The sequence below is a fragment of the Pectinophora gossypiella genome, chromosome 21, assembly GCF_024362695.1.
Source record: "Pectinophora gossypiella chromosome 21, ilPecGoss1.1, whole genome shotgun sequence".
NCBI lineage: Eukaryota > Metazoa > Arthropoda > Insecta > Lepidoptera > Gelechiidae > Pectinophora > Pectinophora gossypiella.
Genome location: NC_065424.1, coordinates 3,343,243 through 4,239,675, shown reverse-complemented (window position 1 = coordinate 4,239,675; position 896,433 = coordinate 3,343,243). Strand labels below are relative to the sequence as shown.

General features: G+C 38.4%; 34 protein-coding genes and 3 long non-coding RNA genes across 69 annotated transcripts; 19 read left to right on the top strand and 18 right to left on the bottom strand.

The window, feature by feature from the left end:
* Positions 1–28,564: 28,564 nt before the first annotated feature.
* Positions 28,565–29,623, bottom strand: LOC126376745 (uncharacterized). Its single transcript, XM_050024312.1, has 2 exons — positions 29,384–29,623; positions 28,565–29,050 (listed from the first exon to the last, which is right to left on the bottom strand). Exons 1-2 carry the CDS (start codon positions 29,519–29,521, stop codon positions 28,871–28,873), a joined length of 318 nt encoding a protein of 105 aa, XP_049880269.1. The 5' UTR covers positions 29,522–29,623; the 3' UTR covers positions 28,565–28,870.
* Positions 29,624–30,523: 900 nt separating this feature from the next.
* LOC126376479 (ubiquitin carboxyl-terminal hydrolase 20) lies at positions 30,524–59,120 on the top strand. Its single transcript, XM_050023880.1, has 20 exons — positions 30,524–30,871; positions 32,064–32,183; positions 37,664–37,768; positions 38,636–38,768; positions 39,497–39,647; positions 41,441–41,528; positions 42,981–43,073; positions 43,782–43,975; positions 45,267–45,367; positions 45,832–45,958; positions 47,664–47,787; positions 48,520–48,636; positions 50,062–50,177; positions 51,098–51,276; positions 52,333–52,519; positions 53,032–53,145; positions 54,411–54,554; positions 55,276–55,402; positions 56,504–56,632; positions 58,026–59,120. Exons 1-20 carry the CDS (start codon positions 30,794–30,796, stop codon positions 58,623–58,625), a joined length of 3,027 nt encoding a protein of 1,008 aa, XP_049879837.1. The 5' UTR covers positions 30,524–30,793; the 3' UTR covers positions 58,626–59,120.
* A 2,891-nt stretch (positions 59,121–62,011) lies between these two features.
* Positions 62,012–75,946, top strand: LOC126376725 (elongin-C). 2 transcript variants are annotated; one of them, XM_050024283.1, is made up of 4 exons: positions 62,012–62,033; positions 71,234–71,347; positions 72,040–72,241; positions 73,525–75,946. In XM_050024283.1, exons 2-4 carry the CDS (start codon positions 71,239–71,241, stop codon positions 73,664–73,666), a joined length of 453 nt encoding a protein of 150 aa, XP_049880240.1. In that variant the 5' UTR covers positions 62,012–62,033; positions 71,234–71,238; the 3' UTR covers positions 73,667–75,946. The 2 variants fall into 2 exon arrangements, with proteins under 2 accessions (XP_049880240.1, XP_049880239.1); XM_050024282.1 differs by lacking the exon at positions 62,012–62,033 and adding an exon at positions 70,868–71,025.
* LOC126376560 (zinc finger protein PLAG1-like) lies at positions 62,785–69,729 on the bottom strand. Its single transcript, XM_050024031.1, has one exon. The coding sequence runs from the start codon at positions 69,410–69,412 to the stop codon at positions 67,850–67,852; it is 1,563 nt and encodes a 520-aa protein (XP_049879988.1). The 5' UTR covers positions 69,413–69,729; the 3' UTR covers positions 62,785–67,849.
* Positions 75,947–79,183: 3,237 nt separating the features above from the next.
* Positions 79,184–246,620, bottom strand: LOC126376465 (focal adhesion kinase 1). 12 transcript variants are annotated; one of them, XM_050023844.1, is made up of 28 exons: positions 246,511–246,620; positions 233,962–233,995; positions 176,633–176,700; positions 107,336–107,433; positions 104,310–104,497; positions 103,770–103,925; positions 103,377–103,456; positions 102,944–103,100; positions 101,347–101,491; positions 100,460–100,581; positions 99,933–100,016; positions 99,281–99,362; positions 98,677–98,712; positions 97,773–97,895; positions 97,214–97,294; positions 96,799–96,966; positions 95,884–96,016; positions 94,115–94,247; positions 93,278–93,419; positions 92,738–92,942; positions 92,171–92,298; positions 91,838–91,980; positions 88,567–88,683; positions 87,467–87,575; positions 84,672–84,742; positions 84,011–84,213; positions 83,244–83,354; positions 79,184–82,671 (listed from the first exon to the last, which is right to left on the bottom strand). In XM_050023844.1, the coding sequence occupies exons 3-28, from the start codon at positions 176,671–176,673 to the stop codon at positions 82,032–82,034; spliced, it is 3,696 nt and encodes a 1,231-aa protein (XP_049879801.1). In that variant the 5' UTR covers positions 176,674–176,700; positions 233,962–233,995; positions 246,511–246,620; the 3' UTR covers positions 79,184–82,031. The 12 variants fall into 12 exon arrangements, with proteins under 12 accessions (XP_049879801.1, XP_049879803.1, XP_049879804.1 ...); XM_050023846.1 differs by lacking the exons at positions 176,633–176,700; positions 233,962–233,995; positions 246,511–246,620 and adding exons at positions 126,343–126,941; positions 152,005–152,020 and having other exon boundaries at positions 79,184–81,168; positions 82,497–82,671; XM_050023847.1 differs by lacking the exon at positions 176,633–176,700.
* Positions 246,621–247,343: 723 nt separating this feature from the next.
* Positions 247,344–573,007, top strand: LOC126376630 (probable peroxisomal membrane protein PEX13). Of its 2 annotated transcripts, XR_007567727.1 has the most exons (6): positions 247,344–247,941; positions 248,304–248,440; positions 249,482–249,618; positions 252,111–252,276; positions 253,269–255,495; positions 572,907–573,007. XR_007567727.1 is itself a non-coding variant. In XM_050024154.1 (5 exons), exons 1-5 carry the CDS (start codon positions 247,559–247,561, stop codon positions 253,604–253,606), a joined length of 1,161 nt encoding a protein of 386 aa, XP_049880111.1. In that variant the 5' UTR covers positions 247,344–247,558; the 3' UTR covers positions 253,607–256,274. The 2 variants fall into 2 exon arrangements, 1 of the variants encoding a protein (XP_049880111.1); XM_050024154.1 differs by lacking the exon at positions 572,907–573,007 and having other exon boundaries at positions 253,269–256,274.
* LOC126376707 (40S ribosomal protein S7) lies at positions 257,740–264,184 on the bottom strand. Of its 2 annotated transcripts, none has more exons than XM_050024260.1 (5): positions 264,143–264,184; positions 263,607–263,768; positions 259,876–260,060; positions 258,508–258,655; positions 257,740–257,853 (listed from the first exon to the last, which is right to left on the bottom strand). In XM_050024260.1, the coding sequence occupies exons 2-5, from the start codon at positions 263,766–263,768 to the stop codon at positions 257,776–257,778; spliced, it is 573 nt and encodes a 190-aa protein (XP_049880217.1). In that variant the 5' UTR covers positions 264,143–264,184; the 3' UTR covers positions 257,740–257,775. The 2 variants fall into 2 exon arrangements, with proteins under 2 accessions (XP_049880217.1, XP_049880218.1); XM_050024261.1 differs by having other exon boundaries at positions 264,017–264,144.
* LOC126376638 (UDP-glucose 4-epimerase-like) lies at positions 264,924–281,721 on the top strand. 3 transcript variants are annotated; one of them, XM_050024168.1, is made up of 9 exons: positions 264,924–264,980; positions 265,137–265,243; positions 273,315–273,446; positions 275,245–275,365; positions 276,173–276,286; positions 276,616–276,795; positions 277,330–277,443; positions 278,025–278,196; positions 278,585–281,721. In XM_050024168.1, the coding sequence occupies exons 2-9, from the start codon at positions 265,224–265,226 to the stop codon at positions 278,815–278,817; spliced, it is 1,086 nt and encodes a 361-aa protein (XP_049880125.1). In that variant the 5' UTR covers positions 264,924–264,980; positions 265,137–265,223; the 3' UTR covers positions 278,818–281,721. The 3 variants fall into 3 exon arrangements, with proteins under 3 accessions (XP_049880125.1, XP_049880126.1, XP_049880128.1); XM_050024169.1 differs by lacking the exons at positions 264,924–264,980; positions 265,137–265,243 and adding an exon at positions 265,872–265,967; XM_050024171.1 differs by lacking the exons at positions 264,924–264,980; positions 265,137–265,243 and adding an exon at positions 267,870–267,948.
* Positions 283,578–290,509, bottom strand: LOC126376709 (longitudinals lacking protein-like). 2 transcript variants are annotated; one of them, XM_050024265.1, is made up of 5 exons: positions 290,363–290,509; positions 289,953–290,069; positions 288,738–288,824; positions 287,628–287,774; positions 283,578–286,454 (listed from the first exon to the last, which is right to left on the bottom strand). In XM_050024265.1, the coding sequence occupies exons 2-5, from the start codon at positions 290,046–290,048 to the stop codon at positions 286,398–286,400; spliced, it is 387 nt and encodes a 128-aa protein (XP_049880222.1). In that variant the 5' UTR covers positions 290,049–290,069; positions 290,363–290,509; the 3' UTR covers positions 283,578–286,397. The 2 variants fall into 2 exon arrangements, with proteins under 2 accessions (XP_049880222.1, XP_049880221.1); XM_050024264.1 differs by having other exon boundaries at positions 290,262–290,492.
* Positions 292,308–329,319, bottom strand: LOC126376466 (ras-responsive element-binding protein 1). 3 transcript variants are annotated; one of them, XM_050023849.1, is made up of 6 exons: positions 328,973–329,319; positions 319,227–319,309; positions 296,363–299,099; positions 295,642–296,278; positions 295,098–295,324; positions 292,308–294,836 (listed from the first exon to the last, which is right to left on the bottom strand). In XM_050023849.1, exons 2-6 carry the CDS (start codon positions 319,282–319,284, stop codon positions 294,578–294,580), a joined length of 3,918 nt encoding a protein of 1,305 aa, XP_049879806.1. In that variant the 5' UTR covers positions 319,285–319,309; positions 328,973–329,319; the 3' UTR covers positions 292,308–294,577. The 3 variants fall into 3 exon arrangements, with proteins under 3 accessions (XP_049879806.1, XP_049879807.1, XP_049879805.1); XM_050023850.1 differs by lacking the exon at positions 328,973–329,319 and adding an exon at positions 328,818–328,844; XM_050023848.1 differs by lacking the exon at positions 328,973–329,319 and adding an exon at positions 321,332–321,452.
* Positions 422,970–424,988, bottom strand: LOC126376824 (alpha-crystallin B chain-like). Its single transcript, XM_050024372.1, has 3 exons — positions 424,837–424,988; positions 424,033–424,216; positions 422,970–423,413 (listed from the first exon to the last, which is right to left on the bottom strand). Exons 1-3 carry the CDS (start codon positions 424,986–424,988, stop codon positions 422,970–422,972), a joined length of 780 nt encoding a protein of 259 aa, XP_049880329.1.
* On the top strand, positions 488,912–495,337 carry LOC126376597 (uncharacterized). Its single transcript, XM_050024089.1, has 7 exons — positions 488,912–489,070; positions 489,361–489,569; positions 490,034–490,420; positions 491,530–491,692; positions 492,375–492,519; positions 494,167–494,300; positions 495,079–495,337. The coding sequence occupies exons 1-7, from the start codon at positions 488,956–488,958 to the stop codon at positions 495,222–495,224; spliced, it is 1,299 nt and encodes a 432-aa protein (XP_049880046.1). The 5' UTR covers positions 488,912–488,955; the 3' UTR covers positions 495,225–495,337.
* Positions 507,286–513,656, bottom strand: LOC126376823 (transmembrane protein 165). Its single transcript, XM_050024371.1, has 5 exons — positions 513,564–513,656; positions 512,832–513,185; positions 510,950–511,159; positions 507,900–508,173; positions 507,286–507,356 (listed from the first exon to the last, which is right to left on the bottom strand). The coding sequence occupies exons 1-5, from the start codon at positions 513,654–513,656 to the stop codon at positions 507,286–507,288; spliced, it is 1,002 nt and encodes a 333-aa protein (XP_049880328.1).
* Positions 514,888–520,536, top strand: LOC126376822 (uncharacterized). The gene has a single exon (XM_050024370.1). The coding sequence runs from the start codon at positions 514,888–514,890 to the stop codon at positions 520,534–520,536; it is 5,649 nt and encodes a 1,882-aa protein (XP_049880327.1).
* LOC126376668 (exosome complex component MTR3-like) lies at positions 554,186–555,559 on the top strand. Of its 2 annotated transcripts, none has more exons than XM_050024216.1 (4): positions 554,186–554,399; positions 554,484–554,601; positions 554,691–554,850; positions 555,068–555,559. In XM_050024216.1, exons 1-4 carry the CDS (start codon positions 554,237–554,239, stop codon positions 555,551–555,553), a joined length of 927 nt encoding a protein of 308 aa, XP_049880173.1. In that variant the 5' UTR covers positions 554,186–554,236; the 3' UTR covers positions 555,554–555,559. The 2 variants fall into 2 exon arrangements, with proteins under 2 accessions (XP_049880173.1, XP_049880172.1); XM_050024215.1 differs by having other exon boundaries at positions 554,186–554,408.
* Positions 555,841–556,409, bottom strand: LOC126376750 (splicing factor 3B subunit 5). The gene is made up of 2 exons (XM_050024318.1): positions 556,289–556,409; positions 555,841–556,179 (listed from the first exon to the last, which is right to left on the bottom strand). The coding sequence occupies exon 2, from the start codon at positions 556,173–556,175 to the stop codon at positions 555,918–555,920; it is 258 nt and encodes an 85-aa protein (XP_049880275.1). The 5' UTR covers positions 556,176–556,179; positions 556,289–556,409; the 3' UTR covers positions 555,841–555,917.
* LOC126376821 (uncharacterized) lies at positions 556,656–566,866 on the top strand. Its single transcript, XM_050024368.1, has 11 exons — positions 556,656–556,886; positions 560,155–560,460; positions 560,646–560,880; positions 561,042–561,263; positions 561,651–561,847; positions 562,051–562,141; positions 562,245–562,401; positions 562,923–563,078; positions 563,636–563,802; positions 565,202–565,408; positions 565,750–566,866. Exons 1-11 carry the CDS (start codon positions 556,746–556,748, stop codon positions 565,968–565,970), a joined length of 2,100 nt encoding a protein of 699 aa, XP_049880325.1. The 5' UTR covers positions 556,656–556,745; the 3' UTR covers positions 565,971–566,866.
* LOC126376521 (disintegrin and metalloproteinase domain-containing protein 10-like) lies at positions 567,199–577,293 on the bottom strand. Of its 2 annotated transcripts, none has more exons than XM_050023968.1 (13): positions 576,810–577,293; positions 575,534–575,725; positions 573,991–574,106; positions 572,317–572,557; positions 571,573–571,768; positions 571,160–571,323; positions 570,763–570,960; positions 570,322–570,430; positions 569,688–569,799; positions 568,947–569,099; positions 568,386–568,548; positions 567,993–568,165; positions 567,199–567,303 (listed from the first exon to the last, which is right to left on the bottom strand). In XM_050023968.1, exons 1-13 carry the CDS (start codon positions 576,982–576,984, stop codon positions 567,211–567,213), a joined length of 2,085 nt encoding a protein of 694 aa, XP_049879925.1. In that variant the 5' UTR covers positions 576,985–577,293; the 3' UTR covers positions 567,199–567,210. The 2 variants fall into 2 exon arrangements, with proteins under 2 accessions (XP_049879925.1, XP_049879926.1); XM_050023969.1 differs by having other exon boundaries at positions 572,317–572,554.
* Positions 575,183–637,590, top strand: LOC126376786 (uncharacterized). The gene is made up of 2 exons (XR_007567767.1): positions 575,183–575,214; positions 633,130–637,590. It is a non-coding gene; the product is annotated as an uncharacterized LOC126376786 (long non-coding RNA).
* On the top strand, positions 579,072–598,825 carry LOC126376574 (facilitated trehalose transporter Tret1-like). Of its 4 annotated transcripts, none has more exons than XM_050024056.1 (9): positions 579,072–579,378; positions 580,019–580,139; positions 580,979–582,216; positions 589,504–589,736; positions 591,506–591,829; positions 592,650–592,785; positions 596,699–596,922; positions 597,311–597,505; positions 597,928–598,825. In XM_050024056.1, exons 3-9 carry the CDS (start codon positions 582,144–582,146, stop codon positions 598,186–598,188), a joined length of 1,446 nt encoding a protein of 481 aa, XP_049880013.1. In that variant the 5' UTR covers positions 579,072–579,378; positions 580,019–580,139; positions 580,979–582,143; the 3' UTR covers positions 598,189–598,825. The 4 variants fall into 4 exon arrangements, with proteins under 4 accessions (XP_049880013.1, XP_049880012.1, XP_049880015.1 ...); XM_050024055.1 differs by having other exon boundaries at positions 579,072–579,741; XM_050024057.1 differs by having other exon boundaries at positions 579,083–579,100.
* On the bottom strand, positions 604,781–645,035 carry LOC126376519 (dystrobrevin beta). 2 transcript variants are annotated; one of them, XM_050023965.1, is made up of 21 exons: positions 644,751–645,035; positions 642,781–642,978; positions 642,399–642,615; positions 642,013–642,098; positions 641,553–641,704; positions 639,697–639,805; positions 638,688–638,854; positions 637,187–637,314; positions 636,045–636,145; positions 635,416–635,507; positions 634,499–634,537; positions 633,518–633,630; positions 632,792–632,966; positions 616,174–616,274; positions 614,852–614,943; positions 613,953–614,012; positions 612,771–612,866; positions 611,352–611,402; positions 610,618–610,700; positions 609,316–609,368; positions 604,781–608,980 (listed from the first exon to the last, which is right to left on the bottom strand). In XM_050023965.1, exons 2-20 carry the CDS (start codon positions 642,971–642,973, stop codon positions 609,336–609,338), a joined length of 2,088 nt encoding a protein of 695 aa, XP_049879922.1. In that variant the 5' UTR covers positions 642,974–642,978; positions 644,751–645,035; the 3' UTR covers positions 604,781–608,980; positions 609,316–609,335. The 2 variants fall into 2 exon arrangements, with proteins under 2 accessions (XP_049879922.1, XP_049879923.1); XM_050023966.1 differs by lacking the exon at positions 609,316–609,368.
* On the top strand, positions 622,476–624,256 carry LOC126376763 (uncharacterized). The gene is made up of 3 exons (XR_007567743.1): positions 622,476–622,658; positions 623,094–623,180; positions 623,956–624,256. It is a non-coding gene; the product is annotated as an uncharacterized LOC126376763 (long non-coding RNA).
* LOC126376730 (uncharacterized) lies at positions 625,419–628,817 on the bottom strand. The gene is made up of 5 exons (XM_050024291.1): positions 628,657–628,817; positions 627,613–627,684; positions 627,322–627,393; positions 626,451–626,537; positions 625,419–625,661 (listed from the first exon to the last, which is right to left on the bottom strand). Exons 1-5 carry the CDS (start codon positions 628,739–628,741, stop codon positions 625,603–625,605), a joined length of 375 nt encoding a protein of 124 aa, XP_049880248.1. The 5' UTR covers positions 628,742–628,817; the 3' UTR covers positions 625,419–625,602.
* On the top strand, positions 629,073–632,057 carry LOC126376764 (uncharacterized). The gene is made up of 2 exons (XR_007567744.1): positions 629,073–630,079; positions 631,933–632,057. It is a non-coding gene; the product is annotated as an uncharacterized LOC126376764 (long non-coding RNA).
* Positions 645,036–649,492: 4,457 nt separating the features above from the next.
* LOC126376820 (sodium-dependent noradrenaline transporter-like) lies at positions 649,493–682,617 on the bottom strand. Its single transcript, XM_050024367.1, has 21 exons — positions 682,588–682,617; positions 682,311–682,413; positions 674,715–674,776; positions 671,890–671,991; positions 671,496–671,661; positions 665,444–665,491; positions 664,466–664,549; positions 662,962–663,084; positions 661,680–661,811; positions 660,772–660,834; positions 658,778–658,955; positions 658,415–658,548; positions 657,442–657,581; positions 656,803–656,906; positions 655,398–655,522; positions 654,247–654,359; positions 654,025–654,162; positions 653,238–653,337; positions 651,974–652,074; positions 650,800–650,967; positions 649,493–649,603 (listed from the first exon to the last, which is right to left on the bottom strand). Exons 1-21 carry the CDS (start codon positions 682,615–682,617, stop codon positions 649,505–649,507), a joined length of 2,313 nt encoding a protein of 770 aa, XP_049880324.1. The 3' UTR covers positions 649,493–649,504.
* A 51,270-nt stretch (positions 682,618–733,887) lies between these two features.
* LOC126376819 (protein FAM183A-like) lies at positions 733,888–736,064 on the top strand. Its single transcript, XM_050024366.1, has 3 exons — positions 733,888–734,011; positions 735,132–735,291; positions 735,926–736,064. The coding sequence occupies exons 1-3, from the start codon at positions 733,888–733,890 to the stop codon at positions 736,062–736,064; spliced, it is 423 nt and encodes a 140-aa protein (XP_049880323.1).
* A 2,438-nt stretch (positions 736,065–738,502) lies between these two features.
* Positions 738,503–740,368, bottom strand: LOC126376752 (coiled-coil domain-containing protein 103). The gene is made up of 2 exons (XM_050024320.1): positions 740,038–740,368; positions 738,503–738,740 (listed from the first exon to the last, which is right to left on the bottom strand). Exons 1-2 carry the CDS (start codon positions 740,175–740,177, stop codon positions 738,635–738,637), a joined length of 246 nt encoding a protein of 81 aa, XP_049880277.1. The 5' UTR covers positions 740,178–740,368; the 3' UTR covers positions 738,503–738,634.
* Positions 740,369–745,562: 5,194 nt separating this feature from the next.
* On the top strand, positions 745,563–752,566 carry LOC126376818 (uncharacterized). The gene is made up of 7 exons (XM_050024365.1): positions 745,563–745,572; positions 746,783–747,021; positions 747,159–747,341; positions 748,435–748,593; positions 748,883–749,025; positions 749,104–749,240; positions 752,535–752,566. Exons 1-7 carry the CDS (start codon positions 745,563–745,565, stop codon positions 752,564–752,566), a joined length of 903 nt encoding a protein of 300 aa, XP_049880322.1.
* Positions 752,281–769,965, top strand: LOC126376817 (uncharacterized). Its single transcript, XM_050024364.1, has 14 exons — positions 752,281–752,495; positions 756,879–757,109; positions 757,408–757,591; positions 758,425–758,559; positions 759,146–759,291; positions 760,872–760,962; positions 762,011–762,174; positions 762,758–762,834; positions 763,699–763,827; positions 764,970–765,078; positions 766,151–767,067; positions 767,720–767,819; positions 768,330–768,429; positions 769,273–769,965. Exons 2-14 carry the CDS (start codon positions 756,936–756,938, stop codon positions 769,419–769,421), a joined length of 2,475 nt encoding a protein of 824 aa, XP_049880321.1. The 5' UTR covers positions 752,281–752,495; positions 756,879–756,935; the 3' UTR covers positions 769,422–769,965.
* LOC126376726 (protein SREK1IP1-like) lies at positions 753,322–756,584 on the bottom strand. Its single transcript, XM_050024284.1, has 3 exons — positions 756,375–756,584; positions 755,909–756,081; positions 753,322–755,511 (listed from the first exon to the last, which is right to left on the bottom strand). Exons 1-3 carry the CDS (start codon positions 756,486–756,488, stop codon positions 755,352–755,354), a joined length of 447 nt encoding a protein of 148 aa, XP_049880241.1. The 5' UTR covers positions 756,489–756,584; the 3' UTR covers positions 753,322–755,351.
* A 4,569-nt stretch (positions 769,966–774,534) lies between the features above and the next one.
* Positions 774,535–800,179, bottom strand: LOC126376531 (protein DEK). 2 transcript variants are annotated; one of them, XM_050023985.1, is made up of 17 exons: positions 800,050–800,179; positions 798,315–798,507; positions 792,004–792,098; positions 791,048–791,143; positions 790,452–790,549; positions 789,627–789,756; positions 788,804–788,932; positions 787,859–788,021; positions 786,691–786,852; positions 786,242–786,327; positions 785,603–785,770; positions 784,994–785,113; positions 783,598–783,712; positions 783,078–783,259; positions 778,306–778,458; positions 776,944–777,108; positions 774,535–776,792 (listed from the first exon to the last, which is right to left on the bottom strand). In XM_050023985.1, exons 1-16 carry the CDS (start codon positions 800,089–800,091, stop codon positions 777,100–777,102), a joined length of 1,941 nt encoding a protein of 646 aa, XP_049879942.1. In that variant the 5' UTR covers positions 800,092–800,179; the 3' UTR covers positions 774,535–776,792; positions 776,944–777,099. The 2 variants fall into 2 exon arrangements, with proteins under 2 accessions (XP_049879942.1, XP_049879943.1); XM_050023986.1 differs by having other exon boundaries at positions 785,000–785,113.
* A 2,017-nt stretch (positions 800,180–802,196) lies between these two features.
* On the top strand, positions 802,197–824,360 carry LOC126376503 (far upstream element-binding protein 3). 7 transcript variants are annotated; one of them, XM_050023940.1, is made up of 17 exons: positions 802,197–802,399; positions 802,635–802,747; positions 804,102–804,259; positions 806,089–806,227; positions 808,519–808,672; positions 811,088–811,216; positions 811,986–812,174; positions 812,560–812,690; positions 813,457–813,547; positions 814,251–814,422; positions 814,787–814,947; positions 815,567–815,719; positions 819,563–819,619; positions 820,675–820,804; positions 821,058–821,269; positions 821,535–821,723; positions 823,244–824,360. In XM_050023940.1, the coding sequence occupies exons 1-16, from the start codon at positions 802,316–802,318 to the stop codon at positions 821,721–821,723; spliced, it is 2,262 nt and encodes a 753-aa protein (XP_049879897.1). In that variant the 5' UTR covers positions 802,197–802,315; the 3' UTR covers positions 823,244–824,360. The 7 variants fall into 7 exon arrangements, with proteins under 7 accessions (XP_049879897.1, XP_049879895.1, XP_049879896.1 ...); XM_050023938.1 differs by having other exon boundaries at positions 806,089–806,254; positions 808,519–808,663; XM_050023939.1 differs by having other exon boundaries at positions 806,089–806,254; positions 813,457–813,532.
* Positions 824,361–825,905: 1,545 nt separating this feature from the next.
* LOC126376816 (uncharacterized) lies at positions 825,906–843,859 on the bottom strand. The gene is made up of 23 exons (XM_050024363.1): positions 843,727–843,859; positions 843,092–843,246; positions 842,504–842,644; positions 841,569–841,746; positions 840,798–841,015; positions 840,176–840,401; positions 837,265–837,380; positions 836,381–836,629; positions 835,369–835,520; positions 834,567–834,697; positions 833,917–834,002; positions 832,482–832,643; positions 831,601–831,789; positions 831,081–831,196; positions 830,454–830,545; positions 829,506–830,255; positions 828,266–828,411; positions 827,595–827,730; positions 827,256–827,352; positions 827,095–827,178; positions 826,905–827,017; positions 826,723–826,828; positions 825,906–826,305 (listed from the first exon to the last, which is right to left on the bottom strand). Exons 1-23 carry the CDS (start codon positions 843,857–843,859, stop codon positions 826,146–826,148), a joined length of 3,936 nt encoding a protein of 1,311 aa, XP_049880320.1. The 3' UTR covers positions 825,906–826,145.
* A 3,574-nt stretch (positions 843,860–847,433) lies between these two features.
* LOC126376475 (uncharacterized) lies at positions 847,434–856,915 on the top strand. Its single transcript, XM_050023869.1, has 2 exons — positions 847,434–847,462; positions 852,541–856,915. The coding sequence occupies exon 2, from the start codon at positions 852,561–852,563 to the stop codon at positions 855,990–855,992; it is 3,432 nt and encodes a 1,143-aa protein (XP_049879826.1). The 5' UTR covers positions 847,434–847,462; positions 852,541–852,560; the 3' UTR covers positions 855,993–856,915.
* Positions 856,916–859,146: 2,231 nt separating this feature from the next.
* On the top strand, positions 859,147–886,419 carry LOC126376458 (uncharacterized). Its single transcript, XM_050023825.1, has 9 exons — positions 859,147–859,288; positions 865,184–865,327; positions 865,600–865,756; positions 869,737–869,876; positions 871,213–871,380; positions 874,214–874,295; positions 874,664–874,706; positions 875,818–876,633; positions 877,436–886,419. The coding sequence occupies exons 2-9, from the start codon at positions 865,194–865,196 to the stop codon at positions 881,776–881,778; spliced, it is 5,883 nt and encodes a 1,960-aa protein (XP_049879782.1). The 5' UTR covers positions 859,147–859,288; positions 865,184–865,193; the 3' UTR covers positions 881,779–886,419.
* A 139-nt stretch (positions 886,420–886,558) lies between these two features.
* LOC126376594 (probable phenylalanine--tRNA ligase, mitochondrial) lies at positions 886,559–888,993 on the bottom strand. Its single transcript, XM_050024084.1, has 3 exons — positions 888,314–888,993; positions 887,521–888,165; positions 886,559–886,971 (listed from the first exon to the last, which is right to left on the bottom strand). The coding sequence occupies exons 1-3, from the start codon at positions 888,824–888,826 to the stop codon at positions 886,804–886,806; spliced, it is 1,326 nt and encodes a 441-aa protein (XP_049880041.1). The 5' UTR covers positions 888,827–888,993; the 3' UTR covers positions 886,559–886,803.
* A 459-nt stretch (positions 888,994–889,452) lies between these two features.
* LOC126376670 (endonuclease G, mitochondrial) lies at positions 889,453–895,465 on the top strand. The gene is made up of 6 exons (XM_050024219.1): positions 889,453–889,828; positions 889,972–890,174; positions 890,659–890,782; positions 891,793–891,905; positions 893,048–893,228; positions 894,139–895,465. Exons 1-6 carry the CDS (start codon positions 889,616–889,618, stop codon positions 894,232–894,234), a joined length of 930 nt encoding a protein of 309 aa, XP_049880176.1. The 5' UTR covers positions 889,453–889,615; the 3' UTR covers positions 894,235–895,465.
* The last annotated feature ends 968 nt before the right edge of the window (positions 895,466–896,433 follow it).

The following is an 896,433-nucleotide window of genomic DNA, read 5'->3' as shown; positions in this document are numbered from 1 at the left end:
CAATAATTACCTACGTGGCCTTGTAAAATTAATAGAGGGTAGGATAATAATTATTGTCCACTATTCATTCACTTTCTAAAGAACAGTTATTTCATTCATCAATTTGAATCGACGTGTATTCATATATTTTTTATTATAATTTATATATTTTTGAAAATATATTTTTATTAAAGTTTTGAAACGATATTTTCACGGGTAATAATGTTAATAAAATGCAATTAAAAGTTAAAAGGGGTGATGGGTTAATTCATTCATACAAAAGACATCAACGAGCTAAGGCTGAGTAAAAACTCTTCACTTTTCTATTATACTTTTTTTATCAGTGAAAAAAAAATAGGGGGAAATAGGTGTGATATTACGTATGTAAGTAATGTATTTTTTTTTAATTAACAAGGAACCGTTTTTCGATGTGACTTATTAATAGATGTGCCACAATTGGCATTCAACTTGGCCGAACAAATGGGGACCGATGAGGGTACTCACAAGAAAAAAATCATTTTTTTTTCTTTTACTAAAAGAAAAAAAAAGAGTCTGTCTGGTGCCGAGGGTGGGCCGATAGCGAACGCTGCAGGAAACTTCAACCCGGCGGAGTCAGTTGATCAATCTGACTATAGAATAATATTACGTAAAGGAGGGACACTCTCCGCCCCTTACTTGAAGCGAACTTGATTTACCTCACCCCCTAAGAGCTGCTTTCATCTGTGATAATGACGGCCTCCTTGGTTTTATTAAGTTTTATATATATATATATATGTCATTTTTATTACGTTCTATTGTTATTTTTTGTCCAACCTTGTTTGTTATTCAATAAAAATCAGTACGGAATGTTTTTTTGCTTGCGATAATCGATCATTCAATGTACACACTCTCAACAGTCTGTTTAAGTCATAACTTGTTAAGGAGTGAGGGAGCGCGCACAGGTTGTCTGTCTCGCTCTCACGTATGGTGTAAGGCGCCTTTATACGGAGTGGCCGTTCTGTGGTAACACTGAAAAACAAACCGACGACATCACAAATAAAGAAACAATGTTAACATACATAAACTCAGGCTAGTACACGCGTGTAGAACATCGGAAACAACAATTAACGAATGATTGTTGCTTCGTGTCAAGGGTGTGCGCTTGCGCATAGCAGTGTGTATTGCAATCGTTGTTGCACATCTTTATCCTGGCTTGATTAGCGTGATCAATAACACACACGTGATTATTTCTTTTTAAACATGGATAAATTCACGCCTACTTCCCACAGAGAATATGGAATTCCATTTGCTTCGATCATGACATTTTTCTTTCTTTCATTTCTCTTTATAATATTTCTTTATTGGAACACAGCAATATATGTCCCATTGCTGGGCACAGACCTGCCTTCAATCAACCGGAAGGGGGAAGGCTGAAATCATCTGAATGTCTGAAATATGATGGGAGAACGCATGACCTACATGTAGTGTCATGGGTTCGATTCCATTGAATCATTGAATTATTAATTATAAGATATTATGAATTTGAATCCACATTTTAATCATAGATAATCGTATCACTTACATCCTACGACTAAAGACTTATTATTTATTCGTAGATAACATCCCAGAATTAGACTAGCCTTTTTTTTGACGTGACTTATTGTAGATTTGCCGCAGATGGCATTAACTACTTGGCCGGACAAATGGAGAGCGCTGAAGGCTCTCACCCGGTACAACGTTTAAGACAACAGGCCTGAGGGTGCCCAGTTGGGCGCGAACCTCGGCTCAGGGCGTCGTCTGAGAGGAAAAATATTTGAAAGAATTAATCGACCCTAGTGGGTCGATAGCGATAAGAGCTGAATGAGGTAAATCGTCGACCACGCCGGCGGGGTCGGTATCGGGGTCCTGAAGTGTTTGGTGTCGCGAGCTGATTGGCTGCCTCTATGGCTAGAGTAATCGGGTCGTCGGGATCGTAGATTACGTCCTTCGGACGCCGATACTTTTCAGTACCCTAAGCGGTTAGACTCGCCCCCTATTACTTGAGACTAAATTATAGCTGGCAAGGAGTGGGTGTATATACTGTACGGTCACGAGCATTAATATGTATACACTTTGGTACCATGTCACATTAACTTTTTTGACAAATTGAACTGTAAGTCTCACTAAATGTCAAATATGTTAGTGCGACAGAGTCCTAAAGTGGGTACATTATATTGCCCATGACTGTACACCTCTGCCCACCCCTTCGAGGATACACGCGTGAAGCTAGGTTCACTCACTCACTAGTTTAAAAGCCACGCTCATATGCCGGTGTAGCACAGGGTGTCAAATAGGGCAGTGAGTTCCCTCTTGCTTTTCAGTACTCTGTATGACGCGAGTGGGATGGCGCCCAGAGTAGTATATTTCAAAGCCGTACTAAGACTCCTGTCCTCCGCCTCTGAATAGTACTGACAGTTGCCGCTGCCCTCTGTCAGGTTCCAGGTTACAGTCCCTGTGACTTGTCCCTTCCGTCCTGCATTACCGTACCAATGGCTCCCATCTCCGCCTCTGCAACCGTTGAAGTCTTCACCCGTATCCCTGTGCAAGGGTTTTAGGTTATACCCGAAGCTAGGTTATGTTATTAAATATGTTACGTAAGTACTATTAATTAACGAAAACCTGATGTTATTCTTTAGGAAAACTTAAGAATGATAACATCGAAATAGCGTGGAAGAATGCAGCTTATAGTCGCTATAGCGATGTACTCTGTTACATGAGTGGTAACACAGTGGACCGTCCATACGCCACTTAACCAACTGGGTCGACACGATCGGTCACTCCAAATAATTATATCACGAATGTACATCGGTACAGGTTATGTTATGAGTACTAATTTTTTGGTAGATACTTAAAAACGGTGGAATCATGTTATTCGAGCTAGAATAAAGTAGATACTCATTGTTTGTTTTGGTGTTATTTTTACTTCAGAACCCGGATACCGACCCCGCCGGCGTGGTCGACGACTTCCCTCATTCAGCGCTTATCGCTATCGACCCACTAGGGATCATTCTTCCTCTCAGACGACGCCCTGAGCCCAAGTTCATGCCCAACTGGGCACCCTCAGGCCTGTTGTCTTAAATTTTGTACCTCTCATATTCCTGCTTTAAACGCGGTAAGAACCCGTTATTGTGTGTTTTAATTACGATAATAACTGCGTAAACTTAAAACAATGTATAAGTTGTAAACTTATCTTAAAACATAATATGCAATCCTTCATGCAGTCAGTTACAGAGCTAAGAACTCAAAGTGAACAGCAAATGTTTGTGTAATGACATCGAGGCTACTAAATTAAACTAACCCAACTCAATACAACTAAACTAAAACAGTTTTCATTGATCAGTTCAATAAAAACAGTTTTAGTTTAGTTTTAAAAATTGGCTTACTACAACATTCCTTAATGATAACCCTAGAAAGTATAAAAAACTAAATTGACAATCGATTGTTTAATAAAACTAATAATAGAATACAATGGAGAACAAAAACAAGTATTTAATTATAAGCAATTACTTCAGTAAAGCTACAGATTTTAGAGGTAAAATAATGAATGTCTCGTCTTCGGACACAATCGCAGGAAGGAAGAAAATGAAAGGCCATAAATTGCCAATTTATCACCGAATCTACAGATCGCGAGGTTTCCTCTTCCGAAAGGAAATACCATGAACTTGTTGTTACCATGTGAGATCCAGCGGTCTTTTATTTCGACGAAAAAAAACAATTTCTCATTCTATAGGCGTTATTTATTGTATATTTGTCGCATATGGCATTCACTACTTGGCCGGACAAATGGGGAACACTGAGGGCTCTCACGCGGTACAAAAGTTTAAGACAACAGGCCTGAGCGTACCCAGTCGGGCGCGGCGGCTCAGGGCGTCGTCTGAAGACTATACTTATTTGAAAAAAATAATCGACCCTAATGGGCAAATAACGATAAGCTCTAAATGAGGGAAATCATAGACCACGGCGGCGGGGTTGATATCTGGGTCCTGAAGTGTTTCTTGTCACGAGCTGATTGGCTGCCTCTACAGTAAACGGGACGCCAGGATCGTATACAACGTCCTTCGGGCGCCGGTACCAAACAAGCTAGGCGACCCGATTACTCTAGACATAGAGGCAGCCAATCAGCTCGCGACACCAAACACTTCAGGACCCCGATACCGACCCCGCCGGCGTGGTCGACGATTTCCCTCAATCAGCGCTTATCGCTATCGACCCGCTAGGGTTGATTAATTCTTTCAAATATTTTTCCTCTCAGACGACGCCCTGAGCCGAGGTTCGCGCCCAACTGGGCACCCTCAGGCCTGTTGTCTTAAACGTTGTACCGGGTGAGAGCCTTCAGCGCTCCCCATTTGTCCGGCCAAGTAGTTAATGCCATCTGCGGCAAATCTACAATAAGTCACGTCAAAAAAAAACAAGCTAGGAAACATACTACTTTGCATATTATGTGTTATCGACAATTATTTCATCATTATCTAACAATCTAGAATTAATATAATTATTTTAATAACTAGATATAACTGGGTGATGACTTCCTCATATTAATGCGGATTGATGATGTGCAATATAACAATATTTAATAATAATAAAACTAGTAACTAATAATTAATAAGAGTACAGACTAACCGCCAGGTCTATGGACGTTCTTACTTACAATATGATACATAAACTTTTATTGCGCATAATATTAATATAATATAATAATAATAATATAATTAATATTAATATTAATTTAGCCTAATAATAAAATAGCCTAATATAATTATATAGTCACTGGAAAAGCGAAATTATGTAAGTGTCAAAGGCAATTTCGAGAAAAATCTGTTTAAAGATTTTTCGTTTTTTTATCATAAATAGTTTATTCAATAAAGGACTTTCACCAAAAACAGTATATTAGATGGTGTTGTACAGCTATAACGTGATAATTACCTATTTTCTCATTATTCGGGTACATAGTTATTCCAAAATACAATATACTTAATAGAAGAAGCATATATAAAAATAGTCCCAATTCGCGGTAAGAATAAGTTAGTTTCCAACTAGTCAAATCAGTTACTTTTTACTAAACGTCAAAACACGAAATGACTATGGAATTTGTGTGAAAAAGCACACTGTGACGTCATAGAAAAACGTGATAAATTGTCGCATTTATTATTACGTTTTTTGTTGTTTAAAATTGATAAATAAGTTAAATAGAAAAAAGAAAATGTTTGAGCCTAGTTTTTGTTTTTGTTTTAGTTTTCCCCGAAGGGTAAGGCAAAGGGAACTATGCCCATACAGCCATGTCGTTTGAGCCTAGTACACGACCTAATTTCATCTGTCAAAGTACGTCAGGTAGTTTTGTGATGTTCATTAGCATAGTGATGTATCAGTCGATATTAGGTCGGTCGATTCTTTTCCATCTAACAGTATTATACCATACTGTCATATGCATCTTAGATTTCGCGTCAAAAATGGCTTGCAGTTGCCTTCTGATTACTTGTGCCTCTACCCACTCTGTTAAGGATCACGGGCGTGTTTATCTACCTTTTGTTATAATAAATAGTAGACTATAAATAATAATTACTATGTTTATCTGTAGATCATCAATTGATGTCATAACGTGTATTATGTACTTCCTGGATTATACTGTCGTGCTTGTAATTTAGAAACTTAACATAACATCACGCCTGTAACCCCAAAGGGGTAGGCACAGGTGTGATAATATGGCTCTTTAAGACACATCATTAGATTAGTGGTTTGTGCCTCCAAGTATGGAGGCACAAGAGATTCTATAATACTCTCTATTGTTCGAACTAGGAAATGAATTGGTGTTATTTTTCAAAGCTTCTTTTTTTATTTAAACTGAAGAACTAATTTCGATTCATTCCAAAACGTTTTCAACCCGTTTTCGACCACAAAAGACGACCTTTTTAGTTTAGGATTACAAATGATTGTATTTGGGTTAAACTAATGACTAGCGGAGTAGGAATCTGTAACAATTAATTGCGGAACTGGAATGTCAAGGCGGGCGAAGACTCATTAATTACTTAGCAATACACAATAAATTTAAAACTAACTAGACCATCAACCAATGGGCTTTAATTTCGGTTTCATACAAGACCATTAACCCGGCCCCAGGGGGGACAGAGCCATCTTCTCTGCCCTCCACTGAGGCAATTCCTGTGCAGCGCGTCCTTGCCGCAGGGGTGGGCGCCTCTTACAGAATAGAATGAGATGGTGGCTGAGTTCGAATAGGGACCCAGACCTATAACGTAGAACCCTTGCTGGATACTGGTGAAGACAACGGTTGCAGAGGCGGAGATGGGAGCCATCAGTACGACAATGCAGGACGGCAGGGGCAAGTCACAGGGACTGTAACCTGTCACAGGGCAGCAGTAACTGTCAGTAATATTCAGAGGTGGAAGATAGGAGTCCTAGTAGAGCTTTGAAATAGACTACTCTGGGCGCCATCCCAATCGCGTTAGACAGAGTACTGCGGGGTGGAAGGGGAGAGGGGAAACCACTGCCCTATTTTTCCCTAAAAAGTATTATGGAGAATGCGCTCTTAAATTAGTGGTGGTGGAGATACCTACTTAGCAACAATTAAGCAACCATATTCGGATGGTGCGATTTACGCGAACTTTTCATACTTCATATCCATTTTTTTCGATCATAATATTCTTGTTCTTGGTCCCGGCTATTAGCCGTAAAAACACCTCCACCAACCCGCAGTGGAGCAGCGTGGCGGAGTATGCTCCATACCCCCTTTGGTTGATTGAGGGGAGGCCTGTGCCCAGCAGTGGGACGTATATAGGCTGTTTATGTATGTTATGTATATTCTTATTGATCGCAGTGATACAGTGCATGAAATAAAGCTCGGAGCATGTTCCGAAATATTTCGTAGCTTCATAGTGGTAGAGCAATATGTAATGAAGGACTTTCCTGGATACGTTCACCAAAAACAATACAGATGGCGTTGCACAGTTTTAACGTGATAAATGAGCCATGTCAGGGGCCTTTGGCGGCTCAATAGTAACCCTGACACCAGGGTTGATGAGGTTAGTAATTCGCCTCACAACCCACACGATAGAAGCAGAAGAACGTGATAATTACCTATTTTCTAATTACTCGGGGACTTAATTATACCAAAATACAATGTAATGCCAGAAGCATTATATAAAAATAATTGTTTCTTGATATTTGGATCACATTATGTATCGAATTATGTTGCTAAATGTTGCTTCTCTTTATTTTGATCAGAATAATAATGGGTTGAAGACGTGTTCTGCCTTCTTGTAATGCCTAGGTTCATCATTTATACCCAAAAACAATGATAAAAGTTGCATATGTGCTCAATAAAGTATTTTATCTATCTATGTCTGTTATCCTTAGAAGGTTAAACGAAGGGAAAATAGGCGTGAGTTTATGTATGTATGTAAACGAAGGGAAAACTGTACTTACAGCGCAATCTGTATTTTATTTGGGGAACGCCGCCTGTATAGTGCCTCATTGTCATCCATATCTTATGGGTTTTTTTATCAAAAGTGGCTGCATTGCCCATACAATTGTATAGATGACTGGGATGACTGGGTCATAATATAAATTATAAAATGCTAATCTAGAAATAAAAGCTAGTCTAAAATGATTAAAAATCAACTTCATTTTTTCGCTACGTCTCATTTATGAAATTTAATTTTTAATTATGTAACAAAGAGTACGAATTTTGACCACGTTTTTTGATGACGTCACCGTTTTCTATTTTATACAAACGACATAACATGGTATGAACCGTTTCGACGTTTCGAAAAGAGTATCTCACTTGTCTAGGTTGTCATCTAGCCTATTAGGGGTGTATAAGAAAACCAGGTATGCTCAAAAGTGACAGCTAACATTTTAAGGTTATCCCAGCCGACGAAATCCCACCCTTTTTTTACGTTGGGAAATGCGTTACGCATACCACGCCGCCCGGGAGGACGACGTGGTTATGTGGGACTCCCCGGGTGTCACCACCCGATATACCCACTAAAACCCAACGGTGTTCCTCTTTGCCGCCGTGTGGCGGGGGATACGGGAACGCAATTGCACACAACCGCGTCCCCGCCGGCTGATGCCCTTTAGGGCCCAGCGCCCAACGACATCCCACCCTGCGTTGCCATTTCGTAAAAAATACAATTACCCACGACCAATGTTTTCGTTTTTAATTTACTTTTTCAAGGAAATTTTGAACTTTTATTACTTAAAAGATTTACTTATAGTATTAGCCTGGCTTAAATGGCGGGAAGTAACTGGTGTAACCTGTGACAAACGTATGCCCGTTAAGCTCAAAGGCTTAGTCTACAAGAGCATGATCAGGCCAGTCTTGACGTTTGGTAGTGAAACGTGGGCAGTAACGCAGCGCCAAGTCCAGACCATTCAAGTCGCTGAGATGAAAATGCTTAGGTGGATGTGCGGAGTGACGATGCTCGACAAAATCCGTAACGAATACGTGCGCGGCAGTCTCGGCGTACGCGACATCTCCGAAAAGCTACAAGAGAGCAGGCTCCGTTGGTTTGGGCACGTAAAAAGAAGACCTCCAGATTATGTGGGTAACGTTACAGCCAATCTAAACATACCAGGGCTTAGACCAAGAGGACGGCCAAAAACAAGATGGGCGGATGTGGTCAAAAAGGACCTGTGTATGTGCAATGTCTCCGAGAACGACACGTCCGATAGAGCGAAGTGGAAGAGAAGTACGAAGAAGGCAGACCCCACCATCAGATGGGAATAATAAATGCCAAGGAGAGAGAGATTTACTTATAGTATTAATTGTTTTATATATGTGACAAGTAATAGTAATTTAATACATTAGTCAGTAACTCAATTAATTTTCAATAATAAAATTTACGTCCTTGGAATGTTGGAGATACCAATTTACTGGTAACACAGTGGTAACACTTACGTCATCATAGATTGAGCATACCTGGTTTTGTCGTACCATCCCTACCAGAATTATGAACACGCATAATAGTAATTTATTATTGTAATCCAAAGTATACAATAATAATTATTAATGACCATAAACAACTTCCGACTGCTCTTCCGTCGCCTTGAGTCAGTCGTTAATAACCGAGTGAGTCGTTAAATAGTGTGTTCATTGGTCATCTCTCATTGTACATTTGTACAAGGTACATTTGTAAGAATACAGGAATAAGGAAGTTGCTGGTAACATCATTCATACATACATATAAGATGCTTCACTCATTGAGAGAAGGTAAGAGTTTGCAACTTAAAGGGAACACTCATTATAGCCACTGGGATACACCGGCTTGCTTCTCAACGGGGAGCACCGGATTTTTTTTTTTTTTGGCGTGTGTTATTGTAGGTTTGCCGCAAATGACATATTATCGCTGAGGGCTCTCACCCGGTACAAAATTTAAGACAACAGGCCTGAGAGTGCCCAATTGGGCGCGAACCTCGGCTGAGGGCGTCGTCTGAGAGGAAAATATTTGAAAGAATTAATCGACCCTAGTGGGTCGATAGCGATAAGCGCTGAATGAGGGAAATCGTCGACGGGAGCATCAGTTTTTTTGAAGTGTTTGTTGTCGCGAGCTGATTGGCTGCGCCGGATGGAACCCCAATACCGGACTTGCCAATGAGTTATTAATTTATCCGTTACAAATAATAATATGTCACATCACATTTAGATTAATTTGTATTAAAGGGGGAGAGGGAACGACATAATAATAATAAAGCTTTATTTCAGAAAATTCACCATACTTATATACAAAATACAATAAAACATATAAAAAATAAAATTCATAAAAATAACAAAAGAAAATGCCGTCAATGCCTTCGGGAAAGTCTGGAACCAAGAGCAAAGCCCATCAAAGGTAAAAAAAAACGTATTTTTAGTATGAATGGCCCCCGTGGTAGTAATTGATATGTCATCCATCATTATCACATATAAATATCATCATCATCAGCCCATTAACGTCCCCACTGCTGGGGCACGGGCCTTCCCTATGCATGGATAGGGAGATCGGGCCTTAAACCATCACGCGGGCCCAGTGCGGATTGATGGTTATTAACGACTGCTAATGCAGCCGGGACCAACGGCTTAACGTGCCTTCCGAAGCACGGAGGAGCTCGAGATGAAAACTTTTTTTTTGTGGTCACCCATCCTATGACCGGCCTTTGCGAAAGTTGCTTTACTTCAACAATCGCAGACCGAGCGCGTTAACCGCTGCGCCACCGAGCTCCTCATATAAATATGTCTAATGGAAATTAAATACATTTTTGCAAAAACTCAATAAGGAAGCATGGAAGATACTAGAATGTTATGTAGATGTGTTCATAATGTTTGTCATACAGAACAGCCTTCACCTTGCCTTGCAGAAGCCTAGGTTAAGGCTATCATAACTGGAATTGTAAATTATAATTACCTAGTTAGAGAAATAATAAGATTCATGACTTCGATCTTAAGTTATGTTAAGAATAAGGAGCCGTCCATCAATCATGTGATGTTTTTTTTGGCATTTTTAAGCGTTAGGCTCATGATCTGGAGATCCGGGTTCGATTCTCGTTGGGGACATTATCGAAATCACTTTGTAAGACTGTCCTTTGTTTGTTAAGAACTTTTCAGGCTTGAATCACCTAATTGTCTAAAAAAGTAAGATGGTTCCGTGCTTCAGAGGGCACGATAAGCCGTTGGTAGCTTTCCTTCTATGATGTTTTTAATAAATTCGTCGTGTCTTATTAAGTGTCCAACCATCTTGCCTCTTCTGTCCTCAATAACTCTCAATATTTGCCTCTTTTCCCCTACTCTTACTAGCACTTCCTCATTAGTAACTCTTTCATACACAAAACATAAACAGCCTAACACCAGCAGTGGCCTGTGCCCAGGCACAGGCCTCCCCTTAATCAACCGGAGGGGGTATGGAGCATACTCCACCACGCTGCTCCACTGCGGGTTGGTGGAGGTGTTTTTACGGCTAATAGCCGGGACCAACTGCTTAACGTGCCCTCCGAACCACGGAATCATCTTACTTTTTCAGACAATCAGGTGATTCAAGCCTAAAAAGTCCTTACCAAACAAAGGACAGTCTCACAAAGTGATTTCGACATGTCCCCATCGGGAATCGAACCCGGACCTCCAGATCGTGAGTCTAACGCTCCACTAGACCACGGAGGCTGTTGTGTGAGTAACGCTTTCAGTTCAACTTATTGTTATTCTATGTAAAAACAACAATCTAAATAAACCAACTAATACCCCGACATGAAGACACAAAACAGGTATTCTCCGCGCCTGAGCGATCGCATACCTTCGTTAACCAACGCGCCAAATGGTGCATGTACTGAGGTAACCGCCCAGCCTGCTGTTATGTGTTAATTACCCGCTGGTTGCGTCAGCAGGAAGCCAATGTGGCCCAGATTGAAGCTGGAGCCGTAGGTTGGAGGTAGGGGTTGGTTACGTCAAGGGTGTGCTGTGAAGGGTATGGTTGACGTAGGTTCTAAGTTCAAGAACTGGACTGCTGTTGGAGGTAGGCTGTAGATGCGGCCAATCAGCTACGTAGTAACTAAACTTCTTCTTTGCGAGTCGATGGCGATCGATATTAATTTTTTGCTGACCAGTAATTGGCCACGCTTACGGCATTGTCAGTGGCTTCGTGAAGTTCTTTAATAGTGCAGGTGTTAGGGCATTTAGGACAGCATAAAAGGTGAGCCATAGTTTGTGGTGATACTCCACACTTGCACTCATCGCAACCATCAAACATCGCGACTATAATTTAGGACAATGCTACCGATCCGACGGCGTGGTCGACAATTTCCCCCCATTCAGCGCTTATCGCCATCGGCACTATAGTCGATTTGTTTCAAATAGAAACCTCTCGGACGACGCCCTGAGCCGAGATTCGCGCCTAACAAGGCATCCTCAGGCCTGATGCTTTAATTTTTGTTCCGGGTTAGAGCCCTCAACACTCATTTGTCAGTTCAAGTACCTTCATGTGTCTTGACAATCTTCTTCTTCTATCGTGTGGGTTGCGAGGTGGATTACCAACCTCATCAACCCTGTGTCAGGGTTACTATTGAGCCGCCAAAGGCCCCTCACATGACTCATGAAATGACTACGTACTTACATCAGTAAGTAAATAGTAACCGGACAACTAATGAAAAAAAAACAATTCCAATCCAATAAAAAATAACAATCCAATTCAATAAATCCGATCCAATCAAATCCAATTTCATCAGTCGTCCCGTGATCATGGCACTCGCAAAAGTGTTGAAATATCGGGAGTCTCATATCCCTGATTAACGCGGTAAGAACCCAGTATTATGTGGTTTAATATGTAATAATAATGTAATACAAACTGAACTTAAAAAAAGAAAGGAAAACATGAAACAGTAGGAGTAGGGCCCTGTGCTGGGAGGTTTTTTGGCCACGTCTTTTCCTCAGCGATACAGTTTCTGATGTGGTAGTAGTTTTGCAGCTAGTTACATAATATGTAATTTAATTTTTGACGTTCAAAAAGCGCTAACTATGTAAGCCAATTTTGAAGTGTAAATATTTTTGAATTTTCATTACGTGGATAAACATCATAAGGATATTATTGCGGTCGAGACCCTCGATATAATTCGGACCTGGCATGGCGCGGTTGCTGCGCCGCGGGAGCTGGTTCTGAAAACGTTTAGTAACATTGTTTTGATAGCGTACATTTACATACAACCAAAAAGCTACGCACCATTACGTCTCCCAATAAAGTCTTTAAGAAAACGTCCACGAAAAAGGTATTAGTCAAACTACTAGAGGGCTAACTGTCTATTGTCTTCTGTCCTTAACCCACTGAGTCACTCCGGTGGCATGTCTGGGCCGTGCGTGCGATTTTGCGGTTATGCGCCTGCCACTGTCAGCGATAAGGCGATATAACTTCATGCTGTTTGAGAAACGTGCCTTTCATTCATTGTGTGATACTTGTGCACTAACGAAAGACCGATTATAATGATACCTCATCATCACCATTAATGTCCCCACTGCTGGGGCACGGGCCTTCCCTATGGATGGATAGGGAGATCGGGCCTTAAACCACCACGCGGGCCCAGTGCGGATTGGTGGTTATTAACGACTGCTAATGCAGCCGAGACCAACGGCTTAACGTGCCTTCCGAAGCACGGAGGAGGGTGATACCTACATATATAATATTGATAAGATTCTAGAGACTACTTCCCGTTGGGGTAGGCAAAGACCATGGAATTCCCCTTTCTACGATCCTGACACATCATTACCACCACCACGGGAAAAGGCGTGATCGTGTATTTATGAAATTGCTAAGCAGATATCTTTTACAAAGTCGAATGTGAATTTGGATATACGGTAGGACCCCGATACCGATCCCGCCGGCGTGGTCGACGAGTTTCCTCAATCAGCGCTTGTCGCTGTCGACCCACTAGGGTCAATTAATTCTTTCGAATATTTTCCTCACGACGCCCTGAGCCGAGGTTCGCGCCCAACTGGGCACCCTCAGGCCTGTTGTCTTAAACGTTGTACCGGGTGAGAGCCTTCAGCGCTCCCCATTTGACCGGCCAAATAATTAATTCCATCTGCGGCAAATCTACAATAAGTCACGTCAAAAAAAAACCAGTTGGAAGAACGCTTGACTCTCACTGCGAGATCGCAGGTTCGAAATCCAGCACGGGCTTAAATCGTAAATGATTATCACGTGCTCAGCGGTGAAGGAAAACATCAAATCAAATCAAATCAAATATACTTTATTGCACAGAACTAAAATTTCTTACTACTAAACTAAAACTAAAATTTAAATCAGACATAACACATGAATACAGTACAATTTGGGCGGCCTCGACGACATCGTGAGGAAACCCACACCCTGTGAAATGCGTTCCTTATTTCTGTATCTTGTGTCCATTGTGCTCAATAAAGTATTTATATCTATTTATCTACCTGTATTGGGCTGGTATTCCCTTCGCGGGTTGGAAGTTCAGAAGAGCAGTCGCTTCTGTAAAAAACCGGACCTGTCAAATCTTCAGGTAGTAGTAGTAGGTAAGCAGTCACTTTCAACATATTACAGGCATTAAAGGCTGATGATTGTCCGAAAGTAAGATGATCCGTGCCTCGGAAGGCACGGTAAGCTGTTGGTCCCGGTTACTACTTACTGATGTAAGTAAGTAGTCGTTACATGAGCCATGTCAGAGGCCTTTGGCGGCTCAATAGTAACCTGTCAGGGTGGATGGGGTTGGTAATCCACCTCACAACCCACACGATAGTAGAAAAAGCGGTACCTGAGAATAATGATGAAGTGTATCAATGTTGTCTTCCAGGGTAGGTAGTGTAGGGTCTATTGAATTCCCACACCACAAGCAAGATCTTAGAGTAGCTTCTGTTCGCCTCTACCCAGTCCACAAAGCCAAGCATTGACCGATTATTATCTATATTCACCAAATGCGGTAACTGTTATGCGTTTTATCGCTTATTACGTCGCGAACGTGCTGTGGTTTAAATTAACTGTAATTGTAACAACTTGAACCGAACTAGTTAGCCTAAATATGCGATGGATGGGAAAATATTGCATGGCATATGTTTTAATTTCGTGACTTACAAGTAGCGTATCGTATCGAGTAAAAAACATCCACGTAAGTTTATCGTGTCATCATCATCAACCCATTAACGTCCCCACTGCTGGGGCACGGGCCTTCCCTATGGATGGATAGGGGATCGGGCCTTAAACCATCACGCGGCCCAGTGCGGATTGATAGTTATTAACGACTGCTAATGCAGCCGGGACCAACGGCTTAACCTGCCTTCCGAAGCATGGAGGAGCTCGAGATGAAAACTTTTTTTTGTGCTCACCCATCCTATGACCAGCCTTTGCGAAAGTTGCTTAACTTCAACAATCGTAGACCGAGCGCGTTTACCGCTGCGCCACCGAGCTCCTCAAAGTTTATCATGTAAACGCTCTTAATACGTCAAGGGACACAAAATATACAAAACTACGTATTACACTTGTAAAATTAGGAGCCACCGGTACGGCAATGCAGGACGGAAGAGGCAAGTCGCAGGGACTGTAACCTGGAACCTGACAGAGGACAGCAGTAACTGTCAGTACTGTTCAGAGGCGGAGAGAGAATATACTACTCTGGCGCCATCCCACTCGCGTCAGACAGAGTACTGCGGGGCGGAAGGCAAGAGTGAAACACTGCCCTATTTTTCCCTAAAAAAGTAGCATGGAGAATGCTACACCGTTCCCGACAAGACCGTGGCTCTTAAATTAGTAAAGTGATGAATGTATGACATTATATTATAGGTTATTTCACCGCTTTTGGTGATTAAATTTATCTTAAGTGCAGTGTTGACTAACACAATTGCCTCATCACCTATCACGTTGGTCTAACAGATAGTTCGGTGAGGTGTGGGTACTTAGTTCATCTTGCGATGGATATTCCCATTCCTTTGACGACGCCAGTTAGGATATAGTCGCCTATTTGTGTTAAGATAATTGTTTAACTTTGTTGATCGTTACGTCACTGTAGTAAACACTTCGAATTTATATTAGTTGTATCAATCAAGGAAAGGGAAGCAGTAATACGACCATAACCCCGCAATATAGTTGCATCAATGTATATCCACGGCGTGCGGTGTCCCAACAAAATTCACACAATCTGGTCACCGGGTCCATTTTCCCAGGGTCTGTCGTGTACAGGAAACGAACTGGTGATTTGGTGACGAAATATAATCGCATGTGTTTACATAAAACGGGTTTATGGTTTTGTTAAACGACCTCCGTGGTCCAGTGGTTGAGCGTTGGGCACACGATCCGGATGTCCCGGGTTCGAATCTCGGTGGGACATATCACAAAAATCACTTTGTGATCCCTAGTTTGGTTAGGATTCAGCCTGCAATGTCATTGCCAAACAAAGGACAGTCTCACAAAGTGATTTCGACTATATCTCCAGCGGGAATCGAACTCGGACCTCCAGATCGTGAGCCCTCTAAACACTAGACTACGGAAGCTGTTATAATATGCGATTGTAGCATATTATACAAACAAATAGAAAATAGATGATCTCACAGTTTCCTTGTCCATACATCATTGATGTCTGAATTATGTTCAAGTTATCTGCATGTTAGTTATTATTGCAGTCAATCATAAATACATTTACAATACGTAGGAAGACGGGAATGACATAAATATATTGAATTTAAATGTAATATTAGATAAATCTAAATGAGGAGCTCGGTGGCGCAGCAGTAAACGCGCTCGGTCTGCGATTGTTGAAATTAAGCAACTTTCGCAAAGGCCGGTCATAGCATGGGTGACCACAAAAAAAATTAGTTTTCATCTCGAGCTCCTCCGTGCTTCGGAGGGCACGTTAAGCCGTTGGTCCCGGCTGCATTAGCAGTCGTAAATAACCATCAATCCGCACTGGGCCCGCGTGATGGTTTAAGGCCCGATCTCCCTGTCCATCCATAGGGAAGGCCCGTGCCCCAGCAGTGGGGACGTTAATGGGCTGGTGATGATTAGATAAATAATAACTGGCTGCAACAAAATCAAAGAGGGACTTTCCAATCGGCGCTCCCCAAAAACGCGATAGATGGCGTTGTTAAGTTTATTCTTCGTTTAAACTTCTAATTTCATGGATAAAATACATAATGAGTCATAATGCATCTTTTATCTTAGTTTTCGGGTATAAATGTTGACCCTTTTTATTACACCAAGGTACAATTACAACTTCCACCCATTATTATTCTCATCAAAACAAAGAGAAGCAATATAGGTAGCAACATCATTCTATACATACATAAACTGCCTATATACGTCCCACTGCTGGGCACAGGCCTCCCCTCTATCAACCGGAGCGGGTGTGGAGCATACTCCACCACGCTGCTCCACTGCGGGTTGGTGGAGATGTTTTTACGGCTACTCATACTCATACTCATACTCATTTATTCATAAAATTTTTAAATTTTACATGTCAAATGTCTACTTATAAATATCAAGTACCCATAGTTAATAATACATAATTATATCAGCCGATAATCAATTAATTAATTAAGTTGTAATAGCTAATAGCCGGGACCAACGGCTTAACGTGCCTTCCGAAGCACGGAATCATCTTACTTTTTCGGACAATCAGGTGATTCAAGCCTGAAAAGCCCTTACCAAACAAAGGACAGTCTCACAAAGTGATTTCGACAATGTCCCCATCAGGAATCGAACCCGGACCTCCAGATCTTGAGCTTACGCTCTAACCAATTCTATACATAATGTGATCCAAATATCAGGCTACAATTAGTTTTATACATGCTTCTGATATTACATTACATTTTTGAATAATTATGTACCCCAGCAATGAGAAAATAGGTAATTATCACGTTAAAATTGAACAACGCCATCTGTAGTGTTTTTAGGGAATTTCGATTGGAAAATCCCTCATTGATTTGAAGAACAATCAATAATTATTATTGATTCCAACTAGTCAAATCAGTTACTTTTTACTAAACGTCAAAACACGAAATTACTATGGAATTTGTTTGACGCACACTGCGACGTCATAGAAGTACGTGATAAAATGTCGGACTTATTATTACGTTTTTCTTGTTAAAATTCATAAATAAGTTACGTAAATAGAAAAAAGAAATTTTTTTTCGTTAGTATTAGATGTGTCTTTATTTAGTAATCAGAATTTCATAATTTATCTTGAACCTATTACACGACCCAATTGTACTCAAAATAATTTGTACCGGGCGAGAGCATATATTTGTCCGGCCAAGCAGTTACGCCATCCTCAGATGATTGAGATTTCCCTCAGCAAATAATAATAATAAGTATTTTTATTTCCAAAAAGAACACAAACAAAAAGTTACAATAGCAGTTGATCGTACAGAGTTTTGATACAGATAGTGATTCTCTGTCCCCCAAACTAGGAAAACCTGTATTTTGGGGGGTCAGCGAGTCCGGAAAGTTCTAGTGCTAAGGTACAGACCAAGGCTTATTATAATAATTATAAAATATAGCAGCATACGGAGTAAGAAACGGTAATATGTTTAGTCTGTGTTATTACTGCATAGTGTGTGTGTGTGTGCAATCTGCAATAAGTCACTTATATAGGTAAATAATCATCTTTTTTACGTGACTTATTGTAGATTTGCCACAGATGGCATTAACTACTTGGCCGGAGAATAAGTGTAAGTAATAAGAATAAGAATAAAATAAATTTAAAAATTATGATTATAAAACAAATTTATCGCCAGTAACAATTTACATTTGCTATAAGAACTAGGTAATTATGAATATTACGAATACGGGCAAAAGGAAATGGCTCGGCTTGTGCTGTGACGGAGCCATGCTATGGCGCCATCCAGCGCTGGTTTTCAGTCATTTCCTCTTCCTGGGATATTGTGCGGAAGTAATTGTCAACGAGGGCTTAAGGACATAAAATAGAAATATAAAATTCAAATTCATTTATTCGTTAACATAGGTAAAAGAGTTGTTACAATATAAACAGCAGCTTTAGGTAAAAAAACTTACTTAGTAAGTATTTCATTTCACTCTAAACTATGAAACGATCATTATCTTGTAGATACATACGTATATGACATAACCTCACGACTATATCCCAATAGGGTAGTTAGAGGCACATGAAGGAATATGAATGAACTAATCCATCGCCAGATGAACTAAGTACCCACACCTCAACGAGCTTTGTGTTAGACCAACGTGATAGGTGGTGGTGAGCCGTATCGCCGCGCGCCGTCTACAATGGTCGAGCCAACTGTGTTTCTGAAAACTTCACTTAATTATACCTACTTAAAACACATAATAACGGGTTCTTACATACATACATACATACATAAACTCACGCCCGTAATCCCAAATGGGGTGGGCAGAGCCACAAGTAATCAAAGACAACTTGCAGCCACTGTTGATACGAAGTCCTAAGATGGATATGATGAACCTCATGGTGATAAGGGATCAGCCTATCGCCCATAACATTAGTCCATCATGTTAGAGGACGCAATCCCTCTGTCGGTTTTTACGACATGCCCGGGAAGACAAGCAGCTGAACGTGTTCTATGTTTTTTATTTGCTGCCAGAACAGCATAGAAGCGGGTAACGGGTTCTTACCGCGTTGAAATCAGGGATATGAGACTCCCCCACCCAAACCGCGATGATAACCTCGTAAACTTAAAACAATATACTTACCTACTTGATTATAAGTAATTATTACAACAACTTCAATGCAAAATGCCTTTTAGCCAAATAACTAGTATGACCAATATTAATATTGGACCTTTATGAAGCCACTGACAATGCCGTAAGCGTGGTCAATTATGGGTCTACAAAAATTTAGTATCGATCGCCATCGACTCGCAAAGAAGAAGAATATTGGACCAAAATGTAAATAGCCGAACCATTTAATGGTCGGATGCGCCGTCCATATCTATTGCAATTCACCCCGCCACCATCATTTGCACACTGGCTGCTAATTTTGTACTTTCGTCGTGGATAATTATAAGATAGTTGCGTAACGCCGCGGGATTCTGTAGTCACGATCAAACCACTCCGACAACCTTAATCTGCTGGCCAACAATCCATTGTTAAGCTACACACCACTCTAAGTGAAAGGAAGTCGGTACCTTTTAAAATCGTTTGAAAAAAAATAGCTGCAAATTTTTAATGGCAAAGACACAAAGCAGTAAAAATTATATCAAAACGTCAAAGGCGAATGTTGCGTAACCTCGTGCCCAATACAATAATAATGGATGTCGCAGAAAAAAAAAACGAAAGTGCTAAGAATTGGAGCGGGCAATTGGACACAATGGCAAGCACGATTCGGACTTGGGGAAAAAATTTAAGGACTGTGGTTTGTTGGTTAGTTCGAGTAGATCTTCTCACAACGATGGTCAATCATAACTGTTAACGCAAAAATATCCTGGAATCTTTTGTCTTTTTGCAAATATCCATTTAGAACTTATGTAAATTGGCAACATACATACGTTATAATTGGATATTAACGGCCTCTGTGGTCCACTGGTTGAGCTGGACTCACGATCCGGAGGCGTTCGAATCCCGGTGGGGACATATCACAAAAATCACTTTGTAATCCCTAGTTTGGTTAGTACATAACAGGCTGATCACCTGATTGTCCGAAAGTAAGATGATCCGTGCTTCGGAAGGCACGTTAAGCCGTTGGTCCCGGTTACTATTTACTGATGTAAGTGAGTAATCGTTACATGAGCCATGTCAGGGGCCTTTGGCGGCTCAATCATAACTCTGACACCAGGGTTGATGAGGTTGGTATTCCACTTCACTACCCACACGATAAGAAGAAGACTGGATATTTGCAAAAAGACGCAGTTATAATTGATTATTACTCATCATCATCATCTCAGCATATCCTGTTTCTCACGGGGTCCGCTTACTTAACCTGAAGATTTGACAAGTCCGGTTTTTCACAGAAGCCACTGCCTGTCTGACCTTCCAACCCGCGAAGGGAAAATCAGCCCAATACAGGTTAGGTCACATCCCGCAACGCATTTCTCGGGTATGCGGGTTTCCTCACGATGTTTTCCTTCACCGCTAATGCTCTAGCTATAGTTACTCGTATAAAACATACTTATTTCATGATTATTTCACAGCTCCATAACGGATGTAAACAGTTTATACGAAAGACGTATTTAGTTTTAATTACTTTTGTAATTTACAAAATGTATAATTATAGTTGAGTTACGACTGGCTGCCGGCTTCAGTTATTGCAAAAAGTAAAGGATTTCGTTTGATAGTTGTACCTCATTGTAAGTTTTAAGAAGTGTTACAAGAATAAATCTGGCATTAGAAAAGTGTTTAAATTGTTCATCATCATCAATTTAAGCGCCACGCTTTTGTCGGTGCAGCATTTTCCATGCTACTTGTTTAGGAAAAAATAGGGCAGTGGTTTCCCTCTTGCCTAAATTGTTAAGTGTTGTAATTTCCTAAATTGTTAAGTGTTGGAAATAGGCGTGAGTTCATGTATGTAATATGTATGTTAAGTGTTGGACTAATGTTATGGGCGATAGGCTGATCCCTTATCACCATAAGGTTCATCATATCCAGCTTACGACACCGTATCAACAGTGGCTGCAAGTTGTCTTTGATTGCTTGTGGCTCTGCCCACCCCATTAGGGATTACGGGCGTGAATTTATGTATGTATGTAATTTCCTTATAAGGCACTTTCCAGGATACGTTCCCCGAAAAAACTATAGACGGCGTTGTACAGATTTAAAGTGACAATTACCTATTTTCTCGTTACCCGGGTATATAATTATTCAAAAATATAATATAATGGCAGAGGGCTTATAATAATTGTTGCTTGATATTTGGATCAGATATGTATAGAATTATATAGCTATCTATATTGGTAGACTATATTGCTTACTTGACACAACAGAAATAAGGACAACAGATACAGAAAGATACATCAGGCGGGCTTAACACGTTGCCAGTCCAGTGCCCCCAACGTAGAGGCACCACAAAATATGATGGCAAGTCCGTGCCCCCACGTGTGGGTCACGGGGTTCATACAACTTCGAACTAAGTTTTCGGGCTTGGACTTAGGAAACTGGAAATGAAACTTGTGTGTTCTGAAAGCCAAGGCGGGACGGGATTTTAGATCGCTTGTTTATAGTAAAGTTAATCGAGGCGGTTGGAATTCGCCTTACAGTTCACCTACTGATAACTTGTTTTTATTTTTTTATTTACTTAAAAAAAGACACCTTACTGATAACTTGCCGCTCTAATTAGCAGAGTGTCACTTTTATGACTTTACAAAATCATCAACCATATTTATCTAGAGTAACGCTCGGTAACATAACTTTTACCGCCTTTAAACATGGTTTACGGTGTAAGTGAAGACATTACGAGTATTTTGTCGTATGTGAGTTGACACGAATGGCCACTGGGTCAGAAAAGAGAGCCTCTGTTGTCGAATAATCACCTGATAGTAATGATGAAAGTTTACCAGATGCCCCCAGCCATAGAATAAGGAATACGTATAGAACGGCAACTCTCCGCTCCCCACCAGCGGCTGAGCTAGGTTTACCTCACCCCAACGGCATTACTTTAGTCTTCAATCGTATAGCGTCAGACATCACATACCTACTCAGATGCGCGTGTACAATAACGTCAATGTGTATAGTGTCTGTCTAAAACAAGGTTTTTTTTTATGACTCCAGAGGCAAATCCGCAAAAAGTCAGGTCTTAAAATGCTACCTCTTTTCTATACAGACGTAAGACCGAATATGTACTTTTAAAATTCAAACCCCACTTTAACTATTGTGGCTGGAAACCTCAGCCTTAGGAGGATGTAAGCGTTTTTGAGAAAGCCCTCAATGTTCTCTATAAATCTGGGCAAGTTGCGAATGTCACCCGAAATCAATCTTACAACACCTCTAATCTGTGTCACGTGGCAAAACACTTTGTCATTATCACCTCTTCTGTAGATAGCTATATATCCTTCAGCGGCCTAGTGGATTTTAAAAGGACTTTGGGCTTAAGACCACATAGTTTAAAGTTGTAACTTGTTGAATACGTATATGCACCTATAGATTATAAAACAACCTAATTTCATAAACGTAAACTTTAGCCCATTCTAACCATCCCGCGCGTTTTATTACTTCTTGAATTCTTCTTCACCAGTTGAATCTAATTCGCGTAATGACTTACCTACATATTACACATACATTAAATCATGTATTACACGCAAATCTGCACAATTATGTCCATTTCAAGGTTAAACGGGCACTTCAACATTTTAAAAGAAATCTAGATTTTTAAGACCTTCAAGCTAATTGAATGTTTTCAAATAGTCTGTGTAAAAAAACAAAGCAATACCAAACACTAAAATGATAACTTTATCTTAAACACCGCTGACTTTATTCTTCTCAAACATGTTGGTACAACGCGTAACTAACGAGGTCTTACAACGACTCGGTTAGGAAAGGCAAATGTTACAATAAAAAAGTGGGGTATCTACGGCACATGCCAAAATGGCAAGTATCGCCTGCTTCAAGTAATATTTAATTCCTGCAGACGCCATCTAATTTTAAGTTATTATATTTATATACCTGTCATTTTCTTATCCGCTGAAAAAGAAAGGGACGGGTAATCGACAGGCATAGAATTTATGGAACACACGTCAATTTTAAGCAGAAATCTAAAACAATCGTCTAAAAATTTTACGTCGGCCAATAACCCGACAGAGTTAAGAGATAGCACGTCAAACGGATTGCATACCAGCGAGATGCCTATTTTATTCGCACGGGTTATTCATTCGTTTTAAAATCAACTTGTTGACAATCATCCGTCCCTTTCCTTTTCGGCGGATTAGAAAATGACGGGTATAACTTAAAATAAAATTAGGAGGTGTCTGCAGGAATCGGGGCCAATGTAGGACAAAATCTTGGGTGGTAAACGCGGGGGAAGGCCGAGGATGATATGGTTGGAAAACATCAAGTTGACGAAGGTGACGCAGGACCGGATCCAGCTTTTATGTCAGGGGGCGGGGGTCCATAGAGAATTAGATAAATGGAATGCGTATTAGAGATAGAAGAACCATTAGATTTCAGAACTCTCCAATGACATCAACCCCCTAGCATTATACCGTTTTTCACAGGGTCCGCTTATCAAACCTGAAGATTTAACAGGTCCGGTTTTTTACAGAAGCGACTGCCTGTCTGACCTTCCAACCCACAAAGGTATACCTCCGAAAATGCATTTCCTGGGAATGTGGGTTTCCTCACGATGTCTTCCTTCACCGCTCCAATGACATTTCCAACAAAAATATGTACGTCTGTGTGATCTTATCTCCTTCACACACTCAACAGATGTCAGTAGGTACCTACACAAATCGCTTGATGAAACATTAAAATCCTTTTGTTATTATGTAGTTCAAGGCCCACATTGTCCTAAATGTTTTGAATTAAATCCAAATGGTTGTAGTAATTTGCAATCCCTTCATTGCGTCTCCACTACAAGGCTGCTTAATTTTATCACCATTTTATTGCTACAATATTGTGCCTACTTACCAAAGAATTTATTTACTAATAGTTTACTATGAAGACAATTATTTCAATGAGAGACTTTCCAATCGACGTTCCCCAAACATACCTACCATAGATAGTGTTGTTCACTTTTAACGTGATAATTACCTATTTTCTCATTGCTGGGGTACATAATTACCTACTCAAAAATATAATGTAATGGCAGAAGCATAATATAAAACTTTATAAAACTAATTGATGCTTGATATTTGGATCACAGTAAGTATATATAGAGTTATGTTGCGATCTATATTGCTTCTCTTTATATTGATCAGAATAATAATGGGTGGAAGGTGTAATTGTACTTTGGTGTAATAAAAAGGGTCATCATTTATACTCAAAAACAAAGATAAAAGATGCATATGTCTGTTATTCATGAAATTAGAAGTTTAAATGAAGAAAAAACTTAACAACGCTATCTATGACTGAAAACCAGCGCTGGATGGCGCCATAGCATAATGGCTCCATCGCAGCACAATCTGAACCATTTCCTTTTGCCCGTATTCGTAATTACCTCGTTCATATAGCAAATGTAAATTGTTACTGGCAATAAAGTTATTTTATTCTTATTCTTCTATCGTCTTTTTGGGGAACGCCGATTGGAAAGTCTCTCATTAATAAGGGGATGAGAATTGTTCTTAGATAATAGCGGATACGGCTTTCGCTTCTGGCAGAATAGAATGCTGATGCTTGTCCAGCTTGTCATCTCATCATTCGGGACGAATTTTGATGTATAAGCATCATTGATTTACCACTACCGTAGATACATCGCTTGATACAAAAATGCGGCGAAAACTTGGCGCTTGTTTAGCTGTACATTGGTAAAAGTAAAGCGGACCTTGGAAAACGGGAAAACACTAGGACAATGATGTTTTTTTTTTTGCCGCATCGACGTCTATAATGGTCGAGCCAACTGTGTTAGTGAAAACTGCACTTAAGATAAATTAGTAACTCATTAGTGCTAGCCCGGTACATAAACTGCCTATATACGTCCCACTGCTGGGCACAGGCCTCCCCTCAATCAACCGGAGGGGGTGTGGAGCATACTCCACCACGCTGCTCCAATGCGGGTTGGTGGAGGTGTTTTTACGGCTAATAGCCGGGACCAACGGCTTAACGTGCCCTCCGAAGCACGGAATCATCTTACTTTTTCGGACAATCAGGTGATTCAAACCTGAAAAGTCCTTACCAAACAAAGGACAGTCTCACAAAGTGATTTCGACAATGTCCCCATCGGGAATCGAACCCGGACCTCCAGATCGTGAGCCTAACGCTCTAACCACTAGACCGGGGTTCAAATCGGCGCTCCCCGTTTGAGAAACAAGCAGGAGAACCGCAGAATCACAGAGTAGGTGTGTGTGTGAATGATGAGGTATGGAAGTATACTTCCTATGCTATCAGAAACTATTCTACACACCCTAAAGCTCTCCTATGATATATTTACCTAAGTTGCAGGCAATAGTACTTAAATAATAGTCCAATTCCTAGCCTTAGGAAGTTGGGCACTCAGGGGCGGTGCTAGGGCGGTGCGAACGGTGCGATCGCAAGACGGGACTACCCTGGCTGGCAGCCCCGAATCTACAGGGGAGTAACTGGATTGGGCACATCTGCCCAATGAATTAGACCTCTTAGCGGCCACATAAAACTAATACATTTAATGCGTTTCTATAGACGCGGAGTTAAGCGGAGATGTGTGGATTTGACCAATCACAGCGTTCGAGAGAGCGAAAAACGAAGACGCTGTCCCTCTCACCCTCACGGTGATTGGTCGATTCCTGCACATCTCCGCACAGCTCCGCGTCAAAGGAAACGCAGCCTTAATGGGTGGCCGTAAACGACATTTTTTTTTGTATTATTATTATAACCTTTTTTTTCACGTAACTTATTATAGATTTGCCGCAGATGGCATTAACTACTTGGCCGGACAAATGGGGAGCGCTGAAGGCTCTCATCCGGTACAACGTTTGAGACAACAGGCCTGAGGGTGCCCAGTTGGGCGCGAACCTCGGCTCAGGGCGTCGTCTGAGAATAAAAAATATTTGAAAGAATTAATCGACCCTAGTGGGTCGATAGTGATAAGAGCTGATGGAGGGAAATCGTCGACCACGCCGGCGCCGGGGTCGGTATCAGGGTCCTGAAGTGTTTGGTGTCGCGAGCTGATTGGCTGCCTATGTGGCTAGAGTGATCGGGTCGTCGGGATGGTTATTATAACCAATTGCAAAGTACATTATCATGTTTAGTACAGTACATCACAAACTTAAAAAATATGATATAAATGATTTAATTAGGTTTATTTAGCCACTGTGAGGTCTCACGCCACCGTAATATTTTACTATGGCCGCCACTGTGGGCACTTATCTAACATAAGCACTAACCGTCTAGGACTTTCACCAATCGCCTAGGTCTCATGATCCGAGCAGATCGTTTCCTGGTGCGAGTCACGCTCGCACTTAGCTCTGACGGATTGTTCAAACGGTCTGCTAAAGTGTAGTGGTTATAGATCGGATTGTTGGTATAGTAAACAACATCGCGTCTGTATCCCCAAAGGGATGGGCAGAAGTATATGGTTTGCCTTTATACATCTACTCCTCGCCAGTGAATTGGCGACAGTTTAGGGGTGTACACATAAACAGCCTACACACGTCCCACTGCTGGGCACAGGCCTCCCCTCAATCAACCGGAGGGGATATGGAGCATACTCCACCACGCTGCTCCACTGCGCATAAACGCACAGCTACTGCGCTGTGCAGCTGCTGTGCTAGGGGTGTGCAAAAAAAACCTAAAAAACAATGTAAAGAACAATGCTCAAAAGAAGCCAGAAACGTAATTACCTCTATAATCGATCAACCTGAACGTAATGCTAATTGGATAAATTATGATATTCTGATTACTAAATAAAGATTAAAGACAGATCTAAAAAAATCTAAATCTAAAAGATCTAGATCTAAATGTTTTTCGTTAGCGAAAAACATTTTCTTTTTCCTATTTTACTTATATATGAATTTTAATCAAGAAAAACGTAAGTCCTACATTTTATCACGTTTTTCTACGTCACAGCGTGCTTTTTCGCTTTTACATACAAATTTCATAGTCATTTCGTGTTTTGAGGTTTAGTAAAAAGTAACTAATTTGACTAGTTGGAAACTAACGGAAAGGGACGGACGACAGGGCAAATGCGATATCACGGTAGACCACATAAAAAGTCTCGAGGTTCACTGTACTTTCAGAGATGGCAAGGAAACTAGTCCACAGCCGAGAAAATCGCAGTAAAGAGCAGTTCAGCCTTTTCCAATATAAAAATATACCACAAGCGCCTGTTCGTTTCATAAAGCAATGTTATTAAATACTAAAATTAAACTATTGCTATGTTCAGTACAAAAGGATACTACAGATGCTTAGTCGTTCTTTTTACTAATAAGAATAAAAACATTTCACATACATACATTATTGCTTTAATTAATATACTTGATAGTAACAACAATACTTTTGATTACATCTTTCATTACATAATTTAATTAGATTAATTTGCTAATACTTCCTATAAATACAATATTTTTGAATATAGGTTATAATGATGAAAAATTACTATTTTTGCGTTACAATATACTTTACAAACAGGCCTCTACAGCAAAAACTACATTTTACAATACAATAATAATTATAGATTATAATTTATTAACTTATTTCCATGTGTAAGCACTAACATACTATACTACAGAATTCTCAATAACATGCCACTGAAGTTGGCAACATAATAATACGAAAATATACACGAGTTAATAACATTGTACCAAAAACTTTGAGAGATGATTCACACCGTGATTCTGAGTTGATATCAAGCAGAATTTTCCATCGCAATATTCAATTGCTTTCTATTAATATTACATAAAATTAGGCCCAAAATTCTATAAAAAGAAATAAAAAGAAGAAGAAGAAGAATTATATTCTATTCTATTCTATGTCAAAGGGAAAATATTCTTCTGGAAATAAAGAAAATATCTGCAAATTGTCTTTGGTTACTTGTGGCTCTGCCCACTCCATTGAAGATTACAGGCGTGAGTTTATGTATGTATGTATGTATGTAAAGAAAATATACTTACCATCTTAGGTCTTCAGTACAAAAGATGCAAGTAATTTTATGTGACTTAACATAACATAACAAATACTTTATTGCACAAACAGGAAAAAACAAAATACAAAACAAAAGAGAAATAGAAGTTGATTTGTCACACCTTTTTTTAAACTGGGGACTATGTCAGCCTTATTACATGCACTGTATCACTACAAGCTGTAAGATCTGCGCGTTAATAATGTATTTGTTGATGGCCGGTATTTTGATAGTTGGTGACTTGTGACTAGTTGACACCTGTCAATGATTTTTGTGAAAAAAACAAATGAAGAGAGCTTTGAATCTATGTGCTCTTAGTAGTAGTGTGTGTAGGGTACATTCGGGTGGGGCTCACTTTCTGGACGGCTTTTTGGTGCCTGATATGGTTTACTATATCAGGCACCAAATTTGTGTTTTGACGTATTTTAGTGTAGGTATTGTATTTGACTATGTTATATATTTTATTATGATTGTAGCTATTATATTAAATAAAACAGAAATTTAACATGTGATAAAAAAATCCATAAAAAGGATAACAAAAATTCGTTAAAACTATTGCGTTTGCCGCCGTATGCTACAGGTCACCACTAGCATAACATAGTGTAAGAATTTTTGTAGGTGTGAGAAGTTCGAGTGCCCCAACTCAAACCTTACTCTTAAATCTTCATAGCATGATTTAAAACCTATAATTTAAGACCTAAATATCACCACATATATATCATCTCTGCATAGAGCAGACTTGCTCATTTATGTTGGTGAGCATTTGTGCAGATTTGTGAATGTTCTCAAACTGGTAGCCCATGTGCACGGCTATAAGCTGCATCTTCTTCAAATGCTCTTCACTGTTCTCCATCTGATTCTCCATTGAGGCAAATTCCCTCGCTGCTTTTGAGAGAAGCTGGAAAGGCAATAAAATGCAAGATAAACTTTATCATGCTAACAAACATAAAATAAATATTTATTTTAGGAGTAAACTTGTCTCGAAATTTTATTCTAATTAGGAGCCAAGGTTAAGTAATTTAAGTTAAAATAAATAAAAAATATCTCTATATAATATTCTATAATTATATAAGAGATATTCTTCACATATTTTAAATTTAAATTGTAAAAAATAGCAATTAAATGACTGAATTATGTTTGAGGGACTTTGCCGAATTTCGCGCTTTAACTGCCCATTAAAGCCATGTACTTACAACAAACAGGACACCATGAGTATAAAACAGTGCATTACCTCATTAGATTTAGAGCCCCGCTGTATTTGTCGAGTTAGCGAAGATATATTATTCATGTTTACTTGAACTCTCTCAGCCAACCGCTGTTTTGATTCAGCGAATAAGGAACGCGCACTGCTAGACGACGCGGACGTCATTGTAGGACAACTAATTAAATATCCTGTTAATATCGAAAATTCAAGTTATCAAATTCTATTAATTATTCAACAACAAAAACATTTATTTTGAGACCTTGACGATTTCCACGGAACTGACATTTATGAAGTAACGTTTATTTTATTGTGAGACTTTTGAGAGTAGGAAATATAACAGACAGGAACAAAAAATATTCTGTATGCAACGTTTCCTTTTGATTCTTTTATCAGAACGTTTTTTGGCGTAATTGAATCGTTCAAACGAAGTGTCAAAATAAAGTGCGGCCTACCTACAACTAACATTTGCATATGTCCCAAAAAGCGCGAATAGTCTGTAGTCTATGGTTGAATTTATTTTATTTTACCATTTAATAATTTTGACTTAAATAATAAAGCTACAATACGGCTGATAATGACAATCATTTGGTACTTTCGTTCTGAAGAACTTTTCAAAATAAAAAAGTAGGAATTAAATAATTTCCAAAATCCAAAATAGGTTTTTTCTACTCCTCTACTTTAATCTGGCATTTAAATAACCAAAAAGTCTAATATAAGTACATACATAATTAAACTCTTTGAAAAAGTGTACGCTCTATGGCCTATAAAAGCATTGTTTACAAAGTGTAACTGTACTATAATGTCGCCAAAAAAGCATTGTTGTTGTTTTTTTTTTTTTGACCTGGAAACTGGCACCTTTACTTTGTTTGGTGCCATAGATATACTATAAAAAAAAGTATACATTTGCCGCCATTTTCCCGCGCGTTGGAAAATAAATTGGAAAATTTTTGTGTTTCGTTTAAAATTACGTCGTCGTAGAAAAAGTATTGTATGCAACGTTGTATAACTAGGTCAAAAAATGCTCGTGGCGTCTCTTATTGCGATGTTCGCCAAGGCTCACATCGCAACTCACGCCACTCGCATTTTTTGACCCTTCTTATACAACTGTTGCATAAAATACTATTTTACAGTCACCTGATTTAGTAGTATTTTTTTGTTTCAGTTTCAGGCAACACTGTCGACCTGACTTTTCGCTCGTCACGGAAGGTTTTGTGTTGAAGGAAATTTCTGTAATCTAATTCAATTATTAGCCATTTCTCCGAAATGTATTCGTCAAAAGTTTATAATTTCACTATAGTTTGCCCTGTAAATATAACTAACTTGTCCCGGCCTAGTGTAGTATAAAAATGTTCTTTATTTACATGACTTTGGTAGCGCAGTAAAAGTGGAGTTATTTTCGTGTGTAAATTATCAAAACAGAGGTGTTTATCCTTAGAAATGGATAAAGGAGTGACGTGTGAACACTTGAACAAGCTGACGGACCACCTCGGGAAGGATTTGTGGTCGGCGAAGGATGTGAGTTGAGCGATCAAATATGATGATACCTAACCTATAAGTTGTCGATGTAGTGTAATAGGCAATTAGCATTCCGTAGTGGAGTTATCATTGTGCAACTAGGCAGGCGAGTAGTGGCGAGTGGCGTGCATGCTCATAACCACTACTTGGCTATGAAGCCCTGGTAGTGAGCTCCAGCTGTCCTACTTTATAGCTTGTTTACATTACTTTCTCGTGAGCAACATGCAACAAATTCGTAATGCCACTGTTTATATTGTATCTGCATGTCAGTAACTATAGATCAGTGTGTATCATAGAATAATATAGCATTTGAAACTGAGCTGAGTGTATATAGCTGAATGTACATTTCTCTACTACGAATTTTATCAAAAAGTGTATAAACTTTTAATAAAATGTTTTTAAATTGTGTGTTATCGATAGTTATTACAATGTAGTTTAGGTTTTAAAAGGACATTGGGCCTTACAACTATACTAACTTTGTTTTACTTTAATATTTAATATAAATAAAGTAGAAATCATTTTATCATTCCAAAAATGACCCTTATAAGATTTACAAGCTCTGTAATGATGGCGAAAGAAGAGATTGTGAGGAGTAAAGATGTAGGGTTTAAAAGGGCCATATTGAAGCAAGTCATCTAAAAAGCAATATTGCTATTTGACATCATTGTGCCCTTACTTTTTTATATGCGCAAATGTCAAATTGCAATATTGCTTTTTTAGATGAATTGCTTTGATGTGGCCTTTTTAACCCAACAGGGGATAATAGGATTAGAATAAAAAGAGAGATGATGACAAACGCATTACTTAACCCTTTCATGGGCAGAGACCATGGGTCATTGATGGTTCATAATAGATAGTATGACACCTTGGAATCGGAACGTCTTTAGACATTCTGTCCTTGAAAGTGTTAAATATGTGAGATCACTCTTAGCGCTAAGACCACTCTTGCCCACCTTAGAATCAGTTCTTCCTGTAAATGTCCTTGGAATGTGTGTGCAATCCAGTTTCTTATTTTTATGAGTAGTTGTTCTCACTGGATAACACACTCTACCTGAAGTTTTGCTCATAATAAATCTGCTCATAGTTAAAAAACAGATTCTGATTGCAAATATAGCATCAAACATCAAAAAAATATATATTATGTAAAAATTTACTCAAATAAATAGTAACAGTTACAATGTTGATGGTTCAGGTGCTAACATGCTTCGACTGCGGCTGTCCCGGACCCAACCTCTGGATCTGTCTGCAGCCCGACTGCCACCACATCGGGTGCTCCGAAGTCAAAAATGATCACAGCACTTTACACCAAAAGGTAACTATTGTAATGTTATATTACTGTATTCCGATAAAATTATTTTACTTGACTGTAAAAATCTGTATCCATCTTTGGAATTCGTATCAACAGTGGCTGCAAGTTGTCTTTGATTACTTGTGGCTCTGCCCACCCCGTTAGGGATTACGGGCGTGAGTTTATGTATGTATGTAAAAATAATAACAGCCCAATGACACAGCCACATATTTATAATATTAAGACTTAAGACACTATAATAAAATACATTATTTTATAAATGTTCGAAGGATATAAAGACATGCAATTATTTTATCCAGCTGTCACTGAAAATAATTTATTAAAATTGTTTGTATTTTTTTATTGTTGTTGCATTTTTATTGATGTCTTTCGGAATGCTATTGGAGGAAAAATGAGAAGAATATACAATTAATTTAGAATTTCACATTTTTTACGTTGCATGTAACTTTTGTAGGTACAACACACACAGTCACACACACATTTCAGTCATGTATTATGGCTCTGTGCCAATTTGTCACATTTCACAATACTCTTTGTTCTAAATAACAAACTTGACTCATTTAACTTAAGAGTTGATAACCTCATGAAATTCATTCACAAATGGCTTTGTTTTATCAGTAGATAAATATGTAGTAACATACACACTAATTTAAGACCCACACCGTCAGTGTAGTGTAGTATGGGATAACGCTAGGGAGGTGACCCACCAAAAACTGCAAACACAAAAATAAATAATACTTTATTTTATTTGTTTCACAAAAGATTTTTACCACAGGACTGAATATAAATTTGAGTCTTTTATAAAATAAAAGAATAAAATATCATGGTGTCTGATATTATGGTAGACCCCGGATAAGATGGCGTGATGATCTTGATTGTTATTGGAGGGACTGGACGACGCTCGCTCGGGACGGTGGGTGACTCGTGGAAAGACCTGGTGAGGCCTTTGCCCAGTAATGGGACCAAGTGGGCTTATAAGCTACTCAAACCATCCCAACAGCCTAATACACAATCAGCTATACAACCCACACATTCCATACTTGTCGCACAAAACTAATGCAAGTTTTTATAATTAGGTAATATTATTAAGGTCATAAATAGGTAATATATTTTTTTTCTAAATAAAGAATTAAAGAATTATTATAATTTCAAAACATTTAGTAATCTGTGGTTTTCGGTGCTGGTTGCATAATTAACATTGTTTTGTTTTCTCCATAACCTAGTTTAAGAATTTTCTATTGTGCAATTATTCGATGACCCAAATAAAGCAAAAAAAGTTTGTCCCTGACGTGTACTTGGCTTGGGCCCGTTAGCAAACCGGCATAAACCGAGGAAACCTAAGGTATAAAAATAAAATAAAAATAGCCTTTATTCATCGACATGATTGCATAGTTTTACTTTATTACTTAATTATCTATATGTTTATTTATATGTCGGGCCGTCCTAGGACATAGGCCTCCTCATTGCGCCACACCGCACCTGTCTGTCGCCTGTTGACCTTCCAACCTTGTGGTAGATTGTCTTCCCACCTTTTTTTTGGTCTCCCTTTTCGCCTTTTTCCCATTTCTGAGGTACCATTCTGTGGTACCCTGTCGAAAATAAGAGACGTAACAAAAATCAGAAAACAGTAAGGATGACTCAAATGGCGTTGGACAGGACACATGATGTGATCTAGAATAAAAAAAAGGCATCACAGAACCTAAGGTTTAGAAAAATAATAATTATAAAAGGGGCATTTTTTATATCAGGGGCTATAGCAGGTAGTAATCGTAATTATTGGCTCTGTCCATTTGCCTACGACAGAAAACAACAGAATTTTATTTGTAAGCGAGTTCCTGAGGTCAACCTGGACAGATAGGTACAAAAGTCGATCGAATTGCGTCGTGTAGGTACTAGGTTCAAGATAAATTATGAAATTCTGATTACTAAATAAATACAGATCTTAAACTAATGAAAAACATTTTCTTTTTTCTATTTAACTTAGTTATGAATTTTAATCAAGAAAAACGTAATAAGTCCGACATTTTATGACGATTTTCTATGACGTCACAGTGTGCTTTGTCATACTTTTTTTTTCACGTGACTTGTTGTAGATTAGCCGCAGATGGCGTTAACTACTTGGCCGTACAAATGGGGAGCGCTGAAGGCTCTCACCCGGTGGTTTGTCATACAAATTCTATAGTAATTTCGTGTAAAAACTAGCCTATCGGGGCAGTAGAGGTCCATCCATCGCAAGGTGAACTAAGTACCCACACCTCTCCGAGCTTTCTGTTAGACCAACGTGATAGGTGGTGAGCCGTATCGCCTTCTATAATGATCGAGCCAAATGTGTTAGTGAAAACTGCACTTGAGATAAATTAATAACTCATTGGTGCAAGTCCGGTATCAGGGTTCAAACCCGCGATCTGAGAACTTAAATGGCAAGTGTGGCTACAATTGTCTTCTGGTTTCGTAGCTCTGCCCACCCGGATAAGGCGTCAGTTGTACAAATACTTGTTCTTCACCATTTATGACATGTACTTTGTTCACGACATTCAATTTGTAATCTGTGCCTACTGCATACTCTATGTACATTAATTCCATTCGTCCCTATCAAAATAAAGTCGCGAACGGAGCTGCAAGAAATTGAAATGAAATGAATAATTTCCTTTTTTTATTTAATTTTTCACTATAAAACTGAAAGTTTCCCTGTTCATGATCCGGCTCGAAGGACCACGAACAGGGAAACTTAGTTTTATAGTGAAAAATTAAATTAAAAAAAGGCAAATGCTTTTTCGTGTTTTGACATGTGTACTTATTTATTTTATTTTTGTACGGCTCCGTTTCATTCCAATAGACTACTCTGGGCACCATCCCACTCGCGTCAGACAGAGTAGAGAGGGCGGAAGGCAAGACGGAAACCACTGCCCTATTTTTCCCTAAAAAGTAGCATGGAGAATACTACACCGACAAGAGCGTGGCCCTTAAATTGGTAATGTGACTTATTTGAAAACCGCTGCAAATCGCTACGACTTTTATCGCCGTCTGTACCGTGTGAGGCATAAAATGGACATAAAGTAGCTTTACATATCCAACAGTAACACACACATATGCAACTGTTACGTGTGTTACGTTATAACTTATGTATGTGTGCCGTCACACTGTTTTCACGCTTAGTAAATAATTCAAAATACAAACAATTGCAGTATTTTAATGTATCCGGTATCGATGTTGACTACATTTATTTTGTGTGAACTAAGTACCTACTAGCGCCCTATTGTCCGACCTTTATTAGGAAAAACTGTCCTATCTTTTTTCCCTGGGTGTCTAACTATTATACCAAAATTAAAACACATAATAACGGGTTCTTACCGCGTTTAAAGCAGGGATATGGGGGTGTGTGTGGGAGTCTCATATCCCTGCTTTAAACGCGGTAAGAACCCGTTATTATGTGTTTTAATTATGATAATAACCGCATAAACTTAAAACAATGTATTTCTATACCAAGTTTCATCTAAAACGGTTCAGCGGTCTTCTATCGTGTGGGTTGTGAGGTGGATTACCAACCTCATCAACCCTGGCGTCCTCCTAACTAGTATTTAAGTTATTTATTTTATTTTAATCAAGAAAAACGTAATAATAAGTCGGACTTACCACGTTTTTCGTCACTTACATGACGTCACAGAGTGCTTTTTCATGCAAATTCCATAGTAATTTCGTGTTTTGACGTTTAGTAAAAAGTAACTGATTTGACTAGTTGGAAACTAGCCTATTGAGCATGGGGGGGGGGGTTCGTTTTAGGACGTAGGGGCTCACTAAGACGGGATTTTGAGATATTTAATCCCTGAGGGGGATAAAAGGGGTGGAAAAGTTTGTATGTAACTCCTATTTTTTATTAATTTTAGTTAACTTTCATTATAAGCTGTGTCGCTATCGTTTTAATAGTTGGGTTTCTAAAATTTTCACACGAACAAAATCGCGGATAACAGCTGGTTCCTTATAAATGAAATAATGTACTTTGTATAAAACAGTAGGTATTTTTTTTACTTACACCACAAACAAGTTACTTACAGTAAAGAAATAGTCTAAAGAAACGAAATAAAGAGAAAATTAAATCGAAAAAAATTCTGACTCGGACTTGAACCCGCAGCTCTTGTCAAGCCGGGACGAGCGTGTTGACCATTACACCACCAGGGGCCTGTTTAATAAAACTTACAATTGTAAATTACAACGACAATTTGGTGTTCATTACGTAGCTAATTTGAAACTGCAAAATATTCGTGATCACACACTCCGCAATGTACATCAAACTGTCATTGTAATTTACAATTGTAAGTTTTATTAAACACGCCCGAGGTCCTCCAACTGTCCGTGCGAAATTCTTTCGATGTGTATCATCATTAAGCCGACGCCCCGGCCGACGTTAACACGCTTCAAACACAAATAATTGAAACAAAATAATGAATAAAAACATACAAACATTTAGCTACAGCACTAATTGGGCGGACTTATTGCTCTGAAGCAATTTCTTCCAGGCAACCACTACTAGGAATCACCCGTAAGAATACTGGGATGCAGATGGGATGCTTGAATTAATTGTTTATTTACAGTAATGATTCAACTTGTGTGTAGGTAGCAATGAACGGAGGTCTTCAAGCTTATCAGACAGTTCAATAGAACGGTGTCAAAGTGTTACCATTGTATATAATGAAAATGAAACTTTAGCCTTGAATTTGTATTCTCTACGTTTATGTTCCCAAATACACTCACATGCGAGGTTGGAAGAATCCTCTTGTAGATACAAACCCACATTATGCTACTCCTTTTCTTGCTTGAACTCTTTGAGGTCGCAGGTTCGAATCCAGCACAGGCCTAAACCAATGATTGTCGAATTTATTTTCGAATTCATGTTTGGATCATAAATGATTATTACGTATGCAGCGGTGAAGGAAAACATCGTGAGGAAACCCACATTTTCGGAGGTATGTAACCTAACCTGTATTGAGCTGGTTTTCCCTTCGCGGGTTGGAAGGTCAGACAGGCAGTCGCTTCTGTAAAAAACCTGACCTGTCAAATCTTCAGATTAGGTAAAAGAACCCTGTGAAAAACGGGACAATGCTAGGGGGACGATCAGCTCAGAATCGTGGTCTGAATCAGCCCCCTCAGTATTTGTTACGGTGTCACTAACACCCATACCTACTTGTATGGCTATCTGTACGTACTTGTAAGTTAATACCAAATGGAATTATCTAAAAATTTTAATAAAAATAATTTTAAAAAACTTTATAACAATCATGAATTTTGCCACGGAAAATTCCACTTGATATTACAGAATCATGGCCTGAATCATCCCCTTAGTATTCGTTACGATGTCACTAACAGCCTGTATAATACAAGTAGTCGCGTATACTCGCTGCGTAAAGAAATAAGGACAAGCGAAATTTTGTATAAAACCGCACTCCTATGGAGGCTGTTAAATTAACGTTTAAACTAATATTTTTCAGAACTACCCAACCCACTGCGTGCACATGAATGTGTCCACGGAGAGGATATGGTGCTACCTGTGCGAGAAGGAGGTGCACACACGGGCTGCGCTGGCGCACGCCGCGGTAAGAACACATTCGTATCATCATTACAAGTATTACCCCCTGTTGTAAGGTCAATGACCGACTTTGCCAGTCAGGGTCAGATGTCAGGGTTTTATTGAACCGCTCCACCATTAAAGTCTATGTCCATTGCCTTGGCTTCGTATTTGAAAAAGATAACTAGATTTTTAAAGTGCTGTAGTAAGAAATGCTCAGTTCATAGACTTCCAATAACCCAATCTAGCCTATAACCATACAACAATACTCCATATAACGATACTCCATACAAAAATCCTGCCGCCTAACGCGTAAGTGCGAGCGAAGCACAATCCGCGCGCTATCCACCTTACTCCTCAGCGGCTTACGGCCATTTAAAATTAAAAGACACAGAGGGGGTGAAGTCGTCCGATATGAATGGGTGCGAGGCGGAGTGTTACTGTTCTATACATACATAAACAGCCTATACACGTCCCACTGCTGGCCACATTCCTCCCCTCAATCAACCGGAGGGGGTATGGAGCATACTCCACCACGCTGCTCCAATGCGGGTTGGCGGAGGTGTTTTTACGGCTAATAGCCGGGACCAACGGCTTAACGTGCCCTCCGAAGCACGGAATCATCTTACTTTTACTGTTCTATACGTAGTATTATTCTTTGTTCTATGCTATAGCTTCGGCATATCTTTTTTTTTTTTCTTACCTACTACCTACTTGATATCTGCTGAAACCAATGATCCAAACGTCATAGTCACTGATCAATGGTACTTGTATTGGTGATTATGCGCAGAAACACTAACCGCTTGCTCTTAGGCTTACGAAACTTACGAAACGCTTTATTATTATATTATATTAAATTATTATTATATTTAAAAAAACATAATAAATATTCCAGATAAATCCGGACTCAACGTCATTACTAGACGGCGCGACGGTGAGTCGGCGGCTGGGCACTGTGGGGTTGAATGTCAGCGCCGACGACAGCGACAACGATGAAATGGACTACGACGGCGAGGCGCGTCCTAGAGGTATTTAAAATAGCACCCACAGTACTCCGTTGACCAATACGTTGCTATACGTCTACACAAATTTAATACACACTGTGAGCTGGACGTCGGCGCCGACAACAACGACAACAGTTGGGATTTTAATATTCAATTTTAAAGGTCAATTAATGTTCTGTTATTCTGTAGGGCTAACATGTACAACGTGAAAATATGAGTCTATATACGGCCCACTACTGGGCACAGGTCTACCTACAATCAACCGGAGGTGATATGAGCATCATCATCAGCCCATTAACGTCCCCACTACTGGGGCGCGGGCCTTCCCTATGGATGGATAGGGAGATCGCGCCTTAAACCTTCACACGGGTCCAGTGCGGATTGATGGTTATTAACAACTGCTAATGCAGCCGGGACCAACGGCTTAACGTGCCTTCCGAAGCACGGATGAGCTCGAGATGAAAACTTTTTTTTGTGGTCATCCATCCTATGACCGGCCTTTGCGAAAGTTGTTTAACTTCAACAATCGCAGACCGAGCGCATTAACCGCTGCGCCACCGAGCTCCTCGATATGAGCATACTTCTTTTGATTTGGTTCATAAAATAGGCGGCGTTATTGCTAAACAGCATTTTTTATATTTATTTTTTCTTTTTTTCTGGCTTTATTTGCGACGATATTGACTTAAATTTTCCTGATGTTCCTATTTTGAAAATGAGTGATGGTTTTTGTTTTTTTTTTTTTGACGTGGCAGGTCTGGTGGGCCTCCAGAACATGGGCAACACGTGCTACATGAACGCGGCGCTCCAGGCGTTGAGCAACACGGCGCCGCTAACGTCATACTTCCTCGAGTGCGGCGCCGCCGTCGCCGTGCTCGCCGCTGACAAGAAACCTGGACTTAGTCGGTGAGTGTTTTTTTTTTCTCTTCTGGCTTCCGCGGCTAGCGATGCGCCAATGACAAATCTTGAAAGTGATCTTGGTATTCAATGATAATTATCGTGGAATCATTGTGGCATTTCATATCATTATTGTGCAGTCGTTAAAACGACCGGCTTCCGAGTACATTCCGCTTAGGGACAGTACTGAAAAGTATCGGCGTCCGAAGGATGTAATATACGATCCCGACGACCCGGTTACTCTAGCCATAGAGGCAGCCAATCAGCTCGCGACACCAACCACTTCAGGACCCCGATACCGACCCCGCCGGCGTGGTCGACGATTTCCCTCATTCAGCGCTTATCGCTATCGACCCACTAGGGTCGATTAATTCTTTCAAATATTTTTCCTCTCAGACGACGCCCTGAGCCGAGTTTCGCGCCCAACTGGGCACCCTCAGGCCTGTTGTCTTGAAACGTTGTACCGGGTGAAAGCCTTCAGCGCTCCCCATTTGTCCGGCCAAGTAGTTAATGCCATCTGCGGCAAATCTACAATAAGTCACGTCAAAAAAAAAGTTAAAACTTTTCAATAATAAAGTATACCGGATAGGGAACGGAATTTGGAAAAGGTGAGGATCAGGAGAGGAATAATAATAAAATAATATTAAAAAGAGGAAGTTAAATTTTAATATCATTAGTATTAATAAACATACTTAATAAACGATAGACTGAAGGATTATTTGAAGATAAAAGGATCTGGATAGAAGTAGGAAAAGAAATGTGTAAGTCCCTGAAAAAGTTGAGCATTATCATATTTAGGACAATTCAGCAAGATGTGATCCACATCCTCCACCTCACCACATTCACATAATGGTGAGTGTTATCTATAACTATAGTCGTCTTCTACCGTGTGGGTTGTGAGGTAAATTACCATCCTCATCAATCCTGGTGTCAGGGTTATTATTGAGCCGCCAAAGGCCCCTGACATGGCTCATGTAACGACTACTTACTTACATCAGTAAGTAGTAACCGGGACCAACGATCGTGCCTCTACTATAGTAAATGTATACATATTAGTACTCATGACCGTACCCGGCATAAGAAACGCCAGTCATACCAACATCATCAACACAACAGAGAATATACTGCATCACGCTGCTCCATAGTGCAGTCACAACAAGGTTGACGAGGTCGGTTATCGACCTCACAACCCGCGCGAAGAACAGAACGAACAACACAAAACCATTGTTATAACAACAGTTATGAAGCCACATTAAATAAGTATTCAGGCCAAAAGTAATAATAATGTTATGCTGCATGTTAAAAACTGAAATGAATAAATTCTACAACCGAACTCGACATTTGACATTCAAATATGAATTTATATTCACATTGGTACTGTACTGATTCCAGTATACACCATCTAATTTTATTTTAAATTATACCTTTCATTTTCTTATCCGCCTAAGAGGAAAGGGACGGGTAATCGACAGGCATAGAATTTATGCAACACACGTCAATCTATAACAACCTCCTCAAAATTTTGCATTGGTCGATAATCCGACGGAATCAAGTTTACATCACGCGTCGAACGGGTTGCACACCAGCGAGATGCCAATTTGATTAGCTTAGATTATTCATTTTAAAATTAACACTTGTCAATCATCCGTCCCTTTCCGTTTCTGAGGGTAAGAAAATGACAGGTATAACTTAAAATAAAATTAGGTGTCTGCAGGAATCAGGGTCATTTTGAACTTTAAAAATGCCACCATAGCGTTGAAATTGTAAGTTTTTTGTACAATTTATGCGTTTCTGTTCCGCAGAGCATACCAAAAATTAATCAAAGATATGTGGAGTACAAAAACTAGAGGCTACGTTGTACCTAATGGGATACTGTATGGAATACGAAATGTAAGTATTTATTTGTTATATATTTTATTCCGAAGAATGTCGAGCTTTGCCATAGATATAACGAAATATCTGCGGGCCTAGCACCGTAAGCACGCGACTGTTTCTCGCCGCGACAGAGATCGTCTGTCTCTTTCGGTGCAGTACTGTGTGAGAGTGACGGGTGACGTATGTCGAGGCGAGAAAGAGTCGCGCGCTTACGGTGCTAAGCCCGCTGGAATAGACATACCGTAAGGTTCCTCAACGATGCATGTGCAAATGCCAATATGCGTATGTGATCCCACTAATGAAATAGGATTGATTTTTAGTAAGTTAAAAGATAATTCTTTCTAATTTAGTTTTTTTTTTAATTTGTCTTATATACATAAAATAAATTGCCTATATAAGGTGAATGTGGGGAAGGCCACATCGAAACAATTCATCTAAAAACTAATATTGCTATTTGACACTTGTTTGCATTGCGCACTTACTTTGATATGCGCAAATGTCAAATTGCAACATTGTTTTTTTTTTCATGAATTGCATCGATGTGGCCTTTTTAACCCCCCTATTCTAAAATTTGAATTTGACTTGATTTATTGAAAACGAAATTATAATATAGAGCACTACCAACTAGGGAACGTAACCGAACTAGGGATCACAAAGTAATTTTTGTGATTTGTCCCCACCGGGATTCGAACCTGGGAGCTCCGGAGTGATATTATATATTTATATTTAAATAGAGGCTCCAAGATCGGTAGGCATGGAAGAAAGGGAGTCAGGCCTTTGTCCTGCGGTGGGATGGTATTAATACTTTTCCCTCAATCAGCGCTTATCGCTATCGACCCACTAGGGTCGATTAATTCTTTCAAATATTTTTCCTCTCAGACGACGCCCTGAGCCGAGGTTCGCGCCCAACTGGGCACCCTCAGGCCTGTTGTCTTAAACGTTGTACCGGGTGAGAGCCTTCAACGCTCCCCATTTGTCCGGCCAGTAGTTAATGCCATCTGCGGCAAATCTACAATAAGACACGTCAAAAAGAAAGTAGTAATATTTATGTTATACTAGCGACCCGCCCCGACTGCGCTCGGGTGCAATGCTGAGGAAAAAATTATATTTACGACATCACATTAAAAACTAACTGACTAAAAACATTATTTAATGGATGTTATTATACATATAAACCTTCCTCTTGAATCACTCTATCTATTAAAAAAACGGCGTCAAAATCCGTTGCGTAGTTTTAAAGATTTAAGCGTACAGTCATGAGCAATATCATGTACCCACTTTAGAACCCTATCGCACTATCATATTTGACATTTAGTGAGACTTACAGTTCAATTTGTCATAAAAGTTAATGTGACATGGTACCAAAGTGTATACATATTAATGCTCGTGACCGTACATAGGGATATAGGGATAGAAAAAGCGACTTTGTTTTATACTATGTAGTGATGTGTTGTTTATTGTCATCAGGTGCACCCTATGTTCCGCGGCTACCACCAGCACGACACGCAGGAGTTCCTCAGGTGTTTCATGGACCAGTTGCACGAGGAACTCAAAGAACCGGTCAGTTCATATCTTTGGTTACGATGGGTTTTCACCACGGAACAAAAGAAAGTAGTTGGAAACTCATTAACATGAGGTACTGTCCAATCGTCGTGCCCAAAAACCCACGTTGTACCGGGTGAGAGCCTTCAGCGCTCCCCATTTGTCCGGCCAAGTAGTTAATGCCATCTGCGGCAAATCTACAATAAGTCACGTCAAAAAAAAATCCCCAAAAACACGATAGATGGCGTTGGCAAGTTTTTTCTTCGTTTAAACTTCTAATTTCATGGATAACAGACATATTACTATGCATCTTTTATCTTTGTTTTTGGGTACAAATGATCACCTTTTTTATTACACCAAGGTACAATTACAACTTCCACCCGTTATTATACTGATCAAAACTAAGAGAAGCAATATAGGTCGCAGCAATATTCTATACATAATGTGATCCAAATATCAAGCAGCAGGTAGTTTTACATAATATGCTTCAGCCATTTTTGAATAATTATGTACCCCAGCAATGAGAAAGTAGTCACGTTAAAATTGAACAACGCCATCTATCGTGTGTTTGGGGAACGTTTATTGGAAAGTCTCTTGTATGTCCTAACCAAACTAAGGATCACAAGATGATTTTTGTGATTTGTCTTTTTTCGTTTGTTAGCTTAACGCTCAAACTACTGGACCACGGAGGCCGTTACTGGTCTTATCATAACACCGTTTCCCCAGGTATGGGACAGTTCGTCAGAGGACAAACTGGGCTCGGAGGCGGACGGCGACCACACGGCGGGCCCGCGGCGGTCCCCAGCGGGGCGGCGCCGCGCCGCCTCCTCGGGCCCCCACGACGCCCCCTTCTACCGCCCACGACGCAAGTCCCCAGCCCCCAGCTGCTACAGTGACACCAGGGCTGACGGCTACAAGAGGTATACCATCATCAATCAATCAATAATACTTTATTGCACAACGACATACAGTCATGAGCAATATAATGTACCCACTTTCGGACTCTGTCGCACTAATATATTTGACATTTAGTGAGACTTACAGTTCAATTTGTCAAAAAAGTCAATGTGACATGGTACCAAAGTGTATACATATTAATGCTCGTGACCGTACACAGGACATAGACAAATAGACAAACCATCATCCCTCTAGCATTATCCCGTTTATCACAGGGTCCGCTTACCTAACCTGAAGATTTGACAGGTCCTTCAAACATTTATGATCGAAACATGAATTCGAAAAACAAAATCCACAACTGTTCTGGATTCGAACCTGTAACCTCAATGTGAGAGGCAAGCGTTCTACCAACTGGGCTACCACGGCTCAAGAGGTATATCATCATCATCATCAATTTAAGAGCCACGCTCTTGTCGATGTAGCATTCTCCACTCTTGTCTATCAAAAGCCAATTCTTTGACTTCCTCATAAGACACGACGTTCGCCTTCTCTTTAACCTGTTCCATGCAAGCTCTTCTTGGTCTTCCCCTTCCCCTCTTTCCTTGTAGCTTCCCTTCTATGATGTTTTTAATAAATTCGTCGTGTCTTAATAATTGTCCAAACATCTTGCCTCTTCTGTCCTCAATATCTATCTCCTGTATTGAAATTATTTTTTGCTCAATAGGTATTGGGCGGAAGGCAAGAGGGAAACCACTGCCCTATTTTTCCCTAAAAAGTAGCATGGAAAATGCTGCACCGACAAGAGCGTGGCTCTTAAATTGATGATCATGATGATGAGATATATACGTCGTACCAAATACTGAGGGGGCATGATTCAGCTCATAATTCTGAGTTAACATCAAGTGGAATTTTAGCCGTACATGTACGGGTTTTAGTGCCGAAAACGTCCTAACTAAATTAGGGATCACAAAGTGATTTTTGTGATACCTCTATCGGGAATCGAACCCCCGAAGAGGCCGTTGAAAACTAGCTAAAATAGTTTTTTGCCACCGTAATAACTACCGTAGTTTTTTTTTACTTCACAGACGTCAAACCAACTTAAGATTCTGAGACCCGCCTTTTTCAGGCAAGGTCCGATCGTTAGTCTTCTTTATTCTCAATCGATCAATCAATAATTCTTTATTGAACAAAACATATACACAGGACATATACATACGAATAAAAATAAGCTCAATAGGCGGCCTTACGCAATTTCTTTTTTGTCGTTTCTGCATTTTTTTGTTTTTCTCTTATAAGTTCATTGTATTTGTCCAGGGTACAGAGTTCAGAACCGGGCGGCCGACACAGGCGGTCGGCGAGTTTCGCGGGCACACACCACCTCTCATACAACGTTCACACCACGCTCCAGATCAACGGTAAGTTGCAACAAACCTACGGCATAGAATTAAAAATAATACTACGTATAGAACGGTAACTTTCCGCCCTGTACCAATTCGTATCCGACCTCACCCCTTCTGGGTCTTATTTTAGTCTTAAATGGCGGTAAACTGCTAAGGAGTACCTAGACACGCGGTAAGGCGACTGATTTCCAATTTTGTTTTGAGTGTTGCTGAATACTGACAATAGTACAGAAGAAGACAGCTGATTGTTTGTTTTTTTTTTTCTTATGGAATAAACAATATTTTCCATTTAACTTATTTATGAATTTTAATCAAAAGAAACTTAATAATAAGTCCGACATTTTATCACGTTTTTCTATGACGTCAAGTGTGCTTTTTCATACAAATTCCATAGTAATTTCGTGTTTTGACGTTTAGTAAAAAGTAACTGATTTGACTAGTTGGAAACTAGCCTATTCCACATGTTTATTTTACCCCAGGCCCCGACAGTCAGCGCGACATAGGCTCAGAGTCGGAGCTATCGTGCTCGAGCGAGGCGGAGGAGCGGTACGAAACATGTTCCAGCGGCGCTAGTGATGCGCCAGACCCGCGTACGGAGCGACACACGTTAGTATACCTCTCCCTCTATCGTGTGGGTTGTGGGGCGGATTACCAACCAACCAACCTCATCAACCCTGGCATCAGGTTTAATATCAAGCCGCCAATGGCTCCAGACACAACTCATGTAACGACTACGCACTTACGTCAGTAATTAGTAATTAGTGCCTTCCGCAGCACAGATCATCTTACTTTCAGATAATTAGGTGAAGAGGAAGTATACCTTAAAAGTCAACATAAACAGCCTGTACATCGTTGCCTTGAAATAAAACCACATAAGCGCTTTTTTTTTTGAAAAATCGCATTCGGAAATTAAAAAATCCTCGCCTTATACAAGCTATTTTCACCCATGTAAAAAATGTGGTCTAAATTTTTACTCGGAATGAAATCGAGCAAAACACATCAAAATATGATCACAGGAATTTCGGGAGAGGCAAAAAAACGACGTTGTCTAGCACGGTGTCGGTTTTGATAGAGAAAAAAATCATATATCCACATAGATACACCAGGCGGTGCTCTGGCGCCTTCGGAATATAACCTAGCGACATATAGAGTAGGTTCTACTTATACTGGTACCCCTTCGAAACCCCATACTAACTAGCGCCATCTATCATAGAGTAGCAGGTTATCATTAGCAAGGTTCCCTCCATTCAATGACAGGTGGCGCTGCTCGTAGTCCCGCTACTCGCAGCTAGGTGGCGCCACATGTCACACAGCACGGGAAAAATGTAGAAATTAAATAATTATAAATCTATAATTATGCTGTCTTGTGACAATGTGATTTGCCAAAAAAGGGCTTACGTGGTTTTCACTACAAGATGACGAAATCTCTCAATGCTGGGAGACCTCCCGTCAAACAATGGTAGAACTGACATGTAAAATTACAAAAGTTCAAAAATTGAAAATAATTTAAAAAAAATGCTTCTGTTACGGAATGGTGGCTATGGGATGGTATGCGGTACCGAAGCCAGCCCGATGATCGGATGACTGTGAGGCCCAGGACCGGTAAGGATGGCGTGAAAGAGAGGAGGCCTTTACCCAGCAGTGGGTGGATAGAGGCAGCGCCGTCTTAACCTAGGCTGGGACCCTTGGGCACACAAGAATTTGAGGCCCTTTTTGAAAGTAAAGAAAGCGAATTGGAAAATAAAAAAAAAAACACTTAATTTTTTTACTAAGTACCTATGAACCCATTTATAGGTAATCAAATACAGCATAGGTTTTTTGGTTTTTGGAAAAGTCGCAGTCATCGATAATATAATGGTGTAGTATATGATATGCCTTGTAAATCTAACCTTCTGATAAGATTCCTGATTTGTGAAAAAAGTGTAATGTGCCCGACAAAAATGTTTTGAGAATAAATGTGTGAGAGAAATTGTGGATCCCTCGGGGGCACCCGAGAATGGGGGCCCTGGGCACGGGCCCCGTGTGCCCTTATGGTGAAGACGGTAATGGATAGAGGCTGAGTAAATCTATAGAAAAAATATATTAATGGTATGTTTGTTGGTCTGAAAAAGTAAGATGATTCCGTGCTTCGGAGGGCACGTTAAGCCGTTGGTCCCGGCTATTAGCCGTAAAAACACCTCCACCAACCGGCATTGGAGCAGCGTGGTGGAGTATGCTCCATACCCCCTCCGGTTGATTGAGGGGAGGCCTGTGCCCAGCAGTGGGACGTATATAGGCTGGTTATGTTATGTTATGTAATGGTATGTTTCAGTAAGCAGCCAGTGTCGTGCGGGGACGGCGACGGTGGCGGCGGCGGGGTCCGCTACCGCAGTGTTATATCCGATGTGTTCGACGGCAAGCTGCTCTCCGCTGTCCAGTGCCTCATCTGTGATAGGGTAACTAGACCACAATCTATACAGGGTGTCAATGACGTCGTAACGAATACTCAGGGAGATGGTTCAGCTCATGATTCCGAGTTGATATAATTATTTTTTTTTTATATCAAGTGGAATTTTCGTCGCAAAAGTATGGAAAAATAATTTAAAAAAAAACTTAATTTTGATCAATTTTCCGACAGAAAATTCCACTACATATCAATTCATACTTGTGGTCTGAATCATCCCCCTCAGTATTCGTTACAGTGTCAGTAACACTTGTAGGGGGTGTAAGTGACATCGTAACGAATATTCAGAGGGATGATTTAGCTCATGATTCCAAGTTGATATTAAGTGGAAGTTTCCGTCGCAAAAGTGTATAATTACATAAGAAAATAATTTAAAAAAAAATCATGAATTTTGCGACGGAAAATTCCATTTGATATTAATTCAGAATCATCGTCACCTCTATCGGAGAGCACCAGTTCGAACCCCGGTACCGGACTTGCACCAATGAGTTATTCATTTAAAGTGCAGTTTCGCTAACACAGTTGGCTCGACCATTATAGACTGCGATACGGCTCACCACCTATCACGTTGGTCTAACACAAAGCTCGGTGAGGTGTGGGTACTTAGTTCGTCTTGCGATGGATGTACCTCTCACTACCCCAATTGGGATGTAGCCGTGAGCTCATGTTATGTCATAATTATTATAAGGCTTAGGATACTAGCTAATTATTAATGTGTGTGCAGGTATCGACCCGCATGGAGACATTCCAGGACCTGTCGCTGCCCATTCCATCCCGAGACCACCTCGCCGTGCTGCGCCACCAGGCACACCACCATCACCACGCCAACAACGACTCCTGGGTAAGTGTAAGGTCCATGACCACAACCACAAGCCCATGTCAAAGTTGCTATTGAGCCGCCAAAATGTTTGACATGGTTCATAATTCTCATTTTCGGTGACGATCGATTTTATTTATATTGTAGTTGGGTACCTATATATGTATATCCTATTATATCCTTACACTTAGAAGTTTGAATAAGCGAACGTATTCCATGATACATAGAGATGTGATAAGTAGTGCTTGCTAGTGAAGAGACGACCTGCGGTGTACGGTCACGAGCATTAATATGTATACACTTTGGTACCATGTCACATTAACTTTTTTGACAAATTGAACTGTAAGTCTCACTAAATGTCTAATATGTTAGTGCGACAGAGTCCTAAAGTGGGTACATTATATTGCTCATTACTGTACAGAAAAACCTCCTCCGGTTTATGAGACACCGTATTAGATAATTTTGTTTGAAACTCTGTTATTACAATTTAATAAAAAAATATTATATTTCTTATCAAAAAATCGAAACATTTCGGAATTTTCTTTCAACAAAACACGACTTTAAATTTGAATTTGGAACGTCAATAATTAAAATTAAAAACCTTACTACAGAAAAATTACATTTAGTTTTTTTATTTCTAATATATGTACTAGTATTTTATATTTTTCTAAACATAAACATGCGAAGTGTATCGATTTTTTGATGTGAAGTGTATAACATAATACTTCTAGTTTTTGTCTATCTGTGACTTATACAATCTATATAAATGTATCTCTTTCCCGTTCTTCTAGAAGAGATTTTCAGACTAACAAATAACCGAATTTTTAACAAGTGGAATTTCCTGGCGGAATCTTCATGAAAATTTTAATTGTTTTTTAAATTATTTTCAGTTCCATACTTTTGCGACGGAAATTCCACTTGATATCAACTCACAATGGTCTGAATTTTCCCTCAAAAATTTCCTTACGATGTCACTAACACCCTGACACTTTGTGAGACTATCCTTTTTTTTGGTAAGGACTTATCAGGCTTGAATCACCTGATTGTCCGAAAAAGTAAGATGATTCCGTGCTTCGGAAGGCACGTTAAGCCGTTGGTCCCGGCTATTAGCCGTAAAAACACCTCCACCAACCCGCAGTGGAGCAGCGTGGCGGAGTATGCTCCATACCCCCTCCGGTTGATTGAGGGGAGGCCTGTGCCCCCAGCAGTGGGACGTATATAGGCAGTTTATATGTTATGTTAATAACACTTGACAAACAAATCCAGAATTAGAGGGCATGGCCAGATCTAAACAGTATAATATATTTATGTTGTTCTTACGAAGGTCGGGGATGCAGTGAGTCAGTGTAAAATGAAAGGAAATGCGGAATGGAATGAGAATTTCGTAATTTAAAATGATGACGGTCAGAACGAAAGGCCTCTGCTACATGCTTCTTTACATTTGTCCAGGTATGGTGGCTGGTGTCGTGGCTTCGCTCGTGGTTCTACGGGCCGGTGGTCTCCCTGCAAGACTGCCTCGCCGCCTTCTTCAGTGCAGACGAACTCAAGGGCGATAATATGTACAGGTAAATAACTTGTTTTAAGTTTACGCGGTTATTATCATAATTAAAACACATAATAACGGGTTCTTACCGCGTTTGAAGCAGGGATATGAGACTCCCGATCGAAATATCAAAATATATATATCTGGAGTCTCATATCCCTGCTTTAAACGCGGTAAGAACCCGTTATTATGTACTTTAATTATAAAAAATATTATAAGATTAATGATTGATTGCCTAAATGATAAAAATGCCTGGTATTAAATGTGTTCCTCTAGTTATTTAATAACATGTAATATACTTATACCTGCATTGTGTTGTTGTTACAGTTTCTTGTCAGCCATAACACGTTGCGGAAAAGACGTACATTCAAAAATGTTAGTTACTTAGTTAGTGGGCTCTGTTTTCCGCATTTAGATGGCCCATTATGCGTGCTATTGTTGACTATGTAAGCCAACCTAACTCCTTCCAGAAGCTCAGAAGCCTCCTGGGGTTTTCACAGGCTTCGCGGAGCGACCCCGTTCCTTTGAGGATTTTTACCTCCCGTGCATTCCAGGATTACATGGGGGGGGGGACAAAAATGTTATATTGAGCTTCAACAAGTTATTGTGAGTTCTGGCTACTTACTTATTATTTGTGGCTTATTAGGTGGCGCAGCGGTAAACGCGCTCGGTCTGCGATTGTTGAAGTTAAGCAACTTTCGCAAAGGCCGGTCATAGGATGGGTGACCACAAAAAAAAGTTTTCATCTCGAGCTCCTCCGTGCTTCGGAAGGCACGTTAAGCCGTTGGTCCCGGCTGCATTAGCAGTCGTTAATAACCACCAATCCGCACTGGGCCCGCGTGGTGGTTTAAGGCCCGATCTCCCTATCCATCCATAGGGAAGGCCCGTGCCCCAGCAGTGGGGACGTTAATGGGCTGGTGATGACTTATTATTTATCGTCAGTTGTTCGCGCTGCAACAAGCTCCGCAACGGCGTGAAGATGTCGGGCGTGGTGCGTCTGCCCGAGGTGCTGTGCGTGCACCTGAAGCGGTTCCGCCACGAGCTGATGTTCAGCGCCAAGGTGGCCGCGCGCGTCTCCTTCCCGATACACGACCTCAATATGGCGCCCTACATGCATAAAGGTGGGTAGATTTTGTTTTTTTTAATAGCTTGTTCTATAAGATTTTTAGAGGAGCTCGGTGGCGCAGCGGTTAACGCGCTCGGTCTGCGATCCGCACTGGACCCGCGTGATGGTTTAAGGCCCGATCTCCCTATCCATCCATAGGGAAGGCCCGTGCCCCAGTAGTGGGGGCGATAATGGGCTGATGATGATGATGGTTTTAAAAAACACAGACACTTATTTTATACCTCTTAAAATATTTTATTTCCTCGAAAAAGCTTTATATAATAGGTAAAAACATATCTTCCTTCATTAATTTCAAAATGGTCACGTGACATTTCGCCCAGTGACGTCACACGAAGTCTCATTCTTTCTCGCCTTCCGAAGCACGGAGGAGCTCGAGATGAAAACTATTTTTGTGGTCACCCATCCTATGACCGGCCTTTGCGAAAGTTTTTTTAAAGTAATTATGCGAAAACTGTCAAGTAGTCAATTCCTTATCAGAAATCAGAATCATTTATTCAACGTAATTATCATGGATAAACTTGTTGAAGGTCAATGTAACATTTTTGAATTTACGTCATTTCGCAAGGTGTTATGGCTGAGGAGAAGAAATGACAAGAAACTGCAACAGCAACACATCTTTTAAAAACCAATGAGGATATACATTACAAGTTATTTAATAACTAGAGGAACACATTCAATACCAGACATTTTTATCATTTAGGTAGTCATTAATCTTATAATAAGCTTTTTTACATAAAGTAAGCTTCACGTGAGCTTTAAATTTATTTTCTGACAAAAATATTATCTGGTATTTTATTGTAAAAACGTATACATAACCCCAAAAAAGATGAATTTAATTTACTTAATCTAGAATTTTGAATAGCAATTTTATGTTTATTTCTTGTATTGTAAGTATGCCTTTCACAGTTTCTCGGAAGGAGAGATAAGTTTTTACGTACATACATAATGTTTTCATATATATATTGACTTGCAACCGTCAGTATATTTATTTCTTTAAACAGCTCCCTCAAAGAGTCCCGACAACGCAGCTTATATTATTGTGTGCCCTTAGACTGCACGTCCAAGATCTCCCGCTACGAGCTGTGCGCCGTGATCTGCCACGCGGGCACGGCGGGCGGCGGGCACTACACGTGCGTGGCGCGCAACCCTCGCGGCTGGTACGCCTTCGACGACCAGGCCGTCACGCCCGTGCCCGTGCACCACCTGGCCGCCTGCGAGGCCTACGTGCTCTTCTACAGGTCGGTCATACTACACCCGCATCTATAACCGAGTCGACACTCAGCTATAACCGGGAACACACCCGCCCACAACCGAGTAAACACCCGGATATAACCGTGTACATTTTCGATTATAGCCGGGTAAACCTCTTTGATGCTTATGTAACTAGTTTTGAAAGTTTAGTGTTTAATTAAGGAAATTTAAGGTAAACCAAATGTTATAGATAACTTAAACATAATTATTCCAATGTGATAATGTTTAGTTGACGTGTCAGAATCAGCCAGTATTGTAAATGTGGCAAGCATTTCAGTTTTCCGTTGTGGTGGCTAATATATCGGGCATGCGTCCATTCCGATCAGGTCTTTAACTCTGATGAATCAATTTGAAATAACCCCTAGCTACATCCGGAAGCCGGGTAAATCCCAGTCATAACCGGGTCAGCAACCGGCTATAACCGGGTTCACACCCAGCTGCAACCAGGTAAACACCCGCCCACAACTCGACTCGCACTTGACCGGCTTTTGTTTTCCAGGAAAGTGAATCCCCAAATGGCAGTGCTGCGGGCGAAAGCGGCTGAGATCCTGGAGTCGACGACGGTTGAACCCAACGACATCAAGTTCTATATTTCCAAGCAGTGGATCAATAAGTGAGTATAGAGTGAGTAGTGAGTAAGTGTGTGTAGTGTGAGTGTAGTGAGTGTCGCTCGCTCACACATTCACACACACACACACACACACACGCACACACACCCACAACATTGCACGTTACCTACAACATGACTACCATAACCGAACACTGCTTCCTAAGATACAGGTAAACCTAGTTTAGGAGGCTGAGTGTATCTTTTTTAATGTCAAAATGTCTATTATGTATGTATTATTATTATTAACAAAGTAAGAAAGTCTTTCGTGGTACATAAAATTGTAACAAAAATAAAATTAAACAATTATTGGTGCTAATTCCTGTAAATACCATCTAATTTTATTTTAAGTTATATCTGTCCTTTTCTTATCCGCCGAAAAGGAAAGGGACGGGTAATCAACAAGCATAAAATTTATGGAACACACGTCAATTTTAAGCACAAATCTAAACCAACCGTCTAAAAATTTTACGTCAGTCAATAACCCGACACATTAATTTACTCATTCTTCCTAAAATTAAGAGCTGTGAATCATCCGTCCCTTTCCTTTTCGACGGATACGAAAATGACGGATATAACCTAAAATAAAATTAGGCGGTGTCTGCAGGAATCGGGGCCATTGTTCCATTAACAAAATCAACACGAATCCTAAAAGCAATCATTAACAATCATATTTGGTTTGCCTGTAAATCTTCTGTAGCACCTATAAATGCAACATATTAAATTTATCACTACTAGGGTTAAATTATTAATAAAAACCGACAAATGTGATTAATTTATCACTTTAACCTCGACTTTCGGTAATTATTAATAATAATAGATAATTATTAATAATCTTCAATTATTCACTCTTACCGTGACATATATATACACGGCATGGTTAATAAATTGTGGCTTGTGATATTCCACCTGATAGTTGGGAGGAGCGAGCTCGTCGTAGACCGGAATGGCGTTACACTGTTCACAAAAACGTGGACCTGTACGAAAAGAAGCGTTTAGAAGATCTTGACGTAAAACGCCAAATACGGAAGACTCGACAGAAGCCCTCCTACAACTATACGTTTAATTCTGCTGGCCAGTTATTCTGTGCGCCATGTGGCCGAACCTTCAAATCGAAGTTCGGTTTTGCTAGCCACATTAGAGCCTATCATAAAAACGACCTGGGATAGACATTTAGGAGTCGCTGTCCCCGGACACGGCTTGGACGCGATGATGATGAATAACTTGTGTAACGTGAGGTTAGTACGTGATACAAATGTTTGTCGCGGTAGGTTCAACACGTGGGCGGAGCCGGGCGCCATCGACAACAGCGACTTCGTGTGCGGCCACGGCGGCGTGCGGCCCGACCGCGCGGCGCACCTGCACCAGCTGGCCGCCGTCGTGCCGCAGCCGCTCTGGGAGTTCCTGCACGCACAGTCAGTACACACATTGATTCCTGATTGATTGATATATATGTAATCCGTGTCTGTGGTGTCCTAAATAATAAATGTTTCTTTCTTTCTTTCTTTCTTGTCGTTCCCTCACTGAAGATCGTGATTGTATGTGATCTTCCTCCACTGGATTTAGTTCTTTACCATATGTACAGTCATGAGCAAGATCATGAACCCACTTTAGAACCCTGTTGCACTATCATATTTGACATTGAATGAGACTTACGGTTTAATTTGCCAAAGAAGTTAATATGACATGGTTTCAAGATGAATACATATTAGTACTCGTGATCGTACAGCTCTATACTTCATATATTGTATAACAATATTTTGTTTTTTTTTTTTAAAAAGCGTCTAGGGCCCTGTGCCGAGGTTTTCTTTGCACCTTCTTTTCCCCGGCTATACAAACAAACAGATTTAAAGCATTTAGCAACAGTACAAATGGGCTGCCTTATTGCTCTGAAGCAATTTCTCCCACCCAACCACTACCAGGAATCCGCCATAAAAATGACTTGGATGCGGAACGGACATTCGGTCTTCCGATTTTAATACACTAAACTGACTGGTTTTTTTTTTTTGTGAGACGTATTACACCGGCAGGATCAACTTAATAACCTATATATCTGTCACTTTCGTATCCGTCCGAGAGGAAAGAGACGGACGATTTGGAGCTACTGATTATAAACCGCTAGCTTGCATGGCGCAGGTTCGGCGGCGGGCCGGCCGTGTCGCACGCGCACGAGTGCTGCAGCTGCGCGCGCGCCGCCGTGCGCCTGCGCACGCGCCGCCTGGCCGAGCGCGCCGCCTTCGCCGAGCTACACGCCAGCTTCCAGGTAACGGCTCCACACACCCGCGGTTACTTCCAACACCACCAAGGAGAACTCTAGTGTGTGATTTTTATCTTTTATTAATGTACATGAAATGTATCAATAATATTACTTTGACGCTAAAGATTTTAAAAATTTACATTTGCATGTTTGCTTGTAAGCCGAAAACTGTACTGGACCATGTTCCTAATATCTAAATTATATCATGTATTCTTGCAAATAAACGGTTATCTAATCCTGTGAGTTCGTACGTATTACGTGTCGAGTTCGTACTAAAACGAATCCGAAGTGGCCTAATGAGTTCGTAAAAGCTTTTTATTTAAAATTTTGCGATGGAAAATTCCACTTGATGTTAACTCCTAACATAACATAACAAATACTTTATTGCACAAACAGGAAAAAACAAAATACAAAACAACCTACGAATAAATAATAAGTCAGGAAGAGTAACAACGCTCACAATTTGAATAATTGTTTTTACTAAATACCAATTAATTCAAAACACAAAACATGCAATACAATAATACTACTTGAATACATAATTCAGCAACACGCCTCATCCGAAATACAAAACACTGAAAATTATTAAATCCACCGTTAGCTTCGTCCATTTTTTACTTATACTCACCCATGCATTGCATAACAACATCCTTGATTTGAGAACCCCGGAAACACGCACCAACCTCTATTACGATGGCTGTTGATAACCAATCACAGCGCTTGTCGCAATGAAGCGCGTCACGGAATCGCTACTGATTGGTTTTATAGATTTACGACCTTTTAAAATGTCGTGGGGCCAATATTTCACCGGCGTTTGTTCATAATTACTTTTCCTGACTTATTATTTATTCGTAGGTAGTATTATTAACTCAGAATCATGGTATGAATCATCCCCCTCAGTATTCGTTACGATGTTACTAACACCCTGTGTAGGCTGTTTATGTAAAACCACGTTATAGGCATGATAAGCTTTTTTTTTTTTTTGACGTGACTTATTGTAGATTTGCCGCAGATGGCATTAACTAGTTGGCCGGACAAATGGGGAGCGCTGAAGGCTCTCACCCGGGGCATGATAAGCGTGATGCTAAGATAGCTATGTAATTACAGGAACAAGAGCGCCCGCGCGCCATATATGCAATCAGCATGCACTGGTTCCGGCAGTGGCAGGCCTTCGTAAGGAACAAGACGCAACAGCCGCCGCCACCCGTCGACAACACCGGGATACTCACCAAACAGGTACAGTCATAAGCAATATCATGTACCAACCTTAGAACCCTGTCGCACTATCATATTTGACATTTAATGATAATAATAATAATAAATAATAATAAAAATTCTTTATTACTCAAACAAGGTACAATTTAAACATTTTAACAGCGAGCCCTGCACTAGGGATCACCCTGTATCGCAGTAATGAGGCTTGCGGTTTAATTTGTCCGAAAAGTTAATGTGACGTGGTTGCAAAGTGTATATATATGTCGTGGACAGATCATAGAATTGATCATTTCATGATGTGCTCGATCATTTCATGAAATAGAATATTATTCGTTGGCCACATCATGATGTAGTTTGGCCAGATTAATGAACACAAAACGTTTAACGATATGAACAACTAAATGCATGATTACTTCATGATATGGCCAAACGTTGGCAATCATATCGTAAAATTAGTAACATTATCCTCCGATAGTGGCGCTGGTGTCGATTATATTTAAAACTTGATTGATATTATAATCGATGAATCAATATAATTGTACAACTTTCCATATATAATAGGTACATAATTTTGAACCTAAGGAATTAATTGACTATTCGCATTTATATTACACCACATAGCATGGACACCGCCTACATTAACGATATGGCCAAACGTTGATTGATATATCATTAAACGTTGACGTTTCAACGATATGGTCAACTTAAGTTGGCCATTTCATGAAAAATGTCCATTTCATGAAAAATTACCATTTCATGAAATAGTCGAACACTTCATGAAATGATCAATTTTACGATCTGGCCACGACATATTAGTACTCGTGACTGTACACCAGTTCATACACACTACTGTCACACCATTCACTGCTAAGATCGGTTACGTCAGCCATATAAGAGCGTATCTTGGGCGTTCCTAGATTGGAGACTTGTCGCCATGGCCGAATACGGCTGGAAAGGATATTATACTGTCACACCATGAACACTTCAAAGTGTTACGGAAGTGGGTTACGACATTGGAAGGAAACTCAATGACTCCAAGGAGAAACAAATTCATAGAGATTTAGCTCTCAAATCAGTCGAATGTTGTTTTTTTAGCAATAATCGTGTATTTATTTGACCTTCATGTGACCTGTAAAGGTATTCGGCATTCAGCCTACTTTAGGAGATATATTTTTAAAAATTGTAAAAATTACCAACTGCATGAAAAGCAAAAATATACCTTCAAAAATACCTTAAATGCCCAATTGGTGTGGGACGGAGAGTTACCGTTCTATACGTAGTATTATTCGTTATTCTATGCTTGTTGGCGAGTAGACCAATCACGCGACGCTATGTAAGCTACTCGCAAAGACAGCGTAATTGCCCCGTGCGATATTTCAATTCCTCGCCTTATATTCCAACTTTGAATTTGCAGGAAATCGACGGCGTGACGTCATACGTGCTGAAGCCGGGCTCGGACCACGCGCAGCTCAGCGAGGAGCTGTGGAGGTTCTTTACGGAGATCTACGGCGGCGGGCCCGAGGTCAAACTGAAGTCGCCCACCGCCACCTCGCAGCAGACCATATTCGTAGACAACCCGCCACTCTTCGACAACCGCCGCCTCTCGAGGAAATATTCGGAGTCGGACAAAGAGGAATACTGCACCAAATCCACCTCCGAGATGAACATCAGGGAGACCGTACACGGAGAGCTGCAGAAAAACCAGTCCCTCCAAAACATAAACCGACGATACAAGACGTCGAGGTCGGCGGCGGAGTCCGACGAGGAGGTGCCATACAGACACACATTCCAGTACAAGCACGAGCCCAACGGCAACTACGACTCGGACGAGGACATGGACGCGAGCCCGCCGCGCCACAACGGCGTGGGCGGCCGCGGCCACGACGACAACCACAACCCGCTGCACGACGCGCTCGCCGACGCCGACCTCCCCAACCTCGACAGCATATCCCTCAAAAACAAACCCACCAAGGCCGGCAAAGTGAGAAAAATGAAAAGACGGACAGTGAAATGATTCTTTCTAGCTTTCCAGTTCGTTCACAGGCTGAGGAAGACCGCGACGAGCGCCGCCGCCCCCGTCTAGAGCGCTCCTGTTTTCGGTGACTGGTGTAACAGTGCATTTATTAGGCTCGGCCTAACTAAACTTTGGGACTGTGGTCTCTTAATATTTTTCTAAAATATTTAACGGCGGCCGGGGAGGGTAGTATTTTTAGTACAATTTTATCCGTTTAGTTCAAATTCAGGTCTAGAAAATTAGGTCTTTGAACGACGTTATTCTAATCAACTGTATATTTTACAATAATGTGTATCTATGTAAAATTCTATTGATAATATTAACGGTAACACTGTAAAGAAAATTAATGTTTATAGTAATGTGACTGCATGCATTGCGTTATGTCTGTTCTACCATGGATTAGGTATTTATTTTGTTATTTCTGGTTCTAAGTCTATGTGTTATTTGTTATCGAATTGATCAGCAATAAAATATATTTCATCTATATTGGCTGCATCCATTCGTTTCATTTACCTGCCTTTTTTTTTAATCATTTTTTGTATTTTTTTTATGATTGGCATTCTGTTGGAAAATGTTTTTTATGCCACAGTGGAGCAGCGTGGTGGAGTATGCTTAAAGACTAAAGGGGCATGGGCTCTGAGGGTTATTATATAAATATGTGCTTTTAATAATTGAGTTTAGTTTTAGAACATTCTCATTTTTCTAAAGATTAGAAGATACAAATGCCATTTGAATTAAATCAGAGTTTCGTTTTCTTATACATTATAGTAGTTTGAGTGATAAAATGTTACCAAATTTTGTTAAATGTAGATTTAACAAAATTTGGTAACATTTTATGAGGTTAGTAACTATTCATTATTTATCTGTAAAAAAAGCATTTTTACATTAAAAGTTTTAGACTATTTACCTTTTGACGGGTCTTTGTGTGTTAGTGTAATGATCACGCATGTTTTAAAAGAAATTTCATTATTTGCAAATAGATATCTCAATATCTAACATGAATATTAATAGTTGCGAAACGGTGGAATTTATATGGACTATTAATTTACCGTGCATAACATTTTAAAGTATTTTATTTAACCCTTTATAGGCTCTTGTGACATTCCTGTAACAAACCTCATCCGTCCCTCTAATATGTACGCTAAATAATATAAGTTCATTTAAATCAGTGTTACTGTATTGTAACAGACTACACCGAACATTTAGTATCAAACAAAAATCATAGATGGCGTAATTTATTCACTTTATCGAGTTTGAATTTCGTACGTCGGTAAAAGTGACAAGTGTAACCGCGCTGAAAGTTTGAAATTCATAAAAAAATATTAAACGTGTGTAAAATTGTTTTGTTTTCGCTGAATTCTACGGGTAAGTGTATAATTTGTTTCATATACTGTTATCAGAGCATATTTTTGTTTTTTGTGTGAAAAACGGAACTTTGTACGTTTGTGACATTTCTGTTACATTGAGTGGCGACGGAGGTTTTGGGGAACTGGAGTGTGTGGGTGTTCGTAAAGGATTGTCTCGTGTTGTTTCGGAATGGAGTCGCATTCACTGCGGGATGATGACATGTTTGACATATTGCACCAGTATGGTAGCGGGGACGGATTGGAGGACAATGATGGTGGCGTGATTGATCCAAATTTTCAGCCGTTGTTGGGGGATTTGGATGTTTTTTCTGATTGTGGAGGGGGTATTGGAGTTGATGTGGATGCGATTGTTGAGGAATCGGAGCACGGCGGGCTGATTGCTGGCCCCTCGTCGGCTGATCCTGGGCGGCAGGGAGGCCAGTCAAGGGGAGCCTCGACTGATTAAGGGCGACAGGGGCGGCACTGCCGATGGAAGGGAGGGAGCCTGGTTCTGGGCGACCGGCGGGTGGGATTTGCGGGAAATACTACTTTACCAGCTACACCAATTAATTGGTGTATCAAGCTCGAGTAAATTAGCTGGTAAAGTGGTATTTCCCGTGAGGGGGACGGATTGGAGGACGATGATGGTGGCGTGATTGATCCAAATTTTCAGCCGTTGTTGGGGGATTTTGATGTTTTTTTCTGATTGTGGAGGGGGTATTGGAGTTGATGTGGATGCGATTGTTGAGGAATCGGAGCACGGCGGGCTGATTGCTGGCCCCTCGTCGGCTGATCCTGGGCGGCAGGGAGGCCAGTCAAGGGGAGCCTCGACTGATCAAGGGCGACAGGGGCGGCACTGCCGATGGAATGGAGGGAGCCTGGTTCTGGGCGACCGGCGGGTGGGATTTGCGGGAAATACTACTTTACCAGCTACACCAATTAATTGGTGTATCAAGCTCGAGTAAATTAGCTGGTAAAGTGGTATTTCCCGTGAGTCTCACCTGCTGGTCGTTCGGAACTGGGTTCTTTTTTGTCCATTGGCGGTGCCGCTTTTGTCGCTTTTGATTGGTCGAGGCTTTTTTTGATTGGCTTCTTTGCCATTCGGGATCGGCGGACGGGGGCCGGCGGTCGGCTCGTTGTGTTCCGATTCTTCAGTGGTTGCGTCTGTATCGGCTCCAATATTTTCTTCACGGTCGGAGAAAGCATCTGAACCTTCTGGTAACGGCTGAGGGTCTGGATCGGTCACGCTGTCATCATCGTCCTCCAATCCGTCTTCGCTGTCGTGTTGGTGTGATATGTCAAGTGTGTCATTATCCCGCGGTGAATGTGACTCCATTTTGAAGTAGCATGAGATGGTCTTTTATGAATGCTCACATGCTTTGGTTCCTCAAGGCTTCACTCAATGTAACAGAAATGTCACATACCTTAAAATGTCAAATAAATACGTAAAAATAAATATTTTCAAATTTCTGAAAAATACGTGTTTTTTTATTTGTTGAAACCTATCATATTCCTAAGAATCTTTAAATTATATGATCATGGGCTATAAAGGGTTAATTATTAAAAATATTATTAAATAGAATTAATGTAAATTATTTTTAATTGAAAATTTTATACAGTTAATTAATTAAAAAAGTAAGTAAACAGAAAAGGCGGGAACGGAAGTGAGAATTACGCGGCGAACGAAACAAAAGAAAACGTGATTTGACTTGTACCCCGACTTTTCTAGGAGATATTCGTTGTGGAAAAAAATACATTGAAAATTCATGAATAGTCGATAAAGTCACTCAATTACAGTGTAATCTTGAAAAATTTAGTTAATCTTGGTAAAAAGTGATAGGTTTCAGTTTTTCATTTTTGAGGTTAGGAACCCTAAAAAAATATTAATAATTACTCTCAACGTTTTCGACCGTGTGGTATTAGTTGTCGGTGTGTGATAATGAATAGTGAAGTGAGGGTAGTTACAACAATATGCTAAACAATCGCTCGCGTCGTCAGTCATCCCGTGACTGTAGCTGCAACCCGACCACAAATAATAGTAGCAAGATAAGGAAGTAATAAGGTAATTTCTATTTTTCACCTTATTGTAATCATACCTGTGTTTGAAAGTGGGTAACGATATTGTAAACATTTGAATATACATCAAGTTTCGCTGGTTGAAAGCGCCCTAAGTTGCCAAGATACGGAATATAACATCAAGCATACATTGATGTCAATTGTCATTATACCCTGATTCCTGCCAATTTTATTTTCTTATCCATCAAAAAGGACAGATGATTGACAACTGTCAAATTTAAAATGGATAACTAACCCGGGCGAATTAAATAGGCATCTCGCCAATGTAAAATTTTTGAGGGTTGTAACTGTATGCCTTAAGTTGACGTGTGTTCCATAAATTTTAAGTCCCTTTCCTATTCGGCGGATAAGAAAATACGATTTACTTTTTCTATTTAACCTATTTATGAATTTTAATAAAGAAAAATTAAATAATTATTAAAATTTTAATAGAAAAATGTGTCAAAATGTCGCACTAATTATTTCATTTTTCTTTAAAATTCATAAATAGGTTAAATTAAATGCCAGGATGTTTTTTCCTTTTTATACAAATTCAATAGTAATTTTGCGTTTTGACATTTAATAAAAAGTAACCGATTTAACGATCCTTGATTTCATTTCGAACCAACGATACCACCAGGAGTATCGTGGGTCTTTTATTTAAAGTCAAACTATACCCCCAACTTTGACTAGTTAGAAACTACCCTATTAGGTGTGTACTGGAATTAACACCAATATATAAAACAAAATAACAAACATGATGTTCAAAAATATTTATTACAATGAAGACCAATTACATGTTATTATAAAACAGGTACATTGTTTATAATTATTATTATAGGCTATCCTGCGAGGGAACGACGGCGTGTTAGTAAATGACAACTACCTTCATTTGCTGCTGATATTTTATATATTTTTACGCTGGCAACTTTTGCTTGGAAGAACCTTTCTGTTTAAAATAACGTGGGAAACGAACACTAAAATAATATTTCGTAGTACAAAATGACAAAATGTATACTATACCCTTCAAACAAGGCAAATATGAAAGTTTAAAAGTTGTAATACTTTTTTTGTAGTTTTATATTTGAAATTAACTGAATACTTCCCAAATCAACGGAAATTAGACAAAATTTATTACTATAATTTATTGCCTGTGATAGTAAAACAGGTAAAATCAATTACAAAAGTTACCCGCGCAAACGCCTATGGTCCAAATTATCATAAATAACAATTTAATTTTTAATCAACAGGATTGCAAATATTGCTGTAATCAAATTCCTAATTCCGTATTAATTGAAAAAGCGTAACAAAAATAGATCATTCTATTAAACGTAGACTTCTAAAAATATTTTCTTCTCTATACATTTCAAACACTATGTTCAATAAGGCCCCTAGATTATGTACCAAAATTACGTATATACTTTGATCAGAGTAAATTTTTTTCGCTATGAGTAAAAAAACGGTTATTGTTTGGAATATTCTATACATTGTTTCAAACATTGCCCAAACATCAAACCACAAATGGCAGTGAACAGGAGAAAATGTCAAATAGTTTCCACTTGCATGCATATCCAAAATCAAACTATAAAAACACATTCACGATCTTAGAGCAACACGTAACAACCATTCCTTACTCATAGCATTTTCGTTGCTGTTACACTTATAAAATACATAATATAAATAAAAAAAATATTCGAATTCTTACAGAACGTAAACAAGAAATAAAAGTAGGTAATTATTTGGTATTACACAACATTTTTTGCAATTAAAAAATATAAATTGGAACGAGTCATACTCATTGCCCGATCAAAAATAAAAACTATAAAAACTGGATGATAAAAATTAACAAAATTATGCAAAACATGCCCCCTGAGGGGTAACTTGAACACTTTTAGTGCTTAAAACATGATTGTTTATCGTCGAACGATACAGTTAAATAAATACAATCTGCGCGGGAAATAATACATATCGAAGAATAACAATAAACGTCCGTAAGGGTAGTCTTTGATATGTTAACAATTACAAGTATAGAGCTGTGGACGAACTCGTCGGATGCTTTCAAATTATTTGTTTTGCTGTTATTATTATTTTTTTCATATTTTATAAAATAGGCGAAAATTAGAGTCTGCACCACTACTCCAATAGTAGCCTTGAAAGTTAAGTTTTATAGGAAGTATAATTTAATGAAAGTTAATATTAATGCGACGCAAATCAAAATGTTGCAAAACATAACGTCGCCTTATAATGAAAACCTGGTAAGCGTGTTTCTGTAAACTTACATTCCGATGTCATTTTTCATTAACAAACCCTCACAATGGATACGCTAATTTCAATTTGTCTCAATTTTAACCCGGATAGAAGATAACGTGTGCTTTTCGAGGTTTTATTGAAGAAATTCACATTAGAAAAGAATTTTGCAAAGGCGAAGTTTTCATATAAGGCGACGGTAACGGAAAATAAAGATATATGACCGAGTTTTGATTCTGGGTGTGACGTCAGATAGTCACATTTTACGTCTTACAATTAATATTTTTATACAATTTACATTGCACAAGTTCCTCCACAGCGTTTAAATATAAGTAATCTTAAATATTACAAAAATATATTGCATACATCGTTGTATATTTCTGTACCTATAAATACTAACAAAATAATGTGGGAATCTAATTATATATGTCAGTTATGCTACGTTTGTACTTATCATGCACCTTCTGTGTGTTAATTAAATAAAGCCTATTTCCAATATTCATCGTATTGGTAAACATCACTCCGGTTATATTATCTGCCTATTTGAAAATGTGCTGCTATTGTTTTATGACTAGCGGTATAGGATATAGACTGGACATATTTTGAAATGGGCCAATATTTTGTGTACGCGCTGGGGAGTTAAAAATTGGCGCATATAAAAGTAAGTGCGCAATGCAAACAAATGCCAAATGGCAATATTGGTTTTCTAGACGAATTGTTTTGATGTCGCCTTTTTAACCCCTGCTCTTTCAAAGGCGTTTCAAATTGCGATAAAGTTATATCAATTGTATTTTCGGGTGTTTCAAAAGTGAACATGCTATATTAGCAGCCCTGTCTGATCCGAAGAAGTACATTCTCGAAATTTAGTTTTTGTAATTTCTTGTTCCAGTCTACAATCCTTCTGGGGGAGCAAATATGTTTCCAGCAAACTACATCTAGCTAGATGCATATTTCCTAAAAACATTTTGCGGAAATCTTTTCTGATATTTGCATTACAGAAATATGTATAATCATCCAAAAATATTTAGAATCCCTTGGAGAACACGATAATGTGCGCGAAAAAGCCTTAAGTTATTTTTTATATATTTCTAAAACTTTTTTTTTGTATCCCACGTATTTTTATTTAAATTTTTTGTTTTTATTTTAGTCTGTAACTCTGATAGAACTTAAAGACGTCTCTTAAAGAGCATAGTTATAAAAAGCGAATGCATATAATCATACATATTTAAATTGTATATCAATAAAGATTTCAGATAATCAGCACACTTTAACATTAAAAAAAATATTAATACAACATGGATTTCTATGAAAACACGCCATAAAGTTGTATTTCTCGAAATAGAAAAAATCCTAACATTTTTCACTAACCTAACGTAGTAATTAAATTTCTAGCCGTAAGAATAAGTTGAAATTGAGGTAGATTAAATTTTTTACAGTCCTATTAACCTAAAAAAGATTAGAACTATTTACATATTCTATGTATGCAGCGTGTACAACATTGGATCTCGCCTCCGATACGTTCCTTGCCTTATTAGAAGCCAAACATTGAATATCATTATTAATTAAACAGGGCATTGTTTTTGCTGTCGTATGTTAGAGTAAATTTTAATGTGGATTCTCAGTTGATTCACAAAAATCATGTTACATTTTAAAAACGCTGTCTAAAAGGTGCGTCTAACTTAAGTTGCAAAATCGGTAATCAAATATAAGAAACCACAACAGAATCGTGTCAGGCTATACAAAACATCGCGCAAACTTTTCAAGATTTCCATCGTATGATAACAAAGATAAAAACTCTATACGCAAGAGTTGGTTCCCTACTATTTTTTTACCTACGCAACGATATCTTATGAGCTTACGGAGCGTCGAATAATGGAAAAAATGTAAAACGTTTGTCCCAAATCTTCAGTTTTGCAGTCGCCTAAAAGTTAAAAGTAAGTAAACAGTATACAGAACGATTGTGGTTTAAATTTTCGGTCTTTAGGACATCAATTACGATGATGCTTTCAATATTTTTTCAATCTAATTTATCAACAGCTTCAACATTGCTCTGTATTTTCAAAGAAAACCTTCGTATTAACGATTTATACTTAAATTTAAAGTAACGTGATTCAGTGTCAGGAATTCTAGTCTTTGACCAGTACTCCGTTACATAACATTATTTTCAAACAATTTGTTGTTTCCTATCGCATTGATTAAACTTTTTGAAATATGAATAAACCGGATTTTCGAGTTCGAAAACCATATTTGAATCCTTCCCATTTCCAGCCAACCAAGTTGTTTGAATTTTCACTATATTTTCATCGACCTTCTGACACTTACACTCTTTTAACCACATAAACAATTTATACAATTTGGCTCATAATTCTAAAATGTATGCCAAGATAATACCTTTACTCAGTAGATAACTGATTGAAATGTTCGGAAAAAAGGTCCTGGTATTCCATAAAGCGAACTTTTTCACGTTACACGACACAAAATATGCTCTATAAAATGTGAATCTAATGAGCAAAGTTAAAAAAATATACGAAATGAAATATATGAAATGGAAATTAGCAAATCTATGTTTTTTGGCACATCTTCTGAATTAAATGCTGCAATTTACTCTTGAGGGTTGAACTATAACTGGCCGGACTGCATCGCACTAGCTTATCCATTTGCTAGAGCGAAAAAAGAGCGGGAGTGCGACCGGCTTGTGGAGCAATCGACAAGGCGCTCGACAACACGGAAACAATGCGATAGCACATGCGCGGTCAGATGTGGTTCAACCCTAAGTTTGCTCGTCAGACGTAGACCCAATTGGTTGTCTTAAATTCTAAGGAAGCACATGCTTCTGAGGTATATGTTATTGTTTTATTATGTTTTGTTGCTAGCCCAAGTCTGCGACATGACTTTTAGGGAGTTCAATATCATTCTGTATAATAGAATGAAATTGAATCCACAATAATCCCTTTGTCTTAACACTTATACTTAAGATATTTAGACAGATCTGATGTTAATGTTTTCCAGCAGATATTCAGTACTTTCTCATTTGTAAAGTATATGCTCTCTGTTGTATTATAATTTCGCGTGTAAAAGCAGCACGCCTCTCTAAAACATATTGTAATAGCATGCTGCTTTCAAGAGCTATATACCTACACAAATTCTGCTCACTACTTCATTGCCCACAGAACAAGACTCATAGAGTGACCGCATCTACGCACTATGTTTCTAACAGCTCACAGAGTTGGTCCCATTTATACTCCTTAAACGTCATACATGTACGCTATAAATTATAAAAATTACAATTCCGAAAGTACATACACGACTAGATCACATATTCATGTAGAATTCGGAAACATTTTGGTATACCTGAGACGTACAAATATACAATTTGGCAATATAAGCCGGAGAGCGCGCTCCCGGCCCCCATACCTATCATACGGTCAATATATTCAAGTCCATTATATTACAAATTGATTACTACTGCACTCTTCCAGACTATTAATATTACTGCTTAGACCAACCTTACCTAATGAGGTAGTTCGGTATTGATTGACGTAAGCTAAATGCAGGAATATCCCCTCGCGGGCGAGGCTAGTGGGGCGGCGGCGGCGGCGGCGGCGGAGGCTTGGGGCTCTGCGCGCGCGGCGCCGTGTGGAACGCCTGCGTGAACGCCGGCAGCCGCTGCTGGGGCCGCGATACTTCCTCGGAGAAGGCCGGCGTCTCCGCGCGCTCCTCTAGCAACCCGAGCATCTGGCTCGACAGCCCCGACGGCCCCTCCCCGGGGTCCATCAGCAAGGACTGCACGTTGCTCGGGTCCAGCAAATGCGTGTCTATAGGATCGGTCAGCGGCTGCGACGTCATGTAAGGCAAGTCGGACGGCGTCTGTGCGTACGGAGGGACCATATACACCACAGGGTACTCCAGCAGCTCGCAGCTCGGCGACGTCGGTTCCTCCAGCTTTATATCTATATCTAGTGGCTCCACCTTTATATCGAGGTCGGGAAGGTCAGGCGGCATTTCTACAATAATATCGGAAGAAGGTACTCTCGTCGGACCCTCGGATGTGCTCTCCTTTGGAGAGGAGGTCTTCCAAATTGTAAAGTCTGTTCCCTCAATCGGAAAATTTACGAACTTTTCCTCGAAGGTGGTTGTCTCCGGCGGCGGATCCTTAGATGTCCCCACAGCCGCCGACTTCCATGACTCATCTGGATGAGCATTTTTTACATGCCGCACTAAATGATCTTTACGTCCAAACTTCTGCGGACAGTATGGGCATAAAAAATCGCGTCTACCTGTATGCACAACAAGATGCCGTCTAACATCCTTTGCTGTAAAAAACCTCCTCTCACAGTAATCACAAGTGAACTTTTTATCGGTTTCATTTTTAACTGTTCGACTCCCTGTATGAACTTTCAGATGATAAACTATATCTTGACGAGAACTAAAGGTTTCATCGCAAATTTTGCATTGTAGATTGCCCTCTTCCGCAGAATGCAGAGCTGCATGTTTGCGATAACTTAGCAATGATGTGTAGGATTTCCTACAATCTGGCCGCTCACAAGTATATAATTTTTTAACAGGATTGTGTACTCGAATATGGTTAGTGAGATGGTCTTTGCGATTGAAAGTTTTTCCACAGACTGTGCAAGCAAATGCACGTTCCTCACTGTGGATAAGACTATGGCGGACGAGCTTGAATTTTGAATTAAAACGCTTATCGCAAAGGTCACAGGAGAAAGGAAGCTCACCGGTGTGGGAGAGGACATGCTGGCTGAGCTTGCCAGGGCTGGAGAAACGCTTGTCACAGGTGGTGCAGATGTGCCGCTTGCTACGGTCACGGCGCGCGCGGCGCTCGGGCTCGGGCGCGGGCGGCGCGGCGCTGGGGCCGGCGGCCGCGCCGCCGCCCTCATCAGGGCGCGTCTTACGCGGCAACGTGGGAACGCGGCGTGCCGCCTTCACTGTTCGAAAACACTGCTTGATGCTGCCGCTGGGTCCGGGCGCGCCTAACGCGACATACTGCAGCTTAGTGGGCAGCTGCGAAACAGGCGGTGCTACGTACGTCTTCTGCGGGGCGGCCGCGCGTTCCCCGCTCGGCTCCTCTTTGAACTCGGAGCCCTCCTCGCCTTCGTTAGGGTTCGGTGGCGGACTGGCCATCTCGCGCTCATTTTTGACGCGATTCCGCTATATCGCCGGTCGGTGATCTCGCGTCGTGCTCCCAGTGGCTCCGCGGCTGCGTTGGCTCGTCGTGATGGCAGAAAACATTTCTGTCACATTGACGGTCTGGAAGCCCTTTTTCGTATTCGTGTCACATGGTTCTCGCGGAATTTCTGGTACTCATCGCCGATATTCACTGCTGAGCGTTTTGCACTTGTTGCACCACGCTTCTATTCAAGTGAAGAAAGTCGAGAAAGAATGAAAAACGATGAAAAATTGACTTTTTTCAAAGAAATACGTAGCGCTTGACATCGAAATGTCAAAATAATGAAAAGAAGCCAAAAACCATGTCAAAAAAAGTCCGCCGAATAATCGTGGACAGTCATTTGGTCGAAACAGTTTTCGGTTCATTTAGATGAATCCATTTTATAAATTAATCACATTAAGATTAGTAAATGGTAAACAGAGAATAACAAAATCAATTTAAATTCTACAAAAAACCATATCAATCCAAATTCCTTTTGAGGTTTTATCCTAACTTTATGAAAATTGTATTCTAAAATCGATTTTTTATTTCAGAACGCAACTCGTAAAACTCTAATCTCTACTTGTAGCTTGTAGGGACATCCGTTTCGTATTTCGTACTCGTAAAAGCACACGTGATAAGAGTTTTTGAGAAGAAATTAATTTCATAATTATGAAACTCTTATTCTACTTCTTGAATTTATATTTTTAGAAAAAACAGGATTACAAGAGTAATTCTTATTTTCCATTTGTAGAATTTTGCACAATTTCCGTATCCGTACAAGTATCCATCCGTACCAAATCCGTACTTATAAAGGCATAACTTCCATTGCTACCATTGCTACACACTGAAAAAAAATCCAAACACCTAAAGGGGCCCATATACAGTACGATTCGTCTGTACGATCGTTCTGATGAAAATCGATGACGATTGTTCGCATCGCAAATGACGCTCATACACGAAACGATTGGTCGTAACGATTGATCATTTATTTATTTGAAACTGAACTATAAACACGTGTTCTAATAATTCATTACGTAATAAAATGGAAAATGGACTTCTTTTCCTTACCTATGTGGCGGTAACTATGATTCGACTACAAAACAAAAAAGAAAGTCTAGAAAAATGTGGATTAAGAAATGACTATTAAAGCGAAACCAGTATTCGTGAGACAAAATCGAATCGTTGATCGTAAAGAGCCACACACTGTCGATTCATCGCATAGACATATAAGAGTCTATGATTCATCGTTACGATATTCATGATTGCATGGGTTTTTGTTGCGATTTCCGATATCGTCTTCGATGAAGTAAATCGTTAACGATCTTGATATACACTATCGATTCGTCGTTTCGATCGGTCTGAAGCGACGTATCGCACAGACAAATCGTACCGTATATGGGGCCATTAAAGAAGGACGCGCGGGACGACCCTAGTCAACTAGTGGAGTGGACGACCCATATACTGTCATATCTGTCAAAAGTCGAAAATAACCTGAATCACTCTGGGATTATCCTATAATTTTTATGATAAATAATCCTCTGAAATAGTTTTAATTTTGGTTAAGCTGTTGCACTAAAAATCCCAGGTATGTAGTTGGTATATTTCGTTACTTCGTGGCTGTTACACGTGATAAATATTGCCGATTGATAGGAAGTGTTTAACGTTTGTATTTTTAGCGATTACTTATTTTGGTGTTGTTGTACGTTAGATCTACTGTCGATTTTGTAGAAAGTGTCGTGGTGAGGTTTTTATGGGCTAATTTTTTTACATGTGTTGTGTATTGTTGTCGACAGAAAGGATGTCTGACGCACACGTAGCTGCTCCTCCGGGCTCTGCTCAGGGCTCTCAGGCGGGGTCCGCTCAGGGATCTGGAAGCGCTGTTGGTGAAGAAATGAGCACCGTAACCTGTGAGTTACCGTTAACATCTATATGATTAATTTTTAATTCTCGTCTTTGCCTTTGGGCTTATTTATTTTTAGATATTTTAGTGTGATGTTTCATTAATATCTTTTCTTATAGTTATATTTTTTCATAGTGCTCTGTATTCTATGCATGTGTCTTATGTAAATCATATGAAATCATAATCTGGCCCCTGTAATACAAGCCAAGCTCAGTGCAGGGACATCCGCATATCTAGAGCAATCGGTCATATTATAGTTGTATGTATTTTAATTTTAATTGTAAGTCTATGTTCAATAAACGATAAATAATCTATTTTGAACTCGCACAATGCATGTCAATTGTATGTATCAGTTTTTTAAAGCAATTTCATTTTTTTAGATCCAATAGATAACACAAGGATATGAGTTAATAATGTTATTATAATAGATAACACTTTTATTTGTATGGACTTTGATACATTGCTAATGAACTCTATATTTTGAAGACTTTAGGTTAATTTAAGCACTTTTTATAAAAATAAAAAATTTTAATATAAAAAAAGTTACTATAGGTTACTTCTCCACCATGATGGATTGAAGTAGAAATAAAAAAATATTTTTCAGAAATAAATTTTATTTTTAGTTACATACATGTTGGACTTATATTACTTTAAAGTTTAATAATATTCTTTTTATAAGTTGGTGGTTATTTACTTCAGCTAGCTCCGCACCATCAGAAGAGAAGTACGGAGGTTGCGAAGGCCCCGATGCCATGTATGTGAAGCTGGTTTCATCGGATGGCCACGAGTTTATTGTGAAACGGGAGCATGCCCTGACATCTGGTACTATCAAGGCTATGTTGAGTGGTCCCGGACAGTTTGCGGAAAATGAGGCTAATGAAGTTAACTTTAGGGAGATACCGTAAGTAACTACAATTCTTTATCTTCCTCTCTTTCTACATTAATCGTCGCTGACGTCTTTTTGGCCAATCTAATTTGCTTTTGTCAATGTACAACTCAAAGACTTAATAGTCAATAAGACACAAATTATTTAATCTTTCGAACGCCGGAATGCAGATTTCGACCAGACACAATGTAAAGTCTGGTATCTCGGCAGATGAGAGGTTAAGCAAAAAATTCCAGATATGTCAGTTTGCAAAGTCAGTTGTGATTTTTTGATTCCATTTAAAAAAATATATTTTTATTGAGCTGGCTTTTCTGCTGATTTTATGACATACACATACATATATTTATATATATATATGTAGCAGTCACACCTATAATCCCTAATGGGGTGGGCAGAGCCACAAATAATCAAACATCAGGCTCTAAGACTGATCCCCTGTCACCATAAGATTCATCATATCCATCTTAGGACTTTATGTGTGAAAATTAAATATGTTTTTATATTGTTTACACTTAAGTTTGATATAATAATGGTGCTAATTCCTGTAAATACCATCTAATTTTATTTTAAGTTATATCTGTCCTTTTCTTATCCGCCGAAAAGGAAAGGGACGGGTAATCGACAAGCATAAAATTTATGGAACACACGTCAATTTTAAGCACAAATCTAAACCAACCGTCTAAAAATTTTACGTCAGTCAATAACCCGACACATTAATTTACTCATTCTTCCTAAAATTAAGAGCTGTGAATCATCCGTCCCTTTCCTTTTCGACGGATACGAAAATGACGGATATAACCTAAAATAAAATTAGGCGGTGTCTGCAGGAATCGGGGCCATTAATACTTCATATCAAGGGCGACTGTAAGTGGCCTTTGATGCTAGCTTAAAAACTAATTAACCCTACAACATTTAATAATACTGAAAAATGTACTTACTAAAAATGTAGCTTATACTATACAGGGTGTTAGTGACATAGGATGACGAAAATTTTGAAGGATGATTCAGACCATGATTCTGAGTTGATATGAAGTGGAATTTTCCGTCGCAAAAGTATACTTTTGTCGCATAGTCCCATAGGACTGAAAATAATTTAAAAAAACCCAAAAAATTCATGAATTTTCCGACAGGAAATTCCACTTGATATCAACTCAGAATCACGGTCTGAACCATCCCCCTCAGTATTTGTTACGGTGTCACTTACACCCTGTATATAGAAAACAGATCCTTATTTGATATATCTCTAATATCTTCATAATTAATTTTGTAACCTCATCCCTTTGGTATTTTGATTATAGGTCCCACGTCTTGCAGAAGGTATGCATGTACTTCACGTACAAGGTCCGCTACACTAACTCATCAACAGAGATACCGGAGTTTCCTATCGCACCGGAGATCGCATTGGAGCTGCTTATGGCTGCCAACTTCTTGGACTGTTAAGGAGAAGTGGAGAAGACAGTAGACCACAGTACAGTCTTTAACTTCAGTGTATTATAGGTTCTGACAGCAACGGGCTGATTACACTAAAAAAATAAACACACACCAAAAAATACTTATTTAGCATTTGATTGGTGATGTTGGTAGTATGTTCATTGGTTACAAGTCCAACTCTTAAGATGCATTACAATACTTGTAATACTTGTAACACGTGATATTATGGCAAAATTATTACGACACAAAAGCCATTATTACACTATATCGTACAGGAGAACACTTGCTGTTTGAAATCGACTTCTATTGCTATGAGAACCTAAAACAGGGCTGTGTTTTTTGTAAGATATTATCAGTCTTCATTTGTGTCATGTTTGTTATGAAAATGACACATACAGAGACCGAAAAATCTTTAATAGACATCACAAGTCTTTTTTTCAGCATGTGATGATAGCGTGTTTCAAAATACAACCAGCGCGTTTCAATAACTTTAAAGAACTATATTAACCCTACAACTATGTTGACAGTACCATTATATTGAGGGTTTAGAAAAATAGTGCTTTTGCCAGTCTACTTAAAAATAAATCATAGCAGAATACTGTTGGGCTATACATAATGCTCTTATTAGCTCTGATTCTCTTTTTTATTTTAATGCTAAATATCTTTGGCCAAATATTTAATAATGTCCTCATGTGTGAAGATATGTATGTATGTAATTCATTCAATGAGGGACTCCAGGCTACGCTCGCCAAAAATTATACAGATGGCGCCTTCCAGATTTAACGTGATAATTACCTATTTATTAACTTGGGTACATAATTATTCAAAAATATAATGTATGGCTGAAGCATATATAGAAATAATTGATGCTTGATATTTGGACCTGATTATGTATAGAATTTGTTTCTCTTTTTTTTAGAATAATAGGTACTGAGTGGCAGATGTATTGTGCCTGTGTGTAATAAAAAGGGTCATCATTTATACCCAATAAAAGATGCATACGTCTGTTATCCATGAAATTAGAAGGTTAAATAAAGGAAATTTTTACAGCGCTGTCTATGTATTTTTTGGTAATGTAGCCTAGGAAGTGCCTCATTGATTGAATGCTTCCTAAAAGTGTATTAAAGGATAAAATTGGGGTTCATACCAATAAGCCCTGGTACTCTTTGATACTGGTAAGTCATATGTCATAAGATAGAGACCTCACGCTACAGAGTCGACATCTAACTATAGAAAAGCATAACTTTTCGTAAAGACTGTAGTAGTTTTTTAGTTGATAATAAACGCAAGGTTTACAAGCATAAGAGAACCAAAGTTGATAATTAAAAACTACTGAATTTGTATGCAACTAACTTTGGTGCTAAAATTTATTATGATATAGGCGCCATTTAGTCTTCTTTAGCAAACAATAAAATACATAAATAAAAAACAAATCCTTTCATTTTGCTTCTAAATTCTCATTTTAATCCCATTTCTTTGTTGTAGAACAAAACTCTAAAAAACAAATGTAAGTATATAAATAATCTCATATTCATGACAATTTGTTTAATAGTTCGGTTTTTGTTGTGTAAGTTATTTTAGAATACGCATGTTTTGATTCCTTTGATTTGTTTTAAAAAAAAATAAAGATTCCTAAATTAAATAAATACAGTTGGTACTTCTGATACAAAGCATTGTACCTGCCAGTATAAAAATCTTTAATAAATACTCTAGAGATTAGGCATTAAAAATAAACACTTTCAGAGCGTGTGCATAGGCGCTCGAATTTAGTTATCAAAATTCATCATTGGCAGATTGCAGAAATATAAATATTATTTTGTTTTTTTTTTTATATTATGTTCCTCTGGTGCATACAGACTGGATCAACTTACAACATTTGCTAGAATCCTTACAAGTAGGTGTTCATAAATGCACCATTACTTACCACTTTTATTTAAATGGAAAATATATAATTTGGCTCTGTTGACAGGTATAATGGTTTGTAAACAAGTACATATTTACAATACAAATAAACCACTACAAAGATAATTTCGGTAAATTCTTGTGACATCGTGTAGAAACTTATTTCTAAAATTTGAATGTTTCAATGAGATGTCAATTTATTTGCTCTAATTTTGTGCTAATTTAAACGTGTGAAAAGGCCTACTAGGTACTGTTATATCTGCGTAGACGCAGACGCAGATAACTTAAGTCAGCGCTAAGATTAACTCGCTATTCATTTTGCACGAGTCACTTCACGACAGAATTGTATGTTCCGCTTTATTTTTGTCAATAAAAGTGTAAATCTTCTTTGGTATTTTCATTACATACTACCCGCTCACTAATGAGGAAGATTTTCCTGTTGCTGCTAAAACGCCATGATGTTTACAACGCCAATAAATACTTGAGGGTGGAAATTTAACACGTTCACAGTCCCCATACAAAGTTTTTTTTCGACCCGGTAAGTCCAACTTAGATAATGTCGAATTCGTATGTTATTATATGTAACTACAATGTATAAGAAGTTTCATTTCCGAAAAATCATTTTTCCTTTCAGTTTTCAGCAGTTTTTCCCGTGACCCACATGTGGGGGCACGGACTTATGAGGAGGAAATAATGTGACCCCACGGACTTGGGAGTAAATTTTTTATTTTACTTTGCGAGTAGTTCAACAATTATTATAATTCCCACATTTATCTGAGACTCGAAACTGTTGTTGTTTTGATTCCGATATAGTACGTTCACTTTTGCGCATAAAATGTCTATTTTACCGGATAGGGATATCCAGAGGATTCTGGAAGATAGTGACGCTGAAAGCATCATATCAGATATTGAAACTGTTGTATGAAAATGAAGATATTGAAGACAAATTATAAAGTCGCGGAATTTTGATATAAATAAATATATTTTTTTAATAAAATAACGTTTTTGTTTTACTCTGTAGAAAATAATTCATATTTCCCGCACGAAAAACAAAATGTGGATTGTTTTTTTTTCATCCTATGACTTCATCCTTTGCTGATAAGTCCAGTAAATTACATAAACGTACTCCTAAGTCCAAGCCCGAAAACGTAGTTCGAAGTTATATGAACCCCGTGACCCACACGTGGGGGCACGGACTTGCCATCATATTTTGTGGTGCCCCCACGTTGGGGGCACTGGACTGGCAACGTGTTAAAAGGTTTAAAGACGCTTATGACAGCTATCATATAAAAACAGCGCAGAAATATAGTACACAGTAAGTGCGACAAAGACATGTATTGTTTTGTCTGCTGGCTAAACAATATGAACGGAACGCTTAAAAAGCTTGAGGGTAGAATATAAAAAGTTTGAAATTGTCTAAGATGACAGCTATCACATGAAAAGGAAAGAAATATAGTATACATCCTAGTGCAAAAGAGACGTGTATTGTTTTGACATTATGAACTGAACGATAATTAAAAATACTTGAGGGTAGAATGTAAAAAGTTTTAAATTGTATGTGACAGCTGCTTGACTAAGATGAGAGCGGGACAGAAAGATAGGATACAGTCTAGTGCGAAAGAGATAGATATAGTTCTGACAGCTCCCAATAATAGTGCGGCAATTTTTATTGACGAACTCCTACAAGACATGCTATCCTGGTACCAAATCTGCGAAACGACCAGATTTTAGCCATCGTTTGAAGAACTTTTTCGGTTTTATTTCTAGCTTTTACTCTACTTCCTACTCTGCTTCATATTTTGCGCGGTCCTTGTTTTATGAGATTTCCTTTTGTTTGGAGTTCGGTTACGTACATTCACGCCTGTATTCCCAAAGGGATAGATAGATAGGGCTATACGATATACGCGTATAGTTTATACGATTGATACACCCACTCCTCGCCAGATATGTTTAAGTCCCATGTAGATCAGTTATCGTGACACATATACAATTTTTCGTTTATATGCCCCTGAAATGTCCGGTGCCCCTAGCCCATAGGCCCCTAGTATCCTTTTCATAATTATCGGTTGAGTAAAGCCGTGAAAGCGTAACCAACAAACCCACATTATTGCTTATATGGTTTCAAAATATTTATTTTCGAATACTAGGAGCGCATAAGTAGCAGGTTCAATAGGAGATGACTGTGGGTGAAGCGGGATGTGTCCGTCGTGTGCATCTAGAGAGAGTGTTATCAACATCAGAAACTATCTTCACATCAGAAAACTTGGTTACTTCGCAGATTTTAGTACCAGGATATCATAGGTTCGTAGGAGTTCATTTACAAACAGCGGAGCATTATTGTAGAGAGCTGTCAGAACAATACATATCTCTTTCGCACTATGCTGTATCGTATCTTCCTATCCCGCTCTCACATTACAGCTGTCAGATTATTCATTTCGAATTCTACCCTCAAGTTTTTTAAATGGTCTGTTCATATTGTTTTCTCAGCTGACCAAACAAGCCTCTTTCGCACTAGACTGTATTAATATCGTTCTGTCCTTGTCAAAACAAAGTCACCCACACTAACAAATATTACGCACATGATGCACGCCGGTTACTTTGTTCGCTCCATAAGTCCCTTCTATTGAATTGATACATATACGTATGCGCTAGTATTCGATAAAATTATTTTTCAAGCGAATTTGTTACGCTTTGACGTATTAACCTACTTGGCCGATAATCATGAAATGCATAAAGAATACTAGGGTACAGGACATTTCAGGGGCGGATATAAAAAAAATATGTGCATTGATGATAAAACTATAAGTTACCACCACCCCACCTATCTCCAATCATAGTGAAGCGGAAGCAGAGATAAACATTCTATTTGATGTCCTTACTAAAATTAAACAGCAGAAAATTCTTCACGTTATTTGGCCAAAATTTCGCTACTTCGCAGATTTTAGTACCAGGATAGCATAAGTTCGTAGGAGTTCGTTAACAAATAGCAGGGCATTGTTGTTGGGAGCTGTCAGAACAATACACATCTCTTTCGCACAAGGCTGTATCCTATTTTTTGTCTCTTTGTCATAATACAGCTGTCGTACACAATTATTTTTATTTTCTACCCTCAAGTTTTTAAGAGTACTTCTGTTCAGATAAAACAATACATGTCTCTTTCGCACTAGGCTGCATTATGCTATCATCCTGTCCTTGTCAAAATGAAGTCATTCTCACTTACAAATATCACGCACACGATACATTATATTCTACCGTCCAATTTTTTAGTTGACAAAACAATTTTATGACAGCTGTCTTTATGAAAATAGGACGGAAGAATAGTATACGTTCTGGTGCGAAAGGGACATACTACATGTTGTTATGACAGCACCAACATTAATAACCACCAGCGCAGCGGGTCGCTGCCAAGTAACCAAATTTCGAATTACCCGCTCATTTGAAGCATTTTGATTTTTCTTCTTGTATGACCAGCATTTCTTTTGAAAGATAGATATTTTAGGTTACTTTTTCATCTGATCATTTACATCTCTACACAACAGAACAGAAATATAGTTTACAGTGTATTATAATGTAATGTATTGTTCTAATAATATAATAATGTAGGATGAAATAAAACAACACTAATATTTTGCTTTGTCCTTTATTCATTGCATAAACAAAATCCAGTTTGTTCAGATATTTTTAAAATAATCTCGGCAGCTCTACATACTATGGACTACGTGTACTGCTTAATATCATTATAACTTTGGAATGAAATCCTGCTTAACTACTAGTCATTATTCGGCGCCCATTTTTATAAGGAAACATTTGACTTTTTTTTGTAAGACAAGGTTTTACTTCATACAGCCTATTAAACTGGGTAAACAAGTAAGAAGAATGAAGTACGTGTACGTGTGGTACGTAGGTATTATACGAGCCTATTGTTGCTTTTTTTTTTCAGTCAAATGTTGCCATTATAATCGGACGCACTTTAGGAAAATCAACTTTACAAATAAACCAAAGATTCGTCAATAAATAAATTCTGATTTAATTAATTACAAAACTAATCAATTTAACGCTAGAAATTCCATCTGAGATCTAAGCTTATAATAAAACTTTGGATAAAAATTAAAATAATTATGGACAATCGTATTGTTTTGTACATTTTTACAAAGAAAACTTTTCAATCCAGTTTTAAATAAGTTTAAATGTCGTGTAGAAATTAAATGCAGTTACTTAAGTTTGTGACAAGTACGCACCTAAACTAACAAAAAATATACACATAAGTATACTCGTAATAATACATTTTAAATTAAAATTAATACTTTGATTATTAATTTCAAACGATTTTCATTGACGCTTATTGTGTTATGGAAGATTTGTTTTTACTTATAAAATATGTCTGTTCAGTATAAAAACTTGCAATTACAAAACGTTGTATGAAAATAATTATATAATTTTAGGTGCAAAGTATAAGGAATGTGCTCACCGTACAGAGAGATAAGTTTGTCTAATCTAAAACCACCAAGTGATTTGTTATTTTATTTAGTTCTTTTTTTATTCTGACGATATATATTTTTTTTCGATTTGCCCACACGGGCAGGCAAAGCGGTCATTCAGCCTTGGTGACGATATTACCTCGTTACTTTTGCGTCTAGCTACTTCATTATGTAAGTCCAAACAAAAAGCCCAGACTATTCATTTGTAGTTTATATTTAATTTTTTTTGGGGCAAATAACGAAACCACTAAATGGATTTAGTTTTAAATTATACCTGGTTCAAAATATAACGTTACTATTTAACAACACTTCAAAGTATATGTGATGCCAATAGTAAAATTTCGATTATACAGAACCAAGTATCAATTAGACATTCTCGCTTATATTACAATCGAATTAGGTAATTTATTGGCAATAATATCACAAATTAATATTATCATTGATTTTAATTCATTTCTTGCTGTTTTCAATTCACTTCTAAATCAAAGCGTAGAATGAACATGCACCTTTAATGAGCGATTTTGAAATAGGTAAATGTTTTGTTTATACTAGCGCTTGGAAAGTCGATGGTGATTTAAAGAATTATTTTATGATGATGAAAAAGCTTTTAAACTTGCAAACCGCTATAAATCAAAGAGGTCCTTTTTTGTTTAAAATCTGTTTGACATATTATTTCCATTTTCAACACGCCTACAATACCAGCAACTTCTATATAGCGAATAAATTCTGTTCCATAGTAAAAATGTATGAGAACATAATATTATATTTGATGACGATGATAAATAGTATAATTTTGTTTTAATTAATTGGCAACACTACATATTCATTTGAAGCACAACAATGCCGATGATATGTCAATAGATATTCACTAAAAATGACTATCGTTTGGTTATGTATAATTTTGAATATCTTTAAAATAAACGTGCAGAATGCTTTCGACTTTATCAAGAATTTCTCACACTTTTAGCGCCATCGCAATTATTAGGCCGTACGAATGAATGAATGAATTAATTAATAAAAGTTCATAGTGTGTACCTACTCAGCCAATTTACGCTACAACTTAATTTTGCAGCGTTACTAAGGATGTCCATTTCCTGTTGGAACCGTCTTTGGTCAGGTTACACTCCGAAACTAAAAAAAAAATAAAAAAAAGAATAAAAATGTTGTATAAATAAAAATATGCAGTTCCGAGAATTTGTACCAGTCGAAGAGTATTCTGCAGTCGTTTGCCATAAATAAAAAGTAAGTCTAATGCAGCTACATGGATGGATGTTTTAATATGAGTAATGTTTTGGCTCAAGGATAATTCTACCTTCTACTAATATTGAGCACAAACGCCGAAGTTTTCAAGCAGCCAACATTTCTCTTTCCCAAAGCTTTTCGCACTACAAATTTAATTATCTACAGCGGCATTGCAAACTTCTAAATAAAGTATTGAAACGTCTTTTGCTCATAAGTACTGTCATTCTAATAGGCTTTTTTTCCTAGGTTAACCCAGGCGGAAACTTTAGTCTATGATCTGCCGTAAACCATAGATAATAAAACGCACAGCATGTACAGTAGCGCCACAATAACGTATAACATACGCCTAGCGGACATAACTAGTAACTTTTGACAGTTACATGACATTTGTTTTATTATCAACGGGATATGCCATGATGTTGCCAGTTTATAAAATGGATAGTATTGCCATGTCGACATAGAAATTGAAGTTTAGCTATGCGTATGTCGGCAAAACTTTAACGGGAATTTGCAAATATTTTCTATGTTAGTCATTACATCAATTTAAATTTAGAAAAAGTTAATAATGAATTCATTTCTACGACTTACTTTAGGCCGATTGATTTGCGTTAGAAGTTTCTATTAGTCATTAAACACTTGTCAAGAGATCTGATGAGAAAATAAAAGAATCTTGCATAAAAATTGCCCGAAAGTTTTGCTACATAGCGCGCGTCGCGAATCTACAAGCAAATTAAAACGCAAGCGAGTGGCATTCAACCCTGATCGCTATTGCCTATATTCTGTTCGAGAGGAACCATCTTCTTGCTCACAGAGTATATCGGAGGCGAGTCTAGCTTCCCTGAGAGAGCTTGCACCCTACTCTTGACAGACTCCATAGGCGCCACGTCTACTTTCGTGTCATCAGTGATGCTTGATGACGAATGCTGAAACGATGACACCTCAGCATTGCCGTATATATGTTGTGGCTCCCGGACGTTGCCATACAAGTTATAATTATGTATTAAAGCCGATACTCTATTGGAAGTCGATGTCGCAGCTGTTGGTAAGCTCGAAGGTTCCTTTGGAAGGTGTTCCGTGACGTTTAGCTGGCTCGTAGTCACCGGTTGGTTGATTTTGAAGTCCGGTTTTGGTGAAGGTGGCTCTTCGTCTTGCAAGGACGATTGGTTGCTTAGTGCCGGGTTTTGGGGCGTGAATATTTGATTCTGGCTGGCGTATACCTGGTTCTGGGAGGTGAGGGTTTGGTTCTGCGGCTCGATGGGCCCTGGCGGTTCTAGTTCTGGCTCAAGTGCGGCCCGCCAGTCCACGGTGGGGTAGCGCTGGCGGATGCAGTCGACCACATCGAGGAGGTTCTTCGCGTCCATCGCTAGCACGTGCGCGGCTGCTAGCATGCTCCTGGGTAAGAAGGATTATTTAAAAGATATGAATGCATCATGCATAACTGTCTGGAAACCGATATTAGGCAGCCAAATTACTGAATTATAATAATTTAAGTTCCTTTTTCTAAGACCTTCTAGAGCCCTATGCAGAGGTTTTAATTGCAGCTACATTTCTTCGGCTTTACAGGTTGTGAGACGCTGCAGCAGTTCTAGGCTAATAAGACGTTCGTTTTGTAACTATGTTACCTACTGGATAAACATATTTCTGAATTTGAATAAGCATATTACTGTGTTTGAATAAAACTGAAACTAACAACTCAGTAATTTTCGCAGAGTAGGTACTTGAGTCTTCGAAATTCTAGAATCATAAGTCAAAGGTATTCTAATCATCATGCTCAAATTAAAAAAATGGCTTTTAGTACACCATACCTGAAAAGGAAACCGGAATATCTATAGAACTAACTCCGCCTGTCCATCCAGACCCTTTTTGTCAGCGATCGCTAAAGGTTACAACTAGGCGAAACCTAAACGGATTTAAATCCTCAAGCCAGCAAATCGAGCCAGAAAAATCTTTACAAGTCCACTCACTTGGTATACTCATGCTGCAGCGTGGTGTTGGAGTACTGGATGGCGAGTCGCATCGCCTCCACGAGGGCGGCCATGTCCTTGCTCAGTACCTGGTGCGCCATCTCTATCTCCCTGCAAATGTAGTTTTCAGGTTGAAGGAAATGTATATATGTGATGGAGTTGAGTTAAAGAGACAGTATTCGTATCGAGCGCTGATTTCACCCCTTCTGGGACTTACTTTGGCCTTAAATGTTCGTAAGCTGCAAAGGATAAAGGGGGAGAGCGCAAGGACTGTGTCTTGCTTGCACTAATGCGTTAAGCATGAGATTTTTGTATGAAGTGTCCGAGGTGTGGTTGACTGGTAACTTTCAAGGTTTCGTAGCTAGGTACGTTGAAAGTACTGTGTTACTTTGTCTATTTTAAATGTAATTTAAAATTTGTCTGATTATTTGTCATCAGTACAAACAAAATTTGTCGGTTGATCTTCTTCTACTATCGTGTGGGTTGTGAGGTGGATTACTAACCTCATCAACCCTGGTGTCTGGTGTCGGCTGATGACTTCAAACCTTCTAATTTTCGACGGTAAATTCCAGTCGATATTAACTACAATACAGATATACTTTATTGCACACAACATACAAAAACAAGTTTTACACAATCATGGATGAAAGATACAGTGCAATCTGGCAACTCTAACTCAGAATAATAGCCTCAATTATCCCTTAAAGTGTTCGTTACGGTGTCGCCAACATCGCGTAGAGGCTGTTCATGATGCGATGGTGGGTTACCTCTGCGCGTTGGCGGGGAAGGGCACCCGCAGCACGTCGACGGTGGCGCACAGCGCGCGCAGCTGCTCGGCCAGCGCGCGCACGGCGGCCAGCACGTCGGCCGGCGCGCCGCCCGCCACCGACACGCCCGCCAGCCGCATCACGCCGCGGACCACGCGCGTCGTGGCCGCGTACACCGGCTCCGCCGGGGGCGCCTGCGCCGGCTGCCCGGGGGGGGGGGGGGGGGACATGGTTAAAAAGGCCACATCGAAGCAAATCATCAAAAAAACATCTAAAACGCAATATTCTGCTAATACTGTTGACTCGTCCATCCCTAGTCACACTAAATTGACTAGCAGGAAAACATTCTATGACGGCAGCACACCCTCGCCGCTAAACCCCCCGACAAGAACACAGCTACTCTGCACCTTCTCGGCTAAATTGATAGTTGCCCGAATCGGCATCATTGAGTATTTTCATCTAAAAAAGCTTTTCTGCTATTTGACATCAATTGGAATAATATGCTAGGCTAGGTAACAATCCAGTGAAATGTTTGTTACGAAAACGTCAAAGAAAAGAAGTGTGACGTCATCAATACAAAAATAAATGTCAAGCTGTTTGTAAGATTGTTTATTGATACTCAAACTTAAATAAAGTCGACATGAATACGAAGTTTTATTACCTTCTCTTCACTGGGTGTTTTCTCCTTATTCTTCACTGTGTTAGCGGGACTGGTTTCAGAGGAATTGGCCGCTGAAAATGACAATTATAATATTACTTTTATTGCCTAACTTTATTGTGATTAATTACATTTTAATATAATATAAGACTAAAATAATATTGCGAACAAAAACATGAAAAAGGTTGAAATCTTGTGTGCGTCAAGCTAGCGGCCTCAAAAAAAAAAAATGGGCACGAAAAAATAATTTGACCATACCAAAAAATAGTACTCTTATTGAAAAAAATAGTACCTGTTGTAAAAAAATTAGTACCATCACGGTTCTGGATTTATAGCCATGTTTTATTGCACTTGCTAGCTTGACGGTGAGCGAAATTTGGCGAGAGTTAACGACAAGGTCTTTCGCTTTGATTTAAACGCCAAAAAATAGTACCGAAATAGTACTCACCCCCTGCAAAATACCGAAAGTAGTACTTCAACGGTTCTAAAGTTATAAAGGCAGTTCTTTGATCCCGCTAGCTTGACGTTTTGAAAATACCTATTATCTGGGGAACGCTTGCATACTTCAGTATGTAACTAATGTCAATAAACTCGTATGAAATAGTACTCCCTACCATCATAATTTTGATCCGATTCTCTTTGTAGAAATGTTAAAAAATCATCATAACCTATGCCATACATTTGTTGTTGATACAGTCACGTAGACAATTACATAACCTCACAATTTATTCGTAAGTATTGCCATTTTGGAGGTCTACCCTACCATTTCTTTGCACTTCAGAGTGCTGCTATTACAAAAAATTCCTATTGCATACACCCATATGCACTAATTTTAATAGAAAATGGCTGCATGGGTCTAGTTCTTATCGAAAACAATCTGTGATTTTAATACATCATAATACATTTTTAATCTGCTGTTTTATTTTATAATTTATACCTTCATGTTGAATTTGTTACGGATCGAAGTGTTTGTTAACCTCTCATATGCCGAGATACCAGACACAATAGATTTTACATTGTGTCTGGTCGAGATCCGCGTTCCGGCGTTTAAGGGGTTAATAAACAATTTGCAGTATTTGTAGAATAACTCAAAGAGTTTCAACAATGATATTACTTTCATCTGACAACCCTGGCACTTCACCAATTTTTACCCAAAAATGGGGAAAAATAATAAAATCTGACAACATTCTTGACCATGTGTAATAATTTTGTTCGCGACTGTACTTGTCTTGATAAATGTATGACATAGGTTATAATGACTTTTTGACATATTTCTACAAAGAGAATCAGGTCCAAATTATGATGGTAGGGAGTACTATTTCATACGAGTTTATTGACATTAGTTACAAACTGAAGTATGCAAGCATTCCCCAGATAATAGGTATTTTCAAAACGTCAAGCTAGCGGGATCAAAGAACTACCTTTATAACTTTAGAACCGTTGAAGTACTACTTTCGGTATTTTGCATACTATTTCGATACTATTTTTTGGCGTTTAAATCAAAGCGAAAGACCTTGTCGTTAACTCTCGCCAAATTTCGCTCACCGTCAAGCTAGCAAGTGCAATAAAACATGGCTATAAATCCAGAACCGTGATGGTACTAATTTTTTTACAACAGGTACTATTTTTTTCAATAAGAGTACTATTTTTTGGTATGGTCAAATTATTTTTTCGTGCCCATTTTTTTTTTGAGGCCGCTAGCTTGACGCACACGAAATCTTCTGCTTTTATTTATATTAATAAAAAAAAATATTGCCTAATTAAGTATTTTTTCGACAATCTCTGACCACCAAAAGATATGTTTGCACTGCGCACTTACTTACAAAAGATATGTTATCTAGATTTTGTTGAGTTGCAAAAACGCTCTTTTTATGGCGTCGTTAAAAATACTAAATAAGCAACTGTTGCACAAAACAACACTATCGACAATAGGTTTCCAACTACTCAATTCAGTTCCTTTTTACTAAACGTCAAAACAAAAAAATACTGCGGAATTTGAATAAAAAGCAACCTGTGACGTCATAGAAAAACGTGAAAAAATATCGAACTTATTATTACTTTTCTTTTCTTCTATTTAACTTATTTATGAATTTTAATAAAGAAAAATGTAAGTAAGACATTTTGCACGTTTTTCCATTACGTCACTGTGTGCTTTTTTATACAAACTCCATAGTGATTTCGTGTTTTGACGTTTAGTAAAAGTAACTGATTTGACTAGTTGGAAACCAACCTATTTTAAAGTTTATTATTCATAAAAACCTTAAAAAAAACCTTAAGTTCCTTATAATTAAAAACCCCGACCTCCAGGTTACGTACCTACCTACTTACTGAGGCTATCTCTTTAAAATTGTATGATTCGACTTTTTCTTTTTTCCTTATTTTAATTGTGTGTGTATTTTGTCACCACGATGATTATTCCGTGTATTGATTTTACCAACCTAATAATGAAACAACACTGCCACTGTCCTTAATAAAGAATGCACTTTCTTTCCGCGTGTATTGGTATTATTATTGGTTTTTGGTTGCTTTTTATTATTTAGTCGTTTATTGTATTGTATCAGTATCCAATAGATTATCGGCCTTCACCAACACAGGTGCAGGCTGAAAACCAGCGTCGAGATATTTCATCTCGGCATATGCTGAGCTTGTTACCTTTTGTGATGGAAACTCTATTTTATAATTGTGTTATGTAAACCTGTGGATCACAATAAACTACACTACACTACACACACACACTACACTACACTACACTACACTATTTTATTAGTCATTTATTCTACGCCGGAGTGTGACAGTACCTGAGGACGGCTGACTAGTTCTGGGGTCTGTTGAGGCGCTGGGGGCTGGCTCCGCTGGCTTGTCTCCTGACTCGGATTCTGTCGACACTTGCACGTTCGACAGCCGCTTCTGCTAGGAACAACACAGCGTTATTTACCTATTGTTTGAAGTATTATGAAACTTATATAAGAGATTTATTTATTAATTTTTATTTCTTTTTACCTTCAGCTATTACAGTAATAATCAATACAACTAAACGATAGAAATTACACAAAACTAGAAAAAAAGGAAACCATCTCATAACCCACACAAAAGAAGATAGTAGTCGTTACATGAGCCATGTCAGGGGCCTTTGGCGGTTAATAATAAACCTGGTCGGTCATCCACCTTACAACCCACACGATAGAAGAAAATAATTATAGTTCAGAGAATTATAATACACCTTTTTCTGTGTGACTGATACTAACTTTAATACTACGAATTACGTTGTTTTAAGTTTACGCGGTTATTATCATAATTAAAGCACATAGTAACGGGTTCTTACCGCGTTTAAATGGAGATCCCGATATTTCGACACTGTTGCAAATGCCATGATCACGGGATGACTGATGCGATTGGAGTGGAGTAGGTAGATCTATAATTTTCTACGGGCAGACGTATCTGTCTACCCTCTTTCTTTGCCGCTTGTTTATGTTTTTGATATCGGAATGAATAAAAATTTCAACAGGGAAGACGGGTTCAAATTATCGACCATGTGGAATCCAGTAGTAGGTGTTGTAAAAAGCTTGAAACGGCCTAATGTGGTGAAAAAACGTGAGGACACAGTGAGTGCGGTTTGTCGTAGTGAGTTTGGTGCGAGTTCAGATGGTTCCGAACATTCCGATATCAAAAACATAAACAAGCGGCAAAGAAAGAGGGTAGACAGATATGTCTGCCCGTAGAAAATTATAGATCTACCTACTCCACTCCAATCTCATCAGTCATCCCGTGATCATGGCATTTGCAACAGTGTCGAAATATCGGGAGTCTCATATCTCCATTTAAACGCGGTAAGAACCCGCTACTATATGCTTTAACTACGAATTACGAACGTATCGTGTATCTATAACAAGTAAGTTACCAAGTTATCTTCCTGCATCTGCAGCCATCTCCTGTCCTCCTCACTCTGATGTTGCTGTCTCGCTAATTCGGCTAACAGTCGCCGCTCCACTGCCTGCTCCGTGTCGAACTCTGGACTCTGTTATCATATGCATACGCTCGTTATTTGCTTGTAAAGGTGTTGGGTAAATAAATACAATTCCCGGCAGTGAGTAATTCACATCCAGCTTAAGAAAGTGTTAATTAATACTCGATTTAGATAATTATGAATATTATTCAATTACAAAAAAAAAAAAAACATTTTGAATACGGAATAGTCACGTGCGACAGAGAAAAATATACTACTAAACTGGTTGAGTGTCTCTCTCTGAAGCTAGATGTGTACTTTTTTTGGCGGGAACTGTATACATATAATAGTGCCAATTCTGGCGGATATATCTTTTCCTCAGATCATTTTGACAGATCTAAAAGTAGTGCCTTCCTTAAAGAGATGAGCTCGTTTTGGAAGTGCACTAATTATGACGACTTGTGTCTGAAGAAAGGTACGGTTGTCTCTCTTTAACTACATTAATGAGCGTGTCTCTGTCTCTTTTTAGCTACATTAATGCCAGCAAAAAGTGTTGATTTATCACGTGAAGTGAAGTGACTTTGCGAAAGCAAAGCGGTGAATTCTACATACATTACATATTTTGACAAATATGGCAACATTTTAAATGTCAATTGGTCCCAATTTCGAGGTCCATTTGCCTATTTTATAAATATTTTCTTTACTTAATACAAGTATCATTAAAACTATCATTGTAGTTAGTAACGTCATTTTGTACATTTTGTTTATACCAGTCCCAATTTCTGTACAAAATTAAATTATTTCCTTTTAAAATATATTTTTAGTACTTAACCATAGAAATCAGGATTTTAATTAAGTTTACGCAAAATATCGCCACCAACGACAATGTTAGTCCAATTAGTAATTCATAAACATTTTTACTAAATATCCAAGGGAAATCATACGTGTTTTTATATTTTTTTCTATTAAATAAGAAGACATCCCACTAAGTATGACTCCCCAAAAATATAAAATAAAAATAAAATAAAACCAAAAATCTACCGGAGAAACCCAACGAACACACAAATACTCTGCAAAAAAAAGAAAAAAATCTCATTTACAAAAATTAAATTAAAAATATACAAAGTAAAACTAAAAATTCGATGTATCTTATGTACAACCTTCCCTTTCCCTTTGTAACATTATATTTAACTATGATGATGTATATGTATACGTATGTACAAAAAAATAATTTCATTCATTACAACCCTTTTAAAACTTGTTTTCATAAAGGACCAAACACGTGCATGCAAATTTAGACTGTCTACACACAAAACAAAATCTAAACATCCAAACATAAACTTCTACACCCTCCTGTACATGCCTTCTAAGGGCGAGGCCCCATTAGTGCGTTGCGCTGCGTTGCGTCGTCGCAGCTTCGTCGCTGCGTCGTTTTCCATACATTTTTTATGACATGCCCCATTAGACCGTTGCGTCGTCGCGCGCGACGTTTCAACGGATCGACGGACAAGAGACGAAGCGGGAGGGAGGGTGATGCGCTGCGTTGTCGGAGCTCCGCTGCGGCGACGGACAGTGATGCACTGCTAGAGGAGGAAGCTAGACGAGCGTAACGACATATTTTATTTTACCATGAGTGAGCAGGATATTGATATAGATTTTCTCATATCCTTGGTCCAAGAAAGACCCATTATATGGGATAAATCACACGAACATTACAGTGATAAATTTCGAACTGAGACGCAGCTGCGTCGGCGTGCATACCCTCTTGCGTTGCGTTGGCGCAGCGTCAACGCAACACAGGTGTGGCATACAATGCGTTGTTCCGTTGCGATGACGCGACGCAACGCAGCGCAACGCACTAATGGGGCCTCGCTCTTAAAGTTACTACCGCTATTTACTTCAAAATCACCTGTACTGGTTGAGCAACACTCGTGGTCGGTTGTACGACTGGCGCGCACTCCTGGCGCGACGCGTACAAACTTTGAGCATCCATTGACGACGCAGAAACAAATTGAGGCCGCGGGGGCGGTTGGAAACCGGCAGTGGAACTCGCCGCTTGCGATAGAGCCTGGGGTCTGTATAACATGGGCTGGGCGCCCTGTATGTTGTGAGTAAAGATCTGTTGCGGCATGTATGACATTGGAGGGATGACGCCCATTGGCTGAGAAGCCGGCACGAAGCCCTGAGACGTGGACATCTGCGCTTGAGGAGTACCGACGTAACCTTGCGCCGTTTGAGGAGAAGGCGAACCTGCGTAACCTTGTGCTGTAGCCATCTGAGGCGGAGGCGAAGCGACGTAACCTTGCGGAGTCGACATTTGGGGCTGAGGCGACCCAGCGTAACCTTGCGCCGTCGACATCTGAGGGTAACCGTGCGATAGTGGACTAGCAGACCTATATTGACTAGGAACCTTTGGCATTATGTGACTAGGCTTTCCAGGGCTTTGGGAGTACGGTATTCCTTGGACAATACCCACGGGAACCCCGTATGAAGTCGGGTGGGAAGCGGACATGGCCGAGACAGCGGGGCGGTATTGCTGTTTGTTCAGACCAGCTTTCTGAGCTGCTATTGCGACACAGCTCTTCACGTTATCTCCACCGAAATCGTAAATCTCCTCCACTAAGGGAGGGTCAGGTTGTTGTCGCATTTTGTTCACAACGCTTGCGGCGAGCTGAGCATTGATCGTGCCTTGAACGGAGAACTGACCGACGTCTGGTTCGCGGCGGCTGCGAGGTGGGGGGGACGCGGGGACCGAGTGCTGCCGCGTGAAGGGGGCTATAGGGACCGGGGACCCTCTATGGGACAGACTGCCTCTTGCGTTACGTTCAAGTGACCCCATCCTAACCGGCGCCCGTTCAGCCGTGGACAAGGTGCCTCTAGTATTCCTCTCTAGCGACCTGACACGATTCGCGTACGGTTCAGAAGGAAGCTCCTCGGGTTGACTTTGAGGGGACGACACGTCTGTCCTGGGAGACGCACTGGGCACATTCTGACAGAGATTATCGCAACTCTCTCTAGCTCCTACAACGACAGTCAAGGTCTCATCTGCGACTTCAGATGGCGGAACAATGGGGTCGAGTTTGTGAAGACTGGCAACAGGAATTGGGACGGTTTGCAAGGGGATGTCGACTTTCTCGTCAGGTTTAGGATTGATGATCTTTTCGACGATGTTGGGGTCGTTCTCCGGTAGGTTTTGGGCGAAGTTGACGGCGACGGTGTTGAATACCGAGGCGGGCGTGGTGTAGGCCTGCGGGTCCAGGGCGCGGGACTGGTTCTCTCGCAGGAGATGAGCGAGCACGAGGGGGTTTTGAGCCACGATGTAGGTTTGGGGCGCCGCTCCTGCCGCTTGCACTGAAGTGGAGTCTGCGGCTGTGAGGCGGAAATATTGTTGATTATTGCTTTTGAAGTATTTGTAAGAATGTAGTAAGTACTTGAAAGTTGCGATAGATGTATTTCTAAATAATTAAGTAGTAAAAACTTTAACTCTTTGATTGCCATGGAACCTTTAAAGCACTATTTGCGATCTTGTCTTGATCTCGATAGTGGCCTCGTTACATACCAGTGAGGTTAGTAGCCGGCCGGGAAGGTTTTGGCGGCGGCTCGTCGCCCCAGGATGCAGCGGCCACGCGCCGGTTTTCGCGCCGCATAGTGTCCCAGGCCGTGTTGCGTTCCTCTTGGAGGATCTCACTGGAAAATTATAGAAACAGTCAAATACGAGGCTAGGTTTTAGGCTTTCATCGATGACCGCTGGTGTGATGGGCCTTAACTGCCAAGAAGAGAGAGGTTTCGGGCTAGAATCATGGTAACCTTAACTTGACTGCCTCTTATTGTTAGGTGGTTTCTGGGTATCTGTGATCTATCAGAAATCAGAATCATTTATTCAACGTAATTATCATGGATAAACTTGTTGAAGGTCAATGTAACATTTTTGAATTTACGTCATTTCGCAAGGTGTTATGGCTGAGGAGAAGAAATGACAAGAAACTGCAACAGCAACACATCTTTTAAAAACCAATGAGGATATACATTACAAGTTATTTAATAACTAGAGGAACACACTCAATATATCTTATATCTTTTTTGTTATATTTTTGCAGTTTCATGAGCTAATTCCTTGTTCACTTACAAGAGCGTCTCCTTCAAGTGGTGCGCGGTGGGTCGCTGTGAGGGCTCGTAGGCCCAGCAGCGCGACATGACGGAGTAGAGGCGCGGCGGGCAGCGCGGCGGCAGCGCCAGCCGCTCGCCGTTCTCCAGCTTGCCGATCACGTCGTTGTTCTTCACCCCGCTGAAGGGCTTCACGCCCAGCATCAGGATTTCCCACATGCAGACGCCTGCAAGAACAATTGTATTGCGTAAAACAAAACGTGTAAAATGAAGGATTCCTGTCGTATTGGTTTCGGGTCGATAACCTATCACACCAGACCAGATTGCAGGGTTATTAATAAATTAGCGATTACGTATTTACTTAAGTACATCAAATGCCAACGACTTGACGAGCCTTCCAAGTGCAGATTCTTCTTGTTTTAATAGCAATTTAAGACAGCTTTTATCAGGGTTGATGAGGTGGATGTTTGGTCTCACAACCCACACGAGAGAAGACTCTTCTTTAGGCCTAACCAATCTAGGAACACTCATTTACTTGAAAGGAACCTCGCTGCCAACGTACCGAACATCCAGACATCAGAAGCGGAGGTGAACCGTCTGAAGTTGATGGACTCGGGCGCCATCCATTTGATGGGGAGCTTGCCGCGCGAAGCCTTGTAGTACGACTTGTCCTCCACCATCTTCGACAGACCGAAGTCTGCCAACTGGAATACAACAAGATGAACGAATTAGCACTTTATTGCACATACATTTAAATGAAGGTCTGAGTTTTGTGTAAGGATGGCTGATCTGTCCTGCATGATAGATTAAATTATAAAGACAAGACCATATTATAGACACGTATGGTTGACTTATGAAGGTTTTATTTAGAACTGGGGGGTTAAAATGGCCACATCGAAGCAATTCATCTAAGAAAGCAGTATTGCAATTTGACATTTGCGCATACAAAGTTAAGTGCGCAATGCAAACAAATGTCAAACAGCAATATTGTTTTCTTAGATGAATTCCTTCGATGTGGCCATTTTAACTCCCCTGTTCTTTGGACTCGGACATTTAACTGAGTCCAAAGGGGAATGGGGAAACCCAAAGGGGGGTTGCCAGCATTTTGGCAGCAGCTCTGCATCAATGCGGCGCGCTGGAAAGTCATCCAGCTACTTTTCTTAGCAACATAACATGGCATCACGACTGTGTCCCCGAAGGGGTAAGCAGAGGTGTACAGTATATACACCCATTCCTCTCCATCAATCGTTAAGTCCCATGCAACAGGGGGCAGACATCCTGGAAATCATAGCTGATGCCTCTCGTACGATACAGACTAGATTAGATTTTGATTCTTTGTTATGTTGATGTAAACATTTACGGTGTCCACTTAAAAGTAACTTGTTAAAACTACACTCACCTTAACACAAGTAGGGGTGGAAACCAGCACGTTTCTGGCAGCTATATCTCTGTGTACGAACTTCTTGCTCTCCAGGTAGCTGAGTGCTGTTGACAGCTGGTAGATGTACAGGACTAGGGTACATGTCTCCAACCTGTAAAGAAAATAACCAATTTGATGAAAGATATTGCAAGTTTTGGGGTTGCCAGGAATGCAACCCGTATGTTAAATGTGGTTTTTTATCATGGTATAAGAAGACCAGGTATGCTCAAAAGTGACAAATAACATTTTAAGGTTAGCCCAGCTGACGTCATCCCACCCTGCGTTGCCATTTTGTAAAAAATAAATTACCCACGACCAATATTTTTATATTTACTTTGCAAGGAAATTTTGAACGTTTAGTAAAAGATTTACTTACGGTTTTAATGATTTTTATATGTGACAAGTAATAATAATTTAAATACATTAGTCATCATCATCAGCCCATTAACGTCCCCACTGCTGGGACACGGGCCTTCCCTATGGATGGATAGGGAGATCGGGCCTTAAACCACCACGCGAGCCCAGTGCGGATTGGTGGTTATTAACGACTGCTAATGCAGCCGGGAAATACATTAGTAATTCACTCAATTTTCAATAATAAAATTTACGTCCTTGGAATGTTGGAGATACTCGTACCAATTTATTGGTAAGACAGTGGTAACACTTACATCATCAAAGGGCTACCAGTGGTGGCTTGTCATATAGGTGGTCATAGGATTGAGCATACCTGGTCTTCTTATACCATGGTTTTTATATTGTGGTGTTATTATTTGAAAAAATATGTTTATTATATATGTTGGCTCGCAGATTTGCACGATGTTCCAAACAAGTAAAGATTACGCTCTTCAAAGCATTTTGTACGTCTTTGTACACATGCGGTTTGTGGATCAGCTTTACGAAGCGTATATACAGTGACCTGAAAGATACAACAATGCGTTCAGGGCGCTGCTGGGGCTGTCGCGACGCTGTAGCGCCTCCGGTATGTTCTACGAGGCGCGTGTAGACGACTTCCACGCGATCATGCGTAAGCGCTGTGCGTCTCTGTTACGCCCTGCGCGTGCCAGCCCCAACACCATCATGAGCGCATTGGTGGACCGGTACGACTCGCCGCTGCTGAACCGCTGGGTGCGATTGCACGCTGTTACATAGCTGCCCGCGGCTTCGGTGATTCGGGCCGGTCTCATGTGTTTTATTTTTATGTTGTTCGTCTTTCGAATCTGTTACTAATACTAGGTTAAGCTTTTTGTTACTTACTAAATATGGACTAGTACACACAAAAAAATATGACAATAATTTAAACTGTGTGTATCGTGTGTGTTGTGAGGTGGAGTACCAACCTCATCAATCCTGTTGTCAGGGTTACTATTGACCCGCCAAAGGCCCCTGACATGGCTCATACATATTTTTTATGTTCACATTTAAATGTATATTGTGGCGTCCAACATATTACTAAATATTTAGTCAATCACTGTGGTCATGTGATTCATTGGCTTGCTTCTCAAACGAGGAGTACCAGTTCGAACCTCGGTACCGAGCTTACACTTATGACTTATTACTTTATCCTAAGTGCAGTTTTCACTAACACAGTTAGCTCGACCATTATAGACAGCGATACGGTTCACCTATCACGTTGGTCTGACAGAAAGCTCGGTGATGTGTGGGTACTTAGTTCATCTTGCGGATGGATGTACCTCTTGATTACCTGGGATATTGTAGTTAAGTATCTTATGTTGTTATGTAATTCTTACCTATGAGCGTTCTGCTGCAAATATGCCCTCATCTCTCCCAGTGTGGCCAGCTCCATCACGATCCAGATTGGTGGAGTACTACATACGCCCACCAGCCCGATTATATGCGGGTGCGAGAACTGCTGCATTATGTCTGGAGAACATTATGAGGACTTTATTTTCTCATCATCATCAATTACCTTAAGAGCAACGCTCCTGTCGGTGTAGAATTCGCCATTCTTGTCTATCCAAAGCCTTTTTCTTCATTATTTTTTCATTTAATTATTATTTTATTTATTTGGCACATCAACAATTAATACAATAGAAAATATATAAGTTTACAAACTAAAACCCGACTATGTAGAAATCGCGCTTTAAAAAGTATGAAACAAGAGAATATTACTCCGAAATTCTTCCCAATAGTATGCGAATAGTGATGTTTAGGAGTTACCCGTGGTCGTATCCGTGATAAGCAGATTCTAAGGATAGATTGGCTATTAGCTATTGGGTTTATCTTTATTCAGTTTAAAAATAACAGATTATAAAAAAATAAAAATGGTGTCAAATACAAAAACATTAACGAGCCCTGGTAGCCCAATTGGCAGAATGCCTTGCCTCTCACTTTGAGGTACCAGGTTCGAATCCAGCACAGGCCTAAACCAATGATTGGATCATGAATGATTATCACGTGCTCAGCTGTGAAGGAAAACGTCGTGAGGAAACCCACATTCCAGAGAAATGCATTTTCGGAGGTATGTGACCTAACCTGTATTGGGCTGGTTTCCCTTTGCGGGTTGGAAGGTCAGAAAGGCAGTCGCTTCTGTAAATAACCGGACCTGTCAAATCTTCAGTTTAGGTGAGCGGACCCTGGGAAAAAACGGGATAATACTAGGGAGATGATGAGATTTAAATACATATTTCGAGTAAATAACTTACAGGCTTCCTCAAGGAACTTCTCAGCGGTGTCAAGGTCAGCGTCCAGCTTGCAGGTCTTGACGGCGACCGGCAGGATGTACTCGCCGCCTGCGCACTTGCCCTGCTGCTTCTGTATGGCCAGTTGGCGGCGGAGAGACGGGTGATTGGCTGACGTCACGCGACAAGTTCCTGGGAAATAGAAATTATGAGTTAGGGACGTGAATTTATGTATGTATTATTAGACAGAACTACTAGTTCAGTACAATTAGTGTATATATTTCAATATAGATAACATTTTACAACAGGTTAAATGCGCGGTTGAATTAAATCGCTCAAAGTATACGTACAGTGTTGTGAAGTTCATTAGCATAGTGATGTATTAGTCGAGATTAGGTCGATTATTTTCCATCTAACAGTATGCATGTATGAAAATTACCTTTATGTACATCGCCGAACTGTCCTTCTCCGATGATACCGGTAAGCTCAATCTGATTACGAACCAACTCGTAATCGCGAACTGGAAACAAAAGGAAAAGTTTATTTTGTGAGATATTAGTGCTAAACCCTGTACACAGTTAGTAGTAGTTCCTGTACAAGTTATACCCGTCTTTTTCTTATCCGTTGAAAAAGAAAGGCATAAAATCTATGGAACACACGTTAATTTTAAGCAGAAATTTAAAAAGCCCTTCCATAATTTTAAATTGGCCTATAACCCGACAAAATTAAGTTGACAGCACACGTCAATCTGGTTGCATATTATGATCGAAATGCCTATTTTACTCGCTCGAGTTATTCATTCGTTTTAAAATTATCAGTTGTCAATCATCCGTCCTTTTTTCCTTTTCGGCGGATAAGAAAATGACAGATATAACATAAAATAGAATTAGGATGTGTCTGTAGGAATTGGGGCCATTACCTGCGCGAAATCAAAGGTTCGAGTTAAAATGTTAGAATCCGGCTGTATGTGGGTATGTTAGACTGTCAAGAGTACCAACCTGCCGGCGTGGAGTAGTCGGCGTCGTCATCCACGATCTCGGCGTAGTCCTCAGACAACATGGTCGCCGTGTTAGCCTCCCACGAGCTGGTTTTGCCTTCTGAAGAACTGCTGCTCATCTCCGCTGGAAATATGTATAAAACTGTCAATAGGCTAGTTTCTGACCAATTAAATCAGTTCCAGAATCTTTCACTTTTTTCGAAACTTCCAAATACGAAATGACTGCGGAATTTGTATAAAAAAGCACACTTACTTAATAGCAACGTGATAAAATATTGGACTTAATAAGTTATTCTTGATTAAAATTCATAAATAAGTTAAATAGCAAAAATAAAATGATTTTCGTCAGTTTTTGATCAGTCATTAGTAATCACAATTTTATAATTTATCTTCTGAATCGCATCGCCATGCGGGGAAGTACGTTTGCGGGGGAAGTCCGTACACTAACGGTTTATGAAATACCGTTTCGATTAAGCTCTAAAATAATGTCGACGTTTTCGGTGATATTTTAGTGCTTACCGACATAAAGTTTAAAGCAAAGGCATTCCAAAATTGACACATTTGATAACGAATTTTGGCATTGTAACATCGTGTCGTGTCATGTCGTGTGTGTGTGTAGGAATTGGTCTTTGATAGACAAGAATGGAGAATGCTACACCGACAAGAGCGTGGCTCTTAAATTAGTGATGAACATCGTGTCGCATCGCGCAGATTCAAGCATGAAGTGAATTCTGTGTATATTAGTCTTAGTTGTAAAACACGTCCAGAAGCAGTAGCAAATTAGAAAAAAAGTTATAAAGATATTTTCTTTTTTTTATAAATTCTATCTTGAATTTTGCTGCGGTTTAGGGAGCAGCTCTTCTATTCATTATTTAGATAATTAGTTGTGACCACAATATACTTACTTTTGCACTGACAGTTCAGTTGTTTCCAAACGGTAGCTTGTAAGAAATAAATTAACAATTATTGCACCCGTTGAGTAAAGAAAATATTACAAAATGAATGTAATTTGCTGTCGTTTGAAGTTTACGCGGTTATTATCATAATTTAAACACACAATACCGGGTCCTTACCGCGTTATTATCAGGGATATGAGATTCCTGACATTTCAACGCTGTTGCAAGTGCCATGATCATGGGAGGATAGATGAAATTGGAGTGGAACACTGTTGAAATATCGGGAGTGTCATATCCCTTATAACGCGGTAAGAACCCATTATGGATTATGTGTTTAATTATAATTTGCTGTCTCTTTTCAAACGGGTAAGTTATGTTATTCTATAAGACCAACTTGTCACTAACACCCATACCTACTTGTACAGCTACCTGTACGAGGTGTAAGAGACATCGTAACCAATACTGAGAGAGCTAATATCAAGTGGAATTTTCCATCATAAAAGTAAAGAATTGAAAATAATAAAAAAAAAACTAAAAATGACTAAACTTAATATTCATTACGATGTCATTAACACCCTGTATAGTGTATATTATTTAGTCGTATATTACTTACTTTGTCTATTCCACAAGGAGGTCTGTGAATCTGTGACTAGTCTGCAGTAGCCGTCCACTAAATCTGCTAAACTTTCTGCTGCCTGTCACATGAAACAAACAATAAAAATACAATGTTTAAAACGCGAAAAGCATAAAAACTCTGTAAACTGCAACATTATTAGAATGTTAGCAGGACAGAGATACATCGCCTATTGTGAAAGGGACGAGAGATGTTTCTTTCGCACGAACGGTAGTACGAAAGAGACGAAAGTACGTCTATTTCACACTAACGATATACAACTTAGTACGAAAGACACAAGACCAGACAGACGGAATTCTAATGTGTAAGTTTTACAGGTGATGAATTATCAGTTAAGATTATAGTCAAATGCCTATTTAAACTAAAATAATCGCCACGGTTATTCACGTTAAAATTAACAGCTGTCAATCATCCGTCCCTTTCCTTTTCGGCCGATAAGAAAATGGCGGATATAACTTAAAATTAAGAGGTGTATGCAGGAATCAGGGCCAATATGTTACTACTAACTTACACGAATAAGAAGAATAATATTATGTGACGGATATAACTTAAAATTAGGAGGTGTCTGCAGGAATTGGGGCAATATGTTATAACTTACACGAATAAGAAGAATAATATTATGCTGTCTTACCTCCACGCTGCTACAAGTTATAGTTAACGTCTCCGTGGCTCCTTTCACCCTCAGCTGCAATGCCGCCTTGCCACAAGATCCACTCTGGAAATATAACAGTGATCAGGTGGTTAAAAACGGCTACATCAAAGCAATTCTAAAAAACAATATTGCTATTTGACGTTTGTTTGCATTGCGCACTTGCTTTATTATGCGCAAATGTCAAATTGTAATATTTCTTCTTTAGAATTGCTTCGATGTGGCCATGTAACCCCCTGAATGTACCATATTTCATGTTAATAAATGATTTGGCCTTTTAATATTCAAATCTAATCTAGCCTACAAAATCCCACTGCTGGGCAAAGGCCTCCCCTTCCTCTTCTCCCCCCCCCTCCCTACCTCTACCCTTCCCCTTCGTACCTCCTCCTTCCTTCTGCTGCTTCTTTTTCCCTTTCTTTTCTCTCTTCTTCTTTTGATATTGATAAGCAAAAAACATTCCCAATTTAAAAAAATTGTACCATAAGTCGCATGACGGATTGTTTTGTTACCTGCGTTTGCGACGACTGTGTGCAGTTGGATTTGAGAGTCTGCACGGCGACGATGTCGCTGAAGGAAGCTATCTTGGTGTAGGTGGGCGGCTCGCCCGCCTTGTGGGACACGTACGATATGTCTGCAAACAAGACATAACGTTTCATGGTATGATAAGGGTTACTATTAAAGATTCAACCACTTTATACACAGTAATAATAAGTAGTTAATAAGGTAATTGTTTTTTTTACTTTATTTAATACTAGCAACAAGCTTCGCTCGCGTTGAATTCGGGGTAATGTGGTTCCCCTTTCTTAATGTACCAATTTTAAACTTGAATCACATTATGTGTAGGATTAAGTTGCTTCTCTTTATTTCGATCAGAATAACAATGGGTGGAAGATGTAATTGTGCCCTAATAAAAAGGGTCATAATTTATACCCTAAAACAAAGATAAAAGATGCATAATGTCTGTTATCCATGAAATTAGAAGGTTAAACGAAGAAATTAAAAGAAATCTGTACAGCGCCATCTATCTTGTTTTTGAAAAACGTAGGCTGGAAAGTCCATCATTGGTGTGGGCGGAGCGTTACCGTTCTACTTATACGTAGTCATCATCATCATCAGCCCATTAACGTCCCCACTGCTGGGGAACGGGCCTTCCCTATGGATGGACAGGGAGATCGGGCCTTAAACCATCACGCGGGCCCAGTGCGGATGATGGTTATTAACGACTGCTAATGCAGCCGGAAGATGAAAACTTTTTTTGTGGTCACCCATCCTATGACCGGCCTTCGCGAAAGTTGCTTAACTTCAACAATCGCAGACCGAGCGCGTGTACCGCTGCGCCACCGAGCTCCTCCTTATACGTAGTATTATGCCTTATTCTTTTGCAAGATTATCTTACCAATGTCTGGTCCGATGGCGAGCTCCACCGGGATGGCCCATCCGGAGCCGAGCGCGCCCGTGAACGTCTCCCGATCGTACCCGTAGTGCGTGTGCATCGTCTCTAAGTACTTTAACATGCATTCTGTGTCACTCAAGTTCGCCACCTGTGGAATATTTATTATTATTATTCAAATTCAAAAATATCTTTATTCAATAGGTAACATAGTTAAGTACACTTTGAATCGTCAATTTTACATAACGAACGTCTCATCCGCCTAAAACTACTATTATTACGGTCACGAGCATTAATATGTATACACTTTGGTACCATGTCACATTAACTTTTTTGACAAATTGAACTGTAAGTCTCACTAAATGTCAAATATGTTAGTGCGACAGAGTCCGAAAGTAGGTACATTATATTGCTCATGACTGTACATAGTCACTACATTCAACCCGCGTTGGAGCAGCGTGGTGGAGTATGCTCCATACCCCCTCCGGTTGATTGAGGGGAGGCCTGTGCCCAGCAGTGGGACGTATATAGGCTGTTTATGTATGTATGTGTGTAGTCACTAATAGCATAAAACAAAGTCGCTTCTTCTATCCCTTTAACCCTATGTACGCTTAAATCTTTAAAACTACGCAACGGATTTTGATGCGTTTTTTTTAATAGATAGAGTGATTCAAGAGGAAGGTTTATATTATTATGTATAATAACATCCATTAAATAGTGGAGAAATACCTACTGTTATTTTTGAGGCTTTTAATGTGATGTCGTAAATAATCTCATTTTTTCCACAGCATTACACCCGAGCGAAGAAGGGTCGCTGGTTTATTTATAAAACAGGAAATATCATTTAAAATAGCTAAGGAGTAATGCTTACGATAAGTTGAAATCTACATGTAAAGAATCGGTTAAAGAATTATAATGTTTAATGTTTAGGTCACCGGCGCGGCGTAGACATAATGACGGTAGACAAAAAAAAATCACGTGGCACAGTATCAAGTTTTTTGTTCTTTTGTCCGTAGGACAGGCAAAGTGAACACATCTCATACAGCCAAATCATATATTATAATCTATTTTTGAAATTATAATATTTTTTACTAGGCCAAAACTAAGCGTGGCGTATTTCTACGAAATGAAGGTTGAAGCAAAGTCTTAATTTTTTTTCTAAGTTAAGGCCGAAACTTTCAAAGTATTCAAAAAGTATTCTTTCAGTATCCAGCAATGGTATTGTTACTTAATTTAAAAGTTTATTCTTATAGGAAGCTACAACGAAACAAATGCTCACAACTCACTAAGTATTCAACTGTTTAAAAAAGCTTGGAATTGTTTATTACTTCAGTGTTTGCTACATTGCCGGCGCGACATCAGATGTATTGCCGATCCGCAAAATTCCGTGTTGTTCTATGAACGTATTGAAATCGAGAGACGCCACACTGCCGGCGTATCGCTCAGTGCGACGACAAACGCCCGCAGTGTGACGTTTCTCTCGCCGGCAATGTGACGAGAGCTATTGACATGTATCAATAGGCATAAGCAATAATTTTACTTATAGTGAATGTCTGCTAATCCGTCATACACATAAGAAAACATTAAAAATAAAGTAGTGTACCTTCTTAAACTGCTGTTGTATGGCTTTCTTGAGCACTTTGGGTTTGATCCCCTCGAGCACGGCTTTCGGCAGGAACTTGTGCAGGCCGTACTCTTTCTCCAGGTACTCGATGTTCGATTTCTTGTCCACAGATATCTGTAAGTCCTTGCAGAAATATCTGGAAACACGAGACAAGAAAATATTTTACACGATTTTTGGAGCGATTAAGATCGATATATTGTTGTTCCATTATTCTTGTAATTTTTCTTTTTTAATTATTCTTGTCGACAGGATATCGAAGGCGCAGGTCGTCGGAAGTCGCAGCACGAACGACTTAGCTGAACAAATGGGGAGCGTCGAGGGTTGTCACCCGGTAGTTTAAATCTCTATTAATTTACTTGTAATATTTTGTAATTTGAATGTAGGATTTCAAATCAGTTATGTATAAACTTACTTTATTTCTAAACAACATATTTGTATCGCCAGGTCCTGGTCCACTAGCGGATGGTTGGCGTTGAGGTAGTCGTGGCGAACCTGAAATTTTACACATATTTATGCAATTAATGAAACACACAACAGCACAGAATGTAATCAACATTAGTTCTATCTACTTATAACTAATTTCAGAGCAATGTATATGGTATACAGACGGAGCGATGGCGCACTTTAGACTTTAGAACATCATTTTGAAGTGATTACTCTGCGTGGAACCTTTACTTAAACTGCACTAGTTTCAGAAACAAGCAATATCTCTACCTAATGAGGCAAAGGTCGAATTTCGTTATGCCTTAGCTTTATTTAAAGCGAATGTTGTCAAATCAAATGTTTTCATAAACACGAATCATACCTGGTCATAGTAATAGTGGAAGGTGACGCGGTCGGCATCGCAGAGCGCGCGCAGATTGGCGGGCAGGTAGCGCACGCGCAGCTCCAGCCGCCACTCGCTGGCCGGCCAGTTGGCTAGCACCGTCGACACCGGCGTGTCTTGGTGGATCCAGCGGACCTGCAACATTTATGATTTTTTTGATCAATATTAGCAGTCATTATCAGAAACCACAACTTAACGTGAATGACGTTGCAATGTGCTGAAATGTACGAGAGACGTTACACTGCGAGTGTAGATGAGAAACTCAACGTTCGTAGTTTCATAGCAACAGCGTTGCTTGATGTGACATGTGATGCGCATTGCTTGATTTGCAAGTATTGATTATATGATTACATTTCATTATTATGTTTTAGGTTCAATCACTTCTAATTTGGAGATTGAACAATAAACATGTCTTGGTAAACGTCCCATCTAGTGCTCTGTCGCCTACATTCCTTCTATCCCGCCACGTCGACATGTGGCAAAAACTTTAAGGAATATGGGCGTGTGATGTATGTGTACCTTGACAGGAGTGCAGCGGCGAGCCCGTAGCGCGAAACATGACGCGTACACACGGTCTCCAGTTGCCAGGCGCGTGGCCAAGCAGCGCAGTACGGAGCGCACGTCTTCATCGCCCGACGCTCGTACCACATTGAACCCACCGTTGGGCAGGTGCACTTTCAATGTGGACTGGTCGCCGGCTGCTGCTCCTGGAAAAATAGTAAAGGTAGGTTTTAGTATTGACGTTTTACTTCACTTGCTCTCGTCACGGGGAGAAGGGGAGCTAACACGACTCCAGCGCGGCGGTAGTCGTCGTAATATATTCTCCCTCTATCATGTGGGTTGTGAGGTGGATGGCCAACCGCATCAACCGTGGTATCAGGGTTATAATTGAGCCGCCAAAGGCCCGAAGGCTCATTTGACTACATTGTAATGAATTGATATGTAGAGACGTCACATTGTGGGCGCTTGTCGCGACTCGCGCCGCGGCTTATACTGAGTACCGAGTACCTTTTTAAGACGCACACTGTTACTTCATGACTACTTGCCGTCATTTCGTCCCAGCTCTTTTCTTTGTGACTTTGTATGTTGTAAACGATGTTATAATTTTTGTATTTTGTACACTTTATTTTCTATTTTGCAATGATACAGGACATTTCATATAAAATTCTCATTCTCACCGGGTGCCGTCTAACGCATTAGTGCGAGGGAGGCAGACAGTCTGCGTGCTCTCCCTCATTCCTTAGCAACTTACGGCCATTTAAGACTAAAAAGAACTCAGAGGGGGTGAGGTAGGCGCTCGATGCGAATTGCGTGGCGGAGAGTTTCCGTTCTATACGTACCTAGTATTATTCTTTATGCTATGCCAATGGTTTACACAACCGAGCACAACACTATTATTATAAGAAAAAAATACACAAGTTGGAATCCAAACAAGTGACAATAAAAGCGACCAGAGACACCTCATTAGTCTGGCAAAGGTTGCAGCTTGTTACAGCCATTGATTGGACTAGATGACGTCAATGGGACGAATGAACGCTCCCAATGTAGCGGTATATTTGTCCCTACTGATTGGACGTTGTATTTACTGTTTTTATTACACTGTACAGAAATAAAACCTTGTCAATAAAGGCCTTTCATTATTAGGGGTAGATTACAGAGAAAAAAGCAATGCTAGTATTTGATATTTGTTCACGCACTTACTTTTACATGCGTAAATGTCAATTTTTTTTAGATGAATTGCTTCAATGTGGCCTAACCCCAGATTTTGAAGATCTTGTAGGAAAAGTTTGTTTCCTGTTCATATTCATTTAATTTTAACTGACTTCAAAAAAGAAGGAAGTTATTTTCTTTATGAATTGATGCTGAGCGGAGTGTCACCGTTCTATACACAGTATCATTATTTATTCTATGTCCTATTCAGACGCGACCCTCAATGAAAGTCAAGATTTTATTTTGCAATCGACTCCAAACTCACTTCCTCAATAAATTACACTGGCCTTCAAAACTAAGGACCACGCTTTCCTAAACTATCGAAGTTATAGATTTAAAATATTATTATCAATTTTGAAGCAAAACAATAATATTATCAGCTTTCATTGTAACTATTAAACTATACATTAGTAAGTAACATTTCGAGTCCTTCTTATTTTGAAATTATATCTTGTATAGTTGTGTATGGACTTAAAAGTTATTGTAATTTTAGAGTTGTAGTACTTAGTTTTTCAGGCCAGTGTATTATTAAAGGGTTTTTGTTTTTATAGCACTCCGCCGTGCGTAGGAAAAAAGTAAATCGATTTTTTTTACTCGGACGGGACTTGAACCCGCAGCTCTTGTCAAGCCGGTAAGAGCGTGTTAACCATTACACCACCGGGTCCTCCTTCTGTCCATCCAAAATTCTTCGATCTATGTATCGTCATTAGCCGACGCCGCCGCGCCGGTTTGACAAGAGCTGTGGGATCAAGTCCCGTCCGAATCAGAATTTTTACCGATATATTTTTTTTCGCTGTTCTTTTTTTTAATTTTTGGCCTGGTTACAAAGACCTTTAGGCCACGTCTTCATTTCGGTGCTGATTCCTTTTTTCTCATTTTCAGTGTATTATTAACGACAACACGTTACACATAAGTTTACGACACGTTACATTTGAATGTGACTCAATGAATGAACGTGTGTATAAATAGCAATGCATACAAATTGCCAAGCCATATTCGGGGGTCGTGGGTGGAAGGCCAAGGAATACTGTCAACGAAAACTCTCGAAGCATTTATGTTCTTGTTTTATGAATGAAATGGTATTGGTCCTGAGACCAAGAATGGACTAAGAAAAATAGGTACAATCAAAGAGTAAAAGTGCAGTCACTGAGCCGAGCGAATTATTTGTAAATATTGGTGAAATTACGAACCATTCATCATCAGTAATTTAAGACTTACGCTCTTGTTGGTGTAGCATTCACCATGTTACACAGGGTAAAAAAGGGCAGTGGTTGAGCCATTAGTTGTCATAATTATAAAATTTATGTTTTTGTACAAAAGTGAAACGACGTGTAACCAGCGGGCTTAGCACCGTAAGCGCGCGACTCTTTCTCGCCTCGACATACGTCACCCGTCACTCTCTCACAGTACTGCACAGAGAGAGACAGATGATCTCTGTCGTGGCGAGAAAGAGTCGCGTACTGACGGTGCTAAGCCCGCTGGTTTGATGTTTGAACTGGCGTCTCTGTTGCGAAATTTAGTAATTTGACCGGCCAAGTAGTTAATGCCGTTTGCGGCAAATCAATAAGTCACGTAAACAAAAAGACTTTGTATGTGGTGATTTTTTGAAAAGGCGCTTACAAGGTTTTCACTCCAAGCCGATTTTTGAGTTTTTTTTTTATTCAAATATGTTCTTTGTTCATTGATCATTTCATTTCACATTATCATTGTCATGTATATACTAGTGTTGACGAATTGTCGATAGTATGAAAAGTTTGACCGCAGGAGATCTTAAATGCAACCAGTTAATTTATTACTTTGCAAGAAACTGATTGGACTTTTGCTGCTTATCATACCTTGGTGGTGGTGCCCTGGAGTCCGCTTGGGCGAGGCGGGCTGCATGGCGCGCGCTAGGGCTCCCTCGGCGCACCGCCCTCCGCCCTCGGGCTCATGGCTGCAACAAACAAACATGACACGTTAATATCACTGTTATTAATACTATTACACTTAAAATCTCATCTACTATAGCCAAAGTTATAAATTCTAATACCAATAATTTAAAAAAACGAATAAAAGCAATCTTCTAACGTGTGGGTTGCGAGGTGGATACCAACCTCATCAACCCTGGTACATAATACACAAATAGCCTATATACGTCCCACTGCTGGGCACAGGCCTCCCCTTAATCAATCGGAGGGGGTACATGGCTCAAGTAACGACTATTTACGTACTTACATCAGTAAGTAGTAACCGGGACCAACGGCTTAACGTACAACAATCTGGTGATCAGCTTGTAATGTCCTAACCAAACTAGGTATCACAAAGTGATTTTCGTGATATGTCCCCACCAGGATTTGAACCCGGGACCTCCGGATCGTGAGCACAACGCTCAACAACTGGACCACGTAAGCCGATACCTACCATCTACCATCAAAGGCAATAAAAACAATGGGACGTATAGAGGTTAAATTCATGTTAAAAAAATATGAATTTTGCGACGGAAAATTCTACTTCATATCAACTCAAAATCATGGCCTGAACCATCCCTCAAAGTTTTCGTTACGATGTCACTAAAATCCTGTATATAATGCTATTTAGATTATGTTATTAGATTATGTTAGAACCAAAAACATAACCGGCTAAAACCCATTTTTCTGAACGCACAAAACAATGACAAGGCCTTCAGTTTAAAGAGTCCACAACGCACATTGTTGGAAACATCATCACCGTGAACAACATTGACCTGCATCTTGATTGTCATCAGGTTTAATAACAATAGGGCCGGATCCGATGATGTTTCAGGCCTGTCAACTACTTTCACAGCTAATTACTATTTTGGGTACGAGTAAAAACCTTCAAATATGACATTGAAAAGTAGGTGACACCGTACTGAATACCGAATTCAGCTCATGATTCTGAGTTAATATCAAGTCTCTCTCTCATGTGGGTTGAGAGGTTGATTACCAAACATCATCAACCCTGGTGTCACGGTTACTATTGAGCCGCCAAATGCCCCTGATATGATTCATGTAACGACTACTTACTTACATCAGTAAGTAGTAACCGGGACCAACGGCTTAACGTGCCTTCTGAAGCGCCGATCATCTTACTTCGGGCAATCAGGTGATCAGCCTGTAATATCCTAACCAAATTAGGGATCACAAAGTAATTTTTGTGATATTTCCCCACCGGGATTTGAACCCAGGACTCGGGCTTGTGAGCCTAACGCTCAACCATTGGACCACGGAGGCCCCCCGGTGCGGTCACGAGTACTAATATGTATACACTTTGAAACCATGTCACATTAACTTTTTTTGACAAATTAAACCGAAAATATTATTAAATGTCAAATATTTTATAGTAGTGCGACAGGGTTCTAAAGTGGGTACATGATATTGCTCATGACTGTACGGTATCATTAACACCCTCTATAGATTGGTGCTTGTTCTAGTTAACAAAACATATTATTAATTTATTTTAGGTTTTAAAATAGTGTCGTCCTTTCCTTTCGATAAGTACAAAAAAGAGATAGAGCTTGTTTTGGAACTGGAAAACTAAAGTTAAGTTTGTTTTATTTATTCTATGCTACAATAGGATAGTTTCCAACTAGTCAAATCAGTTACTTTTTTACAAACGTCAAAACACGAAATTACTATGGAATTTGTATGAAAAAGCACACTGTGTCGTCATAGAAAAACGTGACAAAAAATAATTGCATTTTTGATTATTAAAATTCATAAATAAGATAAATAGAAAAAAGAAAGTTTTTTTGTTAGTTTTTAATCTATGTTTATTTAGTAATCAGAATTTCATAATTTATCTTTGACCTGGAAAACTACCCAATTTCAGAAGGTAGAAAATAACATCTAAAATATAAAAGTAAGTGCGCAATGCAAACAAATGTCAAATAGCAATATTGCTTTCTTAGATGAATTGCTTCGATGTGGCCATTTTAACCCCCCAGTACAGTTTAGAAGAAAACACTTTATCCCTCGAAGAAGATCATGTACCTACCATCACAGGGAATGGTAGAAATCGATCAATGTTAATGAGCAAACAGAGCTGGGCAGGACCACAAGACCAGTACACTACACAGTGCTCATACAGCGGTATGCCTGCATATATGCATGCGGGGTGCAATCGATGCGTGCAGGGGGAAGCGTAGAGAGGGGTCTTCTGTTGTTTGGCTGTAGGGATGTCGAGTTCAAAATTCAAAAATATTTATTCTTCACAATTGGCTTACATAGCGATTTTTGAACGTCAAAAAACGTTAGGGTTTTGTTTAATAGGATTCTTTGCATGTTTTAATTTTGAATAAGTTTAAGTAAGTAAGGTGTTCAATTTGTGACAGTGATAAATATAGGGTGTTAAGTGTTATCGTAACGAAAATTTTGAGGGATGATTCGGACCATGATTCTGAGTTGATATCAAGTGGAATTTTAAAAGTAAGGAACTGAAAATAGAAAAAAAAACACAAAAAATTTCATGAATTTTCCGACAGGAAATTCCACTTGATATCAACTCAGAATCATGGTCTGAATCATCCCCCTCAGTATTCGTTACGATGTCACTAACACCCTGTAAGTATATAAAAATCATTAAAATTGTAAGTAAATCTTTTACTAAACGTTTAAAATTTCCTTGCAAAGTAAATATAAAAAGTAAAAACATTGGTCGTAATTTATTTTTCACAAAATGGCAACTCAGGGTGGTATGACGTCAGCTGGGCTAACCTTGAAATGTTAGCTGTCACTTTTGAGCAAGCTGGTTTTCTTATACCATGAAAGATACCAAAATTGACTACTTCGGGCGCTCATGTTATATGCCAACCCTACCTACCCCCGAGTGGGTGGGGCCGAGCAGTGGTCACGCGGGGAGGTAATTAAACATGCCGACTGTACCGATACTGTCGCGTCTAGATTGATCTCATTAGCGATAGCTTCGCTGCCATTACCAAATGTTCACTTGACACAGTACATAATATTATTATTGATATTATGGGATTTGTCTCCTTCATAATTCGCTCTCAATGATTTGGAATAAGGGACTTCCCAGGCTACGTTCCCCAAAAATAATATAGATGGCGCTGTCGAGATTTAACGTGATACTTACCATTTTCTTGACCCGGAGGTCCCGGGTTCAAATCCCGGTAGGAACAGCGCTCATCGCTATCGGCCCACTGGAGACCGAATTATTTCAAATATATCCCCTCAGCCCACCTGTGCACCCTCAGGCCTGTTGTTTTAAATTAATATACCGGGCTCAGCGCTCCCCATTTGTCCGGCCATGTAGTTAATGCCGGCAAATCACAACAAACAGGTAATAAGTGACATCAAAAAAAGATAACAGTTGTGGTGACTTATAAATTAAAACACATACATACATACATAAACTCACGCCCGTAATCCCTAATGGGGTGGGCAGAGCCACAAGTAATCAAAGACAACTTGCAGCCACTGTTGATACGAATTCCAAAGATGGATATGATGAACCTTATGGTGATAAGGGATCAGCCTATCGCCCATAACATTAGTCCATCATGTTAGAGGACACAATCCCTCTGTCTGTATAAATTAAAAACCTTATAGATACGCTTTTCAAGCAATCTAATAACTAAATACTGCATGATAATAACTTTCAGCGCGTTATTATTGAAAGTTCGCAGTCGGGAATAGATCCCGTGGCAGATTTCCCCCGGGAGTCCTAGTTCAATTTTACTGCGCTCCCCGATTGCGTGAAGTGAAAATTGTACTGAATCAAACTGCAAAGAGGTATTGTACCGCTGGTTAGGGCCATTTCTAACTAGGATACCACAGTTGTGCCACCAACAAAATGTATCAAAAGTTATGACAAAGAGAGCTTTATTGTTTTTTTCCTTTTGCCCATTTGTGGGTCAGGCTAAGATCATAAGACCATGCTGCCTAGTCTTCAGTACATTTCCTTTGCTGTTCAATTTCAACATGAAAAGTTTTCCGTAGTAATTTATTTTGTCAAATCCGAAATATAACGTCTTCAGTTTTATATCTTGTTGTAAAATCCAATAAATAATGTCTTATGTAATTAAGTTCTTTTTTGTCAAATTTCGGTAATAAAGTCTTCAGAAGAGAGCTTTATTAGCCTTAAGTTTTGTTTTGGTTTTCCCCGAAGGGCAAGGCAAAGGGAACTATGCCCATACAGCCATGTCTTATGTATTTTTTTTCTTGATGATGATCAATGAAATGATGAAAGGTGATGACGATGAATGATGAAACCTAAGCCCCACCCTCGGAGCAGACTCCTACTACAAACCCCAAACGAATTAACTCAAAAGTCCGCATAAACTTTGGAGTTATGAAGCGGCTTCTTGGCACGAAGCGAAAATAGATAGGCACACTTTGTTTATTGAATATTCCGATATAATAACACTATCGCGAATGTTTTCCGACTAACATAGCGATCATTTATCACAAAACACCACTTCGTATTAATTATTTAGATTATTCAATGAAGGAAGCAACCGTCCCGTTTCCGTTCCCGCCAAAAAGTCCTATTAGCCTTTAGGCAGATAGTATAAGAGTGACAAATGGAACAATTTAAAAAAAAAAACAAGTAGATAAATGTCATATCAAAAAACAGCCAGTGTCCTTATTAATAAAGAGTTTTTACAACAGTTAACACCTGGCGCGGGTGTCCCTTCCTATCCCTTCGGATACTGCTATGGTATGTTATGTTTTAGTTCCGAAATATTAAAATTTAGAGAAAAAGATATAAAAGTTGTCCCGCCTATTTAAAAATACTTTTGCCTCAGTATAGGGCGCGGCGTGAGTCGTTGAAGGGTATTTTCATAGTATTTTCCAAAATTAATAATAAATAATAGTAATCTTTTGTCTCTGCTTACCTCGCTGGGAAATACGCGTGAGTTTATGTATGTGTCCAAAATACACAGAACGGAATTCAGCTCTTAGTTAAAGAAACAACAAAATATATAAAACTTAGTGCGTCAAGCTTTCCATTTCAGGCATTACAGCTTACAGCTGCAATAATTATAATATATAAAAAGTTTTCTCCAAGTCACCTTTGTGGTAAAGCTTCTGAAGTGGTTAGACAATAGACACTAGTGATGTAACGAATGACAATTTTTAAACATTCGCGAATACGAATATCTGCAAAAAATATTCACGAATACGAGTTGTCGTTTTTATTTTTTATGCCGTTTATATATTGACAATTAACCTCTCATATGCCGAGATACCAGACACAATAGATTTTACATTGTGTCTGGTCGAGATCCGCGTTCCGGCGTTCGAAAGATTAATATGCCGCGCATGTCGCACGAACACCCCGGACAAAACAAAAGTATATTTATTTGTTTCATTTACCTCATTTCGATTTATTTTCTTATATTAATTTTATTACATATTACACACACAAATTAAAAAAAAAAAAACAAAAAAAAATTACAAAGGTAAAATATAACATGGTTTACAAATTATACACTCATGTAACGATTAGGTACATAATATTTACATCAATAAGTAGTAACCGGGACCAACGGCTTAACGTGAAAAATCTTACTTTCGGACAATCAGGTCAAGTCATGTCAGAGGCCTTCGGCGGCTCAATAATAACCCTGAAACCATGGTTGAAGTGGCTGGTATTCCACCTCACAATCCACACGATAAGAAGAAGAATTATACATTTATTTTTTTCGAATTACATATTCGTAATTTGGCGAATATGAAGAAATATGCGAATATTCGTTACATCACTAATAGACACGTCACTATATTATGTAGGACATTGAACGAACAAGTCTAAACACGCTAGACATGATTCATAATACATTCACCTGTGATATTGCTAAATTATGAACAATATCTATAGTACTAGGTGGGTACTTTAATGTGGTGTAATATGTGTATCGTATATTGAACTTGTATGTTACAAAATGACTAAGGGATTACGATTTTCAACAACACCTAAGTTAAAACGTAGTAGTAGTGTTCGAATCTCGACTAAGGTTCGAAACCACTTCTTCTTATCGTGTGGGTTGTGAGGTAGAATACCAACCTCATCAACCCTGGTGTCAGGGTTATAATTGAGCCGCCAAAGGCCCCTGATTACTCACTTACATCAGTAAATAGTAGCCGGGACCAAGTGCTTAACGTGCCTTCCGAAGATCATCTTACTTTCGGACAATCAGGTGATCATCCTGTAATGTCCTAACCAAACTAGAAACCACTGAATTCAACTTTTAGCTTGATTTCATGGATAATTGACATTACGTGGATTTCAAGACTTGGGCCCAGCAATTATGCTCGCCCCCTATTATGACGTACCTGACGAAGAGTGGGTGTATTAACATACACCCCTACCTACCCCTTCGGAGAAAGATGCGTTATGGTGTGTTATATTGTTGTTATGGAGAGAAAAAAATGTTCTTATAAAATAAGTCCGCGACCGCGGACCGCGTAAAAGATGGTGTGACGACCTCAATGCTTATCGCAAGGATTGGCCGGAGATCGCGCAAAGTCGAGAGGAGTGGAAAAATCAAGGGGAGGCCTTTGCCCAGCAGTGGGATCGTATAGGCTAAATAAGATAAGATAAGAAGATAAAATAAGTCTGCGAGTGTTCAAACTTGTTGATACAAATTCGTTAATACAAAAAATGGCTAATCTACTTTAGATTACAGGATTTATATTGTTAATGCAAACTTAGTTAAAGGTAATGTTTTATGGTAGGTATGGTCTTCACGGAATATGCAAAAGACAACTTTTTAAAAACACGGAAACTAGGCAAAAGCAATTTGGCATTCAGCCTCGATATGAAACCAACTTTCGGCGATAGCACATAAAATACATTCCGAAATAGACGCGCCACCACCACCACGCATGCGCGGGAGATTATGCCATAACTCCACGATTTATAGCAAACTAAAATTGCTGCGAAGTTTCGCACAAAAAAAGATGTAAAAGATCTAAGTTATTGCTTTTTTAAGTTATATTTTTACTGTAAATGGATGGATTATAAATTTTAAAACTTTCTGCTACCTATTTTGTCTTCTATTATCTATCATATTTTACTTGGATTTCATAAGCCATTAGTGAGTATAATAAAAGTTTATATATCATGCTTTTAAATAAAAAATACTTAAAAACATTTAATCCGAAGGAATAAGTAGTACTTAGCGTAATATCTCATCACGCGGTAAATAAATCGAAAACTAATAATTAAATAGAATTTTAGAAAATAAAATTCTAACAAGTAATTAGTAGTTTTTCTAAAATATCAAAAAATTCAATTAGGTATTTATAATTTTTTTTATTTTATTGAATTTTAGTATTTGAAAATGTTGTATAATTTTGGTATAACCTGATACCAAAATATACCAAAATTATAAATTATTCTAAATTACATAGACAGGTACAAAAGACAGGCACATGCACATTTACGTTGACATCCAACATTCATACACACTTACATTTGTTACGCTTAACGAGTATTTTGCAATTACCAGTATTTATTAATTAACAGATATAATATAATAAAATACTTATGTAACCGTACTGCAACCATGACCAATATCTTTCACCTCTGATCTTCAACTGTCTTTTTTCTGTTTTATTCTTAAAAATGTCCGCCATTTTGTTTTTAAAGGATTGGACAATAGTTTCAAAGGAGTGTTTACTTCGTTCGGCCAATAACATATATAGCAACCGTTTCCTCATTCCAAACAGATGCTACCAACCCTATAAGGATCGTGATCCGCTAGAGTGAGGCGCTAAATAAAGATAACATCACAATTCATCTGCCGATCAAATGTTTCAACACGAGTGAATTCACGTGAGGACTATATTTGGTGCATACTGTATTGCTAGTGTTGCAGAATTGTCGATAATATCGACTACTTATCGATAGTGTGGATGTGCTTAAAATGAGTCATCGTATTTGTACAAAACCTCACATTCTTTTATCTTTGGAAGTAGGTAATAATAAGAAGGGATGTAAAAAAGGGTGAAGTCGCCATCGGCAAGTAAAATTTCCAATAATATACCAAAATTATAATTATACTGAGCACGTCATCTTACAATATCTTCTAGCTCTACCTACACCGATTGGAACTGCAGCCGATTGTTAATATATACAATTATGTAACCAAGACCATTATGGTTGTGATATCGATAGTCGATTTTTCAGCAACTCTACAACATGAGTCAGAGATCGTTCAAGTTCAATGCACACCCTGTATACGGATAGGTCGTTAACTAGCTTTATGAGCTGATTTGTAAACACCATGTGTACAAAGGTTCTTGATCGAGACCGAAACGGGACCTATTTACGGGATATGAGACAGTTATGGCCTTCTGTTTGTCCCGTAAAGTTTTTATAGGACGCTATACCCTTAGATAAGAAAAATAATCTTGTTGAACCCACTTGGTTATAAAAAGACGTCTTAGAAAAATACGATAGACTATAATACAATTTTAAGACAACCTGATTGGACCCCACAAGATGGTGGACGTCGTGGCAGACCGCGATGACGATGGAGGGAGGGATTCTCTTAAAATGCATAAATGGTTTTGTCATAATTTTAATTATCATAATCCTTTTCGCATAACGTTTTTAAGCATAATAGTACTTTCACATAATAACATCTAAGAATACTGGTTTGTTAGGTATAACTTATTTTTGGACTAATATTTGTTGGTATAAATTTGATTCGCATATAAATAGGTATCCATAATTCTTTTTTAGAATAAGTAATAGTGTTTTGTCATAATTTTTACAAGGCATAACAGTAGGATAGGGTGCGGCGAGGGTGGCCCTTGGGCCACCCCTACGCCGCCAGTATGTCTATCTTACACATGAAAAGTATACTGAATGATCACCAACAGCATGAAATAGAGTCAAAAAAATTTAAAAGTCACAATCATGAACCAAATGCAACCAAGGAAAAAGTAAGTTTTGGAAATGTTCAAAGTTGTGCCAAAACTTTTCTTATTCGGAGTATAGTTTTTATGCTTATAATACTTATGCTTATATGTCATTATTGTCATTAATTATTATGCTTATGGTAGTTATGAGTTTCAAAATTATGCTTAAAAAGTTATGACAAATTAATATTATGCGTAACTAATAATAGGACAAGTAACATTATGCCATGGTAAATTATTACATAAAAAATTATGCTTAAAAATAGAGAACCATGGAGGGACGAGCTAGACACCTTCCAGAACACCTGGCAGAAGTACTACCTAAGACAGGGGCGGTTGGAAAGAGGAGGAGGAGGCCTTTGCCCAGCAGTGGGACATTAGGCTATAGAAAAAAAAGCCTAAAACCAAAGTTAGCAAAAAACTTGCTAAATATAGGTAATGTATATCGTTGGAACGACAAAGCAACCAACTAATCTTAAGATGCACTATTAAAAACCCATTAGCATTATGAAAGAAGTAATACAAAACATATAAAGCGATATAAACATTATTCTTTGTTATCTTATCTCACTAATTGCAGTTGTGGGAGTTTGCAACACAAACAGTTGCAAAAATGCAGAGATAATATCGACAATGCAAAAGCATTGCCTATATTTATATAGGTAATGTATATCGTTGGAACGACAAAGCAACCAACTAATCTTAAGATGCACTATTAAAAACCCATTAGCATTATGAAAGAAGTAATACAAAACATATAAAGCGATATAAACATTATTCTTTGTTATCTTATCTCACTAATTGCAGTTGTGGGAGTTTGCAACACAAACAGTTGCAAAAATGCAGAGATAATATCGACAATGCAAAAGCATTGCGTTTAAACAATGCATTCAAAACACAATTAAACAAAGCATGACAGAATAAGTAAAACTTTGAAATAAAAACATCAGCACTTTTAGATAAATTAAAGGATTAATATGTGCGATTACAATGAATACATGTAATACTTGTGTATATAAACTTACTCCTATAGCGACTATTGACGTGGACCGAGGCAAACATAGGCATACAATTTTGTGTCCTTGGTACATAGTGATGCTCACTATAAGGTCGGTGAGATCCAATCTCCATTAGATCTTCCGGGGGCGGAAGGCAAGACGGAAACCACTGCCCCATTTTTCCCTAAAAAAGTACCATGGAGAACTCTATACCGACAAGAACGTGGCTCTTAAATTAGTGATGATGATTAGATCTCCATTGGTCAACTATTGTGACTAGAAAAACGATTCTTAGCAGTATATGTGATAAACAGAAAACGACACAGAATATTACCTTGAAGTACAACTACATTATTATTACAGGCAGGTTATATCATTCGAAGGAAATCTACCCTATAGGGATTCACTGTAGACCTCATTGAAGGTTATAAGATGGACCAAGTTATTGTAGCGATTTAAAAACCAAAAGATCTTAATATAACATACAAACATTTAACGTGTAGGCAGTCAAATGCATTACTGAAGTCGAACATTTTTGAAAAACCAAATGACAAAATAGAGAGTTTAAAGTTGTTAAATACAACTAAACATAATACAAAACATTTGTATTTCATTTTCTTCTCTAAACAAGCGCTTATGTCCCTATGCATACGAGATCAGACAATAAATAAAGAAAACAAAATAGCTCGCTGCGACTGTTTTCGGAAGCGCTTCTGTTTGAGAATCTGTTCACAGACAAGCGTGTTTTCCATTAAATAGAGCGACTTTGTTTCGTACGTCACTAAAAGTTTAATTTAAATTCAAATAAATAAAAAAAATACTTTAATTTTTTTTTCTCTCTTGTACGTTCCCTAACAATCCTTATAAGTAAGTACATATTTATTATAAGCTATTTATTTTTATAATTAAACCATTTGAGTACCTACCTAACTGTTATCCAGAATTGTATTTACTTATTTCTGTCGCACCTAGCTGCTCAGTGATCGTCTGTATCCTTGCTTCAGATTAAATAAATAATGTACTTACGTATAAATAAATAAATGCTTAGCTGATTGTATTTTATAATTCACGACTATATTTATGTATTAATTAGACTATTTCATATTATAGATACAGATTATACGTGTATATATCCTGTCCATAGATATCTATAGATAGCTATCCAGAATATATCTTAATATATACCGCTCGCGACCATGTTGTTCGTCTATTTTACTCCTACAACGATAAACACATTACCGTTCTGTACGGTCATCTGCGAAACGTTGAATCGATCGAGTCGTGATGAATATTCAGAACGTTGTTCGTTGATAAATTAAATGTTTTAATATTAATATTGCAGTCTGCAGTGCAGTGGCCTGTCCATCTTCATTGAACTGCGCCGCGTTCATGAAAGCCTGGTACTTTTGCTATTATTTTGCTTTGAGAAAGTAATGAAAGTAAGTATAACAACATGTCGTAAAAAGTAAGATATAAAGTATTGAAGGATTATAGCAACTTCATAATATAGTATAGGTTATGTCTTTGTTTCTGTCTGATTTTTGACCATTTTGTATCCTATTGTATTATTTATTCTACGGTACGTCCCATTAGAGAAGTAGCATGTTTGACTTATAATATATTTATGTTAATTATTATTTTATTTATTTATTTAATACTGGTGCTGATTCCTGTACACACCATCTAATTTTATTTTAAGTTATACCTGTCATTTCCTTATCCGCCGAAAAGGAAAGGGACGGGTACACGCGTCAATTTTATGCAGATCTATACAACAGAATTCAGTGATAGCACACGGTTAACGAGATGCCTATTTGATTCGCCCGGGTTATTCATTGATTCGCTCATTCATTTTAAAATTAACATCTGTCAATTATCTGTCCTTTCTGTTTCAGCGGATAAGAAAATGACAGGTATAACTTAAAATAAATTTATGAAATTGAAATCTACTGGATTCAGCAACAATATGTCTCCAGGAATCGTGGTATCTTTATCAGTATCTTTCCGCACGCAACTACGTCCGCAGGGATGATGTATTTTTTATTTTTCATTGTCGTCAAGGACTACACCGTCTTTATTAAGTTCTGGATCGCCTTTCTCAGACTATTTAACATAGGTACCTAATAGGAGCCGATAAAAGTGTAGAGAAATCCTATACTAAATGTTAAATATTGTTTCTATTTATAAAATGAGTTAGCATCTCAAATTTCTCTGTAGAGCAAAGCTTCGGAATGCGCTCACACATAGCTAGTTTACGTCCCGCGTTTGTGTGCGACCAATTTCGAGCGTGTATTTGCTTCAACACTTGTCGGTTTAACTCTGAATCACAAATATCCGATGTCACATACGTTTTTACTGTACTTGTGTGCAAATTCATCACACAGCAACCACAACGTTTGAACCTTTGTATTGAACGGCTTTCCGGGTTTAGAAAAAAATCTCCACTCACACAAATAGACTACCGGGTCCTCCTCTCGTTCATGCTTGTCCTGGCTTGACAAGAGCTCCGGGTTCAAGTCCCGTCCGAGTCAAATTTTCTCTTTGTGAGTTTCTCCAAGCACGGGTTAGTGCTATAAAACAAAAATCTCTTGCAAAAAGTTCCCTAGGTACTTCTAATCGTTTCTAAGAAAGGGACATTTTACGAAAGAGACAAAAAGAAAAAGTAAAAGATAATTATGATGCTTATCACATTGGACGTGGTGTAGAGTCAAAGAAGTAAGTCGAAGATGAGTAAGTTCGTATTATAACTATTATAAGCGATGGACTGGCAACATCTCATTAGTTAAGTGAAAAAATAACGACCTTCGTGGCCCAGTGGTTGAGCGTTAGTCTCACAATCCAGGTTCTGGGTTCGATTCCCGGTGGGGACATATCACAAAAATTACTTTGCGGTCCCTAGTTTGGTTAAGACATTACAGGCTGATCACCTGCTTGTCCGAAAGTACGATGATCCGTGCTTCGGAAGGCACGTTAAGCCGTTGGTCCCGGTTACTACTTACTGATGTAAGTACGTAGTCGTTATCTGAGTCATGTCAGGGGCCTTTGGCGACTCAATAGTAACCCTGACACCAGGGCTGATGAGGTTGGTACTCCGCCTCACAACCCACACGATAGAAGAAGAAGAGTGAAAAAATATTCATCACAAAATACAAAAAACATACTTTCCTGATGGAATAAAGAAAAAAAACGTGTACGAGACTTGCGGCATCCCCCGGATACTTCATACAAAACACCTGCGTTTTACACAGACACTACACATTGACGTTATCGTATGTACGCGCATCTGTGTGTGACGTCTGACGTCTGTACGATTTAACACCAAAGTAAGACCGAGGGGGGTGAGGTAAACCTACCTCAGCCGCTGGTGGGAGTTACCGTTCTATGCAAAGTATTCCTTATGCATGCGGTGAGCCATAATGAGATTTGTAGAATGTAGTTGTCTTGGTAACCTACCCTTGTCGCCTATGACAAATCGCCCTCCACATTCTAGCATCTAGACTAGACACAAGACACATTAGTACGCGCAATACCTACAGCTATATTTAGCCGATTGTTGTATTTAGGCGCCAACGGAATACCAAACGACGTGATTCATAGCACGTTCGTAATATAATAACGGACAAGCATCGTTAACTTCTATATGGAATTCTGTTATTAAAAGTTAGATATTTAAAGGACAATAGTGCGTTGTTTTCAGAATAGACATTCCTTCAAAATTACATTTTTGAAGCCGATTTGCCTGGGATGGAAATATTTGGTAGAATTTTAATTAATTATCGGGAGTCTCATATCCCCATTTAAACGCGGTAAGAACCCGTTATTATGTGCTTTAATTATGATAATAACCGCGTAAACTTAAAACAATGTATTTGGTAGAATTGCTGGATTTGTTCTTTAGTCATATAGCCGTCACCTTTTGCCTTTCACACAAATAAAACGTGAGTCGAGGGGAGGAACATTGGTGTGAAGGCGAAGATTTTTCAGCTTGTCCAGCCAGGGTTTGACATGTCTTGATACTCCGGCAGACAAATCGTGGCGCCACTCTGGTCTCATATCAGCACGAGTCTCCCAACTGCTAGTGTCTATGCCAAAATTCTCCATATCTCGCTGCAAAAAGTGCCGTGCTGCTATCGGCTTCATAAGCGCGTTTATCAACGCGTAACTCTTTATATATTTGTGGGGATTTCTCATTAGCTTTGTTTACATCTATTGTCTAGATTATAGTTGAGAATGTTAATCTTCCTAAGAAAATAAAATAAATAATAATATTATTATGTCATAACTAGTCACAAGAGATCCTGCAGCAAAACGTGACAGCTACACCGCCACTGTTACCATCATCTGTCAAGATGTTGTGGCCAATGATGATGATGAATATAGCCGGCATTTGTATCTTTTACTTCGTTGTAACATTTGTGCACATGTTTTTCTGTCAATTTTTTGGATTGTAATGTGACTATTACGGCACCGATAAAAAGCTAATAAAATTATTTTACGCGTATCCCATGGTCAATGAAGGACTGTTCAGGCTATGTTCCGCCTCTGCCATTATATTATATTTTTAAATAATTATATACTCGAGCAATGAGAAAATAGGTGAGTATCACGTTAAATCTGTACTGCGCCATCTATATGTTTTGTTGGGAACATAACCCGGAAAGTTCCTCATTGCATGCGTAATGCGGGCAACGTTCTACGCCAACTTTTACGAGACAATTGGGTCGTATAATAGGTTCAAGATAAATTATGAAATTCTGATTTTTACTAAATAAAGACAGTTCTGAAACTAACGAAAAGCATTTTCTTTTTTCTATTTAACTTAATTATGAGTTTTAATCAAGAAAAACGTAATAATAAGTCCGACATTTAATTACGTTTTTCTATGACGTCACAGTGTGCGTTTTCATACTAGTAATTTCGTGTTTTGACGTTTAGTAAAAAGTAACTGAATTGACTATTAATAAATATAAAGAGACATGGTTAAAACCACAAGTGTTAGCAGTAACGAAATGAAACCATCAACTTATCAGTTTACTGCGACCTAAAACAGGCTGTCACGCCGTATCTACGTCGTTTCCATCAACTCCCACGCAAGGTGACAAACAGAAAGAAAAAAAAACGATCAAAAAGAAAAATACACTCAAAGGCCGTTCGCGCCCAATTTATACAACGAAAGCGTATCTTTAATTCTCTTTAATAAGGTACTAATTAGTAATTCAATGCGGCATATTAATCAACAAGCCACAATTTATTCGTAGGACAAATGTAATATTTAATTAAAACTGATTTGTTAAAGCAAGGTCGTAGTTTGTTTTTAATGTATGTTTGTGATTGTTGAGTCAACATTTAAAATGATGTTCTATGACAATGTAATGAAACGATGTAATGACTTCCGACAAACTACAAAATCCGACAGAGGGATTGCGTCCTCTCTTCTTCTGCTATCATGTGGGCTGTGAAGGGAATTACCAACCGCATCAACCCTGGTGTCAGGGTTATTATTGAGCCGCCAAAGGCCTGACATGACTCATGTAACGACTACATACTTACATCAGTAAGTAGTAACTGGGACCAACGGCTTAACGTGCCTTCTGGTACACTGATCATCTTACTTTCGGACAATCAGGTGATCAGCCTGTAATGTCTTAACTAAACTTTGGGATCACAAAGTGATTTTTGTGATACGTCCCCACCGGGATACGAATCCAGGACCTTCGGAATGTGAGTCCGACGCTCAGGGGACCGGGTTGATGAGGTTGGTAATTCACCTCACAACCCACACGATCGAAGAAGCTTGCGCCCATTGTACGGGGCCACGTTCCTGGCGATAAGTGGGTGTGAACGCGCTGGTTGGCGGTTCATGTATAAATTTCAATGAAATGTTTATTTACTTGAATAAAAATCGTTTAATTCTTCAATATGTTAGAATTATAAAGTCGTTGTTATATTTAAATTAAGTGGTAGTTCGAGAGCGTCGTTACGGTCGGGCGTGGCGCGGTGGAGAGAGCATTGCAAGCGCGGGGCGCGAACATCCGCTGGTGGGGGGAGGTGCGGAAGCAGTGTTGCTAGCGTTCGGCGCTAACAGGGTGTCTATACTATATGTACACGTCTGCCTACCCCTTTGGGGATACAGGCGTGATGTTGTTTCTTTTGCCGGTCTTGTCTTGCGTACAATAACACAGATCATGTCAAGGCTTTCAGGCGCGAACACGTGTGTAATTGTGAATCGCCTCAGTTACGTAATAAGGGCCGACCACTCAACCAGCGCCCACGCCGCCGCCCACGCCGTGGTCACACCTAATGGACTGGGCTAATTAACTTATCTTATTCGAAAGTTATGTTACTTCACTAACCAACTTAAAAATAGACCCTACTCACTGACTAATAAGGGTAGGTAGTTATGTGTATACTATGCTGGTAATCTTGTCTGGTAGATGAAGATTAAATCTTCTTCTCTCGTGTGGGTTATAAGGTCAATGACCATTTTCATCAATCCTGGTGTCAAGGTGACCATAGCGCTGCCATAAACCGCTTACATGGCTCATGTAACGACTACATACTTGCTTCAGTAAATAGTTAGCTGGAACCGAATGCTTAACGTGGGTTATACTTTCGGACAATCGAGTGATCAGCCTGCAATGTTTAGGACAAAGTCAAAAAATATTTTACCGGGATTCGAATCCGGGACCTTCAGATCGTGAGCCCATCGTTCAACCACTGGACCACAGATGCCGTCGTGAAGATTCATGGTAAAATGGTATCATGAAGATACGATAAACCAAAGCAAAAACAGATTTGTTTGTTATTTAACATACACATACATAAAGTCACACCCGTATTCCTCGAAGGGGTGGGCAGAACTACAAATAATCAAGAAACTATTTGCAACCACTTTTGATACATAGTCCTAAGGTGGATAATGATAAACCGTATGATGATAGGAGATCAGCCTATCGCTCTTACAGATGATCCATCATGTTCGACAGGACGCTGTCCCTTTGTCGCCTTTTACGACATCCACGGGAAGATTGGCAGCTGAACGCATTCTATGTTTTTTCTTTACTCCCAGTCCAGCAGAGGAGTTTCAAAATAAATGAATAGTTTGACATTTAAAAACAAAGATAAATTCAGCGACTTTTTAGCAATAGCAATAAGATAAAAGAAAAACAAATGTGTTCATCTGTCTGTGTTTAAATTATGAAACTGTTACAAAATGCTAGAGATTACAAATATCTTTGTCTTAAACAAAAGAAACAAATAAGTAATAAAAGAAATCCATCCTTCACCCCAGATTAGCAACAAATTATAAGCAATATTTAGTCACTTACACCAAATATTTCTTCTAACAAATGGCTGCTATTAACACGTATTAAAACTACGGAAGTGGTCTATATAACTTTCGTCCAGTCATTTCATTGGGCGAGGATTAGGGAGTCATCGAAAATGGGTTAACTGGAACCATATGGGTGACGCAACGACTCGCGCGATGTTGTAGCGGAGAAAACATAAACTTCCGCTTCTACAAACACAAGTATAAACTTAGTTTAACAGAAGATTTGATCATTCTATGAAGGATTTCAATCAATAAATAATATAACATAAGCTCACGACAATATTCAAATGGGGTAATCAGACGTAAATCCATTGCTATATGAACTGCTTAAGTACCCACATTTTACAAGCTTTAGACACACGTGATAGATAGTGAGCCGTATCGCCGTCTATTATGGTCGAGCCAAATAAAATAAAGAGTATTTTGGTTGCCAATTTGTAGGTCATTATGAACCTACAGTGGCCATAATCTTCCTCTATCGTGTGGGTTGTGAGGCGGAATACCAACCTCATCAACCCATCATCATCAGCCCATTGACGTCCCCACTGCAGGGGCACGGGCCTTCCCTATGGATGGATACGAGTAGGGAGAACGGGCCTTAAACCATCACGCGGGCCCAGTGCGGATTGATGGTTATTAACGACTGCTAATGCAGCCGGGACCAACGGCTGAACGTGCCTTCTGAAGCACGGAGGAGCTCGAGCTGAAAACTTTTTTTTTGTAGTCACCCATCCTATGACCGGCCTTTGCGAAAGTTGCTTAACTTCAACAATCGCAGACCGAGCGCGTTTACCGCTGCGCCACCGAGCTCCTCAATAATATTTATATTTATTCCCTCACTATGCTTTCAATTTCAGGAGCTAAATGCGTTCCAGACCAATACTCCGGCAACGCAACGCTTGTAACAACAATGGTACGGAAATAGAAAGACAAAAGGATTGAAATAGACGAACTCGAAAATGGATACAAGAGTGAAAATAAAAACACGGAACTGAGTTCCTTTGCTGACTTCAAGTAAAATCAAGCTCGCTCCAAGCTTGTTGCTGGCGCGGTGCGAAGTGTGTGTGTATACGTAGTAGGAATTATTGTTTCTTTCATTTACAGTTTGTATACAATATACAAACTAAGCTTGGTTATTCAAATCTAAATTCTACACATTAGTTACGTTTATTTCTTTCCAAAATTATGAGAGTCTTCGAGTGGATTAGGTAAGCAGTGTAGAATTTAGCAAGTAAATTAACCCACAAAAATATTTTCATGTAAAATGAAAAATGATGCCGAGATAATATCGATCTCAATGTCAAAAAGTTATATCTCATGTAGAGCCAAGCTTCTAACTCTACACGCCCTATCTATACAAATACTAAGTTCACAAACTCTACACATTAGGCAAAATATGGGACTTTCCGTTTCGTTGCTATAAGAACTACTCGTATGTAACAGAATGGCAATGAACAGCCAATAAATTTATTGCCTTATGCTCATGTGATGGTAGCGAAACGGCCAAGCCACTATGTTGTCTAAAGTGTAGAGTTTAGAGGTAAGGAAAGTTAGTGAGAATACCCTTACAAACTACAAGTTATTGACAATCACCGTGTTAGCCACCAAAATAAACGAACCTCCGCGACCTGACTCTGGTGTATCTCCACGTGTTGCTGCTGTAGTGTCCCGAGCTGGAGGGGCATAGCAGCAGCTGCAGGCTGTTCGGCCGCGGCTGCCGCTGCTTTTTCACCCGCAACTTCACCACCTCCTCCCCTTTATCACTCTTCTTCACCTCTTTATCACTCTTCTTCGTCTCTTTCTTCGGTGGCTTCGAGTCCACGCTCCATCTCTTTTGATCCTTATCATCAAGATCCAAATGGTCTAGCCTCTCTTTAATCACGCTTCTTCTAAGTAAATCTGGCGTGGTGTCAATTTTGTCTTTGCGTCGGATTTCTACTGGGGACAAAGGTGGTCTTCTAGGTTCGAAGACCACTTTGGAGTATTCATTACTGCGCCTCCAAAGTCGAGGGGAGAGAGGCCAGAACTTCCCCGTTTGTTGAGCTGGTTCCATCACCATTTTTGTTTGATACTTCTTCAATCACTTTGAACACTTTGATTTTGTTTAACACTTCGATTTCGTTGTTAACTTTTAGTCACATCGAAATTGTTTCTTGAACACTTTCGGCGGTAATATTTTCGACACTGTCGCTCGATTGTTTAGTTGACTTTATCGATGCTAATAAAGGGAAACGATTGAAATAAATTAAAGTTGATTTAGAAACAAAAACAGCAGAATACTGTCAACGTAAATCTATATAAGAAAATCACACAATAAGATATAGATGTCAAGGGTTCGACGAATCAAATCGTGTAAAAAATATCAATTTTAATGCCATCAAAAATCAAAACTTCGAAGACCCTCAAGCTTCAACAGGTTTAATCACAAACTATCTCAACAGGCACACGTCCGTAGCTTCCGAAAGCAATTCCAATACTAAACCTGAGTGCAATGACAACGAATCGACGATACAATACGCAACACTACTCGTAACGACAGTTCCGATAAGCGTTGACTCAATCGACAGCGGAAGAATTACAGTAGCAATACTGATGACCAGAGTAACAATCGCATACCATTTCCAGGAAGCCACTGACGGAAGGAAAGACGGAAAAGAAAGAAAACATTAGAGGTAAAGGTAAAGGTAAATAATAACAGATGAGCGTTCACCATTTTTCCGAACAAAGTTATTGCCATTAAAATAGAACAGTGAGAATTGTATATGAACTTTAAATCTTGTAATTAAGTCTTGGGGGTTACAAAGGCCACACTAATATACAATATTGCTATTTGACATTTGTTTGCATTGGGCACTTAATTTTATATGCGCAAATGTCAAATTGCAATATTGCTTTTTTAGATGAATTGCTTCGATGTGGCCTTTTTATCCCCCCTAGTTTATAAGTATCTTTACCTATATTTCCATTCTCGGAAGTGTCAGTCAAATCATTATGCATGAGTTTCTGCATAATCAACGTCACAAATATTCCAGTACTTCGTATCTGCTTTATCGTATGAATCATTTACGTCATTTTTATCAAAATGTGTAAGTTTCCAATAATAGGTATCTACTCGTTTAGGTGACATGCCTGTTTTGTAAGTTGAGATGGTCAGTACACTCAATAAACACAATTATTTTGAATCAAGTTTTAATGCTACTAACATTATTATACTCGTACCTAAATAATTAAGTTTCATCTTAAACCCGTCTTTTCACCAAAAAACTTGACTTTTTTGAAGTGACTTATTGGAGATTTGGCATTAAGTACTTGGCCGGACAAATGTAGAGCGCTGAGGGGTTTAATCCATCGGAAGTAGCACAATATGTTCAGCATACTAACTCAACCCAGGATGCTATGTCCTGTGCGTGTAGCCATATGATAATTTATGATGTAATATGCTAATGTGAAGGTGTGTTTGAATATCGTAAGGTAATCTATTTTAAGAATAGTACACATGTTATATATTGTATAGTATCGAGCCATGTCTGGGGCCTTTGGTGTAATATACGATCCCGACACCAAACACTTTAGGACCCCGATACCGACACCGCCGGCGTAGTCGACGATTTCCCTCAATCAGCGCTTATCGCTATCGACCCACTAGGGTCGATTAATTCTTTCAAATATTTTTCCTCTCAGACGGCGCCCTGAGCCGAGGCGCCTAACTGGGCACCCTCAGGCCTGTTGTCTTAAACGTTGTACCGGGTGAGAGCCTGCAGCGTTCCTTATTTGTCCGGCCAAATTTAATACCATCTGCGGCAAATCTACAATAAGTCGCGTCAAAAAAAAGTGGTCGTATATAAGACCACTTTTTTTATATGTCTTCTGACAAACAAAACGAAGAAAACAATTCTTTTTTAGTCTTACTAGACGTATCTCAAATGTTTGCGAAATGATTTGCATCTTTTCTAATTGTTAATAAGATACAAATTACTTTAGTAAAAACAAACAGATGCGTCGTTTAGTTAAAATCAGCGACGAATTGTGGGAAATTCGTTTCATCCTTTGCAATTTTGTTCCATTGCCATACTCAACACGTGAAGGCATGAATACTAGATATTATAATTATGTAAATTATTTATTCTATCGTTCGTACGTAAGTTATTTAATTAATTTTATTTATAAAAACGTGTAGTATCCGACGAACAGATAAACTTCCCATTAATCATCTCCTTATAAGGGAACTAGATAATATGTAGGTACAAAGCTTTTTCTACGAATTTCGGCTTAGTAATTTGCATTAAATGAACTTTTTATATACTGTGATTATACGCGTAGTAACATACGTCATTATATTATTAATGTTAGTGAGGTGACTCCTACAAAGTTTTCCATAGTGATTGATAATTACTATCCTACAGAAAGACTATTTATTTAATATGTAGGTATGTATGTATGTGAGATTCCAACAGGCCGCTTTAAGTCATTAGCTAGGCCTACGAGTCATGGCACACAATAGCCGGAAGACACGTGAGTTTTCTGAAGACAATGCCTGCTTAACATCGCCTCTACTACTGTTGCTTGGATATTGTTAAAAAAAAAACGAAACAATAAAAAGGGGTCAAAAAAGATTTTATGCCTGTTATATGTATTTGTCTTTATTTGGGGAGTGAATGTTCAAAATTTTAGAATTTGCTTGTTGTTTATGTACTAATACTAGCTTACATCCCAAATTTCAGCCTTCTAAGACATCTGGAAGTACCTTATATTTATGATGATAATTACAGTTTTTTTGCATATCAATAAAATATGAGATATAAAAGCTATGCATTTGAAACTTTATATAATTTTAATAAGTCCACTGCTGGCAACATATCCTGAGAATTTGATTTATCTGATATAATCCAAACCAGAGTTATGAGGATTAAAAAACCCGTGCCCCCAGATACTTTCATACATTCTACATTCATACGAGATCCTCTGTTCTGGGTGTCACATCCCAGTTATGACAAATGGCCCAAAGCCGATGGATGGCGCTCATCCATCACTAGATTCACTAAGTTTAAAGGATCAAGCCGGACACACACGCCGTTTGGAATCCATCACAGTGTTATTACATATTTTATATTTATGGATTTTCCAGGACAACGCTCAAAATGTATGGGCGAAAAACCCAAAATAGATTTTTGTGGATCACGGCGCCATCTACTCGAATTGATGAGTTATGATTGAAAATGTAAAAAAAATATGGATGAATGCTATGCTCAAAGTCATAAAATAAAGAATAATACTGCCTATAGAGCGGTAGACGTGTTTCCGACTCACACCAATTCTAATTATGTGCAATTAAACCAAAAATAAATACATTATAACCTTCAAAACCTAACACCAAAGCGCAGAAAATTAAGCTGTAACAGTTACCACACATGCCACGTTAATTTACCCGGCGCTGGCGCAATATCAAATGTAAAGATCACGACATACACGATTGCCAACATAAGCATCCTCTAGTAAACACAGCTGTGAGGTTAAACACCTCTATTGTAGCAGAACAATTTGGCTGGCAATGCGCAGGCATTCTGATGGATTTATCGATGTGAACATAAACATTGATATCTCGAACGGATTTAACGATTCTGATGAAATCACGGATTTTATTCTCCAGGGATACATCTTCGGGAAAAAAAAACAATTTTTTTATAATTTCGACGAGGATTACGATTTTATTAATACAAGCTTATTATATAGCTCTTAGAAGTGAACTAATTAACATTACCATAACATGTTGGCGCAGTAGAGCAGCTTGGTAGATGCTCTATACCCACTACGGTCGATTGAGGGGAGGCCAAGGGTCCAGCAATGGGACGTATATTGGCCTATTTCTATCATGAATCTTACTGAAGATTGACAATATATTACGGCAATCCGTGACACTTGAGGAGTTTTCTAAACGATTTTCTTCATCATAGTAAAATATTTATTTATTACGTATTTCTCGATAAATGTTTTGAATCGGCACAGACGCGCTCTACATGTTTACAGTTCTGTTTTAGTTTTAAGTTTTATTAAGTTATGTTTTGAGACATCTTAAACAACTCTCTTAAAATTATACATTGGCCAATAACCCGACAGAATTAAGCTGACAGCACACGTCAAACAGGTTGCATAACATCGAAATACCTATGTGATTCGCCCGGGTTATTCATTCATTTACTCGTTCGTTTTAAAATTGACAGTTGTCAGTTATCCCTTTCCTTTTCGGCGGATAACAAAATGACAGGTACCACTTAAAATAAATTTAGGAGGTGTCCGTTGAATCCAGCACCAATATGTACATAGTTCACTCATTGCATTTAGCTCGTGAAAGGCGCCGCATACAAATACGTCTGCATCTTGGCAATTACTCTGTGTACGTGAGGTATCTGACCCCGGCCCACTCACTACTCTGTACTACTGTGGATAACTACACTGAAGGAATTCGCCAGCTATTACTAGTAATAGACAAGGATTTAAATCCGTGAGAGCTTTAGCTAGTTTAGTATAGTATTCGTGCTGTTAAAAAAAAAAAAAAAATTATCTTTATCTTTTATCTTTGTTCAGTGGCCAATACTTTTTACTAAACGTCAAAACACCAAATTACCATTGCCATAATATGCAAACAATGTACCTTCATTGATTTAAAAGATGTGTTGTTGTTGCAGTTTCTTGACATTTCTTCTCCTCAGCCATAACACCTTGCGAAATGACGTAAATTCAAAAATTTTACATTGACCTTCAACAAGTTTTACCATACGTTGAATAAATGATTCTGATTTCTGACAACACCTCACAGTTACACTTGAAAAACTAGAAAAGATAAGTTAATTACAATATCAATAGATATCTACCGTGTAACAGGATAGTCTAGAAGACTTTGTATTCAGTTCAACAACACTGGATGCTTCGCTGTACTATTGTACTCCCGACTAGTCTACTACGGACCTTAAACTCATACAAATGTCACTTAATAGTAGAACTACGTGACAATGGATGCCTTATGAAGCAAGTGATTTTATAGACGGTACGTATGACACAGGGGTTAGTTAGGTACATGCTTTTTTATGTGACTTATTGTAGACTTGCCGCAGATGGCATTAACTACTTGGCCGGACAAATGGGGAGCGCTGAAGGCTCTCAACAGGCCTGAGGGTGCCCACTTGGGCGCAAACCTCAGCTCAGAGCGTCGTCTGAGAAGAAAAATATTTGAAAGAATTAATCGACCCTAGTCAGTAGTAATGTAATTTAAACCATAATCAGTTATATCAATACGACTGTTTTTCCAAATCAAGTTTCAATAAGGATAGGAAGGTGGTATTCTAGACAAGCGTATCTCATTCTGGAACTGACTCATTGACATTTTCAATCGCTGCTTTGTATGTTCTTAAAATCAAATTATTACACAACCCAATACTTCTTTTTTACATTAATTGCTTCTAGAAAGATCGAGTTCAAATGGTTGTTCGTGCCTTCTTATACCCTAACATCATCACAGTTTTCAAAGCTCTTATCCAAAGCTAAAAATAACATTCGTTTCCCGCTTCCTTAACGTACCTGTCAATATGTTTAAAGCATGTATCTTTATATTATTGATACCTTTTGCATAGGATGTGTTGCCCTAACTAATAGCTCAACCAGTTCAATCTCTGCCTGGCCGAACGCTGATCCCCAAGACACAGGCCTATAAGCTTAGTTTGGAGATCAGAGTTCAACAAATAATTTGTACACCTTCTATATAGGCACATAACTTAATTACACATCTGTACAAATTTCTAATAAATAAATTATTATTATTATGTTTCATGGACAACTCCATCACCTGTAGAGACTTTAGGACGGGATAATAAAATTGAAGGGAGGGAGTTCCGTCTCGAACAAGCTTTGTATAATAGGCTAGTTTCCAACTAGTCAAATCAGTTACTTTTTACTAAACGACAAAACACGAAATTACTATGGGATTTGTATGAAAAAGCACACTGTGACGTCATAGAAAAACGTGATAACATGTCGGATTTATTATTACCTTTTTCTTGACTGAAATTCGTAAATGAGTTAAATGCAAAAAAGAAAATGTTTTTCATTAGTTTTAGACCTGTGTTTATTTAAAATCAGAATTTCATAATTTATCTTGAACCTAATACACAACCCAATTGAGATAAAACTTAACTTACAGGTAAGTTCGTTTAATCTCAACTCAATAGCAAGCAAATTGCTTTTTTTGGTGAACTGCTTCAAGACAGATCGAGTTCAAATAGTTGTTCGTTCCTGAAGTGGAGAGCAGTGTAAAGACGAAAATAGCGATACTTTCACAATGGCTGGTGGAAATTGGACGTCGTATTGTGTGAGGCCGAAGGACGTCTCAATCATGTATTTGTTGTAACTGTATCATGTCTATAGGTATAGATACATTGATGTATAATAGTGCTGATTCCGGTGAGGAACTCCGTGGCGCAGCGGTACACGCGCTCGGTCTGCGATTGTTGAAGTTAAGCAACTTTCGCAAAGGCCGGTCATAGGATGGGTGACCACAAAAAAAGTTTTCATCTCGAGCTCCTCCGTGCTTCGGAAGACACGTTAAGCCGTTGGTTCCGGCTGCATTAGCAGTCGTTAATAACCATCAATCCGCACTGGGCCCGCGTGATGGTTTAAGGCCCGATCTCCCTATCCATCCGTAGGGAAGGCCCGTGCCCCAGCAGTGGGGACGTTAATGAGCTGATGATGATGGTGCAGATCCCAGCACACACCATCTATTTTTATTTCAAGTTATACCTATCATATTCTTCGCCGTGCTGCTTATCGACAGGCATAAAATTTATGGAACACACGTAGATTTTAGGCGGGTTTTTTTTTCCTTTTTTTATCCGCCGAAAAGGGACGATTGGTTGACAACTCTTAGTTTTAAAATGGATGAGTCAATGAATGAATAACTCAGGCGAATTACGTATATTATCTCGCTAGTATGCAGCCCGTTTGATGTATGCTGTCAACTTAATTCTGTCTGGTTATTGACCAAAGTAACATTTTTAGAGGGTTGTTTTAGATTACTAGAACTTGACGTGTGTTCCATAAATTTTATGCCTGTCCTTTTCGGCGAATAAGAAAGGTATAACTTAAAATAAAATTATATCTGCGGGAATTAGCACCACTAACTAATTAAAACTGCGTTTTATTGTAGATTTTGTTAACATAATATATGTAGCTATATGTTTGTGTTATTATATTACTTGGTATACTATGAAAAATTCCACTTAATATTCTGATTCCTTTTAATGGTCTGAATCATCCACTTCAGTATTCGTTACGATGTCACTAACTCCCTGTATTTGTGATATTCCTGGGTAAATACAGAATCTGTCTATATACCTATCTATGCTCAAGAGTGGAAATAGCGATGGCAGCACAATGGCCGGTGGAAATTCAACGTCGTGCGGAATATTGTGTGACGGTGAATGGCGGGTCACGCTGAAGCACTTCTCAATCAACTACAGTGTTTGTTGTTGCCATGTTACCTACCTGGTCCCGGGTTCGAATCCCGGTGGAGACATATCACAAAGATCACTTTTTGATCCCTAGTTTGGTTAGGACGGTACAGCTTGATCACCCGAATGTCCGAAAGTAAGATCCGTGCTTCGGAAGACACGTTAAAGCGTTGGTCCCGGTTACTACTTACTGATGTAAGTACGTAGTCGTTACATGAGTCATGTCAGGGGTCTTTGGCGGCTCAATAATAACCCTGACACCAGGGTTGATGGAAGATAGAAGGATAATACGAGGTATTTCTTGCTTTTACCCATATAAGGGGCAGGCTAAGATCATAAAATCATGCTGCTTAGTCGCGCTTTCTTTGCTTTATGAGTTCATTATAATTATCTTCAGTAATATATTCGCCATGGCCGAAATCGGTCGGAGATCATCATCATCATCATCAATATATTCTAATGGATATGTGGAATCGACAAGGAGTTTTCATGTGAAACTATATTAGTTTAGGCTCGAGCCTCTACAGATATAATATCCTCGTTGCAAATTATAAAATTGTTGTATTTGTAGAAGTAATAACGCCTTACAGTGTTATTACAAAACCAAATCTAAATATAAAGTTTAAAATAATAATCCGCGCCACGAAAGAAGTCGAAAGTCGAGAAGTTATAATAAGTTTCTGAATTAAAGCATGAAAATCTTTTGAAAATGCACAATGTACATTCCAAACAACGTAGAGTCTAATACATCAATTGTCGTCTTCATTATTACAAACTGCAACTACCATCTGCTTATTTGAAAGTGAGTTGGGTAATGCATTATTTGATACAATGTATACTGAACAGTGTTCACTCTAATGTGCATATTCTCTTCAATGTACGCGGTTTCGAGAAAAGCTTCCTCGCAAGCATTAAAGTAATAACAATGTTGGAGATACGAGCTTTGAGTAAAAGCTTACTACCTAGATACGAAATATAGCAGATGTTATATTTTCATAGTTTAAACTACAAACACGACTTACACAAAAACGGAAGGTATTAGATAAATATTTACTACATACATACATAAACGGCCTATTCAATCAACCGGAGGGGGTTTGGAGCATACACCACCACGCTGCTCCAATGCGGGTCGGTGGAGGTGTTTTTACGACTAATAGCCGGGACCAACGGCTTAACGTGCCCTCCGGAGCACGGAATCATCTTACTTTGTCGGACAATCAGGTGATTCAAGTCTGAAAAGTCCTTACCAAACAAAGGACAGTCTCACAAAGTGATTTCGACAATGTCCCCATCGGGAATCAATTCGGACCTCCAGATCGTGAGCCTAACGCTCTAACCACTAGACCACGGAGGCTGTCAAATATTTTACTACACTTAGTATTATTTTCCTAAGATGAATATTGTTGCCCTATAGTGAAATCGTAAGATTTATTCAAAATCACTTTCGAATGTATTTTGTTTTTAACAAAACCTCGCAATGGACACGCTAGTTTGAATCCATGAAAAAAAAATAAGTTTTTTTCTCCCGAAATAAAATTCGTGTACGCGTTTTTAGATTTTGTTGAAGAAAACCACTTCAGAAAGTGATTTTGTAAAATGCACTTACGACGTTTTCACTATATATTGACAGATTACCAGCCTACCAGCGATCGAAAATCGGCTACCATGCTAATTCATTATTTTTGAGAGTATCTCAAGAAATCTCTTATAAGAGTATGAAATTCCATGTTTTTTCGTTACTGCAACCCAGCAGAAAATGTCCGAGAATACGAGTAGTTGCAAAATATAGGCTAAATTGAACAGGTACATCACGGTCTTAGAAGACATAAACAAGATTTTGTGCTGTTTTCCCTCCAATCCTCCACTTCAAAACCCCAAATAAAGAGAAAAGGATCCCACCATTTTTCTAACCTAATTCCTCTCGGCCCATTCCCAAAAGCTCGTAACTACATGTCCAGTCCACTAAAATGGCCCCCTATCTTGTCTACTAGGGCTGCGTACACCGATTTCCTGGAATAAGTTATTTTTTATTCAAATCAATAATTACGAGATCTCTATCATATGCTTAACTTTTATGAATAACTTTGGCTATTGGTATAACTAGACTACAGAAACTAGATTATTTTAATTTGCATTTTGTTTCCATATCTCGAGTCTACGAAGTCTCGGATTTTCGGAAGGCGAGCATGGGGCCGAATGCCGAAGCCAACACGTACAGGTCCAACAAGACAATTTAATCTAAATGTGGTGTGACCAACCGGCGATTATCCTTGTATGTACTATGGATGACCCAGGACAATTGCAGGGGTTATTGGACCAGGATATTGTGGTTATTATTATAGTCTTCTTCTTATCGTGTGGGTTGTGAGGAATACCAGCCTCATAAACCCTGGCGTCAGGGTTATGATTGAGCAAACTAGGGATCACAACGTAATCTTTGTGAGATATCCCACCGGGATTCGAACCAGGGTCCTCCGGATCGTGAGTCCAACGCTCAACCACTGGACCACAGAGGCCGTTCTAATATTATAGTAAATATGCATTTTTGAAAAGTAATGTACTGGAAGCGAATGGCGAAAGATCAACATATCCAATTTTGAGCTTCGTATCAAGCGTGATTGCAAGTTGCCTTCTAATTGTGGGTTACTCTGTCCCAATAAGGGAGCTTTAGGAAACAGGGGTTATGGTGTGTTGAGGTAAGTAGGTTCGATACGAGAGAAATGATACGTGTATTTGGCAAGACGATCAGTTTATTAATGCGACTGAAGATCGTTCAGTCTTAGATATAGAAAGATACATGATTATGAGTAAAATATATAGTATATATGCGAGTGTACACTACTTCAGTGTGCGTGTGTATGAAAATCAAGTGAGCAGAAAAAGGAACTTTAATATTCTGCTATATCAAACCAAGTTAATCCATCGACCTTTGCGACCGAACATTATCAGTGTTCAGAGAAGCATAGCGGTTCAGTGAGTCGAGCATTGATGCGATGACACCCCTACTGTATTACAGCAAGATTAAATTGTCGTCGAGCGTCCATTACACAAATGGCGATAACCGAGCTTCGGCCAATGACTGTGGGTACACTTTTGTTTAGATTTGGTGTTTACTAACCTAACGTCCAATACATTTGTATCAATTGGGCAAGTCTAGTTTGCTTTAATGGAAAATTGAAGAAGCATTTAGGGTTGTAAAAAAGGATATGTGTAATCAATTTGAATTGATTGGAACCGAAAATTACGACATTCCATTTTTGACTGACGATTTAGTTCCTTTTACAAGTTACTACGTTTTTTCAACCATGCATTTTCTAACGACATGTTTATTTTCTGACAATATTGTCAGTACCTCTTACCTTTTTGGCAACGTTTATCCACTTGCATTTAAGCACGTATCTTGCATGAATATATTAAATCTTGCATTCAATATTCCGCAGTGGAGTCAAATTGCGGAAATACTAAAATACCCGTGGGTCAGGAATTCCTGGTACTCCTGAGTCATCAGATCCTTTGGCAAGCACCCAAGCGACTAATGAAGCCGCAGAATAAAAAATAAAAAACAATAAATCTTCGAAATTCGCAGCCAGTTGTTAGGAGCTGTCATTTTTGTATTCAACCGAGCTCGCAACATGGAGTTAAAATGAGAACAAAAAATTTAATTCTGTAATTATATGTCATATTGTTTTGTCCTTCAGAAATACGGTTTATTGAGCGAACACGATTTTTGTTAGCTAATTTTATGCTGATCAAAGTTTTTGTGTATTTTGATTGTATTTTACTTCTGAAGTACATTTTCGGGATGTGTTAATGTGTTTGTGTACATATTTTAGAAATTTTCAGAGGTATGTGACCTAATCGGTATTAGGCTGGTTTTCCCTTCGCGGGTTGTAAGGTCAGACAGGCAGTCGCTTCTGTAATAAATTGGACCTGCCAAATCTTCAGGTTAAGTAAGCAGACCCTGTGAAAAACGGGATAATGCTAGGGAGATAATGATACACATTTTAGAAATCTGGTAAGTTGGTTGGCCCGAGAAAATGTATTGGTCTATAAAGAATCGAACCTGGACCTAAAAGTGGTGTCATGGGATAAAAATAATGACCTTGAGAACACTCAAGGGTCTACGGCCCGCAGCAAGACACATAAACGCTTTAAAATTACTATATTTATCTTCACTACCTTAATCTTAATACTGTCATCAACAACAATTACTTTAACAAAACAATTTCCTTGTTTTATCAAGTTTTATAGCGAAAGTAAATAACGCAAGACTATTATTATGTTTATCAATTTTATTATCAACAAAAACCACAGTGGTGAAAGGTAACAACGTAAATGTCTTGCAAAAGGACAACTACTTAAAGTATAATGTAACTTTTCGGGAAATATAAAATACTTTTTTCTTTAAATGAAGTTGTAAATTGTAAAATCTGTCGGAAGACAAATCTTGATTTGATATCTTTATAACGGAGTGACAATCAGACATATTAGGTATGGAAGTGGTAATTAAAAATACAATTAAATTGTTTATAATACACTTTTGTTTCGGAAAGGGCGTGTTTTGCCTTATTTAGTTCAGATCCTTCAAGTGTCAATATATTTTGTCACGAATGTCTGTTGTGTTAATCAACCGTTTAGTTTCTTGTATAAATATTTTTTTTTTTTTTTATTCTTTTATTTTATAGAGGGTTTTTTCTATACAGAATATGCCACCCTCATAGTTCTTACAATATTATAGGTTTAACCTACGTTTCTCTGCCACCTTAAATAACTTATAAAGTGCCTTAGCGTCGTCCGAAGAAGGGGAGGCCAAGACACTATTACATATACCAACCTCGCAGTTGTAATTGATTAAGCTAAAAAAATTGCATCTCTCAGCCTCATTCCGAACGCACTCCATTATTACATGATAAGCATCTTCTATGGTATTACACTCGCTACAGTTAGGAGATGGTACCTTCTTCATAAGGAAAGCGAAAGAGTTAAATGGGATATGTGCAGAGCGAAGTCTGAGAGCAGTTACAATATCTTGCCTGCTCATATTGGCTCCGTCAAACCACGGTGTTCTGCTTAATGCTGGTTGAATGGTCTTATACCAAATTCCCTTTGAAAGAGACCTTTCGTCAAAGTATTCGGTCCAAAATTGTATACATTGTGTTTTAGCTATATGCAGCAGTTCTGTGAAATATGGTAAGCAACGTATAGGTACTCCATCAGTCACCGCTTGCTTTGCCAGAATATCAACTTGATCATTGCCCATCAAGCCAATATGAGCGGGCACCCACTGCAGTATTACATACTTGTTGTTGGAAGTTAATTTCATTAACGATTCCAGTATTGTATAAGCAATCGATGTTCCTCGAAAATTCGAGGTACATCGAGCCAAATGCTGAAGGGCACTCCTGGAATCGGACAATATCACAAATCTGTCACCATCAATGGAACTGATGTATGATGTAGCTTCCAAAATTGCTACTAATTCAGCTCGCATAATGGAAACATTCCTGTCGTCTATGCTAAACTGGCAATAAGCACCACATTGCGGGTCGTAAAATGCCGCACCGACTGTATCTTCATCCTTAGAACCGTCTGTATACACTTTATAATATTCTGAATAATTTTCGCAAAGAGCTATATTACATAAATGTTTCAGGTTTCTCTTTGAATACATCTTTTTACTGTTGTCAACGTAATCTAAAGTAACCTTAATACATTTGGAAAGATCTATTTGACTAACCCAGGTATTCAAAGTAAACATGTCCAACTTCTCAACTTGGTGCATAGCAAAATCACTGAACTCTTGATGAATTTTAACGAGCAGAGGGATTCTTTTATTTCGCCAATAAGAACCTTGGCAAAGATTTTGCAAATTATTTAATAGTCGGATCGCTCTACTATCGCGCATTGATTTGCACTTAAGCCAGAATTTAGCAGCTAAGAAATGCCTCCTAATATACAAGGGTGGAATACATAATTCATTTTCCATAACATGGATAGGGGTAGATTTTATGAAATCTCCTACCAGTCTTAAGCATTGATTTTGAAATATATCAAGTTTATTTAAGTGTGTCCGGCAAGCACTATCATATAAAAAGCTACCAAAATCAATTCTACTACGAATCAAAGCTATATAAAGACGTCGCAGATGAGAGGTGTGCACGCCCCAGCCAGGCCCTCTTAATATTTTTAAGATGTTTAAATATCTGGACAATTTGTCACTGAGTTCGTTGATATGCTTGGACCATCGTAAAGAGCGATCCAGCCATAATCCCAGGTACTTAACTGTTTCTACTATTTCTAAATTATTCTGTTTAATTTTTAATTGTACTAAATCTCTCCGGAATCCTCTGCTAAATACACAAATCTTTGTTTTAGTTGTAGACAACTCTAGCCCCATGTCTAACAACATGTTTACTAAATCATCTAATGCCAATTGTAGGTTCCGTGTACTGTCTACTAAGCTATAATTATTGGTATAAAGCACTAAGTCGTCTGCGTATTGGGATACAGACACGTTACGAATATTTTTGCAGATTTTATTAGTACATATGTTAAAAAGTAGCGGCGAAATAGGATCACCTTGCGCTAAGCCTACATTAGTGCTTCTTACCACTGTAAAATTGGCTATACTGATTTTTAGGTTTCTAAGACTAAGGAAATTCCATATATATAGACACAATCTAGAACCACATCCTATGCTGTCTAAAGATTGCACCAAGTACGTAATGTCGACGTTATTATAAGCGTTATCAATGTCCACGAAAGCAGCAATAGTTGTCTTTTTCATAGAAAAACCGGCTAAAATTTCCGTAACCAAATAAGTTAAATTATCGTAACATGATTTAGCCTTTCTAAATCCTGTCGTTCTATCGACGGCATTCGTGCGATACGGACGTGGTCGTTAGAGTATTACCTATTCTCATTAAGCGCATACGCGTAAGTGATAGTAGGTATCGGTGGACCGGTTTCTATCGGGCGGCCGGACGGCCGGGCGGCCTATTGTTCTGTACTTAACAGTTAGTTGCGAGTTTTTTCTACATCATATTATGAGTGAAACATTTGATAAGAAATATGGATAATATTAATAACAATATCGTCGACGTTGCGGAGGAAGAAATGAATGGCGAAGTGGAACTCAGGACACCGAGTCCTAGTGCTTTTCTTAGCGGGCAGTGGAAGGAAGAAACGGAGAATTATGAAGAGGAAATAGACCTAACGAAAATGGAGGATGATGGGGAAATAAAATCAACGGGACCTATAAAAAGAGATAGAGATTCAGGAGATGAAAATTGGACGACAGTCGATAAAAAGCCAAAGTTCCAAGAAAAGTCTGAAGTTTATATTTCATGCAAAGAGAGATTACCGAAGCAATTTGCACTAGCCAGGCTACTCAAAGAATTAGATATCTTAGATATCTCTAAAATAAAGTACTTAAATCCGTATAAAATAAGAGTCGAATTTGAAAACGACCGGTGTATGGAGAAAATGATGACTTGTGTGAAGTTAATCGAGAAAGGGTGGAATTTCCAGAAAGCATTTCAAGTAAGTCACACATACGGCACCATACGTAATGTTGATTTGGAGCTCACTAATGAAGAGATATTAAGGAGCATCAGCTGTAATAAACCAGCGGTACTAGTAACAGTACTCCGTCTGAAGAGGCGTAGTTCGGCTGGTGACTGGGTACCGAGTGAAACAGTCAGATTAGGCTTTAAAGGAACATTTTTACCCACACATGTCTATGTGGACCATTTGCGCATAAAGGTGGACCCGTTCGTGTTTCCAGTCACACAATGTTCTAAGTGTTGGAAATTAGGACATACACAGGTAAGGTGCCCATCGGATAAAATAGTATGCCCAAAATGCGGAGGAAACCATGAGAACTGTCCTACAACATCCTTCGTATGTGTAAACTGCAAAGGGGATCACATGGCATTAAGCAAGACGTGCCCGGTTTTTTTAAAGGAAAAGAGAATACGGGAAATTATGTCCGAGTTTAATTGCACATACAGAAGAGCCTGTACTATGTACGTGTCCAAATCACCAGTGCCTGAAGTCAATTATTTTCGCCCAGATTTAAAATCAACTTCCGAAAAGGCGCTGTTTATCGAACCTCAACCTCAGATCGTGGAGTGTAACAATTTTTTTACTCCCCTGGGTCACTTTATGGAGGACTCTCCTTCATACGCCTCAGTTGTGAAAATCCAGGCAGATGTACACTGCGATAAAAAGGGGAACAAGGTCAGTAGGAATAAGATAACGAAGGGACACGGAAGTGATAAGGTCGGAGCGGCGCAGGCATCACCGGACATGTATTCAGAAGTGAACGAGCCCCGTACTGAGATGAAGAGACAGGAGCAGGAGAAAGAAAAGTCGACAAGAGATGTTACGTTTAAAGAGTTGATTTTAAGATTGAAGGAGATTGTATTTTTAAGAGAAATTAGTATGGCAGAGAAATTGAAGCGTGGATTGAAGTGTGGTATAGAGTGGCTTATATTAATTGTAGTAGAGAACATTTCCGACTGGCCATTGTTAAAAATTTTATTGGATTATTTAAATGGATAAAGGAAAATTTAGAATCTTGCAATGGAATTCACAAAGTTTACGGCCAAAATTAACTACCTTAGATAATATATTAATTCAAGAAAAAATCCACTTTGCCTCGATATGCGAAACCTGGCTGGAGCCAGATAGCTCTCTAAAAATTAATGATTATAGCGTATATCGTTGTGACCGCCACGATGCCTATGGAGGCATAGCTGTATTTATACATAAATCGCTCAAGTCACAATTTTGTAAGACGAGGGCAAAAAACACTGGTATTCAGATTATTCATGTCAAGCTTTTCAATTGTGCAGATATCGAAAATATTATTTCGGTATACTGTCCTCCCTCTGTCAGTACTAGGGTGGATGATTGGAATGAGTTGTTTTCGATTGCTACAAAAAAATGTTTGATTATTGGTGATCTTAACGGGCATCACACTAGCTGGTCTAACAAAACTGAAACGAGAGGTCGTCAAATTGTTAAAGCACTGTCAGAAGCTGATTTTGTAACATTAAATGACTGTACTCCAACTAGGATAAAATTAGTAGATGGGGTGCTTCAACAATACTCCCCTGATATTTCAATGGCTTCAGCAGATATTGCCCTAAAATTTAATTATAAAGTTCTTAATGAGACTCTGGGAAGCGACCATAGACTTATTAAAATTACGACGGACATCAGTCTTTCGATGCCGCCACTATCTCGGAGGAATTTTAAAAACGCTGATTGGACATCGTACAACGTTTTACTGAAAAAAATGTTCGAAGTTTTCCTTTACACCGGTGACATGCAAAAAGATTATGATACTTTTATAGAGTATGTAAATACTGCAGCAGAATTACATATACCCTACATTCGGGTCAATCAAAATCCTTCCCAGGCCTTTACCGCGAGACAGTATTGGAATCCTGCTTTATCAAAAGTAGTAGCAGAACGACGCCTTGCATTATCACAGTTTCGTCGCAACCCCATACCGCGTCTTTCGAATGTATTAAAAAATAAAATATCTGCAGCACAGAATTCAATACGAAAAGCCAAATCAATTAGCTTCCAAAATTTTTGTTCTTCGCTGGATCATATGTTAAGTCCAAGCGAATTATGGTCTAAAATGAAATGGTCGAAAGGCTATAAATTACCGAGAAGTTATGCGGATGAAGAATTGGCTACTGCTTTACTGCATTCGTTAACTCCAGATTATGTTACTCCGATTTCTCCTGAATTTCATTCTTCCAATGACAAACTAGAATCAGCAATATCGTTGTCAGAATTGGAACGCAGTATACCAACGAAATGTACGACTCCGGGTAATGACAACGTTACCTACTTGATGATTAAAAATATTCCCAATAATGGCAAAAATGTATTGATACAACTATTTAATAGATTTTATGAAAAAGGCTTTGTTCCCAGTCAATGGAGAGATATTGTTTTGGTACCTATCCCAAAACCAGGTCGTGACCAAGGCACTGTATCGTCGTTGCGTCCTATTTCTATGATGTCGTGTGTCTGCAAGATATTCCACAATATACTAAATAAAAGGCTGGAATGGTATTGCGAGAATTTAAATTCTTGTATAAATATGTAGTTGAGTATTAATTAAAATCTAAAATTGTAATATATTTCCCATTTAAAAAGGTAATTCACACGCAAGGAGACCATATACCGCTGCCTTAGTGAAAACATCGTAACTAATAAGCGCCTTTTTGAAAAATCACATGAGATTTTCAACAACAAAATCTCAATTAATTTAAATCCGGGTAAAAATTGACACACATATTTTACCTGGATTGAAATTTGTCTATTGCGATGTTTTGTTAACAAAAATCACATCCCAGTGATTATTCAAAAAAGCACTTACGAGGTTTTCACTATAAGACGAAGATACGGTCTTTCCTAGAAACCTGGAAAAAATATCAAGTTGTTCTAACTATACGTCTGGGAGACAGCCGCTAACAGTTATGTCAACCACCAAATATAGATAAGTAGAGCATATTATGTATTTAGATAATCGATTATATTGATGCCGTCCCTAAACTGAAGAGCTTTGAGCGCTCGGAGTGGCATTAAAAATCTCCTGTTTTCTATTTTTATTGGTGACTTACTTTTTTGCCGTGACTTATTGTAGATTTGCCGCAAATGGCATTAACCTACTACTACTACTTGGGCGAACCAATGGAGACCGCTGTACGAAATGTAAGACAACAGGCCTGAGGGAGCCCGGTTGGGCGCGAATCTCGGCTCAGGGCGTCGTCTGAGAGGAAAATATTTGAAAGAATTAATCGACCCTAGTGCGTCGATAGCGACAACCGCTGGATGAGAAGCGACGACGAAATCGAGCCGCTGGCGTTGTCGACGGGGAAATCGTCGACAACGCCAGCGGGTCGGTGTCGTGGTTCTGAAATGTTTATAGTCGCGAGCTGATTGGCCACCTCTATGGCTAGAGTAATCGGGTCGTCGGGATCGTATATTACGTGTTGGTGGCGTGCGAACTGCCGTTCTTTATCTGAAAAGTGACATAATTAGACATCATTTAATAAGGTTTTTGCTTTGGTTGTCACATTAGATATTTTATGAAGGAAAACCACGGCATGATTTGACAAAAAAAAAATCTCATCTAAATTATACGACCAGCGACGTAAGCCGTTGTAACATGAGCCAAATAGCTCGGTCTAGTCGGAGTGACGCGCTAAGTATAACCAGAGTGCGCGTGAGTCAGTCAGTGATCTCGCACTGTTTGACAACACGGTGCGTGCTCGCACGAGACTTGTAAAAGTAGTAAATAAACACTCACAACCCGGTTTCTTTGGTAGCCATAGCATAACATAATCAGCCTATATACGTCTAGTGCTGGGTAAAGGCCTCCCCATGCAACTGGAGGGGGTATGGAGCATACTCCACCACGCTGCTCCATTGCGGGTTTGTGGACGTGTTTTTTTAAACATCCTCCGTGGTCCAGTGGTTAGAGCGTTGGGCTCACGATCTGGAGGTCCGGGTTCGGGTTTTTTGGTAGTAATTTCGATAATTCGCTTTGTGTAGAGCGTTTGGAGTATTTTTTGTTTTTGATGACGTAATGGCAGAACGCGGGCCTTGACTCTAACTCTGAATAACAATTATTTGCTTAAGTATATTATATATATTTTTTTATATTTTACGTTATTTTTTAAACTAGAAAGCCGCCCAACGAGGTTTCTGGGTTTAGTTCATCGTATGAACGTACGTCTGACTACTCCAATATAGTCGTGAACTCATGTCTTATGTATTTTTTTTTTTTTATTTGTGCGAATGAGATATGACATCTACCCACCTTTTATATATTTCTGATTCATATTACAAAGAAAACAACAGTAGGTAGGTATGAAACCCTTTACTGAAATAGCTGTAGCGAATCTTTTTTTTTCTCTTAGCGAACGTTAAAATACTGTAATAGTTTATACTCTGGGCTCAAATCCAAGATGTAGATATCTAAGAATTAAATATTTCGCAGTTATTTTCGCCTTGAATTTTTTTTTCTTAGAAGTAATTTAGTTTGAGATTCGTTATGGGATATTAAAAGAACACACGAAGATGATAATATAGGGAGGTATGTGAGAGTTTTCAGGACCCGTCAATTTAAGAATAAAAGAAAAAAATCATTTATTTCCATAACTAATATTATATAATATTTTCATATATTTATTTATTTAAAGGCTGTAGTGTATTAATATTGCTATCCTTGTCTCGGGCGCATATGTCTTCTGAATACACATCAAGACAAAGAGTGAGCTAATGCAGGAAGGTCTGCCTGTATAGAGTGGTGGTGTTTTGGCGAGCCGAATCATGACAGACGGCAGTATACTAAAGGTATACACTACAATGGCCATTCAGTGAATTCCGTTCGTGGCATATCCACAAAATAACACCAAAAATAAAAAAAATCTTCTGTGACAACCCTAGTAAAATATTTTTTTTATTTTTGATGAGTTTGCTCTTGGCCTCAGAATTATTTTTTTCTTGGTTGTTGACACTTCTGACATCCTAACCTAACATATTAATCCAGTAGATAAGTACCTATATCTAGAAGTGAACACAAGGAAGCAAGAATGAATGAAACATTATTACGAATTTTCATAAGGAAGCCTTTATAGGTATTTCCAATTCACTGCTATAGGGTTTTCACTATCGTATGATAAGGAAAACGTAATAGAGCTTTTTTATTATTTTGACGTGACTTACTGACGGTGCGGCCAGATATAGTTCCACCCTTAGAATAACATAACATAAGCTCACGACAATATCCCAATTGGGGTAGCCAGAGGTACATCCATCGCAAAATGAACTGAGTACCCACACCTCACCGAGTTTTCTGTTAGACCAACGTGATGCGTCGTATCGCCGTCTATAATGGCCGAGCCAACTGTATTATTAGTGAAAACTGCACTTCGAAACGGCGCTCCCCGTTTGAGAAGCAAGTCGGTGTACTACAGGACCACAGTGACTATCTTTACCCTTAAAGTAGGCTCTTACCGCACTAATCGAAGTCCACGCGAACAATGTCGCGGCAATTGCAATCTTCTTCTTATCGTGTGGGTTGTGAGGTGGAATACCAGCCTCATCAACCCCCGCCAAAGGCCTCTGACATGGCTCATGTAACGACTACTTACTTACATCAGCAAGTAGTAACCGGGACCAACGGCTTAACGTGTCATCGGACGGACCATCTTACTCAATAACAATAACTAGTTGCAATTAAATAGTTTTTATTATATCTATTTATTAATCTTGGTGCATCAATACCAGCAATATTTCAATTTGACATTTGCGCATAATATTCCTTTTTTAGATAAATTGTTTTGATGTGGCCTCTTTAACCCCCCAATTCTAAAATTAAACTTAGAAAAAGTAGGTTTTGTAAGGTAGATTCGTGTACTAGATTCAAAATAAAAAAAAAATCTTAATTTGAATAAAGACAGTTCTGAAACTAACGAAACACATTTTCTTTTTAACTTATTTATGAATTTTAATCAAGAAAAACGTAGTAATAAGTCTGATATTTTATCACGTTTTTTATGATGTCACAGTGTGCTTATACAAATTCCATAGTCATTTCGTGTTTTGACGTTTAGTAAAAAGTAACTGATTTGACTAGTTGGAAACTAGCCTATTGTTAGGTATGTGGGATAAGTTTCAGCATTTTACCTTTGAACTCATTAACTGAATGAATTTGGCGCATCGCTAGCCGCGGAAGCCAGAAGAAAAAAAAAATTGAATGAATGTTGAATTTAATTCTACGTCCATTATAAATGGAACGAAATATTAATCATAAAATTTTAAATATAGAATGTGAACTAATATATAATTTTGTTTACGAAATTGTCTCGTTAATCAATTTGATGACTCTATAGAGCTACAGTAGGCGACAATTTATTACCGACCAACAGTTTTTGGTTAGCTATGAAGGTGTTTTATAGATTTTTAAGCCTACGTGGTGTTGAAATTAGGCTCTATACTACTTTTATTTCTCGAAAATTATAACAATTTCAAAATAGTTGTGTTTTATTGTTCATAATTTTGAAGATACATTTGTTATACACAGTATTAGTGATTCAGGCCATGATTCTACGTTGAATTGGGAACCCACTGCCCTATTTTTCCCTAAAAAGTAGCATGGAGAATGCTATACCGACAAGAGCGTGCCTCTTAAATTAGTGATGATGAAGCCTTTCTATTAGCTTTCACTTACACTAAACACAGGCCTCTTCCAAGAGCCACGAAACTCGATATTTGGCTCTCTGGAACCCCTATTAAGACAAAATATAGCTTTCAATTTCAAAACCAGAATAGAAGACATAAAAAAAAACATCCCTTGAAGCGGCGTGGTTAATTAAAACTAGCCGTAATAAAGTGGAGCAGAAATAGTAGGTACTTACTGGGAAGACTGTCACTTCATCCTGTCAAGTCGCTCCGTTCTTTATAGGGTTGACACGTTAGACATTGTAATTAATTTTAGCTTTCAATGTTAGTCTTTGATGAGAGTGAGATTCTCTGCCGTCTTCTGTATTTCCGAATGCATATAACCTTGCTTTCAAGGCCAGAGTGAACAGGCACCTTCTAGGCGAGCACCATCTTAAGCCTCGTCAATGCCTTCGGACAAGTCTGGGGCCAAGAGCAAACCCATCAAAAGTAAAAAAATAAATAAAGTGGTGTGTCAGGATCGTAGTATGTGGAATTCCGTGGTTTCTGTGTACCCCAATGGGAAATAAGTTAATTAGTTGTTCAACATGTTGATGAAGTGTTGTTCACCAATTACTTCAAGGGCCTTAGCCGAGTTACAACTGATTATGCCAATCGACATTGACCAGCACTTTCTCTTTTGTTTCATAAATGGACTCGTATACCTACCCCTTCCTCTCTTTCCTTCAATTTTTCCTTCTATGATGTTTTTTTATAAACGAATCGTGTCGTATTAGGTGGCCAATCATATTTTTTTATCAAAATTCACTTTTCTTTAGCATATTTCAGCTTTCGTTACAGCTGATAACCCTATGCCACAGCTGTAAATGTCACAGCTATTTCCGACACTGGATAAACAGACGGACCGGCGATGTAAAGCGTTGATTTTACTAGTCTCTAATAGAGAATCGAGGAATCTGTGAGAGATATGTAGAGAAATACGCTCAAAGGTATTAGCTGTTGCAACGAATATTTGACCGTCAAGTTCCTCAGGTTTCGGGGGGGTTAAAATGGCCACATCGAAGCAATTCATCTAAGAAAGCAATATTGCAATTTGACATTTGTTTGCATTGCGCACTTAATTTTATATGCGCAAAAGTCAAATTGCAATATTGTTTTTTTTGATGAATTGCTTCGATATGGCCTTTTTAGCCCTCATGTACACAGTTTTGTCTTTGACACATAACAAAACAAAAATATATAATATAGTTACCATTAAAATAGCCTTTACGTCTGTAACCCAGAAAGGGATATTTTCCATGACGCGACTTATAATCGCATTTTTTATTAGGAATTAGGTCAAAAACGATAAATCACAAAAAAAAAATACAATACGATAAATCATATATTATGTGAATTTCCTTTGTATTTTAAAGCAATAGTATACAAACAAACAATTAGGATGGCTTTCAATGGCGCTAATTTTTTTTTTTTTGTTTTGGTTTTCCCCGAAGGGTAAGGCAAAGGGAACTATGCCCATACAGCCATGTCTTACGTATTTTTTTTCTTGATGATTAATGAAATGATGAAAGGTGATGATGATGATGAAACCTAAGCCCCCACCCTCGGAGTAGACTCCTACTCCGAACCCCAAACGAATTAACTCGAAAGTCCGCATAAACTTTCGAGTTATGAAGCGGCTTCCTGGCACGAAGCGAAAATAGGCAGATACACTTTGTTTATTGAATACTCCGATATAATAACACTCGCGAATGTCTTCCGACTAACTTAATGCGATCATTAACCACAAAACACCACTTCGTATTAATTATTTAGATTATTCAATGAAGAAAGCAACTGTCCCGTTCCCGTTTCCCGCCAAAAAGCCTCAATGGCGCTAAGAATTGGGTAGTTTCCTAGGTCAAAGATAAATTATGAAATTGTGATTACTAAACGAAAACAGATCTAAAGGTGACAAAAAACGTTTTATTTTTCAATTTAATTTACTTATGAATTTTATTAAAGAAAAAATTAATAATTAGTGCGACATTTTGACCCGCTATTCCATGACGTCAGAGGTTGCTTTTTCATACAAATTGCGTAGTAATTTATGATTTTGACATTTAGTAAAAAGTAACTGATTTGACTAGTTGGAGACTACCCTATTGTCACCTGGTAATAAATGTACCTAAGCAGTCGCGTATTGGAATGATAACACGTCTGTGAGTGGCCAGGGGCCTTAGCCAAGTTGTAAACAATCAATAAATTATGTCAATCGACAGTGATATCCCCATTTAAATGCGGTAAGAACCCGTTATTATGTGCTTTAATTATGACAGTGACAGAGATCAAAATGTACCGGATTGACATAAAGTGACATGCAAACTGTCGATTGTCATAATCGTTTAGTTAAATCCCCTGGTTTGTTTCAAATCAGTAGGTATTCTGAAATCGGATCAATTAAGTGTATTATTAGGGATCCGTTGCCATATTATTATGGCAAAAACGGAACCTTTATGGATTCATCATGTCTGTCTGTCCGTGCGTATGTCACAACCACTTTTTTCCGAAACTATAAGAGCTATACTGTTTAAACTTGGTAAGTAGATGTATTCTTTGAACCGCATTAATATTTTCACACAAAAATAGGAAAAACACAATAAATTTTGGGGGTTGCATACTTAGAACTGAAACTCAAAAAAATTTTTGTAAACAGTCTTCAGAGTTTTTCGACCAATGTTTGAATGATAAGTCAATGAGTTTCGCTCATTCAGACCAGAGACGTTTATGAGTTATTTACTCGCGTGTAAGTAGGTAGACGTCTCTTGACCGGCTGCGCAGTGACATTTCATATGTAATGAAAGCGGTGATTAAACAAGCAATTCTCAATATTTCGGAACTCTAAATTGACCTCAAATTGATCGTCAGTAATATTCTTGTAACTCAATTCTCTCAAAACAATATTTTTTTATTCTGCGATAAAGTGATAGCTTTTTTTAGTATTTCGAACCTTAAAAGGAAATACGAAACCCTTATATTTTTTATATAGTTCAATACTTAGTAGTTTTTGTTTTTAGTTTACTTATTGTTGTAGGTCTCAGATTGCATGAACTTGTACAAAAAGAAAAAGAAAAACATGAATCAGAATCTGCCATCAACACCACTAGTCAAAGCCAGATGTCCCAACGAAAATTCGGAATACCAGAACATAAGGAAATGTCTGTGACAGGAAATACCACAATAACGGAAATAAAACACCTAGTGAATTCTAAACTATACGGATTTTGGCAATGAAACTTGTACACACACGAGATTTAAATGCAACTCATTACCTTGAGCGCGTTCTAACTTACGAAAATGATTACTAGAATGCAAAAACAACTATACCGACTTACTGACAAAGTTCCCATTAAGGCAAGATATTATATCCACAACTTCAACTTGAAATGATGGAATAGGATATAAATAAACCGATTCTTATAGAATATAAACAAGCCGCAACAATTAGCAGGAAGGATAACTATTAACAATTAATACAAAAAAAACAGCCTGTGACTAATATAGGCAGTTGTTTGAGGATCTAACCGTTGCTTTAAAAGTACAAAAATAAACATGTATTTGAAATAAGAACGAATGATAAAACACGAACTTCACATTTCACAAAAATGCACACACATCGATAAACTTCGGTTATTTTTTTGAATTTCGATTCGCGATTCGTTATTTTGAATATCGAACGCGTCCGCGCCGCACGCGCCGCGGCTTTAGACTGGCTGGAGACAACTCTACACATCATTCGTCTCTTGTCTCTTTCACACCTAAAGAGCTTTCTGTTGACAGACAAGGATACATAGAAAGTTAAAGATTAAAGCTTAATTCTGCGTATCCACTTAATCATCTTGATAGAGTGACTTGGTGTGCGATTTGCATTGCTTGTTTACAATGACAGCTTATTTCACAACTGTCTTTTAAGGGACCAATGAATATCAAAGTTTTATGTTTTTTACTGTTTAAAAAAAGTAATACCTCAGAATGTTCGCAAGCTGTGGGCGCGTGAGTTTCACAAGCCGAGTCAAGGGCGATTTACAAAACTATTAACCGAATAAATATAAATAAAAGAGAGACTTTTATGAAATGTCAGCTGGTAGCGACTGTATAAGGAATTTTATGGGTTACAGCTGTTTATTTATAGGATGCTATTAACGTGTGTTATGGGGGCATGGGTTGATGGTAGCTTCAATGGTAGAGCTTCAATTTATGAGGTAAGTTAAAATAAAGTAAGTGAGGAGCTCGGTGGCGCAGCGGTAAACGCGCTCGGTCTGCGATTGTTGAAGTTAAGCACCTTTCGCAAAGGCCGGTCATAGGATGGGTCACCACAAAAAAAAGTTTTCATCTCGAGCTCCTCCGTGCTTCGGAAGGCACGTTAAGCCGTTGGTCCCGGCTCCATTAGCAGTCGTTAATAACCATCAATCCGCACTGGGCCCGCGTTTAAGGCCGTCCGTTCTTCCTATCCATCCATAGGGAAGGTCCGTGCCCCAGCAGTGGGGACTTTTATGGGCTGATGATAATGAAGTGAGATACATCATCACAGATCTCCTTGCATTTTAATCCGCTTACTATATTTTAACTTACCTACGTCATAAACTGTAGCTCTACTATTGAAGCTACCATCAGATTTTAAATACAGATTGAAAAAACGGTCTTCAGATTTCGATTGAGAATCTATCAATTCTCAATTATTTACTGCATTCCATGTAGTACAATGGGGTGTTACATAGGCATAGGAACTAAAACATGGACCCTGTAGGGCACAGCGTTGAAGGGAAGAGAGGAAGTGTGTATTAAAATTAAAACTTATCATTTAAAAATTCGTCTACAGTATAATAGCTCTTTTTAAGTAGCATTGTTTTTAGATTTTTTATTAATAAATTAGTTTTAGTTTCATCTCTTAAGTACTTAGGGATCTATTTCCTAACATTGTGTCGCTGCATTGTGTAAGTATTAGTGGATTCATAAGAATTATAATCACAGCCTGTAACTGCATTCTGTGTGTAAATGTGAACTAATACTTATTGACATATATTTAAGGTTTTTTCATTAAATAAAGATATTCTATTATTATTGTATGTTCCGTATCCGTGCATATCGGACGAAAATGAAAAATTCGTATCTGTGTCCGAATTTGATATTTTACACACGGATATTTTACTTTAATAATTTTCAATTGTTAGGATGAAATGCGGACATAGGTGACTAGGTAGAATTTAAAAATGCAATGCCAAATATTTGATTTGAAAAATAAAAAATACTGTCTTTGAATTCTGCCTAATCTTACATAGATATATCAGGGGGGTTAAAATGGCCACATCGAAGCAATTCATTTAAAAAAGCAATATTGCAATTTGACATTTGTTTGCATTGCGCACTTAATTTTATATACGCAAATGTCAAATTACAATATTGGTTTTTTAGATGAATTGCTTCGATGTCGTAATTTTAATGAGACTATGCAAATTCAGACAGAACAAAAATAGTATTTTTTTTAAATCAAATATCCAAATTTATTTTTATCATTATCATCATTTTTATACATATGAGAAGATGAATACGAACACCTCTGCCTATCCCTTTGAGTGTTATATGTTAAAGAACTGCAAATCATTTACATTCAAGCATCGAACTACATTGCGCCAGTTGTAACCTTTTAAAAGAAAAAAAAAAGAAAAAATGTGAGTTGTGACCATAAAGAACGGCTTTTACTATACTAGAACTTACGAGAACGCAATGTTGACCTTAATTACTATACTTTACTACGGTACTATGGCTTGTAGTGGAGTAAGAATCTAGATCATAAATCTATTACTAATAGCTGCGCTTGGGCAGGTATGCGGAGATTAAGGTTATTTTATAATACTAAAGGAAATGAACTTGACCTTGAAATGATCTGGTTTTTTATCCAATTTTACTTTAGTTTCCTTCACCAACCAATGGAGCAATGTGGTGGAGTATGCTCCATACTCCCTCCGGTTTTGATTGAATAGAGGTCTGGGTCTGTGGCTAGCAGAGGGACGTATTTAGGCTGATTATGTGATGTTATAAAAAATAAAATAAAATGAGTGTTAAAAATGTTGAATGATGTAAACTCACTTGGAGGTCGCAGGTTCGAATCCAGCACAGGTTTAAACCAAATCGAATCGTTTTCGAATTCATGTTTGCATCATAAAGGTTTATCACGTGCTCAGCGGTAAAGAAAAACATCCTGAGGAAACCCACATTCCCGAGAAATGAATTTTCGGAGGTATGTGACATGTAGGTATTGGGCTGGTTTTCCCTTCGAGGGTTGGAAAGTCAGACAGACAATCGCTTCAGTAAAAAACCGGACCTGTGAAATCTTCAGGTTAGGTAAGCGGACCCCGTGAAAACGGGTTAACGCTAGGGAGATGATGATGATTAGTGTTAAAAACGTTATGTATGTTTATAAAATGCAACCTAAGCCTATCATGGCCCTTAGGCCATGATTAACTGTACCTTAGTACAATTCTTTAAATACACTTCTCATCAAAAAAATCGAAACACTTCCGTTTTCATTGTTTCTGTCCGAATTTAACACAAAAAAGAATTCATACGATGAAAAAAAATACATAAATGTATAGCTGGCAGTTTGGCCATTACAGTAATAAGCGAAAATTCTAAATTCAAAATTAGAATTTCATTTGTTTATCTTATAAACGAAATGAATCACTGTTTTGAGACAAATGTGTGTTTAGGGTTGGAGTACATTTAGCGTTTAAAAACTAAAAATTGGCGCCTATGCTTAAACTTTTTGTTTTTTATTTCAATACTGTGACTTTGGGACGTCTGAAAAAAGGTTTTTTTTCTAAAACGTATGGATACTTCGCCCACAGAAGCCGCCCAAGTTGTGGCATTGCTGGATTCTGGCCTTAGTCAGCGTGTTGTGGCTGCAAGACTGCATCTAAGCCTGTCATCTGTTCATATAGAGTCTATAAACGTTATCGGGAGACTGGTTTGTTCACGCGCCGTTCAGGATCTGGCAGGAATCGGGTCACTTCTGAGCGAGATTATCGATTTATTGTAACAACTTCTTTAAGAAATCGACGCCTTAACGCTTTTCAACTGCAGCAGCGGCTTCGTGTTGTACGAAGGGTGGCTGTAAGTGACTCTACAATTAGAAGAAGGTTGAAGGATCGTGGACTGGTACCGCATAAGCCAGCAAATGGGCCGAAATTAACTGCAGACCATCGAAGAGCGCGCCTTAACTTTGCACGTGAGCACCTAAATTGGTCATACCTACAGAACCGCCACCATAGCTGACCTTTTCTTCAATGCAGCATTGTGCATAGCGTTCTCCGTCTCTTCTGTAGACCTTGTTCCTTCCGTCGTTACCATACAGCATAATTTTACACTCATCAGAAAAGAGAACTTTGCTCCACTGTAGGTATGACCAATTTAGGTGCTCACGTGCAAAGTTAAGGCGCGCTCTTCGATGGTCTGCAGTTAATTTCGGCCCATTTGCTGGCTTATGCGGTACCAGTCCACGATCCTTCAACCTTCTTCTAATTGTAGAGTCACTAACAGCCACCCTTCGTACAACACGAAGCCGCTGCTGCAGTTGAAAAGCGTTAAGGCGTTGATTTCTTAAAGAAGTTGTTACAATAAATCGATCATCTCGCTCAGAAGTGACCCGATTCCTGCCAGATCCTGAACGGCGCGTGAACAAACCAGTCTCCCGATAACGTTTATAGACTCTATGAACAGATGACAGGCTTAGATGCAGTCTTCCAGCCACAACACGCTGACTAAGGCCAGAATCCAGCAATGCCACAACTTGGGCGGCTTCTGTGGGCGAAGTATCCATACGTTTTAGAAAAAAAACCTTTTTTCAGACGTCCCAAAGTCACAGTATTGAAATAAAAAACAAAAAGTTTAAGCATAGGCGCCAATTTTTAGTTTTTAAACGCTAAATGTACTCCAACCCTAAACACACATTTGTCTCAAAACAGTGATTCATTTCGTTTATAAGATAAACAAATGAAATTCTAATTTTGAATTTAGAATTTTCGCTTATTACTGTAATGGCCAAACTGCCAGCTATACATTTATGTATTTTTTTTCATCGTATGAATTCTTTTTTGTGTTAAATTCGGACAGAAACAATGAAAACGGAAGTGTTTCGATTTTTTTGATGAGAAGTGTATTTATTTATATATAAACTCTTTGTGAAAAAACAGGTTTGTAGAACACACACTACGGTATAATTAGGTTGCCTAACCTTTTTTACTCACACATTTTTCACTCAAAACATACGAATATAACATAAACTCACGCCTATTTCCCACCGGGGTAAGCAGAGACTATGGAATTCCATTTGCTTCGATCCTGACACACTTCTCTTGCGTCCTCCACCATCACACAACCGTTTTATACCAGCACGTCCCGGTTCAGAGTAGATCGTACTGAACCTTTTCTACGGACATTTGTAAATAAAAAAATAAAATTATTAATTATAAACACAAAAAAAAACTTAATACATTATTTAAAAACATTATTTTCGCATAATTAATTTGACAAATGAAATAAAAACCGCACGTGCGTAAGTAACTACAAAGTAATAAAGGAAAAATATATGAAAAATTCTGCGAAACGGATCAAGTCATACACACATAATTAATGCATTTTTGTATATAGATATGAACTAAGTAAACAAGGAAGTTCAGAGCACGGTCAATGGACAATATGACATATTACCGTGAGTCAATGTAGGTAATCAATAATAAACACATTCATACATAAACACGAGCCTATAATCCCTATTTGGGGTAAGCAGTCAAGAGACCTTAGAGGACAGATTGGTGCTAATTCCTGCAGACGCCGTCTAATTTTACATACCTGTCATTTCCTTATCCACTAAAAAACAAAGGGACGTGTAATCAACAGACATAAAATTTCTGGAGCACACGTCGTTACATTATGATAGTCTTCTTCGTGAATTAAATATAAGTAAACAGTTTGTTTGTTCATCCTTAGGGAAGGCCCGTGCCCCAGCAGTGGGGACGTTAATGGGCTGTTGATGATGATGATGAAACTGTTTGAGATATCATAAGTACAGTCCTACTAATATTACAAATGTGAATGTTTGTTGATCCAGGTAAACAGTTAAGACAAAAGTATATAAATAAATAAAATAAAAGAGTGATAGAACATTATAAACAAAAAAAAAACAAAACAAATACGTTAGAGACAAATTAATGAAATAATTCACAAAAAAATTTCGAGATTCAAGATTTGGGTGGCATATCCATATGTTGTGTCATTGATGATGATGATGATCCATGTTAGGACAAATCTCGCAAATGGCTACAACCTGTCCCGGTCACTGATTATTAATCAGCAGTCGTTAATAACCACCAATCCGCACTGGGCCCGCGTGGTCCCAGGAGGTGGTGGTGGTGGATCTCCCTATCCATCCATAGGGAAGGCCTGTGCCCCAGCAGTGGGGACGTTAATGGGCTGATGATGATGATGAGTGATTAATATACTTCGCATTTTCAAAACTGAAACCGTGCGTGTGGTCTTAAACGCTATAATTCACATAGTAATAAGTATGCTTAATGAGACTTCCGCCTAGATCTTTTATTATCGGCGTCATAAGAAGAATTATTTAACCACTTTCGCAGCACACGAATATCTTAACGAGTTTACCTTCAAAGAAACCACCCACAGTGTGTCGCTTCATTAAACATGTTTACAGAATCTATGATCGGATTCAGAAAAAAAAATAATGTACTTGGTCTTATAAACCTTGTTTTACATAAGCTCATCATTTTGAGGTCGCAGGTTCGAATCCAGCACAGGCCTAAACCAATGATTGTCGAATTTGTTTTCGAATTCGTGCTTGGATCATAAATGATTATCACGTGCTCAGCGGTGAAGAAAAACGTCGTAATGAAACCCACATTCTCGAGTAATGCATTTTCGGAGGTATGTGACCTAACCTGTATTGGGCTGGTTTTCCCATCGTGGTTTGGAAGGTCAGACAGGCAGTCGCTTCTGTAAAAAATCGGACCTGTCAAATCTTCAGGTTATGTAAGCGGACCCCGTGAAAAACGGGATAACGCTAGGGAGATGACGACATAAGCTCATCACTATATTAGAAAAATATTCAAGTACTTTAATTTTTTTCATCCATTCCCCATTACACGTAATTTGTAGTGAAGCGCACCCATAACTGTCTAATTCACACCACGCCTCAACACTCCTGCTTATCCAATCTTCCTGCCACACACATTGTATCAGGACAAACATACCTACGGATTGTAGGCCATATTGTGCCATATTGGAGCATACTCATTTGAAAACAACGGCCCGCCAAGGCCGATCGTTGTGTCTGATGACTTAATCTACCTACCGCTAAGGTTCATTGACATCATATAGTTTACCTCATACAATGTGGAATTCTTTTAAATCTTCTGTTCGTACAGAAATGGGGAAAAGACTTATATACCTACAAGTTCTCCTGCTTTATCATTTTTTTTTATTTTTTTTATTTATTCCAAAAAAACTACAATTTTTCTTAAAAAAATAATTAATTAATTAATTATTATTATTTATTTATTAATTATGATAAATTATCATCCTCCAGGGCTCAAGTGCGCAACGTGATAACGTGTCACGGACATTTTATCGATTCTGAAGATATAATTATGTCGTTTTGTCGACTGGTGCTAATATGTGAACCCAAATAAGTCATGTCCTTCTGTCAAAATACGAAGAAAAATCACGTGGCGTTAGCCCTGCAGGGCTAACATGCGCAAAGTTATAAAATTATCCATGGATTCAATAACAACAAGAGACAAGGGATCAGTCTATCGCATATATGACATTACATGACACGCGGAAACCTTGTGCGTCGCTTCTCACGCGGACTCGAGCCAGCCCCAACAGTATCCTGAAGACGTTATGTGATAGGTGGGACTCCCCCTTCTAAAAAGGTGGATGGAACTTCACACCCTATAAGTTTGTATTTATGATCGCCGGAATAATGTCTTACTAACACTAGTTTATAAATCTTTTTGTATACTAACATTCTATGGACTTTGTCCGAAATAAACGATATTAATTTATTTTTCTCTTTATTTTTCTGAGGAGCTCGGTGGCGCAGTGGTTAACGCGCTCGGTCTGCGGTTGTTGAAGTTAAGCGACTTTCGCAAAGGCCGGTCATAGGATGGGTGACCACAGAAAAAAAAAAGTTTTCATCTCGAGCTCCTCCGTGCTTCGGAAGGCACGTTTAGTCGTTGGTCCCACGTGCATTAGCAGTCGTTAATAACCACCAATCCACACTGGGCCCGCGTGGTGGTTTAAGGCCCGATCTCCCTATCCATTCATAGGGAAGGCCCGTGCCCCAGCAGTGGGGACGTTAATGGGCTGATGATGATGATGATGAATTTATTTTTTAAGTCCATCATGCGTGGTTACAGTACGTAGGTATTTCCTTCATTGAGTATTTTGTTTTATTATGCGTAACTATATCATTCTCCCTAGCATTATCCCGTTTTTCACAGGGTCCGCTTACCTAACCTGAAGATTTGACAGGTTCGGTTTTTTACCGAAGCGACTGCCTGTCTGACCTTACAACCCGCGAAGATTTTTTTGTGGTTACTACGTAAAGAACAGTCACTCTCCACCCCTCACCTAATCATACCGGGCGCCATGTTATATTTACCTCCCCCACCCCCCCCTTGGGTCTTGCTTTAAATGGTCGTAGGGAGTAAGGGAGAGCGCGCGCGATATGTCTGTCTCGCTCGCGTGCGTAGTTTGTCTCGCTCGCACTTTTTCAGTAACGAGTCCTAGTATAATGTCAAATTGCAATATTGCTTTCTTAGATGAATTGCTTCTATGTGGCCATTTTAACCCCCCTGTTATGTTGAAAATATGGGCATTGAAAACTGTCCACGATGTAATAATAATATTAAAAAAGTTTATTTAGGTAAAACCTACGACACACATATACATTTACAACATTAAAATATACACACATTAATATTTAGTTGGAAAACATAAAGGTATATGGGTGCCGCAGCTCACCAAAAAAAGGCCAGGATTCAGTGAAAATTTACACAGAGGGCAACACATACGATGCGATGTATACATTTTATCCTTATACAGAGTTTCAGTGCTGTAACTGTCAGTGCTATTCAGAGGCGGAGGACAGGAGCCCCGTACGGCTTTGAAATAGACTGCTCTGGGCGCCATCCCACTCGCGTCAGACAGAGTACTGCGGAAGGCAAGAGGGAAACCACTGCCCTATTTTTCCCTAAAAAAAGTAGCATGGAGAATGCTACACCGACAACAGCGTGGCACTTAAATTATAGAGCAAGTGTATGACTACTAATCTCTAGACACCGCACAGTTCATTTTCTACCGCTTACTAACCAATCAGTTTAATTTCCCCATCTCGCCGATGGACGTCAGATACTCGACGACTGAGTAATTTCAATATAAATGGCGACCCTCTGTTATTTGCAGACCGATCGGCCACTCTTTGCTATGCTAATATTCCGCTTAATATTCTACGCAGAGCCGGGGTACACGCTTGTATAGTGTAGTATAAGACTGTAGTTTTTACGACTATAAATTAATTAATACTTTCAATATTAGTAGCAGACAGAGACACACGCCTTCCGTCCAATTGATTGAGTGCTGGGCTCACGATCTGGAGGTCCGGGTTCAATTCCCGACGAAGACAATGTCGAAAATCAATTTGTGAGACTGTCCTTTGTTTGACTAGGATATCACAGGCTGATTCATCTGATTGTCTGAAAAAGTAAAATGATTGCGTGCTTCGGTAAGCACGTGAGGCCGTTGGTCCCGGGTTTCTAGCCCAAACGCCTCCACCAACCCGCAGCGGAGCAGCGTGGTGGAGTATGCTCCATCCCCTCCAGTTAATTGATATTATAGGATATTAATAACATAACATAGCATCATGCTTGTATCCTGGAAGGGGTAGGCAGAGGTGTTTGGTACACCCACTCCTGACCAACTATGTTTAAGTCCCTCGTTAGGCTACTTGCGTTATGTTATTATTTTTAGCCTTCGTTTCATGATAAAGCGGATTCCATTTCTTTACTCAACTACTCTTTGCACTTTTTCTCTTCCCAAAGGGAGATTTCCTTTTTTTACTCGTAGAGTTAAAAAATAAAAACAGTTCTCAAGAACTCGTTAGATGGCGCTTAACTACATTACTTGGCCCCTTCCTTTTTAGTTGTTATTTGTTCATTTTTGGAACATAATTAAGTTATGTTATTAAATTCAGTGCTATAAACTATATTTGAATTGATTTGATTTCAAAATGACATCTAATAAAATCAGAAATATTATATTATAAATAACGTTCGGGGGCAAAAAATAAAAAAAATGGGAATAAAATGAAAATGGAAATGAATGAATGGGAATGGGGGGGAAAAATGGCCACATCGAAGCAATTCAAGAAAGCAGTACCTATTGCTATTTGACATTCGTTTGCATTGCGCACTCAATTTTTGTGTGCGCAAATGTCAAATTGCAATATTGCTTTCTTAGATGAATTGCTTCGAGGTGGCCATTTTAGCCCCCCTGTTCCTTGAAGTAACCTATCAAGTTCAGCGCCATCTATCAGTGCAACTAGGAAACAATTTAAAATTTTTAAAAAGAACATTCCTCATTCCATCTGATAAGTCATGTAAAGAGGTTTTAATTTCGCGTCACACGAATATAGGAAATGTCTCAATAACGCATTGACTGTATAATTAAATGCGCATTACTAGGCAACGTACAGTGAGAAGGAAAAGGCAAATTATTTATGATCCCGTCGTCTCTTAATCTGTTACCTTATACGTACTCTTATCAGTGGTAAGTCGTGATTAATTGTAGGAATATTATTAATAGCCAATGTCTTTATGTTATGCGTGATAAGTACTATAAAAGGTACCTTCCTACTTAGTTCATCATCATCAGCCCATTAACGTCCCCACTGCTGGGGCACGGGCCTTCCCTATGGATGGATAGGGAGATCGGGCCTTAAACCACCACGCGGGCCCAGTGCGGATTGGTGGTTATTAACGACTGCTAATGCAGCCGGGACCAACGGCTTAACGTGCCTTCCGAAACTTTTTTTTTTTTGTGGTCACCCATCCTATGACCGGCCTCTGCGACAGTTGCTTTACTTCAACAATCGCAGACCGAGCGCGTTTACCGCTGCGCCACCGAGCTCCTCCAAGTTTTACCTTCCTACTTAGTTACAAGGAGAATATTTTAAAATGAACGAGCTTCTTTTGCAGCATGTAAAAGTTAGGTAACTAAGGAACCAAGTTTTACCTAAACTACAAGGTGTTCGTTACATCGTAACGAATACTCAAGAGGGATGATTCAGACTACGATTTTGAGTTAATATCAAGTGGAATTTTCCGTCGCAAAATTCATGATTTTTTGTGTTTAATTATTTTTAATTTTATACTTTTGCGATAGAAAAGTCTACTTGATATTAACTCAGAATAATGAGCTTAATCATCCCCCTCGGTATTCGTTACGATGTCACTTGCGCCCCGTATAAGTACGTACAGATAGCCAATAGTTATACGAGTGCGTATATGTCAGTGACACCGTAACGAATACTGAGGGGAATGGTTCAGACCCTGATTCTGAGTTGATATCAAGTAGATGGAAAATTCATGAAAATTCCAGTTTTTTCCATCGATTTCTCAACACACTAAACCAAAAATGGCCATGGTTTGTAGCCATAAAAAAAGCAACTATAAATATAAATAAAAACAATAAAAATAAAATGTCACTATTTCGACACTGCATTCTGAACGAAACGCAGCTACATCGCACCTCATTCCTTATAAGGGCAGACATTATCAGAAACAAATTTTTGTTTGAATAACATCAAGGTAAGATTATTGGTATAAGTTTTGCATTAGATAGATATATAAATTGTTTCTTAAACTTCCGATATTACCAAAAATTAGAGCTTTTTTTTTGACGTGACTTATTGTAGGTTTGCCGCAGATGGCATTAACTACTTAGCCGGACAAATGGGGAGCGCTGAAGGCTCTCACCCGGTACAACGTTTAAGACAACAGGCCTGAGGGTGACCAGTTGGGCGCGAACCTCGCCTCAGGGCGTAGTCTGAGAGGACAATATTTGAAAGAATTAATCGACCATAGTGGGTCGATAGCGATAAGCGCTGATTGAGGGAATAAAAGTGAGAGCATGAAAAATATTCTGTTTGTATGTGTATATTTTATTATATTTTCCGTCCGTTTGCCGTCTGTAACGGTCGAACCAACTGCGTTAGTGGAAATTCAATTCATTTCAACTTTCAGTAAATACTATGAAGATGCCAACAATCGTCCCACGTATACTTGAATCTAGAATATATCTAAATGGGTTCAACGCCCGTTGCTTAGCGCCAAACAATTGTCACAGAACAATCATCGAAACAGACGCGTCAGGCTTTTGATGTGTATTTAAGGATGTTAATTATACCTACGACTCTGTGACGTGTCTAATTAGATAATTTATATACGTTAAATTATCTTAAGTACAGTTTTTACTAATTAACGGCCTTTGTAGTCCAGTGGTTGAGCGTTGGGCTCACGATTCGGAGGCCCCAGGCTCGAATCTCGGTAGGGACATATCACAAAAATCTCTTTGTTAACTAAGGATCTAGTTTGGTTAGGACAGGAAGATTGCCCGAATGTAAGATGGCGGCTCAATTTAACCCTGACATCAGGGTTGATGAGATTGGTAATCCACCTCACAACCCACACGATAGAAGAAGACTAATTAACACTACTAAACTAATTCAAAGGCTTGACCATCATAGACGGCTCACCAGCTATTACGTTGCTCTAACTGAAAGCTCGGTGAGGTGGGGGTACTTTAGTTCACCTTGCGATGGATGTACCTCTGACTACCTCAATTGGGATATAGTCGTCAACTTACGTTATACCTTCATAACCAATCTAGAGGGTTAGATTCCCTTTTGTCCGGCCAAGTAGTTAATGCCATCTGCGACAAATCTACAATTAGTCACGTCAAAAAAATGGCTAGATTCCCAGTAGTCGTGTACCAGTATTGGATTTTTTGTTAGGTTGGACCATAAACAAGCAATGGAACATTGTGGAGTATGACCCGTATCTACTGAGCACTATACACATACATAGGATCACGCTTATTTCCCGTTGGGGTAGGCAGAAACCACGGAATTCCACTTACTACAGAAATCAAAATCATTTATTCAACGTAATTATCATGGATAAACTTGTTGAAGGTAAATGTAACATTTTTGAATTTACGTCATTTCGCAAGGTGTTATCGCTGAGGAAAAGTAATGACAAGAAACTGCAACAGCAACACATCTTTTAAATCAATGAGGGTATACATTACAAGTTATTTAATAGATGGATTTGGGACGATCCTTGCGTGTTTGGCGTTGCGGGTTTCAACTCGGATGGACAGCTATTCTGCCTCCAATGTGACCGGGTTTTCAGAACAAAGTTTTGCTTTGCCAGTCACATTCGAGCGCACGAGAGAAGAGAGTGAGGTCGCCGTTGTCGGATACGACAAGGAGGACTATATATATTTAATAACTAGAGGAACACATTCAATACCAGACATACGATCATGACATAGAACAATCATGACATACGACTTCGCTTCTTCTACTCTCTTCGAAGACATTTATTGTGCATTATATTTCTGTATTGCTTTGATTTTCTGTTGTTGTGTCTATCTTATATGCTAATTGTATTTGGTACTTCTTTATGTTGGCAATAGATTAGATCACTGTTTTTAATTTTAAACAATAGGTTATTCGACTGCGTCAAAGATAAATTATAAAATGCTAATCTAGTAATAGAAGCCGGTATAAGATGATCAAAAATCAATCTCATTTTGCTTTTCAACTTATTTACGAATTTTATTTATGAATTAAGTAACAATGAGTACGTCGTTTGACCGCTTCTATTGATGACGTCACAGGGCTGTATTTGGAAATACTGTCAATACCATGTCTAAAGAAAACTTTCGTTTTGACGTTTCGTAAAAAGTATCTCATTTGACTAGGTTGCCAAGTAGCCTATTATGAGACATTCAGAGACGTTCAATACACATCGTATCGCCAAACAATATATAACGGCGACGGTGCCAGACGCGACAGTCGTTTGAAATGTTTGTACCTACCTCTTATTATAGCTACAATGTTCACAATACATATTATCTGTCTACGATCGGTCTACAGTGGAAACCTCATGTGAATGGAACTCTATCTGATGTAGACTTATACAGGGTGTTAGTGATATCGTTAAGAATAATGAGGGGATAATTCATATATTTTTATTCCAGTTGATATTAACTCAGAATAATTAATGAGCTGAATCATTCCCCTCAGTATTCGTTACAATGTCACTCACACGTACTCGCACCCATACGTACTCGTATGGCTACCTGTACGTACTTGTACGGAGTCTAAGTGGTATCGTAACGAGTATTGAAGGGGATGACTCGGGCATGATTCTAAGTTGATATAAAGTGGAATTTATTGTCGGAAACCTTATGAAAATGTATTTCCAATTCCATACCTTTGCGTTGGAAAATTCCACTTGATATCAACTTATTATTATGATTCAGCTTATTATTCTGAGTTATCATGGTTAATCTCATTGAGTACATGCTTTAACACAACGCACACTTAGGCTAAAAGAGCTAAGTTTACGAATGAAAAAGTACGTGGTTCACATAAGCGAATCATGTGACCTCATGTGACATTTCCTTTGTCAATTTATTACCTTATGTCAGTCAATTCGATTTATTGCAGCATTTTAAGAACGCTTCCACTTTTCTCTTACATATTTATTCTCTACAGCCAAGAATTGACGCTTGCCAAATTCACAAAAACATATTCAGTGGCTTTTCAATGGCTTCTTTTGTCTCGTTTGCAGTGTATAGTCTATGGCAGGCAATTGGCTGTCTGGCGTCATGCCAAGTGCCTGCATTTATTAAAAACATAAGCATTGTTAACATCTGTATACAAACATTTGCTGTGTGTACGTAAACTAGAACAGCGGGTACTAATAGTAGGTATTTTTAGTGCAAAAGTGTAAATTGTTTACTTATGATTTTGTTTCAACGGGAAGAATATGGATTATATTTCTGCGAAGAATCAGGTAAGATTGCAGTCTGTATCCGAATGAGTATGCATGTTATCCACACTAATATTGTAACAAAAATAAATAAATAAACTCACGCCTATTTCCCACCGGGGTAAGTAGAGAGTAGGTAATTCCATTTGCTTCGATCCTGACACACTTCTTTGTTTCCTCCACATTTGTCAACCGTTTCATACACGCACGACGGTTCAGAGTAGATCGTACCTACTAAACCTTTTCTAAGGACATCTCCAACTTGGTCAATGTATGTCTTTGTAGGCCGATTTCATTCGCCCGGGTTATTCATTCATTTTAAAAAACAGTTGTCAATCATCCGTCCCTTTCCTTTTCGAATTAGCACCATTCTCAAAACAAACATATAATAACACTCGCACACCCGTTCAAAGAATTAAGACATCACAACACAATACATGTCATATTAAAACAATAGAGTTTTCGCAACAATCGCCACTTAAAGACACTCAACAAGAGAAGAGGCCCTGTGTATAAACACGCGGTTGTCATGACAGTAGTACTGTAGTAGAGGTATATTATTTTTCTCTATGGTAAGATTTCTGATTTAAGACTCTAAGACTCGAAAATAAACAAAAGAATTGGCTCCGGCCACCGAAAACAATATACTGAAGACGAATTAAAGAAACAGAAGAAATAGCTTCGGCCTTGAAGACAAAGACAAGAAGATAAAAGTAGCTTAGGCCTACAAGAAATTACATGAAGAAAAAAATCATATGACCAGGATGTATGGCTATGTTCCTTTGCCTGCTCCTTCTTGGGGCATTTAACAAAAAAAAATCTCTATGCAGGCTTTTTAGCGGGAACTTGAACGACATGGTTGCTATCGTCATTGAAAAATCTAAATAATTAATACGAAGTGGTGTTTTGTGGTTAATAATCGTAGTAAGTTAGTCGGAAAACATTCGCTATAGTGTTATTATATCGGAATATTCAATAAACAAAGTGTAATGTATTTTCGCTTCGTGCCAACAAACCGCTTCATAACTCGACATTTTATGCAGATTTTTGAGTTAGTTCGTTTGGGGTTCGGAGTAGGAGTCTGCTCCAAGGGTGGGGGCTTAGGTTTCATCATTCATCGTCATCACCTTTCATCATTGCATTAATCATCACAAAGAAAAAATATATATGCCTTGGCTGTATGAGCATAGTTCCCTTTGCCTTGGCTTTTGGGAAAATCAAAACCAAAAGTCTCTATGGTAGTAGGTACTGACGATCCTTACGTATACACCAGGGCCGCAGCTAAGTATTATATCGGGTCTAACTGCCTCTGTGGTCCAGTGGTTAAGCGTTGAGCTCACGATCCGCAGGTCCCTGGTTCGAATCCAGGTGGAGACATACCACAAAAATCACTTCTTCTTCTTCTATCGTGTGGGTTGTGTCATCAACCCTGGTGTCAGGGTTACTATTTAGCCGCCAATGGCGATTTACATCAGTCAGTAGTAACCAATGGCTTAACGTCCCTTCCGAAGCACGGATCGTCTTACTTTCGGACAATCAGGCGATCAGCCTGTAATGTCCTAACCAAACTACGGATCACAAAGTGATTTTTATTGTGAGATGTCCCCACCGGGATTCAAACCCGGAAGCTCCGAATCGTGAGCCCAACGCTCAACCACTGAACCACGGAGGCGGTAAGAACCCGATATTATGTTTTTCACTCTTTCTTCTATTCCATACCTTAAACCGAATATGTCATTTCCACGAATACTATCCTTAAATATTTGCCATAAGAAAGCCCCACGCACGCTACGCCGCAATTGTCAGTCGTATTATAGACAGGTATATTGTAGGTATAATATTACCGAGCTCAGGTATTTCATATTGATAACCGAAATGTGTTTCTGATAGGTATATTGAACATTTATTCTTATCTTTTGTTCTTTTTCTATCTTTATATCTTACTACCGACCCGCCCCGGTTTCGCTCGGGTGCAATGCTGAGGAAAAAATGAAATTATTTACTGGATGTTATTATTATTAGATATATAATGGATGTTATTATACATATAAACCTTCCTCTTGAATAACTCTATCTATAATATAAAATATAAAAAAACCTCATCAAAATCCGTTGCACATACAGGATAAAGCCGACCCCAATCTACCCTCATTCACAACCCGCTGTGCACCGGAAATGCAATAACGTATCTGTTACCGGGCACTGATTGCGATGAATCGATACCACCCGTACGTTACACCTAGCATATATGATATCTAGGATATGAAATGTATATGGTACCTGGGCTACAGGGTGTTACGAATCGAATATACAAAAGGTCCTCGAAAAATATCACTATTACGGAATGCCGCGAGATTGCAAATCAATTTCGCGAGATCCCGAAATTTTAATAAATTTAAACCAATAAATTCAAAAAGAAATAGAATGGATGAAGGATAATAGGATAACGAAAGCAGTATATAAAACGAAGGTAGGTAGGGCTGGCAGAGGAAGACCTAGAAGGACGTACATTGACCAAATTGGAGATGTCCTTAGAAAAGGTTCAGTACGATCTACTGTGAAACGGCGTGCGTGTATGAAACGCTGAATGTGGTTGATGAATGTGTAGGAAGCAAGAGATGATGATATGTAAATGAAAAATAAAAATAAATATATATATTTTTTAAATAGTTAAATTGATACCTTTAAAAAGGGACATCAGCGCAGGCTTTTCGGTGGGAAACGGGAACGGGACAGTTGCTTTCTTCATTGAGTAATCTAAATAATTAATACGAAGTGGTGTTTTGTGGTTATTGATCGCATTAAGTTAGTCGAAAGGCATTCGCGAGTGTTGTTATATTGGAGTATTCAATGAACAAAGTGTATCTGCCTATTTTCGCTTCGTGCCGGGAAGCCGCTTCATAACTCAAAAGTTTATGCGGACTTTTGAGTTAATTCGTTTGGGGTTCGGAGTAGGAGTCTACTCCGAGGGTGGGGGCTTAGGTTTCATCATCATCACCTTTCATCATTTCATTAATCATCAAAAAAAAAAATACGTAAGACATGGATGTATGGGCATAGTTCCCTTTGCCTTACCCTTCGGGGAAAACCAAAACAAAAAAAAAGGACATCAGCGCATAGACATATGCAACTGAGTTTTCTCTTAAAATGTTAATTTGTAACATCCTGTAGGTCCATGATGCTGATGTATATCCGCTATAGGTGACGTAGGGGTTAGTTAGAGAGTCGGTTTCGGCGGTTGATTAGCAAAGGCTTTCGGGTTCGGATTCCGGAACAAAGGAAGGGGTTGCAAGGATTCAATGAGGTGGATATTTTGAAGTTGGAAGTTGTTTGTAGCTCACTGTATTTGTGGATGTAATAGATATTGGCGCCGATTCCTGCAGACACCGCCTAATTTTATTTTAAGTTATATCCGTCATTTTCTTATCCGTCGAAAAGGAAAGGGACGGATGATTGTCAACAAGTAAAATTTAAAACGAATGAATAACCCGGGCGAATAAAATAGGCATCGCCCTGGTATGTAATCCGTTTGACGTGCTGTCTACTTAACTCTGTCGGGTTTTATGTAAAATTTTTAGACGGTTGTTTTAGATTTCTGCTTAAAATTGACGTGTATTCCGAGTAAAACAAGGTGTTTTGTATGAAGTGTCCTGGATGTGGTTAAGGGACGGAATATCGACTCGATTAGCGAGTCAGTTTAGTACGTAGAGTACTAAGCGATGTCTAACGATGTCTTTCTACGTAATGACCACTCCGGGCTCCGTCGTCTGCAACTAGTAAATGCCTGTCTCTCCCGACCGATTAGGTTGGCCGATCAAAATGACGATAGTTTAGGAGTGAGGATTTTGCGCTGTAAGTACTTGTGACTTATTTCGAGATTTAGCTTTGCTGTTGCATAGTACCGGGATATTATATCATCATCTCCCTAGCATTATCCCGTTTTCACAAGGTCCGCTTACCTAACCTGAAGATTTGTCAGGTGCGGTTTTTTACAGAAACGACTGCCTGTCTGATCTTCCAACCCGCGAAGGGAAAACCAGCCGAATACAGGTTAGGTCACATACCTCCGAAAATGCATTTCTCAGGAATGTGGGTTTCCTCAAAATTATACTTTGTATCGTAAATTTTCACATAAATATATTTTTGTCGAACGTCTCATCCGCCTAAGACTACCTACTGCAGGTTCTCACATCCTGTATAGCTAAGAAAAAGTGGCTGCAAGAAAAACCTCGCCACAGGGCCCTAGACAAAAAATATTGAACACTCCCTCGGGCATAACGTGAAAATATGGGAGTTTTCTTGTCACTACACTTTGCTACCATGTCACATTAACTTTTTGGACAAATGGAACTGTAAGTCTCACTAAATGTCAAATATGATAGTGCGACAGAGTCCTAAGGTGGTATTGTCATGACTGTTCATCATATCACCATATTATGAAATTAAATATAGGTGTTTTATTGCACATAAACAGGACATACTAAATAAATATTCAATATATATTCTATATTTAGCTATAGTACATCTGTTTATCTCTTGGGATTTGTGATATGATAATGAGTTATTGGCCCGATCATTACAGAGGTTTCTTACAGGAACCTTGTTTATTCCATCACCGCGTTAGATATTAGTCACTACATAGTATAAAACAAAGTCGCTTTTTCTGTCCCTATATCCCTATGTACACTTAAATGTTTAAGACTACGCAACGGATTTTGATGAGATTTTTTTATATTTTATATTAAAGATAGAGTTATTCAAGAGAAAGGTTTATATGTATAATAACATCCATTAAATACGGGAGAAATACTGTTATTTTTGAGGTTTTTAATGTGGCGTCGTAAACAATTTCATTTTTTCCTCAGCATTGCACCCGAGCGAAGGCGGGTCGCTAGTTAATTATAAATAAGTGTAAGTACTGACGTTCGCAAGTCAATATACATTTATAAAAATAATGGCCCTGATTCCTGCAGACGCCTCCTAATTTTATTTTAAGTTATTACCGTCATTCTTAGCTGCCGAAAAGGAAAGGAAAAGGTATGTGGGTTTCCTCACGTATAATCTATTATGAGCCAAATAAATTCGACAATCATTGGTTTAGGCCTTTGCTGGGTTCGAACCTGCGGCCTCAAAGTGAGAAGCAAGCGTTCTACCAACTGGGCTACCGCGGCTTCATTTTGTAATTTATCTTTGACCCAGTCAAATGCCATATTCAAATTTCAAATTTTAAATATCGAGCATGTCGAAATGGCCAGAGAAAACGAAAAAGTTAGAAAAGCAAAGAAATTGCGCTGTAGCGAAATTACGTTGCAGTCAATAAGTAATAAGTTACTCATTGGTGTAACTTGGCTAAGACACCAATAAAGAGACAATACATGAGGAGCTCGGTGGCGCAGCGGTTAATGCGCTCGGTCTGCGATTGTTGAAGTTAAGCAACTTCGGCAAAGGCCGGTCATAGGATGGGTGACCACAAAAAAAAAGTTTTCATCTCGAGCTCCTCCGTGCTTCGGAAGGCACGTTAAGCCGTTTGTCCCGGCTGCATTAGCAGTCGTTAATAACCATCAATCCGCACTGGGCCCGCGTGATGGTTTAAGGCCCGATCTCCCTATCCATCCATAGGGAAGGCCCGTGCCCCAGCAGTGGGGACGTTAATGGGCTGATGATGATGACATACGGCAGTTTGTGCCAAACCACGTAAGTTTTAAATTCAATAAGTTTTTCATCCTTTTGAATAATTCAGATGCAACAAATTATAATGATAAAACGCCAAACTATCAGCAGTAAACAAAGTTGTCAATTAGCATACGTCCTTAGTGTTGGCACGCATCGATATCTGAACTGATTGAGATACACGGCCCGAGGCTATAGGATACTATAGCGATAGGGATGGGACACTGTCGATAGAATTAACAAATAGGTATCGATGAACTTTACACAGTTAGCTCAACCATTATAGACGGCGATACGGCTCATCACCTATCACATTGGTCTAACAGAAAGCTCGGTGAGGTGAGGGGACTTATTCATCCTGCCATGGATGTACCTCTGACTAGCCTAATTGGGATTATATTAAGTTATGTAATATATTGTGGTAGTTAAGCAACAGTATTTTAAGAAAATCTTTCTGTAGGTACTAAAACTTTTGAACCCTAGAATTGCATAGTCAAACGCTTCCAATACGAACCTACCTCATATCCTTATTTTACTTTCAAACTTTAATTCCCTTTTTTTATTACGGTCTATCCATTAGAGCCGTGGTAGAGTTGGTAGAAAGCTTGCCTCTCACTTTAAGGTCGCAGGTTCGAATCCAGCACATGCCTAAACCAATAAAAGTCGAATTTGTTTTCGAATTCATGTTTGGTTCATAAATGATTATCACGTGCTCAGTGGTGAAGGAAAACATTGTGAGAACCCTACATTCCCGAGAAGTGCATTTTCATATGTGACCTCATCTGTATTGGGCTGGCTTTCCCTTCGCGGGTTGGAAGGTCAGACAGTCGCTTCAGTAAAAATCGGACCTGTCAAATCTTCAGGTTAGGTAAGCGGACCCTGTGAGAAACGGGTTAATGCTAGGGAGATGATGATGTAGATTACGGTATATCCATAAGGTATATCTATGTCGTCTATCGATCTATCGATACCGACATTATCGACATACCGCCCGCCCTACTCGGTCGGAGATTTCGCAACGAACGATATGTTACCAACATCCGCCCGCCCACGCGCAGCCGTCATATTAAGCCGCGGCTTGAAATTTCAAGTTCATTTCATAATGTAGTAACTTGAGCTTTAAAGCCGGTTATTTTACACAAAACTCGGTGAGGTGTGGGTACTTAGTTCATCTTGCGATGGATGTTCCACTACCCCAATTGGAGTGAACGGCCTCCGTGGTCCAGTGGTTGAGCGTTGGGCTCACGATCCGGAGGCCCCGGGTTCGAATCCCGGTGGGGTCATATCACAAAAATCACTTTCCGGTCCCTAGATTGGTTAGGACATAACAGGCTGATCACCTAATTGTCCGAAAGTAAGATGATCCGTGCTTCGGAAGGCACGTTAAGCCGTTGTTCCCGGTTACTGCTTACTGATGTAAGTATGTAGTCGTTACATGAGCCATGTCAGGGGTCTTTGACGGCTCAGTAATAACCCTGATACCAGGGTTGATGAGGTTGGTATTCCACCTCACAACCCACACGATAAGAAGAATTGGATGTTGTCGTGAGCTTATGTTATATAATAATATGCTATATACTAAAGAGAATAAGGTCATCTTGTCTGCAGCTGTTATTGTTAACACATTACACACATATTACATAGTACTTAGATTAAACTCAAAAGTGAAGTAAGAAACACCTTTCTTTTAAAATCTTTCGCAAAATTCATCATGTTTTTGTGTGTTTTTTTAAATTATTTTCCGTTTCATATTTTGATTTCTTTTTTGCAACGGAAAATTCCAGCTGATATCAACTTAGAATCATGGCCATCATCCCTCTAAGTTTTCGTTACGATGTTACTAACACCCTGTAGAACCAGTTGATCAATCTTCTTCTATCGTGTGGGTTGTGAGGTGAATTACCAACCTCATCAACCCTGGTGTCAGGGTTACTATTGATCCGCCAAAGGCCCCTGACATGACTCAGATAACAACTACGTACTTACATCAGTAAGTAGTAATAGGGACCAACGGCTTAACGTGCCTTCCGAAGCATGGATCGTCTTACTTTCGGACAATCAGGTGATCAGTCTGTAATGTCCTAACCAAACTAGGGACCACAAAGTAATTTTTGTGATATGTCCTCACCGGGAATCGAACCCAGGACCTCTGGATCGTGAGCCCAACGCTTAACCACTGGACCATGGAGGCCGTTATTAGTTAGTTGATAAATTAACTTCATATACACAAATAGCGTGCAGACTAAATTCATTACATTTAGACGTCATAAATACGACGACCAACTTAACCGTCTAAATCATGGGACACATCAAAATTCAAACAGCTTTATACCAACTTTACTTCTGCGGTACATTCCCACCTAAACACTTTACATTAAGACCTATTTTACCTTTAACCATCACCTTGTAAACCATGGTAGATATGACTTCATAGCAAACGCACCTTTGCGGTGCTTTTGGGCGTTACGAGTGAGATGTTAAAGGTGAGTTCTGAGTGGTTTTAAAGGTAGATAAGTTGGTAGATAGAAGAGAAATGTCCGAGACTTGCACTGGGCTTGCGCAATGTATGCAGACGGTGGTGAATTTATAACATTTCAAGCCAATATTGCCTGTATTCGTTTCAAATGCAGAATGGGTATTTTAGAATTGCAACTGTGTTAGAAAACCGTTTTATAATTAATTTACTTTGTCATGTTTTATTACTTAATTTTAAAATTTTTGATCTTATATGTCTTATATATTATTTATAAAACACATTAGAGTCAAATGAAGCGATACCGACTGAACTGGAACACCACTAATTTGACATTCATTCATTGATTTGTCTATGATACAGGACTTTTTGGCGGGAACGGAAATCAGAAATCAGAATCATTTATTCAACGTAATTATCATGGATAAACTTGTTGAAGGTCAATGTAACATTTTTGAATTTACGTCATTTCGCAAGGTGTTATGGCTGAGGAGAAGAAATGACAAGAAACTGCAACAGCAACACATCTTTTAAAAACCAATGAGGATATACATTACAGGTTATTTAATAACTAGAGGAACACATTCAATAGCAGACATTTTTATCATTTAGGTAGTCATTAATCTTATAATAAGCTTTTTTACATATAGTAAGCATCACATGAGCTTTAAATTTATTTTCTGACAAATTTAAAATATTATCTGGTATTTTAAAAAAGATGAATTTAATTTACTTAACCTAGAATTTTGAATAGCAATTTTATGTTTATTTCTTGTATTATAATCCCGGAAACGGGACGGTTACTTTCTTCATTGAATAACCTAAATAATTAATTATACGAAGTGGTGTTTTGTGGTTAATGATCGCATTACTAAAATAATTTGCAAAAACATGAAACGATGACTTGGCCCAAAAGACTTGATTCCAGGCCATAACTTTTTTAAAAGAAAAGGGGATGGATTGAGCATACCTTGTTTTCTTATACCATGAAGTTGGCAATTGGCAGAATCGGCACTATTTTATAAATAACAAAAGTCGTAACAATATTTCACTACAATGAATCAGCATAAAGCACTTAAGGTTCACCAGTCGTGGCCTGTACCACGGAAGTATCTGCCTACCCTTCTACGGCGGACGTGTAGTCACGATATTGCAATAATTTAATTAGCTGTCTGCTTGTTGTCTTATTGTACGAAGTATTCATCTTGCGATGGATGTATCTCTGACTAGCGCAATTTGGAATATAGTCGTGATTATGAGCTATCGGGGCTAAAATGGCGCATAATACTATAAATGCGCATATAAAAGTAAGTGCGCAATGCAAACAAATGTCAAATTGCAATATTGCTTTCTTTGACGAATTGCTTCTATGTGGCCATTTTGGCCATTCAGACCATGATTCTGTGTTAATATCAAGAGATTTTTCTTTTGTTTTATTATTTTCAGTTTTATAATTTTGCGACGGAAAAGTCCATTTGATATCAACTCGGAATCGTGGACTGAATCAAGCCTCAAAGTCTTCGTTACGATGTCACTAACACGCTGAATAATCACGCCTATTTCCCGTAGGGGTAGGTAGAGACTGCGGAATTCCGCTTACCCTGACACTATACTGTCGCTTCTTTCAACCTGATTGGCTTATACGCTCGCTTCTTTCATTCTCATTATTCGTACATAATTATATAGTTCCAGTTCGCTTTCGTGATAATTTAATTACTCTAAAGAAGTGTATAAAATGCATTTTATGTTACTATAGTAATACTTATTATCTACAAAACCATGTATTAAAAAAACTTTTTTCTTACTCTTATAAAAGTTAATTTACCCCGCCAAACACCACCACCTTTATAAGTTAAATTGGTTATCTTACCGGCGCAGTGGCAATGAGAATGTCACTCGCTTACTTAACATGCATGCAAGAGCCAGTGGCAGCCTTACCTGTAACAGAAAAAAGTTTAAATTAGGTTAAAAAAATATTTTGTAACCAAATAGAAATCATCATAAACTGCCTATATTCGTCCCACTGCTGGGCACAGGCCTCCCCACAATCAACCGGAGGGGGTATGGAGCATACTCCACCACGCTGCTCCACTGCGGGTTGGTGGAGGTGTTTTTTACGGCTAATAGCCGGGACCAACGGCTTAACGTGCCATCCGAAGCACGGAATCATCTTACTTTTTCGGACAATCAGGTGATTCAAGCCTGAAAAGTCCTTACCAAACAAAGGACAGTCTTACAAAGTGATTTTGACAATGTCCCCCTCGGGAATCGAACCCGGACCTCCAGATCGTGAGCCTAACGCTCTAACCACTAGACCACGGAGGCTGTTACTAAATAGAGATACACCACGTATTTATAACATAACTTTTTTCATATTAGAACACCCTTTTCCATAGTGCCAAAACACCACCCTTCCAGCCTATGAACACAAAAGGCTCTATTTAGTCAAAAGGACATCGTTAACCATGTGTTTGAGCCTGCGCAAATTATGGGGAAGTTGAAAGTATCCCGTGTCAAAGGGCAACCGGGGTAACCAAGGGAAACCATATGAAATGACGAGAAAAAGGGAAAATATTATTTGGTAATAGCAATAAATGCCGAGAAAGAATTTCACAAATATGTCCCATTCGATTATTTGTTAGCTATAGCATATTTGAAACCAGATTGGCATCTGCACTGCCATTTTGTAAGGAAAGCTTTATCGCTCACAGAGTTACGTAATTACTCACACAACAAAACTTTCCTAAATAAAGACCTAGAAAACTCTACAAACAATATAAAATTGCAAAACTTTTCAACCAATCACGTGGCTCGACCATCACGCGACACAACGCTACGTCAGCGCCTATGATTGGTCCGATTGGATTCCTTCACACGTCGCACAGGAATCGAGCTGCCAGCATGAAATATATGGGGAACAGTGTTGCAATATTCATACCACTAGTGCTATGCTGTGCCAAGTAAGCACTTTTAGTGCCAAGTCGGGTGCTTTGGCGTAAATTGCAGTTTTCGGACGATTAAATTTAAATGCCTGTGAAGATTAAGTTTTAAAAGTTTTCATTGAATTTGTTCTTTGATTTATTGAGCATTCTGTTTTTGTATTTTGAAGATTTGTAGTACAAAATTACAAGATTTTTGGCGCGTACCTTTGGAATAATTAGTGCTCTCGGGGTAGTGTTCTAAAGAAAATTAAGTCTTTCATGAGAAAAGTGACTTTTATTTCAGTGTAATAAAATATAATTTGAATTTAAAAAGCACAGACAAATATTTTTGTAAAAAACTATATTTCACAGAATGACGGAGCTCCATACTTGTCTATTCTTTACCAAAGTTTGAAAAACATTCTGAAGAGCTCGCAAACAGTGCAAGTGTAGGCAAGTGTGGCCAGCTTAAAAAAAAAACAAAGTGTAGAGTTGGTAAACGGCCTCGGGTTGCCATTGTCACTGGCTGGTTTACGTACCATTGTGAATGGTGGATGTGGCTTCGTGTGGACACAATGCCCGTTGTATTGTTATATGGCAGTCAACTGTCCTTAGTTTCGAGGTTCCGGCCAGTAAATCTTGAGTTATAGGTGTCCCTGACTTTTGTCACCGTAAGCACAGAGTATATAACAGTACTAAGACGTAACGGATGCGGAACTTGTGAATGCTTAAGCTTTGACCTAGTCAGGACGTTAGTTCTACTTTAACTGAGCATATGCTGTGAATTATTATGTACTAAAAATAAAGTCGGTTGAAAGGGTTTAGTTTCTTCGTTTTGAATCAAGAACTGTATACCCGAAATTTTCATAATACCTACTTAATTAATACTCTGTTGAATCGGATTCGCATTAAACATCATACAAACGCCTATTTTCCATACATTGCAGCATTGACAGCGACTCTCCGAACGGCGATTCCCGCTACGGCGAGTCTGCGAGAATCGCCGTTCGGAGAGTCGTTGTCAACGCTGCAATTCTTTCGGGGAAAAGTAAGCAGAAACCATGGAATTCCATTTACTACGATTCTGACTCACTTCTGCCATCCTCATCAAAGTCTTCAAGCACGCCGGTTTAGTGTAAGTACTCTTGACCTGGTGTTATGGTATGTACACCTTTTTTTTTCTCGAGGGGAAATGCCTAACGTATACCATCCCACCGCGGGGGCAGCGAGAAGGTTATGTAGGGGTCACACCGACTAAAACCCTCCGGTGTCCGTATCACCGCCATTATGCCAAACCAGGACGCTTTCGCATATACACCCAGGCTTTCCTCTTCCAACTGTACCACTTATACCAGCATCATAAATCTATTAAATAATTTCTGTTTTTATTCGCATTCAATCTGCTAAACGCTTCATTTACGGCTCACAAACATCCATTGAGCAGCAGAATGAAGCCACAGTCGCCGGTGGTCCCCAACTAGCGGCATTCTGCAACTAGCACTCCGCAACTAGCGGCTATTTGCGGATTAACACAGATCCCAGCGCTTGTTTACCGCGTTTGCGTTATTCTGTTTGTCGGAAAGGGTACCTTGCACTTGGACCTTTTTCATAATAAATGTTACCGAAACGAAAAGCTTTATGAGATAAACTGAGCAAGGGAATCGTTTATTTTCGCCCATAAGTATTATGAAAAAATCATTACATTTCATATATTATACTGGTAAAGGTTTAGCACGATCTACTCTGAACCGGCGTGCGTGTATGAAGAGATTGGTTAATGTGGAGGAAGAGAAGTGTGTCAGGATCGGAGCAAATGGAATTCCATAGTCTCTGCTTACCCTGGTGGGAAATAGACGTGAGTTTGTGTAGTCCCTACAGGAAGCAGTAACTCAGCGTAGTCCTAAAGTGTGAAACATGACCCTTATTACTCAAGTTTACTAAAGGACTGGGGTTCAGGATTCAGCCTTTCAGAGGTAAACGAAGCATGCGCTGGTTTACTGTAGAAGCATTCGCGATTTCTGTAAAGGCGATTTTGTATAAAATGTATACTTACATTAGTACTAAAAAAAGAATGCAAATAATGTAGAGTTCACTAATTAAACCAAACACGGGCTGATAAGTGTCTCCATTTTTACCATTGAGTTTTAATTTTTTAATTGTAATGTTTTTATTGATATTTTTACATAATTGTAATTACTACTAACATAGTTTTTTTTTTGACGTGACTTATTGTAGATATGCCGCAGATGGCATTAACTACTTGATCGGACAAATGGGGAGCGCTGAAGGCTCTCACCCGGTACAACGTTTAAGACAACAGGCATGAGGGTGCCCAGTTGGGCGCGAACCTCGGCTCAGGGCGTCGTCTGCGAGGCAAAATATTTGAAACAATTAATCGACCCTAGTGGGTCGATAGCGATAAGCGCTGATTGAGGGATTTCTAACATAGACTAAGGTTTAATTGTTATTAACAAAATGAACTTCTAATTATTTGACTTAATAAAAAAATATTATTATAAATCAAACTCTAACAAAGAAAAATATAACACATACAGGGTCATCACCTTCTCCCTAGCATTATTCCGTTTTTCACAGGGTCCGCTTACCTAACCTGAAGATTTCACAGGTATAACACGTACTTACCTACAGAGTGAGCGACTTTATTGTAACACGTAGATTGACTCCTTAACTATCAAACCAGAGATACCGAATTCGATATGCCGGCTGGTCGGGTTAAATGGCCTATTAAGTCAGTCGATTACATAAGAGCACTGAATCTTTTAAGGGCAATGTACATACGTTTTTACAATAAGATTCCTATTGATATTCAGAATTTGCCTTTCAACTGTTTTAAGACAGTAGTTAAACAGAAACTTCGCAAAAGGTTAGTGATTATTTAGAAGATATGAATGCATGGGATTAACTGTCTGAGAACTGATATCAGGCAGCTAAATTAATCAATTGTATAACAATATGTTGTTTTTTTTTTTAAGAACGTCTTGAGCCCTGTGCCGAGGTTTTTCTTGCAGCTTCTTTTCCCCGGCTATACAGGTTGTGAGAAGCTGTAGTAGTTTTAGGCGGATGAGAAGTTCGTTTCAAAGTGTAACTATGTTACCTACTGAATAAAGATATTTTTGAATTTCGAATTTTATTCCTATTACATTACGTTATTCATCGGGCACGATCCGTCGCCTCTATTAAATGTATGTCGAAGTTGTGTTAATTAACGCATTTAAACGCCTCTTCTTATAATTTGTACCTCTGCTTTCTTGTTGACTAGTTTGTTTTGCAGTTACATTCACTTTATTTATCCAAGCTCTTCTAGGTGGGGTCTGTTTCCCAAGCCGGCGTTGAGGGTTTATTAAGTTATAAAGTCCTTTTTTACCTCCATTTCTGTAACTTTCAAACTTCTTTTTTTTACTTGACTTATTGTAGATTTGCCGCAGATGGCATTAACTATTTGGCCGGACAAATGGGGAGCGCTGAAGGCTCTCACCCGGTACAACGTTTAAGACAACAGGCCTGAGGGTGCCCAGTTGGGCGCGAACCTCGGCTCAGGGCGTAGTCTGATAGGAAAAATATTTGAAAGAATTAATCGACCCTAGTGGGTCGATAGCGATAAGCGCTGAATGAGGGAAATCGTCGACCACGCCGGCGGGGTCGGTATCGGGGTCCTGAAGTGTTTGGTGTCGCGAGCTGATTGGCTGCCTCTATGGCTAGAGTAATCGGGTCGTCGGGATCGTATATTACGTCCTTCGTGTAACTTTCAAACGATTTGTTCTTTTAAGTTCAATTTTGAGATTTGTATCGTAATAAATAATGTAGTAAATTATACTGAGGAGGAGCATAATATAGTATACTATTGTGTCCAGGTTCATTTCCATAAGCGCCCTTTTTCAAACAACCAGCGCGAAATGTGTTAATACTTTCATTATTTTAAGTTATCAAATCAAATCAAAATCACTTATTCAACGTAATTATCATAGGTAAACTTCTTAAAGGACGATTTAACATTTTTGAATCTACGTCATTTCGCAAGGTGTCATGAGAAGATATGACAAGAAACTGCAACAGCAACATCTTTTAAATCAATGTACTTAGGCTGTGTATACTTAGTTATTTTTTTCTTTTTTTTAATACAGTCGGCTCGACTATTTATTTATTTATCAGTCAATGGTTACAATACATACCAATCATGCAAACTATTTCAACTTAATTAAGATGTAATTAAAATATACTACTAATTTTATATACAGTTTTTCAATAAAGTTATAATAATAGAATAAAATCTAGTAATTTCTCATCAATTTAATAATTAGAGGAACACACTTAATACAAGGCTTTTTTATGAAAGCTACCATTAACATAACTTCACGCTATGAACACCGATGGGACCGTATTACTCGTTAAAATGAAATCCGACCGCTAACGTGCTCAAGAATGGAGGGAACTTATTAAGTAGGTATATCTTCATGGTGGATTTCATATATCATACATTTTATAGAGGGATTGGGCAGGTGACGTCCGTCGGATGCCTAACGCCCCGTGGGCTAAGATCACCAGAGAATGGTCTCCGAATAGAGACAGACAGGCGTGGCAGACCGCGGCGGAGATGGCGCGACGACTTGGATGCTTTCCTGGAAGGCTGGCCGGTGGAAGCACTGGAGAAAGAGTCCTAGAAGAAATGGAGGGAGGCGTTTGTCCAGCAGTGGGACACTTTAGGCTAGATAAGAGAAGATATTTTCATCGTAAGTGTGCATAAGATGGTTTTAAATGACTTCGTAACGGCCTCCGTGGTCCAGTGGTGCGAGCGATGTGCTCACAATCCCGGGTTCGAATCCCGGTGGGGACAAATCACACAAATCATTTTGTGATCCCTAGTTTGGTAAGGACATTACAGGCTGATCACCTGATTGTCTAAAAAGTAAAAAGATCGGAAGGCACGTTAAGCCGTTGGTCCCGGGTATAACTTACTGAATTTAAATCAACTAAAACGTAATAGTATGAGATTTTATAACGTTTTTCTATGACGTCACAGTGTGCTTTTTCATACAAACTCCCTAGTAATTTCGTGTTTTGACGTTGAGTAAAAAGTAGCTGATTTGACTAGTTGGAAACTACCCTATTAAACTTATTCAAGAAAAATATATAAAAAAAACACTAAAATTCGATCCAAAAATCTATAGTTTATTATATAAAAAGCTAGTAACAGTTTAAAGACAAAGTTATACCGCTAAGCTTTTCGTTACGTCCTCCGTTGGGCTTAGCAAAGTTGCTCATTGAACTCAGCTTTTTGCAATCACCAGCCTTTATCAGAAACTTCGTAACATTTAAAAGGTATGATTACATACCGGTTCGAATCGCTTGTGACTCAAAAGCTTTGCTCCATTTAGCTTTTGAGCTGCTTGAAAGGTTAAGAGTAAGTTTTGAGAGAGGAGGAAACTTCTCTACTGAAGGCTAAGGAAGAAACTTCTGCTTCGGTTGACAGTGGACAGTGACAGTGTTAAAAATACAGGGTGTTAGTGACACTGTACTGAATACTGAGAGGGATGGTTCAGCTCATGATTCTGAGTTAATATCAAGTGGAATTCCATCGCATAATTCATGTTTCTCTGTGCTTTTTCAAATCTTCCGATTTCGTTTTCGTCTTTCGAGGCTTTTGCCATCTGGATGCGCCTTTAACCTATTATTACTTATATAGGGAAGTTCATATAAATTGGAGACGTCCTTAGAAAAGGTTTAGTACGATATACTCTGAACCGGCGTGCGTGTATGAAACGATTGATGAATGTGGAGGAAGCAAGAGGAGTGTTTCAGGATTGAATCAAATGGAATTCCATAGTCTCTGCTTACCTCGGTGGGAAATTGGCGTGATTTTATGTATGGATGTGTATGTGGTTCATATAAATTTTATTGGGTCTATAGGTACCTAATGAATGTTTGCATACCTACTCAGTAGTACCCATTGTGTCTGAATCATTCAGTTGACCCACTTGCAAATGAGGTTTCCTTACAATTGTCTCAACTAAAGACAATTGACATGTTCTAAGAATTATTATTGACGAATAAATGAATGATAAGATCTGTTTGTAGGAATGATATTCGTTATATTAACACTTTCAATGACAGAACGTGTAATGACGTTCCGATTCTAATGTGTCATACTATCTATAATGAACCACCAATGACCCATAGTCTCCGCCCGTGAAAGGGTTAAGGGTGTAGCTTTATATTAGAGGTTCATAGTCTAGTTCCTATCCGTTATCTAGATGGCGTACGTATAACGGATTCAGTGTAAAAATATATATTTCGATCACCGAATGGTGCGGCTACATTTACGCCTGTTATTGTCACCGAAAATTATATAGCGCGGGTCCCAACACCCTTAAGGTCCTAACTCACTAGGACACAATGGTGGCCCAACCTTTATGCAGTTGTATAAACTCTGCCTCGTAACCAACAATACAGTATCATCGCATTGAAACCCAAACCTCCTAAGCGGATTTTTTAAAAATCACATTCTGATATGACAAAACGTACAAAACAAAAGATAAATAGAAAGAGCACAATATGCGACCTAATTTATACCAATCTTCTTTATTCTATGACAGAAGGCTACATTATCAAGTGGTACCGGCTTTTCGGCGGGAAACGGGAACGGGACAGTTACTTTCTTCATTAGGTAATCTAAATAATTAATACGAAGTGGTGTTTTGTGGTTAATGATCGCATTAAGTTAGTCGGAAGACATTCGCGAGTGTTATTATATTGGAGTATTCAATGAACAAAGTGTATCTGCCTATTTTCGCTTCGTGCCGGGAAGCCGCTTCATAACTCAAAAGTTTATGCGGACTTTTGAGTTAATTCGTTTGGGGTTCGGAGTAGGAGTCTACTCCGAGGGTGGGGGCTTAGGTTTCATCATCATCATCTTTCATCATTTCATCAATCATCAAGAAAAAAAATACGTAAGACATGGCTGTATGGGCATAGTTCCCTTTGCCTTACCCTTCGGGGAAAACCAAAACAAAACTCAAGTGGTACCGACTAGTACGTACCTACACATCCTTAGCACAGTAGGAAGTCTATTACCGCTGCACGGGGTGAACTGAATACTTAATTGGTAGTTTGTCTGGCAGCACTAGTTTGTGTTTGGGTTCTATCCCCGGCTGGGGAGTTTGTTTAAATTTAGATTTACACTCTATTTACCTAGGATGTTTATGTTTGTCTAGTGGCAGGTAATACTAAGGCGCTCAGGTTCTTCCTAAGGTTGCCTGGAATATACTGTCTATTGCACGAAGTAATCACCATCGGGTGATGATAACCTGCTGCTGGGCATAGGTCTCCCCTTTAATCAGAGGGGATATTGATGGAGCATGCCCTGCCACGCTTCTCCACTGTGGTCACACCCCGGACACTTCAAACCATCTCGTTTTACACAGACACCACACATTGACAGTATCGTACAGTTATGAGCAATATCATGTACCCACTTTAGAACCTTGTCGCACTATCATACTTGACATTTAATAAGACTTACGGTTTAATTTGTCAAAAAAGTTAATGTGACATGGTTGCAAAGTGTATACATATTAATACTCGTGACCGTACACGCGCGTCTGTGTGTGTGACGTCTGACGTCATGCGATTGAAGACGAAACTATGTCCGACGGGGGTGAGGTAAACCTAGCTCAGACGCTGGTGGGGAGAGGAGAGTTGCCGTTCTATACGTAGTATTATACTTTATTCTATGGCCAGGGTCCGCTAACCTAACCGTAGATTATTGACTGAACCTTTTTTTAAAATCGCTCGCGTGCGGAAATATACAGAATCATGGTCTGAATCATCCCTCAAAGTTTTCGTTACGATGTCACTAACACCCTGTATAGCTGTCTCATCTCGCAAATGACAAGTTATGATGTGCTACGTGAAATGGGTATATATTTTCCAACGTGACTTGAAGGCGAGCGATTCGAAAATAACGCTCCCGGTCTTTTACAGAAGCTACCGATTTGACCTCAGAATTTGACGAAGTCAAAACTCTCGGAAGACCAGACCAATTTATTGCAATAAATACACCCACATTTTGTGCCTTGTATATTGGAAGTTACAATACAATACAAATATAATTACTACAAGAAGAAGAAGAAGTTACTGTTATTTCTGCGTTGTAAGAAATGAAGAAAATCATTCACAGTCGTACTTTTTAGAGCCTTTCTACACATAACATAACATAAACAGCCTATATACGTCCCGCTGCTAGGCACAGACATCCTCTTAGTAAGGGAAAACATACGATGTAAAAGTTTAAAGTTAATACACGTGAAAGAGGCTGTAAACACAGCTTTAAAGCACCTTTACATACTCGTTTTTAAAGCATGCTTCTTTTTAAATGGCGGCTATTACACATAAAACTGCAGTTGGTAGAGGCGATAAACAAAACCACAATGATCTTCAGTGCGAATTTTCATCACTGCTATGCACGTTACAGCGTAGAAATAAATCATCGATACACTATGCTGACTACTTGTGGCTCTGCCCATCCTATTAGTGATTATAGCCGTGCGTTTATGTATGTATGTAAACTGCTAATAGTTTGCAAAAAAAAAACAAGTCACCCACACCACGGTAGCACGTAGGTATCGTCCGCCTGAGCCCACGTTCCGAGCAATATTTTCCGACACATTTATCTTTCTCGCAGTTTGCAAGCTCGTACAGCTCGCATCTGATAACATCCTTTATATAACGCCACGCAGTATTACGTAGCGAGGGAGGTTACATCGATAATTGCAATTTCTAGAAGCTTTTCAGAGGGAAATAGTGGGGGCTAAGAGTGTTGGATAGACTACAGAGACTACCTATAGTTTACATATTATGCATCAATGATAGAGATTAGACTAGACTTGGAAGAGCCGTGATAGCCCAGTTGGAAGAACGCTTGACTGCACTGTGAGCTCGCAGGTTCGAATCGAAGCGCGGCCAAAAGTGTAAAGGAATAGTGGATGTGAAAAACCGGTGTTTATTGCGGTGTTTGGTGCAGTGTTTACACTAACACGGTGTTAGTGCAGAGTTTCGTGAAGTGTTCAAGCGTCGCGTGAAGTACGAAATAAAGTGTAGTGAAGTTGACGGAGTTGAACCACGAAACTCTGTGCAAGTTATGTACCGTGTGTATAGAGAATAAATAAATTCGTTTTTTCTTGCAGCGGTGAAGGAAACCATCGTGAAAACCCACATTCCCGGGAAATGCGTATCGGAGGGATGTAATTTATCCTGTATTGGGCTGGTTTTCCCTTTGCGCTTTGGAAGGTTAGACAGGCAGTCGCTTCTGTAAAACCAGATCAGAACAAATCTTCAGGTTACGTAAACAGACCTTGTAAATACGGAATAGTTTGCTAGAGGACCAACAAATCAAATGAGATTTTTTTTTTTTTTTCAGAATTCAAAACGACATGGTATTTACTGATGATAGTAGACGTTCACATTTGAGAGCGTAAGAATAAACGAGAGCTAGCATGGAAAATGTATAACTATGAGGTTGTTTGAAAGTTTCTTATGTGATCTCGTATATAACGTATAGAACTCGGTCTATAGTAGACTTGCTATAGTATACTACAGTAACATGTCATACAACAATGTTTGTATAACTCAATGTATAACTCATAACTGTCAACAAAATAATAGTTTTTTTTTGTGGTAAATGGTAGACGTCATGTGACAATCGATTTTATTCCTGATGGTAAGGTAGGTAAATATTTTGTCAAAAGCGATATCACGCGCTTTCATGCAAAACCGTGTTGCTTATCGTGCAAAATACCTGAGGATTTTTTTCCTACATTGTTCGATGTAGTAACCACGTTTGCTGTTGGGAAGAAATATGTTCCCACGTCCACAAGTGGGCAGAAAATGGGAGGCTGTATTGTAGGGTAAACAAATCAAGAAATAGGAAACCTATTACAATGGTAGCGATTTGTTTGTACCCAGTACCCGTGACCGAGCGGGCAAGTTATAAACTGCTGGAGGAATGAGATTTAGAATAGCCTGGTTTCCATTCCAATTTTACTAAATGTCAAAACACGAAATTACTATGGAATTGTATGAAAAAGCACACTGTGACGTCATAAAACAGACATAGAAAAACCTGGTAAAATGTCGCACTTATTATTATTTTTTTTTCTTTATCACAATGCATAAATAAGTTAAATAGAAAAAAGAAAATGTTTTTCGTCAGTTTTAGATCTGTCGTTAAAGATAAATTATGAAATTCTGATGACTAAATAAAGACAGATCTAAAAGGTGACAAAAAACTTTTCTTTTTTCTATTTAACTTATTTATAAATTTAATAAAGAAAAATGTAATAATAAATGCGACATTTTGTCACGTTTTCCTATGACGTCCCGGGTTGCTTTTTCGTACAAATTCCATAGTAATTTCGTGTTTTGGCGTTTAGTAAAGTGACTGATTTGACTAGTTGGAAACTTACCGTATTAGCCTTATTTTCCAACCTTTGTACCACACAATACTAGTGCTACCGAGGAAACGGTGTAAAGAAACAGCGATATTGGATTTGTGTTATTTTCTCCATCGGAAATTGGCTCAGGCTTCCACTGGAGCTTGTTAAACGATCACTACTGACGAGGAAAGCCAGGGGCTTTGCTAAGTCTATGGAGATAAGCTTTAGTGGTATTGTGTAGTCGGTTTTGATTTTCTTCGAATCTTTGGATTTAGTGACTTTTACTATCATCATCATCGTCTTCCTAGCGTTATCCCGTTTCTCACGGGGTTCGCTTACCTAACCTGACTAACCTTCAAACCCGCGAAGGGAAAACCAGCCCAATACAGGTTAGATCACTTCTGAAACGCATTTCTCGGGAATGTGTGTGTGTGCGTGCGTGCGTGCGTGCGTGCGTGCGTGCGTGCGTGCGTGCGTGCGTGCGTGTGTGTGTGTGTGTGTGTGTGCATGCGTGCGTGTGAATGTGTAAAATATATTATAATCTAATCTATTTTTTGCGCGCTACACTTCAGCTGTACATGTGTACTAAGTATATCCTCTACCGAAGGTTGTCTGGGCGAGATCGCTATTAGCGATATGGCCGCCTTTGCCCACCTTAGAACAAGTTTATCGTGTAAATGTCTTGTTTTGTGTGCAATAAATTGTTTTATTATTATTATTATAAGGAGAACATAATATAAACGACAAGCGTCCTATCAACAGTAAACCCCGAGGCCCCAAGGCCTAAGCCCCAGACGGCGATGGCTGCCGGCCGCTGTTTTTCATTAATTCCACAATAAACAAGAAAAAAAACCTCTGGAATAGAAGCAACTGGAGAGGACACCCCTCAAGGGAGGACATCGATTTCCACGAAGGGGGGAATATTTAAAATACCACCCACTTCGCACTTCCAAACGGTATGTTGCTGAAGTTTCCGTTTGAAGGGTTATATAAATCATGTTTAGGTTGTATGTGTGTTTTTATAATCACTGTTGTGTTAGTTAGTATGTGATAGAATGCTTGCCTCTCACTTTGAGGTCGCAGGTTCGAATCCCGCACAGGCCTAAACGAATGTTTATCGAATTTGTTTTCGTATTCATGTTTGGACCATAAATGATTATCACGTGCTCAGCGGTGAAGGAAAACGTCGTGAGGAAACCCACATTCCCGAGAAATGCATTTTCGGAGGTATGTGACCTAATCTGTATTGGGCTGGTTTTCCCTTCGCGGGCTAGAAGGTCAGACAGTCGCTTCTGTAAAAAACCGGACCTGTCAAATCTTCAGATTAGGTAAGCGGACCCCGTCAAAAACAATATACATAACATAAACTGCCTATATACGTCCCACTACTGGGCACAGGCCTCCCCTCAATCAACCGGAGGGGGTATGGAGCATACTCCACCACGCTGCTCCACTGCGGGTTGGTGGAGGTGTTTTTACGGCTAATAGTCGGGACCAACGGCTTACCGTGCCTTCCGAAGCACGGAATCATCTTACTTTTTCGGACAATCAGGTGATTCAAGCCTGAAAAGTCCTTACCAAACAAAGGACAGTCTCACAAAGTGATTTCGACAATGTCCCCATCGGGAATCGAACCCGGACCTCCAGATCTTGAGCCTAACGCTCTAACCACTAGACCACGGAGGCTGTTAAAAACAATATAATAATATGTATTCTTTTGTGTACCTAAGTTGTTTTTATTACGTGTTTTGTTTTATATTTGCTACTGTGGTGTCCCTTAATAAAAAAAACTTCTTTCTCTGAATAGGTACTTGAGACAATGATGTAAGTACTTAAATCCCGCCCAGAAAATTCGTAAAATATTGGAAAACTCTTGTTATAACGATGGTTTGCTAAAGAGCTCACTGTGTATGCAGCGCGTGGTCAGTCTATCAGAACTCAATGAACCGCAAATCGAGTGCTCTCCGCTCTGTTCCCGACTTCCAACTAACCGGGCTTGTTCAGATTTCCACATCGATTATTACTCCTAAACGAAAATAACTTAATTACTTCGTGTTTTCGTTATTTTTTCGCATAACATAGAAGGCAATTTGGCGTTTTAGAATGAGGACTTCTATCCTAAAAGTCCTCCTCATCTCTTTCACGACATCTTTTCCGATCCTGTGCAATCTATGACTTAACATAACATAAACAGCCTATATACGTCCCACTGCTGGGCACAGGCCTCCCCTCAATCAACCGGAGGGGGTATGGAGCATACTCCACCACGCTGCTCCAATGCAGGTTGGTGGAGGTGTTTTTACGGCTAATAGCCGGGACCAACGGCTTAACGTGCCCTCCGAAGCACGGAATCATTTTTTTTTTGGACAATCAGGTGATTCAAGCCTGAAAAGTCCTTACCAAACAAAGGACAGTCTCACAAAGTGATTTCGACAATGTCCCCATCGGGAATCGAACCCGGACCTCCAGGTCGTGAGCCTAACGCTCTAACCACTAGACCACGGAGGCTGTTAATCTATGACTTATTATATAATAAATAGCTTAAACACTTAAGTTTAATAGCCAAACATACCGTAAGCATAGAATCGAGCGTCTCCCCCCCCCCCCCCCCCTCGGTCTTACTTTAGTCTTCAATCGTCTAGTGTCAGACGTCACACACATACATACATAAACTCGCGCCTATTTCCCACCGGGGTAAGCAGAGACTATTGAATTCTGTTTGCTTCGATCCTGACACACTTGTCACACACACATAATTATGTTTATTATATTTTTGAATAATTACACTTTTTCTCTCTTTATTTGGGTTTTGTAACTCATACTCATATACATTGATATTAAGTTTTGTTTTGACTAAACACAACACAAACGCACATTTCCGAATTGAATAGGAAAATTAATAACAACATAAGCTAACAAAAGAACGTGATATATTGCTGTGATCCACGCCACACTGCACCCCGGCGACTGCGCCGGTTATGTGCCATGCACTTTATCAATAATAATATTACAACGCACGCCCCACCCTCAGTGTTCATGATCAAACAAGAGCATTTTGTATAGAGCACGGGGGTGGGGAAAATAGAGAATTAAAAAGTACTTTTGAGTGATGAATTTGCTCTTTGTTTTTGGAATTATTTTCCAAGATTGGGAGAGATGAGATGATCCAACAGTGGGATAATTTATTGTGCCTTGTACGGTCACGAGCATTAGTATACACTTTGGTACCATGTCACATTAACTTTTTTGACAAATTGAACTGTAAGCCTCACTAAATGTCAAATATGTTAGTGCGACAGAGTCCTAAAGTGGGTACATTATGTTGCTCATGACTGTACCTCTGAATTTGAATTATCATAGGTGACCTATTCCTCGCCAGCTATGTTTAAGTCCCGTCCATGTAGGAGGCGAGCCTATTGCCATTAAGCGCGCACAAATAGTGGAAATCACGTTATTTGTGATCCATCATCATCAGCCCATTAACGTCCTCACTGCTGGGGCACGGGCCTTCCCTATGGATGGATAGGGAGTATTTGTGATCCATAAAACATAAATTCGAATTCAGTAGTTCAGAGCCCGAACCGGGATTCGAACCCGTGACACCTACGAATCATTCAAAGACATTCTTTTGAGCGATAAGGCCGCCTTTGTCTAGTTTAATTTGGTCGGAGTTTATGTGGATAATTTATGATCCTTATCATAATTTGCTTAACGGCGACGGCGAAGGAACACCATCGAGGGTAAATGCCATATTCATATAACAGTCATATTCTACATCTTAATTACAGTACTGTAATAATCAGTTCACTATAACAAAATTCAATAACTCAGTTTCCAATACAAACTATTTATGCTACGCCTACTGTAAAATAAAAGCAATCACCCTTCCTCGCGCATTGCTCAATATTTTCAATGACCTCAGCAAATCTACCGTTCAATAAAAGCAGTCATAAATCATAATAAATTTAAACCCCAAAAATCGTTCCCTGGAGTATAATAAGGGTAATGAGATTTCCAAGGGTTCTTCTCACCCCATGAACCAGATCGGAGTGTATATGTCACCGTAAAATTGTAAATAACGTTAGATTATAATCTATCTAATAATACGTACTTGATTTCACAATCTTGAAGAGCATTTATTTTATTTGACTGACACCTGTGTTTTATTCCTAACTCTATGGACACAGAACGGTCTACTGTAAGGCCGACCAATCAGGGACAGCCGTCGGACAGTTGACAATTTGACAATTGTAAGATTGTGATTAAACAGTTTTACTTCGATAGATTATAATCTGACGAATAATAATACGTTAAATTGTAAGCAGTATATTACGTTTCACAATTTTTCGACAGTTCACAATAACGCTAGATTATAATCTAACGTTATTTACAATTTTACGGTGACATATATATAACTTCGAAAACGAAGTCGATAACAGGGGAATGCAACGCCTGTCTTATGTTAGTAGCAAAAGTTTTGAAATAATATAGTACGAGAGCGGACCGTAGCAAATCTTACATCATCGACTACCACGATAGGACTAGTTTATAGTTGTCACGTTTGAATAGGCTTTCTAAAAAAAATAGGGATGCCTTACCTGACGTCGCAAACTGACGTATTCATCTGATCTTATTAGGTACCTCATCAAAAACCGGCATTTGTTAGTGTGGCATAAAGTCAGTAATTCACATTTCATTAAAAAAAAGCATAAGGCATTTCCTTTTTCACCCTTTGCTTACCACAGAGTAAAAATATAAAAGCAAACAGAGGGTGGCGACCCCTTAGCAAACATTTCTACCAGCGGAGACTGTCTATAATTTCGTTAATGGACGCTAAAACTCCATCTTTAATTAACCACCAGTTAATATTACGTACTTTTGTTTATTAGTTCTTTAATTAAGAAAATAGTAATTTTAAGACGTTGAGGTTAAATGCTTCTTTATATCACTTAGTTTATTTACTTCTACGCTGTTCTGCAGACAACCTGATAAAATTATCGATCGATTCAATAAATTTTGTCGCAATCGAAGTTTGTTGTTTTCCCTAACATGCGTGACACGTGATTTTGTTCGTATTTTGACAGAATGACGTGATTCGCTTCCAGGGGGTCTAAAAAGGCCACATTGTTGTTATTCATCTAAGAAAGCAATATTCCTATTTGACAAGTGTGTGCATTGCGCACTTACTTGTATATGCGCAAATGTCAAATAGCAATATTGCTTTCTTAGATGAATTGCTTCGATGTGGCTATATTAACCCCCTGTACGACATAGAACGAGAATATACCTCTATACTAATCTGTGGTCTCCAAAATAGAGCCGACAACAAACAATGTCTTTAAAACACTTAACCCTACGATTTGTTATATTTAACTCAGTTTACCAAAACATCGCGCCCTGGGTTATAAAAAGCACTTCAGAATACCCTTTATCGTGCTCTTTGGGAGTTTGTAGCTTCATTAAAGTATTTAAGCGTTTTAATGTACAGTAAGGGGTTAAGGCGCTTTAGTTAACAGCTGTTCATACATACAAACGTACATAAACTCACGCCTGTATGGGGTAATGGGGTGGTTTGAGCCACAAGTTTACTATTGAGCCGCTAAAGGCTCATGTAACAACTACATACCTATTTAATTAGTTAAATAGTAGGGAAGCGACTGCTTGAAGAGCCCTTCGAAGCACGGATCATCTTACTTTCCGGCAATCGGGTGATCAGCCTGTAATATGCTAACCAAACTAGAACTAGAAAATACGGCATTACAAGTAGTTTTTGTGATTATGTCCCCACCGGGATTCGGAGCCGGGACCTCGAGATCGTAAGCTCTATCACTTAACCACTGGCTCACGAAGGCCGTATTTAAATACCTAGTATTCCATACAAGGTTTTTAAGGTTCAGTATTATCTACTCTGAACCGGCGTGCGTGTATAAAACGATTGATGAATGTGGAGGAAGCAAGAGAATTGTCAGGATCGAAGCAAATGGAATTCCATAGTCTCTGCTTACTCTGCCGAGAGTTTGTATGTATGTACAGTCATGAGCAATATAATGTACCCACTTTAGGACTCTGTCGCACTAACATATTTGACATTTAGTGAGACTTACAGTTCAATTTGTCAAAAAAGTTAATGTGACATGGTACCAAAGTGTATACATATTAATGCTCGTGACCGTATGTACGTTGAAAGTACCAACACTTCATACAAAAATCTCATTACGTGTGCCGCGAAAGCGAGACACAGGCTTTCGGCCATTTAACACTAAAGTAAGACCCAGAGGGGGTGAGGTAAATAGCTCGGCGCCCGATACGAATTAGTGCGGGGATACGAATTATTCTTTACGCTACGAAACCACGAACAGTCATGAGCAATATCATGTACCCACTTTAGAACCCTGTCGCACTATCATATTTGACATTTAATGAGACTTACGGTTTCAAAGTGTATACATATTAGTACCCGTGACCGTACCAGGCAATCAGAGAATCGCAGGTGTTAAATATTAACGCACCACTTCGGATGCGACACTCATTAAACTTTCAACTCGTCTGTGCGCCGAGTCTGCCGTGATTAAGTGGAATTTCGGACCTGGTTTAATGGATTAGCTGTGTTGAAATTATGGAGTCAGTGATCAAAAGTTGAGTTTGGAAAATTGGCTTGTGTGTTTAATCTTTAATGCCATATTTAAATAGTATTTTAGGTGAATAGTTTGAGCTAGGGCAGAAGTCGAGAGGGAAACCACTGCTCTATTTTTCCCTAAAAAGTAGCATGGAGAATGCTACACCGACAAGAGCGTGGCTCTCAAATTAGTGATGATGAGTTTGAGTCAATAGACGCTAATCTGTTTGGGCTTTTATTAACTTTTGTGTATCCTTCTTCTTCTCTCGTATGAGTTGTGAGATGGACAACAGATAGAGATAAAGATAATTTATTTGCTTAAACATGAGTAATATAAATACAGATGCCAGTGTTCACATTAAACGTTCTTCATCTTTGCCTTGCGGCGTACAAATTTTACGTAGATTCTAAATACATGCATAATGAAATGATAAACACGATAATAGATATCGTTATAAGCAATAATATGTGTAGGTAAGTCCCTTTCCTTTTCGGCGGATAAGAAAATGGCGGGTACATATAACTTAAAATTAGGAGGTGTCTGGAGGAATCGTGGCCATTGTCTAAATTATTTGAACTAAAATGTTACTCACGTTTCTAAGTACTGGAACACCCTGTATACAGGCTTGCGGTACACCAGAAATCCGTCACACCGCTCCATCGTGTCCTATCTCCTTTACACCGCTTTGTAAATCCTTTTTCCAGTCTTTTTATACAAAATGGCCGCTACCACGACACGCTATCACGTGTCCACCACAAACTGCATATTTTCACAACAATTTTCATTATATTCCACAAATTCCGTATAAAACACTATACCAAAAAGCACGTTTACACATGAATCTGTAAAAGGAGTCTAAACACTACTAAAATTGTTACAAAATCCTAATAAATTTTGGTCCTTTAAGGTGATTTCGTTAAGTTTAAGGCTTGTTTATTGATAAGGTTACACTGGTATAAATATTTGGTATTAGCACTTAATTTTAGACACTATTTTTTTAACGCCAGACGGCGATCACAGTCCACTTTGCGAATGAAATTCCTTTTGGCAGAAAAGTTTCGAACTGCTGCGTCTGAAAAAAAAATAACATGTTCTTTTTTGTGCGCCATTTTGTGAACTAAAATGGCGCATGTTTCCACAACAGCTGTTTTTAACTTCCGAGTTTAATATAAACAGTTCAATAGAGTGGACTTGCTTGCTTGCAACGTTATTAAAAAAATGTCAATAAGTGTCTCTGCCACCCTGTTCAGTTATGCCTGAGTTCATTCTTTCTGAAACAGTTGACGAGAAAAAAATTGCTCACGTTTTTAAGCATAGGAACCTGTATTGGTCAGAAAGGCAGTCGCTTCTGTGAAAAACCGGACCTGTCACATTTTCAGGTTAGGTAAGCGGACCCAGTGAAAACGGGATAACGTTATGGAGATAATGATGTTTTTAGCATAGGCCAGGTATGCTGCTTTTAGAAAAGTATCTACAGACTGAATGATTTACCTAGCGGTCGTGTATTTACAAAAATGACAAATTAGAAATAAAAATGCAGAAAAAATAAATAATAAAAATAAAAATGATGAAAACTGTGGTAGTTCATAAGTAGTTTTTGAACGAAAGATCGCAAATCCATGTAAAGGAATCCTCTAAACTAAACCCCATCGAAAGCTTCTTTTGTTTTAAAATCATTTTTTTTATTTTTAAAATAGGCGACCGAGGTTTTGTCTCTGCTTGTGCATTCATTCACATGTCGGCGACTGCCGGTATCGAGACGATCCAGGCATGAATTTAAAAATGTCTGCCATCCAGTGCTTCGCAGTGCCTTGTGTGACTAAAATGCCGAGGCGATAAATCCTTGTCAAAAATAAGCCCTGATGTTTGTCTCAGCTCTCAGCGATCACTCATAGACTGCATGCTTAGAGCAACACGGACCTTCGCGGATGAGAACCTAGTCAAATGAGATACTTTTTCATCATCATCATCATCAGCCCATTAACGTCCCCACTGCTGGGGCACGGGCCTTCCCTATGGATGGATAGGGAGATCGGGCCTTAAACCATCACGCGGGCCCAGTGCGGATTGATGATTATTAACGTGCCTTCCGAAGCACGGAGGAGCTCGAGATGAATACCGAGATACTTTTTAGGAAACGTCAAAACGAAAAAAAATTTTGCATTTTGTATGGAAATACGTGGGAAATACTGTCGTGAGACGTCATCAATAAAAGCGACCAAACATCGTAACTCATTATAATTAAAATTAGAAAATAAGTCAAGAAAAAGGAAAAATTAAGTAAGTTTCTGATTGTTTTGCACTGGTTTCTATTTAAAGATTAGAATTTCGTCATTTATCTTTCTTCAGTCAAGTACCCTATTAACAACCCATGAATTTATATCTTTAACTATATATTGCACACAGCAAATTCAATTATAGTAACACTACCCATCGGATTAAGCCTTTATTATCATCTCAGGTATCCAAGCGCCATTCTTTTGGTACTTAGGTACTTACTCTTAACTTAGAAAAAATATATAAAAATACCCATTTGTACAGTTGAAGCCGGTTAATGCGAGGCCTTACTAGTTTTACAAATATGTATAGTTTAATAACTACATTACCCAGGTCAGAATTTTTATCTTTTCTTTTATTTTTATCTTCTTTTGTCTTTCATTTACCATTATTTATCTATGTGCCAACATAAATTAAAAGGTCATCCAGATTGTACTGAATTTTCCTTGTAGATTTTTATATAGGGTTCCTCTTTCACAGTGATACATACATCTGGGGGTTTAAAATGGCCACATCGAAGAAATTCATTTAAGAAAGCAATATTGCTATTTGACATTGAGGCTGGTAATCTACCTCACAACTCACACGATATAAGAAGATTTGACATTTGCTTGCATTGCGCGCTTACTTTTATATACGCACATGTCAAATTGCAATATTGCTTTCTTAGATGAATTGCTTCGATGTGGCCATTTTAACCCCGTATGTATGACTGTGTAGGTATAATTGGAGTTAAAATATATGTATAAGTAATCCATCCATCAACATTAGGTAGGTAAGTATATGGCTAGATACTGCCAGTCCGTATCACTGCCGGAACTCCGAACAATGGCGGATGACATGCGTGCGATAAATATTATTTTTACACGCATGCGCACTCTGGTTGATAAAGGGAATTCGTTATGATTCTTTTGTCTGGGATATGTGGCTTAATAAAAACTGTAAAGCATTACAAAAGTTTTGCTAAACCAGAGAGCTTGTATGAAGACTTTGATAAGAGTGGAAGAAACGGAAGTAGAATTCTGTGGTTTCTGTCTACCCCAACGGGAAACAAGCGTGATTTTATGTGTACGTTTTGCTTTACTTTCCTTTTTGTCCTAGTGTACAATCACGAGCAATATAATGTACCCACTTTAGGACTCTGTCGCACTAACATATTTGACATTTAGTGAGACTTACAGATCAATTTGTCAAAAAAGTTAATGTGACATGGTACCAAAGTGTACATATTAATGCTCGTGACCGTACACTGTACCGGACTTGCGCCGTGAATTATTAATTTAACTTAAGTGTTGTTTTCACTAAACAGTTGTCTCGACCATTATAGACCGCGATATGACTCAAAATCTATCACGTTGTTCTAAAAGAAAGCTCGGTGAGGTGTGGGTACTTAGTTCACCTTGCGATGGATGGACCTCTGACTACCCCAATTGGGATGTAGTCGTGAAACAGTTGCACTAAGACTACGTGCGTACCACCACGCATACCGATGCACTATCATCTGCCATCAACAATTACAGTGTGTTGACACATCGCGATCAATATGGCGGCCCTTCCTGCAGCGCCCGCGCAGGAAGCAGGTGACGCGACACCTGTCGCCAGTAACGGCGCGATGACCCGTACTTACATTCGGACCGGAATTTGTATGGGCAAGCGCGCTTGGAATGTCCTAATCGGCCTGTTGAGATGACTGCGAATTACTTAATTATATGGATGGATAAGTAATGTTGTGGATTGGAAAATTATATAATTTTATTATTAGCTATACCTACTTTCAATAAGAAATAAAATGATAAACACAAAACCCTGTTTTTCTGTGTTTTAAAGCAGCACACCACTCTTTAATTAAAATTATCAACGTTACAAAGATAAAATTAAATCTAAAAATATCTGACTCAGACGGACTTAAACCCGCAGGGGGTTAAAAACGCACACATTAAAGCAATTCATCTAAAAAAGCAACATTACAATTTGACATTTGCGCATATAAAAGTAAGTGCGCAATGCAAACAAATGTCAAATAGCAATTTTTTTTAAAAAATTGCTTCGATGTGGCCTTTTTAGCCGGGACGAGCGTGTTAACCATTACATCATCTAGATGGCGTGGGCGTCGACATGTTTTATCTATTTTATTTTTTTGGGAACATGGCCTGGATAGTCCCTCATTGGGCTAGTAGAGGTACATCCATCACGAGAAAAAACAGTGACCTAACTTTTCCATACCACCCTTAGTAGGTAATATACAGGCGACCTAAGAGCTTATATTCTGAATAACGACCTGTTTTACTGCTGCCTTACTGTCGCAATAGCCAGAACAATTACACTGCACTTTAAAAGCAAGCAATTCGAACATTTAAGACTGCTCAGAGTGGACGCATAAAAACGGTCCTTACTCTTTCCACGGTTAGTAAAAGCCTTCGCGCTATTTCTGCTGCGTTTTAAAAGTCGAGCTTTGTTTTCCAAAATGCACTATTATTTGTGGATTTAATACATACATAAACTCACGCTTGCTTCCCACCGGAGTAAGCAGAGACTACAGAATTCCATTTGCAAATTTACTTTTTACAAAACGTCAAAACACGAAATTACTATGAAATTTGTATGAAATAGCACACTGTGACGTCATAGAAAAACGTGATAAAATGTCGAACAAGTTAAATACAAAAAATAAAATGTTTTCGTTCGTTTTAGATCAGTCTTATATAGTTATCAGAATAAAATAAAATAAATAAATAGAATTTCATAATTTATGTTAAACCTAGTACACGGCCCAATTGACATGTTTAAATATAACCTCTAAATTAAGGACAACTGACATCTGGCTGATGGTTGCGATGATTGCGAGTGTGGAGTATCACCACAAACTATGGCTTACCTTTTGCGCTGTCCTAAGTGCCCTAACACCTGCACTATTAAAGACCTTTACGAAGCCACTGGCAATGCCGTAAGCGTGGCCAATTATTGGTCAGCAAAAATTTAGTATCGATCGCCATCGACTCGCAAAGAAGAAGAAGAAGATTGAGATATTATCAGCAGTCAGACTGCTGTAACTAGAAAGATGGTTGCGGGCAACATTCCTAGGAACCATAAATTCACAAGCAATCCATCAGTAATTGAATTGAGTGTACAAGTGGACATTTTCCAAACAATTTCCCCGACTCCCCCGGGTACGTCACGCGACAATACCATTAGAGACGTCGAGGGGAGCCGCGCTAGCCGTCGATAATACATTCCTTCGAGACATCGGCGACACGACTACTAGACTCCTTGACACCAGGGCTGATGGTGTTGGTGATCCACCACAAAACCCACACGATAGAAGAAGAAGATGACTACTAGACTCCTAATAACAGAAAAAACGTGGGTTACGTCAACATAATGAAAAACATACATAAACAGCCTATATACGTCGCCCTGCTGAAGTCGGAGGGGGTATAATAGAGCATACTCCACCACGCTGCCATAGAATAAACAATCTTCTCAAAAATAACGGTACTTAACTCTCCGCCCTGCCCCGCTCCAATTCGTATCGGGCGTCGAGCTAGATTAACCTCACCCCCGCTGGGTCTTCATCATCACTAATTTAAGAGCCACGCTCTTGTCGGTGTAGCATTCTCCATGTTACTTTTTAGGGACAAATAGAGCAGTTTCCCCCTTGCCTTCCGCGCAGTACACTGTCTGACGCGAGTGTGATGGGGGATCTTACTTTAGTCTAAATAACCGTAAGCCGCTAAGATAGATAAAATACTTTATTGAGCTACTTATTATATCAGACGGCAGGCGTCTATTTGCTATATCGTCGATGTTTCAAGGGTTGTGTACTGCCTGAATAGGACAGTGAGTTTCCAATAAACTCGTAATCATTTTCTCTCCGATAACGAATTGACTTCAGTCGAAGGTGACGCGACATCATGCGATGGTTTTAAACATCCTAGTAGACATAAATATTGATCACAAACAAACGCAAGAATAGAATGTAAGAAAATCCTTAGCAGGCAATTTTACTTTACATCTTAAATATGTACTACCATCATAACTTCTGCCGTACCCTAGACACTCCAAACAAGGGTTTCTTTCTCACTTTGTGTCGCTTAACGCGTAAGTGCGAGCGAGACACAATCCACGCGCTCTCCCTTACTCCTTAGCGGCTTACGGCCATTTCAGACTTGTAGCATAGAATAAGGCATAATACTACGTATAGAAAGAACGTCACCTCTTCGCTCCACCCACCAGCGGCTGAGCTAGGTTTACCTCCCACCTCGAACACAGTTTAGACTTCAATCGTATGGCGTCAGATGTCACACACACAGATGCGCGTGTACGATAACGTCAATGTGTGTTGTCTGTGTAAAATGAGGTTGTTTGTATGAAGTGTCCGGGGTGTGCTTGTAGCAAGACCCAGAAAGTGAGAAATCGGCGCCTGATACGAAATGGTGTGGGGCGGAGTTGCTGTTCTATTCTTAGTATTATTCTTCATTCTATGGTCCGAGCTTACGCTAAGGAAAGTTCAACATAAACATACCTACTTTGATTAAAAATATCATATTTTATGCGAGTATTAGAGTAAGGGAAAAAAAGACAAATACTGAGAATTATTGAGGACAGAAGAGGCAAGATGATTGGACACCTAATAAGACACGACGAATTTATTAAAAACATAATAGAAGGAAAGCTAGAAGGAAAGAGAGGAAGGGGAAGACCAAGAAGACCTTACATGGAACAGATTAAAGAAAAGGTTAATGTCGTGTCTTATAGGGAAGTCAAGGAATTGGCCTTTGATAGACTGGAATGGAAAATGCTACACCGACAAGAGCGTCGCTTTTAAATTGATGATGATGATTACAAGGACCGACGAGCATGCTAGAGGAAGCTTAGTTTATGTGTCAGGATCAGGAAAAAAGACTCAATGATCCTTAGGACGAGAATCCAAGGCAGGAGGAAAGTCTTAAAGATTCATGATATTGGTGTAAGTAATAGCAAAGGAAGAGGAGGACCTAGGCGTACATTCCACGATCAGATCGTGTATGTTTTAGAATAGAATAGAAATAGTTTATTATAAAAGGACGCCACGCACATAAAACAAGTCAATAACATCATTTAAAATTTTCACAAAACAATTACAAGGAAGCAATACGGATGTTCGTCGAAATGATCATAAGGTGGTGGTGGTAGTTTTAAAGAAAGGTCAGGTGAAGAGTACTCTAAACTGGCGAGCGTGATACATGAAGTCTTTGATGAGAATTGAAAAAGCGAGGGTGGTGTATCAGGATCGTAGCAAACGGAATTTCCTGGCGTGATTTTATGTCTATAGAAGGAATAAAACAATGCCAAGAAGCGCTCCCGCGGTAAATCTCCTGTGACAGTTAGGGCAACTATTTGTCAGTGTTAATGCAAGCGTTAGCTATGCGTTTACGAGTCATTCATCAAACGAACGGCCATAATGCACAATAGGTTGTCGCCCTCATAAATTAACTGAGTTTATGATACCGCTGGCTTGGTTTGATGGATGTCGCTGAATTTCTAGTTTAGTTTCAGCCAAGTTTTATTACATACAGGGTAACGAAAATTTTGAGGGGCGATTCAGACCATGATTCTAAGTTGATATTTTCTGTCGCAAAAGTATGGAACTAAAAATAATTAAAAAAATCACTACAATTTTCATAAATTTTCCAGAAATTTCCAATCATGGTCTTAATCATCCCCCTCAGTTTTCGTTACGGTGTCACTAACACCCATACCTACTTGTATGACTACCTGTATGTACTTGTATCGGGTGTAAGTGGGTTATTCTGGGTTGGCCATTATTCTGGGTTAATGTTAAGTGGAATTTCTCATCGCATACCTATTTTCTTGTTTCATACGTTTTAGAGCGCGATTTTTCTGTAGCCGGGTATTTAGTTTTTAAACTTATATTTTTTTAAATAACAGATTATATCACCTGATTTATGGCCCATTTGTCAGCTTCAACACAAGAAGATAGTCAAGAATTCATCATCTACCTAACCTTAGAAGATAGTCAAGAATTAATAACAATAATATGCAATATAAGAGTAACCGACTCATACGCACCACACGTCGATACCCAGACGTATTTGTAACGTCTCGTAAGCATCAACTAATGAATTATACAAGATGCAGACCCGTGCCGTCTGCGATGCAGAAGGACAATGAACTTAATCACTCATTCACTCATTAGCTGTAGACATATTCAGAATATGCAGTAGCCTATGTGAGTATGACCCGTACGCACCATTGTGTTCAAGTGACGTTGGATTTTCTCAAAGTACCGTCGAAGTGTATTGTTTTAACAGTCTCTGCTGGTTTAGTGGTTAGAGCGTTGGGCTCACGATCTCGAGAGGTCCTGGGTTCGATTCCCAGTGGGAACATATCACAAAAATTACTTTGTGGGGGACCACAACCAAACTAGGGATAGTTTGGTTAGGACATTACAGGCTGATCACCTGATTGTCCAAAAGATGATCCGTGCTTCGAAAGGCACGTTAAGCCATTGGTTCCGGTTACTACTTACTGACGTAAGTTAGTAGTCGTTACATGAGCCATGTCAGGAGCCTCTGGCAGCAAAATAGTAACCGTGACACCAGGGTTGATGAGGTTGGTACTCCACCTCACAACCCACACGATACAAGAGAAGACTCACACCTGTATCAAGAACCTTTAAGACCTTCCTATGGATCTTTGAGTGTTCTTTTTTAATCTTTCAAAAAAAAATACAAATTTTTTAACAACGTGTGAAAGTGTCTAAGTTTTTCCAGTACCTAGCCGTACAAGTAAACAATAACATTTATCTTTAAAACGTTAGCTTCTCAGCCCGGCTCATCCTACGGGACTATAAAGTGCAATTCACGGCAACTTCCTCCCTCCCCCTTTAATGTTCACGCCAAATGAAACTTTCAGGAGACTCGCCTGTAAACCAAACTACCTCCTTTTTGGAAGTTTAGCTTCGAGGTGCCCAAGGCACTATTCTGATACCTGCATTTTATCTTTACTTTCTTAATATATTTAAGTACCTAACCGGTTATTACTTACTGATGTAAGTACGTAGTCGTTACATGAGTCATGTCAGGGGAATATGGCGGCTCAGTAATAACCCTGACACCAGGATTGATGGGGTTGGTAATCCACCTCACAACCCACACGATAGAATATGTAACGTATGTAAGAGTACCTGAGTATGTGGTGTTGGAGAAGGATGGAAAAAATAAGTTGGACAGAAAGGGTTACAAATGAGGAAGTGCTAGTAAGAGTAAGGGAAAAGAGTCAAATACTAAGAATTATTGAGGACAGAAGAGGCAAGATGATTGGACACCTAATGAGACACGACGAATTTATTAAAAACATCATAGAAGGAAAGCTAGAAGGAAAGAGAGGAAGGGGAAGACCAAGAAGAGCTTACATGGAACAGATTAAAGAAAAGGTCAACGTCGTGTCTTATAGGGAAGGCAAGGAATTGGCCTTTGATAGACTGGAATGGAAAATGCTACACCGACAAGAGCGTGGCTCTTAAATTGATGATGATGATAAGAGTACCTAACGTAATCGTGCTGATTCCAGTACACACGGTTGTCCGGGAATTAAAAGCTTGTCATGGGAGTAAGCTACAGAGACTGCAAAAGATCGCGAGGAGTGGAAATCCCAACAGGGGATAAAAGGATTAGAAGAGAGAGAAAAAAAGACTTAAATTAATAATTAATAAAACTTTACAGATAATATATAAAATAAAACTCAAGTTTAAATCAACGCGCGTGAGACATGAACGAAACCTTTGCTAAGCAGTTGAAAAACAATCTTACAAACAAACTGTTTGTTCTCAACTTATCAGGAAGCAGACTTAAAGAAATGCTCCCGGCTTCATGTTGTTAAACATAACAACTGAAGAATAGTTTAAATAGTTAAGTTCAATGTGTGTGCACCGTTATGCATCATATTCGCACGAAGAAGCAGGGCATAAATTTTGAAAAGCGAACACATTCAGGATGATATAAGTCTGTGTGCGCACGAGCCCAACTTGATAAACTTTCATGTTTTCAGATTGCATCCGTGACCTGTTTTCTTGAAATTTACTGTAGCTTACTTAGTCTGGAAGCTTATTAAGCGTATTCATGTGCGGGTATTTGTTTACGTAGATTTTGGGTGTATATTTTGATTTCAAATGTTGTGTTGAATTGTGCCCTCGTCGCTTTATAGAAAAAACATAAACGTCTTTTTGAAAAAAACACATTCGGATGTGTCAATTTGTGTGACATGTAAATTATTACCCTGATTGAAATGAATTTTAATTCGAGGTATTGTTGAAGAAAATTATTCTTTTTCAAAGACGCGCTTACGTAGTTTTCGCTATGGCGACGATATATAGGTTTTTTGGTAGTGGTGGTGGTGGCGGCCGTGGTAGCCCAGTTAGTAGAACGCTTGACTCTCAATTTGAGCTCGCAGGTTCAAATCCCAGCACAGGCCAAAACCAATGATTTTCGAATTTATTTTCCAAGTCATGTTTGGATAAATCCATTCCTGAGAAATGCATTTCGGAGGTATGGGACCTAACCTATATTGGGCTGGTTTTCCTTCGCGGGTTGGAAGGTCGGACAGTCGCTTCTGTAAAAACCGGCCCTGTCAAATCTTCAAGTAGGTAAGCGGATCGTGTGAAAAACGGGATAACGCTAGGGAGATGATGATGACAATATAGGTGCTTTAAATGGATAAGTAAAAAAAAGATACCGTATCAAATATACTACCTATTTATATCCCATAAATTATCGAGCGGATACATATCTGCTACTTTCAAGTAACTTATTACGAAATACTTAGCACCTTACAATTTCCAAAGCCAAAGTCAAAAGACTAATTAAGTTACCAAAACGCGTAACATGGTCGTTTACGTAAAAGTAGACCAGGTGTTCGGTGGCATAAATTATTTTATGTAATTAGCTCGCCTATTCCTTAGAGAAGTGGCATGAGTTACATACGGTATGAGGGTTATTAGAATAAGATACTGTTAGGTAATTTGTATGGAGGTTTTAGTGTGGACTGAAAAGGGCTACAAAGTACCGCTTATTATGTATGCTCGTGTGACATTCGAGAATGTTCTACGGTATAAATACCGCTCTGTCCTCGCGGCACGGCCGCCGCGTCGCGCGCGATGCGAAATATATCGAGAACTTCGACCAATAACAGTAAGACGTCTATCTACAGTAGGCATTCGCTGCGTGCATATGTCTAAGCACTCGATATAAATCACGCCGCGAGCGGCGCGGTGGTTGTCGGCTTAAACGTCCTTTCTTTAGGTTGTTATTATAACCCTACCCTAAGGTTGCCTGAAAGAAATTGCTATTTAGCAATAAGGCCGCCGATTGTGCTTCTGTAGTCGCTTTTGTAATTGTTTTAATGTTGTGTTTATATGTGCAATAGATCCTTTTGGTATTGTATTATGTCGTGTCTATACGTCTGTCCTGTCTTGTACGTAGATCTGAACCGTTGGCAAGATATTAACATTTCATAAATGATTTTGGACATCACAGCGATGCGCTGTAAGTAGATTTCTGTTAGGTGCTATGTGTCTTCCAAAAAAGATTTTTACGTATAAAATTCCGTTCCTGATTTCATTTTTGAACCGTTTGTTAAACCTCCAAACACAATCGCGCCATATCAATAAACCAGCTAGTATATAATATAAAACAATATATACTTAAATAAAGATTAACAAAGAGTAACCGCATTTACTAATATTTCCTACATAATCTTTTAAAAAAATAATGCGATTTAAAACTTCATATCCATAAGGGGGTAGTTTCCAACTAGTCAAATCAGTTACTCTTTACTAAACGTCAAAACACGAAATTACTATGGTATTTGTATGAAAAAGCAACCTGTGACGTCATAGAAAAACGTGACAAAATGTCGCACTTATTATTACATTTTTCTTTATTAAAATTCATAACTAAGTTAAATAGTAAAAGAAAACGTTTTTTGTCACCTTTAGATCTGTCTGCATTTAGTAATCAGAATTTCATGATTTGTCTTTGACCTAGGAAACTACCCAATACTATTACTCACTATAATCAACTGTGACTTCGGAAACAAAACAATTCTGAATTGCAATTAGAAGTGTTCGTTATCCGAAATCTTTTGATATTCATAACGCATAAAGCACGAAATAATTAGCATAGAATGTAATAAAAATATCGTAATTGCTAAGAAACACGCAATTTGTAGCGGAAATGGTGATATTTTGGTTAGGTTACTTCCTTTTTTTTTGATAAAACGGTTTAAGTTTTCGTGTTAGTTTCGTGTAAATCCAGACTGTTATCTAGATTGCTTAACTTAAAATATTAATTTATTACTATAAAAAACCTAGTGTACAAAAAATATTGCTTTGCAGGTTTATCTTGTGCCGGTAACTCCCTATCCATGGTATAAGAAGACCAGGTATCCTCAAACATTTCAAGGTAAGCACAGCTGACGTCATCCCACCGTGCGTTGTATATTTACTTTGCAAGGATTTTTTTACTAACAGATTTACTTACAGGGTTAATGGTTTTTTTGTTGGAAATTGAGAACGCACCCATTATATTAGCCTAATATGTTGTCTAATCTGCTGGTTAACTCTAGCTACTGATTATGTTGGCAATACCTTTTTTTATCTGTCATAATTCTATCAATAAATACGTTCGCGCGTTTTGTCCGTAAAACCCAAACAAGTCTTATTATTTTCCTACATAATATTATCAACATTTTTATATGTGACAACTAATAGCAATTAAATACATTAGTTAGTAATTCACATAATTTTCAATAATAAAATTTACGTCCTTAGAATGTTGGAGATACCAATTTAATGGTAACACAGTGGTAACACTTACGTCATAAAAGGGCTAGAAATGGCGGCTTGTCATAGGACTGAGCATACCTGGTTTCCATATACCGCCCCTACCTACTGGACATTATCATCACACATAAAGTGAAAATCTCATTAAAACAAGTCAAAATATTCACTGAAACCTTAAACAATTACCGACCTTATAACAGTTTAACGATGCATTTAATATTGAACAAGCCAGACTGAATTTACTGCTGTTGACGAGTCTAATTATATACGACAATGGGTTTGTTGTGGAGAAAATTCGCGTAAATTAAAGCCATTTTGAATTGAGTGAGTGAAGTGAGCGGACGAGTGAATGAAGGAAATGAATGAGCAACTTTACAAAAGCCCTTTGGACTACAGCCTTTTTGGAACGTCAAATGAAATAAAGAATTAATTTTAAATATATATTGGTGCTAATTCCTGTAAATAGCATCTAATTTTATTTTAAGTTATATCTGTCATTTTCTTATCCGCCGAAAAGGAAAGGGACGGGTAATTGACAAGCATAAAATTTATGGAACACACGTCAATTTTAAGCACAAATCTAAACCAACCGTCTAAAAATTTTACATCAGTCAATAACCCGACACATTAATTTACTCATTCTTCCTAAAATTAAGAGCTGTGAATCATCCGTCCCTTTCCTTTTCGACGGATATGAAAATGACGGATATAACTTAAAATAAAATTAGGCGGTGTCTCCAGGAATCGGGGCCATTAAGTATTAACACTGGCAGACACGCAAGTGTTTATTGTACAAATATTTGGTTGACAAAGCATATTAGATAGATGTTTTTTTTTCAACGGATAAGAAAATGACACGTATAACTTAACATAAGATGGCGTCTGCAGGAATTAGCACCATTGTCTTGTTTATCTTAAATCTATAGTTCTAAGTATGTTATTTAAAATTACTCAGACAGAGGTCGTTAAATCCGTGCAATCTTGTACCTACGTACTTATTTTTACGCCACGACGCCACCCGTAATTTCCTTTCACATGAGCATTTTCTTGAAGGCAACTTATCTATCCAACTAGATAGCAAGTCAGGAGCGCTAACATCGCAATCTTTTACGTTTTTGGCACATTAATATCCATTATTCACACATTGTTCCCAGAACTGACTTCGGTAGCTGCAGGACTGTAAAGTTTCCCGCTCGTGCGAAAAATACTCACGTATACAGACGCGGTTTAGCTTGAATACTTTAACTTTAGCAATAAACACTAACTTGAGAATATTTTAATAAGAATGGCTGCAACATATCGTTACATACATACATAAACTCACGCCTATTTCCCATCGGGGTAAGCAGAGACTATCATTATGGAATTCCATTTGCTTCGATCCGGACACACTATTCTTGCTTCCTCCACATTCATCAATCGTTTCATACACGCACGCCGGTTCAGAGAAGGTCGTACTAAACCTTTTCTAAGGGCATCTTCAATTTGGTCAAAGTACGTCCTTCTAGGTAGGTCTTCTTCTGCCAGCCCTACTATCAACCTTCGCTTTATATGCTGCTTTCGTAACCCTATTATCCTTCATCCGCACTATATGTCCAAACAAACTTAACATTCCCTTCTCAATCTTAGTCACTATATCGACTTTTACACCACATCTATCTTTTATCACGACACCAACATAACACAACACATTATTATATAAATAAAAAGCATATTATTATTAATGTATATGTCGTGGCCAAATCTTAGAATTGATCATTTCATGATGTGCTCGATCATTTCATGAAATGGTCATATTTCATGGGTTATCCCTGGGTTGGCGAGGCTGGTATTCCACTTCACAATCCACACGATAAGAAGATCATATTTCATTTATATTCATATTAATTAAAAGAAAGAAAACCGTCTACTATTTTCCTTCCAATATTCCAACTCGCATCGATCGTTCATTTGTTGACTACAGCGTTATTGACTCTTAATTATCATTTACATTCATATTCATTAAAAGAAAGAAAACCGTCTACCATTATCCTTGCAATATTCCAACTCGCAACACACGTAGCCTAACAAAACCCCCTACCTATATCAAACCTAACCTGTATAGATACGCTAGATGGTAATTTGGTAAAATTGCTACCATTGTTCTGTGCTCTCGACTCGGCAGCACTCGGCAATCTCGGCATGTTGAAAAACTTGGTCCGTGCCGGGTGGGTTCCCGGCTAATTTCCCCAGTCCCGTAGTCTCGGTTAATGATGTTGATACTCTTGTCTTTATTAGTATAACCACAGAATACATATTACTGTGGAGATGGTAATTTGTCTCGCTATAATTAAGATGTTTACACCATTTATAAAAGTTTTAGTTTGAGTTGTATACAAAACGCGCGTTTGGAGAACGCCCGTTTTATGAATTTGAATCTACGTATAAATAGGTTTGAATTCATATATATTGTGCGGAGCTGGAGTTAGTTAAATGAAATTGCACAAAGTTAAATTTGGACTGTATTTAATAATATTATAGTTACATGTTGAGTGCGTAAGTAAAGAGTTGAAGTAAAGAGTGTTAGAATCGCCATCTTGTGGTCGAATTAAAAACTTAAATCTAGTGTTGCCACATTATTTTGTGTGAGGATTCGAACATATATTATTATGGATCATAGATAATAGATATCATTAGGTTTCCAGGATTTGTACAGGGCAGTTTCCAACTAGTCAAATCAGTTGCTTTTTATTAAACGTCAAAACACAAGATTACTATAGAATTTGTATGAAAAAGCACACTGTGACGCCATAGAAAAAGGTGATAAAACGTCGGACTTATTATTACGTTTTTCTTGATTAAAATTCATTAATAAGTTAAATAGAAAAGATAAATGTTTTTTATTAGTTTTAGATTTGTCTTTATTTAGTAATCAGAATGTCATAATTTATCTTAAACCTAGTACAGGACCCAGACTTAAACATATCTGGCGAGGATTGAGTGTAGATAATACACCTACTTATTTAAGTTTGGAACATTTATCATAAGTAATTTAATTGTTAATGACCACTAAACAATGTGTAATTACGTATTTTTTGCCGAATAAATGTTTTATTCTTTATCTGTAATTACACACCTGAATTCTGTTCTGCCACATTACATATTGTGTTGTGTAGTTTCCAATTCGACTAATGCGGTGATCCCTGAGAGAAGCATTTTCAACGTAATTTGTCTTAAGTCTAGACTGTTCTGGTCTAGTCTAGGAAAAGATTTCAGATAAATCACAGTTCATTGGAAAACTTCGAAACTAACAAGAAAAAGCTCTCGAGAATCTTTCACTTGGATTTTTGCATTCAACACCTGCCAAATCTTTAATCTGGTAAGTAGATGGCGAGTAAGGGGAGTCGTGTGGTTGCCTGGAAGAAATCGCTTTAAGCGATAAGGCCGCCATGTGCCATGTACCTAGTTAAGTCTCTTTTATTTTGGTGCAATAAAGTAGGTATTTTTTTGTATTGTATTGTAAAGGAAGTTAACCTCTTTTCACAGACTTTCCTACACAATGTCAAACTACGTCGCACAAATTTAATACTTAAGAGTTTGACTTACCACTTGGTTTACAGCTGAAGTGGACAGACCTCAAATGTATTGATAAGCCAATGCATAATGTTTAATATGCTTAGAGATGATATAACCGTTCATTCCCTTGTTTGATTTTTTAAAATAGCATTTTTTATTTCAATTTATTTATTTTTAGCGATATTGTTCGGATGCTTAACTGAAACAAATTACTTGTAGTGTCTTACGAAAATATGTTCGAACAATCAAAATTTAGACGAATTAAAAAGTGAGGTAAGGATGTGAACGGTAATATCTTTATATGGACTACCGTCAAGTTTACGTAAATATACCAATGAATTTCCGACCTAAATACTCTAGCCCTACAAAAACACTAAAAATAATTTTAACATCAAAACCCTGGCGTACACGTAAGGAACTGGATATTAAACTCTCCAGCAAATTAGGTTGGAAGCATTCGACTAGCTTTGGCAGCCGACACCACTCGCACAGGAAATGAATTTAAGATCCTCTCAAGCACTTGTTCTCTGCGAGAAATTCTATCTATTCGAAAGCTATTTTGTAATGGAGGTTTGCTTTGAAATTGACTTTTTTCCAGATAATGTTTATTCCTTATATTTTGTAGAGGAGCGTAGTCTAGAGAATAGACAAGGGTAGATCTTCGAACTAGGGCATCGAGAACCGGTCTATATCTTAGGAACCGATTTTTTCGGTTCCTACCACAAGTCAGAACCGAGTACCCCGTCTTTATCGGTTCTTTTTAAAAATCGATAAAAAATATAATATTATGCCATGTAATTATGTGTCGAGTACGCGCGTGCCACTTGGTACATAGGCATAACTAGGATTCATCTTCTTGTAATACATTTTGATTTTTGACATATTATGTGTTACATTCGGCAGCCCCGGCTTTAAGGAAAGATCGGGCAATCGCCCGATAGAATATATACCGAATACTAAATGAATATTCAGAGCATCTCTAAAATTTTTCATCTTTTTTTCGTAATTATTTATTTGCCAACAGTACTAGGCTAGCGCAAGTCGTGCCAACGCACGCGCCTCTAGCCGTCACGATCTGCCGAATGCCACGTTAAATGCGTATTTCTTCTGATCCTACCATTCTAGTAGACGTCCAAATTGTTAGGTAAACGAATCCCTTCTGCCAACCGTACCGTTGTAGACATTGGAATTGACAGGCCAGACTGGCGTAGTGTTGGAAATGCTGGAATGTCCGACAGAGGTTTACACAACTGTCTCGGAGTCAATTCCAATATTATATTTTATTGAATGTTCGAATGAATGACAAGTTATCGGCGAAGTATCTGAAATATGTCTATAACTTTGAGTTAGGTATAAATCTTTTTTGGTCGATTCAATTCAATATTCAACAGCCTCCATGGTCTAGTGGTTAGAGCGTTGGGCTCGTCCCATCGTTGGGATCTGGAGGCCCGGGTTCGATTCTCGATGAAGACATTGTCAAAAGCACTTTGAGAGACTGTCCTTTGTTTGACTGGACATCGCCCCTTGCAGGCTGAATTATCTGATTGTCCCAAAAAGTAAGATTCTTTCGTGCTCAACAAATGACTCTTACCAGCGTTCAGTGGAGCAGCGTGGTGGTATTCTCCATACCCGGAACTATTTACTACAGTGGAACTATTATGATAAATATTTATGTTATGTTTAGGTCGATTTTAGCATTTGTAGCGAACACATAATGAGCAAGTACCTTCATTTGTTTCTGTAATTCACAAAGAACGTCCTGCTGTTTAAATTATATTTTCCATTAAAATTCAACCCATTTGACTTGGTCTTTTTAACATCTCTGGTGAATTTGCTTATTCGTCTGAATACGAAGTAGAACATATTAAACCCTTAGTAATATTAATTAAATTCCTAACAAGTAGTATAAAACCTTTTTACACCGGAAACACATTATTCCCGCCACAACCTACGTGCGTGTACTCATTATTATGGCCGCCATTTGTAGAATTACGTAGCGCGCGCAACGACGCGCTTTAACTCGGGAAGCGGGAAAAGAACATTCTGGAATTAAAGCGTGTTTAGTAATGGCGGAAAATTGTCCCTTGAAGGGAGTACATAGAAAAATAAATAGTGTTAAAAAGATGATAGTAGAATGTACTATGCTGGTTATAACCGCAGACAAATCGAAAAATCGGTTAAAGGGTTCCTGCCGTTGCTGTTTACCTACAAGCATTGAATATCATGGCCGCCCGTGTTGCGTGTCTTGTAATACACAGATATAAAATCGCATACTTGTAAAAAAAAATATTGAAAAAAGATTCCTTAGTTCTCTTAATATTATATTCTCAAAATATTACATTCGCAAAACATTACATTCGCAAAATATTATATTCTCAATATATTATCTTTTGTATTCTAATAAAAAAAATAAAAATACTATTGGATAAATATCGTTGAATGTAAACTACCCTATCCGACATATTTCATATTTTGTTACAATTGTCAAGCCAATTAGGTACTCGCTCATTGGTAGCAGTCAATATAACCTTTCCAAAAGCCAATCCTGGCCTATAATGTTCCGATCGTTTTCATTATCTAATTGAACGAACCCACTCAATAAACGTACCCAATTTGCGTGGAGTATGCGTAACTTTGATTAGTACCTACTGTTTACTAAGTTTACTGTCTTCAGGTTAGGGTGTACCTATATCACCCTATACCAACTTGGTTACGTCACCTCTGTTCATTTATTTATTTATTTTTTTTATTATTTATTTATTATTTATTTGTTCATATAAAGTATAGTACAGTGCAATACATTGTTTCATAGGCATATGTAATATAAAAAGCTGGCGAATTGTCAAAACTTCACAACCACTATAAAGCTGATTTGTTGGGAAGAGGTACGGACGAAAGGTTGATACTTTGAGGAGGTTAAAAAAATTGGGGGGGGGGGGGGGGGGGGTTTAAAAAGGCCACATCGAAGCAATACATCTAAAAAAGGCATAATTGCTAATTGACATTTGTTTGCATTGCGCACTTACTTTTATACTAATGCGTGTCACTAATTTGCTTCTCATTCGGGGAGCCCTGTGCTCTGGTTGGAACCCTTTTTAAATCATCTTACGTGCAATTTTCAATAACACAATCAACCATTATAACAGCTCACCAGACCATCTGTCACGTTGGTATAACAAAAAGCTCGGTGTAGGGTGGTTAATCACGCGATGTGTGTAGTTCTGACTAGCTCAATTAGGAATATACTCGTAAGCTTATGTTACGTTATAATATCTAATAGGGATTTTATGCTTATAATGCTGAATTGGGAGTTAATAAAAACACACACAGCCAGTTTTCAGCTGCTGGAAACTAAAGTCGTTTAAGAATGTTCTCTCCGTAATGTCTCCATTTCATGTCTATCTAAGAATCTCAATACTAAAATGTGGCTGCAACTTACCTTCTGTAAAATCTTGGCTATGTCCAAACTGATGGGATTACGGTACAGTGTTCTAAAGGCCTTACTAATAAAAACTTACTATACCATTCTTATTTTATGCTTAGGAATAGTTAAACCTAACATTCCATCCTTATTCTATGCTTAAGAATAGTTAAACATAGTATAAGCCGAGAATAATGTCTATGTCCGAGCATACATATTAGTCAAATAGGGTAATCGATTCGGTCAAAGATAAATTATAAAATGCTAATTTAGAAATAGAAGCAGGTCTCAGATGATCAAAAATCAATCTCATTTTACTTTTCGACTTATTTTCGAATTTTATTTATGAATTAAATAACAATAAGTTCGACGTTTGACCGCTTTCATTGATTACATCACAGGACAGTATTTCCATTAAAACTCGTTTTGACGTTTCGAAAAAAGTATTGCAATTGACTAGATTGTCAAGTAGCCTTTTATGTTAAAATGGCTGCAATGAAAACACGTCTAAAAACTTTTCAAAAGTTCACACACAACAGCTAAAGTTTCAGATAAAATTAAATACCAAATAAAATAAATGCAATTTGCTACTTCGGATTCTGAAACCGAAACGCAAGTAGCAGTAAAATGAAATATACCAGCGCTTTGTTGCAGTAAGGCACTTTTAGGGGTTGTTACATTTTACTTCCGGCGCGTGCGGTAAAACATTGTATGATAGGTACAGATGATACTAAACTGAATTAAAGTGCTCCGATGAGGTTTATTTCTGTTGAAGTTTTTAGTGATCCCGTGACTCCAATGCCTAAAGGGATGATAAGGGGTCTAAAAAGGCCAAATCAAAGCAATTCATCTAAAAATCAATATTGCAATTTGAGATTTACTTTTATAAGCGCAAATATCAAATTACAATATTGTTTTTAGGTGAATTGCTTCTATATAGCCTTTTTAAACTCCAGGTAGATTGGCTGATCTTTCAATTCTCCATTTTAATGAAAGAAGAAGGGATAATTCTTCAGGTGTTATTGTGCAGTGCTTAATCTCGCGTATCTGCCTCATGTGGTACATTTATAAATATAGGCGATGTTGTGTTAACCGCCTTACATTAAAATTTATATATGCAAATTATGGATGTAGGTAAACCTACCACTTATTAATTTCCTGCTTCCTCAAATAGAAAATAGAATAACCACAAGTATGTAAGTACAAAGCAATCAAACAGAAAACAAAAAACACAATGCAATGCCTACCCTATACATACTTAATAACATCATTATCTCACTGATAATGCTATTATCCCACAGGGTCCGCTTACCTAACCTGAAGATTTGACAGGTCCGGTTTTTTTTTGCCGACTGCCTGTCTGACCTTCCAACCCGCGAAGGGAAAACCAGCCCAATACAAGTAAAGTCAAATACCTCCGAAAATTCATACATACAACATATGCTACACATACATATCTATACATACTTAATAACATTTGAAAGATAGAAAGAAACGTCTATTATAAGGAACACCACAGACAGATAAAAACAAAACACGGAATAAAAACAACTTACACGAGAGAGTACAAATAAATAGACAGTAAACATTAAGACAAATTGTAATTTGCATTTAATACATTTTCCGCGTATTCTTCAGCTGGCATAAAATGGAAAAGGATTCTATCACACTTTCAGCACTAGGGAATACTAACCTAACCTATCTCAAAAATGTATTATTGCTATCTTAAAATTCCAAGGTGCGTCTATAAAAGTAAGAATGTTGAGATTTTCTGAAGCGTATTATTCCGCTGTAGTGGATTTTCCAAAGCTTTTCATCTTTTGCTTCGGTGCTTGCGAAATATTCGAGGGGACGGCGCATAGAGCACCACGGACCTCTGGTTGACGGCGTGGCGGACTGAAGGACTGAAGGTGCAGTCAGCCAATTTAAATAGGATACGTGAATGACAACCTAGTCAAGCGAGATACTTTTATTATTTATGAAAACTCAAATCCAGCGAATTTTAATAGGTGTCATGAATGACCACTTAAATGAGATATTTTTGTTATTTATGGAAACTTAAATTAATTTTAATCATAGACTTAATTTTTTTTCGCGCGTGTTCTTATGATTTCAATATGCATGCTTTGGCTGCATGAATGACAACCTAGTCAAGTAAAATACTTTTTTTTTAAATTCATAAGATTCTTTTTCGGTGTTTGGCGACCATTACGGCGGCGATCTCCACTTCGTCCACAGCCGCACGAAACAGGGATAATAGTGCTCAATCCGTACCAGGGAGATTCCGTGCCATTTAAAAGATTAGGATTTTGTTACTTATCTTTGCCTAACTAACAGAGGCAATTAAAAAAGGTTAGTAAAAAAGAAATAGAGATATTTTTCGCTCCTCTTAACATCTGAGCCGTCGAGATACTAGACGCAATATTTTTTATTGCTTTTATAGATCCACGTTCCGACATTCTAGGGTTTTTATTGCTACAGGACATGATTTTTAATTTACAGTCCTTACAAAGGCAATCTAAGAACATAAATGCTTTTCAAACACAAGCTTCCTCTGAGTTTGTCATTTAAAATAATTAACAAATTGCAGGGCCGCGACACGACGCTCATTAAATTATAGTTAAAGACTGGAACAAGGTAGTTCCTGTGGAGCCTTGTTTAAAGGAAACGAGCTTAAATACTTACCTGCTTGACTTATTAGTGTACTTTGAGATATGTTTTGTGCGGTTTGCTGCCCAGTGTTACCTACTTATTACATTACCTGTGTTTGTAGTTTTAAGGTAACTTTCTATTTCAAAAGCAAGTTAACGAAAATAGTTTAAGTTCTAAAAAAATTAAAACTAAAAACTCTTGAAATTAATTTCACGTTTTCGTATAAGTAGGTAAATAAAAACAAAAAATAGAATAGGTATCGAACTTTAATTTGATAGCGTACGAGTAGGAGTTGAAATGAGTAGTTTATTTCTTAAAATGTTTCTTATTAGCTATAAGTACCTGGACTTACATTAGCTTACTTTATAAATGTAAAATTAAAAGAAAATGATCTCCAGAAAGGCGGTATGTCTCTACGTAGCCTTTGCATATCCATAACGTTGAAAAGATAAAATAACAGCTGTTCCAAGACTAAGAATTTATTTGTCTGCTGCGCTGCGTTCACTTATAAAAACTATAAAGGCAAGTTGCATCGCCCTCTATTTATCAAAAATAAGGGAATAGCCTGCTTCAAACTTGTGTCCTGTCAAAATAACAAACTACAATAAGCTGTTTCGTGACGGCAAAAGTTTTGAGCGCGTTTAAGCAAATACCACAATTTTATTTTGGACAGTCGGCACGTACGACAGACATTTTATTTGCCTGATATTCGCCACCAATATTGAGGACAAAGAACTTAGGCTATACAGCCAGGCGATAAACAATGATACAATATCATTTCCCTAGCGTATACCGTTATTCACAGGATACGCTTACCTAAACCGAAGATTTGATAGGTCTAGTTTTTTTTATAGAAGCGACTGCCTGCCTGCCTGACCTTCCAAACCGAAGGGTAAATCAGCCCAATACAGGTTAGGTCACATAAACAATGTATAAATAATGATACAATAATCAATATAATATACATAAATCAAATCAAAATAATTAACTAAATGTGTAATGTGTGTGAATAATTAACTAAGTGCTCTATGTAACTTAATTGATTTCCATGTAGTTTTTACCTTATTTCTTCCATGGCAAAGTTCCTTCCATGGTTTACTTGTTGTAGTTGTTAGAATTCATCCATAGGATAGGCAAAGGTATTAAGTTATACAGTCTCATCTCTCAAATTACAATTTCTTCTATTATTTTTTTCAGTAAGGCTATTCAACAATTATTCTTCTGTTATTTTTCTTCAACCATGGTTTACTGATTGCCTTAAAATGGAAAATCGCTAAACAGTTTTTAAACTAGTTGGTTTGGCAAAGGCTCGAATGGACGGAATAACAGATTCTATAGACTTGGCGTAGTAAAGTTAAGGTATTCAATAGGTATTGGGAACGGCCGTGGTCACGCTCAACTGCGAAAGCGTGACGGCTTGGTTAGTTCAAATGCAAATTTCTGAACGGAAAGATTAAAGTTTGACAGAACTACCTATAAATAGCAACCGTGCTTCGTAAACGCTCGGTTGCCCTTTGACGTGGTACAAAAAATTAGAAAGTTGTGGTTTATAGAAGGAAGGAAAATCTACTGGTAAACTAATCAGAAAACTAATTAAAGAAATGCAAAAGTTTCAATCATTGGTGAGCGAAAAGAGACCACAATAAAATAAAAAGACTGAAATGAAACAAATATCTCTAGTTATATTCGGAAATGCCTACAATCTTTTTTTTTTTCAGTTTTGTCAGGATGGTTTTTTTCAGATTGGTCCAACGGAAAATAGGCGCCATCTTTTTCCCCTTGATCCGAAAATTATTACTTATATTTAGGTAAGTAGATAAACTAGTCTGATGGTAATTATAACATCGTTGTTTTAGCAGAAAGCTCGGAGGAGCGTGGGCACTGAGTTTATCTTGCTATGGATGTACCCCCGACTAGACCAATTAGTAATATCGTCGTGAGCTTTATACAGAGTGTTACTGACATCGTAACGAAAATTTTGAGGGATGATTCAGACCATCCACTTGTCCCTTACACCCCCTACAAGTACATGTGGGTGTTAATAATAGCGTAACAAATACTGAGGATGATTCAGACCATGATTCGGACTTGATATTAAGTGATAATTATTTTCAGTTTCATACTTCGATCGACGGAAAATTCTACTTGATATCAACTCAGAATCATGGTTGGAATCATCCCCCTCAGTATTTGTTACGATGTCACTAACACACATACGCACTTGTATGGCTACATGTACGTACTTGTACGGGGTGTAAGTGACATCGTAACGAATACTGAGGGGAGTGATTCAGCTCATTATTCTGAGGTAATATCAATTGGAATTTTCCATCGCAAAAGTATAGAATTGAAAATAGTTTAAAAAAAAACAAAAAGTATCTTGAATTTTTTTATATTGTTTGTAGAAGATAGTCTACAAAACATGTACTGTAGTCTGGTCAGACTGCAAAATTCTGCGGCATCTGTGGCCGATGTTATGCCATAAATAGGTACGCTTAATTTAACAATACAACTTCTCGTAAATAACTGCATTTTGTGACTCGAATCCAATAATGTCATGTCGCGGTCTGCCTCACAAACATTCATAAACCAAAGTCTCCTAGCATAGACTTTAGTGCTTTATTATAGTGTTGAAATTCGTGTAGTCTGCGGGACTTGGTTTGCAATAAAAAAAGGTTTTGTTGGAACGAAGGACGAATTTCAATTTCAATGGCATTCAGACACGCGGGTTTAGGGCATAGTCGACATGCAAATTAAATAAATAGCACATCAAAACGCTACCATAGGTACACTACTGACTAAACTAGATCTAATTTTAGCATAACGATGACGCATATAACACAGTAACGTCTCAGTAACTTGCAACTTTATGGATTATCTATTTCCAAACCCAATAAAATTGTTTATCTATTGTGTCTGGACATCTCGTCTGCAAGAGGTTGTTACAGTAGTCCATTAGTTGAGCGCTGTGCTCACAATCTGGAGACCCCAAGTTCGAATCCTAGTGGTAGTATCACAAAAAATCGCTTTGTAATCCCTAGTTTAGTTAGGACATTGAAAGTAACATGATCCATGCTGAGGCCACATTAAGCAGTCAGTGCCGAATACTATTTACTTAAGGACTTAAGCCTTTGGTGGCTTAATAGTGTCATAGGTATTGCACCAATTCTTTCACTTCCTAATAAGATACAACATTAGCCTTCTCTTTAATTTGTTTCATGTAAACCTTTGACTGGCTTTTGATAGACAAGAATGGAGAATGCGCGGTTCTTAAATTAGGGATGAAGATATATTGGACACTATTTTGATCGAGTCCATACGTTATTACAATAAGGTGTAAACATTTAGGTAGGTACTTCAAGGTAAAAGTTTTACCTTATAAATTACTATAACTACGTATCGACCCGATCAAAATAGTTTAGACCAGGTACTACGTATAAAGTGCGTAAAGCTTTAAAAGGTACTTTCTATGTAAGTATATGCCTAGTTCGTTAGTTCACAGATGAGTTATCTATCTATACTTTATGTTATTTTGTAAATTATAACGTACATTAAAATTTATATTTTAGATGTAATAATATAGAGCATGAAACTCCTTTCAAATACCTGAAAAATACCGACTTAAATACCTACAAATAATTTTTGGAAAAATGCGATATTCCGCCTAATTAAATACATAATATAAAAAAAACTGCAACAACTATGCTAAAACGTGCTCCACAAACGCAACAAGTTCATGAAAAAAAAACTTGACATAAGAAGGTCAGTTTTAAAAAGTCATTTTAATGACGCCATATTTTTTGTTTGAGAATTCAATTACTGCTTTCTCCGGAACCGATCATAAAAACAATGGCCCAGTAAAGTAGAACGACATAATTCACAAGTTTACGATTTACGAGGGCAGTTTTAACTTAAAATACTTAAATAGATATACCTACTTAACACGTTTTTTATTAAAGTAGTTTTTTTTAATTAGTGACTACGCGCTTTCACCTGGGTACAATTTTAACACTATCTTACTCGTTGAGAAATTCCGACCACAACAGCAAAAACCCCATACGAATCTATTCAGTGGTTTTCGAGATGACTTTCTTCTGACAGACTTAATTTGAGGATTTTGTTTATCAGGGGGGTTTAAAAGGCCACTTGAATCAATTCACTTAATTAAAAAAACAATATTGGTATTTGACATTTGTTGACATTGCGCAGTTACTTTTTTATATGCGCAAATGTCAAATTGCAATACCTATTATTTTTTAAATTAATTACTTTGATGTGACCTTTTTAGATCCCCAGTAAATTCTAATAAAGAATCAAAAATAAACAGTTCGTTAGCCGAGTTTTAGTGAATATAATCTGGAATGGAGAACTTTGTTTACAAATTACCGCCCAAATCAAATCAAGAGTTCCTGCTCAGAGCTTTGTATAGGTACCGTATACCATTTCTCAAAGGACATCTTATCATCTGTTGGATAATTCTCGTAGGAGTTAAAGGATTGGAACCAGTAATGAGCTCGTACCGACCCGGGTCACGCCTCTCGCCCACACTTCCCATACTAAGCTTCTATACATCCTGGCTGCACTGGGCCCTACTACTGTTAGCCACGATATAAGCCTAAAAAAAGTTCTTACTTATTATTGAATTATAATTAAAAATTACAAAACATATGTGATAAATATAATACTACTGCTGTCTAGTGGGGAGGTGCTCGTCGTAATCAAACAATTCAGCAATTCTCTTAAATAATGTTATATTTTCGTAAACAATGTTAACTCTTCAAAGCAGATTACCGTAACCGAACAAAATTCCCACCACCGCCAAAAAGGCGGGAAAACGTTCCCGTTCGAAAAATAAATCAAAAGTAAAAATAAAAGAAATAATATGCCAGTTTCAAATTAAAAATAATAAACTCGTGACACAGATTCACGACATTATTCCGTCTGTGTTAGTAAGTTATGTAATCTAATAATAATTAATTAATAAAATAAACATTACGAACCCTAACAATCGTTCATCCTGACAACGTGTGCGTTCCCGCGCACGTCACCCCGAACCCTAACACAAAGAGTACAAGAGTGTTTGACGTTTCGAAAAAGTATTTTACTTGACTAACCCCTCATTTTTTATCCTATACAAGCTACCTATTCGAAAGAGTTTGAGTATTTGTGAACGAAAATAAAAAGAAAAAGTTTAAAACAAAAACGCCTATTTACCCGCCCATAGCAAAATCGGCCATTGCCAACTCCCTAATTGCCAAAATAGAGCATGAACTAAAACCGGCTGAAACTGGAATTTAAGCTGTAAACCCACCTAGTTTCGTGCCTGTGCCCTATGAATGATTCATCACTATACATTAGCTAATAATACACGTTTGGACGGGCGAGGCTCGGCATAATTGGTGGAAATTGTACCTAATCACACTAGCCCAGATGATAAACAGTTAGTCTGATTTCTATTTCAACTATGGCCATACACTTGGCCATAACATAATCATTACTGCCTACATAATAGAGCAAATGACACGTGGATGTTTTCTGTAGATAATTTAAACTATTCAGTTACTCGTTAACGAGATAAATGCTCAAGTTACTATCAACAATTTACCTAGTCTTATTGTCACCTATTAATTAAAAAACCTTACCTACTTACTAATAACTTTCTAGCCGTCATCGGTATTAAAGCATAGGCTTTCGCCCTTATCAGACTAGAAATAATAAAAAAAACATCTACTTATAGCGTAGATGGTAAATAATGTATATCTATTTTGTTATTTCCAGAACAGGTTTTTGTAAGCTCGAACATTTTGAATCATAGTTTTTCACCCACCCCACGATAAATGCGAAGGGCTGTGCTTTTAGCCACCCTCCCATTTTGAGAAACCATAATGCCCGCCATTATATTACATCATTCTCATTATTACCGATTTATTGTTTCAAAATGAATTCATTATATACATATTTAATAATTGTGTTATATTTACGTATATGAGTGGTACCTTTTTTAGTATAATTATAATTGTTAGTAAACAATAGTTGCATAATAATGTATATAAAACCTTCAGTAAGCTACTGAAATAGATAATACGCGTAGTAGCGTAATCCTACCAGTAGTAGGATTTTTCAAACTACGTGACTACGAGAGATATCTCCAAACTTTGAAGAAAATAAAGCCAAATAAAGTATAAATACGAAAACAAACCGAAATGTCCACTCACTTATAGAAAAAAGTAACAATTTGCCCTAAAGGTCTCTGTAACCAGGCCAAAAACCCTACAAGTAATATTAAAAAAAAGAAGTAATGTATCATAGCTTAGCCCATACAGCCAAGTCTGTAGTTTAGAAAATAAACAAGTACTTGTTTCAGGCAGACACACGGTAAAACTTCTAAGTTTAATATCGTACATTGTATGCTTGATACATCTGCAGTTTACGACGACCCCCGCAACGGGGGCGATGACCTCTTGCGCTTGATACAAAATTATTTCCGTCACCAGTCAATTTAGATCATATTTTTTATAACACTACTAAAATAATGCTTTATTTTTGCGAATGTTCTGATTCTGACCTGATGTCTAGATCAACGCCCGCAGTGACCTTAATGTTATTAGTAGACTTCATAAACACCTTCAAATGTTTTACGAGCTTTATAATCATACAGTTTTTAATCTGCGTGAATGCTTTTGACACAATTTAAGAAGTAGGTAATAGAGCGCGCCAAAATGTATGCGACCGACAAATCGACAATACATAAACGCGTGCTATACGTATTTCCGAATCGAAAACGATAGAGCTAATATTTACTTTCAATTCACTCAATTTACTTCTAAATGGAATGACTCATTCCATCTGAGTAGTGTTGGGATGAAAAAATGTAGACGCTACTTATTAAAAAAAAATCATAAGACGCATCATTCAATAAAAAATATATGCAAGAGTACTAACTATAACATATCGACTGTAAATTGATGGCACTATTACTCATTTTTTCCTTCAACACTATCAACCCGCACTAGGTCGTCTAAATATAGAACAATTGGCGATATAACTGTTCTCGCGTACTCCACTAAGTTGATGTAGTGTGTAACGGACGCATATTTTCATAACATTAGTCTATTGCATCAGTTTTTTAAACTTAAATTAATCTTTGTATAATTAGCCAGGGGTTATTATGTCTTCTGTTCTTAAAACAAAGGCCTTTTGTTTATAATGTTATTTAATCACAAAAATGCAATATTTTGTTGAAAAGAATACCACAAATAAATAAAAACTTGGATTTAATGCAGGTTATTTGAGGACCCTGTGTAGAATTGATAATAAGTATTATTAAGTTTGTTTTATTTAGCTGGTTAAAACTTAAATTAAAAAACGCTAATTTATGTTTAACAATAAGCTGCAATTACTTTTGGATGTTTAAAAGTCAATCAAACGTTTTTGACTTATTTAAAAAGAATTAAATCATAATGAGTATCTCATTTGACTAAGTTCTCAACAGACTATTCGAATCGAATTGTCGATGTTTTTATAAATCAGCAACAGATTAAAAATCCAACTAAATTGACCTGGATTTGACATGGATAGTACTTAGCACTAGCTCCTACAAGTCTGAAAAGACACAACTTGACATAGATTCCATTTAGCAGCGGAAATGAAACTTGCTTTGCTAACAACAGAGCGTCTTAGTCAACTGGGTATCTTTCTTTGTATACTGACTGCTAATGAAACGTACATCTTTAAAAGCGTTTATAATGTACTTAATTTAAAAGTGACCCGAAAACCTAAAATAAATAATTAAAAAAAATGGCATGAAAACAAGACCACAGATAAAAAACATAATTAAAAGAGTCAATGAGTCGTTTAATAAACGGAAAAACTGGATTGTACTTTTTAGCTAAAGTACCTACTTAATTAAGCAAGTAGTAGTATTACATAACTCATCACGAGGAACTCGAAGTTTAGGGCAATTCGATTATAAATTAAATCGATTTGACAATCTTGACACCGATTCCAGTCCATTCAAACGAGGCATCGCAATCGCAAACATTTTATCGCTCAAATAAGCAATTATAATACCCGGGATATCACTCCAATACGAACCAATTAGTTTGACATCGATCTCTTGTGACTCTGTGTACGTATCATCGAATATTACAGAATTTACGTCCCAATAAATTATTTCATAGTCTTTTTACGTTCGGATACACGTATTCTTTTTTTTGGAAGTCACTATCTGTAGCATTCAATACCTACAGCTTCATAAAATATTTCAGTTTTGTTTTTTATCTACATTTAAAATTACGTACACGTACGTGTAGGTAAGGTTTATTAGTTATTATTTTAATACTTATAGTAGGTAAATTATATACCTAACTAGTACGTAATTTCAAAAGTTAGAAAACAGCACTTTCTTTTGATTAGCAAGCGGCAAGTAAGCAAGATACTTTTCATTACTGTAATTTGCTTGCATTAGCAATTAAACTCGTTCATGTTGCCTTCATAAAATTTTATGCTAACAAGATGTTGAGAATTCGACCGGCAACAAATAAGGCGTATACACTTCCCAAAATTGGCAGCATCATTACCGAGCGTATTCTCAAAGGCTCATTAGACCCCACCGTTTGTTACAAAAAAAACATCAATATAAACAAACAGCACCAAAACCGCTGTCGTGGAAACAAACGCAGGAGATAATACACAAACTTTCAAATACAAACCATTTAAGAATTAACTGTTACATTCTCACTACACATACAATTTCATACGTACAAAAATCAGCACTGACACTATGATTATTTTCGGTATAAAAAGAGTTCGCACACATGCCCTATTCGTGCGAAACCTACCGCAACGAGCTAGTGGTTAGCGAACGAGAGCGAGCACTGGCGAACATTCCGGGTCGTAGGACGCGTGCGGTGCAGCCGGCAGCCGGCGCGGCACTGCGGACGCGGCTGCCCGCGTGTCGCCGCCGCCGCAGAACCCTTACGTCCTATCTCACAACCCCTAGGAACACCACTTACATCCTAAACTTCAACAAACACAACACAAATTCCTGTAAAACCACCACTAATCGATGCCCACGGAACAAAACCGCCGCAGCTCGCGTCCATACCAAAATTTTAGTTTTCGCGAATTGATTACGAAATATTATTTTAATTTTATAAACAAATCGCCTTATTTATCGTCGTCGAACTCTCGAATTCCATTAACGAGCTTCATTACCGTTGGAAATGAAGATTCTCGGGTCATAAACGGCAAGTAAACTTTGAGACGTCGCGTCATACATAATTTCTCCTTTTAATGAAAGCTGAATCGTAAAGAGTAATGAAATCTAATAAGGCTGCGTCTTTTCGCCGCAGACAATGTCGTTGAGATAAACAAGAAACAAAATTGCCGTGTGTACGCTCCACTTTCTATATTAACATGCAAATAGCCAAGGGCATGTCCTAAAACGAGTTTGTGGACATCTGCAGAAACCAGCAAGATACAGGCCGCATAAAGGGCGGACCAGATTTGCCCACACGCGCTGCAAGCCCACATTTCTAAACCTGTTTCGCGCAAAACTGTCAATGTCGCATACAGGACATTTTCACAAACAGTGGCCGTATTCGTAAACAGTCATCTGGATACTTCCAGAACAGACCGAGCAAATGACATCCTGGACACAAACTAAAGAAAAAACAATCCTGTTAGCTACGGTACAGTATATGTAATTATTAGGTAGATACATATCGCTCTTTAAAAAAACCCAGCAAATAGCGATAAGTAGTCGAGAACAGCTTGACAAATGCTCGACTTGTTATAAAAACATACAAATTGGTCAGTTGTAAATGATTAATGACTCACAAGTAAGTGTCTCTTGATAAATCCGCGCCCAAATATGGTTTGGAAGGAATTGCGTGCTCAATCATGTCAGTCAGAAAGTTTCTTGTAACGCATATTAGTCTTTGGATACTCATTCAAGAGGTTATTTTTGTGCGTAATTTGCAGCAAGTAAAGACCTCTTAAATGTTCCTGAGTTTAGATCATATTTCTGTAGACAAGAATTATAAGCTTTTCGTGCAGTTTGCTTTGAAAATTACTGTGTAATGAATAGGGAGGATTTCTGTTTAAAAGATTATTGTCTGCTAATTGACTTCGAAAACAATTGTTTGACTTTATAAGTCGAGAACTAAAAGAAATTGTGAAAAGCAATTTACTTCACCAGTTATCCCAAAAATTATATTCGTAATCCCGTCAAAAATTTGTCGTTCTTCCACATTTCCAAGTTTATTGCCCGTAAGATGAGACTCGAATACATTATAAACTCCCCAGACGTCTTATTTCACACAGATTGGTGTTTTTCCACGTCTAATATATACTAGCAAAGGGTATTCGTCTGGAGTTAATGGCCTCCGTCTTCCTCAGTTGCGCCTTCTTTAGAAGAAATTTAAATTAAGGCAAATGCCAAGGCGATAATACTTTTATTTTAAAGAATTTGCGAAATAAGTGCGCAGGAGTATTCTATTCGCGTCGCGTTCCTCGGCCGCGTCCAGTCGGAACCGCCTCCTGTTTCAGCAATGTGAGACGCGCTGCGCTTGAGTTACTGACAGCCCTTGCTATTTGTGTTACGACTTGCATTCCGGTGTGCATTGTGAAATTGGCAAGATTGATGTGTCTACTTTGCTAAACTGTTTTGTGTTTCCATTTATAAATGCCGTCGCTTTATCCATGATGTTTTGCAGGAAGCTATTTCCAAGATCCTGGTGGATGTAGTCAGCTATTTTTAATGATTTTTCTCTCTGATTTTTCCGTCTTCAGACTCTCCACAACTCAAACTTGACCTATTATGCCGTAATAAAAATAATGTGCTTTTTTTATTTTAGAGTGAAGATTCCTGACATGAAAATATCAAGCCAAGAATAACGTTCTCCCTTTTAACTTTAACTGTAACCTTCCCATTTAACTGTAGCCCAGAGACATCTCAGGATTAATTTCATTCACGTGGATATAATTTACTGAGTGTTGTAAGTTATTTACAGTCCTTGTCTACAGAAGGAGTAAGCCGTAGACTTAGGCATGCCAACATAAATACAGCGTGCCCTAGATGCAAAATTCAATTAAGGAAAAGCGGTGAACTGCAGCTATTAAGGACGTTCTTCTTGCGTGTTTTATATCAATAAAGGATGTAACTACTTAAGTAATTTATGAATAGGCCTCCCTAGATTTACGTATTCAAAGGGCCTGTGATGGATTATATACCTAAAACAGTATCCTGCTTTGGGGTTTAAAAAGGACAAATTATTGTCATCCATTTCACATTTGTGCATATTAAAATAAGTGCGCAATGTCAACAAATGTCAAATAGCAATATTGCTTTTTAGATAAATTGATTCAAAGTCGCCTTTATAATACTTCGGCCCTCTGTTAACCCGTTGGTAATCCACCTCACAACCCACACGACAGTAGAAGAAGCCCACTGTTTTTCATATTCTACTTTCCAACTATTGGATTTGAGGACTGAAACTCAACACTCAACGCCCAATTAAGCAAGAAACCCTTTGATCGACTATGCGGATTGTAAGAAAAGCGATGAAATATTAAAAAAAGTTTGCAAACAGACATTTAATACTTACAGAGAGATACGAGAAGATTTAATAGCAAGCGACAATACACGTAAGTTATCTCGTTGTAAAAGACCACACAAAAAATGCAACCATTTTGCGGCAAATTAAATTCTGTGAACACGTTAACCGAAATTGCGAATTGTACGGCAGAATTTAAAACGACGTCATCCGGACTCTCGCACAAAAGGCCCGCAACTCTGCTGTCATCAAGGGTTTTATTTTATACAAAGAGTAAAGTCGGGAAGCTTAGTACGTAATCCAAGTACGTTTATGGGACAGAAATCTCTTGTGGATAACATCTATGCTTTTCGTCCGACAGATATTCAGTAAGCATACAAACTTGCAATTTTAAAAATGCTGGGTACTGTACCGCGGCATTATAAAACTCAAAAAACTTTACTTTAAAACATAAATATTTCGAGTGAAACGTATATTTGGCGAGAATGTACTAAAATTGAATTTTGCCTGCGCTCCACCGGTAACAAATTTAGTCTTATATCTCAAGGGACCATACGGTTCGTTGGCGTGGATTGAAAATAAAAAAAGCCTTGTTTATGATTTGTTTGCGCCAAAATTAAATGAGAGAGAGAACAAAGCACGTTTTAATTGTATCCAATTGAATGTAACTAGGTGTTCCCACTCATTACAACCAGCAAAATCATCTATTTGCGAGCACAGCTCTAATTTCCGAAGAATGGCGACTCGCGTTCCGGTCCACGCATTTCGTGGGAAATTTTACTTGAACTACCGTGTTACCTTTGCTTTTCATATAAATTCTATTGGACAACGTTACTTATTACGCAGCTGTTTTAAACTTGCTTCAGCTAAGCCTGTTATTAAATTAACGATAACGGTCGTCAGCTGTTCCCGATTAGTTTATTATGATAAGTGGTTAGATAATAACTAGCGCCTCCCTATCTCGACGGGTCCTTACAAATATTTGGACAATCAACATACTTGAACCGTTTATGGTAGTGAAAAGGTGTTGTTAATTTACTATTTATAAATAACCTTTTAAATTTTTTAGACGTTGCGTCATCAACATTTTTACATTTATCTCATCTATATTGAACCCGATCTTACGGTTCACATTGTCATTCATACTTATTAGAAGTGAACCTATTTAAAAAAGTGTGAGTGCTACCAAACAGACCTATTGTCAAGCCAACGGTAAACTATAATTAAATGTACAGCTACTTTAATTATGTCTTTGTTTAGATAATCCGGTGTAATCTCAGGTTATCTAGCTTTAATTACTCTATTGACACGACTATTGTTGAATGAATACATTATATTAACTGTGGGAAAACTTATTTTGGCATGAATATGCTTGTTTACTTTTATTTAGTGGAATTACTTTTAGATCTCGTTTCTTTAACGTTTGGTGTTAACAAGCAACCTTTCATACCAATTATAAAGATTCAATAAAATACTTTCGTTACCTATGTCAGTCATTTCTTGCAATTTGCGGTGTACAAGTGTGCAATCTTAGCTGATCAAATTAGACCATTCACTTTCTCTTTAAATCAAATGTTACACAGGTTAATTTCTCCGCTATTCTCAAATAGGCTCACGGCAATTCCAAAATAGATTTGTGGACATTTTCTCGAGCTTCTAAGTCTGGAGTTGCCGCTGGAACCAGAAACATTGGCCTAGAAATCAAGTGGACTAGTTTTCTAAACATACTCGCCCCACAGACGTCTATAAAACTGAGTGGAATAATGTCTTATAATTATAGAGCTACCAGTAATTTTGTATGAGCGCTGCAGTCGATGACTCAAAGTAGATGATTATTACGAGCTCCTGCAAAATGCCCGCGAGCCTTTAAAGGAGTCCAATTTATCGATAGAATTCAGCTGTTACATTTGAATATCGTGACCCGATACTTCGACGAAGGTGTGATTTAGCAAATGGTTCTTTCTTCTGCGAGTAAATTCATGTAGAATAGACTAGTATGTATACCTACCCTTTGCGTTATAACATGGTGCGTAGGACCGCTGTCAGAGTAATAGGTAATACATATTGACTTTGAAAATAAAATGTTTGTAATGAATGACTTAATGATGCAATTACCGAAATTAATGTATACCTAGTAACAATATTTGCATGCTGTAGTCGATAGCTACAAAGGATGAATTCTTATGTACATCCATATATGAATGTACCCTTTTCAAATGCAAATAAAGAGTCTTATGTCTACATTTTCTTTGCATGTCTCTTTCGCACTAAGCTGTACCTGTATCTTTCTGTCCTGTTGTCATACGCAAGTATACTTTTTTGTCATTTTTCAACGGCAGTGGGTTATTTTTGACCGTGTTTCAATGATAGCCGGGTCATTCTTAAAAATAACGAACTTTTTTGTGGTAGCAAACAAGCCGTTATAATCATTGAAAGTATTGAAATAACATCATTATTACTTGGTTATAAAGCCAATAACAAGACATTTTAGCTACAGATAGGTATAACGGTAGCAAATAACAACCGTCATCGTTCCAAATTGCACTTTAAAAAGAGATTTGATCATTTAAAAACGGTTTCAGAGAAAATGCTCGTCATGTCGAAAATAAGTGTTTTATCTCGGAATCGGGGTGACGAATTTCTTCTTGTCTTTTGATGTCTGGAAATTGTTTAATTATAAAATATAGTTTTTTTTTTCATTAAGTAATGTCTTAACACTTTCACGAACACTGAGCATCGACCATTGACCTTTCATTCATAATAAGGGCTTATTACACTACCAAATCTATCGGGCCCGATGCGTCAAGGATGCGTGGCCGCAAGTCACATGGCCCCACCTACCGATGAGCTATTGCACTGCTCGAAACCGCGTGCTTATCACGTCGGGTCCGATGGATTGGATAGTGTAATAAGGACTATAGTATGACACTTGAGATCGGGAGATCGCCTGTAATGTGTATGTTGTGTCTAAAAGTATTAACATAGAACAGAATCGATTGGCCTAATCTCGACTGATACATCACTATGCTAACGAACGTCACAACACTGGCTTCTGTACTTTGACAGATCTAACTCGTACCTCGCATTGATGCTATTATAAAACATTGTCTAAGTCTATATTCAAATATAGTCACTAATTGTACTGAACTAAACATTGTTTAATAATAGGTAAGTTACCTATTACTTACCCTACTTTGCTCAAAAAGAACACAGAAGTACTGCCGTCAGGGAGCCCTACACCCAGCCGGGACCGCGACAGACGGGCCAGGTCACCCAAACAGCACCACATGTCACTCCAACACGACACAACATCAAGTGGCACTTTACTGTCTTCACTCGTCTTGGGATCTCGAGATAAAGTTATCATAGGTATTTTTTTTTAACCATACCGAATATTTCAAATACTGGGGCCTTAGCTTGCTAACAATTACAATATATGTCAAAGAACAGTGACAGTGATAAAAATCTACGGAATTGACATATAGTGACAAAACAATCCCATAGTAGGACACATCCCATAGTAGAATCCCATAGTAAGCTTTCAGGCGAGAGTGAACAGGCACCTTCTTAGGCCTCGTCAATGCCTTCGGGCAAGTCTGGGGCCAAGAGCAAACCCATCAAAAGTAAAAAAGAAACTAGTATACACTACATACAGTCATGAGTCATGAGCAATAACATCAAATAACATGTACCCACTTTAGAACCCTGTCGCATTTTCATATTTGACATTTAATGAGACTTACGGTTATTTTTTTCATAAAAGTTAATATGACATGGTTACAAAGTGTATACATATTAATACTCGTGACCGTACATGTCAGCTATGTCAATCTCATACACTTTTTAATCACTGTACTGTCACTATCGATTGTCATAATCTTTTGCAACTTAGCTAAAGCCCCTGTACCTTATTTCGATACTTAAACTTTTCAGAAAAAAATATTTTATAAGTTTAAACAGCTAGGAAAAAATATGGAATTTTCTTTCATGGTCACACCTTGATTATTTTAATCACTTCAATATTTTAAAATGCACAACTGCACAATCCCAATATGCATAGTAAACAAAAAAAATCAACCGAATTTATGCATTAAAACGATTAAACATTATTTTATAAATTGGAGTAAACGCTTAACAACCGAACAATATTTGCCTTTGACAGACATGGCCATTACTGAAATCACTGCACATCGAAAATAGATTTCAATATTATGCTAATTGCCAATTATAACTAATAACATTGGCCTTATATACCTAAATACGTTTATGTCAGACGACAATATATTATGCACTAGTATTTTATTAAAATCACACAGGAAATTCAATAGTAATAAGGAAAATAAGTTATTTATTTTCTCTAAGAATGCTTATGATTTTTAAAATGTAATAATTTCAATTGTGTATATTTAGTATTTCGCCTCATCACCTATCACGTTGGTCTAACAGAAAGCTCGGTGAGGTGTGGGTAGTTAACTTAGTTCATCTTGCGATAACGGCCTCCGTGGCGCAGTGATTGAGCGTTGGGCTCACGATCCGGAGGTCCCGGGTTCGAATCCCGGTGACGACATATCGCAAAAATCACTTCGTCATCCCTGGTTTGGTTGGGAAATTACAGGCTGATCACCTGATTGTCCAAAAGTAAGATGATTCGTGCTTCGGAAGGCACGTTAAGACGTTGGTTCATACATACTGATGTATAGGCTCAATAATAACCCAGACACCAGGGTTGATGAGGTTGGTAATTCACCTCACAACCCACACGATAAAAAAAAATCTTGCGATTTTAAAGATATTTTCAGGAAGGAATTGGGGCCAGGAATCGGGAACTTTTTGGACTGTAACAGAAAGGAAGCTGGTTATGTAAGGTGTTCGTGGGGAAAAAAACAAGTGTGTTATAAACTATCACTTACCAACTGGAGCGATCTGACGGACCAAAATCGTCACCTGAAAGAACAAAAAAGTAAATTTAAAAAAGTGTTTATTTCATATTTTTAACAGCATAAAGATTTGACGCAACGCTATGAAGCAAGGTTATTGCCTGAGTTGGAATTGGAGGGGTCTTGTTCTTACCCTAGTTGTTACTTAAGACTTACACGAAGTAGTTGGCTACTAAAAATGTAATAAAAAACTCATCATCATCAATTTAAGAGCCACGCTCTTGTCGGTGTAGCATTTTCCATTCCAGTCTATCAAAGGCCAATTCCTTGACATCCCTATAAGACACGACGTTAACCTTGAAAATCTGTTCCATGTAAGCTCTTCTTGGTCTTCCCCTTCCTCTCTTTCCTTCTAGCTTTCCTTCTATGATGTTTTTAATAAATAAAAGACAAATACTGAGAATTATTGAGGACAGAAGAAGCAAGATGATTGGATACCTAATAAGACACGACGAATTTAATAAAAAACTAATATACTTAAAACTCCACGAAAACATCAGGCGAAAGCATGGCTCGAGACCCTCGAGCCAAGCTTACCCGACACTACACTGAAGATATCCCGGACGTCAGCCTGTACGAGATTAGGATGGCCCTCAAACAACTCAAAAACAACAAAGCGGCAGGAGATGACGGAATCACAGCAGAACTATTGAGAGCGGGCGGAACGCCAATACTTAAAGTCCTCCAAAGGCTCTTCAATTCCGTCATATTTCAGGGCAAAACGCCGAGGGCATGGAGCGGAAGCGAGGTGATCTTGTTCTTCAAGAAAGGTGATAAAGCCCTACTGAAGAACTACAGACCTATCTCGCTTCTGAGCCATGTCTACAAGTTGTTTTCGAGGGTCATTACGAATCGTCTCGCTTGCAGGTTTGACGACTTCCAGCCTCCCGAACAAGCCGGTTTCCGAAAAGGCTTTAGCACCATAGACCACATCCATACGCTGCGGCAGGTTATACAGAAGACCGAAGAGTATAATCTGCCACTTTGCTTGGCGTTTGTGGACTATGAGAAAGCCTTTGATTCGATCGAGACCTGGGCTGTGTTGCAGTCTCTTCAGAGGTGCCAAGTGGACCATAGGTACATCGAAGTGCTAAGGGACCTCTACCAAAATGCCACTATGTCAGTTCGAGTACAGAACCAGAGCTCTAATCCGATCCAACTGCAGCGAGGAGTGAGACAGGGAGATGTCATCTCTCCGAAACTGTTCACTGCTGCATTGGAGGATATTTTTAAGCTTCTGGACTGGAAAGGATTTGGCATCAACATCAATGGCGAGTACCTGACGCACCTTCGATTTGCCGATGATATAGTCCTAATGGCTGAGACCCTGGAAGACCTGAACACCATGCTCGAGCATCTCAGTAACGCATCCCAACGAGTGGGTCTTAGCATGAACATGGCAAAGACAAAAATTATGTCCAACGACCATGTCGCACCCACTCCAGTTCAGGTTGGGAACGTTACACTCGAAGTTGTAGACCAGTACATTTACCTAGGACAAATAATCCAGTTAGGTAAGTCCAACTTCGAGAAAGAGATCTCTCGTCGGATCCAACTCGGATGGGCAGCGTTCGGGAAGCTGCGGAATATCTTCTCGTCCAGAATACCTCAGTGTCTCAAGACGAAAGTCTTTGACCAGTGCGTGTTGCCAGTGATGACCTACGGCAGTGAGACGTGGCCGCTTACTATGGGTCTCGTGAGGAGGCTCGGTGTCGCTCAGCGGGCAATGGAGAGAGCTATGCTCGGTATTTCCCTGCTGGATCGAATCAGAAATGAGGAGATCCGCAGGAGAACTAAAGCCACCGACATAGCTCGGAGAATTGCAAAGCTGAAGTGGCAGTGGGCAGGACACATAGCGAGGAGAACCGATGGCCGATGGGGCGGAAAGGTTCTGGAGTGGCGACCACGTGTCGGACGACGCTCAGTGGGTAGGCCCGCTACAAGGTGGACCGACGATCTGGTGAAGGTCGCGGGAAGCCGCTGGATGCGGGCAGCGCAGGACCGATCGTCGTGGAGATCCTTGGGGGAGGCCTATGCCCAGCAGTGGGCGTCATACGGCTGATGATGATGATGATGATACTTAAAATGTCTAAAAAACTATCAACAAAACTACTAACTACTGTCTGAAAACTAATAAATAATAACATTGAATGTCTGTTTCTGTGGTTGTTCGTCTGTGTGTGTATGTCTCACATGCTCGTTCATAATTAAACTTATAGTAGGTATACGACGAGGCTGCGCCGCGGCTAATTTCTGTGCGAATGGGTGTACGGTCACGAGCATTAATATGTATACACTGTGGTACGATGTCACATTAACTTTTTTGACAAATTGAACTGTAAGTCTCACTAAACGCCAAATATGTTAGTGCGACAGAGTCTTAAAGTGGGTACATTATATTGCTCATGCATTTTATGCAGCCTCCTACTGAACGCTGTTATATTTTTTGGATTTAGAACATAAACGTTATGGCTGATGTGTCTTAGGATGGTTGTGCTAAGTGACGATACTTCATACCTAGGAACCTAAACCTCAATGAGGAACTTTCCAGGCTACGTTCCTCAAACACAATGTAGATGACGCTGTACAGTTTTTCCTACGTTTAACCTTCTCATTTCATGGATAACAGACATTATGCATCTTTTATCTTTGTTTTTGGGTATAAATGATCCTTTTTATTATACCCAGGCACAATTACATCTTACACCCATTATTATTCTTATCAAAATAAAGAGATGCAATGTAGGTAGCTTATATATACTGTGTATATATATTATGTTAGTGACATCGTAACGAAAACTTTGAGGGGTGGTTCAGGCCATGATTCTGAGTTGATATCAAGTTCCGTCGCAAAAGTATGGATTGGAAAATAATTAAAAAGAAAAGAAAAATTTTCATGAATTTTTTGACACGAAATTCCACTTGATATCAACTCAGAATCATGGTCTGAACCATCCCCCTCAGTATTCGTTACGGTGTCACTAACACCCATACCTACTTATATGGCTACCGTATGTACTTGTACGGGGTGTAAGTGTCATCGTAACGAATACTGAGAGGGATGATTCATCTGATTATTATGAGTTAATATCAAGTGGAATTTTCCATCGCAAAAGTATAGAATTGAAAATAATTTAAACAAAAAACTAAAAAAAAAATCATGAATTTTGCGACGGAAAATTCCACTTGATTTTAACTCAGAATCATGGTCTGAATCAACCCCCTCAGTATTCGTTACGATGTCACTAACACCCAATATAATATGAGTCAAATATCAAGCATCAATTATGTTTATATATGCTTCTGCCATTACACTGTATTTTGGAATAATTATGTACCCGAGTAATGAGAAAATAGGTAATTATCACGTTAAAGCTACAACGCCATCCATATTGTTTTTCTGAACATAGCCTGGAAAGTCTCTCATTCGTAACGACTAATAAAAACAGTCGTTAGTCAGTTTTCAGGCACTGAATTCTTCAAATTCATATCTCTCTCTCTTGGGTCGGTCCCTCATATCTGAGGATCGTGGTCAGCATCAGGGTTGCGAGGACCCTTCATGCTGACTCTCTTGGGAAAATAGAAGCAGTGGTTTCCCGTTGCCTTCTGCCCCAGACATTTCTGAAGTTATTTAAACTCCAAGGCCGCTGTTGCCTCAAATTCATATAACATACATAATATAAACAGCCTATATACGTCGCACTGCTGAGCACAGGCCCCCTCTCAATCAACCAAAAGGAATATAAAGCTTAATCTCGGTCGGGGTAAGCAGAGACTATGGAATTTCTCCTTCTATACCTCCTCATCATCATCTCCCTAGCATTATCCCGTTTCTTACAGGGTCCGCTTACCTAATCTGAACATTTGACAGGTCCGGTATTTTACAGAAGCGTCCTCCAAAGTTAGTTAATAAAAATGCGAAACTTTATGAAACGTCGCGCGTCTATCGTTCTACAATTTCCAGTTCGCTGAAAACTGCAAGCTTGCATAAAACACAATTGCGACGTCAGCCTCGTTCCAGAGTCGACCTATTTCCTGACCGCTACCATAGATTGAGGAATAATACGTAGAACGGAGCTCGGTGGCGCAGCGGTAAAGGCGCTCGGTCTGCGATTGTTGAAGTTAAGCGACTTTCGCAAAGGCCGGTCATAGGATGGGTGACCATAAAAAAAAAAGTTTTCATCTCGAGCTCCTCCGTGCTTCGGAAGGCACATTAAGCCGTTGGTCCCGGCTGTATTAACAGTCGTTAATAACCACCAATCCGCACTGGGCCCGCGTGATGGTTTAAGGCCCGATCTCCCTATCCATCCATAGGGAAGGCCCGTGCCCCAGCAGTGGGGACGTTAATGGGCTGATGATGACGATTACGTAGAACGGCAACTTTCCGCTGCCCACCAGCGGCTGAGCTAGGTTTACTCACCCCCACCCCCAATCGGTCTTTAGTCTTCAATCGTATGGGCGTCAGGCGTCACACACACAGATGTATAGTGTCTGTGTAAAACGAGGTGTTTTGTATAAAGTGTCCGGGGTGTGCCGATACCATTTCGCCCATTCAAATTCAAATTCAAAAATGTCTTTATTCAGTAGGTAACATAGTTACACTTTGAATCGTCAATTTTTACATACCGAACGTCTCATCCGCCTAAAACTACTGCAGCTTCTCACAACCTGCATAGCCGGGGAAAAGAAGCTGCAAGAAAAACCTTGGCACAGGGCCCTAGACGTTCTTTAAAAAAAAAACATGAAATATTGTTATACAATTAGGATCCCCTAACCCGATCCCCCAGGGGATCCCCGTGAACTCATCAGAATCCCTTAAACAAAAATAAGTAAAAAAAAGATACTATCACAATTAAAACACATAATAACGGTTCTGGGTGAGAGCCTTCAGCGCTCCCCATTTGTCCGGCCAAGTAGTTAATGCCATCTGCGGCAAATCTACAATAAGTCACGTCAAAAAAACATAATAACGGGTTCTTACCGCGTTTAAAGTACTAGATACACATAGACACAGTAGGTACTATCACACTGAGTCCGATATTATATTATATTTAAGTACTTGCCGCGCCGCTAAATGACGTCATAGCTCTCCACAGTCGTTGGGAAACCTAAAGAGAGTTTTGCCCCCGATAACATAAATGACAGTAAACTAAAGGCAAGACCCTTGACGTCACATCTCCCGTTGAAGACAGTGAATCTAAAGACTTCTTTTCACGTGTAGGTTGCCTATCTACCATAATACCACTGGCAGCAGAAAATAGTATCTACATAGTAAAGTCTCTTTTGTAACGTCTCCTTTTATTTGGTGCAATAAACTATATTTGATTATGAAGACAACATACAGCCTCCGTAGTCTAGTGGTTAGAGCGTTAGGCTCACAATCTGTAGGTCTGGTTTCGATTCCCGGTGGGGACATCGTTGAAATCACTTTGTAAGACTGTCCTTCGTTTGGTAAGAACATTGCAGGTTTGAATCACCTGATAGTCTGAAAAAGTAAGATGATTCCGTGCTTCGGAAGGCAGCCGTAAAAATACATGTACAATAAAACGAAAATAAAAATAGCTTAAAATCAACGACCGTTCTTAGAGCGCAAATTGAAGAGAAAAAAGACAAAAGACAATCAAGCCATATAAAATAGAAGAATAAAACATAGACACTCTTATAAACGAAGGAGATTGTATATAATTTATAAAAAGAATAAAATCCATATAAAAATGTTCGTGAGACGTTTAAAAAATATAACAGCATTCAGTAGGAGGCTACATAAAACACAATTCCCGTGCGAGATGCCCCAGTTCCCGGGCGGCACATTTCCGCGCCGTTACATTCAGCACTTGTCGCCGTCGAATGACGCTGCGGTTCCGACAACTCGTGTAGTCTATGCCTATTTTTTGTGGCTAAATTGCTGAGAGACTTTTCTTTTTAGATAGCGTTGTACAGAATTATCGTGATAATTACCTATTTTCTCATTACTCGGGTACATAATTATTCCAAAATACGATGTACTGGCCGAAGTATACTTGGGCGTTTCTCTGTAAACTGGGCAACTCATTCTAATGAAACTGTCTAAGGTATTTTTTTGCTCATAATATTTGCTTTTTAAGTTTAAAAATATTTGTTGCTTAATATTTGGATCACATTATGTACAAAATTATATTACTACCTAGATTGCTTCTCTTTATTTTGATCAGAGTACTAATGGGTGGAAGATGTAATTGTGCTTGGATGTAATAAAAAGGGTCATCATTTATACCCAAAAAAAAAGATTCATATATGTCTGTGTTATCCATGAAATTAGAAGGTTAAACGAAGCAACTCTGTACAGCGCCATCTGTATTGTTTTTTAAGGAACGTAGTCTGGAAAGTCGTAGTCGTAGTCGTAGTCGTCGTAGTCGAAGTGGATTGCTGGAAGAAAATTCTTCCTATTTAGGTAACATGATAGGAAGAATTGTGTCCTGTACTATTATTATAAGTTCAAGAAAAATTATGAAAACATTTAAAACTAACGTAAAACATTTATTTTTTCTATTTAACATATTTATGAATTGTAAACAAGAAAAACGTAATAATAAGTCAGACATTTTATCACGTTTTTCTATGACGTCACAGTGTGCTTTTTCAAACAAATTCCATAGTAATTTCGTGTTTTGATGTTTAGTAAAAAATAACTGATTTGACTAGTTGGAAACTAGCCTATGAACTGTAAACCTAATTGTCCAAAAAGTTAATGCGACAAGGTTGTAAGCTGAGTACAGCTTATAAGTGTATGTATGTATGTATTACAACTTTGTTCCCTTTCCACCAGCACAAAGGTTTTCTCTCACTCGACATTTGCCGCGATTGTGGCGTCGCTTCCGCCGGAGCTATTGAGTATTAATTTATTAAACAAAAACTTTCAAGCCCCTCCATATTATTTTCCCGCCAAGCACGTCCATAATCCCTAATAGGGTGACCAAAACTACAAGTAATTAGTAGACAATAAACAGTCACTTTGATACAAAGTTCTAAGATTGATGATAATAGGGTAACCATAATAGGGTATTTGACTGGGTCAAAGATAAATAAAATGCTAATCTAAAAATAGAGCCAGTCTAAGATAATCAATAATTAAACTAATTTTACTTTTCGAATTATTTTTGAATTTTATTTATGATTTAAATGACAATGAGTATGGTTGACCTCTTTTATTGATGATGTCACAGGACAGCATTTCCAGAATAATTCAAAGAAAACTTTTGTTTTGAAATTTCATAAAAAGTATCTCATTGACTAGGTTGTCTAGTCTATGGTGACAGGCAAGCCCATTGTGGTGTATATGTTTAAATATATATTTAATATATGTATATATAATAATATGTATATTTAATATGTGTATATGTATATATTTGTATTTTTAATATGTTTTATGTGCAATAAAGAGTTTATGTAATGTATTGTATTTCTCCCATAGGCTCTTAAGGCGAAGTCCTTTTAAAATCCAAAACCAATGTTTATTTATTGTTTCTGTAAATCTGGGCCGCAGAAAGACATTTTAAAAAACAATTAATAAAGCAAAAATACAACATCAATTATTAAAATTGGCATGAATCAGAACTTTGAACCACCACCGTGGATACTGATTCATTGAGTAATCACAATATAGACTCTAATGAGAACATCCTTGAGTTTAATTAATATACTTACACACGCAGAAGCACACCATATGATCTTCTAATGGACCTGGTACTATGAACACAATGAACTTGGTATTATAGAAGAATAACTGCACATAAAATGCACCACACACATTCAGTTTAACATTACTGCCAACCTAAAAAAAACCACTAATATTTTTCCAAATAGTTTATATATGTAATGATTTTAGTGATTGAGTGCCTTTAAGGTGATTCGTTTTCCATACAAAAGTTGATGCAGTGCTACAGGAAAACGGATAGAGGAATATTGTTATAAAACCGATAAATAGTAATATTTTGGTGTATTATTTTCGCAAACTAACAAAAATTTAGGGTCCGAATACGAGAGGTACCATATTTCAGACCCTCAATTTTGATCAATTCTACATTTGTAGTGGTGCAGATTACAGTGTATTTGCTGAGCGTGTAGAGGTGTCAATGTTAGTTTGTGTGCGTGATAGTTTTTTTTTATCTAAAGGCTTTGACTACTTGACAAGTGTAATAGAATGTCAGTGACAATTTATAAAGAGATTTTGTATGAAGAGAATAAATATAAATAAAAAACTAAAAATACTACAATCTGAGAAAAGGAATATTGGAAAAATATTTTTGTTTTAACGCATATTATTTAAACATTTTTAAATAATGGGTAAGTACCGTGTTTTAAAAGAGGACATATATTATAATAAAAAATCAATACATAAAATGAAATGGCTGTATGGGCATAGTTCCCTTTGCCTTACCCTTCGGGGAAAACCAAATCAAAAAAAAAGTTGTTGCATTTGCCGATCTAAATAGTAGTCATTTTTAATTAATTGTTTTTCCATCCAACATACAGATTTATTTATATTCTCTTTGCCGCGGACTTTTTGGTGGAAACGGGAACGGGAAGGTTGATTTCTTCGTTGAATAATCTAAATAATCAATATGAAGTGGTGTTTTGTGGTTAATGATCACATTAAGTTAGTCGGAAAACATTCCCGATAGTATTATTAAATCGGAATATTCAATAAACAAAGTGTACCTATCTATTTTCGCTTTGCGCCAACAAGCCGCTTACTTCGTTTGGGGTTCGGAATAGGATTCTGCTCCGAGGGTGGGGGCTTAGGTTTCATCATTTCATTAATCAGGTGTCCGATTATTTGACAAAAAACAAATAATAAATTTTCATTTGAAAAACAACATTTGTCAAAACTATATTTGATAAATGTATCATTTTACAAACTATTGTTTAATAAACTACTCATTACACAATATATTTACAAAAAAAATAATTATTACGCTAAAACATTAATTTACAAATTGATTATTTTTTAAACATGTTAGACGGCAAAATAACGTAAAGCAAAAATAACATTTGACAAAATGCATTGCTTGGTAAATATTTTATTAACCAAAATCTATGTTAATCAACAAAAATCTTTCTTAGTTTACAATAGTTTAACAAAAAACGTATGAAAAAAGATCATTTTAGAAGAAAGTAGTAAGCTATTAAGTACGTGTATATCATTACTTTGGGTTCATGCATGAAAGTCCAATAATAATAAAGAAGTTAAATAATTATAATAATCATTTATTTTCCAATGTTTGGTTAGGTTAGGTTAGAACTGCGACCACAACGCACGAGCCGAGCGAGCGAAGCGAGCGTGCCGCGGCAGCGGCCGGCGAGTGCCAGAACCGAATTCTACTTATTTCACTTAATTCACGTAGTATGTTGTTTTTTTGAAGATTTATTGAAGATCTGGCAATAAATTTATTTTATTCTTATTCTTATTCTTATTTAAGTTTCTATGGTATTAGTATTAATACAAAATTATTTCTGGCCTATAAACAATATGTTCAAGAGTTTAAATAGTTATTTTTAAAAACTAAGTAATAATTTATTTTCTAACTTTTTGTAATAACCAAAATCTATGTTAATCAACAAAAATCTTTCTCTGTTTACTATAGTTAAAAAAAACAATACGCGTCAGTCACACTTATTTTAAAAGACAGTGCAATAAACGAAATAGTGCGGCAATAAGTGGGTACTACAATAAAATTATTCTAAAATACCGCCTTTTGTACGGCTTCACATAGAAATAGTTATTTTAAAAAAATAATAATTAATCTTGTAACTTTTTGTATAATCACCAATTTGGCAAACGAATTATTTAGTCATGTGATTATTTTAAATATAATATTTTAACAGTTGAATTATTTTCTAAGTAAAACATTTGCGGAATCTGTATTATGTCATATGATTGTTTTTAAAGTAATATGTTTGCGAAATGAAAGTTTGTCAAATGATTAGTTTTCCAAACGTTGTTTGTAAAATGATTATTTGTTATACGTTTTTTGTAAAACATTAGTGAACCCATTAATCATCATCAAGAAAAAAAAAACAGAAGACATGGCTGTATGGGCATAGTTCCCTTTGCCTTGCCCTTTGGGAAAAAAAAAAGATAAATTTTGAAATTCTTATGTATAATAAACAAACAAATACGTCAGACGTGGCTGTATGGGCATAGTTCCCTTTGCTTTCCCTTCGGGGAAAACCAAAACAAAAAATAATAATAAACAAACATCACAGACATCATGACAGATCTAAAACTAACGAAAATTTTTTTTCTTTTTTCTATTTGACTTATTTATGAATTTTAATCAAGAAAACGTGATAATAAGTTCGACAGCAACCAGTTCAGGTCCCCGAAACAGCCCATTTCAGGCCGCGTATATATGGAAATACTACTTCAATACGTCCCAGCCTCGTCTTTTTTAACGTCCTCGTTAAAAAAGGACGTCCTAACTTGAACTAACTAACCTAACAATAAACACCACGCGTAAATATAGGTCCAGAAATGCGCTGCAAGTCGTCTGGACTGGGCGCGAAAACAACATAGAATTCGATTAGCTGCTAAATGTCCCGCATGCTATCACCAGTTGTCACTGACATACGTATGAAGTCCCGCGGATTTTATTGGAACTAAATGACAAGTCATAATAATTATTGCTTGCGGGACGTCCTGAAGCGCTATTACATCTTTCAAACGCGATGCGACAAAGTTTGAACCGACGCAATTTAGGAAAAATCTACCTTATTATTACTGTACTGTGATCGTTATTTGTAAAATCATACAATACATATACACAATTCTTTATACACAATATAATTATTATGACATATTGTGGACTTTTCGGTAGTCCTACAAAAAAGGAACAATTCAACCATACGTTGTTTTGTTATATCTCAATGGGCTCAGGCAGCGTTTTCGCCGAAAGCTCCAAGTCGGCTATATTTGTAACGATAATTATGTTTGACATTCATCATCATTTTTGAACCATTTTATACAAAAAAAAATACTTGTATAAATTATATACCCTAAAGCACGCCCATGAATCACTCTACTCATTGGTGAAAACCGTATGAAAATCCGTTCAGTAGTTTTTTAGTTAGCCGCATGTTCACTCATGCGATTAATGCCTGTTAGAATTTTACAAAATAAAAAATACGGAAATTACGGAAGGTACTTTAGTGCAAAGTACATTATTGTATAATTATAATATTATTGGTAAAAAAAAGTGATACTTTTTGAAAATTTCGTAATAAATAGACGGGTTCGCCAAATTCAATTGTAAAAAGAATACAAAAACTAAAAACAATTAAGACATGCACTTGGGTTTGAACCGTGAAACTTAAGAATGGCGGCGACTGCTTTACCAAATGCGCCATTTAGAAGTTAGAAGTAGACTTCAAATTATGCATCTCTTTTAATAGCTAACCTAGTTTGCATGTGTGTGTGACAGCTTCGTGTTTGTACACAAATTGAAATGACACCAACTTTTGATGCAATGTTTCAATATGATATCTGCAGTAAATACTTCAAAATTGTAGCTTAACTTAAAGATAATGTATGTAAGATTTCGCCACCTAACATTTCACTGGGTCAGAACTCAACACTAAATGAATAAATGGAAAAAAATACGAAAACTGCAGAAGTAACGCCATCTGCTGACGCACCGTTACCTAGCTGACTGAAACGCATCACCTTAATGTTGTTTACTTTTGTCACACTCTCATTATGTACCCATCAAATTATATTCTGCCAAACCAGAAAGTTGGCATTTGAAGAGAGCTTTCTGCCTAAATCATAAATGGATTAGATGTAATATCAGATTAGTTGTGAAATAGACTTAAATGTTTAGTTATTAATTGCTTTTCAAATATTAAATAACTATAAATAAGTGACTGTTTATGCTAGAATATTCTAGAGTTGATTAAAGATAAAAATGTAGGTAGGTTGGTACTTGTACTAAAAGTTATACAGTCTAAAAGCTTTCTTCCACATCAGCCAGTATCAAATTAAATTCACTGCACTCACTTAATCCTTATAAGGACATTTAAAAGCTACACAGAAACTTACAAAACAACAAATATCTAAGGTTTGCGGTTTACGATACCGCGCTCAAACACTCAAGACAGATTGTATCGACACTTCTAAGTAACAGAAATGGAACTTCGGCACGTAATTCGCAGCCTCAGCAATAAGTGATTATTACCAGTGTCACTTTACGGCTGAGACAGAGTAATTCAGTACGAGTGGCGGCTCCAAACCGGTCCGAAACCGACAAACTTTCAATGCCAATAAGGCTGCAATTTTAAACGATTTTACACACAATTACGTCGCATATTCAATATAAAGCACGCAGATAAATACTTCAGAATCTTATTGGGACTCTGTAAGAACTGGTTTAAAGAAAAAACATCGAAATACAATAACAAATACGATGACATTTACAAATTAAAAATTTAGAAATTAAACTTGTTTTCAGTGGCAATTTTAGAATAATATAAAAGAAAGTAACTTACCACTAGTTAAAGGCCAAAGAAAACTTCACTTTCACTGCCAGATAAGATATGAGCACTTTATATTTTTGTAAAACAATAACAAAATTAATTCTCCGAATTATTGACACCCTTTTGACATAGACAAGAATAATTTAGTTTTAATATTATAATCGTATAAATAAGCAAAGTCTTAATAAATTCTTAAAAAGTGTTAACTTAAATTATAACTCATTTCAATTATTATTTTTATGTTAAATATCTTTTTTTTTTATTTGTAATAGCGAATTAAATGAAATGAAATGTAAAAAAAGTCATTTGTTTATGGTACCCGTGTCTGAAAGTATTGCCATACGTTTGATCTTACCAAACCTATTTTCACAGCAAATACATAAATGATATTTTTGATCAATCTAGAAGACAGAATTTGGAAATATTTATTATGTTACAGCGGGCTTAGCACCGTAAGCACGCAACTCTTCTCGCCGCGACAGAGATCATCTATCTCTTTCTGTGCAGTCCTATGAGAGAGTGACGGGTGACGTGATATCGTTCCAAAAATACAATTTTTAGTACAATTTATTATAATACTTTAGAAGGGTTTTTTAAATTTCTGCAAAAAAATTACGTGTGTTCCATAAATTTTATGCCAGTCAATCGACAGGCATCCGCCGAAAATGCCGGGTAATCACCAGTCCCCTTCCTTTTCGGCGGATAAGAAAAAGACACGTAAAACCAAAAATAAAATTGAATGGTGTGTATTGGAATCAGCACTAATGTTATCCATATACTTCAAGTTTGGGGTAAAAGTAAATTGTAAAAAAGCTAGTAACACTGTTTCTTTTACGTCAGTCAATAGTCTGTCAGTCAAATCGAGTTATTTACGACGACAGTCAAGTTTACGTGTTGTGTACTTTAGCACAGTGATTTATGACGAATAAATATAATTTGTTTATTAAATTCCCCATTACATATATTTGAATGGCGTTATTGTAATAATCCCAATATTATAAGTGTATTTTGCATTTACACGTGCCGGTTACGTCGTAGTAATCTCGGATAGTGTGAAAGTATGAGTGAACCAAGACAATTTGAAGTAAACTCTGACCCTTGTTTATCTAATGCTGCCGTTACGGGTGGCATAGATACGCCCGCGTTTAGAAACCCTATTCCTTCAACCTCCACAGGCATGACCGGATTGGGGCCTCCCTCTTTGCCTCCCAGACCAGACCTTAGCATGCAAAGCTATGGGATGAATCAAGGATACTCATCCTATGGTATGGGAGGTATGGGATCATACGGCATGGGGGGAACGTATGGTATGGGAGGATATGGAGGTATGGGATATGGAATGGGAATGGGAGGGTATGGAATGGGCATGGGAGGGATGGGAATGGGATATGGAGGATACAATAGATTTGGAGGACCAATGTACGGAGGAGATATTGAAAGCAGGTGAGTAACACAAGTTGTTTTGTTGACAAAATCCTTGAATTAATATCAAAGTTCAAGGTTGTTATTTCCAGTCAATTGCTGCTGTTTCTCTTTACTTTATTTAACTTTGTATTATAACTAAAAGAAATACCTCTTAAATGCATATTACTAGCCTCAACATTAAAAATAAATATTCCTAAAATTAAACTTACACACATACATACATAAACTCATGCCCGTAATCCCTAATGGGGTGGGCAGAGCCACAAGTAATCAAAGACAACTTGCAGCCACTGTTGATACGAAGTCCAAAGATGGATATGATGAACCTTAAAATTAAACTTATCTGTTTAAAATTAGAATGATGATGTTTCTTTTTAAAGATTTATACAAATGGCAGAGGAGAGTTCGCGGCCAGCATTTGATTCCATCCAAAGTCTAGTAGGAGCAGTGGGCAGTGTTGCCATGATGCTCGAGAATACATTCTTTGCTCTCACCAGTTCTTTCAGAGCTATTCTTGGTAAGTTCTAAAATGTATAAACATTAACATGAAGGCCATATGCTTTTATTTATTCATACACCACAGGACATACAAAAGAAACATAATAAAGAATACCCTTATCTTTCACTATCTCTATCAAAGTTATTTGTTTCATTTCTTTATAAGATACATCATTCACATTTTCTTTCACTTTTTTTCAACAAAATCATTATAAAGTAAAAATCACTAAGAACACTATCAAGATAGACTGAATGAGTACTTGAAAGAAGGAGTTGACTCTGCTGGAAGTAACATCCTCAATGTCTAACCCAACTCATCTGCTTATAGTCTGAGACTGATCACAAGATACAATTGGGGACCTACGAAACTTCCTAGGTCAAAGATAAATTATGAAATTCTGATTACTAAATAAAAACGAAAGAAGGCGAATGTTGTGTCTTATAAGGAAGTAAAGGAATTGGCTTTTGATAGACAGGAATGGAGAATGCTACACAGAAAAGAGCTAAAATTAGTGATGTGAAATAAAAAGAAAAAATAAAATAAAAGTAAAGTTTTTTTGTTAAGTGATGATCAAATCATCATTAAACACTAAACTATGAGGCTGCCATAACCACCAAAAGTGGCTCAAGGCTCGATAAAAAAAAGAAATAAAAACAGATCTAAAGGTGACAAAAAAACATTTTCTTTTTCTATTTAACTTTAATAAAGAAAAATGTAATAATAAGTGCGACATTTTGTCATGTTTTTCTATGACGTCACAGGTTGCTTTTTCATACAAATTCCATAGTAAATTTCATGTTATGATGTTTAGTAAAAAGTAACTGATTTGACTAGTTGGAAACTACCCTATTACAAAATTAAAAAATAAGATATGTACAGTCATGAGCAATATAATGTACCCACTTTAGGACTCTGCCGCACTAACATATTTGACATTTAGTGAGACTTACAGTTCAATTTGTCAAAAAAGTTAACGTGACATGGTACCAAAGTGTACATAGTAATGCTCATGACCGTATACTCTAAAATCTAAATATAACTATATCATTTTATTAACAGGAGTAGCGGAGAACTTTGGTAGACTAAGGTCCCTTTTCGCGCAGTTCTGGTCGACCTTCGCAGTAGTTCGGAGTCTCAACTGGCTCGTCAGGAAACTTATGGTGTTACTTGGCATCAGGACCGAGAGTGAATTTAAGGTAAATGATTATTATTTACGTTATTGCAGTCTGTGTTTCCCGAACACTGTAGAAGACACGTTCTTGAAGTCTGACTAGTTCTTTTTTGGCATACGCATTAACTACTTGGCTGGACAAATGGGGAGAACAAGGCTAGTTGCAGTTAGTATGGCTAATAAAAAGAAAATAGTTCAATAACAGATATAACAGATCATTAATTTTAAACAAAATCTGTAGTTATTTTTTTTTTCTAATTCAAACCCCTTGCAATAGGTCGTGCGACCATAAGCAGGTGTTTTAGAATGTATTATGCAGTTAATGAAAAAATATTATTTTTCTATGAGGAAAACATTGTACAAACAATTTACAATAAAGCAAATGAGGAAAATGTACAAATTAACACCCGTAACACAGAACAGGAAGCTACTATAGCCTTAATGAGAGTTAACAATTTTCCCAGCTGTAGATTTGTTCTAAGCTAATCTAATCTTGGGCCTTGTTGTAGGAAGAACCCTGGTGTTAGGGTTATGATTGAGCCGCCAAAGGCCCCTGACGTGGAACGATTACGCACTTATCAGTAAATATTAACCGGAACCAACGGCTTAACCTGCCTTCCGAAGCACGCATCATCTTACTTTCGGACAATCGATCAGCCTGTAACGTCCTAACCAAACTAGGGATCACAACGTGATTTTTTGTAATATGCTCCCACAGGGATTCGAACCCGGTCGTTATTTGATTGGAGGTCGTTCGCTAGTACATAAACAAATACAGGGTGTTAGTGACACTGTGCCGAATACAGAGGGATGATTTAGACCGTGATTCTGAGTTCATATAAAGTGGAATTTTCCGTCGCAAAATTCACGATTTTTTTTATAACAACTCAGAAAAATGGTCTTAACCATTCCTAAAAGTTTTCGTTACGATGTCACTAACACCCTGTATAAAACGGGTTGAATGATGAAACAGGAGTCACTACCTAAATAATCATGCATACATAATTAAATATAGTTTCAATTTATGTATGTAGATGTAGTTAGTATGCTTTACAACTACTTTGTTTTATGCATGTTGGTATGCCTTGTTCACATGTGCCAATAACCTTTGCCTGTTTTAATAAGGGACTTTCCAATGGACGTTCGCCAAAAACACGACAGATGGCATTGTTAAGTTTTATCTTCGTTTAAACTTCTAATTTTATGGTAGCAGACATAATGTTTTATCTTTGTTTTTGGGTATAAATGATGACCCTTTTTATTACACCCCGGCACAATTACATCTTCCACCCATTTATTGTTCTGATCAAAATAAAGCAATATACGTAGCAACATCATTCTATACATAATGTGATCCAAATATCAAGGAACAATTAGTTTTAAAATATAATATATGCTTCCGCCATTACATTACATTTTTGCGTAATTATGTACCCCAGCAATGAGAAGATAGGTAAACAAGTATCACATAAAAGTGAATAACGCCATCTATCGTGTGTTTGGGGAACTTCGATTGGAAAGTCCCAGAACTCTTTTGAAAAAACTCTTTGTTGTAAAACTTGTACGATAAATTATATCTCAGTCTGAAATACATATAGGTATTTTTGTATTTGTTATCTTCATTGAGATAAAACTGTATACGTACTTATCTCAAAATTTTATCATATTGCAGAATAATATGTTATCTAATAACATAGTGGCTTGTTATTTAGATTATTTCCTCTGAATGTTTAGTGAGTAGGTAGGTACTTAATACCATGGTATAACAAAACTAGGTATGCTCAATCCTATGACAAGCCGCCATTGCTAGCCCTTGATGACGTAAGAGTTACCACAATAATACCATTAAATTGGTTCCCCAACATTCCAAGGACGTAAATTTTATTATTGAAAATTATACGAATTACTGACCAATGTATTTAATTACTATTACTTGTCATATGCTTGAGTAGCTCGGTGGCGCAGCGGTAAACGCGCTCGGTCTGCGATTGTTGAAGTTAAGCAACTTTCGCAAAGGCCGGTCATAGGATGGGTGACCACAAAAAAAAGTTTTCATCTCGAGCTCCTCCGTGCTTCGGAAGGCACGTTAAGCCGTTGGTCCCGGCTGCATTAGCAGTCGTTAATAACCATCAATCCGCACTGGGCCCGCGTGATGGTTTAAGGCCCAATCTCCCTATCCATCCATAGGGTAGGCCCGTGCCCCAGCAGTGGGGACGTTAATGGGCTGATGATGATGATGACTTGTCATATACCTATATAAAAATCATTTAAACTGTAAGTAAATCTTTTAAACCATTAAATTAGTTCTATGTTGCCATTCTATTTTTTTTTGGAACATAGCCTGTAAATTTATTCATTAAGAATTGTACTCATCACGACATAGGTTTTTATTATAGGTATTAATAAGTGCGATCTTTGATACGACAATGCACAAAACAGCTTGGAAGAGCTGCACAACAACAGCTGGGTACAATAGATCCACATTAACTAAACCACGCCAAAACATCCCTGTTCCAGGCGTGGGCCGAAGCGGTAGCGGCGACGCAGGCCGGCGCGGCTACTCCCGAGCAGCGCGCGAAGGGCTCCAGCTGGCCCATCCTGCTTTTCTTCGGAGTCATCGCCGCGGCCCCCTACATCGTACTCAAGATGCTCAGCGGGCTGACCAGCTGTATTCATGAGAAATGTGAGTTTCGTGGTATCTCGTACACAGGGGACACTTCATACAACACAGACACTACACTAAGGGTGGTATTAATAAACTAATCTCAGCTGAGACTCCGCCTCTGATGGCTCAGTAGTAACCCTGACACCAGGGTTGATGGGTTTGGTAATGCACCTCACAACCCACACTATAGAAGAAGAAGCTGTTACTGCCCTCAAGATCATGCTCAAGTCCCTGTTTTTATATAAGAACTGTTACATTAGTGTTAGATTTAAAGGGCAGTATCGAAGCTGAGATTAGTTTATTAATACCATCCATAGACGTTATCGTACAGGCGCATCTGTGTGTGTGACGTCTGACGCCATACGATTGAAGACTAAAGTAAGACCGAGGGGGAGTGAGGTAAACCTAGCTCAGCAGCGGAGAGTTGCCGTTGTACGTAATATCATTCCTTTCTATGCTGTATACCTACTATACAAAGAGACATATATCTTTTGTCTCATTCGCACTAGGTGATCTCTATCCTGCTCTGTCTTTTCCGAAGTAAAGTTTTTGTATTTTTTTTTTAACACTTCATAAATTACACATAACTTGGTTTACAAACATCGCTGAGCCTAAACAGGTTTGTCTCGATACCTTCTTTGTAATCATGTTACGTTTAACGAGATATCGCCCATCTATGTAGCTATAGATGGTCTATCCGTCAGTTTCTTACTAAATTCTACGACATTCTCGAGATGTACTATTTAGTTTGACTATTCTGTGACTTATTTATTTAGTAATCTAAAACGAAATGAAAAAAATACTTAGGGTTGACCACATCTGTCAGCATGCTATAGCGTCTATGCTTACGTTTATCGCATCATGGACTCTCTCGCTTTAGCAAATGACGTTCCTGAGTGACAGAGAAGGATAGAATCATAGGAAATTGCGATGAGGTGCTGTCAGATGTGGTGTAAATATTGACACTTATCTTTCATAGACACTCACTCATAACTAATTCTTTATTCCAGTGCATGATCCGACCACCTGGCAGAACCCTCTCCGCGCAGTCGCCCAGCACGACTTCCAAGCCTCATCTCCCCAGGAGATCAGCTTCACCACCTCGCAGGTCCTCACCGTGGCCCCTCAGCACCTGCAAGGCCAGCTCTGGAACTCCGGATGGCTGATGGCTTCAACGGACAGACAACATGCAGGACTAGTACCTGTCAACTACATCAAAGTCATCAAACCAGTGGACGGTGCAAACCCAACTGCCAACCAAACGGTTCCAAATGAAAAGAGTGAGAAGACGGAAGTGACAGGAGCAAGTATACCGGATTTGGATAAGTTCTACAAGCAAGAGCTGTAAGGGATTTTCTTTTTGTAGCTTAGATCGTCACACATTCTTCTTCTTCTTACGGTGTTTGTGTCACACGACTATATACCAAATGAGATGGTCGGAGATACATCCATCGCAAAATGACCTAAGTACCCACACCTCACCGAGCTTTCTATTAGACCAACATGATAGGTGGTTAGCCTTGTCGCCGTCAATAATGGTAACTAAAAAATATGTTTGTTAATAATTATCGAAAGCAAGCCAGTTTCAGAACAAGATAATAGATGGCATTATGTTTTTAATAGACTCGAAAAAACCTTGTAAGTTACAACTAAATCCAGTTAATTACGGTCGTAATCGAACGTAATATAACATAAACAGCCTATATACGTTCCACTGCTGGGCACAGGCCTTTCCTTAATCAACCGGAGGGGGTATGGAGCATACTCCACCAAGCTGTTCCGCTACGGGTTGGTGGAGAGAAATCGACATCAAACTTAAAACATAGAAATGCTTTTAGAAATAGACCTGTTAATCTGGTCAAAGGTGATTTTCCACAAAATTGAAAATGACCTCAAGAGCATCACAATTTTTTAAATAGCTTGAAAATGTATATCAATGCAAAGGTATGTTTATAGTGTGTGCACGGTAAATATTATGTTGTGTATAGGTAGCTAAAATATTTTTAATTCACAAAGGACATAAGGTTCGTATTTATAGTCCGTTCAAAAATGATCTTCATAAAAGGTAAACAAACCTGTTACTACAAAAAATGTTCGAATTTCACCTAAACTACGCAAAGTATTCTTCTAATAACATCCGTAGCACTCAATAGATGTATGATTTCTTAGCTCAATGTGAAATTAACGTAAAATAATTATTAAAAACACATTTTTTCATGTAAAAACAAAAATCAAACAAAACCTCACGCAAAAAAGTTGACATCATAAATTCTTGTTAATCTGTGGCTAGCTGTCAATTTGACGATTAGTGATGAGACATTTCATTCAGGTCAGGAAAACGAGTCAGTTCCGTGAATAACTTAAGTGAGTGTACTGTACTTAATAAGCCGAAATGCGCAGAAAAAAATACTTTCAAAGTGAGTTAGTGTAACCACAAAGAAACATACAATATATATTTTAATATTATCATACAAAATATTCAAACAACCCAAGAGAGTCAGTACACTTTGATAAAATAACTTGAGCTAAAATCAATTCAGCACTTCACTAGTTTGCAGTTTGACACAGATAAAAAATATCGGCAGCCATATTTGTTTACCTTTTATGAAGATCATTCTTGAACGGACTATAGGTCAGATATATAGTAACAGAGGGGTTAAAATGGCCACTTCGAAGCAATGCATCTAAAAAAGCAATATTGCAATTTGACATTTGCGCATATAAAAGTAAGTGCGCAATGCAAACAAATGTCAAATAGCAATATAGCTTTCTTGGATGAATTGCTTCGATGTGAACCGCCCTGGTCACAAAAAAAAAATGTAAACACTGGCCAGCGGGATTTATAAAGGGATCCGTTAGCTACTTATGAGTACTTATGATATAATATAGCATCACGCCTCTATCCCAGAAGGGGTACGCAGAGGCGTATAGTATTACACCCACTCCTCGTCATGTTTAGGTATCATGTGATTGGGGCGAGCCTATTGCCTTTAACCAGGCACAAATCCTGGAAATAAGCTCTAGAGCCCGCGCCAGGATTCGAACCCGTAACATTACGATGTAAGCCACGCGTTCTCAGAACAGGGCTATCATGGATTTATGTAAAAATATATGATTATTTGTGATTGTTGACGTCATTAACTTTAGCACATGCAATAGATAATTATTCATTATTGCAACCCTGCATAATAGGTTCATAGTCATACATATTATTTGATCATGGTATAACAAAACCAGGTATGCTCAATCCTATGACAAGCCGCCATTGCTAGCCCTTTGATGACGTTACAGTGTTACCATTGTGTTACCATAAAATTGGTATCTCCAACATTCCAAGGACGTAAATTTTATTATTAAAAATTAAGTGAATTACTGACTTAATGTAATTAATTACTATTACTTCTCACATATATAAAAATCGTTAAAACTGTAAGTAAGTAAATCTTTTAGTAAAAGTTCAAAATATTTTTTTTATGAAATGGTAACGCAGGGTGGGATGACGTCAGCTGGGCTAACCTTGAAATGTTAGCTGTCACTTGAGCATACCAGCAGGGTCTGCATGACATCCGCGCGGCGCGGCGCGTATTATATTGAACGCTTCGACCAATAGCCGTTTGACGTCCATCTACGTAGATAGCATTCGTATCGTTTATTGGTCCAAGCGCTCGATATAATTCGCGCCGCGCTCAGCGCGTTTGCCGTGCAGACCCGACTGGTTATCTTATACCACGGTATTTGATAATGGGGTCATATTAATTGTAATAATTTCTTTGTAAATTGAGATTAGCGTAGTTTTACAATTTTACTCTTTATGGACTGTCTCGCATTTTATTTTTGTAATAATTCAAAATTGTTTTATTTTTTTGCCGTAATGCAAAGGCTCTCTTGGTGCAATGGATGATATTCTATTGAGTAATTGTTATTTGTACATTTCTTGTATTTAGTGTAGTTTAGGACATAATAATCAATTATATGGGATGGACTGATTTGTTACCAATAAAGTATCTTGATAATTATCTGTATTTCCTTACCCACCCAATCTTGATCACCTAACCTTACTTTCTCTATTTGGCGACCAATATTCGTAATGCTTTCTGTGTAGTCAGAATTCTGGTCCGGTACAGAGCAGTGCCAAGATAAGGGACACAAGGCTTCGACCAATAGCCGTACGTCAGACGTTTATCCACGTAGACAAAGACCAAGTATTAGAATAGACAAAGTGTATTTAAAACGAAAGAAAAACATAGGTTTTGTTTTCGCACTAATATGAGCCGTCATAAGTTAAAAAGAGATAAATATATTATGGTCGTAACGTCTTTTGTACTCATGCCCAACACGTAGATATCACTCTGGTATTTGCTCTGCGAGTCTATTGGTCAAAGCTTCGACATAAATGACATAATTATTATGATACACTTATTGTGATATAAGTACTTACAAATTACTAGTAAGTAAATGTTATTACTAGAAACTGTTAAGACTTAATAAATAAATGAATGAATAATTCAAACCGCGCACGGCGCGGAAACTATGCCTCCCGGATGTTTCCTTCAGTTCTAAGGCCATATTGGCAGTTGCTTCCTTTGACTTGCAGGTTTTGGCTTCTATACTGCCAGCAGCGTTTCCTAAACTGGTTCGCTGTCAAAAAAGATTTCCAGACAACTTTGGGAATCATTACTTTCAAAGCCTGTTCAAGACTGATTGATGTTGATGGACGATATAGTACATTTCATATTCTATCCGCTTTTTGAGTCATTTGCCCCCAGTACTGAGGGCATCCAGCCAATAACTTAGCCTTTGCTTTTTGCATTTTTTTTGTATCCAGTAATAGGTATATGTATTTTTTTTCTGTTTGAGTCTTTGTATACACCCTTGTCTACCTTGGAGGAAACAGGCACGATGCTATGTTGAATATTCGATTATTATATTGTTTTAAGTTTACACGGTTATTATCATAATTAAAGCACATAATAACGGGTTCTTACCGCGTTTAAATGGGGATATGAGACTCCCGATATTTCGACACTATTGCAAGTGCCATGATCACGGGATGACTGATGACATTGGAGTGGAGTAGGTAGATCCATAATTTTCTACGGGCAGACATATCTGTCTACACTCTTTCTTTGCCGCTTGTTTATGTTTTTGATATCGGAATGTTCGGAACCATCTGAACTCGCACGAAACTCACTACGACAAACCGCACTCACTGTGTCCTCACGTTTTTTCACCACATTAGGCCGTTCCAAGCTTTTTACAATACCTACTACTGGATTCTACTACGACTGGATTAGAAAATTATGGATCTACCTACTCCACTCCAATCTCATCAGTCATCCCGTGATCATGGCACTTGCAACAGTGTCGAAATATCGGGAGTCTCATGTCCCCATTTAAACGCGGTAAGAACCCGTTATTATGTGCTTTAATTATTCGATTATTCTCATTTTTGAAGCAGTTTTAGAAATGAAAGAGAGTAAGTAAGGTTTTATTTTTATTGTAAAGTCATAGTCTAGTTTACAAGTAAGGTTCGGGGAACTCGAAGGTGACTTCGCGCCCCGTCAGCTTCTTGTAGACAGACTGGAAAGTGTCGACCTGAAACAAACAAATTGTACATTAGAAACATTAAGCTAGGAAAATTATGTGTCGGGAAGGCATATAATACGTAGAGTACGAATGAATAGATAGGGGCTATAAGAAAAAATATATGTTTCTTTTCTTCTTTCTATAAGGGTTGAACTACATCTGCCCTCACCACATCACACTTTCCAATGCTTCCATCCTTTTCTGACACACAGAACCATCATTTGCTAGAGCAGGAGTGCGACCGTCTCGTCGATACCGCCGCGTACGGTTCCATGATCTTGTGCTAAGAGCAACACGGGCTTGGACCATCGACGGACCTGAGCTTTTACCCTTTTATTTCTAGCATGAGCATGACACAAAGCAATATGATTAAAGGATTTTGTTTTTATAGTAGTCCGTGCTTAGGGAAAGAGAAAATTAAATAAAAAGATAGATACCTAGATCTGTTATTATATCTTTCTTTAGTGACAATTCAATTTGTATCCATCAATTGTACCTCTACCTACCCCTCTTGGGTACAGGCGTGATGCTATGTATGTATGTTACTACTTCATTAGTAGAACAAGTAGTTAATTCCTATCCATTATTACTATACATAATATTCACATATCTAAGAAACATTGATCACGAAAATACGTCTATAAAAAAAATGTTTTCACTCACTTTGTGTTCGATGGTAGTCTGCTGGTTCTTGTCTAGGTGCACCTTGATGAGCTGCGAGCCGTCCAGCTTGACCCGGATGCGCTTGCCAACGATCTCGGCGGGGAACACCAGGTCCTCCAGGATAGCGTCGTACACTGACGTCAGTGTCCTGGAAATTATATTTGTTTTATGGTAGAATATTTATGGAATATTTATGATATATTTATATATTTTTAGTCTTCGTACTTGTAGTTCCATCTACTCTATTGTATGATCTACATAACATGTTAGTTAATTTTCGTTTTGCATGACATTTACGACAGACATGCACGCAGAGACAATCAGAATCTCAAGTCTTACTCAAGACTCCTAGAGTGGTATTAATAAACTAATCTCAGCTTTGAGACTGCACTCAAGATTATGTCAATGTGACAGTTCTTATATAAAAACAGAGACTTGAGCATGATCTTGAGGGCAGTCTCAGCTGAGATTAGTTTATTATTACCACCCCTAGTTTTGTTGTAATTTGTCACATTAGCATTCATCATCACTAATTTAAGAGCCACGCTCTTGTCGGTGTAGCATTCTCCATTCTTGTCTATTAAAGATCACTTCCTTCACCTCCTTATAAGACACGACGTTCGCCTTCTCTTTAATCTGTTCCATGTAAGCTCTTCTTGGTCTTCCCCTTTCTCTCTTTCCTTGTAGCTTCTCTTCTATATTTTTGTCCATCCTAGTGGTAGGTCATCTTAGCAGTAGTAGTACACAATGAAGACAGATGACAGATTTTACGTGAATTTTACATTAGCCACAATAAATCTGCTTTCCACCCATTTCCTTTTTCGTTTGTTTTTCCAACTCATTATAATCTGAGAGTATTCATGGCTAGAGTGAATAGGCAATAGGCTAGTTTCCAACTAGTCAAATCAGTTACTTTTTACTAAACGTCAAAACACGAAATTACTATGGAATTTGTATGAAAAAGCACTCTGTGACGTCATAGAAAAACGTGACAAAATGTCGGACTTATTATTACGTTTTTCTTGATTAAAATTCATAAATAAGTTTAATAGAAAAAAGAAAATGTTTTTCGTTAGTTTTAGATGTGTCTTTATTTAGTAATCAGAATTTCATAATTTATCTTGAACCTAGTACACGACCCAATTGCTAGGTAAGCATGATCAAATGTGAGCCTTTATTAAATTAAAAAAATAAATCTAATAGGTTAAACTACACAAGCCATGTTATTGGTTATTGGCATTCAATGATAACCCTGATACCAGGATTTGTGTGGTTGATACTTCTTTATACACAAATGTCAAATTGCAATATTGCTTTATAGATGAATTGCTTCAATGTGGCCTTTTTAACCTGTAGTAGAAAACTTACCTTGATCGTGGCCTCTTCTGTTTGTTAGCAACACGGGTCTTGTGGCTGGGCTTGGGCAGGATCTTGCGATCACCAATGAAGACAACATGCTTGCCGCTGAACTTCTTCTCCAACTCACGGACCAGGCGGATCTGAATCTTCTGGAAGGCCTTCAGCTTGGGCATCGGCACGTAAATGATGATTGACTGGAATGAAAGAGGCATGTGGGGTTAGTTGTCTAATTGTGTTATCTTCATTTACTCTACAGATTTTAGATTAGTATCTAATGTATCTATTCACAATAGAGTAGATGGAGAGTTTAGTTTTATTAATTATAGGAAGCTATAATGGTTTTTGCATATATTTTAGTATAGACCTATTTCCCATTTATTTATTTTCCTATTTATTTTTCTATTTTTTATTTTTTTATTTTGATTACTTGTGGCTCTGCCCACCCCATTAGGGATTACGGGCGTGAGTTTATGTATGTATGATAGCGCGACAGCGAAATATTGAAAATCTAAATATTATGTTAACTGTAAACAACACGTGCGGCTAGCAAACAAACAACACCTGCACTTGTTTACGACACACGTGCAAGGTACGGTAGTGGGGACAACCCTTATAAGAAGGCGAGCCGCACGAGTTGTACCATTCTTGTGTCGAACTCCGTACAGAGAACATCCAATAAAAGTAATCCGTGACAGTGAGCCATTGTTTAACTGGCGCTATGCGTCCTCCACAAAGGTCACTGTTACCTTGGGATCAGAGTATAATATTCGTACTCTAACATCAGAAGTAGAGGATCGTCCTGCTGCCCACCCATTATATTGAAAAAGACGGCCACAAAGGATGAAACTAAGTTTCAAATACTCGTATTATCCTGATAAGATAATAATCGTGGATGGAGTCAGGATCGAGGATAATGGTGCCTACCTGCATTTGAATACTATTGTTACGGTGAGTCGTTTTCATACTGGAACTTTATTGTTATTGACTTCATTGCTGGGTGTATTTTTAATAATGAGGAAATTGATTTAAGGTTAACTTGGAAAGTACTATTTCTCTTTATTTTAAAACAAAATTGACGAGACATATTCCCGCAATACGTGTCAATCATAATTCAAACCGCGTTTTCAAATCGGTTTTCATCATCGTCAAATCTTGGTATTTTGGTCTAAAAATGTTTTGAATTGGTGCAGACACGCTAACGCTGCGTGGTTTAAGCTGTATTTTCTCACTCCAAGCAATAAAGAAATGAACTTTCGTTAAATTACAACGTGATTTGTAATCTACCGTCATTAATCAAATCTTTATAAACCGATTGAAAGAGTCATGTGAATGTGATAATACACCTAGTTATTTTGTTTCATGTGACCACTGCTACATGACGACGAGTGAATGACAAACGGCGAAGGCGTTACAGCATGGCACAGTCTGAGAGTGGCAGCCGTGCCGCGTGTGTGCCGTGTGGTGGTGACTTCGTGGCAGCGTATTGTATACTAAGCTGGCGCTTGATTGCCGATAACCGCCATTTCTTTTAATAATTATCAGAATGACCGAACAATCTTCAGAAAGCAAGAAACGTTTTGATTCCAAATATGCTAAAGTAAAATTATTTCATCCAGGAGACTTTGTGCTTTGTAAAGATACCCAATGGTCTAATAACAAGCTAGGTCCTAAATATTTAGGGCCATATCAAATTGTAAAAATTATTGGCAATGATCGATACGAAATACAAAGTCTTCGTCCTGGCCAAAAAGTACTACAATAGCTCATGAACATCTCGGATTAATACCAAACCCGAATTTAGAATGATCCGTGATAGCAGTTTACAAGAAATAAAAAGAAAATGGTTGTAAGGGTCACTTGTCAAAACAAGCCACAAAATAGCCTCTGAGTTCATCGAATATTTCTGAGACTGGAACTGCTGCTAATCCAAGCAACTAAAGCCTCTGAGTTTGGCAAACGTCCCTTTCACCATGATGTTGTTGAAACAAGCTATATTTTTGGCCGCTGAGTTTGTCAACTGAACTTTCAACCAGAACAAGCTTATAAAATTTCAGCCTCTGAGTCTGGCGAGAAGTAAAAACTATTTGGTTGATTAACATCTTCACCCATTTTAATCCGATCTTTGAACAAATAACGGACTAGGAAACTATTATTTTTTAATTTGTGAGATCATATCGATGGAACGATATAGACTTACAACTGGGCGTAACAATGCAATTTAAAGAATGAAACGATTATTATTGAATTTGCCAATTGTAAGCTCGTGTCGATGCACCGATATAGACTTACAACAACTGACTTAACAGCACAAATACTTAGTTACAAATTGAATATGCTACTACAGTGAACTAAAAGATACCCTTGTTTCAGAATAAACGCAAGCTCAGAGCACGAGCTGCGTATCAGTATGGCCGTGATAGCGCGACAGCGAAATATTGAAAATCTAAATATTATGTTAACTGTAAACAACACGTGCGGCTAGCAAACAAACAACACCTGCACTTGTTTACGACACACGTGCAAGGTACGGTAGTGGGGACAACCCTTATAAGAAGGCGAGCCGCACGAGTTGTACCATTCTTGTGTCGAACTCCGTACAGAGAACATCCAATAAAAGTAATCCGTGACAGTGAGCCATTGTTTAACTGGCGCTATGCGTCCTCCACAAAGGTCACTGTTACCTTGGGATCAGAGTATAATATTCTTACTCTAACATGTATGTATGTACCTATTTCCCTGATATCTTTTAAATCCTTTAATTTCCAGCAAATAATCAGTAACAGAGGGTGGGGTGGCCATATTGTACAGTCATGAGCAATATAATGTACCCACTTTAAGATTCTGTCGCACTAACATATTTGACATTTAGTGAAACTTACAGTTCAATTTGTCAAAAAAGTTAATGTGACATGGTACCAAAGTGTATACATACATATTAATGCTCGTGACCGTACTATATTGGGTATCTGCTTAAACTGGTCTAAATCATACATTGCTGTGCATAGTGCTTAACAAACATTAAATAATAAAGTTTCACCACATAGAATTTGAGGTGCAGATCCATAAGTTTGGATAATAGAATTGTTTTTGTTTATTAAATGGCAGCAGGCAGTATCGTAAAATGTCTACCATCAGATGGGAATATTAAATGCCTAGGAAAGAAAGAGAAAGGGAGTGTTGTAAAAAAGTGATCACACTAGATTGCCCCCTCTACTGGTTAAGTGCTCAGTGGCCCTATTTAAATAAATAAAAGGAAAATAATGTGCCATAAATAACTAAACTTGAGGCTTGTAACCACATTAGGTAGGTATAGTCCTAAGAAAGTCTAAAAGATAATACAAACAGATCATTTATGACCAGAGGCACTGACAACTTAGGAGCAGTTTGTAAAATTACTTTGCAATTTTCTCAGTTTGATAGTTCATAATCTTAATGATATGAAATGTACCAAGGGATTTGAAATCAAATGAACTTTATCCATCATATAAAATCCCAAGTTTCTTGCCCAGTGTAGTGGACAATATTACACATTTAATCAAGCATTCAGAGCAAAAGACTATTGAAAATGTTTGAAACATACAAACATGTTTCAAAGTATAGAAACTTCACAAAGATAACCTCCATAATAAATGTATAACCTCAACATTTACACAAATATCAAATTTCTAGAATTGTATTTTTTTCTTGTATTGTTTATCATTATGTATGGTAAGGAGACACACATAAAGAGACCATCTTACCTTTTTGTTGTGGAGTTCAATTTCTTTAGCCTTAGTAATGTACAGCTCCCTAAGTTGTGCCTTCAGGTCCGAGTTGGTCTCCAACTCGACCAGGGCCTGCGAGATCGAGGTCTCGAACGGGTCGGCCTCGGCGACTCCAGCTTTGATGATCTTCGTACTCATCTGCAAAGCACAACCACCAACTTTTAGACACACTCACTTTTAGAGGTTAGAAAGGTTTACACTAATTTGTGCCAGAAATTTTCTACTTTTCACTTCAAGCTGCTATTTCAGAGCACGGACGTGTTATCTTTTAGTGAATTATGAAATGGGTTACACCTCAACAGAGTTATTTCACTTTTATAAACCAAAACAACGTTGGACACAGAAGGAGCGAATCTGACATCACTTAATATCTTTGCAATCTTTACCGTAATAAAACAATTATTGCACTAAATCGTCGCGAAGACAATTATAGAACAAATATCTTAGGATATTTGTGTTAAAAAGGGATTTATTCCCAAAAAATCATACGAAAAATCCACAAAAAGAACTACCTTGACAACTGACCGGGAGCGAAAGAGATAGAATTGCGATGTTGCCAGACTACTAACACCAATTTTCCTACAAAAAATATAAAATTCAATTTGTATTTTACAGTATTTTATTTCACAGTACATTCAGACCTTCCTCGAAATCCGTAACTATATACGTAAATCAATTCGATAACAGTCGTCAAATACGTGATAGAACGTTAATAATCTAAACATGAATTCGAAATAAAAGTAGTTTACAATTCTACCTAGAATTTGAACCAGTAACACTCGCGATGTAATGACATTAATATGGGAGATTTTTATTTCCTGGCAATATTAACAATATTAGTTCTGAATTTGATTGATAGTTTTATTGGGGTATATAATTATTATTTTACTTTAAAAACCTTTATTGAGAATAAATATTTTTAGAAATAACGTGTTCACTTTGTTTTCTTAATTTAATTTAGTTTTTTTTTACTAAATATAGAATAGACTATAGTAGACAAAGCTTTGTTTTAGAACGAAACCGAAACTGTCAAAGAAGAAACATGTTCAAAAACTTGAAAAACGTATTTTCATACTGTAATAATACAAAGACCTTGCTGTAATACGTTATCGTAAACCGAATTGTAGGTATCTTAAATACAACAAACAAAAAATAGAAATAAAAAAAAATATCTTAAATATTTAATACAAACCCGAACATTTAAAGTGGATGAACTATTTATAGTTAATCAAATTAATTTAAATGTAAGGTCTAATAAAAACTTATTATTAAGTATTTGAACGTTTGTAAACAAAACTGCGGTTTTCAGCAGTTTTCCGAATATGGATTTTCCTTTAATTTTCCTCAAATGTACGTGCTTGTACTGTGTTTTAAACTTTTAGTATGATATATAGTGCAATAAGATAACATCTTTAGCAAATAAATCGCGTAAAAATATGTATTATCTGAGTAATACATTACGAAGACGAATTTTGTTTACGATTGCTTTTCTCTGAATAATTTCAGTGTGCTGTACAGAATGTATAGTGTAAACAAACCTTGAATTAATTGTAAACGTCTGTGGAACGCAGTCAGCTGCTCACGTGTTAAACAATGAAGCCCGAGACAAATGGGTATGTATTGTGCATTTTCTTTATTTGTAGAAAAAAAGAATTTTCAAATTCCTGAAGGTTTTTTAAATACACATTTTATGCATTAGCGCGCCTGTGATCCCGAATCGGAAGGCAGAAGTAATTACCCACAAGTAATTTGAAGAAAATCTGGCCACTTTTAATAGAAACTTCGAAATTCGTGCTTTTAAATTGATTTTCATACTTCAAGTCTCGCTAGTTTTTAATTATAGGAATATAGAAAGATCGTCATAGGTATGTATTTCTTTTTAAATATCTAAAACTTAATAAATAAATCTTACTACATTATTCTTACTATCGCATTTTATCAATAGTTTGCTAAGCCAGGTATAAAGTAACTTTTAGCACACAGGTTGGTTTACTAACAACATGTTTTGTTTTGATAAACAAAATATTATTTAATTTCTTTGTGCAATTAATAAACATTATAGTATGAAAAGCCAATTTTATACATTAAAATAATGTGTACCATTAAGAAACAGAAATGAAAATTAGTATAATTAAAACCTCAAAATGGACATCATCAATCATCATCAAAACATGCAAGATAAAGCACATATTACAGCACATATTCCACTCGAACACATTGATACAAGTTGTGATAACATAATCTGCGTGTAATAGGCACAACAACTTGATAAGTCCAGTGCGTGTGCCACGTTTGGCTGTACAACACAGCTTTTTTAGTCTCAGTGTAAACTAAAAGGTAAGCTTTGAATTTTTTTAAATTTTACTTTTGAATGTGGAATTGGATATTAGATTTCTTTGGTTATTTATGTTCATAAAAAAAGTGTAGGTTTTATGAGGAGATTGCGACTAGGTAGGTATTTGTGTTATGAAATATAAGTTTACATGCTTATATAAAATGTTAAAATGCATTTTGAGGTGTAGATACCTATTTAAAAATTTTATATGTTTAAAAATAAAAATGTGAATTCTAACTTTTTTCCTATAGCGGTGAAACTGGGACTGGAACTTCAGATTTCCTTCTACTTTCTAACTTAACATACTTTGCTAGTTTCTACCACACATTGAATTACCTAACTTAAAACTTAATAAGTAGGTAGTATATATTTCACCAGTCTATGTTTCTTTTTACGAAATATGTAATCCATATTTATTAAAAGGTTTTAATATAAGCTGGATTTACAATTGACCTTTTATCAAGGAGTATCTAAGCCATAAGCATACAAGTATTATTTCATAGACTGATAATGATGATAACACTATGAGTGTTATGGTATTTGCTAATATATATTATAATGTGAATGAATAACTTAAAATTTACTTGGTTTATAAAGCAAAAAAGGAATATAGTCACGTGTAAGTTAATGGTGTTATTACAAAACCAAGACTAAAGATACACTAGGTTTAAAATAATAATCCGAGCTACGAAAGAAGTCGACGAATTTTAATGAAACTAATGAGGGACTTTCCAGACTACTTTCCCCAAATACAATATAGATGGCGCTGTACAGATTTTCCTTCGTTTAACCTTCTAAATTCATGGATAACAGACATATGCATACATTGTTTTAAGTTTACGCGGTTATTATCATAATTCCCGTAAGAACCCGTTATTATGTGTTTTATTTAGACATATGCATCTTTTATCTTTGTTCTTGAGGCTGACCCTTGTTGTACCCAGGCACAACACACCTATTATCTTTCACGTATTATTATTCTGATCAAAATAAAGAGAAGTATATAGGTAGCAACATAATTCTATACATAATGTGATCCAAATGTCAAGCAACAATCATTTTTATATATGTTTCTGCCATTACATTGTATTTTTGAATAATTATTTTCCCCGAGCCATGAGAAAATAGGTAATTATCATTTTTTTTTGGGAAACGTAGCCTGGAAAATCTGCGACAGTAGCGCCGCCGCGGCCGCGGAACTTCTTGCGTAACTATATAATGCCTATATACGTCCCACTACTGGGCACAGGCCTCCCCTCAATCAACCGGAGGGGGTATGGAGCAGACAATCAGGTTATTCAAGCCTGAAAAGTCCTTATCAAACAAAGAGCAGTCTCACAAAGTGATTTCGACAATGTCCCCATCGGGAATCGAACCCGGACCTCCAGATCGTGAGCCTAACGCTCTAACCACTAGACCACGGAGACTGTTAGAGGCGTAACTATATATCTACCTACATGAAACCTAGTTTATATTTCGGTCTTTATTTTGTAATAATACTGAAAATGACTATAAAAATAACATGTAGGTACCTACGTTATTGCTTGCCCAGCGTTTCAAAGCAATTCGTCGCTGACGTCACTAACTGACGTATCTGAAATTTTTGGCGAATGTGATTTGCACCTTTTGCATTAACAATAAAACACAAATTATTTTAGCAGTAAATTGCAGTTACGTCAGTTTGTAAAGTCAGCCATGAATTGTACAAACATTAATAAATCAAATAGGTGCATTGAGTTGAGTGTTTCTTTGAAACAATTCTCGCATAACAACCTCAATTGGCAATTTAAAAGCGAAGTAAGTATATTAACTAGGTATATGTATTGCCGTGTAATATACCTATACATATACACACACACACACACACTCTCACACTTTATATAATAATAATATGAGCACAACACAAGGCACGCGCATTGTGAACTAAGCGTATAAAAAATATGTGCTATAGTAAAACGTTCATCGACAAAGCTCGGACACGCGGTAAGAAATACATTTATGTGTGGAGTGTCTGGGGTGTGCTTCTTTTTCTGTGGGTTGTGACGTGGAATACCAACCTCATCAACCCTGGTGTCAGGGTTATTATTGAGCCGCCAAACGCCCCTTACACGGCCCATGTAACGACTACTTACTTACATCAGTAAGTACTAACCGGGACCAACGGCTTAACCTGCCTTCCGACGCACGGATCATCTTACTTTTGGACAATCAGGTGATCAGCCTGTAATGTCCTAACCAAACCAGAGATCACAAAGTGATCCCCACCGGGATTCGAACCCGGGACCTTCGGATCGTGACCCCAACGTTCAACCACTGGACCACGGACGCCGTTGGGGTATTCTTAAATGACAATACGGAATATTGTATAATACTTCAGTTCGTTATATCAGATTGATCAATCAATCAGATTGATTGATTGACTGGAATCGAATCCGGGGCGTCACGCGTCGTGTCTCGCGCCACGTTATGAAGCGCGTCAAGCAGCGCGTCATCAAGCGGTGTGTCATGCAGTATTCAAGCGGCGCGCGCAGCTCAGTGACAGCGGGTCTTGGCACGTCACGCGCCGCGCGCCTCCCTGAACGCTCAGTACATTGTCATACGCTTGTTTTTCCCGCAGTCCGCGCCACGCGCCGGGCGTTCCTGAACGCGTCCTTAAACACAGGGTAACCTACTTTAGCCTCCAGCCTCTACGAATATTTATTGTATTTTTTTAAATTAATTACCTACTTTATCATGAGGAGGTAGGACCGCTATATCTAGACTAGCTGCGCGATACCTGCCCGCCCCAATAGGGATTATAGACGTGATGGTAGACGTATTCACGGCAAAAACGATAATGTTATCATGTAGGTACCGTAGCACTGGTCGATGACGTCAATGTCTGTTTCGTTTGCGCTTGCGCCAGTATACTTACCTATTTTTATTAGGTAATTGTTATCATTGCTACTTGAAATTCGTATTTGAAATATCACGTTTAAATATATTATGACTCTAGCTATAGAGGGGTCAATCAGCTGGCGACAACAAACACTTCAGAACCCCAATACCGACCCTGCGAACTTGTCTCAGCCAGAAACTCACGAGTAGTAAACTTCATTTATACTATTTTATCAGTCGATCTAGAAACAGCTGTGTACCTGCTATTGATTTAATCCATTCTGATAAAGAGCTTTGCTTAATCCAGATATTTATAAGTTAGTAGATATGTGTCTACTATCTACGTCCTCTTCATTTAGGTGTAATGAAGTATAGACAGACAGACATAGTCACGCCCAGAATAGTGCACTTGGTAACAAAAAATACCAGTATTAACATAACATCACGCCTGTATCCCCGTTGGGGTAGGCAGAGGTGTATAGTCTAGTATATAGATGTAAAACAACTGATTTAAAACGTTTTCAACCATATGTTGCCGTTTTAAACCCCAAATAAATCGTTTTAATTCCTTGAAAACTCGCCTACAACAATAAAAGAATTAACATAACATAACATAACAAATACTGAATTGTGTTTTAAACTTCATTTTGTTAAACTAAACATGTTAAGTACATTATTATTAATAATAGTATTACTTATTACACATTCCAAAATTATTTAATATACTTTATACTTTATTGCACTTAACAACTAGTTACATCACAAACAAGAAATGGACGTTTACAAGGGTGGACTTATCTCTAAGAGAGATCTCTTCCAGCCAACCCAGAGGTAGTATTAGAGTAACTGCGGAAGAATAAAAAGAGGTGCAATATATTAAATACATTATAATAATTATATCTACATATAAAACCGTTTAAAAATATATATATAAGTACACAAACATATGCCTAAGCCTCTATAAATATATACACATATAAAATATACTAGACCTACATACATACCTATTATATATATAACAATATACTTAGACTACGAATACTCTATGGATAAAAAGTGCTCTTTGACTCTCTTCTTAAAAATTAGGTAAGAGGAACTCTCCTGAACTACCCTCGGCAGCCTATTCCAGAGCATGGCTGCACGGACGGAAAATGACTGAAAGCCAAAATTGGTATTGGTCCTAGGTATCTGCAGCATCTTAGTAATACATGGACGCCTAGAACGTGAGGGAGGGGGCAGGAGGTGGAAGCGGGACCGTAGATAGGAAGGGGTACCAGGATCATAGAGAACACACACAGTTTTACACAGTTTATAGGTACTCCGTTATATCCTTACCTCGGTAAAATCAAGAAAATGTAGTTATAATTAAGAAAAACAGTCAAAAAAACACAAAACATAAAAATGACTCTGATTCTGATTACACGCAATTCTTGCCAGCGATGTCTAAGTCGCATATAATAGGGTCGTAAGGCCCAGATGCCTTTTAAAATCCAAATCTCATTGTTTAACTATTGTGTCTGGAAATCCGGGCGTTACGAGGATAGATAAGAAGAAGTCTGTTTAAAAAGTTACCAACCTACATGGTGTACTGACTATTATATGTAAGGCCTAAAGCGTATATAAAGTGATCACTGATCAGGGGGGTTCAAATGGCCACTTCGAAGCAATTCATCTAAGAAAGCAATATTGCTATTTGACATTTAAACATTGTTTTAAGTTTACGCGGTTATTATCATAATTAAAACACATAATAACGGGTTCTTACCGCGGTTAAAGTAGGAATATGAGACTCCCGATATTTCGACACTGTCGCAAGTGCCACGATCACGGGATGACTGGTGAGATTGGAGTGGAGTAGGTAGATCCATAATTTTCTACGGGCAGACATATCTGTCTACCCTCTTTCTTTGCCTTTTTTTTTTGTTTGCATTGCGCGCTTACTTTTATATGCGCAAATGTCAAATTGCAATATTGCTTTCTTAGATGAATTGCTTCGATGTGGCCATTTTAACCCCCCAGAATGTTTATTTCATTTCATTTAAAGAAAAGCTATGTCAAGAAGCTCAGTTAAGCTCTAAGCCAGTCAGCATGCATGGAGTCTTTAATGAGAGTGAAAGAAGCGAAAAAGACTAGCTGGAGTCTCATCATCATTATCAGTCGTATGACGCCTACTGCTTGGCATAGGCCTCCCCCAAGGATCTCCACGACGATCGGTCCTGCGCTGCCCGCCTCCAGCGGCTTCCCGCGACCTTCATCAGATCGTCGGTCCACCTTGTAGCGGGCCTACCCACTGAGCGTCGTCCGACACGTGGTCGCCATCGTGGTGGCTGGAGTCTAGCGGCTAGTTATTCTGTTTAATGTATTGTTTACTATTGGTTGCATGAGCAAAGTAAATGGTTTCCATATGAATCAATTGTAAATAATAAAGACATTCCACTTCACAACTTTAACCTCTGCGCTATGAAAGTCGCGGTCAGTTGCGTGATTATCAGGTCTTCATCTTCAAAACAACTATAAGTATACATGCATAAAACGCAATCATAATACGGTATAAAAACAAGTCTAAAAATATGATATTTATTTGGAATTGTTATATTTACGATACGGGTAAACTTTTAAGCTTTGAAATAACTGTCTAGTTTTTTATATTACAAATTGTATAATTCCATAGAGGTTACATGAATTATCTGTGGAAACTGTTTTGTTGTTAAGCTACTTAAATGTACTAACTTATTTAAATCTGTTATAAAACACAACTGTTCTTTTCCCAAATAAACTAAAATAAAATAAACTCGCGCTTGTAATTCCTAATGGGGTGCGCAGAAGCAAAAGTGAATCGGAAAACGATAGCAGCCACTTTTGATACATTCTAACAAAGATAACTGACAAAGATAAATAAAATCGAAAAAAAAATCTGACTCGGATAGGACTCGAACCCGCAGCTCATATCACGCTGGCATGAGCGTGTTAACCATTACAACACCGGGTCCTCCTGTCCATGCGAATTTTTTTCGATCTATGTATCGTCATTAACTCGACGCCGGCGACATCTATCTAGAATATTAAGTACTAATATTTCTTATACGTCCCACTGCTGGGCACAGGACTCCTCTTAATCCACCGGTTGAGGTATGGACCATACTCCAACCTGCTCCACTGCGGGTTGCAAATGTTTTACGGCTGAAAGCCGGGACCAACGGCTTGACGTGCCTTTTGAAGCACGGAATCAACTATATTTTCGGACAATCAGGTGTTTCAAGCCTGCATTGTCCTTATCACACAAAGGACAGTCTCACATAGTGATTTTGACAATGTCCACATCGGAAATCGAAACCGGACCTCCAGATCGTGACCCGAACGTTCGAACCACGAAACCAAAGATACGTACCTACTTATATACATTGTTTTAAGTTTACGCGGTTATTATCATAATTCGGGTTCTTACCGCCCTATATCCCTATTTTGAACGCGGTAAGAACCCGTTATTATGCGTTTTAATTAATGTACGTATAGTCTTGTACCTACCAATACTTATACCTATTTATTTATATATTACATTTCATACATTTTACCACGCGGGAGGCAAGGCAGATAAAGTATTCATTATCACGCATGTTGTTATCACAAGACATAATAAACTGCCTGTCTGTAATAAACATACATAGAATAGAGATAATTTTAAATCAAGGGTTCAAGTCCCGTCCGCGTCAAAATATTTTTCGATCTAATTTTCTCTTAGTGGAACGTACGTTATGTAGGTTGTTTATCTTTAAGCAAAATCTATGGAATTCCGTTTGCTTCAATCCTGACACAAAAAAAAACGAAACACAAAGCAGTATTTAAAGCGAAGCGGGTTCTTACCGCGTTTAAATCAGGGATATGAGACTCCCGATATTGTGAGAACCCGTTATTATGTGTTTTAATTATGATAATAACCGCGTAAACCTAAAACAATGTACAAATTGGAGATGTCTTTAGAAAAGGTTAGAAAGGTACGATCTACCCTAACCGGCGTGCGTATATGATACGATTGATGAGTGTGTCAACCAGCACATGACAGAAGAAGATGCGTTGTTTTGGATTACACAACATACAACATAAACACTAAACAGCCTATATACGTCCCACTGCTGGGCACAGACCTCCCCTCAATCAAGCGGAGGGGGTATGGAGCATACTCCACAACGCTGCGCCAATGCGGGCTGGTGGAGGTGTTTTTACGGCTAATAGCCGTGACCAACGGCTTAACGTGCCCTCCGAAGCACGGAATCATCTTACTTTTTCGGACAATCAGGTGATTCAAGCCTGAAAAGTCCTTACCAAACAAAAGACAGTCTCACGAAGTGATTTCGACAATGTCCCCATCGAACCCGGACCTCCAGATAGTGAGCCTAACGCTGTAACCACTAGACCACGGAGACTGTTTTGGATTAAGTATTAGGTATTTAACTTAAACATTTTTTTGTTTTCAGAAGTAAAATGCCTTCAATCCTAGTAACCGGCGGGGCGGGCTACGTGGGCTCCCACACTGTGCTCACCCTCTTAGAACGACAGGGCACCGACATCGACATCGTTGTAGTCGACAATCTGTCCAATGCGTACAGGTAGGTTAATACCTCAGAACAGAAATAAACACATAACCAAACCACGGACATTTCTATTCTATTTTCTTGTTTGTGGCCGCATCGTTCAGAAACGATGATTCTGCCAACGTCAAGGTCACGGACACTTCATACAAAACACCTCGTTTTATACAGACACTACACATTGACGTTATCGTACACGCGTCTCTGTGTGTGACGTCTGATTGACGCCATACGATTGAAGACTTAACTAAGACCGAAGGGGGTGAGGTAAACCTAGCTCAGCCGCTGGTGCGGGGTGGAGAGTTACCGTTCTTACGAGGGCTGATTGATAAGTATCCGAAATGAAAATGATAACTGCTAATATTATACACAAAAATGATTTATTTTTCTCTACAAACTTATTCCAGCGCTTCTCTAAAGCTTTTATACCATTTTGGTAGAAGATTCTGTGCAAACTTCTTTATTTGAAGAAAATCTTTGGCCACCTAGCCACTTTTTTAAATTTGGGAACAGATGGAAGTCGCACGGAGCCAGGTCTAGCGAGTAAGGTGGATACGGCAGCAATTCATAGCTTAATTTTTCGATTTTAGCGTTTGCTATAGCGCAAGTGTGAACAAGTGCGTTGTCTTGGTGGAGCAGTATTTTTTTCTTCGCTAAATGAGGTCGCTTCCTTTGAATTTCTTCATTCAATCTTTGCAGCAAGTTTTTGTAGTATTGTCCATTAATTGTCCTACCCTTTTCAAGATAATCCACGTGAATCACACCTCGCACATCCCAAAAGACAATAGCCATCACCTTTCAAGCCGATAATGTTGATTTTGCCTTCTTAGGCGCATGTTCACCGCTCTTAGTCCACTGTTTAGACTGTTCTTTTGTTTCAGGCGTATAATGATGAATCCATGTTTCATCAACGGTTACATATCGCCGCAAAAATTCAACAGGATCATGTTTATACAGCTCTAGACACTTTAAGGAATCATCCACTCTCCGCTGTCTTTGGTCTGCAGTCAGCAAACGCGGCACCCATCGCGCGCAAAGCTTTTTCATATCCAAATGTTCATGTAAAATATTAAAAACTCGTTCCGATGATATCCCTACCATTATGGCTATCTCTCGTAATTTCAATCGTCGATCGTTGAGATCATTTTTTTAAATTTTTCGTATCATACTTCATTTGTGACCTCATTTGGACGTCCGGCTCTATGGGCGTCTTCACAGCTCTTTCTGCCCCGTTTAAAATCGGTTACCCAGGTGTGAACTGTACTCATCGCAGGAGAAGACTCACCTAATACGGCATCCAGCTTGGCTTTAATCTGACTTGCTATTTTTTCCCTTCAAAACGTAGAACTTAATAACGGCCCGAACATGTAAGCTTACTAAAGATTTAAAAATAGAACGGTATATATTTTATTCCATTTTAGTTTTAAAAAGTTTTTCATTTCGGATACTTATTATTCTTTAATCTATGCCTTGAGTCTCTGCCGCCTATTATGTTTGATTGGTTCAAATTCAATTGGGTCGCGTACTAGGTTCGTGATAAATTATGACATTCTGATTACTAAGTAAAGACAGATCTAAAACTAACGAAACACATTTTCTTTTTTCTATTTAACTTATTTATGAATTTTAATCAAGAAAAACGTAATAATAAGTCCGACGTTTCATCACGTTTTTCTATGACGTCACAGTGTGCTTTTTCATACAAATTCCATTCTAATTTCGTGTTTTGACGTTTAGTAAAAAGTAACTGATTTGACTAGATGGAAACTAGCCGATTGTTTGAGGTTGAATAACAATATATTTTTTTGTTTTACAGAGCCCAAGGCCAGAAGCAACCGGAGCCTATCAGGATAATTGAGGAGCTTACAGACAAGACGATTCATTTCTATGACGTGGATATCCGGGACAAAGACGGACTGAGCAAGATATTTGAACATGTGAGTTGTTACTGTCATAGTATAGTGCTATATATTTTATCCTCGTAAGAATGTAATTTCAGAAGAACTATTATTTCTAAAATGTTAGCTAAAAAGAAATCAAAAGTATGGTAAGACCGAATGTTTTTTTGCTATGAACCATTAATTTGCAAACGTTAGCTTTCACAAAACTACGTAAATCGGTAAAGGACCATGACCGCAACTGTATGAGACCCGCCCCCCCCCCCCCCCCTTCCAACAGGTAATTTATTGTATTTCAATAGTATCTAATTCCATGAGATTTAGAAATAAAATTTAAAAAAATAGAAGTTTGTCGAAAATCGAAATTGTTTGAAACAATGTTGTACCAGGCGGTACTCAAAATCGTAGTTAAAAAGCCGAATTCCGGCTAAACACCGCGTATTTCAAGAAAGTCGCCATAGAACAAAAATAATCAACTCAGTAAGACGCTTCGAATGAGATATGTCTAGAATCTGTTGATAGAGGGGGACGTTTTGACTCATTGTCCTTTAACTTGATTTTTACTGGCCAGTGTTCCAATTACACCACTTTAACAAGAAACAAACAAAGAAACACTATGTCAACACCATTGATAATAATTTGATTTTATGGGGATTTTTTTGAATAGCCGCCTTTGGAACTTATCAATGTTAGTTTGCCGTCATTCATTAATTAAATGAACTGAAGTGTTTAAGTATATTTAAACTAGACTAAGTTAGTCGCAGAACTACAATAAAAAAAAAAAACAAATTATTTACAATTGGTATTCAAATAGGTACTTAATCCAAATGATGATCATTTTTGTAGCATGATATAGAAAGTGTAATCCACTTCGCGGCGTTGAAGGCAGTTGGCGAGTCCGTGCAGAAGCCACTCGAGTACTACCAGGCTAACATCACTGGCACATGCACGCTGTTAGAGGTAAGATATACATGAGCATATTACACACATAAATAATGCTTACAGGCTATAACGTCCACTGCTAGGCACAGCTTTCCCATCACCGCGGTGGTTCATTCCCATGCTTTACCATTTCGGGCGCCATTAACGTATATTGGCGCCCAAAAAGGGACCAAACTAGAATTAAATGTTTTCAATTGTAATTTTCTTAATTCCAGTGTTACTGGTTACAAATAATGTTTGTTTGTTACTAATAATTAGGTAGAAAATGTTAAGTGGATTTCCGCAAAATAACACCAGATGTTACGTAGTATTAAGTATGGACCTTTAAAACAATACGGAATTCCCAGGTGATGCGCAACTTCGGTGTATACAAGCTGGTATATAGTTCTTCGTGCACCGTCTACGGCGAGCCGGAGAATTTGCCTATAAACGAAGGTCACCCAACGGGGCGTGGGCTGACCAGTCCTTACGGCAAGTCTAAATACTTCTGTGAGGAGATCATGAAGGACGTCTGTCGCAGTGACCCGGTGAGTGTTCCATCATTGTGCTATTAGTACAACTAGCAGGAAAAGTTGAATATAAACAAGGGTCATCAATCTGTATGGCAAGTCGGTAGTTCTGTCAGTTGCACGATTTTTCTAGAAGTTTCGATATTTACAATAGAAAAATGAACGGTTGGGAGCAGCGGCGTTTGAGTTTTTACCCTTACCCTGTGCATTGTAAACAGGTTCGGGCGATTCCATAAATAGCTTGATTATAGCGACAGCTGTCGGAACAATTCATTTTCCTGAGGTCTCTTTGGCTCTATCCTGTAATAGTGCGGATTTATATCCCTTCAAACGTAGCGTGATTAGAGTGACGTATCTCCCGTCTCTTTAGGTGATGTACTATATCTCGGTCCTGCTATATGTATATTGCTTTTTGACATTTGCGCATATAAAAGTAAGTGCGCAATGCAAACAAATGTCAAATAGCAATATTGCTTTCTTAGATGAATTGCTTTGATGTGGCCATTTTAACCCCCCTGAGCAATATTCTTGAATATACCCGTATCGTTCTAGAAATGGATGATCGTGTCGCTACGGTACTTCAACCCAGTGGGAGCCCACCGTAGCGGACGCATCGGAGAAGATCCCTCCGGTATACCTAACAACCTGATGCCGTATATATCACAGGTAATATACAATAATGTATTTTAATCTTTTCTCGCTTCGCTTTTGTGCTTCAGAGGGCTAATAGCCGTTGATCTCGGCTATTAGCCATAAAAAAGCCCTACCAATCCGCAGTGAAGCATCGTGTTCCATACCCCCCTCCGCTTGATTGACATGTATAGGTTGTTTAAGTTACTTTCTCTCGTGTAGGTGGGCTGTGTGTCGATGACCAACCACACCAATAGGGCTGATGACAACCTAGTCAAATGAGATACTTTTTTGGAAACGTCTAAATGGGTCCTTTATATGCCATTTGTATGAGAATATAAAACGGTGACGTCTTCAATAATCTTGGTCATACATAAAACTGCTTTTTAATTTAATGAATTGCTTGTTTTAAATGTGAAGAAGGCTGTATTGGGCTGGTTTTCCACTCGCGTGTTGGAAGGACAGGCAGTCGTTTCTGTAAAAAACCGGACCTGCCAAATTTTCAGTTTAGGTAAGCGGACCTTGTAAAAAACGGGATAACTCTAGAGATTATGATGATGATGTGAATAAGGCTGTTTACGATTTGTCCTCATATTAACAAGTTATTTCTCCATAAGGTTGCAGTAGGCCGCCTAAAAGAGCTGCAAGTGTTTGGCAACGACTACGCGACAGTGGACGGGACTGGCGTACGTGACTACATCCACGTGCAGGACCTGGCTGAAGGTCACGTCAAGGCCGTCAAGCTGTTCCACCAGCCCGGCTTCGGCGGCTTCCACGCTGTCAATTTGGGTAAGACCTAGTGTAACAAATAGAAAACCAATCTGTAAAATAGTGTCCACAAGTGTTAATGTGTCAAAAAAGTTAATGTGACATGGTTTCAAAGTGTATACATATTAGTACTCGTGACCGTACAACCGATATTGCATTTTATTTGAACAGCTATTCTTAAGAGTATGGAGTTAATATCAAATGGTATTTTCCATCGCAAAAGTATAGAATTGAAATAATAAAAAAAAACATGGATTTTGTGACGGAAAATTCCATTTGATGTTAACTCAGAATCATGGTCTGAATCATCCTCCTCAATATTTGTTACGATGCCAGTATCGCCCTGTATATGCATAGGCATCGCTACATTATAACAAAAAAAAAACAAATTCTTTTTTCAATTTTCCAGGCACGGGCACAGGATATTCAGTCCTACAAATGATAGCAGCGTTCGAACAGGTGAGCGGTCGCCAGATTCCATACAAGATAGTCGGCCGTCGCGAGGGGGACATAGCTGAGAACTATGCTGACGTCTCGCTCTCGCAACGGCTCCTCGGGTGGCGTGCGACAAGGACGCTCGAAGACATGTGCGCCGATACGTGGCGGTGGCAGCACAACAATCCTAACGGGTTTAAGAAGTAACTTGGGGGTATAGTTGTCTCTCTCTGACGTTTAGAGGTCGGTTTGGTGGGAGGGAGACGGTAGGGGTCGTTCTAAAATTGCTTGTTACAGGATTTCGATTTAAATGGTAAGCAGAGGAGAATAATCTTTGATAGACATGAAAAAAAACATTGACAGTAATTTTGGATCGGTTCATTAGTGTTGCTACAGTGCATAATATTAAATAATATGTATTCCAAAGTAAAATCCAGGGTTAATGACGAAAAATATTTTCTTTAAACTTAAGTTAACGTAAATCGTAAGTACATTTAGGTATTTAGTGCCATTCCTATTTAACAGACTTCAAAAGTTATCGAATATTTAATGTATTATTTGAAAATTGCGGGAATGTTCCTATTGTGTTGCCATAATACTTATTTTTAGTCAAATATTTATTTTATGAAATATAACGTAAACAGCCTAAATACGTCCCATTGCTGGGCACAGGCCTCCCTTCAATCAACCGGAGGGGGTATGGAGCATACTCCATCTCGCTGCTCTACTGCGGGTCGGTAGAGGTGTTTTTTTACGGCATAAATAGCCAGTAACACCGGCTTAACGTGCCCTCCGAAGCACGGAATCATCTTACTTTTACGGACAACCAGGTGATTCAAGCCTGCAATATCCTTATCAAACAAAGGATAGTCTCACAAAGTGATTTCGACAACGTCCCCATCGGGAATCGAACCTGGACCTCCAGATCGTGAGCCACGGAGGCTGTTTATGAAATATACCAAAGCAATAACACCATGTTGTACAAAGATTTATGCCAAAGCATTTACCAGTGAAATACAAAAGGAATATTATTTATTATGTAATAGTGTGATGCTCCCTGGTCGGACAACTATTCATTCAAAACTTCTAATTATATCAATAAAAGTGCTAATTCCTGTAGACACCATCTAATTTTATTTTAAGTTATATCTGTCATTTTCTTATCCGCCGAAAAGGAAAGAAACGGGTAATCGACAAGCATAAAATTTATGGAACACACGTCAATTTTAAGCACAAATCTAAAACAATTCTAGAAAAAAATTACATTGGCTAATGAGCCGACAGATATACTTGACAGTACACGTCAAACGGTTTGCATACCAGGGAGATACCTTTTTGATTGGCCCGGGTTATTCATTCCTTTACTCATTCTTCCGAAAATTAAGAGCTGTCAATCATCCGTCCCTTTCCTTTTTGGCGGATAAGAAAATGACAGGTATAAGGTAAAGTAAAATTAGGAGGTGTCTGCAGGAATCGGGGCAAAAATCTACATAACTCTCTTGTTGGTGTAGCATTCTCCATGCTACTTTTTAGGGAAAAATAGGGCAGTGGTTTCCCTCTTGCCTTCTGTCTCGTTGTACTGTTTGACGCGAGTGGGATGACCACTTCCACGTGTACACTAATACAAAAAAGAACATCAAAGCATTAAAAGAAAATTAATGTTAAAAAGAGGTCCGGTCAGGGAGTATAATTTTTATTTTATTTATTTATCATACATGTAATGTTATTTAATTTTAGTAACAAAAATATTTATTTTATTTTAAAGATTTTATTTTCTTTGTTTAACAAAATAAGTTAGAGTAGAAAAGAGGATTTAAAAATTTGCTTCTATGCTGTTCTGGGAGCAAATAAAAAACATAGAAAACGTTCAGCTGCTTGTCTTCCCGGGCATGTCGTAAAAACCGACAGAGGGATTGTGTCCTCTAACATGATGGACTAATGTTATGGGCGATAGGCTGATCCCTTATCACCATAAGGTTCATCATATCCAGCTTACGACATCGTATCAACAGTGGCTGCAAGTTGTCTTTGATTACTTATGGCTCTGCCCACCCCATTAGGGATTACGGGCGTGAGTTTATGTATGTATGTATGTAAAAATTTGTGTTGGAATTATTACAGGACATTTATTGTGATTAATAGAAAAATATTTATTTTCTTAAAATTGTTATACATTCTATTATTGGCATTTATTTGTAACTATCATTCCTTGAAATGCGACTAGGCATTTTAATGGGGAACTTTCTAGCTACGTTCACCAAAAACAATATAGATGGCGTTGTACAGCTTTAACGCGACAATTACTTATTTTCTCATTACTCGGGTACATAATTATTCTAAAATACAATGTAATGGCAGAAGGATATATAAAAATAATTGTTACTTGATATTTGGATCACCTTATGTATGTAGAATTGTGTTGCTACCTTCAGAACCCCGATACCGACCCCGCCGGCGACGATTTCCCTCATTCAGCGCTTATCGCTATCGACCCACTAGGGTCGATTGATCCTTTCAAATATTCTTCCTCTCAGACGACGCCCTGAGCCGAGGTTCGCGCCCAACTGGGCACCCTCAGGCCTGTTGTCTTAAACGTTATACCGGGTGAGAGCCTTCAGCGCTCCCCATTTGTCCGGCCAAGTAGTTAATGCCATCTGCGGCAAATCTACAATAAGTCGCGTATTGCTTCTCTTTATTTTGATCAGTAATAAAAAGGGTCATCATTTATACTCAAAACCATAGATAAAAGATGCATGTCTGTTATCTATGAAATTAAAAGGTTAAACGAGGGAAAATGTGTACAGCGCCATCTATATTGTTTTTGTGGAACGTAGCCTGGAAGGTCCCTCACTATTTTAGCTATTAACGTAAAATATTATATTTTTTTAAATACATTTTTTTTATTTATTTGTTTACGGCTCACCACCTAGCACTTTGGTCAGAAAGCTCAGTGCGGTGTGGGCACTTGGTTCATCTTGCGATGGATGTGTCTGACTACCCCAATTGGGATAGTCGTGAGCCTGTTATGTATATTTGGTGGTGCTCTTTCATGCTAAAATGTTTCTTGGACTTATGGTTATGTTACCATGTAAATAAATTATGCTCTATAAAGTGAGTTTCTTTGGTGTCATTTCCTTTAGATAGTCAGCAAAGGATTAATGTTGGATGGGGAGCGAATAAAAACAGACCACATTCAGCTATTTCTCTTCACCAGGTATGTCGTAAAATCCGACAGAGGGTTTGTGTCCTTTTTAACAAAAACTTAACATAAACGGCCTATGTACGTCCCACTGCTGGGCACAGGCCTCCGCTCAATCAACCGGCGGGGGTATAGGCCATACTCCACCACGCTGCTCCACTGCGGGTTGGTGGAGTTGAGTTTCCTTTTTAACATGATAGACAATTGTTATGATCATTAAAAACACCACCACCTTATGATCATTTCGGCGAAAAATTTTAAATCATGTCTTGTTTTTGTGTGTGGCGTCCTTTTATAATAAAAAAAAAAACTATTCTATTTATGGGCACCTTGTACCTTGAATGTGTTATAACTTTCTTCGAAAGTAGGTACAAATGTTTAAAGCATTGGTACTGAATAGAAAAAGTTAAGTTACAAGCATTTTCGGTGGCAGTGCCAGGCTGCAGGTTGTCTTTTATTATCTGTGGCTCTGCCCATCCTATTAGGGAATAAGTGCGTGAGTTTATGTATGTAAGGATTTTTTTTAAATAATATAAGCTCGCGTTTGACCACAATCGCACCTGATGGTAATCAGCAATCCTTTATTCGCTTAGGATAGGTAGGTACATTCACAAAATGGTATAAGTCAGTGTCACCGATCATGCAAATATTTAAAAGTTCAAAAATTCACTTCTACTATAAAAACTATTAGTAATTAGTCATTCACGTAATTTACAAGTCATTATATTAGTAGCTCCGTTTTTAAATTTTTCAGGTATCTTATTGTATACTTTTATGCACATGTTATGCGACGGTCTAAGATCGATCACGCTTAGCTAGCAAAGACCTATTCACTCAGTCTTGAAGGCTCCAACGTTTAGGAAAGGATAAATGTTGAAATAAAAGTCATTTTTTATAATTAATTCTCTGTATTATCTAAAATTACAAATTTCATAATTTCCATCATTACTTACTAGGTCACGTGATGCAGCACTTTGTCGTCTAAAAATATTAGATTTACATATTTTACATTTACTATCATTAGCTGTGTTAAAGGATTAGTTGAAAGTTCACAGCAGACGGGAATAACACGCCCGGAATATCTATCGGGGTGGGCAAAGTTACAAGTCATTCGGACCACAATTTAGTATGTGTTTATTGTTGTTTGTAGTATGACTTTTGATATCGTTAACAACTCCGTCAGTGTCCACTTGTCCAGGAATACACGAGGTATGTAGATGTTGATCAGGGGTTCCTAAATTTCTTAAAGTCGAAATTGTAAATAATTGTAATTGTAAAAATGTTTATTTTTCATAAGAAATACAGAAAATATTAGAAAGACCGAATGTTCTTTTAAAACCCAAAGTCCATTGCTTTTTATTATGTCTGTAAATGTCGGCCTTGCGAGGTTAAGATAAGGGAACCCTCACCATAAACTTAGTATTTCATGGAACCTTATATTAAATGTTTACACACAGAAGCTGACCTTGGTGGTAATTAGGCGTGAGTTGAGTTTATGTTTCATGTGTGTGTGTGTGTAATAAAGTAAAAAATAATAATAGATTATATCACGGAACCCCATTTTGGAAACGCTGATGTAGATAAATCCAAATGATCAGTGTTGCAAGTATAGGAATTTTGACATTAATATTTTCCCATGGCAACACATGTGTCAAGAATGTTACAGATTAAAAATAACATTGGTTGTACGGGCTACGTTCCCTTTGCCTGCCACTGGGCTGCTGGATAGCAAATACAATATTTTTTTTTAAATTAAAAACATACAATGTTGCTGGTTCTTCTTGCATTGTTCATTCTGTAGAAGGCAATATAATGCTGCCAGGTCATTGTTACCCGACTATAGCAAAAAGGAAAGGGTTATGTTTTCCTACTGTGAATTTTCAACGAACCCCTAAATAATATTAGGGTTTTTAAGGGTAAAAACGAGTGAAAAAAGCAAAAAAGAATAGTAATTCTCAAGACGTGCTGAATTCTTAAAAAATAAAAAGAAAACAAAGGTTTGAAATCCTTAAAACTAATAAAATAGACAGCGTGTTTTAAATTATTGCTTCTTATTTTAAAGATGACGAATGATTAACTCTTACGTTTTAGTACGTGTATATTAGAAGGCAAAATTATTTTTCTTCTACATAATTAGAACACCTTGTGATGTAAATAAGTCAAGATGGAAAAACGAACATTGCACCTAATCGAACCAGAATATATATAATATATTAAAATAAGTAAAAGTTACAAAAGAAACATTAATGTTTGTACTGAATTGCATTTTTAGTTAAAAGAATACAGGTAGTCAATCATTCGAAACGAGTACGTAATTATACATAATGTAAATATATAAAAGATAAGCAAATATATAAAAAATAAAATAAAACTAAGTTACAATAGTTGTTAAAACATTCACATTATTATTGTAGAATAGAAAGTAATATTTAGCAACGTGGTCCATATTTTGCAAGCTACGATACGATGTAAATAGATATAAATAATTATGGGAAAATATTAATAAATGAACATATCAGGGGGCTAAAGCAATATTGCTATTTGATATTTGTTGACATTGCGCACTGTCTTTTATATGCGCAAATGTCATATTGTAATATTGCTTTTTAAAATTAATCGCATCAATATGGCCTTTTTAGACCCGCATCTACGTACAAAAAAAAAAAAGATTTTAAAAACAAATGAACCGGAAAGTAAATCATTACTTTGTGCAAAGTAAATACGTTTTTGTCGAGTTATATCTTTCTCATAGATATAAGTCAAAAAAAAAATATACAAAAGTACAAGTCGCAAATATTCTATAGGTACATATTATATTTCTAACTCTGACAACCCCATATATATCAATATATATTATAATATCATGTCATACTCTTCAAATATATATTTGTTACCTCTGCGATCAATAGACTACGTACCTATGTATTCATAAGTATACTGTTACATATTACTATACATTGGAAATAATATCGAACACCTAACAACACTAATATGAAAGCTGTTCCACGCTATATTATCATACAGAGCTGCATGTCAACTTAAAGTATGGCGAAGTCACAATTTTGGTGGTAATAAAATTCAATTTCAATCAGGTACATTGTTCAAAAACCTACTGAGTTAATGAATCAATGTCGCCTATTGAAGCAATATTGCTTTTTACACGAATTGCTTTAATGCGGCCTTTTTAACCACCCAGGCTTATTGCACCATAGCCTTTAAAATCGACATAGGCTCTGCATTACAAAGTTCGACAATTAGCGATAAACGTATGGCTAGGTTGACAAATACTCGAAATGATGATTAATAAAGTGGACTTAAGAGCTGTAGCATTGAAATTAGATATATATCTGAGAAACATACATATTGCCTTATAGTGAAAACCACTTAAGCTCCCTTTTGATAAATCACACGATGTTTTTCAACTGAACCCCGATTCCCTTCAATTGATATCAATCCGGGTAAAAATTGAGACTACACATTGAAACTAGCTTGCATAGACAAGCGAGATTTTGTAATCACATGACCGAATGTGATATTTCAAAATAGCGTTTTCGTGGTATTCATTCATTCATTCTTGTTGTTTATGGCTGCATCGTTACTGAACGATGATTCTGCCTGAATGATGATTGTGGTATTGTAGTTTTGTTTATATTTTGGGACATTTCAAATTTAGCAAAGTTTGTCAAGCTAGCCATTTTCTTATCAATTCTGCCTAGATTAGACATCTGTAAATAAGGCAACGGTGGCGGATAGACCTATATTGATCATTGACATGTTAGCACGGCATCCTAGGTATCAGGTTAAAACTACGCACTTTGGTTGTTAGGTAACTCGCCGAGGGCAAAGGGGAATGCTACCACATCAATGGGGCAGAAAATCCAAACTGAAAATGCATTAAGCTTAAAATTAGAATCTGCAAAAAAATATCTTAAAAGTCTATTTTGGAAAACTTATAACCTAACTTTTTAGTAAAAAAACGGCTTGCATGTTCGCGGATGAAAAAGCTAGTAATATAAAAGTTTAATGGTAAAATTATGCGAATTGACAAAGGAATGGATTCTTAGTAAAACTTACCAAAGAACTACGGCGTGCATTGAAACAGCAGAGATTCAGAGTATATTTGTTGTTACTATTGTCATTTAGAACTCCAGTACACGATCAATTTATCAACTAAAAAAAATTAAAAAAAAAAACTAAAAATCATTAACTTTAAAGTAAACCTTGCAACTGCGATACAGGGAAACCCACAGTGCCGGGCCCGCTATTAACCTGTTTAATTTTTTTGAAACTCGACAAAAGAAGTTGAAGATAAAATTATGCAACCACTTGAATATTTTACTGTTAAATCTTGTTGGTACTGTCATAAACACTCAACTTGAAAGATTGATCAATCGCTCATTCAAAACTGACACCCCGAAAATAAACAAAAAAAAAAACATTGATCAATCGCCCTAAAAAATTGATTGTATACGGAGATCCTTTTAAAAAATAAGCACAAACGATTAGAATGTGTGTGAGGAAGTGCGCATTATTGGTATGTTACATTGGTGTTTAAGTTCACTATAGTCTTTAGAACACTTGCACTGTGTTAGCCTTCTCGCTTGATGCTCGGCATCTGTGGCGGCGGTTCAGCTAGGCCTTTCACCTGAAATTGTATAATTTTATTACAGACAGAAAGAAAATACTATGCTCTTACCACAGCCATAGAAAAAAGAATAATACTACGTATAGAACGGCAACTCCGCCTCGCACCAATTTGATTCGGAGGCCGATCTCACCCCCTCTGGGTTTTACTTGAATGGCTTATATGGCTGTAAGACGCTAAGTAGTAAAGGGGAGAGCGCGCGGACCATGTCCCACTCGCACTTACGCGTTAAATGAGATTTTTGTATGGAGTGTCCGGGGTGTGCTCAAAGACTAACCCCTCAAATTAAACAAGCACAACCAATAACTGAGTTTTCTCAGATGTTAAGACAAGATTAAAAACATAGAAAACGTTCAGCTGCTTGTCTTCCCGGGCATGTCGTAAAAACCGACAGAGGGATTGTGTCATCTAACATGATGGACTAATGTTATGGGCGATAGGCTGATCCCTTATCACCATAAGGTTCATCATATCCAGCTTACGACATCGTATCAACAGTGGCTGCAAGTTGTCTTTGATTACTTGTGGCTCTGCCCACCCCATTAGGGATTACGGGCGTGAGTTTATGTATGTATGTATGTAAGAACAAGATTAACAGTGAAGAGTTCAATCAATCAATTTTATATCAATTAAATATTTTTTTGACAAGGCGCCACCTACACTACGCTAGACAAAATATTGCTCGCGATCGCTCAGGAGCTCTTTTTATTATTATTTGGGTTTGAGAGGGCTCGAACTGATGCAGCTCTTTTTTTTTTTTGACGTGACTTATTGTAGATTTGCCGCAGATGGCATTAACTACTTGGCCGGACAAATGGGGAGCGCTGAAGGCTCTCACCCGGTCTGATGCAGCTCGAGTCGCTACTGTGACCTAGCGAAATCTGTGGTGACCAAACCCCTACATTTAAAACTCCTCCTCTAGCCCAATCCATTCAGGAGCTCTAGCAAGTAAAGTAAATCCGTTGTCTTAAAAGATGGCCTATAACAGAGACAGAAACAGATTAAAGTTTCTGAATCACCTCATTTTTGAAGCAGTTCCCCTGCTAATTGCTGAGGATATGCCACAGGATATATCTCTCATAACGTTATGATCTTCTTAAGCTCAGGTGCTCATAGTGACAGAAACAGACGTTTACTGATTGCAGTTATAATTTAGGGAAAATAAATGTGTACCTTGAGACGAGCGGCCGTCTTGAGGAAGGCGGGCAGCTGCTCCTGCGACACGTTGACCTCGCCCGCGTACATGAACTCCAGGATCGCCTGCAGGTGCAGGTACGACACATCCTTAAGGATTATTATCGGGTGCTTCGATGGGTTCTCCTGGAATTTTCAATGTACGGTCACGAGCATTAATATGTATACACTTTGGTACCACGTCACATTAACTTTTTTGACAAATTGAACTGTAAGTCTCACTAAATGTCAAATGTATTAGTGTGCGACAGAGTCCTAAAGTGGGTACATTATATTGCTCATGACTGTATGTAGTTTAGTCATAGAATAACGAATAATACTAAGTGTAGAACGGCAACTAGCGGCTGAGCTAGGTTTACCTCACCCCCCCTTCAGTCTTACTTTAGTCTTCAATTGTATGGGCGTCAAACGTCACACAAATGGGCGTGTACGATACCGTCAGTGTGTATTGCCTGTGTAAAACAAGGTGTTTTGTATGAAGTGCTCGGGGTGTGGTTTAGTCCCTGTACATATATAATACTTAAGTATGTATCCATTAAATAGTGTCAAGGGCTTTTGGTGGCCCAATATTAACTCATCAGCTACATACTAAAAATAAATATTGCACTATCAGAAAGGAACAAACAATTCTTCACATGTTTCATAAAATGCAATGTAGCAAAGCAAATAATAAAAACATCTATTCAGAGCAGACGTAAATTTCTCTGTAATCGAGGAAATTCAGCAATAACTCATACAATAACAAATGTTCGTTAATAAAACATCCTGTCTTTGTTTACATTTGGATGCAATTCATAACTATTCATTCTGTGTTCCACCTTACCAATGTACATAAACTGACAATATATGGTCCTCAATGGGTTGGACAGCATCAGCAGTCACTGGACATACTGCAGCTACTTTTGATATGAGATGCCAAGATCGACACCATGAACACAATAAACCATATGATCAGGGGGTTGTAACAGCCGCATGATTAGAAGAATTGCTTCAATGTAGCCTTTCTAACCTCCCAGTATGTCGCCAACGTAATGGGCCGTCATGGTTACCAACAGAAAATAATGATAAATGTGTGAATTGTCAACTCACCTCTAATAAGCTTTTGAAGTAAGGACTACATGCAGAGAGGACCATTTTGTGTGCTTTACACGTCTGCCCTTCACAAGCAAGAGTCACCTGTAAGTAAATGCATACAGAATTATGATAGTACAATATACTTTATTGCACTTAACAACTAGTTACATCACAAACAAGAAATGGAGGTTTACAAGGGTGGACTTATCTCTAAGAGAGATCTCTTTCAGCCAACCCAGAGGTAGTATTAGAGTAACTGCGGAAGAATAAAAAGAGGTGCAATATATTAAATACATTATAATAATTATATCTACATATAAAACCGTTTAAAAAAATATACCTAAGCCTCTATAAATATATGCACATATAAAATATACTATACCTACATACATACTTATTATATATATAACAATATACTTAGACTACGAATACTCTACGGATAAAAAGTGCTCTTTGACTCTCTTCTTAAAAATTAGGTAAGAGGAACTCTCCTGCACTACCCTCAGCAGCCTCCTAAGTCAAAAATAAATTATGGAATTGCATATGATGACATAATGCAGTGAGGTGTTTGTTGATCATCTTACCCACTATTTTGTTCTTTATTTGCTTTTAGAAAGATTTACAACTGGATAGTACAGTGAATAAAGTCCCTAGTGTCTATATGGTAATTACAAATCAAATGTAATTCAGGGAAGATTATGACAGTCTAAAATTTGAAGTAAGTTTACAGTTATTTTAGAGTATTTTTTTAGAGATAACATTTTAAGGTTTTGAAGATACTTTCTAGGATTGTTGATACACAGTTCACTGTTTTGTTATTACATATTAGGGGCAAGCGAATATGACAATAGTGTGACATAATGGCATACAAATCATACTAAATGATGCATTAACAGATTGATCATCAAAGTGATGATCTCATTCAAATCAGCAAGATATGTATAATAAAATAGTTAAGGATATATAAACAGAAAACCAGAAAAAATATGTGGAAGAATCTACCCACATAACACTTTTATTTTAGGTATTAATATTTTATTAGCATGAAATAGAATAGAATTTAATATTATAATTCGTAAATCCGTGTTCCGCAATCATTCCTTTCGGAAATACAAACAAAAGCGGCCTTATGACGTATGAAAGCTCAAGTAATTAAGCTTAGGTTTCAGCTAGATATCCTAGACTTAAGTGAGGTTATAGCAACTAAGTGCCTACAGTATGGTTACTTACGTCTGTGAAGCTCTTTTCATCTCTCAAATGCCTAAAAGACGTCACCATATTCGTCTGGAAGTCGTTCCATTTGAGGAAGAATTGCTGGTCACCCATTATGATGGTTTTTCTAGACTTCTGCAAAGTTGTTTACAAATACATAAACAAACCACTTTCTTCTGATAATACTGCAATTCCAACTGACAATAAGATAAAAATAGTATCAAAAAATAATTTAACACAATATGTAGAATAGTAAAAATTAGGTGGCTAGTGCAATTTTAGACAAGTTTCTACGTCACTATGTAAAATGCATAGAAACAAGCTTACCCTTGTATTAAAAGATGCACAAATTTTTTTCTTGTTGGTACCGACTGTACGCTTATTGAACTGTAATCCAAGGACGCCGTTTAATGTTTCACAACACTCACCAAAAGTTAAGCAATTGAATCTCAAAATAAAGACGCCGTCGCGCATAAATTAGCGACTTCTTTTCTATTTCTTCAACAAATTCCTTCCTTTTCCTTCATTCATTTCACTTTTTTTCAAGCATCAAATGGTGTTGCCAGTTTTTAAATTTAATTTCCATTAAACGTCATGCACGTCCGAACTTGGTTCTTGCCACGTCCGTCATTCATCCATCCATCTTGATCCATCGCAAAGACCATCCATCGTCATTTGAAAAGAAAACAATACTTGTCAGTGCTTGTCAATAACATGTTATCGTAACGTTATTTTTATTAAGATACTCATAATATGAATATGTAGCACTATTTTCCCGATAATGGTAAGTTTTTTAAGCTGGTATATAAATAGCGGCTGAGTTTTTAAAAAGGCTGTTTTTTGTTTTCAAGGATATTTTATTTAACAAAGAGAAATGTTTTAGAAAAATATAATAATAGTTTTGTAATTAACTATTTATAAAATATTTTCAAATAACATTATTGATGATAACTTTAAATCTGGGCGCCACCTAGTATCAAATAGCACGTTTCTTCATTGTTTCAGTCACATTCCGTAGACAGTTACCATCCTAATGGTATGAAGTGGTATGAAGTTAACGTGCAGTGCCATCTGTAGGCGAGCAGCTGTAAAGTATTTTAGACCAACTGCCATTTTATAATTTTACATTTTTAAAAGTTCGGCATTTTCTTTCGGCTTATTTTTTGTGACCTATAAAGTTGACATAATATTTAAATAACTCAGGCTATCGCTTTCAGTTTTTAAAAGAAAGGTAAGTCATATTTGTAAGTTTCAGCTGCTGTTTATAGAATAAGTGTTTAATGAAAAAATAAAACGAAGGCATACGGCTTTCGCTTTTGTATCTTGCTTCTCAATTATGTGATGATAAAGAACAGATTAATTCGTCCTACTAATAGTCTGTATGCCAACCGGGTCAGGAACTTGATAGCGGCGCTCCCGTTCTCCAGCGTTTAAGATAAATTGCCGAAAGAAAGCCACAAACACTTGCTACATAGATACCTAGTAAAGTCCGCGGCGAAACGTACCTATGTTTGTTTCTAATTATGTTTTTTTAAACCGTAGGTACGCACTTTTAAAACTTGCGAAGTGTCGTAAAATATGATACCTATCTGGTAGGTAATCCGTTGTAGTAGTATGTAGGTACGCGCGTTTTATTATATTATATCATCTTTTCTGCCATCCACTGGGGCAACTCCTGGTACGGCGTCGTGTCTTTGCCGCGGGGGTGGGCGCCTCTTACTTCAGAAGGCCGGAGAAGGTTCGAATAGGGACCCTGACGTACGGGGTATAACGTAGAACCCTTGCCCAGGGGTTGCAGAGGCGGAGATGGGAGCAATCGGTACGACAATGCAGGACGGAAGGGGCAAGTCACAGGGACTGTAACCTGGCACCTGAGAGAGGGCAACAGTAACTGTCAGTACTATTCAGAGGCGGAGGGCCGGAGGTGCTAGCCTAGAGCACAGATTAGATAATAGATGGATATTTATCTAGGGTTCACCCACGTCTGTGGCATAACAACCGGAAGGGCGCCCATGAGGCGGTGGTGGGCGTTTGTAATTTTGGCGTCCGGGGCATTTGTATACAGTCCCCGCTCTCTAAATCTGGGGCTGATAAAGAAGAGAGTAGAGCAAGAATACCTAGACTTGAGTGCTGTGTACAGAAATTCGAATGAAGTTGGTTTTTGTCTTTCATGGAAAACTTAACTCACTCACGATGACTGATAAAGTTCTTGTTGTGTGGTATAAATACCTGTATTTTTCGTAAATTATGTTTTAGTTATTTATGCTATTTGTTGCTTATTCTGTTTGTGTGCTACTTGTAAAATGTTAAGAGAGTTTTTCTTCGGATTCTCATGTTCTGTTCTTATTTAAATAAAATAAATCAACGACGAAATAAAAACCAATTTTAATTTATTTAATACACATTTTGTATTTCACAAAAACGTTTTTAAAACGACACTCATATTGCAAAAAAGAAAGAGAGGCAAAGGTGAATAGTAAAATTCTTACTATTAATTATTATTAATAAGTAATTTACCTTTTTATCATGCATAATATTGGTAATAACATTAATTTTAAGAATATCCATATTTATTTTAAAACACACGAACACTACATTTTGAAAGGCCAAGCGGTGTTGCCACAATTCTTAATATTAACTTAAGTACACTTATATATCATTAAAATTAATATAATTAATATATTAAGTACGAGATTACCTCTTACGTCTACATTTATATGTAACAATTTAAAATTTTAAACATTCGTGCAGTAGATTTACTGGCCGTGAAAACTAGCAAAACATTATTAATTTGTATATTAAATAAATATATTACAATATTGAAATCAATGTTTCATTAACTATAATTGACATCAAGCAGGATTTCAAAGAAATACAATTCAAACTTACTTTGGTATACAATAGCCTATAAAAGTAACGTAGTTATTATAAAATTATAAATACGATGTGACAATTATAGTGACTGTTTGAATTATAATACGAAGAATTATTATTTTACATTACAATTATTGCTATTCAGTATATGTACGTCGATTTTAATGGGACAATACATTATTTCTGAAATCTATAATTAGGAAATCCTTAAGAGTACAACATACAGATACTTACTCTATTATTTAAATATTTATTTGGTATATAATTCAGCATTTCAAAATATACAAAGCACAATCGAACTTAGGTATATTCTAGCGTATGATTCGTCAATCCACAAAGGAGACTGAATATCCTTAAAATTACATCCTAAACCTATCCAGAGTTTATAACCCTCACAAACAAAATATCGTTGCACCAATAAACTTTTGAAAAATAATATACTTCTTTAATAAAACCTCTTTCGAACAAGCAAGTAAAAAAGTGAATTAATTTTTATAAAATTAATTACCAGTTGGTAAACGACTGTCCACCAAGAGCCTTTGGCAAAATAAATGTCATTTTTAACGATATTATATTCTATGCGCTATAATAAAGTAGTAAGTCTAGTTACAGTAGGAGATCTTAGCCGTGTCCTTAGAAATAACTTCTAGTCTTGATAAGTAAAGAAATGCCATGAATTTGAGCAAATTAAACGTTGCTATCTTAGAATGGGAAATATGTATGTTCTACTCTACCTTACCTATTTAGCGTAAACTATTAGAATTATGGAATAAGTATCTAGGTTTTAGATGAAGGAAAATTAAGGTATTTAAAAGACTTGAAAAGATGTTTTTGCAAAAATAGCGGTACGGCAGGCCGACCTGTGTTTTGAATAAAGTGTGTAGATTATGTATGAATTTTGACAAATGACAATCTTAATGCTAGTTAACGATACCAAATCATTCAAACTTATTTCTATTCATTGGTAGGTTACATGAGGTTTATTATAACTGACTTATTTACTAGACTTATTCGGTTAACATCGTAAACACTTCTAATTATTGACAATTTGGTATTTTAGCTTAGGATCGTAAGAAAAGACATTTTTAAGAATTGACTAGAAAATTTTGGATTTGCGAAAATTAAGTATTTGGCTGGTTTTATAACTAGTTTATCTAGTAAACGGAATAGTGTTAAGTGCTAAAGAGGATCGTATGAAAGTGCGAAATGCATCGACTAGATGGAAATGCAAAATGTGAGTCTGCCCTCAGTCAGCTATTATAGATGTCATGTGCTTACCTTATTATACATTTATTTTATTCACTAAATATTATTCCAAGAAAGTCGAGTACCAGTAAATTTACATTTACTACGATAAAAATACATCAATGTACTTTTAAAACTGGCACTAAAGAAATAATTCGTTGCTCGTCACCCACACAAGAAGCTTTAAATAAAATACACTAATTGTAAGGCATATTAGGACGGTATATACTTCAATTAAGGCAGCTAAAGGCACCTAGATATTACTACAAGTTCAAGCAATAACGTAATGTAATGTATAATTATATTTACAAAAAAATACAGACTAATTTATTGCATTAGAGAAAAATGACTTCGCGCCAAAATGGCGGCACCTAATGCGTCTACTCGTTGCTAGATGGCGTTGATTTGGTTTGATTATCTACAGTTCCGTTCGTTGACGCTTGGTTTTGGATTTTGAGAGGGATTTTTAGTCCTCGCGGAGCTAGGATGAGTCTAGCGGGCGTCACGAGGACTAAAGCGTACTCTCATTTGTTTACACCTAGGAATTTGGCGGCTTCGTCCGCGGAGGAGAGGAGTTTGTTTAGCAGTTTGTTGTCGGGGATGCCTAGGAGTTTTCCGATGAGATCGCTGCCGTTTTCTCCGTCGTTGTCAGCCTCTGAGGAGTATTTCCGTGACGTCATCTCGAGTTTGAGTTTCTTGTCATAGTGCGTAGCGGGGGGCGAGTTGTTGTTGTTGACGTTGGCCGGGATCTCGTTGCCGGAGTCGTCGTCTTGGTAGCGGTATCTGTAATGAGGAAACAACAGTTGTTAGATATAAAATACGGTTTCTACTTCCTGCCTCGGAATGTGTTTGATTTTAGCTGCTTTTCATTTAGACGACTGGCATGAGGTCATTGTGTCAAATATTGAGCGTATGGATTGAACTTAAAATTTATGTTATTTACGCCCCACAGTGCAATCATACTAACTAACATAGTTTCCTAAAACTATGCAGATAACTATAATTGATTAAAGATTATAGTTAAAAATGACATTCAGCACTCACCCATTAGCGACGGTATCAGGCTCTCGCGGCGTATTCGGAGGAGTAGCTTCCTCATCATCAGTAGCCTCCTCCCGATGCTTCTTGCGATGGCGCAGCATGCTGTGTTTCAACGTGAACCGACGCCGGCACAGGTCGCAGGCGAACGGCCGCTCGCCGGAGTGAGTACGCATGTGCCTGCGCAAATCCTCCGCAGACCAGAAGCGACGGATGCAGAACGCGCAGACCACCTAAGCATTTTTTTTTGTTAGTTTTTCCTTGTATGGTCTTGGTATTGGAGTTTTAATGAGATATAAACGTGAATATGAGTTACATATTTTTAATGTGCGGTTGGTATGTAAAGTTGATCATTGCCACCAATCGATATCATGATAATTACATTGAAAAAATATTTTGAATCGAAAAGAGTGCTCAATAAGAGAAAATAATAGTAAGTCGAGAAAAACCTAGGCTAAGTATACATCCAAAGACATTTTTCTCATATTAACGTAAATAGAATTTTAGCGAGAGAGACATTATACAATAAAAGTCAGAATGGGGTACACACCTTTCTGTTGGCATGGTCAGGGAACTTCCCCCGCTCGTCATCATCAGCACTTTCGCTCCTGTCACTAGCCGCGTCTAGAGCACCTTTGCTGACCAGCTGCTCATACTCCGAAGCATGAGCCGAAGATAGATGGCCCAACGCCCCGGTCCGATCTCCGAACGACGCCTCACAGAGGTGGCACTTGAAGACTAGACCTTCATTCGCTTCATCTTCGGGGTTAGGCGACCCGGGTTGAGATTCCCCAGTGCCATGCCTTGAAGACATGTGCTTCTTCAGAGTTTCCATCGAAGAGAAAGTGCTGGTGGGACAAGAGGCGCATTTAAAAGGCCTCTCTGGAACGGTTCTGTTCTCCGTGTTTTGCGATGTCGGGATTGCCTCTGGTATCGGCTCAGCGAGTATAGCCCGCGCTGATCCGCCATGTTTCCTCAACAAATGACGATCGCAGTTGGATTTCGTGGTGAACAGCAACGGGCAGTGAGGGCACTTGAACGGCTTCTGTCCAGTGTGGGTGAGGACGTGGCGTCGAAGAGACGAAGACCACGGAAACTTACGATGGCAGTAAGGGCATGACACTCGGTTAGGGGCTAGGCTGTACGCCGACTTTTTCTTTGGTGGTTGGTTTGTGTCTGACTCCGATCTGGAAATAAAAAAGTTTTTATTTAGTACATGTCAAAAAAAAGAATATACTGTTGAAGGTGGTATGTAATGATGGAAAACTTACTTATTTTCATCGCTTCCAGAGTTATTGCCCTCACTCGTAGAAGCAACCAGGCCTTCTTCATCTTCCTCCTCGTCACTCCGCGTAGGGACCACAGGAATAGTCAGGTCACTAGGCACCGGCATAGGATCAGTTCCCGTCTCAGTCTTGTCATTAGTTACAGAAATCGGTTTGTTGATCAGATTTCCAGCAATTTTAAGATCAAAATCTTTGTTAAGTTCTTGTTGCCGAGTGGCCATCAGTATTTCGGCGGCGGCGCGGTGGGCAGCAGTGTGTTCATCAGACTTTAAGTCTTCAGGTTCCTCATCGATAATTAAAGCGTCGTCCTCATCTTCCTCGTTATCGGCTACTTCGTCCGAGTCTCTTCTGATTGGGGACCGTTCTGGTTGTTGCAAAGGCCGCTCGAGGTGTCGAGCCAAAAGAGCGAATTTGACGCGATCAGCTAAAGTCTCAGGTGTAGGGTATGGTGGTGGAGCCCTAGGCGCCGGCCGCCGTACACTCCAATGTTGTGGGTGTTGCTGCTTCACGTGACGTTCCATGTTGGAGCGTAGAGTGAATCGAGCTGAGCATTGAGAACATGAAAATGGCCTTTCTGTACGATACCGCCTTTGCTTCTGTTTAGGCATGAGCACTCCATTCTTGATAACCATTTTCACAGAGTCGTTTTGAGGTACCATACTGTTGGATAATGGTCTTGGAGATTCGCAATGGGGTACGGGTGGTGGGGAAGGAGCCGGTGGAACGGGCTTCTGTTCCTCTTCCTCGGGTTCTTGCTTCGGTTGCACTTCAGGCTCACTGACGAGCCTACCTCCAGACATACTCAATCCACGAATCAATTCCTTTTGAATACGCTGCTTTATTTCGGCAAGTTCTTGAGAATCTGTTGCATTAGGAAAAAACGAAGGTGGAAGAAAGTAAGGGTTGAGAGGAAAGGACGGAGGCAAAGGCAAGCCTGGTAGTCCTGGCATAGTACTCGCATAAAGTTGCGAAAGTTGGGTGGCATAGTAAGCGGGATCGATTTTTGGAAAAGTATTTTCGAAAAGTCGTTGGTGGGCTAGAAGGAATCTCGTTTTTTCGAATGCAGATGCAGCGGCTGCAGGGTCTGGTTCAAAAGAGGGTCTAGGAGGCGCTTTAGGCTCATCATCAACATCACGTTTCTTTTTGCTGAGATCTAAAACGTCACAGCTGTTGTTGTCACTTGTGCTGAGGTCTACGGGCGCTTCTTCGTCGTAGCTTTCAGGTTGGGGTTCGGGGCTCTTGAAGTTTAGTTCTAACGGCCGAAATTCTGGTGATATTTGGGTGAGCTGTCCGATACCCTTTACTTTGATTCTGGGAAGAATTTGCTCTGGTTCCCTTGGGGTCAAAGGCGGCACTTCAGGCAAAATGGGTTTTGTTGTTAATGAGGCCACAGGATGCCTGTCAGTAATGAAATTTTGAGTAAAATGCGTAAGAGGAGTGTCACGGCCTGTAGTTTCATTACGTCTTTCTACTTCTGGAGTATGGAAAGCGAGTGATCTTTTGACTTCTTCACGAGCAAGTTTGGAATTAACTTCATCGTTGTTTGGATCTTCTGAGGGGTGGTAGATGATTGAGCGTTTGACATCTTCTCTTGTGACTTTGGCGTGTCGGTTACGCAAATGTCGTTCGCAATTCGCTTTAGTAGTAAAAGCGTAGTTACAAACAGCGCATTCGTAAGGACGATCTCCATTATGTGTTCTCATATGCCTTACTAGAGCGGCTTTGTCAAGCGACGCGTGTGGACACATATTGCATTGATAAGGGCCAGGGCCTGTCCCGCTAAGATGCACTCTGTTGTGTCCCTTCAAGGCTCTTAGATTGGGAAATTTGGCTGGACATAATCGGCAAGGAAATTCTCCGCGTAACTTCATTCGCCTGAATTCAGCTGCAAAGTTATCTTGCGTCTCCTCTTGCTCGCGTTCTTTGCCTATTGTGTCCGGTGGAGTAAGAACCGAGCTTTCTAAAGCGACTCTAGTACCGGTTAGTCTTTCCAGCAAACTACCAGCTGATGTCACGTTTAAGATGGACTGAATGTCGGCCAAGTCTCTAGCGGCATCAATGTGCCTGATCCCGTTGGTGGTAATGTGTGCATCATTGAATTTAGGTGTAAATCTCTCCATTGGTGGCGTCAGAGTTCCCGGAATTCCAAAAGGTCTGTTTGTGAGGTCGAGTTTCGCGAAGAAATCTTCCCTACGATCTCGCTCTGGGCTGCGGACTCTGGTGGTACTAGCACACGACTTCTTATGAATATCCAAAGCTTGTCCGCAAGGGAAATCTCTAGAACACTTGTCGCATCTGAAGCGTTGTTCTGTGATGGAAATGTGAGGATTTCTCTCGCACACTCCGCGAGCTATTTCGGGGAACTTCTTGCTGGAGAAATCAACGAACGTTAGGTCGTCAAATCCAGTTCGGGTTTCGTCGCCGTGCGCTGTGAAGCGATGGAGATCGAACGCGTTGGCGGAGTCGAAACGTTGGCGGCATTTCGGACATTCGAAGCGAGCAGTTCTCTTGTCCATAGGTATGGGGGAGGGAGATGTGGAGGCCGCTCGTTTGCGGGAACGCCTTAGGTCCTCTTCCTCACTCCTGTCCGAACGATTGTCGCTGTCGATACTCGTCGTCCGCGTCGCTCTAACCTCGATTTTTTCTACCTTCATTGTGTCGTTCTCTTCTTTGTGATTCTGCATATCAATTTTCGCTTCGCTGATGACCTCTGTTTTGATTTCTGTAACAAAAGAATAAACGTTACAATTGATTGCGGATTGTTTGAATAACTTGAGGCGCTTTCATTTTCCTTTTCCTAGAAAAGCCGACAATAGATGAGTCAGGCGTTTCGCTTGTGTTACGAATGTTCTGCGGTGGATTTGTGGAACAATGAGATGTCGTGTTCTTTGTGGGTTTTCAATCGGGTAATAGATTTTGTGAATATATTTTAGGAAATTAAAATTTGATTTTGTGTCGGCTATTGGATGCTAGATGGCGCTAGCATTCAGAATGTAAACAAAAGCTTTTGATGCTTTTGTGCTTTTATAAAGCTTCTAAAATAATCGCAATTCACTTTGAATTTGTGCTTGATTTGTATAAACTTCACATAAATTCTTATAACCACAGGGGCAATAATACGAGCTGCGTGATTGTATGAATCAGCCAACACCTTTGTCTCGGGCACTCCATGGCTCATCACAGCGTTAAACTGCTTATTGTTATTCAAGATAATGTCTATTTTCATTAGACGTCCTCTTAGTTTAGAAATGTGTAACATACACAGATAATTCTGAGTATTTTAAGACGTAATTCATACATCTGTGTGGGACTTGCCTTGTTTTTATAAAGTAACCATAGGTGTAAACTAAAACAGACGCAATGCTATGGATCTCTGTTAATAATTGTCGTCATTCTGTAACAACTATCCATTTTTTGTCACTGTTCTCAAATTAGTTCTGAATTTAAAAATTACAAATAAAAGCTTTCCAAGTTCTTGCTTAGGCCAAGAATACCGCAGTATTTTTTTAAGACAACATATTTAACGTCTACAACAAAGCGACTCAAATCAATACAGCTTTTTAAATAATTTCTTTACGCTCTTTTACTTTTATATCTATCAATGATTCATGTTTCAATCTATAATATCAATTTTCTATATACTAAACTAACTATAGAACAAAGAATCTGTCCTATATTTACATTCAAAATTGCATTTTTAATGTCCGAACTAATACCTGAAGCCGCCATGTAAACAGCGCGGAGTAGCGGTTAGAAAATCAATAAGCTGACACTACAGTAGAGATATATGTACTTCTATAGTACAGAGTACAACTCTACTATAGTATAGAATGGAACGTGAGTCATGAACATATCTGATCGGTGATTTATGTGAACGGGAATACATAGAAATGTGTAGTAGGTTATAGACGATGTTTGCTCAGATAATGAAGATTACAACAGGCGGGTTAAAAAGGACACATCAAAGCAATTCATCTAAAAAAGCAATTTTGCTATTTGACATATAAAAGTAAGTGCGTAAAGCAAACGAATATCAAATAGCAATATTACTTTTTTAGATGAATTGCTTCGATGTGGTATTTTTAACGCCCCTGATAGAGTTTGAGAATACGATAAACACTCGTACGTATCGAATCGACGCTGATACATACAAGTCGTATTGCAGATATATAACAAGCTCACGACTATATCCCAATTGGGGTAGTCACAGGTACATCCATCGCAAGATGAAATAAGTACCCACACCTCACCGAGCTTTCTGTTAGACCAATGTGATGGTGGTGAGCCGTATCGCTATTTATAGTGGTCGAGCCAACTGTGTTAGTGAAAACTGCACTTAAAATAACTCACTGGTACAAGTCCGGTACCGGGGTTCTAACCCGCGCTCCCCGATTGAGAAGCAAGCCAGTGTACCACAGGACCGATCGATACATAGGTAATTTTAGGATAAAAGCTATTTATCCGGTTTTCACTGGGTCCGCTTACCTAACTTGAAGTTATTCCCATGTCTGGTTAGTGAAGCGAATGTTATCTTTTCAAACCGAAGGGAAAAACCTACTGCATTTGTGCTCGAGACTAGTATGATTCATGACATCTTCATACGCTTATAGGTGTTTGCGGTTTGACCTCGTAAAATCGGTAAAAAAATTCATTTCCTTTATGCAAAGTTCTGCTTATAATTGTGGTAATTTACGTCACAATTTTTCTACGCAAAGAGAATGAGGTGTGTTTGGTTTTTATTATACTGGGAGTCTAAAAAGTCCACATTGAAGCAATTCATCCATAGAGCAACACGGTCCTCCGCGAAATTCATCTCAAAACGAATATTACAATTTGACATTTGCGTAGGTATATAAAAGTAAGTGAGCAATGTCTACAAATGTTAAATACTTAGCTATTTTGTTTTTTTTATGAATTGCTTCAATATGACCTTTTAAAACCTCCCGAATTGTTTAAATAACAGCTAGATAAGGTCTAAACGTAGTAATATTTACATTGGGCTAAATTAGAACCTAACAGCAGCGACTTCATTTACATAATCAATTTTTCATTCATGTATAAAAGTTATACCAATTTCGCATCATCATTATTTTGCTTTTGTTTTTTTGCCTGTTTTGCCAAAACCTTTGATCAATCAATATTACATTCGTAGAATGATAAAGTACTTAGGTAATTCATAAGCTGAGTTTAGGCCTCCTCTTAGGCAGGCGTTCATATGACGTTTTATCGTCTTTAAACTTTGAACACGTCGTGTTAGGTTTTATGTTCCATACATGAACCCGGCAAAAAATCACAAAAATTGGATTAGAACCAAAGACTTCAGGTTTATTTTACCAAACCTGTCGTCATATTTACAGCTGTTCGGAACCTAAATATGTACCATGCACAGCACAGAAATAAATTTCACTTCATTTCTTATAATTACATACATACATACATACATAAACTCACGCCTATTTCCCACCGGGGTAAGCAGAGACTATAGAATTCCATTTGCTTCGATCCTGACACACTTCTCTTGCTTCCTCCACATTCATCAATCGCTTCATACACGCACGCCGGTTCAGAGTAGATCGTATTGAACCTTTTCTAAGGACATCTCCAATTTGGTCATCATAAGTCCTTCTCGGTCTTCCTCTGCCAGCCCTACCATCAACTTTCGCTTTATATACCGCTTTTGCAATCCTATTATCCTTCATCCGCTCTACGTGTCCAAACCAACCTAACATTCCCTTCTCAATCCTAGTCACTATATCGTCTTTTACACCACATCTCTGTCTTATCACACTGTTTCTCACTCTATCACTCAACTTCACACCGCAGATGCTACGCAAAGACCTCATTTCTACGGCATTGATCCTACTTTCATGCTTCTTCTGCCATACCCAACATTCACTACCGTACTTCAGCGTAGGGACAAGCACTGCATTGTGAACAGCCATCCTCGCATCTTGCGAGATACATTGGCTACTAACAACTGCGTGCATTGCCCCATTCACTGAATTACCCAATCTCACTCTCCTTTCTATATCTTCATCACATTTACCATCCCTTGTAAACATAGTACCCAAATACACAAATTCATTCACTTGTTCTACCATTTCATTCCCAATCATAATTCTACACTCAGACACATTTTCTTCTCTTTCCATCACCAAAACTTTCGTCTTATTAACATTCACTCTCATACCCTTCTTTTGTAATTCATCTACCATTAGAGATACCATGTACTGAAGATCCTCCGCCGATGATGCTACAAGAACTTGATCATCAGCATACAGGAGGCACTTCAGAAGCAACTCCCCCATTCTTACCCCACTCATAGATTCTTTCAATTCATTCAGACAACTATCCATGAATAAATTAAACAGCCATGGTGACGCCACGCATCCCTGCCTGACACCAACAGAGATGTCGAACCAGGAAGACAGAGCGCCATTAACTCTGACACACGCACTAGAACCCTTATACAAAGACTTCAGTGCGCGTATCAGGTTGCCGTCCAACCCATACTCGGATAGTACACACCACAGTTCATCTCTCATCACTCTATCATAGGCCTTCTCTAAATCTATAAAGGCACAGAATACCTTCTGATGAACTGCCAGTTGTTTTTCGGCGATGCATCGAAGAGAGAAGACCTGATCCATGCATCCCATACCTCTTCTAAATCCCGCTTGTACGTTCCAAATTTTCTCCTCTGTTTCTTTCATCACACGTTCAATCAGTACTTTCGCATACAGTTTACCAACGACACTGAGAAGGCTTATGCCACGGTAGTTCTTGCACTCTTGCTGTGAACCCTTGCCCTTAAACAACGGCACAATAACCGCCCTACACCAATCACTTGGCACAAGACCGGACTTCTTATAATTAAAATAAAAAATAAATGAGCAAATGGAATTCTATAGTCTCTGCTTACCCCGGTAGGAAATAGGCGTGACTTTATGTATGTATGTATGTTATAATTAAATAAGTATTATGACTACCCTCGGAAACTCCGTACAATAATCTCGTTGTTTCAGTGTGCCGACTAACACGTAAGTGCGAGCGGGACACAGCGTGCGCTCTCCCTCACTCCTTAGCTGCGGCCAGACCCAGAGGGGGTGAGATCGCAACGAATCGGTGCGGGCGGGAGGATTCTACGTAGGTACGTAGTATTATTCTTCATTCTCTAGAATTAGTCTCGTTATATCAATATCTATAAAACAACGTACCGGATCATCAGGTATCTTGACTAATTAGAAAACGACCATTATTGAGTGTCTGTTTTCAGTGAATACGTTATATAGATAACAACATCCGGCGGTGATCGAATTACGCAAACCAGCTAAATTGTGAAACGATAGGGTGTTTATTAAACAATTCTTAAATAAAAACTATAAAAAATAAGGTTTTTGTCAGCACGTGCAGTAATATTGCTTACGTCACAGATTCGTTTTTTCTTATTCTAATCGCACGTTAAGGGCTTCTCTCGTGTGGGTTGTGAGGTCAATGACTGACCTCATCAACACTGGTTGGTGTCATCAGGATTACTACCGTTTTTCACAGGGTCCGCTTATCTAACGTGAAGATTTGACAGGTCCAGTTTTTTACAGAAGTGACTGCCTGTCTGACCTTCCAACCCGCGAAGGGAAAACCAGCCCAATGCAGGTTAGGTCACATACCTCCGAAAATGAATTTCCCGGGAATGTGGGTTTCCTCACGATGTTTTCCTTCACCGCTGAGCACGTGATAATCATTTATGATCCAAACATGAATTCGAAAACAAATTCGACCATCATTGGTTTAGGTCTGTGCTGCACTCGAACCTGCGACCTCAAAGTGAGAGGCAAGCGTTCTACCAACTGAGCTACCACGGCTCGTGTACTAGCTTCAAGATAAATCATGACATTCTGATTACTTGCCTGAAGTCAATAACATTAAGCTCACGACTGGGGTCCAATAAGCCCAAGGCCAATTGGGGTAGTCAGAGGTATAGCCATCGCCAGGTGAACTAAGTACCTACACTTCAGCTTTCTGTCGAGCCTCCGATAGTGTGTACTACGCACTAAAATTTGTTTTATATTATGGCAACACCGCGTTTAACTTTTCTTCTACCCTTCTAACATCATGGCGCTGGGTTGTTGCCTTTTTCATTTTTGTTAATTTAAATTATATAGTCCATTTCTAAAAGTCAAGCATGTGTTGTATATTTAACACCAGGGACGCACATATGTAACGGAAAAAGGATAAGTTGTTATATCATCAGCTCGAAGAATCCGAAGTTTTGAATTTGCATTAAATAAAATAAAGCTATGTTGCAATACTGCGTCGTAATAAAATCCAAGTTGTTTCCAGGAATTCTCGATTCTGTTAACTTTAGACGAAACGCACTCGTGTGGGTTTTGGAAATTACGATGATACGACATTCCTATTGTTGAGGTTTTGTGATATTTGAATCATTTGTTTGTTGTTATTTTCGTTGTCTGCATTTTGTTGTGAATTAGTGAGGTTATATGTGACAAATGTTTATAAGTTTGTATGACTTGTAGAGATAGTATCGTACCTATAATGACGGCATTTATAACGCAAGAATGTCCCTATATAAAAACCTATCTTTCACGCTATATTACATGGGTACTTATGAGGAAAGGACTAAGGCTGCCCCCACATTGGGCGTTGGCCGAGCGTACGCGTTTCCTGAGCGTGCTGCCGGCGTCGGCGCGGCGCGGACGTCGCGTCAGCGCACCGTCTGCGGGGCGCGGGCTTCGCGTTGTCCAGCGCCGCACAAGCGCTGCGTGAACGCCGCGCAGACGCCGCGCTTACGTCGCGTTCCACGGGCGTTCGGCCGCCCGTGCCCCCCGCACACATTCCCCCCCGCGGCCGCTAGCATCTCAGTCAGTCAGTCAGTCGCCCGTGGAACGCGACGTAAGCGCGGCGTCTGCGCGGCGTTCACGCAGCGCTTGTGCGGCGCTGGACAACGCGAAGCCCGCGCCCCACAGACGGCGCGCTGACGCGACGCCCGCGCCGCGCCGACGCCGGCAGCACGCTCAGGAAACGCGTACGCTCGGCCAACGCCCAATGTGGGGGCAGCCTAAGGATGATATGCGACATCGAGGCAGACCATCAGCCCGGTGGTCGGATGACATTGTCAGGTACGCCGGAATGGATGGCGTGAAAGAGAGGAGGCCTGTACCCAGCAGAGGGTGGATACAGGCTGAGTAGATAGAAAGATAGACTTATAAGGAATAGGGTGATGCGTGTATAGATTTACTTGTGTACTTTATCTGTATTCGTCTAGAATTTTGTTAAATTAAGATGGACTTTTTATACCTATAGGTGCGTGTTTTTATCGCGTGAATACTTATATCAATGAACCGCAGTTTGACCTCGTAAGGCCTAGATTTCCAGAAAACAGATAGACAATGGGATTTGGATTTTAAAAGGACATTTGACCAATATGCCTATGTGACAGCCAATACATGTGTAAGCAACTGTCGAATCACATGTGGAGAGTTCATCAGGGTTCACGTACGGAGAAGAGGTGGCATACGTGCGCCTGCGCGCGCCGTGACTTCCTCCTTCCCGCTTATTCGGAATTTAAATGGACCTATCGCTATCCCGCCCGCGTGCACTTGTAACTAGTACGCGGTAACTGTTATTTTAATATCTGATACTGTTAAATATAGACGGCGGACTGTCTGAGTACTTAGGTTTATGTGGGCAATGGTGCTGACTCTGGCGAACTACATAACACTACTGGGCACATGCCCACTAAACTAACTAAACCCGAACTAAAACTAGACTAAACTTTATTTATTTAATAGTTTATTGTACACAAAAACAAAGATATAAAAAGAAGTTGATTACACAGAAAACGAGACATACGGTTCAGCTTATTCACCGGGTGAGAGCCTTCAGCGCTCCCCATTTGTCCGGCCAAGTAGTTAATGCCATCTGCGGCAAATATACAATAAGTCACGTCAAAAAAAAAGGTTCAGCTTATTCCTAATAGAAATCGCTTCCAGTTCCAATCGCGAAAGAGAAAACTAAAACCAGGAGAGGATCTTAAGTCCTTTCCTTTACTTACGATAAGGGCAAGAAAGAAATATAGTTTTAGAATTCATCATCACCCCGTTTTTCACGGGATCCGCTTACCTGACCTGAAGCTTTGTCAAGTCCGGACTTTTACACAAGCAATTGCCTGTGCTTCCAATCGGAAGGTAAAACCAGCTCATACAAGTTAGGTAGTTTTAGAACTGCCAGATTAATAGGTATACTCAAATTAAAGTTCATGTCTACCTATTTGTTAAGCTGAGGTAGGTATGTATTTATAGATACCTACCTAGTAGATGACAATAAACAAGGTTGTTAGGTCAGCTTAGCTGTTTGTTTCAAGATAATATATTTAAATACGTAATATAGGTATTATGTTTCGTTTAGGTATTTGATGCGCGTGAGGTGCAATCGCCGTCCGCTAATTCATTCGGTTTCAATTATAATTCGTTTATCAGAATTCGAATTTAGAACTAAGTTTTTTTTTTATTCCCGCGTGAAAATCGAGTACCTATTAGTACTGGATTCAAATTTTGATACACGATTGGAAATTAGCATTCGATTCTATTCGGAAATACGATGACTGTCGGTGGACTTAAACAGGAGCACTGTTATGAGCTGTTATGTATTACTCTTTGATTGACAATCAATTGTCATGTATTGTAACCTATTATAACGCGTATAGTTGTGACGTAAAGAATCATTTATCTACATCATATCTTGGCTTTCTCTACTCTACTGGGCGTGGCACACCATAGCCATATTATAGTCTTAGCTTGACATAGCGGTCGCATAGCTTTCCTTCCCGGTCCACCGCGTACCAACCGTGCGATTTGGTACGATGATACGTTATGGTGTCGCCACAAGTAATTGTGGGCTAGTTGTTGTCCACACGGTCATTTCGTTATTTGCAATCTGTGGTTTCGTTTTGAGAAATTTAATATGGCGTTTCGCGTTTTTCGATTGTTTGTTGGATATTCTGGCAATTCATTTATGTAATGTCGGTGTAATCTGAATAGAATAAATTCAAGACTTTTTGTAAGGAAATATTGAACGTGATGGCTAAGTTAGGTGGCGATAGTGGCGTCTTTTTTACACCCCCCCCCCCCCCCATGTGGATCACACTTACTTATCAAATACTTATTCACTCTAGCCTTGAAGACTCCCAGAATATAACGAGTTGGAAATACAGACGACGGCAGCAGTTCCAGTCCTTTGCTGTTCGCATAAAAAAGGAACAGGTGAAACGTTTAGTGCGGATTGGTGTGGTATATCTGTCGCAGTCGGATTGTACAATCCGCTGTATTACATTACGGCTAGCTGTTTTCAAAAACAGGGCCGTTTTGTAATGCGGCGGTTCTCTGCAGTCGGATTCAATTATACAATCCGACTGCGACATATCCACAACATAAGGATGAAATGCCTGCCGAAGTCTACTTTTTTGTTTGCATATTACATACATACATACATAAACTCACGCTTTCCCACCGAGGTAAGCAGAGACTATAGAATTCCATTTGCTTCGATCCTGACACACTTCTCTTGCTTCCTCCACATTCATCAATCGCTTCATACACGCACGCCGGTTCAGAGTAGATCGTATTAAACCTTTTCTAAGGACATCTCCAATTTATAATGCATATTTTTGTTTGCATATTATAATGTTCTAATAAGAAAATACAGTTCTCATGTTTTTTTTAAGTTGCATTCCTGTGTTGTATGTTTCTTTTGAGCAATAAATAATTGTGTATGGTAAGAGTAGTTACAGTCGAAACCTGTATCGCTTCTACAATCAAATCTCACGAATCAATTCAAGCATTCCTCTGGCCTCTTGACTTTCCCAAAGTGCGGTCATCAGCTATGCGAGTCAGGAGCGCGGCTTCCTCCTAACGGGACTATATGAAGCTTATGAGCGCCTGGACCGACGTAGCACTGCATTAATGAGGTGTTATGAGGCCGCGGGCCTATGGGTTCCAACTACGGGGGTTTAGAAGTTAACACACATATTTATCATACCTATCATATCCACTACGGTATTTGGTATCTATTGTGGTTTTTTTTTTCATTTTTCCTCGCCGAAGAAATCGCTTTAAACGATAAGGCCGTTATTGTTCTTAAAATGTACCTAGTTAAGAGCCTTTTGTAAATATTTCTTTTTATTTTGGTGCAATAAAGTGTATTTGTATTTTGTATTTGTACGGTGGATAGAGCATGGTGGAGTATGCTCCATAGGTACCCATGGGATGGCGCCCAGAGTAGCCTATTTCAAAGCCGTACTATGCCTCCTGACCTCCGCCTCTGAATAGTACTGACAGTTACTGCTGTCCTCTGTCAGGTTCCAGGTTTCAACTGTATTGCATTGTAATCATTTAATCGCTTACGTCGAACACTCGCTTAATCGATTTTACCTAAATAAACTTTTTTATTATTATTATTATTATTTTTTACGTAGAGGAGACAAACAGGACATTCCCGAATTGTCCAGCATCATTGTTACCCACATCCCGATCAAAAAATAGGACATACCTACTTATTTTCCTCAACGATTTGTATGAATCAATAGCAAAATAAGTACATATTTAGTAAGTAACTAATCAATCATATGAAACAGGAAACAATGTGATCGCATTTTGTAACCGGAGAACATCGCATGGTAAACACGATTCATTCAGAAAATGCTTATGAATCGAATAACTACGTGTTTTTCCACACTTACGACGAATTTTTGAACTATTTCCGATGTCTCGTTGATTATTACATCGTTTCTTTAATGTAGCTGAAAAAAGTTAGACGGAACGCAGACTGAATCTAGTTAGGTATGGTAGTAAAGGGTACCTATTGAGTACCTAAAAATAGTAAGGCCACTATTCGACGTATGAAAGTAGTCTGTAAAACCACCATTAAGTTTCCATTCAAGAACCTTATCAAAAATTGCGCGTAACGGAACGTATTGTCGCGTCTGGACCAATCAGCGACTTCCAAAATCGGTTTCCACTCGATCGATCGCTTTCTCCACGGAAAAGCGGCGCAATTAGGCACCCGCGCAGCCTGTGGGGCCGAGAGGGGGGACGAGCATACTGATCAGGCTCTGACACTACTGCCATGACTGTTTAGTCTCGGTGATAAGTACTTTGGATAAGATTGTATTAAAAAAAAGTTACAGTGTTCAGATCGCGCTAAAACAAATGCACATCGAGCTTTGTAAAAAGACGATCGCATAGTTTCGGTTTCATAGACTGTCATCGTCATGAAATGCACTGGTCTTTTTGAATAAGAGATGTTTATTGGTTTTTTTTCCTCCTATTATGATGTAGGTACGCAAACGACAAGAAAAGGAGGAAAATGCACACGGACAAGACTGGCAGGCAGACAGACTCCGCTCATGCATGCGATAGGTGCCTATATTCGGGTAGAAAGAAAGTTTATATTTTGCATTTGGTTCTCGAATCAGAGAGGCTATAAAAATATTTATTATAGCCACTTTAATCTTACTACAAGTGTCGTGGTAATTACTTCTAAAGAATTTGAGGCTCGCCGAGTATTCGATCGAGATCGTCCGAGAGATGGCGTTAGTTGTGCTTCGGGCGGGTTAGAACGTGCGCAGGATTCTGATTACAGTCTATATTATGCCAGAGATGAAACCGTTGTTACTTGTTGTCTTTACGACTTGTGGTTCTGCTGCGTCTCATGTCTGTTATAGGTACCCATTTGTTTGCTGGAAGAGGATACGATTGAATCGAGATTCAACTAGATATGCTAGTTTCCAACTTAGTCAAATCAGTTACTTTTTACTAAACGTCAAAACACGAAATGACTACGGAATTTGTATGAAAACCACTATGACGTCATAGAAAAACGTGAAAAAAGTTTGGCTTATTATTACGTTTTTCTTGATTAAAATTCATAAATAAGTTAAATAGAAAAAAGAAAAGGCTTTTCGTTAGTTTTAGATGTGTCTTTATTTAGTAATCGTGCGAGTCATGTCAGGTGCCTTTGGCGACTCAATAATAACGTTAACACCAGGGTTGAGGGGGCTGGTAATCCACACGATAGAAGATTTAGTAATCACAATTTATCTTGAACTTCGCCGAAATTTAGTCGTACTAATTAGCCTAGAGTATTATATTGTTGGAGACGAAATAATACCCGTTGACTTTTATGCCACGATCGAGATGATAAGCAGCTGAATGCAATCTATTTTTGAATTCTCTCTTTATATAGAAGTCATGTTTGGGTCATAAATAATAAATGTTTCTTTCTTTCTTCTTTCTTTCTTTCTTTCATAGATAATTGATATCACATGGATTCCAAGATTTGTGTCCGGTTAATTTTAAGACAGTAGTTAAACAAAAACTTTACAAAAAAGGTTATTATAAAGTTAGTGATTATTTAGAAGATATGAATGCATGGGATTAACTGTCTGAGAACTGATATTAGGCAGCTAAATTACTCAATTGTATACCAATATTTTATGTTTATATTTTCTTTTTAAAGAACGTCTAGAGCCCTGTGCCGAGATGTTTCTTGCAGCTTCTTTTCCCCGGCTATACAGGTTGTGAGAAGCTGCAGTAGTTTTAGGCGGATGAGACGTTCGTTATGTAAAATTGACGATTCAAAGTGTAACTATGTTACCTATTGAATAAAGATATTTTTGAATTTGAATAATAGCAATAGGCTCGCCTCCTATTACATGGCATATATAAACATTAGCTGGCGAGGAGTAGGTGTATACACCTCTGCCTACCCCGTTACCTGGGATACAGGCGTGATGCTGTTATGTTATGAAGAGAAGCGTACAGGAAAACTACACGTATATCAATTTATTACGAGTACTAGGTACAATAATAAATGCTATTTTTAACAAAACGTCAATAACTGCTCTAAATGTTATTGACAGTATATGAATGGATTGACATAATAAATAATTACCCACTAATTAAATATATATTTTCTGGTTTCCCATTCAGAAATAGGGTTTCCCTTTATTTGTTTTGTTTCCTTTAGAACAATGTTATTGTTTTCGTTAGATAAATCTTTGAATAACCACAAATCAAACGTAAATACATTGATGAAAATAAAATAATTAATGCATACGTGTCGAATAGGCTAGTTTCCAACTAGTCAAATCAGTTACTTTTTACTAAACGTCAAAACACGAAATTACTATGGAATTTGTATGAAAAAGCACTCTGTGACGTCATAGAAAAACGTGACAAAATGTCGGACTTATTATTACGTTTTTCTTGATTAAAATTCATAAATAAGTTTAATAGAAAAAAGAAAATGTTTTTCGTTAGTTTTAGATGTGTCTTTATTTAGTAATCAGAATTTCATAATTTATCTTGAACCTAGTACACGACCCAATTGAGAATATTATTTTTCATTAAAAATTATAAAAAAATATAAAATGCTTTTTTCATTTATTAGTATCTCAGATTGTTTGTGTATGTAAGTAAGTCATACATAAACATATCTATGGATTGGTCTGAAAATAAATTATTTTTATTAAATTTTTTATATAGGTACATTATGCATTTTCAGAGGTATGTGACTTAACCTCTATCGGGTTGGTTTTCCCTTCGCGGGTTGGAAGGACAGGCAGGCAGTTGCTTCTATAAAAAACCGAACCTGTCAAATCTTCAGGTTAGGTAAGCGGACCCTGTGAAAAACGGGATAACGCTAGGGAGATTCAAATTCAAATTCAAAAATATATTTATTCAGTAGGTAACATAGTTACACTTTGAATCGTCAATTTTTACATAACGAACGTCTCATCCGCCTAAAACTACTGCAGCTTCTCACAACCTGTATAGCCGGGGAAAAGAAGCTGCAAGAAAAACCTCGGCACAGGGCCCTAGACGATCTTTAAATAAAAATAAAAAAAATAAACATAAAATATTGGTATACAATTGAGTAATTTAGCTGCCTAATATCAGTTCTCAGACAGTTAATCCCATGCATTCATATCTTCTAAATAATCACTAACTTTATAATAACCTTTTTTGTAAAGTTTTTGTTTAATAACTCTCTTAAAACAGTTGAAAGGCAAATTCTGAATGTCAATGGGAATCTTATTGTAAAAACGTATACATTGCCCCTTAAAAGATGATGATATAGGTACATTAACTCATCATCATTATCGCCCGTGGCTTTGATAAGTACATGAACTCATGCACATAATACCTAAAGGGTAGAGTCACAAGTATTCAAAGAACAACTTGTAGTCATGTTTTTTTCTTTATTTTTTTCTGATGTAAAGTCCTAAGATGGATATGGCATGGTGGACAGGTAATCAACCCTTCGCCCACTCAATTGTTCATCATGTTAGTAAGGATATTCCCTCTATCGGTTTTTATGAGGTGTCCGGGAAAACAAGCAGGCTTTATACCATTTTATCAACTACTTATATTTATAATAAAAGTCACTGTGGGCTTGCTTCTCAAATGGGCAGCGCCGGTTTGAATCCCAGTACCGGAATTTCACCAATGTGTTGCTGTTTTCATATCACTAACACAGTTGGCTCGACCATTATAGGCGGCGATGCAGCTTACCTATCACGCTGGTCTAACAGAAAAGTCAATGAGGTGTGGGTACTTAATTCATCTTGCGATAGATGCACCTGACTACCACAATTGGGATATAGTCGTGAACAGGGGGGTTAAAATGGCCATAACGAAACAACTCATCTAAGAAAGCAATATAAAAGTAAGTGCGCAATGCAATCAAATGTCAAATAGCAATATTACTTTCTTTGGATGAATTGCTTTGATATGGTCATTTTAACCCCCTTATGTTATGTTATCAACTACTTTCAGGTCAGAAATACCAGACTTCATCTGTTTATTAAAAGAGACACAAGTTGATCGGCAATTGTCTCACGTAGCAATGTTTTTATACCCGCACGAGCGCGCAGACTAGTGACGTAATGAGTTGTTAGGTATACTCGAGTAATTCGAGTTGAACGGATGGCCGAATCGATTTTAGATTTTTTAGATTTTTCTTTGACAGTATACACTATTTATTAACATAACAACATAGCATCACGCCTGCACCTTTGAAGGGGTAGGCAGAGGTATATACTCACTCGCAAGGTATGTTAACTATTTTTCAGTTTTTATTCTATAAGAGTGTATAATTAACAACCGTATACTTAAGAGACACTTGCACAAAATACTAGTAATATAAAAAAATAGAAGAAATAGGCTGTGTATACGTCTCGTAAATAATTCATTCACCTACTCATATGAGGATAAAGACAACACACAGTTACTTGTGTCGAAGCTTTGCATCAAAAGTGAAAGAATCGATAAACAATTTAAACGAGTCCACTCGAGAGAAGTGATTCGAGTTGACTCGATTTAAAACTGTTAGGTAACATCACTAGAGCAAAGTAAGGTTGTTTACCTCTACTTTACATTCATCGTAATTGTTGTAGATTAAGGCATTTATTATTAAAAACCCGTGATCAATCGTAGTCTGGAATTATGTTAAAATGAGAATAATAACTTGATCAGCGATTTATTAAGCTTACTGTAAGTAATAGCTATACGATTTAACACATAATTGTTCAGTCAGCTGTATTTTTTTTTCGTAAGTATTTTTCATAATTATACCGGCTTCTATCGTGGGATGACATAACATCATTTTATAGCTAAGTAAGTAGTAGTAAGTCCCTTTTTGAAAAATCAAAAACGCATTTTTTTTAACGAAACCTCGGAATAGATACACTATTCCAACCAAGCTCGCCAATCCAAGTAAAAAATTGCGGTTTTAAATTTTTACCCGAATGGAAAACCATTTAGGTTCTGTTGAAGAGAATCGTATGAGAATTCAATTTCATTTAAATATACTTTATTGCACCAAAATATAACAGAATAGTTACAAAAAAAACTTAACTAGGTAGTTGGAGCGATTTCTTTCAGACAACCATAATGGACGACTATATTGGTGACTAAGATTGAGAAGGGAATGTTAAGTTGGTTTGGACACGTAGAGCGGATGAAGGATAATAGGATAACGAAAGTAGTATATAAAGCGAAGGTCGGTGGTAGGGCTGGCAGACGAAAACCTAGAAGGACGTACTGATTGACCAAATTAGAGATGTCTTTAGAAAAGATTCCAAGGTCTACTCTGAATCGGCGTGCGGATATGAAGCGATTGATGAATGTGGATGAAGCAAGAGAAGTAGTAGGTTTGAGTATGTGTATGTATGTAACCATAATGGAATGGCATAGGAGAATGTGATTTTTCAAAAAGCGTTTACGTAGTTTTCAGTACCTATAGGGCACAGCTATTTTGTTTTTCTACTGGCGAAACGAATGCTAATGTGTGTACACTTCCACGAACAGAACCATCTTCACTACAAAATCATCATTGTCACACATACATTTGTCCCTATTCTCGTTAATGTTTGTACTAGAACATCTCATTAGATACTCATTACGACAGGAATCCTATTTGTTCAGCCGAAAGCTGCTGTATCTCGCGAGAGGCCCCATCCTTTTGTCCGACGAACACTTGTGTCTATATCTGATAGAAAGTCGCGTCTATGCTCATGTTTGACTGGGAGTCGCAGGAGTTTCTATTTGTTTTTTTAGCGGGGTGTTTAAGATGCGCGAGAGATGTGGAAACAAAAGTATCGACACAGCCATCGATAGCATCAATTAAGCAAACTACTACACTGCACACACTATACTAAACACACACACATATTGCACTGCACTGTACTATGCTATAGTGTACAGTAGGGCTAACATGCGCAATGTGATAAAAAATTTCACGGTCATTGTATCGATTCTGACGATATAATTATGTCGTTTTGTCGATTGGTGCTAATAAGTGAACCCAAATAAATAATGTTGTTGTGTCAAAATACGAACAAAACCTCGGAGTAGATACTCTAGTCCACCCAAAGTCCACTCGCCAATCCAGGTAAAAAATTGCGGGTTTATATTTTTACCCGAATTGAAAACCTTTTAGGTTCTGTTGGAGAGAATCGTAAGAGAATTCAATTCCATTTAAATATACTTTATTGCACCAAAATATAAGAAAATAGTTACAAAAAAGACTTAACTGGGTACATCGTAAATGGCGGCTTTATCTCTTAAAGCGAGTTCTATCAAAATACGAACAAAATCAGGTGGCACGCATGTTAGGAAAAAAAAAAACAAACTTATCGATTTATCGACGATGCGCATGTTTGCCCTGCTGGAGAAAATTAAGGTATAGTCAGATAATGTTACTGACTTTTACTACTATTTAAGAGCTAAGCTATACTTCTTGTTTTTGGGCGAATCGATAATGGTTATTGGATACTCGATATATTTTTTTAAAGCAGTCATCTACGAATCGTTCTTTCTAAAGCCACGGATAAACAGATGTTTAATCATATTATGATTCTGATCTGTTTATCCGTTAATCTTATAATATATATTATATATTATAAGATTACCTTGATAATTTCCTGTACGGTGGGTGACCATAGAAAACTTAAAAATTTTACACAAAAATAAATTGAATGTATTTGAAAAAGAAACGCTTGGTGAATCATACCATGTTATCAAGCTCCAATTGCCCAAATTTGCTAGTTTGCCCAGCAAACAGCAATCAGGACCGGAACCGTATAAACTTATCTTTAAAGATAATGTGCCGTTACACCTTCGACTAACCATGCTGTCATGTTCTAAGAAAGGTATCTTTATCTTTTACCTTTTTGAGATGAGCCCGATGACATATCCGATGAGGAAATACTAGATAATTAGTGACTGTGTTTCTGTTATCAATCCATGATAACATTTTAAACGGGAAAGTAACTGATTTTGATACGTTAACTATGAACCGATCTAAATGTTGGCATACTTATGGCTGTTTAGCAATAAGGCCGCCTATTGTGCTTATGTTTTTATTCGTATGTTTATGGCCTTTGTATATGTCGTTATGCAATAAAGTATTATTGATTGATTGATTGCCTTATGGATAGATCGTAATTCGAGGACGGATTTCAGGGGATCTATAAATACATTGAAGCAAATTCATCAAAAAAGCAATATTGCTATTGGACATTTGTTGACATTGCGCATTTACTTTTAGTGCGCAAATATGTAATTGCAATATTGCTATTATAGATTAATTGAGCCGTAGAATACTTTAGAGAGACGAACTTAGAGTAGTTTTAGGGTCAGACGCGAAGAAAGTGACGAGAGGGCGACTAGCGAGTGACATATAAAACATTGTAAATGGCCTATATACGTTCCATTGCTGGACACAGGCCTTCCCTCAATCAACCGGAAAGGGTATGGAGCATACTCCACCACGCTGCTCTATTGTCTATTCAAAAAAGCTCTATTATGTGGTTATTAATGCTGGAAATAAACCATTTTTTATTTTTATTTTGTTTCGCCGTGGCCGGCTGAAAAGTCTAAATTCCCTTTTTGAGTTAATAATAGCGAGTGGCTCATGGAAATTCCTAATGATTCATACACGATTTCAGAGATATACAGGGTGTTAGTGACATCGTAACGAAAACTTTGAGGGATGATTCAGACCATGATTCTGAGTTGATATCAAGTGGAATTTTCCGTCGCAAAAGTATGGATAGGAAAATAATTAAAAAAAACACAAAAATATTCATGAATTTTTTGACAGGAAATTCCACTTGATATCAACTCAGAATCATGGTCTGAATCATCCCCCTCAATATTCGTTACGGTGTCACTAACACCCATACCTACTTGTATGGCTACCGTATGTACTTGTACGGGGTGTAAGTGACATCGTAACGAATACTGAGAGGGAGGATTCAGCTGATTATTCTGAGTTAATATCAAGTGGAATTTTCCATCGCAAAAGTATAGAATTGAAAATAATTGAAAAAAACTAAAAAAAATACATGATTTTTGCGACGGAAAAATCCACTTGATATCGACTCAGAATCATGGTCTGAATCATCCCTCAAAGTTTTCGTTACGATGTCACTAACACCCTGTATACTAAATTATGGCGAGAACTCAATGGTGTGGTGTAAAAATACAAATGGATTTATTATATCAAGCAAATAAAGAGACAGACGTTGTTTGTTTAATATGTTTTTCATTTGTGTTCTTTTTAACAGGTAGTATTATATAGTTATTCATCAGTTTTAAGATGCGAAACAAAACAGAGACTATAGAATTCCATTTGCTTCGATCCTGACACACTTCTTTTGCTTCCTCCACATTCATTAAGATCATATTAAACCTTTTCTAAGGACATCTCCAATTTGGCCAATATACGTCCGTCTAGGTCTTCCTCTGCCAGCCCTATCATCAACCTTCGCTTTATATACCGCTTTAGTAATTCTATTATCCTTCATCCGCTCTACGTATCCAAACCAACTTAACATTCCAGAGAATATTTAATTTTATTTTAACCTGATAGCTCTAAAAATATTACCGTCCTTCACTTACGACGGGAGAAAGACAGAGATAAAGCTAGTTAGAACTGCCAAAATAAATTAAGTTCATGTCTGCAGATATCAGCACCACTATCCAGAGTTTGAAATAATGGTCCCGTGGTGTTCGCCGGAATAGGCAACAATATTATAGCTGGATTTTTATTAACAACACACCTCTATCATATCTTTAAAAACATATTTTCTGACGTGTCTTATTGTAGATTTGCCTCGGATGGCATTCACTATTTACTACGTCTATTTAAACTTTAAAATAGAGCAAATTTTATAGCCCGAAATGTGTTAACTTAACAATTTCGTAAGACAATAAAAAAATATAAAAGAATTTGTTGCATATTATAAATATTTCAAGTGTTTAGAAATGTAATAAAATGGAGCCTTGAGTTTGCTATTTGTATAATAATAAAAGTAGAAATGTGGTAACACTGTACCGGATGGTCGTTAAGGTTATCTGGCAATATGTTGGCAGTTATGAATGCCTGGTGTCGTTTCTGCGCGTGCGCCCCATTCAGGCTTCATGTTTCTTTCAGGGTTGCCATGTGTATGACTCAAAATCTAATGATGTAAGAAATTTAATGTTCTATTGGTTCTCTGGATTGCTTTTTTAATTAAAGCTTCATAATTCATTTTTTTAAATCTGAAAATTTATGAATATTATTATGTATCAAGTTTACAAACTAAGCTTTTTTATGACTCTAAAGTAACTTTGTACAATCCTAGTATTAGTAGATATCGTATCTCTTTAGAAAAAAATTAAAGATCGTAGGTATAGTAAATTTAAAAGATTCAAATAAGTATAACATATCTGAATCCCAATTGGAATAGTCAGAGGTCCATCCATCGCAAGATGAACTAAGTACCCACACCTCACCGAGCCTTCTGTTAGACCAACGTGATTTTACGTGATAGGTGGTGAGCCGTATCGCGGTCAATAATGGTATACTTAGAGTTATTAGAACGTAAAAATACTCGTACAGGTTGATTCCGCACATATTTTTTACCATGGCAACCCTATAAAGAGGTAGCATGTATCAAGTAACATGAAGATCAATGTTGAGATGTCTTTATCTTAATGTGGCGACTTACGGGTATCGAATATACATCCGTTCGATTGACTGCCCATTACTTCCACGAACTGAGACATCATGAACATGACATGACATCATGAAAGAAAATAAAGAATTCTGTCGGGTAAAATTTTTAGAGGGTTGTTCTATATTTCTGCTTAAAATTGACGTGTATTCCATAAGTTGTCCCTTTCTTTTACAGCGGATAAGAAAATGACAAGTATAACTTAAAATCAAATTAGATGGTGTCTACAGGAATTAGCACCATTATAATGTAGTTTATGTTGGTACTCACGTTGTTGTGCTGGCGGTTCGGCCGCGGAGGGCGCAGGCGCGGTGGGCGCGCCCTGCATGGCCCGAGACACGCGTCGTCGTCGCCTGCGCATACAAACATTATTATGTTAGTTTAACACTTTACTCAGAGACAATACTAATCATTGATAAATATATGTTGCACTAATAACACATACTAATACGGTATACTTTCTTATTCACATATAAAACAAAATTAATATATTTTAAATAGAATGACAGAAATCGGCGACATTATTGCAACACAATAATTTCATCCAGGTGACCGATAAGTTGAGTTTGCGAAGTTGAAGAGGTTTTTTTGCCTACTCGATAAACTTACCATGTAGTTTTGACATAATCAGTTAGGTTAAAATGGCCACATTTGAAGCAATTCATCTAAGAAAGCAATATTGCTATTTGACATTTGTTTGCATTGCGCACTTACTTTTATATGCGCAAATGTCAAATTGCAACATTGCTTTCTTAGATGAATTGCTTCGATGTGGCCATTTTAACCCCGCAGATATTTACTACTTTGCGTATAATCTGAGAAGTCTAGGTATGTTATCTTTTTTTACTGACCGGTGCTCCTAATGGCCGGCCTAGTAGCTAATGCTATCACACTATACATCCCTCTCTTCAATTGGCACTAACTTATCCTAGACTTATCGTATCGAATCGACAAGCGCATCCAGCAAGATTATTTTGTTGTTTTCTTAGAGTTTGTCGGCGTGAATTCCACTCGTGCGCAACGCATTGCATATGGCGCGAACAGCTGACTGATCTAGTTTGTCTATGGCGGAACATGGCTGGTTTTTTATATAATTATCTCACTCTCATTGGGAATATAATAAAGAGTTACTTTTGGGTTTAAAATTTTACGTTTACAGCTGTGAAAGTAAGCTTTTTATGGTTGTGCGCTCACGATCTAAAGGTTCCGAATTCGAATAACTTAGGGAGCATAATCACAAAAAAAAAAACACTCTTGTGATCCCTAATTTGACTAGGACATTGCAGATTGATCTCGCGATTACCCGAAAGTACGGTGATCCGTGTTTCGGAGGGCTCGCTAAGCAGTTAGCTATTATTTACCTAAATAAGTATGTAGTTAGTTACATCAATAGTAACCCTGACACATTAGGGGATTAGAGGTACATCCATTGCAAGAAGAATTAGGTACCCACGCGTCATCTGAGCTTTCTGATAGACCAAACCACGTGATAGGTAGGGTTATTTCACGATAAAGTGAAAAATACAACTGGTATCCAAGTTTGATTCAATTGTCAACATGCTGTTTCAGTTTTATTCATTTTATCATTGTATGTGTGACAAAGACGTACTGAGTCACAGTCCCTTCACCTTATCAGCACTTCCTGAGTAGGCACTAAGCACTCATCGATCCAGAAATGAGGGTACACCTATCAGGTGCTACGAGCACTGTGCTTCCGGGTCTTTATGGATAATTCCCTTTTCATAAAAAAATCTTAGTAATGATATTTTTTTTTACTGGTAAAAAAGACAAGACTAGTCTTTGATGAGGGTCGGGGAAGCGAAAATGGTGTGTCAGGATCGTAGTAAGTGGCATTCCGTGGTCTTTGCTTACTCCAACGGGAAATAGGCTTGATTTTATGTACATATAAAAAAGATGTGCAAAAATATCAAAGCAAAAAGTCCGTACACTTTTGACGAAAATCGATATAATAATTACGGAAGTAAATTGACGGACTAACATTATAATAGAAATATACAATTATAAGAAAAATGTTTTATTAAACGAATTTTTTGTATTGTACAAACTGTTCGAATCCTCACATAAAATATGTAAGAAAGAAAGAAAGAAAGTATTTATTATTAGAAGACACCACAGCACACACAACACAACACTATATGTACATTATATGTTTGTATGTGGCAACACTAGTTTGAAGTTTTTTAATTCGAACACAAGATGGCGGTTCTGACATTCTCTACTTCAACTCTTTGCTTACTTACTCAACATGTAACTATAATATTATTAAATACAGTCCAAATTTAACTGTTATGTGCAATTTCATTTAAATAACTCCAGCTCCGCACACAAACGAGTAAGGAAAAGTCCTAACTTACCAACGCGCATGTTGATCCTACAACGCGGCGAGCTATTCTAGTCCGGACAATACGCGCTAATAACCTGCGCCCAGGCATGCAGCCAACCTGTGCATTATGTGACGCTTATGTGATCGCAATAGTAAGCTCGGACACTTTATCATGTCTTTGTGTGTATGTATGTGTATATTTGATGCTGGAGTTTGAATTGAAATGTTTTAAAAATCCGTGGTAGCCCAGTTGGAACGCTTGCCTCTCACTTTAGAGGTCGCAGGTTCGAATCCACGACAGATGATTGTGTGAGAACGATTGTCGAATTCATGTTTGGATCATAGATGATTATCACGTGCTCAGCGGTGAAGGAAATTCTTTCGATCTATATATCGTCATTACCCCGATGCCGGCGCCATCTATCTTGAATATTGATTACTAATATTACTTTAAACCCACAAAATAATGTACTTAAAATAGTATTAAAGCCCTAAACAGAAAGATAGAAAGCTCGGTGAGGTGTGGTCGCTTAGTTCATCTTGGGATGGATGTTTCAAATTCAATTCAAAAATATCTTTATTCAGTAGGTAACATTTTTTACATAACGAACGTCATATCCACCTAAAACTACTGCAGCTTCTCACAACCTGTATAGCTGGGGAAAGAAGCTGCAAGAAAATCTTCGGCACCAGATTCTAGACGTTCTTTAAAAACATTTGTACCTTCTGACTACCCCAAAGCCCTCTTAAGTGCCAAGTACATTTCAAACTAAATATAAGTAATAATCTTTAGATCATTACCAACAATACAATTACATTTGCGTGTAACAACAAGACTCACGATAACACGTACTCATATTTCTCTCTCAATAAAGCACTTATCAAATGCTAAGATAAGTAATAAATATTGTATTACGAGCCTTCGTGCTTTCCGAGTAAATGTAATCCCTGTGTCAAAGGCGCGCCGCCGCGGCGTCCTTTGCGCGAGTTAGCAATGTTAGCGAAAACCGAGAGTGGAACTTGTGAGAACCAAGTCATATGAATCCCTTTACACATTTCACCGTTTCAGCCGAGATTATCATGGTTAGTTAGGTATCGGTGCTAATTCATGTAGACGCGATCTAATTTTAAGTTACACCTGTCATTTTCTTATTCGCTGAAAAGGAAAGGGACGGGTAATCGCCTATGAGAATTGTCTATCATGTTAGGAATGACGCAATTTCTCTGTCGGATTTTACGTCATGCCCGGGATGAAATTGTATTCGCTCTCAGCCCAGTATAGAAGCTTTCAGCAAATTGCATCCTCTGCTTATGTGGCTCTATCCAACCCATTAGGGATAACGGACTTGAGTTTATGGTATGAAACATAAATGACATCCCTGGTTCTAATCCCAGCGGGATCTTCTCTCGTGTGGGTTGAGAGGTGGATTACCAACCTCATCAACCCTGGTGTCAGGGTTACTATTGAGCCGCCACATGCCCTTGACATGACTCATGTAACGACTTTACTTACATCAGTGAGTAGTAACCGGGACCAACGGCTTAACGTGCTTTCCGAAGCACGGAAAGCTCGGGATTAAAACTACTGAATTCGACTTTACAAGTTTACGAGTTTGAATTTACGTTTAGATCATAAATAATTGATATCATGTGATTTCTAAGATTTGTGCCCGGCTAATGGGTATAAGCTCGACCCCTATTACACGGAACTTAAACATAGCTAGAAGTGGGTGTTGTCGCAAACTCTTTAGTTGGGCAGCGACTGGCTAGTCTCCAGCCTGTCATGAAATGACATTTTTGATTTTATCTTTTTATACGTTTTTTCCACTATTATGAGGAGCTCGGTGGCGCAGCGGTAAACGCGCTCGGTCTGCGATTGTTGAAGTTAAGCAACTTTCGCAAAGGCCGGTCATAGGATGGGTGACCACAAAAAAAAATAAGTTCATCTCGAGCTCCTCCGTGCTTCGGAAGGCACGTTAAGCCGTTGGTCCCGGCTGCATTAGTAGTCGTTAATAACCAATCCGCACTGGGCCCGCGCGCCGCGTGGTGGTTTAAGGCCCGATCTCCCTATCCATCCATAGGGAAGGCCCGTGCCCCAGCAGTGGGGACGTTAATGGGCTGGTGATGATGATGATACGTTTTTTGTTTTTCTGTTGTCTTTCTGAGGTGCTCTTCTCGCTTACAGGTGTACTATACGCATCTGCTTACCCCTACAAGGGATGCAGGCGCGGTGCTATGTTATGTTATGCACCATCTTTACACATTATCTGACTAATTGCCCAAGAGTGTAAAGTCTTCAGATCGCCGCAATCAATTGATCACATCATGTGGTGATATCTTATCATCTGTTATCACTGGTATACGTGATCGACTAATAATAGATTATTTATTACTTCAGAATATTCAGCGGGTGAAAAACTTTTCTTATTTCATGACAATTGTGAAACAATACAGACACCTTGGTGAGGTGTAGGTACTTAGTTCATCTTGCGATGGACTTAGTCGTGAGCTGCATCATCAGCCCATTAACGTCCCCACTGCTGGGGCACGGGTCTTCCCTAAGGATGGATAGGGAGATCGGGCCTTAAACCATCACGCAGGCCCAGTGCGGATTGATGGTTATTAACGACTGCTAAGGCAGCCGGGACCAACGGCTTAACGTGTCTTCCGAAGCACGGAGCCGAAGTCGTGAGCTTATGTTATGTTATATTATGTAAAACAATAACGCTTCTCTTCTATCGTGTGGGTTGTGAGGTGGAATACCAACCTCATCAACCCTAGTGTCAGGGTTATTATTGAGCCGCCAAAGGCCCCTGATATGGCTCATGTAACGACTACTTACTTACATCAGTAAGTAGTAACCGGGACCAACGGCTTAACGTGCACTCCGAAGCACGGAACCATCTTACTTTTTTGGATAATCGTGTCATTCAAGCCTGCAATGTCCTTACGAAAGATTGGTAAAGACAGTCTCACAAAGTGATTTAAAAAAGGAAGCAAAATTAATAATATTATAATACTAACGTTCAATATTATACCAATTCATTACTTACCTATAAACATACACTATAAAATTAGTTGTTTTTAAAGTAAATTGATGATTGAAATATATTAAAATAAGCGCCATAGAAAAGACATCAACGCGATTCAAGATTTTCCATAATATTCAGTAATTGATTGTAATTTTGTGAAGTAAATGACATATATAAAAATATTTTTTTAAGGAATAATAAATACGCGGTGTCAATATTCCAACAGTAAAAGCTGTATTTGACATTGAAATTATTAAAATGTTTGTTATTTTGTTTAGTTTTATCATTAAAGATGCGCTCTTCTGTTTTCCCCTTTACTTATTATCTGTACAATAATAATGCTTTATTAAACGTCGTGACGGGCAAACCTTTATGACGTAGATGTGTTATTTATTAATAATAACAAATTTTATTAACGTTGCATGTTACGTTTACGTAAATGAAAAATAACAACGTTATCACGACATATACATTATTTAAGAACTATTAAAAATGATCTTTATATAAAAATAAGTAGAATAATTATAGTTACTTATTTTAATGTTATGTAAAAATAATGATGGAATTATTAGGTAAATAATAAGTTATTATACGTATTTTAGTTTATAAAATTTAATGCGTAATAACAAAGGCTAGTAAGGCTAAAAACTCGTTCTATCCCAAGCTTTTAAAAAAAGTTTAGTCGACGCGTGCCTATTCAAGTCAAGAACTTTGAAAACGTGATAAGTTCAGTTAAACGTAATAATTTCGTTTAAAATCCATTAATCCATTCTGTATTCATGTGTTATGTCTGATTGTTGAAATTCTAGTTCTGTGCAATAAAGTATATTTGATTTGATTTAATTTTTTTTGGAAAGGGGGTAACGGCTCTGGCCTAGTTAGTAGCCTTTTAAGCCTGTCATTAATTTAACATACTACTAGTACATCAGTGTTACCCGGGGTTAGTTTATAAGACACAGCAAATCCTGTTGTGAAGACAACTAATACCTACAGGAAAAATCTTGTCTTGCCTTTCACACTTTATTCCAATAAGAAAACATCTTAACCTAACCTTTGCCTTTCCCCAAGAGGATAAAAAAAGTAAAAAGTAATCTTAATAACAAAGCAATACTCGTTACCAAACACTTACGAGATAGCGTATCTATTTTCATCTCGATTGAGACATCTCAAGTGGAATTGCGAGACAGAAAGATACGTAGTAACCTGTAATACGGCGATTACACTCCATATGACATGTTATAGCAATTTTGTCACGATTTCTACTGATAAAGTACTTTGCAGGATTTGCAGGTACACGATTACCTAACTTTGTTTTTAAATTAGATTATCTGGGTTTATTTACGTTTAAAATGGCTTAAATAGAATCCGTGGTAACCCTTTGGTGAAAGCGTGACTTACATCTTCGAGTTTATGAGTTTGAATTCGTATTTGGATCATAGATTATGGATATCATGTGGCAATAGATTCACCTCTATTACATGAGACTTAAACATATCTGGCGAGGTGTGGGTATATGCCTACACCTTCGAGGTTACATTCATGTTGTGAGTAATATCAGATGTTAGATAGAACAATTACTTCTCCGGCTAACTACCTATTACTACTCGTAGTATGTTTCTTATGTGTGCTTCTTGTAAGTAATGTTTCTTTCACGTTAGCCTGTTTTACTATCTTTCTGTTTTGTTTAATCAAACTATTTTTAATGCTGGGGTTAGAATAACCCCAGCCTAAGACAAGACTTAAGCCTAAGACTTTTGTAACCATTCTTATACATTTTATTTTCTCTTAAAAACTAGGTAAGTTGTTCGCTATAGCTTACATTAGATGATATCTTAAGCTACTATATTCAATCTAACTGGAAAGTAAGATGATTAGAAATTACATATTTCTAAGTGATTTTGATTTTAAAGCACTCGCCAGTGCTCAGCGAAAGTCACAAAGAGAAAATTGAATTGGTAAAGTCTGATTCGAACGGGACTTGACGTGTAGCTCTTGTCAAACTGGGACGACCGTGTTAACCATTACACCACCGGGTCATCTTGTCCTTGATAGTTTTAGATCTATATCATCTTATTGTAAGTATGTAGTAGTTACATGAGCCACGTCAGGTGCGTTTGACGGCTCATTAATAACCCTGACGCGAAAGTAGATGAGGCTGGTAATCCACTTCACAACCCACACTATAAGAAGAAGATCGTCATTTTTTTTATATCGTTTTTATATTGCCGCCTCTGTGCGTTGTGCCTTATAATGTTGATCAGCAAACGCCCATAAACCATTGTGCTCAGATGCTTACAAAATCTGCCAACTGCATCCCTTTCCTCAAAGTAAGATGGCTGTTTGACAATGATCTGTCTGGTGTTGTGCGGATGTTGTACAAGCAATCTTGTTTGTGATATCTTACTGCTTTTCCGTTTAGGAAATCGGATTATTTGATATGATATTCAACTGTGTTATTATTGGTTTTATCATAATCTGCAAGGCATAGTCATAGTTGTCTATGAATCTAGCATTGTTACCTCGGTAAGTTTTGCGGAAGTAAATTGCGTCTGTATTTTTTGATCATTATGAACTCCTTTATTTGTATGTTTTGATTTAGTTTAGTTTAATTAAGTTTAATTAGTTTTCTGCTACTGTTGAATTTGTAAATTAGTTTATTGATTGCGAGTGCTATGTACACCGTTATTGTTACACATATCAGTCAGAATAGTACCTAGTCAAGTTGTGGAATAAGCTCAATATGTGTGATGTGGTTGTACTTTTTTAAAATAAATAAATAAATAAAAACTCCCTATCATTATCCCGTTTTCCACAGGGTCCGCTTACCTAACCTGAAGATTTGACAGGTCTAGTTTTTTACAGAAGCGACTGCCTGTTTGGCCTTCTAACTCGCGAAGGGAAAACTAGCCCAATACAGGTTAGGTCACATACCTTCGAAAATGCATTTCTTGGGATTGTGGGTTTCCTCACGATGTCTTCCTTTACCTTTGAGCGCGTCATTATCATTTATAACCCAAACATGAATATCTGTAAGTATCCGTATTTTTTGATATTGTTTTTTTTTATTGTAAGTAAGTAAGCTAGAAGTTGGTCCTGGCTACTAACAACAATTCCAACACCCGCACTAATAATAGTATAGATTTAATAATAAGGATACTTTTCATAATAACCTATTGATTAATTATGGTGTCATTTAAGAATGAATTACTATAATTAGGTAGGTAGGTATATTAAGTTAAAATAGGTTGATTTGTATCGATAAATACCAGAATATAAAATACCTCCTTAATGATGGATGATAGAAGTTATTTCAGTAGATTTCGTTACTCATTGTGGAGTTAATTTTTTTCACTTTATGGCCAGACAAATTCCGGAATGAACAGAAATAACCTAGGTAGGTATTCCGATTCTCCGTCGCTTTCTTTGATAAAATATTTTATAATTTATTAAATACGTTCTTTTATTAAATTGGAACATGATATGAAAGAAAAGGCTTTATAAAAGACATCAACGCAATCGCATTTTTCTAATTAGTCATTTTAAAAGCTACCTTTTTGGGACAATATTTTTTCTGTACATATTTTCACAAAATTACGTTGTTACTTTCTCCCAATTAATTTTATTACGCAAATTTAGAAGCGTTTTTTTTTATAATTACCTACTTCCAGTTATAAAATTGTAGGACCTACATTTGATTTTCTTTTAATTTTAAAAATACACTATTTACGGCACGCTTTTCAAAAAAGCTCGCTCCTTTTTTATTAGTAATTTGCCTACCTACGTACTAGGTATTTTTTTTAAACCTATCTTTTTTCTATTAGAATCATTTTCTATTCAGACTCAGGCTCTTAATGGAATACCAACCTAAGTAAATCTTATAAAAATACATCTTTTTTATAGGTAGGATCAATTTTAACTAAGGGTTATTTATAAGTGCCTAATTTATTTTTTACGTAATGAGATTAGTATTATACTGATTAGTATTATACATTATGAAATAAGTAAAATTTTATTACACTACTATTTAATAATCTATAATAAATAATATTTAACGTTTCCTTTTTTCCGTCGGAGAAGTTTTGGTAATGGTTTAATACCTACGTAATTTATTATATAATTTATCCGTCAAGAATATAATTATATTTACCTTAAAACTGTACTTTATCACTAGTTGATTATTATAAATTAATAAATACTGAATTACATAGAGGTAAAAACTGATGTCGCAATTATTTAATAAAATAAATATAATTTATTGAATAATCTTCCTGCAAGTTAAATGGGCAATCAGAATAATTTTAACACTTCCTTTTAGCAATTGATGCAATCGAGCTTTAATTTCATAATATTACCTATTCACTGTTAGACACTTTTCTAGGAAAAAACACATTATTAGGGGTCGCGAATGAAATTACATCAGAAAAAATATTCGTACGTTTTCAGTTTGGAATTTTCAGATAACATTTTTGACGCAAAATAACGCACCGTCAACTTTTCCAGGGGTCAACATTCGAGACATTTGACTGTCGCGTTCACACTGAACCAACCCGATTTTACAGTACCTCCATGCCTAAATAAATTAGCAGGGCGACGGCACAACACACGATAATTTGCATTCTAATCTAATCAAAATAACTCACCCAATCGTGGATAATTTTCGCGCTATCAGACGATGCCCAAATTAATAAACGTAAAAGTCCACACAACAAAGCTCCAGTCCTTCACTTTCACGTAATCTTTTGAGCACAGATTGACAGTCTTATTTCTCTTGCACTTGTACTGAGGCACTTTGGAATATTTTATCGTTCGTGTGCGGCGCGTTCAGAGCGCATCCTCGCGGGACGGACAACCTCGCTCGTCGAGATATTGTCTCTGTATGATCGTGATGAGAGCACGCACTGTCGCTTGCTCTCGGGGGAGCAGAAGATGGCCGCCGATTGGTCGAGAGCGGCCGGCGGGCACGCGGGGGGAGCGAGAGCGCGCGCCTGCTCTCGCGCGCGACTGAGCGGGACGGCTAGCGCGGGCCGTTTCGTCGCTCCACAGATCGCGCCGTTCAGGTGGATCATTGTTTTTGAGAGCGCGTAATCATTATATGGAGATGGCGATCGGTATTATTTGGCGTTTTATTATCATATTTTTTTTGGGGCACCTATCTTTGTGGTTGGTTATCATAACTCTTTCTTTTTGCAGTTTTTCTCAACATACCTTTCTATGTGCAATTTAGTTTCTATAATAGATATTTTACATAGCAATATAGGTATTCTAAACTTACCTTGGTAGGTAAGGCTACCTACGTATATAAAATCACCCGGCCGATGGATGAGCTTTAGTTAATCGACATTCCTCGATACAGATAAGTGAATTTATGATTCACGATCATTTTCGTTATTTCTCATCATTACAGGTTACACTAATTTACTCTAATTGCGTGGTCATTAGTCATTAGCACATTTACAATAGAAACTTTTTTTATAGGTACTTACCTGCATACCATTTATGGATTTTAAGACATTTTGTATCAAAAGGGTCTTTGTTTTGTCTTTAAGATAACGATAGCATGTTGAAGACTTGTGACCTTATAAATTATGACTCATACAGTGTCTTGTTCTACTTTTATGTTCATTTATCTAGCAGCTTCCAAAGTGTAAATAGAACCTAATTAACTGTCGGCTGTTCAAGTCAATTATTGATTCTCAATTGTAATTACTACATGATACACATATGTATACATGGTTTTATGACATTTTTTTATAAGTTTTCTAGGTACAAATTCGAGTCGCATGTTAGTAATCGTTAAGCCAAGTTGTGGGCGGTTGAAAACTGTGAAAACTAGCTAAACAAGGTAGGTACCTACCTACTTCGCTAGTTATTTATGTACGTTAGGTGGGTATCTATTAGAGCAGAGGTTGGTTTCTTTACTAGGCATAAATACCTATCTTACTGTATCATTTTCGAATATCGATACATGTGATTGATTCGCTGAAAACGACACTTTATCAGAGATAATTTAATCATTTCATACAATGTTGGGCCCAAAAGTCAACGAAAAGCATTGAAATTTCTCTTTCCGGTACCTGTTTTAGTAACGCGTACATTTTTTAAAGCAAACAAGTGATTTTCAAAATAAAGCCAAAGTAATGTTTATTTTAACTGGCTGGCACTTTTATTTTGGGCACTTTAAATGGTTTCTATTTCTGTAATTATAATATGAAACAGATAAGACCATAGACTTTGAATTGAAATATAGGGCAGGTAAACACTTGGCGAAGCTTTGGCATCGAAGCCTCAATATAAATCGTATGGCGACGTAGCCTTGGCGTCTCGGTGAGTTACGGCCTTTATTGAAAGCTTTGATTCTCCACCACACTGTTCCACTGGAAGTGGAACATCCAGTCCTCAGTGATTCAAACCGACCGGGAATGGAATAATAAAAGTGATGATAATAATATATAAATAATACTAACAAATAAGGGAGGTGTCTGTCTGTGTGTTTACAGATCGTGTTTGCCCACGTTTGACCGATATGGGGCGAGCTGAGATGTCACGGAAACAGATAACATCTATAGTAAAGGGGGAATATTTTGGTAAAACTGTGATAAAGTAATATTACTATAAAACGATGAATATGTAAAACTTATAAATAGGTACTACATAGAGAGAAACCAATTCATGTTAGGTTAGCGGATCCTGTGCAAACGGGATAACGCTAGGGAGATGACGTAGAGAGGGAGAGAGAGAGAAATAGTTGCGAAGGCGAAGATCGACGTCACCAATACGGGTGTCAAAATTATTTTTTACCAAAGGAATCTGGTTTTGCTTCATAATCCACACTGACTGTGTCCACACTAGGAATTGATCCCAGTACCTTCCGATTGGAAGCCGAATGCTGGACCAGGGTGACCGTATAGATCGTGCGTCCTAAAGATGTCTTGAATATATTGCTCAATAGCAACGTCCTAAGATACATAGTGATGAACCGTATGGAGACAAATTGTCAGGACATCGCCCACACTCTATGGGGCATTGATACACCTGGATTAGTGACCTGGTGAGAACCCTCAGCGCTCTCCATTGATTCGGCTAAGTAGTTAATGCCTTCTGAGACAAACCTAAAATAAGTCACGTTAAAAAAACACTGTCTCATATTACAATTACAGAAAAATAAACCATTATGTGCTCAAAATAATAGTGCCGGCCAGTTAAAATTACCCTTAAGTACTTTGGCTTTATTGGTTGGGAGGTGGTTGGAAGACATCACAAGTAGAATTTTTTTTATTTAAAATAAGACAGATATAAAGATATCAATATTTTTTTAATCACCGACAGAATTAGAAGAGACGGACAGACTTATCTTTTGCCGTGACATTAATCGATATTTTCATTATCTTACATATCTTTGTGTGAAAAACATTTTAGTCCTTGATGGTGCCCCGAAGACGGATTTATTTTGTCTGTTTACTGTTCAAGTTTATTTTTTGTAGAGATTGAAGGTTTTCCGTTTTTGGCATTTATTACTTGGTTTGCTGCACTGAAAGCTCTGACCCGCAGCCAAATTTAAGATAACGGGTCTGAGGATGCCCAGTTCGAGTGGTTCGCACCCTTATCAACACCGCGTGCATTCGCGTCTTCTGAGGGGAACCTCTAGTCATAGAGGCAGCCAATCAGCTCGCGACACCAAACAGTTCAGGACCCCGATACCAACCCCGCCGGCGTGGTCGACGATTTCCCTCAATCAGGGCTAATCGCTATCGCCCCACTAGGGTTGATTCATTCTTTCAAATATTTTTCTTTTCAGACGACGCCCTGAGCCGATTTTCGCGCCCTTCTGGGCACCCTCAGGCCTGTTGTCTTAAACGTTGTACTGGGTGAGAGCCTTCAGCGCTCCCCATTTGTCCAGCCAAGTAGTTAATGCCATCTGCGGCAAATCTACAATAAGGCACGTCAAAAAAATTAGGGGAACACCTACTAATAAAGGAATCAATGTAATATTTCCTTGACCTTGTAGGTACTTAATGATCGTGGACGATCTGTCCTGTGTTCAAGGGCTTCGATACTGACAGTACTGGCTTACGACATGTCAAGGCTTTTGTAAGCTCAATAAAACTTTCATGTGTAGAATAAACAATAAACTACCCACATCAGGAAGTACCTCCCTCTCTCCCCTCTTCAAATAGTGGGACTCATTTTAAGCCATAATTCGTATCCACGACTAGGAACGTCTACGGACGTTCCGATTCCAAGGTGTCATACTACCTATTATGAACCATCAATGATCCATGATCTCTGTCCGTGAAAGGGATAAGGTGTAACGGAGCGCGTGGTCTGTCTGTCTCGATCGCACGCATTCGTTATTAAATTTTTGTATGGAGTGCCCGGTCTGTGACATTGGTTAGCGATAATGTTATGGTCAAATACAGGCAGGTATATCTACATAAGCATAAACATAATCTAAGTATAATTCCACGTCTGTGTTATATAAATACATCTTTATATTTCTTCACAATAGTTGAGACTCGTATTACGTCAACGCATTTGTCACATTTCTACTTTATGATAAAAGGGATTACGTGCGTCATACAATTAATGAATACATACTAAACATTTACTTATTATTGAGACAAATTACAGTTGTAATCCTAAAATTTATTTTAACTGGCGTACTGTTTGACGCGAATGTGATGGCGCCCAGAGTAGTCTATTTCAAAGCCGTACTAGGACTCCTGTCCTCCGTCTCTGAATAGTACTGACTGACATTTACTGCTGCCCTCTGTCAGGTTCCAGTTTACACTCCCTGATAGACGAATTCAGCGGTTCGCGGAGGCCCGTGTCTACGGAGAATACTACACTACAAAAGCGTGGCTCTTAAGTTAAAGAGGGATCACGTTTGAGAGCTCACCGCCTATCACGTTAGTCTCAAATATAACAGAAAGCTCGGTAAGGTGTGGTAGTAGTTAGTTCATCTTGAGATGGAAGAACCTCTGACTATACCCCAATTGGGATATAGTCGTGAGCTTATGATATGCTATGTATTATGTTTAAGATGTCGTAACCTCTGCTTTTTACAACATGGCAGGGATATGCTGGTGAACGTACCTATTTACATGTTGTCTTTTCCCTAAAACACACACACACACACACACTGAACACACTGGTATCTGTATTTTTATTACTTACTCATGATTAAGCAAATTAATTTATTTCTTTCTTTCCCAATTTGTTTATATTGCAATTACGTTTCTGAAAACCATCATCATCCTCTTACCCTTGTTTCACTCTAAGTGTGGTCAGTACAACATGAATTCTTCTTCTATTCATCTCTGTCAGTCTTCATCTCAGTACTCCTAACTTTCACACACACGTAACATAACATAAACTGCCTATATACGTCCCATTGCTGGGCACAGGCCTCCCCTCAATCAACCGGAGGGGGTATGGAGCATACTCCACCACGCTGCTCCACTGCGGGTTGGTGGAGGTGTTTTTACGGCTAATAGCCGGGACCAACGGCTTAACGTGCCTTCCGAAGCACGGAAGCACTTTCACACACATCTTCGTACAATCCACCCACACTCTTCCGTCGACCCCTACCTTTATACCCACTTTTATACTCATCACTATCCACGTAATATGCCTATCATCCCTCTTCATCACATGCCCATACCACGCTCACCTGTCGATTTCTCTGTCACCGGCGCGACTCTACTTTCAGACTTCCTCTTTTGTTCATTCATAATCTTAATCTTGTCCATTCAGGGGGGTTAAAATGGCCACATCGAAGCAATTCATCTGAGAAAGCCGCAATGCAAACAAATGTCAAATAGCAATATTGCTTTCTTACATGAATTGCTTCGATGTGACCATTTTAACCCCCCTGGTCGCATCAAACATCCATCTTACCATTCGCATTTCTGCCACATGCACTCTTCTTTCATCCGTCTCCTTTGTCGCCCAACGCTCGCATACAACACGACAGGTTGTATGCACGCTTCGGAAAACCCTAACATGGAAACTATTGGATTAAGGTGCGACGCAATGACTCACCATTTCTCTACACAATAGTAAATACATATTATATTTGTCTTTGAACACTCCATTAGCCATTATCTGTCCAGAAGACGTAAGTACAATGCTTATCATCACAAGATGGTGTGGTTACTTAACGGTTCTGGAGATATCGACTGAGGTGTAGGGAACTATAATTATTATCTGATACCAACCATACTAAGTAAACAACACACGTATCTACTTATTAGGAAGGTCTTATCTCTATTTAGTCAGAATCCATTACAATTTCAGATATTTAGACACTTATATCAATTATTTTCAGTGTTGTTTTGGATTTTTTTAGTGAGTGGATGAGTCGACTGAAATATATGTTATCTATTTATAAGTATAATTGCGTGGTTATAATTATTTTGAGGGAAAATACCGGCTAAGAATAGGTATCAAGGGGTCCGATAAAATGGTTTAGGTTTGTTTCGGCCACTTGTTGTAATTATTTTTATATTTTATGCTTTCAATGGCTTATAACAGTTTATATGTTTACAAAAATAAGTAAGGACAATATGCATTGTATTAAAATATAAATGTAAGTGTTTACCAAATTTATTTACTTAAGTATAATAGTAGCTGTCAAAATACTAAGGACTCGTGCATAAAGCGAAACGCACACACATCTGTAGGCGTATCGGGCGGAATATTTTTGATAGTTTATTCGAAAACGTACAACTTATTTGACATGACTATACTTACTTTAATTGTTTGTCCTGAGTCCTGGGGGTTAAAGGCAACTTTGAAACAATTCTTCTAAAAAGCAATAATGCAATTTGACATAAAGTAAGTACGCAATATCAACAAATGTCAAATAGCAATATTGCTTTCTTAGATGATTTTTTCTCATAGGGGGTTCTGTTCTTTAACTTTAAGACGAAAATGGTCCTTCATTATGACAAATGACAGTGACAGTGATAAAAAATATATGGGATAGACATAATCGATTACAATCGATTGTCATAATCGTTTGCAACTTGGCTAAGCCCCTGGTTCTTGTAGTCTCAAATAAGTTGAGTCCTGTCGAATAAGTTAGGTAAGTTCAAATCGACACGATTGTTCGAATTTTGAAACATTCGTTCAGACAAAATTCTAAGCGTCGCGACACGCACATTTATGCATTTTTTTAAGGTTTTCCAATATCGAATAATACGTATTTATCATATATAGGTATATCACGCCTGTAACCCTATCGGGGTGTGCAGTTTTTTTTTTTGACGTGACTTATTGTAGATTTGCCGCAGATGGCATTAACTACTTGGCCGGATAAATGGGGTGCGCTGAAGGCTCTCACCCGGGGTGTGCAGATTCACATGCCATTAATAAGAGAAAATCAAGCCACAAAAAATGTTGGTTACTTTTTTATATTTCGTCTTCTTCTACTGTGTATGTGGGTTATTAGTGAGCCGCCAAAGACCCGTGACATATGGCTCATGTAACGACTACGTACACTTTTATGTTTCGTATATGAATTGCAGCATGGTAGCCACAAAGTTATAATCGGAGGAAAATTAGTAATTTAATTATTCATCTCCGGTCATTGACGTTATAAAATAAATAAAATAAAATAATGTTTATTGGCAACAAACAAAATACAATCAGCTAGAGACTGATGACTTCTTTTAAGCTAATAGGGCCTGTGTTAGAAGGCACCGCTCTTCCAAAGTAGGTAACAATAACATTTTATGCTTTTTTATTTTATTGGTCTACCGTGCTTACACATTATTAAGTACTATAATTTACATAAGTACATGCAAAGATTAGACTTCTAATTGAGTGATATTTTGTTATTTTAATCAGTATTTGCGCTCTGGCACGTATGGGCAGGGTTAATAGCAAAGTTGCAAACGATATCGATAAGCGACAGAAACAGCGATAAAAATGTATGCGATTGACATAAGGTGACATGTCTATTCTATATATTTCTATCACTGTTACTGTCATTTGTCGTTTGTCATAATCGTTTGCAATTTGCCTAAAGCCCCAGAAGATAAAGATATAATACAGACTAGTACGAAAGAGACAGACTAAGAAAATGTACTATTTATTATGAATGAACTGACGAAGCCTGTGGTGGATTTACATTCTGTTTTTTTATTATTATTTTTTAGTATTTTTTTGACAAATTTTAATATAAGTACTTAAGTTAATTATTATATGACCGGGACAAGCAATGAAGTAAAAAAGCGGACCGAGAAAGAAAGAAAATGATGACTAACATATACCTATAATTGTATATAAATTAGTTAAATTCATGCTTATCCTTATAGCATTTTTTTGACGTGGCTTATTGACGATTTTCCTTGTTCTATCGTGTGGATTGTGAAGTGGATTACCAACCCCATCAACGCTGGTGTCAGGGTTATTACTGAGCCGCCTTAGGCCCCTGACATGACTCATGTAACGACTACTTACTTACATCAGTAAGTAATAACCGGGACCAACGGCATCATCTTACTTTTTGGACAATCAGGTGATCAGCTTGTAATGTCCTAACCAAACTAGGGATCACAAAGTGATTTTCATAGTGGTCGATTTTCCTCATTCAGTGCTTTTCGCTATTGGCCCACGAAGGTCAATTAATTCTTTCAAATAGATTGATATAATCCTCTTAAATATTCCAGACATCCCTGAGCCGAGGTTTGTAGTCAAGCTCAACTGGGCAACCTCAGGCCTATTGTCTTAAATGTTTTGAGGGGAGGATTGTGCCCAGCTGTGAGGCGCTGTTTATATGACGTCGCATATCTGATTTTCTTTGAATATTATTTCCATTCCGTACACTCCGTGGTCTCTGCCTACCCTAATGGGAACTAGGCGTGTATGTATGTATGTATGTATGTATTATTTCTATCCGTGACCGGATCGGAGTGCGCGGCGGCCATGTTTTCATAGATATTGCGCGCGTCCCGCCAAATCGCGGAAACGGCGGGAAATTCATTGACGAACCGGCGCGGGAGTTTACAAACATGCGGTGCTAGCGGAAAAAATAGATAGGACGGGATGTTAGCGGTTAGTTTACAAAATATAGAACAGGGTGGCTGCAATCACACAGTCACACTTTGAACTGGCCGTGGAAACTAGGCGGTATAGGAGTTCACAACACAAATATTTACATAAAATTAATATTATTTCTAGCCTTCACTATCCTACTGCAGGGCTTTAAAAGCGTCTCTCTCTTTCTTCCACTCGTCCCAATCTTGGACTCTCTCTTTCTAAGATATCTTTTTCGCGGTCCCTTTTTTCACTCACTTTGTGGTCTTTGCTCATAGTGCCGACCTGCCGACTACGTACTTACATCAATGAGTAGTAACTGTGACCAACGGCTTAATGTGTCTTTCGAAGCACGGATCATCTTACTTTGGGACAATCAGGTGATCAGCCTGCAACGTCCTAACCAAACCAAGGTTCACAAAGTGTTTTTTGTGTTAACTCCGGGATTTAATTCCGGAATCCGAACCCGGGACCTCCGGATCGTGAGCCCAGCGCTCAACCACTGGATCACGGAGGCCGTTCACTAGGTGTATACTGCATTAGTACAGGCTTGCTTTCACCGATGCGCGGAGCATTATCGTATCACGTGGGATCGCCTTTTTTTTTGACGTGACTTATTGTAGATTTGCCGCAGGTGGCATTAACTACTTGGCCGAACAAATGGGGAGCGCTGAAGGCTCTCACCCGGTACAACGTTTAAGACAACAGGCCTGAGGGTGCCCAGTTGGGCGCGAACCTCGGCTCAGGGCGTCGTCTGAGAGGAATAATATTTGAAAGAGTGTGGGATTGACATGTCTTGGGATTCATATGAGATTGATATGGCGTCGGCGTAATGATGATGCATAGATCGGAAGAATTACGCATGGACAGGAGGATGGTCTTCTTCTTCTATCGTGTGGGTTGTGAGGTGGATTACCAACCTCATCAACTCTGATATCAGGGTTATTATTGAGCTGCCTAAGGCCCCTGACATGGCTCATGTAACGACGATTCAAGTCCCGTTCGAGTCGGAAATGTTTTCGTTTTTTTCTCTGACATTTAGTAGATAGTTAGATAGATAGATAGATAAATAGATAGATAAAATACTTTATTGAGCACAATGGACACAAAATACAGAGATAAGGACAACATATACAGAAAAGCACAACAGGCGGCCTTATTGCTCATGCAGCAATTTCTTCCAGGCAACCTTTGGGTACAGGAAAAATTTGTACAAGTATAATAATAGCGGGTATGTCATGACTATCCCATATATACCTATGTTTATATATCTTTATCCCCGTACTGCCGATTGTCATAATCGTTGGCAACTTGTCTAAAGCCCCAGGTCGTTTGACGTAACAAATAAACAACCGCTAGAAACATACGGATACTCCCAACGGTTCTCGCAACACAATATGGTCAAGACGGAGCGGTTTCACTCTACCAATCCTCACTAATTAATTATCGCACAATAGAATCAGCGTGTAGCGCAGACAATCATATCAACTCAACTAGTGTGTAATTGCAGAAAAAAAGAGGACTAAAAACACTAGAGAATGGAGTCTTCGTGTTATACCTGCTTATGTGGTGTTTTTTTTTATATTAAGTATGTAAGATTTGACCTCTGTGACGTCATACTTTTCATTCTTTTTTACCGTGACTTATTAAGTTACGTCCAGATGGCAATAAATTAGGTAATTGGTTGGAATTGTAATCTAAATTAGGTTGTAGATTTCTAAGTAAGTAGTAGTAGATATTTTTATAATATATATTTTTTGGATTTTCTCCTCCAAATTGCTGCACATTTTGTTATAGATTTGTATTGCTGTTCCCTTCAATATGTAAGTTTTGTTTAGAATGAAAAGAAGAATAAATGTAGCGAATTTAATTTAGTTATTAAGTACTTATTTCTTACTATCACTTTAATGACTTCTTAGATAAAAACCTAATCCATATTAACATATTAGCACAGAAACGACGCCAAGAAAAGATAAATTGGACATAATTTATTTTCAGTGTCTGAAAAACAATGGACGTTTGTAACTGATTAAATAATTATATAAGCTACTTAATCTTCTTATAAAAACATCAAGCTATTAGTCAATATGAGGCTGGTACTCATTCCAGTACACACCACCTAATTTTATTTTAAGTTATACCTGTCATTTTCATATCCGCCGAAAAGGAAAGGAACGGGTAATCGAGAGGCATAAAATTTATGGAACACACGTCAATTTTAGGCAAAAATTTAAAAACCCTTCCAAAATTTTATATTAGTCAATAACTCGACAGAATTACGTTGACAGCACACATGAAACGGGTTGCATATCAGCGAGATGCCTATTTGATTCGCCCGGGTTCATTCATACTCTCGTTCATTTTAAAATTAACAGCTGTTAAAAATTACAGGTATAACTTAAAATAAAATTAGATGGTGTCTGCAGGAATTAGCACCATTAGTTTCTGCAGAAATTAGCATAATATTTTAAAACCTGCAGGAATTAGCATCATTGCAAATTAGCATAATATTTTAAAACCACGCTCTTTTCATCATGTTATCATCATATTCATCATAATTAATTTAAAACCACGCTCTTGTCGGTGTAGCATTCTCCACTCTTGTCTATCAAAGGTCAATTCCTTACTTCCCTATAAGACACGGCGTTCGTCTTCTCTAAATCTGTTCCATGCAAGCTCTTCTTGGTCTTCCCCTCCCTCTCTATTATTCTATCTTCCCTTCTATGATGTATTTAATAAATAAGTCGTGTCTTGTGCTGTAAAGTAACATAATTATGCATCAATGAGTAGGTAGCATAGAAGTACTTCTATGAACAGCACATTGAAATATGAAGTGCGGTCTCGATTGCATGATGCTCTGTAGTTTTTTTTCGCGGTAACTGACACTGGCCGGTAGGAATGTCTTGGCAATACGTGCGCCCGCGCACCTAAGAAAAAAGTTAAGATTCTATTTCGCGCCAACGTGCAACGCTTCCGTAGCGGTCGCGTGATGAAAATGATGTATTGGACATAACTTTCTTTCACTTTCGTTCGAGAATTAATCGTGATGTTTCATGAGTCTAGTTCTTCCTTATGATCGCTTGATTCTCTGTTCGGCTATTCGATTGCTTTTGTAGTTCGGCCGTTTAATCGGACGGGAATCCCCGTGTTGAGTTATTCACGAGCCAATACTTGGTATTCTTTCCAAAATGATGAACTATCTTTGAGTGATTCTACCCTACCAGGGGAGGTTGTGAGCAATCTTATTGATATTTGAAAGAATTAATCGACCCTAGAGGGTCGATAGCGATAAGCGCTGATTGAGGAAAATCGTCGACTACGCCGGCGGGGTCGGTATCGGGGTCCTGAAGTATTTGGTGTCGCTGCCTCTATGGCTAGAGTACCTAATAGGGTCGTTGGGAAAGAAAAGATAAGTATCATATATGAATTACTTTTTTTTAAAGGAAAGTGTTACATAATGAATATGAAAATACGGAAAAGTTAGCGTCGTTTAGAAAAACTTTACGACTTCAGGATGAGATTGGTATCAACGGCAGCCACTGTTGCATTAAGTGAAGATTACATAAACATTGGTATTTGCGCTCGCCAAGTTTATAAATGATTTTGTTTTTATACCTAACACTTAGCCGCGCTTAGGAAAACCTCACCAACAAAAAAAATACCGATAAAATTCTGGCTCTAGTTTTAGAGCTGTCTGTTTTACATAAGACTAACAACTTAACTTTTACCTGACGACTTTATTCCGTCTGTTATTAAGTTAATAACATACATAAGTACATACATAAACAGCCTATATACGTCCCACTGCTGGGCACAGGCCTCCCCTCAATCAACAGGAGGGGGTATGGAGTATACTCCACCACGCTGATCCACTGCGGGTTGGTGAAGGTGTTTTTTTACGGCTAATAGCCGGGACCAACAACCGAACCGACCGAAAAGTCCTAAGTTAATAAGTAGTATAGTAGTAGTTAGTTATTAAGTTAATAATCTAATAATAATTAAATAATAAACATTACGAACCCTAACAATAATGTGATAATACAACTGCTCTCAGCTGGGGAGGTGCTTCCATACAAGTGGAGGAAGTTTAGACTTAACATCTCAGAATACAGGTGTTAGATTGTGTCTGACAAAATCGGCATAGTTATTGCATTATTTTTGATTGGACATAGATGTTTACTTGGGTGGCATTACAAGTATGAAGCAGAGCTATATGGACTTTCCTTAAGAATAAGAAGATACTTAAATCGGTTTAAATAAAGATAAAAGTACTGGTACTTGTATCGAGTTTTAAGAAAAGCAAATATTCACGTTTCCTAGTGGACGGGATACATCAAGCTATCGTGTTTGGGCATGATATTTGTATGCCGATATCAGCTCCTCTGCCCGAGTCAATATTGTCCAAGCGGTCAACGACCCTTCCATTGGATCGCATTGTGACCCTAATATGTATTGCATTAAAATTCTTGAATGAAATTCTTGATTTATAGCTTTGATATTATAATGTGTAGGTACCTAATTGGTAATGTCGATATCGATATGTCAGATATCGAATAATCTTATGGCAGCGTATTCGTAGGGCCAATTAAGCGTCAAATCGACTCGCTAAAGAGATGTTACTTTTTTGACCTGAGATTTGCCTCAGGTGGCGTTATTTGGGCAAACAAATGGGGAGCGCACGTCGATATTAAACTCATAATTTTATCTACCCACTAATTATTATTATTATTTTGGAAGCACAGGCAGCAATTTGTGCTGATGCGTGCTTATCACTTCACTTGTGTTCATGATTGTTTATATATTTGTCAAGTCTATTTTTGATAGAGTTCACTGAGGGAGCACTGATCACAGATTCTGGCAGTTAATTCCACGAGTCCACTACACGGTTGGGCAGAAAGTGATGTCGAGGGTTGCTAGTACCTTAATGTACCTAGAAACGGTTAATTAAAGTGCTCAGTGGTCTGAGCGCTCGGCTCACGATTCGGAGGTCCCGGGTTCAAATCCCGGTGAAGACATATCACGAAAAACACTTTGTGATCCTTAGTTTAGTTAGGACATTATAGGCTGGTCATCTGATTGTCGGAAAGTTAGATGATCCGTGTTTCGGAAGGCATGTGAAACCGTTGGTTCCGGTTACTACTTACTGGTGTAAGTTAGTAGTCGTTACATGAGCCATGTCAGGGGCCTTTGGCGGTCCAGTAAAACGAGGTTGTTTGTATGAAGTGTCCGGGGTGTGAAGGCGGATAAGAAAATGATATGTATAAGTAACTTAAAATAAAATTAGATGGTGTGTACTGTACAGTCATAAGCAATATAATGTACCCACTTTAGGACTCTGTCGCACTAACATATTTGACATTTAGTGAGACTTACAGTTCAATTTGTCAAAAAAGTTAATGTGACATGGTACCAAAGTGTATACATATTAATGCTCGTGACCGTACTGGAATTAGTATCAGTGTATATTAATCTGAATCGCTCTTCTCTCGTCCTAAACTGGATCGCTCTAAGAATCCCTATAGGCCATTCATCTTATCAGTATTTAGGTAGGTACACTCTATGCTTTTTTTTTTTGACGTGACTTATTGTAGGTTTGACGCAGATGGCATTAACTACTTGGCCGGAACACTAAATGCCCATCGCATAAAACAAAACATGTTTTGCGATCATCCTCACGTATAAACATACTACTTCTGTATACACAGCTGTGTATATATTGTTGGAAAATTCTACTCTCATCTTATTTATCTGAGTTTCAATCAAATACATATTATTAAACGTGGAGTTATTGTGCAATATACTTCAAGTGGTATTTTTGAACCTTCTTCTATCGTGTGGGTTGTGAGGTGGATTACCAACCCCATCAACCCTGGTCTCAGGGTTATTACTGAGTCGCCAAAGGCCCCTGACGTGACTCATGTAACGATTACGTACTTACGTATAATAATCATAATCTACTTATATTTGAATCTTTTTTTATTTTTATTTGTCTCTTTTGATCCTTCAGAACTATGTAGGTATATTTATTGACAGCACACGTTATAAGGGTTGCATAAATTGCATATCAGCGAGAAGCCTATTTGAGATGCGTATTTTACTCATTCATATTAAAATTAACATCTGTCTAATATCTATCTCTTTCCTTTTCAGCGGATAAGTAAATGACAGGTGTAACTTAAAATTAGGAGGTGTCTGCAGGAATCGGGGCCGATATTACTCATGACGAAACATTGAATTTGAAGTCGATAGTATTGTTTTACAACATGGAAATAAAGAAAGCAAGGAAAACAAAAAACAAACGTTGGACTAACAGATTTTTTCTCACTCGCGGATCAACAAAGGTAGCCTTTATACGAGTACGTATAAGTATTCAAATTCCTCGCAGCTAGTGCATCGAGGAAAATAGCGAGTCATACATTCAGTGCAATAATAAAGAAGAACAACTATAAAGCTGTTTGCACACTGAGCTATATGTGAACACAGGTGCATATAATTACTGAGGGTATTGACTGCTGCCGTGCCATGATCGCTATATCGATTCTCTCGCGAATCTACTCTTAAGATAAATGTAATTACGATGCTATTTTACTATTCATTTACTTAGACATAACACGGCTGTAATGTAATATTGGGTAGAGACCACAAAATCACCAGAAAACTAATAATTAGCATACATAACGTGATGTGTGTTACGTAAGTTAACAACCCATATTTGCTAAGGAATTTGCAATAACTGCATTTGATATCTTCTTCTTATCCTGTGGGTTGTGAGGTGGAATACCAAGCTCAGGGTTATTACTGAGCCGCCAAAAACCTCTGACATGGCTCACGTAACGACTACGTACTTACATCAGTAAACAGTAACCGGGACCAACGGCTTAACGTGTCTTCCGAAGCACGAATCATCTTTCTTTCGGAAAATCAGGTGATCCGTCTGTATTGACCTATAACCAAACAAGGAATCACAAAGTGATTTTCGTGATGTGTCCCTCCGGGATTTGCACCCGGGACCTCCCGGTGCAAATCCCGAGGATCGTGAGCCCAACGCTCAAACCACTGGACCACGGAAGCCGTTAAAAGGACCAAATAAAAGGACCTCACTCAGCATAAGCCCTTTCGAATGAGACACGGATATCGCGCTTAACTACGTAAGTTTGTGTAGGTATATTCACTTGTATGACTTTGAACCCATGTCACATTAACTATTTTGATAAATTAAACGGTAAGTCTCATTAAATGACAAATATGATAGTGCGACAGGGTTCTAAAGTGGGTACTTACCTACATAACTTTTTTGACGTGACTTATTGTAGATTTGCCGCAGATGGCATGAACCAAATAAGTAAATAAATAAAACTACTTGGCCGGACAAATGGGGAGCGCTGAGGGCTCTCACCCGGTAAGGGTACATAACATTGCTCATGACTGTACAGATACCTACTTAAATAATGTAGAGTCATACTAGCACTTGTTTTTCTCAATTCTTCATTGTTATCTCAATGATAATGATAAACAATTATCTGAGAGGCTATGATCGACCAATCACAGAGCGGCTGCTGATGAAGATAGTGACGTCATACGTCTTTGTCTGTCTCTCTTGTGGTGGGGATAAACCTCAGATAGCCTGTATTTTGTGGCCGATTGTAGAAGATTTAATTGCCTATGGATAACGCACTTCTTTTTTTATACTTTTTTAAGTAAATACACTTACGACTACCTCGGTGCGTGCATTGAGAAAAAAATATATTTAGGTACAGTCATGAGCAATATAATGTACCCACTTTAAGACTCTGTCGCACTAACATATTTGATATTTAGTGAGACTTACAGTGCAATTTGTCAAAAAAGTTAATGTGACATGATACCAAAGTGTATACATATTAATGCTCGTGACCGTACTTACTTTATTTTTCGTGTCATGCCGATGCCGTGAGAGGTGATAGCCCAGTTGGTAGACGCGTGAATCCTGGTCTAAATCAATGATTTTCCAAATTGTTAACGAACTAATGTTATTTTATATTTTATGTATTTTTTTTAAAGAACGTCTAGGGCCCTGTGCCGAGGTTTTTCTTGCAGCTTCTTTTCCCCGGCTATACAGGTTGTGAGAAGCTGCAGTAGTTTTAGGCGGATGAGACGTTCGTTATGTAAAAATTGACGATTCAAAGTGTAACTATGTTACGTACTGAAAAAAGATATTTTTGAATTTTGAATTTGAATTTTGATCATAAATGATTATCATATGCTCAGCGGTTTTCATTTACCTTTAAAATGGCCACATCGAAGCAATTCATCTAAGAAAGCAATATTGCTATTTGAATGTTTGCATGGCGCATTTACTTTTATATGCGCAAATGTCAAATTGCAATATTGATTTCTTAGGTGAATTGCTTCGATGTGGCAATTTTAACCCCACAGAACTGTTAGCTGTCGCGAGCTGAGTGGTCGCCTCTATAGCTGGAGTAATCCGGTCATCAGGATCGTATATTACCTCTTTTGCAAACATTCTTGAGAATAACTTATACCCAAGAAGCACGCTATATTGCAGCACGTAGCTTCAGTTACACAAACCAATTGTACCTACTTGTAAAAGAATGACCACACGGTCGTCCCTCGGCCGTTGCGTCGTCGCAACGCTGTAGTTTCAACGCACTGAGTGCCATGCGTCGTAGTCGTAGTGCATCGTGTGGCATGTCTAGATCGACGGACCGACAGACCAGACAGATCGACAGACCGATCTCGCGAGATCTCGTCTAATTTTTCGGGATCAATCCCGAAGCATTATATGACGAGATCCCATTCGAGATTGACGGGATTAGGCGAATCTCCTTGAGTTATACTTTTTGTTTTGATCATGCTGGTATCCAAAGAAAACTTAATTATTTAGTTAGTAATATTGAAGAATAAAGGTTTATGTTTGCTTTCAAAAAAAAATTTTTTGTTTTAGTTAACCTCACTATGACAATCAAGCATTTCATCGTTTTCAGCCATCCTAACTTTACATTTTTTTATAAACCAGACGAGATCCCGAAAATTTCGGGATCTCGCGGGATTGATATTTCCAATCCCGCGGGATCTCGAATTTGCGATCTCGAGTCGGGATTGCATTTCCTAGTGGCATCGCATCCACGATACATCGTGTGGCCTCACTCTAATAGCTACTGAAACCGACAGCTTTATATGAAACTCGTCATAACAATGGCTGGTATTATGATTGACATATAAATATTACGCTCATGTATCACCCAGTACGTAATACAAATAATGAAGTAAAAGTGTTCTAGACTTTCTTGTGTATTGCTCTATCTATTAGTTGTTAATAGTGTCTATTTTTCTTTTAAGTACATAATTTATTTACAACACGTAATAAGTTATTTTTATTGCAAAAAAGATACAATTAATGAAGTAGAGACTTATGTAAGTAAAAAGTTTGTATATATTTTTTGACGTACTAAAGTAAAGAGAATGGTTTCATACAAGGAGAAAATATAAATCGAAAAAGACAGTTCTTTTTGACTCGAACGGGACTTGAACCCGCAGCTCTTGTCAAGCCGGGACGAGCGTGTTAACCATTACACCACCGGGTCCTCTACCTGTCTATGTGAAATTCTTTCTTCGATCTATGTATCGTCATTAACTCTTTGTGAGTTTCCCTAAGCACGGGAATAAGTACTATAAAAACAAAAAACATTTAAATGGTATCATTGGTTCCTACATGAGCTCTATCTCATTAGGACACCATGGTAGCTTCACCACCGCAGCAGCCTTGCAAAAGATTATGACAAACGACAGTTTTTTTGACGTGACTTATTGTAGATTTGCCGCAAATGGCATCAACTACTTGGTTGGACAAATCGCTGAGGGCTCTCACCCGGTACAAAATTTAAAGCAACAGGCCTGACGGTGCCCCGTTGGGCGCGAACCTCGACCAGATACTATTAATTATTTCGAAATAGGAATCCTTGGCTTTTGTGTAAACTTTTCAAATTTCGAAATAGGTTTAATTTTTTTTAAAATCTTTTTATGTTCCGAACCTTGTGTTCCAAAACCAAATATGTTTCATATAGGGTGTAATCTATCCTCGTCTGAGAGATTTAATCGTCACTAGTGGGTCGATAGTACCAGACTTGCACTAGTGTAATTTTTACTAACACAGTTGGCTAGATGGTTCACCATCTATCACGTTGGTCTAACAGAAAGCTCGGTGAGGTGTGAGTACTTAGTTCATCTTGCGATGGATGTGCCTCTGACTAGTGAGATATAGTTGTGAGCTCGTGTTATGTGTATTTTTTTCTCCCCATATTGTATTTCGCAGCAATGTGGTCATGTTATCAATTTGTTTCTCCCACAGGCGTGGGAATCAGCTGTTATCAGATGCTGTCCGGGGACGTGCGGTTCCTTATCATTTGCCACAGACGCATGTATCAAGATCATGTTGGCAGTTTCAAGGACATGACATTATTATTGTACTTACATAACATAACATAAACAGCCTATATACGTCCCACTGTTAGGTACAGGCCTACCCTCAATCAACCGGAGGATGTATGGAGCCTACTCCACCACGCTGCTCTAATGCGGGTTGGTGGAGGTGTTTTTACGGCTAATAGCCGGAACCAACGGCTTAACGTGCCCTCCGAAGCACGGAATCATCTTGACTATCTTTTATTATTGTACTTATTTAAAAAAAATGTCTGTTATTTTTTTAATATACTCCAGGGTATGATTTTGAATGTTGATAGAACGTTTTTAAAATAACGACTTTTGCTAGGTAACACCGGAAAGAGATAGACATCTTTCTCTCTACAGAGCTAGGGAGCGCAAGAGTATTTAAACAAGAAAACTTATAAACGGCATATTTTCTTTTTATGTTCTTACAGTAGCATTTGCAATCCGTGGTAGCCCAGTTGGTAAAACGCTTGCCTCTCACTTTGAGGTCGTAGGTTCGAATCCAGCACAGGCCTAAACCAATGATTGTCGAATTTGTTTTCGAATTCATGTTTAGATCATAAATGATTATCACGTGCTCAGCGGTGAAAGAAAACATCTTGAGGAAACCCTTTTTCCCGAGAAATGCATTTTCGGAGGTAAACTGTATTGGGCTGATTTTCAAAATCAAATCAAATCAAATCTACTTTATTGCACAGAACTAAAATTTCAACAATCAGACATAACACATGAATACAGTATAATTCCCTTCCTTGATTTTCCCTTCGCGGGTTGGAAGTTCAGACACAAAGTCGCTCCTGTAAAACCGGACCTGTCAAATCTTCAGGTTAGGTAAGCGGACCCTGTTGAAATACTGGGTAATGCTAGGGAGATGATGAGCATTTGTAAATACTTATATATACCTTATTGAGATAAGCGAGTCTTCATCTGAAATATTATTCAGCCATTTTGTTATTGAAATAAGAGTTATAGACAAGGATCTGTACCTGAATTTTGTTTTTCACAAAAGAGTGACGATTATTTTTTTGAAGATTTGTACTTGATTGGACAAATGGGGAATGCTGACGGCCCTAACTAGTTTGATATAGTTTTGGTTTGCATTTTTTGAATGTGGAGGAAACAAGAGAAGTGTGTCAGGATCTAAGCAAAAATGGAATTCATAGTCTCCGCTTAATTAGGCGTTTTATGTACTTATGTACGTATATATTTGGTTGAAAATGTTAATAGAAATATGTAAAATGATATCTATTTGCGTATTTCTTCACGTTTTACGCAGAATTGCTAAACTGTAGCAATACATACAGAGAGTAGTTGCGAAACTTGGTGTAATAATGATCTTTAGTTGCGCTGGAGTTTACTTTAGCATAGAGATATGACTGAATATACTTACTACTAGTTCTATATATAGCTGCTGGATGTGCCATTTTTTACTCCATAGCATGATATATAAGCTCATGACTATATCCTAATTGGGGTAGCCAGGGACATCCATCGCAAGATGAACTGCGTACGCGCACCTCACCGAGCTTTCTGTTAAACCAACGTGATAGGTGGTGGATTCCATTTACACGTGTTTGTTTAAATTACGTTTGACTTAATTACTACACGTACGGGTGTTCTGTTTGGGGTCGTGTGTCGTAAAAACCGACACATAATATGTTGGACCATTATTATGGACGATAGGCTGATCGCCTGTCAGCATAAGGTTCATTTTACCCTTGTTAGGACTTCAGAAGTGGCCCCAAGTTGTCTAACCTCTGTTTCTTAGTCCACTCCATTAAGAACAACGGCCGCGAGTTTATCATCACTAATTTAAGAGCCACGCTCTTGTCGGTGTAGCATTCTCCATGCTGCTTTTTGTGGATAAATTAGGCAGTAGTTTCCCTCTCGCCTTCCGCCCCGAAGTACTCTGTCTGACGCGAGTAGGATGGCGCCCAGAGTAGTCTATTTCACAGCCGTACTAGGACTCCTGTTCTCCGCCTCTGAATAGTACTGACAGTTACTGTTGCCCTCTGTCAGGTCTGTCAGGAGTTTATACGCCTGTAAATCAATTGTTTGTTGACACATCTAGCATAGTTAAGCCGGTGTTGTGTTCATATCTCCGTTAAGTAGTAGCAAGGTCTACGCACAGGCGGCGCAAGCGCAACGCTAATTAAAATTATAATTCAACAATTCATCTCCACGTGGTTTGCGAAATTAATTAAATATCATCACTTTGGACTGGTTTAGTTAGCCTTTAGCGTGTTAATTAGGCTACACCCTATATGAAACATGTTTGGTTTTGGAACACAAGGTTCGGAACATAAAAAGATTATAAAAAAGTTAAACCTATTTCGAAATTTGAAGTCTGCACAATAGCCAAGGATTCCTATTTCGAAATGATTAATAGTATCTGGTCGAGGTTCGTGCCCAACTAGGCACCTTCAGGCCTGTTGTCTTAAATTTTGTACTGGGTGAGAGCCCTCAGCGCTCTCCATTTGTCCGGCCAAGTAGTTAATGCCATCTGCGACAAATATACAATATGTCACGGCAAAAAATGTTGCTTTCCGAAATCATTCGAATCTTCACTCGTCCTCGGGTAGATCGCAACTGACGGGAATTTAGGTTTCCTCATGCTATGTTTTTCTTCACCGCTGAGCACATGATAATACTTAGATGCTAGAATACTGAAACTAATTGAGACTAACATGTATTAGGTACATATGTTATCTATACTTATGAATCTAGGCTAGCTACTATATTACATTAACGAGTCCTAGACCTCTTTATAAATCATAAAACGTTTCGTTAACTTGATACATAATAATAATAAACTAACTTAAGTAAACCATGTAAATGTGTAGTTTAATATTTATAAGTTTGTTCTAATGTAAAGAAAATAATTATGCGTAATTAACACTTGCGTATAGTTGCAAAATTCGGTTTATTTACTTTACGCCTCTGTGGTTTGAGCGTTGGGTTCACGATCCGGAGGTCCCGGGTTTAAATCCCGGTGGGGTCACATCACTTTGTGACCCCTAGTTTGGTTTTAGGACATTACAGGCTGATCACCTGATTGTGCTTCTGAAGGCACGTTAAGCCGTTGGTCCCGGTTATTACTTACTGACGTAAGTTAGTAGTCGTTACATGAGCCATGTCTTGCCTTTGGCGGCTCAATAGTAACCCTGATTTGGTTTTCTCAATAGCAACCCGGATTACGGGTTGGTAATCCACCCCACAACCCACACGATAGAAGAAGAAGATTTACTTTACAGTTATGATTGACCACGAACTATGTATCCTTGTTGTAGTCAACATACATACATAAACTCACGCCTATTTCCCACCGGGGTAAGCATAAACTATGGAATTCCATGAAGCACCCTATAATTATGACAAAATTATAACTTATTGATCGCTAAAGTGACACGGTATTGTATGATTAGTAATCTGTTCCTGGAACGGTCTGCTGCGCGAAAGCGGCCAGATACCGGCGCGTACGCATCCCGCGCCGTGACGCATGCGTAATCGAGTACCGAACTTTTCTTTTTTCTATAACGCGAGAGGCAGTCATTATTAAACATACCTTCAATCCCTCTTCGGTAGGCAGAGCTGTAAGTCAATGAATTGAAGGCCTTCGTTCTTAGTAACTTTCGAATAGTCATTATAGTTGGCCGTAAAGAAATAAATACGTCAAAAAACCTGGGTATATTTATGGATTTAATAAAAAAAATACATAGCTACAAGTCTTACATTCAACAGTCTTAAATTATGAACCGGATGAGAGCCCTTAGCGCTCCCCATTTGTCCGGCCAAGCAGTTAATGCCATCTACAATAAGTCACGACAAAATAAATAATAACTTTGAAACCTTCATTAAGAATGTAGTCAAAAATAAAGTACCACGCGTAGTTATTTATGTTTTCATTGAATCAAGTATAATCCTCAAAGCATTATTCAATTTGTGAGATTAGCGGAAGTAGAGAAAGTCAATTAAGTAATGACCAGGAGACCAGGCATGCTAATGTGCTGGCGCAACTGACGTTATGCCATTAGCTGATGACGACCGATTGTCGCTGCTACTTCGGTCGATGATCTATCTACATTCTAGAGATTTAACAGCTTTGTACACAAGAGAGAATATAAAGTCAACAACACAAGACATTATATTTGTTATTTGCTAGATATTACTTTTTTTTTGACGTGACTTATTGTAGATTTGCCTTGGCTGGACAAATGGGGAGCGCCGAAGGCTCTCACCCGGTACAACGTTTAAGACAACAGGCCTGAGGGTGCCCAGTGAGAGGGTGCTCAGGGCGTCATCTGAGAGGAAAATATTTGAAAGAATTAATCGACCCTAGTGGGTCGATAGCGATAAGTGCTGATTGAGGGAGCGCGGGCAGGTGTACCCAATCCAGTTACTCCCCTGTAGATCCGGGGTTGCCAGCCAGGGTGGTCGCGTCTTGACTGAGTTTGGCGCCTTTTGCGATCGCACCGTTCGCACCGTCCTAGGGCCGCCCCTGCTTGGTACTTAGCCCCCGCGGCGCAGCAAACCCCCCGGGAATTAGCTGAAAGCATCAGGATTCTTCCGAATCGTACGCGCTGTCAGAATTTATCATTGTCATCTCGGTTAATTTCGAAAAATTTTGCTCAACTGATGGTAAAGAAAATACTGGGGGGTCAAAATGGCCACATCGAAGCAATTCATCTAAGAGTTTCTTGTACTCTGGTCTTATGTGCCTAAAGGTTAGGTAGTACATAAGTTTTGCGTCGGGAACGTTCTCGAAGTGGGCACATTACATAACCTATAATATAGGCTATATAGGGGGGATAAGTACAAGGTAATAGTGGGCTGGAAATTAGAAAAATTGGTCTAACAGTTTTTTTTACATCAAAACCTATTTTATTTATTGTAATGCATGATTTAAATGATGGCGTTCGAGTTGAGTTGAGTTGTCTTTTTAATCAACCAATTCTTAAATACCTACCACTCAAAAACAATATTTTGAATAAGTACAATGTTTTGTACTTAGACACACACACATACAAAGTTCCCAAACCAAACCAAAACACACTACGATTGATTCCAAAAACAATCACCTCGTCATCAATTCCTTTAATCAAAATACTCGATAAGTATCTTGGACGGAAGACTAACAGATCCGTGTATATAAGTATTCATGAGGCAGTCGGTGCGAACGAGTCACCTTTGACTTGCCGTCCGTCTGGGCCATAGATGAGTAATATTCGTTTCATTTCTCATTATTGCCTAATATTGCCTAAAACTACTTCCCTCTGAGAGGACTGTGACTTATACTGATTAGCAGGATGATTCGTTTCACTACTAGGTAAAGGCCAATATAGTATTGAACGCTATATCCATCACGAGAATGATATCTACAGTTACAAATCTAGAAACAACCTTGTAGCTACATGTTTATAGATGTGATAATTGAAACTTGTATTTAAATGCTGATCGTAAATCAATAAATCAACTATATAATTTATTTGCAAGAACATACAAGTAGTTTTCAATAAGGTGGTTAGAATAATTGACATAACAGAGCTATGATGCATTCGGGCATGTATTTCTTTTTCTACGCTTGTAGCTAACAATGGAAAACTACGTAAGAATCGAAAACCCATGTGAAAGCCTTCAGAGCTTCCCATTTGTCCGGGCAAGTAGAAAATTCTATTCGAGGTATTAAAAAAATACCTAAAGAGGCTCAGAAATTCTTCCGATTTCACCTCGAAGCATTGTCCAATCTTCGTAAGATCTTCTTTGACATTTTCTCTGTTTACCTACTTGATTTTTTCTAGAGCGAGTTGGCACCGGCGACCCTGCATCGATTGACTCTGAAACGTCTTCCAGCCAACCAATGGGCATAAAGGACGAACTAACATCACCGTATGCGTATCACTCTGACGCGGGAAAAATACGTATCACTTAGTATAAATTATTGGCATCTTCATTATCAACTCGTACGCATTATGTGCACTGTATTGTTGTAAACTTGTTTACTTTCAAGTATTTAATGCACATGCATGATATTTGAATTTGCGAGGTCTATTTTTGTTTTTTACTGAGGTACGTGCTGCTCGAATTATGGTGACTACAGCGAGTCCTGCTTTTTTTGAAGTGACTTATTGTAGATTTGCCGTAACTCGCATTAACTACTTGGCCGGACAAATGAGGAACGCTGAGGGCTCTCAGTGAACTCTGCTGAGCGCAAACCACGGCTAAGGCGTCGTCTAATATTTGAAAAAAAATCGACCCTAGCAAGCGCTTATTAAAATTCATAAATAAGTTGAATGGAAAAAAGAAAACGTTTATGTCACCTTTAGATCTGTCTTTATTTAATAATCAGAATTTCATAATTTATTTTTGATCTAGGAAACTACCTAATTCTTGACCTGTCGAATAAATGTACGAATTAAACAATTTGATTTGCTAGATACCTACCTCTTTGTTTGAAAATAACATTGACGTAAAACCAGAAACAGATTAGCCTATTTAATAATCTTATTTTAGTCTATTTGGCTTTGCCTCGTTTGGTATTCAGTATTTGGCTTCAGTATTATATTTATTTATATACTTACTTTATTTATTCATGCTCGATTTATTACACTGGGTATAAACCAATCAACCAATAATTCATTCGCAACCAATAATTTATTTACCAATAGTTTATATTAAATAGTTTAAATTACTTATAGATTTCCTTAGAAAAGGTTTAGTACGATCTCTGAACCGGCGTGCATGTATGAAACGATTGATGAATGTGAAAGCAGCAGGGTGAATAGCATCGTATAATATAACACATCTGCCGTTGTCATAGGCTCCGCTTTACCTAACCTGAAGATTTGTTAGGTTCATTTTTTTATAGAAGAGACTGTCTGTCTGACCTTCCAACCCGCGAAGGATCCAGGCCAATGCAGGTTAGGTCACACATACCTCCGAAACGCGTTTCCCGGCAATGTGGTTCTTCTCATGATGTTTTCCTTCTCCTTGACCCAACCAAACATTAATTCGAAAATAATTGATTTAGGCCACATTCGTGACAGTCAAGCATTCCTTTCAATTATCAACCGTCGAATTAGAAATTCATCATTAATAATCAGTTTCACCGCCACTGTCCAGTTGTAAATTGCAAAGCTAATCCCTTCCTAAAACTCGTGCAATAACAAATTAGTATCTCCATTAGTAAAATATGTAGTTGACCGTGGGAACGTCGTATTTGCGCTATCACACTGGTGTTTCGGAAAACCATCGGTTCTAAGAGAGTCGCCACAATGACTGATCACAATGTCGGCTTCTGGGAATTGTGGTGGGACGAGATACGGCGCCCTGGGTGGTATTTATGTATTAAGCACATGATCACCCATCACACAAATTTTAACGACCTCTGTGGGCCAGTGGTTGAGCGTTGGGCTCACGATCCGGAGGTCCTGGATTCGATTCCCGGTGGGAACATATCACAAAAATTACTTTGTGGTGCCTAGTTTGGTTAGGACATTACGATTGTCTGAAAGTAAGAAGATCCGTGCTTCGGAACTTCGGTATTGAGCAGCCATATGCCGCTGACATGGCCCATGTATCGACTACTTACTTACATTAGTAAGTCTAAAAGGCACTTTTTTAACTGATTAGTTTTATTTATAAAGTAAAAAGTAAAGTAGTGACAATCATTTATCGTTTTTAAAAGTTACTTGGCTGGACAAATGGGGTGCGTTGAGGAGTCTTACCCGGTTTTATGAACAACAGTTTGTATAGTAGTACCTATGTCATATTATAAGGGTATTATTACCTACCTACTTATTGACTAAAAGAATAGGGATTATGAACACAGATATCTGTGTTCTTTGGTTCAGGTGTCCGGCGCAGATTTCTCACGGTGCAGTTTACCGGAATTCGCGAGATGATCCGCGCTAGGGTTGAACACAATGGAACGATAAAAAAAGAAGCAATTGTGTAAAATTAGGATTTACTTTGCTGGTTGCTATTTTGGGCATGTTGTAGAAATAAAAATATAAGTTTAAAAACTAAAACCGGACTACGCTCAGAAAAGAAAAATCACGCTCTAAAAAGTATGAAAAGTAAGGTACCTATATTCCACTGAAATTCTTCCGAATAGTGATGCTTACAAGATACCCGTGATCGAATGCCAATCTGTCCAAAGAGATTGCATACCACGGCATTCGAAAAAACAATTTTTTTCGTCAATGTCCACTTGGGGGCGCCATACATACATATATAGATACATACGGTCACGAGCATTAATATGTATACACTTTCGTACCATGTCACATTAACTTTTTTGACAAATTGAAATGTAAGTCTCACTAAATGTCAAATATGTCAGTGCGACAGAGTCCTAAAGTGGGTACATTATATTGCTCATGACTGTATAGCGGTCAAAAACATAACCCTCCTTTTTGCTTCGACCTAGTTGTGTAATTAAAGAGAGAGTAGCACCTGGTCTACAACTCTAAATACTTAATAGGTATATGATGAGAATGGACTGATATCGATAATCGCATATTTATTAATAGGCTCGGTTATCTGTAGACGATTTCCTATTTCGATTGTAATTAATTATTTCCAAGTTCGTAAAAATAGTTTCTATCGTTGAGTTCGCTCATGATAATTGCTTATTAAAACTATTTTTTGGTGGTTGGTGGTAGGGCTGGCAGAGAGAAGGACGTACATTGACCAAATTGGAGATCTCCTTAGAAAAGTTTCAGTACGATCTACTCTGAACCAGCGTGCGTCTGTAAAATGATTGATGAATTTGTAGGAAGCAAGAGAAGCAAATGGAATTCCATAGTCTCTTCTTACCCCAGAGGGAAATAGGCGTGAATTTATGTATTTATGTAAAACTATTTATTAGATACTCATAAAAATGCATCGACAAATACATTTAATTTAGAATTAAATTGATATAAAACACACGGAATGTTCATTCACAAAAGTTAAGAAAAAGTAGAATTGTGTTTTCCAGCTCAAATTTAATTATGTGATTGAGTAACTTGATATAATTAAGTAATCATTTGTTTTTTGTTTCCATTTTACGCTTATCATGATGATGAGTAATCAAAGACAACATGCAGCCACCGTTGATACGAAGTGCTAAGATATGATGAACCTTATGGTGACAAGGTATCAAGCCTATCGCTAGTAACAATTGTCCATCATGGTAAAATTCTTCTTTCGAATTTTACGAGATGCCAGAGAAGAGAAGCAGCTCAACTAGTTTTTTTTTGTTAAGTATTTGCTCTTAGTCCAGCATAGAAACATGTCTATTTATATTTAAGTAAATTAATAACTTATTTGGGGTCGACAGAGACCACGGAATTCCAATTCTGGAATTCCAGAGTCGCTTCTTCCACTCTCTTCAAAGACTTCATGCATGCTCGCCGGTTTAGAGTACTCTTGACCAGACCCTTCTTTAAAACATCCTGGATCAGATCGCGGTATATACGCCTAAGCTTTCCTCCTTCAACTTGAACCACTTACACCCGAATGAAAGGTAACTAAAGTGTGTGAAAGAGAGAGCGACGAGTGAGCGAGAGAGAAGAGAGAATTGCGAATGACAGGGAAATGGCGGACGGTTGTTTTTAAAGAGGAAAACGTAGAAGATTATAAAACGTTTTTAAATAAACAAAGTTAAAGAAATAATAATCGTTTCCATAATGCCCTATCCCACAATTTCAAACTATATTCAAACTAAATCCTAAAATATCTTGAATTACTCGTGGCCAGCCCTGAGTTAGTGCATAATCACATACAGGCGGCGCGGTCGCACCTGAGCTTGTAGCAACGCAGAGTAAACATCCCGGGAACAATGGAGATTGTCCGGGACTAACCAAATTAGAACATTGGTCTTACAAGTCTACACTTAACAGGTAACTAGAATAAATGAATGAATAATCTACTTCGCATAGAACGGTGACTCTTCCCCTCGCACCAATTCGTGTCGAGCGCCGAGCTAGAGTTACCTCACCCCCTCTGGGCCTTTAGAATCAGAATCATTTATTCAACATAATTATCATAGATAAACTTGAAGGTCAATTTATCATTTTCGAATCTACGTAATTTCGCAAGGTGTTATGCTGGGGAGAAGAAATGTCATGAAACTGCAACAGCAACACATCGTTTAAATCAATGTATTATACAGTACAAATGAACGGATAATCAGACAGACAAACAGGCAGGCAGTTATACGGATAACGGCGAAAACTTGAAGACCAGTTACATATAACATACATAAACAACCTATATACGCTGCTGGGCACAGACCTCCCCTCAATCAACCGGAGGGGGTATGGAGCATACTCCACCACGCTGCTCCATTGTGGGTTGGTGGAGGTATTTTTACGGCTAATAGCCGGGACCAACGGCTTAACGTGCTCTCCGAAGCACAGAATCAACTTATTTTTCAGACAGTCAGGTGATTCAAGCCTGTAATGTCCTTACCAAACAAAGGACAGTGTCTCACAAAGTGATTTCGACATTATCCCCATCGAGAATCAAACCCGGACCTCCAGATCGTGAGTCTAACGCTCTAACCATTAGACCACGGAGGCTGTTGTGGTGCAGATAATTAAAAAAAAAATACGTGTTACGATATATTACTCAATTTACGAAACACAAACTATAACAAAGAGACGATTATGATCCGACTATCGCTTTTCATGTTACTCTAGCGTGAAGTGGTGTGAACAGAGGTAATGGTCGGCGCGGTATGAGCGCCAATTACGTTTATTGTAGTTTCAATCTCGGTACAGCCACCGTGACGATAGCGAACTGCGGCTGAAACTAAGCGTTTGCCTGTGTGAAAAGAAAATGTTGGCTCTATAATATATTTATTTATTTATATTCCACGACATTACAGCGAAAAAGCGCCAATGCGCAAATGCAATGGAATGGGAAACTATAATGTGTAATTATTAATGTAATGTTGGCCTTCTTTTATTACGTGTTCCCGACCACCCGATTACTCTAGCCATAGAGGCAGCCAATCAGCTCGCGACACCAAACACTTCAGGACTCCGATACCGACCCCGCCGGCGTGGTCGACGTTTTCCCTCTATCAGCGCTTATCGCTATCGACCCACTATAGTCGATTAATTCTTTCAAATATTTTTCCTCTCAGACGACGCCCTGAGCCGAGGTTTGCGCCCAACTGGGGCACCCTCAGGCGTGTTGTCTTAAACGTTGTACTGGGTGAGAGCCTTCAGGGTTCTCAATTGTCCGGCCAAGTAGTTAATGCCATCTGCGGCAAATCTACAATAAGTCACGACAAAAAAAATATTACGTGGCTTTTTTGAATTGAGTGCGTTTGATCACGATGCCGATGGAAATGGGCAGAAATGACTTATTGTAGATTTGCCGCAAATGTCATTAAATATTTGGCTGGACGAAGGGGAGAGCTGAGGACTCTCACCCAGTACAATTAGCAGTTAGATCTGTTAATATACAGAAGCCAGTGTTGTATCGTTCATTATTTATTTTGCATAGAGTGATGTATCAGTCGAGATTCGATCAAACGATTCTGTTCTATCTAACAGTAAGGTAAGTATAACATCTTAGAAATATGAGTACTAAAACTATCATAATCAACCTGAAGATCGCTACACGGTCAAGTCAATACCCGCTGGACAAACTTAACAAGTCTCAGTAAATCTCAACACAGCTCAAACAAAGCATTCATTAACTTCTTAACGTCGTAAACAAACAAAAGGAGTAATTATATCTTTAAGTTAGCGCGTGCGACATCAAGCGGTAGTGTACGACATAGTTAAATTTGCGGTTGTAATGCAAAATCTTCAGTGAATCGTGGAACGTGTGGTAAAAATCCGGCGGTAAATGTAAGTTGGTGCGCGTGAGTTGATGCGCACGCAGTGTGCGCGGCGACCAATGACCGCGCTTTCACCCGCCATCTTCGCTTTGATTTTAAAATTGGAACGCCCAACGGTCGTTTTATGATGACGCATGATCGGCATTGCAGATGATTGAGTACCTATTTAGTGTAGGTACTGTGCCTCCGTCTAATGTATTAACTAACATCAGTACATCTTCCATATGTTTGCTTTGAATGAACAAACAGTAGTCATTGAATATTTAGATACAAAAATGCCATCTCAACACCAACGAGTTTGTAGCCTAACTTATAAGATCATATAAGATATTTATTGCATCCCTGATTTTTACAGAGGTCTTAAAAGTAGAGGAAAGAACAAACAGGAACTCTGTAAGGATACTAGAACAACAACTTAAAATGAAAATAGAAAACCAAGAATAAAAAAAAGAGAAAATTAAAAAAAATAAACATTTACAATATTGAGTACCTAAAAGATTCGTTAAAAACTTCTGCAGCGTATAGAATCATTTTTCAATTAAGTATTTTTAACATTTCGAAGAGATGTCTTTTGACTATTACAGTTATAAATGAATTTAGGTAATTTATTTATCGTGTCGTAGAGATCATAATATTTATTCCAAAAGATGAATACCAAACATGACGTGAGTGCTGGATTCTTTTTGAAACTTTGTGTCTCTGCCTACCCCAATTGGGTTAATCAGGTGGAGTTTTTGTCCGTAGGTAGGTCATCACACATCATCACCAGCCCATTAACGTCCCCACTGCTGGGGCACGGGCTTTCTCTATGAATGGACAGAGAGATCGGGCCTTAAACCATCACGCGGGCCCAGTGCGGATTGGTGGTTATTAACGGCTGCTAATGCAGCAGGGATGAACGGCTTAACGTGCCTTGCGAAGCACGGAGGAGCTCGAGATGAAAACTTTTTTTTTGTGGTCACCCATCCTATGACCGGCCTTTGGGAAAGTTGCTTAACTTCAACAATCGCAGACCGAGCGCGTTCACCGCTGCGCCACCGAGCTCCTCTAAGTACACAGTGATTAACTATGTAGGAACGAATCAACCTTATCGAATAAAGTTTGGGAATGTGGCTAGTTCCATGGTCATCAAATTTCTCGATTTGTCGTAAATTCAAGAATGCGGCGAGAAGGCCGATTGTATTGTACTGTACTGATTTGATTTCGTAAAGAACATTTTTATAATAAATCAGTAATCAACGGTTTCCGTGGTCCAGTGTTTTTAGCGTTGGGCTTACGATCCGGAGGTCCCGGGTTCAAATCCCGATGGGGACATATCACAAATATAATGTGCATAGCTGTAAGTGATCCATCTATACTTATAATAAATCTGTAGAGAGGTCAATTCTGTACATTAAATATTTTTTCAAAATAACTATCAGGGGGTGATAAGTGATCGATACTGATGCCAAAAATGCAATCAGTAAAATTTTTGTCTGTCTGTCTGTCTGTCTGTCTGTCTGTCTGTCTGTCTGTCTGTCTGTCTGTATGTTCCTTATAGAAACAAAAACTACTGGACGGATTTTAATGAAACTTGGTACAATTATTCTTCACACTCCTGGACAGGTCATAGTATACTTTTCATCACGCTACAATCAATAGGAGCAGAGTAGTGAAGGGAAATCCTTTTGTATGAAAAATCTAAACCACTCAAGTTAGACGTTTGAAATTTAGCATGCAGGTACCTTAGATACCGTAGAGGTGCACTAAGAAAGGAATTCCCGAAATTCCTACGGGAACGGGAATTAGCGGGAAAATCCTTTTGTATGAAAAATCTAAACCACTCAAGTTAGACTTTTGAAATTTGGCATGCAGGTACCTTAGATAACGTAGAGGTGCACTAAGAAAGGAATTCCCGAAATTCCCACGGGAACGGGAATTAGCGGAAAAATATTTTTGTATGAAAAATCTAAACCATTCAAGTTAGATGTTTGAAATTTGTCATGCAGGTACCTTAGATACCGTAGAGGTGTACTAAGAAAGGAATTCCCGAAATTCCCACGGGAACGGGAATTAGCGGGAAAATCCTTTTGTATGAAAAATCTAAACCACTCAAGTTAGACGTTTGAAATTTGGCATGCAGGTACCATAGGTACCGTAGAGGTGCACTAAGAAAGGAATTCCCGAAATTCCCACGGGAACGGGAATTAGCGGGAAAATCCTTTTGTATGAAAAATCTAAACCACTCAAGTTAGACGTTTGAAATTTGGCATGCAGGTACCATAGGTACCGTAGAGGTGCACTAAGAAAGGAATTCCCGAAATTCTCACGGGAACGGGAATTAGCGGGAAATACCTTTTGTATGAAAAATCTAAACCACTCAAGTTAGACATTTGAAATTTAGCATGCAGATACCTTAGGTACCGTGGAGGTGCACTAAGAAAGGAATTCCCGAAATTCTCACGAGAACGGGAATTAGCGGGAAAATCCTTTTGTACGAAAAATCTAAACCACTCAAGTTAGACGTTTGAAATTTGTCATGCAGGTACCTTAGGTACCGTGGAGGTGCACTAAGAAAGGAATTCCCGAAATTCCCACGGGAACGGGAATTAACGGGAAAATCCTTTTGTATGAAAAATCTAAACCATTCAAGTAAGATGTTTAAAATTTGGCACGCAGGTACCTTAGACACCGTAGAGGTGTACTAAGAAAGGAATTCCCGAAATTCCCACGGGAACGGGAATTAGCGGGAAAATCCTTTTGTATGAAAAATCTAAACCACTCAAGTTAGACGTTTGAAATTTGGCATGCAGGTACTTTAGTAAACTTAAAGCTTAGTTGCAACAGGATATTACAAAATTCCCACGGGAACGGTAGTTAGCGGGAAAAAACATTTGTATGAAAAAATCAAATCTAAATAAAAGGAGAAACTGACTGACTCAGTGACTGACATATCAACGCATAGCCTGAACGGCTAAATGTAGGCATTTGAAATTTGGAAGGGACATAGCTTAGGTACCGTAGAGGTGCACTAAGAAAGGAATTCCCGGAATTCCCACGGGAACGGAAATTAGCGGGAAAATCCTTTTGTATGAAAAATCTAAATCGCTTAAGTTAGACGCTTGAAATTTGGCATGCAGGTACCTTAGTTAACTTAAACCTTAGTTGCAACAGGATATTGCAAAATTCCCACGGAAACGGGAGTTAGCGGGAAAAAAACATTTGTATGAAAAAATCGAAACCGCGTAAGATAGATGTTTTCAATTCAATTCAATTAAATTATTTATTGCATTCCATGTAGTACAATGGGGTGTTACATAGGCATAGGAACTAAAACATGGACCCTGTAGGGCACAGCAACGTTGAAGGGAAGAGAGGAAGTGTGTATTAAAATTAAAACTCAATGAACAATCAATTAAAAAAAATCAATTCAATCAATTGATTCAATCTAGCATACATGCATACCTTAGTAAATATAAAGTTTATTTTTGGCTGTATTTTGAAAAATGGGAGTTATTGGGAAAAAAATTGTATGAAAAAATCTAAACTGCATAAGTTAGATGCTTGAAATTTGATATGCACTCCCACACACACAAAGATCTCTCTCTTATATAACACGCCACGCGGACGAAGTCGCGGGCAAAAGCTAGTTAATAAATAAATCACTTTGTGATCCCTAGTTTGGTTAGAACATTACAGGCTGATCACCTGATTGTCTGAAAGTAAAATGATCCGTGCTTCAGAAGTCACGTTAGCTGTTGGTTCCAATTACTACTTACTGATGTAAGTACGTACATGAGCCATGTCAGGGGCCTTTGGCTCAATAATAACCCTGACACCAGGGTTGATAAGGTTGGTCATCCACCTCACAACCCACACGATAGAAGAAGCAGAAATGTTCGTTACATATTCGAGCAGATAATAAATATTGGAGCGGCACGATATTGTGTCGCAATAGGCAGTGCCTTCGATCACGAATTGAGAAAAAAAGTGGTTTTCGCAACCACCAACAACCGGGCCATCGGTTCTGGTGATTTGTAGGCTCGTGGCCACTGATGGGGTTGCCAGAGTAAAGAATATTTTCTAACAAACCTCTTTGGTGGAAAATGATGACAGGAGATGTACTTACAGGAGAATCCGCTCTGGATATTGATTGAAAAACCAGTAGGATTTCGTTATTTTCTTGGCGTCTCTAATTTCCGCTCACCTTTGTTTTCCTGGAAAATAGGTTATTAAGAAACTGATAAATAAGTACGTAGTGATATATTTTTTATTATCTAGTTACGTATTTATCTAAAACTGATCCCACTATCACCTTTTCAAGTTAATTTATTTTTAGTAAGTACTAACTAATATACTTACCGATTTTCTTTCAAGCCCAATTTTGAGTGAGCAAAGAACAAATTTCTTTTTGACGCGACTTTTTGTAGGTTTGCCTCAGACAGCTTAAACTATTTGGCCGGGCAAATGTGGAGCGCTGATAGCTCTCACTCGGGAATAGAAGGATATTATCTATTAACTACAACGCAAAGACAGCCAACCAAGCCAAGGATGTCGTTCCTTTCCACGCAGTTTTATTGACAGTGGACATAACTAGACAAAGTGGACATAACGTTGTGGACAAACCCTTCAGTCTAGTGAGGGTGGGAGGGCGTGCCTCGACGTACCCTTGACAGGTACTCGTCCTGGGGGAAATGCGGATAATAGCTTCCAGGTAACGAATTTGGAAGTGTATTTTCCTACCTTATGAGTTATGTTGGTGAGAGTAAGTTGACAATGAGTTTTGAATTTTCCCTTCTTTTGCCTTCTTTTGTCGTGTGGGTTGTGTGGTGGATTACTAACCTTAGCAATCCTGGGGCCAGGGCGTGGTATCCGTTTCTTTATTGAATATAATACAGGGTGTTAGTGACATCGTAACGAATACTGAGGGGGATGATTCAGACCATGATTCTGAGTTGATATCAAGTGGAATTTTCCGTCGCAAAATTCATGATTTTTTTTTTAGTTTTTTAAAATTATTTTCAATTATATACTTTTGCGATGAAAAATTCCACTTGATATTAACTCAGAAAAATCAGCTGTTTCATCCCCCTCAGTATTCGTTACGATGTCACTTACACCCCGCACAAGTACATACTGTAGCCATACAAGTAGGTATGGGTGTTAGTGACACCGTAACGAATACTGAGGGTGTCGTGAACCATACATAATCATGTAAGGTCACGAATTATCTGAATTCTGAATCACATTCCAAAACTGAAATGTGTCATAGTTATATGAAATACCTATGGGGCAAAATACCCACAAATGGGCAACGTGCCCATAGCTGTCTAAATATAGTGTAAAAAACCAACGATGTTAGAATATGTGATTAGAATGTTTCATAGTTATATGAATACCTATGGGGCAAAATACCCACAAATGGACAACGTGCCCATAGCCGTCTGAATATAGGGTAAAAAGCCCACGATGTTTGAATATGGGGTGAAACCCCGCGAATGGCCTCCAACCGCCCCTTACAGCCATCCCTGTCCACCTGATTGCCTTGATAAATTCATCTGATTACCTGATAAATCACCACAACGATATTACCTACTGCAATGTTTTACTGTTTGTTTTACTATCCGTTTTACTGTTTACTGTCTGTTGTTCTCTTTATCGATTTGTATCGGATAATACAAATATAGCATAACTGATATCTAAGTAATTAGGAAAATATATAAGTATTATAAGACTTAACTAAATATTCTTCCTGCACATCGACAGGAAGTCTGATAAAACTGTTGTTGATTGTTATACCTGAAAACACACTGTTTCTTCTCTAATCTGTTTCTGAATAATCTGAATATTCTTTGATTTCTGTTCTCTCCTCTTAATGCAATTTCATTTGTTCCTTTGTCGATTTATACCAAATAATACAAGTACCTATAGCATAACTGATATCTAAGTAATTAGGAAAATATATAAGTATTATTAGACTTAACTTGGGGGAGACCTATGCCCAGCAGTGGGCGTCGTACGGCTGATGATGATGATAAGACTTAACTGAATATTCTTCCTGCGCATCGACAGGAAGTCTGATAAAACTGTTGTTGATTGTTATATCTGAAAATACACTGTTATTTCTGCTCTGATCTGTTTCTGAATAATCTGAATGTTCACTGATTTCTGTTCTCTGTTCTAATGCACCTTCTTTTGTTCTCTGAAAATTATTTAGTTTTTTCGTAATGACAGCCCGCCAAAAAGCATCAACTTTTTTCTGGCCAGTGTTATTATGACATATATAACCTACAAATCGATTACTCACTCGAGTAAAAATAAAATCGATATGATGCATTTTAATATTATTATGAATTTGATTATTTAAATTCGAGAACTGATTACAGTTCGAGACACTGCCCCGACGCAAGAATTATGAAATACACATGTGTTATGATTAAGTTCAGCATTCTAAACCCTGCTGTAGATTTTGAGTAGACTGTTCAATTTGCTGCACTATGTTCTGAACGGCTTGATAAGCAGTTTGTTGACTTAGACTCAAACTCTGTTTCATTGCTATGTCCTGTTAATTTAGCTGAAGCTGTTGTTGATTATGAAACAACGCACTGAATCAAAATTTTGCTGATGTTTTCAATAAACGTAAGCAGATACGTCTATTCTGGATAACTGAAAAGTATCAGTAATATAACAACTTAATATATCTAATATCACAACTTTCTCCAGATGATGTTAGCATGTTTGGTTTGTGCTGACAAATAACGACTGAAAAAGGACTAAAAATTTGAGCTATTCCAATTTGTTGCTACTGGAGGTACAGCTTAATAGAGGGCAATTAGGCTCTCACCTGAATATCCTGATCTGCGACTGAAGAGGTCGAGGCTGCTGATATCATCGACAGCTCCCTGATATGCGTCAGCGTATAGTTTACCTCTTTGAACTCTTGATTAATGTTCTCCAACTCCCGAAGCTCGTCAACAAGGAAGAACTCTTAATTGTACTGAATAATAACCTGGAAGGCATCCACTAGCTGTGGATAATGACGCCTGGATTGCTTCTGCGCCACTGATAGCACGATTGTTGATTTATGTTCTATAACTGTTGCATATGAATTGGTTAATATACGATATTTATTTGAAAACTTGGTCTTAACTTTTAGCAAATGGTTGGTATTCATTCTAATAACAATACTTACTGACTATTTCGAATATGTTTACACTGAATTTTTGCAATATAAATTGAAGTAAAACATAATAAAATTTGTACCCCAAAAACATAAAATCAATGAATTAATACTTTTCGAAACTCTTAAATGAACTGACTTACAACAAACTTAACAACTCAATTCAACTGATCTGATTTCTGATTTGTTGATAACTGGTATAGTCAATCTGATTTAATGTTGATAACTGGTATACTCAATCTGATTTAATGTTGATAACTGGTATAGTCAATCTGATTTAATGTTGATAACTGGTATACTCAATCTGATTTAATGTTGATAACTGGTATAGTCGATCTGATTTAATGTTGATAACTAACATGGTCAATCCAATTTGATGTTCATAACTGTTATGGTCAACAGTTACATGGTCTATCCGATTTGATGTCGATAACATTAACAACTGGCTTCGTCCTTCTGATTTATCAACTGATTTGGTTGATCTGATTCGCAAATAATCTGGTCAATCTGCTTTGACAACTGATTTGGTCCATCTCATTTAACTACTTATTATTGGCCCATCTGATTTGAGTCAACTGATTTAACAACTGTTATTGGCCCATCTGATTTAAGTCAACATTATTGGCCCATCTGATTTGAGTCAATTGATTTAACAACTGAATTGGTCCATCTAATTAGGTCCATCTGATTTGATGTCAACTATTCTGTATCTACTGATTTCGTACTGAGTATCATAACACTAAATTACATGTTCAAGAGATCCCAGCATCTCCACCATGTCGTGAACCATACATAATCATGTAAGGTCACGAATTATCTGAATTCTGAATCACATTCCAAAACTGAAATGTGTCATAGTTATATGAAATACCTATGGGGCAAAATACCCACAAATGGGCAACGTGCCCATAGCTGTCTAAATATAGTGTAAAAAACCAACGATGTTAGAATATGTGATTAGAATGTTTCATAGTTATATGAATACCTATGGGGCAAAATACCCACAAATGGACAACGTGCCCATAGCCGTCTGAATATAGGGTAAAAAGCCCACGATGTTTGAATATGGGGTGAAACCCCGCGAATGGCCTCCAACCGCCCCTTACAGCCATCCCTGTCCACCTGATTGCCTTGATAAATTCATCTGATTACCTGATAAATCACCACAACGATATTACCTACTGCAATGTTTTACTGTTTGTTTTACTATCCGTTTTACTGTTTACTGTCTGTTGTTCTCTTTATCGATTTGTATCGGATAATACAAATATAGCATAACTGATATCTAAGTAATTAGGAAAATATATAAGTATTATAAGACTTAACTAAATATTCTTCCTGCACATCGACAGGAAGTCTGATAAAACTGTTGTTGATTGTTATACCTGAAAACACACTGTTTCTTCTCTAATCTGTTTCTGAATAATCTGAATATTCTTTGATTTCTGTTCTCTCCTCTTAATGCAATTTCATTTGTTCCTTTGTCGATTTATACCAAATAATACAAGTACCTATAGCATAACTGATATCTAAGTAATTAGGAAAATATATAAGTATTATTAGACTTAACTTGGGGGAGACCTATGCCCAGCAGTGGGCGTCGTACGGCTGATGATGATGATAAGACTTAACTGAATATTCTTCCTGCGCATCGACAGGAAGTCTGATAAAACTGTTGTTGATTGTTATATCTGAAAATACACTGTTATTTCTGCTCTGATCTGTTTCTGAATAATCTGAATGTTCACTGATTTCTGTTCTCTGTTCTAATGCACCTTCTTTTGTTCTCTGAAAATTATTTAGTTTTTTCGTAATGACAGCCCGCCAAAAAGCATCAACTTTTTTCTGGCCAGTGTTATTATGACATATATAACCTACAAATCGATTACTCACTCGAGTAAAAATAAAATCGATATGATGCATTTTAATATTATTATGAATTTGATTATTTAAATTCGAGAACTGATTACAGTTCGAGACAGAGGGTGATGATTCAGACCATGATTCTGAGTTGATATCAAGTGAAATTTTCAGTCGGAAAATTCATGAAAATTTTTGTTTTTCTTTTTATTAATTGCTGTTCCATACTTTTGCGACGGAAAATTCCACTTCATATCATCTCAGAATCATGGTCGCAATCATCCCTCAAAGTTTTCGTTACGACGTCACTAACACCCTGTATATGTATACATAACTCGCGTAATAAGTAGCATGGAGAGGAATGCTACACCGATAAAAGCGTGGCTCTTAAATTGGTGATGATATAAAATTACCCCCTAATCTTAATGGGTAGGAAAAGCCACAAATAATCGGAAGGCAATGTGTTCCATAAGAAACTAAAATGAGACAACTTGCAGTCACTTTTAATACGAAGTAGATGGATTCCCGGTCTGCTGAAAGATTTTTTTTTTTACTATATAAGCTGAACCGTTTGACTGTTTTGTGTGTAATTTACTCGTTTTTATGTTCTGTTTCCGTCTAAAAAAAGGATATAAATAGATGATCAGCTAAATAACGGTCTCTTAGAAAGGACACATAACATATCCCTCTGTTTGTTTTACGAAATTTTCGGGCAAAATATTAAGGTTGGCAACCCCGCTTCGCGGTCTGTTGGAGATGTGGCGCGGCGATTCAGGATGCGTGCGCGACACGCAAGGCTCGCACGCGGTAGCCAGTGTTGCCACACTCGCACTCTTACTACCCACCCCATCTCTGTTAGCACTGAAGGAGTTATTCTACCATAACATATGCATGTGCCTAGTGCATCAGGCGAGTCTGGCAAATATTTAAATTAAATTTTGTTTTGTTTTGTCACTACTAACATAGTTTTTTAAGTTTTTGTAATACTAACGAATATGGGCATCTGTCTGAAATAAAATTATTTTATTTTTTTATTTTTTTTATAAGTAGCATAAAAATTAATACTACTTATAGAATGGTAAAATCTCTCCAGGTCTGGGTATAACTTTACTCTTAAATAGCCGGAAGCCACTACACTCCACCAACCCGCATTGGAGCAGCGTAGTGAAGTATGCTCCATACCTCCTTCGGTTGATTGAAGGGAGGCCTGTGCCTAGCAGTGGGACGTGTATAGTTTGTTTATGTATATTTAAGTTTGTCAAACAAATAGGCAGTACTGAGGGCCGTCTCCCCAACTACCCACTTACAAGCAATTTATAATCCCGATGCAATATTAGAAAGCAGCCATCATAAGTGGACGCACGAGTACAATCTGAGGCGCGTGTATCTTCGTCGCCTGCGCATTGTATTCAAATGTGGGCAGGTGACCTGTGTCACCCGGTGAAAACATCGCCCGCGCCCGCGCCGCCGGGCGAATATAATCGATCGATTCAACGCTCCGGCTCGAAGGACGACGTGCCGTAAATAAGGTTTCAGTTGGGTTCATGATTAAGTCGTCACTTGTCTCTTTATAGAGGTGAATAAGCTAAATAGGTACTCTTTTTCTCACGTGTAGGTTATGAGATCAATAATCGAATTCATCAACTCAGTAAGTCAGTAAATCTATACAGCTGAAAACACTCCATCTGTCCGGCCAAGTAACGAATATCTGTCAAAAGAAACACACAAACATACATAAACTCTCGCCCGTAATCCCCAATTAGGTGGGCAGACTCACGGACGAAGTCCAAAGAAAGAAATTCTAATGCATTATAGTGATTTAAGTAAAATAGTAAAAACAAAAGAGATAGAGAGAGAGAAAGTTGACTTTATGTAATAAGTACTTTGTGTATCACTCATTAAAGGTACGAATTGGTTGTCTAAAGAAAACAGGTTAACATTATTTCAAACATAATCTTAATAAGTTCACAATTCTATGAAATATACTTAAATGCCCCTTTTATTCTCTAACAAGACGTTTATGCGAATTATAATGATAATCATAACAGCGATGCGAGCGCAATAATTGTGTAAGGTGGCCAGTTTTCCACAGGTTGCGCTTGCGCACTGCGCGGCACATGCAAATATTATACTCACTGTAGGGTTGACACTTGTCAGACAAGATTTTATTAGTTGCCTCTTGTTTTGAATAGAGTTGAATAGGACAGAGTGATGAATATAGCTGGCGAGGAGTTGAAGTACTTATTGTACACCTCTGTCTAACTTTTGGAGGATACACGGGGACTATTTCTCATCAAAAAAATCAAAAACTTTCGAAATTATGTTCAGGATTCCACAAGTTTAAATAAAGATTACAATTCGAAACTTCAAAGGCAAAATTACATTTCGTTGTATACTCGTATTTACTTAATATAAACGTGCGAGGTGTACCTATCGATTTTATTTGATGAGAAGTGTATGTATATGCCTACTTACTCGTAATATATGTTTGAGTGACACCCCTATTTGCTGTAGTTGGCGTTAAATGTATGAGCAACGTACGATCACTGGAGCTTATTACAGTTGTACGTAGTTATACGCGGTTACGACACAGCAGATGGAACGATTACACCCTAGTAGAACACGAAATAATATTCTTCATTATTGTCTCGCTGCTGGGCTGGTAACTGACTAGTAAAGTTTAATTTTAGAATGCGTTCATGACGTTTTTAGCATGCCGTAAAATTTTTGAATATTCGATTTTGAATTTGCAAAATCTTATAAAGGGATTTATGAAGAATTTAAGAAGAGTCTATGACATATTTCATGTAAATTATAGTTATTTTTAAAGGTATTTTAAGAGTAACATTTTTATGTATAAAATAATTATATTCATTTAATATCAACAAGATCAGATTAGAACGTGGCTCTTATCTTAATGATGGTGATGACGCATTAATGTACTTAATTGTATTTATTTTAAATATTACTTTAAAAAAACAATTCATAAAATTATTATTTATAAATATCATTCAAAATCGCGCGAGTTGACGCTGCAGATGCCGCTGTATGGCTATGTTCTCATTGCCTACCTAACAAGTACGAGAAAATACGATAAAAAAAAATGTCTGTAAGTATTGGATAAAACGCACTTATCTATACTATTTTTTGGCGGGAAAAGTACTCTTTTCGAGCGAAAGGGAAGACAGGCACACATCTTAATTCATCATATTATTATTGTACTATAATGTCAATGCCATAAGTAGCTGTGTTTTAAGGTAGTATTGCGTACTCCAACAGATATTACGCTAGTGGTTAATATATATCACAAATGATGTGTCTTATATAGCCTTTCGTTTTCTCAATATGTGAGGTGCACTATTGTGTTGAAAATGCTGTTTCTATTATTATAGAAACAGCATTTTTCTAAGCACTTGAAAAGAACTGAAAAGTACGTTGTCAATAATAAAATTATCTACTACCTAAAATAATGAGCTAAATGCTGAACTACTTAAGAATTTTCAGACTACACAGTGAACAAATCTGTAGACCATCACAAAATCGTTATATACCGTTCTGAAAACGAATCCGCATAGCTCTGTATAACACCTCACCCAACCCACTACGGTACTCCAAACAAAATCCGTCCCAAACGCCTTCTGTTAAGGTTGAAAGAGTAAGATAAATCAGCCATCCCATCTCGTGAGGAAAAAGGACACAAGATGAGAGAGAGTCATCCCATCTCGGGAGCAACAAGGACGCAAGATGGGGAGATTAGAAGCCAGGAGTATTGATCGTGGGGGCGAGAGCGCGGGGCGCGCGGAGGGGGCTGAAGCCATTTCGTTAATCTCGTGTCTGTTGGGGTGGATTTTAAATGGGTTTTCTGTGAAAAGCTGACGGTATATACCTACGTATGTATAGCTATTAGAGTAGGTGGCGAGAATGCTCGACTAGCATAGAGATAATATAACGCGGTGCCTGCCTACCATTAATACCTATAAGTACAGGTTTGTAGCCAAGGGAAATAGAGCAGAAATGATAGTCGTTACGTACAGATTTGGCGCTGTTTATAGTTTTATAAGTCTGTAATTATAAAACGACAAGGACTGTAATTATAGATTTACGTTTTCTATGTTAAATTCAGCTTTGGAAAGGTTTAAATAAAGGTAACATTATGAAACGCGAGTAACGCATAACTTAGCATGAAAAATCTTTGTCATTTTTGGGGTTTCCTTACTTCTCACGTGATAAAATCCTGACTATATACGTAGGTAGGTGGTAAGTGTGTAATAGAATACACTGCATCGGTTTGGTTTCCCAAACCTCCTTTGAATCAAAGGGTGTATTAAGCTATCAAAATCGAGTGGATTGGAGTGAGTCTTGGGGTAATAAGATGTTCTAAAACGGACAAAAAAACACATTATTATAAAATAACACTAGTAAAACAACTAAAAAAAATTTAGACAATTTAAAAAACAGCCTATTTTCGTCCGTATCTTACTTAGAGAAGCAAAGTGAGATGCAAGTTCGTGCTTGGATTTGTTTCATTTTGCTTTGTGTAAAATTATTGAATCATCCTCATTTACTAAGACCAGTTAACGTGCCTATCATAGCGGGTAACGCGTGTGCCACAATAGATAAATTGGTGCCAAGCTGATTAATCCAGGTAGGTGCCCGCCTAATTATTCCTCGACATCAACTGATCCGCAGCGGCCTACAACATTCCTGTGAGTTGGCAAATCACACATCTTGCTGATTTACCAACATAATCACCCGCGATCAATGTGAAATAGATCGTGATAATTGTGAGGATGTAACGCAAGACCCGACTGGTTTCAGAACGCTTGTCGATAGCTTCTTGTTTTTCTGCTTGCGCACTGACCTGCGCATGATTGGAGTGGCTGATATTTATGTTTACAACCGGCTGCAGCTGAAAATCAGCTTCTTCGTCTAACTACAGTGAGGCTAGGATAGTACCTGAGTTGAAGCTGTTTCGGCATTAATTATAATAGGTAATTATTAAGTTACTTACGGTATTAATACGAACCTTAGACTGGCTTCTATTTCTAGCATAACTTCAAGCCCGTATCCTCGAAGGGATAGCAAAGATGTGTTATAATACAGGGTGTAAGTGACATCATAACAAATACTGAGGGGGAAACATGAATTTTGCGACGGAAATTCCATTGATATTAACTCCGAATCATGGTCTGAATCATCCTCCTCAGTATTCGTTACGATGTCATTAATACCCTATACTCGAACCTCCACTCCTCGCGAACTATGTTTAAGTACCGCGTAATAGGAGGCGAGCCTATTGCCATAAACCGGGCACAAGTATTGAAAACCATGTGACATCAAATATCTATGATCCAAATATGAATTTAAACTCTCCGTGGTTTAGAGGCCAAGCCATAATTTGAATTCTTCGTCACCCTAGATTAGCATTTTACAATTTATCTTGAACCCAGTTCTATCCAATTCTGCCTATTTATATCTAATAGCTATCTACGGTCTCTCCATGTCGCAATGCTAGTTCTAAATCACGCACGTGTTTCATCAAAACTGAAGACTCGGGGAACTGAAACTGGATAATGTAATTCATCATTCATTATTTATCACCTTAAAGTCGGAATAAAACGAATTAAATTACGTTTGAAGTGCATTCATTCTGGCCGGAGTGCGCACAGGACCGCGCAAAATGGAAAGAGGAAGGGGAGGCCTTTGCCCAGCAGTGGGATATTGTAGACTAGGTTAGATTAGATTGAAGTACATTCATTATTTTAATCAGGGGGGTTAAAATGGCCATATCGAAGCAATTCATCTAAGAAAGCAATATTGCTATTTGACAGTTGTTTGCATTGCGCACTTACTTTTATATGCGCAAATGTCTAATTGCAATATTGCTTTTTAGATGAATTGCTTCGATGTAGCCATTTTAGCCTCTCAGGTCATTTAAGTTCTTCAAGAAAACATCGATTTCTTTCAATTAATTTCATTTCATTCCCAATTTCGAATGAAAACGATAATTTTTTTACCTGGATTGAAAGTAGCTTGTCTATTGCTGGGTTGCCATTTTAGAAAAATTAATTACCCACGAAATGTTTATTTTGAACTTTTAGTAGAAGAGTTACTTACAGTTTTAATGATTTTTATTGTGACAAGGAATAGTAATTAAATACTTCACTTAATTTTCAATAATCAAATTTACATTTTTGGAATGTTGGAGATGGCAATTTAATGGTAGGTACCTAACACAGTGGTAACACTTACGTCATCAAAAGGCTAGCAATGGCGGCTTGTCATAGGATTGAGCATAGCTGGTTTTCTTATACCATAGGTGAGAGGCTATCAACCCGTCGCTCATGTCATAGGCACTCCAAGGTGTATGAACTTATCACTTTTCATCTAAACAAGAGGTTGTTATATATAGATAGAGTGGCATTGTCAAACAAAGAGGAAAGAAGCATGGAATATTAATTATCGTAGAACGACTGAGGGCGCGGCGGCGGGCGGAGGCCGGGGCTGCGTCGCGACTGGTACCGACGAACATAGTCTAAGAGTCGGGGTGCGAACACCAGAAATAAAAAAAATCACGAGATAATTCAAATTCAATCCAAATTCAAAAATGTTTTAATTCAGTAGGTAACATAGTTACACTTTGAATAAGTTAAATAGAAAAAGAAAATATTTTTCCTTACTTTTAGATCTGTCTTTATTTAGTAATCAGAATTTCATAATTTATCTTCAACTTAGTACACGACCCAATTAATTATAAAAGATTAAACTTGTTAGAGGATTTTCTATCTACATCATCTCATCAAAGTGTTCCGGCTGAGTAGTAGAAATGACAAGAAATCAGTAAGAACCAAAAATAATGTCAGAATTGTTCGACGATTTACCTACCTACTAGCTCTAAGACTACAAATAAGATTCGCTCAACAAAAACCAGACAAAAGGCTTTGTGAGAGTTTCAGGCGTGGTTGATGGTATTCGTGAGCCTTTCACAGGAAAAGTGTATTGTTCAGGTGTGTATTTATGTATCCATGTATTTATGAAGTCGAGGGGATCGCATTCAATGGGGAGAGATTGAAATTCGGGGAAAATGCTGATGGAATTCTGCGGGTATTTTATGTTAGTATAGTAAATATAGCATGGTTAGCTAGTTTTAGTTGTAGAGGAGCTCGGTGGCGCAGCGGTTTACGCGCTCGGTCTGCGATTGTTGAAGTACTTAAAGCAAATTTCGCAAAGGCCGGTCATAGGATGGGTGACCACAAAAAAAAAGTTTTCATTTCGAACTCCTCCGTGCTTCGGAAGGCACGTTAAGCCGTTGGTCCCGGCTGCGTTAGCAGTCGTTAATAACCATCAATCCGCACTGGGCCCGCGTGATGGTTTAAGGCCCGATCTCTCTATCCATCCATAGGGTAGGTCCGTGCCCCAGCAGTGGGGACGTTAATGGGCTGATGATGATGATGATGAGGTAGTTTTAGTACTTAAAATAATTCATATAATGACCATCCTATTACAATACTTGTGTAGACAAGACTTATCTACAACATTAAACATAAAATCACGTCCTCTTTTTTTCGACATTATCATACTTTTTTGACGTGACTTCTTGTACGTTTGCCTCAGATGGTATTAACCATTTGGTCGGACAAATGGGGAGCGCTGAGAGCTCTAATCTGGTACAAAAGTGAACTTTATACAAACCTGCAAATGGAATAGGTATAAACGACAAATACATATGGTACCCTATGTAAATCTCCCATTGAGAGTCCCCTACATCTCATCCCTCTGAGATTCTGAACCAATGAGCCCTCTGAACATTATTCTCAAACAATCCACTGCAGAGATACCACATTACTCCCTGTTCCTGACACCACAACACATTCTCGCCACTATCCCATACTAAAAGCTACCATTAAAGTCTTTAATCCTACAACAATATACGAGACCAGTTACGACTCTTTGAAATAGAGCAGATGTTAAGATCGATTCTCTCAAAACGGATACCATAGTGCAAATTTCAGTCGTATGCCCACGGCGATAAAGAGGAAGTTCGCTTGGTAAGCAATAAATGATGGACTATTTCAAATATGGAGTGTTCAAAGATGGTTCTCTAGGGAAAAACCGGGTGGGGTGTGCACGCGGTTTTGTTAAAGAATCAGTACAAGTTGTATGGGTTTAGGGTTGGTTTTGGTATGGGGGTGGTTACGACGTTGTATTTTTGGTTTGAGTTGGTGGAAGATCGATTTGCTCCGGAGACCGCCACGTCAGATATTGCGAGTTGAAAATGGTTTATGTGTTATGCGTCATTGGGAGGTGGGTTGGGAGTCGGGAGCAAGTAGGTACCTATATAATGTTGAAATTGCTGGGAAAATGGGATGATTTGAGCTCTTACTGAGGTATATAATTAGTTGTTACTAGGTCGACGAAGAGTATAATTAAACAACAAAGAAAGAAAGAAAAAATAAACTATTATACTATGTATATTTAAATATACATTTTTACACTTGTGTTTATTTATATATGTATATATTTGTATGTATGTATATACGGTTTTATTTTTTATTTTGTACACTTTGTGCCTTCCTATTTTTATTGAACTTTCACACCATGCGGGGTTGGCTAGAAGAGATCTCTTTTAGAGATAAGTCTACCTTTATTTATTTATTTGTACACAATAAAACAGACACAAGAAACATACAAAGAAAACAGATAGTACAGGCAAGCTTATCTTACCTTAGCTTACCTTTTGTACCTATTTTGGTTTTTTTGGTCATTAATTTAATTATTGTGTATAATAAAAAGTTTCATAATAATAATTGTTGTTTGTAGGTCGAGGTAGAGTATAATTATACAACAAAAAAGAAAGAAAAAATAAAGTATTGATCATTAGGGGACGCCACAGTAACAATACAAAAACATAAAAAAATTAACCAATAACAACGTAAGCTCATGCCTTCGCAAGATGAACTAAGTACTCACACCTTACAGAGCTGAAAATGAAATGTGGCTGACAAAGCTCACGCCCGCAATGCCATTGGGGTGGATAGACGCATAAGTCATATATATATATAAACATACGGATGGACACAGGCCTCCCCTCAATCAACCGGAGGTGGTATGGAGGATACTCCACCATGCTGTTCCAGTGCGGATTGGTGAAGGCGTTAGGTCCAGTACCCCGGGACTAACGGCTTAACGTGCTTTCCGAAGCACGGCATTTTACTTTGTCCTAGCCAAACAAAGGACATTCTTACATAGTGACTTTCGAGAGCGCGTGTATAAATCGAGAAGTAGGTCAGGATCGATAGTCTCTGCTTACCCCGATGGGAAATAGGCGTGAGGTTATGTATGTATTTTTTTTATTTCTAATTTCGTGTAGATTGCGTGAATATTGACCGATGTCTTCAACCCTGGTCAGGGTTACTTTTACTAAAGGCCGGGTTACTAAAGGCCCCTGACATAGCTCAAGTAACGACTACATACTTACTTAAGTAAATAGTCACCCGGAGCGACTGCTTTACGTGCCCTCTGAAGCACGGATCATCTTTCTTTCGGACAGTTGGGTGATTAGCCTGCAAGATTATAACCAAACTCTTAAACCTTTTTTTTTATTTAGAATATTATTAACTTATCATGTGCAGTTATGAAGATTGACGTGAAGAGGTTACAGGTCAATGCCTTGTAAGCGAAAATTAGTTCATTGAACTTTAAATACAACCTTCGCAATTACCATAGTTAAAAAAAAACATTCACACATATACTTACCTACATAACATAGTAAGGTAACATCCGCGGTATTGCCCGCCCAGCAAAGTAGGGCGCCGCCCGCCCTCGCATCTGCGCTCTCACCTCGCTAATGAGATACATACAAACTACATAATTTGTGTATGTATGTGTGAATGTGTGAGTTATACTAAGCGTATTTGTTGCTACTTAGGTTGTCAAGTAGTCAATTGAGATTTTTTCGAAACGGCAAAACGAAAGCTTTTCTTGGCGTTTGTATGGAAATACTGTCCTGTGAAGTCATCAACATAAGCGGTCAAACGTCGTACTCATTGTTACTTAATTCACAAATAAAATTCGAAAATAAGTCGATAAGTAAAATGAGATTAATTTTTGGGCTCCTTAGAGTGGCTTATATTTCTAGATTAGCATTTTATAATTTAACTTTGACTCAGTCAAATATCCAAAAAAAAATTATGTCTGAAACGAGTAGAGTCTGGTTCTGTATTTAAGGTTTAGTGACATAAGTTCACGGCTATATCTCAATGGGGTAGTCAGAACACCCTCCAAAACACTGATCATACATTCGGTCAATCGGGTGATTAGCCTGCAATGTCCTAACCAAAGTAGGGATCACTTTTTTTTTGACGTGACATATTGTAGATTTGCCGCAGATGGCATTAACTACGTGGCCGGACAAATGAGGAGCGCTGAAGGCTCTCACCCGGTACAACGTTTAAGACAACAGCCTGAGGGTGCCCAGTTGGGCGCGAACCTCGGCTCAGGGCGTCGTCTGAGAGGAAAAATATTTGAAAGAATGAATCGACCTTAGTGGGTCGATAGCGATAAGCGCTGAATGAGGTAAATCGTCGACCACGCCGGTGGGGTCGGTAGGGATCACAAAGTGATTTTTGGGATATCGGAATTAGAACCAGGGATTGTGAGCCCAATGCTCAACCACTGCACCACAGGGGCCGTTTATCTCCTAAAATTAGTTTTGTCGTAGATTTGTGATTCTATTTCCTGAAAAACGGTCTATGTGTATGTATGTGTAATGTAGATACTTATAGTTAGTATGTCGATGTGCACGAAACGTGGAAGTAGTTAGCGATCTTCACTGAACACCCACTGATAAACAGCGCAGGGATATTCTGTACACTAACTTGAAAGATTCTTACAAAGATATGATTTTCAATTATGAATTATTATTTTCTATGCTAGTACTGTTGATTTCCTTTTTTTTGACGTGACTTGTTGTAGACTTGGCGCGGATGGCATTAACTACTTAGCGGGACAAATGGGGAGCGCTGAAGCCAACATTATATTGCTCATGACTGTACTTACATCAGTAACTAGTAACCGGGACCAACGGCTTAACGTGCCTTCCGAAGCACGGATCATCTTACTTTCGGACAATCAGGTGATCAGCCTGTGATGTCCTAACCAAACTAGGGATTACAAAGTGATTTTTGTAATATGTCCCCACCGGGTTTCGAACCCGGGACCTCCGGATCGCGAGCCCAACGCTCAGCTACTGGACCACGGAGGTCGTGAAAGGACGGAAGGTGGTGGGTTATCCCGTGGGGATATACTCGTTAGCTCATTCTGTGTTGTCGTTTAAAGTTTTCCGTTCACGTTTCGGTAGCAGAATGGCTCGGTACTGATAACGCAAGTCAGGGCCGCCTCGATGCGGGTTCCGGCCGCCATACTGTTTACATTCTTAACGTACTTCTAAACGTCATGTAACGACGTACCTTGATCTAGGATGTAGTGGTAGTCTCTTCCTGGGTTATAATAGGGTAGTTTCTAACAAAGACAAAATTTCGAAAAAAAATCTCACTCTTACGGATTTGTGAGACTAAGCTGTCCTTTGTTTGGTAAGGACTTTTCAGGCTTGAATCACCTGATTGTCTGAAAAAGTAAGATGATTCCGTGCTTCGGAGGGCACTTTAAGCCGTTGGTCACGGCTATTAGCCATAAAAACACCTCCACCAACCCGCATTGGAGCAGCGTGGTGGAGTATGCTCCATACCCCCTCCGGTTGATTGAGGGGAGGCCTGTGCCCAGCAGTGGGACGTATATAGGCTGGTTATGTTACGGATTTGAACCCGCAGCTCTTGTCAAGCGGGGACGAGTGTGTTACCCAAGTAGCAATCAAGAATTGTGATTAAGTCATATATGTCTAAACTTTAGCTAAAGTGAGATTTATCCAAATCAAATAGGACTTATTAGGACTTCATAAATTCATTTTCTTCTTTAATTCTATATAGTTTTCAACAAATCCTACTTTAGATAATTTAGAATACACAAAACCAAGTTAAGTATTCACAAAACTATTTAGTCTTATCTCAGCCTACTGTTAAGTCTACAAGTATTCTTTTACTTTACTCAGATTATTTGAAGGCTCACTTAACACTAAATTGATTTAGTGAAGTATCAGTTTAGTCTTGTAAAGTAAAAATTGATTGCCTAGATATACTTAAGGCAATTTTTATTATTTGTTGCTCCTATACAAGACTGTTTTATTCGTTTTTGACTACAATAAGTAAAACATAAGAAAAGTCTATTCAATGGACGATAAAATCGAAATAGAAGCAAGCAGAAAGATGGATGAAGTCCAAATAATAAAATGATCTGGTGATTTTCGAAGGCAGAATATTAAATACTTACAGAAAATTAACCTGTGATAATGCACATCCCACTGTTTTTGTTAGCGATGCGATATCTTCTACATTGCCATCATTTTTTTATATCGATTGGTATAACACAATCATTTAATTTTGGCAAAAAATCGTAAGTTCCTGTTTTTCAAATCCGATCCAGCGTGTGGCGGCCCAGATATCTACGTCTCGCACAAATCTTCTCAAAAATGACTAAGCTAGTCTAACCTAATCTAAGCGCACGGCAACACTACACCATGAAAAATCGAGTTTTATAGTAAAACCTGCTAAGTTTAAATATAAAATTAGGTACCTATTAGTCTAATAATAAATAAATCCAATCAAAAACATAAATGTGAAATGAGAGCCAAGTTCAATATTATGCAATGCTTTGGTTGTTGACTTCAACGACAAAAGAAGTGAGATCTAAATGGGTGCCAAGTTCAATGGTCAGTCCTGAAATTTATTTATAAGTAACAGTATAACATATCATATCTTCTTATAACATAAATATATTGTAGCCTAAGGTCTGTCTTATTGTAGGTAAGTACATATCCTCGTAACGCGTGGGTCCTTTTAAAAGGACAAATTCAAAACTAAAAGGCGACTTTATAGATATAATACATTTGAATACCTATTAAACTCGTTTAAGATTCACGTTAAGTTAAAAAAAATAAAAAGCCAGTAAAATGGATGTGAGTTGTGTTGTATCGTGGGCGAAAAGCTGACAACCTATCACCGCTAAACACATGTTCCAACTTGCTTACCTACCCTTAAAGTACTTGTCGAATATGGCATCAAGTGGTTTTATGATCACTTAGTGCTCTGCCTACCCCGATATAGGCGTGATTGTATGTTATGTTAAGTTAATCCACATACCTACCACAAAAAGACCGGCTGTCATGAGTTTTGATTACTTACTGATTCTTACATCTATAGTTAGGTACAGGCACTAATTAGGTAATTATGTTAAGCGTTCATAATAGAATCTAATAATTAAAAATTTGCCAGTTTATTATTTTTTCCTTTATATTCATCTAATTACCTATCTTACCAAATACCAAATTTTAACTCTCTAGGATCATCTGGAACTGGGTTAGACTTTTGATTTATAGGTCAGTCAGTCAGTCAGTCAGTCAATGATAAAAATGAGGATTTTTGTACATTAATATCTAAATAACCGTTTGAGATAAGCTTATGAAATTTAGAACACTTATATGTATCTCACAAGTCTCAATATATGAGCCAAATTTACGATACGATACGATACGATTTGATACGTTTATGTAAAATAGTTTTTGATTTATGAGGGGGTCAAAAGTGGCTGCAAATGGTTCGTGTAATATTACACACGGTGCGGCTCGCCAGTTCTATTTCTTGAACTTGGCTTGATACGCTACCGCGTGTCTAGATACTTTTCTTTCTTCTTTCTTTTAATAATTTTAAAAATGTAAGTACCTATTTTTAACTAAGCTTTATTCACAATCATAAACAAAACATATCTATTTTAAGTTTTGTGTATGGTTAAATGCATTTAAAGTGGGCATTAGATTCGTTTCCTTTATTTTTTTAGCTTGATAAAGTCATCGGGAGTTACATAGATGATTCTGGCCTTTTTTAACAATAATGTTTTTGGTGGGCTTAGAAACTACCGCGCACACACACGACGTTAATCAAATTGCAAGGGTTCTTCGTATATACAATATTCAACGGATACTCGTAAATTTTTACAATAATCACATTGTTTCCGTTGGCAATTAGAAGCGCGGTGATCGTACCTACTTTGCGTCAGCGAACCATGTAGGTACCTATGAGAATGTATGCGCGGAGACTCATTAGCAAATTGAGTTTATGTTTGTTAGTTCCAATTGCGATAAATATTAAATAATTAAGTAAATCACATTCCTATCCAAGTAAGAACTCAGCATAACAATATTTTTTATCTTCCACGAGTCGAAAAACTTACCTCTCAAACAAACATACTTTCCATAGGTTTTAAAAGCTTGTTCGATTTTAATTGTTACTTGTTACATAGATGATTCTGGCACAAAATAAACAAACATGATTTTACGACATTACTTTACTAAATCAAAATAGAGGATCACTTTAGACATAAGAGTTTTAAGTAGGAATTCACTAAATACTTTTTGTCTTAAGTTGGTATACTCCTAGACAATTGAAGTAAAATTTATCTTAACTAGTACTTGATGAAGTGCAACTTGACTTTACTTTTCTAAACTGATTCTTACGAAATCAATTGTTTCTAAAGTCTTACTTCATTTAGAAAAATATTACTTAACGCCATTTTGCACTTACAGGAAGAAAACATGTAATATTTTTTTGACAATATTATCGTCAAAAACTGAAGTAAATTAATATATATCTCTGTTGTAGTAACAATTACTGCGTTCAGCTGTCACATATTAATACAAAATGAATTTCTCTATACTATATGTCACCATTTTTTTATTTGCTGAATAATCAATCCAAATTTTATTATTATTTTTCTGGTATATTAAAGGCCCTTCTGTTTTTTAACACTTTCTATCGATTTTACACGAGAAACAATCATGCGTTTATAATTTCCTGTATGTGAAACGGCAGAATAACCTTTTGTTAAAACAACTTAACAAATATTTTAGACGCCATTTTCTTACAGACTTCATTTCTTGTGTTAATGTAAATGTTCGCCATTATATTCTAAAATAAAGACGCGTGAAGTAAAAATCGTTTTAGTATGACCTGAAGTTTTACTTCGTTAAGTTACAATTGACTCAGTGCAATTCAATCCTATAGTCTTAACTAAGTATTGTAGATATCTTCAAGTATACATTTTTGGTATTAAGTGATACTACAAGAATTCTAAGTTTAGAATACGCAAGAACATTGTCTAAAGTAGGGTTTAAGTCTGACTTAACGTTGTCTTAAGTCTGTCTTGTATAAGAGTTAAAGTATGTGCCCACTTTTACTAAACTGTATCTTCAAGACATCTTGAGGGATATCTTGGAGACATATTAGACTTATCCAAGACAAGGGCTTGATTTAGTCTACTTGCCTTCAAGATATCTACAATTCTCTTTTAAGACAATCGGTTGCTACTTGGGTAACCTTTACGCTTTACGGTAAGTGCTGTAAAAACAAAAATCATTTAGTTTCTAACAGTCAAATAAGTTATTTTTTACTAAACGACAAAACATAAAATTACTATGGAATTTGTATGATAAAACGGGACAAAAAGCCTCATCAAATCAATTCACCTAAGTTATTTGACATTTTGTTTGCATTGCGCACTTACTTTTATATGCGCAAATGTCAAATAATTAATCCAAGTCAACTTTAGACATATACAAGGGCACAACAACTTATGATAATTACAATGAAATATAGAACTTCGAGATAATTAGTTTACAAAATGACATGTTATATAAAACTACATTACAAATAAAATATCAGATATTTATATGCGCAAATGTTGGCTTTTTAACCCCTCAGATAGGTGGAGGAAGCAAGAGAAGTGTGTCAGGATCGAAGCAAATGGAATTCTATACATACATACATACATACATAAACTCACGCCCGTAATCCCTAATGGGGTGGGCAGAGCCACAAGTAATCAAAGACAACTTGCAGCCACTGTTGATACGAAGTCCAAAGATGGATATGATGAATCTTATGGTGATAAGGGATCAGCCTATCGCCCATAACATTAGTCCATCATGTGTGATGGAATTCTATAGTCTCTGCTTACCCCGGTGGGAAATAGGCGTGAGTTTATGTATGTATGAATGTATCAATTCTGAGAATCCAAAAAAGTTCCAAAATAAACAGTTCCTTTTGCGATTCCGAAAAACAGTTTTGAGTCGATGGCGTTCGATAGTAAACTAGTACTTAACTCATATAATTCAAGTCACAATTCACGTAGATTCTTCTCAGAAATAAGAGTGTAATTCTCTCAATTTGGAGTACTACCGGCTACTGTGAAGATAAATAGAGTAAATAGCTTCAATTTTGGCAACATGATATCAACCGTTATCGCCTCCGAGTTTCAAATAATTTCGATTTAAACCTGATCCACTTGAGGTAAGGTATTTATCTGGTAAATTCTACTCGTTTATCAAACGTATCGTGTTTTGGCATCGGCCGATGATTGCTAAGAAATGTTCTGGGTTATTCTGTTTGCGGCAAATCTACATTAAGTTACGTTAAAAAAACGGTTATTCTGTTAAGGTGATTTGCTTTGAATGATTCTGGCGCTTTGTTTGCTATTTTTTTTCGTGTGATAACGAACATAGGACTAGTTTGATTTAAGCCTCATTAACATAACAAATACTTTATTGCACAAACAGGAAAAAGCAAGATACTAAACAAAAGGGAAATAGAATGAGTACAATAGGCGGCCTTATAAGGCGGGCTAAGTAGCAATCTCTTCCAGGCAACCTCCATTATCCTCCCTCATTATTCATTACAGTCTTTATTCCATCTTTAACTAAGAAAATAACACGATAATCGCTTAAATTAAAACAGAAATAAGTATAAAAAAATATCTCAAGCAGTACTCAGATCGGAATATAACAATAATATTGGATGTGTATTGTTGTTTATATATTGTAATATCGTTCAATTCACATATTATATACACGCCCGTTATCCCTAATGAGGGGGGCAGAGCCACAAGTAACCAAAGTCAACTTAATAAGCTACGAAGAAGAATATGATGAACCTTACGGTGACCAGGGATCAGGCTATCACCCATAACAATTGTCTACCATGTTAGAAAGGACAGTCCATCTATCTGATGATACGACAGTCCCGGGAATACATGCAGCTGTCTTGAATAATACTATTTAGGGTATGTATAGTAAATTGATATAAACAGGATGTGCCAGAAAATCAATTCTTTTTTAACCCCCGACGCAAAAACGACAGGGTGTTATAAGTTTGACGTGTCTGTGTGTGTGTAAATGTGTATGTGTCTGTTTGTGGCATCGTAGCTCCCAAACGGACGATCCGATTTTAATGCTGTTTTTTTGTTTGAAAGGTATATCAGTCGAGAGTGTTCTTAGCTATGTTTGGTGGAAATCGGTTCAGGTCTTCAAGGTCATCAGGTCGTTTGTTAACTGTGATAGGAATGTTACACGCTCAGTTTGCTTGCAAGAATATTATGTGGGATAAGTTATTTTTTGCTTTTTATAGGGTTTAGCATTTTTAACCTTATGTCATAATCATTGAGTACTTTTTTTGGTCGGGGTTCTATTAATTTTTATCTTTTTATTTATATATTTAATTTTTCAAATTATGTTGAGAATAGCCCTGCTAGAAGTGTGTCACTCCTGTTACTATCTGTTATCTCATTGGGTTTGGAACGTGGATCACTCCAGATAATTGCGTCGGTACTTGCTACTCCACAGGATAAGCCTCGATAACATCACTAATATGATAGAAATTCACTCACAATTCACGGAAATTCGACAAACATCCGTATCTGACTGTTACTTGGGTAGGTAGAATGTATTGTAGGCGTGTCGTAGAATTAATGTTGGCTAGGAATGATAATGTCACTATTGTAATAGAAGTTACCGTGATCCTGCGATTCACCAACTTGCTTAACGGCCTCTGTGGTCCAGTGGTTGAGCGTTTTGCTCAGGATCCAGAAGTCACTTTGTGATCCTTAGTTTGGTTATAGCTCATTGCAGGCTGACCACCTGATTGTCCAGAAGTAAGATGACGCGCTTCAAAAGGCACGTTGAGCCGTTGGTCCCGGTTACTACTTACTAATGTAAGTACATAGTCGTTACTTGAGTCACGTCAGGGGCCTTTGGCGGCTCAATAATAACCCTGACACCAGGGTTGATCAGGATGAAGAAGAAGAAGTACTTGGAACGTTCTACTCGAAGAAGGTAGTTGTGTATACGTATATTAAGGAATGTAATCCTCGACAAGTTAACACAAGTCTTTACCATCAATTGAGATTGTGATCTGATGCAAACCGATTTTTTACCCATACATACACCCATTAAACCACTACAATAATAATATACCTACGAACAAAAACACCATAGTAACCAAACCACCTTACTAAGTAACTCTCCTATCACGATCTTACTGATTAGATGTAATCTACTACCGCGAACATTTCAACTCTTGCGCATCTCAAGTGCAGTGCAAATAGATAGATAATCTGATGAATTATTGAGCCATTATCTTGATAAAGAATAATCTGGGTCTGAAGATATAGGCATAGGTGTGTCGTTTTTAAAGTCTATTTGTTTAAGCACAACCTAACAAGGAGAGTGTTTTGAAAGATTTGAATGTAGGTACTTATTTGGGTCAATGATTTTGGGCGTAAAATGTGACAACTGGGTCATGTTAACACAAATAGGTACATTTGCTTAGAAAGATATGGTTCATTTTAAGTTAAAGGAGATTTTTTAGGCGTTTTATTTTGTAGATTTCCTTCAGATGGTTTTTATTTACTTCTAACTCACTGTTACGTTTTGGTGATAACAGAATAGAGAGCTGTTTTAAAAGTTACAGGTTTACCTGTTAGGGCCCTGTCTCTCTACAACACAATGGTGACGTAACGTGAGGTATCCTTTATATAACTGCATACATTTTGTCGATTCAACCGTGGTGGCGCCACCATGATGTCCTAGTGAGATATGGTCCTAAGAAATATCTTTAATACAAGAGCCAATGGCCTCTGCTCCAGTGGTTGAGCGTTGGGCTCACGATCCGGAGGTCCCGGGTTCGAATCCCGGTGGGGACATATCACAAAAATCACTTTGTGATCCTTAGTTTGGTTAGAACATTGACCTGATCACCTGATTCTCCGAAAGCAAGACGATCCGTGCTTCGGAAGGCACGTTAAGCTGTTGGTCCCGGTTTCTACTTGCTGATGTAAGTTTACGTAGTCGTTACATTAGTCATTTCAGGGACCTTTAGCGGCTTAACAGTAACCCTGACATCAGGGTTGATGAGGTTAGTAATCCACCTCACAACCCACACGATAGAAGAATACAAGAGCCGATTGCATATAATAATATTTCCAAACAATCTAGGTCGTTCAGATGTAGGCATAGATTTATTATAGGTAAATCTTATCTCAAAAGTAATAAAAATCGATCAATTGGAATTTCCACCAACGCTACATGAATTTAGGCCGAGATAAAGATGGCAGCAGGATAAAACATGATAGATTAATACCAATCCCATTTCAATTATATCGATATTATCTGATGACGTGATTCAAGAAATGTGTAGGTACTTTCACGAATATTAAGAATTCTTACCGGCGTAAATAGGGCTAGATGATGTCTTCTGGGTACTTGAGGACATAGAATAAGGAATAATACCTTGAGGATCTGTCCTCACAAAATCGCGAGTGTAAGTTTTCCGTTTCCCGAAAGTATAATATAATCATTCCCAGCCTTTATATCTTTGTCAGATGATTTAGGCAGCGTTCGTGTGACTTTTAAAATGGCTGTAAAGTCCAATGCGAGAGCGCCAGTAGCGGCTACAGAACTGACATTTTAGAGTCGTTAGGCATAGGTGGTGAAGCGACTCTCTCATTTCAATGTTTTTTGTCGCGTTTTCAGCTAAATCTGGAACCAAGCCGTGTCGTGTGCTTTGCAACCCTCGACCAAAGCCGTCCACGCTTTGCGGTCAATGGCTAAGTCTTCCTAGTTCTTGGGGTCACAATGGAGCTGATGCCAAAAGCAAAAGTGTGTCTCGAAAGTATATACTTGGTTGTGAGAAGCTGCAGTAGTTTTAGGCGGATGAGACGTTCGTTATGTAAAAATTGACGATTCAAAGTGTAACTATGTTACCTACTGAATAAAAATATTTTTGAATTGGAATTGAATTTGATACATAATCAAGCCTAACGTTTTTCTGATAATTGTAGCAAATAGCCGTAAATCGAATGAATGACGTAATCCATCGCACCTTGCCTGAGTAATGTGTTGTGTTCTGAAAACCAGCAGTTATCAGCTACGTCAATGCAAGAGTACACTTCCTGGAGGCATTTCATTCATCGTTCTGGGAGCGGTGAGGAATGCGGCCGACTATTGTGAGATGTGGGTATTGAATGCTTAAGTGTGAAGTGTTTATTCAGGAAGTTAAGACTTTTATTTGTACTTATATTAGAATGAGTTTACGATGACGACGGTCCCGCATGTTAATTTGTTCTAGTGCAAAATAATCCACAAATTAATACATAACATAACATAAATAGCCTATATACGTCTCACTGCTGGGCACAGGCCTCCCCTCAATCAACCGGAGGGGGTATGGAACATACTCCACCACGCTTTTCCACTGCGGGTTGGTGGAGGTGTTTTTACGGCTAATAGCCGGGACCAACGGCTTAACATGCCCTCCAAAGCACGGAATCATCTTACTTTTTTGGACAATCAGGTGATTCAAGCCTGAAAAGTCTTTACCAAACAAAGGACAGTCTCATAAAGTGATTTCGACAATGTCCCCATCGGGAATCGAACCCGTACCTCCAGATCGTGAGCCTAACGCTCTAACCACTAGACCACGGAGGCTGTTACAAATTAATACAGTCTCCCAAAATAAAAGTAGGTACATTTTTGACATATGGAAAGACAAGGGGGTTACAAAGCACATCGAAGCAATCGATCTAAAAAAAAGCATTATTGCTATTTGACTTTTGTTGACATTGCGCACTTATTTTGTATATCTATGCGCAAATGTCAAATTACAATATCGCATTTTAGACTCCCAGCACGCCAGTGCAGGTTTATTTTCCAAGACGTGGTCGCTTCTGTAAAAATCGAAACCTGTCAAAAATTCAGGGTTACGTTAGGGATACTATGATTTACACAGACATCCGCCAACGACCTCCGAGGTCCAGTGGTTGGGCGTTGGGCTTACGATCCGAAGGTCCCGGGTTCGAATCCCGGCGGTTAGGACATTACAGGCTGATTACCTGATTGTCTGAAAGTAAGATAATCCGTGCTTCGGAAGGTACGTTAAGCCGTTGGTCCCACTTACTGATATAAGTACGTAGTCGTTACATGAGCCATGTCAGGGGCCTTTGGCGGTTCAATAATAAACCTGGTGGGTTGATGAGGTTGGTAATCCACCTCGCAACCCACACGGTAGAAGAAGAAGAATGCAGTGACGAATGATGACCGGGACTGAACTGTCGACTTGTTGTACTTTGTATTCGGTACTTTACCTGACCGTCGTCTAAGTAGTACCTACGTCTAAGCAGGAAGCAGGTCTCAGTTCTCCAATGCGTTACCCCTCCCCCCTTTTCCGCTGGCGGTCCAAACAATCCCGCTACTTTTCGCCGAAACAATTGAATGGACAGTGTTCATTCACTGTTCGATCATCGCCACGTAACGGTATCGCGGTTCTATCACAGACATCCGCCAATATAAGTTGACCCCTGACTGATGGTTAACAAACTTGAGGATGTAGTAAGAGTAGCAGAAATTGGGGAGGAGTTTTGACTTTCATAAGTTGGTTTTGGTGTTCGATTTTTTAAATCTCCGTTCTGTTATTTAGATTTTGCGACACTTATTTGAACATACAAACAAAAATTAAAGATTTAGTATCTAGAACACTGGTTGATGTACAAACAAAAAAAAATGTTAATTCAACAACTTTACATCTACTGTTGCTTTTTCTTTATTACGATTTTCTTAAGGGTCTTGTTCCTATCTTAACCATACTGTTCACACTATTTTGAGGATGACAATTTCTCCCACTTTATTATTCCCATTCACGAATATCGTGTTTCCATCCGTTTTCTATATTAAAAGTAAATGACATTAAAAAATGAGAATAAAGCCGGGACAAGCGGAGTTATCCATTCCGCCACCATAGGAGTCCTCAACTCCTCACCATATCCATGTGAATTTCCATATGTAACTTCATTGTCTATTATCCTTATCACCACTAGTTTATTTCTGTATTCCCGAAGCCAGTAGGTAATGGTGTAAGAAAGTACACACTACACACCCACTCCTCGCCAGCTATGTTTAAGTTCCTTCTAACAGATGGCGAGCCTATTGCCATTTTCCAGCATTTGCGCCCAACTGAACTGGGTGAGGTGAACTCAACTCATAACCCACACGATAGAAGAGGACGTCCTATTCGTATCGTGTGTATCGTGTGGCGGAGTTGAGTTACCAACCTCATCAACCCTGGTGTCAGGGTTATTATTGAGCCGCCAAACGCCCCTGACATGGCTCATGTAACGACTACTTACTTACAACAGTTCCGAAGCACGGATCAACTTACTTTTTTGGACAATCAGGTGATCAGCTTGTAAAGTCCTAAACAAACTAGGGATCACAAAGTGATTTTTGTGATACCACGTCATATTTAATCTATGATCCAAAAATGAATTCAAACTCATAAAGTTAGTAAGTTTGTTTTATATGATTTATTAAGAATTGGAGTTTCTCTTCAAATGGATTCACAGCATTTATTACTCAGCTAGATAAGTCCAAGTGAAAGAGTGAGAGGTCGTTTCTCCGTGGTCGATGTAAGAGTAGACGTTGTCATTCAGATCCCGTCCCGCGCTTCCTCGAAGTAATGCCATACACAATGAATGAGCCGATATTGACCAACTTGCGTACGCGCCTGTGAACATTCCTTACAGTTTGAATCTACTTGTGGGCTTGGAACTACTGGTTTGTTGATGGTACACTCTGAACATAATATAAACTCATGAGTACATCCCAATTTGGGTTGTCAGAAACACACACACCTCAACGAGCTCTCTGTTAGACCAACGTGATAGGCGGTGAGCCTATCTAAAATGGTAGAGCCAACTATGTTAGTGAAAACTGCACTTAAGATAAAATAACTCATTGGTGCAAGTCCAGGGTAGGAACCGCCGCTCCCCACTTGAGAAGCAACCTGGTGGATCACAGGACCACAGTGACTCTACTCGCTGACGAATTAGTTAATGAACCTGCAATAAGTTACGTTAAAAAAAAACCCTAGATATATATTACAATACGTGAACTCAGCGCCCTGTAGCACACCCCGGACACTTCATACAAACAACCTCGTTTTACACAGACACCACACATTGACGTTATCGTACACGCGCATCTGTGTATATGACGTCTGACGCCATACTATTCTAGTCTAAACTATGTTCGAGGGGGTGAGGTAAACCTAGCTCAGACGCTGGTGGGGAGCGGAGAGTTGCAGTTCTATACGTAGTATTAAGTATTCCTTATTCCATGCCTGTGGCCACACGAAGATTGCAGCCACTTTTGATAAGTCCTAAGCTGGATATGATTAACCGTACGGTAACAGGTGATCAGCTTATTGCCCAATGTAATGGTAAATCATGTTAGAGAGGACATAATCCCTCTATTTGAATGCGTTGTATGTTTTATACGCTCCCAGTACTCCAAAAATTCTATAGTCTTAGTAGAATTCTATAGTCTCTGCTTACCCCGGTGGGAAATAGGCGTGAGTTTATGTATGTATGTGTATGCAGTACTCCAAAGGCACTACAATATTGTTTCTATAAGTATGTTTTTATTCAAGTACCCTATTTGAATTCAAATTCTCTCGATGTGATTGTGGTCGTTTCTTTCTTCAAAAGGTACTTTAGGTGTTGTGTGTGTGTTGTCCCTTTTACGTTTAGTCTGTTTGTGATGCCTTTTTGCAGTTTTTAATTGTAAACTACTTATTTTATTTAACAGTTTATTGTACACAGAACTATATATATACTTAACAAAAATTTGACTAATACAAGACAGACAAACGGTTTAGCTTATTCCTTATAGAATTTTTATCCAGCAGACCGGGAAAGAGATAAACTTAAAAACTAAGAGAAAGCAGATGGGCGTGTACATCACTAACAAGTTTATAAGAGATAAAAATAGAAAAAACATATTATTATACTTACAATATATTAACGACCCTTATATATGCTTATTTTGTATTTAAATATGAGTTTATTAGTCATATTATCAAACCTTACATGAAGACACGAATGAAATTATATAATGATACAATCTAAAAACTATTTAATAAATATTACAAACTTAACAAGTAAATATTATTAATCTTAACATTACAAATAATTAAAACTATACTTACTACTAAAACTAAAAAAAAAAAAAACAAAAAGAAACAAAAGTACACGTAAGTAACTATTAAAAAGCCTCAATTAAAAATGCTCCCTTTTACCTTAATATATTTATAAGTAAGTAATCAATATATTATATAAACAAAATAAAAATAATTTGTATGAGATGTAATTATGCTGTATTTCTATAACTTTTGGAATTTCAAAATATGAGCACGGCGTGAAATAACTATTAAGTATTATTATTTAACAGATCAACACTGAATGAAGCGTTAATGTGTCGTGTTTCACATGATTTCATCATACACAATGAACAGTCCAGTTCAGTACGAGTAAAGATAAAGATTTGAGTCCACAGTCCGATTTAAGATTAATCACAATATTATCAGTCTTGAGACAAGGAGGGGAATAACAGGCCGCTACGTGAGCATTTGTTGTTTTAGATAACAATCAAGATATCTTTATTGAGAATTATGTTATGACTATACTCAACGTGGTTTTACTTACCTGTTTTTATATACACATTTATTGAGTACCAGAAAATCTAATCAAAGAGTGTTGGGAATTGAGAACGCACCCATTATTATTAGCCTAATATGTTGGCTAATCTGCTAGTTCTCTAGTTACTGATTTATGTTGGCAATACCTTTTTCTTATGTCATTCTTTTTATTACAATAAATTACGTTCGCGCGTTTTTGTCCGTAAAACCAAAACAAGTCTTTTCTTATTTTCCTGTTCTAAATATCAACATGGTAGCAGAGCGTGGTTGCATAAAAGTTGATAAAAAGTGAAGACTCCGAAAGAATTAACAAAACTGGCCGTCGTATTTGTTGTCAACTCTGCCGTACATTTTTGAGGTTACCGAAGCGGCGTCATTATTCACGTACCGACAATCACAGTTTAAATCGCTGAAAGATGTCTACTACAAGCCATAATCCTTTTCACATTGATAGACTTGTCGGAAGAGACAATTACGCAAGTTGGAAATTCGCAGTAGAGGCATATTTCAGGCTAGAAGAATTGTGGAGTTGTGTTGAAGGAACTAATAGTGATGAAAAGAAGGAAATAAAGGCGAAATCGAAGCTTATTCTACTGCTAGACCCGATCAACTATGTACATGTACAAAACGCGACTACATGCAAAGAAGTCTGGGACAGTTTGCAACACGCTTTTGATGACAGTGGGCTATATAGAAGAGTAGCTTTGTTGAGAGATCTCATCACAACTACACTAGACAGTTCTCGAAACGTAGATGACTATGTGAATAAGATTATGTTGACCGCTCATAAACTTAGAAATATTCAGTTTGACATTAATGATGAATGGCTCGGAACGCTGATGTTAGCTGGCTTACCGGAAACTTATAAGCCAATGATAATGGGCTTGGAGAGCTCTGGGATCAAGATCAGTGCAGACTCAATCAAAACAAAACTCCTGCAGGAAGTACAATGCTCAGAAAGTACAGCATTCTTCACAAGGAAAACAGCCATTCACGGGAATCAGAGTATAGCAAAGGCTCATACTTCCAAGGGGCCCCGTTGCTATAATTGTAACAAGCATGGACATTTTGCTAAGAACTGCCGTGCTCCGAAGAAGAAGATAACAGAAAAAGCAGAAGAAAATAAGAGCTTTGTAGCAGCATTTTCAGCATCTTCACAGACAATGAATCCGGACCTTTGGTATGTGGACTCAGGTGCCTCCATGCACATGACCAATAGATGTGACTGGATGTATGATGTAACAAGCCCACCGATACCCACCATCACTGTTGCTAGTAAGACGCCACTGCCTGTGGAAAGTATGGGAAAGGTCAATTTATTAATGAATGGTAATGAACAGACTAAAATTCAGGTAAGAGAAGTTCTATACATACCTAAACTGGCTGCCAATCTCTTGTCAGTGAGTGCTATGGTAAAAAATGGCTGTAAGATTAATTTCAGAGATAAATATTGTGATATCTATGACCAAAATAACAAATTCCTGTGTTCAGCTACATTGATAAACAATTTGTACCAGTTAAACACTCATAGAGAAGTTTTATCAAACTTATGCACAAATAACTTAAATGATGCTGTCCTATGGCATAGACGCATGGGACACCTGAATTTTTCAGATGTTAGTAAGCTACCGGAGTGTGCAGAAGGAGTCAAGCCATTTCCTGACAAAAGTAAAGAACTCATCACATGCACCACCTGCCTCAAAGGTAAACAGAGCAGACTGCCATTCAATAATACTGGTTCAAGAGCCACACAACCACTGCAGCTCATCCACACAGACTTATGTGGACCTATGGAACAAGCATCACTGGGAGGTATGAAATACTTTATTACCTTTATCGATGACTTTACTAGAAGAGTTCATGTTTATTTTTTGAAAGACAAATTGAGTGTTATTGATGTATTCAAAGATTATAAAAGCAAAGTAGAGAATGAGCTTGGCAAAAGGATTAAAGTTATTCGGTCTGACAATGGAAAAGAATACTGCAATAAGGAATTTGATAGTTTCTTAAGTGGGCATGGAATTGAACATCAAACAAGTACTCCGTACACTCCCCAACAGAATGGTCTTGCAGAAAGGATGAACAGGACACTGGTGGAAAGAGCTAAATGTATGTTGTTTGATGCTCATTTGTCTAAGCAATATTGGGGAGAGGCATTGGCAACAGCGGCTTATGTAATTAATAGATCACCCACAAGGTCAATTGATGGCAAAACACCTATGGAAAAGTGGTCAGGCAAGAAACCTAATTTATCAAATATAAAGATTTTTGGCTCTGAAGTAATGGCTCAAGTACCAAAAGAAAAACGTCAAAAATGGGATTCTAAATCTAAAAAATATATATTTGTCGGATATTGCGAAACTAGCAAGGGATATCGCTTGCTTGATCCAGATACTAATAAAATTATTAAAAGTAGAGATGTAGTATTTTTAGAAAATGTTCAAAAGGTTGATTGTAATGTGTACTTACCTTACTTACCTGACAGCAATCCTGATGGAACACAGTCCCCCACAGAAATCTGTAAAGAAAAATTAGAAAGCGACTCGGTTCATTCTTCAAGCGACGACTATCTGTCTGGCGACAATGATGATCCTCCCTACATACCTGAAGTATCAGTTGAATTATCGACACCAGCACGCAATATAAATTTACGTCCACGTAAAGCAGTCCAGTATGCAGAGACAGATGATTGTGATGTAAGTTATTTTTGCCCAATTATTGATCTGAATGACCCACAAACTCTTGATGAAGCTCTTACATCATCTCATGCAAATCAGTGGAGGAAGGCCATGCAGGAAGAATATGATTCTTTAATGAAGAACAAAACATGGTCATTAGTAGAATTACCACCAGGTAAAAGAGCTTTACCTTGTAAATGGGTTTTTAAAAGTAAGACTAATGAGAAAGGAGAAATTGTTCGTTTTAAAGCTAGATTAGTCATCAAGGGTTGCGCTCAAAGAAAAGGAAATGATTATGATGAAGTTTACGCCCCTGTCGTAAGATATACCTCAGTTCGATATTTACTTGCTCTAGCCGCTAAATATGATTTAGATATGATTCAGATGGACGCCATAAGCGCATTTCTTCAGGGCGATATTGACACCGAAATCTACATGTCACAGCCAGAATGCTATGAAGAGAATGGTAGAGTATGTTATTTACATAAATCAATCTATGGGCTGAAGCAAGCTAGTCGTCAATGGAACCTAAAATTGAATGATATTCTTCTCAAAATTGGATTGGAAAGATCAAAAGTTGATCCATGCATTTATTATTCAGTAAGTGAATCTAAAATGATCTTTATTGCAGTGTGGGTGGATGACTTCTTGATATTTACAAATGATAAGGAAACAGCAACAGATATCAAAGAAAAATTAAAGGAAGAGTTCTGTATGAAAGATCTGGGCGAGATGCGGCAGTGCATTGGCATAAATGTTAATAGAGATCGTGAGGCAGGTGCTGTTATGATAAATCAAAAGAAATATATTAACTTTATACTGGAACGGTTTGGTATGTCTGAATGCAAACCAGTACGCACACCAATAGAGGCAAATACAAAATTTAATAAGAAACCTGAAAATGAAGATAGTAATTTTCCATATAGAGAGGCAGTAGGCTGTCTTATTTATCTGGCACAAGTCACTCGACCTGATATCACCTATATAGTCAATAAGTTGAGTCAGTATTGTAATGCTCCAGGACATCAACACTGGCTTGGAATAAAAAGGGTCATGAGATACCTTCAAGGAACCAAGGATCTACAGTTATGTTATGTTAAAGAAGACTCAAGAGAAATAACTGGGTATTGTGATGCAGACTGGGCCAATGACCCATTGGATCGAAGGTCGTGCACTGGCTACACTTTTATTTTTCAAAATGGGAGCATATCTTGGAATTCCTGTAAACAGCAGACTGTAGCTCTCTCTACAGCAGAGGCCGAATATATGGCGATGGCGTCAGCGACTCAGGAAGCATTATGGCTTCGGCAGTTGCAAGATGAACTCGGCCAAGGCATGGACAGTGTGTTGAACATTTACAGTGATAACCAAAGTGCAATAAGACTGGCGTTAACGGATAGTTATAAACCTAAGACAAAACATATTGACATTCGATTACATTTTCTTAGAGAAAATATTGTAAAATCTAAAGTTAAGTTCTTATATGTAAATGGTTGTAACATGGTAGCTGACAATTTAACTAAGGGTGTGACTTTTGTAAAACATTTGTATTGTATTAGTAAAATGGGTTTGCGTTCTGGAGGGAGTGTTGGGAATTGAGAACGCACCCATTATTATTAGCCTAATATGTTGGCTAATCTGCTAGTTCTCTAGTTACTGATTTATGTTGGCAATACCTTTTTCTTATGTCATTCTTTTTATTACAATAAATTACGTTCGCGCGTTTTTGTCCGTAAAACCAAAACAAGTCTTTTCTTATTTTCCTGTTCTAAATATCAACAAAGAGGGTTCATATTCATATTCATTTATTCAATGCAAAGTCACAAGCAGTTAGGTGTTACATACTTGGTATTAGGTACATGTGACGCCCTGCAAGAGCACTGCAATGTAAGAGTTAAACATAACATAAGCTTATGAATATATCCCAATTGCAGTAGCAGAGGTCTATCGCAAGGTGAACTAAGTACCTACACCTCACCAAGCTTTATATTAGACCAACAGGATAGGGGAGCGGTATCGCCGTCTATAATGGTCGAGCCAACTGTGTTAGTAAAAACAGCACTTAAGGTGAATTAATAACTCATTGGTGCAACTCCGGTAACTTTATCAAACTTATTACAAAATCTTATAACTAGTCAGGGGTTCACCTTGAACTCTGCAGTGCGATCGTGTCCCACCATGTATCACGATCCCGTCATCTCCTAGCCTGCGGGACATCATCAGTATACACGTCACATCTGGTGCCAACGCCCCGAGCTTCCGTACTCTAAGGTTTTTTACACTTCCTTCACGCAGATGTGAATTCATTTGTTTTGGGCGACAATGTACCTACGTTGTATCCAGTTACTACCTAGATACAATTGCCTTATTACTAGGAGAACACTGCATGCACATGATGTAACATTTTATATAATTATAATTACTTTTAATATGTGAATGATCGAGTCAAGGATAAATTAGATTTAATGCTAAACTTGAAAAGGAAGCCATCTAAGAGGATTAATATAAATAATTGTTTTGATATTTGTCAAAGAGTGTTTGATTTGACCAGGTCGTCCAGCCCATTGCCATTTTAACAACTCGCTTACTGCCCACTCCTTCGGGGATACAAGCGTGATGTTAGCACTACACTAAATATAGGTAGTTTATGGGTTATATCATCTTGACCATGTCAGAATGAATGTCCGATGGTGTTTTGTGGATAATTTCAGCAGATAAACGACCAAACCTGTCGTCTGAGGATGGATGTATTTACATTTTATCCGATAGGCTGTAAATTTTAACATTCTTTTCATAAGATACTGCATACAAAAGTATTTTTTTTGATAAATAGCCGATCATACTAAGGTTTTAGCTTTCCGGTGTTAAGTTAAGTTGCATGATAGTCGATATTTGATGTTTGCCCTGCAAGTTTTAATGCACAAGACGACCATATTTATCTCAGAGTAGAAATTCAATTTCTCCAGGTTTCACTACCAAGTAGGGAATGCAATCCTGATCTCAAGAGATCTTGTCTAATTTTTCAGGATCAATTCCGAAGCATAATATGACGAGATCCCATTCGAGATTCACAGAATTGACGGGAGGAGATTCATCTCCTTGAATTATACTTTTGTTTTAATTATGTTGATTTCCAAAGAGAACTTAATTATTTAGTTTTCAATATTGAAGAATAAAGGTTTTTTGTTTTCTTTGAAAAAATATTTTGTTTTGCACTATCACAAACGAGCAGTTTTCATCGTTTTCAGCCATCCTAACTTTACATTTTTTTCCCGAAAGTTTCGAATCGGAAATATAAACCCGCGGGATCTCGAATTTGCAATCTCAAGTCAGGATTGCATTCCCTACTACCAAGCCGTTAGGTAGTATTCATCTAAGCAACCGTCGCAATTGCTCACTCTCATTGAGATTTCTCTCACACGTCTCAGGATTCCAGCAGCGGGCAGTAAAATTTGAATTCAGTCGGCGCCAGATGAGACGTATGATCGAACTATCTCGGAATCACGATAATATCTCGATTCGTAGAATAATAAAACTTGGATGAACGGTTGACGTCGCGAAATGCGGTCGGAATAAAGATTGGGGGAGGTTTATTGGTGTTTCATAGCTGAGGATGTTGAGATAATAGCAATGAATGTTATTGTCCTTCAAGAGCAGGTAGTTATTTTGCTCAATGGGTCAGTTTGGCGGTGCAGAGAGGCAACGTGGCCAGTTTTCGAGACTTTGCCTAGACGTGGTGAGCTGGAGGACTTTTTTTTATTTATAGCTTTATATTCTTATTTTATATTTTCTTTATAATAATGTGTGTTGTTACAATTGTAGTTGAATGGAATGTACTTGTTTATGTATTTTTAATTTTAATTAGATTCAAGAAATTGATTTGAAAGAAAGTCACATTTTAATGATAGTACCTACTCAAAACTTAATCTTTTACGTACACTGATTGACCTACGGTCATAGATTAAGGAATAATACTACGTATAGAACGGCAACACTCCGCTCCCCACCAGCGGTTGAGCTAGGTTTACCTCACCCCCTACCCCCCATAGTTTAGTCTTTAATCGTATAGCGTCACACATACAGGCGCGCGTGTACGATAACGTTAATGTGTATAGTGTCTGTATGAGGAGCTCGGTGGCGCAGCGGTTAACGCGCTCGGTCTGCGATTGTTGAAGTTAAGCAACTTTGGTAAAGGCCGGTCATAGGATGGGTGACCAAAAAAAAAAAAAGTTTTCATCTCGAGATCCTCCGTGCTTCCGAAGGCACGTTAAGCCGTTGGTCTCGGTTGCATTAGCAGTCGTTAATAACCACCAATCTGCACTGGGCCCGCGTGGTGGTTTAAGGCCTGATCTCCCTATCCATCCATAGGGAAGGCCCGTGCCCCAGCAGTGGGGACGTTAATGGGCTGGTGATGATGATGTAGTGTCTGCGTAAACCGACATGTTCTCTATGAAGTATCCGGGGTGTACAAAATATCGTTTGTAGTTTAGTTTCTTCTTCTTCTTTTAATCCTATTATCTCCTGCTGCTCTCTTAAGGCTCGAACAACAGAGTAGTAGCTTTGTAGATTAATTTAGGGTAAGTAAATATTGGTGCTGATTCCAGTACTTACACACCACCTAATTTTATTTTAAGTTATACTTGTCTTTTTCTGTTTATTTATTTATGTTTTTTTTTTTATAACATACACATACATTCATACATAAACTCACGCCCATGTTCCCGAAGGGGTGGCCAGAGCCACAAATAATCCGAAGACTATTTGCAGCCACTTTTGATACATAGTCCTAAGATGGATAATGATGAACCGTATGGTGAAAGAGGATCAGCCTATATATTCATCATTTTTGGTAGGACGCTTTTCCTTTCTTTTCGCTTTTATTATTAGGTATAAACAATTGCAAAGTACACGATAAGGTAAGAGAAAGATAGAAAGCTTCGCATCACACTTATTTATTATGATTGGACAATATGCAAGTGAGAATAAAGGATCGCTAAGTGCTTATTTGCTCCAGAAACGCGGCCATAAAACTGATATTTTATCGACCCTTTAACGATATTCTCGCGACATGTTTGTCGGCGACACAGCGGTCGGTAAACAACCCGTTCCCGGTACGACATAATGTGGTATTGTACCATCTCTTATCATCGAGAACCGTGAACCCGATAGCGAATGTTTGCGCAATCGACAGATTCCAGTGGGATTGTGAGAAGATTTTTATTATCGTATTTCTGAATGTGTTTTCACATTACAATATCGTTTCAAAACCGCGCCTGTCGAATCTTCAGGTTAGGTAAGCGGATTGTGTGATAACGGGGTAATGGTGCGGAGATGATGATTATGATGATTACATACGGTCACGAGCATTAATATGTATACACTTTGGTACCATGTCACATTAACTTTTTTGACAAATTGAAGTGTAAGTCTCACTAAATGTCAAATATGTTAGTGCGACAGAGTCCTAAAGTGGGTACATACATAAGATTACTCTAGCTATATAGGTAGAGGAGGCTAATCAGCTCGCGACAACAAACACTTCAGGTTCTTGATATCGTACAGTCATGAGCAATATAATGTACCCACTTTAGGATTCTGTCGCACTAACATATTTGACATTTAGTGAGACTTACACTTCAATTTGTCAAAAAAGTTAATGTGACATGGTACCAAAGTGTGTACATATTAATGCTCGTGACTGTACCCGGCGGCGTGGTCGAAGATTTCCCTCAATCAGCGCACTAGGGTCGATTAATTCTTTCAATTATAATCCTTTCAGACGACGCCCTGCGCCGAGGATTGTGTTCAGCTGGACACCCTCAGGCGATAAATCTACACATCTACAATAAGACACGTCAAAAAAAAAGAAGCAGTGTGATATTATGTCAAACTCTTCACTCCACATAATATGGTATTCTCTACGTCCATCCGACACCAAAATAACTCGCTGATATACCAAGTCTCAATAATTTATGTGATGCAAATTTTATCCTCAAAACCGGCGGGGAGATGCGCCCGCGCAAGGAATGACAATGTGCGCGGGAGTTGAAACGCTTTCGAGTTATGTACATTTTACTTGGCATTCAAGTTCTTTTACATACTACTTACATAGTATAAGTAAGTAAGAATAATCACAAAATCATGGTCAAATCTTAGTTCATCTTGTGGTCGATGTACGTCTGACTAACCCAATTGGGATATAGCTGTGAGCTTATTAAATGTTGTAAAATCACGCCTATTTCCCATCAGGGTTGGCAGAGACCACGAAATTTTAAAGAGAAAAAAAAGTTTTTCCTACGTTACCTAAATTAGTCGAAGAAAATGGTTGCAAAAAGTCTCTGGACTGGCCTTGGGAAGATTTTTTGTTTATGTGGCTTAAGTATTGTAGATTTGCATTAACTACTTGGCCGGACAAAATTGCAAAGTGCAAAATTTAAGACAACAGACTTGAGGGTGCCCAGTTAGGCGCGAACCTCGGCCCTCGGCCCAGGACGTCATCTGGGAGGAGGAGGGAGAGGTTCTATTCGTAGTACTCATTATTCTATGACTGTAGGGTAGTGGAGGTGTGCCAAGATATGGCAGAAAAGGAAAATCCCATCCAAAACCAAGCTTTCTCACCAGAATAGGTCCTCGATTTCACCAGCCAACAGACCATTGTATGCGGATTCTGCGTATCGAGAGATCAGCGGTGACTCGTGCGCATACTAATCGATACGAGATGTCAGTGACGAATACCATTGTCTTGCGCGAGTGCCGAAAATGGTACGTCTTTGAAGTGTGTCGCTTATGAGCAATGTGTCTATACAGAGTGTTAGTGACATCGTAACGAGAACTTTGAGGGATGATTCAAGCCATGATTCTGAGTTGATATCAAGTGGAATTTTCCGTCGCAAAAGTATGGATAGTAAATTATTTAAAAAGACACTAAAAATTTCATGAATTTTCAGAAACGATTACTGAGAGGAATGTTTCAGTTAATTATTCTGAGTTAATATCAAGTCAAGATATCAACTCAGACTCGTGATCTGAATTATCCCCCTTAGTATTCGTTACGATATCACTAACAAACACCCTATACTTATTATATTTATTGTGCTTATTTAATAGACTACTTGACATTGATAACCTAGTCAAATCTTCTCTTCTTTCGTGTGGGTTGTGAGGTGGAGTACCAACCTCATCAACCCTGGTGTCAGGGTTACTATTGAGCCGCCAAACGCCCCTGACATGGCTCTTGTAACGACTTCTTACTTACATCAGTAAGTAGTAACCTAGTCAAATGAGATACTTTTTACGAAAAGTGACAACGAAAGTTTTCTATGAAGTTTGTATGGAAATACTGTCCTGTGACGTTATCAATAAAAGCGGTCAAACGTCGTACAGTCGTACTCATTGTTAGATACTTAATTCATAAATAAAATTCGAAAATAAGTCGAAAAGGAAAATGAGACAGATTTTTGTTCGTCTTAGGTTCGTCTTATAACTTATACCCATAATTAAGATCTCGAGGAATGAAAAGTTGTTCGAGCCCGATATCTCTGTTTTATTTTACTCATGTTATAAGTTAGTTAATATTAAATTGGTCTTAACAGGGGTCCAAAGTTGAAACCGCCCAAGGGAAATATTGGAACAAAAAATACTTAAGTTTTCTGCGCTGCATATTTCGACAGGATTGTCAGATATAAATAAATATATTATGTTTGTCCATCTCGTCAAATAAATAAGAAGAAATGCGCCTTATGCCAAGTACCTACATGCTTTATAACCATAAAAAGTAACTGTTGCTCTCATATATCGTTGCTGACTTTGCTACCTTGACGAGAATACAAATATTCTTTGCCAAAGCAATTCGTGTCTTATTGACAACTGGCCACTTGACAGTTGTAACAATAAAATATGTCGGATATATATGGTAGTTTATCATTTAACGATAATTATCCAATAGTTTTATTTTATTAAGATCACTTTTAAATATTTTGTTTTTTACAAAATATGAATAAGTACGTTTTTTTATCCGTGGATTGCAAAAGCCGAAACTCGGGCGGCCATGATTGAGCTTCGTGTGACGTCACATTTCACAAAACAAACGAAAGCTATCTGTCAGGTTTCAAGTGATACTGTTTGACAGTTTCTTTGTTTGTTGAACTGTGACGTCACTGGGCATAATATCACGTGACCAACAGTTTACGCGCGAAATTAAAAAAAAAAATAATAATTTGTAAGTAATTTTTAAAATACTTAGGTAAAAGGAGCAAATCAGTTTCGCCAAAAATTACATATACGTCAGTTCGCGACAATATTTAACATTTTTCAACATGCCTCGAAGATCGAATTCCTAATTTTCTAATTCCAGATACGCAATGTATCTTTCATAACCTGCCTATCAATCTCGCAAGTCTCCATCCATTCTCATCATATCACTAACGCCATCGATAATACATAAGCGCAATCTATATAAGAATCAAAATCGTTCGAGCGTGCACATATCTTCACTGCTCTTAAATAATTTATTCATGGACACACGATTCTCACGACGGAACACATACAGACAAACTACATGTGTGTATACATGTATCGGTTGTAAAAGGTTATGAATTTATCCTCTCAAAGGTACATTATAAACGCAATGAAAAACCACCTTAGAAATGCTTTAAATAAAGCACGTTTCGAAGACAGCTGCATTAACTTAGTTGCGTCGTTTTATCGTCGTGTTGTATGTAATTTATTTCATTAGGAGAAGGCAGGATACTTGTCCCTCGGTCTCTTCATGCTCCAGTGGTCTCCAACTTGTCTGGACTTGTGGAAAAAACTTAATGGCCCCACATCTTGTCGGTTATGCGAAACCTTCGGTCATTAAAGCGATGGAAGAAGCGCGTAGTCTTTTATCTTCGCTCGTTTCCGTTGGAATATGTTAAGGTGACAATATATAGTGGTAATGGTGAGGTAGATAATGCGTTAGTTGTATATTGTAGGTGAACTCATTTATGTACGGTCACGAGCATTAATATGTATACACTTTGGTACCATGTCACATTAACTTTTTAGACAAATTGAATTGTAAGTCTCACTAAATGTCAAATATGTTAGTGCGACAGGGTCCTAAAGTGGGTATATTATATTGCTCATTACTGTATATTTGTGTTTAGGTGAGGATGAGTTTTCTTGCGTCATGGTTAAGTGGGTAGCGATTTTATATACTTACCTAACTATCGGTTTCATTTACTAATTGGTGCTTATATATGATCGTAGATAATAGTTTAGTACAATTAAAATCCCGTAAACTCTACTGGAGCGCATACTTTTTAATTCGTGAGGTTTTTGCGAATGCGTTTTTTCTTAAATAGACTGAAGTGTCCTTCGTGAAAACGGCGTGAGGAAACCCACACTCCCGAGAAATGTATTTTTGGAGGTATGTGACCTAATCTGTATTGGGCTGGTTTTCCCTTCGCGGGTTGGAAGGTCAGACAGGCATCGCTTCTGTAAAAATTCGGACCTATCAAATCTTCTGGTTAGGTAAGCGGACGCTGTGAAAAACGGGATAATGCTAGGGAGATGATGAGACTAAAGTATCCATTGGGGGGGTGGATAAATCAACCTCTGTCCAAAGTCGTTTTGGTGCGGGGCGCAGAGTGTCCTTTCTATTCTTGTTTACTCTATGCTAAAGTCCTTTTAAAGTTGTCTTCCAATCGCGAACAAAGAATTCATAAAGTAAATTGTGCAGGCACTTATCCATACGATCAAAAATCGCTTACATTTTGCGTAATAATTAACAAACACATTTTAACTTTTGAGATCATCATCAGACCAAGAGAAACGGCCAGATGCTTCAGATGGCGAGATAAGCGATATAATTACCGAACAAAGGATATTTTCTTCATGCCCACATAAAACATACATAAATATAAGACGTAAGGATGCGGAGATGGTCGACCCTCGCCGGCCAGCCGTGACGGGGCATCTCGCTTCGGGCTATGTCAGACGGGGACTGGATTTAGGATCTGGTTAGTGAAGCGGCCGGGGGCGATAGGTGTTCTAGCGCCCTTCATTCTACGAGTGAGTTATAAAATCGTTGGTTAATGTGACCAACCCATGGGTTGCATCTTTATTAAACCGCCAAAGACCCGCGTGTGATGAGTTGGTGAAAACCCCTTGACAGTTTAGCCATTTTTTTTGACAGGACTTTAGTATGTGTATCTAGAGGTATGTGCAGAGAAGGAATCATAATCATTTATTCAACGTAATTATCATAGATAAACTTGTTGAAGGTCAATTTTGAGTCTACGTAATTTCGCAAGGGTTATAGTTGAGGAGAAGAAACGACAAGAAACTGCAACAGCAACACATCTTTTAAATCAATGTTGGTATACATTACAAGTTATTTAATAACTAGATGAACACATTTAATACCAGGCATGTTTATCATTTAGGTAATCATTAATCTCATAATAAGCTTTTTTACGTAAAGTAACCTTCACGTGAGCTTTAAATTTATTTTTTGACAAAAAAGAAACGGGCTCAAAATGATCCTTGCGGAACTCCCATTTGAATATGAGAGCCGGAAGAAGAGGAAGGTTGTGGCTGACGTGTGCTTATCTGCTTATTTAATCACTATCATATGCCGAAGCCTCAGATAATAAATAAGTACCTTTAACTTTTTTAAGGAGTACATATTCTGAAAAAACCATCTATTTATAAACAAAATTTAAATTAATAATAATATTACATTATTATTTTTTATATTAATTTTATTATTATTATTTTTTCCATTTTTATCCAGTTATTTTTTATTTCTATTTTATTTTTATTTCTTTTTATTATTTTTTTATTTATGGCAAATAAATAATCTTATCTTATCTTAAGGGTTGGGATAGACCACTTATGTTGACACATTGGAAAAGAGAGCTCGATATTGTAATTGTTACATGTATGAGCGTCAAAACACCACACCACAGTTAGCGCCCGCTCCTAAATCCATATCTGTTCAACTTTCCAATAATAATACTAAATTACTGTCCTTGGACTGAGAATCTAGATATTATAGTCTCCCTGATTCGCCTTGCTTTGTATGACGGTTACAAGTACTATGTAGGTGACGTTAAAATAGATTAGACTTTATGTTTGAAGTATTAGAAGTTAGAAGGTAGTCTGAAAGAAGCACCGATCACTGATGAGGAGCAACATGTAATGAGAGATGAAAAGCATATAATGAGAAAAGTGATGAGTATAAATGTGGATGGATTGTGTGAAGGATATGTGTTTGAAAGGCGTGAGTACTGAAATGATCATTGACAGAATTGACTGGAAGACACAAAACAAAAATATGAAAATTTTTTTATTAAAAAAAATAAAAGAACTTCTAATTAATAAATATTACTGCAGCACTAGTAAATACCTTAATGACACGGATGTTACTATTTGAAAAGCTTCCTTCTCTCTTTTAAACTTCTATTTTGTTGTGCCCGAAAGGGTCTATGATGTGAAACTCATATGTAACTTACAAACTTGTACACCATCATAGTATGCGAATAAAGAATATTGAATATTGAATAGGAATAAATGTTGTGCTGAGTGATCATAACCAAACCAAACTGCGAATGTTCCCATTGTATAATCTCGTTTACAGTAAGGTTATTTTTCAAGATGATCTTTCGTGTACTCTGGTCTTATCTGCCTAAAGATAGATAGATAAAATACTTTATTGAGCACAATGGACACAAAATACAGATATAAGGACAGCATATACAGAAAAGCACAACAGGCGGCCTTATTGCTAAAGGTTAGACAATAAAGCTCTTTTTACATAACTTTTGCGCCTTTTTAACGCCGGGAACTTCCGAATACATCCCGCTTAGGGACGGTACTGAAAAGTATCGGCGTCCGAAGGACGTAATATACGATCCCGACGACCCGATTACTCTAGCCATAGAGGCAGCCAATCAGCTCGCGACACCAAACACTTCAGGACCCCGATACCGACCCCGCCGGCGTGGTCGACGATTTCCCTCATTCAGCGCTTATCGCTATCGACCCACTAGGGTCGATTAATTCTTTCAAATATTTTTCCTCTCAGACGACGCCCTGAGCCGAGGTTCGCGCCTAACTGGGCACCCTCAGGCCTGTTGTCTTAAACGTTGTACCGGGTGAGAGCCTTCAGCGCTCCCCATTTGTCCGGCCAAGTAGTTAATGCCATCTGCGGCAAATCTACAATAAGCAACGTCAAAAAAAAAAATAGCGCCGGGAATGTTCCACAAGTGGGAACATTCCTGGGAATTGCACATCACGGGTGCTGACCACACTTAGAGTGGGATATCGGCTGGAGGATGATGATGAAGTTAGTAGGTAGAGTAGTCTACCGCTCGCTCTGCCCGCTTTGTTCTTACAAAGTATGACAATTTTGTTAATAATTATTTGCTTATGACTCCTCTGCTGGACTGGGAGTAAAGAAAAAACATAGAATGCGTTCAGCTGCCAATCTTCCCGTGCATGTCGTAAAAGGTGACAAAGAGACAGCGTCCTGTCGAACCTGATGGATCATCTGTAAGAGCGATAGGCTCATCCTCTATCATCTATGATAAATCATACGCTTTATCATTATCCACCTTAGGACTATGTATCAAAAGTGACTGCAAATAGTTTCTTGATTATTTGTTGTTCTGCCCAGCCCTTCGGGGAATACGGGCGTGAGTTTATGTATGTATGTATGCATTTGCTTAGGACTCGATTTTTTGTTGAGAAAAATGACAGCGGAAACTTTGTGACTAAGCTAAGAAGCTAAGAATTGGCCGAGCAAACCAGTGCTCACGCAAAAAATAAATAAGATAATTCTATAAAGACAGCTACATTTTGTGTCATTGTCATTGTACAGTGCAGTGGAATTTGTATCTGCTGTAAGTACAGTATATCTTTATATCTATCTATGTTTATGCATTATCATGCACACGTAACATTGAAAGCTCACTACAATGCAACTACATATTCATTACATTACTGTAGTGCATGCAGCATAATATAAAAAAAAATATATAGGTACCTACATTATCACATAAAAAATAATTTTGCAGGCAAGTATGGACAGTTAACCTACATTTTAATTAACCAACTTTTATCTACCTACAGAGTGTTCAAAAGGAAACTTCATTTTCAAAAAACTTTTTGTAAGCTAATATATATTTTTTTGTTTTTATTTGTCGGCTATTAACCGTAAAAACACCTCCACCAACTCGCAGTGGAGCAGCGTGGTGGTGGCTCTATATCCTTTCCGGCTGATTGAGGGGAGGCCTGCGCCCTACAGTGGGACGTATATAGGCTGTTTATGTTTGTTTTTATAGCACTGTCCCGTGAAACTCACAAAGAAAAAAAAATATCGAAAAAAAATATGACTTGGACGGGACTTGAACCCGCAGCTCTTGTCAAGCCGGCGGGACGAGCGTGTTATAAAGTGCATAGCAATATAAAGTACTCAGGTCCCTAATTTGGAATTTCGGATCATCCTGTAAAAATAATATTTCGTCAGACTATAGGTACAGCCGCGCCGGTGTGTCACGCGATTTCGATGTCCTTTTTTATTTTTATGAAAAGTATATTTTTGCTTATCTGTGGTCTCAGGATAATTAATTTCTTTCTTTCGTTTTCCTTGATTGAGATATACTATTATTCACGACGAATTTATTTTATAAATAGGTTACTAAGTAAGAACGCACTTTATTCTTGTTTTTGTAATTTAATATCGTTTTAATGGGTTTGAATATTATGTTGATTCATGTTATAGGTACATGTGTGCATTACTATAAGTATAAGAATATTTTTAGAATCTCGGTTCGCGAAAATACAGAATGCGCCCAATCCACACTATTCTCAAGCACCCAAAAAGGCGCCAAACAAAAAGAAAATATAAAACAAACAAAAGAAGATGAACGTCCGGCGATTGGTGGACGCGACGTTGCCGCTCTGGCATCCCGCCGAGATGCGCAGCACCCGTCTCTTTCAGACTTTAACATACCACCACATCGCTATCTCACTCTAGAAATGTCCGCAGGATCGTCTCGCTTCAAGACGCAACAGAGATAATTTTATCTGAAAGCTTTTCGAACTTCGAACGCGCGTTTTATTTTTAAAGCGAGCCAATCGTGAGCTTCCAGTAATTTTGCTTTTATTTTTTAATGTCACCTCATTTGTGGCAATGGTAACAAGTGTTATGCAGGGTGATGTAATTTACTTGTAAATTATAACAGCATGTTAGGTTCCGAAGCTATCTATCTGATCTCTCACAGTGGGGTCGATAAGGTCAAGGCTGTCTATTGTTCATTGTTTCCAGTTCAGAACGAGAGCATTTTGGGACAAAAAGACGGATGCGATCAGTTACTTTTTTTTCGATACGTCTAGCGGTAAAAAGAGTTATTATTTATCTATAGGTAGCTATATTTATTACATATTATAATAATAATAATAAGAATCTTTAATAATATAAGTCGTTTCTGTGAAAAACCGGACCTGTCAAATCTTGTAGATAAGCGGACCCCGTGACGCTAACTTACAACAGATGTACTTAAAGAAAATCTTTATAATACTTCAGATGTTTTATAAAGTTTATTTGTGTAAGCACTGCCACAATTAGCCAGAAACGGCCTTCGTGGTTCAGTGGTTGAGCGTTGGGCTCACGATCCGGAGGCCCCGGGTTCGAATCCCGGTGGAGACATATCACAAAAATCACTTTGTGATCCCTAGTTTGGTTAGGACATTACAGGCTGATCACCTGTTGTCCGAAAGTAAGATGATCCGTGCTTCGGAAGGCACGTTAAGCCGTTGGTCCCGGTTACTACTTACTGATGTAAGTAAGTAGTTACATGAGCCATGTCAGGGGCCTTTGGCGGCTCAATAGTAACCCTGACACCAGGGTTGATGAGGTTGGTAATTCACCTTCACAACCCACCCGATAGAAGAAGATTAGCTAGAAAACAGTTTACAGTCACTTTTGGTACCTACGAAGACAATGAAAGTTGTAAAGGCCCGTTATGTTGGAAACGGCACAATCCCTTTGTCGGTTGTCATGTCACGGTAAGCAGGAGAAGATAGCAGCTGAACGCGATTTATTCGCCCCCTGATAGAAGCTTCTGGAATAAATAAAAAATAAGCGAAAAACAAACACGTTCAGAGCGAGGTGGGCTTATAAAAGCTGCATAGCGGCGGTCACGCAAAGGTTACTGTTCTTTGCTGATATTTATCAGTATACTTACTATGATATTTCGTTTTCGGCTATTATACGACCCATTGGTCATTTTGTTCGGTGGCCGATAAGCTTCTGATGGTTTTTGACGATGAATTTAAAGATACTTGGGTTTTCCCGTGACTTTCTTCATGAATATTTAAAAATAAATAATAATAGGTAAGTACCTAAGCATTTAAACATTTAAAGGTCCGATTGTATATGATAACATGAACAAGGAAAACAAATAAGTTTAAAAACTAAAATGTGCTACGGAAAAAGCAATCAAATATTTCTAAAAAGTCATACCAACAAACAAATAATTAATTTACGTCTAATAAGTAGACAACTTAGTTATTGAATAATTTCTAGCTGAATCTCATACTTAAAAAAGAAGTAGCTATGTAGTTTGTAGGTACATATTTAATAAAAAAAAACTTTGTTCATGCCAATATGAATTACCTGCGCGTTTATAATTTGTGACTTCACACATTTAGCTACATTTTTCACAAGAAGAAACCGAAGACGTCCAAGTACCTACGTGTTATCTAGATAAGTTTTTTTAGCAATTGATCGTGAGTAACGGTCGCGGGCTGCCAACTGTCTCGGGAGAAAGGGATGCGTCGGCGCGTGCGCTGAGGGCGCGCTTGCCTTGCAATGTAACAGAGGCGGCTAAGGATTATATTATGACGAAAATATACCTAACTTCAACAGGTGTTGTGTCAAAAAGTAATAGGCTAATTTTGGTAAGATAGAGTTCGCAGAAAAATCGACCGCAAATAATTGTAAGGTCCAAAAATCCGAAGGCGATAAGATTAGAATCGGTAGGTCTTGGTATTTTTTTTATGAAGATTCGAACTTAGGATGGCTTGGGAGACTCCCCCGAAAGTCACTACCTATATGTCACAGAACTTTTCCAACTTTTAAATGTGGATACGATAGAGCAACATGGACCTCCGCGGACCGGCGGATACGCACATTGCGACGTGTGTGATTCGCACCGCATGCGCAGCACGCCTTCAGTGATGTGGCGTTGCCGGGAACGTTCCTTATTTGGGAAAAGACGCAAAAGTTATGTAAACAGAGCTAAATTACCTAACCTTTAAGCTGATAAAATCACAGTACAAGAAAGAACAATTTGATAAACGAAAGCAGTCGGTGTCCTTTTTACAACGAGAACATTCCTAGGGACGGCTCATCGCTGCTCGTAATGTGAGGGACCTTCATATTCGTGGCGAGGCGTGTGCTGCGAACGTAAAATATATTGCGAAGCATGTGGGCCATATGCCTCGCAATGTCTGAATCCACCTTAAGATAGCACAAAACCTCTGTTAACTTTCAAGTTATTCTGGTGAAGTGCTGTTTGGTGTTAATCTCACACAAATAGACAACACTTTCTTGACCATTCTATCGATCAGTAGCTCTACGTTGACAGGTGCGCGGGCGCAGTACCTTTGAGAAAAAATGGCGGCGCGGGGGAGCGACCCTCACCGGACACAACCGGGTTGCTACGTTGCTAGGAAGACTTCACATGACCCCAGCCCAGTGGGGTCATACTTCAGTGACTCTTGCGGATAAGATAGGTTTAGGGTTTAAGTTTTTAATGCTCTTAGATAAAAAAAAATAGGTTCGTGCGTAGTATGATGTTAATACTCTTAGATAGAAGCACACCCCGGACATTTACATTGACGTTATCGTACACGTGCATCTGTGTGTGTGACGTCTGACGCCATACGATTGAAGACTAAGGTAAAATCGAGGGGGTGAAACCTAGCTCACCCGCAGGTGAAGAGCGGAGAGTTGCCGTTCTTATTCTATGGCCATTGGTTGTTTTAAGGTGGGAGTTTTTGAGTGAGTAGGTATGAACAGGTTGAACAGTTTGAACGTATTGATATATTAGGTTCATTTGACTCAGAATTCTTCATTACCCGCAAAAATTGTATCACATACATACATAAACAGCCTATATACGTCCCACTGCTGGGCACAGGCCTCCCCTCAATCAACCGGAGGGGGTATGAAGCATACTCCACCACGATGCTCCAATGCGGGTTTGTGGAGGTGTTTTTACGGCTAATAGCCGAGACCAACGGCTTAACGTGCCCTCCGAAGCACGGAATCATATTACTTTTTTCAGACAATCAGGTGATTCAAGCCTGAAAAGTCCTTACCAAACAAAAGACAGTCTCACAAAGTGATTTCAACAATGTCCCCATCGGGAATCGAACCCGGACCTCCAGATCGTGAGCCTAACGCTCTAACCACTAGACCACGGAGGCTGTTACTCAGTATAATAAATAAATAGTTTACCGCCTGTCATAGAGCGTGTACACACCCGCTTATAATAAAGGGTTCCTGTATTGAATATAAATTGTCGATTGTATTGTTATTGGTAATTTTAGTGCGATGTCGTGACTGCGGTCATTCTGCCTTCATGTGGGTAGATTATTTTACGATCACGCCTATTTCCCATTGGGGTAGGCAGAGACTACGGAATTCCACTTACGATCCTGACATTCCACTCTCATCAAAGTCTTCATGCATCCTCGCCGGTTTAGAGTACTCTTGACCAGACCCTTATTTAAAAACATCCTAAATCTGATCGCGGTATGTACGCCTAGGCCTTCCTCTTCCAACCCTACCACTTCCACCCATATCATAAACCTTTTTCTTTTGTCTACATTCATTCATTCTCTCTACATGTCCGAATTATCAGAGCATCCCTTTCTCATTTCTTGTCACTACTTTTACTACCTATACTACCTCAAGAGAGACTACTTCATCATCTCCCTAGTATTATCCCGTTTTTTCACAGGATCCGCTTACCTAACCTGAAGATTTAACAGGTCCGGTTTTTTTACATAAGCGACTGCCCGTCTGACCTTCCAACCCGCGAAGGGAAAACCAGCCCAATACAGGGTAGATCACGTACCTCTGAAAATGCATGTCATGGGAATGTGGGTTTCCTCACGGTGTATTCCTTCACCGCTGAACACGTGATTATCATTTATGATCCAAACATGAGTTCGAAAACAAATTCGACAATCATTGGTTTAGGCCTGTGCTGGATTTGAACCTGCGACCTCAAAGTGAGAGGCAAGCGATCTACCAACTGGGCAACCACGGCGCATACTACCTATGCTACTTAATAAAGTTATTAATTACAACTTTATATAACGATACTCCATTACATGTATACACAATGCCCTGTATACTTGAAAGAAAACATTTGTCGTTGAAAAATGAAAATATTATCGAAGAACAATCTTCAGGCCGAAATGTTATGAGTCGGCCCGTGCCGAGGTTAAACAGAAGAATAATTGTTATTTCATAAGTTGATAATACGATACGTGGAGTACAATTGATATTGTACCTACATGTTGGACTTATACAGTACTTTATACAGCCAAGTAGGTATTGAGTTAGGTGACGCGACAGTGGAGTGTATATACAAGGTGTTAGTGATACCGTAACGAACACTGAGGGGGATGATTCAGCTCATGAATCTGAATTGATATCAAGGGAATTAAGTACGCTGACTTGCAGTAGCAATATTAGTTTGTCCCTTTTGCGGTGGAGACTGGTGGACCATGGTGCGAGGAAGCTAAAAAGTTCGTTAAAGAACTAGAGCGACGTCTGCGAGATCGTGGTCGCGACTCCCGCTCTGGATCATACCTGGTTCAGCACATCCCGCTGGCCATCCAACGCGGCAACGCGGCCAGCGTGATGGGTACATTTGAGCCGGGTATGCTCCGAGGCGGGCTATTTGACTAACTTTAAGTTCAATTAATATCTAGTTTTTAAGCAATGACATGTGTTTTTTGCAACACTTATTTATTTAGGACAAAGGTTGTTAATTTTGACTTATTGATGTTTCCTAAGTACTAAAATATAATTGATGTCAAGTGGATTTTTTTTCTCCTTTAACTCTTAAATAATGATCGGGACGCATGGGCCGCAAGGCGAGGCGGGAGTGAGACGGGAGATCATAGTTTTCTTTCTAGGCTTATACTCTAAATGCGTGATGAAGATGGTGATGCTTCAACTAAATAATGTAATCGTCTTCGGTTGACACCCTCGCATAATTGGAATCATCACTTAACAGGTATTTTTTTTGTTGTGGTTTTCCCCGAAGGGTAAGGCAAAGGGAACTATGCCCATACAGCCATGTCTTACGTATTTTTTTCTTAATGATTGATGAAATTATGAAAGGTGATGATGATGAAACCTAAGCCCCCACCCTCGGAGTAGACTCCTACTCTGAACCCCAAACGAATTAACTCAAAAGTCCGCATAAACTTTCGAGTTATGAAGCGGCTTCTTGGCATGAAGCGAAAATAGGCAGATACACTTTGTTTATTGAATACTCCGATATAATAACACTCGCGAATGTCTTCCGACTAACTTAATGCGATCATTAACCACAAAACACCACTTCGTATTAATTATTTAGATTATTCAATGAAGAAAGCAACTGTCCCGTTCCCGTTTCCCGCCAAAAAGCACTTAGGTAACAGGTAAGTTTGATAGAGTCCTAATTTTTGTGTTTTTTAAATTATTAAATGATTTTTGTTTTTATAGCATTTACCTGTGCTTAGGGAAACTCACAAAGAGATAATTTAAATCGAAAAAAAAAATCTGACTCTGACGAAACTTGACAAGAGCTGCGGGTTCAAGTCCCGTCCGAGTCAGAATTTTTTCGATTTAAATTTTCTCTTTAAAATCACCGAAGGCAACCTAATCTGTCTCGGGCTGGTTTTCCCTTCACAGGTTGGAAGGTCAGCCAGGCAAATCGCTTCTGTCAAATCATCAGATTAGGTAAGCGGACCCTGTGATAAACGGGATAATATTAGGGACATTTTTGTGATGGAAAATTCCACTTATTAACTCAGAATCATGAGCTGAATCATTTCCTTCGGTATTCCTTAGGATGTCACTTACAATACCAAGAACCTAACTACTACCTACTTTGAACAAGTAAGACAGAACAAATAATTAATACCACTTGCGCCACATTTATCTACAATAACTCAATATTCTAAGTTTACGTAAGTATGTTGCTCTATCTACATTTTACTTGGGCATATTCAACTAACAAAAAAAAACTAAAAAAACAAAGAAAAGATCTTTGTTGTATTTAAAGAAATACTAACAAAGATTTTTACCCACTTAACCCGAAACAAAGAGGTCAACGCTCTCCACCCTTCATACTAATTAGTGGCAACATTAATATAAATAAAGCAGTTTTTAATCCTGGTAATCCCTTCGTCGACATTTCAGCCATCGTCGGCTCATTAACATAGCCCTGTTACGAATACTTCATTCTTATTTATTTTATTATTTGGACACTTTCGTGAACTGTTAAATATAGCGAAAATATATTTTTTTTATTTTAAGGCCAAGTGGTTAATGTCATTATATACGGCAATCAACAAACACAAATAAGTCACGTTAAAAAAGGAGATTGTATTTCGTTCTACGTATTTGGGTCAGCAGAAAAAGTTATTCTTATTCGAATAAACATAGAGGCAGCCAATCAGCTCGCGACACCAAACACTTCAGGACCACGATACCGACCCCGCCGGCGTGGTCAACGATTTCCCTCATTCAGCGCTTATCGCTATCGACCCACTAGGGTCAATTAATTCTTTCAAATATTTTTCCTCTCAGACGACGCCCTGAGTCGAGGTTCGCGCCCAACTGGGCACCCTCATGCCTGTTGTCTTAATTGTTGTATCGGGTGAGAGCCTTCAGCGCTTTCCATTAGTCGGGCCAAGTAGTTAATGCCATCTGCGACAAATCTACAATAAGTCACGTCAAAAACAGAAAAAAGAGAGAAAAATAGAGTTTGATTTGTTAGAGTGGAAGAAACGAAAGTGTGGTCTCTGTCTACCTCAACGGGAGATTGAGAGAACGTGTAAGGGATAATATTCTCTTCACCGATAAACTATTATCAGTTATGTATAACTGTAAAAGTGTCTATAAAACGCAATCCGACGGATGATCGGACTAATCTTTAAAACCACTGGATAGATTTGCAAGGTTTGTATTCAAAATGTAACAACATTTTGTATTTATATCATCGGCTAAGTGTTGATAATGCTAATTTTATATAGTCTATATTGGGCTGGTTTTCCCTTCGCGTGTTAGAAGGTCAGACAGGCAGTCGCTTCTGTAAAAAAACCGGACCTGTCAAATCTTCAGGTCGAGTAAGCGGACCTTGTGTAATCGGAATAATGCTAGGGACACGATTGTTCAAATACCTTTTTTTCATTATTACATGATTAATTCCGTAACTTTCCACTAGATGTCACTGTACAAAATTAAAACTTGTGAGCACAAAATGCATTCTACATTTACATGCAGATGAACTTTAAGAAAGACAACTGTCGTTTCATTATTGAACCAGTAGAGCCTTTCGGATCGCTTGTACAATGATGAATAAAAACCCATTGCCTAAAAAGATTTAAAAAAATAGTTAATACTAAATCCTTTCCTTCCCTTTTTATAGACAATCTATGTCAGGTAGAAAAAAATACACCGTAATAAAATTATTACTGTACCTACTCACTATAATACCACAGGTTAAAACACAGCAACGATCCAAAGAGGGTGTTTTACATCAAAATCAATGGCGAGACCCACTTGTGCCCTTTTCTTCGCCATGGCAACCCTCCCCCGCCGGAAGTGACGTGTACCCCACCGGAAGCGGAGGGGGATCTGAGACAACTGACTCCCCTTCCGTTGGAGGTGTAAAACTGCAATAACTGTAGGCACTGCGCATTGTTCTGGTTCTAAATTGAAGGAACAAATTGACGGTGGTTGAAGTTTTAACTTTATTTTAGTTTTAGGTGGTGAAGGTTTTAGTTGTTCTTAATTTGAACCAACATGACGCTTGCAACAGTGTTGAAATATCGGGATTGTCATATCTCTGATTTTAACCGTGTTCTGACCGCGTTAAAATCAGAGATAATGACACTCCTGATATTTCAACACTGTTACAATAGTAGTGTCCTGATCACGGATAGACTGATGAAAATTAAGTAGTACTTAAGTATATTACAAATATTATGCTCTCTTAGTTGTTCTTAATTTAAAATAATACGAATATAAGGACGTTCTTTTTTTCTCCTCAAACAATCTGAGCAGTTATGGATCATACTTCACCACGTTGCTCCACTACGGTTTGGTGGTAGTTTTTACGGCTAATTGCCGGCGTAACATGCCCTGCGATGCACGTAATCATCTTACACACACAAAATACCTATTCCAAAAATGCAACCCCAAAATCAACGGTAACTGAACCCGAAATCAAAACATCATTAAAGCATTCGTCATAGTGGCAAAATATCGGAAAGTTAGAGCCCTTCCCCACAGCACGATTCGATATCGCATTGTTCTGCGATATTTAGGTAACAGTATCGGGCCACATCGTGCCGGGTGAGAGCTCTCAGCGCTCGCCATTTGTCCGGCCAAGTAGTTAATGCCATTGTGGCCGAACCTTCAAATCGAAGTTCGGTTTTGCTAGCCACATTAGAGCCTATCATAACAACGACCTGGGATAGACATTTAGAAGTCGCCGTCGCCGGACACGGCTTGGACGCCATGATGATGATGATGATGATGATGATGATGATGATAATGCCGTCTTTGGAAAAAAATATCGTCTTTGGAAAGTAACCTTCGTTTTCCCTTGGTTTTGATCTATCTATGTGACAATTTACATCCAAATCTTCTACGTTTCTACGCAGTACTGGGAGCAAATAAAAAACGTAGAACATATTCAGCTATTTGTCTTCCCGGGCATGTCATAAAAAAAACAAAAAATCAGACGGAGGGATTGTGTTTTTCTAACATGATGGACGGTCACGAGCATTGATATGTATGTACTTTGGTACCATGTCGCATTAACTTTCTTGACAAATGAAACCGTAAGTCTCATCAAATGTCAAATATGATAGTGCGACGGGGTTCTAAAGTGGGTATATGATATTGCTCATGACTGGACAATTGTTATTGGCGATAGGCTGATCACTTTTCACCATAAGGTTCATCATTACCATCTTAGAACTTCGTATCAATAGTGGCTGCAAGTTGTCTTTGATTACTTGTGGCTCTGCCCATCCCATTAGGGATTACGGGCGTGAGTTTATGTGTCTATCGGCTTAGGCGTGAAAAGGTAACAGAGTTACTTTCGCGTTTATAATATTAGTATGGATGGTATCGAATCGCGCTGTGAGGGGGGGGATGGCAGTGTTTCAAGTGAACATATGGGGTGGAGTGACCTTTCAGAGGGATTTCATCATCGAGGGTATGTGAGGGTGTCTCCCCTCGCAGGTGAGGCAGGGGTACTGATATTGCGCGATTTTTACCATAACGTTTTTAACCATACCTTATCAGTTTTATATTTTTTAACGGGATTTATTTTTTAGCTGATTTCGATTATCTGACAGTTGTAATTTTTTTTTTGAGTTCGTCGGTGCTTTGGGCGAACTATTGAGGTGCGCTGACGGCTCTCATAATGACGCATACACCCGAGATATTTGATAATTAAGGGCTTTATAATTTATCGAACTTGTTGAAAGAAAACCTTTCCATTTTTGAATTCCAAAGCGTTCACAGAAACGCACGTCCGTCATACAGTTTCAGCATTTCAGGCTGTAAACGCTGAAACAGCACAAACAGCCATTAGCAAATACGGAGTGGAGGTTTCTGGGAAGCGCGGCGGTTGCCATGGCAACGCGTCGCATCAACACCACGCACACATTAGCGCATGTGAACGTACAGGTGACCTGGGAGAAGGGTGGGGGTACACTGGGAGCAGATAGGATGGACCTTTTTCATTGCGGGAATTTTTTCACCCAAAAAACATGAAATATACTTAATTTATTTAAAAATAGGTTTGCGTTTAGCAACAATCTCAATCTCACCTACCGGGCGCTCTCTATTTGTCCGGCCAAGTAATGGCGTCTGAGGCAAACCTGAACCTAATACAATAAGTGAAGTAAAAAAAAAAAACAGTTTCATCTCTAATGGTAAGTGAAGGTGTGGTTTGTTTTGTACCACAAAAAATAGATTTCTAAAAGAGAGATCTTCCATTCAACCCCGCATAGTAAGTAACTGGTGTATACGTGGGATTAACAATTAACCGATTATGCTTTAACCCCTTACGACCGAGAATTCCAGACACAGTATATTACGATGTCGGAAATTAAGACTTTTCAAAAAGAAGAATTCGTCTCGATAATAATTAGCAAAATTTTACACATGGAAATATAAGAACTAGCAACTTGTCGCCGGCAGGAGTTAAACAATGGGTATTACATTTTAAAAGGACAATGGCCCCGATTCCTGCCGACACCTCCTAATTTTATTTTAAGTCCCCCCCCCCCCCGCGCCAGCTCGTTCCTGGTTCAACAGGTTTCCTTGGCAATAGTGCGCGGTAACGCGGCCAGTATAATGGGCACCTTTGAACCGGGTACGAGAGGGGGCGGTATTTTAGACTGACTAGTGTTTGTGTTATAATTTGAAATGTTTTAATTATTCGTAATTTTAAGTTATAACCATCATTTTCTTATCCGCCGAAAACGAAAGGGACGGATAATAGACCAGCGTTAATTTTAAAATGAGTGAGTAATGAATGAATAACTTAAATAGTTGGACGTGTGCTGTTAACTTAATTGTGACGGAATACCCGACGAATAAGAAAATGACAGGTATAACTTAAAATAAAATCAGATGGTGTGTACTGAAATCGGCACCATTCGGTCATAAGTTCTAATATTGCGAAAGAGAGAGAGAAAATGTTTATTCAACAAATTGTGAGACATTACATACAAGGTGATACAGAGTAAAAAAAAATCATAAAACAATTTTTAAAACTCAGTACATAATGTGGCACAGCAGTGAATAGGACACGAACTCAGCATTGTGTCTATTTCCGGAGAAACAGACGCTGTTTTTCAGTCGCTCCTTTTCCGTCTGTTGGATCCCGCGGAGCGGACATTGCGGTAGCGATGATATCTCTGATTCTCTCAGTGTGTCCGGAGCTCACGGTCCACTAAGCATGTGTGGGTGGTTCAGACTGTTTATCTGCGCCACGTTACCGATGCGATGTCATAGACTGATACTGTTTTTAATACACACCCACAACTTTACTATACGTGTCTCATAAAACGATGCTTCCAACCCTAGTATAGAAAATTATTGGTATTTGCGGCTGAACGTAAATTAACATAACATAATATAGCATGACACCTATATCCCTAGAATAGGTAGGCAGAGGTCTATATTTTCAAAACCCCGATACCGGACCCGCCGGCGTGGTCGACGATTACCCTCATTCAGCGCTCGAACCACGAGGGTTATTTTTTTTTCAAATACTATCCTCTCAGGCGACGCCCTGAGCCGGGGTAAAAAATAATGAAGCTCTCCTCGGATATCAAATCAAACCAAATACACTTTATTGCACAGAACTTACGTAATTTTAACAATCAAACATAACACATGAATACAGTACAACTTGGGCTGCCTTATTGCTCTATAGCAATTTCTTGCAGGCAACCACTGGCAGAAAACAACCATTTGACTTGGATGCGGGATGGTGTAATAAGAAATTAATAAAAGTAAACTAAAGTTATTTTAATAAATACCCACAAACCACATTATTTGATGCAAATGATTCATTCTAAATCGAGGATATTGATTGTACGTTTGAGGCGCTATCTATCGTGGTAACCTAAACATATTAATCAAAATATGATTAGAAGTCAGCTTAAAATATAAGCCACGAAGGTGGGGGCTCTAAATTACATAATTTGATATTGACTTTGTGGCCACTTTATTGGGATCTTCCATTAAGATGATGACTATGCTAGCCTTCACAATATCTATCCAGTGGTGGCCCTATCAAAATATTTAGGTGGTGCAAGACCTGGGGGGTTAAAATGGCCAGATCGAAGTAATTCATCTAAGAAAGCAATATTGCTATTTGACATTTGTTTGCATTGCGCACTTACTTTTATATGCGCATTTGTCAAATTGCAAAATTGCTTTCTTGATGTATTGCTTCAATGTGGCCATTTTAACCCCCCTGAAAGTAGCGCCCCGAGGGGTCAAAATACAAAACCCAGTTTCTCCCCTCTAGATACGGGGCTGCTGGCCAGGGTGGACCAGTCTTGATTTTGCAATTATACCTAAAACATAGGTAAAAGATGCATATGTCTATTATCCATGAAATTAGGTTAAACGAGGGCAAATCTGTACAGCGCCAACTATATTATTTTGGGGTACGATGCAGTCAATGTTGCTGGGAATATTGTGCTTACAATAAAAATCGTAAAATACTGCTGTAGATGTTTATTCCATAATAGTTCGGATTATAAAAGTTTGTGACAGATTTTGTTTAGCTAGTTAACAAATTGTACTTAATCATATTTCATTCGGACTTATTTCTTGCTAGTCTTGGATCCCATTTTGGAAACTGTTCTGGGTGACTGTGGCTGGGGTAGTTCTCCTGGGGCTGCTGGTGATACTGAGGATAGCGGGGATTGAGGCAGCTGGGCGGCAGGTGGAGTAGTCTTTGCCTCCTCAGCAGCTGCTGGCTTCGGCACAGTCTTGTCTGGCTTCGGCGCGCGTTGCGAATTTTGCTGACCCTTGGACAAAACCTTTGACTCCTGCTTCTTCGGTTTATCCTGGTCTATCAGTTGAGGCAACGGGGCCTGGACTGTGAGGACTCCATCGCGAGAGAGGGAAGATATAACCGCGTCAGGGTTTGTGCCTCGTGGAAGGAGGAATTCTCTCTTAAATTCCCTGGTCAAAGTGCTGCTGTCTGTCTGTTCATTGTGGGTGGCCTGGACCGTGAGGATGTCTTGAGCAATTTGTACTTTTATCTGGAAAGGGAATAAGACTTTATAAACCTATGGCAATGGTCCGTATTGATGTAGGTAGGGACTGGCTGGTTAAAGGTCTGTTGTCTTAAATTTTGTACCGGGGAGAGCTCACAGCACTCCCCATTTATCCAGCTTGTGAAACCCAAATACGGCAAATCTACAATAAGTCACGTCAGAAAAAAAAAATGTGTCCACATAAGTTGCAAGATAAACTTGCTATAAAATTGATTATTCGTAGGTTAATATGATACATCCATCATATTAGTTAAGACATTGCAACCCAGGATGATAATCAGCAAGAAATATTCTGAAAAAATATAAATGTGACAAAAAAAATATAAGAATGCAGGACAGATTGTAACCTGGAATTTGACAGAGGGCAGCAGTAACTATCAGTACTATTTAGAGGCGGAGCACAGGGGTCCTAGTACGGCTTTGAAATATATTACTTTGGGCGCCATCCCACTCGTGTCAGACAGAGTACTACGGGGCGAAAGGCAAGAGGGAAACCACTGCCCTATATTCCCCTAAAAAAGTAGCACGGAGAATGCTACACCGACAAGAGCGTGACTCTTAAATTATTGATAATGATGAAAGAAATGATCAACTAAATACGTACCTCTGCAGGATCAAATTGACTCAAGTCAAATTGCAGTTTCAGCATTTTGTCGGTTCCTTCTCCTTGTATGAGAGGGGAATTGACCAGCGAGTCCCAGGTGGGTGAGCTTTGTATATCAGAGGTCAAGGCCGTTCCGACTTGCGCCGACGTTCCCTGCTGTCCATACAGGGTTTGTAGATCCGAGCTGGGAATAGAACAGACAAATAGAAATAAGTTATTTACATAGAAAGCCGGGAATATACGACTTGCGCAGGATCAAAAGGAATTGCGTCAAATAGGGAAGATAAACACTAGTATTGTATGGTATAAGTAAGTATAAAGCGCGGGTACTTAGTTCATTTTGCAATGGATGTACCTCTGACTACCTCAATTGGGAATATACCTAGTCCTGCGCTTATGTGTTCCGGCCAAGTAGTTAATGCCATCTGCGGCAAATCTACAATAAGTCACGTCAAAAAAAGTGCTTATTTGCTATGTCTATGGTATTAGTTTTTACAGAACACGATTTATGTAAGAAATACCTGAACCTAAGTCACCGTGGTCCTGTGGTACACCAGCTTGGTTCTCAATCGGGGTGCTCCGGGTCGAACCCTGGTACCGGACTTGGCAGTTTTCACTAACACAGTTGGCTCGACCATCACGTTGGTCTTACAGAAAGCTGCTCAAAAGGTGTGCTCAAAGGTGTGGGTACTTAGTTCATCTAGCGATAGATATACCTCTGTATATCCATCGCAGTAGTGTAGTCAGAGAACTACACCAATTGGGATATATATAGTCTGGGATATAGAGCTTATGTTATGTTACCTAAACTTGTTCATGGCCTCGTCCATCCTCCGCATCTCAGCGTCGAATTTCTCTCGCAGGAACGAGAAGGAGTCATCGAAGGTGGACAAATCCGTCCTCTGGATAGTGATGGTCTTGGCCAGGACATTATCCTGGATCTTCGGTGCCGCCATTGTATCTGTGGTGGAGCGTTCGCCTCGACGACCAACACGGTGTAGGCTGGGTCTAGGTTTATTGAGTATATTGCCTATTTTGGAAAATTATTTTTTGGACTTCACTTAAATTTTTGACATTGTTCTGATTTTTGCTCGCTGACAGAAACAGCAGAAGCTGACAGGTTGCAGTGGAAATGTCAAGCGTGCTGGTATACTTAGTTTTTTTTCTTAAAAGAGATAGCAGTTTTTTTATAGCAAATTCTTTGGAAAGACCTTTTAATTTCTGTTGGTGTATTTGAGGTGGGTAACCACTACAGAAATAGATACTCTATGCAAGTACAACTACTTATAAAAGTATTTAATAAAGAGATGACAACTAAATCTAGTTTGACCTCACTTATCCTAGCATCTGGATCATTTTAGTGTTTTTCTATAAGTGCATGTATCTGTACCCGTGCACGTGCATGTGTGTATCTGTGCATGTATGTGTCCCAAATCACCAATAAAAGCCCTCATCTGTCGTCATCTCTAAAATCCTTCAAGATAACACCCAATTAACCTTTGGAAATGATTCAACGCGGATAAAACGCGCCCCCTGAGATGTGGTATTTAGGGGTACATTGACAATACCCCCCCGGTGTCATGGCGACGGGGTCTAAACACCCAGCCCTATTAATCTCCTAGTGAGGGCGTGGTGGGTAGATGAACCATGGATTTCGAGATTAATTTACTTATTTTTGAATAAAGAAATCGCTTTCTGGTTTGTTTATTTTTCTAGTAACATGAACATATAAATCTTTTCTATCATCTCTAGAGACTTGAGACTTCTATAGTGACATTCTAAAAGATTCTAGCAAGTCGTAAAATTATTAATAATGATTAAATACTATAGTGTTTTTTCAATGTCGTTATACTAATAAATCATTTTAAAGTTATTATGAATATATTTTCTAGATTAAGTATACATATGAACAATTAATTTAATTTAAACTCACTTAAGTACATTTATAAATATAACTATTTAAAAAAAAATCTCTAAAAACGAATATCCACGAATGTGTATAAAACATGGCTGCCGTAAATAGTGTGAGGGCGCGAACGCGCCGAACGCCACCAAATTGGCGGGAAAGCTGCTCGTTTGACAGATCATTTTTTATTTCGTTCGGAAATTTGGCATCCGTTGTTCCACTGATTACAACCGGCCAGGAAGTGAGTTACACTTACACCCTCGTGTAAATCAGCACGTAACGAATTTATAAAAACATTAAAAAGTTACGCATTTTATCGACATGGTTTAGTAATGCAGTGGTGACTCTATTTTTTCTATAACCTAGATTGTTTAGTCTACCTGTCATTGGGGAACTGCTTTATAACTCTGTTTTCTTAGATATTTCATTTGTAATTGTTTTCAACTGTAGCAACATCTGTTATTCTCATCTCATTAATAATGCAATAAAAACCTTCGCGGAAAAGTATCATTACAGATATAATTGCAAAAAAATAAAACAGAAATAGCAATCGTCGAATAATTAATTGCTTATCTCAAACATCTCGATTTAATCTCGCCATAAAAGGGCCTCGCAACAATAATAGCTCTTTTATTATACCATATTGAAACAACATTAGAATACATGCGTGAATAAAACTTCATAGGATTTTCGACTCCATTGCCATTGCTTTTATTGTAAATTTTTAATCTGCAAAAAGTTGGTTTGAATTGTCTATGGTGAAATAGAACAGAAGGGGACGTTGGGGTAGTGAGGTAGCGTTTTTAATTCCCTTAAAAAGGTATGTTATCTCTCAGGGGAGCGCGGCTGTGTTGGCAAACATCATTATGCGTTGTTGGTGTTGCCAGACGGCCGGTATTTACTCTGACGTGTCAATAAGACGTGTTGGACTTGCGCAGTGGGGCTGGAAGAATGTACCTAAGCATTATGGTATGAAATATAGAACTTACTCCATAATGCTCTTCGACCAATCCGTCATATAGTAAAACATAACAAAACAGGGTTTTATTTGGGCAAAGGCCTCTGTGTTCCAGTGGTTGAGCATTAGGCTCACGATCCGGAGGTCCCGGGTTCGAATCCTGATGGGGACATATCACAAAAATCACTTTGTGATCGCTAGTTTGGTTAGGAAATTACATGCTGATCACCTGATTGTCCGAAAATATTAGACGATCCGTGCTTCGGAAGGCACGTTACACCGTTGGTACCGGTTAAAACTTACTGATGTAAGTACGTAGTTGTTACAGGAGTCATATTAGGGGCCTTTGGCAGCTCAGTAACCCTGACACCAGGTTTGATGAGGTTGGTAATCCGCCTCACAACCCACACGATAGAAGAATATATTTTCACAAATTAGCGTTGCTTTCACCCTTATTAATATTAACCCCTCCGTATTAAAAGGTGAACTGTAATACAAAATCAACCGCTTGATGAATGATCATTAGATCAGTTAAATAGTGTTGGTACTTTGTAATTTATCGATATCAATAAGTTGTATTACATAATCTTGCATCTGGTTTACCAAAAAACTCAACTCAACTCAACTCAACAAACAACAACTCAACTCAACTCTGGTTTCTGGTTTCTTGCGTCTGGTTTATCTAGTTTATCTGGTTTGGTGTTTGTTTTGGTTGTACTAAATAAAAATGAGAATTCAACACTAATCAGTTTATATAATAGGTTACTAGATATTTCTTTTTCACGTGACTTATTGTAGATTTGCCGCAGATGGCATTATCTACTTGGCCGGACAAATGGGGAGCGCTGAAGGCTCTCACCCGGGTGAGAGTACAACGTTTAAGACAACAGGCCTGAGGGTGCCCTGTTGGGCGCGAACCAATAGGCTACTAGACAAATCTAGCCAAATGAGTTTTAACAAAACGTCAAATCGAGTTTTCTTTGAAGTTTTTATGAAAATACTATTATGTGACGTCACCTTTAAAAGCGCTCAAACGTCGTACTCATTGTTAATTAATTCAGAAATAAAATTCGAAAATAAGTCGAAAAGTAAAACCAGATTGATTTTTGATCACCTTAGACGGGCTTCTAATTCTAGATTAACATTTTAAAATTTATTTTGACCCATTCAAATACCCTATTATGTTAACATTTGAATGTGTTGTACTATTATTAGATGAAAGGTCGATGGCTCTGAACATGTTTTCAGGACTCCCATACCGACCCCGCTGGTGTGGTCGATGATTTCCCTCATTCAACTTCACTTATCGCAATGTCGATTTATTCTTTCAAATGTGTATCTGGCAAACTACGCGCTCAACTAGGCGCCCTCAGGCCTGTTGTCTTAAATTTTTGTACCGAGTGATAACCCTCAGCGCTCCCCATTTGTCCCGCCAAGTAGTTAATGCCTTTTGAGGCGAACGTACAATAAGTCACGTCAAAAATAAACCAAAAATGTGAAAGTGAGAAAGAACTTGAGTGAAAATGTGATTTTATCAAAGATAAAATAAACGTTTAAAAATTATCGATAAGTAATATAGTCCAACTCTACATTACTAAAATGTCGATCATCTGCGTTCGCGGCGCGTGCGCTGGCGCCGTGATCTCGTAATGGAACTATTATTTGACGCCACACCCTCTGAGGGAGTAATGTGTAAACATTATTACCAGATTTGCTCATGGTCAATTAATCAAGTTGAAATGGTAAAAAGCTGGGTTTGGATACAACTGGCGTGAGATAATGTAATTACTTTTTTCTGGTAGTTCTTTCTCCCCGTGTTTCTAGCCGTGGCAGCCCAGTAAAGAGAACGTTTGTCTCTCACTGTTAAGTCGCAGGTTCGAATCCAAGGCGTAAACCTAAGATTTTCGCTTTTTGATTTCAGTTTTGGATCATAAAAGATTATCACGTGCTCAGCGGTGAAGGAAACCCACATACACGAGAAATGCGTTTCCGACGAATGTGACCTAACCTGTGTTGCGCTGGTTTTCCCTTCGCGGGTTGGAAGGTCAGACAGGCAGTCGCTTCTGTAAAAAACCGGACCTGTCAAATCTCCAGGTTAGGTAAACAGACCCTGTGAAAACAGGATAACGCTAGGGAGATCATGAGTTCTTTCTCCCCGTTATTATTATTGCGTATGGCAGACAAAAATAAAATATCCTGCGTGGATCATATATCCAGCTGAAGCTCCCCTAACCAAGTCGCTTAGCCGGCTAAACGTTCTCGACTGAAATGGCTCACCGGACTGTTCTTTGCGAATCTCCCGGTGCTTTATCCTGCGATTACATCATGGATCCCCAAAACAGTCCTTTTCAGGGCTTCCCCACTAATATCTGTCCTACTCGAGTACCTAAGACGAGAACTGTTGGACCCGTCAGACGAATCCTCCAAATAAACGTGGAAGGATTATCTGCAGCTAAATGTGAATATCTGGCCAGGCTAGCTGTGTGTATATGAGGCAAATCTACCTACGATAAATCACATCAAAAAAGCTGTTGTGCTAATATTTATTCGCAAAACGAATAACGTTGAGAGCTCATCACAACAAGGCGTGGTTTTTGCACTAATCATAGCTGTATGATAATGATAATATACGGTACGGGAAGCCGTAACAACCAACTTAATGAGTTAAACGATTAATTACCCACAGTTTAACTTGATACGATAATTGTCTTGAGTTTTTGTTCTCTCAACACTTTTTCTTCATTCGCATTGATTGTACTTAAGGTTTTTATGAAGAAAGTGTATCTTTGAAGAATAAGTGATTTGTATAGATGAGAAATGAAACATTTCATTGGATTGGATTCACGCTTTAATGCGGACCAGGGTGGACAGAACCGAAAGTCACTAGGACCCACTAGGGTCAATTAATTCTTTCAAATATTTTTCCTCTCAGACGACGCTCTGAGCCGAAGTTCGCACCCAACTGGACACCCTCAGGCCTGTTGTCTTAAACGTTGTACCGGATGAGAGCCTTCAGCGCTCCCCATTTGTCCGGCCGAATAGTTAATGCCATCTGCGGCAAATCTACAATAAGTCACGTCAAAAAAAAGCTGTTGATTCTCTTCACCCCAAAAACACGTGAGTATCAACAGATAAACGACCACAGTTTTTTACCTTGTAATCAACATTTATCCCCCAATAAATGAGTAATCCATTAAAATGGTATGGGATGACGTCACTGGTTTTTTTGTTTAATTTCCGGCATCGAACACGGGCCATCCCGCGCGGGATTCGATACCGATCTCACGGCGATCGCGTGTCTCGATACAGTTTGCGTAAAACTTCACTCTTACTACGAAAACTCACTCAACTTTTTTACTCTTGTTGTAAATGCTTTCCGAGGCAAATCTACAAAAAGTTAGGTCCTTAAAAGAAAGGCAGAAATCTTAGCCATGTAGAAAAATCAAGATTATACTACATACAGTGGGTTAGTGACGCATCGTAACGAATACTGAGGGGGATGATTCAGGCCATGATTCTCAGTTAATATCAAGTGGAATTTTCCGTCGCAAAATTCATGATTTGTTTTTAGTTGTTTTAAATTATTTTCAATTCTATACTTTTGCGATGGAAAATTCCACTTGATATTAATCACCCTTTACAAATATTCCACTTGATATCAACTCAGAATCATGGTCAGATTTTCCCTCAAAGTTTTCGTGTCGAAGTCACTAACATCCTGTATATTCTTCTGCCATTTCATCGTATTTTGTAATAATTATGAACCCGAGTAATGACAAAATAGGTAATTACATACATACATAAACTCACGCCTATTTCCCACCGGGGTAAGCAGAGACTATAGAATTCCATTTGCTTCGATCCTGACACACTTCTCTTACAAAATAGGTAATTCTCACGTTTTAACTGAACAACGCCATCTATCTTTGGTGAACGTAGCCTAGAAAGTCCCTCATTGTCAACCATTAAAATGGGTATTATGCGAGAATGCAGTGAGAATTATTAGTATCGCCCAGCCACCCCGCTCAGCGCCAGGTCTGCTCCACACACGCCTCAGACCAATTTACTGATTGTACTGCAAATTGATGGGGCCCGGGAGCATATCATAAACCAACCGCTGGTAATCATATTATTATATTTTGAGGCAGAGGTAAAATATTAAAGCTTTGGCTACACGCACAATCTTATTTGTAGGTTCAAGTCCTACAAGGCTGCATGTATTCTAAGGTAGATGTACTTCACCTTTACCTTATTAAAAATTGTGCAAAGGTGTACCAGGGGGATTAAAAAGGCCATAACAAAGAAATTCACCTACAAAAGCAATATTGCTATTTGTTTGCATTGCGCACTTACTTTTGTATGCGTAAACGACAAATTGCAATATTGCTAAACCTAACCTGAAAAAAAAACAATAATTTCTCGTCTCCATTTTAACGGTTTTGGACAAATTTCAAAGCGACGAAGCTTGACAAATCAAGCTTTAGACCAATCAAAACGTTTTGGTATGCGCTGCAGCACTGGTGCTAACCCAGATAAACCAATCAAAACACGTCATTAAGCACACCTCCACCGTAGTAGGAACAACTATGCAGATGATAGCCAAAAGTTCCCTCATATTTGGCAACAATTTTCCATACAATTTGAAACGCAATAGCCTCTTAATGACTAATATCATAAGAATCACCGCTTCATTACCATTCAAATCATATGCGGCCGATTTTTTATACCTCAATTTATGGTCTAGATTGTATATCATCATCGAGCAATGACATTTAATCTATAGTTATAAAACAATGCTAAATATCTGCCTACAAATATATCCTGTGCTTCTAATTTAAATTAATTTTAATCCAACAAGTCTTAAACGCATAGTGTCTAAAGTCGATATTAAAACGAATAAAAACTTGTCGATGGTAATGACTAATATTTTGATGATGTCTAAATTGGCACCTAAAAAACAGAACAAAGGTAGTTGGCGCCTTTTAGGTCGGCTAGATACATAGTTCGACTAATAAAATATGCCTGATGACATGATAAGAGGTGACCATATATTATTTTGAGGTGCCATTTTTGATTTTGCACGCTCCTCTTTACTTTGGCTATGGGCATACCTACTCTTAGGTAGGTATTGTAGAATAAATAAGTCAAGAATAAGGAAAATACATTCCTGCCAGTTCTGAATACTCACTGTGGTCCTGTGGATTACCTGCTTGCTTCTCAATCGGGCTGCGTCGGCTCGAACCCCAGTACCGGGCAGTTTTCACTAACACACCTGGTTCGACCGTTTCAGACGGCGATACGGCTCACCATCTATCACGTTGGTCTAACAGAAAGCTCGCTGAGGTGTTTGTACTTAGTTAATCTTGCGATGTATGTACGTCTGACTAACCCAATTGGGATATAATCGTGAACTTATGTTATGTTCTACACACCAATCCACATTTAACAACTTGTGGGGTTTAAGCATCCACCACGTACACCTAAAGTGTTAATAATAATGTATGAATAGAATATACATATATAATATATGGGACGTACGAAAGCTTCCCCGAGCGACGTACTGGGGGGTTAAAACGGCCACATCGAAGCAATTCATCTAAGAAAGCAATATTGCAATTTGACATTTGCGCGTATACAAGTAAATGCGCAATGCAAACAAATGTCACATAGCTATATTGCTTGATCTCTTGCTACGTCTGGCAATCGCTGGGCAATCCGCGAACAATTCCCGCGCAGATTGGGTCGTAATTCCACAACGATTCAGAGTCACCCTGTCAGTCCACTCTCTCGAAGGTTTCTCGCGGGACAAGTCGGAGCTACTCTCCGAATTGTGCCGTAGTACACTCTGTGACATCTTATGTGTACAAGAGACCCATCGAGATCCCAACCAATCCCGGCCCTACATTACAGGACTGATGCTTATCGCCTAGATCTGTCAATATACTGTTTTTTATGTGTATGCTCCATCCATACCTCCTCCGGTAGATTGACGGGAAGCCTGTGCCTAGCAGTGGGACTTATATAGGCTATTTGTATTATGTTATGTAGGTTATATATGTAAGTAGTTTATACTATTTGATCATTTTATTGGAGTTGTTATAAAGCATTACATAAATTCCTGCCATATAAAATACCTATATTATGACGTAATGAACCACTGCGATAAATAAAGGCTTAGTAGGTATATGCCAATTGTACTCTTTCTATTTCACTTTTGTTTTGTATTTTTCCTGTTTGTGCTATAAAGTATTTGTTATGTTATGTATATGAATAGATTCTAAATAAATAGCTACGGAGTCGACACCTCACCGTGCACTCTGAATGCAGCACACGCTTGCAGCTTCCAAGAAGCAGCCATCAGAACAGTCGCACATCTGCAAATAATGCACGAGTGCAGGGACGGGGCTGAGGTCAAACGGGGCCTAAGTGCTTAGATTGAGGGAGCATCATCATCATCAGCCCATTAACGTCTCCACTGCTGGGGCACGGGCCTTTCCTATGGATGGATAGGGAGATCGGGCCGGCCCAGTGCGGATTGATAGTTACTAACGACTGCTAATGCAGCCGGGACCAACGGCTTAACGTGCCTTCCGAAGCACGGAGGAGCTCGAGATGCAAACTTTTTTTTTTGTGGTCACAAGTTACTTAACTTCAACAATCGCAGACCGAGCGCGTTTACCGCTGCGCCACCGAGCTCAACTTAAGGAATATAAGGGGAACTAATATTGAAATGCCTACCGTGGCTAGGCTTTGACTGCACTTGGGGCCGAGGACTATTTGTTTGGACTATTATAGACTAAAAAGTTTTAAACCATATGAAAAATTTGGGTCTCAATTGATACTTGGATTGTATTGAATTGAAGTCGACAAAGTGTAATAAATCTGTCGCGAAATTTGGGCCTCTTTTAAATCCCCGGTGGGCCCCAGCTCACCCAACTACACCCCTGCACAAATGCACGTCACCACACTTTGCATGGAGTTTAGGCCAGGAGCAACGACCACAGTTTCAATGGGTTATGCCGCTTGTTGATGGACTTGTGGACACCTAATGTTGATGGTTATTGAATAACTTTATTGTTCTTTAATGGTGGCCAGTTAGGAGATAATTGGTTTGATAGCATTGGACGATACGTGAGCTTGTCGAATGTAAATTTAAACACAATTTACCACCATATCATACAATACTTTATACAATATGATATGGTGGGGGCATGTCACAAAAATCACTTTGTGATCCCTAGTCTGGTTAAGACATTTCATTGTCCGAAAGTAAGATGGTTCGTGCTTCGGAAGGCACGTTAAGCCGTTGGTCCCGGTCACTACTTACTGACGTAAGTATGTAGTCGTTACACGAGTCATGTCAGGGGCCTTTGGCGGCTCAACCCTGACACCAGGGTTGATGAGGTTGGTATTCCACCTCACAACCCACACGATAAGAAGACTTATAAATTATTATTTTAAAATTGTTTTTTTTTTATATATATTGTGTGTTGGTACAATTGTAGTTGAATGGAATGCATTTGTTTATGTGTATTTTTTCGTGTCTAATGTTATAATAATTTTAAAACAAAATCATTCATCCAGAAGTAGTCTGTTCTTTCCCGGTCGAGTCGGGCGAGCCATTAACTGGGCACTATATCCACCGCTAGTGCCCAGTTAATGGCAATAGACCCCGTCATATCAATTATCTTTGTTCTCCACGATGCCACACTTTAAAAATATGATTGTAATATAATAATATGGCCACGCTATCAGGTATCACGGGCGTGATTTCTATCTACACGTTAATTAGATTATAAAATCATGAAAATAATGAACCCAAACACTGATGACTCTATTATAAACAAAGGTGGCATAGGGTTAATACCCTCATAATGACCCAAATCGCCGACGTCGTATTGATCGCGCACGATTATTGTGTCGTGAGCTTGCGACGCGATGCGCACGCGCCGCATGTGCTGTGGATCTATTGTTTTGATGGTTCAAATATACGTTTGGTTATTCTAACTTTTAACAGAACATCACCTATCCCTAGCATTATCCCGTTCTTCACGGCGGCTGACCACATGACTCAAACATGAATTCCCCGATATCGACCCCGCCGGCGTGGTCGACGATTTCCTCTAGGGTCGATTAATTCTTTCAAATATTTTTTCCTCTCAGACGACTACTACAACTAGGCACCCTCAGACCTGTCGTCATAAATGTTGTACCGGGTGAGAGGCTTCAGCGCTCCCTATTTGTCCGGCCAAGTAGTTAATTATCATATTATATAATTTGCCATCTGCGGCAAATCTACAATAAGTCACGTCAAACCGCGTCAAACAAGAAAAAACAACAAACATGAATTCGAAAATCATGGTTTAGGCCTGTGTTAGATTTGAACCTAAGGAGTAAGGGAGCGCGCGCGGTTAGTCTGACTCCCTCGCAACTACGCGGTAAGGCGGGCGCAATGAGAATAAGATTTTGGAACGGAGTGTCAAGAGTGTGCTTTAGGTTTTCGGGAGAGCTTTAGGACTTCACATAAAGTAAATAACAAAATATAGTCTTCTTCTTATCGTGTGGGTTGTGAGGTGGAATATCAGCCTCAACCCCTGGTGTCACGGTTACTATTGATCCGCCAAAGGCCCCAAAAAGGGCCAAAATATAGTAAAAAATACATTTACTTTATTTACCGGATGAGAGCCTTCAACGCTCCCAATTTGTCCGGCCAAGCTACTATTACTACTATCCCTACTATATACTATACTTGTATGAATATAAGTATAGTATATAGTAGCGATAGGAATTTCATAGTCTCTGCTTACCCCGATGGGAAAGGCGTTAGTTTATATACAATATGTGGAAAGTTTTACGTTTGTTTTAACATATTTCTCTCTCTGTTCAGTCCACAAGGGATGCCCGCGAAGTTTCGTAACAAAATGCTTCATTATACCGAGGACGGGTTGCGTGGCTAATTATATTATGAAAATACATAAAAATGTTAATTAGTACGATGATGGATCGCCCTAGTGCTGGTTGGAGGTCGGTTTAGACAAATCTGCGTAATCTTCGATTCGGTTAGTGGAGATGATAATTATATTGCAACAGTAATAGGCTAGTTTCCAACTAGTCAAATCAGTTACTTTTTACTAAACGTCAAAACATCAAATTACTATGGAATTTGTACGAAAGCAACCTGGGACGTCATGAATAAGGCCGCCTATTGTGCTTATGTTTTTATCCGTATGTTTATGTCCTTTGTATATAGAAAGAAAGAAAGAAAGAAAGAACGAAAGAAAGAAAGAAAGAAAGAAAGAAAGAAATAAAGAAAAATGTGATAAATGTTTTCTTACCACTGGTTGCCTGAAGGAATTGCTGCTTAGCAATAATAAGGCCAGATTGTACTGTATATTTAGTTCATGTGTGTAAAACTTGTTACTATATGTTGTTGTGCAATAGAGTATTATAATTGATTGATTGATTGAAAAACATGATAAAATGTCGGACTTATAAACTATTACGTTTTTCTTTATTAAAATACGTACATAACTAAGTTTAATAGAAAAAAAAGAAAATATAGTAAGTAAGTAGTAATCATAATTTCGTTTTATCTTGAACCTAGCACAGTCATGAGCCATATCATGTACCCACTTAAGAACCCTGTCGCATTATCATATTTGACATTTAATGAGACTTAAGGTTAAATTTGTAAAAAAAAGTTAATGTGACATGGTTTCAAAGTGTGTACATATTAGGACTCATGATCGTATGTTTGTGTATATATATTTTTTTAAACGGTTTTATATGTAGATATAATTATTATAAAGTATTTAATATATTGCATCTTTTTATTCTTCCGCAGTTACTCTAATACTACCTCTGGGTTGGCTGGAAGAGATCTCTCTTAGAGATAAGTCCACCCTTGTAAACGTCCATTTCTTGTTTGTGATGTAACTAGTTGTTAAGTGCAATAAAGTATATTAATCGTACACGACCCAATTGAAATGATTTATCTAATATGAGTCAAGAATGCAAGAATGCGATGGTTTTGTTGAATCCATGATAGCCCTGTTCGGAGAACGGGTGGCTTACATCGTAGTGTTACGGGTTCGATTCCCGGCTCGGGTTCTAAACCACTGAATTGGTTTCCAGGATTTGTACCCTGATAATGGCAATACGCTGGCCCCATATTGTATGAGACTTAAACATAGCTGACGAGAAGCTTTTTTTTTGACTTATTGTAGATTTGCCGCAGATGGCATTAACTACTTGGCTGGACAAATGGGGAGCGCTGAAGGCTCTCACCCGACGAGGAGTGGGTGTATCTTACTTATATACTTACCTAAGCACTATACACCTCTGCCTACCCCTTCGGGGATACAGGCGTGATGCTATGATAATTAATTTAAAATTAGAGCTTTATACCTTAAGCTCTCTGTTTGTCCGGTCAAAAAAGGAATACCCTTCTGGGGAAAACTCCAAATCAAGTAAAATAATACAACAGTTAAGTATCCTATAGAATAAAATAACTACTTTATCTTATAGAATTTTGTGTTGTTCAAGAAGCAACATTTTTTTTTTCGTTTCTTTCTCATTTCATTCTACAATCGCATTTCAAATCAGTCAGCAAAAAAACTTAAAAATACAAAATATTCTGAAATTTGAACAAAGAATGTAATCTCAACAAACATCAACAAGGCACTTTACAAGACAACTCAATACCTCAGCTTTACTTCTTAAATCCTCCGAGAAACTTCAGTTACTTGTGTTCCTTGAGCTATCTTTTATAAAGGCTTTACAAAACGCGAAATGTACATTGAATTATGCGATGCAATAGTCACCTATTGTTCTGTGTTTATCTATTTGTGTGGAGTAGCGTTTAACGTTTTAACGTTATCGCGTTGCTCTCAGACTGTCGCTATTATCTTGCGCACGCGCCTGGTGATGCTGTAGAATTGTATAGACAGGACTAACTGATAAACTATATTTTGATACTTACATTAATAACAAAGTGCCTCAAATTTGCCGCCCAAATTTATTTGTTTTGTTTGACGTGACTTACTGTAAATTTGCCGCAGATGGCATTAACTACTTGGCCCGGACAAATGGGGAGTTTAATCACTTAAATAGCTTTTATACGACCCACTGCTGGGTACAGGACTCCTTCGGTCAAATCAAATAAAGCACTCATAGATAACGTAAGTATCTTTCGAAATCGACATCCAACAAACTAACTCACAAATCTCTTTATTATATAATTATTAGTGTAGATGTAGAAGTGTAGATAGATGTAAATGATTTGTGTTATTCTTATTCTTATTATTTTTTTTAATTGACCAGATCTGTAACTGGTCTAGCTCTACGCGTTGGATGTTGGATTCATCTCCAGAGTATGCGACGGAGGCATCTTATCTCCTTCTAACCGACTTATGTGGCGTCGGAGTGTTGCCCGGCAGATACGCTGCTCTTAAACACGGTCATTAAGGCAGATCCCACTTAAACGGTGAGTGGCTGCCACTGATTTTAGAAGAAAACCCGAATAGCCACAAAAACACCACCAAAACCCAAAAGATGTTTTTTTTGTTTTGTAGTAATTAGCTTATTTTGTTTTGTAAATTGAAGGAAAGAGAGGAATACCTACGAGAACATTTATGAAACAAATAAAGGAGAAGGTCGTGTCGTATCATATTTTTTTGACGTTACTTATTGTAGATTCGCCGTAGATGGCATTAACTACTTGGCCGGACAAATGGGGAGCGCTGAGGGCTCTCACCCGGTACAAAATTTAAGACAACAGGCCTGAGGGTGCCCAGTTGGGCGCGAATCTCGGCCCAAGGCGTCGTCTGAGAGGAAGAATATTTGAAAGAATTAATCGACCCTAGTGGGTCGATAGCGATAAGCAGTGAATGAGGGAAATCGTTACGCCGGCGGGGTCAGTATCGGGATTCTGAAGTGTTTGGTGTCGCGAGCTGATTGGCTGCCTCTATGGCTAGAGTAATCGGGTCGTAAAGATCGTATATTACGTCCTTCGGACGGCGATACTTTTCAGTACAGTCCCTAAGCGGGATGTCGCGAGCTGATTGGCACTGCCCCGTGTAGCGAGCGGTTAACCAGTACCAAAGCGAGGTGGGCAAGAAGGGGTCAATTGATAGGTATTTTTGTGTTGTTCTCATCGGGCGCAGCTTCATTATTTGACAACAATAGAATAACTGGCTGTGGTGACACACTGCGCAGAGCCGCAGTACCGTTGGTTGGTGTTGTCCATGTACAACGACGATCATTGCAGTTACTTTTTTAAGCAAGACATCCGGATAATAGCCTTCAGCGCTCTTCATTTGTCCGGCCAAGTAGTTAATGCCATTTGAGGCAAATTTACAATAAGTCACGTCAAAAAAAGTAATAAAAAATATGCAAGACATGGAAAAACTTAGATTGTAAGTACTTACTATTAAAAACTTGATTCCTGGAAGTGGACGCAAGGTTTATTACATTATTCAAGAAATGATAATTATTTTCTATACATAAACTCACGTCCGTTATCCCTAAATGGGTAGGTAGAGCCGCAAATAAAGATAACTTGCAGCCACTGTTGATATGAAGTCCTGAAATGGATACGACGAACTTTATGGTGACAAGGCAGCATCCCATTGCCTATAACAATCCTTAATGTTTGTAAGGACATAATCCTGTTGTCGAATTTTACGACATGCCCGGTATGATAAATTCAAATTCAAAAATATCTTTATTCAGTAGGTAACATAGTTACACTTTGAATCGTCAATTTTACATAACGAACGTCTCATCCGCCTAAAACTACTGCAGCTTCTCACAACCTGTATAGCCGGGGAAAAGAAGCTGCAAGAAAAACCTCGGCACAGGGCCCTAGACGTTCTTTAAAAAAATAAAAATAAACATAAAATATTGGTATAAAATTGAGTAATTTAGCTGCCTAATATCAGTTCTCAGACAGTTAATCCCATGCATTCATATCTTCTATATAATCACTAACTTTATAATAACCTTTTTTGTAAAGTTTTTGTTTAACTCTGAATGTCAATGGGAATCTTATTGTAAAAACGTATACATTGCCCCTTAAAAGATTTAGTAATCTTATGTAATCGACTGACTTGTAAAGCAAGTTTATTTTTATTCCTGGTATTAACAATGTGCCGATCGCTATTTTTTGCAAATAATCCTATATGTTTTTTTTACATATATTAAGTTTTCAAAGATATATTGTGATGCCAAAGTTAAAATATTAATTTCTTTAAATTTATTTCTAAGTGACATCTTGGGTCCCAATTTGTAAATCGCCCGAATGGCTCGCTTTTGCAGAATATCTGCAAGCATATCTGCAGCATGACCCCACAGCAAGATGCCGTAGTAGACTGTGAAAGTAGGCAAAATAAACTAATCGCGCGGTTATGTAGCTGAACGTGTTATTGTTTTTATTTTTCGCCCCCAGTCCAGCAAAGAAGATTATAAATCTGTTCTATCATACGTATATATGTTAGGCTAATCTCCAGAATCACTAAATAGATTTGCATACGGTTTTTACTGTTATTTGAACTGCGTCTCTTTTTTTACGTTGTGTGACGGTGGTTGGGGTAGGTTGGGGTTCGAATCCAGCACAGGCATCAATGAAAATCGAATGATTTGTTTTCGAATTCATTTTTGGATCATAAATGATTATCACGTGCTCAGCGGTGAAGGAAAACATCGTAAGGAAACCCACATTCCCGAGAAATGCATTTTCGGAGGTATAGGTCACATAGTATTGGACCAGTATTGGACTGGTTTTCCCTTCTCGGGTCGGAAGGTCAGACAGGCAGTCGCTTCTGTAAAAAACCGGACCTGTCAAATCTTCAGGTTAGGTAAGCGGACCCTGTGAAAAACGGGATAATGCTAGGAAGATGATGATGATGTGTCAGTGGTAGAGTAAAAACAAAATACCCAGACCGTGATGAAGACAAGTCGAGCCCTTAGTGTTGTCAACTTCATATCCTTGTCTCGTAAACTTGTCAAAAGTGAGTTTTAAAATTTTCGTGAATTTATGGCTAAGAATGGTAAGAACAATCTCTGATGTTTGTTGTTCTACGTTGTTCACAATTTGTATTTGTATTTTTCATCACAAATACAAACTGTGTCGGAACCAGTGGCAAGCCACGTAAGCCACGAGGGATATATCTTCGAGGTGAAACCCTCACAGGTAAGATAATAGAATTAGAGAGGAGGCAGCCAGCTCCCACGTCGCACAAAGAGACAAATTGTCTGGCATTACGTGTCTTTTTATAAAGCTAGTGAATTGGACCAATCTGTTGTCCGTCTGTATGTAATGATGAGATCATGAACTGTTATGTTTCTCCATTGTAAGTAGATATGAGTAGCTCTATCCGAACCTACGTCTGATCTGGGGGGGGGGGGGGATAAAAATGTCATATATACAAGCAATATTGCCATTTGACATTTATGAGTTCTGCGTGCTCGAACATTTGCACGCAGGAGAAGATCCTCATCAGATGATGAGCGCTGCAGATAGTGCCATACTCACATAGTGAACGAGTACCCTCTGCACAGGTTTCCCAGGTGGTATAGCCGAGCTGCATTGTGTGCTGGATATATGTTCCACGCAGGATATTTTTATTTTTGTCTGTCATACGCAATAATAATAATAAGCGCCATACTTGTTGCCAAGTTTTGGGCCGATACTATTTAGTTTGCCATCGACACGATAAGAAGATCACAGAGTAATGTAATCAAAGTAAGAAATAGACATCTATGTTGTTTATAAGAACCGAGCACGTACTGGAATATTGATCTGTCTGTCAGTGAGCGTGTTGTGATGACCCGCCTGAACTAGGTCAAGGTGTGACCAGCTCGGCAGAGTCCAGAAATGAAATGAAATATATTGACTTAAATGTGGTACAGAATGGCCCCGATTCCTGCAGACACCTCCTAATTTTACTTACCTGTCATTTTCTTATCCGCCGAAAAGGAAAGGAGCGGATGATTGACAGCTCTTAATTTTAGGAAGAATGAGTAAATGAATGAATAACCCGGGAGAATCAAAAAGGTATCTCGTTAGTATGCAAACCGTTTGACGTGTGCTGTCAACTTAATTCAGTCGGGTTATCAGCCAATGTAAAATTTTAAGACGGTTGTTTTAGATTTGTGCTTAAAATTGCGACGTTTTATGCTTGTCGATTATCCGTCCCTTTCCTTTTCGTTGGATAAGAAAATGACAGAAATAACTTAAAATAAAATTAGATGGTGTTTACAGGAATTAGCACCGATATGTGATTGGTTATTTATCACACGTTTAGCCAGTGTCTGATATGCCACCGATGGCATTAACTACTTGGCCGAACAAATGGGGAGCGCTGAAGGCTCTCACCCGGTTCATTTAAGACAACAGGCCTCAGGGTGCCTTGTTGGGCGCGAACCTCGGCTCAGGACGTCGTCTGTGGGGATAATATTTGAAAGAATGAATCGACTCTTGTGCAAGAAGATCCCTCTTATTACAAGAAAGCTAAGAACCTTAGTATGATCGGCTATTTATCAAAACAATTATTTTGTATGCAGTAACTTACGAAAAGTAATAATAAAATTGCAGCCTATGAAATAAAATATACATTTCCGGTAAAGTGGCTATGGAATTTAAGAAACTGTAGAGCTATCGTAGTTATCTGTTTGCAGGAGTAGTAGAAAGAGAGCGGGAATGAACCGGCGACAGCGGTTCTCATACAAAACGCGCGTTAGGGCCTTTTCATTCCGGGTGAGAGCCTTCAGCGCTCCCCATTCGTCCGGCCAAGTAGTTAATGCCATCTGCGGCAAATCTACAATCAGTCATGTCAAAAAAAACGCCTTTCCATCTTCTTTCTTCTATTTTTCGTGGAAAATAGGTAGGTAGTAAGGTAAGTAAACAAAGTATGTAGTAACAAACTTGTTACATATAGCAATAATCGTCGTTTCTATAATCTGAGAGTGCAATGCAAGTCACTATTCATTACGTTTACTTTGTATGGGAAATGCATAAGAGCAGTTGTGTAATAAACAGCACATTAGTATGCAGATGTGAAAACCCGTTTTTGTTTCATACAACATAATCTTAAAATACTATAATTTACGAGGATAAAGTGGCAGTTATCTTAAGAAAAGAAACAGTGAAAGTAAGTATTGAATGTTGCATGTAAGAATAATCTAAGATAGCAAGTCAGAGCGTCTATCTCTGTAAATTGTAAATTATACCTAAACCTATAAACAGTTCAAGTTGGTGCTCAAGGTTACCTAATTAAGTACTTTTTTGACGTGACTTATTGTAGAATTCCCGTAAATAGAATAGAATAGAATAGAAATCTTTAATTTTAGATATAAGTAGGTATAGGCACACAGTAGGTATGAACATAATAAATATCCCTTATTTCTAAAATGGAACCTTGATACCCCTAAGGCTATTTAATTTAAAAAATAAATCTTATTTTGCTTTATATACTTACTGTATATATTCGTCGACATCATGTGTAGTGTAAATTTTATAGATAAGCAATGTAGTGTATTATTGAGTGTGGTATAGTTATTTGTAGCCTAGTGGCATTTGACTTGGAAGAAGTCAGTTTAAGGATGGGTGACCGTTCAATATGTTCCTTGGATTCGTTCAGCCAAGTTAAAGTTCTTTGAAGAGTCATAAAGTTACGCATAGATTTTAGATAACATAATATAAATAGCGTATTACGTCCTACTACTGGGTACAGGCCTCCCCTCAATGAGCAAGATGGAGTATGGTGCATACTCCACCACGCTGCTCCACTGCGGGTTGGTGGAAGCTTTTGGGCTAGCCCGGGACCAACGATTTAACGTGTCTTCTGAAGTACGGAATCATCTTACTTTTCAAGACGATCAGGTGATTCAGCGTGCTGATTTTAAACCTATCTAAATTGAAACTTGGTTTGTTCCTTAACCCCTTAAGATATTTACAGCTACAGAAGAAATCTCCCAAGACGCATCAAACAATACATTAATACGGCTTATTGTAAACACCATGAAGAATCACGAGACATTGAATAAAAACCCCATTCACCGAACCATCCGTTACACCTCTAAATCCCATTCCACAATGCACCCTTTAAGACCTTAAGGTCAAAGGGACCCTAATTTGAAGGGTCACGTCTTTTGTCAAAGCAAGCCAATCGGAGTTTTTTTCAAAGGGTCACAAAAGACACGAATTGGTCCAGATGACTATAGGGTCAAATTTCTCTGTTACCTGAGAAGGGTCAAGCTGCCCAGTGGTCAGTAGGGTCGAAGGTTAATTGTGACGGAGGTAGATGCATGTTTTTTTATTTATTATTCTTATATTTTGTTGAGAAACTACGAGGGTCAAATGTACCTATTTATACCCTTCTGAACATCTGTGATAAGGATTACAGAGAATTTTATTTTCGAAGGATTTATTTTAACTGAGCATCATGATAGTAATGGAATCCAGATGATTTTCTAGTCAAACAACTTAAATATGTATTAAACTTATCAACGTGATACCATGTACTGAGAAGAAAGGACGACTATGTCGTGAGAAAACTCCTTTCCATGGTTACTAGAGTGAGGGAGAGTGGAAGACCTAAAACCACCTGGTTGACAAATGTCCAGAGGGACATAAATACGCTGAGTCTCAAAGAAGACGATGTTTGTCAGCGAGATACCTGGCGCCTGGAAGTGGCGAGGGTAAAGAAGAAGAAGAACGTGATACAAAAGCATAAGTCGACATTACTTACAGAATACAAAACATTTATTTAATAAATTACAATTGGGTGAATACTACCCGGGCGTTATCGCGCAGGTACGCTTGAACGCTTTATGCGTCACCATCTTCTGGTTTATGTCTCAGGTCCGATTTTTTATTATCTGTCGGCCGTTGTCTGGCTATTTGAAACCTTTTCTGTCCAGCGTGTTCATAAGCGGGTTCGAAAATACCTTTAGCCAGTCCTTCTGTGCCGCCGTCTTGATCCACATTCCTCGCCCTGACCATTCTCACGTTGTCTTCAACTACGGCTCTTAGATCGTCTTCATCATTCATACTCCTCACCAAATGCTTCGTATAGTTCACTACTAGACCGTACAACACAGATTCTAGCTTATGTCTCTCCTGTTTTGTTTTTTCCTTCTCTAGTTCAGCTCCATCGAAGCATCTCGAGAAATTCGCAAGGACTGCAACGTATACAATCATCACCGTTGCTAAACGAAAAATCAATCTTGATGAAATAATTACCATGTCAAATCGCCGTGTCGGAATGGACATTATAGCGCAAGTAATTTGTTTTCTTGACGTTAAATCAGTTGCAGCAGAAATGAGACATCTAATAGACAGTGTTCTTAAAATGATGATTAAGTACGTAAAGAATGTAAAAGTTCAGAACTTTAACTTTATTTTTGTTTACGACATGTTTAAGTATATCACAAAACACTGAAAAACTCTCTAATAAAACTGAGCCATAACGATTTACAGATCATAATTTAAATTGAGACCCGGAATATTGAAACACATTTTTACAACTTTGTAAACAAAAAAACTTCATCAAATACGAAAGTTCATTTTGAAAAAGATTTACAATTATCATCTGCCATATTGGACGATACAGTAGTTAATGAAATAAGTAAGATCGGATGTAATCAAAGTTGTGTAATGAAGCGAAACGTAGATACTAATTTTTGAAATGAAGAATTTTAATTTAGTTAGCTATCGACCAAACAACATAAGCAGTGTTTTGGCACAGCGTGCAAATATTAGATATATTTACGATTGTGTTTAATACGGATGCCAGAATTAAGGGAGATTATTCGTGTTAGAAAAAGGCCAAAGTAACCACAAGGTGACAGATCTTGAAAGCGTTTGGCCACAATCTTCTTTTACAATCCCACGGTCGCAAAAATCAAAATAATTGCTTTACAAAACGCTAATGCATCCGGGGTGATCACAACACCTCCCTTTTGTCCGTGTATTCATCTTGACCCAGCATTTGCTTTTAAATTTCTCACTCTTAATCGCTTTACACCCAACGGTAGCATCCAAATTGGCCCGCGTTTTAAGGTGAGTACTTAAAAAAACAAAAGGGATATTGTCTGTTGGTGTCACGGAACTATAGGATCTGGCGATTTCCGGACGAAACCGGTCCGATCTGCCTCAAACTGGTTTTCGCCGCTCACCAACCGTCTCATAATGCGTTGTTTATGGTAATTTAGAAGTTTATTGTCACGGGATGTTTGTTTTTTTTAAAGTTTCATGGGAGAGGGATGCTGACAGGATCGGTGGTCGTGTTTGGAAATATTAATAAAATTAAAAGCTTTTTTGTCTTGAAATCGTGGTACGACTTGTTGTTGATTTTTATCACGTTCTGTATAAATATGACCATCTTGTCTCTTGAAGCTTTGTAAGTAAGTAATTTAGTTTTTGCTGCTCTAACAGAAAGGGAGCTGGACTTAGTTCATCTTGCGATGAATATACTATTGACTACCCGAGTCGGAATATAGCCGTGAGCTTATATTATGCGTTATAAAAAATACTGAAATTTTATACGTAAGTACTGATTGTCCGTAAAGAAGATGATTTCATGCTTCAGAGGGAATGTTAAGCAGTTGGTCCCGGCTATTGACCGTAAAAACATCTTCACCAACCCGCAATGGAGCAGCGTGGTGGAGTATGCTCCATACAACCTTCGGTTGATTGAGGAGAGACCTGCGCCCAGCGGTAGAATGTATGTTGATTATGTTATGTTAAGTACTAATTATATTTTCTATTTCTTAATTTCTTATTTCGGCTACTAGTTCGGTAGCGTAGGTATACGAATACGAAATTTTCACACATACACATACATAAACTCATGCTTATTCCCACCGGGGTAAGCAGAGACTGGAATTCCATTAGCTTCGATCCTAACACACCTCTCTTTCTAATTAAAACACATAATAACGGGTTCTTACCGCGTTCAAAATAGGGATATGAGAGACTCCCGATATTTCGACACTATTGCATGTGCCATGATCACGGGACGTTATTATGTGTTTTAATTATGATAATGTACCTCTCTTACTTCTTGAAGTTTTCATACATCTCTTCTTTATTTTACTAAGCATGATAAAAAAAAACTTAGATTCGCATTGCAAAAATCCGTTCCTTTCTTCTCAACCCTTGCCTGACCACTAGCAATCAATCATAATGTATCTTTGTGTATGTCTTGGAGCCTTTGTCCCGAAAGAGTTTATGCAAATTTCTGCAATTAAAGTTTGCAGGATCGCAGGTAACGGCCGGCGCCCTTCCTATCTTTTGTTAGGCCCACAGCTGGACAAACGTTGGATGTACGTTAGAAGAATCATAAAATTGTCTATTATATTATTAAAAAATACAATTATTTGCTTTGGAGTTCTGGCGGACTGGCGTGGACTCAATATGCGATAATAATATTTATTGTATACAATACAAAACGCTTTATTGCAAATAGACACAAGATTAAAAAACAATTACAAAGTGACAAGAATAACCCGATCAGCGGCCTTATTGCTAAACAGTAATTTCTTTCAGGCAACTTTAGTGAAAGAACTTGTTAAATATTAAAATAAATTAAATTGAGGACTTGTTTCTTGATGTTCTTGGGAAACCACTGCTCTATTTTTCTTTATTAAAGTAGCATGGAGGATGTTACACCGACAAGAGCGTGGCTCTTAAATTAGGCCAGGCGCGAACTAAGAGTTTTTCGCCGCGCGGCAGAAAAGACCAGCGGCATAATGTCGCACTGTAATACTGCGCCGCTGCGGTGGCTCTGCCGTCAAGTGCGCGCAATACAATTTAAAACTGTTTGGTACAGTATTGCGACATTAGGCCGCTGCTTTTTTTTACCGCGCGGCGAAAAACTCGTAGTGCGCGCCTGGCCTTAGTGATGACGATGTTTCTTCGATACCTGCCAATTCGTTATCTGCTATCATCATCACCAGCAATAGAGATCGGCCCTTACCCCCACGCAGGTCCAGTTATTTGCTATATATGATTAATATACATTTAACAAATTGTGACTCTGGCTCTAAGGAATTTTATGTTTTATTTTAATAAAATAAAGCATGGACTTCCGCGATATATCACATGTACAACAAAAGAAACATTATAATTAAACAGTAGCAAAAAGGTAGCAAATGGTCTATAAAATGTGCAGAAATGGACTTCAATACCATTTGACAGTATCACAGATCTCATAACTGTCGTGTCATGAGAAGGAAAGGTCAAGATGACGTCACGAGCCGCGGCTACGTCAGGCTGCAGATTCTCACAGAATCTCATTGCGGACAGGTGACACCATTTCTTGGGCCGCTATTAAATGGTTATTTAAAGAATGTATATTACGATAATTTCCTTAATACATAGATAACATTTATTAGCGAATAGTTTTTATGATTTGTTTTGATAATGTTTATTCTCTTTTTCTTCTTCTATCGTGTAGGTTGTGAGGTGGAATACCTACTTCATCAACTCTGGTGTCAGGGTTATTATTAAGCCGCCGAAGGCCCCTGACATGGCTCATGTAACTACTACATACTTACATCAGTAAGTAGTAACTTACAACAGTAAGTAATAACCAGGACCAACGTTTAACGTGCCTTCCGAAGCACGGATCATCTTACTTTCGAACAATCTGGTTATCAGCCAGTAATGTCCTATCCAAACTAGGAACCAGTAATTTTTGTGATAAGTCCCCACCGAGAATCGAACCCGGGACCTCCGGGTCGTGAGCCCAACGCTCACCCACTGGACCACGGAGGTCGTCGATGACGTTTATTTGTTTCATTAGATTTTTTGTTACGTTTGTTATTTATTTGTTGTTTTTGTTAAATATTACGGTGTAAGTTTAGAACATCGCATGCTGCGTAATCACCAATCGATAGAGTAAGGGCTTAGATTATATACTTAGATTACATGTCTTCATAACACAAATATCTAGTCCCTTGCATTATCCCGTTTTTCACAGGGTCCGCTTACTTAACCTGAAAATTTGACAGGTCCGGTTTTTACAGAAGCTACTGCCTGTCTGACCTTCCAACCCGCGAAGGGAAAACCAGCCAATACAGTTTAGGTGACACACCTCTGAAAATGCATTTCTCGGGGATGTGGTTTTACAAAATGTAAAGTACCTATCTAAGTACCTACTTTAATAAGCGAAAACCGTACATAGATAAATTATTGAAAGCGGCCCTTAGTTGGTGAGCCCTGGTATAAGTCACACCAACACCATATTAATATTATACTGGGAACTAGTGTTGAGAGGTTGTCGAGAGTAGCGAGTTGTGATGTGTTGTATTCGCGGAAGCTGTTTACTAAAAGATGTCTTGTTGTAATTATTTCCCAGTATGTGACACTTCTAGTAACGGTGTTCCTTTAAGGTTTGGTAACTTTGAGATTTTTAACAGCCTCCGTGGTCTAGTGATTAGAGCGTTAGGCTCACGATCTGGAGGTCCGGGTTCGATTCCCGATGGGGACATTGTCGAAATCACTCTGTGAGACTGTCCTTTGTTTGGTAAGGACTTTTCAGGCTTGAATCACCTGATTGTCCGAAAAAGTAAGATGATTCCGTGCTTCGGAGGGCACGGTAAGCTGTTGGTCCCGGCTATTATCCGTAAAAACACCTCCACTAACCCGCATTGGAGCAGCGTGGTGGAGTATGCTCCATACCCCCTCCGGTTGATTGAGGGGAGGCCTGTGCCCAGCAGTGGGACGAATATAGGCTGTTTATGTTATGTTATGTATGTATTTAATGTGTGTGCATGAATTTGTTATACAGTGAAACCTGGTTAAGTGAGACATCAAGGGACCTGAAATGTCGTTTCACTTATAGAGGTATTCCACTTACCCAGTGTCTCAGATATACAGGTATAAATAAATAGCTGTCTCATTTACAGAGGGTTCCATTAATAGAGGTGAGAATACAGGTTATTTCAGTTATACAGGTGCGATCATTAAATAAAATAACGTGTTATGTATTTTTCAAATAAACATCTGTATGATAGTAAAGCGAAACTAAAAATGAAGGTAATTGAAGCTCAAAATTTGTACTTACGTACTTGGAATTACGTGTGGAATTTGTGGGTAGAATAAGAATGAGTAAACAAACAATGTTATGTCAGTTACAGAGGTTTATGCATATAAAATTTACTCGCTGTCTCAGTTATAGAAGTAACTATGACGATAAATCGAAAGAACGAATCCCAGATATAGAGGCCTACCTCGTCCCACTAACAAAGGTAATTCAGTGCCAAAGTGTTGGGACCTCAGCATGAGTTCCAGTTATGGAGGTTTCTCACGTATCCAGGTCCCACTTAACCAAGTTTCACTGTATTATGTACCTACATTATACAAATACGTCATGCAGACTTGATAATATACAGACAGACGAAGTGGTACTCATTACCAGTACTGTAACTGTCAAATAGTTAACGGGAAAGAGTTCAGTATCCTTTGGTAAACAGTCGTTATCATACAGAACTGAACCGAAACCATCTCCAATATTCAACGCATCTGCCCACCCTGATAACGAACACGTTTGGCCGATAACCGACTCACCGGGGAACCTACAACTTTAACTTACACACGTTAAACTACCCGCCCCTTTTATTTTGTATGAAACATCGATAAATACAACTGAAAAAATAACTTTGTCAAACAACATGTACCAAGTTGTGTTTGCTGTTGATATGTTGACTTGGTCGTGTTGTTAATATGGCGAAGCTTGTTCAACAACCGCATCAATAAGTTGGTCACAGTGTTAAAGATAAAACAACGTAAATACGAAATTATAGTCACGTGTGTCTATATGTATGTGTATTTTTACAACTTTAATTTGCTGTTATTTGACTTTAAATTGGTCTTTATCGCTTTAGTATTGAGGTTGTTAACTTGGGTCGTTAAGTGGAGTATGTAAGTTGGTGTGGTTCGGTATTGGGGTCAACGTTTTCCAGCTTGGTCGGTTTATCAGTTGACAAGAAGACTTGTGGAGAAAATCGAGCGTTTCTTTTGTTCGCGACATTTGCATAACATGAGACGCTTTTAGAGTTTGACTATAAGTACATACTTACTTACATAAGATACACTTTCAGGTACGTATATTATTATTATGAACTTGTTCATATTAGTTTAATTTCCAACTAGTCAAATCAGTTACTTTTTACTAAACGTCAAAACACGAAATTACTATGGAATTTGTATGAAAAAGCAACCTGTGACGTCATAGATAAACGTGACAAAATGTCGCACTTATTTATTACATTTTCTTCATTAATATTCATAAATAAGTTAAAAAAATATAAAAAAATAAAACGTTTTTTGTCACCTTAAGATCTGTCTTTATTTAGTAACCAGAGTTTCATAATATTATCTTTGACCTAGGAAACTCCCCAATTATTAATGTACTTACACATATTTTTTGCCAATGTCAAAACCGTCATAATGACGGGAACGCCAATTCATGTTAATCTCTGATATTCTGTTCCTTTGCCTGCTCCTTCTCGGGGCAAATTTAACAAAAAAAAAATACCTATAGGTATCTCTGATATTCCCTAATGTTATTACTTATTACAATCTGAAGGCAGTTTTAAAAGGTACTGGATAGGTACTAAATATGCAATGCATGTAGTGATTATCTAGCTCCGATTCGCCATTTTGTCGGGTCCCCATTTTGACATCAAGATGGCGGGACCTCAGTTTGACGTGTATATCTTTTGAATGAGGGAGGTACTAGATTTTTTAGTTTAGGTAACAAATAGTACTGAATGAGTTACTGAATGATATCTAACAATATGGAAATTCAATATACCTAAAGCCATTTGTTCCGCCATTTTGGCGCTAATAATTAATCATCTGAATAAAAACATACAATTTGTGCAATTAGAATGGAATAGAATAGAAATGATTTATTATAAAAGGATACCACACACAAAAACAAGACAATAACATCACGCTAAATTTTCACAGAACAATTACAAAAAAAGCATAGAGTATGTTCATTAGAATGATCATATAAGGTGGTGGTGGACGTCCTGAGATAAAAGAGCCTCACTCAGCACAAGTCGGTGAGCAATTATTTTTGCTGTAGGTAAGGGATAATTCCACTAAACCCTTTTCAAGTCTAACCAGAATTGGGTCGTGTACTAGGTTCAAGATAAATTATGAAATTCTGATTATTAAATAAAGGCAGATTTAAAACTAACGAAAAACATTTTCTTTTTTCTATTTAACTTGTTTATGAATTTTAATCAAGAAAAACGTAATAATAAGTTCGACATTTTATCACGTTCCTCTTTGACGTCACAGCGTGCTTTTTCATACAATTTCCCTAGTAATTTCGTGTTTTGACGTTTAGTAAAAAGTAACTGATTTGACTAGTTGGAAACTAGCCTATTATGCTTAGTCAAATAGGCAAAATCTTAATGGAATCATTTCGAGTCATGTTAGACCAGGGGATTTATTCAAGTTGCAAACAATTTATTAAGCTATTTGGCTAAGGACCTGATTCGTTACTTGGCCGTCACAGCACGTCCACTTATCCATATTCTGATATAAAAAAGAAAATAGAAAATGGTCATATTCTAGGAAAGGATTTCCAGAGTACTTACATTTTTTCACCCAAATTATTACAGTGTACTAGTTGGTAAAGAAGATTTGTCATTTTGTATAATGTCACAACTCAAAACACCCAGTTTTTGAGCTGTTATATTATTATATATCGTCTACGAAATGTATACTTACCTAATTTACCTAATGCCTCCCCAACCTGTTCATATATGTACACTTATATAACTTATGTACACTTATAAAATATCATTCGACATAAGTAATAAATATATTCGTACAAAACACAAATCTACTCAAATACAAAAATCGTTGAGCCACGCAATCCAAGCTCATTCTTCATTAACCCATTCAAACGTCTAACATCTTAAGACCATTGAAACTCCAAAGGTCCATTGTCATCCAATTCACACAACCCTGCGAAACAGACAAAGGATCACTGTCTTGACCCATCCTGATACCCTTTCACTTGTGCGAAAATTCCCACTGGCCATCTATGACCAACCAACCCTAAATAACAGTATGCTACAATTTTTATGGGAAACTATTTTGCTCTATTTTTTGCATTGTCCAAGCTAACGGATTCGCCTATGGCAAATGGCCGATTTCCTATTATAAAAGGACAATAGAGCTCCTTTATTTGCGTATTATAAGACCTTTGTATGTGGACGGTTATACGTCAAAGAGATTGACAAAACTGTCGCAGTGGACTCCTTGGTTAATAAGCAAAAGTCCGTTAAGGAGTTTGAAAAAAATAGACCAAGTTGCGTTCCACGACTGAAGTCGAAACCCGAAACGTTCTAGATTTTTCTGGAAAACAGCCACCATACGGTCGATACTGTTGTGATGATAAATGATGACTAAAACGCCTAATTTATGAAAATATTTTTCCAACAAATTGAAAAAACTTATAAAGTCTTTAAAGTGAGTACCTACTCGTAGAAGGTAAGAACAAGTAAGTAGGTTTATTCCATGATTTATTTTGATTGCAGAAATGTAAAAACATAATAACGACAAGTTTAGCTAGAGATTACTGATATTATCAGTAAGTATTAGGTATTAAACTAGTATCTATTGTTATAATGAATTAAAACCCGTCGCGACATGTATCACATAAACTTGTCCAAGACGTTAAACGGCTACAAATAGCGTTATAAAGCCACCAGTAAATCAACTCCCAAAGAGAGGTTATCGCGAATTTCCAATTACAACCGTTGTAGTCTCGTTTAAATTGTCCGGCGGGGGTCATTTCTTCAGGCAGGCAACCCGTGCTGACCCTAAGGTCGCGACAACCCTTTAAGCTCCACGAAATCGGTGCAGCGTGAGCGATGGGGTCCACAGGGTCACTCGCACCCGTGGCTGACCCAACCTGACCCTTCCTTACAAAACCACCCTTTGTCCTTCCATTATTTGTTCGCGAATCTATTGCATTGTCCCTTAACATCGGGTATCTATCGCCAAATTTTGCGTCCGTGAGAATCGTTCTAGTTTCGTTGCGAAATCGTAACGTCTACTGCACCCGTTCTTTGGTTCTTTATGGGAAAGTTGGCTAGACAAAGAAGTGGTCTCTTTTTAATGATTCGCTATTGTGATGGTGGATGGGTGGTGGATGGCAAGTGACCGTTGACCAACGGATTCGCCGATGGTATTTAAGGCGGTCGCGAGACGGTTAGGCGACATAACGGTATGGCCAACTGCACTGATGCATTCTGTGTAGAACCAAATGTTTGTAGGTATTAGTATGATAATGAATGAAAGTAGACTCACGAAAAAGTTGTCACTGGCGGGTGTAAGTGGTAGGGTAGGGAGAAGGCGTAGGCGCACATAACAGATCAGATCCATGATTTTTTTAAAGAAAAGCCTGGGCAAGGCGAGCATGCAAGAAGTCTGAGCATGAGAGTGGAGGAAGCGAATGGGTCTGTCAGGATCTTAGTACTTAAGTAAGTAAGTGAAATTCGCGGGAAATAAACATAGTTATGTATGTAGTATGAATCAATATTTCCTATCTATGTGATGATAGCAAATATTTGGCTCTAGCCAAATTCATGTGAAGATAGGAAATATTTATGCCTTTCTAATGTAGGTAACTCAGGTATGGATAGATAGATAGAATCCACTCTGGATTCTGGATACACTTTTAAGTACTGTTGACGACAGGTCGACATGGCAATCGGGGCATGACGTGAGCCGCGGAGGCGGGGTCGCCCCGCACACCCGCACAGTCCCCGCGGCGTCTTAGTCTTAATGTCGCACGAGTCCGTATCGACCGCGTTTATCGATTATAATCTCGCTCACATAATTTATTGAATTAGAAATTAACATTAACACAAAATAAAAACAATAGATTTAAAAGAAATCTAATCTAAATATGTATGGTCAATCAAAATTATAAATATAGCAACTATATTTTACATATAATTGAAAACTAAGAATAATATTTTAGAAATAAAATTAACGTTAGATGATTCAGCTCAATAAATATTAACTTAAATGAAAACGTGGTATTATTTTATTCACATTTTGTTACATACATAATAAAAATATATCGATATTGAAAACGTCACGTCACTAGAGAATTGCCATGTCGACCTGTCGTCTACTATAGGTAGGTATGTACATGATCGATACAAAGAACAAAAGTTATTTATTAATGTTAACATCCTAGACATGTCGTTGTAGAAAGAGATAATCGGACCAACGGCTTAACGTGCCTTCGGAAGTACGAATCGTCTTACTTTCGGACAATCAAGTGATCAGCCTGTAATGTCCTAACCAAACTAGGGATCACAAAGTGATTTTTTGTTATATGATCCCGCTGGGATCGAACCCAGGACCTCCGGATCGTGAGGCCAACGCTCAACCACTGGACCACGATGGCGATTGGTGAGGCGGTGCTCGTATGTTTATGAGTCATTATTATAGAATAAGGAATAATTATGACGTTTAGAACGGCAAGAGTTGAGTTGTTGTTGTGTTGAGTTGGAGAGCAACGTTTACCTCACCCTCGGTCTTACTTTAGTCTTCAATCGTATGGGCATTAGACGTCACACACACAGATGCGCGTGTACGATAACGTCAATGTGTAGTGTCTGTGTAACACGAGGTTGTTTGTATGAAATGTCCGGGGTGTGTGAATACTACCTTGCCGACCGCTTCGCCGCCATTCGCGACCGCGTCGTGTGATAACCGTATACTTATTTTATTTATTGGGGTAACAAACAGCTATAACATTACAATTCCACATGTAGGAAAGTGAGAAAGCTATGGAGGATGATGAATGGGAATTTGATTGTTTATGGTATGAAAGGAGGATGGTTAATGAATGGGACGTAAGGCAGTTTAAAAAAGTAAGAAAGGGGAGTCTTTGGTGCGATGTCGGTGGGGTGAGAGGATTTTGGTTTTAATATAAGGTGTGTGTAAAATGAAAGGAGTAAAATATATCCTACTATTTCTATATACCACACACATTACATCTAAACATTAACATAAGCCAACAATGTTTGCACCACCGAATAGTAGAAATGTCAAGAGTGTAACAACAAAAATGCAACATAATAAAATAAAGTATAAATGGGTAGTTATTAATAAGTTAGTTAATAACTTACTTGTCATAAACATAACGCAGCCTCTTTCAACTAACTTTTTATAATCTAGTAGATAATGTTAACTTCCCACCCCACCTGTCTTAACAACTCTATCATATTTTATTACTCCATCATCGATTATCGGCTTCTACGACATCACTAACTTTTGTTCTTCAGAAATCCTGTCTTGTGATTGGTTCAACTGGCAACTCCTGTAAATTCATTAATATTTTAGCCAATCACAGCAGATAGAACAGAATTCTATCTGTCAAAATAGGAACAATTACACGATCACCCTCAGTTAAATATAACTCAATCCAATCCTTCAATTGGAAAGTACCTTTTTGGAATCTCAGCACCATGAAATATTCTTAAATTAAAACAACAGTGTACATTTTTTCTCTCCACGACTGCGCACTGACAGTTTCCTTCCAGCAGCTCTCACTTTTTACTTTATAACGATAAAAAAAGCAAAATAAAAATACCTTTCAAAGAATAAAAAGATAGAAGGTAATGCGGCGAGAGTCCGGTCAGCTCCCCGGATGCAGGAAGCGGGAGTGCGGGGTGGGGTAGGAGTGGGGGGGAGGCACGTGCGCGCGCAGGTGCCTGCGCCCGCGCGTTAGCCAGGGGTGGACAACACGTTTTATTCGCTAATAGGACATCGATTCTAAAGGCATTTACGTTATGTATTGCTTTGGGAAAAATACTGAGAATTATTGAGGACAGAAGAGATGATTGGACATCTAATAAGACACGAAGAATTTATTAAAAACATCATAGAAGGAAAGCTAGAAGAAAAGAAGAAGGGGAAGACCAAGAAGAGCTTACATGGAACAGATTAAAGAAAAGGTTAACGTCGTGTCTTATAGGGAAGTCAAGGAATTGGCCTTTGATAGACTGAAATGGTCCGTGCTTCGGAAGGCACGTTAAGCCGTTGGTCCCGGCTATTAGCCGTAAAAACACCTCCACCAACCCGCAGTGGAGCAGCGTGGTGGAGTATGCTCCATACCCCCTCCGGTTGATTGAGGGGAGGCCTGTGCCCAGCAGTGGGACGTATATAGGCAGTTTATGTTAGACTGAAATGGAAAATGCTGCACCGACAAGAGCGTGGCTCTTAAATTGATGATGATGATTGCTTTGGGAAATTCCAAAATAAGTACAATAGATTTTCCGAAAAGAGATCATTTTTTTGAAGTGTCAGTAAAGTAACCTTAGTAAAATCTATATAAGTACTTAGTATAACAGAATGATTATCCGGCTAAGTAGTTAATGCCAGTCGCGGCAAATCTGCAGTAACTCACATAATAATATAATAAAAAACATATAATAATTAGAAGCATCATAACCCCCAAGCCTCGTATGCTGTCCCACTAAGGATGCTTTATGCCTAATGACATATTTTTAACATTTATTATTGAGATTTTATTCTAAAAGTTTACCCATCCCTGCCTTTTTGAGTCGCAGGCGCATGTGTGGATCCGTTATTTTCTTTTTATTTATTCTCTATCAAGATTAAAGTCAACGTAACATGCTCTGGTCATCTGTTCATGTTTGTGTTATTAAGTTTTTTCACTTTAATTGAGTACTTACAAGTAGTTACATAAAATTCTATGTGGTACGCCATTATTAAAACCAATTCATTTTTCACAAGTTGAAGAATTGCAAGTTCATTTCGCATTTCATGGTAATTGATTCCGTTTTTTTATATGAATATGATCATTTTTATGTCTGCGAAACGTAAGTAGGTATGTCTTGCTTATGAAATATGCGCGAAGTTTGGAAGTATCTTCCCGAATGACCCCATAATGTAATCCTAGAATGCGCTGGAGTGTCAGCACAATGGGTACAAATCTTTAAAGGAATGGAGTCGCTCCGCGAAGCCTGTGAAAACTGAGCTGCTGGAAGGAGTTAGGTTAGCTTACGTAGTCAAAAATAGCACGCATAATTAGTTGCTCCCAAAACTCGTACATCGCCCTCAGAGTGCAATACAATATTGCTTTTAGGGTGCTGTTGGGGTTACCGCGCATCAGTAGCGCATCAGGGATGTTCACAGAGGACAATCATGCGAAAGAAATACACTTTGGTACCATGTCACATTAACTTTTTTGACAAATTGAACTGTAAGTCTCACCAAATTTCGAATATGTTAGTGCGACAGAGTCCGAAAGTGGGTACATTATATTGCTCATGACTGTAGATCTCTGAAGCGTCGGGTGCGCAGCTCCACACATTACACATACAGTCATGAGCAATATAATGTACCCACTTTAGGACTCTGTCGCACTAACATATTTGACATTTAGTGAGACTTACAGTTCAATTTGTCAAAAAAGTTAATGTGACATGGTACCAAAGTGTATACATAGTAATGCTCGTGACCGTACATCACATTTGCTCTCACACTAATACTCCTGCTAAAAATAATTATTGGCCCCGATTCCTGCAGACACCGCCTAATTTTATTTTAAGTTATATCCGTCATTTTCATATCCGTCGAAAAGGAAAGGGACGGATGATTCACAGCTCTTAATTTTAGGAAGAATGAGTAAATTAATGTGTCGGGTTATTGACTGATGTAAAATTTTTAGACGGTTGGTTTAGATTTGTGCTTAAAATTGACGTGTGTTCCATAAATTTTATGCTTGTCGATTACCCGTCCCTTTCCTTTTCGGCGGATAAGAAAATGACAGATATAACTTAAAATAAAATTAGATGGTATTTACAGGAATTAGCACCATTATAATGTTATAATTAGTGTCCTTTTTCTCTCTTTTATTTGTATAGACTCTGCTATGAAGGAGTGGAGTCTCCTGGTACATGCATTGTATGCTTAAAAGGAAACTCCAGCTATTAGTTCCAAATGTATACTCTTGTTAACGCAATATTATTATTTTTTTATCACATCGTCCTAAGCATGCTCGCGACCGGCTCGACTGTTTCTACGTGGGTCATTGCTGCACCATATCCAGTGGGGTGGGGCAGGGGTGACTTAAGTACCATACATACATAAACAGCCTATATACGTCCCACTGCTGGGCACAGGCCTCCCCTCAATCAAACGGAGGGGGTATAGAGCATACTCCACCACGCTTCACTGCGGGTTGGTGGAGGTATTTGGGCTAGTAGCCCGGGACCAACAGCTTAGCGTGCCTTCCGCACGGAATCATCTTACTTTTTCGGATAATCAGGTGATTCAATCCTGCAATGTCCTTACCAACCAAAGGACAAACTCACAAAGTGATGTCGACAATGTCCCCATCGGGAATCGAACCCGGACCTCAGATCGTGAGCCCAATGCTCGAACCACTAGACCACGGTGGGTGGAGAAAAGGTTTTCACATTACGTTCAAGTATCTAAAAGGTTCACGTGTTAATCTACTTTCGAGTATCAAGAAGGTTAACGGGCACTAACTACAGGTGGTTGCGCACGCGCCCCTATCTCCCACGCCGCTTCCTTTGTCTCCCGACCGGACATACAGTCACACACTATCATGCTGCGTGTAGTAGTACAATCCACCCTTCTTTCATTACGTTAGTAGGCGAGTCGAGTCCGTTGCCGTTTTTTTTTTCCTTTTAAAACAGCCAGATGTCGCGGTGACTTAAGATAGAAAAATTGTAAGTAGCTCTATAAGATATTGCCAGTATTTAGACATACATGTAATAAATGTTACTTGAAATGTTGTTGTTGTTTGAATTTAATATTAAGTACTTAAATAATAAGCTACAATACAACAAATGGGTGAATATCAAAATGTCAAGATTGGTGGCGAACTTTCATATTATTTTTTCGTGAAAAATTGGGTTTCGACATGAAAAAGGATAATTAACATAACATAACATAACATAACAAATACTTTATTGCACAAACAGGAAAAAACAAAATACAAAACAAAAGAGAAATAGAATTAGTACAATAGGCGGCCTTATTGCTAAGTAGCAATCTCTTCCAGGCAACCTTTGAGTATAGGAGATATTGAATATTAAGTAATATAGCGGGATAGTGCAGCATGGGAATATTTGTGCATATAAAAATAAATACACTTTCGACTACATAAACTACATAATAATAATGCACATAATTATAATTGTTATAATAAATAAATATCACTACTAATTCTAGTTGTTTAGAGGAACAAGTTACCTTCTTCATGTCGAAAACCAAATTTCACTACTAATTCTAGTTGTTTAGAGGAACAAGTTACCTTTTTCATGTCGAAAACCAAATTTTTCACGAAAAAATAATATGAAAGTTCGCCACTAAACTTGGCACATTTTGATATTCACCCAAATACAATACAAATACGCTTTATTGCACCAAAATAAAAAATAATTTCAAAAAGACTCTTAACTAAGTACATGGCAAATGGCGGCCTTATCGCTACTATTTGTATGCTTACTAACAGGCTGAATACAGAGATTGTAATAATTTTATGTAACATCCTTTTGTATACCTGTATTCACAAATAAAGATTTTGATTTGATTTGATTTTGTGTAAGTAACGCTCCCATTACATACATACATACGAGGATAGGTAGAGCAACAAGCTAGAACACATCCCACAACCACATTAAATTTGTTTTTTTTTAATGTGATTTGATTTTAGATTTGCGTCAGATGCAGCCAAGTTCCGCGATACTGTATTTTTTTAAGTTAGAAGATCTAATTTCTGGGCAACTAATTCCTTCTAAATATTTTCTTGTACTTAACACTTACGTATACCACTTAACTGTATACTACAGGATAATAATTATGTTTGTGATTGACCGATTTAAAATGTAATGTAAGGTCTAATTCCTTCCAGAAGGAATTACTTGCCCAGAAATTAGATCTTATTTTTTTTTTTTCATTATTTAAGGAGTTTTATCTTACTAAAAGATGTCACTCCGTAGTGACTTCTTCGAATCTACATAAAAAAAAAATTAAAAAAAATATTTTAAAGCGCGATTTTTCCGTAGTTCAGTTTTAGTTTATAAACTTATTTTTTACAAAAAGTTTAATCAAATAAAATAATGATTAAACTTTTAATATAAAAACATTTTCATTATATTTCAAGAGCCTATTACGGCTTTGATCTTGCCTTTTACTAAAGTAGAAAGTTCTCTTCCGATCGATTATCAAAATAGAATAACATTTAAGGGTCGTAGAATGAAAAAAGTCATTACACTTTATTGCCGTTCCGTAATGGATGTGCAGAAAATGATGTTTAAAGTAATTAAAACTTTTATAGACTATAAACCCTTAGTGCATTGCTTAATATATTTGTAGAGTAAATAATCAATAAACAACCATAGGGAATAATACTTTCATCATAAATTTAATGATGAGCTTCTGTGTTGGATTGCGACGGAATAAGAATATGGTTTTTTATTGTTTTAGTGGAGCAATGTGGTGGAGTATGATCCCTCCGGTTGATTCAGGGGAGGCCTGTGCCCAGCAGTGGGACGTGTATAGGCTGTTCATGTTATTATGTATTGCAATATAATCGATTTAATCCATAGTATCGATAGGCATATCGATATTTAGACTACTTCATTTATGCATACTGATGCATCGATATACGGCGCATCTTCCGTTCTTTGCTAAAACTGTTTACATTGTTTATAATGGCCTTCCAATTTATAAACTTTAGTTTTTGTAATACTATTAAGACGCTGTAAATTTCCGAAATAAATAAAATAAAATAAAATATTTAGGGGCTTAGAAAATAATCGATTATTAATCGATATGCAGTCGATTATCGAGCAACACTAGTTCGCTGCTTATCTTCTCGAGCATGTCGTAAAAAGCGACAGAGACATTGGGTCTGTACTAGGTTCAAAAAAATTATGTTATTCTGATTACTAAATAAATACAGATCTAAAACTAAGGAAAAACATTTTATTTTTTCAATTTAACTTATTTATGAATTTTAATAAAAAAAAAACGTAATAATACGTCCGACATTTTACCACGTATTATTTGTATGACGAGACAGTGTGCTTTTTCATACAATTCTATAGTAATTTCTGGTTTTGACATTTAGTAAAAATAATCTGATTTGACTAGTTGGAAACTAGCCTATTGTGTCACGACTTCGTGTCAAAGTCGCATGCAAGTTGTCTTTTGATTACTTGTGGCTTTGCCCACACCATTAGGGATTGTGGGCGTGTTTTTATTGTATTACCACATGTCCGAGAACATAAGTAGGTGAGCGTGTTCTATGTTTTTCGCTCCAGGACCAATATAGAAGCAATTCTACGATATTGAGAGTAGCGTTTCTTATCTTGTTTAACCCTTCAATGTTTTACCCTCAGGATAATACCGAACACGATAGTCTACGACGAAACATGAGTGTCGACGAGTGAACAATGAGTGATACTAGTTCGAATCCCGGCTAGGGCTCTAAACTACTGAATTCGTCTTTATGAGTTTGGATTCATATTTGGATCACACGTAATTGATATCACGCGGTTTCCTTTAATGGCTATAGGCTCTACTATAGAACTCTGCCTACCCCTTGCGGGATGCTATGTTAATACATTGTGTTAAGTTTACGCGGTTGTTATCATAATTAAAACACAATATAATAACGGGTTCTTACCGCGTTTAAAGTAGAGATATGAGACTCCCGATATTTGGACACTGTTGCAAGTGCCATGATCAGTCATCCCGTGATCACGACACTTGCAACAGTGTCGTAATATCGGGAGTCTCATATCTCTACTTTAAACGCGGCAAGAACCCGTTATTATGTGTTTTAATTATGCTATGTTAATGTCTAATACCTTTTTGAGGGTAAAGGAATGTGGAGTCTCATCTTATAAGTAACAGAAGGTAAGGGGTTAACAGTCGTTATGTGTGCTTTTATACGATTACTTACTTCATACGTCGCGTCTTGCTATAATTACAATTACGGGGGTTGCCTCCAAGGACTACGAAGCGAGTCCAAATCTTGAATCCTCGTTGAACTGTTTTTGCGTAGACAGCCATTAATTTAAATGTTCTTAGCCTTGAATCCCAACTACGGTTTATTTTTCCATAACTGAGAATCATATTTTTATTTTTATTCCATAGGTACTTTGTTTACGAGTATCTTGCGATGTATTGTACCTCTGACTGTACCAATTGAGCAGATTCCTAGGTCAAAGATAAATTATGAAATTCTAATTATACCAAATAAAGACTTCTATACGTAAAGGTGTCAAAAAAACTTTCTTTTTTTCTATTTAACTTATTTATGAATTTTAATAATGAACGTACGAAATTTTTTCACGTTATTCTATAACGTCACCTGTTGCTTTTTCATACAAATCCCATGGTAATTTCGTGTTTTGACGTTTAGTAAAAGTAACTGATTTGTCTAGTTGGAAACTATCCTATTCTACCCTCGTAATCACATTCGGTTTAGATTTTTGTTAACTAAACCTCGCAAAAGACACACTAGTTTCAATCCAGGTACTTTGCAATAGATTCTTTGGATTGAAATTAATTGAAAGAAATTGAGTATTTTTCACAGAAAATCACGTCAGAATGTGATCATCTAAAAAGGTGCTAACGCTTTTACTATAAGGCAGTGATAAAGAACTTTACTTGAACATACCTAGTGTACTAGCCGCTGTCTATGATCAAAGTATATTGTTTTTATTATTGTATTACAACAAGTCCACCCATATGCTATACCACAAACATTCACCAACTTTCCTCACAATATATCCCTCATACATTCCCCCCACGACATATGCTAGTCCAAGTAAAAGACGTTAGAGCCGACGATGCGAGACGCGCAGATGCGCCCGCGCAGATGCCGCGTCGACGACCTGATTCTATCTAGCCTAACACTAAAGGTGGCACTGCAACTGCCCTTCTAACTTCTCAAAGGTTATAAAAGTCACCACTGGATTAATGGGTAACCGTCAACCGAATAGAGAGAAAATAGTCATTTTCTTAATGTAGGAAAATTATAACCATGTTAGGATATTTTTAAAGTGAACATTTCAAACATCTACCTATTACCGTATTCAATATCGAGCTAAAAATTAGCGAAAACACGTTTGTTGTATGGGAGCCACCTTAAATATTTATTTTATTTTGTTTTTTAGTATTTGCTAGCGACCCGCCCCGGCTTCGCTCGGGTGCAATGCTGAGGAAAAAATGAAATTATTTACGACATTTAAAACCTCAAAAATAACAGTATTTCTCCACTATTTAATGGATATTATATATATATAAATAAACTTTCCTTTTGAATCACTCTATCTATTAAAAAAACCGCATCAAAATCCGTTGCGTAGTTTTAAAGATTTAAGCGTACATAGAGATATAGGGACAGAAAAAGTGACTTTGTTTTATACTATGTAGTGATTGTTATAGCGGCAACAGAAATACATTGTCTGTGAAAAAGTCAACCATCTGACTATCACGGTTCATGAGATACAGCCTGGTGACAGACGAACGGACGGACGGATAGCGGAGTCTAAGCCATACAGTCCCGTTTTTACCCTTTGGGTACGGAACCCTAAAAATGAAGGATGCGCTGATGATGTGACAGAAGTGGCTGGCTAGTTCTTCGAATATCAGAAGTCAATATCATTACAAATATCCAGTTAGAACTAAATATGTCGCCAACTTACGTAAGTTCTAACTGGATATTTGCAAAACAGACAAAATATTCTAAGATATTTTTGCGTTAATGGTAATCAGATGGACCACCGGTGTTCTAAGATCTATACTTGTAGACTGTCGAAATAATAAAGTTTAATGTATTTCTTAATAATATTGTGTGAACACTGCGTGTTGTCTCATTGATCACTTATTGCTCTGCCCACCCCAGGTGATGCGAGAATGATTTATTGTTATAAGGAAAATCTCGTAAGCGGGAATTTCCAAAGTCACATGGGGGGGGGGGGGGGGGTTTAAAATGGCCACATTGAAGCAATATATCTAAGAAAGCAATATTGATATCTGACAGTAGTTGTTTGCATTGAGCACTTGCTTTTACATGCGTAAATGTCAAATAGCAATATTGCTTTCTTAGGTGAATTGCTTTGATGTGGCCATTTTAACCCCCCTGGTACGATTTAATTTGTGGTCTCAATTGGGTAGTTTCCTAGGTCAAACATAAGTTATGATTTTTCATTTTCATTTCTTTACAGAAAGCTGGATAAGGCACTTGGGTACTTAGTTCATCTTGCGATGGATGTAGGTACCTCTAACTACCCCGATTGAGGATACATTAGGGAGCTTATGCTTAACACTTTCAAAGACAGAACGTCGAATGACGTTCCGATTCCAAGGTGTCATACTATCTATTATGAACCATCAATGACCCATGGTATTTGCCCGTGAAAGGGTTAAGTACACTTATTGTATAAGTTGAGTATACAAATACTTCCTAGTATTTTAACCAGTATGCCAGATGTCCTACACTTTTTTCTCGAGTTCAATAGGTAAATGACACATCTTTCGACCGCAATATTATCCGTAAAAAAGTGCGTACAACTAAGTTGCACTCCCGATAGAACTTCGTACGTCAAACTGGGTGATAGCACATTGTATACGTACGCAGTAACACAGGTTCACAGGTGTAAGTTACTGAAAGTATCGGCACCCGAAGGACGTAGTATCATGACGACCCGATTACTCTAGCCACAAAGCTGGCCGATCAGCTCGCGACACCAAACACTTCAGACTTCGATAGCGACTACGCCGGGTGGTCGACGATTTCCCTCATTCAGCGCTTATCGCTATCGACCCCCTAGGGTCGATTAATTCTTTCAAATATCGACGACCTGAACCGAGGTTCGCGCCCAACTGGGCACCCACAAACCTGTAGTCTTAAATTTTGTACCGGGTAGAACCCTCAGCGCTCCCCATTTGTCCGGCCAAGAATTTAAGTCATAACAAAAAAGATAGGTATATACTTCTCATCAAAAAACATATCCGAATTTTTGTTCAACAAAACACGAGTGTAATTCAATTTTAAATTTGAATTTGGAACATACATTTAAAAACCTTATAAGAGCCAGCATTTTACAGTTAAATTGAGATTTTTATTATTCCTAACATAATACTCGTATTTATTATTTTTTTCTAATAATTTCTATGAATACCTTCCTTGAAAATATTTTATAAGGTAAACTACAAACAATTAATTTATAGCGGAATTCCGAAGTCTCTGCAACCCCAATGGGAAATAGGCATGATCTTAAGTATGTATGTTGTAATGTAAAACAATTAAGAAAGAAAAACATCAATAACATACTTCTCCCAGGCATTCAGTATTTCTTTCAGACGACTTAAAGAGCTTAAAGAGGATTGAGACCAAGGAAGTCACCTATAGATAAAACCTATCTCACTGCCCGTATATCCCTCCCAGGGCGAGGCAGTTACAAGGAGTTACGTAAGCGCACCTGGCCCCCCACCTGCCAGGGGGGTCATTATCGACCGATACAGGGGACGGAAAATACACTCTTACAACGGCCAGCTAGCTATGAGAGGGGACAGTGTCTGTGTTAAAAAAAACAACACTGATATTGATATGCGAATCTGCAATAAAACACTTTTTAACCCGACTATGGCGAAGCAAAAAGAAGAAAGTGTATCATAATTAAAATACATAATATCGGGTTCTTACCACGCGAAATAAGCACAATAGGCCGCCTTTTTGCTCTACAGCAATTTCTTTCAGGCAACCACTATCAGAAAACAAACATTTACCAAACTTTAGGATTTCCTTGGATATCATTCACTGTTTGGCCGGCTTCGCTCAGTATGCATGCCCTCATACATTTGTAATTTCCTCACCTGAAACCAGGTTGAATATACTTACTGTATATAATTAATTTAAGATCCTTAACAACGTATATTCTGGCAAAAAAACTGTAATATTTAAGTAAGCAAAAGATCGTTAGAATCTCAAAATAACCTCGGCCTTTTTATCAGAGCCTACGAGCAGAGAATCATTATTTGATTTATGTTTTCATTCACAACAGCATGACATCTTAGGCATATATGTGGGCATGAATTTAATATGATTTTTTTATCATTTTATCAGTTTTAGTCAGTCTTGATCGATGGGGCTGGCATAACAAAATTTGTTAAAAGCCCTTAAATAAATAAAAGATTTAAAAAAAGAAAACCTCGTTCTCAATCCAAATGCCAAACGAAACAAGATTGGCGTTATCTCATTTGTGGCTCCGAATACCTGACCACAGCGTTGTGGAAGCGGTCGGTACGGCTTCACTAATCTCCGGTTACCTTCCGGACGAGGGTTCCGGCTGGGGGAGAGCGAGGAGAGGCGCGGGAGGGCGGCAAAGGGCGCGGGAGGGTGAGTGGGAGGAAATGCGAGCGATGGAGACTGAAGGGTGAATAGCTTACGGTTTTGATCGGTGCAACGGTGATATTAGAGGCGTGCAGGTTTCAAATTGACAGGTTAATTTAGTGTCCGTGATAGCCCTGTTCGGAGCACGTGGGACTTACATCTTAGTATCGGCTTCCGTGGTGCAGTGGTTGAGCGACACTTAATAAGACACGACGAATTTATTAAAAACATCATAGAAGGGAAGCTACAAGGAAAGAGAGGAAGGGGAAGACCAAGAAGAGCTTACATGGAACAGATTAAAGAGACGGCGAACGTCGTGTCTTATAAGGAAGTGAAGGAATTGGCCTTTGATAGACAAGAATGGAGAATGCTACACTGACAAGAGCGTGGCTCTTAAATTAGTGATGATGTTTAATTACGTTGTCCCGTGAGAACAATACTGTACTTCACAGATAAGCTTCTGATGCTGCGGATCTTTGCGGCTGGCCACAGCTTCCTGTGATCCCGACGGCCAGTGTGAACTACGAATGTGTAGGTAGTTTTACACAATATATCAAACCTTTTACTAGGTTATTGGAGAGGCTCATTCTGTAATGTAGACAACTGAGAACTAGCAAAAATCGAAATTAATTTATTTTAATAAATAAACTATTTAGATTTTGACTAATTATTTTAATCTGGTGTTCTCTGGAGCTGAGTTACTTAGATGTTAGACAATAAACATTCTTAGTTATTACATAGCAAAATATCCCCCGTACAATACAAATCCTTTCATCGCCATGGCACATAAAAATCCAAGATTTTTTATTTATCATTTTTTTAGTTCTTGTACGTTTTTGATTGCTACGAGTTCCTTGATGATTTTAAGTAAGTAACATTTTTTGTCGTGGATTATTGTAGATTTGCCTCTGATGGCATTAGCTACTTGGCCGGACTAAGATGATTCTTCACTATATATTATCCCGTTTCTCACAGGGTCCGTTTACCTAACCTGAAGATTTGACAGTTCCGGGCAGGTTCAGTAAAGATACACTATTAAAATAAAATACAATTTAAGTACTTAAATGATATTAAAAAAAAGACATTCAGAAACTTCCTGTCCCCTACAACGTTGCATATTCATCACATTGCCTTAACTGTCACATTTTAAACTGATCCTAATTAGACAATTTACTAACGGAACTCAAGGGCGGATGTTAAAATCCCTGTTTAAATACTTAATATGCATTTTGATTGCATTTGATTTCAGTATATTTCTTTACATTTAACTTGTATTTTGGTAAGTTACGAGAATCCCTTCTGACGGTTGATCGTTTCCGATCTCTATAACCTTTGATTTTTTGTATTTTAATTTGTCTTCGAAAGACAATTTGCATAAGTAAAAATGTTAGGAATTTGGTGTTTCCTGCAATTCCCTTGTTTAATCGTTCGTAATAATAATATAACAATTTTTTACGCGGTGCGGTGCTTTTTTGCGTGGTGGATTATGCTCCATACCTCCTCCGGTTGATCGAGGGGAGGCCTCTGCCCAGCAGTGTGACGTATATACGCTGTTTATGTTATATTAACAGTTTATTGCACACACATTCACAAGACGTTTACAAAACAATTTATCCTAAGGTGGGCAAAGGCGGCCTTATGGCCGCAAGCGATCGAGGGTCTTAATAAGTAGGTATTTCTTGGTTTAGTACTGTAGCAGAGTACAAACTCTGCACACACTGGCCTTTCCTTCTGCTCGTCAATCATTTTAAATTTCGAAATTCTCATTCCATTCCGCATTTCCTTTCATTTTACACTGACTCATTGCATCCCCGACCTTCATAAGAACAAGTAACAACATAAGTATATTATACTGTTTAGTTCTGGCCGTGCCCTCTCATTTTGGACTTGATCTTATATCTAAGCATCGTTATATTTGTTTGTTAAGTGTTGTTAATAAACTGGATATTTCTGTTGAATTAAAAACGTTTCGTTATTTTGTCATCGTTATCACCAATCATCCCACTACTCTGCCGGCACGTCGGGATACCATCCTCACCCATTTTTTTTTATTGACGTGACTTATTGTAGATTTGCCGCAGATGGCATTAACTACTTGGCCGGACAAATGGCCATTAGAGATCATTGCCCACCGTTACTGACCTGTCCACCCTGCAATCGAGCCCCGTTATCACTGACCATAGACACTGGATGTTCATGCTCTCTTCTCTCGCCTAGCTAATTTATCGCCAGCGCGTCTATGTCATATCATCTGTGCCGCTAGAACGAGCAGTGTCTTTAATAAGTTAATAACATGTCTGTTAGAGGCAGTTTATTGAAGCTTATGGATTTCTGAAGATCTACAGGTATAATTGGATGTCTGTACTTAATAAAGACATTAAATTATTTACAATAAGTTTTATGAATTAATGTAGTGTAATCATACATAAACTCACGACTATTTCCCACCGGGGTAAGCAGAGACCTAGTTATATTGACTTACCAATTTACTTCATAAGGTTTTAAGTCCTTACCTAAATATACACGTACATTCAGAATTGGGTAGTTGCCTGGTCCAAAGATAAATTATGAAATTCTGATTACTTACTAAATTGAATAAAGACAGATCTAAAGACGACAGAAAACGTTTTCTTTGTTCTTTTTTGTCCCTTTTTTCTATAACGACAGGTTGCTTTTTCATACAAATTCCATAATTTCTTGTTTTGACGTTTAACAAAAAGTAACTACTTTGCTTTGTTTGCCATGTACTTAGTTAAGAGACTTTTTGTAATTAATATTTATTTTTATATTTTGGTGCAATAAAGTGTATTTGTATTGTATTGTATTGTAACTGATTTGACCAGTTGGAAACTACCTACTATTGTGCATATTACTTACATATTATAATGCTAGCTTTAAATGATTATCACGTGCTCAGCGGTGAAAGAAAACATCGTGAGGAAACCCAATTTCCCAAGAAAAGCATTTCGGAGGTATGTGACCTAACCTATATTGGACTGGTTTTTCCTTCGCGGGTTGGAAGTTCAGACAGGCAGTCGCTTCTGTAAAAACCGGACCTGTCAAATCTTCAGGTTAGGTAAGCGGACCCTGTGAAAAACGGGATAATGATGGGTGGGGGTGATGATCATCTTTGAAAAAAAAAGAAGGTACTTACAATTAAATATAATTAAGTATTTACTTATTTTTTTATTTCAAAAGGGCTACCCACCAAAAACAGAATTGGAAATATACCCACGACTTCTAACCCTGTAGAGAATTTATTTAAATTAACCGAACCATCGACAAAAGCTTTCATTTCCGAACGTCACGTCAATTGGCGCCAAAAGAACGTTTTACGCCATTTGCATTTTCATGAAATGACATACAAAATGGCCGGTACCTAGCCGGAAACACAATTTCAATAAGAATTATGTTTACAAAAGCAGGGTTTGGAGAAATTATACCTTATTTTTTGTATTTTCGTGTTATGCAATGGTAATTAATAGTTTTAATGCGATTTATGTCGTCGTATGTTGTCGTAATTATTAGTCCAGTGGCTCTTTCAAACTTATTGGCTATTGCCTGTTACATAAATCAACCGAAGGGAGTATGGAGCATACTTCACCACGCTGCTCCACTGCGGGTTGGTGGAGGTGTTTTTTTACGGCTAATAGCAGGGACCAACGGCTTAACGTGCCCTCCGAAGCACGGAATCATCTTACTTTTTCAGACAATCAGGTGATTCAAGCCTGAAAAGTCCTTACCAAACAAAGGACAGACTCACAAAGTGATTTCGACAATGTCCCCATCGGGAATCGAACCCGGACCTCCAGATTGTGAGCCTAACGCTCTAACCACTAGACCACGGAGGCAATTAAACAATCTAATATGCTACCTGTTATATAATCTAATATTAATTTTAACAGCAATGGTGATTACTTACAATTCCTTAAATCGTATAAATACTATGTCCCGCCATAATCAACCCTAGGGTTATTTATGGCCCATGGACCATTCCTTCCACTGCGACTGCAAGTTGGTGGAGAAACACCCAAACTGGTTCCTAACTTGATACAATCGAAAAACGAACTTAGAACCTCTTATTTGGTGGTCAAGGCATCATTATGTATCTATTTTCTCTAAAACTATTGCACAATGATTATTAATTAAGATTTAAGTAAACGCAGACTAAAGATACTAGGTTTAAAATAATAATCCGCGCGACGAAAGAATATGACGGATTTTAACGAAACTAATTGACAAGTCATAATAATTCTATACAAAATCAGCGACAGTAGCGCCGGGGCCGTGGGACTTCTTTCGTGACACGGAATATATTTTAAACCTAGTATATATTTTAGTAATAACACTGACAGAGTCTAAATACCTATGCGCATGCGTCTATGCCTCGAATCTGCCGGTGTCCGTGCATTGACTCCGCAGGTGCGCGGCGCGTGCCACCTTGCGCCCGCGCCGCCGCCGCTACAGATTCCAGAGAGATTAACGATCGCCCTTTGTGACCGACTCTTATTGAAGCTCCGAAATTTGCGTTGGGGGATATTTTTAGTCTTAAGTGCACTTCACAGAAAAAAGTTGTGTGTTAATAGATTCACGTGGATCACAGATTCGCAATCGCTTCTTTCAAAAACCTCAAAGGTTAGTGGAGCTCAGGGTTTATTTACCGGTGGCCAAAGATGAGATTTCTACTGCTTCTAAGCTACTTGCTAATGAAGGTAATGGTGCATACAAACTTAACCTAACTTTAGTTTGACAGCTCCTAAACTAGTGCCGTCCTTCACTTACAGTAAGTGTAAGAAAGAGATATCTAAAGCTAGGAATAGTCCTGTCAAATTAAGTTAAAGTGAAGTTAAAGTGAAGCTGGTAGTTACCCGAATCGGCACAATGGTGTGCTTTCTTACCAACACAGATACGATTCGAGACGGGCTTTTTAAGTAAGGTTTAGTGTAATTTTACGTCTGTTATTTTTTAGTTTTGTTTAATTAATTGTTTGTTAAAATGGCCACATCGAAGCAATCCATCTATCATATAAAAGTAAGTGCACAATGCAAACAAATGTCAAATAGCAACATTGCTTTCTTAGATGAATTGCTGCTAACGGCCTCCCTGGTTCAGTGGTAGAGCGTTAGGTTCACGATCCGGAGGTCCCGGGTTCGAATCCCGGTGGGGAAACATCACAAAAAATACTTTGTGATCCCACTGATCACTGCTGATTGTCCGAAAGTAAGATGATCCGTGCTTCGACGTTAAGCCGTTGGTCCCGGTTACTCCTAACTGAGTAAAGTAGTCGTTACATGAGTCATGTCAGGGGCCTTTGGCAGCTCAATAGTAACCCTGACACCAGGGTTGATGGGGTTTGTTATCCACCTCACAACCCACACGAGAGAAGAAGATGAATTGCTTCGATGTGGCCATTTTAATCCCCCGACTATCTATAGGTGCCTGCAATGTTTATACTACGTCCAGACAGCACTACTTATATTCCATTAATAATTTCGCGACACTCTTTGTGTCTGCGTGAATCATGGACATGACTTTGTCCACCGCTCTACAGCTACGAGCATGACTCATGCATGTCTAGATGGTTGGCATACCAGCAGGCTCTGCGCGGCAGCCGCACCGCGCGCGGCGCGACTTATATCGAGGGTTTCGACCAATAGACGCAGCAAATACTCGGGGCTTCAATTCCATTTTTAAATACTTAAGTATTTTTATTTTTTATGATTTTGGTTTTGTTTTGTTTTTTTTTAGTCTCATATATTTTTTAATCTAAGTGTTCTTTTTTATATTGTTTTCCGTGTGGTTTCTGTCATTTTTTAAATGCTATTTCCTCCCGGGGTAAGCAGAGACTTCCATTTGCTTCGATCTTGACACACTTCTCTTGGTTCCTCCACATTCAACAGTCGTTTCATACACGCACGCCGGTTCAGTATAGACCTTACTAAACATTTTCACTATTACTCCGTCACATCCATACGGGTAGGTATGAACGTATGATTCATGTCAGTGCATAGTTTGGCATACTTCTTGCGCTCCCAAGTCCAGACAGTGCGGTCGTCGATGACTCACGCACGCGCAGACATCAATACAGACTGCTTAGGAACTGGGTCATATTATGACTTTGAAATATAGGTACTTATCACACAAAGTACATATATAAACTCACGCCCGTAATCCCTAATGGGGTGGGCAGAGCCACAAGTAATCAAAGACAACTTGCAGCCACTGTTGATACGAAGTCCAAAGATGGATATGATGAACCTTATGGTGATAAGGGATCAGCCTATCGCCCATAACATTAGTCCATCATGTTAGAGGACCCAATCCCTCTGTCGGTTTTTACGACATGCCCGGGAAGAGAAGCAGCTGAACGTGTTCTATGTTTTTTATATGCTCCCAGAACAGCATAGAAGCAATCAAAAAAATTTGATCACACAAAGTGATATAATAATATCCCAATCGGCAATTGAACCCGGACCTCCAGATCATGAGCCCAACGCTTTAACCACCAGACCACGGAGGCTGTTGAAGGGCATAACTTTTTCTTAAATTTTATCTACTTAACACTAATTTCGACTTGACTTTAAATGCATGTTAAGATCATAGATAATTAATTGATATCATGTCGTATCCAGATAGGCTTGCTCCTTATCGAGAAGTGGGTGTATATTATCTTAAATAGACTCCGTGGTCTAGTGGTTAGAGCGTTAGGCTCACGATCTGAAGGTCCGGGTCCGATCTCCGACAGAGACATTGTCGAAATCACTTTGTGAGATTGTCCTTTGTTTGGTAAGGACATTGCAGACTTAAATCACCTGATTGCCCGAAAAAGTAAGATATCTCCATACCTTCCGGTTGATTAAGGGGAGGCCTGTGCCCAGCAGTGGGACGTATATAGGCTGTTTATGTATGTATATTTGTTTATACTAACCTTTCAGCTTCAAGGATACGTGTGATCATATGTTTATGTTAATTAAAATATACATTGTTTTAGGTTCACAGTATGTGTGTGCGGTATGTGTTAATTATAATTAAAAAATAAACGAAAAACAATGAATACAAGAGAAAGAGGAGATAAGAGGAGAGAGAGAGAGATGTGGGGGGAGCGGGTGAGTGATTAGAGTGGGGGATGATTTATTATTTGTTTGTTTATTTAACTTAAAAGTGAGTACTTTTCTCACACGCAATATTCTTTCCAATCAACCATTATTACTGTAAGTGCACTATAATATTTTCCTCGTGATCTTTTCAAGTCTAATAAAAGCCCTCGCCTCATCTTGGCGACCTTTCCAAAGTTCATCTACCTTGGCCATTATTTTTTCCCGACGAGAATCTAGAATGCCTGAGGGGTGGTAAATCTCCCATCTGCTCACCACCTGCCCGCTGGTGGGATTTAAGGTCAGTAACCCCAGCATGTGCTCCGATCATTATTGTAATAGCTTATTTCATATTAATGTTATATCTTATTTGTTTTTATACGCCCAATTAGAATTTCAACGTTGAGTCGTGATGTTTAGTACCTATAAAATTTAGCTTGTTTAAATGTTTAAACTGTGATGAAATGAATAGGAGTGGAATTGGCTAGTTTCCTAGGTCAAAGACAAATTATGAAATTATAATTACTAAATAAAGACAGATGTAAAGATGACAAAAACGTTTTCTTTTTTCTACATACATACATACATAAACTCACGCCCGTAATCCCTAATGGGGTGGACAGAGCCACAAGTAATCAAAGACAACTTGCAGCCACTGTTGATACGCTGTCGTAAGCTGGATATGGTGAACCTTATGGTGATAAGGGATCAGCCTATCACCCATAACATTAGTCCATCATGTTAGAGGACACAATCCCTCTGTCGGTTTTTACGACATGCCCGGGAAGACAAGCAGCTGAACGTTTTCTTTTTTCTATTTAACCTATTTATGAATTTTAATAAAGAAAAATGTAATAATAAGTGCGACATTTTGTCACGTTTTTCTACGCGTCGTCACAGGTTGCTTTTTCATACAAATTTCATAGTAATTTCGTGTTTTGACGTTTAGTAAAAAGTAACTGATTTGACTAGTTGGAAACTAGCCTATTATTTATTTGCTTTATCCTAAGTATATTGTGTTTCGTAAAATTTATTAAGTACAATTTATTACTATTATGTTTGTGTACTTATATGATAAATATATTTTATTAAATAATAAGTAAATGTAATGTGTTGGTCTAACAGAAACTAGGTGAGGTGTGGGTATTTTTGTTCATCTTGTGATGGATGTACCCCTATTGGGATTTCGTCGTGAGTACGTGTAATGTGTTTGATTTCGGATAAAGGTATTTATTACCTAATTTCTTACGGATAATGACAAAATCAAAAGCTTTAAGTACATTTTCATCATCACTAATTTAAGAGCCACGCTCTGGTCGGTGTTCTCCATGCTACTTTTTAGGGAAAAATAGGGCAGTGGTTTCCCTCTTGCCTTCCGCCCCTCAGTACTTTGACTGACGCGAGTGGGATCGCCCCCAGAGTAGTATATTTCAAAGCCGTACTAGGACTCCTGGAAGTACATATTATATATCCAAATTGTAATGACATTCTTTAAATAATACCGACATTTTATTTAAATACCAAAATTATGATCCTCAATATGCGATCTTAAATCATTAATCCTTCCCCAAAAACTTAATTAAAAAACCGCATCACAAATTACCAAAGTCACGCGCCGTTTCATTAATTGGGACGTAAAGTAACCGATCAATATGTAAATTTTATTATTTGACCAAAACATGGGAACACCTTGAATTATCAACACCTGCTTCTTGCCAAAATTACCGTAGTTTGACCCAGAGACCCAAATATGGTCACATTACCCTTTTGCGTCCTTCGATGGCGGTGGTCAAACGTGGTCGATTTGGTCAAAAGAAATAAACATTTATTTCGGACAACCCACATTAATTACTCAACCTAAGAAGAAAATAAAACAAAAAATACAGAATTATACTTCAATGTACGTGAGTGCCCCCGATACCGACCCCGCCGGCGTGGTCGACGATTTCCCTCAATCAGCACTTATCGCTATCGACCTTCTAGGGTCAATTAGTTCTTTCAAATATTTTTTCTCTCAATAAACGACGAGCCGAGGTTCGCGCCCAACTGGGCACCCTCAGGCCTGTTGTCTTAAGGCCAAGTACTTAATGCCATTGGCGGCAAAACTACAATAAGTCACGTCAAAATAAAATGTCAGTGCCGCAGTCCACCGAACAAGGGTCAGGGTTCAGCGATTATATGCCCTTAAGTCAACACTAACTTTCAACCCTCGCCTGTTATTGTGGAAAGAAAATTATGAAATGCTAAAAATTATAATGCTCTAGAAAAAGAAGGCACTCTAAGACGACCAAAAATAATCTTATGCATCTTTTTGACTTATTCACGTATTTTAAATAAGAATTCTAATACTCGTAGTGGGATGGCGCCCAAAGTACTCTATTTCAAAGCCGTACTAGGACTCCTGTCCTCCGCCTCTGAATGGTACTGACGTTTGTTGCCCTCTGTCAGGTTCCATGTTACTGTCCCTGTGACTTGCTCCTTCCGTCCTGCATTGCCGTATCGATGGCTCACATCTCCGCCTCTGCAACCGTTGAGGTCTTCACCCGTATCCCTGCGCAAGGGTTCTACGTTGTACCCTGTAGGTATGAGTCCCTATTCGAACTCAGCCACCATCTCACTCCGGGCTACTGAAGTAAGAGACGCCCAAAGGAATTGCCCCAGCCAAAACTATAAAAAATAAAAAACAAGTCACATCTAAACATTGGATAGGCACAACCTATTCTTAAGAATGAACTAATAGCTAGACGATCTAAATAAAGATGTTGTCCTGTTACATAATAATAGCCAATTTACTCACACCACGCCAATTATCATACAGCAACAACCAATTCATTATTGCAATACAATAATTAACTTCAATTATTCCAGTTAATAATTAAGTTACACAACGTATAGTTCGTTCACCTGGCGTTGATCGTTGATCTGAAACGTCGCAGGCGTCAGATATCGGCGCGTGCGCATATTTATCATGGCTCAAGATTGCGTGGTCAGTGTCGATGACTCATTGACGTGGTGCGAGGGAAGAGCGGGGAGCGGGGAACGCGTTATGTAATGTTAAAAGGGGTAAGTTATATTAAGAGATTTTCGTTGATTAACAGACACATGTATTCTTAGATGTCCACTCGAACCTTCCTCTCCGTCTAGTCATAGAGGCAGCCAATCAGCTCGCGACACCAAACACTTCAGGACCCCGATACCGACCCCACCGTGGCGTGGTCGACGATTTCCCTCAATCAATCTCTTATCCCACACACTAGGGTCGATTAATTCTTTCAAATATTTTTGCTCTCAGACGACGCCCTGAGCCGAGGTTCGCGCCCAACTGGGCACCCTCAGGCCTGTTGTCTTAAACGTTGTACCGGGTGAGAGCCTTCAGCGCTCCCCATTTGTCCATCTGCGGTAAATCTACAATAAGTCACGTCAAAAAAAAAACTTCCTCTCCGTCGTCCTCAATTGAGGCGACCTCAAGGTCTTCTTTGAATTCATCTAAAAATCGGTATCCTTAAACGACCATGACGTCATCAATTTCGTATATTATGTTGGCTGTATGATATCAATACACACATGTAGTGTAGACAAGAGCCCTATCACTAATAAGGGACACTACTCTGCAGCAATTCTCCTCTGTCTCACACCACCTACACCGGGTGGCTGCGTCCGCGCAGATACCGCGGGCGCGCACACAGACGGGCTGATGCGAGATGCGCGCGCGCCGCCGCGAGACGACAGCTGACCAACATGTACTGTGCACCAACTGTATTGATACTTGATGGGTATTTATTGTTACGTAAGTCAAGCAAACTGTCCAATTAGAATAATAAAATATTTAAGATATGAAGCATGGAAAACCCATTAATTCTCGTAAAATTGGTAAACTCATTCGACCCATTGAAGCATACTGATCGAAATTGTAATGATTACATGACATATTATTTTACATTAACTACTGAATAGGTAGTTACACTAGTTATTTGCCGGGTGAGAGCCCTTAGCGCTCCCCATTTGCCCGGTCAAGTAGTTAATGCCGTCTGCGGCAAATCTGCAATAAGTCACGTCAAACAAAAACTAGTTATTAATTTATTCTCTATCATTTCAATGTGAACTCACAACTCCAATTGGGGATATAGTTGTGAGCTTAATATGTGTTTGCCACTATATTTAGGTCATTTATTAAGTCAATTCTTTTATGATTCTTCTGCCGAAAAATGACCATTTTGGAAGAGCAGTGCCTTCTGACACAGGCCATATAAGCTTAATAGAAGGCATCAGCCTCTAGCTGAATGTATTATGTTTGTTGCCAATATTTTTATTCTGCCAAATCACAAATTATTTATTTGAATAAAAACATGGTAACATAAGATCTTAGAATTATTTTTGAACCTCACATTTTGCCGCAATTTGGCATGCAAAAATCCAACATATTATTCTTTTTAGAATGTCGGAAGGTTTATTTATATATGATTTAATTATTATCCTGAAAACCTGGGGAGGTCTGTCTGACTAAGCTGGGATCCCTGCTGCTACTTTTTTTTATTGTCGTATTTTTGACTTATTGTATATTTACCCTCTCCGGTCGATTGAGAGGAGGCCTGTGCCCAGCAGTGGGACATATATAGGATATTTATGTATATATATTTATACTTTGTGAGTTTAGTAGTAGACTAGTATTTGTTTTATTCAAATCAAATACACTTTCTTGCTCAGATCTTAATTTTAACAACTATGCATTTTACATTTTTTTATATTCTGTTTGTGCTTAATTTGCACATATTCTTTTTTATATTTTCTTATTTATTTCCTATTAGGATTTCCTAAGTAGGAGCCGTGGTATCCCAGTTGGTAGAACGCTTACCTCTCACTATTAAGGTCGCAGGTTCGAATCCAGCACAGGCCTAAACCAATGATTGTCGAATTTGTTTTCGAATTTATGTTTGGATCATAAATGATTATATTATCTCACGTGCTCAGTGGTGACGGAAACCAACATTCCCGAGAAATGGTTTTCCCTTCGGAGGTTGGAAGGTCAGACAGGCAGTCGCTTGTGTAAAAAACCGGACCTGACAAATCTTCAGGTTAGGTAAGCGGACCCTGTGAAAAACGGGATAATGCTAGGGAGATGAGAAGTTATTTCCTATTGGTATATCTTTGGCATCAAGTGAAGTGTACCTAATAAGAATTTATCGAAAAGTCACGTCGACTTGTGGTCACTGACGCACTTCCCAACTACGCAAGCTCTGACGCGTACATCAGTGCCTTGGCATTGTAAACCGCCATTTTGAATCACCATATCAAAACAAATTCAATACCAGTCATTGGTGTCTTCGGAAAAGTAAGTATGTTATGAATTGAATCACGACGGGGTCATCACTTTGTTAGCGACAAAATGGCGGAACCAATCGGCGTTCCCCAAAAACATGATTTTCATTGCTTAATGTTGGAATAGGTTAGTTTCCAACTAGTTAAATCAGTTACTTTTTCCTAAACGTCAAAACACGAAATTAATATGTTTGTTTGAAAAAGCACACTGTGACGTCATAGAAAAACGTGACAAATGCCGCAGTTATTATGACGTTTTTCTTGTTTAAAATTCATAAATAAGTTAAATAGAAAAAAGAAAATGTCAGAAAGCTGCGTCAGATGTGAGTACTTAGTTCATCTTGCGATAGATGTACCTCTGACTACCCCAATTGTGAAGTGTAGTGTGTGAGCGTGACTAGGTTCTTATGGCTAGCTTATATATTCTTATATCTATCTATGTGTAAAGTTATATATTTAAAAGCTACCCTGCAATAGTAGGCCATCCGAGGCAAATTGCTACATTATACCTACCATAAGTCTAAAAACAAATAAATAGCAGAGCACAATCTTAATCTCGTACGCGACAAGAGGTATTACGTCACAGGCCCTCTAAAGTATCAATGCCCTCCGGTCCTCCTGCGCACGCGCCGCGGCAGATGTACGCAGCATCTGTCCTCTCACACACACAACACACATACACGTCAACCTGTCGCGGAACAGCTGATCGCTACCTGGACTTTCGTTTTTTTTTCCGCCTCATTATTTTGTTTTTTAATCGATTCTCAGAGATGAGATTTGTTTTGTTTTTAGAGCGTTATTAGAATCAAATGTAAGTTAGTAGTCGTTATGATGAGCCATGTCAGGGGCCTTTGGCGGCTTAATAGTAACCCTGACACCAGGATTTACGGGGTTGGTTATCTACCTCACAACCCACACGATAGAAGAAGATTAGAATATGATAAAAGGATGATTTGTTAGTGTTTTTTTAATGCTTCTACGGACTTCTCATTTCGGTGTCATAAGGCAGTCAGGAGTGTTGGAAGGGTAATAACTTCGTTTTTTATCGCTGTAAGAAAATTGTGCACAGGCCTCCCAACAGGAGGAGGTATTGGCGTCCGAAGGACGTAATATACGATCCCGATGACCAGATTACTCTAGCCATAGAGGCAGCCAATCAGCTCGCGACACCAAACACTTCAGGACCCCAATACCGACCCCGCCGGCGTGGTCGACGACTTCCCTCAATCAGCGCTTATCGCTATCGACCCTCTACGGTCGATTAACTCTTTCAAATATTTTTCCTCTTAGACGACGCCCTGAGCCGAGGTTCGAGTCCAACTGGGCACCCTCAGGCCTGTTGTCTTAAACGTTGTACCGGGTGAGAGCCTTCAGCGCTCCCCATTTGTCCGGCCAAGTAGTTAATGCCATCTGCAGCAAATCTACAATAAGTCTAGTCAAAAACCAAGTCGTACTGCTACGAGGTAAGTCGCACGTTCTCGGAACAGGGCTAACCCTGGTTTATTATGACTAATGAGAGAAGAGACAAAATATCTATACTTACAGAATTTTTAAATTCCTTTACTTAATTAAAATTTACTTAAAATAAAGTAGGTAAGTAAATATACGAACTTATTCATATTTTTTATACCTTTCGCTTAATCTCAGATCCCGGCTGTGTCCGTAGATCCTGCGACAAACCATTGGAGCCGAACTGTTTTTACCAGCGCACGCGCTAGACGCTTTTTGTCACTTTCCTCCGTAAATAGACTTAAATCAATTTGGAGCTTTTTATAAAGAGCGGTAATGATTGAGATAGAAGATTGGGTACTTAGTTCATCTTGCGTCGTGGTTCACGCCGCGACTTGTGCTGAGTGAGGCCCTTTTATCTCAGGACGTCCACCACCACAACCGTCCTTACCAAACAAAGGACAATCTCACAAAGTGATTTCGACAATTTCCCCATCGGGAATTGAACCCGGACCTCCAGACGAGCCCAACGCCCTAGACCACGGAGGTTGTTGTGTTATGAAGATTGTACCTATGTTATATTATAGTGTCACAAAAAACCGTTATTTGTTGCGCGTGGGCACCTTCAGAGGTAAAAGTTCATCAGCTACCTGCCGCGGTCAGATTGAAAGCAACGGACGGCGCCGGAGCAAATCGACACCAGCACAAAAAACTGTCGACAGATGCTGACAAAGACCGCACAGTGGGGCAGAGAAGTGGTTTGGATATGTACCTGCTGTGATGGAGCATAGGTAGAGACAGGCGTCGGCTTAATGACGATCTATCTATCTTTATCAGCCTAAATTCATATCCAATTTTGGACATAGGCCTCTTCCATGTTTTTCCACTTCCGATGATCTTGGGCTATCGACAACCAGTCATATCCTGTATGCCGTACGATGTCGTCCTTCCCCTCAATCAACCAGAGGGGGTATGGAGCATACTCCACCACGCTGCTCCGCTGCAGATGGTGGAGATGTTTATACGGCTAATAGCCGGGACTAACAGCTTAACATACCCTCTGAAGCACGGAATCATCTTACTTTTTCAGACAGTCAGGTGATTCAAGCCTGTAAAGTCCATACCAAACAAAGGACAGTCTCACAAAGTAATTTTTTTTTTTCCTATAGGGAATCGAACCCGACCTCCTCGACGGTCTTGTGAATGCTCGTGGGCGCCATTCCAACAATCTCCAGGGTTAATGACGATATATAGATCAAAAGAATTTCACATGGACAGGAGGAGGACCCGGTGGTGTAATGGTTATCACGCTCGTACCGGCTTGACAAGAGCTGTGGGTTCAAGTCCCGTCGAAGTCAGTTTTTTTTTCTATTTAAATTTTCTCTTTGTGAAGTCAAAACAGGTTGATTATTTATCAGTTTATTTATTTACAGTATCAAATCCACAGTGAGATAATCTCCCTAGAACTTTTTCCGTTTTTACATGGTCCACCTGAAGATTATATCTCACCTGAAGATTTGACAAATGTGGTAATGTCAGGGGGGTTAAAATGGCCACATCGAAGCAATTCATCGAAGCAAATGTCAAATAGCAATATTGCTTTCTTAGATGAATTGCTTCGATGTGGCCATTTTAACCCCCTAGGTAATTAAGCTCTTTTAACATAACTTTTGCGGCTTTTCAGTTCTCATTTTAGGAACAGTCTCTTGAAGGGCACATCACTGGTTATTATGAGTTAAATTCCAGATAAGGTAATATAGTAGCATGGAGATAGTTTCTTGGTCATTTTCATAAGAATTGTCTTTGAGAATCTGGGTTTTAGTTTTAGGGTTTGGGGATTAGGATCAGAATCATTTATTCAACGTAAGTAATTATCATAGATAAACTTGTAGAAGGTCAATTTAACATTTTTGAATCTACGTCATTTTGCAAGGTTTGTCAGATACTTACGTCAATTTGCTGAGGAGAAGAAATGACAAGAAACTGCAACAGCAAATATAATTAGAAACGTATAAATTGTGTCTGTATTTTTATGCAATCACTTGTGTGCGAGAGTGTACAGGACGTGAACAAGGGTCGGCAGTCGGCGCGTGCGCACGATTGTTCTACCGGAGGTGGATCTCCGACCTGTTCGCTGCCATCGTTTAATCTAACCGTTTTTTAGATCAAATCTTCATTTTTTAAAGGAAGGAAATCTAAACTTCTTATGAAGATAGAGAAGTTTGAACGATGGCTAGTTGCGTAAGGTACCAACATAAGATCAAATAGTATTTTTTTCGAACCTGCGACCTCAAAATGAGAGGCAAGCGTTGTACCAACTGGACTACTACGGCTCAACTAAGCTACTGCAAGCTACTACATATTTAATTTGTATTACGACCTATACAGGGTGTTAGTGACATCGTAACGAAAACTTTGAGGGGTGGTTCAGGCCATGATTCTGAGTTGATATCAAGTAGAAATTTCCGTCGCAAAAGTATGGATTGGAAAATAATTAAAAAGAAAAGAAAAATTTTCATGAATTTTTTGACACGAAATTCCACTTGATATCAACTCAGGGTCATGGTCTGAACCATCCCCCTCAGTATTCGTTACGGTGTCACTAACACCCATACCTACTTATATGGCTACCGTATGTACTTGTACGGGGTGTAAGTGTCATCGTAACGAATACTGAGAGGGATGATTCATTTGATTATTCTGAGTTAATATCAAGTGGAATTTTCCATCGCAAAAGTATAGAATTGAAAATATTTAAAAAAAAAACTAAAAAAAAAACATGAATTTTGCGACGGAAAATTCCACTTGATTTTAACTCAGAATCATGGTCTGAATCAACCCCCTCAGTATTCGTTACGATGTCACTAACACCCAGTATTATGTCTGTCACGTCTCATGCCAATAGGCAATGAGCAAAGATCGATACAATCGCCTCTGTTTTACATTTCATGTATGGAAATACAAGTTATTGTCATATTATACTTATTCATTATTAAAAGCATTGTTAAAGGTGTAACAAGAAACGTATTATATTTAAAATGACGTACACGTATAAATGTTCTGTAATAATAAAAATGTTATCACGCATGTAATCCACAATGGGGTTACAGAGACGCAGGTCAGAGATGCATTTCTCGGGAAGTGGATTTCCTCACGATGTTTTCTTTCACCGCTGAGCAAGTAATAATCATTTAAGATCCAAACGTGAATTCGGAAAAAAAATCCGACAATCATTGGTTTAGGTGCTGGATTCGAACCTGCGACCTCAAAGTGAGAGGCAAGCGTTCTACCAACTGAGCCGTAGTAGGGCTTGGCAAAAATTACAAGCATTTATCATACATAAAGCTCCACCACAAGGCCTGCCCAATAACTATGTAATTTGGCAACTAATTAAAATAAAAGGTGTTTCTTACTTTAACTTATTACCACATACATTACGTGCGTAAAGCGTTTACGCCTATAGCGAAAGTGCGTAATTTCTGTCTGTAGTGTACATCTGCCAACCGCTTTCACTTTTGGACATTTTCGGATGACTTACCTGACCTGGCCTTGGCTTGCAAACTACCTATTTAATCATATTAAAATAGGTACTTATTTTGGAAGTCTTTACAATATTTCCAATGTTTTTTTTTACAGTTAAAGAGATAATATTTTATTGAACACAAATTAAAAACACAAACAATACATTCCAGTCATCCACAATGTTGCGATTGTCTGTGACTTTGTGTGCGATGATCCGTGCTTCGGAAGGCACGTTAAGCCGTTGGTCCCGGTTACTACTTACTGATGTAAGTTAGTAGTCGTTACATGAGCCATGTCAGGGACCTTTGGCTGCTCAATTGTAACCCTGACACCAGGGTTGATGACGTTGGTAATTCACCGTACAACCCACACGATAGAAGAAGAAGAAGCCTATTTTTTTGTATTTATCATAAGTACTGTTATATAGAAATGAATCGTTCGACCTAATATCGAATGATACGTCACTATGCTAATGAACGTCACATCACTAGCTCACGTACTTTGACAGATCTAAGTCCTCCCGCGCATTGAGACGATTGTAAAATGTTATTTTATTGAAATATAAGTAATCAATAGTTGTACTAAACTGGTCGTTCTGTTTAATAGTACTAACTCCACACCTGCTAGGAAGGAAAACTTTCAATTCGGCGATATTTTAGCAAATAAGAAACGCTAGGATTGAAATTACAAGCAAATAAGTACATATTTATGCTATAATTTTCCCCTTATCTGCGATTAACTTTGAACTTAAAATGTTCGACACTAATGTTATAAGTAAACTAAGTAACCTTGAATGGCGTAGGTACTATCTTTACCCCGCCTCCTAGGTATGAGTTACAATCAGTAATATGCTGTTCCCGGAATGTTTCCAAAGTGGGAGTGTTCCCGTTGTAAAAACTCTTTAATTTATTAAGCAATAGTTATTTCACTCACTCTGTGAGACTGTCCTTTGTTTGGTAAGGACTTTTTAGGCTTGAATCACCTGATTGTCCGAAAAAGTAAGATGATTCCGTGCTTCGGAGGGCACGTTAAGCCGTTGGTCCCGGCTATTAGCCGTAAAAACACCTCCACCAACCCGCATTGGAGCAGCGTGGTGGAGTATGCTCCATACCCCCTCCGGTTGATTGAGGGGAGGCCTGTGCCCAGCAGTGGGACGTATATAGGCTGTTTATGTTATGTTATGTTGTTAGTTATTTATTTATTTATTACTTAACACGTTGACAATCCAGTGATCCATATATGGGTCATGACGGACTAGCTCCATATTCAGAGCCCTGAGTGCGGCCTTTGAAAGTTATAATTTTTTCATGATAGTAAGAGATATGGTTTACTTCCTATTGCACTCAATAGGTATTGTGAAGTGTTTAGAATCATCACCATCATCATCAGCCCACTGCTGGGCATAGGCCTCCCCCAAGGATCTCCTCGACGATCGGTCCTGCGCTGCCCGCATCCAGCGGCTTCCCGCGACCTTCACCAGATCGTCGGTCCACCTTGTAGCGGGCCTACCCACTGAGCGTCGTCCGACACGTGGTCGCCATTCCAGAACCCTTCCGCCCCAGCGGCCATCGGTTCTCCTCGCTATGTGTCCTGCCCACTGCCACTTCAGCTTTGCAATTCTCCGAGCTATGTCGGTGACTTTAGTTCTCCTGCGGATCTCCTCATTTCTGATTCGATCGACTTTCTGATTGATCAGTCTTCTCTGCCCAAAGGTAATAAAGCTTTTTTTACATAAGTGGAAACATTCCCGGGAACAACGCCGGGATAGTCCTTACATCGTAGTGTCCCTGGTTCGAATCCCGGCTCGGGCTGTAAACTACTGAATTCGACTTTATGAGTTTGAATTCATGTTTGGATTTATGCCTAATATCATGTAGATTCCAGGATCTGTGCCCGGCTAATGGCCATAGGCTCGCCCCTATTACGTGGGACTTACCTAAACATAGTTGGCGACGAGTGATGTAAATATACACTGGATGCTATATTATATTATCTAAACCAATAAAATACTACAAATCAAATCAATTTATTTACGTGAACACATAATAATATAATCCCCAAACTGACTTCAAAATTATGACGTTTCATTTCACCATAATTTCAACCTACTTCATTCACCCCTGAACAACCAACTTAAATATAACACCACCCTCCCACCCTGTATATCTAGTACCCACACTTATATAAGACAAATCTGTGCAACAGATTACCCGCAGTGGTCCCCAACGAGATTCGTCCCGCGAGATCCGTCCACACCCATTGGATGCTGCGATATAGCCACGCCCCATCACAGATCCACCAATCAGACGCTCGCATCTTAAATAACATCCAGCTACTCAGTCCGGCTATGTGTACGCATTGTGTAGAGCTGTGACCATGTGTGTTAGAGGGATTTTAGGAGACGGGATGATGTTTTAGACTGTTTTTTTTTTTTTAATAAAATAGGCTCGCGTTTGACCACAATCTCACCTGATAGTAAGGGTGGTATTAATCAACTAATCTCAGCTTCGAGACTGCCCTCAAGATCATGTCAATGTGACAGTTCTCATATAAAAAAGGGACTTGAGCAGTCTCGGCTGAGATTAGTTTATTAATACCAACCTAAGTGACGATGCCATGTGGTCTAGGATGGATCACGCTTACCTAGCAAATGCCTATTCACTCTAGACTTGAAGACTTCCAGATTATAACGAATAAATAAAATCAGACAAAAATCAATAAAAAATGAACAGGTAAAAAAAATATAATAATAAATTAAATCTATGTAAATAGAAAAGATTTAAGTAATAAATAAATAAATTACTATTACTTAAATTACTGGAATAGGGATACGCATTTAGGTATACTTATTAAGGAGCAGAGCTAACATTCGCAGCGTGATAAACTTAATAATAATAAAATAATAATAAGTAACAAAGTTTATCCAAAGTTCTAAGTTTGGTTTTTGTAGTGTTTGTTTTGTTTAGTTAAGTTTAAAGTTTGGGTTTTTTTTTGTGTACCTCTTTTAAACTTATCGATGGATTCAATAAATTGTGTCGAAATCGATATGTTTGCTTTTTCCTAAAATGCGTGGCACGTGGTTTTGTTCGTATTTTGACAGAATAAGAACGACACGACTTATTATATTACTTAAATATTAGATAAAATGACCGCGACAACATTTTATCACGTTGCGTATATTAGCCCTGCCCTGCTGGTCAGGTTGGAACATAAAACGAAGTTCGCATAAAATTCTTGTAATAATAATAAGACACACATGACAAGACAAAAGATTAGACTGACAACACTTTTTTATAAAACCGTAGTTAACAATACTATTCAAGCAGGTATAACCATGGGATTTTGGAAGACATGATGATATTAATTATTAAATTTAGGATACGGATATGCATACTACAGTAATAATTTATAGGCGTATGTAAGTCTATCCATATAATTTTACACTGCATAAAGAAAGAAAAATGATCCGTGCTTCAGAGGGCACGTTAAGTCCCGGCTACTATTTACTTTAGTATGTAGTCGTTACATGAGCCATGTCAGGGGCCTTTGGCGGCTCAATATTATCCCAGACATCAGATTGACTGCATGTCTCTTTTATCGCGTATCTACTTTAGGTCAGCTAGCAGAAATCTCTTTTTAAGAGACAGGCTCACTGGTTTGCCTGTTTTCTATGTAAGTAGATATCTCTCTTTTATCTGTCTTATATGTACAAATAAATATAAATAATCAGAAACAAAATAGGTACTGAAAATGACTTAGTTTTTTATTAGATAACTTTTATTACTTATGTATGTACAAATAAATTTTGTCATAAATTAACAAGTAGTGACATCTTTTGGTTATATTAAGTACTCGTTATTTGAAGCAGTGCCATCTAGTTGTACAATTTATAACTATAGTATTTCTACTCGACACTAGATGGCAGTCATAATAATTCTGCGTTTTTAGTGCTTAGTAGTAACGCTACGAGATAGATATAAGCGAAAATATCAAGAAAATATGTTGAATAATGACGTAGTTATTGTTTCACTTTAAAATTACAATTAACACTAAAATAATTAGAAATAATTCTTTTAATTCCGGAAGTGAGAGAGAACGAATTATATTTTTAAAACATGGCGGGGTCCGACGAAGAGTGAATGAAAATTATAAAATAAATTGTAAACTTTTGGCTGCGGGAGTTGAAAATTATTTATCTTTTAAATTAAAACTATAATGAGTATTTACCATTGGAAATTGGGCGACATAGCGCTCGCTAGAATATGCAAGAAATTATATGCGAAAGTTAAAGTGGTGAAAAACGATGATGGATTATTTTATGATGATAAAGGTAAACATTCTTCATTATTGTTGTTAAGGAAATGTGTCTGTTTAGCAGCACTGTGGATATGATAACGTCATTATATTCAGTTTTACAAGCTCAAATTGTAACTTGTAAGACGCGATTCCGATCCACGCGGCACCCGGCAGCACAGCGGTAGAGTAGACGGCGACATATGGGCATTACTAAGCAATACCTTTTAATTTTCAGTCTGCCGTCAACCTCTCCCGCGTGGACCGGAATCGCACCGTATCACGCGGACCTTAATAATACTTACTAAAAACCTTGTTTTCAAAAAGTTCTAGGAATCACACCAAGGAAAGACGGCAGCGTGGAGACTACAGAAGAACTTTGCTATTACGTGGAGATGACGCGATCAGGGCAGAGGCTCTGGCTGCCATATACCAGTCTACACTTAGCCGAGCGTTCCCGGCCGTTCTATGGGAGTAATAAAATCCCACCACCAATCATAGCTGCTAAGCCTGAAAAACCAGCAGTTGCTAGGAAGGTAAATATTTTATTTGCTTTTCTCCTCTTCTTCTTTACCCTCGCCACTTCCCGTTACGCGGAGTCGGTTTTTCCCAATCATGCGGCGCCAAGTGTTTCGCTGACAAACATCGTCTTCTTTGAGAGCTATTTTTGTATTAAGTAAAATTTTAAACTATCATAAAATCATATTAAATTTGAACCAAAATTTCTCTAGTTTTTAAAGACTTAAAAAAAACATACCTACCTACAAACATAGTTATACCTAGCATGTGTATAAGTATTGTAAATGTCAGTAATAAAGTCTTTATTTATACCTAGTTACTGATTAGGTACATAAAGGTTCAAACATACCATCTGTGGAACCTTGTTTAAAAATGGCCTACAGATAAGAATTTAATGCGTATTTTTGTAAATGTAGCTATTAGTTCTTGAACAAAATAAAGTAAAATAGCATAAACTTCATTACTATTTTTTTTATTCTAGAGGAAAATCAAAGAAGAACACATAGTTCCCCTTAATGTAAAATTAACCAAACCAAACAACCCAGACCTGAACGCCACTTATGATGTCCGTCACATGCCTCTAAAACAGGGCAAATATGAGAATGCATTCAAAGAATTTGTGCGGAGAGGCAAAGAAATGCTATTTGACCACTTCTATGACTTGCTAGAGAGTGATCCTGAGTGGAACCTTGAAGTCTTGGACTATGTTAAGAATGTTGATGCAAGCACCGAAGATAAATTTGAAATGGTGATAAAAAGTATGGTGACAGAGAAGGAAATAGAGAATTATCTGCACCAGTGCTGGAGATACAATTTCATTTACAAACAAATGTCTCAAATGGACAATAAGGAAAATGTGGATCCTGTAGTATGTATATATTTATTTACATATATAAGTAAATTCACACCTATTTGCCACCAATGTGCAGAGATTATGAAATTCCCTTTGCCTTGATCCTGACATACTTCTCTTACTTCCTCCATTAACTCAGCTATATTCAGCTAGTATTTACAATAAAAATAAAAGCATTTAAGTAAATAACTTAATAATAAAAGGATCTTCCTTTCTCTCTTTAAAGTGTCCTATGACTCAAGCAATTAATTCAGTCTTCTAAGTAGATTGCCTATGCCCTGTTAGGAACCTACACCTACCTACCTACAGTTACTTGATAACTTACTGCGCCCGCGGCACTTTGACCAATACCCGTACGACGTATATCCACGTAGATAGCATAAGCTGCGTCTATTGGTCAAAGCCCTCGATATAATTAGCGCCGCGCGCGTCACGGAAGCTGTGCCGCCTGTGCTGTCGTACAGTCATGAGCAATATAATGTACCCACTTTAGGACTCTGTCGCACTAACATATTTGACATTTAGTGAGACTTACAGTTCAATTTGTCAAAAAAGTTAATGTGACATGGTACCAAAGTGTATACATATTAATGCTCATGACCATACATAGTTACTTAAAATGCTTAGAGGCTAGGTTATAAATAACAGTTCATTATCATTTAGGTACTTTGCCTTTTCAATGTCTAAACAACTTCAGTATGTTTAGGGAACTGAACTGATCAAGTATTGTTTAAATTATTGTTTTTTTATTTTATCTTAAGTGCATGTCATGGGAGCAAGCTACAGGGGCTGCAAAAGGTCGTGAGAAGTGGAAATCTGTGATTCAAACCCTGCATCCCAACAGGGGATAAAATGATTGGAAGAAGTGCAGTTTGACAGTTGGCTCGACCATCATAGGCGGCGATACGGCTCACCTATCATGTTAGACTAACAGAATGTTCGGAGAAGTGTGGGTACTTAGTTCATCTTGCAGTGGATGTATCTCTGACTACTCCAATTGGGATATAGTCGTGAGCTTACGTTATGTTGTTTTTAAAGTTCTTGACAAGTTCAAATCTAGGAATACATTGCAAATGACAAAATTAAAAAAGGGGTGATAAAGTACATCATATTGTAAATTACAGAGCTCCAATTCCCCGGAGAAGCTGCCTATAACCCTGCACATCGGCTGGTGCCTGGTGTGCGGCGGGGGAGGCGCGGTGGGCGCGGGGCGGCTGCGGCAGTGCCCCGCCTGCCCCGCCGCCTTCCACCTCGCGTGCCGGCGTGAGTGGCTTGTCACTATCATACGTAAGTTTTATATCACTGAGGTTTTTCTTCTAGTTACTTTTTCCCGGCTGCACAGGGGGATTATAATGGCCACATCGAAGCAATTCATCTAAGGAAGCAATATTGCTGTTTGACATTTGTTTGCATTGCGCATTTACTTTTATATGCGCAAATGTCAAATTGCAATATTGCATTCTTAGATGAATTGCTTCCATGTGGGTAAGCTGCAGTCAGCTTCTAACGACCTGGGGGGTTAAAATGGCCACATAAACACAAACTACTGAGTTTCAGGCGGATGAGACGTTCGTTATGTAAAAATTGACGATTCAAAGTGTAACTATGTTAACTACTGAATAAAGATATTTTTGGATTTTAAATTGTAACAGCTATCAGTAAAGGCATCCAAAGTCCAATGCTTGAGCAGGTCATGATCCCGGGTTTGAATCCCGTTAGGTACATCAAAAATAATTTTGTGGTTACTGTGTTATTGACTGAAAAAGTAAGATGATTCCGTGCTTCGGAGGGCACGTTAAGCCGTTGGTCCCGGCTATTAGCCGTAAAACACCTCCACCAACCAGCAATGGAGAAGCATCGTGTAAGCTCCATACCCGCTCCGGTTGCTTGAGGGCAGGCCTGTGCCTAGCAGTGGGACATAGGCTGTGTATGTTATGTTATGTATTAAAAAACGAATTCACCCCCCTAGATCGCAAGAACCCGCCTCAGAAGCCGCAGAAGGCTTCCCCCTTCGTGGAGAAGATCCTGTCCAGCACCAGAACCAAGCTGGCCGTGAAGAAAGAGAAGGAGAACACCGAGCTGTGTCCCAGCTGCATGTGGGGGCCGAGAGTCGGGTAGATATTCTTCTTCTTCTATCGTGTGGATTGTGAGGTGGATTACCAACCCCATCAACCCTGGTGTCAGGGTTACTACTGAGCCGCCATAGGCCCCTGACATGACTCATGTAACGACTACGTACTTACGTCAGAACCGGGATCAACGGCCTAACGTGCCTTCCGAAGCACGGATCATCTTACTTTTTGGACAATCAGGTGATCAGCCTGTAATGTCCTAACCAAACTAGGTATCACAAAGTAGTAGTTATCTGTTTATTTCTATTTATCTATGCTGCATTTACGTGGTGGAGTATGCTCCATACCCCCTCCGGTTGATTGAGGGGAGGCCTGTGCCCAGCAGTGGGACGTATATAGGCAGTTTATGTTATGCTGCATTGGCGGCAGTGATATGCCGGTCGCGGGAATGTTCCCAGCACTAAAAAGGCACAAAAGTTATTACAAGAGAGCGCTATAACCTAACCTTTAGGCAGATAAGACCATAGTACAGTCATGAGCAATATTATGTACCCACTTTAGAACCCTGTCGCACTATCATATTTGACATTTAAGGAGACTTACGGTTTCATTCATATGCCAAAAAAGCCAATGACACATGGTTTCAAAGTGTATACATATTAATATTCGTGACCGTACAAGAAAGAACAATTTGAAAAAGGAAAGCAGCCAGTGTCCTTACAATTAAACATGGGAACATTAAAATTAAATCAAATTGGTCCCTAGCCAAAAAAGCCTGGAAACCACTGCTCTAAAGAAGCAAATGGCTCTTGGTAAAAATAGGAAGTAAAAGGAAGCAGATGGGAAAAGTTTTTGAGAAACATTGCCATTCTGAATTCATTGCTTTTTTTAACATGGCTAGTTGATTTGCCGCAAATGGCATTAACTACTTGGAAGGACGAATGGGGAGCGTTGAGGGCTCTCACACAACTTGCCTGAGGGTGCCCAGTTGGACACGAACCTCGGCTCAGAGCGTCGTCTGAGAGGATAATATTTGATAGAACTAAACCGTTGCGGAGTATCTTGCGTCGCTTCTTGTAATATTTCTAAAACTCAATTAAACATACACAGTTTTACTACAAAACACAAACTAAAAATAAACTACGTTTGAAATAGTAATTCGCGCCACGAAAGAAGTCGGCGGATTTTAATGAAACTAACTTGACAAGTCATAATAATTCTATGCAGAATCTGCGACAGTAGCGCCGCGGCCTTCGGGACTTCTTTCGTATACGGATTATATTTTAAACATAGTTTATCTTTTAGTCTTTGTTTTGTAGGAACACTGACAGTGTTCTTCAAAACAAGTGTTTAACCTCTCATCTGCCGAGATGCCAGACACAATAGACTTTACATTGTGTCTGGTTGAGATCTGCGTTCTGGCGTTCGAAATAAGTTTTCTTCATCGCCACCACCACGCCACGACGGTAGACATCTCCACTTACAGTGCGGCATGGGCCGGACTGTACGCCGAGTGCGAGTTTTTATAACTACTCGATCGCGTTAACGTAAACGCGCATTTGTATGGGACTGAAACAGCGCTATCTGGTGGCAGTATTGTGAATTACAATTAGCGAGTGCGAGTGGTCTGGTGGCCAAAATGGTGTGTTTGAAAATGAACTATTTTTGTAATTATTTTTATTTGGATAGTTACGAGGATGTGGTGTGGCACAAGCTAGGCACGTGCGCCTGGTGGCCGGCGCGGGTGCTGCCGCCGGGGGCCTCGCCCGCCTGCCTGCTGGCGCGGCAGCACTCGCCGCACGACTGGCCGCTGCGGTACTACGGTCAGTACTGTACCACACCCCAGAGACTTATAAAAAAAATAGTTTATTTCTTAACCTGTTACAAAATCAAACAAATTCTTTTTTTCCACTTCTTATTTGATTTAGTCTATGATTTAGACTTCATACACAACTTTGTTTTACACAGACACTACACATTGTCGTTATCGTACACGAGCATCTGTGTGACGTCTGATGCCCATACGATTGAAGACAAAAGTAAGACCGAGGGGTGAGGTAAAAAAACCTAGTTCAGTCGCTGGTGGGGGGCGGAGAGTTGTTCTATACGTAGTATTATTCCTTATTCTATGCTTAAGATTTTAAAAAATACGGGTGTAATTGACACCGTAACGAATACTGAGGGTGACTCGGCTCATAATTCTAAGTCCATATTAACCCTTTCACGGACAGAGACCATGGGTCATTGATGGTTCATAAAAGGTAGTATGACACCTTGGGATCGGAACTTCCGTAGACGTTCTGTCCTTGAAAGTGTTAATATCAAGTGGAGTTATATAAAAAAAAAACTCATCAAAATATTTTTTAAATTATGTTCAATTTCATACTTTTGCGACGGAAATTACCATTCGATATTAACCCTTTCACGGACAGAGATCATGGGTCATTGGTGGTTCAAAATAGGTGATATTTATGACACCTTGGGATCGGAACGTCATTAGTTCTGTCCTTGAAAGTGTTAACAGTCAGAATGAGCTGAATCAATTTTCCTCAGTATTCGTACCGGTGTAAATTACACCCTGTATATGTGTTGCTCATGTAGGTACTCTGAACCACTCGTGGGGCTCGTCATCGCGCATGACGCTGTTCTTGCCGTCCCACAGCGCGGCGCTGGCGGGCCGCGACCCCGCGCTGCAGCAGGCGGTGCTCGACGCCTGCGACGATTACATCGCAATCTACCTTACCTAGTCGCACAAAAGCTTAGAAGTTTTGTCTAAGGTTGTTTGTAGTTTTAAACAGAACGACCACTTCAGTACAATTATTGATCATATTTCAATATCATTTTACAATCGTCTCAAATACGCGGTAAGAATTAGAGCTGTCAAAGTATATAAGCTAGTGTTGTGACGTTCGTTACGATATTAGATCGATTCTTTTCAATCTAACAGTAGAGATGAGCCGAATACCCGCATTTACTTTGGTTCTTTTTCATATGGTTTCAGCAAAACTGTGGCAAAACTACACACCAAAATTAAATAACAAAACTAGTCAAATCAAATAAATACTTATATATATAACAAATAATATTCAGTTGAATCACTATTCGGCTCATGGTATAAGAAGACCAGGTATGCTCAAAACTGACAGCTAGCATTTCAAGGTTAGCCCAGCTGACGTCATCCGACCCAGCATTGCCATTTCGTAAAAAATAAATTAACCACGTCCAATGTTCTTAATTTAGTTGGAAATTTTGTACTTTTAGTAAAAGATTTACTTACAGTTTTAATGATTTATGTATATGTGACAAATCATCATCATCATCAGCAGCCGTACGACGCCCACTGCTGGGCATAGGCCTCCCCCAAGGATCTCCACGACGATCGGTCCTGCGCTGCCCGCATCCAGCGGCTTCCCGCGACCTTCACCAGATCGTCGGTCCACCTTGTAATATAATGTGACAAATAATATATTAATCAGTGGCCCCGATTCCTGAAAACACCTCCTAATTTTATTTTAAGTTATATCCGTCATTTTCATATCCGTCGAAAAGGAAAGGGACGGATGATTCACAGCTCTTAATTTTAGGAAGAATGAGTAAATGAATGAATAACCCGGGCGAATCAAAAGGTACGTCGCTGGTATGCAATCCGTTTGACGTGCTGTCTGCTTAACTGTGTCGGGTTATGGACGGATGTAAAATTTTTAGACGGTTGGTTTAGATTTGTGCTTAAAATTGACGTGTGTTCCATAAATTTTATGCTTGTCGATTACCCGTCCCTTTCCTTTTCGGCGGATAAGAAAATGACAGATATAACTTAAAATAAAATTAGATGGTATCTACAGGAATTAGCACCAGTAATTCACTTAATTTTCAATTATAAAATTTACGTCCTTGGAATGTTGGAGATACAGATTTAATGGTAACACTTACGTCATCAAGGGCTAGCAATGGCGGCTTGCCATAGGATTGAGCATACCTGGTTTTCTTATACGATGATTCGGCGCATCTCCAGTTTTAAGTATTTGTCTGGTTAAATTCGCTCGCACCGTCATTCGTAGACGTGCTTGATGTTAGTTTTTATTTTTCGGTACGATTCATGCCACCTTCTCAGTATTTTCTTATCTATGTGTCCACTGTAGGGTGTGTGACCACTAATATCCTTTTATTTCGTCCACGACTTGAATGTACCAGAACGAACGAAGAGCCCGGATTCAAATACTTTTTTCCCCATAACTGACATGGGCGTCTATTGTTTGAATAATCCTTGTTTTATGTTTAATGTGTAGGTATTTAATGAACTAAATCTAGTCGGATAGATCTCATCTTATTATTTTTTATTATTCTTTGACATGACGTTCACTTTGACGTAAGATTTTTTGTTTGAATGTCTTCTACTTGTGTAGACCTTTTTTTTATAATTGACAAGCTACATTTAGTAGTGCATTGGTGTTGTTTTGTTTTTAATAATTATTCCTATTATGTGCTACAGGCGAGCATATTGCGAATTTTGTTATATCTAGATAAGTAGTACATCTTTGCTGCCACTTTTTTTTTGTAAAAAAAAAACTGGTTATTTATAGTATAAGCATGTCACTGTGAAAATATCTATCGTTGTTATGTCTTGTCTGTATTATAAAGCTTTTTTGTATTTTAAGCGCTACTTACTGAATTTTATTAGCAGTGATGGAGATAATTAGCATTTGCGAGATTTGTGTTAACATGGATATTCCTCCCAAATCTTTAATCTCGAAACACAATGAGGGGACGGGTGCAGGATACACAAAGATCCCCTTCTCAATAATAGAACAACTCCACTTGGACGAATAGTTTATTATTGCTCTCACAATATCACTGATCACAATACTTTATCCTTATCAAATTAGTCGGTACAAAATAACAGAGTGCGTGTGCGTTACAAGTCTAGCGAGAGTAGTCTCTTGACAGCTCACTGACAGCAGTGACCTGACAGCTATCTGTCAGTTAAGGGGTGCGTTCATAAACTGAACGCCGCCACACCACCCCCCCACGGAGAAAGGAAGTTAAAGGTCAAAAGGACGATTAAACCTTACTCTTCTGCCCGAACGAGTAGTGTACTTCGGTGGCGAACGTGGAGAAGGATGAGTAAGTGTGGTGTTTTGTGTGATGGGTTTGTCTGTGTGTGACTGTGAGAGTGGTGTCTGTGATGATGGTACATTAACAGTAGGTGTAGGTTGCGTGTTCAAATCACGTCGGGGTCACCATTGAGGGGACGGGTGCAGGATACACAAAGATCCCCTTCTCAATAATAGAACAACTCCACTTGGACGAATAGTTTATTATTGCTCTCACAATATCACTGATCACAATACTTTATCCTTATCAAATTAGTCGGTACAAAATAACAGAGTGCGTGTGCGTTACAAGTCTAGCGAGAGTAGTCTCTTGACAGCTCACTGACAGCAGTGACCTGACAGCTATCTGTCAGTTAAGGGGTGCGTTCATAAACTGAACGCCGCCACACCAATATTCCAATTTTAACATACCTCCTTAATTTTAAATGAGCATCCTGTAACATAATCGATTATAAAAAATATATCGGCATGACTGATAAAATATTACCATTTAAATGATGTAGTGATTTCTTTTTGTATGAAAAATAAAACGTTTAAAAACAGATCGATCAGTTTGTGATGTTACTGTCGATATCGCAAGGATTATGATTACTTTCATGTCATATCATAGATTCTGATAACTTAAGTCTTTGTTAATCAATAAAATATCTTTCATGTTATGTTGTAGATCATTGATGTGGAAGCCTAGTTAGAACTGACTCTCATTGTGAGGTCGCAGGTTCGAATCCAGCATGGGCGTAAACCTATGATTTTCGAATTCATGTTTGGATATTAAATGATAATCATGCGCTCAGTAGGTGTGCGTTACCCCAACAAGAAAGTATCTCCTAGAGTTATATGAGTAGAACGTATAGTTGGTGCCTTATCTGCTGTAAATGTGCCCCCACATAAAAAATATGTGCCCCCACATAAAAAATGTGTGCCCCCTGTCGTTTCGAAAAAAAATCGAAAAAACGATTCTTGCTGGGGTAACGTTTTTCTAGCAGGAAAATTCTAAACGAATGATCGGAGAGAGAAAAACTGTGCATGGCCAGATAGCTTATATGTGTGCCAAAATGTGCCCCCAAAAATAAAATCTGTGCCCCTTCAGATTTTCGAGATATTGCATTTCCTGCTGGAGTAACGTTTTGATGAATAGTATATCTCTAAAACCATTGCATGTGCCCCTGTAGAATAAACATACGCGAGTAGCTCTTAATGTGTGCCCCTTTGTGCCCCAATTAGATTTTAGAAAATATTTATAGTTTTCAAGTTATCGCGGTTTTATGAAAACCCGAAAAAACATCGCAGCGCCTAAATGAGACAAGGCATAACTTCGCTGAAAACTGTATTCGGTCTTTCTTGACGCTAATAATAACCATACAAAGTTTCAAAAATGTTCATGCATGCGTTTTTGAATAATCTTGCTAAAAGTAAAAACGATGGTGTCATAACTTTGACGGCAAAATACAAGGAACTGGCACAATCCCAGATGTGTAGGTGTAAACCAAAATCTTGTGCCTTTAGTCAAAAATATATGGTGAAAATATTGAGCTTCAAATGTTACGCATTAAGTAAATATAAACAAAAAACCAAAATATGTAAACAACGGCTGGTTATCCGACCAAATCTGAATGACTACTAAAAAGCGAGGGATTCATACATATCGATGACCTTCTTTATTGGACGTATTATACCTAAGCTGTTGTCCTTACAGTCGCGTTCAAAAGTTTTGAGGGCTAATTAAAAAATATATTAAATGCACCTTGTGACTATATAAATGAAACAGCTTGTTGATGTGGAAATTATTATTTACATTAGTATAAAAATACAGGTATGTCACAAAACAGTTTGGTCACGATTTTGAGCATGTTAGTCACATGTACATTTTATTTGAAAATGGCTCTTATAAATGTACTTAATCATGTGTAAGGTCATAGAAACAGCTATTAAAATATAATCCAATAACAACTTTATTTTATTAGTTATTACTTTTCTACTTCAGTGTACTCAGGCACAACACGTGTGAACCGGTTAGTGAATAAAGTAAAGAAGGTCATCGATATGTATGAATCCGTCGCTTTTTAGTAGTCATTCAGATTTGGTCGGATAACCAGCCGTTGTTTACATATTTTGGTTTTTTGTTTATATTTACTTAATGCGTAACATTTGAAGCTCAATATTTTCACCATATATTTTTGACTAAAGGCACAAGATTTTGGTTTACACCTACACATCTGGGATTGTGCCAGTTCCTTGTATTTTGCCGTCAAAGTTATGACACCATCGTTTTTACTTTTAGCAAGATTATTCAAAAACGCATGCATGAACATTTTTGAAACTTTGTATGGTTATTATTAGCGTCAAGAAAGACCGAATACAGTTTTCAGCGAAGTTATGCCTTGTCTCATTTAGGCGCTGCGATGTTTTTTCGGGTTTTCATAAAACCGCGATAACTTGAAAACTATAAATATTTTCTAAAATCTAATTGGGGCACAAAGGGGCACACATTAAGAGCTACTCGCGTATGTTTATTCTACAGGGGCACATGCAATGGTTTTAGAGATATACTATTCATCAAAACGTTACTCCAGCAGGAAATGCAATATCTCGAAAATCTGAAGGGGCACAGATTTTATTTTTGGGGGCACATTTTGGCACACATATAAGCTATCTGGCCATGCACAGTTTTTCTCTCTCCGATCATTCGTTTAGAATTTTCCTGCTAGAAAAACGTTACCCCAGCAAGAATCGTTTTTTCGATTTTTTTTCGAAACGACAGGGGGCACACATTTTTTATGTGGGGGCACATTTACAGCAGATAAGGCACCAACTATACGTTCTACTCATATAACTCTAGGAGATACTTTCTTGTTGGGGTAACGCACACGCTCAGTAGTGAAGGAAAACATCGTGTCGTATCCAGATAATATCCGGGAAATGTCGTTTCGCAGGCATGTGACGTTGTGACCTAATCTGTATTGGGCTGGTTTCCCTTCGGAAGGTCAGACAGGCAGTCGCTTCTGTAAAAAACCGGACCTGTCAAATCTCCAGGTTCGGTAAGCGGACCCCGTGAAAATCGGGACAACGATGCTAGAAAGATAATGTTATGGTCATCATCTCCGTAGTCCCGTTTTCACGGGGTCCGCTTACCTAATCTGAAGATTTGACAGAAATATGTTTTTGATTTTTGGATTATCTTCCATTATCTTGTTGTGTTGTAGAACATTATTTTAAAATTCGCAATAAAAATATATTTGCTTTTCAAAATATTGCGATCTGAAGATGAAGATCAATCAAACACGTTAATTATATTATTTACACGTTTATTTCATTGTTTATACATAAAAATAATACTTTCTCATTATAATTCTTTTAGCAAAAGCATCGTAATTTGTGTGATCCACAAGTAAAAACATCCACTTTTGTACTTACAAACAGTAAAAATCAATGAAAATCAACATAAGTTATAATATTATACAGGCGTTAGTGTCATCGTAACGAATACTGAGGGGGATGATTCAGACCATGATTCTGAGTTGATATCAAATGGAATTTCCTGTCGGAAAATTCATGAGAATATTAGTGCTTTTTTAAAATTATTTTCCGATCCATACTTTTGCGATCATGGTCTGAATCATCCCTCAAACTTTTCGTTACGATGTCACTAACACCCTATCTATACGTTATATAAAATGTACAATGACCCCTAATTTGGTTGCTGAAGAATATTTGATACAGTTGAATAACCATATAGGAAAATATCCACTTAATATTCCAAGCTTTGTTGTCTTATTAAAAAAAAATATGTACATGTCCCACATACGTCAAGTGCATCCCATACACATTTCACAATATATTTTACATACATACATAATATCACAATATCTTCAGAGAAGTTGTCGGACATACAAACATTTTAAAATCATACTTACTGCCGCCTCTGTGATCATCGTTCATTATAATTCTTTAAGAAAGGCAGCAAAGAAGTAGTTATTTAAAAATATTATAAAACAATTATGATTATTTAAAAATATTACAACTGTCAATTTATAATGAGGGATTTTCTTTTTTTTATTTTTTATCCTAGCTGCTGGATAGATGGCGCTAGATACTGCAAGGAACGGAACGTTATATTATTTGTGATTTTCTTTTTGAAACCATAAAACGAAACGTATTTTTCACAATGATTATGTTTTGAAAATAAAATTAATTAACAAATAACGAAGAAAGAAAACGGAATCTTATCAGAAAGTCCCGAATGAGAATAAGAAAATAAATCAATGGTGCTAATTCCTGTAAATATCATCTAATTTTATTTTAAGTTATATCTGTCATTTTCTTATCCGCCCAAAAGGAAAGGGACGGGTAATCGACAAGCATAAAATTTATGGAACACACGTCAATTTTAAGCACAAATCTAAACCAACCGTCTAAAAATTTTACATCCGTCAATAACCCGACACAGTTAAGTAGACAGCACGTCAAACGGATTGCATACCAGCGACGTACCTTTTGATTCTCCCGGGTTATTCATTCATTCACTCATTCTTCCTAAAATGAAGAGCTGTGAATCATCCGTCCCTTTCCTTTTCGACGGATATGAAAATGACGGATATAACTTTAGATAAAATTAGGCGGTGTCTGCAGGAATCGGGGCCTTTGTCTTGTTTATTTATTTCTTAAATGATTTTTTTTATCTATCCCTGGCATCTTGGCAATGGGCCAGTAACGTAGTTTGTTAAGCGCTATCTAACGAGTTCTTGAAAACCATTTTCTTTTTAATTGATAAAAAGAAAATCTCCCATTCAGTATTGAATTCTTCGTTCATTCACATTGAAATAATAAAATAAGGACTATTGATTTCGGGAACTCAATACATTGACCTAGTATATAAATAAATAGACTACCGATATCTGTAAAAAAGCGTCCGTGGCGTATCTTGTCACTAAGCGACAGCGTATCAAGATCGCATTTAGTCGCGATGGGATTTAGTAACGACACTAAAGAACCGATATTGCTCCTTATTTTAACAGCCATATCATCATAATTTGAGGGAACGATCTTATACTATCTGATACAACTTAATGTATGCGCATTTACAACACGATTAGGACGCTTTTTGGAAAAAGTCCTTAGCGACTGTAAGTCTATTTGTTTATATTACGCCAGTATTACAATGAAACAAATTCTGTACTAAAATGCAAGGTTTCTATTTTGGATAAGTTCATAATATTTTAAATTGTTAATCTCCTAGTTTCAAGCGTGAGCTTGACAATCCCAATTTAAACGTTAAAAAACGGTAAAAACAACATCACAGACATCAAGTACAAAAATAGGCAGTCATACATGGAAAATATATTTTTACATACTAGTACGATACATTTATTCCGTTCCGATATGTTTTTACAGAATAAAATAGTCTGGTAACACTTTATATTGCATAAACCATAGACAATATATTCTATACCTATACTTTTTACCCAACTGCCGCATGCGGAAGGGTATTATTTTTATCTATGGTTATGTAAATGCGTTGGCGGTTAACACATATTCCCGCCAAATATATCCAAATTGCATAATCAAAAATACATTCAGAACGGAATAAAACAAACATCTATCTACTGCATGTTTAACATGATTGCTACAAATACAACACTACTTTGATCTGTCTACAACCACATCACTATATTTTGCTTTCTGTGCAGGGTGATTGAAATTCAGTTGGTAGACATCCAGTATAAATTAGTGGCAGCTTTATTATTGTCTTTCTCCTCTTAGGTTTATTTTATTTATCCGCGTTAAGGTACGTTTCTCTTTTAACTTTGGTTTCGTTGGCAAGTAACATTCTAAAGGATACCAATAACAGTTTAACCAGATATATCATTTTTTTAGTCACTTCGAAATCACCCTGCACTTACTAACTGAAAAACTTTATGATGTCTGAGCAAGGCAACCGGTGGCGACCAATTTCTACTTATGGACTTATGTAGTCTGACTGAGCGCTGTATTGTGTCTTGAGAGGTCACAGACGTGCGGGGGAAAGAAAAAAGAAAGCGAGCATAGAATAAACTTGAGGGGGGGCTAGCACGATCCAATAGTGTTATGTTGGAAGTTGTATATGACGAGCTTTCATAGAATAAGAATAAATACTACGTATAGAACAGCGGTCGAACTAGGTTTACGTCACCCCCCTCGGTCTTACGTATGGGTGTCAGACATCACACACACACAGATGCGCGGAAACGATCACGTCAATGTGTGTAGTGTATGTGTGTGCGTGTGTTTTGTATGAAGCGTCCGGGGTGTGGCGCAGTGTAAACTTCGTTCGCGCGTATCAAGACTCATACGTGCCATATATTTAATGTGGGCGGAACTAGCTGGTCAATTAGTTGGGTCCGCCACAAAACAATAATACTATACAATGGACACTTCCCTCCGCACCAATCCGGGCTTCCTCACCGCACCCCCGATAACTGTTACGTTTGTTCGATCAGATAAGCCATGTGTGTACGAACGCGATTTTAGTATAGAGGGCCCGAGGTTCAAAAATGAACAACTGACAAAGATTGAAAGAAGAGTAGAGAGAGCGACTTAGCCACCGCGTGTTGCCTCTCAGCTACCATAGTTCGCGGACTGACTACAGTCCAACTACAGTTCATTATCCTAGTATTTGCTACTGGGATCAACACAAAGAGTCATTACTAGAGCTGGGGGGTTTAAAAGGCCACATTAGAGCAATCCATGCTTTTCTTGCTTTTCAGATGAATTTTTTAACCTCCTTGTTAACCTTGGCTTTAATTTTGTCACGCATATGAACTTCTAGTTCCTACAGTATTTCAATAAAAAAATAATCGTTACACAACTATTTTTGTCAACAAAGGATACATTTGTATTGCCTTAAAATATAACCTCTTTCACTGCGACCTGTTTTTTAATCTAGTTATGTTGACATCAGATAAATGCACTTGTTTTATCAAGGTAGCCACAGTGTAAAGAACCTACATAATATATCTGGTTATCAAATCAACCGTCTGGATATTTGTTATGAATATAAAAAACTTCTAGAACTGCACTATCTTTGAACAATTTGAAATGGAACCGATTGCGACAGAGTTTCTTAAATAAACATCAACTGGAAAACTCAAGGCCGAGTCCTAATCACTAAACACTAAAGTTCAAAATGTAGAATTTATTTTAACTTCATATGGCCACGTACGTTTGAAAATATGTATACAGTCTCGAACCATGCCGCATTAACTTATTTGACAAATTGAAACAGTGTCACTAAATGTGAAACGATTCAATACGACAACGTTGTTAGATATATTTAGACGTGACTGTACTTAGTATAGTCAACTTTAGTTATATTGCCATCATTATTGTTGCAAACAAAGGCTCAGCACATAACGACAGAATGTGCCATGTTTAACATAGAACGCGTGCACTTACAAGACACGTCCGTCAAAATTCAATCAGATAACTTCTGTACTAATTTTAATGTTTCAATGATAAGATAAATAAGATATACATTTCTGTGTATCGTCTACTGGTAGAAAAAAAACTGATGAAAAACTTTCAACACTTTTTTTAACCCTGTAAATCGTCCCACTCACAAAACATGGTTCACCTAAGTCACTTAGGCTAAGTGACATTAAAATAATGCAGTTCTAGTACAAAGTCGACTTAGTTGACCTCTCACAATTAATCTACTACATATACCTATCTACATTAATCTTGAGATTTGTTAAGCTATATAATAACAAACAACAATGTACATGCGCTGAACGTTAAATGGCGAGAATGCTCGGAAAGTTTTAGCAATTAAGGCCACAAATATAATGGCAAAGGGCATAAAGTCCATAAAAAACAATGTCTATCATAATGTATGTGCCAGTAGAAGTGGCATCTCAAATAGAGTGATGATCAAGAAGGGATTTAAAAAGGCTATATTAAAGCAATTCGTCTAAATAATCAATATTGGTATTTGACATTTGTTAACATTGCGCACTTACTTGTTATATTACAATATGTCAATATGGATTCATTTATTTTATAGGCCTCATTAAAAAACATTTTATACGACTTGACTTAATGTGGCCTCCTTAGCCCCTCTGTCCTTTTGACATGTTTTAATCGTAGCACCGGTTTTATGGTTTCAATACTAATTTATATTTTTTAAATCAAGTCGTATAAAGTGATTTTTATACAAATTGATTTAATGTGGCCTCCTTAGCCCCTCTGTCCTTTTGACATGTTTTAAACGTAGCACCGGTTTTATGGTCTTATATCATAGTTGATAATGAACAAAAACTGCCATAAAGTATTGTTTAATTGTGAAAGTCATTTTTATTGTGTTGTTATTTTATAAAAATATACTTTGAAATCATATTTTTTTCCTGTCATAATATTATTAGCACAATCTCGAGTCACTTTTATATCGTTCAAGTTCTTTATCTTAGACATATAATATATACATCTATTTTTCTGTATTTCCACAGATCAAAAGAACATGAACCACAAGAATTATAGTCTATATCACCATCCATATTACTCTATAGTGACAACTCCAAACGTTGCTAGGACCACCCACTATACATAATAGAAACATCTTAAAAATAATAGAAAGACCCTCCTCCTCGTCTTCTTTTAATAGAAAGGGGGCAAGACCCTCGCTCCGGTTCATTTCTGGTTCAGCGTATCTCTCTGGCAATTCAGCGCGGGAATGCTGCCAGTGTGATGGGTACATTTGAGCCAGGAATGATCCGGGGCGGGCTTTTCGAATAATGACGAAGCTTGTTGCTGATTTCGGTTTGTATTTTGACGAAACTTTTGTGGATTTATGGTTTGTTCTTGTTTTTAGTTCCTTTTTGACGAAGCCTGTGGTGGATTTAATTATGTGAATTTATTATTTATTGCCATTATAATTTGAATTAATAACTTACCTACTTATTGCTAAAATAAAATTAAAAATCAAATCACAAATATAAAAATCTTTCTAAAGTATTATTTTTATACTTAAAGTCACTTGTAGCTGACGTATTCAAAACCTCGCAATTAGATATCGTAATACCCTGACTAAATTCTATATAGGATTTGATTTTTTTATTTTTCAATTTGTCTGAAATCTGAACACTTACAATGTACTTTATATCTGAATGAGTCATAGTATTTGTTCTTCAAATCTATCACGTCTTTTGTCTGGAAAATAAACTTAAAATGTTCACAATCAGATATAGGATTTCCCACTTAACATGACATTATTGATTCATTATGCTAAAGAATAGAATTCTCTTAATCCCGATACATATAATTTGGGGATTTTCAAGGCAAAAGTGAATGGGCTCACTATTTGAGTATGCGTGCTCCACCTTAGACCACATCGCTGCTTAAGACCAGGCTGGATGGTCGTCAAACGCACTCAAATCTTTTAATCTTCTTATCGTGTGGGTTGTGAGGTATCAGCCCTGTTGTCAGGGTTATTGTTGAGCCGCCAAAGGCCCTTGACATAGCTCATGTAACGACTCCATACTCAAATAATGAAGAAATCTAATCATAAACATCATCTGATAATCTTTTAATAAATAATAAAGATAAATACACTTGCCAAAACATCCCAAAACATCGCCCTACTTTCCGAGCACTCTCGCCTATCGTCAGCTATTTTACATAGCATACATATTGTCACATCGTATAAACATCTACATTAAAACGCGCGTTATTCGCCCGGGCCTATGACAAGCGCACTCACCGCGAAGAACAGGAACACTAGACCACCGATTATAGTAACTGAAAACAAAGAAAAGTTAGGTTAAGTTGGGTTGAGTTGGGCTTCGAGCCGGATACTTTAAGTAAAAAACACTAATTCTGTTTACGTTATTTTTGTATTGTTTTGATTTTAACCATTACCAATACTTAATTAATATTATGTTAGCATAATATTTTCAATATCTGTTAAGTGGCTATTCATACAATGACTAGATTCTTCTTTGTTAGATACATACTCACACACGTGATACTTAACAGGGTACACAGAGTCAAGAAAAAAAAGAAAACAACCTTCAGCCACATTTGCCATTTGCAACAAAGCCTAAAAAATTGGGGATACATTCGCGATACTATTGTCATTGTCATTTATTATAACCAAATAAATGACACTAAAATATTACAAAGTGATTTGTGACCTGTCTTATATTAGTGCCGTCTTTCACATACAAAACGTGCAAGGAAGAGATGCAGCTAGTTTTAATCCTGTCAAATTTAGTTAAGATTAAGTTGTTTTGAAGACACAGTTTTGCTAGAATACCTAAATGAATAGGTAACTTCACTCACCAGTCCGCACAGAGATCTTCTGCGCCACCATACGTCCTCCCACGACGGCGAGGCCGGTGCAAAGGGCGTGGCCGAGCGAACCGCCCACCACAACGCCGAACACATCCTCCCGGGTAGCCAGCACCACAGTGGCTAGCTGCGACCGGTCCCCCCACTCAGCCAGGAACGTCAGCGACGCGGCCTGGAGTAACACTTTGATGATCGCGTTACGTTTCCGCCGCCGGTTCTCGGCTTGACCCTGTTCTAACATGTCCAGGGTCTCTTCTTTCTCTTCCTGAAAATGTGAAGAGTATATTGAAACAAAATATGTTTAAGTTGTATCAAAATGTTCGTCTACCCTCTTTTGTTCTACACTAAAACTTAGGAATGATGAGGCTACATTTCGGCATAATACTGACCGTATACTACGCTGTATAATGGGCTTAAGATATACTGATTCAGACCAGTGATGTGCCATTCCCGGGAAAGTTCCCACTTTGGGAACGTTCCCAGCAGTAAAACGGCGTAAACATTATGTAAAAAGATCTTTATTACCTAACCTTCAGGCAAAAAAAGCAGAGTACAAGAAAGAACAATTTGAAAGAGAAAAGCGGTCAGTGTCTTTACTATTAAAGAGTTTTTACGGCGGGTACATTTCCGGGAACGGCATATCATTGATTCAGACCTTTAAGTTAATTTCTTCCCCGTGAGACTTTACCTTTTTACCACCTTTGAGCAAACGTACTAACCTAACTCCAATGATGCCTATTCGGACGGACACATACTTAACCTAATCTTAGTTTAACAGCTCTTGAACTAGTGCCATCCTTCACCTACAATAGGTACAAGAAAGAGATGGAGCTAGTTTTAGTCCTGTCAAATTAAGTTGCTCGTCGTATCTTTGTGTTTTTGATACGCTAAAAATGAGAACTCACAGAAAATTTTGACTAAGCTGAATAGATGTCGAAGTTAGACGAACATGTATCAAAAGTAGAAAACTGTAACGAAAAGAGAATATAACTTAAAACTATTCCCTTTCTTACCCTAACTGGAGATCAGATATTTTGCTATAAAAAAAAACTAAACTAAAATACCTAACAATCGAATCTTAAGGACAAGTCCTACATCAACCTGAGTACTGATAAACAAGTTTAGAAACATTCTACTTGAAATGTATGAATCAGTTTAACAACATTGTTGCAATATTTCTACATGCTACATGCTAAGGCGTAAATATATTAGGTTCATTATACTTAATCTAATGTACATAAGATAATATATGTTGTTTTAGGTATATTGTCCAATTGGGTAGTTTCCTAGGTCAAAGATAAATTCTGAATAAAGACATATTATGTAAAGGTGTCAAAACGTTTTCTTTTTTCTATTTACTAACTTATTTATGAATTTTAATAAAGAAAAATATAATAATAAGTGCGACATTTTGTCACGTTTTTCTATGACGTCACAGGTTGCTTTTTCATACAGATTCCATAATAATTTCGTGTTTTGACGTTTAGTAAAATGTAACTGATATGACTAGTTGGAGACTACCCTATTGAATGACTATAACCTACATACATTTTTTCTCTCGATTTTGTCAACCAGAAACTTAATTAGACAGCAACCGACAGGAGACAAACTGGCAACACAAAAGAAACATTGAATTTCATATACGAGAATCATTTAAATAATTTTCTATATAAATTATACCGAAGCATTAAGGTGAAGGTACAATATCTCCCAATAGATGGCGTCCAACCACTGGTACTTAAGATCAATGTCAGAACGTAGTAAAAGGATATCAAGGATAAATAATAAAAAAATGGCCACCAATAAACTAAAAGAAAATAAAATGTAGATGTTAGTGGTCTCTTAGATACAATTATGGTATAAAAAGACCAGGTATGCTCAAAACCCGCCATTGCTAGCCCATTGGTAACGTAAGTGTTGCCATTAAATTGGTATCTCCAACACTAATTTTATTATTAAAAATTATGTGAATTACTGATTAATGTATTTAATTACTATTACTTGTCACATAAATAAAAATCATTAATACCCTAAGTAAATCTTTTACTAAAAATTCATAATTTCCTTGCAAAGTAAATATAAAAACATTGGTCGTGGGTAATTTCTTTTTTACGAAATGGCAACTCAGGGTGGGATGACGTCAGCTGGGCTAACCTTGAAATGTTAGCTGTCACTTTTGAGCATACCTGGTTTTCTTATACCATGGTTCCGCCTCCCTCTAGTTTTTCAAACAAGCAACATTTTTATCTTATTTTTTTTTTTGCCAAAAGAGAATAAAGTAATTAAAAAGCATATCACAGCCACCCGTACTCGTCTAAGTAAGGTTGTCACTCCAATGACTCGTTTAATATTACAGATGGATGACTTGGGTATAAATAATTCTAGGATAAGTAAAGTAATGCGCGGTAGAAAATAATCTTTATAACATTTGTTTTGCCTGTTTCTCCTGCAAACGTCACACATTTCTTCATAATCATAAAGTTCTACAATTAACATACATCTACATGCTAAGCCAAAGTAAATAAGCTTCGTAACAAATCGAGTGATCCTTGAAATAAATGAGTTTCTCTTGATAATAATGATAATGAATAGTCTTAGTAGGGTTTTAGGTTTCCAAAATTTAAGTACAAGTGTTGTAAATTTGAAATTTGTGATGATCGGGCAACCTAAAAGGAACCCTAAGAAAAGGAAAAGTATCGACCAGATGGAGGCATACGTCGCAACAACTGAGTAAAGCCTGACCAGAAAAGTTTATCAATTTATAATTGTTTATAGTCGTCACGTCGTGAGGGAGAGACCTCCCAACAATGACAAGGTATTCCGTATATAAGAGAACCATTTTTCTGCTCAAGCTCCTACAAGCAATACTGTGTTCAAATGCTGAATTCCTTTGCAGTTTGGATAACATTTCTAAAGCCGTCCAAAAGCCTTTTGTTCAAACGCAAAGTGATTATGGTATGTGCGGAAACGGAACGTAAAAGCTAGGCTAAAAGAAAAAGAACTATGGTGTCATTCGTAATGCCAGAGGCTTAGGCTATCACCGTGAGGGGGTCAGTTAGCTTCGAAGTCCCGGGTTGGGGCTCGGGAGGCGGGTCGGGGGCTTCCTCGACCGGGGTCCGCGAGGGCCCAGGGCTCTGTGAGCGCGTGGAAGACGCTGAAGGAACGCTTCGCGGCTCGGACTCGACACCTTGCGTCGGTGAAGCTTCCGCCCGCGTCGACGTTGGCGACAGAGATCGCTCTTTCGCTGCATCCTGCCGTCACACCACTCAATTTCTGATACTGAACAGTAGTTTCTACTGCTTCAGTGCCAGTATCTACTGGCAAGTCGTGTACCCTCCAAAACATACGTTCCCCTTCCCCTTTTCGCCTGGCAGTCGACTGCGCGTCCGTATAACACGCGAGCGGAACTCGACAAACACATTTAAAGGAATTCAACATTTGAAACTAATCCTAGCGTACAAGATTCTGCAAACATCAGACCGTATCAATCTTATCTAAATATCAGTTTAAAAAGTAGAGTCACATAATTAGCTACGTCTCATGGCATCGTAGAAAGTAAAATAAATAAACAAAATGGGGATATTTTTATCGATATTTATCTCAGATAGTTTAGACATGAAAATGTTAGTAGGTATCTAAATTAAATCAGCCCAGACATAAATGTACAGATACAGACCTGTCATGATAATCTTGAACTTAAAAACAAGATATAAGGGATTACGCAGGATTAAACATCTAGCCTAGCGAATCTAGTTATTTGTAAAAACTTCATGAATCCACAGAGAATATACTCCATATAACAACAAATGTGCGATAAAAAACTGTGACAATAAAAGAAGTCGTAAGAGTACAACAGATGTGAGGCGTTAAACCGCATAATCAACAGCATAGAAAATTGAAATTGCAGAAACCTTGTCAATGTATATATCAATGAGTCATTGCTAATAATTCCGTCAACATCTTTTGTACATAAAATACTTTAAAAACAGCCATAAATATATAAAAAGAATCATAATACGAGTATATGAGTAAGTACTTTGGATCTTCTGCATATCAACAAACGTTTATGACGTCAATTGTTCAAACAAATGTGTCAGATATTAGCTGTCTCCTCTTGCTCGGATATCGTGACAGTGTGAGCATAGCAGCATACCACCATCTGGGCGATACCATCTAGTAGCGCGGCATCGATCAATCAAGTGAAATCGATAAAATTTATCGACTTAAACAAGAGATTACCTAAGCCGGCTTAGTGATAAGTGTGTGAATTTACGACACTGATTTCATCAATTATTTTCTTTGTCATGTCACGTACTATTTTGTTTTGACAGTAAAAGGGGAAGGGGAGTTATAATAATTTTGACTTTTGATGTTTCCACATGATGTTTCTTAGATGCTATTTGGAACCTTAGAAGCATTGGATTATTATTTTATTGTTGCCAAATTACCACAGAGTGTGTTTTAATTTAACTTACGCCAACCGACAGACCATACGCACACATTTTATAATATTACTTGTCCTATAAACAAGAAAACAGGCCTAAATTTTAAACTCTCTGATAACTTGCCAAGCTTCACCCTTCCCCCAAATTTTGCTATGCATGCCGCAAAATTTATCTCCGCGATATGTTCGAGATTGCCTAGGATTTTAACTAAATACTTTAAGGCAATGGATTAGAAAGCGACAAGAAATTAGAGAGGAATCATTCAATGAGCCATTGAAGCTAAAAAAATTAGTCTTTTTTATATTAAAATATTTCATTATTAGTTTCCAAGACTATTTATCTTAAACAGACTTGTAGACTGTAGTCCTGAGGATAAAAGTATACTCAGAATATTCCAGAACTCTTTTCTAAATGTAACAGTTTCCCGTCGCCTCCAAATCTACGCCAAGCACCTACAAACAACCAAAACACCACCCACCTGATCCTCTCTTCTCTTCAGCTCCATCTGTACTTCTTCCAACTCTTCTTGCCCCTCATTGGGGTCCATTTTACATCCATCCCTTAGCATTTTAATACCGAATATGGCGAATAGGGCTGCACTGGCGTAGTACGTGTATACTCGTGGTATTACTGTGGCTATCGACCCGAATGCTGCAGACAGTACAGTCATGAAGACTAGTGCTGATATGGCGCCAGCGAAGACTATGAGGCGAGGGTGCTTCATGGCCATAATAGCGGCGATAAAGAACGTCTTGTCGCCGAGCTCCGACACTATGACGACGGATAGAGACGCCACGAAGCCCTGGAGGAAGTTGCCTTGCACCTTCGAGTGCTGTGGAAGAGGGAGAAAGAAGATTTAATAATGGACATGTATCCTTAAAAATTAGTATGTCTCATCATTTCTGAAGACTTTATATTTGTGTAAATATATTTTGTTTTGACTTTAATTATCACCAGCATACCATAATATATCATATATTAAAGCTCGCTTGGTAGAAAGAGCTACACTATCAATAGTCGTCTTTTGTACCTTATATTTCCTTGTAATGTTTGTGTCTGTGCCCTTTTTGTGTAATGAACTATAAATGTATCTATTGTGTTTTGATTTAACAACACGGACGGATTTGCAGCCATCATGCGAAAGCGGTGCGCTTCCATCCTGCGCCGCACGCGCGACAGTCCCAACACCATCCTGCGCGCGCTAGTTGACCGGTGGGACTCTCCGATGCTGGCTCGATGGATTCGGCTGCACGCAGTCGTATGATTGGCCGCCAGCGTCGGGGAGTCCATCCGGACTTGCCATTTTAATATATTTGTATGTTACTAACACTAGTTTTTGTAAGCTTGCAATTTTATTAACAAATGTGGATTTATTTATTTATTTCACATATACATAGTCATTACAGATAAACCTAATCGACAATGTATGCAAACTGGATGAGTCCGAAATAAATAATTATTATTATTATTATTGATCCTAATGGGGTAGTCAGAGGCATATTCATCGCAAGATGACGTACCCACGCCTCACCGAACTTTCTGTTACACCAACGTGATAGGTGATGAGCCGTATCACCTTCTATAATAGTAGAGCCAACTGTGTTTGTGAACATGCAATTCTTCTTCTTCTATCGTGTGGGTTGTGAGGTGAATTACCAACCTCATCAACCCTGGTGTCAGGGTTACTATTGAGCCGCCAAAGGCCCCTGACATGACTCATATAACGACTACGTACTTATATCAGTAAGTAGTAACCGGGACCGACGGCTTAACATGCAATTAAGATAAATTAATAATTTATTGGGGCAAGTCTCCGGTACCGTGGTCCGAACTGGGGAGTTAAAATGGCCACATCGAAGCAATTCATCTAAGAAAGCTGTGCCGGACGACGCCCAGAACGATCTCATAGTTTAACAAATTATTGTAAATAACTTAGATTTTGAAATAAAGATATAGATAGTTAAATAAGTATAGTTAAGAAAATATTGTGATAACGATTGTATGTGATATTATTATTTTTGTTCCAATAAATTACACTCACCTCATTCGCGGCGCCGTCTCGTCTTAATGCGCGCAAGGCCCACTAGTTGCGAACCGTAAAATCGTATATGACTAGGGCGAGACGGCGTCGAAAACACACACAATTCGCACACCTCGCAACTCGAGGTTTATTTTTAGGAAGGTCGCAATAGGACCTTACACAACATAGCTTAGGTACAGACACAACTGTACAGAAATGAATCTTAAATAGTTGTTTTTATTTAGAACCAGCATCCCATAGAACATAGCGTGCGGTTTACAGTCCCGTACAATTGGTCCTTCGAGCCGGATTACAGCCGGATAGAACATAGAAGATTCCGAATAACAGTCGGATATCGAAAACATAGTTCCGAACAACAGTCGGAAAACCTATAGTACAACTCGGATAACAGCCGGGTATAGTTAAATCCCGGGTAACAGCCGGGATACAGGAGTGTCTGGACAACAGCCAGACACGACACAGTATGAAAACCAGGAGTATGAAGTCGACAGAGATGGAACGGCCATCAACAGAAGACCCACCGGTCACCAACACAGCAACTCCCGCAGTCGCGGCCGCCGCCGTCACAGATAGAATAGATACAGCAGCCCCGCTGGTTACAGAACAGCCTGGTGGTGGTAGTACCGAAACATCTACTACCACTGGGACCAGCTCGGGCACCACAACGACGACGACGGGCACAACAGACGATACAGATAGGACTACGGGGGAATCCAACACAGAAGATAGCGTACAGAACGAGACGTTACGACCTGGATCGGTGGTCAGAGCCCCATCAGCGCCACACTCTACAGCTTCAAAGAAACGACGCCTAGCCTTACTTAAAGCAAAAGAGGAACTCCTGAAAAAAGAAGTCGAACTGGCAGCAGCACGCATCGCTACGTTAGCCGAAGAATCCGACGACGACACAGACATAGAGATAGCAAGTGTGAGCGACGTACGCACACGCACAAAGACGTGGGTGGACCAGCACTCAACGCTGGCCCCCCCGCTGCCCACCAACATAGCACCCTTAACTATAACGGGTGAATACAGAACCACAGTAGAAGAAAAACCGTCGCAAACTCAACACAGTCACGCGACACCTATAAACAAGGGGGCAAAACACAGCATAGCGGCACCCACTACACAAGGTGGATGCATCTCAACTCCCGTCACGGCGGGAGAACATGTGATCGCCAAACAACCATCGATAGAAATTACACAGTTAGCACAAGCGATCACGTTAGCTGCGCGATCAGCGTGTCCCACACCGCGCAGCACCTTCGAGCTTCCAACATACAGTGGATCTCACACAGAATGGCTGTCTTTCTACGCAGCCTACACAGCGACAGCTCCATCCTACTCCGACCAGGAGAACTTAGTACGCCTGCGGAAGAGCCTGAAGGGAATGGCGAAAGAAACGGTTGAAAGTCTTCTCATGTACAACGCGAACCCCACCGACGTAATGAAGACACTACAGCTTCGATTCGGCCGCCCCGACGCTATAGCTCACACCGAGCTCGACCGCCTCCGAGCTCTACCGCGCCTCAGCGACTCAGCCAAAGAAGTATGCGTATTTGCGACGAGGGTAAACAACATTGTGGCCACACTACGCGCCCTCCGAAAACAACAGTACCTGTATAACCCCGAGATAACTAAGCTCACTATAGACAAACTGACACCGACAATACGCTATAGATGGTACGACTTCGCGGCTGAGCAATCAGAAGACGACGCCGACCTACTGAAACTCGCAAGGTTCCTCGAACGCGAGGCTGAACGCTGTGGACCGTACGCGCAACCAGAGCGCGACACAGCTTCATCACAAACACAGCGGACAGCACCCGGCGCCGTCCAAATTCGAAAACAGACACAACAGCGTACTTACTCCACGACGGAAAAGGATAAGACAGCGTGCCCCGTATGCGACAAGACGGGACACACGGCGGTAAAATGTCAACAATTCACCGACGCGAACACAGACAAACGATGGGAAATGGCAAAAAACAAGTCACTATGTTTTCGATGCCTCACTCGACGCACTCTCAAACATGAGTGCAAAGCCCGAACATGCAACACCAACCAGTGCAACCGCACTCATCACCCTATGCTACATTTCCTGAAAAGAGAGGTCCCCGAAGAGAAAACAGAAACAGTCAGCACGGCATGGACGACGAGAAGAACTCACACCTTCTTAAAAATCCTCCCTGTCAAAGTCTCCGGTCCACAAGGCGATGTCGACACCTTCGCCTTACTCGACGACGGGTCCACAGTCACCCTAGTCGACGCCGACATCACCAACCAAGTCGGCATAAAGGGACCGAGCGACCCGCTACGCATAGAAGCCCTCTCAACCGACATAGGAGTCAGGAAATCACAGCGTGTAACACTCACGCTACACGGGGCGACTAACACCTTCGACACGCATGCCCGGACGATAGAAAACCTACAGCTCTCACCGCAACGCATCGAAAACGACGACCTCACCGAGTGCCACCACTTGTCCGACATCGCTCTACAACTAGTCTACGAGGCGACACCGAAGATACTAATAGGACAGGACAACTGGGAGCTACTCCTCGCCACCGAAACAAGAAGAGGGGCGCGGCATCAACCGGTCGCCTCCCTCACCCCTCTCGGCTGGGTGCTACACGGCGCACACACGCGCACTATAGGACATCGAATCAACTACATTACCGCACCCACACCCGAAGATAGTATGGACGAACAACTTCGTCAGTACTTCGCCATCGAGTCTCTCGCTATAGAACAGAAAAGGCCACAAAGCGACCCCGAACAGCGTGCGCTCAACATACTCGCCGAACGCACTACACGTAGCGACGACGGTCGTTACATAACGTCGCTACTGTGGCACACAGACAACGCGTCTATGCCCGACAACTACAATAACGCGTACAACCGCCTACTGTCTACAGAAAAAAAGATAGATAAAGATCCACTACTTAAACAGAAATACAACGAACAGATGGAAGCGCTTATAGAAAAGGGCTATGCCGAGCCCGCTCCGAGTACCAAAACAGCCAATAGAACTTGGTACTTACCTCATTTCCCCGTTCTCAACGCAATGAAACCGGGAAAAGTACGCGTCGTACACGATGCCGCAGCTAAAACGCAAGGTGTATCACTCAACGACTACCTGCTCACCGGTCCCGACTTACTACAGTCTCTACCGGGGGTACTCATGCGCCTCCGCCAGCACAAGTACGCCGTGTCCGCCGACATCAAGGAAATGTTCATGCAAGTCAAGATACGTGAACAAGATCGGGACGCCCTCCGCTACCTCTGGCGAGGCGACAATAGAGGCGACACGACTCCCCGAGAGTATCGCATGACATCACTCATCTTCGGAGCAAAGTCATCACCTGCGACAGCAATCTACATAAAGAATAGCAACGCCGAGCGGTACAAAGTCACAGACCCGGACGCGTACGACGCAATAGTCCGCAATCACTACGTCGATGACTATCTACAGAGCTTCGAGACAATAGAACAGGCCGTAGCTACGTCGAACAGAGTACGCGAGATACACAGCGAAGCACACTACGAGCTACGACAATGGACCTCAAACTCGCAGGAGGTTCTCACAGCACTCTCGGAGCCATCGACGACAACTCAGTCAGTCTCACTCGACGAAAACACGAAGACCGAACGGATACTAGGTCTCATCTGGAAGCCGTACAGCGACGAGTTAGCCTTCAACCTCGACCTAGCACGTCTGCCACAAGACGTGCTAAACAGAAAACAACCCACCAAGCGTGAGGCGCTCAAAATAGTCATGTCATTGTTCGACCCTCTCGGTCTCGCTTCGCCTGTCACATCTAAGGCGAAACAACTCCTTCAAGAAGTATGGAGAAGAAACATCGAATGGGACCAGCCGATCGACACTGACCTCGCCGCACAATGGACGGAGTGGATAGAACATCTCAAGAAGCTAACCCACGTCGCGATACCCAGATGTCACTTACATTACAGCGACGCTAGTAACATGCAACTACATGTTTTCGTCGACGCTAGTGAAACAGCCTTCGCCGCCGCGTTATACTGGCGCATACAGTCGCCGGAGGGACACGTGACTACATCACTGGTCTTGGGGAAGGCCAAAGTCGCACCGCTCAAAGTCACGTCAATCCCACGCCTCGAACTACAAGCGGCCGTCATGGGCAGTCGTATGGCCGCGACTGTAATAGAAGAACACGATCGAAAACCATCGTCAGTCACGTATTGGTCCGATAGCCGCACAGTACTCACCTGGCTAAAAACGGGCGCTCGCTCGTACAAACCGTATGTCGCACATCGAATCGCGGCAATAGAGGAGGTCAGCAAGCTAAACGAGTGGCGTTGGGTTCCAACTAAACTCAACGTCGCCGACGACGCGACCCGCGATGTACCAAGTGACTTCGATGTACAACACAGATGGTTCAGAGGCCCGGAATTCTTACGTGACGACCCAACTACGTGGCCTGCGGAGAAGCCACCACATATAGAAAACACCGGCGAAGAGAGACTGCACTATACAACACACAGAAGTGTCACCACAACGACACTAACAACAGCGCTCCCGGACAGTAATAGATTTTCGAAATGGGAACGCCTACTGCGAGCCACCGCTCGCGTCCTTCAGTTTATAGCTCTATGCCGCCGCAGCGCTGACGAGAAAGTCAACTACAAACGTACGGCGAAAGTCAGAGAAACAGACAGCACATGGGGGCGAAAATATAGAACCGCCACGCCCCGGCCTACAAAACAGAGGGACGACAGCTACAGAAAATTCATCCCACTAGATGCCCGATATAGCAAGGAGGCCGAAGCCCTCCTAGTGCGCGCCAGTCAACAACAGTCGTTCAAGAGCGAAATAGACACTCTGCAGAAAGGGGGCAACATACCCCATTCGAGCCGACTACGTCCTATCGCGGTCGAACTAGTCAACGGCGTGATTCAACTTAAATCACGTATAAACGCGGCGACGGACATAACACCACAGACACGAGCGCCGGCGGTCATCGACGGCGACAACCACGTAACAAAACTATACGTGGAGTACATACATCGACGCCTACATCACGCGAGCGTCGAAGCTACGATCAACGAATGCCGCCAGTACTATTGGATCCTACGCTTGCGTCCAATCGCACGCATGCTCATACATAGATGTCTACCCTGCCGCATACGACGGTCGACACCACCGCGACCACCGACGGGTAACCACCCGCCGACCCGACTAGCGCACCATCAACGCCCTTTCACATACACTGGGCTTGATTACTTCGGCCCCCTCACGGTCACAGTGGGCAGAGGGACACAAAAGAGGTACGTCGCACTGTTCACGTGCCTCACAACACGCGCCGTACACCTAGAAATCGCCGCCTCACTAACGACAGATTCGGCGATTATGGCACTACGACGCATGATCGCGCGCCGTGGGTGCCCTACAGAAATTTGGTCCGACAATGGGACGAATCTACAAGGCGCCGACAAGGAGCTTCGCAAAACTATAGACAGAGCGACAGAAGAAGAAGCCACACACAGAAAAATCAGCTGGCGTTTCATACCCCCCGCCGCCCCCTTCATGGGCGGAGCATGGGAACGTCTCGTGCGGAGTGTGAAAACGGCTCTATACACCGTACTAGAACGAACGAGCCCGTCCGAAGAGGTCCTACACACCTTACTCGCCGAAGTGGAATACACGGTCAACAGCCGTCCACTCACACACGTCTCCGTGGACCCCGCGGACCCAGAAGCACTCACTCCGAACCATTTTTTGCTCGGCGGCACTGCCCGCGAGGGCCCGCCGGGCACTTTCGATGACAGCGACTTATCCAACAGAACCCAGTGGAGAGCCTCTCAACGACTCGCCGACCTATTCTGGACTCGTTGGATGCGAGAGTACCTCCCCGAGCTCCAAAACCGGCGGGAGCCACACGGCGAAGGAACAGTAAAAATGGGTGACGTCGTGCTCATTACCGACAACACGCTACCACGAAACGTATGGCCCCGCGGAATAATCACCGCTACCTACCCTGGAACGGACAACATAGTACGAGTCGTCGATGTCAAGACGAAGGGGGGGACACTTAGAAGACCCGTCAAGAAATTATTGGTTCTCTACTCCCCGCAACCCCCACCAATCGCGAACCAATAATTCTCTATATAAGAAAAAAATGGCGCCGAGCCGCCACACAACTCGCTCAGCCACGGCACGAGTAACATCTCCGCTCAACAAGTAACCGCTTCAACCAATCACAGCATGGAGCCTGATACAACCTTCGAAGAGGCGGCGCGAGTGGTGGAGCAAAACATGAAGACGCTGGGGAAAACAATCGAAGCGGCCAAGAAAACAACAGAAGAGGCCGTCCGAATTCGCTCCGCCCCCCCGCCGCCGCGCCGCTACCTCGGCCCTCGCGTCCGCTCCCGCGCGACGCAAACAGAATCGACGAATTTTCTACGCGATCTCCAACGGAAAATAGAACAATTGGAGAGGGAGATCATCTACCTGAGAGCGAGCCAACTTCGAGGCTCTCCATATTCTCGGGACTACTTCACTTCCGACGCGACAATCTGCTACTACCACAAGAAATTCGGAGCAGAGGCTCGCAAATGCCACCCTCCATGCACATGGGAGCTTGAAGAAGGAGTAGAGGGACGCCGCCCGCACAACAGAAGAAGGAGTATGTCGACGTAGACTCCAGCGCCGTCAACATACGGCGGGAGGAATGTGCCGGACGACGCCCAGAACGATCTCATAGTTTAACAAATTATTGTAAATAACTTAGATTTTGAAATAAAGATATAGATAGTTAAATAAGTATAGTTAAGAAAATATTGTGATAACGATTGTATGTGATATTATTATTTTTGTTCCAATAAATTACACTCACCTCATTCGCGGCGCCGTCTCGTCTTAATGCGCGCAAGGCCCACTAGTTGCGAACCGTAAAATCGTATATGACTAGGGCGAGACGGCGTCGAAAACACACACAATTCGCACACCTCGCAACTCGAGGTTTATTTTTAGGAAGGTCGCAATAGGACCTTACACAACATAGCTTAGGTACAGACACAACTGTACAGAAATGAATCTTAAATAGTTGTTTTTATTTAGAACCAGCATCCCATAGAACATAGCGTGCGGTTTACAGTCCCGTACAAAAGCAATATTGCTATTTGACATTTGATTGCATTGCGTACTTACTTTTATATGCGCAAGTGTCAAATTGCAATATTGCTTCCTTAGATGAATTGCTTCGATTTGGCCATTTTAACCCCTCTGGTGTTAAAAGATAATAAATATTTGTAAATAATTAGTGTAATTCAGCCAGATGTTAATCATATTTCTATGAATTTCCCCACATAACACAAATGACGCATCTAACATATTTCAGTGTACCACTTGATTGCACTTAGAGACTTTAATGATCGGATAAAACAATGCAATATCCTGAACGCGATTACAATATTACCTCATATTTATAAGATTTGTATTGCAGGTGAACGTTATTGTGCTGTTACAGAACACAAAAGTACATTATGTATTTGTGTATTAGAATACATAAATAATACATACATACATACATAAACTCACGCCCGTAATCCCAAATGGGGTGGGCAGAGCCACAAGTAATCAAAGACAACTTGCAGCCACTGTTGATACGAAGTCCTAAGATGGATATGATGAACCTTATGGTGATAAGGGATCAGCCTATCGCCCATAACATTAGTCCATCATGTTAGAGGACGCAATCCCAACATACATAAATAATAACATTCATAAGTTACCATAAACAACTTCTAGCTACTTTTAGTTGCTCTCCATTATAATGAATACAATAGAATACAAAAAGTCTTTATTGCACTTAAAATAAATAATAATTTATCTTCTTCCCTATCGGGGAGCGCCGGTCCGCACCTGCTTACCTAACCTGAAGATTTGACAGGTTCGTATTTTTACAGAAGAATACAGGTTAGGTCACATACCTCCGAAAATGTCTTTCTCGGGAATGTGGGTTTCCTCACGATGTTTTCCTTCACCGCTGAGCACGTGATCATTTATGATCCAAACATGAATTCGAAAACAAATTCGACAATCATCGGTTTAGGCCTTTGCTGGATTCGAACCTGCGACCTCAAAGTGAGTTTACCAACTAGGCTACCACAGCTCCTCCGGACCTTGCACCAATGAGTTATTATCGTAATTTATCGTAAGTGCAGTTTTCACTAAAATGAACTCTACCAATATCCCTATACAACTGGTAACCCGTTATTATTCAACATGACTACATGATCTGCAAAAGTGGCGCCATTATTCATAGTAAGTAAAGGAAGCAAAATATTAAGTTTGCAAAGTGACTTAGAACCTAATCGTTCTACTAAAAACTTAATTTGTACTTGTCAGATTTTCTATTCTACAGCTGACAAAGGACGTGGATCAGTACAGCCAACTCACACATCATTATAGTTCAATGAACCGTTATTTTCATGGTCATTCGGTATACTTCACTTAAGTATGCCGTTTATTCTAGGATACAAATATACTTCAATTTGTTTAGTGTACTTTATTGCACGCCAAGTAAAAGATCGATCATCAATTAACGAAATTCATATTTCAAGTCACGGGTTAAGTTTTAAGATTTGCCAACTTTTGGGTAAACGAAAAGTACCTACTATAACCTAAAAAGGAGATTAAAATATATAATATATTGTCTGGGAAACTAGATTTGTGTGTTTTCCCTCCCTGGTATAAATGCGAAGTGACGTAGATTCAAAAATGTTAAATTGACCTTCAACAAATTTAGCCATGACAATGGACGATGGATGGGACTTTCCAGGCTACGTTCACCAAAAACAATATAGATGGCGTTATATTAGTAGTAAGTATATAATTCTTATTTCTGTAGTAGATTTGGCAAGAACAGTTTCTACTGGGAATACAGAGTCCATAGAGCCACCTATATTATAATGGTGCTAATTCCTGTAAATACCATCTAATTTTATTTTAAGTTATATCTGTCATTTTCTTATCCGCCGAAAAGGACAGGGACGGGTAATCGACAAGCATAAAATTAATGGAACACACGTCAATTTTAAGCACAAATCTAAACCAACCGTCTAAAAATTTTACATCCGTCAATAACCCGTCACAGTTAAGTAGACAGCACGTCAAACGGATTGCATACCAGCGAGGTACCTTTTGATTCGCCCGGGTTATTCATTCATTCGCTCATTCTTCCTAAAATTAAGAGCTGTGAATCATCCGTCCCTTTCCTTTTCGACGGATATCAAAATGACGGATATAACTTAAAATAAAATTAGGCGGTGTCTGCAGGAATCGGGGCCATTATTAATTTAATTATTTCTACAAATTGTATCATAGAGAAATCGAGAACAAGGACCGGTGCTATTATTTGATTAAGATTTTATGTGATTACACACGTGCAGTGATAACATAGATAAATATTAAATAATTATAGCATACTTTAAAGGAGTTGCCATCACTTTATATTTTTTGAGACGGCTAATCATTAAAGAGCCGTGATAGCCCAGTTGGTAGAACGCTTGCCTCTCACTTTGAGTTCGCAGGTTCGAATCTAGCACAGGCCTAAATGATTGTCGAATTTGTTTTCGAATTCATGTTTGGATCATAAATGATTATCACGTGCTCAGCGGTGAAGGAAAACATGGTAAGGAAACCCACATTCTCGGGAAATGCATTTCGTAGGTATGTGACCTAACCTGTATGGGCTGGTTTTCCCTTCGCGGGTTGGAAAGTCAGACAGGCAGTCGCTTCTGTAAAAAACCGGACCTGTCAAATCTACTGGTTATGTAAGCGGACACTGTGAAAAACGGGATAATGCTAGGAAGATGATGAGATGGCAAATTATTATTTTTTAAATAAATGTAACATAAATTCATGTATAGACTCACGCCCGTATTTATAACGGGATGAACAATGAATGATTGATCGTATTCAAGGGCCAAGTACTAGTTGTGCCAAGCCTTGCAATATCAATAAAACCAAACCATACACTCTTATGAAACGTATTGCCTTAACAATTATAAAACTCAAGAAAATATAAGTTGGTCAACTTTTTTAATTATTATTATGTGACAAAAACGCGGTCAAGTACAAAATTATTTACAATTTAAAAAATAATTAAATTCCCGCTTTCGGAGGCCTTCGCACGCATACCTTAAGTACGTAGGTACTTATATTCAATGTGTATATCACTTTTGCAATAGCAACGACAGCAAACAGTATAATGCTACTGCATTCGAATGTAAATGCGCGGTAAACGGGCACACCACATCCCAAACTAACCTATCTGGTCTGCCCATAGATAGGTGTTAGCTTGGCGCTTGCCGCTTGCCGATTCGGGCAACCACAAAATTAATTTTAACTTAATTTGACAACGGCCTCTTTGGTCCAGTGGTTGAATGATCCTGAGGACATTACAGTCTGATCACCTGATTGTCTGAAAGTAAGATGATCTGTGCTTCGGAACGTTAACGTGCCGTTAAGCCGATGGTCCCGGTTACTAAAAAAAAACATTTATTTCGGGTGTTTTCCCATAGCAATTGTTAGTAACAAAAGTCTTATATCTATGTGACTACTTACTACACTAACTATATAAGCTAGATGGTTGATGTCGCTTGAACTTGAACGTGATGTCACTCTTGACATAGGCTATTTTTGTCTCTTTCTAACCCCCCCACATACCTAAAATGGGGGTGGAAGTTTGTATGGAGCAACCTACAATTTTCAAGGTAGAAAGCTAAAAAATGGTACGCGGCCTATATATGTGACTAACAAAATAATATGCATATTTTTTTTTTGAACTCTTCCCCCAACCCCTTCAAATCAAATTTTATATGCGACTTTTGCAGTCTTCAAGGTAGGAAGCTAAAAATTGGTACATTAGCAAAAGGGTATCCGTGTTACTTCGAATTTATTTTTAATTTGGGCAAAAATTAGTACTCCATAAAGTAATATTCGCTCGTTTGAATCTCCAAGAATAGATGTCTATGGGTGTGTCCTCGTGACTTGTAAGTAACATGCAGTTTACCTCAATTGAGTTTGTTAATGTTTCTTATACGTACTTTCCTTATAAGCGTGCGTTTGTGCAATTAAAACCGGTAGGATCGTAATTGAATTTTACTACTTGGAGTAAAAATAACGTTTAGAGAGAATTAATGAAGGGAGACTAACGAAAGAGATTTATAAAGCGAATAGGCTAGTTTCCAACTAGTCAAATCAGTTACTTTTTACTAAACTAAATAATAAATAAATAAAAATCAGTTGTTTTGACGAAACACGAAATTACTATGGAATTTGTAGGAAAAAAACACACTATGACGTCATAGAAAAACGTGATAAAAAGTCGGACTTATCGTTACGTTTTTTTTATTCTAATCTAATCTAGCCTACAAGATCCCACTGCTGGGCAAAGGCCTCCCCTTCCTCTTTCCATTTTTCGCAGTCCTGTGCGTACTCCGGCCAGTCACTCCGGCAAGCGTCCAGGTCGTCACGCCATCTCTTTAAATCTTCTTCTTTCTTTTTTTTATTAAAATTAATAAATAAGTTAAATAGAAAAAAACAAATATTGTTTCTTCCGGTTAATAGCTTCAATGTGGCGGCTCAATAGTAACCCTGACACCAAGGTTGATGGGGTTGGTAATCCACGTCACAACCCACACGATAGAAGACTATAGAACCCTCGACTCGTGTGGTTCGTGGGTGTTAGCGTCAAGCCGCCTCATTGCCAAGGTGGGCTATGTATAGATTCGCTGTCTATGCTATGGTGACCTATGTTCGTGGACACGTGCGCACTCCTATCTACGTATGTGATGTCATTGCCCGAAAACTGAAATGGTTTGAGTTATGTATACGGTCGGAGGTAATGAAAAATGTGTCGCGTTCAGCGGCTTATCGGCTTCTCGTAAAAATAGATAAAGTATTATGACTTTTCTAGCACGATGGGCTATCTATATGTTGATAGGCTGTGATAGGGTACCCTGTCACCTTATCCTATCCTACACAAAGTGTATTGCTTTTTAACGCCAGTAAAATAAGCAGTAAATGTAAGTATGACATTTTGTTAGCTGTCTAAACAGGGGGATTAAAATGGCCACATCGAAGCAATTCATCTAAGAAAGCAATATTGCAATTTGACATTTGCGCATACAAAAGTAAGTGCGCAATGCAAACAAATGTCAAATGGCAATATTGCTTTCTTAGATGAATTGATTCGATGTGGCCATTTTAACCCCCCATATCTGTCTTTATCAGAGTATAGAATTAGTAATAAACAAAATGAACAATGCATTATAAACAATTTGCACAATAAATTTACACGACACTGTGCTATTTACTGCACTTGTCAAAAAGTCCGCCCCTGACGAATCCGGGCGCAAAAGTGCCCATTACAACCTTTGCGCCAAGAACAATTTGGCACGGGGGTCATCTCCACTCTCTTAACCCACGTCCGATTTCCGCTATAAATTTCTTAGCATCGCTACTCCTACAACCCATCGTCTCAACAGCAAACAGAACAAAAATGTAGCGACCTTCCATTTGGCAGCTTATGTCCGCATATTCCTTTATTCTACTAGCATGAAGGAACAATTCCCGAAGGGAATTACCGACGTGTACAGTAAACAGTGGTTTAAACTTACAAACATTTGACCTCTAGGTATAAACTTTTCCCTGACCCTTCAGAGGTCAAGTTTATAAGGTCAGGTTTTCGCTGTTACCATAGAAACAAATTGTACAACCTTACGCGCTAGTAACAGATTTCAAGGCAAGAGTGAATGGGCATTTACTAGATGACCGTGTTCCACCTGAGATCACATCATCACTTAGGTACCATCAGGTAATATTGTGGCATAGAATAAGGAATAATACGTATAGAACGGCAAATGTCGGCTCCCCACCAGCGTCTGAGCTAGGTTTACCTCACCCCCCCTCGAACATAGTTTAGACTTAAATCGTACGGCGCCAGCTCACACACACAGATGCGCGTGTACGATAATGTCAATGTGTGGTGTCTGTGTAAAACGAGGTTGTTTGTATGAAGTGTCCGGGGTGTGATTGTGGTCAAACGGGAACAAAAACTGCTCTACGTGTCCAACTTATTTTATTATTTATTTCATTCAGAGTACAAGGCTCTATATCACAAGCACGTGGAGTAGAGTGGCCAGTGGTAGAGTGAAGTGGTGGTGAAGTCTGCGGCCGCCTATTTATCCGTAGATGGATAAAGGACAATAGGATTACGAAAGCGGTTAAGCGAAGGTTGGTGGTAGGGCTGGTAGGAGAAGACCTAGAAGGACGTACAGTCATGAGCAATATAATGTAGCCACTTTAGGACTCTGTCGCACTAACATATTTGACATTTAGTGAGACTTACAGTTCAATTTGTTAAAAAAGTTAATGTGACATGGTACCAAAGTGTATACATATTAATACTCATGACCGTACATTGACCACATTGGAGATATCCTTAGAAAAGGTTCAGTGTGATCTGCTCTAAACCGGCGTCGTATACCTATGAAACGATTGATGAATGTGGAAGTAGCAAAGCATGTGTCAGGATCGAGCAAATGGAATTCCATAGTCTCTACTTACCCCGGTGGGAAATAGGCGTGAGTATATATGTAATATAGTGTATGTAGGTAATAAACTCGAGGCCTTTGAAATGTGGTGTTGGAGGAGGATGGAAAGAATAAGTTGGACGGAAAGGGTTACAAATGAGGAAGTGTTAATAAGAGTAAGGGAAAAGAGACAAATACTGAGAATTATTGAGGACACTTCTGTCCTCAGGCAAGATGATTGGACACCTAATAAGACACGACGAATTTATTAAAAACTTCATAGAAGGAAAGCCTAAAGGAAAGAGAGGAAGGGGAAGACCAAGAAGAGCTTACATGGAACAGATTAAAGAAAAGGTTAACGTCGTGTCTTATAGGGAAGTCAAGGAATTGAAAATGCTACACCGACAAGAGCGTGGCTCTTAAATTGATGATGATGATGAGGTAATAAAGTGTTACAGTTTTACGATATCCCACGAACTACATAAAAAATGCCATTTAATTAATTATGCATGTAACGATGTCGCAAAATTTATTCAAAAGTAGTAAATAAAGAAATAGGTATTTATTACCCTTATGTAATAAACGTTATATTCTTTTACGCAACAATCTCAACGTTATTCTATCTTAGGGCATAGTCACACAGCACGCGACTTCGTAAGTTTGAATTGATGTTTGGATCAAATGTAATTGATATCACGTGGTATCCAGGATGTATGCCCTGTTAATGACGATAGGCTCACGCCATATTACATGGGGCTTACCTAAATATAGCTGGCGAAGAGTGGGTGTGCATACTGTACGGTCGCGAGTACTAATATGTATACTACTTTGAAACCATGTCACATTAACTTTTTTGACAAATTAAACCGTAACTCTCATTAAATGTCACATAATATGATAGTGCGACAGGGTTCTGAAGTGGGTACATGATATTGCTCATGACTGTACACCTCTGCCTACCCCTTTCGAGATAGAGATGTGATGCGAGTGTGAAAAATCTAGTTATATTAGAATATAGAGGATAGATCCTGGGAATTTTATTATCAATTTCTTTTGTAACGTGATTTAATGTAAATTTGCCGCATATGGCATAAGCTACTTGGCCGGGCAAATAGGAAGCGCTCAGGGCTCTTACCCGGTACGAAAATTTAAGGCAACAGGTATGAGGATGCCCAGCTGGGCGTGACCCTCGGTTTAGGGCGTCGTTTGCGAGGATTGCATTTGAAATAACTAATCGACCCTATTGGACCGATATCGATAAATGCCGAAGGAGAAAAATCGTCGACCACGCCGGCGGGTTCGGTATCGGGGTCCTGAGTTAGTGTCTTAGTCTTCTTCTTCTATCGTGTGGGTTGTCCTGGTGTCAGAGTTACTATTGAACCGTCAAAGGCCCATGTAACGACTACTCATTTACATCAGTAAGCAGTAACCGGGACCAACAGCTTAACGTGCCTTCCGAATAACGGATCATCTTACTTTCGGACAATCAAGTGATCAGCCGTAAGGTCCTAACCAAACTAGGGATCACAAAGTGATTTTGGTGATATGTCCCCACCGGGATTTAAATCACTGGACTACGGAGGTGTCTTAGTGAATCCCCACTAACGTGTTATTTTTTACTCCGTTTTTCGTGTTTTTTTTTCGTCTGTTTGAAAATTTCCCCTGTATCAGGATTTTTAGTGTGATAGAATAACACTTCCGCTAGCCACCCACTTAGCTATACGATAAACAACAATCAAGATACCCAGGGAAATAGCTATGATTAAGTTCTTATTTGTCAATTTGTCTACGTTATCAGTCTGAGTTAATATTTTACCGTTGGCGTGTGATGTTTAATTAAACACACACTAAATTTAGACACATTTTGTACATTTACGTAAAGGTGATTTTATATTTAAATCAGTTTGCTTGGTAACGATGATATAATAGCATACGCATCCAATAATTCTTCTATGCTGTTGTGCGAGAGGATAAAAAACATAGAACGCGTCCTCCATGGTCCAGTGGTTGATTAGGCTCACGATCCGGAGGTCCCGGGTTCGAATGCCGGTGGCGACATATCACAAAAATCACTTTGTGATCCCTAGTTTGGCTAGGACATCTCTAGGTAGTCATTACATGAGCCATGACAGGGGCCGTAGGCGGCTCAATAGTTGATGAGGTTGGTCATACACCAAGAAGAAGACAGGATTCATCATATCCATCGTATCAAGTTGTCTTCCGAATACGTGGAGGGGTTTCATCGTAAAAACGTAGGTATTGTTCATTTTCACCACTACTGGTTAGTTATCGACTAATTAAAGGTATTATGTTTGGCGCGAATTATCAGTTTACTGTATATCAATGAAAAACACGTTCACGAATAGGAGCCGTGTAATTAAAGGAATTCATATTCAACCGTCAATTTTTCATGGTATTATTCTTATCTCGTGTGGGTTCCGATTTGAGAGATAAATGACCGACCTCATCAACCCTGGTGTCCTGAGGGGTTAAAATGGCCACATCGAAGCAATTCATCTTAGGAAGCAATGTTGCTATTTGACATTTGCGAATATAAAAGTAAGTGCGCAATGCAAAAAAATGTCAAATAGCAATATTACTTTCTTAGATGAATTGCTTCAATGTGGCCATTTTAACCCCCCTCGTATCACTCTTGGCATGGTTCATGTAACGTCTACATACTTATTTTACTTAAGTACTATAAATACTACTATAAATAGTAGTAGTAATAGTAGTAGTAGTATTTACTATAAATAGTAGCCGGAACCAACAGCTAAATGGGAACAAACCAGGGACAGTCTCACAGTGTTTTTTGTTATACGTGTCCGCATCGGGAATCGAACCCATGACCTCAGGATCGCGACGCCAACGTTCAACCACTAGACCACGGTCGCCGTTCTTAGTATTGACGCCAGTTTAATACCAAGATGTGATTCGAAGTTGTCATCTGGTGATCCTGTGGATCTGCCCACCCCGATCCGGGCCCATGCGTGATTTAAGTCTGTCTAGCCGTCTGTAAGTAAAGAGCTACTCGGCCTCCATAATAAACCTAAGATTTTCCTTCTCAAGCGACATTGAATCACAGTACCTAAACATTATTTCGCGTTTAGCATAAAGTAACACTTTATCGTGCAATAAAATACTGTAAATTACAATACAATACCTTTAATTACATCTTACTTAGTGTTATTATTTATCCATTGCCTTACTGCACAGCAGTTAAATGATGCAGCCTTATTGATAACTAGTTACTTATTCTAGGCAACCTAGGTTTTGAGAGGAATTGATGTTGGTTAAAGGTGTTGGCAGTAAGCCGCGTTTTCACTTGGCAACATTTGGCGCGCAACATGTTGGACAACATGTTGCCCAACATGTTAAAAGCTAGTGCGGCACTTTTGTTTAACAACGTTGTCTGTCTACACGTCTGTCGACACAACATGTCGCGAGAGGATCTAGTGTTGTTGCGCATCACGTCTCCACTCGACAACAATTATATTGATGCTCAACTAACGATGCTCTGATCTCTAAACAAACAACAAGCTGCGCGACATGTTACGCTTCAGCTGGCAACGTTGCGCGCCGTTGTGCAACGTTGCGCGCCGTTGTGCAACGTTGCGCGCCGTCGTGCAACGTTGCTGTACATGTTGAGCGTTACGTGTTGCGCGTTTATTGTTGCCTAGTGAATATGAGGCTTCAATTTCATTACGTCGGCGAAACAACACCGCGCAAGTCATATACAAAACGAATTTATCACGCCTTTATCCCCGAAGGGGTAGGCAGAGGTATTCAGTATACACACCCGCTCCTCGTCCGTCAGCTATGGCTCTTAATTATGTAGTATGTGTATTAATTATGAGTAAAGACAATTCGTCATCAACCGAACTATGTACCTCTGCCAGTTGGTGGAGTTAAAAAACATAACGTAACTAATAGTAGCTTTTCCGTATTTCAGGTCTAGTGACTGCTTGCCCCATCTCCCATGTAAAGTTACGCCAATAATCCCTTGGTAGGGATTACGGACCCGTTTACCTAATGCATAAGTCTGTGTAAAATGAAACACCTACATTTATATTATACTACGGAAGCCGCTTCAAATGTTTACGTTTAGAAATATGTTTGTTTACCTGTAAAATAGCGTTTGCCAGCCACGACCTAATGTCGCCGCTGGTTGTGGTCGTTTCAGGCGTCACAGTTGTGCTCATCATGTCTGCTAAGGTCTCTGTCAACCCCACACCCTCCCAACTGTCCGTCCACCCTGGATCGGGCGAAATTGTGGACGCCAATTGCGAAAATTCCGTCACATTCATTTTTATTAATAAAAAAGATTTTATTCGAAATTTTAAAACACTTCAATTTAAGAACGAGATGTTTCTTTTTTTTTTAATATTACTATTAAATTTTGAAAGTTTTCAATTTTGGAACGATATGTTTTTAAATTTAAATTCACGCACGATTTTTCCGAACGGAAAGGCACTTTTTTATTGTACTGTCGAATTCGCGCGTAGGGCTGCACTGGCAAGTTAACCGCGGGAGTCAGTGATAGCGATACGAGATATTATACGCTGATACTGTGATACATAAACGATACACGTGATAGATGGTGATATGCATCGCGGCTGATAACGCGTCCTGCTCGTAGGCCGCGCGCCGCAAGACTGTTGGAGTTGGCTAGTTGAAGCCTCTACGTTTACTTGACGACATTCGGCGGGAAATTCTGGCGAACTTGGTTTTTATTTATATTTAAGGTTTAACGAAATAAAGAAAAATAACGTCTATATATATAAAAAAAAATCTTCAGTATTCAAAATCAAAAGTTAAGTTTTGAATTTACGAAAAACATCATAGAAGCTACAAGAAAATAAAGGAAGGGTTCAAGAAAAGCTTACATCAACATGGAACAGATTAAAGAGACGATGAACGTTGTGTCTTATATAAGGAAGTGAAATAATTGGTCATTGATAGACAAGAAAAAGGAATGCTACACCGACTCTTAAATTAGTGATGATATAAGAAAACATATCACCTATTGAAACTTAGACCTAGGTTAGCTAGACTGACCAACCCCTTTATAGAGCAGCGTGATGGTGGGTGCTTTATTCATTATATCACGTCCAAGCATACATACATTAAGAACTAGGGGTTAAAAAGGCCACATCGAAGCAATTCATATTAAGATCGCAAATGTGAAATTGCAATATTGCATCTTTAGAAGACTTATTTACATGAATGGCCTTTTTAACCCCCCTAATCTCATTATCATCTTTTCTAATAGTATAAAAAGCAATAATACTACATCAAATAGGTCTTTAACAAGGAACTCTTTTTATTTCAACGTTCGCTATTCGTTAACGAACTCTCGCTAGATGAACTTAAACCCTTATACAGTCTAGGTGACCATGTAGATAAACATCTAAAATGGTATAATTTGGGCAAACAAACTATGATGACTGCAATGGCTATCTACGTTTGAGTAAAGTACAATTTATCCACGACTTTGTCTAGGCGTCTATAGACTGAAATGATCATTTCTAAATTGACTATGCGAAATGGTAACATACATTTATGAGTTAATTTCGCATTCATATTATTCAAAGCGTATCCGGCGACGGCGACTCCTAAATATCTATAATAATATATATAATATGTGTACTGTTGGTATACCTATCTAAATAAATAAATAAATAAATCTATCCCGGGTCGTTGTTGTGGTGGGTTCTGATGTGGCTGGCGAAACTGAACTGCTTGTGGTAGCATGTTCTCGACGCCAAAAACGGAAGACTCGACCGAAAGCCTCCTATAACTACACACTCAATTCGTCAGGCCAGCTTTATTGTGTGCCGTGTGACCGGACCTTCATATTATTAGTATCTTCAGGGACGTGGATTAGTAGTGCTGTAAGAATAAGTACTTATAAACATACCTACATACAGGCTGTTAGTGATATCATAATGAAAACTTTGAGGGATGACTGAGCCTATGATTGTGTTGATATCAATTGGAATTTTCCGACACAAAAGAATGGAACTGAAAATAATTAAATTTGCGAGAGGACATTGCACAAGAACCATTGAATTAAAGTATAGGATTGCTTTACTCAGTGCCTAACTAAATAAAAAGAAGGTCTAAGAAAAAAATATAAAATAAAAAAGTTTATAAAAGTGCGAAAAGTATATTATTTCCGCCATAAATCTCAACGGATACGTCAACAAAATATTATTATTCCATAAGCAAACACACGTAGATAGATATTTTAAATTTTGCTTCATTGCCAAAAACTAATTGTTATGGCGAAACATTTAAAACTTTTTTCCTTTAGCCCTTTAGAAACTTCGAAAATAACATAAAAAGAAAAATCATCATCATCATCTCCCTAGCATTATTCCGTTTTTTCACAGGATTGGCTTACCTAACCTGAAGATTTGACAGGACCGGATTTTTACAGAAGAGACTGCCTGTCCGAACTTCCAATCCGCGAAGGGAAAAACAGCCCGTCAAGAAGATTGATTGACGAGATTGATTTTTTTTGACCATAGAGCAACTTAAACTGGCTTCTATTTCTAGATATTAGCATTTTAAAATTTATCTTCGACCCATTCGAATACCCTATTGTATAATATGGTATTTATCATAATTCCGGCCGGACGGCCATAATTTATACACGTGTTCTACCACAATGTTATCCAGAATTAATATGCGGGCTACTTATCAAACACAAATTTTGCAAAAGTGTCTTCTTTCAGACAGTTTATCAGCAACTGAAAATAAAATCCTACGACTCCTTCACCATGGGATAAATAACTTACAATATGACTGAGATTTTTCTTTTTTTATATAATATATAAGTAACAATATCATAACAACATAATACTACCGCAAAACCCCACAAGGGTCTGTCTCGGTGTTAAATTTCGCTTAGAATTAGTGCTATACTATAAGAATTTAAATCTATGTGACGAATAATATATTATTTTATTGTATCCCTTCATCCGAATTGGACTCTTTCATTTGCGAATGGGTGGTTTGACGTCATCTGGACGCAAATACACTTTCTTGACCTTGCCCGCGGGCGTGTTTTGACGCAAACTTCTTTTGGGGTGCGTGACTTTCGACGGGTTATGAAAATGGTTTCATAAGTAAATAAATAAAACTCTTCATCAATTACTATTACTTTTACGACTTGTTTTCTTCTATCGTGTCGTGTGGGTTGTTAGGTGGATAACCAACCTCATCAACCCTAGTGTCAGGGTTATTATTGAGCCGCCAAAGGATTGACATGGCTCGTGTAACGACTACATAAATATTGTGTGCAAACAAGGTGATATAGTGTATTGTTTCTATACTGGAATTAATAAAAAAAACATAAAACGCAATCAATGAAAGCTGTTTATCTTCCCATGCGTATAGGCATGATGGAACAACATATATTATACAAAGGACTTATCATCTGTTAGCGGTCTGCCGGTTACTCTATGCTTATTACCTACCATTCCTTATCACCCCGAGCGAGAGCCCTCAGCGCTCCCCGTTTGTCCGGCCAAGTAGGTAATGGCATTTGCGAAAAATATACAAGTCACATCAAAACCAGGGTTAATCACTGACTCCCGCGGTTAACTTGCCAGTGCAGCCCTACGCGCGAATTCGACAGTACAATAAAAAAGTGCCTTTCCGTTCGGAAAAATCGTGCGTGAATTTAAATTTAAAAACATATCGTTCCAAAATTAAAAACTTTAAAATTTAATAGTAATATTTTTAAGAAAAACAAAGGAACATCTCGTTCTGAAATTGAAGTGTTTTAAAATTTCGAATAAAATCTTTTTTATATTGATAAAAATGAATGTGACGGAGTTTTCGCAATTGGCGTCCACAATTTCGCCCGATCCAGGGTGGACGGACAGTTGGGAGGGTGTGGGGTTGACAGAGACCTTAGCAGACATGATGAGCACAACTGTGACGCCCGAAACGACCACAACCAGCGGCGACATTAGGTCGTGGCTGGCAAACGCTATTTTACAGGTAAACAAACATATTTCTAACGTTTAACCAAACTTGAATTGAATAGGGTAGTTTCCAACTAGTCAAATCAGTTACTTTTTACTAAACGTCAAAACACGAAATTACCATGGAATTTGTATGAAAAAGCACACTGTGACGTCATAGAAAAACGTGACAAAATGTCGCCCTTATTATTACATTTATTATTCTTTATTAAAATTCATAAATATGTTGAATAGAAAAGAAAACTTTTTTGTCACCTTTAGGTCTGTCTTTATTTAGTAATCAGAATTTCATAATTTATCTTCAACCTAGGAAACTACCCAATTGTCGTTGTCCTTTGAATAACCTAACGGAGCTTGATTAAGCACTATTGCAGCTTCTTTTTCTAATCAAGTGTCGTAATGAGTTTCACCTACTTTATACCATTACTCACTATTCTATTATGACGCTATCTAAAGTAGGTCGGTTAGTTATTTATAACACGGTTATTATGAGTTTATTACGGAAGAAGGCAATCCTCTTGTAATATCATTAGGTATGCCTCTTAGGGTCGCCTTCAAATTATTCGCTTGGCGATATTCGGTGTAGCGCCCAGAGTAGTCTATTTCAAAATCTATTTCGAAATTCCTACTACAGGGGTAACACTGATGTAACATTTAAAATCAGTCTATATGCGTCTAATCTAAGTCCAATTCTATATTTTCTATCTACTCTATTCTACGTAATACATTATGTGATTTGTCTACGAATACTTCCAATGATAATGACTTTAAATGTCATCAACATTGACCGTGTAACGCGCGGCCATAAGGGAACGCGGACTTCGTTTTATAGTGTAATATGTAAGATGTTTTGTGACTCTGTCGTATGTGCTGGTTTAGTTTTTCTGAATATAGAATAAAAAAAGTATAAAACGTTAACTCCTCCCCGCGTCATATCGTATTGGACGCCAACCTCACCCCCTCTGGGTACACCACCCAGATCGATGCGCCAATCTGGGAAAATCGACGCTATTACACTAGCTCGACATCGTGGTAACCATGGTTACGCCCCACCAATTTGCTATTAGACTACACGATCCTGATCGGCAAGCCCGTGGCCTTGACGCATCGGGCAGGATGGATTGACAAGTGTAATTAGCGCTTTATGGGTTTATTAGACTTAACAGTCCGACAGGCTATCAGCCGTTTGCCGATCAGATCGTGTAGTCTAATAGCAAATCAGCGGGGCGTAACCATGGTAACCACGATCTCGAGCGAGTTGTTGGGGAGTAACCATGGTAACCGTGACCTTGACGCATCTAGCCTGTCGGACAGGTAGGTGTAATACGCCCTTTAATCTTAAATGGTCGCTAAGGAGGAAGGAGCGGACTATCAGACGCTCGCACTTACGCGTTAGGCGGCAAGTGGTTAGAATGAGGTTATATTTTGTATGGAGTGTCCAGTGTGCTGAAAGAGATAAAACATCACTCACATTCATATTATTGACTTGGGTGGGATAGCTTAGAGTAATCCTTCTCCAGGCCACTTCACACGTCACATACACGGTCAAACGCGAACCTATCCAATAAGAAAAAATAAATTATCTTTACTAGATATCTACGTTTTTAATGCCTAAAGGCAATATCTACAGTATGGATAAAAAAGTTTGTAGTGTGTATGTATGGTAATATCCGAAAATTCTTATCCGATTTCTTAAAAGTGCAAGTCTAAACATCGCTTTTTTATAACATTTACCTTTTTATAACAGACCATGATTCTGAGTTGATAACTTTAAGTAGAATTTCCTCTCGGAAAATTCATGTTTTTTTTTAGTTATTGTTCAATACATGAACATAAATATTGAAAGTGTATAACAACTTTTTATTTTTATACTTTTAAAATGGTAACTTTTGTATTTTTGTAATGTGGCAACATTTCCATTTGTCTTTTTTCTATTCTCGACAATGTCTTGCGAGCGGCCGGACGATGTCAAATCTTAAACTACTTAATATTTTTTCAATAATGAAATCCATATTTCCAAGTTACTTTGTTTTATTTACAAACAGTTATTTTAGTTCCATACTTTTGCGACGGAATATTCCACTTGATGCCAACTCAGTCATGGTCTGAATCACCCATCAAAGTTTTCGTTACGATGTCACTAACACCCAGTATAACTTGGGAAATAGACTTTCTTTATACTTTCTTTATCATATCCATCTTACTATTCTTACTCCACCAAGTAGGCAAGATTATGGACTATATTTCACATACATACATACATTGGCCTTATACGTCTGTTTCAGACGATTTATGATGTCATTGCCTCGAAGAAATGCACTTTCTTTTATGGCTGTGCAAGCCAATCCTAGAGCGGCAAACTCTACCGCACACTCTGCAGGAGAAGTCTCCAACTGGTGGATTGTTGTCGGTTTGATGGCGTTTCATTCTCCTGCTTGCCAGTGTGTCAAACCAGGTGTGGTCATGAGTGTCGCGTCCATCGAGCACACGCTTCTTCCACAGGGCTCGATCATCGGCGAGCTCCTCCCATGCCTCGTGGTAAATTCCAAATGAGCTCATATTTCACAAAGTATACTGAAACTATTATATTCAGCGGTAACCTTACTCGACGTTTAAATTTTTAATTGCAACTACTCACTTTAATTGCATCCGGCGGTGTGTTTAATACTGAGTTAGATAACCGATGACGGGTTTGATAAACCTTTTATACTATAAAGGAGAATTTTGCTAATGTGCACATAAACCCGATACCGACCCCGCCGGCGTGGTCGACGATTTCCCTCATTCAGCGTTTATCGCTATCGACCCACTCGGGTCGATTAATTCTTTCAATTATTCTTCCTCTCAGATGCCTGATCCGAGGTTCGCGCGAAAACTAAAATCTCTTTGTAATCCCTCAGTTTGGCTACAACATTGCAGGCTTCATCATTATATACCAAGTATTATCCCGTTTTTTCACAGGGTCCGCTTACCTAACCTGAAAATTTGGCAGGTTCGGTTGCGCACCGTGATAAAATTATCGATCGTATTTTGACAGAACGACATAATTTATTTGGGCTCAAATATTAGCACCAATCGACAAAACGACATAATTATATCATCGATAAAATTACCGTGACAAGTTTTTATCACGTTACGCATGTTAGCCCTACGGGACAAGTCCTCCTTACCCACCTGGGGAAAATCTTAATAAGCCCACATGAATGATTCATTCAGTAATTTCAGTCTGCCTAAATACCAAAACTTAGTAAATTGAATGGAATTGTTATAACAATGGATTATTGTTCAATAATTTAACAAACACGCAAGAAACGCGAAATATGAATAAATTATCATAACACACTCGTTTCCTTTTAAACATCACTTTATATATATATATATATATATATATATATATATATTTTTGTAATCTTGATATTAATATAACAATACGTCACGAATACAAACTTAAAAACTTCACTTTATATTAAATGTTTTTTAAAGGAAACTGAATAGGTCGAATTGAAGGTTGTTTGTTCTTGTTCTGTCGATTCCGAATTACTTTTTTAAATAGTTTAAACAGACTGACAGACTTCATTCTGCTTCCCGATAGACTTTCCTTTCCTCGTGATGTTTTCCTTCACCGCTGAACACGTGATAATCAAATAAAATCCAAACACTGATGAAAACAAATTAAAAAATATGGGTTTAGGCCCGTGATGGGCTTTGAACCTGCTACCACCCAGTGAGAGCGAAGTGTTCCTCGAGCTGGGCTATTGAGGCTTCCAGGGTTCAAGTGTAGAATCTCGAGGGCCAAGGGTAAACCGGAATGCCGCTCTAAATCCCAAACTTCTGCACACCGGGATAATAACCAAAAAGGCATAACGGAAATTCTTTCCATCTTACAGGCTGATGACCTGATTGTCCGAAAGTAACGCCACGGATCATCTTCGGAAGGCACGTTAAGCCGTTGGTCCCGGTTACGACTTACTGATGTAAGTTAGTAATAATAACCCTGACACCAGGGTTGATGTGCTTGATAATTGACCTCACAACCCACACGATAGAAAAAGGTTTTAAATAGAATTGCATTTTCATAACTCAATTATAAAAAGGAAAATATAGAACAATCAATCCTTGTAGTATAAGAAACGCCTACAAAAAACATCTCAGCAATCAAGACGATTATGCAAAAAACCTCCGTGCCAGATCGACCGTGAACAGAAATAATTAAATTAATTTGTAATAGGGTTGTAAAAAACATTATCCTCCTCCTCTGGCAGTCGGGTCAATAGGTACTTTGTGGAAATCTTTTTAAATAATAGCCCCGATTCCTGTAGACACCTCTTAATTTTATTTCAAGTTATACCCGTCTTTTTCGTATCCGCCGAGAAGGAAAGGATCGGAAGATTGACAATTGTTAATTTTAAAATGAATGCATGAATAACCCGGGCGAATAAAATAAGCATCTCGCTGCTATGCAACCTGATTGACGTGTGCTGTCAACTTAATTTTGTCGGGTCAGTGGCCAACATAAAATTTGTGGAGGTTTTAAATTTCTGCATAAAATTGACGTGTGTTCCATTAATTTTATGTCTCTCGACCATAAATGTTATGTGATTACCCGTCCCTTTCTTTTTCGGCGGATAAGAAAATGACAGGTTTAACATAAAATAAACTGGAATCAGTACCAATAAATACTATATTGCGAGGCAACACTTTAACGCATATTGCGACGCTTTAAAACCCATATTTGAATGATAGTTTATCAGTCGGGGTGGTAGCAGAGTCGTGTAACTTGTTTTCACCTTCAGACTTATTATATAATGATCTCCGACCGATTTAGGCCATGACAACCACTTCGACTCCTAGTCGGCACGACGCTGATGCGCGCGAAGATGGCTTATGTAGCCCATGTTATAAGACCAGGTATGCTCAATCCTATGACAAGCCGCCATTGCAAGCCCTTTGATGACGTAAATGTTACCACTAAATTGGTATCTCCAAAAACCAAGAACGTAAATTTTATTATTGGAAATTAAGTGAATTACTGACTGACTATTACTTGTCACATATATAAAAATCATTAAAACTGTAAGTAAATCTTTTACCAAAAGTTCAAAATTTCCATGCAAAGCAAATTTAAAAAAAATATTGGTGGTGGGTAATTTATTTTTTACAAAATGGCAACGCAGGGTCGAATGACGTCAGCTGGGCTAAGCATGAAATGTGAACTGTCACTTTTGAGCATATCTGGTCTTATGCCATGATGTAGCCTATCTTCACAGCGAACTCTCACAGTGATGGCACGTGAGCACACGGTTTCGGTAATTATAATGAATAGCGGCAGGAGACGGGCCTTCAACTCGTCACGTTTAGCGTCGAGGTCTGCCGTACGCTGTTGCTCGAACTCGTGGAATCGTCTCATCACAAGCCTGCGTCATTCATATTTTTTTATATACAAATCTGACAAACCCTATTTTAATTTCAACATTACTTATGAACAGCTTCCACGATCTAGGTCAGAATCGGAATTTAATCATCACAAATCGCTGCAGCGATTCCGCAACACAATAGTAAATGATTAGAAATTGATCACGCTAAACTCGACGATCCGGTTTGCCGTGAATGACGGACAAACAAACAGACATACACTTTCCCATTTATAATATTAGTATGGATAAGTACCTAGTGTTTGCAGGTAAGAATGGGAAAGTGTATGTGTGTACGTACGGTAACGAGTACTAATATGTATACACTTTAAAACCATGTCACATTATCTTTTTTGCAAATTAAACCGTAAGTCTCATTAAATGTCAAATATGATAGTGCGACAAGGTTCTAAAGTGGGTATATGATATTGCTCATGCATGACTGTACACCTTCCCATTTATAATATTAGTATGTATAAGTAGTGTTTGCAGGTAAGAACCTTGTGGGGAAGACCCTATGAGGAAAACCACATCGACCACAGGATTGTTTCTCAAAATTAACGAGTAGGTACCAATTTATATGTTAAACTTCTATACTTTGTTTTGTCTGAGCTATTTAGTCCACAAATAAACCTACCTACCTAGACCTAGAGCTTCTGTCCCTTGAGTCATATTTATACGAGTTACGCTTTTTGTTAGGAATATAAACAGTGATGGTATCGTTAAATACATACACAAACACATAACCATTTTTGCTTCGCCGCAGTCGGGTACAAAGATAAACACAAAAAATTCACTGTTCTTTACCTTAACAGTCATCACCAGGCTAGTTTTCAACCAGTCAAATCAGTTACTTTTTACTAAACGTCAAAACACGAAATTACTACGGAATTTGTATGAAAAAGCACACTGTGACGTCATAGAAAAACGTGACAAAATGTCGCACTTATTATTACGTTTTTCTTGATTAAAATTCATAAATAAGTTAAATAGAAAAAAGAAAAACCTGACAGAGGGCAGCAGTAACTGTCAGTACTATTCAGAGGCGGAGGACAGGACACCGGAGTCCTAGTAACGTATTGAAATAGACTACTCTGGGCGCCAATCGCTTTAGAGAGAGTACTGCGGGGCGGAAGGCAAGAGGGAAACCAGTACTACCACTACCACCCACCACCACTTACCACTACTACCACCACCACCACCACTACTACCACTACTTAGTTTTATTATTATTGTTTTTATGATTTTGGTTTGTTTTTCTTTTTGTTTTTGGATTTTTTTTTCTGTGTACTTATTGATTTCCGTGTGGTTTCTGTCCTGTGTTAAATGTAATGTACCTGTCTGTCTGTGTCTGTGGTGTCCGGAAGTAATAAATGTTTCTTTCTTTCTTCCTATTTTTCGCTGAAAAGTAGCATGGAGAATGCAACACCGACAAGAGCGCGGCGTGCTGGATGCTGATAAAAGACTTACGCCATTATATTGTAAACTACTTTTCAGTAAATGCAGATTGCACGTGTTAAGAAATGCATAGGTATGTAAGCTGAAGCCCATACATAATCCTTATTAAAGTAGGAAGAGCTAGTCGTGGAAAGGCCTCATTAATTACCCGTAAAATCATTCACTCGCCGACTGCTTCGTTTAAACCGCAATGACCTTCGAATAGTAGTGGGCAGTATTACGGGTCACTGCCCACTCAACAAGCACCTATTTAACTTAGGGATAACGGACAGCCCACTTTGCAGAGGCTGTCTGGACGCAGAAGAAACTGCCCCCCATGTAATCCTGGAATGCACGGGAGTGTCAGCACAACGGGCAAAAATCCTCAAAGGAATGGGGTCGCTCCGCGAAGCCTGTGAAAACCCCAGGAGGCTTCTGAGCTTCTGGAAGGAGTTAGGTTGGCTTACGTAGTCAACAATTACACGCATAATGGGCCACCTTAGAGTCTAAATGCGGAAAACAGAGCCCACTAACTAACTAACTAACTAACCCGTAAAATCATCATCTCCCGTTGTTCATAGTGTTCGCTTACCTAACCTGAACATTTGACAGGTCCGGTTTTTTACAGAAGCAACTGTCCGTCTGAGTCCAACCCGCGAAGGGAAAACCAGCCCAATACAAGTTAGGTCACATACCTCCGAAATTTCTCGGGTATGTGGGTTTCCTCGCGATGTTTTCCTTCACCGCTGAGCATGTGATAATCATTTATGATCCAAACATGAATTCGAAAAACTATTTCAATAATCACAGTGAGAGTCAAGCGTTTTTCCAACCAAAATAAGTTAATTTTATTTTTTTTTTATTCGGGGAGCTTACAGCATTAATATGCAAGCTAGGTTGCTAGACAGAGCCCATCTACTTATGATTTTTCACTTTAAATAATTATTTTTTACGGCGATTTGACTATAAAGAAAAAAATAAAATAATAATGATTTTGATTACAGTTTACATACACATACATACATAAACTCACGCCCGTTATCCCTAATGGGGTGGGCAGAGCCACAAGTAATCAAAGACAACTCGCAACCACTGTTGATACGATGGCTTAAGCTGGATATGATGAACCTTATGGTGATAAGGGATCAGCCTATCGCCCATAACAGTTTACATAACAGTTTATTTACAGTTTACTTTTAGTTAATTTCTGATATGACATACGCAAGTTTGCTCTGTTTGTTTGGCTCTTTGTTTTATTTATTTGGGTGGCATGCAGGAAAAGGAAATACTAGCCTAGTGATTCCTAGGAGGTTAAAAAGGACACAGACAAATAGTGAAATAAAAAGCAACACATAACACTATACATTATAAGGCCGCCTATTGTACTAATTCTATTTCTCTTTTGTTTTGTATTTTGTTTTTTCCTGTTTGTGCAATAAAGTATTTGTTATGTTATGTTAAAAAAATAAATTTAGTGTACGATTATTTTGCTCCTCGCGAACTTTTGCAGCCTCGCCAGGAGTGGAAATCTGTTATTCGCGCCCTACATCCCAACAGAAGATAGATTAAAAGAATTTGCTACTCTCTGTGTTTTTTTTTGTGTAAGTTTTGGTGTCAATAATCAACTGCAGCGAATATGAATAAATTGTTTCCACGTTTACGCCAATGCTGATACATTAACTAATCAATCATACCTCACTAGGCGTAGGCGCTGCCGTGGAGTCCGCCATCGCGAACGCTGAAGACACGGCGAAAGCGCCGGCCGCCAACCACGCTGTCCGTCTCCGAAGCATTGTACAACTGAAATGTAAATTATTCCTACATTTATTTCACAGTTTATATACTGATTAGCTGCCTCGGTGGTCCAGTGGTTGAGCGTTAGGCTCACGATTCGGCCCGGGTTCGAATCCCAGTAGGGAAATATCACAAAAATTACTTTATGATCCTTAGTTTCCTTAGGACATTACAGGCTGATCACCTGATTGTCCGAAAGTAAGATCCGTGCTTCGGAAGGCACGTTAAGCCGTTGGTCCCGGTTACTACTTACTGATATAAGTAACTCCGGGGTCTTTCACTATACAGGGATTAATATGTCCAAAACTCATGTAAAGAAAAAATAGTTGAGAGTAAAAAACTACTAAACACTCTTGCTGTTGTGTATCAGGCTTCAAACATGACCAGATGTCAATATCATTACAATTAACGGAAAAATATTTTGTCCCCTACTTACGTAAGTTCTAACTGGATATTTGCAAAAAGAACCAAAGATATTTAGAGAACTAGGATATTTTTTGTGTTTACGTAAAAGATATTGGCTTCCGATGTTTGAAGAAGTAGCCATAAAGACAATTACTGTATCTACAACGAGAGACAGAGTACCAACAACCATCTCAGACACAATGTGACATTTACAGATTATTTATTTAACTGGTTATTGTAAACAGTACATTACATGGTATGACTGTTCATGATAAGCAGTATAGTACATTGCAAGGTTTTTCGTTTTATTTCTTGTACAATGTTTTTTCTGAATCATTGGCACATTTAGGGTGGTATTAATAAACTAATCTCAGCTGAGACTGCCCTCAAGATCATGCTCTAGTCCCTGTTTTTATATAAGAACTGTCACATTGACATGATCTTAAGCTGAGATTAGTTTATTAATACCACCCTCAGTAAATATCGTAGTAGTAGGCAGTGGGCTCTATTTTCGGCATTTACACATGGATGGCCCATTAAGTGGAACTTAATAAGTGTCAAAGGTCCTCCAAAAAAACCCGAAATAAATACCTAAAGCCTACAAAAAAAATAGTAACTATAAATACCTAACCCTTCTTACGTAATTTATAAGAAATTAGTTTACATGGCAAAGTAAAACTAAGTACCTACTTAGTATGTTGGTTATCTAGTTCAGTATACCATATAATAAACTGGTTTATATAGTAAATAATTTAGACAATGAACATCAGGTGATGGCACATAATAATATTACATGCATCATGTTGACACCAGCATGCTAAAATTAGTAGTAAAATTGGTACTCCCTGTATGCCAGCGAGCATGTTAAGGGTTCAGTAGCTATACCAATTGGGATAAACAGAGCCACAAGCCTTATAACATTCATCATTCATTCATACTTAAAAATATATTTAGCCCTCACTTTAAATTGATGCAAAAAAAATATAGAATACAAAGTACTTTATTAGTAGTAAAGGTGATTGGAGTCTCCTTTTAAGCATAGTGTGTTATTCAAAATAATATGTAAGAAACAGATGTTTTTTTCTGATATACCTGTACTTACTAGCAATTTTGAATAATATCTACCTAGAGGTGAGGTACCTATTTAACCCTTTCACGGACAGAGCTCATGGGTCATTGATGGTTCATAATAGGTAAATATGACACCTAGGAATCGAAACGTCATTAGACGTTCTGTCCTTGAAAGTGTTAACTGTTTAATAACAAAATACAAGTGACTGGTGACTGAGGTGCGATTGAAAACAACTGTGAAAACAACAATTTTGAATTAAGCAGATTGTTCTTGCGTAAAGCTAATATGTAAAAATATAATAAATAAATAAAGTAAAATTAAATTCATACCGACAAACAAACCCCGCTTCACCTTAGTATTATATCAATAATCCATTTAAATTAAAAAGTAAAAAATATTTTTTGTCTATGGCAATTCTGTGACAAGGTATCGTAAAATAAACAACGCAACGTGATAACAAGTGGTTTAATTTCCGAAATACACTGTAATTCGTGCAAGAAACACCATCAACCCAACACAGATACTTACATGAAAAGGTGTTATGGTAATCGCAAATAGTAATAAGATGGTAAATAGAACACAATTTGTAATCAGCTCCTTATAAAACTTATTTGTTTCTATTAATTTGAAATCTATTTAACCTTGAAATACCTTTCCACGGTAGGTAATTCAAACAAAAGTTTACAAGGTCAATTAGAGATTAGAAGAGTAATATACAAGTATATTTGGGTATTTTAATTTAATATGCGAGTCACAAGACACACTTAGATATATAAACACATCCACATGTCACGTAGGATTATTATCTTAATTTTGTATGACAGTAAAGATTATATTCGGCAAATTACATGCCTAGTAAACCCTTGAAATCAGTTTGCCACACAAATTACTGTATTCAATATAGAACTGTTTTATAAAACTACACACAATGGGTAATCAATTATCACTGAGTATGACTGCTCCACGATACAAACTGGGCAATAACTATCTACGCTATCATTCGGTAACTATGTCTTGTATTCCGCGTCGTTAATTCAACTATGCCTTATCAAGTAGTTACCACGAAACCAGAAACAGTTTATCACATAAACCTATTACCGATAACCTAATAATTTAACAAGAATTCTAACATTATTAAAAATAATTTGCGAAATGCAAGACCGTGAAACGTCACCTAAAGAGAACGTACAAAATCATGACTTACTCTTTCTATAAACTCAGCAAGATAGGCCGTCCGCTTGATCAATAGCAATCGTTATCGACGAACAGCATTTACCACATATTGTTTAGGTACAACAACGATATTCTATTAGAAAAAGCGTATCCACATTTTTCTAATTTACAACATTGAACATTGACAAAATGACATTTGGCATTGGCACTGATTTTTTTTTTGTTTTGGTTTTCCCCGAAGGGTAAGGCAAAGAGAACTATGCCCATACAGCCATGTCTTACGTATTACATTGGCACTGATTTCGGTTTAAAAACTTGAAAGGGGTACACCGCCTCACTCGTAAATAAAATTAGATCACATTACCTTCATTGCGGTGGTGGCCTCATTATTTATATTCTGTTATCAAAAAATGACTGATTTATTATTAAAGATATTATTATTATTATTTATCATAAACTTTCAATTGTTCTTCAATTGTTCTCTCGCTCTCTCTCTATCGTCTCGCTATTCACTCACTGTCAGGCTTTTCGGCGGGAAACGGGAACGGGACAGTTGCTTTCTTCATTGAGTAATCTAAATAATTAATACGAAGTGGTGTTTTTTTTTTTTTTTTTTTTTCTTAAGTTTTGGCTTCGCGCGGCTTGCGCATTTGCCACAGACAAAGATAGGGAAACGGATTCGTAGGAAAAACAAGGAACGGAATTTGGAAAGAAAAAGGATCAGAAAGGTGGAGGATAAAATAAATATAACAGGAATTCTATATAAATAATTAGAATAAAATAATGGAGATATTTATAGTTTAAGGTCATTATTAATAATACATATAGATAAATATTTGTATATATCTGGATTCATACTGTGCAACAGAACAGGGATGGAAGTAGGAAGAGGAACTTTTAAAGAATGGAGAAATGTATATAAAGGGGTATGGTCAAGGAGAGGACACGAAAGAAATAGATGATTAATATCACCTACACCTGTACCGCACTCACAAGCATCGCTCTGAATTATCTGAAGTCTGGCAAGATGAGCTGGAGAACAAACATGACCCAATCGCATTCTAATGATTGTACTAGTAGCACGTTTGCACAACTTCAATTTAAAAAACCAGGGTTTAGCAGGAATGTCTCTTTGAATAGAGAAGTAATATTTTCCTTTTGACTCAGAGCTCCTTATCCAAGATTGCTTCCACTGATCACGGAGATATACCCTTGGCAGAGAACCCAGGTCGTGGCAGTAATTATTATAGGGAAACATGTCACCATCGTCAACAGCCCTATTGGCTAGTTGATCTGCTTTTATATTACCAGGAATGTTATTGTGGCCAGGAATCCATGCAAAAGAAACTGAATATCCTAATTGTTGACATTTAAACAATTTGTCCCGAATATCAATGATTATAGGGAAAGATTTAGATCGAAAAGGGAACCTAATTAGAGCTTGCAAAGCACTCCTAGCATCGGAAAATATTACTGATTTAGTTAGTTTAAAAATTAAGATATATTCAAGGGCTTTAAATATGGCATAACACTCGCCTGTAAACACAGAAGATTCAGGAGGAAGTTTTACTCTTTGTACAATATCATATTGAGAATGAAAAACACCCACCCCTACACAGCCAGTAGAGGAATGTTTAGAGGCATCAGTGAATATGTAATGACAATCCGGCCAATTTTCTTCTAACAGATTATTAAAAGTAATGTTAGCAAATGGGTCATCCTTTGCTATTCCTAAATCTAAACGAACATCCGGGGAAATTATTAATGCCTCAAAATTTGTACAGAAAAGTGGGGAAGAAGGAAACTGATGGGTAGGAGCCTGAAAATTAATAAATTTCCTAAAACTGTTAACGAGACACGGTATAGATTTGTGTAACCAATAACTGGCAGATGAAGCATAGTCAGACAGTAATCTGAGCTTAGAATGAAGAGGATGACTGGAGAACTGAAGGGAACGAAATAAAAAGGAATCGGAAAGATACTGTCGTCGAAGTTGTAAAGGGGGATCTACACACTCTACCTGGAGAGCATTAATAGGACTTGATTTCATGGCACCAGAGACTAGTCTAAGAGCTTTTGATTGGATAGAGTCTAGTTTTTTGAATGCGACTGTACTACCAGGTTCCAACAAAAAAGTACCGTAATCCAGTAAACTCCTTATTAAAGCATTGTAAAGTAGTTTCATACAGAATGGATGGGCCCCCCACCAAACTCCTGAAAGACACCTTAGAATATTCAGTAAGCGTTCACATTTGTTTACAATATACTCGCAGTGGGGAATGCCAGTCATTTTGGAATCTAGTATAACACCTAGGAATTTGACGTTGGTCTTAACAGGAATTTCAGTATTATTATAATAAACGGATATTGGCGGCGGTAATCGCATTCTAGAAAACAGTACTACTGAACTTTTGGTAGGGGATAATTCTAGACCGTTACTATCCAACCATTTCTTTAACAGGTTTAATGAACAAGATAAAGAAGAACAAGCTTTTTGCACGGATTGATGTGTATAGTATAATAATAAATCGTCAGCGTATTGTAATATTTGTACATTACTATCCAAAGCTGACTCCAAGTTTGAAGTATAAATATTGTATAATAATGGGCTGAGAACAGATCCTTGAGGCAGACCCTTCCAAACATATCTAGACTTGGTGCCACCATCTTCTAAGGAAATATTAACAAATCTCTCTGATAACATGTTTACAATAAAGTTACACAGCATTATCGGAACGTTTAAATCATTAAGCCTATTTTTTAAAATACTCACAATAACATTATCATAAGCAGCATTTATATCAAGAAATGCTGCAACTAAAGAATGATTTTTAGAAAATGCTATACGGATATCAGTGACAAAAATACTAATGCTATCAATAGTGCTTTTGCTCTTCCTAAATCCAAATTGACTTTCACTGAGCAATTGATTGCTTTCAATGAACCATTCCAACCGATCTTTAACTAAATGTTCACTGATTTTCATTAAAACAGAAGAGAGGGCTATTGGGCGATAAGAGAAACAATCAGAGGGATTTTTGTTGGATTTAAGTATGGGAATAATCAGCTGGCTTTTCCATGAAGTAGGAATATTACCCGTTACCATTATAGAATTAATTAAACTTAAAAAATAGGACAGGGTATCATCACTGAGGTGAGCAATAAAGGAATAAGGGATTCCGTCTAACCCTGGGGCTGAATCCTTTACGTTCTCCAACACTCCTTTTAGTTCCGATAATGAAAATGGACTATTAAGACCAATAGGATTGGAAATAATTTCAACAGGAAGGGACATTGGAATTATTATTTTCTCAGGGACAGATGGTGGAGCCAATCTATTTAAAAAAGGATCAGTCAAGGAAGGAGGAAGGAAAGTAGATGACGTTTCCTTGAAACCGTATCTAAATCTCCTAATATTCCGCCATACAAGAGATGGATTAACACTAGGAGATATGGATAAACAAAATAATTTCCAGCTCTCAAATTTTTTGGTCTTAAAAAGTTTACGAGTATTTGACATTATTTCAGAAAGCAAATTAAAATTTTCCGTAGTAGAACATTCACAATATCTCAATTCAGCCTCCTTTCTCCTCCTGACCGCAATCGTGCATTCACTATCCCACCATGGAGGAGATGGAATAAAATCCGTCATCTCTTTTTTATGAGGAAACGTTTCATCAGCTACCTCAATAATTGCTTTAGCCAGAGCTTCAGCACAGAAAGATTCATCGCCCTGATTTAAATTGGGGAGATCAGTAGCTCTGCTTTCCAAACGCTCACCAAAAAGACGCCAATCAGCGTCGGTCAGACAATATTTTAAACGTGGTTTCTTTTTAGGATATGGTTTATTAATAGAGAAATTGAATGTAAATGACAGTATAATTGGGAAGTGGTCACTTCCATAGGTAAGAGAAAGTGTTTCCCAAGTGAATAAGGGTGCTAAACTGGAGGAACAAATGGACAAGTCAGGAGCGCTAATTGACTGCCCTGGATCTGAACGACGTGTAGGAGAACCTGAATTAAGAATACATAGATTTTGAAAATCAAGAAGGTCTAAAAGTAAATTACCTACGCTATTACATAGTGAACTTCCCCATGCCTGGTGGTGACAATTAAAGTCACCTAATATAATAAAGGGCTTAGGAAGGGTTAAGAAAATGTCCACTACTTCTTGAATAATGTGGGCTGAAGGGTGTGGGATGTAAATAGACACAAAACAAATGTTGTCTATGGAAACTGCAATAACTGAGAATTCATTAGAATGATTAGGGATAGGAAAATGTGTAAAAGAAAGTGCATGTTTGACAAGCAAAGCAACTCCATTATACCCATCAGAGCGATCTTCCCTAAGACAGGCATAACCAGGAATTCGGAATGAATAACTTGGCTTAAGCCAAGTTTCTTGTAAGGCAAGAATACGAGGCTTATATTTATTAATTAAGTATATTAAATCAGATTTTTTAGATGTTACACTGCGGCAATTCCACTGAAGGATTTTGTCCATTATTGTGTTTGTTGAAAAACTGAGTGATTGCATTAATTACAGGGGCAGCGTGGGACGGTGATAAAACGTTAGATTGAAACAGAGAGTTAATAAGAGATAAAATCAAATCAAGTATATTACTAACATTTGATGAGTCATCTTTATAATTTAGGGCACAACCATTAGATGGTTCTGGTACATTATAATCTTTAATCAGAGCTTCATGAGCAGTTCGGTCATAGCCATGTGTTTGTTTAGGAGGCGATTTGGGTTTTATAAAAACGGTTTTTTTATAAGATGTCTGCTGAGTTGAATTTGCAATAGAATGACTGGTGTTCAGGAATTCATTTTGAGAGGCTGTAGTAGAAGAGGATACATTAGAGGAAGTGAGCAAAGCATCAGCATATGACTTACGAGAAATAGGCGGATGAAACTTTGATGCCTCCGCATAGGATACACAGCTTTTTGCCATAGTTTCTTTAATAGCTTTTTGTCTTTCCAATTCCAGGCACTTTTTACTTATGGCAAAATGTGAACCTTTGCAAAGGCAACAACTATAATCATCCTCCTGAATATGACAAGTATCACCAGTATGACCTTGGCCACACTTGTAACATCTGGGCTTGGACCGGCATTGAGCCTTCACATGACCAAATCGACAGCAATTATAGCATTGAATAGTTGGGTATATATAAAGATCTACCGTTAATGATGTATAGCACATGAATATTCGCTTTGGTAAAACTTGACCATCAAATGTAACCACAACTGATTCAGTAGTTTTAAGTTGACTTTTACCGTCAACCTCTATCTTTCTTTTTAGCCTTCTTATTTTAAGAATTTTGCCACAACCTATTGGGACAGAAATATTTTCCTGTACTTCCTCATCTGACCATTCAGCAGGGACACCTCTAACTATTCCCATACGTGTGACATTGAATGAAGGAATAAATGCCTTATAATTTTCAGACTCAATATTGGGATTGTTTAAGAAAGAATTAGCATCTTGAAAATTTGAGAAAGAGACTGAAAGCCTATTTCTTCCTATTCTCTTGAGGCTACCATTTATAAGGTTATTGATTGCGTTTCTTTTCAGGAAACGACCAAAGGTGACTGGATGTAAGGAGGTGTTATTGTCTGGTAATGTTTGTTTTTTCTGAACGTGAATGACAAAAGGGGCCGCATCTGATGATTGATAAACCAATCTTGCCACTGAGGGCTGAGGAGGGGAAGAATTTATTTTTTCAATATTCTCAACATTGGGAGTAATAGATATGCTATCATCAAAGCCATGGTCGTGAGCGCTCGTAGTTGGTGATGTTTGAGGGAGGGAGGAAGCTACTGTGCAATGACAGTCACTTTCCCTGACCTTCTTACCTTCATGATGCTTTCTACGTCTTTTATTACAATGTTTGCACATTCTACGAGCAGAAGCTCTCTTACGTCCACCAGTGTTTTGTGTGAGGGAGCAATCAGTATCCATACTAGCCTCATTATTAGATATTGTTACTGTGAGAGCAATATCGGGAGCAGTTCCCCCCGGGTCTTCGGGGGGATCCATCGTAGAGAAAAAAGAAAAAGTTCACTTACCGAGATATCCCGGAATATATACACTCAAACTAATTTATATACACACTAATAGATATACTATATATACAATAACTACCTAACTGATCCAAAACAAGTTATAAAATTAATAAAAATAGAGAAATGAAAAAACCGTGACCGCCAAGTTCGACGTTTCCCGCCCTTTCCTAAGTGGTGTTTTGTGGTTAATGATCGCTTCGTTTTTTTTTTTTTGTTTTGGTTTTCCCCGAAGGGTAAGGCAAAGGGAACTATGCCCATACAGCCATGTCTGACGTATTTTTTTTCTTGATGATTAATGAAATGATGAAAGGTGATGATGATGAAACCTAAGCCCCCACCCTCGGAGTAGACTCCTACTCCGAACCCCAAACGAATTAACTCAAAAGTCCGCATAAACTTTTGAGTTATGAAGCGGCTTCCCGGCACGAAGCGAAAATAGGCAGATACACTTTGTTTATTGAATACTCCAATATAATAACACTCGCGAATGTCTTCCGACTAACTTAATGCGATCATTAACCACAAAACACCACTTCGTATTAATTATTTAGATTACTCAATGAAGAAAGCAACTGTCCCGTTCCCGTTTCCCGCCGAAAAAACCCTTACCCTTCGGGGAAAACCTCAGAACAATAACTAAACTTGTGACAACCTACGAAATTACGAAACAATTTTTGTATATGCGTCTTTGTCTAACATTACGCCGGTTCCGTAAGATAAAGTAGAGCAGAATTATAGAGTTCTGTTGCTATTTTAGCCTTCCTTCTATGCTTTAGTTATTGTTCTGAGGGGAAAACCAAAACAAAAAAAAAAAAAAAATCACTCACTGTCACTTTTGCGTGTTTCCTTTCCAAGTTTCTAATTGTCTGTCATATCGTTGTATTACTTTATAACCAAAAATGCCCCTCGATTACCGTAGATTCAACGGCCCAGAAGACAGTATACCATACAAACGCTTTACAAAAGATTATTTGAAAACTTACGATGAACTTTATAGTGATCTTGTGGGTGAAAATGAGTTGCGAAAAGACGGGCGTGCGATGGACGAATCCCGCAGCATGTGTATGTTTTGTATGTGTTTACTTCGGTTGTATGAGATATTTAAAGTATGGATCAGGTAGAATTTACGTCTTGATTTTGTTGCAGTTGCCAGAACGGATATGGTGTCTCAGGCGAAAGGATCATCGTATGTTGAGTTGAAGAAAACTAAAGTGGTATGCTCGGTATTTGATCCTCGAGAAATACCGCATCAAAACGAATTCAGGTGCAACCTCAACAACAATAACTTTAATGTAATGTGTACTTATTACTTGGCTAGGAGCTCAAATAAAAGTAAATAAAAACTTTTTGCAGTCAACTGGGGCAAATATTCTGTGAGGTGAAGTTCGCGCCATTTTCGTGTCCCCGCCAGCGGCGTCCACACGCGCCCGACGCTGAGGAGAAAGCCCTATCGGTGGCACTGAGACAAGCTCTAGAGCCCGCTGTGTGTAGACACTTGTTCCCTAACTATCAGGTAAAGAGCTCTATGCAGCATAACATACTATAAGTTCCACTGCTGGGCACAGGCCTCCCCTTAATCAGCCAGCAGGTATGGAGCATACCACACTAAATTAAAAAGAAAATAATAGTAGACAATAAAACTGCATAATATTTTTTTAAATCCAGTTGTTCTTTGTCATATGGTCATAGACCAAAAGAAATTATTATTGATGATATTTTTCTTATTTCAGATTGATGTTTTTGTCTACATCCTGGAGCATGATGGAGCTTGTTTAGCAGCAGCAATAAATGCTGCAGGCTTGGCATTAGCTGATGCTGCAGTCCCTATGTACGACATCATCACAGCATGCTCCATTGCCATCATTGGAGACCGCATGTTCACAGACCCCACCGAATCAGAAGAAAACATAGCAACAATGAGCCCACCGACCGAAGGAAAAAATCACGGAGTCATTACCATGTCTATGCTGTCTGAACTAAAACAAATATCAGATTTTATACAGATAGGTTCTATGGATGTCGAATGTGTAACAAAAGCAATGGAAGTTTTAGAAAAAGAATGCGAGAAAATAGTTCCAAATATGCAACGGATTCTTGTTTTAAATGTAGTACATTGTTTCGAGAGAAGAAAGAAGTTAGAAGAAGAAGCAAAGGAGAGAGAAGCAGCGTTAGATGCAAAAATGGCGGAATGGAAAGCTTTATTAAATGCTGGATGAAATCAACTTTTGTTACTTTTTTCTACAAACCCTTGAACTATCAGGTTCATTAACATGTTGTGGGTGTTTCTCATTAGTGTAACTGGTCCAATGGGGAGTTGTTTTTCCCCTTTAACTATAGAGCAAAATGACCCTCCCTCCCACAGACCAGTGTTAAACAAACACCCTCCTTTTATGTACACAGTCATTGAGTATTCATTTGAAATAAAATAGTTTGCCCAGCTTAAGGTTACTATGAAAGTGCTTCGGGAATTCATACTTTCTATTACAGGCAATGAATAAAACCACTTATGCAAATTACTTATATTCTTTAACAGTTATTCAATTACATTAGTCCTTAAAACCTAATATTCTCTGTATTCTATTAATCTTCAGGCTTCTCTGGCGGCGGCCCGCATGGCTGTAGCATTCTTTCCATAAGGTTGAACTTCACACGGGCTTTTGATTCGTTTTCCACGATAGCAAAGTAACTTAGAAGATCAGGGTGTCCCATATAGCTGCAGCAGGAATCTCTATGCTGGTTCGTCAACCACTCGTATTTAGTCGTGTCTGCGTGACCAGTACCTATGTACTTGCTCTGAAGATGCTCTAGCTGACTGTGAATGTTGTATCTTTCACCCATTGCACTGTAATAAAACAAAGTTGCAGTTAGGCGTAACTCGTTAAGGTTATATAAAATGTAGATTGTTTATAGCGCACAAGCCGAGTAACAGCAGAAGTATATAGTATACTTACAAGTTTTAAATCCAATTTAACACTTTAGAATGTTGAATTTTCAATAAAACTGATAGAAGAGGATGCGTATTTACCAGCAAGCAAACGTCAATAAATTATTTTATTGTTGTTCAAATCAAATCATTTGCAACAAGCGTATGGTAAGAAAGTGATAGGGTATTGTCAAAAATTAAACGGCATTTCTTTCTTATTTCGCAAAGCTGGGTAAAGTATACAAAATAAACGCATTTCACAATTTATAAATTTCGATAAGGCAAAGGAAACAATTTATAAAGCCAAAAAAATGTGCGTGAAACGAAACGGTGTCGCGTTTTCCATAGAGTAGGGAATAAAAAATGTCGCCAGGATTGAAAGCGCCGTATTCAAATGTTTGAAGGTTTGATCGATAAATTTTACACTAATTTACTTTGAATTTACTATAAGTTTTTATTTGATATGCTGATGCTGTAGCAGACTAATGGATACCACATTCAAATTAGCTAATTTTAAAATAAATGAAGAAAATCTACGGAAAGAAGCGAAGAAGATTATTAGACAGAAAAGTGCATTGAAACGTACCACACATCTATTTATGCACGAAACATGCCTCACCGAAATTGTGAGTATTATGGTGTGCGTTACCCCAACAAGAAAGTATCTCCTAGAGTTATATGAGTAGAACGTATAGTTGGTGCCTTATCTGCTGTAAATGTGCCCCCACATAAAAAATGTGTGCCCCCTGTCGTTTCGAAAAAAAATCGAAAAAACGATTCTTGCTGGGGTAACGTTTTTCTAGCAGGAAAATTCTAAACGAATGATCGGAGAGAGAAAAACTGTGCATGGCCAGATAGCTTATTATGTGTGCCAAAATGTGCCCCCAAAAATAAAATCTGTGCCCCTTCAGATTTTCGAGATATTGCATTTCCTGCTGGAGTAACGTTTTGATGAATAGTATATCTCTAAAACCATTGCATGTGCCCCTGTAGAATAAACATACGCGAGTAGCTCTTAATGTGTGCCCCTTTGTGCCCCAATTAGATTTTAGAAAATATTTATAGTTTTCAAGTTATCGCGGTTTTATGAAAACCCGAAAAAACATCGCAGCGCCTAAATGAGACAAGGCATAACTTCGCTGAAAACTGTATTCGGTCTTTCTTGACGCTAATAATAACCATACAAAGTTTCAAAAATGTTCATGCATGCGTTTTTGAATAATCTTGCTAAAAGTAAAAACGATGGTGTCATAACTTTGACGGCAAAATACAAGGAACTGGCACAATCCCAGATGTGTAGGTGTAAACCAAAATCTTGTGCCTTTAGTCAAAAATATATGGTGAAAATATTGAGCTTCAAATGTTACGCATTAAGTAAATATAAACAAAAAACCAAAATATGTAAACAACGGCTGGTTATCCGACCAAATCTGAATGACTACTAAAAAGCGACGGATTCATACTTAACGAGGACCTTCTTTATTGGACGTATTATATCTAAGCTGTTGTCCTTACAGTCACGTTCAAAAGTTTTGAGGGCTAATTAAAAAATATATTAAATGCACCTTGTGGCTTGTGACTATATAAATGAAACAGCTTGTTGATGTGGAAATTATTATTTACATTAGTATAAAAATACAGGTATGTCACAAAACAGTTTGGTCACGATTTTGAGCATGTTAGTCACATGTACATTTTATTTGAAAATGGCACTTATAAATGTACTTAATCATGTGTAAGGTCATAGAAACAGCTATTAAAATATAATCCAATAACAACTTTATTTTATTAGTTATTACTTTTCTACTTCAGTGTACTCAGGCACAACACGTGTGAACCGGTTAGTGAGTAAAGTAAAGAAGGTCATCGATATGTATGAATCCGTCGCTTTTTAGTAGTCATTCAGATTTGGTCGGATAACCAGCCGTTGTTTACATATTTTGGCTTTTTGTTTATATTTACTTAACGCGTAACATTTGAAGCTCAATATTTTCACCATATATTTTTGACTAAAGGCACAAGATTTTGGTTTACACCTACACATCTGGGATTGTGCCAGTTCCTTGTATTTTGCCGTCAAAGTTATGACACCATCGTTTTTACTTTTAGCAAGATTATTCAAAAACGCATGCATGAACATTTTTGAAACTTTGTATGGTTATTATTAGCGTCAAGAAAGACCGAATACAGTTTTCAGCGAAGTTATGCCTTGTCTCATTTAGGCGCTGCGATGTTTTTTCGGGTTTTCATAAAACCGCGATAACTTGAAAACTATAAATATTTTCTAAAATCTAATTGGGGCACAAAGGGGCACACATTAAGAGCTACTCGCGTATGTTTATTCTACAGGGGCACATGCAATGGTTTTAGAGATATACTATTCATCAAAACGTTACTCCAGCAGGAAATGCAATATCTCGAAAATCTGAAGGGGCACAGATTTTATTTTTGGGGGCACATTTTGGCACACATATAAGCTATCTGGCCATGCACAGTTTTTCTCTCTCCGATCATTCGTTTAGAATTTTCCTGCTAGAAAAACGTTACCCCAGCAAGAATCGTTTTTTCGATTTTTTTTCGAAACGACAGGGGGCACACATTTTTTATGTGGGGGCACATTTACAGCAGATAAGGCACCAACTATACGTTCTACTCATATAACTCTAGGAGATACTTTCTTGTTGGGGTAACGCACACAGTATTATGCTACTATAATGTATAAAATTTATGAAAACTTGCTGCATGGTAGGTACCTACGAACGACCGAACGCATTTTGATGTATACCAATTTATAAGTTGAAATCGTACGGCTTGTTCACTCCTACAGTGTGAATTATACTGTATACCAATAATTTTATAGGTACTTAAGTTTGTATTTTATGTTTACCAAGTCATAGGGGAGATGTAGGCAATGGGAGTCAGTAGGCAATGGTGATCACCTCAAAATAACAAAAACCGAACGCGACCGACCGATTCAAACATAAGTACACGCTAGCATGACGTCACACCCGTGCGCGAGCGGCGACTGGCTCAGCTCGGCCGACGCGTTGGCGAGTAATGGGTGTTTGAAGATTTCGTGCCATTTACATCTTATTTTTCGAGTTAAAAATACGAAGGTAAGTTACAAAATAACAAATATTTATTTCTGTACTTGTAATGTGTAATAGTCGTAGCATTTTAGCATGCAATTCAACAGCCATATTGTTATTATTACCTATAATTTCTCGCCAATTTTTTTTTTTTTTCGTTTTATTGCCTATGTAGGTAATCGGAGTCGGGTGATCCCAATTACCTATATGAAGACGCCCTAGTTGAAAAAGAAAATAAAAGGAAAGCCAAAGCTGTGAAAAACGAAGGAAAAAGAACAGGAAAGAAAATCGAGCCACAGAAGGGTAGTCGTGATAAGGTTAAGAAGAAAATTCTGCAGGACTCCAATGGTACTTCGACGTCAGACGTGAACACGGATGTGTTATGCCAGGAAAATGACGATGCAGAAGATGCAAGCAGCTTGTGTCTTGTATGTGGTGAATTCGGCCGAAACAATGAAACATGGTACCGGTGCACTTCTTGTGGGCTCTGGACTCATGCCGACTGTTCTGGGTGGAATACTGCGCACAATTATGTTTGCGATATGTGTTGATCACCATTGCCCACATACTGATCACCATTGCCAACCCAAGTTGACAATCGGGATCAAAGTTATTTTTTTTTTAAAATGCTATTGTACCAAAACTAATAAACCAAAGTAATTAAAGTTGATCTCAATCGATAGTTAGTAGAGTAAAGTTTATAATAAAAACAGAGTAATAAATAGTTGATTCATAGATTAGCTTTTTTTTTCATTTTCGCTTAAGTGATCCCCATTACCTACATTTACCCTATCGATGTTTTCAGCCGAAACCGAAAAGTCCAACACACGTAATTTTCGCATATTATCACGACAACCACATAATTAAAATTGAGAACCTCGATTTGATGTACAATCTCACCCATTTGCATTTACAATGGAACAAGATTACCAAAATCGAAGGGCTGGAAAAACTTTACAACTTGAAGAAGTTGTATTTGGGGAATAATCGAATTAGCGTGGTGGAGAACCTGGGGGCACTGAAGTATTTGGAAGAGCTTCACATTGAGAAGCAAAACTTGGATAATGCTGACGCCCTGTGTTTTGATCCCCGCTCTATGATGGGTCTTGCGGTAAGTACCTAGTACTTACGTAATATATAAAAACTTACAGAGAGAAACAGATTATGCCTCGTCGTGCGTTAGTGAACTAAAAGTGGTTTTACCTAGTATGTAAAAATGGGCAAACCTATTGACAAAAGCTTAATTAAGTAACCCAAATTATTATATTATAATGTGTGTGGGTGATTACTTTCCAGCCGTCACTGAGGATTCTAAATGTATCTGAGAACAAGATCTCCGAAATGTCCTGGGCCAAGCCTTTGAGGCGACTCGAGGTCCTGATAGCCAAGAAGAATAAGCTGCAAGATTTCAAAGGAATAGCAGATGACATGTGCACGCTGATCTCCTTGGTCGAAGCCAACTTTATCGGGAACCCAATGACTAAGATGCATCGGTACAAAGAGACTATCATCGCCCGATGCGCTCAATTACGTAAGGAATTTGAATACTAACTTTGATACTATTTATTCCTTTACGCCGTAGATGGCTTTTTGTCGTAGTTAATTCAAAAAGACGGAATAAAAAAGTATGAAAGTATTTTTCTCCACGTGTCCAAGTTGTATTCACGTTGGTATTCAACGCTATTTTTACAGGTATATTAGACACCATAACGATCCACAACACTTCAAAGACGTTCCTCGAAGGTTTCGACAAAGCCGTCCGTTTGCGACAGCTACATGAGAAGAACAAATTAGGGCTGACCAGACATGGCGTCGAGGAGTTTTTTGATATCAACATGATACGAGGGCCTAAAGTCACCACAGCACTGAGCATGCCTACCGTGCAGGCGGAACCACCATCTGAGAGACCGAAGGGTATCTATATTTTTCATTATTGTTACACTGAATGTAGATTTGCGCTAGTAATTCTTTTTGAGTAATCCTCGGTAGTTTAGTGGTTAGAGCGTTGGGCTCACGACCTGGAGGTCCGGGTACATTGTCGGACGGGGACATTATTGATATAACTTTGTGAGACTGTCCTTTGTTTGGTACGGACAATGACCGAAAAAGTAAGATGATTCCGTGCTTCTGAGTGTACATTAAGCCCAGCTATTAGCCTGTACTAAACACCTCCACCAACCCGAGGTGGAGCAGCGTGGTGGAGTATGCTTCATACCCCCTTCAGTTAATTGAGAGAGATGTTATTAAGCGTTAGTACTCGAGGTTTGTACCTAATAAGTTAATTTTTTTCCACTTTTTCAGTGACGGCTATTGACTCTTCTTACACGTTCCTGCAACGAACAATGTCTCGTCAAATGTCTCTTCAAGATGCACCCCGCAAACAGCCGTCTTCTTCCCTTCCGCCTATGGAGCCTCCACCGCCACCAAAACAACCCATCTTGAACTCGGATACGCCTCCCATTAAAGGGATCTTGAAAAAACCAATGCCAATGAAATATATTTGAGAATTTATAATTTTCGGATTTTGTAACGGTTTTTGAAATTAAAAGTCTATTTTTTATTTTGGCTTTGAAGGATGTGCTACGAGGCTGTTGTATACTTTTTTGTCCTTGATCTTACCAACCATCCTTATAATGTCAAGTCAGATGTCAACAATCTAGTTTGAGGTTATGTTTACGTCGGGATTGGGATAATCGAATAAAAATACATTTTTGTGTCGAAAGTGAATAATTTAGTAATCATGAGTGAAAGAATTCAGGAAGCTCTAGATGTGTTACACACGGAAACGTCGGGTAAACGTTTATTATCTACATATTTTTTTCATAAACATTAATTAATTTTGAGTTTATAAGAGTTTCAAACAAATTTTGTTGTACATTATTTTATTTTTTTCAGAATTATATTTGGGAAGTGAGATAGCAGAAATAGAGAGTGACTGTGTAGATCCTTTAGATTTTTACCGAGAATATGTGGCGAAGAATATACCAGTTATCATAAAAGGCGCGTGCGCTGACTGGCCAGCTACAAAAAAATGGAATTCAAAATATTTTAGGTGGGTGAAGGTGACTTATTTATATTTTCCTTAATACAAATTTTCGCTGTATCAGTATATAAATTGACATGTAATTGATACCTAAAATATACCTAACTGAAAAATATAGGCTATAAAATGATAATTCAATTTTTTTGCTAGTCACGGTGTCCTTAGTTTATTTGACAATACTATATGTAATTAAAGTCAGGTGCAAATATCCTTTTATAATAAAAAAAAGCATTCAATACTTAAATAAGGTTTTGGTCTTGTAGGTATGAACCTAAACCTTTTTTTGAAATTTTTAATAGCTTCTCATGCACAAGCAAAAATTGTCCTCTATTAAAGAGGTAACAAAAAAGAAAAATTAAATATTAAATAAGTAAATAACAATCTATATGTAAGTACTTCATACTTCATTTGTCGTTTCCATCTGTAATACAGTGTATATTTAATTCTTATTCAAAGCCTATAGGTACTTATTTTCAACTGTAATTAATTACCTGTGAACCAGTTTGTTCATAATGAACAATATCTTTCAGGGAAACTATACCGAACAAGAAAGTGACCGTAGCCGTAACACCCAACGGGTTAGCAGACGGTATCACCATGAACGCAGATGGTGTGGAGTACTTTGTGATGCCGCATGAAGTTGATATGACAATGGCAGAGTTCTTAGATCATTTAGACAATAAAAAGTTAGTAAGTATGATATTGCATGCATATAGTTCATAAAAGGAAAGAAAAAAAAGAAGGGTGTGGAGGAAGCAAGAGAAGTGTGTCAGGATCGAAGCAAATGGAATTCTATAGTCTCTGCTTACCCCGGTGGGAAATAGGCATGAGTTTATGTATGTATTGTACAGAAAGCTTGGTGAGGTGTGGGTACTTAACTTAGTTCATCTTGTGATGGATGTACCTCTGACTAACCCATTTGGGATATAATCGTGAGCTTATGTTATGTAACTTGGCCTGATGGGGTGCCTCCCTGAGGTGATTTCCTTGGGAGATTAGGCTGGCTGGAGTAATCAAGCCATTTCAGGTATTACGCAAAATTGGCGCTCAGACGTCGAGTTGCGGAAAATGGCCCGCGAATAGCAATACCAATATATTATGTAAGGCTTAGAGGGGGTGAGGTCGGCGCCCGATACGAATTTGTGGGGTGGGGGGGGGGGGAGAGAATTGCAGTTCTATTTGAAGTATTACTCTTTTATGGCAACGGCTAGAACAATTCTAACTAAACAAACCTTTGTCGTAGAGCAGACTACATCCCATACATCCAGCGCCAGAACTCCAACCTGACCACGGAGTTAACGGAGCTGCTGGACGACGTGGAGCCGCATGTAGGGTTCGCCAGCCAGGCCTTCGACAAGGATCCCGACGCCGTCAACTTCTGGATGGGCGATGAGAGGGCTGTCACTTCTAGTAAGTCTTGTTTGAGATATTTTTTCTTTATGTTCTCGAATGGTCTAACAACCATATGCAGTTTATTGCTATGCAGTTTAGCAGTGTCAGGCATGCTTGCCCACTGTTGGGACGTCTGCATGTGGATTAGGAGCTCTTCAGACGTTGCTTTAGCAAGTTGGTTGTGGTGAGATCTCGCACATATCCATGTATACAGGGTGTTAGTGACATGGTAACGAAAACTTTGAGGGATGATTCAGGTAATGATTGTGAGTTTATATCAAGTGGAATTTTTCGTCGCAAAAGTATGGAATGGAAAATAATTTAAAAAAACATAAAAATTTTCATGAATTTTCCGACAGAAAATTCCACTTAATATCAACTCAGAATCATGGTCTGAATCATCCCCCTCAGTATTCGTTACGGTGTCACTAACACCCATACCTACTTGTATGGCTACCTGTATGTACTGGTACGGGGTGTAAGTGACATCGTAACGAATACTGAGGGGGCTGATTTAGCTCATTATTCTGAGTTAATATCAAGCGGAATTTTCGATCGCAAAAGTATAGAATTGAAAATAATTAAAAAAATACTAAAAAAAATCATGAATTTTGCGACGGAAAATTCCACTTGATTTTAACTTAGAATCATGGTCTGAATCATCCCCTTCAGTATTCGTTACGATGTCACTAACACCCAGTATATTCATTTATGTATAAATCTATAATGGTTGGCAGGACTATTTAGTATTGAAGTTTTAATACAAATATAATGAACCGTATGGCGACTAGTTACTATCTTATCCAATATAACTAGATCTATCACGCTGGAGAGGATAATAACATAATCTCTTCCGTTTACAATTTACAACTCTTAACAAGCCAAACAAACAATGGGTCCTACATAAACTAATGTTTGGAATATTACATTAAACAGATTCAAAGTAAAGTCCAATCGAATTATTTGAAAATCGCGTCCACTTTTGCTTACCAGCTTAACTGCTAAGGTAATTGTGTGTTAAGTTTTAACTAACTCCACCAGCGATATATCTCCTTCAAAAACCCTTATGGAGCATTTCAGCCTCCTTATTGTTCTACCCATTGAGGAGCTCGGTGGCGCAGCGGTTAACGTGCTCGGTCTGCGATTGTTGAAGTAAAGCAACTTTCGCAAAGGCCTGTCATAGGATGGGTGACCACAAAAAAAGTTTTCATCTCGAGCTCCTCCGTGCTTCGGAAGGCACGTTAAGCCGTTGGTCCCGGCTGCATTAGCAGTCGTTAATAACCACCAATCCGCACTGGGCCCGCGTGGTGGTTTATGGCCCGATCTCCCTATCCATCCATAGGGAAGGCCCGTGCCCCAGCAGTGGGGACGTTAATGGGCTGATGATGATTGTTCTACCCATATGTCTTCCTTTTAGTGCACAAAGACCCTTATGAAAACATATACTGCGTAATCGACGGGTACAAAGACTTCGTACTGATCCCTCCGACGGATCTCCCATATGTGCCGTACAAGAGATACCCGCAAGCAGAGTTCAGAAGAGAAGGAGATGAGTGGGAGACGGTACCGGTGAGGAGAGAGAGTGGGGAAGATGTTGATGATACACTGCCCTGGATTTGTATAGGTAAGTTCTTCAGCATCTTCTATCAAAGAGTTAATGAACAAAAGCCCCTGATATGGCTCATGTAGCGAACAATTATTCACACTTACGTGTTTAATAAATCGGAACCAACTTGCTTAACGAAGCATGGAATCATCAGCTCAGCGGTGAAGGAAATCACATTCCCGAGAAATGCATTTTGGGGGACATGTGACCTAGCCTGTATTGGGCTGGTTTTCCCTTCGCGCGTTGGAAGGTCAGACTGTTGTTGTTTCTTCAGGAGTTGGAACTTCAGGTTAGGTCAGCGGACCCTGTGGAAAACGGGATAATGCTAGGGTGATGATGATGAATTATGTTATTTCCAGATCCTCTCAAACCGGACTACGCTCGGTACCCGACCTTCCGCAAAGCCCATCAGTACCACATTCGAGTGCACCGCGGCTCCTGCCTGTACCTCCCCAGTCTGTGGTTCCACCACGTGCGCCAGAGTCACGGCTGCGTCGCCGTCAACTACTGGTACGACATGGACTTCGATGTCAAGTACGCCTACTTCAGGATGCTCGAGAAACTCTGCCAAAAGTACTGAGGTCTTGTGCCATTATAAACTGCAGGGCAAGAAGTCAAATATCGACTAGCAAAGAGGGATTTCTTGTCACAGGTAAGCTAAAACATAACATAACAAAACAACAAAGCATCACGCCTGTATCCCTGTAAGGCAGAAGTATATAGTATATACACCCTCTCCTCGACAGCTACTTAAGCTAAAGGTTTATAGCTCGTAAGAATTGAATCGGCAATTTATCAAAAATAACTTGTATGCAGTAACTAGAAAAGCAAAGCAAAGCAATGGAGTAGATTGCACAGGACCGGAAAGTATGGCGTGAAAGAGAGAAGGCCTATATCCAGTAGTGGATAGATACAGGCATAGTAGGTAAACAGATGCAGTAACTTAGGAATGGTAAGGATAAAATTACAGCCTATCACATAAATACCTATATATTGTCGGTAAAGTTGCTATGGAATTTGAGAAGCAGTAAGCTATCGTAGTTATGTTTGCACGAGTAGTAAAAGAGAGTACTTACGGTGGATACGACGACGGCGGTTCTATATATTCCAACTTCTATAGCCGTCTTTCGAATAAAAACACTTTTGCACTGGTTAGTTGCTTAATTATTCATTTAGAAGGTTCACAACCATAAAATAATGGATGTTGTAAGAAATTAAAATACAGTAAACACAAACTACGGCGAGCAGCAACGACCGGGCGGGCGGACAGTGCGCTTATTTGGCGCGCAATTAGCACCAATAGGTGGCGCGCTTATTTTACTTGCTATACTTCTCTTCTATTCCGTGGGTAAAACGTAACTTTTTGGCAGACGGGTGGGGTTCTAACACCAAAAAAAAAAGTATAGACGAACTTTTAGCCGCTCTCCGATCATTAATTTTCGCAGTTTATCCTTTCGTATTCGTACAGGTTTGAACACGCAACATCAGTGCAATTCATGGATTTTGACATTTGCACATATGTATATAAAAGTAAGTAGGCAACGTGAACAATTGTCAAATCAATATTCCTTTTTAGGTGAATTACTGCAATGTGGCTTTTTTAACCCACTGATTTGAGTTTCCATTGGTAAGCAGTCAGTTACCATAATTTCAGTCGTAGTAACTTCATTTAAATGCAATAATAATTAATAATAATTGTTAGGTGTAGATAGATAAATTTTATCTTCGTTATAAGCGTAATTGTTAAATTGTGTGTAATATTTGTGAAGAACATTGTAAAGTGTGTAAATAAAAGAGTTATTTATAATAAGACGTGTATTTCACTTGACAAAGTACAGCAACAATAACATGAGCGGACTAGACGCTCCCAGCTGTGTGCTGCTAGACTTATCCCTGGTCATCAGTCTCATACTCTGAAAACCAAATACCAGTTTTTAAGGTGAATTTCCAAAGTGTAGACTTGAAAAGAGGAGAGAAGCGGAGACGGGCGGTATTAACCAATCACAGCGCGCGAGAAAGCGAGAGGGAAGATGCTCTATCTGTGTTGATTCATGCACAAAACCAAAATCATTTATTCAACGTAATTACGTTGGTTGATAAACTTGTTGAAGGTCAATGTAACATTTTTGAATTTACGGCATTTCGCAAGGTCTTATGGGTGAAGAGGAGAAATGACAAGAAACAGCAACAGTTATCTAATAACTAGAGGAACCAGACATTTACCAGACACTTTTATCATTTAGTTATTCATTATAAAGCAATATTGCTTTTTTAGATGAATTGTTTTGATGTGGCCTTATTCTTATTACCCCCGGTCTTACTTTGAAAGAACCTGAAGAAACTTGGTTCGGCCACGGACTTAGGTTACTAAGTCGGCGAGGTACTAAGGAGGCGAGGGGCAGGCGCCGCGCGCGCTCCCACCAATAAACCAGTCGGTCTTAGGCTTACCGCGCATGTAACATGTTAATGTACCTCGTACCAAATGTACTTCGTTCAATAGACTTTTCTGAACACTTTAACCAGCGTTTTATTCACCTGTGGAGTTTCTACATGAAGCAGCAACCCCAGAGCTATCAATCTAGTATTTAGATAATATACCCACCATGATATCCGGGAAGACATTAGACCGTGGCATGGCATGTCTTGGCTTGCAGACGCCTGTGAGCGAGCAGAGACCGATGAGGCCGCGTGACACGCACGCGTCGCCCGCCTGCCACGCGCGCACCATCGCCGGCTGACACTCGTGGTTGCTGCACAGCTGCAGGGTCACGTTCGCTGAACCACACCGCGCAGTTAGTCAGGAATTGTTGGAGCATTTCACGACATGAGAAAGATGCGCTCGCTTCTTCAGGAGTCGTCAAGACTCATCACGAATTATTTCACAACCTACTTCTCTCCGGTTTAGAGTACCACCCTCAATAAAAGTGAATGCTGGAGCAGGCGCACTTACTTTTAAATGCCAAGTGTCAAGTATCCCCAGACCCCCAGTACTCACGTCCAACATACTCGTCGTCAGGCCAGTCCGGCGGCAGCACGTATCCGTTGTCGATCACCAGCTGCGCCGCGAACTCTGCGCCCACGCACATTGACTCCTCGTCGTCCCTGCTCTGCAGCTGGCAGCATATTCCGCACATTCGCGCCTCGCTCACCTTCCCGCCCTGGAAAGAAGGAATTAGAAAAATCCAAATTCCATCGTTTAACACAAGAGCCACAATTCGTACAAATCCCTCGTCTTGTAGAAATCGGCACGTGAATAACAATACCCTCGTTAGAAGACAAACTCGGAACACCTTGTTATTATTGGTGCTAAAAATACATAACATTTTAGTGAAAATGACAAGTTGCCAACTCCATCCAAGTATTCTTCCCTAGGGCATCGGCTCCAGTGAGCCATAATGACCGCTAAGCCTAGTGTATAGGGGGCTTAAGTCACCTATCTACTAAGACATGTCCAAGATTCTGGAAAGCACATACATTTAAGCTTTTTAGTTATTCTCTGGCCGTTGCAAAACATACCATTCCTTTTTTATATTACTCTAAGGGTTAATCAACTCACCGTCCCTTTTTTATTGCACTGGCACTCCCTGAGTCCGAGCAGTGCGCACTCAGAGGCGTGGCAGGTGCCGTCAGGTAGACATCTGCCTCCCAGGGCGCAGCGGCAGTCGTCCATGTTCATGCAGGTGCACTCTTGGTCCAAGGTCGAGCAGTCCTGAAGGTTGGAGAGTTTTAGGGATTCACTATGACCATCAGCTCGTTACAGATTTGTAGACTTACCTAATTCCTGGAGCGCTTTAAATAAGCGTCTTCGGCGTTGCAAAGCATTTTGCCAGGTGCTTTGGACACATTTTTTTAGTCATGTAACATACTAGGGTCTACATGATACGCACCTGATCATGAGCTGAATCAGTCTGCAATGTTAACCAATCTAGGGACAGACCCACGTGATTATCGCGACAGGGAATCGAACCCATCACTTCCAGATCCTAAACCAAACGGTTATAACACCATCATGAGCGCAATGGTGGACCGGTATGACTCGCCGCTGCTGAACCGCTGGGTGCGATTGCACGCTGTCACATAGCTGCCCGCGGCTTCGGTGACTCGGGCCTGTCTCATGTAGCTTATTTTTATGTTGTCATCTTTCGAATCTGTTACTAATACTAGGTTAAGCTTTCTGTTACTAACATTTGAAGTTGAATAGGTACTTATACCTTCCTAAAGCCCTCCAGTAAACAATTACAAATCTGGTCTATGAAGGTAGGTAGAGAAATAGTGGGTAAACTTAGTGCTTACTAACAATGCCACTCCGTGAGAGGTCGGTGTACTTGCATTCGGCGTTGCAGCAGAGCCCCTGCGAGGGGTGGCACATCGCAGTCGGCGCTACTGAGCACCCCTCCTTGTGCAACGTGCTGGGGACGAAGTTATATTGATGATATTTACTAAGTCTTTACTCGTATTGCATATAATATTGGATGAGTTTTTGATTGAATATTATGCAACGCGAGGGAAAAGTGCTAAAGTTAGCGGAGTTGCCGTAGAAAATTCTTTAATTCAAATTCAAAAACATCTTTATTCAGTAATAACATAGTTACGCTTTGAATCGTCATTTGTTTCATAACGAAAGTTTTATCCGCCTAAAACTACTGCAGCTTCTCACAACCTGTATGGCTGGGGAAAAGAAGCTGCAAGAACTTCGGCACTGGGCCTTAAGACGTTCCTTAAAAAAATCATAAAACACTGTTATATAATTTAGTAATTTGGCTGTCTAATATCAGTTCCCAGACAGCTAATTCCATTAAGAATTCAATTTTGAGTATACTTAGTTTAAAGGATATTTTAAGGGTTTCTATGTCTAAGACCTTCCATATTGCCCTAAGGCGGCATGTGAATTACAAGTCAATATTTCAGTCTTATTATATGAGTCTTATTACCCCTCCTCGTAGACCAAAGCGCCTCCAGCCCGAGGCGTGCAGCAGGGGTCTCGCAGGCTGCAGCTCGATGGCATCCCGCAGTCACACGCCTCACCTTCTTCCACTATCCCTGAGTATTTAGAAACGTTCCGCTGTAAGTGTAATTACGGCTATCTCTCTTTGTTCTTCATTCATCTGTTAGGTAGAAATGTTGTGTAGTGATGGGTGTTGGATGCTCCGAAAGTATTCTTTTTATAGAAGTATTTAGGCTGAAAGGAGCAAGGATAGATGATTGGACCTGGTTAATTGGGTATATGGTTCATCGGTATTATTCATCCTGACGACTCCATAATACCAAGTTTGGCTGCAAGTTATTTTCTAGCGCCTTGATAGATTGCGGGTGGGGTTTAGTTGTGTTTGTTTGTGAATTTGTGTGATTTTCTATTGTGTGATTCAAGTTACCATTCCCACAATAAGGTCTGTCCTCCTCAGTGAGGCAGTAGCTCATGCTGTTGAGCGTAGCCGCTATGAGCCGCTTGCTGCAGATGGAGAACTCGAAGTGTCTGCTGGTCTCCGCGGTGGAGGACTGCGAGCCCATCAGATAGCCGCGGCATTCGGGGTTCGGGAAGTTATCGTCGTGGTGAGCGCCGAAACTATGGCCTGTGGATGGGAATATGTAGATAATTCTTTGTAGGACTGAGTACAAATAACGAAGGAGTATCTACAGTCGCTTTACGCTTTTCGAGTAAAGGGTATGAAGAGGAGTGAGTTTAACGGTTACAGGTTTTTATACATATAAGAAGATACCTACAATAAATAAGGGCTTATAAAAGTATCCACGAAATCTGAAGTTACTTACCCATCTCATGAGCGAGCGTAAGCGCAGCAATCCTCTCAGGCACCCGGTCCTGGTCGTCAGTAGTGGCGTGCGCCAGGGCCAGGGTGTTGAAAGAGCGCCCGTAAGCGCGCCGATCACACAGCCCACCCGCCGCTCCGCCCATGCCGCCGCCCAGAGACGTGAAGCTGGTCAGGGAGGTTAAAAGGCCACATAAAAGCAATTCATCTAAGAAAGCCGTATTGCTATTTAACTTTTCTTGACATTGCGCACTTTTATAAGTGCAAATAAGTACGTTCTTCTGTCTGTAAACAGCAAGATACCAAAGCTCTCAAACTCTAAGCACAGACATTGGTGTCTTATCATTAACATTTTATCAGATTTTAAGGATATCTTCCCAGAAATCGGATTTATTTATTATAAGACCGTTATCCTACCTCAAACCAAGAGTCCTGTTATGGAAAGCGTGACCCGAGAAGGCGACTCCAAGGCACACTTCTGACAGGCGCCGCAGCCTCGCGAACCGCATCAGGTACTGCCTCCCGTCGATGTTCTTGGCCGCTAGCAGGTCTCCAAACACGCGTTCGTTCGTCTCGTTTGAGGTCAGCACTAGGATGTACTTCACTGAGAACCCTAGAACATAAGGAAGTGGCTTTGACATGGGACTTAATTTGGGTCCCATTAGCGAGGTTTACACGGATTAGGTACTATAAATGACACAGCCTTGGACCAAGAGACCCATTGAACACTGTATAAACCAATTGAATAGAGACCCTGGCCTTGATCACGAGGAGACAAGGCTCGTTAGGATTGCGAGCCGGTCTAGGAGAAGGAAAGCTGGTGGTAAGAAATGGTGTACGTTACGTTGAGCAGTAGCACACCCCAGACACTTCATAGAAACAACCTCGCTTTACACAGACACCACACATTGACGTTATCGTACACGCGCATCTGTGTGTGACATCTGACGCTATACGATTGAAGTCTAAACTATGTTATGTGGGGGGTGAGGAAAACCTAGCTCAGACGCTGGTGGGGAGCGAAGAGTTGCCGTTTTTTCCTTACTCTATGGCAGTAGGACCTAAGCCAAACATGTGGTGTATTGACTTGTCGTTCCAGTATGTCCATCCAGCCACCTAGGCTGTGAAGCCATTACAAGCTTTTGCAACAGCTGGACTTACCAATATTATCCGGCACCCCATCCTCATTGAAGTCGGTATTCCTGAAGATAATGTCGGCTTGCGCGACTGCATGCACCATCCGTCTGACTACGTGGTTCAGACTAGAGTTGGCGTCATTCTCGAAGAATTCCTTGTCAGCCAGCAGTAGGAGGTCGCAGACGCGTGCGCGTGCTATGCCGGGGACGTGCTGGCGCTCCTCGATGCGGTACGGGAAGTGGATGCCGAATTGCCCCTCTTGCTGCTGAGGATATAATCTTGCTATAGAATAAGTCGCTCAACACTACTCAAAGAAAGAGTTAGTAGTAATTCTTACATGTTACTTGTTGTTTTGTTCAGTTGGTATGTCTTTGGACATTGGCGGCTCAATAGTAACCCTGACACAAACTTGATAAGGTCGATCATTGATCTCATAATCAAAACCCACACACAACAAGAACCATTTGCAGATGCTAGATTTAAGGTCTCCTACCATACAGTTATCAGTACTCAAATGGTGAAACGTTGAAGCTTATTTTAATGTTCGCCAAAAACCAACTTTCACGTAGGAAGCCAACAAGTCGATAATTTAAACCATGGTACAACAAAACAAGGTATGCTCAATCCTATGAAAAGCCGCCATTGCTAGCCGTTTGATGACGTAAGTGTTACCACTGTGTTACCATTAAATTGGTATCTCCAACATTCCAAGGACATAAATATTATTGAAAATTAATTGAATGTATTTAATTACTATTACTAGTCACATATATAAAATCATTAAAACTGTAAGTAACTCTTATACTAAGTGTAGAAAATTTCCTTGCAAAGTAAATTAAAAAGATTACACGTGGGTAATTTATTTTTTACAAAATGGCAACGGATGGTGAGATAACGTCAGCGCGGCTAACCTTGAAATGTTAGCTGTCACTTTTGAGCATAACTTGTTTTATTATACCATGATTTAGACCATACAAATAAAGTCTTTAAATCATGCGTGTAAAGTCAGACACGGGTAATTCTCTCGAAGGTACGCTGACGTTCTCGGAAACCACCAGGTGGTGTACGGACCATAAATCCGAGACAATCAGGATTCTTTACAACGCTACAAGTGCATAAACGCAGCCATATTTTATTCCAGCTGTCGATGATAAATTTAATATGCGCTTGCGCCAGTGAATATCTAAACTGACATGACCGGTATTTAATAACCCAATTGGACACACTCCTCAGCGTTTCCCATTTGTCCGGTCAAGTAGGTAAAGCCATATGGGGTAGATCTATGATAATATAAAAAAGAACATTACTTACACATTACATGATATAAGTAGATACATAACTAGCATAGGTAGGATTTTACTAATATACCTTATTAAATATTAGGTAAAATAATCTGGGTAGGTACTTATAATTAAAAAAACAGGTAATAAAATATTTATTTTAGTTATTTAAATATATAGTTTTTTTCAGGCTAATTTCATTCTTTAATATCTATACTATTTATAGTGAATATATAGGTAAGCAGGAATATGTACGTAGGTAATACTATTTTCAATTTGATGCTTCTTACAAATACAAAATAAAAAGTATTTACTTATTACAAGTTAAGTAGTATCTACGGATAAATGTAGGTACAGCAATGGCTATAGCTCCGTACAGACCTACTACTTTTTTACTCAAAGCGCTTCACCTGATCACCTGAGCATGGTGGCGGCGCGGGCGCACGATCTCTGGCCCCCAATCGTTCTCAAACGCGCCGAACGAGCGACTCGGGTCGTCTCGGCCGTACGGATCCGCGTGCAGGGTTCGGTTACCTGGTCAAACATTAACACTGATATAAGCTTACACAGAACCATAGAATAAGGAATTTTCTTATCGTGTGGGTTGTGAGGTGGATTACCAACCTCATCAACCCTGGTGTCAGGGTTATTATTGAGCTGCCAAAGGACCCTAACATGTCTCATGTAACGACGGGTGAATATCAAAATGTCAAGTTTGGTGGCAAAAATTGGGTTCCGACATGACAAAGGATCCAAAAGGATCCGAAAGGATGTCGGAACTCAATTTTTCACGAAAAAATAATATGACAGTTCGCCACCACACTTGGCACATTTTGATATTTACCCATAACTATCGCGATTTGAGGAGCTCGGTGGCGCAGCGGTAAACGCGCTCGGTCTGCGATTGTTGAAGTAAAGCAACTTTCGCAGAGGCCGGTCATAGGATGGGTGACCACAAAAAAAAATATCATCTCGAGCTTCTCCGTGCTTCGGAAGGCACGGTAAGCCGTTGGTCCCGGCTGCATTAGCAGTCGTTAATAACCATCAATCCGCACTGGGCCCGCGTGATGGTTTAAGGCCCGATCTCCCTATCTATCCTTAGGGAAGGCCCGTGCCCCAGCAGTGGGGACGTTAATGGGCTGATGACGATCGCGATTTACATTGTTTCGCGTGCACGTTGCAATCAAAGTTCTATTGGCGAACACAACTATGTAACGGCTGAGGAATGTGGGCGTTAGGTCAGTTCCATTCATGACACTAGGTACCTACAAACATGTGAGTCCAGGTCCGCAGGTCAATAAGCCTGACACGTTCCCGGCTGTTATTATTATGATTATTATCTTAAATCACACATACAACGCATACATAGGTTAACTCACTGTGGAATTCTTGATATACCTACTTCTTTTGCTTCCTGTACATCTTAGGTAATACAAACATGCAGAATAGAGCAGGGCTAACATGCGCAACTTAATAAGATTATCGAACGATTCAACAAAATTTTGTCGGGTAAGTGGACCACGTACATACATACATTAAACAGGATATATACGTCCCACTGCTGGGCACAGGCCTCCCGTCAATCAACCGGAGGGGGTATGGAGCATACTCCACCACGCTGCTCCAATGCGGGTTGGTGGAGGTGTTTTTACGGCTAATAGCCGGGACCAACGGCTTCACGTGCCCTCCGAAGCACGGAATCATCATACTTTTTCGGACAATCAGGTGATTCAAGCCTGAAAAGTCCTTACCAAACAAAGGACAGTCTCACAAAGTGATTTCGACAATGTCCCCATCGGGAATCGAACCCGGACCTCCAGATCGTGAGCCTAACGCTCTAACCACTAGACCACGGAGACTGTTACGGAGGCAGTGGAACACGTGAAAAACGGGTTAACGCTAGTGAGATGATGACCTAAGTAGGTATAGACTAGCTTCATTATACAACCTTATAACTTTACCTAAGTGCAGCACCCCATAGAAATGATGGTCTTCTCCGATGTATCCTTCGGCGGAGCCCGAAGCTGGTGCCTCGACAGGGTAGCCATACGCCATGGTGGTGTCCAGGGGCTCCAGCAACGAGTTGGTGCGGTCCACCGTGTCGTCAGGGTCCAGGAATAGGGCTGTGTGTTCCGTCGATAGCAAGGAACCTCCTGGCGATAGAGTTACATGATTAAAGGTCCTTATCAGACGGAAAGTGTCGTGTTTCTTCAGTCGAAGTAACGACCTCCGTGGTCCCACTGGACCAACCCCTGTTGGGCGCTGGGCTCACAATCCGGAGGTCCCGGGTTCGATTCCCGGTGGGGACATATCACAAAAATGACTTTGTAGTTCCTACTTTGGTTAGAACATTACTGGCTGATCACCAGATTGTCCGAAAGTAAGATGATCCGTGCTTCGGAAGGCTCGTTAAGCCGTAGGTCCCGGTTACTAATTACTGATGTAACAAGTAGTCGTTATATGAGCCATGGGCCTTTGGCGGCTCAATAGTGTTGACAACAGAGTTGATGAGGTTGGTACTCCACCTCACAACCCACACGATAGAAGTGTAATTAATTAATAAGTTGTAATTAATGACGTGCCCGGGAAGATTCAACTGGACGCGTTTTATATTTTATTCGCTTCCAGTCATAAGACCGAATGTCCATTTAAAGGCCCAATTGTTTAACTAAGTATTGCCTTAGGAGGTTAAAGCGTTTTTAAAATGAAGATAAGGCGGAAAACACGCCTCGGTGTACGAAGTCAACTCAGTCAATTAAAGCATTGTCCCGTTTTACACAGAGTCCGCTTACCTAACCTGAAGATTTGACAGGTGCTGGATTCGAACCTGCGACCTCAAAGTGAGAGGCAAGCGTTCGACCAACTAGGCTACCACGGCTCCAATTAAAACTACTTAAGCAGCTAAAATATAATTATGTGTTATTGATAAGTTTGTTATTTAGATTTGCAACTCATTTTAGGTATAGAAACAAATAGTTATATAATCCTTGGACTTATTTTATGACTTATTTTTGTAAATGGGTAACCTATCTACAATTTTTTTATTGCGTGTCGGTAATTTACTGCACTTAATTTGCATATTTTACTTTGGATATTTCGAATTTGAAGTACTGATAACCTGTGCGAATTAAAGGGACACCTTATAGCACGCAACTATCTGACGCGACGTACTTCTCTTTAATTCGTACCGGTTACAATACTTACAAAATGGAGGAACAGAACATAGATAGGACTTACCTAAACTGACTAGCTTTAGGCAAAGCCAGTGTTTTTCCTTCCCGAATTTGGCTTCCACAAGTCTGTGCCCTTGGTGACTACATATCTCTGGGGTTTGTTCTGTCGTGGCCTTGTCTGCGGCCGAAGCCTGTGATAAGACCAGGCATACCAACGTGCAGACATACGCGCTTCTCATTACGGAATTTTGATCCCAACTACGCCATATGAAGGCGGCCCCCGGCGTTTGACATCGCTTTCTGGCAGGATGATTTTTTCTGAGATTTTCTGACGCTCTGTGAGCGTAGCGGATTCTTTAAGGAGATTGGATAACTTGTAAAGGTTGTAAAGAGGTCCGTGTTGCTCTATGGTGAGCGTAGAGGATTTTTAAGGTTATTGGATAACTTTTCTTTCTGGTTATGAGTAAATAGTTTTTATTTATAATGTACTTAGCACAAATAAGTACACGCTCTGTTCCGGTACTAAGAGTCGCTGGACTAGGTACAGACAAGCTATTTACCCATACCCTTCCTCAACAGAATATAATACACTATTACCTGTAGGTATTTATAATTATTATAATGTCTATTGTAAACAGCCTTCACAGGACATTCCAGGCCGACATTTATATCTTTTCTTCGCGACGATTAACAATAACAATATTGTGTTTCTAACTTAACGTATAGATAGTTTTATTGAAAATTATTTTTCAATCTTATAATTACAATCCTTAGAGGGCTTTGTTTGCTAAACATCTATCTGGGGGCACCCGCCAAGTTTTGACATTGCGATCGATAACTCGTCTTGGTAACATTTTACATGAAAATCTCTATTACACACAAAATAAACATAAACAATTAAGTACAATGAGGATAGGTTACAAAAGGGGTCCTTGTTACTAAGGTAGCAATTACTTCCAAACAACCTTTAGGCCTGTTAATCATTATGGGCACATCATAGAAGAATACGGGAAATTGCGGAATCATGAATTGTCTAGTTGATTTACAAACTCTTAGGGTGGACCCCTAGACGCGCCACAGAAGCCGAAGTTATCGAATTTTACTAATCTTTGTATAAAATCGTATGCAATGTCGCGCAACTATCCGCGCCGCACGAACCGTATTTTGCTCAAAATTTAATGACTTCGGCGCGCATGATTCCCGCGGCGCCAGGTGCGCCTTCACCTTTATAGTTCAGTAAATCGCGCATATATCCCTTAGGCTAAGCATAGCTCTTTCCGTGGCAACCGCTGGTGCAAGTGTGTTCTGGGGTGAAGACCGCGTCTGGGGAAACGAAGTGAGGGTCGACCCCAGACAAGATGGCGGGACAACTTGCAGAAGGTGGCTGGAAGCGCCTGGATACGTAAGGCTTAAGAAATGACTTTGTGACGCGCCTTGGCAGAATCCTATGTCCAGTAGTGGACTGCAATGGGCTGAAGATAATGCCATATTTACATTGACATCACGTGGTTTTCAGGATTTGTGCCCGGTTATTGATAATAGTTTCATCCCCTATTCTATATATATATATATATATATATATATATATATATATATATATATATATATATATATATATATATATATATATATATATATATATATATATATCTATCTATATATATGGGATTAAGCGTATTTGGCGAGGAGTGCAATACTATGCACCTCTGCCTACCCCTTCGGGATACAGGCGAGACGCTATGTTATGTTATTTACGTTTTTAAATCAAAATAAAAGCTTGTAAAATACAATAGGCAGATTCCAACAATGAGACATAACACGATATATATTATGGAAAGAAATTTAATAATAAGTTATGTTAAGAATGCTTATTTCCTACGGAAAATAGGTATTAAGTAGTTTCCACATTACCTATTGTTAGGTCTGAATCACCCTTAAAGTTTTCTTTACGATGTCACTAACACCCTGTATACAAGGTTGACTGTTTCGCGTTGGTCGATTTGAATTGCGGCGCATTAAAAACTGAAAATCATAATTAAACATTTGCGACAAGAAAAGCACCCACCATCGTTTTTAGTACAATCAAAAAGACGTTGCATTTTTTTTTCGTTACAATGTCACTTACACCTTGTATAGGCTGTTTATCTTATGTAATATGGTAATTTCCAGCGTAATATCAATTAATCTATAACTGGATGGGTACTAAGTACTTTAGCACTTAGAACCAAGGTGCTAGGAACAATGCTAAAAATAGCACTTGATTCCAGTTTGTCTATAAATAGCGAGGAATCTAGCAGGCTCTCACGGTATTACTACCTGGGCTAAATACAACCAGTGTAGCATCTTTGTTGATTTGTTGTACCTAATTAGTATTTTTATTTTCCTTTTAGTATGTATATGTGTGAAGTTGAGTGATAGAGTGAGAAACAGTGTGATAAGACAGAGATGTGGTGTAAAAGACGATATAGTGACTAAGGTTGAGAAGGGAATGTTAGGTTGGTTTGGACACGTAGAGCCGATGAAGGATAATAGAATTGCAAGAGCGGTATATAAAGCAAAAGTTGATGCTAGGGCTGGCAGAGGAAGACCGAGAAGGACTTACGATGACCAAATTGGAGATGTCCTTATAAAAGGTTTAACACGATCTACTCTGAACCGGCGTGCGTGTATGAAGCGATTGATGAATGTGGAGGAAGCAAGAGAAGTGTGTCAGGATCGAAGCAAATGGAATTCTATAGTCTCTGCTTACCCCGGTGGGAAATAGGCGTGAGCTTATGTATGTATGTATGTATAAGTATGTGTGTGCGTGTGTGTGTGTTGGATGAAAAGGATAAAAGGATAATAGAATTACGAAAGCAGTATATAAAGCGAATGTTGGTGGTAGGACTGGCAGAGGAAGATCTAGAAGGACATTAACCAAATTGGAGATGTCCTAAGAAAATAACTCAATATATAAGACAAAACTGTATAAATGGCTCAATGATAAAAAATATTAGGTATAAAATTGAAGAATTTATAAGATGAAACTGTTTAAGATTACCCGTCGCACTATATACCACCAATATTGCATGCCTTTTTATAAGCAAAACATGATGTTCTTATTTACACTTGTTACCATTTTAAAACACCATGTTTGACAAGAGAGAGAGAGAGAGAGAGAGAGAGAGGGAATTTTTCGATTTAAATTTTCTAAAATTTTAGTTGTTGTACTGTGTATACAAAGTGACATTCTGTTAATACCGCACGTGTTGCTTATTAAGGAGTTGATTCCAGATAGCGTCGTGATATGCGCAGTATCCGGGAATGTGCGGCATACTAACATTACTAACGGACGATATAAATATGTAAGAATCCCGGAGTGATTCATCGACGCCAGAAAAACCGGTAAATGAAGGTAAACGAATCAAGATTTATCACTTACTGCTTTCTTACTTGTTACCTACTACTTTGCTGCTTAAAATTAAACTCCAGTAAACTTTTGTAAAAAAATTATACGAATTCAATATTTTTTATTACGAAAAAAATATTTCGAACGACTGCTTAGTGCCTTCCGAAGCACAGATCATTTTTTCACGAATTTTTTAAATATCTGCCTATAATTAACGTGTGTTCCATAAATTTAATACTAGTCGATTACCCGTCATTCTTTCCTTTTCGGCGAATAAGAGAATGACGGGTAAGACTTAAAATAAGTAAAATTAGGGGGTGTCTGTAGGAATCGGGGTCATTAATTAATGGGAACTTGACCACAAATTACTTAATTTAGGCATCTTAGCTACAACGTTACCACTGACCTACTTGAGGTAATGACGTTTTACTTTACCGTTAATTGATGTCACGTGACACGGATCAGGTGCATTTGGAATGGTTGGATAATAGTATTTTTTTTGTTTTGGTTTTCCCCGAAGAGCAAGGCAAAGGAAACTATGCCCATACAGCCATGTCTTTGTATTTTTTTCTTGATGATGATTAATGAAATGATGAAAGGTAATGACGATGAATGATGAAACCTAAGCCCCCCTCGGAGCAGACTCCTACTCCGAACCCCAAACGAATTAACTCAAAAGTTCGCATAAACTTTTGAGTTATGAAGCGGCTTGTTGGCACGAAGCGAAAATAGATAGGCACACTTTGTTTATTGAATATTCCGATATAATAACACTATCGCGAATGTTTTCCGACTAACTCAATGCGATCATTAACCACAAACACCATTTCGTATTAATTATTTAGATTATGCAATGAAGAAAGCAACCGTCCCGTTTTCGTTCCCGCCAAAAAGCTGTGGATAGTCATGATATCAGCGTGAGGAAATCTCAGTGCCCAAAAAGGTGTCACAGATCTTCAACGAAGTTTTCTACTCTACCTCTTCACAGTGGAGCGGATTGATAGTCATTTTTTTCTACTTTAATTTTATATTTTATTCATGTTTGTCAGTTAAGGGTAATAGAGGCTGCTTTGTTAATTTAATTACTAATTTGTAGATGCTATATATACTGTAATTGTCATATATATGTCTTAATTTTAGTAATTGTCTTAGTTGTTAATGTTTTTTATATATGATGTAGTAGTACTTAATAAATAAATAGAGCAACACGGACCTCCGCAGAGGATAGAGTAGATTATGCTCCATACCTCCTCGAGTTAAGTATATTTTTCAATATTATATACTTCAAGGAAATGTTTCACCGCTTGCAGATAACCGTTTCATATATTACTTATAAATTGGCGAAATAGCGAAGTGACTCTTGCGTATTTGTGTTACCTAAATACGTAACGTACTTAATTTAATTACTTATTTATTAGAAGAACAATATGAGCTGCTTAAAATGGTCACAATCCACATCGAAGCATGTCACCTAAAAAACAATGTTGCAATTTGTCATTTTGCGCATATAAAAGTAAGATGCGCAATGTCTTGTGCTTTCTTAGATGAGTTACTTCGATGTGGCCTTTTTAACCCCCCTGAGTCGCCTTATTTAATAGTGATTACGTCTTTTAAATGATGTCATTTATTTTAAAATCAGCGTAAATACAGTAGCATCCGTATCATTTTATTTCCTATTTGATACGGCTAGATGTCTACACGCGTTTTGAATTTCAGTCCGGCCTTTCATAACTTAAACAAAATAAAATAATTTATAGCAATTTTATTGGTTTATTTGTAAACAAACGTATTACTATTAACTGGAAGAGTCTCGCAAATCGACCACAAGTCGCTATTCATTCGAAGTAACAGCTAGGCAGCTTGCGGACGCACGCCGCAGGCAAAAGCCGTTATTCTAATTTAAAAAATAAAAATCATGCCTGTGATTTACTTTTTAAATAATTTATATTTTTAATTTACTGTGATATTGCGGACAGTGTTTTATCTTTTAAGTCTATTTAATAAAATAAAATGTTAAAATATACAGTGAAAAAGTATTGTTCCGAGGGGAGCAAGATAAATCAAATTATGGTGGCTGTTTTGAGTAAGTCTTTAAATAATTTAGTGTCTAAATAATTTTAAATACTTATTTTAATTTTATAATATGATAGACCATTCATAACATAGATAAACACGGGCCTCAAGCGGGCCGATCCATCGATAATTATTGATCTGCTCAGCCCGTTGGAGATCGCGACCGCGAGTTTAGGTCCGCAGATTGCTACGTTTAATTGTAGGTATAATTCTAATCAAAATTTACAAGAAAAATAATTTAATGTAGATTTTTAGTAATTCATTCGTTAGCTGACATTAAATATGCGTTGGGGTGTCTATCCCAACGACTTTAAAATATGACCATTGGAAGTTGTATTTTAAATGTCGGAAAATCTAAGTAAGTAAGTACCTATAATTTAAATTGGATGAAAGTTTTCTTTTCCAGCTTCTTTTTTCAAAAGTTTATATTATTATTATTGTGTTCGTTCTCTTTGTTGAAAACTAAATACATAGAAACTTTGTACTGATGCATTAGTACCTACATATTATAATAATAATATTTTTAGTTTATTTTTAAATTACTTATGTAAAAATAATATCTAGGAATGATAATGAAAGTGCTAAATCAAAAGTTGCTTTATCATCATCATCATAAACAGCCTATATACGTCCCACTGCTGGGCACAGGCCTCCCCTCAATCAACCGGAGGGGGTATGGAGCATACTCCATCACGCTGCTCCACTGCGGGTTGCTTTATATTTTCAATAAATAACTACGTATCTACCGGAGTAGAAGTCAGGTAGTAAAATATTAAATCGGCAGAATTATGAAATATTACCATCTGCTATTTATAGCATACTAATGGTTAGTAAGAACTTTCTTATGTTCCTAGAAAATAGTTGGTCTCAGAGCAAATTGCGGAGTGTCTGCGGGCGAACCATTAAAAACGCGTTACGTGCCGATTGGCTATATATTTTAGCGCTTTTGCTTTAGCTTAGTTATTCGTTTTATAAAAGCACTCAATGTAATACAAGCGAGATAGTTGCGTACCTACCTACTGATAACTAGACAGTGTGTTCTCAAGATCTTAGCCTGTCTCTTAAATGGGCAAAAAATAAAGCGAGATAGTTTTAAAAAGTTTAGCCTTCGATTTTGCGTGTATAGGCTATGTTCCCTTTGCCTGTCCTAAAAACAAAATAACCAAAAAAAATTGAATTCGATTTTCGCGCCTAAATGATACAAAAATGTTTTAATTCAAGTTTTAGACTTTATTAAGTACCTAGCTTAGCCTGTGTACGCTTGCAACCACTGTGAGCTTGGACAGGGCGAAAAATAAATCATCTGTCTTAATAAAAATGTGATAATGTATTGTATAATTGGTTATCAATTAATAAAATGACCATTAGGGCCAAAGTACAAAGTCACAAAGTAGGCGGCGGCACTTGGGTAATACTTATAAACTAATTTAAGTACTTAATTATTTTTTTATAATATAAGGTAGGTAAATAAACAAATACTTATCTAATAGGCACAGGAGGAAAACAGGGTTCAATAATGGAGATCTGAAAAAGCTATAGGTTACACAGTAATAAGTATCAAGCGAGTATTCGTGAGCTAATTAGTCATGGGCTGTTTATGTATGACAACATACATACATAAACTCACGCCTGTTTCCCACCGGGGTAAGCAGAGACTATGGAATTCCATTTGCTTGGATCCCGACAGTATCTTGCTTCCTCCACATTCATCAATGAATTATGATGGTGATGATTTTCATTCATCTATGTATAACAAGAGTAATCGGGTCATCTGGATTCTGCATGGATCGAAGAATATTCTTCGAACATGCACCGAAACAAAAATACTTAGGTAAAGAAAGAAATAAAAATATATTATTAGGCACCTGCTTTTAAATGGTTAGGATTTATATTTCAAAGTAAAGATTTTACTATGAAAGCCCTTGTGGCTAACCAAATAAGTACTTCTCTCTTTATTTAAGAGCTGCGCTCTTGTCGGTGGAGTAATCGCCATTCCTCTCTTCGTCCCGACACGACCTGCACCTTCTATTTGTTTCATAAATGTTCTCCTAGGTCTACCCCTTCCTCTCTTCCCTTCAATTTTTCCTTCTATGATGTTTGTTATAATTTAATATAGTTTTTTAATAAGTACTTAAGTAAGTAGATTTTGTATCGTATTTAAAGGGGGTAGAGCGAATTTTCAGTGTCGTCATTAACCAGGTCGACTCGCCCCTCAGACATTTGACAACATCAACGATGCAGTGTAAAGTGATCGGATGTTAAATTGAAGATGTTTGCCTTATTTGCGTTATCAAATGTTTGTTGTTTGGACAGCACATGCTGTCGTTAATGGGTTCTGTTCATGGAAACTGTACACAATGCGATGGAGGGCACCACATTCACGGCTTCTGGGTATCACTATGAAGCTTATAGCTCCAGTGCCGGGCACAGGCCTTCCCTCGATACGGGACATACTTCACCACGCTGCGGCTCAGCGGGTTGCTAGAGAAAAACCCGTACTCTGCTCCGACCAGGAATTTAACGTGAAACAAAAAGCAAAATAAAACTCACGCACGCCATTTAAAGAAAGAAAGAAAGAAACATTTATTACTTAGCACTTTTACTTATTTTATTATTTATTATTTAGCAGGGTAATAAAGATACTTACTAATTACCTATGAGATTTTCTAGCGTGCTTCTCGAACGGGGAGCACCAGTTCGAACCCCAGTACCGGACTTGCACCAATGAGTTAATACAGTTGGCTCGACCATTATAGACGGCGATACGGCTTACCATCTATCACGTTGGTCTAATAGAAAGCTCAAATTAGGTACCTTAATTCATCTTGCAGCTTATATTATGTGGTTGTTATGAGATTTTCTCCTCGCCATATTCATCTTAGGAGTTCGTATCAAGTCTTCTTATTAGGTACTTGTGGCTTTTTTTCTTTTTTTTTTAGTTTTATTCTATAACAATATCTATACAGGTATAACCAATGCGACTTTGTAATGTAAATGCGATTACAATACGCGATTGCGATACTTGTTATTATTATAACGATCATCTGCAGTGGCGTCCGGAATAAAAGGACCTCGCTCAGCATAAAAGTCGCGGCTAGAGCCACGACCCTGGTATTCTGCGGGCTCTGTCTCCTCTATTCTCCAGGCTTTGCCTACCCCTTTAGGGGCGTGAAATTCTTTATTCATATATCAAGTAAATACTTTTAAACTACAGTCATTCCTAAATATAGAACCTACATAATCCAGGTGCCTTGTGATAAGTTCGCTTAATTATTTTTGTCTCGACTAATGAGTTTAAAGCTTAACCTAAGAAACAAGGTTGTCTGGGAATAATTAGAACAGATAAGTATGTGCGAAGCGTATTGGTACATTATCAGGAAGGTAATTATGAAGGTATAGTAAGTCATTATCTCCCTTTTAACAGGAAGATATGACAGGTCCGGTTTTTTCAAGAAATGACTGCAAATGTGACCTGGACGCCAACCCTTAATAAAATTCATTTTCTTTTAATACATACACGTGAATATAGAGATTATGTAGGTTTGATTGATAACTATAATTAGAAATTGGCCCCGATTCCTGCAGACACCGCCTAATTTTATTTTAGGTTATATCCGTCATTTTCGTATCCGTCGAAAAGGAAAGGGACGGATGATTCACAGCTCTTAATTTTAGGAAGAATGAGTAAATTAATGTGTCGGGTTATTGACTGACGTAAAATTTTTAGACGGTTGGTTTAGATTTGTGTTTAAAATTGACGTGTGTTCCATAAATTTTATGCTTGTAGATTACCCGTCCCTTTCCTTTTCGGCGGATAAGAAAAGGACAGATATAACTTAAAATAAAATTAGATGGTATTTACAGGAATTAGCACCAATGTGTACTAAATATAGAAAGAAAGAAACGTTTATTATAAAGGGACACCACAGTAACAAATAAAAAAACAAAACAAGGAATAACACATAATTTACAATCAAGACACGTAATAAAAACAACTTACACAAGAGAGTATAAATAAATAGACAGTAAACATTATGGCAAATTGTAATTTTGTGTATGGACTGGTCTACAATGGTGGTGTCCTTTATAAAAGGGCCTCACTCTCACGCCTCACTAAGCCGCGGCGCGAGGCACGAACCTGGTAATAGTGGTCTGGCCAGAAAGCATCACACGACTTTCCAACCCGAAGAGATGACATACCTACGAAAGCACATTTCTCGGCTTTCATCACGATTTTTTCGTTCATTAACTTGATCTTATAATAGATATATATTCCTATCAAAAATATATGCTAAATGAATAAATAAAACTTATAATAATAAAACTACTAAAAGAAAAGAATACATTATATCATGTATGGAATTAGTAAACCGGAAAATATCTGTAAACCTGGACACTTGTTGATGTTTAATATTTGTTATTACGCATCCGAATACTGCACTGACGTATCGATTATGTTGGTACTCAATGATTAATTCGTTTTACAAGACGCTACAGCTGCTGAAGATAACAATGCGGCAGGGTATTGCGATTTATTTGTCCGGCCAAGTAGTTAATGCCGATGCGATTTGTGTACCTTTGGTTACCCCAAATGGGATATAGTCGGGAAATTATGTTATGCTTCGATCTTCTTATGGGTTGTGAGGTGGAATACCAGCCTCATCAACCCTGGCGTCAGGGTTATGATTGAGCCGCCAAAAGCCCCTGACATGGCTCATGTAACGATTACTCATTTAAATCAATAAATAGTAACCGGGACCAACGGCTTAACGTGCCTTCCGAAACACGGGTCATCTTACTTTCGGACAATTAGGAGATCAGCCTGTAATGTCCTTTTTTTTTTACCTCGCCACCCGGGGGAGCGACGAGGTTATGTCGGACTCTTACCGACTAAAACCCCTCCGATGGCCCTCTGCTGCGCATGTCGGGAAGCTCCGGGATCTCTAACGAACGCACCGGTGCTTCCCTCGCGCCTGCTATAAAAAGCGCGACCCGGGGTAGGTCCCCACCCCTACGCCATCCCAGTTTTACGGCAATGCGAGGCCATGTCACATTGCCGTCCCTCCCGGAGACCGTATGAAGAGCGGCTCGGGCCCTCGCCCTTACCACTCACGGTCTCCAGTGTCCCCTTTCAGTCGCCTTTTACGACAGGCAGGGGGTACCGTAGCCCTATTCTTGCGCCCGGAACTACAGGGCGGAGCCTGTAATGTCCTAACCCAACTAGGGATCACAAAGTGATTTTTGTGATATGTCCCCACGGGGATTCTAACCCGGGGCCTCCGAATCGTGAGTCCAACTCTCGACCATAGAGGCCGTTATTTTGATTTACTGATTGTGCGTCTCTCTAGAACCGTCTTAGATGCCAGACAGCTGGCCGCTGCCGCTACAATCTGACATCAATTAATCAAGTCAGGGCGATGATGGAGGCGACCCAGCAGTCAACTGAACAATTTATTGATCGACTCTCGATCTTTCGCGAACCTATTTGTTATCTGTGACATTTATAATTTCTGTAAGTTTACTTATAAATATCTGTTTTCAACGGCCTCCGTGGTCCAATGGTTGAGCGTTAGGCTCACGATCTGGACGTCCCGGGTTCAAATCCCGGTGGGGAAATATCACAAAACAAAAAGGGAAAATATCCCTAGTTTGGTTAGGACATTACAGGCTGATCACCTGATTGTCCGAAAGTAAGATGATCCCTGCTTCGGCAGGTACGTTAAGCCGTTGTTCCCGGTTACTACTTACTGATGCAAGTTAGTAGTCGTTACATGAGCCATGTCAGGGGCCTTTGGCGGCTCAATAGTAAACCTGACACCAGGGTTGAAGAACTTGGTACTCCACCTCACAATCCACACGATAAGAAGACGACGACTTACAACTGAAAGACCAAACTTTATTGTTCTGGTGACTAATAAAATTATTGCTATTTTGAAAATTGACAATCATTGGTTTCGGCCTGTGCTGGATTCGAACCTGCGACCTCAAAGTGAGAGGCATGCGTTCTACCAACTGGGCTACCACGGCTGCCAGCTCATATCAACTCTATATTATAGACTACCGTCAACTGTAGGTAAATATGCCACCGAATTTTCGACCTAATTCATAACAAACATCGTACTGTAGGTATTCTTTGTTGGTTGGGTTCCAGCTGTAGGTATAGATGTTTTTTTTTTATTTACCTAATGAAGCGAGCACGTGAAAAGTAACGTTGTTTACATTATCAAGAACCGATTGACTCCACATCGATGGTCAATTGAACCCGATTGTAATACATAAAGGACGGCTATAAATACTTTGCATACATAGTAGGTACTAAAGGCGTATTGATGATGATGATCTCGGCCATGGCAACCACTTCGACTCCTACTCGACACGACGCGACGCTGATGCGTCCGAAGATGGCTTATGTAGGTCTATCTTCACGGTGAACTCCCGCGCAAAGTGAGGGCAGGCGAGGACACCGATTTGTTTATTGTAACAAATAGCGGGGACAGTCTTTAACTCGTCATGTTTAGCGTCGAGGTCTGCTATACGCTGTTGCTCGAACTCGTGGGCTCGCGTCATCACAAGCCTCTTTTCATAAGGCAATAATGATGAAGTCGGTAATAAAGCCCGGTAAATTCGAAGATTTAGAAAGAAAGATTTATTGTTTAGGAGACCCACAGACACGGATTACATAAGTAGGTATATTACACGCATACACTACAATTACATCACAAGACATAAGTAAAACTAACAACAGAATTAGCCCCGATACCTGCAGATTAAATACCTAACTTTATTTTAAGTTATATCTGTCATTTTCTTATCCACCGAAAAGGAAAAGGACGGGTGACTGTTAATTTTAAAATGAATGAGTGAATGATGTATGCTACGGGAAAATCAAACAGAACTCTCACTGATATGCAATCCGTTTGATGTGTGTTGTCAACTTAATTTTGTAGGGTTAATGGCCAGTGTAAAATTTTGAGAGGGTCGTTTAAATTTCTGCCAAAATGGTGTGTACAGGAATCAGTGCCAATAAATGGTTTTAACTCTTAACTTTTAACTCTAACTGACTGCATTACGTACAACTCAAGGAGATTCGCCCAATCCCGTCAATCTCGAATGGGATATCGTCATATTATGTTTCGGGATTGATCCTTAAAAATTAGACGACATTTCGCGAGATCGGGATTGCATTCCCTAATCCTACTACTATTGGCCACAGGTTCCCCCTAATCAATCGGTTGGAGCATACTCCACCAAGCTGCTCCAATGTGGTTCCTACGTCTAATTTTTTTATTTCTTGCAGTGATCCTACCTGTATTCTCGTACGGTACGGGTGTAGGGTGGCTGTCACCGATGGGTCCCCGCCTGATGTCAGAGCAGGACACACCAGCGCGTGCGCCGGTGCACCGTGACGTCATCTCCTGGATGGCCTCCGTCGCCTACCTGGTCGGCACACCAGCTGTGTTCATATTTGGATATATAGTCGATAACTATGGCAGGAAGAAAGCCCTTTTGTTTACCTCGTTTTGTATGGCGGTGAGTAATGTAGCCAGGCAGAATAAATTATAATTAAATATGTTATTATGTTATACTTATACAAGTAAGTAAATAGGTAGCCTACTTACCCAAAATAGAGGACGGAGGTAATCTTTGAAAAGACTAAAACCACCATACCGTTAATAAGTAATATCTGTTTCCTGTCAACTATATATTCTGTCTTTTGCCTACTCGGATAGAAATTACGGAACGAGATGGGTATATATTAGTAAACTGTGGGTACTTAATGCTCACTATGTGTACCTACCCGCTTTATTTTGACAATCTTTAAATCTAAGTAGCGTCTGAAGAATCTTTACGATAAATGTCGCATTCCATCCAATTAAATCGATAAATTGCGAATCAATTGTCATCACGGCCACAGATAATCATACGCGTGTTGTCATTAAAAACAGATTCGTCCGCTAATGAGTGTTCATTAAATTAATGATCGACTAACTTGTTTGTAATTACAAGCAATATTAGAATGATAACAGTTGGATTTTACATACAGTCATTTGGACATAGAATAAGGAATTATTCTACGTATAGAACGACAACTCTCCGCTCCCCACCAGCGGATGAGCTAGGTTTACCTCACGTTCTAAACCAAATTGAGGATGTTTTAAAGAAAGTCCAGGTCAAGAGTAGGTACTCTAAACCGGCGACTATGCATGAAGACTTCGATGAGAGTGGAAGAAGCGAAAGTGGTGTGTCAGATCTCACACTGCCCCGCACGATGCAGCGTAGCGCGTGGATGCGGATGCAATTTCTGTGTGTTTTTTTTTTGTTATGGTTTTCCCCGAATGGTAAGGCAAAGGGAACTATGCCCATACAGCCATGTCTTACGTATTTTTTTTTCTTGATGGTTAATGAAATGATGAAAGGTGATGATGATGAAACCTAAGCCCCGACCCTCAGAGTAGACTCCTACTCCGAACCCCAAACGAATTAACTCAAAAGTCCGCATAAACTTTCGAGTTATGAAGCGGCTTCCTGCCATGAAGCGAAAATAGACAGATACACTTTGTTTATTGAATACTCCGATATAATAACACTCGCGAATGTCTTCCGACTAACTTAATGCGATCATTAACCACAAAACACCACTTCGTATTAATTATTTAGATTATTCAATGAAGAAAGCAACTGTCCCGTTCCCGTTTCCCGCCAAAAAGCCGCATTTTCTGTGTGTTAGACCTCGCGTGTTTTCCATACAAACGGAGATACAAGCAACGGAAGAACACGCATCCACGCGCTAAGCTGCATCATGCGAGGCAGTGTGAGAATCGCCTTAGTAAGTGAAATTCAGTCGTCTCTGCCTACTACTATATAGACGTAATATGTATGTATGCACCTACAATCTACATACCTAAACCCTAATTTAGCTAGGTACCTGCGTATCCACATTTTCAAATAAAGTGCAAATAATAACATGCTTAGGAATTAGGAACACAGTCGATGCTTGCCTATCGGCGAAAATGGTTCAACCGATTTTTGATTAATATTAGATAAGAATCTTGGATAGTTTAGATACATCCAGGACACTTCATATAAAACATCACGTTTTACACAGACACTATACATTGACGTTATTGTACACGCGCATCTGTGTGTGTGGCGTCTGACGCCATACAATTGAAGTAGGCTAAGTAAGACCGAGGGGGGTGAGGTAAACCTAGGTCAGCCGCTGGTGGGGAGCGGAGAGTTGCCGTTCTATAAGTAGTATATATTACTCCTTATTCTAAGGTTTATTACCTTTTTTCCAGCTCTGTTGGAGTATAAAGCTCTACTCCACGGAGACATGGGCGTTGATCACCGCGCGTGGGGTCCTTGGGTTTGGAGTAGCTGGCTCCTACGTGGTGACTCCTTTATATATCAAAGAAATCAGCGAAGACTCTATACGGGGGACGTTGGGTTCTCTAGTGGTGTTATCGCAGAATCTGGGGAACCTAATGGTGTACATATTGGGAGAGTACCTGAGTTACTACGCGACGTTGTGGATATGTCTGTCTGTGCCGCTGGTCCACCTGCTGGTGTTCACTACGATGCCTGAGACGCCTTCTTATCTGCTCAAGTGCGGGAAGTTTGAGGTGAGTTGACATTGATGTGTACTTTTTTTAGTAACTACTTAGATGACCCGGCGAATTTCGTTTTCTCACCGTTTAAACCTTCCCTGGACTTCCACGAATATTTCAAGACTCAATCAAACAAGAAGACCAAATCATTTCAGTTGTTTTCGGGCTAGGGTAGTTTCCAACTAGTCAAATCAGTTACTTTTAACTAAACGTCAAAACACGACATTACTATGGAATTTCTATAAAAAAACCCATTGTGACGTCATAGAAAACGTAATATAATGTCGGATTTATTATTACGTTTTTCTTGATTCAAATTCATAATTTATCTTGAACCTAGTACACGACCTAATTTAAAGACAGTTAATTTAGTACCGAGTGAGAGCTCTCAGCGCTCCCTGTTTGTCAGGTGAAGTAATTCTTTGTAATTCAGTAAGTCACGACAAAAAAAAGAACTAAAGTCAATGCGTTCAGCTGCTTATCCAGCATCCCAGACTTTTTGTAAATACTCGACTGTGGATTATATTCACCAGGGGTTAACCTAATACCTTTTATAATTTATGAAACTTCGAATGATTACATAGTCATTGTCTCTAATTAATATTTATAAAAAAAAACCTTAAAAAATTAAAAATATTTTAAATATTTTAAAACTGAAACTCTTTATTCTAAATTTTAACTTTTGAATTAAGAATGAATACTTATTATATTTTTTTTTACTGTTTTGAAATGGAAATAAATCAATAGAATGGCTTGATGTGTGTTGTTTTATTGATGACTTTTAGATTATTTCTTTAGTACTTTATTAGATTATTGACGTAATGTGCGTTATCAGGAGGCACGTGACACTCTCGCTTGGCTGCGATGCAGGCAGAGTTCAGAGCCGGTGGTGGACAACGAGCTACAAACATTACTACTGGAGCTAGAACAGCGCAAGGCGGGAAGGTTCTGGACTGGACTCAAGACGCTAGGTGAGTGCAACTTACTATGGGCCTTATAAACGGGGTGTCAGTGACACCGTAACAAATTTGAAATTACTTAGAGTCTATGAGTCTACTTGATTGTAGGTACCTACTAAAAACGATGGTTGGTGTTTTTATGAACAACGCGAAAAGTGACAGCCTCCGTGGTCTAGTACTTATAGCGTTGGGCTCACGATCTGGAGGTCCAGGTTCGATTCGCGATGAGGACATTATCGAAATCACATTGTCAGACTGTTCCTTGTTTGGTAAGGACATTGCAGGCTTGAATCACCTGATTGTCCGAATTGATTCGGAAGGCACGCTAAGCCGTTGCTTCCGGGCTACTAGCCAAAACTCCTCCACCAACCCGCACCAACCCCCTCCTCCGGTTGGTTGACGGGAGGCCTGCCCAGTAGTGGGACATATGTATATAAGTTGCTTATGTTCTGTTTTTTGTGACTAGTCTTATCTATTGAATATGTCCTCAGAAAAGGTTTAGTACCATCTACTCTGAATCGGCGTGCGTGTATGAAGCGATTGATGAATGTGGAGGAAGCAAGTGAAGTGTGTCAGGATTGAAGCAAATGGAATTCTAGTCTCTGCTTACCCCGGTGGGAAATAGGCGTGAGTTTATGTATGTACGCCGTAATTGTCATATATATTAGTCAGCCACACAGCGATTACTCCACCGATAAGAGCGCAGCTCTTAAATAAAGAGACAGAGAGTGAGAGAGATTAGTCACAATACCGTAACCTTCTAAATGTAAAAATGTTTTAATGTAAGTAGGTGACGTGGCTGTACTTTATAAATAAATAAATAAAATCTATATGTAATTGAAAAGCCCATAGTAAAATGAAGACTACTATATCCCAGGCCGGCCTTGAAGTCGGCCTACAATCACAGCGCGTAGAGCAATGACCGATCACAACACTCAATTGGTCACAAGATACTCAATACAGTGAATCTTGTCTAGGAACGAAGAACAGACTCGTCATGTTCGTTTTATCTAGAATTAGGACAAACGTGTAATCAGACCACGAGCAAAGGTCTAGATGGAGTTGTTAAAAAGATGTAATATTACTTCTTCTATCGTGTGCGTTGTGTGAGCCATGGTACCCTAGTTGGTAGAATGCTTGCCTCTCACTCTGAGGTCGCAGATACGAATCCAGCAAGCTAAACCAATGATTGTCGAATTTGTTTTCGAATTCATGTTTGGATTAAACGATTATCACGTGCTCAGCGGTGAAGGAAAACATCGTGAGGAAACCCACATTCCCGAGAAATTCATTTTCGAAGGTATGTGACCTAACCTGTATTGAGCTGATTTTTCCTTCGGGGGTTGGAAGGTCGGACAGGCAGTCGCTTCTGTAAAAAACCGGACGTGTGAAATCTTCAGGTTAGGTAAGCGGATTCTGTGAAAAACGGGATTATGCCAGGGAGGTGATGATGTGGGTTATGAGATCGTTGATCAACCTCATCAATGATTAATCCTTTTCGCGCCCGATCGTCAATTGACATCTTTTCTTGTTTTCTTCTTAAAAATGTCCATTATGTTTTTTTTTTAAAGGACTGGACCATAGAGTTTTGGCTAAAGGAGTATCTACTTCGTTCGGCGACAACAATATAATATCCCACAGGTCTACAACATGTTATAAGGCATACCTAATAGATCAAAATGCGAGTCATTCAATAATGATTTTTTACTAAGTCACTTGTTGAATGTTGCTAGGTCCCGTACCCGACTGGTGGTCCAATAAAGTGTCCAATTACTGTTCTATTCATGACCTACACGTGATTTTAATTACGTGTTGCTAAAAAATGCTTAGATTAGGTATGTAAGCAATTTTGTATGTATGATATTTACTATCTTACTTTCTTATTTCTTTGACTTTGTTATACTTACTTTTTATGTTTTAATTGTAAAATGCAAATTGTAATGTAGGTATTTAACTGGTTTGGGGTCCCCTGTTGAACTATCGCTGTTTTTTTTGCATTGTAAAATTGCGCATGATATTGTGTAATTTTTTAACAAATTTCTTTTCGTAATGTGTTTGTGCAATAAAGCTTTTTCTTTTTTTTATTATAGCTTAGATTACCTGGTTACATAACCAGTTTGTTGCCAGCAACTGTATTCCGGTTAATTTACCCCTGGTGGCGTGCCGTGATGGTGTCCTAGTGAGATAGGGCCCTTACCCTCATACCTATCACGTGGTACGTCTTGCTCTTGACCCCTATCAGTGAAGTAACAGTAATAGTGTACAAGCACGCCGAGTGAACATCAAATATTGACGCATCCCAAACTAAATGATATGTCAATGTGTTTGCATGGAACTGGTTATATTGGGTTTTTCACGTAACGTGGCGATTTGATTGTGGAAAAGTTCTGAAACTTTTAGTTTTGTAGTTTTGTTGATATTTTCAAAGACAGTTACGAAGTGACAGAAGCCGAAAACGCTCGTTCAGTTCAAAGTGACGAAGGATTAGTCGAAATAATTAATTTGCCTTAATGTTTACATAAACAGCCTATATACGTCCCACTGCTGAACACAGGCCTCTCCTCAATCAACCGGAGGGGGTAGAGGGTATGGAGCATACTCAACCACGCTGCTCCACTGCGGCGCACGTCGGCGGACGTGTTTTTACGGCTAATAGCCGGGACCAACGGCTTAACGTGCCCTCCGAAGCTCGGAATCATCTTACTTTTTCGGACAATCAGGTGATTCAAGCCTGAAAAGTCCTTACCAAACAAAGGACAATCTCACAAAGTGATTTTGACAATGTCCCCATCGGGAATCGAACCCGGACCTCCAGATTGTGAGCCTAACGCTCTAACCACTAGACCACGGAGGCTGTTCCTTAATGTTTACTGTCTATTTATTTGTACTCTCTTGCGTAAGTTGTTTTTATTACGTGTTTGATTGTAAGTTATGTGTTATTCCGTGTTTTGCTTTTTATCTGTTACTGTGGTGTCCCTTTATAACAAACGTTTCTTTCTTTAAATTGCCGAATGAATGAAAAAGAAATCGCTGAAGAATAGTGTTATAGAAGAGGCTTATCTTTACTTAGCAATGGGTGGATGTGGTTTGAATAGATAAATTGGGCACCAATATGAGTGCGTGGTCGCAATAGATAAAGGTGATGACGGCGTTACTGTAGCCACGTATTGAGATTCAATATAAAAGTGTGTCTGTAACATGTTTTCCGTTGCCTAGTGAATTTGTCCACCCTCATTACGAGTGCAAATTCTATTGTACCTATCGTGCTTTTACAATAAATCTATCTACTACTAATGTGAATCCTGATAGCTCTGTTAGGAGAACGCCTGATACATCATAGTGGTGACACTATGATGGATTCGAACAGGGCTACCCGGATTCGAAAATGTGAATGTTAGAATCCGGGTTCTAAACCACTGATTTCGGTTTTGTGAGTTTGAATTCATGTTTGGATCTTGGCTAATTGATATCATGTGGTTACCAGGATTGATGCCCGAATTTTGGCAATAGGCTCCCTATCGCGTGGAACTTAAACATAGCTGGCGAGGACTGGTTGAAACTACTATACACCACTGCCTACTCCTTCTTGTATACGGACGTGATGCAACGTTACGTTTTTATGTTCTCTGTTGTTTTTAACTGTACTTTATGTGGATTTATCTCCGAGGTGTTCATACGATTGCTAAGGCTGCGTTTCCATTGACGCGGAGCTGTGCGGAGATGTGCAGCGTGAGGGAGAGAGTGACAGAGCGTCTTCGTTTTTCGCTCTCTCGAACGATGTGATTGGTCAAATCCACACATCTCCGTTCTTCTCCGCCCATCTCCGCGACAGTGAAAACCCGGCCTAATAGTGTTGTATGTTTGTCACCAGACGTAGCAGTTCCCGTGATGCTATGCTTCTGAGATACCCCTTTTCCTTCCCCAGTAACAGACCGGCCGACGTTCCGCGCGTTCCGCATCACCCTGACAATCACTCTGGCTCGCGAGTTGTGCGGCTGCCTCGCCGTACTCCACTTCGCCTCCACCATCTTCGGCAAAGCCAGCCACAGCTGGGTCCTGTCTGCCAACCAGCAGGCCGCTGTGTTAGGCGTTGTGCAGTTCGTTGGGTCCTGTACCGCTTCTAGTTTGGTCGAGAGGACGGGGAGGAAGGTGAGAAACTGTTAACTAACTGAAAACCAACTCACTAGTTACTAAACTGACAGTCTAACTGTAACTGAACAACTGAAAAAGCTAAATAATACGAGACAACGAGCGCGCTGTTCAACTAAGTAAAAATGGCGCCCAGCATGGGACTGGTTAAGAGTCATTAAAATTATTAAACCATATGAAAACTGTAAGGTTTTCTTACATAACGACAAATAACACAATAAAAAAACAAAGGATCTTTGCCTATTTACAAAACATCCTATCCATTATGAAATCAAATTGAGGATTTTTGGTAGGTACCTTCTTACAATATTGCCCTAAGCTCGATTTAATATACTTAGTTTTATATTTTATTGTTATAAGTTTACCACACGATTTAATCTATTTCCAGCCTCTCCTGGGCACGACTTGCCTAGTCTCCGGCATAGCTATGACAGCGCTGGGCGCGTGGTTCTGGGCAAGCGAGAGCGGCGGCGCGGGCGCATCCTGGCTGCCGATCGCCGCGCTCTGTCTGTGCATCTATTGCGACGCGGCCGGACTGCAACCTGTACCTTTTGTTATTATGACTGAGATGTTCAACTTTCAGGTGAGACTAACTTTGTAACATACGTACGATAAGCTGCAAAAGTCCAATCAGTTTCATGCAAAGTAATAAATTAACTGGTTGAATTTAAGACCTCCTGGTTACATGTCGTTTCTGTAATAGACCAAAAACACCTATAAAAACAAATTTTATAATTATGACAACTAGTGGTTCATAATTTCACCACTGTTTACAAATAATTCGCTGGACTCAGTGACTGAACTTTTGCTCTTTGATTATACATACATAAGATCACGCCTACATCCCACTGGGGTAAGCAGAGACCATGTAATTCCATTTGCTTCTATCCTGACACACTTCTCTTGCTTTCCTCCACATTCTTCTAGGTACTTGACTTCGACAATATTATCGATAGTTTAGAATGTGTCTTTTTTCAGTTTTTTATGTATTTTTAAACTTTTCAGTTACGAGGCACAGTGACGTCAATCGTGATAGCGTTCGCATGCGCGTTAGTATCCATCCTACTTCGAGTCTTCCACCCCATAGAAGCTGCTGTAGGATTATCCGCAATATTCTGGTGTTTCGCCGCCGTCTGTCTCGTAAGCACCGTGTACATAGCTATTTGTGTACCAGAGACAAGAATGCGAACCATAGACCAGATATACGCGCAGATTGGCGGGAAAAAAGAGCGGGAAGATTGTGAAGCTACCGTCACTAAGTTGTAGTTGATATTTTAATGTAGTTTTAATTTCGATGTAGGTACTTATGTAGTTTTTAAGTGATGTTTTATAAAAACATATTTGTGTATTGTAAAACATCGCAAATGTAAATAATTATCTTACTATCACAACAGTCTTAGTAGGTTTTACTTATAATTTATGTACGGCCCAATTATTGGGTATTGCTGAGAATGGCTTTCTGTTATCATGTGTTTTTTTATGGAATTTAATGGCCTGGTTGCGCGACCTTTAAGCCAATTATTTGTTGTTTTTTTTTCATACTGAATGTAGTGAAGTGCTGCTACGTTACTGGGGTTTTGAGCAAATAGTGTTGTACATTCTTGTAGCGCCTCTTTTTTTTAAAGTAGGTTCATGGAAATGTCTTTCCGGGTCTACCTACTATCCTTTTTTAATTATTATACTTAATTAAAATAATTATTTGATTTTAGCATCCGTGATTTTTATAACGTATAGATAGATTGAAATCGACAAGACTCTTCTTTAGTTTTTTATCAAGTACTTATTATTATTAATAAATGGTAAATATTATTTTAGCTTCCACTATGTAGTATTATAATGTAATTTGAATTCAAGCTTTAGACATTAGATTGTAAAATATAATATTTATTTATTCTTAGGTTGAGATGTAAGTGCCATCTGAATTAATTCATTAAGTGGATAATTTAAATAAATGTAATTTGTGATACACACACATCATTTTTCACTCCCCCAAAGACAGAGCTTTCTAAAAAAAATATTTCCGTGGTGTACCTAGTGTAAGATATATATATATTTTTTTTATAAATTAGAGCTTTGAGTGCTTGCGTTTATTGTTTACGAAACGTGATGTCGTGATGAAACAAATGAGCTCCATTCTTCTTCTTTTTCTGTCGTGTGGGTTGTGAGGTAGATTACCAACCTCACAACCTTGGTGTCCAGGGTTACTATTGAGCCGCCAAAGGCCCCTGACATGGCTCATGTAACGACGACTACTTAGTTAGCTCCCATTTATTTAAGTAGTTTCTTTGTTTATGAAATATAGTTATGGATTAAATTAACACCTCCGCATTCTCTCGTAAGTGGGCGACGGGTAGTTGTAATTAAAACACAAAGTTCACAAGCAATGGAATGTTTACAATTGCAATGATATAGTTCTTACAATATCGTAAATGTTAAGTATTTGCCTCTCAAGAAAGACGATCTTGCTTCTTGTAAATCTCTAACATTAAATAAATAATTTATATAGATATATCTCATGGGGATAGCTCTCTTTCGGGGCGGTCCGAACTTTCGTTGAAATCACAACCATATCTCTATCGGGGTAGGGATGTTGTTATAATAGTAAATAATTATTATTTATTATAGAAAGGAAGAAGTTCTATGTCGCATTAGATAGATGGCGTTGCTTGTAGTACAGAACTGAGTTTTGTAATTAATTTATTATTATTAATTCAAAGAATAAGTCAATATTTTCATACACATGCAAGTGCCATCTGACTAAAATAATTAAGTGGATTATTTTAATAAATGTATATACATAACTGGCGATGACTGTATATATACACCCAGTATATACTATAGGTACAACTATGGCAACCCATTTGGGGCTTTTCCATTTTGCGACTTTAATATATTATCGAAATGTAGCTTTAATCATTTGAAAGCCGAAGGCCAATTTACAATAAAATCATGTATGTTCATGATTTTCAGCGGTGACATCATTTGAATTCCGCGAACATAGAACTCCCTGTGAGCTTGTCAAAATTACACTATGGTACAATAAATACAGACATCATGTTGATGACAGATAGACTTTCCTACTCTATAGAATAAAACTTTCACCAATACATAGGCCCATACAGTTTTATGGTATAACTTTGAAGCGAGACCGTCCTTCCATACAAACGAAGCATCCATACACCAATACAAAACACTGCGGTATATTTGATTATACAATACATTTATCATACATGGTCTAAACGTATACAATACAGATAAAAAATCGAATATATAAAAATGACACAATATAATATAGAAACTTGAGTGGTTTTATAGAAATTTGTGCTTTTTCTTACATTTATAATATTACAAAAGGGGTTTCACTGATGACATTTCAAACTACAGAATACTTAGTTGGTTTTGAGTTTATGTTTTACGAAAGATGTAGTAACATAGGTCCAAAAAAGAGTAACAATATGGATAGCTTATTACGAAAGTTGTGAAAAAATAATATAATTGGCCAACTTATACACGAATAAGGAAATATTTTGAGTAATAAGCATATCCAAAGCAAAATCGGTTAATAACTATAACTGCTATATAGATAGTGCATACCTACTTTTTTAGGATAGGTACATATCTATTTGGGATAAATACATATATGTATCCCTATTAAGTACGATACTAATATGTATACTCTTTGAAACCATGTCATATTAACTTTTTTGACACCTTAAACTGTGGGTCTCATTAAATATCAAATATGATAGTGCGACAGGGTTCTAAAGTGGGTACATTATATTGCTCATGACTGTACGTAACACATTCCAAATAGCAGAGGGAAAAATAACCATTGAAAATATTTTGTCATTGACTTAATGTTGATTAACCGAGTTCAAAAAAGGAGGAGGTTCTCAATTCGTCGGGTACTTTTTTATATGTATTTTCACAGATTACTCGAAGACACCTGGACCGATTTGGATTTTTTTTAAACAATTATCAAAGTAAGAAAGAAAGAAAACATTTATTCGACATACTAATTGTTTTTACACATTAAAAACGGTTCCACCTCAGCATAATGCCATAGAAGAAAGTATAAGTGCTTCTGATTTGATGAAAGAGTAAGTATTCTATAATTTCCACGTCATCAATAGTGAAACACGAGTATTACACCGCTTATTTTACGAGTAACGATACACCTATACTACTCCACAGAAAACTATTATCCAAATGGTATAAAAGTACACGTACTTATATATTTGTAAGGATAATATACAGAATATCGCAGAATACACCTGTCCAACAATTTCTTATTTTTTTAATAAATATTATATAATATAATAGTTTTTAGAAGAGGCCTGTTGCATTTGTAGATCGAAATTACGCGCTTAATAATGGGTTTAAGGTAAGGTATTTTCTAATCGTTTTCTCACGTACCTATATGTAAAATTAATGTACATTTACCACTGACGTACTATAAACAAATAGACTCACATTCTTTAAGTAGTTTTACTAAAAAAAACGGTCCGAACCGTGTTGTAAATACACTATGTAGATAGTATAAGTTCTTTCCTTCAAGATGTTATGGCTGTTCAAATGAAGTGCAATATAGGTTGTACAGTGTCGTTACACATCGTCGCTTGTGACAGGATGCACCGTCAACACTTTTTTACAGAGATTTCTTGTCTATTTGTTGTATGAGATCTATGACATTTACGAGAGATATAAGTTTATAGTTTAAGCAAGGATACTAACAATCGTGAATTTAACGCATAAGAGCGGGGCAGGTAATAGTGGAATGTGTGATAATAAGATATTACTTTATTAATCCCATAATATATACAGTCTATCTATCAGTGTATCTTAGGACTTCGTATCGACAGGCTGCAAGTTACTACAGTGTTAATTACTTGTGTCTCTGCCCACCCCATTAGGGATTACGGGCGTGAGTTTATGTATACTACGTAAAACAGAGGGTCCCTCGCCATACTAGAAAAGTTGCCGGATGGAGCGCCGGTGGCGAGCATTCGTACTAACTGGCAAAGTGTTCATAATGATACGGCGCACCGCCACTAGATGCCGCTTATTTCCATAAGTAAGCTTATACAGTTAGCGCCATCTAGTTACTAAATGGCGAAATATAGTAACAATACACTGCGGTCCCTGTTCGTACTACAAAAAAGAGCGCCGTTGGCGACCATTGGTATTAACTGTAACAAATGTATGGAAGGGACCATACATGGTGTTTCGAAAAGACATTCATAAGGCATCAAACTCCCCTAATGTAGAATAGATTGTTTACTTTTTACGCCAACCACAACCTTACCATAACTCATGTCAAAAATGGATGTCTACCGAAACGACAACGTAATGCAGATGGCAAGGCAGAAAGGGATGGATTTTCCCACCAATGAGGGGCGTTAAAAAGGCCAAAATAGTAGATTTCTACAAATGCAACAGGCAGACATAAGATCTAAGGAAACACAAATTAAGTACTAACAAGGTAAACCAAAACACCCTTCGCGTGGCGCGGTCGGGTAAGTACAAATTGTACATCTATACGTAAGTACATTGTTATAACTACATTATTATATATTACGCTTTGGATTGACGATCTAACTTCCAACAACTTGACTTTGCATGGCAAAGGTCTGTTTATATAGGGTTTTTGTGTAATAGAAAACTTGGTGAACATCGGCCTAATCTCGACTGATACATCACTATGCTAATGAACCTCGAAATTGTGGGATATAGAAATAAAACGGGTTTTTTTAAATATCTTTTTTCGGATTGCGAACCATGCTTCAACCCGGTCTTAATGTTGGTCGCACTGCTCACCTTGTTGCACGGTCACAACACTGGCTTCTGTACTTTAATAGATCTAACTCGTACAGTAATGAGCAATATAATGTACCCACTTTAGGACTCTGTCGCACTAACATATTTGACATTTAGTGAGACTTACAGTTCAATTTGTCAAAAAAGTTAATGTGACATGGTACCAAAGTGTATACATATTAATGCTCGTGACCGTACCACACATTGATGCTATTGTAAAACATTATCTATGTTGAAATATAATCTCTAACTACTACACGTTCGTTCTAAATTAGACGTTCTGTTTAATAGTACTTAGTTCATCTTATACAATTAGGAATATGGTTGAGAGCTTGTCACATTTCTTTAGTGTTTTTTTTTTTAAAAGGTCTCAATGTTTATATATTGCCACACTACTACTAGTGTAAAATAATACTGTTCTCGATGAGAAGAAAATACTGGCTGGATTAAGGACATCGATTTATTTTGAGCCAGAGACAAGTAGCATACTGGACATTGAAAATGGCGAGCTCTATAAAAGTCATAGAGGTTTGGCGTTACAGTAAAAAAAAATCTGGGAATACGTAAGTGAATTATGTTCTTTTAAAAATAGTAAGTATTTTTACTGAATTTAATAACCCTTTATGAACAGACCCCATCCCAACAATCAGTCTTCTAACCATTCCTTAAAAGGTCTTACAAAATAAATAAAATATTCCATCACAAGACGGCAAGACTAACGATATTGCACTTAAACTCCTAAACATAAGGTTGATATGCGAATAACTAGCCTAGAAAGTGAAAATTATTATAAAAAAAAAACTTAGCATCAAAATAATAGAAAAGTTACTTATATTATGACGTCATCAGTGTTTAAGGCGCTACCTATTTGAAATTAATTACAGAGATTTATCTGTAAGCTCAGTCATGTAGTTGGCAACACATTCAAAACATTACAACATTATTTGTAATATGGTAACATGTACTACATTGGGTTTGAAATTATCAAGATTTTGTTTACAGGTAAATCTTTACAATACAATTCAAAGGGTGAAATGCTTAACCCTTTCACGGACGGAGACCATGGGTCATTGATGGTTCATATTAGGTAGTATGACACCTTGGAATCGGAACGTCCGTAGACGTTCTGTCCTTGAAAGTGTTAAAGACATTTTGTCTTTTTTGCGCAAAGCAGAATCGAAGCGTGTTAATCATCGTAAGCTGTGCCTTGCAGGCACTGCCTTTTGCTGCTCGGACACAGTCAATCGTGATTAGCAATATCTATACGAACAATCAAAGCATTTCGCATGGAATTTAAGACAGTCAAACTCAGTGATTTGCCGTTCCGGGAATGTTCTCGTTGTAAGATATATTAATAGTAGGTAGGGGGCTGGTTTTCTTTGTCAAATTGTTTTTTCTTAGAAGAATAGAAGAAGAATTTCTTCTATCCTGTGGGTTGCGAGGTGGAGTACCAACCTCATTAACCCTGGTGGCCCCTGACATGGCTCATGTAACGACTACTTACTAGTAAGTAATAACCGGGACCGACGACGGGTTAACGTGCCTTCCGAAACACGCGTCATCTTACTTTCGGACAATCAGGTGATCAGCCTGTAATGTCCTAATCAAACTAGGGATCACAAAGTGATTTTTGTGATATGTCCACTCCCGGTCCGGTTCGTGAGCCCAACGCTCAACCACTGGACCACGGTAGTCGTTGTTATTTCTTAATTACCGGGTTCTTACCGCGTTAAAATCAGGGATTTGAGACTCCCGATATTTCAAAACTGTTGCTTTGCATTTTTGTACCCTGATTAGGTACATAATAATGTGCTTAGACTTTAGAGCCCAGTTTTTTGTTTCACTGTTTTTTGATTCTCCAACCGACTGCAGCTGAAAATCAGCGTCATTGTCTAGCTACTGCTAAGCCATGACATTTGCTGAGCTGAAGCCGTTTCGGCATTAAATATAATAATTATTAAGTAATTTAATTACATGTTAAATAATATTATGCCGAATATATGTAAATATTTTTTCTTTCTCTTTTTTCTTTCTCTTTTTTCTTTCATCTGCCTAAAGGGTAGGTATTAAGCTCTATTTACATAACTTTTGCAGTGTGCTTTGCCTTTTTTTACGCAGTGGAGCAGCGTGGTGGAGTATGCTCCATACCCCATCCGGTTGATTGAGGGGAGGCCTGTGCCCAGCAGTGGGACGTATATAGGCTGTTTATGTTACATAACATTTGCTTTTTTTTCACTTTCAGAAACGTGTTTAAAAAGGGACCATTTCCAGGAACAGCACATCACTGGTAAAGCTTATAGCAATCACAACGAATCATTTCCAAGCTCCTTTAAATTAGCTAAAATTATCATAAGAATTAATGATTATTTTTGATACACAGCTGCCAGAACACAATTCGTGATAATACAACTAAATCGTACTAAATCATTTGGTTTACGTCAATTTGGCATTTCTGTTCACCACTTGGTCGGTGGACACTTTTCAGTCTTAAATCATTTTAGAAGCTGCGTTTTTTTATGGCGAATATTAGTGGTTAAGTGACTGTTTAATATCAATAAAATGAGATATTTAGTTGTAAGTGGATTGAGTTCCTTGCACGATTAATTGCGACTGTCAATTTTATGAAAACTGTGCAGCGAAAACGAAATGTTAAATGTTATGTTTTCTTTTTTACCAATGTCAATTGCAATTGATCGTGTGAAGGGAAAAGCTATACACATTAAAATTCAAAAACTTGCTGTTTCGCTCAGACAAATAACAAAGACAAACGAATAAGAGTGAGATAGACATATTATGTGTTCCTGTATATTTATTTTGGTGACGGAATTTCCGTGCATTAGTTAACCAGTTACATGTTAAGGAGAGGAAGTATCAATTGACATTTTTGTACATTTTGGAAGGAATTGACGAATGGAAGACAGGAAAGGAATAATATGTAGAAGTAATCGACATAATTATGACGAAAATAAAATAAAAAATGAATGATTTTTCAAACTAAAGTACCTATAACTCAAATACTCGTTGTACAATGTTATTTTTTTTTAATTCTTCATATCTATATCCGATTTACTAGGTATCAAAAGTACCTATGTTGTAGTAATGTTATGATAAGTAAATTATTCAAACAACAACATAGCCTTGAAATACTTCAAACTATTTATTCGATAAAAAATATAGCCTTGAAATATCTTAAATTGGCATTTCGTTGGAAATGTACAATATATCATTCTGTACGAGTACGAGTATTTGATGGTTATAGTAAAATTAAAATATGCAGCATTGGTATTCATAGACAAATGGATAGATATACGACATACTACCAAGGTCTTGACTATTAATGCGTTAATACTCCGTTCGTTATATGAATATTACACGCACCTAGTTAGTATAAACATTGAGTTGATGTCAATGAAAAAATCAAGCACTTGAAATGTATATAGAAAGGTCGTTTATACAAAGCCGGATTTCTCTACTTCCGAATAGATCGAATTTTAAATGGCAAGAATTTGAACTGTCAGACATATCTCAAATGATTGATACAGAACTTTTTATAAGTGTATTATATGGATTGAACCAATTCTGTCAGCTAGTGTTGCCGAATAATCGATTATCGATTATTTAATCCAAAATCTAAATATCGTTATGCCTATCGATAGTATCGATATTGGAAATTCTACAATAATATCAATTATAATCTTATCTTTGTTACATTATAATCGATTATAATTGTAGAATTTTCAAAATCAATAGTATCGATAGGCAAATCGCTATTTAGATTATTTAGACTAAGAAAATAATCGATTATTAATCGATATTCAGTTGATTATCGGGCAACACTACTGTCAGCACCTCATCTGACTTTCCTATGCGTCTATCCTTTTCTGTAGCTCAAAACCGTCATTTGCTAGAGCGAGATAGAGCGACCGCACGCTATCTCCTCGTCGATTCGTGCTGACAAATCGTCGCTGATATAGCTAACTGACGTATCTGCAATTATTGGCAAAACTGATTTGCACCTCTTACAATTGTCAATAAGACACAAATCACTTTAGCAAAAAATACAGATACGTCAATTAGCAAAGGCCACGGTATGTGGTTTGACCGTGTAGGTTCAACTCAACGTTCATACGAACAAACTCAACATGGCATCAATGACTTATACGATCAAGTCAAATCATCGTCATAACATTGGACTAGACACGGCCGAACATATCCTAATTTTAAATACAACACAATAATTATTATGCCTCAAATGCATTTTAAGTAAAACTCATTTATACTAAACTTAAATCATATATAAAAGACAAAAACGCCCAATTCATAATTGATAATTTCATCGAAAAATAAAACTTGTTAATCTTATAACGTTTTTTAAAAAGTACTCTTCTCGAAATTGCTTTTCTTTCTCAACCTGTTACGATCACATGCATTCTTATCACTTAGCGAATAACACATACAATGGCCCCGATTCCTGCAGACACCTAATTTTATTTTAAGTAAAGGAAAAGGAAAGGGGCGGATGATTGACAAGTGTAAATTTTAAAATGAAAAAATAACCCGAGTGTATAAAATAAGCACCCGCTCATATGCAATCCGTGACGTGTGCTGTCAACTTAATTCTGTCGGGTTATTGGCCAATATAGAATTTTAGAAGTGTTTTTTCTGTCTAAAATTGTCGTGTATTCCATAAATTTTATGCCTGTCGATTACCCGTCCCTTTCCTTTTCGGCAGATAAGAAAATGACAGATATTACTTAAAGTAAACTTAGATGGCGTGTACCGGAATCAGCACCAATATACTATTAGGATAATTTTCTTAGTAAGTTTTACAAATTCTACTTCAACAATCCACGCAAATAAAATCATTACGTAGAATTTTTCAGTTAATATTTTTTTCGCGAATCAAATTTAAACGTCTTCATTTATAATAAAAAGAATTATAAATGGAGACGGTAAAAAAATGCAAAAAAGCGTGTATAAACATCATTTTAGTAGTATTTTTTACTAAGACAATAATCCCATAGCATAATAAATCCCGCGCCTTAATATATATATAAAATTTATGGGTCTTATTATATCATCTAGTCTAGTAATTATATAGAGATTGAACGTCCTTGAGTCTAATTATAATAAATAATAGAAATATATAAATGTGTACAGTCGAATAACAATCGACGAATTCATAAGTTGTGATGGGACTTATTTGGTAAAAACTTAAACTCAGAATTATTTTTTTACATCTATAGATTAAAACCGTATAGGTATAGGGAATGTGTCATTAAGTAAGTTATTTTTACACAATTAGGTTGAAGAAAAGATGTACTAGAAAAAATGCTATCAGACGTTCAATTTCACCAGAAAAATAGACATATATAAAGTCCTTAAGTGTAAGAGCCAACGACAGAAAACTCATTTATTATTTATTAAGAAAATTACATAAAACATGAAAGTTTAATATGGCAACATCGATCACATAGCGTTCTACCGGGGTTGCTAGATTAAAATAGACAAATGAAATTCGGATAACACCAGTAACTTGAATATTTCCTACTATACACCCATTTATGCCAGTTTAATTATCTAGTCTATTAACGACTTAGTCATTTAACTAAATTATGGCGTTTTTACTCTCTTTTGAGAAGGAGAATTTATACACTGTATTGAATACAGTGTATTCTGTGTACTGTGGTGAGAATAGAGTAATGAAATAATATGTTTAAATACCTTCTGTCTGTGTGGGTTATGGGTCCTTCCCAGAAACGAAATCGTCATACTTTCTGACAATCATTCGATTCAGCCAGCAATGTTATACAAAGGACCTCGGGGTTCTGAGCGGAAAGCTCTAACAGTTAAACCACAATGGCTGCTTTAAGTTAAACTAATGAATGGACATCCAAAACGAGGTAGAATCCGAAAGAGATGTCTTCCTTTCATAAGTAGAAGAAAGATGATTATATCCGATACTATCTCCTTTTTCTTCTACTTAAATAAATATAGGCTAGTAAGTAAAGAATGTTCTAGGCTATAGCGACTGGCGAATCAAATAAATGAGTTCTCAATCGCAGGCTCTAAGATATAAAAGAGACAGAGATACTCGATTATACATATTATATACTAGGTTAGACGTGGGTACACGTACGTAGGGATAACGTTAACAGTTATAAGTGTGTATATGTTACATCGGGAGCTATGTGCGGGGGTAGTAGTGCCCCGTGCGGGCCGGCAGCGGCGGCGGCGTGTCCTGGAAACATGTTCATGTTAACACGCAGCATTTTTCATAATTCAACGAGGGACTTTCCAGGCTACGTACCTCAAAACTAATGTAGATGGCGCTGTAACTCACATTTTGGGGTCCTCAAAGGAAAAATACATCGTAGGACACGTGGTACCCATCATGGCGTTCAACGTGTTAATTCAGTTACAATAACAATGCTTAAATCCACGAGGTTTAAAATTATCTCGTTTGAGTGTATAAAAAAAACGCGCTCATTTACATAACATCCTCTCCATTCTCTGTTTTTATGTGTTTTTGTACAATAAACTGTTAAATAAAATTAAAAAAAAGGAAAAACAAACCTCAAGCAGTGCAAGCGAACTTAGGACTGTGTCTTAACACTAGGTGCCATGCTCTGTAATAAATTCAAATAAAAATACTTAAGAACAAAACTCACACTTAAACTTAAACAAATATACACTTCAAGAAAGGAATAAGTGGGAATACGATAAGGCCGGGTTTCCACTGACGCGGAGATGGGCGGAGAAGAGTGGAGGTATGCGGATTTGACCAATCACAGCGTACGAGAGAGCGAAAAACGAAGACGCCCTGTCACTCTCTCCCTCGCGGTGATTGGTCGATTCCTGCACATCTCCGCTCCTCTCCGCACAGCTCCACGACGATGGAAACGCAGCCTAAAGGAGATTGACCAAAAGTGGTCCAAATGTCCACCACTAACGAAACGTATATAACTGAATAGCTCATGAAAAACTCAGTAATTGACCTAAGACCGAAAATATGCATTCGAAAATATGCTGTCGATAAAAAGTTATGGCTAAATGAAAAAACTAGATGTTGGACTATCTTGTACGAAAATATCTACAACCATGTACCATGGACCGCAGTTGAAAGAACGTTTGACTCTAACTCTGAGGTTGCAGGTTCAAATCCCATTTTCAGTATTTAGTATTTAGTGACCTATTACGGTAAATAGTTCTCGTTAGTGGTGGATATTTGGACCTAGTTCCATACAACTTTGGTCAATCTCCTTTGGAATGCATGTAGGAAAGTGAGCGGAATGGAACGTAATATTGATAAGAAAGTAAGAGAGGAAACTATGGAAGGATAATGAATGGGGATTTGGTTGTTTATGGTATGAATTTAAAATAGTTAAGTTTTTTTTTAATATAAGGGGTTGTCTATAATTATTGGGGTCAAAGTATAAAGGTGCAATGGAATCAATTTAATTAAAATATAGGTAGGTACATGATCGCGATTGGAAACTAAAATCAAGTCTAAATGTAATAATTATAAGACAACATGCTTAAATAAATCAAAATAGGTAGCTAAATATACATCTGCTTTTAAGTAAATTAAAAATAAAACAATAAAAACTCTGAGGGGTTAAAAAGGCCACATGGAAGCAATTCGTCAAAAAAGCAATATTTGATATTTGTTTGCAATATTTGATGTTTATAAGCGGAAATGTCAAATTGCAATATTGCTTTTTTTAGATGAGTTGCTTCAATGTGGCATTTTTAACCTGCCATCAATAAGAACTGCATTCAAATCGTCCTAGTTTTTTCTTGCTCGGCAGTGGGTTGTGTCTCCTGCCCAGCAGTGGGATATCACTCTTGCCCAGCAGTGGGCTAGTGGACACTTACCTGTACGTTGTTGTCGTGGAGGTAGTGCCGCGGCCGCTGCGGGCGCGGCATCGGCTCGTCGCTGTCATCTTCATCCTCGAAATCTGATACAATAACAATTGTTATTTCAATAACATAATACATCGTCCAGCCACAACGCAGAAGCCTCCCCTTAGAAATTTTTGTTTTCTAAGTTCCCTTGACAGAATTTGATAAAATTGAGGTCCTGGGGGTAATTTTTTTGTTAGTCACAAATAGTCGGCATACCAATTTTTAGCTTTCTGCCTTGAAAATTGCGTAATGCTCCATACACTTCCACCCCCCATTTTTGGGAAGTGGGACGGAGAAAGAGACGAAATATAGCCTATGTCACTCTCCATCCCTTCAACTATCTCCTCCTCTTAAAAAATCACGTCTATTTGTCGCTTCGTTATGCCGTGAAACACGGACGAACAAACAGACAGACAGACACACATACACTTTCCCATTTATAATATTAGTAAGTTTGGATAATTGTATTAGTAAGTTGTCCCAGAGTGTCCATGATAGAATATAATTAATGATCGATGAGCGAATGTCAATTTAGTTTAAAAGTATAAGAACACTTGCATTATAAAAATGCATATAAACGAGAATATATTATAATAAATCATGCAATTTATTTTTAAAATTATTTTTAAATATGCCATCTTTTTTTATTACAAACACATACAGAACATACACGAGTGATTTATACGAGTGAGTGTATTACTTACCTCTTTGCTTCCTGTTATCTCCTTTAACTGTGCCCTCGGCATCGGACCCCTCTGCAAAACAACACACACATAACTACTACATACAAAATCATACATACAAAACTGTGCACCAAAATTCATTTGATAAAATGATATGTAATAAGGTAGTCCCCAACTAGTCAAATCAGTTACTTTTTCCTAAACGTCTTTTTTTTAGACGTGACTTATTGCAGATTTGCCGCAGATGGCATTAACTACTTGGCCGGACTGATGGGGAGCGCTGAAGGCTCTCACCCGGCACAACGTTTAAGACAACAGGCCTGAGGGTGCCCAGTTGGGCGCGAACCTCGGCTCAGGGCGTCGTCTGAGAGGAAGAATATTTGAAAGGATTAATCGACCCTAGTGGGTCGATAGCGATAAGCGCTGAATGAGGGAGACTTACTTAACGTCAAAACACGAAATTATTAATAATAATAATAATAAAAACACTTTATTGCACACAAATACACAAAACATTTACAGGATAAACTTATTCTAAGGTGGTTTAAATTATTATGGAATCTGTATGAAAAAGCAACCTGTGACGTCATAGAAAAGCGTGACAAAATGTCGCATTTATTATTACGTTTTTCTTGATTAAAATTAATTAATAAGTTAAGTTAAATAGAAAAAAAAAGAAAACCTTTTTTGTCATCTTTAGATCTGTCTTTATTAAGTAATAAGAATTTCATAATTTATTCTAGACCTAGGAAACTACCGAATTATAAGTTATGATCTTGAATTCTATACTGGCTTTTTATATAAGCACACGACTACATACCAATTGGGGTAGTCAGAGGTACATCCATCGCAAAATGGATACTGGGTATTTCAATAGTTATCACTTAAAAAAGTTATATTTTAAAACGGGGCGTCATAAAAAGCTATATTTAAAGAATACTATGCCAGAGTAGGACCCATTTTATATGTAAAAGCATGTCTGAAATGAAACTGATTTACACGCATATTCCAAAATAGAAACGGTTTGAAAATGCATGCTGGAAACATGATTAAAACGTTTAGATATAACTTATAACATCAATACAAAACAGCTTTAAATGAATGATGTTTCTATATCTTGGATGCAATGAATGAAATATTTCTGTCACTTTTTTCTTTTTGAGTTTTCAGTAGTGTCAGTAAAGTATTGTGTTGTCTGTGGTGCCTCTATCTTTTTTTCGCAATTATCGTTTGGGCCCATCAACTTAAAATAACATATTTCCACCGAAGTGGAGTGGAGCGGAGCGAAGCGGAGGTATGCGAAATAGATCTTATCACCGCGAAGGAGAGAGCAACAGAGCGTTTTCTCTTTTTCTTTCTCACACGCTGATTTTGGTCGATTCCACACGTCTCCGATCCGCTCTGCTTCGCTCCACTTCAGTGTATATTATGTTTGCTAACCTGAGTTAAGTTCCCTCACGAGTGTGGACATGGCGTTGGTGACAGAGTCTGCTGCGTAGAGGAGGTCGCTGCGCAGGCTGCGGTTGTCTATGCCCACTGTTAGGAAACAAACAATCAATACTTATTATACATGTGGATTTATGAATGTCATAGCCATGGGCAGAACTTGTGAAACTGATATAATGAAACCATAACATGTTCCAAAGCGGTAGTAACTAGTAAGCAGAGTAGAAACTCAGTGCATGGTTAATAATACAGATTTTACAGAAAACCCTCTGAATAATTGACCATATTTTGACCAAATCTCAACAATACTCGCCCATCGTTCGGCAATTTTGTATATAAATAAAGTACTTATGTTAGACGCTTAAGTAAATGAAATTAGATATGGTATAGAATTATGTTGCTACCTACGTAGCTTCTCTATCAATCAATAATTCTTTATTGCACAAAAACATAAGTATAGTTATTTTGATTAGAATAATAATGGTGCTAATTCCTGTAAATACCATCTAATTTTATTTTAAGTTATATCTGCCATTTTCTTATCCGCCGAAAAGGAAAGGGACGGGTAATCGACAAGCATAAAATTTATGGAACACACGTCAATTTTAAGCACAAATCTAAACCAACCGTCTAAAAATTTTACGTCCGTCAATAACCCGACACAGTTAAGTAGACAGCACGTCAAACGGATTGCATACCAGCGACGTACCTTTTGATTCGCCCGGGTTATTCATTCATTTACTCATTCTTCCTAAAATTAAGAGCTGTGGATCATCCGTCCCTTTCCTTTTCGACGGATATGAAAATGACGGATATAACTTAAAATAAAATTAGGCGGTGTCTGCAGGAATCGGGGCCAATGGGTGGGAAATGTAACAATTGTGCCTTGATGTAATAAAAAGGGTCATCATTTATACCCAAAAACAAAGATAAAAGATGCATATGTCTGTTATCCATGAAATTAGAAGGTTCAACGAAAGAAAATATTTACAGCGCTATCTATATTGTTTTTGAGGAACGTCGTGTGGAAAGTTCCTCATTGACACCTCAATTTAATGATTGTTTTTCAAAAATAGACTTTTACTGACCTCGGTCGAAAAAACTTACTTTACTGACTGACCACTTTCTACATCTGTAAGTGATAGGAGAGTAGAATATTGATTTTAAGATACTCACTTGTGGTCGGCCTTTGGTTCTGATGGTAGCTCCTGTCATTCCCCATACTCTCCATGCCACCTAAGCAAGGACAGAACATCACTACATAGTATAAAACAAAGTCGCTTTTTCTGTCCCTATATCTATGTACGCTTAAATCTTTAAAAATACGCAACGGATTTTGATGCGGCTTTTTTTAATAGATAGAGTGATTCAAGAGGAAGGTTTATATGTATAATAACTTGCATTAAATAGTGGAGTACTGTTATTTTTGAGGTTTTTAATGTGATGTCGTAAATAATTTCATTTTTTCCTCAGCATTGCACCCGAGCGAAGCCGGGGCGGGTCGCTAGTTATTAATATGACGAATTACCCTAAAGCATAAAATAAGGAATAATACTACGTATAAAACGGCAACTCTCCGCCCCCCACCAGCGTCTGAGCTAAGTTTACCTCACCCCCTCGAACATAATTTAGATTTGAATCGCATGGCGTCAGACGTCACACACACAGATGCGCCTGTACGATAACGTCAATGTGTGGTGTCTGTGTAAAACGAGGTTGTTTGTATGAAGTGTTCGGGGTGTGTCTAAAGTGTACCACCATTCGGAAACGCCAATAGATTAGAAAGAAAATATGGTATTAACATAAGCTAAGGAAATGTCATGTGACCGGATAGATCTTCGAGCAGCGGTGGTCATGCTGGTTACCGTTTACGCTAAAAAATATTTCGTGAAATTTCGGTTCGATATTTGCAAAAAGCCAAAAAAAATATGATATTTCATATTCATAGCAATGATATTGACTTCCGTTGTTCGAAGAACTACATGACTGCGTTATGTCGATCAGATACATATTTTTTCTATTCTACTGCCGTTATAGTTTCGCTAAGTTTTCTGGTACTTAAGCATTAAACTCACCAAGACTGTGTGTCATGTCGATGCGTTCTCGTTCGCCGAGGGACGGCGTCTGCGGCGCACTGCGGACTGTCCCCCTAGTAGTGGGGGGCTCTCTGGAAGACAAACCATTAAGTTAACGCGATATCACATCTTTCAAACATGCACCGAATAAAGTTCCAACGAAGTTTACAAAAATCGACCTTATTATTACTTTAATGCGATCGTTATTTGTAAGGTCATGCTGTTTGTCGGAATACTGTCTCAATATTCACCACAAACCATCGACAGAGTTTAGAAAAACGACTTCATTGTTGAAAAAAATGTGGGTTGGGGCATGATGGAAACGATTATATTTCTTCAATCCTTGTTTTATGACTTACATACATTTTCCATTTTAAAACAACCGACCGCCACTTCCCTGTCATTCCGCAATCCTCTCTTCTCTCTCGCTCACTCCTCGCTCCCTTTCACACACCTTTACGTTACATTTCATTCCGCCTTTCATTCCCACACTCTACTATGATCGTTATTTGTTTGGATCATAAGTTGTTTATACATTGTTTTAAGTTTACGCGGTTATTATCATAATTAAAACACATAATAACGGGTTCTTACCGCGTTTAAAGCAGGGATATGAGACTCCCGATATAAGTGCCATGATCACGGGATGACTGCACTTAATTATCATAAGTTGTTTGTCAGACTTCATCATACTACACCATTACCTTTACCAGGATCTTCAGGACATTTTAGGGCAGGGACGTAAATAGCTTCAAAACTAACCTTAAAAATACCAAAATATAACAACTTATATCTAAAATATCAAATACCAAAATTAATTAATGACTTACCCACTAACCTTAAAAATGAAATCACTGAACTTAACATTAAACACAAACTAAAGCACCATTTCTTAACCTCTCATATGCCGAGATACCAGACACAATAGATTTTACATTGTGTCTGGTCGAGATCCGCGTTCCGGCGTTCGAAAGATTAAATCAGGAAAAATATTAGAGAAACCGCAAAAACCTCTCAAATATTAGAGAAACACAAATGTGTCGTGCTGTCCGGTAGTTGCGTGTGACGCGCGGGGTGAAGCTGATGCAGCGAACTAGTTTTTGTGTACTTCGCTTGCAAGTGTATAAATTCCTACCTACATGTTCTTTATTATTGTACTACTTGTTCGAGCATGATATTATATTGCAAATTGGAAGCGACGATGGTGAATGTCGGTGTACGGACAAACCAAAGTTGGTTTTTGTTGCACCGTCAATTGTAAACAAATGTATTAAGTACTGTACTTATTTTTAATAAATAAAAAATAAAATAGCAACACCTACCTTTCTGGAGCGCTGGGTTGCGGCTGGGCGCCTGGCAGCGGGGGGCTCTTGGTGGAGCGGGGCGAGGAGTTGGGGGTCGACCGCGGGGAAGACTGCTGCGTCTGATGACAAACATACAACACTATTAGCAACCTTATCTATTAGGATGAAGACCATTAGCCTCGGAGGCAAAACTATAAAGAAATACGTTAAAAAAAGATAACATAACAGCATCTCGCCTGTATCCAGAAGGAGTAGGCAGAGATATATAGTATACACCCACTCTTCGCCAGCTATATTTAAGTCCGTGTAACAGAGGGTGAGCACATTGCCAGTAACGGGACAAATCCTGGAAATCACGTGTCATCAATTATCTATGATTCAAACATAAATTCCAACTCATAAATTCGAATTCAGTGGTTAAAAGCCCGACCAGGAACCTACGATGCAGTAACGCGTGAAAAAAAAAATGTCTGAAAACCGCTAAAGATGACAAGATAAAAAGTAGGTCTTTGCGTAGAATAATACTTGGCTCTAGTATAACCCAAACAATAGGATTGAAAATTCAATGCACTTTACATAAATACTGAAAAATAATTCTCAATAAACAACTGAATCTCGTTAGGGGACTGAATAGAATTGAATGAGCTATTGTTTTGGTAGAAATAAGTAAATAATTACCAGAATTTTCTACTTTACTGACCCTTTGCGGTACCATTACTCGTCTAGGCCGCAGCCAAAGATGACATAACTTTAAAAAAGAAAAGAACTTAAAACTTATTCGTAAATATTTTCAAATTATAATTCTTCTTACTTCTTCCAGTCAGCCAGTGCTGTTCAGTGAAGTTATAATAGTATTGTCGTCGAATTTATATAAATAATCAGTCATAATGGACTTAATAACGGCAGCCATTTTGTTTCTAAGTGTCGGGGTGCTGAGTTTCCCGACGGACAGAGAGATCGTCATTGTGACTGATGTACCGCCCGTGCAACTGGATATATTGGAACGGGTTGAAATTTGCGCGATTAAAGCCAAGACGATGGAAGCGAATTGTGGTAATTAGACTAAGTCATCATCTCCCTAGCATTGTCCCGTTTTTCACAGAGTCTGCTTACCTAACTTGAAGATTTGACAAGACCGGTTTTATACAGAAGCGACTGCCTGACCTTCCAACCAGCGAAGGGAAAACCAGCCCAATACAGGTTAGGTCATATACCTCCGAAAATGCATTTCTCGGGAATGTAGGTTTCGCTGCTGGGCACGTGATAATCACGTGACGCAGGTGTAATGTTTATGTTTTTACAATAAGAGAATTTTCTCTTACAGCAAAGGAAAACTTCTTGAAATGCACGGCTGAAGCGACATCATCCTACATCAAGTGCATAGCGGGCAGTATAGAAAAACTGGAGCCTATCCCTGCTGGCGAGAGACATTTGACCAGGGACAACAAGAAATCCGACCCTAAACACGCTAAAATACGAAAGGATGATAATACCAACTTGATGAAACGATTCGCCAACTTTCAAGAATTTAAAAGTAAGTTAAATTGTTACAAATCATTTTATATTATCAGAATGCTCTTCATATTCACCTTAGAATTCGACTATCGGAAGTGGTTGATACCTTTCTTATCGATTTCGAGTCTTATTGATTATTTGTCTTATTGATGACTTCTTGCTTTGTTTGGTCGGAATAAAAAGGTTACATTGGAGCAATTCATATAGAAAAAAGCAATATTAAAAAAAAACAAATAAAAAAAAAAACTGAATGTCATGTAAGAAATGTACTGTGTTGGAGTTCCATGATAAATACATAACATAAACTGCCTATATACGTCCCACTGCTGGGCACAGGCCTCCCCTCAATCAACCGGAGGGGGTATGGAGCATACTCTACCACGCTGCTCCACTGCGGGTTGGTGGAGGTGTTTTTACGGCTAATAGCCGGGACCAACGGCTTAACGTGCCTTCCGAAGCACGGAATCATCTTACTTTTTCGGACAATCAGGTGATTCAAGCCTGAAAAGTCCTTACCAAACAAAGGACAGTCTCACAAAGTGATTTCGACAATGTCCCCATCGGGAATCGAACCCGGAACCCGGATGAATAAATAAATAAAATAAATATTGCTAATTGAAATTTGCGCATATAAAAGAGGCCTTTTTATTCTCCAAACCAAGCAGGAAGTCATCTAATAAGACGAATAAGTCAGAAGAAAATCAATAAGGCAAATAAGAAAGTCATCAACAGCTACTCCCGACACTTGTTTCTTCACCATCTACATTGCTGTAAGACACAATATGATTGGCAAAGCTTTTCAGGCCTTCGACTCTACGCAATTGTATGTATATTTAGAGCACCAGGTTTTGTGAGGTTATCAACCTTGCAACCTACCACCAACCAACCGAAAGGAAGAATCTAAAGCACATACGTATAACACGCAATGATGCTACTAAAACCGGAAATAAAAAGATTTATTTTTATTACAGCAGGATTTCTTTTCATTACAGCCAGTCTTCAGTCGGCACTCGATCGTGTTAACAAATGCTGTGGCGAAGTGAAGACGTTATCTACGAGATGTAAGTACAACATCACACCTATATTCCCGAAGGGTTAGGCAGAGGTACACCTCTGGTACCGTCCTCTAACTGCATAATACATAAACTGCCTATATACGTCCCACTGCTGGGCACAGGCCTCCCCTCAATTAACCGGATGGGGTATGGAGCATACTCCACCACGCTGCTCCACTGCGGGTTGGTGGAGATGTTTTTACGGCTAATAGCCGGGACCAACGGCTTAACGTGCCCTCCGAAGCACGGAATCATCTTACTTTTTCGGACAATCAAGTGATTGTCAAGCCTGAAAAGTCCTTACCAAACAAAGGACAGTCTCACAAAGTGATTTCGACAATGTCCCCATCGGGAATCGAACCCGGACCTCCAGATCGTGAGCCTAACGCTCTAACCACTAGACCACGGAGGCTGTTCTGCCTAATATGGGACTAAAAATAATTTAAAAAACACTAGCAAGTTCATGAATTTTCCAACAGAAAATTCCACTTGATTCCGACTCAGAATCATTGCCTGATCTCCCAAAGTTTTCGTTACGGTGTCACCAATATCCTCTATAGAGAAAAGAGAGGACTATTGATAGAGGTAGAGTTAATAGAGTATAAACTATGTTTCACGAAACAGTCAAACTCCTTATAAATTATAACGTTCTAATATGTATCTCACAGGGAGGGACGTAGGCCGTATGACTAACAACGACGCAGTGACATATTTCCTCAACTGCATATCGAACCGCAATGAAAACAAGGAACCAGTCACCAATCGCAACAAAGTCTCTAAAAAACCCAAGCGATCGATCGAGTTCAATGACATTTCGACTTATGATTCCGCCGAGTCGTACTACGACAGTGAAAGCGGATGTTTGGATGATGAATTCGATCCAGAGAGACTGCAGAAAGCGGAGAGATTCAACCCTAAACTTTTAAAGCCACGCAAAAACAAACGATCCCTGCTGTTCAGTGAGAAGCCCTTAGAAAATTCAATCGACTTCAAAGATATTATTACCGATGGTAAATGATCATTTTCTTTGACAAATATTTTGTATTAATGATAGAGCAACACGGACCACCGCGGAGTATTAATTCGTAAAGATGATGCTTATTTTTGTGCTAAAGCTCCTGGTCTAAGATAAGGCATAGTACATAGGTACATAAATAGCCAATATACGTTCCACTGCTGAGCAAGATATGAAAAGAAAAAGGCGATATTATTTCAATCATAAACTCTTCTCTTCTTCTATCGTGTGGGTTGTGAGGTGGATTACCAATTTCATCAACTATGGTGTCAGGGTTGTCATAAAAAGTGAAGTCATTTAATTAGAACTACACTCTTGTCGGTGTAGCATTCTCCGTCCCACTTTTTTAGGGAAAATAAATTCCGCCGAGTTTTTTTTTGTATATTTTTTTAACATTTTTTCAAGTAAATACAATGAAAACAAAATCATAGGCACAATGGGTAAATAAATAATAGTTATATTTATGAGAAGAGAGGTTCCCAAACTATGATGAATAGGCACTTAACTACGATAATCCCCGCTAAACTACTCAGACGTTATAGAGAGAAATATATACGTAGAGATAGATATTTATATTTATATATTTTTTTTGATTTTAATTTTTTTTTTTGAGTTATATATTAATGTTCATTTCAATTTTCACAGGAGAGAAAGACCCTAAGTGTGTGGAAACCCTATTGCTGGATGTAATTAAGTGTTTCTCCAAGAAATCTAGGAAAGGTAAGTTTTAGATGCTAACTATTATCCGAGGCAAAGCATAAGTAGAATCTTCTCATATAAATGGATCATCACTAATACACATACACACACCCTCGCACTAAAAAGATCACGCCTGTATCCGTGAAGGGGTAAGCAGAGGTGAAAAAAGGTGTGTAAATAAGTGTATGGTGGTCGAGTGGGGTACATCAGTACTAATAATAACAATTTTTTTTGATCATAGAGAAACTAGTAAAAACACACATTGCAGAAACTGGCAAAAATGAGGACAGCCACAACATGCGGCCTTTTTGCTAAAGCGGCAATATAGCGCAATGAATGTGAATATTTAGACAGATAATAAACGTTTTTGACTTGATTTTGAGCCTAATATCTAAACGAGAATGAGAAGAAGCAAATATTCCGTCTGCTACCCTGTACAATTGTACAGGGCTAGTTTAGTTGGCTAGTTTCCTAGGTCAAAGATAAATTATGAAATTCCGATTACTAAATAAAGACAGATCCAAAGGTGACAAAAAACGTTTTTTTTTTCGTTTATTTAACTTATTTATGAATTTTAATAAAGAAAAATGACATAATAAGCGCGAAGATTTGTCACGTTTTTCTATAAAATCTCGTTGCTTTTTCATACAAATTCCATAGTAATTTCATGTTTAGTAAAAAGTAACTGAATTGACTAGTTGCAAATTAGCCTATTCTGAAATCTATATATAGATAGTTATAACACGTTTCTGTAGAAACATGTTGCTCTATAATGCTAAAACTATTTTAATAATTGTAATTAAAAATAATATTATATTTTAATAGTTGTATTTTATCCACAGATAATTTAGAAGAACACCTAATAAAAGCCCTAACAGAATTCATGACGTGTCTTAAGAAGAATTGAGATATCAAGAATTGTACGCTCATAATTATACAATTATACAAGCTCGAAGATATAAGTGTGTTTTTTTGTGTCTCGCAGAAACAAATTTTATTTTATTTTCGATTTAAAACGAGCTCTCTTTCTTATAAAGATGGTGGTACTAATATCTCATACCTGTCAAATTAAAATTAAATTCCTCATTCAATTTATATCAGCGTGCAGAAGCTTTTATTGTAACAAAAGTTGATAGCTTTGAAATTATTCTTATAGTTTTGAACACACATCATCATAACTAATTTAAGAGCCACACTCTTGTCGGTGTAGCATTCCTCTCCGTGCTACTTTTTAGGAAAAAATAGGGCAATGGTTTCCCCCTTGCCTTCTGCCCAACAACAACGAACACACAACGAGTTGTAAGTGTTATGTTGGTAGACATTGATCTGCTTATAAAATAAATTGTTTGTTTTTTATTAAGGTGTTTTTATTTAATTATAATAAATTAGTAGCAGTACTTAGAGAAGAGCGTGGAGTATGCTTCATACCCCCTCCGGTTGTTTGAGGGGAGGTCTGTGCCCAGCGGTGGGACGTATACAGGCTATTTATGTTAAGTTATATAAATAAAACCATTTATTAAAAAATCACCATCACACTGGTCTAACAGAAAGCTCGGTCTTATCTTCTTCTATCGTGTGGGTTTTAAGGTGGATTACCAACCCAATCAACCCTGGTATCAGGGTTACTATTGAGCCTCCAAACTACTAACTTACATCAGTAAGTAGTAACCGGGACCAACGCTTAACGTGCCTTCCGAAGCAGTCAGTCTTTCTTTCGAATAATCAGGTGATCAGCCTGTAGTGACCTAACTAGGGAAAGCTCGATGAGGTGCGGGTACTTAGTTCATCTTGTGATGCATGTACTTCTGACTACCCTAATTGAGAATTTAGTCGTGAGCTTAGGTTATGTTATCTGTACCTATTATAGAATATTGAAGAATTGGAATGGAACTCATTGATAAGTTTTGATAAAATATACCTACTAAAAAGCGAGTAACATAGTTTGCAAACATATTTCGAATTTTATGTTATAGCTTAGGTTATTTGCAAAGAAATTTGACCTTGTACTGGCGTATATAAGCCAGTTGTTTTCAGAGTTATTATTCACATAATTGATTTTGAACTCGCATCGTAATCAGCAATCATGAAGTTGGTCATAGCCGCCATTTTGTTCCTGACTGTTGGGGTTCTGAGTGTCCCCACAGAGAGAGACGACAGTGTAACTCAGAGCAATACAAATATGGATAATTTGGACCTGTCTAAAGACATGATGAGCGATGGTAATTATAAGTTGATTTTTTTTGTATGCTCAAACTTTACACTCCAAAAACGCTTACAACGGTACCTATATCTTACGGTACCAATATAACGGTATATATATTGCTTTTTGGCAATTTCTGGTGTTGCCTTTATAAACATATAGGGTGTTAGTGACAGCGTACCGAATACCAAGGGGGATGATCAGCTAATGATTCTCAGTTAATATCAAGTGTAATTTTCCATAGCAAAATTCATGTATTTATTTTTCCATTAGATATTTTCAATTCCATACTTTTGCGATGGAAAATTCCACTTGATATCAACTTAGAATCATGGTCCGAGTTATCCTTAAAAGTTTTCGTTACGATGTCACTAACACCCTAAATAAATCAAGGTCAATATTTACAAAATTCCAGAATGTCATTGTACCTTATTAATAAATAAATCTTTTACAGTTGAGAAAAGCCTTATGGAATGTGTAACAGATCTAGTTACGGGTATAAGGAAGTGTAAGAAAGATTATAATGAGGATCATAAAGTAGGTAAGCATTCCCCACTGCCGTATTGTTTTTTTTTTTAACGTAGATCAACATGTAGGTAGGTAAAAACCGGACCTGTCAAATCTTCAGGTTTGGTAGGCGGACCCTGTGAAAAACGGGATAATGCTAGGGAGTTGATGGTGTGACATGTCTCTCTCTTTATTTAAGAGCTGCGCTTTTGTCAGTAGAGTAATCGCCATTACTCCATAAATAGGGCGTGTAGAACGGTGGTTGCCCCAATTCAAATTCAAATTCAAAATTCAAAAATATCTTTATTCAGTAGGTAACATAGTTACACTTTGAATCGTCAATTTTACATAACGAACGTCTCATCCGCCTAAAACTACTGCAGCTTCTCACAACCTGTATAGCCGGGGAAAAGAATCATCAATCCTTCGCCTTCCGATCCGCAGTACACCGACCAATTATTAATATTATTTATTATTAATTATTTTTTTCTGGTAGAGCTCTAGCTAGAACATTACCGATTGAAAAATTGGATCAATATGTAGGTTGGTATATGGAAAAACCTGAGATGGTTTTTATCGTGCTTACAGATTATTTCGTAATTCCTTTCTTAATACTTAACATTACTGTGACGATGTAATAGGCCGCACACACTGTACATGAGTATCGATCATCATCATGTCGTTTATGTGATTAATCGGGCCGTCAGAATCAGAATCAGAATCAGAATCCCCCTTAGTATTTGTTATGATGTCACTAACACCCTGTATTTGTTTGAAATACATTCTTCTAATGTGATATTTTTTTACAGGCCGTCTTGTGGCATGTCTAACGTTAACAGTCACCAATTTCTTGTCGTGTGTTAAATAAAAAACGGTCAGAAATTTATAACTTCGATGCACAAGGAATTCCTGTCGACCTTTATTTCACTTAGTAATTAAAAAATAAGCCTTTGTTCACAAGCAATGTTTATTATATCTGTTTATTTTCTCATAAGTATTTGGTAAAGTCTAAACTCTACAACAGCGTGAAGTTCAGACACGAATGTTGTATGATCTAATGTATCAATGACGGTTATTTTTTTTTGTTTAAAATAAATTCTATTCAATTTATTTATGTTTTATTTTTTACGCCCTTTACGTTTCAACATATTTTACTGTCTGAGGCCCATTTCATAAAGGTTACAATTGTAAATCATAAATTAAAGCTCACGACCAATGGGGTAGACAGAGGTGCATCCATCGCAAGATGAACTAAATACTCACGCATCACTGAGCTTTCCGTTGGATCAACGTGAAAGGTGGTGGTGATTTTTTAATATTTGTTTAAATTCATCATCATCAGCCGTACGACGCCCACTGCTGGGCATAGGCCTCCTCCAAGGATCTCCACGACGATCGGTCCTGCGCTGTCCACATCCAGCGGCTTCCCGCGACCTTCACCAGATCGTCGGTCCACCTTGTAGCGGGCCTACCCACTGAGCGTCGTCCGACACGTGGTCGCCATTCCAGAACCCTTCCGCCCCAGCGGCCATCGGTTCTCTTCGCTATGTGTCCTGCCCACTGCCACTTCAGCTTTGCAATTCTCCGAGCTATGTCGGTGACTTTAGTTCTCCTGCGGATCTCCTCATTTCTGATTCGATCCAGCAGGGAATTACCGAGCATAGCTCTCTCCATTGCCCGCTGAGCGACACCGAGCCTCCTCACGAGACCCATAGTAAGCGGCCACGTCATTGTTTAAATTAATAAAGTTTTATTGGGCCTCCCCTCAATCATACGGAGGGGGTATGGAGCATAGTTAACACTCTTTCTTTCTGTTAGATCAGCGTAATAGATGGTGAGCCGTATCGCCACCGAAGCAACTGTGTTAGGGAAAACTGCATTAAAGATAATAACTCATTGGTGCAAGTCCGACCGGGACCGATTCAAACCAGCGCTCCCCGTTTAAGAAGCAAGCTGTTGAACCACAGGACCACAGTGAGAATTAAGGGTTGTTCCAACTGTACTACCATGGCTTTTACATACTAAAGCACACAACACTATTATTTGTATTTCTGGGTCCTTGAGGCATCCTCTTCTTTGCGGAATCCAGAATACTCTCGATTCCCGTGCATTGTGTGGTCCATAATTTATGTGATATAGAAATAATAGCTGCTTGTGTTGTCATTTGTGGTATATTTTTTACAGCATCGGTTGAGTATTTAGTAAATCTAGTAAAATACTTAACTGGAGATCGGCGAAATGAAGACGGGTAATGTCCATAAAAATAAAAATATTAATAAAAACAAATATATTTTAGATACCAAATAAAAAAAATTGTAATTATAACTCCGACCGGTTATTTAAAAGTATCATTGATGAAGCGAGTGTAGGTATATATATTGTTTATATAATTTATTATCCATTCAAATGACTTTAGCAATTATTCTTGTACGTCGAATTTCTTAATTCCTCAACATTTACTTCACACAAGCCATGAATTTTGTGACTTTCGACGCAATACAACCAACGAGAGCCGCTGTAAAAAAATATAAGCAACATTAGAAAGTAAAATAATTAAAATGTAAATAAAAATACTCATTGCTTTAATTATCAGATTTCTGTGCCAGCTATTAGCCGAAAAACACACCTCCATCAACCTGCAGTTGAGCAGGGTGACGATGAAAAAAAATTATATGATGAAAAAATAAATTACCCACGAGCAATGTTTTTAATTTACTTTGCAAGGCAATTTTAAACTTTTAGTAAAAGATTTACTTGCAGTTTTAACTATTTTTATATACAGGTGTTAGTGACATCGTAACGAATACTAAAGGGAATAAATAACTCAGACCATGATTCTGAGTTAATATCAAGTGGAATTTTCTGTCGCAAAATTCATGTTATTTTTTAATTATTTTTAATTCTATACTTTTGGGACGGAAAATTCCACTTGATATTAACTCAGAATCATGGTCTGAATCATCCCTCTCAGTATTCGTTACGATGTCACTAACACCCTGTATATGACAAGGTACGTTATTCAGTAATTCTCTTAATTTTCAATAATAAAATTTACTTCCTTGGAATGTTGGAGATACTAATTTATCGGTAACATTTATGTCATCAAACGGCTAGCAATGGCGGCTTTGCATAGGACTGATCATACCTGGTTTTGTTATACCATGGGCATATCCTCAACATACGGATGAAATTCCCGCCGTCGCCTAGTTGTCCGTAGATGGAATGGAGTGGGTGGAATTAACTCGGGTAGTGTAATAATTATCAGAGTTATATTTATCCAAATACGGTAGAGTAGTAGACTCACCCTTCTTGTGATGCTTCTTATATTTTTTAATGCATTCCCTGATACCTTTAATTAGGCGCAGCACACAGATCAAAGGGTTTTTCTCAACTGTGACAATAAAAATAAATAATGACTGTTTTTAGTGTCAAAAGATTTATCCGAGAGTAGTTTAATAAAAGGCTCTCATAGGAAAACGATGGCCCCGATTCCTGCAAGCACCTAATAACACTTTTAAGGACAGAACGTCTAATGACGTTCCGATCCCAAGGCGTCATATTACCTATTATGAACCATCAATGACCCATGATTTTTGTCCGTGAAAGGGTTAAATCCGTCCTTTTCTTATCCGCCGAAAATTAATTAATTTTAAATGAATGAGTGCATGAATGATTAACGCAGTGGAATAAAACAGGCATCTCGCTGGTACGCAACCCGTTTGACGTGTGCTGTCAACTTAAGTGTCGGGTTTTTGCCAATATAAAATTTTGGGAGGGTTTTTAAAATTCATGTCTAAAATTGACATGTGTTCCAAAAAATGTATGCCTGTCGATTACCCGTCCCTTTCTTTTGCGGCGGGTAAGAAAATGACGGGTTTAACCCTTTCACGGACAAAAATCATTGGTCATTGATGGTTCATAATAGGTAATATGACGCCTTGGGATCGGAATAACTTAAAATAAAAATAGATGGTATGTACAGGAATCAGCACCATTAGTAATTAGAACCATAATTAATTTACTTTACCTTTGTATTTATTGATATCAGCTGAATTATCTTTTTGGCTATCATAGGAGGCATTCATCGAAAAGCAGTATATTTATACATTAACATTTCATCTAATCTCAACACACGTAATTTTCATCTCAGTCTTAAAATACGTAAGTTTAGTTACCTTTGTCATTATTGATATCGAGTAAAGTATCTTCTTCTTCGTTATCATAGGAGTTATCTACATCTGTTTCCTCTGGAATGACGAGTATATTATTGTAAAGCATTATACATTATAACATAACATAACAAATACTTTATTGCACAAACAGGAAAAAACAAAATACAAAACAAAAGAGAAATAGAATTAGTACAATAGGCGGCCTTATTGCTAAGTAGCAATCTCATCCAGGCAACCTTATATTATATTTCATCTTATATTAAAAAAACATATTTTTGTTACAAATGCAATTACCGTTGTCATAGTTAATATCTTCTTCACTTTCCGGTATTAAAAAACTGGTTAAACAGGTTACAGTGTCTTCCTCTGCAATTACGAGTTTATACAGGGTGTTACTGACATCGTAACGAAAATTATGAACAATTATTGAACCCATGATTCTGAGTTGATATCAAGTGGAATTTTTCATCGCAAAAGTATAGAATTTAAAATAATTAAAAAAAAAACACAAAAAGTCATGAATTTTGTGACGGAAAATTCCACGAAATATTAACTCAGAATCATGGTCTGAATCATCCCCTCAGTATTCGTTACGATGTCACTGACACCCTGTATAGGTAATGAAAGAAAAGCAATCATCATCATCGTCTCCATTTATCCCATTTTCAAGGATTTGGATGTACCAAACTGAAAATTTGAAATGTATTTGAAATTGAAATTATGATGTGTTGGCCAAGAGGTACATCCATCGTAAGGTAAAGTAAGTACCCACGTATCACCGAGCTTTCTGTTAGACCAAAGTGGTGAGGCGTATCGCCGTCTAATGGTCGAGGAAACTGCGTTAGTGAAAACTGCAGACAAATTAATAACTCATTGATGCAAGCCCGGTATTAGGGTTCAAACCGGCTCTCCCCGTTTGAGAATCAAGCCAGTGAACCACAGCACCTCAGTGAATATTGGCCACTGGAAATAATATTAATTGAAAGGCAAATATTAACTAGTTATTATTAAGAGAGAGCTATGCTCGGTATTTCCCTGCTTGATCGAATAAGAAATGAGGAGATCCGCAGGAGAACTAAAGTCACCGACATAGCTCGGAGAATTGCAAAACTGAAGTGGCAGTGGGCAGGACACATAGCGAGGAGAACCGATGGCCGCTGGGGCGGAAGGGTTCTGGAATGGCGATTACGTGTCGGACGACGCTCAGTGGGTAGGCCCGCTACAAGGTGGACCGACGATCTGGTGAAGGTCGTGGAGATCCTTGGGGGAGGCCTATGCCCAGCAGTGGGCGTCGTACGGCTGATGATGATGATGATGATTATTATTAAGTATTCAAACCCTGAGATAAACTGTCGTCTCTCTCTGTGGGGACACTCAGAACCCCAACAGCCAGGAACAAGATGGCGGCTATGATCAACTTCATGGTATAATTGAGTGTAATTACGATGCGAGTTCAACTTCAATTCTGTTAATAAATGCGATGAACTAAACTGACTTATATGTATATAAGCTGGGACACGTGTAAACGACATAAAAGTAAAAGTTCGAAATATTTATTATTAAAATTCATAAACAACAAAAAACATAAAAATATTTTTTAAACATATATAAATTATCATATCGTTGGCCTTATACGTCTGTTTCAGACGAATTATATTTCCTATAGAAACGTATAAATTATAAAAGATTGTAAAAAAAATCAAATAGAATCAAATAGAATTACGAAATTATGAAATTCTTATTACTGAATTTAATAAAGACAGATCTAAAACTAACGAAAAACATTAGATTTTTTCTATTTAACTTATTTATGAATTTTAATCAAGAAAAACGTAATAATAAATCGTTACAGTCGTCGTTTTTCTATGAAAGTAACTGTAACTAATTTGATTAGATGGAAAAATAGCCTATTCAAATTGTTGCTCTAATTTTAATAGTGGTGTTTTCAACCGTTGACAAGTTGCTATCCTAAAGCTGCATGGAAGCGACTGGAGTGTCGGGGGACCTAGCCAAGATGCAATGGCTTCAAGTGATTTCTTGCCTTGCATTGATTCTTGTAGAACTATGTTCAATCGTCCATTCCGTGAAGTTGCTATGATGCCTAAACTCCATATTATATACATGTAGGAATGGTAGGCAGAATGAAACGGAACGTTAAGGTGTGTGAAAGAGAGAGCGATGAGTGAGCGAGAAAAACAGAGAGTGTTGCGGTATGACAGAAAAATGGCGGTTGTTTGTTTTCGAAGATGTAAAACAGTAAAATCCTGAAAATAAACAAGTTGGTACAAAAATGTAATCGTGTCCATACACGTCCGTAATATAGTATTTTATTAGATATAAAAGTAAATACCAAAGTTTATTATTTACTTAAAGTTACACTTAAACATTAAATTAAAAAGACTCGTGTTAGATAATAGCACTTTCAGTTGAAAATATTTTGAATTTTAATTTTTACTGCGTTTGTTACACGTGTTCTGACGAATATATATAAACTCATATATAAGCTAGTGTTATTCAATTGATTCATAGACATAATTGAAGTAGAACGTAGCAATCATGAAGTTGGTTATAGCCGCCATCTTGGTTCTGACTGTTGGGGTTCTGAGTACCCCGTTATTCACTTCAATTGATGACCTAAGAACATCGCTAAAGGCTACGGGAGAGCTCTTAGATGAAGCAGGGTCAGACCCAAGAATTAATGTGCAATGTATCAAAACACTAGTGGAAGATATAACAGCCTGTAGCAAAGAGGCAGATAAATGTAAGTGTTCCATCAGCGAGAGCTCAAATTCAAATGTAAAAGTATCTTTATTCAGTGTGTAGCATAGTTCATGTTGATGATTTTTGTTTTCATAGCACTTACCCGTGTTTAGGGAAACTCACAAAGGGAAAATTCAAGTCGATTTTCTCTCTCACTCGGACGGGAACTGTGCCCGCAGCTCTTGTTAAGCCAGGACGAGCGTGGTAACCATTACAACACCGGGTCCTCCTCCTGCCCATGCGAAGGTGGTGTAATGGTTAACACTTTAGCGGCAAGGATGTGCTGCCGCCAAAGGATGTTTTCGGGGTACCGAACTGAGCATAGTACCCCGCTAGCCACAAGTTGGTAGTGTGACTAGGGATCGACGATCCTAAGGTGTTATGTTGAAAGTTGTATATATGCGCCTTGCAGTGAAAACTTCGATATCGCGTTTCACGACTGCTTGAAAACTGCATTATTGAATGTGGCGCCATCTGTTGCATGTTAGCGGAACTAGGTGGCCAACTAGTTGGGTCCGCTACAACACGCTCGTCTCGGCTTGATAAGAGCTGCGGGTTCAAGTCCCGTCGGAGTCAGAATTTTTTCGATTTAAATTTTCTCTTAGTTCATTTTGAACACTTTGAGCAGTTGATTTTTATATACGTATAAATATATATTTCTTTCGAACATAAACATAAAACTATCGCAGCATCTCTCATTCAGAATGAATGGCACGTACATTTAATGGAAAACAAAAGAAAAGTAATCCTGTATGGTCCATACTCCCTCTGGATTGAGGAGAGGCCTGTACCCAGCAGTGGGACATTATATTGGCTGTTTATATGTCTGTACGATTTTCTTCTATCATGTGGGTTGTGAGGTGGAGTAACAACCTCATCAAACCTGGTGTCAAGGTTACTATTGAGCCGCCAAAGGCCCCTGACATGGCTCATGTAACGACTACTTACTTACATCAGTAAGTACTAACCGGGACCAACGGCTTAACGTGCCTTCCGAAGCACGGATCATCTTTTCGGACAATCTGGTGATCAGCCAGTAATGTCCTAACCAAACTAGGGACCACAAAGTATTTTTTGTGATATGTCCGTATGATACTAAGTAGGTACATCAACATCACAATCATCAGAGCTCATACATCTTTTCTAGATGATTTAGTAGTATTAGACAGAACGACTAGTTTTTTTATAATAATGTAAGCTCGCGTTAGATCACAATCTCACCTGCTAGTAAGTAACGATGTGGTCTGGGGTGGATCACGCTTACCTAGCAAATGCCTATTCACTATAGATTTGAAGTTCAGGGGGGTTAGAATGGCCACATCGAAGCAATTCATCTAAGAAAGCATATTTGCATTGCTTTTTGACATTTGTTTGCATTTCGCACTTACTTTTATATGCGCAAATGTCAAATTGCAATATTGCTTTCTTAGATGAATTGCTTCGATGTGGCCATTTTAACCCCCCAGTACAATTAGTGATTATATTTCAATATAGATAACATTTTACAATAGCTTCAAATGCGCGGTACGAATTAGATCTGTCAAAGTACAGAAGCTAGTGTTGTGACGTTCATTGGCATAGTGATGTATCGAGTCGAGATTAATATAACAGTTGTATGAGACACACCTAAAAGTCTACCATTTATGGTCAGTCATATCTCTAACGCGAGCAAACCGACGCGTCACAATGTTTGGATCTTGTAATTTAATATAATATCCTAAGTAATACAGTTCATTCAATTATTTGTGTGGGGTTTTATTATAATTACCAGCGCTCCCTACAGTAGTAATGAAAATAGCCGATTAAGGCAAATTAATCAACATTTAGTTCTAATGTAACTTTATATGTCCACAGCGAAACTGGTGACGTGCATTTGGAAAACTTTGCTGAAGTTCTTAGCATGCTAACGAGAAGTTATGGTAAAAGAACGTCAAAATACAAAATTACTTATAATTTGCCTGCAGATGTAAAAAAATAAAATAAAAGTAACATAAAATATATACTAAAGAAAACGCTACTAGATAATTTAAAAGAACATTCATATCACTCAAACAAATAAATAATAATTTAATAGTATTTTAATTTAATTAATAGTAACTAAGTAAAAAAGTAAAATTAAAGAGAGAATTAAATAGTATTTTTTTTTCTTTATTGAGGAATAAAACACCCATACAATTACCATCTTCTTCTATGAGTAAATGAATGAATAACCCGGGCGAATCAAAAAGTTATCTCGCTGATATGCAAACCGTTTGACGTGTGCTGTCAACTTAATTCTGTCGGGTTATTGGCTGATGTAAAATGTTTAGACGGTTGTTTTAGATTTCTGCTTAAAATTGGCGTGTTTCATAAATTTTATGCCTGTCAATTACCTGTAAAATGACAGGTATAAGTAAAATAAAAATAGATGGAGTCTGTAGGAATTAGCACCATTTTTTTGTCTATTTTATATCATTAATGCGGTTTGAACGGAACGTCGTCATTTACCAATTGGTACGAAACAAATGACGAAATCTATCGCGGATTTATCAATATAGCGCAGTTTTATAGAACACAACAGAACAAAGCAAAAAACTTACGTTACGATCAAAATTATTATGTCCACCGTGTATAGTCGAGGCGCGTTTGAACAGGCAGATTCACGGCGCTATTCTCAGTGAGTTTTCGCTTGCTGTAAACTCACCGCGAGTTCGTTTTAACTATATTGACTGACCTTGAGCATCCTCATGAGTCCCTCGAGCTGGTGCATGAGATGTTTCCTGGACTCCTGCAGCGAGGACAGGTGGCCCTCCAGCTCGTCCTTGCGCTGACGTAACGCTCGTAGCTCCGATACCAGCGGCGGAGCGTTCCCGCCGCCGCCCGCTGACGCCTCCGTCTCTTGCTGTCGCCTAATATATTTAATGAGAACATTAACAATACATAACATAACATAAACAGTATTAAACAGCCTATATTATATAGGTCCCACTGCTGGGCACAGGCTTCCCCTCAATCAACCGGAGGGGGTATGGAGCATAATCCACCACGCTGCACCAATGCGGGTTGGTGGAGGTGTTTTACAGCTAATAGCCGGGACCAACAACAACAATAAACAATAAATACATTTTATTATTAAAATTAGTACTTGCGAATCAAATAGACACATTGCTATCCAAGTACCCCGGTAGAATTGCTTCTCCAACTCCCTTAAGACGACTCTTGCCCCCTACGACTCTTTTTCCCCCCTAGACAACTCTTTCCCCCTATATGACCCCCCCCCCCAACAACTCATTCCCCCAAGTCGACTCTTGCTCCACCTACTCCCCCTAGACGACTCTTGCTCCCAAAAACTGGGTAGGTACGTCCATGAAACTCGCTAGTAATAAAGTTTTGAATCCTTTGAAGCGAGGTGATTACTTGCTCTAAAAAAAATTGCTGTTTAAATAGTTGTCTCACGTACCTGAGCCGCGCGATCTCCCTCATAATCTCTCTGTTCTTGGCTTCTAGTTGAGAGATAAGCTCGCGCTGTTGCCGCGCCGCGTCCACCTCAGACCCCTCCACTGACGACCGACCCTGGACACCCCAATATGTTACACAATTAATAAAATATCATCATCATCATCAGCCCATTAACATCCCCACTGCTGGGGCACGGGCCTTCCCTATGGATGGATAGGGAGATCGGACCTTAAACCATCACGCGGGCCCAGTGCGGATTGATGGTTATTAACGACTGCTAATGCAGCCGGGACCAACGGCTTAACGTGCCTTCCAAAGCACGGAGGAGCTCGAGATGAAACTTTTTTTGTGGTCACCCATCCTGTGACCGGCCTTTGCGAAAGTTGCTTAACTTCAACAATCGCAGCCCGAGCGCGTTAATAAAATATACATACATATATAAACTCACGACTATATGGTCAGAGGTACATCATCGCAAGGTGAATTAAGTAACCACGCCTTACCAAACTCTATGTTAGACCAACGTGATAGGTGGTGAGCCGTATCGCCGTCTATAATGGTCGAGCCAACTGTGTTAGTGAAAACTGCACTTAAGGTAAATTAATAACTCATTGGTGCATGTCCGTTAACGGGGTTCGAACCGACGCTCCCCATTGGAGAAGCAAACCGATGTACAGGACCACAGTGACTATCCATATAATAAATATATACTACTGACTACTCATATAAAGAAAGAGAAAGGGAAAGAGAGGAAGGGGAAGACCAAGAAGAGCTTACATGGAACAGATTAAAGAAAAGGTTAACGTCGTGTCTTATAGGGAAGTCAAGGAATTGTCCTTTGATATACTGGAATGGAAAATGCTACACCGACAAGAGCGTGGCTCTTAAATTGATGATGATGACTCATATATAAATATAAAAAATATGATTATCATTATAAGGTTTTGATTTATAGAGTATGTATAGATAAAATATAATTTACCAATTCCGGAGTTAGTGACGCTGATCTGCCGGCTCGGGGCTGTAACAAAATAAAAATCATCTCACATGACATTAGAAATAGAGTCTAAAAGGATAAAAATCTAACAACTGTTACTATATAATTCCATAACAATACTTTGTTTATTATGAGGATATATATATATACGGATAGATGTATATATTAAGAGGAAATGACTGGAACCCAGCGCTAGATGGCGTCATAGCATGGCTCTATCACATCACAAGCTGAGCCATTTCCTTTAATGTGTAATCCTCCTAATAATGTGTAATTTATTGTACACATACATACATAAACTCACGCCTATTTCCCATCGGAGTAAGCAGAGACTATGGAATTCCATTTGCTTCGATCCTGACATACTGCTCTTGCTTCCTCCACATTAATCAATCGTTTCACACACGCACGCCGGTTCAGAGAAGATCGTACTGAACCTTTTCTAAGGACATCTTCAATTTGGTCAATATACAATCAAATAGCAAAAGTGCAGTCAGTGAGCCCAGCGAATTATTTGTAAACAGTGGTGAAGTTATAAATTATTACTTGTCATAATTATGAAATTTATGTTTTTGTAGTTGTTTTTGGTCTATTACAGAAACGACATGTAACCAGGAAGTCTTAAGTGCAACCAATTAATTTATTACTTTGCAAAAAACTGATTGAACTTTTGCACCTCATCGTACGGTCACGAGTACTAATATGTATACATTTTGAAACCATGTCACATTAACTTTTTCGACAAATTAAACCGTAAGTCTCGTTACATGTCAAATATGATAGTGCGACAGGGTTCTAAAGTGGGTACATGATATTGCTCATGACTGTACATCCTTATAATTTGTTTGTTATTGTACACAGAAACAATATGACTTTAAGTGTAAATACGATACTGAACTTACCATCGTACGGTTCTCCTGTGCCAGTCTCGCCGCGTACCTCGCTATCAGCCGATGTTCGTCGTCTACCCCGCGCGATAGGTGTTCGACTATACCTGATATGGACAACTCATTTAGGAGGATTTTATACATTTGACGTTATAGCGTGGTGCATAGAACAAGTGCGATAGTGTCAATACCAGAAATCAGTTCCTATAGACGCAGACACGTCTTCTCCGACCAAGTAGTTAATGCCATTTGGGGCAAATTTTAAAAAAAGACTAGTCTAATATGATCAAAAATCAACCTCATTTTTCTTTGCGTTTACGTAATTGCAAAGAAAAATTAGTAATTTTGTACGACGTTCACACGGTATTTCTGTACTTTCATTTAAAAATTTCGTTCTGACGTTTCGTAAAAAATGTCTCATGGGTTGTTAGGACATTGGCTCCAAGGGTGGGGGCTTAGGTTTCATTATACATCGTCATCACCTTTCATCATTTCATTAATCATCATCAAGAAAAAAAAAATACATAAGACATGGCTGTATGGGCATAGTTCCCTTTGCCTTGCCCTTCGGGGAAAATCAAAACAAAAAAAAATCTCTATGGTCTGGATTGCTATGGTTATTTAATATTATTATGGTTACTTACTGCGATGCGTGGACCGTGAGGAGCGTGAGTCGAGAGAGCCTGTATTGTATCCCGCCACGTACTCCGGGAACCCGTTATGGGCCGGCACCGGTGACGGAGGCCTGTTGACGGAGACATAGACAATATTTATTTAAAAGAAAAACTTTTTGCTCAATACATATTCGAACACGGTCAGACAGGCAGTCGCTTCTGTAAAAAACTGGACCTGTCACATCTGCAGGTTCAACTAATTACTATTTCTATGTTAATAAATATTGTACACCTGAAAAGGTAAACTATAGAGAATGACTATTAGCACAAGGCCTGCTATTTGTTTACCTATGGTTATACAATAAATGCATTTGATTTAATTTCGATACTCGTATGAAATTAGCCCTCTATGGATGTGAAAAGTGGACGCTGACTCAGAAAGACAGAGAGAGACTCGAGGCCTTTGATATGTGGTGTTGGAGGAGTATGGAAAGAATAAGTTGGACAGAAAGAGTTTCTAATGAGGAAGTGCTAGTAAGAGTAAGGGAAAAGAGGCAAATATTGAGAGTTATTGACGAAGAAGAGGCAAGATGACTGGACACCTAATAAGACATGACGACACATACATACATGAACTCACGCCCGTAATCCTTAATGGGGTGGGCAGAGCCACAAGTAATCAAAGACAACTTGCAGCCACTGTTGATACGATGTCGTAAGCTGGATATGATGAACTTTATGGTGATAAGGGATCAGCCTATCGCCCATAACATTAGTCCACAAGACAAAACGAATGACGAATAAGACAGACAAATAAGACAGAATAAGTAAGACATGACGAATTTATTAAAAATATCATAGAATTGAAGCTATAAGGAAAGAGAGGAAGGGGAAGACCGAGAAGAGCTTACATGGAACAGATTAAAGAGAAACCGGTGAAGGAATTGGTCTTTCATAGAAAAGAATGGGAATGCTACACCGACACGATGGTGGCTCTTAAATTAGTGATGACCGACAGGTGGGGATGATTCTTGGCCTGAATCATCCCTGAAAGTTTTCGTTACGATGTGACTAACGCCCTGTATATGACAATAACTTGCGAGCGACACGTATGACAGTCGTATCAAAGTCGAGCGCTGTATGTACTTCAATGAGGTGATTTGTACACGTACACGATGTGGGACAGGTTGAGCGTCCGCTCGGGCTGGTCGGGGTACCGCGGCAGTGGCGCGCGGGCCCGCTCCGGCACGCACCGGAACGACTTGCGCAGCGTCGCGCCGATCTGCTTCGACGGGGACTTCTGCAAACATATACCACATTCACATTATCTATATATAAATAAAAATGAATTGCTGTTCGTTAGTCTCGCTAAAACTCGGGAACGGCTGAACCGATTCGGCTAATTTTAGTCTTGAAATATTCGTGGAAGTCCAGGGCAGGTTTAAACGGTGATAAAATATGGAAAAGGGTGATACGAAGTTCACCGGGTCATCTAGTGTGTAATATTTGCTTTTTTCCCCTACTGTGTTTGTATTGTTACTGTGGTGTCCTCTAATAATAAATACTTTTTTTCTTTCTTCTTTCTTTCTTTACATTCATTGTACCATTGACATAGAATAACGAATAATACTAAAGAGTCTTTTTCTTCTATCGTGTGGGTTGTGAGGTGGATTACCAACCCCATCAACCCGTGTCAGGGTTACTATTGAGCCGCCATACAAAGGAGTAATAGGCTATTTATGTTTGTTATGTATGTATGGTGTTCGTACAATATTATTGAGTACTTATTATGTATTCAGAATACACAAACATGGATGGCCACCGTGGTCCAGCGGGCATTGTTTGCTATTTTTCTTCTTTTGTCGTCATAACATAATTATAACTTGTCGTTATAAAGAAAACCACTTTATTACCTACCTGTTTGTATTTTACTTTTAAAATTCCAAAAAAATATATATTGTTACGAAATTATCCGAAACTAACGGATAATCCGAATCGTTCGGTTGCCTGGCAGAAATTGCTATTTAGCAATAAGGCCGCCTATTGTACTTATGTTTTTATTCGTATGTTTATGTCCTTTGTATATGTCGTTGTGCAATAAAGTATTATTGATTGATTGATTGATTGAATCCGAAACAATTTATTATCCGTATCCGTAACCGTATCCGGTATAATAATCATTCTTAAATCCGTATCCGAAACATATCCATAACATCCCTGGTGTCCAGCAATGGTTAGACAGTTTATATTATAATAATAATAATAATAAAAAAAATGTTTATTACTCTCACCACAAAAATGTACAACTTCAAATCAAATCTACTACTACTTCATGCTGCTTAGAACTTATTTTTTTTTTGTGGGAGCTGGTTCTTGTAAAAGGCATTACGCTTGTGCTACAAGTAACCAGGCCCTACGCCTTGGATATAAATAATGACTCTAAGGTTACAAAAAGAATCATACACTATGGTGAAAATTGAGAAAAAAAAATGTTATGTGTGGAAGGTAAACCGCGTAAAAGATGGTGTGACGACCTCAATGCTTATCGGAAGGATTGGCCGGAGATCGCGCAAAGTCGAGAGGAGTGGAAAAATCAAGGGGAGGCCTTTGCCCAGCAGTGGGATCGTATAGGCTAAATAAGATAAGTATGGAAGGTAGCAGTGAAGTACTCACATATGCAGCGTACTCCTTGACCTCGTGCTCGACGGTGTGCGTGCCGGAGACGCGGCCGCGCCAGAAGCACTCCTGGCACAGCGTGTAGTTGGCGCAGCGCGAGCAGCGGTAGCGGAACCCGGTCAACGACCCCCGCCGGCACGCGCTGCACGCCAGCGGGTGCACCACTGGCAAAGACAATATACATTGTGACCAATCACAAAGGTCCTAATACATCCGATAACGCCAAGTTCCCACCTTTTTTTTGACGCGATTTATTGTAGATTTGCCGCAGATGGCATTAACTACTTGGCCGGACAAATGGGGAGCGCACCCGGTACAACGTTCAGGACAACAGGCCTAAGGGTGCCCAGTTGGGCGCTGAGAGGAGAAATATTTGAAAGATTTTCCTACCGAGGTTGCCCACCTGCGCAAGCAGACTGTGGAATTCCATTTGCTTCGATTCTGACACACTTTTCTTGCTTCCTAAATTCGCCTAAAAAGCAATAAATAGGTTGCTATTCGACATTCATTGGCATTGTGCACTTACTTTCATATGGCAAATGTCAAGTTGCAATATTGCTTTGCATGTGGCCGTTTTAACCCCCCCTGGTATTATTTTATCACGCTATGTTTTACAGGGTAATATACACATGCCGTGGTAGCCCAGTTGGTAGAACGCTTGCCTCTCACTTTGAGGTCGCAGGTTCGAATCCAGCAGAGGCCTAAACCAATGATTGTCGAATTTATTTTTCGAATTCATGTTTGGATCATAAATGATTATCACGTGCTCAGCGGTGAAGGAAAACATCGTGAGGAAACCCACATTTTCGGAGGTATGTGACCTAACCTGTATTGGGCGGCTTTTCCCTTCGCGGGTTGGAAGGTCAGACAGGCAGTCGCTTCTGTAAAAAACCGGACCTGTCAAATAGACAGGTTAGGTAAGCGGACCCTGTGAAAAAACGGGATAATGCTAGGAAGATGATACTGATGATATTCATATGGGACGATTAAGTAAGTAAATGTTAACCATTCTCGGAGCTGGCCAGCCGGTGCAGCAGCGGCAGCCACACCAGGCACGGCGGCCCAGGGTCCGACATCAGCGTGTCCAGGAAGTCGTTCACAGTCACCTTCGTGTTCTACAACATCGTAAATAAGTCGGTTAAACATAGGCTACTTGACAACCTAGTCAAATGAGGTACTTTTTACGAAAGGGAAAGTTTTCTTTGAAGTTTGTATGGACATACTGTCCTGTGACGTCATCAAAAGAGTCGAATCAAAGTAAAAGTGGTCAAACGTCGTACTCATTGTTACTTAATCACTACATAGTATAAAACAAAGTCGCTTTTTCTGTCCCTATATTCCTATGTACGCTTAAATCGGATTTTAATGGGGTTTTTTTTAATAGAGGGGAAGGTTTAAAGAAAGAAAGAAAGAAAGAAGAAAGTTTGTTTATTTCCATATTGGACGCCACATTTACAAACTTACATACAGAAATAACAAAAAAAATAGAAAAAAAACAAAGACAATGGAAATTTGATAATGATGTTGTTGTCTTTTTTTTTGTGTGTGGCGTCCTTTTATAATAAACTTTTTCTATTCTATTCTATTCTATTCTATAAGACAAATAATACAGACATTAAATACACAATGGAGGCGCCCAAAATAAAAAAAAGGATCTCCCTCAGCATAATGCCATGACACGTGCTTAGCACGGGCCGCGGCGCTGGTATTATGGGAGACCTATCGAACGTGAGCCACGGACACACCAAACTCAATTACGTACCTACTTATACGTATTATACGTATAATAGAGTGTATTCGGAATGACAATCATAGGAATAATGTTACTCAAATTGTATGTTGTAGTATTAAGGAGGTTGGAGTATGTAACAGTGTTTTGGCTTTTCCTTTGTCCAGGGAAGCTAAAGCACTATATCGATTAGTTAGGGTGGGTTTAAAACTGCGATAATTTATCGGCGTTCTAGGCTCAACCTGCTATCTTTTTCTGTATGTAGTTGTTACAGAGCGACATAGTCAGTAGTGACTAAGCTCTTTAAATAAAGATTTAATATAAAAAAACATCCATTTAATAGTGGAGAAATACTGTTATTTTTTAGGTTTTTGTGAAAATAATGAAAATGTGATGTCGTAAATAATTTCATTTATTCCTCAGCATTGCACCCGAGCGAAGCCGGGGCGGGTCGCTAGTTCATAATAAAATTCTAAAATAAGTCGAAAAGTAAAATGACACACCCGGTACAAAATTCAAGACAATTTAATTATTTAAGATAATTTAAGGTCTGAGGGTACCCAGTTAGGCACGTCGACTCAGGGCGTCGTTTGGGCGCAGACCACGGCTCACCGCAATTCTATTTGACAGAATTAAATTTGCAAAACCACTTGCGCAAGACAACTACCGAATCGACACCATTTACTGAAATAAATTATTATTGCGTATGGCAGACAAAAATAAAATATCCTGCGTGGATCATATATCCAACTGAAGCTCCCCTAACCAAGTCTCTGTCGCATCCGTCACACAGTGCAGCTCGGCTATACCACCTGGGAACCGGTGCAGAGGGCACTCGTTCACTATGTGAGATATGGTTTGATCCGGGTGACCACATTCACAGTATGGCGACAGTGAATGATTACTATTATTACAAAGAGAAAATTTAAATCGAAAACATTTCTGACTCGGACGGGACTTGGAACCCACAGCTCTTGCCAAGCGTGTTAACCATTACAGCAACAGGTCCTCTTATTTATGCGCAATTTCGATCTATGTATCGTCATTAAACCGACGCCGGCGCACGGGTAAGTGCTATGACAACAACAAAAAAAACATTACTGTTATTCTTTAATACCGCTATGGCTACATGCCTGGTTGAATATGGAGACGGCGAGCGAGTCGTTGTAGCTGAAGGAGGGGGATTCGTACACTGCGGCTGGTAGGGCCAGCACCTCACGCAGGTACTCCGACAGACGCTTCATCAGCAGGTGTCCGTTACCATCCGACAGCTGAGAGAATATATCTGCAAAATAAACCGTGTATTAGTGAAGTAATCTCTAGCTTATCGTGTCCCAATGCTGAGCAAAGGCATCGTTGCAGGAAAAAAGAATAGTTACACAGGGTGTTAGAGACAGCTCATTATTCTGAGTTAATATCAAGTGGAATTTGCCGTCGCAAAAGCATGGAACTGAAAGTAATTAAAAAAAAACACTAAAATTTTCATGAATATTGAAAATTTTTGTGTTTTTTTTTAAATGTGTGAAATGTGGAAGTGAAAACACACATATTTGGCTTTTATTAAATAAATGGTGATTAAATAAATTTACTTACATCTTAACTTGTCCATCAGTTTCCCAGCACACATGGTGGCGAGGGCAACTTTAATTGAGAAGACGCGGATTTTGCCCACATTTTCCCTGCAATAAAAGTGTTATTTACAGTATCCTTTAACTATTAAGTTTCATCTTATTGTGGGTTGCAGATAGTTATCCACTGTACAGCTGTAAAACCAACATGATAGAAGAAGTGCACATTAAGTGTACAGTGTAGTGGCAAAAATGCCCTTCTGGTTTATGACGTAAGGTGGAATCTTAAGCCCACAATGTCCTATTCAAAGTATGGAGTAGAGACATTCTCACAAAGTGACTTTTGACAGTGCCACCATCATTCAAACTACTTCAGCATGGAGTTCAGAAATAAATATTAAGTCATCTTACCCGGTGGTATAAGCGGAGAGCAACCAATTGAGGAGCAGCGCAGAGCAAGCCTCCACAGACACCTGGTGTGCAGGTGGTAGACGTTTGTTCAAGTTGTGATACAATGATGATACCAGCGTCTCCAACCTCGTCACGTTCACACAGGCTGTTGGTTCTAAAGTGTTCAGAGCGTTCTCTCTGAATGCTTCAATGACGTTCCAAATGTCGATCACATGTACTGGAATTTTCAAAAATAAAAATAAGTCTTACTGAGAAAGGTTTTAAGATGGAGCAATAATATATCATAAAGCTTGTTCTTGACTGACAATTTGGATTGTCTGCCTAGAAGCCAGGAGATACTATCTACATACATACTAACTATTTAACAAAGAATGTTACTCACAATTACACTTCTTCTGCACATATCGTAGTTTGCAAGCTGTGCGGTAGGAGGCGAACCGGATGAGGTCGAAGTTTTGTTCCCGCATCTCCTGCAGCAGCTGCGAGCGAGGATCCACGGGGCCCCCCATGCTGGTGGTCATCGGGCCCGAGGGGGGGGCCATGCCCACATTGTGGGGGTCACGCTCCAGTGACATGGTGCCTGGGGGCAGGACATCTATACATACACCAGCTGTTACCCACAACTTTGTTCACATGAAACCCTTCCTTTCTGTTAAATCTAAACTATTATTAAAACTATTGAAGTTTCATACAAAATTTGCCACCCTTTTTTCCCGCTTTTATTATTGAATTTCGCAAAATTCCATCTTAGTGAGCACCTACATCCTGAACTTGTAGTTTCTGAAATTTTGAGATGAGTGAGTCAGTCAGTGAGTGAGTTAGTGACATTTTATTTTTATATACCTCTATAGATAACATAAATAGCCTATGTGCACATCTTAGTGCTGGGCACAGGCCTCCTCTCAAACAACCAGAGGGAGTATGGAGCATACTCCAGCACACTGCTCCAGTATATTAAAATATTTTTTTTTAGTTATGAATAAAATACATCTTAATATAAGCCTCTGACCTGATCATGACACTCATGTGTTTAAATGTAGAAATTAAAGCTCTCTACCATACCATTTATGCAACCTTCTGACTTCTGAGTCATGCCATAAATGCTAAGAAATTAATGTACCAAAGTATTTCTAGTTTTACTTCCATAGAAACTTGTAACAATATTTTGCAGATTTTGGTAAACATTAAATTTGTTTTAAATGCCAGTGATATTCAAATATTAGCAGTATTTTTGGAGTGTAAACTAGTATTTAAGATTTAACTCAATAAAATAATTTAAACAAATGTATATTTCAGTATCTTTAGCTTTTAAAATGTGCATTGCACTTACCACCCACTGTATTACTCACAAGGTTCATAAGTATGATTATATATATTGTTGTTGTTAATGTTTTTATGTTTCTTTTTATTTTTTTAAAGAATGTCTAGGGCCCTATGCCGAGGTTTTTCTTGCAGCTTCTTTTCCCCGGCTATACAGGTTGTGAGAAGCTGCAGTAGTTTTAGGCGGATGAGACATTCGTTAAGTAAAATTGACGATTCAAGGTGTAACTTTGTTACCTACTGAATAAAGATATTTTTGAATTTGAATTTTGAATTTGAATGTATGAATATTAGCTACAACATCTTGATAAATCAGTAGACATCATCTTAACATAGGCCTTGTGAGTCTTTTTCTATGATGTTGGTTGTGAGGTGGATTACCAACCTTATCAATCCTGGTGTTAGGGTTATTATTGTAGTATAGTGAATAAGGACTATAATTCTGTTAAAGGTTAAGGTTATCCTAAAAAGACCATGGCACAGTAATATATATAAACTCTCGCCCGTAATCCCTAATGGGGTGGGCAGAGCCACAAGGAATCAAAGACAACTTGCAGCCACTGTTTATACGGAACAGTAATGCATATGGAATATTAATACTAAGAGTAAACATCAAGCATTCCATGTCAGGGACATGCAGAAACAAGTAGAATTAAAATTCTGCTTATCATCACAAGCGTGTAACACCTTTCTCATAAAATCTAGATGGATTTATTTCTCTCAATAGAGTACGTAATTTAATACCAATATTATGTTTGATGATATCTATCAACCTCATTTACAATCATTGCTTTATAAGAATTTAATGTTTGAATTTAATCAATCATATTATATCAAAGAGATAATAATGTAAACAATTGCGACATAACACTATTAATTGCACAAATTATTTAATAGGGCAACGTCTTCATATTGGAAAACAATAAATATCAGCGATAGTTATTATCAATAACATAAATAATATTGACAGGCCATAAGTCTTATTGAAAATCACTTGTATTTCGAGTTGTAAGAAGATGTACGCATTCTCACCTGTAGTTAGCGGCTAGCTCATAACGTTGTTGACATAGCGATAATGAATTCACGGCAAACACAAGATATTTTCGTAGTTATATCGATTCAAGATAAATTAGCGACAGTTTCATAAATTTTATCGGCGGCGAAACACTTGCACTTCACAGCGACGTTCAACCAAATATTCACTTTTAGCTAATCACAAATATAAACTGCACTTTTTTACAGTTGTAATCAGTAATTAATGAGAAAACACATAGTTTTAGCTAATAATTTACGAAATCTTCGAATCAACATGACAAGTCTGCCATTGATATTGCGTTCCATTACACGGAAGGTTATCATTATCAATTTCAATTTCATTGCTTAGCAAAAATTTCTTGATTTTTACATGAAGTAATCTCAAAAATAGAATATAAAACAGAATAAGTGTCATTTTTTACAGAAACTTAAAGAAATTAAGATTAAGAAAATAAGATCGCAACATTTTGAATTTATGGAACGAGTATTTAAATTTCACTGTATAAAATGGAACGTTAAAGTCAACTATTTTTTTTAAAGTAGTCATTAGATTTCTTTTATTCAGCCACAAGTACACTGAATCTGTTTAGACGTGATCTTTTTTCTAAACTAGTGTAATAAACATGGTCAATGAAAATAGACACTTTTTTCTCTTATTATAGAATTCCTTCATCTGTAATCACTGTATTTAGCAAATTTAGCCATACATGACCGACCCGCACATTCTACGTTAACCGTCCTTCGAGCCGGATCACAGAATTAAGAATAATGCTGCATATCAGAACGACTTGGGCGTTGAACTAGATTTACCTCATTCCCTGATTTCAGGCGCTGACTTCACTCCCTCTGAGTGTTACTTACTTTTGTCTTAAGTGGCTGTTAGCCATTTAGGGGAGAGGGGGACAGCGCGGGCTCGTTAAGCTGCACACGGTGAATACCCCGATAACGACCCAACCGGCGTAGTCGACGATTTCCTTCAATTCGCGCTTATCACTATCGACCCACTAGGGTCGATTAATTATTTCAAATATTTTTCCTCTCAGACGACGCCCTGAGCCGAGGTTCGCGCCCAACTTGGCACCCTCAGGCCTGTTGTTTTAAACGTTGTACCGGGTGAGAGCCTTCAGCGCTTCCCATTTGTCCGGCCAAGTAGTTAATGCCATCTGCGGCAAATCTATAATAAGTCACGTCAAAAACAAAAAAAGCTAGCTTTGGGGTGCGTTTTAATCTATTTCGGCCGCTAAGGGGAAGCGCCATACAAAACTCTCATTGTTACCGTCTAGTCTGCCGCCTTACTGCGGAAGAGCGAGCGAGACAGATACTCCGCTGGCACTCCTTACTCCTTAAGGCTGCGTTTCCATTGACGCGGAGCTGTGCGCAGAGGAGCGGAGATGTGCAGGAATCGACCAATCACCGTGAGGGCGTCTTCGTTTTTCGCTCTCTCGAACGCTGTGATTGGTAAAAATCCGCACATCTCCGCTCCTCTCCGCCCATCTCCGCGTCAGTGGAAACCCGGCGTTACGTCATCTAAAGTGCCCCTATCGGAGAAGTGAGGTAAATCAAGCTTTATCGTACACTTTATTTTCTATAAACAATAATAGAAAATGAAGTGAAACGATATAGGAGAGGGAGGTTATAAAAGAAGAAAACATTTACTCTAATACATTTATTTTATATAAATGAACACAGTTTACATAATATTTTGTCGCAGATAGTTCTAAACATTTAGATCTAACATGATATTTACAACATTATTTCATAGCACATCTACTGTAACTTTACAATAAATTATTTTTAACTCTCCCGGAGCGTAATATTTATTTTGACTCTTTTTATTTAAATATAACATATATTAGTTTCAAGTTTCAAATACTTACTTACTTTAATTTTATTAAACGTTACTACAATAAGTATTCTTTTTATAATTCAATACCTAACGCCTAACAATGTCATTTCACGCTAACATTAATATTCACGTACGATTAATATCCGAAAATATATATTTATACAACATAAAATTATATTTTTACATTTATTAACTATAAATCTATAATGGGTAGCAACGATAATTTACGCTTTTCTAATATTTCTAATATTATTATAACTCTAGCGTAAGTAATAATTAGATAAGTAACACAGTGTTTGATAAATATCATAATGTTTTTAAACAATTTATAACAATTACAGAATACCATCTTTTCTAAGACACGTAACAGAATACATACTTACATAAACTAATGCCCTATTAGGGTGGGCAGAGCCACAAGTAACAAAATAAACCGCATATATAAAAAGATAAGAAGCTATAATTAACAAAATTATACTTATTTACTAAAGATTTTGATAGTGAGTGTACATTTTCAGGTATAAATAGGTATCTTCCTTTTTTAAACTTGTCTTATTCATAAGGTAGGGTAGGGGCGGGTTGGATAAAGCAGTATATAAAGCGAAGGTTGGTGGTAGGGCTGGCGAAGGAAGACCTAGAGGGACGTGCATTGACCAAATTGGAGATGTCCTTAGAAAAGGTTTAGCACGAGCTACTCTGAACCGACAAGCGTGTATGAAACGATTGATGAATGTGGAGGAAGAAAGAGAGGTGTCAGCATCAAAGCAAATGGAATTCCATAGTTTCTGCTTACCTCGGTGGGAAATAGACGTGAGTTTATGTATGTAAATTATTCATAGGGTTGGAAATCTTTGAAAAAACTACGCTAGTTTACATATAAACATTTATTTTATGCAAAGATGTTATCAGTTGATGGAATACTACAAATAAGACAAATAAAAAAAACAGGGGGGTTAAAAAGGCTACACCGAAGCAAATCCTCTACAAAAGCAATATTGCAATTTGACATTTTGCGCATATAAAAGTAAGTGCGCAATGCAAACAAATGTCAAATAGCAATATTGCTTTATTAGATGAATTGCTTCGAGATGTGGCATTTTAACCACCCCCAGGTTAAGTATAGATATAAATATATATAGTTTCAAGTACGTACCTAGGAATATTATATACAAAATTATTGTGTTCGTCACAGTTTTGTTTGCACTTTGGTCCTGTTCGGATGTCATTTTATTTAAATTGTATTATATTCGCGAGCTTACAAACGCGAGGATGTTTGTATTTAAGTATGTACCTACTTCCATTAAAATTTTCAATAAATACTCGTCAGGCTGTAGCAGAGTCAAAATAGGAACTGAGTTTCTAGTTGCCCGCTATACAACACTTTTCATAATATTTTGAGTGACAACTACATAATTACGCGCAATATCTTATACTTCTCATTTTTATGTAAGTATCCAATATTTTTTCAGTTAAGTAAATAAGATTATTTTAATATATAAAAAGATATTTAAGTACTTACGTATAGGACGAATATTTGCTTTACCTACTTACTACATCCTTAGTTTATTCCAACTACTCCCTTAACATAACATTTATGAAAGAAGACAACACCAAGCTTAGTTGTTTAACTAATTTGCTTTACTCGAATGCATATTCTTATCAACCGTATGTAACCGGTTCAATAAATCATTCTTTTACCTTCCTAAATTCCGGAAGATTCATCAATAATATTTTCAATTAATCAATCATCATTTAAATGCGGAAAACATTGGTATCATTGGTTCTTAAAATAAGAAAATAGTACCTACCTTAATGTTAAACCACAATAAGCATGCAAATAATTATTCATAATAATAACAATAATAATTTAAAAAAAGTAATCAATCAAAATAATAATAATTAAAGTGGTCGTGTTTCTCATGTCTTTATGTATTCTCATCTTTATAGAAGACTGCTTACCTATTTATTTTCATCCGAAGAGGTAAGTCTTCGGACGATCCTCGTGAACAAATGACTCCTGACTCGAGCTCCCCACACACTTAATGAGATCGCAGAAAAGACTGATATAATAATGTATATTTATTTGTAGCCTAACTGAATTCCAAAATGTTACCTTATATGTTACATGCTATATATTATTAAATTAACTGTACTTATATTTATATTGGGCTATTCCAATAAAAATAGTTGACTATGTCCTGTAAAGATAGTTCTAGAACATTGATAAATAAATAAAAAGTTTGGGAATTTTTCTATGGAGTGAAATTCATTATTAATATCGTCTAACTGAATGCGACATTGTCTAGAGTAGATCCTTAACTAATACATATCTTGTTTTCAGTGGTTTTGTAAAACTCTAAAGCGCGGCCTTGTTGGAATACCTCGCCTCAATTATAACAAACATACATTATTATAGATATAGTAGGTACAATTGAGCGGTCCTATCCTGTCTAAAGATGGGCCGTATCCTATCTCTAGGTCGTCCGGCCTAGTAGCACACCCCGGACACTTCATCCAAAATACCTCGTTTTACACAGACACTACACATTGACGTTATCGTACACGCGCATCTGTGTGTGTGAAACGTCTGACGCCCGTACGATTGAAGACTAAAGTAAGACCGAGAGGGGGTGAGGTAAACGTATCTCAGCCGCTAGTGGGGAGCGGAGAATTATTCTTTATTCAATCATAGTAGAGAAGACGTCCGAGTAAAAGTATTTTAGTTAGTGTTTAGTCGTATGGTGACCGCGCATCATGATCGCGACCACACCAGCTTGATCGCATTAGAAAAAGATAGGTCATGTGAACCCAGCTTTCGATTCGATCCAATTTCCTTCTTTCTCAAAGACCTTTGGGGTCTTAATGTAAATCCTGGAGCAGTTAGTAGTAAGTTCCTGAGTTCTGTTTAAACGTAAAGCCAGTGTCGCCATGTGAACCGACTGACGGGAGCTCCGCCCCGGATGGCCTCGTGTTCCGACTCCGGGGATATGCAGCAGGCCAGCCTCTGTGGAGGAATAGGTTGTATGTAATAGTTACTTACATAAACATACGCTGGGCACAGGCCTCCCCTCAATCAACCGGAGGGGGTATGGAGCATACTCCAAAACGCTGCTCCACTGCGGGTTGGTGGAGGTATTTTTACGGCTAATAGCCGGGACCCACGGCTTAACGTGCCCCCCGAAGCACGGAATCAACTTATTTTTTTTTAGACAATCAGGTGATTCAAGCCTGTAAAGTCCTTACTAAACAAATGACAGTCTCAAAAGTGATTTAGACTTACTTATTCATTACTAGTTTTCTTAATCAAAAGGACAGTTGTTCTGTTTTTTAACTTGACTTATTGTAGATATTCCTCGAATGGTACTAAGTACTAACTTGGTTGGAAATACAGTTAAAATAGACCTTGATAACTTCGAGATAAGTACTTTCATTTTTATATCTACTTACTTAAATATTTTTTTGTTCATAGAGAGAACGCGTGATCGCTCGAGCTCTAAACCATTGAATTCAATTTTTTGTCTGAATTCTTGTTTGGATCAATAGATAATTAATATCACGTGCATTCAGGATTTAAGCCCGGTTAATGATAGGCTCGCCCTTTATTACATGATGGGACTTACACATAGCTGATGACGAGTATCCCCTTCGGGACATAGGCGTGATGCTTTGTTATGTTAAGTGCCTCAGAGTAGAGATCCATAAGGTTTTGAACGACCCCGCATAGTGAGGTTTACCACTTCATAATGAGGCTACTATTGGTGAATTCCCCACGCCGATATTGGTGAATTATTGTACAACTATTTCATGTTAACATCTGATACAGGGTAGTTGAGGTCATTGACCTCGCACCCCCCACAGGTTTTACAACATAGGTTCGACATCACTATAGTGCGAGTAACGGAAGCGCGACAGAGTAACGGAAAAGCGACAACACTAAATGTTACATTTGTTAAGCTTATTTACTGAATGTGTTCTCACTCGGAGCAAACAAGATGCCAGCTACCTGAATCTAACAAACACAGAGGTTATTCGAACTTAGGTCATGTCATCTTTTGGATATTCTCAATTTAGTGTTGTCGCGCTTCCGTTACTCTGTCGCGCTTTCGTTACTCGCACTATGGTGATGTCGAACCTATGTTGTAAGACCCACCCCACATGATAGAGAAAGACATCGACATAAAGAACAAGACGAAAGCGTACCGTCCGACAGTTGCCAGGCGTCGTGAGCAGCTTGTAGAGGGCGACGAGGGGGATCATGAGTATGGAGGAGCAGGCGAGCCCCCAGCCCAGCACCACGGCCCACTGCGGGTACGTGTAGTGCTGGTACTGCAGCGGCTGCTGGTACAACAGGCCGAACACTACCACGCCCTGGGGACGAGGGAGAAAAGTTTCATGTTACAATCATACAGAGCCACAAGTAATCGGAACTACTTTTGATAGGTACGTACGCCATAAGGTCGTAGGGTCGGTCGTAGGTGCTGCACTATCCCGCTATATTATTTAATATTCAATATCTCCTATACTTAAAGGTTGCCTGGAAGAGATTGCTACTTAGCAATAAGGCCGCCTATTGTACTAATTCTATTTCTCTTTTGTTTTGTATTTTGTTTTTTCCTGTTTGTGCAATAAAGTATTTGTTATGTTATGTCGTAACGCCGACAGTTCTTTTAAAATCCAAACTCCATTGTTTTACTATCGTGTCTGGAAACCTCGGCTTAACGAGGTTAAGATAAAAATGATGAACCGTATGTTAACACTGTGTAACTCAAAATTAGATTTCAACCCTTCACGTGCAATATTATTTTTCGATAAACCTTGGAATAACAAAAACTTGGAATTTGTACATAGACACACTATAGCAAGAAAAAAATATGCCCCATATATACAGGGTGTTAGTGACGTCGTAACGAATACTGAGGGGGATGATTCAGACCGTGATTCTGAGTCGATATCGAGTGGAATTTTTTGTCGGAAAATTCAAGTAAGTTTTTGTGTTTTCTAAAATTATTTTCCGTTCCATACTTTGCGACGGAAAATTCCACTTGATATTAACTCAGAATCATGGCCTGAGTCATCCCTCAAAGTTTTCGTTACGATGTCACTAACACCCTGTATAGTCCTCCTTATCGTGTCCGATAACTAACTATACTATAACCATATAACTATAATTATATGCTCTTATGTGGCTGGCGAATCCGAACTTCGCTTTAAACACACGATCACACCGAGAGCAGAAGAGCTATAACCCCATATATGGGACATGCACGAATGCGTTTCAAAATTGCATCATTTTGTTGAGCATCGTAATCATAGCGTGCCTAAGAAAACGTTACCCAGGTAGGTATGATTTTTTTTGGAAAATAGTTCAACTTACAATGATGAAAGTTGGACTGACGAATTTCCAGCATATCCTCCAGTAGAGTCCTGGTCGGAAACCCAGCATTTCTTCCACGTCGTCCGAAAACCGTTCTAAACCTACAAAGGAATAATTTGTCATTAAGAGTGTCATTTTTTTTTCATTATATCCTTAACCTAAATACATGGTTTGAATGATGCCGTTAAACCACAAAGGTTTGTCTCGGCACCCATTCGTCGCATTAAAACAGAAAAAGAAAAATAATAAATAAAAAAAATACAGAAAACATTGAAAGGAATCATATCGATAGTGTTATACAAAATGTAGCTTAATAGAAACAAATACACTTATCCACAAATAAACTCAAAAATACACGCAGCGCACTGTCGTACCGAGTAGGCATAAATGCCAATCAATGCGGCGTACCTCGTATAATTACATCATCTTTTGTAGAAGCTTTTGGCTGAAGCTATAGGTACTTAGTTTTTATGGTCTTTTGTTGCTGATTCACACAATAACGTCAGCTACACTGGCCGACAAAACTAAGGTATAACCACACTTTTAAAATTTTATTTTTATCTAAACCATAGAATTTAGAGATTGTTAAAATAAAGAAACGTTTTATAGATAATTTTACCAGCCTCTTCTTTGTACCATTTACTTATACAAAATTAAAACTCTTTTTATATTTAAAGTTTAATAAGTACTTTGTTTTGTAGGTCAGTGTATCTACGTATAAATAAGTATATTAAACGTTGATAACTTTTGTCCTCTAACATGATGGACTAATGTTATGGGCGATAGGCTGATCCCTTATCACCATAAGGTTCATCATATCCATCTTAGGACTTCATATCAACAGTGGCTGCAAGTTGTCTTTGATTACTTGTGGCTCTGCCCACCCCATTTGGGATTACGGGCGTGAGTTTATGTATGTATGTATGTATGATAACTTTTGCGACAAAAAATTACTACATGTGTACCTAGAGTTCAAGTTTAGTTAGGTAACCAACCAATTCTTTTGTTTAGCACAAAGAGAAGTTTTGAAATGAACTTCACTGATTTTAATTAATTAATTTTGTGGATGTAAAATAAAACCACCATTATAGTTACATGGATGATATTCAATGTGGTAGCCAGGATATTTCTGAGTTATGTCGTATCAAGGACGAATTAGTTAAACTTATGAACGAGGCGAGCTTCTTTCTGCATAAGTGGTTTTCAAACTGTCCAGAAATATTGAAAGATATTCCATTAGAATTGCAATATTTAGGTTACTCACCGTAAAACCAAGACACAGCCACGGCTTCGAATAGAGCCGAGCACAACAGGGATATACCAGCTGCATAGGTGTCCAGCAAATGAAACATGTAGATACCTCCCTGCAAAAAAGGAACAGAATAAGAAAACATACATAGTTACATAGGTAAACATACGAAAAAAGTTCCCAGCCGTGGCGCTACTATCGCAATTCTGCATAGAATGAAGAACTTTCCAGGCTATGTTCACCAAACAATATAGATGGTAGGTAGATGTGGTATAGCGTTAACGTCATGATTACCTATTTTCTCATTACTCGACCGCATAATTATTCCAAAATACAATGTAATGGCAGAAGCATATAAGTACTTATAAAAATAATTATTGCTTGATATTTGGATCACATTATGTTGCTACCTATATTGCTTCTCTTCATTTTGATCAGAATAATAAAGGGTGGAAAATGCATATGTCTGTTGTCCATGAAATTACAAGGTTAAACGAAAGAAAATATGTACAGAGGCTAAAATATTGTGTTTGAAGAACGTAGTCTAGCTGGAAAGTGTCTCATTATTATACTTTGTTATTATAACTTGGCAATTACATAGTTTCATCAAAATATGTGGACTTCTTTCGTGACTACATTTTATGTCTTTAGTGTTTGTCCAGGGTTGATGGGGTTGGTAATCCACCTCACAACCCACACGATAGAAGAAGAGTCTTTGTTTTACTTATAAACCTAGGTTATATCTCGTGCGGAATCCTGCGTTAATGGAGCTTCGTTAATAGACCACTGGAATCATACATACTGGAGTGATGTTGATGCATGCCACACAGAAGCTGATGCAGACGACGAAAAGCGTGAAGTGTTCGCGACGCAGCCAGTGCGCGCCTTGCGAGCGAGCCTGGTCCAGGAGACCCGTGATCACGCACTCCAAGCCGCCCATCTGGTGATGGAAAGTAGTTAACGCTAAAATAAGGAAAGAAAAGTAAAATTTAATAACTTTTTACAGTGTGTGTTCTTTTCTCACCCCAGAATCCAATCCAAGCATGATGAGCATGAAGAAGAACAGCATCGCCCACAGGCTAGCCCCCGGCAGAGTGGCCACCGCCTCTGGATAGACTTGGAACACTAGCCCTGGACCTGAGAAAGTAATGCTTACAATAATATTCAAATTGATACATACATACATACATACATAAACTCACGCCTATTTCCCACCGGGATAAGCAGAGACTATAGAATTCCATTTACTTCGATCCTGACACACTTCTCTTCAAGTTGATACTAAATAGATATTATGTAGTGGCGGCCCTAGCAAAATATTTAGGTGGTGCGAGACCTCAAAGTGGCAACCCTCAGCCATTTAAAATAAAAAATTTAGTTTACGGGCACCCGGTATGAGCAAGTAGTTAATGCCATCTGCGGCAAATCTACCTACTACTATCTAGATGAAGTTAGCTTGCGGCCAGCGTGAACCAGTCTTGGTTGATATTAGTAAGTACATATTTGACATTTAGTGAGACTTAGTTCAATTTGTCAAAAAAGTTAATGTGACATGGTACCAAAGTTTATGCTCGTGATCGTACGAACCCCGGTACTTGCCCCAATTAAGTAGTTAGTTTTCACTAACACAGTTGCCTCGCCCATTATAGACGGCGATCCACCACCTACCACGTTGGCCTAACAGAAAGCTTGGTGACGCGTGGGTACTTAGTCCATCTTGCGATGGATGTACCTCTGATTACCCCAATTGTTGTGTTGTGAGTTGTGAGCTTAGCGTATTTATATTAGGTAACAAAGACCCATAGAAATGTATACCTTAACCTAAAATACATATTTAACAATATAAAAATGAACAATCACACAAAGTCACCACTTTTTGTGCTGTATCGGTGCTTACGTTCTTATACTTACTGTACAGTCTCTTGCTAGACATGTTCTTTTGATGATAAGATGATAATCTTGATAAACTGATGTGGAGCCAAAATGAGAACAAACTTGATAGCGTAAAATGTCCGTTTTATTGATCAGTTTCTTGTTAAAGTCAATTACACACTACCTTGATGAGTCGTGAACTAATTATACGCTGACGCGGGACATGTGCGGTTGCAAACCGTACAGTTGTGTTTATATCATACTCCAATGTTGTAGGATACCTAACCAAGTGTATTTACCTACCTTCAGTGGCCACGGAAGATATGGGCACCCCTTGCTTGTGCGACATGAAGCCGAGATACGTGAAGATGACGAACCCAGAGAAGAATGAAGTGAAGCAATTGACCAACGTCGTCACCAAGCAGTCCCTGGGGAAACAGATGCATCACAATTGATGTTGGTTTTTTGTCAATTAAAAAAGTACTTAAGTAAAAAAGGGAACAATTTAAAACTATCAGAACTTTCTCAAGGCTGGAGAAGGTAGGGCATTGATCTAGTATGGCTATTTGTAAATAAGGTTATTATTTTTATGTTCCTTAATATAGTTAACACTTCTGTTTTAATTAGGAATTTTATTGTTGTTAATTTGTTAAATGAATTTATTTACCCATGTTAATAAGTATTTAGTAATTCTATCGTCTGAAACTCAAGTTCAACCTAGTTATGACACCAGTAACATACCTTGTACCTTAATTCTAATGCTAAATGTATTATGTACTTCATCATCAACAGCCTATATACGTCCCAATGCTGGGCACAGGCCTCCCCTCAATCAACCGGAGGGGGTATGGAGCATACTCCACCACGCTGCTCCACTGCGGGTTGGTGGAGGTGTTTTTACGGCTAATAGCCGGGACCAACGGCTTAACGTGCCCTCCGAAGCACGGAATCATCTTAGTTTTTCGGACAATCAGGTGATTCAAGCCTGAAAAGTCCTTACCAAACAAAGGACAGTCTCACAAAGAGATTTCGACAATGTCCCCATCGGGAATCGAACCCGGACCCCCAGATCGTGAGCCTAACGCTCTAACCACTAGACCACGGAGGCTGTTGTATTATGTACTTATTACACAATAAATACATTTTGTTTTTATTATTATTTATACTTACTTATATACTTAATACATAAACTCACGCTTATATCCCAACCGTGGTAAGCAGACATAGAATTCCATTTGCTTCGATCCTGACATCCTATCTTACTTCCTCCACATTCATGAGTTGTTTATCAATGACAGTTTCTTAAAAAGTTTACCTTGTTTCATCTACTTAACGGTGATTAATAATAAACGGCCTCTGTGGTCCAGTGGTTTGAGCATTTGGCTCACGATCAGGATGGGTTCAAATCCCGGCGGGGACAAATCACAAAAATAATTTTGTGATCCATGGTTTGGTTAGGACATTACAGGCTGATCACCTATTGTCTGAAAGCAAGATGATCCGTGCTTCGGAAGGCACGTTAAGCCGTTGGTCTCGGTTACTACTTACTGATGTAACTGTTACTGGTGTACGTAGTCTATACATGAACTATGTCAGGGGCCTTTGGCGGCTCAATAATAACCTTAACACCAGGGTTGATGAAGTTGGTAATCCACCTCATAACCCACACGACATAAGAAGAAGAAGATTAATAATCAACTCTTAATACCTATAGCAATTATTGTGGAAAGTGTTATAGCTGGCGTAGGATAGATGGACTCCGAATCCGGCGCCGACTGAATAGAATATTTGAACCGCAGCGTCCACCCAAACCTGAAAATAAATAGCATTTTTTTACTCTTCGTCCCTTGCGTCAATTGCGGTGAGGCATGTCTTCGCCTTATGGGGAAAACCAAGCACTTAAGCTCCTTTTTGTTTAACAAACACTATGGGGAACTTACCACTAATGTACGGATTTATAAATTCCAAAGCATGCGTAATTGAACGGAGCGCCCAGTGCGGATAAATTTTCTCATCTAATAAACGCTTTTTTTTTTTGGTAAACAAACAGTTGTTTTATAACAGATTTAAATAAGTACATATAAGTAGCTTAACAACAAAACAGTTTCCACAGATAATTCATGCAACTTCTATGGAATTATACAATTTATAAAGAATATTTATTTTTTAAGAAGAAATCCATTCACGCTGATTCCGCTCCATTGGAGGCGCGGCATTACTAACCTTGATATCCTGACGTTCACTCTTTTTCTTCTTTCGAGTCGATGACAATTCATTTAAAATTTTGTCAGCGCAATATGTTTCCGCGGCCAGCGCACGCACGGAAGCGCTCATTATACAGACCCACCTGTGTATCCTTCAGCCTGGTGAGCTCCGGCTGCAGGTAGTAGGCGATCCCCCTGGTGGCGCCGGGCAGCAGCAGCCCCCGCGCCAGCAATATGGACAGCACCACATATGGCATCGTCGCCGTCATCCACACCACTTTACCTGGATCATTTTAAAAAAGGGTCTTATGTAATGTACATAATAATGTATGATTATGACTGTGGGGTCGCTGGTTCGAATCCAACAAGGGCCTACAACAGTGATTGTGGAAATTATTTTCGAATTGGTTTCCTGTCAAATTAGGGTAAGTAATTCAGGTTCAGTTTAAAGATATTTATTTCTTAATAACGACAGTTACAATGTCTTTTACTTAAGAAACAAGCGGCAGGTTAGGTAACCGGACCCTGTGAAAAACGGGATAATGCTAGGGAGATGATGATGATGATGTTTGGAGCATAAATGATGATCACGTTACGTGCTCAAACATCGTGAGGACCCCCACAATCGCGAGAAATACGTTTAGGAGACATGTCACTCAATCTGTAGGTTGGGAGGGCAGACTGGCAGTCGGTTTTGTAAAACCCCAGACCTGGTAAATCTTCTGGTTAGGTCCAGGACCGGGATCGCGCTCACAATAGTTGAGGTGTAGGTACTTAGTTGAAGCTCGGTGGAGTGTGGGTACTTGGTTCATAGCTCGGTTAGGGGTGGGTACTTATTATATTTTTTTTTATGAGATAATAAACAATTATACATGATATGTTAACAATAGGTGTAGGATATGTTCACATAAGTACATGTACTATCAACAACATTATCGACGCACTAATTTACAATGTCGACTAGTGAGTTGAAAAAAGTTACGTTATAAAATAAACAAAAAATAATTCAGCTTAGGGCTTGAGTACTTAGATTATCATGCGATGCATGTACCTCTGACAAACCCAATTGGGATATAGTAGTATGCTTATGTCATGTTATTATTCGCAGAAACTCACCGGAACTCTTGACTCCTTTGAAGAGTGACAGATAGAGGGTGACGTAGACCAGTCCTAGGCAGACAGCCAGTTGCCACTTGGGGAGGCCCAGGTCGTTGAGGCCTTCAGAGTACTGCATCTCCAGTACCGCTCGGCTGCAAGACGGTAAGTATATTATTACAATCCTATTTATTACAATTTAAATCATAAATCAAATTGTTGATGGAAAATTAAACATTTTTAAAACTACGTCATTTCGCAAAAGTGATAGCTGAGGAAAAGAAATGATAAGAATCTGCAACAGCAATCTGCGATTAGTGTTGCCGCCACCAAAATATATGGTCGCTTTAAAATTATTTCTAAATGGTTACACATTATACTCACTGAAAAAACTCGGAAGCGGGCGTGAAGTGCGACAGCGGTCCTTGATACTTGAGGTCTGTCCGGTTGGTGCCATTAATCCGTGCGGAGTCCCAGCACTGTTCAGTATTCCATGAGTTGTCGCAGTGCAGCCACGGCAGCTCTGACCGCGCTGATGATACCAGGAAGTAGAACGCCCAGCCTGGTGGACATGAGACGGGTATTTTAACAAGTTTAAATACCTATATAAGGGATAAAGGACGTTGGGATAAACAAGCATCAAGCAGTCTATGCAACTAAAAACCGCTTAGAATAGTGGAATGGTGTCGCATGGTGATTGTGGTCTGTGATGGCAATCCCCTATATGGGGGTTAAGAAGCTTTACGAAGCGTATATACAGTGACCTGAGAGTGCAATACAACAATGCGTTCAGGGCGCTGCTGGGGCTGCCGCGAGGCTGTCACGCCTCCGGTATGTTCTGCGAGGCGCGTTTAGACGACTTCCACGCGCTTATGCGTAAGCACTGTGCGTCTCTGTTGCGCCATGCGCGTGCCAGCCCCAACACCATCATGAGCGCATTGGTGGTCCGGTACGACTCGTACTACAGAACCGCTGGGTGCGATTGCACGCTGTTACATAACTGCCCGCGGCTTCGGTGATTCGGGCCGGCTTCATGTAGTTTATTTTTATGTTGTCGTCTTTCGAATCTGTTACTAATACTAGGTTAAGCTTTTTGTTACTAACAAAATATGGACTAGTTTCCGAAATAAATATTTTGAATTTGAATTTTACTTTTGTATGCGTAAACGTCAAATGGCAATTTTGCTTTATTAGATAAATTGCTTTTATGTCGCTTTTTTAACCACCAGGGGCCTGTTTAATAAAACTTACAATTGTAAATTACAACGACAATTTGGTGTTCATTACGTAGCTAATATGAAACTGCAAAATATTCGTGATCATACACTCCGCAATGTACATCAAATTGTCATTGTAATTTACAATTGTAAGTTTTATTAAACAGGCCCCTGGTCTAAGCTTAGCCTTAGTCATCGTTCTCCGTGGACAAGGGTATAGTTTATATAAATAACCACCGCGTTATTTTCAAATGTCCTCGCGTAAAGTTTCATGCCCTACCACAGTGTGCCCTTCGCAAGTTGGATGCCATCCAAATGCAACCATACTGCATGATGCCGTTATCTAACAGCTGATTTTATGCGCATTTGTTGGCAACTCATGGGCAAGTATAGTTTCTAAGCGTCGCGATATGCGTCCCTATTTTCAGAGGTGTTAAAACATAACATCACAACATAGTAGTCGTTACATGAGTCATGTCAGGGGCCTTTGGCGGCTCAATAGTAACCCTGACACCAGGGTTGATGAGGTTGGCAATCCACCTCACAATCCACACGATAGAAGAAGATTACATAAAACCCGTACAGATGCAAAGGTCATCCCATCATCTAAATAGATAGACCGACTGTTTGGAAAAGACATTTCCTTTACAAATAATATATACTTGATTTTCCCTTCGAATTGGAACATAAGCTCACGACTATATCTTAATTGGGGTAGTCAGTAGGTGCATCCATCGCAAGATAAACTAAGTACCCACACCTCACCCCTATCTAAACCTACGCCTGTTGTGCTTTTCTGTATCCGTTGTCCATATTTCTGTATCTTGTGTCCATTGTGCTCAATAAAGTGTTTCTAGATGAAACACTTATTACTTATTTATCTATCTATCTATCGTACCGAGCTATCTGTTAGACCACCGTGATAGGTGGTGAGCCGTACCGTCTGTAATGGTCGAGCCAACTGTGTTATTAAAAACTGCACTTAAGATAAATTAATAACTCATTGGTGCAAGTCCGGTTGGGTCCCCGCCCCAGTACCGATTCTTTTAAAACCTCCCCAGGTTTTGCATATCGAAGTAATCTGCGTTTCAATTAATAAGACAATTCAATCTCAAGAAATATATACAAAACGTAACAATTAAGAATAACATAGCAACTGACCTATGATCACGTTGTAGTAGAATGACACGTAGAACGCGACCATGACCGCGCAGAAACCGACGCCTGGAAGTAAAAGTTCGGAGTTTAGAAAATAACAGAGTTTTCTAGTCGACTGAAAGTGAAAAAAATAAATGAATAAAAAGAAATATAAATTTCAGTCTATGACTATGTCAAGAGCGGATCTAGCTTTTATTTCAGGGGGGGTCCCCAGGACGCAGACAGCCTATCTAGGGCTCTTGATCCCTCATCATCCCCCCTGTATCCGCCCTTGGACTATGTCGTGAAAAACGGATTGTCCTCTCCAACATAATCGACTACTTCTCTCTCTCTCTCTCTCCCTCTCCCTCTATTTAAGAGCTGCACTCTTGTCGGTGGAGTAATCGCCATTCCTCTCTTCTTCCCGCCAAAACCTTCACTCCCGATACGACACGACTTGCACCTTCTCTTTTATTTGTTTCATAAATGTTCTCCTAGGTCTACCCCTTCCTGTCTTCCCTTCAATTTTTCCTTCTATAATGTTTGTTATAAATGAATCGTGTCGTATCAGGTGGCCACTACTTATCACTACTACTACTACTACTTATCTACAAAAAAATATTATATCATAACGTAGCATCTCGCCTGTATCCACGAAGGGGTAGGCAGAGGTCTATAATATATTCACCCACTCTTTGCCAATTATGTTTAAATTCCATGTAATAGGGGCGAGCTGGAAGTCACGTGATATCAATTATCTATGAATCAAATATGAAACCAAATTCATATAAGTCAAATTCAGTGGTACAGAGCCCAAGCCGGGAATCGAACCTACGATGTTAGTCACGTGTTTTCCAAACAAGACTATCACGAATTACTTACTCTTTACTTGATTGATTAACCACTCATTATAAATATTATTAGGCACCCACCTTTAAAAAGCGGGCAGATCTTCCACAGCGTGATGGGTCCTTGCCGGTTGTACTGGCCCAGGATCAACTCCATGTAGAACAGAGGAACAGCGCCGAATACCAACATCAACGTGTATGGTATCAGGAACGCCCCTAAAATGCACATGGCACAAATATAAATAAAACTGGGGGGTTAAAAATGGCCACATCGAAGCAATTCATCTAAGAAAGCCATATTGCTATTTGACATTTGTTTGCATTGCGCACTTACTTTTATATGCGCAAATGTCAAATTGAAATATTGCTTTCTTACGAGTAGATGAATTGCTTCGATGTGGCTATTTTAACCTCCCTACTCAAATCACGAATGATGGTGCCGAGTCTAGCGATCGAAACTGTTATTTTAATTTGATATCTCCGTTAATAGTGCTGTCCTTCACTAAAAATAAGTGCAAGAAAGAAATAGAGTTAGTTTTAGAATTGTCATTAAAATAAAAAAATAAAAATTTTATTACGGGTAATTTGGACCCCAGGTATCAATGATTATTTACTCACTAATATTAGTATTACATAGATGCACAATACACACACATACACAACAAAATTGAAATAAAAATAAGACATTTATTTACTGCTCCTGTACAAGTGGCTCATGGAGCAATGAGTCATGTACGGACAGTCCAGCCTACTTACAATCATGCTTGTGTTTCCATTGTAAGAAGACTACGCAGGTCGTAGCGTTTCCGTAACGGCGCTACGGAAACGCTACGACGTGCGTAGTCTTCAATTCAATTCATCAAGGGTAACGAATTTTAATTAGATTTTTAACTTAAATTAAATCCACAAAAAAGTACCTACTTAGGTACCTATTTAAATTAAAACGTAAGTTTTACATTAAACAATCGCTTAATCCGACGGATTTTAAACCGAAGCGGATTTATTTTGCGAGTAATTAAAGCAATAATCCGGGCGTTGGATTATTTATATCAATAATTTGTATGTCGTTTTCATATCTACTAGCCTACTAGGGAATCCCGGATTTTTTATTATTATGTATCTACCTCAGGTCTCTATGGAATGTTAGAGACCCGTTCAGACCCGTATTAGAAAAATCTATTCCTTAATACGAACGACTGAGAATCGAACTCATGGTTTCCAAAATTTAAGGGAGTATTTGTGAAATATATAGTGTGTGGGAGATGTTACGTGTGTGTGAGAGGGTGTGTGTGTGAGAGTGTATATGTGTAAGTGTGTGCCTGTGTGTGTGTATAGTGTGTGTATGTGTGTGTGTAGTGTGTCTTACCGCCTCCATTCCTGTAGCAGAGGTAAGGGAAGCGCCACACGTTGGCCAGATCCACCGCGAACCCGATGATGGACAGTAGGAAGTCTGCGCCTGTACCCCACGTCTCTCTACCATCGTTGGGCTCTGATAAAACCAACGTAATTACGTATAATTATTTTAATATAATTAACTTACATACTTCATAAAACCCGTACAGACCGTATAGCCTCTAAGATGAAAAGGTCAGCTCATCACCTAAATAGATAGGCCGACTTTTTGGTAAAGACATTTCCTTTACAAATAATATATCCGTTATTTCCCCTTCGAATTGGAACAACTATTAAGTATAACGCAACTCAAACCATACGCGGACTAAGGTACGTAGGACGCGAGCGAATTTATGAACCGCCAAGTTATATTATTATTTAAGGTACATCTACTCACTGCATCTCTGACAATATATTTAATGAATCATGAATATAATAATTATTTATTCGGAAAATTTAATCCATACATTTATCAACCGTAATATTCTGAATTATGTCTTTCAAGATTTTTTTGCCTGCATAATTTTGAGATAAGTATTAGATTAAATGGATATCGTAAAAATATTCCCTTAATTAAAGAAGTTTTATAAAGTATTCACTGATCGATTTATAATTACGATTCATCATCATAATCATCAATAAGTTAGATAAATTTGTTTTTTCCCCAACATCCGTGACACGTGATTTTGTTCATATTTTGACAGAACGACATGATTTATTTGGGTTCACATATTAGCAGCAATCGACAAAACGAACCGACTATATTGTCAGAATCGATAAAATAACCGTGACAAAATTTTATCAGGTTGCGCATATTGCCTTACTGGTCTTCCCCTTCCACTCAAATAAAAAATTTTACGTGTGTTTGAAAATGTTAGTACTTTTTAAATTTAGTTAGTGATTATTTAGAAGATATGAATGCATGGGATTAACTGTCTGAGAACTGATATTAGGCAGCTAAATTACTCAATTGTATACTAATATTTTATGTTTATTTTTATTTATTTTTAAAGAACGTCTAGGGCCCTGTGCCGAGGTTTTTCTTGCAGCTTCTTTTCCCCGGCTATACAGGTTGTGAGAAGCTGCAGTAGTTTTAGGTGGATGAGACGTTCGTTATGTAAAAATTGACGATTCAAAGTGTAACTATGTTACCTACTGAATAAAGATATTTTTGAATTTGAATTTGAATTATTTTCAGTTCCACACTTTTGCGACGGAGAATTCCACTTGATAATAACTCAGAATCATGAGCTAAATCATCCCCCTCAGTAATTCATACGGTGTCACTAACACTCTGTATAAGCATCACAAAAGACTGGATTCTAATGTCCGTTACGCACTCTCATAAGTAATCGAATCTCGTGCGCAAAGTGCGTAACCGAAGCAGAGATAATTTTAATATAATATTTTATAGTATCTTCGTTCGTCAAATAAACAATCGTATGTTAAATGTGATAGGATTCAAACTAAATACGTACCGGTATTTGCCTTAATACTATTCGCTCTGATCCGTTTCGATTCCGCGTAGAAAACTTCTTCCTCTATTTGAATCTTCGGCTCCTCTGAGAATAAACAAGTTCAATTAATAAAAAAAATTATATAGAATAGAATTGGAAGTGGAAAAACATAGAAGAGGTCCAGTCCAAAACTGGATATGAATTTAGACTGATATAGATAGATAGGTAGAATAGAATAAAACGTTTATTTCAACCCAAATATACAAGTACTGTCACGAGCATTAATATGTATACACTTTAGTACCATGTCACATTAACTTTTTTGACAAATTTAACTGTAAGTCTCACTAAATGTCAAATATGTTAGTGCGACAGAGTCCCAAAGTGGGTACATTATATTGCTCATGACTGTACTTACAGTTAAAATTACAACCTTACAAAACCAATTGACTTGGTTTGGTTGTGGGAATGGTGTTCGCTTTATTTTTATAGGTAAGGTGCCGATTGCAATACACACCTTTTAAGTTTATTTTAAGTTGTACCTGTCATTTTCTTATCAGCTGAGAAGGAAAGGGACGGGTAAACAATAGGCCTAAAATTTATGGAATACATGTAAAAGGGAGAAGTTAAAACCCCTTACAAAATGTTATATTGGCCAATAACCCAATAGAATTAAGTTGACAGCACACAACTCTCATTCTTTGCAAAATTAACAGTTGTAAATCATCCGTCCCATCCCTTTTCAGTGGATAAGAAAATGACAGGTATACCTTAAATTTGAATATAACTTAAAATAAAATTAGGTGTCTGTAGAAATCGGGGCCATTAAATACACTTTGCTAAAACTAAAGATATCTTTCAAAAATAAATAAAAGTTTATTCCATTTATTTTCATTTAACATAAACAGCCCAAGCCCATACGAGTAGAGAAATTGGTAACTGTGGGGCACTGGCGATACCTAAAAATGATATTAATTTGTCTCAATTCTTAATACTTACTTTTATAACACGACAACGTAACCACGGAGCCTTTCGTTGATTTGTGGTCTGAAAACAAAGATATATAAAAACCAATCAATCAATCAATAATACTTTATTGCACAACAACATATACAAAGGACATAAACATACGAATAAAACATAAGCACAATAGGCGGCCTTATGGCTTACTAAAAAAAAAATTACTTACTTTATCTTTATTACTTTTTTAAATATACTTACTAAGATTAATATGTCTAATATAGAGCTGTAAATACATTGTTATTATAATTCATCTACTTATGAAATGTTTTAATTAAGTTATATTGTAACAAATATGCGGATTTTTTTACATAAAAAACACTGTATTAACATAGAAATTCCTTTATACGAGTTAGATAGATAGATAGATATAGCCTTTATTATGAACTTATTCTAACAAAAAACATAAACATATATGTTTATTATTTTTTACGAGTTACTGGGAATTTAATCTATGAAGAAAAGGCACACCTACTTATGACATATATTTTATTTAAAATTTTAAGTCCTACTCTGAACCGGCGTGCGTGTATGAAGCGATTGATGAATGTGGAGGAAGCAAGAGAAGTGTGTCAGGATCGAAGCAAATGGAATTCTATAGTCTCTGCTTACCCCGGTGGGAAATAGGCGTGAGTTTATGTATGTATGTTTAACTCCTATTTTGTTTCACCATTAATTGTCTTTTTCCATGGTTTGTCGCATATAACAAAGTGTGTGTTTACAATTTGTGTCTATTAAGTGTTTACTGAATGTCGGAATTTTCAATTTTATTTTAAAATAGTACGTAGTAAGTGCGTAGTAGCGTGTAGTCTATAGCTTGTGTAAAAAACGGACTTCGCAAATCTACAGGTTAGGAACGGAGATGATGACAACTAACTTACCAAATAAACGGTTTTTTGTTGCCGTCGACAGAATCAAATCACTCTTTATCAGACATCCAAATTACTTCGAAGCCTTGAAGGCTTGCTTGCATATCAACGAGGCTTCTACCTGGCCGGTGTCCCTCCGGCATTCACCAGGTCTTAATATCGTCGGCATCCGGCCGCCGCATAATGGCGTGCCGATCATTGCCGATGCGGAAAAATGCCGGCAATACCGCCCGTCGCCTATTGGAATTCAAAAATGGATGCCGCTAATACCTCGGCTGGAATCCAAACTCGCGCAATTGAAATGTTTAAGCGAGTTTTTTGAATTAAGTTTAAGCCGTACAAGTACATGTTTATTTTAATTTTAAGACTTTATTGCATTTAGTTTAAGCCCGTTAAGCTGTATGGGCGGTTATTTAAATGCGTATTGGGGGGTTTAAGATGTTCGAAATGTAAATAGGATTGGTTTATTCGTTTCGGATAAATCAAGTTCCTTTATTACAGACACTTGTGTATCTAGTTTAGGCACCAGTCTCTTAAATGGAAGTTTCAATTCTATATTATGGACAACCGTCAAGAATATATGCCACTGAATAGGCTAGTTTCCAACTAGTCAAATCAGTTACTTTTTACTAAACGTCAAAACAGGAAATTACTATGGAATTTGTTCGAAAAAGTAACATGTGACGTCATAAAAACACGTGACAAAACGTCGCACTTATTATTACATTTTTCTTTATTGAAATTAATGTACAAGTTAAATAAGAAAGAAATAAAATATTTATTTCCATATTGGACGCCACATTTACTAACTTACATTACAGAAATAAAAAATAGAAAAAAAAACAAAGACAAATAATACAGACATTAAATACACAATGGAGGCGCCCAAAATAAAAAAAGGATCTCCCTCAGCATAATGCCGTGACACGTGCTTAGCACGGGCCGCGGCGCTGGTATTATGGGAGACCTATCGAACGTGAGCCACGGACACACCAAACTCAATTACGTACCTACTTATATACAATAAAGAAAACATACTATGATACTTACATAGATTATAATGCATTACTTATACTTGATATTATAGATATATATTCCTGTCTACAAATATATATGCAAAATGAATAAATAAAACTTACTTAAATAGTTTTCTAAAAACCCGTTTTTTGACACCTTTAAGTTTGTTTTTATTTAGTAATTAGAATTTCATAATTTATCTTTGACCTAGGAAACTACCCACAATTTCCGACCTATATTCGTAAGTAATTTTATGCTCAACGAACTTCAATTTCAGTCTTTGGAGATTTTATATTTTACCTTAAATGAAATAACAGGTAAAGCGTACTTGAAATGTACAAGGGTTCATTTGTAATTTGATATGTAATTTTCAGTTACACAGGGAACGTGTTAAGGAGCACGAGCACCACACGGAAAACTACAACACTGTATCAACGTGTATCACAGATCGTGTGGACATGCAATAAATAGCCGTCACTACATCGTAACTTAGACTGTATAGCGTAATGCATTTGCAAAGTACGCCTATATTATCTCCTCAAAGTCAAAAGTGAATGTAATATGTGACTAAGTGAAGTATGTAAGTATTCATCTGTTATGTGTGCACACAGAGACGGTAATGACGTTCTGGGGATTCAAAAAGGCCACATTGAAACAATTCATCTAAATAACTGACATTTTTTTTATTTTTTGACAAAGCGACAATTCAATGGAATTCCATAGACACTGCTTACCCCGGTGGGAAATAGGCGTGAGTTTATGTTGACATTGCGCTCTTACTTTTGTATGCGTAAATGACAATAGGCTAGTTTCTAACTAGTCAAATCAGTTCCTTTCACTAAACGTCAAAACACGAAATTACTATGGAATTTGTATGAAAAAGCAACATGTGACGTCATAGAAAAACGTGACAAAATGTCGCAATATTTTTTTCATTTATCTTTATTAAAATTCATAATAACTTAAGTATTAAATAGAAAAAAGAAAACATTTTTGTCACCTTTAGATCTGTCTTTATTTAGTAAGTACTTAAACAGAATTTCATAATTCATCTTTGACTTACGAAACTAACCCAATTGCAATATTGCTTTTTTAGATGAATTGCTTCAAAATGGTCATTTTAAATCCCCTGGAAGGAGGATTTAAACCGACTTCAAAAATAGAGGTTCTCAATTTGTCCCTTTAATATACGTAACACTGTATGTACACTTCCATACGCATAGAAACGTTTTTACGCACGTATAGTTATAGAAACTACTCACTGGATAGCTTTAAATATGGGTGGATTACAATTCCCACGTATCCCTAAAAAGTATCGGCTTTCCAGCGAGCCGTGAAAATCGCGCTGTCGGCAAACCTGGGCAAATTGTTCCAGGATGATCGACGTCACCGACTGTCCCCGGGGAACCACGACCGATGTGAAATTATTACCTTTAATGACTGCAGTAAAATATAAGAGAGAGAGTGCCGTGGTAGCTCAGTTGATAGAACGCTTGCCACTGACTTTGAGGTCGCAGGTTCGAATCTAGCACGGGCCTAAACCAATGATTGTCGAATTTGTTTTCGAATTTATGTTTGGATCTTATATGATTATCTCGTGCTCAGCGGTGAAGGAAAACGTCGTGAGAAAAGCCACATTACCGAGAAATGCATTTTCGGAGGTATGTGACCTAACCTGTATCTGTAAAAAACCGGACCTCTCAAACCAAACAAGAAACAAGAAACATTTATTGAGAAGCTGTGTAGGTACATACGTACATGCAGGTGTCAAACATTATAAAATTGTCTCAACAGCATGTCCATGTCGGACGCCGCTTACCTAACCTTCAGGTTAGGTAAGCGGACCCTGTGGAAAACGGATAATGCTAGGGATATGATGATAACAATACATATTAGTATAAGACATTATTATCAGAATTTATTCCATAAATCTCGCGATTACCTTGAAACTCGAAAATAAAATTGAAAATGTCCGTTATACTAAGTACAGTGCTTCTATTTTCAAAATGCGCCTTGGTAATCATCGCATTTATAATCCGAATGCAAACAAATACATGTTCATCAATTATTAGACTTATCGTGTATCATAATTTGAATTTAGAACTAAATAAGTAGGTACTTACTTGTTTTACGTTTTTTTTAAATACATACTTAAGTAGTTCTGAATTCAAAATTTGATACAGATTTGTAAATGAAATAAATGTACACCAAAGAGGTTGCACTTAACAAATAATATTCTTCTACCATTCAAAATATATTAAAAATTTGCAAGGCACCGGACGCAAATATATTAAACTTGGAACAAGGCACAAGCACTACCTCTTACCTACGAGAGTCCGTCTTATTGCCTCTTCACCTGATATTCTATGTTACTTTTTTGTTTGACTTAAATAGTAAATATGTAGTAAGTAAATAGAACATTGCCGAAATACCTAAGTAATACCTACGTATTTTCTTAAGTATGTAAAACGTTGATGTAAGTAAGTACTTACAGTTTCAGGTGTAAGTACTTAATTATATTTTTTTGAACATGGTAGTTAAGTCTCTTTTGTAAATATTTTCTTTCATTTAGGTTTCATTTAGTATATTTGTATTGTACAATATAAATATGTATTGTATTGTATTGTAAACGGCCTCTGTGGTCCATTGGTTTGATCCTTGAGAGATCTGGAGGTCCCGGGTTCAAATCCCGGCGGGGACATGTCACAAAAATCATTTTGTGATCCCTAGTTTGGTTAGACATTACAGGCTGATCGCCTGATTGTCCGAAAGTAAGATGATCCGTGCTTCGGAAGGCACGTTAAGCCGTTGGTCCTGGTTACTACTTACTGATGTAAGTATGTAGTCGTTACATGAGTCATCTCCGGGGCCTTTGGCGGCTCAATAGTAACCCTGACACCAGGATTGACGGGGTTGGTATTCACAACCCACAAGACAGAAGAAGAAGATTGTATTGTAAGTACTTACTTTACTTATTTATTGCGTAAATGAATCCGACTTTAATATTGTGATAAGTATGATATATATATACGTAAAGGTTTCATTTTTAACGTCTCCTGACATAGGTACAAAAGTCGATCTGTTTTCCGCATATTAAGGGTACTTAATTAATTGTGCCTCCTAAACACTTCCGGGCAAGTAGTTAATGCCATCTGCGGCAAATCTACAATAAGTCACGTAAAAAAAGGTAAGTAAGGGATTAAAGAAAAGGTTAACGTCGTGTCTTATGGGGAAGTCAAAGAATTGGCCTTTGATAGACTGGAATGGAAAAATGCTACACCGACAAGAGCGTGGCTCTTAAATTGATGATGATGAAAAAAAATCCTAATCCCTCGTGGGTTATGAATAGTCGTAAAACGGCATTTCCTTTACTCAGAAAAAAATAGTGAAATGATTGCATGCACGATTAGCTACGTTTGTGGGCGTTGTGTCGATACATTCATAAACTCACGCGTGTTTCTCGCCGGGGTAGGCTGAGACTATAGAATAGATTCTGATTTATATTTCTCTCTTCCACATTATCTATCGTTTCATACGCGGTACACCGGCCAAGTAGTTAATGCCATCTGCGGCAAATCTACAATAAGTCACGTCAAAAAACAAAAAATACGCGGTATAGTAACTTAATTAGTAATGCTTGGTTATTCTGTAAATAGTGAGTACTTATATAGGTGTTAATGACATCGTAACGAAAACTTTGAAGGATAATTCAGACCATGATTCTGAGTTGATATCAACTGGAATTTTCCGTCGCAAAAGTATGAAACTGAAAATAATTTTAAAAAAAACTAACATTTTCATGAATTTTCTTACAGGAAATTCCAGTTGATATTAACTCAGAATCATGGTCTGATCTGAATCATCCCTCTTAGTATTCGTTATGATGTCGCTAACACCCTGTATCGCAGTAGAGCTATACTTGCGCGTACACGTATGACAGTATACAGTGTTACTGTATAGGGGGGTTACTGTGTTACCTTCCACTGTAAATACGTTTTTAGAGTCGGCGTGCTCCCGGCGAAGCACGCCGACTCGTAAAATAAACTTCCTAAATAAACTTTTTTTTTTTAGTATGCACTACAGTGAAGTAGTGGTTCACTCGGGCTTTGCTCGCTGTATACTATGTTACTACTGGACATACGCACCTAGAGCCGGCGTGCTCCCGGCGGAGCAGTAGCCGTCGTCGCGCACGCTGCGGCCGCCGGGCGTGCCGGTTGCGCACGCGCCGCGGTGAAGCAGCGCTGGACTCGCACGCTGCTCCTCGTATGACGGCGCCGTGTGCGTCACTACTGTGCCGCCTGATAATGTTGCCTGTATTTATACAACTAGTTGTTATTTTTATTGTTTCTGCGATTAAAATGTAATGTAATGAGAAAATAGATAATATTAAAAAAATATATATTCTTTATTTCACAAATTTGCCGAGACCTCCCATTAATTAGTAAGTACGTGAAATCTGGACAGCGCCATCTATATTATTTTTGAGCATCGTAGCCTGGATAGTCCCTCATTGTATATGTAACAGATACACCAACATACCATTGTGGGCAGTTTGCTCTCATGGTAGCCATCGTAATTGTGAGGCCGTGATCGCGACTGCGAACCGGCCAGCTCCGCCTTCTGACCCTCGGGGTCATGCTCCTGTTGGAAAAACAAACATTTTCATCATCATTATCCAAACGTGTACGGTCACGAGCATTAATATGTATACACACGAGCATTAATGTGTGTGTGTTTTTGTAATTATTTCTTTTTATTTTGGTGCAATAAAGTGTATTTGTATTGTATTGTATTGTACACTTTGGTACCATGTCACATTAACTTTTTTGACAAATTGAACTGTAAGTCTCACTAAGTCAAATATGTTAGTGCGAAAGAGTCTTAAAGTGGATAAGTACATTATATTGCTCATAACTGTACCATCGAATATTGAAGAGATAATTTCAGTACCCAATATGAATTTAAACAACTAACATTATAAGTTAATGTCCTTGTATTTTACCGCAGTCATCATCGTCATCACCTTCCTAGCATTATCCCGTTTTTCACAGGGTCCGCTCACCTAACCTGAAGATTTGACAGGTCTGGTTTTTTACAGAAACGACTGCCTGTCTGACCTTCCAACCCGCGAAAGAAAAACTAGCCCAATACAGGTTAGGTCACATACCGCCGAAAATGCATTTCTCGGGAATGTGGGTTTCCTCACTATGTTTTCGTTCACCGCTGAGCACGTGATAATAATTTATGATTCAAACATGATTTCGAAAACAAATTCGACAGAAAAATAACAACAGTTTATCTACAATACCGATAGAACAAATGGCCCCTTGAATACTCTTTGATTTAGGATAAAATCAAAGCCTGTGTATCTTACTTTTTTAACAAAACATGCATGCACAGACGCACACACACACACACACACACACACACACACACACACACACACACACACACACATACACACACACAAACACACCACATAACACAAAATTTACTTTTATTGTTTTGTTTAAATTTCTATGGCATTAAAATGTTTCATTATAAATAATCATAAATACTGGAGGAGCGGAGTTTTTCCTGACACAGATTTTTTGCTTAAAAGGAAACTCCAAGAAACCAATGTACGACTGAATTTATAAATAAGTATACAATTTGTTTGTTTGTTTACTATAACCACAGACGTCACACACAAAGATACGCGTGTACGATAACGTCAATGTGTAGTGTCTGTGTAAAACGAAGTGTTTTATATGAAGTGTCCAGGGTGTGGTACAACTTAAGGCCTTGATTTATGCGTGCTTTACCTACGGCTGTAGTACTACCTTTTTTTATTTATTTATAAACAAAATTACATATATATGTAATACATAGTTAATTTTGTTATTTTATTATTTATTTATAAACAAAATTACATACATTTGAGGAGCTCGGTGGCGCAGCGGTAAACGCGCTCGGTCTGCGATTGTTGAAGTTAAGCAACTTTCGCAAAGGCCGGCCATAGGACGGATGACACAAAAAAAAAGTTGCATTAGTAGTCGTTAATAAACACCAATTTGCACTGGGCCCGCGTGGTGGTTTAAGGCCCGATCTCCCTATCCATCCATAGGGAAGGCCCGTGCCCCAGCAGTGGGGACGTTAATGGGCTGGTGATGATGATGATGACATACATATACACTTTAATACTATCGCCAAACTACAACCGTAGTTTGTTGGCGTCGCTGTAGGTACTTGGTATATTATTGGCCAAATCAGTTTGCGTTATCCGATAATCACCTGTCATAAACACAAAGCATTGCTACTGACGCCCTTAGTATAGGTATAGTTATAAGTTTAACCATGAACCACAGGCTGTACAGAACTATTACCTATATCTTGTACGGTCAAGGTCAGAAGGTCTCACAACCACCGATCACAAGATGAAGTAAGTACCCACACCTCACCGAGCTCTCTATCAGACCAATGTGATAGGTTGTGAGCCGTATCGCCGCCCATCATGGTCGAGCTAACTGTGCGCTAAATTTTAAGCGCAGTTTTCACTACCACAGTTTCGAACCGGGCGACCCCCGAAATTAAGAAGCAAGTCGATTTACTACATGACTACAATGACTATTAACGACTACTAAATAGATGATCGGTGCTTCGGCAGGCACGTTAAGTCGTTGGTCCCGGTTACAACATACTCATGTAACAAGGGTTATTATTGTCAGTGGCCTTTGACGGCTCAAAAATAACGCTGAAGCCAGGGTTGATGAGGTTGGTAATTCATCTCACAACCCACACGATAGAAGAAGTTGAAATAGTGCTCAATAATTGGTGCCCAATTAGTGCCGCCTAGTGCCTATCACTAGAGAATTGCTTGGAACGTATTTTAGCAATGACATAAATCCTCCATACGCCGACAAAATACAATCTGGCGATTCAGAGAGGCAATGCTGCCAGTCTGTTAGGCACCTTGCCTCGATATGACGCATTGGAGGAGGTGTGTGTTTTATTGATAAGATATTTGTTTGTTTGTCCAATAAACACTAGACTTGAATATACCTTTGTTCCTTACTTTTACAAATAGACAGTCATGAACCCTTTCACGGACAGAGACCATAGGTCATTGATGGTTCATAATAGGTATATATAGTATGACACCTTGGATTCGGAACGTCCGTAGACATTCTATCCTTGAAAGTGTTAACGAACTTTTTGTGTTTTATTTATAAGATTGTGTTTATTGTGTGTCCAATAAACACTAGACTTGAATTTATATACTTTTGTTCCTTACTTTTATAAATGGACAGTCATTAACGAACTTATATACCAATAACCCTCCTTGTTTCACCGCATTCGGGTAAGAAAAAACGTAGGTTTTATACCTGTGTGTGGTGCGGAGAGGAGCCGCGCCGAGATCCGCTGCTAGACGACCTGTTGCTCGCGTCTGCAACAAACAAACAGGGTTACTTCAAGTCAACTTAATTACTTAAAACATAAATAATGCGTCACGCCTGTATCCAGGAAGAGGTAGGCAGAGATCTATAGTATAATATACACCCACTTCTCACCAGCTGTTTTAAGTTTCATGTTATAAGGGCGATCATTAATGACATAAGTAACACAAAGGCGGACTGTGAGCAAATTAGAACTGCTTATTATCCAGAGGGTCCTTTCTAGTACGGGGCTGGAACACATCAACGCTAAAACTTAAATCTCCAACTATTTTATGATTACTATGGCACTGCCCAAACCAGTAAGGATGCGGGCGTGAGCGTACCTAACGTCTCCCTGCTGGATGTCAACATATCGATTGATCGAAGCAGTAGCGAGTGGATTTCAAGGAGTATTTCACTGTACAGGGGGTTGATACTTGCTAGCATCATAATTCCCTAAGCCAGACCTCAGTCCTCAAATTAATTACATGACGACATACATAATTACATATTCTCAGGCTTACTATATTACATACCTGTTGAATGAATGAATGAATGAATAAACAATTTACTATACAAACAAACACAAAATAGGTATGTAAGGAAAACCTAAAAGCTGTCAATTGGATTTCCGTCGGAGAACTCTGGAGAATGATAAATATTTTCAGTTTCATATTGACTCAGACAGGAGGAGCTCGGTGGCGCAGCGGTAAACGCGCTCGGTCTGCGATTGTTGAAGTTAAGCAACTTTCGCAAAGGCCGGTCATAGGATGGGTGACCACAAAAAAAAGTTTTCATCTCGAGCTCCTCCGTGCTTCGGAAGGCACGATAAGCACGTTTAGCAGTCGTTAACAATCATCAATCCGCCCTGGGCCCGCGTGATGGTTTATTATGAGGCCCGTTCTTTCTATCCATCCATAGGGAAGGCCCGTGCCCCAGCAGTGGGGACGTTAATGGGCTGATGATGATGATTGACTCAGAACCATTAGCTGAATCAACCCCCTCAGTATTCGGTATGGTGTCACTAACATCCTGTATATAATCCGCGTATTAATGTAGTATTACATTCATTAACCCTGTAGATTATTACATGTGTAGGCAATAATACATAAACTGCCTATATACGTCCCACTGCTGGGCATAGGCCTCCCCTTAATCAACCGGAGGGGGTATGGAGCATACTCCACCACGCTGCTCCACTGCGGGTTGGTGGAGGTGTTTTTACGGCTAATAGCCGGGACCAACGGCTTAACGTGCCCTCCGAAGCACGAAATCATCTTACTTTTTTCGGATAATCAGTTGATTCAAGCCTGAAAAGTCCTTACCAAACAAAGGACAGTCTCACAAAGTGATTTCGACAATGTTCCCATCGGGAATCGAACCCGGACCTCCAGATCGTGAGCCTAACGCTCTAACCACTAGACCACGGAGGCAATAATATAAAATAATATTTATTTACTTTTCATTTGCCAGCAATATAAGAGCTCTTCATTCGATGTTGACGATTGAGATGGGAATCGATCGCTGGAATAGCTATGTTTACCTGTATCAATCAGCTATTGACGGCCCTCTACGCTTGCTAGGGCTGCACTATATTTATAATCAATTATATTTAACAAAAGTTAATCCAAGACAATCACAGTAAATTCATATAAGTACTTACTTAATATATATATAAACACCTCCACCAATCCGCAGAGTAGCATTTAGATTTAAAAACGAAAGTATCTCGGAGTTATCAAGGTCTACTTTAACTGTATTTCCAACCAAGTTAATACTTAGTACCATTCGAGGAAAATCTACAATAAGTCACGTAAAAAAGAACAACTGTAATAAATAAGTCGAAATCTCTTTTGAGACTGTCCTTTGTTTGGTAAGGACTTTACAGGCTTGAGTCATGATTGTCTGAAAAAATAAGTTGATTCCGTGCTTCGGGGGGCACGTTAAGCCGTCGGTCCCGGCTATTAGCTTTAAAAATACCTCCACCAGCTCGCAGTGGAGCAGCGTAGTGGAGTATGCTCCATACCCCCTCCGGTTGATTGAGGGGAGGCCTGTGCTGTTCATGATTTTATGATGATGATATAAAAATATATGTTTCAAAACTAATACCCGACTACGAAAACATGACGCTCTAAAAGGTAAGAAACAAGAAAATAGGTATATTTCTCTGAAATTCTTGCGAATAGTGATATTTAGGAGATCGGTAGCCGTGGTAAACAAACTCTTAGGACACATTGGTGCTAATTCCTGCAGACGCCATCTAATTTTATTTTAAGTTATATCTGTCATTTTCTTATCCGCCGAAAAGGAAAAGGACGGGTAATCGACAAGCATAAAATTTATGGAACACACGTCAATTTTAAGGACAAATCTAAAACAACCGTCTAAAAATTTTGTTCAGTCAGCACGTCAAATGGATTGCATACCAGCGACATACCTTTTCGATTCGCCCGGATTATTCATTCATTTACTCATTCTTCCTAAAATTAAGAGCTGTGAATCATCCGTCCCTTTCCTTTTCGGCGGATATGAAAATGACGGATATAACTTAAAATAAAATTAGGCGATGTCTGCAGGAATCGGGGCCGATTAGCATACTACCTCTTAGCTCTTAGGACAGATTGATTAGCATCTTCTAAACATCACTATTCGAAAGAAATATGGAGAAATGTATCTATTTTCTTGTTTCTTACCTTTTAGACCGTGATTTTTCGTAGTCGGGTTTTAGGTTTTAAACTTATTATTTTTATTTATATTATTTTGGGGTCTTATGTAATAAGAAATTATGCTTCCGATACGTGTTTTAGCAGTCTGAGCAGTCATGTTATTAATTCAACCTACTTAATTATCGAAAAATACAAGAATACCCGCACGTTAAGGCTAGTAGTATATAGATATTTGAAATGTACAAATTAAGCTCTTTCGTTTGATACCTAAAATAATACCAATCGAAAAAAAAGTTGTTCGTTCTCACTCTATGTCCTCTAGAGGGCGCCATATTGAATTTAACGTGACGTCACTTTCTTTTTTTTGTTTTGGTTTTCCCCGAAGGGTAAGGCAAAGGGAACTATGCCCATACAGCCATGTCTGACGTATTTTTTTTCTTGATGATTAATGAAATGATGAAAGGTGATGATGATGAAACCTAAGCCCCCACCCTCGGAGTAGACTCCTACTCCGAACCCCAAACGAATTAACTCAAAAGTCCGCATAAACTTTTGAGTTATGAAGCGACTCCCCGGCACGAAGCGAAAATAGGCAGATACAGTTTGTTTATTGAATTCTCCAATATAATAACACTCGCGAATGTCTTCCGACTAACTTAATGCGATCATTAACCACAAAACACCACTTCGTATTAATTATTTAGATTACTCAATGAAGAAAGCAACTGTCCCGTTCCCGTTTCCCGCCGAAAAGCCACGTGACGTCACATAGCCTATAACCACCGGATAATCAAGACGCTTCTTGTGACACCTCATTTGTAAAATTCTGACAATTTATTACGCGTGCAGTGTCCTTAGCCAAATTGCAAACGATTGCGATAGGTGGTGAGCCGTACCGCCGTATTTATTGGTGGAGCCAATTGACAACATTTCATTTTTACTAAGGTGCCTTAAATCGAAAACCATTTCGAGATATTTCTATGATTTACACAAAACACATTTTTTCAGATTTTTTAATTCAGTAATAATAAAAATATATTGAAAAATCCACGAGGTCAGAAGAGGAAGGCATAATAAGTTCAGACCTTTAAATAAAAATTATAAAAAAGTAAATGTCATACATAACATGACACTTTGTTTGCGACTTGGCTTTTTGGCGGGAGGCGGGAACGGGACAGTTGCTTTCTTCATTGAATAATCTAAATATTTAATACGAAGTGGTGTTTTGTGGTTAATGATCGCATTAAGTTAGTCGGAAGACATTCGCGAGTGTTATTATATTGGAGTATTCAATAAACAAAGTGTATCTGCCTATTTTCGCTTCGTGTCAGGAAGCCGCTTCATAACTCAAAAGTTTATGCGGACTTTTGAGTTAATTCGTTTGGGGTTCGGAGTAGGAGTCTACTCCGAGGGTGGGGGCTTAGGTTTCATCATCATCACCTTTCATCATTTCATTAATCATCAAGAAAAAAAATACGTCAGACATGGCTGTATGGGCATAGTTCCCTTTGCCTTACCCTTCGGGGAAAACCAAACCAAAAAAAAAAAAAAAAATTGTTTGCGACTTGTTTTAAATACGCATGCAAAGGTACATTACAGTATACTGCCTTCATTCTATCAATAGCAGAATCCAATTTTCAAAAAATATATTTTGTAACTTCTAGTGGAAAAGTCTTGAAAAGAAAAAATACGTGTCTTCTATTTAAACAAGTACTTTCGAAATAGCACAAAAAAACCACGGCTTAAAAATTTGAAATGTTGTCAATTGTGTTGTACGTAAGTACAAATATTTTTAACCATTCGATTTTTAAACTTATGGTGTACAACCCTAGCATTTAATCAAATGGGAATGAAATCTGAAGTGGTTGTAATATAGCGCACAGACAGACCGAACAAATATACTGACCCTCTGCTAATTACGAGTTGCTACTTATTTGTTATTTCATTTATTATTTCTAGGTATCTACTTATTTCAATTATTTTTTATGATAGCAAATAAAAAATAAATTGAACATAAATTTATGTATAAGTAATTTATTTTTTTATTTACATTTTATAACTTGCAAGGGACCTTCTAGTAACTTGAGGTTCTGTCTACACTAAAAAGGATTACAGGCGTGAATTACGACTGTATGTCCTTATGAACTGGAATATTATAATTTCTTAGTGAGTGAAGAAGCGTACTGGAGTACGCTTCATATATCTATTCCGGTTTATTAAAGGGAGGCATGTGCCCAGCAGTATGACTTTTATAGCCTATGTATGGTATGTATGTTAGAACCTATACAATTTTATAACTGAAACCTTCTTTTTCTACATCACCCCGCCGGCGTGGTGGACGATTTTCCTCATTCAGCGCTTACCGCTATCGACCCACTAGGGCGAATTGAATATTATTCTCCCAGACACCCTGAGCCGAGGTTCGAGCCCAACTGGGCACCCTCAGGCCTGTTGTCTTAAATTTTGTCCGGATAAGAGGCCTCAGCGCTCCCCATTTTTCCGGCCAAGTAGTTAACGCCATTTACGGCAAATCTACCTATAATAAGTCGCGTCAAAAAGACCCTCAGCTTATAAAGATATCAAGTTTCCATTAAATCAATCACACAGTCACTCTTTACACTTGCACCCTTTCACCTCATCAATCTTCATTGTACTTTGATCCTTGCACTCTATAGAATAGACTATATCAACAATAAATGATATCGTTTTGCAGAATAAACACGTTCCTAAGATCACTGTACTGACGTACAAGTGGTGGACTGGTGAGTATTCGCTGACGGATGTGTAGTATATGCGAAGATTTTAAACGTTCTTCATTCAAATCTATAAATACTTTCTAGCGACATACAAATTTACAAATATTGCGTCTATTTATTACGAACGCGTTAATAAAATACGAGTAAGATAATAGATAAGTAAGTATATTAAAAAAAAACAAAGTTAGAAGCAATAATTGTAAAATTAAAATATAGGAATACATTGTTTTAAGTTTTCTCGGGTTATTATCATAATTAAAACACATAATAACGGGTTCTTGCCGCCAGTCTCATATTCCCATTTAAACGCGCTAAGAACCCGTTATTGGCCCCGATTCCTGCAGACATCTCTTAATTTTACTTTAAGTTATACCTGTCATTTTCTTATCCGCCGAAAAGGAAAGGGACGGATGATTGACAGCTCTTAATTTTAGGAAGAATGAGTAAATAAATGAATAACCCGGGCGAATTTTTAGACGGTTGTTTTAGATTTGTGCTTAAAATTGACGTGTGTTCCATAAATTTTATGCTTGTCGATTACCCGTCCCTTTCCTTTTCGGCGGATAAGAAAAGGACAGATATAACTTAAAATAAAATTAGATGGTATTTACAGGAATTAGCACCATTATGTGCTTTAATTAAAATATAGAAAGTTTGTTGTGCTTTTGTAGTGCCTTCCATTTTATGACGTCACTTTTTGTTTTGTTGTTGAAAAGACCACATTGGGGCAATCCATCTAAAAAAACAATATTGCTATTTGACATTTGTTGATATTGAGCACTTACGTTGTAGGCACATATGTCAAATTGCAATATTGTTTTTAAGATGAATTGCTTCGATGCGACCTTTTCATTAGACTGGCTGTATGTACGTTGTGGCACGGCAATAAGTTATTGAGTATTGATATTAGTTGAAGTTGAGTCGACCGCAGAACGCCATTGGTTTCAAGTACTGTAGGCATTACTGTACGGCTTGTAGGAGTAACTTTGTTTTGTTTGAGTGCATGCCAATCGAAAGCATGTTGTTAGTTTGACGGCCATGAACATCGAGTTCTGCAATCAACTGGGTTCAATTAAATGACATCTCTAAATTGCTATATATATTCAAATTTAAAAATGTCTTTATTCAGTAGGTAACATAGTTACATTTTGAATTGTCATTTTTACATAAAGCACGTCTCTTCCGCATAAAACTACTACAGCTTTAAAAAACCTGTATAGCCAGGGAAAAGAAGCTGCAAGAAAATCCTCGGCACAGAGCACTGGACGTTCTTTAAAAAAAAACTTATAGTACTTATTATTGAGTATACAATTAAGTAATTTGGCTGCCTGATATTACTACTGATATTACAAGTTCCTAGACAGTTAAACCCATGCATTCATATCTTCTCAATAATCACTAACGTTATTTACAAATTATTATATACTTATACGTTGTTTGACTTTACGCGGTTATTATCATAATTAAAACATATAATACCGGGTTTTTACCATGTTAAATCAGGGTTTAAGAAAGAAAAAAAATACGTCACTGTTAACATGGTTAGACCCCGGTATTGTGTTTTAATTATGCCATTTCTTAATTACACACATCACAAACACAGATACACATTTAAAATCGTACACAAGAAAGATTACAGCACAATTGGAAGCCTCATTGTTACGCTTAAATGAGGCTTTGACGGCAAAGTCACTTTGTTGCAGTAAGGGTAGCTGTGTTCGTGAGTTTTCCAGCTGTCTAAAGGTCTTTGATTTAACTTGTCTATTCTATTTCAGACAATTATACCGATAAAAATATAACACATAATTTTACACATTCATCGCATAATGAACTAAGGACCCATGTTTCACCGAGCTTCTTGTTAGACCAACGTTACAAATGGTGAGCTGTATCGCCCTCTATAATGGTCTGACTAACTATGCAATAAAAAAAAGAAAATAAATTGCACGTAACTAATCAATTATTGGTACAAGTTCGAACCAACGCTCCCCATTAGAGAAGCAAGCCAGTGTACCACAGTGACTGGAAGTAGTGGTAGCTAGTAGTTGGTAAGGGAGATGTCACACTGTGAGCGCGTGTCGTCACGCCCACAGTATGACGAAAGCACTAACTTGACGACTCACCTCGACTGTGGTCGCGCAGCTCGCCCGCGCCCACGCTGTTGCCAAGTGTCGGCATGCCCGCCATGCCGGCTGCTACACTTGCACTCCTCTCATTATGCCACACCTGGGGGGAAGAATAATAATTGTATTTTAAACTAATTATATTTACACAGAACGTGGTATTTTTACCAACTTCAGTGAAAGTTTTACCTTCGTCTTTAGAGACGAATGACAACGTATAAGTTTAAGTATTTTTATGTTCAACAGCTTACACTGATTGTTTTACTATGTTACTTACTAAGCCATAGCCAACAACAGTTATTCTCATTTTAAATTTTTAAACGGTCTTCAGTGATAATAATTCTTTACAAAAAAGAAATAGTCGCCATAAGTAGGTACTTATATAAAATAAAAAATAATATAACATAAAACTATTCCAATGTAGCGAGAGCGAGATATACAAAGAACAAATAAGCTGTCTATAGAGGTTTTATGCATTTTCGTAGTAAAGTCTGAAACAACTCCACTTGATGTACCACTCGTGTATCGTATTACAGTTTCATAGAGCTGTAGCACGTGGCGTAGCACTCAGCTACGCTGCTACGCCGCTACGACAATCAATTTAGTGTTGAAATTTACATGTGTTTAGTTGCTAATTTAAAGTTATTTTTCTTTAAGAGTTTATTTTGTTTGGGCTTGTGATTGTTTGTGTGTTGGTTGTTTGGGTTTCTTTCAACGTAACATAACTTGGTATCAACGCCTAGTACTCTCGAAGAGGTAGGCATATACACGCACTCCTCGCCAGCTATCTTTAAGTCCTATGTAGCAATCACTATTCGTTATCGTATTAACAATCACTATTATTTCCATACAATCCTATATGGTTTTTACATATTATACAAAGTATGTACATACAGACACACACACTCACACACACATATACACACGTCTTTATTGTAATAAAAATTTAGTCATTTAAGTTTAACTGAGCACGTTCGGTTTTAGTTTCAAAATTTTATATAACTGTACATGTCTAAGTAGGAAGAGCGGTGTCTCCTAACACAGGTTTATATTAACTTAACAGGGGACACCTGCACCTACAATAATGTAATCGCTGCTGCAAATACATATATATTTTATTATTTATTTAAAGTTTTCATAGATATATTGTGATGCCAAAGTTAAAATACTAATTTCTTTTAATTTATCTCTAAGTGACATCTTGGGTCCCAATTTGTATTTCCAATGATGGTTCAAAAAGCATAATGAGTGAAGCATCATTTTTAAACACTCAAAAAGTCATTACTGTCTTTGGTGTCATGTTTTCAGCTTTCACAATAAAGAAACACACAATTAAAGTTGCTTTTTTGTTTTATGAATTAGTTTAGATTTCCCAGAAGGTAATTAAAGCCAATTGCTGTCATTACACTCAATTAGGTGTGTAACCCTGAAAACTTGTCACATTCCGTGAAAATAACAATTAGTTTAAAAGCTGTTGGCGATATAGTTCATATTTGGTAACTAACTCAATGATTCACAGTTTTACGAATCACCTTAGTCAGCAATTAGTTACGGATTTACAATTTTTTTTTATATTTACATAAATTAACGCTCATAATCCCTAAAGGTTAGGTAGAGGTAATAGGCTACTTGACAACCTAGTCAAATGAGATACTTTTTACGAAATGTTAAAACTAAAGTTTTCTTTGGAGTTTGTATGGAAATACTGTCCTGTGACGTCGTGAACAAAAGTGGTTAACCTTCGTACTAATTGTTACTTATTTCATAAATAAAATTCGAAAATAAGTCGAAAAATAAAATAAAATTGATTTTTGATCATCTTAGACTGGCTTCTATTTCTAAATTAGAATTTTAAAATTTATCTTTGACCTTAACAAATATCCTATTCTAGTAGGTGTTACATATGTTCCATTTTTAGAACTGTACATACTTTGTCTGTTATTCTGCCTTGTTGAAACCATGATAGGTAAAATGCGTGAGTTAGATCGTAGCGTTACGGGTTTGAATGCCGGTTCGGATTCTGGACCATGGAATTCGACTTTAAGGAGTGTCAATTCATGTTTGAATCATAGATTTATTACGTGGTTTCCAGGATGTGTGCCCAGTAACGGCAATTCACTCGTCCCCTATAACATGCGACTTAAACATAGCTAGCGAGGAGTAGGTGCATATTCGTGGGTCGATACGACCCCATGTGGGTTGATACGACATCAGTCGAGCTAGAACCCTTTTTAGTTTTAAACATGTTTAGTGGCCCACTACATACATACATACATAAACTCACGCCCGTAATCCCAAATGGGGTGGGCAGAGCCACAAGTAATCAAAGACAACTTGCAGCCACTGTTGATACGAAGTCCTAAGATGGATATGATGAACCTTATGGTGATAAGGGATCAGCCTATCGCCCATAACATTAGTCCATCATGTTAGAGGACGCAATCCCTCTGTCGGTTTTTACAACATGCCCGGGAAGACAAGCAGCTGAACGTGTTCTATGTTTTTTATTTGCTCCCAGAACAGCATAGAAGCATATTAGTGGCCCACTAAACATGTTTAAAGACCCTTACGCAAGCCACCCTAAGTCTTACATTTTAAATATGTTCAAATTTTAATATAACATACACATATCATCATCACCAGCCCGTTAACGTCCCTACTGCTGGGGCACGGGCCTTCCCTATGGATGGATAGGGAGATCGGGCCTTAAACCACCACGCGGGCCCAGTGCGGATTGGTGGTTATTAACGACTGCTAATGCAGCCGGAACCAACGGCTTAACGTGCCTTCCGAAGCACGGAGGAGCTCGAGATGAAACCTTATTTTTTTTTTTGTGGTCACCCATCCTATGACCGGCCTTTGCGAAAGTTGCTTAACTTCAACATTCGCAGCCCGAGCGCGTTAACCGCTGCGCCACCGAGCTCCTTATGTTATATATATATCATGTCCTTATCCTTATCATGTCCGATAACGGCGATCTTAGTCATGTCTGTTATACGCTCTTATGTAGCTGGCGAAACCGAACTTCGCTTTAAACACACGATCACATCGGGCGCAGTAGAGCTGTCCGTCACTGTTGTACGTGTACAGTCATGAGCAATATCATGCACCCACTTTAGAACCCTGTCTCACTATCATTTTTGACATTTAATAAACTTACGGTTTAATTCGTCAAAAAAGTTAATGTGACATGGATTCAAAGTGTATACATATTAGTACTCGTGACCGTAGGTGTAATAGAGCTTGGGACGAGTCTTCCGTATGTGACGCTTCTCATCCAGGGCTACTAGTCTAGCTTCTTCGAAGGAATACTACTTTCTTTATTTTAATATTAAGAAGTTAATGTAACGTCTTAAACCTAAATAAAAATTTTATCTACCTATTTATCATATTATACACCTCTGCCTACCCTTTTGTAGATACAGGCGTGATGCTGTTATGTTGTTGATAGTTTTCAGAATTATTTTTCGTTATATCTTCACAACGCAGTCGATATCGTTATAACGTTTTATGGCACTAGGCAGGACCACTCGCGGTCTTATACTAAAACGGCCAGTATCTTTTCAATCGTTTTGCCTATAAAATAGAACGACGCAGTCCATAGGGTCCTTTATTTGCTCCAGTATATATTTACTAGGCACTTTGATCAGTGCAGAGTGGCAAGTATGTCTATATACACTTACATATCTAGGTATAAATAACAAACTTGTGATTCTAAAAAACAAAAAACTAAAACAATACTTAAACATAGCTGATGAGGTTTGGGTGTATACGTTTGGGGATACAGGTTTGATACTTATTTATGTTAGTAAATTCATATTCAAAAATATCTTTATTTAGTAGGTGACATAGTTATATTTTGAATCGTCATTTTTACATAACGAACGTTTCATCCGCTCTTCTTCTTCTAAAACTACTGCAGCTTCTCACAACCTATATAGCCGGAGAGAAAAAAGCTGCAAAAAAACCTTTCTCCAAAATCTTTCTCCAATTCTTCTCAAACGCTTCCAGGATGTTTCTCCATCTTAATCTGTATTGGGCTAGTTTCCCTTCGCTGGTGGGAAGGTTCTTTAAGTATGTAAAAAACCGGACTTGTCAAATCTTCAGGTTAAGTAAGCGGACCCTGTGACTACCGGACAACGCTAGGGAGATGATGAAGTAAATATTTATTAAATGGAAAAACAATAGAGTTTTGTTATGAATATAACAACTATATAAAATACACGGTAAGACGGTTAATGGAAATTGTCTTGCCCCTCTATTACATGGGACTTGAACATAGCTGGCGAGGAGTACATCCATTCCTCGCCAGCTATCAAAGAGCAAAAGTGCAGTTACTGAGCCTAGCGAATTATTTGTAAACAGTGGTGAAATTATGAACCATTAGTAGTTATACTTAATCATAAAATTTATGTTTTCGTTGGTGTTTTTGGTCTATTACAGAAACGACATGTAACCAGGAGGTTTTAAGTGCAGACTTTTGCACCTTATTGTACATCTCTGCTAACACCTTCAGGGATGCAGGCGTGTTGCTATGAATGTTTATTTTCTCCTTTAAATTTCTTGTATATTTGTTGGACACAAGGACATAAAGTGTTTTATTATTATTATATTAAATATATAAGTACTAAAGTGAGTATCCAATGGGAAAACAATGCAGTGAAGTTACGATGTCACTAACACCCTGTATAATCTATTATTGCGTGTCCACCCGGTTGTGCATGTAGTGTGGTAATGTATGGTCATGGGACACTGCCACCACTTACCACCACTCAATTATGACACAATCTACATATTGCTTTCACACCCTTCTGACTTAGGGCTGTACAGTCATGAGCTTCAAGTATCAGAATCAGAATCATTTATTCAACGTAATTATCATGGATAAACTTGTTGAAGGTCAATGTAACATTTTTGAATTTACGTCATTTCGCAAGGTGTTATGGCTGAGGAGAAGAAATGACAAGAAACTGCAACAGCAACACATCTTTTAAATCAATGAGGGTACATTACAAGTTATTTAATAACTAGAGGAACACATTCAATACCGGACATTTTTATCATTTAGGTAAGTAATCATTAATCTTATAATAGGCTTTTTTACATAAAGTAACCCCAAAAAAGATGAATTTAATTTACTTAATCTAGAATTTTGAACAACAATTTTATTTTTATTCCTTGTATTGTAAGTATCCACTTTAAAACCCTGTCGCACTATCATATTTGACATTTAATGAGACTTACGGTTTAATTTGTCAAAAAAGTTAATGAGACATTGTTTCAAAGTTTATACATATTAATACTCGTGACCGTACATGTTCTGGAAACTTGCTTACGCTTTATTGAGGCGGTATAGGAAGAGATTCTGTGACGCCATTTTGGGCGATATTTAAGATTGAATGTCGTACAGGAATCGTACATACATAAACTCACGCCTATTTCCCATCGGGGTAAGTTGAGACTATGGAACTCCATTTGCTTCGATCCTGACACACTTCTCTAGCTTCCTCCACATTCATCAATCGTTTCGTACACGCACGCCAGTCCAGATTAGAACATACTAAACCATTTCTAAGGACATCTCCAATTTGGTCAATGTACGTCCTTCTAGGTCTTTCTTCTACCACCAACCTTCGCTTTATATATTGCTTTCGTAATCCACAGTATACAGTAGTCCAGTATTTATGTATTGTACAGGAAACAATTAAAATAACAGATTGTAAACGTTCTGTGTAAAATTTTAAAAATTTTCGGCCAAGTATTTTAAGCCATTTGAAGCCATGGTGATGGTAAGCCATGTCAAAAAAGAAAATAAGAGTACCTAAGAGGAAGAGGAGAGGTTAGCAACTAATTCAATTTATATTAGGTTAGTTAAGTAAATAGATTTATATTAGTTAATTATGTATCTACCTACTTACCTCCTAAATTTTTGTGTGCTTATATCCAGCGGATCATGTGATACTTTTAGAACATAAAACCTACCAACTGTTTACAAAACGAAAATTGTTTTTTTTTTAGAAAATGTGAGGGTGCTGTATTTTTTTTCTGACGTGACTTATTGTAGATTTGCCGCAGATGGCATTAACTACTTAGCCGGAAAGGTTCTGTGTGCATATGTGTCTCTGTGTGTTTTAGTGTTTTACATTAATTTTGTTTATTATTTTATTTTTACAAGCAATAACACTTTCAACAGCCCTGATGCTAAGTACCAAGGGAGCTTCACATAATATGATCAAACCTTGGCATAATGGCGGCATACAGACGTCAACCAATTACCGGCACTGTTCACCAGTAAAACAACGCCATTATTAACAAACCCACGCAATTAAACCGAAAACGTATGTTGAGGACTGTTTTTTTGTATTATTTTATTTTAGTTTAGGTTATTTTTTTATTATTATTATTCATTTCTCAAACAAACTCACTAACTTACATGGAAAAAACAATATGTAGGCAAGTAAAATATTACGACACTTTACAGAACAGTAGTGACACTTTACAGTTCCGTGCTTCTCAGGGGCACGTTAAGCCTTTGGCCCCGGTTACTACTTACTGTAAGTATGTAGTCGTTACATGAACCATGTCAGGGGCATTAGGCGGCTCAGTGATAACCAGGGTTGACGAGGCTGGTATTCCACCTCACAACCCACACGATAAGAAGAACATGTTCATTGGATCATTGGATTGGCACATTGCTCTTCCCCCCCCCCACCCCCTTGTCGGAGCACGAACTTGAACACATGTATTATGTTTAAAATAAAAAAAAACACATTTTACTTCAACATGTCGTAGCAGTTCGTAACGAGTCGTAGCACGTAGAAAAACGTTACGCCTCGTAGCTGTACGTATAATGGACATCATAAACGCGTGATATTAATTTCTCTTTAACCTTTACGGATCGTCAAATGCAGCTGTTTCGGTATTAAACTAAATGTGAACAGAGATAAACACAACCATAGTATAGCACCACGCCCGTGTCACCAAAGGGGTAGGCAGAGGTATACAGGGTGTTAGTGACATCGTAACGAATGCTGAGGTGATGACTCACACCTAAATACATACCTAAAGCCAATTTCCCACTGGGGTAAGCAGAGACTATGGAATTACATTTACTTCTATCCTGCCTGACACACTTACCTTGGTCCTTCCACATTCATCAATCATCTGATACATGCACGCCGGCACTTATTAAGTCATCAGCATCACAATTTTTTCCCATGCTTCTTTTTTAGGGTAAAATGAGACAGTGAGGTATCCCTCTTGACTTCCGCCCAAAAATAAGATATTAAGTATTTATTAGTAAATGTTAACAGCATCCGTGGTCTAGTGGTTAGAGCGTTAGGCTCACGATCTGGAGGTCCAGGATCGATTCCCGATGGGGACATTGTCGAAGTCACTTTGTGAGACTGTCCTTTGTTTGGTAAGGTCTTTTCAGGCTTGAATCACCTGATTGTCCGAAAAAGTAAGATGATTTCGTGCTTCGGAGGGCACGTTAAGCCGTTGGCCTTGGCTATTAGCCGTAAAAACACCTCTACCAACCCGCATTGGAGCAGCGTGGTGGAGTATGCTCCATACCCCCTCCGGTTGATTGAGGAGAGGCCTGTGCCCAGCAGTGGGTCATATATAGGCTGTTTATGTTATGTAGTAATAAATGTTATCACTCGTCTATGTACACTACACTATGTATACTTTATTGTTAATGAAAGTTCATTGAAATTCCTACCCTGGGTATAGCCAGGTGAAGTGACCTGACAAAGCCTGTGCACGCGGTTGATGTAATTATCAACCCAACCACAAGTCTCAAGCTATGTCTTTACGTCTTGCCTCTATATTCAGCATACGGTAATCCAATAAGATGTGCACTTCCTGTGTTCACGAAGAAACTAGATAAATTATAAGTAATACCTTCATAAAGTACTTACCTAGTACTAGTAAAATACTATCCTACAATTTTCTACAAATAAAAAAGGTTAAAATGTATGAAAAGTCTTTAAAGAAGGTTCACTATTATATTAACAGCCTTGGTCCTAGAAGAGAAAAGCTGAAAACGATATCCTTTAGAAAATATGAGTAGAAGTGAATGCCTTTTTACAATTAACTGGCTATCACATTCAAAAACCTTATTTTAATGTCATTTATAATTTAGAAAAACATTTTTTACATTTTTTGTGCTTTATGGCGATATCAACATTTTTTTTGGTAAAAGCAGCCAGTGATTGGTTTTAGTTTTGAGAAGGGTTTAAATTATGAAAAAATGTTACGTTACATCATGACTTATCTAAGTAAATAATATTGCTTTTATTCATAAACTTTTTTTTATTATTTATTACTTATTGCAAATAAGTAGTTTAATGTACTTCTTCTCTTTTACTTAAGTAAGTATCTAACTGTTACGTTTAAAAACCTAATTCAATAACACAACAGAAACCTTCACGAAAGGTGTTTCATGGTACAAAATTGAAATACATGTACAAACTTTTTTGACAAAATCCCGCGCGCATTTGTTTGCCAAAAAAGTTACTTCTGTTTTTTTTTTTATTGACATTGGCAGTGACCTTAAACGGGCGTGATGGACATCCAGTAAATGTCCCGTAATCCTGGAGATGAAAGGGAATTGAGGTAGGATAATTTGACAAGCCATCATATCAGGTAATCAGAATCAAACGTTCCAAGCATCAACCTTTTACCAACACATTCAAAGGGCCTAGGTCGCTTTGATATTTTTTTCACTATTTTCCGCCCTCTTTCATAGAACTTGATTGAAAGATGTTTATTAAGTAAGTAATAAGTGTTTATACGGAACTGGTTATTTGATTTTTTTTTCTAATGTTGGTTAAGTTCAAGCAAGTTTATTCGTTATAAAAGTTATAATTACAAGATTACGCAGGATATTTTTTTTTAAGTCTTCGTAAGTATAACAAAATAATCATTAAGTAGTCAGAAATATATTTTTTTCCATAGGTATGTTCGTAGTCCAACTAAGTATAAATGATAGCTTACAACAAGAGCAAGTGAGTGGTGAATGAGTGTGAGTGATTTTTATTAATACCGACGAACATAACGAACACTTAGGAGGATGGTTCATGATTCTGAGTTAATATCAAGTGGAATTTTCTGTTACAAAATTCATGAATTTCTTTTTTATTTTATTTTTATAATTTTCAATTCTACACTCTTGCGATCGAAAATTTTACTTGATATTATCTCAGAATAATAATCGGAATCGTCCCTCTCAGTATTCGTTATGATGTCACTTACACCCCGTACAACTACTTGTAGCCATACAAGTAGGTATGTGTGTTAGTGACAACGTAACGATAACTGAGCGGGATGACTCAGACCATGATTCTGAGTTGATATCAAGTGGAATTACCTGTCGGAAAATTCATGAAAATATAGTGTTTTTCTTAATTGTCTTCAGTTCCATTTTGCCAACCATTTTAAGATATTACGATAAGAATATGTTGCGTAGTATTAGTAGCCCATAATAAAATCTGCAACTTTACTGTACGTGCCCAGTACCAGCATGCTCATATCTTGTTCACGCACAATTAGCACGGTGGTCTGCATCAGCGCGGGTTATCGTCGGCACGAGCGACTGAATCGGTAAGTGCCTTGACCGCGCGTTACCAACTTACGACGCATGTCTTATCTGCGGGTTAAACCCGAAGTACAGTCATGAGCAATATCATGTACCCACTTTGGAACCCTGTCGCACTATCATGTTTGACATTTAACGTGACTTACGGTTTGATTTGTCAAAAAGTTAATGTGACATGGTTTCAAAGTGTATATTATTATATTAGTATTCGTGACCGTACACTGTGCAGTTAGTATTAGGTACCATACCTAATTTTGCTATTTTTTTTTACGTTATTTATTGTTAAAGATATGAATATTATTGAATTTAAAAAAATTATTTGTAAATAATTGGTTATTAGAAAAAAGTTATTACGATCTCAATGGATTTTTAAGTAGAATGAATTTTCAAGAAATATATTAAGTTAAACAAGTGATTGCTGACCGATGTTTAAAATGCGTTGAGACAAACCCATGTCGGGTTTAGCAATGCTTCTTAGCGTTTAGGGTAAGTATTATTGTCCTGTTTTTTATCAATAAAAATAAAATTTACTTTATAGTACTGGCTTCGCTTCGCTTAGCCTGCGATGGATGTTCGCCGTTGGAGCTCAGTCACAAGGAAAATACCGAGCATATTAGAGTTATGCCGGGACGCGTTATAATATGACATGTCATCTGAGATAGGTTTAGTACGGAGTTACTTAGAGATTCTTAGAAATAGGCAGTATATAATACCTACATAAACACACCTATTTCCCAACAGGGAAGCAGAGACTAGACACATTTCTCTTGGTTCCACTACATTCATCAATCGATTCATTAGTACACGCCAGGTCGATGTAGATCGTACTAAACCTTTTACACTCTAATTTGGTCAATGTACGTCCTTCTAGGTCTTCCTCTGCAGTTCTACCACCCACCTTCGCTTTATTATATTGCTTTCGAGATGGATCTCTGTACTACTAACTGATGCATACTGTCCACAGTATACACTAGTACAGTATTTTCGTATTGTACAGGAATCGTACAGGAAACAATTAAAATAACATAAGGTAAACGTTCTATGTAAAATTTTAAAGGTATTTCGGCCAAGTAATTTAAGCCATTTAAAGCCAATAAGCCATGCCTAAACAACCTTCGCCTTATATACCGCTTACTAATTATTTTTTACAATTTTAAGTAATCCGTCTCTCTAAAGAAGTATAATCTTCTTCTTATCGTGGGGGTTGTGAGGTGAAATACCAGCCTCATCAACCCTAGTGTCAGTGTTATAATTTTGCCGTCAAAGGCCCCTGACATGGCTCATGTAACGATTACTCACTTACATCAGTAAATAGTATCCGGGAGCAACGGCTTAACGTGCTTTCCGAAGCACGGATCATTATACTTTCGGACAATCGGGCGATCAGCCTGTAATGTCTTAATCAAACTAGGGATCACAAAGTGATTTTTATGGAATGTCCCACGGATTCGATCCCAGGGCCACCTCATCATAAGACCAACGCTCAACCACTGGACCACAGAGGCCGTAGTATAATAATTGTATACTTACTGGTGAAGCGAGTAGCTTATTATATTGTGTGTGTTTGTATTGTTACTGTGGCGTCCTCTAATAATAAAACTTTCTTTCTTTCTTACTTACTCTCTCTCTCTTTCTCTCTCTCTCTCTCTCTCTCTTTCTTTCTCTCTTTCTTTCTTTCTTTCTTATATAATAGAATCAGTCAACAGAAATACGGAGCCACTCACCATTATCAATTGTTCATTCTCCGCTGCGATTTTAATTTACACTTCAACAGCTTACCCAAACTTATTCCCAATTAAATATGGAGTGCATTCAACGGAAGGCAGTCGACAAGCCTTTCCTAGCTGTCTGGTGCAGGTCAAGTCCGAGAGCTTATTCTGGATGGACACGTGAATTATTTCACTGTTAATATATTTTTTGTATACAAATGGGACTATTTGGTCTCAGTGCAATGCACGCGGCATAGTTGTATAAACCGACTGAGGTAATAATAGACTGTAGCAGAGTACAAACTCTACACATACTGGCCTTTCGTTCTGACCGTCAATCATTTTAAATTACGAAATTCTCATTCCATTCCGCATTTCGTTTCATTTTACACTGACTCGTTGCGTCCCCGATGTATTATATTGTTTAGATCTGGCCGTGCCCTCTAATTCTGGATTTGTTTCTGAAGTGTTATTAATAAACTATATAATATTCCTGTGGCATTCTAATTTTAATTGTTGAGTGGTGTGCTGGTATTCCAATTAAACGACTACATAAAGTAATATTTTAAAGGTTTATTGTTTTCTCACATAGCTACAGATTTTACACTTTTATTATTATTAATGTTTTATAATTCACCGTGTTTTTTGTATTGTTTAAATTAACCTTTTAACACAAGAAAATATTAAATACGCATTAATTTTTGATGCTAAGAAGGAAGTATCTATCTTTATTTATGACAATACCTTTTTTATAGTAACCAAAACCATAGACATTTTTACATTTTGTTCGTGATCCGAACAATTCCTGCTGAAGTTAATACGTTATTTTGTCATCGTTATCATTCATCTACTCTTCCGGCACGTCGGGATACCACCATCGTCATCACCCATCGTGCCGCAGTGGCGCCCAACGTGGGGCACGTAGAAAACTAAGTGATCGTAAAAATCCCTACTTTGATGGACTATAGACCATTATTTATTTATAAAAAAGTTACACCAACAGCCATTACTAAACCTATTACGTTACTACTCTAAACAGAAAGCTCGGTGAAGTGCAGGTACTTAGTCTTGCTATCCATATACCTGCCTCTGACTACCCCTATTGGGATATAGTCGTGAGATTATGTATAAAATGTTATATATAGTAATAAAAGTATTAATAAAATCATTGATATCGATGGCACTTCAAAGTAATGCTATCAATTCATTACTAGCTTAAACGAAATATTATGAGCTGTATCTTATTAATCAGTCAATCAATTAACTTTTGGTAATTCATTTTATATTTCGTATAGATCTTCCTCGCACTATGATTCATACTTGGTTGCACAAATAGAGAGAGCTCAAGGCTCTCTCCTGTGCCCTGTTTATAAAAACTTACAAGCCCTGTATTACAAGAAAAAAAAATAATTATTACAAGAATGTGTTTATCAAAACTACACATGTAAATTACATGTTACAAGTGTCAATATTTATTTTACAAGTATATTTTACAATCCCTGTACTTTTTTTGATAACCGTAATTTACACGTTCTTGTAAGTAACTTGTAGCTTGTGAACGTGTAGACTTGTAAGTTTCGATTAACAGGGCCCAGATATTTATTTAAAAAAAAAATATGTTTGAGTATGACCGGAGTTTACGGTTAGGGTTGCTCATCATCATCAATTCAAGAGCCACGCTCTTGTCGGTGCAGCATTTTCCATGCTACTTTTTTAGGGAAAATTAGGGCAGGGTAAATAGGGTTTTTTAGTTTTTTAGGGTTGCTACGCTACATAAATATATGTACAATACATAAGTACAGGATACACTCAGGCACTTAAACTCCCTCCGCTTATTAAAAAATGAAAACCTTAATACCAGATTTAAAATAAAAGTCTAATTATTATGAAAATAATTGTCAAGTCATAATAATTATATCCAAATTATGAGACTTCTTTCGCTGCGGAGTATACTTACTTTAAAACTGGGACTTATTATGTTTGATCTACGTTTTGTTATACGAGTTAACCCGTTGTCCAAATAGGTAGGCAGTCCATCGCTACACGCTATAGAATCTGTACAAAGAACTTTGTTACTTAAGACAAATGTGCGACAGTACATTTTCTTTGCTACGTGGCTTGTTTTCAACATTAAAAGCAACATAACTTACGTTTCTTGTCTGTATTCGAATCAAAACCCGCGATAACATTCAAAGTATAATTTAACATAAGATTTAATTTACTTTCCAAAGGGAAAGTGATCGTGTGACAGAATAATCTGCATTATAAAAGAAACTCGTAAGTTATAGCGTCTTTACTGCATAACTAAGTTGCTATGATAAAGCCATACAGTAAAATAACTTAAGTACATTTTAAGGGTTTTGGGACCCTCGCTCAGCAACAATAGATGGCGTAGTGTAGCTGTGATCGAAATTATTATTTTTGTCGTTGATAAACTAAACCAAATGAGCTCCACACTTATTTGCCACTAGTTGAAGGTCTCGAGAACCTACAAACAATAAAAAATATTATAAATCCTACCTTATCTTCAGGTTTACTCTAGGTCTGAAGTTACGTTCTCTTTTTGTTACAAATAAACCTTTACTTACAAAACTTGTTTTATATGTAATTTCTAATATTAATTAATAAAAGTAACATTTATTGGTCAGCAAAAATTTAGTATCGACTCGCAAAGAAGAAGAAGAAGTGGGAAGTTGACAATAACTTCAGACCTGTAAACCTAAAGAAAATAAGATTTATAATATTTTTTATCGTTTGTTGGTTCTCTAGATCTTCAAGTAGTGGCAAAAAGGTGTAGAGCTCATGTATCTTAGTTTATCTATGACAGAAATAATAATTTCGATCACCGAATGGCATAACTACACTTACGCCATCTATTGTCGCTAGGGTCCCAACGCCCTGAAGCTGAAAGCTCTTTTGAATTGTACTCTCTGTCAGCATTTTCAGTTTTGAGTGGAATTATAATCACTATCACAGAACAGCGTGAACACCACATAGGTATATAGTAAAATCACATTCGCATATGATTTTTGTTAAGAAAATCTCGTAATGTATACACGTTTCAATCCATGTAAAAATATGTGACCAAAATTTTTCATCGATATTAAATCAAATGAAAGAAATCGATCGAATTTGTTAACAAAAATCTCATTTGAATGTGAAATTTGCAACCATCAGATCATCTTGACGTCATGATGGCGGGACCATTGTTTAACGTGTATATATCTTTTGAATGAGAAAGGTACCTACTTACTAGATTTTTTAGTTTAGGTATATACGCATATCTAACAATATGCAATTTAGCAATTGGTCTGCCATTTTGACGCTAATCGCTTATGTGGTTTTCACTATAAGACACGTAATTGTCACCAGACATTCATCACAATAACTATTCCCCCTATTCCCAGTAGTCTTACCAGTTGAAGTACTGGGAATTTCCTTCCCAATAGACTTACAGGTAAAACCGCTGGGAATTACCTACATGCAAACTTTACAAACGGGACAAAAAAGCCTGTTAATGTTAATAAGCTCTTTAAGTTGTGTCAACTGCACTTTTCAAGGTCCCAGCCAATCTAACTTCCCTACTACTTGTTTACTGCGTCGCGGTCGCGAACGTACAAACGAATGTATACTGCGGTATGGTAGCTACTGTAAACTATAACTATTTTACCTTTTATTTATTTTGACGTGACTTATTGTAGATTTGTCGCAGATGGCATTAACTAATTGGCCGGACAAGGAGAGCGCTGAAAGCTCTCACCCGATACAACGTTTAAGAGAACAGGCCTGAGGGTGCCCAGTTGGGACTGTCTTACCACAATAAAAATAAAGTACCGCTAAATAAATTAATAAGAAAGCCAAACCAAATTGAATCCAATTGTCAAATAATTTGTTTGTTATTTTTTCTGTCTATCCCGCTACGCTTTTATTAAATTCATTTCTTGCACCTAACGGTTGCCTAGAAGAGATTGTTACCTTAGCAATAAGACCGCCTGTTGTACTACTTAACTGATTATAATTGTTTATTTTTAATGTTTGTTTTAAGTGCAATAAGAGTTTTTTTTTTGTATTGTAATTTGATTGAAATTAGTCCAAATGATCAAATGTTTATTTTTTAAGTTTCTAAATGTAACAGGGTACAACAGAGCAAAAGGGATGGAAACATAACAGCCTGTATACGTCCCATTGCTGGGCACAGGGGTAAGGAGTATACTCACCACACTGCTCCACTGCGGGTTGGTAGAGGTGTTTCACGGCTAATAGCCAGGACCAACGGCTTAACATACCATCCGAAGCACGGAATCATCTTAATTTTTCGGACAATCAAGCTTGCATAGTCTTTACTAAACAAAGGACAGTCTCGCAAAGTGATTTCGACAATGTGCCCATTGGGAATCGAACTCGGACCTCCAGATGGTGAACGTTCTAACCACTAGACCACGCAGGCTGTTTGGAGAGATGAAAACACTACCTACAATTTTGGTAAAGGCACAGTCATACTCCTGATTCTATTTATCTTTAAGGTTGACTTTATTACTGAAGCTACCATACTGTTGCTATACTCACTTATACTTTCCGCAAAGGGAAAGGTTTGTGGGGACAAAGCTTTGTGCGGTGACTAAAGCCCGCGAGACAATCTGCCTTCTTCAAAATCAACTTAGAAGATCTTTATTAACTCCTGGTCTAGTACTCTTGACTCTCTCTCTCTCTCTTTCTCTGTTTGTGAAGCGTCTGTGGGGCGCTGAAATAATTGGCTAAAAGTAATTAGGTATTCAGGGTCGTTTAATTTGAAATATACGTTATTGCATCAAAATAAAATCAAAGTTAAAAGACGTCTTTCAGTGCTTGAAACAGATGATTATATACAGGTATCCTTATTTAAATAAAACACATAATACCGGGTTTTACCGTGTCATTGTCAGGGACATGAGACTCCCTGTGTTTTAATTATGATAATAACCGCGTAAACCTCTAAAAAGGTAAGTAACTATATTTAATGTTAGGGTTTTATTGCAAAAATGACTTAATCTGTAATTAATCTGGAAGTTATTATTTTTCTTGGAAAACCCATTCATGATCAGAGAAGAGAAAATTCTCCACTTAACATCAGGTGAAATTTCACAAACGCGAAACTATTTTTAATATATCAAAAAGGTAGTGAATGTCGGAATTTCTTCAACGAGATGCTATGTAAAAATTCTTCCTTTTTTCCATCAGCTCACCAATATACCAACTGGGGTAGTGAGAGGTACATCTTATCGCAAGATGAACTAAGTGTCCACACCTCACAGAGCTTTCTGTTAGACCAACGTAGGTGGTGAGCCGTATCACCGTCTATAATGGTCGAGCCAACTGTGTTAGTGGAAACTGCGTTTAAGATAACAATTTATTTGTGCAATTCGACCGAGGTGCTGGACCAATTCGAACCAGCGCTCCCCGTTTAAGAAGCAAGCTGTTGAACCACAGGACCACAGTGACAACTGCCACAGTGAGAGAATCGTTGTTCCAACTGTACTACTAAAACACATCATCATCATCATCACCAGCCCATTAACGTCTCCACTGCTGGGGCACGGGCCTTCCCTATGGATGGATAGGGAGATCGGGCCTTAAACCACCACGCGGGCCCACTGCGGATTGGTGGTTATTAACGACTGCTAATTCAGCTCGGACCAACGGCTTAACGTGCCTTCCGAAGCACGGAGGAGCTCGAAATGAAAACTTTTTTTTGTGGTCACCCATTCTATGATCGGCCTTTGCGAAAGTTGCTTAACTACAACAATCCTGCGCCACCGAGCTCCTCACACAACCCCACTACTACTAAAGCACACAATTATTTGCATCCTCTTTCATGAAGAATCCTGAATGGTCTCGAGTCTACCAACAAAAGGTAGTGAGCCGCATCGCCGTCTATAATGTTCGAGCCAACTGTGTTAGTGAAAAACAAAACATTCCACTAGTTAAAACATCATCAACATAGCATTTAGTGTCATTACGTTCACATTTAATCAACATTTACAATTTGTACCTGTAGTTAGCTCGGAGTATTTGTGTAATGAGTCCCTGAAGACGGAATCACGACGGTTATAAATGTTGTGAATTATGTCGCTACGCTGTAACTGGTTTGGAATGGATAAAAATAGTTTACGCTTCCCCGAAGGTAATATGGTAAATAAGGAGTAACAGAAAAACCAAGGTTAAAATAGAGCATTATTACCTTCCCAGATAACGCTCAATACACATCTTTGGTTTTTCTGGGTAGACTACAGGAAAAATAAATCCCCCGTGGTTCCTGGGTGGACTACGAGGTGGAATAGAGGATTTTTCTATCGTGTGGATTGTGAGGTGAATTACCAACACCATCAACCCTGGTGTCCGGGTTATTACTGAGCCGCCATAGGCCCCTGACATGACTCATGTAACGACTACGTACTTACATCAGTAAGTAACCAACGCTTAATGTGCCGAAGCACGGATCTTTTTACTTTTTTGACAATCAGGTGATCAGCCTGTAATGGTCTAACCAAATTAGGCATCACAAAGTGATTTATGTGATTTATCGCCACCGGGATTCGAACCCGGGACCTCCGGATCGTGAACACAGCGTCAACCACTGGACCACGAAGGCCGTTAATCGAGGATTTAAAAGACTCATATCGGAAACACACGACTGTTGACATTTTTTCGTCATGTCGCCGACTTTGCGCAATCTACGTGCTCAGTTTCCGGTTATTAACTATCATTATGTGCGCTACATAAAATAAAGACTAATACTACGTATAGAACGGACACTTTCCGTCCCGCGCGAATTCGTATCGGGATCTAGATTTGCCTCACCCCCTCTGGGTCTTACTAAATGCCCGTAAGCCGCTAAGGAGTACAGTCATGAGCAATATAATGTACCCACTTTAGGACTCTGTCGCACTAACATTTTTGACATTTAGTGAGACTTACAGTTCAATTAGTCAAAAAAGTTAATGTGACTTGGTACCAAAGTGTATACATATTAATGCTCGTAACCGTACGGGGGAGCGCGCTCAGTCTGTCTCCCTCACGCTTACGTATTTATTATTTACACGTTCTTCTTCTTCTATACACGTTAAGAATAAGATTTTTGTAAGTATAAAATGTATGGTGTGTATGGCTTACGTCTCAATATACTTACTCTTGTAATTTAAGAACGTCTAAAGTTGCAGTGAGAATTTGCAATAGATTTAGGCGGATGAAACGTTCAACAATTTAATGATAAAATTGGCGATCAAAGTATAACTATATTACGTAATTAATAAAGCTATTTTTCAGTTTGACAAAGTAATAAGGAGCTTCTGTTATGCTACTCCTCGTCTAATATAAGTGAATATAATAGTTGTACTTACTTATGTACTTACTTACTTATATTGTTAGAGTATATTTTTATATAAGTAAGTATATTTTAATTTATTGTTTTTATTTTATTAAATTATTATATTTGTCGTTTCCATATCTCGGGCCTATGCAGTCACGGACTTTTGGAAGGCGTGCGTGGGGCCGAAGCCGAAACATTATTTTTATTTATTTTTGTCTTAGTTTTATATAAGTTTTATGCAATTTCATAAAATTGCATGAAACTTATACAATACGCGTTTGTCACGTAGGTCAGCCGGAAGAAACCTCTTTCTTACAGATAAACCTATACAATCTTTCTTCTTTCTTTATATGTTTCTTTTGTCTGTTCTATTGTGTACAAATAAGTATATAAACAGGTAAAATTAACACAAGCTCAAGAGGTACATCTCTCGCAAGATGAACTGAGTATCCACGCTTCACCGAGCTTTCCGTTAGTTCTACCGTCTAGAAGTTAATTAATTAATTAGTCCAGAGTTTTCAAACCACTTTAAGGTCTTCAGCTCTGAACACTGAGGCGGTACCGAGAGCATAATACAAGGTAGGTATTTAGTTACCTTCATGACGACCTTGGTGGTCCAGTGGTTGAGAGTTGGGCTCACGATCCGGAGGTCCCGGGTTCGAATCCCGGTGGGGACATATCACAAAAATCCCTAGTGAGGTGTGATCCCTAGTTTGGTTAGGACATTACAGGCTGATCACCTGATTGTCCAAAAAGTAAGATGATCCAACTTCGGAAGGCACGTTAAGCCGTTGGTCCCGGTTACTACTTACTGGTGTAAGTAAATAGTCGTTACAAGAGCCATATTTAGGGGCCTTTGGTGGCTCAATAATAACCCTGACACCAGGGTTGATGGGGTTGGTAATTCACCTCACAACCAACACGATAGAAAAAGAAGTTACCTTCGACAAAAGATACATTTTTTATTTATTTAGGGTGCCCAGTTGGGCGCGAACCTTGGCTTAGGGCGTCGTCTGAGAGGAAAAATATTTAAAAGAATGAATCGACCCTAGTGGGTCGATAGCGATAAGCGCTGATTAAAGGAAATCGTTGACCACGCCGGCGGGGTACAAAAGATACCGATCACCTATTACTACTAACCTTTAATTACGAAAGTTGCAATAAATACTTAAGCACCTAAGTACGTAATCTTAATCATATACTAATAAAATTGTTAACAAATAAATATCTGTCAAAAACTTTTCTCATATTTAATTGTAACTGGAAATACCTCGTGTGTTCATAACTTAGTAATATTTTTTATATTTTAAGGGGAGAGTTAGTAAGAATAATCATACTTACTAAAAACATACAAATTTATTCAAAGTGTCCGCCGTTCTTTTTGATACAGGCCTTCACCCGTCCAGGCCACACGTCAATGGCGGCACGCACCTTTATAGGAATGTGAGCCGCTTCTTTCACGAGCTCTCGCTTGACCGAATCCAAATTTTCCAGCGTTGAACAGAGAAACTACGGTCGACCGCAAATCTTTCGTTAAAAAGAAAACTGCTTAACTTCCCAACATTCCAAATTCAAAATTTAAAAAGTATAAAATTACCTAAGTACCAGCTCTCTTTAGTAATAAAATAAGTTTTTATTTCTCGTTCAAAACTTATGAACACACAAGGTACAATGAGTGAGGCGTTCATTAAAACGGGTACTTAAGTAAAAAGTGTACATAGCAACACGCCTATATCCCCGAAGGGGTAGGCAGAGGTGTATAAGTACTCCCAAATATGTTTCAAGGTCCGTATAGGGCGAGTTTATTGCCGTTAAACGGGCACAAATTCTGGAAACCATGTGATATCAATTATCAAACATGAAACAGTAGTTTACAGCCCGAGCCCGGATTCGAACCCGTAACACTACTATGTAAGTCACGCGTTCTCCAAACAGGCCTATTACGGATTTTCTATCGACAACTTTTTTGTTTACTTACTTTTTAATTTATTAGAATTTTAAACATTGTTGACATTGTATAATTAAAACATGACATAATCATATTTTTATTATAATAATGTTAATCTGTTAAATATTTAAGCATTGTCGCCTTGGGGCTCTACCTGTAGACAATGTTTTTGTAAACTTTAGAAATAAATGAATTTGAATTTGAAATTTGTATTTGAATTTAATGTCAGTGCCTACGCTTAATATTTAGTTCCATATCTAAAATACTTACTGCCAGTAAAAATTATTCTGAAAATATATTAAAATCAAATAAAAGCACTGATTAAACTTTATGAAGTATTGGAACGTTCATTAGCAATGCAATCATCCCGCGCTATGCAGAATCCTGCATTTAATAAAGACGCTAAAGTCAAGGTCCGAATACTTCGCAGTACGACGCAGTTTTTATGTAAGTAAATTAAATTTATTCCATGAAGCTTGTCGTTTAAAAATAAGTATATTTTAAAAAACATGCACTTAAAATCTACCCCGAGTCGTGGGGTGAGCTATGGTAGCTTGAGGTCGCAGGTTCGAATCCAGCACAGACCTAAACCAATGATTGTCGAATTTGTTTTTGAATTTGAGTTTGGATCATAAATGATTATCACGCGTTCAACGGTGAAGGAAAACATCGTGAGGAAATCCACATCGGAGGTATGTGACCTAATCTGTATTGGACTGGTTTTCCCTTCGCGGGTTGGAGGTCAGACAGGCAGTCGTTTCTGTAAAAAAACCGGGCCTGTCAAATCTTCAGATTAGGTAAGCGGACCCTGTAGAAATTGGGATAATGCTAGGGGGTGGTGGGGTACATAAAATCTTCGACCCACGACTTTCACCCACGGTTTTCTTCAAAAAAACACCGACTCAGTGCGAAATGCGATATGGCTTTCCACCTGTTATGTTGGTGTAACATAGATCACCGCATGCGAACGTATCTGATCTCTGTCTACCCTAAATGGGAATACAGCCGTGAGGAATACAATTTCAGGTATTCCGAACCTTTGTAAAGCATACCTAGATTAGCTAGGTTGAAGGTTCAAGGTCGTATGTACAGGAAGTCTCAAGGTAATGAGATAGTCTGACCTCAGGCGGTTGGTAATGAACTTATCACGGGCCGAGTTTCCTCACCAGAATTGTATTAGAGCAAAAAACTTAAAAAAAACTGTATACAGGCCACATTTTTTTAGTTTGTGGACTGATTTTTAATGTGATAAAGAAATGAAATGAAAGTAATGTGAGCGCGCTCACCGCTTTCATCGATATGAAATTCGATTAGTTATAAATATTATTTATTAAAAACGCCGTAAGCACGGGATGCGTTATCGCTCACGGCACGATAAATACGCGGGTTTCATTCAACCAATAATCGCAGCGAAAGATGTCTGTATAGACAAATGTCTTACGGCTATTGGTCGTGCTGACCCTGCTATTAGATAGTTTTTTTTGTTCATAAATAAATATTTATTCGGATAGGTAAGCCGATTTCAGAATACACTAAATAAATCCCAGGTAAAAAAGAATCAACCCCATAAATATTTTAAAACTACGTTAAAAAAAAGGTTCTAAAATTCTCAGTTGCCTGATTTATTCAATTCCTAACTACATAATTTCCCAAAGAGATAAGTTTTTCTCATTAACTGAAACAATTTTTAGACTTTGATCTGAGATTAAACGGGTTCGACTTGCTTGCGAAAGATTTTTTACTTTTAAATTGAAAGAAAGTTTTAGGTAAGAAATTTTGTTATTTTTCTTTTTTATAAAGACATAGTATTATTATACTAGCAGCTAGTAGTATTTGTTATAGTAGCACATTTTTTTTTCCTGTGAGTGCACACACAAAACAAAAGAGAAATAGAAAAGTGCAATAGACGAGCGAAAAAGTAAAGAAAACGAAGAAAAGATAAGAAAAAGAAAATAAACGTGAAAATAAATGAATGATAAAGAATGTTTGTTGTAATTGGTGCTTACAGCTGTTTTGATAAACGTACTAAAATATATCACGAAAACTATCTCAACACTAAAATCCCTTTTTCCCCTGCGAAGACATGCGTAATTTATAATATTAGGAAATGAAAACTTATAAAAGTAGTAGTGAGACTTAGAAAAGTAATAAATACTTACTTCTAATTCTATAGTTATTTTATTCAAATTCAAAAATATCTTTATTCAATAAGTAACATAGTTACACTTTGAATCGTCAATTTTACATAACGAACGTCTCATCCGCCTAAAACTACTGCAGCTTCTCACAACCTGTATAGCCGGGGAAAAGAAGCTGCAAGAAAAACCTCAGCATAGGGCCCTAGACGTTCTTTAAAAAAATTAAAAATAAACATAAAATATAATATACGCGATTTTTTTTCTTTTTTGTTATGAAGTCTTTGTTTCATTTACAAGGCTTCATTCACGTCCACATCGGGAATCGAACCCTGACCTCGAGATCGTGAGCCCAACGCACTAACCACTAGACCAAGGAGTCTGTTTTGGAAATATAAAAAATAATCGGTTGCTTCTACACATTCTCCTTGATAATATTTAAGTAATTATATATAAGCGATGAGCTCGGTGGCGCAGCGGTAAACGCGCTCGGTCTGCGATTGTTGAAGTTAAGCTTTCACAAAGGCCGGTCATAGGATGAGTGACCACAAAAAAAAAGTTTTCATCTCGAGCTCCTCCGTACTTCGGAAGGCACGTTAAGCCGTTGGTCCCGACTGCATTAGCAGTCGTTAATAACCATCAATCCGCATTGAAGGCCCGTGCCCCAGGAGTGGGGACGTTAATGGGCTGATGATGATGAATTACTTAAGTAATTATTTATCCGATGTGACAACATTGACGTCTGTCAGAGATAGTGTATCGTTTAATTGCAACACTGGAATCAGGGGCGCGGAAATTACGCCCGCGCCGGAAGTAGCCGTCTGTCGCGAGATTTTTACAACAACTTTATCGCAATATTTCGATGTAACGTTTAGCGCAACATTTTTTAATGTATTTTTCCATTTAAAGCAACACACACACACAGCCTCCGTGGTCTAGTGGTAAGAGCGTTAGGCTCACGATCTGGAGGTCCGGGTTCGATTCCCGATGGGGACATTGTCGAAATCACTTTGTGAGACTGTCCTTTGTTTGGTAAGGAGTTTTCAGGCTTGAATCACCTGATTGTCCGAAAAAGTAAGTTGATTCCGTGCTTCGGAGGGCACGTTAAGCCGTTGGTCCCGGCTATTAGCCGTAAAAACACCTCCACCAACCCGCAGTGGAGCAGCGTGGTGGAGTATGCTCCATACCCCCTCCGGTTGATTGAGGGGAGGCCTGTGCCCAGCAGTGGGACGTATATGGGCTATTTATGTTATGTATGTTCCTTTCAAAGATATTTTTGTTATACCTTGTCTCTTCTTGGCATTTATTATTCCCATCTGATGGCGGGGGTCTGCTTTCCTCGTACTTCTTTTCCACTTCGCTCTATCAGGCGTGTCGTTTTCGGAGACAGTGCACATGCACAGTCCTTTTTACCACATCCGCCCATCTTGTTTTTGGTCGTCTTCTTGATCTAAGCCCTGGTATGTTTAGATTGGCTGTAACATTACTTACCCACATAATCTGGAGGTCTTCTTTTTACGTGCCCAAACCAACAAGCCTGCTCTGTATAATATTTATATATTTTTGTTTTACCTTGATTTTTTAAATGTTTTGTCACAAATGCGATTAACGAAATCAAGTAAAACCTCTATAAATACATACCTATACTTTATACTCACATTAAAATGACCGTGAACTTCAGTACGTTTGTTTATGTCTAACAGAAAGCTTGGTGGGGTGTGTACTCGTACCTGTGACTACCCCATTGGGTTATAGTCGCGAGCATATGTTTTGTTGTTTATGGTATATATAATTAGCCATAAAGTTAGTGTGTCGTGCCGTCCTCGTCAGTTTATTACGTGCTGGAGTTATCAAGTCGTGATTTATACCACTATCATACGTTGCAAGCACGCGAGCTGAACCGTTTTCATTCATTCTGTAAACATTTCAAGTTCATTTGTTTAAAAAAATATGATATAGCAGCAACAGTTTTTCATTCTAAAATGATAATGTTTCAATGAGGGACGTTCCACGCTACGTTCCCCAAAAACAATATAGATTTGTCCGGCCAAGTAGTTAATATCATTTATGGCTAATCTACAAATAAATCACTTCGGGAAAAAAGAGTTAAATATTTAACATTATTTATTTATTTATTTACAAGTTTATTGTACACTGAACAGGATATAAAAACAATTCGAGTAACAGCTTTCTTTTAGTAGTGTGATGAGTATAGTGTACTTATTGTTTTCTGATAATAAAATCATTTTTCATTTTCATTTTCAATCTCTTTCGCGGTAAAACTTAGACAGGACAAAGGCGTGTACACTGTACATCACTAACATGTCAAATTATTATTACTTTAATTTTTCTGGCGTATTAATTATTCTATTATTTCTATAATGTTATTTATCTCTTTATTCAGCCAGACAACCAATATACAAATACGCCTCGAATTAAGCCAAAACATTTTGGCTAATCTACTTATTTTCCATTCTGAAGTGACTTATAAGTACCTGGTTCTGCTTGAGCGGACAACGAGAGGATTATATCGGAGAGAAGTATCCCAAAGTCCGATAGCGATAATCAGTGAAGGAGAGAAAACGACAAACATAATACGAATAGTATTTAAATAAAATCATCAACCACCAACCAGCATTGCTCCCTCCGGTTGATTGAGAGGAGGCCTGTACCCAGCAGTGGGACGTATATAGGCTGTTTCATGCCAGTTAAAGGGCGAAATATATACGATCTTAACAACATTAATAGAGTATATGATATCAACTCAGAATCATGGTCTGAATCATCCCCCTCAGTATTCGTTACGGTATCACTAACACCCATACTTACTTACTTGTATGGGGTGTAAGTTACATCGTAACAAATACTGAGAGGAATGATTCAGGTCATTATTCTGAGTTAATATCAAGTGGAAATTTCTATCGCAAAAGTATAGAATTGAAAATAATTTAATAAAACTACAACATGAATTTTGCGACGGAAAACTCTACTTCATATTAACCCAGAATCATGGTCTGAAACATCTCCCTCAATATTCGTTACGATGTCACTGACACCCTGTATATACTTCGAGAATACAAGCTTGACGGTATGTTATATTAGGTGTTACAGTAACATAACCTACAGTCAAGTAAGAAAATGCCACGACATGTATCATGATGGATGTATCGTAACAATTAGCGGTAGGAATAATTGCAGGTTAGCAAAGGACATTACCCCTTAGGTACTTAAGTGTGTTGTGAGTACCGACGGTAAAACGAAGTAAGTCATTGGAGCTAATTCCTGTAAACACCTAATTTTATTTTAAGTTATATCTGTCATTTTCTTATCGGCCGAAAAGGAAAGGGACGGGTAATCGACAATCATAAAACTTATAGAACACACGTAAATTTTAAGCAAAAATCTAAAACAACCCTCTAAAAAATTTGCATTGGCTAATAACTCGACAGAATTAAGTTGACAGCACACGTCAAACGGTTTGCATACCAGCGAGATGCCTATTTTATACGCACTTGTAATTCTTTCATTTTAAAATTTTAAAATTAACTTGTTAACAATCATCCGTCCCTTTCCTTTTCGGCGGATAAAAAATGACGGGTATAACTTAAAGTAAAATTAGGAGGTGTCTGCAGGAATCGGGGTCATTGTCTTCTTTCTATTAAATTCATTTCCTAATTTAAGTAAATTAAAGAAAACGCCACAATAAGCTCGATATTACGCTATTATAAAAAAAAATCAAAAATAAAATCTCCTTTAACCTTCCTCCTTCCCTTTCCTTTCCTTTGTGTTAAATCTCCTTTATTGTTTTATGATGATCCCTACTTCGAAGGCACGTTAATCCGTTGGTCCCGGTCACTACTTACTTTAAGTACGTAGTCATGAACCTTGTCAAGGGGCTTTGGCGGCTCAATGATAACTCAGACGCCGGAGCTGCTGAGGTTGGTAATACTCACCGCAACCCATATGATAGAAAAAGTTTGTTTTGAGGAAATGACTGAAAACCTGCGCTGGATGTTGCCATAAGTAGCTCCATCACAGCACAAGCTGAGCCATTTCCTTTTGCTCGGAATATTCATAATTACATAGTTCTTAAAGAAAAATGTAAACTGTTACTGGCAATTAATTTATTTTATTTTTATTCTTATGGAAGTAAGTAAGAAAGTTTTAGCAGTCCCGTAAGCAGTAACGTAAACATAATGTACCAAGTAAAATATTGTCTGCCTGGTATGTCGTAAAAACCGACAGACGGATTGTGTCATTTCTAACATAATGTACGTTTGTCATGCTTCATGATTGGCTGATCCCTTGTCATCAAAACCATCTTAGGACTTCGTATCAACAGTGGCAGCAAGTTATCTTCAGAATTCTTTTGGCTCTGCCCACCCAATTAGGATTGCGGGCGTGAGAGTATGTATTAACCCATCACCACGTGGAAGGAGGCTCGCTAGAAACAGCCGTTTTCTCTGTTCATCTTAAATTATTTAAAAACGCAACAACCACGAAACTTTCAGCAACAAAAAACTAAAAACATGGAAATATTTCGAACAACCGCCCCAAGTCCTTTGTGTTTCATTCGCGGTGTGCTAAACAAAGTAAAAACTCAAGCTTATGAAGACAGGCCGAAAGTTAACCTAACTTTTTTAATTTCACTCCCTTATTTATCTTGTCATCGCCATAAAAAAGTATCCGCAATTTTGAATCAAAAATTATTTTAATCAGCTTTTATTCGTCAAATACTGTGCTATTGGCTACAGTTGGGTACAATTTTTACCCGACTACTGCGAATCAAAAAGTAAGGTTATTACCTATATTACGTATACACTATACTTAGCTTCTTTTTTAATGTGAACAGCGAAGAATTGGAGTAGCCTGTCGCAGTCTGTTTCCTAAACTCTATAATCTTGGGATTTTCATGGCTAGAGTGAATAGACATTTGCTAGGTAAGCGTGTTTTACCTTACTTCTACTTTTACTTCTACCCTAGGCCATATCGTCACTTACCATCATGGTCAAGGGCGAGCCTATATAAAATAAAAAAAACTCACCCTATAGAGAAATGCAGAACACAATAGTTCCGCATATAAATTCATTAATTGGTTCGAAAGTGTTTTGATTGATAAATGATTAACTTGCAGCTGCATATAATCATCTACTTATCTAGTATCTACATAACAATTCAATATATCACTCAAATAAGTTAACAGTAGCTTAATATGACCTAACTATCTAGCTACAGAGAATATAATATAATAACACAAATTTGTTCTTTAACTCAAATACAAAACATTTTACAATACTTATATCCTTTAGCGTTCAAAATAATTCCATCAAACTTACTCATTTACTTATTAATTTAATTAAAACCTCCTGTTCAGGTAGCTATTTAGCAATTTCTAAGGGTGTAAGTATATTTATTTAGGACATTAATGACAAATGAAAACTTTTCCCCTTGTAGGATTTAACAAGCAATACCAAATACTCCATATGCACATGAAAAAATTGATTATTAAGTAAATAGGTACCAAAAACCAAACCGCACTAATATTTCATTACTTACAGCTGAATGTAATATAATTGACCACTATAAGTAACTTTAAAAAAAGGAACAACAATTCAAAAAACTTACCGTCCATAAAAACTTCCGAATTCAGGTTTGGAAAAATACAAATCGTCCGAGGAAACCACTTGATTCAGTCTATTCACTTTTCTTCTTTTTAAAAAGTTGTACAATCGTATAAGTTTACTGGCGAGGGAGTGCAGAGCACGTTCGTACCACTTCGACCATCGCAACCGACTGACGCTTTCAAACAGACTGCGAAGATTCCCATGCCCAACGATGCGATTGACTCAGCTTTTCACCTTGACAACTGCGTTCTGAGCAATTTACATGACGTTTAATAATTATACTCAAGGCTTTTTGTTTTGAATTTGATAGAATTCTGAAATAATTAAATAAATTGCTAGGAATCAAATAACACTTATTTTAATATACCTACTAACAGTAAATCGAGCTAAGTAGCTAATGCCATTTGCAGCAAAAGAGTTAAGTTTACTTTACTTAAAAATCTTTTTAATTTTCATAATTTTTCTACTGGTTGTTGCTAAGTAATCCGAAGCGATTTTTGCTCAAAAGACAGGGAGCCTACACGGATCATCTTACTTTCGGACAATCGGATGATCAGCCTGCAACAACCTAAGCAAACCAGGGTGTAAGGAAGATTTAATGGGTAAGCTCGCCCTGACATTGAATTGTTCTTGTTAGGGAATGTTAATTGTTAGGTTATGTTGCCACGTGGTGGAATGTTAGGTGAAGTAAGTAAAAGTGACCGTCTCCGTGACGAGTGTTTATTCCTCTGGGGGGTTAAAATAGCCACATCGAAGCAATTCATCTAAGAAAGCAATGTTGCTATTTGACATTTGTTTGCAAATTTACACTTACTTTTATATGCGCAACTGTCAAATTGCAATATTGCTTTCTTAGATGAATTGCTTCTATGTGGCCTTTTTAACCCCCCTGACCTAATATTACAATTGTATGCATAACGTCGTAGAAACATTAAACCTAATACATACTTGGTAAATATATATCTAAATATTCAGTTTGCCTGTACACAGGGCACACAAATAGATTTTTGTAATATGTTCCTATCGGAATTCCTGTCAAAAAGAGAATTATAGTGGATTATCTACTTGAGGTTGCTGTTTGATTTGTCGAATTTATCGTATAGATTCTATAGTATAGCGTGTCCTCTGATCACAGCAGTATTTCCGATCAAACTATAATAATATTATAACTATTATAACAGAATTTTCCCAACTTAAGGTGACCTCAGGGTTCAATTTAAACGTGAAGCATCAGCTGTGGCGACGGACAAACAAAGTTAAACTCTCATCAACTATGCAAGCCGCCGCCGTGGTGATTAGCCGATTACTCTACCCATAGAGGCAGCCAATCAGCTCGCAACACCAAACACTTCAGGACCCCGATGCCGACCCCGCCGGCGTGGTCGACGATGTCCCTCAATCAGCGCTTATTGCTATCGACCCACTAGGGTCGATTAATTCTTTCAAATATTTTTCCTCTCACACGACGCCCTGAGCCGAGGTTCGCGCCCAACTGGGCACCCTCAGGCCTATTGTCTTAAACGTTGTACCGGGTGAGAGCCTTCAGCGCTCCACATTTGTCCGGCCAAGTAGTTAATGCCTTATGCGGCAACTCTACAATAAGTAAAAAAAACGCCATGGTACATAAGTAATTATTTATTAACATATACAGCGTTTTCGTGAATTTAATATTTGTTTGCTTGTATCTAACCTAACCTATCACATTTCTACAAAGCGTGCAAACAAACTCTTACATTACAAAGTAATTCGGATCTTGTATGCATCAAGGTTAGATTTAAAAAAAACTAATGGTGTAAGAATAGGGAATAAACTCTTTGACTTCCTTGAGTCTTCGAGTCGAACAAATTCCGCAGGCTCTGTGCGACAACCGAATGTGGGACTTTTTAGGCTACGTTCCCAAAAAATAATATAGATGGCGCTGTTGAGATTTAACGTGATAATTACCTATTTTCTCATTACCCGGGTACATAACTATTCAAAAAAACAATGTAATGACTGAAGCATATATAAAAATAATTGTTGCTTGATATTTGGATCATATTATGTATATAATTACGGATTATTTATTCACGGAACAGCCTCCGTGGTCTAGTGGTAAGAGCGTTAGGCTCACGATCTGGAGGTCCGGGTTCGATTCCCGATGGGGACATTGTGCCCAGCAGTGGGACGTATGTAGGCAGTTTATGTTATTATATTCACCGAGTTAGTTATTAAATTCTTTAGTTACTAATTACTAATGTTATAATTGCATTACATAGTCGAATTGTCGTGTGGGTTGTGAGGTGGAGTACCAACCTCTTCAACCCTGGTGTCAGGATTACTATAGAGCCGCCAAAGGCCCCTGACATGGCTCATAGATGTCTAACAATAGAGTGTTAGTTGACCAAAGTGCAAGTTCAAACGAAAAGCGCCATGTCCTTCATTATATCGGGACATCGCAATGTCCGAGACACGTCATACATCAAGCTCCATCACTGGTGTGTGCCGTGGGGTCACGTTACTAGACCTTTTGCCTTTAGTAATCTTGTTTCTTTTGTTTTTCGATTTGGAACTCCCTCATTGAAGGCGTACAGTCATGAGCAATATAATGTACCCACTTTAGGACTCTATCGCACTAACATATTTGACATTTAGTGAGACTTACAGTTCAATTGGTCAAAAAAGTTAATGTGACATGGTACCAAAGTGTATACATATTAATGCTCGTGACCGTACATACAAACACATTTTTTTTGACGTGATTTGTTATAGATTTGCCGCAGATGGCATCAACTACTCGGTCGGACAAATGGGGAGCGCTGAAGGCTCTCACCCGATACCAACACACGCTGCTCCACTTAGGGTTGTTGGAATAAAACCCAAACAAATGAAGAACGTTTTCCTTCATTTTATAAATACAGATTACGTCAACTTATTTATATTATATAGTAGGGTTTTATTGACATCGTAATGAAAACTTTTCTACGATGTCACTTTAAAAGTGGAATTTTCCGTCGCAAAATTGTGGAACGGAAAATAATTAAAAAGACACTAAAATTTTAATGAATTTTCCCACATTAAAATCCACTTGATATCAACTCAGAATCAACCCCTCAGCATTCATTACGGTGTCACTTACACCCATAACTACTTGTATGGCTACCTGTATGTACTCGTATGGGATGTAAGTGACATCGTAACGTATACTGAAAGGGATGATTCAGCTCATTATTCGGAGTTAATATCAAGTGGAATTTTCCATCGCAAATGTATACAATTTTAAATAATTTTAAAAACTAAAAAAAACCACTTCATATTAACTTAGAATCATAGTCTGAATCATGCCCGTCAGTATTTGTTACGATGTCACTAGCACCCTGTATTCCGGGTGAGAGCCCTCCGTTATTCATTTGGCCATGTAGAGAAAGAAAATGCAAATCAGACGTATCAATTTTAAGACTTGAACCTTCAAAGATTTGAATACAAAATATGCACTCTCACACTGAACCATCATGGCTCACAAAAAAAAAACTTGTTAATAATATTAGTAGTAGGTCGGAAGATCAAACGATTATAACCACAAACGGGTGTTTACCATGGAGTATAAATATAAATAAAAGTTTATGTAATGAATGTCCGTACGCATGTAAATCCTGACTTATTTTTTTGACCCATTGTAGATTTACCGCAAATGACATTAACTATTTGGCCAGTCTTCAGGTTGTCAGATAATCAGACTCCTTGTAAACGAGATAACGGGAGATGATGATGATCTATACACACGGAAATATAAATATTGCACGGAAAGAAAATATATACGTATTAAAACATACATACATAATGGTGCTAATTCCTGTAAACACCATCAAATTTTATTTTAAGTTATACTTGTCATTTTCTTATCCGCCGATAAGGAAAAGGTCGAGTAATCCACAGGCCTAAAATTTATGGATTATACTTAATTAAAATAATATACTTAATTTAAAAAGCCCCCCGAAAATTTTATATTGACCAATAACCCGACAGAATGAAGTTGATAGCACACGTCAAAAGATGCTTACTTGTTAAATCCTATTCATTTTAAAATTAACAGTTGTTAATCATCTGTCCGTTTCTTTTCGACGGATAAGAAAATGACGGATTATGTTGTACTTAACTATTCCAAATTCAAATTTCAAAATTCAATTAAACCCGTGTTTAGTGGAACAAAATCTAGGAAATGCGTGCATATTTTTGATGAGAAGTAAGTACTTATAATTTAAATTAACTATTATTTAAATAAGTTATTTTGATTTGAAATATGTATTAAAATTATTATAGACGGGTAAAGTCGCAGTTAGTATATACAGCGTATTTGCGATATAATTTAATTTACATTAACTATTATTTAAATAAGTTATTTTGATTTGAATTATGCATAAAATTTATTATAGACGGGTAAAGTCGCAGTTAGCAGTTAATATATACAGCGTATTTGCGATTCCTTTAACATTCATTTAATAAAACGCTGGCTGTGCGCTCCGCTTGACCGCCCGACCGCGAGGGCTATACAGTTTCTGCATATTAAACAAAACCTTTATGAAAAACTGCTTCATATTATAAAAAAATAATGTCGTATTATACCTACGTCCATATTAATTTCTAGCTTCTATGCTGGACTGGGAGTGAATACAGACATAGCAATAAGGCCGCCTGTTGTACCACCTACCTGATTATAATTGTTATCACTATCACTATCAGCCCATTAACGTCCCCACTGCTGGGGCACGGGCCTTCCCTATGGATGGATAGGGAGATCGGGCCTTAAACCACCACGCGGGCCCAATGCGGATTGGTGGTTATTAACGACTGCTAATGCAGCCGGGACCAACGGCTTAACGTGCCTTCCGAAGCACGGAGGAGCTCGAGATGAAAACATTTTTTTTTTGTGGTCACCCATCCTATGACCGGCCTTTGCGAAAGTTGCTTAACTTCAACAATCGCAGACCGAGCGCGTTTACCGCTGCGCCACCGAGCTCCTCATTAATTGTTAATTATACTTAATGTTTGTTTTTAGTACAATAATGAGATTTTTGTTTATTTATTTCCACATACAACATAAACAGCCTATATATGTCCCACTGCTGGGCACAGGCCTCCCCTCAATCAACCGGAGGGGGTATGGAGCATACTCCACCACGCTGCTCCAATGCGGGTTGGTGGAGGTACTTTTACGGCTAATAGCCGGGACCAACGGCTTAACGTGCCCTCCGAAGGAAGGAATCATCTTACTTTTTTGGACAATCAGGTGATTCAAGCCTGAAAAGTCCTTACCAAACAAAGGACAGTCTCACAAAGTGATTTCGACACTGTCCCCATCGGGAATCTAACCCGGACCTCCAGATCGTGAGCCTAACGCTCTAACCACTAGACCACGGAGGCTGTCACTCGACCACGGAGGCTGTTTATTTATTTATTTAGTATGTTAAGAACTCATTCAGCTGCGTGTCTTCTCAGGCATGTCGTTAAATCCGACAAAGGCATTGGCCTTTCCAACATGATAGACAATTGTTATGGACGATAGTTGTTTCACCCTTCGTTCAAATTGCTGTTTAGCAATAAGGACGCCTATTGTGCTTATTTTATTCACTTGTACATGTCCTTTACTTACGTCTGTGCAATAAAGAATTATTGATTGATTGATAGTTGCACTTTGTATTAACATTTAACAGTCGCTGTAAATTGTTTTCAATACTTGTGGCTCTGCCCACCCTATTAAGAATAACGGCGTGAGATTTTGTATGTATGTATTTAAGTTGAGTAATTAAAATAAAAACATGTAGGATTTCTATACAAAGCGTGATTGATTGCAACTTGTTTTCTGGTATCATAATGGTTCTACTCACGCCGATAGGGATTGGGGGCGTGAATGTGTCTGTAGATATAAGATAGAAATTAATACAAACAGAAACGCACTTTTCAAAATCGACTATGGAATGTAGGGTGGTTGCAATGAAAGTTTATAGTTCCTGCTACACCTTACTAAACTTTGCTACGGACGGCGTAGTCGCGTAGCATCCGTTACGAACTTCTGAGGTTTGTTCAAATCAAACCTCGGAATGTTTGATTTGAAATCGTAATTTGTAGGCTCCAAGTAAATAACCATACACATAAATACTTCACGCCTGTAATCCTTAACAGGGTGGCCAAAACCACAAGCAATCAAACGATAACTTACAGCGACTTTTGATATGTAGTGTTAAGATGAATATGATTAACCGTTAGGGATTATAACGCCCTAAAACATTTGAATGCCTACCTTTTACTATAACATATTATAGCATCACATAAACATAGCATGACGCTTGTATCCCCTAGGGGGTAGGCAGAGGTGTATAGTATGAATAACCCACTCCACAATACACAACATAAGATATTGTTTACTGTAATAACATTCAACATAAATATCGTGGTAAGTATTTTATAACATACCACCCCACCTGTACACCCGAAGAAGTAGGTAGCGAGGTGTAAAAGTAGACCCACTCCAAGCCAGCAATGTTGAAGTCCCATGTAATAGGCGAGCCATTTCCATTAATAAATAATAATAATAAATAAAATATGAATTTATTTCTGTAAATCAGTTACAATTATTGGACAGGTCTCCCCAGTAAGTAATCAGATACTTGTGTTGGGAATGACCCGCAACTTCCCTTAAGGCTAGGTAACTACAGTTTTACAGATAATTGAGCCTCTTAATTTTATTTAGATAACAACAAGTTTAGATAATTTAAGTTAATTAATATAAGTTAGTGTTTAATTTATAAGTAAGTTATAATTTTTGATGTAGGTAGGTTTATATTTTAGTTACATGCGTGTGTGTATGTGTGTGTGTGTGTGTGTGTGCGTGTGTGTGTGAGTGGGTGAGTGTGCGAGGGTATTATATGTGATGTATTAGTATGCCCTTTTTTGAAGTACCGATTATGATTAAAATATAAATGGTGTACAGAAGTGATAGGGGTAAGTTATTATGAGAGTCTTTGTAAAAGGTGCTCTAGTTCTACGTATGGAAGTGGTTCCAGCCATTTCTTTATTTTATCTTTACATTTGTGTGTTTGTAATGGGTATATATCTAATATTTTATTCACTCTGTTATAAACAAAAGGGGACTGGCTGGTGTACTGGCGTTGTGCAAAATTAGTTCGGACGGATGGAGTTCGAGCTACCTCAAATCTCCTTCTTCTACTCTGCGTGTCTGAATAATAAGGAAGTTGTTTGTGACATTTGAGTAGAAGGTTGAGAATATATAATTTGCGGATAGACAATAAGTTGCTGATATTGTATAGTTTAGCGGTAGGGAACCTAAAGGGTTTTAGGTACATGACTTTGATGAGACTCCTTTGAGCTCGCTCAAGACCTAGAATTGCGGTTTTGTATGTACCTCCCCAAACTGGAGTACAATAGGTTATAACTGATTGTGCAAGCGCAATGTATATCTTATTCAGGAGGTCCTGTTTGTGATTAGTTCAGTGTGAGAATTCCATTGACCGAGCACAAATCCTGAAAACCACGTGATATCAATTATCTATGACCCAAAAGTGAATACAAATTCCGGGAGTCCGTCACCTCGAGGGTAACCAGTCATCTGTCATGCTGGTCTAAGTCGACAGACGATCCGATGTGCTGGTCTAGGTTATCGACAGCAATATGTACCTGATATAAAAAAAACCTGATATAAAAATTCATAAAAAAAATAAATGTTTATTTACTTTAAAAGTAGATTTTTACAATACAAGGGCTCGGGGTCTCCTTTTAAGCAAGAAGTTGCTTGTAGTAGGAGGCTCCGCTCTTCCATAACTATTTTATACATATGTAAACTAATAATTAAATTCAATGGTTTAGCGCCCGAGCCGGGATTTGAACCAGTGACACTGAGATGTAGGCAACAGCACTGTTGAGTGTTTCAAAATTTTGACTGTCAGCTAAAATTCGTGGTAAATAGCCATATAATGTGGAGCAACGTGGAGTGTATCCCGTCTGAAAGATGAGTTACGAAGAAGAAAAACAGCCAGTTGGAAAAGGCAGTTTTGATTGAAAATAAGTTTTTCTAATTTTTCTTCTTTCCGATCTTTAGGGAATATATATAACACTATGATTTTGCAGTTGAACGCTGCGCAAAGGGTTGTTATATACAATAATAATTGAGGACCTCGGTGGCGCAGCGGTAAACGCGCTCGGTCTGCGATTGTTGAAGTTAAGCAACTTTCGCAAAGGCCGGTCGTAGGATGGGTGACCACAAAAAAAAAGTTTTCATCTCGAGCTCCTCCGTGCTTCGGAAGGCACGTTAAGCCGTTGGTCCCGGCTGCATTAGCAGTCGTTAATAACCATCAATCCGCACTGGGCCCGCGTGGTGGTTTCCGATCTCCCCAGCAGTGGGGACGTTCATGGGCTGATGATGATGATACAATAATATGTTTGTTTACTCATATACACTTCTCATCAAAAAAATCGAAACACCTTGCAAGTTTACGTTTTGTCAGGATTATCAGAAAAATGTGTACATTTAGGAATAAATGTTAAATGTCGTTTAATAGTGAGTAATATGAGCTTATCAAATCTTAATGTTAATGTTCTAAATTTAAATGAATTTTTCATAGGTTTCGTATTTTGTTAAATGAGTCATTTTTATTCCGTATGGAGTATAAAGGAAATGGATAAAACAACACACGTAAATGAAAAAAAAAGCTAAAAAACGTTTATTTAATAACTTGTATTCCCTCCCCGAGCTCTAATTACTGCTTCCATACGGTTCTTCATCGATCGGATGAGAGTCACGATCACATGCTGTGGTATATTGTCCCATTCCTCTTGGATTGCATCTTGCAGCTGGCTAAGTGTTTCTGGGGCAGGATCTCTTGCTCGAATTCGTCTCTTTAATTCATCCCACAGATGTTCAATGGGATTCATGTCCGGGCTTCTTGCTGGCCATTCCATAATAGAGATATCGACTTCGTTAAGATAATCTCGTACGACGCCCGCGGTGTGAGCCCTAGCATTGTCGTGCATGAATATGAAGCCGTTGCCAATAAAATGTGCATAGGGCATCACATGAGGCTCGAGACACTCTTCGACGTACCGATGACAGTTTAGTGCAGGCAGACGTGGCCCAGACACGAAAGCAAGCTCTGTCTTACCGTCGGCGCTGATTCCTCCCCAAACCGTCCACGAACCGCCACCATAGCTGACCTTTTCTTCAATGCAGCATTGTGCATAGCGTTCTCCGTCTCTTCTGTAGACCTTGTTCCTTCCGTCGTTACCATACAGCATAATTTTACACTCATCAGAAAAGAGAACTTTGCTCCACTGTAGGTATGACCAATTTAGGTGCTCACGTGCAAAGTTAAGGCGCGCTCTTCGATGGTCTGCAGTTAATTTCGGCCCATTTGCTGTCTTATGCGGTACCAGTCCACGATCCTTCAACCTTCTTCTAATTGTAGAGTCACTTACAGCCACCCTTCGTACAACACGAAGCCGCTGCTGCAGTTGAAAAGCGTTAAGGCGTCGATTTCTTAAAGAAGTTGTTACAATAAATCGATCATCTCGCTCAGAAGTGACCCGATTCCTGCCAGATCCTGAACGGCGCGTGAACAAACCAGTCTCCCGATAACGTTTATAGACTCTATGAACAGATGACAGGCTTAGATGCAGTCTTGCAGCCACAACACGCTGACTAAGGCCAGAATCCAGCAATGCCACAACTTGGGCGGCTTCTGTGGGCGAAGTATCCATACGTTTTAGAAAAAAAACCTTTTTTCAGACGTCCCAAACTCACAGTATTGAAATAAAAAACAAAAAGTTTAAGGATAGGCGCCAATTTTTAGTTTTTAAACGCTAAATGTACTCCAACCCTAAACACACATTTGTCTCAAAACAGTGATTCATTTTGTTTATAAGATAAACAAATGAAATTATAATTTTGAATTTAGAATTTTCGCTTATTACTGTAATGGCCAAACTGCCAGCTATACATTTATGTATTTTTTTTCATCTTATGAATTCTTTTTTGTGTTAAATTCGGACAGAAACAATGAAAACGGAAGTGTTTCGATTTTTTTGATGAGAAGTGTAGTATGGGGAACTGTCGAAAGTTTAAGAACACTCAACAGTAGCGACACCTAATGGCAGAATCGGGCAGTTTTTATCCTCATTCTTAACAATCATCTCATTCTGGCAATCTAGCCAATTTTAATATTGGAACAGCCATCAAACGACACAAAAGACCGGAGAGTAATGTCTTCTTGCTAAACACTGGCCGAAAGAGATGACGTCATTAAAATAAATGGCCGCTCTACTGCGTAATTGCAACAATAATCTGTTTTCATCAAAACGGAGAAATCCGTTTGTAAAAGTCCTTTGATAGGAGTAATGATTCGCTTAATGAAATTTGAAAAGGTATTTTTTGATATTAATGTTTCTATAGTGGTGATATTCTAATTTCAAAAGTTATAAGATAATAAAATACGCAGTTTGATAAATTATTTTCACTATAAGTACTTGAACTTAATTATTTAATAATTTTAAACCTACCTTCCCTTATCTCTTATTAAAGATGCTAATTAAAAAGATTTTAATCTACTTAAGATATTTATTTTTTATTTTGTATTTACATCCGGCCTTCGATCATCATCTAGCCATTAAACTCGAAAAAATATTTTGAAAGCCAAATACTTTATAATGATTTATTTTTCTCCATAAATGGCAAGGTACGTATTTTTTTTTACGTTCTGGACAAAATTGTTTTTCTCATGAAGAAGTCATTAACCCCGAATTGTAGTGAGTGTGATACCAAAGAGGATGTATGTCATATAATGATGGAATATGTCCGGAATAAGGGAGAGAGCACAATTTCTTGTATTAGCTTATTATAATGCCGAAGTAAACTTGTAATAGTATTCTATTCTAGCTAACCCCACTTCGGTGCTTGCGAGAGCATTGTATAAATTAGTAATGATTGGTAGTAATCGCCGACCACCTGTATGAAGTTAAGCTCTAACTCAATGTAAGCCCTATGAGGCTGGCATATTCTGAACAGTAAAAACCCTCTTTTTTAAGAGGGTATTATATGTATATTAGAATAAAAAAAAGTTTTTTTTTTACAAACTCTACCATATCAGTTTCATTTCAGTCGATTAAAATTTATTATGTAAGTAAGTAAGTACCTAAGTAAAGTAAAAAATATATGGGCATTTCTACGGAAGGGTCTATTTTTTCTCAATTCGGTGCCGAAATTGAAATTAGGCTTTTATGAATATTTTAATAACAAATATTGAACTTTATTCCATCTTGAATCTAATGATGCAATTGGGACCAGATTTGGTGAAGTGGTTTATGAGAAAAGTTAATCACCGAATTGGGCAACCATCGAATTGAGAAAATGAAACACCGAATTGAGAAGCGGCTCAGCGAATTGAGAAAATGAATCACGGAATTGAGAAATAAGCCAGCGAATTTAGAAATGCTGTCAGTTATTATAGAAATAATGCAATGAATGACCAATAATGATGTGGTATGGGCATCTGATGAAGAGGAATGGAAGTCATATTAGACGGTATGTGGTGAGTATGAATGTGCATGGACATAGGGGGTAGGAGACGACCGAAAAAAGTGTGGATTGGATTGCGTGAGGACGGATATGTGTATGAAAGATGTATTAAGATGACGAAAGACAAACAAATGAATATCGTAAAAAATAGGAAACTTTTCCCCACGAAGGGAAGAAAATTATATATTTCATGTCTTGCCTAGGCTTGACCATGTGAGATTACACCTTCCTCACTTCCCTTTGACATGCGTATCAACGCTGGTGGAGGAAATACCCAAGCTAGGTCGAAGTCCCATGTTTTGCTGAATGCATCTATGAAAATAGCACCTTTGTCCCTCACATCTCAGGCCACACAAATCGGAACTACTTTCGAATGAGAAGTTGCGAAAAGGTCTATCTGAAGAATTCCCCGCTTTTTGAATAGAAAGTTTGTCACTCGATCCGACAGATGCCAGTCCGCTAGAGATTTCTGCCGCGAGAGGCTGTCGGCAATCTCGTTGAAAACACCTAGAATGTATTAAGCAAAAATTTCTATTCTGTTCCTTTGAGCAAGTTCCAGAAGTTTTGCTACTAGGTCTGTTAAGAGACTGGAACTTGTTCCCCCTGATTCCTTATATAGGACACAACCGTTTTGTTGTTGGACTGCATAATGACTCGTCGTTCTCGTAGTTGGGGTAACGTCATCTGAAATGCTCGGTATACTGCATACAGCTCTTTGCGATTTATATGCCACAAGGTTTGGCTCTTCTCCCAAACTCCGCTGATTAGAGACTCGTAGACATGAGCACCCCATCCGTTGTCTGAAGCATCTGTTGTGATGAATACTGTGCCCTGATATGTGAAAATTGTTCGTCCTTTTTGAAGGTGTTCCAACCACCAAGAACATTCCTGTAGAGCTTTTGTCGGTATTAGAAATTTCCGTGTTTTCTGGTGTTGAGGAAGACAAATGGCTGCACGTTGAAGACGTCTGATATGTAATCTTCCTAGAGGGACCGTGAAAGATGCAAAGCCCAATTTCCCTACAAGACTTTTTCCTATAAAGGTTCTGTTTTTCTCTGTGTCCCACATTATCCCCAAGTAGTCTAGACAATGGGTTGGTGGGTTCAGAGATTTATTTCTGTTTATTTTGCATCCAAGCTTTTCCAGATAATTTACCACGTATAAGGTGTCTTCCTCTAACTGGTCTTTCTGTTGATTGGCTAAGAGGAAATTGTCGAGGTAAACTATCACTCTTATCCCCTTATACTGGATCGCTGCACAGCTAAGGGAAAACCCTTAGCTACCCTTGCAAATGTGAGCGGTGCAGTCGATAGGCCGAAAGGTAGGCAAGTAAACTGAAGTTTTCTGTGTTGATGTACTATTGTCAAGAATTTTCTGTGACCTGTCTTTATAACTTTATATCTATTTTAATGTAGCATGGTATTCATCTTGTGGCAAGATAGCATTTCTTCTCTGCTCAATAGCTTCTACCTTGCGACCGCATACACATTGTAGGACATCATCCGATTTATTTTTGAAACCTGAGTTTGATCCTAAAAATGTATCCTTATGATGTTTGGTTCAAAGTTCCTTCATAGTATTGCCAAGCATTTCTCGTTGCAATAACAAGCCGTGTAAAGTCGTCCCGAAACCGGTTTCCTGCTTTATCAAAAAATCTGCTGTGGCATTTGACGAGTTAAACTTCTTTAAGCAAAGGTTAACTCAAAAGACGTGAAAGACGAATAACGTATCTGCTTTTATGCTAGTTCACCCAACCTCAAGCACTTGATTCCCTCAAGGATCTTGTTCCTTAGTCATGGAAGCGATCAAAATCTTCTACATCTTCTTCAGGTAATAGATCTGGAGCTTTTCAGGTGAATGATTTCGTTGTATCCTTCTCAAGACATCCTTCGTGCGAACGACATTCATCGTCTGAAGTATTATCGAGCCTCTTTAAGACGTTGGAAAGCATGTCCTTCATCTCACTAAAGTTCTGTTCTAATTTATCGACCCTGGACAATTTCTTTGACTTCGATGATGAGGACCGAACTGTAGATAGATCGTCTGTATCTTCACTATCTGCTAGCTCCTTAGACGCATCCTTACGGCTTAAAAGCAGTGATTTTAATTCAGCGAGTGAAGCCACTATCAGCTCATTTAGAACAGCTGATCCTCTGATCCTTGAACTGATTTAAGGTGTGCCAATTATGAGACCTACACAAAAGGGACATCCCAGTATTTTAATTTTCATATCCCGGTAGGTCTTCTCCGGGAGGGATGTACATTCTGGGCAATATGCTCTTGCAAGCTCGACTGTCGGGAGAGCGAATCTAATTGTGTTCAGAACAAGCGGGTCCAAGTTTGGGCCTAAGAGGTCTTGTCTCGTGTGAGGAATGACTTTCCACTGGAGCCATCCCTCCGGCAAATACGTTCTGGCCAACTGCTTTATTCGCTTTAAATTTTGATTGAATTATTACATCTAATACTAATAATGTTCTCAGAATAATAATAAACTAACCCTCTCCCTAACCTACTCCTTCGGGGTAACAGGCGTGATGCCATTTGTTATGTAAACATTATCAAATCTCAATTCGGTGCAAGTAATTCTCAATTCGGTGCCCCATTTTCTAAGGAATTGAGACCCATCGAATTGAGAAAATATCACATTTCATCAATTATCTAGTAAAGTTATCAATTAAATCAATTAATACAAAACATACAGTCAAATATCACCTAAATACTTAATTAATTTAGCACATATATTATTAAATACTTCATAAACAAAATTAATATCTTCCACCGATTTTAGAATTGACCCTACCCCAAAAAAAACGAACGATTTCGACCCTTCGAAAAACTCTCCTCTATGCAGCAGTCCGCCCATCCACACATCTCGGGCACTCGGGCGCACCTGGCTCTCTACGGGAACCGGGTAGTGATGATAGTACTGCGCGTAGTTAGTGATGTAAGTTGACAAAACTTAATTTCACCGAATTGAGACACATGCTGGCTTCAAAATTAAAATATGTTATTGTACTAAAACTAAAAGGTTCACAATAAACACAATTACGTATTTAGCTTTATTAACTATCCCTTGTTCTGTGAACGTTGGAATTATGTTCTGGAAACTAGTATTTTAAAAGTTATGTAGCAATAACGAGTCAATTCTGGAATGGCTTCACGTCATTTTAAGCCAAATTCTGCCCGTTTTCAAACTTCGGGATTTTTTTTTGACGCTTTTATAAAACTTTACAGTCTTCTAAATTACTCTCCACCAAGCCAAGAGTCCTATAAATACGTGAGTATTTTTTCCAAGTACGTAATTAGATGCTACAGGTACTTTTTTCACTGGAATCACTCAATCGGCCCTTCCCGTAGAAATGCCCATATAATTCTAGTCGGAAAATAATTAGAAAATAATGTGTTTAGTATCTCCAAAAAGCTTACAAACCATAGAGCAAGGTCCGTGTTGCTTTATGTCACAAACAGATCTGATATTTATTGCTTATTTTCGAATGTATAATACTGGCAAGTGTTGCTCTATGGATACTGGTCATAGTATTATAGACAAACACGGACCTCTGCGGACCTTGATGTGTAGTATGTTACTACAGGGTAGACTGTTGTTTTAAAGATTCAAAAAGGTACTTATTTTAAAATATTTTTATAATACCCATTGACAAATTGGAGATGACCTTAGAAAATGTTTAGTACCATCTACTCTGAACCGGCGTGCGTGTATGAAGCGATTGATGAATGTGGAGAAAGCAAGAGAAGTGTATCAGGATCTAAGCAAATGGAATTCTATAGTCTCTGCTTACCCCGGTGGGAAATAGGCGTGAGTTTATGTATGTATGTATAATAAGTACCCAATTCATTTTCTTTTTAGACGCGAATTTATTTTTTCCCAAACTCAAAAACTAAGACTAGTCAAAATAAATAAGAACGTAATTAAACGTTCATTTTAAACTGTTTCCACTGCACAAACGACGCCATTGCAAACTTTAATCAAGACTAGTACATAAACAACGGTATAACCGGGCACACACCGGTATAACGGGTATATACGTCACTACCTACTCTGTTACCTACTAACGACAGAGGAATTATGTCCTTTTTATAAATATGATGAAAGAAGAAGGTGAACTTTTATCGTGTGGGTTATGAAGTGTATTTCCAACCTCAGCAACTCTGGTGTCAGGGTTATTATTGAGCCACCAAAGGCCCCTGACATGACTCATGTAACGACTACGTACTTACATCAGTGAGTAGTAACCGGGATCAACGGCTTAACGTGCCTTCCGCACGGATCATCTTACTTTCGGACAATCAGGTGCGTGATCAGCATGTAATGTCCTAACCAAACTAGGAATCACAAAGTGATTTTTCTGATATGTCCTCACCGCGATTAGAACCTGGGGCCTCCGGATCGTGAGCTCAAACCACTGGACCACGGAAGCCATTGGACAATTGCTCCATAGCAATAGACTGATTTCACAAGATCACCGGCTTGCTTTGTTCGTTCTTGTTGCTTGGTTCGAACCCCTATACTGGACTTGCACCATCATTGTCACCCTCCTGCCCTTATCCCACTCTAGATGGGGTCGGCACAACATGTATTCCTCTTGCAATGGAGTCCTCATATTGATAAGTTGTCCAAAAGGCTCAGCTCAGCAGCATTCGCGGTCAAAAAAATTCGTTTAATAACCGATGTAGAAACCGCGCGATTAGTTTATTTTGCCTACTTCCACAGTCTAATGTCGTACGGCATCTTGCTGTGGGGTCATGCTGTTTACAAATTGGGACCCAATATGTCACTTAGAAATAAATTTAAAGAAATTAGTATTTTAACTTTGGCATCACAATATATCTTTGAAAACTTAATATATGTAAAAAAACATATAGGATTATTTGCAAAAAATAGCGATCGGCACATTGTTAATACCCGGAATAAAAATAAACTTGCTTTACAAGTCAGTCGATTACATAAGATTACTAAATCTTTTAAGGGGCAATGTATACGTTTTTACAATAAGATTCCCATTGACATTCAGAATTTGCCTTTCAACTGTTTTAAGACAGTAGTTAAACAAAAACTTTACAAAAAAGGCTATTATAAAGTTAGTGATTATTTAGAAGATATGAATGCATGGGATTAACTGTCTGAGAACTGATATTAGGCAGCTAAATTACTCAATTGTATACCAATATTTTATGTTTATTTTTTTTAAAAGAACGTCTAGGGCCCTGTGCCGAGGTTTTTCTTGCAGCTTCTTTTCCCCGGCTATACAGGTTGTGAGAAGCTGCAGTAGTTTTAGGCGGATGAGACGTTCGTTATGTAAAATTGACGATTCAAAGTGTAACTATGTTACCTATTGAATAAAGATATTTTTGAATTTGAAAAAAAATTTGAATTCTATGTACTTATAACTTTTCTTGTTCTCGATAAATTTGGTAGGTATCAACTGGTTGTGCAACAGCAAATCGACTGACCTCGCCAACCTTGGTGTCAGGGTTAGTATTAAGACGCCAAAGGCCCATGTAACGACTATAAACTTACTTAAGTAAATGGTAACCCGGACCAACTGCTTCATCATCTTACTTTCGGACAACCGGGTGACCAGCCTTCATTGTTCTAACCAAATTAGTGATTTTTGAGATAAGTGTCTACCGGAATTCGAACCCAGGGCCTCCGGATCGTGAGCCCAGCGATCCACCACCAGAACACAGAGCCCGTTAAAGATGCTATTTGCCAAATGCTACTTGGAGGACTTCATCAGCTCCAGTATTAAACCAGCCGGCTGCAGTCTGCACCGCACCTGGACTCATTAAAGTCATTAAACACGCGCCATTGTCACGTACTTTGATCAGGAATCCTCGCTTCGATCTTGAACCGTTGCAGACGGGCGGTCTCAACGCGGCGGTTGGAGGAGTAAAAATAGCATCATACCTGTAAGCAGAGGTGTATTATGATAATATACTTACATGTACTCACCAGCTAGGTTTAAGTCTCATGTAATAGGGGGCATTTTTTACATTTTCTTCACCTTATGGTTGCGATAAGGCTCAACCATAAGGCTCGCGATAAGGCGGTCATTTGTCATGTACCTAGTTAAGAGTCTTTTGTAATTATTTCTTTTTATTTTGGTGCAATAAAGTATTTTTGTATTTGTATAGGGGATGAGCCTTATTGCCAATAACTGCTTGGCACCAATCCTGGAAACCACGTGGTATTAATTATCCTAAAAAAAGGAGTATTAATATTCGATACCTAACTAAACTCAAATCTCGCCTGCAGCCACAAACTGGCAGAATACTTCGTCAGAGGAAAGTGCCATATCGGAAAGTTTATTTAAGTACTTAATAGTTTATTTTCACAGTGGCGATATGGCCGCCTGTGCCCACCTTAGAATAAGTTTATCCTGTAAATGTCTTGTAAATTTGTGTCGAATAAAGTGTTTTTATTATTATTATTAAGTCATCCCGTGACCACGATCACTGCAATGCCGCCGATTCGTCGGGACAAGTATATGATGAAGGTAGCCTTTGGCGGGTCAATAATAGGTCGGTCATCGACCTAAAAATCCATTACAGGAGAACTAGAACTTCATGTGAAGAGGAACCCGAGATTTCGGGCAGCTTATCCCTTCCCTGGCTCTGTGTGCACTAAGTATTAGCAGAACTGTCACTTCGTCACTTATTTGCCGCCCTCTCTTGTCAGTGCCTTTATAGGTTCTCTATTTTAGGACCAAGTAAAGCGCACTGCGATCGCAGCGCGACTTAAAAATCTTTTTATATTTGTGTTTGTTTGAAATATCAGCTTGGAGCAGAGTTTATTTTATTATACGAACGGATTTCCTTCTGTTTGTACTTGTTACAGTAAGAGCGTCTTTCGTGTTAGAGCGTGTCAACCGCTCGTCTACCTTGTAATTCTCCAATGCCATTAGGTGTTAAGCGGAGCGCGGGCGCGGGGGGCTCGGCGCGGCTATTCCAATTATACGTCTTATGAAATACTTGACGCGGCTCCCGGTTTCGCGGATACCCGCAATATTGAGCCCCACGATCGCCGATCGGAATTTTTGTTCGACTGCGGACTTGAGCATGAGCGGAGCGAGTTTGTAGGAATCTCACTCAATACATAAGTAAGTACTTATATATGAAAAAAGGTCAAGTTTGTAAAAACGATATGGCATCTGAAAGAAGACAGAAATTATTTTAAAAACAATAAATGCACAAAATGACAATTAAAAAAACAACATTTTACTAACTGGATATCTTTGCTACTCGTACTTACTCAGTAGTGTAACATTTTAAGTTATAGGGAGCAAAGTAGCTTGAAATGGTTCGTGAACCATTGCCGAATTCGCAAACTTGGCTGATATACTGCCTTGTATCTAAATGTGGTAATTACCCTGTATGAAAGAAGAAATTGACTGATAATAATATCAACGCACAATCCAACCCGCCGCCATTACAAAGTTAAAATAATTAAGCAAGACTTTCCTTTTACTTATATTTATTTATTTATTAAAGGTCAAAGGAGTTAACAACGAGTCTCTTTATAAAAGGCACCAAAAGGATTTTATTAGAAATTCATCCCCTAAGTGGCCAAAACAGATTCCGTGTAGACGAAAACGCGGGTATACAAACTTACCATACTTAGGTACGCCTACAATTCATAACAAGGTAACAGAACAAGAATTTTTGGCATAATAAAAAAGCAATATTGCAATTTTACATTTGCGCATATAAAAGAAAGTGCGAAATGCAAATAAATTTCCAATAGCAACATTGCTTTTTTTAGATGAGTTGCTTCGATGTGGCATTTTTAACCCCTCTGGCCACGACATAGATACAACATTCGGACCGCCCGGTCCCGCCCGCCAGGTCGGAGTGAACGAATCTAATACAGCGCAGCTCCTGCACGGAACTCGCTAATCGCTCCCGCTCGTCGCTCTTCTACGATCACAATCGCCTCTCCCCAAGGCGATGGCGCGTGTCTGTAGTGTGAGGAATGGTCGCGCCCGCGTGGTTTTTAAATTCACCCGCGCGAAGGCCGGTTCTTATTGGATCTCTTATTTCAATGGCATTTTAATCAACAATCTCTTTCAATTGACTTTCCTTTATTATATTATTAACATGCAATACGTGATGCGTGTGTAACCTTGTATAGAGAACGTGTCATGCTTTCTAAAGCTCACAATGTGTAATTATACAATACAATACAAATAAGGTACAAGGTACGTAAGGTAAGGTAGGTAAGGTAAGGTAGGTAAGGTAAGATAGGTAGGTAGGTTATAAGGTACTAACATACGTTAAGTGAATTGTACTAATAAATAAATGGATCTGTGTTGTCTTTAATAAATAAATAAATTAATTAAATATACTTTGCTTTATATTAAATGCTACACCGACAAGAGCGTGGCTCTTAAATTGATGATGATGAAATATACTTTATTGCACCAAAATAAAAAGAAGTATTTACAAAAGACTCTTAACTAGGTAGTTACATGGCGAATGGCGGCCTTATCGCTTAAAGCGATTTCTTCCAGACAACCGTAAGGCGAAAGAAAATGTAAAAAATAATAACAAAAAGTAATTAATTTTGTAATGTAAAAATTGAAATGGAAAGAAATTAATTAATTAATTTTAATTATAATTGCCATTAAGTATAAAAAAGTGCATATAATGAGGCTGATAGTAACTTAAACATCTATCCGATACGAGTACTGGGAGAAGAATTCGTAGGCAGCTGTCATTCGGCATAAGGGTGCTTCCACATTGTGGGACACTCCGATTCTAGACGACAGTACCATACGTACGGATAGGGACCTGCAGATAGCTTCCACATTGTGGGACTGTTTGTTAGGTGCTCTCGGTTACTCTAAGATAGCAGGCAATACCTTTGTCAACTGTTTGTTAGGTACATCCTCTACAAGTGGCTGTTGTACTTGTAATACCGTCTTGCAAATAAGATACGAGTACTTACTTCTCAAGATTTCATAACATCGTGCTTACTTATCCTATTATTTTTTCATAATACAGTTAACTTAAGCTCACGAGTCACGACTATATTCCAGTGGGGTGATCAGCACGTCCATCGCAATATTTAAGTATACTCAAAGTTTCATCATAGACTGAAATACAAGTATTTATATACTTAGTCGGCTATGGTACCTACTCAATTATATTCATGTCAATTATGCTTAACTTAAGGAAAACTATGTACCGATATTTTTGTCAATAAATATTATTATTATTTATTAAATAAATAAAAAAAAATGAACCCACACCTCACCGAACTTTCTATTATACCAACGGGATAGGTAGTGAGCCGTATCACCGTCTATGATGGTCGAGCCAACTGTGTTTGTGTTTTTCTAACTACTTTATTTTAGCGCAATAAAATATCATCATCATCATCAGCCCATTAACGTCCCCACTGCTGGGGCAAGGGCCTTCCCTATGGATGGATAGGGAGATCGGGCCTTAAACCATCACGCGGGCCCAGTGCGGATTGAAAAATAAAAGTATATTTGTACATATTTTCCATTATTCTTAAAATCCTAAGAAACAACCTCTAGACCGGGTACAGGTGACGACGGTAATTGAAATGGGCCGGTTAACCGGGTTACTGCGGACATTACCGCGAGATGAGGCCAGATTGCATGCCTAGGGCGACCCTGCTTGGTACCTAGATTGTCAAGTTGTCTATTACAAACTTCCACAGAACCACAGAATAAACAATAATAGTAGGTATAGTACCACTCTCCGTCCCACGCCAATACAAACTTGGAACGATAGAATCATGAGCTGAATCATCCCCCTCAGTATTCGTCTCGTATTCGTACATCTGCATATGCAAACTCTTTCGTTTTTTTTTTAAATCCAAAATCGCGAGAAAGAGGCATTTTTTTTGTTTTGGTTTTCCCCGAAGGGTAAGGCAAAGGGAACTATGCCCATACAGCCATGTCTGACGTATTTTTTTCTTGATGATTAATGAAATGATGAAAGGTGATGATGATGAAACCTAAGCCCCCACCCTCGGAGTAGACTCCTACACTAATGACAGCACGCGAATTAAATATAATCTCTTTGGACACCACCACATTGTCAAAAATGTCACAAAAACAAGTTTTCTTATAATTTTCTTTTGTACAAATCACGCAATATTCAAACTAAATATAAAATATTTTTTTTTTATTAATTTCTAATAAATTGTGTTTAAAAAAATCAATTTATAAATCTAAAACATTTACTGAACTGTAGAGAAAACATTTTCCCTTCGAGCCTACTGTTACTTCTTTATCCCTAGTACAGGTGAGTGAACTTTTGAAAGATTTTTTGCATATTATTATAACGAGGATCAACGAAAGGCTACGGAAAAATCGTTCTAAATACATTAGGTTTATTGTTCAAAAACGGTTCAGTATATATATATTATATAATAAATTTAAAGCTCACGTGAAGCACGTTATATAGTTTAGTATTAATATAGTTTGTTTGTTTCCATTTACGGTGAATGCTGTGTACGCATGTAATTGGCAAACATATGTATATACCAAGTATTTCTTTCTATTTATAATGTTGTCTGTAAAAGTTTAATATGTATTGCTGTATGTGTACCTAAATAAATAAATAAATAAATGAAGCTTACTTTATGTAAAAAAGCTTATTATAAGATTAATGATTACCTAAATGATAAACATGTCTGGTATTAAATGTGTTCCTCTAGTTATTAAATAACTTGTAATGTACCCTCATTGATTTAAAAGATGTGTTGCTGTTGCAGTTTCTTGTCATTTCTTCTCCTCAGCCATAACACCTTGCGAAATGACGTAAATTCAAAATGTTACATTGACCTTCAACAAGTTTATCCATGATAATTACGTTGAATAAATGATTCTGATTCTGATTCTTATAAAATTATTGAGTTTTGAAACAAACCATTCCAAGTGCCTGAATTTTAGTCCGCGCAAGCACACGTGACGTCACATCACCCGATCTCTCTATCCGGCGCATACATCATGTATGTTTGTTTCTCTTTTACGCTAAAACTACTGAATATATTTTAGTGAAACTTTACAATAATATTATATGACTTAAGTATCATCATCAGCCCATCAACGTCCCCACTGCTGGGGCACGGGCCTTCCCTATGGGTGGATAGAGAGATCGGGCCTTAAACCATCACGCGGGCCCAGTGCGGATTGATGGTTATTAACGACTGCTAATGCAGCCGGGACCAACGTCTTAACGTGCCTTCCGAAGCACGGAGGAGCTCGAGATGAAAACTTTTTTTTGTGGTCACCCATCCTGTGACCGGCCTTTGCGAAAGTTGCTTAACTTCAACAATCGCAGACCGAGCGCGTTTACCGCTGCGCCACCGAGCTCCCGTAGACTTAAGTATATATCATCCCCCCTAACATTATCCCGTTTTCACAGGGTCCGCTTACCTAACCAAAATAAAGCATTGACTATAATTTCTAAATATACTTATTATGATAAATCATGTAAAACGTCACTAATTTAAGAGCCACGATCTTGTCGGTGTAGCATTCTCCATGCTACTTTTAAGGGAAAATAGAGCAATGGTTTCCCTCTTGCCTTCCGCCCCATCATTCATCATGTTATTATACTTCCGAAATTCCCCCAGGTGACCAGTGAATCGTGACAATGGGCGACGGCAAGTGTACGTTTGGGACGAGGATGCCCATCGACATCCACATGCTGAACGAGATCATCTACCGCGAGATGAAACACTTCCGCAACTACAAGATATATCGGCCCAACTTCGGATGTGAGTACCATCGCCATACTGTATCATACCACTTACCAGCGGCATAGTGTATCATCCTTCATACCAGCGACATACTGTGTCATCCTTCATGGTTATATTCACCCACATGCTGAATGGGATGATCTATTTATTTATTTATTTACTATGGTACATCAACAGCAGTACATACACAAACACACAATATAAAATACACAAAGGAAAAGTTCCGGTATGCCTGCCAATTATAGATGCACACAACACTGATAATAAAAAGTATAAACTAAAGTGAGCTTAAAAAGAACAATAATAATTGAAAATAAAATTTAAGAAAGAAAAAACATAAATCGTCTAACTAATACAACACAACAACGTTTAAATGGTATGAAAAAATCAAACGAAAACTAAAACTATTGCAGAATAAAACTTAGAGATAGGTGGTTAAGTACATAAAATTATAAAATTACATAAAATTATTAGTGGTGTGGATAAGTTTCAGCATTTTACTTTTAAATTGAATAAATGAATCGTTGTGTATGTCCACATCACTGTTGTTTAATTTGTTGAACTTCAACAATATTCTAGAAACCGGATTATGTAGGCCTAGGTTAGTTCTAGAACGGGGAACACTAAAAATTCTGCGGATTGGGTGCCGAGGATACTTGTACGGAACACTAATATTGATTTTGTTGAGCAAATGAGTGCGTCTAATTTGTCCGTTAATAAGTTTATGAAGAAATAACAAATCTGTCAGATCTACCGCGAGATGAACATGATACAGGGTTTTATCGACACCGTAACGAAAACTTTGGATCAGACCATGATTCTGAGTTGATATCAAGTTGAATTTTGCACCGCAAAGGTATGGAACTGAAAATAATTTAAAAAATCAAACAAGTTTTCGTTACGGTGTCACTAACACCCACACGGAAACGCAAAAAAACATGATCCTGGGACGGAAAATTCCACACCTCATAATTAGCTGAATTATCCCCCACCCTCCCAGATTTCGGTACGGTGTCGATAACACCCTGTATATCGGCCCAACTTCGGATATGAGTCCATACTCTACCATCCTTCATTCCACCGCCATACTATATCTGTGCTATCCTTGTTGAAGGTGTGTTTTAATTTCCCTACCCAGCAATCCCGGTGACGGGCAAGTTCTACGCGGCCCACGACATGGTGATGTCGGAGTCCCCCGAGGAGACCGCAAAGGTGGCCGCCTACCATCAGAACGTGGCACAGACCCGCGCCAAGGGACCCCGCTCCAAATATCCCGCCCCTGCAACTGAAAACCAGAGGTACCTAATGTCAGGGGTCTTTCGTGGCTCAGTAATAACCCTGAGGGTTGCTGAAGTTGGTTATCCACCACACAACCCATATGATAGACGGTGAAGACAGACTTTTCTGATATAATTGGTTGTGTATAGGTTGGTGGTTATCTCGGTGTGTTTTTTATGTGGATCAAAAGGGCGGCAAATAAGAAATGCGTGTTCTGAGTAAGGCGTTTCCTAGCAGAGTGACGGTATACACAAGTTCTTAGTGCTCACTAGTCCAGTGGTTGAGCGTTGTGCTCGCGATCCGGAGGTCCCGGGTTCGAATCCCGGTGGGGACAAATCACAAAAATAATTTTGTGATCCCTAGTTTGGTTAGGGCATTACAGGCTGATCACCTGATTGTCCAAATGTAAGATGGTCTGTCCTTCGGAAGGCACGTTAAGCCGTTGGTCCCAGTTACTACTTGCTGATGTAAGTACATAGTCGTTACATGAGTCATATCAGGGGCATATGGCGACTCATAATAATAACCCTGACACCAGGGTTGATGGGGTTGGTGATCCACCTCGCAACCCACTCGATAGAAGAAGAAGAAAGAGTTCCAAAGTAAGGAGTTACCAGTCTTCATAATATCTCTAACAACAAGTAACCCTTCCAGCTACGGTTGGTTCCTCACGCCCCTGGTGCCGATGGACCGCAACGACCCGCGGTTCTACTTCCCGCAGAAGGAGAGCATCCACACCAAGATCGAGGTGGTCATCCTCATGTCCAACCCCAAGAACAGGCAGCAGCATTGATCCAAGACTTGACGAAGACATACTATAGTTACTCCTGGGGGGGGGTCAAAATGCTACGTTATGCGTTATAACTTACAACTCTTGATTCTTAATATTTTATTTAAGAACTCAGGAACACTATTTGTATACTGTAAACTGTAAACTTTGTACATATTGATATCCAGGGAGTTGAAGAAGCCAGATCGAAGCTATTCATTTAAAAAGCAATATTGCTTTTTGACAATTATTTTTTATAGCAAATGTCAAATTGTAATATTGCTTTTTAGGTGAATGAGGGACTTGCCGGCTACGTTTCCCAAAAAAAAATAGATGGCGCTGTACAGTGATGCCTTCGTTTAACCTTCTAATTTCATGGATATGCATCTTTTATCTTTGATTTTGGGTAAGTATAAATGATGACCCTTGTTATTACACCCAGGCACAACACATCTTCCACCCATTATTATTCTTATCAAAATAAAGAGAAGCAATATAGGTAGCAACGTAATTCTTTACATATCTGATCCAAATGTCAAGCTATAATTATTTTTATATATGCCTCTGCCATTGCAAACATGAAGAACGTATAATGTTAACACTGTCATCTGAATTTATATTAAATCAAAATCAAATCAAATATACTTTATTGCACTCAACATTAAATTTAGATTATAGGTTTAATTATATTTTGCGTTGAGTGAGACAAACCCATGTCGGGTTTAACAATGCTTCTTAGCGTTTAAGGTATTATGTTCATGAATTTCTTTGCAATAAAAAAAACATACAAAACAAATTTACACAAGTGGATTTTAGATACTCATATTCATATTCATTTATTGCATGTCACAAACATAAATTTTATTAAGGTGGAACATTGTAAAAAGGTACATGGGTGCTAATTCCTGTAAATACCATCTAATTTTATTTTAAGTTATATCTGTCCTTTTCTTATCCGCCGAAAAGGAAAGGGACGGGTAATCGACAAGCATAAAATTTATGGAACACACGTCAATTTTAAGCACAAATCTAAACCAACCGTCTAAAAATTTTACGTCAGTCAATAACCCGACACATTAATTTACTCATTCTTCCTAAAATTAAGAGCTGTGAATCATCCGTCCCTTTCCTTTTCGACGGATACGAAAATGACGGATATAACCTAAAATAAAATTAGGCGGTGTCTGCAGGAATCGGGGCCTTTAGGTGCCTTATTATAATACTATTATAACAAGTAACTAAATATTATTATTAAGTAATTAGGTAGGTACAAAATTATATCATACAGTTGTTTAGTGTGTGTACCGCACCACACGTGTAAAACTTAATAACAAGATTAGAAAAAGAAAAAAAAAACAACTTAAGAAAAAAGAGACATCAAAGCATTTAAGTATTTAGTTTATCTGCAAAAAAATCTTGAATTCTATAATAACATTTGCCTACAAGGAACTTTTTTAAATTACTGTGAAAGAGTGTAGGTTTGTCTATACTCCTAATATGGTAAGGGATATGATTATATATCTTGATGGCCATGTGGTGGGGGCTGGAGGACACTAATTTTAATTTGGTGAACGGTGTTAATAACTTATTTAGGTTTCTGTTATTTCTTTTATTATTATTTTGCAGTGGGATAAATAAGTTAGGATGTTTTTTTTATACAATACAATCACACAATATTACTCATGTTTAAGCAAATGAATTATCTTTATTACATTCTATGCTGATGAGAAAATAGGTAATTATCACTTTAAATCTGTACAGCGCCATCTATATTGTTTGGAGAACGTAGCCTGGAGTTCCTCATTGCTTCGATGTGGCGTTTTTAACGCCTATGTTATTAAATCTTGTATAAATCATGAAACATTGATATTCAGTAACTTTGTAAATGATCACTTAGTGAATAAAACACCCAATAAAATGTCGATATTTTATTTATATTCCATTAATATACAGAATAGTTTATTAACTATAACTGTAAGTACTTAATTTAATACTTGTAAGAAATAGATTAGAATAGATGAGGAGCTCTGTGGCGCAGCGGTAAACGCGCTCGGTCTGCGATTGTTGAAGTTAAGCAACTTTCGCAAAGGCCGGTCATAGGATGGGTGACCACAAAAAGAAGTTTCATCTCGAGCTCCTCCGTGCTTCGGAAGGCACGTTAAGCCGTTGGTCCCGGCTGCATTAGCAGTCGTTAATAACCATCAATCCGCACTGGGCCCGCGTGATGGTTTAAGGTACGCAAGGTCCGCGTGCCCCAGCCGTGGGGACGTCAAAGGGCTGATGATGATGAAGAAATAGATATAGAAAGTATAAAATACTAAACAGCTTACCAACAAGAAATACACAAGCGGTGAACGTGTGTTTAATAAATATTTTACAGCCAAGCAAAATTGAATCTAATAATCAGATTATTCGATTGAACTTTGTTTGGCTGTCAAATAAGTACACACGTTTACCGCTCATTTATTTTTTTGGCGGTAATTCTAACCGCGTTAGGTTATTTTCCATTCAGCCAAGTACTTAATGCTGAGGCAAATGTAGGCAAGTCTAGACAAAATCGTTACTCATAATACACACAACATCTTAGTATTAGTCTATTCTTTGTCTTCCTTCTTGGTAGCGAATTGGTTCCAGCCATGCTGCTTAGCCTTGTAGTCGGCTCTCTCCAGCGGCCGCAGGTGAGCTGCAGCCACGCGGTCCCTAGAATATGACCAATATCACCTTTACTTTAGGTCCAAACCAAAGTCCAAACGCATTAGAGTGACTTTTTGTAGCAACTTTTTATCGAAAATCTTTGAAAAAACATGCAATATTAAGACGTTGTTGTTCACATTGGTCTAACAGAAAGCTCGGTAAGTACGGTCACGAGCATTAATATGTATACACTTTGGTAGGTACCATGTCACATTAACTTTTTTGACAAATTGAACTGTAAGTCTCACTAAATGTCAAAATGTTAGTGCGACAGAGTCCTAAAGTGGGAACATTATATTACTCATGACTGTACTTAATTCAACTTACGATGGATGTCCCTCTGACTACCCCATTGGGATATAGTCGTGAACTTATGTTATGTACTTAATAAGAATAAGAAAAACTGCGAATCAATTGCCAATCTCCTTCGGATATAGGATATCCCCTACCTATAGGATATCTCACGGCAAAGAGTAAAGTAATATTCTCACGGACATCTAGAGGACTTGTTTTTTTGACGTGACTTATTGTAGATTTGCCGCAAATGACTTTAACTACTTGGCCGGACAAATGGGGAGCGCTGAAGGCTCTCACCCGGTACTACATTCAAGACAACAGGCCCAGGCGCCCAGTTGGGCACGAACCTCGGCTCAGGGCGTCGTCTTAGAGGATAATATTTGACAGAGTGGGTCGATAGCGATTAGCGCTGAACGAGGGAAATCGTCGACCACGCCAACAGCGGGATCGGTATCGGGGTTTCGAAGTGTTTGTTATCGCGAGCTGATTGGCCGCGTCTATGGCTAGAGTAATCGTATATTACGTCCTTCGGGCGCTAATACTTTTCAGTACCGTCCCTAAGCGGGATGTACTCGGAAGCAACTACCAGGGGATTTGGGGGATGCGGAGCAGAATCGAAGAAACGTTTTGAAGCTAATTTGAGCTATTGGGTTATGGTCGGCGAACCTAGTATGGGGCCTCCATTAATCATGTGATGTTTTTTTTTGCATTTTTAACCCCCCCCTCCCCCTTGGTGATACATGGTGAGGTTCAAAACTACCCCCCGCCCCTATCCTACCCCTATCCTATATCACGTGTATTTTTTACTACCTACCAAAATAATTGCACGAAACGCCGCTTTTCGGTTCAGTATCGCGCGTTTGCCGAAAAAATAAATACTCGTGATATATTATTACTACACCCCCCTCCCCCTTATGATATTTCGTGATTTTTTCATGGACCCCCCCCCCCCCTCTCGAGCCTCGCATGATTAATGGACGGCCCCTATATAGTGCAGCAAACTCACGCAAACTCCTCATAAGTCTTGGCAGTATATATCGCGTCACACTTCACATCATTGACACGCCAATACTGACGATCATACTCCACACAATTCTTCAGCTGCTGCTCCATTGCTGCTACGTCTTGCTCGCTTAACTTCTCCATTGCTCGTCTGATGAGTAACTCCTCGATGTCCTAAGGAAGCTAGGTGGCGATGGATGGTAAAACAAAGCAAGTTTCTTGGCTTGTTGATAAATATACTATGGTTATTATGGCTGTAAAATATTCGACAGAGGTATTAACAATCAGTATTATTTTTGATATAAGTTCTGTGTACAGTATTTTGACTGCGTATTATTCGGAATGACACTCAATGCAACACTACGGTTCCTATGACAACCAAACAAGCTATCTACTATTCACAGTGGGCTGGCTACTTTTTTTTTAAGTCATATATCACCTACATACACAGATTTATAATAGTTACACACACACACACACACACACATGTCATATTACCTCTAAGTATGTCTAAACTGGATGGTTAAAAAGCGAGTTAAAAAGCAATAAGTACAGCAATTTAACGTTTGCGCATATAAACGTTAGTGCGCAATGTACAAAGACAAAAACTGTCAAATAACAATATTGCTTTTTTAGATGAATTGATTTAATGTGGTCAGTATTCAAAACTTAGCCAAAAGTTCAAAAGGAATACATCTCATTTGCCTCTTTTTTTGGTCCGGCCAAATCTACAATAAGTCATTATCTGCGGCAAATATACAATAAGTCACGTCAAAAAAAAGCCTCTTTTTTTAAATACGGAATGATAGTATAACTAGATGAGAAAACTATGAATGACCCTTCCTTTGTTCTGTTTAAAAGTGATTAAAACTCAAGGTACAGTGTTACGTAAAACATTATTGACTAAACATGTTAAGCAAACAATGTTCACTATAGTACCAACTTAGAGTGGTAGGTGTAGTTATTTTAGGGTTCCCTTTAAAACACTGAAAAGGATATCTTGTTAGTAGGTGGAACCACATGTATAAAATACGTACTTACCTACATACATAAACTCACCCCAACTTATTTCCCCAACTCTTTTTCTGTGACGGGACTTATAGTAAACTAGCTTTTGCCCGCGGCTTCACTCGCGGTAAATTCGGGGTAACACGGTTCCCCTTTCCTCATCATCATCATCAATTTAAGAGCCACGCTTTTTTCGGTTCAGTTTTTTCCAATACTCTCCATGCTACTTTATTAGGGGAAAATAGGGCAGTGGTTTCCCTCTTGCCTTCCGCCCCACCTAATGTACTTACCAAAATTTACCCAAGTAGCAACCGATTGTCTTAAAAGAGAATTGTAGATATCTTGAAGGCAAGTAGACTAAATCAAGCCCTTGTCTTGGATAAGTCTTATATGTCTCCAAGATATCCCTCAAGATGTCTTGAAGATACAGTTTAGTAAAAGTGGGCACATACTTTAACTCTTATACAAGACAGACTTAAGACAACGTTAAGTCAGACTTAAACCCTACTTTAGACAATGTTCTTGCGTATTCTAAACTTAGAATTCTTGTAGTATCACTTAATACCAAAAATGTATACTTGAAGATATCTACAATACTTAGTTAAGACTATAGGATTGAATTGCACTGAGTCAATTGTAACTTAACGAAGTAAAACTTCAGGTCATACTAAAACGATTTTTACTTCACGCGTCTTTATTTTAGAATATAATGGCGAACATTTACATTAACACAAGAAATGAAGTCTGTAAGAAAATGGCGTCTAAAATATTTGTTAAGTTGTTTTAACAAAAGGTTATTCTGCCGTTTCACATACAGGAAATTATAAACGCATGATTGTTTCTCGTGTAAAATCGATAGAAAGTGTTAAAAAACAGAAGGGCCTTTAATATACCAGAAAAATAATAATAAAATTTGGATTGATTATTCAGCAAATAAAAAAAATGGTGACATATAGTATAGAGAAATTCATTTTGTATTAATATGTGACAGCTGAACGCAGTAATTGTTACTACAACAGAGATATATATTAATTTACTTCAGTTTTTGACGATAATATTGTCAAAAAAATATTACATGTTTTCTTCCTGTAAGTGCAAAATGGCGTTAAGTAATATTTTTCTAAATGAAGTAAGACTTTAGAAACAATTGATTTCGTAAGAATCAGTTTAGAAAAGTAAAGTCAAGTTGCACTTCATCAAGTACTAGTTAAGATAAATTTTACTTCAATTGTCTAGGAGTATACCAACTTAAGACAAAAAGTATTTAGTGAATTCCTACTTAAAACTCTTATGTCTAAAGTGATCCTCTATTTTGATTTAGTAAAGTAATGTCGTAAAATCATGTTTGTTTATTTTGTGCCAGAATCATCTATGTAACAAGTAACAATTAAAATCGAACAAGCTTTTAAAACCTATGGAAAGTATGTTTGTTTGAGAGGTAAGTTTTTCGACTCGTGGAAGATAAAAAATATTGTTATGCTGAGTTCTTGCTTGGATAGGAATGTGATTTACTTAATTATTTAATATTTATCGCAATTGGAACTAACAAACATAAACTCAATTTGCTAATGAGTCTCCGCGCATACATTCTCATAGGTACCTACATGGTTCGCTGACGCAAAGTAGGTACGATCACCGCGCTTCTAATTGCCAACGGAAACAATGTGATTATTGTAAAAATTTACGAGTATCCGTTGAATATTGTATATACGAAGAACCCTTGCAATTTGATTAACGTCGTGTGTGTGCGCGGTAGTTTCTAAGCCCACCAAAAACATTATTGTTAAAAAAGGCCAGAATCATCTATGTAACTCCCGATGACTTTATCAAGCTAAAAAAATAAAGGAATCGAATCAAATGCCCACTTTAAATGCATTTAACCATACACAAAACTTAAAATAGATATGTTTTGTTTATGATTGTGAATAAAGCTTAGTTAAAAATAGGTACATTTTTAAAATTATTAAAAGAAAGAATGAAAGAAGAAAGAAAAGTATCTAGACACGCGGTAGCGTATCAAGCCAAGTTCAAGAAATAGAACTGGCGAGCCGCACCGTGTGTAATAATATTACACGAACCATTTGCAGCCACTTTTGACCCCCTCATAAATCAAAAACTATTTTACATAAACGTATCAAATCGTATCGTATCGTATCGTAAATTTGGCTCATATATTGAGACTTGTGAGATACATATAAGTGTTCTAAATTTCATAAGCTTATCTCAAACGGTTATTTAGATATTAATGTACAAAAATCCTCATTTTTATCATTGACTGACTGACTGACTGACTGACCTATAAATCAAAAGTCTAACCCAGTTCCAGATGATCCTAGAGAGTTAAAATTTGGTATTTGGTAAGATAGGTAATTAGATGAATATAAAGGAAAAAATAATAAACTGGCAAATTTTTAATTATTAGATTCTATTATGAACGCTTAACATAAATACCTAATTAGTGCCTGTACCTAACTATAGATGTAAGAATCAGTAAGTAATCAAAACTCATGACAGCCGGTCTTTTTGTGGTAGGTATGTGGATTAACTTAACATAATATACAATCACGCCTATATCGGGGTAGGCAGAGCACTAAGTGATCATAAAACCACTTGATGCCATATTCGACAAGTACTTTAAGGGTAGGTAAGCAAGTTGGAACATGTGTTTAGCGGTGATAGGTTGTCAGCTTTTCGCCCACGATACAACACAACTCACATCCATTTTACTGGCTTTTTATTTTTTTTAACTTAACGTGAATCTTAAACGAGTTTAATAGGTATTCAAATGTATTATATCTATAAAGTCGACTTTTAGTTTTGAATTTATCCTTTTAAAAGGACCCACGCGTTACGAGGATATGTACTTACCTACAATAAGACAGACCTTAGGCTACAATATATTTATGTTATAAGAAGATATGATATGTTATACTGTTACTTATAAATAAATTTCAGGACTGACCATTGAACTTGCCACCCATTTAGATCTCACTTCTTTTGTCGTTGAAGTCAACAACCAAAGCATTGCATAATATTGAACTTGGCTCTCATTTCACATTTATGTTTTAGATTGGATTTATTTATTATTAGACTAATAGGTACCTAATTTTATATTTGAACTTAGCAGGTTTTACTATAAAACTCGATTTTTCATAGTGTAGTGTTGCCGTGCGCTTAGATTAGGTTAGACTAGCTTAGTCATTTTTGAGAAGATTTGTGCGAGACGTAGGTACCTGGGCCGCCACACGCTGGATCGGATTTGAAAAACAGGAACTTACGATTTTTTTGCCAAAATTAAATGATTGTGTTATACCAATCGATATAAAAAAATGATGGCAATGAAGAAGATATCGCATCGCTAACAAAAACAGTGGGATGTGCATTATCACAGGTTAATTTTCTGTAAGTATTTAATATTCTGCCTTCGAAAATCACCAGATCATTTTATTATTTGGACTTCATCCATCTTTCTGCTTGCTTCTATTTCGATTTTATCGTCCATTGAATAGACTTTTCTTATGTTTTACTTATTGTAGTCAAAAACGAATAAAACAGTCTTGTATAGGAGCAACAAATAATAAAAATTGCCTTAAGTATATCTAGGCAATCAATTTTTACTTTACAAGACTAAACTGATACTTCACTAAATCAATTTAGTGTTAAGTGAGCCTTCAAATAATCTGAGTAAAGTAAAAGAATACTTGTAGACTTAACAGTAGGCTGAGATAAGACTAAATAGTTTTGTGAATACTTAACTTGGTTTTGTGTCTTCATGAATTTATGAAGTCCTAATAAGTCCTATTTGATTTGGATAAATCTCACTTTAGCTAAAGTTTAGACATATATGACTTAATCACAATTCTTGATTGCTACTTGGGTAGCTTCCTGCCTTGAAAACTGCAAATCGTCCCATATAAAATTTCACCCCTTCTTTGAAGCAGGGCAGATTTCCTCAAAAAAAGAAGCACGTTTTTTTTAGTCGCAAATAGTCCGCATACCAAATTTTTGGCATTCTACCTTGAGAATTGCGGGACGCTCCATACAAACTTTCACCCCCCCATTTTAAGGAAGTGGGCGGTTAGAAAGAGACAAAATATAGCCTGCGTCACTCTCCATCCCTTAAGCTATCTCCACTTAAAAAGACGGACAAACAAACAGACACACACACTTTCCCATTTATAATATTAAAATATGGATTTGCTGCACGTGGCATAAATACTTTTTGTTTACTTAACTTGGCCGAAAAGCGATTTCCTAGCGGGCAGAAAATCAGCATAATACAGGATGGCCCAAAGGTTAGTGAACCTACTAGTGAGTAGGAAGCTGATTTTTGGTACATTAGGAAAAGGACACCGTGTTACCCAGAATTTAACGCGAGCGAAGAAACCAATATTAAGTAATAACCCTAGAGTTTACTAACGGAGTACGCTTAACGTGCCCGCGAGGCGAGGCGACGGCTTTTCACAAACAATCGCCATGTTGGTACTTACCATTGCAGCATAACACACAGAACAAGCCATTATGTTTATAGGTAAGTGTGGATTTTTTACAAATAACTTAACATAACATAACAAATACTTTATTGCACAAACAGGAAAAAACAAAATACAAAACAAAAGAGAAATAGAATTAGTATAATAGGCGGCCTTATTGCTAAGTAGCAATCTCTTCCAGGCAACCTTTAAGTATAGGAGATATTGAATATTAAGTAATATAGCGGGATAGTGCAGCATGGGAATACTTGTGCATATAAAAATAAATACACTTTCGACTACATAAACTACATAATAATAATACACATAATTATAATTGTTATAATAAATAAATATCACTACTTAAACTACTACATATACTATGGAAGAAAAGGAGTAGATAGATTATGAAGATGAATAGGAAATAGAGGTAAGGAAATGCGCCTTGACTTGCCGTTTAAAGGACTCCAATGACGAAGCTCTCCTAACTCTCCTAACTAATAACTCTTCAAAGACATCATCGAAGTCACTGTGGTCCTGTGGTTCACCTTGCTTCTCAAACGGAGAGCACCGGCTTGAACCCCACAAACTTGCACCAATGAGTAATAATTTATCACCACCACAGTTGACTCTACCAATATTGACGCTATACGGCTTGCCACCTATGAGGTGACGCGTTGGTACCTAGTTCAGATTGTGACAGATGTCCCTCTGCCTACCCCAATTAGGATGTAGCTATGTTCTTCTTATCGTGTGAGTTGTGAGGTAGAATAACCCTGGTGTCAGGGTTATGATTGAGCCGCCAAAGGCCCCTGACATGGCTCAAGTAACGATTACTCCAATACATCAATAGTAACCGGAACAAACGGCTTAACGTGCCTTCCGAAGCACGTATTATCTTACTTTCGACGATCAGGTGATCAGCTTGTCATGTCCTAACCAAACTAGGGATCACAAAGTATTTTTTGTGATATGCGAATCCCCACCGGGACGCAAACCTGGGGCCACCGGATCGTGTGTACAACGCTCAACCACCGGACCACAGAGGCCGTAGCTGAAAATTTAAAGCACCGTAGTATAAAATAATCTTGTTGACTGACGTGCCGCACGCACTGCCGGCACGTCGATTTGTTGCCCTGGCACTTGCTGGCCACCTGCTCTGTGGCTCTGGTTGCCTGGTACCAAGGAGAGAGATATATTTTTTTAAATTGTGGCTCCCCCTTCCTATAGAGATTGAGAGGCCTACGTTTAATGTACAATATTTTCCAGTGCTACTAATCCTGAAGATCCTGCCAGCATCATGTCTCCCAGGGGCAGAATACCAGATCTTCCAAGGGTTCGACGTGCGTTCCTGGACAGACAGACAGGGCCACCCTCGCACCCCACGCACCACCACCATCTCTCTAGAAGTATATGAGTTGGAGACCACTGAGACCCCTGAAGCCACGGAGAGACCCACTCAGAGATCCAGCACTCAAAAAGAGATTACTCAGTATTTTTACGATGTGGTAGGTATTTATTATATTTCCACCTGAGGTCTACAAGTTGGAGACCACTGAGATCACTGCGAGACTCACTCAGACCACTCAGGGACCCAGCACGTAGTTATTTTTAATAACGCAATGAATCCTTGCTTTTTCTTCAGACAGACAGGCCAGCGAAATTTTCCCAAAGAAACTCGTGTCCCGAAGAAGAGAAGCCGATAAACTTTGGAGCATACGAGGTGCCCACACAACGTGACCTGGTCTTCTTCACGCAGAAGACTCTCCACAGGATGTTCGCCAGCTACCACCAGAAAGCCATGCTTTTCCTTGAGGACATCAGAAAGGTTTAAACGTTTTATTCTAGAATAAGTCTTAAGGCTTGCACCTAAATGACATACCCATCATAGGATGTCAAAACAAAACCTGACTGCAAGTTGTCTTCTGACAAATGTAATAACTTTATTTATAAATATGTTTTCTCCAGTCATCTAGCTTACCCACTGATCAGTGAGCCTACTTAAACAACTGAGATACCTACCACCTGTAGAGTTACAGCATTTTTATTGCAAATAAATGAATTATGATACTGTTTTCGAAATGTCTAAACTAAAAGTTTATATAGCGATTCAGAATATATAACGGTGACGTAGTTATAATAAACTTGATCAAACGTCGTACCTACTTATTTACGTTGTACTCACTCATTGTTGCGGAAGTAATTCATAACTAAAATTCGTCATAACGATAAGGATGAGGTTGACTTTAGATAGTCTTAGACAAGCTTCTATCTGTAAATTAAATAAGTAGCATTTTAACATTTATCTTTGTACTAGTCATCTACCTTGGGATTGTGACTTGTCATCATGCGATATAGGTACTTACCGTATGATTTATCATATGATTATATAGTAGTACATACATACAAACATGCATAAACTCACGCCCGTAATCCGTAATGGGGTGGGCAGAGCCATAAGTAAACAAAGACAACTTGCAGCCACTGTTGATACGATGTCGATGTCGATGTGTGTGTATATAGTACTTAATTTGTTTGCTTATGTTAGTATTAAGTAACTCTATCGTCGAAACCTACCTTGTACCTTATGTCTAATGATAAATGTATTCAATGATGTACTTTATACGTAATACATTTATTTATTATTATTATACAGAGAGTCAGTTGACATAAAGTAGAATTTCCTGTCGGAAAATTTATGAAATTAATATAATCTATTCAGAATCATAGTCTGAATCATTCCTCAGTTTTCGTTACGATGTCACTAACTATGTGTGTATATATTCGAACCACACCAAAGTGTATCTGCAAGTATGCCTTGTGAGCGTGTCTTAAAGTCCTAAGCGAATGTCTTCTCAAACTCAACAATGTCTGGGAATCTCGACCATAGGAGGTTAATATAACTCTCTCCTTGGTACCAGGCAACCAGAGCCACAGAGCAGGTGGCCAGCAAGTGCCAGGGCAACAAGTCGACGTACCGGCAGTGCGTGCGGCACGTCAGCAACAAATGCGAAACTATCACCAAGAGCCTCACCTCAGCATTGGAGCAGCAGCGCCAGGATGTACTGGCTTTCACAGATGTACGTACCAGGAATGCAGAACTTACTTATAATCATACTTCGTTAGTAAAACTTTATGAGAGCGATAAGACATCTACTACTAGGCTGGTTCAGTTCATCATATCTATTTCGGTTGTCCTTTTGATGACATGGCTCTACCCATAAAACAGACAAAGACTCTCTGCTCATCCAGACGATAGAACTAAGTAAAAAAGCTTCAATTGAACGTACATTACTTACCCTCCTTCTAGGGAAGTCAGGTAAAAATAATTCGTACTTGTCTTCTCTATCAAACAAATCTTTGTTTCAGGATACTATTTGCAATATCGAATCAATGAAAGAAGATCCTGTAAAACTTGTGAAAATACTAGCTAGTGAGGAAGCCTCCTTGGAATTCGCTCTACCAGGGTTCTTGAGACTTCTCGATGCATGTTCTGCCTATTGTGTGAGGTTGTACCTTCGCCATTATTAACCGTTATGAAATTATACCACACAAAGACAGCTACTTATTCATTTTTCTTTGTGTTTCAGTCCAATAAACGGCAACACATTTAAAGCAATGAAGCCGCAGCGACATCTCACCGACGCCGATATCGTCATAAGACATTTCCTAACTCGCAAACACTACAAAAGACTCCTAGGACCAGAAAAGAATAAAACCAAAAAAAGTAAAAAAAGGAAATTCAAATACACTTCTCATCAAAAAAATCGAAACACCTTGCAAGTTTACGTTTTGTCAGGATTATCAGAAAAATGTGTACATTTAGGAATAAACTAGATGTCGCGTGGTTCGCTCGCAGCAAGCTGCTCGCGTGTCTTGTTTTCCCGCCATTTTTTTACCGCGATAAAATTTGACCAAGACTAAAATAGGTCTTGTGAAATAAAAAAAAATCTAGGTGCTATAGTTTTGCCAGGCCGTAGGGTGTCTCCCTGATGCGGAGCAGTTTTCCAAGATGACGTTCCGATCATCAATTTTACCTCTGAGACATTTTCTGGAAAAACAAAAATTTGTATGGCGGCCATCTTGTTTTTCGGCCATTTTGTTTTTTTTTTCACCAGGGAAAAATTTGACCAAGAATTAAATAGGTTTCGTGAAAACAAAAAAGGTCCAGATGCGATAGTTTCGCCAGGCCGTAGGGTGTCTCCCTGATGCGGAGCAGTTTTCCAAGATGACGTTCCGATCACACCCCTATACATCATTTTTACACCCGAGACATTTTCTGGAAAAACAAAAATTTATATGGCGGCCATCTTGTTTTTCGGCCATTTTGTTTTTTTTTTCACCGGCGATAAAATTTGACCAAGATTTAAATAGGTTTCGTGAAATCAAAAATGTTCCAGGTGCGATAGTTTTGCCAGGCCGTAGGGTGTCTCCCTGATGCGGAGCAGTTTTTCAAGATCGAGCTGTATTGAAATACTCAACATGACGATCCGATCACATCCCTATACATCATTTTTACCCCCGAGGCATTTTCAGAAAAAACGAAAAATTTGTATGGCGGCCATCTTGATTTTCCGCCATTTTGGTTTTTTTTCACCGGCGATTGGATTTGACCAAGATTTAAATACGTTGTGCGAAAAAATCATTGTTCCAGGTGCGATAGGTTAGCCAGGCCTTAGGGTGTCTCCCTGATGCGGAGCAGTTTGCGAAGATCGAGCAGTTTTTCCATAGTCAACGGGATGTTCCGATTACAACCCCATACACAGTTTTTACCAACGAGGCAGTTTTTCAAAAAACGAAATTTTGTATGGCGGCCATCTTGTTTTTCCGCCATTTTGACTTTTTTTCACCCACAATAAAATTTGACCAAGATTTAAATACGTTTTGTGAAAAAAGAATCGATCCAGGTGCGATAGTTTCGCCAGACTGTAGGGTGTCTCCCTGATGCGGAGCAGTTTTCCAAGATCTGGAAGTTTTCCCATACTCACCGGAAAATTTTGATCACATCCCCCATACACCATTTTTACCCCCCGACACTCCTTCTGGGAGAACAACCCTGTCAGTGAGTCAGTCAGTCAGTCAATAGGTACATGGGTTTGTAGCTATATATAATATAATGTTAAATGTCGTTTAATAGTGAGTAATATGAGCTTATCAAATCTTAATGTTAATGTTCTAAATTTAAATGAATTTTTCATAGGTTTCGTATTTTGTTAAATGAGTCATTTTTATTCCGTATGGAGTATAAAGGAAATGGATAAAACAACACACGTAAATGAAAAAAAAAGCTAAAAAACGTTTATTTAATAACTTGTATTCCCTCCCCGAGCTCTAATTACTGCTTCCATACGGTTCTTCATCGATCGGATGAGAGTCACGATCACATGCTGTGGTATATTGTCCCATTCCTCTTGGATTGCATCTTGCAGCTGGCTAAGTGTTTCTGGGGCAGGATCTCTTGCTCGAATTCGTCTCTTTAATTCATCCCACAGATGTTCAATGGGATTCATGTCCGGGCTTCTTGCTGGCCATTCCATAATAGAGATATCGACTTCGTTAAGATAATCTCGTACGACGCCCGCGGTGTGAGCCCTAGCATTGTCGTGCATAAATATGAAGCCGTTGCCAATAAAATGTGCATAGGGCATCACATGAGGCTCGAGACACTCTTCGACGTACCGATGACAGTTTAGTGCAGGCAGACGTGGCCCAGACACGAAAGCAAGCTCTGTCTTACCGTCGGCGCTGATTCCTCCCCAAACCGTCCACGAACCGCCACCATAGCTGACCTTTTCTTCAATGCAGCATTGTGCATAGCGTTCTCCGTCTCTTCTGTAGACCTTGTTCCTTCCGTCGTTACCATACAGCATAATTTTACACTCATCAGAAAAGAGAACTTTGCTCCACTGTAGGTATGACCAATTTAGGTGCTCACGTGCAAAGTTAAGGCGCGCTCTTCGATGGTCTGCAGTTAATTTCGGCCCATTTGCTGGCTTATGCGGTACCAGTCCACGATCCTTCAACCTTCTTCTAATTGTAGAGTCACTTACAGCCACCCTTCGTACAACACGAAGCCGCTGCTGCAGTTGAAAAGCGTTAAGGCGTCGATTTCTTAAAGAAGTTGTTACAATAAATCGATCATCTCGCTCAGAAGTGACCCGATTCCTGCCAGATCCTGAACGGCGCGTGAACAAACCAGTCTCCCGATAACGTTTATAGACTCTATGAACAGATGACAGGCTTAGATGCAGTCTTGCAGCCACAACACGCTGACTAAGGCCAGAATCCAGCAATGCCACAACTTGGGCGGCTTCTGTGGGCGAAGTATCCATACGTTTTAGAAAAAAAACCTTTTTTCAGACGTCCCAAAGTCACAGTATTGAAATAAAAAACAAAAAGTTTAAGGATAGGCGCCAATTTTTAGTTTTTAAACGCTAAATGTACTCCAACCCTAAACACACATTTGTCTCAAAACAGTGATTCATTTCGTTTATAAGATAAACAAATGAAATTCTAATTTTGAATTTAGAATTTTCGCTTATTACTGTAATGGCCAAACTGCCAGCTATACATTTATGTATTTTTTTTCATCGTATGAATTCTTTTTTGTGTTAAATTCGGACAGAAATAATGAAAACGGAAGTGTTTCGATTTTTTTGATGAGAAGTGTATATTACACAAATGTGAACGCGTCTGTAGCGATCGACCGAGCTTTTAGGTTGGACATACCGTTCAATAGATGGCGCTATTTACGCTTGAACTTTTGACGTGAACTTGATTGGAACTTACGAATAACTTAACCAAAATATCTAAGCTTTTTGTGTGATGTGAATAGTGATAACCGTGGGAATGTATTTAGAACTGTAGTCTGATTATAATATAATAAGTGAGACATGTCCGTGTTGTTTCCTCTTATAGTTATTACATCCTTGTTCCTACGAGATCGTGCTTGCAAAAAATCCATGAGTTTTCTTATGATGAGGTAAGTGTTAAAAGCTTAAAGTTTTTTCTTATATTCCAGCTGTAATAATGCAGTTTCAAGTATATCAATAAACGTGTTTATACCTAAAAATAGTTAACTATCGAGAGATCTATTGAGAAAGCTAGAATGTAGTTCACTTTCTATTTCTCTAAGTAGTAGAATGTGAGTTAGTCTAGAGAAATTCTAAGGAATTCCGTCTACTTTCTACCTCATAACACATAGAAATTAACTTTACATAACCCTAATAGATTGTAATATCAACTAATGTGAACTTAGAACATCAATTTTGCAAATGTTATCCCTGCAATGGCTTATCACTCAATTTGTAAACAATATAATTCTCTTTCACGTGGTCTTTGTATACACTTCTCTGTTCTAACAAAACATTGTTTTATAATACTATTCTCCACTGTAGTTTGTTTTTAACTACAGCTTATATACTTGAATAAAGAAGAAAGACCATCACTTACTCCTAAGCGACCCATTGCCATAATAAAAAAAAAAGACCATCACATGAAGGTAATACTGTATTCATTGTTTTCATTTGTAGCTTATCTTTTTCCCATACTTAGTTTGGATTGAAAATAGAGTACAATGCTACAAAAATCACAAGTAATGGTACCTTCAGTCATAAATAAATTATACAATGAATCAATGGCGTCCACTGTCACATAATATTGTTTTGTGAAGGAAGGTTTCTGCACATACATAAGATTATAAGATCACACCTATTTCCCTTTGGGGTAAGCAGAGACAACAGGATTCCACTTACTACGATCCTGACACACCACTCTCAAACTTTCAACAATGAAAGAAAAAAACAAAATTCTAAATCAACTCTGATTTTATTAAAAGTATATTATCCATTACATAATAACAGCATAAAGGCAATTTATTTGTACATAAATATTTATTTATTCGGCACTTGTTAAAACTTGCTATGGCTTTTATTTGTTTTCTATTACCTATACTATCACCAAAGCACAATGTCAAAGATTAAGTATAACTCAAGAGAGCCATGGAAAGAAGTATCATAAAGAAAAGAAGAATCAATAAAATAAGTAATAAGAACTTAAAGAGACAAAACAGGGTTAGTTGACAGGGAGGCCTTTTTTCAGATAGTTACATTTAAAGTTTTTCCTCAATCTAATATCTATGATAACCAATCTGTGTGCCTTAGGCACACAAGATTGGAAAAAAAACACTGACTGAAAAAAGGCTTTAAATAAATAACATAATATATACTATACAGTCACCACACTAGTATTTATAAGTAAAAAACATAGTAAAATTGTGGGATGTGATCAATACATGCTAATCTCTAAATTATTGCTTATTGCTGTATATTAACAAGTATTATTTCCATTACAACATATTATCAGTGATGTGTCTACCCCAGGAATGTTCCCAAACTGGGACTGTTCCCATTGTAAAAACTCTTTAATAGTAAGGACATTACATAAACAGTCTATATACGTCCCACTGCTGGGCACAGGCCTCCCCTCAATCAACCGGAGGAGGTATGGAGCATACTCCACCACGCTGCTCCACTGCGGGTTGGTGGAGAAGTAAGGACATTGAATACTTTTATTTTTAAAATTGTTCTCTGGTCTTATCTACCTGAAGGTTAGGCTACAAAGCTCTTTTTACATGGGGACTATATTTTCTATCACCAAAATTTATATTTGTCATCAAGATGTATCACCTAATAAATAGATCTATCGCCACGAAATATTTTCGTTCTCAGATAAACAAAAATTGTTCCCAGGTATGAATTATCAAATTAATGTTAATATATGTGTAAAATAAGAGATCGATAACCAATAAAATTATATTGCATTACATGAATATAAACTTCGTTCTTATAATAACAGTTTTGTTACTTAAATAATAACTCTGTGCTCAGAATGGTAGATCTGTCACCAAATAAATCGATTATCGATCCCTGACTGCGACTCCTTTTTATTTGATATTTTGTCACCAATACAGTAGTAACATTTTATTTCGTTCAGATATTAAATTAATAGTATTCGTTACCAATTTAATACATCAATTTATAATTTTAATGAAAAAATGATCAAAGGGGCGGAGACAAATTGGCACGCTCTAAAAATTGACTAATCCGGCCTCAACGATGGGTAGTAGGTAACTAGGTTCGATCACACGATGCGCGACGCGGGCGGCGTGCCATAAGCCAGCTATTTTAAACCAGCGCTGATTGTTCAGTGGTAATTATTTTAAACAATAAATATTGATTATATTGACTTAAATTGTTTTATTTACTACTCTGCTAAATATAATTTATACTACCAGTGGAAATTTAGAACCTTGGGAGTCTAGTTAAGTAGCAGAATCTTTTGGTTGAAACGATGATGACAACCCTAATTTTTTATTTGAACTTAATGCAATTTTCTAGTAACATAATATGATTTATTGGTAATCTCTTTAAATTAGTTTGTTTAAATACTTATTAGGACACACCTATTATAATACATACAAAAACATTTATTTGGTACTAGACCTTATATCTCAGGATTTTAGGTGATTTATTGTGGAACTGATTTTGCATTGTTTGGTGACTACATTTTGGTGACAGATCTACTATTTTGAGGACAAACCCTATTATTTAAGAAACACAAAACTAATTAAATTGGTGATAGCTTAAATGATACCCTTTTTACATTAGTTTTGCGCCTTTTTACTGCCAGGAACATTTCCAGAGTTTCCGGGGACATTCATATGAATAGCACATTACAGCAATTACAACTAAAATTGAGATACAAATTGTGTAAAAGATCCTTAGTCAACTAATTTATTCAGCCTTTAGTAATAAATTCAAGCTAAAATTCTTAAACACTATCTTCTACTCTTCTTTCGTTCTTTGTGAGATTTCTTCGACTTCTTGGATTTCTTCTTTTTATGTTTCTTCTTCCTTTCCTTCTCTGATTCACTGCTGTCTGATGATGTGGATGAAGATGATGATGAACTACTGGTGCTGGAGGATGAACTTGATGATCTGTGGAATTCATGTTTCATTTTAATGGGTTATAACAAAACTTTGCTTAGGTTCAAGGTTTTAAGCTTTAAAATTAAATAAAACACATAACATAAAAATAAAGGCTATGTTATTAGCTAAATTTAAAAGACAATTTTACGTAATTTGTGTTTATAAGTTTAAAGCTAGTAATAATTATATAATTTCCATCAAAATGAGTAGACTAGATCTAAAGTTGCTAAAACTTCTACGACAACCTTTATACCTGTCAATGATCTGTTGTATGTGTACCTTAATAATTAAATTACATAAATATTTAGATAACACATACACACATAGCTGGCGATTGGGTTCCATATACTATAAACCTGCCTTTACAGGTGTGATATGTCATTTATATTTAGATTATCAATATTACTTGGATCGCTTCCTCTTTTTCTTTTCTTTCTTCTCCTTGGCTTTCCTGAGCTTCTCCTGCAGTTTCTGCCGCAGCTCAGCCTCACGCAGACTTTGTAGTGGTGTAGCATACTCCTCCTCACTGTCACTGCTCGTACTGCTCACATCTAGGACTATCTCTTTGTTAGGGTCCACCTGGAGAGCAAGTTATACTTGTTAGACCTTAACTAAACCTGTAAAACCTACCAAGAAAACTAGAATTGCTTTTTAATAAGCTTACCATTTTAGGGATGAAACTTCTTCTAGATGAGGAGATATACATAAAATTACTACAAGTTATGAAATGTTAAGCTATTGTTTGATAAACAATGAACAAAACAGCTAACTTTCTCGATGTAATCAATAGAACAAGTCAGAAACGTTTTATAATTTTATTCTTGTGTATTTATACCACAAATTAAAAAACTATGAACGGAAAATATACTTACTTTAATAAAGTTTCTACATTGGAATGTAAGGTGCCCTGCATAACCACACTTTTTGCAAGCAGCCCTTGACGAGTCTTTCCCGATCTTGCTCACTAAGTCCGTGTAATTAGACATTACTTTTTCTATGCTTTTCTTTGTAAATAAATCTGAGAAAATGATAGAAAATCACAAATTCCTAAGCACGAAAGCTTGTGAAACGTCAACAACAATGCAAATACGTTCCGTTTCGCGCATACCATTTACCATGTTTCATTTATCGCACGGCTAATAGATAAGTAATCCATAAAAGTAAAACCCCTCAACAAACATTTACTAAATTGTTTTAATGAAATATTTTATATTTAAGTAAATAGTGCGTTTAATCATTCAATATAACTCATGTCATTTTTTACACAAAACAAAGAGTAATCTTTCAAAAAATGAAACGTTGTAGATACCGTTCCAGCTAACGCAGAATAGCGATGGTTACATTTTAAAAAAATCAAACTTTTTAACTTTTTCCAGCAAATGAAAAGGCGGGAAAAACAGTTTTGTTTGTAAGAAATTGAGAAATGTGGCGCGATGGCAGAGTTCCTGCCCCTTTGCGACGTGCTGTTCAACGTGATATCACTTGCTGGCTACTTCTGCGACGTGGTCTTCGATGTGGTGATGGGGTACGCGCTGCTTGAGCGTGGGTATAAGGGCACCTTTGCCGCCGCCATTTCCATTGTCATCACTTCACTACTTATATCGCAGGTTAGTAAAAAATCTACCTTATCTGCCAATAAAAGTCATCACTTCACATTCGATACGTGATACCACTCGAAAAATTTTCACACATACTCTTGATCATTTTGTTACAACAACATATAGCATCACGACTGTATCCCTACGGGGTAGGCAGAGGTGTATTAATAGTATACACGCCTACTCTTCTGTCGCCATTAACCAGGCACAAATCCTGAAAACTGTTTGATACCAATTATCTATGAACCAAACGTGAATTCAAACCATTTTGTTATTCTTACTTAAGTGATTTATTCGTCCCCCGCAGGTGATATCCCTCCGCTGGTACCTGCAGGTGTGGTGGGGCGAGGGCCGGCGCGAGGGCGGCCCGCGCGGCGCCCCGTGGCTGCCGCTGGTGCTGCACGCCATGCAGCTGGGCGTGCTGTGGCGGTACGCGCGCCTGCTGCTGCCGGTCGAACTGCATCGAGTCAAGCATCAAGTGCGGGACTTGTGTTAGTAATATTCATTTAATAATATTTATTTTAGTAATATTTATTTATATACATAACCACGGAACGTGGAACGGCCATCAGATATGATGGTTAGCTGCGAATATAAAATAAGCAGTCCCCGACCAAACAGCGGCAGGATTAGCAGAACGTAGTAGCTCAATGGGACGGGCTAACCTATAAAATGCTACTTAGGTTCTATGACGATCTTGTGACGTAGCGAGTAGGCGCCGCTACTTCAAAAGCGCACCCCTGATGCCGGGCAGCAGCGGTATCAGTACTGGTTGGAGGCCGAGGCAATGGATTCTGGTTGGGCTCTAGCTAGAACATCACCGATTGAGAAATTGGTCGGTGTACTGCGGAACGGAAGGCGATTGGGGCAACCACCGTCCTACACGCCCTATCTATGGAGTAATGGCGATTACTCTACCGACAATAGCGCAGCTCTTAAATAAAGAGAGAGAGAGACATATACATAAAGCATAATACAGTATTACTACAGACATGTTGGAGATGGGCAACCTACACATTAGTTTCGACAATTTTTTTATATACCCGCAATGAGAAAACTAACCCAATACAGGTTAGGTCACATCACTTACCTCCTAAACGCACATTCCGGAGAAATGGGAATGTGGGTTTCCACACGATGTTTTCCTTCACCGCTGACGGCGTGATAATTATTTAAAATCCGAAACAAAATCGGAAATCATTGGTCCGTACAGGTATCCGAACCTGCGACTTCACAGTTAGAGTCAAGCGTTCTTACAACTGGGCTGCCACGGCTCTGGTTTGCAAATAAAATAAATAATGTAATAATATATATCTTCCCGTAGGCATGCTCCGCCTGGTGCACGCGTTCTGCGAGGCAGCCCCGATGTTGTTACTGCAGCTGCACGTACTACTGCGGCCGCCCGAGCCCGCGCCCGACCTCATAGCGCACGCTGAGCCCACCGTCGACGAGCCTGCCGGTAACATACATAACAATACTATACAAGGTGTTAGTTACATCATAACGAAGCTTTGAGGGATGATTCAGACCATGATTCTAAGTTGACATTAAGTGGAGTTATCCGTCGCAAAAGTATGGAACTGAAAATAGTTAAAACACTAAAATTTTCATGAATTTTCCGACAGGGATTGATACCCGGGCGAATCAAAAAGGTACATCGCTGGTATGCAAACCATTTGACATGTGCTGTCAACTTAATTCTGTCGAGTTATTAGCCAATGTATTTTTTTTATAGTGATGTTTTAGATTTGTGCTTAGAACTGACGTGGGTTCCATAAATTTTATGCTTGTCGATTACCCATCCCTTTCCTTTTCGGTGGATAAGAAAATGACAGATATAACTTAAAATAAAATTAGATTGTGTTTATTGGATTTGTTTGGGTTTTTTTTTGTTTATTGCTCTAGAGCAATAAGGCCGCCCAAATTGTACTGTTTTCATGTGTTATGTATGTCTATTATAATAAAGTATATTTGATTTGATTTTTTGAATTAGCACCAATGTGAATTTAAAACGAATTGACTAAATCCCAGTACCCTGGTTGCAGCAAACAAGGCGTTCGCGGAGCTAAACGTGATATCGGCAGCGCTGTCGCTGTTCTCGGTGTGCTGGGCGCTGGCCTCCTTCAGCAAGAACGTGCGTCGCCACAACGTGCACCGGCTGCTGCTCACCTGGCTCGGAGTCATCTTCCAGGTAATACACGGCTCATCATCATGGCGTCCCAACGGCGCGGCGGGCGGCAAATAAGAAATGCGTGTTCTCAGTAAGGAATTTAAAGAAAGAAAGAAACGTTTATTATAAAGGGACACCACAGCAACAAATATAAAACAAACAACAAATATACAATAAAAAACACGGAGTAACACATAACTTACAATCAAACACATAATAAAAAAAAAACAACATACACGAGAAACACAAACAATCGAGTGTATTTACGAGCAGACTGACGGTATACACAAGTTCTTAGTGCTCACTAGTTGTTGAGCGTTGGGCTCACGAGCCGGAGGTCCCGGGTTCGATTCCTGCTGGGGACATATCACAAAAATTACTTTATGATCCCTACTTTGGTTAGGACATTACTGGCTGATCACCAGATTGTCCGAAAGTAAGATGATGCATGCTTCGGAAGGCACGTTAAGCCGTTAGTCCCAGTTACTACTTACTGATGTAAGTAAGTAGTCGTTACATGAGCCATGTCAGGGGCCTTTGGAGGCTCAATAGGAACCCTGATACCAGGGTAGCTGAGGTTGGTCATCCACCTCACAACCCACACTATAGAAGAAGAATAACAAATGTGGTTGCAAGTTGTCCTTAATATGAATGTTGGAGGTGGTGTTAGGTCCACTTAATTAAAACTCCTTCGAGATGTGGTGTTAAGGAGACTGTATATTGTAATAAACTAAGACCTTGTTCAGAAGGCGCGATTTACTCGCGTTTTCATACCACAGAGTAATTTGATTACTTTATAGATTCCTGCATGCTTGGAGATCTGCGTCTGTCTCCGTACGATGTTAAGTACTCTGTGGTATTACAACGCGCGTAAAACGCCTCATCTGGACAGGGTCTTAGGGTGGTATTAATAAACTAATCTCAGCTGAGACTCCCCTCAAGTTCCTGTTTTTATATGAGAACTGTCACATTGACATGATCTTGCGAGCAGTCTCGAAGCTGAGATTAGTTTATTCATACTTAGATATTATTTTATTTAGATTAGTTAAAGATACAAGGAATACATGTCTCGTTAGCAAAGTCCATTGCGTAAATCCGTAATATTGCCAGAGCAAAAAATTATTACTTTTAAAAAATATACCTATATACGGTGTTAGTGACGCCATAACGAATACTGAGGCGGATTATTCAGACCATAATTCTGGTATTCCAAGTTGATATCAAGTGAAATTTCATGTCAGTAATTTTCAGTTTTTTACAAATACAAATATACTTTCTCTCTCTCTATTTAAGAGCTGCGCTCTTGTCGGTGGTGTAATCGCCATTCCTCTCTTCTTCCCGCCAAAAACCTTCACCTCCCGATACGACACGACCTGCACCTTCAAAAAATATACTTTATTGCACCAAAATAAAAAGAAATAATTACAAAAAGACTCTTAACTCTTTTCTCATTTTTTTCTTTTTCTCTTTTCTTTTCTGAAATTTGCACTTGATATCACCTCAGAATCACAGTGTGGATCATCGCTCAAAGTTTTCGTTACGATGTCACTAACACCCTGTATGGCATTGATGTTGCCAACAGTGATAATATTATGTTTCAGTTCCTGTGGCGCCTGGGCACGATATCAGCGCGGGTGTGCGCGCTCACTGTATACGCTCTAGTCTACGAGTACTGGGTCTTCTTAGTTATAGGTGAGTGATTATCAATGATCAAATCCATTCTTTTTAGCACACACAGCACGCACAGTTGGCAGAACGCTTGCTTCTCACTTTCTCGTCGCAAGCTCGAATCCAGCACAGGCCTAAACCAATGATTGTCGAATCTGTTTCCGAATTCATTTGTCGATCATAAATGATTATCACGTGCTCAGCGGTGAAGGAAAACATCGTCAGGAAACCCACATTCCCAAATAATGCATTTTCGGAGGTATGTGACCTAATAACCGGGAGGTATGGGGTTGGTTTTCCCTTCGCGGGTTGGAAAGTCAGACAGGCAGTCGCTTCTGTAAAAAACCGGACCTGTGAAATCTTCAGGTTAGGTAAGCGGACCCTGTGAAAAACGGAATAATGCTAGGGAGGTGATGATTGCATTGTGTTTACATACAATATTTTAAAACGAATTACTGGCCATTCTGGCAGGCAAAACTTAACACTTTCAAGGACAGAACGTCTAATGACGTTCCGATTCCATGGTGTCATACTCTCATACTATCTATTATGAACCATCAATGACCCATGGTCTCTGCCCGTGAAAGGCAGCTCTATAACTAGTGAAGGATCACTTACGACGAGTGCGAGACAGAGATAAAGTTAGTTTTAAAACTGCCAACATAAGCATAACATAATCCTACAACTATATCATTATTAAGGTAGTCAGTACATCTGTCGCAAGATGAACTAAGTCCCACACCTCACCGATCTTACTGTTAGACCCACCAATTCGCAATATGATAGCTGGTGAGTCGTATCACCGTCCATAATGTTCGAGCCAACTAGCAACTAGTGAAAATTGCACTTAAGATAAATTAATAACTGATTGGTAAAAGTCCCGTACCAGGGTAAGACCCGGCGCTCCCCGTTTGGGAAGCAAGCAGGTGGAATCACCTGGTTATCTGTCGATTCGGAAGGCACGTTAAGCCGTTGGTTGGCTACTAGCCTAACCCGCAGTGGAGCAGCTTAGCTCAGCAGTGGGACGTATATAGGCTGTTTATATTATATATGTTTATGTTATACTGTGTAGGTCTCCACTGGGTTTCGATGTTCCTCTGGCTGATATCCCCCAAAAACGTATTCCACGGCGAGCGCATCTCGCGCGGCCGCAAGGCGTCACTCTCCGCGCTCATCGCCTTCGTGTACGTTTTCGCATACATCAACCTGCAGGAGCTCAACCATCGACAGAAGATGGTACGTAAATACTGTTCTAAACGCCCATACACGTTCATTCCCAACCGGTAACACACGCTTACTGACATAGTGACGTCATGAAGATACATGTAAATTATTTATTAAATAAAAATACATAAACAAGTATATTCCATCCAACTACAATTGTAACCACACACAAATTATTAAAAACAAAACATAAAAAAAAGCACAAACACATGTACATGTTAACGTTATAGAAAGACATAGTGACGTCATGGAGAGACATAGTGACGTCATAGAAGGACTTATGTCTATGTATGTGTGTCTATGTTATGACGCCCACTATCGCACTATTGACGTCGTATAGAGACATACTGACGTTATAAAAGGACATAGTGACATCTTAGAAGGACATACTGACGTCATAAAAGGACATAGTGACGTCTTAGAAGGACATACTGACGTCATAGAAGGGCATAGTGACGTCATGGAGAGACATAGAGATGTCACACACTTTTAATATAGGATCATCTTTAAAGCAACATTTACTTCCTTCCGCTGAAGGCCCGTGTTGCTGTATATTATGTATTGTTTGTGAAACTATAATGAGCAGTGTACCCAGGTGACGTTCTACGTGGTGATGTGCGTGGAGAACTGGGTGCTGGTGTGTGCGTGGTGGTGGTCGGGCCGCGCCGCCGCGCCCGGCGCCACGGCCGCCGCCGCCGCCGCGGCCTTCGGCGCCGGCCTGGCCTTCATGCTGCTCTACTACAGGTAACTGGAACTTGCTCCACATTACTATAATAAATTGTCATGGTCATCTAAGTCTTACCTAACATCTGTCACAAAATCAGCATGGATCAGCAGGAAGCAATATAGGAATTAAGCTCAAGAAAACTCTACAATAAGATATAATATCATGTGATATATTTGTACTGTAAACTAGGAATAAACCATGCAATATGTAAAACGGAAAAAAGGGAGATAAAGAAAGAAGAAGAAAAAATATTACAAAAAAGTAAAAAATATGTCCTAGAGTAATTGGCCGTAGTATTAATTTCTATTGTAAGGTATTGTATGAACGGAGAACGGAACGGAAAAAAAAAGTTTTCATCTCGAGCTCCTCCGTGCTTCGGAAGGCACGTTAAGCCGTTGGTCCCGGCTGCATTAACAGTCGTTAATAACCATCAATCCGCACTGGGCCCGCGCGGTGGTTTAAGGCCCGATCTCCCTATCCATCCATAGGGAAGGCCCGTGCCCCAGCAGTGAGGACGTTAATGGGCTGATGATGATGATGATGTATGAACGGAGTAGTGTCTTAAACTATGAATTATTATAATTATATATTTATCACAACCACATGGCATTGTGAATAAAAAACAGTACACACCTAAAGTTGACGAAGTGTTACACCAATAGTGTAACATGGATCAGTTTTGCATTTCTAGAATATTGAGATTTGACCTCACATATGGGGGTGTTTTCTCGATGAAATGACTAGTAGAATCCACCCTTAAAGTTTGTCGGGTCCGAAAAACTACAGACTGTATACATTGTTGTACGCAGGTACTTCCACGTGCGCCGCCTGGGCTACGCGGCGGCGGCGGCGCCGCTGGGGCTCAAGGACAAGCCGCCGCCGGCCGCCGCCGCCGTGCCCGGCGTCTTCAACTGCCGGTTCTCCAACCCAGTCACCAGGTACCCCCTCCCCAAATAACTGTAACGTATACCCGATGTTGCGAACTCTTCGCAGATTTTATAATCTTTTTACTTTAAGTTTACGCGGTTATTATCATAATCAAAACACATAATAACGAGTTTGGTGCGAGTTCAAATGGTTCCGAACATTCCGATATCAAATACATAAACAAACGGCAAAGAAAGAGGGTAGACAGATATGTCTGCCCGTAGAAAATTATGGATCTATCTACTCCACTCCAATCTCATCATCCCGTGATCATGGCACTTGCAACAGTGTCGAAATATCGGGAGTGTCATATCCCCACTTTAAAGGCGGTAAGAACCCGTTATTATATGTTTTAATCTTTTTACCTGTTGCATTGGAGCAGCGTGGTGGAGTATGTTCCATACCCCCTCCGGTTGATTGAGGGGAGGCCTGTGCCCAGCAGTGGGACGTCTATAGGCTGTTTATGTTTATGTTCTTTTTTGACAACGTTTTGTATCTTGGTTTTGTTTCTTGCTTACGTCTTGTTCTTATTTGTGTCTTATTGTGTCATATTTATGTCAGCGACCTCCGTGGTCCAGTGGTTGAGCGTTGTGCTCACGATCCGGAGGTCCCGGGGTCAAATCCCGGTGGGGACAAATCACAAAAATTACTTTGTGATCCCTAGTTTGTTTAGGACATTACAGGCTGATCACCTGATTGCCCGAAAGTAAAATGATCCGTGCTTCGGAAGGCACGTTAAGCCGTTGGTCCCGGTTACTATTTACTGGTGTAAATACGTCGTTACATAAGTCAGGGGCCTATGGCGGCTCAGTAATAACCATGATAATATTTAGTTACGTGTTATAATAGTATTATAATAAGGCACCTAGTGTCGCCTTTTTTATATTGCCGTGCCCTTGCGGGGCGTCACATGTACCATCTTACTATGTTCCACCTTAATTTATGTTATATGAATATGACTAGGGTTGATAAGGTTGGTATTCCACCTCACAACCCACACGATAGAAGAAGTGGTTAACACTTTCAAGGACAGAGCATCTAATGACGTTCCCATTCTAAGGTGTCATACTATCTACCTCTATTATGAGCCATCAATGGTCCATGGTCTCCGTCCGTGAAAGGGTTAAAGATTGTTTTGTGTCGTGTCCGCCAGCGCGGCGGCGGGCCGCAAGAAGAAGAAGCCGACGTCGTTCGTGCCGCCGCCCGCCGCGCCCCCCGCCGCCTTCTGGCGCCGCCCGCTGCCCGCCGCGCACCACCACCACGTGAGCACAACACACGCCACACACATTATACAAGCACGTGTAATTTATATGTTCAGTAGGAGTCACTGGCAGGGTCGTGTAATGTTGTATGTTCAGTAGGAGTCACTGGGAAGAGTGATTGGAGTGATCGGAGACACGGTAGAAATCAATACACAGCAAGTACATGTGTACGCGTATATTTCCGGAGGCCCAATGAATGATATTTCAATACGATATTATAAAATGCTTACTAACTACTTAATTCTACGCTGTATACGTGTGACGTAGGTACGGTCACACTACACACGCTAGACCTCACTTTATTAAACAAATGCTGTCATTTGTTTGGGCGCTTTGTATCGGCATAAGCAACATCTGTATGTTGCTTATGCCGATACAAAGCGCCCCCTCTCGAGTGTCCTGAGTACTAAAAATGACATTTGATGCACTAGGGTCGATTAATTATTTCAAATAATTTTTCCTCTCAGACGACGCCCTGAGCCGAGGTTCGCGCCCAACTGGGCACCCTCAGGCCTGTTGTCTTAAACGTTGTACCGAGTGAGAGCCTTCAACAGCGCTCCCCATTTGTTCGGCCAAGTAGTTAATGCCATCTCCGGCAAATTTACAATAAGTCTTACAAGAAGTTTACAAGAAGTGCCTTTCAGAATTGAACATATAACGACATAGAGAACGTCTAGAGCCCTGTGCCGAAATTTTTCTTGCAGCTTCTTTTCCGCTGGTTGTGAGAAGCTACAGTAGTTTCAGACGGAGGAGACGTTCGTTATGTAAAAATATTAAAGATATTATACCTACTGATACGATACTTTTGAATTTGAATTATGATATGACAAATACTTTATTGCACACGCAGGAAATACAAAATTACAAACAATAGAGAAATATCTATACTCACATAGACATATTAGTGCCTATTCGGTCGCACACTTTAAACTAATGTTAGTAAGACAACTCGTGCCGTCCTTCAGTTACAATAAAAATACTTATTACATTCTAACTTTAAAAATTCCATTATCATAGTCATCCAGTATTAACTTCTTATATCTCTGATCACTAACTAAACCCCAAATTGCAGGGCGGCTCATCAGAAAACGAGGGCTCAAGCGTGGGCTCGCGCGTGAACATCCAACAAAAGTTACAGGAGAAGAAACAAAAACAGCTCGCAGAACTGCGCGTCATAGAGGAGGAGATCAAACAGGGCAAGCTGGCCAAAACCACGCCGGTAGCCGCCGAGGAGATATACAGCAGCCTGCAACGACAACCCATACCCAGAGCCAAGACCCACGCAGAACCTGCCTGGCCCACAATAGAAATGGCACACTCTTACCAAAACTACCCCCTACCCCACACCTGCAACATCTACCCCACCTACACAGAAATAAAACCCGAATACACCATCCAAAACTTCCAAAGCGACAACCCTGACGATGCTTTGAAACTGCGACGCTTGAAGTACGACCAAAGTCGGGGCTTCTACGAAAATCCAGCTAACATTAGAAATGAAAACAGAACGGCCATGAGATCACCTAACTATTTGATAGGGGAGACTAGAAACTTCGATAACGGCTGCGGCAGCCCTAGGAACGTCCTAAACAACAGCCCTAGGAACTACAACATACCTGATGTGACAAGCAATAATTACGACACCAACGACAAACCTAGGGTACAAAACAATGCGATTTATTCCGACGACAGAGGGGAGTATTCTGGATACTGCGAAAATGGGCAAAACTATAGCAAATACGAGTCGAAAGACGCTTATGTGTCGGCACTGCATAATGCCTTAGCCAATGTTCAGAGTATAGATAACATTCGTTCGACGTACAATGAGCCCTGTGGCCAGTACAGTCAGAATTGTGACAGGTTTCCATACAAGAAGATGGAGCAAATGAGAAAGATGCAGCGATGTCGGACGCCGGAGATACTACTCGCCCCGCATTACTTGGAGGGCTGTAACAGACAAGTGTGCTGTCATTGGGGACCGCCTTATACGTAGGTGTTATTTTATCTTCATAACTATGGTCTTACCTTTCCTTATTATTTAATTAAAATGAAATGGGTAGATCTCTTCTTTCACGTACACCTGCACTATCTACTAACTAATCTAGTATAATGATATCAGTCAAGTGATGTAATAACCAATAACTACAGCTCCCAAGAGATGTGATCACAAGGCGTTTGTCAGCAAGGTGCCTAATTAAAATGCCAATAAAGTTCGATGCAGTGATGTGCTGTACAAAACAAAAGATCTTTATTACCTAACTTTTAGGTAGATAAGACCAGCGTATAAGAAAGAACAATTTGAAAACGATAAGAAGCCAGTCTTTACTATTAAAGCGTATTTACGACGGGAACATTTCCGGGAACGGCACATCACTGGTTCGATATGTGGTTGTATTATATCTACATCAATTTAAGAGCCACGCTCTTGTCGGTGCAGCATTTTCCATGCTACTTTCTAGGGAAAAATAGGGCAGTGGTTTCCTTCTTGCCTTCCGCCCCGCAGTACTCTGTCTGACGCAAGTGGAATGGCGCCCAGAGTAGGCTATTACAAAGCCATACTAGGACTCCTATCCTCCGCCTCTGAATAGTACTGACAGTTACATTATACAAACGTACGGTTGTAAACACGGTTGTATTATAGGAATAGAAAGAAAGAGGAAGGCGGCGCGAGCAGCGGCGAGGAGTCGGCCCCCGACGCGGCGCGAGACACGCCGCGCCCGCCCTCCGACATCGACAGCCAGGTAACACAGACTCTTTACTTACTATGTACCCTATTTGACGAAACATGTTTAACGGCGTCCGTAGTCCAGCGGTTAGTGTTCGACTCACGATCCGGAAGTCCCGGGTTCAAATCCCGGTGGAGACATATCACGAACACTTTGTGATCCCTAGTTTGGTTAGGACATTACAGGCTGATCACCTGATTGTCCGAAAATAAGATGATCCGTGCTTCGGAAGACACGTTAAGCCGTTGGTCCCGGTTACTACTTACTGATGTAAGTTAGTAGTCGAAACATGAGCCATGTCAGGGACCTCTGGCGTCTCAATAGCAAAACATATTATTCTGATGTGATTTTCTTCAACAAAATCCCGATTTCCTTCCATAAATTTAATTCCGGGCCAAAATTGACACCTCCATTTTGTTACTTAAAATCACATAGGGAATTTCGTGGTTTTCACTATAAGGCAGCGATATAACACCTGCAAATGAACTATTATTGTCTCGCTACTAGTATGCGTGTCGTGTTCAGATCTCGCTGCCTCGCTCGTACACGCTGCCGCGCGAGTTCCGCTACTGGCGGCGACGACCGCGCCTGCGCGACCACGCGCCCAGCAACAACAGCAGCGACGGTAATTATATTTCTTTTGTTATATTACTTCAGAGTAACATAAGAGGGCAGTCGCTTCTGTAAAAAACCGGACCTGTGAAATCTTAAGGTTAGGTAAGCGGACCCTGTGAAAAACGGGATAATATGAATGAATGATAGATGATGATGACTCCAAAGTAACATATTGTACATCAATGTTTTACTCTCGTTCCCGACTACGGTAAGCAAAACGGAGGGTTATGTGTTTGACCGCTCTCATAGAATAAGGAATAGTACTACATATGGAACGGTGTACCTAACCGCCCCCCGCTCTTACTTTATTCTTCTTCTTCTTTATTCTTCGTATGTTGTCAGACGTTATACACACACAGATGCACGATGTACGATAATGTCAATGTGTGGTATTTGTGGAAAACGAGGTATTTTTGGTATTTTGTGTGAAGTGTCCTGGTTGTACCGATATGTACGTCTGTTCTCTTGTAACATCTAAACCACTTATCGGAAATTAACAAATGAGGTATCACTAGAAGCGTCTTGATTGTCCGGTGGTTATAGGTGACGATGTCGACGACGAATTTTGTCACGCTTTATGCTTTGAAAACAACCACTATTAAAGCCCTGGCATGTAAAAAAAACTTAAAACTCCATAATACGAAAAAGAGCAATTTTCTCGTGTCTAAAATTGATTTGTGAATCTGACAAAAATGGATATTCCAGCTTTCTTGTCCAATCGCCATCTCCTAGCGTTATCCCTTTTTCACCAAAAATTTAGCTATCAAATCTTCTAGGTAGAATAGCGGACCTTTCCAAACTTGGAGATTTATCAGGTCTGGATTAACTAAAATAATAAAGTTAATGTCGCCAGGTGACGTGGACAGCGGCGACAACGAGAGCGACCGGCAGTGGGCCGGCTCGGCGTCCTCGCAACTGGCCAGCCACGCGCACGACCTGCCCAGCGACGAGCGACGACCACGCAAGCTGCACCACGCGCCCAAGCCGGAGACCAAGCTATAACACTACCCCACTACCTCTACTAGCCTACCTACATTACTGTCCTTGTCTTAGGAATGTACGAGAACGCACGCGGACAATAGGAAGGTATCTGCAGACTAACAGAACAAGACTTGTTCTTCTAAGATGTTGTAAGGTTTGAAGACCTCACAAACCCTGGTGTTTTCTCACTTAGGATGGTTTGAACTACATACGACTACAAGGCATCGCACTTTACGCTTCTGTCCTTTTTGTATCACTCGGAACCAACATTTGCTAGAGCGAGAAGAACGGGAGTCTGACCGCACTCTGATGGCTTCGTCGATTTCGCCGCGTGCGGCGCATTATCTTGTTCAAGCAGATTACCGTTCTGAGTGACAGAAAAGGATGTGGCCACATGTAGTTCAACCCTAAAGCGAAACAGAATCTTGCAAAATCAACCAATCACAGCGTGCGAGAAAGAAAACACTCTCTGTTTTCCTTCGCGGTGATTGGCCAATTCTTGCTCCGCTTCGCTTCAGTGGAAACCCTTAAATGCTTATTGCAGTTTGTAGAAGAGTAAGATGACCTTTAAGGTGATTCGTTTTCCATACAAAAGTTGATGCAGTGCTACAGGAAAACGGATAGAGGAATATTGTTATAAAACCGATAAATAGTAATATTTTGGTGTATTATTTTCGCAAACTAACAAAAATTTAGGGTCCGAATACGAGAAGTACCATATTTCAGACCCTCAATTTTGATCAATTCTACATTTGTAGTGGTGCAGATTACAGTGTATTTGCTGAGCGTGTAGAGGTGTCAATGTTAGTTTGTGTGCGTGATAGTTTTTTTTTTTCTAAAGGCTTTGACTACTTGACAAGTGTAATAGAATGTCAGTGACAATTTATAAAGAGATTTTGTATGAAGAGAATAAATATAAATAAAAAACTAAAAATACTACAATCTGAGAAAAGGAATATTGGAAAAATATTTTTGTAATAACGTATCTTATTTAAACATTTTTAAATAATGGGTAAATACCGTGTTTTAAAAGAGGACATATATTATAATAAAAAATCAATACATAAAATGAAATGGCTGTATGGGCATAGTTCCCTTTGCCTTACCCTTCGGGGAAAACCAAATCAAAAAAGAAGTTGTTGCATTTGCCGGCCTAAATAGTAGTCATTTATAATTAATTGTTTTTCCATCCAACATACAGATTTATTTATATTCTCTTTGCCGCGGACTTTTTGGTGGGACCGGGAACGGGAAGGTTGCTTTCTTCATTGAATAATCTAAATAATCAATACGAAGTGGTGTTTTGTGGTTAATGATCACATTAGTCGGAAAACATTCCCGATAGTATTATTAAATCGGAATATTCAATAAACAAAGTGTACCTATCTATTTTCGCTTTGCGCCAACAAGCCGCTTACTTCGTTTGGGGTTCGGAGTAGGAGTCTGCTCCGAGGGTGGGGGCTTAGGTTTCATCATTTCATTAATCATCATCAAGAAAAAAAAACACAAGACATGGCTGTATGTTCATAGTTCCCTTTGCCTTGCCCTTTGGGAAAAAAAATAAGATACATTTTGAAATTCTTATGTATAATAAACAAACATCACAGACATCATGACAGATCTAAAACTAACGAAAATATTTTTTCTATTTGACTTATTTATGAATTTTAATCAAGAAAACGTGATAATAAGTTCGACAGCAACCAGTTCAGGTCCCCGAAACAGCCCATTTCAGGCCGCGTATATATGGAAATACTACTTCAATACGTCCCAGCCTCGTCTTTTTTTAACGTCCTCGTTATAAAAAGACGTCCTAACCTGAACTAACTAACCTAACAATAAACACCACGCGTAAATATATGTCCAGAAATGCGCTGTGAGTCGTCTGGACTGGGCGCGAAAACAACATAGAATTCGATTAGGTGCTAAGTGTCCCGCATGCTATCACCAGCTGTCACTGACATACGTATGAAGTCCCGCGGATTTTATTGGAACTAAATGACAAGTCATAATAATTATATGCGGATACTGCGACATCAGCGCCGTGCTTGCGGGACGTCCTGAAGCGCTATTACATCTTTCAAACGCGATGCGACAAAGTTTGAACCGACGCAATTTAGGAAAAATCTACCTTATTATTACTGTACTGTGATCGTTATTTGTAAAATCATACAATACATATACACAATTCTTTATACACAATATAATTATTATGACATATTGTGGACTTTTCGGTATACCTACAAAAAAGGAACAATTCAACCATACGTTGTTTTGTTATATCTCAATGGGCTCAGGCAGCGTTTTCGCCGAAAGCTCCAAGTCGGCTATATTTGTAACGATAATTATGTTTGACATTCATCATCATTTTTGAACCATTTTATACAAAAAAAATACTTGTATAAATTATAAACCCATGAATCACTCTACTCATTGGTGAAAACCGTATGAAAATCCGTTCAGTAGTTTTTTAGTTAGCCGCATGTTCACTGATGCGATTAATGCCTGTTAGAATTTTACAAAATAAAAAATACGGAAATTACGGAAGGTACTTTAGTGCAAAGTAAATTATTGTATACTTAATTATAATATTATTGGTAAAAGTGATACTTTTTGAAAATTCCGTAACAAATAGACGGGTTCGCCAAATTCAATTGTAAAAAAAAATACAAAAAGTAAAAACAATTAAAACATGCAGTTGGGTTTGAACCGTGAACCTTAAGAATGGCGGCTACTGCTTTACCAAATGCGCCATTTAGAAGTTAGAAATAGACTTCAAATTATGCATCTCTTTTAATAGCTAACCTAGTTCGCATGTGTGTGTGACAGCTTCGTGTTTGTACACAAATTGAAATGACACCAACTTTTGATGCAATGTTTCAATATGATATCTTCAGTAATTTTTTCAAAATTGTAGCTTAACTTAAAGATAATGTATGTAAGATTTCGCCACCTAACATTTCACTGGGTCAGAACTCAACACTAAACGAATAAATGGAAAAAAATACGAAAACTGCAGAAGTAACGCCATCTACTGACGCAGCGTTACCTAGCTGACTGAAACACATCACCTTAATATATTTTATTCTTTCTTACTAGTACCATTGGAACTAGCCATGCCAATGAAAAGCTAACCATTGTTGTATGTGGAGATATTTTTTATCTATTCCCTTTTCCCCTATAGACTGAATTAAGTGTGCGTCAAGCTAGCGGCCTCAAAAAAAAAATGGGCACGAAAAAATAATTTGACCATACCAAAAAATAGTACTCTTATTGAAAAAAATAGTACCTGTTGTAAAAAAATTAGTACCATCACGGTTCTGGATTTATAGCCATGTTTTATTGCACTTGCTAGCTTGACGGTGAGCGAAATTTGGCGAGAGTTAACGACAAGGTCTTTCGCTTTGATTTAAACGCCAAAAAATAGTACCGAAATAGTACTCACCCCCTGCAAAATACCGAAAGTAGTACTTCAACGGTTCCAAAGTTATAAAGGCAGTTCTTTGATCCCGCTAGCTTGACGTTTTGAAAATACCTATTATCTGGGGAATGCTTGCATACTTCAGTTTGTAACTAATGTCAATAAACTCGTATGAAATAGTACTCCCTACCATCATAATTTGGACCTGATTCTCTTTGTAGAAATATGTCAGAAAGTCATTATAACCTATGTCATACATTTATCAAGACAAGTACAGTCGCGAACAAAATTATTACACATGGTCAAGAATGTTGTCAGATTTTAGTATTTTTCCCCATTTTTGGGTAAAAATTGGTGAAGTGCCAGGGTTGTCAGATGAAAGTAATATCATTGTTGAAACTCTTTGAGTTATTCTACAAATACTGCAAATTGTTTATTAACAAACACTTCGATCGGTAACAAATTCAACATGAAGGTATAAATTATAAAATAAAACAGCAGATTAAAAATGTATTATGATGTATTAAAATCACAGATTGTTTTCGATAAGAACTAGACCCATGCAGCCATTTTCTATTAAAATTAGTGCATATGGGTGTATGCAATAGGAATTTTTTGTAATAGCAGCACTCTGAAGTGCAAATAAATGGTAGGGTAGACCTCCAAAATGGCAATACTTACGAATAAATTGTGAGGTTATGTAATTGTCTACGTGACTGTATCAACAACAAATGTATGGCATAGGTTATGATGATTTTTTAACATTTCTACAAAGAGAATCGGATCAAAATTATGATGGTAGGGAGTACTATTTCATACGAGTTTATTGACATTAGTTACATACTGAAGTATGCAAGTGTTCCCCAGATAATAGGTATTTTCAAAACGTCAAGCTAGCGGGATCAAAGAACTGCCTTTATAACTTTGGAACCGTTGAAGTACTACTTTCGGTATTTTGCAGGGGGTGAGTACTATTTCGGTACTATTTTTTGGCGTTTAAATCAAAGCGAAAGACCTTGTCGTTAACTCTCGCCAAATTTCGCTCACCGTCAAGCTAGCAAGTGCAATAAAACATGGCTATAAATCCAGAACCGTGATGGTACTAATTTTTTTACAACAGGTACTATTTTTTTCAATAAGAGTACTATTTTTTGGTATGGTCAAATTATTTTTTCGTGCCCATTTTTTTTTTGAGGCCGCTAGCTTGACGCACACTGAATTAAAAACATTCCTTGTGCTAAAACCGGAAAAGTCATAAATGATAGCACATCAAACTTTTTATATTTGATTTAGAATAAGATGTATTTGCTCAAAAATTAAGGAAATTGTATTATCTAATCTTGGTGTGACACCATGCATATGGATTTATAAAATTAATATTCTTCAGATGAATCCATTCGAACATAATGTAGGTCCTTGACACCGTCCACTAGGAACATAATAGCTTATTGATTGGATCTCTTAAATCGTCCAACTATTTATATTATATACCATGTTTACCTATAAGTTATATTATAAGCTATGTGAAATGATTTTGTATAAATCTGTACAAATATTTATTGTAAGAATTACAAAAACCGCGCGCTATTTCTGTGCAACAAGTACTTTTATACCTACTTTTGATGTTCCATTTACATTTTCAGTATATCTCCTAGCTTGCATAGAAATGGCGCGCGGGCTACAATGATAAAAGGATGTCAAATAAAAGAGAGATTTCAAACTTTTTATTTTATTATCTCTATCCAATTGTAAAAGGGGAGAACCAATCACTCGCTATCACTCCGTGCCACTACGTCACTAATGATCTCAGCCATTTACACATAAAAGAAAACATCAACCGAAATAAGGTTAAAAATTCACAAATACACATTTAATGTTGATTACGATCTATCTTAAAGTAAAGAGGTTCGAGCGCAGTGAAAGGTTCCTGTCACCACTGGAAACGTTCTGGAATATGCTTGATGTGGTGTTTAGGACAATGTTACTAGATACCAGGCCCACTTCATAGCGACAAATCGGCGGAGACATCCACGTCTCTACACACGTAGTTATTCAGCTGTCTAGAAATAAAAAATACTACTCGAGACTAGGGTTACTGTTAACGAATGCAGCGCAAATATAGAGACGTACACGAACGGCTCGTCTCTATGCGGCGCGCATTCCCCAACGTCTCACCGCGCCCGAGCCTCGTAACCTACAGTTAGCTCACCACGGACTTAGCGACAAATCGGCCACAATAATTTGAAAACAAACATCGATCCCCAAATGCTAGAAGCACCCAAAATATCTAAGCGAATTCATCAAAAATACAATCTTACACTACTCAAGTGTAACAAAAATAATATTACAAATTTTATATTTTTTGTTTTAGTTCAGCTGCTGTTACTGAAAAGAATAATTGTGTGCCAATAAGTTGATTAAATATTGCACTACTTACTTCGTCATAAGTTGGAATCACTCGGCGTACGCTGAGCTCCCAAATTAGTGCTATTATACAATTTAACGCTTATAACATGAACACATAATGACAATGCTCGGGTGTTAACTTTGCAAAACATCGTGTAATCAATTTGTTATTTTCAAGTACTGGCCAAAAAGAAATATTTCAGAAGAATAATAGGAAGAGTACGATCCTTGTTATCGCTCACCCAGCTTCAATAGATAAGATAATTAATTTAATTCATGAAAAAATAACATTTTCGAGGAGCGAAGTGACAGATATACAACTTGGCTCCATACATTGCGTGTCCAGTGTATTTACACATCTTAAAATTACACTTAGCCGAAACCTTAATCGAATAGTAATCTGCGATAGTGCCAGACTGCGAGAAAATATCATTACAATCTAATTCTTTGCTAAAAAAATATTGTTTCCGACTCTTAAAACCAATTTAAATATTTTTAAAGTTCAATTTTCTGGATATTTATTAGAAGTTGAGGACGACACAATGAAATCTTAGCGGTTAACAAAAAAGGGAGGAATAAGCTAGCGGTATGTTGCACTATCACATAGTAAGCACAGCACCCAAATATTTTTAATACTGGGAACAAAAAAACATTTTCTCTCAATTGTGTCGCACTTTCCGTCTGCACTTCGCGTCGTACTTTCAGAATTTTGTACAGTGTTTCACAGTTATTAAAAATAATACATCTGTGTACTTGTCGTTTAGCCTGGCTCAGTAGAGCCCGTGCGTCGAGTGCCGACAACATAAATATGGTCCCGACATGCTATATTCCTCATTGTGTCAAAATTAAAAGATATTTGTAGTTTTGAGTGTCTAACTCGACGCACAAGCCGTAATTACTCTAAATAATATGACAACAAAATATAATAAAGGAATTGTGATAGAAATCACTCAAGATAGTATAGGCACAGTGAAAATAAAACATCCTTATAATGCTACAGCTGTTTACTTGTATTATCCTTATTCTAGAGGGAATTATTCCTACAACATAAAATTACATACGCCCGCGTGACGCCGCGCCGGCCAGAACGACACAAACAACATTTTTGAGTGTAACAAAATCTTGAATGAGAAAATATCTTATGTACGATTGAATCGATTGCCTGCCGCTCGCTACGCCGCATTCCTTACATAAATGACAGACAAACACAAAATGTATCGTAAATCGCGAAAAAACACGTTTCACTTAATAAACTACATTGTACGTAACATTCGTCAAATATTCGTTCAATAACGAACTCAAAAACACAGTTTATTTAATTAGAAAATTACTAACGACTCACCAATAATAAATAAAATAGCCATTACAAAAACGCAAATATTCTTCTGATTATGATAATGGATATAAAGGTAATTGTTACACTTATTAAATAAAGTGTGCGTGTGAGGGGCGCAGCGTGCGGCAGGGGCCGGCGCGGCGGGCGGGGTTAGTCTAAGTTTAAGTGGTGTAGCTTACTTGACTATATATGTTTGCGGCCGAGCGGTCACAGCTCACGATGATATGAGCTGGAATAAAACAACTCACATTATAACAACCCTCATTACCTCCATTTTTCAACCCATATAACGTTAAAAGCACTCAAGCGAATGAAAAAAAACAGGCGTTTGTCAAGACTCTAGAAAAAAAAACATGCAAATAATAAGCAAAATATTCTACCTTGTAAATAAAAGCGGACGATTCCATTCCACTTCATGTCAGATACTTTATTATTTTCATAATATATTATTATTGTAATAATATATAACTATGTCCTTTTATAAACTATAGGTATACTATGTAGACATCTACACTCCGGCCTTAACTCCTAACATCTTAAATACACTGCAACAAACAAAAAAAGAAAATTATAATAAATTAAAACTTGCAAAAACATGCATTTTACAGGTAAGGGAAAACTGGAAATGCGATAGATAAATGTGTCTATATAACCGGGAATGCGAATGGCTAGTCGGCGACATGAGAGTACCCAACGACGTGGCTCTATTGCGCTTCTTGTCAAAACATCATCGCCTTCAGTTCAGTTCATCATCATACAAAACAAAAAAGATCAAATTAATATTTGTAAAGTCCCAGATACCTTATTGGCATCAAAAGACGTTATGATGAGCATATATTGTGGAGGTAGCACTCTAATCACCACACCATCTAACATCCGTCATACCCAATTGGGGTAGTCAGAAGTACATCCATCGCAAGATGAACTAAGTACCCACACCGAGTTTTCTGTTAGACCAACGTGATAGGTGGTGAGCCGTATCGCCGTCTATAAAGGTCGAACCAACTGTTGGCACTACTCCGGGCCTTATCCCATCCGAGTCCGTCAAATTATGAATCCAAAATGGCAACTTGCTACTTTTCTACTGTCCGCCATTCTCGTACGTGGATCGGATAAGAATCGGATGTAAATGCAAAAACACCTTTACTGTCAACATTTGCAATATATCACACGTAAGCTGAAAAATATTCAAAAGCCGGAAGCAATTAGAAAGAGGAGATGACCATAGGTCTGGTCTAAAAAAAGTATGTGCCGCGTACTGGCGAAAGGGGGGCAGGGAGTGCGCGAGTACAACGCGCAATGACAGATCAATATGCGCAGGAAATGGACGTATCTAGAATAAATAATTATATGTCGATAGAGTTAGAGAAAAGACTACCATATGTACTAGTTTGCCGGAGAATCCGTCTCGAGACAAAAAAAATCTAAAAAATACCTAAGCGATATCTTCTTGCGCCACTTCCGAGCGAATTTAGAGTAATTTTTGTATGTATTACTTATATCCTAACTTTATAAATATTATTGTAATAAACCAATTCATAACAAAGACTCGTTCATGCAGTCAAACTGTTTACACACTTTTACAGGGTAAACTGCGCAACTAATAATAAGGTTTAATAAAAAAAAAGTGTAGGAAATACTTTCATGAATTAACTCCTCTTTCTTATCGCTTCGTGGTCTAACTTAGACCGTATAGAGTGAATATTCTCGAATTCAAATATATTTGAAGTTGGTATACTAACCGACTTGACTGTTGCCTTAATGAAGTCCTTCTTGTGTGCGAGGTCGAAGTCTGGGTAGTGGCTGTACACCTGCTTGCACACTGTCTTCATCGTGATCTGCTCCAAGTTGGCGCCCTCGAGGATCTGCTTCACGTACTTCTTAATCTCCTCGTCCTAATACAAACAACATATTATAAATAAAATACGTGACAGGGCACGACTCTTGACGAGGTGTGTCATGGGGCATCGAAGCACGAATCCTCAAGCAAGCAAGGTCGCTCGGCGACGCCTGCAAACCCCCCAGGAGGCTTCTGAGCTTCTGGAAGGAGCTAGGTTGGCTAAGAGTAGTATAGCCAAGACAACACGCATAATGGGCCATCTATGTGTCTAAATGCGGAAAATGGAGCCCACTACCATGCCATGGGGCATCTCATCAATTCTCACGAGAAAAGTCGATTTGAAAAATCACACAGACAGTCGCTCATCAATCACAATTTTCAGGTTAGGTAGGCCGGACCCTGTAAAAACGGGATAACGCTAGGGAGGTGATGAAGACTGACAATGAGGAGCCGCTTAACCTTCTTGTCTTGTGGCGCCTCCTCCTCGATACCCTGCTTTTCCTCCTAATTTCCTCGCCCGACTCCTCATTCTGGTTTAGTAGACAAAGGACTTATTCGCAAAACGCCTTACCCCTAAATAAAGGACCTATTCGTACAATAACTTATTCTTAAAACGACCTATTCTCAAAATGGCTTATTCTTGTAAAGGACTATTTCGCAAAATGACTTATTCTTAAAAGGACCCATTCTTAAAACTCCTTACGACTCTTTATACATTCTTCTTCTTGTCGTTTCGATGGCATTCAGATTTCTTCAGCCCAGTATTTCGCCACTCGAACAGCATCCTCGGTGGCACTCATCAGCCCCCGTCACATTAATGTTTGGAATTTCGGGAATAGGATATGTATATGGGTTTACAACTTAGCCATTTCTTGAGGCGGGCAGTAATTAATAATTGTATGCCGGGTGCCTCCTATTTAGACATTTTAAAAAGAATAATTTCTTATAAATTCTCGAAAAATAGTACAATCATAATCTTGGCCGGTAGGAGAGGTAACGCGAACAAAGAACTACTTTCCCATTATATTTCCTTACTTAACAGCCTACCGAATGTAGAACAAGTGATTTTGTTTGCATTGCCTTTCAGCCAAAGTCAGCTTAATTCCGAAAATAAGTTTAGGCATGATCTAAACCTGACATTGCATACTTTAGTATGCGATTATTATAATAAATTTCAGTTCATTGATACGAATTCCTATGTTAGGAATTTTTATTTGACCAAAGGTAGATATTACTATCTATCTAACTTTTACAAAAGACAAATAGCGAAGTCGCTATCCTTTTTTTTTACATTAGAATCAGCCAATTCGTTGGCTTTTAACGCGTCTGCTCCTATTGAGCAGCCTATTTTTATTTCTGACATTTGTAATTTAAATTAAATTTAATGACAACAGAGAAAAACTTTGGCTGTAGTAAGTTAAATGAGGACATATTAAATATAAAATGCAATAAGAAAAATACAAATGTAATCAACCTGGTACACCAAAACATACAAGGAATATTGGGCAAGGAACTTGAAATTGAACTTTTTTTAAACAGTAATTGTGTTGATATTATGTGCGTAACTGAACATTGGCTAAAAAAACATGAGTTCGTTTGCTTCAATAATCACCAGGTTGCCAGCTCGTACAGCAGGGAGACGGCTATCCGTGGCGGTTCATTAATATTAGTACGTAATTGTTTAAAATATAAGGAACGAACGGATATTGTAAGTCTCTCAGTTGAGCGAACTGTTGAGCTAGCCTGTATTGAACTCAGCCGGCTTATTGTATTGAGCGTATACAGACCCCCCGCTTCATCTTATGATCTATTTGAAAAAGTTATTGATGAAGCTTTATGCAAATTATGTAATAAAAGCAAACATGTTATCGTCTGCGGTGATTTTAATATTGATATTCTGGAAAATTGCTCATTAAGTACTACATTCAAATCTTTATTTCTGTGTTATAATCTTGTAAATCTTTTTTCAGAACCAACCCGAATCACGTCACAGTCCGCGAAATGTATCGATAATATTTTTAGTAACTTAGAACCTTGTGATAAATTAATAATTAATAAATTAAAGTCAGATCACTGTGGTCAACAAATATCTTTCAACTTATTTGTTGACCGCTCACTGAAAAAGGATGTTACATGCAATCCCATATCAAGTAGTCGTTTAGAACAATTCAAAGATAATATGTCAAACAAATTACCAGAACTTCCTTACTGTGATGACCCAAATTTGTTATATAACTCCCTATTTAATCTAACAAAATCGGAATTTAATAAAGTATTTAAGGCAAAAACAATTAAGAAAGCAGACACACCAATTTTTAGTGACTGGGCGACGGTAGGAATTTATAAGAGTAGAAACAGGTTGTATGAACTTTACGAAGAAAGAACATACAATCATAGCGTAGCTTTTCACGACTATGTAAAACAGTATTCAAAAGTTTTCAAACGTGTTTGCGTTAACGCGAAGGCAATGTTTGTTAGCAGTAAAATTAAAGGTAGCTCAGATATTATTAAAATGACTTGGAAAGTTATTAATAGCGAAACTGGGAAAGTCAAAGCACGCGATCTCGAGTATCAATTACAAATTGACGGTAAACTACTCACAAATGATAAGCAAGTTGCTGAAGCTTTTGAAAAATTCTTTACTGACATTCCATTTTCGACTACCAAGGACTTGAAGTCATCTCCTGCACTCGCTCAATCACTTGTAAGGGAGCACATAGATACGTCCAAAGTAGATAAACTAACATTTACACACGTGAGTCCTAGGGACGTCTTAAGAGCTTTTAAATCTTTAGAAATCAAAAAGACTGCAGATCTTCATGGTCTCTCTGTTAAAGTCATTAACTCCGTGATTGATTGCATAGCTCCCTATCTATCATGTATATTTAATAAATGTGTAGACAATGGTGTGTTTCCAGATTTAATGAAGCACAGTAAAGTCATTCCATTGTTTAAAGCTGGTAGTACTTCTGACCCTACTAATTTTAGACCAATATCTATACTACCCACGCTTAGTAAAATATTTGAAAAAATTTTATTACTGCAATTACTTCAACATTTCAATTTAAACAATTTAATGTCTAATAAACAATTTGGTTTCACAAAGGGTCGCTCAACAACCGATGCTGGTGTTGAGTTAATAAATCATGTTTTTCAGGCTTGGGAGGAGTCCAAAGATGCTATTGGTGTCTTTTGCGACCTTTCCAAAGCCTTCGATTGCGTTTGTCATGATATCTTGATCGCGAAACTTCGTCACTATGGAATAACTGATAATGCCATCGCTCTTTTGGAGTCATACCTTAGTGGCCGCGTTCAGAGGGTTGATGTGCATGGCTGCAGATCGTGTGGATCTAACGTCACTATAGGCGTCCCGCAGGGCTCAATTCTAGGTCCATTTCTATTCCTAGTTTACATAAACGACCTACCTAGTCTTGTAAAACATGAGGTGGTGCTGTTTGCAGATGATACCTCCTTACTTTTTAAAGTAAAGAGACGACAAGATTCCTTTGACGATGTAAACAACGCCATTTCAGAGGTAGTGGATTGGTTTACTGTAAACAACCTGCTACTTAATGAAAATAAAACAAAATATGTTTATTTTACGTTATCGAATGTTAGTAGGCCCCTCGATTCTATTATTGTAAAAAATAAGGAATTGGACCTCACGGATACTGCTGTATTTTTGGGAATTACTTTGGACGCTAAGTTGCAATGGAGTCCTCATATTGATAAGTTGTCCAAAAGGCTCAGCTCAGCAGCATTCGCGGTCAAAAAAATTCGTTTAATAACCGATGTAGAAACCGCGCGATTAGTTTATTTTGCCTACTTCCACAGTCTAATGTCGTACGGCATCTTGCTGTGGGGTCATGCTGCAGATATGAACAGCATTTTTGTTCTGCAAAAGCGAGCCGTTCGGGCGATTTACAAATTGGGACCCAAGATGTCACTTAGAAATAAATTTAAAGAAATTAATATTTTAACTTTGGCATCACAATATATCTTTGAAAACTTAATATATGTAAAAAAACATATAGGATTATTTGCAAAAAATAGCGATCGGCACATTGTTAATACCAGGAATAAAAATAAACTTGCTTTACAAGTCAGTCGATTACATAAGATTACTAAATCTTTTAAGGGGCAATGTATACGTTTTTACAATAAGATTCCCATTGACATTCAGAATTTGCCTTTCAACTGTTTTAAGACAGTAGTTAAACAAAAACTTTACAAAAAAGGTTATTATAAAGTTAGTGATTATTTAGAAGATATGAATGCATGGGATTAACTGTCTGAGAACTGATATTAGGCAGCTAAATTACTCAATTGTATACCAATATTTTATGTTTTATGTTTATTTTTATTTTTTTAAAGAACGTCTAGGGCCCTGTGCCGAGGTTTTTCTTGCAGCTTCTTTTCCCCGGCTATACAGGTTGTGAGAAGCTGCAGTAGTTTTAGGCGGATGAGACGTTCGTTATGTAAAATTGACGATTCAAAGTGTAACTATGTTACCTACTGAATAAAGATATTTTTGAATTTGAATTTGATATTTTACGAATAGGGCATTTTAAGTAACAGCGCATAACCTAATGCAGGTCCATTTGCGAATGAGTCCTTTGTCTACTAAACCCTCATTCCCTCCTCCAAGCTTCGTATTAATGTAATAGTACTCACAGTGGGCGGCCGCTTGGCCTTCTTGTCTTGCGGCGCATCGGAGTCGTCCCCGCTCTCCTCGTCCTCCTCCTCGCTTCCCTCCTCTTCCTCCTCCTCACTTCCCTCTCCGGATTCCTCCTCAGAGCTCGCCTTCTTGTTCTTCTTCGCTGGCCGCCCAGCTGGCTTGCCCGCCTTCTTCTTGGCTGGTATTGATATATCAAAACGGTTAAATATTGATTGGATATCGTGGTCACGTCTTGAGTCTATTAACTCAAATGTTAAAATGTTACTCGTTAGTTTTAGATCTGTCTTTACTTAGTAATTAGAATTTCATAATTTATCTTGAACCTAGTACGGTCACGAGCATTAATATGTATACACTTTGGTAACATGTCACATTAACTTTTTTGACAAATTGAACTGTAAGACTCACTAAATGTCAAATATGTTAGTGCGACAGAGTCCTAAAGTGTACATTATATTGCTCATTACTGTACACGACCCTGTTATTACAGTAGCAAGGGATCAAGTGGCAACTTACCAGGTGGGGTAGGCGGTTTCCGTTTGACAGGTGTGGCCTTAGCGTTCTTGGCGACGGGGCCCTTACGACCCTTAGCCACTGCCGCCGCTGGCCGTCCGCGCTTTGATTTAGGTTCCTGATACATCACAATACTTAATTACTCATCATCATTACCATGGGACGGCCTCCGTGGTCCAGTGGTTGAGCGTTGTGCTCACGATCCGGAGGCTCGAATCCCGGTGGGGACATATCACAAAAATCACTGTATGATCCCTAGTTTGGTTAAGACATTACAGGCTGATCACAGAAAAAAGTAAGATGATCCGTGCTGCGGAAGGCACGTTAAGCAGTTAGTCCCGGTTATTACTTACTGATGTAAGTATGTAGCCGTTACATGAGTCATGTCAGAGGCCTTTGGCGGCTCAGTAATAACCCTGACACAAGGGTCGATGGGGTTTGTAATCCACCTCACAATCCACACGATAGAAGAAGATTGCCATGTACATATTGTCAGATAATTTGAGCAGCACCTGTTGTATGTAAGGGAACAACAACACCATGGCTAAATACCGCTCCTGGAACGCACTTCCGACACGCGGAAGATGGCGCTGTTAAGGTTTAACGTGATTTACTTATTTTCCCGTTGCTTGGGCACACAATTATTCAAAAATGGCAATCTATCTAATGGCAAAGGCATATTTGGATCAGATACTTATAGTATTATGTTGCTGCTTAGGTTGCTTCTCTTTATTTTGATCAGAATAATAAGTGGAAGATGTGTTGCGCCTGGGTGTAATAACAATTTATACCCAAAAACAAAGATAAAACATGCGTATGTCTTTTGTTCATTAGAAGGTTAAGTGAGAGCCAAAGTGAAGTAAATCTAGGTCGGCACCGGTGATTTGATGATGAATTGTTGCGGGGCGGAGTGTCCGTTCTATACGTATTATTCTTTGATTTATGTTGAAACACAAAGCCACAAGACCAGCGCCGTCTTAAACTAGGCTGGGGCCCTTGGGCACACAAGAATTTGGGGCCCTTTTTAAAAGTAAAGAAAGTGAATTGGAAAGTAAAAAAAGAAAAACACTTACATTTTTTACTAAGTACCTATGGACCCATTTATAGGTAATCAAATACAGCATAGGTTTTTTGTTTTTTGGAAAAGTCGCTGTCATCGATAATATAATGGCGTAATATAATAATATGATTTGCCTTGTAAACCTAACTGTAAACCTAATTCTGATAAGATTCCTGATTTGTGAAAAAAGTGTAATGTGCCCGACAAAAATGTTTTGAGAATAAATGTGTGAGAGAAATTGTGGATCCTTCGGGGCCCCCGAGAATGGGGGCCCTGGGCACGGGCCCCGTGTGCCCTTATGGTAAAGACGGTATTGCACATGACAGTAGTAGGACGTACGCTTACGTCGGACTCTTCCCCTTCGCTGGCGGACTCGTTCTCGCTCTCCGACTCGGACTTCTCGCTCTCCTCCTCGCTGTCAGACCGCGCCTTGCGCCCGCGACCCGGCTTGCCTGCCGCCTGCGAGGAATACAATACAATACAAATACACTTTATTGCACCAACATAAAAAGAAATAATAATCCAAGAAAAAAAAAATATAATATGAGGAATATATCCAAGTTAGCTATTGTTATTAGATGTGACATATCTGCTGTTACGTAAAGAATGTTATTGCAATACTGAACATACATAGCGGTGTTACAGGTAGACTTATCTTTGAAAGAAATAAAAAATACATTATTAATTCAGGGGGGTTAAAAAGGCCACATTGAAACAATTCATCTAAGAAAGCAATATTGCAATTTGACATTAGCGCAAATAAAAGTAAGTGCACAATGCATGTTTGCATTGCAATGTCAAATAGCAATTTTTCTTTCTTAGATGAATTGCTTCGATGTGTATTTAATAATAATGTATTTTTAACGCAATAAATGACATGATATTCACTTCCGACGTTCGTAAATCCACTCGCAATTCGAAGAACAATCACAATTCTTTTATTCTTACCCTGCCTTTCTTCCCCTTAGGCTTACGGCCCCGCTTGCCGCCCCCCTTGGAGGAGCGTCGCCTGCCGCCGGTACTCTTGCGTTTGCGCACGCTGCCGCCGGCTGACTCGCCCGCCTCCGGATCGAAGTCAGAATCCGCCTCCTCTGACCCGCTCGGGTTGAATGATCCCTGTTTGGGATAAAATATTATTATAAAGTACAATGGCCCCGTGTCCTGCAGACACATTCTAATTTAAGTTATACCTGTCATTTTCTTATCCGCCGAAAATGAAAGGGACGGATGATTGCCAACTGTTAATTTAATAACCCGAGCGATTAAAATAGGCATCTCGCTAATTTCCAACCCGCTTGACATGTACTGTCAACAAAGTGCTTTCGGGTCATTATTGGCCAATATAAAATTTTGAGGTTTTTTAAATTTCCATAAATTTTATGCCTATCGATTACCAGTCCCTTTACTTTTCGACGGATAAGTCAATTACAACTGAAATAAAATTAGATGGTGTGTATTGGAATCACCACTAAAATTACACTATAGTGTGGCGTAATATTAAAAAAGGAATAAAAAAGAAAATTAAATTATTTACAATAATAATATAAGTTGGTAATAATTTTATATACAATTCCTAATTCTACTTACATCCGAGTCCTCTGATCCATCCTGTTTGGGCTTGGGACCTTTGACTTTCGTTTCTGGGTCACTCTCATACTCCTCATCCGAATAACCTGTTACAAAAGGACAATTCATTACTTACCTGTTATAACAGGTAGGTATCACTTGCTTTTATACTACACATCTCAGCCTACCCCTTTGGGGATACAGGCCGTTGCATACAGTGGTTGAGCATCCGATCTTATATGTAGTAGTTGTAGTTGTGAAGGTAGTTGAGAAGGACATAGGACCAATGTGGGTGGTTATAGACATCTTTTTTCGTGACCTTGCTATATAGTCAGAGACGGGGAGTAACTGTCACTAAGCGAAGTGTACCGATCTGGCACGCCATGTGTCCGACCTCTAGGCAAGCCTAAGTATGCCTAAGTAACCCTAAGTATGCCTAAGTAACCCTAAGTATGCCTAAGTAAGTATACCTCTGTTGGGCAGCTTGGCGGCAGCGGAGCGCCTGGGTCGTCCGCCGGGCGTGGCGGCGGGCGGCGCTGGCGGCGCGCGCACGGAGCCCCGCGCGTGCGGGGAGTTGGCCGTGGGCTGCTGCAGGAACCCCACCAGCCGCGCCGACAGCTCCGACGGGGAACCTACGACAGGTCACGAACAAATACATTATTTATTATAAAGGACGCCGCACACAATTACAATACAAAAACAGCAGACTTAAAACTTACACATAATGACATTTAAAATAGAGAAACAATGATGCTGGTCGGAATAATCATTGACATGATTGATCATGAATTGTCATTTATTGCGTTGTAGAAGGCTGGTACCTGGTGACGCTCGGTATAAGCACACCCCAGACACTTCATACAAACAACCTCGTTTTACACAGACACCACACATTGACGTTATCGTACACGCGCATCTGTGTGTGTGACGTCTGATATCATACGGTTTAAGTCTAAACTATGTTCGAGGGGGATGAGGTAAACCTAGCTCAGACGCTGGTGGGGAGCGGAGAGTTGCCGTTCTATATACATAAACTGCCTATATACGTCCCACAGCTGGGCACAGGCCTCCCCTCAATCAACCGGAGGGAGTATGGAGCATACTCCACCACGCTGCTCAAATGCGGGTTGGTGGATGTGTTTTTACAGGTAATAGCCGGGACCAACGGCTTAACGTGCCCTCCGAAGCACGGAATCATCTTACTTTTTCGAACAATCAGGTGATTCAAGCCTGAAAAGTCGTTACCAAACAAAGGACAGCCTCACAAAGTGATTTCGACAATGTCCCCATCGGGAATCGAACCCGGACCTCCAGATCGTGAGCCTAACGCTCTAACCACTAGACCACGGAGGCTGTTGTTGTTTGCCGTTCTATACGTAGTATTATTCCTTATTCTATGACATTAGTAACATAGCATAGTAAGTAAGATGATCCGCGCTTCGGAAGGCAAGTTAAGCCGTTGGTCCCGGTTACTACTTACTGGTGTAAGTTAGTAGTCGTTACATGAGCCATGTCAGGGGCCTTTGGCGGCTCAATAGTAACCCTGACACCAGGGTTGATGGGGTTGGTAATCCACCTCACAATCCACACGATAGAAGAAGAGTAACATAGCGACGTATTGACGTGCTCGCTACTTACCCTTCTTATCGAGGTCAAGCATCTCGCACATGGTACGGATCTGCTTGGGCTCCATCTTTGTGGTCTCGTCCAGCTTAGCCTTGTACTCGGAGGAGCCCACCGCCCACTCGTAGCCGCGGAACTTCTTGATGTTGCGCTTCACGTTGCGGTCCAGGCACAGTTGCTGGCGAATTACGAGCAGATTAGACTTATAATACTTTAAACGTGCCATGCGACATCCTTTTTTTCATTCATGTAGGAATGGTAGGCTGAATGAAACGGAACGTTAAGCCGTGTGAAAGAGAGAGCGAGGAGTGAGCGAGAAAGAAGAGAGGACAGGTGAATGGCGGTCGGTTGGTTTCGAGTCGAAGGTGTAAAATTGATAAAACTGGAAAATAAACGAGTTAGTGAAGAAAATATAATTATTTCCATCGTGCCCCATCCCACATTCATCTGTATTTGTGTGAGTGCGGACTTTTTTAAAACTTGGTATTATATTGTCTTCGTTTTGTAATAAGTTTAGTCAGAGGAGTAGTAAAAACGTCATTAGAACAGTCTAAAAATGTATCATTGAAGCGATTCATCTAAAAAAGCAATATTGCAATTTGCATACTAAAAGAAGTAAGTGCGCAATGGCAACAAAAGTCAAATAGCAATGTTCCTTTTTTAATCGAATGGCTTCAATGTGGCCTTTTTAACAACCCCCGTCAGGCTTTGCACGGCAACCGCGCCGCGGATTAGACACAGCGAATGCTATCTAATTAAAGCACATAATAACGGGTTCTTACCGCGTTTAAATGGGGATATGAGACTCCCAACCCGTTATTATGTGCTTTAATTATGATAATAACCGCGTAAACTTAAAACAATGAATGCTATCTACTTTTATAGACGTAGTACGGCTATTGATCAAAGCCAGATATATTTCGCGCGGCGCAGTTGCTGTGCCGCGGGAGCTGGACTCACCCCATACAAATACTGGTGCAGCAGCTTCTGGTCCTGCGTCTTGAACCGCGACAGTGATATCTCCACGTTGCTGATGTGCCCGAGAGGGATGCCCTTGCCGGCCGGCAGCGGCACAGGGGGCTCTGTGGGCTGAATACAACGCTTGGTTATTCAAAATTCAAAAATATCTTTATTCAGTAGGTAACATAACTACACTTTGAGTCGTCATTTTTTACATAACGAACGTCTCATCCGCCTAAAACTATTGCAGTCTGAGACTGCTGCTCTCACAATCTGTAGAAGTAAAGAGAAGCTGCAAGAAAAACCTCGGCCCAAGGCCCTAGATGTTCTTAAGATATATACAGGGTTGAGGGTGTTAGAGACATCGCAACGAAAACTTTAAGGGATGATTCAGACCATGATTCTGAGATGATATCAAGTGGAATTTTCCATCACAAAGGTATGAAAAGGTCATGAATTTTGGGACGGACAATTCCACTTGATATTAACTCAGAATCATGGTCTGAATCATCCCTCTCAGTATTCGTTACGATGTCACTAACACCCTGTATAAAATGTTTATTTCTGTTACTTAATCTCTTTGATTTGTCCCTTTCGAAAATTCAAAAAAAGAAAACAAAAAAAAAACAAAAATTCAAAACAAAATTCAAATTTAAAATTCTGGTGTGTCTGGAACCTTCTTTTTTGACGTGATTCAATTCAATGTCTTTATTGTGCTAAGTATTTAGGTGATTTATTGTAGATTTTCTGCAGATGGCATTAACTACTTGGCCGGACAAAATTTCTGGCACCAGCATCATTATGTTATTATTACATTACTAACCTCTTTCTTGGGCTTGGGTTTGGGCGCTTCCTCCTCCTCTTCCTCTTCTTCCTCCTCCTCCTCGCCGCCCTCTTCATCTTCCTCATCTTCATCATCGCCGTCCTTTGCTTTTTTCGCTGGCTTCTTTACTCTGTATAAAATAAATATTATAGGTTTCTATTTGTTCACTATACTTCTCTGCCTATCTACGGGGATACTTGGTACTACTTTTATAACTGCTATTACTTCTTGTTTTAAAAATAAAAAAACTACACTTTTACTTTTTTTTTTAAACTTTCCTCGATTCCGTCCCCAGTTTAGGCGACTTTAAGGAAGACCTCGAACTCTGCTCAAAATCGGTATTCATAGACGTCGCCTCAACCTAACCTTGAGCTTACTCCAGTGAAATGAGTGGAGGCATGACGTCATTACTTTTGTATTATTATGTTGGCAGTATAATGCTCGACTCCATTGAGTAAAGTCCTCAAGTTGAGGACGTTAATGTCAACGTAAAATACCACAATAGTCAAGTGAGGCCGAATTGAGTGGACAACGTTTCGAGAACATCTTGAGATTATGGGTGTAAGCTTTCTAGAGGGAGTTCAGCGAGATGATGTACTTGTGGCGGACCTAACATGTTGACCAGCTAGTTCCGCGCACATGTAACAGATGGCGCCACCGTTCAATAATGCGGTCCTGAAACGCGCTATCGAAATTTGCACAACGTGACGCATATATACAACTTCCAACATAACCCCGATGGATCGTCGATTCCTAGTCACATATGCTCAGTTCGGCACCACGAAGACATCCTTTGGCGGCAGCACACCACCACCAAATACTAACTTCTCCTTGGGCTTCTTCTCCTCCTCGTCGTCACCCTCATCGCCCTCGTCCTCCTCTTCTTCTTCCTCCTCCTCATCTTCTTCTTCTTCCTCAGTCTCCTGCAAATAATACGCATTGTAATATTTACACTGAACATAAGCTCACGTCTATATCCTAATTGGGAGTCACGAGGTGCATCCGTCGCAACATGAACTAAAAAAATACACATTTAAATATCCCGCATATTTATTAGTGTTTCAAACAACTATAAAATTAACAGGGACTAACGGCTTAAAGTGCTCTCCGAAGAATAGAATCATCTTGTTCGGACAAACAGGTGATTCATCCTGCAAATTCCTAACCAAAGGACAGCCTCACTAAAGTAATTTCAACAATGTCCCCATCGGGAATCAAACCTGGACTTCCAGATCGTGAGCTAAATGCTCTAACCACTAGACCACACGACTTGGGGGAAATTGACGCATGAAATTTCTTGGCTGAATGTCCTGAGACCGATGACAACACTGTAATATTATCTTGTAACACGCAACATTCACAAATAAATATTTTTGTATTTGTATTTTGTATGAAGCCTTATCGCATGGCAGTGCACCAACCTCTTTCTTAGCTTTCTTAGCGGTCTTCTTGGCAGGCTTCGCGTTGTCCTTCACGTCATCTTTCTCATCGTCATCATGCGTCTCGCCATTCTCCTCCTGAAGACAATACATCATTAAACAACTGTTTAGTCCAGAGTATGGTCTGGGGGAAAGCAGGATCATTGGCCTCACAACCCAGACAAGAGAAGATATAGGTCCCACTTCCATCTAGAGAACTAGACGTTCGGCGGGCGATTTCATCCTTATGTTGTGGATATACCACCAATCCGCACTAAACGTTTCGCCTCTTCTTTTTTGATGCGAACAGCGAAGGATTGGAACTGCCTGCCGGCATCTATTTTTCCAACTCTTTATAATTTGATATTTTTCCAACTCATTATAAGTAGACCACATAACGGATATGATGAACCGAATAATGAAAGGTGATCACTCTAATAGGTGACCATCGTCTTCATAATCGTTGGATGATCCATGAGTCCTTAGAGATCTGAAGTTTATATGAATGAATTACGCAACCGAACAAAAAAGCCAGTGTTAATTGCCACAAGGGGCGCCTGTTACGCGCCTCAATTTGAATAACTCATACCTATCAGTTAGTATTCAATTAAAGGGATGTCCCCTACTCCCCTAGCCCTCGCGGCACGGCCACCGCGCCGCGCTCGACTGCTATCCACGTAGATAGCATTCGCTGCGTCTATTGGTCGTAACCCTCGATATAATTCGCGCCGTGCAGAGCCTGCTGGTACTAGTACACACATAGTGCTATAATAGGCTACTTGACAACCAAGTCAATTGCGATACTTTTTACGAAACGTCAAAACGAAAGTTTTCTTTGTAGTTTCCTATGACGTCATCAATAAAATTGCGTTGATTTGCATGAGTGCGAGGGAGACACAATGCGCGCGCTCTCCCCCTTACTCCTTTTGTGCAATAAAGAATTGTATATTGTATTGTACCTTTTTAGCGTCTTCACTCTTCACGTCGGACTTGTCTTTGGAGTCGTCCCCGGCGCCGTCGTCGTCTTTCCCGTTGGCCGTCGCCTTCACGTCTCCTACGATCACAACAAAATCATCTGTTAATGTTTGTATTAGTTATTAAAATTTGGTCATTTCATTTAAGAGTCACGCTCTGATCGGTGTTACATTCTCCATGCTACTTTTTTAGAGAAAAATAGGCCAGTGGTTTCCCTCTTGCCTTCCGCAGTACTCCGTCTGACGCGAGTGGAATGGCGCCCCGAGTAATCTATTACAAAGCCATACTAGGACGCTGTCCTCCGCCTCTGAATAGTGCTGACAATTACTGCTGCCCTCTGCCAGGTTCCAGATTACAGTCCGTGTGACTTGCCCTTGAAATTTGGTAATCAGCTTAAAAAGAGTTTATGCGTCAATATTACTTCCACAGAATAGTCAAATGTTTTCAAAGTGATAGCGAGTATTAATTTGTATTTAACATATCATAGCATCACATAGGGTAGGCAGTATATGCACTCACTCCTCTTCAGTTATGAATAAAGGACGAGCCTATTATACCATTAACTACGCACAAATCCTGGTAAACGTGAATACATGATATCAATTATCTGTGATCTAAATATGAATTCAAAGGCACAAAGTTGAATTCAGTGATTTAGAGCCTAAGCCAGGATTCGAACCCGATTTTTTATTGTGCAATATATTTGATTGATTGACACACGTCGATTACAATAACATTTAACTTTTTAGGGTGGTATTAATAAACCAATCTCAGCTTTGAGACTGCCCTCAAGATCATGTCAATGTGACAGTTCTCATATAAAAACAGGGACTTGAGCATGATCTTGAAGGCAGTCTCAGCTGAAATTAGTTTATTAATACCACCCTTACAATACAATACAATACAATTACACTTTATTGCACCAAACTAAAAATAAATAATTACAAAAAGTCTCTTAATGAAGTACATGGCAAATGGCGGCCTTATCGCTTAAAGCGATTTCTTCCAGGCAACCATAAGGTGACGTAAAATGTAAAAAATAATAATAGCCTTAGTATTTTAATAAAAGACAACGCGTTGGCAAAGAAAAACTGACAGATACCCTTAAGGCGTACGCTAAAGTCGCGCGGGTCCGGCGTGGGTCAGACCAACTTATGCTGGATAATTGGACAAATTTAATCATCGCCCAGCGTAAGTTGATCGCACGTGTCGACCCGCGCGTTCGCTGGGTCGGACCAACTTACACTGGGCGATGAACAAATTTGTAGTTTTCCAGCTTAATTTGGCCTGGCCAAACCCGCGCGAGGTTTAGCGTACGGCCTTACCCACATGACCCACATCCCGTAAATATCAAAAACCCAACCTGTATAAAAACCTGTGTAAGTAAGGTACTCAAATTTGATGAAAACTGTCATTTTAAAATGGTTTTTATTTCTGAAACATGAAACTGAAATTATGTTTTGCATTTTGTAAATTGTATTTTGAAATAAGAAAATAGGTATTTATCACGTTAAAGTGTAAAACTTTAACGCCATCCATCATATTTTTGGTGAACGTAGCCTGGAAAACCATTCATTCTCTGAAAAATTAATTTACGCGGGATGAATGAAGTAAGCCGGTTAAAAAGATGGCGATAATAAAATGTAGCAACAGGTGCGTGTACTCGAAGGACGTAATATACGATTCCGACGACCCGATTACTCTAGCCATAGAGGCGGCCAATCAGCTCGCGACACCAAACACTTCAGAACCCCGATACCGACCCCGCCGGCGTGGTCGAAAATTTCCCTCAATCAGCGCTTATCGCTATCGACCCACTAGGGTCGATTAATTCTTTCAAATATTTTTCCTCTCAAACGACGCCCTGAGCCGAGTTTCGCGTCTAACTGGGCACCCTCAGGCCTGTTGTCTTAAACGTTGTACCGGGTGAGAGCCTTCAGCGCTCCCATTTGTCCGGCCAAGTAGTAAATGCCATCTGCGGCAAATCTACAATAAGTCACGTTAAAAAAGGGTGCATGTACCAGCGACATTTGTTGCATTGTAGACCCTTTATGTGGTTGTAAATTAATTACATATCGTCGCCATAGTCAAAACCAGATAAGCGCCATTTTGAAAAATCACATGCGATGTGATGTGATTTTTGTTAACAATACCTCGCAATAGACAAGTCTATACTCGTGTGTAGTGTAGTGTAGTTCCTATAGTCTGCTTACCCCAGTGGGAAACAGGCGTAAGTTTATGTAGAAATGTATGTATAACCTTTATTTCTTTCAAATAAATAAATAAATTATATATACATTTTTTGAGGGGAGTTGCCGTTCTATACGTAGTATACCTTATTCTATGACGTAGTATTAGTCTTTACTCTATGCGAAAGTGATAAAAGTTTGTATGAAACTTCAAGTTGACAAGGATGCACATAGCGCAGGTAGGTACTTTCTAGAGACGGGCTTAACTTGCTACGAGAACTGAAGTCCACGCGGGCAAAGTTGCGGGCAGAAAGCTAGACTGTATTACGTCACATCGAAAACAATTCATAATTTTAAACATTTGCCCGTTGAAACGTTTAGTATTCAATGTAGCAACATTCAAAACTTCACCTATGTGAGCAACATAGGTGAAGTTTTGATAAGTACATGAGTTACAATAACTTGCGAGATAAGCCACAGATAACGTTCATACCTCGCTTAGTTTCCACTTATCATTGGATATACCTAATTAACCTACGCCAAGAAAGACGGTCACAGGCGAATTCTTTTTATTATTTATTTGGGCTCACAATCTGGAGGTCCGGGTTCGTTCCCTATGGGGACATAAAGGAAAATAAACTATTAATGTACGTTTACCACCGGGGTAACCAGAGACTATAGAATTCCGTTTTCTTCGATCCTGGCACACTTCTCTTGCTTCCTCCACATTCATCAATCGTTCCATCATTCATCAATCGTTCCATACACGCGCGCCGGTTCAGAGTAGATCCAAACAAATTCTGAGGACATTTCGAATTTGGTCAGTGTACGTCCTTCAGCAAAAAAATTAAAATGATCCGCGCTTCGGAAGGCATGTTAAGCCGTCGGTCCCGTACCACTTACTGAGGTAAGTACGGCTCAATAATAAACTTACCACCACGAGTGATGAGGTTGGTAATCCACCTTACAATCCACACGATAGAAGGAGCCGAAAATACTTACATTGAAGTAACGAATCATTTGAATAATTTATCTAAAACAAACGCTTAGCTAAACAGAAATCCTGTCTAAACAGAGGCGATGAGAAATCGCAGATGCATACGTACCATTGTGTCAGGCAGTATCGATCGTCTGCGGCGGCCCGTACCTTAGTGCAGGTTAGGGTCAGGCTACTTTCCTTCCAAATACTAGGTCCTTTTTATACTTGCGCAATGGTATCTGAGATGGTAATAGGATGGAACTAATCTCGTCGATAAGTATTAAATCATGATCCTATATTGAAAATGAACCATATTTGTATTTTTGACATTACATAGAAAGAAAGAAAGAAACGTTTATTATAAAGGGACACCACAGTAACAAATATAAAACAAATAACAAATATATATTATAAAACACATAACTTACAATCAAAACACATAATAAAAACAACTTACACGAGAAATACAAATAATTGAGTGTATGGACTGGTCAACGATGGTGGTGGTGTCCTTTATAAAAGGGCCTCACTCAGCATAAGCCGCGGCGCGAGCCACGACGCTGGTATTCTGTGGAAGCCGTTTCTCCCACAAATACAAATTCAGTGAATTCATAGCGTCATGCCTGTATCCCCGAAGGGGTAGGCAGAGATGTATAGTATTTTTTGTAATATACAGCTATGTCCTATGTCGCTAGGCTGCTATTTTTGGTACTTGCTGGCGAAGAGTTTCCAGGATTAGTATTGATTCTAACATAATAAATATCAATTAAAATTTTCATTACTCAATTGGATCGACAATTAGGTCGTGTATTAGGGTCAAGAGAAATTGTGAAATTCTGATTACTAAATAAAGACAGATCTAAAACTAATGAAAAAGATTTTCTTGATTCTATTTAACTTAATTATGAATTTTAATTAAGAAAAAAAAAAGGTTTTTCTATGACGTCACAGTGTGGTTTTTCATACAAATTCCGTAGTAATTTCGTGTTTTGACGTTTAGTAAAAGTAACTGATTTGACTAGTTGGAAACTAGCCTATTATAGACGATACGGTTAGCGACCTATCACGTTGGTACTACATAAAGCTCGGTAAAGCGTGGGTACTTAGTTCATCTTGCGATGGACGTACCTCTGGCTACACCAATTGGGAATATAGTCCTGAAGTTTAATTTCAATCCGGATAAAAATTGAGACAACATTTTGTGACCAGCAGGGCTAACATGCGCAACGTAATAAAATTATCGATCGATTCAATACATTTTGTCGAAATCGATAAGTTTATTTTCCCGCGTGCCACGTCACTTTGTTCGTATTTTGACAGAACGACATGACTCATTTGGATGCACATATTAGCACCAATCAACAAAACGACATAATTATATCGTCAGAATCGATAAAATAACCGTGACAAAATTTTATCACGTTGCATTATGTTAGCCCTACTGAATTGAAACTAGATTGTCTTTTGCGAGGTTTTGTTAACAAAAATTACATTCAAATGTGATTTTTAGTAATGGCGCTTAAATGTTAAAAGTACAAACGAGAAAGGCTAGTTTACGTTCCGTTTGTTTCATCTTCCAAATATTCAAGGACTTCGCGTAGATTTCAAGGTTGCGGCGTCATGGGTCTTCTTATGATGGTTATAAGGGACATCCAATTATCAAAGACCCCCGTAATGGTTTGTAAGTGGCGACAACATGGGTCTTATTATGATGGGAGTAGTATAGACGATTTCTTAGTTTATAGATTTCGCAGGAAGTAACAACTAGAGTCAGCTATATCTTCCGAGATGGAGATAATATTCGAAAGAAACAATAATTACGTTTAAAAAAAAAACGTTTGCGATTGTCAAAAAAACAACAAATTAGATACAAGTTTACCCCGGTGAGAAATAGGGGCGAGTTTATATATGTATTTATGTTGAGTGTAAAGGTGCGATCCATCTCTTAAAAAAAGTGCAAGAAAAAGATGACTAACTACAAAACTTGCTAAAAAAACAATAAAATAGAACCTATTATAGAAAGGTCCTTTCCTTTGTTTGGTAAGGACATTGCAGGCGTGAATTGAATCACCTGATTGTCCGAAAAAGTAAGATGATTCCGTGCTTCGGAAGGCAACGATAAGCAGTTGGTACCGGGCTACTACTAGGTTGATTGAGGGGAGGCCTGTGTCCTGCTGGGACATACATAGGCTGGTTATATTATAGAAAGGTACCTATAATTTACAAGGGTTTATTATTTACCACAAAAGTAAAAAAATAAAAAAAAAACAACTTGCGATCATATATTATAACAAGTGTCGCCATCTGTGTATGCTTGGACGAACTTTTACAACCCGTTGATAAATTAATGAAGTATCTTGGAGAGGGCTATGAAATCAAATAGGGGGCGGTAGTGGGCATTTTTTTTTGTAATAACAGCAATCTGTTTTATTATTATTTTGTGGATATGATTCGGAAGGTGTTGTCTTTGTTCTAAGATTCGTAGCCAAGTAATACTTTTACGCTTACGTATGTAAACATTTTCCAACTGAAATTACAGTTTTTTTACATAAAGTGTAGATGGACATCACCATAGGACAGAGAGGACTGGAGAAGTACAGGAGAGGCGTTGACCAGTAGTGGGATTGTACAGACTAAGGAAAAAGTATGGTTTAATTTACAACTTAAGTGAGAATTCTCTCAAAAGCTTCTAAACTTAGTTATAGAAAAATACTCAACCAAAACTGATGATAAAAAACAGTTCCACTTACCTTTGACGTCACAGGGCATCGAGAATGAAACATGATCGCAGCGCCGGCGCAGCGGTCGACAAGCTAGCAGAGACTGTGCCTTACTTCAGTGTAATAAAGTTTATTACAATTTGGAAAAAGCCTTCAAATGTTAGAATGTGATGGTGGTTTTGTTGTAGATTTTAGTGCCAATGATATGATGCGCCCCAAGCCAGCTTGGTACAGTCTCTGCTAAGTTGTAGGGAATAAATAGAAAAATATCTTTATTTTTTTTAACATTGCCGTTACTAGACACATCCCGCTACGCCGCCGCCATAACAAACATACAGCCCCAAGGTTAGTTGCCATGTAGATGAACAGATTGTGAACACAATTTTGGAATTTTGAACTCTTCTGACCTTCCAATTGTGTGGGTATGTCTTCAGGTTTCGGTTGATCTACATCGGCGTTACCTGGGGGCTCCGGCATGGGCCCTGTGGGCTCCTGGGGGGGGTCGGAGTTCACTGCCCCCTGGGACTCACCCTTGGAATCTTGTGAGGACTCATCCTCTGTCGTCTGACCGTCTCCTGCCCCGGACTTCTTGTCTTCATCCTGGGCAGATAAAGAATTTTATTAACTACATGTTTTAAAAAGTACTAGTAAAAAATTGGCCTCTCTAACCTGTAAAAATAGGTATGTATGGGTAAATATAATATGCTAATGAAGTCGGATGATGATTTATAAGTAATATAATATTATGTTTTTATTTTGTTACAACTTTTATGGCTTTTGCCTGAACATTTTCATCACTATAGTACTTGCATATTTTATAGATTACAATCCTGTTAAAATAACAATTATAGTTTAATGTTTTGACTCAAAACTTTTGAGTACATTTACATTATTCTTCCATTTAGTAATTGAAAAGGAAGAATTATAGCAAAATTAAGTAATACTAACTTGAATTATTGAGTAAAAAAACTATGTTTAAGATCATTCAGAATGATAACTCATAAGAAAGTAGTGCAAAATATAATGTAACAACATCATTTTTGGAGGTAAATTGCTTATAAGTATGAACTTTGTCAGGCTTTTACCCATACAAATAAAGACTAATTTTGCTTAACAAAAAAACTCAAAACCGTACATTTTTAAATAAACTTAACTTAAAAAGAAGCAAAACTCATTTCATTGACCAAACTTTCAATTTAACATCAAATCAAAATGCAAACATTAATTTTACATTTTTGTGAGCAACCGCTCAAAACCTTTTGTACATCAATTCTATACTTGACTTCAAGTAAGATTTCTATGGGCGTTTCTGTTTATCACCCGCCAAACCAATAACAACCTTATTTCCATACCATAAGTCACATATTCCATTGCTTATATATCTCACACTGACCTATAGATAGTATACAGCTGTGTACATATACAATACTTGTATGTGTGAGTGACTTGGAGAGAATGTTCTATAGCTACTCTGACTGATGCAGGCAAGTAAATTTGTAAGATACAGCATCGATGCTGATACTACTCATACAACGCGACAGCATGAAATTATGGCATAAATACATTTAGACGCAAAAAATAACAAACCAAAACCGAAAAAATAGGAAGGAGGTCAGAAACAGAAACTAATGCCCCGATATAAGGCTAATGTTTTATTTACATCGCCGCTTGCCTCGCGGCGGCCGCAGCTAGGCGCGAACCCGACGTTCAGTGGAAACACGACGCAAAAACAACATTTATAAATTGAATAATCGCAAGAAACCAAATATCAAGGTCATGCGGATTTCCTATCAATGTCGTATTATATCGTGCACACTAACAAAGGCCTGCAGCCAAATGCAAAAGGGGCGGGGGTGGCGAAAATATGCGAAATCCTGAAATATATCCCATTAGAATCAGTTTCAGTAACTGATCAAGATGGCATTCACAGTTTTCATTGTGAAAAGTTGAATAATATCACAACCCTCCGTGGCGTAATTCCCGCGTTTAGCGGGAAGCAAACGTTCTGTCAGCCATGTTGAGACGCAGGCAAACATTAGTGATATAACACGGAAATAACACCACTTCAACACTCAAAATGTCCTCAGTAGACGCGTATTATTATGCTGAAAATTAATACAATAGTATATTTCACAACAATACCTGATTATCACTGATTTTCGCTTTATCGGTATCACCCGACATTTTTCCTTTGAAGAAATTGAAAGCGAATTCCAAAGCGTCTTCAAACACCGGACAACACAAATGCGTGCACCATAGTATAAAAAAAAAATATGCGTTTCGTTTCTTAAGTTTTATAAAATAGGATACACGCATAGAAAATATTGTACTGGATATTGCGGTAAATGTATTAATATTGTTACATGTAATATTTTAAGCCTCCTTTATACGCACAAAAGACAATTATTAATGTATATTAGTGATCTCTGCTCTTGTAAAGGCCCTATTACATTACACAATCTATCGGGTGAAGGTATAAAAATTAATGTATGGTGAAATCGGGGCCCGACCCACCCTGTTTCTTCATTCACCGCCCAGTCATGATGTACCGTCTCCGATAGATTTTGTGTATTATAATAGAGCCTTAAATAAAATAGGTAGGTAAAGAAAATAAATGCAAGTTGCATTGTAGAGTTTATCGCACTAAAACCTGGAGGTCATTAACTAATAAAAAGGGATACTTAGGCATTTCAACCGTTTTGCTTCAGTTGTTCTCATATTGTACGTTGACACACACAGCTTACCATACAGAAACCTACACCTAAATAAACAAGTACATAGATATCAGTGCACATAGTGGAACACAAACAGAATCTGCAGCGAAATAATCAAACATTTTGTAATAGGTATGTGTATATGAACAGTTAGTTCAGCAATATTTTGTAGTTTCATATTGGTAACTAACGACGCAATGAGTTTTAAATTATCATTGTATTTTACAACTTTGAATTCTCATTTTTTTTTTCAAACTTCTCAACCGCCTAAATCTACAGCAGCTCAGCTTCTTAACCTGTAAAAACGAGATTTTCCTTAATCTTCTTAAAAATAATAATTTAAATACATGTGTAATTGCAAAAAAATGTTAGTTTTGAAGAAACATTATTCTTATTATTCTTAAGTTGTAAAAAAAAATGTTTGAAAAAATTACAAGGGTCAGCTTCTACACCTAAAAACAAAGATAAAAGAATGAAAACCTTAATATGACTCACATAATTAGTTACTTATTCTATGACTTAAGATAAATTTACAAAAAGTTTTCAATTTATATACAGTAGGTACTCAATCAAAAAGCTCAATTAAAAAATACTCCCTTTTATCACCTCTCGACCGAATGTGCCCATCACGCTCGCAGCGTTGCCCCGTTGGATGGCGAGAGAAATATGCTGCGCTAAGTAATGCCCGGACCGGGAGTCGCCACCCTGCTCCCTTAGCCGCTTACCCACCTCTCTGATAAAGCGCTTCGCTTCAGAACCCCAAGTCCCCGCCGTTTCGACGGCAAACGGCACAAAGTCATACGTCGATTCCAGGTTGGCGTACTTACCGTGCTTGAGACCGGCCGCTGCCTCGGCTGCTGAGCCAGCAGCACGTTTGGTTCCTCTTATATGAGAAGCCGCATACGTGCTAACGCATGTGGCGTCCCACACAAGACATCGCCCTTTTTTCCATGGAATCAACGTGAGATAAAAGTTACATTTATGACTGTTATTCATGAAATTAGAAGATTTAACGAAGGTAAATTTGTACAGTACTATCTATATTTTTGTGGGGAACGTAGTTTGGAAAGTTTTGTTAATTTCCCAAATAGCACGCTTTTGCAAAACAAAAATAATGACGATATTTAACGACAGTTACAATGGGTCTATATTTATCATTTTTATACGCAACTACGAAAGCGACCTTCATTTATATTTTCTTCAATATATTTTGCCGGTCTTCTGTTGAATCAACATTATTTTATGGAGTGATTGGTCTTTTGTAATGATTACCATATTGTGACCATATTGCAATATTGAAACGCAACTGAACGCGTATATAACCATAGACAAAAAAGTAGGTGTTTTAATAGTAACACGCATACTGACATTCTATTTTATATTTTTTTTATTAGAAAAACAAGTTCCAGTCCATAATTATTTATTCTCTTTAAAGTTTAAAAGGTCGTTATATTTTATAGATTTAACAGTTCTATAAAGTACAATTTTGGTACATTAAATTATAATAATTTTAAGGAATTTATTTACCTCAGCAGTGAAATTATCTTCACCCATAAAGTATCCAATAGTCTATGGGCCGCGTCTTTTGGCTCGCAAGTTTTGCGAGGCGAAACCATTGAATAATTTTTTGGATCTTTTGATCCATTTTCATGGCTGCTGTATTTAATCAGTTGAATGTGTAGTGCAGTTTAAACATGAGTGATTATTCTTCTATGGCTACGCTTCAAAATAATAGCCAAACGGCAGGGTTTGCTGCTGCTTTACAACGTGCGAAATTGGTGAGTGAAACCCCAAAAATGCTTTATCTTTTTATTTCGACAACCGTCCCGTCTGTGTGACTGTTATTTTTTTCAATACCGTCTACATAAACAATATAAAGTGTAATCCACCCTCTTTTGAATAATATCTTTTTATCTATGAATAAATTTTGTCTACGTCTAATCTAACCTACTTTCTTTGCTGATTGATCTGTCGTTTTGGCGTATTCTGATTTTTAACGTATTCTCTGATTAGGTTGCTGCTAAGCTCGAAGTCGGAGGTAAGAGGCCATTGGAAGAGGGATCAGAACCTAGTGCGAAAAAACTGGCGTCTGTGGATTCATATCAACAGCAACAGCAGAGCATGAGGTGAGTGTGGGGTTCGTGGGGTTTTACGAGCGATCTTGTTTGTTTCCCGCCATTTTCTGTCCCGGTAATTATCAACAGCTGCATTATAAGTGCAATTTGATCGTTTTTATGAATATTGTATGCACTGAGGGCGTTTGAAAACATGTGTCAGTCATGAGGCTGTTTTGTATAATTTTGACATTTGTTAGACTTTGAAAGTTGAATGTTTTTGTTTGCAAGTGGTCAGTGACATGGAGAATATTACATTTTTTTACAAGATTTTACTAAAAAGTTTGTAGCTCTGTTGAGTTGACTGTTATCAAAAACTTACATACATAAACTCACGCCTATTTCCCACCGGGGTAAGCAGACACTATATAATTCCATTTGCTTCGATCCTGACACACTTCTCTTGGTTTTCTGATCACTTTGACACTAGCAGAATGGTCGTACTCCTAAGCGACCCATTGCCATAACATAAAAAAAAACACTTCTCTTGCTTTCTCCACATTCATCAATCACTTCATACATGCACGCCGGTTCAGAGTAGATCATACTAACCTTTTCTAAGGACATCTCCAATTTGGTCAATGTAAATCCTTCTGGGTCTTCCATTGTTATCAAAAACAATGGTGGAAACTGACTACACTGAATTAGGTACTTATGCACATTAATACAATTAATCACAATACATCACATTCAGAAAGGTACCAGCTGTAATATTTTAAAAGTAAAACACTGTAAAAGTATTGGTCTGCTGCACATTTTAACATCATAGATGGAGTTTGCCAAATGCGATGGTCAAATAAATGTAACAGGAACAAGGTGTGGAGTCTCTAAAAGATTGTAAATAAGAGAACTCTTGTTGTCCTTCATTGCAACGACATTACACAGATAACAGAAATAAGAATACAGTTTTGTTGTAATTGTCCTTTATGTTGTGTTTCTGAGTAATTAAATGTTTTAAATTCGAATTTTAAAGAAAAAAAATAAGTTAAAAAACTAAAACCTGACTACAGAAAAATTATGGTCTAAAAAGTATGAAACAAGAAAATATTCTCTGTAATTATTATCTACAAAGAATTATTGTTTATGCTTTGAAAATTACAATCAGGAAAAAGGATCTATTTGGGAGGAAGCTCTAAAAAATACTGGGTGACCATTATGTCGCAATACGTGGCTTCTATTATGTATGATAGCTATAAAGTAACAAAAAATCTAACACACTGGCACTAGCTAGTGAGCCTAAACATAGTTGGCGCAGAGTAGGTCTACTACACACCTCAGCCTACCCCTTCGAGGATACAGACGTGATGGTATGTTACGTGTTATAGTTACATAGCAGTTCTTCAAGTAACCATAATTTCTCGGTCAGTGCGACAGCAGCAGCGGCGGCGGCAGCGGCGGCCGCGGCGGCCCGCATCGCGGCCAGCGCGAACGCACCCTCGGCGCCCGGCGGCGGTCCACCCGGCCTCATGCAGGACCAGTCCATCAACGACTACATCCGTGTGCCCGACAAGATGGTCGGACTAAGTAAGCAAAATACTTTTTTACATGATGTCTGCTGGATGGAATCAACTCCTTTGTCAACAATATTGTTTTATTCACTCATTCATTTAAAGTTACCAGCTGCAATCATCTCTCTTTTTCGGAGATTAGAAAATGACAGGAATAACTTAAATTGAAATTCCAAAGCCCCTATATCAATCTAGTATGTGTTATGTAATATCATTCTTTACAGCCATGTTCCTGCTACGCATTGTCTGAAGAATCAATCTTCATTTACAAGAGCTCAAATATTTATTGTCACTTAAAATATTGCATGTAAAATGAAAATTGTATGTGCAAGCAAAAAGTCTTCAGACAAACATTTCTCTTGTATACGGTTTAGTTTGTTGTTTACATCAATCTCATTAAAGAATTAAGGTCCATCCAATTAACTAAAATATCTTTTGTTGTAAATTAGGATGTTTAATACTCAACAATATCTAGTATGAATTCCAAAGCAAATAATTGCAATCAACTAATCATAGGCCAAAGTAATTTAATATTAAGTTATTAGTAATTTGTTATTTCTCTGCTGTAAATGACTCACTTACAAACTTATTTCCTGTATTCAAACATATCCATAAGATATCCATAATGAGTTCCATTATTAATGAGGGACTTTCCATGCTACATTTCTCAAAAATAATATAGATGACATTGTCGAAATTTAGCACGAAAATTATTTATTTTGTCATTACTTGGGTATGTACCCTTCTCAATGGCAAATAATGTAATTATAATAAAATAAATCTTTATTTCTCTTCACAAAGGTAACACAAATTATGTAAACTTAACTAGGGTAATGATACACACTATAGTGCCTTTGTGAGACTGGTGTCGATATTAGGTGTGAACCTGTGACAGATCACCAGGCTCCCAACCTCTTAAGTGAAGCCAAAACAAAAACATAAAATATCAAAATTGAGGAATTAATAGGTTATAATGAAAAATATAATTTAATTGCAGAAGCATATATGAAAATAATTGATGCTTGTTATTTGCGTCACACTATGTATATCATTATATCGCTACTTACATTGCTTCTCTTTATTATGATCAGAATAATAATGGGTGTAAGATGTATTGTGCCTGGGTATTACAAAAAGGGTAATCAATTATACCCAAAAACAAAGATAAAAGATGCATAACATCTTGTTATGATCCATAAAATTAGAAGGTTAAATGATATTTTTTTAGGGGAATGTGGCTTGGAAATTCCCTCATTAAATTAATACAATGGAAATAATTGTGAACTAGGGAACTACTTATATATTTTCCTTGTTACATGGTATGTACATAACATGGTATTTTATCTATAAAGTCACAAATAAATAATCTAAATCTCAAACTCGTTTTAGATAACGTCTATTAACGCCATTTTGAAGTTAGTAGGTATTTTATTGGCATTAATAGTGTTAACAATTTCATAATGACTTCAATTGATAACAATTATTTCATTGACTTCGACTATCTCAGACCTAGAAGCGGTACCAAGCATGTTATAGCTGGGAATTTGTATGAAACCGCGCTGCGCGGTACTTTCATAAACTCTCCCTGCAACTTTTCCGCTTGTGTGTGCTTGTTGAGGTGCTGTGGCGTATATTATAAAAAAAAAATTTAGATATGAAAAAATTCAAATTTAGAAGACTATTCTACAAATGAACCTCGAATGAATTCTATCTCATTATTGAGAAATCGGCCCCTACGAAGTCAAATGGTAAACTTTTTGAAAATACTGGCCTATCAACGCAACGCAAATATGTAGTTGTATAGTAGTTTGTAAGTCTGTGAACTAAACATGTGTTCTGTTGCAGTAATCGGTCGCGGCGGCGAGCAGATAACCCGGCTGCAGGCTGAGTCGGGCTGCAAAATACAGATGGCGCCCGACTCCGGCGGCCAGCCCGACCGCCTGTGCACCCTCACAGGGTCCCGCGAGGCCATCGCACGGGCCAAGTCAGTTCACGCTATAGCTCCTCCAGGGTAGTCCTAGAGGATAAGCTTGAATTTACTTACGATAAAATATCTATTATTAATAATCGTTTGTGATGTTGCCAGTTGAATATAAATTAATATACTAGCTGTCCGCCCGCGAAATTTCATGATTCTAACTTTTACAATGTCATTCAAATTTTCGACCCCTTTTTTAACTCTGGGGGGGTTGAATTTCACAAAATCTTATAACCTTCGTCGTAAAAGGAATCCTCATGCAAAACTTAAGACTACTAGTACTGTCTGCTTCTGAGATTTCGTGATGAGTGAGTCAGATCTTTCGCTTTTACATATAAAATAGTTTTTTTTTATAAAAATGCATACTAGGGTATGAAGCACTTGATAAAAGATGGTCGTAAACGCCTATCGACATTTGCAAAACAGAGGCTGCATATATGTTGAGGTCTGTTTGCTTTGTAGGGTTGTTGACCGGTTGTTCACATGACATTTGGCAACATTGACGAAAATTGAGTGAATATCTACAAATGGCAATACAGTTTGCTAGTTTATCTTTTTTTTCAGCTCTGTTGAATAGCCTGTCAAGTTGACAATTTAAGTTGTAACTCAATGATGTGATTTGAATTAGTACAAATCAAAATTTGATTGATGTTTTAAAGAAACGAATATTGGGTGTGTGTAAATAATTTTCTCGACTGGCAACATCACAGATAATATTATAATGGTAATGGAAAGCACTGCTGCTGTGGTTTGAAGTGTTTAAACACCATTTTTTATTTAATTACTAACTAAGGCATCTATCCGACTTGCGGTATTTTTTCCCCAAAAAACCGGATTTGTTTGTGTTAAAAAAAAAGACAAATTTTCACTATTCAAGGTTAGGTTATATAATATTTCTTATATTTATTATTAGGTTATATCAAAAGTCGTTTATTTTCGACATAGCTAACGTCAATACCAGAAAAATGAAATCGAAAACATCTGACACTGACGGGACTTGAACCCGCAGCTCTTGTCAAGACGGGAGGAGCTTGTTAACCATTACACCACCGGATCCTCAGCCTGTCTATTCTGACGCCGACGTATAACGTCACTATAGAGCAATTATTGGAAGTTTAGATTCAATTTTAATTTCTATTCTATAAAAAAAACACTACACTCCACCAACCCGCAGTGGAGCAGCGTGGTGGAGTATGCTCCATACCCTCTCCGGTTGATTGAGGGGAGGCTTGCCCAGCAGTGGGACGTATATAGGCTATTTATGTATGTCTATTCTACAAACCTGTAATTTCAGCTTTGGATGCATCGCAGTTTGTGTAAATATTGCCTATTTGGGCGCACACAAGCTAATTTTAGTTTGACAGCTCAAAAACTAGTGCCGTCCTTCACTTACAATAAGTGCAAGAAAGAGAAAGAACTACTTTTAGTCCTGTCAAATTTATTTGGTGGTTGCCAAAAGTCGGACAAATGCCTTAAACAAGTAACTTAACATTTTTTTTAATTAAGCATGTCTTTAAACATTACTAACACTTATACATTTACACAGGATTACTAATTGAATGAGTAATAATAAGAAATGTTAATTGAAAGTAATTGAATAATTGCATAGTTCAGTGATTGAATTGATGTAGTGTTGTGAAAGAAGTGCTTGGCTATTGTCTTATGGTTTGGCTTAATTTCTACGAGAAAAGGTACTATTTTATCGACGGCGTATTGATGTCTTTACTGACTTTTTGTCGCAGACATTGAGTTTGTCCCTGACAAGTACTCCCGACGCTTAGAAATTATCCTAATAGGGTTTCGATCTGCAAATTTTGATCCTAACTGTACCTACTCATTATCTATCTATATTCAGTTCATTTTATCTATCTATATTCAGTTCGGTATCTAATAGAAATGAAAACTTATATCATTTGAGCCGTTCGTAAAACAGTGCCTTTCCCTTGATAAGCTTGCATGTGGTTGATGTCACTAGCTTCCTAGGAATCCGTGCTATTTAGACAAAATTAATTCATTTATTTACCATTTCTATTTGACAAGTACCAGTCAAATTAATACACTTTTATTTCTACTAAAAAATATATGAATAATTGATAATTATTACTATTGTATCCCGACACTTCTTGTACGGGTTGTAAACTTGCAAGGTCGACCGACCGCATTTACCCTGGCGTCAGGGTTGTTAAAGACTCCCTTAGACACCCTTACATTACAAACGCAAGATACTCTAGACAACAAAGACTCAAAACAATCCACCCAACTTAACGATACAATGAACCACCGGAACCTTCAACTAGGGAGCTGGTGAACCAAATAGTGAACCACCGCGGGCGCGAGAATGCGCCACAGCACCAGGACGCGCCGGGCGGCGGTGGCGGCGGCGGGGGCGGAGGCATGCCCCCCATGCCCCGCGGCGGCGGCGGGGGAGGCCTCGGTACCACTGTAAGTTACGTACGTAAGCCGCTACACCTCACTAAGTATAGCTTGATTACAACGACATGGGAAAACTATACATTAGTGTTGCCGAAAAATCGATAGCTTTACTATCGATATTAAACAGCCAACATCATCTACCCAACCGATAGGCCTATCGATAGTATTAATAGCTCTTTTTTGGCGATACTATTGATAAGCAACGATAGTATCGATAGTTACAAGATAAAAAACTATCGATAGTATCGCTCTTCGATATCGAGTAAGCTATCGATAGTATCGTTACTTATCAATAGTATCGCTAAAAAATAGCAATCGATAGAGTCGATACTATCGATTAATTATCTATATTATCGCTTTTTGGTAAACTACCGATAGTTCGATAGAAAACTATCGATAGGGCGCTATCGAGCGGCAACACTACTCATATCTCATCAAAAATTCGAAACACCTCTGTCGCAAATTTTTGTTTTGTAGGGATTATCAAAAAAAAAATATTGACATATCTCACGACTATATCCCGATTGGGGTACTCAGAGGTACATCCATCGCAATATGAACTGAGTACGGTCACGAGTACTAATGTGTACACTTTGAAACCATGTCACATTAACTTTTTTGAGAAATTAAACCGTAAGTGTTAATGAAATGTCAAATATAATAGTGCGATAGTGGGATATGATATTAATCATGATTGTACCAACATCTCACCAAGCCCTCTATTACCTACAGGTGGTGAGGTGAAAAATGCGAGTATTAGGAATGAAACGTAAATGTCGTTTTAAACTGGTTATTTTAAGGTTTTTAATTTTTAAACGTGTTTCAATGAATCTAAATTCGAAAGTGTTTCGATTTTTGATGAGAAGTATTGTACACAGTTTGCGAAAGAGACATCAGAAGAACAACTCAGCTCAATATTTCTATTCATTATAATCAAGCTATGTTTAATGACGTATATTTGATAGATGTCCTAAAATTTATACTAATCTCACATGTAGCTCAACATGGACCCCGCATATCTCTCGCGACGCGATATTATTTATTGGAGGAGCTCGGTGGCGCAGCGGTAAACGCGGGCGGTTTGCGATTGTTGAAGTTAAGCAACTTTCGCAAAGGCCGGTCATAGGATGGGTGATCACAAAAAAAAATCATCTCGAGCTCCTCCATGCTTCGGAAGGCACGTTTAGCCGTAGGTCCCGGCTGCATTAGCAGTCGTTAATAACCATCAATCCGCACTGGGCCCGCGTGATGGTTTAAGGCCCGATCTCCCTATCCATCCATAGGGAAGGCCCTTGCCCCAGCAGTGGGAACGTTAATGGGCTGGTGATGATGATGATTATTCATGGAGCGAATTAAGTGTTGGTTTATTTAACAACATGCTTTAAGAATGATATGGGGTGGCATAGTACAAATTTTACATTTGTATGAGCTATTTCGATCAAGAAGGATTATCCACATTTTTTTTGTTCTCTTCTAAAATCCTGTCACTTAATACCATACAATTTTATCACTTATTACCATTGTGCGATGTGTTATGGTTGAAGTGTATTACGATATTCTTCAACAATACGGTATATTACTCAGTTACTTAGTCGGTTATCATTTTATGACTGTCATGTTGTAGTTAGTACCTATATGTAAACATTTTAGGACATTTATACTGCTTTCTGTCCATCGTAGCTTTAAGAATAAAAAAAATAATGCTTTAGATGTTAAAGGGATTTTAACACTTTCAAGCGATGTCCAGGGGAGTTCAGGGATGTTAAGGGGAGTCCTCATTGAAGCAATACAACTAAGATAGCAATATTTCTGTTTGACATTTGTTGTGATTGCGCACTTACTATTATATGCTCAAATGTCAAATTGCATTATTGGTTTTTAGATGAGTTGTGTCAATGTTGCCTTTATAACCCAGGGGGGTTTATCCCAAGTGTCATAACATAATACTATAAATGAATGGTCAATGACTAGCCAGATTGGCTAGAGTCCGTAAAAGTGTCGAACTTTTTAAACAATTTCTGTTTAATTATTATTCTTATATCCGAGACCGAAACTTTCTTCCTTCTTTTTTTTGGTGAGAGAAAGTTATGTAAAAAAAGCTTATTATAAGATTAATGACTACCTAAATGATAAAAATGACTGGTATTGAATTTGTTCCTCTAGTTATTAAATAACTTGTAATGTATATCCTCATTGATTTAAAATATGTGTTGCTGTTGCAGTTTCTTGTCATTTCTTCTCCTCAGCCATAACACCTTGCGGCGTAAATTCAAAAATGTTACATTGACCTTCAACAAGTTTGTTTATGATAATTACGTTGAATAAATGATTTCTGATATCTGTCATGATCGTAGTAAGTGGAATTCCGTGGTTTCTGTCTTCCCTTACACTATAAGCATAACATCCCTGGTAATAATTCGACACCTTCGACAGGAGGAGATAATGCTCCCGGGGCCAAAGGTGGGCCTGATCATCGGCAAGAATGGCAAGACCATCAAACAACTGCAGGAACAGTCTGGAGCGAAGATGGTGGTGATACAGGACGGACCTAACACTGAATACGTGAGTATATTACTGTCTTTAATAACTTTTTTCTTTTACATTATGTTCAAAATTCAAATTCAGAAATATCTTTATTAAATAGGTTACACTTTGAATCGTCAATTTTTACAAAACGAACGTCTCATTCGCCTAAAACTACTGCAGCTTCTCACAACCTGTATAGACGGGGAAAAGAAGCTGCAAGAAAAACCTCGGCGCAGAGTCCTAGACGTTCTTTAAAAAAGATAAAAATAAAATATTGTTATGCAATTGAGTAATTTAGCTGCCTAATATTTCATATCTTCTAAATAATCACTAACCTTATATAACCTTTTTGCAAAGTTTCTGTTTAACTACTGTCTTAAAACAGTTCCTTTATGGCAAGACTGAATAGGCACCTTCTGGGTAAGCTAGTTACACCGTCAATACTTTAACCTCTAAGAGGCAGAATGGTGTCTAAATCAAACACATATGGTTTGAAAAAAAAAAGATTATTTTTTAAAGTTACAATGAAGAGAATGTAAGTGCGCGCAGCTGTTGAAATGGTTCGGCCCGGTGGCGGGCGCACTGTGGTCGAGATAGACTATAGCCGAATCCAAATGTTTCTGAACTGTTTGTCCGTTTGTTACCTTGTCACGGTTAGACTGTGGGCCGATTTGATAGATTGGTCCACAGATAGACGGACATAGGATATTTTCTACAGACGGACTTGATAAGTCCACGCGGAAGATATCGCGGGCGGAAAATTCGTTCAAATAAACCCTTCTTACCAACATATACCCCTAAACAGGAGAAGCCCCTGCGCATATCAGGCGACCCCTCCAAGGTGGAGCACGCCAAGCAGCTGGTGATGGAGCTGCTGTGTGACAAAGAACTGCAGGGCGGCGGCGGCGGCGGCCCGGGCTCCGGTGGCGGACGCTACGATGATGTATACTCGCCTCATGACCAGGGGAACGGCCTCGCTACCAACTCTACTGAGGTATGTAAATACATATTTGAAAGTCACTAATATTATACGGAATGACCAGTGTACAATTAGTGACTGTATTTGAATAAAGATAACATTTTACAATAACTTTATGGTTAGAGTTGGATCTGTCAAAGTACGGGAGCCAGTGTTAAGATTAGACCAGTCGATTTTATTCTATCTAACACTAACTAAATAAATACTTATTACATATTCCTAGAAAATTCTTCTACGAAGATAAGACACGAACTTGGGTGCATTTTTGGTTGTGGGAGTAGTGGTCGCTTTATAATTATTAGGCACTAAATACACAACTTTGCTAAAACTAAGATATCTTTCGAATAAGGTGTTCAAAAAAATAACCATATTCCCGTATTAACCATCTGGAACTTATCAGGTGCAAGTCCCGAAGATCGCAGTGGGCGTGGTGATTGGGCGCGGCGGAGACATGATCAAGAAGATCCAGGCCGAGACCGGCTGCCGCGTGCAATTCCACCAGGAGAGGGATGATGGCCCGGGAGACAAGAGGTAAACATCATATTTTATAAGTAACATTTTATAAGGGTATAAGGGTTGGAGGCGGAGATACTAGAGCTGGCTTTTTCCTCGCGCAGCGTATTTCACTTGCGGTTCAGAGAGGCAACGCTGCAAGCATAATGGGTACGTTCGGGCGGGGCTCGCTTTCGGGAGGGCATTTTATATATTTGTGTTTTGACGTATTTTAGTGTAGGTATTTAATTTGACTGTTATATATTTTATTAACATTGTAACTATTATAATTAAAACAAAGAATTGCCTTAATTTGTAAGATTATTGGAATGTAATAAAGTTACCTACACTATGATCAATATCATGTCGTGCGCATTCTGAAATATATATTACACATTATAGTAACATTTTTATGTTCTCCTAACATGGTGCCATAAAGCAACACGAGCCTCCGGTGGCATGATACCTATTATTTTTAAGAAATTTGACATTGTAGTTTACTAGCATTTTTTGTAGTAAATACTTTAAAAAAAAAATTCAAATCATAAAATTAAATATTAACAAAATCTCGCTAGTCAACACTACAAATCAGGCTGTATGGCTATGTTCCCTTGCGTGTATAAAATTAAAAAGGTCACATTTATTGTAAAGCAAACGTAAACACAATGTGGAAAAGTGTGCTTTAGACAGCTAAAGCACACTTTTCCACATTGTGTTTACGCGGGAAAAGCATCCTTGAGAGCTGGAGAGCTGAAATAAATATTTATTATCATAGAGCAATTATTAATAATAGTTTTGTTCCCAGATGTTACTTACAAGGCAAGCCCCATCAAGTAGAACAAGCAAGACAGATGATAGAGGATCTCATAGCTAGTGTCAATGTAAGTATGGGGAATGTAAGTATAAGTTATATTTCGTTAGTAGTTTGAAATCGTAACTCATTAAATCTAACCGGAAACGTACTGATGATTGAATATTTGAAACAATTTCGGTCGCAACGTGCCTCCTACCACATAACCGTATACAAGTCTATTTCAAGTGACGTATTTTTCTTTTTCATAGTAAAAAAAAAACTTGAACTAAATAAAGACAGATCTAAAGGTGACAAAAAATGTTTTCTTTTTTTCTATGTAACTTATAACAACACAGTAAAAAGTAACTAATTTTACTAGTTGGAAACTACCCTATTCATTGTTTGAGGTTTACGCGGTTATGACACATAACACCGGGTTCTTTCCGCGTTGTCAGAAAATTGACACTCGTGAAAAAATTATCACGGTCATTTTATGTCGTTTTGTCCATTGGTGCTAATATGTGAACCCAAATAAGTCATGACGTTCTGTCAAAATACAAACAAAATCACGTGGCACGCAAGTTATCGAATAAAACAAACTTATTGATTTCGACAAAATTTACTGAATCGATCGATAATTGTTAGCTCTGTTGAGCTTATATTAGCTAAGCTGACGCAGTTAATTGTGTGTAGACTGCAAACTACGAAAACTAAGAGTAACTGAGGATAATTGCGTCAGGTATGCGAGCTAAGCTACCTTAGGTATGTTAGTTGGTGTGCCCGCTTTACCCGTGGTTTCTCCTCAGCGCCGCGACCAGGAGACGCGGCAGGGCGGCGGGCGCGGCCGCGGCGGCGGCTCGGGCGGGGGCTCGCAGCGCAACGGCGAGCGCGGGGACTACCAGCAGTGGCAGGACGCGCCCGAGATCAGGGTCACCTTCACCGTCTCCAACGTCAAGTGCGGGCTCATTATTGGAAGAGGTAAAACATTATTGCTTTTATAGATAACTCCGACGCCATCTTTTCCGGTCAAGTAGTTAACAGGCAAATTTACAATAAGTCACGTTAGAAATAGGTCGCAATATTTAAGCCGATAATTCGCAATTTAACCAATGCCCGATTGTCCGAAGAGAGGGGCACGTTGAACATTTGGAACATACTGTTTATTTAATATCTATTGCGAGGGTTTGCTAACAAAATTCACATCGGAATGTGATTTTTCAAAAAAGCGCTTACTTGGTGCTCACTATATGGTCATTTTTTTGACGAGCCTTATTGTAGATTTGCGGTAAATGGCTGGCACTTAGCCGGATCGATAAGGTGAGGATACATACGTTTTGCGCAGGCGGCGAGGTGATCAAGCAGATCAACGCGGCGTCGGGCGCGCACTGCGAGCTGGATCGGCGCGCGCAGGGCGCCGACCGCAACAACCGCACCTTCTACATCCGCGGACACCCCGACGCCGTCGAGAACTGCAAGCGGATTATCTGCGAGAAGGTTGGCATGGTAAGTGGCGCATCTTACTAATATTTCAATACGCCTAACTTGGTCAAATGTCGTCACTATACGACCGATCTTATACGATCTTGGAGACCAGACTATTCTAGCCACAGAATACGAAACAGTTCCTATTTGTAAATGTAGCAGTCTAAAACAAATTACCATTTCCTAAAGTACTCTTTGTAAAGTAGCATGATTAGACTGACATATCTCGTCTTTTCGCACTAGGCGCACTAGGTTAGAGCGTTGGGCTCGCGATCTGAAGGTCCGGGTACATATCCCGATGGGAAATTCTCCGATTTATTAGGGGGAGGCACAGGCCCAGCAGTGGAACGTATATAGGCTGTTTATGTTATGATGTATATCACTCTCCTACTTTCTAATCATGCTACGTTAAATAGGGTATAAAAGTATAATATAGGGTGTTAGTGACATCGTGATTCTGAGTTGGACGTCAAGTGGAATTTTTCGTCGCAAAAGTATGGAACTGAAAATAATTAAAAAAAGACTAAAATTTACATTTTCTGACAGGAAATTCCGCTTGATATTAACTCAGAATTATGGTCTGAATCATTCCGTTTAGTATTCGTTACGATGTCACTAATACCCTGTATATGTTCGGTAGCCGGTGAACTTCATCCCGGAGGGCGGCAGCAACGGCAGCGGCGGCGGCGGCGACTACTACTCTGGGGGCGGCGGTGGCGGCGGCGGCGGCGGCCCGCCCGCCTGGGGGTACAACCCGCACTGGCACCAGCCCAACCCGCAGCAGCAGCCGCAGGTATACACACACAACCTCACATTACGTTACAATCATGATTACGTCACCACTAATTCGCTTGAATCGTTACGATCGCCCTGCGTTTACATTCAGCCTACTTCCTCTGCATTACCCGCAGCACAGCAGCCGTGCCGCGCGATGTGAATTCTATCGAGGGTCTCTACCAATAGCTGTACTACGTTTATCCACGTAAATAGCATTAGCTGCGTCTATTAGTTGAGGTCGATATAATTCGATCCACGCGCGGCGCGGTTGCTGTGCCGCGGATGCTAGGCAGGGCCCTGATACAATATATAAGGCGACGGCAGAGACCACGAAATTCGAATTTCGAATTCGATTCGAAATACATGTGTACAAATTAACAAAAAGAAAAGATTTATTTATATTTATAACACTGATTATTATTTTAAACTTAGTTAATCTTTGTTTTGTAATAACACTATCTAAGTATGTTGGCGAAATACGGAGTGGAGGAGTTTCGTGGGAAGTGGCCGAATGTAAATGTAACATTACTTTTGACGTACATTATTGCCCTCGATTTGTTGACTATACGTTCGCTTAGTATAAAACATTTTATACTTAACGACATAAACTTTATTAGAAGGCCACAAGTTATCTTAAAGAAATTAATTTGTGTTAATTTAGATAGATAAAACCTTTGCGTAGAGATAGATATGATATTATACCGGGTGTTAGTGACATCGTAACGAATACTGAAAGGGATGATTCAGACCATGATTCTGAGTTAATATCTAGTGGAATTTTCCGTCGCAAAATTCATGAAATTTTGAGTTTTGTTTTTAATTATTTTCAATTCCATATTGTGCTTTTAGCTGCATAGAACCCAAATTTCAATAAAAAAAACAATAATGACAAATTATCGAAAATTTTCGATGTAATGGAGACAACAGCTGTTCGAACGGGTCAACGGCCACACGCACCGCGCCGCGCGCCCCGCTCCGCACGCCCCGCTCCGCGCGCCCCGCGCCGCACGCCGGCGGCGCGGCGGCGGCGCGGCCTACAAAGTAGGCACTACGAACCGATCCTATTTCTTTCTCTGTCTATCGTAAATTATAAATTTATTTTATTCTTATTCTTAAATGGACGGATAATCAACAGGCATAAAATTTATGGAATACACGTCAATTTTAAGCAGAAATCTAAAACAACCGACAGAATTAAGTTACCAGCGAGATACCTTTTTGATTCGACCGGGTTATTCATTCATTTACTCATAGGAATCAGGGCCATTATCTACCTAAAACAGTTGAAACAGTAAATAATTGTATTCTTTGTTGTCATTAGAATAACTAACAACCAACTAACACAACCACCACAGATTAGGTAATTAGTTACCTACTATGTCAACCATCCACCAACTTAGTATGTAAGTACCTACGCAAAACCTCGCTACACAAAAATCGAAAATAAATAAATCTTTTAGATCAATACCCATTATTGTTACAAAGCAAGACCTATCGGTACTATCGCTAGTATCGATCTAAATGTACCTACTATCACTACTTTCGATAGTTTAGACAATTTTCAAGTTCAACAATTGATAATCTACCTATCGATAGTTCGGCAACTCCGCCGCGTAGGCAATGTCGGCATGTTCAAAGAAAAAAATTGTCCGAGTGGAGTGATCTTATTTTTCTTGTTACATGTTGGTACCGTACCGAGGTACTAAGTACTAAGTTATTCGTAGTTTTAAATCTCATTGTTAAATCATCAGTAAAGAACTAATTAAACCTATCCTGTTCTGTGTACAATATTCATGTAACGGCTACGTGCTTACATAAGTACCTAGTAGACGGGAGCAACGACTTAACGTACCTTCCGAAGCACGGATCATTTTACTTTCGGACAATCAGGTGATCAGCCTGTAACGTCCCAACCAAAGGCCTTATAAACAGATTTTTGTGATATGTCCCCACCGGAATACGAACCCGGACCCTCCGCATCCCATCGCTCAACCACTGGACCACATAGGCCAAGAAGGTTCTAAGACATAATTAAAGGATCCTGGGACGCAAGACCTCCGAGTTAGGGCTTGTTTGATCTGTCTTGATGGATACTCGGACGTGAATAGCCTCACGGATCAAGGGCAACGCGCGCCAATAAAGTAGGCATTACGAACAGATACTAGGTATTTCTTTGAGTTGATAGGTATCAAGTGAAGTTTCCTGTCGCCAAATTCATAAAAATAATAGATTTTTTTCAGTCCCATATTGTGTTTTAAGCTGCATAGAACGCACATTTAAAATAAACAAATAAAAATTACTAATTATTAAATTTTATCAATGTCATCAATAATAATAATAACGTATCTACAACTTCAGCTATGCGCAGGTGAATAGCCGGCGCACGGGTCAAGGGCAACGCTCGCCAATAAAGTAGGCATACGAACAGATACTATTTCTTTCTCTGTCACTTGCACCATAAACATACTTCTCTCTCTCTCTCTAGTCGTCGGCTCGACGCGGCCGCGGCCGGTGCGTCGTCGGCGCCCTTAGTCGGCGCCTTTGATGCTTTGCGCTAACGCCGCCGCCGCGCGCTTCCGCTCAGTCGAATACTAAGCTTGACCCGAATCGCGTGATGTTTTTCGAGGATATTTTTTTCGTGTTTGTGAGTGTTTGTTTCATTCTGTAAATGAGTAGTGTCGACTATGATGATAGATCATAGACCATTTACTGCGCAAAAGTATGGAAGATTGTTGATGTTTATTAAAGAGCAAGGTGTTGTGTTTGTGAGTGCGTGTGATACCTACCTACCGCGGAGGAAACGCGATGTTGCATACCTACGTGACGTGACATGTTCTAGGGTACCTACCTAGGTACTTCATCCGAAGGAATAACAATTAAGGTAAGGCAAGAGTAGGGTTTTTATTGTTAATAAGTTAGGAACGTTTTAATAACTGGTAGGTAGGTACCGTGCGTGAAAAATCGTGGCAGTAGGTGTTCTACTTCAACAAACAACATTTTTAAACGTTGAACCACTACTAAGCATCTAAATACAAGAGAATGAAAACTCCTACCTAGATATCAACATCGTATCTCACACGCGTAACGTAGCCGCGCGTAAGTTTAGCGTCTGTGTGGCGCGTTGTTCGACTTACATTGCGGCACAGTAAAAATTGAAAATCTTAATTAAACATTTGCGACAAGAAAAACACCCACCATCGTTTTTAGTACAATAAAATAGGCGTTCCATTTTTTTTTTCGTTACGATGTCACTAACACCCTGTATTGTTCTGTGATATATTCTGGTTGTCCTTTTGGGTTGGAAGGTCAGGTGACAGTCGTTGTATAAAATGGATGCTGATAATTCTTCGGTTTGAGTTAAATGAACTGGATAAATGTCTGGGAAAAAGAGTATGTACTATAATAGATGATCTACCCACCAATTTGACGTCCTAGGTAATGAATGTTAAACAGTATGGAACATTCCAAGTTTTAATCATAGACAAATCATAGGAACAGACAGGCACTAAATTACACGTCTGCATGTCGTCTGTTAACCCACGTCGGCGTGTGAAGCGGCCGCTCCAAGACATCGATTAACCCGCTGTTCATTGCGTAGTAAAACAAGCGATGGTTATGGTTGCGCGATACCAGAGATGCAATGAATGATGTGGAAAGTTTTATAATACAACCGCTGCCTCATATAGTATGATCGCTTTGTTTAAAATTCGGTCCCACTAGCTATGCTCCCGCGGCATTTGTATAATAAGAATTCTATGGTCATAGACCATAAATTATACTAACCAATACGAACTGTTCATGTAAAGATATTAGTTTGCCAAACATAAACATCCTATATGCCTCCCGTTACTGGGCACAGGCCTCCCCTCAGCAATCGGAGGAGGATTCCAGCTCACCTCACGATGCGCCAACACAGGTAGGTAACGAAACACCCGAAACGAGACAATTTAGAAAATAATTGGTTTTCTAAATTGGCTTGACGGGAATCTGACCTACGACAAGATAGCAAAAATATTTTAAGTCCTTCATGTACGGAAGATTTTCTCTTAACGTTCCGACAATAAGGTGGAGACTGATATGAACCGAAATCACTGTAGTTCAAATATTTTATATATATTAGATCGTCCATGAATTAATAAAAGAGGATTGAATACATGCCGACTGCGGGAAAAGCGTGAGAGAATGTTAGATCGTTCAAAACGTCGTTAGAAAATCGTTCCGAACAACCTGTGTCGAAATTTGGTTTTGCGCGAGAGGTTTTGATAGTCATCGCACATAAAAACATGGACCATAATGTCCATCATGTTTGAAAGACCACAATCCTCATGAAGGTTACATGCCCGGTAAGATTAGCAGCCGACCGCGTTCCGTGGCTTTTATTCGCTCCTGGTCCTATATAGGTACTTTATTGGACATAAAACAAATACATATCGTCGTCTATTTATTTACGACATCAGACCCCACATTTCTATAGGCAAGCGGACCTTGTGAAAATAGGATAACGCTATGATGACCCCCCATTTCTATAAAAATTCTAAACTTATACCTGTGTCGTGTAGATTGGACCATGGTATAATAAAACAAGGTATGCTCAATCCTATGAAAAGCCGCCATTGCTAGCCGTAGGAGGACGTAAGTGTTACATGAATGTTACCATTAAATTGGTATCTCCAACATTCCATGGGCTTAAATTTTATTATTGAAAATTAAGCGAATTACTGACTGACGTACCCAATTACTATCACTTGAAAAATCATTAAAACTGTAAGTAAATATTTTACTAAAAGTTCAAAATTGCAAATATTAGTCGTATTTTTACAAAATGGCAACGGAGGGTGAGATGACGTCAGCGCGGCTGACCTTGAAATGTTAGCTGTCACTTAAGCATACCTGGTTTTATTATACTATGGTTCAGAGGTAGTTTGGAGTAGATCACCAACCATCGTACTCATCTGACATAACACTTCACAGCAACAAGTACAAATCAACCCGGCGACGGGCCAGCCCGACTACTCGCAACAATGGATCGACTATTACCGTTCACTAGGACTCATGCGTGAAGCTGAGGCCATAGAACAACAGGCCAAACAACAACAACAAGGTAAGGATGTTATTCACAAAAAAGGAAGGAATGATGTTGGGATTCTAATACTTATTTTCGTGTGACATCACGAATTTTAGTGTCAAAATTCATTATTGGAACACCATAGGTCACACGGCACTAGACGTTCTTTTTTAAAAAAATGTTGTAATACAATGTTCTAAATCAATGCATTCCTATGTTCTAAATAGTCGCTAACCTTATATACGAAGTTTACTGCTTAGTATTATGAATTATTTTTCTGAAACATCAGCGGCACAAGCGGCAGCCAACTCTGGCGGTGGCGGCGGCGGCGCTGGCGGTGGCCCGAGCGGCCCCAGCGGCAACGGCAACGGTGGCCCCAGCGGCGGCGCGCCCGGCAGCGGCAACGGGCAGGCCGACTACAGCGCGCAGTGGGCCGAGTACTACCGCTCCATCGGCAAGATGAAGGAGGCCGAGGCCATCGAGGCGCAGATCAAGATGAAGGTATGTTCTATAGAACCTGTATGCAACCTGTCGCCCTACTCGTACGGTCCATCACATCCGTTTTAGAACTTCAATAGTACGTGTGGTGACTGCAAAAATGTGATGAAAGGGCGTAAGTTGTGTCCGTCTTAGAAATATCTAGTAGTGCTTCGAAGGCCTATATTTCCAGACACAAGAGTTTATAAATGCGGTTTGGATTTTAAAAGGATTTTGGTCCTTACAACTTTATTATACGTGTGAGTGTAACCGTGCCGTCCCCCCGCAGCAGCCGGGCGGCGGCGGCGCGGCGGCCCCGGCGGCGGCGCCCGCGCCCGCGCCCTCCCCCGCGCCCCCCGGCGGCCTGCTGCCCGGCGCGCAGTACGCGCAGCCGCAGTACCAGATGTACCAGAACTACGCCGGGTACTCGCCCTACTCCTACGCCGGCGTCTCCGGCGGCGGGCAGGACCAACAATAGGTGAGTTGCCTTTGATATCACGCTCAAACTTATGCCTCCCTGGTACTTTAGGGCTGAGTTATACAAGTCTATTAGCAACATCCCGGGGTAGATTTCCTATAGTTAAACTTAAGATACTCCTAGAATGCTTAGTAAATTAAAGCCGGCCGGTTAGTGACTTAACTACACTAAACTTACAGTCGAAACGCTTCCAATACTTAAAAAAATTTGAAAGAAGTTTTAAATATTCTTTACCAAGTAGCACGTTATAAAGCAACATAACATTTCAAAAACAGAAACAGTACAGGAGCTTCCCCTCGGCACTGAAGAAAATAATGAACTATACATATCTAGCGCCTTACTAGCAACAAGTATTTGTAATAACTGTCAGTCAAATAAAAGTACATTCCAGTAAACAGAAAATAGAGATGGAGTAATATCGCACATGTACTGAACTTGAAAAAACTTAATTTTACATACACTTGCTTCTATTTGCTACAACTAGGAGATTAGAATGCCTTTTATTAAATTAATGAGGGCTAATAATTGTCGTTTTGTCACCAAAGTGCCCCAGCACATATCACGATTTAAAGAATGCGTAACATAGTCGTCATATATTAGATTTAACAATGGCCCCGATTCCTGCAGATGCGTCCTAATTTTATTTAAAGTTATATCTGTCATTTTTTTATCCGCCGAAAAGGAAAGGGACGGATGATTGACAACTGTTAATTTTAAAATGAATCAATAACCCGGGCGAATAAAACAAACATCTCGCTTATACGTAACCCGTTTGACGTGTGCTGTCAACTTAATTCTGTCGCATTATTGCCCAATATAAAATTTTGTTTTTTATTTTAATTTCTGCCTAAAATTGACGCGTGTTCCATAAATATGCCTGTCGATTTCCCGTCCCCTTTTGCAATGGATAAGAAAATGACGGGTGTAACTTAAAATAAAATTAAATGGTGTTTACAGGGATCAGCACCATTGATGTATTTTACAATGTTAATATTATATTCGACAATGAATTCACAATGTAACGTTTAAATCTCGTATGATGGACCAATGGTGCGCGACAAAACATTAACTCTCATTGGGTGATTGGACATTATTTATAAAGCTATAAAATCGCCGATAAGCCATATTATTATTTCCATAGACTTGCACGTTATTATTACTTTTACTACCCTATTTTATGTTGGTTAATCGTAAAACATACCATATATATTGTCAACTGTAGAAATAATCCTTTATTTTACAGGAATTTTATTTATTTACCTTTAAATTGTCTTTCGAATGCATGTGTTAATTGACCATTCTCTTTCAGTTTGCATGACTGACGTTTATTTAGATGCAATTTATAAATTATCGATCGTATAATATGCTATTTTAATATGCTATAATGTAAAAGAGGTGTAGTGTAAGGACGACTGTTTTTGAATAGTGTGTGTAGTGTTGCAGATGTAGGGTCGCGAGTCGGGGTGGCCGCTACCGCCGCAGTAAGAGATGAGTTGCCATGTCTGTTTGTCTGATTGCAGAGCGCGGCCGACGGCGGAAGCGGGACGTCACCCATGTAGATTGTACATTTTACACTAAGCTCTCCAGTGTCGATGACCGCGAAGAAACGCTCACAACAAATAAACGTTCACTTCACTGCAACCGTTCTCTACGTATTCGGACTCGGTTGTAGTGCGCGGCCCGCTCCACTCAGCGGCTCCCCAAAATATACATTACATTTATTTTTAATTTAATTTGTATTCGATATTCGGAACGTTTTCTTGGGCCAGCGGGCCGCCACGCAGAGTCCAGTCCGTCGGGAACCGTCCCAAATCTACAACTTAGTTGTTAATATACCGTAGTTTATTTCTTGTGGGTTGCCAACAGATAAAATATTGTCAAATGTCATAGATGTGTTAAATTACTTTACTCTGACCGCTTTGATATGACGTTAATTCTAAACGGCTGTGTGGTCTATTGTATTTATTGTGTATATTTCTCATTTATCATGTATTTACTGAACTACTTTGTGTCGATATTGATTGAAATGTCAGTTTGTACAGGTTAAAATGGCCACACTGCCTTTAAAGTAACAGAATGATCCGACGTCCGGAGCTATAAGGAAATGAAAGCTTAGAGAGAGACACTTGGCCGCCGCGACGAGGAGTCGAGGTAAATGCACTGTATTGAGTGATTAGTACCACCCGTACCTTGTGATTTATTTGGGTATATTACATGTATAATCTCTCCGAGTCGCGAGGGAGGCTTCCGCTCGCCGCCGCCGGTTGTACTGTCATTGTATGTTACGCGCTGAGCCGAAGTTAGCCTCGAAACTCCTCAATCTAAATCATAATATGAATTTTATATAGATATAAGTTAGATATACTATTGTGAATCGTACTTGTTCGTCACAGCTCCCAACAACTTTAGGGCTATGACCGTCGATCGGCAAATTAAATATAGGAATATGTATTTTTTAAACTTCTAGCTTTGATTAACGAATTAGGTGTTAGTGTATGGAAAATCGGAAGGTAATGTAAGTGGAGCTACATTCCTTGGAAATATTGTTCAACGCGCGAGTCTTTAACTCTTCGCTTGACGGGGGCGCCCCGAGTCACTCTTGTATTAATGATAAGATATAAAGTGTATGTTGATTGATATTGTGTGTTATTTTTATTTATAATCATGACTTCTCTCCACAGACTTGGAGGTAAGTGACCCTACCGTGATAACCATATCTACCTCGCGATATCATTGATGTACTCGATTTTATATCAGACGCTTCGTATTGACGTCTCCTTTCTGTTTACCGTGTACATTTTATAATTTGATGATGATTTTATTCCGTGTTTCACCATGTCTACATTTAAGAATGTTACTTGAATATCATCGTGATTCATTTCAGATCATTATCTCGTGTTATATGAATGATTGGTTTTATTTCATTTCATGTGATGATCATGTTTAGTATTTACAAATCTGTAGTGAATTTCATTATAGTTAGTTGGTGTTCTCATGATACTTGGACTATGTTTTAGTATTTTCTCCGGTTGTGTGTCATTGCATCTTTGAATGTGCTTTCCACAGCGATTAGATGCTACCCTCTGAGCTCGAGTGTGACCACGCCTGGGCGGCGCGCAGCGTCCATACCACACCACCAGGACGCGCGTCGCCACAGGACGAGAGCTGTTTATATCTCCACTACTATTACCATGCTATTAATCATGTACTCTCATTTTTCTACACACTGCTATTCTGTTATATTTTTGTGTATTTTGTATACATGACCGTGTACTGAATTTGATTTTTGATCTCCTGTGTATTGATGTTGTTTTCATCTCGTGATTTTATCACTATCTTGTTGTTGTCGATCTGTTGAAGGTGGGAGATACCTATTTCTAAATGTGGCCGTATGAATACTCCCCAATATACTCGAAAATCGTAACGATTATGACATGGTGGAAAGACGAGGATTGAATAATGTGATGACGGAAACCGGAGGTACTATGGACGGAAAAGGTAGTATTAACAACGCTAAAATGGTAAGTTTGAAAGAAAAAATACAATACAAATTAGATTCGTACCAATATTCTGACGAAAATTTTAATTACGTGCACCATTTTAGGCCTTAAAGCAGGTTATTTATTATGATTTATTGTCATGTTATGTCGTAATATTCCTATGCGGAAGTATATAAAATAACAGTGCTAAATTAATTGGAAATCCAAGAAAAACGTTATCTTTTGGCTGTGTTGTGATTTTTTTTTTTGACACTTTCGTAGTATCATTTCTAAATATGAAAGACTATTATTTACTTACTTTCCAAAGCAATGACCTACTGCCAAATGATATAAAATTGCTGTTTAATTTGAAATTACTAAAATTTAAAAATATTGAACCACCACAACACAATATTTTTTATACATATTGAATTTGTTGGAAAACCATATCGTGAAATGAAACGATTTCATGCAAAATTGTTTTTTTTTTTATCGTGATATTATTATTTGAATTTGTTTTTGGTTTTACAGTGATTAGGACGGAAAGTAATAAACTGTGCTTAAACAACAATTGGATGTTTTATTTTAGACGACATAGCACGTATGTTTATTAACAAATACTACTCCTAAATATCACTACTAATACAACATCATTATTATAAATAGAAATTTCTCACTGAGGTAATTATTAGGTACACACTTTAAAGCTTAAAAGACACTATCATAGAAATGTCGGAGACCTATCCGATGCTCATAATTCTATAAGTACATAAATGACTATAACTATATATTATACTTATTTTTAATCGTGGTAAGGGTCATCACTTCGATTCGATTAACTTAGGTAACTTGACTAACAATTTCATTAATTTCCGCAACTTAAGTAACAGTAGGCAACTAAGGCAGGTTTATAGAACGTGGTTTAAAACTAAAATTTCTAAGATTAATATCGTTTGGGTGTCGACTCCGGCGAAGAATGCGAGGCGAGTGAAGCAGTCGACGCACTGGAGGAGCGTATAAGTCGCGACAGCCGAGACAGGGGCGCAGTCGCCCAGTGCTCCAACGGAGTACCTGGGGTGCTTGATTCGGGGACTGGAGATACTCTATAATGAAAATAATTATTTAGACGTAGATACCTACATAAATTCACATCTAGTATTCCCTAGTGGGATGGTAAAAGCCGCAAGTAATCACAGACTTGCAGACACTTGATTAGAGGTCCTAAGATGGATAATGATAATTTATTTGCTGATGATTTATTTGAACCGTATGGCGATTTTGGCGATCAACCTAGGCAGTCATAACAGTCCCATTATTTTATAGAAAGTAACCCCGCTGTGGTTTTTAGGACAAGTCCTGGAAGATAACAGAAGCAGTTGACGCATTCTATACTTTTTTAATAGTTCCACTGAAGCGTAAATTATTTTATATGTCGCGCGCCAATTTACTTTTTTTTTATCGACCCAGTGTTGCCATTATTTCTTTGGAGGGTTGTTTTAGTTCAAAACTTGGGAAATTACTTGTTGCGACGTGGTCTCGCAGTTTTTGGTCGAACTCGTTTCTGTTCGTGTTTCACCATCATACGAGCTGGCGCTGCACCTTCTACCTCCACGCCGTCGCCACTTCCTGTAATGATAACGGAAGGTTCTATATGGTTCACTACCCTATCTCGTTCCATCTACAAAAAAAAAAAAATACTTACCCTCGACGAAGAGCGAGTGTTCAACTTGGCTGACCTGTCCAGTAGCATATTGGATACAAAACGGTCGTGCTGCTCGTATCCTGGCCGCATCATCTCTTTTGCCTGCCACCGCCCTGTAGGGTTATCCTTTGAATAAGTAACTCAATTTAAATATCAAGAAAAGTATAAAAACAGGCTCAGAAATACGTACGAGTTGTTGCCAGAACTTGGCGGTTCTTCCCATGGCACATCACTCTCCACAGCGCTGCTCTCTGACGCCACTAAGTACATCGATCTGGCGGGAAAAATATAAAATTAGCAAGTAGGAAAACAAGCGGGTATTTTTTAATAGCTTTTTGTATTTAGTTTTACCTGGCCGGCACGTAAAGGTGTGGTGGTGGAGGTGCGGCTTTTTTTGAAGCAGATCGCGCACGGCGCGCTCGTGATGCTCTTCCCAGAAGCACTGATTCTGTAGAGAAATCACAAAAATAATTACATAAGCGGCATTCAAAATCTTCATATGAGGCTGTAGGACGCGAGGGCTTTGCTTCATAGTAAAACAAATGAATCACAATGAAGTTATTTACAGTGGAAACTATAAATATTGTTAGAAAAAAAAATCATGTCTGCGCTGTTTGCCAAACTTATTGAATAAATAATACAGAAAAAATATACCTAGCGAAGAATAAAATCGTATTATATTTAACTCACCCGATATAGGATCGCTATCACTATGATCCTGTCTTTCGCGCCGCCAACCCGCCTCCGCAGCCGGGGCGTCGGCCGCAACTCCGAACAACCCTGACACTGCACCTGCGACCACCTTACGGGCGGATTTGGCGGCTAGCTGAAATACGATTTAACAACGTTTGTTTTACAATACCATCAACATGAATTTAATAGCCACGCTCTTTGTGGTGTAGTATTCTCCATTCTTGTCCATCAGAGACCAATTCTTTGACTTCCTTTTATGGCACGTACAAGTGTGTATGTGTGTGTAGTGTAGTACTTAACTACATAATCGTTTTTTAGCTTTCTATATGAAAAATCGAGATATGTAGTTTTGGGTGTCAAAAAGGAAAATGCTCAGGCTATTAGTTAGTTACCTGACGAACGTACGATGATCGCTACGCTGAGAACTACACCGTCGCCTGTACAGTGAAACCCTCGTTTGTAAGCACCTTTTTGAAAAATCACATTCTCATTTCCCACAACAAAATCTCGAGCTATTTTAATCCGGGTAGAAATTGAGGCGACATTTTTCTACCTGGGACTGAAACTGGCGTCTCTATTGCGAGGCGGCGGGAGGAAGGCGCAGACAATGTTTCAGTTTTGTAAAAATAACGAAGGTCTGGAGACCACTGGCTCTTGAACCTGCTTACATTAATATTGATGTCGATCTCCGGCACATTGGTAAGGTCGGCCGCCTGCTCCGCCAACTCTCGTACGTCTGCCTCGTTAGGGTCCGTAGTCTCCACCAGGTTGATCAGCTCGAACAGGAAGTCTCGGAAGACTTCGTCTGGGGGTGCTAGACAAAGATTAAAATTATTTTTATAAAACAGATATAGGAACCTAGGTTGTTTTTTTATCAAAAATTTGTAAATTTGCTTTTAACCAACACAACACCGACGCCAAGCGAATACAAAGAAGCGAAAGGTCACATGACCTAAGCTAATCTAACCATAGATTAGAATTTCGTGCCTATGGTACCTACTCACTTATAGGTTCCGGCAAACTTCTTGAGCATCGACCTTGACTGCGCACAACCGAATTTTAGATCTCTTTGGTGGTGCGGTACGGGGCGCGGGGGCGGGTGAGTCCCGCATCGACCGGCTATTGGTAGATCAGTCGATACTTCCCCCGCGCACTCTTGTCTTCGTCCCTTTGACTCCCGAAATTCGGGAGTCAAAGGGACGAATTCCCGATAGTCCCGATATTCGGGACCCGAATACACTTACGTGCAGTGAAACTGTCACGTTTTTGTTATTGCTCTTTTGTTAGTTTTTTTTTTTGTAATTGCTCATTTGTTTACTGCAAATAAATGATTTGATTTGATTTTGATTTGAAGAATTAGTTACTAGCACGAGGTCTATGTCTACAGATCCAAAACCTAGCACTAGCTCTGGTATTGCTGGTTTCAACCTCATGGAAGGAATATTATACTTACCTGACGATTAGTTTTTTATTAAATATGGTAATATAATATAAGTTTTAATAAACTATAATAATATAAGTTTAGTTTTATTTACATAATTAAATAAAATAATAGTTGGTTTTTTTAATGAAGTTAAGAAAATAATCAAAAGTTAATTTTTTTGCACGGAAGTGTACGTGCGCGAACTTTCCCCCACTACGACACTCGATGCTCAAGAAGTTTGCCGGGAGTTATGACCTATTATAGTAGGTAAATGCTCACTAGGTTTTGATGTAAAGGAATAAAACTTGACATAGTTTCAAAGAAAGAAGGAAAAAGCCGCCTTTGAATGTCCTTCAGACTGAGGTCTGTGTTGCTCTATGCCTTCAGGCGAGCTTCGACGGCACTAGACTACACTGTAGCCTGTTATCGGCATGTAAATTTCATAACAATTAAAATAAGTACGTTCTTAAATATAATAAATATACCTGTTGGTTGTTGAGCAAAGAACATCGCAGCTTTCTGAGGATCTTGAATCATACCAGCGCCAAGTAATTGCTGATCAGGTATCCTCTGTCCTGAGGGCACCCCCATCACGTTGGTCATAAGCCCTCCTTGAGTACCGGGCATGAAACTTCCAGGTGGCATCCCTCCTATAGTAGAAGCGCCTTGCAGCATTCCTATACCAGCCGGCATAGACATTCCTGCAGGAGTCATTGGTACTCCAGAAGGAGTCACTGGTGCTCCAGGACTCATTGGTACTCCAGAAGTACTCATAGGTAATCCAGATGGAGTCATTTGGACCCCAGAAGGACTCATATGTATACCAGAATGAGTCACAGAGACAACAGGAGTCATTGGTACTCCAGAAGGAGTCACAGGTAAACCAGTAGGAGTCATTGGTACACCAGAATGAGTCACAGAGACACCAGGAGTCATTGGTACTCCAGAAGGAGTCATTGGTACACCAACACCAGTAGCGCCCATTATCATTCCAGCAGGCGCCATTTGTGCTCCGGAAGCAGAAGTCATTTGTCCAGTAGGTGTCAGATATATCCCTCCAGAACCCTGTACTGCGGGAATCATTGGTACTCCTACACTAGGAGTGGAAGCGACCTTGGCACCAGGGGTCCCAGCAGGTTGAGGGCCAAATGTTACTCCTGTTGTCGGTTGGTTCATCATTTTTGTTTTGTCGTTGACTAGAAGATCTGGCGTGGGTTGCTTTTGTGCTGTAGGATCTGCGAATATAAATGTAAATTATTTTCAACAACATGTATTTAAGTAGATAGGTCCAATAGGTACTCGATTAGTAAAAAAACTACGTAGGGTTCATAGCTAATTCCAACGAGCCAATCTTTCAAACGCTTCTCTATCTTTTACGGAACAGCAAACCCCGGACGCACAACCCACACGATGGAAGAAGTAAATAAACTCACCGGTGCCCAAGTCAATATCGGTGAAAGCCATCACGTTAAGAGCGGAAGTAATCGCTGAACCGGCTGTCACGCAATCCGGTGGCGGGCCTCTCCTGTCCATACAAACACATTTATTCCCATCGTTTTCCAATCACAGAGAATCAGTGGTATGCCCCGCAAAAGGAGCAGTGCCATTAATATTTAAAGTTCACATGAGAAAGATAATTCTTGGTACAAGGATAGGTTAAGTACCAAACTTGCCTGTTCATATAACATGAAAAGGTACCTTCTACCTAATCTTCCACATTTTAAGTGGGTACCTATAATGTTTTCGGAAGGACAGAAGTAGGTATTCAGATTGAAGGGAACATCAACAAATAAAGTAGGTACGGTTTATATAAGTAGGTATGGGTATTTGCGGGTCGTTTTCCGCAATTCGACAACTGAGAAACGGCCGGATCACTCCAGAGAGGTGAACGCGCACCTAGGCGCGCCACACGCGCAGATGTCACATTTTATAAATCTTTTTACCTATGAAAACATCCGCGCCGCACGACCCGCATTTTACCGCCAAATGCATAGGCGTTAACAGCCCGCTGATTTTGCCTACGACCTCGGGGAGGCACTCCATGGAGGTAGGTAACTTACACTAATGGAGCTTTAGTTGGTGATGAGATGGAGGCTCGCCCCCACATCAGCTGTCGCAGATCCTCGCCGGTGATGCCTCGCTTCCTCAGCTCCGCGATCGTCACTTTTCCGACACGCTATAAGGTCAAGATAAGATAAATACTTAATACTTTATCCAGAATAAGTGAACCTTGTGAATGTGTGACTTTACTTATCCGGGAACTTGAGGGACAAGTCGTATTTCAGGTACCTAGTTTTCCTCCTTTGTTACCCTGGTTCTGTCTAAACCCAATAAGGCTTGTATGAGATGCAAGAAGGAATCCTTTGGTCCTTTTCGTTTAATTAAAGTATAGTAGTTACTTAGGTTTAGGAACTACAATTTCCCTCGACACAGACTATAAGAGGAATTACAGCCATATTTTTTTTTACCTTCCAATTACCTACTTGCATCCCCTCCATACCATACCCCGTCCGGTTGATTGAAAGGAGGACTGTGCCCAACAGTGGGACGTACAGAGGCTGTTTACGTTAGGTACGTTACCTTCCAATTGGCCATTGCCCCCTTCCTCTGGCGGGCGCGGGTCTTGGCCTTGCTCTTGATGACCATCACGGCCCGCTGCTCGTAGCGAGGGTCGTCTGAAGGTCCCAGGCCGATGGAGTACTCTTGCAGGTATCTGTGGGCGTCCTCCTGCGCTACGGAGCGCTCGAGGGATACCACGATTTTCGCCCACTGAGCAATAACATATTAGTCGTACTAACATATTTGACATTTCGTGAGACTTACAGTTCAATTTGTCAAAAAAGTTAATGTGACATGGTACCAAAGTGTATACATTATTAATGCTCGTGACCGTACTATTACTACTATTGGCTTATTTTAAATAAAAAATGTTTTGAATTTATTTCGATGAAAATTTGATGTGATCAGGCAGGTTGCTCTATAAAATACCTGCTTCAGAATGAGGTACTTTCTAGATGATTTTCCAAAAAAAAATACAAATGACGCTGTAAAGATTTGCCATCCAATAACCTTCTAATTTCATGGATAACAGACATGTGCATCTTTCGTCTTTGTTGTTGGGTATAATGATGACCCTTTTTATTTCACTCAGGCACGACACGTCTTCCAGCCATTATTATTCTGATCAAAATACGTAATTACATAAGTAAGTACCTAATTCTATACAAAATCTGATCCAAATATCAAGCAACAATTATTTTTATATGCATTTGCCAATTTTTGAATAATTGTGTACTTACCCGAGCAATGAGCAAATAGGTAATCATCACATGATATCTCGACAGCGCCATCTATATTTTTTTGGGGGAACGTATCCTAGAAAGTAACTTGTTCATTTAACAAAAAAAGTCCCTGTTTGATTAAAAAAAACAATAAATATGAGGTCCACGCCAGGAGCCCACCTGTTTGACCCACTCCTTCTCGGACTGCTCGATGACGTGGGCATACGTGTTGCCCATCATAGCGATCAGCATGTTGAGCAGCAGGATGGGCACGAACACCATGAACACTGCAAACACGGTCTTCGCCAGGTTGGGGTACGTCGTCATACTCAGGTCCGAGTACTGGGGGTAGAGAGAGACATTCAAAAGAAGCTAATAGGTACCTTCCTTGTTATAAATATACATAGCGGTCAAACATATAACCCTCCTTTTTGCTTCGTCGCAGTCGGGTAAAAGATAAGTAGGTAGTCCACCATGTTTCATTGAAAATTGAAATGGATGGACACTAGGGCATTTGACTGGGTCAAACCGAAATTATAAAATGCTAATCTAGAAATAGAAGCCAGTCGAAAGTGATCAAAAATCAATCTCATTTTACATTTTGACCTATATTAGTATTTATTTTTTGTTTGACCGATTTTATTGATGACGTCACAGGACAGTATTTCCATACAAACACCAAAGAAAACTTACGTTTTGATGTTTCGTAAAAAGTATCTTATCATTTGACTAGGTTGACAAGCAGTCTAATTATCAATGTATTATCAATGGTGCTAATTCCTGTAAATACCATCTAATTTTATTTTAAGTTATATCTGTCATTTTCTTATCCGCCGAAAAGGAAAGGGACGGGTAATCGACAAGCATAAAATTTATGGAACACACGTCAATTTTAAGCACAAATCTAAACCAACCGTCTAAAAATTTTACATCCGTCAATAACCCGACACAGTTAAGTAGACAGCACGTCAAACGGATTGCATACCAGCGACGTACCGTTTGATTCGCCCGGGTTATTCATTCATTTACACATTCTTTCTAAAATTAAGAGCTGTGAATCATCCGTCCCTTTCCTTTTCGACGGATATGAAAATGACGGATATAACTTAAAATAAAATTAGGCGGTGTCTGCAAGAATCGGGGCCAATGTATTATTCACACTTATTTTTAATGACGACCTCCGTTGTTCAGTGGTCTCGCGATCCAGAGGTCCCGAGTTCAAAACTCGGTGGGGACATACTTACCACAAAAATGACTTTGCGATCCCTAGTTTGGTTAGGACATCGCAGGCTGATTACCCGATTGTCCGAAAGTTATTATCCGTGCTTCGGAGGGTACAGCTACTATTTACTTTAAATATATTGGCGTTACATAATCCTTGTCAGGGGCCTTTGGCGGATAGTGACACATCATGTCGATGAGATCGTTCATTGACCTCACAACCAACATGATAGAAGAAGGTAGAGACTTTTAAGCCAAGTTGGTGGTGTTCGGGTAGCTTGAAAACTCTGGTAAATAGGTTGTCCACATAGCCCAAACGCCTTGGCGGATATACAATGAAACAGTGTATTATGGAGTATGCTCCATACTCCCTCGTCTTCCTTTTTTAACTTACACTGTAGTCTCCTAATGTGATTTGAAACAGCGCCATCCATGTACTGGGGTAGCTAGAGAACAGCGTGGACTGAACGTTTGGGAAACCTGGAAAGAAACAAGAAGAACAATAGCATGTTCAAGAGGTTCAAACAAGTATTAGGTAAGTACCTCTCTGTGCTTAACTGGGGGCGAAAAAAAAACATACACATTCCTAGTGGCTTCAAGATGTTTCTAAATATTTGTGGCTCTGATGCCTGACCGTCATTCTCGGGTTTAAGTACCTATTTGTATCTTTAAGGTACATATCTACATCGTAACGAATACTGAAGGGGATGATTCTGAGTTTATATCAAGTGGAATTTCCTGTCGGAAAATTCATAAAGATTTTCGTGTTTTTTTAATTATTTTCAGTTCCACACTTTTGCGCTGGAAAATCTGAATCATGGTCTGAATCATCCCTCAAAGTTTTCGTTACGATATGTCACTAGCATCCTGTTAGTATAATATTAGGTCGCTCCGTGAAGCCTGCGAACGCCCCAGGAGTTTTCTGAGCTTCTGGAAGGAGCTAGGTTGGCTACGAGTAGTATAACCAAGAATTACACGCATAACGGGCCATCCATGTGTCCAAATGCGGAAAATAGAGCCCACTACCATGCCAAGGGTAGGTACCTCGATAAAGAAAGAAGAATGACTGCGAAAACCCGAAGAGCACGATGCAGTAGATGATGCCAAATGTGAACATGTCTCCCGTGATCATGCTGTAGATCATCGTCACGAACGGACCCGTCAGCTTCACCGCCCTGGAACAATTTGTGAGCGATTAGCTTACGCTGGTAAAGTCTCCTATTTTAATTATGCCACCAGCCATTTGTTTGGGTTAATGAGGCATTTTCCAGGCTACGTTCCTTATAAACAATATAGATGGCTCTTAAAGATTTTCCTTCGTTTAACCTTCTAATTCCGAGGGTATAAGTTATGATTATGACCCTTTTTATTACACCCAGGCACAATTACATCTTCCAGCCATTATTATTCTGATCAAAATAAAGATAAGCAATATAGGTAGCAACATAATTCTATATAAGTACATAATGTGATCCAAATATCAAGTAACAAATTTGACTCCAGGCGGGTAAGAAAGCCACATCGAAGCAATTCATCTAAAAAGCAATATTGCTATTTGACATTTGTGCATATAAAACCACCTGATTATTTGTACTGTCTGTTTTCTTTGCATGTTCCTTGCGTCTGTTTTATTGTGTAAGTACTTACTTACAAATAAATAAATAAAAATAAGTAGACAATGTCAACAAATGTCAAATAGCAACAGAAAGCACCGTGAGGTAAATATATGGGTAAGTACTTAGTTCATCTTGCGATGGATGTAGGTACCTCTGACTACCCCAATCGTAAGCTTGTTATGTTGCTATATTGCTTTCTTACGTGGTCTTTTAACCCCCAAGACACTTACCCGGCAAAGAACATGAGTAGAAACCAGGAGCCGGGCAGCAGGAAGATGAGCAGCGCCTCCTCCAGCATGGTCTGCTGGCTCAGTCGCGCTGGGATGCACGCTAGGAGTAGCAGGTTCGACACCAGGAAGATGAACTTGGCTGGCTCGTGGATCTGGAAGCACATTGATCTTCTAGTAATAGTATTTTTTTTTCTTGAATGTAAATACAATTTATTAAATAATTTGTCACTTAAAATTAAAATTACGAAGAATTAAAACATTTCAAATTATTACACAAACACTGCAAGTCAGTGTAAAATACCGCCCCCTCTCGCACCTGGTTCAAAGGTAAGTACTCATTATGCTGGCCGCGTTACCGCGCACTATTGCCAAGGAAACCTGTTGAACCAGGAACGAGCCGGCGCGGGGGTCACAATCGCGGTCCCTCAAGCGCCTCCCCAACATGTACCATAAGTAATTATAATAGTTGTAAGTATAATAACACACTGAGCAATATCGTTTGGAAATAGGACGCCGCCTGTTATGCTCTCTCAACATAACATAAGCTCGCGACTATACCCAATTGGGTTAATCAGAGGTACATACATTGCAAGATGAACTAAGTACCCGTTGAACTGCCGCTGTTTTTGCATTGTAAATTACGCATGATATTGTGTACATTTTTAACAAAATTCTCTTTGTAAGTAGCAGTGTTTGTGCAATAAAGTTACCTATTATTACACCTCACCGAGCTTTCTGTTAGAGCAATGTAAATATAACGTAAATAAGAGCGTATTGTCGTCTGTAATGATCGAGCCAACTGAGATAGTGAAAACCAACAATGTAATAATGTTGTGCTCTCTTCACTCCCATAAACGCGACAGCATTTAGCCAATTACTTAAAGGTCCTAGATTTGACTCACTCACGGTGGAAACGATGTCAACTAAACAATATCAGAATGCGATCGTGGGTTTGGGATTCTGTTAGGTGAAACGGATGTTAGGAACGAATACTTATGATGCATTTACTCACCAACTGCTTGAAATAAGCAACCAATCCCTGGTTCTTCAGCTCATCTCCTTGCTGCAGGATGATATAGCACAGTGTACTGACAATGGTGCCGAGTTCACAGGCCAGTCTGACACCGCTTCTGACGTCATCCACCACTAAACCCCAATCAGGGTTCTCCTCGGCTTCGAGACTGCTGTGTCTCAAGTAGACTGATATGGAGAGAAGCAGCAAATGCAGCATCAGAATCATAAGGCGTTTGGCAAACTTTTTCTGGAAGAAGACAAAATCTTATTGATACATTCTATCTGATCGCAAATATTTATACCGTCGTAACATGAATCCTTAGCAGTCTAACATACCTACAGAAACTGATTTGTTAAGAAATAATAATCTGAAAACGCAAGAAGTATAATATAACTTACTTACTTACTTAGCAACAGGTAGGATGTTAATTTCGATAAATATAATAATAATTATAAAAAAGTTTATTTAGGTAAAATCTACGACACACATATACATTTTTAATATCAACCTGGCTTCAATGAATCTTTCGAAAAAAACAGCGTTTTTAAGTATTCAAATAACGTAGTGGGGTAGTTCTACGAACATCGGCAATACTAACAACCATTATAATCATTAAGTACCTACTTACGCAAAAATACCTTAGAGTCTTTTGTCTTTTCGTAAATATCCAATTAGAACTTATGTACTTACTTATGTGGCCAACTTACGTTCTAACTACATAACATAAATAGCCTATATACGTCCCACTGCTGGGCACAGGCCTCCTCTTAATCAACTGGAGAGGGTACGTTCTAACTAGATATTTGCAAAAAGATCCAAGATACTAGGATATTTTTGTGTTCACAGTAATGATATTCGAACTTCCGAACCCAGCGACTTACGCTTGCGAATGTGTTCCACTTTTCCTCCAGCAGTCTCTGTATAATGCCACCATCCAACATGTTGAGATGCTCCTGTTTCGTTCCGTTCAGGATTATGAAAAGTGCTGAGTTCCAATCTAAAAAACAAACACATTCAACATACCTAATACATAATTGGTAGAGCCACACATAGAGATGCGGTATCCCTAGGACAGTGGCGGATTTACCAGTAGGCTGAGTAGGCTGAAGCCTAGGGCGGCAGATTTTAGGGGGCGGCAAATTTGGCCTAAAATTTTTTTTTGTCTTACAGAAATAAAAAATACATTATTATATAAGTAAGTACATAAAGAAACAAGTGACAAGAATTTTTATATTTTAGTATAATGGACAGTGTACTGAACATTCTTACGTCTGTACGGGCTTCAACCGAACATTACGCTCTGCTTTTGGTAGCGCTGTGCACTCGATTATTATTAGTGTGAAACGCAGCGGCGGCGTAGCGTAGTGGAGGCGGCAGGGGCGGCCCGCCCCGGGCGGGTTTTTAGGGGGCGGCAAAATTTCACAATTTATAATCTATATAAAATTCTTCTTCTATCGTGTGGGTTGTGAGGTGGATTACCAACCTCATCAACCCAAAAAAAACCCGTATATAAAAATGAAATCCGTTTTCCGTTGTCACGACATAACATAGAAACGGCTTGACCGATTTGGTAAATTTTTTTTGTAGTTTTCTAATAATCTGTACAAGGTTCTTACGGAAAAAATATTAAGAAAAAATCTCAGAAGGATTGAAAAATATACATTTAATTTTTCATATTTTAAAAAACGCGCGTAACGAATATAGACATCATTAAATTTAAAACAAAAAATCTGTGGTCATTTGTAAATTGAAATATCTAAATGAAAGGGCGGCAAAATTGTCTTCCGCCCCGGAAGGCCGACACCCACGCTACGCCGCTGGTGAAACGGTCACTCAACGTAAACGATACCGTACTAGCCACGAGCGCAAATAAAGAAATAAACCTACTTAAACGAATCTTTGAGTTAACGATCAAATCCTACAACTACAACTGAAGGTGGAGCGCTGAAGCCGAAACCCAGCATTGGCCCTTATAACGTTTGGTCCTTCGAGCTACTATAGTGGAATGTTGTGTTAATGACTGTGATAGCGAATCGGTGCTTTTGGCCTGCCGCAAGCGGGTCTCACCAACTGCATTAAGAAAGCGCACATATCACTGTGTAACTAGCACGTTCTTCTTCCAGCGAAGCTTTAACAATTGACGCCACGATGGCAACTAACATAGATCAACTCCTCGAGAAACATCAAGCAAATCACCTCCAACTACGCCAAGGATACTGTTCAACAGAAGATTTTCAGTTATCTAGAAAAACGTCTAGAGGCTTTGGAGGCTCACTGGGCTGAGTTTAGCATGAATCACGGGAAACTTGCACCACTCGTGACGCCTGACATGGACTACGTCATTCAAGTAAACGGTAGCTTTATACGACAAAACACGACAGAAGATATTCAAGGAAAAACTATTTATATCTCTCATGTCACCACGCCCTACAACTGATGTCCAAATGAAAGATAACTAAACGGCAAGTTCATCTAAAGACAAGAATAAACTTAAGTGCTTTTGAAAAATCGGCTTCTAAAATTAACGTCGAGACACTAATCGCCAGAAAACAACGCCTAAAATTGATATACCCGAGTTTAACGGAAACTATAACAAGTGGGTGTCTTTTTGCGATTTTTATATGCTAACGAAGTCGTAAAAAGTGCAGCTACTGAAATTTAAACTGAGAGGTGAACCAGAAAAGCTCGTACAGCATTTGAATATCAGCGCCGACAATTACGACTCGTGCTGGGACATCTTTCGTAACCGGTATGAGAATGGACGACTCTTATGGTCATCATACATAAACACGGTTCTCAGTTTACCTGACATCCAAGCTGCATCGGCAATCAACTTATGCAGGACACTGTGAACGAGTGTATATAAACGGCCTTAACACAGAAGTTTTGCGTCGTGCTGGTCTATCCGGGATAGAAGCGCTCATCATAAAGCATCGACTGAGATGGTGCGGTTACGTCTTGCGAATGGATGACAGCAGACTACCGAAAGCAATTTTCTATTCCGAGCTCTCTAGCGGAAAGCGAAAACATGGTGGGCAATATCTGCGTTACAAAGACGTGCTTAAGCGCAATCTCGTGGCATGTGAGATACCAACAGTTAGTTGGGTGGATGGTGTTTGTCTTAGACCGGAATGACGCCGCGCCGTTCACAAGAGCGTCAATTTATTTGAAAAGAAGCGTTTACAAGATCTCGACGCAAAGCGCCAAATGTGGAAGACTCGATCAAAACCCACACACTCAATTCGTCAGGCCAGCTTTATTGTGTGCCGTATGACCGGATCTTCAAGTTGAAGTTCGGTTTCGCCAGCCACATCAGAGCCCACCACAACATCGATCCAGGATAGATATTCAGGAGTCACCGTCGCCGGATACGGTTTGGATGACATGAATTATGATAATTAGTACTTACATGCTGCTGTTTTAGCTCAACAGTATACACTTCACACTAAATCGACTACTGTAAAAAAATCTAGAAACTGACACAACTTACTTCACAATCATATTAATAACGGGAAAAAGCCGATGTAATGAGGACGATAGAATACAAATCCGAAAGTTGCAATTTTATTAACAGAATAAAAGTACTAATTAATTTGATTGTGAACTAAACTAGCGTATTGAATTTTAGAGGTCAGTAGGGGCGGCAAAAATTGAATAGCCTACTGGCGGCAAATTTGTAAATCCGCCACTGCCCTAGGAAGAGAGAGAAATGCAACCTTTTATGAAATGGTCTTCTTAGGCCTTTGTGTGTCTTGATCTTGAGGTGGAGTAGAAAACCATGAGTAAACTTACTAGTCCTTCCATCAGGCAACAATGTATCCAAAGCATTAAGCGGGTAAGCAGAGCAGGTGATGTTGGAGTATCTCCAGAACTCCTTGGCAGACAGTTCCAGCATCTCTCTGAAGACAGACGCTCGGCCCAACTGGCACGCCAGTGTCAGAGGAGTGAACCCAGCCTTATTCATCCTGCCGTTACTGGCTGGTACCTTCGGGTGGCGGAGCGCGTAGCCGAACATGTCCTGGTGAAGGGGTTACAATTGAGATTGGTTTGGATTTCCAAGCTACCATTTGGTAGCGACGTTGGTTGGAGAATGTTTCACAGATGTAACTGTCAACCAAGGATACCTATGGATAGAGCTTTCCACCTATTAACTTGCTGGTACAAAATTGAGTCGGGTAAGTAAGCCACAAAACAAACCCACAGCTGGGTTGGTCTCAGACCATCTAGGTAGCAACATGACTAGCTATCGCAATGTATCATTTCTTCACCTAGAAATTATATTGATTTCGTCGCAAAATTCAAATTTCTGTGACGCTTTACGAAATTTACTCTAAAACTTTAGCAGGAAATAAACTGCGTAGCTCAAAGATATTGCTCTCAATATTATCTCTTTTAAGACCAAACCCAGTCTTACCAATTTATCACAAACCACGACCATATGCAGGATCATGTTGCCGAAGGAGTCCTGGGAGTCAGGATCAGCGTCTGAATCCAGCAGCAGGTTGTATACGGCCTCGTTGGCGCAACAAGCCGCCCACGCTAGCGGGTACTCGCCCAGGTACGCCAGACCCTCGTAGTTGGTCACCCGGGCTGGTGGCACGTGCTGTTGATCGCGGGGAAGGAAGAAGCTCCCTGGGAAAGGTATTGTTTGATCAGGAATGACTTGTCTTCCGCGATATGCCCATGTTTGATATGATAATGAACTTCTTTGAGTGACCGTCCCGGCAGTGGGATGTATAATCCTGTCAGGTATGACTACGTGCCTTCATTCGCGTGGATTTCGGCACTCTCAATGTGAACTTAATACGATCTCTAATTACCTACATCCGTTGAAAGTAAGTAGTACCCTATTTCTCTTGGTTCCGATCTATCTACTTATGTGCCAATATTCATCCTAATCAGCCAGAAATGCTACCAGACAAACAGAACCTTAGTAAAAATGTCTGTCTATTCAAGTGCTCGTGAAGGAAAACATCGTGAGGAAACCCATATTTCCGAGAAATGCATTTCGAGGTACCTATATGACCTAATTTTCTTCGCGGGTTGGAAAGTCAGACTGTCTGACTCATATAGGCAGTCAGGTTAGTAAGCGGACTCAGTGAAAAACGGGATAATGCTAGGGAGATGATGATGATGGTAACGACGTCTGTCTATCCAGGACTTGATCAGATATTTAGAGACTCACCAATAGCTCGCTGGTGGACATTGGCCCCGGCTTCGACCAGGTCCTGGGCCAGCTCGTTGTTGCTGTACGCGATGGCGAGGTGCAAGGAACTGGCGCCCAGATACTCCTCGCCTTCGACCACGTCTAGCGATAACTTGGGGAAGCATTTCACTAACGTTCTTGCTAGTCTTGTGTGGATCTGAAATGATAATTGAACGAGTATCTGTCTGTCGGGGTATACATAACTACTACTTAATCACCAATCAATAGTGATATTTACAAAACTAAATCTAAAGATAAGTACTTATTTAAATTAAAAAAATAATCCGCGCTACGAAAGACGACGAATTTTAATGAAACTTCTTAATTGACAAATCATAATAATACTACATGGTGTAACCCACGTTATGTACCTATTTCATTCAATGTCAAACAGTTGTAAGATAATTTAAGGGAGTTTGATTCTGCCAACAAATTATTTTATAGTTTGGCGGAGTGTTTTTGTAAAATCACTGCATACAAGAAAATAAACGTTTTTTTTTTCTTTGCAAAATCTGCGACAGTGGCGCCACGGCTTCGGGACTTCTTTCGTGACACGGAATATACTTTAAACCTAGCTTACCTTTTCATCTTCGTTTTGTAAAACCACTGCAAGCGTCTAAAACTTTGTATCTACCGAAGAATATTTCCACCAGAAATAAGTACGGTCACGAGCATTAATATGTATACACTTTGGGGTACCAAACATACTTACGTAAGTTAATGTGAAGTACATGGTAATGTCACATTAACTTTTTTGACAAATTGAACTGGAAGTCTCACTAAATGTCAAATATGTTAGTGCGACAAAGTAATAAAGTGGGTACATTATATTGCTCATGAAGTCATGACTGTACCTATAAGTGTAAGTTTTTTGTCTTTATGTTCTGTCCTGTGTACAATTAACTTGTGAGTACCTTGGTATCGCATATAATGAGCACATGCAGTAAGGACTCCCCCAACGCGCCGCGGTAGCTCATCTGCCAGCAGGCGGTGTGGTCCTCCCACTTGGCTAAAGGGTCATGTGGAGACAGCGACGCTTCTATTGGCAGTACCACCTTTATAGACAGAGAAAAGGCATCATTTATAAAATTAGAGGACCTAGACCTAGAAGGAAGGAAGGAATTGGCGTTTGATAGACTGGAGTGGAAAATGCTACACCGACAAGAGTAAGTACCTGCTCTGTGGAAGCAGCCAATCACCGTCAATCAATCATATCGCGACAGCATACTAATAGATTCTCGGCGTATTTCCTTATTTTTAAAAACGTCTACGGCCTTATGTCGAAGTTTTTCTTGAAGCATTTTTTCCCCGGCTAAATACAGGTTGCGAAAAGCTGCAGTAGTTTTAAGCGAATGGGACGTTCGTTATGTTAAAAAATACGATTCAAAATCGATATTTTTGAATTTGAAAACCCTGAGGTTTCTTCCACATACTTATATCGGGCATGGGACGTGTCTAGCATGTAAATATTGTCTCACGTCTCCAGTAGAAGACCATGTTACCTGCTCCTGGTCGCGGAACTTCCACCGCAGGTACTCGGCCCTATTGATGACGCGACCTCGCCCGCCAGCATACATGTACGCTGAGAAATCCTCACGGATCAGCCGCTCGGCGGCCGCCATGCCGCCACGTGCATACGTCTCTAAGAGAAGACCACCTGGGAAAGAGATGCATTTATCATCATCAACAGCCTATATATGCCCCACTGCTGGGCACATGCCTCCCCTCTATCAACCGGAGGAGGTATGGAGCCACCAAACGCCACCGGGGTAAGCAGAGACTATGGAATTCAATTAGCTTCGGTCTTGACACACTTCTCTTGCTTCCTCCACATTTACCAATCGTTTCATACACACACGCCGGTTCAGAGTAGATCTTACTGCCTTTTCTAAGGACATCTCCAATTTGAGAAGATTTTAGTATCTGCTTACCACGGTGGGAAATAGGCGTGAGTTTATGTACGATCACCAGCATTCATATGTATACACTTTGGTACCATGTCACATTAACTTTTTTGGCAAATTGAACTGTAAGTCTCACTAAATGTCAAATATGTTAGTGTGACAGAGTCCTAAAGTGGGTACATTATATTTCTCATGACATTGTATTGTATTACAAACATGTGAGGTACACCCACCTTTCTTATAGTCGGCTAGCTTATAGAGTACCGTATGTGCTTCGCTGTCAGGCTGTGATATGACGCGGTCGAGCACCGACCCCGCACCCTGCACGCCCCCCGACGCGCATATCTTGCACAATGATGCACCCATACCTGGGATTATTCACAGAATTACTCTACATCAATCGACTGTCTGTAATATAATCATGTTTTAACTACTTATCTATCTACCTACTTATTTCAAATAAGTACTTACTACTCCTTATACTTACTTTACGTGAACCTTCAGTTTTCTCAGAGTATTCTGCTCAGTTTCTTCATAACTCTGTTTCGCCAGTACATAGATAATTTTGTCCGATATGCGATCATTATTCACTGCACTACAGTACTAATACACTTAGAATTTAGGACAAAGCATTTAAAAAGTAGGTCAAGCATTGATTAGCTACTAATTGAAACATCCATGGTTCATTTTCACTGTATCACTTACCAAATTATTTATAATCTCTAATAAGTATTTAAAAATAAATTTCAATAAAACCATTCTATTATTTGCGCCAAAAAAATACTTGAAAATGTTTTCTAAATCTTTCGCCTGTATAAAGATTAAAAGCAATTTACATCCTTACCACTAAACTTGATTTAATTTTAACAGTTACTTTTATTAAAGGCGCTAAGAAATTAGATTTTTACGATTATTTAGTTGAAACAAAAAACGCGTGTGGTGTAGGAAGCAAATAAACAACTACGGTTGCCATGGAAACCGTTATTTTTATGATGACGTCATATTTCCAGTTCCAGGAAGTTCTCTATTCAGTAGGAACTATGCATGTTGACGATGTAGGTACATGAGTAGGTACGAGTATTATATTTTATCACTACTTTAACAGTATTATATTAATATTAACTACTACTACTACTTACTGATGTAAGTAAGTCGTTACATGAGCCATGTCAGGGGCCTTTGGCGGCTTAACAGTAAACCTGACACCAGGGTTGAGAGGTTGGTACTCCCCCTCACAACCCACGCGATAGATAGATAGATAGAATCTTTATTTAGGTTTGAGTCGTTACATCTTATTTTAAAATTTGAACATATATGAAATGTAAGACTTAAAAACTAAAAAGGGTACTAGCTCGGCTAATGTCGTATCGACCCACATACGACGCCGATTTTCAGCCAGACCCCTAGATAGAAGAAGAATTTATATTAATTTACTATTCTGTGTTGCGCTGGGACCAATTAAAAGGGTATAAAACGCCCAAATCTGCAAGCTGCTTAAAAAAAAACATTAACATATTGGGCCGCTATACGATCACCCTGTCACCACACGTTTCATCCATCTTGGGACTTCGTATCCAATGTTTCTGAAAGCACACAACCAAATCAATCAACCAAACCACCAAACCAAAACCAAAACAACCAAACCAAATCATTTTTTCTGATTAAGATTACTTGTGGCTCTACCCACCCCATTGGTGATTACGAACGTGAATTTATGCTTGTATGTCATAGTCAAGTCAGTACTTTATATTTATTAACAGTGTTAGGTAGGTACTGAATTAATCTCGGACAGTGTACCTAACTAAACCTCGTATTTGTCGTCCAATTTACGGAAATGTATAAGTTTCATCAAAATGGGCTTAGTGGTTTTAAAGTTATGGTACAAAAAAAATATATTATTATGGACAATTACAATCAACTCGTTGATGTCTTTTGTATGCAGGATGCCCCTCTCAGCGTCAATAGGCAGCATGAAGCCGTTAGCGGTCATTGAAACGCCATAACCCGAAATATTTTTTTTATCTTTCTGTCTATCTAGCGGTGCTGATTCCTGCAGACCTCAACTTAATTTTAGTTTAATTTGACAGTTCTAAAACTAGCTTTATATCTCGCACGGAAATATTTTTAGAGCTGTCCTGAGCTGTCAGACTAAAATTTTGTACTGCCAGAATCTGCTGCTAGAAATATGTATTGCAATAATTTCAAGGTTCTTTTCAGTTTACTGCTGGTGGTTGCCTGGAAGAAATTGCTCTAGAGCAATAAGGCCGCCCTAATTGTATTATATTCATGTGTTATGTCTGATTGTTGAACTTTAGTTCTGTGCAATAAAGTATACTTGATTTGATTTGATTTGTTTTTTTTTTTTAGTTTATTCTCCGATCACTTCAACACTGGCAGTTGTGATTGTATAAGAGATAAATTAAGCAACTCATTGGTGTACTGGAATCATCCAGTACACACTATCTAACTTTGTTTTAAGTTATACCTGTCATTTTCTTATCCGCCGAAAAGGACAGGGACGGGCATAAAGTTTATGAACCACACGTCAATTTTAGGCAGATATTTAAAAAGCCCTCCCAAAATATATTGGCTAATAACCCGACAGAATTAAGTTGATAGCACACGTCAAACGGGTTGCATATCAGCGAGATGCCTATTTTATTCGCCAGGACTATTTTTTCATTCATTTTAAAATTAACAATTATCAAGCATCTGTCCCTTTCCATTTCGGCGGACAAGAAAATGACGGGTATAACTTAAAATAAAATTAGGAGTGTCTGCAGGAATCGGGGCCATTGCCATAACCTAAAAAGAATACTTTTTTAATACCACGCTTTGCGCGCGGACTTCCGCTGCCCGAGACCCGCCGCGGCGCCGCCCCACCGCCCGCGCCGCCCCGTATTGCTCTATGATTTCATGCCGCCCGCTTATCGAACATTTAGCAAACTTTGGCATTTTTATTTTTAAATTAAGTTGAATAGTTTGTACTACTGTAGAAAGTGCTTTCTTCCTTTTCATTATTCTTAACTCAGTGAGGTGAGGGTGGGTACGTTGTTCATCTTGCGATGGATGTACCTCTGACTACCCCCATTGGGATACAGTCGTGAACTTAATTTATGTTATATTAGCGTTTCATACACATTTACATCATCCATCACCAAAAATTAGGCATACTTACCTAATATGCTAAGCCGGGGCTTAGCGGGGCTTATAGGTAATTAACGGTAACTAAAAATATTTTTTATGGTTTTAAATATTTTTTATTTTTTTTTGGAATAAACAAGTTAAAAAAAATGTTACTTTTTAACAAAGTCATGGTGTTTTCGCACTACATCCGATTTAATCCGTCAATTTCGACGGACTCGGATCCCGTTATCGGATCGAATGAGAATTATGAGCAGTACGAAAACGCTTTAAAAAATTTTTAACATTTTAATAAACGAAATAATATTTTTAATAAACAATAAAAACAAACGATCTTTTTGTAACTTAAATGTAAAGCAGCGGCAAAGAGAATAGAAGATAAATAAGCATGGCCAGCGGCGCGGGGCGGGATTCAAATACGTCAAACAAGGCTGAATGAGAAAGAGAGACAAAATACCGTGAAAGCGAGACGGAAAATGCTTCACTGCCCCCCTCACCCCCGCATGACTGGGTAGGCCAGCGGCCCGCGTCGCACGTACCCCGCACCTCAGTTCGTAACCGACTTGGTTACCGTTGTGTCATTCAGTTTAATAAATAAGTTAGATAGTTTCAATCATGACAAAATACACCGATGAACAGTATCTTCAAATGGCTATCTGTTATGTACAGTGTTCCAAAAGGACGAGTGCAGCCATTAAAATATTCTTCGAAAGACATGGTTGGTCGCCTGGGGCAAATAGTTTTTTGAAAGCGGCAAGAATGTACGGGGATAAACTACAAATAATGAATGTGGGAGTCAAGAAGCAACTACTTCGCATACACAAGGTACATTTAATTTGTTTAATAATTATATTTTCAGAGCAGTCACTATGATTTCGAACGTTTAAGGCTCGTTCACACCGAAGCGCGTTTCGTAAGCGATTTATATTATTTTTAAATTACTTTTTTGACAATTATATCTTGTATTTATTTGTTTTGTAATCTAGGTAGGTACCTACTTATGTTGTATAATTTTATAGTTAGTTCCGTCACAATTTTGTATTATGTATTTTAGCTTATTAGAAAGCATTAGGAATTGTATTTCAGGTTGCAAAAGGGCATTTCGTAGAGTTTTGATATCTAATAGGTATAATATCTTGGAAAAATAGCACGCGAAGAGCTTTGAACTTTTATGCCAGTGGCGCCATATAGCGGAATTTGGAAAACCGATCTGACGTATTTTTTGACGAACTTTTTGACTCTCACTCATATATCACACCGAAAGGTTACAACTTTAGGATATGGTCTTCAAGTATTTTTTTGTTAATTTAGGTACCTACCCTCTGTCGATATAGGTGGGTACCATCGTACGTCGCCGTTTTTTACCCGATAGCGGCAAAGTAAAAAGGAGGGTTATGTGTTTGACCGCTATGTATGTATGTATGTGTGTATGCACATACTAACCTAACTTCTAAACCACCTGTCAGAATTTTACAAATGAGGTGTCACGAGAAGCGTCTTGATTATCCGGTGGTTATAGGTTATTTGACGTTACGGTAAATTTAATGTGGCGCCCTCTAGAGGACATAAAGTCAGAACAAACGTTTCTTTTGTTACTCAAATGAAAGGGCTTAATTTGCACATTTCAAATATGCATATATTACTAGCCGTTACTTGCGAGTTTATTTTTTTTTTGTTTACGGCAATCATCTAAACATTACTATTCGGAAGAATTTCAGAGAAATATATCTATTTTCTTGTTTCTTACCTTTTAGAGCGTCAATTATAAACTTATATTTTTATAAAATTCATTATGCCAATCCCTATAATAAAAAGTTCGGACGCTTTTTACTACTTATAATAATTTTAACTATTGATGATTTTTCAAAAGTTAAAATTATTATAAGTTTCTTAAAGAAAAATATAAAATGTTATAAATGTTATGTTTTTTTATTACTTATTTTTTATCTACCGTCCGGTCTAACCAAACAAGTGTTATGAGAATATTAAATAACATTTAAAAAATAATACAGCGTGGTAGTTTTATCAAATTACTGATACCAATACTGAGAATATAATGTTTTTTATTAATATAAAGACATATTTAGTAAGTAAATAAAGTATTTAGTTTAAATAAAAAAAAATCAATGCCGTAAGCGTGGCCAATTATTGGTCAGCAAAAATTTAGTATCGATCGCCATCGACTCGCAATGAAGAAAAGAATAAAAAAAAATACGGTACATTTGGTAAAGAGTTATATCTCCAGAATCAGAAAGGCTGTTTCTCTGGGGTTTATAAATTAATCCTGCGCAATTAAAACAAATGTTGACTTGGATAAGTGGTCGTAAAAATCTGCGAGTATTGGTGATGACTTAATTAATTTTTAATGCAAATGCCGATGCGAATGTCCGCAACATCTCTGGTACACATAAGTATAAGTTTGAGTTTCATTTAGTATTTCAAAGAGAAAACGACCTTATTATTTACTGCACTTGGTCATATACTGTTTACTGTCACCTTTACAGTTAAACATAACTAATTGACTCAATAATATCGACCACTAACTAATAAAATCAATCAATAGCATTATGCGCGCGCGATACTATTCTATAAAGTAACAGTGTGTAGGAGCCTTTAGCTTTAACTCGCTTGTGATTGGTGGGCGACGGTGAGGCGCGCCATCGTGAAAGTACATCTGCGGGGCAGGAGCGGGGGGGTATGGCGGGACAGCACGGTGCGGGGAGGGAGCCGCGCGCTTACCCCTCCGCTCCCGCCGCGCCTTGCGCGACTTGTCGACTTGCCTACCCCTCCCGCTCCCCTCGCGACTCGAATCACACTCACACCAGTCACACCACCTGCCCGCGCGCCCCTCTGTTGTTCCGTCGGTTATTCATTGTTTCATCACGCTCGCTTCTAGAACGCGGCGCGATGTCAATGTTATCATTGTTATTGTTACTGATGCTTTAATTGCATTCTGTGAAGTTTAAAGCGTCCAGTCTGCATTGAAATTCATCTCTCTTTGTTCATACCTATTAATAATATTTAAGAAAATAACCTCCTTTTGTGAAGTCAGTTAAAAATATAGATTTAAGAATTACCTTCCTGACTTCACATAATCAACCTAAGTACCTACCTAACTATAAAACACATTGAACTAAGTAGTTTCTTTAAATTATTTGCTTTTTTAGATATTACATTTAGCTAGGCAAAAAATAACTAATCAAATCCAAGGATAAAAGTGACCATCTTGTAGGTACTCTGACTATGACGTCACAAAGCTCTTACGCTAAAAACTCGTAAAGATCTCGCTCTCTGATTAGTTTCGTACAATGTACCTATTTGTCTTTGCTGTGTATAATTAAATAATAGTTAAATATTATAATAGATAATTACCAGGAAAACATTAATGTTTAAATGTACATTCAAGCACAAAATGAGGTTGTGTTATTACAAAGGTACCTACTACTATCAAACAGAACTTCTAGTTCAGAACAATTACTGATTATAGGTACCTAGGTCCTATTTCAAAATAGATAAAGTTTTACAATAGTTTAATTGCTCGGTATTTGATCTGTTAAAGTCTAAAATCCTTTTTATTTTTGACGTGACTTATTGTAGATTTGCCGCAGATGGCATTAACTACTTGGCCGGACAAACGTCTAAAATCCAGTGATGTGACATTCATATTAGAATTCGGCCGATCGAATCGAATTTATTTCATCATTCTATTTTCTTATTTTATTTTTATTTCGATCGATTTTATTTTCTCATTCTTATTATTATTTAACACTAGTAGACTTATTTCAAATAGTATTAACTCACATAAAGAAATCTGTCTGTCTATTTATCAACTTAGCATAATGTTTTCGAGTGAGATTCATGCGACTAGTGAGTAAATAGTAGGGTCGGTACCGTTCGTTGTGCCACTTTCACTAAGCGTTTGCGGCGGGATTGCGCACCGTTTATTTTTTTTTATTCATTCGAAAAAAATATTCAAAATAGCATTTTATAAAAACATATTTTTTTTACATTTTATTTTATTGTGTTTTTATGTTTAATAACTCTTTATTATTTTTAACTCTTAAGTTTTTTATACGTACTGATGGTAGATGTAACGACGACGACATAGGTTTTTATCACGTGGTCTATATCCTCTTGGCATATAATATACTTACAGTCGTCAGAGGGGCGGTTGAGGTTAAAAGGTCATGTAGATACAGCGACACGGGTCTGCGGTGGACACGTCGTTTTGTGGTTGTACGTACCGATTGATGATAAATTCGAATCAGGTTTTTTAATTCAAATCATAATAATATACATATTTCATATGATAAGAAAAGTTCGTTATTATGCAATTTAGGAATGAGGGACCAATTATTATTACTTACTACAATAATTATATTGTTACGTAATAAAATAACTCAAGAAAGAAACGAATGAATCCATTAATTCATCTTTAAATTAACAGCTGTCAATCATCCGTCTCTTTCCTTTTCGGAGGATAAGAAAATGGTAGGTGTAACTCAAAATATACATATAATAATTAGATGGTGTGTACAGGTATGAAAACCACCATCATCATCATTAATTTAAGAGCGACGCTCTTGTCGGTGTAGTATTTTCTTAGCTACTTTTTTAGGTTAAAATAGGGCGTGGTGGTTTCCCTCTTGCCTTCCGCCCCAACAGTAATATACTACCATTATTATTATTAATTATAATACTTAAATTAAGTATAGATATTTTAAGTAAGGAAGGAGACTTGGCCGTAAATATTATACTGTGACATACCGATAATTTTAATTATAAATGGCATTCCTGTTTTTCTTTGCGAGGCGTATTTTTGCTCAACAATAGAAAGAAGAATGGCATTGGAAATTTTTGGTGTCTTTTTTTATCGCTGCGCACGATCCAAACTGCTGCAGTCTTATAGAGGGCATTCATACGAACAATAGTTAATATGACAGCTAAGCTATAAATCGCATCCCTCTCGAGATGTAGTCGGTCAAAGTTGCATTTTATACTATAAAAAAAAACTATTATTGCTGTGTTATTTACTGTATTTTTTTTACTATGAAAAATCAATTATTTTACTATTTATGAACCAGATACATGGAATTTCTGTCATTATTGGTAGTTTTCGTATGAAATACCCTTAAGAACTTCGAAAATGATGAATGAACAATTTATGTTTCAGTTCTATGTATGGGGAACCCCGATTTTGTTTTCATTTTCTATTTTTGTGTGAAAATTTTAATACGGTTCACAGAATACATCTACTTAACATGTTTCAACAATAGATAGTTCTTACAGTTTCGGAAAAAGTGGCTGTGTCATAAGAACGGACAGACAGAAATGACGAATAAGAGTTCCGAATTTTTACATTTGACTACGGAACTTTAAAAATCGAGTAAAGTTAGACATCTGTAAAAGTCACTTTACAATATCTGCACATAAAAGAAACGTCTTGTAGAGCACAGTAAAAAGTGCAGTCTTGTAGAGAACATTCATGCAAATGATAGTAACTATTATGACAGGTTAGCTCTATGCCGCATCAGTCTCGTTATCAGTCGGTATCGGTATTAGAAGTAGGTGCCTACGTCTACAGCAGTTAAATTTATGTATTTAAAAAAGTCATACGGCTTACAAATAATTAGTCCAAAACGAGAGCCAGTCATAATTGCCATATTATAATGAAAAATAATAATATGTCAAATTAAAATTAATAAACAAAATACGAACCAATAAGACACAATACATCCATCACGGATACAATTACATTAAATAAAATTATTAACTTAAATAATGATGATGATGACAATGATAAATGTGTTCTACTCGTCTCTGGTTGCCTTGAGTCATTTTAATCATTTAGTTGTGAATAAACGAAACACCAACGTCACTAAAATAATTTGTTTTGTCCACAGAACCCAGTATATCAAAAGATATGGGATTCCCCGAAGATAACTTAAAGACTTATGAAGTTCCTATCAAAAAGGAAATAACCATATCGGTGAATGAAGATTACACAGAAGATACGGGTTTAACCAGCGATACGGAGGTGCAGACTGAAGAATACAGCTGTAGCAAAACTTACTATCCGAGGGTACCAATAGTATACACCACTAGACTGGATGACATGAAGATTTTTGAACAAATAAATAAAGAACCAAAGTTATCTATTAAAGATATCACAAGTCATATTATATTAGAAAGCAAGCCAAAACTTAAGGGGCAACTGGGCAATGTAGTGAACCCAGTAAGTAAAAGACATCCAACATACCTTATACAAACATTAGAACAAATTAATAATATTGCGCAAAATCAAGTTGTATATAATTATGAAGAAAGTGTAACCGAGACAGCAAACGTATTTGATTGTCAAACGTCTAATGATTTTGTAGAAAAAAATGAGACTTTGTTAAATATTTGTAATCCACTAAATATTGTTCTTGAAAGATTTCCATTTGAAATCAATTTAGACACAAATTACCATTGTGATATAGAGCCACCTGCTAAAGTCTCTCAAAAAGAGCAAAAACTTCAAATAGTAAATTCAAGAGCATTTGCGACAAAAATTCAAAACCTTAAAGTATACTGTTTGGTAATCAAGGACCATGTTTCCAATGAAACTGAAATGTACTACATAAGTAAAGGTGTACTGACAAAATATTATAGTCTGCCAAAAATAATTGACATTTCACAAATTCCACAAGCTTCCAAAATACCTGTATGGGAAATGAATGCTTGTTGTTGGTATTCACGCCAAAATCAAATCGCGAGTGTAAGGGAACGTGGAATAATTCAGTTTATTTATAAAACTCATGGTTGTCAACCGGGAAAATGTAATTGCTGTTGTTCGGGTGAATATAATAAAAGTTCTTCAAGCGGTGGCACAAACGTCGATTTGCCGAGTTCTCCGGATGGTCCGATGAATGCAGATGATATGGAAATAAAGGAGTTTGAAAATGAGACGTCACAATTATTTTACCAAATGAAGAATCGAGTTTCATGTGGAAAATATGGTTACAGCGAAGATTGGCTCCAAGATCTATATAGAACGGGGACGTCCCCAGTTTTTAGTGATACTTTGATTAGCAAGGCTTTACAGTATACCAGAGTCCCGCAGCAACCTCAACTAGAATACACTACGAACCCCAAAGTCTTGACTTCTCCTATTCAAATGAAGTTAACCGACAACACGGATGTAGAACTAATCAAAATTACAAATGACAACGAAATATTAACGTACAGAAAGGAATCTAAGGACAATATTGACCATATTTTGAAAGATAAAACGCCAACGTGCTCACTTAAATCTCAAAACGTATGTTGCTGGTCTGCACGGGAGAATTTTTTGCGTAATTGTTTGAAGTACCTCCCAAACATGCAATGTTTTATGAAACCACCACATTTGTGTCAATTTGGTAACTGCACATGCTGTTGTAAATTTCGTCCAAAAAAACTCCACAAATTAGTTCCTATAACTTTGTCAAATACCATCAACTCTTTCGAAAAATTTAAAGAAAATGACACTTTAAAAGGTTCATCTGTTATGAAAAGACAAAGTTATGAAAATCAGGATCCCAAATACCAAATAAATAATAATATACCTGAGGCAACTATGAATATTCAATCAATAGCAGACGGTGTTGGCCCATATGGCGTGAACCCGTGCATTACTATGGTTCCCACATTACAGGTACCTTTTATCCAACCCGGACATCCGTTTGTGTCGAGGACAAGTTCGCCGCCAGTTCAATTAAACTCCGGTACTAGTTTACCTGTAAATAGTACCATGCCGCCTCCCACAAAACCCATAAATATTGTTCCTGAAGCAACGAACACAAGCCCCATGGATTCAACTGTGGATTCAATGATCACTACAATTTTAGATAGATTTAAAGATGTTCGTCTAACAATTAATGAAAAAGGTCAAGTTTCGGCAGAGCTAACCACCCCAGTTCATGAATTGAATACCGCAGAAGTTAAGGTACTTGTTAATATTTTATCTCATGCCCAAAAACAAGTTGATGAACTTGGTCTGGTTCCTGGTACTGTCTTAAATAATGTGAACCCACAAAATACGCAAATAATTACACCACCCGTTCCTAGTACTGTCTTAAATAATGTAAACCCACAAAATACGCAAATAACTACAGCAACCGGTCCTGGTACTGTCTTAAATAAGGTGAACCCAAAAAATACCAAAATACCTATACCACCCCTTATTAGTACTGTCTCAAAAAAGGTGAACTCACAAAATACACAAATAACTACACCAACCGTTTCTGGTACTGTCTTAAATAAGGTAAACCCAAAAAATACGCAAATAACTATACCAACCGTTTCTGGTACTGTCTTAAATAAGGTAAACCCAAAAAATACGCAAATACCTGTACCACCCCTTATTAGTACTGTCTCAAAAAAGGTGAACTTACAACATATTCAGAAAACTAAACCAAAATTCAACATCGTCGATAGCAATAATGATACTACCGATATCATTGATGAAAGAATAGATATTTCGACTAATACGCAACATAATACAAACAATTTCAAAGATACTTTTTATAATTTCATGAATATAAATTATAAATCGTTTATTTCGTTATTTAATGGTTCTGTGTTCACGCCTGAAATTACCGTTCCGGTAATAAGTGACGTTTTCACTTTACAACAACCTGACGAAGCTCTGGACGAAAGTGACGTGCCCTCGACATCTAAAGGAATTTGGTATAAACCTCCTGATGTGCATAAGAGGAAAGTCAAAAAAGGATTACTTGAAATTGATACAAGTGAAAATGAACATGAACCTGCTCTAAAAAAAATCAAAATTGTTTCTCCCTCCAAACTTTTCGGGTCTGTGACCACCGATAGATCACCAATAAACGAGTCACCGACAATGCCCACAGTAATGCCATTAGCTTTCCAACAGAACGATGATCCGCTGTGTACTAATGATCCTATCAATATACAGCCACAACTTTTCAAGAAATATAAAGAGCCAGTTATTCAGCCGCGGTTCGTAAAAAAATGGCGTAAGAAACAAACCGATAATGATCCCAAAATTAACTCACCAACAAAGCCCAAGGGACTTAAAACTTACAAGCGTAAAATACAACAGTCCACACAACCGGATGCTGATACTGCAGTTATTTTTCCGAAAATAGGCCACATATGGGGCAGTGCTGAATTGCCATCCAAAAGTAACAAGTGTTATGAAGGACACGAGAACTCTACTCCGCTAACCGACACTTTGACCCAGCAATCTGAGGTTATCCAATTGGCGTTCGAGCCTGAAAGTGGCATAGATACAGTACTTGTGGAAATTGATGACGACGATGATGATGTAAGTGAGGCAATTTTAGGTACGTAAATCATGCCCATGATCTAATGACTACTATTCTTTACACATTGCACCAAAACATGGAAACAGTTTCAATAGGATCTTCGAATACCGGTGGTCAATGTCTACATTGAACAACGGTAATCTGTTAACACATAAATATTGCCTTTTGGCGAATATCCTATTGGAACCTAAATAATTTGGCGACATACATAAGTTCTAACTGAATATTTGCAAAAGAAAAAATATTCCAAGATATTTTTGCGGTTACTATAATGATATTGATTGAAGACCTAACCAAAAATAAGGTGATCTATGTAAAAAATAAAATCTTTTTTGTTATCTAACGGGTGCAAACTAAAATACAATACAACTACCAGCATTCTGATTTTATTTTAAGGTTTTTTCTTTAAAATATACATCTTAATAATAGCAGGTGGCGCCAATAGCTCAAGCTATGTGTTTTATCTGTTATATCAAAACTCCATCTGATTTATTCTGAATTAGAAGTAAGTAATTGACTTATATATTCTATGAGAATATCTACTGTTATTGTTATTTTATTGTGTAAAATTACTAGCTAACATTTTCCTGTATAAAGCTCAAATGTTATCTTTAACAATAGATACAGGTAATTATTTATGTATTTAAAATGCGTACCTGACAGAATTATTAATTTAATTGTAATGTTGTCTAACAGTTTTTATAATGGTACCGATTTGGGCAACCACCATCTTAATTTATTTTGGCAGGACTGAAACCAGTTCTATCTCTTTCTTGCACTCATAGTAAAAGAACGATGGAACTAACTTGAGAGCTGTGAACCTAAAATAAGGTGAAGTTTGTGTCCGCCACAAATTGGTACCATAACACCATTGTACCTACTTATAAGTTAAAATAAAAGTTAAGTTCTTAAAAAAATAGTAAGTACCTAAATAATACAACAGTATTTTTTTGCGAATTTTTATTTTGTGAGCGTACCTAAGTGAATGGCTTCATATTTTGACTGTAAGTAACTATGAGGTAAACCAAAGTATCTACCTGACATATTAATTATATTTTCTTTGCAATATATAGTTACATAAATAGGTGTACATCAATGGTAGGTATTACCCCTGGCCGCCATCTTAAGTCATTTTCTATCGAGGTTTCCTTTCACGATATAGCTTTCAAAAGTAACCTAATTAGGAAATTATAATTTGTTGAAAGCAATGTTAGAATATAAAATCTGATGTCGGCAAAACCAGCCTCCCAGCATTAGCATCCACAACAGCACCCGCACTGCGCCCCCCTCTATCAGCCCACCAGCATCAGCCTTCAACCGAACCTACCCACCCCAGCGTTCACACCAGCACTCGCCGCATCTGCCTCTCCCCCACCGCATCCGCACTACACCCTCATCTGCCAGACATTCACATATGTCCAACATACCTACTCTGGTCAGTTTCCATTTTTATTGATTTACGCGTAAATCATTTCTAATTTCCCGACTTTACGATACCTATCTACTTACTTATACTATAATGCAATGACATCTGACGGCTTCATTCATGATGCTTACTCAGTAACACTTATAAGAGCCTCATTTCTTTCATACAAAAGACATCAACGAGATCAATATTTTTGTTCCATAATATCTAATGTTGGTAAGACCATACCTAACTTTGAAACTTCTAACTAAAAGTTTATTTATTTCCATAAGTTACAAAAAAGACGTCAAATAACGCTAACTTAAAATTACAACCTAGATCCCACTCCGTGTCAAACTTGGCCCAAAAGTGCCCATGATACTAGCAGCGTTACCGCGCTGAATTGCCACGGACAACCTCTGAGCCAAGTAAGACCCGCAGCGGAAAACCCGAAATTTCTAACCCGATTTTAATGAAACTGGCACTATTCCATATGCTGGATGTATTCCCTATTTAATATAAGTGTTTGGTCCAAGTCTTAAAAGCCCTCAGTGACTAACACATACATACGAATATTGAGCGGGGACGGTTATAAATAAACGCATCGAAGTCGTGTCGTGAGATGAAAACGGCGCACAAATTATAAAATGTGATAGTGTGTGTAACCAGGTGGGTATAGCGCGTAGAAAAACGCGTCATACCATACATAGCGCGTGGTGAATGGCGCGTCACAAGGGCTCGAAATCAACTCTACCGATCTTTCAATCCTTATTTTTTGTACTTACTAAATAGGTTTTCGAACTAAATAAGTATACCTGCCTACCTTAACGTGACAACATAAACAACATTAGGTAGGTAGGTACCCATCTATAGGTATTATAGTTTATTTTTTGTTGAAATTACATTATAAACCTACTGTTCCATAGGTTCCTTACACAACATAAGTACCTATTATAATTGTTCAATACAGTCTTCAACACTTCAATTTGGCCTAGGTAGGTATTTCATCAACTTTAAGACTCGCGTTGACGCTTTGGCTCGGACGACAACGCTAGCGCCTCGCACTTCCACAAAAAAAAAACAACTCCCAATACAAAGCAATGCTCCAACCGATTTTATCGATAGAGTTCAAGGTACTCTATGTATATACCTACCTATGGCGCGCCGCGCGGCAGCGCGCATCGCTCTACGCGAGTATGGCGTACTTACCTACCTATTTACGGGACGTTTTAGCTCGCTGGAGGTCCGTGTTGCTCTATGTTTAGCTGGCAATGTAGAGAAAGGGGACCCTACCTACGTAAGTATGGAGTAAGTATGTTTCATGGAAAAAGCAAACCAATAATCTGAAATCATAAGCAGTAATCTAAGTACCTACCTATATACTTACGCTATCTAAGTAAGTTACCTAAAAAGTGAAATCAATTTATACATAAACAAATAACAAGTAGGCAGGTAATTTATCATTCTTTTTTCTCTACGTAGGTAACTACCTATATATATATATATAGATTACTTTAACATTTATGTTATAAAGAAATACCTACCTGACTAAATGCAATATTTATTTTAATAAAATTGTCTTTCTTTCCTATTCGTCCTAACTTCACAAAGTCTACTACCGAAATGCGAAATGAAATCGATGTTCCCCCACTATTTTCCCGCATTGCACTAGAAGCTAAGAAAAATCAGTTTATCTCTTTCGCACTCGTAACGGAACGTACAACGTCATAGCCCGCGCCGCGCAAACGTCGGAACAACGCCATTTTGTTGTCAAACGTCAATGAGTGAACACTGAAATTAGTTTAATACAAAAATGTGTTTGTGGTTATATGGTTAGTTGTGTAGTGATATTATTCTGTGATAATAATAATAAGTGATGTGCCGGTTACCTACAATCAACCTGTAGCAGTATTATAGGTAAAAAATAATATAAAATATGGTTATGAAGACGATTTCGTCAACATCAATACGTATTGTCTATGCTTACTGATATTTAACATAACATCTGTTAGGTTGCAATTACAACGCATTTGGTTATTAGGTTTAAGATTAATAATAATGTGATAGTTTATCGTAATAAAGCGGGGAAAGAACTGGCGCGTGCGTAGCCGGGAGTAGACTACTTTCCGTTTGCACGGTCGGAGTAATAATGACGCGAACGAATGTGAAGCGACGCGTCCGTTCGTTGGCAACGTTTATGGAGGAGGTTAGAAAACAACGTCGAGCACGAACGTCCACTCCCAAAGACAGCCATCTTTTCAATGCATACTGCGACGGCGCATGGTACTTATGTGTTTGTCAGTGTTTCTACTTAAAAAATATGATTATGTAGCTGTTATCGAGTTAACTTTTTAGAAAAAGCAAGTACATGATTGAATATGAATATTAATTAAAAGATTTAGTTTTAATGAGCAATATGACATGGGTTATTTGACTACTTAGTTTTATATATTTTATTTTTCTACCTTCATACAGTTGCTAATAGGCAGGTTACTTACCTAGAAAAGTACCTATTGAAATATCTTCTTCATCTTGAAATTCTTCTTTCTTTTTTGTATGTGTCAGGACACTTTTTACCCTTATCCCCTATTTCCTCTATTTTTATATTGAAAAATAGAATCTGATACATTTCTTCGTTTAATATAAAATTAATGTAATAAAATAAATGTTTCAATCTTGCCTCTTTTTCTACATGTTGTCGAAATTTGGGGGTCCGTAGCAAAATGAAAAAAAAACCCAATTAAGTGTTTATTTTAATAATTCATCCGGGACCGATGTATCGAATCTAGTTGTAAAATGGCAAAATCGTGGCCTCGCCCACCCGATGTGCCATTACATTGCCCGATCCCGACGCATTGGGCCCGTTGGATTGGGTAATGTAATGAGCCCTTTAGGAACAACCTTCCTACATCTTTTAAAATAGTAGTTAATCAATGTAGATTTGCCTCAGGTGGCATTAACGGCCCGACAAATGGGGAGTTCTGAGGGCTCTCGAGAAATTTAAGATAACAGGCCTCAGGTTGCTCCCAGGTGGGGCGAATCTCGCCTGAGAGCGTGTGAGAGAATTATGTTTGAGAGAATCGGTCTTGAATGGGTTGATAGCCATAAGCGCTGAATGGGAAAATCTTATGGTTGAGGGCGTTGAGGGTGTGGGAAATGTTGGGGAAGACAACGTGAACAACAACACTGTTTCTGAACTATTATATCGTTACCAAATTAATATATCATATAAAAGAAATACGAAAAGCGTATCTCGGTAGAGATACGAGATGAGACTTGACTGGAGTATGACTGGCGACAAAATCCAAAGATAAGACGATATGTAATTAATTTACAACAAATATCTCTGGCACAAATATACATTATCGTACATGCATTAACTACTTTTTCGTTTAACAACGTTTACGCCTGAGGGTGCCCAGTTGGGCGCGAACCTCGGCTCAGGGCGTCGTCTGAGAGGAAAAATATTTGAAAGAAGTAATCGACCCTAGTGGGTCGATAGCGATAAGCGCTGATTGAGGGAAGTCGTCGACCACGCCGGTGGGGTCGGTATCGGGGTCCTGAAGTGTTTGGTGTCGCGAGCTGATTGGCTCCCTCTATGTCTAGAATAATCGGGTCGTTGGGACCGTATATTACGTCCTTCGAGCTATAGAGGATGCCAAACAATAAGGTTGCACCGTTACAAGAAAACGTCCACCTCGCCGGGGTCTATATCGGGCTGTCGCAGTAAAAGTAATTTATTATAAACTAAAGTTTTTTGTGAATTAAAACGTGATGCAAACTAATAAAACCACTATTAAGTTACTAGTGTCACCACATAATCATTATTTATACAATAAATAAAGAAGCCTGCGAGCATGTATAAAGATTTTGATGAGAGTGGGAGCAGCCACAGGGGTGTGTCACGAGTCAGGATCGTAGTAAGTGGAATTCAGTGGCCTACCCCAAAGAACAATAGGCGTAATCTCGAGTGTAAATAAAAAAGTGTTTAAATTTTATTTCTCTGAGACTGAGAGATCTTTGTTGTACTTGTTTTAAGATATAGTAATAAACATAGCAAATAGGCAGTCGGAGAGACGTGGTTTTTTTTTAATCTAAAAATTTTTAAGAGGGTTTTTTCTGTACAGAATATGCCACGTGGATAAATTTTAGCAGTTTCCATTTTTGTTAACTACGGGACCCTTAAAACATCTACGCCTGCGCAATGTAACATCTCTAGCAACAGAGATGCATGTTTTTTATGCATGATTTTTTTATAATAATTCTTCTATCGTTTGGGTTGTGAAGTGAATTACCAACCTCATCAACCCTGGTGTCAGGGTTATTATTGAGCCGCCAAAGGCCCCTGACATAGCTCATGTAACGCCTACTTTCTTACATCAGTAAGTAGTGAACGGGACCAACGGCTTAACGTGCCTTCCGAAGCACGGATCATCTTACTTTTTCGACAATCAGGTGATCAGCCTGTAATATCCTAAACAAACTAGGGATCACAAAGTGATTTTTGTGAATAGTCCCCATCGGGATTCGAACCTATAACCCTCGGATCGTGAGCACAACGCTCAACCACTGGACCACGGAGGTCGTAATTTTTATAATGAAAGGGTAATTTATATTTTTTTAATATGCAAATCGTGAAATAATGATAGAAATATAATATAAAACATATCTATCTGTTTTACAAAAACATAATATATCTGGTTTATTTAAAAAAATCTTAGTATACAATTGGGGCTAATTCCTGCAGACGCCATCTTATTTTATTTTAAGTTAAACCTGTCATTTTCTTATCCGTTGAAAAAGAAAGGGACGGGTAATCGACAGGCCAAAAATTTATGGAATATACGTCAATTTTAAGCAGAAAACTAAAACAACCGTCTAAAAATTTTACATCGGTCAATAACCCGACAGAATTAAGTAGACAGCACGTCAAACAGATTGCATAACAGCGAGATGCCCATTTTATTCGCACGGGCTATTCATTCATTTTAAAATAACTTGTTGTTAGTCATCCGTCCCTTTCCTTTTCGGTGGATAAGAAAATGATGGGTATAACTTAAAATAAAGTTAGGAGTTGTCTGCAGGAATCGGGGCCATTATATTTTCATTGCGCGTTAATATTAAAATATTTGTACGGAACTCGCTCGGCGCGGTGCGCACTTGCACATGGCTGCAGTTACACACACAAATACACAATCCGAAAGTCTGTTTATTTCACAGCGCGTCGGCGCCATATCTACGTACCTTTTCGGTCCAAAAGGTCTACCTACCTACGACGTTTCAATAAAATGCTTCGCACTCTTCATTTTCATTTATAAATAAGTAAATACAACGTGGGACTTTCCAGGCTCCTCAAAAACAATATAGATGGCGATGTACTTTGCAATTGTTTATAATAATAAAAAAAAAATGTAAAGATTTTGCGTCCCGATAACAGAAATGCATCTTTTATCCTTGTCTTTGGGTACAAATGATGACCCTTTTTATTACGCTCGGGCACAATTACATCTTCCACCCCTTATTGTTCTAATCAAAACAAAGAGAAGCAATATGGGTAGCAACATAATTCTATACATAATGTGATCCAAATCTTAAGCAACAAATAGTGCTTTTGCTATGATATTGTATTTTTGAATATTTACGTTCGGTATTTACGTTCAGCTGCTTGTCTTCCCGGGCATGTCGTAAAAACCGACAGTGGGATTGTGTCCTCTAACATGATGGACTAATGTTATGGGCGATAGGCTGATCCCTTATCACCATAAGGTTCATCATATCCAGCTAACGACATCGTATCAACAGTGGCTGCAAGTTGTCTTTGATTACTTGTGGCTCTGCCCACCCCTAGGGATTACGGGCGTGAGTTTATGTTTATGTTATGTTGAATAATTATATGTACCCGACCAATGAGAAAATAAGTAATTTTCACACTAAAACTGTACAATGCCATCTATATTGTTTTTGGGGAAGTAAAAAGTAAAAAAAAAAAAAACATACGCGGACGTAACAGAAAAATGCTCTATTCCAGATAGAGCCCTTTAGGTGCCACCACACAATCAATCGCTCATTCAGAAGATTGATCAATCAATGTTGATAGCCGGTTGTTAGCATAAAATCGCTAGCGATGGACGCCGACTATTCCATTATGTCGTCGATCGATTGATCTGCTGGCACGCTTGGGGTGATTTTTATAGCGCTAAAACTTGCAAATATCCAGTTAGAACTTAATTACCTATCTAAATGGGGGACTTTCCATGCGATGTTGCCCTAAAAATACAGATGGCGCTGTACAGAGCTTCTTCTCATCGTGTGGGTTGTGAGGTGGAATGCCAGCCTGATCAACCCTGGTGTCACGGTTATGATTGAGCCGCCACTGCCCCTGACATGGCTCATGTAACGATTACTCACATCAGTAAATAGTAGCCGGGACCAACGGCTTAACGTTCCTTCCGAAGCACGGATCATCTTACTTTCGGACAGATTATTGCTGTACAGATTTAACGTGTTAATTACCTATTTTCTCATTTCTCAGGTATATATTTATTCAAAAATGTGGCAGAGGCGTATGTAAAAATAAATGTTGCTTGCTATTTGAAGATGTGGTATAGAATTATTTTGCTACCTATATTGGTTCTCTTCATTTTGATCAGAATAATAATGGGTGGATGATGTAATTGTGCCTGGGTGTAATAAAAAGGGTCATCATTTATACCCAAATACAAAGATAAAAGATGCATATGTATATGTATGTTAACCATGAAATTAGAAGGTTAAACGAAGGCAAATCATTACAGCGCAAATTACATTTTCTTTGGGGAACTTAGCTCGGAAAATCCCTCATTGGTAACATTACCAATGAGGGATTCAATGTTTCCTTGTATGTACACAAGATCCAATATATTTGCAATAAGTAAGTTAAAAATATCTATGGTATATTGCCTCATTGAAGAGACTATGGAGACTATGGAATTACAAATACTTCGATCCTGACATAGGTATGTCTCGTGCTTCCACCATCAATTGTTTCATACAAGCACGACGGTTCAGAGTAAATCGACTAAACGTGTTCTAATGCCATCCTCAATTTGGTCAATGTACCTACGTCCTTCTAGGTCTTCCTCTGCCAGCCCTACTAACAACTTTCGCCCTATATAGGTACCGCTTGTAGTCATATTATCCGTCAAAAACTCTTGATTCTGATGAAAGTTCAGGAGAGTTAAATACGCTACATCGAAGCAATTCATTTAAAAAAGGAACATAGCTAAGCATTGCTAACTATTTGACATTTCGTGCCTGACTTTTCTAACTAATTTATCTGTAATTTTTTGCTAAAGTAATTTGTGTCTTATTGACAATTATTGTAAGAGGTGCAAATCAATTTTGCCGATAATAGGCTACTTGACAATCTAGTCAAACGAGGTACTTTTTTTGAAACGTCTAAACGAAAGATTTTTATGGGGTTTGTATGGAAATACTGTCCTTTGACGTCATCTATAAAAGCAGTTAAACGTCGTACTCATTGTTACTTCATTCATAAATAAAATTCGAAATAAGTCGAAAAGTAAAATGAGATTGATTATTGATCATCTTAGACTGGCTTCTATTTCTAGATTAGCATTATATAATGTATCTAACGTCAGTTAGCGATATAAGCGATGATTTGATTGCATTACACACTTTTATATGCGCAAAATTTCAAATTGCAATATTGGTTTTATATGAATTGCTTCTAAGTATGTGGCCTTTTCAACCCCCTGATTGAAAATTGCGTATAGAATGCCATTTAATGTAGGTACTGTATTTTAATTTCAGTGTAGTAAAGATGACTGAACTGGACAAGTTCAAGCGGCGGCTGATCAGGTCGGTGGCGCGGCTGCTGCTGCACGAGAGACGGCCTGAGGAGGAGGTGTGGGAGCAGCTGCAGAAGGAGACCGGCTGCGACTGCAAGCTGCTCTGGTAACTGGTTACATTCAGTCCACTTCTCTATTTGGATGCTAGTGACATCGTAACGAAAACTTTATAATAATAAGAATGCGATTTTTTATCTGTGAATTACAACATTACAAGACTCAAAACACGGGCGGCCATGATTGAGCTCTTTCTTCGAAATTTGAAATTAATGAATAAAAATATGTTTTTTTCTGTTATATAAAGATTTTTCGAGAATATAAACTATTTTAAGAGGTATAAAATAATTCAGCCAACTCACTAATTATTTCATCTACCAGGGAACGAATGCGAGCGTTGACGGTGAAGAAGATGAAGCGGTTGTTAGCAGCAGACGACCGGCCGGAGCAGGTGGCGGCGGTGGCGCGGATGTCGCCCACCGACTGGCTGCTGTTCGACCTGGTTCTGGTGCATGAGAAGTGTGACGTCATCACACGGGTCAGTATACATTGTATTAGTGACACCGTACCGAATGCTGAGGGGGATCATGCAGGCAAAGGCGCTCGGTGGCGCAGCGGTAAACGCGCTCGGTCTGCGATTGTTGAAGTTAAGCAACTTTCGCAAAGGCCGGTCATAGGATGGGTGACCACAAAAAAAAAGTTTTCATCTCGAGCTCTTCCGTGCTTCGGAAGGCACGTTAAGCCGTTGGTCCCGGCTGCATTAGCAGTTGTTAATAACCATCAATCCGCACTAGGCCCGCGTGATGGTTTAAGGCCCGATCTTCCTATCCATCCATAGGGAAGGCCCGTGCCCCAGCAGTGGGGACGTTAATGGGTTGATGATGATGAGATGAATTAGGTCCTGTACTAGGTTCAAGATAAATTATGAAATTCTGATTTTACTAAATAAAGACAGATCTAAAACTAACGAAAAACATTTTCTATTTTCTATTTAACTTATTTATGAATTTTAGTCAAGGAAAACTTAATAATAAGTCCGGTATTTTGTCACAATTTTCGATGACGTCACAGGTTGCTTTTCATACAAAATTCCATAGTAATTTCGTATTTTGATTTGACTAGTTGGTTCTTCTTATCTTTTATTATTTATTAATTTTGACCTGTTATAACATGACACGATATTTTGGAAATGTAAATTTTAATGTTGATTTTAGAAAGTTTTATGTTTTGAGTGCATGCCAATTGTTTTAAATGACAATGGGCACTTTTGTATGAAACTTGGTCCAAGAACCTCCACTGATGAGACTTATATGTAATGAAAGCTTATGCTTTCCCTATGATTCTGGCAAAGTTCTATCAGATTCTGTCCCGGGGTTCTTTTTTTACGGCCATGTTTGTCCTGGCTAAAAATGTGATAAAATACAGTGGGAGCTAAAATCGACTCAAGATTTGTTGCTGGATAACTAAGTCTACATAAATAATTATGTATCATATTGTATATCATTTTAAAGAGGATCTTTTCCAAAATCCGAAACATAAAAAAAAACAAAAAAAAATCTTTTTGTAAGCGAATTATAGTCAATTTATATCTGCAGCGCCATTGTTTCTCGGTAGCTAAGTTCAAGTTTCATGCCTTTTACCCCTTCCAAAAGTATCTTACCGATTTTTTTTATATTGCTTCCGGAATTTGATCTGAGTGATAATAACAAGAAAAATAAATAGACACCTCTCCGATAGAGACCGCCTAAGCTATTGCCTGTTGCAAGAAATCGTCATCATTAATTAGCAAGTCATTACGGTATTGCATATAAGTTTATCAGCAACTTGGAACTTGGTCCAAGAACCTCCACTGGTGAGACTTGCATGTAATGATAGCTTAAACTTGTCCTATGATTCTGGCAAAGTTCTATCAAACTCTGTCCTAGGGTTTTTTTACGGCCATGTTTGTCCTGAGTGTACAGTAGTGGACTGCAAAATCACTTCAGGATTTGTTGTCGAAAAACTATTTAACTAAGTCTATATACATAATTATATATCATAATGTATATCAATTTTAAAGGGGAAGGTTATCAGAATCAGAAACATAAATAAAAAAAAATGCATTAAGTATGTAAACGACTTTTAGCCAACTCACGTCCGTAGCACCATTTTTCTCAGCAGCTACGTACGAGTTTCGCGCCTTCCAACCTTTCCAAAGAAGCCCAATCATTTTTTACTTCTTCTGATATTGCATTCTTAACCTGACAAGTGACAACAAAGAAAAAAAAAATAAGAAGAAATAAAATAGATACCATTCCGATAGAGGCCGCGTAAGCTATGGACCTATTGCAAGATAACGTACTCAAAGGCTAGTCATTATAATCCAACAGACGTAACATGATTAGAATGCGGCGGGACGGAAATGTAGTACATCGCCTTATGCGAAAGAGACGAAATATGTGTCTCTTTAACACTAACAGTATACAGCTTAGTACGAGAGAAACAAGAAATAAGTCATTCTAATCAAGATGCAATACAATGACTCTATTGTATACAAAAGAAACACATTTATTAAACAAGTTCAGGCAATAACTGGTGCAAAAGGCGGCTTTATTGCCAAGGTAGCAATTACTACCAGGCAACCTTACGTTTATGATACGTTTGTTGTACCATTCGGCATTGTTTATAAGACAAGATATAAGCCTGGATTAATAAAACAAGATTGTGGTGAAAGAAAACATACTACATTTGCGTCCTCCCGCATTCTAATCATGTTACGTCTGTTGGATTATAATGACTAGCCTTTGAGTACGTTATCTTGCAATAGGTCCATAGCTTACGCGGCCTCTATCGGAATGGTATCTATTTTATTTCTTCTTATTTTTTTTTTCTTTGTTGTCACTTGTCAGGTTAAGAATGCAATATCAGAAGAAGTAAAAAATGATTGGGCTTCTTTGGAAAGGTTGGAAGGCGCGAAACTCGTACGTAGCTGCTGAGAAAAATGGTGCTACGGACGTGAGTTGGCTAAAAGTCGTTGACATACTTAATGCATTTTTTTTATTTATGTTTCTGATTCTGATAACCTTCCCCTTTAAAATTGATATACATTATGATATATAATTATGTATATAGACTTAGTTAAATAGTTTTTCGACAACAAATCCTGAGGTGATTTTGCAGTCCACTACTGTACACTCAGGACAAACATGGCCGTAAAAAAACCCTAGGACAGAGTTTGATAGAACTTTGCCAGAATCACAGGACAAGTATAAGCTATCATTACATGCAAGTCTCACCAGTGGAGGTTCTTGGACCAAGTTCCAAGTTGCTGATAAGCTTATATGCAATACCGTAATGACTTGCTAATGATGACGATTTCTTGCAATAGGCAATAGCTTAGCCGGTCTCTATCGGAGAGGTGTTTATTTATTTTTCTTGTTATTATCACTCAGATCAAATTCCGGAAGCAATATAAAAAAAATCGGTAAGATACTTTTGGAAGGGGTAAAAGGCATGAAACTTGAACTTAGCTACCGAGAAACAATGGCGCTGCAGATATAAATTGACTATAATTCGCTTACAAAAAGATTTTTTTTTGTTTTTTTTATGTTTCGGATTTTGGAAAAGATCCTCTTTAAAATGATATACAATATGATACATAATTATTTATGTAGACTTAGTTATCCAGCAACAAATCTTGAGTCGATTTTAGCTCCCACTGTATTTTATCACATTTTTAGCCAGGACAAACATGGCCGTAAAAAAAGAACCCCGGGACAGAATCTGATAGAACTTTGCCAGATTCATAGAGAAAGCATAAGCTTTCATTACATATAAGTCTCATCAGTGGAGGTTCTTGGACCAGATTCGCCCATTCTCCTTTGTATTATACTTTTTATTGTAAATTAATATTTGCACGCCTGCAAGCAGGCTGAATACACTAAGGACATACATATTACTTATTAAGACCACTGTACTGTGTTCATGCAAATAAACGATCTATCTATCTAACATTTTTATAATAGTGGTCTTCTTCTATCGTGTGGATTGAGAGGTACATTACCAACCTCATCAACCCTGGTGTCAGGGTTATTATTGAGCCGCCAAAGGCCCCTAACATGGCTCATGTAACGACTACTTACTTACATCATTAAGTAGTAACCGGGACCAACGGCTTAACGTGCCTTCCGAAGCACGGATCATCTTACTTTTTGGACAATCAGGTGATCAGCCTGTAATGTCCTAACCAAACTAGGGATCACAAAGTGATTTTTGTGATATGTCCCCACCGGGATTCGAACCCGGGACCTCCGGATCGTGAGCCCAACGCTCAACCACTGGACCACGGAGGTCGTCATAATAGTGGTTGTAGGTATTTTATTAATAAATAAGTAAATAGAAAGATGACTGTCGAATATAACCTCATTATAATAATCTTCTAAAATTTAAATAAACTATTTTTTTTTAAGTTGGAAACTATCCTATTGGGATATATAGTTGTTGGCTTCTGTATTCTTTATTAGTGACATGTTGTTGTAGGATTCCCCGTCTGGCCACAAAGAGGACGAGAAGCAACTGGTGGAGTTGTTCCACATGGTGAGGAAGTACAAGATTGACAAGCTGGTGGGCGATAAGCTGGCCGAGGCGTGGACCAACCTCACCCTCGCATATAACAGCACGTGAGTATTCACGGGGGGATTGATCGGAGGGAGGAAAGGAATCAACAATTCATCTAAAAATAAATATTGTTATTTATTTATTATGGACAACTTACAAGCTACACTCTGCACGTGCAAAGTTACAGACAATAAAAAAAAGATTAAGAGCTAGCTCAATTACAAGTAGTCACAGCATGCACAATCAAGTGAACAAAAAAAACAAGATATAAACTATATTAAAAAATAATAAATAGACATAATTTAACATTTGACATTTGTGTGCATTGCGCTTCGACCAATAAACGATACGAATGCTATCTACGTAGATGGACGTCAAACGGTTATTGGTCGAAGGCGTCGTTATAATTCCGTGCAGAGCCTACAGGTGTCGCTATTGTTGTGTGTTCTTAAACTTTGACAGTTCCCTCCATATTATTTGAGTAAACAAACATACTTAATTATTGTTTTAGTTATATGTATTGTTACACTATATCCCTTTGCGTAAAATAATAGTGTTATATTTATTCCCTAAACATCGGAAAGAGGAAAATTTCGAAAAATCATTTTTAATCAAAAGCTGCCTTTTCCCACTGGCTGCTTCTTTTTCGTAACTCATCCTTTAGACGGGATACACTCCACGTTGCTCCACATTGTATAGCAATTTATCACGAATTTTACTTAGTATAGAAAACTGTCAAAATATAGCAACACTCAACAGTGCTGCCGCCTATATTTGAGTTTCTATTTTTTATCCTCAATTTTCAAAATGGCGCTTACGTAATTTTCTGGTGATATGGATTATTATTGTATTTATTTATTTATTTATTTAATATATTTTTTATTTTTTTATCGGAAGACCAACAGCTAACGATACAAAATAATAGTTAATACTAAAAAAACAAACAGCCATTTACAGGTCCTCACCAATAGACACAACTTGACTAAAAAAACTGCTATAAAGAGCACTTACAAAATAGGTACACAAGAAATAATAATAATGTAATTAATATGATATGAGGAGCTCGGTGGCGCAGCGGTAAACGCGCTCGGTCTGCGATTGTTGAAGTTAAGCAACTTTCGCAAAGGCCGGGTCATAGGATGGGTGACCACAAATAAAAAAGTTTTCATCTCGAGCTCCTCCGTGCTTCGGAAGGCACGTTAAGCCGTTGGTCCCGGCTGCATTAGCAGTCGTTAATAACCATCAATTCGCACTGGGCCCGCGTGATGGTTTAACGCCCGATCTCCCTATCCATCCATAGGGAAGGCCCGTGCCCCAGCAGTGGGGACGTTAATGGGCTGGTGACAATGAATTAATATGATAATTGTTGTATTACTTAATGTTTAATGTGTGGTGCAGCGGACGGAAGTGCTCGGCGATGCTGCTGCAGCGGCGGTGGTACCAGCTGCAGGAGGCGACGCGCGAGAGGTTCTACAAGCTGTGGCACAACTACCGAGGCAACAAGGGGCTGTGGGACAAGGCGCGAGACTTCTTACCCACGCCGCTGCAGGCCGACATCGCTAAACGGTACGTATACTAGACCCCGATACCGACCCCGTCGGCGTGGTCGACGATTTCCCTCATTCAGCGCTTATCGCTATCGACCCACTAGGGTTGTCTGTCACCCTCAGGCCAGTTGTCTTAAACGTTGTACCGGGTGAGAGCCTTCAGCGCTCCCCATTTGTCCGGCCAAGTTGTTAATGCCATCTGCGGCAAATCTACAATAAGTCACAAAAAAAAGGTACATATACCGTTTCCCTCATTCAGCGCTTATCGCTATCGACCCACTAGGGTTGTCTGTCACCCTCAGGCCTGTTGTCTTAAACGTTGTACCGGGTGAGAGCCTTCAGCGCTCCCCATTTGTCCGGCCAAGTTGTTAATGCCATCTGCGGCAAATCTACAATAAGTCACAAAAAAAAGGTACATAATACTTATACCCTTTCCCTCATTCAGCGCTTATCGCTATCGACCCTCTAACATAACATACATTAACAGCCTATATACGTCTCACTGCTTGGCACGGGCCTCCCCTCGATCAACCGGAGAGGGCATGGAGCATATTCCACCACGTTGCTCCAATGCGGATTGGTGGATGTGTTTTTACGGCTAATAGCCGGGACCAACGGCTTAACGTGCCCTCCGAAGCACGATCACCTTACTTTTTCGGACAATCCGGTGGTGATTCAAGCCTTACCAAACGAAGGAAAGTCTCACAAAGTGATTTCGACAATGTCCCCATCGGGAATCGAACCCGATTCCCCCTCCACCCTCACCCTCTAGGGTTGATTAATCCTTTCAAATATTCTTCCTCACAAACGGCGCTCTGAGCCGAGCTTCGCGCCCAACTGGGCACCCTCAGGCCTGTTTAAAATTTTGTACCGGGTGAGAGCCATCAGCGCTCCCCATTTGTCCGGCGTTAGTTAATGCCATCTGCGGCAAATCTACAATAAGTCACGTCAAAGGTGTTAGGTACCCCAAGACCTGTATAGGGTCACTCTTGTGTCAAGGACGAACTTTCCATTCTACGTTCCCCAAAAATAATATAGATGGCGCTGTTGAGATTTAACGTGATAATTACCTATTTTCTCATTACTCGGATACTTACATAATTATTCCAAAGTACTAATAATTAATGACAGAAGCATATTTTATATAAAAATAATTGTTGCTTGATATTTGGATCACATTATGTGTAGAATAGGCTAGTTTCCAACTAGTCAAATCAGTTACTTTTTACTAAACGTCAAAACACGAAATTACTTTGGAATTTGTATGAAAAAGCACATTGTGACGTCATAGAAAAATGTGACAAACTGTCGGACTTATTATTACGTTTTTATTGATTAAAATTCATAAATAAGTTAAATAGAAAAAAGAAAATGTTTTTCGTTAGTTTTAGATGTGTCTTTATTTAGTCATCAGGATTTCATAATTTATCTCGAACCTTGTACACGACCCAATTATGTCGCTACCTATATTGATTCTTATTATTTTGATCACAAAAATAATTGGTGGAAGTAATTGTGTCTGGGTGTAATAAGAAGGGTCATCATTTAAATCCAAAAACATTTTTTTTTGTTTTGGTTTTCCCCGAAGGGTAAGGGAACTATGCCCATACAGCCATGTTTTACGTATTTTTTTTCTTGATGATTGATGAAATGATGAAAGGTGATGATGATGAAACCTAAGCCCCCAACCTCGGAGTAGACTCCTACTCCGAACCCCAAACGAATTAACTCAAAAGTCCGCATAAACTTTCGAGTTATGAAGCGGCTTCCTGGCACGAAGCGAAAATAGGCAGATACACTTTGTTCATTGAATACTCCGATATAATAACACTCGCGAATGTCTTCTGACTAACTTAATGCGATCATTAACCACAAAACACCGCTTCGTATTAATTATTTAGACTATTCAATGAAGAAAGCAACTGTCCTGTTCCCGTTTCCCGCCAAAAAGCCAAATTCCAAAAACAAAGATAAAAGATGCATATGTCTGTTATCCATGAAATTAGAAGGTTAAACGAAGGCAATTGTTTACAGCGCCATCTATAACGTTTTAAGGAACGTAGCCTGGAAAGTCCTAGTACGGCTTTGAAATAGACTACTCTGGGCGCCATCCCACTCGCGTCAGTGTACGGTCGCGAGTACTAATATATATTATACACTTTGAAACCATGTCACATTAAATTTTTTGACAAATTAGACCGATGTCTCATTAAATGTCAAATATGATAGTGCGACAGGGTTCTAAAGTGGGTACATGATATTTATTGCTCATGACTGTACTGCGGGACGGAAGGCAAGAGGGAAACCACTGCCCTATTTTTCACTAAAAAGTAACATGGAGAATGCTACACCGACGAGAGCGTGGCTCTTAAATTAGTGATGTGATGAGCCTGAACATACATAAACTCACGCCTATTTCCCACCGGGGTTAGCAGAGACTATAGAATTTCATTTGCTTCGATCCTGACACACTTCTCTTGCTTCCTCCACATTCATCAATCGCTTTATACACGCACGCCGGTTCAGATTAGATCATATTAAACCTTTTCTAAGGACATTGTTTTAAGTTTACGCGGTTATTATCATAATTAATCCATAATCCACTCCAATCTCATCAGTCATCCCGTGATCATGGCACTTCCAACAGTGTCGAAATATCGGGAGTCTCATATCCCTATTTTAAATGCGGGAAGAACCCGTTATTATGTGTCTTTTCTAAGGACATCTCCAATTTGGTCAATATTCTTCTCGGTCTTCCTCTGCCAGCCCTACCATAAACTTTTGCTTTATATACCTGATGAGCCTGGAAAGTTTCTTTATGTTAAACATGTCGCTGTGGTTGTACGTTTCAGCTACCCCTCTGTGATCACGCGGCCTTTCCTGGACTGGGACGAGCTCATACAGAAACGGAAGGTCATACTGCGACAGGAGTTTGTAAGTTAACATAAACATAACATAAACAATATCGGTCATACTTTTAAGTCTTCAATCATATTATTGGCGTCAGACGTCACACACACAGATGCGCGTGTACGATAACGTCAATGTGTAGTGTCTGTGTAAAACGAGGTTGTTTGTATGAATTGTCCGGGGTGTACGGTCACGAGTATGAAGTATTATACACATTGAAACCATGTCACGTTAACTTTTTTTGAGAAATTCAACCGTAAGTCTCATTTGATATCAAATATGCTAGTGCGACAGGGTTCTAAAGTGGGTAAGTACATGATATTGCTCATTGCTCATGACTGTACCGAAGGCCTTCAAGTACCTAAATTAATATATTGTGTTGTCTTTTTCAGGAACAGAGAATGAGAGCGCAGGAAAAGAAAAGTTCTGACGATGGTATGTTCAATGCATTACCTCTTCTTCTATCGCGTGGGTTGTGAGGTGGATCACCTCATCAACCCTGGTGTCAGGGTTATTACTGAGCCGCCAAAGGCCCCTGACATGACTCAGTTAACGACTACTTATATCAATAAGTAGTAATCGGGACCAACGACTTAACGTGCCTTCTGAAGCTTGGATCATCTTACTTTCGGACAATCAGGTGATCAGCCTATAATGTCCTAACCAAACTAGGGCTCAGAAAGTGATTTTTGTGTTATGTCCTCACAGGGATTCGAACCCGGGACCTCCGGATTGTGAGCCCAAAGCTCAACCACTGGACCACAGAGGCCGTTACTGTGTTACTGTATCCTACTTTATATAAACAAAACATAAAGTGCTCATATATGGCCTCTTAATGTGTCACGTACAGGTTAAGAGGCCATGCTTTTAAGAGGTTAAGGGGAGGCATGACCTCAGCAGTGCGAGTCTATTTTATTTAACCTTATAGTCTTATGATGCGGTTAACTACATAGTTAAACCATGGAAAATATTCTAAAAATAATATTATAGATGTAGAAGTGGGTTGCCCCCCCAAAAATAGCTTCAAGGCTTGGTCCACAATCCGTCTCCGGTGGCGAGGTAGCAAGTCAGTGATCGAAGGTCATTTGGTCATCACCGGTTAGACAACAGCCTGCTGGCTGCAGGCAGCCTGTAGAAAATAAAAGCCGTAACTTTGTACTACGTGGACAGGACGAATGACGATCCAAGAAAGTGTGGATGGATTGTGTAAAGGATGTGTGTGTGAAAGGTGTGAATACTGAGATGACGAGTGGCAGAAATGAATGGAAGAGGAATACCATGTTGTGCCGATCACACCTAGAGCAGGGGCCCGTTTTAAAACTTACAATTGTAAATTACAATGACAATTTGACGTTCATTGCATAGCTAATATGAAACTGCAAAATATTCGTGATCACACACTCCGCAATGTACATCAAATTGTCATTGTAATTTACAATTGTAAGTTTTATTAAACAGGCCCCAGGAGGATGACTCTCCCTTTGCAAGTTGAAAGATTCTGTCGACGGTGAAACGACGCTAGCAATTATTCTTTTTCTTTTTCCAGGCAAACCCGATCTGGTTGTGATCGAGCCAGTAATAGAAACCATTGACCTTGGGATGGATTCTGATGAAGAGGGCAACCAGATAAGAAAACAAGACGGCATAACCCCTAAAGTTGAACCTGAGGCAACCAATACTTGTGAAAAACGGCAAGACTCTACTAATTTTAACTTATCACGGGTTAAACAAGAGCCCCCAGAAGAAGTGGATGGGCTATCCAACGTACAAATACTAGAAGCGACTCATTTACCAGACGAATGCATAAATGACGACTCAACAAATTCAGAAGTGCACGAACTCACAAAACACAATGAACCATCGTGTAGTTCTGACACAGTTCAAAAGAAAAAGTTAAATTTAGAACAACAAATGTCAAATTTCATTCATAATACTATAGAATTCGATCAAATCAGTACTCAGACTGATAAAGAAGAACGAATAGATACGCCAGATGATCTGATACAGCTAAAAGCAGATGAATATTTTAAAAGTAAACTGAAGAAAGTCATAGAAAGTCAAGCTACACAAGATGAGAACAAGTCAGTGGAAATTGAAAAAGTTACGGATCAAGACGATGTTGTAGACGATATAATAAAGCAAAAAGCTGACGAGTTCGTGAAAAAAGTTGACATAAAAAAAGTGGATACTAATAAAGTGGATATTAATAAACTAGTGCAAGATGTAGTTCAGGATTTTGAGCTGCCGTCAGAATTGAGTTTTGTCGACAATGGTATAGAATTTGTTGATGACGGCATTGAATATGTAGAAGAAGACGAAAACGAAGATGACTCGAATAATGTACCAACTGACGTGAAAATAAGTAAGTTACTATTTTTTTTTGTTTTGGTTTTCCTCGAAGGGCAAGGCAAAGATAACTATGTCAGTACAGCCAAGTCTTATGTATTCTTTTTCTTGACGATGATTATTGAAATGATGAAAGGTGATGACGATGAATGATAAGCCCCCACCCTCGGAGCAGAATACTCCGAATCTCAAACGTATTAACTCAAAACTCCGCATAAAGTTTCGAGTTATGAAGCAGCTTCGTGACACGAAGCGAAAACAGCGCGACTTGGCCAAAAAGCCGTAAGTTTGCTAAGTAGAATTTGAATGTTGAGCATGCTTTATAATAATAATAATAATAATAATAAACTTTATTTACTTAAAACAGGGTTCAGACATAATTTCTTAGTATAAGTAACGCTATATGTTACTACTATGTTAACGCTGTAAGTAATATTATATGTTTGCTTAAACAGAGCGAGGTTAAATATCAGAGTAAGTTTATTTGTTGAAACTGTCTGAGATATATGCTTTGACTGGGTCATTTTATAACTCTTCAAAATCGAGCCTTTGGTGACATATATCTACTGCTAGCTGTCACCCGCGACCTCGTTCACGTGAAACCATAATATTACAACTATAGAGGTTTCATACAAACTTTGCCACCTTTTTTTACTCTCTTAGAGTATCCAGGTCCTAAAAGGAACCCCCATGTAAAATTTGAGACTCCTAACACTTGTAATTCCTGAGATTTCATCTTGAGAGTCAGTCAGTCACCTTTGCTTTTTTAAATATAGATTAACTACCCACGCAATATCATCGTACCTGTTCGTTTTCAGAAGCAGAGAAGCCAGTTCCAGTGTCAGAAATACCTACAGTAGATATTAAACCGGAAATATCAGCGCTGCCGGCCTCGGTAGAAGGCGAAACCAAGATGTCCAGTAACGAAGAGCAAGAAAAAGGAAAAGCTGAAGAAAATGGAGACAAAGCAGCTAAGTTTGACCTTAAGCTTCTTATGCAGCCTGTAGTGTACACCACAAAATTAGACGATATGATCATTTTTAAAGGTAAACAGTTCGATTCCATACAACAAGTAGAATTAATAGACAGCGTTATAGCTGAAAGCAAGCCAGTAAGCGAGAAAGCTCTTAAACAAATAAAGATTGAACCCTTAAATCAGATAGGCGCACGTGAAACCGCTGAAAACAATAAAATGGAAAACGCCGAAGAAGTGGATATTGTCAAAAACTACGGAAGTACCAACGTTGACATGGAAAATCAAGGCGACAACGATGACAACATCGAAAACCAAACGGGATATCACGATATCGACGACGGAAACCATGAAGATTACGACGTCGAAGGCGACGATAATGCCGACGGCTACGAAAGCTCCACGAGTATAGAAATAAACGAGAACCTTAAAGTGAAACCTACTAGTTATTTGCTACAAAAACCTAGAAGCCGCTCTTACAATCCCATACAGCTTTGCAAAAACCCAGACTTTAATACTAGACTCAAACGGCTAACTGCGGGATTCTTTAGCTCTTCCAGGAACAGGCAGTTACTCAGTGCGTGTAAACCAATGACTATCGATTTACACAAAGCTTTCGAGCCTAAGCTTGTCAACGGAACTTTATATTTAAAGCCAAGTGGGGAGACAGCTCCGCAACAGGTTGAAGACGATACGTGCGCGCTGTCGACTACTGTTGTCCCCTCGGCTATGCCAATACAAAGTCTACTTCATAATAACACCAAGGATTTGAACATTGACGAACTAGAGACGCAGCCTGTACACGTAGACACCGTCGATCTCACCCGTAAGCCCACAGACGAAGAAATAGCAAGAAACAAAGTCATCAACTTACGAGACTTGTCCGAAATCCGGCGCATCAACCAAACTTTGCTTACTGCAGAAGTTACGCCCATAAGAGTAGAGAATAGGGACAATCGTCCGTATACTCATGTAGATCAGTCCCAGCCGAATCCACCCATTACAATCACTGAAGAAGACAGTCATAGTAAGTCACCCGAAAATAATGAAATTAAAATAATTGGTCTTGCGGGCGGACAGAAATTACCTTTACCTGTACATGAACCAACTTCAACCAGAACTGATTTGCAACCAAAGAACACTTCAACGTGTAACATTCCACTATACAGACGAAGAGGACCGAAACCAAGATGGGACCGAGAAATAAAGGCAAGGCCCACTGTCTACGCCACAATACCAGGGAGGATAATGCCGGTGCCGTGGATATCAAAACTTAATGCATCTGCACAGAACATAGAAGATGGCCTTATAACGATAGATACGCTCAACAGAATGATTAATAAGTTACATGGTATGGATAATGACTATCACGATAAAAAGCATAAAAAGGTCTTTTGGCACATCGATCGAAAATCACAGAATGTAGAAGATCCTGAAATAGAAGAAAATAGAGACGAGAGCGAGAAATCCGAAGAAAAATCTGGAACAAGTAAAACAAACATCCCCGTGTTTGGCAGCTTTGAGGAGGTTGCTGAAGCACAGAAAAGTGTTTCAGATAAACAACAGCCTGAGACACCAGAAATTGATCTTACCGAAAAAACAAAACCGAAAGTAGACAAAGCTAAAGTTGAAGAAAAAAAGCCTAAAAAGATGAGGGGCCCCGTTGTTGTTAGAAAATATTGTTGTTGGTCTAAAGAAAAGATTACAAAGATTGGAACAAAAGCTCGTATTAGTCGAAAACATTTATGTGGAATTATATGTCAATGTTGTTGCCGATTTGAGCTACTTAATGTTATAAATAAAAATAGAATTGTAGTTCATCCCCGTCAGACGAAAAGAGGGGTCGTTAACGTATATCGAACGATCGAGTTGTCGGACGATGAAACTCCCGAAAGTAATGTCGAACATTCAGTTGGCGAGACGGCAGTACCGACACCGACACCGAAGGTTCGAGTTATGAGTTCCTCAGGGCCCCCTCCTCCGATAATATCGTGTCCCCCACAAGAACAACAAACCATTGGAGTACCAGAAGCGACTGTTATAAGCTTAAGCGGTCTTATAAAAGCTGTTAACGAAAGTACAACTAATACGACTGCTCCTGGCCTACAGGAGACAAACACAGAAGAGACGCCTGCTATTAAAATCAATATCAACTTTACACAGTCAAATGAGACAACAGAACCTTACATTAAAGTTCCCGCAGCACGGACAACAGCGGCTAGAATCCTCAACCCGCAAGCATCCAACACGCGCAGCCTAAATTCTGATCGACTATTGCAACAAATAGCTGCTTTAAGCCCAAACGTCGTTCCTGAAACCAACCTCAAGAAAGTGATCGTGCCCATTCCAAGACAAACAACAAAACAAAAGTCCATTGTTATAGACGCTTCTAATAATGGTACCGAAAAGAAAGGCAACGTAGTGATCTTGAATAGTAGAAATATGGTAAACAAATCCAAAGAAAGTCCAATATTTTTGGGAAAGGATAAAATTTTGTTGACTACAGTGAAATTTCCGCCAAATATGGTTGATAATCCGCCAACTTCAAAACCGTTGCAACCGATATTGACTCCGACATTACCTGTGCCTGCAGGTGTACAGCTAATTCTGTTACCTAATGGATCACTAACTTACCACATTGATCCCGATGTAGAATTGAGTCAGGAACAACTCGCTGGTTTACCGTCTATTATAGCCACAGTGCAAGAGCAACTTAATACAAGTTATCCTCATATCACCAAACTCATAAAACCAACTGCCGTTAATGATAGAGATGTCGGAGTTATGAATGACGAACCTATAGTCATAAACGATGAACCCATTTTAGTGGATGTAGAGGATTCTATATCTAAAACGCCATCTGAAAAAACAAAGTCAAAGCAGACAAAACCAGGCGTTGACTTTGAATGCAGTGAAATACCTAGTATTCCTGACACAGCAACAGACGGCATGCAAGCCAAAAGCTCTGCAGAAGGTTTTACAGAGCATAAAGCCAATGCTAGTCAAGAGCGGTCTGATGAAAAGGCCTCAAACGTAGTATTAAATAACAGTGATATCAGAAATGAGTCAAATAATTCAGATATTATTACTATAGGTGAATCTACTCCCATTGCTAACGCCGCGGAAAACAAAGACAATCAAATAGAAAAGCTCACTGAAGGGTCTTCTAGCGGAAGGAACTTATTGTCAGATTTGATGGAAATGTCAGGAATATCTGCGGAGGATACAACTCCTGTTCCAGAAAGCGTACAACAAGAACCACAAGTTGCATCTTTTCCGAATATTTTACCAGTAAACAAAGACACTGCCAGTGCACCGATTATGAATTCCATGAGTACACCGACTTTATCTGAATTAACACCGGTAACCTCGCTCTGGCAACTGAAATATGCCTGCGCACATGAAGGGTCGTTTTTCAAGTTAGACTTTAGCACTGGAATAGTGGTGCCAATCAATGTTTGTATTAAGAAAAAACTGAAGAAGGTTCCGCCTTTGCTTAGCACATACACGATCGACTTAACAGATGATGTTGCGCCGGAAAAGATGCCAATTTCAAGGCTAAGCCCTAGCAAACCAACTCCTGTAGCTTTACAAAAATCGAATGTTAAACTACTGGATATAATAAAATCAAGGCAGACTTCAACACCGAATTTATTGATACGAAAACGCAAAATACTGGATATAAATAGAGTTTCTATGGTAGAATCAAAATCCATTCAGTTGTTACATGGTACGAGAAAGCAAAGTATGGGAAAGATAGAAGCGAAGATAGACTTGGTAGACTCTGATACGCCGATGGAAGAGGAATACCTTGTGGAACAGACCGATTCTGACGATTCTCAGATACGTGACAAGAGAATCAATATGAACGTGCCAAATACTGACAACAGGAGCGACTCTGGTGATTCGTCAGATGACGAACCGCTCGCCCGGAAATTTATAAGGATTAGAGAGAATAAAAATAACCATGATGTTGCCTCTAAGAATAGAGGAGACAACGAACCCACCGGTAGTGATGCAACACCGAGTACAAGTGCAAATATGTCTTATAATATTAATACAATGGATACAGCAGCAGAATCAGAAGTACCACACGATGGTTCGAATATGGATGTGGATGAGCCGTTTATGGATTTTACAGAAGAATTCACGAGTGACGACCAAGAAGACTGTATATTAGGAGTATAATTGAACAACACAACAAAATCATCACATGAAATGCTTTCGTAGTAAAAATATAGTTGGTATGATTTGATTAAATACACGAGTACTTACTTAGAGTTGCTGCCAAAAGGAATACTTACCTAATTACCTATAGGAATGATCATTATTTCTTTGACAATTATCTAGTAAGTGTTGCTACGGAAAAATAATATAAAATCTCACTCTTTCGGTACCTATTTTTTTCTGATATTCAGGAATCCATGCTTCGCAAGCATTCCTTGACTAAATTCTTATAAGCAGTATGATAAATGGTAAGGTAACGTAGAAAATCATTTTCGCCATGTCGTCTTTGACTGTCATATACAGGCTGTTAGCGACATCGTAACGACTACTCAGGAGACTGATTCAGACCACGATTCTGAGTTAATATCAAGTGGATTTTTCCGTCATAAGGTATTCTTCCGTCGCCGGATTTTTCCGTCGTATTCGACGGAGGGGGATGATTCAGCTCATTATCCTGAGTTGATAAATATCAAGTGGAAATTCCTGTCGGAAAATTCATGATTAGCGTTTTTAAAAACTATTTTCAGTTCCATAATTTTGCGTCAGGAAATTCCAATTGATATCAACTGAGAATCATGGTCTGATTCAACCCTCTAGAGTTTTGATTACGATGGCACTAACACCCTGTATAATTTAAACACATAGGAACTGAAGTTATGTAAGTACCTATATGCCGTGCGAATATAAAAAAAATAAGTATTGGTCTCGACTCGGGCAACCTCCACTGATTGATGTCCTCCCAGACGTATACGTCGACGGCGACACCCTTAGCTAGTGTTAGCCTGGGCTCTTGCATGGGCGCGGGCGTGACTAGCAAAACCAAATTTAGTTTTGAAAGTTCTGTTGCAAGAAGCACAATAGAGAGTCCCATTTGAGTTATAACTGTAGTGGTAGGAGGGCTTGGGTCGAGTTTTTCGGATCTGGCGTTTGGCGTCAAGATCATCAAGACGGGTTCGTTCAAAGTTTTTAATCCCGATTCGACAGCAGATCGCCAGTCCGATCTCTGAGTGGCAAGCTTCTCCAACGATTCACTAGACGTGCCAATAGCAGTCAGATGACGTTTCAAGACATCCCTGTAACGCAGGTATTGTCCACTGATTAGTAATAGTATGGCAACCACCAACGTAATTTGACAGGATTAAAACTAGCTGCATCTCTTTCTTGCACGTATTGTAAGTAAAGGACGACACTGATTTGAGAAAGCTATTATAAATAGTTTAATGTACTTTTTTATGTCGGTAGTTCTTTTTAATGATTTGTTATGTTAATGCACTAACCCACTATGATTATATTTGTACAAAATGTTCCTGTACCCAAAGGTTGCCTGGAAGAAATTGCTGCATGAGCAATAAGGCCACCTGTTGTGATTTTCTGTATATGTTGTCCTTATTTTGTGTCCATTGTGCTCAATAAATTATTTTATCTATCTGTCTAAAGCTGTCAAACTAAAATTAGGTTAATTTTGTGTTCGCCCGGTCACCAATGATAATTTTCATTAATGTACCTTTTTTATTAGAAAAAGACTCATCTTCAAGTTATGTTACTTAGTCTATAAAGAATATGCGGTGGGTAGAGAGTCAAGCAACCTAATATCCAAAATTTTGGGCACAGTAAATTTTTAGTTCCCTATATATTAAATAAAGTATAAAGTATATTTGATTTGATAAAGTTGTATATTTTTTTTTTATGAAAGTAGAAACAAAAATAGTGTAATTCATTCGACTCTGCCTACCCGCGTTGTGAAATGGGCGTGATATTATGTTTGTATATTTCTATAAATAATGTAAATATGACTGTAAGTATGTAATATTTTTTTAAATTATCTCTTGAACTCTCAATGTTAATTTTAAAACTTAATTGTATTAGATACCTAAGTGGCAATTTAATTGCAACTGTAGTTGTAAGCTGGTCCTTAATTCTAGACATGATAATTAAATGTCTACGAATCAATGAGGGGCTTATCAGGCTATGTTCTCCCAAAAAATAATAGATGGCACTGGTGCTAATTCCTGTAAATACCATCTAATTTTATTTTAAGTTATATCTGTCATTTTCTTATCCGCCGAAAAGGAAAGGGACGGGTAATCGACAAGCATAAAAGTTATGGAACACACGTCAATTTTAAGCACAAATCTAAACCAACCGTCTAAAAATTTTACATCCGTCAATAACCCGACACAGTTAAGTAGACAGCACGTCAAACAGATTGCATACCAGCGACGTACCTTTTGATTCGCCCGGGTTATTCATTCATTTACTCATTCTTCCTAAAATTAAGAGCTGTGAATCATCCGTCCCTTTCCTTTTCGACGGATATGAAAATGACGGACATAAAATAAAATTAGGCGGTGTCTGCAGGAATCGGGGCCATTGTATACTTGTGATATTTTACATATTTTCTGATTGCTCGTGTATATAATTATTCAAAAATAGAATGGAATGGCTAAGGCATATATAAAAAAATTGTTGCTTGATATTTGAATCAGACATGAATAGAATTATGTACGAACGCAACAACGTACAGCGCGATCTATATTTTTTTGGGGAATGCGTCTTGGAAAGTCCCTTACTGCGAAATATATTTAAATAGGTGAATATAAAAATGTGCCAAGTTTGGTGGCGAACTTTCATATATATTTTTTTTCGTGAAAAATTGGGTTCCGACAAACAACAACAAGGAACAAGTTACATCGTAGCTAGAACTATCCTTTTTCATGTCGGAACCCAATTTTTCACGAAAAAATAATATGAAAGTTCGCCACCAAACTTGACATTTTGATATTCACCCAAATATTGTATCTCAATGGTTCGTTTCGTTGCAATGAGCAACTGACTTTGATGTACAATAATTGCGTCAGTGGTTTTCAAGATTAGAGAGATTTTTACACTATAACATCACGCCTTTATCCCCGAAGGAGAAGGCAGAATTGCATACCTACATCCACTCCTCGCTCGCCCCATAAGTCCCATGTAATAGAGCGCGAGTATATGGCTATTATAGGGCACAAGTCCTGGAAATCACGTGATATCAATTATCTACGATCCAAGCATGATTCAAACTCATAAGTCGAATTCAGCAGTTTATAGCCCGAGCCAGGATTGAAACTCATGACACTACGATGCAAGTCACGCTTTCTCAGACCAGGGGCCTGTTTAATAAAACTTAAATTGTAAATTACAATGACAATTTGATGTACATTGCGGAGTATGTGATTACGAATATTTTGGAGTTTCATATTAGCTACGCAATGAACATCAAATTGTCGTTGTAATAAACAATTGTAAGTTTTATTAAACAGGCCCCAGGGATGTTAAAATGGCCACATCGAAGCAATTCATCTAAGAAAGCAATATTGCTATTTGACATTTGTTTGCATTGCACACTTTTATATGCGCAAATGTCAAATTGCAATATTGCATTCTTAGATGAATTGCGTCGATGTGGCCATTTTAACCCCCCAGGGCTATCATGGATTCATACGGAGAGATGTGCTTTGTTCGAGAGTCGGTCCAGTAAGCGTTTCAGTGTAATTTGCATTTAAAACTATTTGTTTTAGACAAGTATATTAAGTTTAAATTCAAAAACTTTTAAGCTAGTGACAAGGGAGACACGGCACGTCCCGACCGTTTCTGTGTGGACAGGCGCATACAAACTTATATATGGTGTTAAGTGCTGCGAAGCCAAATGAAATATTTAGGAAAAAATCCCGTCCCAAGGAATCAGTTGCCTCAATGTGACCTACTCCCCTAGACTCGGCCAAACAGCTGAGTGCTATCTTTTATAGATCGACAAGGATATAGGCGCGTGGCCGAAATCGGAACTAACGCCACATTCTATGAAACCGTAATTTTTGCGTTGTTTTCTTTCTGTATTGTTTATGGCTATTGACAGTATATAAATAGATATATGGAAATGACTTGTGCCCTGTTTATCAAAACTTACAAGCTCTGTATTACAAGAAATTTTCTTAAAAAAAAAAAATAATTAATACAAGAATGTGTTTATCAAAACTACACATCTAAATTACAGTAATTAAGTGTCAATATTTATTTCTCAAGTATGTTATTCAATCCCTGTATTTTTTTGATAAACCTAATTTACACGTACTTGTAACTTGTAGCTTGTGAACGTGTAGACTTGTAAGTTTTGATAAACACGGCACAGCTCTCCTAGCCACGCGCCATAAGATGCCTGTATAACATTCGGGTTGCGAGGATAATGGTCGACTGTACCCCAACCCTAGTGTCAGGGTTACTAGTTATTATATTAGCCACTATGGCAATGGCGCAATCCTATTTTTTACCTCAAGGTAGTTAAGAGACTCGTGTTTAGACCATAAGGCTGCGTTTCCATTGACGCGGAGCTGTGCAGGAATCGACCAATCACCGTGAGGGAGAGAGTGAGAGAGCGTCTTCGTTTTTCGCTCTCTCGAACGCTGTGATTGGTCAAATCCGCACATCTCCGCTCTTCTCCGCCCATCTCCGCGTCAGTGGAAACCCGGCCTAATGCCCTCGTACCTCAATGGTTCATAATTTATTTTAGTTTTTTTGTATAAGTATTGTAAGTAGTAGTAGAAATGTTAAGTGTACATGTTAGATGAATTTCTCAGACTTGGAGAATTACACTCTGTGTAAAAAGTATTCTGTGTTACGAATAAAGATTGTTTTGCAATTGAAATATTTTTGTTTTATTATACTCTGCATACAACTTGTAATATAGGAGAAATTAACGAATAAATAATTAACAAATAAATGACGAATATATTTATAACAATGTGTATGGTAATAAAATAAATGCCTAAATAAGCTTTAGAGATTTAACATAACTAGTGCACACTATAATGAGCTTTTTGACGTTCGTCCCGCTCATCAAGTATCATATTAATTAATAACTATGTTGATGGAGCGAATTTCTGTACTTTATTATGTCGAAATGGCCATCACAATGTGCTGCTAGTTTAAAACGTCTCGTCACCAGTAAAGTTCCTATCTAATTACAACATTGAAAGAGTCAGTGACTGCTTGTTCAATCTTCTTGTGGACCTGGTTGACCTCCTCCTGCTTGAGGGTCCTCTCTAAGTGCCTATAGACAATGCTGTAGCACAAACTATGCTTTTTCGACTTGGGGTGGATAAACTTGTCTTTCAAGCTCACCTGAAATTTAAACAAATAGTATTTTTAAAATATTTGAGCATTATTATTTATTTACCTACTATTATTTCTGTGAATATTCTTAAAGGCTCCAACATAGGCGTCGTTTTACTTGCCAAACTGGGTGGTTTCCCAGGTCAAAGATAAATTATGAAATTCTGATTACTAAATAAAGACAGATGGAATGAAGAATGGTGACAAAAAACGTTTTCTTTTTTCTATTTAACCTATTTATTCAATTTAATAAAGAAAAATGTAATAATAAGTGCGACATTTTGTCATGTTTACAATAGTAATTTTGTATTTTGACATTTAGTAAAAAATGTAACAGATTTGACTAGTTGGAAACTAGCCTATTACATCTTTGTTGAACTAGTGCCTAAATATCTCAGAGTCCCAAGGAAGAGTTATTTATTTTGAGTTACCATTTGTATATATTTGTGTGTTATTTATATAGTACTTTGGGACCTCAGGAAGTCACAAGGCATGTGTTCTTATTGTTAACACTGCTAAATTTTAAAAATTAATATTTGTTAGAAATGTAATACCAACCTGTTCAATAATATCACCTCCAATATCTCTGACTAGATCATAGAAATCATTGTTTACGAAGGAATCTGTAGTTACATTAGAAGGCAGCCAGAAAGAAATGTCATTCGTACACTGTGGGTACACCGATACTGGTTTGTACGTAATCTTATCCTGGATGTTATCAGTGTTGAACTGCGCTAAGAATCCAGAATCGGTACTCCACATGAGTCTTATATCTGGTATTTTATACAGTGCCATTGCAAGCCTTTCCAAACCAAGTCCAAATGCATATGCAATGCTGTTACTTGGTCCAGCATTTACTAAAATTTCATTCCGCACTATGCCACAACCAAGTACCTCCATCCATTTGCCTTCATATAAAATCTCAAGTTCCCAAGATGGATGGGTGAAGGGAAAATATGCGTCTACCCAACGGTGCTCGATATCATCTCCGAATAAATAGTAAACAAGACCTAGAAGATGGGTTTTTAGTTGGGTTTCCATGAGTTTCGACGCTTCTAAAGTGTGGCAGCTTTGCTTCATGGGGTCTGATATTGAATTTTTAAAATTGTGTGGATTTTCTATGTCATATGTTGGTTCAAATATCTTTAGGTCTTGGTCTTCCCCAAAAAGTTCTTTACTACTTTGGGATCTCACTGCGTCTACCTGAAAAATATATTTAATACTTTAATAATAATGTGAGTGCTCAGTTTTGAAATTCATACAGTTTGATTCTTATATAATAGCTATATTTGTCTTGTTCATAAAGTCTATTCCTAATATTCATGCAGAAGTAAATGATCATTATACTAACTTGATGGAACACAGGAAAATGTGTGGAATCAATCTCATCTCTTCTGTACACGTCTCCAATCATGAGGAAGTTGTCCAGACCGGATCGAAGGAGCTCCATCTGATGCGCAGTCATATGTGCCCTCAGCAATACATCCTTGTTAATATAATAACAGTCTGACTTCGCTCTACTGGGGTGATCGGCGGGAATCAACAAGTCATCAAAGTTCTGCTTCGCGGTGACGATAGGCGACAAATTATCATACACGCTAAATGCCGGGTGACCTCTATGAGTAAACGAAGAATAGAAATATTTCACTATGCACTGTCGTACCAGCGACAACGGATTACCTTTCTGTAGATGCAAGTTTCTGTTCAAATACGATATAATTTTGGGAGTGATGTTCGTGTAATCATCGCTGATGAAGTCTTTGTTGTTCAGCCGGACTGTTGCGACCGATTTCGGAGCAGTGCTATATTTACATCGGAATAAAACCGCTGAGAAAATAGGCTGGGTATTGAATAGTTTTCTCATGATTTCTGGTACTTGCAGCCGTTCTTCAGGCGACACACGGTAACAGAGATTGCACGTTAATGTGTAATAAATTGAATTGTATCGCTGATAGAAAATAATTATATTGTAAATAAATAACAGAAATCAAAACAAGACATCTCGTAATCGTAACCTCACTTTTTGGGACAATTTTGGGAGCTTTGAAGTTTGAAGAGAATTCGGATATTATGTGGTTTCAAATAGATTTTAAATAGATTTATTCAATATTACAATGTAGATTTACTTAAGTTTCGTCGATCAAGTATTGACTAATTAAATAAATGAATAGAAGATTTAATTAAATTACTGATAAAACAAAGGTGATTTAATAATCACACATTTAGTACCTAACTGTGCGTGTATCCGATTTTATGTTAATACACGTTTCATTTTACGCAATTTATTTTTTTGAAGTAATATATAAGAAAAATATATTTGCTTAATTATTTACTCTTTAAATGTACATAATTATTTGCACTAAATAAAATTTCACTTGATAGCTTTTTCAAAGGCGTGTATGTAATGAACTGGTGTACATTAAGTATTACAGTCATCATCTTTCGCTTGATTCGAGTTGGTTGGTGACGGACGTGATTATTGATTATCAGCTGTTTTCTGTCAAAAATTTGAAATTCGTTGCCTAACCTTAAATTCTAACCTATAAAATCTTATTACACATAAAATATAACATTATCTGAGAGAAATCAATTTAAAAGTAACTGTGAGGCCGCTTTATATTTATTGTTTTCTTTATTTGATGTAAAATTAGCAATGATTCGGAAGAGATTGGTGAATTTAGCGCAGTTAAGTGCTGTAGGAGCGACGGGATACTACATAGGGCAGTATACACAAAAGCCACAGGAAATAAATGAAAACAGGCTAGTGGTAGATGGTAAAATTATAAAGAGCCTTCCTGGACTGCCGATCTTTGGAACTGTATCCGCTGCAACCCCTTTTACTGAAGGTGGAAACTCTAAGGATAGAGTAAGTATAGTGCATGGAAAATACATCATATTCATACCTTTTTATTTATAAATAGTATTGAGATTCTAATAATTTAATATAAAAAGAAACGCACTCCTCGTGTAGGTAAATAAATAACAATTATGTTATTAATTTATTTACAGATATCACAAATTATGAAATATGGTTTTCCTAGTTTAGACAATGTTCGTTCTTATGAAGACTTTGTGTTATCCTATGACCGGCGGAATAGAGTACCTAACTGGGTATTTGAACATTTAACTAAGGACCATGTGGCTAAGAATGACCAGGTAGATAGAAGCAAATGTGACTTTAAACCAGATGAGAGTATACATCCGTTCTTCAGGTAAGTTTGAAATCAGATATCCAGTTCAACCTCGTAAGGCCGAGATTACTAGACACAATAGTTGTTTAACTACCGACCCACCGGCCTGACCTTGTGGGGTTGGGATTAAAATCCCAACAACTTTCTTTTTTGTTTTTTTTCTTTTAAAAAAGAACATTCGAAAATTTCAATTATATAAACAAAGTTACTACTTACACATTTAACATCTAAAGTACTACTATACAAATTGCCTTTTTGTTCATAATGTCCTATGTGGCAATCCAATTTTTTGTTGTTGGTTGACGATCACCCCTGTTTCCCATTGGGGTAGGCAGAGACCATGGAATACCAATTACAAAAACAAATATTCAAATGATAATTTAAAAACAATAAACATTGCAAAAATGTTAGCATTCAACTTTATGAACTTGATGGAAAGTTTATAATCTAATAAAGCAATACAAAAATTCCTTATTGCATGTACAAAAGACAATATTGTCTACAGATCTCAAAACAGTGACTACAAGGGGTCAGGGTTTGACCGAGGCCACATGGCGGCGGCTGGTAACCACAGGCTCGCGCAGAAGCATGTTGAACAGACATTCTATCTCACAAACATGGCTCCTCAGGTAAGGAAATTCATATAAAATGATGATACTATCTAAATTCGAATTCGTATTTCATTTCTATTAGTAAAGGGGTTCAAATTCGAACATTTTACTACATAGGTTGGCATCAATGTCAGTTCGAAAATATTATACATCAACGGTTGGCATAGTCGACCTGTTAAATCTTCAGGTTAGGTGAGTTTATCCTGTAAACATGAGATAATGCTAGGGAGATCTGGTGGATTTTTGAAAATAGCCACCCACGATGTCATGTGACACGATGTCATGTGACACGATGTTATGTGACACGATGTTATGTGACACGATGTTATGTGACACGATGTTATGTGACACGATGTCATGTGACACGATGTTATGTGACACGATGTTATGTGACACGATGTTATGTGACACGATGTCATGTGACACGATGTCATGTGCCACGATGTTATGTGCCACGATGTTATGTGACACGAGGTCATGGTGACACGATGTTATATGACACGATGTCATGTGACACGATGTTATGTGACACGATGTTATGTGACACGATGTCATGTGACACGATGTTATGTGACACGATGTTATGTGACACGATGTTATGTGACACGATGTCATGTGACACGATGTCATGTGCCACGATGTTATGTGCCACGATGTTATGTGACACGAGGTCATGGTGACACGATGTTATATGACACGATGTCATGTGACACGATGTTATGTGACACGGTGTTATACGACACGATGACATGTGACACTATGTTATGTGACACGAGGTCATATGACACGATGTTATGTGACACGAGGTCATGTGACACGATGTTATACGACACGATGTCATGTGACACGATGTCATGTGACACGACGTTATTTGACACGAGGCCATGTGACACGATGTCATGTGACAAGATGTGAAGTGCCACAATTTGATAAAGGACAAGTGTCTTTTGACAAAAACAAAAAAAATATATATATATTTCGAGTCTTGTATTTATATCACTTATGTCTGTATAAATCTTACTTTTCAGGTAGGCGAAGGATTCAACAGACATGCCTGGAACAAACTAGAGAAGCACGTGCGGAAGCTGACCAGGGTCTACGACAATGTATACTGCTGTACAGGGCCACTTTACTTACCTAGGTATAAATTAACCATTATTAGAAAAAAATATAATAATTTTATATTGTTAATTATGTAAAAAGGGGGCGGCCCAAAGAGACCTGGCGACGCTCGGTTGACTGAGAATTAAAAACACTCGACATGTCATGGGAGCAAGCTACGGAGGCTGCAAAATCGCGAGGAGTGGAAATCTGCTATTCGAGCCCTAAATCTCAACAGGGGATAAAAGTGTTAGAACATTAATTACATTGTGAGACTCTCTTTTGTTTGGTAAGGACATTGCAGGCATCAATCACCTGATTGTCCGAGAAATTTTGGTCCCGGAAAACACGTCCGCCAACACACAGTGGAACAGCGTGGTGTAGTATGCTCCGTACCCCCTTCGACCGATTGCAGGGAGGCCTGTACCCATCAGTGTGTCATATATAGGCTGTTTATGTATTAATTACATTAAAATTCACGTCTGTCACGAACATCTCTCTTTCTTGTATTCATCATAGCTCACTGGCAAATCCTAAGATTACCCAGGCAAGTTGTCGGTAAAAGTTTGAAATGACGTCACAAACAGAAACTATGTCGCTCTATAAGGCAACAAAAATGTGTACTAAAAACAAATTACATTACTTATCTTAAGTTTACGCCTATATTTACCAATTTATAAAGTGCTTTGGCCTTTTTCGATAATGGGTTTGCCAAAGCAATGTTACATTCTCCAACATATCTTAAATCGAACGATTATTGAAGTGTGATTCGGCGTTTTGCCATCATTTCTTGTTAAATATTATGATGTTCCGGCATTTGTAGTAGCAAAACATAAGCGCACTACATCCCAATGGGGTCTATTGCACGATCGACTAAGTACACATTAACTTTTTTGACAAATTGAACTGTAAGTCTCACTAAATGTCAAATATGTTAGTGCGACAGTCCTAAAGTGGGTACATTATATTGCTCATGACTGTACCCACACCTCACCAAGCTTTCTGTTCATCATCATCAATTTAAGAGCCACGTTCTTGTCGGTGTAGCATTTTCCATTCCAGTCTATCAAAGGCCAATTCCTCAAGCTTTCTGTTAGACCATCGGTATAGCTCGCCGTTCTTAATGGTCGACTGTGTAGCCAACTGTGTAGCAATTTTAGTAGGATATTTTTTTAATTTCAGGAAAGAAGTGGACGGCAAGTCTTACGTGAGGTACCAAGTGATAGGCGCTAATACAGTGGCGGTGCCGACGCACTTCTACAAGGTCGTGGTGGGGGAGACAGCGGACGGCACGCTCGACATGGAGGCCTACGTCATGCCGAACCAGAAGATTCCTGACGAGACGCCCGTCACTTCCTTTATGGTAAGGAGATATTACTTTCACAATACAATGGGTATTTTAACTCCTACATGAGACGCCTCAAAAGGACACACGCGTGGAATAATATCTAAACTATATAAATAATATTATTTATTTGTTTATTTATAGCCTTATATCAGAAATACAAGTACATTTTAAAGTTTTTTCTTAATCTACGATAAACAATTCTTGTGCCGGACCCAACTAGTTGGGCACCTAGTTCCGCTCACATGCAACAGATGGCGCCACATTCAATAATGCAGTCTTCAAGCAGTAGTGAAACGCGATATCGAAGTTTACACAGCAAGACGCATATACACAACTTCCAACACAACACTGTTGGATTGTCGATCCCTAGTCACACTACCAACTTGTGGCTAGCGGGGTACTATGCTCAGTTCGGTACCCCAAAAACATCCTTTGCCGGCAGCACACCCTCGCCGCCAAACTTCTCTCCATTCTTCTTTGCTGTGCACTAATCTGGTCCAGGTCTTAGTGTTTCCAGCCATTGAAATAATTTTGTCGGTTACATTGCCTACCCCTGTTTCTCTTATGGCCTCTAGGGTACCATAGTGTAACAACTTTGCTCCATTTATCTCCTCTAATAGTATGTGCAGTCCACTTCCATGTTAGCCCACTTCCACATATAAATATAAGCCACATGCGAGCACATGAACATCGGAGTTGAAGCAGTTTCCGTAGCCGAAATCGGCTGGATCACATCATCATGACCATAGAAGAATTCGTTGTCCTTATATGTATACTTCTTTACTTGTGGCTCTGTCTACCCCGTTAGGGTAGTTAAAGCAAGTTATAAAAGATACATGTGATGTTAGTGATTGTCTTTCTTTCTTAGATTAGGTAGTCTATTTGATAGTTTATTTGATTTTATTTATACAAATTATTCTTTCAGGTACCTCCAGAGACGATAGAAAGAGCAGCAGGGCTACTCTTCTTCGATAAACTACAACGGAATAAACTGACAAGAATTAATGGCCGAAAAGTGTAATATCTAATTTACTAAGGGCTGATTTTACAATAAATAAATTATTTGTCAATGGAATAGCAAAATTTTGTAAAAAAAAATTAAATTTGGAACAACAGGAAAAAAATCAAATATGGAACACTTGATTCCACGAATTGGGTAGTTCCGTCAAAAGTAAATAAAATAAAGACAGATCTAAAACCCCAGTCTAAAACTGCTGAAAAAAAAAACTTTTCTCTATTTAATTTTATGAATTTTAACCAGTGCACTGTGCTTTTTCACAAAAAATCCATAGTAATTTCGTTTAGTAAAACGGAACTGCGGGCTTAGGACCGTACGCGCGCGACTCTTTCTCGCCTCGACGTACATCACCCGTCACTCTCTCACAGTACTGCACAGAAAGAGACAGACGATCGCTGTCGCGGCGAGAGTCGTGTGCTTACGGTGGTAAGTGGATTTTACTACTTGGAAACTAGCTTTTTTCTATCTGATTATTGGAAAATCGGCCCTTAGATTTATAGTGCAATTAGAATAATTATTGAAATCTTTATGAGAATTTGTAAATAGACTTAAATTAATAGATCTTTTTTACCTGTGATTTTATTAGCTCCCCCATCGGACTTTGGGTTTCCTTCGATTCAACTACTTTCTGTCCCGTACTACCTCTGGCCACTTCAATACAAGATCGGTTAGTCCTGCTGTACCTTTCTGTTAAGTTTAAGGAAATGTGCAACTATTTACGAACTAAATAAAGTAGTGATGTGCCGGATCGTTAAAAATGTATATCCGCGGATACGGAACTGAATACGGATATTTAGTGTAAAAATCCGCGGATACGGATCTTTATTTTCTTATTCGATATTATTCGATTGGTGTCGGCGCCCGCGACCTTGAAACGATAGTTGACGTCTTCGCTCGCCGCAACGTCAGGCAGGATACGTTTTAACTTGCATTGCGCGGATAGTACTTTTGTTTTGGTTATGGTAAAACAATCTGAATGGAATTTTATAGTTTTTTATTTAATAATTCTACTTAATCACCTGAAAAAGATCCGCGTGAAAAGTAACGGACACGGATACGAATTTTTCTTTTATCTCGGATATCCGCGGATACGGATATTCGGAACATCACTAAAATAATGTAATGTATGAGACCAAGAAATGTAATGAGGGACTTTCTAGGCTACGTTCCTCAAAAACAATATAGATGGCGCTGTACAGATTTTCTATCCATACAAATATATACTTTATTGTTATTGCACCTTTTTTAATTAAATTAATCTTTTTTGGGGTTATGTATACGTTTTTACAATAAAATACCAGATAATGGCCCCGATTCCTGCAGACACCGCCTAATTTTATTTTAAGTTATATCCGTCATTTTCATATCCGTCAAAAAGGAAAGGGACGGATGATTCACAGCTCTTAATTTTAGGAAGAATGAGTAAATGAATGAATAACCCGGGCGAATCAAAAAGGTACGTCGCTAGTATGCAATCCGTTTGACGTGCTGTCTACTTAACTGTGTCGGGTTATTGATTGATGAAAAATTTTTAGACGGTTGGTTTAGATTTGTGCTTAAAATTGACGTGTGTTCCATAAATTTTATGCTTGTCGATTACCCGTCCCGTTCCTTTTCGGCGGATAAGAAGATGACAGATATAACTTAAAATAAAATTAGATGGTATTTACAGGAATTAGCACCAATATTTTAAATTTGTCAGTAAATAAATTTAAAGCTCATGTGAATCTTACTTTATGTAAAAAAGCTTATTATGTAAAAACGAATGGGTGATTGAATGTGTTCCTATAGTTATTAAATAACTTGTAATGTATACCCTCATTGGTTTTTAAAAGATGTGTTGCTGTTGCAGTTTCTTGTCATTTCTTCTCCTCAGCCATAACACCTTGCGAAATGACGTAAATTCAAAAATGTTACATTGACCTTCAACAAGTTTATCCATGATAATTACGTTGAATAAAATGATTCTGATTTCTGCACCAAAATAAAAAGTATCAATCTCTTAACTAACCATCCATCCATCCTATGACCTTCTAATTTCATGGATAACAGACATATGCATTATTTATCTTTGTTTTTGGGTATAAATGATGACCCCTTTGAGGAGCTCGGTGGCGCAGCGGTAAACGCGCTCGGTCTGCGATTGTTGAAGTTAAGCAACTTTCGCAAAGGCCGGTCATAGGATGGGTGACCACAAAAAAA

Excerpts from the sequence above, each read along its gene's own strand:
- LOC126376745 (XM_050024312.1), bottom strand. The coding sequence starts at position 29,521 with ATGACGTCCGCGTCGTCTAGCAGTGCGCGTTCCTTATTCGCTGAATCA. Across the intron at positions 29,051-29,383 it reads GGGGCTCTAAATCTAATGAG|CTTCTCTCAAAAGCAGCGAG; the intron begins GTAATGCACTGT and ends TTGCCTTTCCAG.
- LOC126376479 (XM_050023880.1), top strand. The coding sequence starts at position 30,794 with ATGGATAAAGGAGTGACGTGTGAACACTTGAACAAGCTGACGGACCAC. Across the intron at positions 37,769-38,635 it reads CTGCGCTGGCGCACGCCGCG|ATAAATCCGGACTCAACGTC; the intron begins GTAAGAACACAT and ends TAAATATTCCAG. Across the intron at positions 50,178-51,097 it reads AAGGGCGATAATATGTACAG|TTGTTCGCGCTGCAACAAGC; the intron begins GTAAATAACTTG and ends ATTTATCGTCAG.
- LOC126376560 (XM_050024031.1), bottom strand. The coding sequence starts at position 69,412 with ATGGCCAGTCCGCCACCGAACCCTAACGAAGGCGAGGAGGGCTCCGAG.
- LOC126376725 (XM_050024283.1), top strand. The coding sequence starts at position 71,239 with ATGTCTGACGCACACGTAGCTGCTCCTCCGGGCTCTGCTCAGGGCTCT. Across the intron at positions 71,348-72,039 it reads AGAAATGAGCACCGTAACCT|CTAGCTCCGCACCATCAGAA; the intron begins GTGAGTTACCGT and ends TATTTACTTCAG. Across the intron at positions 72,242-73,524 it reads GTTAACTTTAGGGAGATACC|GTCCCACGTCTTGCAGAAGG; the intron begins GTAAGTAACTAC and ends TTTTGATTATAG.
- LOC126376465 (XM_050023836.1), bottom strand. The coding sequence starts at position 126,782 with ATGGTGATGGAACCAGCTCAACAAACGGGGAAGTTCTGGCCTCTCTCC. Across the intron at positions 104,498-107,335 it reads TCCAGGGCACCACCACCAAG|GAGCAGCAGCCGGCGACCAG; the intron begins GTATGATAAGCA and ends CTATTTTTCCAG. Across the intron at positions 96,017-96,798 it reads GAAGTTCCTTGAGGAAGCCT|ACATAATGCAGCAGTTCTCG; the intron begins GTAAGTTATTTA and ends AATGTTCTCCAG.
- LOC126376630 (XM_050024154.1), top strand. The coding sequence starts at position 247,559 with ATGAGTGAACCAAGACAATTTGAAGTAAACTCTGACCCTTGTTTATCT. Across the intron at positions 248,441-249,481 it reads TTCTTTCAGAGCTATTCTTG|GAGTAGCGGAGAACTTTGGT; the intron begins GTAAGTTCTAAA and ends TTTTATTAACAG. Across the intron at positions 249,619-252,110 it reads GGACCGAGAGTGAATTTAAG|GCGTGGGCCGAAGCGGTAGC; the intron begins GTAAATGATTAT and ends TCCCTGTTCCAG.
- LOC126376707 (XM_050024260.1), bottom strand. The coding sequence starts at position 263,768 with ATGAGTACGAAGATCATCAAAGCTGGAGTCGCCGAGGCCGACCCGTTC. Across the intron at positions 260,061-263,606 it reads TTGAACTCCACAACAAAAAG|TCAATCATCATTTACGTGCC; the intron begins GTAAGATGGTCT and ends CTTTCATTCCAG. Across the intron at positions 257,854-258,507 it reads AGACTACCATCGAACACAAA|GTCGACACTTTCCAGTCTGT; the intron begins GTGAGTGAAAAC and ends TGTTTGTTTCAG.
- LOC126376638 (XM_050024168.1), top strand. The coding sequence starts at position 265,224 with ATGAAGCCCGAGACAAATGG. Across the intron at positions 277,444-278,024 it reads TGATGCCGTATATATCACAG|GTTGCAGTAGGCCGCCTAAA; the intron begins GTAATATACAAT and ends TTTCTCCATAAG. Across the intron at positions 278,197-278,584 it reads CTTCCACGCTGTCAATTTGG|GCACGGGCACAGGATATTCA; the intron begins GTAAGACCTAGT and ends TCAATTTTCCAG.
- LOC126376709 (XM_050024264.1), bottom strand. The coding sequence starts at position 290,408 with ATGCGCGACGGCGTCTTTATTTTGAGATTCAATTGCTTAACTTTTGGT. Across the intron at positions 290,070-290,261 it reads GTGCATCTTTTAATACAAGG|AAGTCTAGAAAAACCATCAT; the intron begins GTAAGCTTGTTT and ends ACAACTTTGCAG. Across the intron at positions 288,825-289,952 it reads ATGAAAAGAGCTTCACAGAC|GTGACTCTTGCTTGTGAAGG; the intron begins GTAAGTAACCAT and ends ATTTACTTACAG.
- LOC126376466 (XM_050023849.1), bottom strand. The coding sequence starts at position 319,284 with ATGCAGGGCGCGCCCACCGCGCCTGCGCCCTCCGCGGCCGAACCGCCA. Across the intron at positions 299,100-319,226 it reads CGAACCGCCAGCACAACAAC|AAATCAAAACAGAGGTCATC; the intron begins GTGAGTACCAAC and ends CTTTTGTTACAG. Across the intron at positions 296,279-296,362 it reads TCTGGAAGCGATGAAAATAA|ATCGGAGTCAGACACAAACC; the intron begins GTAAGTTTTCCA and ends TTTTATTTCCAG.
- LOC126376824 (XM_050024372.1), bottom strand. The coding sequence starts at position 424,988 with ATGGCGGCACCGAAGATCCAGGATAATGTCCTGGCCAAGACCATCACT. Across the intron at positions 424,217-424,836 it reads GAGGCCATGAACAAGTTTAG|CTCGGATCTACAAACCCTGT; the intron begins GTAACATAACAT and ends TTCTATTCCCAG. Across the intron at positions 423,414-424,032 it reads GTCAATTTGATCCTGCAGAG|ATAAAAGTACAAATTGCTCA; the intron begins GTACGTATTTAG and ends TTCCCTTTCCAG.
- LOC126376597 (XM_050024089.1), top strand. The coding sequence starts at position 488,956 with ATGAGTATTTACCATTGGAAATTGGGCGACATAGCGCTCGCTAGAATA. Across the intron at positions 491,693-492,374 it reads GTGGCTTGTCACTATCATAC|ATCGCAAGAACCCGCCTCAG; the intron begins GTAAGTTTTATA and ends TCACCCCCCTAG. Across the intron at positions 492,520-494,166 it reads ATGTGGGGGCCGAGAGTCGG|TTACGAGGATGTGGTGTGGC; the intron begins GTAGATATTCTT and ends TTATTTGGATAG.
- LOC126376823 (XM_050024371.1), bottom strand. The coding sequence starts at position 513,656 with ATGGCAAGTCCGGATGGACTCCCCGACGCTGGCGGCCAATCATACGAC. Across the intron at positions 511,160-512,831 it reads TGAAGAGAAGAGAGGATCAG|GATGCAGCGAAAGAGCGATC; the intron begins GTGGGTGGTGTT and ends GTGTGACGGCAG. Across the intron at positions 508,174-510,949 it reads AGCTAACTGACCCCCTCACG|GAAGAGAAAGAAGAGACCCT; the intron begins GTGATAGCCTAA and ends TCACATTTTCAG.
- LOC126376822 (XM_050024370.1), top strand. The coding sequence starts at position 514,888 with ATGGAACGGCCATCAACAGAAGACCCACCGGTCACCAACACAGCAACT.
- LOC126376668 (XM_050024215.1), top strand. The coding sequence starts at position 554,237 with ATGCCCCTCGATTACCGTAGATTCAACGGCCCAGAAGACAGTATACCA. Across the intron at positions 554,409-554,483 it reads CCGCAGCATGTGTATGTTTT|TTGCCAGAACGGATATGGTG; the intron begins GTATGTGTTTAC and ends ATTTTGTTGCAG. Across the intron at positions 554,602-554,690 it reads CCGCATCAAAACGAATTCAG|TCAACTGGGGCAAATATTCT; the intron begins GTGCAACCTCAA and ends AACTTTTTGCAG.
- LOC126376750 (XM_050024318.1), bottom strand. The coding sequence starts at position 556,175 with ATGGGTGAAAGATACAACATTCACAGTCAGCTAGAGCATCTTCAGAGC.
- LOC126376821 (XM_050024368.1), top strand. The coding sequence starts at position 556,746 with ATGGATACCACATTCAAATTAGCTAATTTTAAAATAAATGAAGAAAAT. Across the intron at positions 560,881-561,041 it reads CGCCCGATGCGCTCAATTAC|GTATATTAGACACCATAACG; the intron begins GTAAGGAATTTG and ends CTATTTTTACAG. Across the intron at positions 565,409-565,749 it reads ACTGCCCTGGATTTGTATAG|ATCCTCTCAAACCGGACTAC; the intron begins GTAAGTTCTTCA and ends TGTTATTTCCAG.
- LOC126376521 (XM_050023968.1), bottom strand. The coding sequence starts at position 576,984 with ATGAGAAGCGCGTATGTCTGCACGTTGGTATGCCTGGTCTTATCACAG. Across the intron at positions 570,961-571,159 it reads TACGCTCGCTCATGAGATGG|GCCATAGTTTCGGCGCTCAC; the intron begins GTAAGTAACTTC and ends TCCCATCCACAG. Across the intron at positions 568,549-568,946 it reads AGTGCAATAAAAAAGGGACG|GGCGGGAAGGTGAGCGAGGC; the intron begins GTGAGTTGATTA and ends CCTTCTTTCCAG.
- LOC126376574 (XM_050024056.1), top strand. The coding sequence starts at position 582,144 with ATGTTAAAATATACAGTGAAAAAGTATTGTTCCGAGGGGAGCAAGATA. Across the intron at positions 591,830-592,649 it reads TCAAGTGCGGGAAGTTTGAG|GAGGCACGTGACACTCTCGC; the intron begins GTGAGTTGACAT and ends GTGCGTTATCAG. Across the intron at positions 596,923-597,310 it reads TCGAGAGGACGGGGAGGAAG|CCTCTCCTGGGCACGACTTG; the intron begins GTGAGAAACTGT and ends ATCTATTTCCAG.
- LOC126376730 (XM_050024291.1), bottom strand. The coding sequence starts at position 628,741 with ATGAAGTTGATCATAGCCGCCATCTTGTTCCTGGCTGTTGGGGTTCTG. Across the intron at positions 627,685-628,656 it reads AGACGACAGTTTATCTCAGG|AGGAAGACACTGTAACCTGT; the intron begins GTTTGAATACTT and ends TCGTAATTGCAG. Across the intron at positions 627,394-627,612 it reads AGATATTAACTATGACAACG|AGGAAACAGATGTAGATAAC; the intron begins GTAATTGCATTT and ends TCGTCATTCCAG.
- LOC126376519 (XM_050023966.1), bottom strand. The coding sequence starts at position 642,973 with ATGTCACTGGAGCGTGACCCCCACAATGTGGGCATGGCCCCCCCCTCG. Across the intron at positions 641,705-642,012 it reads ACTGATGGACAAGTTAAGAT|ATATATTCTCTCAGCTGTCG; the intron begins GTAAGTAAATTT and ends TTTATTTTGCAG. Across the intron at positions 614,944-616,173 it reads CAACCCAGCGCTCCAGAAAG|AGAGCCCCCCACTACTAGGG; the intron begins GTAGGTGTTGCT and ends TTTGTCTTCCAG.
- LOC126376820 (XM_050024367.1), bottom strand. The coding sequence starts at position 682,617 with ATGAGAATAACTGTTGTTGGCTATGGCTTA. Across the intron at positions 650,968-651,973 it reads TCAGTCCAACTTTCATCATT|GGCGTGGTAGTGTTCGGCCT; the intron begins GTAAGTTGAACT and ends CCTCGTCCCCAG. Across the intron at positions 649,604-650,799 it reads CGCCTGGCAACTGTCGGACG|AGGCTGGCCTGCTGCATATC; the intron begins GTACGCTTTCGT and ends ATTCCTCCACAG.
- LOC126376819 (XM_050024366.1), top strand. The coding sequence starts at position 733,888 with ATGGGCGACGGCAAGTGTACGTTTGGGACGAGGATGCCCATCGACATC. Across the intron at positions 734,012-735,131 it reads ATATCGGCCCAACTTCGGAT|CAATCCCGGTGACGGGCAAG; the intron begins GTGAGTACCATC and ends TTCCCTACCCAG. Across the intron at positions 735,292-735,925 it reads CCTGCAACTGAAAACCAGAG|CTACGGTTGGTTCCTCACGC; the intron begins GTACCTAATGTC and ends TAACCCTTCCAG.
- LOC126376752 (XM_050024320.1), bottom strand. The coding sequence starts at position 740,177 with ATGGAGAAGTTAAGCGAGCAAGACGTAGCAGCAATGGAGCAGCAGCTG. Across the intron at positions 738,741-740,037 it reads AAGACTTATGAGGAGTTTGC|GGACCGCGTGGCTGCAGCTC; the intron begins GTGAGTTTGCTG and ends GTCATATTCTAG.
- LOC126376818 (XM_050024365.1), top strand. Across the intron at positions 748,594-748,882 it reads ATGTACTGGCTTTCACAGAT|GATACTATTTGCAATATCGA; the intron begins GTACGTACCAGG and ends TCTTTGTTTCAG. Across the intron at positions 749,241-752,534 it reads AAAGAATAAAACCAAAAAAA|CTGTAATAATGCAGTTTCAA; the intron begins GTAAAAAAAGGA and ends CTTATATTCCAG.
- LOC126376726 (XM_050024284.1), bottom strand. The coding sequence starts at position 756,488 with ATGTCTAATTACACGGACTTAGTGAGCAAGATCGGGAAAGACTCGTCA. Across the intron at positions 756,082-756,374 it reads AATGTAGAAACTTTATTAAA|GTGGACCCTAACAAAGAGAT; the intron begins GTAAGTATATTT and ends CTTGCTCTCCAG. Across the intron at positions 755,512-755,908 it reads AAAAAGAGGAAGCGATCCAA|ATCATCAAGTTCATCCTCCA; the intron begins GTAATATTGATA and ends TGAATTCCACAG.
- LOC126376817 (XM_050024364.1), top strand. The coding sequence starts at position 756,936 with ATGGCAGAGTTCCTGCCCCTTTGCGACGTGCTGTTCAACGTGATATCA. Across the intron at positions 762,835-763,698 it reads TGGTCGGGCCGCGCCGCCGC|GTACTTCCACGTGCGCCGCC; the intron begins GCCCGGCGCCAC and ends TGTTGTACGCAG. Across the intron at positions 765,079-766,150 it reads CCGCCGCGCACCACCACCAC|GGCGGCTCATCAGAAAACGA; the intron begins GTGAGCACAACA and ends CCCAAATTGCAG.
- LOC126376531 (XM_050023985.1), bottom strand. The coding sequence starts at position 800,091 with ATGTCGGGTGATACCGATAAAGCGAAAATCAGTGATAATCAG. Across the intron at positions 789,757-790,451 it reads GAGAAGAAGCCCAAGGAGAA|AGTAAAGAAGCCAGCGAAAA; the intron begins GTTAGTATTTGG and ends TATTTTATACAG. Across the intron at positions 783,713-784,993 it reads GGGAAGAGTCCGACGTAAGC|GAACCTAAATCAAAGCGCGG; the intron begins GTACGTCCTACT and ends GTGATGTATCAG.
- LOC126376503 (XM_050023935.1), top strand. The coding sequence starts at position 802,316 with ATGAGTGATTATTCTTCTATGGCTACGCTTCAAAATAATAGCCAAACG. Across the intron at positions 812,691-813,456 it reads GATGGCCCGGGAGACAAGAG|ATGTTACTTACAAGGCAAGC; the intron begins GTAAACATCATA and ends TTTTGTTCCCAG. Across the intron at positions 815,720-819,562 it reads ACCCGCAGCAGCAGCCGCAG|GCCTCCCCTCAGCAATCGGA; the intron begins GTATACACACAC and ends TACTGGGCACAG.
- LOC126376816 (XM_050024363.1), bottom strand. The coding sequence starts at position 843,859 with ATGGGTGCATCATTGTGCAAGATATGCGCGTCGGGGGGCGTGCAGGGT. Across the intron at positions 832,644-833,916 it reads TCACATTAGGAGACTACAGT|TACTCGGACCTGAGTATGAC; the intron begins GTAAGTTAAAAA and ends CTCTACCCCCAG. Across the intron at positions 831,790-832,481 it reads AGAAGGAGTGGGTCAAACAG|TGGGCGAAAATCGTGGTATC; the intron begins GTGGGCTCCTGG and ends GTTATTGCTCAG.
- LOC126376475 (XM_050023869.1), top strand. The coding sequence starts at position 852,561 with ATGGGATTCCCCGAAGATAACTTAAAGACTTATGAAGTTCCTATCAAA.
- LOC126376458 (XM_050023825.1), top strand. The coding sequence starts at position 865,194 with ATGACTGAACTGGACAAGTTCAAGCGGCGGCTGATCAGGTCGGTGGCG. Across the intron at positions 865,328-865,599 it reads TGCGACTGCAAGCTGCTCTG|GGAACGAATGCGAGCGTTGA; the intron begins GTAACTGGTTAC and ends TTCATCTACCAG. Across the intron at positions 865,757-869,736 it reads AGTGTGACGTCATCACACGG|GATTCCCCGTCTGGCCACAA; the intron begins GTCAGTATACAT and ends ATGTTGTTGTAG.
- LOC126376594 (XM_050024084.1), bottom strand. The coding sequence starts at position 888,826 with ATGAGAAAACTATTCAATACCCAGCCTATTTTCTCAGCGGTTTTATTC. Across the intron at positions 888,166-888,313 it reads ATTTTCCTGTGTTCCATCAA|GTAGACGCAGTGAGATCCCA; the intron begins GTTAGTATAATG and ends TATATTTTTCAG. Across the intron at positions 886,972-887,520 it reads GAGGTGATATTATTGAACAG|GTGAGCTTGAAAGACAAGTT; the intron begins GTTGGTATTACA and ends TTTAAATTTCAG.
- LOC126376670 (XM_050024219.1), top strand. The coding sequence starts at position 889,616 with ATGATTCGGAAGAGATTGGTGAATTTAGCGCAGTTAAGTGCTGTAGGA. Across the intron at positions 890,783-891,792 it reads TCACAAACATGGCTCCTCAG|GTAGGCGAAGGATTCAACAG; the intron begins GTAAGGAAATTC and ends CTTACTTTTCAG. Across the intron at positions 891,906-893,047 it reads GGGCCACTTTACTTACCTAG|GAAAGAAGTGGACGGCAAGT; the intron begins GTATAAATTAAC and ends TTTTAATTTCAG.